General features: G+C 39.1%; 56 protein-coding genes, 8 long non-coding RNA genes and 3 other non-coding genes across 100 annotated transcripts; 32 read left to right on the top strand and 35 right to left on the bottom strand.

Annotated features, from left to right (window-relative positions):
- Positions 1-881: 881 nt before the first annotated feature.
- On the bottom strand, positions 882-2,229 carry LOC105381335 (hornerin). The gene is made up of 2 exons (XM_038120924.2): positions 2,155-2,229; positions 882-2,059 (listed from the first exon to the last, which is right to left on the bottom strand). Exons 1-2 carry the CDS (start codon positions 2,182-2,184, stop codon positions 908-910), a joined length of 1,182 nt encoding a protein of 393 aa, XP_037976852.2. The 5' UTR covers positions 2,185-2,229; the 3' UTR covers positions 882-907.
- Positions 2,230-7,518: 5,289 nt separating this feature from the next.
- LOC105381287 (sodium/potassium-transporting ATPase subunit beta-2) lies at positions 7,519-14,737 on the top strand. Its single transcript, XM_048631919.1, has 6 exons — positions 7,519-7,651; positions 7,986-8,154; positions 12,291-12,545; positions 13,464-13,756; positions 14,034-14,202; positions 14,589-14,737. Exons 2-6 carry the CDS (start codon positions 7,995-7,997, stop codon positions 14,690-14,692), a joined length of 981 nt encoding a protein of 326 aa, XP_048487876.1. The 5' UTR covers positions 7,519-7,651; positions 7,986-7,994; the 3' UTR covers positions 14,693-14,737.
- A 1,933-nt stretch (positions 14,738-16,670) lies between these two features.
- Positions 16,671-28,969, bottom strand: LOC105381286 (sodium/potassium-transporting ATPase subunit beta-2). The gene is made up of 7 exons (XM_048631547.1): positions 28,767-28,969; positions 26,020-26,148; positions 25,487-25,609; positions 24,935-25,113; positions 17,698-17,802; positions 17,224-17,392; positions 16,671-16,796 (listed from the first exon to the last, which is right to left on the bottom strand). Exons 1-7 carry the CDS (start codon positions 28,900-28,902, stop codon positions 16,687-16,689), a joined length of 951 nt encoding a protein of 316 aa, XP_048487504.1. The 5' UTR covers positions 28,903-28,969; the 3' UTR covers positions 16,671-16,686.
- Positions 28,970-31,810: 2,841 nt separating this feature from the next.
- On the bottom strand, positions 31,811-42,312 carry LOC105380127 (sodium/potassium-transporting ATPase subunit beta-1). Its single transcript, XM_011549626.3, has 7 exons — positions 42,031-42,312; positions 38,240-38,368; positions 35,835-35,954; positions 34,543-34,640; positions 34,150-34,251; positions 33,600-33,753; positions 31,811-32,018 (listed from the first exon to the last, which is right to left on the bottom strand). Exons 1-7 carry the CDS (start codon positions 42,170-42,172, stop codon positions 31,885-31,887), a joined length of 879 nt encoding a protein of 292 aa, XP_011547928.2. The 5' UTR covers positions 42,173-42,312; the 3' UTR covers positions 31,811-31,884.
- Positions 42,313-44,724: 2,412 nt separating this feature from the next.
- LOC105380126 (sodium/potassium-transporting ATPase subunit beta-2) lies at positions 44,725-48,723 on the bottom strand. The gene is made up of 6 exons (XM_048629834.1): positions 48,450-48,723; positions 47,342-47,599; positions 46,890-47,070; positions 46,256-46,367; positions 45,431-45,599; positions 44,725-44,886 (listed from the first exon to the last, which is right to left on the bottom strand). The coding sequence occupies exons 1-6, from the start codon at positions 48,580-48,582 to the stop codon at positions 44,783-44,785; spliced, it is 957 nt and encodes a 318-aa protein (XP_048485791.1). The 5' UTR covers positions 48,583-48,723; the 3' UTR covers positions 44,725-44,782.
- A 311-nt stretch (positions 48,724-49,034) lies between these two features.
- LOC125490705 lies at positions 49,035-49,991 on the bottom strand. The gene is made up of 2 exons (XR_007267854.1): positions 49,613-49,991; positions 49,035-49,169 (listed from the first exon to the last, which is right to left on the bottom strand). It is a non-coding gene; the product is annotated as an uncharacterized LOC125490705 (long non-coding RNA).
- A 4,481-nt stretch (positions 49,992-54,472) lies between these two features.
- On the top strand, positions 54,473-55,246 carry LOC105380128 (ER membrane protein complex subunit 5). The gene is made up of 3 exons (XM_011549627.3): positions 54,473-54,674; positions 54,755-54,807; positions 54,883-55,246. Exons 1-3 carry the CDS (start codon positions 54,599-54,601, stop codon positions 55,102-55,104), a joined length of 351 nt encoding a protein of 116 aa, XP_011547929.1. The 5' UTR covers positions 54,473-54,598; the 3' UTR covers positions 55,105-55,246.
- Positions 55,247-55,564: 318 nt separating this feature from the next.
- On the bottom strand, positions 55,565-56,678 carry LOC119694431 (H/ACA ribonucleoprotein complex subunit 1). The gene has a single exon (XM_038120722.2). It carries the CDS (start codon positions 56,589-56,591, stop codon positions 55,881-55,883), a length of 711 nt encoding a protein of 236 aa, XP_037976650.1. The 5' UTR covers positions 56,592-56,678; the 3' UTR covers positions 55,565-55,880.
- Positions 56,679-56,812: 134 nt separating this feature from the next.
- Positions 56,813-66,754, top strand: LOC105380168 (histone H3.v1). Of its 2 annotated transcripts, none has more exons than XM_048630529.1 (12): positions 56,813-57,202; positions 57,419-57,725; positions 57,807-57,884; positions 58,237-58,341; positions 58,591-58,648; positions 58,769-58,834; positions 59,172-59,250; positions 59,504-59,674; positions 59,998-60,131; positions 62,092-62,235; positions 65,688-65,828; positions 66,135-66,754. In XM_048630529.1, the coding sequence occupies exons 1-12, from the start codon at positions 57,044-57,046 to the stop codon at positions 66,148-66,150; spliced, it is 1,458 nt and encodes a 485-aa protein (XP_048486486.1). In that variant the 5' UTR covers positions 56,813-57,043; the 3' UTR covers positions 66,151-66,754. The 2 variants fall into 2 exon arrangements, with proteins under 2 accessions (XP_048486486.1, XP_048486480.1); XM_048630523.1 differs by having other exon boundaries at positions 59,166-59,250.
- A 1,301-nt stretch (positions 66,755-68,055) lies between these two features.
- On the bottom strand, positions 68,056-75,678 carry LOC105381801 (E3 ubiquitin-protein ligase PPP1R11). Its single transcript, XM_048629022.1, has 5 exons — positions 75,443-75,678; positions 72,542-72,668; positions 71,796-71,947; positions 70,089-70,282; positions 68,056-69,731 (listed from the first exon to the last, which is right to left on the bottom strand). Exons 1-4 carry the CDS (start codon positions 75,524-75,526, stop codon positions 70,163-70,165), a joined length of 483 nt encoding a protein of 160 aa, XP_048484979.1. The 5' UTR covers positions 75,527-75,678; the 3' UTR covers positions 68,056-69,731; positions 70,089-70,162.
- LOC125490273 (succinate--hydroxymethylglutarate CoA-transferase) lies at positions 73,644-75,414 on the bottom strand. The gene is made up of 3 exons (XM_048629017.1): positions 75,029-75,414; positions 74,637-74,814; positions 73,644-74,513 (listed from the first exon to the last, which is right to left on the bottom strand). The coding sequence occupies exons 1-3, from the start codon at positions 75,342-75,344 to the stop codon at positions 73,733-73,735; spliced, it is 1,275 nt and encodes a 424-aa protein (XP_048484974.1). The 5' UTR covers positions 75,345-75,414; the 3' UTR covers positions 73,644-73,732.
- A 7,869-nt stretch (positions 75,679-83,547) lies between the features above and the next one.
- LOC125491020 lies at positions 83,548-88,692 on the top strand. Its single transcript, XR_007268051.1, has 2 exons — positions 83,548-84,201; positions 88,268-88,692. It is a non-coding gene; the product is annotated as an uncharacterized LOC125491020 (long non-coding RNA).
- Positions 88,693-93,951: 5,259 nt separating this feature from the next.
- On the bottom strand, positions 93,952-111,758 carry LOC105381800 (inactive hydroxysteroid dehydrogenase-like protein 1). 2 transcript variants are annotated; one of them, XM_048631856.1, is made up of 7 exons: positions 111,404-111,758; positions 98,590-98,712; positions 96,813-96,923; positions 96,344-96,417; positions 95,619-95,765; positions 94,876-95,103; positions 93,952-94,227 (listed from the first exon to the last, which is right to left on the bottom strand). In XM_048631856.1, exons 1-7 carry the CDS (start codon positions 111,567-111,569, stop codon positions 94,117-94,119), a joined length of 960 nt encoding a protein of 319 aa, XP_048487813.1. In that variant the 5' UTR covers positions 111,570-111,758; the 3' UTR covers positions 93,952-94,116. The 2 variants fall into 2 exon arrangements, with proteins under 2 accessions (XP_048487813.1, XP_037977265.2); XM_038121337.2 differs by lacking the exon at positions 95,619-95,765 and having other exon boundaries at positions 96,197-96,417.
- A 929-nt stretch (positions 111,759-112,687) lies between these two features.
- LOC125491028 lies at positions 112,688-113,898 on the bottom strand. The gene is made up of 2 exons (XR_007268060.1): positions 113,149-113,898; positions 112,688-113,064 (listed from the first exon to the last, which is right to left on the bottom strand). It is a non-coding gene; the product is annotated as an uncharacterized LOC125491028 (long non-coding RNA).
- Positions 113,899-120,993: 7,095 nt separating this feature from the next.
- On the bottom strand, positions 120,994-137,344 carry LOC105381798 (calcium channel flower). Of its 2 annotated transcripts, XM_038120751.2 has the most exons (6): positions 137,255-137,344; positions 137,055-137,175; positions 133,827-134,034; positions 123,322-123,432; positions 122,203-122,324; positions 121,264-121,400 (listed from the first exon to the last, which is right to left on the bottom strand). In XM_038120751.2, exons 1-5 carry the CDS (start codon positions 137,255-137,257, stop codon positions 122,207-122,209), a joined length of 561 nt encoding a protein of 186 aa, XP_037976679.2. In that variant the 5' UTR covers positions 137,258-137,344; the 3' UTR covers positions 121,264-121,400; positions 122,203-122,206. The 2 variants fall into 2 exon arrangements, with proteins under 2 accessions (XP_011549901.3, XP_037976679.2); XM_011551599.3 differs by lacking the exon at positions 122,203-122,324 and having other exon boundaries at positions 120,994-121,400.
- A 784-nt stretch (positions 137,345-138,128) lies between these two features.
- LOC105395970 (enhancer of mRNA-decapping protein 4) lies at positions 138,129-162,130 on the top strand. Its single transcript, XM_048630240.1, has 24 exons — positions 138,129-138,454; positions 139,902-140,107; positions 144,190-144,296; positions 144,747-144,856; positions 145,278-145,423; positions 147,336-147,535; positions 148,132-148,244; positions 148,984-149,294; positions 149,617-149,717; positions 150,452-150,593; positions 151,098-151,213; positions 151,597-151,688; positions 152,360-152,442; positions 153,064-153,161; positions 153,695-153,809; positions 154,140-154,364; positions 155,322-155,457; positions 155,834-155,930; positions 156,636-156,719; positions 157,350-157,515; positions 158,011-158,158; positions 158,513-158,618; positions 159,163-159,377; positions 160,182-162,130. The coding sequence occupies exons 1-24, from the start codon at positions 138,405-138,407 to the stop codon at positions 160,369-160,371; spliced, it is 3,357 nt and encodes a 1,118-aa protein (XP_048486197.1). The 5' UTR covers positions 138,129-138,404; the 3' UTR covers positions 160,372-162,130.
- A 284-nt stretch (positions 162,131-162,414) lies between these two features.
- On the top strand, positions 162,415-165,669 carry LOC105397561 (enhancer of mRNA-decapping protein 4). The gene is made up of 8 exons (XM_038120732.2): positions 162,415-162,769; positions 163,044-163,179; positions 163,563-163,737; positions 164,073-164,238; positions 164,425-164,566; positions 164,675-164,840; positions 164,930-165,153; positions 165,274-165,669. The coding sequence occupies exons 1-8, from the start codon at positions 162,415-162,417 to the stop codon at positions 165,473-165,475; spliced, it is 1,566 nt and encodes a 521-aa protein (XP_037976660.2). The 3' UTR covers positions 165,476-165,669.
- Positions 165,670-165,829: 160 nt separating this feature from the next.
- LOC105395968 (reticulocalbin-2) lies at positions 165,830-171,038 on the top strand. The gene is made up of 8 exons (XM_038120733.2): positions 165,830-166,180; positions 166,338-166,485; positions 167,064-167,151; positions 167,548-167,610; positions 168,011-168,088; positions 168,324-168,444; positions 170,242-170,365; positions 170,742-171,038. Exons 1-8 carry the CDS (start codon positions 165,985-165,987, stop codon positions 170,899-170,901), a joined length of 978 nt encoding a protein of 325 aa, XP_037976661.2. The 5' UTR covers positions 165,830-165,984; the 3' UTR covers positions 170,902-171,038.
- A 1,484-nt stretch (positions 171,039-172,522) lies between these two features.
- On the bottom strand, positions 172,523-189,123 carry LOC105381795 (ras-related protein Rab-5B). Of its 3 annotated transcripts, none has more exons than XM_048626861.1 (6): positions 188,877-189,123; positions 185,149-185,402; positions 182,283-182,355; positions 176,656-176,872; positions 175,697-175,806; positions 172,523-175,094 (listed from the first exon to the last, which is right to left on the bottom strand). In XM_048626861.1, exons 2-5 carry the CDS (start codon positions 185,397-185,399, stop codon positions 175,703-175,705), a joined length of 645 nt encoding a protein of 214 aa, XP_048482818.1. In that variant the 5' UTR covers positions 185,400-185,402; positions 188,877-189,123; the 3' UTR covers positions 172,523-175,094; positions 175,697-175,702. The 3 variants fall into 3 exon arrangements, with proteins under 3 accessions (XP_048482818.1, XP_037976663.1, XP_037976665.1); XM_038120735.2 differs by having other exon boundaries at positions 188,961-189,123; XM_038120737.2 differs by lacking the exon at positions 188,877-189,123 and adding an exon at positions 188,378-188,674.
- A 2,492-nt stretch (positions 189,124-191,615) lies between these two features.
- On the top strand, positions 191,616-192,973 carry LOC105395972 (rRNA-processing protein UTP23 homolog). Its single transcript, XM_011567956.3, has 2 exons — positions 191,616-191,838; positions 192,284-192,973. The coding sequence occupies exons 1-2, from the start codon at positions 191,719-191,721 to the stop codon at positions 192,950-192,952; spliced, it is 789 nt and encodes a 262-aa protein (XP_011566258.3). The 5' UTR covers positions 191,616-191,718; the 3' UTR covers positions 192,953-192,973.
- On the top strand, positions 191,938-192,384 carry LOC119690385 (anaphase-promoting complex subunit 13). The gene is made up of 2 exons (XM_038121311.2): positions 191,938-192,197; positions 192,284-192,384. The coding sequence occupies exon 1, from the start codon at positions 191,953-191,955 to the stop codon at positions 192,160-192,162; it is 210 nt and encodes a 69-aa protein (XP_037977239.2). The 5' UTR covers positions 191,938-191,952; the 3' UTR covers positions 192,163-192,197; positions 192,284-192,384.
- A 22-nt stretch (positions 192,974-192,995) lies between the features above and the next one.
- Positions 192,996-196,077, bottom strand: LOC105381794. Of its 2 annotated transcripts, none has more exons than XM_011551594.3 (3): positions 195,663-196,077; positions 195,160-195,401; positions 192,996-193,244 (listed from the first exon to the last, which is right to left on the bottom strand). In XM_011551594.3, exons 1-3 carry the CDS (start codon positions 195,961-195,963, stop codon positions 192,996-192,998), a joined length of 792 nt encoding a protein of 263 aa, XP_011549896.3. In that variant the 5' UTR covers positions 195,964-196,077. The 2 variants fall into 2 exon arrangements, with proteins under 2 accessions (XP_011549896.3, XP_048484906.1); XM_048628949.1 differs by having other exon boundaries at positions 193,106-193,390.
- Positions 196,078-196,197: 120 nt separating this feature from the next.
- On the bottom strand, positions 196,198-200,654 carry LOC105381793 (pre-mRNA-splicing factor CWC22 homolog). The gene is made up of 5 exons (XM_011551593.3): positions 199,459-200,654; positions 198,660-199,320; positions 198,447-198,585; positions 197,970-198,057; positions 196,198-197,713 (listed from the first exon to the last, which is right to left on the bottom strand). The coding sequence occupies exons 1-5, from the start codon at positions 200,498-200,500 to the stop codon at positions 196,299-196,301; spliced, it is 3,345 nt and encodes a 1,114-aa protein (XP_011549895.3). The 5' UTR covers positions 200,501-200,654; the 3' UTR covers positions 196,198-196,298.
- Positions 200,655-201,525: 871 nt separating this feature from the next.
- On the bottom strand, positions 201,526-228,057 carry LOC105381792 (stathmin). Of its 5 annotated transcripts, XM_048628905.1 has the most exons (8): positions 218,279-218,454; positions 213,024-213,101; positions 209,365-209,531; positions 206,624-206,838; positions 206,201-206,318; positions 205,072-205,212; positions 204,485-204,625; positions 201,526-203,851 (listed from the first exon to the last, which is right to left on the bottom strand). In XM_048628905.1, exons 1-8 carry the CDS (start codon positions 218,352-218,354, stop codon positions 203,777-203,779), a joined length of 1,011 nt encoding a protein of 336 aa, XP_048484862.1. In that variant the 5' UTR covers positions 218,355-218,454; the 3' UTR covers positions 201,526-203,776. The 5 variants fall into 5 exon arrangements, with proteins under 5 accessions (XP_048484862.1, XP_048484864.1, XP_048484869.1 ...); XM_048628907.1 differs by lacking the exons at positions 213,024-213,101; positions 218,279-218,454 and adding an exon at positions 227,836-228,057; XM_048628912.1 differs by lacking the exon at positions 204,485-204,625.
- A 1,282-nt stretch (positions 228,058-229,339) lies between these two features.
- On the bottom strand, positions 229,340-232,622 carry LOC105381791 (type II inositol 1,4,5-trisphosphate 5-phosphatase). Its single transcript, XM_011551591.3, has one exon. The coding sequence runs from the start codon at positions 232,531-232,533 to the stop codon at positions 229,969-229,971; it is 2,565 nt and encodes an 854-aa protein (XP_011549893.3). The 5' UTR covers positions 232,534-232,622; the 3' UTR covers positions 229,340-229,968.
- A 460-nt stretch (positions 232,623-233,082) lies between these two features.
- On the top strand, positions 233,083-241,791 carry LOC105381817. Of its 2 annotated transcripts, XR_007267993.1 has the most exons (11): positions 233,083-233,492; positions 233,795-233,999; positions 234,246-234,488; positions 234,816-234,957; positions 235,597-235,744; positions 236,069-236,147; positions 236,585-236,691; positions 237,430-237,556; positions 238,401-238,592; positions 240,799-241,557; positions 241,601-241,791. XR_007267993.1 is itself a non-coding variant. In XM_048631479.1 (10 exons), exons 1-10 carry the CDS (start codon positions 233,230-233,232, stop codon positions 240,958-240,960), a joined length of 1,668 nt encoding a protein of 555 aa, XP_048487436.1. In that variant the 5' UTR covers positions 233,083-233,229; the 3' UTR covers positions 240,961-241,791. The 2 variants fall into 2 exon arrangements, 1 of the variants encoding a protein (XP_048487436.1); XM_048631479.1 differs by having other exon boundaries at positions 240,799-241,791.
- A 340-nt stretch (positions 241,792-242,131) lies between these two features.
- On the top strand, positions 242,132-249,649 carry LOC105381790 (prolactin regulatory element-binding protein). Its single transcript, XM_038120942.2, has 7 exons — positions 242,132-242,458; positions 242,622-242,974; positions 243,261-243,399; positions 244,158-244,330; positions 245,123-245,366; positions 248,849-249,008; positions 249,181-249,649. The coding sequence occupies exons 1-7, from the start codon at positions 242,324-242,326 to the stop codon at positions 249,264-249,266; spliced, it is 1,290 nt and encodes a 429-aa protein (XP_037976870.2). The 5' UTR covers positions 242,132-242,323; the 3' UTR covers positions 249,267-249,649.
- Positions 249,650-250,028: 379 nt separating this feature from the next.
- LOC105394980 (nuclear factor of activated T-cells, cytoplasmic 1) lies at positions 250,029-308,325 on the bottom strand. 5 transcript variants are annotated; one of them, XM_038120937.2, is made up of 11 exons: positions 308,161-308,325; positions 265,699-266,041; positions 261,760-261,969; positions 260,535-260,876; positions 259,596-259,695; positions 258,542-258,724; positions 257,178-257,355; positions 256,653-256,837; positions 256,231-256,402; positions 252,836-253,948; positions 250,029-252,750 (listed from the first exon to the last, which is right to left on the bottom strand). In XM_038120937.2, exons 1-11 carry the CDS (start codon positions 308,162-308,164, stop codon positions 252,746-252,748), a joined length of 2,835 nt encoding a protein of 944 aa, XP_037976865.2. In that variant the 5' UTR covers positions 308,165-308,325; the 3' UTR covers positions 250,029-252,745. The 5 variants fall into 5 exon arrangements, with proteins under 5 accessions (XP_037976865.2, XP_037976864.2, XP_037976866.2 ...); XM_038120936.2 differs by lacking the exon at positions 308,161-308,325 and adding an exon at positions 307,524-308,025; XM_038120938.2 differs by lacking the exon at positions 308,161-308,325 and adding an exon at positions 286,874-287,209.
- A 739-nt stretch (positions 308,326-309,064) lies between these two features.
- LOC125490567 lies at positions 309,065-314,540 on the bottom strand. Its single transcript, XR_007267761.1, has 2 exons — positions 314,406-314,540; positions 309,065-309,191 (listed from the first exon to the last, which is right to left on the bottom strand). It is a non-coding gene; the product is annotated as an uncharacterized LOC125490567 (long non-coding RNA).
- A 364-nt stretch (positions 314,541-314,904) lies between these two features.
- LOC105381626 (chromobox protein homolog 1) lies at positions 314,905-317,384 on the top strand. The gene is made up of 5 exons (XM_011551405.3): positions 314,905-315,122; positions 315,305-315,430; positions 315,611-315,791; positions 316,368-316,474; positions 316,959-317,384. Exons 1-5 carry the CDS (start codon positions 315,018-315,020, stop codon positions 317,019-317,021), a joined length of 582 nt encoding a protein of 193 aa, XP_011549707.1. The 5' UTR covers positions 314,905-315,017; the 3' UTR covers positions 317,022-317,384.
- Positions 317,385-318,210: 826 nt separating this feature from the next.
- On the bottom strand, positions 318,211-359,327 carry LOC105394979 (dedicator of cytokinesis protein 7). The gene is made up of 40 exons (XM_048627263.1): positions 359,168-359,327; positions 358,989-359,061; positions 358,556-358,716; positions 358,043-358,241; positions 357,349-357,689; positions 356,876-357,037; positions 356,027-356,144; positions 355,421-355,598; positions 354,915-355,078; positions 353,511-353,691; positions 352,435-352,580; positions 351,886-352,004; positions 351,357-351,510; positions 350,797-350,985; positions 348,599-348,702; positions 348,100-348,268; positions 347,497-347,629; positions 346,909-347,008; positions 345,670-345,819; positions 343,854-344,031; positions 343,038-343,243; positions 340,673-340,854; positions 339,944-340,023; positions 338,990-339,166; positions 337,887-338,004; positions 335,611-335,762; positions 329,010-329,144; positions 328,363-328,500; positions 327,459-327,617; positions 326,781-326,957; positions 324,528-324,698; positions 323,917-324,047; positions 323,224-323,395; positions 322,754-322,934; positions 322,143-322,270; positions 320,954-321,019; positions 320,604-320,720; positions 320,121-320,209; positions 319,677-319,823; positions 318,211-319,226 (listed from the first exon to the last, which is right to left on the bottom strand). The coding sequence occupies exons 1-40, from the start codon at positions 359,200-359,202 to the stop codon at positions 319,187-319,189; spliced, it is 5,820 nt and encodes a 1,939-aa protein (XP_048483220.1). The 5' UTR covers positions 359,203-359,327; the 3' UTR covers positions 318,211-319,186.
- A 26,779-nt stretch (positions 359,328-386,106) lies between these two features.
- LOC125491021 lies at positions 386,107-387,384 on the top strand. The gene is made up of 2 exons (XR_007268052.1): positions 386,107-386,745; positions 386,892-387,384. It is a non-coding gene; the product is annotated as an uncharacterized LOC125491021 (long non-coding RNA).
- Positions 387,385-388,248: 864 nt separating this feature from the next.
- On the top strand, positions 388,249-417,639 carry LOC105381612 (dual specificity tyrosine-phosphorylation-regulated kinase 2). The gene is made up of 10 exons (XM_048628018.1): positions 388,249-388,287; positions 388,912-389,062; positions 396,552-396,715; positions 398,672-398,796; positions 399,537-399,689; positions 402,119-402,257; positions 402,740-402,911; positions 405,121-405,264; positions 405,624-405,753; positions 417,106-417,639. The coding sequence occupies exons 1-10, from the start codon at positions 388,249-388,251 to the stop codon at positions 417,302-417,304; spliced, it is 1,416 nt and encodes a 471-aa protein (XP_048483975.1). The 3' UTR covers positions 417,305-417,639.
- Positions 417,640-421,345: 3,706 nt separating this feature from the next.
- LOC125490031 lies at positions 421,346-422,609 on the bottom strand. The gene is made up of 2 exons (XM_048628008.1): positions 422,603-422,609; positions 421,346-422,433 (listed from the first exon to the last, which is right to left on the bottom strand). Exons 1-2 carry the CDS (start codon positions 422,607-422,609, stop codon positions 421,346-421,348), a joined length of 1,095 nt encoding a protein of 364 aa, XP_048483965.1.
- A 4,731-nt stretch (positions 422,610-427,340) lies between these two features.
- On the top strand, positions 427,341-441,873 carry LOC105384374. Its single transcript, XM_038121130.2, has 6 exons — positions 427,341-427,662; positions 437,026-439,485; positions 439,765-439,962; positions 440,302-440,443; positions 440,827-441,039; positions 441,511-441,873. Exons 1-6 carry the CDS (start codon positions 427,597-427,599, stop codon positions 441,597-441,599), a joined length of 3,168 nt encoding a protein of 1,055 aa, XP_037977058.2. The 5' UTR covers positions 427,341-427,596; the 3' UTR covers positions 441,600-441,873.
- Positions 441,874-441,966: 93 nt separating this feature from the next.
- Positions 441,967-447,433, bottom strand: LOC105384349 (eukaryotic translation initiation factor 2-alpha kinase 1). The gene is made up of 4 exons (XM_011554569.3): positions 447,121-447,433; positions 444,943-446,180; positions 444,468-444,584; positions 441,967-442,389 (listed from the first exon to the last, which is right to left on the bottom strand). The coding sequence occupies exons 1-4, from the start codon at positions 447,179-447,181 to the stop codon at positions 442,057-442,059; spliced, it is 1,749 nt and encodes a 582-aa protein (XP_011552871.3). The 5' UTR covers positions 447,182-447,433; the 3' UTR covers positions 441,967-442,056.
- An 873-nt stretch (positions 447,434-448,306) lies between these two features.
- On the top strand, positions 448,307-451,376 carry LOC105381598 (tubulin alpha chain). The gene is made up of 3 exons (XM_011551365.3): positions 448,307-448,423; positions 449,769-449,991; positions 450,145-451,376. The coding sequence occupies exons 1-3, from the start codon at positions 448,421-448,423 to the stop codon at positions 451,269-451,271; spliced, it is 1,353 nt and encodes a 450-aa protein (XP_011549667.2). The 5' UTR covers positions 448,307-448,420; the 3' UTR covers positions 451,272-451,376.
- Positions 451,377-452,174: 798 nt separating this feature from the next.
- LOC105384351 (eEF1A lysine and N-terminal methyltransferase homolog) lies at positions 452,175-464,302 on the top strand. Its single transcript, XM_038121032.2, has 9 exons — positions 452,175-452,338; positions 452,468-453,026; positions 453,309-453,452; positions 453,929-454,047; positions 461,368-461,548; positions 461,928-462,105; positions 462,431-462,742; positions 463,266-463,394; positions 463,791-464,302. Exons 1-9 carry the CDS (start codon positions 452,247-452,249, stop codon positions 464,063-464,065), a joined length of 1,989 nt encoding a protein of 662 aa, XP_037976960.2. The 5' UTR covers positions 452,175-452,246; the 3' UTR covers positions 464,066-464,302.
- LOC119693538 lies at positions 455,919-459,753 on the top strand. The gene is made up of 2 exons (XM_048632310.1): positions 455,919-456,917; positions 459,686-459,753. Exons 1-2 carry the CDS (start codon positions 456,116-456,118, stop codon positions 459,697-459,699), a joined length of 816 nt encoding a protein of 271 aa, XP_048488267.1. The 5' UTR covers positions 455,919-456,115; the 3' UTR covers positions 459,700-459,753.
- Positions 464,279-497,284, bottom strand: LOC105384353 (SUN domain-containing ossification factor). 2 transcript variants are annotated; one of them, XM_011554572.3, is made up of 4 exons: positions 496,981-497,284; positions 496,633-496,896; positions 466,155-468,186; positions 464,279-465,781 (listed from the first exon to the last, which is right to left on the bottom strand). In XM_011554572.3, the coding sequence occupies exons 1-4, from the start codon at positions 497,037-497,039 to the stop codon at positions 464,768-464,770; spliced, it is 3,369 nt and encodes a 1,122-aa protein (XP_011552874.3). In that variant the 5' UTR covers positions 497,040-497,284; the 3' UTR covers positions 464,279-464,767. The 2 variants fall into 2 exon arrangements, with proteins under 2 accessions (XP_011552874.3, XP_048488278.1); XM_048632321.1 differs by lacking the exons at positions 496,633-496,896; positions 496,981-497,284 and adding exons at positions 471,028-471,379; positions 478,653-478,992.
- A 663-nt stretch (positions 497,285-497,947) lies between these two features.
- On the top strand, positions 497,948-498,768 carry LOC105384354 (oligosaccharyltransferase complex subunit ostc-A). Its single transcript, XM_011554576.3, has 2 exons — positions 497,948-498,155; positions 498,238-498,768. The coding sequence occupies exons 1-2, from the start codon at positions 498,017-498,019 to the stop codon at positions 498,546-498,548; spliced, it is 450 nt and encodes a 149-aa protein (XP_011552878.3). The 5' UTR covers positions 497,948-498,016; the 3' UTR covers positions 498,549-498,768.
- Positions 498,769-498,824: 56 nt separating this feature from the next.
- On the bottom strand, positions 498,825-500,682 carry LOC105384355 (calcium and integrin-binding protein 1). The gene is made up of 5 exons (XM_011554577.3): positions 500,546-500,682; positions 500,402-500,436; positions 500,040-500,287; positions 499,584-499,785; positions 498,825-499,331 (listed from the first exon to the last, which is right to left on the bottom strand). The coding sequence occupies exons 1-5, from the start codon at positions 500,594-500,596 to the stop codon at positions 499,310-499,312; spliced, it is 558 nt and encodes a 185-aa protein (XP_011552879.1). The 5' UTR covers positions 500,597-500,682; the 3' UTR covers positions 498,825-499,309.
- Positions 500,683-500,820: 138 nt separating this feature from the next.
- On the bottom strand, positions 500,821-503,491 carry LOC105384375. Its single transcript, XM_011554606.3, has 4 exons — positions 502,690-503,491; positions 501,444-501,671; positions 500,981-501,187; positions 500,821-500,901 (listed from the first exon to the last, which is right to left on the bottom strand). The coding sequence occupies exons 1-4, from the start codon at positions 503,039-503,041 to the stop codon at positions 500,852-500,854; spliced, it is 837 nt and encodes a 278-aa protein (XP_011552908.3). The 5' UTR covers positions 503,042-503,491; the 3' UTR covers positions 500,821-500,851.
- Positions 503,492-503,623: 132 nt separating this feature from the next.
- LOC105384356 lies at positions 503,624-506,051 on the top strand. Of its 2 annotated transcripts, XM_011554578.3 has the most exons (6): positions 503,624-503,786; positions 504,011-504,235; positions 504,587-504,745; positions 504,983-505,102; positions 505,349-505,462; positions 505,659-506,051. In XM_011554578.3, the coding sequence occupies exons 1-6, from the start codon at positions 503,736-503,738 to the stop codon at positions 505,938-505,940; spliced, it is 951 nt and encodes a 316-aa protein (XP_011552880.1). In that variant the 5' UTR covers positions 503,624-503,735; the 3' UTR covers positions 505,941-506,051. The 2 variants fall into 2 exon arrangements, with proteins under 2 accessions (XP_011552880.1, XP_011552881.1); XM_011554579.3 differs by lacking the exon at positions 504,983-505,102.
- Positions 506,052-506,245: 194 nt separating this feature from the next.
- Positions 506,246-511,286, bottom strand: LOC105384377 (adenylate kinase isoenzyme 1). Its single transcript, XM_048631523.1, has 5 exons — positions 511,035-511,286; positions 508,661-508,853; positions 507,128-507,276; positions 506,658-506,834; positions 506,246-506,584 (listed from the first exon to the last, which is right to left on the bottom strand). Exons 1-5 carry the CDS (start codon positions 511,140-511,142, stop codon positions 506,501-506,503), a joined length of 711 nt encoding a protein of 236 aa, XP_048487480.1. The 5' UTR covers positions 511,143-511,286; the 3' UTR covers positions 506,246-506,500.
- A 2,912-nt stretch (positions 511,287-514,198) lies between these two features.
- LOC105385163 (adenylate kinase isoenzyme 1) lies at positions 514,199-520,674 on the bottom strand. 2 transcript variants are annotated; one of them, XM_048630216.1, is made up of 5 exons: positions 520,434-520,674; positions 519,833-520,015; positions 515,300-515,443; positions 514,720-514,890; positions 514,199-514,441 (listed from the first exon to the last, which is right to left on the bottom strand). In XM_048630216.1, the coding sequence occupies exons 1-5, from the start codon at positions 520,524-520,526 to the stop codon at positions 514,277-514,279; spliced, it is 756 nt and encodes a 251-aa protein (XP_048486173.1). In that variant the 5' UTR covers positions 520,527-520,674; the 3' UTR covers positions 514,199-514,276. The 2 variants fall into 2 exon arrangements, with proteins under 2 accessions (XP_048486173.1, XP_048486171.1); XM_048630214.1 differs by having other exon boundaries at positions 515,300-515,448; positions 519,838-520,015; positions 520,434-520,672.
- A 2,199-nt stretch (positions 520,675-522,873) lies between these two features.
- LOC105385162 (adenylate kinase isoenzyme 1) lies at positions 522,874-529,086 on the bottom strand. 3 transcript variants are annotated; one of them, XM_048627205.1, is made up of 6 exons: positions 528,931-529,086; positions 525,186-525,363; positions 524,753-524,835; positions 524,452-524,517; positions 523,485-523,655; positions 522,874-523,055 (listed from the first exon to the last, which is right to left on the bottom strand). In XM_048627205.1, the coding sequence occupies exons 1-6, from the start codon at positions 528,934-528,936 to the stop codon at positions 522,978-522,980; spliced, it is 582 nt and encodes a 193-aa protein (XP_048483162.1). In that variant the 5' UTR covers positions 528,937-529,086; the 3' UTR covers positions 522,874-522,977. The 3 variants fall into 3 exon arrangements, with proteins under 3 accessions (XP_048483162.1, XP_048483156.1, XP_048483160.1); XM_048627199.1 differs by lacking the exon at positions 528,931-529,086 and adding an exon at positions 527,426-527,619; XM_048627203.1 differs by lacking the exons at positions 524,452-524,517; positions 528,931-529,086 and adding an exon at positions 527,426-527,620 and having other exon boundaries at positions 524,687-524,835.
- A 158-nt stretch (positions 529,087-529,244) lies between these two features.
- On the bottom strand, positions 529,245-579,372 carry LOC105391874. The gene is made up of 13 exons (XM_048627215.1): positions 578,460-579,372; positions 576,190-576,339; positions 573,790-573,900; positions 566,652-566,794; positions 563,892-564,074; positions 539,060-539,215; positions 538,102-538,212; positions 536,674-536,804; positions 535,802-536,021; positions 535,244-535,408; positions 533,878-533,983; positions 532,583-532,728; positions 529,245-532,247 (listed from the first exon to the last, which is right to left on the bottom strand). Exons 1-13 carry the CDS (start codon positions 578,479-578,481, stop codon positions 532,122-532,124), a joined length of 1,770 nt encoding a protein of 589 aa, XP_048483172.1. The 5' UTR covers positions 578,482-579,372; the 3' UTR covers positions 529,245-532,121.
- LOC125489856 lies at positions 544,431-547,119 on the top strand. Its single transcript, XR_007267283.1, has 2 exons — positions 544,431-545,952; positions 546,424-547,119. It is a non-coding gene; the product is annotated as an uncharacterized LOC125489856 (long non-coding RNA).
- Trnai-aau lies at positions 563,259-563,332 on the bottom strand. Its single transcript has one exon. It is a non-coding gene; the product is annotated as a tRNA-Ile (tRNA).
- A 2,951-nt stretch (positions 579,373-582,323) lies between the features above and the next one.
- Positions 582,324-592,705, bottom strand: LOC105387182 (heparin sulfate O-sulfotransferase). Its single transcript, XM_011557871.3, has 5 exons — positions 592,454-592,705; positions 591,903-592,212; positions 587,069-587,207; positions 585,162-585,259; positions 582,324-584,127 (listed from the first exon to the last, which is right to left on the bottom strand). Exons 1-5 carry the CDS (start codon positions 592,566-592,568, stop codon positions 583,758-583,760), a joined length of 1,032 nt encoding a protein of 343 aa, XP_011556173.3. The 5' UTR covers positions 592,569-592,705; the 3' UTR covers positions 582,324-583,757.
- Positions 592,706-595,155: 2,450 nt separating this feature from the next.
- Positions 595,156-616,700, top strand: LOC105387205 (tripartite motif-containing protein 45). Its single transcript, XM_048629698.1, has 11 exons — positions 595,156-595,631; positions 599,779-599,930; positions 603,328-603,507; positions 604,941-605,114; positions 605,461-605,637; positions 607,835-608,032; positions 608,922-609,123; positions 614,359-614,450; positions 614,806-614,958; positions 615,931-616,066; positions 616,505-616,700. Exons 1-11 carry the CDS (start codon positions 595,250-595,252, stop codon positions 616,621-616,623), a joined length of 1,965 nt encoding a protein of 654 aa, XP_048485655.1. The 5' UTR covers positions 595,156-595,249; the 3' UTR covers positions 616,624-616,700.
- LOC125490462 lies at positions 611,298-612,862 on the top strand. The gene is made up of 4 exons (XR_007267686.1): positions 611,298-611,692; positions 611,769-611,834; positions 611,954-612,018; positions 612,263-612,862. It is a non-coding gene; the product is annotated as an uncharacterized LOC125490462 (long non-coding RNA).
- A 1,611-nt stretch (positions 616,701-618,311) lies between the features above and the next one.
- LOC105387183 (mediator of RNA polymerase II transcription subunit 15) lies at positions 618,312-641,691 on the bottom strand. Its single transcript, XM_048629743.1, has 16 exons — positions 641,524-641,691; positions 641,035-641,177; positions 639,011-639,273; positions 638,694-638,816; positions 636,954-637,079; positions 636,387-636,495; positions 635,824-635,914; positions 635,370-635,464; positions 634,792-634,915; positions 625,915-626,087; positions 621,742-621,899; positions 620,645-620,766; positions 620,155-620,257; positions 619,771-619,869; positions 619,193-619,314; positions 618,312-618,642 (listed from the first exon to the last, which is right to left on the bottom strand). Exons 1-16 carry the CDS (start codon positions 641,607-641,609, stop codon positions 618,522-618,524), a joined length of 2,058 nt encoding a protein of 685 aa, XP_048485700.1. The 5' UTR covers positions 641,610-641,691; the 3' UTR covers positions 618,312-618,521.
- A 374-nt stretch (positions 641,692-642,065) lies between these two features.
- On the top strand, positions 642,066-644,176 carry LOC105387185 (probable RNA polymerase II nuclear localization protein SLC7A6OS). The gene is made up of 4 exons (XM_011557874.3): positions 642,066-642,358; positions 642,744-643,045; positions 643,315-643,508; positions 643,762-644,176. The coding sequence occupies exons 1-4, from the start codon at positions 642,212-642,214 to the stop codon at positions 644,070-644,072; spliced, it is 954 nt and encodes a 317-aa protein (XP_011556176.3). The 5' UTR covers positions 642,066-642,211; the 3' UTR covers positions 644,073-644,176.
- Positions 644,177-644,488: 312 nt separating this feature from the next.
- LOC119694537 (zinc finger protein ush) lies at positions 644,489-794,017 on the bottom strand. 3 transcript variants are annotated; one of them, XM_038121021.2, is made up of 3 exons: positions 793,830-794,017; positions 647,441-649,290; positions 644,489-647,335 (listed from the first exon to the last, which is right to left on the bottom strand). In XM_038121021.2, exons 1-3 carry the CDS (start codon positions 793,867-793,869, stop codon positions 646,946-646,948), a joined length of 2,280 nt encoding a protein of 759 aa, XP_037976949.2. In that variant the 5' UTR covers positions 793,870-794,017; the 3' UTR covers positions 644,489-646,945. The 3 variants fall into 3 exon arrangements, with proteins under 3 accessions (XP_037976949.2, XP_037976948.2, XP_037976950.2); XM_038121020.2 differs by lacking the exon at positions 793,830-794,017 and adding an exon at positions 719,114-720,244; XM_038121022.2 differs by lacking the exon at positions 793,830-794,017 and adding an exon at positions 699,743-700,192.
- A 4,972-nt stretch (positions 794,018-798,989) lies between these two features.
- On the top strand, positions 798,990-800,487 carry LOC119694591 (Krueppel-like factor 10). The gene is made up of 2 exons (XM_038121289.2): positions 798,990-799,261; positions 799,497-800,487. Exons 1-2 carry the CDS (start codon positions 799,193-799,195, stop codon positions 800,301-800,303), a joined length of 876 nt encoding a protein of 291 aa, XP_037977217.2. The 5' UTR covers positions 798,990-799,192; the 3' UTR covers positions 800,304-800,487.
- A 14,640-nt stretch (positions 800,488-815,127) lies between these two features.
- Positions 815,128-815,201, top strand: Trnai-aau. The gene has a single exon. It is a non-coding gene; the product is annotated as a tRNA-Ile (tRNA).
- An 11,061-nt stretch (positions 815,202-826,262) lies between these two features.
- On the top strand, positions 826,263-826,336 carry Trnai-aau. The gene has a single exon. It is a non-coding gene; the product is annotated as a tRNA-Ile (tRNA).
- Positions 826,337-827,465: 1,129 nt separating this feature from the next.
- Positions 827,466-843,529, bottom strand: LOC105394645 (coiled-coil and C2 domain-containing protein 1-like). Its single transcript, XM_048626773.1, has 14 exons — positions 843,376-843,529; positions 842,899-843,109; positions 835,923-836,130; positions 835,265-835,575; positions 834,825-835,040; positions 834,386-834,480; positions 833,928-834,104; positions 833,439-833,592; positions 832,785-832,923; positions 831,730-831,963; positions 831,274-831,451; positions 830,716-830,861; positions 829,278-829,398; positions 827,466-828,676 (listed from the first exon to the last, which is right to left on the bottom strand). Exons 1-14 carry the CDS (start codon positions 843,421-843,423, stop codon positions 828,557-828,559), a joined length of 2,358 nt encoding a protein of 785 aa, XP_048482730.1. The 5' UTR covers positions 843,424-843,529; the 3' UTR covers positions 827,466-828,556.
- A 3,096-nt stretch (positions 843,530-846,625) lies between these two features.
- LOC105394647 (cytoplasmic dynein 1 light intermediate chain 2) lies at positions 846,626-860,523 on the top strand. Of its 5 annotated transcripts, none has more exons than XM_048626751.1 (11): positions 846,626-846,788; positions 847,090-847,280; positions 847,783-847,986; positions 850,545-850,581; positions 851,606-851,771; positions 852,727-852,806; positions 853,870-854,019; positions 854,430-854,541; positions 854,946-855,083; positions 859,854-859,956; positions 860,382-860,523. In XM_048626751.1, exons 1-11 carry the CDS (start codon positions 846,715-846,717, stop codon positions 860,507-860,509), a joined length of 1,383 nt encoding a protein of 460 aa, XP_048482708.1. In that variant the 5' UTR covers positions 846,626-846,714; the 3' UTR covers positions 860,510-860,523. The 5 variants fall into 5 exon arrangements, with proteins under 5 accessions (XP_048482708.1, XP_048482713.1, XP_048482717.1 ...); XM_048626756.1 differs by lacking the exon at positions 851,606-851,771 and adding an exon at positions 851,065-851,230; XM_048626760.1 differs by lacking the exon at positions 851,606-851,771 and adding an exon at positions 851,088-851,230 and having other exon boundaries at positions 850,545-850,604.
- A 98-nt stretch (positions 860,524-860,621) lies between these two features.
- On the top strand, positions 860,622-861,447 carry LOC125489773. Its single transcript, XR_007267231.1, has 2 exons — positions 860,622-860,739; positions 861,140-861,447. It is a non-coding gene; the product is annotated as an uncharacterized LOC125489773 (long non-coding RNA).
- A 3,642-nt stretch (positions 861,448-865,089) lies between these two features.
- On the top strand, positions 865,090-877,557 carry LOC105394642 (endonuclease/exonuclease/phosphatase family domain-containing protein 1). Its single transcript, XM_048628004.1, has 6 exons — positions 865,090-865,635; positions 865,999-866,677; positions 866,994-867,143; positions 870,876-871,051; positions 873,793-873,948; positions 875,645-877,557. The coding sequence occupies exons 1-6, from the start codon at positions 865,362-865,364 to the stop codon at positions 875,899-875,901; spliced, it is 1,692 nt and encodes a 563-aa protein (XP_048483961.1). The 5' UTR covers positions 865,090-865,361; the 3' UTR covers positions 875,902-877,557.
- On the bottom strand, positions 877,231-880,239 carry LOC105394643. The gene is made up of 5 exons (XM_048629724.1): positions 879,919-880,239; positions 879,309-879,464; positions 878,887-878,949; positions 878,339-878,475; positions 877,231-877,817 (listed from the first exon to the last, which is right to left on the bottom strand). The coding sequence occupies exons 1-5, from the start codon at positions 880,177-880,179 to the stop codon at positions 877,742-877,744; spliced, it is 693 nt and encodes a 230-aa protein (XP_048485681.1). The 5' UTR covers positions 880,180-880,239; the 3' UTR covers positions 877,231-877,741.
- Positions 880,240-881,212: 973 nt separating this feature from the next.
- LOC105389727 (maestro heat-like repeat-containing protein family member 1) lies at positions 881,213-912,038 on the bottom strand. The gene is made up of 13 exons (XM_048629026.1): positions 911,882-912,038; positions 911,609-911,786; positions 911,302-911,473; positions 908,026-908,215; positions 904,792-907,645; positions 904,477-904,630; positions 886,299-886,559; positions 885,783-886,003; positions 883,883-884,059; positions 882,821-882,996; positions 882,294-882,400; positions 881,766-881,991; positions 881,213-881,471 (listed from the first exon to the last, which is right to left on the bottom strand). The coding sequence occupies exons 1-13, from the start codon at positions 911,910-911,912 to the stop codon at positions 881,287-881,289; spliced, it is 4,932 nt and encodes a 1,643-aa protein (XP_048484983.1). The 5' UTR covers positions 911,913-912,038; the 3' UTR covers positions 881,213-881,286.
- Positions 912,039-914,402: 2,364 nt separating this feature from the next.
- LOC105389728 (GTPase-activating protein skywalker) lies at positions 914,403-967,354 on the top strand. 8 transcript variants are annotated; one of them, XM_038121385.2, is made up of 14 exons: positions 914,403-914,917; positions 915,276-915,565; positions 922,309-922,511; positions 943,591-943,795; positions 949,341-949,465; positions 952,819-952,965; positions 954,431-954,615; positions 954,892-955,060; positions 955,477-955,506; positions 956,070-956,156; positions 959,722-959,880; positions 960,319-960,422; positions 963,315-963,449; positions 964,015-967,354. In XM_038121385.2, exons 2-14 carry the CDS (start codon positions 915,454-915,456, stop codon positions 964,154-964,156), a joined length of 1,803 nt encoding a protein of 600 aa, XP_037977313.1. In that variant the 5' UTR covers positions 914,403-914,917; positions 915,276-915,453; the 3' UTR covers positions 964,157-967,354. The 8 variants fall into 8 exon arrangements, with proteins under 8 accessions (XP_037977313.1, XP_037977311.1, XP_037977314.1 ...); XM_038121383.2 differs by lacking the exon at positions 963,315-963,449 and adding an exon at positions 963,495-963,650 and having other exon boundaries at positions 914,404-914,917; XM_038121384.2 differs by lacking the exons at positions 914,403-914,917; positions 963,315-963,449 and adding exons at positions 915,087-915,104; positions 963,495-963,650.
- Positions 967,355-967,920: 566 nt separating this feature from the next.
- On the top strand, positions 967,921-971,815 carry LOC105389729 (transcription initiation factor IIB). The gene is made up of 5 exons (XM_011560897.3): positions 967,921-968,005; positions 968,222-968,332; positions 968,501-968,801; positions 969,038-969,394; positions 970,090-971,815. The coding sequence occupies exons 1-5, from the start codon at positions 967,974-967,976 to the stop codon at positions 970,249-970,251; spliced, it is 963 nt and encodes a 320-aa protein (XP_011559199.2). The 5' UTR covers positions 967,921-967,973; the 3' UTR covers positions 970,252-971,815.
- The last annotated feature ends 4,722 nt before the right edge of the window (positions 971,816-976,537 follow it).

Here is a 976,537-nt window from a genome sequence, read left to right as displayed (position 1 = left end):
TTTTATTTATAGGTATTAGGGACTATAACTAAGGGAGCCTGTGTTAAGTTATTCATTGATCATTATCAATTACTTAGTTAGTTTTATTCTGACTTTCAACATAGTTTTATTCATTCAATCTCATATTTTTATATGAGTAATAAGATTCCTGAAAATCCTGAATCTATCTTCTAATTTTTAACGAACATCGACTATTGCGATTCAGAGCCATCTTTACGTTGTACTGTGAACTATGCAATTGAGTAAGAAAGGAGGTGGACGTTTTTTCAGTCGTGGCCATGCACTACCATCTTTAAACATGTTTTAAACATCGGACAAATAAAGAAGTGACCAGTATTATTTTCAGATGGCAGTGCATAGCTACGACTGAAATAGTGTATTTTAACTATATCCCATGCCACGGGGAAAAACATTTGCGGATACAAACAAAATCTACCATTATTCAAATGTAATAAGGGTTCTGTCAGATGTCTTTGCCCGTGGAATGGAATATAAACTTAATTTAGCGCTTTCGCTAATAAATCACAAAATCGTGCATTCAAACCTACTTTTATCCATAGACCATAGAGGAAATAAAGCACCTGTTTTATCATTTGGTGACATGAGTAAAGGGAGGGGAATAGAGAGAGGTCCTACCGCCCGCCCTACCCTACTCTTCGCAGGTCGCATAAGTGTTACTTTAATAGGGAAACACATTGCATTTTAATTAATTTTTATCGTTTATTATGTAACTGTTTTAAATAAATTAAACTATACAATAAATTAAACAACGCTAGTATTGACATTAGCTGAAAACAAAATTTAAAGTGTGCCAAAACTTTAGCAGAATACTTATACTTACTATTTAATTAGAAAGATACTTAACATCGTTCTAAATTTAGTTTCCAGCCCATCATCACAATACACCCTACATTTCCTTCTTATCAACAGCAGGTGGCGTGGGCGTGTCTTCCACTGGTGCGTCAGCGAGGACCCCGGGGGTGGGCGGCGTCCACGCCTGGCACACGCACGTCGGGCCCCCGTTGCTGCTGGCCACCTGGTTGCTCGTACCCTGGGTGCTCGACCCCATCTGAGTAGCAGCCAGCATGTGACTGGTCCCCGAAGAGTTGCTCGACTGCTGGTAGAGCCCCGACGATTGAGACGATGTAGTTTGTCCATTCGCAGCGAATTGTGCCTGCTGGTATTGACTGCCAGATACGGTGTTCTGAGCGACTGACTGCTGGTTCTGCGCAGCCTGGTACTGCCCGCCAGACTGGTACTGCCCAGTCATCTGCTGCGTCTGACCACCCATTTGGTACTGCCCACCAGTTTGGTACTGGTTCCCGGATTGGGAGTTTTGACCAGCAGTTTGCTGATAGTTTCCTCCAGAAGTCTGGTACTGTCCGGTTCCTTGTTGCATTGGTCCTGGCTGCTGTTGGATGGGTCCACTAGGGTACTGTATGGGGGCGCCCGGCTGGGGCACTGGACCCGGATGAGGCACGGGTCCGCTGGTGGACTGGTTCGGCCCTTGCTGGTAGTGTCCTGCGCCCTGGAAGTTTCCACTTGACTGATAATTACCACCAGACATCTGGCTCTGTCCGCCAGGGCCCGACTGTTGATACTGTCCTCCGTTCTGTTGGAACTGTCCCTGGTTGCCTTGTCCGAAGCTTCCTTGCGCTTGGAATCCTGCTTGCTGACCCTGCTGGTAGCCTTGGTTGCCCTGGTAGCCTCCTTGGAACTGTCCTTGCCCCTGGAACTGTGCTCCGTTCTGTCCGTAGTTGCCTCCATTCTGGGGGTAGTTTCCTTGGTAGTTGCCGTTGTTTGTGTAGCCATTGGCGTACTGTCCTTGGAATTGTCCGTTGTATTGGTTCTGGTTCTGCCAGGGTTGCTGGTACTGTGGGTACTGCTGGGAGGGTTGCTGCTGGTAGCCGGCCTGCAGCTGCACCTGCGCCGCCGCCGGCTTGTTCTTGTGGCTCTGGATGATGTCGATGATCTTCTCCGGGATGTGCAGGCCCCCGGTGCGGGAGTCCTTCAGCAGTGATGATGTCACATCGCAGAAGTTTGTCGCCCACAGGATCAGCTGCAATTAATGTAATTAAAGGTTAACACCCACGACTTGGCCATGACGCTATTAAAGGCAAATAATCCACAAATAATGATTGGATATGAACTTACAATAACGGAAGTTTTATAAAGTCCTCTCATTTCGACTTATTTGCAGGAAGTCCGAAATATGATTGGCCATTTTTTTCCAAGGACACCCTTTTATACTAAATCGTGTCGTAAAACAAGTTGAATCGATCGATATTATCAAAAAATTCGGTTAGGGCTACACTCGAAGTCAGTTAGGGCTGCACCTCGAAGAAAGTTTAAGACCTATAAAAAAAACTTATTTTACTGATTTTAAAATTCTTATTTTTATACACAGAATAGAGGGAGATGAGCAGATGAGGATACAAACGGAGTCCGAAACAAAAAGTTAAGTTTGATGGTGTATACTTCTATCGACCTGTGTCCATTATTGCAGTCGAATGATATAACTAACTGATGACAGGACAAATGTTACTTACCTGAAACTTTCATACAAGTTCTTTTTAAACATGCCATACTTACTTAGCAACAGCACAAGAGGCAGCCCTATTGCCCTGATGCGTGCAACACAGATGCGGCAGGACACTGATGGAGTGCGCCGGCGCAGAATATCTCACCTCGTGACGGCTTCGGATACCGCTAGCTATCGACAGCATCGAGGGGTGGCTGTTAGCGAGGAAATAAGCGTTATCGACTGTCGATTGTTTCTTTTTTAAAACCTAAGTTAGTACCTTTCTGAACTTCTTACGAAATCAACCTTTCTGGAAATTGTATTGTAAGGTCTAAATAAATATCACAATAACACTACGGGTAAGCGGGTTCCATGGACTGTTGGTGGCTTCACACAACATGAAGTTCTAAATGCTATACGTCCTAGATGTTCAGGTTTGCTCGCGATGTTTTCCTACCCGTGAGTTACAATAAAACGTTCAGGATTTGAAACTACATATTTGTTGAGAGAAGTAACCTTTAAATTTATTTACAGATTTTTCGAAGCTGGCTTAGCGAGTATAAAAATGCGTCGAACTTATACGTTGTACCTTCCTGCTTCGTAAAAGCTGGTTATTATTCTGTGGTAAAAGTAAGTAACGTTGTTTCTCTATGCTTTATGTTAAGTATATACTTATCGTCAATTTGTACTTATCGACTCGATATAGATCCCCTCCCTACGGCCCTTTCTCGGCTGTCGAATCGCATGATTGACGCTGCGCCCGCGCATCGAAAGCCTTAATCCAAACTTTTTAATTCTTTTGTGTTTTTTTATATCAAATTTATTCGCTTGCATGTAGCCGTCGCGATATGAATTATATTATTGTTATTACAAAGGTTGGCTGCTTGTTCCTGGAACTTGTTTTAGGTAGGTAGGTCATACGGTCACCTTAGGTCTTGTGGATAGGGAAAACCTAAGAAATAAAAAGTAGGCCTTCATTGATTATTCTTGCAAAGTCATTAAATTTGTGCTTCAAAGTTTATCTAAAAAATATTTGATTGGTGATTATTAATAGTAAGCACCTTCTAAGGTACCATCCTATGTGATCTCATGCAGTAAGTATTTCAGTTGAAGCATCAACTAACTGAACCTGTGATTTCGAGCATTCAAGACTAGCCTTCATCTAGTACACCTTTGAAGCGGCCAAATAAGAATTGAGGAAGCGTCTTGAAGTGGTAATTTCCGTCGGTAACAATACATAATCCCACAGCTTGGACTAAAAAATCAAGAGGTGATTCATAATTTGATTAAATGCAAGTTGGTAGGTAAATTTTAGCTTCTTTCAAAATTTTAATAGGTAGGGTACCTATTGATACCTAAATACTTATGGGTCAAAATCAGAGAGGTGAGCATTTTAGGTTTTCAAATTTCTGAGAAATTAAGTTTTATTTTGAAGAAAACTAACAAGTGGAGTCTGTTGTGGCATTTGTCATGAACATAGCCTGTGATGAGGCACGCACAAAATTATATATTTTAGAAATTATACCTGTTAATAAGAATAATGACAGGGTCAAGAGTCATTTCGGGAACACTTTTAATTATTTTTTAAATAATAATATAACGAACACGTTTAAGAATCCCCTTCAAGAAATAGTAATTAACCTTTTCCTAAATCAGAAAATATTATTATTTTGATTTTTTTCATAATGAAACCACTTATTTTTCAAATTACTCTCCATAAATTTCCAATTTGTGCAAATTTCGTTCCATAATTTCAATTTATTGTATACATTTTTGCACTACGTTATATATTAATAATATTAATACAAAGGTTTCAAGGTAATTTAATGCTGTATATGCAAGATTTAATTATAGCATTACATAATAGTGACTTATTTGCCGTTTTTGTGATGTTCCCGAAAATGATGGGAGTGTTCCCAAAATGACAACGAAGTTCCCTAAATGACGTTGACCTTCCCTAAATGAACGCAAAGCTAGGTTTTTGGTACATTTGGTGTATGAAAATAATATAATCATCATCATCATCATCTCAGCCATAGGACGTGCACTGCTGAACATAGGCCTCCCCCAATGATTTCCACCTTGTACGATCGGAGGCGGCCCGCATCCAGTGCTTCCCCGCGGACTTGACTATATCGACCGTTCATATCGCGGGGGGCCGCCCAACGCTGCGCTTGCCGGTACGTGGTCTCCACTCGAGGACTCTTCTGCTCCACCGACCATCAGTCCTTCGAGCAATGTGTCCGGCCCACTGCCATTTCAGCTTACTGACTCGATAAGCTATGTCTGTTACTTTGGTTCTTCTACGGATCTCTTCATTTCTGATTATACGAAGCATAGCCCTTTCCATAGCTCGATGGGTGACTCCGAGCCTATTCAAGAGGCCTAAAGTTAGAGACCACGTCTCGGCACCGTAGGTCATCACTGGCAACACGCACTATTCGAAGACTTTCGACTTGAGGCACTGGGGAATTTCGGACGTGAAGACGCTTCGTAACTTCCCAAACGCTGCCCAGCCAAGTTGGATTCGCCGAGTGACCTCTTTCTCGAAGTCGGATCTTCCTAGTTGGACTGTTTGTCCAAGGTAGACGTAATTTTCCACCACTTCAAGAATCGAGTTCCCTATAGATATTAAGGTGGGCGCTACCTGAGAATTGGCCATGACTTTCAACTTGTCCATATTCATCTTGAGGCCTACCTGTTGGGGAACGCGATTGAGGTCAGCATTTTGCTGAGGTCTTCCAACGATTCTGCCATAACCACGATATCGTCGGCAAACTGAAGGTGAGAGATGTATTCGCCGTTGATTGCCGAGTTCTTTTCAGTCTAGGAGCTTGAAGACATCTTCCATCGCATTAGTGAAGAGCTTCGGAGATACTTATAACATCTCCTTGTCTCACACCTCTCTGCAATGGAATTGCTTCCGTAGTCTGGTCCTGTACTCAAACTGACATGGTGGCGTTTCTATACAATCAATTCAACACTTCGATATACCCGTAGTCAATGTGACACCGTTGTAAGGCGTTTAGCACCGCCCACGTCTCGATCGAATCAAAGGCCTTCTGATAGTCCACAAACGCTAAGGTTCTATTCTATTCTCTGTGGGGTTGCAAGTACCTGCACCTGGCTCTCTCGAGTGGAACCTTTGCGCATATCCCCAAGGTCTAAACTGCCTTCCTAAGCTTGGACCATTTCCCAATACGCTGGTCCACTGCGGGTTGGTGGGTTCACATATCTAGATGTGCTAAATCTAGATATGCAGGTTTCCTCACGATGTTTTCCTTCACCGTAAGAGCGATGGTATACATTGTACTTAAGTTAAAATAACTCATTGGTACATGTCAGCGCCGAGATTTGAACCCGCATCTCTTGCGTGAGAAGCGGGCGCTTACCCGACTGAGCTACCAACGCTAAGGTTTTTTCGGACGCCTTTTTTGACTTCCTTTTCTCTTCATTTTCATCGTTCTCCATCTTACTCGTACTAAATGGATACCTAAAACCAAGATTTTGCATGTTTATGGTTTTATAAGCATTAAAGCATCATTTTGCCCAAAAAAATGGCATTTCAGGAACGTAGGCGTCATTTCGTGAACATCTGTCATATACCAGAACGTTCCCGAAATGACCGTTCCCGAAATGATTATTCGTTAAATATTTTCATGTCTCGCTTGATGCCGCCATGTTAAATATTGGTTTTAGAGATTATGAACAAGTGAGCAACAATATTTATAAGAATTTTGCTAAAAGTACGCAAATTTTCGAAAAACTACTTACTAAAGAGCGTTCCCGTAGTGACAGGGAATTAAAGTACGCTTCACACATATGAAATTAAAAGGTACTTACCAACAAAATCTATTTTTTTTTTTTCAAAAACACAACACACGCCTTTTGCTTTGAATTGTGAACTTTACACTGCTGCTCGCTAACGCCACCTGGCGTGTGTTGTTTTATTTACATCGACCGATATCCACCACGTTCACGGAATGATTTGATAAACGACGGACAGCATTTGAATAGCCAAAATATGAAGAAGTTTTACTTGTAATAATGTAATTTATACGTGTATTCTTAATTTAATTACACTAAAAGCCAATATTAAAATATGACAGTTTTAAGTGGTAATTTAAAAAAAAAATTACTTGTCTGAACTATGAAACATGGTATAAGGACGCATTCCCGGAATGACGATTTAGACCTTTTTTGTTTAAAATCAAATAAAACTTTCCATAGCGAAATAAATATGCTGAGTGCGCTGTAATTATATGCACAGAACCTTTATTTTGAAATAAGTATTTTAGTAATATCATGTAATAAAATGAGGAAAAACTTTGTCGGAAGCATAATGCTCACCTCTCTGATTTTGACCCTTATATGCTATCTGTATGTATGTGTGTCCACGTAACACTTCGTTCGGCATCGATCCCGGAATATCAGAGGCAAGAATAACCACCGTAGTGATCTACCTCAACTTTCAGGCCCACTACCACTATTTTCAGGCTGCAGTGAGGATAATCATCAGTAGCGGAGGTCAGGCCGCCATCATACGCCGGGTTACGAGGAGTGATGTTACTATCGGGGGCGTCTGGATGAAGGTATGCAAATGCTTACTTCTTTTAGCGATTATGTATGAGGCAGGTACTCATTTGTTAAATTCGTATAGTTAAGTACTTAATAAATATAATTTTTATCAGAATGATGTGCTGTGTCACACACACCCTTTTCAGCTTTTGATGCACAAGGTGTATGATTGGTTCTAAATCAATCATACCTACTTCCATTTAAGGCGAAATATGCACAAACTGCACTGTGCGGCTTTGGATACTTTACCGCCATCACGCTTGGCCGTGAAAGTTACAGAATCACAACATATTTCAGATTGATTCAGAAGAATGGACTTGGTGAGTGAAAATAATTGCAGGGAATATCGTAGAGTGAAACATGATTTTAAAGAGTCATTGCTACTAATCCAGATGACACAACTTTATTCCAGTTGCGTCCATCAGTGTGATGTCACCATCCCGCATGAGCCCGTCCCTGCTCCTTGTTGTGGCGCTATTGTAGTCATTGTAGTGTCGTGAGTGGAGGCAGTGCGCCCACTCCTGTGCAGCTCGGGATTGTCGGGATCAGAAGGTACCTTATTTGTATCCTCTTAATAAACGTATGTGTGAGTTTGTTATTAGATTTAATTGCAATAAAAAAATGCATAGGTTCCACTTTATCATCAACTGTCAACAATCGTCTTGTCAATGCTGGACATGGCCTTTCCCAAGGTGCGTCAGTATATAGTGAACCTATATTAGTATATAGGTTACGGACACTGTTCAAAACGACATCACAAATCTTTGTCATCGTGTCGATGTACGATTCGACGATCAAACGTCAAAAATAACCTTCAAACTAAAACATAGAAGTAATAAAACTAAGTAACTTTATGAACTAAACTTTCCCACTTACCCATCCCCAGACCTCAACCATGACGGTGAAGAAGCGCGCGTCAGACCTGACGAGCCTGGAGCGGTTCAACACGTACTACAAGGAGGAGGTGGACCCGGCCACCGCGGGCGAGCGCGCGCGCCGCTTCCTCTGGAACCCTAAAACCAGGGAGTTCTGCGGACGGACCGCCTCCAGCTGGTGTGAGTAGATTTGGAGCCTGTATATATTTATAGATTAGATATAGATACATATATAAGCAGCGGTCAGGGCCACAAAACTACGTAACGGTGCGTTGTGAGGTCACTACATTAGTGACATCGTGACGTTTCGCAGTTTTGTGTTGAAACCCACATCTGGAACCCAAGGACCACAGGGACTTCTGCGGATGGGTCGCTTCCAGCTGGTGATGTGTCGCCGGTGTAAGTATGTGGAGCCAACCCTTATCAGTGCCTGAGTAGTTATAGTTTTTATTTAGGTTTATGCAATCAGTAAGTCAGTTTAGTAAGTCAGTTAACCATACCTACATAATTCTTTAATTTTAATACTTAATGCAATTAGTTACAACAAATAATGTGCTATTGCATAAAGTCTTTAGTAAGGCGGCAGTCACAAGCGAGCGGCGTGCGCAGACAGGAAGCGCGGCGAGAATTGAGCCAATAGGAGCTGATTGCGTCTTCCTGCGCCACGCATGCGCGCTGGACGCAGGATAGTGCCGGCTACAGCTCACTGGTTCTATCTAGATTCAACTGCTTCCAAATACTTGGTTGTGAGGGTGGAGAGGAAATGGAAGATTGGCTTTGTCAAGCTGTTTTTGACTTCTTGAACCATTTCTCTCTCCTTCTAATTTTTAACTAAACAACGACCAATATTCATATATCTAGCTAGCTAAAAACGGGACATCTCTTTTGGTCCCCACTTACATATTTTGCTTCCCCCATTGACTTATATATTACTAGCGTAAGGACCAGTGGCGGATTTACCTATAGGCCAAAAAGGCCAGTGCCTAGGGCGGCAGATTTTGAGGGGCGGCAAATTTAGCTAATCTTTTTAAATAGTTTTTTTTAATAATTGTACTTGTACAACTGTACATAGTCCATATATAAATTAACGATTAATAAACGCACTGTAATTATACTGAGTTATACTTTTGTATTTATGTGACCATAAAATTTAAAATATTCTAATAGCGTTTCAATAAAAATTAAATAAAAAACTCGTAACACAGGATCTTCGGAGCCTAGCACGAGCACCATCTCTCCACAACTTCGTGTACCTAAAATTGTTTTATTACCATGTAGATCGGCTCGTTTCCGAGTTAGAGAAATGGCAAAAGGCCTACCACACGAGTTAAACGAGAAGTTTTCTTTTCCAACTAAAATGTGTGAATTGTCAGTCATCGACCCTAACGGAAAAAGCCATTTCGTTGGAAAAAAAATATCCAAATAATTTAGAATCTGTTTTAGTTAAGGAATGCCTACACTTTCAATGCCACGTTTCTTCTGAAATAATTTCGATAAAACCAGATTCTGGATTATAACAAAGTCTATCTTTTTTACTGCAAAAACATAATTTGGAGCATATTTATCAAAACTTTTATCAAAACTGATATAGCATTTCGCATGACACTGTGCACACCGGTGACAAATTTTCTTGCTTAAAACGGGGTAAATACTATCTAAGATCTACTTTAAGACAGGAAAAGCTTAATAATCTATTTTGTGCATAGTCAGAACTCATGAAAAAGTTTTTTATACTTAATTTATAATTTAGCTAAATTAAAATCGCCGAAGAAAATAAGTAATGTAAAATTATTTGAACTTATTGTCTGTCACCATTAACTAATTGTTACATATTTTAATAGAAATTGATTGTATTGTTTTTAAACTGTTAACCCTTTACTTCATACGAAGCCATAAATGGCTCTTGGAATTTAATATTTTATTCTACCCCAACCAAAAAAAATATTTAAAAAATGATATCGCTATACTTTTAGTCACTTCTTTGTTTATTTAAACATATTTTTTTTGTTCATGGTATGTGTCATCTGCGAATATAATCGCACCTTATCCCAGGTGCAATGATTGCTTTCTGTGAATGTGATTTTTCTGAAACTTTGAAATTCTGCAAAAAATATAAAAAGTACGTTGTCGGTAGTAAAAAAAATGGTTTCCTTTTGTGCATACCTTATATTTTCTGGAACTTGTCAATTAAATAATTATTATTACTTTTATATATCTTATTTTCTCAATTATCTGAGAAAGCCATTTCTGGCTTCCTATGCGTTGAGGCTATAATATTTATGCCAGAAATGGCTTCCTATGCACTCGTACATACTTACTAGATTTTTAACCTATCTTTTCAGAACAAATACTTCGCTTATTTATACCTAAAAAAATACAATACCTGATGTTGACTCCTTACGTAATTTCACTAATGACTTATTTTAAAAAAATTAAAATTTACTAATTAACTAAATTTACTTGTATTATTTAAAAATATATATATGTTCTGATTTAATAATAATTTGTCACTGATAAATTGCTGATCCGAAAAAAGAGCTGTAATAAAGCAATTCAGGAGTTGTGATAGTATTTATTTGCCTCCTGCAGTAGTCCAGCTACCATATCCCAGGATAGATGGCAAGAGAGACTCCTCAATGTTATCAAATGCTAGCAGAACAGACATTCTTACAGGTAGACACGAATCTCCTGGACCATCCCAAAAAAAACGTTAAACTGTGCCTGTAGAGGTGAGGACCTGCTTTAGCTGTGTTTGAATTTGATAGAAACAAACAGAATTAACCATTTTTCAATCCAATTATGAAAAATTTATAGTTTTGGTATGTCTAATCAGAAAATTAATTGTATGAAATACTTTCACAAAAACTGATATCTGTCTATGTAGTGCATGGGAAGCCATAAATGGCATAGATATACCAAGTACCAGTGCATACGAAGCCATTTCTGGCTCCTAATTTTTTTTTCTAAAATAAAGTAGCTAAATTATTTTTTTACTTGAAAATGTTGTTATTATCCCTTATTAAACGATATTCAAGTACAAAATATTTTTTATCTCAATCCCTTCATAATTCATGCAGTAGAGGGTTAAGTGCAATAAACATATTTAACAAACACAATGTTTGGCAAGAGTTGTAAGGGTTAGAGAATGAGCCGTTAAAGAGGTTTTAAGTCTTTAAAGCGCTTTAAAGTCGGGTTTTTTTGTTTTGACTTTCAGTCTATACAGGGTGTCCCAAAAGTCAACGTCATCCCCTAAATAGCTGATAGGTCAGCTCATGAGAGGCCAGAATATCACAATATCACCTTAGTAAAAACTCGATAATTTTCGAGATATTGACACTTTTATAAATTTGCCGAAAATCGACAACTTGGATCAGTTTTTTGCGTGCCGCTGGTACAAACATCCATATTGTTAGAATTTGTTTGGTGTTGCATCACCCTGTATAGCCCTGTTATTGATCGCAGTCAAAAAAAATATCGAGTAATGCTGTATGTTTATAAAAAACACGGTTTTCAAAGTCATAAAAGGTAATCGTATTTTTTTATAAACAACTTTGACTCTACATACTGTAAAAAAAATATACCACGCAAACCTGGCACCTTATTTGAAAAGATTGCTTATTTAATGCAGTTTCCAAAATGGTATGAAACGTTGCTATTGTTTTAATTAACAAAAAAGTTATTGCTATTTTAGTACAAAACGACCTCGATGTAAAATTGTTTGAAGGAAATTTATCTGACTGAATTTATTAAGGGTATATATAAACCTGTTTATATCAAAATTAAACTTTCAGTACATAGCGGGTTCCAAAAATAATCTAGTCAATGACAGAAATATATAATTAAGTTCACGATCATCTAATAACAGGATTTAACTATTGAATTTCAAAAGTCAGTAGGGGCGGCAAAAATTGAATGGCCTACAGGCGGCAAATTTGTAAATCCGCCACTGGTAAGGACAGGCCTAACCGTTCTAGAAAATGACACCCTCGCGTTGGCCCCAAAATCTCATAAATCTGTCATAATTTGTATGAATTAGGGCCAGCGAGCGGGTGCCATTTTCTTATGACAAAACGTTCTGACGGGCGTATCCTTCCTTTTGAAATCATTGGCTTCCCCTAAGAATAGAATATCGTATCCTATCCTAATAAGATATGACTGTATTCATCATCGTCATCATCAGCCAATAATCATCCACTGCTGGCTTAGACAAGTAAGCATATCCGTGACTGCTGGACATAGGCCTATCCCACGGAGCGCGATAAAACTCGGTCCTCGACCTTCCTAATCAATAATGAAAATACTTTCCTCTTCCACAGCAAAAATCAGCCTGTTCTACTTCATCTTCTACCTGGCTTTGGGCATCCTCGTAGCGATCTGCATGTGGACATTCCTGCAGTTCCTGGACGAGCGACAGCCGACGTGGCAGCTGGAGGAGAGCATCATCGGCACCAACCCCGGCCTCGGCTTCCGGCCCATGCCCTCGGAGGAGCTCAGCAGCATCGTGAGGTACCGGGGCAACGACCCCGGCAGTTATAACACTTGGGTGCAGAAGCTGTCGACGTTTTTGACACGTAAGTGTTTGAGTCTTTGAAAATGTGTTGATGTAATGATTCGTCGAAAGACAGCGGTTTAAAATAATTAAGTGTTTCTTTGTCGTGGCCATCAAGTAACCATCTTCCATGGACGTAGGTCGACGTAGGTAGAGAACGTACTTCCAAGAAGTAGTACAAAAATCTGCTTTACTCAATCTTTAAAATAAATTAATTAATTTTTATTTTCTTTATGTTTAAGGTTGCCTGTAAGAGATCGCTCTTAGCGATAAGGCCGCCTATATTGTTCATTGTTCCTAGTTTATAAGTTCTCTTTGTATGTTTTAATTTGTGGTGTTCAATAAAGATATATTCTATTCTATTCTATTCTAAAATACAAACTACTTCCACTACACTGGCCGATTCAGACATTAAGAACGTTTAGCCTACATTTTCCTGTTCCTACCTTACCAGAGTCTCGAAATTGAATAAAACTCCGAGGAAGATGACATCGTTCAACCAATTTATGCTCAAGTCACCGCCTGCGCCGGCGCAGATTAAATTACGTCGACGATTATTGTTTAGCGAGCGTAACTCTAGATCTCTATCAGACTGATCTAATTCAGACCAATTAGTGTCTCACTGATTTCCTTCATGAGTTACTGGCTCGACCTGCACTTAGTCTTGTTAGTAATTAACTAAGAAGTATGAATTTATTGCTTGACTTTATTCTGATTGATCCACTTATTTATACACATACAAATTCACACCACTTATTTATCATCCAATGAGTTTTCTGTTAGACCCGAACCCCTTAAGCCTATTCCAAAGTAATCTCTGTCTATATGCAATCTTTTTTTTTTGCAAAGGTTTGGTAAGTATACAAATTACAACGAATTGCCACTTACTCCACCCAAAGTATGCTCATGTTATCCTGTACCTAAATTTCTAACACCGCAGTCTACAAGCGAGACGGCAAATCCGGCCGAGCGGGAAAGAACATCCACAACTGCGACTTCAAGCTGCCCCCTCCAGCGGGCAAGGTCTGCGACGTGGACATCAGCTCCTGGGGTCCTTGCACGGAGGAGAACGGGTTCGCCTACAACAAGTCCACTCCCTGCGTCTTCCTCAAGCTCAACAAGATCTACGCGTGGAAGCCCAAGTTCTATGAGAGCTCTGATGCGCTGCCTGAAGCCATGCCGAAGGACTTGAAGGAGCATATCAGGAATATGACGGCGTATGATAAGAATTATGTGAGTATGCCTATAGTATTTTACCGTAAGTATATTTAATTATGAGAGTGTGTAACAGTGATGCATCAGCTGTACCTAATATACTTATCGCAGATAGTCTAATAATGACTAATCTGACTACCATTTTAACACGGTGACTAACCCAGCTGTTAGTGGTTGTTATCAAAACGATAGAAGTATATTTAATACCTATGTTTCTGCTTTCCTTGGTGCAGCATATTACAGAATGAATTGTATAATTAAAGTTTTTTTTTACTCTACTCTTTCTTCCTTTCAGCTGAAAATGGTGTGGGTGTCCTGCCAAGGCGAGAACCCGGCGGACCGGGAGAGCATCGGGCCCATCCAGTACCTGCCCTACCGGGGCTTCCCCGGGTACTACTTCCCCTACACCAACCAGGAGGGCTACTTGAGTCCACTCGTTGCTGTGCACTTCCAAAGGCCGAAGAGTAAGTAATAGATAAAGTGCTTTTTTTCCTTCCATTATACTTATTGTCCACTACACAGCCCACCATCAAACACGCAGTGACAAAATGTCCACGCCAATCTATCGCTCGTCTATAGACGCCTTTCGAGTCTAGTGTTAGAATCATCGATCATGTTAGAATTAATTAATGGCAAAAAGGTTACTATTTATAAGGCGTTACGTCGCGCCACAGACAGGTGACTTTAAAGACGGGTGGTGGTCCACTACGAGAATCTCCGCCACGAGTGGCGGAGAATCGCCCCGCGGTTCTATTTTGAGTTCGAGTTTTTAGAAGTCAAAGGGTCCTTTTATAGATGTAAAGTTATCGTCGATGTATCAAAAATTGTTCTGAATTCCTCTTATTTCCAGCCGGTCTCCTGATCAACGTGGAGTGCCGCGCGTGGGCGCACAACATCAAGTACGACCGCCACGAGGCCATGGGTTCCGTGCACATCGAGATCATGATCGAGTAGACTATCGACAGCGTCATCGTCGAGTGGACCAACGACAGCATTATCGAGTAGACCATCGACAGCATTATCGAGTAGACTATACTTACTTACCTAGACCATAGATCAACTAAACGTGTAGAGTAAAGGAAAAGAAAAGGGTTTTTTTAATTTTTTTTTGCAACAATAGCGCTATGATCTACGATAGATGATGGAACACGATAATTTTTAGACCTCATCCGACGCATCGCTTTTGTTGACCTTGTAATGTTTCAGCATTATCTAATTTATTAAAACTGTACTAAGATCTGCCCAACCTAGTCATAAACCGCAGCTAGACAGGTATCTCTAGATACTTTAAACACTGATAGTGATACTGATGACTAAAGTTTATGTCATATTTTAAATACACCCTTGATATGTAAATTTATATAATTTATTATAAATATTAAGTACAAAGATAACGATTTGAACACATACCGACTTCTTATTTCGAAGGCTAAATTTATCATCACTAAGTACACCAGAAAATTAGCTAAATGCTTATATAAAATTATAGTAAGTACACGTATAGGTATAACTACTATGTAAGTACATATACATAAGGCACATTCTACATGTATACCAATACACTAACAGGATATGAATTGAAACTGCACTTATGTGCTTTATAAAAGTTACAACATCCATTTCGGTTTTTTCTAAATCAGATGCTTAGAAAGGATCTATTGAACATTGCTATAAGTACACCAGGCGGTTCTACCTTTTTTGGCATAAGATTTTTTTGCCTAATCTCGTATTGCATAGTAACGTTTGGTCAAAGTCTCGTTACGCCGAAAATCGTATGGCATAAATCTCGTTTAGTAAAAAGTTATTTCGCATAACATTGTTTAGCCTAATAATGGTATGGCCAAATCTTGAATAGCCTAATAATGCTATGGCATAGGTTTATACTAAGTAATAATATTCGTTTGGCTTTAACTTTGACGGACCGTCTCCCTAAATAGCGCAAACTGGTGCCTTGTATTGTTTCCGCTGTTTGGAAAACGCTCCGCTCCGCTTCGCTGCGCTCCGCTTTGGTTTTGATGAACATGTGCACCTAACACGCTCCTCCTCGCTTTGCTCGTCGTCGCACCTATTTTTAGGTTTCGATCTCATGGGGTTTGTAATAATTATATTGGTCGTTAACTTTCGATTTTTTGATCATACAATATCGTGATTTTCGGGATGTAGGAGAAAAATACCACAATTTGTACATTTTTACTACATACTTAATATATTATTTATTAAGATAACATTAGGAGAAACAAGATTATACATAGGTATAGACGAACATAAATTTGAGCAAACGAAACTTAGGTGTTTAAAGATTGTGCCTAAAGAGTTTTAGACGAAACGAGCCTTATGCCACATAAGTCTTGGCAAAGTGATGGTTCGGCCAAAAAAATTTAGACCATACGAGTTATGCGAAATGAGTTTTGGTCAATAAAGATTATGCCAGATGAGCGGAACCCACACCAGGCATTTCCACTAATAACTGTAAAAAACTAAAATCTAAAACACCTTTGGCATACCCATGCATGTGATATGCCCATACCTAGTATTGTATACCGTCACCAAGCCACCTTATTCAGGGCAACTTGGCGTTTCCAGTGCGACAGTGAATTCATAAACGTTACGTTACGTTACACGATCTCCGAAATTTAGAGTTTTGCATAGCATATTACTTATTCACTATAGGTGTGGACCTTCTAAGTTACCTTGCGCTGAGCGCTCGAATTTGGACCATATCAAGGGTTGCGGGGGGATAACACCACCGAACAATACTTAAGCAACGTCGGCGTCGCTCGCTTGTCAAATCTGATATAACTTAGTATGTATGTATCGATATAACACGAACATGTTTAACAGGCTAAGACGCTGCCGCTACTTATAATCCGCTGGATCGTTAATTGCTTATATGGCGGTGGTGGTACTGCCGCAGATCACCAGCAGCTGCTACCCTGGAGCGTGCAGCATCAGTCGATCATGACCTCGACGTGCGTGGAGCCGACCCTGTCCTTGAGGCTGTCGGTGTAGCGCAGGTTGCGCGCCCACCCGCGGCACCGGATGTTGATGATCTGGTGCACTGGAATAGATAAATCAAGACATTGGACTAGGCTGAAAAACCTTCCTTCATTGGAAGGAGGACCATGTCCCAGCAGTAGGGACGTGATGGGTCGTGACTCGTGATGAATTCAAAGGGTTAAAGGGACTAGGGATTAAGTTCCTAAGGTGTAAGTATGGAGCTAGAGCTCTTCTGTGTTTGTAAATCTCTGTCGTCTTGATGTTGAGATCTTCCATAACACGCTAAAGGCTGAGTGTCTTACATGGTAGACCACTAAAAGTTAAACATTTATTCTACACCACCATCACAAGCACGCTCAGGGCTAGTAGCACGACATGGCGCATTTAAGACTTGCATCGCGCTCACTCACATCGCGCACCCTCAAGAGCGAGCGCGACGGACATAGGTCTTAAATTCTAAGTCTTCTATGATATCTTTAGGTACTCACGTCGCGGCTGCATCAGCTGCACCGCCACGAGGGGGCTCAGGTAGCCGGGAGTGTTGTCGTACGGGAAGTAGGTCTCATGCAGCCCCGGGTGCGGCCAGTAGCGCAGCGGGCCCAGCGCCTCCACGTCGCCTGGCCGCTCGCCGGCGCAGGACACCCAGACCATGCGGCGCTGGGGAATGGAAGTTTAACTGCTGAGACGATGCCCTCGTTTTCTATTGATAAAGCCCACGTGAGAAGCTGTGTGTAATATAGAAAAAAATAGTACTTATGTATGGTTTATTTAAAGTGTCCGCCAACGCATATATAGGCCCTAAAGGTCGAAATACAACGGTTTCCATTGCACTGCTATCTGACTGCAGTCCATTGATCTTTAGCGACGTCCCTAAGTTATCAGCTGGAAATCGTTCTCTACAATGCTGCTTTTATCCTACACCTTTTGCGATTTTGAGTATCAACCAATTGTAAACCTCATACCTCAGCGGGCTCGGTGGTTTGGTTGATGTGCGCGACCAGGTCGGCCGGCATGTCGGCGGGCAGGTCGCCGGGGTCGTCGTACAACTCCGGGTTCCAGTCGAATATCTGGAAGCAGATGACGGTTGACGGTAGTTAGTATTATTTGGACTTAGTAACAAGAAGGAGCGGATATAATAAATCTAGCTTACGGTATATTCACATATTTCTCACATGATTGAGGGTGATTCTTCGAAATTCTATTCTTCGTCTGATTTATATGACCATTTTTTAATTTCATTTTTAGCTCTATAACGTATGTTTATATGAAAATGGATATAGCAAATAACATATAATTGGAAAAGGCACCCTTTTTTATTAAGTAAGTAGTTTTTGAGTTATTGACGTTACAATTTTTTGTTGCCATATGAATCAGAAACAGAAGAAAGAACACCATGGAAAACCATCTTTGTTTTAAACATACAGCATTGCTCGTAATTTTTTTGGACTGTCATCAATAGAAGTACTATAGAATTAAAACTTAAAATATTGAATTTTGTACCAGTGACATGCAAAAAGCCGATCTGTGGCGACTGTGTATTTTCATAAAATTTATAAAAGTGTCAATATCTCAAAAACTATCGACATTTTACTAAGGTCATATAGCGATATTCTGGTCACTCCTAAGTAGTGGTGGGAAAAACGGCTACATTTTGATAACACGCTACAGACGCTATGTTACACATTTATAGCAGGTTATTTAATCCGCTACGTTATAACGATATTGAAGAGCAAAAAAAAAATTATGAAAAAAAAAATTTATGATAAAAAAAAATTGATGAAAAAACCAATGAACTTTCCTTCATACTTTACAGGCTTAGGACTGTCTATAATGGCACATCACTGTTTCCATAATGGCACATCACTGTTTCTCTTCATTTTTATGAATTATTGTCAAACGTTCTTTAATTGCAATAACTAGGTATTTACACAAAACACTTTAAAACCACAAAGTAATATCCTTTCAAAGTTTCATCCACTTACGAAAACACACGTAAAATAAAGATAGGTAAATTGTCCAGTCAAAGTTCAATCACACACAATCACAAAACATTTAAAATACGAAATTGTCCTCAGAACCAAATTGTCCGTTAGAAAGTACCTATTTACACTTACACAAACACTATTTATTTTCAATTTTACACTAAACCTAAATAAACACTATACCTATTTTAATACGTTACTATTTAAACTATTTATTATTATGTATATTTACAAATATTTATTTACAGCACGCAAATGCATAAGAACAAACAACGCGATCGTAATTCGTAACGTTGCGCGAGGCACAATTAGCATAGCGGCCACCCGTGGCCGTTGCCAAATCGCGACTGCGGAGCTAATTTCAGCAGATAGCGGAGCGCTATTGCGTAGTGAAGCTTGCAGCTTCGCAGCGTCTCGCTCTCTCACACGCGAGTCGCGCGACGTTGCACCGTTGAGAGAGCGAGACGCTACAAAGCAAGTGAATATCGCCTGCGCGGTTATCGCGCGCCACGTCTCGCGGCTGCGAGAAATAGCGGAGCCGCGAGGCTCCGCTATTTCTAGCAGTAGCGTCGTGGCAACGGCCGCGGGCAGACGCTGTCCAATTTTGCGAGCTAAGATCGCGAGGGCGCGTCGCGTTATAATTATAGCAGCATTTGCGCGTTCATAAAGCGAATGCTATTCGTTGCGAGCAAATCACTTGCTATGTTTTTTAGCTATATGTTATATTAACCTCCACTACTCCTAAGCTGTACTATCAGCCCTCCAAGGCATGACGTAAACTTTTTGAACATCCTGTATAGGATGAGGTTTTTTACCGTATGAATCATATACATATGAATCAGGATTTTGCATATAACCTTAAGTAGTTCATAATACATTCACACTATAGTGTTGTATATTTTTTTCATAAATCTGTAACCCAAGAGCATTACATGAAATTCACATTGATGAATCATACTCAGAAAACAGAATTTTTACAGGAGGAATATTAATCGGAAGGTTACCTGAACCAATACCATATGAATAAGACATTGACCTTCTTTTCACCTGGATGTAGGCATACTAGGAGCACCTCCATCTACTGGCTGGGGCGTTGGAGAGCTGGCTTCTAGCGAATGGATAGCCAGACTCCCATTGCCACTACATGACCAAGTATGGTCATCAACATGTTACGACATATGAATCAGTACTACATGCCGGACACTCCTTAATTATTGATTCATAAAAAAAACTTACGTATTTATAAGTACTAATTTTTTTTTGTCAAAGGAAATCTTATTGCCATTTGATAAAATTTTAATTTATTGTAATAAAATTAAAAGGGAAATGTGATACAGAACATTTTGTTCCTCAAGCTGGCAAACGGACGCCCTATATAAATCAGAATAACACACTTCAAATATTTTTTTTCATTACTGAAACAGCATTTACTGAAAAAATAAGATTGGTTACAAATAGAGATAGAGCTACTCTCTAATTTTTAATTGGAAAGAATTCTGACATTTTATAAGTGATGCTACTAAAAAAGTTCTTCACCGAAAAAAGGAAAAATTGCGATCCATTTCTGGGCAATAATTTTTTCTCAATATTTTTGTACAAAAAGATAAATCTAAATATTTACTTGCTCAAGTAAACTAATACAAAAATAACAAATATTTCAATATAATAGCTGTTCCCGCGAGCTTCGCTTCGCCTTAATAAGTTTTCCCGTGGGAATTCTGCGATAAAAAGTAACATATGTGTTAATCCAGGGTGTCAGCTAACTCCATTCCAAATTTCATTAAAATCGGTTCAGCCGTTTTGACGTGAAGAAATAACAAACATACACACGTACATACATACATACATACACACAAACACTTACAAACTTTCGCATTTATAATATGAAGTAGGATCACGACTCACGACCAATGTATCGAATTAATTTTAATTGCTTTATTTTATTCTTTAGCATGGCATCACTTCCTACTAAATTCAGGGATAATAAACCTTTTTAATCAATTTCAAAAAAAGATTGTCTATTCGGTAAGTACATATATGTTCGGTATGTATGTAAGATTATTGGAACTGCACCATATTGACATATGACAATATATTAGGGCTAATAAACAAATATTCAAAATTTTATAAATGTTTATGTACCTATGTATGTTTATATGCTTGTTGGTATGTATGTTTGTCCACGCATATCTCCGAAACGATTGATCCGATTGTCACTATTCTTTTTGAGGGTTCCGTACCTCAAAAGGAAAAAAAGGAACCCTTATAGGATCACACTTTGTTGTCACCACCTTTTTTCTCGGAAACGGGTAAAGATATTAAGCTAATTAAGCTGATATTTCGTATAGATGTACATAATTATGATGAAATTAAAAGGAAAACTACCTCAGGTAATTAAGTAGACTTGTACGGAACACTCAGTGCGCGAGTCCAACTGGCTCAGTCGGGTAAGCGCCCGCTTCTCAAGCAAGAGATGCGGGTTCGAATCTCGGCGCTGAAATGTAGGTAACAATGAGTTCTTTGAATTTAAGTACAATGTACGTAGGTGGTCTGAAAAGTTTCCGACCTCAACGTGAAGATGGCAGCACACATCAATAAAAGTCAGGGAATGTAACTGTGCATCTTTTGACAGCAACACTTCAAAGTTTCAGCCATTTTTGGCGCGTGGTTTTTATTTTACAGTCGTTTGAGTGAGTCAATGTGAGCATTTCTGTGAAAACTGAAAAAATCGAGTATCGAGCTGTCTTAAAATCAAAGATGAGTTAGATTCTGTGTACGGGGACTCTTCACCGTCATTTACCATTGTAAAATTTTGGGCAGCCGAATTTAAACGTGGCCGTAAGAGCTTCGGAGATGATGAATGTTCGGGACGTCCAAAAACTGTAACTACTGACGATAAGATCGCTAAAGTTCTCCAAATGGTGTTAGACGACCGCCGAATTAAAGTGAGAGAGATAGCAGAGGCAATGAAAATGTCCAGAAAACGTGTTTATCACATATTAAATCAAGATTTAGGCATGAGAAGGCTGTCCGCGCATTGGCTGCCGCGTTTGCTAACGTCAGACCAACGACGTGTTCGAATGAACATTTCCAATGCTCTGTTGGCGCAGTTTTGGCGCAATAAATCCGTGTTTTAGCGCCGCCTAATTACTGTTTTACAGGCTATGTAGAAGAATAAAAATAAATTTTAAGAAAAAAAATCTTGTATCTATGTTAGGTCGGAAACTTTTCAGACCACCCACGTATACCATCGCTCTTACGGAGAAGGAAAACATCTAGATATGTGAACCCACCAACACCGCAGTGGACCAGCGTGGTGGGAAATGGTCCAAGCTTAGGAAGGCAGTATGGAGATGCTGGAGGCGCTTCCCCATGGCAAAGGGAGGATCCTCCGACCGTAGGAACCAAGTGTAGGTTTCATCAAAATCGGTTAGTGAGTTTTCAAGATATGGACGTGGAAGTGCTATGATGTGATACTTTATGGTGATAGCTATCATATCACCAAAGAGGTTTATGAGATATATTTTTTCTGAGGTCAATGACTGTCACTATGCATCTATCACATTGACTGATTTTCATTCGACTTTGAATGCTCGAATGCGCTCATATATTATGTTCTCAGTCTCAGTGTAATTTGCTTCTATTTCTTGTCTACATCTTGTTATATTTGTTAAGTTTCTGTTAGGTTTTTCCTTGTTGACTTTTCGCGTTGTGATCGTTTGTTGATTTTTATAAACGTTATGGAGCCACAACCTGGCCCTTCCCGGGAAACAGCCCCAACTGACAGAGCACAAGAGTCAGACTTTCTCTCTCCCAGAAAAAAGCGTCCTCGTGGTTCTTTTACGAAAAGACCATCATTCTAAATATTTACTAATATAATATAGAAAATTGGCCGGAAACAACTGATTGGAGTGCAAAGGAATGTGCTAAAAAGACTTCCGAGATGATTGGCGTGAGTCTGTCAAGTGTCTATAAAATTATCAAAGAATATAAAGACACAAAAGAGTTTCAGAAACCGAAAAAGAGTGGTCCGCAACTATCTTTCATACATAAATTTGATGACTTTACTTTTACGACAATTCGACGAAAGGCTCACGCGTTTATCTACAGGAACGAAATTCCGACTATTGCAAATTTTTCACCTCTATTCAAATACGAACGCAACATCGGCCTGACATCGGCGTACTACGGCTACCGTTTCAAAAAGAATTACTAGTGGTTTTTAGATATATTTTCTACGACAGCGATAATTATAATATAAGATAATTGAGATTACCTTTAATTGTATTTTTCACTGTTTGTGATATATTTAGGTACGGTAATTATTTCTCACCCTAGGTAAATCCCCTTTTAATTTGGAGCGCCGCACTTAATAAAATGGATACAGGGACTAAAAAATATATATTATAGTCTCAGATGTCCAGACTCGTATTGAAAAAGTGCCCAGCCCAAAAAGGTTTGTGATCTCTGATTTGTCTAAAATTGATAACTGTCAGAATTCCGTAAGATTACTAATTACAGTGTAGACTGTATTGAAAAAAAAATACGTGTCATTATCTTAATGAGGCGTTTGTTAAAAAAAAAAAAAGTTCCTTTTTGGAGAAATAGATGGCGTTGTCTGGGGTTGTACCAACTTTCAAACCCTCAAAACACACTCAGATCACAATATGTTATTCTGTGAGGCTAACGAAATGTGAAAGTGACGTAGGTAGGTAGAATTGTAGTATTATTTTCTCTATGATGTCGATGTCACTGTTGCTTCAGCGTTCAGTGCGATTGTGTGTACAGCCGTTCTTTTCAAGTTTTCTCAGTTTCCTTGTGTTTCTCCTGTATTAATTGAGTTGTAGTTGAGCTATCTGCTCCTCCTCCCTCCCGCCACATGCAGTCTGAGCCTCGGAAGGATGGCTCGCGCTACCACCCGACATTTAATCACAACTAGTGAGTTCTTATTCTGAGTTTAGTACTCTTTGCTCTCTATGTAATTTTTGACAGTTGGTACACTGCGTTTTCACGCCATCTATCGGCTTACCCAAAAGCTCAACTGACAGCTGTCAAGGAAAACGGCTCATTGGTTAAAGAGGGGTTCCGCTCATCTGGCATAATCTTTATTGACCAAAACTCATTTCGCATAACTCGTATGGTCTAAACTTTTTTGGCCGAACCATCACTTTGCCAAGACTTTATGTGGCATAAGGCTCGTTTCGTCTAAAACTCTTTAGGCACAATCTTTAAACACCTAAGTTTCGTTTGCTCAAATTTATGTTCGTCTATACCTATGTATAATCTTGTTTCTCCTAATGTTATCTTAATAAATAATATATTAAGTATGTAGTAAATGTACAATTGTGGTATTTTTCTCCTACATCCCTAAAATCACGATATTGTATGATCAAAAAATCGAAAGTTAACGACCAATATAATTATTACAACCCCCATGAGATCGAAACCTAAAAATAGGTGCGACGACGAGCAAAGCGAGGAGGAGCGTGTTAGGTGCACATGTTCATCAAAACCAAAGCGGAGCGCAGCGAAGCGGAGCGGAGCGTTTTCCAAACAGCGGAAACAATACAAGGCACCAGTTTGCGCTATGTAGGGAGACGCTCCATCAAAGTTAAAGCCAAACGAATATTATTACTTTGTATAAACCTATGCCATAGCATTATTAGGCTATTCAAGATTTGGCCATACCATTATTAGGCTAAACAATGTTATGCGAAATAACTTTTTACTAAACGAGATTTATGCCATACGATTTTCGGCGTAACGAGACTTTGACCAAACGTTACTATGCAATACGAGATTAGGCAAAAAAATCTTATGCCAAAAAAGGTAGAACCGTTAAAGAGATATCCTCAACGCCGTCGAAAATACGGTCCCCGAAGAATCACCCTTAACGATTCTTCCCGGTTATAGCACCACAAGTCATTACAAAATATACTTAGTTACCACATTCCCACTAGACGACATTGTCGGTTCGATTTTTTATCGGATGTGCATTTTAATATGTAAATCGGTGTCGGAAAAGTGTGAACAGCTTCATATAAAATACATATTCTGCCACTACGTACGACACACGAAAAGACACGCGCGACTGTGTCGTCTAGCGTGAACGGGGGTTAGACTAGAGTCTGGGGCAAAGAAACCTCTGTCTCCTCTCAGGGTCATAAAGCTACACCTAGATAATGACTTCGACGGACCAAAGTGACCGCCAACCAACCTTATTAAGTTTGATGATGAGGCAGGGCGTCTTCTCGTCGTACCCGTAGTTGTTCTCGCGGGAGCAGGGCCCCAGCTGGCTGAGGTCGAAGGCGCAGACCTGGGCGCGCGGCGGCTTCACGGCGCCGCACTCGATCTGGTTGATCCCGCCGTTGGGGAGGAGAGACTTGTTCTCGTAGGCTGGAATGTGAAGACGTCAAAGATAAGTTGGAAATGAGTGTAAGTATAGGTAAGTTGTGAGTACATGTGGTTTTCACTCACGAGGCTATAGTGTAGTAGTAAGTAAGTTAGAATAAGGAGTAAAAGCTATCAAAATAGGTGTTTAGGCTAAGGTACTTTCTAATGAATTCTACAGTAGGAAGGTAGGTAGTTTAGTAGTTACTATAACCAATATAAGTATTCAGTAAAAAGTATTTTTATAACCATTCACGATACCCAAAAAAACATAAAAAGCAATACACGTTTCAGCACACATCCCTGGCCTTCATCACTCTGAATAAAATATGACGCGCATACCTACCAGTAAAAAGATAAAGTAAATATGCTCACTCACGCGCAAGGAACGCGTCGAGGTTGTCTGTGTACTTCTTGATGTTCTGTGAGTCGTTGGCGCGGTACCAGATAAGGGCTCCTTCCTCAAAGATGATGGGTCTGTGGCCCATGCCTGGGTTGTCTCCTGGGGGGTGAGGAAGTGAGGGTTAGATTAGGATTAAGTATTTTTTTTTTCTGGTCAAAATATAAGTGTGAAACCCTTGCCAGATAACTTGGTTAAAAAACTGTTCGACAAGCACCAGACCCGGCTAGCGGCAGTAGGGATCAGCTGCCGCTACACGGGTTCTATATCACGGAGATCAACGTCTCTATATCGCGGTTCGCTATAAATACGGCGGTGTGATTGGTGGAACGAGTTTATCTATGTAGCAGCCGCTAGTTATTTTCGGCCAGCAGTGCTTAGAAAGGTAGAAAGAAATACCGAAGGAACTTTTGTAAAGGTAAACTGCTTCTGAGTATTTGAGTGTATGTAACTACTTTTGAGTTGTAAAGTCAATAAAATGTTTTTTTTTTAAATAAATCATGAGAACTTACCAATAATAGAGTCAGCGAGTGTGAAGTACGGAACCCGCTCGTCCACGGTGGCGAGCAGCCCGCACATGCACAGCGAGAACAGGATGATGATGCAGATGTACATCACCAGGTAGATGAGGCCTATCACTCCTGGAAACAACGAGGGGGCAGGATCAATAGCTAGAAGCTATGGTGTAGCTACAGTGTAGATCCTCTTTTGAGGAGAGATATTCCTAGGTGTCGTATAAGATTGCTATTGGGTAGTATCTTGCTCTATCAAATTACATTATACATATAGGTACGGTATTACAGATAACTAGCTTCAGCTTTCTTTCCTACTTATTGAGTGATTGAGTTATTGTTTACGAGCTGATGAATATGTACCTAGGTATTGATATCTCACCAAGTCTAGAAGCCTGCATGTACTCCCTAAGCAAAGGTAAAACAAATGATTTCCTTTTTGTCATACTTAGTAGTTTTACACATACCATACTATACCTGGAGCTAAAGTAAAGAAGAAGCGCTAACCAACTGACAACGAACTATTCATGATGTGTTAGAATATGTCATTATCGTCATTTTATTAGCAACAAATGACTGTTTGCCTTGGGCTTTAGCGTGCAAGGAAATAATGCAGGAAGATTGAAAAAGGTAACAATACCCACTATTTAAGTTTCAGGAGTTGGCTTATTATTAATGGCTGGAAATTTATTCAGAATTCGGCCACGAAGTCCACTGTTATCATAAACCCCAGTCAAACGCTTAATTATCATTGGCATTTCCCACATTAATTTAATAAATGATGTTATCTTTCTACCTAGGTCTAGGTAAAAAGGTACCGACATAATATAAGTACTGTGTACCTACATGGAAAAAGTAAATCGATTGAGACGTAAACTTTCCATAGTACAACCGATATTTCAGGCAATCCATCCGTCTATTTGTGAAACTTTCAGCTGAACATAAAGGAAAATAGGTCGGCCTGAGTAACCAATTTCCTTCATTGCCAAGGACTCGTAAAACTATCCTATCGCTGTGTATCGAAGCCATTACTTCAGTTTAGTAAGCACTTCATACTAGTTATGAACATAAAGACAGGAACGTATCAAATGGAACGGAGAAGTAAACGGTACCTAATGAAAACACTTACAAAGACGTTTTGTGTTAGAGACAGGGTACCTACATAGTTAAGTAAGTATTTTTACTGTAACTATTCAGTTTATGCCCAGATAAGAAACTCAAGTTAAGCACAACTTAAGAACGGAATGCAGTGCTGTCATTGGCTGAGCAAAGGTTTTAGTTTATGCTGAGATAGATTTACTCAAGTAAGTTTATAGTGTACCTAGAGGTGTATTATGTATATATACGTAGTAGCAGGTAGGTATCTATGTAGTTTATAGTTTATGAATCCGCGAATAGTCGGTCGGCCTCGGCAACCGCGATTTGGTTTACATAACGGCCGCAAGATTTATGATCCAACATTTCAGGAAATCTTTTAGGTTTACTGCTTTTTATAAAACTATTGAATCGTTCTGCTCTATGGCGTTGTAGATTTTCAAGCCGTTTCAACCCTGAAAACTGAAAAAAACGCAACCTTACAGGTTTATTTTTTTCTTTTAACGAAATTCCAAACTAGGTAGGTACTTTTATTACGCTTGCGCTGAAACATGGATAAGCTTAGGAGTTTTCGACCAAGTCATCTGTGACTTATTCAAAACCTTTTGTTCCATCATGCAGTTGCGGAGCTGTACTGCCACATATATAGAGATTCAATTACCTTGTAAAATCATCTCTTTTTTGGGTGGCGAGTAAAAAGAACATCGGAAGTCAGGCGACCGTATTTATTATTGCTTTCACTGTTTATGAAATTTATTTTACTCAAAAGACCTACTTATCTACGTACCTATCTACGTACACTTAGACATACCTACCTACTTAACACCATAATAGTTAAGAGGTAAACTGAATAAGGTACTATAGTTAGGTACATCTTGCAGAATAAACAGTCCATGACCGATTTGTGTGTAAAACTCTATTTCGGTAACGATTCCAAATCGATTTTGTGCTAAATTACTTTAGTTTGTTTGTAGACTTTCACCTTCAGCTACAGAGAGGATCGAGTCATCATCATCATCATCAGCCTATAGTCTACGGCCTACGCCCACTGCTGGACGTAGGCCTCTCCTAAACCACGCCACTGAATGTGATCTATAGCTTTCCGCATCCAATCATTACCAGCCACCTTTCGCATGTCGTCACCGATCGATCGAGGATCGAGTTATCATCATCATAATATTATTTCGTATACACGGCTAGACATAATCAAACCTCTCTCATGGAGTTCCCATCAAATCATCACAACACTGTTCTGGCGTTGATCTTTACTCATCCAATCATTACTGGTTACCAGCTAGGAGCTAGGCCTTTGGTAAAGAAGGCTGGAGGGAGCCCCATTCGTGTATCTATTAGAACGGTTATCGATTCTTCGATTGGGATATGACCAGATTTACTAGAATTCTTTTTTACTAAATGTTATTCACTAGGCACGTTAGGTAGGTACGTGACTAGTGAATGGCACAGGTCACTGTTAAAATGCTATTAAGTGAGGTACTTATCATCACAGCGTTATTCCTTTAACTTATTAGGAAAGCTTTCTCGTATATTTTGTTAAATAAGACCTGTTGCTTCCTGTCGTTGAGGAGCCCTCACTACTAAATAACTTTTAACACAGACACACCAAACCTACACCACCCGTCACGTCCACTCACCCCACCGATGCGGCGTGCGTCCCAAGAAGGTGCCCTCCTCGGGGTTCCACACGGCGTACCTCACCCGCTGCAGGAAGGGGCGGTGCGGGGGGCGGCGGCAGTAGCTCGCCACGCCGTTGGCCTTGTCCGCGCCCATGCTGCCCCGTGGTCGCCTGAATACTGATGCTAGCTTCAGGAGTGGACCGCGCCCATGCTAGCCAGTAGTCGCCTCTACACTGAAAGTTAGAGCTGAAGCTAGAGGAGTCGAGAGTAAAAAGGTTGGGAGTGGGATGTGTGCCGACGAGGGGGTGCCTCTGAGAGGACGGCGATGGTGATGTTGTTGGGTGACCGATTGGGTTTGTGTTGTGCGCGGGATTTGATGAAGTATTCTGTGACTATGTACCTACGCAAGTACTTTTTACAACAAGCTATTTATCCAAAGAAAATATACATAGAACATTTCGACATCTACTAATAGGCCTAAATGCTTCACAATTTTAAAATGAACCGGTTAATATTTTTATCGTTATCTAAAACCACAAATCTAACATAGAGCAACTTCAGAGCGTTATCGCATCTACGCCTCCACATAATCATTGCATTTTCCTCCGCCTAAAACCGGCTTTGACCGGCGCCTCGCCCCCGCCCTCGGCCTCCGCCCTGCGCCTCCAATTAGCCAAGTGTAGGGCTCATTTCAGGGATTCTTCAGTCAATTTGCCTACATGGATGAGCTTTTAACGATATGTGTTCACGTGCCCATTTGTTGACAGTTTATGGATGTTGATATTTGTTGATAGTTTATGGTACTTTTAGTTGTTGGATGTGACGAGGGTGTAGTTTCAGGGTCGTAACACTGAAATACTTACTGCCTTCCTACGGTTTGTTTCTTGTTAATCTGTAAGAATTAGAGTAATAGTAATAATGTGGGGACATATATCTCACAAACAGCCATCCGACCCCAAGCATAGCCTGTAATATAGGTATCGGTCAGCCCATATATCTTCACAGATAAGTACCTGCAAGGCTGCAACTACATAGATTGATATCTACATATTAGAGGAAGTTGCCCCAAATATTTGCTGAAGTTACACAGTGTAGCAGTCACATCTGCCGAAAAACCTCGAACTTCTTCTTGATGTCCTCCTCATCGTGATCCGATGACGGCGACCTCAGGGGCTAGTAGGACTTCTGCGGCGGTGGGCGCAGTTAAATCAACTAATTAAAAAGTGTAGATTTAACTTTTGTTTGGGTTTGTCACGTGATGAAAGGATTAGCCAATAGGTAAATATCAGTTATAAATACGTCACTCGAGAAGGTTCCTTTCGTATACTCCTCAGTATTCCATTCTTGAATGGGAACCATGCACAGGCAAACGTGGCCCGATGGCCTTAGACATGTAGGCGGTAGGTGGTGGTTGGATGACGAAGGCCGAGGACAGAGTGTTGGGGTACGATTACGATGAGGATATTAACCGATAAAGTTTTAGGTACACTGTACCTACTCGAACCTACTTAAGTAAGTACATATTTATTTCATAATATTCTTTACATCACTATATTTTGGCCTCTTCTTTTTCCGTCATAGCAGGTCACTAACCAGCTTGATATTCATAAAATAAAATTAAAGGAAAAAAGTGTTCTATCGTGATTTTATTGAATATTTTTAAAACAATTAAGGTATAATCAATCATACGAATAAATAAATACATTACAAATGCTCAATAACTTTAATCTACTAGAACTAAATGCATTCTACACTAACATTCGGTCAGATTGAATTTTGATATTACATTTCCATCCAAATAGCATTATTTTACTAAATGTTAATTAATTATATGAAGCAGGGAGCTAATTCTCTATATCGCTATTGTTGTTAATTCTATATAATCTTGCTACCTAGCTATAACATAACCCCACGATCAGAGATATTAGAAAAGTGCATCCATTCAAAATTTCTCGGAAGTAGTCAGAATTTTGTACTTATTTAGACAATAATAAAATATTATTATTATTTTTGGTTTTACATCAGCTGCCAAATACAGTTTAGGTTTAAAACTTTTGAATTTAACAACAATCATGAAAGTACACTCAACAAACAGACAAACATTGACATCAGACAGCCATATAGGTAGTACAACACTTTCGGTGGGGTTTTTAGCTAGGTTTAGGACAACATGAGGACAACATATCACATCGGTAGGTAGTGACTTTATATCACTGTTACGCAAAAAAAAAACTATCGTTTTTAAAGCAATCAGTTATTGATATGGACCTATTCATGGTTCTTAGGTAAGGTATAAACAAGGGTTCCTATTCTATACATTACTACACCCTTATCAATTCTATCCCAAAGGGCATTTAACACAGACATCTTACATAACTAACCTCCTAAAAGGTCATAAATAAGTTAAATCCGAAATTCACTGAAAATAGAGGTACCTACATAATTAAAATATTTATAAATAAATAATATTTGATCACAGAAAAATCAGATCAAAGCAAACCAAACAGTTTATGATAACTAGGTGCCTAACTGCCTCGATTATCTATTTTGATTCACACAAACAATTCATAAATGGTTCTATACTTCTACCTTGCTAGAGGTGAATAAATTTATCATTTATTTATCTCACAGTTCTGATCATCTAAAACTTTAATAATACCTTTGTACATTACTTTGTACTTATTTCTAGAACTCGAATACAGATAGAGAGACAAACTGGTCGATTCTAACATAACATTCTAAATCTAATGAACATGTAACAACTCCTCCAGAAACTGAAGACAGGGAGCAAGGAAGCGAAGGGATCTAGACCTAGGGTGACATGCACCAAGGTGTTAAATCTCCATTTAGTGTCCAATCTCGACTCAAGAAACGACAGTCCATATACATTTAAGTATGGCATAAGTAAATCGAGATTTAATAGTAGGTGCCAATTTCTCCATTGTCGGTTATCTAACCTACAGGGATTGATTTATAAATTAAACGTCATCTCCATATAAAATTCATGACAGATGTGTCAAAAGTAAACCACTACTCCCTGGTTATGCTCTAACCGAGAATGGAGAAATTGGCACTAAAGCTAGACTTAACATGTTGGTGCAAGTGGCCCCTAGTCGGTCAAATTTAGGTGACGGTATCATTTGCGGTGGTCCTCGTTGTCGTTCTCGACGGTGAGCAGGATGCGGGTGTAGCCGGACGGCTCCTTCAGACTCTTGTTGTAGATCACGTTCTTCGCCCAGACTCGGCAGCGGATCGCCACTTGGACGTTGGCTGGGAAAAGAAGAAACGTAAGTACTTACCTATTATTTTTCCGCTAGCCAGCTGTCGCTAGGGTTCGTTATCGACGTAGATAAGCGTCTATATATCGCAATTCGTCATAAATACAGCGCTTTGATAGGTAGAACGCGTATCAAACTAGTTTACCGACGTCGATAATGAACCCGTATATTGGCCGCAGAAGATAAACCCAAAAGACACACGACATTTCTCACATTTATTTATTTATTTATTTATTTATTTATTTATGGGAAAATCACAGCAGTAAACCTTAAATAACACAATTCTTAATTACTAAATACAACATTTGATTTACTCCCTTAATGCTTTCCTCAAAGAATTAATTACAATAATTAGATAATTGGCAGCACTCATAGTTCATAATAAATAGTATAAAATAATCATATATTTACGATACATTGTTTACAGAATAATACAATTGAAATTAAATAAATTAAATTAAATTACCTATCTACACAATTACACATGCTACTTTACATGCACATGCAGTACCTAACTAACATTCACACTATCATACCTACCTATTAAGTGGATTTAATCAAATAGTAATAATATAAATAACAATTTTAATCATTTAGTTCATCATTTAAAATTTGTATCACTTCCTTTTTAAATTTCATTTTATTGCAATTAAATATGTCTGTTGGCAGGAGTTGCTTATTGTGGGATTGACAGATTCTTCGCAGTGGGGCACGTGCACCAGCGTTTGTACGCGAGAAGGGCACAAGAAAGAGGCTTTTGGACCGTATAGACCGAGCGGGTGCTCTGAAATGAATTTGTTCTAAAAGCGGAGGACAATCATATTCGTTGTTGCAGATATTGTAGAGAGTCATAGCATCCAACAATATCCTTCTATCACTGAGCTTCTGTAAGTTGTAAAGTTTGAGCAGATCCACATAATGTCCTTTTCTTCCTGTTAGTCTGTAGTGCAATGCTCTAACAAACTTCTTCTGTATCGTCTCTATTTTGTTTGAATAGACTGCATAGAACGGATTCCATATAACGGATGCAAAATCGAGGTGAGAGCGGACCAGTGTTTGATACAGCGTTAAGTATGTAGATGCTTTTCTAAAAGGTTTAGAAATTCTCAGGACAAATCCTAACATCTGGTAGGCTTTTGTAAATATATTGTCGATGTGATTGTTTAGTAATAGTTTTTCATCAAGTGTTACTCCGAGATCTCGTATGCTTGCTACTTTAGTTAGCGCTACATCACCAATATTATATTTAAAGTCTATTTTGTTTATGTTTCTAGTAAACGAGATCTGTTGACACTTATCATACGCTAGCTGCAGTTTGTAGCTGAAGTATGATAGAACTTTGTCACTACTCTCCTTGCGACATTGATCAGATCTTTTGGCATGTATGTATTTCGGTTTGGAAGATATGCATAAGGACGGCCGTGGTTTCCATAGCATGTAGGTAGGTAGATGACAAAAACTATACTAGAACATAAAATGTATGTTTTGTTCCGAAAGCGAATAGCGTCTGTCGTTGACTGCCCAGGGTGACCCTAACATATACAGGGTGTTCGAAAATGTGGCTGTAACTTACTCGGCGGCGTGATCTGCACAGCCACGATGGGGCTCTGGTACCCGGGCACGTTCATGAAGGGGTAGTAGCGGCCCGGCAGCCCCATGCCCCACGGGTAGGACAGGGTCGTGGTGTTCGTCTTCTCCTCCTCGCATGAGATCCACACTTGCTTGCGCTGGAAGGTAAGAGAGGTTTGGTGAGACTAAGTAAGAGCGATGCATGTTGACATTCAGGGCAAAGATTAGCCACATTGGATTTTTCAGAAATTAAGAATTTTCTTAAATCTAAAGCCTCGTATCATAAGCCGGATTCAGCTTGATGTATACATTGTTGCAGCAAAATTCAATGCAAACAGTTCATAGAACAATTGATAATGTCGGTAGCAAGAGTCCTAGGTTCAATCCCCGGCCGGGATAGATATAGTTGTTCTTCTTCTTCTTAGCGTGTCGGTGAAAACACTAGAACGCATCCAGGGTTTATCATCGTGGTGAAAGTATTAGCCAGGGTTCGATGTCCCTGGGCCTCCAACTGAGAGTGTGAGTTTGTGTGTGTGGTGTGTGTAAGTACTCACCTCCTCATGGGGCAGGCTGGAGATGTGCGCCACCAGCGCGGGCGGCATGTCGTCCGGCAGAGCCGACACCTCGTCGTAGAACTGCGGCTCCCACGCGTAGATCTGCAACATACCATGTCGTATTCATTACACAATGTTGGCCCGTGTGACATGCCCCTAATGGCTGAAGCTTCATGGCCCAGAGATCCCAGAGGAACCATATTATCAATTGAAATGATGCCTATAACGTCTGAAGCTATTACTCATGTCCCAGAGATCCCAGAGGGACCATTTCCATGTTTCAAAATTGAACTACGGAACATGGTCACTTAATTTTTTTAATTAATCCGCATGCTTTAAGTTCAAATAGGCTTTCCTGAACGTATTATATGAGGTATGGGATAGTCTACTTACCTTGTTCAGCTTGATGAAGAAGCAGGGGGTCTCTGGGAAGCCGTAGTTGTCTGCGGCGTTACAGGTGGTCTTCGCGGCGTAGCTCTCCTTGTCGTGAGCTGGAAAAAACAAATATTGTAGAAATTATTTATCATTCTACTGACTAGAAGACTTTCGTTATATTGGTCTTTTAGTACCACGCCTACGCCTGTAACTGAAGTCCTCAATAGCTACGTACAATAATGAAGCTGAAATCATTGCCATCCTATTAAACACGTCATGTGACTATTGATTGAGTCCGTACGATCGACATCAATGAATGCTATTGAATGATTGATTCTGTCTAATCGGAATTCAGCTTGTTATGCACATCCTAATTCGATTGTGTCAAGGTAGGCGGGACAGACTGATATAATTCAGGTCTCGATAATAGCAGAGAATTAAACTTTATTCGCTGAATGAAATCATGATTCGTTAGAGTTCGAAAATCGCCTAGGAAACAATATAGCCATTGAAAAAACAGAGCTGTCGACTACTACTGGACTGATGACCATAGATAGGTGGACAGAAGTGGTTGAGATAAGGATAGAGGAGAGAGAAGCCCATACATTGAACAGTCCACGATTGCTGGCTGGCTGATTTCGATAGGACTGTCTGCATAGCATATTATGAAATTCTAGATACTAACAGACGACACATAAACGCAAGTGGGTCGGTTTAAGAAGTGTCTTCCGCCGGTGTCGGATGCAGCAAGGTCTAGGCTAGACGCTAGACCCCCCACTCGTCCATTAGGGTCAAGATTTATTATCATTTACGATATCATTCGCCGTCTCTATTGCCCACTTCCGAATAGCCGCGCTGCGTGGTTGCTAACCTACTTTCATTACTGAGCGGGGTTTGTGAATGGCTGTTTGTCCTGCGAGCGTGTTGGAGGTTCCGCGGAAAATTTTACATGTCGTACAATTATTATCAGTCATACCGAAGAAGAGTGTAGGAAGATGTTTATTTATACTTAGTTGTCTGATGATGATGATGAGGTGTTTATTCTGTATGAGCTAATAAATACTCAAGCCAACTATCAGCAGTGGGAGTGGACTTCGGAGTGGAAATGGAAATGGACATAAACCACGCACTGACTCAAATTTAAGACGTAATATAACTATCACTAAACAAATTTAATATCTACCACCACCAGGATTAGAACTAGCCTTTCGGCACAGAGTAGCCATCGTTTTGCCCACTACGCTACTGTAGTCAATCTGTATTTTGTAAAGAAATTAGACAACTTACATATAAAAACACATTGAGCTCACCTTCCAAAAACTCCTTGATCTGGTCGACCAGCTCCACGGTGTGCGAGCTGTTGTCCATGGAGTACTTCATGAGGAACCCATCCTCGGACCGAGGGCGGTACGCCACGCCCGGGTTGGCGCCTGCAAACCAAGCTTATTGTCAATATAATCATCACGACCCATTACGTCCCCACTGCTGGGGCTCGGGTCTCCTTCCAATGAAGGAAGGGTTTAGGCCTAGTCCACCACGCTGGCCAAGTGCGGGTTGGTTGGTTGTCGGGTAAGTGGGCAACCCAACTGTCAGATGTTTTCAAGCCGCCCGAAGGCCTCTGACTAGGCTTAACGACTACTGCCGAAGCAGCAACCAACATTGTCAATATAATGCCGCATGTAAACCCAGCTTATTGTGAACATTTGTATGCCGTGTAAGCCCAGCTTATTGTAAATGTTGTGTGCATTGTGTGAGATGACCTTCGCCGCAAATGTGGCCAATTGATTTGGGCACTTCGACGACATCTGTGCAGAAACACGGCAGATATTGGATTGTTGATATTGTGGGAGTAACGATATACTTAGGTATAACTATTTGCCAAGTATGTAACATTTACAATGTAGTTAAGTTATTAGTGTTGCGATAGGGAGCCTCCAGCCTCCGTTCCGTAGTCCGATAGCATGATATAGTATCGATATCGAATAGGCTAGGGCCGGCTAGGCCAAGCTAATCACAAAACTACTTTCATCATTCATCGAGTTGATGGAAAATTCACGCGCTAGACTATGGCTTGTCACTGTGGTAAATAGATTGGCCAGTCAGATTGTCGTCTCTGGCTGACTTCCCAGGGTGCTCCGGACTGAAAGGAACGGGTGATTCGTTACTCGTGAAGCCCATCGGTCCTAGGGGCCGGACTTATTGATACTCGTAGATGAGAAAGACTATAAGTTTATATACTCGTATGATTATGATTGATAACAACAAGTCTGGGTCTACGTATTCTGATTGGAGGTCGCCCTTACATAAACAATGGGGCTATTTGTTTTGCATATTTAAGATTCATTAGGAATTATTATCTAGGTACCTGACTGCACCGCTGTAATATAAAGTAACAAAACAAGTGACATAAAATCTTCATTTTTATAATCCATCATGAGTACCTAACACAGTAACACACGAGTCACACTCACACGACCATTGTATCTAAATAGTTCTAGAACCTATAGCCTATAGGTATATTAGGTATACCTGTAAGTATACTTACTATAGGAATCGAAAAATAATCTGTACCTACTTAGATATCCACATCAAATCATTAATGTTTTTGTTTTTGAAGTCAGACTTCGTTTCATGAATCAAAAGCTTGTTCCTCCACCATTCATCAGACAGAAGCACCAGCCACTACCTACGTCACACTTGGATGCGCATGGGGGCGGCTGAGGGGTCACTTTAGCTTCACGCTATCACGACTGTATCTGTTTGCAATACGGCGAGACCCCATTGCTGAGGTATGGTGAAGTTTTGCATGTAAATTTTCATGGGTTATGTCAACTTATGTCAGAAAAAATTACTAGGGACTTATATGGAATCTGCAGCAATGGGCCCTCGCCCTCTCACTCATTAGTTACTTTTTTGTAAAGCTAAAGTAACCTTCCTGGGCGGACGCTATTTATACACATTTTATTGAAGACTAGAGCCCATCAGCTCATTTATGTACTCAGTAATTGTGCATTTCCTTCTTGAACATTTACTATTATATTGCAGTGGAGTGGCATTTGGTCTAGTGATGGATCTCATGATCTACCGATGAGTCTTTGAGTTCTAATGCAATGGAGTCCAGATTCCACAGTTGGAAACTTTCCGTTTCATTTCTATCAAGTTTCTAAATGGGCATTTGTTAATACTTAATCAACTTATTCTTAGCGTGTCTGAACATTTGTAAGTAAGTATATTAACAAATGCTAAGTCTGAGCGTATAGTAGCTGACACGCTAGAGCTGAATTAGGGTTTAATTTTCATTGTAGTTTGTTTGATCTTGTCAGATCAGTTGTCTGAAGCAATATCCTTATATTTAATAGCTGGCAACACCGTCAGTCAGATAAGTTTGTTTTACAGACTTCCATTGTAAGTTGGTATAAGAACTGTGAAAGACCCTGTGCAGAAAGAAAGCTGGCTAAAGCTGGTTGATCCTCTTATCAGCGCTGACTCGGAAATAGTATGTAACTAATAGCAGCTGTAACCAGCTTTCTTTTTGTAGCTTAAGACCAATGATTTTAAATGGAAGGATGCGCCCGTCCTAAAATTTGGCGCATGACAGATATAGGTAATATGAGATTTTGAGACCCAGCACTAGGCCACCATTTTCTTGAGCGGTTGGCCCTATCCTTACGCTAGTTAAATCTATGCCTATAACATAACCTGGACATCCACTCACCAATAAGCGACTCCTTGAGCGTGTAGGTGGGTTTGTTCTCGTCCAGACTGAGGTACAGGCCGCCGAAGCAGATGCTGGTCAGCACGGCCAGCACGATGTAGAACACCAGGTAGAATGCCAGGATTATACCTGGAATAGGATACAAGGTAAATTATATATAATATTTTTTTTTACCAAAACGTCTCTGTGTTTGGTTGGACGAACGCGCATTAAACGAGTGTATCGACGTCGATAACAGAAACAGACCCGTGCAGCGGCCGCAGGTGTTGCAATTTTTTGTAGTACTCAAACCTAAAGTGGGTGACTCAGGGGATCAGTATCTGCATTATCCTGTAGAAAGTCTACCACATTGACGGAAAATTTTATTACATTTACGGAGTACCAAGGTAGGTTAGGTAGGTACGGTGTGAGCTCAATAAAGGCATGATAGGTATCCGGTATCTATTCGCTACCCAATACGGTATGGTTGACTATATACTGACTCTAGTGAGGTTGTGGGTATGGTCAACCAAAGATATAAGTAGGTGAGTACCTATACAATTATACATATCAATTAAACCGCAAACATAATGTGTCTGTGTTTCAACTAATAAGATCTCCAATCATGGAATCAAATTGAAGGACCCCGTGTATTGTACACCTAAGTTAACGTATAATACATAAGTACCTACATAGGTCCTTAGATAAATCGTGTACCTAGGTATACAGGGAGGTGCAAAAAGGGTATAGGTACTAAGCAAAAACCAGCGTGTGCAGCATGGTATATCTAAGCCCAACCAACTAAGTTTCTATGGTTTTTTTTTTCACGAGTTTTGAAATTCTGATTTCAGATTCGGGTTAAGATATAACATGCTGCACATGCTGGTTTCGGCTTAGTATACACTTTTTGCAACATCCTGTATAGGTACGTCTACCTGTATGTATGTTCCTACATCTTTCGCATTACATTAATTCATTGTGAGTTTACCGGTCCAATACACATTGCTAATGGCGGTTCGTAACGTATTATCATCGTTGTGTCACAGTAGATAAAGGTTAAACCACATTATTTGCATAAAAATAGGTCGGTGTTTATCACATCACCTTTAGCTACCTAAGTTTACCTAGCATACTTAGTATATTTTATAAGTAATTAATTATACTTATACTGATTTACCTGCTAAAGAATCTAAATTGATCTTGGTACCTAGTAGTACCTACGGTCTTTGGGATTTACACCATACCCTGCCTAGGTTGTCAAAAATCTATAAGTAACTACAGGTGAAAATTATTATCTTGTTATCTTCGGTGGTCGATTCCTGAATTCACTTCTTTTCAGTGAAGATCTCTGCTTTTTCCTTCACTTAATATGTGGTATGCAATAAATACCTACCTAATGTAAAATGAAGATGCTCTGCCATTCGATCCCTACTCGTTCCCTTGCCATGACCATCAGCACTCATCCTGTCTCCGTCTAATCCTTACGACATGTTCACGTCATTACACTACTTGTGATCCCTCCCACTGCTTGTTGGACTATTGTTTAGCCACTTGTTCAAACACAATGCTAAATCGCTTCTTGGAATATTCCTCGCCCGTATGAGTCTGAATGAAATCTCGTGTTTTTTTTCAGTAATTAGGTATAAATATGACTTCTTTATTTACAGTATGTGGTTGGTAACTATATAGGTACTTACTTATAATAAAAGTGCGATCTATAAATATCAATGAGTACTAAAATGGGGTGTTGCTTTAATTTTGTTGAGCTGATAATATATTATAGGAACTTATAAGTATAAATAAGTAAGTCTGCTAAGGTGCTAGTCTTATAACCAGGGAAAGGCCAACGGGAGGGTGGGCTATCTTTTAACACGTGGCTTTTATCTCAATTCTATTCAATAGGTACCCACCTACCTATTCAGTCAGATCCTCTTTTGTGTGGGACCCTCGCTTAAAAGTTGTTTGCATAAGATTAATTTCGTTCAGAGTTTGACCTCTTCAGTTAATTCTGTACCTACTGTTCTGTTTAGAAATTCCGATCCTAGATTTGCTTTTTGCAAAATTCCTCCACATAAGGGTTGCATGTTAAGGTCAATTAAGTATACTTACCTACCTAATTACCTATCTACCTACAATATTATGAATAATTGCAAAAAACTGTGATAATTACGAAATGATTGATAGCAGTCCCATCGCTGGATGTCGAAGGTCAATCAAAGATTAGCATTACACGTTATATGGCTGATCTAAGTAAACTATTTACAGAACTGTATACTTACATAGGTACCGTATCTAAAATAACACAGGTACATAACTAATACTTACAAATAAACAATATTCTATCTATCTATCTACTTACTTAGATCAGAAAATACAGGTCCCTACCTAGTCGACAGCTGTAGAGTCCGACAATGCTAACTTTGCAACATAGAGATAGTGGCTTCCTTGTCTAAGTTGCAACAGAAACAAGAGCCCACCTCAAAAAAGTACTTAGTTACGCCTTCATAAGTACCTAAGTACGCAGTCGTAGGTACTTGTTTACATGGGAAGTTCACATTCTTTGCCAAGCAATGATCGCCGTGGTTTGCACGAGGCATCGTCTTACACTACGAGTCCGATTACAGTTATCCCAGGCTTCCTAGGTATAACATGGTATAACCAATAACTAGACAAAAAAACATATTCTTATATCTCTATGTTACACGGCTATTACCTAGCTGCCGCTAATTTAACATTTTGGTGTTTATGGTTATTTTTGTCAGCATCTGCCACACACTATAGGCATACCTACTGATATGGGCTACTGTCGTGTACTGAGCAACATTATGCTACCTATATGAACCTAGGTACAAGGCTAGCGTAGCTAACGTATACATTAAGTACTTATTTATATTACGAATTCAGCTCATGTTTGGCTTGCTGATGAATGACGGTACAGTCAACCACAAACGGAAATTATTATTTCTTTATCTTCTTCTTATCGTGTCGTATCGTGGTGACAAACACAAGAGCTAGACTAGGGTTTGTCAACGCGTGGAGGAGGATTGGCCAGTCAGATTAGCATCTGTCACTGTCTGCCTAGGTTGTGCTAGAAGTAGTTAGCTATATGTCTTGGCCTTTCGTGCACCCCATAACTAGGGTTATGACAGGTAAGTACCAACAGTTGATAGGTCTTCATTCGGGAAGGCTCCTTTCGTGGACTCCAATTATTAGACTTACCTATGAATTTGTTAGTCTTGTAGTCCAAACAAGACCAGAATGGAATGTTTTAACATCGTAATAATATTTGTGGCCATCCTCATAAAACTTTTAGGGCTAGAGAGTATTTCAGTTATGAAGTCATGAGTGCTGTGCTGACGTAGTAAGGTACTTACCTATATGCACCTACTTGCCTAGAGACACGATGTAGGTACCTACCTATATACTTACTTACTATTATGATGATAAAACGATACAAAACGAAAACTCATAAAATTGCAAAAAAAAACATAGAAAGACTCCAACGGACTGCAATCTGTTAACCTCTAGCTGTTTTTTTATCAACGCACATGTGCAATGTGTGCAGTGTATGTTTTTGTTTTTACCAAAATAAACTTTTTACTTTATCGTCAAAACAAGTCGCACTGATTACACAACACGCGCTTGACGAATCAAATACATTCATCTATGGTATGGTGACAAACTCGCTTACCAACACTAGCTATAGGTAGATACTTGCTTAGTTACACCACAAATCATAAATATTAAAATAGGTTAAAGGCGGAATTGCATCTGCGCTGGAATTCTGTGAATATTTCAGCGTGAAGACTCACCCCACCGCTTCGGCGTGCGTCCGAGGAAGCTTTTCTCTTCAGGATCATACAAGACTTTTCCCAGTCGTTCCAGGAAGGGTCCTTTCTTCGGCGGCGCCCTGGCCCAGTCCATCATATCGACGCCATTCGATTTAGTTTCCATGTTGAGGAAGTTTGAACTCGCGCTCTGAATTTGAAATTTAAATATAGAACGGGCGTCGAGCGTCTGCCAATCGCGGGAGTGGGCGCGGGACTGCGCGCGCGCTGTCACTGGCTAGGGTTCCGCTGGAGAATTGCTATTGTGGAGTCCCGCTCCGCCGTAATTCACTACATTCAAGGTGTTTTTAAATCAGCCATTCATCCGCCACATTTCAGACCGTGAATTGGTATCGTCACTATTAATGGCCGGTTTCCGAAAGGCAAGTTTATGTACGTTTATAAATTCGTAGAAATGTTATGGGCAATTACCTACGTGCTTATTGGCATGAGAGGTGATCATTCTTAATTTATCGTAAATGAGACTCAATATATTTTATACCTACCTACTTGCTACTATTAATCGATGGTTAACTGTAAACAGCATTTCGGAAAACCGTCGTTGAATTAATAGCTAGTTGTATGGCCAAGTCTATACATATTATTATAAGTGGGATAGGATAGGACTGTAGGACCAAATAAAATATGAGATATAATCAGAATGTCAAAAATATTTAATTACTTTTAAATTACGACTATTGAGGCACACTATTTCTTAGCTACAATTAATTATCATAATTTCATAAAATATAATGATTTTTTACAAAATTAAGTCATGTATGGACGGATACATTATTTCAGGAATTCATTTTGTCTTAAAGTTATGTAATTAAATTAATAAGTTATAAAATCATATGGTAGCAAAATAAACATCTGAATTAAGTATTTAAATATAACGGAAGATCGATAAATATTTAGTTATTGTTATTGCATAAGAGTAAAGATACGGAGATTGCTTTGCACAGTATATCGGTAAGTATTAGTTTGTGGCATGCATACACATCAGTCTTATGTAAAGTACACTATTATTTATAACTTTTAATTTAAAAATCAGATCCGTGGGTTAAAAATATATTGCTTGACGAATGTATTTAAAGTACCTATGTATGTATAATAAATTGAATGTGCAACATTTGTAGGTATTATGTGTAATAATATGAAACTTTATAATATGTCCCATATCAATGACATGATGGCATACAGTGCTTAGCTTAGCTTATCATGCTACATTTTAAGATATTTCTGAATGTTTTTGAAAAATATTAAATATGGAAAGAAGCTAACTTCAACTAATTAACAAAATTACATGCGATATGATTTTGCTGATTGAGCTAAGTAAAAGAAAAAAAAATCAGCCTTACTTAAAAATTTAAGATCTTTATCATTACTTTTATGTAATTAAGTATAAAAAACATTCGTGTGAGTATAAAAAAAAACTAAAACGACATTATTTACTTACCAAATTCTTGAAACGAATTTGTACTATACTTAAAATTATTTAAAGACTACACACGCATTGCTAAATTCATACACCTGAAAATGCTTTTGGCTTTGCCAAATTAATGTATCATGCAATATAAATTGCATTTTTAAATTAGTAAGTCCAAGAATCTTAGGTGGGTATTCCTAGGCACATATTTACTTCTTCTCAAAGTTCGAGGCACATTTTGTCTTAAATCTAGTTGATATATAAGTTTTGGACGGAAATATAACTAGTGAACATACTTACATAATGTGCATTACACAAATATGTAAGTACACTTATTTGACTTTCGACTTTTTTTTTTGGAGTTATATCGTACAGTGTATAATAAAATATTTAGAATAATAAACGCATACAGCAATACAACTCACAGACTATTTATAAGCCGCGTACGATCAAGGCACTTTATTACCATTTTCTTATCATTTTTTACAGACACACTCGTGCCATTTCACAGTCAATCTATATTTTAAGATTGACTGAATTTATGTAAAAGTTAATATCCTTTCATTTAGTAAATCTGCAAGTTATTTATCGATTACCAATAGCATTTTAATTCACTTTAATATCCTTAAGTCTTGTATAAATTGTATGAGATTCTGTATCAAAGTCTATATGCCCTACACTGCATTACCACTCCACTTTCAATAAAATCAAATAAACATTACCGAGTAGGTATCCTTGGTAGACCTTAGTACAGTTTGGTTTTCTGACGGTAGACAAGTCCAATGGACCAAGGTGGGTGGTCTACTACCGCGCGCGCTGGTTGTTCTACTACCACCAATAGAGCAAGGTAGTAAGTGGTCTACCGGTCTCCAGTGTGCCAATCACCAATATTGTCGACTCTAGTCAATAAGTAGGTAATCCGATATAAATTTGTATGACATCTTGATCAGCGCCCCTGTCGGTAACGTTAGAAACTAATAAAACGCATACAAATTCCAATGAACCACCTATCGAATTACTATTGACTAAGGCGGACTAGACTCACAATAACATTTTGCAATAAGATTGAATTGCGTTTTGAATCCAAATGACGTTTGCGCAATCTTCAGTATTAACGATAGATGATGAATTATATGTATAGCACAATTTTCAATATTGCGCAATATAATTGATCGTCTAGGGGCCGCCTAAAGTCGACAATATTCGTGATGTCTCGATCTACTGTGGTCTACTATGGTCTACCCTGGTCTACTGTGGTCTACTCTGGTCTACCGTGGTCTACTGTGGTCTACTCTGGTCTACCGTGGTCTACTCGATCATGAGCTCGAAGTGCACGACTCCGAGCCTCTCCCGGCGGTCGTACTTGATGTTCCGGGCCCACGCGCGGCACTCGATGTTGATCACTATGCCGGCTGCGGAAACAAGATGGCGTTAGTATAATGTGATAGCTAATGACTGTAGGTAGGACAAGGATTTTGTTGTCACTCGGTGGGCCTATACACATTTTTGCAAGATAGTAGTATAAACTTAGTTCTTAATTATGCAACAACGCATACGTAGGGCAGGAAGCCGATTCTCAACCACTCGTCATTGCAAATTGGTTACTATGCCGTTACGTCGCGCCAATGACGGGTGGTAGAGAATTGCCCCGCAGGTGGCGCACAGTTTGTATGTTGTGATCATATTTGTTACTCTTTCACGTAAAAACTACTGAACGGATTTTCGTGAAACTTGGCATGCAGGAAGCTGAAACCCTGCATTAACAAATATGTTAAAGGCGCCTCGAAGAAAAGCCATTGCATCAATGATTCAAAAGGAACAATGCGGCCGTCCGAATATTTTTCTTAAAGAAAATGACATCTGCGCATGAGGTTTTAGGGTCAGCGCGAGGGTGCCATTTTTTTGAGCGGCTGGCCTTTCGCTAGTAATATACATAAGTCAATAATTCCCACTCACTCCTCGGCCTCTCGAGATGCACGGCGACCAGCGGGCTCAGATACCCCTCGGCGTTCTCGTACGGGTAGAAGTAGCCGGGGAAGCCCGGGTAGGGCAGGTAGCGCACCGGCCCGATGTTCTCCTTGTCTGCCGGCGTCTCGCCGTGGCACGACACCCACACCATGTTTGCCTGGTGGGAGGATAGAGATGAGTGGTTGTGAATGTGAAATGTGCAGCTCAAAGTTTTAGTAGATGATTGATGAACGTAATCCTAACTAATCCTAACTATATTTATATATTTATAATATTATAAATGCGAAAGTAACTGTGTCTGTCTGTCTGTTACTCTTTCACGCCAAAACTACTGAACGGATTTGAATAAAATTTGGTATACATACGGTCTAGACCCTGGGAAAGAACATAGGCTACTTTTTATCCCGGAATTCCCACGGGAAAACTTTTTAAGGCGAGGCGAAGCGCGCGGGAACAGCTAGTATAATGAATAAATAATAAACTTAGGCAAGCATGGCCTTTTCGCAGTTTACACATAAACGTGGTATGTATCTTGCGATCTGCATTAAACACTAGGATGTGACGTGCATAATACTAGTATATATGCAATAAAGATATCTAATTATCGAGCTGTGATAAATTGCGTTTAAGACGGATTGCATACTAAAACCAACTACTTAGTTTTATGGTACTGTCCAGTGTCCGCCAATAGGGACGCATGCGCATCCGCGGATTACGGATAACGAAATGTGCTGTAAGGTATTATACATTTTACCGTCCATCGCGGACGTCCGCGAAGGTCATCGTCGCACTGAACCAGACCCAAACACTTACATAGTCTCTGTTGAAGGCGGTAATGTTACGGATGTGTGTTTGCAGGTCTACAGGCATGGCCTCGGGCAGGTTCGCCGTGTCGTTGTAGAACTCTGGACGCCAGCCGTAGATCCTGAGGAATGTGATAAAGGTTATGGTTTACGTAGAGGAGGACATTTTATATATATAATACATAAGTATATATTTATAATACATAAGTAGCAGAGATCGCTTTTGCGATAAGACCGCCATTTGTGCATCACTGTTATTTAAGTTAGATTTAAGTTTTTTTTTATGGTGTGCAAATAAAGATTATTGTATTGTAAAAAAATTGGTTTAAAAATGTGGTATGTGGAATTTGTCCACAGAGGGAAATGATCAGTTGTTATACCATCATTCTCAAATGGGCCTCCTATTTAGATCTGTTTCGATTTGTTCAAGTGCTATTGAAAGCCACGCAACTTTTATGAACTTCTTAAGGACTTCCGCATCTCCCAATTCCAAAGTGGTATTGAAAACATATGCTACTCATTAAACTGACTTCTACTCACTATTGTTTTACAAAAACTGTATTGGTCTGAATAGGCATAGGCTAAATGAGCTTTACTTTACAGTATAGATACAACACAGGCAATCTCAGAGAGTTCAAACTCACTTATTCAACTTCAAGAAGATGCAAGGCGAGGACTTGTGGAAGGAGAAGTGGTTCTCATCGATGCAGGGCTCCCAGCCGCGGATGTCCACGTCGCACACCTTGCCGTGCGGGGGCGGGTTGCGGAAGTCACAGTTGAAGATGTTCTGACCTGCGCCCGCTGTCTGACCCTTCTTCTTGTACACTGGAATTGAGGGAGGGTGTAGATGAGTGATGTGCAGAGAAAGACATTTAATTAGGTAAGTAAATGAAAATAATGATTTATGATGAAATATCTATATTAAAAACTGTACCTTAAATATAGGTATAGGTTAGGTATATCTGGGACTACTAGTTTGTAGTCGCGATATCGCGTCATAAAACAATAGATTTGTAATGTGTCTGATTTCACAGTTTTCAACAGAACAAACCACCCAAATGAATTTTGAGAAAACACAATATCAAATTAAACAAACCTGACAGAAAATCAATGAGCTGGTTCTCCCAATACTTGTAGCTGTCGTAGCCGGTGCCCTTGTAGTATATCAGCGTGCTCCTTACATCCTCGGGCAGCGGACGAAAGCCGAGGCCGGGGCTGGTGCCGATGAGCCCGTAGTCCTGCTGCAGCCGCGGCACGCGCGGGTTGATGAACTGCTGCATGAACGTCACCATGCAGATGGAGAATAACGCTATGAGCGCAGCGTAGAAGATTGTGTAGAACACCAGTATTTTCGCTGAAAAATATTATTGTAATATTAATTATGTGTTTATAAATTGATACAATGTTATTTGTGGATCTTCCTTATCAATGTAATGTCTAACTTTTTTTATGTCATTACTCAACCAATTGTATCCGGTTTGATAAGGGATGTTTGAGTGTAACAAGTGATAATGTAATGTGAGTATTAAAATACCTCACACATGATAATGCTACATCCTTTATTTTCTCTTAATTTTTTAAATGAATTAAAACACTCTCTAGCACTGTTGTAAGGTTTCCAATAAAGCTAATCATAGCTTAAAGTGATTAATCCTCTTATAGCTAAGACCTTGAGCTACGATATGAGCTCAAAGTTATCCCTAATTAATCTAGGTAGGTATACAAGCAAATTATAATCTTGTTGGATTTACAAAACAAAGTTACAAATTCCGGGAATGAAAATAAATGTTCTTTATTGGATATTAAGCACTGATGTCATTATTTTTGTGGCCGTGAGAATATAGTTTTAATTGTCTGATTATCTGTTATACTTATCTAAGTTTTATACATAAAATAGGAACATGGTGAAAAAGTTTGCAGACATGTTGATATGATAGGAATTACTTTTATTTGTATTTAAGTTGGCCCACGTCTTATCGCCACAGTTCAAATTATACCTTCTATACATTTTAATGTAAAATTATAGTATCCATGTAAAAGAATACACAAACACACAACCAAACATAAATAATGCGGCATAAACCACGCCCATGAGAGCAACTGTTTTCAAAGCGATTTTTACACTGAATTTTCTCGTTTTGTGACTTAAAATTATATCAACACGCAGCTTACAAGTTTCTTAATGTTAAAAACAAAATTCTTACCCCAACTTTGTGGTGTTCTCCCCAAAATAGCACCAGTATCTTCATTGTAGAAAAAGTCGTTGAACTTCTGTTTGGATGTCTTTTTCGAAGGTTTTGTATCTATTTCAAACTCTTGTAAGCCCTTCCGAGACATCGTTATTTATGTTAGGCACTTTGTGTTTTACTAAACCAGTCAACAATAGTCAAAATCGTTATAAAATTGTGATCGGAATAAAAATGTAAAACGTAAACGCACCCAAACGAAACGAACCTAAACTACAGAATGAATGAATGATTGATTGAAATGAATGAAGTTTTGTGATGTGCTGTCAAATCCAATCCATAGACAAATGTCGCAGTCAAATCGACAAACACGGTATTTTTTAAAAGATACCAAAGCTTGCACTCATCTCTGATTCATCTACAAAGATTTTTCATTGAAAAGGATTTCAGTTTATTATAAAACAGCCATAGCCAGCAGACCGTTCGGATAACTTTATCATCTATGCACGAAACTCGCAGATACGTTATTTTCAACAGTTTTCAACCTTGCCAGCCAATGGTACTCACAGAATAACGAGGACATTGAACGAGACTCGTCGCTAATCAATCTTTGTTTGTGGCTGTATGCCGTGTGTGACTAACACAGCAAATTCGGCCAAAAACGATTGTGGTAAGGTACACACTATGTTAATTGCTGTTTTTACGGTGGGGATTTAAAAATATTTACAAGGTTAACACCTGAAACAAACAGACGAACACAATTTATACAGGGACATCACAAACAGAGGGTTAGTGGGTGTATTATAATGAACACAAACAAATTTATAGTTTAATATTGTTAGTTTTGAAGAATTTATACAGGATGTTAGCGATTGGGGTATGTACAAGTGTTAGTAGGTAATTGATATTTACAGGTCTTGGGATAGAGGGAGGGAGGAAATCATAGAGGGAGGTTTGAAGATTAGGACACTCAAAGAAAAGGTGGTCGACAGATCCTTCGCTGGTGCCGCAGTCACAAACCGAACCATCACGCACCCGAATCCTAGCCAGGTGCACAGGCGTGCACGCATGACCAAGACGGAGTCTGCAGATTGTCGAGGTGGAGGTTTTATCTAGGAGTCTTGCTCTAAAAAACCATGGCCTTTTGGGAATATGTGGTTGGATTAAGGAGTAATACTTACCTTTAATGTTCCTGGAAGCTTCCCAGGACTCCTTCCAGGAATTATCAAGCCTCGGTCCTGCGAGCGAGGCAAGGTCGTGGGCAAAATTATGGTAATGAGTATCCAGGCCCAAGCTAACGGCATCCTTAGCGAAGGAATCTGCACACTCATTACCAATGATGCCACTGTGGCCAGGTATCCAGGCAATAGCCACCTCAATACCCTGAGTCTTGCAACGGAAGAGAGTTTGTCTAATTTGAAGAATGATAGGGAATTTAGATTTAGATTTAAAAGGGAATGAAATAATTGAATGTAAGCAGCTAGAAGAGTCTGATAGAATAATAGTTTTGTTGAGTTTGTGAGACTCAGTGTACTGAAGTGCCTCCAGAATAGCGGTAGCCTCGCCTGTGAAGACCGAGGATTCAGGGGGGAGTTTAAAATTAAGAGTAATTTTGTACTTAGGAAGCCAGACAGCTAGACCGACATTGCTCTTATCTGAAAATTTGGAGGCATCTGTGAAGACTGGAAGCCAACCAGGCCACTCTGTCTGGAGCTTATGAGTCAATGTTTTCTCGGCCCCCGGGGCGTTTTTCACAATGCCCATGTCCATAACAACATTGGGCTGAAAAACCAGGGCATCATAAGGGACACTAAACAGAGGGTTCATTTTAAATTTAATTGAAGGATGAGGAAGGTTGGAAGCAAAAATGAATGATTTGAGAAGGAAGGAAAGGCCATGGGTTTCTTGAGCAAGACATAACCGCTTAAGGGTATCGAGCTTGGACAATAGCGGGTGAGACTCTGATTGCCAGATCCTGAGGAAAAACCTGTCACACAAGTACTGTCTCCGCAGCGAGAGAGGGGGGTCGACACACTCAACCTGAAGGGCATTGGTGGGGGTAGATTTCATTGCACCGGACACTATTCGAAGACACTTGTACTGAACCTTATCAATTTTTTCTAATGCAGCCTTATTACAGGGGTCCAGGATAAATGAGGCATAGTCAAAGTGACTTCGAACAATGGCGTTGTACAGTAGCTTCTGAGAGTATGGATGTGCGCCCCACCAGACACCTGACAGTGACCTGAGGACGTTGACACCCCTCTCGCACTTCTGAGCCACGTAGTTCATGTGATGGCTACCCGACAGCCTGGAATCCAGAATCACACCCAAAAATTTAACTTTATTTGACACAGTGATTGAATGCTCTCCGATAACAACATCCAGATCTGGGATGTTTCTTTTTCTAGTGAAAATCACTGCTGTGCATTTAGTGGGAGAAAGAGATAACCCATGTCTATCCAGCCAATCCGTGAGGTACCTAAGAGCCAGGTTCAGCTGGACATTTGTCTCCGCTAACGAAGGAGAAGCATAATAGAGGGCCAAGTCGTCAGCGTACTGTAGAATGTCGCAAAAGCAGTCAACGGATTTATCTAGATCGTGAGTGTACAGACTGTAAAGGAGGGGGCTTAAGACCGATCCCTGGGGGAGGCCTTTCCAAACAAATTTTGGGGAGTCAAGGGAAGTGGTAGGGGATTTTATGAAGATGGATCTCTCCATGAATAGGCTGCAAACCAGACGGGTAAGCTTCACTGGAATGCTCAGCTGGCGCATTTTCTGCCTGAGCACAGGAAGAAGTACATTATCATAGGCAGACGCTATGTCAAGGAAGTCACCCACAAGATATTCTTTCCTCTTAAATGCGATGTGAATATCTGTTGTAAGTATTGCAAGGCTGTCTAGAGTGCTCATCCCTTTCCTAAACCCAAACTGAGTTTTGGCTAGGATTCCTCTATTCTCAATTAGCCATTCGAGCCTGCTCTAAGATTTTCGCCAAAGCAGAGGAGAGGGCGATCGGACGTCGGGAGTTAGGATCACGGGGGTCTTTTCCGGCCTTCAATATGGGAACAACTATTTGCTTACTCCATGAGCATGGAGTAACTCCGTACTCAAGGAAGTAGTTTATCAGCTCCAAGTAGGCCTGCTTGACCTTGAGGCTTGATTTTGAAAGGAAAGAGTATGGGATGCCATCAATACCTGGAGATGAATCAGTTAAACCGGATAAAGCAGATTGGAGTTCATCCATAGAAAATGGAGAATCCAATCTGTCTGAAGATGGTAAGAGAGCTGGTGGGGGGCGGAGAGCACTGGAGTGTGGGACATATGGAGGAGCCAGTTTATCGCTGAACCCTTCTAGCCATAGAGAGGGGTCATTGCTCAAAATATCTTCGACGTTAAGGGAACCGCGATATCGGCGAATGTATCTCCACACCAGAGAAGGAGGGGACCTAGGCGAAAGATTTTCACAAAATCTGATCTAGCCCTGTTTCTTTTTCTTCTTAAGGAGCCGTTTGGTGCGTGCAGCTATCCTTTTGTAGTTTATAAAATTTTCCATGCTCATATTAGCAATATAAACATCCTCTGCATTTTTGCGCTCGTCAACAGCCAAGGAGCAGTCGGAGTCCCACCAAGGAGGTGAGACTCTTTGGCCTTTTCGCGATTTTCTATTTTTGGCAGAGGATGTTAGAGCTTTTTCAAAAAGGTCGTAGTTGTATAAAAAGTTGTCACTAGTACAGGGTTGGATCAGACTGAGCTTATCTTCAACCGAGGTGATGAAGTTAGACCACTCATTCCTGCCTATCACGTACCTTGGGAAGGCACATGTATCAGCAAGAATGGTGGATCTGGTAGGGAGCGTAATAGAAATGGGAAAATGATCACTCCCAAAGGTATTTGGGAGGACCCTCCAGAATATTGATGTTGAAAGAAGAGGAGACGAGAAAGTGAGATCGACAGCACTTTTTGGGTTCTGACGGGGTAGGACTCGACGGGTAGGAGAGCCGTCATTTAAAATACAAACATCTAAGGTATCAAGCATGTCTAAGAGGGCGATTGCAAAAGCGTCAGTGTGGTAAGAACCCCATGAGGTATGGTGGGCATTAAAGTCCCCCATGATCAGAAGAGGTTGCGGGAGAGAAGAAATTATATTATAAAAAGATGGGAGGTGAGAAGGGTGGGGATCAGGGAAATACACGGACACGAAAGTAATGTCTAAAGCCCTAAGGGCCACAACATTAAATTCCTGTCCGTGGGGAGGGGTAGGGATAGAGGAGAAGGTAAGGGTACGCTTCACAAGTAAAGCGCACCCAGCAAACCCGTCATCCCTGTCATCCCGCAGACACGAGTAGCCCGGAACTCGGAAACGAGAACCCGGCGCCAGCCATGACTCCGAGATGGCAACAATGACGGGCTTGATGTCATCTATTAAGTTGAGTACTTCATGTTTTTTACTTTTAAGGCTCTGAGCATTCCACTGAAGGACCCGGGTCGGGTTCAGAGCCATTCTGGCTGAAGGAGGAGAGTTCTCTAATCTTAAGTGCAACGTGGGGCGGTATTGTGTCGCTGAATTTAGACAGCAGACTGACAACTAATGAAAGTAAGTTATCCAATAAGTTGTCATTGGGAGTAATCACATTCAGGGCACTTCCATTAGGAAGTGAGGAAGATGGTGATGAGATAATGGCCTGATGGGCAAGTCTGTCATAGCCAGGAGAAAGTGGAGACCTAGGCCTGCGTTGAGTGGTCACAGTCTTTTTGTAGGATTTATTAGGAGATGGGCCATTAGGTTGTGTAGATGCTACTTCAGCAAATGATTTTTTGCTCTTAGGAAGTCGAGCATCAGCTTCAGCGAACGAAATGCTGTCCTGAGACATAATGACTTTTATGGATTTTTGTCTAGCTTGTTCTGGACAGTTCTTATCCGTGGAAGCATGGCTTCCTGAGCAGTAAATGCAAGTGGGAGGGTCTGCATCGCATGTCTCACCCAAGTGTGGTTGGGCACACTTGAAGCAGCAAGGCTTTGATCGGCAATTAGCCTTCACATGGCCAAACCTGCAGCAAGCGTGGCACTGGATGGTTGGGTAGGTGTATCTGTCAACTTCTACAGCAGCACGGAAAGAGTAAATTTTTTCTGGGAGGTATTGTCCCCTGAAAGTGATTACTACGCTTTGAGTAGGGACATATGAAACGTTTCCATTTTTGATCACTTTGCGACTAAATCTGCGTGCTTTAAGAACAATACCGCATCCATGGGGGAGGTCCAAAGAACCCACAAACTCATCCATGGAGAGATCCACTGGGACTCTCCTAGCAACACCCATACGGGTGATGTGGTAAGTTGGGATAACTGCCTTAAACTTGTTTGGGGACAGAGCTGGGTGGTTGATAAATTCGTTGGCCGCTCCCGCAGACTTAAATTCCACAGTAACACGGTTACGACCTGTCATTTTGACACCACCTCTGGTGATGTCAGTCACTTTGTGGTTGTACAAAAATTGTCCAAACTTAATAGCCCTCAGCGGGGTCCCAGAAGCTGGACTTCCTGAAGAGCTATCCTGAGAAACGTGGACGATAAATGGTCCAGGGTCACTGTCATCGTACACCTTAGTGGCGTCGAGACTCGGGTGCGTATAAATGGTCTGTATGCTAGCAGACGCGAGATCGGGGTTTAGGATTACTCTCTTACCTTGTTGAGAAGGTTGTATATCATCCCTAGGGCGCTTTCGCGTCTCCTGGGGAGTATCCGTCAGCATTATATCCGGCGAAAGATCTGGCGGGTCGGGATCTGGAGGACGATCTGAATGGTACTCCATTTCAGAAAGGGAAAGAGGGTTTACTGACAATCACAACACTCACCAGTTACCACCACCACAATAACAACAAATAACAGGTATTAACTATGTAAATTGGCACAGAAAAAGGTCCGAAATCGCGATGATTGTTAGGAACACGTGGGTACCCCAGTCACGCACGAAACCGAATCGACTCGTCGCTTTCATTCAATCAACTTCAATCTCCCTGTCATTGTCATAACTGTCATACTACTGTCAACTGTCACTGTCACTTTTATTTTCAGTATTCTAAATAATTTTCTCAATTTCTTCTGAAATTCTGTAAATTGCGCTCAGATTTTTAATATTGGTCTCAAATAAAACAAGACAATAGAAATGGCATCATTCCACAAAATCATTGTTATTGTAGGATTTATATCTCTGTTCCATTCAGCGTTTTCAGCAGCCCAACGTAAGTGATGTGATGAAAGTTTACCCCTCTTGATGCTTTTGTAGAAAACATTTAATTACATTGATATTGTTGTATTTCAGATCGATCTTACCTAAGAATCACCTCACAAGAGTTCACGAGTTTGCCGTTGGATGTAAGAAGACTTTCAAATAATTAAAATGCCCATATCGTAAGACTTATTGACTACAAAATAATTTGTACATTTCAGATCATGGTACAAGCAGTAATAAGCTTATTCGCCGTGATGTGGGGTGTCCTCAACGTGGCGGGAAATCTCCGGGAAATCCAAGCTGCAGCTGAGTTGAATGCTACAAAATGGGACACTCAACTGAATTTCCCCTCATTCTACATATTCAACCACCGAGGCCGTGCTTTAGCACAGAACTATGTTCGAAGTGCTGGGAAATCAGAACTAGAAAATTCAGAATAGTCTATTTTGTATTTTATTATATTGTAAGAATAATAATTTAATGGTAATATAAAGGTTATTGTAAGGTTCACACATGTGTTCATTCATTATTTATAAGCCATGTCAAAACCAAATTAATAATACAGTACACATAAAATCCTAATATCTTTTTTGTATCATCAATCCTAATATTACTAATTCTATTTGCTGAACTAATTATTGATGTTGTGAAGATATTATTACAACAACTATATTATCTACATATTCTACATAATACAAAGATTGTGATAAAAATCTATGCATTCACCATAGAAAGCTATCATCATTATATTCATGGATGTAATCTTGATGTGTGTGATATGCAGGGTCTTTATTCAATAGATCTGCTATGCAAGGTTTTTCTTGTATACCCTTCAGAAGGTAGAATATAGGTAATAATACTGGGCATCTGTACAAGAATGTGGAAAAAGAAACCAAATGCTTTAGTCATTAATTAAGTTTATTCTTATACTATAAATGCTTAAAAATATGGCCCTCACCACACACAAAACTCTGGAGCTTAAACTTAATACTAAATTTACATAACACTATAAATTTTATTATTTTGCATATAAAAATATCTTAGAATACAATACCTATGTCTAGGTAACAGCATGTGTTGTTTAAAAATAATCACATTATTCTTATATCTAAGTTAAATGTGTGGCGAGGGCCCTCAACAAACACCAACACTCAGTAACAGGGTATGTGTCACTGCACATCGCAGAGTCCATTCACATGTAGCATTGTAGTAGTCACTATCGGCCGCCGCGGCCGCCCCTGAAGCCACCACCGCCCCCGCGACCGAACCCGCCGCCTCCACCGCGGCCAAAGCCTCCACCGCCGCCTCCTCGGCCGAAGCCACCGCCACCGCCCCGGCCGCCGAACCCTCCTCCCCCGCGCCCGCCGCCGCCGCGCCCACCGAAACCACCGCCGCCCCCGCGACCACCAAAACCACCTCCACCGCCGCGACCGAAGCCACCACCGCCGCCACCCCGCCCGCCCCGGCCCCTGCCGCCGCCACGCTTAGCACCAGGCGGCTGAGGCAGAAATCTCTTCAAGGGCAACAACTTCGCGGGGTCAATGAAGAACTGCTGGCCATCTTTGAAGCTCTTCGCCTTGATGTTCTCACTCAGCTTCACCGACACGTAGTAGTCGCGCAGGTTGCCGAAGATCTCGTCAATCTTGCCGATCTGCTCCTTGTTCTCCAGGAATATGGGCGCGTTGAAGTAGGGCACGTCCTCGATGTCGACCTTGCAGACGAGGTCGTCCTGCACCGTCCAGCCGTAGTGTCCGAGCTGCGTCACGCTCTCCGGGGGCCCCTGGTCCTGATGCCGGAACCCGCCGCCGCCGCCGCCGCGCCCCCGCCCGCCGCCGAAACCACCACGGCCTCGGCCTCCGCCGCCGCCGCGACCCCCAAATCCACCACCTCCACGTCCACCACCGCCTCCTCTTCCGCGGAACGACATGTTATTTACTGCAAATGTTGTGTTGATTATCAAAATAACCTCAAATCCATGCGTCTCACGACCACATTGGATTTTTTGGTAATGACAGTGACAGCAATGCTTGACATTGCCACAGACCAACTGGAGATAATGGGGGTCCGTTCTTTATCAGTCAGTCGACAGTAACAGTGCCAGTAAATCGAGTTTCTGTTAAAAACAGCCTTAGTCTATGGATTTCATTCCCTTAGGTTGGTCCTACTGCGTCCATCTGTTTCTCAAATTCAATCTGTCAAATTTATTTTACTGTTTTTCTTTGCATCCAAAAGATAAATTCGTTTTCCCGTCAAAAAATACGAATAAAAGTTGAGTGAATTGTACGTAATCATTTATAATGTTATAGACTTTGTGTTGTGTATCATATTTATCAAAGAAGATAACTTTTCTATCCACATAACTAATTTATATCCAAAACAATGGCGAATGATAATAAAGAGGAAGAAGTGAAAGAACTGAAAGTGCAAAACAATGAATTGGTACAGAAAGTGCAGTTTTGGAAGATGAAAGCCGCTCAACAGGAGAACGATAAACTTGAACTGATGAAAGAAAACAATGAGCTCAGGCTGAAACTTAGCGTAAGTAGTATTTAAAACTTGCGACACCTCATTAAAATTTTCCGTTTATTGCTTCATTGGGTTCGTGTCAAAAAGCCTTTAACTTATCAAGACCTTTCTAAGAAGTAGTCAGGAGGTGGCAAAAGCTTTAATTTATATATTTTCTTTATCCTGCATATCAATTTTACAGTTGACTACCTAATTCAGATGTTATCATTATAAATTATGGTGATACAGAGAATGCGCAGCGGTGGCGCAGCGCAGGCCCGCGCGCTGGACGCGGCGCTGCAGTCCGCCAGCGAGGAGGCGCTGTCCCACCTTGTGCAGGCGTCCAGCGCTGTCGCCCGCACTATGGAACTTGCCAAGACTTACATGAAGAACCGACAAGACCTGGAGCTTGTGTCGTCACGGTGGAGCACCCTCAGCAACACCCCTGTGAAGGATAAAGTGGATAAGGTGCATAAAGTACCTCCAACAATGATGGGAGGTCGCACCACACAGCCATTTGTGTCTTTAAATAGAGTACCGTTAAGCAATAACTCAAGTGAGTAAAAAAGATACAAACAGGGAACTTTCTAAAATGCTGTAAACATGTTTATTAGAATGTTATACATGATTGTTTCAGCGCCAGCCTCCAGGAGCCCGAATCAGAACCAAAATGTGACAGAGAGGGTGCTGCCCATGCCCATGCACATACTACAAGGTGGGTTTGTAACAATGCACCTCTGAGATATAGACCTTTATTCTCCAGTATTGTGAAGTGCCATCTCAGGATCCCAAGACATTGCATAGTAATTCAGGACTAAATACATAAGGCACAAAGCTAGTAATAACTAGATAAAGCACCACAAGAAGACCACAATATATATTTTTTAAATACCTTAAACCTGCAATTACATACAAAGGCAATCACTCTATTTTACACCTTTCATATAGTCCCATCCCATAAGCAACATAAAGGCTTTAAGATGTAAATAGGTATATTTTATTGCCAGGCCTTTTAACCTTTCACTGGTGTAAAGCAACCTTAAAAAAATGCCAATTTGTTATTCCAGATGTCTACATTCCCCTGAGACGGATAGACACTTCGGAATTGAACAACTATGATGGAACTAATGACAATGCAGAGGAGAATGAAATAGATGAATTATTAGTGGAAGGTAAAGTACAAAGTAAAAGTTAACAACCAAAATTGTAATCTCTAGATGTGCATTTGGCATGGATGTTCCCACTTTTATGTTATTTTATAATTTACCAAGTACCTACCTATTGCCATCTGAAAATGAAATGAGCATCCAAGCCTCAAGAACTGATTTCTACCAGGCCAGGAATTTTAACACAACAGATACTTTGACTAAACTTTGAGCAAATATCATGAATCAATAAAATTAATATTTGTGTATTTTCAGAAAATGCTGAATTGAATGATGAATCTCAAAATATGGATGAAGATGACTTTGAAATGAGGTGAGTTTAATTTCATTATTTTTTAATGATCCTAGATGTAGTAATTTTATTACTATACATCAATTAATTTGTAGTTTTATAATAGGTAAGTATGTATAATGGATTTTATTTTGTTTCTAGTCGACAACTAGAGGTACTGCACGAGGACACAGAGGAGATTGAAGAGGAGAGTGAACCAACGCTGGTGTAAGTAACTCAAATAGTCTCTTAGCATGTCGGTGACAAAGCCTAGAGCTAAGCTAGAGTTGATCACCACAGTGCAAAAATTTGCTTTTCGTATATAAGTGAAATTTCTATAAGTACAGCACATGCTGAGTCAGAGCCATGGTTGCATAATGCCAGAAATGCCTCTGACACGCCACCATTATTTTACCAATTCTTCTTATTGTTTTATGTTATAACTGTTGTTTGTTGATGATCCAATTCGATCGAGAATAGGTGGGCAGAATTTACTTTCTACATAATTTATTATTTATTTGATACTTTATTGCACTAACATGAAAGTATTATCTTTCAGAAACAGAAGTGAGAATCCGTTGGAGGGCCCGAGCTGGCTTCTCGACAACGTGTCCACGCCGCGACCGTCGCCAGTTCTCATGAAGGTATGTACGTGGAGAAAGCTCGCCACTCACTTTGTATTCATACATTAAAATAGGTTAGGAAATAGTGTTTTATATTTTGGTGGATTATCTAAGAGAACACCAACCTGCACTAGGCCAGCGTGGTGAATGGAGACCCGTGCCCCAGCAGTGGGGACGTGATGGGTTGGGATGATGTTATTGTAAGAACTATAGGTACATTGAACAACACGACTAGACTTTGAACTGATTCCAATACCATCTTCTTCCATTGCAGAGTCGAGGCAGCCGCACCCGAGTCACTTTGGAAGCAGATTCTACAACAGAACCCGACGAGTCAGTCACCTACACTCCCCCCGCCGCCCGCGCCGCCCCCCCGCCCCGCGCTACGCCCCCGCCCCCGCGCGCCGCCACCCCGCCGCCGGCCGAGCCGCCCTCGCCGCCACAGGTTAGCTGTAGTACGGTTATTTTAACTTATTGCGGATTTTTGATTGTGAAACACTGAGTTTCTCAGGTTGCTGCGCCCTTATAGGGTGTAACATTTGTAACTAATGAACTCATTACCACCTAATCCCACAATGTGACTTGCTTAAACATATTTGTTTCCATTTCTGTTTTCTAAGCTTATTTGCCAGGCTGTACTATCACACACGCTTACGTCGTGACAAAAGTTTTTCGTCGCACTCGCTCTTGAAGTCGCGTGACGTAAGAGCGACGCAAAACTTTTTGTCACGCCTTCTGGAATGATACAGTTACCATCTCCGCCCACAGCTGGAGAACATCCCGCCTCCCCAGCTCGAGTGTCGCGCGTTCACTCCCACAGTGCGCCGCCGCAAGCGCACCTCGTCGCCGCCGCGGTCGCCGGAGCCAGACCCCGAGCCCGGTAGTGCCAGTCAGACACTCAGGTATGCGATGCTTCAGAATGAGCAAGCTTAATGAGCTTACTTAATACTAATCCCGCGTCCACGACGCTAACGGGTGGTGCGATACTAGCGGATAAATATGCAATACTCTATGGCGGGGACGGACTATACGGCGCCATTTAGCCACTCAGGTATGCTCTGCTTCAGCGTGTTCATTATATACGAGGCGACACTCCTTGTGAGTACTGCGGCTATAAGCTGCAGCGGCTAGATCCACTGCTCCATGGATCCCTGATGTCAGACTGTTGTCTGACTGAATGTATAGTGCCTGTAGTTTATGACCAAGTTATGAGGGCCACAGCGTAGCGGGTTGCTTGTTGATTATAATAATAATGCCTACGACCGCGTCTACGACGCTAGCAGAAGATGCGATGCTAGCGGCACCGTCGTACGCACAAGTATGAAATACACTTTGGGGAGATTTGTATAAATGTAGTTCTTAGCCGTAGAGTAAATCAATACTAGTGCGTGCCTCCGCGGCGCCCGCTGGCGCATGGCGTCGTGGACGCGGCCTCAGTGCAAACCATAATCGCATAACCCATGCACCGATCTTGACTTGACCCCCTAAGTTTATAATCAGGAAATATACGTAACAAATAACATATTTTTCAATTGTACAACTTTGCTCTTGTATATGTAAAGGTAATTCAGCAGTTTATTAATTTATTTCTAGATATGCCATAACACATTTAACATGGGTACACTACATAATTCCGAATTACTTTTTTACGAATATGAAAATAACGATTTTTAAAATTTCGAATTTCATAGTTCCGAATAATTCACAATCCCGAATTTTAAGTTTCCGAATAACGAAAATCACGAATAGTTTATAAACGAAATTTCAAACAACACATTTATTAAAATGACGAAAGTCAATTTTCCGAATATTATTATTTCGATGTTTCAAAAGTACGATTTTTTATTATATCGAATTGTTAAAATTACGAATCCCGAAGTTTTAATATTCCGAAAATACAAATTCCCGAATGTTTCTTAGTTAACAAGAAATGATTATATGAATAATGCAGCATAATGCGTATAAAAACAATATTTTTTAAGCTATATTATGTGAAACGCTCCGCTCCGCTTCGCTCCGCTTCGCTGCGCTCCGCTTTGTTTTTCGATATCTATGTGCACCTAACACGCTCCTCCTCGCTTTGCTCGTCGTCGCACCTATCTTTAGGTTTAGGTCCTAAGGTTTTTAAGTTTAAACACAATAAAAATCCTAGCAATTGTTTTGCTCTAAATTTGAAACGCTCCGCTCCGCTTCGCTGCGCTCCGCTTTGTTTTTCGATATCTATGTGCACCTAACACGCTCCTCCTCGCTTTGCTCGTCGTCGCACCTATCTTTAGGTTTAGGTCCTAAGGTTTTTAAGTTTAAACACCATAAAAATCCTAGCAATTGTTTTGCTCTACATTTGAAACGCTCCGCTCCGCTTCGCTGCGCTCCGCTTTGTTTTTCGATATCTATGTGCACCTAACACGCTCCTCCTCGCTTTGCTCGTCGTCGCACCTATCTTTTGGTTTTGGTTCTAAAGTTTTAAAGACGTTTATGTTTTTTTTGTCAAAATCACGAATTATCATATTTCCGATCGGGATTTGACTTTTTCGTGATTATAATAAATCGGTATTTTATTTTTCGTATATTAAAGTAATCGTATTTTTTAACATTCGTATATTTAACAATCGTAATAACAATATTCGTGATTATAATATTCGAAATTATAATTTTCGTGATTATTATAATTCGGTATTTAAAAAAATCGGTATTGCAATATTTCGTAAATTACATATTCGGGGTTATCAAATTCGGAAAAAAGTTTTTCGGAATATTTGGGTGTTCCCATTTAACATACCTATTAATTTTTGTCATGTCCATTCGTCGGCTAAGCTTTTCGCTTACTGTCCCCCAGTCTCACATCCAACCTCTCCTCCCCAGCTCCTCACGCGAAAGCCAGCGCGTGCTCAAAGTCCTAGTCCCGAAGATGTCCGTATCCGGGGACGAGCGCGAGGAGTGTCCGTCGAAGCGGCGGGCGGAGGCGCCGAGCTACTGCGGCGCCACCGACGACGCCGTGCGAGTGCTGTGAGTACTGGTCGAGTCCGTTGCAGTATTATGCTTTGTAAAGTATAGCAAGAGCCCTTTGACAGCTGTCAAATCGATATAGGTATTTTATTCGTCATTTGTTGGTTTTCAAGGGAAAATAGAAAGTCTCAACAGTAATTTTAATGTTTTTGGTTTAAGGGTCGGCAATAGGCAATCGAGGGTTGGCATTGTCATAGAATTATGTAGTAAATGATGCTCTACAGCCTTGAAAAAAATCACACAGGTAGCCGAAGAGTCTAGCTAGGTGCTGAATCATTCGAATTAAAGTAAATGCTTATGGATAACTGTAAATTAATTACGAAAAACCAGTAAATCACACTCCCGTATTGTAACAACTGTGTCGTAATTATCAAGAATTTTCATATGATTCTTATCAAATTATAAAGATAAATGCTTGGACTAGGCGCTAAATACCTTGTTTTTTAATAAACACACACCTATTTTGTGTAAATTAATCCCAAACTTGAGCAATTTTTTTCCCTCAAATCTTCATACAAATATCTATGGCGGCTTTCTGTGTTATAAAATCATAAACACAAGCGACGTTTGACTCAGTCGGCCGGTGGCCTCCAAAGAAGGGTCACGTCGGTTTAGGCGGCACTGACAGATCGCGATCTAATTGTGTACAGACACAAAATCACTGCACATTGGTTGTCATTGCACTTTTTCAACTTTTATGACACCAACATAATTTGATTTGAAATTGAGGAAGCATAATTCTTATACTATATTCAATAAATTAAATGATAATGTTTTTTATTAGTTAAGTCCATGGTACTTCTTGATTAAATTATAATTATTAATGCCTAACTAAAACTAACTAATATAAAATTAAAATTAAACTAAAAAGAAGATGCTGGCCAGATCGCTGCCACTGTCGGGTAGGGTACCCAAGACGCTGGCCGCGTTACCCCGCTATATAGCGATGCTTAGCCTTTGTGATAGGTAAGTGCCAGCCCTAGGGTCCCTTGAGACTTCTATTAGTCTGCTGCTGATGTCTTTAAAAAGCTGACGTGCCTCCGGTCCCCACGGCCCTGGGATGAGGAGCAGGAATATAGTGAATGGATCTAAGTGATGACAATACGTAGGAAGATTAGGTTAGGATTCAAAAACACAGTCTCACCATGAGAGGCATGGTCTCGTGAGGATCTGATGAGGGCAGTAACACGGAGGTGACTGAATTTTATTTCAAAGATTTAATAGCTAAAAGCATCGAGTTTGGGCTATTAAGTATGTTTTTCAGAGAGAGAGAAAGAGATTTTATTTTTCCTCTGGATGTGTTAGGTTTACTGGGTTTACTAAGTTCATTCTGTTAATGGCATCAAGTTGTTATGTGTTCATAAGTAATAATTTTTTTATATGTTTTACTATTATATTTATTTTAACAAAATGCTGTTGGTTCTCCACGAAAATGTAAAAAAATAAAAATAAATTCGTAACGTAAAATTGTCAATGACGGAATTTCTTCTATAGACAGTAGCCACAAAAAAACAAACGATAGATGGCGTGATTTGAAGATAAAGATACATTTATTCGACACATAGACAGCAACAACAACAAAAAATACAGATTTAAAGAAAAGAAACATATACTTATACAATACAACAAAGAAAAAAAAGGATACACATCAAAATAACTGGAAAAAATATAAGCCCCAATTTACTTGAGTGGGACAGGGAGTACCATAATATTTTTTTTGGGGTACTCCCCATCTATGCGAAATATCAGCTTGATATCTTTACCCGTTTCTGAGAAAAAGGGCGGTGACAGACAGTCAGTCAGACAGACGGACAACAAAGAGATCCTATAACGGTTGCTTTTTTTCTTTTGACGTTTGAAACCCTAAAATTAAGTAAAAATATTATGCTGCTACCAAAAAATGTACTTACAGGTATTGAAAAAGCGGTATATAGTACTAAACAAATTATAAACAAACAAAAAACCCGACTGCACGCTAAAAAGATGAAAACAAGTCCCAATGTTAATGGAAAGTATCGTAGGTGGGGACCAGCAGAGGGTTCACCATTTAGCTGAATGTTACTTAGAAAACGGCCTTGAGTGGCGGTCAAGTTGGTCCCCGCCTGCGATACTTTCCATTAACATTGGGACTTGTTTTCATGTTTTTAGCGTACAGTCGGGTTTTTCGTTTGTTTATAATTGTATTTTTTATTTGTAACTTTTTAGTTGTTTTTATTTTATGAAATTTTACGTCAGTAGTTCATGATCATTTTTAATTTCAATAATTTTGGTGTTGTTATTTAAATACCTTCAATATGCATATTTTTGTAATGTGAAAATCAAGCCCTTTCATTTGATACCTTACACGGCAAAGTTGAATTATTATTTTTTCGATCATCACGTTATGTCCTCTAGAGGGCGCTATGTACATTTTAATGGAACGTCACATAGCCTATAACCATCGCGCCATCAATACGCTTCTAACAATACCTCATACATCAAAATCTATCAATCCGTTTAGGCTACAGGAGGGAACAAAGAAACAGACAAACATACATACATACAATCAAAAAACATTACCCTCCTCCTTCGGCAGTCGGGTAAAAAGGAGTAAGACAGGGGGTCATTCTGAACTTTTGCGCTACGAGTTTTGGAAATTAACAAAAAAAAACCTTTTTCATAGAAACTGTTTAAAATGTACTTAGTATATGGAAGAGCGGGGTATCCTGGCACAGGTACTTTATACTTAAAAGGATACCCCATCAACTATTGTAACTAGTATGTAGGTTTACGAAATAGAATATTTTGTATTTTGAATTTGTGAATTTTGAATTTTTTTAGAAACTTTGTTGGACATGTGACTTTTTACCATGGAAAATGAATTTTTTTTTTCGCGAATTTGCAAATCTCTTAGAACAAAAGTTGTTCAGAATGACCCCTTGAGTCATCCCCTTTTGGCTTAGTATAGCCCTTTTGCGACACTATGTATTTACTTTGCTTTGTCGTCGGGGTTCAGTTGGCTGGAGGATGCCCGAAACTTATTATCTACACTTTAATACTTGTAGTTACAACATGTGTGCGTGGCACTGCGTGTGCTGTGTGAAGAGCATTGAAAACCCAAAATTGGCGCGGCACGTCACCCTGTACGGGCCCTTAATAGGTCTCGCTATTAAACCAAAAACGTCGCATCGATCTTGTGTTGTCGTTATGTGTAAAGTGTGTAAACTAATAAAAAGTGCTCATAATAATTTTACTAGTAAATGTACTCCGATGATCATATGTATAATTTTTGTTTTTAATTATCATTTCTGTATTTATCGTAAAAACGCGTGTCAAGATCGGTGCTAGGGGCTGTAGGTTGTAGCTGCCAAAGCAAAATCCCTAAAAAAAATTAACACAATTTTCTGCATAGTCCTTACTTAAAGCAAAATGACTCTAAAACCTGCGCCTTACAAGTCCCACTTCCCTTCCAGAGAGCAGCGCGGTTCCTCCCCCCTCATCCAAGAAGGGGAGTCGTCCAACCTTAGCTCCGGCAGCCGCGACAGCGACGGCGACGCGCCTCGAGCCCGCCGCAGCAGGAAGCAAGTCACGTATAAGGAGAAACCACTTAATAGGTAAGATTGGCTGGAGCGAGTTATGTAGTGAGTCAAGTGAGTGTCTCCTTATATTGCTGCAGCCCCAGTAGGCTGATTAAGTTAGCGGTAAATTGCGGTGATACGCGCTAACGCTAGGAATGCCCCTAAGCGTTCGGTGAACCTTACACCACGGTAACAAACCTTAGTGAAGTAACCTAGTCCAGGATTAGTGTTTGTCATCGACACACAGAGCTTATGAAAATAATAATAATAATATCTTAGTTACTGTAAGGAATTGACAATAGAGTACATGCAATAACAAATAAATACTGTTTTCTTTTTCAGGAAATTGAGAAGATGATCGACCGGTGATTTGGAATAGTGTCAAAAATACATTTATTTATTAAGAACCTACATAAACTAGGTCACAAGATTTTAATTTATACATAGGCATCGTCAAAGTGAATATACACTTTATAAAGTATTATTGTGGAATGTTGTTTGTATGTAAGAACTAATGCGATGATGTTGATCTAGATTACTAACTTCACGACTGACCTTTTTATCTATCATCATACCTATCCTAACACTCGCTTTATTAACAATTAGGTTCTTCAATCTAAAAAATTAGTGTAATTCACTAAAGTAATCCGAATGCATCAACAGTCTTGATGGCTATTCTCAGAAATAAAGAATCTATTTACTGTCATGACTCATAGGACAATAGTAGAATTATAATGATAAAAGCATGCTAAATCTGAGCTAAGGATCATAACTAATTCTCTAAGAGATCTTAGCCCAGCAGTGGCCAGCGCAAACTATCCAAATAAATTTGTAGATGACTAAACGATCAATACGTACCATGTTTTTCGCGTCATTAATAATACCCTGTGCCTTTACTTTTCTTGACTTCCTTAATACTATAGGGGCCAACAAAACATTTTGTTTTTTGTATAGCCATTCTGTTGGCGTAGCAATATGAAAAAGACTAACAAATAACATAAATTCGCGCGTCTTCAATAGCAAACATCTCACTCGTCGTTTGTTTTTGCCCTGTGGCTACGGAAAAATATGAATGTTGTAAATTGGAGCTAGCAGATTAAAACTTCCAACAGCCCTTTGAGCATTTATAGCGCGATCGAATATATAATTATAAAGTATTTAAAAATGTAGCCTTGCACGTATAGCAATATATTTAAATAGTAAATCCTACTATTTAAATATATTGCTTAAATTAACTTAATAGTATTGCAAAAAAATCCAATGATAAGTTTCATACTTTGTGTAATTATTTCTGTTACTGGGGCTGAGTTGCAGAATAACTTTTAACCATATGACGCCGAAAATGCTAACTTTGACAACAGAAACAAGTGCCAACGCCAAAAAACAATAGTTAGGGCAATTCAGGGCTGCCAGTTAAAGAAAAAAATATTTTTTTCGTCTTATACCAGTTGCAAAGTTAGCGTTGTTGGACACTACTTCTTTTAGCACTAGATGATCTCGTGTCCCTTCCTGTAACTGGGCGATGTTCATGTATAGTGTATACAAAGTGCCTGATAAAATATATGAATAAAACCGCAACCATAGCAAATTTCAAAAGTGATACTGCCATGTTTGCCTTTGTGTTTTTGATAGCTTGTACCTGATAAACTCTTTATTATTAGTATTGTACTTAGATGTGTTTAAACAACTTAGTTGTCTCATTTATTGTTAACAGTGGCAGAATGAAGAGCATTTTGTATAAGATGTTAGATATAATTTTTCTAGTTAGACAGTTGATTAAGTACCTAATAATGTGATCTAACCGTATTAAACTAAAAGCTATGTAGCTTACACCAGACGCATGTATTCTATGTACTGTATCTACATAATGCTGTTTAGCCTAGAAATCACAGACTGAGATTGTATTGTTATGTCTGATGAGGACTCTGGTACTTTTGATTATTAAAAACAGGGTGTTGTTAAAAGGGTCCACTAAGCCGAAAGGGGGTGACTCAGGGGGTCATTGTGAACAACTTTTGTTCGCGAATTTACCAAACTAGTAGAAGAGAATGACCCCCTAAGTCACATCCTTTCGGTTTAGTATACCCTTTTTGCAACACCGTGTATAAACATTATTAAATAAAAATATTTAAATGAATATAAATTGGCCTTTTTAATCCCACTTTTGAAATGACAAAATAACTTTATAACAAGACAATATATCATATATTCTTATTCTTATGCTATAGCGCTCAATAGGTCTGAAAATTAATACACAGAGCAATTGGAATAAGTAAAGTTTATTTACAGAAACAGCATTATTAGTACAAATAAATAACTTATTACTTATCACATTTAATAGGTAAACAATAAAAATATGTTAGTAACATGGATCGAAGTAGTCACATTATATAATTTGGGACGTGTTTTGTATATTTATAACTTTAAACATTGCGCCAGTAATCTCATATGCATTAAAATGAACACACATTTGGTTTCCTGAACAACAATGTGTAGTTATAATGCATTAGTTGTATTCGACATGCCCCTACAAATTGCAAATAGTGATATGAACTTTGTTTTATGAGGCGAATCAGAAATGAGACTTATTCAGTACCTACTGAAGCGATATCACTGTCTTGTTCTTGGTGTATAAAGCCTGTAAATGTATCATTTACACCAATATAAACCTTTACTCTGTATCGAACTAAGTACCTACCTATTCTAAATAAACATAAAGTAAAGATTGAATGAAAACTAATAATTATGTCTTTCCGACCATAAAATAATATTCCATGTCACATTAACAACGATAAATAAAACGTATGAACTGCCTTTCTACTAACCTATACTACACATACACATACACATCAATAACTAAAGTTTTAAGTAAATGGTTACTACAAAAATAGCATCGAATATTTTAAAGACTCCATTTTTAGAATTTTTATACACATCACCTTCTTAGTACTTTAAGTACCTACAGAAGATAAAACTACAGGTTTACTTAGAATAGTTATAATTCTTTGATCATTTATGAAAATTATTTTTCGAATTCCTCTGTTCCAAGAGTTGTAAAAGAATATGGTTACAGTATTTTTTTCTACATACAAGGAGGATATTAATAACATGTTTTAAAACGTTAGATTCACATACCAGGTAAATTAAGGATTATATCAGTATATTGTTACATATAGGTGCGTATGGCTAAATGGGTAGACTACAAGCTTGATTATGTATTGATCAGGGCAGTACAGGAAAAAAATACATTTCAAATGCATATTTACACTCAGTACAGTTATAGTACTAACAGTTCTTACATAACCTTTCATGGTTTAAACAATAGTTAATAAAATATAACAAAAAATACGACTTCTAAGACAAGACACTTCATCTGTCGTGAACCTAAAGCTATCATAATGACCTATTGTCGGTGAAATTCAAAGCGTGATACACATAGCGGTTTATGTACTCATATTTTGTATACATAGTTTGATAATGGCATGCTTTAGGATTATATTTTATATGTTTTGGATTTAAATAATGTTGACAGGGTTTCAATATAATAATTATAATATGTATTTTATAATCTTATACATTTCTTCTTTATGTATACTTAATTACTTTCTGTATCGTAAATTCGTGACATAATTATGATGTCATACGATGCCTAATGCCTTAATTAACCACCATACACATGATGTTTAAACTCAGACTGATAGTAGTACGTAGCCACGAATCAAGTTGGCGATACTCCAGCATCACACAAAATTAAACAACCTTATTAATGACCAAATAAACGAAAACTCGCAACACAGTACTAGGAATCACCGCAACTTAGTACTAGTACAACAGCTACCGTACCACGACCGCCACATTAGCAATCAACAATCTAAAAGTATCGCTTTACCTGTCAAACACCTGTCAGATCCATACAAGTTACGTAAAATTTTACACATACCTAAGCGTCAATTCACACGTACCACAACCACACCACGTCGCAGCGGCTTTTTGCAGTTGCGTTGTGGCAGCGACAAAATGTCGATGTGACTGTGTTGTCGCTGTCGTTGCGATGTGGTAACCACGTCGTCGTGTGCAGTTAATACGGAGAACAGGTTGCCGCGGTGCCGCCGCCGCGTGGCGGCGTTGCCATTGCGATATGGTTGCGTTGTGGTTGCGATGTGGTCGAATTACACAGGTGGTCGATAACAACGGCAAAATGTGGCACGTGTGAATTGGATTATTCATTGTCAATACAAAATATACGCCCGACCACACGGCGTGGTTGTGGTGTGGTTTTGGTACGTCTGAATTGACCCTAAGCAGCGCTGCTTAAGGATTGTCGATTGCTAACGTTCGGTGGTAGTACCACAGCAGTAGTGACCGTGTGTTTACTCCTCTGATTGCGAGTCGTCGGGCGCGGGCTGGTCGGCCGGCGGCGGCGGCGGCGGACTCTTCGGCTTCAGCACGATCACCGCCGTGCGCTGCGGCGACGCGCTGCGAGGCTGCTCCTGGAATTGACAAAGATAGAAGGCTTTATTCATCGAGCAAATTAATATTTTTTTATGAACGTCAATGACAAGTGTAAAGATGGAGAGAGATGGAAGTGTAAAGAGTGTGAATTGGTTAGGCCTGCTATTTAGGTCAAAAGGTCATAGGGTCAATCCCTATAACATTTGCACAATCAGTTGATGAAATACAGACAGTTGGATGTCACTCCGTACCTATACTAGCCTAGGCTATTTTTAACAGCATGCGATTTGATCACGCACGCGGGATTGCCATACTACGTCAATCACCTTGGTTCAAGCCAAGCCTTTACCCTGATGCTCCCAACTTGCACAAAAGTTACACGCCGGGGATAACAGTCGCGAGCGTATGCCATGCCCCTCTCACCTGCGTCTCGGAGCCGTGGTCGTGCAGGGTGCAGGAGGCGCCGTGGTCGTGCGGCGTGTGTCCGTGGCGTGGCGTGTGTCTCACCTGCGTGTCGGAGCCGTGGTCGTGCAGGGTACAGGAGGCGCCGTGGTCGTGGCGGTGGTCGTGCGGCGTGTGTCCGTGGCGTGGCGTGTGTCTCACCTGCGTGTCGGAGCCGTGGTCGTGCAGGGTGCAGGAGGCGCCGTGGTCGTGGCGGTGGTCGTGCGGCGTGTGTCCGTGGCGTGGCGTGTGTCTCACCTGCGTGTCGGAGCCGTGGTCGTGCAGGGTGCAGGAGGCGCCGTGGTCGTGGCGGTGGTCGTGCGGCGTGTGTCCGTGGCGTGGCGTGTGTCTCACCTGCGTGTCGGAGCCGTGGTCGTGCAGGGTGCAGGAGGCGCCGTGGTCGTGCGGCGTGTGTCCGTGGCGTGGCGTGTGTCTCACCTGCGTGTCGGAGCCGTGGTCGTGCAGGGTACAGGAGGCGCCGTGGTCGTGGCGGTGGTCGTGCGGCGTGTGTCCGTGGCGTGGCGTGTGTCTCACCTGCGTGTCGGAGCCGTGGTCGTGCAGGGTGCAGGAGGCGCCGTGGTCGTGGCGGTGGTCATGCGGCGTGTGTCCGTGGCGTGGCGTGTGTCTCACCTGCGTGTCGGAGCCGTGGTCGTGCAGGGTGCAGGAGGCGCCGTGGTCGTGGCGGTGGTCGTGCGGCGTGTGTCCGTGGCGTGGCGTGTGTCTCACCTGCGTGTCGGAGCCGTGGTCGTGCAGGGTGCAGGAGGCGCCGTGGTCGTGGCGGTGGTCGTGCGGCGTGTGTCCGTGGAGTGGCGTGTGTCTCACCTGCGTCTCGGAGCCGTGGTCGTGCAGGGTGCAGGAGGCGCCGTGGTCGTGGCGGTGGTCGTGCGGCGTGTGTCCGTGGCGTGGCGTGTGTCTCACCTGCGTGTCGGAGCCGTGGTCGTGCAGGGTGCAGGAGGCGCCGTGGTCGTGGCGGTGGTCGTGCGGCGTGTGTCCGTGGCGTGGCGTGTGTCTCACCTGCGTCTCGGAGCCGTGGTCGTGCAGGGTGCAGGAGGCGCCGTGGTCGTGGCGGTGGTCGTGCGGCGTGTGTCCGTGGCGTGGCGTGTGTCTCACCTGCGTCTCGGAGCCGTGGTCGTGCAGGGTGCAGGAGGCGCCGTGGTCGTGGCGGTGGTCGTGCGGCGTGTGTCCGTGGCAGTGCTCCGTGTCGTCGTCGCGCTCGTCGTCCGACTCGCCGAACTTGTGCGGCTTCTCGTATATGCAGCAGCCTGCGGGAATGGTTCAACATAATGGGGAAGAAAACCAAGTGAAATTTTGGCAGCACTATCGAGTGAGCCTTTCAGGTTCGGGAGAAGATATTGTGACTAAACCAACCAATTAGAACTGGGGAATCGGGCCTACTCGACAGTGACGACATCTGGAATGAGCTTTGCGTTTTCCTTCCCATTAAAGCAAGCGCTAGGGCTGTGACGTAGGTGGTCAGTAGTTATTGGACAAGGAGTGTTGTGAGCGTTTTGGGAGACGATTATGTCTAGCAGTGGACGACTATTGAGATGATCATGAATATGATTTGCATTTTAAACATTATGTCGAATCCTCCGAAGCTGGCCGCTATTATTCAGCAAAGTAAATTGAATACAAACACAACCGTTATGGCTATGTTATTGGTCAAATAAATTACTTATCGACCAACAATCATTACTTTAGAAATTTCACCTAAATAAGAAGAAAAAGTAGATATCCATCTTTAGTCGTGGCTCGCATGTATTGCTGTAAACGACACCACTAAACCACACACACCACTGTGGTGTCGTTCACAATTTTTATATAGGTATGGATGGTCGTGGTTCGTGGCTACTTACACTTGGACTTCTTCTTGTTCATGTGTTCGTTGTCGACGGTGTCGGTGGTCCAGATGACCTGGCGGCGCTCGCGGGGGCGCGTCTTGCGCAGCGTCAGCTCCACCGGCGGCTGGGCTGGCTCGGTGGGCTGGGGGCAGAGAAAAAGGACCTCATAGTAAAGTTTTATACCCACCAGTGGGCGATAGAAGGCTGATGATGATGATGAAAGACCACGATCGAGTTGCAGAAAGGAACTTGTCGGCATTAAATCTATGTCTGTCTCTTTCTGTGCATATAGGTACTATCAAAGCATCAAGACATTTAATGCCGAAGTTAGCTTAAAGTTCATTTGTAGGTAAGGTCTACGTTTGTGAATGAGGTAGATGTCGCCTCTGGACCTCATCCGACGCCATCTTTCGGTCTCATCTTTGCTTTCGTCTAGGGCGGTTTTTTTACTGAATTACTAAAGCAGTACAAATGTTGATTTACTCTCTTAATACCTACCCAAGAGATATTCCCGTTGACATCGGCCACCAAGGTGAAGGATCTCATTTGTTAGGTAGGAATAATGTGTGTGAGTATGAACGTTTTCCAAACGATACCTACCGCTGCCGCTGTTTATGTATAAAATTTACAAACCAATTTGCATATGTAATGACGCAACGGATGTAATGTAGGTATATCGTAAATAAAGTTAGGTCCCTCAATTTGTCGAGAATAAATTATTTGTTTATTTGTTTCTAATTGAAAGTGATTTGCGTTAGTCTTTGTTCATATTTGAATCTACTGTTCCAAGGGTGTTTTGAAGGCAAAATAATCATTGTTTATCCGTAAATACAAGAAGTAATGGATGGGGGATTCCGAGGACAGTGTTGTATATTAGTTTTTTGGAATATTACTATGTTAAGCAGTGGACGATTGTTATGTAGTAATAGGGACTATTAGGGCTGGACAAGAGCGCGCAAGTGAAATAAAAGTAGTACTTAAATTATTGTATACAATAATTTAATATTATTATGTAATTATAATCTTATATAGCTATTTATTTATTATAGTACAAGTACCTAATCCGTGAAATAACATTTAAACAATACTATAAAGATACAAACAAGATACGAGAGAATAACAACGAAATATTTATTTACAACACTTGTCAAGATATCAGCCGTCGTAAATGTCCATTATCTTGGAAAAAACATTACATTTGTTACATCATCGCACCACTTTGTTGCTGTACAGATCGTCTATTCTCTTGCTGCCATATCCGAGGAACTCTGAGAGTATTTCTCTGGTGTGTTGGCCGAGCAGTGGGGGGGCGGTGCGCACCTCGTTCCCCCCCTCGCTGTAGGTCGTGGGCGGCCCCGCCACCCGCACCACCCCCGCCAGCGGGTGCGCCAGCTCCTTCACCAGCCCTATCTCCTTCACATGCTCGTCCTCAAACACTTCCCTCAATGTATTCACTGGACCATTCGGGAAAGACGCTTTGTGGAATATGTCTGACCATTCTTTCTTAGTTTTTGTCACAATAATGTCACTAATAATTTTGATTAGCTCCACGCGATTTGCCACTCTGTCAGAGTTGGTTTTGAATCTGGCATCATCAACTAGATCTTCTCTATTAATTAACTTGCACAGATCTTTGAATTGTGCATTAGATCCGGTCCCCAAAACTAAGTATCCATCTTTGGTCTTGAAGGCTTGGTATGGGACAATGCTGGCATGAGCCGTGCCCCAGCGCTGGCCCTCAATCCCACAGTTCAGGTATGTGGTTGCCAGATTGATTAAAACATTAATCTGTGTAGAAAGAAGGTTGCAGTCAATCCTCTGTCCCTTTCCAGTCTTTTGTCTATGGTACAGGGCAGTCAGTATAGCTCCGTATGCGTGGAGGCCGGTGCAGATATCTGTCAGTGGGACCGCTCCCTTCACGGGCTCACCTTCAGGGTGCCCGGTGAGGTTGATCAAGCCCCCCATGGCAGCAGCAATTACATCATATCTGGAACAATAATATTTATTGTTGTTATCTGTAAGACAATACAAATAACTGCCATTTATTATCTCATATCATTAGTTGTATGATAACTGTATATTAAAATTAAATAGTAGTATCATAAATTACCCAGGTTTCTTGGCATATGGTCCAGTGGGTCCGAACCCTGTGATGGCACAGTATATGAGCTGCGGGTTGAGCCGGCTCAGTGTCTCGTAGCCGACCTCAAGCTCATCCAGTTTCCCTGGCACAAAGTTCTCCACCATCACATCACACTTTTTCGCCAAGTCATGGAACACTTTTTTACCTGTAAAGTAAGGGCGAAAATCCTATTTAGTCATGATTTACATCTCTGTTTTTTGGTTGTATTATGCCATGAGTGGTGTAAAGGACACCCACTACTGATACTTAATAAAAATCATGAACAAAGATAACAAAACCACTGTATATCCTGTGTATATCCACAAGAAAAAACACATATTACAAGAAAAACAATAACAAAAACATTATTTTCATCTTACCTTCTTGACTCTTGAGATCAATGCACACACTCTTCTTGTTTCTGTTCACAGACAGGAAGTAATAAGCATCTGTGGATTCCTTGATGAAGGGCGGGCCCCACTTCCTGGCTTCATCTCCATCCAGACTCTCCACTTTGATCACATTTGCTCCCAGGTCACCCAGGGTCATCGTGCAGAATGGCCCAGCTATTACCCTAGTGAAGTCTAGAACGTTGATGTCACTAAGCAGCCCAGGATTAGGCGCCGTGGAATATGAACACCTTCTCAAACATTCCGACTTTAAAACGCGAAAAATTATCGACCTAAACACGACCATTTTGTACAAGTGGCTGGTTATTTATGATCTTAAAGTGTTATCAGTGCGTGCGGAGCACAGTGGAGATAATATAGTCATAGTAATATTAATGAGCATACCTCCGATGGGGGGGTAACAGTCGTGGACACGGCCGCGCCAGCAGCACTCGTGGTAGCCATCTGTTCTTTTGGTCTTTCACCCATGAGACTAATACTTTCTTGGTGTAATTCTATTCACATGATACGCTTACTAAATAAGCAGTATAGTAAATCCCGTAAATACAATGGAATCAAGCTAAATTGTAATGTAATAAATTCAGAGAAAATCCGAAAACAAATAACTTTTCTTGACTTCTGTCAAAATCAAATGACATGACAATGACACTACACTGACAGATGACAGCTATGAAACTGACATTCTAACACAGAGTAACTAACAAACAAAAGGATGATTCTCGCTTTCGTGTTGTTGTTGACTGCACGTGGTTTTGGAATTTTTCAAATTACAGCCATTATTAGTGTTTTCCGACCGAGATTGTGTTGTTCTGGTGTTGGTTTGTGTGTCCTGTGTCTGGGTAAGTAGTAGTTATTACCTGTTTCTGCTCCATCTGGATAATTCCAGATGGAGCACGACGTAGACCGCCCCCCGGACCCGCCGCCGGACCCCGGCCCTACTCCTATTCCTCCTTCTCCACCACTCTTCCCTGAAACCCCTCAGGAATCAAGCCGTAAGCGCCCCCATGAGGAGCCAATTACTGACTCAGGAAAAAGAGTTATCACGGACCCAGAAATTGCGTCTGCATCCATCCAGTCGATGTATACGCACCCTAGCCTCAACGAAAACAACAAAAGGTACGAATTGCAAGATGTAGGACCATTTATTGTCCACGTTTCGAGACTAGAGTCATCCCCCTCTCAAGGTACTTCCCTAAAAGCTATCAAATTCGGCCAGTTTCTACATAAAAACAAAATTGCAAATATTACCCGTGACGGAGTTAAAGTAGTCGGTCGAAACAGAGTAGCTGTCGAATTCTGCACAGCAGCTGACGCAAACAAATTTATGCAAGATCCACTGCTCAATGAAAATGGATACAAGGTAGGCATCCCAACATACAGCATCACCAGGATGGGTGTATGTAAAGATGTTCCACGGGACTTGTCAATGGATGAATTTGTGAACTCACTTGATCTTCCCCAAGGTTGCGGTCATGTGCTAAGAGCAAGGAGATTCAGTAGGAAGAATAAAGACAGTGATGGAAAGGTTTCCTGGATTCCAACTCAAACAGTAGTCATCACTTTCAGAGGTCAAGTCTTACCAGAAAAGATTTACTCGTACAAAGCGACAGTCATTGTAGAGCCTTATAAATTCCCCACCATCCAATGCAGAGCTTGCTGCCGTTTTGGTCACGTGAAGGCACAATGCCGTTCCAAGCCCAGATGTTACCGTTGTGCTCAACCACATGATGGTGAAAATTGCACCATATCCCAGGAAAATGCTTCATGCCTACACTGCTCCGGCAGACATTTCTCAACAAACCTAAACTGCCCTGAGCATTCTAGGCAAAAATTTGTTAAATTGATTATGTCTCAAGACAATATTTCCTTCTCTGAAGCAAATGCCAAGGTCCCTAGCAGTAGGAAACCATACGCAGAAGTTGCCAAATCTCCATCTTCTACACAAAATTCACCATCAGCCTCTCCCCCATCACAAACCACCTCATACAGGAAAACGGTATTCACCCAAAGGCGTCCCCATGCCCCCCTTGGTAAGAGCTATGATAAGCAAGCTCACAACAGCCTAATTGCTGATGTTTCATCTTCTCTCCCCAATGGATGCGCCCTCAATAATAACTCTCCCTCTTCCTCTATTTCAACATCTACACTCCCAGTAACTCCTAATGATAACCTTCTAGAGGTATTGATTTCCTCAATTATATGCATCGTGTCAAAATTCAATGATACAACCCTACCGCCCAACGTTGCCAATAAACTCAAACTTCTCTACCAATTCACAAATGGCTCTGACACCAATCCTTCAGTGGAATGCCCAGAGTCTGAATCGTAAAAAATCTGAACTTTTACTCTTGATAGATAAACTTCAACCTGTCGTCGCTGCCGTCTCGGAGACATGGTTCTTGCCGGGTTCCCGATTCCGGGTGCCAGGGTACTCCTGTTTGCGGGACGACAGAGACGACGGGTATGCAGGCTGCGCTTTGTTTGTGAAGCGCTCCATTGTCTACTCCTCTCTCCCCATCCCTGCACACGGGTATGGATTTAATGTGGTGGCTCTTAGAGCTCTAAACATTACATTTGTATCCGTGTATTTCCCAGATCCCCATCCTTCCCTTCTCCCTCCCTTTTTTAATATTATTTCCTCTCTACCGGGGCCATTCTTGATCATGGGTGACTTTAATGCACACCATGTATCATGGGGCTCCTATCACAGTGACAGTTTTGGAATTGAAATAATTGAAATGCTTGATTCCCTTGACCTCTGTATACTAAATGACGGATCTCCTACTCGTCGCGTTCTCCCCTCTCAGAATCCTAAGAGTGCTGTCGATCTTTCCATCTGTTCTCCTTCCCTGGCTACATTAATGTCTTGGCGGGCCCTCCCGAATACCTATGGTAGCGACCATTTCCCAATCGACATCACTATATCCAATAGACCATCTTTTATTCAAAATTTTAACCCATTTCCAAGATACAAGGTGAGCCAAAAAGCGTGGCAGAGTTTTGTTGAGTCTGTCGAAAATAAAGTCAATCTGATCCCCCCTTGTTCTCCAGATAACTTTATGAACAACTATTCTGAGTTTGAAAACGCACTAACATCTTCTTCTAAGCCAACAAAATCAAAAAGACGCTCAAGGGTCTCCCCTCCTTGGTGGGATTCTGAATGCACAGAAGCAATTAAACAGCGAAATGATGCAGAAGATGCTTATTCGGTTGCAATGAGCCCAGAAAATTTTGTTGAATATAAGCGTTGTGCAGCCCGTACTAGAAGGCTATTATTAAAGAAAAAAAAGCAAGGTTGGATCAGATTCTGCGAAAACCTCTCTCCTATGACTCCTGCTTCCATCATTTGGAGACAAATAAGAATATTTCGTGGGTCCTTAAATGCACAGAATGTGTTGTCCAACGATCCTGCGGTTTGGCTGGATGATTTCTCTGACAGACTGGCTCCACCATTTGTTCCAAACTTTGATTATCTTCCTCTACCTCCTTCTGTTCTCCCATCCTCACATAGTTTAGACTCCCCATTCTCAATTGAGGAATTGGAATCTGCTATCCATGGTTTGAGAGACTCGTCTCCGGGCATTGATGGCATTCCATATTCCTTTATCTCTAAGTCGAGCTCCAGAGTCAAGCATTTCTATTTAGAGTTATCAAATTATTTCTTTGAATATGGGGTTCTCCCTGATTCATGGAAGAAACAGATTGTATTGCCTATTTTAAAACCCGGCAAAGATCCAAATGATCCCAATTCTAGACGACCAATAGCCTTATCGTCTGTTTTATCTAAGATAACGGAACATATGATCAAAACTAGACTGGAATGGTTGGTCGAAAATAGAAACCTCATAGCTAAGTCTCAATACGGATTCAGAAAGGGTATGGGTACACTAGACAGTCTGGGTATTCTGGTCACAGATATCCAGACAGCATTCAAAAGGAAAGAATATCTGGTAGGTGTTTTCCTCGACGTGGCTTCTGCGTATGATAACGTTCTCCTTCCAATACTCAGGCAGAAACTGCAACATCTGAGTATCCCTGAGAGGCTGACCCGTTTAATATGCAACCTCCTCGCGGAGAGACTTATTTATATTAAGTGCCCAAATTCATCCATTGACAATCCTAAACTTGTATGGAAAGGACTTCCCCAAGGTTCAGTATTAAGTCCACTCCTGTATAACATATACACTCATGACCTGGAACAGTCTGTAAACTGTTTTTGCGAAATTTTGCAGTATGCTGATGACATAGCGTTATACTTTGCTAGCCCATCAATAAGCGAAGCTAATGTTTCTCTGAACCTAGCCATGAGATATCTAACTGACTGGTTGCACGAGCATGGCCTTTCATTATCTGTTGCCAAGTGCTCCAGCGTGGTGTTCACCAAGAAACGGTATGTACCAGATATTGAAATCGTTGTAGGTGACGATGTAATCCCTGTTGACAACAAGGTAAAATTTCTAGGTGTTATTCTCGACACACGCCTAACAGGTGTTCCGCATTTAAATTACGTCGCTCAGAAATGTGAAAAAGGCGTTAACGTCCTAAGATCCCTGTCTGGAGTTTGGTGGGGTGCTCACCCCTATACTCAAAAACTAGTATATAACGCTGTAGTGCGCAGCCATTTCGACTATGCGAGTTTTATCTTAGACCCTTGCAATAAGGCTGCTTCAGAAAAATTAAATAAACTCCAATACAAATGTCTGCGCATTATAACTGGTGCCATGAAGTCTTCCCCGACCAACGCTCTACAAGTGGAATGTGTGGAACCTCCCCTCTCTCTCCGTAGACAATTTCTATGTGACAGATTCTTCTACAAGATCTGTCTGTCAATTTACCTCTCACCCTCTCCTTTACAAATTAGGTACCCTTCAACATCTATCTACTGTTCAGATCAATCAATCCCCATTAACAGTCCCACTTCTGCTGAGAAGCTTCATCAGATTCTCTAGACTTCCCAACACGACAGTGACGTTTCTCTCTAACCCTATGTTTACCACCTCTTATGACGCCCTTACCTTTCAACCAAATATCATCACCGATTTTGGTGTGGAAAAAGATTCTCCTGACGCTGACCAAACCTTCAACTGTTTGGTAAGTAAAATGTTTTCAGATTGGTTATGCATATACACAGATGCATCCAAACCGTCAGACACTAGCGACACAGGCCTGGCAGTATGGATCCCCAAATTCAAGATTATTCTTAGTTTTAAACGCCCTCCCGAGTCTTCTGTCTTCACAGGTGAAGCTACAGCAATCTATGAGGCCCTGCTTTATGTAGAGTCTCATAATCTTCAAAATTCCATTATCTTTTCTGATTCATTGAGCTGCTTACACGCCATAATTTCATTCCCTTTTCGGAGTAAATCCAAATTCCCTATTATATTTCAAATTCGAGAGTGTTTACACCGCTGCGTTACCCGTGGCATCAATGTAGCTGTGGCTTGGATCCCAGGCCATAGCGGTATTGTCGGTAATGAGCGCGTAGACTCATATGCTAAGAATGCTGTCCAAACTGGTTTGCCGACTCATTATAAAAATTTTGCCCATGATCTTGCCTCACTTGCCAAGCCAAGACTTGAAAAATCTTGGCAAAAATCCTGGGATCTTTCAAAAACAATAAAGGGAAAGCATTATGCTGATATACAACCAACAATACCCAATAGACCATGGTTTTTTAAGTCTAAGTATATTGACAAACGCACCACATCTACAATCTGTCGACTGCGATTGGGCCACGTGTGTAGCCCAGTCCATTTGGCTAAGATCCGGGTCCGTGATAGCTCAATTTGCGACTGCGGGACGGACGAAGGCACAGTAGAACACCTACTGTTCAGTTGTCCAAAACTCCAATCCTCTATATACGACTCCCTACCTCCTTCAATCCCTCGTCCTGTTAATGTGAAGTGTCTACTAACCTATGTCCATTCCTCATTTGTAAATATTTTATCAACTTTTCTTAAAACTAACAACATTACACTCTAACAGTCTTCCCCTCCGAAATTAATAATGTAAATACATGTGATCGTTATACTAACATTAATCTACTAACTTTTGTTTGTGTTGTCTTGTTTCAGAATATTAATTCTCTGACTGAAATACATCAATCAGTAAACAAGGCTAAATAAAATACCGTGCAATCTCCAACACATGTTATTGGCGGAATTGACAGTGTTAGTCACACACAGTCAGAGAGCCACAAAAACAAAAATTGAATTGAAACAAACAAAAGTGATTACGCGGGAATGTTAATGTTCTGAGATCAGAATCATATGAAACCACCAAGGTTCAGTCAGCGAAGTCCTGGCATAGCTTCCCAGCCGGGGCAGATATTACTTGTTCAAACTAACTTATTTTTTGTTATAGTTTGGGTCTTGGAACTCACAAAGTACCTACTTGAAAGTACTAAAGTGCTGCTTACCCAGTAGTTCATGTTTATAATATGAGCAAGCTTTTTAAGAATGAAAATTAACACTACCTATCTAAGGTAATGCGTCTTCCGTTTAGTTTAGATACTTACCTACTTACTACACAAAGGTAGGTTAAGTAGACTTAATACACAAAAGTTATTATAATAAGTAGGTTCACCAAAACTATACATATAAGTAACTAAGTACTTACTTAGGTAAGTACTTACCCATAACTACCAAACAATAACGCGACTAGATATGGATAGAGAGCAATATCACTAATAGAATAAATAACAAGTATTCGCCATTACCTAGCTACTTGTAGAAACTTCGTACTTCCATACGTACACAATGTTTACTACCTCATATATGTATATTTATATGTACAGTGAAACTATAAAGTCCTGAAATTAATGTTTGAGGAACTAAAATTTTCAGGAGCCTGGCACCATTAGAAAAGAAACATAAAAGTCATAACAATTGTTTATGTCAATAGGCGGTTGGCTGTTTTTTTGAATTTTCTTATTAATTATAAGGATAATCTAGATAAAAGCAACAATTTACGCTTGGTTGCAATTAGGAAGATGAAGAAAAATATTCGTTGTCAAGCTAGTGAAGTTATTTATCGAGTTTTTATACAATGTTTAGCGGAACATCAAGCTGGACACATTTTGTCGAATTTGGAGGATGTTTACGCTCGTACAGCGTGTATGACGGGTATGTAGTTTGTACAAATTGTAATAACTCATTTTTTATTAGAACCAACGCTTCATTTATCGATAAACCTAGGTTTAGAGCCCAAGTCGAACATTGTTTACATACCACTGATTGTAGGTTTCATCTGGTTTCAGTTGAGTCAAACCTTAACATTTTGATACTTGAAGATATATTTTTTGTTTACTTACTAAATTCACATTGTGAGAATTAGGGGGGCATTGTGTAACTCAAAAAGATTTTTTTATTTTATTTTATAGTTATATCGGACCAGCGTGCCAAAAAGTGCAAAATATGGAATATTTCTAACTCCTGGAAGAAACAGAACTGGCCGTCCAAAAAGAGAAATTGATGTCTTTACTATGTGTGCCCTTCGTCAACAGATCCAGTTTTTTATACAGTTGTAATAACGTTATCTAAATAAATATTTATTGGTTTCACTATTATAGCCTTCATACTAACACCTTCTAGCTTGTATAACTTTTTTGTGGATGTTAAGTTGTTTTTAAAATACATAAATAGGTAGGAAGTTAACAGGCAAAATTTCAAGTATCAAAGTCAGTTATGTTTCGCTATATAGGGTTGCTACATGAAAGATAGCAGTGCCCTCATTTAATTTCAGGACTTTATAGTTTCACTGTAGCTATAGGCATTTGAATAAAATTCTTTGGAATGATTCCAGCTGTTGTGAAATTAGGTTTATTCTTTAATTCCGTTCCTATATACCTACGTACTTATCCAAGTATACGTAGGAACCGAAAGCACGGTTATTCGCCTCTCCTCTTTCTAATTTCGCATTCTGACGCCTATTTACAAAATCGATAAGTACATCATGCAGGTTATATTTGAGTACTTGCGTACCTAACCTACCTGCCCTAATATTTATACCTAATTATATATCTTACCTATCCTATTTAAGTACTTAATAAATTCCCAGTAAAGTTTGAATTTGTACAAATAAATATAACTATCACTTGTAAATCAGCAGCAGCTCGTAACTTGTCCACTAGGTACTGGCCATAAGCCTCTCCCAAGAAGCATCACATCCTGTTCTCGGGCCTCCTCATCCAGCTACTGTACATGTCTAAAGTCATCGGTTCCCCCACTAGTCATCAGTTCTTCGGCATAGACATTTCAGCACTTCAGCTTGGACATTCTAGAGATGTTGGTTTCTTGACGAATTATCATTTCTGATGTGGTCGGTCAGAGAAATCAAGATAAAGTATAAATAATGGAACTTACTTATATGTCAAAGCTTCCCGTGCTAATGCTATTAAACTCTAAACTAAATTAAAAATAGGCTTAAAATAAAAAATAAGGTAAGTATTGCATAATAATATGTTATTATACAGTCAGTTTTTTACATTTTAAATTCGATTTAGGCACGGCACTCTCGAGAGGATATAAATCAGTACATGGTTGTTTATTTATAGTGTACGAGTGAATCGTAAACCGTATATTACACCACTCCCGGAGCCCCGCCGGCGCAAATAGCCTCGGATTATCTCCATGCTTCCAGATACCAGCACAGGTATGCACTCAGAGAGAAAAAGCTCCTTTTTAATTGAACAAGCTCCTTATCGCGACTGAAATTTCACGTCATCTGCGACAGCGCTATAATCGTCGGATGACTACGCGCATCTATATCAGTAAAATAAACACTCGATGTTTTTTTAATGAAGACCCCAAAATAACACTAACAATGAGTGGGCTCGGAAAATAAAAAGAAATCTCTTTCATTGGGTTAAAATGTGTGACAAGTGATTTACATTTAGCGACGCCGCGCGACATCCCAATTAATTGATAGCGCTCGGGTGAAACAAAACGCGGACACTGTTGTTTCTGAAACCAGAATTCTCCTCAGTCGTCTGTGCGCAGTGACAGTGGAAACGTCTCCGGTCCTCCAGCCCCCTCCAGAACACAATGCCTGCTTCAGAGTCCCTCAACTTGATGGCCACTTACGGCATCCTTCTGCTGCTTCTGCTGTCTCTTTGGGCGTTTTACTCTGCATTCTAAATATGGGTAAGCTATTTTTAAACAAGGCTTTTTAATTTTTCACTCCAGTGACCTTAACTTCAGTCAGGTAAAAGATCCAGAAGTCTTTTACACATCCTAATTATCGGTGTGCACGGAAGTCTTACCTGGAGTCGGCCCTGCCTCACGTGGGGGCTTCGCTGGAGATCTCCAGTCAGTCCAGTCCCGCTCGGCACCATGCAGGTCAACGCGGAGACGGTGAACCTCGCCGCCACCTACATGATCCTCGTCGTGCTGCTCTTCTTCCTGTGGCTACTCTACTCCGTCGTCTACTAGAGACTACTCCACGCCTACGTAAGTTCCAGTGTCGTGTAACGTATGCCTATTTATGTATCGCTTTTCGGTGGATTTGGAAAGCTGTAGCTACGTGTCGCCTCTTAGGTAGGTAGGAACTTTGTAGTGATATGTAAATGTTAACGTCTTAACTGCAATGCAATTACGGTTGACGTGAAGCTTCTGAAAATAAATGAACTCAACGGATTACTGAGACAGATGCATCCCAACTGGTGAGCTAAAAGTGTCAACAAACGGAAGGACCGGCGAGTCAAGGGCAGGACACGCATAACTGTCCCAATTCAGAGTGTGACGGTTGACGGAAAGTGAAAACGTTCTGGATCAAAAATAGGCGTGGCTGCGTGGGCGCGGAGGAGTTAGCTGGAGTTTCGTCCCTCCAGTCAGTCCTGTGTCGTCTAGTGCGGCGACCACCTACCAGGAGAGCAGCCGTCGCTGGAGCCCGCCCGTGCCTCGCCCAGGGTCCCGCCGCCGCCGCCGCCATGCCTAACCACGAGACCACGAACCTCTTCTTCACCTATATGATCCTGGTGCTTCTGCTAGCCAGTCTGTGGCTGCTCTACGCGGGCCTATTTTAAGGTGCGGTTGACCTTTTTATGTTTCAACTTTTTAAAGTCTTATGGCTTCCAAGGTCCTGGAGTTAAAAAAGAGCTTTGCTTATATTTTTGTGAACCTGCTAAGTAACTTCTAACTTTATGTTCATAATCTATTAGCTTGAGGTAGGTCATGGTTGAAAGTGTCATCTAAACAAAATTAGACTTTTTACTAAATTAGATTAGATTCTAACAAAATTACGCCTCGATTACCCTATACAAAGTAATAAATTATTAGGCAGGTATCATAATTACGTATTTTTATTTCAGTTCTCAGAGTTTTTTAAAATTGTTCACATTCCATGAAAGGTCGATAACTCGTAAAAGTAATCAGTATTTTCTTGGACTGAAGCCAGCAGGGAGCGAGGGCATGTTTTGCAGAAATATATTGTAACCTGTTTGTTTTTTGGTAATTAACACAGGACAATGTAGGACTACCTACTACCTAAGTACTACCTACTTTCATAAATAGGGTCTTAAGTCTTAAATAAGGGTACTTAGCTATATTATGTAGAAAAGGGGATGACACAGGTCCTGTCCTGAACCGGGAAGTATTGACATACAACTGGAGCCTCTTAAGAAAAGCTACTGTCTTAGATCGCAGCATCCTCATAATCTTTCCACTGTGCTTAAACAATGTGCATTCAGGTAGGTACCCAAATTTAAATATCGGTGATAGATGTTAATACCAATAAGCATGATAGAGCTCGACTACTGCCAAGATTTTTTATCCTTTGGCACCGGTGACAAACAGAAAAAATATCTGTTAGTAAAATGCTCGAAATTAAATTCTGTAAAGCCATAAAACTTTTTTTATATGTAGACACTACAAAAATATAATTTTATATGAATATTTTGGGGCTGCTGACGCATTCCAGATGTCCAGTGGCACATCATTCTCGTAGATGAAAGCGTAATGTAATGATATCAGTGGATCTAATTCTATATCTGCGATTTTGTGGCGCCGCCGAGAAATAGCAATCGCACGAACCTACGTTAGAAATTATTACGTTACTGACGCAAATGAAAACAAATATCAAAGAGACTGTAAAAAATAACAATAACAGTAGAAACTGTTGGTTGTTAATTCTAACATAGTTGTGTATTTGCCAAGTGCCGCCTGTCGGATGTGGTCAGGTAAACACGCAGCCAGCCTGATATGATCAGCCTGTGTTTTGACTTTTTGACTGACATGATGACATGACAGGAATAGGAGTGATTTCCTAATTTATACGATCTAGGGTAGTTAGGTACCTACTTACATCTCATGAATTTCCGATAAGTACCTTGCATTCCTTACATGCTTAGAGGCGCCTACGTCATACCTAGAAAAAGCTGTCAAAGAGGAAGCTTTCAGCTGTAAAACTTTAAAAGTAGCCCCTATATGGATTCATAACATAGCAATGACATATACTTATTTATAGTTCTATGCCCCTGACCTGCATTATAATTCAACAAAAACACATTATTAACTAAATTAATATTTTTGAAATAGTTAATTATTGCTGAAAAGAAAATGAGGTGTAAAATAAATCATTAGGCTTGACATGGGGCCGACACGCCGTGGACGGCCGACCGTCATCATTATACGCCGCGTGCCGACAACGACCGAACTTGATTTATTAACTGCTTTTTAAAGTTAATTTTATTCCTGAAAATATATATGAAGATGGACGGGGTTTTAACGACGCGTTACAGGCTTTTCTCTTAAAAAATCGAAATCATTCCTGAAGTCAAACTACTTATTACACCTCTACTTACCCAGCTTTACACTTTAAGGATAAGTAACTACCTACTTGTAGGGATATGGATTAGTTAGGAATAACAGCAGACTGGTTATGGTTAATGCTTTTAACCACGGTTACAAACGCTAGACCAGCTAAGTACACTATAGAGTGTTTATCATAGCATGATGATTAGATATTCCCGATTTTCCTGAAACGCAAAGAAGTGAATATTTTAATATTATGCGAACCAATTTGAACTAGACTCGAAAACAACATCTGAAATCGTAAATTATAAGTTATGGCGACGTAAAGCTATATTTTCCCTAATTTACGCTAACAGGATGAAAGAAAAGTCCGATTAATGATAAGAAATGGGGTCTATTTTGTACCTATGTGTTTATATTTAAGCTTTGTATAATCTATTCTTGTGTACAAATAAAGAATATTCTATCTATCTATCTATCTATTATATCGCTTCGCTTTATATTATTAGGTACCTAGGTACTTACTTACCTATTTGTAGTTTCATGGTTAACAAACCTTTACTTACTTCCTATTTCTGCTCACCAACAAATAAATTGAATTTTGCAACATTCGTCCCCAAAAACATAAGTGACGGAGCCCATAAATCCCATAAATGAGAAGAAACCCTGCTGAGGTCGCCGTGAACAGTGTCCGTTCGTCACACACATCACAGGGGTTATCATCATCACATCACCCATGCAATGATAGTACTTAGGCAAGTATAGCCTGAAAAGTGGAATGAAGAATGCCTCGGTGACTCGGTAAATGTAAGCGACTTTCATCCCTCGGGTAACAACTACATAGGAAAAACTATTATGTGTTCTTTCGAAACACACAGCGTTGAGTGAAGAAGCAATTATTTGATTTCTTAGTATAAATAGGAAAAAATGGGTTTTTACATACCAATCTGCTGTATTTTCCTCTCTTTCACTTTAGGGTCCAATCTCGTGTCGTTCCAACAAAGACATCGGACGGCATTGTGTTATGTTTTACTTTTAAATACGTTGAAAACAAATAATTGGCGAAATACGAGCGTACTGTAAACTAAACATTGTTAAAATAACCATCAAGAGCCAGAGGAATGACGACGCGACGCCACAAGCGCAAATCAACCACGTCCGCTCGTAAACGTATGATCAAAGAGTAATATTTCTCAAATACATATAAAATACGATACATAAACCTAGGTGTTTAATTTGGGCGTTAATTAAGAGTTGACAGGAGGACAGGAACTATAAACACCTTATTTTTACGTCTTCAGAAATGTTAAGTTGAAGGACTAACATGGAATCAAAGACTATTGAGTTCTTATAAGTACTGTAATACTTCCTTAATCCTAACTTAATAATTAACTATTCTTAGGGAACTTTTCAAGTCAATAATATCGTCAATATTAAATTCCTCTTTTCATCTTTCCAGGTAGCTGAAGAAGCAGCTCTACACCAGAAGACCAAATGGAGAAATAATAGCCAACTCTGTTGCACCTAGATAATAAGAAACCGTAATTTTAGTATGTAAGTTAAATTTAAGTTCGCGTTACCGTCAAGCATTTAAAAGTAACGGAAGGCCAAAACTGTTCAAAGAAAATGTTCGAGAATTTTAAATTTAAAGCAGCCTTGCTTTACTGGAAGATTTCATTCAATTCGTAAATTATTAAAAGCTATCCTATGCTGAGTTTGCTGCGCATTCCAAATATAAATCAAAATAAAAGTTATCTACTATGTGAAAGACACGGGCCAAATCTTATCGTCTAGACCAGAATTACTTATTAAAATCCATCTTTGTTATGTATTTTTGTAAATTTATGTACTTAAAGTAATTTTAATTAAAGTTCCATAAAAGTATTTTTTCTATTTATTTAGTAAGTAAGGTCAACCGGGGCCATTGCGCCACAATACTTTGACTTTCATTTTCATTTGAACATAACAAACAGACTATACGCCCTATTAAGCTATAACTTGTGATACATATTAGGAAATTTTATCTAGTTTCATATGTTGATGCAATTTTGTAGAATTTTAAATATCTTCTACGTGTAAACGACGTTTCTACAAAAAATGGGATTTTTAGGCGCAATAACCCCTAGTGGGGCTAATGCCTCTTCACTAGTTTTGTGTGCTTGGAAGAGCTTTTTACAAGTTTAAGTAGATATAATGTATAGATTTACTATTAACGTAGCTAATTATTAGCTCGTAAACTAAATACTGCGCTTAGTTAAGGAGAATTAGTTGATCAAAAATTTTCGGGGCTATGGCCCCTACACACCCTAATTTCTTGTAGTGGCATTTCCCCCATCCAAGATTCCAGGGGTGCTCAACATTTTATTTATGAATACTTTATTGGACTTAAAAAGTATAAATAGTTACATGACAAATACAAATAAAGTATAAAAGCATACAAGGGCATATTTTTTATATTTTGCAATCAAACCACAACTTTAAATTAGTAAGTATACCATTTTTAGAGTCTGAAGGAATTTAAATCATTACAAAACTATTTAAAGTTTTAAAAACAAGTGGGATCATTCAGTTAATATGACTATTTTTTTATTTATTATATAATTATTTTCTATATACCGTGTTAACAACCTTATAATGTCGACACCAAATGACGCAATTTTTTTAAAACATTTAGTTTTATTCATATTCAAATTATTTACGTTTTAGTTGGATTACCAATCTAAGAATGTTAATTCTGATACGCTGTTAAATGTACTTCAATATTGCAGAAGGCGTCATTAACCTAGTATTTTTCGTTTAGGAGTAATTTGGTGCTAATGTCTCTGGAACTTTTTCATTGCTCGTGAGTGTATAAAATACATTTATCATAACATAAAATGTTTAGAACCTCTGGAAATGGGGCTATTGCGCCGCAATAGAGGCAATAACCCCATCAGCCCAGAGGCATTTACCCCAAAAAAAAATCTAAACCTATACATTTTTAATTGCATATTGTGTCCGAATCTTACGTTATTTCAATAAAATAATCAAAACAATATGTAAAGCAACAAAACAATAACAGTATTTACAGTTAGGAAACATAGATTCTTTTAAACAAACACACATTTGGAACGATTAAAAAAAACGTGTCAGGAAACCGGAGGTGGCCAAAAGAGGTGAAAAAATTCAAATGGGAAATTATTTAAGAAAATTGCTTCGGATACGACACCTATTGGTCAGTGGTAAAAGTTTGAGTTCCAAAGATAGATAGCAGATGACTCCAGTAGTTCAAAAGTATGAGGTTCGGAAGATAAATGGATTCGAGGCATTAGCCCCGTAGGCGACTTGGCCCCGGTTGACCTTACTTATCTTTATCATCATAAGTAGTAAGAACGGTATGGTACGGACGGAACGGTATTTATCCTGAAAAATATAGTCGGCAGGTATACGAATGAGCGTCAGAAGACTCAGAAGTGTCTAATCCCCAAAAATGTTAGGAAAACAAGCAAATAAACTCGAACGAAATCCCAATTTATGTGCTAGAAGAAAATCCACGAATGCCGACTTGTTGTAACAATGCCGAGTTATTTCAAACACTCTGATCGACCACTAAATCACACAGATGGCGGCCAACTCTTTGTAAACAATAGAACGAGTGGCGAACACATAAAAGCACTTTCCCATTCAATAAAAACCACACGTTCCACTATTTTCCTACGTAAAATTTAACTAGTAGGTATCGAGTGTGGTTAGTGAATAAAATGGCTCATTTCTAGTACCTAAGTATTTACAATTTTTACTTCTGAATAAAGCTTTCAGCATTTACAAAGGTACTTATGTACCTACCTACAATTCATGGAATACTTTCTTATTTGAATCAGTCATTTCATTAAAGTTATACATCCATATAATATATATATATATATATATATGGATGTATAACTTTAATGAAATATATATATATATATATATATATATATATATAATAAGGCAACCTAGATGTGCTAATAATACACTCACGGGCAATGAAAAGGTTCCACTGAGAAAAGCACCAAATTACCTACTTCTAAACGGAAAAGGCTAGCTTAATGACGACTTCTGCAACATTGAAGTACATTTAACGGAGCATCAGGATATTACCAACTAAAAACGGAAGTATTTTGTTACAATTTCAAATTAAATCTTTGAAAAAATTGGGGTCGTTTAGTGTCGGCATTTTGTGAGTGGAACTTTTTCATTGCCCGGCAGTGTATAATCACCATACGTCTACGTCATGCAACATCAAGTACTGCGTATGTTTTGCATTTAGGGTGGTCCATTACATTGCACAACAAACCTTTTAACTGATTCGCTGAACTCAATTAGCGGAATGGGTGCGTTGTCAGCAACATACAGAAATAGCGCAGATTTGGCGCCGCTCCATACTACCTACTCGAGGGCCGCAGTAATTCATAAACAAACTGTGAGCTATGTTTGATGCGTCAACTTCATGAATGAAAACTGTGGTTTTAATTAGAGCTTAACATAATCTTAAAAACATAATTATGATAACCTACTGACTAAATAATTAAAATTAAACTAAAAAAAAATGCTGGCCAGATCGCCGCCGCTGTCGGGTAGGGTAGTTAGGTACTACTACTTACCCAAGACGCTGGCCGCGTTACCTCCCTTGTTACCTCGCTGTATGGCGATGCTTTTGTGCAAGGTAAGAGACAGCCCTAGGGTCCAAAAAAAACAAAAGAATTATCTCTTGCTTAATGATATCTTGCTGTTAAGTGGGAAGCAGGTGGAACCACAGCGGCACAGGACCGGAAGAATTCGCGTATAAAAAAAGGAGGCGTACTTATACAGGGTGTAGCATTTTATTAATATAGTGTTCGAAGCTTAAGGGGGTGATACATCATACAATAACCCATCAAATACCCAAATGATGATGGGCACAAATCTATGGAAGCTGGGACCAGCACCAATAGAAATGAGTGATACCTACGTCGTTGAAAAGGTATTTTCATTATATTAATAAGTAATTTCTACCAATTTAATAATACGTGTTTACGTGTATTACGCCCCAACTGTCATCAGGAGAGAGAGTGAAATTCCGTAGAAAAATACTTGCTACCGACGAATATTTTTCAAAATGGACAACTCATACGGTATGACTCATCTTTATTGGACATATGTCCCAAAACACCCATAGTCATATGAAATAATGTTACCCATAGGTCATTTGATAGCGACACTAAGACCACGCTGGTCCGCGGAAAAATTCGCTAAAAATTGTAAAAGTGCTCAAATATCATCAAAATTAGTGTCTAGTGAAAGTTTTGTGGCTGATTCTTCAAGATTATCGTTTTTGACGTCTTACCCTGGAATAATCGGGAACTACAGGACTCCAACTTCAGCGCTAAATCAAACATCAAACATCACCCCCATCTTGACTTCTCTGCGAGGGGAGCGCTGAATTACATCTACCGGCGCTTCAACCACCAGGATACCATAACCCAAGGAGATATAGCCCTCGTAAGTTTCCAATATTCCGATACTAACTCGATGGAAAATTACCAACACCCTACACGTGCCGAGTCCGACATTCGACACCGATGTCACAGCCAATTTGGTTGTAAACAAGTGACGCGGCCTTAGCTGAAGCTTACAAGGGCTTGAGGAGTTTGGACGACCAGCTCTGAGACACCTGGCTCGTCATCATCAGGGATCGATGGATATCCTCAACAGCAAACGGCAGAGAGTTGGTTTTTCCCAACATCGCGGAAAATCACCAGGACCTCACCACAGCATCCAGGTGCCCCATCGAACACTCAAAGCTCATCATCTTCTGATCCCCCTCCGCGGGTCGACGGAACTCTTCAACCAGCAGCGACCGGGAGGTACTGACTTCACCCAGAGGAGCCAGACACCAGAACTCCACCGCCGCAAATAAGCACCTGACAGTTGCCAGTCCACCTGCATCATCACCACACCTTCTGCCCCAGCTCCGGTCCAGGATCGAGAGACCTTCTGAACCAGGAACGACCGTGAGCTGGGACTTTTTCTGAAGAGGTCAGCACACCAGGTCTACCCCTGGATTATCCAGTCAGCCCCTCCAACGCTACCTGCAACTTCCACCTGACCTTCATCATCAGCTCTGGACCAGGATCGAGGGAACTCCTGAGCCGGGAACTTCTGGAACTCTGGGAGCTGGGATATACTTTGAAGTAGGTAGAGAAGTCCGTTTTTTTAGCTTACGTTATCTGTTCTTAGGTCAACCCCCCACCCCTTCTTTAGACTCAACTTAGTCGACTCAAATTAGTAAAAAATAAATTTAAAAAAATTTATTAGCATGAGTATTTTAAAATTTTAAAACTACTTTTGTTGGGCAAGTTTTTTAAACAATGGGCACGACCAGTGTAGTACATTTTTCTTAAACTAAGTTATAAGCATTTTAATGTCTAAGTAGTTTTTTATTAACAAAGTATTTTACCACAATAAAAATGGCTTTTATTATCTTTCCTGAAAATATACATTCCATTTGTAGCATTTATGTATTAGCATAGCAGGTGTAATAAACAAAAAACAGATATGAAAAAACACTCATTTGTCAAAATTACAGGTACCTAAGTGACAAAAAAGGTTTTTTTTTTTTAAATATTTAAAAAAAACATTTTGGATAGGCCTAAAATTACTTCAAATTTGGGTATTTCATGGGTTATTGTATGAAGTATGTATGTATCACCCCCTTAAGCTTCTTAACATATATACCTACCCAACAAATAGCGATAGAAGGATTTGATGATGAAGTAGATTATTCTTATTAAAAAAGGTAATCGATGCCTACCACCGTATGTTAGATATTATTTAAACTAGGAAGAATAAAAAAGTTTTTATACTTAGCAGTATTTAATTGAACATATTTATTCAAAAAGTACTTAAGAATAGATGTATACTTATCGAGTTTAACAGTTATCACAAAGAAATAAGACTATCTTATACTATACGTACTATACGTGAATGGGGAATCAACTCGGGCCACCTTCAATTATCTATGCTCACTGCTCAGTAATTACTTAGTACAAGTTTCACAGGCACATTAATCAGAAGAACCCTAGGTAAATAGGTAGATAACTACTGCAATGTTTAGGGATGAAGAAAACTATTAAATAAAAAATACATGTCAATAGTACTCGTAATCATCAAAATGCGTCTAGAAGAAACGACATGAAATTTCTCATTTTTATAAAATAAGACTGTTTTATTGTAAACGTGAAAGACACAAGTAAATAATATTATCATTACCTATTAGCACCTAATTATTGTTATTTACACTATTAAATTTTAATTCGACTTTACTTTAGAATTTTGCATGTATTCTTCTCTAAATTGCTTGTTGAGGTGGTGTCCTATCTTCGTCCTCAGCCACACTGGTACCATCTTTATAAAGGTGTACTGAAACAAAAAAACAAATAACTGTTGAAATTTATATTCAGAGATGGTACAGTTAGGTCTTCAACCTGTGTGTGGTGATGGTATCGTATGATGCAGAAACGTGGACCCTTACGGTGCCTGAGTTCTATGGAACGAGCTATGCACAAAGCTGGGTGAAGAATTCCGAAGGCAGAGTATTTTAGCGCTCCTTAGGATGGTTCAGCCATGGATGATTATGTATAGGGCTTATGATGATGAAAGCCTATTTATACATAGGTACTAAATTATGACAATACATATATTCTGTGCAATGGACATCTAGATACCCCGGTCCCCGAAGACGAACTCACCTGCAACCCATGCGACCAGAACCCCGTGGTATCCTGCACGCGTTCCAGCGTCGCCACCGCACTCCGCGCGTAGCTCTCAGCATCAGGCACTAGCAGGCTGCCTCGCATCACTCGCTCGGAGAACGCGTTCATCTTGGTGGAGACGAAGAGGGGAGACACGTGCTGGACCACGATACCAGTTTGCGAGACAATTTTTGTTCGTTGGTTCGTCGCTTTTGACCATTACCACTCGCTGAGGGTTATTTATGGTTACCTATCTATGAAAAAGATTCTCAATGTTTCTAGATTGCATTAGAAAGTACGACTAAGTGGCTCTAACCTGCAACCCATGCGACCAGAACCCCGTAGTATCCTGCACCCTTCCCAGCGTCGCTACCGCACTCCGCGCGTAGCTCTCAGCGTCAGGCACCAGCAGACTGCCTCTCATCACTCGCTCGGAGAAGGCGTTCATCTTGGTGGAGACGAAGAGGGGCGACACGTGCTGGACCACGATGCCGCGGGACGCGTACTCTTCACGGACCGCGTGCGTGAAGCTGCGGACGTAGGCCTGCGGGAAGGGGTGTTGGTGAGCGGGGTGGGTTGAATAGGTAGGTGCAATCTGGGCGAGCTAACTGAGCGACGATTACCTTGATGTCATTTTAACTAGGTTTGTGATCAAATAAATATTATAGGATAGATAGTTATATCGTGATTGTGGTGAGTAAGTATAATGTCAGTTAATACCTAGAGCGCAGGTCGTCATGATTGGATTTTCCGCAAGGTATTTAATGAATTTATTATTTTGAACTTATTTTTATTGGAACTCCGCGTTGATGTCTAATGTATGAATGCTAAGTATACCTATGTAGTAGAGCACGTTTCATAGTGAAATCTTAAATGCACTCCCATGCAATGAAAAAGTACCAGTGACATATTATGTAACTTTAATGGCAGACGGAACTTTTTAATTGCCCGTAAGTTTATATTAATTATGCTGATCAGCTGGCCGGTCACTCTCAACTTTCATCAATGACGACGACGGCAGCCAATCACAGATCATCCAACCACCCCGCAGCCAATCACCTTCGTAGCCGCATAAACCGTCATGAGCGGCAGCGGCTGCAGCTCGGAGCCCGAGCTGACGTTGACAAGCGCGCCCGCGCCGCGCGCCGCCATGCGCGCCAGCAGCAGCCGGCTCAGCAGCGTCACCGCGCCCGCGTTCACTGCCACCAGCTCCTATGCTCATAGCAAGTGCGAGATACACACGGCGCTGGGTCGGCGATGAATACGGCGCTGTTATTGGAACGCGCTCTGAACGAATGTATCTACGCTGTCAACGGATCTATATCACGATTCAAGATAAATACGGCGCTGTGATAGGTGGAATGCACTTATTTATATACGTTGAAAGCGGATCTATATCGCGATTCAAGATAAATACAGCGCTGTGATTTGTCGAAAGCGCCATAAACGTGTTTATCTACGTTGAACTTGGATTTATATGGTGATTCAAGATAAATACGGCGCTGTAATTGGAGAAACATGCTTATCTATGTTAAAACGGACCTATATCGCGATTCAAGATAAATACGGCAATGTGATTGGTCGAACGCGTATTTAACAAATTTATCAACCTTTATAACACCCAGGTATAGTCTCACCTTAGTAGCCGCATAAACCGTCATGAGCGGCAGCGGCTGCAGCTCGGAGCCCGAGCTGACGTTGACCAGCGCGCCCGCGCCGCGCGCCGCCATGCGCGCCAGCAGCAGCCGGCTCAGCAGCGTCACCGCGCCCGCGTTCACTGCTACCAGCTCCCATGCTGTGGCTGCAGGCACCTCGCAGAGCGGCATCGGGTACGGGTAGTTTACGCCTACGTTGTTCACTGGAAACAGGGAGAGGGAGGGTACAGTCGGTGAAGTATCTACTAAAATACCCTCACGAGCAGTTCCAGTGACATATATGGAGAGTCAATGGCCGGTGGATCGTTTTCATTGCTGTAATAACTTAACCAACGCCAACGTTTAAAAACCCTCAATATTCAACAAAGTCACATAGCTTTTGAACGGCTAAAACGATTTACATTGTATCTCTGATCCAAAAAACGAAACAAAAATAGGTTCAGCCGTTTGCGAGCTACGCAACCACATACAGAAAGACACACACCGATACGTTAAACTTATAACACTCCTCTTTTTGTGTCGTGGATTAAATTCCCCCATTTTAGTGCCTTTGCGACGGGGTTACATAAAACCACTTATAATACCCAGCACGTCTCACCTAGTATCCCCACGGGTATGGTGCCGAGCTCGCGCTCGATGTGCTCGTAGACCGGAGCCCCGTGGCTGAAGTCCGCCACGATCACCTTCGTCTTCACCCCGTGCTGCTTCTCTGGAATGGAGAAACAATCAAATGTTGAGTTTTTGAGATAAGTCCAACTAGCTGTTCCCGCGAGCTTCGAGCTTAAAAAGTTATCCCGTGGGAATTTCGCGTTAAAAAGTAAAGATATGTCTTAATCCAGGGTGTAAATAATACACAAATACTCACAAACTTTCGCCTTTATAATATGAGTAGGATTCTGCATCGGGTAATTGTTACTGATTTAATTCAAATTCAAAAGTTTTTATTTATCGTACAATATTTTACAAACTAACCCCCTTATTCATAGAGAAGTTACAAAACGTTTTAACTAATAAACTGTTTTGTCCCTCTCCGACGAAGAACAATTTGTTCTTTGACAGAGAGGGACAAAACAGCATATTAGTTAAAACGTCTTGTAACTTTTCTATGAATAAGGGGGTAATACTCCAACACGACAGTATCAATTATTTTAGGACAGAAATAGATTTTGTGATAACTTTGATGTGGAATAAATCGGTTTATTATAATTAACATCGTTCGTTATATGTTTGTTGTGTATACTTCTGCAAGACTTCAGTGTGCATGATCTTGGTTAGATCAGTGTTGAGTTACAAATGAACTATAAGTGCATAGAAACTAGGTAATTACTATGTGATTGAATTCCACAGTCGGACCTAGATTACATAAGCATAAGATCATACGTTACTTACCTACCTTACAATGATTCAATTGTACCTAGAGCTGCTAAGGTTAACAGCTTATAATTAGATAAGTATGCATATTGTTACTAAGCAAGATAGATCTATGTAAGTATTCACTATCGATATACTTTATACTTAATAATATTAAGTAAGTAGGTAGATACTTTACTTATAAATACATACGAATAATACTTAGTACTAAGAAAAAAACTGCCTGAACACAAGCAAGATAATCCCACACATATTATGGGCTTGCAATCGGATTTCTCTGACTTAAGTTGCACACATCATATCACACAGGGTGTCGCAAAGAAGGCTCTCTGATACCAACGATACATAGAGTTAGTAGTTCTCATGACTGATGGAACACCCTGTATATACGGATCGTGCAAACTTAGCTGTTTCCCACACGTACACTCATTGCTTTATCATAATAATTTCTTGCTAATCCATTATGGCATTCCCCGGCTCAAGACACAGATTCTAGACATATCCTAGGTCTTAATAAATTATGATGCTAAAACTGTGACTGCTATATTAGTTAGGTACTTACCTAATTAGTTAAATGCACTTAGACCTTATCAAGTCATTTCAAATGAGGACAAGACAAAAATTATGTGATTTCTGGTCAGACTTACAAAATTTATATTAACAGAAGAAAATCTACTTCCATGTTAACAGAGAGAAATAATCATAATTTCTGTACATGACTCCCATTGTCATTTCCCATAGTAGTGGGTAGTGGTTATTGACCCTGACTGCTATGACGAAAGTCCCGGTTTTTATATTTGTCGTCGGGTCTTCGATGCTAAATGTTTGTGTTGTGTGATATCTCCAACCCACCTGCCAAGCGGGATGATTATGGCAATAACCTTCCAGTCTTCGGGCTGTGCGTTTGAGTTTGGGCCATATAGGCTTCCTTCTTCCCTCCAGGGTTACTAGGAGAAGACCCATCAGTGGTGCTACTGGTGCTATTGGCTGACGATGGTACTCACCGATCTCTCCGGCGAGTGCGGCCAGCTTGTCGGGGTTGCGGCTGATGAGCACGAGGCTGAGCCCGCGGCGCGCCAGCTCCAGCGCGTACTGCCGCCCGATGCCGTCCGTGCACCCCGTCACCGCTGCAACATTAACGAAGATATATGTTAGTTCACAGAATTAAGAACGACCAGATAAATAGAGTTTCATTATGGAATGCAGCGCTGTGATTGGCTGAACGATCATTGAGAAGATCTTAAGTTCATGCTTAGGTATTAGGTAGATTTACTCTGAAACTGGGCCATAGTTTAGATACATACACACATACCTAGATAAATAAATTATGTAAATGGAATAGACACAATAGGCATATTATTATGGGAACAGATGAAAATAAGGTAGGTACTTAAGTAAAAAAAATACTGAAGTGTGAAAAAAGGAAAATTATGAGAGAAAATGGACACGCACACTTTAGCTTACGAAAGAGACGTAAAAAATAAGAGATGAATGAGTGTGTGGTCCAAAGATTCGATTATACTAAGTATTTATACTTACTTATAGTAGGACTCCTAAAGTCCTAAGTAGTATTAAGGCTGTTTGCCAACTGGGGACGCAGCCTAAGGAACTGCCACTGTATAGATAAATAGATGGTAGGTTTGTATGTAAGTAGCAAGTAGAAAAACCATAATATTACCGTAAACCACGTACCTAATAAGATAGAAGACCTTGAAAACTTACGACATAGGCCTATTTTAAAGCTTCTTCATTTATGTAAAATGCTATGCGGTTAGATGTAAGTAGTTGAAGTAACTGACGTAGGTACCTAAGTATAGTTGCTGACTGGGGGCTATACCTGCTTAAAGAAATACGAATTACGGCGTTAACCACGACTCTAATATCGTTAAGTACATTAAACATTAGCTCTCAGAAACTTCATCAAGCAGGAGTAGACCCCCTGAGCCGTGGTCGTGGTCGCGTGGTGGTCGCAGTCTCATTTCCACGGTGAATACAGAACAAGGCTACTGTGACCAAAAACCAGCACACCAGGGGCGAAGGGTCCATATGACACGACCCCCATCAGCCACCCTTATGGATTGACTGATTATTATGAACCTCAACATATTTCATGATGGGTACTAACACACCGGCCTCCTAAAACCTTCGTCACTGTAGGATGTAAGTATGCCAGGTTATGTAGAACCTGAATGCATTCTATTATCGTATGATTTCATACACCAGGCTAATTCAAATAAACCCTTTGTTATCGGAGCTAGAACTTGTCTAAGGAGCTAGAGGATGCGCCGAAATACCTAATGCCTTATCTCATAAAACCAATATGAAATTATCTAGGCTACGTACCTTCTTAATTCCTAACTTCAGCTAGACTGCAGAAGCAACTTTCGTTTTCTGTAATCGTGACTTGATCGGCGTCCCATAACTTTGACCCATCTATGTAGTGTGTGTGCAGAACTTTACATGGCACTACTTGTTACATAAGTTTTGTGCAATGTATTCATATTCATATTCATATTCATATTCATATTCATATTCATTTATTATTGCAACTATGTTGGTATTACACTGTTCTTACATCTATGTACATTAAGTATCCTTAACATAGCTCCCTGCAGGGCATAGCAACATTTTCTTAAAAACTAAACAATTATGTAAGTACTTAACTAGGTACTTACTTAAAAATTATAAAACATAACATAAAACTTTATAACATAAAACATTAAACTTTATGATATACCTATTTTATATATTTAACAATTTTAGAATATTTAAAAACTATCTAATAAGTATTCATTTACAGAATAATAGCACCTTTCTATAAGTAATGTTTTTAAACTGCGGAAAAATATTTTATAATTTTTTTCACATTTAATAGTGTTAGGTAGTTTATTATAGATTTTGATACATTTAAAATATGGGCTATTGTTGAAGATCTGCATATTTGACTGTGGTACTGCTAATTTATTCTTATTTCTTGTATTTATTTGATGTATTTCGTTTACTTGTTTGAAAAGGTTCATGTGTAATTTTACAAATCTGATTATTTCATAGATATAAATAGATGGTAGGGTTAGGACTTTGTGTTCGGTAAAGTATGATTTGCAACTAGTTGTGTTCTGTATATTGGATATAATTCTGAGACATTTTTTTTGCAAAACAAACAAGTCGTGCACATCTACACTGTCTCCCCATAGGATGATGCCGTAGCTCAGCCATGCGTTTGCGTAGGCATAGTAAGCCGACAATGCCGTTTTGAGGTCTGTATTTACTTTTAGTACACCTAGTGCATAAATAAATTGTGATAGTTTAGTTTTTATGGTTTGTATGTGACTTTTCCAGTTTATGTGGGTATCTATATTTATGCCTAAGAGTTTAAAATCTGTGACATTTTCTACATGGTCTAGTTGAAGGTTGAGAGGAGCTTTTTGATAAGGTCTGAATTGGATGATTTTCGTTTTTAAAATATTGATTTCTAGGTTGTGATTAAAAAGCCAGGTTTTCGTTTCGTTGAATATGTTTTTAATTTGATTATTGCAGTCATCTTCGGAAGTGCTTTGGAGTAGTATAGAAATGTCATCTGCAAATAATGTGTTATGTGCTGTTATATGGTTTGGTAAATCATTTATATAGATAAGAAATAGAACACATCCTAAGACGCTTCCTTGTGGAATAGAGCAGTTTGTTGTTCCGGTAGTAGATTTCATAGATATTATTTGTTGCTTGTCTAGGTCGGTATATTGTAGTTGAACGTATTGTTTTCTGTTAGCTAGGTAAGAGTGAAACCAGTCATATAGTAGTCCGCGTACTCCTGAGTCATATAGTTTGGTCAGAAGTATTTTATGAGAGACTTTATCGTAGGCCTTCGTAAGATCTAATAGAAGTCCTATAGCATATTTCTTGTCGTTAAGGTAGTTATGGATCTCCTGAATATATTTATATACTGCTAATATCGTTGAGTGTTTCTTCCTAAATCCGTGCTGGTTAGGAACAGCTTTCACCTCGTATACCTATGTAGACAAATCATTATGGGTAAGGTAGGTAGGATCGATCAAGCCCTGTGGGGTCATTCAGTAAATTCCGCCCCAGACGAAAGAAAAAAAACACTAGTGCTCCGTTGGAACTTTACTCACTGTAAACCTTAGGTAGTTGCTGTTGATGAGAACTATTAGCTGCGTCGTAATTAGGATAATACCTATGTATAAGAGTACTTAAGTAAATATGAATAGTAAAAGTAAATATTATGATAGGCGGTAGAACACGACGTTTTTGACAAGTGTGAGAAAATATTTACAGGACAGATAGATGCTGAGCACAGGTACATATATGATACAGGATGTTGCAATAAAGATGGTAATAACCAAAAAAGGTATATATCATATTAAGACGAAATTTGCTGACGAGCTTGCTTGTGCTTTGGGGTCCACCAACCCGCCCTAGGACAGCGTGGTGGACTAGGCGTAAACCCTTCCTTCATTGGAAGGAGACCCGTGCCCCAGCAGAGGGGACGTGATGGATCGTGATGATGATGATTGGTAGCATATGGCATATGGTATATATACTTAGCGTATGGCTACTTTTCTTCTTAAATACTAATCTAGAGAATATGTCATCATAATGTAAACACAAGCAATAACAGTAACATTGTAAGATTTGTAAGCCCTTCAACATTTTATATGTAATCGTCATTTCAGAAACGTGGCTATTAGGAACAAGCGGTCATAACATTACTATTCATAAGCAGCAGTCAGAGTCATAACTATGGGTAGGTATTATATTATGTATACCTCCTGGGGTGCATGAAAGGAACCTCCTCGCGGTGCACCCTGGGCAATCGAAAGATTGGCTAATCCTTTCCCCACAGTGAAATGAATGCGAATCGACTGACACGAAAGAAGAAGAAGAATTATGAGTAGTCCATTAGGAAGGTACCTATATGTATGTAAACTATTGGTGTAGGATATTTTATCAACAAAATACACATAGTTATGGTTATGACCATTAGCTATTATTCACAGCACATGGTGTATTTTGAAAACATATTGTAAGTTTACTCATTTAATTTGTGTGTAAGATAGAAAGAATTGTTATAAGTACTTAGCAAGAAATTGTATGAAATTATGTCTTAATTCCATTCCAGGTGCATGTAACAAATTACATTGACATTTTAAAAACACACAATTGCAGCGGATCGTAATGAGTTTGATCAACACGTAATGTTGATTTTATTACGTTATGTAGAGAGGTGTTAAAAATATACTTAGGATAGCATAGACATAGGTAGTAGCTAGGTTGTCTATATAGTAAAGATTTAAGGCCACCTTTTCCTACTATTTTATAATTAATAAATTGACAAGCTAAGATTCTCAGTTACCGTACATGAAAGAAAACTTTCCTCCATTATCTAGTAACATCCATTTCCGTGACACGAGTCAACGCTTTGGTACATTTTCGCGGCCTCTATGTATTGTTTACCATACACATAAGTAGGTAGTTAGTTACCACATAAGTACTAGAGAAGACGTCGGAATGTATGTCAATAACTTGTCACTTGAGTATGTGTTGTCCACTTCTATGTATACAGAGTGTAGTTTTATTAGTGACGTTCCCGATGACAGGTGAGTGTACCCGTCATAATGAGCAATTTTAATTATTTTCAATTTTCAATTCAAAACTATTTTATTCTTATGAAGCTTACGACTAAGGTGTTACATGCTTTTATGGGCCCCAACCTAGAATGTAGCTTATGAGGGTAACTCTATAAAATCGCGAAAATAAACGACGTTTCATGTTCAATTTTTAAGTTTTTCCGTACTGAAATGTATGGAACAGCTGTTTTATTGTGCTTTCAGAGTTATTCTTTGAAGCTGACCGTAAATTCACGTCACGAAAGTTCACCCTGTATGTTGAAGATGACGAGTGCCTCTGCGTACGTAACCCGCATACTCAGCACTTCGTTAAAGAATAGTTCGTAAGTATATTCATTGTATAAGCACTTACGGTTTCATCGTCCAAGCACCGTATAAGCACAAACTTTACGTTACGGTAGTTATATACGATGGGCAGGACTAGCTATGGAAAGTAGATGAAGGTACAAAAGTACCTACACAAACCATACATATCAGATGGGAATACTAGTGTAACTTGCCGCAAGGACCTAACTAATTTGATTTTAAATATCAATTGGTTAGATGTAGGTAGAGGTACGTGATCTTAGGCTGAAGTCCGTTGAAGGAAAACATCGTGAGGAAACCACGAAAACGTTAGATTCTAGTATAGTTCCTTGCTTATGGGCATTGTACCAAGTCATTCCAAAACATGATGTACCTAGTAGGGGAGACCGGGGACAAAAGTAACAGCGGGTAGAAAGTAACAAAGACTCTGTGGACTTCCCCAATAGCCTTAACGTCCCAAGCTACAGCTGGTAGTCAGCATGCGATGCCCCCCACGCATGATATCATTTTCCACGCCCGTGCCGCGGTGCAAGATTGTTTTAGTGAGCTTTTCGTGATTTTACACACCCAAAGTAAGTTTTTTGGTATTTATTCATTTAGTGTTTACGTAGAATTAAGATGCCAAGAACCATATGACTATTTGTTCATTGATTCATTATAAGATTGTCTGTAGCATGTCATAAATTGTTTTCGAATAACACGTGCTGTTTTAAAGTTATGTCGCCTAATATTTAAAAAATGGGGATGGGTACAAAAGTAACAGCTCGCGGCAGGACAAAAGTAACGAATTACTTACGTAAGTTTGCCATGCCACATTATAAATTTTTATTTTTTATTGTTTTGATTAGATATTTGTGTCATAATATTGTATATTATGGCACAAATAAAACAACTTCTTATCAGTTTGTCAGTTTAAATGATGGATCTCATTTACAGTTTATATTAAGAAGTTTTTTTTTGTTTTGCCAATAAGTCATAAGTTTTTTTTAGTTTCGATAGTTTTTCAAGAAGTTTTCTTAACTAAATAATATGATTGTTTTTTTTGTTCTTTCTTTTGAATCGTATTTATAACATTGGGCAGAATTTATGGGTTGTTACTTTCGACCCATGCCTTGTTACTTTCGTCCTGACCATGGGGTCGAAAGTAACGATTTCCCTTTTTTTTTTGAGGCCTTAGAAATGCTAAAATTCTAGATGTATTAGGTAAAGTAATAATGGATTTTTGTAGACTATAAACGAAAGTTTTATGTGACTATATTTATTTTATCGTAAATGTTATCAATAACGAGAAATCAGACAGAAGATGCAAACTGTTACTTTTGTCCCCGGTCTCCCCTACCAAAAGAGTTTGTTTGCCATAAATTTATACCTAGTTATAACATCCTAATCCTAACTAATATTATAAATGCGAAAGTAACTGTGTCTGTCTGTCTGTCTGTCTGTCTGTCTGTCTGTTACTCTTTCACGCCAAAACTACTGAACGGATTTGAATGAAATTTGGTACACATATGGTCTAAACCGTGGGAAAGAACATAGGCTACTTTTTATCCCGGAATTCCCACGGGAAAACTTTTTAAGGCGAAGCGAAGCTCGCGGGAACAGCTAGTAACTTATATTTCATGGCGGTTTAAACTGCAGAGTGTAACTACTTATGCCTCTGAGTGTCCACCCCGCCTAATGATGTTTTGATGCTTGCAGTTGCATAATACAATTATGAAGTAAGAGGCAACGTCATCTTCGATATGGTCATCATAATAATATGAAAGCGAACAAAAGAAGCTGTGTCATTAAAATTGAGTAACGGCTTTTCAAACTTTTCTATGGGAGCTAAACAACTACTTGCGTCTAATACCTATCAGGCTTCATTACTTAATATTACGTTGTACAGGGAGTTGCAAATTTGGTAAATAATCGAGATGAGGTTCATGTGGCCCCTGAGTCACTCCCTTTCAGATTACTGTTATAACCATTTTGAAACACCTGTAGAAATCATCAATTGTTATTTTATTTATAGGGGTTTACACACTGCTCCACGCCACGCATAGTCGCGCGTAAACATGAAACAATGACAAAAAGCGTTTGCAAAAAGCCTATTTTCATGACTTTGTATAGGATGGACTGTACATAGTGCACAATGTGCAAAGGTAAAGGCAACCCTATCAGTAGTCTATGCATGCGATGAGAGCGTATATCTCTATCTATCTGCATATCTCCATGTGAGCTCGCCGGCAGGTTGCGACACAGAACATTGTAGTGGCAGGAGGGTTACTCTATACTGACGAAAAACTAACGAACGAGAACCGTCGAGCAATTAGCACGTTTAATACAACGAGATAGAGACGTGGCTTGCGCAGCTCCGAAACTTAGTTTTTCGTCTTAGACCCCCCAGGCACTTTGCAGGTAAATTCGCAAGATGGGCTGCGCTTGCGCAACGCACTCGACAGTTCAACGCTTGTGCCATTTAGGTGCATTCGGTCTCCGCAGTTAGATACAATCCTCTTCTTTATTTTTTTATTTATTTATTTATTTATTGTTCCACCAACAGAATAACACACATGCAATTTATTAAAAACTAAGACACAAAAAGGTTCTCGTGTGCATCCCTATTACAGGCGGAAGCAACATTCATTGAACTGCTAAATACTTAATAGTTGGCATGCAATATTATACAGAATTAATATTAAAAGAATTTAAAAACATTCATACATCATAAATTACATTAGCTTATAATTTTATATAAATTTCATTAAAAAATGTATTTATACTTTATACTAGGCTATAGCATAAAATAAAAACAAATAATTAATTAAAACTAAAATCAATATTATTAATTCATTTTTACCAAATGGTTCAGTGCTGTACTTTTGAAAATTGCTAGAGAGTCATGGTAAATGTCAATAGTTTCAGCGTTGGCATGTATCTCTTCATTTATTTGGTTATACGCGGATAGCATTCTAAATAAGGGAGAGTTATTTCCGGTGTTTGTCCTGAAGGTTGGAATATGGAAGGTGCGGGTATGAGGCAGTCTACGATTAGATCTGGGCACCGCTAGGGATATTCTGTTCAATGCTTCCGGACAAAATGAAACCCCGTGGACGAGCTTCCATAGGAAAATTAATTCCAACAGTTTACGACGAGATTCTAATGATATTATCCTAAAGTAATCAAGGCGAGCATCGTAAGAGTTTTTGTGACTAAAACCTTTCTCGTGATATGCTAGATGTCTAGTGAAAGATCTTTGGATACGTTCTATACGTTCCTTGTGGACATTGTAGATAGGGTCCCATATCACAGATACCTACGGGTGTTACCTAACCGTATGTATACTTACCTAAAACCAATATTATTTTAGCGTATCGCAGATCGGTAGGTTCGTTTAAGTAGAGAGAATTTAGATTGATTTAGTTACAAAATCTATACAAAACTGGATTCTATGGGATCCCCTTCCACCCCATCCCATAGGCAAACCACACACCGACTGCCTAAAAGAGTTCCCCAATAAACAAAGTTACTATATGGAGTTCCCTAGCAATAATCAACATATTGTACAGACATACGGTCTTATTCATAAAAAGTTACGGGAGACCTGTGTTCCGTAGCTATTGAGCTCAGTAAACCTACTTTAAGGTTTTTTTATGAATAAGACCGTTACTGTTTATAAGGAGTAGGGAATGCAATCTCGTCTCGCCGAGATCTCGATCTCGCGAGATCTCGGCCATATTTTACGAGATTGGATCTCGTCAAATTTTGTACGAGATCTCGCGAGATAACGAGATCGATAAATGCAGCGTGACGACGTGTTTTTCATACAAAATATGTGTTTTTTGACAAGGCATTTTCAGACAAACTAACTTGCCTTTCCGTACCTTCATAACTTCATCTTCTACTTTAAACTTATTGTATTTAATTAATACGATCTCACAACAGTTATTTCAAACTTGTGAAGTTAAATTTTTGTTTTTATTTATAAACAGTAATGTTGTATTACTCTTAATTATTGAAACTAAAATCATTATTTTGTTACCAATATTGTATGAATTTGAACTTATTAGCTACAGTAGGGACTTATAATAATTAGGTATAGACATAAACAAATGTTATTAGAGTTAGAGACAAAATAATATGTACTCTGCTGTTGATTTTTAAAAGAAACTTACATTATTTTAATAACTAACAACGAAGTTTCTATTTAATTACAAATCATGTCAGTTACTAGTTCCTAATACAAGCATTTGCATAATGTTTTTATTGACATCCTCCCAATCTCGCGAGATCTCGTAATTTGCGAGATCTCGCGAGACTGCGTTTTGAGTCTCGCGAGATCTCGCTAGGTGGAAATCTCGTACGAGATTGCATTCCCTAATAAGGAGTCGCTATATTATACCGGCTTCTTAAAGCTCTTCGTCCGTCTATGTCTATGACACTTATCACTTACAAAACAATCTACGGATTGAACCAATATTTACCAACTGTGAACAAACTTCAATTTCACATTACGTTAGCTGAATAAACACAGAAATTACGTGGCATGGTTGCGGCCGCGTCTCGTTGGCTCAAAGCAAATTATTTCTAAAACTGTAATCAGCTCTGAAATTAATCCAACAGGGCTCATAACTGGTAACCATAAGTTAGACCATAATAAACAACTGCTAAAATGATCTCATAACTCTCCCGTCTATAATTTAATGCAGAGTTGTCGTTGTTTCGGACGAGACGGTTGTTGGACACAATATTAATCAGGTTAAGTATAGCTTTTTAAATATTGTTGTAGGTACTTCCTTATTATAAAATTATTCTATACAAAACTGTAAGCATCGCCAAGACCGGCGGCGGCGCGGTGGATTGGTTCGCTAGCTCTTTGTGCATGCTTGTTTGATATACCAGATATAGTATATAGGCACATACAGGTAAGAATAGTAAACTTATACACTCGTAAATTACCTATGTGAAATGCCAAAGTGCATGAGTCAGGAACTCAGGACTGACTCAGTACTCAAGAGAGACCTACTACCTATCTATCACAGTTACAGTCGCCAGAACAATGGTCGTCAGTTGCACAACTTTGGTTTTAGACCTACGCATTCCATCCCAGCTTTTCTAGACTTGACTGATTTCTTGCATAATATATCGGTGTGATCCAATCCTATGTCCTACCTTCGTCCTACCCATAGAAATATAAAGTCCTGCCACAGAATTAGGCAGTATCAAATGTAAGCGCTAACATAAGGCTAAATAACATTGTCCAAATAATGCTTTTTTTGTTGTTGCATTGTGTTAATTTCATTATTTTTCACTTCACACCGATACCGGAGACACTACGCTCCAGACTTGTAAATGAACGCTAAACGATTATGCCGTTGCGTTATGATGATTCAAATGCCGATGGATATATATGACCTATGACCTAACCTTATAGGATAGATAGGAACAGACTCTAGGAATACATTAAACCTGCTATAGATGCATACTTGTTATAGACTTGGGGGCATCAAATGAACATCCTCCAGTGACGAAATTAAATGTATACTTACTAATGAGCAATTGGCTCACATAATAATTATATGTAAGTAGAATAAGTAAATACTTATTTCAGTACATTTTCGAATTAAGTAGGTATCTAGTTTTAACAAAGGGACAGGGAAGCGGTAAAATCAAGTAAACTTTTGTAAACCGGCAAGAACCTATTCTCTTCCTACTACATATCTCGATTCTCGAGTTAATTGCGTGAACTTTTACTGCATGTCCTTCACTTCAGGCGCAGACTCGACGGACGCAACCAGAAGTGAGCCCTCGTGGCCTTTGGCTTTCTCTTCACCGTCTTCCTAGTCACTTACGTCAGAGGTCTATGTTCTCTGCAAATGCATAATGTAAGGAGTTGCAGTTTAAAAAGTCTTAGAAGAAATTTCAGAACGACCTTCTGCGTCACACCTTTTCGAAACCGCTTTCTAACACCCTGTAAGCACCTACGCTGCCGTTGGGTTACTGTAAATTTTGATTAAATGACATTACTTGCAAACTTCTACAATATACAGGGATAATATTCAATTCATTATATCCGGGCTGCATCAATTCTTATAGTGGCTAGAACTATCACTCGTATTAACATAACACTGAAATTAGCAAGCCCTTAGACCTAGCCTAAACCGACACCCTGAATCCTCATACGTTTTAGGGCTAGAATGCAAGGGCCCGCCAGCGCAGCCCCAAGGCTATCAGGTCTTGCCTCACTTCCTGCAGCCCTTCGTTTCGAGATGAGACGGGACTGGTCTGAGCAGTCTTAGACTAGAGTTCAACATTGAAGAGCATGTGGCGAAAGTTGCTCGTTTATTCACAGACAGGGCTTAAATGACATGCTACAGGGTTATCACAACGGAACATAAGCAGTTTTTAAACAGTCCATTGAGCAGCGTCGGGGGCCCGCTTGTCAAATCTGACGTAATTTGTATGGATCTGACATATGTTTGACTAATAAGCGATGCTGCTGATTCTTGGTAGCTAATGTGTCGGTGGTGGTACGGTAGCTGGTCAAACTTTCTTCTGTGAGTTATGTTTCTTTGGAAGTGTTGTTCGGTTCGATGTAGGTATAAGTAGAATTCGGTATTTATGATTTCAGGAGCATTGTGGTTCTTGAATAATACCTATTTATTATATGTTAACTAGCTTAGAGCTTAGAACATTTATACCTACTATCATAACTCAATGACCCTAACAAGCTGGGATTTATTCATAGATAGGAGATAGGACTTATAAAACAAAGAAAATTGGATGGTGAATTATAATTAAAATAATATGAACTGCATTAAATAGGTATTAACTGCACCGCTCAAGGTCCGTGCATCGGCTTCAGGAAATGAATGTGAAGTCAACATTACTACCTTACCTACTGCTTCTTTTATTATTTTTAATTTTGTAATTAAAATATGTAAATCAAACAGATTCAACACGAATAATTTTGGACGTTATATGTATACCTATCCAAAAACAGAGATCCCCAATGCAGACTCAGATATCCTGGGACTTGGGATGGGATAAAGTAGGTAGGTAATGAATAATAATAACCCAAAAAACTGTTGTGGGCAAGGTTGCGGAATGAAAGACAACGTCAAGAAAGATAGAAACAAATACCTACCCACTGCTGCTGCTGATGATGTAGATTATTGTAGATGATTAAAATATGAACTGAAACGCTCGCGTTGATTGAGATTCCTCGCCTTTCTCATACAGCCACTGCCGACTTTCGATCCCATACTACCAAAAGTACCAAGTTATTTACTGTCATAAGTTAAGTTACTAATATACATACCTAATGGTACTTATATTGAAGACCTACGGAAATAGATAAGTACTTATGCAAATAAATTGAAACAAGTTCGTACCTACCTGCGTAACCAAAGAAAAATTCTATGCATTGTTAATTAGTTTAACAACATAATAGATTTACGCACAGTGACTTATTTAAATACGTAAATAAGGGCAAGTAGGTACTTACTTAATCCTAAATTATTTTTTATCGAGTACATAGTTGCCCTTATCGGTTAATGATTTGTATTTTAAGTAACGATATCACACATAACCTAGTTGTAGGTAATCCAATATAAATATTGCTTAAGCCTGTTGGGCAAGCCTAGGTCAAGGGCTACTAGACTAGATCTAGGAACTAGATTAATGTAAAAGTGAGTCCCTTAGCCCTAAGCTCACCGAACAGCATAACCTTGAAATGATTCTCCTCTAAACTGCGTACGAACGAAGAATTAATCAAGAAGAAATTGTGCAACATCGGAACACGTTTGACCTAACTTTCCGTCTATACACGACGAGAATATCGGAATCTGACCATAAACACTGCAAATTATCACTTAAAACTTACCGGCCCAAGGTCCAAATCTCTTCACGAGCGACTGCTCTTCTCCCGGCAAGAAATACGGCATTAGATACGATATTATCAGCTCCAGGGGACTCCTGAGGGAATCCAGGATAAAGACGGTCGTAACTACGGCGCCTATCACCGCTAACGCAGGCACAACAAAAAACATTTTTGTTTTTAATTGATAACTGGCTGGATGCACTGATGAAAAGTTTGTTTATCTATGGACACAATTTGGCGGGTATCCGAGCTGTCAAGCTGCAAGATTTGAATTCGGAACGGGCGGTGATTGGAGAATAGAGCGACACACACGGCGGCGCTGCATGCTGACCGCGCACTGAGTGAGTCCTATAAGCTATAAGTGCCGTGTACTTTACTGTACCCGGGTATCAATCGATACCGTTGACAATACGCTACTAACGTCGACCTATGAACTTTACCAGTAGGTATGTAAAATATAGTTAATACTGTACAGAGATTTCACACATCCCTGATACCCTACCATAATTACTTCTAACTATCTTACCCAAATTACTTTTTGGTATCGTTTAGTATTAGGTAGTTAGGTAAGTTGGTAGTTAGGTACTTAACAATGTGGTTGTTAATTTTCTTAATGATATTATAATATTAATTTCGTTTAATGCTAATTTATTAGTAGATAAGTACTGATAATACGCTACGCACTATAATTATGTCTCCCTCTTCTTCGACAACCATCCTCGGCGGGGATGCAAGACGCAAGGATTAGGAAGAGTATTTTATAAACAACTATGCCGTACCTAACGAGAAGTGACTGAGAGTGTTTATTTATTTATTTGAACACTTTCTGCATAGGTAGGTACACATAGAAACATACAAAATAGGTACAGATCATTACAGTTGACAGTCTATCTATGTACACAAAGGCGGTTTAGTTTGTTTGTTTGTTTGTCATCGTTGTCTCGTTTTAATAACTAAGGCGCTGCGCCTTAAAACATACTATTATCTATATTCCACTGGAGAAAACATTGCCATATTCATTATTCATACTTACGAAAAGAAGCGCCTGTAGTTCAGAACATAGTCTCGCGTCAGTGATGAGAAGCAGCACATGCATGGCACAGTCACCCATTCCATGAGTGAACGATTTCAAGGGGCTGTATTCTGGGAGCTCCTGTGCTCCTGCGTGGGGCCCGATTGCTGTTTTGGCAGGAGTTGTGAAGTCAGAGGCTAATTAGGTATGAGCTGTGATCAGATATATGCATAGTACTTATTACTTTCATATAATATGTAATAGAAACACATAGGACTTTTTTTACTTGTATTCATTGGTAAAACAGCACAATATATTACATTTATGTACCTTACCTAACTATATATTATTATATTTTAGATTAAACAAAAAGATCCTGGACGGATCAACAGCATTAATCGACCTTTGGCCACTGATCCAGTAGTTATTTATCATTTACTCATTGACTTATATCATTTACTCCTTTAGTTCAGAAAGATTAAAGCGAAGACACCACCATCACTGCCACTTGCTTATTAAGTTATTTCGTCAGTAGCTGCACTAGATATTGACACTACAGTAGACACTTTTGGAGGCTGTTCGTTTTTTATTGCATTTTCTTCGTGAAGGATCTTGCGTCCGCTCAATTTGTTCTTGATCACTTCTATTGGGGCTATAACAAATATACAAATAATATATTAAAATGATAAAAGTTTATTTCTGCCATAAAACATTAAACACCGAAACTTTGACTCACCTGACCATTTCTTCAACGTCTTTCCGGTCCCATCCCTGTTTCCAACTACACAATAGTTCCTTATCACTTCACAGGCTGCCAGTATCACCAGGAGTGACAATAAAACTAAAACTGCTATTATGAACATTTCTCAATTATTTGATACCACCGCGCACTGCTGTTAACCTGGTACCCATTCGCTAAGTATGACTGTGACCGCACTGACTAATAATAACTAGTATGTTTCCTGATATATCTACCTAAATTTAGCTTCTATAAAAAATGCTCAGGTAGTTATCGTTTTTAGGTACTTGAGGACAAAGATACTATACTTAAGCATGTAGTGTGAATGAACTTTAGCTACCTTGAGGCGACTTCACGTTAAGTTTTTATAACTATGACTCGAAACTTGATTATTAACTAATTTATAAAACTTGTGTTAGGTAGGTGTTACATTCGCATGCTCATCGTATGGAGTTTAGGTAGGATTTGAATCATATCTACATAATTAAATATAATTTGTCGACACTAGCACAACCATAAGTCCATAACTTTAAGTAGGTATATTTATTTGTCTTTGAATCACGTAAGAGCACTCACTCACAATAGCGTTAGTTTATTAGGTAAGTACTTTTCTGCTCACAATATTCACTCACAACTGTATACGGACGTGATTGAAAAACAAATACTTAGTTATTTTGCCTGTAAATGATATTGAAGTGGAAGGTATAGTTAAGTAAGTAGTTAGATAGATATTTACATAGTCTTGACTCTAGGATACCTGAATGGTGAATTATTTCCATAAATATGGCAGCATCATTGGTATTAAGTGCTTATATAAGTACAAATTGCCAGTATGCCGACCACTACACGTGGCTGTAGCGACACGTAGCGGCCAAGTCAGAGCAAAATTATACATACTTATTACTTACTTAACTATGTTGTAGATGTAGGTAGATACCGCAGGTTAAACAAAGCAGGTTAACTCAAGGTTACGCCTTGAACTTTGTCAAACGTACCGTAACTTCCTATGTCGTACTCTAAAGTAAAGTTTGACCTAAATAAGCTTTAGAAATGCTACCCTACAGTATCCTAAGGTCTGCTTCATTTAATAAGTTACCGGTAGCGATGCTATCAGCTACGTACACACAATGATGTCCATCTTGTGTGTCCAACCCAGGCCCTACGCCCCGGCCAGATCCTGGGTCATTGGTGTAGGTGTCCATTCAGGCATCATTCGGTCGCTACTAGGGCTTGCAATACCGGTAATATTTTCAATACCGGTATTGAGTTCTGGTATTAGAACTCAATACCGGTATTGAGTTCTGGTATTAGAACTCAATACCGGGATCCCGGTATTAATACCGGTATTAGGCTTCCTTGTTATAAATGGCATATATTTTGTTTAAAGGTCGTATAGGGCAAAATACAACAAGAAAAAGCAATCAAATTCTGTATTATGCAATATTCTTTACGAGAATTGAGTATTATAGTTAAAATTTTAGAACGCATGGACAACAAGTAGGTATCCAAAGTCCAAAAACCGCATGTAACGGTTGAAAACAAGTGCGCTTTCATAGTATATAGGAGCACAAGGCTAACTATGTCTTAATCGCTTGATTTATAGCCTAAAAAATGTCCGATTCCGGTATTACTTCAATACCGGTATTGAAAATAGCGTGGATTTTGTCCGGGATCCCGGTATTACGTAATACCGGTATTGCGGTATTGCATGCCCTAGTCGCTACATTCTGCTACGGAATGACTTAAAGACTTATGCCCATTGCCCACTTGGCCTCGCGTTGATTTTTCTGGCAACCACAGAGAAAAAAAACACGGGTTCTTAATACTCTGTACCTCCGTTGAATGCTGCCAACAATTCAAACGGTGACAGTTTTTTCTTACCAAACTTGTGCCTAAATTAAACAAAGCTTGTCAACGTTGTTTGTGTTTGACTTTTGACAGATGAATGAGATTTTGATTGTCATTTCATTTGTAATTTTGTTTTGTTGTGGTTTTAATTTAAACATCTGTACAACCTCTGGACCTAAATTAACAAACCTACTACAATGGAGAAAGAATTAGACCGAGTTACAGACGAGATAATGCTGACACCGAACGTAACTGGTTGTATCTTCGCCGACCACCAAGGCCTGTGTCTTGCAGCGAAGGGAAACGCTCACGTAGACTCAGCGGGCCTGATCGTCGCTATATCGGAGCAGGCATGCAAGATACAGCCCAACCTGAAGCCTCCCACCATCAACTTGGAGGCTGATAAGAAGCAGTGTTTGATCCAGAGACATGGGACCATCACTGGTGCCATTTACAAACAGAAGTCATAGTGCAGGTACAGCACACATTTTTGCATTCATTCTTGTGGTTAGGTCATTAAAGCTAAGTGTCCACCTATTGGTGTGATATGTATCGGACCAAATGATGCAGTGGATGCACTTGTTTGCATTTCTATACTGATTAGCAATGTGTTAGTTGCGTATAATGCCGAAAGGTTGATGCTTACCTGTCTTACATGTAATTTCTTAGGGAATATAAGTAATCTAAAGTAGTTGGGGCCACCTGCTAGTTTTTATACCTAATTGATTTCATGAATTGAAATGTTTTTATGTTTCAGGTATGGAGGCTGCAATTTTTGTGAATAATGACTGAGACTACATGATGATACAAGATGCTGCTGTATAATAAAAGTGTCATTGTTAAGTATGTACATTATTGATTTATAACTTCTATATACATATAACAGATGATCTACCAATAAGATACAAATGTGAAGTGTGATTGATTTGTATGAAGATAGATTTTGTAAATGCTTAATATTTAAATAATCCGAGGCATACTGCCAGTTTCTCAACCGAGAAAGTCAAGGTAAGAAGAACTAGAGTATGGATTCCTTGATTATTCAAGGATCTGTGATTGGATGAAATGTTGTTGAGCTGGACTTGGTAACTTAAGTAGTAACTTAGCTAGATTTACTCAAATGAGAAACAATAAATTAAGCAAGAAATAATAAATTATGAAGTCTACTAATCCACACCAACATCCAACATTAATATCTATTGGCTATAACTCTAGTATGTGCCTAAGTTAAAATTTGAAGTGTTTCACTTGTCTAGTCATCACTTTCACATAAGCTATGCTATCTACAAAATAAATATTATGTATAAGAGTCAAACATCTAAATGTATTATATCTACAGTGTTTTTTAAAATCCTATATTTAAAGACCTATATTTGCTACCACTATGTCAGAGAATTAGCTGATTGATAACTTATATGGGTAAGAAAAATAAATAAAAAAACTATTTGTTCAATATACACACATTTATTACAGATATGCCTTCCTAAACAGTAACATAGATCCACGTGAAACAACTTTTAACTACCTACACTATACAACTATTTATATCATGCTGTTAACAATTTATTTCATGGCAGTAACTACCACAAGTGCAGGTTTCAATTCTATTTCATCTATGTGTAATAATAATAATAAAGTTACTCGAAACATGAGGTTTTAGTACATGATGAGTTGGTACAGTCAACAAGAGACATATCCACCCCCAGTGCAAACAGATTGATCCTAAAAGTCACAGGTGAAAGATAAATGAGTTGTTTTTAACCGACTTCAAAAAAAGGAAGAGGTTCTCAATTCGTCGGGATATTTTTTTTTTAGTATTTATAATCTTTTGCTGACTATATGTACTTACACATAAACTGTGAAACATGATAATTATCCCATTTGGTTTACTACTAAGGTAATAACATATTAACAGCCTCAATCAAGACAACAGAATGTGGAATATAATAATAGTGACAGTTGTTAGTCCGAACCGATCCGCTGAAAATAATAGAAGAATCCACCTCAGTTATATAGTTACATCCTGAAACTTGTATGTTCACTGGGAATGAAATTAAAACAAAACAAATTGGTAGAGGTGGATACTTACACATAGTCATGCATGCTAACAGCTGTGAGAATAAACCGACAACAACTCACTATACATACAATAATAATAATAGATTGATGTGGTATATGTATAGGTACATTATTCTAATAAATATTCAATGGAAAATTAATTTAGGAAGCTCTAGTAAAAAATAAATAATTATAATCAGTCACTAGTGTTGATAATGCATTATTAGCTAATAGTATTATACAAAAAAAATGGACGTAAGTCAGGCAAATAAAATAATGATGGATTTACAAGTAAAATTTGTCTGATATTTCAGATGGTCGTGCACTTGGCATTATGGAATAGAATATAACTAATTTGGCAATCGACCAATCAGAAAGTAGCGTTCAGCATTGCCAGCCAATGAAATCATGCTGATTTAAGATGACTGCATTCTGACCCGACATACACGCTCAGTCACACATGCTCGAGAAAGATTAACCTATATAAAAAAAAAACATTACCTAAGGACTAGGGTCTTTCATGCGATAATATATTTGCTATCAAGCCCTTTTCATACAAGTTATTTTTACAAAAATATCCTTACAGTAACATTGATATTTTCGAATATGTCCATTGATAAACTTTCAAATAGTAGGTGTGGAAACTCACATTTACTTTCAAAATTCATGTAATACTTATGTTCATAATAATTTAATCCCGAACCTTTTTAATAATATCTGCGCAATTTAGAGTTTAGATATAATTTGACGTAGGTACAAAATTATATTATATATTACGTACGTTGTACAAACGTAGCCCCAAACGTTGGGCATCGCTTCGTATTAACTAAACTAAATAGGTATTAGGTACATTGCTATAGTAAGTTACGTCTTACAATGTTATATCTAAAAAATACACATCACTAGAATTTTTACATGTATTTTTAGAAGTATATTAACAATTGGTAGCATACTTTCTCGCTTAGTTATATTGCGATAGAGCGAGTCAGCACGCGCCTAGTGGCCATTTCTCAATTTTGTATACAAAACAAACATGATACACACAGGAGTAACAATTGACATTGCTGCAAAAATGTTTTGAGGCTTAAATTAATTAGCTTAATAATATATACAGGAGAACCGTGGAAAAGGATAACCTTCTGTTAAAGGATTGCACTGTTTTTTTTTGTATACTTAACGTTCACGTTGGGTGATGTGGAACAGACAAGTAACAAAATATATGTTAGAAAATGTATCGAAAAATAAATTTAGAAGACTTTTTATAATTATTATAAAATTTTGGAATGTTTTGTTTCCAAAGTCTTTTACATAGGATGTTTTAATTAATAATACACGTTAAAAGTAACTTGTGAGCAATGATTTAAGCATACGCCTACTAATACGGAACCTCTACAACTGACTCATATCACAAAATATTTATCCTACACGGAAGGTATTAACTGATGATAATATAAAAATATTTAAAAAAAACATATTACATCAATGTCAAGGAAATTTTCGCTAACTACAAGAACACCTCTACTTTATAACACGACTACATTAGCAATTATTTATTCCTTATAAAGGATAGAATCATTTACTGATGTAAACAACACAAGTGATACCGCCTCAGCGACCCTCATCTATGCCGTAATCTAGCAATCTGACAGATTGTACATAATCTTGCACTAAATTCCAGCCTATATTGTGGTGGGAGTTTATAGCCTAAAATGTTTGAAGATGTATTTTTTGAGGTATGATGTCGTTTTGTCAGGCTGGAATAGGTGAATACAAGACTTGGACAATGTTAGCTTTTTGATTGGTCCGCTATAGCTCGGTCACGCGGCGAGTTTCTGTGGCGATACCCCTGTTCCGACAAACAATCTACGACATGAAGTGTATTGAATCGTGGATAAACCGCACATACAGAGAAACCTTGCAGTGATTATCTATTACATTACATACTAGTCACATAATAAAATTTGATATGGTCAAATAAAAATAATAAAACTTGATTTGGAAAAAGATGGTAGATGGCAGCACCGTGGCTCTCAACCAAAGAAGTAGAGGTAGAGTTATCAGCTTCTTGCTTAGCCCCAATGCCTTATTCATGTTGATGTATAATAAAAGTCAAATTAAAGACATTATTAAAAGTATTTATAAGTAAAAACTTGTATAACAAAACAGCCATGCAAGAACATGGCAATAATAAAGACCTGATGAGTTGCTTCTAGAATTTCAAATACTTGCATCAAGGACCGAAAAATATATCTTCAATCAACTAACAACCATTGGTCATTAATTGATTTAAAACAAACAAAAACCTTATAAATTTGGAGGACAAGTTTGTGTATGGAGTTCATTGTCGTGTTTAGTATTATAAAAAATAAATAACTCGGACCCTAAGTAGATAGGTATTAGGTTCAAAATCTCCACCTACTCTTTATGTGGTCATCTTCTCAGTTCAACTCAACATAATATTATATCTAATATTTATATTATAGTGTCCATAGTACCAGGGATTTGAGTGACTGATAAACATTTTGCGGAAGATATGTGAATTTCTATCCTACGTTTGGAAATATTTAAATGCTACTTTTATGATAATATTATAATAATATGAACAGTTTTTATAGTAGAAATCAGAAACCTAACCTGCCATACGAGGGCTACACCGAAAAGATCGGGAATAGAATACTTAGGAATAAATTAGAGTGAAACCTTTTTGGTGTATCAAATGTAGTGTTTTTTCAAACATAATTCCATTTTCGAATTTTAAAAAAAGTAAAAAATAAAAGAGTATTGACCATTTGAATTTGACAAGTCGGTGTAAAAAATGGAGCTTACGCGGGAACATTTCCGTGCAATAATTTTTCACAACTTTCGTCGAGGTTTATCTCAAGAACAATGTCTCGCCGAGCTTGTTTCTATTTATAAACTTGAAGCACCAAGTAAAACGACTATATATCGTTGGTATTCTGAGTTTCGCCGTGGACGTTCCTCTCTTACCACAGTCCCTTCTACTGGTCGGCCAAAAACAGCGGTAACACAAGATAACATCGATGCTGTACGCCAGTTAATAAAAGAAGATAGACATGTGACATACGAGCAGATTCGGGCTTCTCTCAGCATTGGTATGACAGCCATTCAAACCATTTTACATGAAGAACTGGGTGTCAAGAAGTTAGTTTCGCGCTGGGTGCCCCACCGTTTGACCGAGGAACAAAAGTCGGCTCGTGTTAATTGGTGTCGATCTGCTCTGCAACGGTTCAATGGAGGCAGTTCAAATGCTGTCTACAATATCGTCTCTGGTGATGAATCGTGGATTTATTCATATGAGCCCGAAAGAAAACATCAATCGGCAGTTTGGGTCTTCGAAGGTGAGGTCAAGCCAACAAAAGTTATTCGCTCACGCAGCGTGTCGAAAAAAATGGTCGCTTCGTTTGTATCGAAAACTGGCCATGTGGCTACGATTCCATTACAAGAACAAAGGACGGTTACTGCTGATTGGTACACAACAGTTTGTTTGCCGGAAGTCGTAAGAGAACTTCGTAAAACTAACCCGAATCGTCGTATAATCCTTCACCACGATAATGCAAGCTCTCATACCGCTCGCAAAACAAGAACGTTTTTAAATATGGAAAACGTGGAGTTGATGGACCATCCTCCGTATAGCCCTGATCTGAGCCCCAATGATTATTTTACATTCCCAAGAATTAAAGATATGCTACGTGGTCAACGGTTTAGCGGCCCAGAAGAGGCGGTCGAAGCTTACAAATCAGCTGTTTTGACAGTATCCACTTCAGACTGGAATTACTGTTTCAATGATTGGTTTAATCGAATGAAAAAGTGCATTGAATGTCACGGAGACTACTTTGAAAAACAATAAAAGTAAATAATATTATGATATCTTTGTACTTTTTTCTATTCCTGATCATTTCGGTATCGCCCTCGTAATTACCACAAATGCTAAATCCATCATGATTATGTTGAATTCAAAAATATTAAGCATTTTTAAAGTAACTCGGAAAACTGTTCATCAGATATTATATAAATGAATCAGAAACATACCTACCAAGAACTCAACAAAAACGTACACTTACAAAACCGTCTGGTACTAGGAACACATAGGCTAGCAGAAGACCCATGGAACGATAAAATCGATGCGATTGGTCAACCGCCCGGCACGCGCGCCACGCAATTGGCTATTGTTTCACTCCGCGCGTGTTATTGGCTATGTCCGCGGCACGCCGGTGAAGCTGGTTGGCTGTTCGTTGGGGACTAGGTTGGCTCGGGGCGCCGTGGTTGGTGGTAGGCCAGCTTCGAGGTTCGCCGCCGATGTCCGCATGTCATCCATTGATCCCCTGTTAGATAAATTAGGTTAGTTTTTGAATTTAAAATTGCGCGCGCGATCGATTCTAGACTTTACGTTCATAACTATAAGCAGCCTCAGTTAGCGACTCCTTAGTTGGATAATATAGGCTAGTTAATAGTCTAGAATCGATACAATTACAAACTAAGAGTGAAGCATGCTGCATTACCGGTGCTAATATGGTAATATGTGCTGGAATTAAATACTTAACACATAAATATAGAATTATAAATACGTACTTTAAAAATATAGCCTTGTGTAATGCACCAAGCTTTAGATAACATTTTCAGATAAGTAATACAAAAATATATAAAATAAACCTGTGCAAAAAATAAAACATGCATCAGCATCGTGAGCTACAAAAAAAAACAAAAAACGGCGAACCTGATACCTACTGGAAAACTACCTAACTAAAACACATGCAACTAGCTTACGAAAAGACCTGCCCCAACAAAAAATACAAATCCATAGCCTGAAATATCTATGAGTACACTATAGCTCTACAGAGGTGATCATTTTAATAAAAAATAAAAAGCTTGACTGTTTCTTAAAACACCTAGTAACAAATAAGTGATTGTATGTAACAGAAATAACGATATACGAATACAAAGCAATAAAATAGTTTTCACAACTTTAACAAACCATAAAAGATTTTTATGCTTCAAAAAAATCTTAAAGCAAGCAATGACCACCTCACTCCTACGCAACACGTTTCACCATCAACCTCTATGGTTTAAACCTCCATAGACTAAGGAGTCAGGTGACCGAGTCCTTATTCTACGCTTCGCAATGACCTCCTTAGTTGGGGCGCCACACGTCGGGGTCCTCCATGAGAGTGACGCTGTGGTCGCCCTGCGGCTGCGGCGCCGGCGGCGTGCCCGCGCCCGCCATGGCCGCCATGTCGTCGCGCGTGCCCCTTGGTAGTCACAGGTGCCAATGTAAAACGCCGTATTTGACAGCGGGACTTTTGAAATTAAGAGTAAAAATGAACGGACCCCAAGAAATTTCCGTACCTACCAGTAATACCAGTGAAAGGAGCGTAGGATACCATAGTATTTAAATTAGTATCAACGTAGTCGTTGATAGACTGGTGGTTTAATTTGAAAACTGTCACATACGGCCTATTATATTGAGACTGCTATAGTTATGTTAAAGGCACGACAATATCACACAGTTAAAGGTTGTTGCGAAACAAGGATCATAATAAAAGCTTTGAGAAACACTAGGGAAAAAATTAATCTTCTTTTTTGCCTTTTGACGGAGGTCCATAAAAATATCCTCCTCTATGAAATAGGTATGTAATGTTTATATGTACTGAATTTGATCCTTGCAACAGTACAGTTTACGAAGTTTTTGTCCGATTGGTTATGATTAAATTGATTAGTCACAATAACATAGAAAACAGCATAGCAGCGTAAACGATACAAACAAGGTTTCGATAAAACGATAATGGGAGAACCCATTGTAATCACATGAATGACTAATTAATCTTAGACGCATGATAATAGGTTACGTTTGTATCGCTTATGCGTCATTATTGTTATTATTAATCAAAATAACAAACTTATGTTCCCGGTTAGGACAACACGGCACACGTAAAAATGACACAATGTTAATAAAATAAATCCCTTATTATAGTTGTGCAATGTCAGAAAATTTTGAACCTTATGGAATATGGAATATTTAATGACCAATCAAAATTATTACAATTTGTGAATTAGCATGAGCCCTATGAAAGCTGTCAAAGCCATACATTTTATCAGGTTATGCCTGGATCTGTCAATCAAACGTCGTAGGACTCATACTACAAAGTATAGGTCCAAATTTATCTGACATGCACCGATTCCCCACACTGCTCTTGCTTCTCCTTCGCGCGTGAGAGCGTTACGTTAGTGAGAGCAGGACAGACTTACTTCTTGCCGAGCGCCATCATGCCGTAGACGATGCCGGTGGCGAAGATCAGGCCGCTGCCGAACCACGTGCTCATGCTGAGGAAGCACAGGAAGAACGGAGGCAGCGCCAGCCTGCGGGTAGGTAGACAAAATATATATATAGAAGAATTTAATGCAGTAGGGCCTCGCTTATTCCACCCCTGCTTATTTGGTAATCACGGTAAATACGAACACAAGAAAATCTAAATCGTAATACACTTTGGGATTTATATTGTATGGAAGTTGAAGGGCACTAGTTGCCACGGGCCGTAGCAGTATGGCTGTCATAAGTCATAAATAGTCTTGTGTACTTATAGCTGTAGGAATACGTGTGTGTATACCCACTAAGGTGTTGCCCTATTAATAAGTTTAGATTAAGTTAAATTGTAAGATAAGATTTAATTAAGTATATTTTCTTTCTTTCTATTTAACAATATCGCGTGCACGATTTTGCAAAATTGAGCCTCCTCCCGTCTGCCATTGTACCTCTAGTCTTATGTAGTTGAATTGATTTGATATAAAGTAGAATATTCGATCTTGTATTGTTTGCCCAGTTCAAGTAGAAATGTATCATCTTGACTCAATGAATTATGTATATGAGTGTAAAACGTGTACGTGTACGTACTGTTATACCCGGGATGTGCTAACCTTAATGCTGTGTTAGCACTCCTTGACATCCCAGTCAGCCCTCTCACATACAGGCAATAGACGCCATACTTTCTTCCCTTCAGTCTGCTTTCATCCTTCAACTCGCGCGGTTGCCGACAGATCCTTTCATTCCTATTAATTCCAAGTGTATTACCAAGTGTTCTTAATCATTGTATTTTAGTGTTAATTAAATAATCCTTTTTTTTAAAAAGGCTTTTTAATTATCCGGTATAACATTTTGGTGGCAGCGGTGGGATCCGGAAATCCCCAGTGCCCGGTACCGCGCCGCAGACTCGCTCCGGATTCCTACTCAAACTTAAGTGCTAAGTGCTAAGTGAAACAAAACTCTCGTGAATCTAAACTTAAAGTTAATCTACGAACAATCCTCGATCCTGGAAAGGACATCTCGCCCTATTGAAGATAAGCTGCTACTTGGATGCAGCTACTCCCTCTTCACATCCTTACATCGTGTCGGTGCCTGTCATATCCTGGCGCCCATCGTATCCTGCTCTATCCTGTTATATCTACATCATCGTGAATTCATCTCAACTTAATCTACCCGACGCCCGCTGCAAGTCGACGCGATAAGTACACTTCTTATCTCGCCCGCTGGAATGTTCCCGGCCGTCGCTATCGCCGTGTTGCTCGCTCTCGCCCACACAGTTCCCGTCCTGTAAGTCTTTGGTCATTGTTTAGACTATAAGTTAGGGTCCAGTTGGCAATTTAAGTGAACCAATTTAGATTAATATCATAAAATAATATTAATATCTCCTTCAGATTATTTCTATTTTGTAATTCAGTAGGTATGCCAAAGTTGGCAAAAATAGAAGGAGATAAATTAAATATTGAATTGACTGAACCAGTACAAAATACAGGTGAATCATCGTCATTAGTGAAGTCAGCCCAAGGTTCTCCTCGTACTACGCGGAAAACTACAGCCACGATGTCTCAAGAATTAGACTTCGGTACCCTATTCAAGTTCGTCAAACCATACGATGGCAACAGAGAAACACTCAACTCATTCCTTGTCAATTGTGACAATGCCATAAACCTTGCCAGTGACCAACAAAAGCCAATATTGTTTAAATTCATTCTCAGCCAATTAAATGGGAAAGCGGAGGTTGCCTGCTCTATTAAAGATTTTAATTCGTGGGATCAACTCAAAGAGTTCTTGAAAACTCAATTTAGTGAAAGGAAACATTACTCCCACCTTCTAACAGACCTACAAGAGAGCAGGCAAGGCCCGCAGGAAAATGTAAGTGTCTATGCACTTCGCATAGAAACCCACTTGTCTCAACTTCTAACGGAAATATCATTAAATAATTCCAAAGTAAAAGAGTTACCTGGCCGTATCGCTGCAATGGAGGATCTCGCCCTCCATCATTTCCTCATGGGCCTCCACCCCCGAATCTCAAATATCGTGAGATGTAAATCCCCGAAAACATTAAACGAAGCTGTTAACTTCGCAATCTCAGAGGAACGAATTCAATTAACACTTTACAGGCGCCCACAATCCGACGGCAAGACTGCGAACAGTAACAGTGGTTATAATTATCCTAAACCAAAAGCTTCCACATCCTTCCGCCCTACAGCACAAGGACCGCCCAGCACGAGCAACTTTAACAGGTTTCCTAGGAACTTTAATTCTCCTCCACAGCAAAAGGCGAACGACACATTTTGCCGCTACTGCAAAGCCAGCGACCACGACATTTCGATGTGTAAGAAACGCGAATATAATAATAACCGTTTTAAATCATCTCAGAACGCGACTTACAAACCACGCGTAAACTTTATCGAACAGCCCGATGATGAAGCCGGTTACGACGAGGTCGACGCTTCTCATCATCCTGAACCTTTAAACGAATAAATGTCTCGGAAAGGTGTCGCGCGAGACTAAATCCAAAAGTCGACACAATCCATTCACATCAATCATCCACTGAACTGATAAAACCTAATAAATCCAGGGACCACACGGGTAACCAGCCCCAAATAAGCACCCTATCCAATGAACCCAGGGACCACACGGGTAACCAGCCCCAAATAAGTGCCCAATTAATTGAATCCAGGGACCACACGGGTAACCAGCCCCAAATAAGCGCCCTATCCAATGAATCCAGGGACCACACGGGTAACCAGCCCCAAATAAGCGCCCTATCTAACAATTCATTTAAAAATAAATGTATCACACAAACCCAAAGTGGTACTTACCCACTCAGTCCAGTTCCTGAAAATACTTCAACTCGTCAAGAATACCCAGAAAGTAAACCTAACCAAGTTTATGAAGTAAACATAGACACAACAAAACGACTACTTCCACATGTTCTTCTCGAATCACAAGTCTCAGACATACCGTTATCTCTTTTAGTAGATTCAGGTTCCGCAGTGTGTTTATTAAAACAATCCAGCATTGCCCAATATCCTAAAATTATAACAGAACAAATTAAAATTAAAGGTGTTGATCCTGGAGATGAAACCATTGAAACGGATGGCCATTTCCAACTTAAGTTAAAAATCCATGATAAAAAGACCACACCATTTAAATTCCACATCATAAAGAACATTAACTTACCTTACGATGGTATAATAGGATCAGATTTCCTAACAGCTCTAGGTTGTAAAATAGATTACACAAGAGATACTTTGAGAATTGGGAAAAACGATATAAAATTACATTTTTCGGAACCCTTTTATGTTATTCCTCCTCGTACAGAAGCTGTAATTGAAGTTTCAGTTAAGAAAACCGACCTTAAAGAAGGCCTTATATTGGACCAACACCTTAATGAGAACCTCTTAATATCAAATTGCATTGTTAAGATTAAAGATAACAATCGCGCCAACGTTACCGTAGCCAATATATCGGAGTCATTTAGTAATATTAAAACAAATTTAACCCTTAAAGTCGAGCCTATGGACTCGGTTACCATCCTATCAACCTCAAGGACTCAGTCAACATCTGAACGTACCGAAAAGGTCGTAAACGCGCTCACAATCGACCATTTAAATCTCGAAGAGAAAGAAGCTCTTATAGAACTTTGTTCTATGTACTCTGATATTTTCTACTTGCCAGAAGATCACTTAACCTTTACATCCGCTCTTGACCATCAAATCAAAACAAATAGTGACATCCCCATTCATACCAAATCCTATAGATTCCCGGAGTGCCACAAGAAAGAAGTTGAATCTCAGATAGGTAAAATGCTAGACCAAAACATTATAGAACCATCATCTTCGCCTTGGAGCTCTCCTATCTGGATTGTACCTAAAAAGCTAGATTCCCAAGGTCAGCGTAAGTGGCGTATTGTCATTGATTACAGGAAACTAAATGACATTACCATTGGTGAGACTTACCCTATACCTCAAATCTCAGAAATCCTCGATCAACTGGGAAACAGTAAATATTTCTCCACACTAGATCTCACTTCCGGTTTCCATCAAATCTTAATCAATAAAGCCGATGCTCCGAAAACTGCTTTTTCTGTCCCTCAAGGACACTTCCAATTCAATAGAATGCCATTTGGCCTCAAAAACGCACCTTCCACCTTCCAAAAATTAATGAACACCTGTCTTTCCGGCCTACAAGGCACCCGTTGTTTTGTTTATTTAGACGATATCGTCGTGTATTCACACGATTTAAATTCCCACATTAATAATCTGAAATCAGTATTTGAAAGACTCCGTAATTTCAATCTCAAACTGCAACCAGGAAAATGCGAATTCCTTCGGACCGAAGTAGCCTATTTAGGGCATATCATAGGTGAACATGGAGTAAAACCTAATCCTGAAAAGATAAAAGCCGTTTCAGAATATCCTATTCCGAATTCCCCAAAAGACATCAAGTCCTTTCTAGGCCTTGTATCATATTATAGAAGGTTCATTCCGGACTTTTCAAAATTAGCCAAACCTTTAACTTCCCTCCTGAAAAAGGATGTTCCATTCAAGTGGCAAAATGATCAACAACTTGCTTTCGAATCTCTCAAAACAAAACTTATTTCCGCGCCAATACTGGCGTACCCAGATTTTACCCAACCTTTCCTATTGACATGTGATGCTTCAAACTACGCCATATCGGCTATACTATCCCAAGGTCCTATAGGACAAGACCGCCCCATTGCTTATGCGTCACGCACACTTAATAAAGCTGAATGTAATTATAGCGTGACAGAAAAAGAGTGCCTTGCTGTAATCTACGGGACGAAGGTGTTTAGACCCTACCTATATGGAAACAGTTTCACGGTCATAACAGACCACAAACCGCTAGAGTGGTTATTCAAATGTAAAGACCCCGGCTCACGTCTCATCCGCTGGCGTCTCAAACTCGAAGAGTTCGAGTACGATATCCGCTATAAAAAAGGAAAAATAAATACCAACGCTGACGCGTTGTCCCGGTTTCCTGTTAACCCAGTCCAGCCAGAACAACCTCTAGAATCCGGTTCTAACGAGAACCAAGACCCTGTACTTGGCGACATTGACCTTATGGACTTATTAACCTCTCCACCGTCCTTCAACCTCGACGATCTGAGTCCCCTTAATCTAGGTGAAGACTTAGTACCACTACCTGAAATAAACCCCGAACCATACTTACCTTCTACTGCTGATCCTCCCGATGATATCCCAACAATAGAAGTAAACCCACCTTCCGTTGGGGCTGATGACCAACCTATCGTAATGCCAACACCGTCACCTACGAATAATCAATCAGACTTGCCCGATCATCCGTACTCGACGTTCTTGAAATCCATAGCAAACAAAGATATACAGCTTAATACCAAAATCATAGAACACAATGAAAAGATCACTAAAGCAAAACAAAAAATAATCGTTATTCCTACTTCTATTGACCTTGACGAATCAAACCCGTTCATCCAAGAAATATTGGGAATCATTCCAGATCCCGAAATTTTGAATAAAGAAAGAGTGCTCAATTCTTTCATTTCATTTGAAAATGAAAATAAATTATACTACCTGTTATTCTTCAAAGTACATCACTTTGATAAGTCATGTTATGAGGATATTTATAAATGTCTGAAATCATTACGAAACGAATTTTCAAACTCAGCTAATGAAAGCCCTATATCGGAAATAGCCATAACCGACTTCAAAAACCCCTTCGATGTACACCAATTTATCAAAATCTACAATATGTACCTATACCTATTCCATAACATGGGTATTGATATAAACATATATAAGGACAAAATAATTTACCCTGCGTTATCGGAAATTCCCAAGATACTAAGAGAAAATCACGAAATCCCAATTGCAGGCCATCTTGGCAGCACCCGCATGCTTCGTAGAATACAAGAGAAATTTTACTGGAAAAACATGCGCGGTGATATCGAGAACTATGTAAAAAAATGTCCCCAGTGTCAGACTAATAAAGCCCTCAGACAAATCAACAGAGCCCCAATGCAGATAACCAGTAGTTCTACTGAGCCATGCCAACGTATATCGTTAGATATCGTCGGACCACTCCCTGAAGCTGGACCAGCTAAATTAAAATATATTCTAACCATCCAGGACGATCTAACTAAATTCTCATCGGCTTATCCCATTCGCAGTACTACTGCAGAAGAGACCAGCGAATGTCTGCTCCACTACATATCCATTTTTGGAATTCCCAAAACCATCTTAACTGACCAAGGAACCAATTTCACATCAGAACTATTTAAGAAAACCTGCGAATTCCTTAAAATTAAAAACCTTTGGTCTTCTCCATATCATCCACAAACCCAAGGTGCCTTAGAAAGAAGTCACTCTACTCTTAAGGAGTATCTAAGATCCTTCGTTAATGAAGAGCAGACAAACTGGCCTCGTTATGTTTACACAGCCATGCTCACCTACAATACAACTGTCCATTCAACAACACACTTTTCTCCTTTCGAGCTACTGTTTGGCTGTAAACCATCTCTACCTAATTCCATATACGAGGACTGTACAGGCGCAACATACCCCGACTATGTTCGCATGCTACAGAATAGACTGAAATACTCCCGCGAAAAAGCCCTAGATTTAATGAGGAAATCTAAAGAATCGTCTAAAACCTATTATGACACCCATACTCGGCCAGTAAAATATAAAACAGGTGACTATGTCTACCTTAAAAATCACCTTCGTATGAGGAAAGGACTCTCTCCACAATGGAAAGGACCTTACAAGGTCATTAAAATAAATGGAAACAACACACTTACCTTGCTAATCAATCGTCGTCATGTTAAACACCATTACGACGAAGTAAAACTAGCCAACGTTGAGTTAAACCTGTAAATATAGTTAATTAAGTGTTAGTATTATTTGTGGGTACATACATAAATAAATTAGAATTAAGTTTTGAATATTTTAGTTTAAGCTTAAGATAGTAGTACTTACCTATCTTTACTATTACTGTTATTGTTTGCAGCTCAGCCCAAGGTCAACCCGATCCAAGTTATATCCAGCCGATCACTTCGAGTCCGGGCCTCTATTTTGACTATATAGGGAACCTCAAAATTAATAATGCACAACTTAAAATATTGATTCCAATAGACATTTCACACTTTGCCCCACATATAAAAAATATTGGTAATGCTCTGGATACTACAAATTACTTGTGTAACCAAACAAACATGACTGACATTTATGTAGACTGTAGTAATCTGTTGCGACCTTTAATAGCTCGATTTATAGATATGAAAAGAGAGTTCTCTTCCATATCACATCTTATAGATAATAGAAATAGACGCAACGCCTGGATAGGAGGTATAGGAACAATAGCAAAACAAATATTTGGAACATTAGACGAGACTGATGGCCTAATGTACGAGGCAGCCATTCAATCACTACAAAACAACCAACAACAACTGACTTCACTAATGAAACAAAATATACTCGTTACATCCTCTGTTTTGACTTCTTATAATAACACACTGTGTAAAATTAAAGATAACGAAATTAGATTAAACATAGCTATCGACAAATTCTCATTGACAATACAAAATTTCAGTCAAATAACAAGTGGATTAATAGTTTTCAGTCATGTTTACGAAATTATCAGTTACATAGAAACTGCCATACTTACACTGTCATTTCAAGTAGAAGACGTAGTTAATGGAATTTTATTTAGTAATCGAAATACCTTACACCCATCAATAATTACACCAAGCCAATTATACAGAGAACTTGCCGATAATTATAGACACCTACCTAATGACCTTGAGCTACCTGTGTCTCTTAATGTTAATTCAATGTATCTTATTTTTAATATATCTAAATTAAGTAGTTATTATGTTAGTAATAAGATTATATTCATCTTACAAGTGCCACTGGTAAATACTAAAGAATATGTATTGTTTCATAGTCTTGCGCTTCCAACACCACATATCCCGAATCAACCTGACTCATTCAGTCTTATTATACCTAGTAGTAAATATATAGCAATGACCAAAGACAAATCTCAATACTGTACATTCGACAACCTGGACATTTGTAAATTCGTAGATTCCAATAATCTTATATGTGACATTGAAAACGTGTATTCCACCGACGCGAAGTTTACTTGTGAAAGTGAATTATTAGCAAAAGTGATCAGTGAAAAACCACCACAGTGCGAATCAAAAATTGTTGTTGGTAAAGTGGACATTTGGAAACCGTTATCTAACAATAGGTGGATTTATATACAATCGGAACCCAATAAAATTACTATTGACTGTCGTAATTCAAAATTATATGAAAAACACATATTAGGCACAGGAATAATAACTATTTCTAAAGATTGCATTGGATATTGTAAAAGTACCACATTGATACCCAAGTATAACTTTTTAAATGTAACTTCCCCTATTAATAATTTCCCTGACTTTGATATTACTAATGCCACTTGCTGTAATGTCATTAGATTAAGAAATTTAAGTGCTAATGTGTCCCATGTTGCCCTCATTGACATAGATTTAGATGATTTAAATTCAAATAATAAAGTAAAAATGGATTCTCTTTTAAACACAATAAAATCTTTGGAACAATTACAAACCCCACATATCTTAAAATATGGCACACATTATTCTATTCTTAGTATTTTAAGTTTTATTTTTACTATTATTGTCATTGTTTATGTTGTGTTTACTATGTGTAAATCTGGCAGCAACCGCCTTCTTCCATTTAAAATTATAAACATATCACCTCCACAACCTACTACCCTTAAGGAACACACCCCTGAAATAGAACTGACAGACATACAGACCTATCCTAGCAGTTCAGCAGCTCCACTAAGAACCAAAGTTTAGATCCACATATCCTTTGCCCTACAGAGACTTTGTTCCAACCCCAAAGTCTCCTCTTAAAGGGGGAGGTGTTATACCCGGGATGTGCTAACCTTAATGCTGTGTTAGCACTCCTTGACATCCCAGTCAGCCCTCTCACATACAGGCAATAGACGCCATACTTTCTTCCCTTCAGTCTGCTTTCATCCTTCAACTCGCGCGGTTGCCGACAGATCCTTTCATTCCTATTAATTCCAAGTGTATTACCAAGTGTTCTTAATCATTGTATTTTAGTGTTAATTAAATAATCCTTTTTTTTAAAAAGGCTTTTTAATTATCCGGTATAACAGTACGTAGCCTTGATCTCGGCAGTTATCAGGTCACTAAACTGTGTATATTATGCATCAGTAGATGTCAAATGAAATAAGCGGCACCACCATTGTTAACTTATATAAAGTATCATTTGTCATTTACTCATGTTTAATGTATATTTCCGTAGATATTTGTGTGGTATTGCCTACTACATTAGCCTTAGGTTTCTTGTTATTTTGTTTATTATTGAACAAAGACTGTGCAGAATAAAGTTTCAGGTTCGATTCCTAATCTCCTAGTCGGGATACATTTATTTAATTATTGTTGATCTAGCGTCGGCATGCCCCTATACCTATTCCTATTAAAATATGTAAGGATGTACCTATATTATGGTCATCAACATAGCACCAACTAAAGAAATCGAAATATGCTGATTGTGATCAATTAATTATGATCCATGTCATGTCACAGAAGTAAATACTTCCAAAAAATATTCTAAGGAAGTAAAATTACAATGCACATATATATAATACATTATAATTTAAATAAATTATATTGCTAAATTCGACGAAGATAGCAACTGGTTGAAATATGGTCGTTATTCCGTCACGCTCTAATAACTTTTCATTACAACTCGAGATACACCTTTGCGGCCATTCTTTGTTTATATTTTTTGCCTCTATTTGCTATAACAATTCATATAATAAGCCACAAAAAGCAGTAAAAACAGGGATCTATTTTCTGTTCCGCTTTGCGCATCATTGGTCGCTGTGTAAACGTTATAGCTTGATAAAACATTTCAGAGCATATTTATGTATCTTTGATTGATACTAAATATGGCATCAAACTCGAGACTATGAATATAAAGGTTACAATCGAGTTATTTAATACACAACAGGAGGCAAATGTATGTAGTGTGGGATGCTCCAACAGTGGGTGACGAATTTATTCATAATCATATTCATATAAAGTTTGAATTTTATTTTTTGAAGTGAATAGATGAGGAACACTGAGGCACAGGCAGTCAGCAATATATAATGCTAATCTGTTATTTTGATGACAAAAGAAATATTAAGTATTCTTATTATAGAAAGAAGAAGAAGTATTCTAATCTGAGTGGCCACTCATTTCACCACAGTGACAAGTCTTAGTCTGGCTCTTTTGTTTGAGACACAATAAGAAAGAAGACAAATAGCCCTTTATCAACTGGAGAGCAGTTTGTAAAAAAATATGTTAAATATGTATAAAATTTTACAATGAATAAAGCTTATTTTTTTACTTTGAAGACCAACTCACCCAACATACAGCACGGCCTTGTTCCAGTAAGGGCGGGTCTCCATGCGGTCGGACAGCACCTGCACATAGTCCACGAAGAAGCAGCAGCACGGCGCCTCACACACGATCACTATGAACCCGGCCAGCATCTGCCAGATGCCCGCGATCAGGCAGCTCACCTGCAGCAGGACTATGCCCATGCAGTTGAGCAGCCCGAGGAAGATTGCAACTGGAATGAGAGGATTGTAGTGTTAGTGGGAGGAGAATAATGGAAATTGCCAGAAGGCACACATGGTGTAGTATGGCGAGCTATGAGCAACAGGACATTGGAAATTTAAAAACTCTGTCATCTTTCCCTGTCTATAAGGAATGGATAGCCATTCTTGTGTCCTTGGTATAGTCCTGAGCTTAATTTAGTGATAAGGGTGTATACAAAAGGTCTAATCTGAACATCACAATGAGAACAAATAAGGAATGGATAGCCATTTTTGTGTCCTTGGTATAGACCTGAGCTTAATTTAGTGATAAGGCTGTATACTACACTACAGTTTCAGTGCTTCAATCCCATCACAATGACAAGCTGATTTAAATTATCTGGCAAAGTGACAAAGAATCACTGCTTTATCATGCTTTGTTTCTACTGAAAACAAAGTAAATGTTTACTTCATAAACACTGGACTGGACATCAGTTTGATAGGGCAGTGAAGAAAAGACAAACATGTTTAATGATCTGCCATTTGTAATCATATTTCTATAATGTTGGTATCACATGACACCCCCTATTTTACTTTGCTCATTAGTGTGTCCTACCCGTAATGACCTACAGGGACTAAACATACTTTTCTCACATACAAACCTATTTCATTGATAGAGAGGGACAAAACAGTTCAATAGCTAAAATGTTCTGTAACTTTTCTATTTATAAGGTGGTTAGACTTTGACACATGGCTGGTTGTGTTGTGGAGCTCCTTGGGAGAGGATTATGTCCAGCTGTGGACAACTTTTGGGCTCAAGATGAATATATAGTAGGTATGAGCCATTTAATGCTTTTTCAGAAATTAATTAAGACCTGTTAGGCAGGGTGTCCACTCAGAATGCTCCAAAAAATTCCCTGACTTTTCCCTGACTTTCCCTGACCGTTTCAGAAAATTTCCCTGACCAAATATCAACATATAAACCTAATTTAAGTAATTTGAAGACAAAATCTTGATTTCAAAGTTTTACATTCATTTGTTTGACACTTATTATAACTTGACTGCGTAAAATATGTATACAGGGTCAGCAAAAATGATATATTAATTGGGAAGTATAGTACTTAACACACACTAACGTTGTTCTACTTTTAAATATTATCCAATCTCCATGATTTTTTAGGATATAACGACACAATAAATTACTAGGTTTATAGTTATTTCTGTTCTCTAAATTTTCTATAGATTCAAACTTATAGGCACCTCAAGCAACGCAATTTTTGTGATCAAAACTGCGCCGAATCATGCCGTTGTTAAACAAAAACAATGTATTTTTTAACGGCGAAACCTACCGTCTAGAATATATTATGTTGAAACGATTGACATCAACATCAAAAAGAATTGTTGATATTTACTTGGTGAATAATGTTTGTCACGAGCTACATTCATCTCTATAGCAACCCCGGGGCTTGAGTGCACAAACGATAGCAAATGTTTTCCTAAATACCCATTTCTCGAGGTTCCCTCTTAGGAGGTCATTCTAAACAACTTTTGTTGTGTGGGTATTGAAATTTTAAGAAAAAAAAAACATCATCCGCATGCGCCTTGCTTCCTAAGTCCAAGTTGCTATACTGCCTAGTTTAATAGTCAGACCAAAATTAGACTGATTACCATAAAAATAGAAATTGAAACCGAAATTGAAACAGAACAATTTTTTTGTATGGCTCTCTCCTGCCTGACAAAGTTGTTACTTAGTTGTGTTTTATGAACTTTGATTAAACATGTAGTACAAAATAGATTAAATTTTTGCTCTGCTAAATAAGTAAAAAAAATAGATTATTGATTAATACGATCTCGCTGACGTAAAAAATAATTAGCGAATTGAGAACCTCCGCCTTTTTTCCAAGTCAGTTAATGAGCGCGGCTGCAGCGCGTCTGCACCAACAAAATGACGTTTTTATCACAAACTTCTAAGTCTTTAAACTAAATTTGTTTTGAATGGTGAGATGAGTCACCCTCTTTTGCATCAACCTGTATTCAGGGTGTTTCAAAAAGGGTATAAAAATCAAAATTCGCGAAAAAAAAACATTCTCCATAGTAAAAAAAGTCACATGACCAACAAAGTTTCTATGGAAAATGAATAATTTTTTTCGCGAATTTTGAAATTCTGATTTCAGTTTCGGGCTTAGATATACCATGCTGCACATGTAGGTTTCGGCTTAGTATACCCTTTTTGCAACACCCTGTATATACGAGCTGAGTCTAGGATCTAGCTAATCTTTTAGAATTCCTACTATTTTTTCCAACTGTCATATTTAATTAAATCACGTAGATTTAAAAAAACTTAATTGTATAAGTAATTATTATAGTATAATAGTAAGGATCAGTCAAAAATATTCCAAAACTAAACGAGATTTTATTTTATGACTTATGTGTTTCACGTAAAAAAAAAGTATTACTAGTAAAGGAAAGTACTAACAATTTTGATAGAAATAGGTCATTTTTCCCTGACTTTCCAGGTGGCCCATCAATTTCACTGACTTTCCCTGACCACCTAGAGCTTCCCTGACTTTTCCCTGACTTTCCAGATAGTGGACACCCTGGTTAGGGTAACTGTTTTTTTGGGGTAGAGTGAATGGGTATATGGGTGTGTATTTCTGTACACGTAATAAAGAGATATAAGACTAAGTAAGTAATTTACTAACTAAATACTAAAGTATGCAAAGTAATTTAATTTTATGTATGAAAAAAAACATATTTTTCTAATATTAGTGCACATCAATGTAGGTGCCTTGTGCATGCATCTGCTATCCATTGCTTACTAGTAGATATATGGTATGTGTCTATATAGCAGTAGGTATATTAATGTCCATTTAATAGATAAATATGAGTCGTGACCAACTTTATTCAGGAAATTCAACAATAGATTTGTTTAGCAAGACTTAGGACGCTTCAGATTAGATAAGAAAAATCTACTAATAGTACCAAACTATGAATTTTATAACGACGAAATCATTAAATATGTTCTAGTATTAAATTGATAAGGAATATAACTTACTGCCGCTGCCAACTGTTCCCAAAGCTCGACCAGCGAATCTCATCCACCAGGGCACATCATCTTTCTGGACGTTGTCGCCGCCCGGACGGGCCATAAGCATTGAGATCTTGTCGGTGAGCGACTGCAAGAACACCAAATCATTATAACTTTCCTTGAACCTTTTCTATTTTATAAAAACGAAGAAATTACGAATATTTTACCATTTTTAGCGAAAAATCAATTCACTTCACTGCCGTGCCCTGTCACTTCTTGTCAAGTTCTAAAATTCGTCTGTTTTTTATTACACGACTATGGAAATATAGAATAAGGACCCGTTCGTTTTCAGTTTGCATATCAGTTACAAAGTTTCAGCGGAAATTTAAGCAAAAGTTTCAAAATTTTAGCACTGTTTTTGTTTTAATTATTATTTGTTTAAATGAGGCGTTTGTTAAAAAAAAAAAAGTTCCTTTTTGGAGAAATAGATGGCGTTGTCTGGGGTTGTACCAACTTTCAAACCCTCAGAACACACTCAGATCACAATATGTTATTCTGTGAGGCTAACGAAATGTGAAAGTGACGTAGGTAGGTAGAATTGTAGTATTATTTTCTCTATGATGTCGATGTCACTGTTGCTTCAGCGTTCAGTGCGATTGTGCGTACAGCCGTTCTTTTCAAGTTTTCTCAGTTTCCTTGTGTTTCTCCTGTATTAATTGAGTTGTAGTTGAGCTATCTGCTCCTCCTCCCTTGATACTGTAGAGTTAGTGCACTTGAGATAGTGACTCTTTTGAGATAGTTTGAGTTTGAGTTCTTATTCTGAGTTTAGTACTCTTTGCTCTCTATGTAATTTTTGACAGTTGATACATTGCGTTTTCACGCCATCTATCCTCTTACCCAAAAGCTCAACTGACAGCTGTCAAGGAAAACGGCTCATTGTTTTAAATAAATCAATAGATTAAAAAAAAAATATTATTATTTCATTAAATTTGCACATTGAAAACGGACTTAACCAATCAACGCTTGCGTTTTATTTTATCATGTTTATCAGTAATTTTTTTATAGTGTTTAAAATAATCTTATCAAAATCAAAAATTGTGCACTGTGCGAGGTTTTTTAACCTTATTTTATTTCGATAAATAACGATTTTTTAAATTAATCAGTCGTTATTACAGCTGTAATCCTGGATTCCTTGTGGATTGCCAAGTGAACGATAAAAGTCACGAAAACTAAAACTAAACGCATTTTCATGTCGGTCGGCTTCCGCTGATCGTTTCGTTTGTGAATTTTGCATATTTTTTGCAATAAATACGTTTCAGTTGTGATTTGCAATATATTTATTGAAATTAATGAGGAATCTTGAAGATTAAAATAGAAATGCAACCAGTCAACATGCTTCCGAAGCTATCGGACAGTGCCCAAACTATGTAAGTGTAACTTTCCATTCTAAAATTTGTTTTAATGCTTTTTCACCACTGAAATTGCCTCTTTTAGTGTAATCGTCAGATCATTATCACTATTATATCTCCGTAAACCTATCTTAGACTTGCAGACTTCTCCGAGAATTTTGGGAATAACCTAATATTGCTGTAGCTAGGCCATTGCTGTTGAGACAGCTTTGGTTTCTTAATACTAACAGATACACTAGTTTCACAGTGATCACATGCATTATAAGCGGTCATTACTATATCTAAATTAATAATTAACTACAAGAAGTAGATTTATAGTGAAACTCTACATCTAATGTGATATACCTAATTTGCTGACACTAGGTCTGATAAGATTTTATGGACCTACATCCTCCTTGGCAGACATTTTGGCATTAAAGTATCACCAGCAATGTAATGTAATGTGAGTGGGTGTCACTGAATACTCAATATTATTATGGTGTTAAGAATATAGTCATATTTCAGATACAGTCAAGTTTCAATATACATAAGTCTGTCAAACTTTGATTGCTGAAATGAAATTAGATGATAGCCTGCCAGGTCCTGTGTCATGAACTCTGTGTCTGAATCTTAGCTCTTTTTGCCACCTCAGTCTGTCACAAGCCAGTTCTTTCATATACTGCACTGATATAGAGTGTTGTTAGCTAAGTGCCTGCTTCTCACGCCAGAGATGTGGGCTCAACTCCCGGCGCTGACAATAGTAGTGCCAAGTACCAATGAGTTCTTTATACCATCACTCTTAGCGTCAATTCATAGTACCACAACCACACCACATCACAGCGACATAATGTGGTCAAGCTGTGGTTATGTGTGAATAGTGTGACAGTTACTTTTTGCAGTTGCGTTGTGGCAGCGATAAAATGTCGATGTGGTTGTGTTGTTGTTGCGATGTGGTAACCACGTGGTCGTATGCAGTTAACAGGTAGAGTAGGTGGCCGCAGTGCCACCGCCGCGTGGCGGCGTTGCCGACGCGATGTGGTTGCGATGTGGTCGTATTACACAGGTGGTCGATGACAACGGCAAAATGTGGCACCTGTGAATTGGATTATTCATTTTCAATACAAAATATACGCCCGACCACACAGCGTGGTTGTGGTGTGGTTGTGGTTGTGGTGTGGTTGTGGTTGTGGCTGTGGTGTGGTTGTGGTACGTCTGAATTGACCCTTACAGTGAAGAAAAACATTGTGAGGAATATCTAGTTTTTTTTATATGATAGCAGAGCAGTTCTGTTGAGAGATTTTGGCTTCGTTTCTTTTTTAACTGTATGACAGTTAAATCTGTTAATTATAATAATTTAATTCGTGAATGACTGAACTTGCTAAATTAAGGGGTTGAATTCCGTGAATTTAAAATTCGCAAATAGGGGATGCAAAAGGTTAAATAGCTATATAGGTTGCAATACTCAAAACTATTTCAAACATTCCAGATCCTTCACGGAGGGCGAGGGCGTGTGCAGCGTGGAGGTGCTATCCTCGGAGGTGCTGGTGAACACCACGCCCAGCAGCCCCACACACGGCAGCTCCAAGGTGAAGCTCAAGAGCCTGGTGGACTACAACTGGGAGTGCAAGTTCTACTCCGGCCGCCTGCTCGCCATGCACATGACCGGGAACTACTTGGCTTATTCTATTAAGGGTGAGTTGTGAGATTCTGTTCTATTCTCTCTAGCTAGAACCTTTGTGAATATCCCCAAGGTCTTAACTGTATACCTAAGCTTAGATTATTTCCCATCACGCTGGTCTACTGCGGATTGGTTAGTTCACATATCTAAATATGCAGATTCCTTCATGATGTTTTCCTTCTAATGGTGAGATTTCATTGCTGTGTATGTTATTTGTAAATAGTCTCCAGTAGCATGGGAGGCTTATGTTAAGAGAATGTGGATATTTATGTGGGAATGTTCGAACTATTAAATCATAATCACTTAAATAATTAACTCCCTAAATAAACTGAATTACCATTCAAATATTTCCCTATTGTAAGAGGGGGCACAGTTCCTGTACTGGCTCATTTGATTAGAAGCTTTCTACAAGTCCTCTTTCATAATAATATGTAAACTGGGGCAGTTGGGATGCCACCATCATCATTATCCAAAAATCGTTTTCTGCTGGATGTATGTAGGTAGACTCAAGGAGCACGGTAGCACAGGGCGCAATTAAGACATGACAAAAGTTTTGCATCCTCAGTCTCACGAGCGAGTGTGATAGAGAACAATTAAATAAGCCCACTTTGAGTTAGCCCTTCAGTACTGGCTACCTCCAAATCCTAATAATAATTTTATTTTATTTTTATTTTATTTATTTAAACTGGAACACCAGCAGCTTATACAACTAACATTTTTAAAACACATATTAAAATTAAAATTTCGTTATAGAAGCCAATTAAAGGTGTACACAACATTCGTAAATTATCTAAGACAACTTAAAATAAAAATTTATATAAAATTAACAATTTTTTAACTTAACTATATAAAAGGTTTTTCTAAGTACTAAGTACAGAGATCACAGTATGAACACAAATATTTATACTTTCAAACTAAAACAAACAATTAGGCAGGTAAGTAATAAGAATATTATTTCATACATTGGATTTTTTTCATAAAACAATTATACGAATCGTGAAAAATGTCAAGGTTAACATTATCCAATTTGTTGCTATAAATGTTATGGAGATCACATAGCCTATTTACTGGTGAATGTGAGCCTAAATTTGTACGGGGTTTAGGTCCACATATTAGTTTTTTAATTGGATACCTCGGATATTTGAAAGGAATCGGGAAGGAAATACTCTCAAGTAGATCAGGACAGTCTATAAGATTATTAAAAATTTTATAAAGAAATAAAAGGTCATGGGTCTCTCGTCGTTTTTTTGGAGCGGTGGTAGCTCAGTCGGGTAAGCGCCCGCTTCTCAATCAAGAGATGCGGGTTCGAATCCCGGCGCTGACATGTACCAATGAGTTCTTTTAACTTAAGTACAATGTATACCATCGCTCTTACGGTGAAGGAAAACATCGTGAGGAAACCTGCATATCTAGATTTAGCACGTCTAGATATGTGAACCCACCAACCCGCAGTGGACCATGGTGGTGGGAAATGGTCCAAGCTTAGGAAGGCAGTTTAGACCTTGGGGATATGCACAAAGGTTCCACTCGAGAGAGCCAGGTGCAGGTACTTACACCCCCACGGAGAATAGAATAGAATAGAATAGGGTCTCTCGTCTATTGCGTAATGCTTTCATGTTAAAAAAAGTTAAGCGGTGATCATACAGAGATTTATGAGACACATTAGAGGAAATAAAAGCAAGATGACGGGTAAAGGCTCTCTGTATAGATTCGATACGATGTGAGTTGGCTGCATAAGAAGGACTCCATGCAGAGGAAGCAAATTCGAGATGACTACGAACTAGGGAATGGTACAGGATAATCTTAGTGTCAGCTCTAAAGCCTTTACTTTGGCGTTTTATAAATCCTAACATTTGCGCTGCTTTTTTAATAATATAATCTATATGAGAGGAAAATTGTAATTTCGAGTCAATTATTATTCCCAGGTCACGAATCTCACTGACCTCCGTCACTGCATTACTGTCGAGAAGGTAATCAAAGGAATGTGGAACTTTTTTACGTGTAAACTTAATATGAAAACATTTTTGAGTGTTGATCAACATGCAATTAATATCACACCATTTCAAAATATTATTAAGATCGTCTTGAAGAAGACAGTTGTCGTCGGTAGAAGTTATGGTACGGTAAATTTTTAAATCATCGGCAAACATTGAGTATTTATTATATTGAATGTGATGGGTCAGATCATTTATAAAAGCAAGGAAAAGAATTGGACCTAAATGAGAACCTTGAGGCACACCGGACTCAGCATAGAAGAATTTAGATTGAAAACCATTGATTGAGACAACTTGTTCCCTTTTTTCTAAGTATGAAGTTAGCCACTTTATTAATGAAACATTTATGCCGATTATTTCAAGTTTTTTGAGGAGAAGGGTGTGACAAACTTTGTCAAATGCACTGGTAAAGTCGATATAAATTGCGTCGACTTGCAGACCTGCGTCGACTGTATGGGACAATTCACTAATATAACTAACCAGATTTGTTTCGACTGAGCGACCCTTCCTAAATCCAAGTTGTGATTTACTTAACGCATGATCTAAATTTTTTGTAAGAATTGGACAAACGATAGCTTCAAATAGTTTAGCAAAACAGGACAGGATAGAAATAGGTCTGTAGTTTTTCACTAAGGTGATGTCACCTTTTTTATGTATCGGGGTAATTCTAGCTCTTTTCCACTCTGTAGGAAAATGACCATCTTGTAAAGATTTATTAAATATAATGCACAATGGGAGGGCTAAGGCTGTGACGCACCGTTTTACAAGTAACGGATGAATGCCGTCCGGACCTGCTGATTGAGATGCATTTAGTTTATTAATACATTTAATTATTACTCTTTCAGTTATTCCGTAGTTAATATTGGTAGTTATAGGGGTAGTGGAGTTACTGTCATTAGTTCTGGCTGAAGAGGAAGTTTTTTTGTTATAGATATTAGAAAAATGAGTAGCAAAAAGATTAGATATGTCTGTTGTGTTGTTACCAATTAGGTTATTGAGATGCATCACTGTAGGTATAGTCGAAGCTCCTTTACGTTTGTCCTTCACATAACGCCTAAAAGCTTTGGGATTAGAATGCATTTCATTCTCCAGTCTACACTTATAGTCAGAGTAGCATTTATCTAAGAGTTAATGACATCGGCTACGCATGCTTCATATTCAAATTTGTCTCTAGGGTTTTTAAACTTTTTGTATTTGTTTCTTAACTTGTTTTGTTCAGTTAGGAGACATATTAGTTGTTTGGTGAACCATGGAGGATATCTTGACATTTTTCTAGTTCGTTTGGGTACAAATTTATCAATAGCAGAGATTAATTTATCCTTAAGTATACAAACCATAGAATCTACATTATCACAGTTAGAGAATTCGGAATGCCAGTCGGTAGGGTTCTAAATTAATACTATCAAAGTCGGCCTTATAGTAGTTGAGTGAGGGGCGTTCATTAGATTTTAAATATTGAAGACTAGTAAGTGGAAAGTTCAGTAACAAACCAGGATGTAGTTTATCTAATTTGCTTAAATTTTCCAGTGGAACTGAGTTTTCTAGAGTACTTATATTACTAAGAATGAGATCTAATATTTTATCATCACTATTGTGAGTGGTATTTATTTGGTGTAAGTCATTAGCATTAATAAAATCAACTAAAGCGTAACCTAAGTTATTGCTATAATGTAACATTATGGAATATACGCAGGAAAAAAAAAATAAAACAAACAAACAAAACACAACTTACTTAGCTAAATAAACCACCCCAGGACGCACCCGACCCAAAAGTCCCCATAACGCTAGCTGCGTTGCCGCGCTGCACGGCAAGGGAGATCCTCTGTGCCAGGTACGCCCCAGAGCGGTAGTCAAAACCGCGGCTCCTCAAGCGTCGCCCAATCTCCCTGACGAACTGCCTCCCCTGTTCCCCCCAAACCCCAGTGGTCTCAATGGCATATAATTATTTAATAATACCATATGATGAGAATCTAGGCTTGGACTCCAGTTAATAAAACTTAAATTAAAATCGCCAACTATAATAACATCATTAGTATTATGAATAACATTATAAAACATCATTAGTATTATGAATAATAATTTTGTCTCCCTTCCCCCGCCAGCCCCCAACACAGTGACGCCGGGCAACTGGAGCGGCATGGTGCGCGTGGTGTACAACGGGGAGCCCGGCGTCGACCGCCGCGCGCTCGTCAAGGGCATGAAGGGAGAGGTGAGCAACAGATTCCAAGGAATTCCACTTTGCGATCCCGTCAAAATGGCGATTTGGGGCTGACTTTCTATTTACAATGAATTAGTCAAAAGGCGTCGTCCAAAGGTGGCGTCCTATTGGTGGGTCACAATACTGCGTTGTACTTCGCGTCGTGCCACTCTCGCGCTCTCTCCCATTGAACACTTGAGAGTGCGAAGGAGACATTTTCTACGACGCGACGCCGCAACGCAGCAACGCAGTGTTGTGTCTGGGCCTTATCGTACGATGGCGCGATGCGTTTTCGTCGAGCACTTCAAACATCTGAAAATGAGATTTCACTCTCATGACGAAAACGCATCGCGACATGTTTACAATAGGGATCCATAATTTTAGTAATGCTATTTTTAATTATTATATCCAGTAGAGTCAGTAGGATTTTCTCATCTTATACCTGTATCGCATGCATTCCAGGTGCACGACGTGTCGTTCGCGCACATCGAGCACCAGATCCTGCTGGCGTGCATCGACGAGCAGGGCAACTTCTACGTGCACGACATTGAACTCACTGACAGCGGACTTAGGTGCGTGTTTACATTGTATCGAGTTGTGCTGGAGATGAAGAAGATATTGAGTCATTTAGCGGCCACATCATTATAAGACGAAATACGTCGTGTCGACTTATGTAGGCTTCTACGAGGGAAAGCAAATAAATACAATCTGAGCTTCCATGGCATACCAACATGCAATATTGAGTAATGTTATTATATATAACATATTTTACAACAATCAAACAAAAGAAATGTTTACTATCGCTGTCGCTGGAAATTTCACGTACTTGACATCGTGTTCCGCCGGCTCTGGCAACGATGCGCGTTGTTTTGCTACGTTGCCGAACATGATTAGCGTCACATGTTGAATGCATACCCGGCTCACACTACTGCTGTAGCCGAAATAATAGATTACATTCCAATGTAAAACTACTACAAACCTCTCCCCGCACAGATGCAGCCTTCTCGCCGAGATCCGCGAGGACACGGGGCTGACGTGCGCGCACCACCGCGTGGTGTGGTGCCCGTACATCCCGGACGAGGACGACGCGCCCGACGACGACGTGGCGCGCCTGCTGCTCACCACGCACGGGAGCACCGGTCAGTTACCCTCGGCATTCGTCATCAGAATCTTTCCTCGTTAATGTCGGGGCCTTTGTGAAATGGTAGAGTAAAATTATGGCAATGGACAAATAATTATTTATTTATACCGGGCGCATTTAAGACGTGACATGAGTTATGCATCGCGCTCACTCATGTTTCCGAAGGCCACTGACTAGCTCTGTTGCCGGAACAGCAACCGGGACCCACGACCACGAAGCACGGAAACTCTCTACGTACGTAAGTAGCCGTAGATTTATTTATTTATTTATAGACACTTTATTGCATACTTAAAAAAAACACAGACAAAATACAAATTATGCCAAAAAGCAATTTCTTCCAGCCAACCCTTGGTTGGTGGAGAAATAAGGCAAAATTTACGAAACTCTTTTATACAATAATAAAACAGTAAGTACTTAAATGCAGACATATAAGTACAGTTCTCCCATATTAATAATGCGCATGCAAATCTTCGCAAACTGTCGTATTCCCGGAAACACCCGAATCATTGAATCGTCGAGCCTTAAACAAAGCACTTGCATTTTGATTCTTGTTCGAAAGAAATAGTAGTCAATATCATGTGACACATAATCGAAAACAATTTGGGCGGTCGGTGGCTGTCACCGATCAGTCAAAGGTCTCAAGGTCAAGATCAATATTACTTTTGTGGAATTATAAAGAGCTGCAATTACACATCGTTCTTGTTATTTTTTTCAAATGTGAATTTAATTTCAACAATAATTATTTTTGACGACGCCATATTACGAGGCACATTTAAGAATAAAATATACGTCACATTGATAGACTTCACTTAGCCAATAAAGCCACACCCAAAAGACCAAGTTTGTAATTGTAATATTATTGTGAATGATCAGCGCTGTAAATACTTTTGAACTGAGATTTTAATGTAAACATTTTTATTAATGTGAAATAATCAGTGCTGTAAATCCTTTGAACTGAGATTTAAAATTTTTAATGTAAACCTGTGTTTGAAATCCATTTCTCCTTATAATATAAACCTTGTGTTATTCAAACCTTCTTTCATCCATCTTTACATCAGCTTCAGTAAGACACTTGAAAAGTACCTACCTACTGTAACATTTTCGAAGTAAATTTTAATATTATGGAATATTATGAATTATCGAATCAAATTTCGTTACTGATAAATCAATTATCTCTTTTAGCACCAATTACATAATTCTACTAAACTTTCATGAAGAAAATGCACTTAACCACTCTAAATACATAATAGTTTTCTAACGCTCGGGAATACGACCGTTGCCGAACAATGACGAAGATTTCTATGTGCATTATCTGGGGAACTGTAAGTAACTACCTACATTAAACAATAACTAAACATGTCCAAAATATATACCTATACACTAGAATTATCCTACCTATTCAACCTACTTAAATAATAATATTAATATACACATATACCTAAGAGACAAAATATACTTAATATATACCGGCTATATTAATATAAAATAAAAATATAAAAATATGTGGGGACATCTCACACACGGCCATCCGACCCCAAGCTAGGCAGAACCTGTGTTATGGGTGTCGGACAGCTGATATATCTACACAAATACATAGATAGATAGATACTAAATATAAATATCAACACCCAAGACCCGAGTACAAATATCTGTCTTTAAACAAATATCTGCCCCAGCCGGGAATCGAACCCGGGACCATCGGCTCAGTAGTCAGGTCACTAACCACTACGCCATTCGGTCGTCTTTATTATGTCGTAATACATACATATACTTAAATAATTATAATTTACCAACCTAAGGTTTGATAATAGTGATCCTTTACGCTCTTTTTATTTCTATATAAACGTAAACCTGATTTAACAGAAACGACTTATCAAGATGTCCCAACTATAAAACCCTCTCTCTTCCAGCTCGCATGTGGAACCTCCGCCAAATCATCTCGCAGCTCGAATCCGCTGGCGAGAAGGCGGTCGCCGCCAGCACACTACTGGCCGGCCCGGGCGTGCTGACAGCCAGTGAACACACGGCGCCGATAGTGGACGCGGCCTTCTCGCCAGACGGAACTGCGCTGGCGACCGCTGCGGCTGATGGATACGTCATGTTCTTTCAGGTGAGTGGGCTTTATGTTGTGGACCGTAGGGTTAAAATGAGATCGATAGCTGTGCGCTTGAGATCGTGATACGTCATGTTCTTCCGGGTTAGCCTTTGTGGTGTGTAGAGTTCAGTATAGCCAGAGACGCCCTCAGTTCATACTTACACACTACTGGCCAGCCCGGGCGTGTTAACAGCCAGTGAACACACGGCCCCGATAGTGGACGCGGCCTTCTCACCAGATGGCACTGCGCTGGCGACTGCTGCGGCTGACGGATATGTCATGTTCTTTCAGGTGAGAGTAAAAGTAAAAGTCATCACAACCGATCACTTCCCGACTGCTGGGAAACGGGTTTCCTTCCAGGGAAAGGTTTAGGTCTAGTCAACTACGCTGGCCTAGTGCGGGTTGGTGGACCTCAACATAAACAAGCTTGTGCTGTGGAAGTGGTCAGTTACGATCATTGAAGCTAGCTGTAATAACTTCAAAAGAAAAAAAAGCCTTTATTACAACAACAAAAAACATTTGTTCAGGATGACCCCTTCTAGAACCCTTGATGACTATATACTAAAATTATGTACTGTAAAATGAATAAAACTTAATTTGCTATCCCACAGGTGTACATGTCGAACGCGACGACGCCGCGCTGCCTGCACAAGTGGCTGCCGCACGGCGGCAAGCCGCTCAGCTGCCTGTTCTTCCTCGACAACCACAAGAACTACAACTCCGAGTGAGTCACGGCTTTTGTCTACTGTATTTATTAATTTTATCAGAAACAAAACGGTTCACTTTTTCTAAGATATGTCTTAAATAAATAAATGTAGATAACTATTATGTAATAATATAAATGTAGATAACTATTTCCTCTGCCTTTTTGTATATCTTGTATGTATGTATTTAAGTATTTATTATAAAAATTGTGAATGTTTACTACTATATTTGTACACCTTCCCACCTTATTCTTTAAGTCATTCCTCCACCCAAAGGTTGCCTGGAAGAGATCGCTTTTAGCGATAAGGCCGCCTATTGCTTTAACTCCACTGTATAAATTGTTATTTGTGTTATTTTTAGTCAATAAAGTAGTATTCTATTCTATTCTATTCTATTCTAAATTTAATTTAATAGTCTAAGTCTACATACTAAGTCTAGGTCTTAGTCTACATACTAAGCCTGGAGTGGGTTGACATAGGCTGAAGATGGTGACTCTAAGTAACATACGGACACTTTTTATCGTGGAATTCCCGTAAAAAACTGTTCGATTCCCGCCAAAAATATAATGCATATTCAAATTTCAATTAATTCAATTCACTTCAATTCATCATCCTGTGTAAATGTGTAGGTAGGTCATTATTGTAATGTTGGTTTGTTCTTGTGCATAAGTAATTACCTAGCTATCTTTGTCACTTTTGTATTAAATATGTACTGTGCTATTCTTTGATGTCATAATTAATATTCTATTCTAATTCCAGCGTCCAATTCTGGAAATTCGCCGTCACCGGTGCGGAAAACAACACAACCCTCAAGATCTGGTCTTGCAAGTCTTGGTCCTGCCTGCAAACCATAACCTTCACCGCCGGCCTGCCCACGGAACCCTCCACTCTGGGCCTGAAAGCTATGCTCGACACCAGCGCTAGCTACTTGATACTCTCCGACTCTAAGAATAAGAGTTTGTTTATTCTGCACATGGCCCGTGACTCTGATGATACCACGGCGTATTGCAAGAGCATATCGGAGTTTCTGTTGCCGTATCCCGTGCTGAGTTTCTGCATTGTTGATGCTGGTTAGTGTGGTTTGATTATTATAAACGAACCGACATTCACTATATTCACTAACTGCCAGTTTCAATAACTCTTTTTGTCAGATTAGGATTATATGGATATTATAAAGTAATTTTTTTTTTTTTTATAAAGTAACTACCAGTCATCGGTAGATAGAGTTATTGAAACTGGCATTAAGAGTCTCATAACTTTTGAACGGCTACATGAATTTTGATAAAATATACTATATATAGTTACAAAGGCGCGAGCACAAATATCTGTCCCAGGAACCTAACCCGGAACCTTCGGTTTTCATATCATATTTCAATTATATTAACCCCTCAGGCGAGCACCCGGGTCCGTGCGAGTCGAGCTGCGACGACCCGTACCACCGCACCGGGGGCAGCGCCGCCGCCTCGCCCGCCGACGACTACGAGCCGCCCGAGGTGAGTCCCCCGCGAGTCACTGGGTGAGTCCCACGTACCACCGCACCGGGGGCAGCGCCGCCGCCTCGCCCGCCGACGACTACGAGCCGCCCGAGGTGAGTCCCCCGCGAGTCACTGGGTGAGTCCCCCGTACCACCGCACCGGGGGCAGCGCCGCCGCCTCGCCCGCCGACGACTACGAGCCGCCCGAGGTGAGTCCCCCGCGAGTCACTGGGTGAGTCATCCGTACCACGGCTCCTCAAGCGACGCCGCCAGTGAGTCACTCGCCCGTCACTGGGTGTTATGTTTTGTCGCATACAAAGTGGCGCCTCTAGTGGAAACTATTGTGAAACATTTGGCAGATAATGTATCCAGGTTACAAAGCAAACGTAAACTACAAATACCATAAGACATATTGATAATGTAATTTTGAATTTGTATTTTATCTATGGCCCTCTTGTTGCTTGAAAATAAATGATTATTACTATTACTGTAAAGACACAAACATTTGTCAGAACAAGCGTTGACACAATCTTTATCACTCCAGTTCTCCTTCCGAGGAGGAGGGCGCTATGGTACTTTACTCAACTGTTAAAACCACCACTTCTGTTCCCGAAAAGATGCTCGAGGACTTTCTTTCGCCATTTCTTTCCTCCTTAATGACCTTTGTGAAATGGTGGTAGAGTAATATTATGACAATGGACAAATAATTGTAAAATTTTACGTCCAATAAAATGATACCTATTCTGTTCGCAGGAGGAGGGCGTGATGGGCGCGTGCACGGCGGGCGCGCGGCGCGTGCGCGTGCAGCTCTACATCGTGCAGCCGAAGGGCCTCCAACACGGCGAGCTGTCGTTCCCGCCGCCCGCGCCCGCGCCGCCCGCCCTAGTGCCCCCCAGTATGTATCATCATCAACAAATAATCATCCACTGCTGGACATAGGCATCTCCCAAGGAGCGCCACAACACTCGGTCCTCGGCCTTCCTCATCCAACCACCACCGGCAACCCGCCTAAGGTCGTCAGCCCAGCGGGCAGGAGGGCGTCCCACGCACGTTAGAGTTAACACTAGGTACTAGTTGCTGCTCATGCTCAGTGTCTTACGCATGGAAGGAAATGGTACATTCAGTAAAAGATAGATATTCTTTGAATGTACACAAAAACACGGACAGAAATATAAAAAGGGCTGTCGACGTGCTAGCTGTTTCTTCACATTAATTTTCAATCTTTAACTGCTTAATGTTCTCCTACCTTTTGTGTTTCTGTTATTTACCTACTACAATAATGATATTCATTGACTGGGAAGGCTCTCAAGGTAACAGGGTTACCTAGTCAGGGTTTTCATTTTGTGTGTTTAATTGTTGATTCCAATAAAAAATATTATTACTATCTTGTCATCCACAGGTCTAGGCGAGCTGGAACTAGGAGACGAGGCGAGCGACTCGGCGCCGGCCGCCATCGCCTCCTCCATCCTGCAGCAGCAGAGCCAGCAGCTCAAGAACCTGCTCATGAGGTCGCAGGTACATAATCAGATAAATCGTAATAATAGTTTCCATAGTACTGTCCTAAAGGAATTATACCCAAAGTCCTTAAAAATTTACAGGAAATTTTGAAACTACCATTTCACATTTCTCACTTCCATCAGAAAGCCACAGCCTAGTCGAGCCGATTACAAATATCTGTCTTCAAACAAACATCGGCCGTAGATCGAACCTGGGATCTTCGGCATAGCAGTCAGATTCACTTACCACTTGAGTCGAATCACCGTTCACGCTATCTATGTATCTGTGTAGATATATAAGCCGTCCAATACCCATATTACCGTCTCTGCTTGGAGTCGGATGGCCGTGTATCATTATGTCCCCTCATAATTATTACTATGTAATACTTGTATTCGCAACAGACGCAGCCGGGCAGCCTGATCGGCACGCGGCCCGAGTCCCCCGCCGCCGCGCCGCCGCCGCCGCTCAACCTCATGACTCCCGATGCGTTCAGGTGAGAAGACTACCACTATAGACTAATATACAAATGGGAAATTTCCCTGACAGTTTAAAAGTTCCAAAATCTTCCGATAGATGGAAACCGGCGTTTCGTTTTTTATGTGCTGGATTATTTTGAGGGAACGGATGATGTCATAAAACATACAAAGCTGTCTTAAAATAGTTAACACTTAACATTATGCATAATTTAATAGTTAGTTATCGCATATGGTTCAATTCACTACTTTGGGTTTTTGTATTGGCCTGTCTTCCGCACGACTGTACTTTGTACAAATTCAGTCGACGGCTTGTGAAAAGATGGAGTCTCTTTGGCCCCACGAGTCCTACGACATTTGATCGACAGATCCATAATTATGCTTGGTGAATAACATTGTAATATTGTTTTCAACAAAAGTTGTCTATGCACGGAGTCACCCTCTTCCGGCTTGGTACCTTTACTAATTTCGCAACACCCTGTTGATGACGTTATGAGGAAGGAACTTTTGCTCTACGACTTTTCGAAGTTCGCAAAAATGCTAATCGATATTACAAAAAAAGTCATGAACAATCATTTATGATTGCCACAAATATATTTTTCGAATATCATAGCCGCGTTGTTCAGAATTACTTTCGGCTTAGTATACCACTTATCCAACACCCTGTATAACATGTTAGTATTCCCCGCAGCTCGCCGGGCAAGCGCGACGAGGAGGACCCGCCGCTGTCCGCCACGCCCGACGTGGCCGGCGCGCACAGGAACTCCACCTCAGGTATCATATCGTACAAGCATGGAAGTAGAAAAAAAGACGGAAGGAATCTCGCAAACTACAAAATGAGGCACAGCAATGGTGGCGACATGAGAGTGTGTGGGTGTGTAGGTGCGACGTGATTGGCGCGCGGCGGCGGACTGACTTACTTTGAGTGTGAATGTGTGTGTGCCGGGCTTGTAGCACCAATGAAATCGACTTACTTTGGATGCCTCACTTTTTAGTTAGCGAGATTCCTTCCGTCTTTTTTTCTATTTCCATGCGTTCAAGATTTAAAGACTCGATTATTTCTCTACTCGTACGCCAAAAGCTCGACTCGGTATCGTGCAAGTCAGCCTTCCAAGTAGGTGGACTGCAGTAACTTGCACCGCTAGTCGTCGCCGTCGTAGGATGTCTTCTACGACGGCGACGACTACACCAAAAAAAATGCATTCTACCAGCCAACCTACAGGAGGTACAGGAAAACCAGTAGAAATGTGCAAAAAAGATATTATCATTTTACCTGACACTAGCTGGCCCAGAGAACTTAAATGTACCCTTCCCTACTACCTTACCCTACCCTACCCACCGTACCTATTCTACACTACCTAAAACCCTACTCTACCATCTTTAATTCCTCTACAGGGTTCCCGCCAGCACCACCCCGCTCCACGGGCTCCAGCCCCAGCCGCGAGGTGCAGGAGATCATGGCCAGCGACCACCGGCATTACTACAAGGACATGGTATGTTGCACTGCGGGTCACGGAAGATGACACTAAATTGTCACGATAATTTGACAATGGGCATGGTATGTTACACTGCGATTCACGAAAGATCACACAAAGTTGTGACGCCATTTTGTCCATAACTCTTAACTTAGATACATACATGCTTACGACTGTAATCCCCGCATCACATGTTGAGCTGATGCCTTTTTGACGCTCTGGACGGCAACCTTTGTTGGTTTTGTATTGTATTAGGTATTTGTGTATTTTGTTGTTGTTTTTTTTCAATTTTCTGTATTTTGTGTTGCTGTTGTTGGTCAAATAAATGTTTCTTTCTTATTTTTCTTCTTTCATCATTTATGTCGCCTCTAAAAGGGAGGATGTAGCTCTGCACTTTAATGTAATATCTTGTAATAACCTACATTCGTACATCATTATCATCATCAGGCTTCTATCGCCTGTTGGGTATAGGACTCCTTATTTGTACGCCAATTCTTCCGCTCCTGTGCTGCTCCGGTCCACAATAAATAAATGTATTTTTCATCCAACAGACGGACGAGCCGAGCCAGTCCCCGGAGCCCGCGGCCGAGCCCGACTTACCCGCTCCGCTGCAGAACGGAGACGCCTTCTGCCCGCAGCAGCCGCCGCTAGACTGCTCGCGTGCCAGTGAGTTACTTGTGTCACCGCATGGATTACATACACCTTAAAGTTGAAGCTTCGCAGGTCTATTAGTTGTCTGACCCATGGCTCAGTTTTGTCTATACCATCTCAGATACGGCTATCCGACCCTAAACTAGATAAAGGTTGAGATATGGGTATCAGACAACTCATACACCTACACAAATACATAGAGAGAGATATTATAGCTAAACAATTATCACAGCTCTTCATCACACGAATAAGCTTCGGAAAAAATGTTAGTAATAAACTAATAACACAGAATAGACGGCAAGATATGAAAGAATGGCAACTAACGATAACTTTTTAACTCCACAGGCAACGAATGGCCGCAGATCTCAATAGAGCAAATCAACGAGGCGAACCAGCGCGACCGCTCGTCCAACATGTCGGCCGCGCGGCACGCGTCCAGCGACGCCGTGGACAATGTGGAGCGAACGGAGCGAGCCGTGGAGCGAACAGTGGAGCGAACGGAGCGAATCGTGGAGCGAGTGGACGACCGCAAGCTGGACGAGCTTAGCAGGAAGATTGATGCGCTTACAGGTGAGTGGCGATCTCTGTGTTCTGTAGGATTCAGTGTGGCTAGTGTCATGTGTCTAAGACCTGGTCCAGAAGGAATAAGAATCAGTCAATCAAACGTCAAAGGGCTCGGGCTATATTTGACGAAGTAAAAAGTTTAAAAAACTCTTCATTACATAATTTACATACACAGAAACAGATTCACATCTACTCGCTCCACGGTGTCCACGGCGTAATTCGTCGTATTACGCCACCCGTCATATTAGACCTGGTCCAGAAAGGGCGAATTCGCCGCGAATCGTTTCGCGCGAATTCATACACGCGTAGTTAAGATACTAGACATCAATACATCGCGTCCACAAGCATCGCGCGAATTCAAAATACGCGCGTAAATCGCGTGCACTACGCCAGACTCTCGACTGAATTTTGCGCGCGAGTCGAGACACTAGGGACGCCTTGTTGCGTCCAGTTGACGCGCGAACTCTAGAGCGAGGGCACGTATTGAGAGAATTCCTCCCCATGCTCGCGTGTTGGTACGCGCCTTGTGAACGCAATGGTCGCGGGTAATACGCGCGAGAGAATCGCTTCGAATTCGCCCTTTCTGGACCAGGTCTAATATGACGGGTGGCGTAATACGACGAATTACGCCGTGGACACCGTGGAGCGAGTAGATGTGAATCTGTTTCTGTGTATGTAAATTATGTAATGAAGAGTTTTTTAAACTTTTTACTTCGTCAAATATAGCCCGAGCCCTTTGACGTTTGATTGACTGATTCTTATTCCAGGTGAATAAAGTTGGATTTCCCTTTGACATAGGATTCTTGCTATATTTTACTAAGTATAGCATTCTATGCAGATAAATAATGTAATGCATTTGTGTAGCACAGGACCGTGGGACTTGGCATAACTACCTTGCAGCGGGTTGACGTAGGCTGATGATGATGATGATGATGACATAATGTATCCTACCTACTCCCACAGAGCTGGTGGGCCAGCAGAGCCGCGAGCTTCGCACGCTTCGCGCCGACCTGCACCCGCAGCACGAGCGCGTGCAGGAGGCGCTGGCGGCCCATGCTAGCACCGCAGCGAGAGCCGTGGAGACCGCGCTCACTGACCAGTCAGTACCGTTTTTTACTCGCTACTGAAAAAATTTTGGTGTTTAGGGGATTTAACAATTTCGATTGTTTAGGGAATTCGTTTTGTTGTTTTAGGGTCATTCATAGGTGTTACCATGTTACCCCGAGGGTTATAAGCCATATTTTATTAAAATTGCCTTAGCCGTTCAAAAGTTATGCGGCTATTTTATTCCAAATTGTGTAATAACAGACAATATATTACCACAAATAAAACGCATTTTAAACTCATTCTATGTATAAAATCTATTTTATTACCAAATTAATGAATTGAATCAAATTACAGAACTTTAAAACATATATCAGCTTTTGCAACCCCCTATATCTGTCTATGAATCTAACCATTCCATTCCATTGCAGCTTAGACCGCATTTCTCGGGCGTCGTCGGCGGCGGGGTCGCGCGCGGCGGCGGCGGCGGGCGCGGGCGCGGCGCGGGCCCTCGAGCCGCTGGCACAGGTTTGATTATTACTATTACAAGCCTCCTTACTTGCACCAAAACAGACAAAGCCATCACAGGTTTGATGATTTCAGTCCTAAAAACTTAAATGTACATAAAAGCGGCCATTTTGTTTAAGTATATCAGTCTCTTCCTGGCAACATTTGGAAGGAGGAGAAAGTTAAAATTAAAAGGATTATTGGTAGCTGAGGTGCAAGGTGCAAGCGTATGATTATTTGAAAAATAATAGTGCTTGGTCATCCTAACCTGTTTCTATCCTCCTACCTAAGAATACACACCATTGTAAATAACATAACGTCCTATAATTTGAAAGATGGCTCTTAAGTTTCTTGCCGTCGTTCTTCTCCTAGAATATATACTTTCGTCAAGAATTAATTCATTTTAATTAATTAATAATGTTACAAACGCATGTTGTGTTGAACAAAACGTGTGTACTACTGTGTACCTACCAAATCAGCAAATTATGTTAGTTAAAATTAGTAGTTTCTATACATGTACGAGTACCCCTTTTATATTATAAGTTTAAAGTTTTAATAGGCATCGAATGTCTCAGCCTTATAAGCATTTTACCTACATGTTGTTGCCGTAAGTTTTGTTGAATAATCTTATGTCATATGTAACTTTTTTATGCCAATAAAGATATTTTAAAAATCAAAATCAAATAAATTCATTTTACAACGAAAAAAATCCTTTGTTTCTTTCAGGCGCTACAGAATGAGCTGGCGGCTAAGCTGTCGGCCACTGACCAACTGTTGAGAGAGAATATTGACAAACTTGTCAATAGTAAGGTGAGATGTCCAGATTCAAGTACAGTTAACTTCATTAATAGCTATACGTGTTTGTAGCTTGTCAAACTAGCAAACCGCATATCCATTCATTCGCCTTGGCCAGTCAGTGACTAAAGCTGCTATGCCGAAGATCCCGGGTTCGATTCCCGACCTGGATACATATTTGTACCCGAGTACGATTTGTATCTATCTGTGAAGATATATGAGCCGTCCGATACCCATATCACAGGCTCTGCCCAGTTTGGGCTCAGACGGCCGTGTGTGAGATGACCCCACATATTATTATCACTATGTCGTCTGTCGGGTCGATTTTTTATCTGATATGGTGTCGGAATAGTGTGAACAGATACAAAATGTTCTGCCTCTACGACAAACGATAAAACATCTTCCCGACAGACGACAAAGTGGGAATGATCTCTTTTAAACTAAACCCACCCTTCTCCCATCCACTTATGCCGTTGTGCCGTTGTGATGCCGTTTTGACGCTCTGGACAGCACCTTGTTTGTTTCTATTGTATTGTATTAATTTCTGTTATTTAATATTTTTTTGTAGTATTCTTTTTCTTGTTTTTTTCTGTTTTTATTGTTCAGTGTGTCAAATAAATGTTTCTTTCTTTCTTACACTTCCAGACGATAATGGAGCGTCTAAGCGGGTCGATCGCGGCGGCGCTGGCGGACCTGGTGCGCTCCTCGTTCAGGGAGGCGCTCGGGACCAGCCTGCTGCCGCAGATGGAGAAGGCGCACGCCAATATATTCAAGCAGATCAACCTCGCCTTCCAGAACGGGACTAAGGAGTGTGAGTGTTTTACTTTACTTGCTTATTATTTATACTCAAAAACAACTTAACCGATATCATAAATTCCTTCATTTTATACGATGAGTAGCTAAAGGTGAAGGCGTTAATAGTTAGCCATGCTTGAGTATGATACACAACGATCATCACATGTCCAAGTAAATAATTTCTCGGTGTTTTTTTTCACACCGCGGGAATACGCAGAAATGCATTTCATTTATATGGTAATAGCAGAGAACCGGCACAGGCACAGCTTTATAGTTGAGAGATTTCCGGATCGCAGACACCCGGACACAGACATAAAATCAATAGCTTTGCTACCCCATAAAAGTCAACACGCGGCACCGTGACGTCGTAGTTTTCCGTTAACGCTCTATATCCCATTCCACGGGAAAATACATCTGATAGAAACAAAAAACTACCCTTATTCGATAATAAGGGTTCTATCAGATGTCTTTCCTCGTGGAATGTGATATAAATTAACATTTTCATCCTCAGTCGCAGCGCACACAGAAACAGCAGCGCGAGCAGCAGCGGAGCGCGGCGGCGCGGCGGCCTCGACCGCGCTGCTGTCCGCGCTGGAGCAGCACGCCGCGCTGCTGCAGCAGGCCCGTCTCGCGCCGCTGCTGAGGGACGCTGCTCACGAGTATGTACCATAGTAGCGTGAGGCCGTATAACTAAACAAAGCTGGATACTTATAAACGCTTACCGGCGCTTGATAATGCTGGTCCGTCCTACACAATAAAAAAACAGGTTAAAGCAGACCAAGTGAAATGTCGGACTTTAAACCAAGCAAAATGTCGAGTTTTAAATAGACTCGTCTTCTGTAGGGGTCAACAGAGCTGACAAGCGCCGGTAAGGGCTTATAAGCTGGAAATTCAGTGTTTTTTTTTGTTTTATAGGTATTTTTGTTCTTTTTACTTTTTTGTGTGTATATTGTAAGTATATTATGATAGAGGACATATTCTATTCTCTTCTAACCTCCTCCCTACCTCCACAGGGTGCTGGAGAAGGAGATGGGGTGGTTCCGCGAGCAGGCGCGCTCCGTGGCCGCGGAGATGTCGCGCGCGCACTCGCCCGCGCCCTCGCACGCCATGGACCGACAGGTCTGACAAACATTTCGTTATTTATATAAAGTTGCACTAATAGGATCATACACACAGGTTCCGTACGTACCCCAATTTGTGAAGTTACGTGGTTCCTAATGAATATACATGCAAAAACTTCATGCGGACACCACATTCATGAGCATAAATACATGTACTATCTATCATCACGACCCATCACGTCCTCACTGCTGGGGCACGGGTCTCCTTCCAATGAAGGAAGGGTATTTAACCCTAGTCCACCATGCTGGCCTAGTGCGGGTTGGTGGACCCCACACAAGCAAGTTTGAGCTGAGAGAGTTGTTGGGTAAGTAGGTAATCATTGTCAAATGCTTTCATTGCTGCCGGCTCTGTCTAAGCTTAAGGACTGCCCGCCGAAACAACAACTACTATCGATACAATTTTGTTAATTAACCCCCCCTTTCTACTGGTTTTTCTGAATCTCCGGCAGGTTGGCTGGTATATAAAAAATACTTTTAGTCCACCTTATAGGTATTATATTGTTGTGCAATGAAGTATTCAATAAATAAATGTCATATTCCAGATCCAAGTAGCCCAGATCGAGTCTTTACTCCGCTCGGGCGACTACAACGGCGCGTTCCAACTGGCGCTCTCTGCCTCGGAACTCTCAGTCGTGTCGGCGGCGTGCCGCGGCGCGGACCCGGCGCTCGCCACGCCGCAGCTGCGCCAGCACGTGCTGCTGTCGCTCGTGCAGCAGCTGGCGGCCGACCTGCATACGGACACGCAGATTAAACACAGGTGAGCGTCCTATGAGACCAGCCTGCGGTCAAAATAGTAAGAAAGCAATGAAAACTGTTAGTAAACGTCGTGTTGTGTGGAGGTGATACAAATCGTCATTCTAAGTAACTTTTGTTGTTGAGAAATTTGCAGTATTCACTTTACTTCCCCACTAATCAGCCCGTAATCGTTCACTCTGTACATACTTACGCTTCTGTCAAGGATGGTCACAATGTGGACATACAACCACCTCTCGTGATCTTCGCTCGAGAACTCGGCTACCCCAATGTGTATTATGTTATACCATTCAATCTCACATGCCCTGCAAACACACAGTTACATTAGTACCTCGACTGTGGCGCGCGCCTTAGGGGCATCTGCAACAATAGAATTCATATTTATCGGTCACAGATAAACAATTATTCTTATTTATTTATTTATTTAAACTGGAACACCAGCAGCTTATATACAACTAACATTTTTAAAACACATATTAAAATTAAAATTTCGTTATAGAAGCCAATTAAAGGTGTACACAACATTTGTACATTATCTAAGACAACTTAAAATAAAAATTTATATAAAATTAACAATTTTTTAAGTTAACTAAAATATATAAAAGGTTTTTCTAAGTACTAAGTACAGAGATCACAGTATGAACACAAATATTTATACTTTCAAACTAAAACAAACAATTAGGCAGGTAGGTAATAAGAATATTATTTCATACATTGGATTTTTTTCTTAAAACAATTATACGAATCGTGAAAAATGTCAAGGTTAACATTATCCAATTTGTTGCTATAAATGTTCTTATCATCACAGATACCTCGAAGAAGCCATAATGAACCTGGACACGAACTACCCCGTCACCCGCGAGCATCTTCCCATCGTGATCCGCGAGCTGCAGAAGCAGATCATGACGTTCCTGTCGTCGAACCCGGGACACCCGCTCACGCGCCAGTTCAAGATGCTGCTGATGGCCACCGAGTCGCTGGTGAAGGGCACCGTGTGACGCACGCTGTGTGTGTGCGTCAGCGACGCCGGACACAGATACTGAGTGACTAGTGCTGAGTGAAGATAGTGAAGTGTGTGTGAATGCGGGAGTTTAGGGTGTGGTAGTTTTTTGTGGTGATTCCATTGGCTGTTTGTTGCTGTTACACTTCTTTGGTAGCTAATAATGGTAAGGAAGACTATTCGTAAATGGATGGTTTATCTTTCCTGATTAAATAGACACAGAATAAATTTACAAGCCACGAAAAACGATAGCAATATCCCTTTGCTTCGAGTTTTGATGAATATTTAATGTGTAAAGATATGAAACTACTAAGTCGTTTGTGTCTAGTTTGCTTAAAGCCTACTAAACGTGCTGTGCTAAAAGGGTATCATAATCAGAGTGTGCTTGCACCGCATTAGAACACCTATAGAATTACTTCTTGATTACAATACCCTTTTCGCAAAACTCTCTGTATAACTAGTATAAAATGCAAACACTCACATATCGTTGAGTCAATACAAAAGACCTGTACCTGTTTTAAAATAAATGTTGTGTTGACGAGGCGCTTTATAATCGGGTACCATTACACTAACAATAATTACAATTTAAAGTCATAAACTAGGCAAAATTCGAGTTACAAAATGTTAGTACCTAGTGCTGGCGTGTGAAACTACTTAAGCTAGAAACAAAGTGCAGAACAGAACTATGGTGCTATTGTACCTTCTGTCGATCTCGTTATAATGTAATTTTGGTTTTATGGAACCGATTCCGACCTACCTAACTTAAATTTAGAGCTTTCAAAACATAAACTTATGCATCGTAAATAAGATCAGTTAAGAAGTTGTGATAGCTTTATATTTAAGTTTTGTTGCTTCAGAATCGACTTTACTAAGTATTTTTTCCGTCGTTCGAATACCTACTGGACTTTCATAACATAAAATTTACACTTATTTCATAGGTAGGGTATATTTTAAACATTTGACATCGCTGCAAGCATATTGGTAGGTATATTTTGGGATAGAAATCATTATGATCTGATTCATTATAGACTTTCTTCAACATGATTGAATATAACATCAATCCCGAACGAGAGATGAAAAAAAAACATGAACCCTTGCCTTGTGCCCATGTTCAATGTACTGGGTTGTTTAGGCAGAGTTTATGAATCTCCACTTACTGTAAACACTATTTATACCTATAGGTAAGTATTTAAGTTGCGCCATGTTTTGTTGATTTGATTTCTTGACATGAAAATGTAAGCTATTTATGATGACTTTGAAGTATTATACATGGAAATTACATTGCCTCTATCTTCTACGATTGTATAGTATGCTTATTCGTAATATAGGATTGTTAGTAAGTAAATGACTGCTTTCTATGTTAATTTTAGTTGAGATTTCATCCAATCAATGTTAGTTCGTTGTAGACGTGCGTTCATTATTGACAAGTCATTTGTAAGAAAGAAACATTATAAATGTATGAGGATATGTTTGATGATTTAGGAGTGTTTTTCGAGAGACCTTTATGCAGAATTTGTATTTGCACTAAGATAAGTTGGTACAGTACGACGAGAATATTTTGTTGCTTAGTGAAAAATATAAGTAACAAATTCTTACATTAATGATTTTGTCGTGCTGTACCTAATGGTAACTTTCCAGTGTTTTTTATTTTATTTTTGACTAAATTATAAGAGTTGTAGTTTAAGTTTGTTTACAAAACTGGTCGCAAGAAGTTAATGTTCTAAGAAACTTGTAAATAAAAGTTTATTTGATTTATACATAGCAGTTTCATTTTTATACCTGACTGAATTAAGAAATTTTATTGAAAATGGACAAATTTTCCATGTAACTACGGCAATACTATTTATTTTTATGTAACGTTCTTTGCACCCTCATCATGAATAAGAGCTATGATGATTTCACGTAATTTTGTGGGTACTTACATGTTTACCTCTAATAATACGGAAAACAACGAAACCTCACTTTTTATCAATCAATGTAGGTAGTCGCTGAAAAAGCACGAACGCAACAACAACACGCCTTTAACCTCAGTGTTCCCACCATGGACTACTCAGACAAACACTCCGGCCTCCACGATGACATCTCACCCAACATCAAACGCTCCAAATCCATGCAGTCCTTACGCACCGCCGACATGGAAGCCCTATCGACTGCCCTCGAGAAGTTCCACTACGAGAATGAAGCCGCACCATACCGCTCCCGCCTCAGTGAATCCTCCATCGAGATCAGCATCATCAATGACTCTGATTCGTCGAGGAGTTCGGACTCTGACATGGACACGTGTATGGGAGGGAAGGAGCTGCGCGGCACCGAGGACAGCGGCATCTGCGACCGAGGCTGCTCCCGGGACGCGGATACGCTGCATGCGCTCGAGGTTAAGGTCGACAAGTTGACTGGTAAGTTATATTGCATATGGGTACTGCGGGTTTTAGGTAGAAACTATAAATACTTAGGCGTTGTAAGCAAGCGCATTTTTATAACCTTATTTACTATCCATTTGACGTTCTACAGACTAAATTGTAACTCTTAGAGATAGGTAGGAAAACATAAATAAAGGGTAGGCTCATCACAAAAAGCTGTTATCTAGGCATAAAATTATCTATCCTTCGATGAGCAACTTCATTGAGGAGCGAACTCTCCAGGTGACCCTATTTCCCACTACATCCTCAGAGCTATTCCTGGAGCAGAACGAACAGCTATCTGCTCTGAAGGAGGAAGTCAGGAGCTCCGGCCAGACCACGGAGCGGGCGCTCGGCAGACACGGCCAGGTGGCCCTGGATGTTGTGCACTACGCCCTCGCTCAGAGGTAAAATATAAATACTTACCTATAGTGACGTAGCTACTAACTAATATAATGCTGTGAAGGATTAGTCCAAATAGATAAGAATAAGTAGGTATTTATGATGCTGATGATATGACATCAACAGCATCCTTATATTACTTATATATAGGTAAAGGTAGTACCTATAGCACTACGTGAAGGATCGGTAGGAATAATCATAGTTGGCCATTAGGTACAATCCATTTTTAAATTACTTAAACATTAGTTTTGAATTTCAAATAGAAGCAATACAACGTAGGATTGTAGTAAGTATTTTATTTTAATCCATTCACATGTATGCCTAGACTTTAAGACTGCTGAGAAGGTAGAGCCATTTTTACAAGATTCCCACTCCTTACATCGAACAGACTAGAAGCTCTGCACCTAGACCCGTCAGCCGAGGCGACCCTGGCGGGCGCGGCGGCGGCGGGCGGCACCAGCTCGCGAGCGCAGGCGCTACTCGACGCGCTAGAGTTCCGGCAGAAGACCAGCAACCTCGACGCCGTCATCAAGACTGCACTGACGGAGTTCTTGCAGAGTGATGTTAGTACCGAATTGTTTTTGTAGCTATCACGTATCTGCTTAGGTACCTATAACTCGCGCATCAGCAGGCGCGACTGTCATGGCATGGTCATATTATAAATATTCGTCAAACTTCTTGACAAAAGTATATGTCGTTAATACTAGGTGTCGAGGAGAGAGAGGGTATGGACCATACCATACATTACATACCATACCGTATGGTATGTAATGTATGGTATGGTATGGTATGTAAATTTAACCTAAACCCACGGGATGCGACAAACTTTTCTCAAGCTTTTCCCTTATTAGGTAGGTAAGTAACTACATTGAAGTTATTATTCTTTTATTTTTCTCAGGCGCTACAAGAGCAAATGGTATCAGCGACCACATCGGCCATCAAAAGCGTGATAAACAGTTGCTTCGCAAAAGATGTTACGGCCGCATACCTTCCACTACTAGAGAGATCCCATCGCCGGCTTTTGGGGCAAGTTTCCCGCACCTTGGACGACGCGTTCAAAGAAAGCAAGTATTTATTATATAATTTCAAAGTATAACTTTTTAAACAAATATACTTCTTTTCTCTTTTAGAAAATTGGCGCTAAAATGCCATCTTTGAAAAAAAAACTGAAAGCAACGATAATGTCACGAATGCCAACATTGCAACATAGTGCCAACAATACACTCTCAAAATCATATTTTATTCCGCAGTTGAATCCAATGCTGCGTCTTTCTCCAGATCATCGTATAAATCTGCGAAATCGATTCGCATTGCGTTGGAAAGACACCAGCGACTACTCGAACAATCTTCCCATGCGAACATTCACTCTATCCTCAAAAAGTCCGTTCATGAGTAAGTTATCAGCACTTTGATAAAATCTGTATCTGTAGTCTGTAATGTATACATAATACATCATAACTAATATGTTTAATTCGAGTAAAATTTATTCTATCTTCACAGGGCTTTAGAAAATGAACTGTCGAAATGGCGTCAGAAAACAGAAGAGGTTCTCTCCGATACAGGATCGAAGCAGTCTGGCTCAGAACCCGGGACCACCTGCCTCAAATACATTCCGGTGAGCCCGCCTCAGCCCACGGAGCCAGGCCGATCCGCTATAGAACTCATGGTAAGTTAGTTAACGGCTATCTAGGTAAGTACCGTTAATTATTTACCTAGTTACTTATTGGTATTTATATTAAGTTATTTGGTTGTCAGATGAACGCAGCTGAAATTAACGAGCAAATTAAGGAGGGGGACATCAATGGTTCTTTCGAGAAGGCTCTGCTGGCTTCAGACCTGTCTCTGGTGATGGCAGCGTGCCGCGCCGCCGACCCCGCCACTGTGTTCTCCGCTGCCTGCCAACTGCAGCAGAATGTGCTGTTGTCCTTGATACAACAGCTGGCTACTGACATGGTGCACGATACCCAGTTGAAGTGCAGGTAGGGTAAAAAAATAAAAAAAGGGATATATGGTCTTGGTTTTAGAATGTCTTTCGATTTCTTTCTTTCTATTACTAAGTACCTACTTACGTTGAATTTTCTTTTTACATTTGGTTCTAGGTATTTGGAAGATTCCATCATGAAACTGGATACGCACCACCCGGTAACGAAATCGCATTTGCCAGTAGTTGTGGCGGAAGTTTCAAAAAATTTGAACGCCTTCCTACATACATTTCCTAGCCACATGTCTAGCCGAAGAATAAAAATGATTATAATGGCTGCAAAAAGTTTATTGAAGGAAAGTGCATGCACAAAACAGTGAAGTTCGATTCATGCTTTGTTGCGCTCATTTTCACATATTTTTATATTCATTTTATCTGCATGCTTCTTTATTTTCAAAAAATAAAATAGTTTTGTTAGAGTGGATTTTTATTTTGTCTGCCATTGCGTCACAATGAAAAAAAAAGTTTTTTGTTTTCTATAGCATCATTCTTATTTTCATGAATGACGTTTCATGTCAAAGCCAAAAAGCACAATTTGTCTACGTTTGATTGGCTACGCTACGTTTTCCAAATTATTTCGTCCAATCAAATTCTTTCGATCACTGTTTGTATTTGTTGTTGTAAATAAAAATAGAATGTCTGCGTTGAATGTCAAATGGACCATCAATGTCAAATTTGTATTTCAATAATTTTTTCTGCACCAAAGGAAGGAGTTTTAAAATAAATTACGGGCTATTAATAACACGCGCAACATAATGGAATTTGCATAATAAAGCCATTGAGCGGAGATTCGTTTTTTAATAAGTGCAACAAAGAAGTGGGATACAAAATGGCATCGTACTATGTGCTATCGTTTATAGTGTTGATCACCCATAACATGGTGATGAACTGTGCGTCGGCGGCGGTGCACGGGCACAGCGTGGACGCGGGCGAGCGCGCGGCCGACGGCGCCTACCGGCCGCGCGACGCCGGCCACTACAGCGACGGGGTGCACCACTCCGAGTTTGACCATGAAGCCATTTTAGGTGCTTGTTTTGTTTATCTTTTTACCTCGCGCGCCGCGCCGGCCGCCGCGCCTCACTCGACGCGGGGCGCCGGCCGCGGGCGCTGTGATGTCTTTAAAAGTTTCACTGTTCATACTCTTCCCTGGCATTTTAATCTGGACATATTATTACTCTGTAGGCAGTGTGAAGGAGGCGGAGGAGTACGACAGGCTCAGCCCCGAGGAGGCCAAGCAGCGGTTCTCGCAGCTGCTGCTGAGGATGGACCTCAACGGGGACCAGTTCATTGACCGCTCCGAGCTCAAGCAGTGGTTCCTCAAAACATTTAGGTAAGTCTGTACTTATTGTTTGAAAATAACAATCGTATAATGAAAAAACACAGTGTTTACTGTGTTTTGGTCTCATTGGTTGGTTTAATCTTATTTGTAAACTTCAGTTAACTTTGTTTTGTGTAAACTTTGAGATACCTCAAAATGTTGAATAATAATCTTGGTTAAGGTGATCATAGACCTATCTATATCTACTGCCTTTCTGTCCAAGGAAATACAGTGTGTCTTTTATATGTATAAAGTGCACTACACAGATTCTTTACCAAATTCTTCTTAGTTTGTCCCTATTGTGAAATTCTAAGCTCACCACCAGACCCAGCTCAGCATTTGCTAAGATTAGCGTCAGTTGTTCACTGGCCACGGTCATATTATATTATAAGGATATTAATTTACACCTGAATTATGTACAGTTTCAGTTTAGTTTTATATGTAATATAATGAGTGAAGCTGTGCGAATGTCGGTGTGCAGTCAAACCTAAACTGGTTTTTGTCACATTGTAACTGTCTTTTATATAAAATGTAATTTTGTGTAATTTATAATAAATAATAATAATTTAATTAATCCATGATGTTTCCAGGAACCTATCACGGGAGGAGGCGGATGAGCGGTTCAGTGAGTCTGATGCTGACAGCGACGGCCAGGTCACCTGGCGGGAGTACCTACAGGTATAGTAGTTATGTTACTAGACTAGACTAGATGGACTAGAGTTGAGGCCAATGATGGCATGTTTATTTTTGGCAAATACATGATTTTTCTTTCTTTCAATGATGATGTCCATGACAGATTTAGTAATTATGAGAACAATGAAATTCTCTTTTGAATTCCCTTCTTCTTAAAGTCAGTGAATAGCACTAGAGGTGAACTAATGATTAAGGTTATTAGGGTGCATTGGATGCATATTATTATAAGGAACACGTGATATTGCTCCAGCTGTGCTTTCATGCATTCAGTACTTATAGGTATACTTTCTGCTTACTGGACTTTTATTTTTCTGCAACTTACTTGACTGTTATACATTAAAAAGACTCGTGTCATAATGCAAACTGATAAAATGATTCCAGGACTCCTTTGGGATCGACGGCGAGGAGGATCTTCATGGAGAGGAGGAGGGCGAGACCGGAGTCGTGAGTACCCTCTGTTATACACCTTAGTCCTTGTGTTATTACTTTGGAGGCTCTCACATTGTACATTTAGTTCTTCTTGGCCTTCTACGGCCCCCCATGGGGCAGAGGGTAGACACAACAGTTTTCCATCCCAGTCAGTCGACAGCACCTCAGACCACGTCATTCCAACTTTCTGCAACTCCTTATCGATAGAGCGGCGCCATATATTTAGATACCTACCTACCCAAAATTTCTATAGATTGCCCACATAGAGTCACTATAAGAACTATTGTTACAAACACAGAATCATTTCAATATTGCCGATTTACCTCGAATATACAGTATATATATCTCACTTTGTTTATTGTTATTACGTTTTTCTTGTAATAAGTATCTTAATGTTGTAACTGTGTGTCCACAGTTGGTGAAGGAAGAGAGGGAGATGTGGTACAAGGCGGACAAAGATGGGGACAACATCTTGGACAAAACTGAGTTTGAGGTGAGTTTTTTTATTTATCACACAATTTTGTAATATTTATAGAATTTTTCTTTAGTAAAACATGATATTAAATGAGTTGATGATCCAGTTTTCTTGACCTACCTTGAGGTACACATGTAGACTTTTGTTCGGTTTTATGACTTTTTAATGTCGAGGTGCAGAAAGGAACTTCAAACTAATGTCGGCATGAAATAAGTACCCACTGAGTAAAGTTGACTAATGTGATTGGTACCAGGTGTTCATAAACCCGGAGGAGCACGCGGAGATGCACGCGCTGCTGGTGCGGAGGCAGCTGCGGGAGAAGGACGGCAACGGAGATGGAGTGGTCGACTTCAACGAGTATGTGGGGCAGAGGGGTGAGTCGCCACTTGCATTAGTAACCAAGCCAAAAAAAAAACCGTCATTCAACACTTCTTCTTCTTTCGTGTCAGTGAAATGCGATTTTTTATATTTGTCCAGACCAAAAAGAAGCAACTTTGATAGCATTCTGGTTGGCCTGGAGTAAGTCTTCCCGTGTGCAGGTGGAAGGGCACAGGGGACAGGAGAGTAAATGCTCCATAGTCTGGGGGGCGGTACCACAGTCGCATAGGTTGGTACCAACGGTATAGCCCCACTTACAGAGATTGTCCTTGCAGCAGCCTACCTCTGCTCGCAACCGATTTAGAGTCTTCCAGATGTGCCAGGGAAGACTGTTACCGGGAGCAAGTTTTTCCTCAAGAGGTAGGAAAGGATCCTGGGGCTGCTTTTCCTCCCAGAGCCTTAGCCTTGCGTTTTGTGGGTTTTCATCCGTTAAGGACACCTCACTATTTAGAAACGCTTTGCGGCTCTTAAGGCGGGAAGGTGCGGCAGTGTGTGAGTAAAGTGGATGTCTGGAGTCGCATTCTTGTTTGGCTTTCTCTACAGAACATGCCACTTTACGCCGTATGCTAGGGGGTGCTATCCCAGCCAGAGAGTAGAGTTTGTGGAGCGGTGTCGGTTTGAGGCATCCCGTAACTATACGAACTGTGTCGTTAAGAGCAACATCTACTTCTCTAGCATGCGCGGACCTTGCCCATATAGGGCAGGCATATTCGGCAGCTGAGAAGCAGAGTGCTAAGCTACTTGTTCGTAGAACTTGCGGAGAGGCGCCCCAGCTGGTAGACGTAAGCCGTCGCAGAAGGTTGTTTCGGGAGCTGACTTTCTTCTTGGTGATTTGGCAGTGAGTTTTGTAAGTGAGGGATCTATCCAGGGTCACTCCGAGGTATTTTGGTGACGAGCAGTGCTGGATTTTTACCCCTTCCCATGTTATGTCCAGCTCTCGATTTGCCTGGTGGTTGCGTAGGTGGAAAGCACATGACTGAGTTTTTGATGGGTTTGGCCTCAAAGCGTTTTGACTGTAGTAGTCACCCAGCTTCCGCAAAGCTGCAGTCAACGTGCCTTCCACTTCTTCGAACGAAGCTGCCTGCGATGCCAGTGCAAGGTCGTCAGCGTAGAGGAATCGAGCTGTTCCTGCATCGCGGGGCTGGTCGTTGGTATATATGTTAAAAAGAGTTGGCGCCAACACACTTCCCTGAGGCAGTCCATTTTTCTGAGAGCGCCATCTACTTTTTTCCGAGTTAATGCAAACTTGGAAACGGCGGTTGTGGAGCATCTCACTTAAAAGTTTGACGAAGTTGTTATCGTTAGTGAGTGCACCGACCTTCACCAGTAGTCTCTTTATATTGACTGTGTCATAGGCGGCTGATAGGTCGACAAACACCACACCAGTCACCTTTCCAGTTTCAAAACCATCCTCAATGGATTGAGTCAAATTTAAGGTCTGACTGGTGCAGGACTTTCCACACTAAAAGTCGCACTTATATCAAAGACTCGGGATAACACTATCTATAATCCAAAAAAAAACTTATCGAATATAGGTTCAGCCATATGGGAGCTTCAATCTTTAGTTCTTTGAGACCCAGACCCAGCCACCTTCGACTGTAATAAATTCTGTATTTTTATTAACCGACTTCGAAAAAAGGAGAAGGTTCTCAATTCGTCTGTATGTTTTTTTTATGTATGTTCACTGATTAGTCCGTCATTTATAAACTGATTTTCAAAATCTTTTTTTGATGTATTGGGTTGAGCTCAGGGATAGTCCCATTTTTTTTCATTCCCAATTGTCTTCTGTATAGGTAACCAGCAAGACAAGGAGTGGTATATCTCTGAGCAGCACAAGTTCAAGCACGAGCTGGACGCGAACGACGACGGCGTGCTCGACGAGAACGAGGTCAAGGGCTGGATCATACCCAATAACGAGTGAGTTATTACATAGATAGAACATAATATTCACTTTTACAACACACATCATACACAAAAAAAAAAAGTGAAATGTAGTATTAACAACTGAAAATGGAGGATCACAAACAGTTTTGGGTACATTTTATACTGTGGCTTTATAAGGGTTCTGACTCTGATTTTCTATACAAAAATTGTGAACGTGTGTTGCATCGACGTTGCGTCGTGCGTGCCCTATACTCTATGCACTCTCTGGTCAATTCTATACTTTATGGTTTTAGAATAAAGCGCCGTGCTGAATTATACGGTCGGTGATTCCGTTTTAATTAACATTCAATATTATAAACATCTATGTATCACTCCTAATCAAATCTATACTCCTAATCAACTCCCTCAGAGAGCTAGCGGAAGAAGAGCTAGAACACATGTTCGAGCTAGCAGACGACGACCGCGACGACCGGCTCTCCTTCGACGAGATGCTGCGCCACCACCGCGTGTTCGTGGGCTCGGCCGACGACCGCGACGACCACGACGACCGCTTCGACGACGAACTGTAGGACGACGAGATGAGCGTGTTTGAGTACTGCTGCAAGGACGCTCTTCAGACGCTCTCGTTCCACACGCTGGTGTATCTGTATCTCAGAGGTAGACAGTATTGAGTACAGTTTTAGTTTTGCTTTAGATATTGTGATTTAATAGTCGGATAGAAAGTGAAACCCTTTACTGTCTACCTCTGAGCTACATGCTGCCAATTTAGTAAAGATTCATGATTTCTACTGTACCTCTAGTATAGACGCCTCTTTGCCAGCCTTCAAGAAAAATCAAATATCTTAGACCTTAACTAAGTAGCTCTCTATGACGGCCACTACTGGTAAAAGGGTTAAGTCGTAACAGCAATCTTAAATCTTTCTCTTAGAGAGCACACGAAATGGCAGTGCAGTGACAAATTTAATAATCACTTTACGGACTGGACAAAGATTCGCCACTATGGAGTTTATCCACGTTGAGTAGTTAAGGCCAGTAATTAACTTTTAAATAGTATTTATTTTCTCAGACTTGTTTTGAAGTTTTATTACGACGGAAGCTCTGGTTTCCTAAAATGGCCGTCTTCTATACCACTGTAGACAGCATCACTGAAGCTATTGAAAAAAATATAGAGACTGGTTTCAGACAAGGTATTTAAACCTTTCTTTAAACTATAATAAATGATTAGGTTAGCTGTAATTTAAATATTAAATGTACTTACTACGAAGGTTGACTGCCACACTTGACAATCATAATATCTTTTGACAGTGAGAATCATTGTATGTTGCATATCCATATTTGTCTTCGGTGTAAGAAAGGAAAAACTATTAGTTTTAGTGTTTGTGTTATCTGTAAACTTAGATAGGAAATTATAATGTTTAAATAATGCTAAGGCCCTGTTCCACAATGTCTGGTTAGTGGCTACTTGTGAGATAAAATACAAGCTGTCACTCTCTGTTATTATATTTTTGACAGTGACAGCATGTATTTTATCTCACAGGTAGCCACTAACCAGACATTGTGGAACAGGGCCTAAGTGTTTTATCAAGTAGACTTTAACTGAAAATATTGCTTGTAATCATGTTTGACCCCATGCTATGTTGAAACTGAAATACAAAATGATTTACTCGAAAATATTCATTAAAATACCTTATTTAACTAAATGCTCCGGGTCAAATTTTAGCATAATTATTAATAGATAGATTGATTAATATGAAGTATATAGTATTTTTTATGTATTGACCTCATTATTATCATTAGATATGTATAATCTAATCCCATTACTTAATTAATTCCTAAATGTATCTACCAGCTTTTGGTCCACTAGTCAGTGAAAGTGAAAGTTTAATAGTTAAATAGTAATCAATGGGCATCTTGTTTTAAAATATCACGTATTTAACGAGACCAAAACTGTACACACTACTTTAATTAATTTCTATTCAATGTGCCATACCATCATCTTTCATTGAATTTTAACAATTTCTTATTTTTTCTCATGAAATTCATGTTGTAATTTAAGAGTGTATAAATAATAATGTGAACTAATAAATTATTTACTTAATATAAATAACCTATGTTGTTTTTCTCGATTAGACACCTATTTGAATTGAATTAATACTCAGCTCTTTAGAGAATGAAATAAAACAAGTCGGCTACCATTTACAATATTTTTTTATTCAATATAATAATCTTAATAAATCCAAAATATTTACACAATACAAAAAACATACAATATAACGTTGATCAGCGTCCTTTCGCTATCCTGCGATAGTTCGACTCGTGGGTACAGATTCTATTTCATTGTCTGCATTGTATGCTTTCCACTCATTATTGTAATTCCCCATCTACAGCGAATGGACGGCAACATTGTCGAACACCCGCCACGCCCCCGGAGAATGTTTGATAATGTTACAGTCGCTTACAAGTAGAGCTAACAGCTGTGCTTACTAATACGTTTCAATTTATTTACTGATACTATGGACATTCGCTTAGGGCCTTCATCTTTGCAAACACGATATGTCGTCGCGCTGTTGTCTCCTCATTCACTATATTTATGGCCAATTTCAATTACCATACGAGCCGATGATAGCAACTTTCTTACAAGTTTGACAAATAGAAAGAGAGATAAGACTTTTTATGTGTCGAACTTGTATGAAAATAGGTACCAGAAAAGTTACTGAAACTAGCCATATGCAACTTCCAGAAGTGTTGAGGAGGCAGCGCACCGCTATATCCTAGCTATGAGGGCCCTCCTGTCCTCACACTTCATCAGAACATCCCACGGGAAATAATATTGAAAATAACCCATTTAACTGTATATTGGACTAACAAGCGCTATTTATTTAAACTTTAAGACATTTTATTATTAAATCGTACATAGGTTTGCGTCGTAATATTAGCCTACTATATAAAATCGTGTTTTGGGACTCAACTATACAATTTCGGACACGAATAAGAAATGCCTTTACATGTTGGTACCTCCACGAAAATATCACAAATACAATCTCAGATAAATGAAGCTTATTTCTTAAATATATACTTTATTTAGAGGCTTTAGAGATTGATTCCCTTAACACAGATGTTAGCTCATCGAGTGGATTATTAATTCTGTACCTCGGAGGTACACATTAGTAATAAGGCCACTTTTTGGGAGATTTCTTTATAACATTAATGTGATAGCTGTAATTATTGCTGTTAAAAAAACGATTCTTAAAAAGTGCACTTATTAATGTCTTACTCTGAGGTACAGAACTCATCCCTTTAGCTACGAAAAGTCTCGCCTAAAGGTACATAATAGATATACATAGACATAGTGTAGTGCCGGATAATAATTCTCAAAGTAATTCATCGCAACTATCCCTAAATTTATAGTTCTTATAGTAAGTGGGCTGGAGTGTACAAATGTTGATGATGTCTGGTTAATTTCCAGGGGAATTTGTTCATCTTGTGATGTCATTTTGAAATTTTACTGAAGCCATCAAACTAGGAGAACTGGAATACAATATAAAACAATGCATGCCGTATGTCCAAAGGTTTCAAGTCCAAACCTCTATGGAATGCAAACATTTAAAGGATACATACAACTATAATTCAATAGTTCCAACGCTTTAAAACGATTTACTTACAATACATAATCATTATTTTATTTAAACAATTTATTTGTCCACTGCATTTTAATTATTTTATTTTAAAAGTAATATTGAACTAATTTCTAAGAGTGTGCTGTGAATGCGTGGGTCAGTGGCTTTGAACGACGAAACTAAATGAGATGAAACTGCACATACAGGGGGGAATTTTAGAATGAAGCATTCACGTTATATGATCAAGGTTATCATTAAATTGGTGTTAAAATTTCACATGCAGTCGGGATGTCACGTCTCACCCATAAAATTCCACCCTGTAAGTTTAATGAATTATTCTAAAGGCTAACAGATTGCACCAAGTTGACGTGGTTAGTAGATGGACGAGCGAGTGTGATGTTAAGCAACACGGAGAATACCAAAAAAAATCTTAACTAATGAAATATAAATGAAAATAGCGTTCAAAAGCACTGATTTATCATATCAGAACGGACAGAACTGAAATAACATAGTTTAGGTCTTTAATTAGAACTATCGATAGGTCTTACAATTTGTGTTAATTTAAGTTCTGACTGCACAATATCTACATTCCGAGTCCCGCCCGCACGCACGACCAAGCAAAGTATTCTCAATACTTTAATTAAACACATACAGGTTACACCGAATCTTTCATAACAATCTATGAAAATATTATGAGTGTTTAGAACGAAAAATATACGAAAGTGACCTTCTATTTAATGAATGAACTATCTAAATGCACCGTCACCGTAGATTTGATTAGCTTAATGACGACCTGCGTTGCACCCGTGAACGAAACGCCGCTACAGTTACGCAACTCTCGACCTAATCCTCACAGCACAAAGTCTAGTTTCGTTCACGGCCACTCGAATTTACAAACAAGATGGCGGATGAAATCAGGTTCAAAATGGAGTATCGGGATGGACCGAGCACAGACCGCCTACAACATGATACAAATGAAATTAAATATATCTTTTTATTACATATCGTTACAATTACAAATAAGTTTAAAGTAAATCTATTATATAGTTAGCTTTTTATATGTGTTACGGTTAGAGCGTCCCGACGGCGCCCCCTGGCGGCGCCCGCTGGTGCCTCGCGCCCGCACCCAACTATAGCGAGGATTTCTGCAAGTTGCAAATTAACACGAATGAATTAATGAAGTCGGCACGGCTAGCAAGGCGTGACGTTAAGTTTTGCATCGCTCTCACTTACATCGCGCAGCCTCGAGAGTGAGCGCGACGGAGAACTTTCGTCACGTTGCGCTCCTTGCGCCCCGTTCTAGCTATTCAGGAGAAGGCACAAATGTATGGTCACTAGTGTAGCTACTCACTGATCTTCCTTACATTGGTTACAGCCGAGTCTGCGTCATATCAACGGCTTTCATTTGGTTTTCAATATAATACTGACTGTCCATTGAATGTCCACTCACCTTGCCTGATATTTTATTACAGGCTGCTGCTGTTGATGATGATATTGGCACTGGTTGCAGAATTAGACATTGGTGTGGCTTTCATCACTTGCATTATATTTAATTATAATTAGTTAGTAATAAACCTAAAATGCACGAGTTTAAGTCAGAGTAGAATTGAATATGCGTGGAGTGTTGCAAAAAGGGTTTTGAAAAACTCGTAGAACAAAACTTGTTCAGAATTACCCCCTGAGTCACCCCCTTACGGATTAGAATACTCTTCCTGCAACACCCTGTATAGCTGTGGAGTGCAGTCACCTGTCATCACTTGCAGCAGCCGCCGGCGCGGGGCGGCTCCCCGTCCGCGAGGCGCCGCCCGCCGCCCGCCGCGCCGCCGCCCACAGACTCGCTCTTTGGTAACTTGTTCGCTGAGGAAGGGAATAGTGGGGGGTTAGTGGTGAACTTGTACGATTAGACGGAATCTCATCGGTAGTATTTATTTTAATCGAGAATCGTTAAACGTATAGCCGTCTCCGATAAAGATTTAAAAAATCCTTAGAGCGATCGGAGCGCGATGGATCTTTTTGTGGAGACCCAGCAGACGAGATACGCATTCCAACATTTCCAACCCTAGGAGAGGGTACTTTATTGGGACTAAATGACGTCAATATTGATCGCTGTCGTTGCTATAAATTGCATAGCTGGTGTAGGCATGATGGATTCTTTGTTTTCTCCCTTACATAACAAATATTACACAACACAGGCTATTCCATAGGAACTCCCATTGTCCATCTAAGGTCGCTATGGTAACATCACCAGAGCGGAGCGGTCAATTAAATGGGGTGCGAGTTAAAAATCGTCAAATTAAATTTCATAAAAACTCCGCTCGTGCAATTTCATTGGAAGATTTTTACCTAGCAGTCCTAGCACCCACTACGCTCTGGTGGACAGGCAGCCTAAACCTCGACTTCAAAAGCCCGTCACATCACCACTCACCGATAGCTAAGAATATATCATTCACGTTCACAGCAGTCTTGGCGCTGGTCTCCATGAACAGCAGATGGTTCTCATCAGCATAGGCCTGCGCCTCCTCGGTCTCGACCATGCGCTTGGCCGCCAGGTCGCTCTTGAGCGGGGTTTCTCTATCACTACTGTCGCGTATGTCTGTTTGTCTGTATCTATCTATGTTTGCTTATATCTCTAAAACTACACACCTGATTTCGATGCGGTTTTCTTTAATAGACGGATTGTTTTAAGAGGAAGGTGCATGCACTCACCGATAGCTAAGAATATATCATTCACGTTGACGGCGGTCTTGGCGCTGGTCTCCATGAACAGCAGATGGTTCTCATCAGCATACGCCTGCGCCTCCTCGGTCTCGACCATGCGCTTGGCCGCCAGGTCGCTCTTGTTGCCGGCGAGCGCGATCACGATGGACGGCGACGCCTGCCGCTGCAGCTCCTTCACCCAGTTCTTGGCGCGACCGAATGTGTCCTGGAATAAGTAAGTTCTTGTTATTTACTCTTATATTGTAACCATTGTGGAAGAGCGGAGCCTCCTGATACAGGTATTGTTTACTTAAAAGGAGACTCCATTTACTTGTAAATTTTATATTATGTTGTTAACAGAAATAAATTATTTTGTATTTTGTATTTCTATTTTGTATTTACTGGAGAATAGAAAAGGGTTATGGCAGATGTAAAGGTTGTGAAACGACCAATGAATACGTGGTACGAGTGAATTGACTGCTCCTAGTACACAATAAGAATAACGCAAATGAGCCACGAAATAATATGTTGCATGGCCGCAGATTATGCTACTTTATTAACTTTGATTAAGTATATGAGTAGGTTGCATAATCATACCAACGACGCAGGAATAATTGTGAATTCTAAAAGTAATAATCCAATTTGTAATAAAATTAGAGTGCATAAATGAAACTGACAAATCATAAGTAAGTGTATAAGTAGCATGTTGTGTTAGTTTTGTATCATGTATCAATAAATTGAGTAATAATGAAAGTCCTAAACAATGAAATCTGCATAAAAGGAGATGACTTCTGAAAGATGGACCCGGGTTTGAGTCGCACATTTGTTTAAACTCGCACAGATGTTGTGTCGTAAACATGAATATTTATATCTTCACTCTTCACTGACATACTTGATGAAGAAAATCAGCTATCCTATAATTCTAGTCTTATGGCTAGAATTATATGATAGCTGATTGATACTACGAGTATAACAGGATATTAGGTTAAATTAATTAATAGATTATATTAAGACTTGACACAGACTATTGTAGGTACTCTACATTTACCTATAGATTTTCGTTTGTGTATTGTGATTTGAGATGTGATGTGATGACTAATGCCTTAGCAACGGGATTCTCGATATCAATAAAATCTAGTTCCAAACAAAGACAAAGTAAACATTTATTTTACAACTGGATAGATAATTCTAGGTCACAGAGAGAGGTCTAGACACCTATCATGAATATTATGATTGGAATGAATATGCTTTCCTTGTTATGGGTTATGTAATGTCACGCTGTCTGCGAAAGCAGGTTTTTATTTATTGTATTTTGTGCGCCATACATTGGCGCCCATCGCAAATGTATGAAAAACTGGCCCAACTAAGCTAGCTAAGCTGACTTAGTTTAGCCGGCGGTGGATCTTCGGCTTTAAGGTTAGTTGACCTTAGTTTAAAGTTCTCCTGTGCAACTAAGCCTTAAGGGGATATTTCAACATGTCCTCATACGTATAGCTATTTCAAAAAGACTGATGAAAATATTGAAAAAATAAAAACTTATTCAATTTCCCCATAGCCATGTTGGCAAGTAGCGCTAGTGTTGTCCTTGAACTTCCCGGCGCGGGAAAACTTACATATGCATTACATCACATGCCTACTGTTTAATTGTGCTGGCTCACGGAGGCACAACACTAGAGAGGCACTAGAAGGTACCGTGAATGCCGAAATATGAAGTAGAAACTCTGGAGCCTCGAAATAAACAGACTTTGGACTATTATTTGATTCTATTCTTATAAAATAACTTTAAATGAATTTGCATTTCATAAGTTTTGCTTGTGCATTTATATAACAGTCAGTGGTCGTATAAGTAGGTCTGAAATGAATGAATCTTCTGGTCTTCTGGACGGATCTTGATCGGTATTAATATTAGCCATTTTCAATCGGTTATTTTTCGTTACCGTCGGATTAGTGTTAGGAGTATGTACTTCGGAAGTTCTTTCCCTAATCCGCACAGCGGGGACCGCAGTACCGGGTGCCCCGTGGCTTAATAGAAAGGGGAAGCCAAGTACGATGTGTCACAGAAATGTACTTCTGTTCTGAATCATCTCCCCACACTATTATACGAAATACTTTAATGAAATGATTTTCATTTTAATGTTAAAGAGAACAGAGGTTTATTTTCTACATCATTTCTACCCTTAGATTAGTATACTTCCTGCATTGTGTAACCGTCAGTAAAGCTTGGATATTACGACTATATGCTTCCAAAGGCAGAGATTAGGAGGTCCTCATGAACAACAGTGGACAGCTTACGGCCTATAAGTTTGTTCGGTAAGTAAAATTATGAAGTCAACCTACAATTTCACACCCGATTTGTTCGTTTTTTTTTCGTTACAACATAAATTATCACTCAGGGAGAGATAACAGCACACATGTGCCGCCGAAGTGAGAATTTCGCTCGAATACAATTAACATTATCTGATAAGTGCCGTTGAAATGATACCGCGTATTCACAGTACAAACAATACGGTTGATGTATTCACGGCGAGTGTTTTCTTAATTATTGTATTAAAAAGTTATTAATTTATGAACATATATCTGGGAGGCGCCACTAAGAGTGGCGGATTGGTGGCACTGGTGGCGGTGGAATGATGAAAAGGACGCCACATTCGTAGACCCTGCTACACAGTTCGATCTTCTACCTCCTTATACTTTTCTATACTTCCTTATTAATCTTAACGTACATATTTTATGTGGCTTTCAGCTCTGTTGGTCCTACGTCTATTCTATCCACTACTTTCCATGGTCTGCAATACTTAGCTAGTCTACAGCTATAATCTGTATGCAAGAGCAGACCTAGCCATGTAGCCATGCTTTATAATTTAGTAATTTGAAACTAACCTTTTTAATTTAAACAAATCCAGGTAACGGGTAATTAGTTTTTATTCACTTGGATCACATAACGTGTAGGACTGTAGGCTATAGTTCGCTAAAGGCTCACGAACGGAGCACTAGCACGCAACGCATTTGACCTCGATGACCCTGGCTAGGCACTGTTGTACATCTAGCCACCTACGTCATAAATAAGTCCCTAAGATTATAGAAAGTGGTTATAGGGAATATGAATCAGTTATTTGATATACGAAAGTGTTGAAATACTACTCGTGCGAACTAACTGTGCACCTGACTGACAAAAACCCGGCGTTACCCCTGGTTCTTGCTGGCCAGGTGTAGTTAATCGCACGAGTAGTAAGTCAATAAATGGCGAGATATAGGCATTAGAATTGGACGGAGGGCCTTAGACAGATAACCTGTATAATGGCTGGATGAGGAAGGCCGAAGACAGAGTATTTGGCGCTCGAGGATTTTGTCCAGCAGTGGACAATTTTCTGTACCTCCTGTAGGTTGGCTTGTAGAAAATGCTTTTAGCATTAAGTCCATCTTTTGCACACTTATATTTCATATTTGTGCAATAAAGTATCAAATAAATAAATAAATTGCAGGCTGATGATAATGATAAACATTAGAATGCAAAAGTGTATAAAACAAAGAAGTTCTGACGTCACAACGCGGTCTCTTTCGTTTGTTCCACCTGCTGATGATATTTCGTAATAAAGTTTTGCCATAATTGCATGCCTCATTATGATTCACATTCACATAGCTCACGGTGTTGCTCTACAGCTGCTGCGTTTTTAATACTTTTCAGTCACATCTTTAATATTTTACGATACACTTTTTTACCGGTTTTGACCACCGAATAGTGCAGCGGTTACTAGGTCCGCTAACTTAACATCATCGAGAATTTGCTATCGTTAGCAAGAGCATTGTTTTATGATACGTATCAGAAGCCGGTCAAGTAGTCTATCCCCATTATTCATAAAAAGTTAGTGGACGCTTTAGCTATTGAACTGTTTTGTCCCTCTCTGTCAAAGAACAAATGGTTCTCTGTTAGAAAGAGACAAAACAGTTCAATAGCCAAAATGTCCACTAACTTTTTATGAAATGGGTATGTCTCTAGGGTAGAAGCTCCCGAGTTAGAATCCAGGCCACGCTGGCATCTTGCCTCGTGCTAGGCTAGCTATCACAGGGGTATAATCGTGACAGTTCTGACATTGCGAAAAAGAGACGCTTAGCTACATTAAGCGTAAGAAAGAAACGTTAAGCTGTAAATGTTTTTTGTCCTTTTTGCTGTGGCGCCTGTTTACGTCAGTTCTCTTTGCCAAACAATGAAACAAATGAAAAATCTTTGCCAAACAAAGGCTGACAGTTACAACAAAATTTTCTAAATGCTATTTATTTTTGATTTGCTAGTGATTTGTGGGTGTTTATTAAGTTTATTAGACTATTATCATCACTTAACGAGTGTGTGACATGGGTGGGTGGATTTTGTTCGGTTGTATAGAGCATATTGAACGAAAACACGATGGAATGATGGATGAGATATATTTTCACATGTAAGTAGATACTATCAAGTTTAACAAGCTTACATTCATCATAGTACTATCTATTGGCTCGATTTTAATATAAAACGATACTAATTTTAATACTGTAAGGTCTTTTAGTATCAGTTTTAAGTAAAAATTACGAGGTACCATATCATAACAAATCACATGGTGTTGCAAGTTATTGAAAATTTATTTTACCCACAAATATTATAGTATGCAAAGAAAATACTAGAAATTGTAACGGACTCGGGTTGGGTTTACAAATGGGGCGCACGAATTCGGCTTTTGACTTTTTGTGAAGATTGTATTTTGTAGAAGTCATTCTTCTCTTTCAAATGAGGTGCCTCTGCCTCTCATTGTGAGGAAACGTTCGTTTCGTTTTTTTCTTCTATGTGTGATTTCTTCTGTATAATATAAAGTTTATTGTATTGATGCGTGAAATGCGTGTTTCCTTTAAAAAAAACCCCATCACATATTTGGCCCACGATTATAATGCTCATGCTCATCCATTTATCTCTGCTTCATAGGTTTCCGACAGAAAAAAATATATCAAGAAAATGGATAGACATTACCGGTCGCACAAATTGGGAACCAAAGAAACATACAAAAATTGTGTTCGGCACATTTTGAAGAGGATTGTTTCGATTGGACGAAGACAATGAATCATACAATCCACTCAGTTTGTGTATATTAAATAATTATATTGAAATCAAATAAGTATGAGTAAAGTTTTTTTTCTTATATCGTCGGTTGACAGGAAAAACTCACTAAGGCTGATTTTTCAATATTCAGATAAATGTTATCTGGGTAATACAAACATTGAGAAACATTGAGACGCAACAGCATCAAAATTATTTCCCAGCAAAACTTTTATCTGGCTATTGAAAAATTAGCCTTTAGTGTCTTTTTCCTATCAACCGACGATATACTCAAGTTTTGTTTTTGTTATTATGATAAGTTAAATTTCCCCATATTTAGGTTTAATTTTTTTGTCGGCAACATCTATGGTTTGAGTGAGAAAGAGAATAGTGCACACGGCGATTGCCAGTCTAGAGGTAGTAGGTCTATGCTAGCTATACACTTCTGTACCTTGTCAAACTGACAAACCATCAATGTTTCAATGAATGGATAGGCGGTTTGTTAGATTGACAAGGTACAAAAGTGTATAGCTACTTATGCAGCTGACTGTACATAAACGGGTGTGGTTCTCACCTGGTTGGTGATGTCGTACACGACGATGGCGGCCTGCGCGCCGCGGTAGTACATCGGCGCCAGGCTGTGGTATCTGCAAACATACAGGGACATATTGTAGTCCTTGGAAAATTTCACCGTTATTAAGTGGTGCAATAAAACTATTTTGGAAAGGGCTTTTTGTCTATTGGTTTTAAGGAAGAACGGGTCTAGAAACAGCAGTGTCATTTTAAAAACTAGAATTTCTTGAATTCAAGTTCATTCATCTAATACTTCTGTAGACACCGACACGATGCCGATGTTTATAGATACTAAGATAGAAAGGGTCAATTATCGCACTAGGCCAGCGTGGCGTGGTGAAAAAAAAAAAAAAAAACACGAACTCACGCCTTGTACTAATGTACTCCCTTGCGGGGTAGGCAGAGGTGCATTGCTGCACCCACTTTTCGCCAGAGTGTTATGTTAGTCCCAATGTAATAGGGGGCGGGCCTATTGCCATTTTTCGGGCACATCCAAGACCAGAGAACAAATATTTGTGTTTAAACAAATATCTGCCCCAGCCGGGAATCGAACCCGGGACCATCGGCTCAGAAGTCAGGTCACTAACCACTACGCCATTCGGTCGGTGGCGTGGTGAGCAAGCCTAAAAGCCCTTCCTACATTGGAAGCAGACCCGTGCCCCAGCAATGGGGACGTGATGGGTTGTGAGTCTTGTGAGGAATCATCGGCATTATTATAAATTCTTTATTGCACATAAAAAAACATTGTACAAAGGCGAACTTAATGCTAGTAGCATTCTCTACCAGTTAACCTTTGGTGATGTCGAGAAAGTGGTTGGTAGTGCGATAGGCTGAGAGGAGAGAAGTTTATCTACTTAAATCGAGACACAGAGATATACTTACTTATACATAATAGCTATACAAATGATATACATACATATATAAATATATTCCTACATTATATTATAATATACCTAATACATACTAATAATACAAAATATAATAAACTATAGTATAATATCATCATCATCAAATAAAATATATTTAAAATCAATTTTGTTGATCGTTCTGCACTTGGAGGTAGTGCTGACGAACTTTGGCCTTGAAGATGTCTATAGACTTTGTCTGCCTTATATGTAGTGGTAAACTATTCCACAAGCGAACCGCTGTCACAGTGAATGAATCCGAATACCCTGCCGCATTATGCTCTGGGGTACGAAAAAGAAGGTTTCGACTTGACCGTTGAGGACGGTCAGAGAAGTCGAAGAACGTGAAGCGTTCTGTTAAGTAGGATGGGGCACAAGGATTATAAACTACACTATGAATGAGAGATAAAATATGGGCATTCCTTCGGTGACGGATATTGAGCCACTTGAGTTTATTTCGAAATTCGGAGACGTGATCATACTTACGCAGGCCAAAGATATAGCGAATGCATAAGTTGAGGAGACGCTCAAGTCTATCAAGTAGCTCTTCTGTGAGGTCAGGATAGCACACATCATTGCATTGATTTCTACAAGCAGCAATAAATGTAAGACTACATAATAATACTACCATGTATGCAAATTTATAATAAGTATTTTAAACTCTCAGTTATTGCACTTTCTAAGAGCAGGTAATCGCACTGTATTCTTTTCCAGATAAATATGTCAGAGTATTTGAATGAGAACAAAGGAAGTATTTTTTGCTCAGATCGTTGACTTGCCAACCTTACCAGATATACGCTGTTATCAGTCATTGCAATACGTTGACTCATGTGTATGTGCGTTTTAGGCTAATCTAAATAGTTTGTTTATTAATTCGTGTATCAATACGAAATTGCCATAAATTATAACTTATTCTCTCACTCTTTGAGAGTTATAATTCATTGACCTACTAATGGTCAGATAAAAGAATGGTTTTCTGCAATTATAATACTATGTATTTCGCTTAATATTCAAGAAGGTCCCTGCCTTAACATTGAAATTATGATTGATTCTGTCTGTGTGAACGAATAGTGGTCATTTTCTTTTACCTACCGCGTGGACACTAAACTTGTAACGCACACAATGCATCACATATGAGTAAATCCGTGTCTAGTCGCGCTCTAGTCGCGCCTGGCGTATTGTTTCCTCCTAAACTATACTAAAACCTGGTAATTACCGAGCACAATAGAGTATTATGATGATAGTTATGGACGGTGGCGTTGGTTTCCCAAACCAACTGTTTTTGATAATTAGGCTGCTGGTGCTGTGGACTATAGGTATACAAGGAGGCTGCTGAACGGTGTAGACATTTTAATCTATGTATTTAATTGTATGGCGATTACGTCTAAATTCAATTCAGGACCGAATCCAAAAATCATTTTTTTTAGCGTTACTCAGCTATGAGTGCTAATGTTGCACACTGCTTTAGAAACATCTTTTCAGTGGCTGTCATATGTGTGTTGTTGCACTAATAGACTGCGCTCGCGTCGTCGCATCGCGACTGTCCAATGTTTCGGTGTCTTGTGACGTCATCACTTTCTTTTTAATGTCGCTGCTGGGGTATTGGTTACATGGGACACTTTGGCTGGCTTTTTCTCATTTTATTATGCATATTTAAACGGTTTGTTAAACTAAGACATATTCGAACACTTAGGTACATGATACAATAAGATACGGAGTCCACATTCCTAACTCGACCACAAACCCAAACGCAACTATATTTCAAATATTACTTTCTGCCTACTGGTTACTTGCAGCACTGGATTAGCCTAGTGTGTGAGCAATTGCTAACCGTTCCTATAATCTCGCCCAAATATATTTCAATACTATAAACTCATAAGTACCTATACTTACTTAAATTTACTAACATGACGTGTGTGTAATTTTTTTGAGAAAATAATATTGTTTCCATTTCCAACTCACCGTTCCTGTCCGGCCGTGTCCCAGATCTCGAACTTGACCGTCGTGTCATCGAGACACACGGTCTGCGTGAGGAAGGCGGCCCCGATCGTGCTCTCCTGGTACTCGTGGAACTGCCCCTTCACGAAGCGCAGCACCAGCGAGGACTTGCCCACGGCCGACTCGCCGAGTAGCACCAGCTTGAACTGGCAGACCTTGGTCTGGGGCGCGCCGTTGGGCCGCGCCGCCGCGCCGCGCGAGCTGCTCACTGACATCGCCTGCGGGAGAGATTGAGGGGTTAGTGGGGTGTTGCTGACTGACATCGCCTGGTAAAGGAAGGTAGGGTTAGTGTGTGGGGAGCAGGGGTTGTCTACAGTCAGTTAAAGAGATGTGTGTGTTTAATTTTAAGATTATGACAAGTGATAGGTGACATGAAAAATACTTATTAATAATAAATCTTAATTTCAGGCAATAAACCCATACACACTTATTTCTTACTTACTATTACACTTATATCTTCTAAATAATAAAAATGATATATGATTTTAATTTAAATATCTGGGGGCTTCTTTTATGTATCACAGAGAGACACGTAAGAATTTATACCTAACTGAAAGATGGCCTGGGAAAATATGCATAGTTTTATTCATTCATACAGCATTGTGAAGTGCACCACACGCACCTAGACTGGACCATAATTGGATTAGTGTAGTGGCTAGTGGGTTCCCTGTCGCCGTAACTTCGTACACTCAAGACTGTGGACTATAAATAGCCACTGATTATATGTATGAATCATATTTTGTAAATATGTACAATTGTGCATACACTAATTTAAAAGAATGCTGTCTAGAATTTCTAAATAGAAATCTTTCTAAAATTTATATTTTGTGTTCTGTGAAATCAATAAAGTAGTTAGTACCTATTCTAGATTCCTAGATCATGTATTCTGGAACTAGTTTATTGAAGATTCCAGCAGTATGGAGACAATCTTGTGATAGTGGCATTTGACTATTATGCAATGTGCGTAAAACGGGAAATACTCGCATTCAAGACTCGTTATTCAGCCATGACATTCACTCTACAATATGACTATAAAATTGAAGACTACACTATCACTAACACATAATAATAAGTGTCAAAAGAGGCCAAAGATGTTTAGTTGGCTCATGAAGATGAGATTAGAAAAAAAAAACACGCACTCACTCCTTGTACTAATGTACTCCCTTGCGGGGTAGGCAGAGGTGCATTGCTGCACCCACTTTTCGCCAGAGTGTTATGTTAGTCCCAATGTAATAGGGGGCGGGCCTATTGCCATTTTACGGGCACATCCAAGACCCGAGAACAAATATCTGTGTTAAAACAAATATCTGCCCCAGCCGGGAATCGAACCCGGGACCATCGGCTCAGTAGTCAGGGTCACTAACCACTACGCCATTCGGTCGTCGAGATTAGAGTAAGCTACTAAATTCAAACTTTGAATGAAGATTGTGAAATAGACATGATAAACCTAAGTACCTAGTACTTTACAGAAATGTTAGAACTAAGTCATACATACATACATATTATGTAAATGCATAAATCATAAAGAATCATGTGACATTGCATTCATTTACCTGCTATAGCTATGACTGAACCATTCACCTCACATTTTATCTCTATTGATTCTTAATAACCTGATTATAACCTGTTAATTGGAGAAATTTTACTCTAAACTGAAGCAACCAAATTTAAATATTGTCATTTCAAAACTTAAATTAACTCACTGGAAAATTACAACAGATAAACCAATCATTTAGGCGATTTTCTCATTTAGAATTTTAGGTAAGTACCTATTGAATATAGGGTTGGAAAACACAGTAGAAGCTGGGAAACCTGGATGAACATGTATACCTATTGGAGTTTTTGAAATACTGATTTTTATGGATTTGCAGGTGGTTAAATTTGTATCAAATCAGTGACAAGTGGAGATAAAAATACACATCCAAGCCGCTACTTGAGGCTGCTCTTCGGCACATTGATAACGAACAAAAACTTCAGCCTTCTCAAAGGACTGAGGATAATAGCAAAAGTTAAGAAAATATTTTAAACCATCATTAAAAATATTTATGATCAAATCAAAACACAAACATAATTTCTTAACTTATTTATGCAAATAATTTCCAAGAAAGTACCTACTTACATTACAAATTCACTGTTCAGAATATTTTTCTCTTTGTGCAATAGTTGAATCCTAACAAAAGCCTTTGAATCTATAAATAAACAATAGGTGAAGTTGTTATCTGCCTGAATATATTGCTCACTATACACATACATTAACCTCTTGTTTCCTGTGAAATCAGACTCAATATTAAAATTATCTTTTGTAAGTCAGTCACCAGTACAAGAGAGGTTGAGCATGTTTATGCTCAAAGGATTTCACTGGATCATGTCAATGATGATTTGATCATAGTATGAATGTTCTCCCAGTGGTCCAGGATTTGATTGTCTCAAGTGACGCTAGCCTAAATGCAGATAACTTTATATATAATAAGTATTAATTTAATTTAACTAATTTGACATACCTTTTGTTATATATTTTATATTATGTAATTATTTAATGACACATTGTGATATACCTATTATCAATTTGTAAATTTGTTTAATATACAATTATTAATTTGTATTAATTAATTATACCTAATTATTAAGCTGATGATGTAAATTTAACAGAAAATAAATGAATTATGAATTGAGTGGAAACACATAAACATATTATTTGATAGTATGTAACATGTAATGTGTAGTACATATAAATGAGGACTTTCTTATCACATGCCACAGATGTTACCAAGAGATAATTACTTCAATGACTAATGTTTTTTAAGGAAATATAATCTATGTCTATTGTGTTATTGTTGCAATATGTAATTAAATATACATTTAAATAATATTTCAATAAGAAATTGTCAAGGGATTATAGGCATAGAATAATATAAGTGCCTAAATTTTGTTTTTAAATACTTACACCTGAAACACTTGTAGCTAAATACTACATCATCTACCAGATCTGAAATAAGGAACTTATGATTCCATAATAAAACACAAAAAGAGAAGAACTAACTTTAAAAACAAAAAATGATAACCATATACAAAACAGGTACTTGAAGATAGTATTATATAAATAATCAAAAATAATGTCAGGTTTTACAACACAAACATGTAACAAGGAACCAAAACACCTAAGATTTTGTTTTAAGACCAGTCCTAAACTCACCTGAGAGAAGAGACACAAAAACACAGTTTGACACCATTTAATCAATCAAAGCCGTGTGTGTGGACCCCACCAGCCCTTGATCTACACCCTGGAGACTGCAGCTGGCTCCTCACACCTCAGTGGTGCATCACAACACAACAAAACCCGCCGAAAGACGCACTAACAGATGATGTTATCATCACAATGCCGTGTCGCTAACAAATCAACAAAGAAACAAAAGCCACTGTCTGACACTTATCAATGATCATCTAGTCCACTGGAAGACCCACAAGCACAGTTTTACTATCGATTTTATCGGTCACACTAGAAAACGTGTCTTCTCTGATTATGACTAACCGATTGCTGCCCCCATCGGGCCGTTTCCTTCTCTCTCTGACCGCTCAATTAGCCGTAAGACGCCCTCATACAAATCAGCTGGAGGTCACGGAAATTCTCTTTGTAAACAATTACTTGGCCTCCTTACCCACTTATTTCAACTACAAACTATCGGTGTACAAACCTGTGTCCTACTGGTGCCGTAGAACACTCAGATTTAGATAAAATGACGCATTTACTACACTATTAGGATGTGAATTAGACGTACCCTCCCTGTTATTATATCGCCGATGTGCACAGTTCCTTAGGCGATAAATCCTCACAAGGTCGCCGTGATATCGAAAATTTCATTAATTACACAGTAAACTATTAAAAATCACCAAATATAAATGCAAAAACTGGAAATCTACCACAGAACAGCGAAATGACCACCAGTCTGGCGAAAGACAGTCTGGAAAAAAATAAGTATGGAACGCGTACGAAAAATAATGGCGAGCACCGCTCACAGAGTACTTTTTACGCTATCATAGACATCTTTGGCTTTTGTCATCTGTCAGTGTCAGTCAGTCAATCGTTTAGTTTGAAAAATAATTTTAAATCATAAATAAATTAAGATTTAACAGTTATTTCTATATTATTATTACTGTGGATAAGTGCAGTGTTTGTGTGGAGGTACCTAACTATTAGTGTTGCTTGATATTATTGATAATAATTATGTTTTATAAAACTTGTGAAATATGTGGTTTAAGAGCCGCTAGCCGGTCGTATAGATGGCCAAAAGAGAATTTTCATGGCCAAATTTCCACTGGATGAGGAAAGGTAAGCTACAATTAAAGGCTAAAGCATAGGATTTAGATTATTTATATGTATAAAAAAGTTAAAGTCTAATAAAATAACTGGAGGGTCAGCACAACCAACAATAGTGCATGAATGTTTTTTTTATCGATATCGATATTTTTATTTATCATTAGTACGCACAGCTCATCAATCAGAACAACTTTTGTCTACTAGTTTTGGAAATTAGCGAAAATCAAATTCGGATCTCCATACAAAAATTACCAGTGACTTTTATTATACCTACTTAAATAATATTTAATTGTTTAATAATAATTATAAAAATGTTGTTTGCAGATGTAAACAGTGGGTTAAGATGACCGGTAAGGAGGATCTGGTTTATGTGCCTATTCTTCTTCTTTCGTGTCAGTGAAATGCGATTTTTTATATTTGTCCAGACCAAAAAGAAGCAACTTTGCCTATTGAAAAGCTACATCAACTTAAACGAATTTGTGGCAATCATTTTCTACCACAACATTTTAAGAACACAATTGAAAAAAAAACAATTCCATGTGTGGGACTTACTGCAGACACTTTATTTTATAATAAATAAATATAATTATATTTTTCCACTTTTATTTTATTTCAACATTATATCATAGCACTTACGTCAACGGAAGGAAGAACTTGATGACCAGCCGCTCCAAATCAATGGCGTCGACGTTGAAAGGGTTAACAAATTCACTTACCTGGGGGGGAGTAGTAGATCCAACAGGTGGGACAGACTTGGACATAGAGAGTCGTCTGAACAAGGCAAGAGGCGCGTTTGCCCAGTTGAAACCAGTGTGGAGCTCCAGCGTCATCACCCGGCGAACAAAAGTGAGGATTTTCGAGTCTAACGTGAAGTCAGTCCTGTTATACGGTTGCGAGACATGGTTCGTTCGGAAAGACCTATCCAGCAAGCTACAAGTATTTGTCAACAAATGCTTAAGGCGAATCCTGCGGATTTACTGGCCACGAACCATTTCGAACGCGGAACTGTGGAGACTGACCAAGCAGAAACCTATCGACCAAGAAATCCTCATTAGAAAATGGAGGTGGCTGGGGCATACCCTTAGAAGACCTGGAGAAACTCCTTCGAAGCGCATACTCACCTGGCAGCCACCTGGAAGCCGTAAAAGAGGCCGCCCAAAAACAACCTGGCGACGTTCTGTGGAGAGTGAGGCAAAGGTTATGAGGATGGAGTGGGAGGATCTCGCAGCCGCTGCCCAAGATCGAGTCAGATGGAGAAATCTTCTCAAAGCCCTTTGTCCCTGCTGAGGGACGTCAGGATGGATGTATGTATGTATGTATGTACGTCAACGGAAAATCTCGAGTTTATTTTATGGATTATATTTGTGGTGTCATTGTGTAACACTGAAATCCTATTGTGTAAAACTGAAATTAAAGTAATACATACACTCGCACTTTTTTTTTTACTAGTTATCGATAAAAAATATCCATAAGAAGCACATCACTATTTCAGCGGGGCTATGTTGGCAGTTTTGTACCTCATTTTTGTTTTGTTGGTACCCTCTGTTAGTACGCGTGAATAAAAAAAAATAATACAAGTATTTTTTTCTTTTTTTCCCCTTGTACTCCCATCTCTTAAAACGTAGTGTTCTTTTCTCTATGATGACCACGAACAAACATGGAGAAACGAGAGCAAGGAGACGACGTTTCACCAAATTGTCTCTGGTCATCGATACGTCATTTTATAAATCAAAAACAAAGGTAAACTTAGAATAATAACTTCTGGATTAACTATTTCAACAGGGTTAATCTCATCGTCATCATCGGCCTATTAATAATCATCCACTGGTGGACACAGTATGAGCTCAAGGTTCTACACCATTCTACTCCTTGATCTTCCTCATTCAGTCACTGTCACTTGCTACTGGCACTGGTTATAAATAAATAATAAATAATCTATTTTACACTCCTACGTCGATTTCTATACCTCATCTATAAGATCTGCCATTTGTTTATCATCAAGGTATCATCAAGATTAAAATCTCATCACTCAATCATTCAACTCATGCATCATCATCATCATCGCTCACAAAATCCATAGACTACAACTAGCTAGAGGTATAGCAAAAAAAAAAACTGTCAGTTGAATTAATAACAATGGTTGGTCCTTGTAAAACGTGCTGTTTGAAATTTTAAACTCATTTTAATTACAACTAGCCAAGGTTTGTAGCTGTGTAAAAATGAAAATAACGAGATACAAGAAGGTCCAAAAATATCTCAAGTTCTACTACAACAACTATGGCTTCCGACAACCTTACCAAGTGTTGATCGATGGCACATTTTGTTTTGCTGCTTTCAAAGTGAGTTTCCCTTTTCTTTCAGGACTTACACTGTACTCTCCTCTATATCAATTCTGCCGTACTCAATACGGTATCCATTAAATTAAATAATTGAGAATAAAATATTGGAATACAATGGATAGCAAGTACCGTCCGAACGGGAGGTTGATAGACGTGGTGGATGACGAGTGGCGCGCGGACCAGCTCCCACACGAGGACATCCAGGTGCCGCTGGAGGAGCTCCCGGACCCCGAGGCGGACTCCGCCGACGCGCACCTCACCCTGCGCGAGCAGAGCCTGCGCTGGCAGGAGAACTTCCCCGAGCCCGTGCCCAACCAAAACTAGACTAGCCTTGCTGTACTGTTATTTATGATTATTAGGTGATTGTCTTCGTATTCTTACTATTTATGTGTAGATATAATGCTTCCTGTTTATAAATTTTCTAATTTGGAATATACTTTTCCAGGAACAAGTCAACATCAGGGATCAACTGCCCAAGTACTTGAACGGGCAGGCCAAGCTTCTCACAACAAGATGTATCATTATAGAGACAGAAAAAGTTGCCAAGAAAACCCACGGAGCTCTGACCATCTTGAAGCAGTTCGGCATACATGAGTGTGGACACAAGGAACCAATACCCGGAAACAAATGCATATCAACTATGATCAGCAAAGGGAATGAGAAGCATTACATTGTTGCCTCACAGGACAGGGACCTCCAAGAGAGGCTCAGGAAGAAGGCTGGAGTACCCATCCTCTACTTACACAACAAATCACCAACACTTGAAAAACCATCAAAACCCAGCTATGACAAAGTCAATCCAACTATAGAAGCCAATGCCCCTACCTTTATTAGTAACACTCAAAATGAAATGCTTAAAAAGATGAAGAAAGCTCTCGGAGTTGAGGAAGAAGAAAAAGAGCAACCTAAAATTATGCCTAAAAAGAAGAAACATAAAAACCCAAATCCCTTGTCTTGCAAAAAAAAGAAGAAAAAACCAGCTGGTAGAGGTGATAGACCAAATGGGCCTAAAGGAGTCAATGAAAATGGCAAGATCAAGAAACAAGATAGGAATAAATCTAAACATTTCAAGGATAAACTTGCTAATGCTGCTGCTGCTACAAATAGTCAATAATCAAGTTATGTAATTTTCAAATATTTCGTTTTATTTAGATCAGTTATTTATTAGGTTTATTAGACTTTGCAGATTTAGGTCTCTTAGGATCTTTAGGGGACTTCTTATCTTTACCAGTTTTCTTGACTGCTTTATCAGTTGGCTTCTTGAATGGCCATGTGAACCTGAGGCGGTACACTCCAAATGTCAGGATGTGTATGAGAGGCAGGTTGGAGATATAAATAGTGTGGAAGTGAGACAGGATATTGTAGCTCTCATTTGGATCATAAATTTCTAGTACATCTGGGGGGTCCTGCAATAAGTAGACACATTTTAATATAAACAGACATTAAAATACTTTGAACTGATTATTACAATACAATCTTTAGCAACTTTGTAACAACAGTCTCTTGACCTTATAATACCTACTATGCATAAAATAGAGTGACAAGTATCTACAGTTCTCCCATATTAATAATGCGCATGCAAATCTTCGCAAACTGTCGTATTCCCGGAAACACCCGAATCATTGAATCGTAAGAGCACTTGCATTTTGATCCTTGTTCGAAAGAAATAGTAGTCAATATCATGTGACACATAATCGAAAACAATTTGGGCGGTCGGTGGCTGTCACCGATCAGTCAAGGGTCTCAAGGTCAAGATCAATATTACTTTTGTGGAATTATAAAGAGCAGCAATTACACATCGTTCTTGTTATTTTTTTCAAATGTGAATTTAATTTCAACTTTAATTATTTTTGACGATGCCATATTATGAGGCACATTTAAGAATAAAATATACGAGGGCGGGTCAATAAGTCCGTGACTTTTTGAACAAAATACTGGTTTTTGGATTTTTTTTTAATTTTTTTTTCAACGTAGTCTCCTTTGAGCTCTATACACTTTGTGCAAAGTTTCTGCAATTTTTTTATCCCTTCCAAAAAATGAGGTTTCTCGAGGTCATCAAAATACCCACCTTGGCCTTCTTTGGCGCCGATTCACCCCGAGAAACCCACCGTTTAGACTGATTTTTGGTCTCTGGTGTGTTGTGGTGGATCCACGTTTCATCCACGGATACAAAACGGCGCAAAAACTCGTCCGAATTTCGGTTTAACAACGCCAAACACTCCTCTGCGAAGTTGTCATTCGATTGCGTTTGTGAGCAAACGCGGCAGCCATCTTGCGGAAAGCTTTTTCATACCCAAGTGATCATTCAAAATTGAAACCAGTGAGCCACGTGATATCCCTGTGGCTTCCACTATCCCTTTCACTTTCAATCTCCGATCGGCCAACACCATGTCGTGAATTTTTTCAATCATTTCAGGTGACCTCAACTGGGTGCCATGGACGTCCGGCATCTTCCGTACTTGTACGGCCACAACGGAATTCAGTAAACCACTTTTAACCATAGATATTGATGGTGCAGAGTCCCCATAATCTTTATCAAGCTTAGCCTTGGTTTCAGTGATGGTTTTTTTCCGTAAAAAAATCATGCTTAGTGAGCACACGAAATTCAGTTTTTTCCATTATGTTTTTAAATCACGCGGTTGTTGCTAAGAACGGGTGTATTGTGCAAATTTTGACAGATGTCTACTGACAGATGCTTGTTGACAGGAGCAGTGTTGTTCTTTCAGTTAAGTGGCGGGAAATTATAAAAGTCACGGACTTATTGACCCGCCCTCGTACGTCACATTGATAGACTTCACTTTGCCAATAAAGCCACACCCAAAAGACCAAGTTTGTAATTGTAATATTATTGTGAATGATCAGCGCTGTAAATACTTTTGAACTGAGATTTTAATGTAAACATTTTTATTAATGTGAAATAATCAGTGCTGTAAATGCTTTTGAACTGAGATTTAAAAAAATTAATATAAATCTGTGTTTGAAATCCATTTCTCCTTATAATATAAATAAACCTTGTGTTATTCAAACCTTCTTTCATCCATCTTTACATCAGCTTCAGTAAGACACTTGAAAAGTACCTACTGTAACATTTTCGAAGTAAATTTTAATATTATGGAATATTATGATTTATCAAATCAAATTTCGTTACTGATAAATCAATTATCTCTTTTAGCACCAATTACATAATTCTACTAAAATTTCATGAAGAAAATGCACTTAACCACTCTAAATACATAATAGTTTTCTAACGCTCGGGAATACGACCGTTGCCGAACAATGACGAAGATTTCTATGTGCATTATCAATTTTGGGGAACTGTAACTCAACTGAATGACAAATCACAAGCTCTTGGAAATACGCCCACACATCGCTCGGCTGCGCCCAGTAGCCCCGCTTGAACTCCTGGTGGGTGGTCAGGTACATGTTGAGCAGACAGGACAGCTGGACGGCATCAAAGTCACGGTCCGCCGCGTACTGAATAGCTTCTTGCATAAGTAACACCAGGAAAGCCTTTTCTCTCAAATTGTCATTTGTTGTTATGCCTTTTTGGACCACTAAGTTACCTTGAAACAATAGGATTATAGTAAGGACCACATCATAAATAACATACACCTTCTGGTGACTGACATTTGGTTGAATGGGTAATAGGGCTAGCGTAGTGAGGGAAGCCCTGCGGTTGGTCTGCTGAACCTAAGAACTGGCAAGTACCCGGTACAGTGGAGACAGTGTTGGCGCTCTTCATTGGGCTGTCATATCCAGTAGTGGATCCTGTAGGATTTTTTATGATTAACTTATAAATATAGCTTTATACCACTTATACCTACCTAAATAACTCTTCAACTCTGCTTCACCTTTAGCCGCTGAGATCATTGTAAATATATCATCATCGGACAATATCGCCCCCACCAACACCATAGGTCGAGGCTGCTTGCCTGCCTTCCTGAACGGGGGCGCTTGGTTCTCTCTCAGTGAGAACAAGTACGATGGAGCAGAGACCTGTTTCTTGATGATGATCACATCTGATAAGGTTTTTATTGGTGCAGATTTAGATGCAATGTGCTCTTGCGGGGCAATGTCTGTATCGCTAATGTACTGTTCGCTTTTTACCTCTAGTATGGTATTCATTTTATTAGCGTTAAAATATATCTTTGCAGTTTGTAAACTTTTCTATCATAAGCATAAGTTATGTTATCAAAGATTATCAATAACCAAAATAATGTACTCTGTGAATAACCATTTCTAAAATCTATGGTAACCGTTTATGTAACTAAAAAAAGGCGGAATATGCTTTGTAATCACCATTTGTTCAAAAAAGATATAAAAAAATACTCTTCGACCAATAATCAAAGAAAATACTAATTATTTTGAAATTCATACATTTATTTTACTAATAATGAAACTTACAAAATAAACCAGTTTTTCCTATTTTTCAATTTTAAGATCTAAACGATATTTACATCTCAACGGTCCTGCTTTTTGTTAGAAGTACTATAACTACCCCAGTAGCTTGTGGGCACTTCTCTCTTTATGCTACTCTCCCGTCTGATGTCCCATTCGTCAGCGTCCTGATCGTACCTCGTGTCTCTCCGGACACTCGGCTTTCTTTCTTTATCTAGCGCGCTCTTGTTCTTGATGTCCCATTCATTCTCCTTTTCACGCTTCTTACTCTTTTTCTTATGTTTTTTCCTTTTCTCGCCTTCGCTATCGTCACTTTCGCTCGACCTCGACTTCTTTTTAGACTTTTTCTTTTCACGCTTCTTTGATTGCTTTTCGTCATCACTAGCAGAGTCACTATCTTTGTCAGATACGTCTTTGTCGTTACGACTTCTAGAGCTGGCATCTTCTTCCCCATAGTAGCGTCTGTAATCTCTGACTTCTGATTCCTCACATCTTTTCTCCCTGTAATCTTCTCTTGATTTATCTTTCCGGCTGCTGTACCTGCTATCATCATCACCATTTCTACTATCCCTAATATCTCTATTTTTGTCCGAATCTCTTGCCTTTCTATAATCTTCATAATCATCATCTTTGTTTTTTCGCCTCTCGGTTTCCCTTTCATCTCGCTCTGGCTCACGACGTCGAGACCTCTGTTCGTCGTCATCTCTCTCATCCCGACGGCGTGATCTCGAATCGTCATCACCATTTCTCTTATCCTTTATTTTACCTGTGTCTCTATCTTCTCTATCAGACTCTCGCCTCCTCGACCTGGGTTCCTCATCATCTTTTTCTTCCCGACGCCGAGATCTCGAGTCATCCTCATCATCTCTCTTATCCTTTCGTCTATCTTCTCTTTCATTATCTTGCCGTCTCCTTGGCTCATCATCATCCTTTTCATCTCTACGTCTCGATCTAGATTCATCCTTATCTTGTTCCCGCCGGCGCGACCGTGGGTCGTCATCATCTTTTTCTTCTCTACGCCTCGATCTAGAATCATTCTTGTTTTGTTCCCGCCGGCGCCTTGGTTCATCATCATTGTCTGGCTCCCGTCGCCTTGACCTACTCTCATCATCCCGATCCTCATTGCGTCCCAATTCTCTGTCTCGTCTCTCCTCATTATCTCTTCGCCTGGCGCTTCCTTCTCTGTTATCGTCGCGTCCTTTTCCGATTCCGTTCCTCTCTCTCTGTCTCTCCTCGATTCTTCTGGACGAGCTGGCGTTTCTGTCGCGCATGTCCCTGGGTATGACAAAGTTGTCTCGGTCCCGCTGGGGCTCGGTGCGTCGCGCGTCTTTCCCGTAAGTATCGTAGAAGCCGTCATGGCCCCACCGTTCCTTGTCTTTGTCCTTGTCATTGCCTTCAGGTTCAGGTGTCTTGGGTGTTTTCGATTGTTTCTTCTTTTTGTTCTTCTTTTTGCTTGAGTCTTCGTCGTCGTCGGACTCTGAAAAGAAAGGCAAGTCAAATTTCGCTAACGATAATGTAGGATCACTGGAAATATGCAGTTAAACAATACTTCGGGATTATAGGGATCGATCCCGAGACCTGGCGACCTGACTACAATAGTTGGCATATAACAGTATTAGAGTAAATATGTTTACTCCCCCTATGTGGTTGTATTTTATTCTACAGCCCTGGTTTTGTATACATATATTTTTTGTTATATTTATTGTGTGTATGTATAACACGTGAGTATGTACCGGAGCTGGAGCTGGAGTCGGAGCTGGACGAGCTGCTGGAGCTGGACGAGTCGCTCGCCACCTTGATCTGCGCCGGCGGCGGCTGATTCTGCGGGAGACAATTAAATAATCTTATTAAAGATATAGAGCGTGGGTGAATGAAAAGGCCAGTCAGTGACTGAATATAAAAAAAGAGTAACAAACACGGAAATAAGCATAAGATAAGAGCACTGTACGCTTACATAGCTTTTACAAAATAAAAACATTACATAATAAGTAAAAACATTATAACCAGAGCTGAATAAATAGAAAATAATGAGTTCCATAGCCACGGGCAAGGTGTGCTCCATCGTTGCAAGGCGATGTCTGACATGTGGACATATTACGTTACTTGGGTCACCCGAATCATCCATCTGCCATGAACCATGAAGCAATTTCCTCAAATATCTACATAAATACTATACTTAAGTAATCACATAATATTTTAGCTCTTTTTACCTTAGGCATTTGTTTCAAGTGTTCTCTCAGCTCATCTGTTAATCCTCCCAAACCAATCGAAGTGAAGAAATTAATGGAGAACCTAGTGTTCTTTGGGTTGTCTCTTGGAAATATCCCGGAAAAGGCTCCTTGAAGTGTCCTGAAATGAAGAAAAAGTTCAATTAATTCAGAGCTTTGAAAGAAATATATAACAAAACGATAAATGGAACTTACGGATCTTTCAATCTGTCATTCAACTTCTTCAGGCCCATGTATTCAGCCAATTCTTGGAATAGGATCTTAATGTAAATACGGCTTGAACTGGTAGTGTCTTCCTCATTTAACTTGACGCACTCCAGAGCTTCCCAACTAATGGAGTCAGTAAATAGGAGATGAGCAAAGAACTTGCTGACATTCCTCAACCTGTTGGTGTCCAGTCTGTGTGCGGTGCCATATGAATCTTTGAAGATCTCTTCAAAAGGAGCAATGTATATCCGGTTAATGTTACAGAACCTCTGTGCTAGCAGGCCGTAGAACTTCTCGTAGGTTCTCTGCTCAGCGCAGCAGTCCAGGAACATGTGGCAGAGCTCCACCTCCTGCCCGGGCTTCAGCTGCATCTTCATCAGCTTGTGGGCGCACTCCTCAAAGTCTAAACTGGAGTTGATGGTCAAGTAGATTGTTCTTCGTAGAGCTATCAAGTTGGTTTCTGTGTTGTCAATGATGGTGACAGGCTTGGCTTCTCCTTCCTCCTCGTCCTCACCAGACTCCTCACTGCCACTCTCAGAGCCAGAGCCATCCTCATCCCCGGACTCAGCATCAGAGCCAAGTATCTCTTTACACAAATTCTTGTACTTTTGTTCATTTTCCTCATACTTCTCATCAAGTTTGAAGACATCTGAAAGTAATTAGTGTACCTCATTAGACAAAGGAATATTTTCAATTTGAAGCACTGCACTCTATGCAAAATAACTTTTCTAGACACCTATCTATTTAAATTCTATCCTCTGAACAAAATCAATAGAACCATACTCACTCAGGATATCCTGTGCATCGGTGGCATCGTCCAGCATCAACAGGTGAGTGAACTGGTCCTCCTCAGGCACCAGCTCCAGCTCCTCCAGCACGGCCGGGTGGTCCTTGAACCCGTCCTTCCACACCTGGAACATCACCTCGATCATGTACTGCACCCTCTTGTCCAACTGCCCCTCATGCAGAATGTTCCGGAGCATCTCAAATATAGCATTCACTCCCTTCAATGATACTTCAGTCAGTTTCTGTCCACATTCTTTCAGGAATGAAATGGCCACTTCAACAGAATCATCGGTGGGAGTCTCCACTAGTAGCGTGAGCAGCTCCAGAGCCAGAATCTCGTGAGCTACCCGTTGATTCACAAGATGAGCTATGAATGAAGCTGAAGATATGCACAAGGGTTTGTCATTACGTTTGAAGCCTCTCTTGAACTGTATGACGAGTCTTTTGAGCAGCAGTTCACCAATGTTGGGGAAGCGAGAGTTGACGGCGGCCACCAGAGCAGCATACACATTGGTGAATGTGGGTGAAGCAGCCTGTGCTTGAATAACTGATCGACACAGCAGACCTCTACCACGGACTATGTTTTCTCTCAGAAGCTCTTTAATGATGATGCCTATGTTGCCCACGTTAATTTTGTTGATATGCCCATGAATAGACTTCTTCAGGGCTTCCCACGCCAATCTTTGGTAGGCCATTGAAGACTTGTCGGTGATCTGGGCCTGCATCATGCGCAGCCTCGCGGGGGGGATGTAGGCCCCTCCGGTCCTGGTGTTCACCATGTCTGTGTCTTTATTCTTCCGTTCTCTGCCTTCTTTCTTCACCTCTGCATCTGGTGGCGGTTGGTCGCGATCGCGCTCCTGTTTCCTCGGTATATCAGGAGACCTCGACTTTGAATGTCTTCTTTTTCGTCGAGAACCATTGTTTCGTCTGTTTCCTGGTGAATTCGAACGTGATCTCTGTCGTCTTGACTTACTTTCTTTGCGATTTTCGTCATCATCGTGATGTTTATCCTTCTTGCGTTTACGATCAACTTCAGAATCCATTTTTTTCTGCCGCAATATAAACTATGGTAAAAATTCTTCACTGTCAACCTATCTAATAAAATTAAACTAAACACTATAAGTGAATCTATAATTAAACAGTTAAATTATTGAAAAACAAATATTCAACACACGAGTACATTAGGTAGGCGCCATTTTTATGATATTTTTTAATAAATAGTGTTGTGCACGAGACTACATATTGCATAACAATCGATCGAATTCGATTCACAATCTTCGTTTGCAGGAGCACAAAAAGGTAAAATATGCACGAGCATGAACAAAAAACTTACATAGGGTGAATTTCTACACGTTAAAAGCTTTTAGGTATTTAGTGACAGCAAACTTCTAACTACATTTATATTTGATTTCCTGCTGAGGGCTAAGACTCGACTAAATTAAACTTAGTAAACTGTCACAACACTAGAGCCGTTTATTGCCAGTTTAAAAATTGTGTATAAAAAAAACAAGTTCGAAGTTGTTATTATTCTGAACACAACATAATTTGCTTAGTATCATCATCAGCTCGTAATCGTCCACTGCTGTGCACAGGCACGAGAATAAAAACACTCAGGCCTCACCTCACCCAAGGAACGGTGCAAAACCTTTATTTATGGTATGCAATCTGTACTTACAATGTTATTTTACCCTTAGGGTGTCGTAACTAAGTACATTACGCTCAGCCTATGACCACTCCAATGACCGATGACGAATTTATTCCTTCGTCATTGGACCACTCCCGGTCGTCACGTCATTCCTTCGGACAGAAGGGTGAACCACGCTACGTTTGCGGCAATCTCTCTTCTCTCGAGAACAAACCTCCTAGTTATAATATTCTATGCAAACCTCGATCTCCTGAGGATTTCTCGAACGGGCTAACGGTTTGCCTAGCTATCTTGTCATAAAGCAAAACTACACTATTTACATATTTCATTTAATACGGGGAAAATACTCTTGACTAGTTCTGCTTAATTCAGGCAAAATATTTCCTATTTGAAGGTATGAAATAAATTAAAACTCGACCAGAATATTTTGTAATTTATGACTTTATTCAATACGACAATGAAACTACAAAAGTTGCCTGCACTTCAACCAGCAATGTTCATATAGCTCACAAACTGAAGCACATCAATTACATAAAATATAAAATTAACATACATAATTAATTATTAATAATAACATTATAATAAGAGATAGGAGGCGACGAGTAGTACGCAAAAAAGTGAAAAACAATACTTCATCAGAAAGCTACATTGTTGCATCTCATGATTCCTTTAGATCGTAAAGTTCTAAAATGCTACACATTATTCAAGGCAAATTGGTCATAGAGGTTATTCATGTCATTCTGAGAATCAAGCTACAGTAGGATACATTTCAAGTGGCGTGCACCTTTTTCCTAAGCCGAAGTGGTAAGGTCGACTTTCGGCTGCACTGCTACTTTAAAATTATCATTTACTCCCTTACTTTATTTTACACCTATTCCCAGCGTTCGTTAACATAGAGCAAGCGCAAGCCTCGCCGCACAAGCAAGATACATCATCTCTTATAAATATATACAATTATTATCATTATCTTTAAAACAGACCGACGCTAAATGAATGCCAAAAATATACTATAAAATACTATCCGTTCCCTCTCCGTCGTAAGCCGACCCCGCGTGAAGCCCACACCTCTCGACGCATACATTCACTACACGCCCTGAGGGCTGCTCGCATCACTCCAGCGACATCACAGAAGCAGCTTGTGTCCAAACACCATCACTACACCCACACGCCCCGTCTAACTTTAAAAAAATATAAAAACGCTATGAAAGGCAGTTTCTAAGTTACATCTGATATATTCCGTCACAAGTGAGCCGATTATGAAAAATACTGAGGCACTTCCGTTGATTCGTTTCGTCTATTTGTTTCCGACTTATTGCATTTTCTTATTGTTCGACTGTGATTGTGAAAATAAGTGATGATATTGTTGATGACATGAAATGATGTGGTAATAAAGAGAACATGAGCCACGGAGCGACGGTGGCGCCCCCTCCTTGCGAACTAAAAAGGGCCATCCAGTAACTAAGTCACGATAATCAAGACTACATCAAATTGTACTAACGTCTTAAATTGTTGAGAATAAAAACATTAAAATTCGAGAGACTTAGCTCATGGCTGGCCCTCCACCTACCGTGTTAACTAATCGACAACGTGTTATTAAAATTTAAAAATAGACAGTCAGTAGCGTAACGGAAAAAGTAAATGTTAAATGTTACATAGGTATGTATAATTATATGGGACGAACTTAAAATTACCGAGATTATATTTCCCTAAAATACTGCTGCGTATAATAAACATTAAAATTAATGATATAATTATATGACTAACAACTAAAGATAGTTTCATCCATCTTAATCTTCGACTTCATTCGCCCTCCAGTACATAATAGGTTTGACTAAAGCTGTTGCTACGTGAGATCACACGATTTTTTACATAGGCCATGGGTATGACTGCGATAACTGGTGAAGTTTGGAAGAAATAATACATTTATGGAAAGTAAACTTTTTTACGAATTAATGAGATTAGTTTGCATGAAAAATTACGATACAAAATGAATATTATGCAATCTTTTAACGTAAGTTCATCCAATACAAACGTGATATGGAACCGAGATAAGTACTTGAGAGACATTTCCCTCTCTGCACCAACTATGAACGTCCATATTGGCGGCGCTCTTTTACTTACACTGACGCTGCGATTTAAATAATCATAAAGATAAAGTACCGATCCTCAACAAATCCGCCTTATTTGTGCGATATTCAGTCAAGACATTGTACGCTTGTGTTTGAGAGTTACCTCTTTTGTACTCAACGTGTTTAGTTCAACTCAATTCCTTAAACTTTCAGTATTCTGACAGTAAACCGAGATGGCTCCTAGCTAGACTCAATAATTTCGTTCGGCTTGTATTTGGTTTGATATGCCGCTTACATTGAATCCCACTTTGCATAACCACTAGATACTTTTGACGCCATATCCATAACCACCCAAACAACATCAAAGGCGAGACTGTAGCACATATAAACGAACAAGGAATACGGCGTCAAAAGTATACAACAACATTCCAATAATACCTGCAAACTTGTCATACCGACCGTTGCCTTTGCACAGTTTAAAATTCGAATTTAAATTTGGAAACTCAAAAATGACAAGCAAGCAGATATTGGCGCCACTGGCGACGCTTGTCTGTGGTGTGCTAGTCTATGGCGCGTCCCGGAAGTCAGTGTAAGCGATGGCGCGTCTAGCCGGAAGTGGGGGCGGGGTCGGCCTCGGCGCGCGCGCTCTTGTTCTGCCGCACCAGCTCGGCGCGCCGCTCCTGGAACCACAGAAAGGATCATGTTCAAATCTGTATGGTAAAAGTAACTTGGCGTTTTATAGAGAAGAGGATTAGGAAGTGAGAGGTTATTGAAATAAATATCTGATCTATCATCATGACAGTAAAGTATACTATTGATAAGAATTGATAGGAGCTCACAATAGACAGTAGAGAGGGGCTGGGGTTTTATTCATGCATAAGAATACAAATTTTATTTAGGAAAGGATAATATTCTGACGAAGGAAATATTGAGGTAACAAAGCAACTATGACAGTGATGAAGATGAACATAGAGTGGCTACACTGAAAGCGAAGGGACATCTAAACGTCTCTTATAACTTAGACTGTTGCAAAAAACGGCTTTTGCTGTCTGACTTTTATGAGAGCCATAGAACAAAAGTTGATAAGAGGTATGCTTGCGTGAAGGTATGGCCAGCTTAGGTAGCTAACTGAAAGTTGTTAGATATACAATTTTGTACCTTGACCAACTAACAAAACTTCAGCGTGTAAGTATATGATTAAATATGAATAGGCGATTTCTGAGTTTGATAAGGCACAAAAGTGTACTGATTGTACCAAAATCGACATCTATCCCCTTATATCCCTTTCGGAGTTTTTGCAACACAAAACTAACCTCCTTCTTAACGAAGTCCAGTCTCTTCTGTATCTCCTTCTCTCGGTTCTGTTCGGCGGCCGTCAACTTGGTCTCAATGTCTTTGGTGATCTCCTCGACCTTGGCCGTCATTGTGGAGCGCACGTCCGCTAGCTTCGAGTTCTAGCGTGAGATGATGGAAAACAAAATGGATGATCAACGGAAACAAAATGGCGGAACTAAATAAAATGCGGTTGAGTTTGAAAGTTGATAGAGAAGGAGTAGATTCTCCTTAAAATATACAATTTAATTTAACTTTTTAAAGATAATTAATGTAAATAAGAATAATTCTAAGAAGAATCTTTCCCTTACAATAAAATTAGATCTAAAGCATATAAATGAAGGTAAAATAATTAAGTAACTAAAATCATAACTGTTGATGATAGATGGATTGCAGTTTCCCTAAATATTCATTTGCTCATAACAAATAACAACTCAAACGTTCGATACGTTAACGTTTAGAGGCATTCTTCTGAGACTACAAAAAACTTATCTGTGGACACAACATTCCTACTCTATGCCCCCCATTTTTTTCTGGCAAAGGCCACTATCCTATTCAGCCAACTCACATAGGTGCGCAGTTTCTCCCTTTGCTCGGCCTCGATGAGCTGCCGGCGCCCGGCCGCCTGCGTGAGCTTGGCCTGGATGGAGTCCTCGAGCTGCTGGAAGCGCTCCTGGTTGCCGGAACGCACCTTGCGCACTTGCTCCTCCTAGCGTTAAGCGGACGACATAGAGTGAATGGATGCGTGGAGGGCCCGTTTGTTTGCTACGGCCGTAGAATAAGGAGTAGCTGAACCGGTCTTAAAGCGATGCGGTTAAGTTGAGGTGGTGTTCAATGCGAAATAGCTTGTAGGAATTTTGTATTAAGTCGCATATAGATGGTGGTACTAGGGTTATGGTGACTTCTTATTGTATGGCCTAGTGTAGAAATGAACGGGCCTTGTGGAATCACTGTTGTAGACTTTCTTGGTTTTCGTTATGTATGAAAATATAAATGCAACGATTGTTTTGGTACAAAGAGTTTAAATACCAAGGGAGTATGCAACAGTTTTTAATGAGAATGGAACACTAGTACATTAGTATAAAGGTCTACAGAAAGTTTTGTTTTTAGATCATCATTAGAAACAAAGTTTAATCAGCGATTATCAATCAATCAACGAGGGGTCATTACAGTAATCGTTGGTTATTCAAGTAAACCTTTAAACACAATTTAATACACACACACACAAACAATCATTCTGGCATTGGCTGAGAAAAACGGGACAAGATTTAGGGTGTCTTGCACAACAAAGTTAAATAAAATTAAAACTATGACCTCTTGCTCTGACATTATACTGTCAGAGCAAGAGACAAACTATTTAATTTTATTTAACTTTGTTGTGCAAGACGCCCTTAATGAATTAACTAAAAATGCAAATTAGGTGTAAAGGTGCCATGAATAAGTTGTATACCTAACATTGACATAAGCACTGAGGCAATACTAGTGCAATCTTTTGTTTCTTTATGATTAATAATACTTTTTGACCTTTTTTTGAGATACGATCACAGATATCTCTATTCGAGGTGCCATAAAAAATCCGTTTAGTCTCCCCGCACATCTAACTTCTAAAACACTGATAATATACCCATCTCTCTCACACACACAAAGGGAGCACACAACACTGATCTCTAACACGACGGCACAAGACTGCTACTCACGTGCTCGCGGAGGCGCTCGAGCATCTTCTTGATGTTCTCGTCGCGCTGCGCCGCCGCCGTGTTCATCTTGTCTTCAATAGCTTTGTAGACCTCCGCCGTCTGCTGCTCCAGCGTCAACCTTGGGGAGAGCAGGTGTTATTGTAGGGAGAAACATCATTGAGAGTTCTGGAGGGGTAGACAAAAGGGACCCTTAACCCTATTTTGTCGAATTGCCTGTCCTAAAATAGACCCTCACAATGATTCTCTAAAGTTCATGGATAGATAATGGCATAAAACACCTAAGTAATAATCCAACTGTGGTTTCCGCTGGTACCATAAACGTTTTGTTCCGGCAAGACAGAATCTTGGAAGGCTTGATCGGGTTTTTGACAATTTTCATTTGGTAGTTCATCAAGAGGTTCACTAACATCTGCTTCCACATACCTGGTCTTCTCCACCCCCTCTAAATGGTCCTTCAGGCGGGCCCGCAGCTCGTTGATGTAGGCCTCGCGCTTCTCCTCATGAGTCTCCATCTTGGCGTCCAGCGCCTCCTTGGTGCTGGAGATGAAAGTGTTGGTCTGCTCGCTGCGGATGCGCGACGCCTCCTCGATCTTCGCCATCTTGGACGCGATCGCCGCCATCTTGCTCGCTTCCAGACTCTGCAAGGTAAGGGAAGTGGGTTGTTATATTTGCCGTTTAGTTTAAAAGTAAAACGCATAGGAATCTGTGTTTGTTATGTTTCGTAGCTACAACTCCATAATGGAAGCGAAAGGTGATTTCTAATTCTAACCTAAAATTCGATACATACATAGTACGATATTTTACCTAACTCCTTACACCCATATTCTAAGTCATTTCCTTCACTTAAGATTCTACTTCACTTGTTGAAGGATGCCATAAGGGATCTCTCACAGAACACTTCAAATCGGTATTCTAAGTCGGTATTTTGACATTCCTTCAAAAAGGAAGCTAGAAACATTTCGCTTAGGATTTTTTTACGTTCTATAGCTAATTAAATCATTTCCGGTCTCATTTTCTTTTGTCTATGGTAGAAATACGACTCCTTTTCTTGAGATTTATCAACACATTTCGTTCTACGCAGGTGCTACAATCTATGACACGGAATAAATAACTTCAAATCTTCAAACAATGTCAAAAAAAATGCAGTAACGAAACGCATAAAAAATGGATAAATGGTAAGTATTACCTATGACTTACTTGGAAATTTCCGGTAGCATAAAACCGTAAGGCCAACACAATTTGCAAAGCTGGCGGCAGTGGAAGGCCTCGGCGATTTCTTTTATTATTTACAAATAATAGAGGCATCAGCAGATTTATAACACTCGCTTTGCTAAATCGAAACCGTCCCTGAAATTCCGTATCATTGTAAAATTCGAAAGGGTTTTCAGCATCCCTTATGTATCGCCGTGCCAAGAAATTATATGGTTCTCCTAAAACGTATTCAATAAATTCGTCAAACTCCGCCATTTCTATCCTTGAGTATCTATAAGGTAGCTCAAGAGGTACCTTCACTTTGACAGTTCATTCCAAAACCTTGAGTAAGGAAATGCTTAAGTGAAGGAGACTTTTTACGACTATAGCTACCGAATTAAGGAAGAAACCTTAAGTCAAGGAAATTATAAGGAATGGAAGTGACTAAGAATATGGGTGTTAGTCTTGATAGAGATTGCATCTAGAATGATAAATGAGAAATACCGTAGCTCGAATATTCCCAGCCATATAACCCCGATATAATATTAACAAGATAGGTGTGCTATTTCGGATTTATCTTGATGTAAAGGCAGGTGGGAATACGCAAGAAAGAAATTGAGTTTTAATAACTTATTCTTCTGTCAAAACAGCCGGCGGCTCCGGGGTAAGATGAAGGTCAGGTTGGCGTCCTCTCGTGTCACGTAATTGGCCTCTATATCATACATTATTCCTCCGCAGCCTGTTTCCAATTCGGCGAAACATGTCTGTATATTTGCGGCGTTATTACCGCGTAATGCCGGAGAAAGTTACAGAGCCAAATTTATACGACACATTACAGCAACGACATCCTATATGTATATCCATAACAGTACCACGTTAAATTATTCAGAAATTTAACACTGCGCCGCCGCTCGTCTCATGTGTAGTTTAGAACAGTTCGATTTTATGAAACCATTTGATAAAATATATCGCATTGAAATAGTATGCCCTCCAGTTTCGTAGCTCCAAAGACACCTAATTACCCTCCCACTATCATAGTTAAATAACATCCCTCTATTTAGAAGTGGGGAATAAAACAACGGCAACGGGTTAACGGAACTATTTGGTCATTATGGTCTACGATATTTAAATTATTCTACAGTTCTAACCTACAATATGTATAAGTACTATCTACATATCTTTTATGTAGAAACGTAAATAATTCAAACGTTTTCGTCTGGAGACAATGAATAGGAGTTAGACAAATTAGCAGCATAACTACGCCGACGCATTATGACCCAACTCCTTGTTTCTTGTCGAAGTAACCTAGTTCTAAGCTAAATTCAGGCATTTCCAGACAGCCGGTGAAGGTAGATTTACTCGAAACAACAACATTATTCCCTTAAACTTGTTCTACAAATGCGTTGGATATTAGTTTCGCTCCGTCTAGATTAGTTTTGTGGAGTCGTGGGCTGTTTGCAAGATGAATTAGTCCTTCAACGTCTGCGTATCAGAATGTTAATGCTTTTGTATTCAAAGTTATTTCGTAGTTACGGAGAGACCCAATTTGTTTTCAGGGACACCTTTATCTGGGATGAGACATCATGATTTGAGGTTGTAATAGGAATAAGATATAGGTACTGACAAGATCCGATGAATGTAAAAGGCTAAAAATGTAAGAATCGAGAATTTACCGATTAACGTGAGATGAAATATTAATTTTGAAATACTTCTATCTCCTATCATGAACATTATCACCCTGTAGCCCGGCCCATAAGCTTCTCCCAAGGACTCCACCACTGTCCTCCCATTGCAAGTCCCAACCTATAACCATCCCGAAGTAACATAACCAACATTCAACACTAAAAGCACACTCGGGATAACATTACCTACCTATGACCGAAAAAAACAAATCGAAAATCGATTTTGCCGTTTGGTAGCTAACCATCACACATCACTCTTTGTCGGTGATTAAAAATGTCCACAAAACTTACACGTCTCCTCTCCTCAGCCGCTTTGAGTTTCTCCTGGATCTCCTCCACAGTGGGCGACTTCTCCGGCGAGTCGGCGCGCTTGGGGGCGGGCGCGCCCACCGGCTCCGCCAGGATCACCTCGTAGGCCAGCCCGCCCTTCGACATCTCCTGGCAGCGGATCTCGGTCGCTGAGGACAAGGGGGGAAATGTTAGGGGTTGTAAATGGAATAATAAAATGCTGTGTAGCGGACAGCAGCAGTCTTCTCCTCTGGTGTTTTATGTGATGCGAGCTCGCATTACACCGATTCGCAGTTAAATGTACATTACGAACCCTAGGACACAATATTAAAATGCTGCGTAGCTATAACGACAGCAGCGCTCTTCTCCATTCTGGCAGGTGTTCTATGTGTTGCAGGCTCTCATCACACCGATTCTCAGTCAAATGTACAGTACAGACCCTAAGTTTGGGAGTGATTAATTATAGGTATTCTCATGTATATGACAAGAGAGCTTCAATAAAAAAATTGTTATGTGGCTTTTTGCCGTGTGTAACTAAGACATGCGGGCTATGCTGAGCACTGTTTGAACTCTTAGCTCGCTCGACTGTACTGAAGTCTGTAACCATAGTAAATCCCAAATACTTTTTCATTTTCAGCCCAAGTTATGTACGAGTATGTTCTAATGAAGGTGGAACCAATGGACAACATTTCAAAAAACTAAAGCTGCTATAAATCGAAAACCATTTCGAGATTTAGCTCTAAAGGCCACAAAAACAATGTTTTTGTATTTTTTGGATGTATCATTTTCGAGAAAATCATAAAATAGTAAAAAAGTGCTGATGACGTCATGCATCAGGTGCGATGCATTTTGATGATCAAAGCCTATAGATTTAAAAACAAAGTAACTGTCACTTTCATTTTTGATTGACGTTGACGTTTTATCGTGACGTTGTTGTTTATTTGGGTCATTTTCATTAATTCGGTTCTGACACTTTCTGACTATTTTTTTTATTTATTATTAAGAGATGACCTCTATATAATATGTCCCAGAGCATGCCACCGCATACACAGCTGAAAAAATGCTTCTGTTTATTTTTTTACATGATAAGTACCTACTTTCCATCATTAGAAATATCAATGTCATTTGAAAATGACCCATTTGTTGGTTGGCATGTAAACAAAGTTTAAATGTCACTTGTCAGTGTCATTTATGTTTTTTTTCAAGACTCAGGCAATAGACAAAAATAAAAATTGAGCCTAATATGTGACGTCACTTCCGGTTTTAAAATAATTAACTTTAAAGTTAAAAATAACATGCAAATATTTATGTATATACAAAATAAAAAAATACGGGTCCACTAATTTTCTATAAACTTTCCGAATAACTAATAAAAATATAGGGTAAAGAAAATGAAATGTTGTCCATTGTTATGAATATTAAATGATCTAGCTTCCTCGACACATTTAGAACATAATAATATGCTCTTAACTTGGAATGCTTCGATCATATGACCCAATTCTCCTGAAATTTAATTTTTAACCCAGTCATAATTACATTGACGAATCGATTAGAGACTAATGAAAACCTAAATTAAGTCTGCTCTAAATAGCTCCTAATTTGGAGCAGTAGCTAGAGGTAGGATGAGCTACATACTCAATGACTGGAAAATTGGTTCACGACTTCATCACGGAGATCACTCTGTCTTGTTAATATAGATTACCTAACACGGAACATCGGAGGAGATTGACAATTTGTACAAATCTTCTGTAAGCTTCTTCTCGCATCAATGACTGACAAATATGTAAGTATACGAATCCAATATAGTTTTCCTGAATAGTGAAAAGGGCACCACAGAAGACCTGGTTAGGAAGGAATTTACATGAGTATTTTTCATATTTATCAAACTAAACGAGATATATGAGCTATGGAACCTCGCTATAAATTTAATAGTTTTATTATTTACTTAGCAGGCCAGGGCTTGCGGGACGACTCGCACAATGAAAAAGATAAATACCAAGCCGTACGCCCGGCGGCATTTTCATTTAAATAACAAAACGCTTTCCATGTTACCTCCATTTACACCCCGTCTAACTAAAACAAGGCGGAGGGAAAGCAAACATTGTTACAGTCACTTATTAACTTAAAATTCCCGTAACAAAGCCACTGAGTCACTTCATTACGCTCAACGCCCCTAGTCTTAATTCAACTTCCCAAATTTAAAAAAGCTAACGGCCCTTTTGTCTAAAAGTTTGTTCTCATGTTCAAGGTCGGACCATTAAGGTCGTGAAGGGTTCCTGTCCTCTAAGAGACGGCGTTGTTTAATTATGACACGGGAGGGGTGGAGGGGGGGCAGACATCCTTGAGTCTGAAGGGAGGGGGGGGGTGTACATTCGCGAGGGATAGCGTATATTTTTTGCGCACACGTCCGTGCGTGACCGGGACGACAATAAGGGGAGGTAACGAAGTTATTAAAGAGGGATAAGTATGTTTGGGTTCAGCAAAGCCTCACCTTAATGCTGGGTAAATAAAGTACACCCAACCGTCAAAGTGCGGTAAGTATTTGTGGTAAAATAGAAATGAAAAAACCACGAAAAACTTTGATGCAGATGCAGCACAAGAAAATAAAGGAATTTTTAATTCCTTCCGTCATATTTCGAGATAGCACCCTCCCTCCACCCTCCTCCCTTCCGGGGAAGCCCCCGGCGGATGAGTCACACGGAAATTGCACTTACACCTGCGGCAGCCGACTTATATTCAGTATGCATGAAGTTTGTACGTGACGCTCAAACAAAGGAGACCCGCCAAACAAAGACTCTGAAGATGATTATTCACCTCGCCTTTTTAATTTAAAAAATACGAGGGAAAATCTACGTGGATATCTTAACCACCTTCCCTAGGTGCTTGGGTGGTTTGCTGAGTATATTCTAGTTTTATTAGACAGACGGCTTTATGGCAAGTTTATGATCGACAGAATATCGTAAAAGATACAATAAGGGCGTCATAACAAAGTTGTGGATCATAATAAACGGTATGGGAAAATGAGTCTGTTAGGAAATTAGTCACAGATATAACTCAGCCTTTATTCATTTTCAGTAGCGTTACCTTATAGGTATCTCTTTTATTTACTTTAACTTTGTGCATGGTTTATTGATAAGACCCCGCATCTTTCCTCTTAGAGAGGTAAATCTTGGTAGTAAAATAAAGAAAAAGAATACTCCGATCCTCTGTGGTCTTTATAACCACTTTAGAGGTACAAACACGATATTTCAACTATTGCGGTGTTGCAATCATCCCACAACTTCGAGCTCACGGCACAAAAACACAAATCCACAAGAAACCATAATTATTTTCCCCAGTGCCGTTAGCAAACGTTCCATCAGACTTCTTATCAGAATTCAGAGTCTTCAGTCTTCACTACACAACCACATTCCTCATAACTTTTGGGTACTTTTCCACCAGAAATGTGATGCGATTGATACACACTAATCTTATTCATAGGTGCACATGCACATAGCATAGCACTAGTGGAAACGGATTTCTTTCCCATCATCGCAGCATAGCTGCATGGCGGGGATAGAACTTCGCAGGCACTGACAAAACTACAAGAATTCAGAGTCTTCATTTCAGACAACCACGTTACTTGTGACTTCAGAAGTGGACAGAACACCGCAGACACTTACTGATAAACTTAACCTTCTTGGGCTGCTTGGTCCGCGGCTTGCCGACGGGCTTCTTGGCCGGCGCTGACCTCCGGTGCGCTGTGGAGGAACACTGGTCAGCGGGTGCCGTCACCACGCTGACAACTGCCTACTGCTGAGATTTGGTTTTTGAGAACCTTGGTCCATGTTCTTTTGTTTTGTTTTAGGTGTGTCGTCTACATGATCATGATTTATTAGTTCATAAGTGCTATCGCTTGCTGTCAATTGTCAGAAGAGTAGTGGTAGATGTATGTCACCAAATGGAAGTGAACGGAACGGAATTTTTCAGATTCTTAATCATTTGAAGTTAGTTCTTCTGCACTGTAAATATAGTAGCAGTTTTTAGTATGTTCTAGATACAAAAGCCAGTTCCTTGTCTTGGTAATAAAAATAAATATCTTTAAACATTTGAATAGGTACAGGTAGTTCGCACCGAATGGAAAAGGTCATCTAATCATGTTTAATAATAGCGGGTGACTGGCAAGATCTTTGACCAAAAAGGTCACCTGATAAACCCTAAATACTTTAGTCCATTCTATCCCTTTTCCATCAAGGCACAACAAATTCAGACCTTATTGAATTAGGATTAATAGGGAGTTGGTGAAAGACGAACTTTCTTTCAGAAAATTGAGTAACCTATTTTTGCTGGACATTAAATGAAGGTTTGAAAGGAATCTCATTCAAATGACAAAATCTCGTAAAAAGTATTGATTGAACGAAAACTTATTAATTACGATGGCGACAGAAGACCTAATAGTACAATCTTTAGTATTGCTAGCTGTTCAACCGAAGATACAATCCCGAAGTTAGATTCTTCATAGTTAGACTGTTAGGTATCTGTTCCCGTATCTTGTTTGATTTATTTAATATTTGTGATACGTTATGACTGCAACCCCTACTTAGAGTCTGAATAGCAATAACGAAAAAACAAATTCCCCAAACAGTACGTTTCCATTAGCGGATGTACCGTAATGTACATTACTGTAAATAGATTCAAGCAAAACACCACAAATATCCGGTAGCGCACTTGTCGGGATGGATCGTTTTAATCACCATAAACACTGATTCCCGGGGGGATGAAACAAATGAAGCCAGACCGCGACAGGTATCGACACCCGCCATTGTGGAAACAAGCCATACGAACAAGGGTTCATACAACCAAAAACTCCTATTACCCTTGACATAAAAGCGACAATGCCTAGGTGTGGTACTCGGGATATCGACAATCGAAAAACGATTACGAGCGGACAATTCCGCTGCCTAATGTTTATTTGAACAGCGCCGGCCAGACGTAATGCATCAGCAATCGATGCCGGTGTTGCGTGACACCGAACATGGGATTATTGATTGTGAGATCGGGCGACGCAAATTTCATATCGACACAGCAACATGACATGACGAATATTCTATATTTTACAGTTGAGTTCAATCAACTTTAAATGTAACCTATGAAAGAAACTATTTATATGAATGTCACCTCTGGATTTTCTTTTCTAATCTACGGTCCCACAGAATGATAAAACAGATATTTTATATCAAAACTATAACACCACTCTTTTCGATATAAAATGACAAAACCACCAAAACATTCAAACAAAAAAGTTTTTACAGCCAACCAAAAGCCCTGTAATTTGGGCATAATAAGCTTTAATCAAGAGGGGAGCGAAGAAACCCTGGTTCGGCCGAAACAGTTCTGGAAACCGAAAATTGTAATAAAACTGAAGCACAGGTTTGGGAAATATGTTGGGGGTATAAATCGCTATTTAGTAGGTATCCCCGTACTCATGTCTGGGGTCCCGGTAATAGTTGCGAGGTAATAAGGCGGGGTGTGACAGCAAGAGATGAGAGGCGCGGACGTGACCGGAATCCTTAAGGATCAGGAGACACCGTGGACGTTATTGGTTTATAGAACGATGATGAATCTCTCTGGTGCCAATGGAATTCGGTAGATAACAGTGTTTTGCTTATTTGGATTAAGAATGTATAGGTATGTAGATTGGGGCAGGAAACGACGAAAAAGATGATGAGTGAAACAACATTACATAAATCATATGAATTCCTTCTACATATATATCGCACAATACTAGGTTTTTTAATAATATTTATAGTACAAGAGCTTTACGTCTATTATATTAACAAAAAATAGACATCCCAGGCTTCATGAATAAATTATAACATAGTCCCAATTTTCACCCATATTAGTTAAATCAATACTGTATAAGTTGAAAAAGAAAATTTCCGGATCGTTTTTGCGATTTGCGAACAATTTAGTTTTTTGAATTACGCCTCTATTATCCTGAGGGTACGATATGGCTTCGATTAGGAAAATCTCACCAAAAGTTCAAAACTATAGCATTCGCGACTTTAAAGCTACACCGAAGGAGCCGCAGTATGTTAGCTTTCGTCACGAATGCAGGTAATCCTCAGAAATGCCTCTAAGCCTCTCCACACGGCCGCAGACGCCCCCCGAGACAGAAAGTGGTGAAGGTTCGGAAAAGATATCGAAGATTAAACTGCTATTAAACTTGCTGATCTTCCTATCCGAGGGTTTTGGGGAGTTACTTAAAAGTTTTTTTTTTTACAACGTGTGTAGAATTAGTAATTAGGAGTTAATGGACGATATCTGTAAAGGTATTGAACCTAAGTGTTTGGGAACGAACAGTATCAACTAGAACTACTGTAATTCAATATGATAAATGATAATACTAAAACTGCACCTCCTGTGAGGTTCCCTTTTAAATGATGATATTATGGAAGTATATCCTACTTTGATCATATCATCATTTACCTGGGATCTCATAAGTTTAAACTGTAAAATTTGAAATAAGGATTTCATAACAAGCCCTAGTAAAGCAAAATCGAGATATTTTAATACTAAATTATATAAATTTTACTGTGTTCCAGCAAAATTTGTCGATCTGCCGGTGGAACCAGCCGACGTCGGCAATGTGGCGCCGCACGAATGAACTCGAATAACTGATAAAATATTTAAAGCTGACTTTAAAATAAGGGGAGGTGGACGAAAGTTACTACCTACGGGAATAAAGTAATGTGAAAGAAAGTGTTTTCACGCATGTCGTGCGCTTAACTGAAAGGGGTGAATTTTTACCACGACATAATTGAATTCACGAGTTTTAGCAGCGGCGCAAAATTTAGCCCTAACTGCATTTGCATTTCCAAAAGAAGTCACGTAGCTGAAGCTTAGCAAGGATGCCAGGTATAGTGTTTTCAGCAGATTTCAAACGAACTCTTAACTTTAAAGTAACCTGCAATGCATCATAATGTCATAGCTACTAAAGTGAAATGCAAATAATATAGGTAATCTTCTCAAAAAGACGAATCAGACGGGCAAGAAGAACCAAAATGTTTGTAAAAGTAGATGATGACATTATTAAGCCAATTGTGGGTGCGAGATAATGCCCGTGTTCAAGTGATATTGACAATACTGAACCCATCAAACCTCACCCTAAATATGAAGAGGGATACCCCTAAGTTGTTTAAGTCAATTAAACTTGACAGTTAATGGACCCTAAACAATTCAGCCACCAAAGAGCCCCTCAGTGCCTCTTCACAATGGGCTGTTGACTAATTTCATTCGAACACTTGCAAACAAATTCTGGACCCTGAGGTACACAGAGCATTTCAAACATGTTAGACCCCTATTATTTAGGCAAATGGCTTGTTTGGGTGGCTTTTGAAAGCCAAATGATGAGTCCATTACATATTACACGAAGTATAAATTATGCATAACATAAACGTATGCGTTTATGTATTTATTATGTGGTATTTTAGACTGATATACCGTATTTGAAGTGGAAGCCTATAAAAGCGTTATAGAAATTTAAAAGCCTCTAAAGCACAATATTTCTGAACGTTTACGAGCCGGTGATTAATCAACGTTGCGTGCTCAGTTTCAATAAGGCTTGTTCAAGTACACATTCTATGGAACCACCGGGAGAACGATTCCGAACGATTGAAAAACCATTTCCATGCTAAGTGTTCTGGAATTCCACAACTTTTTATCAAGAGCCGTGGCAGGTAATTTTTATTAGATTTTACGAGTTATGTATAAAGGAAAATTTGAAAAATTCTCCAGCACTATGAGTCTATGACAAATATAAAGAACCTTAAGGATTGTTCATGCCCCTTCATGCATCTGTTGTTCAGTGGGTACGTGACGTGAGGACGGTGCTATACCCAAAAAATATTTAATGCATACAGTTGCTGGACAATACATAGTAGGCCGATCAGTAAGCAATAGTTAGAAGAAAAAATGCCTGAAATTCAGCACTGCGTCTGAAATCAAAATGGTGGAGTGAAGATACTGTGTTCAGGCACCAGCGACGATACAAAATGGAGGCTTAAACACTAAACCAGCTTTATGATAAATCAATAGACCGACTACATCTGTCAAAGTCTAGCTTTTTATACCCCTAGGTACAGAAATAGTATTTTTAATAGGTTCGACTGACTTCTGCCAGTCTGTCGATAATTTTCTTCTAATTTGCAACTTCAATGATTGAACAATTCAAGTTATGAAACCTAAGAATGACGAAAGCCATAGAGGGTTGGTGTGACAATCATCTGTTACTAGCACATCATCTAAGTAATCAATCCTCTCTTTCCGAGAAAGAAGTTTCGAACCTTAGAGATTCTATAAATAAACTGCAGCAGCTGAATTCGGTTATATCAGCCTCCCCTCCCAGGTGGGGGCTGGACCACGTGCTTTGTGTCAAATGCCATTTACATAACCGGTGCCGGCACCCACCCCGTGCCGGCCGGCTTTTTGACGTAAGCCGGGACGCTTTAGTATATCCACAATGGCTGGCTTTTCAGAAAAAATGCCTGCTGAAATCCTCTCATCTGAATTGGCTGATTATTAATAGGGTGTTGCCTTATGATTTCCTAAAAAGATACTCGGGTCAGATCTATCAATTGAGATGTTAGACTAGTAGACTACATACTAGGTAAGCATTGCACTTCTGAATTTCGTCATCTTATGCAAAAATAAGTGTGAATATGAAATAAATTAAGGAATAACTTCATTTGATTTCCACAAGGACATGGACCAAGTTTCTGGAAAATTGAAAGCACGAGGTGTTTTGTATTCAATGTTACGGAAGGCAGAAAGAAAAGAGAGTCAATGGGTGTTTGTCTCAGCAGTGGCAGTTGCGGCGTAGTAAGACGTCAAACATAAGATGAGTCGCAGAAGCCGGCGACTGTAGGAGGCGCCCGACCTGCCGGCAGCACCGGAGCGCGGCACGAGTGGCAGAAGCACTGCAGAACAGAGTCACGGACGAGTCCTATCAGCATGATGATTAGTTGGAATTGACTATCTAAAACGTTAAAACAAGTCGCGGCGCGGCTCGGGCGGACTGCGCGACTCTCGCCCGGAAACTGAACCGCGCCGGGGGGCGGGCGGCCGGTCGATACCGCGCCGCCCGCCCCCGCCATGCGGACCCACCCTCCGCTACCCCGCTACCCCTAACTTGATAACCCGCACGAGAAAATAAGCCTACCAAATGGAAAAATAATGTCACCCAAGACGTCCATTACAGGATGCGCCTAGCTCCCCGGGCTGAAAGTGTAAATTTGGCATCAATGTTGACGAAATTAATGGTTGTGAGTCTGCTAACAGCTACAACCGTTGATTAAATAGAGTCAAAGAGAAAATCGTGACAATCTGGTGAACAGGAAAAGTTTACAGAAGGAGTTGATCGAATTATTTGACGTCAGCAGCAGATGCTGGGCGCTCTCGCCTCACTTAGCAACTCGCCGGCCGGGGCCGGGAAAGACAAACTAATTTAAGACTCGGCGGGTCTCGACGGGCTTCTCGCTCATAAAAACAGCGAGCTTTCGGGGGGCAAGTGGGGTCGGCGGGCGCCATGCGGAGGTTCTGCCGCCGTCTCGGCGCCGCCGCCCGCAGCCAATTAACAGCCGGCAACGCCACGCTGAACTTGTTTCGCCACTTGAATCACTTCCGATTGATTTCCTGCACTTGAAATATTTTCATCGTTGATAAACTCGTCGCCTCAGTTTAGCGGAAATTTCATAAATGGGTAAGCAAGAAAGAGGCTACTGAAATATTTCGGTGCTGAGACTATAATATGGAGTCTAGCGCCGCACGCAAATGCGATACGATCGTAAAGTTTTAACAGGCTTCCTTCCTAAAAGTTTAGCTTGTGGAAACCTGCAGTGTGCGACGTAGCCCCGTGCACCGGTAACACCATGGCGCTGGTGCGGCGATCGATGGCGGCCAACAACCCCGGGGCCTCCCCCTGCGGTAATAACTGGGAATACCAGGACCTAACTTTAGCAGCACTAATGCACAGACAACACGGGAATTACCGCCCTTGGCGACGCGAAGCCGGACCGACTATGTCGATCGCTAATCGACCCTCAATAATAAATGCCCTACGTACGAAACTTTGTTACCGAGAAAGTTTTAGTTTAACTATCCACGTAAATGAGTCACCCTTATGGCAATAGCAAAGTCTAATGAAGCTTACTCAGTTGTTTCAGGAGGCAATAGAAAAGTTGTAATGGGCTGACAGTATTATTCAGATTCAGCTGATTCAACATCGGATGAATTTATTATCACGGTAATAGATAAGTTTCCGGGAAAACTTTTTCCTTTTTGGGAGGCAAATAATTATCCTTCTTTAATTAATACCAAAAGATAGATTGGAAATAAGTACGGTGGCCTGCGCCTAAAAGTATACAGGCGGAGTTTTTAAAATAGCGATCCCTGATGATGAAGGGACCAGCTACATCTTTTATAAACCTAGGGACGTGTTGTGTGTGATGTGTGTAGCAGTGGTGTTTATGTGGATGTGCTTGAGCAGCCTGTGAGCTTGTTATCGCTATTTTAAAAACTCCGCCTGTATACTTTTAGGCGCAGGCCACCGTACCTAAGTACTTCGATAAAACAAAATAAATCTGTACTCATTCTAACAAAAAAAACATTAAAATGCAATTAGTGAAATTGCAATTCATCTCTTCCCGGAATATGATTCCGAAAGTATAACAGCAGAAAGCTAGCAATTTAATTCACTCGGCAGAGTGGCGCCCAACGTGGGGCCAGCGTGATTAATTCGATGTACTGGCGCTTGCACCATATAATCTACCTAGGTACACGAGGTATGTATATCTACGTGTAATGTCATTTTCTCCGCGACCGGCAACAAGTTGAGTCACGTGCCAGCCGGATTTGGCTAAGAATATAATTTGGAGACAGCCGCGCGCCCGCTGGAGGCGGCAGGGTATTGATTTTGTCAGCTTTGGGCATTGTTTATACAATACTGGTGGAAATGTCGTTCCATCTGTCGAGCGATAGCGAAGCTTTACTGTTTTTAAAGGTTATTTATTTTGGGATTAGTTTTCGTAATGTCAAGTCACACGGAACGTATTCTTGGGTAACATCAAAATTAAAATAAAAGCAACAGCAGAAAATACAGAAAATGTCCTAATAAAGCTCATAACCTCAGATTTGTCGACAAAATGGCTAATATTATGCTAATGCAAATTTAAATAACAGGCGTTAATAAGACTCAGGTGGCTTTGTGGACGAAATTATAATGAGTACGAAAGTTGTTCCCCTCCGTATTCATTATGAAAACCACGTTCAGCAATATAATCAAAGTTTAAATTTTTACAAACCTATAACTAAAATGAAGTCCGTATATTCTGATTGATTTCCATGGAATCTTGATATAGAGATGTTTGCGAAAAGTGGCATAAGATAGCTGAGGTTTCCTAAGTGACTAGGACAAAGTCACGTTTTTCTCGGAAAATAAAAGCTGAGAGCAACTTTTAAAAGTTCTTCAACAAGTGCTAAGAAAAGTCACACTTAGTAACGCCACTAGGCAAGGGGAGGCAGCCATCGCGTTCAATGATACTTTTCCAGATGATAAGAGATACAGACAGATAAGTTTCAGCTCTGAATGCTTAATAACACACCACCAATCTTTTAAAAAGACATCGCCATGGAATTTTACTACGCGATGAAAATACATATCATTCGATAGTAATTTTAGAGTGAAAACCTACGGAAAACTGCCTCCGTGGATCTCCAAGACTATCGCCTATCTCATAAATATTAAAGAGTCATCAAAACCAACCCTCTTGGTATTCGGGAACATCAATTTAGTATGACTAGCAATATCAAGCGGCGCGATCGCGGGGCAGCCGTCCGCCTAGTGTAATGACCCTCTTTTTGTATAACAACATCTTTATTATCCACAATATCGCCCGCCCCTCGGATTCAATTGATAGGCTCCAGCTTTATTCCCTTCACTGCCTTTTCAGGCGGATTTTCCTCCCGTTACTGGGATGTTAGCAAGTATCCGTCGCTTGGGATTACGGACACCATGTATACTCGGCATGAATGCGAGACCTGTTTAACCTTTAATCTCCGTATCGCTTCCGCACAGCCATACATTTTGCAGTGCGCACTTAAGAACCTGCTTCCCGTACGTCCATAAAAGGGGGTGTTAGGAGAAGCCGCGTGTCTCGAGTCTCGGCCAAACGCAGTAAAACGAGTGACACGATCGATCAAGGCCAGACGGTCTGCTCGCCCATCTGTTCGCCTTACGTAGACACTACGTATATAAGAATCTCTTTATCAGTTATGAGGTTAATGGAATCGCAAGCCACCTTTAAATAGGTAACATGCCGATACTAACCTTTGCGTTGAAATAGGGGGAAGGGAGGTGATTAAAAGTTTTTATTGTTGGCAAGTATGTGGGTAAAGTTGGCTGCAAGGCCAGCGCGAATCAATACCATGTGGAAACCACAACGAGGTGTGTTGGGCAGAGGGAACCCGAGAAGCTAAGCGATGACGTAGATAGGTTGGGTACATGTTAAATACACTCGCGATGAATGAAAAAGTTCCAGCGACAATAGCATCCAATTACTCCTAAAGGAAAAGACTAACTTTCCGCAATATTGAAGTTCATCTAACAGCGCATCATTATCAATTTCAAAATTATATGTTTTAAAAATTGGGGTACGTTGGTGGCCACATTTTGTAGCTGGAACTTTTTCATCATTCGCAAGTTTATATTATGAATCGCCCTTCGACCTGATTAAGGAGTGAGGATTGCAAGTGTGCAACTTTTCCCCCTTCAGAGTCGACATCGTCAGCACATCACACATCAGCATCAGCAGTTAGTGGTTACAAAGAGCCTCTTTTAAAGGGCTATAATTAACGGGACTCATACGACATTCGTTAAAAAATCACACAAGGGTGAGTTCTTGAGGGTTATTTTATCTGATTTGTACACGCTGATGTGAAGTGCTGCCTCCCCCATTTTTAGGACTTTAGTCATGTATAGTCAATTATATAGTTTACGGTTTAGTATTGTTTGTTTTCCGATATAATTTGTACCTAGATGTTATATTTTGTTAGAAGAAAATATCATAAAAAGTGTATTTACGGCGAATTTTGTTATTTTGATAACCTTATCCTCTCACAGCAATATTGTTTATAAGGGATTCAAATGTAGCTTGTATGTTTTATCAAAATCGATGGAGACACACGCGCCTATGAAATCGGGACAAGTATGTATTTCCTCAATGCGAAGTACGTAAAAAAAAAACAACAGTAGAGGGGGAGTAAACACAATACCGATGCGATGACTTTTGTCTTGTACTTATTGCAATACCGAACCAGCAGACATCCGCCGCATCTTGCCGATATTACCAACATGTGATCCGCCTGTTTTACCCGGCCAAAGTAACTGTACAAATACAGAACCAAATTCCAATAGATCTCGGAAAAGATTGCACTAAATGATAGATGTACTAGTACTACCTTACCTACCAATAGGGTTTCCCTAAATAAATATAATAAACAATAATAAGTATATAACCAAGTAAGAAATTATATTTCTACATAGAATGTACTTTTCGATACGATGGGAACATACAACCTGCGGCTATGTTATTTCTGCAGATGACTGGTTACGGCCGACCGCTTGCCAAAATAAGCACAAAGCGACGATTCCTAATTTCTTCTTTTACACTTAATATTCATTAGATAAAGGGTATGTTGGAATTATTCTAAAAGGCAGGAAAGAAAGCTTACACGGATTTAAACCGCCCTAGTCCACCGTCTAGTGACCCGAACATAAAAATCCGTACGTGAACACCAGACGTCCCTTTACATGAGTAAGAACCACAAGAACCTATAGTAAAAAACTACTAAAACCGCTACTAGTATGGATTTATTTCAGCTATAAACTGTCCATCCCCTGCGCCGTAAGGCCGGCTGATACATACTCGTACACAGTTGTAAATAATACGGTTGGAATATGTCTAGTCTTCTTACTTGTACTTCATACTGTGAAAACTTGAAAAGACATTATTAAAATTAGACATGTTGGCGCATCCCCAACTTGTAAAACAAAGTGCGGACCTCCCCTAGACGACGACGGGAGATAATTCGTTTGGGAAATTTATCACCAGCCACTAATGCAACGCAGAAACAGGAAAGAAAGTACTCAATCAATCACTCCAATTAGTCATTTGAGATTATAATTTTAACAGATTTTTAAGTTCATTGTCCCATCATAAATGATGATGGGCACAAATATATGGAAGCTGGGACCAGCACCAATAGAAATGAGTGATACGTCGTTGAAAAGGTATTTTTTTGCAGAATATGAATAACGGAAGCGCTGAAAGTTTTTATATTTTATTTCTGTAATTTTAATGTTTTTGTTAGTTTTTCACATTCATTTTTAATTTTTATAACAAAATGATCATATTTCATATAATATTATATTTGTTTATTATCTCAGTAAATAAAACCAGTTGAAAGTAATTTTTCCAATTTCAATAATACGTGTTTACGTGTATTACGCCCTAACTGTCATCAGAAGAGAGAGTGCAATGCCATAGAAAAATACTTCCTTCCGACGAATATATTTCAAAATGGACAACTTATACGCATTTGTCGTCATAATACTTTTTTGCTCACTTGAAAAGAGCTATTCAACGATGTATGTCTCGTCTTTATTGAACATAGGTCCCAAAACGCCCATTGTCATTTAATTAAATAAATTGAACGTTTAAATAACTTGTGTCCAAAAAGTAATTTTATTGTACAGGGTAATGTCGATATTGTGCTTAGACAAGTCATGCTCCGGATAGAAACGGTATCTCAATGTTCGCAGGACGAGAGAGCTGTTCTATTTAATCCCCTACAGAGCACTATCACCGCTTGCTCCTAACATGGACCGCTCAGTTGCAGCGGCCATTGCCCCAGCCGCAATTATAGACACCATATGTCCGATGCCACATACCTTAGCTGAGAAATTCAAACTACTTTTCAAACATGACGTCCATATAAGGGTATCTAATTTCGGCCGAAAAAATGCCAGTGATAATTTTGATGACTTTCACACGACACACTCATAATAATGAGACACATAAAGAGTATTGAGAAGTTCTCGGTACCTCAAGAGTGCGTGTAGGTCGCGAGGAGTCGCCCACGCTCTGGCCATATATGGAACCTTCACGGGACAGCTTTCATTACATTTCTCAACGGTTAAAAGAACCCTGACTCATGCAAAAACAGGAATATCTGTGTATAGAAAGTCACCGTGTAGGAAGCATTAAATGCACTCAATTTGAGTTGAATAGCGCTCGAAACAATGGTTTTATTATTAGGATGATCGATTGACCTGTCGAAGTTTCTGGTGAATCACCATCCAGCTAATGCATAGAGCTAGGTTTCGGTGAGTAACCTCGAATAAGCACATTCATCCTAGAATACTGCGGCAGAAATTGCGCGTCGGCTTCGAGTGAGATGAAGCGTTAGTCATTTAGCACGGTTCCTCTTTTAATCAAGTCGTGTCAGAAAAATACGCTTGCTAGAATTGTGGAGATAACTGTTATAATTTGTCTCGGTAATGTTTCTACGCCGCAAAATGTCTGTAGACTATAAGCTTGCTATTCATGTACAATTGTACATATTCAATTATAGCCGTTGTTATCTTTGTAAGGACTTAACGAGTGCGAGGTATAGATCCTTTGTCGTGCATGAACTTATCAAGGATAATGTTTATCTTCTTGTAACGTATGACTACTTTGCAAATACGTCTTTGTATTAGCTATAAAATCGATAAGTCAAGAAAGGAGCAAATAACACGGAATCCCTTACATTACGATGATATCAGCCGTGGAGCTACGGGCACGAATACAGGGGTGGGTCGGTACGCCCGCGTCTTTCGCAAATAAATGAATAAAGTTTCACGCAAAAATGTCCATTACGTGGGGTGTAACAGAAATTACATTTCGCAATTGGATTGTATTAGGGATGCTTAGGCCATTTTAAGCTGTATTGTGAGTATTTTTAGGGCGATTCTAATTTACAATGAAGTAAGAGCCAATCCTATGTCGGGTATTATTTATCCAAAGAATTTATAAAATATTCAATTACATAAAGCGGGCACGATAATAACTAAATGGACAAGAGACAACTCAATGTGAGAATGTCATGTCAAGTTTCTAGAGCTAAATTCAGCATGTATTGTGAGGGATTCTCATCAAAATCGTATACAAAATTTAAATATTTTACCCCAAAGAGTAATAAATAACATCGTTGATTATGGAACAATGAATAAAAAAATGCAGTTATAGCTTGTATACGGATTTCCGCGGTGGTACATAAAAGGTCCAAGCATTTTATTCAGCTATAAGTTCAGGCAGTCCGGCAGACTAGAGCAAGTAAACACAGTGAGTCATAATGAAGACGGTTACAACGACCTTGCAGGCCAACGGCTTTAGTTTAAATGAGGAAGATGACACACGGCAAAATGCGCATTTCTTTAATTTTTTTTTTTTTGTATGTGGCCAGTAACCGGTAGATACACAGTCGTTTTTTTATGCTTTTAACGAACATGCGGTTCAGTATAAGTAGTTGTAATTTGTAATGTAGTACATAATATATGTACCTACCTATCGTTTTAGACATTTATTATACTATCAATATTTTCCGCAGAGATAGATATATTGATGATAATATGATATGATCCTTGACGATGATGAGGTCTTAATTAAAATTAAAATTTTCAGTAAAAATTTCAAAAAATATACCTACAGAGTGGGAGACCCTAACCGGAGGTTAGGAACGGTTAGGAGGAACTTGACAAAAGTTGCTTAAAATGAATATCAACTCCTGCCGTCTTTATGTTAACTTACAGGACACCCTACAGATTTTCAGCAAAGCATTGTTAATAATAAATATAACTCTTAGAAACTGCCACCAGCCCTGCAGACCGCGCCCGCCTCATGGCTTCTGCCGAACCGGAGTCGGGACATTGGTTGAGGGCCCTTCCATCTGCGAGTGTGGGCACACTGCTGGACCGCAACACCTTTAAACTTTCTGTCTGTTTGAGACTAGGCTGTAAGACCAACGAGCCACATCACGCGGCCCTTAACGACGTCATATTAGTAAAAGAACTTTCGTCGCGCCTGGTCGAGGTATCAAGGGACCAGAGGGCTGGCAGCTATCTCAGCCAGCGCATCAGCCTGGCTATACAGAGAGGGAACGCTGCCAGCCTTCTCGGAACCATCCCGGGCGACGGCAGCGAACTAAAAGAAATATTCTACCTTTGATAAACTCCTGTTTATTAAGGGTAGAATATTTCCAGGCCAGGATGATATTATAAGTTTTTTATATTATTATGTTTTTTATTTGTAAAATATATAGATAGTTTAGTATAAGTACTTTTACACATATTGAAGCATATCGTTATAATTAATTAATATAACAGATAAGTATAACAGAAATCCCATTTTATTGTGGCTCGCTACTGTATGAACATGCAAAGCTATTTACGACAATGTTGAAAATAACTTAATTTTTTTACTAAAATATTTGTGAAATACATACTTAATTTAATGCTATGGTAATACCTAGATATTATAAGACACATCAGATGTCCAAGTAAAGTTAATTTTCAAAAATTCTAAATATTTATTCATGTATCATGTTAATGATTTTTTGAAATTATGATAACTTTAACAACTAATCTGGTAGCTTTTTTTCATAAACCATCAGTTGGTTGAAGGTTCAAATTGACGAAAACTTAAAAAAGGTGATTAGGTACATTTTGGAATAATTTTTATTAATTCTGATTGTAGATTATTTTAATTAAAATTTTTAAATTAAAATTACTTAGGTATAAATTTTATAGGCAGATTCTTTAAAACTATTTAAAAGTAACATCTTGGTATTGGTAATTAGAATTTCACATGCAGATAATTTTAGGAAACTTGGCATAAAATTATGTTTTATTGAGAAGTAAGGTAGGACACGATTTAACTATGGGAAACTTGCTTGAGTATAGGTACCTACATAAAGAAATATCAAATAGGAAACCGTTAGTGTTTTTTTATATTTACTGAACTACCTACCTTACAAACTTACCTTTAAATAGTAATTTATACCACGGAACTGCATGTTGAGTAAAATTTATAAATTGAAAATAACAGCTTAAAGAACAAAGAATTGTGAACACATAGGTAAATCTCATATAGGTACCATACATTGATTGGTAAATAAATCACAACACAACAAAGAACAGCTGACCAATATTTAGAAAAAATACAGAAACTCTCAGGTTGTGTATTTAGTTAAATACATGAACTTGGTAACTATAGGGATAAACAGTAAATACTTACACTAACTAAAAAGATACTAATGATATTTGTTAAACCGGCACAGTTAAAGATGTGATAGGTTTCATTGTTGGTGTTGAAAATAAACAAATACAACTTTACTTACATTTGTTGATTTCGATCTCCATTTCTTTGTTTTGAGTCTTCACTGGATCACTGTTAAAATTTTACTGAGAGTGGTCCGAAAGCTTCGAATGGCTGAAGGTTTATAACATTTATTATTACGGGATAAATCTTTAAAGTTACGCGCACCGTTAGAGAAACAATTCAATTTGAACAAAGAAAAACGGCAGGATATGAAGTAAAATCCTCGGTTTATTATTTTTGCTTGGCGGATGCTACGACTTGAAGTTTCGTTTGTAAAACGGTCCAATAGTCCAACCTGATTGGCTAATTCAAATTTACCGCCATAATCGACCGCGATGATCTATCGTGTCGTTCAGAAACTTCACAACTATTATGAATGTACTTAGAACAAGGAATCAAAGTTTATACTTTTCGTACACAGCACAGATACACAGCGGTAGTGTTGGTCGATAATAATCAACGGACAATTGTCTTGTAAATCATGTTCAAATCCCAATATAGATAGCTACTGCAAATCCAACGGATAATACAAAAAAAACAACATGGACATGGCTCACTCATCAAGATTGAAAGGTAAGAGCCGTTCACTAGATGGCGCATCACTTGATAGTTCAGAGCTATTCATTAGATGGCGCAGCGCTTGAATCATCATCATCACGACCCATTACGTCCCCACTGCTGGGGCACGGGTCTCCTTCCAATGAAGGAAGGGTTTAGGCCTAGTCCACCACGCTGGCCAAGTGCGGGTTGGTGGACCCCAACACAAGCAAGCTTGTGCTGAGAGAGTTGTCGGGTAAGTGGGCAACCCGACTGTCAGATGTTTTCAAGCCGCCCGAAGGCCTCTGACTAGGCTTAACGACTGCTGCCGAAGCAGCAACCGGGACCCACGGCTTAACGTGCCGTCCGAAGCACGGAAGCGTCCAGAAAAGCACCACTTGAAATTGGTCACCCATCCAATGGCTGACCGTGTCAGTTGTTGCTTAACCTCAGCGATCAGTTACGATCACCGAGGCCCGCTCGACTACGGACGCTTGAATACTTTACTTATAATGTACTAGCTGTTCCCGCGAGCTTCGTCTTAAAAAGTTTCCCCATGGGAATTCCGGGATAAAAAGTAGCCTATGTTTACCAAATTTCATTTAAGTTAATCCGTCCAGTAGTTTTTGAGTGAAAGAGTAACAGACAGACAGACAGAGACACAGTTAGGTACTTTCGCATTTATAATATAAGTTAGGATTAGGATTACATATTCGGTTTGCTTGTAGATAATAATAATAATGTTTTATTTGACCAAAAACACACAAAAAGTAACTTAATATTAATATGGTTTAAAATTTATATGTAAAATAGAATCTCTTACCGTTGAGCTTACCATTACCGTTGAGGCTATTAACAGGAATAACTACCGCCACTTTTCAAGAGCGTTTTCCCAAAAAGTGTTCTGTCTATGCTAATTTCAATTTTTAGATTCTAGATACTTATGTTGGGTTGGGACTATGTAGGTAATTCATTAACAAAGTCAATTAGGATTTTGTTCGGTGAGGTTTAATTATGTAAGTAGGTAATTAGTAAAGATAACCAGAAAATTAGTTATTACGTACATAAATAATCGTTGTATTCAAATCATACATTATTAACACAGACATTACATTCTGAGGCATTCATTTCATTTTCATTTTAAGTCAATACAATTACAAAATTACTGTAAGTACAAAATTATTAATTAATGGAGTAGTTACTAACTACCTCGTTAATTTAAGATTGGGTTTAGCGACTTAAGGCAATTATAACACTTATAATTATAACTAATAATGCATAAAGCGTCTGCCTCATTTAAACCCTACCTTTAATTTACTAAGTAGGTATTGAAACATGAAAGGATAACAAAATGAGTACCTACCTAATTTTATAGGTAACTGTATGTGTATCTACTTATAAAACTTTTATAACATGTATTGGTGCAAGATATTTTACAAATATTCTCGTATACTAGGTAGGTAGATACAACTTTTATATAAATTTAATATATCAAAGATTTCAGGAATAAATATATTTACAGTACATTATCCATTCATACCAATTTCATACCTCTACTCATAAACCCAAATATCCTAGAGTATTACAATTACAATAAATAATTCTATAAAATAACTTATTTGGTAAATATTAAATCACTATGATCATTCACAAGAAAATGGTATACAAACTGTGCTTTCTTTTTGTCTATGACTTGTTTGTTGATACGAGACTGGGGCTCATTCATTTGATTTGGATTGTCTCTTAAGAATATGGAGCCGAAGAGTGTGGAGAGTGTCTTTGCGTCGAGTCCATTTTCAGCATTATGCTGCAGGGCTTCTTGTAGAAACTCGCTCAGGTACAAGAAAACATTCTTTCTAAACTCGGGTAACTCCAGCACCATCTGTTTGCACTGCAAGTAGTTGGCCGAGGCGCGCAGGCAGGCTGACTGCAGGTTGTAAGGTATGATGGGGTCCGAGGTACTCTCTAGAAGCAGCAGCAAGGCTTCTGCCACCGAGTGTATGCTCCCGGGTATGGGGTCCACTGAGCCATTGTCCAACCAGTCCCTTATCAGCAGTACTTCTGAGTGAAGACCTGGCTGCTCAAACAAGTTGGGCTCCTTCAGGCCATGGAGGTAGATGTGGTCGACCAGGAACCAGATTTCCTTAGGAATAGAGTAGGTAGAGCTATTGGAAACACATTGGTCTCTTTTGCTTTCAAGCTCTATGAGCTTTCCCACAGGAACTTGTCGGATTGGCATGTTTAGCTTCACAAGAACCTCAATGGAGCAGCCAAAACAACTCCTCTCATATGTTCCATTTACTGTTATGAATATGTCCTTACCCCCATACAGATGGAGAACTAGAATATCATACAGTTTGTCCATTCCTGCATTCATTTTGCAAGCTGAAGTCTTATTGATGAGGACTTTTAGTTGAATTTCACATGTCTCATCTGCACAAATGCACTTTTTATATGGCTCCACTATGAGCCATTCCTTGCAGAAGCTGGCCTCATCTAGCTTTTTAATGAATTCAAATTCTACGGGCAGTTTGCCCACATTGGTCACCATGATGGTCCGCTGCTGCAGCTCCAGGTACCGGACAGTGCCAAAGTCAATTTCGGTCTGATCCACTTTAACTTGTGGTATCAATTCATTTTCTAATTTGTCAAGTTGCTTAATAACTTCCTCATATATTTTCCTGTATTTTTCCTCATCAATAATTTTGATAGCAGTGCTGAAAGTGGCTGAAACTGGCTTGTGGTCACTGATGTTCAGAGAGGGGTGACTCCTGTATGCTAATTGTGTAATTCTATCACCTTTCCAGAATATTCTGTCACACCAGGCTGGGGCCCTATTCTTTTCACTGGAGTCCCAGTTGTCTGTGCCTGGATCATATTTGTATGTTGGCCTGAAATTTATCTCTCCTTCAGTATACCCTGAAAATGCTTGATGCAGCTTGTGTTGTTGTTTCAACTGGTCAAATTCTAAAACAGAAGCAAAGTTATTCTCATCAATCAGTTTTTTTACTGAAGCTCGGTCAAGCTCAGTAATCCTGTAGTTGAGGTCACCAATCCAGTACACTTGGTCATGATCTTTTATGGCTTTAGACTGCTGTGCGGGCTGCACAAACCTGGTCCTGCTGCATATATCTCTGAAGTCTTGGTTCCTTCTTTCAATGTCCTCAACATGTGCAGCCAAGTGTGAGTTGACAAAGCATAGGGAAGTACTGTGGAAGTCGAACCTGATGGCCACACCTCCCTTGTTGCCCATCTTCCCCATGATCCCGGTCCCCACGGTGTCACAGACAATGTTGCGTACATGCTGGTGATGCTTCTCCTGAATAAGGACAATTAGCAGCATACCCACCAGCCTCACTTTTTCCACCTTGGTGTATTTTACTCTGTGGTCGACCCCCGCCATCACAGCATGGAACCATTCATCCTCTCTTAAGGTTTGATCAAACAAAAAAGTCTCCTTGGACAGATCCAACTCCTGGAATCCAATGGCGTATATGTCAGGGGGCTCTTTCTCTATGTTCAGCCAATTCTTCAGTGGAATGACTGGGGATTTGTCATTTACATTCCAAGTGCCACAGAAAATGGTGAAGTTTTTAGTGAATGTGTAGTCAATCTCCTTGTCTGCCATCTTGCTCTTGATCATGCTCTCGCGGATGGCGACGGGCGCGGCGCCGGCGCGCGGCAGCGTGGCGCGGTGCATCACCAGGGCGCTGGCGATGTCGTCGTGATCCCTCTTACTACTTAAGTACTTTTGCACCCAAACAAACTCTTGGCTTGTGGGAATAGAGTTGGCGGCTTCTATCCCACGGAACAGTTCGTCGACGAAGGTGTCGACGCGGGGAGTCATCTGTATCTCGAACTTGTACTTATTGCTGCGCGACTGCACATTCAGGTACAGTACCGCTTCTGGGTCAGTGGGTTTGTTGTCTATTTCACACTTGAAAGTCTTATCAACAGGAAGACCGATTTCTATGGAAAGGTCTGTAAAAGATTTGGGAGGATATGAGGAGGTGCACAGGCAGAAAACAGCCTTCTCGTCTCCATACTCCACGATCGCCAAGAGCCTTTCCTTCTTGATCCATTCTGAGTCAATCACTTTGATGTCATAGAGAACAGCCGCCACTGTTTCACTTGATAGAAACTTTTCTTGCACGACGGATTTAATCTGTTCGTGATTCATTTTGTTTATTAAAGTTTCATTTTAAATTAAATTAAATTGCTTTGGCACAACATCGTCGACATCAAATTTGTTGTCAATTTTGACATTTAGCAAGTAGGTGTGTTTAGAAATGTGTTTTATAATTATTTTGATCAAATTTTAATATTGTATTGAACAAATTGGAATATTTTATATCAATAAAACAAAATGGCAAGTAAAATTTATCTAAGATTGTGAATAATAAAGTATTTTAAATGAGATCCTTCCATTTTATACATATGTGAAGCTGAATGTGTAACTTCTAAACGTACTCTCTACAACGTTATGATATGACATTACCCTTACGTTTATAAAAACATTTAAGATTAGTTGCATTTTCCTTCAAGATTTTTTAGAAAAAGAAAAGTATAGAAGCCCTACAAATAGTAAAATTTACTTTTGCGTATACAGTTTTATTTTATCATAAGCATTAAAGTTTTATCGAGTTAAATATTATTGATTTTATATACGTATAGGTTATCTAATCTTTCTTTGCAAATGTTTATTTTTGTTGCATTGTTTTTCTATTTCTGTCAAATTTGTCATCTGTCAGTGTTATTGTAATAGAAGTGGCTGTTTACGAAATGCAATAAACATTTTTCTCCACAATCTCGTGATTCTCGGCTACTCTAACATACTTCTCCGTTTTAACCCAGCGCTAGTACCCCAATCTCCACAATGGCAGCGGCGCCAAGCGACTGGCAGCTCGGCTGCACGGAGATGAAGCAGCGCGGCGCGTACCTGCTGCAGTCTGGTCAGTGGTCGGACTGCACGTTCCTGGTGGGCTCCGAGCCGCACCAGGTCGCCGTCACCGGGCACAAGATGATCCTCGCCATGGCCTCGCCCGTGTTCGAAGCCATGTTCTTCGGCGGAATGGCCGAGAGGAATGAGCCCATACAGATCTTGGATGTGCAGCCTGATGCCTTCAAGGCGCTGCTAGAGTAAGTATTACTGTAGCATACCTAGGACAATTATCTAGGTCGCCTAAATTATGGAGTAAGTTGATAATCTGATTCAGTAATAACTCACCTATGAGATAATTTTAAAATTTTCTATTTGTAGACTATTACTCAAGTAGGTTCCTGAAATAGATTTCTAAAGTATACTTTGCGAAAATAAGGCATGTCAGGAAACTTTGCATAACTGGATTCTGTATTCACATTTATAAATTACAAAGACATAAATGAATGTCTCTTTTCTTATAAAATCATTAAACAACAGTATCCCTTTTCTCAATTTCCAGATACATTTACACAGACAACATAAACATAAGTTCATTTGACAAAGCATGTGAACTATGTTACGGGGCTAAGAAGTACATGCTTCCACACCTGGTGAAGGAGTGCACCCGGTATCTCTGGTCAGATCTGTACCCGAGGAATGCTTGCAGAGCTTACGAGTTTGCAAGGCTCTTTGAGGAGAATGTACTCATGGATAAATGCATACAGGTTTGTTGTTCTGAAAAAGATAATAAGGTTCTTTCTGCAAAATTATGTAAATTCTGAGCTTAGATAAAGCAAAACATTTATCAATATCTCAGTAATTTTTTACAGTTACTTTGATAGAATAATTATTTATATTATATGCTGAAGAAATAGCTCTACTTACAAAAAATTTCATAACATTATAAATTGAATACCCTCAATTGTACTCATTGTTTAAATACTAACCCAAGTCTATAAACCTTTCCACAGATAATAAGCATGAACACAAAAGATGTCCTGAACGACAGCAGCTTCGAGGAGGCGGAGTTGAACACTGTCATCACAGTGTTCTCACTTGACCATCTCAATGTGGATAGTGAGCTGGACCTGTTTGAGGCCGCTGTACGCTACTCTAAGGCTCAGGACAAGAGGACCGGAGAGCGGAGCGTCAGCCCTGCCGTTGATGCCAAGAAGAGAAAGAGCCCTGAACCGTCTACTTCTAAGGATAAAGTGGTATGATGATAGTTTAGTTATACTGGACAGTTAAATAGGTACATTTCAATAACAAAAGCAAGAAGAATGTGGTTACTGATTGTGCCATTTTGTAAATAACATATTTTTCAGATGTCTCTCAATAAGATTTAGGATTATAGCCTTTATTATATTCTGGTTCTATTGTATTTTATATTCTACAATGTTACTACTGGATAATAATAGCCTGCCTATGCCTATATAATAGTAAAATATTCAAATCCACTCCTCGGCATAAGTTATGGGGCCTTTTCATCACAAGCATCTTGCTCACAAACATTTACTTTATTCATATCTAACCCTACCCAGATAGTGACGGTGGACAGCAGCGCGGAGAACAGTCCGGAGGGGGAGGCGGCGGCGGAGGGGGCGGGGGAGGCGGCGGGGGAGGGCGGCGAGGAGCGGCCCGCGCCCAGCCCCGCGCGCAGCCCGGTAGAGGTCAAGGTTAAAGGTATGGTTCTATCATCATTTCCACTTCATCAATGGCCATGATTTATCAACATAATGTAATAGGTTAAAGTCAAAGGGATATGGATATGATCTTACTGGACTTACTAATGATCTTTCAAGACGTATGAGCTGTTTAGCTGGTAAGACACCGTAGGCCTTTCACGCGTAATGAAACTAACCTAACTTTAGAGGCTCAATGCGGAAAATCTATTTGCCACGATGGATAGATAAAGGTATGGTTCCCCTCTCTCTTCAGTTCATCAATCACTATTATTTTAATAACATAATATTGGGAGAACTCACAGCTATAACACAATATTATAAATATCTGGTAAAGAGCTTCCATCCAATCCATATAAACCGTAAGACAGCCAAGTGCCGTTATGTAGCGCCTCTCGCACAATAATTTTAAGCCATATGTTTTTACATGAGTATTTACTGACATAGGCTATAACATTCTGTCCTATAGATATATAGAAGAAGGGCAGAGTGTTGTAGATAATAATACGATAGATGATATACTTAATTATTATTTACTGTATTTACCACTGACAGAATCCATGCTACCTTGATTATAAATCCGACCATGCGCCATAAATAACTACAAAAGATAATATAAACCCCCCACTCCTGCCAACAGAACAAACGAAGCCCACCATCCGCAACGCGATCGAGAAGATCCGCTTCCTGACGCTGACGCCGCAGCAGTTCGCGGAAGGTCCAGCCCGCTCGTCTCTACTCACTGAATCTGAAGCATTCGCAGTGCTGATGAACATACTGTCGAGCAGGTGCTGTTTTGTTTATACACTCGCGAGAGTCACGAGCAATGAAAAAGTTCCAGTGACAATAGCAACTAATTACTCCTAAACGGAAAAAGTTAGCTTAATGTCGCCGTCTGCAATATTGTAGTACATTTAACAGTGCATCAGAATATTTCAAACTAAATTCGTATTTATAAATATTTTGATAAAATTATAAATTCATCGGTGCCGACATTTTGTGAGTGGAACTTATTCATTGCTCATCAGTGTATTATAATTGTATCGTTGTTTGTGTGTATGTATTTGTGCAGCTTCAAATAACATATTTTTGTTTTTCTTTCTTCCCTTCAGGTCGGACGTGGCCATGCCGCGAGGTTTCTCCACGTGCCGTGTGCCCAGGAAGCAGCTGATTGGTGGAGACGTTGCTAGTGTGAGTATTACCTACATAGTTGTTTGTTTTAGCGCGTAGAATGTGCCCCTGTAGTGAATAGAGGCCAGTGGGGCCTTCACAGGTTAATCGGTGACAGGCGATGGCGGTGCGGTAGAGCGTCGAATTAGCACGCACTGAAACAAAGTTCATTCCCGAAGATGCGATACATAGCCCTATCTATACTTTATCTATTCGTAAAACTCCCGCATTTTCGGCCGTTCTGATACGGTACAACGATACCTAACTCGAGGCAGTGACCCAAATGCTTGTTCGTGCACTCGCCGCGTTTGTACGCTTGCGAATCGTTTTCGGCATGGGTCTCAAGAACGTATTTCATACTTTCAGGTATTACTTTCTATCTTTTTCACACATAAATGTACATGCAAAGCAATAAATTGTATTATAATTTAAAACATATTCTCCGTTTCCATCCGCAGACGGCGACATTCACAGTGGACACGCCCTCCCCCGTGATGGTGGAGGCGACGGGGGCCCGCGCGCCCGCCTACTGCCTGCACCTGATGTCCGGCCCAGAGCGACACAGGTACAGCCGGCCACAGAGACACGTGCCCCCCTCCCCCGAGCGACACAGGTACAGCCGGCCACAGAGACACGTGCCCCCTCCCCCGAGCGACACAGGTACAGCCGGCCACAGAGACACGTGCCCCCTCCCCCGAGCGACACAGGTACAGCCGGCCACAGAGACACGTGCCCCCCTCCCCCGAGCGACACAGGTACAGCCGGCCACAGAGACACATGCCCCCTCCCCCGAGCGACACAGGTACAGCCGGCCACAGAGACACGTGCCCCCTCCCCCGAGCGACACAGGTACAGCCGGCCACAGAGACACGTGCCCCCTCCCCCGAGCGACACAGGTACAGCCGGCCAGAGAGACACGTGCCCCCCTCCCCCGTGATGAATGGTGGAGGCGAGAATACTGACTGCATCTCATGCTAAGTTTACAGAATGGCGCACTAATGGTTTCCCAATAAAGTATCTGATTCATGTATATACGGGGAATGAGTCTCCCCAAACTATACCTAATATACGTTCGGCACAACCTGGGCAGCCAAAGATTGGCTACTAATCTAACTGGCAAATCCGTTCACCAAAAAAGTAACATCATAACCCTGTTTCTTCCAGTTCCGACTTCAGCCAACTCTGCACTACTAACCTGACATCCTATACCTACTAATACATAATTCCTCGACAAATTCTCCATAAGGTCTCGATTTAAAGACGATCCATAATAATAATTGAACCCCCCCTTTACCCCTTACAGTTCCGACTTCAGCAAACTCTACTGCCAGCGCCCCATCATCCAGCATACGGACTGCCTCAACACGAGCCTTCTAGACTGTAGTGTGACCTTCATGGTCGACAAGAACATCTGCCTCCTGGGGGTGCAGGTGAGCCAATGAGAACTGAGGAATATTCGCGACGTGGTTGTGTAGGCCAATGAGGTGCGCAGGTGAGCCAATGAGAACTAAGGAGTATTCGCGACGTGGTTGTATATGCCAATGAGATGCTGATATGTGTCTACTGTGGCTTGCTCTTGGTAGACTACTAGTTAGTGAATGATGCTCATCTGACACGGACTGTCTCAACTGCAGCCTTCTAGACTGTAGTGTCACCTTCATGGTCGACAAGAACATCTGTCTGCTGGGCGTGCAGGTGAGTGGCCGGTCGCCGCAGCACGGGTCCTTTATAGACGTCGATAAATGGCACTATATCGAGATATGAGATAAATACGAAAATGAGAGGAACGAAATTAAACGAACGAAGTTTATCGACGTTGATAATGCAACCGTGCCGCGGAGTGTTGGACATTCTCATGATAATCTTCAACTTTAGGAGCGTGGCAACATTCTGCCTCCGAACTTATCGTCTAACCACTACCAGCTTCCTTCCCCATTGACAACGTATGCCTATTTTTTTATTCTAAATAGGCCCTCCTGAAAGCAAGAGTAGGCTAATTTTGATTTCAAATTTACACAGACTACAGACGATATCGATATTGCTATGCCAGACATATGCGTGTGCCAACGCTATGTTATCTACTTATAGCATCTAAGCAGGCTACTGCCACGCATGCCAGCAAACAGCAAGTAATAAGTACCAGCCCCGTAATTTTTTTATCAATTTTGCTTTTATACAAAAGTTAATTTATGCGTAGGTCCCGGTTGAATGGTCTATGATTCAGAAACATCTCATCAAATTCTATCCAAACCCTACACCCCATTTCATTCGCAGGTGCCAACGCAAGCGCCGAGCGAAGAGACGGCCCAGCCCAGCTCCGCCTCGGGCTACTCGGAGCTGCTCTACGCACACCTACTGGACGCGGACGGGGCGCGGCTCACGTACACGCATTACACGAGTCGCGTGCCGTACCGCCATCTACTGGATATTGTGTTCAACAGGCCTATATATATACAGAGGAACAAGGTACACTTGTTATATCGTTGATACCTTGTAAATACATTTGGTTGTTGCCTGTTAAATACATTGTTAATGGGTAACGGGGAACAAGGTGGGATTGAGTTGTTAGCCGCTAGATCTCGCACATCTACTGCATATAGTGTTAAACAGACCCATCTACATTCTACATACAGAGAAACAAGGTGGGATTGAGTTGTTAGCCGCTAGATGTCGCACATGTACTGGACGCGGACGGGGCGCGGCTCACGTACACGCATTACACGAGCCGCGTGCCGTACCGCCATCTGCTGGATATTGTGTTCAACAGACCTATATACATACAGAGGAACAAGGTACAGTTGTTAGCCGCTAGATGTCGCACATGAACTGCTTATAGTGTTCAACCGACCCATCTACATTCTACATACAGAGGAACAAGGTGGGATTGAGTTGTTAGCCGCTAGATGTCGCACGGCTACTGGACGCGGACGGGGCGCGGCTCACCTACACGCATTATACGAGCCGCGTGCCGTACCGCCATCTACTGGACATTGTGTTCAACAGACCTATATACATACAGAGGAACAAGGTGGGATTGAGTTGTTAGCCGCTAGATGTCGCACATCAACTGGACATAGTGTTAAATAGGCCAATCTACATACAGAGGAACAAGGTGGGGGTTGAGTTGTTAGCCGCTAGATGTCGCGCACCTACTGGACGCGGACGGGGTGCGGCTCACGTACACGCATTATACGAGTCGCGTGCCGTACCGCCATCTGCTGGACATTGTGTTCAACAGGCCTATTTATATACAGAGGAACAAGGTACAGTTGTTAGCCGCTAGATGTCGCACATCTACTGGATATAGTGTTCAACAGACCTATCTTCATACAGAGGAACAAGGTACAGTTGTTAGCCGCTAGATGTCGCACACCTACTGGACGCGGACGGGGCGCGGCTCACGTACACGCATTATACCAGTCGCGTGCCGTACCGCCATCTACTGGACATTGTGTTCAACAGGCCTATATATATACAGAGGGGGTTCCGCTCATCTCGCATAATCTTTATTGACCAAAACTCATTTCGCATAACTCGTATGGTCTAAACTTTTTTGGCCGAACCATCATTTTGCCAAGACTCATGTGGCATAAGGCTCGTTTCGTCTAAAACTCTTTAGGCACAATCTTTAAACACCTAAGTTTCGTTTGCTCAAATTTATGTTCGTCTATACCTATGTATAATCTTGTTTCTCGTAATGTTATCTTAATAAATAATATATTAAGTATGTAGTAAATGTACAAATTGTGGTATTTTTCTCCTACATCCCGAAAATCACGATATTGTATGATCAAAAAATCGAAAGTTAACGACCAATACAATTATTACACACCCCATGAGATCGAAACCTAAAAATAGGTGCGACGACGAGCAAAGCGAGGAGGAGCGTGTTAGGTGCACATGTTCATCAAAACCAAAGCGGAGCGCAGCGTAGCGGAGCGGAGCGTTTTCCAAACAGCGGAAACAATACAAGGCACCAGTTTGCGCTATGTAGGGAGACGCTCCGTCAAAGTTAAAGCCAAACGAATATTATTACTCTGTATAAACCTAATAAACCTATGCCATATCATTATTAGGCTATTCAAGATTTGGCCATACCATTATTAGGCTAAACAATGTTATGCGAAATAACTTTTTACTAAACGAGATTTATGCCATACGACTTTCGGCGTAACGAGACTTTGACCAAACGTTACTATGCAATACGAGATTAGGCAAATAAATCTTATGCCAAAAAAGGTAGAACCATACAGAGGAACAAGGTACAGTTGTTAGCCGCTAGATGTCGCACATCAACAGGACATAGTGTTAAACAGACCCATCTGCATACAGAGGAACAAGGTGGGGTGTATTTGTTAGCCGCTAGATGTCGCTATGCAGTGATCTAAAGGAGAAAAACTTAATCTCCTTTTCTATCATATGGTGGAGTTTGAGACCAATCAAACAAGAGCTCATACTTTAAAATTGGTTAACCGGTCGCTATGTACCTAGAGCGCGCCACAGGATTGGATACACCTTAAAAGTATCCCTCTGTCAACATGCATAATAATCCAAATAATTTTCCAGGAATTTCATAAACATTTTTGTCTCATATCCCTGTCTTCTACAACCCACTGCCAAACCCTCCCCATTTACACTGCAACAAGCATTAACCCACCAATTTCCCCCGCAGGTGTACAAAGTGGGCATAGTGTTCAACAAGGTGGGCTGGTACCCGATGGGCACGTGCGCGCAGCAGGTGTCGGCTGAGAGCGTGTTCTTCACATTCTGCATCGGACAGAGCAGCGACTCTGTAAGGGATGGGCTCATTAGGTCCATTATCTTCACGTATTGATCTGTGCAAGAAGTGTCGGTAGGGAACGGTAGATGGCGCCACTTGTAGGCTGCTTAGTGTATGAGGTTGATGATGGATGAAGAGGTGTTTATTTGACAGCCGTTTGGACAGTCCAACTTCGAGAGGTAATTAGAAAGATCTCTTTTATTTGTCTACTTGCATAATGTAAAATATGTTATTTGGTTGATAAGTGCCATTTTTGAAAATGAAATAAGTAGTTTATTTGCAATACATGTAATATAAATGTGGCAATTTAGTACAGACAGAATGGGCAACCATGATAAAATTTATAATATTAACAATAACACCAATTTATAATATAAAATGTACTTGAGTGAGAGAGTTTCTAACAGAATATACCTAATTATCGTTAAAGATTGTATTAACCTGCAGCCAAACATATGGAACGTTTCATTAGTTTGTCTTCTCCTGTATGGTAGCTCAGCTTTATCTACAGGGTGTTAAAAATAGTATAGTAGGCCAAATGTGTCACAGACTCACAGTATGTTCCTTCGACTTATTATACTAATTTTATAACACCCTGTTTACGTGTTAACTAGTGAGAATGTGCTATTTATTTAAAGTTGTAGAATGTATGTTGTAGTATGAGGACTGTTGGAATGGTTATTCTTATTATAAGAAAATCCTATGTCATCATTTTTTGTACTCCTTATCAAATGTGTTATAGTCAAAAGTATTCTCATACAGTGGGTGTTTAATAGGTACGTTTACATATTTGAACTAAGTAAACACATTTACTAAACGTATTTCTCACGTACCTAGTTAGATAAGTACATATTTTGAATTTATGAATAAATATTTTCTATTTTACGCTTATATGTTTTATTTAACCTAACCATTAATATAAAGCCGTTAGTATTTCCTCAACGACAAGGCACGCTGCATATCTCAAACTACAATATTATAACTCGTAAGGAGAAAGTCGAGAAGTAGAGGGATAGAAAAGGATTTCATTGGACACCATAGTTATTTAATACAGCGCACAGCACAGGCCACACCAAAAACTTCAGGGAGAGCCGTATTCATCACTCGAGTTGTGACTTCATTGAGTATTGAATGGTCACCCGCGTATTGTAGTCCGCGTTGTTTTCGTTATTATTCTGAGAGGCAATGGGCAATAGGTCAACGGAACGGACCGCTGTCAATTTGACTTTTGTCATGTTGGAACTACAAATTTATTCTCAAACTTTAGTTCCTATTTCTTGTTGATTTTACGTTATTATTTGGAATTTCAGTGTTATTTTGTAATAAATGATACTCCTTAATACTTGTGTGTATGCGAAAAGTGATTTTTAATGAGTTTAGAAGTGTAAATTAAGTAATATCAATGATATAGGGCAATATGGCACCAAATCGAAGCGATGGTTTGTTAGCTCGAGTGGATTTTCCACTTTACACCTTACAAACCTTAACCAACAGACATGTCCTCGTAGCGGGCGGTGGAGGATCATCCAAGACTGGTGTAGCTAATGGATTTGTAAGTATTCCGGTTAACTTTTCATAGAAAACATGAGTTAGGTTGGTGCACCTCTCACTCCTATAAGATACGTGTCATGAGGTTTACCCTTGACCTACGACATTGGATTCGTTAATTACTCGCTCCTTCATCAATAATTTATCCTGCTTCGTATTTTCCGTAGGAAATATTCGAACTGTCGCATAATGGCAATCGTTTTGTGGCCGAAGAGGTGATGCGACATGAGACTGGTGCTAATGTGGTGATGAACTGCGCCGTGAGCGCGCTGCAGACGCGCACGTACCTGGCCGCGGGGCAGGAGAGCCACTGCCAGCTGTACCGCGTCAACATCCGCATGGTGGACACGGCCGAGATGCGCCGAGGAAGCTTTAAAGCAGAGAATGGCCTAATACGACGACGCAGACGCACTGTATCAGAAAATGACAACATCTCCAAAACGGACAGAAACAGCAATTCAACAGAAAAGAGAATATCATTCGAAATTAGGCCTTCAGACAGTATACAGACTGACTTTGGGTATGTTTTTTCCATGCATTCACCTGATAGTGTGATTACATGATTAGCCATGCATTATGTTCATGTTGATGTTATGCTGTTGCTAGTTAACTAGTCTATTGAGTGTGAAACTAGTATTGATTTGGTAGAATAGGCACATAAGTGTAATTTATTATACAACACATGAAAGGAAAGTTATAGAAAGTTTCACTTCTGATTTGCACTTATGTTGAATGAAGTTACACACATAAAAGTGAGCCATATGAATTGATACAAAAATGTATGTTGATGTTTTGCTTTATTCCAGTGATGAAGCAATGCAGAGGGTAGTGCGAATCAGCCCCAATGGCAAGTTAATGGCCACCGGAGGCACAGACGGAAAAGTTAGACTTTGGAGCTTTCCAAAAATGGAACTACTGCGGACCATTGATGCACACACTAAAGAGGTAATTGTTAATGAATCATCACAAGAAGAAATAGGCTCCACTCCACTAAAGTTATGCACAGAAATATAGTTATGCCCCCATAGCAATAACAGAAAGTAAAAGTTTATTTATGATTATTTAAAATCCGTCTAGTATTCATTTAATAAAATCCTACATTTGTTACACACAGATGACATGTTACAAATTAAAACAAAGCCATTCATTGTAATGCCTGCCTCCTATGTGATGTGAGGTGGTTTAAGTACTTGCAAACTGCTTAATAATTTTCTGTCATGAGAAGCCCTAAACAGGTTCTATGGAAGCCTTTCCTTTTCTATCAATATTATCCAATAACCACTTGCCATGTTTAGGCAACATACTTGAACCATTAGACTTCGACCCTACCATACTCTCACGCATGGCACCCTGCCTCAAGACCTGAATAGCTAAATTCTATGCTAGTTGGCTGTTTTTTTGTTCAGTTAGTAAACCCTTCCAGGTGATGTCTTAAATGAGATTAAAAAGATATGAAATTAAAAAACCTTGCTTTAAATTTTGCTAGGATTTCAATGCTAAGCGACATGTGTCTTTTTAACACTGGCCACATGGCTCTCTCGAGTGAGCTTTCACTTTACTATATTACTTAGCTTTTCTATAATACTTTTAGAGTTGGTCCACCAAACTCCCCTTTCCATCTGCCATTCCATATATCACTTTTTCGTTGCTCCTGCTCATGACTCTCGTGAGTTTGTTTTTAATTATCCTCGTCTGCCCCTCAGATCGACGACCTAGACTTCAGTCCGTGCGACAGTATGCTGGTGAGCATCGCTAAGGACGGCGGCGCGAGCTTGTGGGCGGCGCAGGGGGCGGCGGGGGGCGCGGGGGTGGGGCCGCTGGTCGAGCTGGTCAGCCAGCCGCCCAACGGCACCAAGTATCTGTTCAAACGATGCCGGTGAGTGGTTTCTCTTGCCTTTTCTTATTAGCCAGTTATCAGAGCTGCTACCGTAGTACTGTCAATGACACATTAGCAATAAACAATCGTTATGTCTAAAATCTGATATAACTTGTATGGGTCTGATATGCGATGGTGGTATTACTGGTACCTGGACTAGGGTTATAAGGCGGGTATAATCTGGTAAGATCTGCATCTACTTTTCGCACAGTGCTAAAAATGGGATCAGTATGAAACTACTATACATACCTACATGATTTATGTGTTTAGAAATAGAGTACAGACCTATGCATTACATTACAATAGGTAGATAGTATTGATAAGCTTATCAGCGTCTAGAATGTCGGATGTCCGATAAAATCCTCTATCGGAGATGTTATCTCGTTCTTTGTTTGCATGGCGACACATAAATCTTCATTGTAAGCCGACATTATTCCCGTGGGAATTCATATTAATTCATAAATTCAATGTAGGTATACTGTACAGTAAATTATTAAGGGCTTAGTTAACTACTTACGTATGCCATGATTTATCAAACTGCTCTACAAGTTTGCATTACCCTTATTCACTATACATTTTTTTCTAAGTTAGGTACTGAATTATATTCAAATTCGGCGTCCAATCCAAACGTGGAATAAGGGTGCCTATCTAGGTAACGTTAATTTTAACTACCTACTGACAGTACCAGTGAGCTTTCACCAATGCTCGTAATACGCCTCTCAAATAAACCTAAACAAACTACTCCCCATTCAAAACATAAATTACCAACAACCACCTCATTCAACATTCCAGATTCGGCCTAATAGAAGACCAAAAAGACGTGTACCGACTATTCACACTAGCCAACCCGCTCGGGCGCTCGGGCAAGCAGAAGGGCCTCATCCAGCTATGGAACCCCAAAGACGGAACCCTCAAGAAGACGGTGGCGGTGGATGAGAGCCTGTCTGCGCTGGCGGTCCGTGACGACGGCAGATTCGTGGGAGTCGGAACCATGTTCAGTGGTTCCGTAGATATTTACGTGGCGTTTAGTTTACAGGTGAGTTGATACCCAAGAAGTGGTTAAGTATTTATCTATACAAGGTGTTGAAAAAGTGGCATAGTAAGCCGAGTTTTCACACCTCCTTTCGGCTTAATATACCACTACTGCAACAATCTGTAGATTGTGTAGATCACTGTAAATGTGATAAGTATATGTAGATATGCTGAATAAATTATTTGTTGAAGCGTCCGTAGTCGAGCGGGCCTCAGTGATCGTAACTGATCGCTGAGGTTAAGCAACAACTGACACGGTCAGCCATTGGATGGGTGACCAATTTCAAGTGGTGCTTTTCTGGACGCTTCCGTGCTTCGGACGGCACGTTAAGCCGTGGGTCCCGGTTGCTGCTTCGGTAGCAGTCGTTAAGCCTAGTCAGCCTTCGGGCGGCTTGAAAAAATCTGACAGTCGGGTTGCCCACTTACCCGACAACTCTCTCAGCATAAGTTTGCTTGTGTTGGGGTCCACCAACCCGCACTTGGCCAGCGTGGTGGACTAGGCCTAAACCCTTCCTTCATTGGAAGGAGACCCGTGCCCCAGCAGTGGGGACGTAATGGGTCGTGATGATGATGATGACGATTTAAAAATTATATAATGTCTGGTAGGAACTTAATTGGTCAGATTTTGGATTGTTCACTGATAAAATTGCATCTCGTAGGCTACTACGAGTAAATCCAACAAGTACATACTAAACAATGAGTGTGTTTGTGATTCAAAGTCAACAACTCAATCAGAAGCCAATTGATAAACTAAGTACGAGTGTTGACCTTTAGCTTCGCAAGATTGCTAATAAATATAAGCACCTACATACTTAGCTAGCCATGCTATACAGGAGGCAATAATCTAATATGGTCTATATTGATTGCTCTATTTTTGTCTTGATAAAAAAATAGCTAAAATGAAAATCGCTTCATAATTATGAAAATGATTAAACTATGCCTCTTTTCAGCTCAGATTATTCGTATGACGTTATATGGAGACGTTTTGTGCTTTAAAGTTATTCATAGAACAATGCGGACTCGGTCGTATCCAATTAAATGTGATGCTGCGTGTCTTGCAAACTCTAGCGCACCCGACTGTAATCACCCACTTTCCTTATATCACAATGGGAGATTTTCAACCATAGACAAACAACCATAGATTATTGATGACTTCATACCATGGAAGTAATAATACAACAGGAATGCGCACTCACCAAAATGATGCAAACAAAAATAGACCTAACGAATTCACCTTAAGATTTATATTTGAAGTGAAAGAGGCCGCGAGCCGATAGAGAGGGTTACCACAGAGCCCTTCCTCTCTTTCTAACAATTGCCAGGATTTAGTTGTGTAAACTTTAGTAGATTTTGTACGAAGAGAGCTATGCAACAAAAATATTAAATTAACTCATAGACTACTGTATATCATATCATTTTCAAAAACAAATTTATAATAAATCATTATAAACATGTAATTTTAATTAAATATTTGGTATTTGTATGAATAATAATTTCATAAAAAATATTGGTAGTTTTTCTAAATACTTTACGACAAGACCGAAGTTGTCAAGATGACGGATGACGTTTATACTGTTGTGAGAGACGTTATGGTTAGGGTGACCATTCATTCGTACTTTTGAATCACTTTCCATTAATTAGGACCTGTTTCATTCAACTTTTTGTTTTATTTTATACCTAAGTATCATCACCTAAGTATCATGGCTGTTTTATCTTATAAGGCTGGTAAAGAGTTATGAGCTGTTGATTTTTTTGGTGATAGATATGAGTATTATAAGATAATTTATCAAGCTTAAAACCGGCGGAAGCACTTAGGTTGAGATATTTGAGATTTTTTGAAATCTTATGATTTTCATCAACTAGAATATGTAAACGGAACACCCACAGAGTAAACACGTTTTAGGTACATAGTTGAGTTTAATGTTACAGTGTCACAAACTTATCTGTTCCGGTGAGAGCTCACATAAATGTCTAATATTTCTTAATTCAATAAGATTTTAAGTTTTCTTGTATTATTAATTCGCTCTTGCGGTGTTAATAAACCCATCTAATCTTTTACAATATACAATTCATTAGTAAGTAATGAGATATGGATCAATTTAGTTCGCTCTCACCGGAACAGATAAGTTTGTCGCACTATAACCTGTTTTGATACTTTCTTGACAACGGTTCTACCTTTTTTGGCATAAGATTTTTTTGCCTAATCTCGTATTGCATAGTAACGTTTGGTCAAAGTCTCGTTACGCCGAAAATCGTATGGCATAAATCTCGTTTAGTAAAAAGTTATTTCGCATAACATTGTTTAGCCTAATAATGGTATGGCCAAATCTTGAATAGCCTAATAATGCTATGGCATAGGTTTATACAAAGTAATAATATTAGTTTGGCTTTAACTTTGACGGAGCGTCTCCCTACATAGCGCAAACTGGTGCCTTGTATTGTTTCCGCTGTTTGGAAAACGCTCCGCTCCGCTTCGCTACGCTCCGCTTTGGTTTTGATGAACATGTGCACCTAACACGCTCCTCCTCGCTTTGCTCGTCGTCGCACCTATTTATAGGTTTCGATCTCATGGGGTTTGTAATAATTATATTGGTCGTTAACTTTCGATTTTTTGATCATACAATATCGTGATTTTCGGGATGTAGGAGAAAAATACCACAATTTGTACATTTACTACATACTTAATATATTATTTATTAAGATAACATTAGGAGAAACAAGATTATACATAGGTATAGACGAACATAAATTTGAGCAAACGAAACTTAGGTGTTTAAAGATTGTGCCTAAAGAGTTTTAGACGAAACGAGCCTTATGCCACATAAGTCTTGGCAAAGTGATGGTTCGGCCAAAAAAGTTTAGACCATACGAGTTATGCGAAATGAGTTTTGGTAAATAAAGATTATGCCAGATGAGCGGAACCCCTTGACAACACTACACCCAACTTAATTTTATTTACTTAAAATTATATTTACCCAAATTTCAGCTTTCCTTCCAATGAAGAAACATAGCAAAGGTGGTTCCAAGTAATTCCCACAAATTTTCATCATTTTAAACCCGATGATAAATTCCGATTCATCGCAAGTGTTTATTATCGTTACAGTCGAACTATAAAGTCCTGACAATAAAGAGTGCGATTTTGCTAAGACTAGACCATCGACACCTATTCGCGACATGATAAATTAGAAGTGATGTCTCATGAATTACCTAAAATTATGGTCACCAAAAATAGAAAGAGATGGAGGGCTCCGTGCTGACTATCTCTGTCGGCTCGTTTTTTTGGTGCAGTGCGCATTCCTGTTGTATTATTACTTCCATGCTTCATACTCAACAGCACTGCATATTTTTTTTAGCCGGCTTCTAAAAAAAGAAATGCAGTGCTGTTGAGTATGAAGTCATCTATAATCTATGGTTGTTTGTCTATGGTTGAAAATCTCCCATTTTCATAATCCAACCTCCTGATTAACCTTCCACCTCATTCCCCAGCGAGTCCTGCACGTGGCGGGCGCACACTCCATGTTCGTGACGGGGCTGCAGTTCGTGCCGGCGCGCGGCTCCGGCCCGCCCGTCGCCAGCCGCAGCGAGGCCGCGCTGCTGTCCATATCTGTGGACAACCGGCTCTGTGTGCACAGCCTGGACTATAGAAGTAAGTGTAGAGACGCCATGACGCTTTTGTGCCATGCAAGGGAATACTATTATCTACCTACCTTATAAGACAAAGGACAGTCATAGCCGTCAAAAATGCATTCGTATTTGCGTTTTTTGATACCCACAACCACAATGCTGTTATAATTAAATGATTTTTATTTTATTTTCAGGTACAATGCCCGCGTGGTTGGCCATTCTTCTAATAATTTTCGTGCTTTTCTGCACTTTTACTCTCTGCTCGTATTTCGGCATTTAACATAGTTATATTTATTTAAATAATTATTATTGTCTATACATATTTGAATTTCACTGTAAGTACCTCGGGGTTCTATTAGGTTTTAGGCTAATTTGATATCTAGGTAGGTATATTTATCAAAAGCACAGAATTCTTTGCTGGCAACATTTTTATTTTTCATTTCACTGGTCAGTTCTCGAAAACTTTTTTTTATACAAATTCTATTCTCAACTACTGCTTATTCAAACAAATTTCTCAATTTATTGTTTTATTACAAATAGTATCAAAAACTATGCCTGTGCTTTTGACTCTGATATCTCAGATATCGCTCATGTTAAATAAATAAATATAGGTACATTTCGTGTATAAAATAGGATCAATTGAATTAAATGAAGTGCAATGTTTCTAAATTTGTTTTCGTACGTACTAGATTAAAAACTACCTACCACTACCAATCCTTCACAAAGAATTTTTTTTTCTTCCATCCGGCCATCACCAACGTGGCAGCACGCAAAAATTATTGGCTGATTAAGTTTCAGCCATGGAAGTAGAAAAAAAACTATTAAAAAAAAAACTATAAAATCGAACAGTAAAAAATGGCGGCAAGAAAAGAAAGTGTGTGTGACTGTGATTTAATAAAAATAACTTCTGTGTGTGTTTAACATTGTTGGTTGGGTAAGTTTAACGTTTATTCTTATTTATTATTCCATTAGTGTTAATTTTTTAACCTACCTTCCCTATTTTCATGTCTAGAGGTACGATGGCGTAAATAAAACAAAAGAGTCAGACAGTCATATTTTTCATAACATTTAATTAATTACATCAAACAAATAACATACATGTGATCTTCATAACCTCGGCAAGTAGCATTTTAATGTATATCCTGTCCCACACGCTCAATCTCTTCACATGTAGGTAGTCTAGAGACTGTAGAAGGACGCATTACGAGCGGAATTTCATTCCCACCGCTGGTGTTCAAATAAATGATAGGTAGGTACTTATAATAGAAACTTAACTGACCCATAGGGCTTATTTTTCAATAGTCAGATAAAAGTTATCTGCGGAATAATTCTAATGCTGTCGCGTCTGTATGTTTGTATGAGACAGTGACAGCAACAATTTTATTTCTCAGATAACTTTTATCTGATCATTGAAAAATCTGCCCTAAAGTCGGCATAACGCATTAACGCAGAACCAGAACAAAGTCAACGAAAGTTTATATACGTTTACGAAACCTATGCCAAGTCAGTTAAGTTGTTGTCACTGAATTAGGTACTACCATGAACGCACTACGCGTCTACGCATCATTACTTTAAAAAATATGTATTCATTATTCCATCCGTTTGTCTATAAAATATCCATTATTTTATTGACATTGTGCCTGATCTAAATTTGGAGTCCAGCGGCCGCAATGAAATTCGATTACTTATCCTTAGTGCACGATTCATAAGTGCAGAGAATGGAAAATGCACCTATAATAGCACTCGGTGCGCCACACTTGAAGCGCCAATAGTTTCATCTGTGGAACTAATTTGGCGTTCAAACTGAAGGTATTGGTGAAATACAGGGTACACACAAACCGACTAGAGTTCTATCTCTATAAATTTAAACTTTATTTCATTATAAATATAACAATCATTTAACTAATATACATACAACTGAACAGCGTTTTAATTGTGCATTTAAAATAGACTTATTTACATAGGTACGTTTACCATTTGCCATAGTGTAGGTAGCTGCCGACGCCTTCCAATCAGATCCATATTTATGATAAAAAATGGAAGACGAAACTAAATGAAACGTACAGTTTATAGTAAATATATCATAAATGATTTTCGTTAGTTTAATGAAACGGGAAGACAGTTTCGATAGATTTTACTGAAGAGATTCAGCTTACATTAACTGTTTGTAAAATCTTTAAAATTCATTTACGATATGCTTAGTTTTAGATTGTTAGATTATCTATATTTGGTCATTAATTCACCATTCTAACATCTTTTTGGATAAATTGAGGGTATATTTGTGGTCCCTGAGTAAATACTGTACTATACAAGTAGGTACTATTTGTGTAAATATTTATTTTATTTTTATATAAAATTAGAACTTATTTATTTTTAATACAGAGAATGAATTTGACTATGTTTCAAAAGGCACGGTATAGTTCGTTGTAAATAAAAGTAGTTTCACCATTTCATTTGTTTACATTCGAGGTAGTTGTAATTTTAAATTATTGTATGCAGCTCGGTAGTATATCTACTTGCACTGATGGTATTACTTAGACCTACCAGCAAATAACTAGTATGAGTGAATTTGGCCACCTCATTCATTTCTTTAAATTTTATAACGTGTAAAATTTGTCACTAGTCGCTGTTCAAGGTTTTTCAATTATTCATATTATATATTTTTCATATAAGTAAAAATATATTTTTACATCAGTCGGCTAAATACGATTATTTTTGCAACATTCTGTGTAGTTCGGTAGGTACATTTTGGACGACGATATGCATTTACGCCTATACAGATACAATAACTACGAATACACATGTAAATGGCACAATTAAATATGTAGCATTCTCTTATCGCCTATAAAAATTGTATAGTACACAAATTGAAACAGTTATATAATTCATTCACATTATCTACTTAAATCTTTGCTCTAAACATCACATCAGTACAGTTTCTTAAACATAAAATTAACTTGCAGAAGTGTAAACAACATATCACATTCGTACGGGCATAGATGGCGAGTCAGGCTGCGGTCCCGCATTCCTCAACATCTCACACGAATGATACACGTCTTTCTATCCTGCTCTACACCTTTAACTATTCCACACAAACCGAGACGCTAGCGCCATCTATAACTAGACTTGAGTCGCCCTAGCAGCGGATCATCTAAACATAAAATATAAAAGTTTAACATAATGTATCTCAACGCGCTGCAATAGCCGTAGTTGCCTTAAAACCTACAATAATAACATTAATATAACGCTATCACTATTTTTACATTATAAAATTCGAATTCCTTAAATCTGTTCTCAGCAGCAACATTTCATACAATTTCTCTTTCATCATTTCGAACTTTCATCTCATAATTTTTGGATATAATGTAGTTTATATTTCTCCATAGCTATAACTGTTTTTAGCCCTGTAATACTGACTCACTTCGCCGTTAATTGACATTTCTAAAAACGTTCTTTGTCGTTAATAAAAATACAGTTTGAGAATCATAAAGAAAGAAATCTGTGCACAGCAGACACGAGAGTAGAGATTTTAATAATACCTAAACGTACAACTAGATAAACACTTTGCTAAAACTTATGTTAACATTCATTAGAAATTCACATAAAACTGCTTTTGAGCCATGAACACGTCACTACAAATGTACAAAATGCATTAAACAAGCGTCGCGTCGACGGGCACGCTGCCGCTGGTCGAGCCGCGGGGAACCCTCGGGCGGGGGCTTCGCGGCCGACGAGCCGTGTTGCTGATGAGCATTCTGCTTACACTGCAAAAGAAACAAACACTCATTAGTCTCTGCATAGCAGCCACTAGTTGAAACCAAGCGCACACGCACACCAGTAGATACTCACCCTGGTCGAAGGTGCTGGTGTTGATGTAGGAGAGCAGGTCGGAGTCGCTCATGTCGGTGAGCCCCTGCACGGGCGCGGACATCTCCTGCGTGACGGCCTGCGAGACGGCGTGCGAGACGGCCTGCGACACGGCCTGCGTGACGGCCTGCGACACGGCGTGCGACATGGCGGCCAGCGGCGCCTCGGCGGCCGGCTCGGGCGGCGCCTCGCTCTCCGTGCTCAGGATATTGGCCGTGTTTATGGCGGACGTCACCAGCGCGTTCATAGTCGAGTCGGACGTGAGGATCTCCGCCGCCGCGTTCAGGATCATGGACTTGACGGCGGCCGGCGGCGTCTTGACGGAGCTCGGGATGACCTGGTCGGGCATGAGCAGCAGCTCGGGCTCGGCGGGCGGCGGCGCGGGGCCCGCCAGGTGGTCGTCGGCGCGCGAGTTGACCAGCTCGTCCAGCTTGGCGGCGTCGCCCGGCAGCATGGCGGCCGTGGCCTTCATGGCGTCCTCCACGAGCGCCTCCATGTGCGCGCTCTGCTCCGCCAGGCGCTGCTCGATGCGCTCCGACTCCATCTTGGTGAACTCGTGCGCGCGGAACGGGTCGAAGCCGTCGGCGCGCGGGGAGCCGCCCGCCAGCTTGTCGAACGAGTGGTAGGACAGCGGCGGCGCGGGCAGCGGCGGCAACAGCGGCTCGCTGGGCGGCGGCGCGTCCAGCAGGCGCCGCATGCCCGCCAGCCCGCCCGCTATGCCGCCCGGCAGCGGCAGCAGCGGCGGCTCGGCGTAGATCTGCCCGGCGCCCGCGTCCGAGTTGAAGATGGCGGCGGTGACGGTCTCCACCATCTTGTCGGTCTGCACCTGGTTCTGCATGGCCTGCAGCTGCTGCGTGAAGCTGGCGAGCGGCGAGGGCGCGGGCGGCGGGGAGGGGAACAGGTGCTCGGTCTTGAGGCGCAGGTCCTCGGGCGCGGGCGGCTCGCAGCTGGCGTCGTCGTGCAGCGAGGACTGCGACTCGTCCTCCGCCTCCGCCTTGAACTGCTGCTCGGGCACGATGAGCGAGGGCCGGCGCGGCGGCGCGGGCGGCGGCGGCATGGCGCCCGCCCACAGCAGCACGGGGCGCGCCTCGTCGCCTGCGGACAGAGGGCGGTGAGCGAGGGCGGGCGCGGGGGGCGGCGGGGGTGTGGGAGCTGTCGTGTGCAGTCTGTACCTACCATGTGTGTATCTGATAGTATCACTGCGATGTATCATCTGTCATGTTTACAATGAGTACAGAATAGCCTGCTCTGCTACTTGCACCATTATTAGTCTTTTGATTTGTAACATCAATTTCTATTCCAGTAAGTATCTCGTTTTGAGGCTCAGTAAAGAAATATGAAATTATGTGTATCAATTGGCAAATAATAAGTAGAAGAACAAATAGATTTGGTAATAGATGTGTTGTAGATTCTGTGATGTGGTCAGAGATGTGTGTGTGGGCGTTTGTCTCGGTGTGTGGTTTGTCTGATTCCATCAACTAGGTTAGTACCCGGAGAATGGAAACTTCAGTTTAAATGTGTCATCTTCAAGAAACAAACGCGGTTAATTATGTATCTATTTGACGAACGAGTTAAACGTTCATACATTGTGTGTTCGTTGATAATGTCGTATAGCCGGTAATCTAATTGCGTACGATGCTACTGTCGTCGGAGCAGATAAACGAATTTACATCAAAACGTATTGCAAATTCGCCCGCCTGCTCCGAATATTTAACCACCTGTGGTCGTAATCGTGCCTAACGAATATCCAGTCTGCAGATTGCATTAGACCTTACCATAGACAATACATTTTGACAGTTCAATCGCCGCCATTTGACAGTTCAATGGAACTGTCAAACGGCTAACTTACGGTAAGGGTAATGCAGCATGCTGATTGGACAGCAGGAGTGCGCGCTACGCGGCGATGAAACCAGACGCGTCTGTATCAATGGGTAGTGAGTGTGCGTGTGCGTGTGATCAAGTATACCGTGCCATAGCGGGGCGCGGCGGGCGGCGGCGGCGGCGGCGCTGTAGCTACCTAGACAGACCTAGCTTGAACAGAAGGGAAAAAAGAAAGAGTACGCCGGTTTCGCATAAGTAATTTCTTCCAATTTGTTTCAAATTCAATTACTTACGAACTAAGTTCATGGCTTAACCGTTAACGTGGATGTGGCATGCAACACATCACTCCAATGAAAGCGTTACACGGACGGTTCGACAACAACCGTACGCTAACCAACGAGCTCCGATTAATAACCAAGTTACAATCATACCATAGACAAAATTTTAAATGCAAATGTTACAAAAAACTATTTTACAAATAAGTATATCTATTTATATTTATTAGATATTAGGTAGTGACTCGTTAATTAACGTAGGTAGTACAATAACATGCTATATGTTTTTAACAATTTATATTCTTTTATAATGTGTGCAACGTGGTAGGAAAAATCAATTTCTACTGAAACTTATCGCAATATAGTAGTTTGATTATCCACCACTTCTGGAATATTACTTTATTGAAATATTGAACTTTCGTTTCTTTTCATTCCACGTTGCAACCACACTTTTATATTGTAAGGTACAGGTTACATTATACATGACACAATAAGTCACAGACATAAAATATATTCCATAAGTATTGTTAGTATTGTAGCAAGTTCACTGTGTTATAAAGTGCCACTATTTTATCCAGAGAAATTTTATCCGTCAAGTAATTTATTCATTGACATTAAAACAGTGGTGATGGCTAGTGGCACTTTACAAAGTCATTGATTAATTGAAAAAGCAACTAATATGAAATTTCCAAGCGACTTCACAACATACAAATACGTTATAAATTAAATTTACTCAGTATAGTTAGTAAATCTGTAGTGTCTTAGTATTACTGATAGCCTTCAATAAAAAAAAAGTTTTAGTAATCTTTAAAATGAACAAAGTGAAAAGTTAACTTCGATTAAAATCTTCAGACTAATCTCCAAACGAAACATGCTGTTAGAATCCGCTGGCATCTGATGATCTAAAACTTATTTAACTAGGCACACTAGGAACCACGTAACTTGACCAACGCGCGGAAGACACTTTTATTTATTTATTCTTTTTAGGTGCCATTGGAGGTGCGGTGAGGTGCGGCGTAATTTTTCAAAACCAAACCGTCGCCATTGGTTAGTGCTGTGCAGATGTGACACGCGCAAATGGCCGCCATTTTGGTCAAGTTACGGCGACTACTGTACCTATCTTTAATTTTATAACAAAACTTTTTGGCGGCAAGTGAAGTGATGACCATAGACTGCGTTTTTTTCTCCCGGCAAGGCGAAGGACTGATCTATATACAGCCAAGCATAGGTACACCATAAAGCGATTTCGTGGCGCTGTAAAGTTATTACACTTCTTGTTACCTTGTGCGTGGTGGCGCGTGCAATGTTGCGGACCGGTGTCCTGGGAGGGGGGGGTGTAGTAGAACGAGTGAGGCTCAGAGGTCTTGCCTCCTGATCTCACGAAGAATTGTACGCTAACTGTCTCGGTTATGTCAGTACGATGGTACGGAGGTACGCAACAGACAAGGTGAGTCTGGAAATGAAAACAATTTGGGGTTATTATAAGAAACATGATAAAGTAAAATTTTATTTTAAATAGGGTCCTGTGGTGTAAAATTTTACTCGAAATTCAAAATTAGGTATCTTAACAGGCTGGCAATAAAAATACGAAGTTTATATTGTCTATGGATCAACCGTTTGCGGCCGCAGAATAATAACATCCGTCCCTCCATCCCTTTACGCAACAAACCTTTACCAAACCTCAGAACAACAACAGCACCCACCTGTTGCAGAAACTCCTTGTCTGGTACGACCTCCTCCTCCCACACGCCGGCGTCGTGGCGGTGGCAGAACACGACCCGCGTCTCCTTGAGGAAGTTCTTGCCCAGCAGGTACAGCTCCAGCCCGCCCGTCGCCGGCGCCGACACCAGCGACTTGCGGCACACCTCCGGCACGCCGGGCGGTTGCGCTGAGGAGGGGAGTGAAATGTGTTAAATGTTGAAAGTTATCGTAGGTTACTGACGGCTGACGGATGGTACACCAAGTTTAGTGTGCGCGCAAGTCTTGTGAAGGTCTCGTGTACGTGAATTTACTACTCCCATCACTCTGGCATAGACGCGCCCCATCGATGTTTATGTGAAAAATAAAAATCGCAAGAGTTGATCAATATGGCGGTAGTCTAAACGCATAATAAAAGAGCAGTTTAGGCACGTAAAAATTCTATTACCTCTCTCAAAAATCTTTACTTCGTGGTAAAATTTTGTCTATGACAATCTATCAGCGTAAAACAAAACGTCTGCAACACTCACTGCATATAATCTGCGTCGAGCACACTTGCAGCGCCTCCGTGTGCCCCTCCGCGTTGAGGATCTCGGTCCGGAACACCATCCGGCACCGGGTGGACTTCTTCTTGCCTCGCGACACGTGCGCGCTGGACCCTGAGGAGAGGGCCTCGCCGAAACGATGCTCTACGTCCACGTTGCGCTCCTGGGGACATAATGGAGGTGGTATGTTAGTTAAGTCATTATTTGGAGTGTTTATGGTTAAGTTTATAATGTGGTATAACGCTGTATTGTTTGAAATCACATTTGGAATTTAGGATCTAACCATGTAGGATCCAATAACGGCCTAGCATTTTAGTTAGAGAGGTTCACGGTAGAATGCATACAAGTCTTTCATCTGATAAAGTGTGCAAAGATCCGGATACACTTGAGATATTGACTGAATGATGAAGAAAGGTTAATTCTGTCTGTTCAAATATAGAGATAAGATACTTTCTTAGGTCAATAGTTGACGTTAGTTCTAGCTATGTAAGTACATAGGTACAAGAATAAGAAACAAAACAACGTTTGTGCAAAACTTCGCTATTTCGGATTTCCTCTTTCTTCCGCTATTTGACAATTTCCATACTGTAGGTAACTAAGTTTTCCCTGTAAGTAGGTTCACCTGTAAAAACCCTGCAACTAGAAATTATCTCTCTTTCAAGGGTACAGCGAAAACTAGTTCACATTACATAAATATGAACAGTAATTACAGAAATAATAATTAGCAGACAGACGCCGTGTTTGATAAACTTTGAAGTAGATTAGTGTCAGGCAAGATAACGTTTTATAAGACAAGTACCTACTATTGCTAGCCCGATAAATGTATGTTTGTAAACAGCTTTTATTACATTTACCTACACGGGTAAAAGCTATTGCGAAAACTAATTTAATCACGCTGAGCGATCTTTCAGATACGTAAGTACGAAGTTTTAGATAGACTGTATCTTTTTGAAGATAAATAGCATTAGTTTTTATTGCTTTTCATTGTTTATACGTAAATTTATCTTATTTAGCTACTGTGAATTTGAAATACATACAGATTGAATTAAAAAAGGGATTCGTAGAGACAACCGTAGTCCAAATTTTACAGCCAAGATACTAGTAACCATCTCATTGAAATTGCGATGAAATGAGTAGACTGTAGCCTTTATCCAGGTAAACAAGCAATAAGGTCACAATAGCTGCACCTCTGGGGTGCACAAAATATATATTAACCTCTCACTACGGTGACAAACCCTAGTTCTGCTCTAGTTTTTGTGACCGACACGATATGAATTATATCTTTGACAACCTATAAAGTCAATTAAATACTGCGCAAATATAGCGGTTTTCCACCAAGTTGCACCCACCTTCAAGATCCCCACGCAGTCGCACGTGACCTGCCAGTTCTTGGCGGGCTCGAGGTCAATCTCGATGACCACGGTGCCGTCCTCCTTGCGTTCCTTGCACGGGGTGGAGTTCTTGCCGGACACGCGGCACGCCTGGTAGAACATGTGCGGGGCTACCCGGCCCGTGTCCGTGCCTATGAATACCTGGTAAAGGGGGGTTTTGTGAGATTTATGGTCATGTTAGGGGCTATGGCTGCGACAGAAGGTTGGTTCTCGGGTCTTGGCTATACCTGAAGGATAGGGCAATGGGCACGCCCACTGCTAGATAGATGGCCATACTGGTGGGCATAGCTACCACGCAAGGGGGAATACTAAAATTGGTCCTCAGTGTCCTGAACAATCGATTTATATGATATGGTATGGTCATCGATGACTATACAGGGTGTTGCAAAATTGGTATACTAAGCCGAAACCTATCATTTCATCATCATTTTCAGGCTTAGATATACCATGCTGCACATGTAGGTTTCGGCTTAGTATACCAATTTTGCAACACCCTGTATAGTCATCGATGACCATACCATATCATATAAATCGATTTGATGCGAACCATTCATATGAGTGATTATTGTCTTATCTGCAGTAAAAATATTTATAAGTAGCTTTGACTTTTCACCTTTTTTACTCGTAGACACAAATTCACATAACATACAACATACACGTGATATAGTCGTGTTTTAAATAAAGGGATTGAAGCAATAAAGGGGTCATGCGTGTTTCTTTGTGGCCAGATTAGCGAGTGTCGGTCGCGCAATACGCCGGATGGGATGAATTGAGTAAGGTTATGGGAGACTGTTTGAGAGTAGACGGCACTAAACTTCATATTTCTCCTTCTCCTAATTTAGGGTCTGCTTTGTGTGTCATGTCACACTTTTTAATCCTATCCCTGCCAAACCCTCAGCCTCGTTCACTCCACACTCTACCATATTTTCTTTCATGCAATCCAGCCACGTCTTTCTTGGACTTTCTCTCTGAAGTGCTTATAAAAGCCAGTGTATAAAATACTCTTATTTACCTGTAAAACTGCCGGCTTATCATAACCGACTAATTTGACTATTGGGAACCCATTCCCTGAGTTGTCTTTGACAGCCCCTCGGCTGCCTTCAGTCTGATATCTGTAAAAATAAATTTAACAATTAATAATGATATCCGATTAGAAGAAGAGTTTAAACTTTTACGAAAGAACTTTTTTGGTCGTAGATAGTATCATTTGATATCAAATTATGTATCACAGATCTATTTTTGATGTGTAGACGCCACTGCCAATTCATTTGTTTAAATACAACATTATATTCCTAACTAATTAGTGCTCAATAATATTTTATTTTTATAGACGTTATACGGTTGGATATAGTCCAATTACGAAGGTTATTACTGCATTTTATAAACCCTGACATAAGCATATATGATAGCCTCTAGGTAGATTCCTGTACTACAATTACAGATGCAAACGATCGGTGTTATTAAAACAATGTGTTGAGTGAGGTCACCTAAGGCGATTTTGCCTCAATGTAAAATATGTAAGAATGAATATATCACATCAAGTACGCTCTCATACTATGTTAACAAGTGTCACATTATAGTATCACATTGCCCGTGGTCAGGTATTTTAACAACCTTCCTCTTAGCTACTATAGCTACTTTGTAATTTATTAACGAAGAGAGATAAAACCGTCCTAAAGGTACCTATCTACTATACCAACACAGGCACAGGTAATTTCAAGTGAAATTGTTTGCAGGAAGCTCTCTCAAAACATAGCAAGTGACAACTGTCTTCATAAACTCAATGAGCAACGATTCATGTTCGATTATATTCTAAGCCTATAGGCAGGCTAGTTAGTACCTATTTTCCCTTAACCCCAAGCGCCGGCGCCGCAAAGGCCTATCATGATACATCGGTAGGTAAAACGCACTTGCACTGCACTTGTAAATCCAATAGACAACACTCGCTCACCTCGCTCTGTGCTGCGACTCGGGCTGGCACAGGATCTGCAGCTCGACGCGGCCGTCGCGCGAGCGGCACATGAGCGGCGCGGCCAGGCCGGGCGGGCCCGCGTGCAGCGCCAGCGCCCGCCGCCGCGCCAGCGCCTGCGCCAGCTTGCCGCCATACTTCCCGCTCAGCTTCCCGCTCAACTTGCCGCCGGCGATCTTGCCGCTCGGCAGCTTGCCGCCGGAGAACTTGTTGGCGACCTTGCCCCCGCCCTGCTTGCCGCACGGCCGGTACGCCGGCTCCAGGAACCGCTTGCCTGGCGCCTCGAGGATGGATGGACTAGATAGGCTGCATCCCGCGCGGATCCTGCAAAGGGAGGTTGAGATGTAGGGTGGCCATGCGTTCGGGAATATAACGGGAATTTGGGAATAAATTTAGGTTAAAAATAATGATTGATTGATAGTTTTAGATTGAACTTCAATGAACTTTCAAAAAAAACAAAAGTACTGTTGTGCGTGCGTCGGTGGGATAATTTATTTTGTATTTTATCATATTTTTGTATGGTAAAAAATTCAAAACATTTTGAATTCGGAATAAATTTATTTCTATTCAAAAATGCTGAATAAAGTTGGTTTATTTTGTAGTATATTGTAGGCAGCAGTTGTAGTATGAGTCACTCTTTGTGCTCGTAATGATGTCGGAAATTATATAACATTACATACATAGTCGATGTGTTAGAAAAACTTTAGTTATGTGACAACACTGACAACACAACACAGATAATGTATTCGGCACTTATAAGCAAATGATATTGTAGTTTACGTACCGGCGAGTGTTTGTTTACATCTGCCTGCGAGCGAAGCCGCCGTGATCACAATACATATAGATGGACAATAAGATGGTAGCGAAATGATTCAGCTATGCACAATTACATGCAGATTACACGATGAACATGCGAAAATAATTGTCTAAACATTAAACGTGACCTTATTAAAAAGGTAAGGCAAGTAACGGTGGGCTTTGATCACGCTTTGAGACAGTGCACGAAGTAATTAAAAACTACCAACTCCAAGTAATTAAGTTAATAAATACCGGAGACACACAACATACTGGATAAAAAAATCTAAGGTACAGTCTAGACTAGGTAGGTAAATCTAGACTAGAAAAAAAGCTACGTCTGGTCTAATCAGCTGACTATGCGTAAATAAAAGAGAAGATGAGAGTAGAAAGAAAGTGGAAGAGCACGTACATTTCGTGCGGCATGGCGGTGGGGGCGGCGGGGGCGGCAGCGGGGGGCGCGGCGAGGGCGACGGGGGGCGGCGCGGGGGGCGCAGTCGCCGCCGCTGTGAACGTGTACGCATCGGTGGCATTGTCGCACTCGACCTTAACCTCCGTCTCGCTCGCGGTGCGCCGTCTCTTGCCGCCGGGCGAGTCCCATTCTTCCACTGGGTCCGATAATCTGCACACACATGGTCACCCCACTTTCAAGATTTGTTCTCCAGGTTCACAATTTAAAGGGGTATTCATGGGTGATGGCTGATAGTTAAATTTCCCCTGTGTTTCTCTCTGATAAAGTGAGAAAGGGGTGTATACAATTAGCTATGTGATGTACAGCCCCTTCATCATGTTGTTGGAGTGGTTAGAAAGATGATGAAAAGCGGTTTTAGATTGGGACCCTGTTCTCGTTTTTTTTCTCATGTTCATGCAGAATAATAGTTTTAGTTAAATGTAACTCTAAACTCATTTGCTGGACGTTAGAAATCGTAACAGCGTTCGTAAGATATATTTAATATAAGATCTGGGGGGTTTGATAGGTTGATAGGGATGTAAGTTGGAATGGAAGCAAGCAGCAGTAACTACATACAATATCGATCAAACTACTTAAATCGAATCTTCTGGGAATTTCAGGTCTATGCTCGCCAAATCTATGTTCACAATGCGGTTATTTAGAATATTTTTCCCATGTGGCATAAAACTGAATCAGTAAAAATAGTAAAACTTCAACACTCGTGTGTCAGTCTGCGAATCAGCTTACGGAACTGGTTAAAAATAAATTGCCCACGTATGTACCACGTCAGCTGTAGTAAATGTAAATCTCTTACAACTATCAACGACCGTAAACTAACAGTCGATACAATACGTATTCTCAGTGACGTCTTAAATTATGACGAAAAATATCCTTGCATTCTTTTGAATTTTAAGTATGGCAATTTAAACAAACTGGCTAGCTACGTCATGCATAACGCCGCGGAACGGATGACGTATTACGTAATTAGGTAAGTAATTAATGATAAATAATTATATGAAAAGAGGTGTGAGGTGGCTTAGATTAAGAAGTAGAATGAAAACGGCACGTGTACGGGCTGAGAGAGTGTTCCACGTGGATGCTCGTTGTCTGTTAGTGACCTGCTAATTTCGCCACTTTTGACAGAACACTTTCTATTCGTAATAAACATAGGCCTATTTTTTTTTTCAAAAAAATACGTAATTATATACGTAACAGCTAGGAAATGTCAACTTTATCTTTGTAATTAATAATCCACATTAATACTTTTCTTGGAAGCATTAACGTGGCATTTTTAAGGCGTTAACAGTTTTTCGCATAATAAGTAATTGTTTTTAGTAATTGGGCGGATTATCTGTTTTGTCACGGTCACACGCTCTTTCAGCGTCAGTGCTGTGGAAGCATTCGCTACGATAGGTAGGCCGTGTCCGATGTTCGTGTAATATTGTGTCTGTCTACAGTTATGATAATGTATATATTCACCAACTCTGTGGAACTTCTGATTTGAGGTAATCTCTTTGAATTCAATTTCAATACATAAAGTTTTCAGTAACCTACAATGCATACAGTAAGTAGGTAGATACCTAACTTATCGAATTTATAAATTGGAAACTGGTAGATCCTTACTTCAATAAAAGTATTCTTAAAATACTAACAATTATTTGATAATCTACATACCAATAACAATATCTAAAGTAAATGAAAAATGCTATTGTATTTTACAAGGTCCAATATTTGCGCTGAAAAGAATGATTATTTTTTGAATATTTATTACCTCCTTTACATTTGTAATGAAAAAATTAAAAGAAAAAATGTTTCTTTACAACATGCAGCTAAAGTAAGGTGCTGCACTAACAAATTAGCTACATATTTAGTAAAATATTGTTTTTATTGTAGAGATCTATGATTCTATTCTACATCTACAAGTGACATCCGGTGCGCCGGCGCAGACCAGTCAATTGATGATGTGGACATCGCCAGTGTGAGTGGCCCCTGTCATAGAAATTACAAATACAGTGTTTGATTTAGTTACAGTGTAGCTATACCTACCTTCTGTGTGCTGAGCTAAAAATCGCTTTCTCATGTAAATTTCAGGTGCGAGGCCAGAGATATAATGTTTTTAGGTGGCATGGTAACAGTGTTTCATTGAGTTTTAACTGTTTGAAGTTAAATTCTTCTAGTTGTGTCGGTAATGTAATCGTGGCCGTGGGGTCTTGGGGAAATTAAAGTAACTGGCTAGTGACATCACGATGAAATCGATGACAGCCCAAGGCGGAAGTAGAGGTGTGGTGGATACTGTGGATAGGTCACTCAAAGAGGGTCTTTCCGTACAACCCTGTGAATATAAATCAAAGACATAATATTATTATTTCAGATACAACAGCATAATTTCTCCTCAAATATAAGGAAGAGTTGGCTCGCGATTCACGAATTATTGTAGCGAAAGGTGTTGAGTGGTTGAACGTTGTGGACCCCGTGAAGCAATCGGCATTACTGTTTATTTATTTATTAAAAAAACCAGCTAAACCTCCATAGCAACAGACTCGCAGACCACCTAAAACACAAAACTGTCTGATCATTCATTGCGTGAATGAAACAGACCATGTACACGTATGCATCCGTAAAAGTAAGTTATTAAATTTTCAAACGTACAGGTTAAACTGGCAAAACATCTTAGAGGTAGAGAGGGGACAGTCGTCATCGGGCAGCGAGGAGTCTTTACAGAATGAACCGCGCGTCTGCTTTATATATCTGCAGCGTTCAAGGCCGTTGCGCGAAGAATGAATTTTAAAAAGAGTCGTTAAACGGGCTGTGGCCCTCTATGTTAATGGACACTTTAAGTTGAAATAGTAGGTATTTCAACTTAGAAAAGGAAATTAATAATATAATATGGGGACTGTGTATTTAAAGTACGTTTATGTTAATTAGGAAGCGTTATGTGATCATGAAAAAGTTACACGGGTTAGAAGAAAGGCTCAAAAGACAGATAGATTAGATATCTAATAAATTAAAATGAAAGATACATAGTTTTAAATTAAATATACGTGTCAGACGTGGATTATGAATAACAAATCAATTAGCAAAACTTGAACTAAAATGTGTTCAGTTTTGAATACAAAAGTTTGTTTACATGCGGCGCCGCGGGCATGAATGGCTAATTAATTTAAAGTTTGGCTTCATTTTAGCAACATGTATTTGTACAACAAGCGAATATAATTTATTTTTTTAATTGCTTTTATACGGGTGAGTAACTAAGTAACAAAATAAATAGACTTAACATTTTTTATTCCGGTTTTGGGAACCTACTTTTATCTCTACATTAGGTATTACCTACCTGCCTACGTAGTTACAGTAATTAGGTAAGTAATGCTTAAAGTCAGTGTTAATAATTATTATGATCGTATTAGTTTCATTAATGGAAGTTAAATACTATAATGAAAGAGTCCGCAGGTACTTAGATAAATGCGTGCCTATAATTTTTAATAGCAATAGGTACTAACTAGTATAAGAATATATTCTGTAAGTAAGTATGCAATATCAAATATGGTACGAGTGATATGAGAGTAGTGTTGCCGTTCGATCGTCCACTATCGATTGCCTATCGAAAGATGAAGAAAACACGGAACTATCGATAGAATTCGTCGCTGGCGATCAATAAACCATCGATTCTCCTTTCTATTTGGAACATGTTTATTGTGGTTTTGAACAATCGCGCTTTTTCGTCAACACTAGGTAGGTACATGAGGGACAACATAAAAAGCTGTAGCTGTTCATAAATGACACCAGTTATTTTCATTATTTATTCTTGTTCTTCTATAAATTGTTTCTGTCGAGAAGCAGTTTAATTTGCGTGCAAAGCGTTGACATGATGGGCCAGTGTGAAAAACAAAGATGGCGGCTCACCTCGATGCGGCGTGGCGCTGGTCGTGGTCCGTGCCGAGCCCGCTGTCGTTCGAGTTGTCGCACGGCTCCGGCGGCCGCAGCGAGTGTGCCGTGTGCGGGTAGTTCGAGAACTTGCCGAATTTGCCCAAGTGCGAGAGTTTGCCGGCGTGCGCGTGGTGCGGCAACTTGCCCGCGTGGTGTGTCATTTTGCCCGCGTGGTGGGGCAATTTTCCCGCGTGGTGTGTCATTTTGCCCGCGTGGTGCGGCATCTTGCCCGGATGCGCGCGTTTATGCGGCGCCCGCATCACTTTGCGGTGGATGCGGGCGCTCATCGTGGATGTCGTGGACATAGTCATTTTCATGCCTGTCGACAAAAAGAAAATAAAAATTAGAAACGTAATTTTTATAACCTCTTTAAATCGAAAAACGCTTACAATTTACATGAATGTTCGATTGCTCATTGAGATGATAACGTATTTTAGAAATGTTATCTTAAAAAATATCCTATTATTTTTGATAATACAGACATTTAATTTAATTAATAACTTACTTAGTAAAGCATAAAGTTTCATCGATACCACTTTATTTAATATCCGGTTGTCTATAATAGCTAGCTACAAGTGCGGAGCGGTGTTGCCATGTCGCCCGCCATCAAAGTGGGAAGGTAAATATATTTATTGATCGGCCCAGGAGGCCGCGGCTCCAGTCTAGTGTAAGACCATCTTCAAATGTTATATTGAGGTATATTACTTCGATGTTTATCATACGTATGCTTGTTCGTGTTTACAATCCCTATACATACCTATACAAAAATTACACTGATGTTCCTTCAAACCCGGATAATAAAGTATATATTGCGGCGATACCACGCCAAACACGATAATAATCCAAATGTATCTACCTAATCTAGTAAGTAATACAATGAGTGTAGACTCAATTAATTTTCAAGGAAGGTGCAAGTATAGCTATTACAATAAAATTGACAAAAGCTTTGCGTCTCCTAAACATAACATAAAATTCATAAGCATATCACATAAGCCTCAAAACTTACGAAAGAATCCGTATGTTGTATAAAAGTATCAGAATCGAATACACTTTTTGCTTTTGGTAACTGAGAAATACGTCAGGGTTTAGTGTCTATTAGTACTTACTTAAAAAAACTAGAGTCATAAGTACACAGATAAAAAGTCTGTTAGATCTACTCTATCTATCTTAGCTATCTACACTACAATTGAGTACGTACATTTATAAGGCATGAGGTATAAACTGACAGTACCTATGAATCGCATGAGATAGTAATCTACAGTTTTATGGCCCGAATGCCATAATGCATATGTATCGACAGTCGTAACTAAGACATAAGCTCTCTGTGCCGAATACTGAAATAGTTCAGGCCAAGGTTAGTCATCATTTTAGCATATCAAGTCAAGATCAACATTGGGATTACTCATGAATTTATGACCTGCATGCTGAGCCTCCCACGAGAGGGTAAGTAGGTATGTATATCATATTATATTAAAAAAATATAAATAATCTACCTACCCGTACCCAGGAAGAATAATCAAAACTGTTAAAGGGCAATTTTAGCTGTTTATTTTAGGAGTAGGTAGATTCCCAAAAAAATATGAATTACTTATACGTACGCACGTAAAACCAAATCATTGTGATTCGACATGGCTATAGTGTTTATTTGTTTCCAGGCACTTTAAAATGATACAACAATTTTAAATCTAAACAAACGCCTCATTATATTTTTTTTAACAGCACGACGCGACGACGCACGGTAATTTAATTTTAAATACTTATGCATAGTTAAAATTCATAAACCTGTTTTGTTAAGGTTCGTGTAGCTCGAACCTTAACTAGTCGTAAGTTACGTCGATGCGAGCGACCCTTGCGCCAATGAGACGTTTACATTATTCGAAGGTTTTTCCTCAACACAAGTCTCGACAAATTAACGCAATGGCAGAGCGAGTAATTACGTTATTTGATGCCGAATATGTGAATGCCTAAGTTAATGGTTCATTATCTAACTCAACGCATGAGCGATGGTGATGAATCACTTCATTACAAATATTGCAAAAACATCTGAGACTTGTGAAAAGATAATTTAACATTGTTATTGTTTAAACTTTTTATCGTAGAGACAAAAGTGGGCATTAAGATTTTGTTTATTATGTGTATCAAGCTGACATTAATTCATTATTAGTGTTTACATGTGTGGGGAACAATATCGGTCCGAGAGCGTTGCCCTGCGGCGGCCAGGCGTTGCTCCCCGCCCGCGCGCTATCGGCCGCGCCGACGTCGACGAAAGTCCATCTCACTATCGCCTCACTGCCGCTGCAGTCGCAGATCATACACTAATTAGTCACTTTCCCTCGCTGCACAGGCGAGGCCCGCTGCCGACTGGGTCCAATGCTTTGCGGCACTCGTGTCCTCCGAGAAAATATCGGCCGAATTATACCAAACACTAAACAATGTTATCAGTCATCGTTCTTATATAAAAGGAAAAAAGTATATGAATTAATCATTTGTTTAGATTTTTATACGGAATCTAAATCTCCAGGGAAATAATTAATGTATTGATTCATGAAATTATGTAGTAGTAGCGACCTAGCGTTGACACGTCGCACGTAGCGCCTGTAATCGCCCTATCAACGTATGCGGTGCCCATTGCGTAACTGCTTATAAAACCGAGATGTCTGAATAATGTGATAACTCGTAGGCTCGTATGTACTAGCCGGTGCCTTGTGTGTAAATGTATACAGTAGCGTTGGGCTCCACGTGACCGGGATCGCTTAAAATTCAAATTAACGCCCATATTTTATTTTTGACCTCGTTACATTCAGAGTGTGTTTTGTAAGTGGTATCTCGATGGCGGCGATCACTTGCTGACTGGAGTGCTCAGAATGGTAGGACATCAATTTATTAATATTATCTCGATGAATTATGAAAGTGTTCAGGTTACTGACCGTCTGCTGGACGAGCGGACAACGCGGTCGGCGGATGTTAGGGACTCTTCAAATATTATGTTTATTATTGTTGTCGGTCAACAGAACTGTAAACTGTATCATGACCCAAAAACTGCGCCAAATACCTACATGTGATAACATATTCGATTTCGTAACAACAAGGAAAACGATATAAGTTCTCATTCAAAAATCTTTATAGTGAAAGGAAAACTTAGAGATTTGTAAAGCTTTAAGTAAGAATAACATATTATTTTTTATGGTAAAGAAGTATGTATTAAATGAAGTATTAATAGGTATCTTTGGAAATAATACAATGGTACATATACCTATTAATAGCTAATACCAGAGATTCTTAATATACCCAAAAGTTTGTATTCAACTAAACCAAAAGACCCCGAAGGCAAGTTACTTCAAGCAGGTCCCTCAACATATACGTATACATTATGTATATATAATGAACCTTCTTGTTTTACTTCGAATCTTCAGACTTTCGACAATAAGGTCTCCCCTTCAAACAAGCTTGATACAAATTACGAATCATTCGGTTTCACGATCCACGTGTTTCGAACCGGAACTAGGTCATACATAAATCATGTAAACAGAAACACAAAACTGGAAATTGTAAAACTTAATTGGGCCTTACTACTAAACTTTGACAGTCATCAAAGTGTTGATTAGCGCTATCAAATTTCTTAACTAAACATTTAATATTTTTTGTGGTAATGCAGAAAAAGTTAAAATTTTGAACTGTGACGTTTTCTGTTTAAGCTTTTTATATGATCCATTATTTCAAATCGGTTTATCCGTTTTGAACTTTAATGAACAATAGTTTTCAGCGACGCTTGCCTTTATCAATGTACAATATAAGGAGATGCTACAACGCGTAGTGATTGAAATATAACAAATATCAATTGATGATAAATGTAAATGCTAAGTGATACTGACTACTGAGCCGATGGTCCCGGGTTCGATTCCCGGCTGGGGCAGATATTTGTTTAAACACAGATATTTGTTCTCAGGTCTCGGATGTGCCCGTAAAATGGCAATAGGCCCGCCCCCTATTACATTGGGACTAACAGAACACTCTGGCGAAAAGTGGGTGCAGCAATGCACCTCTGCCTACCCCGCAAGGGAGTACATTAGTACAAGGCGTGAGTGCGTGTTTTTTTTTTTTTTTTTTTTTTTTAATTGATACTGAACTGATACAGTATGATGCATTGCTGATGTTTACAACATTTTTAAACTATTAGTAATATTAGTTTCCTCAAACATATTAGAATCAAATGTGATTTATGAATTTGAGTGGCCCAGGGGCGCCGTTTCTCACTTGAGGAAATCTACTTAAGTTTTGCTCATCGTCATCCATCGCCAATCACCGCGCTGCATTCCACACATATCAAGTGAGAAACTGGCCACGAGTACCAATTCATCATGAAGTAAGTAGGTAGCTTAGGTATGCAATAAACTTGTATCAAAATTGTAACCGAATGATTGAGCGCGATTGTTTGTCTACAATAGAACAGGATACCACCTATATACATTATACACTCACGGACAAAGAAAAGGTTCCACTGTATAAAACACCAAATTACTTCTAAACGGAAAAAGCTAGCTTAATGACACCTTCTGCAACATTGGAGTACATTTAACAAAGCATCAGAATATTACCAACTAAAAACGGTAATATTTTGTTCAAATTTTAAATTAAATGTTTGAAAAAATTGGGGTTGTTCGGTGTCGGAATTTTGTGAGTGGAACTTTTTCATTGCCCGTGAGTGTATTCGATACGACGGATAGATAAGTGCAAGATGTTCCGGTAGCAGTTAACGACTACAACAAATACGTGGCGGCCATTAATCAGAGCGGCCACGCGGGCGCGGCGTGCGCGGGCCGCTAAGATGACGCGCGGCCGAAGGGCAACTCCAGCTACCGTACCACCACCGATACATTAGCAATCAACAATCCGTGGGCAGATTGACGTATCTGTTTGGTTACTTTGGTATTTGGGTAAAATGAAGATAAATACTTAGGTACATATTGATGTCGATTGTGATGTGACAAATCTTAATTTTAGTGTCAAAACCTAAAATTCTTGGTTTAAAAATCGACTTTATGAATGTTTTCCATTGGAAAAATTAATTATTTGACGTCGCTAAAATGTAATTTTATTCCTTGGACGGAATGGACGCAAACAGCTATTTTGTCTTAAAATAATTCTAACGTTGTACGTGACACTATTTTACTAAGAATGTTTTTGGGATCATCATAATACAGAACAAATACCTTTGAAAACCATTTTAGGGCCCCAAGTTGACAAAGATACGTAGCTAATGACTGTCTATTAGCACAAACCTATTATTTAACCATTTTTATCTCATTACGAATAATTAAACCGTTTGATAGTGATAACCAGTCCATTAAAGTAAACCTCACTATCACGTCATATGCCCAGCCTTTTAACCAAGTTCAAATGTGTCGATATTTTAATTTTATATGTATTTTTCGTATGGATTTTATGTTGGAATTCCAATATATGTAAGTACTATTGGAGGATAAGAGTCCCTCCTAAGATAGATACACTTTCCTAGACTAGGACAAAAAACCGGCCAAGTGGGAGTCGGGCTCGCGCACAAAGGGTTCCGTAGCAGCAAATATAATAACCAAAATTACAGTTAAATCAACCTATCTCAAAAACTATAAGAGATACTTTGATCAAACCAAAAATCGTTGAAAGAGTTAATTAGCATGCATCACCTCTATTTTTTTTTAGAATTTTATACCCCGTAGTTATAAAAATAGAGGGGGGGGGACATACTTTTTACGACTTTGAGAGCTGATATCTCAAAAACCGTTCACTTTAAGAAAAATGTTTTTTAGAAAACTTTATATCATTTTAAAAGACCTTTCCATTGATACCCCACACGGGTATGTACATCGAAAAAAAAATTTTCATCCCTCAGTTACATGTATGGGGGGCCCCACCCCCAATTCTTTTTTTTACTATTTAGTGTCATATTTTTGTAGCGGTTCATACAACACATATTCCTATCAAATTTCATCACTGTAGTACTTATAGTTTCCGAGTAAATCGGCTGTGACAGACGGACAGACGGACAGACGGACAGACGGACATGACGAAACTATAAGGGTTCCGTTTTTGCCATTTTGGCTACGGAACCCTAAAAAGCGAAACATAACGATATGTGACGGGCACCATGAAATAATTCTCATGAAGAAACGTAATAAGTAAAACAGAGTAAGTAGTTATTGAAGATTAAATAAGTTTGGGCTTATAGCGTTACAAGTTTTACGAGTGCCTATAGTTCCAGAAGGAGAAGATCAGGAAGCAATTTTGAAACAGGGCCCATATCGCGAACTTGTTTTGACAACGATTTACGGATTCAAAATGTATTGAATCTGACATTAATTACTCGTAAATGGTACTTAGTTTTGACTTCGCGATACCCCTTCAGTGGCCACCTGACACCTGCAGTAAGTGTAAGACAAGATTTGTTTAAGCAAATCGATTACCACGATACCTCCTCGTATTAAGTTGACAAGAGTGATATTTGGCTTTCAAATGTATGTAAATCGGGAAATATTAGCATTTGAGATTTGCTACTTGGCCTCAAGATGTTTCTAGAATGCGAGCCTCGGTTAAGGAACGGTTTTCTTAGGTACGGTTAATATTTAATATGCATTTTTTCTATCGACATCAAAAGCAAATAAACAGACAATGACAAAAAGTTTCACAACTGTAAGGGGTATATTGTAAAGGCAACCTTTCGGTAGCGTACGCAACGGACGCATCGCATTCAGTATTTTTTGTAGAGAAATTCACAGAAGTGCATCCACTTCATCGACATTACCGACGCCGTTTCTTCATACATTTAGGACAATCCGTTTAGTGCGATACGTACGATATCCATCCATCGATAGGTGGACATGGACGCTTACCTTAATATCACATGAGGTACTAACTTGTTTAAGTTCGGTAAGTTCAATTATGTCAGTAGCAGTTCCGTCTCCGATGTTCAGCCTTGAGTTACTCGTATCTCTTTGAAGACGTAATAAAAAACGTATTGAGTATTCTCTAGCGTTTTGTTGTGACACGCATAACTTTTACACGACGGTCGAGGTTTGAATTGCAAATGAAGTACCAACATAATTTTTTTAAACTTTGTTTATATTTAGAATATTAGGTACCTTTGGTCCAGTTTCCTACTTGATCTACCTAAGTATGAACTTAGGTTCTACTTAACTACAAATGGCCTCATATTCAACGACAAATTAGCCAATCACAGCGCTGCATCCCATACTTAAGTTCTGCTCAACTAGATTCTCAGCCGACAGCTTATGAGTTGTGACCTTTTGAGATATATTGCATTCATCGACGAGGTCCACGCTGACTGAAAAATCTTTCATGGACAGCAGTATGGACACTCAAAGTTTCTACATGTTGAAAATTATGTGTGCTGAAGTTTTAATGTATAATTTTAAAATAGATAACTTTATACTTATTGATTGTATAGATACTTTCCGTATTTCAGCTTATCGAAAATTAACCCCCAATTAATATTACACCGTTTTCCGTTGTCTCGGTCGTGTGAGTCTATTGTTGTTGTAGATAGGGACGCGACGGTGTGATCCGCTGCAAACCGGTTCTCAGTACCGCTTCGTACCGGTATCGTGACTGAAGTTTAAAGTAAACTGACATATCAATAAAAAAACTCTCATGTTATTATAAAGCTAAAGCAAAGCTAAAGAAAGCTAAAGATCGCATCCTCGTCGTACGTCCAGCAGTGAACTGCTACAGGTTGATGATGATGTTATTATAAAAATACAAGATGCATTTCTAAACAATGCATTCTAATTATTGCAGTAGGCAACTTACCTATTAATGCCTATGTAGGCGAACTAGTATTGTAAATAAAATTGTAATGCAAAGAATGAATATCTGGTAAGTAATTAAGGAATCCAAAACAAAGCCGGTTTGGCCCACATCGGACTGAACTTTGAACTTGTAAACTGAACACGTTGTTTGACGAGGAACGACAACACAGATAGCGCGACGAGCCAACAGCTGATGCGCCGCCGACGTCATTCAAACAATGATTTGGGGAAAGCGCGCTCTACAAAATGAAACCAACAAAGTTATTAATGTGTATGAAAGATAAATTTGTGAATTGTATTTTTTTGGGTTATGTTATTATTATAGAGAAGCACGTCACGTTAATGAAGTTAATAAAATTGATCTCAATTTGTGATTATAAATTAAATATCAAATAAAAATAGTATACATGTAAAATGTGTATGTTATGTATCCAAATATCAGGAATCACCAATAAGTTTATTATTAAATGGTTAGCGGGCGATCATCAGTTATTGAGAAACTTTGTTATTTTTGCATTAAAAATGATGAAATGACATATACCGGTGACAAAAGTGAAAATAAGTCACTAAGTTCACATCATTATTTTACACGGGTTTCACTGTCTATTTCTGGATGTGCCAGATAAAATCTTTTCAATTCAAAACGCCTATTAAAAATGTAAATAAATACAGACAATAAAATAATTAAAAGAAGTCACGGTCCCAAAGCTTACACGTGTGTGAAGAAAGGCGCAAGTGTAATAACCCCCGACTGCGGACTACTTTCTGAACATTTCTGTAATCGCAATATCTTCGTAATATGCTAATCGAGTGAAAGAAACGGGGCCGAATTTAAAAATACTTTTCTAAACTTAGACCGCGCATAATGCAAACGAGTTATTGTGAATGTAATGGAGGTACTCACTGTATATTTAGTGGCTTTCATCGTACAAAAATAAATTTTACCCACACGATTGTTCATGCCTAGTTAAAGAAAAAGTTTTTTTATAGCCTGAGTATGTAATACCTGCCTCAACAAAAATTCAAGAGAATTACGTAAAGTAATTAATTATCCACTGACAATAGCAACGAGCGGAGTGTTTTCAAACAGTAGTTGCAGTCTGTCAATGAAAAGAGTGTGGGGTGAACGTCCGATAGCCGGCGGCGGCGCTACAAGTGCGCAATACGCCGCGGAGTGTTTGCGGACCGCCGGTGTCTCCACGGCTCCCGGGGGGCGCTGGAATTAGAAGTGGAAGAAATGAATCGCCCCCGCCCCCCGCCTCCCGCGACACGGGGGCGCGACGTGTGTCGGCGCCGCAATGCTTTTTATTCAGATAGCTAGATTAGATACGCACACACGGCTAGACAACAAACAGTGTAGGACCTTGTGATATCTATCTACACAGATCTGGCATGATAGCGCGCAAAATGCGGTGAAAATATTCGCAAATCTGTAGGTTCGCAATTTAACGGCTCGGAAAAATGATAACATTATCAGTCGAGTTGAGAAAGTGCAACTGATACTACCACTATAGTCTGCTTATCTGAATCTGCGTTGTACTTATTGTACCTGTGTAAAAGAAGTCAGGTTCCCTCACAAAATTAACATTTGTATATTTAAAACAACTTTATAAAAAAACTGGAAGCCAGAAAAATTAAGGAACCAAATTAGCACGGGACAAATGAAACGACAAAATTAGAATACATTAAGGGTCTTCAGAAGGCTTGTTTGCAGTATACAGGGCGATTAATTACATAGGTAGTATTGAAGAGTTCGTCGGTCGACAAATGGTTGCAGTCGGCCGCCGTCGCGCCCCACACGCCGAGTGACGTCCGCCCCCGCCCCGCGCCGCCCGCCCCTCAATTACACATGTCAAGGGCCGATTGATCTGCCAACAGTATTGTATACGATTGATTTCGTGTTTTGCCCCGACTAAGCTAAGGGCTCGTCCCCATTCGGCTCATAGTCAAAACTGCTCACTGTGTCATTCTAGCTGTCGTATTTTTTATGTTAATATTTTTTAGTAATTAAAAGGAATACGCTTTTTGCAGAAGCGATTCAGTATGCGATATGCAGGTACATTGCTTGCACGCACAACAAGCTACAATTAATTACCTTAAGTATAAGGAATCTTTTAGAATTCTATCACATTTCGAACAAAATCACTCCACGACAACTAATTTCTAAACGATACCCAAGACAATCAATTGACCTCTAACACTCACATGACCAGTAGCTGACCTAAAAACGTCTCATCAATGTCGGCAGTTGGTATTGATCAGAAACTGTAGCACCTGTCACACGCATGGCGAATAGATTCAAGCCTTGCCAGTGATGGGTTTTCTCTGAAGGCATGTGGTGAAGCACCTTTCACTGCAGACCAGTGAGACTGGTTGGACCACCTCGCCCGAGGTAGCGGATCACGTAAAGATGCACTGTCGCATTTGATGAAAAACACGTGCAGGAAAACGTGTTACGTATTTGCTGATACCGGTATACGTTTATCGGTATCCATTAGTAAAGCTCTAATTACCCGTGTCATCGGAAGTGTCTGTTATATTTCTGTTAGATATTCTCACTTCTGTTTGTAATGTAAATTAATTTACACAAATACAAAATTAAGAATTAGATAACCCTACGGCCAGATTTTGTCTGTTATTATTTTATTATATTATTTTAGGCTAAAATTGAATTGCCTCTAGGTCGCTTTTCCTTTTTTCTGAATATAAATTAGACGTTAAGTCAGTAATTCTCATTTTTTCGACCACTTCGCGTAATGATAACGCACTGCACTTCGTAACGGTACCTAATTTGTGACATAAAAATAACGGTTTATAATACGAATGTGGTCGGCATCGGCAGCGAGCGTGGCCCTTCTCTTGAGCAATCTCTCGCGCGTGTAACCATCAGCAACTAGTTATTCGGGCCATTTAGAAACCACTTCCTATATAGCGGCTATCAGATGGTTAACTCTCCCATCACACTATAATTTTTAGGCAGGTTTTTTTTAAGTTAAAGATAATTTTTCAACCTAAATGCTTTAGTGCATGTCGTATAAATTTACACTGTCAGCATTCCTTGGCGGGTTGTATTCGTATTTGTTGCTGCTTCAACTGTGTTACCATAAAAGAAGCATGTTTGACGGGTGTATAGAACGGAATACGACTTAAGTATTTATCAGATCTTTTAGCGTTAAGGTTATGTGTAAGTTTTGATGTAAAGCTAAAGCTTTGATATACTTAAGCAAAAGTTTTGGACACATTTTTTATCGATACCATACGAGCAATGCAATGCTCCGCTCTTTGCAGCAAACGATACTTTACAAAACCGAAAGGTCGCCCGAGGGCATTAAAAGTGACATACCATACCATAACTATTATTTGTCAACTTGGCAACGTTATAATACACTCAAATCCGAGTCGAAAATAACTATTCAGTAGTTACCTCTATAACGGATGCTGGAATTAGATAATAAAATTAGGTGAAGCCTGTTGCCCGGCTATTGTTGATCAATAACGCCCGGAGGCGTGTCTGGTGACTAGTGAGGACTACGGCGGCCATCTTTACTGAGCCTGGGCTGTTGCCGGGCTGGTGACGGGCTCGTGGAGGCCGTGTAATGTAGGTGGAGCGTGGTGGTGTAAACGATAAGGTCTCGGCTCTCGTTCATGGGGCCGTGGGTTCTGATCCTGCCATGTACCTATCAATGAATTCTTTAGAAATAAGGAATTTAAGACAAATAAGTATACCAAGTAGTCTTACGGTGAAGGAACACATTGTGAGAAAACCTGAACATCTAGATTCTAGCTGTTTACAGCGAAAAGTGGGTCGCTACAGGAACGTCAGAATCCTGTATTGTATAATAATCCAAATTCATTCATTTTACATATAATAATTAGGTATGTTTTTTGATTTTACATATAATAGTTCCGATGAACGACTACGAGCACAAAAAATATTAAAGTTAATTCGGAAAACTGAAAAATATATACTTACGTATTACTTAATACTGTTGTAGGTACTATTGAAATTTATGGATTGTCCAATAAGTTAATAACACAACAGATAAACCAACACCTTCTAAAACACCATCCATTCAGATTATGTTATTTAGCAACAATTAAAGGGTACAATAAAAATGTATTTTCGGCGCCAAAACTTTTTTTATAATTGGCCAATCGATAAAGTGGCCCGCACTTACACGTGTCACGTGCGTCGACGCGTTCTAAAAATAAACCATTAGTTCTGAATATCTCCCAACGTGTCCGCTTTATTATATTATTTACCAACAAGAAAAACATACCGGTTTTCCGGCGAGAGTTATTTGTACAGCTATTATGAGAGTTTTTTGTTTCTATACGCTTCGAGTCTTTGCGTCACAATTTTGGAATAACCAGATTGATGAGTTGTGAGACAAACACCGGTACTGATTCATCATCATCACAAATTATATCGAGTTAGTAAATATATTTTGTATAATTCTATTCTAATATCTGCAGACAGAAGATTCAGAGAGAATTATGGTCTAAACTGGCATAACTAAGCTTGGCCACCACGCTGGTCCACTCCTGCTTGGTAGGTTCAGGTTCACACATCTAGCCATGTGCTAGATTTTGTATGTGCTAAATATAGATGTTCAGGTTTCCTCTCGATGTTTTCCATCACCGTATGTAACGGTGATCGATGGGCCACGGCCTGGATTTGAACCCGCATCTCTGTCGTAAGAAAGAAGCTGCTGTTGCCATCTCTATTTTTGATTAATTAAGTCTCTTCATTTTAGGGCGAGAGAAGAGAATAGAAAATAATATCCTAATTAGGGATAAGCCAATAGCGAAATTATGAAAGCAATTTTGCTTTCAATTGAATAACAAAATTTCTTTCGTATATTGGATATTCTTGTATTTTCTCTCAACAGGTTGAGAACGAAAACTCACGTTAAAGAATTGAATGACGCGAGGTCGACGTATAAAAATAGCTGAGCGAAAGGTCGCGACAGCACATTATAGCAATACAAACAACTTTCTTCGAAATTTTATGACGACCTTAGACGAGGCGATCGCAGTGTTACCAGGTGTTAGTGTTACCACTTAGAAATAACAAACAAACTACTGAAAGTGTCACAACTCACACTAGTGTTTGTTTAGCGTTGGATTCAATCAAATGTCTACTGTGAATACTGCCGAATGCTGGTATTTTAAATCGTAAACAGAGCATTTAATAGTGCGTGTGTAGCGAATTCATAATCTTCTAGTCATTTATAATATTTATAATATATTTCACCTGTGACAATTCGTATGAAATTGTTTTAACACTGTAGGTGGGCTTATCTCTTTTGTTGACTGTACTCGGTGAGGTTGTTCAGAGTTGGTGTAATAGGGCGTCGGGGGAATGCCCAAGCCATAAAAATTCTATAAAAATAACTAGAAAGTAACCATAGAGAATACTTAATAGTGCTGGCTGTAAAAGACGGGGATTGTAATCGATTTGGTCGTGTTTGTTAATATAATCGATGTCTCGATGTGCAATCGTCGATGTGGAGTGCATTGAACTTTCTGACGTCTTTTGAAACGACTTGCTGCATGAGAAGCCAACACTACCTTCATTTGCGTCACAAGTTTTTTTTTATACAACGCAGATCCCAAATCCTCAGAACAAAGACCGGGATTTTCTAAAGAGTTAAAATATTATTTAAAAATAAAGTCTACATACCTAAATAAATATTTATTGGTCACTTGAATTTTAACTAAGGGCTGATTTTTCAATAATCAGATTTATGTGTTATCTGAGGAATAAAATTGTTGCTGTCACATCTGAATGTTTGTATTAGACAATGACATCAACAATTTTATTGTTCACATAACACTTATCTGACCATTTAAAAATCAGCCCTAAGGGGAGTATCCTTTCACTACGATGATTAACCTCGAGCCCTCTTGGTTTATGTAGGTAATTTACCTACCACGCACTGTTTTGCAAATGCCCTGTCTGTATCAAAGTCATAGCGATACTTAATTTATGAATTGCAGATTAAACCTCTCTAAATTAATCATGTACAACAACAGTGTAGATTTTTTTAAATATAAATCTAAAATTTATCTTAACTAAGTACCTAGTAGGTGCAGGAACATAAAATTAACCGCAGTTGTATTAAAAAATATGAATGTGAGAGTCAAGGCGAAAAACCTTCAGCTGCAGACAGTTTCTTAGGACTACTTACGTAAAAAACTTGATTTGATCTCATTACCAGCTGTGACGCACGACCATCCCCGGTTTGCCTTCGATTCACAATCGATTAAAACGCCTGAGAAAACCCCACACTAATCGATGAAAAAAATAACGTACCACAGACAACTTAAAGTTCTTTTTTAAAAGTGCCGGCCGAGGTAATGCTATGCGAGCTGCACAATAAAAACGTTTAGTTGCATTTTCGATTAATTGTTAACTTCAAGCAACTGTTTATGTATATGCATGAAAATGTCGTAGTTCTATAGAATCTGCACTGCAGTGATTTATTACATGATGTTGGTTCTTGGTATGTACTGGATACTGCGCAGATACCCACATATCAATGAATTATCAATTTACGGATGAAGGCGAACTGACTCTGTCCCTTAACTTTTATGAAACTGCCTGGCAACGGGAAAGGTAGTTGTTATACACTTCTGTACCTTGTCAAACTGACAAACCGTCAATGCTTCAATTAATGGATAGGCGGTTTGTTAGATTGACAAGTTTCAAATGTGTATAGCTACATTACATATGCAGCTGACTGTACTGATAAAATTCATCCTGTATATTTACACATACTTACAGGTACTTTTAAAAAGTTATATAAATCTCAAAAGACAGACTAACGAGGAAGAAAAAAAAGATATAACTGATACTTTATTAACTGAAAAGGGACATTTATATTTTTTTAATAAATTTGACGAACCAATAAGTTTATATTACGGAAATTCTAAAGTAAAACATAGAATTTATGTTAGTAATTGAACATTTTTTTCCCTAAATTGATGAAAAAAATGTTAACTTAAAACTTTTCCACAATGGCTGAGATATATATGTATATTTTTAAATTTAAAAGTCAAAATTAATGAGAAGTGTGGAATTATGTTAAACTCAGATAAAAATGCAGATAAAGGTACGAATTATAGGCGAGATAAGGAGAACGCATTATTCTTACCTAGCATCATTGTTTGGTACCTGAACTAGGCACCCACAGTTACATTTACTGTGTAATGTTTTAAAGAAAAAATTGAATTAATAACTGAATAATATACCTAACTAGATAAAACTGAATAAGTGATAACAATTTTAAAACCTACCTATGTATGTAGGCAGTCTTACAAAGGTACAGTCAGCTTCATAAGCAGCTATGCTAAATATTGAATGCATTTCAGAATTACGAATTACCTACGTAAATTACGTTCGAAGACCCACCTACCGTACGTGTAAGTACAACTTTTCTGCGGGCGAATCACGATTTTTAAAGTTATCGATAAGTAATTCGATAGGCATTTCACCGTAATTTGTATGACATCTTGACAGCGCCGTCGAAACTAATAAAAAGCATACTTACAAATTCCGGTGAACTACCTAAATTACAATTACCTATTGATAAGTGTCAATATTATTATCGTGATTCGGCCCGACGAGCCCCTATTCTATAATTTTAATTAACTACTGAACTGTGCGCAAATCTTCGTTTATCTACAAGGAAAATTAGGTGTAAAGTTACTAGAACTCACACATACTTAATTCATGTAAATAGGTCAAACATTTTCACCAATTTGTCTCGTGTACAGTCACAAACAAATGCTTGTTATGCTGCAAAGATTTCGGTAATTGTGATTCAAATGAATATTACCATTAGACTGTGGGACATAATACATATTTACGGGTGAAAATAAAAATATGTACATACCTACTTAATTTTAATAATTATTTGCAATTAATAGGTACCAAACTATCTAAGTACATTGTAAAACGCGAGGGAGGTGGTCATGCAATTACTTTACGAACTTACGGACGCTTTTGCGTGTGAGTGTACCAACAGTATTTTCAATATGTTACCTAATATACAAATTAAACCAACTTAATAATGAACCTATACTGTACAGTCTTTGTTCAAAGCGCCAGTAATAAGGCTTCTTTGAAAGGAGAACGGCAGTGGGCGTACCGCCTTTTTTTTGGAGCGTTTCAGAACCATGTTTTCACCATTTATTTATACAGTGTAGATAAGGTATTTTCAGTAATTACAATATTTTTAGAAGTCGGGGGAAAAGAATAAATGATAAATGAAGAATATTTAAATCTAAGGATAATGGAACGTAAAAACAAACATATAGAGAACGGAACGTAACAACAGTGGTGCCAGACCTCGGAATATTACCAGCAAATCCGAGCAAAAAAGTAATCGAATAGAAATATCGATACATTCTTAAATACAAAAGATATTTTATTTATCAATAAATTACATGTTCTGCTACTATTTGTGCCAAAACTAGTACATTTGGTTTATAAAATATCATTATATTTAAGTCTTGAAGACTTTTATCCATAGTAAACCATTTTCTTTTTCTCTTTATTCGATTCACTATAATCGATATTTTTTGAATATTTAAATCTAATAACACTGAATCTTGCTTGTCAATCTTGTCATAGTAGTTGTTATTTCATTTTCCATTACCTAACCTAATTATTTAATATTTTGAATACCGCTGAAACTGCTGAAGATATAGAACAAATGTGACAAAGGGGAGAACCAGACCCGGTTCCTGTTCCACCTCCCCGGCAGGCTCCCGTCCCACTTCTTCATCAGGAACCTGCAGAAGCAGCAGAACAAGAACACGCAAAATCCTGAAAATATTTTCTATGAACCATAGGATGATAAATACCTAAGTCAAATATGAGAAGAGCAAGTGCGTTCTGCAGTTCGAATCCCGGCGCTGACATGTACCAATGTGTTCTTTGAATTTAATTAAAATGTATACCATCACACTTACAGTGAAGGAAACCTGCATACCTATCTAGATTTAGCACATCTAGAGAGCCAGGTGCAGGTACTTACACCCCAACAGAGAATAGAATAGAGTAGGTAATAGGAACATAAAATTCCTAAAGTTGATTCCAGGCAAATTATGTTATGTAAATAAAACAATGACCTTTTAAACAGTATATTTTATTTCATTACATTACTCGCCAAATGCATACCCATATAGTAGAACCTTTACATATATCATTTCGAAATGGCATAGCAGATCCCTGTTGCGGAATGGCAATTTAAAACTTCAGAAGTTGGATAAGTATAAAATTATTCCATGATGAAAGTAGTACCTGATCTAGTCGATAATATTAATAAAATCATTATATTTATTATGTACGTTGCACGTCCCGTATTTATTTAAACGTAAACATATAACTTGATATACCTAACATATTATTATCAAATTATTATTCACGTTGTTCGTCTTGTGTTGTTCAAGTATTGACATGGTGTTGACGTTTAGTTGTTGACATGACACATTTTTTTACCATTTCAATTTTTCTGCTCTGGTTTGTCAATTTTTATCATTATACTGAGATCCAACCTAGACATTTATGACGTAAATCACAGAGTAATTGGTATAAACATTACTTCACTTGACGTTCCATTCTTCCTGTATGAATGTTTACGTTCCATTGCGACTACATTTTAAAGATTCTTTTTTTCCGTTTTTCTCTTTTCTCCCAGCTTCTAAAAATCTAGTAATTAATTGACTTGTGTACCTGTACAGTGTCTCTCTAATCATGGTACTTTCATTACGGAACCCGTAGTTTCCATAGTGGTACAAAACGTCCATAGAACCCTGCCTTTGTCCTTTCATGAAAGCGGTCGAAAATTCCAGTGCTCCCACTAATCTAATTTATTGAAAACCTCAATTAACAAAAATATTTATTTCTTAGTTTACCAAACGGTAGTGTAGATAATCATGAAATCAATTAACCTTTTTATTAATTGGAAAGTAAGTGGATCAACTGGCCGGAAGTCCACAGATTAGCACAGATTCTAAGTTTGCACGTGCCGGCTGCTCTGTGACGCGGGCGGGTGGCGGGTACCAGGAGATCAACACAGGAAGGAGATCACTTCAAAGAGACTAGTTATATTATATTGATGTGTGGCTCTCTAAGTACGATATGCCAATGTGTATGGAAATAATACCTAAAGATAATTCTGAATATTAACGGAAAAAAAACAGGATTTTATAAACATACTAATTGTAACTTTAAGGATTATACTTAGGGTGCTTTTCCACCAGAGATGTGCTATGCAGCTATGCTGCGAAGATGTGATATCTACGCTACGAAAATATGTGACCGTTTCCACCAATACTACGCTAGGTAGCTGTGCGAGGAAGATGCGCTACGAAGATGCGCCGCCGCAAAGTAGCTGTGCGAGAAAGATGCGCATCTCGAGCTATGCTATGCTATACTTTCAGTGAAAAACGCGGGCATACTGTAGGTCTGCTCTGCACATACATAGCTACACCACTCGCGATGGTCCATAGCACATATCCATAGCACGCATCCATAGCACACATCCATAGCACGCATCATTCCATACAAAAAACATATCTTAGTTGAATCCGTTTCCACCAGTGCTAAGCTATGGAAGCACCAATAATATGATTGGTGGATATCAAACGCATCCATAGCATCGTAGCATAGCACATCTCTGGTGGAAAAGCACCCTAATACCACATTAAGCATGATATTAGAAAATGTCAGGCGTCTTTGAGGCTAAAATGTCCTTTAATTGATGCCACTACTATGCGACAGTGCTGGACCGTCCTCGATGAATATTAATGTACAATAATATCAGCTTGATTGCTCCGAGTCGCCTCGCTCGTTAATCTGTGTTCCATACAACATGGCGCCGCGAGCCACAGACCACTCTTGCTGAATATTTGCACATAAATGTAACGATTATGTCGTACAATTAACACCCTGTTCATAACAGTGTAGAAAGGCTGCTTTAACAAAAATGCCGGCCAGAAGATTTGTCCGAAATATAATATTTTTCAGGACATTTTGGTTTGAAGTATTTTATTTTCATGCGGGTGAAATGACGCACTTAGTTGGGGGCTTGTAAATGTGGGTAATTGAACTCTTCAGCTTCAATTTATAAATGAAAGAGGTTGTTTTAGGTTGATAAACGATTTCTATACAAACATGTGATACAAATAAGACCAATTATTTACTTTGAGACGAATTTACAACACAACAACCCAATTTAGTTCGATTTAAATAACCGAGACTACAGTACCTCGCCCAAATGCGTGTTTTGATATTTTACGAAAAAGTTAAGAAGCAATATAATAGTTAATAATTATGATAAGTGATAAATAATCAATATTTCAGTGAAGCGAGTAAATCAACATTTAAAAGAGCACATCTATCTAATAAATCGGGGAACGTGTGTGCGTGAATGTACCTAAGCAAAAACAACGAGTAAACATGAAAATGTCTACTTTATGTACCTAGGTACCAGAAATACTTCACAAACATAACTATAATACTTAATTCAGCAAGTGAAGGTTTACGTACTTATTTTAGCTTACCTACTTAGATACCTTCTGTTTTTCCTTTTAGTATATTTATACATGGAAATATGATACGTTTGATGTTATCCTTTGATAATAATAAAATGAAATAGCTTTTTTTGCCGACGACGTGTATAATATGTTAGAATGTAACAGGGTCAAGGGTCATGGTTCTTATTATATTTATACTATTACAAAAAAACTTAGGCGTGTAAGATACAATACAATTGACCGAACAATGATCGATCAAGACACCTCTTTATTTTATTTTTATTCTCCTCTTTCAAATTCAAAAGTATTCGTATCCACAGATACACATATATCAAACTTATAACAGCATTTTTTACAGCGGGTGTTAAAAAATAGCAAAGTAATACGATTCCATTACTTTTATCGGAATAATTACAACTACCTACTCAAAGTTATACCTAAGAATACTTACTTAAAACTTGAAATTCAATAACGTAAGTTTCAATTGCAGATCTTGTTACTTATTTTATTAGTTAAGTAAGTAAGCGAGATGTTTCAAACAAAATTAATTTTCTCATGAAAATGGTGATATAAAATTTCAGTAAGTACTCAACGATGATAGCGTTCGATCCGTGTATTTTCTACCACATCGAGTGTATTTTCTAGCTAAAGAATAAAGATGTATCAGGTACATGTATATAGATTTGTAGTGATATTGAGGTTCCGTCCCGCACTTGATCGGTTTTGTCTTCGGTTAGGTTATTGCGTTCCAGAAACTTTTAAGTTCTCCGGTTTTACCCCACGATAAGGGAAATGCCTTCTACTTACAAGTCTGTCTGTATATGGCAAGTATATGACAATTCAGTAGAAGTTATGTCGCAGTGACAAATGGGTAAAACCGGATGAAACACGCTGCATGGCGGCGGCGAAGATTGCTTTAATTAATTAATAGAAGAAAAAACACTATAAACATTTAAACAACCAATCACAGAACGAGTATTTGATGACGTAAATCCACTACTGCGTGTGTGAGTCACACCATGCACGGGGCTTTATCGCAAAGGCCAGCATCTGTTTCTGCTTTTGTATAGAACCGACAGATTGTTTCTGTTATATGAGCCGCAATGTACTTTATTCTGTCACACGCAGCCATCTATCCATTAATAATAGTTTGTAACTAATAGTCTGATAGAGTATCAGCCAATGTTTACATGTCCTAGTCCTAAGTAGATAGGTAGGTAGTAGGTAACTACATAGGTAGATGCTGAAACCATGAAAAGTTTGAAGAAAAATGATTTTTAACCAATGAATGGAGGTGGTTTTGGATAATGGGGTCGATTAAGAACATTATAGCATTTTCAAATTTTGAATTTGGAACACACTGGATTTTAGGATTTTTTGACGTTGCTAAACTAAACTGGCGCCTACAAATGACACGATTATTTCGTATAAAATAATAATCATTAGAAAGCTAGTTATTGCTCGTTACTGTAGAGTTGCAACTTTGTACACAACACTCTACCCTACATAGGTAAGGGCACTGTTGCACGCAATGCATTTAATTTCGCACTGTTGGCCAACGATTACTGAGAAATTGCACGATGGATGTTTGTTTTCCTCTGATGCTATCATTTTAATTAAGTTTAGCGACACTGTACTGCGGTTACACAAAGTTACCTGAATTTGAGATTGAACTTAAACCTTAACGATGTAGGTAGGCATAAAACCTTAGGGTCGTACGTCTAAAAGTCAAGGTTAAATTAAAACCCTTAAAACTAAAAAAAATATATAGGAAAACATACCAAATTAGTTGAAAGCGATCCAAGGAAACGCACACATACAGTCAATTACAGTCAGAATCACACAGGTTTTCACTGAGTTCGAGAGAAAATCACTGAGTTACTTTTTCCAATACGTCCTACGGGTTTCGCGTCAGTTATTGAACTGAACTGAAGGGCCGGCGTATCGGCCCGGCCTGCGCAAAGTAAATAGGGCCCACGCGTTATATAAATTATAATTACAAGTAATTACCAACAGGAGTCGGAACCACTTGTGAGGTAGGGCTTCCGTAACGTAGGAGCGACATGGAGGCATGCGTCCTCGGAATAATGACTGCGGACAACCACCGGTTGCAGCGAAGGGTGATGTCGGTGCCGGGTGTGAAGGGCAAAGAGAGAGAGGGAGATAAAAGATAAAGTTTTTTTCTATTTTAGAAATGTTAAGATTTTCTCTGGTCTTTGGACAAATATAACTGTTCTATTACATTTTCAATTTACAGGAAAGTTGCCTAGTATACATGTTATGTAGCTATGCAGTTATTCTTGTGCGTAAATAATTGGCCGTTCTGAAGGCCTAGCACGGGGCGGAAGACGCGTACGTCATGGCGCATGCATCCCGTGCTAGGCCTTCGTCCTACCAGTGTTGTCTAGATGAGATACTTAATACATAGTATACATACTATGACGACATGACTGTATCGATAAAATATTTTTAATTTAGGTATACCCCTTTTTTACTTAAGTAAAAGTCTGCGGTGGGTACTTATCCTTTTAGTTGACTGTACTATAATAGTAAACGCGTCCACGGCGCGGCCACGTGCCGTGTCGGATGTCGTGTCGGACCCGTCACGGACGCGCCATTACGTACGGCTAATTACTGCGCCTCACTCAATCATTGGACACCTCGTGTTCACACTTATTGTGAAGAATAAAGCTTATGTTGTGAATTTGTGATACAAAATAAATGGATAGACAAATACACTCACGGGCAATGAATAAGTTCCACTCGCAAAATTCAGACACCGAACGACTGCCCTTTTTTCAAAGATTTCATTTAAAATTTAAACAAAATATTATTGTTTTTAGTAGGTAATATTCTGATGCTCTGTTAAATGTACTTTAATGTTGCAGAAGACGTTATTAAGCTAGTCTTTTCCGCTTAGGAGTAATTTGGTGCTTTTCTGAGTGGAACCTTTTCATTGCCCGTGAGTGTAGTTAGTACATAATTTATGTGGAAGAGGAAAGGATTTTGTAAGAAAGTCATCATGGGCTCAACGCTTAACCTCATCAAGTCCCATACATTAAATAATTAAATCCACCTCATAAATTGATAACAATGCAGACTTATGCATGACCTATGGTTTATCCGCCCGCTTCACAGAATGGAGCGGACGGTCAGTATTCTCAGAACTCATGATGCCCTTTGCAGACCTTGCGAAGGTCATGAGTAGTACTGTTGGTTTCAAATTCAAATGCCATAAGGACACAAGGTTATATTTCCAATGTGATTAAAATCTGGTCCGGTCTGTTTGAACCCTTAGACGCAATTTTTACAGAGCGATAACGCATCACAAACTATCACAACGCACAACGATGGTGCCAAATTGAAAGTTTTCATAAGGTGGACAATACAGAACAATGCCATGTAAGACATGTTGTACTTATACATGCTTATTATAATAATATTTACTTACTTACATGATATTATTATGTCTCTTAGGTAATTCGTATGAAAATAGTAAGTGCTTACCTGAAACAAAATAAAACATATTTTTGTAAATAGGAAAATAAGAATGAGCTATCAATTTAAACTTATAGGTAGTTCTATTATATTTTTTTGTTATGTTATGTTATGGTTGGCGTTAGTAAAGTGGGCTACGGATGAATGAATGGGAGATGCGTTAATTTTATTTTGTAACAAAATGTACAGTATGTACGGTGGCCTGCGCCTAAAAGTATACAGGCGGAGTTTTTAAAATAGCGATCTCAAGCTCACATGCTGCTCAAGCACATCCACATAAACACCACTGCTACCCACATCACACACAACACGTCCCCGGATTTATAACAGGTGTAGCTGGTCCCTTCATCATCAGGGATCGCTATTTTAAAAACTCCGCCTGTATACTTTTAGGCGCAGGCCACCGTACATTGTACAAATGTACACCTACCAAATTAAATGTCACGAGTCACGAGGATCAAATATATTTTTCAAATTCCTATCACTCGCAAGACCATTATTTATTTTATTTATTTATTTTATTTATTTATTTTATTGATTATTGATTATTGATAGTTCTACATGGTTCCATTCAGTAAAGATGTATCTTTCCACACTTTTTAATCACCACATCTAAGTAAATACACATTTTGTTGCTACACATTTATAATAATCAAACCCCGAATTTATAGAGCATTTTTACACTTTAAAGTAGGTTTTTTGTAAATTTACAATAAGGTTATGAATGTTAAATGAATGGCTCAACACATGATATCGTCGAAGAGGTGAAAATGGAACTGAAGCTTGAGACTTTTATATCCATTTAGATAATAAATATATCGAATCATGCGCCTGAACGTGCTCAAACTTTTTATGTAATATAATTTGGAGATAGTCCGATACCTTATCTCAGTAGTAGATTAAATCTCTCAAAACACTGACTCAGCGTGCAACTCCAGGTCTAGACGAAGTAGGTAAGTACTATGTTAAGACATCGGTACTTTGTGATCCCATAATGGTTTAACAATAGTTAACATGTATAGCACGAGCTCGAGGCAGGAATTTTAACTTAATTGTTTATTTACCTACTTAAAACTTGTTTAACAAACGGCAGATATAATTATGTAATTACTTAAAACTGCACATATCTAGCTGGTACGCTAAGTACCTACGCAGGTACTTAGTGCTTAGTACCAATAGCAAGCTTAACTTCAATTAGGTATTTCCAAATGGCTTCCTTTCATTTGTTGTGGCCGCAGAGTATATAGTAAGTATATATAATCTACATCGCCATTATCTTAAACTAGGTATTATATTAGTATAATTTAAATGGCCACGTCATTATGTTAAGTTTATGCTACGGCCGTCACTAACGCCTCATTAAAGGGCTTATGATTCATTAAACACATTAACCGGTAAGTAGAAATTATAATTATTAAGTTAATGTACATTATGGCTAAGTGTCATGTCACATCTTCGTTGTTACAATGGTCAGGGTCCACGAGCTTCCTCTAATTAGGGTATAACCTGCTACTTTTCCACCATTGACACATTCGCAATCAACAATCCCGCAGCACCGTTTAACCATAGAATAACGATTACTACTACTGTACTTGTTATTCTATGGTTTAACTATAAAACATCTATTAGAGTCAGATCCTTACAATTAATAATGTCAGTTTTATGAAAATTATGTGCTTATGTGGCTTATGTATTATATGCAGTCGAGATTTCAATATATTCATATAAATGAAAGGGCCCTGAAAGAAACCAAAGAAAACAATCTAGAGTGTGGCTCCATTCTATTCTCTGTGTGGGTGTAAGTACCTGCACCTGGCTCTCTCAAGTGGAACCTTTGTGCATGTCCCCAAGGTCTAAACTGCCTTCCTAAGCTTGGACCATTTCCCACCACGCTGGTCCACTGCGGGTTGGTGGGTTCACATATCTGAGATGTGCTAGATCTAGATATGCAGGTTTCCTTCACCGTAAGAGCGATGGTATACATTGCACTTAAGTTAAAAGAACTCATTGGTACATGTCAGCGCCGGGATGCGAACCCTCATCTCTGGTGTGCGAAGCGGGCGCTTACCCGACTGAGCTAACACCGCTCTAGAGTGTGGCTCAAAGCTCTACATATAAATTTAGGAAGATTCTTATGCTAATAGAGACAGTCAAGTCCAGATACATAAGTTGTCTGAATCAACACTAGAATTCACGGGGTGAAAATACATATACTGTGCCGGTCTATGCCTGATAGAGACTCACGCCGAGAAGTATGAATTTTTCAATCTAACATCGACATTAATTGGCATCCATCAATCAATTGAAATCATCTTACAGGGCCCAATCGCGAAGTCAAAACGAAGTAACATTTACGAAGTAATTAGTGTCAAATACAGTTTGAAATTGAATCCGACAATCGTTTTCAAATAAGTTCGCGATAGGGAGCCAAAACCGCCGAACTGGCTGAAAAAGCTGCTGTAAACAGATCATAAAACCTATAAATGATTACCTACTTCAAGTAATCTATCAGCGTTTTCTGTTGTTGTTAGCTAACTGTGAATTCATAAGACAATTTCTCTTCATTTAGCGAAAGCCAAATAATTGATAATGATGAGTGAGGTTTGTTAGACTGGAACCAATATGTCCGTCCTAAGAAAATAACGCCGTATAAATATTATTATATTATGGGTAGCAATAAAACGAGTGACTGTAAATTACAGTTCTAAGTGTCAAAATTACTCAATTTGGGTTATAGAATTACTAAGTGAGCGACTGACTGCGAGTGACGAGAAATCAACAGAACAGCAACTTACAAACATTAATTTGAGTTACTTAAAATACAAAATGAGCAGCTTCATAATATTTGAGCGACCTAATATTTGTTTGAGTGTCAACGTTACGTCCTGCATTTTTTTCAATATTTGGCAAATGTATTTTTTATACTGAGCGGCATTTTATCTTAAATGAAGTGTTTCGAATACAAAAACCACTTTGAAAAATACACTAATGAGCAGATGATACTCTGCGTAAAATGAGCTCACATTTAAAAAATAAAAATAATATGAAATAACTATTTGAAGAAACACTATTCTATTAGTTGAGAAATTTTATTATTGAAATATAAGGGTAATTAAATAAAACAATGTACTCCGTAAAATTAAAGTAATATGCATGCATTTATTTCAATCAAATGAACAAAAAATAAAATAAGACGCTTCAGTCAACTAAAAAAAACTTCTTATTAATAGTAAGAAACATTGATAGGTATGAGGAGCCCTACTACAACTCACCTGACTGCGCAACGATTCGTCGCCCCGCCGACATTCGAATTCGCGCGCATTTAAAAATCTGTAGTTTTCATTAAAAAAGCGTATCAAAATAAAAAACATAAGCCCTCAAATAGAATATCAGTAACCAATAATCATTAATAAAGCAGCATAGGTACAAAACTTTGCTCAAAGTGAACTTTTTAGTAGTTCGATAGTATAACCTCACTTAGAAAAGAGCCCCCCCTTATCCGAACGGAGAGTAATTTGTTAAAATTGACGTTCATCAGAAAATTTTATATTTGTACGATGAATAAAAAATTTTGACTTTGACTTTGACTTTGAAAAATCGAATCTATCTTAATATTGAAGTTGCCCTCTGTATTTCCAGTCGCTCACTTAGTAATTCCAGTCGCTCACTTAGTAATTAAGTCGCTCGGATAAAATTTTAATATCTGAAATGGATATATCACAATCCACTTTTTGTAAGCTCGTTCTGGATTTTATTATAAATCAATATTCGTCGTCAGTTTAGTTAATTTTTCGCTTACTCAAATTCATACCGCTCAAGTTATTAAAACAATATGTCATCATCAGTCGCAAAGTTTTTTTTTGTTCGCTCGTTTTATAATTCCCCTTATATTATTTGCTGTCAGTTGTATAATTATGTCTTCTATCTACCAGGTATAAAGGTAAATGTTTATCTGCGTTTACTAAATAAACGATTTAGTTACGCAACTCTGTTTTATCTTCGTTGTCCTAAATAATTATGAAACTTACAGAGCCATGTTTTATCTATCTACGAGCTACAGTTTCGAGGTTAACCTGAAATATAAATTTTTCACAAGCATTAAAAACTTGCACCTACTAGATATTTTTGACAAATACTTATACATAAGAGATAATATTTGGAGTTGAACTTTTCATCTAAATTTAAACCCGTTTAAAGAAACCTCAGAAGCACACAGATTATTATTTAAAGAAACGTTGAAACATAGAGAGTGCATACTCTATGCAAGTCTCTACTAGATGTAGCAAATAGAACAATAATATTATAGTCGTATCAGGGAGTGCTCTAAATCGACGAACGAACGAGAATTGTCGCGCATCGCCTTAATACAACGAGATAATAATATTAGAGTCGGGGTTAGCAGAGTTGCAGTTTTACAGTGCAAGTGTGCGACAAACTTATCTGTTCCGGTAAGAGCGAACTTAATTGATCCATATCTCATTACTTAATTACTAATGGACTGTATATTGTTAAAGATTATCTCGCTGCAAAGAGGTTTCGCGCAGAAAATATGCAAAGCCTACCGAACAGTGTCGCTCACATCTGCACTGGCACTATCGGGATTGCTGCCTCTCGATCTCAGAATACAGGAGGCAGCAAATCTGTACAAATCCAAAAAACTTTTGTCAACCGACTACCTCCCGCCAGGCAAAGAGCTCGAACGGAAAGTAGGGTACCTGGACTTACCACATCCGTCCACACTTACCTCTACCAACTACGAGTTCTTTGAAAACACCAACCCGTTGCATACCGGTTCCCAAATCTTCACGGATGGAAGCAAGATAGAGGGAAAAGTCGGCGCCGCCCTAAGTTGGTGGGAGGATGGAAAAGAAAAACTGTCCGAGACTTTTGGTCTCCACCCGTCGTGCACGGTATTCCAATCGGAACTTTATGCCCTTCACAGGGCAACAAGACTGGTGAGCTCTAGTACGGATAACAAAGTGAACATCTTGAGCGACTCGAGATCATCACTCGATCTGCTCCGAAATCCGAAACTGAGCCACCCCCTGGCAAGAAGCATAAAGGAAAACATTGCGAGGGTCGTGTGCGAGGGCAGGGAGATAAAAATGTTCTGGCTGAGGGCACACATTGGAACTGCCGGGAACGAAAGAGCCGATGAGCTCGCCAAAACGGCAGCTCTACAAAGCACCTCCCACGACTATGACAAAGTCCCCCTGTCCTATGTCAGGAAAAAGATCAGAGAGGAATCGGTCCGGAAATGGCAAGACCGATATGCGACATCCAGTACAGGAGCAGTCACGCGTAAATTCTTACCGGATGTCAACCAAGCTTACCGGATTACGCGAAGTGCCAAACTGACCCCTGCTCACGTACAAATGCTGACTGGACATGGGGGGATGGGAGAGTATTTGTACAGATTTAAACTCAAAGAAAGCCCAGAATGTGAATGCGACCCCAACATCATTGAATCGGTCTGGCATATAATTCTCGACTGCCCCCGTTTCCTTGCTGCAAGACAAGATCTGGAGACATTGATAGACAGGAATTTGGTGGAGTCAGAATTAAAAGATATTCTGGCAGACACCAAGCATAGACCTCATTTTCTATCATATTCAGATCGTGTCTTCAGAGTAGCAGCCAGGAGAAACAGCACCATACCCCGCCCCGACCCGCAATCAATACCAGTATTCCAAGCCTCAGTCACAACCATCACAGCACCACCACAAGCAACTCCTAAAGAAACAGCAACACATCAGCTGTTGGATTGTGGAGAAAAAGGAGAAGCTAGACTAAGACTCCGAAGCGTGGCTCTGTTCATGGACGGAAGCAGTGAAAGACTCGGCATCAGCTTCTGTATCTCAGGGGCGCGAAAGAGCGTGGCCATATCACCCGGCCTAGCTCTCTCCTAAATGGGAGCACATCGAAGGCTACCATGAAGCGTAAAGCCTACGACGCATTGCCAGTAACCCTAGTGGGAAATCAGCCCTGCAGACTAGTGCGATGGCGTAACAAGACCATCGCACTATTCGAGTGGGCCGACGACACCCCGTTCGTTCAGGCATGCTCATGGCTCAGTAAGCTTGGAGAGATAGCGCTAGACAGTAACGTCCCCAGGATAATAAGCGTAGACGCAATGGTGATCGAGTATAGGAAAGGCGAAATTGTTGACCAGCTGGGTTGCCTAAAAGCCTCAAAACATCATGAAATAGTGGTGTACGAGGACAGAGGCGAAGATCTAAGCTTTCTCAAAGGTCATATACTTGCGAGGGGCATTGATAACTGCCACCAACAAGCCGAATACTTGGTCACCGGATCTGAACGCCTACAGGAGAGGATGACCGCTGGGGCTGTCGCCGCTTCAGAACAACGGAACATGGAAAGGAGGATGCACAATTTAACATCGCAAGGGCGTCTCCAAGGGTTCTTCCAGGCTTTTAAAGCAGCTGCCTCAAGCCTTATAGGAAAACCACAGAGGACACCCGAGAGGCGCCAAATCTCCAGAGAACCTAAAACTGGAAAAAGGCTTGCCCAGAGGAAAATTACTCGAGCGGATATGGGCCAGGTGGTCCCACCGAAGCTGAAAACAGCTACCACCTCAAACGACCATCTAGAGAATGCCGCCATCGAATTTATGGCAATTACAACCGCCACAAAGCAGGTAAATCTCTTGTCCTGCAAAACGATCATGCAGACCTACAGGCAAGGGAACGAAAGCCGGCTAAAAGTTTTACTCGAGGAGGCCGAAGCCTGCATATACGATAACAGTAGTTGCCAAGTCCTCAGAGGCAAAATGACTGGAGCGTATATGGCGGCTTATAGCGAGGAATGCGGATTCGTGCCCTGGGAACGCAACATCCCGAAACTCACTCTCCCACACAACAACCAAATGGTGGTCGTAGCTCAGTGTACCAGGATTATGCTAGAGGACAAAATCCTAGCAAAAGCGGAAACCATTAACGCTACCTGGAATAGCTGGACGATGCCCCCCATCGCTTGGGTGAACGGGGTACCTGGATGTGGGAAGACAACCTGGGTGGTAAATAACTTCGATGTGAGCAAAGACACCATTATCACCACGACAACTGAGGCGGCCGTCGATATACGAAACAGGCTAGCGCATAGGATCGGGGACATGGTTAGAACTAGGGTACGTACGATGGCATCAGTCCTAGTAAACGGCTTTAGAGAACATGTCGGATGCCAACGCCTGATAATTGACGAGGCCCTGATGAACCATTTCGGGGCAATCGTAATTGCCGCCCGCCTGTCCCGTGCCAGTGATATTGCTCTAATCGGAGACATCAACCAGCTACCGTACATAGACAGAGAGAACCTATTCGAACTAAGGTACAGTCGCCCAACACTGGTAGCAAACATCACCCAGGAGCTGTTGTGCTCATACAGAAACCCCATGGATGTTGCATACGCCCTAAGAGAAGTATACTCAGGCATATACGCAGCCACAGCGCGTATCCAATCCCTGCAGCTGAAAAGGTTTACAGACGCAGCAATTCCAAAATCCCAAACCAACACTCTATTCCTGACGCATACACAGGAAGAAAAAGAGACCCTGACCAGCCAAGGGTTTGGAGAAGGAACGGGATCACGCGTCTTAACCATACACGAAGCACAGGGATTGACGTACGAATCCGTCATTATCATAAAAACAAAAGATAAAACAAAGTTGCACGATAGCATACCTCACGCAGTAGTGGCGCTGTCTAGGCACACCACCGCCTGCACCTACTATGCGGATGACACCGAGGACGCTATCGGCAACCTCGCTAAAACGGCAATAACAGCACCGAAGAAACGGATCCTCGAGTACAACCTAAAGATGGCAATAAAAAATCGGGACAAAGAGGTCGTTGCCCAGCAATCAAGGCTTTTGGCAACGCAAAATGGAGCGGAATAGGAGAATTTTGATTTTAATTTTATATTGACGGCCAAACAGTATTGCATGTATTTTATAGTTTTGTTATGTATAGTATATTTATATAGCATGTATTGTATAGTTTTGATATGTAGGTATTGTATAGTATATCATGAATTAATATTATCTGTATAAGAACTAACCAATAAAATTAAGATAGTTTTAAGAACACTGTCACACATTAACACCAGGCAAAACAACAGCGATGACAAATGGAGTGTGTGGCCAATGACAGGCGTCTGTTAAGTTCTCTGAAGACAGCTGACACTGGCCCTACCCTTCAAATGTTTGTTGCCATTATAATTGTAAGTGTGACTGTGTGAAACAAAGAAAAAAAAAAAAAAGAAAAAAAACAAATAAAAAACAAGAAATGCACAACTGGGGGTTTTTAGTCGGTTAAAGGCCGACACTACCTGGGTCCCCTTCCCAGGTGTCTGTGTAGATTTTCCTCCAGGAGTGCAAAAAAAAAAAAAAATTAATAATAATATATAGGTATACATATATATATATAAAAGATAATATATATATATATTATAAGCTTCCACATTGAGTAGTGAGTAGTTAAAAGATGAAGATAAAAAACAACCAAACTCTCACAATATATCGATCTCTCAAAAAGGCACGGACATAAAGTCTGTGGAGTGATAATAAAATCTTTAAAAAAAAAAAAAAAAAAAGATTATATGGGTTTATTAACAATACGCGCAAACTTAAAATCTTATAGAATGAAGAAATATCAGACATTTATGTGAGCCCTCATGCACCGGAATAGATAAGTTTGTGGCACTATACATTTCCTGACACCCTGCCATGGATCACATTTAAAAAGGAGGCGCATGTTAGAAGAATCACTAGTAACCTAGTAACGTATACGTAACGATGTGCCTATGTTTTGTAAACTGTCACATCACATGAGTAGCGCGTTTTTCTCACAGCCGAATAAAAAAGGAGGCCGTTTATTTTTGGAAATATGCAAAGTAATACTACAATCTCTACATGCGCAGAAATGAGTATAAACTACTAGTTACGGAGCCAAGATGAGGGCTTGGAGGAAAGTGGACCTTATCCGCCGGTGATAGAGTCGGTCGGAGACAGCGTTATCTGTCTCGCGCTCATGCTCAAGGCTACCACAGACACGTAACTTCAGAATTTAGTAAAGATAAGATAAAGTACAGAAATTACTTTACTATTACTTCAGCTAGTGCGAAGCTCGCTCTATGTAACTCCAACCTCCAAGTATGACAGATTAGTTGGTGATGTAGAGATGTAGGTACTTAGGTTCATCTCCTCGATATCTATCTACGCAGGTTGGGAGCGATTCTGAAGGCACAACATTTAATTTTAGAACTGTCAGACTGACAATTTATGAATTTAGAACCAATAACCAAACACAAAGTCGATTTTTTAAATAAACTGTTGTCAATTTTTTACTCAAAATGTTCAGGGTATCGGTTATCTCTATCTTTAAACGTTAAATTTATAAATAAATATTGAGATTGTTTAGTGAGCGCTTAGCAACACGATGTAAACACACGCCTACTGCCGGGGCTCGTGGTCGATACTCGTGGAACATCAAATTGTACTTTACTTTTTATAAATACCAACTGAAGAAGTTCAAACAAAGCATTCGTTTCTATGTGGCTCAATTATTGCGTTACAGTAGTGTAAATACCTACACCACCTTATTATATACTTACATTTGACATGAAAAAGAGGCGTGTGTGTCTCTATTTCAAATAAATGGATTATACTGATAGATAAGATTGTGACTATTTGTGACGTTAAAATGACCAAAATAGATATGTCTTCACACGGAATGATAGGTATTTTTTGCTATGAAAAACCCTAATATACTTGTTTCATGCCAAATTGCAGAATGATTATACATTTCCGAACGTACGGCGCACCTGACAACCATATTCGTAGGTTTGCGGACACCCTTACACAATCTCAAGGTTATTACATGACTGACAGGTTATTTATAGTTGGGGAAACCAGCCGCATAGTATCACAAGCCTTATCTTGTGGAACCTACTTTACAGGTTGATGTAGAATGTGATGCATCTAGTCTTGCATACGCTTTTGATAACGGTTCCCAAGACGCCACGTTGAGACAAACTGCCTTATAAAAAAGATACCCAACGGGCTTAACGAATAATTAAATTAATTTTGGATAAAAAAATATACATAAATAGTTTGTCATGAGAAGAAAATATGATTATAGCTTGATGACGCTTTCTGCATTATTAAAGTACATTTAACAGAGCATCAGGATATTACCAACTAAAAACGGTAATATTTTGTTGAAATTTACAATGAAATGAGACCCGAAAGAGGCGTAAGAGAGGAAGACCAAGAAAGACGTGGCTGGATTGTGTCAAAGAAAATATGAGAAAGTGTGGAGTGAATGAGGGATATGACAGGGAGAGGATAGGGTAAAATAGTGGGAAAAGCCGACCAAATAAGGAACAGGCTAGGGAGATGAATATAAAAAGTAAGTTATGGATCATCTATGTAAAATCTTACAAAAACATGCCTTGCTTAATTATACTTAATAATAAGTAACTAATAATGAATTACCCTATAATTTTCTTCTCTAATGAATGCATAGACCGCGAATCCTTTTTTCTGATTTAATTTAAAACATTATTTTTGATACATCTCTGTATAATGTATCCATCTACTTATAATAATACATACGTAAGTATATGTATAGCATTTTGCAAATATTATCAATTTATCAGGCTATCGACAAGATTGTGAATGGAAGTTTTACTAGGTACCGATATCAATTTTTAAATGGTACTTATCTGTAAAAATTAGCATATTAGGTAAATAACAATAACAAATCACATAAAATGACAGACAGCCTAGTACACCTAACTAAATCCAAATTAAAGTTATATGGGATGGAATGCCGTGGAATTAACAAAGTAAGTATAAATTCTATTAAATTTTAATAATATTATGTTTGTCTGTCTGTCTGTTACTCTTTCACGCCAAAACTACTGAACGGATTTGAATGAAATTTGGTATACATATGGTCTAGACCTTGAGAAAGAACATATGCTACTTTTTATCAGTATTCGGAATTCCCACGAGAAATCCTTTTAAAGCGAAGCGAAACTCGCGGGAACAGCTAGTTGTTTAGACATTCTAGAAATCAATGTAGGTAATTTTTTAGTTGTATCACGTAAATTATGCAAGTTATGCAACTAAAACAAATTACTACCACATTAGTTTACTCTATTACGACCTCCAATTTCTAATGTTTTTTTTTCTGTTGTCAGTTCGACAACCTATCAATCGAATCGAATCACCGACACGTGTAAAGTTAACGTTACATCACATCACTAATCAAACCAAAGACAAGACAGAGCATTTACACTTTCTTTACGTTAATTATTCTTCCGAGCTCTCACGCTTTCTTTTGCTTAATTTTTATTAAATTTATGAAGAATCGTCTTAATGTACATTTAAAATTAAATAAAGACTGTTTTAACATAAAAGGTTGTTTTTTTTTCACAATGTCACGGGGCTTAAACTTGAACATATTATAACTACTTAACAAAAATTTTAACTCGAGACACAGAATAATAACTAGTACCCTCGAGATCTCCACAAGTACCCGAGATAAAGGGTTGTCCAAGGAACATAAGGAACCCACCTAATTCTCTGTCTTGAAAAACAGACTGATGGACCGACGGACAATAAAGTTATCAAAGGAAACATAATACATTTTACTTGGGTGTAAGCATTTTGGTTCCATTTGGTGTAAGTATACGTATACGGTACTCCGTATTTCAAACCTTTATCTCGGTAACAGGTGAACATAATAATATAGAGTCGAGATTTAAACCTTAGTCTTCAACTAAGTAAGCATTTATAATAAGTAAAAACAATATTTATAAAGCCAGATTATATTTAAATAAAACCCATACTAAAAGGAAAATCATGGGAGCCCGGAAGAAAAACCTAAGATTGATGTTGATGCTTTGCTTACAGAATTAGTGATGTGATGTAATAACTGTACCTACACGTGCCGGCCTGTCGACTCACTGACGGTCGATGAACCGTCAACTTTACAAACAAAATAAATTAAATTAGGCATCACCGCAACACAAATAATTCACTATTTTTAGTTTCGACATTTGAATTAGAAATTTGACATAAAAAAACCGGCCAAGTGCGAGTTTGACTCGCGCAGTGAGGGTTCTGTACAAGTCTACACGCCTTTACGTCTGCAGCTAGTTTGATAACATCTAGAAAGATGTATCAATATATATGATGTATCTTACACTCATGATTACGATTATACATTGTATAGGCCTGGCATTATAGGTAAAATTAGTCTGGGCATCAAACCGGAAGAGCCTTCAAGATACAGCAACACTGACTCGGCCCTATAAATTGAAATGGTTCTTTCGCAAACATCTCATCACCATAAGTACGGCATTGCAAATTATTTATACCACGCCACCGAGTTAGCATGTTGCTACAAGGTCAAGGCTGATTAGAGCTGCGCGGGCGCAACATCAGAACTATATCCGTCTCTTTTTGTCTGCAAGAGGAAAGAGCGAGAAGACTAACCAACATTGTGATGCAACATTTTTCAGCCGAAAATAAATGATTAGTGAAATGAGCGTCGTGAACTGATGTATACTTACAGCTACCTGAAGGACGCTAATGTATGGAGCTTGTTCACTGAAATTACTTCGATCCATGTATCTACTTCTTTCTTTACTATCTTACAGTGGCATGTTCGCAGTTTAAACGATTAATTAATTAATATACCATCGTTAAGGTTGGGTTGGATGCACCATGGTGCCTCCTTGAATGACCTACATATTTATATCACCTGGCCCTTTTTTATATCTATATCTATGTTCGAACCTTTTGACTGGCGAATCATTTTACCATGGTGACAAACCCTAGTCTAGATCTACTGTCTGTCACATTGCTTACATTATGTTTAGTAGTAGTTATTTACTTAGCATTAAAAAAACATTATTACTCCCACGTCAGGTTATTGAATATGAAACGAGCAACCATTCGAACATCAGCATGAAACATGAAACCCGTTCACCGAATAACCAACAAGAGACAATTAGCATGAACCTACTAAAACGGCAGCCGCTCAATCCAGACCTCAACACATCACGTAATACATAGAGCACACAGTAAGTGCCAGTCACGTAGAGTTAGATAAATAACACCGAAATAGTTGATAACGTACATTTCCCTATGAAAATATCTACATAGGTAAAAGCAGTGGGTATCTATTTTTAGATGAACTGCTGATAAATATTGATTGAATATGGATACTGGAATATAATGGAAGGCGAAATAGACGGGAACAGAAGAAGAGGCGACCAAGAAAAAGCTATGTAGACCAATTTAAGAGCAAGGCAAAGGTCGTGTCGTACAAAGAATTCAAAGAACTGGCTGACCGCGGTGGCGGGAACTGCACCGATAAGAACAAGGCTTTTTAATTTAAGAAGAAGAAGAATGGATACTGATGTGATGTAGGTTGCGTTAGATTTTCGATAAAGGAGAATCTTTGTTTGAAAATTACATTTTAGGCTTTAGACTAAAGTGGTGGGATAAGGAGGGCCGAGGACATAAAGATACGACAGTGTTCAGTTGTCCACAGCAATGGCCACGTGCTAGCCCAGAAACTAGATGCCACCAACAAAACGTACGATTTTGGGGTTCCATTCGGCTTCGTGATACGAACGCGTTTGGTGTCGTTAGAAAAGATTCAACCGGTTATAACTGGCAAAGAATGCGAGATAGTTAAGTTACACTTATTGGTGAAGTGGCATGTGTCTAAATTGTGTACCTCACTAAATTACCTACCTACAAAAGTAATAAATATTAAATTTATTAACATTGTACCTATACCATGACCACTTCTACAACGTTCACTATTTTGTTTAAGCAATTCCTACATTTGCTTATTAATGCTAACTACTGATTTTCAGTGTAGCAGGTCCAACCTACAAATACATAACTGAAAATTATGCAATACGACAGGAATGATAATGATAACTGAAAATGTGACATAATCCAGGCGTAATCTTCTTTGTTTTGTTTGAACAAGACATTTTATGCAAGTTGCTCTTATCGTCGCCTAAGACTTCCGCTATAGGCAGATAAATATTAGTTTAATAACCATTAACCACACAGCACATGCAAATAAGCTATTGCTGTTAGATTATTTTGTAACAAAAAATATATGTGAAGCCCTAGAGTAGGCTGGACTTAGCAATGTAGCCGTTACCGAAAACCGGTCTGTAGCGTAAGACCACATTTGAAAACACAATATTATTTAAAATGCAATATGGTACCTATGTAGTTATTTCAATAATAATAAGTATCCACGTCCTACATGTTCTGCATTGTCCTGTGGACCTTTATTGACTGATGATGCTTACAATATTACATATTTGAAATGCGGAAGTAAGAATACTAAAAAGATTGCGGGATCTTTACAATTTTACATAATATCGTTCTATCGTATCTTTATCGTCATATCAGGTCAGATTGTCATTATCAATAATCTTATGATTAGAGAGATAGTATAGTGGATGGTCATTATGAACTCATATGGTCAATCATGAGCATTGCGCATGCAAAACCTTCACTAAGTTTCAGCAAATCATCAAAAATAAAGGAGTTTGTTGAAGATCTACGAATTTACCGAATGTAATAGAACATGAAAAATATCTGCGATTATCTTTTTATATGTGATTAGTGATACAAATCACAAACAATTTGTGTTTCTAATACTGTACTCAGGACAACCGGAATCGGATCCAGGATCCAAGAATCTAACCCACGCAGCTAATAGGTCGAAACCCCAATAAATACTTAAACTAATCACAATCGTAATTAATACAACAATTTTCCTGATTCGTCATTGTCAAACTCTTATGAATCTTATACTGCTACCTCACTTGGCTATCCGTATTTGTGATTGGATGTTTGCTGTATTTGCCAAATACCAAAACAGTGCGCAAATACGACAATAAGTTTGGCAAATATACTGACCACACATGGAAATACGCAAATATGAATAGCCAAGTGGGGTAGCAGCATTATGATAGACGAAAATATGGGCCAGTAAATGCTGGGCGGTCATATGCTGGACGCGTGCGCAGGCGCATGGAGCCGGCCGCGCGGCGCGGACTGACCCCGAGATAGCGCGCGATAACACCGCCTATCAGGACACTTTGTCGCCTCACGCAAACATGCACGACCTATTTTAGAATGCTGTCTCGTTCGTTTCTTTTTAATTATCGATAATAGTCTGGTCGTTATTTACGCCTGATGAATTCATTTAGTCTGGTGGGGTGCATGAAAGAAGCCTATTTGAGTGAGGTATGTGGTATGGTATGTATGATGTGCGTTGTGGTCTCCACTCGAGAACTCGTCCTAGTCCAACCCAACATCAACGGTGGGCATCGGTGATATGGACAATGGACGACTCACAACCACTTCAGATTTCTGATTTTAAGATCCATGTCGGTCCGGTTCGGTTGACGAATTGCGATAACTTTGATTACGATATCTTTGATATTTCACCAGAGAGATCCAGAGCGTTTAATATTTTACTGAACAACATAGGGGGGTGGTAGAAGTAATTAAAATTAAGCAAAATATCCATTATTTATCAACTTGATATTTACGAGGCATTGTAATGGAAATGCAACGCTAAAATTGATGCTATTCTTGTGGAATTTGTAAGCTTGTTTGACTATTTTAACAAGAGCCATACTATTGTAAGTATCACACGATAACACTATTTACGTAAATAGGTTTCTGACTGACGTAGATAAATTGTTAGTAGATGTACTCTGTGTTAGGTACTACATCGTTATAATGGATAGGTACATCTTATGTAATCTAATATATAAAGAACTCATAGGTATAGGTATATATATGAATATATAAACAGGATACCTCTACAAATTAACCGAGTTTGTATACGTATTCATAAATAATCTATAGTCAATTTAATATATGTGATGGCCTTGCACACACTTCTACGAAAGCGATCACAAATATTCGACCTTTAGTTAAAAAAATCATTGGGTCTTAACTACCCACAATAAACGTCATTGATGTCTCAAGTTCATATCCAACTCCACTATAACTCTAGCCAATCAAACCGCATTATGGCTTGTCATTGTTAAAAGAAGATCTTAGTGTTAACTCAAGGAACTGTCACCCACTGGAGTGTCTATAGCTCGTAAATCCTTCATGAGATTTAACCAACATAACATAAAGCTGTTTTAACAGAAAGAACAAAAAACCAGACCTAGACTGCACTTTTAATAATTCGCTGATATACCTAGGTACTCCAGAGAAGAAGGGCGCTTTTTACAAGTCTTGATAGACAGGGGAAGGTGAGGTAAGAGTTTGTTATAATTTTTGTATTGGTTATACCTTCTTGTCTCTGAATCACATAACCTGATCGTCTTAATCTGCTCATTATTGATTACCCCACCGCAGGGACCTGGGACTACGCTTAGCGCGACCACGGCTTTCCTTCGAGGTTCGGACGGACGGACGGTTATCGATCGGCCACTTGTTTGTTTGCGTTGCGGCGACCCCATACATCATATCGACCGGAACTCGATCGCTGGCAGTTATCGAGTAATCGAGATATATCGGGAATCGATCCTTTGAAGTGAACACTCATAATATTGACTTGGGCCGTAAATTTGTCGATGAGTTTTGGGAGGACGCGCTACTAATTTACAGACTGACGTAGTTGAAGAATGTTAGTTTTAGATTATATTTATCAATTGGATGTTTGGGACGGCGGGTTATTTACCAATGAAGCTTCTGGGTAATTTATTTATTACATTGTGTTGTTTACATCGGACTCTCAGATATCGGAGTGGTCAGTGGGCGTTATCTTGAGTAATTTGATATTTTATTAGTATTAGTCTAAATGGCTGTCCTGGGAAGATGTCTTGGTGGGTAGAGGGGCTAAAAACTTGATTCATCATTTATATTAAAATTATAGTTGAACCTATACCTTTTATTTTCATTTTGAATAATATATATTTGAATCTCGTCGTTGCAGCGTCTCATGGATTGATCATACCTAGGCACACGGACGGTATTCGGTATTCTTGGTTGTATATTAATGTTGCGGATAGGGTTCGAACGATACTTTCGATACCGAGTAAGTATCGATACTTTCGTTCGCGATACTCGATACTGAGTACTCGATACTTTTGGACCGATACTTTTTCGGTATCGATACCCTCGTCTCGATACGCAAATCGCTGGTATCGAGTACTTTATAGTACATTATAATATGATAGGCCTACAAACGACCTACTATATTTTTATGAAATTGTTATAGGAACACATACGTACACTCAGAACTCAAACTATTCATCCTCAAAAGGTCTTAAAACAAAACAGATCCGTTAAAACCCCAGAATCTTGCATATTTTTTGTATTCATTTGCTATTATCTCCAAAACTATTATTAAAAATGCAATGGAAAAGTAGATATTCAAGCTGGTGAAGGTCCAAAATGTATCTATTTCGTAAGTACTCGATACTGAGTAGTATCGATACTTTTGGACCGATACTATTTCGGTATCGATACCCTCGTCTCGATACCACATGAGTACTCGGTATCGATACCGGACGCCGATACTTCGAACCCTAGTTGCGGACTATCATGGTTATTATGTTTTCTAAATAGGGTTTGTGTACTATGAATTTATAAGGAATTTATCCATGACATGACCTTTCACAGAGAAGGACCACCACCTCCTTAAGTCCACTACATTATCATCGAAATGTTTTAGGTACAAGTACCTAACTAATAATATGTAGAATTGTAGATATACAATACTTCCCCTCCACTCTCCCTCCCCTCCTAGTCTTGGATGTGAATAAGTGTGTAGATAAAGACAGATGAAAGCTTCCAACTACCTTATCAGCGATCACCATCTCAATTAATGACTCATTTGCATTCAAAGTGACGTAACTTCTATGAATTTGATGGCTCTCTAGAATGTATAAATTGATCCAGCACTGAAGCCCAATTTTCACTTCAGTAAGTACAGTAGTCCGATGGACAACCGAAGTGAACCCTCTACTGTTATGTAGGTAGGTACTTAAGAAGTGTAAATACCTAGCTCGTAAGTCGAAATAACCAATAACAGGTGGAAGCAAGCGGGCTGTCGGCTGTCTGCCGGTTTTGTCGTTGAAGTTGACAGTTTCATTAACCCTTTTCTTTTATAATTATTTGGCAAAATCGTATGACAGAACAGTTATCGGTAAGTATGTACCTAGTTAGAGCTATTGAAACTGCGAGCAGGTAAGCATCATAATCATTAACTCTGCAACAATTTACTAATGATAATAATGCGCCAACAAAATATAAATAGGTACTTAAGTAAATTCATCAAGTTTATAACGTAGCCGTAGGTAGGTAATTCGAATCTTCTATAACGTTTTGAAGTTTTGACATCGGGTATTATGCAGCAGACTGCAACTCAGCAGTGTCATAGGGTAAGGAAGGAGCATGTAGGAGGTAGGTAATTAGGTCTATCGACAATGGATTCTGATTAATCGTTCCTATACAAGCCCTATACTTACTTTAAAACTGTAAATTAGGCTAATTATTGGTAGGCATATCGGTATTATGATACATTTAAAAAGCAAAACGAAAATATGAATAAATTACAATATTTATACCATGCATGCGAGTCTGGGAGAATATTGGTAGCTAAGCGGATATAAGGAAGAAAGCATGATGATCTTCTGGAGGTGAGGTTTTCTAGGAGGGAATAGGTTTCCAGGAATAAGCGGAGCAGGAAACTGAAATGTATAGAAATTTTGAGCTGAAATAAATACCTACTATGTACGTAACTACGTAGGTAATGTAATTATCATAGATAATCAGGTAAATAGATGGTAAATAAGTAGTAAGTACATCGTTAATTATGGTTTAGCCGACCTTACCTCTCGCCACATTGCCTTGGCTGACCGGTGCTCCGTTGACTTTGATACGCCTCCCGTCCGCAGTACATTTTAATAACATATTAACAAAAACTCTTCATCCAAACTTAGCCATCTATAAAAATGTTCAATGTTTCAAAACAAAATAATTCACTTGTCGATAAGAATTCAGCCTGTTGCACGCACTTGCTCTCACAGCTGATTGGTCCTCCGCGGTGACGTCAAAAGTAAATTCGAAACCACTTGACTTGTCACAAAAAATCCTTTTATTTTTATTACGCAGCTCCAGCACAATCGGTAGACATAAGTTTATCACAAAAAAATCTGGCACGATTTTAATAAATCACCGTTTTGTATTGCAACTGGTTAGTTCAATCGAATACAATCTAAAAATTGATTTGCGCAAGTCTATAAACTTTACCGACGACGACTCAACAGGAGGAAACCGAATAATCGACTGTTGTTTTGTTTGATACGCGCATTGCACGAGTTAGAGCGAGACGGCAGTATATAAACGTATTCTACCTTAAAACACTTCATTTATTATCGCATTAAGTAAAAAGAGAAGAGTTTAAATAATGAAATACCTAATAAGATTATAGGGATACTCAATTAACGTAAAATAGTTTACAATACTTACCCATCGTAATCTTACTATGCCATTTACTACATTTTAATAATTAAACTTTGCCGAATTCATAAAAAATAAATTTTGGGTAAAAGAAAGAGAGCAACAGATTTCTGCCCTTGCCCTACCAACCACGAATTTCTTCCCTCAGAATATTATATTCCGTACATTTTATTGAGATTTTATTGTAGTCAACAGACTCAGAACAAGAACTGATGGTACTGAATAGTCGTGTTGTCTATGCTTTATAGGGCTGCCAGATATGAGTTTACAAATTACAATTTATTTAATAATCATTTATTGAAACTGTAAATATCTATGTACACAATACAATCTAAATAACTAATATAAAATTAAAATTAAACTAAAAAGAAAATGCTGGCCAGATCGCTGCCACTGTCGGGTAGGGTACCCAAGACGCTGGCCGCGTTACCCCGCTGTATAGCGGTGCTTAGCCTTTGTGCGAGGTAAGAGCCAGCCCTAGGGTCCCTTGAGACTTCTTTTAGTCTGCTATTTATTTAAACACTTGGAATATTAATGAATATTTATTGCTTGTTACAAAGACAAACAATCTATAGCCTGTATTTTCATATGATTATTAAAAAGTAGTAAAAAAAAACATTTTGAACTAATCAAATCCTCAAATTCGCTTACAATGTTTCAGTAGAAAAACTTTTTTCTGATATTTGCCTTTCCATACTAACATAATTTCAAATTGGGTAATTTTCAAAGTTTAATCTATTGAATGCAAACTACTACTTCACTCCTCGCAATATCGTAAGCTCGTTTTGACAGCTACACAATTTAACGATTTACTTTTGATTCACGCAAACAAATATACAAAACGACAACGCATTACCTATTCTGGCTTATTATTTAGCGATTAAAAGAAAAAAATAAGTTCAATTCAATTCAATTTTGGATGAATGGCTCTTTGCCGTGTGTGACTAACACGGCTAACTGGGCCAGAGTCACGTGACCAATGCTCGCGGTATTGAAAAGCAGTCGTTACGGTTATTTTAGACTATATGTACAGTTAAAACCTGAAACAACCAGACAAACACAATATATGTACAAAAAGACATCACAAGTAAGGGTTAGATTTGTTAGTATATATGTACAAACACATTTACAGTTTAATATTGTTAGTCTTAAGGAATTTGTACAGTATATTAACAAGGGGAGTATGTACAAGGGTTAGAAGATAGTTAGTATTTACAGGTTTGGGGATAGTGGGAGGGAGGATATCATATAAAGAAGATTGAAGATTGGGACATTCGAAGAAGAGATGATCAACAGTTCCTTCACTGGCACCGCAGTCGCAGACAGAGCTATCACGGACCCGAATCCTAGCCAGATGCACCGGGGTGCACGCGTGGCCCAGACGCAGTCTACAAATAGTTGAAGTGGTGGTTTTATCTAATTGTTTGGCTCTAAAAAACCATGGCTTTTTGGGAATATGAGGTTGTATACGGGAGTAGAACTTACCTTTGATGTTCCTGGAAGTGTCCCAAGACACATTCCAGGATCTGTCCAGCCTCGATCCTGCGAGCGAGGCAAGGTCGTGGGCAAAATTTTGGTAATGAGTATCCAGGCCCAAGCCAACGGCATCCTTAGCAAAGGAATCTGCACACTCATTACCAATGATACCACTGTGCCCAGGTATCCAAGCGATAGCTACTTCAATACCCTGAGTCATGCACCGGAATAGGGTTTCTCTAATTTTTAAAATGATAGGGAATTTGGATTTGGATTTAAAGGGAAAGGAAATAATTGCTAGTAAGGAACTGGCCGAATCAGAAAGGATAATAGATTTGTTAAGTTTGTGTGACTCAGCGTACAGAAGCGCCTCGAGAATAGCTGTTGCCTCGCCCGTGAAGACCGAGGATTCAGGGGGACGCTTAAAACTGAGTGCAACTTTGTACTTTGGCAGCCATACGGCCAAACCCACGTTGCTGTTTTCAGAGAGTTTGGAAGCGTCAGTGAAAATGGGGAGCCAGCCTGGCCACTCTGAATTGAGTTTCGCACTTAGAGCTTTTTCAGCGGCAGGAGAGTCTTTACGGATACCTAAATCCATGACTACATTGGGCTGAAAAACTAAGGCGTCGTAAGGAACATCAAACAGAGGGTTAATATTAAATTTTGATGTAGGGTGTGGGAGGTTAGCAGAAAAGATATAAGTTTTTAGTAGATAGGAAAGTCCATGGGTTTCTTGAGCATTACATAGGCGATTAAGGGTATCAAGTTTTGCCAATAAAGGGTGGGAGGTCGATTGCCAAATTCGGAAGAAAAATCGATCACATAAGTATTGCCTCCGAAGTGAGAGAGGAGGGTCAACGCACTCAACCTGGAGGGCATTAGTGGGGGAGGATTTCATCGCTCCCGAAACTATGCGAAGGCACTTATACTGCACTTTGTCTATTTTTTCCAGAGCTGCTTTATTGCACGGATCAATTATGAAGGCAGCGTAGTCGAAATGGCTCCGGACTATAGCATTATAGAGCAGTTTCTGTGAGTACGGGTGAGAACCCCACCAAACACCCGACAGTGATCTGAGGACGTTGACACCCCTCTCACACTTCCGAGCCACATAGCTCATGTGATGGGTACCTGATAACCTGGAGTCCAATATCACGCCTAAGAATTTGACTTCACTTGATACAGCAATTGTATCTTCTCCAATAACGATGTCCACGTCAGGGATGGTACGCTTTTTGGTAAATACGACTGCTGTACATTTTTGGGTGGATAAGGATAAGCCATGTCGAGTCAGCCAGTCCGAGAGGTATCTTAAGGCCAGATTCAGCTGGACATTGGTCTCTGCTAATGAAGAGGAAGCATAGTAGAGTGCTAGGTCGTCAGCATATTGTAGAATATCGCAAAAGCAGTCAACGGACCGTTCAAGATCATACGTGTAGAGGCTGTACAGGAGAGGGCTCAAGACTGAACCCTGGGGGAGGCCTTTCCAAACAAATTTGGGATGGTCTACGGAACATGTAGGTGATTTAATAAAAATGGATCTCTCCATCAATAGACTGCAAACCAGACGGGTAAGCTTCACTGGAATACTCAGCTGGCGCATTTTCTGCCTGAGCACAGGAAGAAGTACGTTGTCGTAAGCAGATGCTACATCAAGAAAGACACCCACCAGGTATTCTTTCCTCTTAAAGGCTATTTGGATGTCAGTAGTAAGAATCGCGAGGCTGTCCAAAGTGCTCATACCTTTTCTGAACCCAAACTGGGTTTTGGCTAAGATGCCTTTGTTCTCGACTAGCCATTCAAGCCTGCACTTTATTAAATGTTCTAAAACTTTAGCCAAGGAGGAGGATAGGGCGATCGGTCGTCGGGAGTTTGGATCACGAGGGTCTTTGCCAGATTTCAATATAGGTACGACTATCTGCTTACTCCATGAGCTCGGAGTAACTCCATACTCAAGGAAGTAATTTATCAGCTCCAAGTAGACCCGCTTGATCCTTAGGCTTGATTTTGAAAGAAAAGAATACGGGATGCCATCAATACCTGGAGATGAATCGGATAGACCTGATAGAGCAGATTGAAGTTCATCCATGGAGAATGGTGAATCCAGTCTGTCTGAAGATTGTATAATAGATGGGGGTGGAGGAAAAGAATCATAGTGTGGGACATATGGAGGGGCCAGCTTATCACTGAACCCTTCGAGCCATATAGAGGGATCGTTACATGTAGTATCCTCAACGTTCAGAGATCCGCGGAAACGTCGTATATATCTCCACACTAAGGAAGGGGGGGATCTGGGGGAGAGACGTTCACAAAACCTGAACCAGCCCTGCTTCTTCTTTTTTTTAAGAAGCCTTTTAGTGCGAGCCGCTATGCGTTTATAATTAATAAAATTGTCCATGTTCATGTTTGAGAGATAAACACCCTCTGCATTATTGCGTTCGTCAATGGCCGTGGTACAGTCGGAGTCCCACCAAGGCGGTGAGACTCTTTGGCATTTGCGGGTTTTTTTGTTTTTTGCAGAGGATGTTAATGCTCTCTCAAACATGTCATAGTTCGCAAGGAAATTATCTCTAGAACAGGGCTGGATCAGGCTAAGTTTATCTTCTATTGATAAGATAAAGTTGGACCAGTCTTTCTCACCAACCATATACCTTGGAAAGGCACATCTGTCAGTGAGAATGCTGGTCTTGTTGGGTATGGTGATTGCAATGGGAAAATGATCACTTCCAAAAGTATTTGGAAGGACCCTCCAGAATATAGATGATGAGAGAAGAGGAGAGCAGAAGGATAGATCCACTGCACTTTTAGGGTTTTGATGAGGATGGACTCGACGGGTTGGAGACCCGTCATTTAAAATGCAAACATCTAAGGTATCAAGCACGTCTAAGAGGGCGACAGCAAATGAGTCAGTACGATAAGAGCCCCAAGAGGAGTGGTGGGCGTTAAAGTCCCCCATGATCAGGAGAGGCCGTGGAAGAGAAGAAATTATATTGTAAAAAGAAGGAAGAAGAGAAGGGTGAGGATCAGGGAAGTAGACGGACACGAATGTAACGCCTATAGCCCTAAGAGCTACGACGTTAAACTCCTGCCCGTGGGGGGGGATAGGGATAGAAGAAAAGGTAAGGGAACGCTTTACTAGCAAAGCGCACCCAGCATACCCGTCATCCCTGTCATCCCGCAGACATGAGTAACCAGAAACCCGAAAACGGGACCCCGGCACAAGCCATGTCTCCGAGATGGCAAGGACAGCGGGCTTGATGTCATCAATTAATGTGAGCAGTTCGCTTTTCTTGCTGCTAATGCTCTGCGTATTCCACTGAAGAACCCGGATCGGGTTCGCAGCCATTGTGGGTGGGTTCAGAGCCATTGTGAATTAGGGACGAGATAACTTGTAATTTTTGGGCAACGTTGGGCGGTAAGGTGTCACTGAATTTAGCCAGCAGACTAACAACCAGAGACAAGAGGTGGTCTAGCAAATTGTCGTTGGGAGTGATTACACTCAGGGCACTTCCATTAGGAAGTGAAGAAGGTGGAGAAGAGATGATGGCCTGATGGGCAAGTTTGTCGTATCCAGGACGAAGGGGGGACCTAGGCCTGCGTTGTGTGACTACAGTTTTTTTGTAGGAACGGTTGGGAGGCTGGCCATTTGGTTTGGTTGAAGCAACTTCAGCAAAAGACTTTTTGCTTGAGGGTAAGCGAGCATCTGCCTCAGCAAAGGAGATGCTGTCCTGCGACATTAATACTTTAATTGATTTTTGCCTTGACTGTTCAGGGCAATTCTTGTCTGTTGAGGGATGATTACCAGAACAGTAAAGGCAAGTTGGTTGGGGAGAATTGCACGATTCACCCAAGTGTGGTTGAGCACACTTGAAGCACCTTGGTTTTGAACGGCATTGAGCCTGGGTGTGTCCAAATCTACAGCAGGCGTAGCATTGAATTGTGGGGTATGTATACCTCACAACTTCTACCACAGCCCGGAAAGAGTATATTTTCTCGGGGAGATATTGTCCCCTGAATGTAATCACTACATTTTGCGTTGGGACATGAGTTGTAACGCCATCATTGACCACCTTTCTGCTAAATCTGCGGGCTTTCAGCACCATACCGCAGCCCTGTGGGAGGTCAAGGGAGTTGACAAAATCGTCCAGTGATAGATCCACCGGGACTCTTTTGGCAACACCCATTCGGGTTATGTTGTATGTGGGGATTACAGCTATAAATTTGTTTGGTGCAAGTGCGGGATGATGGACAAATTCATTGGCTGCCTTTGCGGTCTTAAACTCAACTGAGACTCTGTTTCTACCAGTCATTTTTACACCATCTCGGGTAATATCCATTATTTTATTTTGATATAAAAATTGGCCGAACTTGATAGCCCTAAGTGGGGCACCAGAGGCAGGATTTCCAGAAGGGACTTCCTGGCTGACGTTAACAATGAACGGGCCTGCGTCTAAATCATCGTACACCTTGACGGCGTCGAGGCTTGGGTGGGTGTAGATAGTCTGGATGCTAGCGGATGCCAGATCGGGACTAACAATAACGCGCTTACCTTGCGGATGCGACTGTTGATCATCCCTGGGACGCTTTCGCGTCTCCTGGGATGGTTCGGTGAACAATATGGGGGATAGCGGGGGTTGTTCGGGCGTCTGCATACTCTGCATTTCGCCATCAGGGGGATCTGGCGGCAGCCGGATCGGGGGATCCGAATGATGCTCCATTTTTATTAAAATGGAACAAACACTTTTAATGGATGGACGAACACAACACTAAACACTTACCAACACCACAATTACTACAAATAACAAGAATTAACTGCTAAATTGACCCAAAAAAGGGGTCCAAAGACGCGAAAATTGAGGAACACGTGAGCACCAACCAACGCGAACCCCGGAAAAAAACAAAAAAAAAAAAAAAAAAATAAGTTTTGTATGAGCCGTTTTCCTTGACAGCTGTCAGTTGAGTTTTTGTGTAAGCCGATAGATGTCGTGACAACATAGTGTACCGTACTGTCATATATTACACATATAGAGTCTCTTCTATTCTATTCTTCTAATATATTCAAAATTTATTAGCTGTCAAAACGGGAGCCTACAATATTGCGATATTTTTTTACTATTTCTATGAGATTTTTCGACACAAAACTGCCGTGTGTGGAAACTGTTTTAGAACAAAAATACAACCCAAAAAGAGGGGTTGTTTTTATTTGTGGCAACATTTCATTCAAGTTGTTTAGCTTCGGCCATAGACCATGACCATAGTGTATAGAATATGCTGCTCATCCGCCATTTTGAAATCTGTAACGACGCGTAGCCGGCTGTTGTGGTGATTTACTTTCTTGAATCTTGATTCTTGATCTAAATTTGTTGTTAGTGGTCATAACAGTTAACAATATGGGTAAAAAGGACTCCAAAAAAAGTGATAACACTGATGCTTCCAGCGAAGAGGAAGAGTATGTGGTAGAAAAGGTCCTTGACAAGAGGACTGTGAAAGGAAAGGTTAGAAATTGTAAAATTTTGCCGCAATTTAAAATCTAAAATGACCGGAATTGATTATTAAAATTTATAATATATACTTGCTGTGGTGGTGTACTTCATATTTTTGTCCGGTCACTTCACGATCACGATCTCATCTTTGATAGAATCTGTATTTAGTTTAGCTTACTTATGTATGTTTCCAGACACAATATCTACTGAAATGGAAGGGCTACAAGGAGGAGGAGAGTACGTGGGAGCCCGTGGAGAACCTCGACTGCGAGGCGCTCATCAAGACCTTCGAAGACAACAGGAAAGAGAAAGAGAAGGAGGTACTAACTTAACCTGTTAACTCACTCCAGAGTATGGTTTAGCACTGGAGAATGCCATTGAAGTAAATTGACATGCAGCGCTTTATAATATCTCCAATTTGCCTGCTGAGTGTGAATATGATATCAATAACCCTCCAGTGTTGGTCAAGGCTCACATCCTGAATCTCTTAAAATTTTCAGAAATCTGCCAAAAAACCGGAGAGCAAAAAGCGTGTCCGTGAGTCGAGCGAGGAGGCGGGGTCCAGCCGCAAGGGCCGCTCCACCAGCGTGTCCTCCGATGACAAGCGGGAGAAGAAAGAAAAGAAGGAAGACAAATCAAAGTCTGGCTTCGAAAAAGGCCTGAAAGCTGAAAAGATTATTGGTATGTTGTTTTAATTTGAGAAATATAAAATTTATTGGGTAAGTTAGAATACATTTGAATACTATCCATATCAATTTACATAATTGCTATATCTGACAGTGCCAACACCATCCTTGGTACAATAGTTGACCGGTTTGACTGCCCAATGTATAAACATTGGGTAGCCAAACATGTCGGCCTAAATAAATAATAGTTTTTAAGTTATAAATATTCTAAGTACTCACTAACACACTGTATTTTAATATGTCTACTAACAAAATTGGATCTTAGTAATCTGAATAAAGAAATTATATATATATATATATAAAAGTAAAAAAAAAAAAAAAAAAAAAAATATATTAGCCTACATACTTATTGTATACTTACCCTGAAACAGAGTTCCTCATACCTCAGAAGGTGAAATCTTTTTGTTTTTTTGGATAGATAATATGTTTTCTCAATTAACTCTTATGTCAGTAATGCCTTATAAAGAAGGCAGATAGAGCCAGGTGCAGGTTCTCAGGTTCTATTTCTATTCATGTAGACTGTAGAGAATAGAATAGCGCCCCAGCAATAACATAAATTTCATGATTGCAGGTGCATCAGACGCCACTGGGGAGCTCATGTTCCTTGTAAAGTGGTCGGATTCGGATGAGGCAGAGCTGGTGCCTGCCAAGGTTGCCAATGTCAAGTGTCCACAACAGGTGAGGTTTTGTTTGTTAATATTGTTCTATTGATGTTCTATGTGTTCTATTCAGTGTTATTGATTATGTATTATGTGCTTTTCCATGAATTTTTATAATGCGATGAATGATTTGAGTGTGGTTCAATGATTTCCTTTATTGATGATATAGCTAATATCACTATCTACCAAGTTGTATTAACACAACATAAAGCATGCATGTACCTCTGCAAGATGTTGCAAAAAGGGTATACTAAGCTGAAACGGGGTGACTCAGGGGGTCATTCTGAACAACTTTTGTTTTACGAGTTTTGGAAATTCTCGAAAAAAAGTCACCCCCTTTCGGCTTAGTATACCCTTTTTGCAACATCCTGTATGAATCTTTATGGGGTAGGTAGGCGGAGTTGTATTACCTGGCTGTATCATGCTATGTTTTATGCTCATGGCCACCACGTGGGCTAATCCAAAACCACGACGTAACAATAATGTGTACTAATAACTTCCAGGTAATTGCGTTCTACGAGGAGCGACTCACGTGGCACACACCCAATGACCAAGAGAACAATTAGTGCTAAGTGGATTTTGTGTTAACTATTTTAATTTTTGTAACAAGGATTGCTACACACAAGGCCGGCATTGTCGGATCGCGTTATTTCTCGAACTACCAAGATGGCACTAGCCAATAACACAGATATGCATTAGACTTATTTGATTTTACCCTAATTTTAATCGAATGATGCCGGCAAGTTTATGTGTGGTGTGTGGCAGCCCTAAGAGACCCTCCCACTAGCGTTTGTCGTTTTCATAGGCGGAGCGCGCCAAGTGGAAACGGCTCTATCAAATTTAGGTTGGATGTGTACCATTCACAGATACTGATATTTGATGGCTATTGGTTGACTTCTTAAAATTACATAATAAATGTCCTAAATTCACTTAGGCCTTATTTCCTCCTTTGCTGGCGTCTATCTGGAACTGATTGGCAGGAGATGTAAAATAAGAACTATATTCTATAATTTACCGCTGCGGAAATAAAAGTCATATCTTAAATTCACCTAATAAGTAACTTTACAGCTGCTATTATAATCAGCCAGATAGAGGCCGGCGCGGAAGAAATCAAACATAAGGTTGAGCTTGCACAGCTATAAGCTAAGACCTAGTACAGGTGACGCGAGCGAGTTATGTTCTCGCCGTGGATCTGAATGATAGGACGCGGAATCTCTGCTCGGGCATGGCAAATAAATCTGACCGTAATGAAAAAACTTTATTGAAAACCTTGCTCTATGAGAGCGTTCTACATTTCGAAACCGTAAAGCCCGTGGAAGCTGTATAGACCTTTATTAAGCTAAATCTATTATTTACCGATTAACGGTCATTCAATTTTACCTAATCTTACAATAAATGTATTTATCTTGATTTGTACCACTTCATCACATCAGTATTTTCTTTATGTCAAAGAGGACATATTTTTAAGTTATTAATTATTGTGAAAATAGGTAAACATTCCACACGGCATACAACTTTTTGTTATGAAAAAATCTTGGACTAGTTAATTTATCGGTGCAACAGTTTTTATTTGTGAAGTTTATTCAGACGTATGCGATATCGGTATAGTGCCACAAACTTATCTGTTCCGGTGAGAGCGAACTAAATTGGTCCATACCTCATTACTTACTGTACTAATGAATTTCATATTGACATAGATTATATGGACCAATTTAGTTCGCTCTCACCGGAACAGATAAGTTTGTGGCACTATAGGTCGGAATAGAACTGTATTTTGTTTGGCGTGGATACTTCCTCAATCTAAGAGCGATCGGTCAGTTTGAACTCGCGGGCGCGGCAGCGATCACGAAATATCAAATTAAATCATAAATTATGACATGATTATTAATAATTTCATAATAGATTATGAAGCAGTCTGCTACCGCGTACGCAGGTTCAATATGAACACGCACGGAGACTTATATTTCATAATTTAGAATTACTTATTTTGATGACGTGAGTGATCTTATAGTATGTCTTAAGATTATTAAAAAATAAATACATTTTGTCATAAATCATTGGTTTTATTTTTTGTTTAAATATAAAATACTGGACATTGATTAATAATACAGTAATTAAAGCTTAGCCTAGACATATTGAAGTGAATAAATAAACTTGGTTTTGTCTGTAAGTGCATTTAAAAATATTTAAGCACATTAAATAATACGCTATGTGTAAAGTACATAAATTTACGAAATTAACACAATACGCACATATTTTAATAAATTTTGTTTTCAAATATTATGAAAACTGAGATAAGAACTTCCGAGTAACTAAATAAGCTTAATTATGTCTTGTTAGTAATATAAAATAAGTAAATACATAACCATTCATGACACCTTTAGAACGAAAGTGATCTGATAAAAAATCCTTTTCATCTTCAGCCAATTTGTTTTTTTTTTGTAGTGTATTTTATGTCATTTTACGTCCGAAACCAATTTTCTCGATGAGGATCATTTTAGTTCTAAAGTAGTACTTAACCTGAAACTATGAGTATCTTGCTTTTTAAGGAATCCTTAATTCTACCTGGATCCAAATCTAGTATATTGTTTATAATAACAGAAACAGTGCATGCTCGACACTACTTCTTGACTTGCTTGATTTTGCATTAATGTGTTCAATATTAATGCATTTGTACCTCCCATATCCAATATGTTCTTCCTCATCAGTCATCATATATCATCCTTCTTGTTTATGTTTGAAACTTGTAGTCCGGTTTGTTGAGTCCATTGCTGCAAAACGAAATATATTATTAAACCTTTACCATCCTTTCATAGAATGTTTAGGATCAAAATTTCGTACGGGGTATTCAACTTGCAATCGTAAGAAGCGCGTTTTGAGTAATTAATTTTAGTCAATGCGCGACAAATCCTAACTAATATAGAACTGCGAAAGTAACTGTGTCTGTCTGTCTGTTACTCTTTCACGCCAAAACTACAGAACGGATTTGAATGAAATTTGGTATACAGATGGTCTAAACCCTGAGAAAGAACATAGGCTACTTTTTATCCCGAAATTCCCGCGGGAAAACTTTTTAAGGCGAAGCGAAGCTCGCGGGAACAGCTAGTTTAAGAGAAAGTAATTTAGAAAGGGCTCGAACCACTGCTATTATACATATTTTTGCATATTAATGTTGGGAGGCTATATAATGCCATAGGCAGGCAGTAAAGCACACTACTCACCACAGCAGCGCGGCGTGTCCGGGCGTGGGCTGCACGAGCGGCGCGAGGCGCTCCGTGAAGCGCGCCAGGTTGCGCTCCAGCTCGCGCTGGTACTCGCGCTGGTCCGACCCGATCAGGTTCTTGTTCTTCTTGAGAGCGTCGTGGCATCTGCGTGGAAATGTGGAGTTAGGAAGCTAAGGGAAGTCAAACCCTGCATTCTAATTACTTATAGTAGTTCTCCATTGCGGCATAGGCGTGTATTGCCGCAACCAGTTTTCACCAGTGTTATGTTTCTTTGGACAGGGTTTGATTGGACCCAATGTAATACTGGAGAGTAAATATCTGTGTTTGAACTGCCACGCCAAGGAATTGAATCTGGCACCATCGGCGCAGTAGACAGATAAATTAGTCCATTACAGTGATTATCATGTAAGTATATCAATAATTTGTAAGTGTAGAACATACTTCTTTGAGAAGTCCTTGAAGGCGAGGCGAAGCTTGTTGCTGAGCCGCGTGGGCGGCTGTGTGCCTTCTGCCACCGGCGCCAGGAACACCTGCAATGAAACAAGGCATTAGCCTTATACATGTAGCAAATTATCAGAAAGCTATTGCGTAGGTGTCGAGTTGTGCATAAAAGTATGTTGGTGAGAACTGTAATACTTATTAGGCCATTAAAAAACTAAAATAATAAATTATTTAACACATAAGGTAGAATTTTGTGACGCACGTTCTAGAGAGTCGGTCCGGTAAAAAAAGACTCCACCAATGTCCGTCGCTTCCACCTATCTACGGCATTAATTTGTGGGGTGGAGACTGTCGACACAGTTTCCATAGATCCCCGATTGTCTTTGGATTTTTATCCCGATGTACAGAGTGGTGTTTACCTGCCTCAGTTCTAGCGGGCCCTGCAGCATCTAGTAGGTACACACCTGCACATGTAGTACATACCTGTGCGAGTTCCAGCGGCCCCTGGTTGACGGTGGTGCCGATGCAGCCCTGCACCACCATTTGGAGCATCTTGGCGTCTGCAGGTTCCTGCGTAGTCGCCGCCGCTAACTCTTGCGTCTGAGGAGAAATACAGATGTGTTAAATAATTACCCTTTAGAATATAAAAAGATAAGTTGGTTTTACCGCGAGCTTCACTTCTCAAAGGTATCACCTGGGGCACATGTAAAGCTGTAAAGTCATCATCATAATCCTAATTGTTTTGTAGTTTATACTCCACTCCACACTAACCAACTCTCGATAAATGATAAATGTATGTTGCTGGCAGCTGGAAAGAGTGTTAGAAAACTTACCTTCTTTTGAATGTCTTCAATCGCCACTTCAATGGGAGTCAGTATGATTTGCGTTCTTTGTACAACCTGCAAATTACAAAGAGATTACGTAAGTATCCAAGAGGACAATATCTTAAAATAATTAAAACCAATTCCTCTTTTACCCCTCGTCGGGGGTCGGACTGCGCGTCGCAAGAAGTGGGGGTAGACACATTTTTATGATCATGAAGCTTGTGGGGTATCATCGGAGCGTCTATGCAGTAAAAGCGACCGAGCAGCTTAGCGCACCAATGGCATGCCAATGCCATCGATCATCATTACGACCCATCACGTCCCCACTGCTGGGGCACGGGTCTCCTTCCAATAAAGGAAGGGTTTTAGGCCTAGTCCACCACGCTGGCCTAGTGCGGGTTGGTGGACAATGGCGTCGCATCGGTTGGTCAAATAACATGTATCTCAGTATACCAAGCACGGTCTTGCGCTTGCACTGCTCCGCGATGTCGCCGTGCTAGGCGTGCTGGCGGCCGTGTGGCCCCGTGCTAGGCGTGCCGGTACCTGTAGGCGTGTCTTGACGTAGGGGAAGTGTTGCGCGGTGGTGAGCACGGTCTTGCGCTTGCACTGCTCCGCGATGTCGCCGTGCTAGGCGTGCTGGCGGCCGTGTGGCCCCGTGCTAGGCGTGCCGGTACCTGTAGGCGCGTCTTGACGTAGGGGAAGTGCTGCGCGGTGGTGAGCACGGTCTTGCGCTTGCACTGCTCCGCGATGTCGCCGTGCTAGGCGTGCTGGCGGCCGTGTGGCCCCGTGCTAGGCGTGCCGGTACCTGTAGGCGCGTCTTGACGTAGGGGAAGTGCTGCGCGGTGGTGAGCACGGTCTTGCGCTTGCACTGCTCCGCGATGTCGCCGTGCTAGGCGTGCTGGCGGCCGTGTGGCCCCGTGCTAGGCGTGCCGGTACCTGTAGGCGCGTCTTGACGTAGGGGAAGTGCTGGGCGGTGGTGAGCACGGTCTTGCGCTTGCACTGCTCCGCGATGTCGCCGTGCTAGGCGTGCTGGCGGCCGTGTGGCCCCGTGCTAGGCGTGCCGGTACCTGTAGGCGCGTCTTGACGTAGGGGAAGTGTTGCGCGGTGGTGAGCACGGTCTTGCGCTTGCACTGCTCCGCGATGTCGCCGTGCTAGGCGTGCTGGCGGCCGTGTGGCCCCGTGCTAGGCGTGCCGGTACCTGTAGGCGCGTCTTGACGTAGGGGAAGTGCTGCGCGGTGGTGAGCACGGTCTTGCGCTTGCACTGCTCCGCGATGTCGCCGTGCGCGCGCCCGTCCGCCGTGAACGGGGTGCAGTACATGAAGCGCTCTGCGGATAGACAATGGTGATCGTTCACTTATTTATTATAACCGCGCTAGCTTGGCATATAAGGTTCTTGTTTTAAGAAAGCCCGGATGAAAAGTAGCATTGATGGATTCCCCAAAGCGCTTCATGTAGACGGGATGGTATACAAGAAGCGCTCTAGGGAAGCATAATTACCTACTATGTTTTTTTAGGATTCACCCGTAAGTAAAGAACGTTATTTGACCATTAAGTTCTGTAACTTAACTTAACTTGTGTGTGTCCTTGATTTATGTGTAGAAATAATAAATATCTATCTTCACTAGCATTAATAGGCTTTCTAGGCGGGGATCATAGATTGATAAGAAGTAGCCAATCTAACTGGTATAGGCCCAATGTAACGAGAAAGAACCGTAATACTTCGGCCGGAAGTACGTATCCAGTATGTTCAAACAACAGGTCGGGTTTGAGTATCTTTCTTAAAAAGTGACTACAAAACAAAAAACTCACTGATATTATGATTCCGTTCATACGTAGTGACCCTTTTCCTCAGCTCGTAGGGCTCGAAGTAGGGCTCCACGTAGGTGATCTGGATGTAGGCCTTGTCCGGGTCTAGGGCGGCTACGTCCACAGTGTTCGAGTCCTTGATGATCACCACGTTGTCCGCGCCGAACCGCTGGCTGTAGAAGTTCTGGGGATAGGGGTGAATGAGTTAGATGATGAGCTAGATTATTTGCTAGTAGATTGAAATAACAAGCCTTTTGAATTTTCTTCAAGTGACAAATGGTACAAGTTTGCATTATAAAAACTTTACAGAACTAAGGTTATCGACATAAACCTTAAAGTTTGATAAAGCTAAATAGGGGTCTGCACTACAAAACCTGTGAAGTAAACTACAATTCGCGTCAGTTGACTGATTCGCATTGTCATTCTGGGCTATTCTAATTTTGCGGCATGGACGCTTTTATTCTTATTGTTACCTCGAGTCTGCTAAAGATCTCCGGCAGCTTCGTCAAGGCATGTTCTTTATAGATAAACTCGGTGTTGGCGAGGTCTCCGAGGGGCGCTCCGTAGAACCCCACGCGGAAGTACGTGCCGAACACGCGCTTGCCGTGCAGCTGCTCTATGCGCGTGAACGCGTCTGTTAGTTTGCTGTGGAGGGATGAAATAGAGCTTTATTGAGAACTATACTGCATTTTTTCATACTTGGCATACAAGGGAAACAATCTTAGTACGTATGTTTTGTAATCAAAATAATATTACTAATAATACTTATATACAGACTAGGAACAATAGGCTGCCATATAATAGTCATTTTTGTGAGAGACATTTACCATACAATGTCATATCATCATCATAGTAAGGGTTGGTGGGCAACGTGAAAAAAGAAAGCAAGCAATATTATACATATTTCGTAGGTCCAAAATACAAAGAAAGAACATAGCTTTGGCTGTATCGCCATTTCGATATTACCTATTTACATTTGCGCCTTATACACAAAACCCTACACCTGCTCTATTGTTGGCAACCGCTAAGAAGGTACACATAAGTCAATAAGCGGCAAAAAGCCCGCCTTGGATGCATTTAGGTATTGTGTTTTCATTTGTAATGCATTTATACTGACTTTTTGGTACATTAAAATGTTCATAATAATAATAATAAAGCTTCCTCACCCGTGTATATTGGCCAGTTTCTTGTAGTCTCTATTCTGTTCCGCTATCGGAATGAGCACCTTGTACACCTCGTTCACGGTCTCGTACATGCCCGCCGTCATCAGTTCACTCGCCGCGTGCTCTAGCAATGCCTGGAGGTGAGAATTAAAAGTGTTATTAGGAAATTTAGCAGTCACGAGCAATGAAAACGTTCCATCTGCCATTGCCGTTCCATATGTCACTGGAAATTTAACCTGCATTCCTCGTAAGTGTATTAGGATAGTGTGTGAAGCTCTGTATTCACACAATATTTAAAGCTCGACATGTTGCACAACATATTCCGCAACTTGTTGAATGCCATATTGCGCGTCATCTGGCTTCGTCGTGATGTAAACACCGGCGGAAACTCGACGTCGGCGAGTCTTAGGACTCGTCTCGTCGTGTTAGAACGAGAGCAGAGCAATTGAGAGTATGCCTCGCCGTCTAACTACCAGTTTCAATATTCTATCTATCGATAGCTGACAGTTACTATCATACGACTTTGACACATAAAAAGTTGCATTCTATCAAAATCTAATGAAAGTAACTGTGAGCTATAGATAGAACAACATGTGTAACGTTTTATCAGTGACCTGCAGATCTGTAGGCAGGCGCGGCGGCGCGGCGGGCTCGGTGACGGCCTCGAGCAGCGCGTTGTGAGTGACCGGCTCCAGCAGCGCGGCGCCGCGCGACCAGCCCGCCGCCTCCGCTGCCAGCGCGGCCGCTTGCACCAGGCACATGCCGGCTTCCGTGTGGTTGGAGCGCTGCGGATGAATAATATTTATTTGCACTTGTTCAATAAGTAGATCATATTCTATATTTACAAAATAAAAGCACAATAAATTAGCCCTCTTTCTTGGTTTATTTTAAAGACTAGCTGTTGCCCGCGAGCTTCGCTTCGCCTTAAAATTATTTTGCCGTGGACGACTCCCGAACTACCTACCCAATAACATGCCATGGTGGTATTAAATTAGATGAAAGTTGACAAATAAGTACGAAGATACTTGACTAAAAATGGTTTTCATGACTTCATTGAGCAAAGACTTGTATAGCAATGGCAGAATAGTAATTTATAAATGTTTAATTTCAAGCATCTAACTTATGCAGTTTTGGTTTTTTTCATAGTACTTATTTTTTTCACTTTAACTGATATTTTTCAAAACAAAACTATAACTTTACTAAGGTGTGCAGACATGTAAGATTGAAAACTTCTAGGTATCTTGCAATTTCCTATTGTAACTAAGCTTTACGGCTGTTTTAACAGCATGCAGATTTCATCACGCACGTGGGATAGCACGCCATTTTCCCGCATCTCGTGTGTGCGTATCAACGCGTGCGGGGAAATCCCGCGTGCGTGATCAAATCCGCATGCTGTTAAAAACAGCCTAAGTTAATTCCGAATTTCAACCGCTAACTCCGGTTTTTGTGGGAAAATACGGTACCTAAGCTACGTCCCTTCCAAATTTCAAGTGCCTACGCTACGTTTAGCCTGTGCGTTGATATCGTGTGCGTGTCAGTCATGGGAATTCCGTATAGAAAATCTCTGCTCATTTTTCCTAAAACACCTAGGTAATAAGTTTCATGGTTTTATCTTCAAAAATGACGCATACGAACCAAATGACAATGAGTGAAACCTCGTATTGAAAAGTACAGTCGTTTATTGGGTTGTTTTTGAGGAACTAAAATCTTACTGCAAAACATACAAACAATAAGTACATCAGCTAAAATCAAACCATACCGCGATGTATACGAACACCGGACAACGCCATTTAGGAGCGGACATAGCTACTATATAAATTAAACTTCTAAAACTCAACACCCATAAAACTTTCAACCCCTATATTACACCCCCACACTGGGATTTTTTTTAAATGCTAATTATTATTTTTTGTGATTATGTAGTGCTTAAATACAAAATATAATGTTTTTATCTTCAAAAATGACGAACTTCATACAAAATATGAACCCCTATTTCATCCACTCTCAGGTCGAAGTTTCAAAAACGCTAGAACAAAATGTTTAATTATTGCTCATCAAGTGCTTAAATATAAAGTTTATTTAAAAAAAGATCTACCCCGGCCGGGAATCGAACCCGGGACCTTCGGCATAGCAGTCAGGGTCACTAACCACTACGCCATCTTTTAAAATTAAGTATTCGCATACAACTTTTAACCCCCCCTTTTAACCCCTTACAACCTCCGTTTCGCAATAAAAAGTAGCCTATGTTCTTTCTCAGGGTCTAGACCATATGTATACCAAATTTCATTCAAATCCGTTCAGTAGTTTTGGCGTGAAAGAGTAACAGACAGACAGACAGACAGTTCCGGATATAACCAACAGATGGCACTAAAAGCGCAATACAGAGAGCTTGTATGGAACGGAGGCCAATTAATATGAAGATCCTACATCGCGGTATTAAAGTTTTTCAATTGTCTGAAATAAATACAAAACCTAATATGTTAAATCTATTCTATAGTAGGAGAGTCAGACATTGACTTTCGCATTTATAATATTAGTTAGGATGTACAACATACAATAGACATAGACATGCAATCTGTTTAAAATGGTCGCCGCTCGATTATCGAGCTGAAAGCCTGCGGGCCCACGCTTCGTTGGCTTGTTTGTAATATCTATTCAGTATATTTTCGTCACCCCAATGATTGTCAATTCGATACGTCTCCAACCCGCTTGCCAAGCATTGAGATTATGGCAATAACCCTCCGAAGACGCCTAATGCTTCAAGCTATTATTTATTATGTCATCAACGGCCGCTTTCGGTCATGGGCATCATGGCGCCAACCAAATATTAGTCATGTCATTTGGAACTCCTTCATCTTCACACTCACCTCCATGTGTTTCTGCGCCATGTTGCTGAGCCACGTAAGCCGCAGGTCCGGGCTGTGCTGGTAGCCGCGCGCGATGCGGTGCATCAGGTCCAGCAGCATCTCCGGGTCCTGCTGGAACTCCTTCATCTTCACCGTGTCCGACAGGATCATGTGCAGGTTGAACACTAGGTCTTTCACCTGGAAGAAGAAATGGGTATTGGAAATTGTTCGAGTCTTTCGAAAATGCCGCAGGCTTGCAGTGCTGTATGGTATGGCTCAGTATAATGCGTGCATTAATCGACCCAATCATAAAGTAGGTATACCTTAACTAATGCGTAGAAGTAAGTTAGTTTTATGTCAATAAGTGGAATATGTCAAAATAAATATTGTCAAAATAAGTGCTATGCCGCTCAATGGCTACTCGATTTTTACGGCAAGAGTGCGCTCTGAATCCGCTCTTTCAATCATAAATTATGCAACTTGCACAGATGGCCGTAATTTTAGACACAAAATTATTAGAAAGAAATGAGTCATTTGTGGCATCTAGTCATATTCTATGTTTGTGTTCGCACGCTTGTTGTGGCTAAGGTATTAGGGAAACTTTCAAAATCCTAAGTTTTCTGCTATACGAAATGGTATTAGCAATGGTGACATTTTGGACATGATATCATCTACTTGGACAGGATACTCATCATCTACCTGCTCCGGGAAGCTGGTGCCAGCCAAGTCCTGGTCGTGCTCGGCGTACGTGAGCATGGTCCGGAGCGCGCGGCGTAAAGAGTGCTCGCTCAGCGTGTCCCGAGTGCCGACCAGGGAGGAGAGAGACATCGTCATCTGCATCTTGACGCCGCTGAAGTTCTGCGGATGAAAGGGAGAGGAGGTTAATGTTGAAATTGGTAAAGCGATCGTGAAAAATACATAATCGATGATATGCACAGACTGAAGGGAGCGTTATGTTATAGAAAACGGCGTTTAAATGCTATAAAAAAATCATCACTCTAATATGTAGAAGACGGCAATTCAAATCCGCTCCGAATTCTTAAAGCTGTACTTACAAAAGTTCGCGACACAGCCTAGTATGTGCTAGTATCGAATACGATTGAAGTGAGACATAGCTCGGGAAAAATTATAGGTACGGTCAAAGGCAAGCTTTTGAGCGGGTGGCTTCTGGCAACTTGTTACATGACTCGCCGTAACATCCTATAGACCTGGTATACTCACTTGAGGCAGCGAGCGTGTAGAGCATGAGCGAATGAAGAGAAGCGTCAGACTGGTCTATCGTCGCCATCTATGTGCGATCATAGCATACACTTATGATCACGCGTCGTAAGAAGGCCGCTCAAAATCCTATAGACCACTGTATTTGACGGCCGACTGGTGTAGTGGTTGTGGTGTTGTTGGTGGTGTAGTGGTGACCCTGACTGCTAAGCCGAAGGTCCCGGGTTCGATTCCCGGCCTGGGGTGTTGATATTTATATTTAGTATGTATCTATCGTTATATTTGTGTAGATATATCAGCTGTCCGACTCCCATAACACAGGTTCTGCTTAGCTTGGGGTCGGATGGTGTGTGAGATGTCCCCACATATTTATTTATACACTCACCTGCGGCAGCGTGTAGTGCGTGCGCATGAGCGTGTACAGCGTGGCGGAGGCGTGCGCGCGCGAGGCGGCGTGCGCGGCGCCGCAGTGGGCGAGGACCACGCGGCACACGCGCCCTTCTACGCCGCATGCGCCGCCCAGCTGGGGAGGTGGGAATAGGTGGGTTATTTATGGAAATAGATCTGCAAAAATTCATTAAATTAGGCTTTGATTAGAGGAAAGATTGGTACACTATGTTGACAAGAAAGCTTTGCAGAGAAGATCAGAGAGTTTTGTAAATAAATTGTCTATGGTTTAATAGATGGAATCTCTTAATTTTTAATACAACAAAAACAAGGCAGGTAAAGCAAGGAAATATAAATATTGTCGTTGCCGGATAAAATCATGTCGTAACTCGAGACATCTCCTGGGTGAACGAAAGTTTTTCACTTCTTAAATAATCTAGTGAGTGTAAGTCTGCGGGTACGAAATTTGCGACGCGAGGAGCGACGGCGGTGCGGTGCCGTTACAACATCACCCGTTTTGTAAACATCGCTATGTTTTTAATGCATTTGATAACATCGCCGTCGCCCGTCGCAACTTTCGTACTCGCAGACTAAATCGGGCTGTGTTGATACTGATATTGTGGAAAATACACCATCTCAAATTACCTTAATGATGAGTGATCTGACGGTGGCCAGCATGTGCTGCAGCACGGAGACGCTCTGGGGGCGCTGCAGAGCGGCCAGCAGCACCTGCAGCGCGGCCGTGGCGACCGCCTGCCCGCACTCCAGCACGCTGCATGTCTAGCATGGAATACAAGGGTTAATACAGTGCAGCGATTATACACTCACGGGCAATGAAAAAGTTCCACCCACAAAATTACGACACCCAGTTCGGGCTGATTAGTCACCGTGACCGGTCGTCGCTCGCGCGCTCTCCAACTTTTTACGAGTTACCCTCATTGTGCGAATAATGGCATCGAACTTTGTTTTCGTATACAATTAAGTGATACTAGTGAGTGAACCCGTTTCTGACTACAGGAACAAATAACTATGTCCTCCCAAACGTTAAATAAAAACCCTAGTTACGCTACTGTAACTCAGTCAACAATGTTCCCAAAGAAAGACCAGGCTGTCATCCTGGATTCATTAGAAAATGTTCAGATTAAGGATTATGCGCAAGCCCTTGGAAAGATAGTTGACCCTTCCCAGATTCGATTCTTGTCAAGAATATCAAACAACAGGGTGTGCGTTTATTTATCTTCGAAGTCTGTTGCTGATGATATCGTGGAAAATAAGCAATTCATTACCATACAAAATCAAAGATTGCCTATCCGACCGCTCATAAACAGAAATAAACGAATAATTATTTCTAACGTATGCCCGATAATTCCACACAGTGAAATAGAAAAGCGACTTCAAGAAATGCAAATCACGCCAATGTCACCTATCTCTTTCCTTCGCGCTGGTATTAACGAAAACGGTTACAATCATATCTTAAGTTTCCGACGACAACTTTATGTAACACCCGAAGATTTCAATCGTCTCCCTGAAAAGGTATCGATAGACTTTGATGAGACAACATACTGGATATATTTCTCGTCAGATGCTATGACCTGTTTTATCTGCAAAAATGATGGCCACGTAGCGTCGAAATGCCCAGAAAACAATGAAGCTAGTAGTAGAAACAACATGGAGACTCAGAATACGGACACTCTTATCCCTAAACGGCCGCACCCACCGACGGAATCTTCTACCTCGAAAGAATGTATGGAGTCTGAAATTATAAATGAAGAGACTGCATTATCTATCGACAACAGTGGCGATGACTTGGACAACGTTTCCCTTTCCAGTTCAGACGAGGTTTACAAAACCGCAAGTGGGAAAAAACTTAAAAGAACACCCCATAGTGACTTGGACTCGATTAAGTGGGACCAAATTGATGATTTTATCGCAACTTCATCTAAAAATTACCCTCTCTCAGGAAAAGAAGTCAAAGAATACCTAGAAGATACATACGGGGTAAAAAATATTAAAGACATCACGTTTAGGTACACTGAAGAGATTGATACCTTAATTGAATTGTTAACTGACTTGATACCCAACATCTCATACCGTAGCGTGAAGAATAGACTGTCCCGTATTGTAAGTAAACTTAAAATTATAACTAGAAAGGCAAAGGTAAAGTGTACTGAAGAAGCTTCTGTCAATCCTACTGTTTAAATTTAAAGTATAGGTACAAATATTTCTAATCACCTTTTCATGTATAAAATACGTAGTAAGTACCTGTTTCTTTTTAATATAAATTAAGTAATGGCTAATAATAAGATAAATTTTAAACTCAACATTATTCAGTGGAACTGTCAAAGTTTGCTTCTAAAATTAAGTGATTTAGATTCTTATTTACAAAAGGAAAAGGTACATATATGCATTCTCTCTGAAACTTGGTTAAATGATGACAAACATATAAATGTGACGGGCTACTCTGTTTTCAGAAATGACCGAACAGATGGATATGGAGGCTTGGCTATTCTAGTCCACCAATCTATTTGTTGTTCACTTAAAACTTGTCCTTCTATTTACAATAATATTGATACCATATGTGTTGAAATCCTTAACAGTAGTAAACTACAACATATAATCGGCGTATATTCTCCTTCAAATATTCATGCAGGTACAGAAGATTATGATCAGAAAAAACTTTAATATTAGGAGATTTTAATGCTCACCATACGGCTTGGTCATATGCAACCGACACTCGGGGTAGACTCCTTTCAGACGCAAGTTTCAAACATAATTACGTTTTTCTTAACAATGGAGACTTTACCCGTTGCGTTAAAGTCAATGATCGTATAATTTGTACTTCACCTGATATCTCTTTTTGTAGTGCTGATCTTGCACTGGATTTTGACTGGAATGTGAGTAACGAATCTTTGGGTAGCGATCATCTTATAATCTCCATGAAAACGTTAGACACAACTCCAAACAATCCCGAACTCAGAAGAAATATAAAAAAAGCAAACTGGGTCGAGTATACACAACATATCCAATCAGCATGTGAGGATCTAGAATTGGTAGCCGATTTACAAGGTAACTACAATCATTTCTTACATGTAATTGAAGATAGTGCTAATATAAATATCCCGTTTGTTAAGTATAGTCCTAATCCTAACAAATTCAGGCCGAAACCTTGGTGGAATCCTGAACTGTCCAAAGCAGTTGCAGAGAGAAGGCTAGCTTTAAAATATTTTAGGAAAGCTCGCACTGTTGAAAATTATATGATATACAAAGAAAAGATTATTGCTGCTCGTAAATTAATAAAACAGATGAAGGGAAACGCTTGGCGGAGCTTTTGTGACAGTATCGATTCTAATATGTCAGTGCGTGAGGTTTGGAGGAAACTCAGATGGCTTAAAGGATACCGTAGCCCTAAAGAATATTTACAAGAGAGCGCAGCCATTCCTTTTTTAACCGAACTTGCACCAGACAGTGTCTCCTTACATCCAGGTCAGATTACTCATCATGATCCCAACTCTCTGCAACCTTTCACCTTGTCAGAATTAAACGTGATTCTTAAAAGGACGGATACTTCGACCGGTGTAGATAACATTACATATTCCATGATTACCCATTTGCCAAATAATGCGAAGGAATTATTATTACAAATATTTAATGATATATACAAAGGAGGTGAGGTACCGGATCAGTGGCGTAAGATCAAACTTATAGCAATTCCCAAAAGAAATCCAAATACCCTAAAATATCGCCCTATCTCAATGATCAACTGCCTATGTAAAACTTTTAATTTAATGATTACACGTCGCTTAGAATATTACTTTGAAAGAAATAAACTCTTCAATCCCAGTACTCTAGGTTTCCGTCGCGGACTTTCTTGTCAAGATAATTTAAGCAGATTTATAGTAGACACAGAGACTGCTTTTATTAACAGGCAATACGTTATGTGTGCCTATGGAGACATAAGTAATGCTTATAATAATGTAGCAATAGAACCTCTTATTTCATCGCTTATAGAATTAGGTGTCGATACTTTACTATGCAGATATATCAAGGAATTTCTTAAAGAACGCGAGTTGATTTATAGGCTTCGTGATGGTACTGAAATTAAAAGAATATGCAGACAGGGTTTGGCTCAAGGTGACCCTATGTCTCCAATCTTATTTAACATCGTCACAATTAAAATATGCAACACCCTTGTAAAAACAGTTAAGGTATCTCAATACGCGGATGATTTTGCCCTATATTGTATCAACGAAAATATTAATATTTGTATTGAAACGATCCAGTCAAGCCTCAATATCTTTAAATCCATGTTAGATAAAATTGGTTTAGAGTTAGCACTCTCCAAAACAAAATTATGCATACTTACAAGAAGATATAGGATTCCTGATATAATTGTTAAAGTGGATGACATCCAGATAGAAGTTCTCAATTGTGTCAAGTTCTTGGGTATTTGGGTGGATAGTCGTCTAAATTGGACCAGGCAAATCACGGAAATCGCTCAAAAATGTACAGCCTACGTCAATATTCTCAGTGCGCTAAGTGGAGCTAAATGGGGCGTACACCCGGTCCAGCTTAGACGACTATATATCGCTCTAGTACGCTCTAGACTTGATTATGGAAGTACGATGTATGGTAATGCCAGCCCCCGTCTCTTAAATAAGTTAGATGTGGTTCAAAATCAATGTCTTCGTTTTTGCGGAGGATTCATAAAAGATACTCCCATTTTCACAATGGAGAGTGAACTGTGTATACCGCATCTAAAATATAGAAGAGCATATCTTAGTGATAAATATTTCCTGAAGCTTTCCGCAAGACAATGTGATTATCTTACAAAACAATTAGAACGCTTAGATAATATGTTAAAGGTAGGTCTAAAGTACTGGCGTAAAAATCAGTTTCCATTGTTATTGGAAAGTTTCAGAAAATATTCTAACCTGCCTATGTCAAAATTCGTAATTCTGCCGCAATTCGAGCTTCCTTTCCCTGATAAAACACTTCCCTGGGACCAAATAATTATGACAAAAATTCACACTATTGACGAACCTAAAGCTAAATTATCAATACGAGATCTTAAACAACGTAGCGAAGAGGCTATTAACCAGTTATATAGAAATTTCTCTCACATATTCACCGACGGGTCTAAAACAACGGATGGTTCTAGTTGTGCATTCTACGATAAGGATGCTGATTTTGGGGCAAAGTTTCGTATTGAAAACTTTTGTATTCCTATTATGGGAGTGGAACTAGCAGCAATTAATGAAGCAGTTAATTATATGTGTTCGACAAATTATCATAAGATTGTAATTTTTACAGACTCCAAGAGCAGTCTTCAACATTTGTTAAGGTGTATAAAAGGCGACATTATCGGTAGAAAAGAAGCTTACCTCGTTATTAAATGTATCGCAAGGTTGATACGTAATGGGGCTGAAGTTCGCTTACAATGGGTTCCTTCCCATGTAGGTATTGCGGGAAACGAGACGGCTGACTCACTGTCGTCAGACGCTTTACGAAACGGTATTCCGCTTAATATACTACCACATTTTATGGATCATCTCCCACTGATTAAAAAGAACAACCATAGTGAATTTAAAACATATTTCAATGAATGTTCCAAAACTAAGGGAATTTGGTACAGAACCATTGTAAGCGAACCTCCGCGCACACCTTGGTTTTCCACATCAAATATGAATAGAAAAGAGTTGGTTTTATGTTTCAGAATCAGAACATCTCATATGCCATTCAATAAATTTAGTTTTAACATGAAAAAAAGGGTCAGTCCGAATTGTACTTTATGTGACAAGGAAGAGGATCTTGTTCACTTTGTTCTCGAGTGTAAAATTAACGAACAACCCCGACTTGATTTCTTACACGACACTCAGTGCACGGCCGGGGAGCTCCTCTTCCTCGTGCACGGCATCCTCAGCTCAAGCCTCACTCATGATCACAGTGGCCGGTTCCTTAGTTTTATCATTTACTCCCTAACCTTAAGACAAGATTATTATAAATCTGTAGGTTAAGTTCTACTCCCATAGTTGAACTACTAAGTACTATTTTTGTTAATTATTTAAGAATTGTTATTTTTTTTGTTAGTTTTTAAGCCGACTTAATCTTAGGATGTATGGCTTATAAAATAAATGAGATTATAAAAAAAAAAAAAATTACGACACCAAACAAACCAAATTATTTCAAAGGCTTATTTATTTATTTTTATTTTAACACTTTATTGTATACAAAATACATACTTAATTAAAAATTTCGACAAAATATTAAAGTTTTTAGTTGCTAATATCCTGATGCTTTGTTATATGTACTTCAATGTTGCAGAAGGCGTTATTAAGCTAGCCTTTTCCGTTTAGAAGTAATTAAGTCTTTTTCTCAGTGGAACGTTTTCATTGCCCGTTAGTGTATATTCCGTCACCCGGTGGGGCATCCGAAATACCGCTGGAAGAACGAAGTCGCCAAAGACCTGAAAGAGCTGAAAGTGTCCGACTGGAGACAATTGGCACAGAATAGAGAAGATTGGCGCACTTTAATGTCGGAGGCCAAGATCCACTGAGCTGAGCCAGCGGAGTCAGTAAGTAAATAAGTAGTAGCGATTATAAGATTTTAAAACATCCGTTTACGTTGCGTACCGTGAACTGTCACTGTCTATAAGGCAAATTTGTTAGTTCTAAAAGTGACTACGTTGGGGCTTTTCTTTTTCCATAAATGTTTGTGTAGTATCGAAAATAGCATCGAATTGCCACGTTAACCCGTGATAGGCCCTCAGGTTTTGAGGTTTTGCGTTACTAAATTTTGAAAGTTGTGTTCCAACAAACAGAATACAAAGTGGCGTCTCTAGCGAGAACCATGAAACTTTTGTGCACTTATTTATATAGAGTGTTGTGGACTGCCCTATATCCAACGATGGACGATTACAAGATGATGATTATAAAATCAGGACAAGGGGAGGAGCACGAAAGGAATCTCCTAGAGTGACATATTACCATTATAATATATACAAATACATTGGTTATACTGACTGGCCAAACCTTTCATTACAAACCCAGTCTACCTCTACATAGAGTTTACCGCCGTCACAACAAGAAGAATGATACATTTAACTGACCTTAATAATAATAATGATGATTTATTGACACCAGTTAACACGGGTACTTATACAAGAATAAAAGGGTATATAACAGTAGGTAGGTAGTAGTGGAATAGATAACAGCATTAGGTAGGTATGTACGTTGGTTCACAGCCTTACCTTAACAATAATCTCAATCGTATGCAGCAGCGTCATGGAGACCTCAGCGGCGAGGGCGGGGGCGAGCGCGGGGGGCGGCGGCGGCGCGGGGGGCGGGCGGCCCCAGCACTCCTTGCGCCAGCGCTCGCGCTTGCCGGACATCTGGGTGCCCGCTGCGGAGTTGTGATGGCATTTGTTACACTCATGTTTCTAGCTACAGATTTGTGGCTGCACTTGTTATTCATGTCATCATTTATCTTGCTGAGGATTATCGACAGAACTTATTTTATTACACCCGTGTTTCTGAGCTTGGTTGAATGTAGTGGGTTAAGGCAGGGTTTCTAAATTAGCGTTGTGTTTTTCTACTTTAAAAACGCGGTTTCCTAGAGAGTTTGGTTGCTTAATTGACGTTTCGGTAAATGTGCTAGAACGTTGTTTATACAGGGTGATTGGTAAGTCGATGTATTCCTTTAAATGGGTTGTAGTCGAAGGCATTTCCAGTCGATTGAACCCCATAATGCATTATCCGAAAGTCGACCATTTCTGAGTTATTTAAGTTTTAAGTTTTTTTAAGAATTTTGCCAAAATTTATGTTTAAAAGCAAAATATTTCTGAAACCAACGATTTTTTTAATACTTTTTTGATTGTTTTGCATTGGTGACACCTTAGTCAACTAATCATAATAATTAATTGCGTAATATTTAACTTAATTTAGACACAGTGCTTCAAAATAGATGAAACATAAAGAAAATTTTACGAAAGATGTAAACAGAAAAGCTAATTTATAAAAGAATTTTATCTGACAATTTTTCAGGCACTACAGCTTAAAAACATAATCAATTTAAAAGCTTTAAAATGACATATTCCAATCGATTTTGTTCCAATTTTAAGGTAAAAAGTATTGTAACTGGTCTTATCCGAACCGTTTACTAATTATTGTGTTCCAATAGTGCGGTTCCTTACATGCACAGATCTAGGACAAGGTTGTTTCACCGAAATAATGCTTGTCCGATAACACGGTTAGCCGATTGTAATTTTCAATTATGATTGGTAAAACAAAATAATTCTTCACAACCCGGTTCCATAAAACTACTGTTCGACGACGGTTAATTCGCCGAAAACATGATTGGCCTACTGGCCAATGCTACTTCACGTGACAATAGCACTGTTTGACAATGATTGTTTTAAATTCAACGTGTTCAAACACTGCCAAATATTTTAGCTGAAAAGTTTCACCGAATAGTGCTATAGGAGATGCAATTTGGTGGTTAAACAATTTGACAAACTGGGCAGTCGAAAAGCATTCTATCGTTGAATCTATCGTCATCAAAAAGTACTTTCGGCTAACCTTGTAAGTTATCGGACAAGCATTATTTCGGTGAAGCAACCTTGTAGTCGATCTGTGCCTTTGAGGAACCGCGCTATCGGAGAACAATAATTAGCAAACGATTCGGAGCTCTAAAAAGTCCAGTTATAAGACATTTTACCTTAAAATTTAAACAAAATGTAGTTCCTTTCCCTACTGAGATTTGTCCGCCTATGCGGTTGTTTTGGCTATATCTTGGTCATACCTTAATCGATTTGAGATTTGAATATGTCATTTTAAAGCTTATAAATTGATTATGTTTTTAAGTTGTAGTGCCTGAAAAATTGTCAGATAAAATTCTTTTTTAAATTAGCTTTTTTGTTTTCATCTTTCGTAACATTTTCTTAATGTTTCATCTATTTTGAAGCACTGTGTCTAAATTAAGTTAAATATTGCGCAATTAATGATTATGATTAGTTGAATAAGGTGTCACCAATGCAAAACAATAAAAAAAGTATTTAAAAAATCGTTGGTTTTTAAATATTTAGCTTTTAAACATAAATTTCGGCAAAATTCTTAAAAAAAACTTAAAACTTAAATAACTCAGAAATGGTTGACTTTGGGATAATGTATTATGGGTTTCAATAGACTGGAAACGACTTCGTCTACAACCCATTTAAAGGAATACATCGACTTTCCAATCACCCTGTATAAACAAAGTTATATAATGTGCAACAGAGCGTTTGGTTCGCTTATGTGTAAAGGTGCTAGACTCATCATATTTTGACAATCAACGAATATTTGTTACATTTGATGTGCAATGCCAACAGATACAAAAAAATTTGCTTAGAAAAGTTGCTGTATGACGAGACTTATAACTGTATGACATGAAGATAGGCTACCTGCTGTGCACCTAATTTTTGTTGTTATGTGTTTTTCCGTTTTGTGCATTCTTGAAGGCGAATAAACTATTTCTATCTTTATATGTTACCCTTCCTCCTCATGATGAAGTCCTCCCTGGCGGAGCCCTGGCCCAGGATGACGTCCTCGAGCCGCGCCTTGATGTCGCCGCCGGTTTGCTGAGTGCGCTGCATCGTTTCTTTGCGACCCTGGTGACGAGATACAGGTTTTGTTAGGAAAGCTCTATATATCGTCGCCACCCTTTGTTGTACTTATATTTGTACAATAAAGAGTTATATACTTATTGTAAATATACTTTGTCCATCTTACCAATGCTTGACATTCGAAATACCATACACATTTTATGACTCCCAAGGAAAACCATCTTTACTTAACAGACATAAGCGAACGTCAAAAAACCATTAGTAAGATGGACAAAGTATGGTGGCAAATAATGCAATATTGACATTTATTTATATTGTACAATCAGGTTTACTTTAATCTAAAATGAGTTTCTAACAGTCAATTTGAAGAAGGTATATGAGCTTTAGAAAGTAGAGCGCATGGTGATTATTACAGAATGGACAGTAGGGCGGAGAAGGACGGAGTATCATCAGACCTATGATTAGAGTGCGATAGAGCGTGACAACATGCGTTGCCGCCATCTTCTGTGGCTTAATGTACTGTCGTTGCATGTACCTTGTACTGGCGGCGCATATACCTCGAACTGGTCATGCATGTACAGCGAGCCCACGCACGCCGCCAGCGCCGAGTCTGAGGACCACTTGAGCACCCGCATGTAGCTTGTACTGGCGCTGACTGTACCTTGTACTGTCGGTACACATACCTTGTACTGGCGCTGACTGTACCTTGTACTAACTTTGCATATACCTTGTACTAGCTCTACATATACCTTGTACTGGTGGTGCGCGAAGCAGCGGTGCACGAGCTGCAGCAGCGCCAGCAGCCGGCGGCGCGACAGCGAGCCCACGCACGCCACCAGCGCCGAGTCGGATGACCACTTGAGGACCCGCATGTAGCTTGTACTTGCGCTGCATGTAGCTTGTACTGGTGTTACATATACGTTGTACTGGCGCTGCATGTACCTTGTACTGGTGTTGCATATACCTTGTACTAGCTTAACATATACCTTGTACTGGCGACGCATATACCTTGTACTAGCTCTACATATACCTTGTACTGGTGGTGCGCGAAGCAGCGGTGCACGAGCTGCAGCAGCGCGAGCAGCCGGCGGCGCGACAGCGAGCCCACGCACGCCGCCAGCGCCGAGTCTGAAGACCACTTGAGGACCCAGCAGACGAGGAGCAGCAGGTTGCGGGAGGTCTCGCTGTTGAATGGGGCTCGGGAAGGCTAGAGAAGAAAAATAAATAATTATTATGTATTTTACAGGACTACGCATGTATACCAAAGTAAAAAGGTGCCTGGGACGGCTGTTAAGGGAAGATAAACAATGTTTATTTTAAAGGTAGTCGTATGTACGTATAACAAGGTAGATAGTAAAAATAAACCTATTGACAATTTGGCAGAAGGTATTTATATTTAATGTTTTGATAGATAATCTACAGGATTGTGCATGAAAGAGGTAATCCAAGCGACAGTAACACAGCTTGTTATTGGTAAAATCATTAGAATTAGACATAGGCCCTTCCATATAACCGTCATGTATAATGACGTAAAATCATCCATGCATAATTATTATATCACACTTAAAAACATATGTTTTGTTTTAAAATATGTCGTGATAAATTAGCGTCAATTCACACGTACCACAACCACACCACGTCGCAGCGACATAATGTGGTCAAGCTGTGGTTACGTGTGAATAGTGTGACAGCGGCTTTTTGCAGTTGCGTTGTGGCAGCGACAAAATGTCGATGTGGTTGTGTTGTCGCTGTCGTTGCGATGTGGTAACCACGTGGTCGTATGCATTTAATAGGGAGAGGAGGTGGCCGCGGTGCCGCCGCCGCGTGGCGGCGTTGCCGACGCGATGTGGTTGCGATGTGGTCGTATTACACAGGTGGTCGATGACAACGGCAAAATGTGGCACGTGTGAATTGGATTATTCATTTTCAATACAAAATATACGCCCGACCACACGGCGTGGTTGTGGCTGTACTTAGTACTTACCGGCTTGTTTTCTCCATCCGGCGACGCGGTCGGGTAGAACTGATCGAGGAAGTCCAAGTCATTGTCCAGCGGCAGTATATCTGTAAGTAACAAGTAAAAACATTAATTTTCTCATTATTTGCAGTACTTTAGATGTTGCAACAGTTTTGTAGGGGCTTTTACCGGCTATGCAGTACAGTATGCTATATGTAAGAGTGAATGTACAACTTACTATGTACTGTTGGTATTTCTAATTTCCTAGCACGACTATGCTGCCGACAAGCATCTCTGATCTACTTGGTGGGACGTTAGCAACGCTAGGAAACAGCTGTGCCATGTGTAAAAGTGTATTTCGCGCATGTCTAACTTTAAGAACTAAGGAACTAAGTCAAATTACCGCTACTGCTGTTCCCGGGGCGGCTCAGCAGCGGGCAGGCGTCCATGGCGACGCTCAGTAGCGGCATGTAGAGCGCGGCCACGCGGGCCCTGTTCTCCGCCGACAAGAGGCGAGGGTCTCCGTCGTGTGACGTCAGAAGCGTTACACTATAGGTTTGCTATGTGTAAAAGTGAATTTTGTGTGCCAAACCTATAGTGTGCTATATGCTAAAGTGAATTTTGTGTGCCAAACCTATAGTGTGCTGTACGTAACAGTGAATTTTGTGTGCCAAACCATAAGTATACTATACGTAACAGTGACTTCTGTGTGCCAAACCTAAAGTGCGCTATATGCAACAGTAAATCTCCACTGACCGCTGCTAGCGTTCCCGGGGCGGCTCAGCAGCGGGCAGGCGTCCATGGCGACGCTCAGTAGCGGCATGTAGAGCGCGGCCACGCGGGCCCTGTTCTCCGCCGACAAGAGGCGAGGGTCTCCGTCGTGGGATGTGAGCAGGGCGAGGATAGAGCTGACTGCCGCGTTCTGGAGCACTGGGCTTCTGTTGAGGGAAACAAGAACAGTTGTTAATTTATATGATTAAAGAGTTTTAATCATATTTAATAAGATTGCATGTTTTTCGGCAACGAAGTTTATTTCATTCGGTCCATTTGTTCACTTATTCACTATAAATTCCTGTCATTCATTTGTTTCATTCACTCACGGCAGGTCCAGGGCGGCGATGGACAACATTTCATTTTCTTTACCCTATATTTTTATTAGTTATTCGGAAAGTTTATAGAAAATTAGTGGACCCGTATTTTTTATTTGGTATATACATAAATTTTTGCATGTTATTTTTAACTTTAAAGTTAATTATTTTAAAACCGGAAGTGACGTCACATATTAGGCTCAATTTTTATTTTTGTCTATTGCCTGAGTCGAAAAAAAAACCATAAATGACACTGACAAGTGACATTTAAACTTTGTTTACATGCCAACCAACAAATGGGTCATTTTCAAATGACCTTGATATTTCTAATGATGGAAAGTAGGTACTTATCATGTAAAAAAATAAGCAGAAGCATTTTTTCAGCTGTGTAGGCGGTGGCATGCTCTGGGACATATTATATAGAGGTCATCTCTTAATAATAAATAAAAAAAATAGTCAGAAAGTGTCAGAACAGAATTAATGAAAATGACCCAAATAAACAACAACGTCACGATAAAACGTCAACGTCAATAAAAAATTAAAGTGACAGTTACTTTGTTTTTAAATCTATAGGCTTTGATCATCAAAATGCATCGCACCTGATGCATGACGTCATCAGCACTTTTTTACTATTTTATGATTTTCTCGAAAATGATACATCCAAAAAATACAAAAACATTTTTTTTGTGGCCTTTAGAGCTAAATCTCGAAATGGTTTTCGATTTATAGCAGCTTTAGTTTTTTGAAATGTTGTCCATTCATTTAGAAGTATATCACATGAATACACTTACAGCAAAAAGCGTGACGCGCTCGTGTCTGTTACATCTTCTACTTCTTCGTCAATCCCGTTACTCCTCCGAGGAGTCTGGGGCTGACACCAGGCGCTTCCATCCTTCTCTGTCGTGGGCCAGCAAGTTGAGCTGTGGCCACGACTTCCCTTTCTCTTGGGCCTCACTGTATATACATATGTCTGTTACATACTCACGGTTTATCCATATGGCTGTGTAGTTTTAAGTACGTACTAGTTTTCATTCATTCGCTCGACGAGTCACGCATTTCATATGATGATGAGCGCAGGCTAGGATATCTTCCCCCCGTATACATATTGTGGGCTAGACAACGGTAGACAATGGTGAACGAAACAAAGAATAAAGAAAGACCAAACTTACGGCAGATCCAGTGCAGCGGCCACATCGCTCAGCAGCAAACTACCGAAAGGTCTGCTGAAAAACAGCGCTGTGGCCTTATATTCTACAGCACATGCTGCCTTATTGACCCTCTGGACAGAACCCTTCAATATTATTTTTGGTCCCGTATTGTCATTGCCCGTATTTCTGTTGTTAACAACTTGACAGTGTGTCATATAAAGTAATGTAAACAAAAGTTTCTATATCTTGTACTATAACACACTCACGGCAGATCCAGCGCAGCGGCCACATCGCTCAACAAGGCGGCGGGCAGGTAGTGCGCGGCGCGGAAGGCGGCGCTGAGGGCGGGCGCGGCGCATGACGAGGCCGACACGCGCGAGGAGAGCGGCGAGGGCGGGCGGGGGCGAGGGCGGGCGGGAGCGAGGGCTCCCGTATGCATAGACAAATGCATTATCTACTAAGGCTGTTTTTAACAGCATGCGGATTTCATCAAGAACGCGGGATGGCACGCCATTTTCGCGCGACTCGCGTAAATATTCCACGCGTTACAATGAATACTTGTATGAACGCGTGCGTGATCGAATGATAAAAACAGCCTTAGTAGATAATGCGTTGGTCTATGCATACGAGGTCCATATAGTTACTACTGACTACGCTTTCTGGGATTACAGTCGTGAGTATATAATATCTATGTATGTATAACACACTCATGGTAGATCCAACGCAGCAGCTGCGTCGCTCTTAGCTAGTACCGTATTGACCTCTAGACAGCACCGTTTTATGTTACTTTTGGACCTGTATTGTCATATCATGTGTTTTTGTTGTGGTCAGCGTTTCATTGTTTTTATCTTTTGTCACGTGTTTATCTTTATTTATTACACTCACGGCAGATCCAGCGCAGCAGCCACATCGCTCAACAAGGCGGCGGGCAGGTAGTGCGCGGCGCGGAAGGCGGCGCTGAGGGCGGGCGCGGCGCACGACGAGGCCGACACGCGCGAGGAGAGCGGCGAGGGCGGGCGGGAGCGCGGGGCGGGCGGCAGGCTCAGCGGGACCAAGTGCTCGTGCGAGCAGATTATGCGCATGAAGTTTAGCTGTGGAGGTGAGGTTAGGGATTATTAAAGTTAAAATTGGGGTTCTGAAGTTCTATCTATCTATCATTGATATGATTGATTGAGCTGATTTTCCGCATTTAGCCTCTAAGGTGGGCCATTATGCGTGAAATACCACCCAAGCTCACGCCTATAAGCCAGTAGACGACCTAGGTTGCTTATGAGTCATAAGCAAGTTATGACTCTTCCGTGACGCTGGAGATCCGAGGGTTCTGAAGTTTCTAGCGCATGTTCTTTTCAGTAGACTATAAGAGCCCTTATAACTTAAGTTCAATATCATTATGATGAATAGTTTTAAGGCAAGAGTTATTCTTTCTGGTGCGTATGTGGACTGTATATCTGAAATGAAGCCTTAAATCAAGACAAAATCTGCTATGCGGTCTCTTGTCTACCAAAGGATAATAACCCCCTAACAACTAAGACACGGACCTTGTAATGCACGAGCACGACGGCGTCGGGCAGCGAGGCGATCTTGGCGGCCACCTGCTTGCAGTAGCCGCGGGTCAGGGCCAGCACCCAGCCGCTCCCGCTATACTGAGCTAGTCTACATAGCTATATCCTGTATATACATAGCGACAAACAGCACACTCGCCTTGTAATGCACGAGCACGACGGCGTCGGGCAGCGAGGCGATCTTGGCGGCCACCTGCTTGCAGTAGCCGCGGGTCAGGGCCAGCACCCAGCCCCGGTCGGCTATGCTGAGCAAGTCGAAGAGGAAGAAGGCCAGGCTGTTGTTCAGGCTTTGGGTTAGGCGGCTGTTCTTTTCGTATCTGTGGAAGAGGGAGTTTTTGTTAGCTGTGTTGTTTGGGCGGAGGAAGCATTGAATAAAATTCTGTAAGGTTGTCGCGAAAGTGTAAATTTATCTTAATTTTTCGATGTACCTTTAGTGTCGCTTAACATTAAAAAAGCTTAAACGAAAGTAATTGTGGTATTGACCGTAGCTATAATAACCAGAGTATTTTGCATTGTTTATTTCCGGATGGCGTCCAATGAGACCCATGAAAGATCAATTTATTTATCGTTCGTTAAGAGTAACATTACCATAATCGGGTAACGTTACTAAAATTGGGGGCATTTAGTGTCGGCATTTTGTAAGTGGACCTTGTTTATTGCTCGCATTGTCTATAACTACATATTTGGCGATGATCTCGGCGGTGACGTTGTTGACGAGCGTGGTGACGTCATCGGTGTAGTGGGCCGGGAAGCGCGCCTTGCGGGCCGCCGCGCGCGCGCCCACGCCAGCCACTCCACCATCGACTTTATCATCAGCTACAGAAGTGTCATAGTCCAACCACACTCAAGCGCAAGGTCTCAGCGTGTTTAAGTTAGAGATTTTAGTTCTTATATGTTTCACTAGATGGCGGTGTCGTCACCATTTGTACATCGCAGTATGGTTTGGTGTCTCAATCTAGCTATATGCCTTAAGTTCTTATTAAAAGCGTGCGAACCTATAAATTGTGTATAAATTATCTACCGCGCGAATATATACTCGCAAAGTTCACACTTTCAATTAAAAAAAAATATCCAGAAATTTACGTACCGTACGCGTTATTATTCTGTGTAGCAGTCAAGAAGCGCCGCGAAGCGGCGAAGAGCACATTCTTCAGACTAGCTAGATCCACACACGCGGATAGCCGAATAGTTCCCGGAGTTGCGATGTAGATATGTGTCGCGCAAGTGTAGATATGCTATTAATGCTATAAGAGTATACTACATGACTACATACTTGGCGATGATCTCAGCGGTGACGTTGTTGACGAGCGTGGTGACGTCATCGGTGTAGTGGTCCGGGAAGCGCGCCTTGCGGGCCGCCGCGCGCGCGCCCGACCACGACAGCCACTCCACCATCGACTTTATCAACAGCGAGACAAGTGTCATAGTTCAACCACACTCAAGCGCGAGGTCTCAGCGTGTTTATGTTGTTAATCGACTTTATCATCAGCTACAGAAGTCTCATAGTCCAACCACACTCGAGTGAGGTCTCAGCGCGAGTATAGGTATACTCGCAAATTGCGTGAACTGTTTGCGTTCTGGGCGAGAATATACGGCACCTACTGCTCCTTAAGTTAGTCCATCTTGTTATCTTTAATTTTAACGTCACAAAATACTTATAAGCACAAAAACCGCTGTTTTCTTACTATTCCAAACGTAATTTTGCATATTGTAGGTAAGGTTACAACCGAAAATCGCATTGAAAATAAATATGTACATTACGGAAATGTCGCATTCGCGTTTGTATTTTGTATCGCAAACAAGATGCGCCGCGAAGCGGCGAAAAGCATATCCGGATTAGATTCAACCTCTCGAATTACGGATGGTTCCTAAGTTCGCAGGAGGTTCTCTTTAAGGTGTAGCTTTGCTATAATATATAAAATATGATGTAGCGTTACTACTCTATAACTACATACTTGGCGATGATCTCGGCGGTGACGTTGTTGACGAGCGTGGTGACGTCATCGGTGTAGTGGTCCGGGAAGCGCGCCTTGCGGGCCGCCGCGCGCGCGCCCGACCACGACAGGTATTCCACCATGGATTTGATCATCAGCTCGAAGAATGCCCTGGGAAAAACAAATTGTTATTTATCTTAATTACCTATATTATATATCTACTACGGTGTTTCGAAAATATCATTTTAGCCGTAAACTGGTTTCATGTAGGTCACACAGAAGGGCTAGTACGGGGCGCATTTAAGACGTGACATAAGTTTTGCATCGCCGTCACTCACATCGCGCAGCCTCAAGAGTGAGCGCGACGGGGAACCCTTGTCACGTCTTATTAGCGGTCTTTGCTTCAGGGCCGGGTTATTATAGCTACGACTTTTGTAATTTCTGGTATAAATTCAACAAAAAGGCAAACATAGCTTGATGAACTTTAGCCCGCTGGAGCGACGATATGAGAAAGGTAGTAATGTGACAAAGAATTCGATTCCAGAGTGTTCTTTTGCGGATGATGTTGATGATACCGGATCCTGCCTGCTCCCTAGCTTTTCAGGTTTGGTTTCAGCTAGTGACTTAAGTATTTTGTTTGCTTTAGCATCGGTGTCCTAAACTCCTGAAGAAATTAAAATACATCTGTTACATTTTTATTTCAATTTCAAGTAGTCATTGCGAAGTGCAAGGTAATAAGAGTTAACACTGACCATGAGTTGTGCATGGCCAGGTCGCGCGTGGCGCCGCTGGCCACCATCCACTGCAGCGCCAGCTCCTCGTGCAGCACCTTGCAGGACCCGTCCACCAGCACTGCGGGGCTGTATGTATAGTACTGACCATGAGTTGTGCATGGCCAGGTCGCGCGTGGCGCCGCTGGCCACCACCCACTGCAGCGCCAGCTCCTCGTGCAGCCCCTTGCAGGACCCGTCCACCAGCACTGCGGGGCTGTATGTATAGTACTGACCATGAGTTGTGCATGGCCAGGTCGCGCGTGGCGCCGCTGGCCACCACCCACTGCAGCGCCAGCTCCTCGTGCAGCACCTTGCAGGACCCGTCCACCAGCACTGCGGGGCTGTATGTATAGTACTGACCATGAGTTGTGCATGGCCAGGTCGCGCGTGGCGCCGCTGGCCACCACCCACTGCAGCGCCAGCTCCTCGTGCAGCACCTTGCAGGACCCGTCCACCAGCACTGCGGGGCTGTATGTATAGTACTGACCATGAGTTGTGCATGGCCAGGTCGCGCGTGGCGCCGCTGGCCACCACCCACTGCAGCGCCAGCTCCTCGTGCAGCACCTTGCAGGACCCGTCCACCAGCACTGGGGGTAAATAGAATAGGTTAGATGGGTTTGGAGAAGGAATGTCTTGTTAGAATGGGGTGTACGAGTTACGTTGTAGAACGGATATGGTCACTGGTTTTACTTTCGCTTATTTTATACGGAGGATTTGTTCTAAATACAAACTAGACGCATTCCTTCAGCGCCTTATAAAGCTCTAATGGGAATGGGGCCTAGACTTCGTCAACCTACGGCCTCCGTATGGAAATTTAGGTCCCGTCTACCAAACTGCAAATCGGCGCTCTCCTGTGCTACACTTTCAAGTGGGAGGGATATCTCTATGGATGCTCTGTTTGTCGATGACATTAGTCATGACATGAATCATGATATCCTGATTACACCTACTGAATAGAGTGGCCGAGACAGTTTCCTTGGCCAAGCACTCGATCAATTGCTACCCGTTCATTGGTCGAGGATCGGCCGAGGATACTGTCCCACCACTCTACTCGTGCTAGATGTAACAAGGGTACCAGTAGGCGGCAGCGGCAGCCCCACGTCCTGGTCGGTGAGCGCGGGGCGCGGGATCTGGCACTGGTACTGGATGTACGTGCTCAGGATGGACGAGCGGTTGTGCGCGTCACATGTCGCGCCTTCGTTCATGTTCTGTGGGTTAGAGAGATTTATTATTGTTAATAGGTACATTATTTAAACAAACTATTGTATTCAGCAAGCAGCTCTAGGGGAGTCATTGCATAAATTGAACGAACGAATGAACGATCGGGAGCTGTTGTACAATCGGTACGCTCATTACAACGAAATAGAGTCGCGGCTAGCGTATTAAACATTCCGTTTGCGTGTAAATTTTCGTTACTTTTTCGATTTACATAGTGACACTCCTCATGTATCTGAAAAAGACCACCTGAAAACCAGCAATCATTATCTCCTGCCGCATAGATAATTTTAGCTTCTCAGAGGTCTGAATTTATTCTCGGAGTGCAACCCCACCCCGACCTAGCAAAGACTATAGGCCGCTCTTTAGCTCGAACATCCTTCAAAGTCACAATACTCTATTAGTCATGTTTATAAGTCACACTACCACATCATTTATACAATATACAGCTACAACAGCTCACAGTGATGTCAGTGAAGAGCTGCGCGAGGCACGTGAAGGCGTCCTGCGCTATGTTGAGCGGCGCGCCGGCCAGCGCGGGTGACGTCACCAGCAGCGCCACCAGCTTGTCCAGCAGCACGCTGCTGTAGCGGGCGAGGGTTTGTACGTTGGCTGTCGGGAGTTCTGCTATGCTGTGGGGGGGAAGATGAGGTTAAATTGGATGTCGGCAGTTCTGCTATGCTGTTGGGGGAGAAGATGAGGGTTAAGATTTTGCTTTCCAGTGCTATGAAATGGTACCAACTTTTGGTGGCATATGGGAAAGATGAAAAATTTTGGCTTTTTAAATATAACAGATATTTTAGCTCTGGTTTTGGATATAAAAATTAGCATAAATTCGTACAGCATTAAGTTCATCCTTTGTTAACTCATCCATATCATATTCGTGCGAAATATAAATATAACTCTGTATATATCACAAGGGGGTACATTATTATAAGGAGTAGGTGTTTATATTCAATTACCTGGCTCTCAGCTCGGCCTCCATGTTGGTGAGTCCGATCCGCGACGGTATATTCCCCTCCTGTATCGCTTCGCACGCGATCGCGAACCGCTCGATACTGCTGTCCTGTAATTATATTTATATTAAACTCTTTATTGCACATATAAAAGATTTGTACATAGACAAACAGCTAAATTTTTATAGCATTAATATAATTGTAATCGGAATATCTAGCGAGGAGACGGGTCGATTTTCGACCAGCCGTTAGTGATGATAATTGTTGGCTGATGATTTATTTGATTAATCTGAGGGCCTACTGGGATTCTTTGTCAATAGCAATTAATAATATTAAACACGAACTTGTATGGCACTACGTCAGTGAAACCAGTGTAGCGTGTGTACCAAAAGGTTGCGCGCGACTTGTGACTCCCCTGCTCCATCCAAATCTATTAGCGTAAAACCTGCTACTAAGCCCTCTGTAAAAAAGGAGCATCATTACACGTACCAGCGGGTGCACAGTAGACAGCGGGTGCAGGGTCACGAGCAGCACGGGCTTGTGGTTGTCGAGCCAGCGCGTGCCGGGAGCAGAGCTGTGGGGGCACGTACCAGCGGGTGCACAGTAGACAGCGGGTGCAGGGTCACGAGCAGCACGGGCTTGTGGTTGTCGAGCCAGCGCGTGCCGGGAGCAGAGCTGTGGGGGCACGTACCAGCGGGTGCACAGTAGACAGCGGGTGCAGGGTCACGAGCAGCACGGGCTTGTGGTTGTCGAGCCAGCGCGTGCCGGGAGCAGAGCTGTGGGGGCACGTACCAGCGGGTGCACAGTAGACAGCGGGTGCAGGGTCACGAGCAGCACGGGCTTGTGGTTGTCGAGCCAGCGCGTGCCGGGAGCAGAGCTGTGGGGGCACGTACCAGCGGGTGCACAGTAACAGCGGGTGCAGGGTCACGAGCAGCACGGGCTTGTGGTTGTCGAGCCAGCGCGTGCCGGGAGCAGAGCTGTGGGGGCACGTACCAGCGGGTGCACAGTAGACAGCGAGTGCAGGGTCACGAGCAGCACGGGCTTGTGGTGGTCGAGCCAGCGCGTGCCGGGAGTAGAGCTGTGGGGGCACGTACCAGCGGGTGCACAGTAGACAGCGGGTGCAGGGTCACGAGCTGCACGGGCTTGTGGTTGTCGAGCCAGCGCGTGCCGGGAGCAGAGCTGTGGGGGCACGTACCAGCGGGTGCACAGTAGACAGCGGGTGCAGGGTCACGAGCAGCACGGGCTTGTGGTTGTCGAGCCAGCGCGTGCCGGGAGCAGAGCTGTGGGGGCACGTACCAGCGGGTGCACAGTAGACAGCGGGTGCAGGGTCACGAGCAGCACGGGCTTGTGGTTGTCGAGCCAGCGCGTGCCGGGAGCAGAGCTGTGGGGGCACGTACCAGCGGGTGCACAGTAGACAGCGGGTGCAGGGTCACGAGCAGCACGGGCTTGTGGTTGTCGAGCCAGCGCGTGCCGGGAGCAGAGCTGGGGGGCACGTACCAGCGGGTGCACAGTAGACAGCGGGTGCAGGGTCACGAGCAGCACGGGCTTGTGGTTGTCGAGCCAGCGCGTGCCGGGAGCAGAGCTGTGGGGGCACGTACCAGCGCGTGCACAGTAGACAGCGGGTGCAGGGTCACGAGCAGCACGGGCTTGTGGTTGTCGAGCCAGCGCGTGCCGGGAGCAGAGCTGTGGGGGCACGTACCAGCGGGTGCACAGTAGACAGCGGGTGCAGGGTCACGAGCAGCACGGGCTTGTGGTTGTCGAGCCAGCGCGTGCCGGGAGCAGAGCTGTGGGGGCACGTACCAGCGGGTGCACAGTAGACAGCGGGTGCAGGGTCACGAGCAGCACGGGCTTGTGGTTGTCGAGCCAGCGCGTGCCGGGAGCAGAGCTGTGGGGGCACGTACCAGCGGGTGCACAGTAGACAGCAGGTGCAGGGTCACGAGCAGCACGGGCTTGTGGTTGTCGAGCCAGCGCGTGCCGGGAGCAGAGCTGTGGGGGCACGTACCAGCGGGTGCACAGTAGACAGCGGGTGCAGGGTCACGAGCAGCACGGGCTTGTGGTTGTCGAGCCAGCGCGTGCCCGGAGCAGAGCTGTGGGGGCACGTACCAGCGGGTGCACAGTAGACAGCGGGTGCAGGGTCACGAGCAGCACGGGCTTGTGGTTGTCGAGCCAGCGCGTGCCGGGAGCAGAGCTGTGGGGGCACGTACCAGCGGGTGCACAGTAGACAGCGGGTGCAGGGTCACGAGCAGCACGGGCTTGTGGTTGTCGAGCCAGCGCGTGCCGGGCAGTTGCACGTCGGGCGAGATGTACGAGTAGTGCCGCGGCGGGGGCTCCAGTAAAACGGGCAGGGAGAACTCGCCGCAGGTTAGTTTGCCGTTGCGGCAGAGCGGGATCCACTGCGGAGGAAACAGTAGTGATGTTAACATCTATTAATGCTATGTAACCTAAGGTGCTGTGTGTCAAATTTCGAGCGACTCGACTAATAAAGAGAGCAAAAGGAAGATAGAGTTACAAGAGAAAAGAGGAGGCGGCCAAAAAAAAACAAGCTGGAATCGAGGCATGATATGATATAAAGTCGAAAAAATTACACAGGATCAGAAATAAATATGGTTCTAAACTTCGAGATTTATGTTCCAGGATGTTTAACGTTTCAGGACCTATTTCTAACTATGCATCATACCGAGTATCTTCATTTATACTCTGCCCACAATTCTTTTTTAACATTCTGTTTTTTCTTGCCAATGTTTTCAGGTTACATTGCACATACCGAGTAGCCCAGCACGGTGGTGAGGTCCTTCTCCTGCCCCTGCGGCACGGGCTTGCGCTGGCACGACACGTGCAGGAACGTGAACAACAGGTGGTGCTGGTCGCCTAGATCGGCGGGTAGTTTGAGCTTGATCTCGTCGTAGAGGGACGGGTTTCTGTGGGGTAAGGAAAAGGTTACATTTTTATAATAATTAATATTCTATAACTACCCTTTCGGGGATTTCAGTCGCGAGCAACGAGAATATGTATACTGTATGTATTATTATAGCTTATGTAATTTTTCTGTAGAAGGTATTCAATGCAAGAGTCAGACCACTCGTCGCAGCATCTTTATCTACGTAGATATTTACTTAATAGGTTAAAAAAAAATCATGAATTATCGAATATATAAATCTTATATCTATGTAAATTCTTGTGTTAAGAAAACATGTTATTTGTCATAAAATTAATACATTATTGACGAAAATCAACTAAAAACTACTCCCCATTCGGAATGAAAAAGGGCTCTTATATTCTAGGAGTATACGTACTTGTTATGATACAGCACGGTGGTATAGGCCTCGGTGCTGAACTCTGGACAGGAGCTTCGTCCGAAGATGGCGGGCAGCGCGTCCTCTTGGTTCTCGCCTGATAGCAGTTGTATACGGACCTAAGGGTTAGATAAGAAATTTTATTAAGGGCAGTTTATACAGAGATATTATACTGCATATTTTTCGTCTATAGACTATCAAAAAAGTTATATTATCAGCCGATTGGATCACGCAAGTCTGTGATTTCTTTTCGGATAAACAAGTAGAACCCTTTGAAATAAATACAAGAAATGCATGTCGATTACGGAGTTAATGATTGATTTTAAAAGGTTAAGAAAAACGAAGACAACGTCCAAGACGTTAGACAGACGACTTTAGAACGACAGCCGGAAGTTTTCGAATGAGAAAAACAATCGACAGAGTTTTTTAGAAGAGACCTATGCCCAGTAGTGGATAATTATTTACTCATTACGATACTGATCTATATATTTATTTATTTAACTCGTTATTGTACAAATATCTTAAATAAAAGCGGTACAATATACTCACGGTAATATTCCTGGCTCTAGACGGGAAGGCAGCTAAGAAGATCTCTTTCGGGTACACGTACAGTAAGTTTCTGTACTGATAGTGCGGTACCGGCGGCGGCTGCAGCGGGAACGAGATAATCTCCTTGCACGGACGGACGTTGTCGTCTGTGGAATTAAAGTAGCACATAAACAAACATGAATAGATTAATTAAAATGCTTATACAAAGTGTAAGAAAACTTGCATTGTATACCGAAAGGGGGTCATGCAGCTTCCCTACATTCTGTACCATATTTTTTCTACGCATTTTGGATAATTGAGACTGCTTATTTTTATTGTCCTACGGACATATTTCAGCTTACTTTCTTTATCATTGCCAGGTTAATAGTATAGTGAAGTATAAATTAACCATATTATCACCTCCATGTCAATCAATTCATGATCTCATCAGTACAGGGTATCACTTCTATCTTAATCGTGTTAGAAATACGAAGTGTATTTCTTAAACTTACTTTCACAACATTTCATTTCATTTCATTTATTTATTCAAGAACAATATACATTGTATGTGAATATACCTATAAAATAAAATAATTTAACATAATCATTATAATTATAAAAATAGCGTGCAAAAACAAATTAAATACAAAGTCACAAGAATAATAATAAAATCAAATAATTAAGTAGGTACATATTATGTCAAAACATTAAATTAAAATTAATTTCAATTAAAATTTTAACATGCAAAAATTAAATTAATGAATCCAAAGCAATCAATAATTATTATAAATCTTCTAACCTATACAAGCACTTCTTCAACAAATAAGTTTTTAATTTCATTTTAAAGGTACTGTGTCCTAATAGGATTTTAAGGTCTGTTGGCAATTTATTAAAAATAACTATTGACTGGTACGCTGGTGAGTGTTTAGCTACACGTAAGATTGGATTGAATTTGATTGGTAGATCTTTGCGCCTAGTGCTGTGTCATGCCACTCTTTCTTCGGGACTCTCAACGTTTTGTGCATTCTTGCTTAGACCTGATAGCAAGGTTAAGACATACAGTGCAGAAAAGAAATAAAAATGAACTGTTGTCTCACCTCCATAAGGATGCAATTTCGCCAGTTCAGGCGTCAATCCATTCATGATCTCATCAGGACAGGGCATGACTTCTATCTTCAACGTGCCAGGTATACACTTCAGCTTGCGCGGCGCGGCGCTCGGCCGCTTGATCTCAGCCAAGTACTTGTAGAGGTCTTCGTCTCGGAGCTTGTCGGTTTCCTGTTGGTGTGTAATGTTGTGTGTGAGTGGGAGAAGTATGGTAGAAACAGGGATATCGGAGTTGAGGTAGTAAAGTTACTTATTTATAAAAAAATTAAGAATCATCTTCTAAAATTGTTTATATTTATATCTGATCTAAGTACAAGAATAAGTGCAACGTTCCCCCCTTGCGAGTGATGGATAAGCAGGGCGGTGGAGAGTGTTGGCGGTAAAAAATGTCTGACTGTATTCCATATGTAACTGTAACCATGTTACCTGTTTAAACAAGCTGGTAAAGCTAATAGTAGTTCGTTTAAATGTGGACATCGAGGGCGGCGGCTCGGCGCGGCGCTCCACGGAGCCCTTGCGGGTGAGCGAGCCCCCGCCTCGTTATACCCCGCCCCCCTGTCCCCCCGCAGGGGTAGTATACACATAGGGCCCATAGGGGTATATGCAAGGGACCGTATTGTCGATGAGGCTAATAATGGTTCGCTTGAAATAGGAGAGCGAAAATAAATTGAGCTGACTGTATTCCATACGTCACTGTAACTATCTACTAACCTGTTTGAACAAGCTGGTCAGTGAAATAGTAGTTCGTTTAAAGGTGGACATCGATGGAGGCGGCTCGGCGCGGCGCTCCACGGAGCCCTTGCGAGTGAGCGAGCCCCCGCCTCGTTGTAACCCACCCCCCTCTTTCCCCCGCAGGGGTATACTACACCGCATTGTCGATGAAGCTAATAGTGGTTCGCTTAAAAGAGGCGGTAAAAATGGAGCTGACTCCGTCCCATACGTCACTGTAACTAGCTACTCACCTGTTTAAACAGACTAGTAAGGCTAATAGTAGTTCGTTTAAAGGTGGACATCGAGGGCGGCGGCTCGGCGCGGAGCTCCACGGAGCCCTTGCGTGTGAGCGAGCCCCCACCTCGTTGTACCCCACCCCCCCTCTGTACCCCGCAGGGGTATCCTACACGAATGTTACTGTAACTGCACTGATGTAGGTAGCACGTCATTAGTGAATGTAATGAATAAGATAAGAGCAGTTAGAGTGGACAAATGGAACTGACTGCGTCCCATACGTTACTTTGACTAACTACTAACCTGTTTAAACAAACTGGTCAATGTACCACTGTCCTCCCGCAGGGGTATACTACACTGCATTGTCGATGAAGCTAATATTGGTTTGCTTTAAAGAGAGCGAAGGTGGTAAAAAATGGAGCTGACTACGTGCCATATGTAACAGTTACCTGTTTAAACAGACTAGTAAGGCTAATAGTAGTTCGTTTAAAGGTGGACATGGACGGCGGCGGCTCGGCGCGGCGCTCCACGGATCCCTTGCGGGTGAGCGAGCCGCCGGCTTCGTTGGCGCGCCGCCGTAGCTGTTCTAGGCTGCTTGAGGAGGCTTTGCGGTCTGGAAATATGTAAAAAATGGTTAATATTAGACATAAATTTGTATAATAGTTTGCTAGGTGTTATGGAATATAAAAAAATACACTATTTTGAGAGAAAAGATCATGGTTAGAGCGCAACTGAATGACAGACAACAAAGAAGCGAAGCGCCTGGTGTCAGCCATAGACACCTCGGAGGAGTAGTGTGAAAAAAGAATACTCACTATACTATACCTACATAAGAATATATTTTTAATTAAAACTGCGACATCTTTTCCGTTTTGACCGTAATTTCGAGTGTCAGAGAACGTACGTTTTACATAACACAATAATTATTAACATTTTTCAAAACAAAACCACTCACCCAAGCTATTACTACCCTGCGACGACACCGACACGTTGTCCTTGTCTCCCTCTCGCTCGAGGCTGTTAGACCCGCTCACGATGTGCGAGAGCGAGACAGCTGTCCAGGCGAACGGCATGCGGAACTTGCCGAGCCGGTTGCACGCCGCTTGCGCGCTCGCGCGGACTTTCTCGCGGTTCTGTTGGGAATTGAGAGGTTATAGTATGCGATTTTTGGTATATGATTATTAATAATGGCTTATAATGAGACTTTTTTGTAGACTAAGCTAGTTTGATTTAATTTGCACTTCTATTGGTGTCTTAAGCTTACTTGCGCCAAAAATGAAATAGATACATCGTCTTATTCTTAGCATGTCGGTGACAAACGTTACAGCTTAACTAGGGTTTGACACCGCTGACTTCCCAAGGTTTGTCTTACGTATATAACGTATACAGTTGATACGTCAGGGAGTGGGAAGGTTATGAGAAGGCATTTTCATACCACCGTCCCGCCACTCTAAGAAACCGTGCACAAACCCGAATCAGCTTTATCTTTAGCTTGCAACACTCGCGACGTCTCACTCTCTCCTATCTTACACCTGCAAGTAGGAAGGAGACAAACACTAACCTTGTCCTCCTTCATATAGGGCTCCACGCATTCGTTGACATCTCCCTGAAGCACCTTCTCCATGCGGATGACGAGGAACACGTCGGCTGATGGGTTCAGCAGGTCGAAGATACAGCTCCTGGGGACAGGAAACCATGGGGTTTCATTATAGTAATACAAAATACAGGATGTTCCATAAGAGCTATATACTCTTTAGTAAGACAGGATGGGGTAACTCAGGAGATCACACTTAACAAATTTATTTAAAAAAAAATTGGAAATTCGTGTACTTTCTATAGTCAAAAGTCAGTAGTTCTATTGGTGGGTACTTTAAAATGGATAAAAACATTGACCTGTCTTCTGTTTAAATCACTGATAAAACCATATATACCGATAGCTATTTTTAGGTTGCTTCTGCTTGATCGAATCATAAAAGGTTAATAAAATAAGTGACCTTTTACTAAGTTTATTTCAACTCATCTCATATTATGTATACACATGCTCTTTGCCCTTCAACTTGTGGGGGATCTAATCCTATAAAGGTAACCTTTGCCACTGAATGTAAAGTTGAAACGTATTACTTTGGGCAGTCAGCTACTGCGGCTTATCTGACTGGCCAATCCTTTCACCACGGTGACAAACCGTGATATGACGCAGAGTATGGAGCTCCATAATATACCATAAGCTTGACAGTGCGACATTCATTCAATCGTTCCAGTTGAAGTGTAAGTTCAGTCTGTTCATTAATTCACAATACAATAGGTACTCTTTATTTGCACCATAACATGAAAAAACACTTATAAAAAAAGTACAAAAGGCGGCCTACTTGCTTAAAGCAATCTCAACCAGACAACCTTTGGATTTCCTCACCTGCTAAGCGTAGACAGTGCAGCAGTTGGCACATGAGCTGCCAACATCTGCCGCGTGCACTCCGAGTTCAGGTTGAAGTGGAAGTTCTCCGTCAGCTTCTTCTTCTCCTTCGCGTCGTATAAAGCCATGGACAGAAATATAGGCTCGATGTCCAGCTCTAGTCTGAAAAATTAGATAAATTTCGACTGTTATAACTTAATGATTTTAATAATGTACCTACTTGGATAGTTAAAAATGGAGAGGAAAGTGTAGGTTTTTTATTTGAGGTAATCACGGCAACCCACGTGAACAGCTGGACCAAATTTGCTAATTCTTCTTTATTATGTACGTACTTATGTTATTATGGAAATGAAGGTTCATATAAAAGAAAAAAATAATTACAGGTAAACCGGGAAAACTAAGTTACCCTTTCTGTCAAAAGGAAGATCTAAGCAAAAACTAGTTTCAAATAAAATACAAAAAAAGCCACTCACTTCAACTGATGGCACACCACCATGATCCTGTGCCCCATGACTTCACACGGCATCTCCGCCGGCATCCTCCTCTCCACCGCATCTTCATCATCAAGATACGACGAGTATAACCCCATTAAATCCGCCTGCCTATTCTCCATGCGTCTCGCCTCGTTGATGGCGTCTATCTGCTCTATGGGCTTCTTGTCAAAGAGGTCCGGTAGTAGCGGGTCGGAGGAGGAGCTGCGGAGGTCGAGACTGGCCCAGGAACCGCGCGGAGTGAGCGTCTCGTTGCATGATGAGGATGAGGACATGGAGGCGACTGATTGACGCCCGCTGGATGGTTGGGATTGGGATTCGGTCTGTGGGGGTTTTTAATTTGCTTATTAGTTCATACTTATGTATTTACATTCATATGTATGTATGTACTTCAATGATGTTAGCTGAGTTGGATAAACATTTTGTAGGTTCTGCTTCTTATGAACTGCTACTTTCTTGTTTTGCCCGCGCGTAAGGCATGTTATAGGAAAAAAGAAAAAAAAAACCTTGGATGGGCATTAGTCACAAGCAAGAAAGAAAAAAATCACTGGGCAACTCTGGTGGTGTAAAAATGCTTTAGTGTAAATAACTCATTATGATAAAATACCCTTACGCAATGTTCCTAGGGCCCTACGGCTAAGTTTTGATACTGGTACTGGGAGTAACCCCACACTACCTGTAAGTCCTGCAACTGCTGCGGCTCCATATCCACTTCATACTGCTGCGGCGGCGCGGCCCCCACACGCTCCAGCCGCTCCAGCAGCCGCTCGCGACCAATCACGGAGCCCGAGTAGCAGCGGTACGCGTACTCGACCACGGAGTAGTTGGACGTGTAGGTGCGGATGCAGTCGCGGACGAACATCGAGGCTTTGGACCTGGAGATTGTTGAGTGGTTGTTTATAATAATGTTGGACCACCTCAAGCATTTGATCACAGTTTACTGCAGTAGAGTGCAACATAGTTGGCTGGATTATGATTCTTTAGACAAACAGCAAAACTTTAGACCTAGATTATTTGTGATATAAGTGATTTTGGAACAGTTGGTATCATGAATCATTAAAAGCTTTTTGCATTCAGTTACAAAGAACTGTCCATACAGAAAAGGTTGTTGGTCTTTGAAACAAGGATTCTATAATGCAAAGCAATATATTATACACTGTATGCTACACAGTTAATGTCATCTACTCACAGATCCTCATCAGGCAGCACATGCTCTACAGTCCGTATCTTCTTGGGAACCGTCACCAGGTTGACATCATCAGGTGGGTACGCCAGCGGGTCATTCTCTCCCATCAGCCGCTCCGACACCTCCTCCCAGTCCGGAGGCTCGATCATGTCATTTAGGGATATCTGCGGACATTAATGTCAGGTTTACATTGGACCTGATGAATGTATTGAGACTGATGATTGTACAAATCGCATGATATACATGCTGTTCTGGTTCAAACAATGCCTTTTCTCTCACCAAATTAAGATTAATCCGAAGATATACAAGTAATCGATCATAATAATGAATAGAATGATTTGACAAATAGTGTAGCTTAGGATCTCACTGTCAGCAACCAGTCGAATTGGAAGATCACTTCAGGGGGAAAATCAAATAAGTATTATGAATAACTTACCGAAGACGAGCAGGTTGAGAGACTGCCGACCTTCGAATGGCTAGCATAGACCTTCCTGATGTCCCCAGCATTCCTATAAATAGTAAAAAATCAATCATGTCGTATTTTTATGCGATCCAGACCCCATTTTTTATGCATCGATAATTAATTGTTAAACGAGAGTAAATAAACCCACTTACCCGGAAGATTGGGTGTGTTTGCGACCCAGCGTCATTATGTGGCAGTGTAAGTTTCAGTTGTTGTCAATATTCATTACATTTTCACATAAATCTTCAAGAAAACAAAGTGAAAACAAGAAATTGTTTAGACGCGAAATCGGAAAACTTTGCGTTTTTGACAGTTGCAGCAAGCAGCAAGCAAAAGCACTTCAACGTTCAGAAATTCAAAAATATTTTATGAGTTTAAAATTTTCTTATTTTATTGTATTGTATATATAGATATTTTCCTCCTTCTATTTTAATATCTACTTCTATTCTAAATTTATTCACATTTTCTTTAAAAACACAAGTAACTATTCGTAATATTAGTTCGTTGAATTTCAAACATAAAGCAAAACGCCATCTAGCGGCTTTGCTACTGACCAAAAACTGAGTTATTTCATAAGTTTGTCATGTCACATGTCCTACCTAACTACTGTATCATACATAATATAAAAAATAAATAAACTTGTGGATAGGTTAAAAAGTTTGTTAACGTTCACCGTATCACCGGCATTTTAGGGATTTGTTAGTTCCACTAATTACCGACAGGGGCGCTTATCAAGATCTCATAACAAAGTAAATAAATGAAAATAGTAGCTAATAAATAGGTATACTAAAATAACATATGGGCCACTGATGCCTGAAATAAAGGTTTATTATTATAACGTATAAGTAACTAAGTACTATACTGAAATATTTTCTTCTACTTCTAGAACACAGTAGGGCCTAGTAGTAGCCCATAGTATATACTTAAGTACCTACTTAATTTTCATAAGGTAGTTATAGCTGATGGAACCTAAATATCTAGATCGTACTCGCCCACGCAATTAGATAATTATATAGTTTATGCTTTGATCCCTATGGTTAGAGTGTCTATATGAAGAGTTGTAGCTATTCCCATAAGTTCAATAGGAAAAATATAAATAGGTTGGTATTTTAGAGCTAACCACTTCCAATCTAACTATCTATGTAATCCTATAGGCACTATAGGTTAGGTGTTTATAATAATACTAGCTTTTCCCGCGCGCTTCGCTTCGCCTTAAAAAGTTTTCCCGTGGGAATTCCGGGTTAAAAAGTAGCCTATGTTCTTTCCCACGGTCTAGACCGTATGTATACCAAATTTCATTCAAATCCGTTCAGTAGTTTTGGCGTGAAAGAGTAACAGAGTGACAGACAGACAGATTCCCGGCTGGGGCAGATATTTGTTTAAAGACAGATATTTGAACTCGGGTCTTGGGTGTTGATATTTATATTTAGTATCTATCTATCTATGTATTTGTGTAGATATATCAGCTGTCCGGCACCCATAACACAGGTTCTGCCTAGCTTGGGGTCGGATGGCCGTGTGTGAGATGTCCCCACATATTTATTATTTATTATTTATTTATTATTATTTTTCATTGCTCGCGGGTGAATATAGTTAGGTACCTATGTCGGTGCATACTCACGTGTGACTTACCACCAAGACATTCTTTCCAACTGACTCAAACCAGAAACGCATCAGCAGCACGTTTCACCGCCTTCGAATCACGGGTGTCGTGCATGCGTACCTAATCCACCACTACCTGTATACAGGGTGTTACAAAAGTGACATAGTCAGCAAAAACGGGTTGTCTTAGGAGGTCATTCTGAACCACTTTTGTTCTACGACTTGTGAAAACTGGCGCCATCTCCTTTCGGCTTACCAGTTACCAGTACCAGTTTGGCAACACCCTGTATAGCTGCGCATCATTCGGAGCCGCCACGCAGTCGCGCCGGCCTAACGGGATCAGCGGTCGCGTGGCGCGGGGCTTCCTCACGAGGCACGAGGCTGGTGGGGTGATGGCGGCGCGGCCAGGGTGTAGCGTTGGCTAGCGTGTGATTGATATAATGTGGGGGTGTAACTTTCTGGGAGTCAGCCAGGGAGGACTCAGGAATCAGTTAAATGAGAATTCACAGGTAATCTACCAGGTATCTAAAAGGTACCTTAGGTACCCAGTAAAGTTTACACTCTCACACAGTGCATTCACATGTAGGTACCTACACTTTGTCAAGCAGCTGTTCATCATTCATCATGAACCCCTGTAAATGGATGGATGCAATATGATATGATAACGATTGAGTATTGAGTGAGGAATTCCCAGTACCGATTGTGGGTTCTTGGGCGTAAACGCAAGGCGTTTATTAGAATTAGAACATGCAAAAACCCTTATTGTAATGTAAGTACAGCTTGAGTGTTTGCCACCGAGACGCTAAGAGAGAAGAAGGTTACTAGTTACAATTGATAGCAAATAGCTTCTTATCACCCGCTATAGTATAGCTCCTAGTACTGAGCATTCCCAATACACGCACTTGAAAAACATAGACAACAGCGCGCTATGGCCTACGGCGCGGCGTAGTGCTGTTTCACCTTGATCTAAGTTAAGGTTCTTATTGTTGACTGTATGTCACTGCTGGGGCACGGGTCTCCTTCCAATGAAGGAAGGGTCTTAGGCCTAGTCCACCACGCCGGCCAAGTGCGGGTTGGTGGACCCGAACACAAGCAAGCTTGTGCTGAGAGAGTTGTCGAGTAAGTGGGCAACCCGACTGTCAGATGCTTTCAAGCTGCCCGAAGGCCTCTGACTAGGCTTAACAACTGCTGCCGAAGCAGCAACCGGGACCCACGGCTTAACGTGCCGTCCGAAGCACGGAAGCGTCCAGAAAAGAAACACTTGAAATCGGTCACCAATCGGACCGTGCCAGTTGTTGCTTAACCTCAGTGATCAGTTACGATCACTGAGACCCGCTCGACTACGGACGCTTCAGACCGCTCGAATACGGACGCATCGGACTGTATGGTATGATGTATCTAGTCAGATGTGCGGAAAACGGTCTCAATAATCATGATTGGTTGAGGATTGAATAAACAGCTAATAGGTTCATCATCATCATCAGCTCGTAATCAGCTGGCCATACAACTCACCCAAGGAGCGACACAACACTCTGTCACAGGCCATTCTCATACAGCCAAAAGGAACTTTAAGCTACTGTCGGCATTAAATCTATATGTCTCTTCCTATCCGTATACTGATAAAGCAAGGCAGTAGTACATTTAAGCTTTCTGCAACTCAGCGTAAGACCGTCGATCCATTGTTAAGTATTATAAGGGTCAAAATGAAATTAAAAATCCTAAAGGATTAATTTCAAACCCCTACCACGTTATCATCCAATTTACCGAAATTACCTTTTCCTTTGTGAAATTGCCCAAAACTAATGGGCCGGAAATTTCTTTAGGCACACTTGAAATTAAAACCGACGCTAATATTCTTTCTTAAAGTAAAAGGTCAGCGAAGGATTTAATTTCAAAGTGATTATGAAACAACCTCAGTTAAAGTAGCTCTCATAACTTTTGAACGGCAGAAAAGTAGCTGTATAAAAGAAATATCATAGAATAAAATAAAATGACCAATCATTTTGAAACGTCGTTCAACTTATTTCTATACTTTTTGCGGGTTCCTCAAAAGTCTTCACGGGAGGCAACATGTGAAAACTTTGGCTGAATTTGTTTTCCCAATTGTTGAACTTGTCACGTGTCTACTGACTAAAAACTTAAGCGCTCTCTCTTGAGGTCTTCTGGTAACCTGGTAACATCGCTGCGTCACCAGAAGGCAAATTGTTCGTCGGCGTCGTCGACAGAGTAAGTATAACGCCGCGTACCAGTTTAGTATAGATATACTTATGCCGAGTGTCTGCTCACTCTCCTAGTAAATGGCGAACAGTTTCCCTACTCGGAACGCAGCCTATGGAGACCCAAGTCTGATCTGTACGTACTTACCTATTTAAATAAAGTGTCAAGACCGAAAAGCCATGGTGAGCTTTCGCTCCATTGAGGGTACACCCGAGTCCGCGTTGTACTATGTTTCGCCCTACCTATATAAACACAGAATATTATTATGTAGAGTATTCTTATCGTGTAGGTGGCCTGGAGGGGCCTTGCTAATGGTAACACGTTGGCATTTTCAGTATATCTATTCCCATCCCAATAATAAGAACTCTGAAAGGCTTTGCTCATAATTATGTAGCTCCATCTAATAATGATGTGAGCATAAATCAATGCCTCCAATAACCAGTAAACCTCAACATCTAATGGAGGTGTCATTGTTTGAGCTAACTGAATTAACTGGTGACCCGCCCCGGCCCAAGGAGGCCGCCGCCCGCCCAGTCTCAGTCTGGCATCCGACCTCGCCGAGGGCGCACGTGCTTTGCCATTCAATAACAACTTTTTGTGTTTCACAAGAAAAAGAAACAAAAATAAAATCAATCTGAGCTCTTAAAAACGGCCAGTATTTCATTCACGGCGAAATATATTTCAGTTCAGAAATTTGTTCGAGCTTGCATTGTTACTGGCCACTGCGGACTTTCGGGAAAAGGACATTCGAATTTCAAATACTTGGCTGAAAATTTTAAACACGCAGGACAATTTTGTTGATGAAGAATTTAATTTCAACCATTTGCTAACTGTACATTTTAGTGATCTTAAATTATTTGTTTACTTAATTAAAAAGGAAGACTTTTAATTAAAATTCGGAAGTGTGTAAGCTTGAAGTGAACTAAATTAGTAGGTTGACGGCAGTGCAACAAGTGACCGCAAACACGAAGCTCGACATGATTCTATACGATGTGAGTATACTTCGATCACTAGGCTGAAACTTCATAGTTTATTAAGTGCTGGTTAATGTACTTATCGATACATTATAAGTACCTATGTAGGAGGCGTTTTTAAAATAAGATATTTAGACAGAGCATTATTGATAATTACGACCTACATTTCCCTTTTAATTTAACCACGTCTTGCACTTATATAGGGCTATTGACTCATGAGGAGTGTTATAAGTTTAATCATATCTGTTATTGTCTGTTGTTATTATTATGAACTGTTTGCCTATCTCCCGAACAGCCAAACCGATTTTAGTTACGTTTTTTTAGAGTCATAGATTAATGTAATGTTAGTGAAGACGTTTTATGAAAATCTGTTCAGCCGTTTCAGGATCATCAGCTCTTTTAAAGTGAAAAATGGGATCTGACAAACTTCCATCGTAAAGACTTTAATTATTTAGAAAGCATAAATGAAAAGTTAACTAGGCTTTTTGTGAGACTTATTTATTTCTCAATTCTCATAAGTATACTTTCTGACCGTTCTGTTTTATGTCATTTAATAAAATAATAAGCTCAGACACAACTCAATAAATATCTATTTTTATATTCATGAGAATTTTATAAGGTTTAGATAGCGTTAGGGAATATTGTTACCCAAAAAGGAATAGTTATATTGAAGGTACTTTATATGTATTACATTATAGGTAAGCCGCTTACACCTAACGATCCAAGGGAATCATATACTTACGAGTACCGCAAATATTAGTATTCTTGTATTATTTATAAATAAATACGTTATGGTATTGATAAGCACTTATTATCATTTACATTTTACGGAGCATATAGCATTATGTGCAGAATGTGTAGTAAAGATGATTTTTTTATTTGAATTTGAACCTTTTACCGATATATGTATTATAAATAGAAATCATAGGGTCTGCACTGCATTGGTGGTGGAAACGGAACGGGTTAGCGAAGCTACGCCAATAGCGTGACAAAAAACTATACCTCCAATGAATGTCACAAATTTAACGAGATAATATACTTAATTATTTAATTATACTAAAGTTACATTAAAGCATAAACTATTTATAAAACATACTGCAGTTAAATAATACAGGAACCGATCCATTATACAATTCAGAAAGTACTTACAATGGATTTATGAATCGGCCATTATTCCATACAGTAAATATAGTATAAAAAAAATAAACTACATCCATGTCTGACTACTGCGAATATAAAGGGTGTTCTAGAATTGAATTCTTGTTTTTGTCAGGCAAATGCTACTGACATTCTTAAATCGGGTGTAAAAAAAGGATTTTTTTCACTGTCGTTCACCTAGGAATTCTTGATTCATTGCATATCGTAAAAACAAATTTGAAATACCTTTGTATTATGCAAAGGTTACTTTTAACACTGGACTGTATTCATGAATCAGTACTTATTATTATTCAATAATGTTTCCTAGTGGTCGTAGATCCGTGAAAACCCTAGTGTCGTGACCTTCATGTAATGAAATCTGAATTTCAGATTTGTATACGAACCGCAATGCTGACACTGCAGCTTTACTGCAAAACAACTGTTTGTGATAGAAACTGATATTAATTTATGAAACTGTTTGAATACAATATATAATTATGTAGTTAGTTATGTACATTTTATACCCCTGTATTAAAGTTATAACCTATAGGTAGCCGGCAGGTACTCTATTTGCAAAAAAATACATTTTAATAATGTTCGCATCTTTTATTTATCTTTCCTTTATCGTCAAATAACTTAGCTGCTCCCTTACCACCACATCGGTTTGCAATTCAAAGCAGTTGAACCTGCCCTGCATTGCATTGTTTATTACAAGTACATAATACATTCCTAGCAGCATAAAAAAATGTTCTTTCTAGCGACCTTGCTGATAATTATGTATGTGTTAATTCAGCATGTCCGCTTACTACATACCAAAGCGCATACAAATTGGATCAGACGTTTTTCTGAAAATGTAACAAACATCCATCGATACATGCAAACTTTCGCGTTTATACAATGGATAGGTACAGTCGGCTGCATAAGTAGCAATACACTTTTGTACCTTGTCAATTTAACAAACCTTGAAACATTGGTTCGTCAGTTTGACAAGGTACAGAAGTGTATAGCTACTTATACAGCTGACCGTACCACTGCAATATACCTACGTCCACTCACTTACATTACACTCACAATAATCAATTAGTATGTGAAGCAGTTTGTGGTGCAGCGGCTGATGTTGAGAATGGCCGAAGCACCCTTCGATTTCATCTTGAACTTCGTCTGATACGATGGCTATCGCAGCCTCGTGTCCAGCTATCTGCTGATTCTTATATTGGCACCTATTCTCAAATAGGAATATACTATCACTTCTTAGGCATTACTTATATATCGTATGTTAAGGACCATGTATAGGTATACATAATGTTAAGATCAATGTAAAACTTACATAGTTGCAATAAATATATTAGGTCCTTACATATGAAATTGGCGTTTTCTATAGGAGGAACATAAAGTCGTTTTTTTTTTAAATGAAATATATTAAATTAATCAAAGTATGTACCATTGCTATGTATGCACTTTTGCCATCTCATAGGTAGTTCATTGATCCCCTTACTAAAAAAACCATTCGGGCGGGAATCAATAAAATCTTTGAAGGCGGTTTGGACTGCCCCATCGGAGTTGAATTTTTTTCCTTGCAAGTAGTTATCCAAATTGCGAAAAAAATGGTAATCTGTTGGAGCAAGGTCCGGAGAGTACGGTGGATGTCTAAGACATTCTAATTGAAGCTCCTCTAATTTGGTAGCCGTCTGTTGTGCAGTGTGTGGTCTAGCGTTGTCCTGAAGCAGCAGTGGCCTAGAGCGATTGACCAGCCTCGGTTGTTTAGCAGCTAGCTTTTCCATCATGGTTTGCAGTTGCTGACAATAGATATCTGCCGTAATCGTCTGGCTAGATTTAAGAAAGCTGTAGTGAACGACACCGGCACTAGTCCACCAAACACTTACAAGCAACTTTTTTTTAGTAAATTTTCGCTTAGGGCAGGATTTGGCTGGTTCGCCAGGGTTCAGCCATTGCGATGAGCGCTTCCGATTATCGTAGAGGATCCACTTTTCATCACAGGTAATGATTCGATTTAAAATTCCTTCATTATTGTGCCGGTTGAGTAACGTAACGCAGCAGTCGACGCGCGTTTGTCGGTTTGCTTCACTCAATTCATGAGGTACCCACCTTTCAAGCTTTTTCACCTTCCCAATTTGCTTCAAGTGGATTAGAATAGTTTTATCACTAACACCGGACCCTGCAGCTAACTCGGACGTGGTTTGCGATGGATCCGCTTCCACAATAGCCTTCAATTCTTCATCTTCATTATCAACTTTGGTCTCCGGCCGTCCACGAGGCTTGTTCTGCAGGTCGAAATTTCCAGAACGAAAACGTTGGAATCAAAAACGCACTGTGTTTTCTTTTGCGACACCGTCACCATACACATCATTAAGCCTTCGAGCCGTTTCTGCAGCACTGGTGCCACGGTGGAACTCATACTCGTAAATAACGCGATATTTCAAGTTTTCCATTTTGTTAACAGAGTGACACAAAGAAAAAAACAAAAGAAGAAAAAACAAATGAATTACGGGGTTTGAAACACAAATGCATGAGTAAATAGCTGTATGAATTTGAATTTGGAATTCCTTACCATAAAGGTAATATTTGAGATCAAAGTGGACAGTACGACAAAACGCCAATTTCATATATTACTATGTATTAGGTACTATTTCTATCGCACGTTTGTCCGACATAGGGTTGCTAAGGCTGATCTCACTCTGCCACACATCGAGTGCATGTTGCGTGAATGCGTGTCCGAACGTTGCTTGTAAGCATCTCCGTTATATGCACAGTCCAACCAACAGAGAAGACCTATCTACTTGCACTCGTGCCTTCATACAATACACGCAACAAGCAGCGTGATGCGGGGCAGTGTAAGAATTCATTGGTTTTTTTATGTAGCGGAAAAAAAACAATCATCTAAGTATTTAGGTATCACTGTATTATATTTTATGGTTTATATTTGTATTTGAAAATCGGTTCATCCAAGACAAGCCTATACAGGATGGCATTATGAAATTTCACCCTGTATAACATATCCGTGAAACCAATACATAAATAATAACAACTAAGTAAGTGCCTACACAAAACAGGTGATACATTTGTGTTTCAATATTAATTACCTCCTATAAATATGACATCGAATGCCATTCCGCTCTCAAATGATTCATCACATTCACAGCTGTAACTCTACCTTCACACACCTATACTACCCTATGCGAAGGACGTACCACCCACGAGCCAATATAAACCCTACCTCCCAACACATACAACCTAAAATCCTTCAGTCCACCCTGAAGGACGATGGCATAGATGTGAATATGCGCTGAAAGTGCTGGGAATAGGGTATGAATTTGGTCGTGAAGTTGTGATGAGAGTGTGAGGTCAGTGCGGGGTTGTTCGCGCAGACTCCGGGCTGCAGAGTGGGCGTAGGGATGTGCTGAAAGAGCTGAAACAAACTGCTTCTTACTGAAACTGCTATTTTCATCAGTATGATACAACCAATATTTTTAAAATGTGTTTCTGTCTAACCACGGAAGTTAAGTAAAAAGTTTAATAATAGCAGCAATTATTATAATAACATGCATAGGGGAAAATAAATAACCTCAAAAGCCACCAAATAATATTAAGCACATGATCCTTGTTCCAATGTTAAACTGCACAAACTTTTATTAAATGAAATATTGCATGATAACATTATATCGAATGGAAATATTATTTTAAACTTTATTTATAATGCACAGCATGTGCATTTATGAAGTTTTTTATAGATAAACACTGAAAAAATACTGTATTTAAAAAATATATACATAAGTAAGAAGAACTGATTGTGAAAACAGTTTCATCCTGAAAGGCTTCTCAATCCAAGATGGCGGCCATCCCTACAGTTCCAACGCGAGCCGCGGTGCGTCAGCACGCGTCGAACACCTCCCCATGTATTATTTATATAAACGCTAATATCTAAATCGGGATTGAATAAAACATGGTGTTTGTTTAATTTGAGCCACTATGGGTGTCGACAGCGTTCCTACTGTGACTAGAAATGTAAGTATTTTAAGTATAATGTTTGTGTATAGTGATCGTGGGAGGAAAATATTTGTATCTCTAAAGGTTTTTTCACTCGGACTTCCTTTCAGTTTGTCCAGTCTTTCGTAAAAGCCTTTTGGGGCTAGATTAGAGTGGAATATTTCTTGGAATTTCTCGTTTTTGGTATGTTTTTTTATTGATTTTAATTTAGGACAGAATGTTGATAATGTTTTCTAAATATTCTTCTTATCGTGTTATCGTGACGAACTTTTGTGTGTTCCCATTATTCCTGATTCATTTACTTACCCAATTTAAACGAAATTTCGTGACTCGTGAGTGAAATTCAGAATCTGTGGCTTTAATCAGTTAACGCAGTTATCCAGCATCCTGCCCAAGCAACCGCCCGCCCCAGAACAATTTGTTCCACACAAATACCGTTTTAACATGCCTACCTACCTTACCTGTACCTACTTTTTTAACATGTTTCCAAAACCGTTTTGTATTTTAAATACCATAAATTATGTACATTTTCAAAGTTTCCGGTTTTTGAAGTAAGTAGGTCAGTTGCTTTATATTTTACGTAAACTTTAAAGCTTCATACTTGTAAATATCTAAGCAAGCACTTAAGAGCTGGGTTTAGCTAATCTTATCAAATTTGCGGCACGCTATTGGGTCAAATTATTTAAGGGGCATAACATAATATAAATCCAAGGCAATTAATTGCTAATTATTTTCAGGGAAGTAATTATGATGTCAATTCAGCAGTACATTAAAGTATTATAGGTAAATAACACCTAAGTGCTTAATTTTAACCTAGGTGATTGGGCAGATTTTAATGGATACTGGATACCACTAACTATTTTCATTGTTTTACATTGTACATGAATTACATATGTACAGCACTTGGAACATATATACCAGCGGGGATTTGAACCCGCATCCCTCTTGTGAGAAGCGGTTGCGGTAACTAAGCTACCAGCTCTGTAAGCTTATTTAGTTATAAAATGTAACGGTGGAGGCTGCGGCGGTGTTCGCCCGCTATTATCATAAATTATAGATTCTAAAAGGCACCTGCGTCCAGTACAGACACTATAACTAACTGATTTATTATATTTAGCTTCTAGAAAACTTATTTCATATTCCAGAAAATATAATTATGGGACCGCAACCTTTTGGATTTACTTAAGTAGTTGTTAAATTGTTAACACATTACATATAAAAATCTTCTCATTCATTATCAGTATTATATACTCACAAAGTTAACAACCACACAAGCAAGCCCTAATTACGGTATTAAGTTCCGCATATCCCTGGTAGCCAATATAGTGCAGAGTTCCGGGTTTGAATCCCGCCCGCCACATACAATTAGCGCCGGAGAGTTGACCGCTTTTGATGTGTATCATGGCTGCATTCATTACTCGTGCCTTCATTAAGCATCTATACATGACAAGCTAGTTATATGCAGATACTTACCACATGTGAATACAAACACGTGCAAAACCAAATTACCTATATTCGAAAGGGCTGCCAACTCAGTTACTAGAGAAGAATGCTAATCATACCTACAAACAAATAATCTAAAGTTAAATCCAAGATTTAAAGTTTTGGTGACCACATAGACAGAAAATTTAGAAAAAGCTAAATTATTTTCTCATACGGGCTACGCCACGGTGCTACGGAGTTTCGTAGCACGTTGTAGGCGAGGGCTACGGTGCTACGAAATTTCGTAGTAGCACCGAAAGTAATAAAAATATATACCTATATATTATTATTTCATTTGTATAAAATATGTTATACATATAACAGACTTAATTATATTTAATAAAAGCTTTATATACAGAAGCAACCCATAAATTATGTATATGATATATGAATCCGACTATCTTCGTAATAAAAGTAATAAGTAAATACTTAAGCCTCCTTTCCTTCGTTCTTCTCTCAAGGTAAATGGCCCTTTCAAATCCGGGATGACCTAGTAAAAAAAATGTCATTGAATAAAACTTGATTTTAAGGTAATTGAAGATTAATTTTAAGTAGGTACTTACCCCGTTTCTTTTTAAAGCACGTGGTGCCACGTGGATTCAATTCAAATAATAATAGAACAAAACTTTTGCAATAAGTACAACTTAGTACAATGTAAAAGAAACCCGCTAGAAATGTTTCAAACAAAACTTTTAATAATGTTGCTTTCAAAAATATCAAATACCTACCAACTGTTCGTTTCATTTCCGAAGCCTGAAAAGAACTTTTAGCAGTTTTGACAGTTTTAGAAACTCTTATTACCTTATTACCGATGTAGCAGGTTAAGTAAATAAATTCGACCATTTAGCAAAAGTGTAGCAGTGTTCTATGAAAGTAGGCTGGTTCACATGATATTGTAAAACAGGCTTTGTCCACTCCCGGGATAAAAATCTGATTATGTAGTTAGAGTTACCTACATGTAAACCACGTATATAACAAGTAATAAAGCACTGAATTGGCTGAACACAGCTTGAGTAAACTTCATGGTCGGCCGAGCTCGACGCCACGTGGCCGTGCCCGTGACGGGACAGTTTAGGGGGTCACTACGTTTGAAAAACGACTCTTTCTCGTTGTATTAAACGTGCCGAGTGCATGACAGCTCTTATTCGTTTGTCGGTATAGAGTAACTTTTAACTTGGTTTGGGCATGTTATGAGAAGAGAAGATGATTATGTGACAAAGAAAGTGTTGGAAATGAGACCCGAAGGAAGGCGCAAGAGAGGAAGACCAAGAAAGACGTGGCTTGATTGCGTGAAAGAAAATATGAGAGAGTGTGGAGTGAATGAGGATATGACAGAGGATAGGGTAAAATGACGTGACATGACCAACAAAGCCGACCCTAAATAAGGATAAGGCAAGGAAGAAGAAGAAGAAGGTATAGAGTAACTTTTAAGGGGATTACTCTATACTGACGAAAAACGAACGAACATTTTTCATCATATAGAGTGCCCCCCCTGGTATGGACTCGTCAGCAACGGGACCGTGACGACATTAACCGAACATCACTTCAAGGTTCCAGGTTAATCCCTGAGGTTAATCCGAATGTGCCAATTAAAAACATATTTGTGTCTATGGCATAGGAGTCCTTGGATTTATGAATAATTTATAAGTTATATCAATATATTATATATTAATTTGCTCTATTAACTATTGCCTTCTCGTATTGGTATACATACGTAGATAGACCACAAGAGTTCAGAAGTCATAGCTGCTTCTAGGAAACCTTGAGGCTGACTGATATACCCGGAATAGAAGAGAAACATTGAATTCCCGGAACAGCACATCTTGCTAAGAAAATAAAATAATGTTTGTGCTATGTCATCGTAAGAGTTAATCAAGAATCTGTATTTTATATTTTCTCCTGGATATGTAGTGCTACGACAATACGATTTTGAGTTTTAAATTTTAATCCTTAAAATATGTGTTAGAAATCAGCAATGTTCCGTTTCGGAGCTATATAACACACATAAATGGCCGAATTCATGCAACCAGGCACCGGCAGAGGTGAAAGGAATAAATAATACACATTCCCGGAAAGTTCACGGAAGCTCAATAATCCGGAAACACGTGTATGTAGAGTCGGCAAAGGAGTGCAACAGTTTTATAACTTTCAACTGGGTCTAATTTTACGAAAATGAGTGCAATCTTTTTAACAAGCCTTGAAATATGGGAAGACTTTGGAAAAAATGTGGTTCTTTCAGCATGCCTGGATTGCCACGTGACTCTTCATTTTGAGTTTTTTTTTATACCAGAGTGTACAAAAATTGTATGGTTAACCAATTTTTTTACACATACTGAAAGGTCGAAGTAATACACTGATATATCTCTTTTTATTTGAATTATCGATGTACCACACACTCACGTTCGCTTTGAGAATGTGGAAATGAAATGAGTTGGCAGGAAATTCAAATTCAAATTCAAATATATTTATTTGTGAACACAGCTAGACATTATACATACATTCATAGAACATGATATAATATAACAGATGTTTTAGACAGGAATGCATCAGTATACTATAAGCCCTTATATACAATATTGTGTTTGATTTCAAAGACAATGTGTATTAAAGATAGATAGAAGCCATTAGACATTAAGACAGCGGATCAAACGTATCTTGAGTGGGCAGCCGAGGACCGGAGGCTACATCCGGGCTCGAGTGATGTTTGTCATGATAATACCACGTTTAAGAACTCTTTTATTTTTATGTTTGCTAGAACTTATTAAAGCGATAACTAATCAGAACGGAGGACAATAAAAGAAATACCTCTTGCATCGTTTTTACTTCGATCGAGGCTGCTGACCTGAAATAATCAAGGCTTATGGATAGTAACATTAATCGAAGAAGAAGCAATAATTTCCTCCGTCTTCGTTTCCCGGGATAAAACAGGTTAATTTATCCCCGAGTTTGCATATAAAACTATTTCTTCTCTATATTTTTATATTGTATATTGTACATATATGATAAGTATCTAAGATCTCACTTTTAAAGGCCATAATACATTAACAATGGATCCCTGAACTTCGACTGACCGGCGTCATTCACCCACATCCCACATCTGAGGCTGCTCGTGACCTTTTAAATGTCACAGGTTACAAACAAATACACCTCGACAGACGGACAGTCACGTTGTAGGGATTAGTGCCTCTGGATGTGCGGGGGAGGGGTGGAAGGGTCAGGGGGTTACTCTATACTGACGAAAAACGAACGAACGAGAGCTGTTGTGCAATCGGCACGTTTAATACAACAAGATAGAGTCGTGGCCCGCGCAGCAGCGCTCCGAAACTTCCGTTTTCCATCATAGAGAGTGACCCCCTGATACTCTGGTGACAATGACAGCGGATTATTATAGAGTGGAGCAGATTACGAGTGCTGCTCTTCAGCTGTGTAGGTGTTGGGGACTTACTGGTTGTTGCTACGTGGCGGAAACACGGGTGTTCAGTTTTGTGTGTGTTATATTTGTCTGTATGTGGTAGAATCTTAGAAAATTGTTTTCGCTCTTATGCTACATATCTCGAGCGCTACATTACTTAATTTATGTCAAAAGAGCGGAAATCGCCCTCTACGATTTCGCTAAGAGAATTTTATTCCTAATAAAAACATTGTAAAATGAAAAATTTCTAGCCTAAAATAGAATAGCCGAAAAAAATATTTACCTACTTTAGTTTTTATAACTGAAACTCCGAAGCTGAACGTAGCTTCATCACGCACCGACTTCAAGTAATGGAACTGTCAAACTGTTACGGTTGCCAGTTATTGCTCAATCACTACCAGATAAATTATATTGTAAGTAGTTTTTGCCTGGCTCACTCGAAGCGCTCCGAATAAGTTGCGTAGTTTCTACTTTATATTTCGTAGCGAAGTACAAAATTTGAGTAAAATAAAAAAAATACATATTACTCATTATTATATTGGTATCTTAGTATCTTGTAGATCGTGGAATTTTATTAGTAAATTTTCCATCGGAAAATATAAGTTCTTCTTATCTTTCTCAGCGTGTCGGAAACAAAATTTTTTTATTCTGCAGCTTTAAGTATAACCAGAACATGAATTATGATCGCGAGGTACATTCGAAGTTCATTAATTGTAACAGTTACATTTCGTTATTGATACAATAAATCTGCACAAACCGACCTAAATTTTCTTTCCGCACGGGACATTTGAAACCTCCCAACAAGTTTGCCGCAGTCGGGTAATAAACAAAGGCGGTTGCCTAATTCCGTGCGGGATCATACCGGGAATGTCAATAATTGCTCTAATAGTAATGTTTGTTCAACTGCAAACGGAAGGAATTATCGTGTCGGGTGACACGCGACAAATGCACGCGATAAATGGGAAATGGGTTACGACGGAGGTCCACTGCTGCCGATACCGGGATACTTAATAGATAAGAAGAAACCAATTTTTAATCATATTTGTCACACCCATAGCTGGGTGAATTTCCCGCGGCCAAAAATTGCGTGGCATCAATGAAATCGGTACTAAAGAACCAAGTTATAATTTTCTAATATTTTTTTCCGGTTAAGTGAAATAGTTATCTATGTGTAGCACTAAATATTTTATTAATAGGATTAATGGATATTTTAAAAAAAAATATTAAACCCCCAAATCTTTCATTGCCGTGTCTGTCCCCACGTTACAACGTTTTGTATTATTCTTCATTGATGAAAAAATATTGAGTATTGATAGTTAAACTTAGTTTCATTTGATACATTAATAGTTAAAGTATAGTCACGGAATACATTTATTGAAATATATATAAAGAATATAACGAACGGTAAGTGAAAATTCATGTGTCCCAAAACTTCTGTTCATTGCCGTGTCCTAAACGTGATCAAGGCTATTGTTTTACCTATGAACTTGGGTGCCCCCTTCAGTGCGCTAATCGTTTCTTACAAGTGTCGCCTAACTGCTCGACGTGGAAGGAGGTACATCGGTGCCCGCGTTTTTGCGCTATAGTGAAAATCAGTAAAAATTTTGGGCACTGGACATTTTTTCTTTCATTGCCGTGGATAGATATAACTTCTATAAAATTAAGTTTGTCTTCTAGAGTAAGCATTCAAAAGAAAGCTTTTTGAAAATATTTACCTTATAAAGCGTTTATTTCTTCGAATAGTTAATACTTTTTTAGTTATTTATATTTAATGCCTTGATTTTCATCGCCATTCTTTCATTTCCGTGGCTTCCGTGGCCAATATTTGCTATGGCAATGAAAAAAAAGCCACGGCAATGAAAAAAATTTCATTGCCATGTCTTGTAAAATAATTTGTATTCATTGCCGTGGTTATGTTATTCATTTCCGTGGCCAGGTTATTCATTTCCGTGACTTATGTTTTCATCGCCGTGGTATGTATGATTAGGCAAAGTAACATATCTTTTACCTGTAATACAGGTGATAGCGATCACTGACATTACCTACAGAACTAGTCAAATTACCTCTTTTTGCAGTGCGTTAAAACGGGTGCGTATCGCGATGTATAAAAACGAAATATATAATATTACATTAATAATAACAATAACAACATAATTATAATGAACGTTATGTATAAATAAGACCGAAGGTAGCTCAGTCGGGTAAGCGCCCGCTTCCCACTCCAATAATGCGGGTGTGAATTCTGGCGCTGACATGTACCAATGTGTTCCTTTGAATTTAAATACAATGTATACCATCGCTCTTATGGTGAAGGAAAACATCGTGAAGAACCCTGCATATCTACCTATAGATTTAGCACATCTAGGTAATATGTGAACCCACCAACTCGCTGTGGACCAGCGTGGTGGGAAATGGTCCAAGCTTAGAAAGGCAGCAGCTTAGACCTTGGGGATATGCACATTGCACAAAGGTCCCATTCGAGAGAGCCAGGTGCAGGTACTTACACCTCCCACAGATAGTAGAATAGAATATAATAGAACATACATCTCTGCAGGAACTCATCTGGATGCTAAGTGGCCTTAATGCTGCTTGAGTGTAGACCTCCGTATGAACTTGGGCAAGACTAAAGTCATGTAGAATGTTCACATAAAACCGGAGCCGGTGATCGTTCGTGAGACAACTATCGAAGTTGTGCAATAATATGACTACCTGAGGCAGACTATTCGGCTAGGCATAAGCAACTTCGACAAGGAGGCTGAAAGGCGCATCCAACAGTCTTCAACCATTGCACCCTGCCAGTTATGACATATGGTGCAGAGGGTTCTACCTTTTTTGGCCTAAGATTTACTGCCTAATCTCGTATTGCATAGTAACGTTTGGTCAAAGTCTCGTTTCGCCGAAAATTGTATGGCATAAATCTCGTTTAGTAAAAAGTTATTTCGCATAATCTTATTTAGCCTAATAACGGTATGGTCAAATCTCAAATAGGCTAACAATACTATGGAATAGCTTATAAAAACTACTAATATTCATTTGGCTTTAACTTTGACGACGCGTCTCCCTATATAGCGCAAACTGGTGCCTTGCATTAGGTATAGCTGAACACAAAAGAGTAGAGATTAATGTTTTTGGAACTAAACAGATTTATACCTGGCAATAAAAAAAAACTCGTGATTTGTGGTCTGTTTCTATGGTTTGAATGTCAAACTCTCCCTGTTCCTGTATAAACAAATCGAATTTTGCTTAATTTTGGAGTTTTGTGGATTGTTGAGTTTGTTCACGAGGTGAAAATGAATAAAACCATTCGCAGCGAAGCTAGACAGATGATTTACAGCGTTTACCTACGATGTTTGGCGGAGAATGAGGCTGGAGAAGTATTAGTCAATATATACGATGTTTATGAAAGAGCAGCGTTTTATACTGGTGAGTAGGTACTTAATTTCTAACCATTAACATACATTGCTTATATTTCTTGTAAAAAAGTACTATTTTGATGTAATAGAATGCCTTTCAATGTGTATTTGTTATTCTTATAGAGGTTAGAAAATACTAGTGTCAAACGTTACATGACATCAGGGTCTGAATGCTAATGATGTTAAAACATCAGGTCTAGATACTTTTTTACTAACCCCCGACTCTAAAAGGGTATCGATAAGTTTTACAGCTGTAGGTGTCTATGTGTGTCGGTCTCTCCGTGTTAGAGTACCTATTGTAAAAATATGTGTAAGAATATGGAGTCGGTATAAATTCCCCAGACATAATAATTTGCAAGTCACTGCTTTTCTGACCAATTAAATAATTTGTTGCAGGAAAATCGGTAAACACAGTTTTAGAAGAATTGCCGGGGCACATTTGAACTTTTTCCTGACCAAGAAAAAACTGTAATAAAATATCGATGTGTGATACTATCACTTTTCTCCTATAGTAATTACATAATGGGATAACCAACACGTGTTTCAGTGCAAAAAAACATTATAAAATACACAATGAAATAAAAGTTACAGTTGATTTGATTTAATGAAATTCATTCAAGACTGCCCCCCTCTCCCCTACTAATTTCTTCTCTTAACATAAACCTCCCCAAAAAGTGGCATTTTATAATTAGTAAATATTTGAAACATTTCTCGTTTTGATTTTTTCTGCTAAAGTATCGTGATACTTTTGTCCGTTTTCTATACTATAATAGTGTGGCCACTTTCTTAGATTGCCACGCCCTCAATTATAAAAAATAATAAAAATAAAAATAGTTTTATTGTTCAAGTAAAGGTACATATTGATTCAACATTATAGAAGTTACAGTATTACTATTACCCTTATGTACTAAGATATGGAAAACTTCCAATACCTGTACTAGATATAATCTGTATTACAGGTATCAGTGCCCTCCTTGGAATTGTTCTAATATAGGTAGGATGTAGTCGTTTTTTACATGTTTATGTACTTAATTTGTTTTTAAAGTTAGGTTATATTTTAGGTAGGTACCTTTAAAATTACATAAAAATGAAAAGAAAATAAAAAAATTATAATAATTTAGCATGCTTTGTTGTGTATATGTGTAAATGACTGTGTACCTATGTGTGTTAATGTATGTGTGTAAGTGTATATGTGTGAATGTGTAAATGGGTTTTGTTAGTATGATTGATTGTGTAAATTTCTATGTCAAAGTGGTCGACTGTCTTTCATCAAATTTACAGTGTTTGTGTTATCTAAGTAGTAATGGTAAGCAACTCCTCTGTTTCGATATATGACAGCTTCAACAAGTAGTTCCCTACTCTTTTATGTTCAGCTATATTTAATTTTCCGCTATGTGGGTAACGTTTCGCTGCGCTCCGCTTTGCTTTCGACGAACATGTGCACCTAACATGCTCCTCCTCGCTTTGCTCGTCGTCGCACCTACCTTTAGGTTTCGATCCCATCGGGTTTAATGGCGATTGTAATAATTATAATGGTCATTCACTTTCGATATTTTGATCATTCAATATCGTGATTTTCGGGATGTAGGAGAAAAATACCACAATTTGTACATTTAAAACATACTGAATATAGTAAGATAATATTAGGAGAAACAAGATTATACCAATACGAACCATTTGAGCAAACGAGACTTAGATGTTTCAAGTTTGTGCCAAAAGACTTTTAGACGAAACGAGTCTTATGCCAAGTGATGATTCTACCAAAAAAGTTTAAACCTTACGAGTTATGCGAAATGAGTTTAGGATAATAAGGATTAGGCGAGATGAGGGGAACCCGGTGCAGAGACCTGGACACACTGATGGTGGGACTGGTCCACCGATTTAAAGTCACTCAGCGTGCTATGGAGAGAGCTATGCTTCGGGTTTCTCTAATGAATGGTATCAGAAAAGAAGTTATACGTCAGAGGACTAAGGTTACCAGCCGGTAGTGGCTGGATTCGGAAGACCGAGGACCGAGTGTTGTGGCGCTCCTTGGGAGAGGCCTATGTCTAGCATTGGATGATTATAGGCTGATGATGACAACATGTACATTTCATTTTATTATACCAATTAAAATATACTATGATTTAGCATAAAGTTCATAAAATATTCTTTCATATCACATAATGTGTGTTAAATTACACAACACCATCAAAACCTCTAGCACCACAACCTAAAGATAGGTGCGATAACGAGAAAAGCGAGGAGGAGCGGTTAAGTGCACATGTTCAGCAAAAGCGAAGCAGGGCTACATGGGGAGACGCTCTATGTTTAGGTTTTGGTGCAAGGAGTTTTGACTGCGTTATTATGTAGTCTGAGCCTATCTGAAACCTAGTTAAACATTGTGAGATATGGCGTTTCGACTTTCTCCGTGTTCGGCATCATAAGGGTCACAGTGTCAGTTAAATAAAGTCCATTTTTCTCTCCACCTTTAATTTGCAAGGTGCGGGTGCCTATATAAATAGAGTGAGTCGCCCGCGCGCCTCAGTTGGTTTTTGATTTTTGAAGTGAACACTTCGGCAAAATGGCTCAATGTAGCCACGGTTCTCGTCGGCTTCGCTCCGACAGGGAAAAATATAATATTGAATTTGCGGAGTCCTCGCTGCCGGGAGCTGTAGCGTGATGCGGACCAGGCGGCGCGGGGCCTGCCGGCTGCTGCGCACGCAGCCATTGCTGAGGATTTCACAACGAAGGTTTGAGTTGATAAGCCGTGAGTAAAATGCTATTATTTACTGCTTTTAAAAGCTCAACCACTGGTCATAATGCTCCGGCGCTTGGGGTTTTTATCCCACGCAGTAGGGTCCGATTCAATAGTCGTGGTGATGATTGATCACATATTCCGGTCCTACTATTGGCGCTTGAGCTAGATACTTACATTAATGACCGCTTTAAGTAAAGCATATGTTAATTTTATACAGGAAAAAATAATAAAAATATATTTTTCTACCCTCAATTTCTAATATTTTTAGAAAACAGTTGATAAAAACTTTATCTATTACAATAATGCACTTGATTATAGCTTATGTAAGGCTTTACAAACAGGAGCTTTCCAGGACCGTCATAGGATTTTTTACAGGAAGCACGTGGCTCCGAGTTTCAGTATGTTGGGACATTGTGGCATGTGCGGCGAGTAATGTGATCCGCCGGTACCTACCCGCTGAGGGTAGGCAGGCCGATTCGGTGAAATTGAAGTTTCGTGTAACCTGCACCAGGCCCTGTGCTCCTGCGTTGGCCGCCGTCTCGTGGCACCTGCATCGCAGCGTACACCCGGCCCTGCGCTCCTGCCCTGGCCACCGGTTCGTGCCACCTGCATCGCAGCATATACCCGGCCCTGTGCTCCTGCGCTGGCCGCCGTCTCGTGCCACCTGCATCGCAGCGTACACCCGGTCCTGGCCCTGGCCACCGGTTTGTGGTACCTGCATCGCTGCATAGACCCAGCCATACACTCCTGCCCTGGCGGCTGTACACCCGGTCCTGGCCCTGGCCACCGTTTTGTGCCACCTGCATCGCAGCGTACACCCGGTCCTGGCCCTGGCCACCGGTTTGTGCTACCTGCATCGCTGCATAGACGCAGCCATGCACTCCTGCCCTGGCGGCTGTGTTGTCCCACCTGCATCGCTGCGCACAACTGGCCTGTTCTGGTTGCCAGATACAAACGCCCCCTGTCTGGGAAGAGATTTTATGCTCAGCGGAACCGCCTGCACTATTGCTAGCACGGTCATCATCATCATCAGCCATCATTATGAGTGACTTATTTAGAAGGTATCGAGGAACGTGCGCTATTCATCAGTGATTTTGGCATATGCAGACGAACGTTTACTGCCAAGGTTGGTCATGTTAGCCATACAAGGGCACACCAACGAAGCCTGAGTAACCACCTGCAGTCGCCGTAGCTGCATCGGCATGGATGACGACAAATCGGGTAACGTGCACCGCTTCTAAAAGTGTTATAGCACTTCAATTTGATGCCTCCGCTGAGGTAGGGTATTCTATTAAAGCAGCTTTCTTCTGAACTGCCCAAAGTGACCTGTAGACTGCTCCTGGGGATAGTTGTGCAATCAATTTTTTATTTCGATGTATCTGCTGAAGAAACTGTCTAATGCAACTTTTGTTCTAAACTGCCTAAAGATCATTGGACTGCTCATGGGAATGGTGACGCACGGTAAGTACAGGAGCGTTACTCTATACTGATGAGAAACGAACGAACGAGAGCTGTCGCGCAATCGGCACGTTTAATACATACAAACAGATAGAGAGGCTCGCGCCGCAGTGCACTGAAAGTTCGTTTTTCGTCATATAAAGTGACCCCCCAGACACTATCTTAAGTGTCATGACACATCGGCAGATTCCAGCTTTGAGTCTTTTCTTTTCTCGGCTATGAGCAAAGTGAATCCCACCGGCGAGTGTTCAACCTAAAAGCACTTAGCTAATTCCTGATTTCGTGAAAGTCGCTGTTGCTATACCATACCGCTTCACAAGTTACCGAATTTATTATGATCCTACTGTCGGGTGATCATGATCGGAATGCCATCGCGGTTTCTGAGTGGCACCATATTAGCTGTCTTCCTTATGTCCCAGTGGATTGTGAGTGTGTATCCGAGCTCTTCGTTAAAAAATGCGTGAACCTCCTACGCAGCAGCTGTCTACTAGTTGTGTATCGAATAAATCGAGTAACGGTGCTCTTGCACGAGACGACTACCTTTTGGTAAAATTATAACTTCCACTATTCGGGGAACATGCTTATACCTACTGTGTACTGTGTATCACATCACGTGTAGCCGCAGCCCTACTCAATGTACGGGGCTAGATAATAAACAATGGCAGTCGTCATTAAATTTCTATGAATTTCGAAGGTCATCATTTGGAGCACAATCCAAAGTGTGAAAGTACCTATTCATGCCTAAACGGCTTCTCTAATGAAAATGTATTTTTAATTCGATTCTGGCGCAAACGTTTCATAACTATTTTTCAACACTGTATCTGCTGAAACTACTTAGACTGACTGGTTAAGATGCAGACGTGCCGTTTTCACAATTCCATTTTGAGTAATCCTCAACTGTTTTATGGATCTTTCAGTTAGTTACGTAACTAGTTACCAAGTAAAAAATTACATGTGTCATGCTCGTACTCGCATCTCATTTAGGAGCTCTCTGGCCGCTAGCTGAAGGCTAGAACTGGTATATATATCTACTAAGCTAGTACAGAGTTATAACCGGGCAGCGGTGACGTGGTAGCTGCTTGATTTATTAGAGTTTGCTGAAAACTTTCTAAATAAGTAATAATTATTAGTCATAATATTAACTCTTCGCAGTTCTTTCAGAATGCAATACCAGGTCGCTGAAGTAGGTAACCTTCCTTAGCTGGACAACAACAAGCCTTTTTGTTTTAAAGAATGTCACAGTTATTCGCCGTTCCACTGTCATATCGATGTCCAAGGACTTTTTCTTGGGTATAGCTAACTACCTAAGTTTACCTATAGATAGCCGCAAGCTATCTGCTGTTGGCGAACTGTCAGTTCTGAGATAAGTCAGGCTCGAGGTGGCTCGTCCAACTGTCCATGTTCCCGCCACCATGATTGTTGCTTCCACAGATTAGAGAGTCTATGTTGGCTGTCGTTGCATCAGGTCTGATCAGGTACAACTAACATCTTTACGCACCTTCTTTATTTAATCGAGCTATTTTATTTTGTTTTATCTAGGTTGACTTAATGGTTTCAAAATCGAACCTACAACAATGTAAGTAGGTACCTACCTACGTACCTTTGAAGTTGCAACAAGGCGAAGCCTTAAGGTTTTGGCCGAGACCTGCCCTTAGTGTTGACGAATACCTAAAGGTGACCTTGTTAATGTTTTTCATATGAAGTACTGAACATTTTACTTATCCTGGTGGCATGACTGATCATTTAGCCGGATTTCATTTATCAACTATTATAATTGTTATTGTTGTGTTAATCAATCTTTATTAATTGATGTCATCTACCAAGGAATGCTGCCAGAGCTCATAATATTCACACATGATGATACAGAATGATAGTAGCCCACAAATTCAGTGCAAAGGCTTATAAAATAACTTTCCTTCCTAGTAGGACTGCACAGGAACTCGTTAACTGCCGAGTTAGTTAGAATACAAAATTAGACTGTGTGTTACTTGTCAATCTAGAATATGAATATAGTGACCTGCATCATGTTTTGAAAAACTGAATACTTAGTTATCCGCCAGTGTCACAGCCTTCATCTAATCTTTTCCAGTAGCTGATGAGGCTGAGATATTTAGTAAAATTATCTTCCCTTCAAGCACCACTCCTCGTTCCAAGGACTAGATGCCGCGCCAGGTGTTGCAGGCCGTGTCGTCGTACGGGGCTGACTGAGCAGGTCCTCGAGGCTCCAGGGTCGGCTGCTGCATTTCTGAGGTCAGTCCAGAATTACATACCCTAGTCAGCATGTGCTGGCCTGAGCCCCAGCGGCCTGGATCGATATTCTACATTTTACAGCTTTTAAATATTGTTGCAAAGTATTTCACTGGTTCCATCCATTGGCTAGTGTATGTTAAAAATATTGCCTTGACAATAACAAGATTTTGATCAATAATTACTTATAAGTATTGCTTTCGAAGAGGCACTGTGTGTATCCATATGTATAAATACCTACCTATATGTATAGGTACATACCTTCCATAACTTTCTGACAAGTGAGGAATAATAAGGAAGTACTTAAGTCTTATGTATACTTATACCTTTCTTTTTAGTATATCTATTACCTAGAAATCTATGCATTATAAATTTATAGATTCAAATATTTATCTACTGATATACTCATCAGTAGCTTATGGGTCACAGTTGGTTTTCTCTCCACCATGCGATAATAAACACATCTCACAATGTTTAACTAGGTTTCAGATAGGCTCAGACTACATAATAGACGCATTTTTCCTGAAATAAAAATGACATATTATGTATCTAGCCTATCTGAAACCTAGTCATTTCTGCATGGTGATATTACAACTGAGGCGCGCGGGCGACTCACTCTATTTATATAGGCACCCGCACCTTGCAAATTAAAGGTGGAGAGAAAAATGGACTTTATTTAACTGACACTGTGACCCTTATGATGCCGAACACGGAGAAAGTCGAAACGCCATATCTCACAATGTTTAACTAGGTTTCAGATAGGCTAGATACATAATATGTCATTTTTATTTCAGGAAAAATGCGTCTATTATTATTGGCGCTATGTAGGGAGACGCTTAGCTGACCAACATGTGCACCTAACCGCACACGCCTATGTTTATATTTTGGTGCTAGGTGTTTTGCCGGTGTTGTGTAATTCAGCACAGATAATATATGTCATATTATAGTATATTTTATGAATTTTACATAAAATGAACAGTATACATATTGGGTATTATACCTTATAAATAAAAATATAGATGTTATAGGTAAGGTTTATTATATGTTGTAAACGTTATTAGTGTGAAATGAAACATTTTGTTTTATACGTCGCAATACGGACCCCACAATGCTACTTAGAGAATTCCATACTATATTCTTATTTTTTTATACATACTGTCGTTCTTTCTTTCGTTCCAATATCTATCCAAATATTTCTGCCATACATGCCTGTCTAAGTTTGCGTTTCCCTCACAGTCTTTTTTAAAAATTGCAGTGGATTGATTCTTTCATTTCCATCGTATACAGTTCTTTCATTGCCGTGGAAGTTTGTTTCATTGCCGTGGGCCTTTGTTTCATTGCCGTGGACGCTTGTTTCATTGCCGTGAACGCATGTTTCATCGCCGTGGCACGAAATTTTTAATCATCCGTATCTTGTTAAGTTTTTAACTTATCTGCTACCCATTTAGTAAGAACACTAACATTAACAAAAACTTTAATAAAAGCGTTTTTCTGATATAAAAAACCTTAAGATAAAAAAGTCCACGGAAATGAAGATTTTTTAGGACTTGTTGAAATCCACCCAGCTACATGATACTGATAAAGATGGCTGAAATCGTAATTAGTAGGGACGTAATCGTAATAGGCAGTATTAGTTAGTACATATAATAACAATTTTTCGATTTTCCTGGTATAGTTGCGTATCGTTCTGCTGTACAGAATGCTCTATGAAGTTAAATGATAATGGTTTCGTGAAAGAAATCATATTCGTTTCAGTTAAGGATGTTAAAATGTGCAGTATAATGTACGTCCAAAAATTTATTCAACATCGAGTTCGAGTGTAAGGTTACATGTTTCGTTTTTGGGTGTCCTTGTGAAGCTAGACTGTGGCAGTGGACACAAGCCGCCATGGAATACTTACGTAGTTTAGTTTTAAATAGATTTTACGTAAAAGCAAAAAAGTTAGCTTGCTTTTAAGCAATAGCTTTTAATAATTTTCTGATGATTTGAAAATGAGAATATTAATACTTGTTTAGGTAAGTACTTGTATCAATTAATTTTGTACATAATTAATTTAACCTTTTAAATTTATCCTTTCTTTTAAGACTTTAACAGGTGCTTTATTATTTATTTATCTTGATCTTACTTGACTAATATAAATGTCTGGCCTGGGTAATTTCCAGAACTGAAAATCTTTTCCATCTCAAAAGCCTGTTAAGATTTAATGTTCCTTAATGAAAGCTTATCTTAATTATTCATATTTAATCATATTCAATTAGTACTTAATAGGTACTTATAAATAGTCGAGTCGGTGTTTATTATAAGAAAGTTTATTCTCACTTCAAGTCATGCTTATGAAAAAATGCTTAAAAATGTCTTGGGTAAAATATGGGAGATTGATTTTCTCTTTACCACGTCAATGGCAGAAATTTAGGGCGGCTTGCAGAAAAGAACCCGTAAGCATAGCTTTACTAAACGTTTCTTAAGACTAAACTGATTTTTATTTAAAACGATTTAAAACTGTCTTGCGCCATGGTTTTTCCAAAACGATTTAACAAAACCTAGTTTATGATATCATTCAATTTCTCATTCGGTCTATACGATTCGTTATACACTATTTGATTTAAAATTTGATAGTTTCCAATGAAGTAGGCTAATATTTTGGGTGAAATGAAATATACTCGTCGTCACATGTCAGTCCAGTCACCGAGTGTTACTGTCACTTGATAAACAAACAACCGTGTGCAGTTACCGAAATATAAATACCTAATTGATAAATTTTAAAAAGGAAGGTAAAAAACACCAACGGGCACCAAATTTTACATGTGACGAAAGTATGCTTTTATGTAACCTCGTAGACAAATATAATTTCATAATTTAAAATAAAAAAACTGATGGTTAGACCGTAGCCGAAAAACAGAAGGCTTGGAAGATGCTGAGTAAAGAATAATATAACGCCAACACCACTTATGTACCCAGAACTACTGAGAATTTACTGGTAGGTACAAAAACCTGAAAACAAAGACGAAAAAACAGCACGCAAGTGAAAAAATGCAGATCTCAAGTAAGTTCTATTATTATATCTAGCCATATGGCTACTTACAAAATAAAATTGGCAATAAATTGTATAATAGTAGGTAATAAAGTATGTAGGTAGCTAGAGTACTGTGATTTACTCTAATTTTTATGACTGGATTTTTATGTTTGCAGATATACCTAGATAGCAAAGTTTTACACGCGTCTGTAGTTCAGACAGTGGAGCTCCATGGACAAGACTGGGAAACGGTGTCGGCTGATGTTAATCTCCCCCCAGAGGAATGCCAAACAACATTCAATATTTTAAGTAAAGAAGCGAAACAATCATCAAGCAAAATAAAACAACAAGCCATATTTTAAAATTTAGGTACCTATATAATATACAGTGGTAATTAATAATAATAAACATGTTTTTAAATCAACTGTTGTTTGGTACTGGTGACGCTATAACCTTGCAAAATAGTTAATGATCAGCGAAGTTCTTGCATTGTTCCCAGACTGTAAGGCACGAGAAGGTTGGTCTATATAGATTGTTGTGGTATTTTTTGTAAGACGAAAGCTTTTAATAAATTCATCATCTCGATAAGCACGAAACAAATCTGTTATTTTAGTAGTTAACCCTCCTATAAAAGTAAGGGGTATTCAAATATTCAATCATTTCTTTATCGTCGTCTGAGTAATACATTTTTGATCTTCTTCTTCTTCTATCGTGTAAATGCACTAAGCTTACTTCCTCCAGTGTTTTGCTACTCTTTTTGCGAGGTCATTGGCCTTCATCAGGTCTCCTTGACTGCACTTTGGGGCATTAGGGCACTCTATAAGGTGTGACGTAGTCTGGAGGCTTCCGCAACTGCAGAATGCTGGCATTGGCTGGGAGCATATCCCATCGCCTCAAACATTTTTGATATTACCGAGTAAGTTAACTAGAAATTCTAATTACTAACAACAAAACAACCAAAAAGAATACTTCAAAGATTGCTTTTGACATTTGACAAAGAAGTTAAATCTCGATTTACGCGTAAAACCGAGATATTGCCGGTTTAATTTTGACGTTTCTCTAAATCAAGATTTGACACTAAATCGAGATTGTGCAAGACGATTTTGCTGATTTACGCTTAAACTGAGCTTAAGTTGAACAAAATCGAGTTTTAAGACGTTCTTGCAAGCCGCCCTTAATCTTTAAACTTTTTTTTAGTGTTGTCACTTGTTTCTGTTGCAAGTTAGCTTTCTTGGTCTCTATGAATTTAATCGGTTTGGTGTAGATGTAGGCATTTACGCAGGTTATTATATCCAATGATTCCATACATACAGGGATTCCCTTTTGGATTTATTCTCCTCGGCAATATTTAAAATGGTTATAGGTATGTAGGCATTCAACATCATGCTAAATTAAATTTTTGACTTTGAAGTACTTACAAAGTTAAACACAACTTCGGTAGCAATTTCAACTACCAGGGTTTCTCTTATTTAAATTACTAAGTACGATAATTTAACGTCTATCTAACCTTTCGAAATCCCTCTAGATATGATAATGATCTTAAAGGTCATCGATTCAATCTCATTTCTGAAGGTATGTGACGTCGTCGGTATTTCGATAGTTAGTATGATCATAGAATAACGAGTACTAGTACTGTACTTGTTATTCTATGGTATGATCAAATTAATAAAAAAATAATCAACTAACAATCGTCCACTGATGGACATTCTGAACCTAACCTAGTAACAGAATATAGCACTGCAGTTACGTCTTTTGCAAAAGCTTTCTGGCAGGCACTCTAATTCCGATAGCTGACCCCCATTCTTCAGCAACAGCTTACCGTACACCACCGACACTTTAGCAATTACCAACCCAAAAGTAGAAGGGATTTTTCTAGACGTTTCTCTTGCACTGACACTTCATCTTGCTCTAACTTATGCCTAGTTTTACCATAGTCTGTTAGCTCATTAACACCCCTGTTATATTGTACTGTCATCAATCTCTATCTAAAATTCTTGACAGATGTGTCAAAAGTACTAAAAAATCAACAACTTATCCCTTGGTATGATGTAACAGTGGTGTTAATGATCTAAAAGAGTATGGAGAAACTAGGCCTAAGGGTGATTAATTGCTAATGTTTGGTGGTGGTAATGGTAACAGTAACCCCATAGCTTATATCACCCGCCGTACTTCTAACTCCATTCTCCTCCCTTACAGCTGCAGCTGGAGGCCGGGTTCGGCGAGGGCCCGGGCCCGCCCGGCAACAACAACCCCGCGCCGCCGGGAGCCGCCACGCCGGTCCGGGACGACAACCACAATGCGCCGCCGCCCGCGCCCTGCCCGCGGGCGCGCCCCATGACGCCTACTGGTATGGACTCCTTATTAGATCTCAAAGAAATAAAAGAAACCCGCACTCCGCTGCCTCGAGCTGCAACTGCAGGGTAGAAGAACCAAGTCAAATATAGAGTTACGCCGTGTGAAAGTAGCTACATTAGCTATTCAGCATCGCCTGTTACACATCTATCCATCTATCAGATCCATACAAGTTACGTCAGATTTGACAAGCAAGCGACGCTGCCTAAGGATTGTTGATTGCTAATGTAGCTTTTCACATACGGCGTCACACCCCCATGCCGCATCCGCGACGACAACCACAACGCGCCGCCGCCCGCGCCCTGCCCGCGGGCGCGCCCCATGACGACTACTGGTAAGGATAATTATTATAATCAGAACTCAAAGGAATGTAAAGGTATAAGCGTCTGCCTTTCGGCATCGTAGACAAGGGACGCATCACATTCAGTATTTTTTGCAAACAAATCACACAAGTGGTAAACTTCATCAGCATTGCCGTTTCTCCATGCATTAATGAACATTAGTGTAGTCTATTACGTAGGTACATACGATATCGATGGGTGGACGCTTATATGGACGCGACGCCTTCTAAAAGAGATTGATTCTTCTTGCCTTTCTAAACCAAGTGTTGTAGTCGCAGCGCCATCTATAGAGGTTTGTTTTGTGAAGACATCGAATAAGTACCCGAGTAGGATTATGTTATGTCTGCAAAGATAAATCAAATGTGACCAAACTTGACGGTGTTAGAGCTGAGTTGTTGGAAATGAGACCACACAGAAAGGAACAGCATTAAAATAAGAAAAACTCATCAAAATCTGCTCATCCAATCAATTAAAATTTCGAAGTCGGTTAAATGTAGCTAGCTTGGAAAAGCTTTATACACTATACGCTAACTTAGATCAAAGTTTCAGTATCATTAGGTATATTGTGCAACCTTTAAAATAGCAAAGTCCTAACTGGTACCTATACTTACAACTTATATACCTACATATTCGAAAGCTGATACCGAAAACCAGCCAATTCTGTTTGAGTTGCTAATACAACTTCTACCTATGTAAACATAAAGCACAGTATAAAACTTAGATTGCTTACCTGTATTACAGACTAACAAACTCGCGTAATGGAAACAAACATCGGGAACAATGCAATTGGTTCCATTGTTAGAAGAATTGATCCTTTGATCGGGGCGAGCAAACAAAGGCTTCTAGAGGCGTTTGTCCACCTATGCCGTCGCCATTTTTTCTAAAAACGAGATTATAATTTGTATAGCACGCGATATACAAATTTATACGATTTGTTTATCTTACAAGGGAAAATCTGCTAATCAAACGTCATAAGACTCATGCTATATTTTAAATACCTAGTATGGTAACAATAATTTATGTTCCTTTAAGCTAGTGGACAAGCATGAAAATTAATGCACTCTGGGCAGTAAGCGACTGACGTTAATCTAACTGACCAATCCTCTCATAATGGTAACTCCTTAACCCTAGTCTAGCTCTTGGTTTCAATTATTTAGTTTATATCAATTATTTATTTTGTTATTTGATAATTTCACTATGCGGCGGCAGTGGACAATCGCCATAAGACTTTCTTAACAGGCATTTTAGCAATACCAAAAGGTTTATAAAAAGCTCTACGGTTTCACGAGGTTCAGAGAAAAGGGAATTTGTTATTTAAATTGATATCTTGATATCTAATCTCCGATTGTTTTGGACGTAAATGCAACTATTAAACATAATATTGAAATATTATCTTCAGTGGTATGTTGAAATATGTTGGTCAAACTAATTGCAGCCATAACATATCAAATAAAAACAGATTTTCGGAAAGAAGTTTATCGACGTCGATACCGAACCCTTGTAACGGTCGCTGGTAATATGGCACGTTATACAACACATCTATCTGGAAGCATAGCTGAAATTCAGTAGACGCTTAATTCAGGGACCATTTTGCCCGAAGCGACCAGCTGCCAAAGCTGAAAATGACCGATAATATTGAGCGAGTTGAGCGACAGACTACGGATTTCATTCTCGCCACTTATGAATGACATTCAGAAACTTCACATATTTTATGAACCGAAAATTAATACCAACTTTACATAAATTATTTTAATTTGTAAAGTACCTACATATTTATAAGTACTATGAAAGGGAAGCGAATATATTAGGTATATACATAGTGACAAGAGTAGAGAAATGAATGCTTCGGTGGTTTGAACATGTGGAAAGAATGAATGATGAAAGAGTGACAAAGGAAATATATAGAGCAGAAGTGAGTGGAAGAGACGGACCAGATTGGCGACATACTGAAAAAGGGCCAATTTAAGAGTACCCGTAACCGACGAGCATGCATGCGCAGATGTATGAATGTGGAAGAAGCGAAAGAGGTGTGTCAGAATCGTGCCCAGTGGAAATCCGTAATCTCTGCGTACCCCTCTGGGATACGGGCGTGAGCGTGTATGTATGTATGTATATGTCGCAGGCATCTGGTTTAATCTCCTATTTGATTGAACCGCTAGCCCGTTCATTGGATGACGCTACTCAGTTGAATGACTAAAGAACAACTCGTCAAGTGGTTGACTGTAACGTCCAACGTCTTGACTGAACGTTATTCAGCGAAGTCGTTAAATGGGATATAGTATAGCAACTTTGTAATGTCTGGTTAGGACGAACATGACCAGACAAGAGTCAACAAAAAGACTATGTTACAAAGCTCTCATCTCACAAATTAACGAAACAATAACAATAAACGTACCTTGATATTGTTGTTCATAATTATCCAGTTTCAGCACATTTTTTCTTTGAAACTATCCGCTGGCGGTGTAATAATAGGTAAATCCATGTTGTCACACTATTTTAACATAAAAATATCGCACTTTAAAGCTAATTTATTTGCAAAAAATAACAATACAAGTACTTTTTGTGTCAGCTGTTCGCTGTTAGACGCCATATTTGTTTTATTCACCACCTGACTGATTTTAAGTCCGCTAACTAGTTGGATGTTTTGCGACGCTTGTACAATCAACGTTCGGCCTAGTCATACAACTGAATAGCGTCATCCAATGAACGGGCTAGCGGTTCAATCAAACAGGAGATTAAACCAGATGCCTGCGACATATACATAGATCTAAAATCTCATATCATCCTCATTGATGTGTATTATTACCTATTATAGGTATATAAAGAACCATTTCTTAGCTGGCTGCCGATAACATTCTAAAATTTAATTTTAAGTAAGTAACTCCAAATATTCTTTAATTACATCTCTCACTGTCACTGTCAGTCTCATTAAATTACGGTAATGGTTAACAACGACATCTTGTATTAACTTTACATGATGTTAGCTCCACGTAATGAGGTTGTAGCTCGCTAATTGAGCTAATATTAATTTAAAGGAACGATATAAGTAATTAAAATTTCTCACTTGATTACATCATTTTATTTATTTATTTATTTATTTAGTTTTTATTGAAAATCCAACAGCGTTACATTGTAAAAATTAATGCTAAGTACAAACAAAACAGTAAGGCTAATAATAGGATTCACAGTAAGATTACTATAGTAAATTCTATATCGAGATCGGGACAGATCACAAAAAAGGCTTAAAAAACTTAGGTATATATAAGTAACATAACTATAATCTTATCAATTAGATAACTTAAATGTAACTAAATAGGTTTAACTAAATAGGTCCAACTAACTGCATAATGATGTGAGTATAGTACTTACGTAATTAAAGTTAAAATTAAAATCTTGTTTGTAAGGCAATAAAACCATCATTCATCAAGTAAAATTGATTAGCTTCTCAGAGTAGTGTTTGGGAAGAAGGATAGGGTAAGAAATAGGAATTAAGACTAATTATACTAATAAATATAAGTTGTATATATAAATTACTGTTATAAAAATATTAAATAGATAATACATAATTACAATACATACATAAGTACTTACGATAAGTAAAAATTTACTATCAAATACATACATATAAATATATGTATAGGTATAATTAATACATTAAATTAATTAATTAAATTAGAATTGGTAATGATAGGGGTAGGATAGATATTATCTGTTTGTGAGTATATCTATAATTTGTTTTTTAAAACACATTTTAGAACAGTTAAAAATATCAATATTTCCGAATCTCTTGTTGAAAGTCTGTGTTATTCGGTTGAGTACAGAATTAGCAGCATAATTAGTGGAGCAAGATGGAACGTGAAACAAAGGCGTATGACGGGTGCGACGGACGATCATCATCATCATCACGACCCATCACGCCCCCACTGCTGGTGCACTGGTCTCTATCCAATGAAGGAAGGTTGTAAGGCCTAGTCCACCACGCTGAGCCAGTGCGTCACCGTCCACCAACCCTGTCAGATGCTTTCAACCGGAAGCGTCCCGAAAAGAACCACTTGAAATCGGTCACCCATCCAATGGATGACCGTCCCATGAGTTGCTTAACCTCAGTGATCAGTTACGATCACTGAAGCTAGCTCGACTACGGACGCTTCAGTTAACTTAGTTGGTTAGCTCTACCCAAAATTCTAACTTCACGTTTAAGTAACTATATATCAGCGTACGTAGCTATAAAGCGTAACTTATAAGATCCTATTTCACTTGCCCCTTAGCTTCGTAAATATCCGTGTGCTTCTGTTAGATGCGTAATTTCTAAAGCATTAATAGCATACTGTACGTATTAACCTACCTGATTATCTAAAAATACGACTTATTCATGAATATCTACTCAATGAAATTGGCCGCAACTTTGTTATATTTTAGCAATAATTTTATCAGTGCTTAAGAACAAAGGACTTATGTTTAAAACCATAGGACAAGATGGACTTGGCCGATGTATCATGAAACTAATACTTAAAGTCTAGAATATTAAGACTAGATTGATTAGAAATCACCTTCAGAATTCCCAGAATTCGGAAACCTGATAGAGTAAATAACAAACTCTTACCTAGAATTTCCCAAAATCAGCCCTAAATCACTCCAATTTCATTTCGTCGTGAGCCGTAACTTTGTTTGCAAGTCGGTAAAATATAAGTAATTCGATAGAATTCTGCCAAAAAGCCTCTTACGCCGTTACGAAGAAACCCACAGTTATTAATCATACTCATTTACCTTTTCTAGTCTATTTTTCTTCCGCGCTACCTCCATTACTCTTACTAGAGTGGTAGCGCCAAAGGCTATTCGGAAAATTCACGCTTTTCAGATGACGATCATATTGTAGTTATTAGTTGGATGCGATATAGAAAAATAAGTATTATGTATGTACAAATTGTTTCATGTGCAATAAAGAATATAATAATAATAATAACCTGTTAACCTTTTACTATTTTTTTTTATTATTGTATAAAAGAGTTTTGTTAAATTTACCTGAGTTTTCCACCAACCAAGGGTTGGCTGGAAGAAATTGCTTTTTGGCAATAAGCCCGCCTTTGTGTACTAACTTCTTCTCAATTTGTATTTTGTCTGTGTATGTTATTTTTTAAGTATGCAATAAAGTGTCTATAAATAAATAAACCTTGCCACTTTACATTTGAATTAATAATATCTTATGAACTAGGTTTTTAAAGTCAATTTCAATTCCTAAACTGTAAGTATGCCAAATTATGAAAAGGTTGTAAAAACACATTTAGGTACTCAGATATGTTCTGTCTACGTCCAAGTACAATATAGGATTGGAAATAACCTACTCGTACGTACATTTATAATCAAATTACGAGTACAGTTATTCTGAAAGTAGTGTAATCTATCATCCAATAGAGGCGTCCTTGCACGCTGCACGCTGACGCAGGAAGTGTCGTGCGGCTGACTAATTGCCACTTCCATGGCTTCTCAGCTCCACGCGACCTTCGGGCGACAGGTGACTGTAGGCAAGCGTACACCTATCCGTATTGTGGGTATCGCAACAAACGGATTGTCATAAATGTATGGAGAAAATGGAGTGGGATAAATCGCCGAAAGGTGGACGCTTACCTTATAAGATGCTCTACTTACAACTTATGGCTTAAGCTACTTTATCTTTGGTATTGCAGGGTAATTCGTCTCTATTCCCAAGAAACTAGGAGACCAGGAAAATAATTATTATAAAATATAATTCCTTAGGGATCTAATTAGTTGGACGGTAGGTAATTTCGACAGTTTTTCCTCAAAGTCCCGTTCTTTTTGTAATATCCAGGGCCAAACAATCTGTTTTGAAGATCTGCTCAGTGACAGATGGATTCTCCGTAATTTTATTTATCTACCTAAGGTTGTATAAAGGTTTTTGATAACACGGGTAATGTTAGTTAGAAGAAAATTAGATAAAGGTAACGTACTAGACTTTTCTGAATGCGAATGAATCTGCATATAAACCTATATTTACAAATTCCCTGTAACTAAACACAAAAGCAATAAATGAAATATTGAATAAACATTGGCTGCGGTCCAAATGCGATGAAGCGCTCAGCGAATTCACTTTATTCGGAATAAAACGGCGATTCGATCCCGATCCACGTTCAACCGACGCCTCCCGATAATGTAACACAATTTATTTGTACTCTCGTGTAAATGTGCGTGTGAAATAAGAAATAACACAAATCGAAGTTAAGAACCCCTGAAAATGGTGACAAATGTGCGCTGAATTTTTAAGAGATATACACTTAATACACATAAGAATATTAGGTATAACAACATTCATATTTTTCGCCCACCCGCTGAAAGGCTCACATTTCACCGCTACTCTAATGAACCCATAACGGGTAACATAGTCTGACATTTAACTCTAACCTTTGCAAACATTAGCGTTGAAATCTAGTTGAAATAAAGGAAATTTCCATCAATGTATCTGAAGGGTGCTCGGAAAATAACGGGAATCTATTTTTCTAACAGCTCAAGTCCACATTATAAATTGAATTCCAAAGATGCAACGAGCTGAAAACACTCTTCAATGTTCACCTTTAGTAAAATGAGCCTGTGAGGAGGCTATGCGCGGTTGCAGAGGAAAATATGTGTTGTTTTATTGTGCGAAGGTTTAAATTAGCGTGTTCCCGGCTGACCTGAAAAGTTCAGGGTCGGGCCGCAGCTCGGGACAAATCGGGTCCTTTCAGGGGCTAAAATTAACATCGTTCCCTCTAAAATGTTTTATTGGAAATAGATAGCGCTGTATTTTGATTTAATTTAGAATCTAATTAATTGCCTCCGAAATGCTTGTAATTTTATGCAATATAAATTATTCCCAAGATAACATTACTTGACTACTAATTAAAATTACAAATTTGAATGCTTATAATAGAATAGAATACAACTTAAAATTACCAGCGTCCGTCGTCGTGCGGTTTTTATCTCCTCGGCGGCGGCGGCTACACGGGTTCGTCATCATCGACGATAAACTCGTTCAATATGCGCTCCACCAATCCCACCGCTATATTAACGGCGAATCACAATAACGAACCCGTGTAGCAGCGGCAGCAGCTCATCTTCCCTCACTCAAATCACGCTCTTACCCCTCCACAGAAGCCCTGAAACTCTACGGCGACCGTCTCTCGGAGTGGGAGCGCGCGGAGATCAGGAAGTACCCCGAGGTGTGGTTCCTGGGGCTGGACTCGCACAAGGTGCAGGCGCGCGCCGCGCTGCCCAACAACGCCGGGTTTGATGATGATAACGGCAGCTATAATAAGGTGAGCGGTTGGTGATTGGAATAGGTTATATAAGCAGTAAAATAAATAAAAACAAAATTGTGAGTGTATTTAAAAGATTTATTTTTATTTTTGTTGTTGAGTCTAGATTAAAGGCGTCTTGCATAACAAAGTTAAATAAAATTAAATAGTTTGTCTCTTGCTCTAACAGTATAATGTCAGAGCAAGAGGTCATAGACTTAATTTTATTTAACTTTGTTGTGCAAGACGCCCTAAGTTTATCTCGATTTAAGAAACGTCAGGCTATATTTTAGGGCCACTTGCAAAAACATATAAAACTAGATTTAGTGTAAAATCTCGATTTAAGAAACGTCAGTCCATATAAAATTTGACACTAAATCTAAATTTAATATGTTGGTGCAAGGGGGCCTTAGGGCCACTTTACTGCCAGTTTCTACAAGTCTATCTACCGATGACTGGTAGTTTATACGATTTTGACAGGTTGTAACTTTTAATGTGTCAAAATAGTATGAAAGTAACTACCAGTCATCGGTATATAAAGTTATTGAAACTGGCAGTTAGTGTCTAATATAGATTTAAGAAACGTCAGTCCATACACATTTATGCCATTTATCGAGATTTAACACAAAATCTAGATTGAATATGTTTGTGCAAGTCGCCCTAGATTAAAGATGTTGGTGCAAGTGGCCCTAGAACAAAAGAAATAGAGATTAGGTAAAAGCTCTCCGGCTTGGGTGTCGGAGTGGGGGCGCGCGGAGATCAGGAAGTACCCCGAGGTGTGGTTCCTGGGGCTGGACTCGCACAAGGTGCAGGCGCGCGCCGCGCTGCCCAACAACGCCGGGTTTGATGATGATAATGGCAGCTATAATAAGGTGAGGGGTTGGTTGTTGGAGTAAATAGACGCAGTAAAATAAAAGAAAATGGTAAAAGGTGCGATATTAAAATCCAGCAGTCTTCTCGCCCATATTCCTTCGTCTGATTTGGGTCATCGAAGTATTATTTTTGTCACCTAGGCCGGGATTCAAATGGCCCCTTTGGGACTAGAGGGCTAAACATTTCACTGTTCTGTAGTCGGCGTCGTCTAGTTTTAACTAGGCCGCAATGCAGAGACTAGGAGCAAGGTTTTACGCGTACGTGAAATTGCTATGTTATAACTATTACACTCAAAATACGGTTTAGAGTTATTTATCCATTTTGAAGACAATTTTCACGTTTATTACGAGCATTCGATATTGGATTTTACTTCGCAGACTTTCATAGTTTCAACTTCCCCTTATGTAGTTGTTCTATCATTGAGAACTTCTGTAACATTATAACCTACACGCGTTTGCTCGTAGTGAGCGACCTCAAATGTCAACGACCGAAAATATCTCAAACCTACGAAACCTTTTATGGAGGCTGTAACAAATAAATTTTCCACGCTGAAAGACATCTTGAGTTACAGGCCCTCGACCTTAGTTTAGTTCACTTAGAGCTCAGGGTATCAAATTAATTGAAATTGTCAACAGTGTTACTAAGTGAATTAATTAAAGGGCTTTTCTACAGCGTTGTAACTATTAATAGTAGTTAACTGAGTTGCTCTAGCTGAAGCAATGATGCAGGGGACATTTGAGATTTCAGATTTAATCATGAATGTACCTACCAAGCAAACCTTATATGACTTGTGATCTTGTGAAAACTTGATGAAGTCAACACAAATCAATCTATACGAACACTCAATACACTTAATATTAAACGTTTTTTCTTAATTATACTACGTATAATCATCATACGATACGGCTCGCGACTTATGACAAACTTGGACAAATATAAAGCGAAAAGCGAGTGGATCGCTCGCGTGCGTAGTCGTGAGCATATGTACCTATGTCATCATAAGCCCGTACCCGTACACTGCTAAACACAATCCTCTCTCAAGAGACCCCACAACACCCATCCTTCATCAGCTCTACACAATCCTGACCACGCCTCTCTCCGCAGTCGATGCACGACCACGTGGCGTACCGCTACGAGATCCTGGAGGTGATCGGGAAGGGCTCGTTCGGGCAGGTGATCCGCGCGCTCGACCACCGCACCGGCACCTGCGTTGCCATTAAGATCATCAGGTAAGAGAAGAGGCAGCTCTGCAAGACCGCTGCACCCGTACAAACCACGCTTATCTCCACCTGTTTTAATAAGGCTTATGGCACTATGAATCTTACATTGTTTCGAACTTATAAATCATCCAGGTATAATCTCCTCGATTTTTTTGTACACTCCCCTTTTCTTGTGTATATTTTTGCTCTTCCGATGTAGTCTGGAAGAAATTACTCTTTTATGAGGCCGCTAATTGCATCCTCTATGTTGTGGATTTCCTTTTGTAATTCCTGTGTTTGTGTGCAATAAAGTATTATTATCAACTAGCAGTTCCCGCGCGCTTCGCTTCGCCTTAAAAAGTTTTCCCGTGGAAATTCCGGGATAAAAAGTAGCCTATGTTCTGTCCCAGGGTCTAGACCGTATGTATACCAAATTTCATTCAAATCCGTTCAGTAGTTTTGGCGTGAAAGAGTAACAGACAGACAGACAGACAGACAGACAGACAGACACAGTTACTTTCGCATTTATAATATTAGTTAGGATTATCTATATATCTATCTCGTGAGTACAGCAACAAGAAAAGCATATATCTTGCTGTATGCCACTTTGGACTCTTGGCCTTCCTGAGTGAAGTGTGAGCAAGTAGCGAATCCTGGACACTACACCCCACGGTACATTTTGCGATAGGTACTTTATGCTCCAGAACCCTGACCAGTTGACTACACCTTCGGCGATCACAGCTATAACCACAACTATAACCTCTCCACAGAAACAAGAAGCGCTTCCACCACCAGGCCCTGGTGGAGGTCCGCGTGCTGGACCACCTGCGGCTCAAGGACCGCGAGCAGGCGCACAACGTCATCCACATGCTCGACTACTTCTACTTCCGCAACCACCTGTGCATCAGCTTCGAGCTCATGAGGTGGGTCACTGCTTCTATTAGCTGCGCAAATCTCAGCTAGGTCACTGGCTCTGTAGTCGCTTTAATCGGGAGATAGGCTACTGGAGGACTGTACTATAGTTACGCCACTCGTGAGATGGTTTACTGCTTCATAATCAGGCAATCATCGTTTGTTGATTAAGGACCATCACAACATCACGACATACACTTACTGTCTTTGTGATTGTTCATCCATCCACTATCGGCTACCGGGTAACAGCTTCAACTTCTATAACTCATAAAGTAAGTTATTTGCGGACTTTTCGGTGTGAACAACATGTGATGGTCATGGTCAACATGGTCAACATGGTCTTTGGTAAATCGGTATGAATGGGATCAACGGAGTTTTTTTGACATTCGAGTCAGCGTATAAGCGAAAAATAGTGTCGGCAATATGAAAGGCATGTTCAACTCACCTACCGATAACTCTAAACTGGTAGACAAGTCTCGTCCTCGATACACCTAATCACCTAATTATGTCACCGAAATGCAGGAAATATTAATATTGGATGTCTCGTGTCGTATCAGTGCATGAGGATTGACTTTCACATCCGCGCTGTATCGCTGCCCAAGTAACATTTTTGGTTTTAGAAAGGTTTTGAAAAGGTTCTAGAACCTTTGTATGGAAATCTACTCGTAAGTCTTAGAAGGCTCCATAACGTTATATTAACCTTATATTAACCTCCTGAGTGCAAAAAGGGCCCACGTTTTAGAACCTTTCTGAGAGCTACAGCAAAACCTATAGCTCAAACCCAGAACCTTTTGAACTACTAACACAGAATCTAAATATAACCTTCACAACCTTAATTTAACGTTAACCTAACCTTGGAAGACAGGTTTTAAGTTCTAAATTAGTCCTGGATGTAACTCTATAATGACTTTCCAAGACTCTCGGGTTCTAAAATGTTCCTGTGTAAGATTTTTGCACAGAAAATCAATGGTATAGAATTATAATAAATGGCGCCATAACCTGACACTTTCCAAGATTCAAAATGGCTAACATGTAAGTTTTGTATTCATACAAAATGATAAGTAAGTAGTTGGGCTGAAGTCAGGAGATATGAAAACCTTGTGCGACTAGCACTTTATTGTGATACTTTTGGAAAATAGTGCTGTATACGTGACGGGCCTTCTGTAAATAATAAATTTGAAGATATTTTAATTAAAAAAAATAGATAAAATTTTATGTTTGGTGGAAAGATATGTTAGAAATAAAAGTACTGTTTATATAAAAACACATATATATTTGGAATAGTATAGCACACGCTACTGATTGTTGCCCTAATTCATTAAAATGTATCTTTTTTCTAAGTTTATTTTTTTATTTTGGTGAAAAAATATGGCGGATGTTAGGAAATTACCAAAAAGCATTAAATTTATTTTGAGGATGCCTCTAAAGCTTTAAAATATTCTTGAAGGACTTAAATCATACCTTTAGCTCATAGCCAGTGACTTAATGCTTTTGGTTTTCACCAGGTAGTTCTAATTTGTTTGCCTGGACAACTCTCATCAGCCTAAAGGTTTTAAAAATTACTTATAAGTAATTTCAACATACCAATAACTTTATGGTTGTATCAAGGTTGAAAATTTAACCTTAAGCTCTCACTTTAGCATAATGCTAGCTTTTCTAGAACTTAATCAGGAGTCTACGACAACTACAAGATCCTAGAACTATATGCTCTTGAAATACAAGTTAAAATAACGTTAATTTAAACTCTTATCATCAGCTCCAAGGTTGTATTAATAAACAATTAGTTTTAGGACTTACTAATCATTCTCAAGTACTCAATATGACCAGATAGCAAAGAATTAACCTTTTCACGACCCTTATAAAACCTAAAGGCATTTCTTACAACCTAAGCTCGAATGAAATGTTACTTGGGTGATGATATCTCCTGGTCAACTTATTACACAATGTTGTTTAGTGTTGGCGACTAATTATAATAATGCTAATTGTATGCTAGGTCGCGGATTGCTTTACGGTTGTTTATAGACATGCAATGTTTAGCGGTGTGTCTTATCTTCCGGTATTCTTACATAGAAAACAATATTGGCTCGCCCAACTTGATTACTATCCGTATTTGCAATGGCTATGTAAGGCTATGGCTATTGATATTTTCGTCTAAAATTTGCATGTTTGCATTCAACATCGAACAAAAATATTGCTCGGGTTTCACCGTAGGCGCTGAAACAAGCTGGTGAGGTAAATTTATCACATCATAGTAACGAGTATAGTAGTACTAATTCTCGTTATTCTATGCTATTATCTAACAGCGCATGCGCACTCTTACAAAACTATGTATTAAAAAAGGCAGATTTAAATGAATGAATTTTATTATCCTTGCGACAAAACGAGCCTCCTGCCTTTTTGCAACCACCTCCGCTATAACCCCTCATCTCTCTCATTCCAGCATAAACCTGTACGAGCTGATAAAGAAGAACAACTACCAGGGGTTCAGCCTGAGCCTCATCCGGCGGTTCGCGAGCTCGCTGCTGCGCTGTCTGCGCCTGCTTGAGGCCGAGAACATTATACACTGCGATCTGAAACCTGTAAGTGGAACCTGAAGCTGTTAGGACAATAAGCTGAATGCCTTGTTTCCCTTATGCTCATCAAGCAACGCGAACTACGCACAGAACACGTGTAACAAGACTATTAAACTGGACAACGTATATAGATAGATAGATACTTGACCAATGCGGAAAATAGCGATAGCATGTCTTTTATCCCACATTAAGCTATTATCCAAACTTTACAAAAGAGGCTCTAACCATTCAATTATTACATCCACTTGGATGCGCGGGTGAAATAGGTATTTGTGTGCTCTATGCCGCTCATCCGCTATTCTATGGCGCTCCGGATCCTTTGTTATCATTAGTTTATAATGCAACATGATGGTTCAATATATGGCCGCCATTTTATCTAATCTAGTGTAGAAAATAACACGGAGTTGACCTTTCTGAAATGACATAATCTTTAGTCTAAGTTTACTCCTTCCCTCTACTAAACCCCTCAATTCCTCCCAACCTACCAGGAGAACATACTGCTGAAGGCGCGCGGCAGCAGCTCGATCAAGGTGATAGACTTCGGGTCGTCGTGCTACACGCATGCGCGGGTGTACACCTACATACAGTCGCGCTTCTACCGGAGCCCCGAGGTCATACTGGGGCTGCAGTACGGGACGGCTATCGATATGTGGAGTATGGGTAAGTTACTTTCCTATAAGTACATATAATGTATACATAGATTATAATATATGTCGTCCTACAGCGAACGATGGCTCATGAAAGTATAGGGTATTTAACTGAAAACTGCATTAAGAACATACATTAATTTTATTACCCTTTCCGTGGTTCACACTGTGTATCATACCTACCCTATCCATCTATTTTAAGTTTAGTTATTTGCTGGTTTGGTCTAAATAATTGGTGTAGAACTGACTGAGCTAACATAAAAAGGGTCATAGCTCAAAGGTTAAAAGGGCAGCATAACGCCACTGCAACACTATGACCAACGCACCTGTTTCTTTGTAAGTTTGTAACGCACAGCCATTCGCAAGTTCTCATTTCGCAATAGAGTTCATCATCAATATGTACTCAAGATGTTTATTCTCGAAGCCGGTAAAATTATTTCCACGTTTATTGATTGGAGAGTGGCTTCTAAAGCCATCGTTTTATAAGCTCACAAACAACCAGGTATTCGTTATTGCCAATAAAGCTAAAACATGCAGTCTACGCAAGTTTTTATGTGTGTAAGAAGACGTACTGTATTACATAAGCAACTCCGGAGTAGGTAGAAAGTTGCTCCCGAGAAGGCACGTAGTAGCAACGGCTCGCAAAAACTAGTAGAGCCGCAAGTTATTTAAACTTTGACACCTGCCGGCTTAGCATGGTCAATAATTACACAAGTCGTAAGATCGACGGATATACTCGTACGCGTATGGACCAACCAGATTATGTATGTACGAGTATTTATAGTTCCGTATTGAAGATCCTACGTTATGTATGATAAAAGAACACTTAGGTACCTACGTACTTAATGCGTAATAATTATAATAATATACACTACGCTAGAGTCTTAAATTTGAATGTTTAAACCAGAGCTGAGAGCTTTTGTAACTTTCTTCAAGCTCAAGTATTATGCCATTGCCATAATATTAGATTGGACTGTACTCTTCTACCACTCCAGATATGTCTTAATCTTAGCTTCTCGCAATTCATTACGAATTAATATGTACCTATACATTGATTCATGATTTTGTTATTAAGAATATTAAAGAATATTTTTTAATAAACAATCCCAATTAAAATTCGATTTTGTGACATAACTGTGTCGAAATACTTCTAATAATTTTCACATAACATAACACAATAATATTATTAAGTAGCTTTTGTTAAGAAACTCCTCATAAATTTGCATATCTTCGTACAATCCGGTAAATCTGTGCTTTGCCCGATTTTGAAATAATATCCAAAGTTTAACATTGCATCGTTCGACACCAGCCAATTCCCCGATAGTATGTACTACAGTCTACAGTTGATGATTAAAAACTCTGACCCTTCACTTTAGCAATGCTTTGGAACTGTGGCCTGCCATCCAATTATGCTAAACTAGAGACTGTAGATCCCATTGCGTACTTTGACCCAGTTACCTCAGCCATATGGTCAATTATTTAAAGATTCTCATCCAAATTCAAACGAGAGGTTTTCTCAACTGTTTGATAGCTGTTATTAGTTGAAACTATTAGTTGGGATTACGCAGTAACTGTTGAAACAGAGTCTGTTAAATCACCTGCGAATACACTGCATGTAGAACAGTCACTGTTGTACCTACCCAGTTTTAATATTAAGTTTTAGTAAATACTTTAGTTTCCTTACAGAAAAACAATCGATGAATAAAAAATACATAACAATAAGTTATTGCTGAACGAGGTTTTAACTTCGTGAGCTCTATTAGTACTTAGTAGTAAAGTATAGTGGTCGGATGGATCGTGAATGGGGAAAGCCGAGAACCGAGTGCTTTCATGCTCCTTTTAAGAAACCTAAAGTCCGACATAGTTAACTTTGCAACGGAAACAAGTGCCAACACCAAAATAAGTTTATTAGTGCAACAATAAAATTATTCTTGGCAATTTCTGACACTGAATTGGTGTGTCTTACTTATCTTCAGTCAATTAGAGTTACCATTACCAGTTATAAAATATAAAAATCATATTTTACCTGTTGCAAAGTTATCGTTGCTTGTTGGATTCCATAGTATGCTATAGCAGTACATTTTGTACATTTTAGACCTTACTAAGTACTCCGACAATGTGCTCTCCCTCACAAGAGTCCACCACAATACTCCGAATGTTAACCGGCCGAATAACCGTTCACCGAAAACGCATGTCATAATTTTCTACTTCCAACCTTGCAGGATGCATCCTGGCAGAACTACACACGGGCTACCCGCTGTTCCCGGGGGAGAACGAGGCGGAGCAGCTGGCCTGCATCATGGAGCTGCTGGGCCCGCCGCCGCCCGACCTGCTGCTGCAGGCCACCAGGAAGCGACTGTTCTTTGGTGAGGACTTCTCTAGCTATCTTTGCATTGGCGAGTCGGCGACCAACACTAGATCTGGTCAACATGTTTTCAATAGTCGGTTTGTTGTTAATATAATATCACTCGAGGAGACTCCATTTATCCAAGTAGTGGGCTAAGTTAGAGGCTAACAGACCTTAGGAAAAATTACAAATATGTTGAGTAGTCCATGGTCCATCAAACTTTCGCCAGCATGTCAATATGACCTGTCATGTCTTGTATTTCTTGGAGTGGGCTTTGATATCTAATGATTGTTCCAGTGACAACTAGTTAGTTGGTAATAAACAAGATAATAACTGACCTCAAGAACCTCAAGCCCTAACTAACCCTCTCCCCCACAGACTCTAAGGGCTCCCCACGCTCAGTGACCAACTCGAAGGGGCGCAAGCGGCGGCCCTCCACGCGCAGCCTGGCCGCCGCCGTGCGCAGCGACGACCCCGCCTTCATGCACTTCCTGCACCGCTGTCTCGAGTGAGTGCCGCCTACCCTTGCCCTATATACGCACTATTCTATTATATTATAATCTATTCTCTGTGGGGGTGTAAGTACCTACTGCACCTGGCTCTCTCGAGTGGAACCTTTGAATACGCACATAGTCACACTATATGAAAAATTAAAACGTGTGGATATATCCATAATATGTACTTAACATTTTGGGTTCCTGGCTCCCAAACTAGGGTACCCTGTATTATGGATAGTCAGGCATCTTTCGTGTACTTGTCTTGTAGGCAATAAACCATTTCATAGCATTTGAACCAATTCGTTCCTAAACAGTGTTACCCTTTACCGCCAGAAAAAAATGAAATTTGTGGTTCATGGGTGAAAAGCGTTTGGTTTGAAGTATAATAATCATGATATAACAGTATCAACTAAATTATAGATGATACAGACACAATCATTCACTTTCGTTATACAAGTCTACTTATAAGGTAGAGAGTCCATATTTCGCGGTATTCAAAATGGCGTCCTTATTTCGAGTTATATTTATTTTCATGATTATTACTCATTTTAATAGGTTTGGATACTCTAAAATTACATTTAATCGTTCATTATCTTTAACTGAAACTACTTGATGTAGTAAATATGTTTAAAATTGCCTAAAATTACTAAAAACTCATGTAATGTGCCGTGAGGGCGACGCCGCCATGTTTTTCATACAAACGCGACCCGGCTTACGTAAGGCCAGCCATATTTAATAATTATGTTTTTTTATATTTATACGACGTTCAACTTTGTAAATAGTTTATATTTAGTAAATAGTTTTTATTATATTCTTATACTTACAATAAATTTAAATTTTAACTCTTTTTAAACTAATTTAACCCCTTTAAACTCAAAAACAAAATACCTCGGTATAATGGCCTGATTTTTATACGTTGTTCCTAACTCCGAGGTACCCTCGGTATAAGGAAAAATACTATGTCATGATTTTTAGCTTATAACTTTACAAATAATAACATTTGAAGTATATGCTTGATTACATAATAATAATGATGAACGTGACAAGCTTATAACCTAATTCGGCGGTACAAAATATCCTCTAGGAATCTTAATATGACACGATAATTGTTGACGCAAAAATCATGGTTACCTAGAAAACCTTAACTTAGTATGTATGAAATGATAAAAAACAGTTTTATTTTATCGCTATTAACGTAAGTGATACATATTTTTACCAATATTTTATGTATGATTTGAATATTAATAATAAATAATATTAATAAATATGTGGGGACATCTCACACACGGCCATCCGACCCCAAGCTAGGCCGAACCTGTGTTATGGGTGTCGGACAGCTGATATATCTACACAAATACATAGATAGATAGATACTAAATATAAATATCAACACCCAATACCTGAGTACAAATATCTGTCTTTAAACAAATATCTGCCCCAGCCGGGAATCGAACCCGGGACCTTCGGCTCAGTAGTCAGGGTCACTAACCACTACGCCATTCGGTCGTCGGATTTGAGTAACATATCTATGTTGTTTCTAAATCGATAATTTGATAACTCGAAATATGGATTATTAAAATACTTGCTGAACCCCTAATATGGAGTATGACATTTTACATAGGTAGGTACCTCGGAAATCGGAATATGACTCTACATCACACCTTCGCAGTGTCATCCGATGCCGTCATCAAACCATAAAATCAAGATGAATTAGCGACTTTCTTCCTAAATTTAAAAGGGGTCTGGATAGATATGCCTGACTTTACGAAACTACTACTAGATACTACTTATTACTCTTTTTAAAAGAAGAAAGAAATAAATTTGTAGACGTAAAACTTTATTTGGGTGAATAAAATAACACACACGACGGTTGAGTTTTTATAACACTTATATACACAATTGCCTAATTTCATTTCTGTATTTTATTTCCATTATCCTTCTACTTCGTGGTCTGATGGCCGTTGTAATATTGTTATCCCATAATTCCCAGATAAATGAATGTCCTGTATACTGCATTTAATGTTTGGTTTAGGGGTCTGGTTGATTTTTTCATTTTCTTCTTGTTGTCACTGAAAAATAAAGTAAGTAGGTAAATTGTATGGATAGTTGCCAGAATTAAGCATATCCTAATAAGTAGGTACCCATTTTCACAAAACTTAGTGAGTTTAGAAACGAAAACGCTAGAACAAAAACCTAGGTTAATAACTAAACTGATGCCAATTTACTAATAAAAACATAAAAATATTTCCATTTTACGTAATTTCCTAAAATAATTCGCACACAAGCTTACCTTATCGATTTTCCAATTGCATATTGCAAATACAAACATAATAATTTAATAAAAGATGTTTGTTTTGTAATGTAAAGACTTAACAAAAATACTTTCAAAGAATAGCGGCAAACTTTTCGGCGGAAAATTGAACATGGCGCCGGCGGCCGGCGCGCCTCCAGTCCAGCGCGCATGCGCCATAGAGATGCACCTAGTGCAATGTTCCTTGCTTCCGACCTATGCTTGAATGAAAAAATAATCGATGCTGGATCGACTTTTATTATAATCATATTCGTTTATGGTAAATACATTAGGTACTCATCGGAAATTAGTACTGATAAGGTATTTGTGCTTTTGTAAGTATTCGATACTTTCCTCAGTCCTTACACATCTACTTTTATTACGTATCATCAACTATTAAACATTTAAGTAAGAACATAAAATATCGTGGAAGAAATTTAGGCCTTACTTAGATAAAAAACTATAGTAAAAAATGTTTAAATCATTCGAGTTCAATAATCGATTATATTCGATTACTGTCACTATTTCATCAATTTACCCCATCTCTACTCTATTTTTTTTTAATCGCTTGGAAAAGTCCATAGAACATCATAGAAGCATTATGAATATTTTTTTCTAGCCAATGTTACCAGTTGCAATAATGAATTATGAAAATGTTACATAAATAATAGAAATTATCACGAAAACCAATATAAATGGAGAGTATTTAATTCTTTTCATTATTTTCAACTACTATTTAGAATAATTAAATTTATTTGGAGTGCTTTAAGGTAAAAAAGTATATCGATATTTTCGATTGTAATTTCCTTACGTTCATGGCCACACTCATGGAGCCACTGACAGGACTAACTCGGAATATGGAACAGGCTACCTCGGTATATGGAAGAAACCATAATCCTACCTCGGTATTAGGGCAAATCGACATGTGTAATAAATTATATTTTTTTAAGTATAATAAATGTGTTATCAATGATCTGTGTTAAGAAATATAAAATTTAACGTATATTCTTACAGAAGACAATATTTCACATCAATATTGATGGTTACAAATGCTTATTTTTCTTACTTACTTTCAAATGTTGTGATTTACCTCGGAATAAGGACGCGTTACCTTAAATAATTTCTTATTTTACCTCAATATCTAGATTTTTACAAATGCATCCGTATGCTAAATTGATGACACTTATTTATCACTTCCCTGGTGCAGGAGTTGCGACCAGACACGGTCGACACTACGTTACATAATCTACCTTTTTTATACAATATAAGAATGTTTATGTGTAGATCCTATTTTAAAAATGAATAAGATATGTTTCGGTACCTGTTCAACATGGTGGAAAGAAAAATAAAATTAAGTGACATATTTTTTCGTAAATGTACTTACATTACTACAATACTTATTAAAATACTTATTTGTGTGAATTAAGTGCCTTAAAGTTGTGGCTAGGTACTAATGCGATGAAAATTGTTGTCTAGACACGATGAACACATCCTCAAGACAGCTTAACAAACAACCGCTAGGGTTGTCTCTATCAAATGAGGCAAAAATATCGATAGATCTATCTATCTATCTCTATCTAAATTATAACTACACATTCATGCCGTTCAGCATTATCCACCTCTATGGTGCTTTTCTGAGCTACAACATCCGCGGACAACATAAGTGGCGATAATGATAGAAGATGGCAATTAAAGTCATGAATAATATTTATGTATTATTTCATTTAGGTAATTATAACAGTTTTAAATTATTATGAAATCAAAAAGTTAGTACTTAGGTACTTACATACATACATTGAAACAATGCTAAAAATATCTGTGTAAACCAAATTTCTGTTATTTATAATGCATCCAACATTCTGAGTCAGTTCCCACATTAAAATGCACAGACGTCAGACAGAAAGTTAAATTAACATTAAACTAGATTAACATCATGATATTTAGTAGGTGAGTTAACCGCCATTTTACTGAAGGTTTTACTTTATAATATTTCATTATTTTATACATGGTGCAATTTTATCAGTGCCGCTCCCGCCGTGTTACAAATGAGCTGGTTGAGTAGGCAAATAATATTCCTTTGAGTAAATACACTGTAAGTACCCTATTTATATCTCTTTTAGTCCATCCAACCAAAGGTTGTCTGGAAGAGATCGAAATAGCGATAAGACCGCCTTTTGTACCCTAGTTAAGTGTCTATGTAAAATTATTAATTATTTCTTGGTGTAAAAATAAAGAGTATCTATCTATCTATCTAAGTAATATTTAACTTTAGGTACCTTTTAGCGATTTCACTGTTTGTCTATACTCAATGAGAGTTGCTCAGTCTGTCTACGTACATCGATCTGTCAAGGGGAAGGTTACTGATGAAATTCCATCCTCTATTTATAAATTACGAAATTAATTTTAGTTTTCCATAACTTAGTCGGTCAATCAAGCAATTCATAGTCAATGGTATGGCACATCCCTACTTCACTTATACTTTCTACAGAATTTCACACCTTTTTATGACATTGTGTTTGTCTGTCTGTCTGTGTGTGGTAAACCGGAAAGCGGAAGATGGCGGCAAGATCAAGTATATTGTTATGTCACTGTTCTAACATTTCACTATATAGTTAGTTTATCGACAACTTCACAATATGCAGGCACATGCCATGCAATGTACCTAGCACAAAACTAAAATACTTTAGTATACTTATGTATGTTTTATTCTGTAAGTTTTATGATTCTGTATCATCATTACTGTGTCAAAATTTTGGTATTCTTGTAAAACACGCAATAGGACAATATACAGGGTGTTAACTTAATTGCGTTGGAGCGGGAAATGGTAGATACAGCTAATGATACTGAACACGATAAGACATTAAAAAACGTATTTTATTTGCTTTAAGCTGACCAACATAAAACAGTTTTATTTAGTACATTTTAAAATTTCATAGTCACCCTATTCAGGTTTAGGTACGTTTGACAGAATGACCATGAACTTGAAAGCCAAGATCAAGGCCAAACAATTCAAAGCCAAGGTCAATAAAAAAGTATGCGTGCAGCTGCACCACACTCGTGGAGCTACATCGTCAAGGTACCTACCGAGATTTTGGGTACTCAAAGTACCCAATCCATTGTAGACATTTCATTTTACTCCATATGTATCACTTTATTGATACACAATTATCTTTTATGAATACAGAACATTTTCATTTTATGCTTCATAACATAGGTCACACGTATTCACAGCACAGCACAACATAAAACGAAATGAGGAACAAGGCTTGGTAATCAAAAGATAGAATTGTAGGTACCTTTTCCCTTTTAGGTAATACTTAATTGTAAAAAATGATTGTAAACAAGTAAACAACAATGACTGACTGACAGACTAGATCCACAGAGAAGGTAATGACTATCATAAATACTCGATGGTTATGATACGCGAGATTGTTATTATTCTACTGGTATTTAAAGTGAGGCCATACTTATTATAAGGATTCCCGTACTATTCGTCATCAAAGACGTCTCAATCGCAAGTACACAACACAAATCGAGATGAGCGAGTGTAAGTAAACCAATTCGTCATTGAAGTAGACCCTGTTATCATCCTGTTATGCATTGTGGTCTTTTAACTTTAGCTGCATACAGACCGGCGGTTCTACCTTTTTTGGCATAAGATTTATTTGCCTAATCTCGTATTGCATAGTAACGTTTGGTCAAAGTCTCGTTACGCCGAAAATCGTATGGCATAAATCTCGTTTAGTAAAAAGTTATTTCGCCTAACATTGTTTAGCCTAATAATGGTATGGCCAAATCTTGAATAGCCTAATAATGCTATGGCATAGGTTTATTCGGTTTATACAAAGTAATAATATTCGTTTGGCTTTAACTTTGACGGAGCGTCTCCCTACATAGCGCAAACTGGTGCCTTGTATTGTTTCCGCTGTTTGGAAAACGCTCCGCTCCGCTTCGCTGCGCTCCGCTTTGGTTTTGATGAACATGTGCACCTAACACGCTCCTCCTCGCTTTGCTCGTCGTCGCACCTATTTTTAGGTTTCGATCTCATGGGGTTTGCATAATAATTATATTGGTCGTTAACTTTCGATTTTTTGATCATACAATATCGTGATTTTCGGGATGTAGGAGAAAAATACCACATTTTGTACATTTACTACGTACTTAATACATTATTTATTAAGATAACATTAGGAGAAACAAGATTATACATAGGTATAGACGAACATAAATTTGAGCAAACGAAACTTAGGTGTTTAAAGATTGTGCCTAAAGAGTTTTAGACGAAACGAGCCTTATGCCACATAAGTCTTGGCAAAGTGATGGTTCGGCCAAAAAAGTTTAGACCATACGAGTTATGCGAAATGAGTTTTGGTCAATAAAGATTATGCGAGATGAGCGGAACCCCAGACGGGCCAAACGAACGCCAACGAACGGGTTTTGTTGACCTTCGATGCTCAATCTGCCCCTGTATTATGTATGATAAATGTCCATCGGTGGGCGTTCGTTGGGCCGGTCTGTACGCATCTTTAGGTAATAAAAGAAAAATAAAATGTGGTGAGTATCAAGGGTGAATACTAAACGCTTACCTTATTCTGAGTAAAAAGGTTTAATTATTGTTCTGAGCTCCTAGAAAGTCATAAATTATATTCTGTACGATCTATCAAACTTTATGACAATCAGCTGTTTAATTGTTGATTAGTATGTCATTAATCACCATGAATAATTTCAATTTTATTTAATAATTGTTATTACCTACTGTGTAATTAATTACAATCAAATAAATTATGAAAAGTGAAGTTGATAACAAATTTACAGTGTGTGTTCTTTTGCAATCGAATGTCTCATTGGTTATGTGTTTGTGTAGGGTGACCATGTTTTTGATTAAGGTAAAACTTTCCACTTTACTTTAGACTTTAAACATAAATATTCGAGATTCTGATGTTTTTTTTCTTAGAAACGTGCTTGGTTAGACTAATACTAACCCCCATTTCCCGCTCAAACGCATTCTAGTTAACACCCTGTATAATGCAATGATGACATTATGGTTCTTCTGATCACCTCGTTATGTCGTATAATAGACCAAGCTATTTACTTAGGTACTTATGTATATTTTGCTGATTGGGATGACATAAGTAAGAGGAGATCCAATGGAGCAATACTTTATACTTAACCTATAAAATGGTGTACATTTTGACATAGTGAATGGAAGCATATCGAATGGAAATGGTCATTCCTTGGATAAATGTCATCGGCATTTGGCATAAGTTAAGTAGTGAAGAGAAACTAAATGCAAAACTAAAGTAAACTATTTTGTTAAAAATACAGTTTTAATATAGGTAAATGAAAATGTTGTAGACTGTATACGTAGAGAACTTGTTATTCTATGGTAGAGAGACTTTAGTTCAACCATAAATAATCTAGAAATTCTATTTCCGTGTTTCATACCTAGACTAGATCTACCGCAGGCTCCACTTAGGTTCACACAAAATTATCATAATTGGCATAAATCTCCGCAATTGGGTATAATATGAATATGACACAAGTTTTGTCTGACCTCGTGAGAGAAAGCGCCGTCAGGGTGACCATGATCGCGGAAACGCAGAGGAAAGTGTGTGGGGTGACCACGATGACACGTGTTTTGGAGACAATAGAGTGAAGCAACTATTGGGATATGCCGACACCTACACTACATGTTTTGAAAGAAAGTTTTCTGTTAAAGAGTTTTCCACGTGCGTGTTAATCGATTCTGTATGTCAAGTAATACTAATCCTAATGTAATGTTTCTGAATAACTTGCTCAAGGCTCAAAGAAAAACCTAAAGTTAATCATATTAATAAAATACAAATCTTTAATAAAAGCGTAACGATACACATTATTCGCATATCATTCATAGCCAGTTCAAAAGTAACCGCTATTTTCGCACAACAGTTGTCATTCCGCCATTTGTCATCAATCACAACCCACCATCCATCACATCTACATCATTAATCAACACGGTAGAGATCGAGAAGTAAAACTAAAACTACAAGTTCACCGACCGAAGAGGGTGAAAGTGCATAGAGTACTTACTTATTCTGACCTTTCTGCGACTTGGGTAAACCATCTGACTGTTTTGTTTGCTTCGTCTAAATCTTAATGTAGCGTGAAACCTCTATGGTCTGTAATAGAATTGTGGTTATGCTGGCCACTAACAAAAATAGAAAAGAAGAACGTAAGTACCTACTGAGAGTTTTTTTTTTGTTACTATTGATGTGACAACCTTTTGATTTAAGAAATAAAATAAGTTAAGTCTTACTGGAGATACAAAATGAATTAATGTCAGTATAAGGTATAAGTGATGTCAACAATTTGATATTTTCATCTTACATGAATCACATAATACAATTATATTATACAATATTATGATAAGTTCGTGTTTGTTTAGGAGTATAAATTAATATCAGTATTCTTATTTTAAATCTATTCAGTATTCATAGGTCGTTACAGCGATATTATGGTATTGTAGGCAACTGTTGATAGTTTCTGTGGACCGTTTACCATTAACATTTGACCTTTTCAATAATGGCCTACCTCGTAATAACTAGCAAATAGCAATAGAAAGTCCATAACAGTTTTGCCTCTGGCAAAAAATTACCAAGATTACTTACCTCTTTGAACATCAACAAACTTTTAGCTACCTAGTTAAGTATTTCATTCACAAAATATTTACCTATTAATATTTTTTACTGCCTGTATCAACAGCCTCAAATGTAATAACTAGACATCTATTAATTAGTTTGACCTCTCTTACATAAGCTTACAGACGTATTATGTCAGGTCAGCTATGTAAGTTAACATACTCGACTCGATCGGCTGTTACTCAACTCTACTAATACTTAACACTTGACAATGACAATTGCTTCTTAACAAGACCAGACAATTAAGCCTAGCAACATAGCAAGAATGAACACGTAACATTTACAATAGGAAACAACAAAAGTGAAGTGACAGAGAAAAGTTATTCGTCTTTCGTTTAAAAAGGCGCGCGACCTACATTTTCTAAAATTTCGTTCAGAAACATGTAACATCTCTAGCATCTTTTGACCGTTGACCGGCGGAGTTGTTGTTCTGAGATCCGCCGACGCATCGAGTGAAAGGTTAGATACGTTATGTAATTCGCGGATCGGAATCCTTAACTTACGTAAGATTGGTTAAGGCGGGAATTCTTAGACATACCACTGAGACTATACAGTACGATTCTCTACAAAACCTTAGAATTTTTATCTGTAACTACCTACCTATACTATAAAACAAGAATTTTATTAAATTAAATTTAAGATAAATCAAGTGCAAGTTAGAAAGTTGAATATTCGTGAGCATGTAAAAGTGCAGCCTTGACTTTTGCAAGGAGAACTCCTTTCTACCGTGTGTCGTGACGACAATCACCACGGTTATGTAAATCCAGTGCTTTTACTGTCACTGGTGTATGGTGCTGGGTGCCAGACCTGGTGTCAGATGTTAAAATAACTAAGTTTCTATGGATAAGTGACACTAACATCTAAATTTAAAGAGATGCTCTATCGAGTCCAATAAACTCAACAGAAACCGAACAAAAAAAGGTCAAAGATTAAAATATTAACATTATCTAACAGTTTTGCACAATATCAGTTGTATATTTTACAAACATATTATTATAAGTATTACTTAATTATCATAAAATATTCAACATAAATAAACTGTTTTTAAGGCACAAAAGCATATTCATAGGTAGATATTCTTTCATAATTTCAATTTATTTATTTATGATACATGGATATGATATTATGTAGTAAGTAGGTATATTGTAAATGAACTTAAATTATAAGTGCATATACGATACGTAGGACATGTATCTAATTTAAAGTAACGGTTACCTATTGCCTTGATCTAGATCCAGCCCCAGTCTGGTTCGGTCTAGACAGCCCTACATGATACATAGGCAGGTCATATGTATCATGATTTATACCTACTTACATAATATACTACACCAGGTATTATAAATAAATAGACAGCCTTGTTTTACCCGACTACAACGAAGAAAATATAACGGTTATTTAATGCAAGGCTTCGACGGATATTTGGATGTGCCACATAACTTAAAATCTACTTTTATCGTATAATTTTAATATAAAATACATTATACTTACTTATTTATAAACTTTTAAAATTCAAGCAATATAAAAAAGTCTCACGAGTACTGAGTAAAGGTACTAATAATTACTTAAAAATAAGTAACTAAGTAACACATTTTATAGTCACCTTGTCAGGAGTGAGATAAATGCTGCAAAGTAAGGTTTTTAAATTAAACTTTTGTTCCTCAAATACAATAATATCGCTTTATACCTAAGTGAGGACAATAATTTAATAAAAACCGCGTGCATTGTGTGAGACAATCACCAATTAAATTTTGTAGGTAGGTAGGTACTTACTTAGGTTGTGGATTTACCTATTACGTAAAATTTGCGTGATAATAATGACATAAGTTGAAGATATGAATAACGTTTTATAACGACATGTATTGCTGCGTACTAAGCCCTGTCAGCTACTGAAATCATTACATTATGTCACTCTGACTGACCCCTAAAAAAACGAAACGAAAATCGTTTCAGCTGAACTTTCAGTAGAACATGGTAGAACTTATAACACCCCACTTTTTCCAGCCCAGTTCGAAACCATTCATAGGTCTACATTTTAACCACCATCTTGTTTCGCTTAAATTAATTACACCACACGGGATATGAGAGTAGGTATCTAACATACATTTAGTCAAGGAAGGTGATAAACTGCAAATGTATCAATAAACAGAAATTAGATATTAAAACGGATCTCGATACTAACAGGCTTATTGGCCAAATACATAAGTATACAATATACCTCCATAGATACATAAATATTATTCATAATTCTATCGCAGATTATACTATGAATAATATGTTTCGGTAGGTCCTATCTATCACAACCTCCAAATTTGACATGTGCCCCTTTCATTCTCAGGGTGCAAAATCTTATAGGTCTCTTTGTCCCCTCTTTACTAACAACCTCCTTACTTCCCCAGATGGGATCCAAAGAGGCGGATCACGCCGACGGAAGCGACGCGGCACGAGTTCATAACCGGATGTCCGCTCGGCTCCACCACCTCTATGGTAGGGTCCATAGCACGGGCGGCCCCCGCGCCGGTGCGGGCAGGGGCGCGGGGGGCGCTGCTGCACTCGCAGTCAGCTGGCGACGTGGCCGCCATGTTGGGGCGCGCGTGACGTCACACGCACGTATGAAGACCGACCACCGAGCTCATGTAGTCTTCGTGCCTTCTGGGGTGATGTCTGGACAGTGTCACTCACTAGAGATGTATAGGTGATAAACTTGGATGAAGGTCATAACCTAGTGTAGATTTTAACTTCCGAATGGAAAACACGAACTGTAGACGCAATAACAGCAAAAGGTCCCCTTTGGACAAAGTGCATCTTCTCATTCTTAAAAAAAATAACTATGACTTTCTTCCAAGTTTTGCTGGCGTAGATTAAAGGCATACATACCTACATACACATAGTAAATTACAAGTAAAATATTACAAGTAAATTACATACATAGATACATAGCCCAGTCCATTGTAGCAACCAACTTGTGATTTGAACTGTAGGTGCAGTTTTGTATGTAGGTATGTACGCCATTGACTATTGAAATCATTGATGTACCTACGCAGTAAGACAATGAATAATAATTGATGACATCACACCGAAGGCAACTGACAACTTAAATTAAATCAACATTAGATATAAATAGTTTGAAATAAATAATGTAGGTATTATTTACGATCAGATGCTAGTATGTACATTCCATAGAGAAAATTATTTAGAAGAATTAATTGATGATTTCTCTTACAGCAAAAAACAAAAGCACATTTCTTTATGTGCCAAATTTATCTTAGGTATTTAATTGCTACCAAAACCAATTAAATTATTATTAACTGTTTTATTAGATACCGAATCTGCCTCTGAGTAGGTGTTACTAATACTATACGACTTTTTCAAATATCGGTCATTTCGTAATATTACAGGTAGGCTATTTCTATAATATTATATTCTATAACAACTACCTTGCCTAACATCGATTTGAATGTGATTTCATACGTAAACTATAGTATTTTGAGGACCTAATAACTCTGTGATCAGTACGATCATTGATCACCATTCATCATCATCATCATTATCATAGACAAATTTGTGCACATCAAAAAAACACCCTTTACATTGTCTACAAGTCTCACTTCACTTTACACTAATTAGGTAGGTACTCCAGTATACGTGTCTATCATATCATTGCGATAATGTTTAATTTTCTTTAAAACATTATAAAACTACAAACTTAGTGGATTTCGATTTGGCTTAAAACCTGCGGTCACTGTTTTCGTATATTATAAGTATAAGGTTTTGACAATATCATAAAAAGATGTACCTATAGGTACTTAAGTATGTAATTTAACTTTGTGTAACGAATGTTTCCAATCGAATATCGGAATTTATCTGTGTCTAGTATAGTTATTTTATGTAATAGGACTTTTTGTATCAACATTGTATAGATATTTCAATAGCTTTAAAATCGTATTTATAAAACACCTTAAAACAAATACTTACCTGGATATTTCACAAATTATGAAATATTTACATTGTACATGTTTCCTTAAGTAAATTGATCTCATTTTATAATGTTCTTTTTAATTTAAATACAAGATTAACTTACAGTTATTTAAAATATTAGGTAGGTACCTAAGTAAGTTTTATTTAGTTTTCTGTGTATTTTTTTCATTTCTTTTGTTACATGTTTTAAAACATCAGTAATCTTATTTAGTCAACCTTTTCGTTTTTCAAATGCTCTAAATTTATGTAGATTATAAGAAAAACATCAAGGTAATTATAAAATATCATAATCAGTAGTTCCATAGTAAGTAGGTACATATGATTAGAAAATATAGAATTTATAAAATATAGAGAAAAGGGTCTAATAAAAAGATTATTGTAAATATTTTTAATGAGTAGTAAAAAGCTTAGGCAAAGCCAAACTGTGAATTGATGTCAAGGTTTCTAATTATTATATACTTGTCTTTAATAAATATTGTAACTGAAAATAGTAAAAATGTGTTTGTGATTTTCAATTTAGAAGTTAGAATATGTGGTTGTAATTGTACCAAATAACATTGTTCTTACTTATTATAATTATATGTCTGGATAAACGTACACAATATGTATATTTATGTTTAATGTAATAATTTAAATTGTCACGATTAAAGATCTTCCAAAGATAGCCTACGGTTTTTTTTCTCCAAATCCTAGCAGGCAACAGTCGCACAGCGGAAAATGAAGAAAGAGCTATGCTCGAGTACTTTGATTCTGTCTGGTTCTGTTATGAGGGACAACACAGTACCTACCTATATTAAAATTCATAATCATCGAAATTTATTGTAACACCAACGACTAACAAAATATGTCTCTGTACAACCATCAAAAGTAATCAGCATACTTACTTAGCTCTTAAAATCTGCAAGCTGAACTAGCATGGGTCGGCTATATAAATACTGAAGAAGCGATATGACCCATGGGGTAAACAAGTTCTTGAGTGGAGACTGTATACTGGCCCTCCAGCTGTCTGCCGCTGAACCATCGCCCTTTGACAGTTCATAATATAAGAATTGACGGCCGACTGGTGTAGTGGTTAGTGACCCTGACTGCTATGCCGAAGGTCCCGGGTTCGATTCACGGCTGGGGCAGATATTTGTTAAAAGACAGATATTTGTACTCGGGCCTTGGGTGTTGATATTTGTATTTAATATGTATCTATCTATGTATTTGTGTAGATATATCAGCTGTCAGATACCCATATCACAGGCTCTGCCTAGCTTGGGGTCGGATGGCCGTGTGTGAGATGTCCCCACATATTTATTTATTTTATTTAATTCAAAGTGAGGGAAGGGATTTCTTCTTTTGCTTGATTTGATTACTGAAATCTCGACTGACTGAAAAGAAACAACTGTAAACTGGTACCGATTCTCACCGCTAGATGACTCTGAAGAACGAATTCTACATCGCGGTATGGTTTGATTTTAGTAGCAGTACATAAGCTTTTCTGTACATATTCTATGAGATGTCCCTACCTTATAAAAAAAGGTCTTGGGTTCGATTCCTAAGTATTTTTGTTGTGTCTCTATGTACGTAAAACTACATAGACACCATTTAAATGATAATGTAATATCAAACTTTCTTATTCACATCACTATCTACATTTCAATTTCACAATACAAGGCGACTTTTCCTGAATGGGAAATTTAGAGTTTTCTGTATCAGCCATAGGCCCAAATGTATGTATAATAAGTATGTACTCGTAACAAGAGATACGTAATACGTAACGTAGGTACATAAAAGCTTGACTGAAATGCTCCACTTACAACGATTTCCGGAACATTTATACTTATACAAAATAAATATTTAACTCAAATTATCAGTAAGTAAAAGGAATTATATTAGTGTTCCTGTACTAATTGAAAAGTCAAGATAAGCCATCAGCGATGGGAGCCCTAGCTTTCTTTCCTGCTCTAGGCCCGCTGGTTTACGCAACGACGACCGACGAGTCTCGTACAGAGAGTGCAGAGTTCATGCGCACGCGCACACGTAGCGATCTAGCGCCTGCGTGCGAGCCTGCAGGCTCATTCTAATGCAAAAGTGTCATAGCTGAAAGGGACTTTCACCACGGTTGGTGAACCCTAGTGTAGCTACTATTACTAAGTAGAAAAAATAATTAAAAATTTATCTCATAAAAATTACCACTCTTCAAAAGGCACGGACATGAAGTCTGTGGAGTGACAATCATTTCCCAAGTTACATTATGAACCGCAAGCGACTGATAACTATTCTGACTGGATATTCCTTTCCCCAAAGTTTGTGGTGCACATAAAACATAAATACAAAGGTTAACTTAATTCTAGTAGCATTCTCTACTAGTTAACTTTTAGACACCCAGCTCTTCTTAAGCTTAATTATGTGGGTGCTTTTACTATGCAATAACATTCTAAAGTTTACATTATATTCATATTCATATTCATTTATTCAGTTTAATACATCGTCATAAATATCATTATTATTAATTATAATATAATGAAGTACATTACTTAAATTAGGCATGTCACTAATCATATAAAAATAATGTCATATAAAGCATATAAATAAAGTAAACAAGAATACAATGTCACTTAAAAAATAATAATAATATAAAAATAATGTCAGAACATATGCGTAGCATAATATTTATTAGCATTTATCATTAAGATAATCGTCTACTGAGTAGTATGCTTTCTTGCTCAAATATTTTTTTAGCTTACAATTAAAACTAAAGTAGCTTTGCGACTCCCTTATGTCATCCGGGATTTTATTGTAAATTTTAGGACCCATTATATGCACGGTTTTCTCGGTTTTAGCAAGGCGGGCTGTGTTTAGGGTCAGGTCATTCTTCCGCCTATTCTGTAGCCTCGCAGTGGTGGAGAGGGGGGTGAAGTCGGCGAGGTTCTGGCGCACGTACTTGGCCACCTCCAGCACGTACAGGCAGGGCGCGGTGAGCACGCCCAGCTGCAGGAACAGCGCGCGCGCCGGCTCGTCCGGGGCCGCCCGCATCATGCGCCTCACCATCCTCTTCTGCAGGAGAAAAGGCCGTTCTCGATCAGCGGCCAGCCCCCACAGCTCTATACCATATGTTAAGGCACTCTGGAAGTAACCATAGTATGCCTTAAGTAGGTTTTCTCTCGAGAGTGTGGGGACGAGCCGTGAGATAGCGTAGAAGGCGCCATTTAGTTTTGCACAGACACTATCAATATGATAGTGCCATTGCAGCCCAGTGTCGAAATGGAACCCCACGAACTTGGCGCAGGTATCGTACGGCACCGCAGTGTCCTGGACGATGACCGCAGGCAAATCAGCAGCGGAGCGATGCAACGAGAAGGACAGGAGATTAGTTTTGTCAATGTTGACCTGCATGCCGTTTATTGTGAACCAATTAATCAGCGCCTCCATTGTGTACACAACATTAGCTGCGAGAGATTGGTCGGTTTCACCAGCGACTATGGCGCAGATATCATCGGCGTACATAATAAACTCCGCCTTCTCAGTCACATGAGGGAGGTCGTTCATCATCACCAGGAAGAGGACGTTACCAACATTCGAGCCTTGTGGCACTGAGCGGTCTCCTATTTCACCTGGAGACGACTGCTCACCCCCCACAACTGTGATCTGCCTGCGCCCTGACAGGAACGATGACACTAGATCATACGATGATCCGCGAACCCCATAGTGCTCGAGCTTGGCGGTAATGAGCCGGTGGTCGACGAGGTCGAAGGCATTAGAGTCTTTATTTGTACACACACATTATTTAATCAAGGTTATAATATAAATTAACATTTAACTAATGAAGCCTAACCTAATTGTCAATAAAATTATGAAAACTGAACTATAAGATAAAATAGTCTAGAATTAGAGTCTAGTTTATTTGTGACGAATAGCTAACCTACTACTCACATAACATATTAACATAGGTAGAGGAAGGAAATAACTGAACAATGCCTTAAAATAAATTTTCACATCCGAAAACTAGGATTTCCTTAGAAACAATGACTGACGAATGACACAAATACCTGCCGTTCAGCAGACACGCTTCCGACAAAATACATACATACATAGGTAGTATGTATTATAGACGTGCCTATTTAAATCTTTATTTATGAGAATTTTCTACCAGAGAACTGTTCAAATACATCTAGGGAGCCTCGGTTGAGATTGATAATTTGTATTAGCATATATTATGATTAAATTCACATACAAAATTGTATTTATCTAGTTTATTTGTTTATTTATTTATTTATTAGAAGACCAACAAATCATACACTTGTTACATACATGAGTTGAGTAAAAACAGATATGAACACCAAAACGTGAACGTAAATGGCTCGCAGATATTTGCAATTCAGTATTTGTTTCCAAACTTGAGACGAAAGCAAAGATGAAGATGCTGACTTCGGATGTCATCAAACAGAAGTTAGTCAGTGAGTAGGTAGTTCCATCATCAGTCGTAGCGATAGTTTAATAACGTCAACGTCGCTACTTCCACTTACACCGCACGACCTACCTACCAGTTCCTACGCACAAAAAGGTTATATCTTCACACGACCGCCTCCTCACACCGCTCACACGAGTCACACGGCGTCATTGTTGTGAGTTGCGTAACTCGCGCGTCACTCGCGGATCCATCGTAGCGGCTGTGAATTTGTCACTGTTGTAAAAAGCAGCAGTTATTTTCCATTTAAGTTTGCTAGAAAAGCCGAAAGAGAGATGACTTATGGAAGCCAAGAGTTTGAGAATATAGCTTTAGAAATGAGCGAGCGTGCGTTTAGCAAGTGCGAGTCTTACTCGTCGTAGCGACCTGTCATAATAATATTATAGTTACGAATTATTACGATACAAAAGTACTTTTTCTGTACTTAATAAATAAAAGTTTATATGTAGCTTGGTAGTTTTTTTCATCTGCAGCACTCAAAAATAAGCTTCTGTTATTCGGAATTATCAGAAATTTTTTCATGATTCATGACAGTCATATTGCAATAGGTTTAGGTGCGGGTTTTTTAGAAGGCTGAGTTTATTTTGTTGCTACACTTACACTTGAGTCAGACATCCGGATGAAGTCAAGACTTCATGATCAATAAAATAATATTTATGTGTGTAATACCATATTTTTACCCTATGGCATTCAGTCTGATCGAATGTATCGAATAACTTCTTCATCGTAGTAGTACCCTCATAGAAACTCCTTTAGAATGCATAATTATTAAGTGCGTGACCCTTGAAACAATACGAGCTATTTAGTAAAAGTTTCAATACAGTAATGGTTTTGAACACCATTCAAATTTACATTGTTGACCCCATGTCATGGTCGTGTCTGGTGTATGGTGTGGTGACTTCTTCAGACAATCAAGTCATCAATGATCACTGAGTTCAGTTCTAATGTGAGGAGGTAATGATGTTTACTCCGTGTGTGTATATCTACCTACTATTGGTATATCTATTATATTTCTAGGTAAGATAGGCCTTGCTGCGTCTAGGTATCTATTCAACACATACAAACCATTAGCTCCCAACGTGTTTTTAGTCTTATTTTATGAAAAAAATGCTAAGCAGTTCAAAAGTTATGCGTTTTTTAATGTTGAATTTCGGGGGTTTCAACGTTGGTTATTTACAATCTTACCTGTATTAAAGTAGGTATTTTATACATCAATTAAATAAACATCGGAATATTTGGTTAACAGAACACAAATACACACGTGTACAATCAAACATTAATAAATATCGAAATTTTATACCTAGATGATAAAATTATGTTTCAGAGTTTCATTACAAACTTTGATAACATTCTTTAAATTTAATTACAAACTTTTGTATCTAATTTTGACATCTAGAATAAACTTGCGTAACTACAGTCATTTTACACCCACCTTGGCTGGATCGTTTTCGTTTACCTCAAAAGCGCATATAAATAAAGCTACCGAGCTTTCTAAGTAGAGCCTCCCATGACCTTGGGAAGTACTGCGTAAGTGAAAGCTCGGCGGTCACACATCGACGAGCTTTATTGACAGAAGTTGTATGTGCCTTCACGCCTTCGATGCAAGATGCCGTAACAAAATGAAATAACTGCTCGATCATAAGTAAAAGTTGTGGGTAATACAATAATTGCTGTGAATGGATGCTTATACGAGTATTATGACGGTAAACAGGTACTTAGCAATTTGGTTTTTGCACGGAACAACTTATTACATTCAAAATATATTAATCCTATAAGTAAACTGATTAAATTCTTACCAGAACTTACTTTTGCTACGAAATCGTGAACGCGTTGATGTCTTTTGTATGGAGAAAAATATTCATGCTACGAACGACCATTTCATTTTGATATTTTTACAAATTTAGTAAGGAATTTAAATGGAATTTTGATCCAGTACTTACAGACAACCACTGAGGCCGTAAGTGCAGATTATCTCATCTCAGGTACAGTTAAACCCTTTACCGTTCGATAGGTAATACCTACTTAACCCCGCAATCAGTGGCCGCATATATCTAGCTAGAGTCTACCTGCTAGAGTTGCTAGACGATCCGATTACTAGCTCTACCTACTAAGTAGGTACCTACTCGTATCTCTCTGTGTGAATGTAGGTAGCTATGTACAGATAGGTAGAAATATTTCTAATATTCAATTTAATTTATACTTAATACCCTATTTCAATTTCTTAGTCCATTTACCAAACGTTCTGGCCGTCTTTTGTACCCTAATTCAGTTATAACTTGTGTTTTTTTTTCGTGTTCACATATATTATAGCTATCTACTCGTAAAAATGTACTCCAGAGTGACTCCATTTAACATAGGACAAGAAACTGGGCAAAAAAAATTTGATCATGCCCATATATACGCCAGGTTTTACGTGTATTTGGATTTACATGTCTTATAATTTGATAGTAAGTAATCATCCAAAATAAAAACACATACATATTGCGGATATTGTACAGTCGACTTTTAAACTTTGCACATAATAATTTATAACGTAGTTTTTTACTAACTGTACCGAGGTCTCCGCTAATATGTGAGTAAGTACGTGGTTGATCTCGATATGGATATGCTAATTCAATCTCATTTGGCAGTTTCAAAATAAACTGTTAATTAATTAAAGCCCGGTACAGTGGCAACGTATCGCGATTATGTAGATTTATTCTCGAAAAGAGTTGGAAATGAATTATCTCTTAATATACGTTAAGACAACATTCACACAATAAGCACGCACGTACCTATTCAATATGCCCACAGCCCAGGTTATGAGTTTATTGTGCTCTAATTTAATAAATAATCTCGTTGACACTCCATTCTTCACGATCCCCATAAAGATATTAAAAAAGGCGACACGAGTAAAGCAATCCAACAAAAACACGTTCACGCAAGCCTCATAGAACAATACTGCTCCGAGCGAGATATCATCACAACACCAACTTTATTGTTGCCAGACCTAGATCCTAGTGTTCCTAAGTGATGCAAAACGATTGTTCTTTACCCCAATTAGGGTGTCCACGGAGCTATTTCACGTTTCTTTTCACGTAGGACTGTGAAGAATCCTAAATCGTACTCGTACAGTGGGAATTTACCCTTTAAGACGCACGAATAAGGACGGTATGAAGTTCAAAATGTATGCTATATAGTTCCCGAGTGTATTTTCGCGTAAGTGTCACAACCACTAGGTTTTCTGCCCATTGTCTGTCCTATCTCCCGTAAGTTGTTAATTGTTATTTCAAAACGTTCGTTCGCTTGATTAATGATGTTACTACTTTGGCAAATGAATAAACGTTTTTGTATTTGTATTTGTATTTTGTATTTGTTACTAGCTATTCAGAACTGCATGTTGCCAAATTGTGCCTGTTTCCTTTTGTAGAAAATATTTATGGCCAGTCAGTGAATAGATTCCTATTATACTTATGCTATTTGAATCGCTATTCTTTACATACTAAAAAGTTTTTTTTTAAATTAGGGTGTTTAGCAACGAGACCTAGTCGAGTCTTTTGATATCATGCCAATTAAGCCGTCTAGCATATTATATTATGTACCTACCCACTATTGAAAGACTATTACGAAGAAGACTATAAAATACCTTGACGTACCACGATTTAAGTGGGTACCTATTTAATAGGTGCAAAATGTCGTAACGTACGTCTTTGTATCTCTCAACTATTTGTCTTTGTTAGAACGTTTTTTTGAATGTATTTCTGATGACCAGCCTCCTACACAGTGGTACATTGTATGGTAATATAGGGTAAAAGAGATAGGGTCCGGATTTACATTAAAGCATTGTGCAATCCGCGGTGCTAAATGTTAATAAATGCTTCCATTTCGGGAAAACTGATCCATATGACATGCAGTTGTTTTGCTTTAGGATCAACAAATATTCTTAATAAAATGTGGTATGGAGAGGATCATCCATTTTTCCTATCCTATAAGACAGGCATAACATATCAATAGACATGAAATCGCTGTACCAGTACTATCATAGGCTTATAAATAATAACTATTGGTTTCAGACATTCGATGGATTGTTGCGCTGAATTTGTCCTCTTCTGTGCTGTACCACATACTGTACCAGCCTCTGTAATTAAATGAAGTGCATCATCGGTCCTCATCTGGCGTCCTTTCGAAACCGCCCGGAGTAGGGGTGGTAAAACGGTCCAACGCTCGCCAGCCGCGCTATTGCCGCACAGACCGTCGACGCGAGAGGCATTGCATCGTCAAATTAAAAAGTAAACTGTCACCTGTGTGACGTTCGCGCCCTTTCCAAACTTTTTTAATTTGGATTTTGTGACGTGCCAGTGTTTTTAGTCTCAAGTTTTTTCTGGATTGTTGTGCTTTTTCGACAGTGCGCGGCGAACAGTGGACGGTGGTGTGTGTTGTGTGATGATACTCTGCCACTCTGTGTGTTAAGAGTGTTAGCATGAGGGGGAGCGTTTGCCGGCTTTTGCTGTTGGCGCATGCAGTCTGCGCCATCACGGGACCAAGGGTTAGTACTTATTCTTTTTTATAGCAGTTTCTTGTTAATTATAATTATAACACCTGTTTCTGAGAAAGATTATAGATAGGAATATACAAAAAAAAAATTACTAAGTGCTTAACTATTTAAGTACTTAATTAATTTATAAGTCGACGGCAGTGTAGTTCCATATTGCCACGCCGTATTATAAGGTAACATAAAATTAATATAGATAGACGAGTAAATTATGAATATATATATGTATGTATGCAAAAAGAAAGTCCAAGTCACAATATAATATCCCCGCCTGTTGTAATGTCTCTCAACGTTGGAAAGCGAGATGCGCGCGAAATGCAGCGTAAAACACGCGAAATCATCCATTACACACTCACACACAACGCGCTTAATCGATGTAATTAAAATATTTATAAAACTGAATCGAAATGCTAATGAGTGCGCAAAAAATGTAGCTGTGTGATCCGGTTGAGGAGATAGGACTGGTAATCAACATCCTTAGGTCTTATCTTAGATAATTTACTGTTTTACAAACTGTCTTATAGGTACATCGTTTTTTCATTCTACGTATAAATAATACTTAATAGGTTAATGATATTAGGTAGGCCATTCAATCAATTTAATATCTTCATTTCACATGCTTTTCCGGTTACGGAAATGAAATTTATCATCTTTTTATTTATAAGTTAAGTTCATTACTTCACTAATTAACTAATGCAAAAATTAATCATATCCATAATTTTACATGCGACGAATCATGATGATGATGATAAATGCGTGTCAGTCAATACGACCCAGTGTTGGACATGTTGCTTGCATAATGTTCTCTTCTGATCCAGAATGCAACAAATTAAATTTGGAACAAAAATGACTTCCACCGATATCGACGATTGAAGATGGAGGGCTATTCTATTCTAATTTAAACAAAATAAATGGTCTACAACTGTCTTATTCTGCGTCATTGCATCTTGCTACTGACAGTTAAAAATATTTTTGCAAATGACCGTATCTATATAATCTAAGTACACAAAGTAAGTGTTGCGTTTATAATCAAGACTTTCATAGACCAAAAAACAAACATAACCTTTTAAAAACATTAGCTAGGTACCTACGTATAATTTAAATATCTAGGTTAGCTGTTCTTAAATTCGCGAAGATTCCGTATTTTTTTTATATTCACATTATACTTTTCAAGACGCTACTTGCTCTGAGACAATTTATTTAATCTAGATACATTTTTTCTCAATAAAGATTTAATCTTTGACGTTAAATGTATCATTTAAGTCCATTAAACTCTCTGTTATGCATACTATGTAATATACTAATGTAGCGCGAAAAATTGCCAGAATCAGCCGATTCAGGTTTGCAGTCGGTAATATACAGTCTTCATTGTTATTTTTGCTATAAAATGTATTTATAATCAAACAGGTTACCTATTATTGGGAAAACTAGAATCTAAGTTCACGAATGATGTATCAAATCTGTACCTACTATCTACCAAAACATATAGGTACACACTTCTGCTGCTACTCTGAGAACTTTAACACAACCCAGGTGAAAGTTGAAATATAAATAATAAAATAACCATCTTACAAGGCACCAGAATTGATTTAAAACTTACATGGGACGCAGCTACAGACAATGGACCAACGCATTGTTGGACACATTGCCGCCATTACAGTAAAAAGTTTTCGCGCGCTTATCACCACCGGAACCATAGAGTAATTTGCCGGAACTAATTAGAGGAAGAAAAATACAACGTTTGTCTATTTGATAACCTTTTTGGTCACATTCATAATGAGTCGGAAGTAACATTGAATTTTTGTAACTATTTAAGAAGAATTTCTGAATACCATGATATTTTTTTAAGGCTTTTCCCAGGCATTAAGTTACCGCATAGGTACTTAGCACGTCGTCAAGTGCCGATGACTGAAGTCTAGATTGTAGTGTTATTACGCGCGTCTAGAGTTAGATTAGCGTTTAATAAGCATGTCCTATGTACATATAACAATGACTCAATAATGGTCGCCACTTTCACCGTAGCATCTGCCGCACACTGAGATTACGAAGTGTTTCGTGATCATTTTATTATTTTTCTGCTATGTTTGTCAGATGTTTTTAGTTCGGATGATATCAGAAAATCTATTTTGTAACAAATTTTGTAAGCACGTGTTTTTAGTTTAACAAGTCTTTCTCTCCTCATTTCTCATCTGCTTATAATAAGCTGGAGTCGGCCTGTTTGGTTTCTGTGCAATGATGGTCAGAAGTCGTTTATTTTCTCTTTAATTCTGATAACACTACTGTAAGATTTAAATAATAATAAGGTACAGATAGGTAAAAAAAGGAAAGCTAATGCAGCCTACCGCTAAAAACTATTATGGTGAAAGAACCAGAGAGTACATGACACCAAAAATATGTAATAATCACTTTCAATCAATTTTGCTTAGCTCTGAAAAAATGAATTTGCCCTATTTAAAATCTAAATTAAAAAAAGCATTTTTAAAGTTGTAGGTACAGTGAGTAGGTACATAGCCCGGTCGCTTGCGGATAGGTATGGGCCGGGCGAGCGCATGTGACTCAGGCTTCTCCGCGGGAGATTGTTGATGCGAGTACTTATTCACTGTATCTATATCTATATTATGGTTAGGGATTTAAGTAGGTATATAAGAAAATAGTTGTAAGATTAGTTAAAACAAATGTTTAGAGCGCGTCACGCCAACAAACTGTTGTACAGTTTGGCGTTTTTGTTTTTTGTTACCTGTGTTTGTTTTACTGAATAAATAACTTTAAAAAAAAAGGTAGAAGACTCGGACCTAATCTATACCCGTCTAGCACAGTATGAACGTGATGAAAAGCCGTCAAATGCCAAGAATTCACTGCTCCAATTAAAGTAGTGTTGCGTCTGTAATATCAATGATATATGTGAGCGAAGTGACCAAGTGCCGTGCCGTGTACCAGAGTAATTTATTTATACTATTATATGTATGTTTTCATAAGAAAGTAGGTAATTAGTTTACTTAATAAACAAGCTTTAATATTTTATTAGCGACAACGAAATTGATACTTTGGTACGGTCATGTGCAGAGAAACCTGACCCCCCTTTCCTTGTAACAATGGTTCTGAGAGGGGTCAGATTTTTCTGACCTGAATTTTTGAATGCCTGATATTTTACAGTCACATGTCTAGATATAAGTTAATTTCAGAGACAACTATTATTTTGAAATCTACTATTTAAATATATCAATAATATATCTGTATCAAACAAAAATAAATCTTACTCCCATTTGTAATAATTATATTATGATAAATGAACACATTAGAGTAATATACTTATGTGAACAAAAAATTCAGGACTGTAGGTGTATGTAGGTATCTCGAGAAGTTTAGAATGAAGAGAAAATTTAGCAACTTTATGCATTTGATGTTAGATGTTGTAATGAAGTGATTTTATTATTCATATCATGCAGTGTTGATTGAAATAATTTGCCTGTAATTTATGTCACGATATATTAGAATGTGATTAGTGCGAAGTTTACTTCATTTTACGTATTGGATTGCGCATTTGGAGGTATATAGGTACTATATATATAAACATATAAGTACTTACTAGGTTATAGGTACTATAAATAATGTAACTAATAAAATACGTAACCCGACACAAAAGAAATTCCATTACCTTATTCAGTCATCTCGGCACCTACAAAATCTATCAAAAGGCACCAAAGTTCATTTTATTTAATTTTGTTTCTTTACCATACAATCAAAGTTCTGTAAGAATAGTGACCCAGTTTTCTCCTTACATAAATCACAACCAATTTGCAAGTTAATTTATTAATTCATTCAAAAACCACAAATTAAGGAATTTAATGAAACAAATCAGAGAACTTCACGTTGCGACAAGATGCGGTCTCGAATGCGTCCAACTCGATTCCTGCTTGCGCCACGGTTCACTCGATTCCTGACTCGATTACTACTCTCACGTTCCCAACATTACGCCATGGCGTAACTGTACGCATAAACAAACTACTGTTGTGGTTTTGCGACAATATTATTAGTTGCAAAGTATTACATTACGGGCAATTTTCTACGGAATCTGTGCCTCTTGTTACGTGATGTTAAATAATAAAAAGACAATTACTGTCGTGTTTACATTGCTAATGGTTGTCTTCTAATGGTCCGGAGGTCACATGTGGCTCTTTCGCGGTCTTTTAATTAATTTAGTAGCTGTTTATTTCTTTGTGTTACGATTAAATGATTATGACACAACAACATGCAAATTAAGGAAAAACATATAATTTTGGTATTTAACATACTTTGAATAAAGCATACTCTTCCTAGGTAGCAATAAATTTTTCTACATGATTTACAGGTAATTTACTTAGCTTACTATGTTGGTACTTACAAACGCAAAATTTGACAACTTTCATTGTTTTCTGAGTCGCCCTTAAACTTTAACAACAATCCGAATGCCAATAGAAGGTATTTGATTTTAAGGTTAATGACAAGGGCTTGCGGTAGGCAGATTAAACCTTGATCTAAACCGGTTCTACCTTTTTTGGCATAAGATTTTTTTGCCTAATCTCGTATTGCATAGTAACGTTTGGTCAAAGTCTCGTTACGCCGAAAATCGTATGGCATAAATCTCGTTTAGTAAAAAGTTATTTCGCATAACATTGTTTAGCCTAATAATGGTATGGCCAAATCTTGAATAGCCTAATAATGCTATGGCATAGGTTTATACAAAGTAATAATATTCGTTTGGCTTTAACTTTGACGGAGCGTCTCCCTACATAGCGCAAACTGGTGCCTTGTATTGTTTCCGCTGTTTGGAAAACGCTCCGCTCCGCTTCGCTGCGCTCCGCTTTGGTTTTGATGAACATGTGCACCTAACACGCTCCTCCTCGCTTTGCTCGTCGTCGCACCTATTTTTAGGTTTCGATCTCATGGGGTTTGTAATAATTATATTGGTCGTTAACTTTCGATTTTTTGATCATACAATATCGTGATTTTCGGGATGTAGGAGAAAAATACCACAATTTGTACATTTACTACATACTTAATATATTATTTATTAAGATAACATTAGGAGAAACAAGATTATACATAGGTATAGACGGACATAAATTTGAGCAAACGAAACTTAGGTGTTTAAAGATTGTGCCTAAAGAGTTTTAGACGAAACGAGCCTTATGCCACATAAGTCTTGGCAAAGTGATGGTTCGGCCAAAAAAGTTTAGACCATACGAGTTATGCGAAATGAGTTTTGGTCAATAAAGATTATGCCAGATGAGCGGAACCCATCTAAACCAAATATAATACAAATACATAATCTTACTGTGGTTAAGGAACTCACTCAAACTATGTACGGTCAGCTGCATAAGTAGCTTTACACTTTTGTTCCTTGTCAAACTACTCGTAGCTACATAACAAACTGACAATGTTTTAACAGGCATATTAGAGTTTGACAAGGTACCTACAAAAGTGTACAGCTACTTATGCGGCTGACTGTACAACAACTACCAACGTAGACGTAGAATGATAAATTATAACGCGTCTATTGTCAGATAAAACGTATCATCGGACAAAAACTGGATTGTTGCGACAGCTTCCTCAAAACATCACAATCGGAAGATGCGCATTACATCGAAGAGAGGAACAAAGTCTACTTTCACCGATACCATCGACGTGGAGCTTCCAAGTAGAAGGGAAACCGGTATTTCAAGCTTTCGGTTTCATATCCGAATAATGACGAGACATTGCGAAACGATGTCATAATTCAGTTGGTAATCGATTCTTTCTCCGAGCAAAGAGAGAGATAAGGTTATCAGTTTGTCACATCACTCAATTATATTTTTTTCATCGGAATGAGTAGGTATTAATAGAAAATGCTTAGGTAGGTACATATTATTCAATAGTATAGATTAATAACACACTAAATAAAAGATAATCATAGCTACCTTTGCACATACGTAACTTTTTATTTCTATGCTACCAGGGAATCAAAGTAATACCTAAAACACGTAATAGCCTAACAGATAGCAGATAGAGATTCAATGATTCACGAGAACTCGCTCTGAATAATAATCGGCGGATTGTCTCGTAGTTTCCACATTTCGATGAAAGTGCACTTTCGATTCAATTTCAATGGACGCCTATGTTTATTAATGTGATAGGATAGCATATTAGTTAGATAACTGTGGCCAGGATTTGTATCTGCATAGTAAAGATAGAAGATCTAAGAAGTCTAAAAGTGTTTCTACCCATAATTAATTAAAAACTACAATACCTAGTAGTGCTAGCTAGTGGTATATGTATTAATTTTCAGCTAAGTTCTATGACTCCTAAATGCAGGGATCATATTATGTACGGTGGCCTGCACCTAAAAGTATACAGGCGGAGTTTTTAAAATAGCGATTCCTGACGATGAAGGGACCAGCTACATCTGTTATAAATCCGGGGACGTGTTGTGTGTGATGTGTGTAGCAGTGGTGTTTATGTGGATGTGCTTGAGCAGCATGTGAGCCTGAGATCGCTATTTTAAAAACTCCGCCTGTATACTTTTAGGCGCAGGCCACCGTACTTACTTAAGTATAGATCCTATTTATGTGCCGGTTACTTTGTCGTTTTGAGTTTAGAGATGTCCAATACCTATTAAAATCCTATCGCCTTCGTCGTCTATTGATTTTTTATTTTAATTAAATATAATTAAAATACAAAATTCTTTACTTTTATGCGTTTTTCACTCAAAAGTTCGTTTTAGATGGTGACTACGAAGCTATGCTTATGCTATAATTCACCATGTCATTGCCCTCTCAGTAGATGCGTAATTAAATAACAAAAGAAAATAATACCAGAACAAAATTAATACCCACTTCGCTTTATAAACATTATACATGCAATACTTGTATTAGTTTCTTTGACGACAATAATTATTAATCTTGATCACGTTGCAGACGTACGAAAGAAAGAGAATCAAAATGTACCTAAATAAATATTTCATCTGAATACAGTCCGCAACAAAATTGCGAATAAGCTCGACTGCATGATAGTTTTAGAAAAGAGTAAAAGATACCACATAATCTTCTTTTTGTGATAAAAAAGTCTGTTAAATCAGATCCATATGGAATTTATTTAATCACAAATGCGTATTGTTTTGTGAAAAACTAGGTGTTTCTGCGATTCACGTTATTCGACCAAAAATGGCATGTTGCATTTATTAATGTAGTATCTGCTGTTACTGATTACAGCTTAGGAAGGTAGGCACAGAAAAAACTTCAAGTTATTTTGTTGCACAGTAATCACACGTACGTAATACGAACGATTTTTATTTTAAAAATAACATAGGAAAGTACTTTACAATTTTTTGCTAAGATTATACCTATTTAGTGTGTCTGCCTCTTTGACCTCCATCGATGTCGTTCACTAATAAAATCCACTCTGTAGAGGAGTTTTATTTTATTTTCATTTTCTTTTTTTGTGGGGTGGGTAGGTGTTCTCTAAGTAACCTATACCGATATTTTAATACTTACAACCGAATTCATACCATTAGGTAGTGTAATTAAGTTAAGTACCTAGTGTAAAACGAAATATCAAGTGGCTTTTATAGCCCACTGTAGTTGGTAGGAAAAAGTTTACGATACGATAGGCATCTACGTAAAACTATAACTCATATTGGCCATAAGGTAATAGTTCCGATTTCTTCATTGACCAAAAGTGGTAAGGAAATAAATTAATGAGCGTGTAGTCTAAAACCACTCTTTCTTTTTGGTTTCGCTTTAGTTGCTACGTTGCTTGATGACCAATAAAAATGCAATTTATGAGCATGTTTAAGTGAAATTAGAATTAATCTGTTGGTTTTAAGTTCACGACAGCATGTTAAAAGTAGGTACCTGTGAGGCCCCATTGCTACGGTGTGTTGTAGATTGTAGACAGATGTGACTGTGAAAAATACCTAAGTATATGAAAAACAACGCAGCACACCAATGGGGACTCACGGGAAGTCGTTATAATGTGTAGTTAGTTTACATAAGTTTTTAACATGCTGTCGTGAACCGAAAAACTATATTCATTGTAAAATTTACCGAGTTAGGTATTCTTATATCATATTCTCATAGTCTGATTTTTAAAGGCGGGTGGTAGAGAATTTCCCCCAGAAAGTCGGTTGGCCGCACAGCACAGTGTTCGAGGTGATAATCTAGACTACGTAATTTCTCTATCTTGGATTCGATTAAAGAAACGCATTCGATTTAATGATCATCTTATTATGACTCTATTTCAGTATCTCGATCAAACACAGAAATTGAATCATTTATAGTTAAGTATTGTAAAGTAGAAATAACTGTTTAAAAGTCTGAGTTTTTATCAGATTGTATTTTTAGAGTCAGCGTAGATAGAGGTATATGTAGTGGGTACCTACGTAGTCGTACTTACCTAAAATAGCTTAGCTAGCTTTCGTTAATCATCGTGTGTAATTTAGTAATTTAATAATAGTTTTTTAAAAAGGCTATACCTATTTAGCAGAAAGGGTACTTACTGTATACTTATTGTATGCAGTAGGTAGTATAAAATAAGTAAGTATACAACCATACACCCTTAGAAAATCGCGAGCTCTGGTTTGGTCGAGGATGTTTTATCATTCACACACCCAGGTTAAATTGATTCATTACCTACGGGCTTGATACACGATTCAAAAGAGTTTAGACAAGCGGAAAATCCTGTGTAGCAATGCAATGATGCTGGGGTGTCCAAGAAAGTGCATATCTGGTGGGCAGCGGAGCGGCGCGGCCAACTCATCTTCCGCCGAATGAGAAATTGATATCTCAACTCACGTTCGGTGTTAATTATGCGGAGCGGGGGGAAACGCATGTAGTTGTACTTATGAGTATTTATTGTGTACTAAGTATATAACTATTTGAGTGCTTGGCAGCTTGGTATACTACCGCGGTTATTCCCTTTCAGATTGGCGTACCCAATGTGTACTAAGTAGTTTAAATCGGCGTCAAATCTAAATGCCTCAGATTCTTATAATTTGTTTGAAAAAATATTGAAATCCTCCGTTGGTTCATCGGTTAGGTTACCAATTCAAAACTCTTACAACCACTTTGTATCTACTTCGTACCTACTGGTACCTGTATTCCTAGATTATACTTTTATCATTGAAGATGATGTTTGATGGACAGATACATACATTATTCAACACTTCAATCACCGCAATACGCTTGTCTCCGTTCACTGAGTTATGTAAACCCAATTATGTTTACGTCTACGAACAAACCGACCGTTATGTGAATTTTCAAATTAAGCTTGCGGAATTGCCACTCTACCCAGCGATTAAACACAATGCGGTGTTAATTAACACGATGTTATCTGTCTTTCCAGATAGACAATGAGTACGATAGAAGACGGCAGGTGTCGCTGGGGCATCCTGGTTTCAACGAGCACCAGACGAGGTTCGGCGTGAACTCTCCGCTGCAGAACTTCCAGACCCCTCCCTCCCCCTTCCCCCCCACTCAGCCCTCCTTCTTCCAGCAGCAGCCGCTGTTCCCCAACCAGCAGAACCAGCCCTACGTGCCGCAGTTCAACCCGCAGCTGCTGCCCAGCCAGAACCCCCTCAACAATGTCCAGATCCAGAGCAGCATCCCTGCCTCGCTCCCGTTTGGCTTCGGCAATCAAGCCCAGAACATAAACCTCCTCCAGAACACATTCTCTCAGCCAACTCTTCCTCCACCGAACCGGAATATTCAAATACAAAACCAACCTCTTCCTACTCTGCCCTCTTTCAACAATGGTTTTCCATTGAACCAAAATTTACCTTCATTCCAAAACCCAAACCTTCAAGGTAACACGGTGAACATCGGCAACCAGAGGCCCACTCAAGCCGCTTTCCTGCCCACAATCCCACCTCAACAGCAGCAGCCAACCTTCGGCCAGCCTAATCCTATATCTGTCCAGCCAGCCCCCAACCTCGGCCCCCAGCAGAACCCCAACCTCGTCCAGCAAGCCCCAAATCTCAATGATGCACAAATACCCTTCCAACCTACTCTCGGTCAAGCCCCACTATTCGGAAACAGCCAAACTTCGCAAATCCAAAACTTCTTTGAACAACAATCAAAGGAAAACATTGAAAAGTTGAAGGAACTACAGGAACGCCAAAGAATCATACAAAAGCACCAAGAATTCGTCCAAAAGCACCAACAGAAGCAACAGGAGAAAGTTGAGAAACTTCACGAAGAATTCGTACAGAAACAGGCGACTAAAACGACTCCAGCAGTGTTCTCCACCACGGAAAGTTACGAAGAACTATTCAGAAACCAAGAGAAGCGTCGGCCGCTGCAGCCTCATGAGACTGACTTGTTCAGGAAAGCCGTGGAGCTGTACGAGAAACAGCACCCAACGACCACGACGACCACTACTACCACCACGACGACGACCACGCCGCCGCCCCCACCGCGCCCCACGCGCGTCTGGAACCGTCCGCGCCCCACCCCCGCGCCGCGCGCCCGCAACCCGCCCCAAGACAAGAACAAGCAGAAGCTCTACCATGAGATCAAGAACCTGCTCGAAGAAAGCGAAACTAAGGGCTTCGATGACAACCTGAGGGCCAAGAGCGTTGCACTCCTTCAGAAACCCGACATCCTGAAGCAATTAAGAGTGGCTCTAGCTGAAAATCCTGAAGACTTCAATGAAAAGAATTTCACATCGCGGGAGATTTCTCTCAACGGTCAAAAGTTCGAGGTCATCAGAACCTCAAACCCCAATTTAATACCAAAAGGTGCCGCCACAATAACCGCTGATGGATCCAGCCTGTCGCAAGTGGTCACTGCGTCACCACAGAAAGACAGCCGAATTTCATTTGAAGACCTGACGAAGGGAGTTTTACCACCCGGAGCTAACTTTGAACTCATTAAACAATCCGAAAATGGAAAGCTAGAGGAAGTATCTAAAATACCCAATAATTTACAAAATAAAAAGAAAGTAACATTTGTTTTCCTAGAAGAACAAGACGATGGCTCTTACAAAGTAAAGGGTGTTAAAGCCAACGGACAACAAACGGAAGAAGGTCCTGAAGTGGAAAACATTTTGAACAAAATTAAGAAGGGTGAAATCCAGCTGCCTGGTTCCACCAAGATATCCAACACTGTCTCAACAGCTTCAACATCGGCTCCTATAACTGACTCCACCGACTACGTAGCGGCTTCGTCTCACCATCCGTCCAGCTACTCCAGCTTTGTGACCACATCCAACCACGGCACCACTGGACACTCCAACCCAGTCATACACACGACACCCTTACCGAGCACATCCTACAGACAGTCTACAAATTACTTGAACAATTTACAAACTGCCCAATCGGTAAGGACAGCCAGGCCTTATACCTCTTCTACCAAGCACGGATCAACTACTGAAAGATACGTAGCTCAGTCCACTCAGTCAACTTACATCCCGAACCAGCAGCCTACTCTTCAGACCACCCGCAACCCTTACTTCACTGGGTCCACCGTAGTGAGCTCCACGCCATCTTACCGCCCCACGACCCACGAGCAAGACTTGGTCGTGATTGGCTCCAGCACGCAAAGCCCCTTGGAGGCCGCTTCAGCCCCTCACTCAGACTTCGCGAGACAAGCGAACCCTGGACTCGTAGAGATTCTGAAGGAAAGCGGTCTGTTCGCTACGGCCAAGTACTTGCGGCAATCTGGCCTCGACACCATCCTCAATGAGACCGGACCGTACACCATCTTCGCTCCTACAGACAAGGCCTTCAGGACTCTGTTGGTACAACTGGGAGGTCCGGACCGCGCTGAAGAGAAATTCCGGGACAACCCTCGACTGCTCAGTGGCGTAAGTATATCTAGAGATCTACCTTCCTTAATCATTTATCCTACTATAATATTATTAATGCGAAAGTTTGTGAGTATGTATGTGTATGTTACTCCTTCACGTCAAAACGGCTGAACCGATTTTAACGAAATTTGGTATGGAGTTAGCTGACACTCTGGATCAACACATAGGCTAGTGCCCTTTTTATCCCGGTATTCCCATGGGAATACATTTATGGTGAAGCGAAGCAAGTTAACTTATAAATCAAGAAGAATGAACCCCAAACCCTTAACCCCTCAGCTGCTCCTCCACCACGTGATCCCTGGAGCGTTCGACATCGCCTCCTTACAAGACGAGATGACCGGAGTCTCTCTAGCTGGCACGCAACTTAGAGTCAACCAGTACGACATGCACGATGTGGAGTGGAACGAGGTGCGCGTCACCACCATCAACGGAGCTAGAGTGCTGGAGGATAAGAAGGATATTCATATACCGCAGGTGGGTTTGATTTGTTACTGTTGTCTTAAACTCTTTAATGGTTTTTTACTAGATTCTACATACTAATGGGTTGGGTGTCATATGAAATAGTGGACTGATAGTGCCAAGACAGGCAGAATGAAAAAGCATGAAGCTTCCATTACAACCTCAATTTCTGCCTTCAGAATCGATATCAATGTACTCGTAACCATAGAACAACGCGGACTCGGGTATACCTCCAGTAACCTATCGTACCTAGTTACAAAAAAAACATTCTATAAACAACTAATACTTAAATAAGTATATAATAATTCAGTATATAAGTACCTTATTCCTAACGTAACGTCTTTCTAATTCCAGGGAATAGCTCACGCGGTGGACCGGGTGATGTTCCCGCTGCCGGTAGGAGACCTGGTGCAGACGCTGCAGGCGGACCGGGACCGCCGCTTCACCACCTTCCTGAAGGCTATCTTCGCCAGCGGCTTCGCGGAAACTTTAGCAGGTATAACGGCTTTTGTGACTTGTGGGCGTGTTTGTTTATTCCGGATTATTCTGGAAGTCCCGCGTTGGGCGCCATTCTGTCCATATTACTGTAATGCCATTCTTTTCTTTCTCTAATTCCCAATCTCCGCTGGGGAGAAAAGGGCCGAAGTGAAGCGCCGACACTCTTTACGATATTGAGCCAGCTCAGAGACATAGTATAATAAGTCTGGGACATCCCCGCCTGGCCCATTTCCTTCTTGACAGAGCGCTGCCATGTCTCTCGTAATGCTATTGTTACACAATAAAAAATTGTGTTCTGCATAATAGAGACACTCAACTCGACGACAATAATTATGATCCATGATTCCAATACTTTTAACACAAGTTCCATCTCCATTTCAGAAAGCAAAACATACACGATATTCGCACCCACCGACGCGGCGTTCGCGCGGCTCCCGCCGGCCGAGCTGGCTCGCTACAGCGACCGGACGGCTGCCAAGGCGCTGGTGGCGCGCCACATCCTGCCGGGCACCCTGTATAGTGCCGGCATGAGGTACTACCAGCTACGGAACTCTATGGAGGACGCCAAGCCGCTGACGTTGCAGAAGAGCTCTGGTAAGCGAGTTTTACAGTATTATTATAAATATTTAAAATTCATTACTTAACTACCAAGCAGTGTTGTCGACTTGCGAAAAGTAGCTGTTTATGATTGGATGCGGAAAGCTAAAGATCGCATCCAGTGGCGTGCTTTTGGAGAGGCCTACGAGGCCAGCAGTGGACTGCTATACGCTAATGATGATGATGATGATGATGAGTGTTGTAAATGCTACTTTAGAGTAGACTAGAATTATTGCTACTGCACTTCTAGTACCTATGAGTTCTGCAACTGGCGTGAACATAAAAAGTTTACATATCTACATAATCAGTCAAAAGTTTCAGGGTTTCTGCTAGGGGCGCCTCTTTGTATGCAAGAAAACGTAAACTTTCATACTAGAAGACTTCCTGAAGAACTTACTGAAGTTATTGAAGTGTAAATCGCTTACGACATCTCCTATCACAAATTAAATGTCAATTTTATCGTTTCAGGACGCATCAAGGTGAACAACGCACAAGTTTTGACTCACAACATTCCAGCCACAAACGGAGTTATTCACGCTATTGATAATATTCTCTAACTCTAAGCTAAGCCGCCATTTTTACTTCGGATGCTACTTTACCCGCCAAATTAGCTTCAGTGAAGCCATAGAGTAAATTATATGAAGCATAGATTCTTGGACAAACTGCCACTATTTTTAAAATCTAAATGATTGAGAAATCGTTTTTGTTAGCTTCTCGATTCATATTATTGTAATTAAATTAGAGAACTGTAAATATATTTTAATATTAGATTAGAAGATAATTTATATTATGCGTGTTAGTGTTGTTGTAAATAAATAATTTTATTATTAATCAGTGTGTTTCCTTTATCCCTTCAATATTTTCTCTATCAAGAACTTAAGATCACTGAAGGTTGCAGGGATCACGAAATAAAATCACAAATCATAAAATTCAAACCCATTCCAGTATATTCGACATACTAAAAGGAGCACACACGCAAACACACTATTATTTACGTAATTAATTAAGTACACTTCACGGTTGATAGTTAAGTTTTGCAAGCATCATTTTCAGTTTCCTAATTTCGTCATCTTTCGCCGCTAGTTCTTCCCGCAACGACTTTATAGTATCATCTTTGTTTTCCGACTGGCGTTTGAGTTCATCCAGCAATTGGGCCGTGTCTAACCTCTTGCTAGGTCTTCTTTGGACTAGTTTCCCAATGAGATGGGCTATTTTTGGGTAGTTTGCTGTGAGGTGCGCCGGTATCTGTCCCTTGCGGAGGTCAGTGATGGTCTTCACTCGCTCCATGTCGGTGCTGAAGGGCTCCACCATCTCCAGGAGGATGATGCCGAGGCTGTACATGTCACTCTGGAAGTAAGAAAGAGAGGTGTTTAGTAAGAGATGCGATTTAGGTACAGTAAAGAGGAAAATCTACTTTGGGTAGTAAGTACCAATATACATTTAAAATCCAAGCCAATATTAAAAAACATAATAGGTACTATCCTTAATATGTTTTAAAGAGTAACGGCATCCTGTCTATATTGTTTCCTAACAATATGACATATGACGTAGTTAGAGTAGTGTAGTTCTAGATAAGACAGTCAACGATGGTACAGTTCCCCAAAATTGATAATGCACATAGAAATCTTCGTCATTGTTCGGCAACGGTCGTATTCCCGAGCGTTAGAAAACTATTATGTATTTAGAGTGGTTAAGTGCATTTTCTTCATGAAATTTTTGTAGAATTATGTAATTGGTGCTAAAAGAGATAATTGATTTATGAGTAACGAAATTTGATTCGATAATTCATAATATTCCATAATATTAAAATTTTCTTCAAAAATGTTACAGTAGGTACTTTTCAAGTGTCTTACTGAAGCTGATGTAAAGATGGATGAAAGAAGGTTTGAATAACACAAGGTTTATATTATAAGGAGAAATGGATTTCAAACACAGGTTTACATTAAATTTTTTAAATCTCAGTTCAAAAGTATTTACAGCACTGATTATTTCACATTAATAAAAATGTTTACATTAAAATCTCAGTTCAAAAGTATTTACAGCGCTGATCATTCACAATAATATTACAATTACAAACTTGGTCTTTTGGGTGTGGCTTTATTGGTTATTATTATATTTATTATTATTATTATTATTGGCAAAGTGAAGTCTATCAATGTGACGTATATTTTATTCTTAAATGTGCCTCATAATATGGCGTCGTCAAAAATAATTAAAGTTGAAATTAAATTCACATTTGAAAAAAATAACAATAACGATGTGTAATTGCAGCTCTTTATAATTCCACAAAAGTAATATTGATCTTGACCTTGAGACCTTTGACTGATCGGTGACAGCCACCGACCGCCCAAATTGTTTTCGATTTGATTTATTTCTTTCGAACAAGGATCAAAATGCAAGTGCTTTGTTTCGGTAATGATTCGGGTGTCTCCGGGAATACGACAGCTTGCGAAGATTTGCATGCGCATTATTAATATGGGAGAACTGTACATTGTAAGTATACAGCAATGTAGAGATCCCTAATATTGAATTCAGATAATGATTTTATTCATTCAGTTTCATATTTATGAAAACTTCGAGACGACAAGATCATCTCAAGGGTAGGTGAAGTATCTGTTTATAGCAGCTAATAAATAAAACAAAGAATCGTCTTACATTATTCAGGACTCCTGAATGTTGTTTGTTTTGAGGCCAACAACCAGGGTCAAGTTACACACATTGTCTGACCACTACAGTATCTAAAACATTATCTCTCGCACAATAAAATTATAACAAAGCCACAAACTTTTGCGCAACATGAGAATACACCTACATGCGTCATTTTCATTTTACATTGCAATTGCAGTGTATTTTATCATCACGTACTGGAATAACCTAATCATTTTATGCTGATTGTTATTAGGGCAACTAATTCTAATGAAAGTCTTGAAATAACATGGCTTCAAAATTATAATTTAAGAACTACCAGTCCTATCCTATCCTATGCTATAACTGCCGTAAATAAAGAGTAGATATGAGGATGGCGGCCATAAGTGGGGGTAGGACAGGCATTATTTTAAATATAAATACATAGTTTGGATTCTCAAACAGATGATACAGAAGGGCAGGCACGGGGCGCAAGACGCGCACATCAAGATGTGACAAAAGTTCCTCATCGCGCTCTATCTCCAGGCCGCGCGATACAAAACCTATATATGACATGTCTTGCGCCCCATAACAGCCCTTCAGGAGTCACTTATTATAGGATGACATTTTTTTTGTATCTCTCTCCCGAAACAAAACAATAAGGAAGTACGGTCAGCTTCTATAAGTATGTTCCTTGTCAAACTAGCTACATAACAAACTGACAACATTTGAATAGGCAGTTTGTGAGTTTGTCATGGTACAAAAGTGTACAGCTACTGCAGCTGACTGTACAAACTCACCTTCGGGTTGCACTGTCCGTCGAGCTGCTCGGGCGCGGCGTACAGGTGCGTGCCGAGCGCCAGCCCGCTGTGCGACTGCTGCAGCGGACACGCCAGCCCGAAGTCACCGAGTTGGACCTGGGGACGGTGTAGGGGTTAGTTACTGCTGTGGTGAAGGGCCCGGGTTCGATCTATAGCCGGGGCAGATCGACGGTGGTGGTTGGGCAAAAGGACGACAGGGGAAGATTGACGGTGGATAAGCAAAAGGAACAGCGACATTTCTTATCGATTAATGTTGGAATCAGCAAATTTTACGAGTTCATCCAAGTATTTAACTCACTGTCGAAGAAAAAGGAGTTTTGTAATTTTTGGCTTTCCTCCATCGAGATCCGGCATCCGGATCCTCTCGGTCTGGGATGCTGACTTTGAAAAAGTGTTCCCTACTATATGTCTCTCCTTTCTTAAAAACACAATGTTTTAGTCTTTGTTGCCTTACCTGCATACCGCTCTGCGTCTGCGCAACAAACACGTTGCTGGGCTTGATGTCGTGGTGGATGATCCCGCGCGAGTGGATGTAGTGTAACCCGTACACCAGCTGGGTAAACATGTCCATGAGCACGTCGATATGCGTCCAGGATACCGGGTAATTCAGCTCCGAGCCTACAGGACTGTCTAAGCAACCGTCATTGGAGTCGCTGTGGTGGAGCCCAAGGTCTGTGGAACTCTTTCGACGTAAATCCATGCGGTTGTTGCGATTATCCAGCCATTGCTTCAAGGTCTGCTGGCAAAAAGACATTTGGATGTACAGAGTCGCCCATTTCAAGTTGACTCGGGAACAGTTTTCGTAGTCTTTAGGATTCAATAGACGGCACAGAGCATTCTCTTCGGTGGTTGATGGATCATCCTCAGAGTCGGAGTCTTCGAAACTGTCGCTGGACACACTCTGTTTGTCTTGGCTAGTGGAGTTCTTGAATGAGATTATGAAATCTGATTGGCTGTGGTTGTTGATTAGCTCTTTGGAGTTGTGAGTCTTGAATGAAGTGACAAAGTTTGGATAGGCAGCGGAGACATTGCTTCTAAAAGAGATGTCGTCATTATCCATTTCCATCTGATATTTACGCTTCTTTTTCTTAATAGTGGACTGTATCATTGGCTCTAACCAAGCGGCTTTGTAGTTAACTATGTTAGGATGATTGAGGCTTGCTATTGTTTTAACTTCAGCTAAATGTGTCATGATAGAATCTACATCAGCAGATCTTATGAATACTTTCTTGACTGCATACTCCACACCATCTAGACGGTGTTTAGCTTTGAACACACTCCCGAATCCGCCTCCAGCAATGAAGTACAGTTCTTCAAACTCCCTGTGGTAGCGGGACCACTCTAGGCCAGATGGTTGCAGTATAGGCCAGGAGACGGGGAGAGTGATTGGTATTTCCGAGCCACTGGCGACTGTGACAAGCTGATAAAGGGCTCTTTGATACTGACTCCTCATGACTTCAAACTCTCCCATGGCGTAGGAGTCATCTATGAGGTTCATGCTGTGCAGCTTCTCGCAGATGGTCTTGTAGAGCTGGTCGGCGCGGGCCGGGTCCTGCTCCAGCAGCGAGCATAGTTGCTGTACCAGCGACTGGACTAGCAGGCTGATGGGCGTGGTGGTCGCAGAGTTTATTAGTTCTATTTGTTGTGATCTTTGATGCAAGAAGGACTCATGCTGACTGTCATGAGATATACCTGGAATAAAAAACATAAAATTAATATACTTGGTTTTTATTTGTCATAATTCAACTTTAAATGTTTTCATGTGGGAATTGTGGGTTAAAAAGTAGCCTGTGTTTCATCAGCTTTCTTTATACCTAATTTCATCAATATGATTATTATGAATGTGAATACATAGATAGTTTATTATGTTATAATGGAGCGGTGGTAGCTCAGTCTGGTAAGCGCCCGCTTCTCACGCCAGAGATGCGGGTTCGAATCCCGACGCTGACATGTGCCAATGAGTTCTTTTAACTTAAGTACAATGTATACCATCGCTCTTACGGTGAAGGAAAACATCGTGAGGAAACCTGCATATCTAGATCTAGCAAATCTAGATATGTGAACCCACCAACCCGCAGTGGACCAGCATGGTGGGAAAATGGTCCAAGCTTAGGAAGGCAGTTTAGACCTTGGGGATATGCACAACGGTTCCATTCGAGAGAGCCAGGTGCAGGTACTTACACCCCCACAGAGAATAGAATAGAATATAATAGAATAGAATATGTTATAATAGAATAATGAGAGCCATATGCACAGCAGTGGATGATTAAATGATTTTTGGTTAGTTAGTGGAGTGGGTCATCTTTAAATCAGAAGCTCAAAACGATGGAGCCAGGACTAGGCAAGTCTAGGTAAGGTATGTTATTATGTTGTATAATCAGGATTTCATAATATTTTTGCTATTTCATCACATATTTTTATATCTCTTACTATATGGTTAAAATACATAGAATTTATTTTAGTATGAAAACTAACTTATAGATGTAAAATAACAATTAAAATAAATAAAATAAATGAGGAAGGCACTCATAATCAATATATTCAAGGTTAGTCAGTTGTAAACAGTTCTAATGAAATACTGAGCAGTTGCAATGTCATGATTATTATTTAATACCCTGGATTGGATACACACCTAAATCAAAGGACTTTAACGTGGCGAGAGCGTCCCATTTGTCTTGTTTGGTTTTATCCATGTTATTTTGTTGTAGAAGTTGCAAACGTACTGACTTTGATTCCAAGATTTAACTTCACTGAAGTCTATAAATAATACCATTGTCACGTAGAAGCCTTGTTACTCATGGATAGGCAACATGTTTGAGCCTAATAAAATTAGTAAACAAAGGACTTATCGCGTCGCAGCTTCAAACTTTATGTAAAATACAAAATAACAACAGAAAACACACGGTGGTAGGCAGACATATTGGTGAATGGTGAATGAGTGAACGTTTTTAGTGAATGAATATGGTTTTGAATGGTAATAAACAAGATAGACCTGGGTTAATCTGTGTGCGTCTCAAAATGGGGACACACGGGTACACATTTTCAAATTCCTTCACTCGTTGAACTTTGAATGAATGAATTGATTGAATGAACAATCCGGAACAGTGTTGCGATTGATACGGCAATTGCCGTAATATACGGCATTCCAGGGTGTTTTTTCAGATTTTACGGCATACGGCAGGCTTTTCATTGCCGTATCAAATAATACGGCAATTCAGCTTTGCGACAAATTACAATGGATAATTATGAAAAAATACAATTTTTAATCAGTTATTTGATTATGAAATGCAGCAATTCAGCACGTAAAAACATAAATATACCGAACTATATTGATATCGCTTTCGTCAACTCTTAAATAGGTAGAATATGGACTTCTACAGTGTGGTTGTTTATGGCTAGGTGAATTAAGTACCGTTTCGTCTTTCATTTTAAGAATTTCATTTTATGATACACGTTTAACGTGAATGAAAGATATACAACATACATACTTAGATTTTTAAGCTCTTTTGTATAGATTTGCTGACATGGGTAGCAAATCGAACGTTGGTTTGTGTAGCATTTACTATTGTCAGTAAATTGAACTTGGATTACGATCGTGCTTAAGTAAAATTGTACTTTAGCCATTTCTTTCCTCTTTAATGAATGATGGAGGCTTCGTAAAATGGTGGAATAGTAGTACTATTATAACTAAAAAAATCATTGCATTTCATTACTCGTAGAACTAAAGTATTTACGGCAATTTCATGTTTTTTTTTTCATAAATACGGCAATTTCAGTTCTTAGATACGGCAGTTTAATTTTTTACGATCGCAACACTGATCCGGAAAAACTTTTTTTATTAATCGTTTGGCCACCATCCTAACCGGTCGCGCTAAACGACGATCCAAAGTAAATTTATATTTAAACCTATTTAAAACAAAACTCATCTCAAAATGGTAAGTAATCATAGCTTTTACGTTTTCATAACTTAATTGTTGTTTAATACTTTTATTTTGTGTAATTATCGAAGTCTAACGCACATTGACGCACCGGGTGCGGCATCCGCCATTTCATCATGGCATACCGTTAATTTAAGAACAACGTGATTCTTCTTTGTTATAGTTATCTCGTATAAGCTAAGCTTCGATATACTAATGTCGGTGCAATGTTTTTTAAAGATTGATTATGCTCAACCTATATCCTACTTAGGTAATTTTCTTTACTTTGAGTTATTTTCCGCCTGCCGGCCGTTGAAATATACCTACTAGGCGTCGGCTTCCTTTTTTATGATACCTACGGCTACATTGAACATTCTACATTATTGATGTAGAAGTGCGAAACAGACAAATACCTACTACACATTTCCAATTCAACAGCATCATAATGCTGTAATAGGTATTGATTTGAATACCGTTAGCATGACGTGGCAATGGCAGTGCAGTGGCCTTATCTCATTCGCTCGTCTTGTAAAGGGGGCTCAATGTATTAATTTGGGATTTTATTTCTTCGTGTGTAAGGTGTGGGCCATCTTCAGTTTATTACTTCTATGATTGGTAGTATATGTCATATGTAACAAAGATGACCTACTCAGCAACATGCTGATGTTTTAAAATTATAACTAGGCATTTTTAAATGAAGATGGACCCACCAACACAGATTTCCCACTTTAGATGGTTCTAGAAAACCTACATAACGCGCCTTAATTTGGGCAGAGTAGAAATTGCGTGCAAGTTCCCATTTTAGGATGTCAACCACTTCCATAAAAGGATTAGTCAGTAGGTAGGTCGGTCGGTACATTACTGTCTGGGCTGGGGTGATGTCATGTCTATATTTATTGATCCACCGCCTCCACCCGCCCGCCTCCTCCACTCCTTGGGGGGGAGTGAGTCAAGTTGATTAGGTATGCCATGCCATGTGCCTACCAACTGTGCCTGCTTTTTTCCAGTTATCCCAATCCGACTATTGATTTTGTCTTTGCCTATATTATTCATACCAAGTAGTACCTAAGTACTGACGGAAATTGCTTAGGTATTTACATGAACATGAGTACTTAGCTTATTTTTATTCAATTAGATAACTTTAGGTAGAAACTACCCCTCCCCCACCCTTTAATATGTAGGTTTATTCAACGTAAAAGAAACAAATAACATTAGGTACTTATAGGTATAAAAAGTTATTTAGATATCTACAATTATTTTATTATTGATTGATAACTTGATAAGCAAATGATTACAATAATACAATTCCTTTCCAAAGAAGCTAAAATTATTCACACTCTTAACACCACAATTTTCTCCACAGCGTGAGTGCATCTCAGTCCACGTCGGCCAAGCCGGAGTCCAGATCGGAAATGCCTGCTGGGAGCTGTACTGCCTGGAGCATGGCATCCAGCCTGACGGCCAGATGCCCACCGACAAGACCATCGGCGGCGGAGACGACTCCTTCAACACCTTCTTCAGCGAGACCGGAGCGGGCAAGCACGTGCCCCGCGCTGTGTTCGTCGACTTGGAGCCTACTGTAGTTGGTAAGTTGTTAATATGGATGGAAAGCATTGTTCTAGTCAGAGGAGTTGATATGACGTCATAATAAAAATTTTACAATACTTAGATGAAATTATGAAAACCACCACCATGACTCATCTTTTACCAGTGTTCTAATTTATCTATTTTCATTGCAGATGAGGTCCGCACCGGCACATACAGGCAGCTGTTCCACCCTGAACAGCTGATCACTGGTAAGGAGGATGCCGCCAACAACTACGCCCGCGGTCACTACACCATCGGCAAGGAGATCGTCGACCTGGTCCTGGACCGCGTCCGCAAGCTCGCCGACCAGTGCACCGGTCTGCAGGGCTTCCTCATCTTCCACTCCTTCGGAGGAGGCACCGGCTCCGGTTTCACCTCTCTGCTGATGGAGCGTCTGTCCGTAGACTACGGAAAGAAGTCCAAGCTGGAGTTCGCCATCTACCCTGCCCCCCAGGTGTCCACCGCTGTCGTTGAACCCTACAACTCTATCCTGACCACTCACACCACCCTGGAGCACTCCGACTGCGCCTTCATGGTCGACAACGAGGCCATCTACGACATCTGCCGCCGCAACCTGGACATCGAGCGCCCCACCTACACCAACCTGAACCGTCTGATCGGTCAGATCGTCTCCTCCATCACGGCGTCCCTGCGTTTCGACGGCGCCCTCAACGTCGACCTAACCGAGTTCCAGACTAACTTGGTGCCCTACCCGCGTATCCACTTCCCTCTGGTGACCTACGCTCCCGTCATCTCAGCCGAGAAGGCGTACCACGAGCAGCTGTCGGTCTCCGAGATCACCAACGCGTGCTTCGAGCCCGCCAACCAGATGGTGAAGTGTGACCCGCGCCACGGCAAGTACATGGCGTGCTGCATGCTGTACCGTGGAGACGTCGTGCCCAAGGACGTCAACGCGGCCATCGCCACCATCAAGACCAAGCGCACCATCCAGTTCGTGGACTGGTGTCCCACTGGGTTCAAGGTGGGCATCAACTACCAGCCCCCGACCGTCGTGCCCGGCGGAGACCTGGCCAAGGTGCAGCGTGCCGTGTGCATGTTGTCCAACACCACCGCCATCGCCGAGGCGTGGGCCCGTCTGGACCACAAGTTCGACCTCATGTACGCCAAGCGCGCCTTCGTGCACTGGTACGTCGGTGAGGGTATGGAGGAGGGCGAGTTCTCCGAGGCCCGCGAGGACCTGGCCGCTCTGGAGAAGGACTACGAAGAGGTCGGCATGGACTCCGCCGAGGGCGAGGGTGAAGGCGCAGAGGAATACTAGGAATTCCTATTGGCTTTTTTATGTATTTCTATTTATTTGCTCTCTCGCACCGACTGAACATTACATTCCGGTGTTGAATAAATCAAGCTAATTATGTGAAGATGATTTATGTTTTTTATTCCATTTAAATTCCTGTTTCTCAAGAATTAAAATTAGGCTAGTCTACACTGTCTGAGGCCAATGGATAAGGATACCTATACCTTAGTGAGAAGTGGGGTCGATTTGACTGAGGCTGAGCCAGTAACTTGGTGTAGTTATGCAGAGATTTAACTTCTCCATGAAATAGGTTATTTAGGCAAAATAACTTCGATAAGAACTACGCTAGGCTGACCATCTGGATTGGGCTTTTTCAATCAGCCTAGATAATTCATATTATCATAATAAGAAAGTTTCCTCTAGACTAGAATATTCTATCGGGGAAAGGGTGAAGCCACAGTATTTAGTACATTGCTTAGATCACGAAAAAAAATGGGGCCCCGCCCAAGCGTAGCGTGAGACGCCTCCCGCTGGCGATAAACCGACTACCTTGAACAAGTAGACATTAGTGGCTGGATTAAGAGATCAAGAAAAGAGTGTTATGGCGCTCCTTGGGAGTGACCTATGTCCAGCTGAGGTGATCTACTGATCACCTCAGCAATCTAACCAGCCATTACTATGGCTGGTTAGATTTGCCGAAGAACTGATGATTGGAAAGTATTGTCGTAGTGAGACCATGGTGGTTACTTGTTCTAGAGGTGGAGGTGATGCGCTCATTGGTGGAGGAAACCATGAAGAAACGATATAGCGTGGGACGCCCTCCGCGGCAGATTGGAGCTTACCCAACGGTCGCCACAGATTATTTTATACTACACAGAGCATCGTAAAATTTACGTCATGCATGGTTGACATTAGTTGACGTAAAATTTGTAAACAAAACAAACGGTGTGTTGAAAATCACATTTCCTGAAAATTCACAATTAATATTCCTACAAAAAGATGAACCTTCTGCCGAAGAGCCACAAAGAGTTCGGTGAGAAAGATTACTGGAATCAGTTTTTCAAAAAACGCGGCAACAAAGCATTTGAGTGGTAAGTACCTAACCTAAAAATGTATTCGTTTTCATTTCTTACCACAAAAGTTCGAATGCTACGTCCTCTGAAGAATGACTTTTTAATCAGTAAACTAGTGGTCTAACGTCTGAATGTCCCATTTTTCAGGTACGGTGAATACCTAGAGCTCTGTTCACACCTACACAAGTATATAAAACAGAAAGACGCAGTCCTTATACCAGGTTGCGGTAACTCCAGCCTGAGCGCAGACTTGTATGATGCGGGTTTCACAAACATCACCAATATTGACGTCTCCGAAGTGGTCATCAAGCAGATGCAGAAAATACACTCCAAAAGATCCTCTATGAAGTACATTTTGATGGACGCTTTAAACACAATGTTTGATAATGAACAGTTTAATGTGGTCTTAGATAAGGGTACGTTAGATGCGTTGATGCCTGATGATACCCAAGAAACACATGACACGATAGATAAATATTTTGGTGAGGTTAAAAGGGTTTTAAAGTTGGGGGGCAGGTTTGTGTGTATTTCTCTGCTGCAGAGCCATATCCTGGCCAAGTTGTTGAAGGTGTTCTGTGACAAGTCGTGGATGCTGCGCGTGGTGCGGTGCCATGAGGCTGAACAGAAGAATGCGGAGAGTGGGGATGGCACCACATTGCCTGTGTTTGTTGTTGTTGCCACTAAGTTCAAGGAGATGCCTCAGATGGTAATTCTTTTATTTATTTCTGAATACCCAAGCTTTTAATTAAGTATTGCAACCAATATTTTTTCACAAACTACCTTCATCTAAATTTATAAGCCTAGCAAGGCATGTAAATGTGATTAAAATACTCTCAATTCCATTAATCCAGAGAAATAGCTGTAACAATATTTTTGTATGTCATAGTTATTTTTCTTGCCTTTTTTTGGTCATAATTTAATTTGTCAGTAGCTTTTATTGTTTTATCAAGCACCTCAAATATCATCAAATATCTATGCATATTCCTAGATCCTAGAGGTGTGCCTGGCAGGAGACAAGATGATCCGGCTGAAGACAGCGGAGGAGCTGCGGGAGTGCATCAAGTCTGCACAGGACACGGCCTTCATCACCAATGGACTGTCACGGACCACGCTCGATGATGGTGATGAAGAGGTTGGCAGCTTTATTACTGTACTTTGTAGCCAATGATTTACATAGTTCATTTAAAAATTTAAGCTCATTTATTGTTATTCCATGCAGCAGTAGAAATTGATTGCCTGAAGATGCAAATAAATTTCTTAGCACTACTATCTACCCCTTCCCCTTACTAGGTATGCAATATGCATAGACCTGAATATAATTACAATTTGCACGAAAATAAAGAAATACAAAAGAATACATACTTGAAAATAAAAACAGTGCAAAAAGGCGGCCTTATTTTTTATAGCAATCTCTAACGGTTGTCTTAACTTTTCTATGAAAGAGAAAGTTATACACTGTTAGCATTAAGTTCGCCTATGTACATAATTTTATTATTGTGCAATAAAGTATTTAATAATAATACACGTTTGTAGTTCCATATCCAGAAGTCGACGTTCACTGGCCCTTTCTTTTTGTCTTTTCTTTATAAGCTTCGCCCTTCTCCGCAGGTATGCATAGACCTAATGCGTCCGGGCGAGGCCTGCCCGCGCTACACGGTGCACGTGGTGGAACAGAAGCGCACGCAGCCCGTCAACAAGTACGCCGTGTTCATCGTGCCGCAGGGACGGTGAGTGAATAGTATTTTGATGCCCTAGAAAAGGCTAGACCCTTGTTACACCTACCGAGTACAGTGGCGAGACAGCATCTCGGCCGATTTTATCGATACATACAAAACAAGCACTATTGATGAAGTATTTTGCATATTTTCACCTGTAGTCAATAAATCTTAAATAAAAAAAATATATGCGCTGGGGGCATAATATCTCTTTTGCTGACATGCCATTAGTGGGAGTAAATAGTACCTACAGACAGAGCTACTTTATGAGCGAGACAGAATGAGACTGTCTGTCATTTACAAATCTCTTCTTTATACACACGGTTTTTAACGCGTCTTTCATAAATGTCAACTTAAATCAAAAGAGTCGGCCACCTCTTTATCTGATACGGTTATTTTTGTACCAGTTCTGCGCACTACATGTTTACACACAGGAGAATAACAAATTAATATATTTTGGTGCGCCTCGGCCAAAGGCCCACGCATTGTTATATGCGCATTTCTTTAATGGACATATTTTTTATAGAAATAAAATGAAATATAGGTAAGTTTGTCCTGGGTTTCTGTCGATACATCAAAATACTATATGCCTACATGCCTAGGTATCAATGTACTGGGATGTGGTTTGTTTGATGTGACTAAGATTTTCATTGAATAAAGCTCCGTGTCGGTTTCGTAGAACCGTCAATGAAAAAGGAAAACTCATAATTTTTGTTGGTCTTGGTTTTAATAAGCTTATTGTTTTTATCTTATTAAAAAAAGTTGAGATACCTACACTACAGTACATACACAATTACACAATGACTGTGACTATTTTACAAATATCTTTTGCATTATTGTAGAGTAGTATGTCGAAGTATAATAAGGATGGTGATCCCTAAAATTAAAAAGTTAATTTTATCTGGCAGCCGGCCATAACGCCTACAGGAGTTAACAACATAGCCATTCGCTTGTCGAGGAGTAAACAGCAGTGCGCGCGGGAAACCGCCGGACGTCCGGTTTAAGAGAAAAATATTCGAATTTTAAAAAGTTAAAATTTAAAAGAAAAAACTGTTGAGGAAAAGTTTTAGTAGAGAGGTTGTGTAGAGTTAACTTCACAGGTGGGTGATTACATTTTACATGTTTTTCGTAATAGCTATGTTTAAGGTATTCTGAGTTTAAGTTTCCTACATACCAAATGGGCTATATCCATTTTTGTGACATAGCCCATTTCATCAAAATCTGTTTACCACTATTTGTGTGAAAGAGTAACCAAAACACAGACAGCCAGTGACGAAAGCCTAATACCCTATGTAGTGTGGTGATTAGGGCATGCAATACCGGAACAATTTTCAATACCGGTATTGAGTTCCGGTATTACAACTCAATAGCGGGATCCCGGTATTAATACCGGTATTAGACTTCCTTGTAATAAATGGCAAATACTGTGTTTAAAGGTCGTATACGTCAAAATAAAACAAGAAAAGGCAATCATATTCTGTATTTTGTTGTAGATTTTTACGAGAATTCAGTTTTAGAGTTTAAATTTTAGAATAAATTATTTTTTTACATCCGGTGTCCGTTTACGTATGGTCAACAGTAGATTTATAGCAGCCGAAAACTGCATGAAACGGTTGGGAACAAGTGCGCTTTCACAGTATATAGGAACACAAGGCTAACTAAATCTTAATCGCTTTATTTATAGCCTAAAAAAGTACGATTCCGGTATTACTTTAATACCGGTATTAACTTTCAATACCGGTATTGAAAAAAGCAGCAATTTTGTCCGGGATCCCGGTATTACGGATACCGGCATTGCGGTATTGCATGCCCTAGTGGTGATGCAACTTTTAAGAGAGTACTAAATATTTAACCATTTTTTTAATAAAATTCTTCTTTAATTTACATACTGTTGTATATGTATACATAATGTATGTGGGTAGATATGTAAGTTAGATCTAGTTGCGCGGGCTGCGCCCCCCGCCGCCTCTTGATGCGAAATAAATCAGTGCACTATTAGCCGTCGTTCTAATTACCCGTACCGCTTCCTACAAGTAGTCTTAAATAAAACACGTGGCGACGAACGGACCAAACGCGCATAATGTCGGGTGTACAATTTGGTTTCCTGTCTACTTTTGACCACCAGAGTCAAGACTGGGACACTTACAGGAACCGATTGTCACAGTGGCTCATTGCAAACGAGATTAATGTGGATTCGGACAAGGCGGGTGTGAAGCGACGCGCCATCTTACTTAGTGCGCTCACGGAATCAACTTATAAACTCGCGAGTGACTTGGCGTTGCCGAAAAAGTTAGAAGAATTAACGTTTGAAGAAATAATAAGTTTGTTAGATAAACATTTTACTCCCAAACGGTGCGGTTTCGCCGAACGTTTTAACTTCTATGCGGCCACGCAGGCGTTAAATGAAGGTCACTCGCAGTGGGCGGCCAGGTTACGAGGGCTGGCGGCCCATTGTGGATTCAATAATCTGGAGGAGTCACTGCTCGACCGGTTCGTCATGGGCATGGCGGCCGGGCCCGAGCGTGACAAGCTGTTCGCGCAGGACGTGAAGGAGCTGTCGCTGAGCAAGGCGGTGGAGCTGGCGGAGAGTGTGCGGTGCGCGCGGGCAGGCGCCGCGGCCGGCCTGGGGCGCCCCGGGCCCGCCGCCGCCGCCGCGAGCCTCGCACTCGCAGGCGCCTCGGTGTTCAGCATCGAGAGCCAGAAGAAGACCACCAGTGTGGATCGGTGCTCAGTCTGTGGTTATAAAAGCCATACAGCGGCTCAGTGTCGTTTCGTAAATTTTAAATGTAAAAAGTGCGGGCGTAAAGGGCATTTACGTAGGATGTGCCAAGTGCAGTCAGTGAATGTAATCGAGGAAGCGTCGGTAAGCGAGGGCGATGATGGTAATGTACTTTTTAATATTCGTTGTATTAATGGTAGTCCGATGCGAGAATTTATTTCCGTAAATGGAATTTCTTTAGAATTTGAAATTGATAGTGGTTCTGCCGTTACGGTGATTTCGGAAAGTACTTACAAAAAACATTTTTCCTCGGTGCCGTTATCGTTAAACAATAAGGAACTTACTACTTATACAGGTAGTAAGATTGAGACACTCGGATCTATATGCCTATCTGTAAATTATTTAGGGCAAACGCATACGCTTAGTTTTTTTGTCGTGCGAAAGGGAGGCCCGCCATTGTTAGGCCGGGACTTTATTAGTAAATTTAAATTAGAATTTGCACCGGTTAATTACGTTTCAACTGATAATAGCGTAGAGGAAACTTTAGTTTCTGAGTTCCCGTCAGTTTTCTCAGATAACCTAGGTTGTTTTCAGAAACATAAGGTTAGGCTACATTTAAAACCTGATGCAAAACCTATTTTTATCAAATCACGGCCTGTAGCTTTTGCTCTCAAAGAGAAAATAAATAAGGAAATAGATCGTCTCTTAGAACTCGGGATTTTAAAACCGGTAGAATATTCTGAATATGCTTCGCCAATAGTGCCCGTCTTAAAATCAAACGGGGATGTAAGAATTTGCGCTGATTACTCAGCAACATTGAATAAGCGCTTACTTATTGAAAAATATCCTCTTCCAACCGTCGAGGATCTTTTTTCTAAGCTGCATGGGGGCCAACAATTTAGTAAGCTCGATTTATCAATGGCTTATGGACAAATTTTACTATCAGATGAGGATGAAACACAAAACTTAACCTGCATAAACACTCACAGGGGCCTTTTTAAGTATACACGGTTAGTTTTTGGGCTTTCTAGTGCTCCGGCTATTTTTCAAAAGGTCATGCACGGGTTGGTTTCCGATTTAGATGGGGTTTTATGTTTTTTAGACGATATCTGTATCACAGGTAAAAGTAAAGAAGAACATCTAATGAGGCTTAAAATCGTTTTAAATCGACTTGAACAGGCAGGTCTTACCTTGAAAAAAGAAAAATGTCAATTTTTCAAGGATGAGATAACGTATTTAGGATACGTGATTGATAAAAATGGCATTAGAAAGTCGAAATCAAAAGTTGAAGCGATATTAAAAGCACCGGTGCCGACAAATGTAAATCAACTCCAGTCATTTTTGGGCCTAACAAATTACTACAGAAATTTTGTTAAAGATGCTTCTAGCATTCTTAGTCCTCTGTATTATCTTCTGAATAAAGATACAAAGTGGGCATGGTTAGAGGATCAACAAAAGGCATTTGAGAAAATTAAAGAGGTATTATCGTCTGAAAAAGTGCTAGCTCATTTTAATCAAAATGCTAAAATTATTTTGACTGTGGACGCTGGCCCTAATGGATTAGGTGCGATACTTTCTCAAGTTGATAGTGACGGGCAGGAGCGACCGGTTTGTTATGCGTCACGCTCTTTATCAGCGGCTGAAAAGAATTACTCACAAATTCAGAAAGAGGCGACTGCAATCGTGTTTGGTGTGAGACGGTTCCACCAATATTTATACGGGCGGGCGGAGCCATTCGTGTTGAGAACCGACCATAAACCGTTGATTTCGATTTTCGGATCGCACAAAGGCGTCCCTGAGGTATCGGCCAATAGGTTACAGCGGTATGCTATGTTTTTAGCGGCGTATAATTATGAAATAGAGTATGTCCGAAGCGCTGATAACAGCGCGGACTTCTTATCTCGTTGTACGCTGCCGATTACCGAGGGTGGGGCAGAGGCGGCGGGCGAGGATCGCACCGCTTACATTAACTTCATTCTGGATGGAGATCTGCCCGTGACCAAGGCCCTCTTGCGTGAAGCTACGGCTACGGATGACACATTAGTTAAAGTTACACATTACGTGACTAAAGGTTGGCCGCGTAAAGTAAATGATGTTGCTCTAAAACCATATTTTTTGTGTCGCAACCAGCTTTCATATGAAAATGGTATTTTATTGAGAGGCCATAAAATTGTTATTCCAAGTGTGTTGCGGGAAAAAATTTTGAACGAACTTCACCAGTCACATTTTGGTATTGTAAAAATGAAGGCGGAGGCCCGCGGACGGCTGTGGTTCCCCGGCATCGACGCCGCGCTGGAGCGAGTGGCCGGCGCGTGCGCAGTGTGCGCGCAGCTCCGCCCCGCGCCGCCCCGCGCGCCCCTCGCGCCCTGGCCCTATCCCTCAGCGGTTTTTGAGAGAATTCACATTGATTTCCTGGGACCGTTTAACGATAAAACATATTTAATCGTAGTCGACGCTTTTTCTAAATGGGTAGAAGTGTTTAGTATGAAAACGGGTTCATCATCGGAAGCTGTAATAGGGAAATTATGTAATTTCTTCTCGAGGGCAGGAATACCTAAAATTTTGGTGAGCGATAACGGCACAGCTTTCTCTTCAGATCGTTTTAAGAGGTTTTGTGAATTAAATGGTATTGTCCATCTGTTTTCCCCAGTTTATCACCCCTCGAGTAATGGCCAAGCCGAGAGCTCGGTAAAAATAGTCAAAAGGGGCCTTAAAACAATTCTGATAAGCGATGGCAATCTGTCAAACTTAGATAATAAAATTAACAAATTTTTGTTTGATTACCGAAATTCGAAGCACAGTACAACAGAGAAGTCACCGGCGGAACTAGTTTACGGTCACAAGTTAAGGAGTAGATTGGATTTACTAGACGGGAATCCATCTTCATCGCCCTCGGTCACCGAACTTACTAATATAGTTGCTCGTAAACAGTCCTTACAGTGTGAACAATATGGTGGCAGAAAGAGACCTGACTTTGCTGTAGGCGATTCTGTCCTAACGAAAGTTTTTATTTCTAAAAATAATTTTAAGTGGTTGTTGGGAACTGTTAACAGTTTAAAAGGGAAAGTCATGTTTGACATTTTTGTGCCGGCACTGAACTGCGTTATAAGTCGACATAAAAATCAAGTAAAACGGTATGAAGCTCCGTTAGAAGAGGGCTGGAGTTGGGACGTAGACGTAGTGCCTGACGTGATGAGTCAGCAGATCGAGGCAGAGGCTGGCCACAGCCAGAGCGCCAGCTGCTCGCGCGGGGAGGGGACGGAGAGTGCCGCCTCGCCGCCGCCGCCGCCGCCGGGGCCGGCCGCCCCAGCCGGGGCCGCAGCGGCTGCATCACCGAGACCAGCCAGTCCCAATTACGACACGCCTGACGAGAACTCCAGCCCGGAGGCCGCGCCATCCCGTCATATGATTTTAAGAGACAGGCGTCCCATTAACTATAAAAGATTTCTTTAATTATTGTGTTAGTTTATTATTCTTGTTAAAGAACTATTGGGGGAGGGATGTTGTATATGTATACATAATGTATGTGGGTAGATATGTAAGTTAGATCTAGTTGCGCGGGCTGCGCCCCCCGCCGCCTCTTGATGCGAAATAAATCAGTGCACTATTAGCCGTCGTTCTAATTACCCGTACCGCTTCCTACAAGTAGTCTTAAATAAAACACATACACTCTGCATTTAGTAACTTATTTATAATTATTATTTATGTGTGTTGCAAATTATGTCAGGTAGAGGCGTTGAGTTTATTTTTGATACGTCATAAATAAGACGGATTTTCTTGAGCAAGAATGATTGCCGAGAGCCACACACCATTAGCGTTGTGCTATGTTATTTATTGCGCTATTAATGCTGGGCTCACACACATTTGATGCACTATTTGTCATGTGATGTAGCTTAAAGGTATGAGCTAAAAAGTAGGTAAGGTCAGCTCCATTGGTTTGTGTATACTTTGTATATTTGCTATGCCAACTAACCGGCAATGTTTGAGTTGAATTCATAATGGTTTATAAAATGAAGCTGACTGTTTCTAAACTACTAGCCATTCCTTAAAAATCCTTCCAAGGGTTTAAAGATAAAAGATCCAACAAAGGAAGGATAGGAATCCGGAATTTACATCAAAGCTCTTCATTACATACTTTTCAATGTACACCTTGTGCTATTAAAAGGTATGTGGGCGTGTTCAGGTGTGAAACATATCTCTCACACCCACTTCTAATGCTTACCCAAACGTCTGTGAAAATTAGGCTAATATCTACCTATGTATTACATTGACGAGTGTTGTAGCACCTGTGTGAATAAATATGATATTTAGGTAAATTACAAATGAGAAACCTTGCAAGTTTGGTGTAACGATGGAATGTACAAACGATCTTGTATCTTGGCGTATCTATGAGCCAGTCAGCGTAGGGATCTCGGTGTGGCACTGCCTAGGGTGCTCCAGACGTAGATGGTATAGTACTAAGATATTCAAGAAGGTTGATATTCCAACTCGGCATACCATGAAAGGTACTTGGTTTCTGCCGTGCTATTACATACCTATACCTATAAGAAAAATAATCTGTACTTCCCAACCTCAATTTCCACTGCTAAACCATATCACCCACCAATTCCCAGCGAGTCCGAGTGGCTATTCGGCACACCAGCCGGGCGGCGACAGCTGCAGTCCTCGGCCAAGTTCGGCCGCCTCGCCGTGGTGACCCTCCACCGGGGGCAGCAGTTCCCCTCACTAGACGCCGTGAAGGACGAGCTCGCCGACGCAGCTAAGATGCTGACCCCGCCTGGATACACGGGACAGGTACCTACTATTCTATTATATTCTCTGTGGGGGTGTCAGTACCTGCACCTGGCTGGGTAGTGCGTTTGTGTATGTGAGATCGTTTGTAAGGGCTTATTTTCGAAAATAGTGGTCGGAATTGGATGAATGAGGTATTGTTAGAATCGTGTTTGCTGTCCGCTGGTTATAGGCCATAGAAAGTTATAATAAATGGAATATGGCGCCCTCTAGACGAATAACGCAACTTTAGATAATATTGTCACGATTGTGTTCGAAAACTAGCAGAAGTCAAAAGGCTTTCTTTTTATCGTGTCAGTGACAAACACAAAATATAGGAGCCAGTACAAAGGATACCCGAATGACGTTAAGCAATTTTAAACCTCCACCACCTCATTTCCAGATCCCGTTCCTCTCCCTAGGCTCGGACGTGGGCCGGCGACTGACGGTGGCGTCGGGCGCGACCGCCACGTCCGGGCAGTACGTCGTGGAGGACGTGGCCGTGGCGGGAGACACGCTGCGGCGGCTCGTGTTCCTGAGTAATCAGATGCTGGTGCAGAGCGAGGCGAAGGTGCGGACTGGTGAGTTGACGTCTTCATTATTACTGTATTCTGTTATTTGCTGTAAGTGCCTGCATCTGACTGAGTCTAAAGCGGCTTCCACAAGCCAGTGGGCGGTGCGATGAGAGCGGCAGCGCGCACAAAAAAAAATCCTCCATAATAAAAAGTAACAACACCAAGAAAAATATTCAAGTTTTTATTTTTATTTTCAAGAACAAATCTTGTTTAAAATGACGAGTCACCTCCAGCCGGAATTATCTTAAATATCTGGACGTGTAATGTACCTAGGTATATTTAATTAGGTACTTATGAAAAATCTTTTAACTCAACCCTTTTCCCATTCCAGCGACATCGAAAAACAAGCCGAAAACCGTCATAGACTACGGCCACATATCGCTCTACCACGCATTCATGTGTGTCGCCATGCAACTAGCCCACACATCCACTCCAAACCCTCAAGTAGCCGTTTTAGGCCTGGGTGGGGGCAGTCTGTGCATGTTTCTGCGGAAGTGTTTCGCAAAAATACAGATAACAGCTGTGGATATTGACGCCGCCATGTTGGAACTAGCGCGGGAACACTTCGGCCTGCGATTGGACGAGCAGCTGCGAGTGGAGATTAAAGATGGCGTCGACTTTCTGAAGGAGGCCGCTGAGAGTGGTGAGTGTTTTTGGTTTTGTAACTGTTTTTTTGTGAATAAAAATATGTGGAATGTTACTCTTATTATTGCAGTAGAAACGTCTTCGAATCAGAAGGCCCGTTATTTTGTTTTAGCACTGTAAAATATTTTACGCCTGGTCGGTAGAGAGTTTCTGGCATCTAATAATGAATATTATGAATAATAAATACAATAACATAGTGTCCGTGCCAGTACTGAAGTCCGATAGATGCGGGGCTGCAATCACAGAAGTAAACCGTATGATTAAGTAGTTTAGTTCCGCTTTTGCCGTAACACTTCAGTGGTGGCGCTGACAGTACATGACATGTAATTTTTAACCGCGTTCGAAAAAAGAGGAGGTTCTCAATTCGTCTGTATGTATTTTTATTTAACCAATCATTAACGCTTTCGACATCAATTGCTATAATCAAAATGCCGTTCAACACTTTCATGATTTCTTAAAATTTTGATATATTTTTGAACATTTACCTCTACTTACCTAACCTCCTTGTCATCCTCTTCCAGGCACCCAATACTCGGTGATAATGTTCGACATGGACAGCAAGGACTCGCGCGTGGGGCTCGCCTGCCCGCCTCCGCAGTTCCTGCAGGATGATGTGCTGACCCATGTGAAGACTGCTCTGTGTAGTGACGGTGAGTTTGACTTGCGTATTGCTGACTGGTTCAAATATCATTCAAACTTTTCCTACAATATTCAGTCATTTATGGATTTTACTATCTGAAATAAATGAATTTATTTATTATAAACTATAGTCTTCTACTGGACACATGCCTTTCTTAGGTAGATCTACCACACTCTATCCTCGGCGTTTCTCAATAATCCACTATAAGCTTAGATCGTTAGTCCAGCTACTAGAGGGCGCCACATTGTATGCACAGAGTACATTAATTATTGTATGTACATAAGTTCTGATCAACTATTTGGCAGAGTGCTAACTTTTCAACAAGTTAAATATATCCTTATGAAGGGTAGCGATCGCCACTAAGCTACAAACATATTAATAACATTCATATTCTCCATATTTACAGGCCAGTTCATCATCAATCTGGTATGCCGAGACAATTCCTTACACGAATCCCTAATACAGAAGATAAAGCAACATTTCCAACACATAGTCACGGTAAAACTATGCGAGGAAGTGAATGAAATCATCTTCGCCACAAATTCCAAGCAGGTTTACACTACTGAGGGCCTAGAAGCTGCAATAAAGAGGTTGAATGCGACGGCTAGAGAAAGGAATCTGGTGAAAATTAAGTGCGTCGATTTAACAGACTTTTTGCAGTCTGTTGCTATTGTTTCGTAGTTCATACATATTTTTGTTAAGTAGATGTGTACAACAATATTATGTTCATTGGGTTTGAGACTGTATATTTTAATTAAATTAATGTACAATAGAGTCTCAGCTCCATTGATTAACGTATTGTCTATTTTTCTATCATTTAAGTGATCTATTTCTATTTAAGTATGTAATGTATGTATATAATATTACGTAAAGTTAAGAAATGAAACGAGTAAATATAACTTGACGCATTTAATGCCATTCTTTGTTTAATTGTCCGAGACTAGTTCACACGTGTCCATCCATCCCGATTATTGTCACAATCCAAACAACTCAGATACACGGCTTGAGCGGGAAATTAAAAACATAAAACCATAGAGCTTGAATTTTGTCTATGTCTTGTTACAAACCAATTGTTTTACTTGTCTATGGTTCGCTTTTAACTTCCCACTCATGATTTCAGTAACAAACATTACATTTAGCATAATTACAACAGCTAATGTTAGGCTCTTAATATTATCACAATTGGCACCTATTAATTGAGGTCTAAAATTAATAACAATAATTCGTACGCACACAATTAAAAATAAATTACACAATAATTTAAAAATAACACGATTAGCAAAGAAATAAATTACAACAGGCATATTTAAAGAGGTTAAATATGAGTACAATCGACATTCAACACCGAGAGTCATTATCACTTATAAAATGTGTCTTTGCACTTCAAAACACTTTTTTGAAAAGATTCTTGAGGCTTTTCTTCTTTTTCACTCGGCTGTCGTCGAAGCCGTTGGGCTGCGAGTGCGATATCTCCGTGGATTCTGACCAGAGGCTGCTCGTGGGTGACTCTGAGGGGGCCTTTCCGTTGAAGAACGTTTTCTCTACGATAGGGGGCGTGGGGACGCTCCTTGTGCTCTGCCGACTGAATGTTCTGAGGAACGCGGGCGAGGAAAGCCGTCTTGTTTTCGGCTTGGCCTTGAAGCTGTTGAACAACGAGCCATTTGTCTTTGGTATCTCTACTTTAGAAGCTTTTAGAGCCACCACATTGAACTCTTTAGGCTCAGTGACTGGAGCCACAAACTCCTCCTCATCTAAGGGTATCGTATTCTCTTGCAACTTCCCGATGCTGTCTTTCCGGGCCCAGTTCAGACTATCACAGTCGGCATTCCTGTGTAGAATGGACGTTTTTCTCTTTCTATTCTTGCGTGCGATCTGCCATTCACCCACCTCCTCTTCTCTGTCCATTTCCTCCGTGGACTGCCTCGCTATGACCAGCGCTTCCTCGCTCGGCCGTCGCTTCTTGACCGACGGCGTCGCGTGCCCACTGACGCCTTCTACCGACTTTCTTCTCAACTTCTCCTTATCTTTCTTCTTCACTTTCCTCCCAATTGGTAAAGCTATCGGCACGACGCGTCGCCTTTTACTTATGTAGTATATTATCGCGACTACAACTACAGTTTGTAGGAAGAGGAATTTGAAGAATGTTATGTTTCCGAACCAGCTATCTCTTTCTTCCATCAATATCTTCATGGCGGCGGCAACTTGGGCCAGCTGGTCCTGTAGGTTGGTCATTTGTTCTAGATACTTCTGTTCGCGCTCGTTGCTCTTCCTACGTTCTTCTGTCATCTGTAGAAGGGTTTTCTCGAAGGATTTCTGCATCTCCTCGACTTGCTTCTTGTAGCGGCGGCTGAGCTCCTCCAGGTATTGGCCCGACAGGGACATGTTTCGCTCGAGCGTCTGGAAATGAGAACGAAATCATTAGAAGCTGTAGTATAGCTGGTGTTGTAAACTAGAGGACTCCTGGTTTCTGCCCCGAAAATATATGGAAGATTAAGTCACACGCTGACGTCAGAACTGATTACACGATTGCAGTTATACCGTCTTACTTGATAATGAATAAATTTCATACTTTGTTTTTGAATGAACACTTGTTATTATAACATGAAAATCAATCAACCCTACATAAAATTATAATTTTCGGATTCTTAGCATGTCGATTAACGTTTTCATCTGATGGTGAAATAATTAGTCAGTCAGTTGCTGAAGATTGATACGTCACTCGGGGAGGCATTTCGAGTATAATATACAGTATAATAAGCTAAACAATTACCTTGACTCTATTAGAAAGGCGCAGAAACACGGATTCCTTCTGCAGCGCCTGCTGGTTGACGGCGGGCGCGCCGGGGGCGGGGGCGCCGGGCGCGGGGGGCGGGGGGTCCGCCGCCAGCTGGTCTAGCTCCGACAGGTACCCCTCGCTCTCCATCATCAGCTCACTTGGCTCCTCACCAATATTAGGGTCCTTCTTTTCAGGTTGGTCCGGCTTTTTCACCTCCTGTTTTGTGCTGTCTTTAGTTTCGATGTCTTGCTTTTGGATGTCTGGTCTTTCTGGCTCGGGCGTTGGTTGTTTGTCTTCTGTTTCGAGTTTGTCTGTTTTCTCTTCTGTCGGAGCGACCTCCTCTGTACCGTCGTCTGGTTTGAGGGTCTCATCTTCTTGTATCGCATTCTCAGTAGATACTTCAGGGGCTAATGGCTTGTAATCTTCATCGACCGTCTCAACAGTTTTATCATCTTCAGCCGATGTGTTTTCATTTGGCAGGACGATTTTAGCATCTTGATCTACACCTATTTCTTCCGAAACCTTTTGCGTTGTATCGTTTGTGGTCGCGTTTGCGGTCACGTTGAGTTCACTTTCGAAACTGGAGTTCAAGACGACCTTCTTTTCCTTAATAGCGAGGAGGTTGCATAATGCGGCTAAATACTTTGGCGGGAATAAAGCGTTCATATAGGCGACTCGTTCTTCGCTGAACTCTATTGGTTTTGTACTTTTGAAGTCGAGGCCGTAGGGAAGACAGACCCCGGTGCACTGGAGCGTCTCTCTCAAGAAAACTTGCCGGAGAGCGTTGCTGAGCTTATCCGAGCTGCAACTGATCAGCTCAAACACCTCGTTATAGAGAGCCTCGCTGCAGTTATCACACACTATAATATGGCTGGGAGTGCAGCAGCGTTTGTACATTTTATCCGTGTTAGTATCATTGTGTTCGCTTGTGACGTTTTTAGGCACTTCCGTCTTGACGAGCACTTGCGCGGCTTTCTTCATGATGGACATGACGGCGTCCCGCGCCGAGCCGAATAGGTTTTTAGAGGTGTCCAACTCTGCGCTAGCGATGTCGGGCGCGTCGATAATTTCATCATCGTCATCATCATCAGTATGCGCCGCGTGCTGCGAGCTCTCTTTCTCTAACACTTCAAACTCCGACGTTCCGTAAACTTTAAACAGCGATATGGGGCAGTAGTGCTCCGACCCGTAATGCGAGAGCAGTTCCACTTTGATAAACTTCCCGAACATGTGAGGAAATAGATCGAAGCTTTGCACGTCTCTGACATCAGCCGCGCGGAACTGGCCCACACTGGTCCACTCGCGCGTCGGGAACCTATCACTGAAATACACGGCTATGTCTTTAGGAGTGGAAGAGAACAACTCGAAGTTGGCTATCTCTATCTTCTGCGCTTGCACCGGCTCGCACAGTTCCACCACGAACCAGATGCGGCTGTTGCAAGTATTGAGCATGTATTCGTCCTTATTCTGGGACAGTATGGAGCTCGCTGAACCAGCCTCGGGGTTCACGGCCACTATCTTGGCGCCACACGGCGGAGACGCGTAGTTTTTTGAGCGTAACTTCGTGCTCTTACTGCTAAAGTTGGTGTTGCTATGACTAGGCTGCGAGGAGTGGTTGAGGACTGTGTCTTTCTTCTCCGCCTCTGCCAGTTGTTTCTGGGCCCACTCTGAGAAGGACGGGATGTCTTCTTGCGGCGTCTGCGGTTTGACGGGTATTTCTGGGTCCTCTTCGTCTTCCGTGGTGGTTTGAGATTCTGTGTCTGTGTCTGGGGCGGCGGTGGTTGTTTGGAAGGCGTCCTCCGCCAGCCTGGTCTCGTGCATGGGCTTGGCTCTCACCACGAGTGTCTCCTTGTCCTCTGTCCTCGGCTTGTCTCCATCCTCTGGCGCCTCCACTAGAGTGAAGGTGGTGGTGTCGTTGTGTGGTTCCGACTCGTTGGTGAACAGAAGCTCGTCGGCTTGCTTTAGATCTAACTTGGCGTTGTCCGCCAGCGAGATGAGTATTGGAGGCTGTCCCGTGTCAGGTAACCTGCAAAGAGAAATAACCAAGTTTAATAAAATGATTTTCCGACATCTGTTTCACTTATTCTATGAAAGAATATTATAATAGTTACATTACTAGTAACATTAGCACATTTGCTGATAAGGAATGGTAATTATGTTTAACATATTTTGGATTTACAAAGGTTCGGTGGTAAATCAATTAATTAGATACGGATGCGACATCATCAAGTGAGTATCGATTTCCCGCATTTATGCTAAAACGGTTACCAATAGTTCACGCACAGTTGGGCATTGCGAAGTCAAAGCTTATATAAATTAACATATACCTAATGTACATAATAGTAGTTGCTATTTATTAATAAGTAGCCGATTTGTCAGGCCAAGCTATGGACTATCACCAAATGTCATGTAAATCTGGTTACATTTTGGACCATTAAACGTAATTTATTAACAATATTACCCACACAATATAGTGATAGTCAACAGTCTCGGGGTGGGCTGTACGCTACATTGTCTCAATTGTCCACATAGTGGCGGCCAATTACAATAAATCACTTTACAATAGACGGGCTGAATGCATATTTAAACTGAAGTCAATGAACACTGCAAATGAAATAGAGAGTCCGAGCTAGCAGGGGTAAGTATGTAGGTACCTTAATTTGTTGAATTAACATAGGATTATAATCGATATACGTAAATATTAAACAGCCAATAGATATTCATGCCAATTTCTTCTAGCTCAAGCATGAAAGATCGATTGTTGATTTCTAAATAGTTACTGCTATAACCTATGAAATTCCTATAACAAATATGCTAAATAACTACACCAATCGCGACTGCAGTGTGTACCACATTCGGACATCGACAAAACAAAAGAGCGTAGGTCTAAAGTTGTTGTCACATACCGTCAATTGTTTAAACGAGGGCACTGATTGTTGCAAAACATGACCGTAGCCACACTGTGGTACAGTCGAGATAAGAATCATTTCTTGACCTAAACTTCATAGTTTTCGTCTACTAATGAAGTTTTAAGTGCATTGATATGTAAAATTCTACAATCATAGTTTACTACAACGTTTCTGTATCAGAGGTTACGTTCTCATAGTTGAAATCAATATAAAATGCCACCGACTTACATCTAATACATGTATTAATTAATTTCTGAAATTGTTCGAGTGAACCTTAACCGCACGTATAACGTGAAATTAATTAATTAATACATATCTAATAACCAGTATTTAACATAGTACCAGTGATGAACAAGAATCCTCGCATGCCGGTCGACTATTTGACTAATGTTACGGTTAGACGGCACACGCTAATACTGTAACACTAATGTAACCATTTAACATGGCAGAAAGTTTATTGCATTTACTATTTATCTTCCATTTATAATCTAAGAGGTACATAGAGCGCGAGACGCAGGGCCTTACCTCAAAAACTTAGACAGTATTTAACAGATGTTAAGTGCTGTCAAACGCCTAATAATTCTGTCCAATTTTGTTTAAACGCTTGTTAAATAACGTTTAAAATTTTTTGTAGTAATATAGACAAACAATGTTTAAAGCTGGTTTTACATTTACAGCGGATCCGGCGCTGATCGTCAGTGCTGAGAACAATTTTTGTGATTTGTCAGAACTGAGCTTTAGTTACAAACATTTCTGTCAGCGCGCCGTCGATCTGCGTGAATGTAAAACAAGCCTATATTCTAGGAACATAATGACAATACACATACACACATATGCCACATCCTTGATAGTATTAATTACTGCTTTCACAGTACAAATGTCTTGTTATTAATTATTACGTCACCAGGGATTATTAGAACGGTTATTATTAGAGTTTATCATTAGTTTACAAATAAAGTTCGTAAACAAGTGACTCTCTAACGTCATCGGATTACGAGAGCGATGAGTGTGGCGCATAGGTCATTGCGATAAATCTGCAGTTAACTCTAATTAAAGATGGATTAAGTACGGTGGCCTGCGCCTAAAAGTATACAGGCGAAGTTTTTAAAATAGCAATCTCAAGCTCACATGCTGCTCAAGCACATCCACATAAACACCACTGCTACACACATCACACACAACACGTCCCCGGATTTATAAAAGATGAAGCTGGTCCCTTCATCATGAGGGATCGCTATTTTAAAAACTCCGCCTGTATACTTTTAGGCGCAGGCCACCGTACTATAGCAAACTAAATTAATTACGATAGCTTTTAAATACTATTTGATCTCAATAATAGTACCTTCTTTTGGGAGTTTGATTTTATACATAGCACTCATAAATTTTTATTTGGTATGTTGTGCATAAATTATCATAATGTCGAATGGAACCAGTAAAAGCTTGTTAGAGTCAGTCGTAATTTGCACTTAAGTTGCAGCAAGAAATAATAAAATGCAACAAATGTAAAGAAAGCTTTCATAGCTGCTCATATTGTGAACAAATATGTATTTAGAAAGGTGAATTACCGGCCATTAGAAGTGGTGTGAGAGAGTGGCAGAAGAGCTTATTTATCTTTCTCACACTATAATAACAATAATTAAGTAAAGATGTTGATAATTATTTTAATTATAATACCTACTATAGGTAATTATTTATCAATACCATACTAAAGACCCATTTCTCACTTCAGTAAAGAAAGTACCAGAGCATGAACATAATTCATAGGTACTACCTACTAGGTACTCAACGACATTTCAGCAAAACATAACTATAAATTTTACATCCATACTAAAGTGCTGCTTAACTTCACTTTCACAGGGTGAGAAATTAACATGTAAGTAATATAGTAAGTACACAAGATCCAACACCATAGCACACAAAAAAAAGTAAAAAACCAAACTCTATGGTGTTATTCTTACGTGTAGAATATCTTGGTAAGCGGCTGATGTCCGCCGTAGGCGACCAGCTGACACAGCAGCAGAGCCGCCAGCAGCGCCCGCGGCGGCGACATGGCGGCGCTGGCGGCGCATTGGCGTCGCGACCGGAGCCCTATCACTGCACTTCACTAGTTCCGCAACGCGACACCAAGGAGTCCGCAATCACAGACGCAAAACCGCTACCTCTTTGGTTGTAATCGGTTTTTGACGTTTGGTTTTTGAGGTGACGTTTGAGAGCGCGGGAAAGAAAAATAAGTTTCTTTTTTCATACAACTATGTTTGATCTCGATTTCAGAATAGTTCAGTTTTATAACTTAAAGATGATTACGTAAGCCTGAAATAAGGTAGGTATAATTTTAGGAATTGCCTGTTGACTGTAATAGTGTACGTACTACTTTAAAAGTCATAAAAGTAAAAAACCTTTCGTAAGATTACCTCTGAAAGAAACTATCTGTTGGGGGCGATCAATTTATTAGCACGAGTTAATTAAATAATGATAAATATGTACCAAAGTTTGCACATCAATATCTGTTAGTACTTAAACTGCGATGGTAAAACTGTTCTTCAATGCGTAATACTGATAAACAGGATTTAAATATAACGAAGTTTATCTCTGCTCTACTATGGTTATTTATTCATTCACTATTTTCTTTTTCAGCTTCGAGGGCAAATATTTAATCACGGTTATTATAAGTTCTTGTATGATATATCCAACCGATCTGCCAACCATCCCATCCGATAAAAAAGCACCCTTGGACCTTTTATTGATATAATTTCACCCTTTAATAAGTGCAAGTTAAATTCAACTAGTTACTTAGCTGCACCTTGGCACGTGGCAAGTAATATCCATTAAGCTAGAGATAATATTATTCTGCACGATATTTACCCCGTGTCATTTACCGCTGAGTCAAAAGTCAACAGACTCTACATTGTAGATCGTTACTTAATTCCTTATCACACACATAAATTTACACTACTACTTGAGTATCGTAGGTATTATAATGATAGTGGCGGTAAAGCAAAGAACAATCTTCAAGAAAAAAACATAAAAATACAGTTTTGAACTCTTCCGGGGTAAAATGGCTTTCCTTATTTTGATACCTTTTCAAGTTTACATAAATAACTGGTTCCAGGTCCTACGCCTAATACTGTGGTATTTTGCAAATTAGTCCCGGGCAAACGGACAATGTCCATTAATTAAATAAAACCTAAAAACAAAACAAACAAAATGTCAGCAACGTAACGGTTTCTCTTGAAAACGGTGAAATAATTCAAAAACAATTTAGTGATTAGATATCAGATAAACCTACCACACGCTTGCCTTGAACTTGTAAGAAAGTAATTAAGGAAATAATGGCGACAAACATTATTATTTAATCGAGACCGTAAAATTATGTACTGAAAGAGTGCAAGTGTGTTTCTATTGCAGCATTTTCGGATATCATGAAGGAAAATCACATGAACAAAGGCAGATTCCAAGTCCTTTACAGATTTCGAGACATCATTTGCACACCAAGTGTAAGTATTTATACACGTCGTTGTGGCGGGATCAATGACCGGGTTCTGCATAGTTGCACTCGGGCCCTAGCGCGTGCGCAACGAGACGGCCGACCTTGCGTCTGACCTTACAACTACCCATGGGGAAGAAAATACACAGTGCCAATTCAACATTCTCAAGTGACATGTCGTATTGGTTGTGAAACTTTATATTGATCTAATTTTTATACGTGGTTTTTTCGTACCAATTAGCGTCTATGCATGACTGATTGCTGGATTATCTATAGCTCAAAGCGCATTCTAAAAAATCACGTCACGCCTAACACTGATACGCGAATAATTATAATAAGGGGAATTATAAAACGAGCGAACAAAAAAAAACTTTGCGACTGATGATGACATATTGTTTTAATAAATTGAGCGGTATGAATTTGAGTAAGCGAAAAATTAACTAAACTGACGACGAATATTGATTTATAATAAAATCCAGAACGAGCTTACAAAAAGTGGATTGTGATATATCCATTTCAGATATTAAAATTTTATGCGAGCGACTAAATTACTGAGTGAGCGACTGGAATTACTAAGTGAGCGACTGGAAATACAGAGAGGGCAACTTCAATATTAAGATAGATTCGATTTTTCTAAGTGAGGTTATACTTATCGAACTACTAAAAAGATCACTTTGAGCAAAGTTTTGTATGCTGCTTTATTAATGATTATTGGTTACTGATATTCTATTTGAGGGCTTATGTTTTTTTTATTTTGATACGCTTTTTTTATTAAAACTACAGATTTTTAAATGCGCGCGAATTCCAATGGGGGCGCGGGCGGGGCGACGAATCGTTGCAGTCAGGTGAGTTGTAGTAGGGCTCCTCATACCTGTCCATGTTTCTTACTATTAATAAGAAGTTTTTTTTAGTTGACTGAAGCGTCTTATTTTATTTTTTGTTCATTTGATTGAAATAAATGCATGCATATTACTTTAATTTTACGGAGTACATTGATGCTGATTCCGAAGGCAGAAATTCTAATTTTAGAGCTGTCAAAACCTAAATTTCTTTAATTAAAATTCAACTCTATGAGTGTTTTCGCAAATGTCATTTTTAGCTAGCAAAAATTATAGTTTGACAGCGTTAAAATTATAATTTCTGCCTTCAGAATCAGCATCATTGTTTTATTTAATTACCCTTATATTTCAATAATAAAATTTCTCAACTAATAGAATAGTGTTTCTTAAAATAGTTATTTCATATTATTTTTATTTTTTAAATGTGAGCTCATTATACGCAGAGTATCATCTGCTCATTAGTGTATTTTTCAAAGTGGTTTTTGTATACGAAACACTTCATTTAAGATAAAATGCCGCTCAGTATAAAAAATACATTTGCCAAATATTGAAAAAAATGCAGAACGTAACGTTGACACTCAAACAAATATTAGGTCGCTCAAATATTATGAAGCTGCTCATTTTGTATTTTAAGTAACTCAAATTAATGTTTGTAAGTTGCTGTTCTGTTGATTTCTCGTCACTCGCAGTCAGTCGCTCACTTAGTAATTCTATAACCCAAATTAATTAATTTTGACACTTAGAACTGTAATTTACAGTCACTCGTTTTATTGCTACCCATATAATAATTGCAGATTTGTATCAATTATTCAAAGAAAAATCCTCAATGACTTGAAATGTCCAAACCTTTATTTAAACTGAAATAGCCAGATGTCACCGTTGGGGTACACGAGAAAGACAAATTCCAGAGCAAAGCTAAATGCTTAATTATTGCAAATGCGAACAATTAAAACCAGATTCCTTTGAGCAATGAATCAATTAAGCGTTACAAAAGCGGTGCAGCGCTTGGAGAGCTACATTCACAATTAGCGGACTGCCCACGGGACGCCCACAGCGGAGCCTTAACAGTTGTCATGTCACGCGTAGGCGGGCGGTGCAATACTGTTCACTACTCAGAATTTACGAATATCACCACCACACCATCACAAGCCTTTGAATCCAGAGCAACAGAGTCTAAGTTAGCACAGTCCAAAACTTCAAATTCGCAAAGAGACAATCCGTGGTATGAGTGTACACATACAGTCACACACCCTGTGCTTTATGGTGCGGGCACATTAATCAACCTAGTAGTGGGTGGCAGGTATCAGCGCCGCCATTAGCTTTCTACGGAAAATAGCGGATGCGATATGTGCGAATCCGAAAAAGGTGAAGTGGAAAATCGTTCGGATGATAACGGAGTTCCAGGTATGCGGTGAGGTCACTTTTTGGTTTTCGATGGGAGGATCTAATGTAACTTAAGCTTTAACTCACTTTTCATAGAAAAAATGGGCTTGAATAATGTAATCAATCATCAAGAGTCAATATTTCAGCGTTAAAGCATAATGGTAAGATTCTAGACACGGTTCTAGACGGATAATTTATATTTATCGGATTATACGGATGCAATAAAATTCTACTCTACGTGAGAACTACTTGTGTGTTGACTCACAATTACTAGATAATATGATAGTAGTCCCAAGCACCGACGCTAGCTCTACACATTGTACGAACGAACGTGACCAGACCACTGGAGACTTCTGAAATCGGCTATTTGAAAATCCCGTCCATTCCAATAACGTTAGAAGCCCAAGATTTATGTATCGCTCTAAGTTTTCCTAATAGAAAGCTATCACGTTTCACATTTACTGCTCCTTGTTAGACTTGAAAGTGGGTTTCTATCTGAATTTATGGGACTTCGAATAAGCCAATTTAATTTCTGTGGGTTCTGTAAATAGTTGCGAAATTCTGAACTGCTTACCGCAAACATATTTATGACTATTATAATGAAATGGCATGTAAAAGCTTAGCCTGTAAAGTGTTCAGAGGTACTTGAAGTACGCAACAATATAAATGTTGATCATGCTGATCATAAATCACCGGGAACACCTAGAAATGTTATTATTTTCCAGAAAAACAGATTCTACAGTCTACACCCTATAAAATAGTAATTCCAATAGCACGTGACCCAGTTTTATATACGCGAGACGTAAAACTCTCGGAGACTACTAGTAACCTAGTTATAAACAAGACGGAAATCCCACTGAAACCTGACAAATAAATGGACTTGTATTCTTATGTTAAAATCACCTTGACGGCGTTTTAACTACATATTATTTTCTAAGATGGTAACATTAACATGTTATCTTTTGGCCCTGTACACTGAAGAACTGAACTCTTTTTTAAATACGACTTTAAAGGAATTGTCGGTAATTTTCAGAAATATTGCACACATAAACTAGTTAACATTATATTTCTGTCCATTATTCAAATTGTAGGACAGATGTTTTTCGAATGACGTGTTTTATGGCCTAATTTGTACTCTTTTTCCATACCGAATTTTGAGACTCGGTAATTTCTGCATAGCCTATGACGCTGAAGACCTTTTTTTGCATAGGTATTTTATTTTCTCTGAAGGGAGTAGGTAATTTTATTTCACGGACAATTTAGCGACACTCGTCTCTACTCCGGCTTTATGACGCGTGGTGCGTGGGAAGACTTCAATTTATTTCACTTGATAGCTTTGCACACAAAAACATTTAAGTGACACACTGAACCTCAAACGAGTAAAAATTCCAAGTAGGTACCTACGTCGTTATCCGCTTTCGTTAGATGACATAAAAAAACCAACAAACACACACAAGGGCCTGAACCAGAACTGACTTTCCAAATTGGCCGATCATTTATAAATAACTTCAAGCGTACCCTGCGTACCATTCTATGCACTGACAAGTATCATATCAACCCTGCGTTCCCGATAAGGGTGCCAATCGACCACGGACGTTGGAGCAGAACGACATGTCGCAATCGCAACGAAACTAATTACTGACTTCCGTGTCTTTGAAAGTCCTGCCTGCCAAAATTCGATGGAAACCAGTAGTGACGTTGCGAAAAGTCGTATGCTGCATCCTCATGTCATCGGCAGCCAATTGGTAGCTTAAGTTTTAAATAGCTATAGTCGCCGCTAGGCGTACTTGAATGTACTGGATAAAAATGGCGATTCAAGGCCCACAAGTGACCCGAATGTAGAGCTACTTCGTCGTATGCATGAATAATATTATGTACCTTCTTGCTTATGGATTAAATGTGATCATGGATGGCTAGGGAATTGATAACAAATAAAACTTTATAAGTTTTATAAATGGCCGGTTTTCAAAAACTGTTACATGGCTCTTTATCTTTTTTAAGCTAAATATTTACCATAAGTCTTTTGCAATAAACTAAAGAAATAAAGTTTACTAAAACGTTGAAAATCGTCGTACTGTCCGAAACCTTCATAACATCCTTTTGCCTAATTAATTATGGTTGTAAATTGATAATTATACTAATTACAATCCAGTTTTTAGGAAGGATATTCATGGACTGATAATTTAATACCTGAAAAGAGGGTAATTAGTAATGAATGAAAAATTAAGTAGTAGCTTATATAAAAGGGCAATCATTTAGGAAAAATAAAAAAGTTTACACTAATGATTTCAAAGAAATGTTTTTGTTGTGTTTGAAGTACATACACGAGGAAATTTTGTACATAACACAAAAACCTCTTTTCCTTTGTAACATATCAAGTTCCACGCAGTGCCTAACCTTAGTTTCAAGGATAATAAATAAGGATATACAAATACACGAACCAAATCAAAATCACCTTAAGAAGAACCTTAAGGAAACAAAATACTTTTCAGAAAAGGCATCAAAACTGTTCCATACAATCGCGGGGCAATCGGGAACCAATTTTTGAAAACGATGTCTTGAAACTTGAATATGGTTCACAGAACATGAAGACGGCTATAGTGATGTGAAACGTGACATATTGCCCGAATCCCGTTAACTACTGTCACATTCTAGTTCAGCATAATATGTCTACGACGACATACTAAAAGCACATAGCATAGCATTGTCACTGATTATCCATTATAAATAAAATTTGGAGTGAGTAAAGAGGAAAAAAATATTGTTATGTTTGTATCATAACATCATAAACCACTAATCTGACTTTGGTATTAATATGGACCTTGTAAAGTCATGGTACCTACCTTTTATCCCTTAATTATTTTTCTAGGAAGATACCTACCTTAAAACAAGGCAAATCTTACGAGATTTCCGCTTTTCGGTTAGAAATTGCGGATTGTGTATTAACATTATTTTATAAAGTCCTTATTTTCTATCCTGATCAGGATCTGATTCTTCATACTTAAGTCTTATTTTAAAGTTGAGTCACACACGATATACCATCCACCCTATCGACTTACGTTACGACCCCGACAAAGTTCATTATTATTATCGCGGAAAATGGCTAACACTTTCCAACCATGTAGTTTTCAGCACCCCGCATCGTAACGATAACATGTTTAAGTATCAATATTATCGATTCATTGCCACTTCATACCCACATAATTATAAGTAAAACGGATTAATATTGTTAGTATTCATTTGAGTGGGAATTTGCTGATAATATTTATGTAGAGGTAAATAAACGGAGAGAGTAATTTGAGGGCCCTAAAAACAAAGTCAATTGTTTTAGTCCTAAACATTTAAGATGATCTAAAAATTAATAAATTAAGGAGTTATGTATCAAAAGTGAGTTTTAAGTTATTTTATAATAACATTTTCTTATCAGTGGAACTAATTTCTTGCATTTGTAAATTCAATGGAATGGGAATGTTTTCAAAATATTTTCAGTCGCAGTCACCCTTTGGTAAACAGTTTTGGCATGCAAAGGAAATTACAACACACTTTTTTTGATATATCTGTGTATTACCAGTTTGGTTATTACAAAGTTTAAATAAGGTTTAAATTTTAGAAAATGTCGAACTTATCAGTATTACCACAGAACTATCTTGTAGATTCATCAAACGAATGAACTCCATTCATTTTGGCTCAATTAAGACAAGTGAGTGCAATAACAAAGAATTTGTTAACAATAAAATTTAAACGAAGGTCTTTTAGTGCATCAGGTTTCTTCAATTGAAAAGATACAAATGATGAAAGGTTTCATACTATTACGACATGATCATTTAAGTTAAAACTTAAGTGTTTTCATGTTTTGTCAGGAGCTTTTAATATTTACGTGTAAAAAATGTAGATCCGTATTGTAATTTACAAAGTTTTCACTGTGAACAGGCAATTCCGAGTAGGATTTTCCCACACTAAAGTCCAAATCAATAACTTCACAACACAATGAAACTATATTGAACTTTTTAATTTTACTTCAGCAATATGACTGATTGGCAAATATAAGCTGAACACTGAAAATTTTACGATCGGCGTTATTGCGAATAAAATTAATGAACTAGAAGCAAAGACACGTCATACGCGCGCGGCGCCTGCCGGTGAACTGGCGATCCGTTGATAATTTCTCATGACGCGCCTTGCACCGCACCGATAGAGCCTCAATAGAGAGCGAAATTGGTTTTAGAACTTAGCTAAATACACATTTACCGACATCACAATAAGGTGGATTAACTAGTGACATTTTCTTCTAACATGTCTGGCACGAGACATCCGTGGTCAGTCAGGAAGTTGCATTCTCACGCATTCAATGAGTAAGCAGTTCGATGACCTTGAGGGACTACGGAGCGACCTAGACTTTTCATACGTACTCGATTAGTCAGGTGCTTAGCTAGCACGTAGGGATGCCTGCTATTGCTATTTGCATTATTTGATATGGTTGATAGGTCAATCGATAAGGCTCCTGCACCCCAGTGACGTATCACCTGTTTCTCATAGGTCTGGCTGGCGCACCCTGGGCAGACGGCGACTGTGACTAATTCGACCGGCGAGCCCTCACCACGGTGGAACACCTTAGTCTATCCCTAGTGGTTGCCACCGAGACGCCAGCTAACACTATTCATGCGACGGTTCACAAATTTCCGAATTATGCAAAAATACTATTCCGAAATCGGTGTCAATTCATTACATTTCATTGGATACGACTAACATAAGTCTATAGACAAGATCTATAGAAATTAATTGTGGGATATCTAAAACCGTAAAACTAAAAACGTCATAACGTCCATAACGTCACAGGAATCATCTTACTGAAACGAGGTTTAGAAGAAGCCAGTGGTTACCAGGTAGTGGGACTGGCTAATAGCTAATGTGCATTATTTGATCGCTGATAAACTACCTAATAATAATATGCTCACTTCATGCCGGTAATAAACTGTTATCATTATAGGTATAATTAATTATGGTAGTTAACGATAGTTAGCTAGTGAAATTGAACATTAACTGGGAGACTCTCGTTATTAATAGAAATGACTTTATTACTATCTACTACCTGGTTTAATAATTATGAAAACTAAATTACAGCCTTGTTCTTGACACCAAACTCTCGACACTCCTTGATTATAAGATAAATTAAAATAGATATGTATATACTTTCCTTCTTATGTACAAAATTTAGAATTAAGTTCAAACTGAATATTCTAATTTCTTTTTATTATCTGATGAAGAAAAACTCAGAAAATAATCTCAATTGAGAGTATTTTCTACGAGTATGGCGTATTGATTTCGTAAAGACGTGGGTTTTGACTTTTACCAAGCGACAGGTCAAGGTGATACAGGTGAAACACTAGATACTAAACGATACAAAACGAAATAACACTTACGAAGTAATTAGTGCCAAATTCAATACAGTTTGAATCCTAAACGCGTTGTTAAAACGATAGGTACGCTGTTTTAGCACCGCTTCCCGTCAGCTATGTAATTTCATTTAAATCTGGTAAATGGTATGTAAATAAAGTTATTACAAACAATGTTGGATTTATAAAAATACAAGTCATTGTTTTATTTTAAGCTTAACTTAATTAGGTAAGTACTTATCATTATCAGGTATCATAAATCTCAATAACCATTAGTTCGTGCAGTTCTGACAAACAAAATCAAATCTACGAATCACAGATAATCTTGTAAGCATCGGGCGAATAATATTGGACCTACGAGTTTTTCGTAAGATCGTTTTACAAACATTATGGTGTTTTTAAATATTGACTGAGGGTACCTACTGCAAAATGCAGGATATTAAGCTTAGACGAAAAATCATGAACATAACTTGGGACAACTTTAAGTATGAACGGTCGTATAGTTATTTTATTGGTTCACATCAGAATGATGAAATGTATTGTACTTATGAGTTTAGATAGAACATTCGCGATTATCATGACCACTCACGTCATCGCATCACTATTGTCTACCAACAATAACAACATGGTAGTAGGTATTACTTGTACATTCATTTTAATTGCTTCCAATTTAATTTATATTGTTTCAAAAGGTACCTACATCTGAAATAACAGAAATGTACTTTTGCAACTCGAGTACAAGGTGCAATTTTTATGAAATTTTCAATTTTATAAAGTGTTATAATGATAAAGAAAAAAATATTATTGCAAGACATGACGCTTTTAAATGGCGTAAATATGAATAGAGTCATGGGGACCAACAAAAAAAACACGCACTCGTACTTTCCGCCAAATTTTTTAATGCAAATTCAAAATCCATCCAGACAATGGCAATCGTAAAAAAAAGGACCCTTTTTTGAAGTCGGTACAGGAGTATCTACAAGATCGATGACGTCATAACGGAGACATCTCCAAGTGTGTCTCAAGACGGCAGCCGCGCTGCAACTGCAGTAATCCGGACGGCAGGTGTCGCGCCACGCGCCGCGTCACGCGCCTCCGGTCATGCGTGCCTCATCCTGTTACACTGATTCTTGAGCACTCATGCCGCCCTGGTACTTGAACTCGATGCAAATGCATAGGCCTCTTGTTGACACACGTTTTTTCGCCGTTATAAACTACGGTTTATTCGCTGTGCGGTAGCTTAGGCACCGTGGGCTGGTTTTAGGGTTCGGGTGGCAAAACTAACTATAAACAGGAAACTCGCCGTGACGAGAAAATGTGCTGTGGACAACAGGGGTTGAAAAACATAGAGACACTATGTATTGACTATGTTGAGAAACGACTTAGTTATAGTATTTACTACCGGTTTCACAACTTAGAAGATCAAGGTATGCAGAATTAAAGTACCATATGCGGCGTTTTGATTAACTGAATTTTCATTGAACAGGATTTAGTTTCTGGAGTGAGAAACTGGGATACAGAAGACTTGTTTTTACTAAAGCAAATAACAGAAAAAATATATATGAAAAAATCAAGGTTAGTGAGATACCTCAGCCTAAGCTTAAGGCTTTTGGCGTTGATACTATAAAACACTAGCGTATGCTCTGACCTGACAAAAGATTTACCATTTTAAGTTCTATGCTGCCCTGCGCTTATCCTCTTCGGCACGCGATCGACAAGTCTCGGCTGTCACCGGATGTATTATTTATAGAGGTGCGGGACGAATTGGTTTGCCGACATCGGCACTCGACAGTCTGTCACAGTATAGTATGAATATTTAAAAGGCAATTCGCTAGGTTCAAAGTCCACGAATAGAACCAAAAATATTCTTTAATACAAAACTGCATCAAAGCAGCATTGATTGTGTCTCGACTCGATGCTTTAATGTCCTGAAACGTAGTCTCATGTGTGATGATTGATAATAATAAGATTAACTACCTATCCTATCTATTATTTATTTTTACATAAGATTATCTTCTAAGCTTCCGTCCATGAATTGTAAATATTTCAGTAATTTCATACTGCCCTGTGTCGTTGCCAAGTGTGTTAAAAGCACACCGGTCGACCTTTCCTGCTCGAGTTGTCTCTTCTATTATTGTTTAATGCCAACGAACCCTTAAGTAGTAATTATCTTCGTTCTAATGTAATCTGCTAATCATCTGTACCACTACCATGACTATACTACGGAAGTTATGTTAGCGAGGGGCGTATGTGTTGTACCAATTGCACGGCGATTTAGCGAGTGCGTCATATCTTGACATACGTCACGAGTGGCGCCAGTTGGAAAACGTTCCGTTCCGTTCCGTTCAATTTTATGTACCTAATTTGCAGGATTAAAAATATATTTCGTGGAAAGGTTCTTCGTCTTAGCGTGTCGGTGACAAACATTATTGTGACTCAACGAAAGAAAGATAGCATCAGATATTACCTCCCTAGTATTTTTGTCAAATTAGGGCAGATTTTCCAATGTTCAAAAGTTATTTGAGGGATGTTGTCTCGTCTGAATGTTTGTGGTCTAGTCAGATAACATTAAAATCTGACTTGAAAAATCAGCCCTTAGATGAATATTCCAGAAGGAATTTCGAAGTCAGAATAAATCTTCTCAAACCGTGACTGATACTGAATGTAGATTTTAACAAGACAGGTTAAAAGTCGACTACATGTCCCCCATTTTATTCAAAACATATTACGATTCCGTAATTTATTTGTGTAACTTACAGACCTTACAGTTCAGGCAACCTGTAGCCATAAACACTATTGTATTCAGCTCATTATGATATTGTTCTAGATTTCACGCAGCACTTTGTATTTTCACCTGTGTCAACTGTATGCCGATTTGTATCCACAGTTTTATAATTAAGTCGGGGAAGCTTTTATTCTTTAAGGGCTTTTTAATCTTTAAATACCGTATGGTTTATACCTACCATACTTTAAAAAAATGCCTATACCTTTGTCATTCTAATTGAATTAATTTAAACTTCGCCAAACGTCTGGCGCTAATCTAACATTTATTATTTAATTTCGTTAATTCCGTGTCTGCTCTTTTGATATCAACGGTCTTCTGTGTGCTTTTCTTATCTTATTCTTCTTTGCTTATATTTGCTTAATTATACTATACCAAATTGTATATGATAACTTTATCTACTTTCCAAATAAGACTAAGAAGTGTAAGTGGGTATATCTGTTGTTTATTTATATATGATTAAGAAATAAATATGTACATATCGTACATTTCCTAGGTTATAATACTTACTATTATGATTTACAGTATCTCTTAAAGTACCGCTGACGAAGAGGTTGCAGAAGGCAGAATACATGTCGCAACTTCATAGCCACTACTAGTCTCTATGTATTCCATATATTCTCTATGGACATGTCGTAAAGCGACATGTCGCTGGATGCCAAATGATTCCCATGTGATCGTCGTCTGCTGCAGCCTCGTGTCTACCGCCGCCAATCGGCACCTTTATTACTTTATTATTATAATGATTTAATACTTTATTGCAAAAATATGAGATATAAGTGTAGAAAAGGTGGACTTAATGCTAAAAGCATTTTCTACCAGCCAACCTACGCAGGAGGTACAAGTAAAAAGGTCAAGTTTATTCATGTGAGTATGGTCGAAATTAGCTAAAACTGAATTCGCAAGGTCCATTAGCGTACATCGATAACCAATCATTCCGTCGAGTGCTCGCTAAAACATACATATTTAGGGGAGCGGGGGGCTAGTTGTAACAGGGGTAAGTAGTAACAAGCATTTTTTACCTACATAATAGAAGAATATTAATTTAATTTTTAATCCAATGTACTACTTAATACGCAATGTATCATTTAAGCGTGGTAAGCATCCCGCCGGACGGCGCAGGAAGCGGTACTGTGCAGGCGCTCCGAAAAAGCCAGGTTTCGGACTTTTTTTTGTTTATACGAAATTGACTAGCATAAAATTCATATTGTTTAGCAGTTTTTGTTTAACAAAAATACATTTAGAATTTGTTTAGATTCATTATAATTAATTTTAATTTTACAACAATTAAGCGGTTTATTTTTTTAAAATATTATTTTAAAAACCTGTCCTATGGGGTATGTTGTAACAGTTTTGCGGGGCTAGTTGTAACATGTTATAACTTACCCCCTTATGTATTTATTAGTTATGAAATTTCGCGTCCGTACTTAAATTTATTCTTTTAGTATTTTGAATACTTGTTCGTTTAACTTCCTTAATTTTTATTTTAAAATGATACACTACTAAAGAAAATCTACACGTGCTACCCAAAGTCAAGATGTTTACGAATTGGCCTCTGCTGAAGTCTTAGAAAATAAAATCAGTGTACGAAAAGCCGCAAAAACTTTTAATTTATAACATGCATTTTTATATAGATATGTCAAAAAGAAGAATAGTAACAATTCTTTATCGTTCAGTAGCATAAAGTACCTATCGCAAAATGCACCGCGGAGATTTTATTTTTGTTAGCATAATGCACCTGTCGCATAATGCCCCTATCGCAGTATGCACCTGTCGCAAAATGCACCTATCGCAAAATGTACCTGTCGCAAAATGCACCTATCGCAAAATGTACCTGTCGCAAAATGCACCTATCGCAAAATGTACCCTTGTAAACAAAAATCTATTATGTTTTTTTTTTTTACATTCACATAATAATTATGTGATCTTGTCTGTTGGTTGATATTATTAAGTTATATTTTTTTATATATTCATGTATTAATATCATCATCACATTCACAGCACGACCCATTACGTCTCCACTGCTGGGGCACGGATCTCCTTCCAACGAAGGAAAGGGTTTAGGCCTAGTCCACCACGCTGGCCTAGTGCGTGTTGGTGGACTCCAACACAAGCAAGCTTGTGCTAAGAGAGTTGTCGGATAAGTGGTCAACCCCACTGTCAGATGTTTACCAGCTCCCCGAAGGCCTCGTCCCCGCCCTTCTCCTTACCAATTGAGTTGGTTTTATTACTTAATAGTATGGGGGACTTCATTTTTTCCTGGAAGTTTGGGATATATATACCAAACAACAGAAGGATCAGATAATTATTATTATGTAAATGTAAAAAAAAAGTTTATAAGGGTACATTTCGCGATAGGTGCATTTTGCGACAGGTGCATTTTGCGATAGGTGCATTTTGCGACAGGTGCATTTTGCGATAGGTGCATTTTGCGACAGGTGCATTATGCGATAGGTGCATTATGCGACAGGTGCATTTTGAGAAAGGTGCATTATGCGACGTTATTTTCATAGGGTACATTTTGCGAGTGGTACCTTATGCGACTGAGCCTATCAGTCGGCTATATATCAAACCCAGATTGGTTTTTCAAGAGGAAGAAGAAGCTAAAATATCTTAGTACTTGCTTACTTGCTTTAACATTTACTTTGGATTGCTTGATTACTTGAACATTTAAAACCTGTTAAGTGTCTGAAGTTTTTTTATGTCAAATAAATCTTTGAAAAATGTAAAACTGGTATTCTATTCCTAATGTTACTCGTCCCCAGCTCGTTACAACTAGCCCCAATCACGGGGCAAGTTGTAACGCCCGCCACTTTTTTTCAAAAGCGTTTTTACCAAAAGCCTTGACAGTTTTGATTTTAATTTTCTTTGAAATTGATAGATGGATGGATAGTTGTTAATTCTAATAGTATTGCTAGATTTCCTGAATACTAATCAAGTAAGTTTTTATAGCCAAGAAACCAAAAAATGTTACAACTAGCCCCCCGCTCCCCTACATGACAATCTTGTTTGCGTTCAGTTATACCGAAATTGTAAATGATATAAATTATTCTGGCCTAACATGAGATAACAAAAATAGGTATTGGGTTGCATGCTAATCATATTTAGATGCTAAGCGTATGCGTTGCGTGGTTGGCTCCGATTGGACCACGGGAAATAAGTCCTAAAGCTAAAATTCAACTGCAAAAACAGTCTAGAAAAATATTCTCTAGATACATACATTATACACTCACGGGCAATGAAAAGGTTCCACTGAGAAAAACACCAAATTACTTGTAAACGGAAGAAGCTAGCTTCATGAAGCTTTCTGCATACACTTAATAGAGCATCAGGATATAAACAACTAAAAATAGTAATGTTTTTTACAAATTTCAAATGAAATGTTGAAAAAATTGGGGTCGTTTGGTGTCGGCTTTTTGTGAGTGGAACTATTTCATTGCCCGTGAGTGTATAATAATTACTGGTAAATTGGTAATATTAAGAAATATTTTAAGCCGGAGTTAAGTGGCTTAGGTAATGTATATCCACTCGTGGAGGAAAAAAGTGTAGATCTTTCTTAATTTAGTTTAGTAAAACTGAGCTGCTATTCCTTTTTATACCCTTTTTACCTCGCCATTCCTATTTTCCTGCATTTGGTTCAATCACATTTAATGCATTATGAACAGTCAGAACAGTATAAAAATAATTAAAATCGGTTTATCTGGACCTGGAACTACGTGGCCAAAGATAAAGACTTCATTTGTTTACATTCATCGGGTTGTTTCTAGAAATTCTTTACATTAGTCATGTGAATGTCATGATTATCGGTGTAGTAATGCGTATTGTGTCGATTATCTGTTGGTATTATCTGACTTGTAATCGTCCATTTCCGAGCTAGTGTTGAAATCAGTCAACACTATCGGAAGGCGTATTTGTTAAAATGCGTCAATGTTACGAGTACTGTTGACAAGGTCGCAACTTGTTACAGCATCACATGTTTTTAAATCACAGTAAAAATGTCTTGAATGTTGCTTCCAACAAGCTTGGAATATATTGTATTTTTTTCATTCTCCACATAAAAACTGGCAAAATCAAATGGCGCATTTGTACGTATCCCAGATAGTTTTATTTCCGCTGTTCCAATACTGGTTGGAGTAAGTGGTTACGTCAATGTAGGTTAATCTAGACGTTCAGGGCCTCTAGTACGATTTTTGCAATTTATGTAAAATTGTAAACGAAAAAAGTTTTGGTTTTCTTCTGTCACCTGCATACATTATCTATTAAAAGTTTCATGATAGTTTCCACTAGAAGCGCCACTTTGTATGTGAGAAAACTGAAACTTTTATAGTTTTCGACGAACTATCAAACCTGTACTAGAGGGTCAGGTTTCGAACCCGCGTCATTTTTGTGAGAAGCGGGCACGTTACGCTAACATAACACTTTGTACTATATCATGGACCAAAACCGCGCTCTGAAAAAGTACCAATCTCAAGGATACGATACTACACAAAAAATTACTTGTGTCTTAAAAAAAGATTTTCTGCTATGTATTTTACGACAGTACCTACATAGGGGCGCTGCAGTCCATGGATGTATTAAGTTTATTGTCAAAATATACTACAGGACAACAGGTTTAGCACAGCCTAGATATTTTCTGGAGCTTGACTGACTTGGTACTGTGAATTCGTTACCTGAAGATGAACTTGTTTGTATGACATTGACGTGAGTCAGTTACCCTTTCTTACTGGTGCGGAACCTTTATCAATTTAATGAATATGTGAGTTACAGTAAATTAAGTTACGTTTTTTTATTATTAATTTTTATTTATATGTATAGGTAATATTCTAAGATATTCGATATTTCATTCGATATTGTTTAATTTGACAAATACATAAAGTATTCGACAGCACTCAACATCTGTTTATCGGATATCTAGTTTAGAATACGCAGGTCCTTAGGCAAACGCTAAAGACATCAAAATGAGAAAATAATCACTAACAATCCAAACTTAAGAAAATAACAATACAATTTTATCTTAACATACAAACACAGTATATTACAAATCGCATACACCAACTACAAATCAAATCTACTATTTATACAAATACAAAAAAAAAAACACAAACACAAGTAACAACATTTACATTGGCACATGCGAGTCCCAGTCAGATAGATCTGGTGCTGTATTCCTGACAACGCAGCGATCCATAAACCAATAGTGATGTATGTATCCTGTAGGTACATGCAGAAAAAACATTTCGGTAACCAGCCCTGGTAAAGCGTTTTGATCGTAAAAATCGAATACCTGCTACCCTATTCACAGCACAAAAGTTTGGTCGTTTTGGTATTGTTACGATCTAACTAAGATATTGATTATAGATTGCGATTGGTGTCGCCTCTCGGTTTCTCGACGTATTTTTGTCTCTTCTGAGACATGGAGTGAGCGAAATAGTCGAAGATCAATGTACATGTAACAACAAAATAGAGCAATGCACAACGAATCCACTATCCTTTCAGAAACGCTGACTCAACAGGAATAGTTCATGTGAATTGCAGATGTAGCACATTCCGTCGGCACGTGATGTAGAGAAGTAAATATATTATGTACTCAATATGTAGTAGGCAGGACATAGTAAAAACTGACTGACACATTGCCGTATTACACTGGGAGACAGGAGGTTTCACACATTCTATGCACATGGAAAGCTGATGCTGGCTTCAGATGGAACGTGGAATGTCAGAGGCAGCTCACAGGACGTAATATTGAAAATAAATGCAGTATGAGAACGATGTGCCAGTCCGATATTTGTTTTTTACTAGGAAATGCGAATAGCCAAGAAGATGCGTGCGATGGACCAATTAGGATAGGAATTCATTTTAAAGGTTACACGATCGACACAATCTTTGATCTCCAATCCACTGTTACGCTTTTACACGTTGGATAAAAAAATGCTATCAACAAAAAACAGGTCAATTAACTGAAATTCATGTAACAAGATGAGACAGCCTCTTGAAATTTAAAAGTGTAATAACGGCAATAAGCCATAAAGCCTATCCCAGTGTTGCCAGTACTGAGGTCGTTAGAACTCAATGGCTTGCGCTCTGGCACGCGGCCAGGCCCTATCGATCTATGACCTGACCTCCAAAAGTCTAGACTCTAGACCACTGGAAGCTGTTAGACGGACGGACGATATTTTTGTGTAGTGAAGAAGTCGACTTATGAAATATTCTAAAACACACACAAATTTATTCAGATGCTTACCAGTTTAATCATAAGTTTAGTTTTTCTTTTCTAATAACTGTTAGGTATAAGCTAATTGAATCAGCGTAGATCAACCAGCAATTATGTTTCATATCTAGATTAAAATATAAAGCAAATTCTCTTTAATGATTATAAGTGGCGTGTGTCTTTATCTGAATCATATCATGTGCAACAGATAGTGGTCAGATAAAGGAATTCTTGTGAGGATTGACTGATATGGATGACTAGATACACGCCTCGGGTATTTGATTTGCTATGTACATGTTACAGATAATGTACCTACTGAGTAAATATTTATCTTGTCTAAGAAAAATCATACTAATATTTGAATATTAAATAATACTAATAATGTCTGTAACATACAAAACTCAAAATTTACCCTTTAATGTTTTAATAAACTGCGGTCATTTGGTGTCGACATTTTGAAAGTGGAACTATTTCGTTGCTCGTGACTGTATTGTAAATGAAACTGCCAGTTTTTCAATGACACATCAAAGTGAGACCTTAAAAAAATTATACTCGCCAGCCAGTCGTTTTAAAACAGTTCCGAAAGGCTCAATACAACTGTAACATGGCAGATTCAATGTTGCCAACAAGTGTTGCCAACTGCAGCGTGAAATATTGCAATAATTAATGCTTTCATCGTCCACCGCGCACGCGCTAATGTAAACAAAACAATATGATATCGATACGTTCTTTACTTGTATAAGAAATCCAAGTTTTCACATAGATGAAATGAAAACAAATTCTCTAGCCGCCTAATAGAAATCATCTTTTGAGCCGATCGGTTTTAAACACTAGAGCTGACTAGGGTTTGTAAACGAGGTGAGATTGGCAAGGGTTTTTCAGAACTATACCATGCGTAAGTTATACGACTATATCACTCGAAGAGGATCTTTTCGTGTACCCCCTAATTTTAATGACTATCTCTGCGAGTTTGACAAATACAACATCTGGATAATTTTTCATATAACAATAAAGTCACTTCACAGTTAGAAACGAAATCATGTTATCGTTTGGAAACTCACAGAGGTAACCACAGGACACAAACTAAATACATTATGCATTAACTTTGGACTGATAATGGAACTATTTCAATTACATGTGTATACTATTGTAGATTGATGGAAACTTATTACACCCATCCTTTCCATCGATATTTAAAACTTTATTGTCGGATAACAATCCAAGACATAAAACAGTTATCAAATGTAAATGTTACCGGAAGGCGACAAATTACGAAAGTGGTTTACTTATGGTCAATTGAACCGACCAGATTTAATGTAAGCCCTAGTCGCCCACGCCAGGTTTCACTTGCTGGGAACTGGCGGTTGTAAAGCACCAGAGTAGCTTGTCTGCTGGTTATGACAGGGCTAGACACTGATGTGGATTCTGAAGGCACAAATTCTTATGAGGTCTTTTCAGGATGACATTTGTAGAGAAAAAAGAGATTCTCTTAGGTACTTCCGATAGAGCGCGGAGTAGCAAAGCGAGATCTGTCAATGTCAGCCTGACTCAAATTTGACAGATCATGGAAACCTTCTATGGGCGGTTGCTGTAGTCTGATGGTAAAAGAAAGTCACCATGGATGGTGACAAACTCTAGTTGAGTGCTTATTGCTCACCGAAACGCTAGGAATATTTTTCGTAAACAGAAAAAAGTGCAGACCGTACCATCATTACTGTCACTGTAAAGTACAGTAAGCAAGTAAATAGCCGTCAGCAAAAATCTTCCGGAAGAACATTTAACCAGCAGTTAACCGGCAGACCGCGCTTTCCCCGCGCAAACACCATAAATCACCTTTATTCGCGGAATCGCGTAAATTGCAGTTCTTGATTGTAACGATAAAGACAGTAGGTATGTATTCTATAAAATAGTTTAATTTCAACTTCAAAGCAACTACCTAACTAACTAATTATTATTATTTTAGATATGGAATACCTGTAAAACCTATTACTTAACTTAAATAGTATCTCTGATACCCAGTTATACCTATCTAAATTTTCATTTTTAGGTATGTAAAAAAGGCTGTATTTATTTGTGCGACTTAACTTTATCTAGGTTTTTAACCTTATTTTTAATCGTCATGCTTCATAGTTATGTTAATAAATTAATTATTATTCAAGACTGAAAATGCACACGGCACGCTAAAAATAATTAAAAATAACAATAAGTACCTACCTACAGGCTACAAAAAAACATATATTGTTATTTTAAATTATTTTTAGTTTACTTACATAAAAGTTTTCATTTATTGCGTGGTCTTTAGATTAGGGATAACAATTTCAACCGTGTTTAAAAATAGGTGTAAGTATTGATATTTGTGAGGGGTATAAATGAATGTCCTTCAGGTTCCTTCCTACTACGCGCCTATGTATCATTTACACTATAATTATTGCATGTATGTAAATATTACGTATAATTTTCATGGAAACAATCGATACGCATGATTTTCCATTTCCATATTTACGTTCAGGAACATAGTCGCATTCCTTGTTGACACCCGCAATTGTTATCTCGACAATATCATTAGACAATTGAGTTTCTAAACGAACCTATTGCAATCATTGGCGCCGGGTTCAACAACCGGTTGCTAAACCAATCGGCCGACCAGTCGAGCACCAAGTGACAATAAATGTTTTATCTATTTTAAATTTAGAACTGCTCGCCTGACGACATAGACAATATACGTTTTGATTATTTGCGCACGCGTCGGCAAATATTGTTTCAGTCTGTGGGCAGTTTTGACGTAACGTTACGTTGGTCTATAGATTTATAGACAACTCTTGCGCATCTTTATAGGTTGTTTGTTTGCATGTACGATGTTTGCTGTAGCTTTCTCTGAAAGTTGGAACAAAGTTGTGGCTTTCGCAAAAGAGTTGAGAATAAAATATTTGTTGAGATAACTATAGATTGATACAACTGTTGATAACATTATGTTATGGGGATCGTAAAACAACATTATTTGAATTAGGAAACCGTGCTCCTCCTAATGAAACGGACTTATGCACTGAAAGATAATAATAATAATCTCACGCCCAAATAGTCACAAACAACTTTGTAATAAGAGCAGGCGTACGCACTGCCAACTGTCATTTGATTATGAATACCACATTCTTAGCTGTTACCTTCACACTAACATTGAGACGTAGTGTGTATCCCGTATCCCTAAATAAACATCATTTCAAAAGTTTACGATAAGTTTGTAAATAAAATGTTGCGGCCGATCACAGTGGCGATACTTAAATGTAGATAGGTATTTTAATCATTAATAGAAAAAAGAAAAGCCCTACAAAAGCTACATCTATCTCTAGATTTATTGACCGACTTCGTGTCACTAAAATGAAGAAAATAAAACCAACAACACGACACGACTAAGCATACGGTTGTAAACAATATCTCACGTGACTCCAAGATCAACTATTTCGGGAGCGCTAAAGGTGATCCCACCTGCTCGCTGCAGTCTCCACGCGAGGCGCTGGACAAGTCCACATGGACAAGGTGCAAACACGTGGACTGGACAACGTGGCGTTCAGTATACCTACCTTATTTTAGATATGATGGAGTGCAAGAAAAGTGATTATCTTTGGCACATATCTGTATATACTTTCGCACCCTGGGCAGTAAGCGACTGACAATAAATGTGTCTGGCTAATCCATCACGTCAGTAGTTCGCCACGCTGATAAAATGCTAGACGCAGTTCTAGTTTTTTCAACGACATGCTAAGAAGATGAATCATATAATACCTACGCTGCCTATAATCTTACAAAAGGACTACTGCGAATAACTAAAACATTACTCTTTCCATATCTGCGCAGTCGAGCAAAAGTGAGACCGAAACAAATCATCAAATGATGAATTGACCGACAAGATACAATGCATAATGCTAACAGGAAACGGACATAGAAACCTAGAACTAATCTAGAAACACAATATACTAGGAACATAAATAATCAGTATAAATAAGGCATTGTGGGACAGCCACTGTCGAGCACATAACAATAATAGTGTCCTGTAATGATTAAGACAACAATTTCGATGGCCCCTTATATAAAAGAGTGTATTATTAGAGAGATTAGAGATACCGTGGTCCATGAACACATGAAGGTTGTGATAAGTGTGATACGATAACTGATGATAATAATCTCTGAGAAGATATATATTATAAGATTATCTGTTTTTTTTCTTGTGTAAAATATTTCATACAGTATCTCGTATGGTATCTATGTAGAGTAACTCAAGTAGTTATAAAATAAAATAAATATATAAAATAATACACTTAATAATTAGTATCAAAGTTGGACTCGCTGGGAACGTGACTGAATTAATAGTTATTGTAAAGAATTAAGAAAATAATGAAATCAAAGACTAAAGAAATTCAATTCAAATTCAAAGCGCTATCAAATTGCACTTTCTCATCAATTCACAGTCTAACGACAAAGATGAGAAAAGAAATGTATATTAATTTATGAAAATTTCAAACACCACCTAGACTTGAATCAAAAATCTCAGTGTTCTTGGCATTGACCTGGGAACGATATTTCGAGTTGATTATAATAACAGGTTTGAACATTACATTAATGTCTCTGGTTTCAAATTAGCTTTATAGCTTCTTGCCATTTGATTGAACTTTGGGAATGTAGCAAAAATACGTTTTTATTAAATTCAAAGTCAAAGTCAAAGTCATCATACTCAGGCGGGGGTGGCGGGATTACCCTGGCAGGGTTTAAGTTCCTATGGCGTCATGAAACATATGATTGTTTCAATGTGACCTGTTACTGGGGTTAGAAGACTATACTATAAAGCTTAGCTATAAAGTTACTATTAGTTTTAATACTTCTAAGGGCTGAAACGATTTGACAGCTAGGTAGACACCGTAAAGTTATTATTACGAGTACTATCTTCTACTTTCTTCTCGTACTATCTTCTATGGTAGATAGTCATACAAATCAATCATTTTTATGGGTATAAAATACATATAATCTGATCAGCCACAATCATCACATTATTATTATTACCGTGTTATCGGATACAAACACGGAACCATCAGGTGTTATAAATTCTAACAAATTCATGTTGATTGATAGATATGATACATTCAGTATTGAATAATACATGTACGACATTGTTTTTGGTATAGTATTATATCGTGTTACATTTCCTTAAAAGTATCAATATCGAGTCTTAAGTAACTGTTTTTTTTAAACTGTTTCCTACTTGAATTTAACATCCTAACAGATCCAAAAAACTATGCCAATTTAATGCCTACAACAGATTCTGATACTTATTAGAATACCAGTATATAGTTATTAATCAGTACATCATTTTAAGTTTTTGATCTGAAAATAAGAGAATTCTTCAGATTCTTCTCTTGGAATGTAAGAGCTCTTTTTATTTCCGGGTAGTAGTTTTTAGTTGACTGTCGTCAAGAATGTATAAATTTTATGAAGTATATTTTTTCTTTCTTGCTTTCTATTGGATAGGATTCAATTTAGTGTTTAAAGTTTAGGTATAGGGATAAGAGAGGGAGACCAAGAAAGACGTGGCTTGATTACGTGAAAGAAAAATGAGAGAGTGTGGAGTGAATGAGGATATGACAGAGGATAGGGTAAAATGGCGTGACATGACGAACATAGCCGACCCTAAATAAGGATAAGGCAAGGAAGAAGAAGAGAAGAAGTTTAGGTATAGGGGTAAAGCGGCTGCGTGACGTGGTTGAAGCCCCACCTCCTAGCCGGGGCTAGACGACTGAATATCGATCAGATTGGAGACGCGACGATATTGTTTTAAATACTTGTTGCAAATTTAAAAATATGGAATATTTTTTAAGTAAAAAAATATGGAATATAAAAAGTGTGATGGTTTTTCAATAGTCCATAAAGTGACCCTATTTGGCATTGTTCAAATATAGGTTTATATATATATCCATATATATATATATATATAAATTAATTAATTTGTACTGAAAAGTATATCTATTCTTTTAACCAATGCAAATTGTTTCTCCTACAAATGTTGTACTAATTATTTAGGTTGAGATGTAGTATAAGTACCTCTACTATCTGCATGGCAGACTACAGTTGTAATTGTTATGTCAGTAGTAGGAGTGATTTATTACACCCACTACTATCACTTTTGCACGTAAACCTATCTCATTGAAGCAACACAAGTAGGTATCAAGCAAGTCACTGTGCTATTTTTGAACCAACTTTCGATTTCTACTCACGAATTCTCAGTGGCCCTCAGTTAACGGCTTTTGGGAGGTCAGTGACTTCCGAAACCAATTATGGATAATACGACGGATGTACTTTAAAACCGACGACAGGCGTAACTGTAGCGATCCTTTAATAGAATTCGAACATACAAATCGTCTAACTTTGGAAAGGGCTGCTGCGTTGTTTTCCAAATGTTATTTATGATATACATATGACCCTGAAAATATATATGGACAAAGCGAGGCCACGCATCACAGCAATGGGGCCGTGCCCTAAGGATTCCTATTTACATATAAACATATTGGGATCTTTGGAATCATTGCCATTATGCCAGACACCTGAGTAAAAACAGTTTTAGATTCAGGATAAGAGGAGCAGTGGTGTCTAATGATTATTTTGAGAATGCATTTTTTTCATATTACCTATGTATATTTGTGTATGGCTTGGTTTTGATATTTTTTTTCAAGAAAATCAGTGAGATAAATAAAAAAATGTTGTGCAATAAATAAGGTGGACCATAATTTACTTGTGTGTGTGGACATAGGTACTCACATAAAAGTGTGTATAGAATATGAATGAAGTTAATATTTAGACTATTGCATCACTTTATTGCTATGTTTCTTCCATATAATTTGTTAAATCAATAGCAATGGTATCAATTAAGTAAACATTATTTTAAACAGTTCCTTTTACTGGTGTCTATGACTTGTTACACTTTACATTGAGATAGAAATAAAGCTTAGGTTTATTATAATACAAATAATTTGATAATATGTTTATGGTCTTTATTAATACTTACAGTACAGTAAATGAATAAAGTTGACATTATTTGTAAGTGTATTAGACTGGGTTTTATCTGTAAATTTACATCTTAAAGTATTTTCAAGTCAAAGCTAAGCATGCAGGTAAAAATATATTTTTACGAATAGTAATACTGATAAAATATTACTTTCTTAATAATATCAGGCACTAACTAGGTCCCTGGTAGTATATTCCAGTCCATTATTTAAGGTTATAGGCTACAATAGGTTGAAAATGAAGCTGTCACTGAAAACAAGGTGTTTAGATACAAAATAAGCAAAAACAAAACTGCAGATCACCCGCACATAATGAATCATTATGATAATTCAACACAACACACAAACAATGCAACGAAGGCCAGTAATTGGACCGTTACACACTCCTTTCACTTTCATCACGTGCTGGAGTAAAAATAGACACTCACCCGTCTGTTGTCACCGAATTCAAGGACAGGCTCTCTGCAAATGTCATCTCATTGCTGTTGAGGAGTTCCCCGCTATCCGCGGGTCGGTCGGGGGCGCCGGGCTCGCCCTCAGGCGCCCGCCCCGCCAGCTCCGGCGTCTCCTCATGGTCTTCAATACTCGGCTCCTTCAGGCTGACATTCCGCAGCCCCGACGCGTCCACCGCTTGCCCCAGCTCCCCGTCCACATGCAGAGCCTCCGACACCACCAGAATGAAGAGCGCACAGCTGTCACAAAATCAATACATCAATCAATACCACCAATGCTCGGCTCAGATAATTATGTAAGGCAAAACAACAACAGCAACTCACCTCGACAACACTGATATTGTCAGCAACGAAGTGTAGATCACACACAAACCACCCTTCATCGTAATACCCGTGAATAATCCACAGTCCAGTTCATTTTGTGTGAAAACTAAAACATTATTACGATGGGAACGACATATCACTAAAATTGTACAAAACTAATTAAATACACGATATCACAGCTTATTTTAATTCATTTTAGATTAAACATTAGTAAAAAGGATAAAACTGCCTTCAAATTACGTTAAAATGAGGACAGAAACACATTCATCAATTTGCAATCGAATATTTTTTGACATTTTATTTTACGAAAAACTTTTGAACCGTTTTTTTCAACGTACTTGTTGATAACATAAAATACTTTGATTGGTCAAAAACGTTTAGTTGTTTAGAGTGACCAATGACATTTTAACATTTATTGTTTTAAAATGCCTGCCATTGGAGGATTTAAAGTCACAATATGTTAATTGAAACCAGACTTAATACATTTCTTTTGACGCAAAACAGATAAGTAGTAAATCTCAGGATAGAATAGTAGAGAGTAGAGTAAAGAAAATTTAATTTGTTTATGCTGCATTCCTGCCCAAAATACATACTCTAAGCTGCCCAAGGACTTTGTATATAGAACAAAGTCCTTGATCCTGCCAGTCTTGACATTGCCACTGTGAATGCCAGTCATACCATACACATTTTGTTACGAATCCTTCTTATCTTTGCAAGTCCATCCTCCATAGGAAGAAGAATGAGGGACAAGGGGCTCGACCCCCTGTCCGGAGCATTCCTCCTATACAAAGGCTCTCCCTTGCCGTCCAGAGGGGCAATGCTGCGTGCATTCTAGGGACATACACCAAAAATATACCGGACCTCCTCCATTTAAATATATTATTCTGAAGGCAAACACCACGTCACGCCACAGAGTATATTTTTTTTAACATTTATTCTGCTCTGGGACATCTGTCACCGTGTCATCAACTCAACGTTTACATTGGTTTACATTTTAGTCGTTCGTTTCATCCGCAAAAACACAAAATAATCTAAAATGGAAGCTCTTTTCGCTATACCCTTCTCAGTGCTAGAGATACCTAACATCAAGATCAAAAAACCATCATGGTTGCAGGCACCGTCGGCTATGACCACCTTTTCATTGGTGCTTTTATCGTACTTCTTGGTGACTGGAGGTTAGCGGCATTTACCTGTTTCCTATTAGACTTGCATTTGTCCAGCCCGTTTCCTGAGTCCTGACTATTCTGTTGATTCCAGGTATAATCTACGACGTGATCGTGGAGCCGCCGAGTGTGGGATCCACGACGGACGAGCACGGACACAGCCGGCCGGTGGCGTTCATGCCGAACAGGGTCAACGGACAGTACATCATGGAGGGGCTCGCCTCCAGCTTCCTCTTCTCCCTCGGAGGCCTTGGCTTCATCATACTCGACCGCACACATAACCCTACTACGCCAAAACTGAACAGAATTTTGCTCATCTCCGTGGCTTTTCTGTGTATCCTGGTGTCGTTTTTCACAACTTGGATCTTTATGAGGATGAAGCTGCCTGGGTACCTCCAAAATTAAGTCTTGGATTGTAGGATCCTGTACATTTCTGATTACCATTCCCTTCCATCATTACCGGATGGTTAAAGGTGAATGTAAGCTTCCATGAGCTCTGAATTATACAGATATTCAGAAATAGCATAAACTAAGTTAGGTTTAATTATCATGTAAGAAACGGTTCACAAAATTTTACTCTATTTACGTGTAATGATTTGAATAAATATTTTTTGTATAATTTAAAAATCACTTGTGTTTTTTTACAAAGCCTATTGATTTTTAGGTAAAATTAAACAGGTATCAATTTCTACTTATTTAATACATTTCTACTTTCACAACATTCAATTAAATTTATTCAATACAATATAAAATATAATCAATAAACCAAAAAAACAATAATCAAAAAAGAGATTCTTAAGTCATAGAATATAAAAGAAATAATACTTAATCAAGGAAGACATGGTTTCATTTGAGAACAATGTGGGCTGTAATCCAAACCACAGGATAATAGCCTCAGTATAAAGTAATAAATTCATTCAATAAATCTTACAAAAGGATTAAATCTTATAAATTGTGGGCATTGTGGCTATCACTGACAATAAATTCTAAACTAGGTCAATATTACATACAGAAGTGTAAAGGAGTAACATATTTTTTGCTTTAAACTAAAGAGTTTATCTAAAAGTATTGTAAAATATTCATGTATAAATTGTTGAACACAGTAGACATTTGAGACATGTTATTCTTATAATCTATTGAGATTCATTCAGTGAGAGAGAATTGCTTCATAGCCTTATTCTAAATGCCCTGAAACAAAAGGAAAGAAAAATTTAATGGAAACCATGTTCGGAAAATCTTCATATCAAAAACTTTCATTTCTTGTATTATCATAACAACTGAAACTTTCTGAAATATTTTAATTGTTTTTATTTTGTATGCATAAGTAATAGCTAAGAAATTTAAGATTAGATAGGGAAGAAAGCTTGAACTAAATTAAAGAGGGTATTAACAACTTAAAACTTGTATAAATATATCACCAATTAACAAATTTATACTCACTGACAAAAATCAGAGCTTTTGTCTATGATGTGCTCAAACTCCGCGAAGGAGATGGCTCCGTCGTCGTCCAGGTCCGCCTCGTCCAGTATGTTCTGAACCAGCTGCTGCATCTCCGCATTGCCGAGCTTCTGCTCCGGGCCACACAGGCGGTCCACTATCTCGCGCAGGTCCGACACTCCTATCATGTCGTCACCATCAAAGTCTGCGAATGAAAATGAGGTTGTAATTAAAAAAATATATAAGTACTGAAATAAGATTTATTTTATTGTATTGATTTATGCTCAGGATAATTTCAGTAAAAAGAATTTTTTTCTGGATTGGCCATCAAACTCCTGCTATTATACACTATTAACAGAAATATGTGAGCCATCATCAGCGAACAAAAACACAGTAATTTCACCAAATCTTTAGGTATTTTTTCTCTCTTATTGCTTATTATATTATTAAACTTCTCACCAAATATCCTGAAAGCATGTTCAGCTTTAACTGGTTTGGGCGCGGCGTCACTGAACACCGACATCATGTCTAAGAAGTCCTCAAAGTTGCAGTCTCCATCGTTACTTGAGCTGAAGACTTTGCAGATACGATCTCGGAACGGGTTCACTCGGAGCTCTGGGTATTGCAGTACCTTAGCCATCGGCAGTTTGGCATTCTTGTTGTGGCCGACTCTTTCAGGGGCTAGGGCCTTGAACTTCTGATGGGCACTGGAATGTTAGAATTTGTAAATATTAGATGTTGATAGTGTTAAGCTTTTCAGATTTCAGACATAATTTTACGGATTTATGATATATTTATGGTTGTATTATGTTTATACTCACTAAAGAACTTCCTTTTTGGTGAAGTATGTTAAGTCCTGAAAGATGAAACACATGAGTTTTTAATAGTTATTATTATTTTTTAGATCATGAGTGATCTGATGACTAAGAATTGGATTTGAAGATTGAATGGGATTAACTACTTGCCTCGTAATCTTGGAGCTCCTCTTCTGTGAATTGGCTCTTTCCTTGTCCCATTATTTTATTACAATGTTATCTTGTAAGCTTAGTTATTTATATTTTAAATTGCATTGAAAATGTAAACAAAACGACCCTACCCTAGCATTGAGCCACTGACATTTGTTTTTTTAATTTTGTGACAGCTGAGTGGCTCGTTTAGTTCTTGCTCATACAGACGTTTTAAAAATATATTATAACTGAATAATAGGATTTCATAAAAACAAAAAGCATTATAATAGTTAAATGTTTCTTTAATTTAAGTAAATTTTTGTCCTATTTATCATCTCTTGCAGTACTTGTAATGTTTTTGTCTGAGGCAGTATCTGAAAGAAAAGAATAAGGAGTAAGAATAAGCATTAGAGCATACGAAGAAGAGATCCAGTAACTAGGTATATTTTTTACCTTTTATCCTTCTTGAGGCAAAGATCTTCCCACATCTTCGGTAAGGGCCACTAGGGTTCAGCTCGCAGATGGAAGGGAGTTTCGTCTGGCAGGGAACTGCGATCCAGGTCTTGGACCTCGTTAGTGCGATGCAGCCATACTTCTCACGGCTGCGTTTCGGATGACCAGGGGCCCACGCGCGGTAGGTGGTGCAGTCGAGGGTATCACCTGGAATATCAGATTACGTAATCTCAAATGTAGAATAATTTTAACCAACCTACCCCAAACATGTACTTAAAAGATGCTTTGGAAGCCTTTCAACCTGCTCGATGGACGTCTTGAGACAGAAACGGTATCCACTGGATTGCGTGACGAAGGGGCGAGAAAAGCGAGTTTAAAGACAATCCGTAGTATTAAGAGTGATTGTCTGATGATGACAACAAACCATAGCATTAGTAAGAACACCAAAGCGTTTAACCCTCACCATTGACATTATAAAACTCGCTCCCATTGTCGCTCTTCCCATCCACAAAGGCAGCCTCCATCCCTGCTCCGACCAGCAGCTGCGCCAGCGCCTCGGTGCGGGCCTCACTCATGACGTCACCGAGTCGGCCGCTGCGGTTGCGGCACTCTTGCGCAGCGGAGGTGTAGTTGAGCCGGTCGGCGAGTAGGAACATGCCCAGTCCGGGGATGCATGTGGAGTTTATGTCCGCTGGAATTGAGGGTATGTGGGAATTTGGGTTCTACCTTTTTTGGCATAAGATTTATTTGCCTAATCTCGTATTGCATAGTAACGTTTGGTTAAAGTCTCGTTACGCCGAAAATCGTATGGCATAAATCTAGTTTAGTAAAAAGTTATTTCGCATAACATTGTTTAGCCTAATAATGGTATGGCCAAATCTTGAATAGTCTAATAATGCTATGACATAGGTTATAAAAAGTAATATAATATTCGGGCTTTAACTTGGATGGGGCGTCTTAGCGCAACTGGTGCCTTGTATTGTTTCCTTGAATGTAGGAAACGCTCCGCTCCACTTCGCTGCGCTCCGCTTTGCTTTTGACGAAAATGTGCACCTAACACGCTCCTCCTCGCTTTGCTCGTCGTCGCACCTATCTTTAGGTTTCGATCCCATGGGGTTTACTTAATGGCGTTTGTAATAATTATAATGGTCATTAACTTTCGATATTTTGATAATTCAATATCGTTATTTTCGGGATGTAGGAGAAAAATGCCACAATTTGTACATTTACAACATACTTAATATATTATTTATTAAGGTAATATTAGGAGAAACAAGATTATACCTATACGAACAATTTGAGCAAACGAGACTTACGTGTTTCAAAATTGTGCCAAAAGGGTTTTAGGCGAAACGAGCCTTATGCCACGTAAGACTTGGCAAAGTGATGATTCGACCAAAAAGTTTTAGACCTTACGAGTTATGCGAAACGAGTTTTGAGCAATAAAGATTAGGCGAGATGAGGGGAACCGGGGAATTTGGTTAGGATCGTAGGATATAATATTATGTATGTACTTACGAGTATAATAAACCTAAGTATCCATATGTTATGAATATGAGGGCTTGAAGACTGAATGCGTGTTCACTAATATTGCGTAAGCTGAGATTCGCACGGGATACTTTTATTGTTATAAAAATGGATTAGTAGCAGTACCCAAAATAAAAATACTGACTGATGATGATAAGAAAATAAAATCAAAATAAACTCACGCAAATGTTTCGCATAAATACTGTAATAATCGTATCTTGTATCGTTGACCAACGACAGTCCACCATCAGCTTCAGCACACTTCAGCACTTCACACGTGTACTCCAGAGGCTCGTCACCCTTTTTGATATCCTTCAGAGCCTCCGGAGGACTGAAGTTTAAAGCCAGCCCCTTCTTCTCTATGCCCAGGCGTTGGCAACTGGTCAGGGAGGAAAAGTTGGCCCTGTATATGACGGCAAGGTTGGACCTGTGACATTTCTCCATCAAGTGGTATTTGGGCACCCTGGGGGGATCTTCGTTGGAGCATTTAGACGATACGGTCGTGATGATACATAGCAATGTTAGAAGAATCATTTTCACCTTAATTTTTTTTATTTTATGTGCACGTTGCGTTAGTTACACAAAATTGAAACCTAATCAAACGTTTATAGTTAGCTAGATAGGCTATTGCATAGGTAGCTATAGTGGACTTGAGTGCATGCTGTGTAGGGCCTCACTGTTACGGTGGCCGAGCCTACATGACCTCTCTCTATTCACAACTCTGACAGGTTCAATGAGCTCATGTCACCACATCAACCTACATAGGCAATCATGATGCAATGAGTTTTAGGAAATGTGATTTTCCGATTACTGCATTGTAATTTGTAGGATTTAAGTACGCCGACGAAGGACGACCTTATGTCATGTAACGCAGCGATAGCCTAAGGTTCCCGTACCGTAGAGCTAGCTGCGTAGGTACGTGTATCCACTTGTGAACTCATGCCTCCATCATGCCCCTAATGCCCTGGTACCTCTCCCCCCTCTACCTACCATTATGGTCGAAGATTAAAAAAACAGCCGTTATTTTTTATCTGTAGGGAGGACGTCATTCTAAGGTCTTGGTCTTTTTGCCTTTTTGCTAATAATACGTCTTTTAAAACAACTCTGTAAAAAAACTGAAACCACTGAGGAAAAAAAACACTACCTGAAACCATAAATTTATTTTGATCCAGAAACCCAAGTTTAGTTTGGATTTATTTTCTATTTTAATTTACAATAATTTTAATAAATGGGGTGTCTCAATTCAAAGAGAAACGAAGAATGTACTGGAGTTATCACGGTATACAATTAGATAATCCTTTAAATATTAATCCATCGTTAACTAAATAGGAATATAGTAGGGTATCTACACTACACCTTACCATTATATTCTCTGCAAGAGATTGCTCTTAACCAGGCACTTACACCACCGTTTTATCATGTAGGTAGCCGATTCTGTAAGTAGCTAACTACATGATTCACGTATATACTCAATCATCCCCCCCCCCCCCCCCCATCATCCAGGAGAAGCCCCCGTACTACGATATGACTCCCATACTGCACCGAACAGTGGTGTTCCTCAACGGAGTGAAAGGCAACGGCAACTCCGTGGTGGCCAACACCATCGCCAAGGTTACCGGCTACACGAAGATCAGGCCTGATGACCTGCTGCTGGATGAGTCGGTGAAGGAGACCCCCAGAGGGATGTTCATAGCTGAGAAGATGAGCAAGGGGGAGGAGATTCCTGAGGTTATTATTATTAGAGCTATATTTTTTCGTTCTGTATACCTACTTCATCATCGTCTGCTAACTATCGTCAATGCTAGACAAAGGTCTTTCGGAAGGGCGTGATCTCGGTTTTCACAATATTAATCCTCCTCGCACCATTAGGAACTCACTAGCAGGTCATCGGTACAGCAGCAGCAGGTAGGAGATGAACACACGCTTCGTTTGCCTGTTTGAGGTCTCCACTGAAAATCTCATCGGTCCTTTGGCAGATTCTAACGAGACTACTTACGTCTTCTATAATAAGCTATCGTAGAGAATATAGCAGCTTTAAAATTAAAAACCTACCGTTATAATGTGTCTTTTCCTTCCCAGCAAACAATACTCGACCTGATAAAGGAAGCGATGCTGATGAACAGAGACTCTTCTGGCTACATCCTGGTGGACTTCCCCGAGACGGACACCATGCAAGACCTATTCATGGACCAGGTGAAGCCGCCAGACAAAATGGTCAAAGTTGACTTGGACTCTACTGTGAGTATTCCTCTTAATCTTCATCAGCCAACGTTTACTGTTTTGCCCATAAAAATGCCTCCGATATTCGCCCGCGCAGATCTATAGAAAACAGCTCGCTTTAGTTCGCTAGAGACCCTAATAGGTACTTAGTTAATGAGTGCCTATTAGAAAATACTTGTTTCGGGAAATTCTGGACTGTCATTTTGCCTCAAGTGAATCAGACGAAGCAGTTAACTTAACAATGTTTGCCTGCAGATGCAGACGATGCTATACATCAACTTGAGGCAGGATGGCCCCGGCTGGGGGGTGTCCAAACATCGCTACCACATGCTCAAGCAACCGGGGCAAAAGTCCAATCGAATAATTAAGTTACCAGTTTGTATTATAATTCATTCAATCAATGATGATTCAATCATTTTATAAAGCAATAGCCACCATAACCTACCTACATACATAAACATAGGGTCTCTCCTATTGATTGATTCATAATAGAGTAGGAAGCCTTCGGGTTTGTTAATCCGGTGTAGTGGCGGCCTATGTCTGGTAGTGAACGATTGTAGGTTAACGATTATTCAGGAGCTAGTCATGATAACTAACATCCTCGTATCATTTTACCCGTAGCCTCAACCAACAAGCCTGCACAAACAGCTGTCGTTAATAAGCAAACCGAACGAACCCAATCTGCCGCTTCCCGTGGGCTCTCGACTCACACTGAAGGACAGCCGTTGCTTCTATGTAAGTAGAGAATTACAGAGTATTGTAAAAGTAATAGCAGTGTACTTTAGCTGAAATCGGGTATGAGCATGGTAAATATATGAAGATAGGCGAGAGAAATCTCGGTATACACAGTAAAATTCATGTCCTAAAGTCTGTGTAAGTTTTACGTAGGTACTTATAGGTACCAACAAAATTATCTATGAAATTTCCGCAGATTGATTACAACCAACGAGTGTCAGGCAAAGACGGCGAATCCACCGAAAAGCCGTTCAAATCGTTGCTCTGCGAAGCCCCTTCGATGCTGCGGCGAAAGTCCACAATATCCATGATGGACATCCAGGCCGAGGCCAGGAAGAGGATCAGCAGCTACAAGCCCGCCTCGGAGCTCCGCCGGGAGACCCATGAAGCCTTCGGCAGATCACGGCATATTCGACGGCAGAAGGCAGAGCTCGAGTTCAGGCTGGAATGCAACCCGCCCAAAGTATTTGTTGCGTAGTTTTGGAATGTATTTTTACTTGGTTGTTTGTTTTGTAATATTAGTTACTTATTCTTATTTTTTAAATTGTGTACTTACTTAAATATTGAATTATAAATATTTACAGTTTAACGAGGCACATTATTTATCGGAAATCTTTCTAAATAGGTGCGTACCTACTACATAGGGTGCGTGAAACTTCGTGAAATGGATGGATGGATTTTTGTTGTAGGTGCATTATGTACTTACTTATTTCAAAATCGGCAGCCGTTTAAAAAAACTGTCGTTTCAACCGCAGTTGGGCTACAATTAAAAATGCTTGTAAATCAGGTGATTAGCGTATATTTTTCAATTTCAAGTATTCTTTGTGCTATCAATTATTATTGCAGTCCTGTGTGCTAATCACGAATACCTATATTGTCGACTCAAGTAAGACTCAAGTATAAGTAGCCTATTTAGCTATTTGTAATGATGACATCTTGATAACATTAGAAACTAAAAAAACGCATAGAAACTCCAGTGACCCGCCAATCGAATATAGAATCGACTATATAAAGTCGACAAAATTCGTGATACGCACACTATTTTCCGCCTGGCATAGCTATAGGGTCAAGGAAATACGTAATGTCATCGAAAACCTCATTGATCGGCTTGTTTGTATTTATCTGAAACACAAAAGTAGGTAATAAATTTCAACCACTGCAAAATTAATGGTAAAGATTTTATTTTCCTTCTTACCCTTCTAGCTTTCTTTGGGTATTCCCGCATCAGCATGTTGACATCCCAGGTGAATTTTGCCAGTTTTCTCATGATGACTTCTTCTTTCTGTTCTTCAGTCAGTTCAGGGTCAAAGTAGTAGGTTTGACGAAGACGAGCGGCTAAGATATCTGGTAGCGACTCCAAGTATATGAAGGCCTGGAACATATAGCATCGTTATAAGTTTTAGACTTTTGTGTGGTCAGCAAAAGCATCCTGGTAGGCCATGCAACCTTTTTAGATGGAATGCAGGGGGTAAGAAATAAAGTCTGATAAGTACTACACTGGTCTGAAGACCTTAAACAACGGAGGATCCTGCTGGAATATAAGTTTTGGTCTCCTTTTTATCCGACTACAGCGAAGCGAAAAGGAGGGCTATGATTTTGAGCTGTATGTATTTAACTTACCTATACTATACGGACATATGTCCTGTTCCAAACGTAGGTACTTACACAGATGGGTGCGATAGTCCTCTCAAATATAAGTGCTTGTTTCTTGTCTTTTGGATAACCTTTAATTATGAAGCCGTTGGTGGTTGGCGATTCCCGAATAATTGCCTCCTTTATTAGGTTTACTACTATTTGGTCTGGAACTCTGTCACCTGATGAGGAAAAAACATAAGAGTTAAGTAGTAATTGTTCATCATCATCATCGTCATACCTAATTACGTCATAACAATAGGCACATGGAAATTCAACGGATTTACGTGAAATGAGAAGAGAACTTAAGTTCAGATAACCTAACTAATACTCTCTCATGTACCTAGTCATACCTAAAACCTCAAAACACGCATTTTTTACACAAATCTATCAACACCGCTACTTTACAGCCCAAGTATACATTACCATAAAGGCTTCTACAAACCACCCTACTTCATTGGAAGGAGCCCCGTGTCCAGCCAGTGGGGACGTGATGAGTCGTGACTCGTGATGATGATGACATCTACAAACCTCGCTGTATGACATCAGCCACGCATCGCGCCGATTTCGGGTATGAACGTCAGATTCTATGTACGTCAGATTCCATCGACGTCATTTTCCAACTAGGTCATTTTCCAACAAGGTCAGATTTTCAGTTGGTACAGGCAGTTCCATAATTAATATTAAACACATAAAAATAACCCACTATTTATATAAAAAAACGAGAAAATATTTTAAAATGATAATAATTAGGTAAGTATAATAATTAATAAGCTATCTACTCATAAAAAAAAAACACTTTTTAACAATATATCTGTTACTGTAAAAGCCCGAACAACGGTAAATCCTAAGATTTACGCGTAAAACCTAAGATTTACCAACTCTTAATGGTAAAAGCCCGAAAGATTTTGCGATTCGCACTTTTACCACTATTCACTTGGTAAATCTTAGGATTTACATTATGGCACGGTACGGCCCGCTTCGACTGGCCGCCCTCCTTGACCTCGGCATTCAGGACCTCCTCGGCCGTCAGCAGGCAGTACCTGTAGCGTGCCGCCAACGCGTCGCACTGCACGCTCTTGCCCGACTGCGGGGCTCCGAGGATGCAGAGTAGTTCAAATGCTCACCTAACATAAGCCTAGCTAACAGTCTCGATGTAGTCATTCCTCAAACCTCAAAAATACGCATCTGTTTACTCAAATCTATCAACGCTTCTTCTTTCCAGCCCAAGTAAAAATGATCATAATTATAGGGGCCTAGCATGCGGGGCGAAGGACACGCACGTCAAGACGTTACTAAGTTGTTATCCTTCGCTTTCAGAGCCGCGTGGTGAGCGCGACGCAAAACTTTATGGCCCCACTACACGTCCGCGGATGCGTCCGGAGATGCATCCGGAGATGACCTCCGCGGACGTGTAGAGGGGGTGATTTGGGCATCTGTCGAGGTATTTCACGTCCGCAGACGCATCTGCCACCGATCCGTTTGTTGTCGGTTTTTGTGGCACAGATCAAAGGGTTCAAGCGCTAGCGAGCGTCTTGCGTGCTAGGGCTTCAAGCATCTACAAACCTCGCTGTATAACATCAGCCACGCACCGCGCCCTCTTCGACTGGCCGCCCTCCTTGACCTCGGCATACAGGACCTCCTCAGCAGTCAGCAGACAGTACCCGTAGCGAGCCACCAGCTTGTCGCACTGCAGGCTCTTGCCCGACTGCGGAGCTCCGAGGAGGCAGATGATGTGGGTGCGGGATATGTCGATGAGCTGGTGTGAGGTTGAGGGAAGGTGGTAGATAGAATATTGATGTTAATAATGAAGAATCCTTGGGATGTCAGACGAGACATAGGTAGGTAAGTACTGTTTAATTTCTGTGGGAAACACTTAGTACAGTGAAGGTCAAGAACTCCTGACACCCCTATATAGCTATAACTACAACCCTCCCACTTAGGCGCCACCTATATAAAATAACCTTGAACTACATAAACCTTGTTTCGTTACTAAGACTTATGTGTGTGTGTTAAAAGATGGCGCTAAATATCGACCTTTATTAATTTAAGCGCCATCTTAAATCAAATATTGGAACTAGCTTCATAAAGTTCATGCCAGAATGTTAAAACCTGTGTTGTTCACTTTTAACTATTGCAAGCCAGCTCAGTGTGATACGAAGTGATTGCATTTTTCACCAGTTTAACTACTTGACGGTGTGGTCTAATCGTTAAGGTATTCGGCTTTCAATATGGAGGTCCAGAGTTCAAATCTCTGGAAGGAGTGACTTTTAAAATTTATTTTTATGTTTTTCTTTGTTAATCATTATAGATAGGTTATTTTAGACTATCTTTATCAATATGAACAGGAAATAAAATAAAAACATAATATATAAGAAAAAAAAGCTTTATTTCACTAAACAAGTAAATATTATTAGTCTGTATGCAGAATAATTATGAACAAAAGTAAACAAATTCAAAAATTGTAGAATTACAACAAAGAGAACCAACATGTTACTAAATTTCACAATTTACATCTCTTGTTGTTCTACAATTAAATTATAAATAAGCAACAATTTTATTACTAATTACTTATAAATATGTAATCACTTATCTTAACAGTATGAATAATTATCTTACTAGTTACTAAATAAATTTTACTCATACTTAAACTGGAGACCCATTAAATACCTACTAAACGTATAATAACATAGTTATAATGTTCCATTTCTTCAATGCGAGTTGTGCTATTATCGTGTAGAAGATATTTCTCACGCAATGCAAACAGCAACCATAACATCATCTTTAAAATTCTCAAATTTATTCTTGTCATGCGTTTAGCTATTTATAACAGTTCTTCAGGGCCCATTATAGGACATCCATCTTCGGTAACCTTTAAAAACAATAATTTGATCATGCCTTAATACATATAATAATTGTGACATTATTACTATAGTGTAAAAAGTATATTATGATAATCTATAAGTAAAATAAATGAAAACCAATAATACTTATATAAAGTAACCAATAAAATTATAAAGAGAAAATACGAACCCAATGTTGTCCTGGCACTTAACTCAATTAACAATGACCTTGTTAATAAATTCGTTTGTCATCGTTACAAATTAAAAATGTTGATAACAAATTAATAATGTTATTATACGTAAATATAAATCAGATGGAATTAACAAAACCCATCTCAATGCAACAAAACATTCTCTTCAAGTCTACAATTTCAACTGAGAAATAAATTCAAAATACCCTCTGCGCTTATAATATTTCATATTGTAAACAATTATCACTACATAGATTATACTTTTGCTAATGAACCGCAACATATCCACTATTTTGCAAACGAGTTTAACAAGCTTCGTGGCGTAGCGGGCAAATGGTTGGTTTGCGGATAATTGCGACGCGGGTTCGATCCCAGGTGAAAAACAAAAAGAATTTAAATTTTGTATTTCATAATATTATTGTTCTATGAATTCGTTAGTTTGTGTAAATGATGGATATTATCTAAATGATGGATATAAATAGGAGAATAGTAAAATAGTTCTATATCAGCTGTCTATAGACACGAGCACTACCGCAACATACGTCACACCGACAAATTGGCTTTGCGTAGTTAGAATTTCTATTTGAAATGCAGGGGGTCAGGTTTATCTGCACCTGACTGTACCAAAACGAAGGATATAAATGGTAAGGGGTAGATGATGAAGGCGGGAGAGGGCTACCTTTTGTTGGTATTTGTCCGTTTCGAAAATAACCCTAGTATTCTGCACTTAGGCACATAATAATAGTAGGTACCTGACTTCGGTAGGTATAGGTACTTATAATAGGCACTAAACCACTCAAGAAATAGCATTACCTACAAGTGATTATACAAAGGGTTGCTGATGACATCTGAATATTCAAGTAAGTATATTAACTTACTGAGGTAAGTACTTAGGTAATTACTTACAGGAGGTTTGTTATAAGCTGAGCATCTTGGATCACGACATTTGAGAGGACATCCGATGTCTTTGTCTGGTATAAAGGTGCCGCAGGATGTGCAAATGTTGTCCTCCATTGTTCTCACGGTATTAATATCATCTTCAAAGATTTACTTAGTGCCTACTTGTTGCTTTTTGTGATGGTTTCATTTAGGATTTTATGGACGGCATTTTTATGGAGGTGTTTTTGTGTTGCTGAATTATTTCTAGTGTCACGTGAGTGTCACTGTCATACAACTGCTAGACTGTAATTACCTACTCTGTGCTAGATGAGGTGCTAGACTGCGAAAGCCAAGGCGAAAGCTTCGAAACATCTTCGAAAGCTTTTCGAAAGAATCAGAGCTCAATCCATGGAAGTAATAATACAACAGGAATGCGCACTGCGCCAAAAAACGAGCCGACAGAGATAGTCAGCACGGAGCCCTCCATCTCTTTCTATTTTTGGTGACCATAATTTTAGGTAATTCATGAGACATCACTTCTAATCTATCATGTCGCGAATAGGTGTCGATGGTCTCAAAGTCACCTATTATTCGAATAATTCGATTGCAATGTAGGTACGAATGTATTTTGGTGATATGACAATTGAGTAAACATTGTGTTGACATTGTGAAAATTTGTGAGAATTACTTTTGCTATGTTTCTTCATTGGAAGGAAAGCTGAAATTTGGGCAAATATAATTTTAAGTAAATAAAATTAAGTTGGGTGTAGTGTTGACAAGAAAGTGTCAAAACAGGTTAACATTAAACGCAACTATGTACCAAAACGTGTTTACTCTGTGGGTGTTCCGTTTACATAGTCTAGTTGATGAAAATCATAAGATTTCAAAATAAATATCTCAACCTAAGTGCTTCCGCCGGTTTTAAGCTTGATAAATTATCTTATAATAATCATATCTATGACCAAAAAAATCAACAGCTCATAACTCTTTACCAGCCTTATAAGATAACAGCCACAATAATACCTAATGATACTTAGGTATAAAATAAAACAAAAAGTTGAATGAAACAGGTCCTAATTAATGGAAAGTGATTCAAAAGTACGAATGAATGGTCACCCTAACCATAACGTCTCTCACAACAGTATAAACGTCATCCGTCATCTTGACAACTTCGGTCTTGTCGTAAAGTATTTAGAAAAACTACCAATATTTTTTATGAAATTATTATTCATACAAATACCAAATATTTCATTGAAATTACATGTTTATAATGATTTATTATAAATTTGTTTTTCAAAATGATATGATATGTACAGTAGTCTATAAGTTAATTTAAAATATTTTTTGCATAGCTCTCTTCGTACAAAATCTACTAAAGTTTACACAACTAAATCCTGGCAATTGTTAGAAAGAGAGGAAGGGCTCTGTGGTAACCCTCTCTATCGGCTCGCGGCCTCTTTCACTTCAAATATAAATCTTAAGGTGAATTCGTTAGGTCTATTTTTGTTTGCATCATTTTGGTGAGTGCGCATTCCTGTTGTATTATTACTTCCATGGCTCAATCAGAGAATACTGGCGAGAAGGAAGAGAAGAGATCTATGGTACAAAAAACCCTCAGAAAAATCCCGACTCATCATCGAGCCTTCGACCATTTACAACCCTAGACGGACTCATCCCATACATCGCCTACATTGTAAACAGGCCAATATTTTATTACTTTTGTGCGTGACTGTACTGTCATTCCCTCCTATCATGTCATTGAGTACATGAAAAAATGTGGCAACGTAAGAAAATACAATGGATTATTTTGCGTGAAGCGCTGTTCGAGGTAAAAGAGGTTATACATTAATATGGCGGCTGCCAGAGACAATCTTAAAACATAGACGACGACGTTTCGTTTCTTCAACACAAGGTACCTAATTCCAATGAGCCGTTTTCCTTGACAGCTGTCAGTTGAGCTTTTCGGTAAGCCGATAGATGGCGTGAAAACGCAGTGTACCAACTGTCAAAAATTACATAGAGAGCAAAGAGTACTAAACTCAGAATAAGAACTCACTAGTTGTGATTAAATGTCGGGTGGTAGCGCGAGCCATCCTTCCGAGGCTCAGACTGCATGTGGCTTGGGATAGTGCTAAGTATTCTGTGAATAGTTCTACCCGCGCCGTCACGTAGTGTTCTTTTCTCTATGCGCGCCGTTTGAACGGGTGCTGCGTGCGAGAACTGATTTTCTATTTTTATTTATTGTATGATCCTAAATAAGATCCCAAAGATTAATACAGGAGAAACACAAGGAAACTGAGAAAACTTGAAAAGAACGGCTGTACGCACAATCGCACTGAACGCTGAAGCAACAGTGACATCGACATCATAGAGAAAATAATACTACAATATTCTACCTACCTACGTCACTTTCACATTTCGTTAGCCTCACAGAATAACATATTGTGATCTGAGTGTGTTCTGAGGGTTTGAAAGTTGGTACGACCCCAGACAACGCCATCTATTTCTCCAAAAAGGAACTTTTTTTTTTTTTTAACAAACGCCTCATTTTAAGAATCCAATCGCGAAACAATTTATGGTAGGTACACTTTTCATGTCGACCGGGTGTCGACAGGAGATTCAAGCGGTTCATATAAATTATGATCACTTTTTGGTATTAATTTAAAAAAAAAACCGGCAACACCGACGAAAATTATATCAATATTTACTTTCTTAAATTATTTATATTAATACATTATTTACAGATGGTAGGTGACCCTGTATGTCGTTTTTAGTCGACCTTGTAGTTTCTGCACACTTTTAAAGCACATACACGCATTTTAAAAGGACAAAATTGAAATTAATGCCAACTGTCAAATGTGTGTAGCACCGGCGATGACACAATAGACACTGCTAGAGCGAAATTTGTACCGGGGCAGTAGTGCCCCAGTTTATGTATGGCCGCAATGGCTTCTTCTAAGGGGAATCTAGGGTTGTATATAATCAAAGCATCGAGCATAGCATATTTACACTAAAGTATTCCAGAACCGATGTAGTAGATCCAATAAACTTCTTTAACGAGGAGAGTCAACCTAATTTACTCGCAGTTCCAAATGTTACCTAGGTTTTTTTTAAATTTCATTGTAACAACTATGTTTTGGTACTAAAAGTATGTAGGTAGGTATAGAACTCATAGTCTACAATAAAATGCATAATATTGTAACAAGTTTATTTCCTTTGTTTCGGTCCCACTAGGTGTATCCTGTCCTGCATATCGTGATGATGGTGGTCTACATAGCCGATGGTTCTGCAACGGACGCGGCGGACACCCCGTCGTCTTCAGGCGGCCGGTCGGCGGTGGGGGGCGCCACCTTCGCGGTCGCCTTCGCCACTAGGGGGTCCACTATGTCCATGACTTCGATGAAGATCTCGTCGACGGTTCTTTCAGCATTTATCTGCGAAACGGAGGTGTTATGGATATTTATTGGACTAGTTTTACAGGATTGATACGAAGTCGACTATTAACTAAACGGTAAAGACTTTTCTTATGTACTTAAGTATTAAATAATTTCTCCGTTTCTCCGTACTATCCGTACGTATATAGACGGCAGACTTACTTAGCCACAATAGAAACTCTTTCAACTGTATCACTCCTCATTTTAATCAGAGGCTAAAAATGGATAAAAAGCTAGTGACCGCAAGACCACAAAGCCAACAAACAAGGAACACCCACCCTCTTCAACTTATCAGCGTATTCATCCAAGATCTTGTCGTTGTTTTCCAGAAAGGTCTTCAGCCTCACAGCCACGGCGGCGTCGTTGTCGTCGATGCGGTTGGACGTCAGCGAGCGCGCCTTGATGCGCTCGGCAAGGACATTTTGTGAAGCCTCGAAGTACAGGACCACCTGGAGTTGAGAGGTTTCAGGAGTAACTAGTTGTTGCATGTCTATAGAAATAGTTATGTGTAAAGAAACAAGTAGTGACGTTGAAGTACTTCGTCTGTCTTCTGTGTCCTGCCATATCGTCGGCCATCAATTTCCTTTATAAGTATTGATGATGTAGTTGTAGACGAACGTAGAAGACGTAGCGAAAATGTAGATGTACACACATAAAAAGTATAGGTACAACATGAGTCCGGAGGGGTAGCAGTATGTCGGTAGATATGCACCTAGTTATATCAAAAGGAGCCGCGTGCATTCACTCGTCAAAGCAGCCAATAATTTCATTTTAAGTACAACGTAAGGCACACAATGCTACAGTCAGTGCAAGTCTTGAGGCAGTCCCATAATGGATTAATTAACAAAATAATCTCACAGTAGGCGGTCCGATGGTGGTCTCGAAGGCGATGCCCTGCAGGAGCTCGCGCGGGAACCCGTCCACCAGGAAGCCGGGGCTGCAGTGCGCGAACCTGATGATGGCCTCCTTCAGCAGTTGGAGGACTATGTCTGTGGGCACCAACTCGCCTGGGATGGGATGGAGGGGGGTTTGGTCAGTGACGTGGAGAAGTCATAAAGGGTTGCTATGTACGGTCACATAAAAGCACTCCAGTGGCCTCTTCACGGGTCTGTTATCGACATCAATAAACTCGTTTAGTGCGCGTTCCACCAATCACAGCGCTGTAATTATGGTCAATCGCGATATAGTGATGTTCATCGACGTCGATAACTGTGCTGCGGCAGTAAGAGTCTTTCAGAAACTTATTTATGTTTCACTTATGACATTAAGGGTCGGCAATAGGGAATCGAGGGTTGGCATTGTCATAGAATTATATAGTAAATGATGCTCTACAGCCTTGAAAAAAATCACACAGGTAGCCGAAGAGTCTAGCTAGGTGCTGAATTATTCGAATTTAAGTAAATGCTTATGGATAACTGTAAATTAATTTCGAAAAACCAGTAAATCACACTCCCGTATTGTAACAACTGTGTCGTAATTATAAAGAATTTTCATATGATTCTTATCAAATTATAAAGATAAATGCTTGGACTAGGCGCTAAATACCTTGTTTTTAAATAAACACGCACCTATTTTGTGTAAATTAATAACAAACTTGGGCAATTTTTTCCCTCAAATCTTCATACAAATATCTATGGCGGCTGGTTCTACCTTTTTTGGCATAAGATTTTTTTGCCTAATCTCGTATTGCATAGTAACGTTTGGTCAAAGTCTCGTTACGCCGAAAATCGTATGACATAAATCTCGTTTAGTAAAAAGTTATTTCGCATAACATTGTTTAGCCTAATAATGGTATGGCCAAATCTTGAATAGCCTAATAATGCTATGGCATAGGTATATATACAAAGTAATAATATTTGTTTGGCTTTAACTTTGACGGAGCGTCTCCCTACATATCGCAAACTGTTGCCTTGTATTGTTTCCGCTGTTTGGAAAACGCTCCGCTCCGCTTCGCTGCGCTCCGCTTTGGTTTTGATGAACATGTGCACCTAACACGCTCCTCCTCGCTTTGCTCGTCGTCGCACCTATTTTTAGGTTTCGATCTCATGGGGTTTGTAATAATTATATTGGTCGTTAACTTTCGATTTTTTGATCATACAATATCGTGATTTTCGGGATGTAGGAGAAAAATACCACAATTTGTACATTTACTACATAGCTAATATATTATTTATTAAGATAACATTAGGAGAAACAAGATTATACATAGGTATAGACGAACATAAATTAGAGCAAACGAAACTTAGGTGTTTAAAGATTGTGCCTAAAGAGTTTTAGACGAAACGAGCCTTATGCCACATAAGTCTTGGCAAAGTGATGGTTCGGCCAAAAAAGTTTAGACCATACGAGTTATGCGAAATGAGTTTTGGTCAATAAAGATTATGCCAGATGAGCGGAACCCTGAAAATGCACTAGGGTAGACCCTGCTCCTAGAACAGGGCATGATTTTGTGATTTGTGTGCGAGGATGGAAACTTTGAATATTTTCTTGATTTTTTTATTATTGATGCAATAACATATAGTATTTTTTCTGAGTTACCAACCGAAGTCCGGTTCCCCTCATCTGGCCTAATCTTTATTGCCCTAAACTCGTTTCGCATAACTCGTAAGGTCTAAACTTTTTTGGTAGAATCATCACTTCGTCAAGACTTATGTGGCATAAGACTCGTTTGGTCTAAAACTCTTTTGGCACAAACTTGAAACACCTAAGTCTCGATTGCTCTAATTGTTCGTATTGGTATAATCTTGTTTCTCCTAATATTATCTTTACAAATACTATATTAAGTATGTTTTAAATGTACAAATTGTGGTATTTTTCTCCTACATCCCGAAAATCACGATATTAAATGATCAAAATATCGAAAGTGAATGACCATTATAATTATTACAAACGCCATTAAACCCCATGGGATCGAAACCTAAAGATAGGTGTGACGACGAGCAAAGCAAGGAGGAGCGTGTTAGGTGCACATTATCGTCAAAAGCAAAGCGGAGCGCAGCGAAGCGGAGCGGAGCGTTTCCCACATAGCGGCCACAAATACAAGGCACCAGTTTGCGCTATGTAGGGAGACGCTCCATCAAAGTTAAAGCCAAACGAATACGATTACTTTATATAACCTATGCCATAGCATTATTAGGCTATTCAAGATTTGGCTATACCATTATTAGGCTAAACAAGATTATGCGAAATAACATTTTACTAAAAGAGATTTATGCCATACGATTTTCGGCGAAACGAGATTTTGACCAAACGTTACTATGCAATACGAGATTAGGCAAATAAATCTTAGGCCAAAAAAGGTAGAACCGCATTTTCATGACCACTTTTCGGTTCTACCTTTTTTGGCCCAAGATTTATTTGCCTAATCTCGTATTGCATAGTAACGTTTGGTCAAAGTCTCGTTTCGCCGAAAATCGTATGGCATAAATCTCGATTAGTAAAAAGTTATTTCGCATTATCTTGTTTAGCCTAATAATGGTATGGCCAAATCTTGAATAGCCTAATAATAGGTTTATACAAAGTAATAATATTTGTTTCGCTTTAACTTTGACGGAGCGTCTGTCTATAGCGCAAACTGGTGCCTTGTATTGTTTCCGCTGTTTGGAAAACGCTCCGCTCCGCTTCGCTGCGCTCCGCTTTGGTTTTGATGAACATGTGCACCTAACACGCTTCTCCTCGCTATGCTCGTCGTCGCACCTATCTTTAGGTTTCGATCTCATGGGGTTTGTAATAATTATTGTATGTGTATTATAAATGTATGTTGTATTGCTCGTTAACTTTCGATTTTTTAATCATTCAATATCGTGATTTTCGGGATGTATGAGAAAAAATACCACAATTTGTACATTTACTACATACTTAATATATTATTTATTAAGATAACATTAGGAGAAACAAGATTATACATAGGTTTAGACGAACATACATTTGAGCAAACGAAACTTAGGTGTTTAAAGATTGTGCCTAAAGAGTTTTAGACGAAACGAGCCTTATGCCACATAATTCTTGGCAAAGTGATGGTTCGGCCAAAAAAGTTTAGACCATACGAGTTATGCGAAATGAGTTTTGGTCAATAAAGATTATGCGAGATGAGGGGAACCGCCACTTTTCACTTGTGTCCCACCGGTTTCGGTGCTCAGCGGAATAGCACCATTAACCATTATTATTCTGAGATATCATCACTTCTTATTCTGAGTTACCCAACATAAAAACACGCCATCTATTGAAATCATTTTTTAATTAGGATTTGTCTATGGTGTGGTCCCCAAATTTAAGGGTAAAAGCAAAATAATTATATTTTAACCTTTTTTTATACCTATTATATTAAAAGACCAATTCAATGATACCCAATTTACTTGTATGGGAGAGGGAGTACCCCAATATTTTTTTGGGGTACTCCCCATATCTATGCGAAATATCAGCTTGATATCTTTACCCGTTTCTGAGAAAAAGGGCGGTGACAGACAGTCAGTCAGACAGACGGACAACAAAGAGATCTTATAACGGTTGCTTTTTTTCCTTTTGAGGTACGAAACCCTAAAAATAAGAAAAAATATTATTTCTGCTACCAAAAAATATACTTACAAACATACAAACATACAATCGAAAAATATTACCCGACTCTGGACTTTTGTTCTACGAGTTTTAAAAATTAACAAAAAAAAACCTTTTTCATAGAAACTTTGATGACACATGACTTTTTACCATGGAAAACGAATATTTTTTTTCGCGAATTTGCAAAACTCGTAGAACAAAAGTTGTTCAGAATGACCCCTTGAGTTGAGTCATCCCCTTTCGGCTTAGTATACCCTTAGTATCTACACTTTAATACCTGTAGTTACCTTTCTACAAGTAAGTAAATACTACATTTGTTTAGAAAGCTAATCGGGTTCCGAGTATGGAGAAAAGTGGCACCCCTATTAATTTCTACTCTTTCCTGGTGCTTACCGCTGTAATTAAAAATTATACTTACCCTAAAATCACTACTTGAAAATAATTGTCAATAAAGTTGGCGAGTAAAAGTTTATGACCCACTGTGCAAACTTACATGTGTGCGTGTCACTGCGTGTGCTGTGTGAAGAGCATTGAAAACCCAAATTTGGCGGGGCACGTCACCCTGTACGGGCCCTTAAGGATCAAACTTTAGAGATTATCTCTGATATCACTTTGGTTTACTATAGTATAGTAACTAATACATATAAACATATAATGGATACATATATGTGTATGATACATAAATATCACACATAAAATAGGATCGTATCCTAAAACTCTTATTTCATCATTTGATACTGGACCTCCACACAGTCAATATATTATGTAGGTAAGCAGTACTTACACTACTTATACTAGATAGGAAGGTAACCGTAACCTAACCATGAAGCCTACCACCTCACCTTTCTTCATAACAGCAGCAATATTCCTACTCCGCTCCGAGCAGGTCCTCATCTCAGCCCGCAGCAGATCTCCCGTGGACAGGTGAGTCAGCTCGTACTTGGTCACCAGCTTCTCACACTGAGTGCCCTTGCCGCTGCCCGGCCCGCCGAGCACCCAGATTATGGGGGCGTCTACTAGCTGGGGAGGGTAGAGGATAGGATGGGTTTACTTAAAAGTTTCTTCTGGGTTGCTACCTACGGAATGCAGACGTTATGGAGGATTTACCACCTTAACATGATTAAGCTGGGTTAAACAAATAAATAATTTGAATTTGAGTCCTGAGGGGTACACAGTCGAGAGGAGCCTCCCGGAGTTACGTATGAACGGATCTTTATACCTATGTATGTACGTCCTAGACTCCTAGGTAGTCATGCAGCGCTACCATAGTTAATTATTCTGACTGCTGGTGCTGGCTTATCCTTTAGCAATGGTGACTATTCCTGGAGGCGCTCGGTATGTCCACAAAATTCAGGGAATTTCGGTTACAGCCTAGTACAAGATGAGTTACGACCTACGCGAAGACGTCTTATTTAATAGGGGACTACATTTTCCTTACCGGCAAACGATGAGTACATCCCAATATGCAGGAGTTGTACTTGGAGAGGTCCTTGGAGATCTTCCGGCCGCACCACCAGCAGTTTTCACTCATGTTGGATTGTTTGCTGACTTTTCTAATATATTATAAGTGGATATGGTGGAATGGGTTGCTGAATAGTATCATATTAGTAAAAACCTTGGTTTTATTTCATTTTTGATGTGATATTGTGATGTACTGTCAATTTTAGTGATTGACAATGACAATTTATGAGACCCATCAACATCCCATCAAGTATTCTGAGTAGTATGACGTTGAGCCATGGAAGTATAAGTACATAGGTACTTATTATAATTCCATGCGTTGATCTTTAGAACACCTTACTACAATGTATAGCTGAACATAAAAGAGTAGAGAATAATTGAGGGCGTGGCAATCTAAGAAAGTGGCCACACTATTATAGTATAGAAAACGGACAAAAGTATCACGATACTTTAGCAGAAAAAATCAAAACGAGAAATGTTTCAAGTATTTACTAATTATAAAATGCCACTTTTTGGGGAGGTTTATGTTAAGAAAAGAAATTAGTAGGGGAGAGGGGGGCAGTCTTGAATGAATTTCATTAAATCAAATTAACTGTAACTTAACTATTTCATTGTGTATTTCATAATGTTTTTTTGCACTGAAACACGTGTTGGTTATCCCATTATGTAATTACTATAGGAGAAAAGTGATAGTATCACACATCGATATTTTATTACAGTTTTTTCTTGCTCAGGAAAAAGTTCAAATGTGCCCCGGCAATTCTTCTAAAACTGTGTTTACCGATTTTCCTGCAACAAATTATTTAATTGGTCAGAAAAGCAGTGACTTGCAAATTATTATGTCTGGGGAATTTATACCGACTCTTACACTGAGTTGCAGAAAGGATCTTTAAGTTAATGTCGGCATTAAATGTATTGTTGCCTTGCTTTGATAGCATACGGACAGAAAGAGACAGACATAGATTTAATGTCTACATTAGCTTAAAGTCCCTTTCTGCAACTCGGCATTACGGCATTATTACACATATTTTTACAATAGGTACTCTAACACGGAGAGACCGACACACATAGACACCTACAGCTGTAAAACTTATCGATACCCTTTTTGAGTCGGGGGTTAGTAAAAAAGTATCTAGACCTGATGTTTTAACAACATTAGCATCCAGACCCTGATGTCATGTAACGTTTGACACTAGTATTTTCTAACCTCTATAAGAATAACAAATACACATTGAAAGGCATTCTATTACATCAAAATAGTACTTTTTTACAAGAAATATAAGCAATGTATGTTAATAGTTAGAAATTAAGTACCTACTCACCAGTATAAAACGCTGCTCTTTCATAAACATCGTATATATTGACTAATACTTCTCCAGCCTCATTCTCTGCCAAACATCGTAGGTAAACGCTGTAAATCATCTGTCTAGCTTCGCTGCGAATGGTTTTATTCATTTTCACTTCGTGAACAAACTCAACAATCCACAAAACTCCAAAATTAAGCAAAATTCGATTTGTTTATACAGGAACAGGGCGAGTTTGACATTCAAACCATAGAAACAGACCACAAATCACAAGTTTTTTTTTATTGCCAGGTTTAAATCTGTTTAGTTCCAAAAACATTAATCTCTACTCTTTTGTGTTCAGCTATACCTAAGGGTTTGTATATTGTAGGTAGTCTTTTCTGAAAATTTCATGAGTCGATAGTCTCCATTCCACTTCTAGTAAGTAAATTATTGATTTCTCTTTATAAATATATAAGTCCGTTGGAGTACCAACAGGTCCAGCTACCAGGTCAAATTAATCAATCAATAGCAAGAACTTATTGAATCGTCACCATATACCTAGTGTATAACTTTCTCTGTTAATAAATTACCTTCGCCCTAACCATGCAATTAGTTATCGATTTTATGATTATTTTCAAACTATTAGGAAAGTACCAATATTTGAAATCAATAGGTGTGTAAGTAGGTAATTACTAGTAGTCGCTATGTTTCTATTCTATTCTATTCTATTCTCTGTGGGGGTGTAAGTACCTGCACCTGGCTCTCTCGAATGGAACCTTTGTGCATATCCCCAAGGTCTAAACTGCCTTCCTAAGCTTGGACCATTTCCCACCACGCTGGTCCACTGCGGGTTGGTGGGTTCACATATCTAGATGTGCTAGATCTAGATATGCAGGTTTCCTCACGATGTTTTCCTTCACCGTAAGAGCGATGGTATACATTGTACTTAAGTTAAAAGAACTCATTGGTACATGTCAGCGCCGGGATCGAACCCGCATCTCTGGCGTGAGAAGCGGGCGCTTACCCGACTGAGCTACCACCGCTCTTACAGTCGCTATGTTTAAAATCTCTACTTTAAACTTACTAATCATAAGATTTTATATCGAAAGTAAATATAAAGATATTTTTAACTCACGTTATAAACAGTGTTTATTACAAGTTAACAAAATTAAGTAAAGCTTAGGTGACCAGAGTGCTATGTACAAATAAATAATAATGTCTCTAATGTAAACTAGCTAAGACTTCGCTACTAGTGGGTCGATGATGCCGGTGACCTCTGCGAAGATCTCCTCGACTGGTCGCTCAGCGTTTATCTGTAATAACGGAATCACGATTAATATATAATGATATATTATTGTGGGTACATCTCACATACGCTATCCGACCCCAAGCTAGACAGAGCCTGTGATAGGGGTATCAGACAGCAGATAGGTAAGTACATCGACATTCAATGATAGGTATGATGTAGAGCCGGATCTTACTTAAAGTTTCAGGGGCTTCATAATTTTCACCACTTTTATCTACCTATACGTCTGTGCAAGTATATTGCATCAAAATAAAAGGGTGACTCAATGGCTCTTTCTGAAGAACTTTGACTTGACTTAATCTTAATATCTTATGTCCCCTAGATAGGGCAGAGGGTGCCCACGGAACGAAAGACGAACGGAAGGACATTACAATTTTCTACGGTGTAACAAAAAAAATACATAAGATTTAAACTTATAGGTGATAACAACACATACCCTCTTCAACTTATCCGGGTACTGGTCCAGCACTTTCTGGTTGTTCTCGAGGAAGGTCTTGAGCCGCAGCGCCACGGTGGCGTCGTTGTCGTCGATGCGGTTGGAGGTCAGCGAGCGCGCGCGGATACGTTCCAGGAGTGTGGCTTCTGACGCCTCGAAGTATAGGACCACCTGGGGACGGGAGGGGGTATGTTTTACGACTATTGCTAATACAGTATTGGAGATAATCGTAAACACTGGATGACAATGTTAGCAAAGAATTCGCTTAAAAGTGCCCTCAAAATACATAGATGTATTGATTGTAGGAAATAAGGTTAAGGGTTGCTATAAGTACCTACCTACATTTAGGTATAATCTATAAGTTAGCACCTAAGTTGTTCAGGATTTGAGCCTCCCCTAGTGACGTCCTACGCAACTCATACATACGCAGTTTGCAAGTTCCCTTTGCTGACTGCCAAATCTCTTCACAATGACAAATCCGCGACACGCAAAAAAAAGCAGTAATCTATGTATAAGTTCTATAACTCACACTAGGCGCAGCCACAGCAGCTTCAAACGCCACTCCATGGTCGCGTTCTCTCAGGAAGCCGTCGATCAGCACCCCGGGGCTGGACGCCGCGTGCTTCAGCACCGCCTCCTTCAGCAGCTCCAGGACTATGTCTCACCATGGGCATGGGCAAAAAGCGAGTGCTCTCCGCAGATTGGCTTATAGTCAACCACACGCTTAGAAGAAGAAGATACATCTATCTTTCTATCTATCTAGAATCTAGATGTAGAGCTCACACTGGAGTAGCAACAGCGGCTTCCAACGCCACACCCTGACCCGGGACTGCACGCCGCGGGCTTTAGGACTAGCTTGCTTCCGCAGTTCAGGACTATTGGGCATGGGCAGTCATATAGTGCTCCACCTTGACTGGCTAATTCTATCTGACCAAAGTCCAATCAGAAGCAGTTATCTATAACTCACGCTAGGCGCAGCCACAGCAGCTTCAAACGCCACCCCCTGGTCCCGTTCTCTCGGGAAGCCGTCGATAAGCACCCCGGGGCTGGACGCCGCGTGCTTTAGCACCGCCTCCTTTAGAAGCTCCAGGACTATGTCTGATCATGAGGATGGGCAGTCAACTAGTGCTCTACCTTGATTTACTAACTCTAATCAACCACACGCTAAGAAGACGCATTATATCTAGATCTCTATAACTCACGCTAGGCGCAGCAACAGCAGCTTCAAACGCCACCCCCTGGTCACGCTCCCTCGGGAAGCCGTCAATGAGGACTCCGGGGCTGGTCGCCGCGTTCTTCAGCACCGCCTCCTTTAGAAGCTCCAGGACTATGTCGTTGGGGACTAGGCCTCCTGGAAGATTAGGATGAGAGGGTTTCAGGCGATGTTTGTGGACAGTTCGATCCGGAAGGCTGATTATAGTATGCTGATAATCCGAAAAGGTCCGAATACTAAATATAATTTGCATTATGATCATTATTTTAAAATCTCACGGAGTTTGGCCATTTAAGTGGGATTTCAGGATAAACTTAAGAAAAAGTTCACTAACTACCTAACTACTTAGTAGCATTTTCTCATCATTAAAGTACGAGTTCAGTTGTTAAGTATACGAATCTCATAAGGCCACCAATCAACATAAGTATTAAGTAATAGCATCTATCACATGCTGGGCTTATATCACCAATTCATCATATAAAACTTACCCTTCTCCATAATAGCGGCAATATTCTGGCTCCTCTCCGAGCCGCTGGCCAGCTCAGCCCTCAGCAGGTCCCCCGTGGACAGGTGAGTGAAGGCGTACTTCTGCACCAGCTTCTCACACTGCGTGCCCTTGCCGCAGCCCGGCCCGCCGAGCACCCAGATTATTGGGACGTCTCCTAGCTGTGGTCATGTGAGGAAGGTGGTACAGTTGTGGGAGTTTTCGGTTGAATAGTTAGATAAGATGTCAGGATTCAGGATATAGAGCTCACTACGATGCGATCTTCTATTTTGAGGCTTATCTAAGTGCATATAATGCAATTACTCAAGTAGTTATAACGGCGGAGTTGTTTTTATAATGCCTCATAGGCTCATTAAGATATTTACGGTTAGATGAAAAACTACGTATTTTGTTATATATATTGGTAAGCTATTCAGAAGCTGTTCCCTTTTTATAAATCACTAGCTTCGCCTTAAAAAGTTTTCCCGTGGGAATTCCGGGATAAAAAGTAGCCTATGTTCTTTCCCAGGGTCTAAACCGTATGTATACCAAATTTCATTCAAATCCGTTCAGTAGTTTTGGCGTGAAAGAGTAACAGACAGACAGACAGACAGACACAGTTACTTTCGCATTTATAATATTAGTTAGGATTGATAAGTACATACTTCCTTAATTCAGCTACTCCACATCACAGTACCTACAATAATAAATTGATTTGCCCATGATAGTCTGTCTCACATGATGTGGTGTCAGTGTTGTGACATCATATCACAATATTCCCGTATGCTGTGACAAGGGCGCGCGTATAGGTATTACGTTAGTTTCATTCTCTAAATAACATTAGTGTTGTTTTTTTTATTCTTTAGGCCAGTGTTTTTCAACCTTTTTCATGACGCGACCCCCCTGGTATTAAAAAACATCTCGCGACCCCCTTGACCCTTCGGTTTTTATTAACATGTAGGTAGGTATGTATAAAGGGGCCAATTTTTTTTTTGGTTTAGTTTTATCCGCTACCATATAAAAAGTCCTAAATATAGTCAAAGTATCTTATTAGTTATGTTAAATACAGGGTGTTGCAAATAGGGTATACTTACTAAGCCGAAACCTATATGTGCAATTGTGCATCATGGTAGGTATATCTAAGCCCGAAAATGAAATCAGAATTTTATTTCATAAATTGCGGAAAAAATACCCTTTTTGCAACACCCTGAATAATTCAATTCTGTTATTATTATCAGCCTCTGGATTCACTTTGAAAAATCTGAGAAGAGTTGTTAATTTATACGTAATTTTGAAAACCATTACTTTTTGTTGGTAAGTACATAATTATAAGTACACGTCCTCGTATTACGACCTACGGCGTTACGAGGCTCGCAAGTTTTTGCGACCTCTGGCGACCCCCCTACAGAAGCTTCGCGACCCCCCTGGGGGTCGCGACCCACAGGTTGAAAAACACTGCTTTAGGCTATCTGTCTTCATATAGGTATCATCATAATTCTATAGTGCTAGCAAAAGCCTATGTCTAGATGGAAGTCTTGCGATGTTTGCCTTTCGTAGGTTTGATTATCTTCTCTTATTTGAGTCAATCCCTACTTGTAAGATTTTTCGTATATTTTTAAGACTTTACTTTTATTCTTTTGCCACTAAATTTCTACAAAGTGTTGTTGTTTATTCTAGAATAGCGTCTGCGGCCGCGCGTGCGCCACGGTCACTGTCAATGGCGTCGACTGAAATAGATTCACGCTTCTACATTGTTTGTAATGATGATAGGATATCAGTTGCTAACGCAAATGTGATTTGCATTTACATTCACCTTATCATTTGATAATTAATTTTAGTTTGATCCTTTGTTGCTATAGATAGCTACTAACCTTTTTTCAAAGGCAAGTGTTCGTTATCAGATTTTTTTTTCAGTAGCCAGCAGAAGACTCTACATAAAAAAGTATATACCTACACCTACTGAAACCTACAATTGCAACTTATGTAGCTGAATAAATCTATATAGATACCTAGATATAAGGTAATTGTTATCTTCCTATTCTTATAGAGTCTTTAGAGCGAAGCGATGTTTTGTTTTATTAATAAAGTGTGTTGGTTAATAATTTTTAGAGTAAGTAGCGTCTTCCTGCATTCACACAGATAACCTAGTTATGCTAGCAGCGTTATCTATTTTGCTGAATCAATTAAAAGAAAATTAAAATGTAAGCTGAAACGCTATAAAAGCAATGACTTAATGCTCGATACCTGAATACGAGCGACATTTCGCCTCCCAGTTTTCACTTCTACACATATGGCAATAACTACACCGACGTACACCAACAAGCACTTTGCCAATGTATAATAGCCGGGAAACCGAGTTTTCATTTAAATATCGAACTAAAACATTGAAATTTTCTACTGTTTCTATTAGTAAATACGGACACAAACAGTTCCCGTGCCAAGAAGCTTGGCTCATCGTAACTTAAATTTAAATTTTACACACTAAATAAACATAATATTTTAAACAATAGTATTAGGTAAATTATTTCTTAGGTCTAGATATATATTAACAATTTTATAAAGTCTCCTAGCTGTCTCCGACCATGGCATCGCTAGGATACTATTGTACACACCTACATCAGTACTGACATATTCTCATATGAGAATAAAGCCTCTATAAATAAACGAGATTAAAAAAAAAAAAAAAAAAAGAAGCTTGGCTCGCTATTCGCGGCGCGCCAGTTTCCGAACTGCTCTCCCGAGAACGTTATTTTGTGAAAGCCGTGAAAACGTAACAATTTTAAATGGAGTTCCATGACGCTCCAAATTCAAATGTTACGGAATTGGAACGGTCGTCATGATGCGGCAGGTATCTACTTAGATATAACTACATACTTACATAAAACTATACGGATTGTACTTAATACAAACTAGATAAAAATAGAGTAGGTAAATAAGGTAAGTACAATAATATCTTTACAGAAAGCTTTACGGTAAGCCTCTACAGAAATCTGCTTAAGGCTCCAAGAATACATTGCTTCTGAGAAGGGATCAGATTTGTTTGCACACCTCTGTACGTATCTCACTACTAACTTTCCCACAAGAGTACATGAATAGGCGTAGGTACTAGTTATAGCAATTTGATTACTTACTTTGAGGCGTTTCTATTAGAACAAGAAATTCTCCATGACTAAATTTTTATTTACTCTGTTTTAAAACAGTACGAAAAATAATTTCCCGACGAAAGTGTTCCCTCTGTACCCGGCACCCGGCGTACTTTCTTGGCATTGCGTTATCGGCCTAGTTCTGACATGCGCACAATCGATTACCGTAAAACCCACATGCAACAATAATCTTATCAATAAAGTTGTTTCATTGTGATTATGCAATCAGTTGTTTTAATCGTAATAATGCAATCGACGAATTTTGAATCCTGTTTTTATCAACAACAAAAAATTACATCAGAGGTTCGGAAAAGTTTGGAAAATAAATATTTTCTTGGCGGGAAAAATACAGCAGACTTTGTATGTACAGCGAATATAAATGTACAGCTATTTTACGTATTTAAAACAGATTAATATTAGGGTTCAGTAGATCGTTGGATAAATAAAAACACCTACCTATATATTTTTCAAATCCGAATCCTTTTCTCACAGAATCTTACTATTTTCACTAACCAGAAAATTTTACCAAGATCTTTCAGACACTTTCAGCTCAGCATTAGTTAAAATTACGCAATGCAAATATAGGTAAAAGAAAATGGAACTTACCGCCATAATTTAAAAATAAATTGCCGTATTTTTATTTTTAAATCACCGTCACCAGCCAGTCAGTCCAGGCGGAGCTCACAGAATCGACTGCGGTCTTTTTCAGGCGGTCAAGGCCACGGAAACTGTGTCAGACAGCCAACAAAGCATTTCATCGGAGCAGTAGAAAAGCGCTGGCTTTTCGAAGCTTTTCTTTGGCGGGAAAACTGATAGGTGCGTACAAGGATTAAACTTATAGGTTATGTATAGATAACTAACTACGTCGCGTTGTTTTAATTTTATTATATTTTCTTACGTGTAAGAATGAAACACACTGATAATATAAAATGTGCTCGTATATTCAAAAATATAAGACAAAACATTTTCTAAATAGGTAGGTACGCTCGGTGTTTGTACAATATAAAGTTTTAATATTATCTAAGTAAGTACTTATGGATAAATTTTTTTCACAGTGCCTCTCCATTGGACCATCCACACATTTACTTATCCAAATTTATACAAGTTAAAAACATAAAATCATCTAAAATTATTGTGTAGGAATCATTAGAATTAAGGCAATCACTTTAAAGTTTTTATTGTTGTTTTTGATAATTTGTATGAAATTCCTATTAATACTTAGGTAGCCTTTTTGGGTTGGTCTGCATGATTTAACATTTTCAGTAACTACTTACCTATTTTTTTTCAATAAACGGTAATTTAATTATGAACCAGCATGGGCGGCTTATGGGTATAGTACAGTCAGCTCTGCTTCATACGTAGCTAACACTTTTGTATCTTGTCAATCACACAATCCGGTTTCTTAAGGTGAGTATAGACTACAACATTTTGACGAGCATCAGACTACAGCATTTATGCGTAAATGTAACGTTCTTACGAATGGTAGGTACAATACAGCAAACGCATGATAAAAAGTTCGTAAAAGGATGATACACCAGCTATAACATACCAGAGAGCGGCTCGTTGTCTTGTCACAAGTAAAGGTTGTAGTCTATAACTACTCACCATTAGTTTGACAAGGTACCGAAGTGTGTGTATAGTAAAGTTTACCGTAACTCCAGGTTATGTTCAGGAAATGTGAAAGTTTATTTTAATCTATGCCACCTCTAGCGGAAACTATTAAGAAACTTTTGACAGAAAATGTAAAGTACCTATGCAGAGGTAGATAATAATATGAGGATAGATTACGGACAGCGATATTTTTATACGAACTAGATGGAGTGTACCACTTCTAAAACTGAGGTCTTATTTTGAATTATTAGTTCGTTTAGAAGATTTGTGGCTAAGTAGGCCATAAAAAAATGTACATAATTATATGTCACTCACCATGTTGATCGTAATATCGTTAATTTAAGGCAACGTACGGTCATATGCAGATAAACTTGACCCCGTCTTATAGTAACAATGCACCTGAGAGGGGTCAGATTTCTCTGCCTTATACAACAACTTGTTTTCCTCTCCCGTAAAATAGGTAACCGATACGTAATAAATAATTTAAGTGCTCAACTATTTGTGATATACCTATACTAAAATCTAAGTTATAAACTAATAAATCACTACAACTAGCTAGTTAGGTAGGTAGGTACAGAATTTTGAAATCTATTTACTATTTTTTCTAAAGCTAAGTTGGCCCCTTGTATTTGCATTTTATGTATTTACATAATAGGTAGTTAATATAAATGCTATGTGACTAATTTGAAATAATAATTATTAAACATTACTAGGTAGGTACTTAGTTAGATACTAGGTTCATACCTAGTTATAAATACATATTTATACAGTCATATACTGTTAGGTAGAAAGGTAAGTTTCATTACTGAAATGAAAGTTAATACACTCACAGATGGAACTTTTTATTTTCACATGAGTGTATATCTTGATGGTGTCATAATATATTATGTCTTCATACAAATATCCTGATTTTCAAGTAGATTATAAGATAAGTTCGCTGCATAAAAATTTGCTATATCTTTTTACCTTTGTCAATATTTTAATTCAGATTTCATCGTGTTTAGTTCTGACCAGGATGGACTATCGAAGATATATTTCGTTTGTTTTCGTTAAAGCTGTTACTTGCGATTACAAACATGCAAGTAAGTAACTACCGTTGTTTTTTCAAGGTATGTACCTGCACAATTTTAATCACATATCATACACTATCTAGATAGAGTTTTTTTCTTTAAATACTAAGGCACTTTTCAATAAACTATTAATTTGAAAAAAAAAAAACGTTTTCACTTTTCATGTGCGTTTATTATAATTGTCACGGTTGATGTACACTTATTACGCTGGCTTCTTGTGATTTTAGATCTTAACATGGTTTTATTTAATGATGTAATACTAGAAGAGAAGAGATTTCTGAACTGCTTCAATTTATTCTGGTATAGTCATTAAAAACTTCGTTATAGTAAAGTTATTATGTCTTTTATGTTTGCTTAAATAAATAAATAATAAATAAATATTAATAGATTCCTAAATTAAATTCCAAAATCATTGGATTGGACGGAAAGAACTCGTGTTCCTTGCTTTAACGAATACGAGTTGAGTTAACTATGGACTCAGTGCAACTGGCCCGTGCAATATTAAAAACATGGACGTCGCGTTAATTTTGTCTTGAAATTTTAGCCAGTTTAATAAATGTTCATCAGATATATTATATATTTTTTAACATAGCTCTAACTAACTTCATATAATATACTTTCTTAATCTTAGCATGGTCCACTCTTTTAACCTTTAGGTAATTACGTAGGTATTATTATTTTATCACATAAAACGAATAACTTACTTATTTACTTACTTATATATTTTATATTTTAAATAGTTCATACTCTTATATTTAAATTGATAAAATAAACAAAATCACAAAGGCACTTGGTTAAGTACTTTACCTACTTACCAAATATTGCCGTATCCATACTTACGTAAATTTTAAAGTTAGAACATTACTAGTTAGTTACTTATTTAGGTATAATTAAATATAACCTTACCTATGCAATTTATTAATTAACCTAAGGACTTCGGCACTATTCACTTACTTATATGTAACGTCTTAGGTATTACATACCCGTTCTTCAAAACAAAACGATAACTTAATTTACACTTGGTCTATTCGTCTATGGGCGTCACACTTGGGCACTCAAAGTCCTGCGTAAGAGTTTGGTGTTCTGCGATTGGTCGAAATTCGACCACTATTACTTCTATATGTGTGAGTTCATGGCGATGTCCCCGGAACTCTGTTCGTACATCTTTCTCACTTGTTCGTGCGTCATTTGGGAGACTGTCGGTATTTTTGCCGGAGCGTTGTTATTTACCATTGGTTTTACCTGTGCAAAAAGTTCTATTAAGTATGATTTTATGATTGAGATGGTTAAAAAGATTCAAATAAAGGATGTGTTTAAACTTGTACTTTCAGCATATTGACGATTCAATAAACATCTAAGGTGTCCCCGTCAAACTTTAGTTAAAGTTCTTCGTAATAATATCTTAGCTGACATACCCGATGCAAACAGCAGTTTCATAAGGAAATTTGTGCATGTTGATGAGTAAATCACACCCAATGACAAACTTTTTAAATAGGCTGAGAATTGACCTTACAAGACTAGATACTCTCCCTCAGTAGTAATGTACCTATGTACTTACTAAAAACTCATCCCCTCACCTCATTCCCCTTCACGTATCCATTGCCCACATTACCGTTGGGGGCACCACTGGGCACGCCGTTGGCGCCCCCGAGTAACGCGCCCCCCATGCGGGACATGGCGTTCGCGAACTGCTGCATCGACGACATGCTTGTGTTGTTCTCTGCTGTAACGAAAGTTAAGTAAGTATTGCCCGAGCACAGGATTCGAAACCTCCGTTTACGTTTCACCAAACGCTAAACGTATTTAGTAGCCTGTCATACGTCTGTCAGTTAGTACAAAATGTATTTAAAATTTGACCCTTCGTGTAGATTCGAAAATAGTATCGAATCCTAAAAATAAATCCATACTATTTTTGAATCTACACAAACATATAGAAAAACACACTTTTGGTACTGACAAATTTGCCTTAGATTTTGACAGTAACAACTGTTGACGATATTGTTCTTTTTCCATAATAATATATGTTTGTGTAGATTTGAAAATAGTATCGAATCCTGTGATCGCTGCACAGATCTTTCAAGAAATATTAAGTTGGAAGAGGGTAGAACAAAATATATGTTTAAACTAGTGTGAGAATCGCAGTGTTTTCAAATGTTAAATGTGTATTAGTTAAATAAATAAATTTGATTTGAAAAAATAAATAAATTTGATTTGATTTGAACTGCCAATGGGAGGAATTATGCTACAGGCTATAGTGGAACTGGGCCGATAATTACGGTTAGTGGGCGTAGGATAGGCCACCACCCAGCCCGCTGAACCCGATGACCCGATGACATACGCAGTCAGCCAGGGACAGAAGTGGTAGTTTGATAAAGATGGCTTACCGCCTTAACAGACTCCTTAGCATGAATTTTTATCGTGAACGTGACGTAAAATTACTCGAAGAATTTTGTAGGGAAATTTTAGTTCTGCTACTGACCGCCAGGGGCGCTGTTCATATTTTCATACAAAATTACTCTATGAATTCTACTTCACATGAAAATTATGCTAAGGTCCTACTTATTACTACTAACATTATTGTGGTACAACCGACCGAATGGCGTAGTGGTTAGTGACCCTGACTACTGAGCCGATGGTCCCGGGTTCGATTCCCGGCTGGGGCAGATATTTGTTTAAACACAGATATTTGTTCTCAGGTCTTGGATGTGCCCGTAAAATGGCAATAGGCCCGCCCCCTATTACATTGGGACTAACATAACACTCTGGCGAAAAGTGGGTGCAGCAATGCACCTCTGCCTACCCCGCAAGGGAGTACATAAGTACAAGGCGTGAGTGCGTGTTTTTTTTTTTTTTTTAGTTTTGTGGTACATACCTGGCGGCGCGGGCATGTTGGCGAGCGCCTCCGCCTTCTCCATCTCCTCGAGCAGCACGCGGGAGAACTGCTCCTGTACTTCCGCCGTGTCCGTGTCGCCGTCCACCTGCGGGCAGGAGGTGGGTTAGGGGCTGTGTGTTTTGCCATAATAACTAGGGCACCGCTGGCTGAAGCGTGCGGGTTTATAACTACATGTTTTATTATGATTGGAAGTCGTTTGTAGGGAAAAGAATCGGTCAGAGTATACGAGGACTGAATAGTGCGTAATGGAGCCATAGGCTTGTTGAGTCTAATTTACATAGGTCCAGTTAAAACAATTTTACATCGCGCAAGAATGAGCCATTTCAAACGGGTAAGTAATACGAGGTATAAAAACGAATGGTATAACATTCACAAGGTATACGTCCATATGATATAAATTTATTAAGTATAACGATCACTGTGCATAACAAACGAAAGGCATAATTACTAAATACATAATTTCGTAAAGAATAACGTTAAAAAAGTATAATTTCAATTGATATAACGATTAAAATGCATAATGTTCATCATATTTAATGTTTATAACATATATTCTACAACGGATATAATTATCATAATGTATAATGCACAAAAAGTATAAAAGATTGTCGTATCGTATTTTCATTATTGTTGACATTACGTGGGGGGAACGCTCCGCTCCGCTTCGCTGTGCTCCGCTTTGGTTTCGACGAACATGTGCACCTAACACGCTCCTCCTCGCTTTGCTCGTCGTCGCACCTATCTTTAGGTTTTGGTACTATGATATGACATTATTATTATTATTGACGCTATATGGGGAGACGCTCCGCTCCGCTTCGCTGTGCTCCGCTTTGGTTTCGACGAACTTTGCTCGTCGTCGCACCTATCTTTAGATTTTGGTGCTAGGGGGTTTGACGGTGTTGGGTAATTAAACACAGATTATGTTATATGTTAGTATGTTTTATGAACTTTATACTAAATGATAGTATATATTTTAAACGCTATACGTAATGTATGTTATACGAATTGATATTAGTCCTCGTAAGTATTATAGATTTTGTTGTTAGTAACGTTCATTATATGTTATGAACGTTATTAATGTGAAATTATACATTTCGTTTTTATACGTCGCAATACGCACCTATTGCAAACACAATAGTTTTTTATTTTACATGTGACTGTTAGTGGCCAGAGGTCATGTCAAGTCTCCATTTAGAGCCCCCTTTAACAAACCAAGGACTACTACAACAGAGTCAGTTTCAGTTAGGTATCTATATATATTAATGTAATAATATATTCGATCAACTACAACAATGTCAGTCAGTCCTTTAAGATTCATCCATTTAAACAGTTTTCACAAACTCACAATAACAAGTCGATGCTGCGTGTCCAGACTCTTGAGCATCGGCAGCGACATCTCGCGGAACACCTCGAGGCGCCGGCGGAAAGCGCCCACGGAGTCGTCGCGGCGCCCGCGGCCCAGTTGCAGCTTGGAGCAGTCTAGGAGGACCATGCGGGGTTGGATGCGGTACTGCAGGGGTAATAAAGGATTAATTAGGTACGATGGGATCACTTCAGAAACATCCTCTCAGTCCCACTCCCCATGTAGGTTTCAATTGTTTTTATATATATTTTCTTTCTTTCTTTCTTTATAATATACAGATTGTCAGGGAGCCTCTGCTGACGATTTCTATAATCTAAACATTGTCAGAAGCCTCCGCTGATACTCCGTCAGAACCCAGTTAGAAGATTATCTATAAACCTCCTTTTCAGACGCGTCTAGCTTAGCCCCAGCGCCCCCATAAATATAGACAAAGGGAGTAAAACCTGACCCCTCTTAGTAGAATGTCACTCTTGTAAGGGGTAAGGTTTCTGTTTCTACCATTCACAGATTGTCGAATCATCCACAGAATTATCCACATACCTCCTTCTCAAAAGCTTCCAACTGCTCCAAATCCCGCGGATACGAATCCAACACAAGCCCGTGTCCACTTCGTCCACTATCCGTCACGGCGGCACGGACCAGCTTGCTGACCAGGTCGCGTGGCGCGAGGGAGCCCCCGCTGACGGCGGCGCGTGCTAGGGCTCCGTCGGACCCGAGCCCCCCGCCCGCGTCGGCGAACGCGCGGAGACGCTGGCCTAGGCTGTGGGGGAAAGGGAGGGTTAATTAATGGTTTGAAACATATAACAAAGTTGTTCTATGTTTCAAACCATTAATGTGTCTGAATTAAAGTGGGTGTCAAGGAAGATCATGTGGCGTTTTAGTAAATTTTGATATTTTTCTAAGGGTGTTGATAGCAAACACGAGACACGCACGTCTAGGGTATGCAACCGTGTCAGCATAGCGTCAGGCGCTAATAGCTCAGATTTCCCTACAGGACTAATTATTACAATTTGATGGTCTCGTCGTAAATCGTTTTTTCTGCATGTAACTGTCCCTACACCTAGCATATTTTAAACGAACTCATTTTGTTATGGTCTATCAGTGAAGCTTCAAGGAATTCCTCCAGGGGGATGTTATACATAATGAAGGGCTTAACTAGCAACCTTTTGCTCTCCAGTGGAGATTCTAAATAGGAAAGCTATCTAAAAGCATCAGTAAAACCTCTCATTCTACATTACCTGAAGTGCGTCCAGCCCTGCCGGAGCGGCGCGGCCCGCTGGCACAGCGCCGCCTTGTTGCTGCCCGGGCCGCCCACCACGAACAGCAGCGGCGGCGTCGTGGCCGCGCCCCGCACCCGGATCACTGACGCCTGGATCTAGTACCCTCAGTGCTTCTACAGCTAGCTACATTACCTGAAGTGCGTCCAGCCCTGCCGGAGCGGCGCGGCCCGCTGGCACAGCGCCGCCTTGTTGCTGCCCGGGCCGCCCACCACGAACAGCAGCGGCGGCGTCGTGGCCGCGCCCCGCACCCGAATCACTGACGCCTGGAATAGGAAGAGAGAAAATTGTTTTATTTGATGCTGCACACACTGTGTCCATAATGCTCCCACAATGTCAGACAATTTAAACGACAATGGAAAGATATGCTTTATAGGACAGTGCGGGTTATAAGTAAAGATCAGATGCGTTTACCTATGTACATAAATGATTAATTATAAAATAATACCTACCTATTCAAGTATTAATTTGATAGTCATAGAAAATATGTATGAAAGTCCTGACTGTTTCCTTAAATAAAATCATGTATAGTGAGTCATTACGGCATGGTAGGTATAAAGGTACATAGAGTACAGTAAAGTAAAGCACGGATATTGAAGGTGCACGTGGGTGGTTTTTATGAAGCAATCAGCTTAATCATTAATCATGTCTGCACAAATTATGTTTGAGGTAATATTTAAACAGTTTTCTGTGGGAAGTGTAATTAAGTAAGTACTTAACCTTTCATTTTCCATGATGCCCTATCATTGGGTTAAGAGCACTGAAAAGCTATTTTATTCTTTTAAGATTTATAAGATGCTCTATTCGATCATCATAACTAATTAATTCTTAAAAACAGTATCTATCATCTTCATAAAATGCGAAAAGTAGGTATATTTATATACTACTACCGATGTAGAGTACTTAGGTCAGCTTTGTCAATGGGACTGAAACGTCGTATATTGTAAGTTCACAGCCTACTTACGATATCCATTGACTCCGGTGATAAATGGTGAAAACCTACAAACTATCTATTGTTCACAGTTTTATGCGTATTTTTGCCCAGTCACTATACTCACGCTTTGTATTTCGGGTGTTAGTTATAAATAAATATGGGGCACTGAGTAGTGCAACCACCCCCCTGATGTTACCAATTAGGAATAGTTTTAAAGTCTGCATGTTGTAGCGTTCCTGCACAGCCTGATTATATTATAAAATATGAGGTCCTATATTTTTTTACGATAGCTCGAGAGTTCCTTCCCCTTTCCTTTCTTCTTTCTTTTTACAACAAAGGGAAAAGTATATTGCACACATGACTATAGCTACTTTATTGGTGTTTTTGTCCTATGGCACTGAAGAGGTGCAGAGGATCCAACAATAACCACCAATTCATATCCTATCCCAGCCTATCGCCGGTTTTATTTCTGGCCCCGCTCCAGCTTAGCCCGACGGCTCTAAGCTCGCTTTCAATGCCTCTGTATTACAAGCGCCTGCCATTTGTTCCTCGCCAGTCGAACGCCATATTTTCCGCATTCGTAGCTTCTCTACCGCTATCGAAAGACACCACATATAGCAGATACATACCTTAGGTGTGACAGTTCTCGTGGGCTCCACGCTGACGGGCGCCGGCAGGGACAGCGGCTCGGCGACGGGCACGGGCAGAGCACTCGGCTCTTGAGGCAGGCTGCGCGGCATCTGTGGGTAGGGGTGAAGGCATTGTTTATATCATCCAAAGTGATACCTGATCATGAGACACACATTATAATTATATCGGATAAAGTCATGCCCCAACATAGACCAGAATTTGAAATGGTTTAACTAGTTACATTGAGTAATATAGAGGATGGATAAGTCAATATTAGAGACAGGCGTGGGGTGCCTATACCTACAGGCGTAGGCGTATACTAATATGCCTTCCACAGTGACGTATGGACTGTACGTTCCTTATGGTGCACGGGGCAATCAGCGACTGAGAGTTAATCGGTCTAATCCTTTCACCACGGTGATCCGATATAGTGTTTATCACCGCCTCTCTAAATATAACACCTGGTAGATTTTCTTAGCGTGTCGGTGATAAACACTATAGCGAATAAGCGTTGACTGCCTAGGATGCCCCGGATGTAAATATTATAAGGTACATCCGGGGTATGCACATCATCTGAGGAGGACCCAGAATAGAATATAATTTTATTCAATTATCAAGAGATGAGAGATGTGTCTACCATAATACCTACAACAACCAGAAGACCTCCTTCCTTCTCCTAATAGGAAATTGCTGTGCCCTCCCGGGTCAATAAAGATCGCTTATTTATTTTTTACATCTTAGGTAAGTAACACTAATAATGGAATGCAATAAAGAATTGACCGAGCGTCGCCCAGTGGGACGTCCGAGATACCGCTGGAAGGACGAAGTCGCCAAAGACCTGAAAGAGCTGAAAGTGTATTGGCGCACTTTAATGTCGGAGGCCAAGATCCACTTCGGGTCGCTGAGCAAGCGGAGCGGAGTAAGTAAGTAATAAAGAATTGAGAATTGACCCCTTACCATATTAGGCGGCGCGGGCTCCACGCCCACGATCTCGCCCGGGATGCCGCCCGCGCCGACGCCGCCGTTGCTCTGCTCCTCCACTGCGCCCAGCACCTGCAGGATGGCTGCTCGGAAGTCTTTGTACACTTCTTCAGGGTTACGCTCGCCGTTTACCTGAGGATGGTAAGGATGAAGGTAAAATACGAATATTTTTTTTACATTGCAATACCATTGGTTAGTTATAAAAATGCCATTAAACCAGATAGATTTGTCTTCACATTTGAATCGATCTGTATCAGTAGTAATTCTGTTCTAATTAACATTAGACCGTTCAACATATTTGTAGGAATTATACAACATAAAAAAGTAATAGTGGTGGGTAATAATTAGTGTAATCAGAGCATTAAGTACCTAATATAAACTACTAACTACTTACATTATGAAACTGATAACTCTTGCAGACAACCAAAGTAAAAGAAAATGGGGTGTGCAAATGGAAGGTTAGGTCGGTAAAAGTTAGGGGTTGACCAAAAAACCGCAATTAACGTGAATTTGTATAGCGTGGAAGAGTAGCAGCCTAGGGGTTAACGCGCTGGATTTTCCGAGATGGTATGGTAAAACCTCTAGGGGATATTGGGATAAAATATAACATAATTTTACTCATTCAGTACATATGCCTCATTATTGTTGATTTAAAAATAATTATCTTTCATCTACCATTACAAAACAATGTCCAATTCATGGTCTTTTATACACAGTATATCGACAGTTTCCAGCACAAGATTCATTACTTTTTACATGTCACCTACCAATAATACAATCAATTTGGGTCGCAAAATCATACAAAATGTACGCCTCATGGCATGTCATTGGCCGCGGTCCAACTCATTTGTAGCTACCACCAGAACAACTTGTGTTCCTTGGCTACGACACTTCATCGTTGCATATTTAAATTTAATTTGGGTCACCATCGGTGTTTGAGGTGAAAAATTAAAAACATACCAAGGAAATATCGGGTCAGGGATCCCAATGAGGTTAGAACATTCTTAGAACTAGAGTTTTCTAGTATTACTTTAACTACTTATCGCTGATGGTACTACTGACCTAAAATTTTAAAAGTGATGATAATAATAAATTTAGGCTGCGATGGTTATGGTAGCATTTGCTGGTCATCTAGTTTTTCCATATTTCTATTATGTACGTAGTATCTACGACCACCCTTAACAGTTATCTGGTAGATATTGCTTTTTCATGCAATCTAAGGCCGCCGTTTAGTACTTACTGTTTTATTTATAAGTTGTTATTTTGTATCTTTTCTTTTATATTCTAAAGAGTGGTGGTTAGTTCGCTACTGTGCGTAATGGCCCGTAGCCCTTTGACATAATTTATAGTGTAGAAGTAAGTATTATTTGCCTTGTTACATGTGATGTAAGTTTAAAATAGGCATGTTCACTGGTACCTTCATGACCTTCATGACCCTGGTGGTACATAACATAATGAACTTGAGACACCGAAAATTACTTAGCATTTTGAGATTTTATAAGGTTATATTTATGATCTTTTAGTTTCTCATGAAACTTAGGATTGCTAGTGTACCTAATCGATATCATGGTTCAATTAAAACCTAGAATATTAATATAACCTTTCCTTTACAAAATATTCTAGGTCTTAGAATCAATAATACAGTAAAGAACCTAAATAAGTTATGAAAACTGAAACACACCGTGAGAACTAAGCAAGTGTTTACAACTTGGCCTCAAGAATAAATAATATTAGGTACCTAATACCTACCAGCTGGTTTGAACGTAAAAATACAATTAAAATAACATAGCATAGGTACCCCCAATCCACATACACTTTTTAAAAAATGGGCATTTGGTATCGACATTTTGTAAGTTGAACTTTTTCATTGCTCTCAGAAATTGTATGATTGAGCACAAGACTTAACACAAAAGAATATACCTAATGATAATTCTTCAATAACCTTCAGGACTAAAAGTATTTACTAAGATACAATTTTTATTTACTACTAGTAAGTAATACCGTATACTAAATTACAACCCCTGATGTAAATAATGGCACATATTTCTGTTTCTGTGTTTGTTCGTACATATTACTTATAGTTACTACAAGGTAAAATAACATTATATATTGTATGTATTTGTATGTATACTATCACAAATTCAGTACCTAGATAATGAAAGGGTGTTAACGAATTATGATGGATGAAAAACATGAGTGCTGACGATTGGGGATTGTTCGTTATAAATTCATGTAAATATGTTGTACTTAAGGAATGTTTTTTAATGAAAATCGTGAAATTGTACTTATAAGTAACGCATTAATTTTCAGAAAAATACGTCCATTTCCCTTAAATTTTCTTTTAATGTCCATTTTTAATAGCCATTTTTTTCATCATATAAAATATAAAATAATTAAACATATGAAAGAAGCCCTCCTCTTTACAAGTCAAGAATAAAAAAACTTTAATGAATGAAAATGTAAAGAGGCTTTGCAAAAAGCAAGGTAGACTAGACATAAACAACCCACCATTACCAGTGACATTGTACGTTGACCGATCCTCGGGTTGTTATACGTTTTATGTATATTATGATATGATCGATAATCGCAGTGTAGACACGGACTGACGGACAGTACTCGGGTGCAGGTTGATCAAATTTCTAGTGCTGCGGCGATTAATATAACTAAAGAAAATATGTGAGGCGCGCGCTTTAATTTGTGCTATAAATTATTTATTTCTTCTGTGTCTACATGTTTAAAAGCTTGGTAAAAATATAGTTTGTGTAGAGAGCAAATTCAAGTGTTACACCTCCACTCCATACAACGTTAATTTGTTGTTCACATGATTTATACCTAGAGAGTTGATATTATTTATGAAGGTCATAATTATAGTAACTATAATAGGTATTATGATGCAATATTCAGTATGATAACTTCCGACCTCTGTTGGATGTGTACCTATGATCAAATTACTCTTTAAACCAAGCAGAAAATCGAATGCGACAGTGGCGCCGCCCAATTCCAAAGCCAAGAGCACAAGATTCGTGCTTTATGACAAAAACCTGTGGAGGGATGATTAATAAATGAGCATCGATTTGTCACCGCCGGCTGATGGCTGATGTCATGACTCATGTCTTGCTTTCGGGGTTGTTGTGATGCGTCATGCGTGTGTGTGTTTCGACAAACATTACCGGCTGTACACAACGTGACACTACTAGAGTGTGTTATTTGGTGTAAGTACGGTGGCCTGCGCCTAAAAGTATACAGGCGGAGTTTTTTAAAAATCGATCCCTGATGATTAAGGGACCAGCTACATCTGTTATAAATTCGGGGACGTGTTGTGTGTGATATGTGTAGCAGTGGTGTTTATGTGGATGTGCTTGAGCAGCATATGAGCTTGAGGTCGATATTTTAAAAACTCCGCCTGTATACTTTTAGGCGCAGGCCACCGTACATACGTCGATCATTATATTATTATATATCCACCTAATCATAAAGAGCTACCTAATAATAATATGTGGGGAAATCTCACATACGGATCCGACCGCAAACTAGGCTGAGCCTTGTAATATGGGTGATACCTATATCTACAGAAATACATAATTAGATACTCGTACAAATTCTGTCCCAAGTCTTTAAACAAATATCTGCCTCAGCCGGGAATCGAACACGTGACCTTCGGCATAGCCTTCGGAGTTACTATAAACACCACTGTCGTCAACTAGGTAGGTACCTATACAGGGTGTTGTAAAAAGGTTATACTAAGCCGAAACCAGCATGTGCAGCATGTTATATCTAAGCCCGAAACTGAAATCAGAATTTCAAAATTCGCGAAAAAGTAATTCATTTTCCATAGAAACTTAATTGGTCACGTGACTTTTTTAATATAGAATAGAATAGAATATATTTATTGACAAAAGCTTAGCCTATTACAACATGTTTATGATCTAAATAAGTAGTGTAATATTGGGCATTCTAGATCACTCTCAGTCGCTTCGCTCCTTCGCTCGCTTCGCTCGCCGTGATCCAGAATGCCCAATCGGTTTTACGTTCGATATCTAATAATTGTCTCTTCCGTTGACTTACTAAATGATCTTATTCATATACAGGGTGCTTTTAACTTTACATTACTTTGAATATGTATTTAACTTTACTATGAAACAGCTCTTTTATTTTTCCTGATTTCAGAGTTGGTTCCCATAATTAAAGTTATACAAGTATGACCTATGTACATTCACCTGCCAACGGGGTGACCACTAATAAACAAGCATTCTGTATTTAACATAACTAAATACACTGGGTAACATTACTGCCTTATTTCCAACAGCAAATAGATGGTTATAGGGCACCATGATGATGCTAGTATTAAAAATATACCAAAATTACTCACCGATATAAATTTTTATTCACGCCGCAACACACATCACATAACACACATTTTTTTTTTTTTATTTTTTTTAGGTAGGGGGAAAATCCATCATGGACACCTGGGAAGTGAAGACCCCAGGTAGTGCCGGACTCTTACCGGCTAAAAACCCCCTACCGATATTTGGGAGGTGCTTAGACTATCAAACTAAACCAGACCTCAGGATTTTCGGGAGGTGTTTAGACTGTCAAACTAAACCAGACCTCAGGATTTTCGGGAGGTGCTTAGACTATCAAACTAAGCCAGACCTCAGGAGTTTCGGGAGGTGCTTAGACTATCAAACTAAGCCAGACCTCGGGATTTTTGGGAGGTGTTTAGACTGTCAAACTAAACCAGACCTCAGGAGTTTCGGGAGGTGCTTAGACTATCAAACTAAGCCAGACCTCGGGATTTTTGGGAGGTGTTTAGACTGTCAAACTAAACCAGACCTCAGGAGTTTCGGGAGGTGCTTAGACTATCAAACTAAGCCAGACCTCGGGATTTTCGGGAGGTGTTTAGACTGTCAAACTAAACCAGACCTCAGGATTTTCGGGAGGTGCTTAGACTATCAAACTAAGCCAGACCTCAGGAGTCACCACATGACGTGTCGCGGATCGCGGTCATATGTTAATTAACAACTTCACTGTGGTATTCGTGGGTGGTTGTAGTGAACTCGCTCCACTAAAAGATAAACTTTGTTATAATATATTTATAATCTACTTTAAAATACGATACACACAAAACCTACATACATGTCAATATGTCATAGTATGATGTCAAATAGCAAGCTAATTGATAATATATTATGTAAGTATTTTTTTATTCTAAAGGTAAATGAAAACAATGCAATAAACCTGTATTTTTTAAATATAAATTAAAGATTTCTACATTAATTCTTAATTTGAACAGTATAGAAGCTATTTATTTTTATTTGAATTTATATATTAAACTTATCATAGCAAAACTTTAGGAACAGGGAGAAAAGTATGTACCTTCACGAGAAAGGTACCCATTTCACTACCTAGACTAAATAAAAAATACATCTAGTAGTTTTGTATCAATGTAAAAAGTATTTTAACACAGAGATAAACTGGATTATGATAATAATAGCTTCACATAGTAGCGCACTGACTGGAACATTGCCCTGCATTGCAATATAATGTAGTGCTTGCATTTTGTTGATGTGCTATTCTGGTCAGAATTACAATCTTGTTTCGGAAATACAACGAAGTTTTTTATGCAGCAATTTGAATCGTACAATTTCAGAAGAGATAAATCATACTAGTAGTAGATACCTCGTTTTATCTCAAATAAACTATTATGCATGTTATAAGCTGTGGACAGTAATCTCCGAAGGGGTACTCAGAGGTGACTCGCAAGCGACCCACCCGTTTTTTCGGTGTACATTTGTATACTCAAATGATAGGTCGCGAGCAGTATCGCAGTTTTAGAATGTGTACAATGTACTTAGAGTACACATCTCTAGGATCTACATGTGCACTGCATTGTGCAGGTGTCCTCGCGATGTTTTCCTTCACCGTAGTACCACTTTTTATCAGTGAACTTAAATTCATTAATTGAAAAGATTGAATTTGGTTCGGGCGTGTGCCCGGATTCGAACCACAACCTCTAGAATGAGAGGCATAGAGCTAATCCGTTATGCTACCATAGGTCAAATACACTGTACTGGCACATAATCAGAAATAGGTAAGTACATCATTTTTATTACAAACATGATTATTTTATAAAATTAATTATATCCAATCACAAGCAAATCCAAATGAACTACTAGTGTTGACTAAATATCGTATTACAATTTAAAAGAAACTTAATCAGAGTCATCATTTCATTTCCCATAATTTTGGTAAAATGCTAACTTGCAGTATACATGATCAACTTTTCTTTGTGTGAGTGAAAATAATCATATCGATCGATTGATTTAAATTTGACGGAAATCAAAAGAAAAATTATATTTCATCAGCGAAGTGCACAGTGATCGGTGCTCGACGTCTTCCCTCTCCATTACCTACCAGTTACGAGAAAAAATGTACGTAAGTTATATTTTCATAATCTCTGATTTTTACCATTGACGCAAAAAGTGGGTGATATGTGTTTGAAACCGCTGTCTGTCTGTCACATCGGTCAACAAATTTTAGTACGTTTATTTTTATTCAAGTCAAGAAGTTCAAAAGTTTTTGAGACTTTTAGCGTTGAATTTCGGGTTTTAACGTGGTTAGCCTATTATTATGATCTACCAATAAGTACTCAAGATTTGATTGAATGTAAACACGATGTCTCTTCTTTATTGCAGGTCTGACGGTGAGGGATTTTATTCTTCCGAGGAAGAACTGCCACGGCGTCGTCCCGTGAAGCCTGCAGCGCTGAGCGCCGCGCCGAGCACGTCTACTGCTCCCGCCCCAACTCCATCCGGCTCAAGGAAGCGGAAGACTAAAGCTTCCGAATCCGCTTCCGAAAGTAGAGCAGCGTAAGTACGAACAATAATTGTTCTACTAAATAATAAACAGTAAAAGTAGTACCTAATCATATTCTTATTTATTTGTTTGGTGCCACCCTAAATGGGATTGACACTGTCAAATTTAATTCTTACGACACATGAATTAAAAACAGTACAACGTCCAAAATAAATAATTCAGCGAGGCCACACTGTACTAGTAGGATTTACATACTAGCTGTTGTCCCCAAGCTATAAAAAGTTTTCCGTACATATCCCGATAAACTTATTAACGTTCTGTTATATTAAATTATGTATCACTTATGTTATGAGCGTTAACACGTTCGTGCAAATTTTGTCTGAACCCGATCAATTGTTTAGCGTGATGGAGTAACAGACATATTCCAAAGTACCTAAGTACCTAAGTAGGTACTTAGTATATTATTATTGTATACACTAATTGACGACTTGTAAGTAATGATATTACTTTTATATTCTTTACAGAATCAATAAGGGCAAACAAAAAATTGACCTGGCGACATACAATCGTCGCAAAGCAACTGTGGCGGCGCTGTTCGGTGGGTCGGATGACGAGGCGGAGGCTGCAGCGGCACTGAACAACCCGATTCAAGAGCTGGAGAGCAGCTTAACCCGAAAAGTTGGGGATGGGTCGTTGCGGCGAACCGCAAAATTAGACGGAAGCCTGTTCTGCGAACTTCGTGTTTACGAAGTTCGCGATATTAAAAACATATCCCCACGGGACCGGTGGACCAAAGCGTACACCAGTCTTAAGTATCAATTCGATTATGATAGTCCGGAATGGACTAACATAATTGATTTCATTCGGGTTGCGAAGACCCGATTTACACAGGAGCCAATATACTATCCGAATAAGAAGTAAATCTTAGTTGGATAGTATATGTTTCAGAAAATCGAATTAAAGTTAATCGTCTTTAAAAATAAAAACTACAAAATATGTTTAAATTATTAAATATTGTTCGTTGCTAATTTATTTAATTTAAATATTAATTAAATTTTACCTTACATATTTTACAGATACCTAATATTTTTTATCGATGATTAACTTTATTTAGGCTTTCTGAAACCGGCACCTAACTAGGTTATAGCGGTATACCAAATACCTTATTTTTAACTACTTTATCTTACTGAAAATATATAATAAAATATAATATAACTTAATAAGTAAAGTGTTAATTATTTACTTATTCAACAATGGTTAACCCCAGTAAAAATATTTTCTGCTCAGTGTGCGAACAATTAGTAAAAAGTAAAGCCTTTTCAGCTCACTTAAAAAGCATAGCTCATAAAAATAATACCCGAGTTGAAGCGGAGGAGTGTATAGAAAAAATTAATTCAGCATTTCGTTCACGAATTGCTTCGTATCGAGTGTACGATTCCCGCAGAACCAAACATCCCGCCCCCGTGCCCGCAGCCCGCCCCGGGCGTGCGCAAGCGCAGGTGTGTGCTCCTGAAAGCCACCCTGTAATGCCGGCACCGTTTTTGCGTGTCATCGCTGGTAAAGTTCAGCGACTATTGAATGCGGCTCTTGCTACGCATCAAAGTGTTAAAATTAACTTTGAACTATTTGCAAATTTTTATCTACCTAAAAATGATACTTCCGAGGTTAAGTCTTTTGCCACTGAAAATAGGTGCATCCACAGCAATTATGATTATAAAACTATATTCAATGAGATGTGCGACGTAATTCTAAAAAAAGTTGACGAGTTCCAGGAACGCGATAGTGGGTGGTCATTGCTTGATACACTTTATTTAGAGGTAAATATTAATAAATATATTCCTCTTCGTGCGTCAGGCTTTATTGATCTACCAAAAAGCATAAAAAGTAAGAAAGCTTGCATCAATGTGAACAATAATGATAGTTTTTGTTTTCTTTGGTGCATAATGGCAGCTCTTTTTCCGGCGAAATGTAACGCAAACCGAACAAAATCATATCCACATTTTTGTACCGTTCTAAATACGCATGGAATGACATTTCCAGTCAGCTTTACCGACATAAAATTATTTGAAAAAAATAATAAAATTAGTGTCAACGTTTATGGGTTAAAAAAATGTAATGTTGTTGGCCCGCTATACAAGTCAAGTGCCCGCCAAGCGGTTCACGTAAATCTTTTATTGCTTGAAAATAAGAATACGTTACATTATTGTTTAATAAAAGATTTGAATAAACTCTTACGTTCGCAATTAACCAAACACCATGGAAAAGTTTACTTTTGCGATGAGTGTTTGATATGTTTTGATTCCGAGGAACGATTGACCTTGCATAGTTGTGGAGGCGTCGCGACAGTTCTGCCGACTGAAGGCGCAATACTCGAGTTTAAGCACTACGAACGCTTACAAAAAATGCCTTTTGTTATTTATGCTGATTTTGAAACTTTGTTGGAGCCGTGTTCAACAATACCAGATTCGAATCATACACAAATTACTCACAAGCATATACCGAGTGCTTTTTCTTATTACATAACTTGTTCATACGATAATAATTTCAATAAATTAATGTTTTATCGCGGTAAAGATTGTGTCGATATGTTTATAAGTTTTCTTCAAAATGATATAACAGAAATTTATAAAGTCCTCTCTAGACCTATAGCACTGGTAATGACTGACACGGATCAATTAAATTTTGATACGTCACATCAATGCTGTATATGTGAGAAACCGTTAGTAGAAGACCGAGTGAGGGATCACTGTCACTTAACAGGTAAATACAGAGGAGCAGCGCATTCGTATTGTAATTTGCGCTACAAACTCCCTAAATTTATTCCTGTATTTTTTCACAATCTGTCTGGGTACGATAGCCACTTGTTTATACGACATTTGGGATCTATTCCAGGTAAAATTAAGGTTATAGCAAGAAACAAGGAAAACTACATATCGTTTACTAAAATATTTCAAATGACAGATTCAGAAAATATTGCTGTGAGATTTGTTGATTCCTTTAGCTTTTTGCCTTCTAGTTTGGACAAGCTTTCAAACACTTTAGCTGATGAACAGTTTAAGCATTTAAATCAAATTTGTAAAAATAAATCCGAGTTCAATCTTCTTAGACGAAAAGGTGTCTATCCCTACGATTATATGACCACGTGGTCAGCCTATGATGAGACAAAACTTCCACCGCAAGAATTATTTTTCAATAAGTTAAACAATTCATCGTTATCAATCGATGACTATAAACATGCAAAAAATATATGGTGCACATTTAATATAAATAATTTAGGAGAATATACAGATTTATATGTAAAGACAGACGTGTTGTTATTAGCAGACGTTTTTGAAAATTTTCGCACAACATGTATAAAGAATTATAAGTTAGATCCGGCTTTTTATTTGACTTCACCAAGCTATAGTTTTGACGCTATGCTTTTAAAAACACGAGTTAATTTGGAGCTCATCCATGACTTAGAAATTATTAGGATGCTTCAAAGTGGTATTCGTGGTGGTGTGTGTTTGTGTACAACCAGACACGCTAAAGCTAATAATAAGTATCAACATAGTTATGACCCAAAACTTCCATCAAACTTTTTAGTTTACCTTGATTGTAATAACCTATACGGATATGCAATGTGCCAAAGTTTACCTCACTCAGGATTCAAAATGTTAAGTAAATTTGAAATAGATGGATTGAACATATTAGATATAGCAGATGATGCCGCATATGGATATATTTTGGAGGTTGATTTAGAATATCCAGATTATCTCCATGACTCTCACAATGATTTGCCCTTTTGTGCACAAAAGTTTGCACCACCGGGTTCAGTGTCAAAAAAATTAATTCCAAATTTATATGATAAATTTCATTACGTGATTCATTACATACACTTGAAAAATTGTATTAAACATGGTTTAGTACTGAAAAAAATCCATAAAGTAATTAAATTTAAACAAGGGGCATATCTTAAGGACTATATGGATCTAAATACTAATCTTAGACAAAAAGCTAAATCTTCTTTTGAACAAGATTTATTTAAGCTCCTTAACAATAGCATTTTCGGAAAGACTTTAGAAGATACCGAAAGAAGAATTGACATCAAGTTAGTTACTAAATGGTCGGATAACTGCAATAAAACAAAAAAAAACTACACCGCGGATAGATTAATATCAAGACCTAATTTTAAAAATTGCACTATATTTTCAGAAAATTTTGTAGCTGTTCAAATGAAACCAGAGAGAGTTATATTAGATAAACCAATTTATATTGGGTTTTCGGTGTTGGAAATATCTAAAAGTCATTTATACACTTTTCATTATTCTATTTTGAAACCATTTTACGGTGAAAGACTAAGATTGTGTTATACCGATACAGATAGTCTTCTTTACTCGATTAAAACGGACGACTTTTATTCAGATGTAAAATATAATTTTCTAGAATATTTTGACACCAGTAATTATTCAATTGATAATACTTACAATGTACCACAGTTAAATAAAAAAGTTCCTGGATTATTTAAAGATGAACTAGGAGGAAAAATCCTTTCAGAATTTGTTGGATTACGTTCGAAACTGTATTGTATTAAGACTGAGGACGCTGAAATAAAGAAAGCAAAAGGCGCTAAGAAATGCGTGGTAAAAGATTTATGTCTAAATGATTATAATAATGTTTTGCTTGGTAAAATACAATTGCGAAAAAAACAAATACTTTTTAAATCATTGAAGCATCAAATTTTTACTCAAGAAGTAAAAAAAATTGTGTTGTCCCATGATGATGATAAAAAATTTATTCTAAAAGATAAAATATCAACATTGTCTTGGGGACATTATTCCATTATTTGAATTATCGAGAATGACTGGTATATTGATATCACATTATGTTCATCCAAATAGTATTACTATCATCACTTGTCTGTCAGAAGACGCTGATTTTTATCCACAACTTCAGTTTCGAAATGAAAATGAATCATTATTTATGTGTTATTCTGAGTGGCAAAAAATTTATAAATCAATTAAAGAGAAACAACTATGTAACAATAAACAGTATTTTAATTTTCCCTTTTATACTTTTCTACACTGTGATAAACGTTGTTCAGATGAATTTGTAATTTTACTGGTAGATGCTTTAAAATTGTTTGCGCACTGTGTAGACGCGAGACTTAAGATGTTACACTATGAACGCATAAAAGCATATAAATTTATTTTGAAGATTGAATGTATTTTTGAAAAATGTTATATACCGATAGAAAATATTTCTAGTGTTTTATATTATTATGCTGATAGTTTATCTCTTGTGGAAATGGAACTTGTGACACTGTGTATTGATTATTTCACTAAATGCTATTTACGTTTTCAATTGTAGGTACCTATGTAATACTAACCAATAAGATAAGTAAGTAGTATAAGTTAAAGCTAAGGTAAAGTTATTTTTACCTTATAATATAATAAATAAAGTTAATATTTAATATGATTGTGTTTAATTTACACCATGAGTTCATGATGATGTATGGAACGTACGGAAAATAGGATAAAAATCAAGAATATTTCTTATTATACATATACGAATAAGAAAATATTAGGTAGATAGTTAATAAAAAAATACATTTAAATCGTACATAAATTTTGTGCTGAGATTAAAGTGTTTCAACATGATATCTGCTGATGTCAATGTAATTTCTAAGAATCCCACACATTAGTAATATTTCAATTGAAACAGTGTACATAAATTCCTTAGTGATGCACATTCCATTACATGACCAAATAATCATTAAGCTAATATTCTCCTTTCCTTGCGGTTGTGTAGAAAAACAAACAGAAAAATATGTCTTCAGATGAGGTGAGTCAGTTATCTATACTACAGTAACACAGTATGTTCTCTACATATATCTTAATACCTATTTAATTTATTTATGTTTTTGTTCCAGATTTCTCTAGTGAATTATATTGCAACCAAAAATCTTGGAAATCCTAAATATGTAGTGAAAATGGAAATATGTAAAATTGTACAAACATCAAACATAGCTGAAGTGAAAACAGTAATAAAAACACAATATTTGGTAAATGAAGATTACGATACTATATTGGAGTTTGCTGTAAAATTAATAAATCAAATTGGAACAAAACTTGGAGAAAATGCTGACCAGCACGCATCTTGAGTGAAATAAGGTGAGTAGCTATTTACAATAGTAAATATTCTTTCTTTTGTTTATTTTTAAGGTGTCTTATAAATTCTGTATAAAAATTAATATCTAGTATTTCCTTTTTCAGGTACAGGACATAGTCGTTGAACAATGAACATTCCTTTGTGCATTTGAAATGTTATTAAAATTAAGTTCGTATAGTAAATAAATCTGTATTATGTTTTGGCTTTGTTAGGGATTATGTTATAATAAACTAAATATTTAATTACTTACATACTTATTTAGAGCACCACATACTGTACTACATATGGCACTGTGCATTGAAAGAAATTAACCTTGATGTTTAAATGATAAAATATTAGGTACCTAAGTACTTTACTTGTGTATGAACTTATTAAAAATTAATAAAATAAAAAACCAAAATTACATAATTTTTGCTTTTATTTTTCATAATCCTTAAATCTAGTTAAACAATAAATAGTATAAAGTCATTTTAAAAAAAAACAATCATATTATTTTCTATAAACCATTTCCTTAAAGAAATTACATTTTTTAGAGCACAATATTTTTTATGATAGGCACAGTTATAGTTTACAGTACTATTCAAAAATGAATTATATAAAGTAGTAAAATTTGGACACCCTTTTTCTCCTAGTTCGATTATATTACAATTACTACATATTTCCTCCATCCATCTAATCTTTTCTAATCCTTTAACAAGAATGTTCCGGTGTTTCTCTAAAAAAGGTTTAATGTACTTTTTAAATTCTTCATATACGATATAGCCTTCATTCCAATATATGCCTCGATTTCGTTGAATCCAAGAAACTTGTTTTTTTTCTTCACTATACAAATCATTATAAGTAAATGGTGGTTTCAAAAGAAACACCTGAGTATGTTCGGAAGTTGCAAAAGCAAATTCCTTTAGAATGAATCGGTTCCTCAAGTCTTTAAAGCCTTGCATGTCCACAATAAGGCAATCACTATTCATGATATTTTCTTTACAATGTTCGAAAGTGGTTTGTATTCGATTATACTATCATTTAGTATGAAACAATATGCAGATGTATTATCAGGTAGCTCTTTTTCACTTTCCAATTCAATGCGTACGTCAACAGGTCCACTTTTTAATGTTTCGTTTTGTCTACAGCAATCAATTACAAATAAAGGAGCGTGAATCTTAAATTCTTGAAAACTAAGTAAGGGTTCAGATCGATGGCCGTAGTACGACTGTTGAAACTTTGAATATTCTTCATATAATAAAGAATACTTATCTTCTTCAAAGGATACATTCAGATTTTCATACGGAAAATATGTTGAATTCAAGAATACTTTAACATTACGTAAATTGCAATGATCGAACTTGGAAGCATCTTTTTTTTTATTGTTTTTTCGGTTTGTTTGCAAACCAATAACTACGTAACGAGGTTTTTCAATTTGTGACGATGATTTTATTGACCAAGTGTGTTTAGTAGTTTTAGGAAGCAAAGGATACTCATATATGTCCCAATTTCGAAATACCAATTTGATAGCTTTATCTTTCTCTAAAATCTTAAGAAGGTTTATTCTTTCACGGTCTGATACTTTGATATGTGGAACCCTCCAAACAATATTGGTAATAGTGATATCGTCGATAAAGTCTTCAGCGCCAACTTTCAAAGAATTTAAATTTGTATTACTTCTTAATAATATTAGTTCATGTTTACAGTTCATAATAATTTTTTTATAATCCTCTGCAAATCCTAGAATTTTATTGAGTGGAATGGAAACAGCAAAGCTTTTAACACTAATGTCATTAGACCCATTAATGTCCCAACCCCAAGCTTTTGACATTTCAGACTCATTTTTATTCATTGATAAAATGGATTTAATCGTTGTTGATATTCCAACATTCTTAGTCTTATCAATTTCAACACCATTGAGTTCATAGCGTATATCTTGAAATAGGAAGAGTAATGCATTGTTAGTTAATTTAACAGGCTCAATTAATTCACTGGTATCCTTCTTGTAAACATTAACGGTGCCTTCTAAGTAAAGTGTGCTAGCCGAGGGTAAAATATACAAATCCTGTTGGTTAATCGGTATTCGAATTTCATCATTCCGGTTAAAACTGGTTACATATGGTTTATACGAGTGCATCTGATAACTTTCAATACTGTTGTCTAAAACATAAGACTCCGATACGTCTAAGATGTTCATTTTAACAGCTTTATTAATTTTAAAAATCTGATATTTTCTTTTGTTAATTTTATTTTATTTTTAGATCTTACCTTCTTAACGCCACAATTACTACTAGATTGTTTTTGAACAATTGGTTTGGTTTTATGGAAGTTAATCATTTTTTCTTTAAATGCAAATACAATTGAATTTCTTCTTTACGTAAATTTACCAAATTATCATTTGAATCCAATATTTTTATGTTTACACTGTTAATACAACCTTGATTAACAGGAAAATAAATTATATTTCTAGGTATTTCAATTATTCTGAAACCAGGTGGGACATTTGGTGCAAACTCATAAAGTATGTGACTTGGTTTACCGTTTACATATGAACCGTTAACAATATCACATTCGACTCTTATGATGGTTGTTGGTAAAATGCTTATAGGTAAATGAGACTCGTGATGTTTATTTGCCTCGAGTGTTATTTTATCGAAACCGAGGATATTACCAATTGAATTCTCTTTTTCAAAGTGAATATCTTTTGAACAATAGATTTTTGTGCTAAGAGTATTATTATTGCATACCAATTGAAATGAAGTATCTTTTACGTGCGATTCCAAAAAATTGCTGATATCTTCAAGTTCATATGAACCTTCAGGTATTTCAATAACTTCATCTCCAATATAAAATTTATTATTTTTGTGATCTACATTTGGTATAGAGTTGAATGTAGAAAAGTAAAGTAATCCACATTCATATTCTGCGTTTAGTTGCAAAGGTGGTGTGTAATTAGTTGTCAGAATAGATTCACACCCTGTTACCGATAGAGTGAAAGACATATTGAAAATGACACTGTCAGCCAATTTATTCTCTTTTATATGCATGCTTTTTCCAAAAATATTTTAAAAACATTATACTTAAATGTCCGCAATTTGTTGTTTCAAATGACTGATATCTATTATAGTTATAGTAAATATCCAAACCATTTAAATAATTTGTGAGCTCCAATGGAGGCTTCAGATTACCGAAACTGTCAAAGTATTCGCAGTAATTACCTATTTTAGCATAGGCTACCCAATGAGTTCCTTCGTTTTGAGAGCTATCTAAGTTAACAATAGCACACTCAAATTTATTTGGTTTTTTTGGTAATTCATCTCTCATGAAAACACCTCTAAAATAAGGTATATTACGAGTAAATTCAATTATATCTATATTAGTTAAAGGTCGCTTGGGTAGCCCTTTTATTAGTTTTTTGAAGAATGTATACATAACCCACTCCCTTTCTTATGCGAATAGGGTTTAATGTATAATCCCTTACCAATGGCAATAGCTTCCATCACTTTATTGTGTCGCTCAGATTCCATAAATTTTTTCTTTGAATCTTTATAATCGTTAACAGCTTTAGCTATACCTGAAGCTCCACCAGCAATTGCGCCAAGTGCTGATAATCCAGCAAAAATTGGTATAAGTGGTAGAATTCCTCCAGTTTTAGGGACTGGTATTAAGCGAGGTAAATAGAGTTTCTTATCTCCCGAAATATTTTTTTTTGCTGTTAGATATGCAATTTTTATTGCATCCTTATTGCTCTTTGGTTTAATTTTTTTCAAATGTCTACCAATTTTCGCGACTGCTGACTTGAATTTTTTTAAACCTGCACCCGCTTTTACCTTACTTTTCATTATATTTTTTACAAGCCACGATGATATTTTCTCTCCTTTACTTGCATGTTTTGATTGCATTCTTCTTTTTGCCATTTTTATTAATTCTAAGTCTGCGTTGTGTCTACTTTGTAAATCGGAATAATTTGAGTATGCTATATCATGACTTTTGCACGCCTCATCTAGCCCGTTAATACCGCGATCACCTCTTAAAAGGCGCTCTTGTAGTCTGGTTCCTGGACCACAATAATTATAACCAGGTAAATGTAGTTCAAATGGTAAATTATTAATTAAATTATTAACAAGACCTCTTCCTTTCATAGCAAAATAAGTAATAATAAAATGTATTATTGGTTTCAATTTATATGTATGCTTATGATAGATGTAATTGTTTAAACAATATTTTTTTTATTAATCCATGAATTGTCTTTTTCACTAAGACCTAACCATTTTACGTATAATTTATTTCCACATTTTTTTATAATTTTTTCAACTAAGTATATATCAGGATACATAGTTTTCTGTAATTCTTGTTCATAGAAACAACCTAACACTTTATTTTGTCTTTGATCTTCTAACAAATATGTAACAGGCATGGTATTATTAACTTTTATAACTTTAAAAATCTCGGTAGACCAATTGGGAAAGTAACCTTTGTTAAATATACTTTTGTATTTACTTATACGAACATTATCGCCAAGTTTAAATTTATTTTCATTTTTTAAGCTTTTTTTTCTGGATTTCAAAATGTTATCCATGACTTCTCTTTCATTGGAAGTATTAACTTCCGATGGCTTAAATTTGGTTATGCGATGAATATTATTATTGTATGAATGAATAACAGTTTCTATTGGTTTTCCAACCCACTTATAATTCCCGATGTAACTAAAATGTTTATAAAGTTTACCTTTAAGTGTTCTTATTAATCTTTCAACAATAGATGCCTTTTTTGTTGAATATGTTGAGTAATGATTTATACCGTTAGATTCACAAAGTCTTTTAAAAACTGAATTGTAAAATTCCGTTCCAAGATCAGTTTGTAAATTTTTAGGTACACGTCCACTTTGAAGGATATTTTGAAAAGCTTTCGCTACATCTAATTGATTTTTGGATTTCAATGCAACCACCCACGCATACTTAGAAAAAGCATCAATAATAACTAAAATAAATTTATAACCTTTGTTCACTTTATAGTATTTATGTATATCAATTAAATCACCTTGCCATAAATCATCAATTCCCTTTAAAACAACATGTCGACGATCAAAATTTTTTCTTGCTGTTTTATGAATTTCATCCACGATTGTTTTTTTAATCATTGTTGAATCTTACTTATAACAACTTTTAAGAGTATTTTAATTTTATGCAATTCTGATTGAATTTCTTCGTGTTTTGAGTTATATCGTTCAAATATTTCATCTACATACTGCTTATTTACCGCTTCGTCCTCAGATGTAGGAGTCCTTAGTCCTATTAATTTCGATGATTGAATATCAAATGAACCGTCCTCAGATTTCATTAAAAAAATATTTGTATCAATCGTTTTAGTCTGTCTGTGCACATGATGCCCGAATTTATCTATTGTCATTTTGAGAACCACCGCAATCAAATATTTTCTGCCATCTAATATCATTTTTGGGATATATTAATTTATATACCCAGTTTCACGGAGTTCTTCAATTATGGCTATAATTTCATTATTAACTCCTGTGTTACCAGCGTCTTGCGATGCTATTAGCAATTTAAGTCTTTCAACTAATTCGTTAGGGTCATCCCAGTATACCAAATCAACACTATTTTTCATTTTTTTCAACATTGGTTCATGTAATCCCGCTCCCTTTGCCTCTATATTTTTTTGTAGTGTAAATAGCGGTTTGATTATTTGTAAATATTTTTTACCTTTATTGCTTTTTATAGGTTTTGATGGGCTGTAATCTCTACGATGGGCGTTAGTCTCTAACAGCATGACTTTGTATATTTTCTTATCATTTTCGGTTACTAGATTGAGGTTAGGTACTTTTTTAAATAAAAGTTCATTTAAACCATCGGTTCTTTTATATGCTTGTCCTGATAGCGTGACTGTTTCTGGAGAAACGGAAACTTTCACAGAACCCATCATACATTTACCTTGTTCTTTTCTTATGCCAAATGGGATATCTTGAAACATTTCTGAAGACATTGACCATGACGAAGATTCCCGAGGGGAGCTGATTGATTGAAAGGTATTATTTGAAAAATCACTTTTAGTGCATTCTGATTCTGAGTCATCATCATTATTACGATCATCATCTGAATCGTTAGTGGTTTGGTCATCATACTTTTTATCAAATCTTGAATTTTCCATATCGATGTCATTTTTGATATAAATGTCATCTTTTATAAAAGAACTTTCCGTATTATTTGCAATTTTATTTAAAGGTGAAGTTATTGGTTTAAAAACAGATTCTATAATATTATCATTCTCTGATTTTAACTCCTTTATGAATTTAACTTTCTTCTTAACAGCTTCTGCAGATTTAACAATCTGTTCTTTTAATGATTTTTCCATAGCTATACTATTACCATTGGAGACTAGTATTCAACACCATAAATAAATGTTAAATAAGATTATTGATATGTGAATTATTATTATATATTATGTTGGATGTAATCAAACAAAACAAATGTATCAAAATTCATTCTGTATCGACCATGATTTTTGTCGCAATCTTTATTTATTACTAAATAATTATATGGTTGACTCCATATTTGAGTACACATCTCTCTAAATTGCGACCAATTCATATCGGTATTAACATGTTCATCATAAACGTGCTTTAGATTTACGTCATCTTGTCTAAATAAAATAATAAGATTAGCATTGTCTCTAATCAGTTGCTTGGGAATTTTACTATACGTCTGATTTAAATAAAAACAATCAATTCTTTTGTGTCTACCCATAGAAAAGTAATCGCGTATATTAGTCTGATTTTCACAAGCAACGTCATCGAACACTATGACGGAATCCATTTCAGCATCTCGGGGACTATCAATCTCATTATTTTCAGTATATTTATGCACATTAACTTCAGTAACTAATTTCAAAACATTAAATAAGAACTGGTACTTAGGTTGAAATAAAGTCTTTGAATAAATATAGAGATTATGATAATGAATTCCTTTTTCATGCAAAAGAAGTCCTATCATAAGATTTGTTTTCCCGCAATTTGATGGACCGCAAATTAAACAACGAATCGTGTTAGGTAAGTAATTTCCATGTCTCCTTATTTGACCTACATCATTTAAAGATAAACATATTTTGTCTACCTGGAAATTATAGGGTTGTTTAACGAATTTCATGTTTGACAGTGATTTTTACACATAATTTGATCACTTGTATGCAAATGTGCACCATGGAATGAAATCCAATTTATCATGCGTTGTTATTTAAACAGTAGGTACAATCCAATAAGTTAACCTATACGATTTGATGATCAGACGTTTCAGATGGCGCGAAGAAAACCGATTGGGCATTCTAGATCACGGCGAGCGAAGCGAGCGAAGGAGCGCAGCGACTGAGAGTGATCTAGAATGCCCAATATTACACTACTTAAATAAAGTAGAAGTAGTTAATCTTAAATAATATATACCGCGTTAACTCACAATTTACAGTACACAAGGCTTCGACTGCATGAAATGGCCCTGGCAACCTACACTAGGAGACCTGTATCGTAGGAGCCAGTGTCTTTCGTTCATCGCTTGAGTTTCCTACTTGTTAGACATATTTTATATTTTAGTTTTGTAGCTACATATTTAAATATAATAATACAATACTTAGTGCATATAAATATGGTATGATATAAATGAGTATATATATATAAGGGTAAATAAATACTTAAGTATATATATTATTTCCTAATAATTTTTAATTTTCTACATTTAGCAGACCTTCAATTTCGTCATAATTGAGTGATTCTATATAATTTACTGTAATTCTTTTGCATGAGTGGAAAGTGTTTTGGTATAGATTTATTATTTTATTTATTTTATTGTACAAAAATGGTCCAAGAAAGGTGTGGAAATTTTGAGTAAAAGAGGTCCTTTTATGTGTTTTGGTATAGATTTATTATTTTATTTATTTTATTGTACAAAAATGGTCCAAGAAAGGTGTGGAAATTTTGAGTAAAAGAGGTCCTTTTATGGGTGATTCGACAGACTTTGTCATTTCTGCGGGTGCTACAAAAGAAAACCGGATCGTAAGCTATTTGGGTATGTTGTTTTAATATAACCGAGCGAATGTACAGTCCACGAACCGTAAGCACTTTAGTGTCTGTATAAAGTTTTGATGTTGGATATCTGAAGGGTTTGAAATATGAGACCTTTAGTAGCGCTCTTTGAGATCGCTCTGCATGGATCATGTGTGTTTTAGAGGCACCTCCCCAGGCATAGATGCAGTAGGTTAGTATGGACTGCGCAAAGGCAAAATAAACCATCTTAAGGAGTGCTTCATCAGCTATATGTCGTAATTGCTTGAATATAAAGATCAGTTTGCGGACACGACCAGACAGTGACTTGATGTGTGATATCCAATTTAGATGCTTATCCAAGATTACTCCCAGGTACTTGATTTCATGCACTTGTTCCAAAGAAGGGCAAGAACAACAAATTGGGTCTACACAAGAGTGAGCTGTGACAGTGAAAGTGCCTGTTTGGGGTTGACCATTGGATCTTATTGAAAAAGTAACATATTTAGACTTTTTAAGATTAAGGGTCAGAAGGTTATTCTTAAACCAATGCACAACACTACTTAGACCATCTTGGATGTTTTTCTGAACTCCTTGCCACGTCTTGCCATGGAACACGATAGCAGTGTCATCGGCATAAGTGACAATAGCAGCATTTCGGAGTTGGAGATTGCACAAGTCATTTATGTAAATGATGAATAGTGTCGGGCCCAAAATGCTGCCCTGAGGAACGCCATACGCTGAGCATTGCAGGTTTGAGCTTACTGTTGAGTCGATTTTACATGACTGAGTTCTCATGGTCAGGTAGCTGGTGAAAAGATCGTGCTGAATGCCACGTATTCCGATATTGTATAACTTGGCTAGCAGAATGGGTATGGAGACGGTGTCAAATGCCTTGGCAAGGTCAAGGAAGATACCAGCGCAGCGGTCACCCTCATTAATATGTTTCACTACAGTCGCGGTGAGGCGTGCGACAGCATCCTCCGTAGACCTTGCCGAGCGGAAACCATATTGATTTTCTGAGAGAAGGTTTTGTGACTCAAGATATTTAAGCAATCTCTTATTTATAATTGTCTCAAGGATTTTTGATATGGAAGGGAGAACTGATATTGGCCTATAATTAGATGGCAGGCTTTTATCTCCATCTTTATAAATGGGGTGCACCACAGATCGTTTGAGGGCAGTGGGAAATATGCCAGAGTCAAGACTGAGATTCACAATGTGTACGAGGGGAGCTAATATCAGGTCTTTGGCTACTTTAATAAGTTTGACAGGTATCCCATCCCATCCCGTGGCACAGTCAGCTCGCATGTTATTAATTATAAGTTGGATCTCTGTGTGATCAGTAGGTAGTAGCCCAAAGGAGCCTGGTTTATGAGAAGCACTTTTTATATTTCGGGAGAGCAAGTGTTCATCTAAGTTATGTTCTCGTATTATCGTTTTGGCTAGATGGTCACCGACATTTGCAAAGTATTCGTTTGCATTATCAGAAGATTCCAGTGCTGACCTAGGACCTATCAACAAGTCAGAAGCGTTTTCCTTTTTCTTTTGTATGTGACATATTTTTTTAAGAGTTTTCCACATTTTTTTAGGGTCATTTTGAGCTTTTTCAAGTTGCGATTTTTCATATAATCTTTTTAATTTTTTTAATATGCTATTACAATAATTTCTGTATTTTTTATAAGTCTGTTGTAAAATTATATCATTTTGATTCTTTCTAAGGTTTTTATGTAGTTTATCTCTCTTTTTTATTGATTTTATTAGGCCAGGCGTGATCCATGGTTTGATATTATTCTTTGATCTAGGTAAAACTCGAGTTACGGAGTACTTGTCTATGGAACTTTTTAAGGTCTGTATAAAAGAGTTAGTTGCATGTTCAGCGTCGTTACAACTAAGTATTTCCATTAAATTACTATTTTTTAGGTCCATACAAACCTTGTCATAGTCCAAAGAGGTTGTAAATCGTGAGACATGTTTGTTTTTAACACTCTGTTGAATGGCTGAAAGTGACAATAATACAGCTTGGTGATCCGTAACTGTGCTATCTAAAACTATTGTTATTGATGGGTTTTTACTTTTTAATAATATATGGTCAAGACAGTTGCCTTCATGAGTTGGGTAGGTATGAGCCGGAAGCAAAGTGTGTGTTGCTGTTAAGTTTAGGTATTTTTCGGAGTGACTGTCTCTGTTTAGTGGTTTTATATCGATGTTTATGTCTCCTATAAGGACGATATGGAGAATGAATATTTTTTTTCACGAATTTTGAAATTCTAATTTCAGTTTCGGGCTTAGATATACCATACTGCACATGTAGCTTTCGGCTTAATATACCCTTTTTGCTATAATATACTTAATATATTGTCTTTGCTCATTTACATACGATTGTTCACGCGCTTGTAAGTCCCATTCAATTCTAAAACCACTGCTTTGTGTCTAAAACGACCGTAGGTATACGCACTGAAAAATATCTACGCTAGGCTGAAACCGCTCTAAGAGATACCTACAAGTACACGCGATAAGTTACATAACCGTGACACTGCCATAACGGGGCCATTTTAACATTAACTATGCATCCAATTGTACCCTGTCATTTCGAACAATCATACGTTTTACCGAAGTATCTAGAAACAGTTGAAACTGCTAGGTCCGTTCACTTTGTGTTGGAATATTAGATTAGTGGAATTGTTTTCTTTCTGTTTTGTTACCTACTAAACGGACCAACCTGGTATTATACAATTATCGACAACTAAACTTTGTAAAAGCAGCATGCGTTAATGAATCTTAAATAATTTGTAATATAACTAGACTATGAATATAGACTATTGAGTGTTAAAACATTGTATAAGTAACGTATCAGATAGGTAATAAATACTTATCTCACTGTTAAAAATGAGCTCGCAAAATCAGCATGTTAAATCCCAGGTAATTTTTTTTATCAAGATTATAACTGCTGCATGCGATTTTTATCCATTGATCCATTCTGTGAATGAATCTAAGCTATTCTTAGAATTACGAAGGAGCTGAAATCTATTACCTATTCACAACAAGCAACAAGATAGTCTGAGCGCTTGTAGAGGGGTCTATGTTATAAAAAAAAATCTACAAGGCCAGTAACTTTTGTGAATCTAGCATATAAAACAAAACACAACACACCTAAATTAACACTCCAAAAAAAATAAAAAGATGTGGCCCATGAGGGGATCGAACCCGCGACCTTCGCGTTATTAGCACGACGCTCTAACCAACTGAGCTAATGGGCCGATGCGTGAGTATGCCAATTTACCAGATTTATTCGGAGGAGATAGATAACTTCGTCTATCTTATCTATTTTTAAAAGATGTCCGCCTAATCGGAATTTTGCCAAATGATAAAGGTTGATTGCCATTTTGACTTTGACCGTTTGCCAATAACAGCAATAAAATTAATTGGTGATCATCAAGTTTACTCATTACAAATATCGTTCGACGTTCGATTTATAAGAAAGCTGACATCATTACGGCTATGCTAGGCCAAAAACCATCGTCACAGCTGTTGTAACTTACACTAGGATAAGGTACAATATTATGGTCTGAAATAATAAGAATAACTAGTTATTGATAGATAAGGTCCTATTTAAGGCTTTTAAATATAATGTTACAAAAAGGGTAAATAGGTATTGTAAGCTGAAAGGGAGTCAATCAGGGCAACACCCTGTATAACAAAAATGCACGAGACTTCGTGTCATCTTTTAAACACATAAATATCAATAAAAAATTCATTATGAGTGTAAGGTGTTTCTGTCTACTACACTCATAATCAAACAAAAGTATGAAGACTAACCGCAATAAGCATGTTGCTCTGGTCGAAGTACTCCGCCACCGGCATCACGTTCTTGTAGAAGTTCTTCAGCTCCATCCGAGCGAGGGACAGCACCACGTGGCCGAGGCGAGCACCGTATTCTATTTGCCGCTCCAGGACTCGCTGGCGCCACGAGACGAGGACCACGCCGCTTATTGTCTGTATCTGGAGAAAAATGGGGAAGCTTTAGTGCCGTATGTGACTGTATCTATGGGGATACCGAGTGGCGGTTAGGTTGCTTGTTTGTATCTGGAGACAGTAGGGGTAAGTTTAGGCGAACCACGACAGACAAAAGGCGATTTTGTAGAATCACAAAGGGAAATGTTATTATTGCTGGAAGCAGCCGTGCAAGGCTCAGTACGACGTGGCCAAGCCGCGCGCCGTATTCTATCTGACGCTCCAGGACTCGCTGGCGCCACGAGACAAGGACTACGCCGCTTATTGTCTGTATCTGTGGGGGAATAGGGAAGCTTTAGCTTTTTTGTGCGGAAAATGGGGTAAATTTGGAGCCGCACCGCAAAGATTTCATTTTGTATCTTTGACTGAATTTGTGAAATTATTGCTTTAAGTTAAGTATTAGATCTGACGTTCCAGCACCCTCTGACGCCAGGATACGAGAACCACGCCACCTATTGTCTGTATCTGTGGGGGAATGGGGCAACTTTAGTGGGGAGACGGGATAAATTTTGTGCGGGAAAAGGGGTAAATGATGACGGGTGTGATGTACCCTCTGACCAATAACGAACATACCAACGAATTGATACTAGCTCAGCGGGCCCAAGTTATTCGTGTGGCACAGGACTTATAACTACCAAAATACAACATAGACTACGGATATTTTGCTTCAATATTGTATTTCGAATTTCTAAGCTAGTATTGTTGATTTTAGTGAGGAAGGTCACTTCAGTCAGTCACTGGACTAACAAGCCGCGACGCTCCATTGTGTAATCATGATCACAAGTTATGATTACGCGGTAGTTATTTGTGATTAGCATTCGTATATGTATTACTTCTACCTATGTCCAATGTCCAGAAGTGAACGATTCCTACATTACCTACAGTATTTTCAATAGTAATCGAGTAAGATATATCGTTTTGTGGTCAGTGCCATGATTCATCTAACAACCATCAACGCTATCTGTGCCTGCTGCATAAGAAAACGTTCAGGGCACAACAAAATTTCTTGTAAAACCTACAATACTGAGGCTACGCGGTGGCTACAATGTGCTACGAAGCCTACGTCGTAGCAGCGTAGCACATTGTAGCCTCCGCGTAGCCACACGTAGCGCGTGCTTTAGAATTTTGTATGAAAATAAACATAAATGGAATTCTTTCAAGGCTTCTTTCATGAATGAAATTTAAGTACTGTGAAAGAATTATTTTTCTAAACAAGGTTCAGTAAAACCTGAGTAAACCCCGAACAAAAACAAACTTTGAAAAATAATAGAAAACTAAACGTTTTCAAGTATGCAGTTAAAATGCAATCGACTGCCACGTGTGTGGACAATAGATTGTGATCGAATAAATTGAATGGACTGTTTATGTGTTTGCTTTTTAAAACACTCTCAAACGGGCCACGGACAATGCATAGTGTACGGATAATTTATTTACAGACAGCTTTATTTATAAGTAGCCATACACTTTTGTACCTTGTCAAACAAACCATTTGAATGCATGGGAGTAATAAGTACGCTGTACGTAAGTAGGTACTTATTACTTCCATGATTGAATTTCAAAGATGGGAAAGTTTGACATAGTACAATTACTGTAAATCCTACAATAATATTATAAAGGCTAATGTTTGTGTGTGTTTTTCCCACGGGAAAACTTTTTAAGGCGTAGCCAAGCTCGCGGGAATGTCTAGTAGCTTTTGAAGCTGACTGTACCAGGTGCACACCAGGGAATTTCCTAATTATGCGGTACAGTGGTAGGTGTAGGTATACACTAAGCTCGCTTGAGCCCTGGGGATCACTTTCATTAACCTTTCTACAATCTTTATTGCCTTTCCTCACAAGCGTGTTAGGTTTTTAAATTCCAACATGTTGTTTTTTACCAAATGCTGTTGTTTACTAACATGTTTAAAAAGCATTCATGTTGAAAAAATATAGCCTAATTTTCTAACAAGTAGATTTTAGGTCATTACGGCTTTTTTAGGTAAATGGTAAATGCTTACAGAAATGAGTGTGTGGCAAGGCAAAAAGCATTTAAACTGGCAAATACATGTTTTTTTCAAATAGCCACCATTATTATTGAGATCAACGACACACTAAAAAAACAATAAATAAACACCCTAGCATGGACTTGCAAAATAACGATAGATAAAAATCACCACCAACCCGCGCTAGGCCAGCTGTAGGCTAGCTGGTGGACTAGGCCTAGAACCGTTCCTTCATTCGAAAGAGAACGGAGCCCCAGCAGTGGGGACGTGATGGGTTGTGATGATGACGATGAACACTCACCACTCCAGTCTTAGCCCAACATACACTCATGGAAAATAAAAAAAGTCCACTCATGAAACGAACCCAATTTTTTCAAACAATTAATTTAAATTTTCAACAAAGTATTAACGTTTTTTGTTGTTATCATCAATATCCTGATGTTCTGTTAAATGTACTTCAATGTTGCAGAAGGCGTCATTAAGCTGGCCTTTTCCGTTTAGGCGTAATTTGGTGCTTTTCTCAGTGGAGCCTTTTCATTTCCCGTGAGTGTGATAAAACACATCTTACATAATATATTATTTACCTTATCGGAGTACTCCGCGACGTCGCGCATGCTGCGCGGGTAGCCGGACACGAGGTAGGTCTTGGCGGCCGGCGCCATCTTCATCTCCAGCATCAGCACCTCCGTCACCGTCTTGCTGGACAGCGTGCCGAAGTCTTGCATGTCTGTGGGGGGGAGGGGGGATTAGTTATGATCAAATCAAATGTGGTTTATTCGACATAACATTTTACAATTTACAATAGTCATAATATTACTCTACCACCATTTCACAATCTCGGGAAGGAATGGAGAAAAAACTAGTACTTAATTAGTATATTCACTTGAGTTTTGTCATCACCATGTCTACATCGTCCACGGCAGGACATATACCGGAGCGTAATAAGATTCTGTCGAGTCATTTCTTCCTCAAGCACCTACTTCCTGCTACTTTAAACATAGTGGAAGTGTTCCCATAGAGGGGTGATCTAAATTTGGTGTATTGTACCAAGTGGAAGTATCTAACTAAATCGTGGATTTATTTTAAATTATGATTTCACAATTTAGATTGAAATAATGTAATGTTGTAAATATTGATGAGCCCGTACTGCCACCGACATTAATAGAAACGTACAAATCCAATATCAGCTTCAATTATAAGCTGATAGGGTGCATACTTCATTGAGTCGATGTGGTTGCAAATAGAAAATTTAATTTTGAAAGGCAGCATATCGTGTTCGTGGCGGTGCCTCTTTTAATTTCTACTACGTACTAGAAAGGGAACAAATACACATGTAAAAGGTTAGCCGTGTTGTGGTGGTGGCGGCATATCGCCAAAAAATAGGGTTTCAAATCCAGGCATGTATCAAAGAATTCGTTTCAAAAAACGAATTTAAAAAATAATCACTTTAACAACACGACATTATCTATCCAGGACGTGTCATCAAGTTAACTATTTAGAAGCTATTGGTCAATCTACCATACAACTTTCATTATCGCTACAACTCTGAAATCACGAAAAAAACATATTGAGCGTTATATGTATCCGTGTATTATGTATCCACCCGTAACAATAATATGTACATAAATACACTTGTCCAAAATTAATAATGCACATGAAGATCTTCACACCTGAATCATTAAATCGTAAGAGCCTTAAAAAACACTTGCATTTTGCACCTTGTTCGAAAGAAATAGGAGTGAATATCATGTGTCACATAATCGAAAACTACCGATCTGTCAAAGATTTCTATGCGCATTATCAATTTTGGAGCACTGTATATGATATTTGATTAATGAATTCTACTACGGCTTTCACGTCTTAATTTATAGGGATCATACTAAAGTTTCCCATGAATCGGACAACAACAGCTGTAATAGTAAAACGTATAACGCCCCTACAGGGTGCTACTAGAAAAATAACGTATCTGTCAAGTGAATCGATATCTAAACAGTAATGAATAATGTGGTATCGGCGATCGATAGACGTGTAACATCTTATTATTCGAGACATTCCGAATGCGCTACTCGTGGCGGAAAGTATCGTTAGAAAAATAAACCATGACACAGAATAAATACACGTTAGGTTACATCGTAATCCATGATTTTTGTAAAAATGTATAAAAGGAAAGGCAGATTTGGCGTCAGTCGCTGACTGCCCAGGGTTTTCTCAGTATAAAAATATTATACTCTGTCCCAGGGTGCGACGAACTAATATCTCGAAGGCTCCATTCGATTGTGGAATATCGTATCGTAATAGGTAGGTACTACTACATCTACTTTCAGAAGTAATAAAAGTCACCAACGTATTTTAAGAAGAGAATATAAGCTATTATTGGTCATGTAGATTGCATAATGTTAATGTACCTACTATCTATTTGAAATGTGATGATTAAAATACTTTATTACTTATAGTACCTAAATTTGATTGCCAGTAGATGAAATATCAGTAAGTAACTACTTATCGGGACTACCACTGCTTAGGTTACAGTCAACTGTACACAGATACCTAGATATTTCTAGCAACTTTATTACTAACTTAGATCACCTTGGCTTAGCACAGTTGTAGGTTCCCACGTTTTCGAAATATTCATAATTATCCGTCGACGTCTCACAGCTATGTCCCGTGGAGTACATTCTTACAATATTGATGTGATATCGATCTATCGGGTTCGAAATAGACTAGGCCTTGCTAGGGTCTAGGTTTTTTATACTAGTGTAGGTACGTTGCTTACGAACTTTAGGTGTGGCTGGTGTGGTAAGATTTGAGACTTAACCGTAACCAAATGAAAATAATTATATTGAGCGTAGAGCGAAAGGCGCAGCCGTTAAAATCATCGAACTTAACTATGACTATTGCTATAAATACTGTCATACGCCTTGTAAATGAGTCAAATAACGTCTTAAACGTCGTTTAACGTAGTTACATATAAGTACATGTATTTCTTTTTATAATTATGTATTGCAGTGAAAGTCTAACGTATAACCGATTTGAAACAGTTAGGGGTTACAGATGGTGGGGTTTTCACTTCAAGATATCCACAACCCCCCACACACATACACAGAACCTCCCCACACATACAGTGTGAATCATTAGACAAGACACGAGTTGTATTGACATTGTGTATCGAGGCCATTGCCACGCGCGGCGGGTGGGCCCATGGTGGACCTTGGGGAAGTAGGTTTGAGATAAACGTCCTTCGACAAATTGTTTATTAGTATTTAGAGCGTTTTATTTGGACTTTTCAAATACACTGGGCCCGTGTGGTGGACCCTCCTTCCATTGGAAAAGAGACCCGTGCCCCAGCAGTGGGTACGTGATGGGTTGTGATGATGATGATTTGGAGTTTTCAATTATGTACATCCGTATGTACCTGCACCTGGCTCCATCGAGTGGAACCTTTGTGCATATCCTCAAGGTTTTAACTTTATTCCTGAGCTTGGACCATTTTCCACCACGCCCGCCATTGCGGGTTGGTGGGTTCATTTCTTATCGATATTTACAAAAAGAAGAAGTAGACCCAAGAAACGTTTTCAGAACTTTAACTACTAGCTACAAAAAATGCACTGAATTTAATGTAACCATAACCAAACAAAAAGGATAAAGGGAATAAACAATGGAAAAAGTACAGAAATTTTAGTGCATAACTTCAGGCTTCATAATAGTACCTTAGTGTGACCTAATGTTTCCACGAACGTACCGCATGGTCGTTACAAAATACATTTTCTTTATAGGTAACAGATATTTAATAATATGTAATTTATTGCTGGCCTGATTCATAGAATCGATAGAAAACAGATATTCTATTTTGTTCAATTAGATAGTGCATGGTAGTAATAAAGGTACGTAGTTATGCCATGTAGGTACATTGTACAACATACAAAATCTGAATCTTTCGCAATCCCAACAAAAAAACATTTTAGTGACCCGATACCGTATCGAACTTTGGCTTAAATTTCGTCTATCATAGAACCAAATTACCCACACTATTGTAAGGGTGTAGTTTGTAAGGGTGTTATTTCCTGCACCCTTCCAAAAATTAGTGTATATTTTCCACCACGCTCTGGATCACTGCTGGTTGCTGGGTTCTCTTCTCAATTCTAAGTTCTAGACGTGCATTATCTCATTAAGTATTAACTCATTGTAATAACTCATGTCATGTAAGATAGTACTGGATTCGAGCCATAAACTAACGTTAGTATAATTTTAGGTCTAAGTATGATTCAAACTCTGGTCTGTACCTTTTGTAAGCCGAGGGCGCGTTATACCGGCTAACTATGTACTACCTACCTATAAAATAAAAGAAGCGTGTTCCCAGAACTGGCCATCCAATAAATAGCTTCGCCTGATGTCACATACAATGGGGTGATTACACGCTGCGTGGGTCGATACGCCGTGCATTATTGAGCTATGAGCTTGAACTGGCGGTAAACATAGTTATCTTGTGCAAGGTTACGGCCGCCTTTTGAGGTTATGTAGGTTTTTTTAATGAATAAAATTACGTTTAAATGCTTGTGTGTATGTTTGAATAGTGTATCTGTGGCTATGTAGTTGAGAAATGGTCGATAAAGGTGTTTGTTTTTAGGAAAGGCGATTTGATAGTGTGTTAATCAAATTACAATGAAATAAATTTTCAGCTGTTTTGTACCCCTTACAGGTAGCAGTTATAATGCGGCAAGTTACTTGGCGACCCTCCTTGCGGGGTGAAAGAAGTGGCGGGGGCGAGGTAGCACGACATGCTACACACGTAGAAAAGTGTGCCCGGATTAATCTCGCGATAGCTTGTAACTATTTCTGACGTAAGTAAAATTTTATTCTATGAGTGTTCCCGTAAATGTCATATTTAGCTTAAAATTTATAGTTTGACAGCATTAAAATTTGGATGTTTACCTTCAGAATATCTACCAATTTGAATTTATTTATGTAAACGTGTTTTATTTTATAAATCAATTTCCATGTCACTTTCATGTTCACTCTCTGTTTGAACTTGTTCATCGTCGTCGTCATCCTCATCTTCATCATCGTTTTCATTAACTTCAATTATAAATCTAAGACAAAAACCAATTTATGTTTAATTTACAATAAATTATAAATAAACAATAACATACCTGTCCAATACATCGTCAAATACTCTATCAGATTTATAATATTCGTCTTAATTTTTTAGGGTTCCGTAGCCAAAATGGCAAAAACGGAACCCTTATAGTTTCGTCATGTCCGTCTGTCCGTCTGTCCGTCTGTCCGTCTGTCACAGCCGATTTACTCGGAAACTATAAGTACTACAGTGATGAAATTTGATGGGAATATGTGTTGTATGAACCGCTACAAAAATATGACACTAAATAGTAAAAAAAAGAATTGGGGGTGGGGCCCCCCATACATGTAACTGAGGGATGAAATTTTTTTTTTCGATGTACATACCCGTGTGGGGTATCAATGGAAAGGTCTTTTAAAATGATATAAAGTTTTCTAAAAAACATTTTTCTTAAAGTGAACGGTTTTTGAGATATCAGCTCTCAAAGTCGTAAAAAGTATGTCCCCCCCCCTCTATTTTTATAACTACGGGGTATAAAATTCTAAAAAAAATAGAGGTGATGCATGCTAATTAACTCTTTCAACGATTTTTGGTTTGATCAAAGTATCTCTTATAGTTTTTGAGATAGGTTGATTTAACTGTAATATTATATTTGCTGCTACGGAACCCTTTGTGCGCGAGCCCGACTCGCACTTGGCCGGTTTTTATGACATGTTCGTCACAATTTCTCCACTTTTTAGGCGAATAATTAGAGAAAAGCAACTCTAAGTCTTTTATCTCTTTATCTAAGTTAGAGTCAATCGACGTTCTTGCGAGCTCGCCTTTCACGTACCGCCACACAAGTTCAATAGGATTTAATTCCGGGTGGTATGGGGGTAGGCGAAGCACGATATGACCATTTTCTTTCAAAATTTCATCAATTTTGTAATTTTTCTCTGTGTTTTGCTCATTAATTACTTTCATTAAGGGTGGATTCGTCCAAACATCACGTTACACGAGAATAACTATACCGGGATTAAAATTATACGCGAGTAAATATCTAGGATAAGTACATTTGCATTCTACCAAGTTATACCATGATTAAATTGAATGAACGAGGAACGAAACTGTAATGCAACTAAAATAAAAATAGCTGCGTTTCAAAGCATGCAATAGAAATGACATGCCAACTTAGTTTGAATGGATTATAAAAGTATGAAATTGTTTATGTTTTAATATTTTATTCGCTGTTGTTATTCTGAGACTTTGCCTTTTAACGTACTTTTGTTTATGTTTTGACAGATGTGTTTATATGTCATTATGACGGTTTTCTAATCAGCTGATGTGCTGCCGCCATTACAAAATTACTCTCGGATAAGCTCGTTACACGGTCAATTTTGGCGGTATAACATTTTATTCTTGGGATAAGCTAGTTATCTTGGTTTCAGGTTTGGTAGAATGCAAAATCCTGCTTACTCGCGAGTAACTGGTACTTTACTCGAGAGTAAAATTTACTCGACGTTGGCCGAATCCGCCCTAAATCACATAAATTTTGGTTGCTTTCCTAGTTACAAGAACTGACAACTGACGCACTGTCATATGGACTCTTCGTCTTTGTTGTTTACTTTTTCGTATTTGACTGCGCAGTACCAACCTTTAGCCGCGTAGCATGACTGATCCGGTACGCTGTTCTACAAGAAGCCCCTATATTGAGACATTATACGATTTGTTGTTTTTAACGTTATTTTGTTGACGAATTATAGATACCTAATAATAATATAATGATAATATTAAAAAGGCCTCAACACTCATCCTAAGACTAATGGTCTCAGGATCAATGATCTCATGTGGGTCGCACTCAAATTATGACAGACTGTATAAGACATGTGGCCGCCTCGGCTGCGCGGCCGAGACTGCCGTAACAATGACATGCAATGCACGCGTTGCCCTTCCCCGCTACCCTCCCGCTACCCGCTGTCGTCTTGGGTACCTCGTCCCCTCCGCGTCTTTCACCCCGCAAGGAGGGTCGCCAAGCAACTTGCCAATCTATAGTTTCGAGTTTTTATGTTGTGTTAACATAAATAAGACGAGTACATTGACGGTGCGTTTGCACGGTGGCGCTACTGTAGTCGTACTTATCTAAATAAAGAGGATGGAATTTTATTAGTGATCGAAAAGAGAGCACGTTATCCATAATCACTGATAAATTTCATCCCAGACAAATTTACTGGTACAATCTGGGTTTAAGAAATCTGACACAGTGACAATGCTACTTTAGGCCGGCTTTTGGCCAACTCAACTATTGGTCAAAGTCACGGTGTCAAGCACAAGCATGACAGCTGGATATGAATTTTGTAGGTTTTTAAAAAATGTTTGCAACTTTTTTGTCCAATGGTTGAGTATTGAGAATCTACGGATCAAAAAACTGGCCTTTAGAGTGATCAGGGTTTTTTACCCCCAGACTAGTAGTACCAGGGGGGTCACTCTATATGACGAAAAACTATGCTTCGAAGCGCTACTGCGAGAGCCACGACTGTATATTAATTGTAATAAAAGATGGCACGAAAGCTCTCGTTCGTTAGCTTTTCGTCAGTACAGATTAACCCTCCCGTCTTTCATAAGTGTAAAGAACTACAGGTGCAAACCGGTGGTCTTAGGTGGTGCTGTACCGTTGCCGATGGCGTACTGCTGCAGGAGGTCGGTCATGTTGATGTGCACCACCCCGCGCCGCTCCTGCATCAGGTTGTCGCAATGGGTCACCTTACCGCTGCCTGGGCCACCTGGGGAGAATCAAGAGGTTAGAAATTTGAAGTGAGCATAGGGAAGTTTTAGTTCTAATCAGCTGTTTATGGTGGGTGAGCAGCAAGGTTGCGTGGGAGCAGTACAAATAATAGCGGCTCAGGACCCAATTACAGACCAAATATAATAATAATTTCAGAATAATGCACAGACAGAAAACCTAGCTCCGTTGGCCAGTAAATAAGAAGCAGTGTATCGTGCTATCAGTGCACTCCTTCGAACTTCAGTCTGTTCCACAGATTTATCAATAAGCCTGATATCCAGTTTGTGGCAGAAGTGACTGTAAGTACCTAGAGCTTTTACTCTATCATGCGTCCAGATGGGCTGATAATTTTATTCATAGCTATTAGTTGCTGGATGAAAAGGTGTGCTTAGAGGATAAATCAGGAGGTCCTTTGTTAGCTGATCAGAGACCAGCGCTAATTGTTATTGTTTCCGCAAAATAATTATTAAACCGTTAAACTTTAAGTGCTTATTTTATTGGTGAGTAGCGTAGGAACCTAGAACCTAGTTTAATGTGATTCCTGTTTTGCAGCCATTGCATGATGACATGGGTGCCAATTACCGGTTGTTAAATATGACACAGGCGTGTAGTAAGTGCCACCTAAAATGACAAAGCTTTTTTACAAAATTATACGCCGTAAAGGAAATTTAATTATTGAATGGCGGCATGACTTCCCTATGTTTTTATACAGACCATTGACCTTGTATAATATTTTTTCAGTTTTTTATGCAAACTTTGAAGTTAGATTACTTTGTCTCGTTCCTTAATACGAAGACGGCTTTTTAGAAAGAAAGAAAGCTTACACTTTATGTACAGGTAATGCAACTTTCAATCTAGGATAGAGTAGGTATCTGGCGCGTGTGTACAGTAGGAGCAACAAACAAATCATGTTTATCCCACAATACGACCAATATTAGTATGTCTCTTACCCAGTACGAATTACGAATAGGTATAACAGGCACTGGGCGGTTCGAACTTGACGTGTGTATTGTTCTGCATGGGGAAAGCGGATTCATTGATAATACGACCAAATTTCGAATGTATCTTACCCAGTACGAATATAACAGGCACGCTGGGCGGTTCGAACTTGACGTGTGTATTGTTCTGCATGGGGAAAGCGGATTCATTGATAATACGACCAAATTTCGAATGTATCTTACCCAGTACGAATATAACAGGCACGCTGGGCGGTTCGAACTTGACGTGTGTGTTATTCTGAATGGGGAAAGCGGCTTTAGACGGCTTTTTGCGTGCTCATTGTGCATCTTACGAGATAGATGCATTGATAATACGACCAAATTTAGAAGGTCTCTTACCCAGTACGAATATAACAGGCACGCTGGGCGGTTCAAACTTGACGTGTGTGTTATTCTGCATGGGAAAGCCAGCTTTAAACGGCTTTTGGCGCGCCTATTGTGCATCTTAGAAACTACATCAGTTCGTCTCCTATCCTGTCCAATACGACTAAGTTAAGTAGGTATCTTACCCAGTACGAATATAACAGGCACGCTGGGCGGTTCGAACTTGACGTGTGTATTATTCTGCATGGAGAAGGCGACTTTAGACGGCTCTTTGGGCACCCATTGTGCATCTGATAATACGACCAAATTCAGAATGTCTCTTACCCAGTACAAATATAACGGGCACGCTGGGCGGTTCAAACTTGACGTGTGTATTGTTCTGCATGGGGAATCCGGCTTTAGACGGCTCTTTGCGCGCCCTTTGTACATCTTACGAGATATTGATAATACGACCAAATTCAGAATGTCTCTTACCCAGTACGAATATAACAGGCACGCTGGGCGGTTCAAACTTGACGTGTGTATTGTTCTGCATGAGAAAGGCGGCTTTAGACGGCTTTTGGCGAGCTCATTGTGTAGGTATCTTGAGTGGCTAAGATTTTGAGAGATACAACGAGATAGATTCATACATAATACGACCATGTTAGGTATGTCTCTTACCCAATACGAATATAACAGGCACGCTGGGCGGTTCAAACTTGACGTGTGTATTGTTCTGCATGGGGAATGCGGCTTAAGACGGCTTTTTGCACGCTTATAGTGCATCTTGAGAGATACCATAAGGTAGATCCATTGATAACACGACCAAATTTAGAATGTCTCTTACCCAGTACGAATATAACAGGCACGCTGGGCGGTTCAAACTTGACGTGTGTATTATTATGCACAGGGAAAGCGGCTTTACACGGCTTTTTGGGCGCTTATTGTGCATCTGATAATATGACCAAATTTAGAAGGTCTCTTACCCAGTACGAATATAACAGGCACGCTGGGCGGTTCAAACTTGACGTGTGTATTATTCTGCATGGGAAAGGCGGCGGCGGGCGGCGTGGCGCGCTCCCACGCGCTGTCCCCGCGCTCCGTGCCCGCCGACTCCGCTTCTTCATTATTCTGCTCTGTGGAAGAAGGGCTGATCAGTATGTGGACAGTTGGGGGTGGAGAAACCTGACTCGTTAGTGGTGTTTTTGAGCGGTCAGGTTTGTTAGACCCAGACTGTAGGTATGTAATCTGGGCGAGTTGTTTTGGCATCTGACAAGAACCAATGTTGAAGCCAGGTACCCTCGAGCAGGGGCAAAGTTAATTAGCCCGGGTGTCATAACTGCCAAAGAATTGATGATAACTGTTGGAGTCGAGACCACGAACTGACAAACTAGTAGATACTTAGTACCAGTAAATCAAGCAGCAGGTGGGCTGGCCACATGCACACTATGCTGCTGGATAGTGGTGATCCTATTATTAAACTGTTCTCTGTAGTGTAGACCCCTCTAGCCTCAGGGTAGGTACTCTTGTACTCAGGGTGATCGCTGGGAATTGTACAAATATGTACCTACAATCTCAGAAAGAAATGGTTGGATGACATGCTGAAGTATGAATATACCTACATATAAGGGAAAAATTATATAGTTTATCGGCAGCAAGATTGTGCTATGATGGGTGGTGAAAGCCGTTTTATAAGTACGAGAGGATGCACACTTGCACAGTAACGCTGATGGCCATCAAATTAACATCTTAATTAATCTCAATTTTTGACATAAATAATATGGTCATGAGACTACACTACGAAGATACGATTTACATTTGTAATATCTTATGCAGGACTGATAGATACAGGAAGCATTTGGAATCCTTTGGTAGTATCTTTATAATGAAATGGTTGTAGATATACCTTTAGTCGCAAATTTACACGGTGTGTTTGATAGAAGATGCATGAGTTTAGTCGTCATTAGATATTAAATTTGTTTAGCCTTGTACCATAAGCTAAATAAAAAGCTAGTTAAAAACTCCCAGAATTTAAGGGAAATGAAATGGGTTAGATCACTATTGATGAAATTATTTATTTATTTATTTATTTTAGGAAAACTTACAGCACAATTTAAAGGTATAACAATAGAATGAGCAGTAAAAGGCCTTTTACAAGATTCCACTAATACAAAGTAGCAAACTAAAGTACCTATTATTTGGAAAAGTCAAGGTTTCTTTTAAACTATGACTGATCTGAATAATTATTTAACTACTTATTTAATTTATTGTTGCTAATATAAAGTCGCATTAAAACAGAGATATTATGTCAACCACATGTGAATTACTTGTCTTAGCATTGAAACAGACTTTATTGTGCGGCGATGAATAGTTGTGTCGGTATAACTACGTTCAAAGGTAAAGTAGGTATGTCGACCAGATAGGCGACATCTCAAGAAGAGCCAATGAGAAGTTTCCGAAACTGATGAACACTAATGAATATGGAGGAAGCGAAAGAAATATAGTTAGGTATGTCAGGATCGTGGCACGTTGAGATCTTTGCCTACATCTCTAGGTCGTGAATATATCACTTATGAACACATGAACAGTGATGAACTGACTACGAAGACCCAGTCATATGGGTGACGTAAATGCCCTCGGCCTTCCTCATACAGCTACTACCTGTCTATGATCGTTGGTACAGTGGACCGACCATTCCAAGCTTCGTTTACTTTCGTGGCCTACCCTCGAAAACTCGTCTACCGATACGGTTCATTCTTCCCACTAGGTAGGTACCTCTTCAGCTTTCAGATTTTAATAAGTGATGAACTTATGACTGATAAGTGTGCATCAGCTATTGGTGATGATAGCAATGTGTGAACGGGCCTCCCTTGCTATGTCGTCTCTACTCCAACTACAGAACTTTACCAAGTCAGTTGTTTATATTGGTAAGAGCAACCCCTCTTTACCCCGATCACCGTCTCATAATATGTTTCATAACTTTGTATCTTTATAAGAGGTGATAGTTGCCTCTCTAAGTTAGGGACAGTTCAAGTATTGTTTTGAAGGCACGTGTAACGTGTAAGTAACTAATAAGCACCATGGCCTTGTTCACACACACTGTGTTTCACAATAACACCATAAACAAGGTAGATAAGGACTGCAATTTTAAACTACCCGTTATTCCATGAAGTGGTCGGCGCTTTTGTACACAACTACGCACTCAAAACACCGTAGTTATAGGCAACTGGGGTTAGTAAATACAAAACATACTAACCAGTGTCCAAGCAGATGCCCATATTCCATGAAGAGGAAAGTTTTAGTTCGACATCCGACCGAAAACTCACAGCGACACTCCGTACACTACTAACATTTAAACTTGGCACTGACAAAACGAACAACTTAAGAAAGAAAAGCACGTTTTCAGAGTCCGTGCTTGTTTACGCGCGTCGAGGCCGTCGATTAGTGGATCAATCGATCGCGTATCAATTGCAACCACTCGGCGTAGCTCGGGCTCTTAATTAGATCATGCTAGTAACTGCTGGTTATTCTGAAGTAGTGTCTTCGCGAGATCATTTCCAGCAGAGTGTTGCGGGATGGCATGGCGTCCGGCGGTGGAGCGGCGCCATCAGTGACTGTCCGGCGGCCGGCGCCCCGCCCCCTCCCGCCGCCCCCGCGCCCCCCGCCCCCTGTATCGATGCGCCGCCGCGGCCGAAGGGCAACAGGGACAGCGAACCTCCTCAATATTGCAGACGCCGCAGAGACGACCCCATGCTGCAGCAGACACGTAGATTAATGGCTCAGGACAAACACTCGTCAATATGCATGTACCCTCGGCCCAGTTGCTCGGCTCATAATTGCGTCGGGGCCGAGCCATCCTCCCAAACGTGTGGGTTTAATTTTTAAACAGCCGAGCGTAGTTGAGGACACGTGTTTTATTCAACGATTGTGTTTTCTGAACTAATTGAATGTTGGGTATCGGCTGTAAAGTAATAGGTTCGGGGAAAATGATGAGTTGGCACGAATGCTGAATCAGAGGCGGCAGCCGGCGGCTCCCACGGTGCGGGTGGCCCACGGTGGGCGCCAAGAGAGTAAGTACTTTAGTGCGCAATACTAAAGTACTTACACACTTGGCGCCCACCTGCTCGTAGATTTCCTCTTCGTAGGGTCTTCGTATACCTCTTCGTAGAGTGTAGAGATTGTAATTATACACACACACAATATTTAAAGATACGCATTTATTTCATGCAAGTTTGTGAAACACAAATTATGCCAAAAAAATATTTTTTCAGGCGTTGCGCAAGATTAATTCACAATTCATTAGCCTCTTTTAAAAATCTAGTCTTAAAATCATTATATGTTAATCGCTTCATAGACACTTTTTTTAACTTAAGTAATTTAATAAATTTAATCATTTAATTTCATTTAATTTGTTTGCATATATTTATACTAATTTAATTTACATCATTTATTTTATTAATCTGTCACTTATATTGATATCTTTTAAAATCAATTAATGGTACTCTAGGTCATTAAGCACCAAAAATATGTAAGTACTTAATAGGTAATATATGCAAAAGACTGTTTGTTACCTTTTTGTAAATAAATAAATGATATAATGATTAATTATATTGTATTTTTGGCAGTTTAATCTAAATGATAACTACTAAAATTCATCCGTATTATAAAATAAGAAAGCCAATAGCCATAAATGTAAATCATCGATTTCAAGGATTGTATGGTGTTATAGTAGATGTAATAAAAAGTATAAGAACTTAGATTAATAATTTGTTTTATTTATTAAATAATATTTTGCATTAACAACTAGTGCATCTAGTTAAAGATTCAATTGTTGTAGAAAACAATTTTAAGGAATAATAAAAACAATTAAGTACCTACATTAAATCGTCTACCAATTAAGTAAGGGCCAATTCGCTAAACTTCGCTTAATTCTCCAAATTAATTGTTTAAAGTAATTTAGTTTTAGTAGATTAGTAAAAAATCTACAGCGTACGGACAGCAAAAGAAGGAATTGATCCATACGCGCGTGTTTCTTTACCAATGTGGCAAAATGACGAGTGAATTCATTCTTTTGCTGTCTCTACGGGTAAGGTACAAAATATCACATAATTCTGCTATTCAAATAGTTTATACACGAATCATTATATATTATAACATGAATATACATACTATAGCCATAGATAAATTATAACAAACCGAGAACATTATAATAATATAGAGTAAACAAGTAGGTAGATATGCAATTCAGTAAAAAAACCTCCCTAGATGAGGGCCAAAGGTTAAACTTATTATTCAGTGATTAGTTCCATCTACTGTCGTAGCGCTAGTGTTGCAAAATTTCGCTTTGCTTTTCGCTAGGACGGATTTTTCACTGAAGCAACCTACAGTACTGTGGGGTTACCACCTCCGAACGTTAGCAAATGACAGCGCCATCGCTTTTTAAATCTAACGTACAGTGCCACAAACTTATCTGTTCCGGTGAGAGCGAACTAAATTGATCCATATCACATTACTTACTAATGAATTGTATATTGTAAAAGATTAGATTGGTTTATTATAACCGCAAGAGTGAATTACCACTACAGGCAAACTTAAAATCTTACAAAATCAAGAAATATTAGATATTTTCGTGAGCTCTCACAGGAACAGATAAGTTTGTGGCACTATACAGTGGGGTTACCACCTCTGAACGTTAGCAATTAACAGCGCCGTCGCTTTTTAAATCTGACGTAACTTGTATGGATCTCACAGATGTTTGGCAAGCGAGCTACTATTGTGTATGGATTGTTAATTGCTAATGTGTCGGTGGTGGTACGTTAGCCGGGCTGTTAACTAAAACTGAGCCGTATTATACATATTCACACGAGTGCATTTCCTCTACAAAAGTTTCACATTCATTTAAGCTAGTTTTTTCCGTTTAGGAGTAATTTGGTGCTATTGTCACTTGGAACTTTTTCATTGCTCTTTACTGTATATCCGACATCAGTCAGCAAAGTATACGGGAGTATCACAATGACATTAATGAAATCATGAGACAGGGCAACTAAGCACAGTTTAGAAATTACACAATATTGTATATCAAACATTTCAATATCTATGTAAGTACATAGTGTATCATTGAATATCTATGTAAGTACATAGTGTCTCATATTGATACTCGGAATCGCCATAAATACTAGTGAGTACACAACTTTGTGTACTAGGGTGACATTTGATTATGTCCCAGAAGGCTTACTCTAACTTGACAACATACGAAGTTAAAGGATTAACCGCGCTAACTTCAACTATATAAAAAAAAACACTCACACCTTGTACTAATTTACTCCCTTGCGGGGTAGGCAGAGGTGCATTGCTGCACCCACTTTTCGCCAGTGTTATGTTAGTCCCAATGTAATAGGGGGCGGGCCTATTGCCATTTTACGGGCACATCCAAGACCCGAGAACCAATATCTGTATTTAAACAAAATATGTGCCCCAGCCGTGAATCGAACCCGGGACCTTCGGCTCAGTAGTCAGGGTCACTAACGACCACGCCATTCGGTCGTCAACTATATCTTGTATAAAACGTACCGGTGGCATGGCAGCTCCCGTTCGTTTGTTTTTGTTAAGCTTTTGCTTAGCGAAATACCAAATTTCGAAAAGATGCCTTTGTGAAATGGCGGTAGAGTAATACTTTTGACAAGAAATTTTTAAATTCTACGTCAAAAAAATAAACTATTTTATTTCATTTCATAATCCAACAAGAAAGAGTCGTAGTTAGCACAACATCGTCTCAAAACTTCATAAGTATTAGCTAAAGTAAACCCCTAGTACCGATGGGTAAACTTACTAACTTACTTAATTATGAAGTAACTGCGATCGATACAGTTCTGAACCAATATCATACCCTACTCTTAACTATAATGGAAGAACAGTTTTCTTACAAACTACTAAATGCATGGAATATAGTATTTATGTACAATGTCACGAAGTTTATATTTCACTGCTGAGTATATTATTTTATGGTATTGATTTCTCTTTATATTTATATCTATAGGTATTAAGTGCTATGGATATTTTATGGCTAAATGTTTTTAGTATGAAATTACATACGAAATATACTAAACAATATTTATATGTATGTATAAACATAATGAGATATTACATTCCTAAAATAATTGAACGAAATGATGCGTTAATTAAGTTTTAGAATTACCTATAACTCTACATAACTTATGCAGTGGTCGAGCTTGTTTCAATGTAACCAATTTAAATTTTCGACAAGTGTACCTATCTCAAACTTTTTTTGACAACCATTTTTAGATTTACAATGAATGTTGAATTTCACGCTAATTACTTCGAAACGTTATTTAGTTTTTTTTTGTATTTTTTGTAATTGTATAGGGCCCCCTCTGTTTTTGTAGAATTGGGTTATGTTTCTGTTTTCAAAGAACCGCAAGTTGTACATATATTATTGTTCAGTCAATATGACACATAAAAATACAATGCAGTTTGCATATAAACTATACTAACAAATATTCAATTTAACATACTTATTAATGAATATACCTACGAATTAAAGAAAAATATACCCACAGGTATAGTTCGCGATATGTGAGTTGAACCAAGTTTATAATTGACTTAAATAAGATAGGTACTGCAGCACTACTGCATAATTTTAAATTGATAATTGTAAAAAAATACATGTCAAAATCAATTTCATACATCAAGCATTTCTTAGTTACAGCATCATAATTTAAATAAATATATCCCATAGCTGTGGAACAAGTCTAAAGATGATAATTAAGTAATGATATTTTTTCATATACCTACTCTTAAATAAATAAAAAGTTATTAACAAATCGTAGGATGGACTTATAAAATATCACAATGAGTGTTAAGATTGATATTTAAACGTATTTACGTATATTGACATAGCTTGAGATGTGAAGATGTCTTTTAATTCTTTAGGTGGGCTTTTTTAAATATATTTTAGTTGCATGTTGCCACAAACTTAATCATAAAAAGATATTCGTTTTATAATTTATAACACGTTGTTTTAGAAATTTTACCATTAGGTATCCGTTTAACAGAAACGTATTATTTTCTATGAATTATTATTAATAAATTTAAACTAGCGACAATATCTACAGATGATGAATTTTTACAAACTTTTTTAGCACAATTGGAATGATGTTAGCCTTAAAATGATAATAAATAAATATTTTGTGGGAAAATAAATCCCTCAGATCATAGAAATTATGGGACTGCTTCTGAGTACAGTTATTGCTAAATTAAATAATGCATTTCTGAATTCCGAATTTCGTACTCAAAAGTTCATAAATAATTATATTCAGAGATACTTCACTAGGTCTTTCTGTTACTTGTCATAGGTATTTCTTAGAAAAACACATCTTATCCGACAACTCTCTCAGCACAAGCTTGCTTACTCAATGGGATAAAGATCCATAATATTTTATCCCAATTAAGGGTTCATACTGACTCAGCAGCTATTCAGTCTATCCATACTTTCTATGATCTGATCTCAAATAAGCTACATACCTGAAACCAGACCTCATTTCGGTCTGACCTTCTCATAAAAAAATATCTGCTGCATATTATTCGGCTCTCTCACTAACAATTTCCTCTTCACAAACTTGAAGTGTTCAAGCGCAAACTCGTACAATTCATTCTCCATTTTCCATACATTGGACTTTTGTATGGTCTCTATGGTTTTCTCTGACGGGTCTTTCTTTGAGCTTGTTTGTCTTAAGTGGGATTTGCTGCTGCTTAAGTAGTGTTCTGTTGCGCCCTTGAACAGCCTAGGTAGAGTCGCTTCTAGCACTGTGATGAAGTCGAGCATTTCTTCGGTGACTCCTACTAGGAGGTAGTGGTTGACTAGATTGGTTTTCGCTTGTTCCAGCGCCCACCGGTTGCCGGGTTTCCTGTAAAGGCGATGTTACTTTTGTAATAACTAATAATGTAATAATGTTGGAATAATGTTATTGAAAGTTGATAAAAATCAAAAATACTTTAAAATTGTCTGGAGTAGATCATCAATCTGGAATAGCCCAAAATTCAGTGCTAGACATGGGCGTCTCTAAAGGAAATACAACTGTCCTCTACCCTCCTCATCTAGCCACTACCTGTGTACCAGTCTCAGGTCGTCGTTCCAGGTTTTCTGATGTTTTCCCACAGGTTACACTTTGGTTTGCTCACTGACAAAGTGCCCTAAGCGTTTTTAGGGTTCCGTAGCCAAAATGGCAAAAACGGAACCCTTATAGTTTCGTCATGTCCGTCTGTCCGTCTGTCCGTCTGTCACAGCCGATTTACTCGGAAACTATAAGTACTACAGTGATGAAATTTGATGGGAATATGTGTTGTATGAACCGCTACAAAAATATGACACTAAATAGTAAAAAAAAGAATTGGGGGTGGGGCCCCCCATACATGTAACTGAGGGATGAAATTTTTTTTTTCGATGTACATACCCGTGTGGGGTATCAATGGAAAGGTCTTTTAAAATGATATAAAGTTTTCTAAAAAACATTTTTCTTAAAGTGAACGGTTTTTGAGATATCAGCTCTCAAAGTCGTAAAAAGTATGTCCCCCCCCCCTCTATTTTTATAACTACGGGGTATAAAATTCTAAAAAAAATAGAGGTGATGCATGCTAATTAACTCTTTCAACGATTTTTGGTTTGATAAAAGTATCTCTTATAGTTTTTGAGATAGGTTGATTTAACTGTAAATTATATTTGCTGCTACGGAACCCTTTGTGCGCGAGCCCGACTCGCACTTGGCCGGTTTTTATTTTTTTCATTTCTATGACAACTATTACCTGTTTAAATGCTATGAAATGGCATGATAGAACAACCTAACAATCGGAATTCCCCAATAACCTAACTACTCCAACACATCACACAATCATCAACATTGCAGATCTCACACCAACTCAAGAGCACTAAGTCCCAACTCACCAGCACTGCGCGGCGTGGCCACAGAAGAATGGCACTTGCAGCCACATGTTGTTAGGATCGCAATCCGCCTGGCCGCGCTCCACGCATTCGTCGAATGTCTGCACACATGAATGCAGATTAAATAAAAGTTGGTGTTTAGAGATCATGGGAGGAATACATTATGGTTTAGTTGATGAGTAGACTCATGAGAAATGTAAAAGTTCCAGTGACATGGAACGGCAATGGCAGGTGGAACTTTTTCATTCTCTACTCACATCTCGTGAGTGTACATATAGGATGTTGCAAAAAGGGTATACTAAGCCGAAACCTACATGTGCAGCATGGTATATCTAAGCCCGAAACTGAAATCAGACCGGCTTAGTATACCCTTTTTGCAACATCCTGTATATTATGATTATCTCTATATATATGCAATTCGTCATAAATACGGCGCTGGGATAGGTGGAACGCGCATTAAACGTCTTTATCGACGCCGATAACGAACCCGTGTAACGGCCGCATGTAGCCCTGTTGAAGTCCATTTGTTCAATACAAACCCGCACGCTTGTACGGCCACTTGCGCACGGGATATTGTTTTAAACTCCGCCTTATATGTTTATCCCCAATGGTACATTGTAAGAACACAGATTCCTAAAACATTCCTAAGCCCTGCAGTCACAATTTAATCCGGAAATTGTAATCGAGTTGGATATAGATAGTTTATTATTTATAACACCTTAGTCACACAGTTTGATTGAACATTGAGATAACAGTTTAAAGATAATTATGTCGGTTCAATTCAATAGAAATCACAGTATAAAGTGAACACAGTTTACCTCACTATTTTTATTAAAAAAAGATTATAACTATAATGTGTTTTATTATCACTTTTTTATATACTTACATACTAGCGTACTAGGTCAAAAGCTACATGAATACAAGGTGTTTAAAAATGGGTATTGTATATGCCGAAAGAGGGAAAAGTAAAGTGCTATATTTTTCAACACCTGTAAAAAATTATGAAGATAAAGATCAGACTAACCATCTCACCCAATTCGAAGATCACTCTTTCCTACTCCCACTTATGTGACAGACCTATTAATTTTTCTACTTTATTTACGCTCATTTCATCCCACTGTGCCTATATCATTGCTTTGTACTGCATTTTATTATACTATGCGTTAAGATATTGCAAGCCATCATGCATTCCTTCATGTCATGCGTTACATACACATACATAAATATGAACACTCCTTGTCTTCTTTACATGACTAGAAATCGTTCTAAAACTAGTACATACTTATTCAATAAATTAATAAGAATACGGTCTTCTAAGAGGAAAGACAAACTTTTTAGACGGTTTAGTTGAGGTAGTATTTTTTATATTTTTTGAATATTTAATTGCATTTTTGTTTACATATTACATATAAGAATGTTTCCACACAATGTACCTACTAATCATGTAGTAATTGAGTGTGTGTGTGTGTTAATCTGTTTTTTCATATTTGTGCAATAAAGTATTAAATAAATAAATAATAGGTATACATTTTAATTGTTTAGTATTGTATTGAGTGATCTCAAAACAACTTGTTAGTAACGGACTATAGTGACTTATGGAAAAAATGATAACAATATGCACATATGCACTGATTTTTGGAGAACTATGACAGCTGAGAGATATGATAAGTATCAGAACTATGCACAGATCCTAAGGTCTAAACTTAAACTTGGTATGTATATTCCTAAGAAATGATTCAATTTCTAATTACATAGATCGCTTTTAGTGATAAGACCTCCTATATTGTAACTATGTGTATGCTTTGTATATTCTGTTCTTGTGTACAAATAAAGAATATTATCTCTATACATACCTAGTTTTCTGGTTTAGAAAATAGACTATATTATTAACCAAAACATATATAACTTACCACTTTGTCTCCATGTTTTTTCCGGACCAGATGTGGTCTGAAATTGTCTCCATGTCTTAGGAAGTAGTAGTAGGAGACCAACCGATCCAGCGGCTTTCTTATTAGATTTATGTAGACAGGTTTAGTAGGTGTTCCTAGTCTGAAAATAAAAATTATAACCATATTTAACAACCGCCTTTGTACGGTCAGCTGCATAAGTATGTACCTATACACTTTTGTTCCTTGTCAAACTAGCTACATTACAAACTGACAATGTTTTAATAGGCAGTTTGTGAGTTTGACAAGGTACAAAAGTGTACAGCTACTTATGCACCTGACTGTACCTATACATTCTGTTAATTTTTTTATGCTATGGTTTGATGCAAAGCTCAAGACCTGTGGAGATGGAGTCACTGTGGACACCCACACCTGTGTACCTTGAGCATTCAGTGACTGACATGGCTAGGAAAGCAGCTAGAGAACTTAACTACAAACACGTTTGGGCAAAATATGGAAGGGTTTTTGTCAAAAAGGACGATAAAGAAACTTCCGGTACTATATATATAAAGGATGCTACGGCCCTAAAAGAACTTTAAGCTTAGTTTAGTGTTTTTAGATAATTTTTATGCTGTACATTTCCCCTCTTATAAATATGTTGATGTTACTGCTTATTTTAAAACCTAAATTCTTATTATTTTTTATAATATATACAGGACTTGTTTGTGTGTTTAACTGTATCTGTGATGTGTTTCGCACTGCATTGATAATGGCTACAGAGATAATAATGGTTGCGTACGTACATACCTATAATGCAGAAGTATTGTGTAACGAGATGTATTGTTTTTATTTTGTTTTAATCGTATTACTTCTTATTTTTCTATATTCACTAAATCTGTTTTACTGTAATTTTAATTTAAATGTGTGTAAATTATTCACAAAAGTGGTTAAAAAACATTATTTGAACGTTGTACCAATAAATTTCGAACTTTTTTACTTTTGTTCATCCAACTCAGTAATAATTAATTATAGTCTGTTATTTATTTTTTACTCAATTGATCTATTTTTATACCGATTTTATCTTTTATCCATTTTAATAAATTATTACATATATTATATGCATTGTATTTATGTCTTATGGTTTTTTCTTTTGTGCGTTGCTATAGTTTATGGCTATTCCAAGTTCATATACGATGACTAAAAAGAAGGACAGACACTTGAAACTAGCACTTTTAAATGTTAGGTCACTAAATACTGGACAACACGAGCTGATAGTAACGGTTGAAAAACATAAACCTGATATACTCGCGCTTAATGAAACCTGGTTGAAAGAAGGACAGGATTTTTGTGCTCCAAAAATTTCAGGTTATACTCTTAAGCTTGCCCCGCGACCTAAGGGAAAGGGTGGAGGTGGAGTGGGGTTCTATATCCGTCAAGGAATTCAGGCGCGAAAAAAACAGCATCCGCTATCAGATCTGGAGCAGATGTGGCTTGAGGTGACGGTGCCCGGCGCGGGTCGCGTGGCAGTAGGTACTGCGTACCGGCCCGAATCGGGACTGAAGACAGGTTGTGCAATCGATGCCCTCAGTGAGGCGGTGAGTACCTTTAATCAATACAACCATATTTTCATTTTGACTGATTTCAATGTTGATTTGCTATTGCCGGAAAAAATCCAGCCCCAGAATTGTTGTCATTTCTAGACCAGCAAAATTTATACCAACTTGTGCAAGAACCAACCAGAGTTACTGACTCAACCGCCACACTCCTCGACTTAATTATCACAGACAGTCCTGAGATATGTCGTAACGTCACTGTTTGTCATAATAAAGATTTAAGTGACCACGCTACGGTGACCGTTGAGCTCTTAATTAAAAAACCTAAAGATACTCCGCACTTTATTGTTACTAGGTCATTAAATAAAATTCTGCCTGATAACTTTTTTTCTGATCTACACTCATTGCCCTGGTGGGATATTACTAGAATAGAAGAAGTTGACGATACGATTAACCGCTTCAATGAATTAATGCTTCACCTGTTCGAAAAACATGCTCCTCTTAAAAAGATTCGCATAAGAAATAAACCACTACCGTGGATCACAGACGTTATAAAGATCATGATGCATCACAGAGATGAGGCACTGGTTAAGGCAATTTCAACAAAATTGGATCATCACCGACAATACTACAAAGATTTAAGAAATTTAGTACACAGTTCAATTAAAAGGGAAAAAAAGGCTTATTACGATTTTTACATAAATAATAATATACATAATCCGAAAAAGATGTGGAGTCACTTAAAGAACTCAACAAATCTAAGTAAACCCAGTCTACCATCTATTCCAAAACATTTAAATAACCCGAACCAAATTAATAACTTTTTTCTCAACGTTCCTTGTAACCTAACTATTGACCAAAATACGTTTGACTATTTTAAAAATAATAAATATTCTACAAATAGTTCAGAATTTAAAATTGAAATATGCACTGACGAGCAAGTGGCGGCCATACTAAAATCCATAGAGACAAATGCAACTGGAACAGATACTCTTTCGGCAGAGATGATTCGGTTAACGCTCTCGATAACACTGCCCATAATTACCTTTATTGTCAATAAATCCATAGCGCTTAAAACCTTTCCCACCGCATGGAAGGCAGCTAAAGTAAGACCTCTACCGAAGAATATCACCGTTGAAGAGTACAAAGACCTACGGCCAATCAGTGTTCTACCAGTTCTGTCAAAGGTAATTGAAAAAGTAGTTTGCAAACAGTTAACCCTATACTTAGAGACTCAACATATCCTACCCAGCATGCAATCTGGTTTCCGAAGCAATCATGGTACAGAGACGGCTCTAGCTCATGTAACTGATGATATAATAACTGAGTCAGATACAGGGAAGGGTAGTATTTTGGTTCTTTTGGACTTTTCTAGAGCTTTCGCCTGTATTGATACTGGTCTGCTCCTTTCAAAAATGAGCTATTACGGCATTTCCTCGACAACCTGTGAGTGGTTTCGATCATACTTGTCCGAAAGAACGCAGTACGTAGAAACAGTTGATGAGGACGGCAACATACAGGGATCAAAAATGCAGACAGTACCTAGAGGCTGCCCTCAGGGTTCTATTTTGAGTCCTCTGCTGTTTGTACTGTATACTGCCGATTTGATCAAATGTATTAAGCACTGCAAAGTACATCTTTATGCAGACGACACTCAGTTGTATTATTCTTTCAACTCTAAAAACATTAATGAAGCTATTATTAAAATTAACGAAGATCTGCACGCGATTTTCACTTGGTCTTGTAAAAATTCTTTAGCACTCAATCCGCAAAAATCAAAATTTATGATATTAGGAACTAAACATCAAGTGAACGCTATACATCAGAATAACCCCCAAATATTGATTAATGACATCATCATAGATAAAGTTATGTCAGCCAGAAACTTGGGGCTCCTTATGGATAGTGAACTACGGTATATAGAACATGTAAATTTAAAGATCAGAAACGCGTTTTACAGACTCAAGGTACTATACGGAATCCGTGAATTTATCTCTGAGACGGTACGGGTTTTGCTAGTTGAGTCGTTGGTTTTATCCCTCTTTAACTTTTGTGACGTGGTATATGGACCTAGAATATTTGCGAAAACCGAACGAGCAATACAAAGGGTACAAAACGCATGTGCACGGTTTTGCTATAAGATACCGAAAAGGGCCCATATAACGCCTTTTTTGAATGAAAAGGGCGTTCTTAAAATGGCTGCCCGTAGGAAACTGCATCTAGCCAACCTGGTGCATAAAATCGTTCACACAGAAAGGCCAGCATACCTGTATGACAAATTGAGATGGAAAAAGGAAGCTCACCAATATAATACTCGTAGTAGGGTGCGAAATAATGCATGCATACCACAACATAGGACAGTTGGGTTCAAAGGCGGTTTCAAATACGCTGCTTCAAAAATTTGGAACGACTTACCCCCGCCTCTTCAGAAGAATATGTCACGCATCTCTTTTAAATATAAATTAAAAAATATTTTAAAACAAAAACAAAACTCAGATGCGGCAAGGACATATACTTTTAAAAAATAAAAATGAACCTAACTGATAAAACAGACTGGCTTCAATGACACTGCAAGTTGACTTATAACAATCTACCCTACTTCTAGTTGCGTTTATACATATATGAACAATATTTAATTTAATTCATATTTATAAAACTATAATATTTAATTATTATTATTTATTTGTATATAAAACTATAATATTTATTATAAAGTATTTATTTATATATAAAACTATACCATTTATTATCAAATTAAGCTTGTGTCACTAGTTTAATTAATTTATTAGTATATAATTTAGCACCTAAGTTCAGGGCATACTGAAAACCAGCGCTGCATAGATTATACGAGGTATAACTCGCAGCATTGCTGAGTTTGTCCTTTTGCCACCTTTTAATCCTAAGTTAATTTTTGTATTTGTGTTTTATTGTGTTTTCCCGATTATGTGGCAATAAATGTTTTTTTCTTTCTTTTTCTTTTCTTTCTTTCTTTCAAGTAAACTGATCGGCTAATTTTTCCACAATGGTGACAACCCTATTCCAGCTTCAATGTATTACAGACATGCTAAGAAGAACATTAGCTAGCGTTGGCTAGCGTTATGGGGACTTTTGGGTCGGGTGCGTCCTGGGGTGGTTTATTTAGCTAAGTAAGTTGTGTTTTGTTTGTTTTTTAGTTTTTTTTTTTTTTTTGTATTTTATTTTTGACGAAGCTAGGGTGGATTTTATGTTTAATGTTTGATAAATTTTGTATTTTATTTAATAAATGATTTGAATTTAAAGAAGAACAAGTGTGATAGTAAATTTACCTTTCAAAGTTGAGAAATGCCATGTGGCCGTGATACAGGGCGGGCTTCACCTCGCTCCACCGCGTCACATTCTGAGCAAACTTGTACTGGTTGGCCAACGACATCACATGCATGTTAGCCGTAATGTTAATGTGGAGCACTTTAAAATGGTTCTTCTTGCACAGGTCATAAGCTACACCAACAAAACTGGTGGACCCAGTCTTGGGTACCCTGTTGTATATGACCACTAAGTCTTCGTCATCATTTTGTACCGTATTTGGATAGAATGAACGAGACTCCTGTGCTTCTCTCGACTGCGCTAGTCTGTATTCTGTAATGAAATATTATCGGAGGTTATTTAAGGATCTACAGAGGGAAGATCTTGCAAAGGTTTTGGTACTATTGTGAGGTCATAAATAAATATTCAAAGAATTTTATGTGTAATCAAGAAAATGGAATGGTAACATTTAAAGTAAATTTGTTTCAGAAGTATTTTTACAATTACGACCACTTGACGTCATAGCCGAAAGCCGCTGTTGAACACATGTTTAGATACCATAACATGCACTTACCCCATCTACGATATGAGTCCTCTAACCGTGTTATTTCTGATTGAAAATACAAAACTATTAAAGCTATCACGGAGAGGCATGAAAGTAGCCAGATCTTGTGAATATTCAACATCATGTGGCACCTGATCCGTTAGATATAGTCGCTTGTGAACAGATCAAGGGGATTAATTCCACTTATTCGTAATTTAATCCATATTTTTCTAAGAATTTCACGCTAAACACACACAAAACAACACCGCAAGTTGCTTTCATGAGAACTGTCAAGTCAAAATTTGTGTTGCCACAATCGCTCACATTTTCGGATTTATTGCAAAACTCCTGAGCGTGTCCCAAATAAATGCACTGAAATGAAATCGAAAAAAGATAAATCCGATATGTGCCAAATCTAAATTACTAAATCTAACTTACTAATTCAAAATCATTAACTATAACATTGTTAACATTTAACTAACTACTTACCTACCTGTTAAGTAACATTTGATAATAAGTAAGTACCCTAAATATCAACAAAAAAAGACTTAAAGTAGATTAAGATTAAGCATAAAATCTAAAATAAGTAACAACTTACTGTTACCGAGTTCACTAGTCGCCAAACTCTATATATTTTTTCCACATAAATTGTGAACATATTTTAATAACGGCCACACTGACATTCTTCTCTACCTCTACGTTTCGCACAACGCAAAACCTCCCTGAACTATTAACCCTGGGTATATTGAAAGAAACACGTTTGGCTCTCTCTATCTTCAATGATTATAAGGCATCCTGGCGGTGCACTGGTTCTGTCTGTCTGTACAAACCTGGCAGAAAGGTTGGTTTGGTAGCTTTTAGCTGCCATTAGCTTTATTTTGACATGTAAACTAACCCACACCTATAGTAGGGTAGGCAGAGGCACAATGCAATGCCACAGGCAGTAGAAGTCGCACTCAATCATACTCGACATCCATCACCTGACAAACAATCAACATCCATTGGTCGCGGTTCCGCGCCAAAAAACAGTTCCGTTTAGTCCGAACCACTTTGCGTTCGCGGGTGCGCGCGGAAAATAGCGCTGACATTAGTTTTGCCGCCAAAAAGTGGGTCATCAATGATCAACTCATCTTTGTGTTCCCTGATAAACTGCCCAAGTGCCGTATAGGTCTAAATCTAAATACCTAGGTAGTTACTTGGTGCCTCGTAAATGTTGCGACGTGTGATGAATTTTCTTTGGTAAAATATTTTTTTTGTTAAGTAACTACCTAGTTACCTACTCACACTTACAGTACCTACTAGGTACTACTAAAAGTTAGCTAACTACAATATTTTGGTAAGTATATGTAATATGTTTGGATTACCTAACTACTTACGATTGTTTCGTTGTGTTTAACCTACCTTAAACTACCTACTCTACTAACCACACGCACAACCTAAACCATAGGATAGATTAATGTACCTACCTACACTGTATAGATCTCGCTTCTCCATCTCCAGACCTGACTTTATTCTTGCAAAACCTAAATTTGATCCATGGAATAAAATTCGGAAGTGTTCCGTTTGTCTACATTCTACGATAGGCAAGGCCTATCATAATAGAATATGACATCCAAGCATCCAATCCAAAGTAAATTTAATAGGAAACGGATGGTGTCTGCTAAATAAATGGCATCATTCCCCGAATGCGAATCCACGGGCCCGGGCACCAGAATACATGGGAATGTGTAAAACGTGTTTATTGCTCGGGTTCCGGCCATTACAGATCACAGAATATGCAGAATGTCTTCGCACAGAATAATAAATGTTTATTGAAACCATGTGCGATTATGTAGGTGCTAACTACCTAAGTGCCTACTAAATAAAATATAAGCACTATCTATGTCTTAGTAGCAATAGAGTCTTGCATGTCTTCTATTCTTCCTCCACATAATAATATTAAGTTCGCATAGTATGTAACTAGCTAACATAAACCTGTTTACTTCATGATGGTCATCATCAGCCCGTAAACCGCCACTGTTGGACATTGGCCACTCAACTACATTCAGCCATATCCAAAACCTTGCGTTGCCTTATAATTAAATTATCTAAACTAAGTATAGCATCACCCGATATCAATTGCACATTCTCATCAAGGGAGCACTCCTTATCCGTTCAGAAACAAAAAAAAACTCCCATAAAAACCTACAAGAGTAACTTAACTCCAGTAAGTTACACTCATCCCAAATTAGGAATCATCCCTCAAAGTTAGGAAATTGGACGTGACATAATGTTGAATTGCATAGTTGTGTGGGGGAAGTCAATACTTTTATGATGTCATTTCTTATTTCGTTAATTAGGAAAATGGTTTGGTTGGGCGGGTGATAAATGCTTTAGACTAATTTTAGTTTAAGTACTTACCTACCTAATTATAGGCTGAAATATTAGGTCGATATAGGTGCCTACGTTAGAGAAAATAGTAGTTGAATTCTTAATGGTTTTGTTTAAAGTACCTAGTTAAGACAAAATACCGTTAACCAGTTACTCGTTACGTAGTTCTTACTAGCGAGTTTCACTCTTACTAAATTTGTCCCCTCCCAGTACTTAATTTACTAACGCCAAGAATCCTTATCTCTCAATGTCACACGAAAACCCCGATCCACAATTAATTGGTTTTAGGGAGAAGCACCGCAGTGGCTGACTCAATCTTACATAAACACTTTTTTTATACAAGACACGACTGTTTCAGTGTTCAGTCGATCTCTCCCAAGAGCGCACGCGACGCTTTCGAGCAATCGCGACGAAAACATCGATTCCAACTATCGATTATCTTTTTTCTTTTTAAAAATGTCATGCATGCCAGACCCAGAAGTGACCTTAAAAACTCCTTTCAAAAAGCAGAACAGCGAGAAAAAATTAGAAGTTGACCGTAAGCTTTACATCTTCGGCAGTTTTATGAGGAAGAAGGACAAGAGGAAGTCCCTACAGCCCCAGTCTCTGAGTGCTGGGAACAGCCCTATGCATTCGCGCAACTCTCACTTGGGCGTGAACATTCTTCCGAGGACGTCTGCGTACCAGGAGGCCAGGGGTGGCAAGGAGGGTGAATGCGGGTTGTGCAGGAGGGTTCTGGAGGAGCCGCGGCTGCTGGCGTGTCTGCACAGCTTCTGCACCCGCTGCCTGCAGGGGCTGCATCAGGAGGGAGACGATGTGTGGAATGATGTCGATGAAGGTCAGTTTTACCCTATTTTTTTAAGTAAAAATATTACTGAAATATTATCTAAGGATATCCAGCCTTTTATAGTTAGTTTGTTTATCACCGACACGATAAGCTGAGTTGGACCTATTAAAACGAATAAGTTCATTAATTTAACGAATAGACGGAACCACAAAATGTAAACGTATACCAACCCTTAATCATTTTATTTTGATAGAGCGGAGAATAACAGATGCTGAAACAAATTGGGTCATCAGATTTTTATGACCAATGGACGATCAGCAGGCCCTTTGTTTTAACGATTAGTGGAGCTTTTTTTATAAACTTTAAGTTTATTGTTTTTCCTAGTGTGTGGTTTCGCATCTGTTAGAGCTATTAAATGGTTCTTAAACGGTTTATTAGTAGGTCAATACTTTAGCACCTTTCAAGTAGGTATGTACTTACCAACCTACCTACATACAGACTTTAGCCGGGCTCATCTCGCCTAATCTTTATTGCCCTAAACTTGTTTGGCATAACTCGTAAGGTCTATTTTTTTTTGGTAGAATCATCACTTTGCCAATACTTAGGTGGCATAAGACTCGTTTCGTTTAAAACTCTTTTGGCATAAACTTGAAACACCTAAGTCTCGTTTGCTCAAATGTTCGTATTGGTATAATCTTGTTTGTCCTAATATAATCTTAATAAATACTAACCCCCTTATTCATAGAAAAGTTACAAGACGTTTTAACTAATAAACTGTTTTGTCCCTCTCTGTCTAAGAACAAATTGTTCTTTGTCGGAGAGGGACAAAACAGTTTATTAGTTAAAATGTTCTGTAACTTCTCTATGAATAAGGGGGTAAGTATATTAAGTATTTTGTAAATGTACAAATTGTGGTATTTTTCTTCTACATCTCGAAAATCACGTTATTGAATGATCAAAATGTCGAAAGTGAATGACCATTATAATTATTACAAATGCCATTAAACCCCATGGGATTGAAACCTAAAGATAGGTGCGACGACGAGCAAAGCGAGGAGGAGCGTGTTAGGTGCACATGTTCGTCAAAAGCAAAGCGGAGCGGAGTGGAGCGTTTCCCACATAGCGGCCACAATACAATGCACCAGTTTGCACTATGTAGGGTGACGCTCCAACGAAGTTAAAGCCAAACGAATATTATTACTTTGTATAACCTATGCCATAGCATTATTAGGCTATTCAAGATTTGGCCATACCATTATTATGCTAAACAAGATTATGCGAAATAACTTTTTACTAAAAGAGATTTATGCCATACGATTTTCGGCGAAACGAGACTTTGACCAAACGTTACTATGCAATATGAGATTCGGCAAATAAATCTTAGACCAAAAAGGTAGAACCCTCCAGAGGCACTCCAAATCCACAAACTGGAATTGTTGATCATTCTCTGGAAATCAACAGAATAGTTAATAAATAGTCCAATAATTATTTATTATTTGAGACAGTAATGAGACTTAAACTATGGGAAGTACATAAAACTAAGTAGGTAGTTTTAAGTAGTTTCAAAAGTTGTTCAGACTGACACCATTAGCGTCCAGCGTGGTCGCAAATGGTCCAAGCTTAGGAAGGCAGGTTAGACCTTAAGGTCATATGCTAAAACATTCCATTGGAGAGCGCTAGGTAGGTACAGGAACTTACACCCCCACAGATAGGTAATAAAATAACAGAACATAATAATTACCAGACCCCCTGAGCCACCCCCTTTTGGCTTACTATACCACTTTAGCAACATCCTGTAGATCTAGGGCAATGTCGGCGAGGTGACAAAGTAATCCATCCGTGACAGACCGGCATCACGTGACGATGCGGCGAGAAGCCTTACAGTGGAGGAAACTGACCTAGACTCGACGGATCAATATGATATATCGCACATTGTTTGAGTTGCAAAACTAATGGATTGCAGTTAGGTGCTAACAACTTACCTACCTAGATAATTATAGCGAAAGAGTACCGTATCACATACATAAAGAAATAAACCCTATGTGTGTTTTAGTTGTAGTCATAGCTAGGTCCTCTTTCATGATGGCTGAAATATGATCTCTTCTTCTTCACTCCTGCTACTCTGAGGAATCTGGGGCTGACATCAGGCACTTCAATTCTTCTCTGTCGGTGGCCAGCAAGTTGAGCTGTGGCCACGATTTCCCTTTGTCTTGAGCCTCGCTGACTATGAACCATTTCTAGGTATAAAGCTGGTCTTCCGGGTCGCCTTTAATCGCTGGGGTTTCCATTCTAGGGCCACTTTCGGGATACGGATATCAGATCTTCGCAGTGTGTGGCCTGGCTATCCTAAAATTATCTCGATGACAAAAGTCGTGTCGGATTATTACTATAGCTATAGACTAGGTTTTGTGACCGTGATGAAAAGATTGGCCAGTCAGATAAGAGTCCTTTCGCTGACTGCCCAGGGTACACCGGACACGTATAATACGTGAGGTACCTACGCCACTCGCGGGGAGATTCATTCGTGCACCCTAGAGACAATAAATAAGAAAAGTAAGCTAGGCCAAAAAAGATAATGCTCTACTGATTTAGTAGTTCATTATTGCGCGGGCGCACCGGAACATCGCTAATGGTAGACTATTTATATCCCGCCACCGCCACCCTGCCTGCGACTCAATGACAGACAAACAAACAAACGCACTATTTACAATACGAAATATGGGTGGCGCGATGTTTTATTTGTTATTACAAGCGTTGCGTTGCATTACAATACGATTGTATATTGTTTTATTTGTAGGTACTTAAGTGGTATGTACGTACATAATCTGTTTGGATAATCGTTTTCGAGTGTCGGGAGTTAAGAGCTAAGGGTGCCCACACGTAAACATGATGCGACGTCGCATTTCAAAAATCTGCGTCAAATCAAACATTTGCATTGAAAACTGCAAAAAACAGTCGCAGATTTGTACGACAACGCGACGTCGTATGGTTTTTGTGTTGGCACCCTTAGGCGCTTTGATGCCCTCATCTCCCTGATGCTGGAGCGTCGATGACACACGGGTTTATGGCGTGACCGAAGGAGAAACTTCTTATAGGCACATCCATCCAAACTGTGTACGGTAGTCAGCAACTGACTATGAAATCTGATTGCCTCATGCGGTAAAAAACCCTAGACCAGCGATAGTGTTAAATCCTGAGTTAAATTAACGCAGTGTTGGTGCCTACCTAAGTTTTTAAAGCTGAACATTTGTTTACATAACGCGTTTTATAAACAAACTTTTACGGAAATATAGGTATAAATTATAACTTCTGTTTAATGTAAGTCAGGCATAGGAAAGATATTTAATTATCATTGTAAGAATTCACTTCGAAACGTACATAAATTAAGATGTTAAGATATAATTAGAATCGCTATAATGTATTAGCATTGTTAATTACTATAGCTACTGATAGACATCGGATCTTCTAAATTCTAATCACCGATTCGTTTAGGTAAAGTAGACGAATGGGACTATGGTGTCCCATCCTTCCTTCTTATTGAGCCATAATGACTTCTATTACTAAGTAGGTACGTAGTTAATTAATAACCAATTACTTTGAAACATGAAATTCAAGGCTACAATATTTTAGAAACATTTGTACTACATCCGAAGTGTGTGTAAGAAAGATTATTTTCGTATCTTCCGCTGACAAAAATACCCGGCATGTTTGCATTGCCAACATGTTTCAGCACAGAATTATGTTAGGTGAACCTAATGCGCCTATAGGTAATAGATTTTTAAGTTTAAGACACATTACCGTTCTTACCCCGTTTTTATCCTTTTATTTACATTGGACTATACCTACTTATGTCGGTACACACAACAAGTTGTTCAGAATGACCCCCTGAGTCACACCCTTTCGGTATACTAGTTATATACATACTTATACTCTTTTTTTAACAACTTGTATACGTGTGACGCACCCTAGACAGTCAGCAACTGAGAGGAGATCGGACTAGCTAATCCTTTTACCATGGTGATATATTATATCCCTGCTCTAGCAAAAGAGTGTTTGTCACCGACAAAAAGAAGATACATGGCGTTATGGTGTTTATTAATTACTTCTATGGGTTCACCATTGGCACAATCGATACGATCTTCATTCAAACGAAACTTTCATAAACTGTCACATCCTTGATCGCTCTATCTCCCCCCAGGATCAATCCAGCTGGAGCCAGGCGGGTCTTGCTCCGGGTCGGGCGGTGGGTCGGGGGGCTCGGGCTACGAGAGCGAGCCGCGGGACCACTCGGGCTCCGAGGGCAGCTGGCCGGACCGGGACAAGGCCAAGTACGGGATCTTTACTAGGAAGGTGAGTGCAGATGGGAGGTGAACGAGATGAGAAGGCAATCATAAACGAGTGTGATGATGATGAGAAGAAGAGTGTTGATTTTGGCCATGGAGATTGCTGCATGGATATGCTGATTATGGCGCTCAGCGCCGATTTTGGCTGAAAAGATTGACCCAATACACTACCTCTGAATCCTCTGATAGGTTTCATTAGTATATACAATGATCAGGTGTCTAGGGCCCGTATTAATAAAACGATCTCAACTCCGCTCTCAAGCGTGATCTCAGGTGATACGCTCTCAAGATACAATCAGCATCTTAAGATCGTGGCTAATTAATAGACGGTTATTGAGCTTTACTCACATGATACCGATCTTGAGTGCAGGATCTCAAGTAAGTGTCAGTTTTCAATGAATGATGAATGCTTGACCGAACGAGAAAGCGTTTCGTGTCTGCTTTTCATTCACGTATTTAGTTGAATACCTACTATTGATGAATTTATTCTAATTAAATGCATCATTTTAATACTTCAAATAACTTACAAATGTGTTATGACATAAAATTACTTCTATCTAGTGCGCTAAAACAGTCATAAAGCCATTTTAACGTTTTTGACAAACGACGGCGACGAAACAAAACGCAGCGCGTCACGCGTCGTACAGACAAAAGTTTGTTGTTGTTTTATTGTGTTGCATCATGATGTTTACCTTAACCGTAAGAGCGATGTCATAGGTACATAGTCACGGGGATCGAACACCCATCTCTGTCGTGAGAAGCGGGTGCGTTACCCGTTAAGCTACTACCGCTACAATAGCAATCCGTATCCAATATTAAGTAGGTATTTGTTAGACTTTTAATTACACACACATTTTATTAACATGGCGTGAAATATCAGCTTCAAAAGTACTTCTATCTCTGGAGCAATTCGAACTATTGGAAGTCCTCTATTGTCCACTTTTTGCAGATGAACTCTAAACTTATTAGATTTGTGATATCATCATCATCATCATCATCAGCCAATAATCATCCACTGCTGGACAACATAGGCCTCTCCCAAAGAGCGCAACAACACACGGTCCTCGGCCTTCCTCATCCAACCACTACCGGCCTATGGTCTCAGTCCAGCGGGCAGGAGGGCGGAATTGTGATATATGCAACAGAATCTGAACCTTTTATAGGTGTTTGAAAGTGATCCTGCGGGCACCCCTAATGTAAACTTAAGGCAAACGAATTCTATCTGGCCATAAAATATCATTGTAGTGATCGATTTCGTCATGATAATCAATTTCGTTGATAATATTTACAGTATCCATTTTTAAATTTTTACAAAAACTTAACTTTTGTACCAAAAACGCGCACTCAAGTCACCCTCGGACTGCACTCAGGAATCACGCTCTTACTCGGGATCTTGAGAGCCATCTCAAGTGCCGAGTTTCATTTATTAATACGACATCACTCAGGTGATGACAGCATCTCGTAATGTGAACTCAAGTTCGATTTATTAATTAGAACAGCATCTTAAGAGCGTGATTGAGAGCGCTCTCAGCGGTAAGAGCGGTTTATTAATACGGGCCTAGGTTTGGAGAAGATGAAGTACGGGATCTTCACTAGGAAGGTGAGTCTGCGGAGCTGATAGTGCAGTGTCAGATAACCGCTATCACCTCCCGCAGGGTCGGTCAGCCGTTCAAGTACGGGATCTTTACTAGGAAGGTGAGTGTGGGAGGTAGATGCAGTGGTGGGTACCTAATATATAAATAAATAAATAAAAAATAAATAATGCTGGGTGTGGGGCTGATAGGCATAGGAGAGTGATGATGATGATGATGATGACTGAAGAGTTATGATTTTGGCCATGGAGACTGCTGCTTGGATATGCTGATAATAGTGATCAGTGCGCTTTCAGATCTAAGGCTAATGTAACCTTTTTGACTGAAACGATTACCTACCTAAAAGTTTTTGTAAGTATAACGTGATCTCACTACGCGTTAGGTAATCGCAAATGGATTCCGTGTCACTGATATCGATGTTTTTCAGAGAAACGGTTTTAGTTAAATAAACTACATATACATATAAATCTTTCAATCCGAATTTCCTATAAACTGACCTGATGGCATCGTTACACATTCAGATTATTTCCGTAAACATAACACTAATTACCATGTAGGTATCTACCTAAGTTCTAGCACGATGATCACTGGGAGGCTTCTTGTCGGCACTTAATCACCACTATGTACAGTAACCGGCACATGGACATGGAAAAAGCAGCTGGAAGTAGTTACTAGAAAGATGTTTGCTTCAGCAGGATCACTTCGCAGATTGCGGAATTTCTTGCCCACTGCCACCAAAATTGAGCTTTCTCAGTCTTTACTTCTACCCATTTTAGATTATGCCGATTCTTGCTATCCAGATTTAACTGAGGAGCAGTTAAATAAGCTTGAGCGACTCCAAAATTTTTCTATACGGTTTATATTTGGCTAACGCAATTATGACCATGTTTCCGACTTTCGCGCTAAAAATCATGCATGTAGGTATAATATGTATGATATGTATATGATATATATGTATGTATGTATATGTATATATGTGTGTGTATATATTATATTTATATATGTATTATATTGTATATAATTGTGTATTATAATACATGTAGTTGGCGTATGTACGGTGGCCTGCGCCTAAAAGTATACAGGCGGAGTTTTTAAAATAGCGATTCCTGATGATGAAGGGACCAGCTACATCTGTTATAAATCCGGGGACGTGTTGTGTGTGATGTGTGTAGCAGTGGTGTTTATGTGGATATGCTTCAGCAGCATGTGAGCTTGAGATCGCTATTTTAAAAACTCCGCCTGTATACTTTAAGGCGCAGGCCACCGTACTTGTGTGTATCTTATTTAGTTTATTTTTTGTCTATATTTATTATTAATAATAAATTAAATTAAACTATATTCCTTGAGTAAGTACACTGTACCCCTTTTATATCTCTAGTCCATCCATCCAAATGTTGTCTGGAAGAGATCGCTATAAGCGATAAGACCGCCTTTTGTACCCTAGTTAAGTGTCTATGTAAAATTGTTAATTATTTCTTGGTGTACAAATAAAGAGTACTCTATCTATCTATCTATCTATACCTAACCCCTCTTAAGCTGCGTACAGACCGGCCCAACTTGGCTTGGCTTGGTTGGCCTTCGTTGCTGCAATCTGCCCTGTATTATGTATGATAAATATCCATCGTTGGGATAACCGATGGCGTTCGTTGGCCCGGTCTGTACGCAGCTTCAGAGTGACATTACTGAGAGGGGTTCAGGTTTCTTTGTAGCCCTGCAATGTATCTATGTAGTAACACAACTTCAGAGGGGGAACCATCTAGCCTTCCACAGCTTACCTCGCGGCATCTTAAATACCTACAATATCCTTCCCAGATCTCAGGCCGCAGCGTGCAGCACGTGATCTGCCCGACCTGCCGGCACGAGACCCCCCTCCCCCTCGGCGGGGTGTCGGCGCTGCCCCTCAACACTGTGATGATGAGGAGGATCCACGCGGCCAGGGATGACCTGGACAGGGCCAGTGTGCTGTGTGATCTGTGCTCTAGCGATAATAAGGTAAGGGTTTTGATTGGACGGGTCGTTGGTAGTTGTAGAAAAGGGTTCTATCGATGCGTTGTTAGTTGTAGATTATTATAATAGTTATGCTGGTTTTAGAAATGATGTGGATATCGAATGGCAAATAATCGGATCAAGGTTTCCATTCCACATACTGTGGATGTGGATGTGTGTGGATGACACAAAACCATTGATGATTGATTCGACGCGAGCATTGTTTAGTTTTTTTTGTTACAAAACTATGCCAAAAAAACAACGTAGGCAGGTGTTGCGACATACGTTGATAAACCCAGCGTATCCACATAAAACGTTTGGGACTTACAAAAACATTATTTCTCAGATGATGATACAGCGGTAAAACTTTTGTTTTTCCCTGGCTACCTGCCAAGCCAAGCTTCATGATCATTACAGTCTGACTAATGGGCGAATTGCAATATCAGAGTTAATAACTCAGGAGCCACCGCGTTTGTGCGCTGGTTAAAGAGGGTTATTTTGATCCTTTTCATTGATTTAGCTTTGTTTTATGACACAGTAGTGGAGAGTGGTTGATGTCATTGCCGATATCAATTTGAAATCATGTAGGTATTTTGGGATAATTAGGTAATTTGAGTGAAAACTTACCTACATGTGAATGAATTGCGTCTGTTTACGGCACAATCAGCCTCTCACAGAATAGATGGATTTTAATTTATTAGGTAGGTACCTACTATTTATATAAGTAGGTACTGTACAGCTGTACTATAAATACTTACTTACCCATTATGCCGTTTGGGGTACACCGTGCCATTTGACCTATAGGATGTAAGTATTAAGTAAGTAGTTATATTTACTTTAGAATCCGGCTATTATTTCTTTTTATAAATATGTACACTTGGAACTAAGTAAATAGGAATTCCAGAATACATCACAAATACCTCCCGAAACTGGTAGGTAATGCGCAAGTGAAGGCAACCGTGTCAAAACTAATGGGAATTCTTATAAACTGTTCGTTTCGTCGACACGGTCTTGCTTCGGCTGCAACACGTGTATAACTTGGAATTCTTAAAATAAATATACAAAATCATTTGAAGCCACTGTCAAGGATCTCTGGTCACTTGTTGGAGAATATTTTTTATGCCATCAATTAAGCCTGTAAAGTGTTTGTTCTCGCGCCTTTAATTGATCTTTGTTCGTTTGGGTTTACTTAAACAAAATTAGTTTTACCACACAAAGCTATAGGTACAACGAATTTAAGTAACTTTACGCATCTGTAGAATTCAGTGTTAAACTTATTTTGTGTTAAACTTCGTTTAGAGTTCAGTTTGGTAATCAAAATTCACTTCAAACATAATAATATGTTATGAAATTAAATTTTCGGGTCATATCTTGCTTATTAAAAGAACGTCATGAAAATCATCCACCATTTTCATGACATGTCCTCCCGTCACCCACAGGCGGAGTCCCGGTGCGAGCAATGCCTGGTGAGCGTGTGCCGGTCCTGCCACGACGCGCACGGCCGACAGAAGGCCACCGCCCGCCACGCGCTGCGGCCCTTGGAGCCGGCCCCTGCACTCTGTAGCTTACACCCCGGGGCTGAGCTGAGTGTCTACTGCGCTACGTGCCAACAGGTCAGGATATCATCATCTGCACAGAGTCTCTTGCAGGCTCTATAGGGTTCAGGAGTCTGCAGAAGTAGTCTGGGAGACAGGAAGCCGGTAGTAATTGGATGAAGAAGATGGTCATACGTGCTAATACGTGCACGGTAGACAGAAGAGAGCTTAAGCGAGATAAGCTTTATTTCCAACAGTGGACGATTGCAGACGTCAAATCATATTCCTATTGGTACCGCGTACAGTGGGCTGCTATGCTAAGATACCTGACTCCCTCAGTAGCAATGTCAACTACGCTAAGAGTTTTTCTGTGTAGGTGAACGTACCCATGTATCTTATCTTAATATAATCTGCTCACACCCAGGTGGTGTGCCGCGACTGCTGCGTCATCTCGCACTCGGGCCACGCGCTGGGGCTGGCGGCGCGCGCGGCGGCGGAGCGCGCCAGGCGGCTGCGCGACGCGTGCTCGCGTGCAGGGTACGTGCCCGAGCACGTGCAGAGAGCTACTCGTGTGTTGCAGTGCCAGAGGTTGGAGGTGGATGTGAGTTTATTTCTTTTTTTTCAGGAGTTCAGACCAGCTCAATTGATCCCATAGTGAAAGTTGCTAAGTACTTAACTATGTCGGTCACTGAACTAGATTAATATTTCACCTATTCTCTGAACCTATTTGACAGCCCTCAGCAGTCTTTATAGGATGAGTAGGTACAAAGTAACAGGTCCTTAGACAAGAACAGGGGGCGTAAGGTAAAAACTTGGTAGAAAGCTATCTGTATAGCTCTACCAGTCAGTTATTTTGTAGCAGTCTGTGGGGTTAGTCTATCTACCTATGTACGCATAGACTACTATAGACACATAGATAATTCTCGGAGCGCGCCAGGCGGCTGCGCGACGCGTGCGCGCGAGCAGGGTACGTGCCCGAGCACGTGCAGCGAGCTACGCGTGTGTTGCAGTGCCAGCGGCTGGAGGTTGACGTGAGTTGAGAGAATCCAGCCTGCTTTTTTCAGGAGTTGAGACCAGCTCAATTGAACCCGTAGTAAAAGTGCCATAGATTAAAATTTGGCCCAGTATATTATGACGGATAGAACACGTATAGTGCCACAAACTTATCTGTTCCGGTGAGAGCGAACTAAATTGGTCCATATAATCTATGTCAATATGAAATTCATTAGTACAGTAAGTAATGAGGTATAGACCAATTTAGTTCGCTCTCACCGGAACAGATAAGTTTGTGGCACTATAGAAAGCTGACTATCTGAACCTATTTGACAGCCCTCAGCAGTCTTTATAGCATGAGTAGCTACAGGTCCTTAGACAAGATCAGGGTGTAAGGTAGAAAGCTAGTCAATTACTTTGTGGCAGTCTGTGAGTTAGTCTATCTACATAATAGACACATAGATAATCCTCGGGCCACGCGCTGGGGCTGGCGGCGCGCGCGGCGGCGGAGCGCGCCAGGTGGCTGCGCGACGCGTGCGCGCGAGCAGGCTACGTGCCCGAGCACGTGCAGAGAGCTACTCGTGTGTTGCAGTGCCAGAGGTTGGAGGTTGATGTGAGTTGAGGGAACAATAGGCCCGCCTGTATTTTTTTCAGGAGTTCAGACCAGCTCATTTATTCCCATAGCGAAACTTTCTTAGTAGTTAACTATTTCTATGACGAATAGAACACATAGAAAGCTGGCTATCTGAACCTATTTGACAGCCCTCAGCAGTATTTATAGAATGAGTACTATGAGTAGGTACAGTAGGGCCTTAGACAAGAACAGGGCGTAAGGTAAGTAGAAAGCTATAGTCACCAGTCAGTTACTTTGTGGCAGTCTGTGGGTTAGTCTATCTACGTATAGACACATAGAGCATCCTCGGGCCACGCACTCGGGCTGCTACGTATAGACACATACATAACTAGATGATCCTCGGGTCACGCGCTGCGGCTGGCGGCGCGCGCGCCGGCTACGTGCCCGAGCACGTGCAGCGAGCTACTCGTGTGTTGCAGTGTCAGCGGTTGCAGGTTGATGTGAGTTGCTTAAATATTCTACTCTACTCTACTCTACTAAGAATAGAATAGCATCTGCATGCAAAAAGCTGCCACTATTAGTGCCGATTTCCAGTTTCATCATCGCAAAAACATCTCTCAAACAGGTGTTCCAGTGGAGAAAACGAATCGCAGTTTTTGTAGGCAGGGTCCTACGGGCCTTTAGTTTTCAGGTAGGGTTAGGTTAGGGTGAGAACAAAGTAACTGACCGATTGGCGGTGGTAGCCATAATTCTACTTTACGCCCTGTCATCGCTCCATAGCTTATAAGTAAAGTCTATCTACTTAGATAAACTGCGAGCCCGAGCACGTGCAGCGAGCTACTCATGTGTTGCAGTGCCAGCGGCTCGAGGTTGATGTGACTTGAGGGAATACTATAGCCACAGGGTGGAATTCTTACAGTGACTGAAATAAAATAGTATGCAACAGATGGTATTTTAGATTTTACTGTTGTTCTAAAGTACCTATGTTGGATACTTTTAACTGGCAACGGGAAAGTCCGTTATAAAAGTTTTACTCAGAACTTAAATATATATTTACCTCTACTGCCTCTACTCACCTACTACTTACCCAGCTTTCTGCGTATTTACGCCACGATGCGAGGGTTTTTACAAAGCATAAGTGACTAATAAAATGTCCATAATATGAGTTTTACCATAGAACTTAATGTTCCTAAAACATTCCTAAACTTATATGTATCTATCTCCCCCATAGACGCAAGCAGCAAAAGTAGAAGCTGAAGTGGCGACCTTCGCGGAAGAATACCGTCGCGCGGTGGAGGCGCACGGACGAGCCCTGGTCACGTCAGCGGCGCGCGCGCGGGCACGGTACCGAGAGAAGTACGACCAGCAGATCGGACTGTTGGAGGCCAAGGTTGCGCAAGCGGCGGAGGCGGTGAAGTTTGCTGAGGAGGTTTGTTCCTATTTTACACTTGATTTTCTCCAAAGAGGTACTTCAGGATAGCTGCTACCTGCCTACTGTCCTTGAGGGACATCTCAGTTTAATGTAGCTTTTGAAAAGCATATACATAATGCGCTCGTGACGTCAGCGGCGCGCGCGCGGGCGCGGTACCGGGAGAAGTACGACCAGCAGATTGGACTGTTGGAGGCTAAGGTTGCGCAAGCGGCGGAGGCGGTGAAGTTTGCTGAGGAGGTTTGTTACTAACTAAATTAAAATTTTCTTCACGATCACTGCTACATGCCTGCTGTCCTTGAGTGACATCTCAGTTTAATGTAGCTTTTGAAAAGAATGCGGCAGTTATACAATTAAATAAAAAATACCCCGGAAGTGGCAACCTTTGCGGAGAAATACCGTCAGCGGCGCGCGCGCGGGCACGGTACCGGGAGAAGTACGACCAGCAGATTGGACTGTTGGAGGCCCAGGTTGCGCAAGCGGCGGAGGCGGTGAAGTTTGCTGAGGAGGTTTGTTGATGGAGACTTGCTATTTTACACTTGGTATTCTTCAAAGAGGTACTTCAGGATCACTGATACATGCCTATCGTTCTTGAGTGACGTATCAGTTTAATGTAGCTTTTAAAAAGTCTCTGTTACAGCAGCGGTTTGTTACATTTAGGTAAAAAATACACAACTTAGGGTAGGTAGTAGGTACTCTTAATTTGTACCTAAGCTTCAGTGATGTTACAGCAGTAATCGCTGATCAAGCAGTAGCTTCCGCAATCTTTATGAAGCTTAAAGATGGTGGGAATTCATCAATAGAACTTGAAAAAATTAGGTAGGTACCTACTTACCTAAAATCACCCGAATTTCTCCAAACAACACTTTAAAAATCCCTTCCTCCACAGCTCCTATCAGACGCCAAAGAAGACGAGCTGCTCTCCCTCTCCGGACCAGTAGAACGCAGACTCGAATCCGTGTGTGACGTCACGGCGGGGGCGCCGCGCTGCGAGCTGCGGTTCTCGGCGGCCGCGGCCCCCGCCTGCGCGCTGCGCGGCCGCCTGCTCGCCGCCGCCGCCGACCATAGCCACACAGTGTTGTTGACTGATGGTAACTAATGAGTCTTTGTTTAGTTTAGAATGATGATCGAATGGTGTAGTGTTTATACAGGGTGTTGCAAAAAGGGTAAGCTAGTACATACATCTCAACCCTGCATACTCTGAAGCTTTGAGAACCGAGCAAAGCGAGGCAATGCAAACTTAACCGGTTTTTCGTATACCGTAAAGAGCCGAGCGAAGCGAGGCCATATAAACCAACGTCGCATTCCTAAACCCTTGAGAGCCGAGCGAAGCGAGGCAGCGCAAACCTAACCGGGATTCCCTAAAGTGTAAAGAGCCGAGCAGAGCGAGGCCATGCATCTCAATCCTGCATACCCTGAAGCTTAGAGAACCGAGCGAAGCGAGGCAATACAAAATTAACTGGCACTTTCCAAATCACAAAGAGCCGAGCGAAGCGAGGGCTGACAAACTTACCCACATTTCTTAAATTTAAATAGCTGAGCAAAGAGTACAAATAAAAACTGGCATTTCCAAAAACCCTTAGGACGCAATTAAGCGAAGCGATGCAAAACACATCCAACCCGCATTTCCTAAAATCTGAAGAACCGAGCGAATCCAGACAAAACAAACCAAATTTGCTAAAACTTAAGGGCCCGTACAGGGTGACGTGCCGCGCCAATTTTGGGTTTTCAATGCTCTTCACACAGCACACGCAGTGACACGCACACATGTAAGTTTGCACAGTGGGTCAATAAACTTTTACTCGCCAACTTTATTGACAATTATGTTCAAGTACATTTTGGGTGATTTTAGGGTAAGTAAGTATAATTCTTACTTACACTGGTAGGCACCAGGAAAGAGTAGAAATTAATAGGGGTGCCACTTTACTCTATACTCGGAACCCGATTAGCTTTCTCAAACAAATGTGGTATTTACTTGTAGAAAGGTAACTACAAGTATTAAAGTGTAGATAATAAGTTTCGGGCATCCTCCAGCCAACTGAACCCCGACGACAAAGCAAAGTAAATACATAGTGTCGCAAAAGGGCTATACTAAACCAAAAGGGGATGACTCAAGGGGTCATTCTGAACAACTTTTGTTCTACGAGATTTGCAAATTCGCGAAAAAAAATATTCGTTTTCCATGGTAACAAGTCACATGTCCAACAAAGTTTCTATGAAAAAGGTTTTTTTTTGTTAATTTTCAAAACTCGTAGAGCAAAAGTTCAGAATGACCCCCTATCTTACTCCTTTTTAAACGACTGCCGAAGGAGGAGGGTAATGTTTTTTGATTGTATGTATGTATGTTTGTTTGTTCCCTCCTGTAGCCTAAACGGCTTGATATATTTTGATGTATGAGGTATTGTTAGAAGCGTATTGATGGCGCGATGGTTATAGGCTATGTGACGTTCCATTAAAATGTACATAGCGCCCTCTAGAGGACATAACGTGATGATCGAAAAAATAATAATTCAACTTTGCCGCGTAAGGTATCAAATGAAAGGGCTTGATTTTCACATTACAAAAATATGCATATTGAAGGTATTTAAATAACAACACCAAAATTATTGAAATAAAAAATGATCATGAACTACTGACGTAAAATTTCATAAAATAAAAACAACTAAAAAGTTACAAATAAAAAAATACAATTATAAACAAACGAAAAACCCGACTGTACGCTAAAAACATGAAAACAAGTCCCAATGTTAATGGAAAGTATCGCAGGCGGGGACCAACTTGACCGCCACTCAAGGCCGTTTTCTAAGTAACATTCAGCTAAATGGTGAACCCTCTGCTGGTCCCCGCCTACGATACTTTCCATTAACATTGGGACTTGTTTTCATCTTTTTAGCGTGCAGTCGAGTTTTTTGTTTGTTTATAATTTGTTTAGTACTATATACCGCTTTTTCAATACCTGTAAGTACATTTTTTGGTAGCTGCATAATATTTTAACTTAATTTTAGGGTTTCGAACGTCAAAAGAAAAAAAGCAACCGTTATAGGATCTCTTTGTTGTCCGTCTGTCTGACTGACTGTCTGTCACCGCCCTTTTTCTCAGAAACGGGTAAAGATATCAAGCTGATATTTCGCATAGATGGGGCGTACCTACCCTAAAAAAAATATTATGGTACTCCCTGTCCCACACAAGTAAATTGGGGCTTATATTTTTTCCAGTTATTTTGATGTGTATCCTTTTTTTTCTTTGTTGTTTTGTATAAGTGTAACACCATTATTTTTGTAACTTAACATTTCGTTTATTGTTTACATTCTGTTTGTTTACTTTGTTAGTCTTGTCAAGTATCAGCTGTCAAATTCGACACACAGGATAGATTTTCAGTTGTTGTCTGTGGTCCTTTGAGAAAACTCGTGCTAGATCGTCATCGGACAGTGGTCAGTGGCGACATGACGCTCAGAACAATGATCGTGCTGACTGGCCACAGAGTAGTTTTGTGACGATGAGCTGACATCCCCGGTGACGGCTTTTTTCGGAACTGGCAAGGAGGCAAACCATTCTCTGTCAGAACGTCTCGAGTCTCGAGTAAATGTGTGGTTAGATTTTTCTTCCCGCCCGCGTGGCGCAGGCCGTATTGGTACCAAGTTCCTTGCTTCATATTTCCTGGTGAGTATTTCGATCGTGGGTTCAGGTTATCTGATTGGTCTACGGGATAGATTCTGACTAAGTTGTTTCTTTGCAGTTACCAGATACGTGCCACAGACACCCACGCAGCATCACACCATGTGTACCTAACCTGAATTGCCGAGTGAGTAAACTAGCATTTCGTTGTTATTCGATTTCCGATGACTTTGGATTTCGAAAGCCATCTGCCTTGTCTTTATTTCTACACGTAGCAACGTCTAACCCCGCGTATTTCTCTTACAGCAATTTCAATCCTGCCCGGTGAAGCGTGCGATTGCCAGACGCGTGTCACCTGACCCAACCCCAAGGTAAGCGCCATGACCTTCCACGTGTCGATTAGGTTATTTTGCAAGTGTCACGTTTAAACAGCAAAGCTACCGCCTTTGAGACGAGATCTAACCTTCCCATAATCGTTGATTAGTGATTGACCGTAGGTTTTAGGTTAGAAATACCCAGGGGCCATTCAAGACACGTCACTTGAGACATGTTAGCTAGGCCTTCGCTGTCCTTACCGACCCATCCTTGACCCAAGGCTGTTTCTCGCGATTCCAGAAGGTGTCGTTGGTGACCAGAGCCGTCAGCGAGCCACGAGCCGTCCGGAGCTCCTGTCCTGGCCCCGTCCGACAGTCCAGGTTGGCCGTTGTATGTTCATTGAGCGGATACTGAGGAATTTCCTTAGGATTTCTATTAATCTTCAGCGGCATCAGCCTTCTAACGCCGCTGCTGAATGTAGGATTGCAAAGGCAGAACCCGGGTGGACTTTAGCGGGTTAAAACCTTTATTTTATTTTTTTTACTTCGTAGGGAGCCCCGTTAGAACGGGCAGTAGTATCAAAATTGCACTTTGAACCTTTTGTAGGCGCTAGGCTATCAACGTCCTTCGGTTACGGGGCCTTAACGTTAAACTGCTATCCCATTGAAGTAATATAGAAGTTTCTCTGGGGTTAATACCATCTTTCTATCCCTGTGGCGTGAAACACAGGGGTAGAACCTTTGGTTTCCCCACTTTAATGTAATTTCCTTGCAATACCTTGTATACTTCAACCAGACTATTATAAGGACTTAATCCCTGGTCTCATTTTAGACCTATTTGAGTTATAAAATATTGTGTGAGGCAGGGTTTTGATAAATAAATATTAATAACTGTACCACATTCTGATATTTTTATTTTCCACCTCATTGTAATTTCACTACCCACTACACAGTGGAAAATAGGCTTACATATGTGTTTCTTTTCTTTAAATCTGTATTTTTTTGTTGTTGCTGTCTATGTGTCGAATAAATGTATCTTTATCTTCAAATCACGCCATCTATCGTTTGTTTTTTTTGTGGCTACTGTCTATAGAAGAAATTCCGTAATTGACAATTTTACGTTACGAATTTATTTTTATTTATTTTATTTTTATTTTTACATTTTCGCGGAGAACCAACAGCATTTTGTTAATAAATAATTATTACTAATGAACACATAACAACTTGATGCCATTAGTTAACAGAATGAACTTAGTAAACCCAGTAAACCTAACACATCCAGAGGAAAAATAAAATCTCTTTCTCTCTCTCTGAAAAACAAACTTAATAGCCTAAACTCGATGCTTTTAGCTATTAACATCTTTGAAATAAAATTGAGCCACCACCGTGTTATGCCCTCATCAGATCCTCACGAGACCATACCTCAACCAGCACCAAGAGACTGTATTTTTTATCCCTAACCTAATGTTCGTGCGTATTGTCATCACTTAGATCCATTCGCTATATTCCTGCTCCTCATCAGACCTTTACGAGACTGTAATGTCACGAGAATATTGCACACTATCTAATTTAATTTAATGTATTGAATATACTGGAAGAGTTATGCTTCCTCAATTTCAAATCAAATTATGTTGGTGTCATAAAAGTTGAAAAAGTGCAATGACAACCAATGTGCAGTGATTTTGTATCTGTACACGATAAGATCGCGAGCTGTCAGTGCTGCCTAAACCGACGTGACCCTTCTTTGGAGGCCAGCGGCCAACTGAGTCAAACGTCACTTGTGTTTATGATTTTATAACACAGAAAGCCGCCATAGATATTTGTATGAAGATTTGAGGGAAAAAAATTGCTCAAGTTTGGGATTAATTTACACAAAATAAGTGTGTGTTTATTAAAAAACAAGGTATTTAGCGCCTAGTCCAAGCCTTTAACTTTATAATATGATAAAAATCATATGAAATTTCTTAATAATTACGACACAGTTGTTACAATACGGGAGTGTGATTTTCTGGTTATTCGTCATATTCTGATTTTTTTTTACAGTTATCCATAATCATTTACTTGAATTCGAATCATTTAGCACCTAGCTAGACTCTTCGGCTACCTGTGTGATTTTTTTCAAGGTTGTAGAGCATCGTTTACTATATAATTCTATGACAATGCCAACCCTCGATTCCCCCCTGCAGACCCTTAAGCCAAGTGTTTAGGAAATACCGATTTGGTAAAACCAAATACCTACTTACCTTTACCAATAACTACTTATTTATCTAAAATTTTAACTTCGTATTCACGTCAATATAGGTACGGTTGTGTCCAAGGGGACACAGCCACACCCACTTTATTTTTATCTTTCTTTCGGTGATACGACTTTTTAATCACCCTGTATATCTATTCCAGGTCTTCAAGATCTCCGCGTGGACTGCAAACAAGACGTAATTATGGAGCTGCGGGACAGCAATGGGGAACGGATTTGGTGCGGCGGAGAACAGGTAATCTTGCTCCAAACACACACATTGATACATTCACCCAACATTCGTTAGCTTTGACAAAAGTTGCCAGACAAGCGTTGACAAAAACTAGAGCTGGTTTAGGGTTGGTCACCGTGGTGAAAGGTTTACCCCAGTCAGATTAGCATCAGTCGCTGAGAGCCCAGGGTGCGCCGGGCGTAACTAGATGTATAAAGTACAGTTGATTTCTACTTGATACGTCACTCCTTTAGTGCACCCCAAGAAAGTAGCTACTGATACCTATGTACTTCTATCTCCTCAACTATAAATAAGTACCTACTTGAGTAAATCTTTTCTCTCATCCCCACCATATCTCACCCAGCTCCCTACCCCCCAGGTAGCAGGCTACTTCCGGCGCAGTGACTCGAGTGCCACCCCCGAGTTTCTGAAGGTGACCGACCGCAATGACGGGACCTACACCCTGGCACTGTGTCCAGCCAGCCCGGGAGCGTATTTGTTGGCTGTCACGCTGAATAACAAGCCGATTAAGGTGAGGTGTTGAGGGTTTTGAAGTAGAGTTGGTGTCTAAGGAAACGAGGATGCAATTGGAAATAACTAAACTAGTTTAAGATAGATGTAAGTTTTCCAAATACAATAAAATAAATAAACAAATAATAATATGTAACTAGGTAGATTATTTTTACAACAGTTGTCTCGGGCCATGGATAGATGGATATTTTGTAAGTCAGTGCGAAACAGAACAGTCATTCAGGTTTTATGCTTAATTCCTTCTCCGTTACAGCTGTCCGACTGTGGAATGACCTCCCTGAGTCTATCAGGAAGGCTCCCAGCCGAGCAGTATTTAAATCACTGGTTCGGGCTCATTATCTCAGCAGGATAGGATAGAAGAAAGATCATCTTTTCTTGCACCTCTATTGTTGTGTGTTTATATAATAATATTATTTATGTATTTATGTATTATATATATATACATATATATATATATATATATATTAGGCATATAGGATTATATATTATCTATTAGTAAACTCCATAAGTATAAATTGTTGCAGGATTTTATATTTATTTGTTGCACTTATTTGTTTTTTTTTTCTCTCTAAAATCGTGTAAAGTTCTTTTTTTTTTTTTGCACTCCCATACAATTTGCTCCCGGTACCTCCTGCAGGTTGACTGGTAGAAAATGCTTCTAGCATTAAGTCCACCTAATTGTACATATTTACTTCTGTATATTGTGCAATAAAAGTATAAATAAATAAATAAATAAAATGAGTTAATCATGTTTTCAGAGATAAAGATATACCATCTAGTAAGTATCTACATGTTTTGTTTTGATATAATCATAAAAACTATGCTGCCATTTTCTCGCATACAAAGTGGCGCCTCTAACGGAACCTCCCACAAAACAATTGCCATCTATCCTACCGACTCCACCCAAACCCCACCTAATCTCTCCACAGTCCAATCCATCCCCGCTCTAAAACCCCCCCATATCTCTTCACAGGGCAGCCCCTTCCCGTGCGCCGTGCGAGTGGCGCGCGCGCACACCGGCCAGTTCCACTGCTGCTCCTTCTGCTCCTCGGGCGGGAAGAAGAGCGCTACTTGTGGGTGCGGCGCCGCCATGGGAGGGGGGTATAAAGGTAATATAGATGTGGAATATATTTCGGTGTGGTGTACTGTTATATCCACCGCTATAAATTCATTGTTACACTTATTACACTGACCCAATGACTGCCTACACACATGACACTCGTCTGCAGGCTGCGGGCACGGGCACGCAGGGCACCCCGGCGCGCGGCACTGGTCATATACTGTGGTGATGACTCAGAAACTTCCCTACATTTTCATTCGTTACCTATAAATTCATCCCACTTCTTACTCCTATAAATCCATTTCTACAAACACAACACTCGTCCGCAGGCTGCGGGCACGGGCACGCGGGCCAGCCCGGCGCGCGGCACTGGTCATGTACTGTGATGATAATTCAGAGACTCCCCTACATTTACATTTCCATTCGTTTAAAATATAAATTCAACCCCCTACAAATCCATTCCTACACACATGACACTCGTCCGCAGGCTGCGGGCACGGGCACGCGGGGCACCCCGGCGCGCGGCACTGGTCGTGCTGCGGGAGCACCTCCAAGCGGAGCATCTGCATGCGGCCGCAGTCGCAGACTTACCAGTTCTCACTGTGAAGAGTAGGACTGTTGATCGATGTAAATTTATTGATTAAAGTCTGTTTTTTAAATCTCAGATACTTATACTGAATTTTCACTGTAAATTTTTATTGAACTGTCAGCAGTGGGTGGTGCTTGTCGTATTATTACTAGCAAAAATATTGCACCAGGTTTGAGGTGAGACATTGTACTTAGAATGCATAACAATACTATGATGATTTGGCGTTGTCAAATGCCTAATGCTTCTATCAAACTCCCGCTAAACCTGGTTTAATCTCTTTATCAGTTATTGTTTTTATCTTTCAAATTTGAATAGTATAGAACGCGGCGGCAAGGCGGTTGTCGTTGACCTGTCGGATAGGTAATTAATTAAATACCAATCACAAAGCAGTTTGTTTACGCGAAAACATCAACTGTGGAGTTTAGAGCATTTATTTTTAGGTTCTTATTTATATTTTGTAATGAATGTATTTTTTCATAATTTATTTAGAGATAGATAAGGTTTTAAATTTTAAGGAAACTTGGACCATTTCGATGTTACTATAACGCCGATAGGGCGTCTTGTATTGCACTTCAAAATAGTGGTAAGTTTATTAAAATAAGTATGTATCACCTGTTGTATTTATGTTTAATTTTATTTAATTAATAAAGAATAATTTAATGTTTTAACGTCTTTTTACTCTAACTCAAGCAAACGACTGTGTAGCAATCATTATAAGAACTTATTCATTTAATAATGAAGAGTATTCATTTTATTTTAGAACCAAGTGGTAAACTTCTTTCAAATATCCTTTACATTTTCTGTTGACTGTACTGCTTAAATTTAATGCCTGCGCGAAAGACTAGGGAACCTTTGTCCCCAACGCTTTAGTCCGCCATAATAGATTTCTTATGCATTTTATCGAATAACGCTCAAGAAGGACTAAAAGTATCGTAATTTATATTGACTGAGATTTATATCGACGAACTAAAGTATTGGGCACAATAGTACCTCGTTGGCTCAGACTTTTAAAAGGGCAAACGATACAAAGTCGTAGTATTTTATGAAAATAATTTATTTACTTAACTATTTTTTACTACTTATGCATAATTAATTGTAACCATAATATTTCAAACAACATAAAAAGAAACAATTAATGTATACGACATGCATTCCATCATATTTTGGGTAACACTTAAAAGTTTGGAAGGTTTAGTGCTAATAATAATTATATCATAAATTTTAATAATCGAATCACGACCAATAAAAAACCCATTCAAACACATTGTTGCTAATAAATTATCTTATGCTTTCAGATGTTATCAAAATCTATCGAATCAAAATTGATGCTGTAACGAAACATTTCAATGTCAACTTATCATTATCACAGAATATACATGATGTAAAAAATCATTCCAATTATTTTAATAAACGCTTATTTTCGAAGTACATACAATCAACTAACTTACCGAAGACATACATACATAAATAGTCGCTTATAAACCAGAATTGCATACTCACATGATTATTACACTTGTGGTATGACAAGTCATCAACATTCTGCCAAGATCCCTTTCCTCCTCTCATAAGCTGCTTTTTTTCCTATGGGTCACCATTTGGGTAACTTCATCTTGCCACATTCATTCATACAACGCGCTTAAATAATAAAAATCTATATGAAAATGGCTGCTTTTTCAAAAGTATGGTTGTCGGAAGGATTATACGAATAAGACGAGGTAGCCCACTCGTCCTCCATTTCCATATACATAGTTTCTTTATCTCCGCACGTTTCACAACCATCACATGCATAAAAATTCGACAATGTCCCAGCGCATCATACTGGCTTTACAACTTAGCCGCAAGTTTTACAGACGTCACATACATATTACTCCGACAAGGTCCCTCACATCACACGTAGCTCCTATCACTTAGAACCTTATATCCCTAGCGCGGGCACGGGCGCGTAGTTAGCCGTGGTCGCGTTGGGCGCGCACGCTTGTCGCACGCTCATCTCCCACGCGTCTAGTAGCTGGCCCACGGAGCAGTTCTTTGGTAATCTGTGGGGGAATGATAGGAGATTAAATAGAGTATTGTTACTAAGTGAAGTGGATAAGTTTTAAGTAGATATTAAGATAGATAAACGCGTCAAGTACCATAAATAAAATGGTGCTTAAAGTGGTGTTTTTTTCTTTTTATGTAGTCGTTATGCATACAGGTCGCTTCAATGCAACATTAGCCTTAAAGCTCTCGAGTGGACAACCCTAACAGACAAGCGTAGCGTGGGACGCCTTTCAACCCGCTGGACTGATTGTAGCCGGTAGTGGTTGTATGAGTAAGTACGCATTGGACGATGACGAGCTCAATAAGGTATTTGATAAAATAAAACACTACAACTAAAGTAAACAGACACCCATTTCTGTCAAAATGTACTTTGTCAAACAGCACACTCACCTGGCACACTTGTGGTCCATGGCCTTGTTGAGCAGCTTCAGGAAGTGGTCGGGCTTAGAGTGCGCATTCCGGACGATTCATAAAAACACTACACACTAACTTAAGTAAAAGGCACACATTTCTCATGACTTCTACTTTGACAAACAGCACACTCACCTGGCACACTTGTGGTCCATGGCCTTGTTGAGCAGCTTCAGGAAGTGGTCGGGCTTGGAGTGCGCGGCGCGGGCCACGGACGCGGCGGGCGGGGACGCGGGGTAGCCGCGCGGGACGAACACCTGCGGGAAGGGGGCTTTCATTAGAGAGAAAGAAAGAAAATTCTTTTTTTTTACAAGAACTAGAAAGAATGAAGAAGAAAGAATTAGTGTTGCTTTCCGGTGCTGAACCGGGTTCTAGCTGAGCTTGATTCTATGGAAGGCCATAGCGCTGGTTAGAACCTGTGGTTGGCGCTAGAACCCTGGCCCTGTAGCACGGGGCGCTATTAAGACGTGACAAAAGTTTTCCGTCGCGCTCGCTCTAGAGGCTGCACGATGTGAGTGAGCGCGATGCAAAACTTTTGTCACGTCTTAAATGCGCCCCGTACTAGCCCTCCTTGGTGTGTTATTAATGAAATAAGTATACCTATTGTTATAGTCATAGTTAAAAACAATCTTTATACGAATATGTACAAAAGGTGGAGTTGCCCTGTATGTTAAATATTTTAATAAATAATTTTATAAATCAATTCAATATACCTGTAGAGGGGGCACGCAGGGGAGTCGCGCTGATTGTAGCTCCGCGAATAACGAGATGCTGCCTTCTGAGCCGAGGGTCTGCATCGTGTCTAGAGATACCTGGGGAATGGGAGAGTAAAATTAAGTAGCGACATTTGAAGTGTACTAAGTGATATTTGTGACGCGAAAGAGCGTGATGTGAAGAGTAATAAAATATATTATGATAGGTCGAATACTTGGAGTCTTGTTTATCTTATCTTTCGTTTTTTTTTGTAATGAGCGTTATACGGAAATGTGTCACAAATTGATATAACATATTAATTTTTAAGACTCTAGGCGGCAAGGTTGTGGAAAACAAAGATATAAATGTTAGAGATGTAAGTAATGTTGTAATGGAAAACATACCTTGAATCTAGAGTCGAGTCGGGCTATTTCTCCTTGTAAAACGTCAGGGATCTCCATGGGAGGTTCTTCTACCTTGGCTATTTTAGCTGGTGGTGGAAGGTTTCTGGAAAGAGAAACAGAGCTGGTAAATTATAGGTAACAGACAAATGTGGATAAGAAAGTTAAGACTCTTATTCCATGATGCCGAAGAACGGATAACCGTACCTATCCGCTATCTCGGTTAACGTATTAGGTCACTAATTCAAGATCGTCAAAGCTATCAAAATTACAAGACAAAACCTTTTCGGTAAATAATAACTCCACTTACGGGCAATATCTAAGACTCGGTGGTCGGATGAGACATGCCGAGGGCAGGAGCATAGTCATTTGAGTTATTAGACTAGTTGTTAGACCCACGTTAGACCTGTAATTTCTGAAACTGAAGTCACATGCGCCTTGCTCTTCTTTATTCATTTTGGGCTACAATTTTAGGCTAATAGTAATAACTCACTTAATCTCCGGTCCATTCAGCGCGTGCAGGGTAGACCCGAAGGTCCTCTTCAGCGTGTGGTTGGCGAGCGGCGACTGCAGGCACTTGTTCACTACTTCCAGCAGAGGGTTGAAGATCTGCTCCTGGCCGGAAGGCGGGATTAGTCAATGTGGACGGGAACAAAAGTTGTGGGGAAAAGAGGGTGAGAGGTTTTCTTTTGGGAAAAACTTCATTGAGTTGTGGGTGTTGGTGGTGCCTGAAGGATAGCAGTAGACTCACTGCCGTTTAAATTGGGTCTAAAGTTTGACTTTGCTAGGTGTGTGCGGCAATGTAGTGTAGTACTATCTGATTAATTATTGAGACGGTGTGACGTCTCAAATGGACTTCTATATTCTGGCGTCGCGTCAACGTCACGTCGCCCTCCCGGTGTCTAGCCGGGTCTTTATGTATCGTCACCTTAGAGGTTAACTAGTCTAACCCACAAATTTTGTATAATGAGTTAAGTATACTAAACGAATCAGAACCGATTAAAGTCTACGATAGACAATAATTCTAAGCCTCAAAAAAATTGTGGGATGGACTAATTCGTGGGATGGACTAATTCTTGGAATCTTAATTTTGTCTACTCTATATCTATAACTATAGTTCTTATTTGTTTACTTTTTGAATAATATTTTATGTCAAGTCTGTCCGTGACTTCACCCAGGGTTCTCGCTGAAAATCAGCGCTATGGCTTACCATAGCACCAAGCTGAGCTAGAACCCGTTTCTGCACCGGGAAGCAACACCCTTGCTCATTTTCCTTTACTTAAACCTCTTTATTATTTGTTTTATTAATTATTTTTGTGTTGTTTCCGTGTGTGTGTGAAATAAATGTATTTTCTTTCTTTCTTTCATTACTCATCCCACCTTCCCCTGCGCGCCGGAGGGCGGCAGGCCCTCGCTGCGCTGTGTGTGTGTGTGTATGTATCTGTCTGTCTGTCTACAGGGTGTTGCAAAAAGGGTATACTAAGCCGAAACCTACATGTGCAGCATGTTATATCTAAGCCCGAAACTGAAATCAGAATTTCAGTTTCGGACACCCCTTTTTGCAACACCCTGTATAGCTACTCATCCCACCTTCCCCTGTGCACCGGAGGGCGGCAGGCCCTCGCTGCGCTTGAAGTCCAGCTTCTCCAGCACCACCTCGCACTTCATGAGCGTGTCTAAGGGCATGCGCTTGTGAGGGTTGGATAAGATGTCTAGGAGGTTCTTCATCTTTGTCAGCTTTTCCACGTCTGGAATTTGTGAATAAGAAAAGTTCGAATTAAAGTCTAGGCTATGAAGTACAAGTTTTAAAGATCAAAAATGATTATCTGTTGAAATGTTTATTTATAGTTTTCTTTGTGCCACTTTCAATGTGCAAAAACGCCCGTTTCCGTTTTTTGTATGGTGATATTAAAACGAATGTGAAACGCGTCACAATAGTTTTCCGACTTTCATTTCAGCGTTTTTAATCTCTTTAAAAACGCTGAAGAAAGGGAAGAGGACATCTGTAGTGCGTGCCTTACTAATAAAAGTAAATACATATTATTACACCCATCTACAGTTCTACAGACTATATTTTTCGTCGTCTTCATTGCCACAAACTATGTCGCACCTTACATTATATCCTGCCAGCACGGATATGGTCGACCCTATTATAGCAATTTGCATCTTGATCAGCGCGTGTCGTGGTGCAGTTAGACAGAGACAACACTAGACAACACTCACTCTCTCCCTCGCCCATGTGTACTTGGACAGCTGGCGCACCTTGTGGCACGCCGGCGGTGTTAGACAGAGACAACACTAGACAACACTCACTCTCTGTGTATATGTCGCAGCCGGATCGTATAATCCGCCGTATTACATTACGGCTGGCCGCATTACAAAACAGGGCCGCTTTGTAATTGTTTAGCCGGATTGTCATTTCGATACGTTCTTCATTATGGCGGCCCACGTTTAGCCGCATTGTACTACTACTAAATTGTAGGGTGACCATGTCAATGAAATTACTGCTGAAGGAATTTTGCGGTTTCGGTAGTTTGACAAACATTTTGTAATCATAATAGCGTATATATGCTATCATATGGACTTCCGTTAAAGTATCAAAATACTGTGCATGGGCACTACTCGGATTGTAGGATCTTCGAAATTATTATTCTTCATCATCATCATCACTTCTGGACGTAGGCCTCTCCCAAAGCACACCACTGGATGCGATCTATAGCTTTCCACATCCAATCATAACCAACCACCTATCGTAAGTCGTCATTTCATCTAGCCGGAGGGCGTCCCACACTACGTTTGCCTAGTCGCAGTCTCTTCAAGATCAAATAATCTTTGCCGGCCACAATTATATTTTTTGACCCAGTAATACTGTGTGGAAATCCGCCGACCAGCAGAATCCATGGTCACTTTAGCTGTTTGATGTGCTTTATAACTTTTGTACGTTTTTCACTGTTCCGCATTGATCGGAATAGATATTATTTAATTTCACGTGAAAATTCTTCTTGAAGTCACTGTTTACTAACATATTTAACACGATTTCTTTGTTTTAATCATCATCAAATATCTGTATCCAACGCCATTATCGTTGTTATGTCAAGCAGCGTCACGAGTGTTAAGAAACGAAACTAAAATCTATTGATGCGGCGGCTAATCTCTCGCCGTATTACATAACGGCTAGCCATATTGAATGACGTATGATGTCGAATACAATCCGGCGCATTTTCATTCAGCCATATTCAATACGGCCTAACGTTGATCCGCCGCATTACAAAGAGGCCCTGTCTTGTAATGCGGCTAGCCATAATGTAATACGGCGGATTATACGATCCGGCTGCGACATATACATTGTACTCTATTAAAAAAACTACCGATTCTATTAAAAAAATGTAGAGACGAACTTTCAAAGCCATTAACTTTCTTAATAAACCAAAGTTTCCAGCAAAACATTTTCCCGGACCTACTAAAATTAGCATTAATTACCCCCATTCACAAAAAAGATGACCCTACAAACCCAAATTATTACAGACCCATAGCGCTTTTACCTACCTTTTCCAAAGTTTTTGAAAGAGCAATGTACAATAGAGTAAATAGTTACCTTGAAAAATATAACATCCTTGACGATAGCCAAAATGGCTTTCGGAAATCGCGATCAACTACGTTAGCAGTTTACAAATACGTCCAATCGGCTCTACAACAAATAAATGATAAGAAATATGCAGTAGGGTTGCTGCTGGATATGTCAAAAGCGTATGATAAAGTTTCACACTCCATACTTTTATCTAAATTAAATGGTATGGGAATCCGTGGGCAAGCATATCATTGGTTTCAATCATATTTAAGAGAGAGGAAACAAATAGTTCAAATAGAACATCACAATAATAGTACCGGTGAAATTAAAAAAATCCAGTCAAAAGAAAGAACTCTCACTTGTTCAATCCCGCAAGGTAGCGTCTTGGGATGCATCCTTTTCCTTGCATATATAAACGATCTTCCAAAAATTTTAAATAAAGAAAATACTTTGCCAATCTTATTTGCAGATGATGTATCAATATTACTGAAAATCGATAACCCAAGCCAGGTAAATACCACATTAGAACAGACGCTTACGAATGTGACTAACTGGCTTGAAGATCATAATCTTCAAATAAATTACACAAAAACAAAAATTATGGAGTTTCGACCGTACACTAAAATTCCTTTAGAAATTAATATAAATTATAAAAATATAAATTTAGAAACAGTAACAAAATTTAATCTGCTTGGAATATATTTACCCCCTTATTCATAGAGAAGTTACAAAACGTTTTAACTAATAAACTGTTTTGTCCCTCTCCAACAAAGAACAATTTGTTCTTTGACAGAGAGGGACAAAACAGTTTATTAGTTAAAACGTATTGTAACTTGTCTATGAATAAGGGGGTTAGACTCAAATCTTAATTGGAAAACCCACATTGAACACATAAAATTAAAATTAAATAAATTTACATACGCACTTTTTCAATTAAAATATACCACAGATACAAAAACGGCTCTATCAGCTTATTATGCATATGCCTATTCCTGGCTTAGATACGGAGTAATGCTCTGGGGTAATAGTGTCAAATCTAATGAAATATTTATATTACAGAAAAAATGTATCAGAATATTAGCTCAGATAGATAATACAGAAAGTTGCAGACCATATTTTAAAAAATTTAACATATTAACATTACCCTCGTTGTATCTTGAAGATATATGTACATTTGTTTTCAAACATAAACACATCTTTCCTAGAGTCGAACAAACCCACAATACAAACACTCGTCATAAAAAAAGACTTTATCTGCCATTACATAGATTAAAAATGCTTTCCAACAGCCCTTATCACATGTCTATCAAAATATATAATAAATTACCTTTGCATATTCAAGAAATAACCCATGAAAAATTATTTAAAAACGAGCTAAAATCATATCTTGTCCAGGGATGTTTTTATTCAATAGATGAATTTATGAATGTATAATAATAATCCAAATAGTGTATAATCTCGTATAATTATAAGTCATTATAATTGTATACATCGATTTTTTTGTATTATAATAATTTAAATTATATAAATTGCATGCCCTCAATTGCTACACCTGAAAAGGGTTACTAAGTTGTAAGTGCCTAGTATTAAGAATATAACACCATGTACACACTTAGTATGCAATAAATCATTTGAATTTGAATTTGAATTACTTAAATTCAGAAAAGAACTCATTGGTACGATGACATGTACCAATGAGTTCTTTTCTGAATTTAAGTACAATGTATACCATCGCTCTTACGGTGAAGGAAAACATCGTGAGGAAACCTGCATATCTAGATTGAGCACATCTAGATATGTGAACCCACCAACCCGCAGTGGACCAGCGTGGTGGGGAAATGGTCCAAGCTTAGGAAGGCAGTTTAGACCTTGGGGATATGCACAAAGGTTCCATTCGAGAGAGCCAGGTGCAGGTACTGACACCCCCACAGAGAAAATAATAGAATAGAATAGGTGCAAGCAAACTGTAGAAACTACGTGTGATATTTATAGTGACTTGCAACCACTAGACACATCTATGGGTGAACGTTACCCGTTTTCTAAAACTACTTGATATTGTTATAGTGACCTGTATAGGTATGTAGCTCTATATGTAGCTTTCGACAACTCGGTCATAAACTACAGGCACTATACCTCCAGTCAGACGGCAGATCTGTGGGTGCAGTTAGACAGAGACAACACTAGACAACACTCACTCTCTCCCTCGCCCATCATGCGGTGTACCATGCGTCGCAGTGGCTCGATGTACTTGGACAGCTGGCGAACCTTGTCCCGGTAGGCTGCCTCCTCGCCCCCCGGAGACCCCTGCCCCCCCACTGGGGTGTTGAGGGAAGAAGAGGGGGAGGCTACCATGTTCATTGTTACGCCCCTGGGGAAGAGGTGGGTGGTTAGTACATTGAATAAATGTGTTGCAGGGTAAATAGTAAGGAAATCAATTTACGTAACTGGGTACAGAAGCATAGCACAGAAGGGATTTAGGGAGTCTTAGAAGGTTAAAGAGGTGCAGGTGGATATGTCGAGACGGCCATTGTTACCTTTACATAATATTCAGGGTATTAACGCACAAGTAAGCAGCACTTATCATTTATTCCTAAGGGCTAGTACGGGGCGCATTTAAGACGTGACAAGAGTTTTGCATTTGCATTGCGCTCACTCACATCGCGAAGCCTCAAGAGCGAGCGAGACGGAGAACTCTTGTCACGTCTTAATAGCGCCCTGTGCTACGCCGGCGCTGGCTATGAGTGAGAATTGAAATGGCGCAAGTAGGTACTGCTGTCATAATGTTGGCAATTTTGGCTATCTTTCGTGAATCGATCACAGAAGTGAAAAATGAAATTGTATACAAAAGAGAAAGACTAGCCTGTCTCTTTTCCATTCAATTTCGCCAAAAGGTGCTACACGGGTTCGTTATCGACGTAGATAAACATCTCTATATCGGATTCACATAAATACGGCAGTGGGATTAGTACAATGCGTATTAAACGAGTTCATAGACGTCGATAACGAACCCGTGTAGCGGCCGCTGGCTATCAAATTCCGATAATAGGTATTGAGTCTGCTTTAGAAGCGACCTTAAGAGGAGAGTATATACCTTCGCAATTCTAGCGAAATAGGTATTTAGGAAAATATTTGTTATCACTTGCGCTCTCATGCCCCGGGCACGGGTGCGATAGAGATGCACTGCAGCTCGCGACTGACAATAGTTACTTTTTTAAATAAAATTCTGGCTTCGGGAGAAAACGTTTTACACTAACTAAATATTAACCAATCTCTTAGTTTTTGGTGTCAATCGCTTCAGCATAATATATTCTAGGTTTATAGGTTTCGCTTTTTAAAAAAAATATATTGTTATTGTTCAACAAACGGCTTTATTCAACACACAAAAATTACGTTATTTGAGGTGCCTATAAATTAGAATCTATAAAAAATTTGGAAAAAAGAAAAAGCTATAAACCTAGTTATTCGTTGTGTCAATAACATACAAAAAAATCATGGAAATTAGATAATATTTAGGGGTAGTAAAACGTTTTCTCTTTTTGTATGGACGAGCAAGTGCTATACTCTACTCTTAAGGCTGTGTCCCCAGTCTTTATCTTTATCTTTATCTTTATTCAGAAAACCAACAGCGTTTTACAGTAGTACTTATGAACTAGTTTAGAAATATTTAACAAGGCTAATAATAGGTTTTCCTAAAATAAAAGCGATTGTGCATTAGGTGCTTAAAACTGAAAACATAACGTATGCTAATGATATTGAATAACTTATACATATATAGTTAAGCTCAACAAAAAGTTTAACAAAAAGTTTCCTGATTTAATTACATATACAATTTATATTGAATTGTAGGAATGGATGCCATTGTTGTGAAAAATAATGACACATTTATTAACAAGTACCTATTATAAATAAAAAAATAAAATCTGTGAAGTTTAATCGTTTAACTTAAATGATGAAAATAATTTGAACACTAATGTAAAATAGTCCAGATAATACATAGGTAGTACAAACACATATTAAATACTGACATGATATTGTAGTCTATGATGTAATTACGCCACCACTCACACATATATACCACTGCGCCTCTAAGCAACAATAAGAGCAAGTTTATTATCCTATAAAACTACCAAACATTAGTCAAAATAGAGGCAATGGTAAAAACGTAAAATAAGAAAAATAATGTAACAACCACTACTATACATTTCCCACACCGTGGTAATAGTTGATTATTGAGATAGATAGTTAGAGTGCACACTACTGCAAGTACTACACTCCACGCCCACTATACCTATTTGATCATTAGCTGTATAATCATATTTTTGAATACTGGTTTGGAGAGGGTAAAAAGATCGATACTGTGGAATGTTTTATTGTAAGTTCGAGCAATCCTAGATAATGGGGCATTACTGGCGTAGTTGGTGGCATGAACAGGTACATAAAGTAACGGCGTATGGCGCGTACGGCGCTTCGGCGCGAGCAGGGACACCGCTGACAACAGCTCCGGGCAGTCCAGCCTCCCGCGCAGGATATCATAAAGTAGGCACATATCCATCACTGTACGGCGTTCCTCTAGTGTAAGGAGATTATACCGACGACAATCTTTTAAGTACGATACAGAAGGTTTACGTGTGCGAAAGTTAAGATTCTTAATAAATTTTCTCTGGATGCGTTCCAGTTGTTCCTTATAAATGATGTATTGAGGCGACCAGATGGGGCTAGCATACTCTAGTATACTACGCACATAGGCGAAGTATACAATCTTAAGAGTGTTAACGTCATTAAATGGTTCACAGGAACGCATGACAAACCCGAGATTTTTATAAGCCCGAGCGGTAATATGTTCGATATGATTTGTAAGGGCATATTTTGGATCAAAATGAACACCAAGGTCACGTACGTTTTCAGTTCTGTTTATTATTGTACCATCAAAATTATAGGGAAAATGTAGGGGTTTCTTTTTCCTCGAAAAGCTTATGCATTGACATTTTTCAACGTTAACGGTTATGCTATTGTTAGCGTAATAATTACTGAGAACGTCCAGATCATCTTGTAGAAGAAGGCAGTCATTGATATTACGTATTTTAACAAATATTTTCTTATCATCTGCGTACATAAGGTGCTTTGAGTGGTTAAAGCAATCATATATGTCGTGTAAGTATACATTGTAAAATAACGGCCCAAGATGTGACCCTTGTGGGACCCCTGTAGGTATAGAAATAAAATCTGAACGATAGCCACCAACCACAGTCGCCTGAGAGCGGTTCGATAAGTAGGATTTAATCCATCGCAATAAGTCCCCATGGATACCCAAATTTTCTAATTTGTTTAAGAGGATAGAGTGATCTACACGGTCGAATGCCTTCTCAAAGTCCGTGTAGATCACGTCAACCTGGCCACCGTGATCCATATTAGAAAGAACAAAGTTAGAAAAACATGCTAAGTTGGAGACACACGAACGTCTCGCCAAAAAGCCGTGTTGGGTATTTGGAATGCCTTTCACCAGAATAGGATATACAGCATTGTAAACAATTTTTTCGAAGACCTTTGCCAGAGTGTTTAGTATGGAGATGCCCCTATAATTTTCCACTTTCAGCCTAGAACCTTTTTTATGTACAGGAACAATAAGCGCTATTTTCCATACAAGAGGGAATACACTCTCACGAAGTGAGCGGTTAAATATGTATGAAATAGGAACAGAGAGTGACTTGGCGCAATTAAACCAGAAGTAAGGAGGGATTCCATCACTGCCAGCCCCTTTTTGGGTGCATAATTTAGAGAGATGGTTAGCAACTAACTCAGCGGAGAATTGCATTTGTGACAGGTGATCATTACATAAGTCCACGTGTGGTATCGGATTGAAATCCTTAATAGGTTCACCGAAAACACTACAAAAAAAATCATTAAACGCATCGCAAACTTGTTTCCCTTCAGAGAAGTGTTCATTATTATATGTTACGGTGCGAGGATAGTTTGAACCGCCACGGAGAGCTTTAACATACGTCCAGAATGCTTGGGGTTGTGTTTTTATTATGTTTTCCATTTTATTTGTATATGTATTAAAGCATTGCCTTTGAACCCGTTTTTGTCTGTCGCGCAGTAAAGAAAATTCATCATAGTCACGTAAATTCCCGTATTTTTTCCAGCGTGAATGAGCTTTGCTTTTTTGTTTTATAATTTTTATTAACGCCTTGCTGTACCATTTTGGGTATTTGTTTTGGTGGGTTGTCCTATTTATAAAGGGGATATAGTTATTAATTGCCTCAAAGATAATCTTATACATGGCATCCGTGGTTTCATCCACATTGTTGCATTGCGCGAAGATCTTGGTCCAATCTATATCAGAGAAAAAATTATTTATACTGATGTAGTCGCCTTTGTAAAAGTTACGTCTGGGCGAAGAAGTTTCTTTAAATGGTGGAATTTTTATATCTGGTACTTCTATAATCAAGGCTGGATGAAATTTATCCTCAATGACCAGTGGCGTAAGACAATGAGACACGGTCAATAGTGTATTAGAGAATGCGAGATCGAGCGTATTTCCGGCTGAATTTGTTAAGTGGTTATACTGAGTCAAGTCTAAAACGTTTGTTTCCTCGACCAAATATAAGCCTACGTTCTGTACCTCGATTGAACCTTTTTTTATATGTAGGGGAAAAGTCTCGCTCCATTTTATACAGGGTAGGTTAAAATCTCCTATTAATAGGTAAGTACAGTTTGGATTAGAATTAACAATGGTTGACATTTCCGAAACAATACGGCTGATGTCTACATACAAACGGTGCGATTCAGGGGGAACATAGACTGCGCTTATGTACATATCTTTAGAGGCAGAGAGGGACCGCGCAGGGATAGTGACCGAGAGCATTTCTACGGGAGCGGCAGGCTCGTGTGTCGTGTCGCGCTGAGCTTGCAGAGACCTCTTCGCCAGTAACATCACGCCACCCCCCGTGGTCTTATCACAGGCCGTGAGATCGCGATCCCTGCGGAACACATCGTACCTATCGTCCGATAGCTCTGCGTCTAGAATACCGTCATACAGCCATGATTCCGAAATTATGATGATGTCAAAGTTATTACACAGTAGGTTTTGTTTGAACTGCAAACATTTAGTTCGTAGGCCATTCGTATTCTGGTAAAAAATATTTAATATATTAGATGCCATTTATGAGATTTATTAAACATAGGTATTAAATAGGAAGGTAATTTTTTATCTACTAAATTAACTGACGCGAGACACCGATGGCTTGTGTGTTTATGTATATGTATGTTATGTAATGTAATGTAAATGTAATAAATAAATAAGTACTCCATTAGTATCGTGTTACGCGCAATAATTAATGTTAATTTGAATAAGGACATTTGTCTATAAGTGTGACGATGTAGGTGCGTGGAGCCGTGAGAGGGTAAATTGAAAATAATATAAGATAGCAGCAAAATATTCAATACCGTGCTACTATGGCTGAGCGAAATCAGTACAGGTAATACGCTAAAAGCTGCTGAGATATAGTGAACGTGAAACATAGTGCAGTAGGCATAATTATGCGTGTGTACAAATGTTTTGTTACCATTACTATGCATAGCAGTGATAAGTTTATGATTTAATAAATGTGAGAACAAGCGACAAGAGAAAATAAACATTTAGATATCTCTTTATTAAATATATAAATTGCGACAGATGCAGGCAGCAAAAAAAAATATAATAATAACACATTTGCATTTGCAGTATGAGTGGTATAAAATAAAGGTACCTACCTAATTTATAGGATAAGAACACATCTGTGGCGAAATTACGCACGTAAGTTTGGCGAATGGACAATTTGTGAGGTGGTGCGATTATGATCATAGAATAGATGTCGGCTACGGTTGAGATAGAAGTGACATAGGACAATAATAGTACTAATGATGGCAAATTACCAATTATTATAAGTGTTAGATAACAGTTTACAAACATGCAAAAATACCAAAATAACTTGAACATTTCAAAGGGAGGATCGAGATATAAGTTATACAAGAGAAGTTGAGACGTGATCAAATTATTTTCTTTAAATCTTCCTCGTCGGATACTCTGAAGGTTGAGGAAGTATCGTCCTTTTTTAGTAGAATCCGGCCGTTTTTTACCCATACATATTGGTATAATTTGTTCTTCGCCGCTTCCTTGCATTTTTTTAGTAACATCTTGTTATAGACCGTAAGGTGTTCATTGATAAATATGGGTTTGTCCCCAGTGCCATCGACATGTTTTGTGGTTACCTTGTTTTTTTTCGCTAGTGACAAAAAGGTATCCCTGAGAAGTCTTGATTTAAGCTTGGCGATGATTACTCTGGGGCGGCCTTGCAGCTTCACGCGAGAACTAATTCTGTTGACATGGACGATGTCTTCACGATTAAGATGCAGTCCAACATGGTTTGCTATTTTAAGAATAATATCTTCAAGATTTTCTCCTGAGACTTCCGGAATACCAACGAATTCAAGGTTCAAGAGTCTGTCCCTTTGTTCACTATTATTGATTTCAGAGTTCAACAGACGGTTCTGAATCTTCAGTTCATTGAGTTCAGCTTCTATTTTATCCATTCTACCAGAGTTACCCGCTAAAGATTTAAGTCTTGTGTTTAGGTCGTCGTGTTGGTCGCTAATAAATTGCGCTGATTGCTGTACCGAAGAGAGTTCGTTTTGAAGGTCGTTGACTTTAGTGTCAAGGGTTCCAACATACTTTTTGACTTCCACGAATTCGCTGCGCATGGTACTGATTTCATTATTCATTCGCTCGGAAGACTCATTCAGTTTGGTAAGGTCCTGTTTTATTATGTTGTTTAAATTTTTGTTGACCTCGGAAATTTCCTTCCCAATATCCAATTTCCAGGTATTAAGCTTCTCCATAATATCGTTGGAAAAATGCGTGAGGAGATCAGAGAAATCATCTCCGTGCTTACGCTTCATCCTAATAGATAAATCAGGATCCGATTGGTGAGGTTTGCTGGGTGATCGCGACATATTGTTGAACATTTTTGTGCCTTCTGTTTGTATTAGTCTATGACAACGACTATTTTATTGTAAAAGGACGTAAAGATACCTGCTGTTATGATCGTGTCGCACACCCGAAGTAATCCGAGTGACCAATCACGCGCCAATGTGACGTTAGTTAGGTCTTCGGTGTCATCTGTTTAGTATGTATGTCAAGTGCTCACAGTTTGCTAGTTTTGCGCTCACTCGTCGCAATATGCGGCGTCAGCGTCACGCACGCCTAGTAATAAGTGAGCAGTTTGCCTACTGGGGACGCATCCTTCTTCTAACTGCCAGTTTCTATAACTCTATCTATCCATAACTGGTAGTTACTTTCATACGATTTTGACAGATTGTTACTTTTAATTATGTCAAAATCGTATGAAAGTAACTACTAGTTATGGATAGATAGAGATATAGAAACTGGCAGTTAGAGTTTGCTAGTAGTTAGTATGCTCACAGTTTTCTAGTTTTACGCTCACTCGTCTATATGCAGCGTCAGCGTCACGCACGCCTAGTAATAACTTTGCCTACTGAGGACGCAGCCTGGAGATATATATCTTCAGGCTACGTTCTTAATCTTTCAATTTAATTACCTCTGTTGTTGCTGAGGATGGTGTTGCATGTGCGGCGGCGCGGAGGGCGAGGGGCTCCCCACGCCGGCGCAGCCGCCCAGCGGGCCCAGCGGCAGCGGCGACTGCATCGGACCACCCATCACTCATATCGGATTCACCATAAATACGGCGCTTTGATTGGTGGAACGCGTATCAAACGAGTATATCGACGTCGATAACGAACCCGTGTAGCGGCCGCTGGCTATCAAATTCCGATAATAGGTATTGAGTCTACTTAAGCGACCTTAAGGCTGTGTCCCCGGTCTTCAGTTTCATCGGTTTAGTGTATCGAGTACTCACAGTTTGCTAGTTTTGCGCTCATGCACGCCTAGTAATAAGTGAGCAGTTTGCCTAATGGGGACGCAGCCTGAAGATAATATATAATAATAATATAATATATAATCTTTTAATTTACCTCTGTTGCTGTTGCGGATGGTGTTGCATGTGCGGCGGCGCGGAGGGCGAGGGGCTCCCCACGCCGGCGCAGCCGCCCAGCGGGCCCAGCGGCAGCGGCGACTGCATCGGACCACCCATCACTCATATCGGATTAAATACGGCGCTGTGATTGGTGGAACGCGCATTAAACGAGTTTATCGGCGTCGATAACGAACCCGTGTAGCGGCCGCTGGCTATCAAATACCGATAATAGGTATTGAGTCTACTTTAGAAGCGACCTTAAGGCTGTGTCCCCTAGTCTATGGTGTCCTCGGCCTTCGGTGTCATCGGTATAGTATGTCGAGTGCTCACAATTTAGTTTTGCGCTCACTCTTCGCAATATGCGGCGTCAGCGTCACGCACGCCTAGTAATAAGTGAGCAGTTTGCCTACTGGGGACGCATCCTTCTTCTTACTGCCAGTTTCTATAACTCTATCTATCTATAACTAGTAGTTACTTTCATACGATTTTGACAGGTTGTTACTTTTGATTATGTCAAAATCGTATGAAAGTAACTACTAGTTATGGATAGATAGAGATATAGAAACTGGCAGTTAATCTTTCAATTTACCTCTGTTGCTGTTGCGGATGGTGTTGCATGTGCGGCGGCGCGGAGGGCGAGGGGCTCCCCACGCCGGCGCAGCCGCCCATCGCGCCCAGCGGCAGCGGCGACTGCATCGGACCACCCATCACTCATATCGGATTCACCATAAATACGGCGCTGTGATTGGTGCAACGCTCATTAAACGAGTTTATCGAACCCGTGTAGCGGCCCCTGGCTATCAAATTCTGATAATAAGTATTGGGTCTGCTTTAGAAGCGACCGTAAGGCAGTGTCCCGGTCTTCGGTGTCATCGGTTTAGTATGTTCACAGTTTGCTAGTAGTTAATATGCTCACAGTTTGCTAGTTTTGCGCTCACTCTTGGCAATAATAAATAAATATGCGGCGTCAGCGTCACAGAACAGTGAAGTGAACAGTTTGCCTACTGGGGACGCATCTTTCTTCTTAATCTTTCCATTTACCTCTGTTGCTGCTGAGGATGGTGCTGCATGTGCGGCGGCGCGGAGGGCGAGGGGCTCCCCACGCCGGCGCAGCCGCCCATCGGGCCCAGCGGCAGCGGCGACTGCATCGGACCACCCATCACTCCTGCCGAGGATAATGTGACATGCTAAAATACACTTTTTTATGTGCACGAGAAGTGGGTCAGTAAAAAGGACAGTTACAAAAAACACGTAACGCGCATCTTCATTTTCAACTATGAATGGGACAATGAAAACAAGACTACATACTACCGCACCAAGACACCTTCTAGTGACATTGTTTTCATAGTGAAGTTTTCTCAAGCGTAGTTCAGGTTACATAATTATGGGTTGTGAGAAGGACAATAACCTGCAGTGGATGATTGTTTGCTGACGATGTTATGTTATATGGTATGATAGCTGATGACTGTAGTGGTAATATTGTTTCTTACTGCTATGGCGAAGGTCTCGGGTTCGATTTGTCCAATATCTATACACATACAGGCTCTTCCTAGCTTGGGTTAAGATGGTCATGTGTGAGATATCCCCACAACCCCACGTATTATTATTATATAACATACCCATGCTAGCAGGGCTGGGTCCCTGCATGGGCGACATGGCGGAGGGGGACGGGCTCTGGCGCAGGAACTGCCCGGGCGGCGGCGCGCGAGAGTATCTGCAGGTAAAAACGAAAATTATTACATAATTGTTATTGCCTATAATTCATTTTTACTAGTGGTCTTATGTGGCAGTTTTTTGACTCTAAACCGTCTGTGTAGAGTGGAATTTTATGTATTGCAGTAGCATTTTTGTGAACGCTTAAAATGTTTTCTGGTGGAACGGAATATAAGTATGTTTGTTCAATAGTCCGGGAATCCTCCAGTTATGGGTTAGTTAGGACACCTGATATCAAAGTGTTGTGGTTCGAGCTTATTTTGATAGGCTTATATCTTTAGGTGACAATACAAGTAGACAAGTGTTCACTGATGAAAATGAAAACTAAGTATAAAATAACATCAACATAGAGTATCTTACCCGGCGCCGAGCATGCCGCCGGCCTCCTTGCCGCCGACGCGCCCCATGTGCTGCAGCATGCCCATCGACACCATCTGGTTGCCGCCCATGCCTGCAGAAATACACAACAAGAAATTAATAAAAAAATCTGTTTATTTAACGAAAGTAGGTAAAAAGATCAAGAAAAAATATTTATTTCTGCATTTGGTAAGTTGTGCGTTCTGCATTTATTAATTAAATATCTTCAATCTGTACACTTTAATCTCTACTTGGTATTAGAAAAAAGGAGTAGCCTAGTGAAGTATAAACTGTGGCTAACACACATCCATCCCACACTGGGCAGTCAGCAACAACTAATCTGACTGGCTAATCATTTCACCACGGCGACAAACCAGGGTGATCACTCTATATGACGACAAACGAAGTTTGCTGAGTCCCGATCTCGTATTGAAAGGGCCGTTTGCACGACAGCTCTTGTTCGTTCGTTCTTCGTCAGTAATAGTCAGTATAGAGTAACCCTCCAATGTCACCAACCGCATGCCCTAATAAAAACTATCAAAAACGAAACCTAAGCTTCAACTCACCCATCTGCCCCGGCATCTGCCCCTGCATGCCCTGCTGCTGCATCTGCCCGCCGAGCCCGCCCACCTGCCCGCACTGCATCTGCCCCATGCCCTGCTGGCCCATGGGCACCTGGCATTTGTGGGGAAATCAATAGTTTAATTTTTGAGGTGCAATATATAATGTTGATCAACAATGCAGTGCAAAAAAGGTGTTGTTGTACTAACTTGATTACAGTGAGACAGAATAATTTGTAACTACATGGAAATAAACTATACAGTATAATTAAATAAGTAGTGTGGGGTTTACGCGAGATGAGAATCGTCACTGAAAGGGCACTTTATTGAAAAGTGGAAGTACGATTTAAAGTACCTACGATTTCCCATTGTTTCTAATTAAAATAACTACAGATTATTAAATCTAGTTGGTAACACTATGATTTCAAAGTATTTTGGTTATGTCTGCGACTTTTCAAAAAGCGGGGTAAATTGCCATACAAAAAGCACTTACAATGTCTTTTTTGTTCGTTCGCTTGTCGATTCAGAGAGCTATATAAGTATCCATTTGTAGAAGTAAATAAATTAACTCACCTGCATGCCCTGGTTGCCCATGGCCATGTTGGGCATCATCTGCCCCTGCATGCCCGGTCCGAGCTGGCCCTGCAGCTGGTTGCCCATCGGGTTGCCCATGCCCATCATGTTGTTGCCCATTTGCCCCTGTCGAAGAAAGAGGGGTTTTATTTATCGCACTAATAATACAGGATGTTGTAAAAATTGTATACTAAGCTGAAAGGGGGTGACTGGATAACTTTTGTTTTACGAATTTTGGAAATTTGCGAAAAATTGCGTTTGTTGAACATAATTATTTTTTTACAAACTACTGCTACTATGTGCTCAGAAAGGGCCAAAAGGAGAAGAAAGAAGGGTAGCAACTCCTGAGCCGTATTTTCAAAATATAACTTGGAATGGACAACATTTCATTTTTTTTACCCTATATTTTTATTAGCTATTCGGAAAGATTATAGAAAATTAGTGGACCCGTATTTTTTTATTTTGTATATACATTAATTGTTGCATGTTATTTTTAACTTTAAAGTTAATTATTTTAAAACCGGAAGTGAAGTCACATATTAGGCTCAATTTTTATTTTTGTCTATTGCCTGAGTTTCGAAAAAAAACATAAATGACACTGACAAGTGACATTTAAACTTTGTTTACATGCCAACCAAGAAATGGGTCATTTTCAAATGACATTGATATTTCTGATGATGGAAAGTAGGTACTTATCATGTAAAAAAATAAGCAGAAGCATTTTTTCAGCTGTGTAGGCGGTGGCATGCTCTGGGACATATTATTTAGAGGTCATCTGTTAATAATAAATAAAAAAAACCGGCCAAGTGCGAGTCGGGCTCGCGCACAAAGGGTTCCGTAGCTTAAATCAACCTATCTCAAAAACTATAAGAGATACTTTGATCAAACCAAAAATCGTTGAAAGAGTTAATTAGCATGCATCACCTCTATTTTTTTTAGAATTTTATACCCCGTAGTTATAAAAATAGAGGGGGGGGACATACTTTTTACGACTTTGAGAGCTGATATCTCAAAAACCGTTCACTTTAAGAAAAATGTTTTTTAGAAAACTTTATATCATTTTAAAAGACCTTTCCATTGATACCCCACACGGGTATGTACATCGAAAAAAAAAATTTCATCCCTCAGTTACATGTATGGGGGGCCCCACCCCCAATTCTTTTTTTTACTATTTAGTGTCATATTTTTGTAGCGGTTCATACAACACATATTCCCATCAAATTTCATCACTGTAGTACTTATAGTTTCCGAGTAAATCGGCTGTGACAGACGGACAGACGGACAGACGGACAGACGGACATGACGAAACTATAAGGGTTCCGTTTTTGCCATTTTGGCTACGGAACCCTAAAAATAGTCAGAAAGTGTCAGAACAGATTTAATGAAAATGACCCAAATAAACAACAACGTCACGATAAAACGTCAAATTCAATCAAAAATGAAAGTGACAGTTACTTTGTTTTTAAATCTATAGGCTTTGATCATCAAAATGCATCGCACCTGATGCATGATGTCATCAGCACTTTTTTACTATTTTATGATTTTCTCGAAAATGATACATCCAAAAAATACAAAAACATTTTTTTTGTGTCCTTTAGAGCTAAATCTCGAAATGGTTTTCGATTTATAGCAGCTTTAGTTTTTTGAAATGTTGTCCATTGGAATAGGTTCACATTGGAGTACCTATGATTTATGATACCAACCAATACTGCAGTTTAAATAATCATAAATTCAACGTACCTGATTAGGCACCATGCCCATCGGTCCCATCTTGTGCTGCATGTTCAGCGGCGGCCGCTGCGTCAACGTCTGCAGCAGGTTCGTGGCTGTCTGAGCCTGCGGGCCTTGGTTACTCATCTGGCCCTGAAAGAAAGAAAACAGTTTTATTCATCGTAAAATTAATACATTCTTGACGAAAACTACTCTCCATTTGGAAAGCAAAATCTTCTATTCTAGGAGAAGAACAGGGCAAGAAACTGCAAGGCCATCTTCCCAAATACAGAACTTAAAATTATGTACAGGTGTGCGTAAGAACTTATAAAAATAGGTTTGCTTACCTGTTGCATCTGCCCCTGCATCTGCATATTAGGGTTGGGCCCCATTTGCTGCTGCATCTGCGTTTGCTGCGGGCCCATGTTCATCATCTGATTGCGGGAGCCCTGGGACGCGAGGTTCTGGAGTGCGTTGATGGGGTCGGGGGCCATCCCGGGCTGGCCTGGCCCCTGCTGCTGCTGCTGCTGCTGAACCTGAGGGCTCTGGCCTGGCTGGTTCTGGTTGGGGCCTTGCATGTTTGGCGCGCCTTGGTTTTGCTTGGTTTGCGCTGGAATTGTGGTTTGTGTGTTAGTGTCCAGGGTTGTAGTTACATTGATTAGTCTATTGGATTCACCTGTAATCATATATGAACAGTGGTAAGCCTAGATAGTGTCATTCATTAATTTCGGAATAATGTACAAACAAGCCAGAGACCATTGTTATTCTGATTTCATCATCCCATTCAACATAGTGCAATGGAAAATATGAGCCAAAATCATAAAATAAGTACTAAACTTGATCATCTTTGACATAGCAGGTGAAATTTATATTGGACTAAAAGTAGTTGTTTGGTCTTAGTTCTCATGGATTTTTTAATATATTTGGTATTGGTCATTTTTCCTACTATTAACCTTTAAAACCTTCCCTACAACAATATACACAGTTGAACTTGTTATGAGTACTAACCTACTTTGTTTAATTGTAGAATATAGTTAGGAGTTAACATAGCAAGATTTCATTTTATTGTAATAAAAAACAAGATTTAAAATTAAACTTTTATTAATAACACAAAAGACAAGAGGGTTATTTACCATTACACACAGAACATTCTTTAAAACCTTTCATGATCTCTCAATCAAATATCTCTGTAACAACCTCAATCCATTTCTTGCTAACTCAAGCCATTGAGCTTGAATTTCTAGCTCTCTGTCCTTCTGCCGTATTCTTTCTCTCTCTATTATAAACATTCTTGCATCCCTTTCCCTTTGACGCTCTATTTCATCCATCCGACATTGTAAAAACCACTCAGCAATACTCTCTTCTCTGTCTATTTCTTCAATTCTCTTCTTTTTCTTTGGTGGTTCACAGGATTCTTCTTCTTCTGATTGCTCTAACTTAATATCCACAGGTACGTGAGGTGGCGATTGGCTGAATTCAGGCATAGTCCACTTATCATTGCCTGTAATGAAATTATGACTCATAAGTTATGTCTATCTTGATCAGCTGTCCATTTTTAGCCCACTGTTTTACACTTGTGGATACATCAACATTCCTTTAAGTCAAAATAGAGATATCATAGGATAAATAACACAGTATAAATAAGAGTACTTACCACTCCATAAATTCAATCATTTTATTGAATTGAGGCCCCCTTGACTTCACTTTCATGATGAGAAAATATAATTATGTTACTTACCTTTGTGCCACTTGTTGCCTTGGAATTTAACACAGCTGACCAAAGAGTGAATCAATAAACTACTAAGTACCAAAGTAGTTATAAAGTTTTTTATTATTTGATGGCTCAAAAAAAACCCACAGAAAGTGTGCATTATTTATAATTATTAGAGTCTGCTCAGGGTTACACTAGCTGCATTCATAAGATAAGTCTTGTCAGGCAAATTGTTTTATTTTTTATGGGTTTTCTTTAGAGGTATTAGTCAGGAATTCCTCATCACCCAAAATACTTTGTAAAGCTGCATACAGACCCGCCCTGCAATCTGCCCTGTATTATGAATGATAAATATCCATCCTTGGGCGTTTGTTAGCCAGTGCAGCTTAACATGATCACCAATCTAGATTATGAATATTAGAGTCCAATACAATATCCATTCACAAATGGCACTATCTACTGTATCCACTATTCATGACAATACTTTTGTTTGTTGTTACTATTTCATATTCCTATTGTAGCATGATAAACTCCAAAATACTAATCAACCACTCCCATCCCAGTGACCAATTGGTAAATCAGACACAATAGGTTTTTTTTATCTCTGACTTCCCGGGAGTGATAGGTTAATAACAACATAATATGGTCTCATTCACTTACCGTTATAGTCTCGTACATGCAGGATGAGCTTGGCGACCATGTTCATGTACTCCTCGCGGGTCTTGGCCTTCTTGAACACGTGGTTCTCCATCTCACTGCTGTTGCGTGCCACCTGCATGCCTGATCTCTGGATTGCCTCTTCACTATAATGTAAGAAATGAGATCATATTATATGTGAGTATACTCCTTTCAACAGGCTGGCTGATGATGAACTCCTTGGATTTTTAATGGCTATTCAGGCTGATTGTGGCCAGTGCCATATAGAATAGAAATAGGTAATATGCCCAAGCTTGTGCAGAAAAACTCAGCCAAAAACAAAGATGAGGTTCTTCTGTGTTTCATCACTTCCATACAATAAAGGGCAGGATGGCTGACATAAAGCGATGTGTAAATGTTTAGTGTTGAGTAGTACGCATTTAGTAACATATTTGTAGGCTCATGGTAACAAGTACGAAACTCAACAGCATAAAAATCATTCAATAAACTTACATTTTAGTGACGACATTTTGACGAAATGTTTGTGTTCTCCAGTTGTCTTCTTGTCCCATAGTGTTGAACTGTTTTAAGTTATCCATGGTAAAGGAACTTAAAATATCAGTTTTAAGACACAACTAAAGCAAATTTGTAAAGAAATGAGAATGAGAAGAAACTGAAGAAATCTATCACTACCAAGCTCCAATAAATGCACGAAACTAAATGAATCACAGAACAGAACAGTGACATTGAAAACAGAGTATGCTTATGTATGATCTGGTCCTCAGAATAATCGGTTTCATGGTCATTTATGATTATAATCATCATCATTATCATGATCATCAATCAAAGATTATATGATCATCATATTTTTTGCGAGTGTACCTGCTTTACTCCACCTGGATATAAGGTCTAAAATATGAGCGGCGACAAAGAAATCTTCAATCAATCACAATAATCTCAGAAGAAGGACGTGTTTGTTGTTGGACCTTGATCACAGAACATGATGTCAACAAGCTATCAAGTCAAGTGTCAATGACCGAGTCTAATTTTTCAATGTTTTTGGTTTTTGGAGGCAACAACAGGAAACAACGAAAAATACCCAGAAAACTCAAAGAAAAGCTATAAAATATTACATCGCTAATAGTTTTCCTTTCGTCTTTTAACATAAGAAATCGTGAAATGTAAAATATTACATGCAACAATGTCTTCGACAGTGTTGAGAGTAAAACGCAGGCTAGAAGATAACCCTCAGGATGCTCTTGTGCTGGTTTGCAAACGGATTAAGACAGACGCCGATGCCGGCATCTCGCCTTCGCTGTTCGTGTTTCGCGGAACGGTAGAAAACCAGGTAAGAAAAGTTGAAAACTCTCCTACAACGCTAAAGATAACCTTGATACTTTTAGGTTATGTTATTTTCTCGTATTTATCTATCAATGAGCACTGACCGCAAATGCAAAGCTGGACCTCTGGATCCAGCTTTGCCTCATGCGAACTCCCATCTATACATTAAGTTTGGTAAGCAACTCATCATTAGCATGTGTTCACTCACAGGTGGACATAGGCCTCTCCCAAGTAAAGCCCTGTGCCCTCAGCCTTCGTCCTATTTATACTTAGTGTACTTACTGTAAATAAAAAACATGCTATGCATGTAGGCATTTGTGTAAAACTAATGATAACATATTTTACACTTACATACTTTTCCATTAACTTAATACTCTTTTTTATCCAAACAGGAAGATAACCATGTGAAAAGTATATATTCCACATCAGAGAAGAAACTAAAAACACCAAGAAACGTAGATGACATCATTCAGAAGATCAGGCAGGAACGTAAGGAGGTTTCTTCAGAAAGCCGGTACGAGGTTGTCAATTGCAGCCGAGGGTTGAAGGAAGATGAGGCTGATAAGGGGCATTACGACCTGGTAGACCTACAGCCACGAGAGTCCACAGAGGAAGAGCAATGCCAGTATGCTTATGATCTGTACACTGCAGCGAAGAAAGACTTTGATATTTCCATGTTGGAGGATTTGGTCTAGTTAGTAGTTTGTTGTCTGAGTATTTTATACTACAAACTGGCAAATGCAGTGTTACACTTTTTACATTCCACTTTAGACAAGAACAAGTCTAAAGAATTTAGGTACATAAATCAATATCTACCCTGATAAATCATTGAAATATTCTGTCTCCACTTATTGTACCATTATCATAGATTTCTTTAGTTCTAATTATTTTCTATGAACTTTAAACATTTGGTAAACTTTATGGCCTAATATTTATCTCACAAGCCTCTTATCTTTTCCACAGCATTAGCAATGTGGAAACAGAGCTCATCTTCAGCTCCTACAGAGACAATGGTCTACGCACTTCGTCTTGCTCCAGCGAGCATGAGTCTGATGACTCCAATGACGAGAATAACTGGAGGAACGAGTACCCTGACAGTGAACACAGCAGCATTGGATCAGAAGATATGGTCAGAGCTGTAGAGAATTGTAGATTGGGTATGTATTTGCACTAAAATCTTCACAGAAAATAGAATAGAGAAGAGTTTGCTTTCCACAGATAAAGACAGTGTTTTGTATGTGTATACTTTAATATTGGTAGGTTTCTGTGTTTGAATAAAATATCAGTATTATCATCAGTCATGGTAAAGAAAATTTTCTTCAGGCAATCAGAAATCACCATTCTACCACTAACCATGTTAACTTCATACCTATATCTTCACTAACCAAGCTTCTCTTCTCATACTTACAGAAGATGACCTATCAAGTGACGCAGATGAAGACAAAATCTATGACGAGCCATCAGATTTATTCAATGAAGATGTCAAACGTTATGGCGAAGCATACGCTAAGTATAAGGCTAAAGTTTTAGCCGAGCAGCCAGAGTTAGCAAACAGTAGCCTAGTCCATTGTGTGGTGAAAGACATGGATGAGGAATCAGTTGATGGGTACAAAGGTGACAGTGACGATGATGGATTCTACTACGGGCAGGAAGAAGATACAGATCACTTCAAAGATCAGTATAAGGAGGATAGTGACTCGGAGTTGTATGACCCGGATTAGTGTAAGTGTATTGTTTTTTGTTTCTTATTTGTTGGAATAAGCAATATAAGTATGTGATTGTGATCATAGAAGTTAATTGAATATAATCAAGTTTTATATTTTGATTCAGAGGTTTCATTTGGATAACTAAGGAAGCAACCCAAAATCTCATACTCACTTCATTTTGTAAATCATAACCACTTTGATGTCTATCTTAGCTGTATCTTGGAACTTAAACTTTCTGTATACTTACATTCTTATGAGTATCGTAGGTATCGCACCAAACATATTGATTGATAAATTAAAGGAGGAATGGACGCACTTCTGTGAATTTCTATACAAAGAATTTTTTTTAATACAAATTACGATACGTCCGTTGCGTATGATGCCAAATGGTGTACGCTTACCTTAAGTAGGCAGAAATAAAACCCAAAAGCTCCATATATGATAAATAATTTATTGTCTGGCGTATTTTACAATATCATTGTATGGCTGCTCGAAGACAGCCATTTCATTACATTTATTATCACGTACTCAACAATAACCTAATAAGATTACAATTTTAACTCACATGAATTTATATATGTATGGATTTGCGTTCGTATAATTGCACATATTTTTTTATATAAGTACTTACATATTTTATAGTGAATTATTGAAATGGGCAGTTTTGTTACTATTTTAATGATCACATGGATTCTCTTTCCTTCTGATGGCAAAGAGATAGAACATTCCTTAAATAAAATAATAACAATTTTAAGTTTGAAGATATAGGCAAAAATATATAATGGTCAAATTTTATCAGTGATCGGGGTAAAGGCCAAGATTTTATAAAATATCATTTAGTTGTCAGCTCTAAATATGAAATGTGTTGCTTAAAAATTGGATATGTTGTCACATAAGTATGGTGTAAAGGTGTATGTCGGTGTACCTTTGTTCGATCATTAATAAAATTCCACCCTAATGATATACCTGATTAATTTAAAGAATTTAGAGTCATTATTGCACGATAGATAACATAATATAGCCAAAAACATAATGTATATCTTTATTTACTTATTCGAGATTTCTTTTTTAGCTCACAAACCTACTCAGTGTAGTGATTTTATTTAATTTTCGAGAACCCACTAGTAATGTATGGCACTTACATCAGATGCTTTGTATTCTAGAGTTACTCGACTGCAGAAGCCAAAGTTATGTCATGTATTTTACGTAAATAGTAGAGCGGCCGCTACACGGGTTCGTTATCGACGTCAATAAACTCTTTTATGGCGATTGTTTATGGCGAATCGCGATATAGTACCTTTTTCTACGTCGGTAACGAACCCGTGTAGCTGCCGCAGAAGGTATAACTTTTATATCAATAACTTTACGGTTAAGCCTAGTTTGGTGACAGACAAAAAAGTATGGGTAGACAATTTCGGCAATGGAAGATCTTTATTAGAACCTGTACGTATTAATTAATATTATTTAACACTTGATTCAGAGACTCATCCCTTAATATGGACAAACACATATTAATACACGTATAGTATATACCTAAGGAGTCTTGTTTCCTCTTACGTTCCTATGTATTACAATTATTGAGATACCTAGATAAATGCAAATTATGATTACCCTAGCGATGCTTTGGCATAGACAAAACATGGTATTTTAGTGCCTGTTTCACCACGACTGTACAAAACTTATCTGTGCGATAAATCTCATACTATTACCGTCTAACTAAAACATAATTTCAGAGAGTGACAGCATGATTTTATTCCACAGATAAGCTTTATCCGGGCATTGTGAAACGGGCTCTTAATCTTACATTTTAGCAGACAAAATAATTATGTTCCACTCAATAATGTCAAAGGATTATATATCAGTCATTCAGTACACTGTTACATGAAAAGTCCCCTGTTTCAAGCCATTATGACTTTTAATACCGTACAATAAAGAACTTTTAGGGGACTTTTTGAGTAAATCACATTTTTTTTTACATATGGCCTGGTTTAAACGTCTCCGCCTTTCTTTATGGTAACCAATAAGCTAGAAAGAGAAAACCTCTAAACTTATTAAATTTTTTGTTTCTAATAATGTAATGGAATAGAAAAGAAAGAGATAGATAAGTCTGTCCCAGGTCAAGTCCTAACTGATATTTTCAGTAACTGAATTTGTTTTTTTTGTTACTGTTGTTAACTAAATAAAATATTGTTTGTCAAAATACATGAAGTACTAGCGCATTTAGCGGATAAAATTTGCTTTAGTATATCGCATATTTCTTAGTATAATCGCAAGCGAAAGTGCTTTGAATTTTTGATAATATATTATTTTTATCTGCTATTTATGTTCTAAGATTTTAAACCAAGCTTTAAGCTTAAATTGACAGGAAAAACCACTGGTTGGTAAACAACATTATACATAGATGGAATGAGCATTAACTGCTTAGCAAGAGTTTATATCTAGGAATAACTAATATAAAAATTAACAACAAATTAAGAACAATCTTACAGAACAAATGGTAATAGAACTTTTACAGTGTAATAATTAATAATATCTTTACAGCTATTTACAATTTGGTTGTTTTTAACGTATAATGTTCCTACTAAATACGAAGACAAGTTACAATAACACTACCAATTATGACTATTTTACATAACAAGTTATTAACAAAAACTTATGCGACTGAGAGCTTTATTTACACTAACTACCGAAACATCATTCAATGATACATACATATATGTAATATATAAAACCACTATATGGTTTTGATATGCAGTAGAGTAATATTTCTGTCATTTATGTATTGCACGATAAGTTTTAACGATTAAATCCAAGGATACATGTCTTACCTACTTTACAAGTTACGAAAAAAATGCCCTTTTATTAGGATAGCGGCGTCGGACACCACCTTACAGTACAGGAGTGTCAGTGACCCTGACGGCCGCGGTCACGTTATTATTCCCCGATGCATCTTGCGCAAGCGCAGTGCAGTAAAACTGCTTATGGGCTTTATACGTATTGACATACTTGAACGAAATATCGCATGACTTGCAGTAATTCGGGGTCTCTTCCAGCTCAGTTTCCGGTTCTTTCTTTATGTCTGGAGTGGGTGTGGGGGAGGTTTCTTCCTCTGGTTCCTCAGTGGCGTGTACCAGGCGCGCATGGCGTACGACGTTGCCTCTGTAGGTCGAGGTGTAAGCGCAGGAGCTGCAGCGGTGTACTCGCTCGCCCGCCGCTGGGCTGGGGGAGGTGGCCTCCCGGCTGTCGTCTTCTACCACGCATGCGATGTAGGTTTCCTCCTGGAAATTAAGGGTGGGGGGTTAGATAGTGTGATTTCAGGGACAAAAAGTTAAAGAATAATAAATTAAGGTTATAAAAAAGCAGAAAGAAGGAGGTATACACACCTGCAGGTCAGCAGGCTTCTTGTTGAAGTGCATGCGGATGTGCGTGCGCATGCCGCGCAGCGTGTTGCCGCGGTACCGGCAGATGGTGCAGCGGAAGGCCTTGACGCCCGCGTGCGCCTCCATGTGGCGCTGCGCCGCCGCCGCCGTGGCCGACACCACCTCGCAGCACGGGCACTTCCACCCGCCCCCCTCGCCCGCCCCCGCGCCCCCCGCGCCCGCGCCCCGTGCCGCCTCCGCCACACGCGGCGACCGCGTCTCCCGCTTGGGGCAGTAGAACGACTGGTGCGTCGTGAGGTTGTCCAGCGAGCTGAAGTGGATCCCGCACGCGAGGCAGATCAGCTGGCGGTACTTGGGCGGCGGGCCGGCCTCGGGCCGCGGCGACGCGCGCCCGTCGCCCCGCGCCGAGCAGTACGACAGCTTGTGCACCTTGTAGTTCTCGTACTTGCAGAACACGATGTTGCACTCCTTGCACTTGGACTCGCCCTGCTTGACGAGCACCTGCGGCGCGTCGAGGCGCAGCGCGAGGGCGGGCGGCAGCAGGGCGGGCGGCGCGAAGGGCGACAGCTTGTCGTCGGGGCGCGGCGTGGGCCCGCGGGAGTCGCGGCGCCGGCGCTTGGGCTCGGGCGTGGCGGGCGAGGCGGAGCGGCGCGGCGAGGGCGTGGCGGGCGAGGCGGGCAGCGAGGGCGCGCACACGATGTGCTCGGGCGTGGCGGAGCGGTTCTCCTTCTCGTGCTCGTCGGGCGGCGCGGGCGAGCGGCGCACGCTGAGGTCGAGCGGCGCGGCGTCGCGCGGCGGCTCGCGGCGGTTGTTCGCCTTCAGCACCTCGGGCTCCTTGTCGGCGGCGGCGGGCAGCGCGCGGCCCAGCGGCTGGAACGTGCCGTTGGGCAGCAGGAAGCACGGCGTGTCGGGGTCGGGCAGCGAGGCGCCGGGCAGCGTGCTGGCGCCGCGCAGCAGCGAGTAGGGCACGATGAGGATCGGGTTGGTGGGCAGCGCCAGCGCGTACTGGTGGTGGGCGGGCGGCGCGGAGGGCGGCGGGGCGGGCGGCGTGGCGCCGGGCGAGGGCGGCTGCGAGCCCGACGTGCCGGAGCCCGCGCGCGCCGCCTTCACCACCTGGCGCGTGCTGCAGTAGTGCGTCTTGTGCGCGCGGTACGTCTTGATGGAGCTGAAGCGGATGTCGCAGTCGGCGCAGTAGCGGTCCGGGGGCGGCGGCGCCTCCGCCTCGCCGTTGGTCGGGGCCGGCGTGCCCCCCGCGCCCCCCGCCGCCGCCGCGCCCCCGCTGCCCGCGCTCACGGGCGAGGTGGAGTGCATGCGCATGTGGCGGTTGAGGCTGACCTTCTTGTCGGCGCTGTAGGAGCAGTAGGTGCACACGTACTGCTTGGGCGCGCGCGGGCCCTTGGCGTCCTGGCTGGAGTCGTCGTCGGGCGCGTCGGGCTCGGCTCTAGGCGCGCGGTGCGAGCAGTAGTGCTCCTGGTGCGCCTGCAGCGTGCTGAGCGACGAGTAGCGGATGCCGCAGGGCTGGCACACGTAGGGCGGCTGCGCGGGGAACAGCGCGGGGAAGGCGGCCGTGATGGCGAGGTAGTCGCGCGGCGCGGCGGCGGGCGGGGCGGAGGGCGGCGCGGGCGGCGGGGAGGGCGACGGCGGCTCGTGCTTGAGCGCGGCGGCGCGCGGGGCCAGCGCCGGGTCGGTGGCGAGGCTGGCGTTGAGGCGCAGGCGCGGCGGGGACGCGGGGGACGTGGCGGGGGACGCGGGGGACGCGGCGCCGCTGGACGCGCGCGACCCCGCCGTGCTCGGCGAGCGGGGGGAACCGGCGGGCATCGCGGACCTCTCGCTGCCCCATTCCTCGTCCTCACCTGGAAATTAAAACAATATTCTACATTATTTCCTCATCCTACACAGAGGTTAGCAGTAATGGGTAGTCGTTCTGGATGATAGTTGTCGTAGAGCTCGAGTAGATGCTACAGGGTCGATAGTGGTGGTCGCGTTGTTAATAGCGGCGGGAGATGGGCGCGGGGCGGCGGTGCGATAGCCGTCAGCCGTCACGTTTCCCGCTATCGCGCGCGTCCGTCAGATGTCGGCCAGTCGCGGTCGAGGCATACATTAGCGCTCCTAATTGAGACGTGCTCGCGCTATGTAAATGCGCGCGCGCCGCGTGGGTGGGGCTGCATCTAGCCTATTTGTTGCAACTAATGCGAGAAATGTCGACGGCTGCGTCTAAAGTGTAAGCAGATAAGTTCACAGCCGATAAAAGACATTTAAGCTCGGAATGCTGTAAACCGTCAACGTCCGGCGCAAGATTAGTGACGAACCGGTCGCGGACAAGGCTCGTCAGCGTCCGCGAGCGTGCGGCCACTATCGGCCCGCGGCCAAACAGAACAAAAACTTAACGGGCTCTCGTGTAATTGGATCTGATTTCCAGAAACCGCACGCTCACCTTCCTTTTTGAGCGACAAGGATCTCTCGGCCCGGCGAGGAATTAACCTATCTTCCGCACAGCGATCTCGGCTCAAAAACGCCAATTAATGAGGGCCTCAACTTCATTCAGGCTCAGTCGCCCTGCGAAGATCATTATATGAGCACGACAGCGAGATGGACGCGGCGATTGGCCCGCCACGCTGCGATCGGCGCCGGGTCACGCTATCCTAGCCCGCGATTGGTTGCTCGATTCCGGGTTGACACTCGATTGGCTCGCTAATGCCCGTCTATCTGCCCGGCTGGATGTTGGCGTCATACCAACGCGCGGCTATCGACGTTCGTTAGTTACGTTCCAGCTTCTGGTTTATTCGCTAAATAAGTTATAAAGGTCCGATTGTTGCGCCGAGATCGGTAAGGGCGCACGTTTCGCTAACAGATGGCGTGACTCGGTGTCATTTAAGGAGCTTTTGTGAACCTGACTGCAGATCGGTTTCATTAAAATATTCGGAGTTGACTGATATTCATCGGAAACTCAGGCCATAATGGCAACTCATTATGTTTTGAAATTAACACTTCGTGTTTGTAATCAGAACACGCTTTTAGAAAGCTTATATGTTTTGGAACTTCCAACCTTTCAAATTAGATAAAATGGCTCTGGCTACCAACATGTCTGCATTTAACAACATTATTTATCAAACTCAAATGAAATACCTAACATTAGCAGCTCACGTTCCCAGTAGCTTTCAGATAAGTAAAGCCCGCATACTCTTGTGTTTGCTTGTTGCATCTACTGAAGCTTGTCAACTTGTATGTAACTTCACAATCCGACTGCTTGCAACTTGCCTCTTCTTCCTTGTAACATTTGGCTAAACAGAGATAAATTTCAGGAGTTGTTTACTTTCAGACCCTTTCTCTCTTTTATGGACTTTACTTTACTATATGAAAGCTTACATAAAAACGTTATTATAAAAATGAGTAGTGTTTTTTTAACTTTTAATTACACACTTGAACTCCAACACGGATTTCACCAAATCGTCCTAATGATTAATGCTGGGTTATCTTAGAATGCAAACACCCAAGGGTTTCTTGTTAACAAGTAGTATACCCGAATTGGAATGAATTAAAATAACAAAACAAAACCAAGCGGTTACATCTCGATCCACTGGACAACGAGCAATGACAGATTCATATCACTCCCAAGTCCCAATACCTTCATGTCATAAAACGAGTACAATTAATATCACCAGATGACACTCCCGTCAAGTACCTACACGTGCTCGGATAAAAACAATCGTTCTGGATGCCATCTTGTTTTTATTTATCGGAATCAAGATCTGGCCAATTAAAATAGTCGTGCATTGGCCGCGTCACAATCGTGCCGATATTCATCTGTGATTGGGGGCTATGAATGCAGCGTATCTGTATAGGCGGTAGCGGAGCGGAAAGCGTAGCGTTTAGTGTCCAACATTGTTATGCAGGGACACTAATAATTACGAACTATACGTACGCAAAGCTTGTAGGAATGGCGTCATTAACCAACTCATACTTTGATGATGTTATAGTATTTTATGCATGACAAAGGATTTTACGCTACTAGAGTCAAGGTACTAGAACCTTTGCAATAATTGAATAAGTGTTATTTCTAACCCTTATCATGTAGAACTATTATTTTTTTGTTTAAGTAGGTATATAAAATGTGCTTTCATACAACATAAAATGGTCTACAGGCGAAAATATAACTACTTTATACATTTAACATATACTCTTTTATACATTTTCTGCAAGCCTTTTCATTAGCCAAATAAATAAATGATCTCTACCACCCCCGCTCCGCGTTTAACCCCGTGGCCTCATACGCCTATGACCGATCACTTTAAATCCGTTCAGTTCGACACAGACACACCTTGAGACAGAAAAAAAACGTCTCAAATGTCCTCAAGATATTAATCTGTGATTGTGATTAAAATTGTTGTTTCAACTCTGTCGATAGACCTGGCACGTTTGTTTGGTAGCCGTGACAAGAGTAAAGGGCTATTAATTCTTGATTGATCGTAACAGAAGTGAGCGTCTGGTCATATTGTTGTTGTTGGTTGTAGACGGTTATAGATAATGATTGTGTTCACACTCTTGCATTTGTTTTAGTTTACTGTTCCTACTTGGCACTGGAGAGAATATTTAAGGACCTTTATAAAGTAAAACCTACTTAGAAGTGAAAAGTTTAAAAGCTAAGCAAAAACTCAAAATATTAATATCGTAAGTGACCAAAGCTGATGAGCTATGACAAAAAGTAAATAATTTTGCATGATTGTTAAGACACGCTTTTCCCGAAGCATTTATCTCTACTAGGTTTATCATGTTGCTAATATACCGAATGTGTAGTACTTATTATGTACCTGACAGTACCCACAGAAGCGGCTTGTGTGTCCGACTGTACAGAGCCACATGGCTGCCTGTCGGCGTATCGGCGGATGATCGCGATCTCCCATGCTGTCCACATATACGCAATGCCCTGCTGACTTTTCAATGAAGGAAATGCGAAATCGTGATTTCGTTAAACTTTTAAATGGGTTATTTAATTGTAATTAGGCTGCGATGGCAAAGTAAGCTGCGGGTCGCGTGATCGCCGCTTAAGCGACTGTATTAGTACTGTTAGTAGTGTATTTTTGCATGTTTTAAAAATGTTATGAGAAATACTTCATGCTTAGTTTCTGGGACGTTTACTGATTTATTGCAAAAAAATACCTAACTATTCTTCATGATCATATTTTATTTATTTCTAGAACACAATATGTTCATAGAGACCACCTGAATCACCTTACTACAACATCGTGTACGAATATTTCAGAAATAAAAAAAACACGCGTACATTGACAGTTCATACTTTTGGGGACTTTTTGTATGAATGCAATTTGTAATGGTAGGTAGTTACTTCAGACATAGACACGCGTTAAACCTGGTTTAAACTTTGCGATAACACCATTAGTTTCCACAGTTCACCACCCCATGCTCAGTAGCCTTATGGCTGGCGAATATGATATATCTCCCGGGTTCCCAACAAACACTAGCGGCGATGGATGTCGTGCGTCACGATCGGACGAGTATTAGCATATCACGGGTTCGATTCCCGGCCGTGGCGATACGCCGCGTGGGCGTGGGGCTTATGGTGTTATGTGTTGCTGTGAAAGTATTAACTACTGTAAATGTAAATACTCCTAGGCAGGTATCCAGTGTGATAATTATACTTCATAGAAATGTTAAAGGACGTTTAAGCAACTGTTTTGTCCCTCTCAAACTCAAAAATTAGGGGTAAAAGCTAAGAAAATATTGTGTATTTTGATTTAACTACCCTACTAACCTATCTAAGCCAAAAAAAATTACTGTAACTGTGACTTCGGTAATGATTCGCTTATGTTTCATGAAATAAATCATATTACTTATATTATATTTTCACTATTCCCAATATGCAAACACTTGTTTGAAACATAAGACAATCTGGGCTATTGCGAACCCCCGCGTCGCAGTTCCCAACAGATACTGCAAAAACTGCAGTCGCAGCCGATAAGCGCGGCCGAGCGACATCCTGCCGCGCGCATGACGAATAAATCTTGATGTCCGCACACAAGATAACGGACAGGAAGGCCGCTTCCTAACGGATCAGCGCCGCGATTCTGTAGTACCTAGAACCTAGACAATGGTGTGGGGTGGGGTTGTATGGGGGAATTATTTTAGGTAAAGTATTGTAAATATTTGCCGTCACGAATTTTCAACAGCTAAAACATAATATGGTAAAAGTTCATTTGTGATGGCATGCTACTCGTATTGGTCAGTTTGACCAGTAAAGGAGGATTTAGTGTAAATTAAGTAGTATCTATAATATTTATTTATTTTAGCAGGGCCTACTTACTAAACTATCTGAATTTAACTAGGTAGTTTAGTTTTGTGCACAATATTTACAAAATGTGTCTGTATCGAGTAGTGTTTATTACAATTAATAGGTACATGAAGGCACAATTCAATTCCTACTTCTAAACTTACATAAATTCACCAACCTGTATAAGGTATATTTATGTAGATAAACTTATACAGTAATTATCAGTATTTAAAACCCCCTCCTACAGTAGGTGAACACTACGTAGGTGGAAGTTTGATTATTTTTCTAACTTACCAAGTTACTTAGCCACTCGCTTATATCGGAACAACAATCGTAGGGTTAAATCTTTTTATGATTGATGTGGAGTCAGTTAATATGCATGAGGTATGTGTGACGTAGGAATTGAGTCTCTAAAATAAACGTACGGTGGCCTGCGCCTAAAAGTATACAGGCGGAGTTTTTAAAATAGCGATCTCAAGCTCACGTGCTGCTCAAGCACATCCACATAAACACCACTGCTACACACATCACACACAACACGTCCCCGGATTTATAACAGATGTAGCTGGTCCCTTCATCATCAGGGATCGCTATTTTAAAAACTCCGCCTGTATACCTACTTTTAGGCGCAGGCCACCGTACATTGGAATTTTATGGAACTCGCATTAAAATTATTATACACTCACGAAGAATGAAAAAGTTCCAGGGAGAAAAGCACAAAATTACTCCTAAACTGAAAAGGCTAGCTTGTAGCTAGCTTAATGACGCCGTCTGAATTATTGAAGTCCATTTTACATCGCATCAGAATATTATCAGCGTACTTAAATTCAAACTGTTCCCATATGAAACTGTGTTGATGCTGCGGTGGGTGCGTATACTTATACATATACAGGGTGTTTAAATGGGTATAGTAAGCCGAAAAGCGGAGGCCGAGGATGTGATTCTTAAAATAAAAATGTTCTACATAAGTATTTCTTAAACTCGTTTTTTTTATATCAGAATGATGAACTGCCCCACCTTTGCAACAGCCTGTATATTGACTTAAGTATATTTTTGTCATGTCCAACTCCTTTCCACGTTCTTGTCCTGACACAGTAAGTCCTTAGCGGTAATGAAATAGGAGTGGCATTACCACGTGCGGAACTGATCGTCTGATAACAATGTGGTGGAAATTAAACAGCCTTTCCTTCAACTAAGGGTTGTCACTTTAGATATAACAATTTACCAACAAGATGGAGTGTTAGTGCAAAAGAAACGTCTCGAGGTTTAAAACGTTGGTTAGGACTTAGGTTATGTTAAGATACATGTAATTAAGAACGTACCTACCTACTTGCCTAATCACATTATTGCAAGCAGGTTCAAAGATAAAATTAGCATAAACTGTTCTGTATTAAGTGAAGTCCGTGATTACAACTCATTTCTCATTTTTTTTCACAAAACCACATACTAGGGCAGCAAGGCAACATGATTTGTGTAATGCAATTAGCCATTCTCTATGGAAATGAGTGACACGCCTGTGTTGCGTTATTAACACGACACTCAATGTTTAAAAGTGGGTAATGTTATTAAGTAAGTACCTCTTGCAACATTGTTAATAATATGGATCGGTATGATAAAAATTAAAAAGTTAAACTTTTAGAGATGTACGGGTTAACCCTTTACACATAAAATCTTAATGGTCACCAACCCAGTCAAAAGTTTGATCCTAATCATCTGTTTCACAATGTCTGGATAGTCGTTGTCTAAAACCTAATTTTCATATTATAAGTTCTTACCTAGTTACATGCGTTAGTTATGTCTACGAAGATAAGAAGAACGTATATATATATATAGGTGTAGGTATAGGTACCTATATATATATATATATATATATATATATATATATATATATTAAGATTCATTGTTACTAACACTTACTATGGACTATGTGGTCTGAAAATAAAAAAATAAATTAGGTACATATGAGATTTTATCCATCAGATGTTACCATGCAAAGCTTTGTAAATGTTGTTCTCTGTGTGACTTTGCATAAAACTACAAATATTTTTTCATGCATGGCTTTTTGTCTAAAATATAAAAGCTGCATTTTTATTCGGCCCCCTTTTTTGCAACACTCTGTATTTCGTAGGCACCTGCTTTTTTACATTAATATGGCTACTATAAATTATTTTCATACAGTTACAAAAGTAAGTAATGAAATAAACCAGTGGCTATTATTCAGCCGGCTAATGCATACAAATTCAAACGCTAACTCCGGATTTAAATAAAGTACATAGGTATTTGTTTAAAGAAATATGTTATTTCGCTATCACGCCACTCCAACCGTTCAATTATTTTTTTCCTTTAATAGGGTTAATCGTATGCACCGGGTTACCTTTTAAATATACTCAGTTTATGGCAAAAATTATTTAACTAAAGTAGGTTAGATTACCAACACTGAAGGTTGTAGTTTTTTTTTTAATTACTTAAAACCTAACTAATGCTATTTTATTTTTTTTCTTTGTTTTTCTCATGATAGTCACTTAATTAAGCCACTTCTATGTTTAGATGAACTAGTCATCTTTTTATTTCTACCGAATAACATACGTAACGTTCTATTTGAGCGTCAGGAAAAAGCCGTAAGACCTACCTTTAGGTGGAGCAAAACTGTTTTTAATTTGTTTAACTATGCTACTGCAATGTAGTGCTACATTGGGGTGCACCCTAGAAGTTTTAATTAAGTATCTTAGTAATTATGTTTCGAAACAAAAAATGATAAAAAACACAATTAAACATAACATCGCAGCAATGCAAGTAATTCAATAGACGCAGCAAAAAAACAAACCAAAACGGGAAACGGAAAAGAAAAATGGGACCTAATTCGTATAGGTGTGGGGGTCTATTACCGAGGCACATCGTAAGTCAGAAGCAAGTAAACACGGCACTCGAGACATTTGCATAACTATCGACTTTTTAAATCTATGCAAAACGAGACGATATGCCGCCGCACGAGCTCACGAGTCGCCGGTCCCCCCATCGGACCCCGCAACAAAAAAAAACACATGCGATTTCATAATACACCCCATGTGTGCTACTTTGATTAATAACTCGGATTATGAAGGAGCCGATTAAAGTGGCATTTGCATATACCCGGCTAATTACACTTACAAATTGAAGAGGTGGGGTTTGAGATGCGCCCGGATACCTGTGAGATATGACCGCGACGGTACCTTGAGCATCTCAGTTGAGAGAAGATGAATGGTCCATGGATGGAATTGGACTTTGGGTTGGAATTGGAACTGTACCACCACCCGCACCCGCACATGAGAAACCCATACACATCGTTGCCTATACCTAGGTATAATACCTAGTTGTTGTAGTGGTAGAAGGTGGTGGTAGTAGAACAATGTAAATTTAACTTTTGCTTCAAAGGTGAAGAGTGTGAAGACGGAGCAAGATATCGAGATAAAAGAAGCAGCTAAAAGGTGTTGCGCGGGCGCAGCGCTGAAGGCGTCGTCGGGGCGGCGTCGCGATAAATAACTTGACGGATCGCGTCGACCAATCAGATCGATTTCGATTTTAATTATACGAATCGAAGAGCCTCTAGTCCGAATATTATTATGTCGATTGCGAGCCCACCGATAGTGTCGGCCGCTTTGATGCCAATTTTGAATGTCGAATTCGTAATTTGTTTGGCGGAAAGCGACGTTCTGCGAATTTGATATGCACGATAACAGCTTCCAGTAAAGATGGCTGATAGTGACAAAGTTTTTTTAAAGTATAAATTTAAATAGTTGAAATAATTATATAAGAGGCAGCCGTGTAAGCTACGATCTTCTGATAAGAGTAGAATATAGAGGCAAGACTCTTAATTGTAATAGCTACTAACTGATAGCCTTAATTAGATAGTCCATTGTGTACCAAAATAACAATCTGATTAAGTGGCGCTATCATTATCATACGAGCTTTATTTGTTACATAATTTCAATCCAGAGTTGTCGGGCGAAAGCTATAAAAAATAATTAAGCCGGTTCACTGTCTAACATGATGTTTACACCGACTACTCCCATACCAATTACTACCTACAATCGATCGACTGAGCGGCCGGCCCGCACTAGCACCGGTTTGAAAAAAAACTTAGACCGAGATGTGTTAACGAGGCTGTGATGGATCGAACAGCGATCTAATACGATTCTGGAGCCGCTCCCGATTATAATTTCATGAACCACAAATAGTTTTTATTGAGCAACACGTCGGCCCGCATGACGCACGGCGTATTGAAACACCCAGCGAGCTTACAATAACTGATCGCACTGATTACACTAAAAGAAATCAATTGAATTCATGAATAAATTGCATAAAGTTGTCCCCCGGTGTTATCAATGCGACATAATATTTTTTATAGCGAAACATAAAATGCGGTCGCGAGAAAGCTCAACAGTTGAAGGCGACATGGAGGTATTTATTTTTAATAAATTCGCGTATTTCCGCCAATCGGTGTCCGCCATCTTGAAAAATTGCTAGCTCGGCCCAGAGATGGCGCTGATACTGCACTCCTTCACAATGTAAATTGTTATAATTAAAGAAAACTGCAGTGATTGCGATCGGATTCTTTCGCGATGTTAATCGTGTAATAGCCGTCGCGTTATCGCGCCCATTGCAGAGCCGTATTGAAAATGGGCCGCTTAAAAATGTTAAACTGCAATTTAAAGAGTTGTAAATGGTGCTTTACAATGCGCCGGAATAAAATGTTAGGATTTTCGCGTAAAGGCAAAGGAAGAAAAAAGCGCGCGTTCCGATTGCGGCAAGCAAGCCGCGCGTTCGAGATTTGAAAATTAGCATTTTTGTCGAATAACTCTGCGGCGGTGTCTCGCCGGCTTCCGATACCGCTGGCCGCTCGGAGATTTTAGCTATTTTTCAAAGGGATCAGGGATTGACTTTTCGAAAAAATATTTTCTGTCCCTATCTACAATAAGCCTTTCGGTGTTGCTGTCATTTGGGGTTTATAACTTTTGCTGAAGTTTTATTATTTTCGCTCTAATGTTATTTTATTCCTCCAGGTTCAGATGGATAACCTGAATCATTTTTTTTAAGGTTGGCTTTATTTAGAATTATTTTATTAGCATCTAACATAATCTTATATAACTTCATTTTCATCTATCACAAACATAGCCTTGATACACCTACATAGACACAGCTGTGAATTATCAGATGAATCGGAAATTACAGCCCCAATCAAAAAACTAGCAAAAACCGAACGCTTCTAAAACCGTTGACCCTTTTATCTTCGTAGCTCCAGCGCGAGCTCATTGGGCCAGAGCCGAATTTATGTCGTCGAGTAATCCGGCCCATTTGTATAGATAATTTTTATTATTGCCATCTCTCGACGCCGGCCGCGGCCGATAAACGGAACGAAAGAGTTCGTAATGACGATTTAAATAAGGAAGACGAATTCCTTACCCGCCACCCGGATAGCTCGATGAGGGGGGTTTTAAAAATGCAGGATATTATATAAAGGGTTTTTTTAAATTTTCGGTCACTATTTTGACGGTGACTGTGAGATGATAGCTAATATAAGTATGTAGGTATGAGTCATGACTATCATGAATGTTTATGTTTCAACGATAATAATATAAATACCAGAATACGACTGGCCTAAGATTAATCTACAGCTCTCTTCGAACTACATAATTTATAACGTTGTAAAAGTAAAATGGGGACTCCTTTTAAACACCGATCCTTATTTGTAAGTCGACTATTTTTACATGGCCACACTGACTTTATCTGCACCCGCTCTCGTCTGGTTATCTCGCTCAGTGCATTAGTAGTCGATAAAACAACCCGCTGGCTGATAAAGTAGATGCGTCCAGGCGCCACGAGCGATAGTGTTTATGGTAAAATTAAAAAAGAAAAACATCGATGAAGTTGTGCATCACTTTATTGTTGGAATGCGTGTTTTATAAAAATTGTAGCGATAACATTCTTTGAAATCTTAGTCATCAACCGTGTTTTGTTTTGATTGTAACCTTAATTATTGTATACTTTTAAAGCAAAGTTTACTTAATTTAAGTAAGTATCTACCCTATTTTCCCACCAGATAAAGCCCTTTCATAGGCTCTATTTAGTAAAATATTATTTATCACCACCATTTTCTAAGCATCGTTTACATTAAAACTTGCTCATTAGCCCAACGCACGTTGAAAAGGCTGAAAATTTTGTCTATTCGACGAAATAGTGCGATAGCGCGGCGCTAATGACGTCGTCACGCCGCTATTTTCTACCGCCATTTAAGAATTTACGTTTTGTACGCCAGCGGTTGCGTGAATGGGCCTGAAAGGGTTTCGCTATTTCAGATGAGTCGACTCTACATGCTCCTTCATTAAGTGTTAATCGAGCGGAGCGAATGGCTGCAAAAACGTTTCGGACCATAACGCGAACCTCCCGAGGTCCGTTCACAAAGCGCGAAAAGAGGTTGTACCGAAAAGGTCAGTTTGAGACCGGCCCGCTGAGCAGTGAGCGCGGCGCGATCCAGATCAAGCTATCTGAATCTCAGTTTGTTCTCACATCATTACCCGCGCCGACGGCTACAAATTTACATCCAACACAATGGCCGTCCACATCGAGACATCATTAAGGTGATGTCGATAGCGCCAGACAAAAACCCGACAAAACGGTCCTCCGTACCGGTTAAACGCAGCCCAAAACCGACCTTGCGCCGCTACATCGCATTGTTCAATGTCGACTGTCAATAGTTGGTGTTTACGCACAAATAATAGCAGAAGCGCAATCACAGAACGTCATATGAGCAACAATGGAACGAGGGATTATGAATTTTAAGTAGAGGGTGGATAAAGTGGAAGTTAAAGTTAAAGTATCGGGATTACGAGGCTACGAAGACGGTTTAGAGAAGGATCAGTTTGGGCTGAGCCTCCGGGCCATCCCGGCACACAATAGAGCTTATTGTAGGAATAATTGTGCAACATCGGTGAGAGTTTCCTATTTGCTAATATCTACTATACATATACAACCGTTGAAATTCTATATTTATGTACTTAAATACTATCAGTACCTATTTTATAATTTATCTACCTATTATGCTAATTGAAGCAAGTATAGTAGAATAAATATTTTTAATAATTCTGAATGTTAAATCACTGCCAAAAGATGCAATTTCTCTTTCCAACAATCGAATCAGATATCGATATTCCCTTAAAAATATTCTCAAAACGTCAGTCACGGGCCGCGCATTGGCGAACAAATTTTGCATACAATAGTTGCGTTGTTCGTTACGCGCGACGTTCGCGATTGACGTGCGATCCGCGTCGCGTCGCCGCGCGTCGTCGTCGCGACTTTATCGCCACATCTGAACCCGCCCTAATTTGCTGCGACGAAGCACCTGTGGCTGTTTGCTTGTCAATTCTTTTGATAACAAAACAAACCAACAGTTAGCCAATACGATCGGAGATTAATATCTTGATATCAAAAACTGGGCCACATTTAATTAGTATCTAAAACCGAAATAACCGTAGCGTATCATATAGCATTATTACAAAATGATAAACATCGCAAACACAACATCATACAAACAATAGCCGTGTCCATATACTGACCACAGCGGCTAGCAGGATAGCTTATTAAAATCTGCGGCCAACAGAAAAGGATAGCAAGCGGCCATTTAAATGGATAGATGAGAAAAACAAAAGAAAACGGCGCGATGACGAAAACACTGGCCGCAAAGGAAACAATCGACGACGCATTCGAATGCAGAAAGATAAGTAAAACACAGCTACTGGGCAAAAATAATCGAGATACGGCGAGATCGGATCGTGAACAATGGTACGGGGATACACGGGCTCATTAGCCGCGCTGTCGATGCGCGATACAGGCGGTTCACGGGGTCGCTAGTCATTCCCGTAAACCGAGATGCGGATTTTTAATCGATCGATTGCGAATCGTGAACGGGACAAGACGACACTAGTTTCATGCTAGTTGGGATTGGGACCCCAATTAATAGTGCCATTGGCAATTAAATTTGAAGCAATTAACGTTAAAAAGTTAAGATAAATCTATAATTTTATAAGGCATTTGAATTTCCATCAGCTAGGTATGTCTGACTGGAGCATCTTGCTTCTTTAATCATTGAAGGTATCTTCAAAATGCCGTCAATGCAATAGTCCTTTTTAAGTTCTAATTAACGTAAGCAGATATCACAAAGTGGCATTAACATTTCAGCCCACAAGCATCAAGGCGGTTTCATAACGTGCTACACTCTGCCAACTTCGCCTTGGGACCGGATAGCCATCTCTATAGGTGACTGCTAATTAATTGCCATTGTGACATTTGTTGTCAGATCGACCATAATTGGTGCTACAAACCTCCGTCCTTTGATTTCATGATTGGCATTTAAAAGACGATCATTATCGCTGTCCTCCTCTCCGTCAGCATTCTTAAACTGATACAAATCAATTATTAATTCTCTTTTATGTCAAGTGCCATCGCTTGAGTCATTGTTTTTGACTACGCAATTTATTTAATAACACTTCGAAAAAGGTTAATAAAAAGGCGTGTGATTGTAATAGATAATTATTTGTGTGTTGAGACGGGGCCCGGGACCGGGAGAGCGGCGGCGGCGGCGGCGGCCGGGGCTGCGAATAATCACGTTAGCGCCTCGCTGCGCCCGCGGCGATTTCGCGCCTTGTCTGAATAATGGCCGCCGCCGCCCGCACGAGCTGCCGAGTGAGTCATCATCGACCACATACAACAGTATTTGTCACCGTTTACTATTGCCAATTAGGTATAACGCACGCTTCTGCTGAGAACAGTGGGCATTCCATATGTAGCGCACGTCTAACTACAAAATATCTGTAAAATGTTAACATTTCTTCAAGCCACACACAATCATAATATGTTGTCCGACACAACGTCCATACAACAAGGCATCTCATAAATCTGAACGAACGCGGCATAAACACGGGCGAGCCAAGATCGCTATACTGTCGTTTTATGCTCTGCTTTCTTATGTTTAAGGGTGATTTTGACCGGGTTTAAAGTTTTCAGCGGCGGTGGAAACGTCGACGATATTTCGCGGGGGCAATTAGGAGCGCGTCCATGTTGAATTAATAGCGAGGCGATATCGGCGGCCAATTTATCCGGGGCAGTGTCGCGGCCGCCATTGTTGGGATAACGATATGCGCCACCCGCGAGCACACACGCGCTCCGCCGCGCTCCGATGAGACAAAATGGCGTCTATTGTGATTATCTGACAGTCTATCATCGGGAAATATATGCATGCGGACGGCTTTTACAGTCGACGTTTTGTAAAGGTACGAAGATACCGTCAGTCAGTTTTAGATGAGCAAAACCAGTAAGATTCCTCACCTCTGCGACCACTTTGTTTTTAATCTTTACAACTTTTTACTAGCCATCTCGGCAGGGTTATCGGCTATTATGGGCAACAAATCATGCAAGAACGCATTGAGAATGGATCGCCTTTTTGGGGCTTGTTGAGCGCGTCGGCTGAGCGGTGGCGGCGGCGGCGGCGGCGGCGGCGCGGGGCGGCGCGATGGGCGCGCGATACGGCGCGGATGACAATAGCGCGACAGCCGCGATGCGCCGCGCGCGATACTCGATGTGTGGCCACCCTTACTTTTTGCTCGATTCCCGATTGTATTGTGTTATGAATCGATATTTATTTCGGCACGTTGTCTTGTATCGCTGTTTTCAGTTTTTATGCCCATGTTACATATTTGTATCGTGATCCCAGATTAGGTTATGCCTATAAAATTGAATGTCGCTCGCCGTCTATGCCGCAAACATTTTGTAAGGAATTAATGGCACATTCTTTGTTGGATACAGCCGTGAAATATTGTACTCTATTCAATGGTCAGTTGCTGAAATTTAAAACGCATTTGCTAGAAGTCGTTAGGGTAATGTCATGTATGCAGACTGCAGAGGTTGCTTTATAGGTAGGTAAGTATCAATTTTATAAAACTTTAAATACTCCTATAGATAGGTAGGAAAATCTAGCCTAGTGTTAGTATAATTTTGTATGTAGGGTACTTTATATGTATCCATTTATACGAGTACCTTCAGTGGAGTCTCACTTGTTCATATTTGTCCAACCTTATCGATGAAATCTTTTTTTTTGTCTAGCGTGTAGATTCTCCACCACACCCCCGCGTTCCCCTCGACAAACTTACCTGAAACAAAAACGAAATTCATGAGCAACAATAACTAACGTTACAATCCAAAATTACATATTCGGAATACTTTTGTGCCATCCCAGTTCGTTTATCATACCACAATCGCCCCAAAAACTGTCGTTTGAGCTATAAACAAGCATGGCGGGTATAAAATATCGCCTGTCACGGCACGGCATAGTTCATATGACGTGACATCAGCATAATGTGGAATAGATGTGAAGAACGATCGCTATCGCGACCACGCACGAGCGCGCGCTGCGTCGCGATCGAATAGACTGTACGCACCTTTATAACTACCATTATTTTTGTTTAAAGTTTAGCTGAAGGGCTAGCACAGGGCGCCATTAAGACGTGACAAAATTTTTGCATCGCGCTCACTCACATCGCCCAGTCTCAACAGCGAGCGCGACACAGAACTTTTGTCACGTCTTAAATGTGACCCGTGCTATCCCTTCTGACAATGCTGCCTTCTCTGACAGAGTTTCTCTGGTCCCGCCCGACTAAAAAGGTAATCATTTAACTAGTAACTACATGACTAGACTACACGATATCCGGAATTTGCCATTAGGCCATCCTCATCTGGATCCCACATTTTACCTGAGCCACGGCTAACCAACATAACACGCACTATGAAACAACGCATAACACCACATCAGTCGCGTGACGCGTTCCGTAACGGTTATCAGTCACTATCACGTACCGGCGACGTCACGCGACGCACGTCGTGGGTGATATGATAACGCACTGGGCTTGCGATGGCTTGCGTTTATAGGTCGGGGTAGGATCGGCGTGGTACTGGGTACTGGAGGGTTACACTATACTGACAAGATACGAACGGACAAGAGCTGTGCGGCACGTTTAATACTACGAGATAGAGTCGTGGCTCGCGCAGCAGCGCCGAAACTTAGTTTTTGGTTATTATCAGTGATTAAAATTAAGTTTTTAACAGCATATAGAGTCATTATGAAGCACACTAAATAAGAGAACAAATGTAAGTTAATACGAAACAGAAAGTACCTGGAGCTAAGTAATATCTGACAAAAAAAAACGAAAACAGTTATGTTTCGGATATTCGATTGAACAAACAGCGCCCTTGCGTTGTATACCACACCCAGAAATACCGTGATATTACTATGTTTTCTCTACATGATATATTAGCTCATTTTAATTAAATAAAGTAAGTACTTACATTGTATTCAGGTATCACGCATGAATGATAATTATAAAACATAAACCAGTTTTTTTATATTAGGGGGGATTGTTATTTGTAAATACAAAAACCGATTGAACTGTAATCACGAAAAGTATGTGTATATTATTTGTCTATTTGTAGGTGGATATTTCCGAATAGGACTGTGAATATTCGTAGTTAAAAACCTCTACCTAGTATACTTATATTTAATATAAATGTTAAATAGTTATCTGCTATGAAAACTAATCCTTGTTCGCACGTAAAAAAATATTTAGGCAATTCTTTGTTCGACTAATATCATAGGCATGCAAAATTAAACGCCAAACGGAAAAACTTAACTATTAAACTGTGACTTTCTGCGCGTGGGCATATCTGTCCATCACGACCAGCCAGGGCCGTATCTGGACACGACACATTCCTTACGTCACAGGGGGGTCACTCTATATCACGAAAAACTAAGTTTCGGAGCGCTGCTGCGCGAGCCACGACTCTACGTCGTTGTTTTAAACGTGCCGATAGCACGACAGCTCTCGTTCCTTTTTCGTCAGTATAGAGTAACCCTCATGTGGTCGCCGTATCGACTCCGTGGGTGGCCAATGTGGCCATCGACGACTATGGTGACAGATTACGGAGAAATCATGGCGAAATGCATACTTGGCAAATTGAAAATTAATCGGATAAAAGCTTTATTGCACGGTCAGATTATCTTGAATATGTGTTGTGATATTGATTAAGAATTGTTTACGTGAGTATGTTGTAATGTTGTAAACATAGCGGTATACCTACCTAATAAGTATCCAGTGATAGTGAATCATTTCAAGATAAAAATAAAACTCTGTCCCTGTAAAAGCTTTCCTTTTTTGCAAACTGACGAATAGAGATAATACCTACTTCTAATAAGAACAAGTATATACTTACAGGTGGAAAAGACTCACTCCGATAATTTGTTACTTAAATAGTTAATAGACATAAGTTTGCACACTGTTCTCTTCATTTCTATTCCCCAATTCTCCTCCATTAACCTAACCGAAGTAAACGACTAAACCCGAGCCCAATTAGAAAGATCACAACAAAAACACGCCAATCTAACACTTACACCCACGACACTAAACGAAAATCCATTCTAAAGCTATTAGGTAGACTCTTCTCGTAGTAAATTAAGACGGCAGAGCCCGATGCAAAGATAGTGGACCATAAATCTATGCTATCGGCCAATAGGCGATCAGATCGGCCGCCCCCGCGCCCCCCGCCGCCCCCCGATGCAACTAAATGGGGCCCGGACACTGAATACGGCCCTGCTCAGCACTGATAACGAATAGCACAGAAATTGCACTCACGCTGCACTTTGAAAGGTAGAAAATATTGTGATAGAAAGAGGTTCGGCCGATGATGGCCCAAGTCTTTTTAATTTTGAAATGAAGTATACTTGGAATTGTCTCGCACTGTAAATACTACCGAGATATGATTAACTATAGCGGGTTACTTGGACAAAATATTTAAATCTATTGCTGTCTTACTCTGACACTACCTACTATGAAAGCAAGCGAGCAAGAGATTTGAATACGTTTAAATGTTTGGTGCAAGTCACCCCTTAAATGAGAAAAGGTGATAGCCAGGTACGAGTATGTACTCTGTCCATTATATTATTTTTTGACATTTGAAATCCCATACATATTTGATGACTGTAAAGGAAAACCAACTTTACTTACCAGACATTAGGAAACGTCAAAAAATACAATAACATAGTGGAAGCCCAGTATATGAAATCTCGTAGCAAAATGTTTCTCGAATCGCTAAGCGTTATTTAGAATAGCTGATATCTACTGGAACAACACTTAATGAAGCTAATACTTTGATCTTTCCCACAAAGGAACAAGTGTTGTTACAATCTGCTTACTTCGGGCTGCTTAAAAGCCCGAGATACTTTCAACAACATCACGAAACCAGCTTTAAAAGCTCTTGTATCATTGGTGCTTAAGGTGTTTTTCGATTGGTGCAAATGCAGACGTGTTTTGGTGCTGGTATCTCTGAAGATCTGGGTTAAAAGCACAACATGTGTAGTGAGATAAGGTAGAAGTATGGATGATTTTGATCTGGATTAGTGCTGGCCAATAAGACCTTGTTTATTGGATGCATTTTCCTTGAGCTCTTGAAAGGGTGTTGTGGTAAATTTATCGAGCTTAAGGTTTGGATTTAGATTATTATGTAGATAAAGAAATATATATATTATACCTACACATTTCAAGTTCGTAAATAGGTTTTGGAGGACACCATGTACCAATTTTAGGAGTAGCAAACCTTTTATTTGGCACTTATTCACCATTACCATAAAATAAAACATATACGGCCCAGACTAATAATACTGAAGCCTTGTTTGTCTATCAAACTCCCCAAACAAAAGCCTTCTAAGTTCTAAAGACCACTACCCAATGTAGCTAGCTACTCTCTTAGGCTGAGTGTACACTAGGCAGCCTGGGCTAGCTATAACATACAAAGAGCTTGCGTGGGCGCCCACGATACAAATCTAGGCATTGTGCGCTATGCCTAAGACTTAGGTACACTGGATGGCAAGGAATTTGGGTACACCATGTACCTAGCCAATTTTTGATGTAAAGCAAAAAATTCAAAGATTTTTTTGAACTATTGTAATCGTCAGAAGACTAATTGTATTCGAGAGTGAGAATTTCGGTCTCACTATTATCACAAAAACTCGACGAAAGTAGACTTTACTTGACATCGCTGTTAAGCACTGTCTGAAATACTAAATAATCTCACAAAGCTTTTTTAAATCCAAATTAAATGCTTCTGAATCGAATAAGTATTTATAAATGTATTTCTAAATACCTAAATGACAAATATACGTTTCGAAATAATGTAACCTTAATTAAAATAACGCTTTAGTAATAAGACCGCCTTTTTTGTACCTATGTGTTTAAACACATAGGTACAAAAAGGCGGTAAAAGTAACAAATAAAGAATATTCTGTCTATCTATCTATTGTAATTTTACGAAGTATGGTTAAGTGACATGAAAGACCTGTCTTCTAGTGTACGCCAGGATCTCGCTAACAGATTCGCGGCTATCGCCCGTCGTGTCGGGATGTAAAGCTAAATGCTGCCACAAACTGTATTTGTATACTGTATGCCTGTATGTAATCACTACTCAGTACATAGGTACCTATGTATACATTATGTGTATTTATAGGTAAGGCATTATGCATGCAATGAGTGTTTGTTACTCAAGATGAATTGTGGTGAACCAATTGAGATTTTTATTAGAGAAATTCAGGATCGCCTATAAATATAAACACCTGCTAAACGTGCTTTTTTAAAAGTGGTAGGATGTACAGAATTTCTTCCTTGTATTCGGAACAAACATTTGAATCTAACGTAACAACGATGTTTAACGGCTGACATTTATGACATGGAGACATCGTTAATCATATAAATATATCGTCAAATTTTTTATAGCAAGGTTACAATATAATTGTGTATCGCACCCGTCCTCATCTTGCACACGCCGGCAGTTTCTAAAAAGGCTAGACTTTAAACAAGCTATATTTGTGGTGGAATAAAACGCGACAACAGAGGGCGCCTGCGAGCCGCTGATAACAGCCTCCGCCACCGCCGCCGCCGCCGCCCGGGGGTCACTCTATACTCACGAGAAACGAACGAACGACAGCTGTCGTGCACACGGCACGTTTAATACAACAAGATAGAGTCGTGGATCGCCAGCAGCGCTTCGAATTATTCGTTTTTCCTCATATAGAGTGACCTCCAGGGACCAGGGGTGGAAAACAAATCATGGGAAATGGGGTTGAGTGATGATTTTCAGATAGGTTGGTTGGTTAAAAAAGTTGTAAAAAGTTTGACTAGTTTTTTTTTTGTGTTTTTGAGGTGCAATGTGTGTGAGATGCTGTGAAGAGTTTTAGCTTTAGCCTTCATATTAGTTTAAATTAATTGAATCGGTAAGTAGCTTTTCTGAAACTAAGTTACTTTTCGATATAATATTTTAATATTTCGTACCCTTAGTACTAAAAGAAGCATACATTGTATATCGCTATTATAACATAGGAAAACCAAAAACTATGCTAAGCTTTCAAAAAGCTTCGGACTCCTGATAAGGCTCCAAAGGCCGGGGCTGCGATAGCGGCCCTTTGACGCGGGCCCAAGGTTGATAACACCTGGCGGATTGATGGATCAGATATGTGTGATGAATTTATGTTGGTAACCCCTGAGAACCCCGCCTACCTATCGCGGTTTTGGATCTGATCTATAGCGGGTACTTAGTTAATGTATTTTTTTGATAGAAAAAGGATAAATTTGATAAATCATAACTTTATTTTGTGAAAAAGTATCTACAGTACTTAAACAACTTTAAGGAATTTTGGATAAGAAGAAAATGTTGTTTTCATTCAACCAGGTATCTATTTTACCTAGTTTCTGGCAAAAAAATCATTGTAAACCTTATTCTACACATTTATAATGGTACACATACCCGCTTTATACATAGATATGTGCCCTAAAATTCAAATAAATCCACTCTCCAGAGCTGCAGATAATACATCGAGCAAAAGTCAGGTGTGCCCAACCTTCGGTCGCCGGTTATAGCTGGCCAGGTGTTATCAACCTTGCGCAGAGCTGAGCTGCGAACCGTTAATTTTACCCCCCAGCTTGTCCCAATATGTGGACAGGGAGTTAACAAATATTGGAAGTGGACGTACATAGGCTGCGTCACTTAGGTCTGAAAGCTGAATGGCGTGCATTAACTACTCATGCTTTTAGATCTTATGAATCTATATTTTAATTACCTGTAATTTATAACTCTTCGATTGTTTCAATTGTTCGATGAAATAAATAAATTAAATTAAAGCTAGTTAGTTAAGCTTTATTTGAATATTAATTGGACGACAAAAAGTCTTCTTGATTGTTTATCTAACTACCTCTATAATCAACGATTACATACCTATATGTAATTACGAACAATAAGAGCAAACAGTCCAAATTCCCGCGTCTCGCATAACCTATCTGCTATAATCAAAACGAGCTCAACATTAAAACTACCATTACACACGGTATGGCACTCGGAGAAACGTCTTAAGACAATGTTATCGCACGTGCCTCGCCGTAGCACTTGTGTGACATTAGAAACTAACAGTTAAGTGTAACGTTAGGCCGGTCGCACACTTAGACTGTTGGGGGATGCCCGGGGGATATTGTCTTTGGATGCAGATGTAAACAGCTGTAGAATGTGAGAGAATAATAAGAAAAGCCATCGTAGCCTGTATTTTTAAAAGCGATGCATTTTATTATTATTATAATATATATATATATATATTTATTATTAGGTATATTTACAGTTTTCTAGAGCTAATTGATTCGGTTATGCAAATAAATTGTTTATTTTTTACGTACGGTAGGGTAAATAATGGGACATAAGTTTATATGGTGACATACCTATATAACCTAACTTATCAACTTTTAACATGGAAGCTTATTTTTTATTAAAAGCTTTCGTCTTCTTATACGTTCAGTATTATTAATAAGTGATAGAATTAAGCATTCTAACTAAATGACTTACTTAAGCAGGCATAAGTAATATAATTATTATCAAGTATAAAGTATCGAGTATTTATAACTGTGCTATCATAATGTACGGCAACGCTTAAGAGGAGAGTATAGCACTTGCTCGTCCATACAAAAAGAGAAAACATTTTACTACCTCTAAATATTATCCAATTTCCATGATTTTTTAGTATGTTATTGATACAAGGAATAACTAGGTTTATAGCTTTTTCTTTTTTCGAAATTTTTTATAGGTTCAAAGTTATAGAACCTCAAATAACGTAATTTTTGTGTGTTGAATCAAGCCGATGGTTAAACAATAACAATGTTTTTTTTTTTTAAAAAGCGAAACCTATAAACCTAGAATATATTATACTGAAGCGATTGACACCAAAATATAAAAGATTGGTTGATATTTAGTTAGTGTAAAACGTTTTCTCCCGAAACTAGAATTTCATTATGAAATCTCTATCGCACCCGTTCCCGGGGCATTAGAGCGCAAGTGATAACAAATCTTTTGCTAAATACCTATTTCGCTAGAATCGCGAAGGTATACTCTCCTCTTAAGCAATACGGAGGCATCTCAAACTTTCCTCAGAACAGTCACTAAAGCACACAGTCTAAATCCGCCGAACAACAGCACCATTTGTGAACATAACAGTTTAATTACAAGTGCATCTAACGATCGGCATTAGTCGCCGCGAGGTTGTCGCATTGCCGCGCCTGTATCGAGTGAAGTTTGGGAAAACTTTGTTATCTTGTCACGGAGCAGTGTTGCGCTGTTACCAGTGTGTGCCTAGCCTTAGCATTTGTAAGTTTAGCTGTGAGTAAAATGCTATTGCTGATGGTTAGTTTTTTGTGTAGAGTTGTAATTTTTTAATTACCATGGATCTATTAATCTAGCAAAAATTCAATATTTTTATATCCTCTATTTTTTGTCAACCGATACCAAACGCAACAAAACCTGACCTGCATTGGCTACTAACTTACTATCTGAGAAGTTGGGATGAAAAATGCTGGAGCGAGTTTAAAGTTTAGTTGGAAATACGCGGATAGCAGAGATTGCACTGATACTGAGATGTGAACGGAGCCGAGGGGGGTTACTCTACACATAATTATACTGACGAAAAATAAACGAAAGATGCAGACAGAGTCGTGACTCGCGCAGAAGCGCTCCGAAGCTTAGTTTTTCATCATAAATAGCCTCCTGACCCCGAGAGGTATACATATATATGCAGACCCTGTTATTCATAAAAAAGTCATTGTGTGATTTAGCTATTGAACTGTTTTAAAACAGACAATTGTCACTTTCTGGCGAAGAAATAATGATAAACAGTTGGAAATCTATAAAACTTAAAAGGTATAATAGGATACTCCATCCATAACATTTTTAATATAGGTATATTTAAACTTAATTATTATATATTTTTTCAATGTGTTACTCATAGCACGCCAGGTGTCACGAGGATAGAGTGACCCCCAGGGAACGAGGGCTGCTGGACGAAACACCAAGTTGTGGAGAGATGTGCAACCTGTACGTACTGCAACGAGATAGAGTCGCCAATACGTTCCACAACTCCGTGATGATGATGATGATGATGATCATGATGATGATGATGATGATGATGATGATGATGATGATGATGATGATGATGATAGTCAAGTTATACACCCTAGACCATGGTGAAACGGTTCATTAAAAAAAAGTTAACAAAAGCGACTAAATTGAAATAAAATATAGAATACTTTCAGTTGTCACGAAGCTGGGTCCCCTAAAATGAAACCTAAAAAATACTAACACTTAAGAATTATATTCCTTGTTATGGTGTAGCGATAATACTTATTTACTGATGTGCAAAAAGATTTTAATTTCAGATACCTATTCATTCTCTACCTATTCTAACCACCACTACTGTTGAGAATAAGCCTACCTATTACTCGAAATCCGACGTTACCATCGCAAATTTTGGGTGCAAAACCGATCGCAACATTGGTAACAAAGTTTAAGTTTACAGTTGGCTATGTTTGGTATAGATTCCAGATTCCAGGCCAGACTAAGTTAGTTCAAGTTCCACTTTGTTTCGTTACTAGATAGTGGATCTTTGATGTATGTTCGCTAGATAAGTCTGTTTGGTAGTCTTGCTGCAAGTTTTTGAATGTATTTTAATGGCGAACCTTGGTCCGTAGCTACTATAATTAGGAATATTTTTAGTAGCTACCTATCTGGCTTGTCTATTGAAATTTTACCTGATACACAATAATTCACCATATTGGGCGAAGAAATCCCTTGGGAAAAGAAGATCCCGAAATGCACCCTTTTTCAGTGAATTTTCATACATTCAAGGTTTACCGTAAACGTTTTGATTCAATAAAATGCTACATGTAGGAAACTTACATGCAGCCTTTTTTTGAATCAAAACGTTTTTTCAGCCTCTTGACTTAAGTTTAGCCATAATCCTAAAAATGAGTTTTTGAGCCTAATATAACAATGAGTCACACGGCTATCTCACAGACCACTCTCGCGTTATCTCCTGTTTATCTTTGACTTTTATGCGCACGCGTCATTATGTTGGTAATTCATTGGTCCCCCCGCGATCAGCCAATGATAGCTGCCTAATGGAGAATCGACCGATAACGCGCTCAATCCGATATTTTTGGACATATTATTATACTTTGTATACTGTGATTGGAACAGTTTTTGTCTTATGATTGGTTTGTAGGTGGGCGGTTTAATATCTTGAATTTTGATGGCGGTTATTTTGTGATCTAACGATATGACTTAAAACAATGTTGAGGCAAGTTATTCATTCATAGTGTGATTTTGTTTAATAACATACCCTAAACGCGATTATAAAAGTAAACAAGTATTCAAAAATAGTACTATTAGTTACTAACTTCTTAATCTAGCTTCTATAAAACCTTTGCAGCTAATCATTTAATCTGCTAAATAACGAACAGAGAGGCTATTAACACGACCAACCTGTAGGGGTGTAGGGACGACGAAGATCCGCCATTCAATTAGTGCAGCCACAGAGAGCTAGTACGAGAGATACGTTAGATAAAGAATAAACTACAGTTTGTACGGTTCAATGCGTGTTTTCGCAACACATTTAAGTTTCAATGGGATAAGTAAGTATAATTTATATAAAGGCATTTATATAATTTACATAAAAAATCATAACACATCAGGATTCTGAAAGATACAAGATGGAAATTTATCAGTAAATTTCGGCAGCTTCGTGTTCCCAATATACTAAAAAACGTGCTTTTTGAAAAAATTAGAATATCGTGATTTAAAAAAAAGAACAGATTTTTTTATTCCCTATAAATACCATAACAATAAACATAAAAACTTATATATATGATAATTCATTCATATATATATATAATCAAAACTGTCAAGACTGAATTCAAAATAACAATATTGAAGTCCGTCTACGCCACTCTAGGCGGCAGGGCGGGCGGGCGGCGATGGTATCGGCTGGGCGGGCGGCCGGAAGGACGTAGTGTAACACTCTATTGTCAGACGATAGCTTATAAGGACCAGTTTGTTGCATTATTGCCGCCCAGGCCGATCGCCTAGCGGTAATAGTAAACTGTTTTAAAGAGATTTTAAGGTTTAGATTTTTTTTTTAAATTGGTAAGAATAAAATTGATAAATATGTTATGTACGGGTTATATTGCTAGTAGATACATGTAAGGTTGCACGTAGTGAAATATTTCAGTAGACTTGGAATTTTGAATGCCATTTATATGACGAAGATGACACTTTTAGTACCCATAAAACTAAACAAAATAATTGGCTAATATATCCAATACATTGATGTAGAAACGATTTGGCTATGCCATTGAAGTCTTAATAGAGTACTAAAATTAGTTTATAGATTTATTGCTCTTGAAGACCAAGAGATGAAGATCCAAGTCACAGACATTAAAAACTTATGTTGGTAACTCATAAAATAACTTGGTACGAGTATTGAACTCGGTGTTTTAGATACATTGTAACTAGTAGGTATAAGGCATTATGCAGAGAATACCTAAGTATACAGACAAAATTATTTAATTTTACCTAATAGAAAGTATATGTGCAAATGTACTATTATTATGTAGGTATTGCAATACTTACATTCTTTGATGGCTTTGCATTTTCATACATTCTTTGATTCTTTGGTGGTTTTGAAACCGGCTTAAATCTTTTGTTCTATCGACAGCACCTAAATAATGACGCTCCGTAAAATGCAGTGGCGAAAATAAATAGACCTATCCGTCAAAAAAAGTTAACTGCCAAAACGGGTTCCGCCCGGCAATTTATCCATTTATCGGTGCATTATGTTGAGCCAACTACAATATGGCATGTTTAGGAATTTACGGCCTCCCACTGCCTTAGAAAGTGTCCTCTATATCGGCCGACAAAGAGGCGGGAAGCGCCGGCCACTAACTGTGTCGTTAAGGCACGTTAACGTACGTTAACGCGCGTTATCGCGCGATACAGGGCGGACGGAAGGCCACCTGAAACCCCCCCTTAACGCATCCGGCCGGCACATATTTACACTCGCAGATATATTTCCTGAGATGCTTATCAGCGATTTTAAAGGCGGACAGGGTAAAGTCGTTTTAGTTAACGAAATTTTTGATTGTGAAAAAAGGTTTTCAGTGGTCTGTAAGCTGGGGGGCGATTGCGGTGGTTTCCTGGACGAGTGTTGTTTTATGCGAGGTGCTCGTGTCGAGGGTGTCGCGAGTGTCGTTCTAATTTAAGTGAGGGAAAGGAAGTGTTTTCATTAATTTTTATTTCAGAACCCTTTATTTTGTATGTATTCGGATCGCCTTAATGAAATAATGTGAACAAACACATACGTTACGTAGTTTTTAAAATGTGATTTCTTAGTATTTTCCAAACTAATAACCGGGAGAAACCCGTTCAAAAAGTCCGAAAATAGTCTTTAAAGTTTCTTTTGAAATCGTGTGAAAAGACTTTCATATCTCGTCTTTCTTGCTGCAACGTACAAAGAATCAGATTCGAAGGTGCCGCAGCCACGGGCTGTAGGTCACCTAAGTACCTACAATATACCTACAGTTTCTTGCCAAAATAGTTACCTACTGTAACACTTTTAAGAAACATATTAACTACTATACTGAATATTGCAAAGTGGTTTTATAAGTTGATAGGGGCACCTCTGCTAGTCATTCTTAACAACTTTTGTGCTATGAATTGTCGAAACCCTATCTTTAAATTCGAAGTCAATATCTATAATCCATCTCGAGTAGTACTACATACTCTGTGCATAACTTAAAGATGTCCGAGTAAAAAATAAGACGCACAACGACACAACATAAAGTGGGATATCTTGCTTCAACTGACATGACTTTGATGGTTGTTGTGCTAATTGCAACCCTTTTATGCCGAGTCTGGTGAGAGCCGGCGGTTGATAACCGACACGCGAGGAGTGTGAGTTGATAACCAACTGTCGGTAATCGGACGACGAATGTGACTCGGTTTGGAATGCAGCAAAAAAATTATTGTGGTTATACTATGGGATATCGCATAATAATATTTATGTGATAAAAAAAAGATAAACTAACTATACCAAAATATTTTGATCTAGTCTAGTTTCACTTGCCTCAAGTCTAGACCTGTCCAACACATAACCCTACTTTTCCACCGCAGTCGGTTAAAACAATCTGGGTACCAGCAATTTTCAGGCTTCATAATCGCTGCTCCGGCGGGGCGGGCACGGTTTATGAAAACCTCGATTTAAAAGCTTACTTCTTGTAACGTTGTGGGCACACTGAGAGTTTATAAATTCATTTATTATATTTTGAAGGTGAAATCTTTAAGGTGAAACTGAAAAATAATCATAACTGCCTTTTTTATAGCATTTTTCCCATTGCCACGTTTGACGTCCTTTTCATGCTTATTACAATGTTTAGAACCTAGCTCCCAATACATAGTACCTAGAATACCTACATAAGGCCGGTGAACAGTAGTAGGTGGCTGCTTGAGGAAGGCCGAGGACAGATTTAATAGTGGCAATCCTCGGAGAAAGTATATAGGTAAGTATATTATAAAAAATAAAAGTAATAATTGCTGTTTGTAAAAATATTAATTCTAGGTGTGTTCAAAGCTTTATTTCTGTTTCCGATTTTCATAAAAAGTAAAGCTTTAGCTAATAACATAATAACCATGCCATGGGCGATTGAGGAATTTGCGAAGATTAGACGACCCTTTGAAATAAATTGATTTACTCAGGCATATTTTATTTGGACTGCGATGATGATGGATTTTGTTAAGGTTAATATTTTTCACAATTTTAACAATCATTCAAAGTATTTTTACAAAAGCAGCAAAATAAAATAAAAAACATATATTTAAAAAACTATATGTGTCAGCGCTCTGACTACTGGAGTACTGTTCAAAACATAGGTATACCATAAAACAGACAAACTACATGTGAAATCTCAACTAATACCTCCAAAACCCATAACCTTTCCTCCCAGTGCTAATCTCAGCCAAGCGACCAACAGTAGGTGACAATCGGAAAAACAGCAATAATTCCATGTCCTGGCATGTGTGTGCATGTATGTGTGTTTGTGTGTGTGTGTATTTTGTGTGTGTGTAGGACGTGCCGTATCGCCGCCGCGGGCCGTGTGTTACGATTTATTTAGTTTGGGCGGGCGGCAAGCGTAGGGCGTAGGCGGCGAGCGGGCGGGCCAGTCAAGAAACGTTTTATGGCTAAGTTAGAACTGTTTTTTATGTTTCCATTTTCATCATCATCTTAATGCTGGGTAAAATCGATTTCATTAAAATGTCTGATAATCCAGATTCTGTGCCTCTCAAAGCCATCCTTAGTACATGGGATGTTGGCAATAGGCAGTCTACTGATCATAAACTTACATCTTAGAGGTAGAATCTAGCTTTATCACTAAAATATCTTCGAGGCTTATTATTAAGTTTCAGTAACATTCGTTAGTCCAGTATAAAGTCAATCCTGCTACATTTTTTTAAAGATTAATAAACGTTTATATAAACAATTTGCACTATATGAACTTAAGTAACTTAAGTTTTCATGCAACTGTATTTCACATCCGCTACTCTCTCAGCGCCGCAGCCTCTGCCGCGCATCATAACGGCGTTTGTTTAGTCGCTAACGGCGCTACGTCGCTATAGTTGCGAGTTTTATCGCCGCTGGATCCAGCTGATAACGAGATCGCTATAGCTTGCTTATGGTACCACGATCAATATTATCTAGCTTTAGATTTTAGTTATGCTAAATTTGATATGATCGAATGAATACGTTAAAAAGGGGTTGACTCAGAGAGTCATTCTGAACAAATTTTGTTCTACGACTTTGGAAATTCGTGATAAATCACTTGGTTCCTCCATTGTATTTTTTTTGGTTGCGTAACTTTTTCTACCGCGTATCTATTATCATTATTCTTATTGGTTTACTATACGAATACATACATGTGCTATTGTTTTAAATTTAACAAAGGAATTAAATTATGGCCTTTTACCAAATTACCCATAGAATAAAAAAAACATTTTAAAAACTTAGCCATTTATACACATAAGGAGGTTAAAGTTGTGTAAATATTGTACATATCTACAGCCACAGCCACGATAGAGGGCTGTGGGACGCAGATAAGGAGCCTCGCACGACGAATACAGACCATTTGCATTTTAACCGACGAACGAAAAAGAGAGGTGTTGTCATTTTTGTAGCTGTTTGTGGCTAGGAAACAGTTGAGTATGAGCAATGATTCAAATGAGTTTTTGTATAGTATAGGTTAATAATTATACATGCCTGCACGTTTAAAGGATTATAGGTTATTATTTTGGCGTTACTCTTATGTCAGGCTTTTGACCATCTCCATTTCTACGCTCGTAAGTTATTAATTTATAATTTAAACACAAAAAACTTAAACCTATTTAAACTATACTTTGGTAGTATTTCCACTCTATCTATACCTAAGTACAATGTTTTTAATATTTCGTATTATACTTATATGTGTCGATATCTGGTCTAACGGCACGGCACCGCCCGGGAGCAGCGATGGCGCGATAGGGCGGCTGGGCGCCGCTGATAACGCCGCCCGCCCTAAGCAAACGCAAGTGTGGAGAAGTGGTGACAGTCGTATGATTTAAAATGTACTTTTGATGGTTTCATGTTAAATGATATCATGTTATCGGCATGTTGAAATTTTTAAATATCAAGAATTGTTACTCTTTCAAATTTTAAACTCTATTTAAAATGTGATTGACACAATAAGATATTTGACTTCAAAAAAACTGTTTACGGGAGTCTGTAAGTTTAGTATTGGACATGGTGAAAAATTACACATTTTTAGAAAACATCATGCACAGTGCACGCCTGTCATACTAAAATAAGTTTACAAAAGTTTACACTTTTCTGTCCGAATACCTATATCTACGCCTATCTAAAGGACAAAAACTATACGAAAAAGGGGTTTTACAGAAATTCTCCTCCACTTCCCCCACTGTTCCCTATCCCTGCGGGTCGCTGCAGCGTCGCTTATCTCCGCGACACACGGATCTATCGGCAAATATCTAATATAAAAGAAATGTTACTATTCTGTTAATGAATTTATAAATGATAGATCATGTGAATAATTATATTTTTATAATTTACTTAGTTTAATGTATTATAATATTATTAAATTTTATTGTAAATGCATGTTAAATTAGTACCTACTTAATTATGTAAATATTCAATGCGATATATGTTGCTCAGAATAAATTGAATTGAATTGAATTGAATATCTACTGGGACCTCCCGTTTAAATGACTTCTTCCCTGTCGAGTGTCACCTCTGATCAACAGTCTGACACATCCGTCTTGGCAAAGACTCTATGCTTAGGGGGTTAAGGATGAGAATGCTGTAGTTTTAGTGACTTCATTGTTTGAGATAGTGTTGCTGTGAGTTATAGATGGAGAGCAGTGTGAATGTTTTAACTTTCGACTAAAATATTTTGTAGTTACTTGTTGTATGGCTGCTCATAAAGTAAATAGGAATCTGGTATTTTGCCAGATCGAATGTTATAAACGAAAGAAACTAAACGTGCCTATTTATTAACTGAGCAACTCACTCAGAACGAAAGCGATCCTGCGTATTGTTCCTTGCAGTTTGTTTGCATTTCTTTCCACATCTCCGCAAACAAACACGCAACAACTAAACAATCGCATCACGAACACTAGCATTAAGCCTGCTCTATCTCCCACACTGAATCGGCCACAGACAAATAAACTGCATTAAGACCGAACCGATCCGCAATCGAGCCAGTCGTGAAACGCTTATTATAAACAACAATCCAGAAATCTGCACTTACATCTCAATCCTAAAACAATGCGATCTGCACTTGCAATAACCCCTTTACCCCGCAACATAAACAACGCAGCCGGACCAATCAAAAACAGACCCTAAAGCCGTTTATTAACGATCGACTGTACCAGGAAATTATCAGTCACTTACGCCATTATAAATTGCAATTCAATTCCCTGTTAACGAAACTCGCTACAAATAACTTCGGCTGCGCTGAAGTAGTCCTTTAGGTGGCGTTTATAGGGTTGGTATTGACGTGGCCTTGAGTTTCAGGGTGAAACTAGCAAGTACGCCCCTTCAAAGAGCGGTCATCGCGTCGTGGCGGCGTCGTGGCGGCATCGCAGCGAGATCGCAACGATATCGCAGCGACGTCGACGAAATTGTGTCTCGAGAGAAGACGGCGAGTGGCCTTTGTCTGTCTGATAACAACGGTTCATAGCGAGTGTCACTGTATCACTTTATACGTTCTAAGTTACAGGCTCACAGGTGCCTATTTATTAGAACTAGGACTAAGACTCAGTGGCGGATTTACCTATAGGCCAAAAAGGCCAGTGCCTAGGGCGGCAGATTTAGAGGGGCGGCAAATTTAGCAATTTTTTATTTTACAGATTTTTTAAATATAAATTTACGTGTACACAATCTACATATAAATAAACGCACTGTAATATAATCAGTAGGTACCTATATTCTTTGAATTTATTGGCAACTGTGGCTGCTGAATCATGCTCAGAAGGGCTAGTACGGAGTGCATTTAAGTCGTGACAAAAGTTCTACGTCGTCGCGCTCGCTCTTGAGGCTGCGCGATGTGAGTAAGCGCGATGCATAACTTATGTCACGACTTAAATATGCGCCCCGTGCTACTAGGCAAGATTGTCGCTTTTTCATGCTGCTACAGGATTTTTTTGTAAACTCGACACAACGCTGGCTTAAATAAATAAGTGAAATCGGGAAAGGCAAAACCCGGAATAGAGTGAATTTGAGACGTTGGTCAGCCAGAAATGAAGCATGTAAGTTATTCTTTGAAATCAATCAAAGATGTTATTACTGAAAAGCCTTTAACGGGTTGTGTGCAATTTTGTCATAATAGGCTATGTCTGAAAAAATTGAACAACGCTCATAATTTTTCTAATGATAGGAATAACCCTCCGTATCATCCTAAAAAAATCTCAGATTTTTCCTATGCATCAGTAATTTTATAAAAATAAAAACATTTCAAGTTTCACAAAACGGGGATATCACTTCAAGACTTTTTCCTCGTCTCTATAAATATATATGGGCAATAAAAAAGAAAAAATTGACAGGCGTCAGCTTTTACATGGCTTTTACATACTCTTTGGTCACACGTCTATCCATAGACCTACAACTTCACATCAAAATCTGTCATATTTTTTTAATGCCTATAGAGAGGATGGAAAAAGCCCTGAAGTGCCATCATATCCCCGTTTTGTGAAACTTAAAATGTTTTTATTTTTATAAAATTACTGACGCGTAGGAAAAATCTAAGATTTTTTTAGGATGATACGGAGGGTTATTCCTATCATCAGAAAAATTATGAGCCTTGTTTAATTTTTTCAGACATAGCCTATTATGTAAGTACTAAGTACTTACATCAGTGATATTTTTGGACCAAACAGTCACTTGAGTCTACCAAGAATTCGCAGTTTGAAGCTTAATATTTCGTAAACCAGTCACTGAATAAAAAAATGGTTTGAGAAGACCTTTGATATTTTTGAAAGACCAATACAATACATGTATGAAAGGTAACAAAAAAAAAAAAATTTTCCATATTTTATTGTACCAGTTTGTCGAGGCCGTACATTTGTACAAGGTGGATCAAAAGAAGTCATCCTATGTTGATTGGCTCTAATTTTTTAGTAACTGATTATTTGAACCTTTAAAATTTTATTGGTAAAGTCTAGAAGATGATATCGGCCAAATGGTTCCGTCACAATTGATTGCCACATGGGCTCCTTTTATGGCATTTCTCATCAATTCAGCGAGAACTTCGGGCGAGAGATTCTTGCACTCGTGTCGAATGTTGACCTTAGGGGCTTCCAGAGACACGGGCTTATATAAACACGGCACTTCAAAAAACACCCACAAAAACGGTCTGAGACGGTTAAATCGGGCGATATTGCAGGGAAAAATTACAGATAAAACGAAAAAAAAAGGCGACCCGAAAACTGAATATACACAATTATTTGGCATTCTTGGAAGTATATCACTCCATGGCTTCTCAACTTGTATTCTGCATTTGTTGTCCACCAATATCAAAACAAATTTGAAATTGGCGGCCATTTGTATAAATGAGAGCAACTTTCAATAGGGTGATTACTTTTGGCCCACCTTGTATGACTTTGCGAAATGTCAGCTTGATATTTTTACCCGTTTCTGAGAAAAAGGATGGTGAAAGACAGACAGATAGACCGACAGACGGACAACAAAGTGATCCTATAAGGGTTCCTTTTTTCCTTTTGAGGTACGGTGACAGATAAGACATAGAAATATAATTAAGTTCACAATCATAGTAATAACGGGATTAAACTAACGAATTGAATATCAGAAGTCAGTAGGGGCGGCAAAACTTGAATGGCCTACGGGCGGCAAATTTGTAAATCCGCCACTGCTAAGACTTCAAGTTTGCATCGAATCGGATCAAAGATATTTAGGTAGAGAATCATTAATAATATAAGAAGAATATGATTTTTTACTAATCTAAGGTATGAATATATAAGGCATAGGTACAGATAGCCAGACACCCTTTAGCACAGCTTATCAAAACCACACAGCTCGCGCCCTCACAACCTTTCCGATTCACACGGCTGCTGGCACAAACAAAGCTTTGTTTATCATCACCTCAAAAACGCAATAAAAAGAGGAGCGGTATTAAAACAGCAAACACTTGGAGACAATGTGTGGTGGACGCGATAGCGGGGAGGCGATAGCTGCGGCGCGGAGATAGCGCGGGCCACGCCGGGCCGGGTACGTGCCTGTTGCGGGTATATTTGTAACCCTCAACTGAAGTTTTGAGGTTATGTAAGTTTGACGGTATGTTTGTATCGCCGGGGCGGTTACGTGCCTGTTGCGGATAGAGTTTTTTTAACCCTCAACTGAAGTTTTGAGGTTATAACGTGTAAGACGGTGTGTTTGTAACACCGTGCCGGTTACGTGTCTATTGCGGTAGGTACCGAATCTAGACATATTTTTTTCTCTCGACTGAAGGTCAGGTTTTATAAGTTTGATGGTGTACTTGTTTATGTTTGCAGATGTAGACATGTGGCTAGATTTGGTAAGGTAGGAAACAAATAAAAGTTTGTTAGTACAAAACGGTTGGTAAAAGTTACCCTAAAAGAATTTCCCGGTTAGCAAACCAAAAAAAACATATTTTGGTGGATAGGTCGGACGGGAAGCCGCCCCGCCCGCCCAGCCGCTGCGCCGCCCGCCCGCCGCCGCGCCGCTCAACGCGATAAAACTGAAGCGCATCGTTTCGGAAGCACCCGCCGAGAAAAATGATATCGCCATCATATCAGTAGTGGAAGTGCCCAATGAATTTGTATTGCTTTGTGAGAGCGTAATACGAAAACGATTTTCGGTATAATGTTAAATTTTTGATTATTTTTCAACTGTGGTACATACTGATGTATGTACTGGACTCTGCATTTAACCAGATGAGGTAGGCAGAGGATAGAGTTTTTAGTTTTGTATTTGCGAAGCACTCTCAACAGCTTTTAGTTCACTGCAGTGGACCACTCAAAGAGAAAATCTACCATATTGGAGTTATTTCAAATAATATTATGAAATAGAGCATTGTTTACACTAACAGGCAGATTTTTGAACCATCATAGATGAGGTAGGTACATGTGCTGCATTCATCAGTGCCCACGTTAACACACTGTTTTAAAACACCAACACAGTCCATAAATAGTGCTTAAAAACCACGAAACGTACTGCAATTTTCCGTCCCACAGGAAAACTGCCACTAAGTTCAGTGCACAAAGTTGAAAGTTGCAGCTCTGGCGTGGGTATTCTTCTCTTGGGTTTTATCGCGCGGCGCGATAGGCGAGTGCGCGCGGCTGATAACGCGCCGCCCTCCGCGGCGTATATTTTACACTGCGCCGCCTTAAGTTAGGGCGGGCGGCGGGTTTCTAGTACTTACGTATGGACAAATATGATCTGCTAGTTATTAATGTATTGTATGTAACTTTATAAGTTGAGCTAATTTCAGATATTAGGTTTATTGGTAAATAATTTGTTTGTACGATGTACAAATGTACCTATATACTTATTGATTGGTTTGCAGAGTTGACAATGTGTTGGATGAGAATATAAAGCCCCATCCATACGCTTGCTGTTTGTCACAAACACGGCAAACAGCAAACAAAGTCGCAAACACCAACCACAATCACCGAACACAAACAGCCATCCACATGCTCGGCGAACGCTCATAACATTCCGAACCGGCAAACACGGCGGACGACGAGCTATTACTTTCGGGTTGACATATTTTTATTATATAAATTAAAGCAAGAGAAAGAAAAAAGGAAAATAAGAAGAAAGCAAAGACGATGGTGGGATAATAATAATAATAATAATAAAAAAAACTGACTTCTTCTTTTTAATTATTATTTTATTTTATAGTTTTTAGTTTATTTGCAATAATTTTTAATCAAAAGTAAGATGCAAATGATACCAAAAAGTCCTACTAATCAATACGAATCATTCAAGCCTAAACACGAGGTAGTTGCTATATACCGTTGAGGAGTTCCCTTGACTGCCTTCCGTTTCCATCATCAGATCAGCTCAAGGTCACCATCATATTTTTTTGTTACAAGAACTATATTTATGTTTTTAATTTCATTAGAATCGGTTAATATGTGTCCAAAATGGAAATTCATACCCTGTTTTTACCCCTTTACCCACCCTTAGGGGTGAGATAAAATTCTGAAAAAAAATGGGACCACCTGGGAGCTCAACCCAATACAAAAAAAAAAGAATTTTCAAAATCGGTTCATAAACGGCGGAGTAATCGGTGAACATACATAAAAAAAAATGCGCGCCAACGAAAAAGTGTAGCAAGTTGATACGTCCGCCTCCCGCAATGCTAGCGCGCATACTGATCGCTGCCAGACGTGTGGATACGTAGCGAACTGTTTGCCGAACATCCTTTGATCTGGCAAGAAAAACCGACACCGATGCCGAACACTGGCGAACACAAACACAAACAGGCAAACAACGACAAACACCCATCCACACGTCAGTGTTTGCTGTTTGCTGTTTGCTGTTTGCCATTGTTCGCCGAGCGTGTGGATGGGGTATAAAAATAATGTTTTGCTTAATTTGCGATTCATTTATTTTTAGTTTTTAATCTTTTAAGATTTTCTATAAGTACCTGTTTGTAGTAGAAGTTTTGGAGCGGCCTAACACAATGTATCTTTTCTTTTTCAAAAGGAAGTACGATACACAATATTGTACTTGGGACGAACGGAACAATCGCTACCCCTCGTGCCTTCCGCAAAGTTTTCGTCGCCGCGAACTAATAAAACTATTTAATACCTACTTCTTCATGCATAGCGCAGTCGCCGTAAAGTGAACTGTGATGGCCGCCATTAGACACTCGATGTGCTAATAATATGTACTTAACTTTATTAAAAGTAAGTAAATTATTAATTTTAGACTCTATACACTAACGTATACATAATCCCCCGAATGCATAGAGGTTTTTGTCACTTTACAATAGGTTTAAAATTGACGTCGTGTTACATGAATTTCAACTTTTTGACTGACGTGAAAAGTCGAAACTCGTTTATTTCAAAGTAAATTTTAACCTTGTTGTAAATTTACAATACGGTCTATGAATTTGAGGGAATAAGTTTGAAGTTTATTCAAAATACAGTCACGAGCAATGTAAATGTTCCACGTGAGTTCCCGTGAAAATGTCAACTCCAAATAACCCAACGTTTTTTTAAATAATTAGGTACATATTTTGAATTTTTACTTAATGTTTACGTTTTTAATTTGTAATGTTCTGATGCGCTGTTAAATGTACTTCAATATTGTAGACGGCGGCGTCATTAAGCTAGCCTTTTCCGTGGCGTAATTAGGTGCTATTGCCACTGGTTTTTTTTATTCCTCGTGAGTGTATATTAATCTTGACTACATTAATTTGTGATGCGGTGGTAGGTATATTGAAGTTACAGTATGCTAGAAAATCTAGAGTCTACTCAAATTATCCAGTAATTTGTCGCTAAGCCGAGGCAACACGCAGATAATACGGCGGATCTATCGAGCGACTGAGACTATGGTTCATAGTTCAGCGAACACTTTGTGCAGGAATTATCTAGCGGGCGGAGACGGGCCGATCACTATGTATGTAATAAATTATACATAATAAATTACATAATAGCAGAGATTACAATGTATATAAGGAGCCTATGGCGTATTACATCCACCAATTCTATGGTATATATCCTGAAAGAAAAACAGACGGAACATATTCTCCATCTTCGTAGAGACAATCTAGCCTATGCGCGAGAGTAACCCGAACAAACCTATCAAACACAACCAAATTAAAATGTAGAGATGTTTTTGTCAGGATTGAGTGAGATAGCATGCGGTTCTCCGCCCGTTGCTTCTTAACGGCCTTAGACCACCAGGGTTACTCTATATTGACGAAAAACGAACAAAACGAGCGGTGGTTAGCGGTGCAGTTTAGTTTTTCGTAAGCTTTCTAAGTGCGGCGTGATATAGAGAGTGACCCCTCATTAACCGGCATTGGCTTTTTAATGATGACCGAATGACGTAGTGGTTAGTGACCCTAACTACTGAGCCGAAGGTCCCGGGTTCGATTCCCGGCTGGGGCAGATATTTATTAAACACAGATATTTGTTCTAGGGTCTTGGATGTGCCCGTGAAATGGCAATAGGCCCGCCCCCTATTACATTGGGACTAACATAACACTCTGGCGAAAAGTGGGTGCAGAAATGCATGTCTGCCTACCCCGCAAGGGAGTACATTAGTACAAGTTGTGAGTGTTTATATGTTATATATGTTTTAATGACGACAAAGATTTTACTTTCAAACAAACTCATCCATCATATTACCAACTAACTTGCGGGATAGTCGTTCCACAATCCACAGCATCACCTCTGAACCACACCGGGCGAGGCGAGGCTTGTAAATCAGGCTCGTCTGTATCTGTGCGTCACATTTCCTTGTCCGGCGCCCTCGGCCGTCAGCGGGCGGCTATCTGCACCGTCCGTCATGCCATATCTATCACGATATTTTGTTGCTTTATACGTTATATTATAACTGCGGACAGAACACGATTTTAGCTACGGGGATTTCGTCTTTGGGTTATTATTATGCTGAAGCTTAGGCGAAATTATTGAGTATCGACGTAAAAATAAAGTAGTAAGCGAGAGATGTAATTCATCCATCCAACTGCATTGACACAAAATTCTATGATCAATCAAGTATCTGATCTTATCAAATATCAAACCTACGTATGTCAAGACAGTAATTTAAATCATTCAAAAATCCACAAATCTTCCTTACCACCTTCCCCATGCCACATGACAAAATAGACAACAAGCACTTACAATAGCTTATCAAGCGTACCACCCAGCGAAAAACACGTCTTTCTACAAACAAGGGTCACAATTCACGGCGCGGGCGCATCTTGTGTCATTCTGCGAAATATCGCGCGAGTCGCGGCCCTATCGCGAGCGCCCATCGCGACGGCCACCCGCGCGCGATCCCGTGATACCACTACCACCAGCACCACCACCGAGCTAAACAAAACCTTATATTAGTTAAATAATAAAGTTGGTTTCTGAGACACAGGTTTCGGTGGAGTCAAACTGTACAGTGAAGGGCTGGCGCTGATGTACTAGCGTCTTTATTGCGAAGTTATAGATAGTATTTTCGATTAATAAAAGGTTGGTCTTGGGCTAGAGACACTGAGTGTTTGGAAGGTTCCAGAATGTCAGCTTTTGACTCTATTCCCGGGAGTTTTGAATTGAATTTCCTTTTCGTGTTTCAGGTGTTTTTTCGCAAGGTTGCGTTTGCGTTGTGTGGAGCCTTTACTACGGTGGGGTAGAGGTGTGTGTCGGTTGAAGCTGGTGTATGTTGGTGAAGGTGTAGTGACGATCAGTCAGTTTTCCCGGAACTCGGGTCTGAGCACGAGGTCGTGAGGCGGCAGTTATGGGAGCTCGCCGGGTTTTTATTTTTGAGAAATTTTCGCAATCTTGATTTGGTTAGTTTTATCTTTGCGATCTTGGCTGCGAAGAAAAGGTTTAGGTACTATCGGGGAATCGGCAGGAGGCGTGCAGTAAAGCTTAGATCCGCCTGAAGTCTGCCCGCGTGAGCCCAGACCATGCTCGCACAATGAGCTGCGCACGGGATATCGTTTTGAAATCAGTCTGGCATAGATTTCCCCTATGGTGCGTAGTTACCTACTGTATTTTTTCATGGCGTTATTGTATCCATGAGGGATATACATCCTGCCAATCCCGGATTCGATCCAAATTCTTACTTACATTATAACTTCCTTAACCACTGCCAAATAACCTCAACCATAAGCTCTAAGTATGTATCGCATAATACACTAACTTACATAATAATATTTTTCTTCCCGAAACTCGGGAATTTCCTGCAATTTTTAGGGCATTAATATTCGGAGCACAGAGACCTGTTGCCGACATTCTGACAGTCGCGAGTTCGCTCATTACGTGCCGCCGCCGCCGCCGCCGATAATGAACCCGTGTGACGGTGCCCTATTGTTGACAGTCAGTACACGGTGGTGACAGTCCAAGCGAATGCTCGCTACTAGAATAGTTGGCTTTTCAGGAATACTTGTCGTATATTTTTAAGACTCCTGAATGGAAGTTTTTTGCAGGAAAGTAGGTTTTGTTGAAAATTAAATGAGCTATTTTTTTTCTTGTATGTAGCAGCATATGTTATGTTTTTATTAAATAAATCAGAGTATAATAATTTTCCGTAAAATAGATTTTATTAAATCAGAGGACTCTGTATGGCTGTTTCTAAGACTTGAATTACTATCCAATAAATACTACACAATGCACGCACAAGTGTAATATAAAATATCTCAGGACTTGAAACAATGATGCGACAAGCTCGCGCCGCAATATTTCAGAATTCATGTTTTTATGAATTGATAATTTGTTCCCAGCCGATACTGCAAGAGTGGTCGCGGCCGCTCAGGCCGATAGTGGAACCCATCTGATCAACGGCAACGTTTCATGGTAGTTCCTGTCGGATATCTTTACTAAAGTTTACTAAATTAAATATGCTATAGAACTGAGATTTTAATGTGAATTTTAATAGGTACTCAATTTTTTTTTTACTAAACAGTACCTATATACTTAATAAGGTAATTTTAAGGTACGTAAGAACTTTTTTATTCAAAAATACCAATTAAATAAAAAGCATTTAAATAAAGTTTATTGTTTAAATAAATACAAGCATATGTATTTTAAAGTACAAATATACCTACTTATTATTATGTCCAAACAGATCTTAAGCCATGATCCATTAGGAAACGGCAATAGATTACAATCGGGATGTCACGCCGCTTTGTTTCGTTGATGTTCGTCTTGAAATGTGTTTCTTGTTCCCGATCACTATCGGTGTCCCCTTCATATGCATGCCGTGGCTATGTCTGTCTCTTTCACTCGCATGCTGTCGGCTCACTCTCCTCAGGTGTGTCCGATCGTAAAAATTTGATACTTTCTTGTCGCGAAATACTTTCGATGGTTGAAGAATCGCTGCTTCTTTGATTTGACCATCCTGTGCCGTTTGTTTTATTAATGTTAATGTAATGTGTGTTGTAAATATTGATTTATGTTAATTTTACATAAGATTTGAATATGTGATAATAATTTTAATAACGGGGTTGTTAAACTATAATTTACAACTTATGTATAGATATATATGCTATAGCATAATAGAATTTACTATGGTACGATTAGTGATAGAATATTATTTATATTATCCTTGTCTGAATATTGCGTCAGGCAATCGGACGGTGGTACACTATTGTTCCTAATTATGACTTATAAATGTATTTTTTACGAATCCTTCTCACAAATATTTTATAGCGGCGCGAAGTTCAAAACATGCGCCAAGTTGCATGCAATATTTTTTACAGCACAATCCATTCCATTTACGACTCATATTTCTTAAACATTCTAATCATATTTTGATATCATCTGGCAAGTATTTAGACAATAGTAGCTTTTGAGAGTCCGTCGAATCCAATTTCGGCGTTCCATGGACGTCGATAAGAATCTGTCTCGGCTTTTTATTTATTGCTGAAGGGCCCTGTGATATTCGGCTCTCGGCTTTTGGTATCTAGTAGCGTCGGCATAAATATAGTTTATCGGCGATCGCGTATCGCGAGATGCGTTGATACGGCGCGTTATTTATTTGCTGACGGTACGCGCCCACGCCGCCGTCACGTGTTGGTGGACGGCGAATATTATGTTTATTTGTCTGTGAATTTTTATTACAGCACCAACCAAGACACCAATCTATCAAGCGGAAAATTTTGAATAAAAACTAAAAACTAAACTTTGCAAAATGACAATAGAGAATGCAGTATTAGATTCTAAACACCTAAGTTAGTTGAGTGTGACATATTATATGTGTAGCATAATACAAATATGGGAGCTACCATCTACCAACTAAATACTCGACATAAAATATCTAATAAGCATTAGCCATACAGGGTTCTAGGGGGCTCCTAGACTAGCAGTAAGTATTTTCCGTAGCCAATATTGGTCTGAAAGACTTCAGGAGCTTGACGCTCCGAGAAATTTAATCTTGATTTCGTAAATAACCAGCTACCATTGTTCACATTTGTATTGTTTGACAAATTTTAATGTATTAATGAACTATCCATCTGTGACCAAATCTATCGAGTTAATGTGTTTGTTCGATAATAAATAGAACTTTGTTATTTTACGTGCCGGATATTGCTGGCTTATCATAGTGTGATCAGTTGCGCCTCGCTGATCACCCTGGACTGTTATTACGATAAAATAGACATTATCTTTGAAATCTTATAAAAATTTAAGTGGTTAGCTGCACAGTAGAGGCAATGTATACTCTGCTTACGGTTCTACCTTTTTTGGCATAAGATTTATTTGCCTAATCTCGTATTGCATAGTAACGTTTGGTCAAAGTCTCGTTACGCCGAAAATCGTATGGCATAAATCTCGTTTAGTAAAAAGTTATTTCGCATAACATTGTTTAGCCTAATAATGGTTTGGCCAAAACTTGAAAAGCCTAATAATGCTATGGCATAGGTTTATTAGGTTTATACAAAGTAATAATATTCGTTTGGCTTTAACTTTGACGGAGCGTCTCCCTACATAGCGCAAACTGTTGCCTTGTATTGTTTCCGCTGTTTGGAAAACGCTCCGCTCCGCTTCGCTGCGCTCCGCTTTGGTTTTGATGAACATGTGCACCTAACACGCTCCTCCTCGCTTTGCTCGTCGTCGCACCTATTTTTAGGTTTCGATCTCATGGGGTTTGTAATAATTATATTGGTCGTTAACTTTCGACTTTTTGATCATACAATATCGTGATTTTCGGGATGTAGGAGAAAAATACCACAATTTGTACGTTTACTACATACTTAATATATTATTTATTAAGATAACATTAGGAGAAACAAGATTATACATAGGTATAGACGAACATAAATTTGAGCAAACGAAACTTAGGTGTTTAAAGATTGTGCCTAAAGAGTTTTAGACGAAACGAGCCTTATGCCACATAAGTCTTGGCAAAGTGATGGTTCGGCCAAAAAAGTTTAGACCATACGAGTTATGCGAAATGAGTTTTGGTCAATAAAGATTATGCCAGATGAGCGGAACCCTCTGCTTACTTATAATATTTTTGTATTTATTAATGATAATAATTATAGGTCATTATTACCATGCTGTTATTTAAAAAAAATACGTTATGTACTATCAAACCAACTTATACGATTAGCTCGAAAAAAACCAGTATAAATAAAAACTCCTCAAAAGTATATTATGTAGCGAAATAACCCAACTATCCTTAAAGCCATTAAGGTGTATTTATTCAAACGAATCCTTTCTCGCTATCGGTGTCAAACTGTTAAGGCGAAGCTCTGCGCAGTAATAAGTGAAAATATTAAAATGTATGTAAAGCCGCGCCGTCGTCGATACGGGGAATAAATCGTGGATCGCCGCCGCCGTATCGCCGTCATTAGCGGGGGGAGGGGAGGGGAGAGGATGAGGGGCAGGGGGGAGATTAGTCGCCGGTAAATTAGAGGAAAGATCTTTTACGTTTGTACACTTTCAAAGAATAAAAGTTTCAGTTGATGTGAAAATATACTATCGGAAAATGGTTGATATTTTTCCGCCAAAACAAAAGTAGCTTCAACTTAAGTGAGTGATCTAACTAGGCATTGCCTTAAGTAGGACTGTCCATCATACGAGCAAAGTTCTACCTAATTTCTAACAGCCTGAAGTCACCACAACTTTAAACCGAGTTTAACGTATTAACCTCATTCCTCTGAGTTATCGCGCGTCCATTTATCTGCCGGTACTCGGCCAAACTCGAAAAAAAGTTAATGCAAAAAAGTTTAATAAAGACCGTGTGCCCCGGGACACGCGCGATTAGATATGAACTCTCTTTCAACTTGTACAGAGTTGTGATTGATGCGGGGATTGTGTGTGTGTGAGAGACATAGATATATCTAGGACTATATTGTTCTCTGTCTACCATCAATAGGAAGCAGTGATATTGTTAACATTCTATATATTTATTAGAATCTCGAATCATAACATAATCATTATCATCGTATATTTTTTTCTGTAAATTTGTTACATTTCATAAACTTTTTAGAATAACATTAAGAGCCAAACATCATTTTAGCATTAATGCATCACTTATATGCTTACATAAACTGTTAAATGTACCTATCAATAACATGCAAAGAAACAAAATCGAAGTGTTGATAAAACTGCACTTACAAAGTTTATCAAAGTTACAAAAGTAACTAGTTTAAACAACATATTTAACCGTTGTCTGATCCCATCCACCCTCGGAGGGCAATTACCTAAGTTCCAACAAGCGCCGTGACAAACACCTCGTCTGCATTAACAAATACTGTGGCCGCGATTTTTCTCCGCCCCTTATCGCACCGCCTCAGGGTCTCTCGCCCGATACACATTTTTTTTATACAAAAAGCTCGCTTTATTCAACGCAAAGTTGAGTCTTTAAAAAGTTTATCGCTAGAAGTTCGCGCACCTTCGCGGTGTCGCGTGGGTGAAAAATCGTGACGCATTAATCTTCAGTTAACTTGCGCCTGTGTGTTAAGCTGTTTGGTTAGCTCTGTTAAGGGGTGGTGGCAGTGGCCCTGGGTTCTATGAAAACGGTTTCTGTAATTCCTGATGATAGGTCAATGAACTGAATGATGTGATGTTGCCGTTCACAAAAAACAAAATATGTCGCATACGAGTACTTGTGAATACACAAATTATCGACAATCTTAAGTTACCTTCTTATCCCATTTAAATGTCATCAATCGTACATAAGTACGTCTTAAGCATCCTGAAAAATATCTGTCCCCGCGTTAAAAAAAGATATTTCAAAAAGCTAAATACCGATCATCAATCAAACTGTACGTACTTACACATACACATACACACAAACATACGCATAGCTACTTACCGCAGTAATAAATTATTATTCCATACAAATTTATGAAGAATAATGTGACACAACATCCGTATGTGAGCGCTAACGATGTCTCGCATTTACTATTGAAGCGATATTACTTACCTGTAAAAAGAAAAATATTTGTTTAATTTGCTTATCAAATGGAATAAAAAGAAAGAAAACACATACATTTACACTTAAGGGTCAAAATCAGAGAGGTGAGCATTATGCTTCCGACAAAGTTTTTCCTCATTTTATTACATGATATTACTAAAATACTTATTTCAAAATAAAGGTTCTGTGCATATAATTACAGCACACTCAGCATATTTATTTCGCTATGGTAAGTTTTATTTGATTTTAAACAAAAAAGGTCTAAATCGTCATTCCGGGAATGCGTCCTTATACCATGTTTCATAGTTCAGACAAGTCAAATATTTTTAAAATTACCACTTAAAACTGTCAAATTTTAATATTAGCTTTTAGTATCATTAAATTAAGAATATACGTATAAATTACATTATTACAAGTAACACTTCTTCATATTTTGGCTATTCAAATGCTGTCCGTCGTTTATCAAATCATTCCGTGAACGTGGTGGATATCGGTCGATGTAAATAAAACAACACACGCCAGGTGGCATTAGCGAGCAGCAGTGTAAAGTTCACAATTCAAAGCAAAAGGCGTGTGTTGTGTTTTCGAAAAAAATATATTAGATTTTGTTGGTAAGTACCTTTTAATTTCATATGTGTGAAGCGTACTTTAATTCCCTGTCACTACGGGAACGCTCTTTAGTAAGTAGTTTTTCGAAAATTTGCGTACTTTTAGCAAAATTCTTATAAATATTGTTGCTCACTTGTTCATAATCTCTAAAACCAATATTTAACATGGCGGCGTCAAGCGAGACATGAAAATATTTAACGAATAATCATTTCGGGAACGGTCATTTCGGGAACGTTCTGGTATATGACAGATGTTCCCGAAATGACGAATACGTTCCTGAAATGCCATTTTTTTGGGCAAAATGATGCTTTAATCCTTATAAAACCATAAACATGCAAAATTTTGGTTTTAGGTATCCATTTAGTACGAGTAAGATGGAGAACGATGAAAATGAAGAGAAAAGGAAGTCAAAAAAGGCATCCGAAAAAACCTTAGCGTTGGTAGCTCAGTCGGGTAAGCGCCCGCTTCTCACGCAAGAGATGCGGGTTCATATCTCGGCGCTGACATGTACCAATGAGTTATTTTAACTTAAGTACAATGTATACCATCGCTCTTACGGTGAAGGAAAACATCGTGAGGAAACCTGCATATCTAGATTTAGCACATCTAGATATGGGAACCCAAAAACCCGCAGTGGACCAGCGTGGTGGGAAATGGTCCAAGCTTATGAAGGCAGTTTAGACCTTGGGGATATGCGCAAAGGTTCCACTCGAGAGAGCCAGGTGCAGGTACTTGCACCCTCACAGAGAATAGAATAGAACCTTAGCGTTTGTGGACTATCAGAAGGCCTTTGATTCGACCGAGACAACAAGGCCTTACAACGGTGTCACATTGACTACGGGTATATTGAAGTGTTGAAGTGATTGTGTAGAAACGCCACCATGTCAGTTTGAGTACAGGACCAGACTACGGAAGCAATTCCATTGCAGAGAGTTGTGAGACAAGGAGATGTTATAAGTATCTCCGAAGCTCTTCACTAATGCGATGGAAGATGTCTTCAAGCTCCTAGACTGGGAAGAACTCTCAATACATCTCTCACCTTCGGTTTGCCGACGATATCGTGGTTATGGCAGAATCGTTGGAAGACCTCAGCAAAATGCTGACCTCAATCGGGTTTCCCAACAGGTAGGCCTCAAGATGAATATGGACAAGTTGAAAGTCATGGCCAATTCTCAGATAGTACCCACCTCAATATCTATAGGGAACTCGATTCTTGAAGTGGTGGAAAATTACGTCTACCTTGGACAAACTAGGAAGATCCAACTTCGAGAAAGAGTTACTCGGCGAATCCAACTTGGCTGGGCAGCGTTTGGGAAGTTACGAAGCGTCTTCATGTCCGAAATTCCCCAGTGCCTCAAGAAGAAAGTTTTCGAACAGTGCGTATTGCCAGTGATGACCTACGGTGCCGAGACGTGGTCTCTAACTTTAGGCCTCTTGAATAGGCTCGGAGTCACCCAGCGAGCTATGGAAAGGGCTATGCTCGGCGTGTCTCTACGTGATCGAATCAGAAATGAAGAGATCCGTAGAAGAACCAAAGTAACCGACATAGCTTATCGAGTCAGTAAGCTGAAATGGCAGTGGGCCGGACACATTGCTCGAAGGACTGATGGTCGGTGGAGCAGAAGAGTCCTCGAGTGGAGACCACGTACTGGCAAGCGCACTGTTGGGCGGCCCCCCGCGATATGAACGGTCGATATAGTCAAGTCCGCGGGGAAGCACTGGATGCGGGCCGCCTCCGATCGGACAAGGTGTAAATCATTGGGGGAGGCCTATGTTCAGCAGTGCACGTCCTATGGCTGAGATGATTATGATGATGATTATATTATTTTCATACACCAAATGTACCCAAAAACCTAGCTTTGCGTTCATTTAGGGAAGGTCAACGTCATTTAGGGAACTTCGTTGTCATTTTGGGAACACTCCCATCATTTTCGGGAACATCACAAAAACGGCAAATAAGTCACTATTATGTAATGCTATAATTAAATCTTACATATACAGCATTAAATTACCTTGAAACCTTTGTATTTATATTATTAATATATAACGTAGTGCAAAAATGTATACAATAAATTGAAATTATGGAACGAAATTTGCACAAATTGGAAATTTATGGAGAGTAATTTGAAAAATAAGTGTTTTCATTAAGAAAAAAATCAAAATAATTATATTTTCTGATTTAGGAAAAGGTTAATTACAATTTCTTGAAGGGGATTCTTAAACGTGCTCGTTATATTATTATTAAAAAAATAATTAAAAGTGTTCCCGAAATGACTCTTGACCCTGTCATTATTCTTATTAACAGGTATAATTTGTAAAATATATAATTTTGTGCGTGCCTCATCACAGGATAGGTTCATGACAAATGCCACAACAAACTCCACTTGTTAGTTTTCTTCAAAATAAAACTTAATTTCTCAGATATTTGAAAACCTAAAATGCTCACCTCTCTGATTTTGACCCTTAAATGACTGTCACAAACAAATGTTGTAGGTATATAAGTACATAAATATAAAACAACTTTAAAGTTAAAAAAAAAACGCGAAAAAGTTAATATGGAAATTGTTAAAAACCACCCACCAAGCCAATACAGGATGTTAAAAAACTAAGGGCCATCCTCACCTCCATACAGGGTGATTGTTGTATGATTATGATTAGTCGATAAGGCTAGTACACACTAGGGGACATAAGGGCGGGCGCACGCGTCTCCACTTGTGAACATCATGTGTTTCCTTCTTGGATTATCCTAACTAATATTATAAATGCGAAAGTAACTGTGTCTGTCTGTCTGTCTGTCTGTCTGTCTGTCTGTTACTCTTTCACGCCAAAACTACTGAACGGATTTGAATGAAATTTGGTATACATATGGTATAGACCCTGGGAAAGAACATAGGCTACTTTTTATCCCGGAATTCCCACGGGAAAACTTTTTAAGGCGAAGCGAAGCTCGCGGGAACAGCTAGTGATCTATAAGTTTGTAGCCTTTTTTATGGTTGTTATGAGTTTTAAATAACATTATTTAAAGTATAGAAAATGTAAGGTTGGAAAAAAATATACTTATATCCTAACAAATATTATAAATGCGAAAGTAACTGTGTCTGTCTGTCTGTCTGTCTGTTACTCTTTCACGCCAAAACTACTGAGCGGATTTGAATGAAATTTGGTATACATATGGTATAGACCCTGGGAAAGAACATAGGCTACTTTTTATCCCGGAATTCACACGGGAAAAGTTTTTAAGGCGAAGCGAAGCTCGCGGGAACAGCTAGTAAAACTATAAAGGTTTAGGAATTTTGATTAAGTCTCACAATACCTACTATATTGGTACATACATGCAGATGCACAAATACACATTCCAAACTTATTCATATTATAGCCATATGACAAACTAACAATGGAGAAAACTGAACGTAAGTAAGAGAGCAATAAAACTGTAAAACATATTCTAATTAATAAACAAAGCATCTAATCTCACGGTGCTAGAACGACATCTATTCCACGTCCAAATAACTTAATGTTTCCCAACTGATCATGATCAGTAAAGACAAGAATTCAAACAAACCCGTGACTGTATCTTATAAAAGTTATAAACTATGTTTAAACTTTTAAAACGAGCCATTTGTGTCACGCAAAGATTTGTATTCCATACCACCCAAATATTTAATTGTAATCGATTGGTAACATCCGATCTTTACATACGAGTTCTCGATTCAAATAGTAGTCTTATCTATTCACATCTAGCCTCATTGAATGCTATTAAGTTAAGTTATTGTGAATCGATTAAATTTTACCGATTCACCGCATGTTTACGTGTAACTGAGTACTATAAATTAGTAGAACGGCCACGTTATTCTTGCTGGACGTCGTAAATCTATTATCAGTAGTTTGATAATATCGATAGGACCTCTACCTATAGATATTATCAAAACCTACTTGGCTTGTTAAGAATTGGAAGGAAAGAAAATTATAAAAATATAAAGGAAGAAAGAAGGCATTTAGCAAATCTGAACTTTTTATTTAATTATTTCACTTTCAATCTTGCAGTAGTAGCTAAAATAAAAGAGAAAAGCGAGTATAATAAAGGTATTTAATTTAATTAATTACGCAAGTATACTGAATTATAATTACAGTTGGTAACTACGGATAAAGTGTATTTACTACACTAGGTACTCTTCTATGATGAGATTGTAGATATCAATATAAAATCCCAGCCATAATAGAAATCTTAAAATCAATCTTTTAAAAGTCAATGATACTATTTTAAACTTTAAAGCCACACTTGTTATTATCAGTACAGAAATCAGATCTTTAGCACCAATTTTAAGACGAAGATGTCGATTTATTTATAAAAATATACATTTTAATTCATAATTGTATTTTATTTATAAGGTGTTCTAACACCTGATAGCTTAAAATGCCAGTAAAGATAACATCTATGTGAGTTTTTAAAATAAACTTAACTAAATTTTTAATACAGAATTCGTATAGTTTTAAAAGAAGACATGTGATATGTGTGTGAAAAGATAACATAATTATACCTAGGTACATAGATACCTACTTCTCATGAGTTTTAAAGAAATGTCTAAGTATAGAAATGATAATTATATTATCACAGCACACACTGTTGCAAAAGTGATATAGAAAGCCGATAGCCCATATAAATATTAAAAAGTCACGTGACCAACAATGTTCGCCTGTCACACATCTGTCAGATCCATACAAGTTACGTCGGATTTGAAAAGCGACCAACGCTGCGTAAGGACTGTTAGTCTCTAAGGGTTGGTGGTGGTAGCCCCTCAGGGTGGAATTTTAGTTCGGTTGAAGTTCATTGATAAAGTTGTACCTTGTTAAGATACTCATAATTTATAACGCTTTGATAAGAAAAAAGATAACATTTGACGGTACCTACAAATGTTCACGAATATGATGCTGTAATCTGATATCTAATAGATATGGAGATTAAAATCTCATTAAGGAGATATCCTATCGTGATTATTATCAACGTCGTTATTGAATTAATCTCTAACAATAAAGCAATTAGGTGCCTCCTAGCTATTTTAGAATGTTAGAAATTGTATGTTTTTAAATGAAATGGTAAGTAAATAAGTTGTAGGTGTAGTTTGTTTGAAATACCTACTCGTAATATACACATACACATAAATAAACTGTAAGTTGTGAATTAAGAAAGAAGAGTATTCAATAATATGGCTTTTCGTCAAAGTATGCAATTTAACTTTTTATACGACATCGAAAAGTGATAGAATACAATTAAAATTTTATAATTAACAATAAGTAGTTTTCTCACCTCAAACAAAACCCAGGCCACTAACACCGCAAAAAAAAACAAACAATAAAAAATACCGGTAACAAATTTAAAAATGGAATACTTGAAAACCGCACGAGCTTCCACTAATGTGATCAGTCATTGATTGTTAGCATAACTCACTGGGTATCGATAAGGGGGGAATGGGGAAGGGAAGTCAGAAAGGAGGGGGGGGGGTACTGATAAGGAGTTTGTTATCGCTGCAGCGAGCGAACTACGAAAAATGCATGCACTTGGGCCAATGTTTGTGGAAATGTTGGCTATTCGCTGTTTTTGGAAGTAGTGTGTGCAACCAGTACCACTTATAATATGAATTGACCATTTACCTTCAATGATTACTTTCGCATCTCTTTTATAATTATGACACAGTATCAAATAGGTTGTTTACCATAAATATGCTTAGTTAAATACTTATGGAATGCGTTCATATTTTTATTGATTTTACCAAACAATCTCAAACATAATTATGTAAACCGCTGAACCGATTTTCGATTTGTTTTGTTAGGGTTATAAGTGTACCTTATAACCCTAACAAAACAAATCGAAAATCGGTTCAGCGGTTTACATAGCTACCACAGACACGTTAAACTTATAACACCCCTCTTTATCCATGAGGATACAAAAACAATGCGCGACCGAAGGCAGTAAACGTTACGCAACCGAAACATGCCTGAAATCTGCACTTACACTGAAAAACATAAAACGTTATCACTGAAACCGATAAGCATTTAATTCAAGCAACGATTTTTACGATCCGATACCGATAGCAACGACATGGAGGATTACACGGTGTGATAACGATCGATGAAAATATATATGTATATTTGTAATTTTATGTAATCTTAATTGTAATTGTTGGTAAGAGATAGCTTGTTGTAGTTGTAAGTTGTAACAGACTATCGATCGTTATCGATCGAATTCGCAATCCAACGATTGCGAAGCGATTGACATTTCGGGTGTTACAAAAGTTTCATAATTTTTGTGTAATATATCTAGATATTTAATATCCTTAACTTTATTTTAAAGCAACGAATTTATTTAAATTAAGAGACGTTTTATAATAAAAATAATAAAGACTATAGTAAGTATAGGTACATACAATTTTTAATGTTCATCAAAGTCTATTGGCAGTGTATAGTTTGTTGTGTTGTGTTGGTGTAGTCTACCAACTTTTTACCAAAACATAGCAAAACAAACACAGCAACTTTAATAACGCCAGAGAAATCCTAGCAGATTCGACTGTGCATAAACTCCACATGGTTCGCGGCCTCATAGCTCGAATGACAGCCGCGTTATCTGGCGACGCACTCCCGAACTTTTTCCCGAAGCAGCTAGGAACGGCTTACGGCTGACGAGAAGCCTTGGCAGGTAAATACCAGGATATCTACACTGCCGACTTCAGCGGCTGCCATTCTCTGATATGTCACTCATGCAAGTTTTCTTCGCCGCTCGCGTGACAAAGTTGAAATGGATTTGGCTTTTTTGGCGCGCTTCTCATACCGCATACCGCACAGCGGATTTGAGGTTTCGTTTTCTTTTTTTCGGCAGAGATTCTCGCCAGCCAGTAATTCTTAATCATGTAGGTAAACTAAATTAGTTTGTTGGTTGTATGTCACAGGCAGCACATGGCAACATTCCCATTAAAATGTTAACATGAATGTCTGCTGTCGTGGTTTATCTGCGATCAGCACGTAATTTAGTTGAAACAAATCGCATTAATAATATAGTGGATGTGTCGATAATGGAGTCGTCTGCTCGATGGACTTTCATTTCCGCGCGCACGTCGCTCGATAACAAAGAAGTGTTGACATATTTAGAACAAGCCTGAAATCGAGCTGGCAACATTGCATGCCGCGCGCGACAGCCGTCAGCGCTGCCAACTAACGCGAGATTTTAATTTTCGAATCCATCGCGCGAGTGACGTCACTTCCTATTTCCACTTTTGTTACAAACGTCAAATCGAGATCTCGATTGCTCACTTCCTCTGCTCCGAATACTTTTTAAAAACTGTCAAAGTTTGGAGCAACGTCGCGAGTGATTGACGCCGCTGATGGCACCAGTTAACCGAATAGCTTTTTGTTTTTAAAAGGAGACGTCGAAGTAAATTGTTTCCCAACGTTTCTGACGGCCTGCTGTCTGGCTCTGGAATTGGATAGGTATTATCACTAACCTCCTATGAACAGTTGAACGCTGCAGCTACTGTTGAATTCTCTTGAGGGATTTAGCCAAAACCTAACAGAAGTTTACTTTGCTAATCCAACAAGAATGTGCCTAAATAGAACGATACGATCATAAACTGTGGAAGTATGCATATTAAGCTTTTATTGACACAACTTAAAATCACATGTGACAAATAACAATATTTAAAATCGGAATATTTCGAAAAATATGAATAGATTTTCGCGGACGTCTCCCGGTATCGGCGGCGGCGGTCCGTCACTATCGGCCTTCCACACGGGCGACTCGACTCGACACTCGCCTTCTCGATTAAAATAAGAATACTCAAACTCACCTCCACATTGTGCACCGAACGGAACCGCTGAGGTCAGGAAAAGGGTAGCTTTGATAGAAAAGGAGGTTCAGTGTAAGAAATGGCTGAAAGAGTTTGAAAGGGTACGCAAAGATAAATATCCTGAAATACATGATATTTTATGGAGCATTTTGTATTAGAAATGCGATTTAGATACTAGATAAAGTTTAAAGTTTATCATCATACAAAGTTAAAGACCAGACAGATACTGTACCAAGGCAGAATAAGCTCAATTAACACAAAAAAGGATAGGTACAAAGACTTCGGAACACGAATTTGGAATCAAAAACACATGAAACACTGGGATAGAGCCGCCAACTAAAACAAATCCATTGAGACTCTTAGGTACATCGAAATAGAGAGGCGTTATAATCCAACATGGTGTCTAACTGCAGAATGCAGATGCAATTGTCACGGGCGACCGCGCGGGCGGGCGCGGGGCGCGGGGAGGGCCGACGCTCCTTCTGTTTTTACTCGATTGCTCGATTTCTCGTTTTTCAGCCTCGGACTCGATACCGCTCGTGTTGTACATCGGGACCTGTCATATCGCCCGCTTGTTCGGCGGTGTGTAGAAAAAAGCTAGGAAAAATGAGATAAAAAGTCTCCCGAGCAAATTGGGCGTCTCTGTTATAAACAACAGAGGTGGAATGCTGCGATAGCGGACAATAAATGTCCGATCCATTGTACGATGCGAATTTGTTGATTGTTTCTGTTCGCCGCTTTGTTGTTGCTAAAGAACGCGCTAGTTTCGGCGCGCTTTCGAACTGTCAATTTGACATTAGCTGTTTTTTCTTTTTCGCGGCAACGGCTATCTGTGTATTCAGCCAGCGCGGGCGAACAAAGTTCAATATTATGAACAATACGGGCGCCAAAGTTCGTGAATGTACAAGTTCGGCATTATTTATGTGTTGAGCTTTGCTTTGCATCCTTAATAGGTGTATCTGGACAAACGTGCGGAGTGTTATCTGTGTGAAAGGGAAGGAAGGCTGAGAGCAAGTCTTTGTGGGGGGGTGGGCAGGCAGGGGGGGTCGATATGAATCACGGGGAGTAATGGCTGCAATATCACGTAGTGCACTTTGTCAACCGGTGCAAGGCGTGTTTCTAACTACAGAGATAATTCAGTCGCCGATTGCGGGAAGATCGATGGAGGAGATCTGCAGATATTTAGGTGTGGGGTTTCTGCTGTCGCTTTGTGTTTTGCTGAGTTAATTAATGAAGGTGCGAGATGGCGAAGATTGTGGCGCGCTGCAAGGAACTGATCTGTCTGCTGATAGCAACGGCATCCAACCCGCTGTCCATTAAACGGGTGTGACGGAGCCAGTATAACGCCAATCTGGTTATTGCGAATTCTGACAAAGGGCTTTGTAACATTGTGTTCCTTTTTCGATAAACGAGAGAACCTATAGCGTTCGTACAAAAAATTCACTAAGTAGTTCAAGTTTTTTTTAAATTTCACTAGTCCGTCAAAATCCTCCCGCCATTTGTAAGACCACAGAGCAGCACGGCAGGGCAGAGAGCAGTCGCGATGTGATCTGTGAAGCATCATCGTGACGCGACGCGCGCTATCTGCCTTCAGGAGACCATCAGGCTTCAGCTGAAGCCTCTTCAACGAGTTAAAGGTGTAGCTTATGATCCCTCGCCTTCTTACTGCCTGGTGAGAGGGTAATAATTTGACGATTTCGGTTGCAGGGTTGTAAAAAGTGGTCATTATGATTTTGATATGACTTGGAAATAATATTTGTTACCTTCTCACTAAGCGATTAAGTACTTTCTTACTTACTTAGGTCCAATAGGTTAGTTCTACTATTTTGTACTGTTTATTCCGTTCGAATGTTAAATAGGTTTGAAAAGTTTAAAGGATCTAATAAAAAAAATGAGGTACAGACAAACATAAGTAATTATTATTATGTACCTAACTACGAAACCGTTATGACTAGCATAGTAACGTAATAAATATTACAGTGAAATCATACTGCTTGCTTTTGACTCTTTCATAAATAATTCAGTTAAGAAGTAGAAGCAGCGGGCCAATCAGAGGCGTCGGTTTCGGAGCTTGCGCCTGCGCAGCGCGCTGATAGCGTCGGTTGGCTAACCGATTCCCACGCTCGCTGCGGCAGCGAACGTGTTAATAAATTCACAATCATATTCTATACCTTTCTTAGTATCATGACGAAGAAGGTGATGAGGATAACAGATACAAATTTAGTATAAGTGCATACTAGTACATAGGGAGGTAAGTTTAATTAATCTTATTCATAAATTTAGTCACGAAACCCAGATTTGCACTTTATATTTTCAATAAGTTTTAAATCTATACAAAATAGCTACGAAACCAGGTGTTTAGGGCCAAGAAGATAGCAAGTTCCACGCAAACAGAAAACGCGCGAATCCTGTAACGGATTTTCCAATTTTAAACTGCAAGTGGCACAGATCAGTGGGAGCTCAGAAGAGACACTTGGCGCGAGGGCCATCGAGCCAGCCGCGATCATAGATTAGCCATTAGCTGATCCCCACTTGTAGAGACGTGGATCTGATTGCGTCCTGCGTGGCGAGAGCTTCTCAGAGGCATTGTTGTCTTAGGCACAGTTGTGAGTTAAAGATTTTTTTTCGCTTGTGCAAGAGCTGAGGCAGGTTTGCTTTTTTTTTGTAATCTTTCAGGCACAGAAACGGAATATCAAAGTTACCAAGCGACGACAGTGCACTTACTTTCAACTAAAGTAAATTGAAGGAGATAATCCCCGGTACTTACCTGAAAATGAAAAATAAATAATTAAAATTTAATGTCACAATTATTAAGTACATTATTCACGCTAATATTATTCAAAATATCTACTATATACCTAAGTATTTTCAGTCGGGTTAACCACAAAAAAATCTGAGTATCGTAGTAAAAGTTTTTTTTTGTGAAAAAATGGAAATGCCATAATAATAACGGCATGTAATAAATACTTTAGTGTGGAAGTCTTTACGGCACAAAGCGATGCATCGAAACAAAACGATGCGATTATCGGCCCGCATCCTGCCGCCAGCGCTCGGCGCAAGTTGTAAGACTTCAGCAGAGAGATGTTATAGATTCGATTAGTGTTAGGTTAGGTCTTTGAATTATGCATTGGTTCTGTTTGGGGTTATAATAATTACTGTAAATATTGAAATAAACAAGTTGTTGACTGAATTGGTCTCTTATTAAGGCTTGATTAAAAAGATTCGAGCCATAAAAATCATGAATTTAGCAAAACAAACATAATATATATGTATAATTTTTTTTCTCTATATCATTTTTACATATCAAAGGGGTCCACAATTATTTTTGTTTATATCAAATAATTCACGTCCTTACAATATCTATTGTAGACTTTAATGATTAAAGTAATAAGAAATAACCTGTGCGTTTGAGAACAAGAAGAAAAAAATCCACCACACAAATTTTCCACCATGAAAGGAAAATCATCTCCATCCCTCTCTAACTTAGGCCAAGCCCGTAAAGCGACAAGAGACGGGTGCAGGAAATGAAACAGCCGGTGGGGCATCGATAAATCTGCACAGAATAAACAAGTCGTCGCTTCTTTCACTCATCATTCTTTGATATAATGGGTACAGCGACATCTATTGGCATTAAAAGATAACCTTCTTTAGTTGTGTATTTTTTTAAATTAATTTTATGATGAGTAAATTTTTTGTTACATTGCTATTTATTAACCCCCGACGATAAAAGAAGGGTGTTTTAAATTTTTACATGTCTATGTACCTGTCTGTGGTAGTGTAGCTCCAAAACGGCTGAACCGATTTTCGTTTTTTTTTTGGCTCGTTAGCGTAGGTAATGGTACCCCGAGTGTACATAGCCATGTTTCATGAACATCGGTTCAGCAGTCCAAAAGTTTTCCGACTTAAGTGTTGAATCTCGGGGGATTTTAACTTTGCTAAGGTTATATAGCTACAATCTATCAAAGTATGTATATTTCATGTATAATTTAAACAGCAAATAAATGTGTTATCATTGGCCCGTCAATATGGCGTCACGTCAAGAGGCCGGCAGTATCTTGCGGGTGCAATTTCCTCCGATGTCCGTCACCCGGACATGTGAATATTTATTTATTTACACCCCCCCCCCTCCCTTCGATATACCCCTCCCTTGCCCCTCCGATCGGTGTTTCGACCCTCGGGTCACCCGTACTGTATGAATTACAATACGAGAAATTATGATTAACTTTCACCATAAAGTTTAGCACTAAACCCATTCTCTACTTGGGTATCTTATAGTCCATCACATCCAAAGTTCGTCATGAAGAGATTGCTATAAGCGATTTGACTGTTTAATGTGCTTAATTTGACAACTTTGTATATATTGTATTGGTAAATAAAATACTTAATACTACTAAAACAAACACGAACAAGTAAATTTGATTTAACAAAAGATATCAAATACCAACGTGAAGGCAAGCAAATAACACTAGCAACAAATCAAATGAGGGGATTATGAGAAAATTCAGTTAAGAGGCGATCATGCGGTAACGATTAAGCAGACATATTTAAATTTAAATTCAATATACAGAGTACCAACAAGGTGCCGGCGCGGTGGAGCGCGCGTGATACCGGGGTTAGGGCCGACACACACTGCGGCGCCGCGGGATTCGGGATTCGGGATGTGTATCCCTAGGTAATGGCGAAATTCAGAGGTCACTCGCAAGTAAGCAAACAAAAGGCAAGAATTTCTTAAATAAAATAAGGGTATTGATGTAAAAAATAATACTATAGAAGGTATCAAGTTATCGTCATACTTTATTTCTAATTGGAATTTAATTTTAATTTATTTTATTCAACAGACAACTAATGGTCTAGGTATATTAGTTACAATATACTTACTTACTTAGGAATGAAACACTGTCATGCATTTAAAGAAATACATACATGCTTAAGTAAAAATATAAAACAGTAAGTATAGTCTCACATGCGAAACACAAACGACTCCATTAAGAAGCACACACATTAATTTCTCATAGACAAGTGGAAATGCAGCAGTAAATCCCGGGCAGCCGCAGCGCCATCCCTCATTGTGCGCGCGCCCTTACAGCCAGAGACAAACGAACACCCCATCTCTTTCAGGAAATTAGCAACACTTCCCGCGGGATTATATACAAATAAGATATTGTAAACTTGAATAAATTCATTTGTTTAAGTATTCATATCGCGTCGGGCGCCGCCATTGTTTCATTGTAAGTTTCTGTTTGCGAATAAACGCTTTGTGTTATGACTTGCGTTGATTGATGTATTGATTGCGCTGCTTATTTTGCTACGAGCAGAGCATTCAGTTCTTTCAGGAGCTTTTTCCTTTTATAACTGAGTTCAGTTTAACTTTTACAGCTAAACTGAGTTAGAGCAAAATGGCCAAGAAAATTTAGAGTTATATGGCTGCAGACAGACACAACAGGTACCTAAGTACTTAGATCGTTTAAGAAGGATAAACATAGTAAGCATCTAACCACAGGTGTATCCGGGACCTGTGACAAACCCCAAAATATTGACACTAACTCCGCAGCCAAAAATAACGATATTCATAAGACACTATCGAAGTCAAACAAGCCGTAAGGGCGTCCGCAACCCGTCTCGAGATTCAATCCGAGATAAGGGCGACGACACACGGAAAGGCGAGCGATCTGAGATGTATGCGTCCTCACGACACCCGCCAATATCCGTGCTAGAATTGAAATATCTGACCTTAGGGGGGTCACCCCCCCCTACCCCAGATTTGCATGGGGAAGATTTGTTTATTATAGAAATTGAATAACTGAGAGGTTGACGTATCTTCTTGTGGACTTTTTTCTGGGCGAGCTTTTTTCAGGCTTTGACCATTTAAGTTTTCAGGATATTCTTCGGTGATAAGAGGCTGACATATTTGTCATCTTGGCTCCAGTATTTACCGTATTGTTATTAAAACCTACTGTTATTAAATATACTATTCTTAATACTTATCTTTAGTATACTGAATCACATCTCTGGAAACATCCAACTCAGACCGATAACAACGATACCAAACCAATCGAACTTTGCCTCTGCAATAGCTATCTAAATATAAACAAACAGACATTCAAAACCTAAATATGAGCATCGTAGAATCGATGCATCGAATGAGTCAGTACAATCGAGTGATTCATCGATGCATCGGTGATAAGCATCGCCATTTGCGTCTACACGTACACACATAAATTATGCTATATCTGTGCTGTTATGCGACCGAATCCGCGTCATTACGATGCAAGTTCGAATCGTAAAAGTGAGTTAGGAACTCTTCTGGCCGTTGTGGAATCATGGTAGTGGCATGTTTTGGCTACCATAGGCCGTTTACATCTACAGATGAACAGATTGTGGTCAATGATATTAATTTAATGCTGATACTAACTGGCTAATACAAAAATATTTCTCAAAATGCACAAACTGCGTTAAACGTAATCTGTGTCTAAATATCCATTTTATCCATAGTCTAGATTTTGTGGTAAGTCCAGAACTTCATACACCTCTTAGTATATTTCTTATCAGTTGCACTATTTTGCAAAAAGAAATTGCAATGTTTTGTGTGCAAAATATTTTTATCTATTTTTGTATGTAGGTATATGTTTGTTGTCTCTACATAGATAGTGTGAGTAAAAATGAATCCACAGGCTTCGCACAGAAAATAAGTAAAATAACACAAGATCGATCATTGCCGGTGAAACGTCGAGAAATGATCGAACATATCGAATAGATTCCAGATAAGATGCATAGATTGATAGGAAAAAATAACGATTTATCTCTGATTGATGGATAAGAATAATGTGAGAGGATATTTGAGGGCCAATATTTCAGATGAGACCATAATATGGTACATTGCTGATTTCTTAAATACTTCAGCGTGGTGCAAGTACAACTGTAAAGGTACCCAAGCGTCCTATCAGTAAATAATAAAATAATAATAATAAGTATCGTACGTATCGGACCAAAACAGATTTTCATATTTGTACGGAGAAACGGCGTCGTCAATGCTTATGAAGTGGACGCACTTGTATGGATTTCTATACAAAGAAAACAAACTTCAGTTGCGTTGCCTACGACGAAAGGTGGACGTTAACCTTAATACTGCCATATTCATGAAAACAGAAACCGAGCGATGACCGTAACTGCCGACTGCCGGCGACGGTTGCCAACCGGGTCGGAAGCCGAGACGAGGTCGCATTCCTTGACGTCACGTCCGTCTGCGCGCCGTCTAGCCGCCGCGAGCTATCTGCGCCTGCGCAACCACCCAGCGATGCAACTGCACTAATTGACGCACGAAAATCAACTGTCTCTTAGAGCGAAAAAGCCTATTGTCCTTGGACACTGCTCGCGATACACAAACAACCCACTCTCTGTCTTATCCTATTAGTTGTAGAGATCATAGTGGTGTGCTCTTTTGAGGGTGCTTATGTTGGTTGAAGATGGGGCTGGTGGTACGTCGGGCGTGCGTGGACTGGCCAATTCGATGCAGCGATACGATCGCGATGGTAACGGAACATGCGTGTCGTGTGACTTTTTGCAACAATCATGTTCTGATTCGAAGGTGGACGATAAATTTTGAAACGCTTGTCCGTGAGATGCTGAATAACATTCAGTGTGGTGCTCTTGTCGTTGATCGTTGCCGTGATTAGTGATGGCATTTAGTTAACTATAGTTTGAGATACGCTAAGCGTTTTTTGTTAGCTGCGCATGGTTTGAAATGAAGATATTCGTAGAAAATGGAAAACTATACGGGTTAGGGAAAAAAGGCAGTACATTTACCACATCAGTCAACGTGTCACATTGTTACTTAATCACTCAGCCGATTTCACGGCAGCGCGGCCACCGCTAACGACAGAACCGCGATAACGAAGCGATAACGAAGCGATAACGCGGCGATAGCACCCGCGATAACAACCATCATGGCTGCTTATAATTACCAACATGCGCACGAAACTTTAAACTAAATTAAACTAAAACTCTACATAATAACAAAACTATGTAAGTACCTACCTACCTAGGTTTGCTAAATTCAGACACAATTACGAAAGGTGCAGCCTTATCGATTGTAACAATAAAACGTGTAGCTACATAACATAATAATAAATTTATGTTCCTCCTTCACCCAGTATCAGGTGTGAAGAGAATAATAATTTAAACTGTTGCTGCCAAAGTAGACGCAACTCAAATTGGTAACTGATCAAACTGTGATTAAATAGCAATGAACGTTTTGTTTTCATTCCCATTATTTTTCGCTAAGCTACGGCGGAGGCACCCAATTCTGCTTGGCTAGACGGTGCGCCTCGCCTCGCGTGCGCGATCCCGCGATTGCCGCGCAGGTGTGACACAGCTTCGTGACAATATAATTGTTCCCGCGCATTCCTCATTCCACACCATCCCTTAATTTATACCTAATAGCGAGATAATCTCGCCTTTTTCTCGCACGTCTCATTTACATTTTAAACCGGGATGTGTAAACGTTATCTCGGGTTTAATAATGATATTGCGCGCTGCGCCGGCGCAGAGTCGATCGCAGCGGCGATAGTTCACTCGTGCGCCGATAGGAGGCGTTGGCTTAACGTTTATATTTTCACTCTTTTGTCTCACGAGAAGGCGTGAGCGCGGAGCTTGTAACGCGTCCGCCAATTTAATTGGTGATATGAATAGTCTGGGAAGGAAATGGCTGAGAGAAATGGCTTTACGTTATCATTCGGTGCTGTGAAATATAGCAGAACGATTCGTACGTTGCTAATGAAGTGACTTGTTTCACGAATTCCACGAACTTATCTAATTTGAAGGTAGAAATTCACAGGCCATCACAACAACAGTTTCCATTGAATTAACTAACAAATATAAAAAATATGGACGCCTGACACATTTCATTCGTTAGTCATATAAAATCAGTTAATGTGTACGTTAGCCGTTAGAATATTTCGATCAGATTTGAGCGATCCCCACATCTTCCTCACACCATCCTTTCAATTAAGCTGCAACTGAGCCTGCACAATTTCTCAGCACCTTCCCTAGCAATAATTGAAAAGCAGATTTCCGCTAGAAAGCGTGCGCTAAGTTTGTCAGTTCGCGCGTTCGCGTGGTCAATAAATTTCGCGCGCCGACGTGAGAACAAATTGGCAGGCGATCGCATCGCGGACGCAGCTCGCTTGTTAACGCGGGGTCGGAGTAGGCCTCGCAGTGTCGGAGTAGGCCTATCGCGGAGGTTTATGACGGGTGCGTCGGCGCGGGAGGTGGACTGAGGATGATGGGCATACGTAGTCAATTCAGTTCCGTGTTTTTGGGAACCCTTGATAGGTTTATCATATTGGTAAGTCGATGTATACCTTTAAATAGGTTGTAGGGGATGCAGAGGATTAAACCCTATAATGCCTCATCCGAAACTTGACCGATTTGAGATTGATGCTTTTTTACCTATTCTGTTCTATTGTTATTGCTATTATTTCTCCTTTGTAGATACATACTTATACAATAGTGAACAGTTTAAACGAATAATGTGCGTAGGTACGTTTAAATTGATGTTTCCCCTCACTTGTGTATAAACCGGAGGTTGTGAAAGTGATTTCCCCACTATCGCTATCACCTTGCCATCACTGACATCACGTGACGATAGCCGGTCACGTGACAACACACGTGTCCACGCGAGTGCCTCACGTGACACGTGACACAACGAATCGTTATGAATATTATGACATGGGTTACAAGTTACAAGTTCATGAACCGTGAGAATCTTGGTAGGTAAGTTATAAAAAAGATACTGATTTCAATTCTGAAGCCACAAATTTAAGTTTTGGTGTACAAAAAACCTTGCACCGATGATGCTCTGGAAGAAATTACTCTTAGTAATAAGACCGCCAGTTGTACTGTCTATGTTGTGCGTTTCCTATTGTAATTTCTGTGTTTGAGTGCAATAAATAATTATCATCTATCTATGATCAAAGTTCAAAGTTCCAACTAGCTAGCTAAAGTAAAAGAAATATACTACTCATAAATGGAAGCATTTTCAACGGAACCAACAATGACAAAACAGAGCCTAAAGTCTAACACGAATGTGAGACAATTTTATTCTTCGTACTGTTGACAGTCATTTAGCGACACTAATGTCTCACTGCACCGCGTATCGCGCTATCGTCGCTCCATCGTCGCTCCATCGTCGCTCTATCGTCGCTCTATCGTCGCTCTATCGTCGCGCTATCGTCGCTCTATCGTCGACATCGCAGAGTGCAGTCGCAGCCTATCGCTTCCTCCGCGATAGTTTCTGCAACTTCCAAGGTTTATGACGGACGATAAACTCCACTGAGATAGGGGTGAGATGATAAGCAGTATTTATGGTTCCGTTTTGATGTATCGGACCAAAAATGTGTACTGGTAACAGCTGCAGTAAGACCTGTAATCTCCTTCTCTTCTTTAGGACATCCTTTGTCCAGCACGATAAGTTTACTCATAACGATTATCACCTATTTCCAAAGCTAAGAAACATAATACCTATATACCTTCCGGAGTTAAGCTTGGAATTTGTGTAAGAAAACTCGATGATCGAAACTAATCATGATTTCTAGCGATAAACTGTCTGAAATCACGGTTTAGACAGTGACACAATGTGTATTACATAGACCACATTTACACAGGCACATGGTGAAACAGGCACAATTCGTACCTCATCTTACAAGTAGATTTTCCCGACATTGTGAAACAAGCTCTACTGTTTTAACTTTTCATGAAGCACATTTGTTTCCCGCCCACATTATAATACGAGATAAGGTGCACTGCAGTTTTAAAAACGTTTTATTTACGTTCTGCTATCGCAGGCATCGCGCTCTATCGCACCCTCATTGTCTCTTATCAGCTGTTTCCTTGTAAAAATATATTGTTTCAGTCGCAGGCTGTGGTTGCTAATGTCTAGTTGTTGACTTGCTTCTTTTGAAGCTGAAAATAGGTTCATAATGTATGATTTACAAGTCTACTGTTAATTACCCACTGGTGTATAACCTGGGTAGTTTTAAGAAATAGACAATACCTACAACTCTATTACTAATATCTAATAGTAGTCATGGCTATTCATTTGAGCGTCCACACACTGTGTATAATAAAAACGTAACTTTTGTTACCAGCAACATAAAATCTAAAACCCTCTGCTTCAAACCTTAGGCACGCTCAACCAAACATGGAACTGTCAACCTGCGCTACTATTCTACCCTTTACGCCGTTGCAATAAGGGTTGCCAGAAAGGGTGAAAATAGTACAGGGCGCCGGATTCCGACTGTCGCTCCATTTATTTCGGATCGCTATCGCATCGGGAGCGAGCGATAAGGATAGCGACGGGATCGCGATAGCGGGGCGCAGCGATACGGTCGTACGCTTCTCACCGTTGTTTATGCTTAATTTTGTATGGACTTCTGATAGCGCAGCGCAGTAGAGTGCTCAGATAAGCACGAGGGAATATGTTTGGTTGGTATCGTAGAGTTCGATGTAGTCTGGAACTGTTGGCGATTAAAATTAAGTGATTTTAACGATGTAAATATAACTAATTAGTACACAAAAGCATTAATAAGTTCAACTTTAGAGGTTATTTAATAGCAAAATAAACTTTATCAGTGTGTTCAAACATTTACCCAAACAGGGAAAATCACACAATAACACGCCAAATCATTGTGACAGATAGATAACCAACACTAATTACCGGATCGAATATCCCAAATTACTGACTCAGAAAACAGCAGAAATGGCAATTAAAATTCTAAACGTTTTACGCTCTATGTCGATTCAAAAGGCGTTAGAGATGGGGTAGGAGGGGGGTGCTTATCGCCCAAAACTCGGGCGATCTTCAGTGCGATCCATTCCGGCGATAAGCGATGGTTGGGCGCGATATCGCGACGCCGCCGCGCGCCAACTCAGAATACACCCGTAGATTTCAGAATAGATCTTTTATAATTTCGATGTTTCGACGCGATAAAAATGGTGGTTTATAATGCGGGGCTCGTTCGTGTGTGTGCGGTTTTAAGGTATTATAATAAGTTGTATCCGATAAAAAATCGGATGAAAAAATTAAGATTAAGCTCTATTTAGACACTGAAAACGTGAGCTTTTACAATGATACAAAAAATATGTAAAAAAATTAAAACTAGGTAGGTTACTACGAACTACCTAGTTCAACATTGCTAAAGTAATTTTATAAGTCCCTATTTTTTTAAAATAAACAATTCTTAATTACTTTTAATACCTTCTGACTCCTGTAACCTAAATAGAGCCAACAGACGGACGAATATATTATTTTTATCTAATCCGCCCTCCGCCGTCATACGGGTTTTATCTACATATTATCGAATGATGACGTGGTCTGTGTGTGCCCATTTTCTACACATTTATTATGCAAATTTTCTTGATTACAATACTTTCGGCGGAGATAAACATTTGTTAAACTGAATTAGGTACTTATTTAATTTTTAACGAGTTTGCACTTAATTTCAAATCGATACCTAAGTGTCAAAATTAACTTAAAGAACGCTTTTGTATCGGTTCATCAGACACACAAACAAACGTATAACACTTATCTTTTCCGACCGGGATTAAAACCAACTTCTTCCCAATTTTAGTCCCACAAATTTAATTAACTTCACCTCCTAATTCCTTGAAAGCTTCAAAGCAACGTCTATTGCGTCTAGTCCGCCCCAGCCAGTCATCGAACTGCGACCTTTCGATCAAGCGGCGCAGATGCGAATCAATTAGGTGTGCGCGTGAGTGGCCCGGCCCACTGCCGCCTCGCCGAGTGCACCCCGCGCGAAGGATACAGGTGCGGTATAGTTACTTTTGAATACCGAACAATCTTGAAGGATTTCAAAATAACTAAGTATACAAGACTTGCCACATACTTAACAACTTTTGACTTGTTCTAAATGGTCTTACGGCAACCATAATCAATCACATTCGATTGAATATGAATGGACAAATCTAAGTACAGTTAGTAGAGTTACATTTTGTGAATTCACTTCATTCAGAAAAATATAAAAGATACGTATGGTTACCGAGTAGTATTAAGATATGGGGGATTGAAGATCATATATGATTGAAAATAAACTCTAACTAAGTATAAAGAAACACATTTTAGTCTGTATAGATATTTTCATAAACTTAACTTCTCCACTTATCTTATCGCACTATCAATGTATGTACGGTGGCCTGCGCCTAAAAGTATACAGGCGGAGTTTTTAAAATAGCGATCCCTGATGATGAAGGGACCAGCTACATATGTTATAAATCCGGGGACGTGTTGTGTGTGATGTGTGTAGCCGTGGTGTTTATGTGGATGTGCTTGAGCAGCATGTGAGCTTGAGATCGCTATTTTAAAAACTCCGCCTGTATACTTTTAGGCGCAGGCCACCGTACCTATAACTTTCTCCACTAAACCAAAGGTTAACTGGAATGTAATTATTATTAGCATTTATTTATTTATTTATTTATACTTTTATTGCACAATATACAGAAGTAAATATGTACAATGAGGTGGACTTAATGCTAGAAGCATTTTCTACCAGTCAACCTGCAGGAGGTACCGGGAGCAAATTGTATGGGAGTGCAAAAAAAAAAAAAAAGGACTTTACACGATTTTAGAGAGAAAAAAAAAACAAATAAGTGCAACAAATAAATATAAAGCATTGCGTTTGTCTATGTACTAACAGTTTGAAAATAATAATAAACTCTCCAATATATTTCCGTATCGCACATTCTTCGCGCGTGCAGAGTAGGGGGCGATTCTAGTCTATCGTCGGGATCGCGGATTAAACGAAGTAGGTCTCACATTTCGACACGTGAATTGTCGATGCAACCGTGCTAGCACCCCGGGAGAACATTTAAGCAGGGTTTTTGAGTTTATATTAGAAAGTATTTAAAATAAACAGTCTAGGATTGAAACAGATCTAAAAAACGTGTCGCAAAAAACGTATAGCCCCAATCTGAACAAACATTTACTCTATGACTTTTGAAAATTCCTGTAAAAAATTAAAGTCCCCATAGTGAAAGATCACATGATCAGTTTTTATGAAAGAGACAGTTTTTCAAAAGTAGTACAAAAGTTATTTAGAAATTAGGTACCCCTGAATCCTTTAGTCTTACTATAGGTACCTAATTTTTTAATACTCTGTAGAATAAATTTTATAAGCCTATGCATTTCTGGGGTTATAGTAATAAACCCTGCCTGTGTATACGTGTATCTATCCATCTCATACTTTTTGCCACAACTCCAAAATAAATGAAAAAAACCTCTATAAAAGCAGATTGAGTGATAACAGCGGGTCCCACCGGCCGATGCCACTGATAGCGGGTTCGATTCCCGCCGATGTAACGTAAGATAACTTACAAAGTATTTGGAAGATTTGTTTCTTAATAAAAAGTGAATTTTCTAATCTAACTCGAGATCGTATTTTGAGTTATTTTCTCAAGGTGGTTGTGGTTTTAAAATATTATATTAAAAGTAACAAGAGACGGACCTGGATAAAATCGAATTGTTTTAAAAAGAATCATATGTTATTTGTAAATACATACTTAGGATTTGCCCAGTGAGCCTTGTTTACCCAAAATACACGTGAGTTAGGAAATACAGGATGTTGCAAAAAGGGTATGCTGAGCCGAAACCCACATGTGCAGCATGGTATATCTAAGACCGAAAATGAAATCAGAATTTTAGTAAAATACCCTTTTTGCAACACCCTGTATAACGAGTGAGTTGGACAAAAACTAGAACAAATGAACGAAGGCTGTCATGCAAGCGCTACGTTTAATCCAGCGAGATAGAGTCGTGGTTCGCGCAACAAAGATAGTTTTTCAAAAACTATAGAGTGACCTCTATGTTATCCTAACTAATATTATAAATGCGAAAGTAACTGTGTCTGTCTGTCTGTTACTCTTTCACGCCAAAACTACTGAACGGATTTGAATGAAATTTGGTATACATACGGTCTAGACCCTGGGAAAGAACATAGGCTACTTTTTATCCCGGAATTCCCACGGGAAAACTTTTTAAGGCGAAGCGAAGCGCGCGGGAACAGCTAGTTATAATTAAAATTCATTTATTTAGAGCATGGCTCATAATCACACAACATTATACAATCAATATAAAAATTATATACAAACACAGAATAAATTGTAGGTAAGTAAAAGGTAATAATAATAATAAAACATTTATTTTCACATAACAAGATCCAGTACATGCAATGTCAATCAAATTAAAAATAAAATTATAATAAAAAAATTTAAAAATTAAAAATTTTCATTATTAATTAAACCGTTTAATAATAGACAGTGAGTAGATGAATATTATGTGTATACTATACATATGTATTGTTAGTACAATACTTACGAAGATAAAGTAACCTTAATAAAAATAACATATGTATCACAAGTCCAATTAGATATAAAACAAGAAACGCGATAGGACCTTATCAAAGGAAATACAAGCAAGTATCGCGTATCGACATGCAGCCGGCGGAATTCAGAATAACTCAGATAAGGTTCTTGTTACATACCACCTTTACTTACGTTTTTTTTAAAACATTTTAATTGAATTGTATTGAGTACTAGGTATATTATAAGAATAGGTTCTATAATTTTATAATAAACCTAGTGTCTTATATTTATAAACTAACATTAATGCATATTATTGAAGTAAATAACATAGTACAAAAATACACAAAGAATATTTTTTTTCCAAATAAAGCAGCAAGTTTCATCCTCAAATTACCAACCTAACGTGTCATCAAAGCGAAACCCAGCTTATTTTTAGAGCAAAATAAAAATAAAACGAATACCAAGATAACATCAACAATCCACAGTAAACGTATAGAGATAAGCGGATCGTGGAACCTTATCACAGCAAGAGTACAACAATAACAGAAGTTATTATACGCTGCTCTATTCTGGTTCGTTAGGAGATTCCGAATCGTTCGAGGAATTTGTCGAATGGTTCGGGAAGCTTCGCCGAATGCTACGAGGCTACGGCGTAGCGCTGCGTAGCAATATAGGGATATACTAATAAATATACGATTTGTCGGAAAAGTTTTTTTTAGTAAGTAAATTTACTGTCACATTCTGTGGCGTATCGTTTATGTAGATTAGCGTAGTTTTATAAAAATAGTATTGACAATCAGATAAGCATATTTTAAACCCCTAAGTCGAATATGATGCAGCATCGTAAGATAAGCTGCATATGGAACAACCTTCTAAAAGAGCGAACTCGAATACGGCCAACAGTGCTCTGATAATGAACGTGAAATCTCAAGGGAGATAAGAAGGTTTTTTCTTCTCTGCACTATCTGACAGACGATCGCGCACTGCTCCGCTGCTCACTCATTCTTATTCACTCACGGACACACGTCACCCACACACGCGCGGCACACAGAAACAAAAGGCAATCAGACCCACACACGCGCGCCGCGAATAGAAAACACATTCGATTTGACAGCTGCTGTCAAAATATTAACCAACCGCGCGCGACCGGCATTCACGAAATATCCAGCGCGGCGTCAGCGACGATCGGAAATATCCGCCACCACTACTGCCGTCAGATAAAACCTCTCCAGCTATAAAATACAGTATTTACTTGGAACTGCTGTTCGCGATATCAGACAAACAAACAAGATAAAATGAACAATCTTAACGAGTTTTTTATCGCACCAGTTTGAGGGAATAACTTAGTGATTGGCCTTCCTGGAGAATCCGGGACTCCGAGGCTAATAACTACTAATAGCAATAGTAATAAACTTCCGAAAAATATAGCGTGAAAAGTAAACAATACGATTAAAAGTGTGACAACTCACTCATTGTTTTGAGTCCGGTGGCGCCGCCTGGCGGCAGGTCGGCGGCGGCGACCAGCTCCAGCTGCTTGAGGTACTGCAGCCACAACAACATCACAGCGTCACTAGACTCACTAGCACCGCGCCGCGCGACAGAAACAAACACTCGCCAGCACCCGTGGAGGAGCCGTCATTCTTTTCCCGCTCAAAGTGAGTGACTGGCGGCTCTCGGCGGGCGCGGCGGCGGCGGCGGCGGCGGCCCCTCCGCGTGTGCGCTCACCCACACAGGCACACTCGATCCCTTATCAACTCGGTTTAACTAGCAATGGCTGCTCCGGCCGAGATGCTATCGCCGCCGGCCCGCGGTAACGTTGCATTGAAAGATAACGTCGCAGATCGTATCGCGCTGTTTGAATAAACTTGTATAAAATGTCAAATAAAAAGCCTCATGCCATAAACGTTGTATCTCAACTAGGTTTCGGAGAGGCTCGCAGGCGACTGCTAGCTCGCGAGGCTGCGGCAGGTGGCAGCCTCGGCCGCGATGCAGCCGGCGATACGCTATCTCTCGCTGATCATGCCAGTTGTGTGCACGGCTCATTTACATAAAACTATTATTTTTATAAACATCATATCTCGTGGCCGACCATTAATCATTCCTGTATCGTATCTGTCCGCATACGGTCTCGTACTTATAATAACATTGCATTAGTTCACGAGAGTAAGAATAAACGAACGATGTAACGCTAAAGAGTTAAAAGGTAATCGAGATATCGTGATATTTTTATAATTAGACAGCGACGGTACAAATAGGGTCGTCGCGGGGAGCGGGGTCCGAGTGGCCGATACGGCGGACACATAACGCATACTTCAAATTCAAAAAGGAAGCTTTCTGACCGCGGGAGATAGGCCCCGCCGGCGCCGCCCGCCATCTCACACAGATAAAACTGTGTATAAATCAACCGAAAAGTACTCAAGACTTGATAATATCCAGACCCGGTCGCGATAAAAGGAATTAATCAGTCCAGCCTCCATCGCATATCGGCACTTGGTTTTAATGGATTCTTAATGCGACGAAACAGTCGTCACGTTTGTTCTGAGGAAAAAGAGGGATTATCTCCCATCTATGTATGTAGATGTAGGTACATATTATTATGATTATGTCTAAGTACATGATACATGGATACTTAAATACATAGTTTATCAATTTAATATAATATTTGAGCTAAAACAAATACTTAGTTACTTAAATTTTTCAATTTAAGTAGATTAGGCATCCATCGAGTTATGTACATTTTTATTTGGAACGTCTTTAGGCTGTACTCGACTGATTTCTTTAGTAATGTCATCAAAAGCACACAATATAATAATAATCTTAATTCATAAAATAAGAAGCTAATTACTAAATTACATTGTGCATCTGTGCCAGAACTAAGCCAGAGACCTGTATTGCAGGCATCAGGCAATAGTCAATACTCTAACCAAACAAAATCTTTAAATCTTCCATCAAACATCCGTTTACTCCAAATTTTTATCGTCCATCGCCGTGATTCTAAAAGGAATTCAGTTGCTCATTAAAAATACTATGTTCGACACGATCACCCATATTAATGAGTCCAATAAAACTCCACTTAAACTGACTTAGAAGTCAATTAAAGTGAAATCTAACATCGAAGGTAATGTAATGTGCTACTTCTGACTCGGCTGGTGTCGTTATTACGAGACATGTTTACTATTATAAGTATTATAACATTAAAAATATAACAAATTTAAAATACATCCTTTTTCCAAACAAGTAGAGTAGTAGAATAGAATAGAATACTACTTTATTGACTTAACAGGACACAAATAACAATTTATATTACAGTGGATACAACGCAATAGGCGGCCTTATCGCTAAAAGCGAGATCGCTCTCCTCCACCCAAAGGTTGCCTGGAAGAGATCTTCAAATGCTGTAGTAAATATTCATGTTTAATAATAAATAAATAAAAGTTAAATTTTAAAACCTATCAATAAAATCTTCAAGATTTTCTTCTGAATTTTTGCATCTGCATTACATTCATCGATAGAACAGAAAGCACCTAACTCCGTCTTTGTTTTCAAGAACAGCAGATGTTTTCACGAAGTTGAAGGCCCAAGGTTCACAAGCCATTTTCAATATCCTGCCCATAATGGAATGGGCTGGCTGTATACATCCGATAGTCCCTACATAGTTGTATCATATTCGATACAGATCTTCCGATACAACGGTTACTGATACGTTATCTAGCACCCCCCTTCCTCTCTACCCCGTTACGTCATAGGTAGAGATAGCAGATAAAGCGGCTTTATACAACTAGAGAACATACTCATTAAAACAAATAAATAAAAGCAGTTAACAGTAAAAAGCAGACACAGAGATAAAAACTAAAAAATTCGAAGACGCGATGTCGGACTTAGGTATTTCCTGAAGTGAATTTCATAAGTGACTTTGATTTATAATTTATAAATCTTTAACTATATTCATATTTTTTATTTTTATCTTGACTATGTATTCTTGACCGTCATTTCACAGGCATACTTAATTACATTTTATCTCCACATTCGTAGATTTTGGTCGCGATAATTTAATGGTTTCCTGTTGCAATTACTTCATTTGTATGCGGACATGTTGATTGTATCATATTTAATATCGTTATCGTTTTAGTTCATCTAAATGATTGTCTGAATCCTGTGAGGCTTCTGTTATATTTTTTACATTAAACAAATCCGTGAGTCTGCTGTTAAAACTATTTAAAAAAAATAAGTAGTTACTTTTCATTTACTTGTCGCGATTATAAATTAAAAGTAAAGAATACAAAATAGGTTATAAAATAATGATGCTAAAAACATATATTTCCCAATAAACGTTATCAATCTGAATGTTTTTTTGCCAACCGTACATTATTGCATTTAGGCGCTGTACCGATGGCAGCCGCGATAATCTCGCGATCAAATTACCACCCGGTGTTGTGTTCGGCTCAGCTCGTGTCTCGGGTTCGATTCCCGGCCGGGGCTGATTGACGATGACGAGGCCGGTTGTTGCTGGGCCATTTAAAACGCCTTGTTACAGAGTTTACTTAAAAAAAATAACACATCACACAGATTATCGACCAGAGCACGAAGGTTGCCTGGAAGATATTATGGCCAGTTGTACACAATTTTAATGTACGTATCCTGGTAGATATCTAGGTAATTTATGTTTTAAAAAATATGTACCTACCTACTTTAGTGTACCTAGGCACACTTGATACTCCTAAGAGACAACATGAAAAATGGGAAAAAATATATATTATTATCATATAATATCGTATTGGATATCGACTGCTTCTTCGGTTTTCAAAACTGAAAATTATCTGTATATAACTTGTTTACATTTATTTCAATCACTTGGCAAGCTACAAATTAGTAACTTTATTGAGCATAGCGAGACATGATGTACCGTCGATGTTTCACCCATCCGCTCACAACTCACATCACAACAAACTTTTACGAAAAATCCGCCATTTTTCTCCAGCACCAAAAGAGCACAACCGTGAACTATGACCCGTAGCTCTTCGTGCCCTGCAAGACGGCTCATATTGCATTGTGGAGCTAATTGGATAGATCCGTATCGCGGCTGGCCGATAAAATGGAATAGATAACATTCTGTAGTGACTTATTAAGGTCGTTCCCAGAATAATATTAGATGTGGCGATACGCGCGCGGACCGCGTGTGTGTAGCGACAGCAACGAAAGGGTTACTTGGGGGATCATCGTCAAGTTTTTTTTTGTTCACTCCAAGTCCAAACCATATTTACTGGGTACCATGTCCGGTTCGGGAGAGTGCCCTAAGTTTTTACTGCTTGTTTAAATTTGTGCGGATAAGCCTGTACCCTACAATCTACAATTTGATACGTGTCCTAATAGTCATAGTAAATTAAAGTGACTAAATACCTAAATAACAAAGAACATAATAAAAAAAATGCAATAAGTAATAAAAACTTTTTTTTACAAAAAACTCTTACACCTCCTGCCGTTGCCAACGGTCCCTGGGTATCGGAGATCTGTGCAGCATATCGCGTTGTGTAGTTTTTGCGAAATTGGTCGCTCCCGATCAGGGCCGGATCCGCGGCAACAATCGGATACCTCCATCTTACGTCGCTCAGATTTACGTGCCAACTCTAATTTACTGCCCTAACTTTACATGCATGGTTTACGTGTGTTTTTTTGGAGTTACATGAAAGTAATTACTTGTAACATCGTCCAGAATGGAGTCTGCAGGTGGGAACAGAACATTAAGTTAACCAATTATCTACATAGGAGTGGGGGTGGAAATGTAGAGATCAATGGGTTTACGACCACCAAACGAGCGACGTTGCTTATGGTTTGTTAATTTGTTGATGTGTTGGTAGTACATAGCTATCGTGGAGACAAGGGACGCGTGGGAAAAGAGGATTAGAAGAAGAAGAATAGTTTATCTGCATTGTTGGGTGATATTTGGACAGGCTGAATGAGACAGAGACTGGGTTACTGGCTAAGGGTATTTAACCCTAATGAAGGTCTTCAGTTGAGACTCCAGTAAAAATGGATTAAAGATGATTTTTTTAAAGTCATCGTGAGATTTATTTATTAGAGGGCAGAAAGTTATTATGGAATCAATGTAAAGACACATGTTGATGTTATTATGAAAGTTTCCTCTAAATATTTCTTTCATCTTTGCAAAAAAACACTGGCAATATAAATTCTAAGTATAATTGATACAATTACCTATCCATTGACCACAGGGATCATCATCGTCCAGTGAATCATTTGAGATGTATATTGATGATGTGATGAATGTGTCACCTACTATCTTTGAGAACTCGGGTTGTTCCCATTTGATGATTTTATTAGTTTTCCTTCCCTGTTTTGACAGCATTATTAGTAATTTTGATAAAAAATTGTCAATTCCTAGAATTACTAATGTACAGTTTTAGAATATGGCAAAAGTCTTTCCCTAATAGCAATAAGTTCATTGTGGTAAAATACAAAGATAAAATAGGATAAAAAATATACAATCAGGTTTTTTCTTTTGTTTAAAAATAATTAACGGTACCTGGGTGAATTTCCCGCGGCCAAAAATTGCGTGGCATCAATGAAATCGGTACTAAAAAACCAAGTTATAATTTTCTAATATTTTTTTCGGGTTAAGTGAAATAGTTATCTATGTGTAGCACTAAATATTGTATTAAAAGGATTAATGGATATTTAAAAAAAAAAGATTAAACCTCCAAATCTTTCATTGCCGTGTCTGTCCCCACGTCACCACGTTTTGTATTATTCTTCATTGATGAAAAAATATTGAGTATTGATAGTTAAACTTAGTTTCATTTGATACATTAATAGTTTAAGTATTGTCACGGAATACATTTATTGAAATATATAAAGAATATAACGAACGGTAAGTGAAAATTCATGTGTCCCAGAACTTCTGTTCATCGCCGTGTCCTAAACATGATCAAGGATATTGTTTTACCTATGAACTTGGGTGCCCCCCTCAGTACGCTAATCGTTTCTTACAAGTGTCGCCTAACTGCTCGACGTGGAAGGAGGTACATCGGTGCCCGCGTTTTTGCGCTATAGTGAAAATCAGTAAAAATTTTGGGGACTGGACATTTTTTCTTTCATTGCCGTGGATAGATATAACTTCTCTAAAATTAAGTTTGTCTTCTAGAGTAAGCATTCCAAAGAAAGCATTTTGAAAATATTTACCTTATAAAGTGTTTATTTCTTCGAATAGTTAATACTTTTTTAGTTATTTATATTTAATGCCTTGGTTTTCATCGCCATGCTTTCATTTCCGTGGCTTCCGTGGCCAATATTTGCTATGGCAATGAAAAAAAAGCCACGGCAATGAAAAAAATTTCATTGCCATGTCTTGTAAAATAATGTGTATTCATTGCCGTGGTTAGGTTATTCATTTCCGTGGCCAGGTTATTCATTTCCGTGACTTATGTTTTCATCGCCGTGGTATGGATGATTAGGCAAAGTAACATATTATCTTTACCATCTTTTACCTGTAATACAGGTAATACCGATCACTGACATATTACCTACAGGACTAGTCAAATTACCTCTTTTTGCAGTGCGTTAAAACGGGTGCGTATCGCGATGTATAAAAACGAAATATATAATATTACATTAATAATAACAATCACAACATAAATTATAATGAACGTTATGTATAAATAAGATCGGTGGTAGCTCAGTCGGGTAAGCGCCCGCTTCCCACGCCAGTGATGCGGGTGCGAATTCCGGCGCTGACATGTACCAATGTGTTCCTTTGAATTTAAATACAATGTACACCATCGCTCTTACGGTGAAGGAAAACATCGTGATGAATCCTGCATATCTACCTATTGATTTAGCACATCTAGATAATATGTGAACCCACCAACCCCCTGTGGACCAGCGTGGTGGGAAATGGTCCAAGCTTAGAAAGGCAGCTTAGACCTTGGAATAGAATATTCACATTGCACAAAGGTCCCATTCGAGAGAGCCAGGTGCAGGTACTTACACCTCCCACAGATAGTAGAATAGAATATAATAGAACATACATCTCTGCAGGAACTCAGCTGGATGCTAAGTGGCTTTAATGCTCTTTGCAACGTGTAGGCCTCCGTATGATCTTGGGCAAGACAAAAGTCATGTAGAATGTTCACATAAAACCGGAGCCGGTGATCGTTCGTGAGACAACTATGAAGTTGTGCAATAATATGACTACCGGAGGCAGACTATTCGGCTAGGCAGAAGCATAGAATAACGAGACTAGCACTTGTAGGTTTTTGTTAATCTATGGCAGAAGTAACTTCGACAAGGAAGCTGAAAGGCGCATCCAACAGTCTTCAACCATTGCGCCCTGCCAGTTATGAAATATGGTGCAGAGACGTGGACAATGATGGTGGGACTGGTCCACCGATTTAAAGTCACTCAGCGTGCTATGGAGAGAGCTATGCTTGGGGTTTCTCTAATGGATGGTACCTATCAGAAAAGAGGTTATACGTCAGAGGACTAAGGTTATCAACATAGCTGTTAAAATATGCAAGCTTAGGCAGGTAGCCGGTAGTGGCTGGATTCGGAAGACCGAGGACCGAGTGTTGTGGCGCTCCTTGGGAGAGGCCTATGTCCAGCATTGGATGATTATAGGCTGATGATGATAACATGTACATTTCATATTATTATACCAATTAAAATATATTATGATTTAGCATAAAGTTGATAAAATATTCTATCATATCACATAATCTGTGTTAAATTACACAACACCATCAAAGCCTCTAGCACCACAACCTAAAGATAGGTGCGATGACGAGAAAAGCGAGCAGGAGCGGTTAAGTGTACATGTTCATCAAAAGCGAAGCGGGGCTACATGGGGAGACGCTCTATGTTTAGGTTTTGGTGCAAGGAGTTTTAACTGCGTTATTATTATTGGCGCTATGTAGGGGGACGCTTAGCTGACCAACATGTGCACCTAACCGCACCTATCTTTATATTTTAGTGCTAGGTGTTTAGCCGGTGTTGTGTAATTCTGCACAGATTATGTCATATTATAGTATATTTTATGAATTTTACATAAAATGAACAGTATACAAATTGGATATTATACCTTATGAAAATATAGATGTTATAGGTAAGGTTTGTGAACGTTATTAGTGTGAAATGAAACATTTTGTTTTATACTTCGCAATACGGACCCCACAATGTATACAGTTCTTTCATTGCCGTGGAAGTTTGTTTCATTGCCGTGGGCCTTTGTTTCATTGCCGTGGACGCTTGTTTCATTGCCGTGAACGCATGTTTCATCGCCGTGGCACGAAATTTTTAATCACCCGTATCTCGTTAAGTTTTTAACTTATCTGCTACCCATTTAGTAAGAACACTAACATTAACAAAAACTTTAATAAAAGCTTTTTTCTAATATAAAAAACCTTAAGATAAAAAAGTCCACGGAAATGAAGATTTTTTAGGACCTGTTGAAATCCACCCACCTGCTTGAATTTTCCACTGATGGAAATAAATACCTAGTTCCTACAGCACCACATAAAAACTATGATAGAAAATAAGGCTTACTTAGTACTAAAATATAATATTGCATTGATTTATAATCGTTTAAACGAAAATTAAAATTAAAACTTTCTGTAAAATATCATTGGTTCATAATCGATGAAACATGGCAACACTGAAACCATAGAGCAAGTAGACGAGCCGGCATGGCACAAGGAAGCCGAGAAGGTGACACACTCGCTCGATTAACTCCTTTGTACACCTCACAACGGACGGAGAAAAATGGCCGACACATATCGGACTTCGATACTATTTATTCAAATATAGGATCAGTTTAAATACAACACATGTTATAATGCCTCCCTGTTAGATTGAATGGATAGGGAGATAAATTATTGTCTTTTGGAGTTTAATTCGGTGTAAGTATTGTTTGTTTATTAGCTTGAAATATGCGTGCACCGTGCAGTAGAGCTTTGCTAATCCGAAAGCGAAAAATACTGGCCTATCTGGCCTAGGCAGATTGTCGTCTGAAATATTTTCTCATACATGTTTTCTACATTATTCGAACAAGCAGGGTTCTAGATTAGCAGAGATATTTTTTTATCTCGTTTACATTATGCTGATTTGAAGTGCCCCATCTGATACCAATTCTCTGTAAACAGTTTACACTGATTGTTTCAAGTCTTCAGCTGCTGCTCTAGGTGTTTAGTAATAAGCTCCACTGTATCCAGCAGGCTTCTTTCATGTGTCCAGCAGACCTCGTGCAGGGACCAGGGTGCTACCGCGCTGGGTGGCCGCGGAGGCACATTTGTCAAGCCGCCCGCTACCACGATACGCCTTTGTACTACGATACTACAGAGTAGCTAAATTCAGTGGTGTAAGGTGAAGATTATGTAATGGGAGGGTAATTGTAGGGTATCTGAAATCATTGTTTGACATTGCTAACATATTTTTTTCTGCATTCAGATTCAGAATCGACATTTGTTTCGGAATAATCAAATTTTAACAAAATTTTATACAACTACCAACCTCAGAATCATTATTTTATAAATTCACTCTCCCCGATCCAAAGGTTGCCTGGTAGAGATTGCTTTACGCAAAAAGGCTGACTCTCTATTTAATTTTTAAGACATATAAATTGGTATTTTTTGTTCTTGGTGAAAATAAAGTGTGGTCTTTGTTTAAAATACTGGCTTACTAGCTTCTTGCTAGTTTGCTATCCTAATAAAATTTAAAACCTATCTTCTGATTAGTTCATTCCTCGTCAGTACCCTGTGCCGGCAGATCAGAATCGCCGGACCACAACAATGGCCGTGGTGTTTATCCTTTTTAAGAGTTTAACACATTTATTATTCTGTTATATTAATACAAAGGTTGTGCTATCTCGCATCTGTAGTGTAAGTATTAAGTTTCCTGTTATAGTTAAGTACAGATGTTTGTCATGTTTTTAGGGTTCCGTAGCCAAAATGGCAAAAACGGTGTAGCATGTGACGTATTACGATGCATTCCATAAATATTTGTAATACTATCTCTGACTATCTCTAAACAACATACGTCACAAGTCGCATACCTTCTATTTAATAGATAGCCAAACTAGACTTTATTGACATGTCTACGTAATAGCGCATTCCAGAATCTTCATATAAATATGTTACTATTTTACTGAATAAAGAGAGTTTACTACAGTTAGACACGACGCGTTATTCATTTCACTACTCCAAGCGCCCAACATCTCATGGCGACCGCGACAGCCGGCCTGCCTCTTCGCGGCAGTGCCGGTTGCACTCGAACATAAAAGTACGCGTTATGTGTCGGAATAAATAAATTAAAATAAAATCCTTTAAAAAAAAAAATTTTTGGAGTGCGTGTTAAAAGTTAATATAAATAAATAGCATAATTGGATGGCGCCTGGAGTCTGGAGCAGTACAATAAAATGGAGCTGACGGCTGGTGATGGAGCTGGAGACAGACGGAGCAGGGAGACTGGTCTGATGGCTGATGTGAATCAGCGTGATGCGTTGACAACGTATGCGAGCAGTGCAGTGATGTCATCGTCAAAGTGTAACGTGATGAGTGCAGTGCGTAAAGTAAAAAAGTGAAGTGAAAACTTGCCATGGGGCCATGGGTCATCCTTAATATGACGAAAGTTAAGTAAATAGTTCGTTAATGTAATGTAGGTTTTAGGTTTTTTTTTTATTCTACTTAATAGATGTATTAATTTTTTATTTTTTTTTAAGTAGTCTCACTTATGTTTTTTTTTAAAGAAATTTATTGGATCTTTAAGGTATTAATTTTAATAATTAGATATATTTTAGAAACGATTGTTGACGACAACGACGGCACAAAATATATTAACAAAAATATTTAATAGCATTTAATAATCACGAGGGGCTTAAAAACCGTAAAAACAGTTTACATTTACACTAATATAGACAAGAAAATATATGTATATTGATTATTTATCAATATTTAAAGAATTATAAATACAAGGATGAAGGCATAATAACTCAATAAAGAGTGGTGGACTCTCTTTCTGATCATGGTGTGATCGAGCATCCACTGTGTAGAAATTTTCCACGAAAGTAAAGAAATATTAAATATGAAAATGAAAATGAAAATATCTATCTATATAAATAATAGTGCAAAGGTACACAACGCGCAATGGACGCTATAAATATAAGCGTAGTATAGTATAGACGTACACGCATAATAAGCATGGTGTAAATGATACATGCAAATATACAAATAAAAAAAATACTTAAATAATGAGTAAAATACAACGTCGCAGAGACGATTACCGCGCCTAGAAATATCTAGTGACAACAAAAAAATGCAAATATGCTTATTTGCTATCGATTATGACAAAAGCTCAACTCAAGAAAAAATCTCATAGAGCCAAGGAAAAATACTACTATTGATTCAAGGGTATCTAAATTGTGATTTTAATAATATAGATACCTACTTAAAAATCGATCAATTTGCCGGAATTGACATTTATTTTCATGATTAATTATGAAAAAAAAAAACATATTTATGAGACAAGATGCGATTATTTGCCTAAACTGCAGATTTTGTTACTCAATCTTAATTCCAGATCATGTCTGAAACGAGCTTCCTTCGTGAGGGAATTAGATATATTTTGTGACACTAAATAAAGGAATAGTGTGGGTACCTATATTACGCACTAAAGAAAATGATGATAAAATAAAATGAATTATAATAATATAAAAACACAATTACTGACTATAAGTTCAATGATAAAAGACATACGTGGCCGTAGTGTATCTACGTGTAGTCAACGTAAACATATAAAATACCTAATGTGAATGATAAATACTTACTGAAAAATATCTATGAGTGGTAATTATATACCAGATATATGAAGACTTAGTAATGACAACTTTTAATGTAATACTGTATTTTGATTAATAAGTCGTCAACAATGCGTTTCCAATATTTAATAATATGTTAAAAATTCAAATGGTACCCAGTATTGAGAAATTGCTGTTTGTATAATTTCATTGATCAGTTTAACTTTGAATTATTAAAATTTACTGGTATCATAATTATTGTTGCAATAGGAGAGTGTCATCAATAAATTCCAACGTATCATATTTCATCTTGATCTTGCCTGTTGTATCTAAGTTAAATGAAAACATAATCCATATTTGGATGTAGGAATCAAAGGTCAAGTACAACGCTCCATTATGTTATAAAATATAAACATGTAACCATTAGAAATAAGAATATTTAACCGAAATGTAATCTTAAGAACATTATGTTATGTAACCCTAAACCATGTAATCTATATAACTATAATTGAATATGTAATCTTTTACTATGTTATGAAATCTACTTATAATTTCAATTTCTTTATTTGGTATTGTGTAATTTTCAAAAATATTTGCAATATTTTTTCTCAAAATTAGGGGGGTGGTGTAGCATGTGACGTATTACGATGCATTCCATAAATATTTGTAATACTATCTCTGACTATCTCTAAACAACATACGTCACAAGTCGCATACCTTCTATTTAATAGATAGCCAAACTAGACTTTATTGACATGTCTACGTAATAGCGCATTCCAGAATCTTCATATAAATATGTTACTATTTTACTGAATAAAGAGAGTTCTATACAGTTAGACACGACGCGTTATTCATTTCACTACTCCAAGCGCCCAACATCTCAACGGAACCCTTATAGTTTCGTCATGTCCGTCTGTCCGTCTGTCCGTCTGTCCGTCTGTCACAGCCGATTTACTCGGAAACTATAAGTACTACAGTGATGAAATTTGATGGGAATATGTGTTGTATGAACCGCTACAAAAATATGATACTAAATAGTAAAAAAAAGAATTGGGGGTGGGGCCCCCCATACATGTAACTGAGGGATGAAATTTTTTTTTTCGATGTACATACCCGTGTGGGGTATCAATGGAAAGGTCTTTTAAAATGATATAAAGTTTTCTAAAAAACATTTTTCTTAAAGTGAACGGTTTTTGAGATATCAGCTCTCAAAGTCGTAAAAAGTATGTCCCCCCCCCTCTATTTTTATAACTACGGGGTATAAAATTCTAAAAAAAATAGAGGTGATGCATGCTAATTAACTCTTTCAACGATTTTTGGTTTGATCAAAGTATCTCTTATAGTTTTTGAGATAGGTTGATTTAACTGTAATTTTGCTGCTACGGAACCCTTTGTGCGCGAGCCCGACTCGCACTTGGCCGGTTTTTTTTGGTGTTTGATTTGGAAAATTATGTTTGAAGATGTTTATTTTATACGGAGATAACATTGAAATTGTATTGCTTATCAATAAAGATCGGATATTCGGATGCCTCAATAGATAGATCCACCAGGATAGATACCTACTTATTAAATGTATAATATATACTATTAATAGTAAGTTTAAAAAAGGTAGGACGTGAACGTATGTATGTATCTTCAGAAAGCTATCAAATATCAGTATATGGTTTCTGGCCTATGTACTTCTTCTTCTTCTTGGCGTCCTATGACCCCCCCGTGGGGCAAAGGGCAGACACAACGGTTCTCCATCTCTGTCTGTCGATGGCAGCGAGCTTCACCTCGGACCACGTCATCTCCGCGTCCTGCATCTCCGCACCGGCCTTTGTACTAATAATTTTAATTTCCTAACAAAATAAAGCTATTCTAACAAATAAAGCTCAATATGTGTAGTTACATAGCTAAGTTACACACTCGTATATCTTAAGTTCTTACGTACGCACACTATGTAGCTAAGATCTTCAATCTTGATCCTACAACGCATCTCCATAATAATTTTCCGTCTAGAACAGACTTATATTAACAACTTACGAACAAGATGGAGTATGTGTGCAAAAGAAACGTCTCGACAAATAACACCCCACTTACAGTCGTAGAGCGCTTACTTTGTATTAGTTCGGTTACAAGATTTGTGACCTTATTCATTGGTACAATTGTTGTCACTATGTTGAACTATAAACTATTTATGTAAACAAAATGCGGGCAGTTTTTTTTGCTTTGCTTTGCAGTTTTCTATCTATCTTTCTATCTTGTTTGCACATTGTTAATCTAAGACCACAGAGGTTAATAAAAAGATAAGTTTTTTCTAAGTGGTCACACCGATTTGTTGCCGTATTGTATTCCATATAACGACTCATGTGCCTCTTTGTGCTCGATCGATAATATTGTTCGCTGCTCGCGAGATCGTTATCCGATGTAAGGACACATCTGGGTGGTTCCTTATAAATTGAATTTAATATTATTGCTTGTATGAGTCAGTTAATAAAGGTCACTTTTACTAAACGCTAAACGTGTTTAAAATTGTATTTAAATCATTTTTTTTTTACATTTGTAAAGACATTTAACGGTTAGCGTATGGTTATATTCCACCTAAGTCGCATAAGATATGAACGGGTAGTAGAGTAGAGGTGATTCACAAGACAGCCACCCCAATTTTTCCCCGCTTTTCGCTTTATGTTTGTACTCACGTGACACTCTTTCGGCTTAGTGTACCATCCAGCTCGTAGGACCAGGAAATGTTATGGAAAGGAATGAGAAGTGAAAACTTAACTTGCAGGATAGGTAGGTGCGGCGTGCATGTGAGTGACGTGGTGATAATCGACGCTCAGATCGGTCAGACAGTGCTTCGACGGCAAAAGGATGGGATGCTTTGCAGAGAATGGCAAGCCGGAGTGCCGAAGACGTCCACCTACACGAAGAAGACCCTCTGAATCCAAAAATGGATATATCCAGTGTACTTTTGCAACATCATGTAGAATCTGGAGGTGCAAGTTTTAGGTCAGGACACCTTGATTTTGTAAAAAACATACATAGGTAAGTCGGTAAAGGATAGGTCACCTTTCCCTCAGGTACACTTGTAGCTCCTCTTTATTGCAGCTATATTATAACCCTTACGCAACTGGAATTAAGAGGTCCCAAAGTCCAAAGTGTTGTAGCTAACCTCTAGCCCCCACTGTACCACCATCACACGGCGCGACTTTTATCGCCCGATCTCTTATCGCTATCACCGGCCTTATCGCGGGGCTGAAAGCTTTTTGTGGATTAAAAAATAAATTGTGTTTGTAGGTTGTGAGTTGTGAATAACTGGGCAGATATAGGTTACTACCTGTTCCCGCGCGCTTCGCTTCGCCTTAAAAAGTTTTCCCGTGGGAATTCCGGGATAAAAAGTAGCCTATGTTCTTTCCCAGGGTCTAGACCGTATGTATACCAAATTTCATTCAAATCCGTTCAGTAGTTTTGGCATGAAAGAGTAACAGACAGACAGACAGACAGACACAGTTACTTTCGCATTTATAATATTAGTTAGGATTGTGGTGTGAGAATAGAATTGTTAGTGACAAAGCGTTTGTAAAAAAAAAATCTTTAGTTTAAATTAAATAATAAGAGGCTAGGCACCTGTACTGCAAGTAAATTATGAAGTTTTCTTGAAAGATGTAATAGTGAATCTTAGTTTGACCTTAACGCATTTACGGGTTTACCATAAAACCAAACATACGTTCAACGAATTTTAAGCGATGTCAAACATCACTTGTATGAATTCGCAAAATTTATATTTTAAGAGGTAATTTCAGTAAAAAAAGCTACAGACCTACATTTTTACTGTTTCCTCAAGATATTAAACACGGCCAAATACATGAGTGTAATAATTATAAATTAATGATATGCATATACTTTATTCATTAATCACTTCACATCGTTTTGATTTCCTACAACATTCACTAAGCAGCCTCCGCTACCTGGCTATCGCTATGCTCTCTTGTCGTATCTATCTCTATCGCAGTGTGATAAGGACAAAAACTCTCATACCCGAAGCGTATAAAGCTGATAGGGCGGCGCCGGCGCACCCTGCCTGGGGATTAGCAGGGTTACTGTTGACTCTAATTTTAATAAATTCTAATTTAAAGTTTGCATTGTTTTAAATACAAAATGATAATTTTCCAAGCTCTTTCATATGTGAACATTAGAATACATACATCAGTCCACCTTTTGTACACTTATATGTCATATTTGTGCAATAAAGTATTAAATTAATAAACATGCTTTTAGTAATTTTATTGCTTTTTGTGTATCCCGATCGAAAGAAAGATTGTCATTCGTTAGTCAAGTGAAAAGTAACCCTAGAAGAGACATAGCCAGGGATAAAATCTGATAAGCAGAATGGGTAACTGGGATTAGATAACTCGCGTCTCGGATTGAGTGTGTGACGTTTTATAATGGAATACTAATGCTTATGAATAGAACAAAATTATGAGGATTTTATATGAATAGTAAATTAAATATACTATCCACCCTACAATATGTCGGTATAAATAATGGGTTTTAATTAATTTCGCTATACATAAACATTATTATTTCCTATGAACATACGATGATACGAGTAACGTGCATTCCATAAACAACAAAACGTAAGTTTTTTGGCAACGACATCGATATATTCAGCTAATGCTGAGCCGGGCATATTTATGTCTTCGCATGCCACGATGAGCTTTCATTTATATGCACTTGTATTTCCTTTGTATTTGTGTTAGAGACACGGGCGGAGGGCGGTGCGAAATCGCTTTCTCTATATTGTCTTCAGTAGATCTAAGTACTCGTATCAATTCATCATTCATTTCATTTTAAATCACTGTAAAGTTGTGACTAAGACCCACTTGTTACGAGAAAAATTATAATTCAAATAACTGCCACTGAAATATAAATTATAACTACCGCTCTCGTCAAAAGTGTAGTAGTAAGTTACGTAATATGGGGGTTTATCAACAAGTAGGTAGTTGAAATTGATATTATGCAGTTTCAGTGGCAATAGTTAACGAAAAATTCAAATAACAATAATTGATATTTTCAATATATTTTATAACCTCTTTCTAAACCTCAAATTAAAATAAAGAAACCTAATATTATATTCCATTTGTTTTATTCCTAAAGTTTAACCCCCAAATTCATACAGGTTTTTGACACTCTACATTAGGCATAAAATTAACGTTGTGATATATGAACTTCAACTTTTTGACTGACGTTAAGAGTCGAAACTCGTGTGTTTCGAAGTGAATTTTAACCTTGTTGTAAATTTACAATACGGTCTATGAATTTGAGGGTTAAACTCGTGGGGGAATCCCGCACCCGCTCCGCCCCGCCGTCCGTGGCATCGCCATTAGAGCTATTTCCGAGATCGCAGTATTGGCCGGTCGTTTCGTGAACTGCCACATTTTTCGCTTTAAACGTGGCAAATTACACACATATGTAATGCCGGCCGGGTATTAGGGTATTAACATTTTTATGGCCAATATTTTTGTGCAACTGCAACTTGGCAATTGATGGCGGGCATTTTCAAATGAGAATAATTTTAAGTTTTTCCTGCAACATGGGTTTTCAGCGGACTGCTACTTTGAACGGAACATTCAAAAATAAATAATACACTACATTAGAATGAAATATTATGTTTGTTTCGTTAGAAATATACATTTCTGGCGAGGCAATTTTTTATTGCAGAAGAATCGTATATGTAATGTATATTGTTCAATCAAATAAAACATAGCAAAAATATCCTACTTAGTAGATGTCTGGATATTTATTAGCCTATCACAGAAAAGGCTGAGCCAATTTTTATGCAATTAACCATGCGGGAAGCTAAACTTAGACTAGTTTTTATCTCGGAATTCCCACTTTTCATGTAAAGGGTTTCCACCTATACATGAAAAGCAAAGCTCACGGGAAAAGCTAGTTCTAGTTTCATATATTTAAGTATCGCACGGTGTCCCGTGTGTCCCCACACCTACAACAATGGCGGCCACGATAAGCCAGCTTATAAATAATTGGCCGACGATAACTTTAATTAGGTTCCCTCCACGATATCGCGATATCTCACGGCAATAAGGACGATAGTGCGCTGGCAATCGTTTTTTAATAAGGTGCCGGTTAATTAGGAATGATATCTAGAAGTTGATAGTAGGTAAATATGCAAATTTTAAATAGCTGTTGAAAAAAGGTGGTTCTAAATTTGGCATCGATAAGCTATGGCATCATGAGGATCACATCATGCTCATGATATTATTATGTATTAAATACGAGTCACATTAAGGGCCCGTACAGGGTGACGTGCCGCGCCAATTCTGGGTTTTCAATGCTCTTCACACAGCACACGCAGTGACACGCACACATGTAAGTTTGCACAGTGGGTCGATAAACTTTTACTCGCCAACTTTATTGACAATTATGTTCAAGTACATTTTGGGTGATTTTAGGGTAAGTAAGTATAATTCTCTTAATCTCTCTAATTATAAGGCACTTACTTACACTGGTAGGCACCAGGAAAGAGTAGAAATTAATAGGGGTGCCACTTTACTCTATACTCGTAACCCGATTAGCTTTCTCAAACAAATGTGGTATTTACTTGTAGAAAGGTAACTACAAGTATTAAAGTGTAGATAATAAGTTTCGGGCATCCTCCAGCCAACTGAACCCCGACGACAAAGCAAAGTAAATACATAGTGTCGCAAAAGGGCTATACTAAGCCAAAAGGGGATGACTCAAGGGGTCATTCTGAACAACTTTTGTTCTGCGCGATTTGCAAATTCGCGAAAAAAAATATTCGTTTTCCATGGTAAAAAGTCCCATGTCCAACAAAGTTTCTATGAAAAAGGTTTTTTTTTGTTAATTTCCAAAACTCGTAGAGCAAAAGTTCAGAATGACCTTCTGTCTTACTCCTTTTTACCCGACTGCCGAAGGAGGAGGGTAATGTTTTTTGATTGTATGTATGTATGTTTGTCTGTTTCTTTGTTCCCTCCTGTAGCCTAAACGGCTTGATAGATTTTGATGTATGAGGTATTGTTAGAAGCGTATTGATGGCGCGATGATTATAGGCTATGTGACGTTCTATCGTTTGTTTTTTTGTGGCTACTGTCTATAGAAGAAATTCCGTCATTGACAATTTTACGTTACGAATTTATTTTTATTTATTTTATTTTTATTTTTACATTTTCGTGGAGAACCAACAGCATTTTGTTAATAAATACTTAATTATTACTTATGAACACATAACAACTTGATGCCATTAACAGAATGAACTTAGTAAACCCAGTAAACCTAACACATCCAGAGGAAAAATAAAATCTCTTTCTCTCTCTCTGAAAAACATACTTAATAGCCTAAACTCGATGCTTTTAGCTATTAACATCTTTGAAATAAAATTGAGCCACCACCGTGTTACTGCCCTCATCAGATCCTCACGAGACCACACCTCAACCAGCACCAAGAGACTGTATTTTTGATCCCTAACCTAATGTTCGTGCGTATTGTCATCACTTAGATCCATTCGCTATATTCCTGCTCCTCATCAGACCTTTACGAGACTGTAATGTCACGAGAATATTGCACACTATCTAATTTAATTTAATGTATTGAATATACTGGAAGAATTATGCTTCCTCAATTTCAAATCAAATTATGTTGGTGTCATAAAAGTTGAAAAAGTGCAATGACAACCAATGTGCAGTGATTTTGTATTTGTACACGATAAGATCGCGAGCTGTCAGTGCTGCCTAAACCGACGTGACCCTTCTTTGGAGGCCAGCGGCCAACTGAGTCAAACGTCACTTGTGTTTATGATTTTATAACACAGAAAGCCGCCATAGATATTTGTATGAAGATTTGAGGGAAAAAAATTGCTCTAGTTTGGGATTAATTTACACAAAATAAGTTTGTGTTTATTAAAAAACAAGGTATTTAGCGCCTAGTCCAAGCCTTTAACTTTATAATATGATAAAAATCATATGAAAATTCTTAATAATTACGACACAGTTGTTACAATACGGGAGTGTGATTTTCTGGTTTTTCGTCATATTCTGAATTTTATTTACAGTTATCCATAATCATTTACTTGAATTCAAATCATTCAGCACCTAGCTAGACTCTTCGGCTACCTGTGTGATTTTTTTCAAGGCTGTAGAGCATCATTTACTACATAATTCTATGACAATGCCAACCCTCGATTCCCTATTGCCGACCCTTAATGACAACCATTGTACGAATGAATGAATGAATAAAGTCACAAATCATCTAAATTCTTACCAAACTAATTCAAAATAAGTGGTAAAAGTGAGGTATTATTGTATAATGGTCAAGAAGTTTCTTTTGCACTGACACTCCATCTTGATCATAATATATTGTTAATCTAAGTAACCAGTAGAGAAATAAAGGTATTTTATTAACTGTTCATAAATAATCCTACAATTCCGCAGAAAATCCGCACTGTACATTACGGAGTTAGAAGGGGGTGAGAGGGTGTGAGGCGCGGGGCGCGGGGGGGTTGACCATTGAGTCTCTTATCTCATCTGTTTGACGAATTTGGCTTCGTCTACGCTACGATTACTCACTGGCTTATGTAATACTAGTGTTCCCGCGAGCTTGGCTTCGCCTTAAAAAGTTTTCCCGTGGGAATTCCGGGATAAAAAGTAGCCTATGTTCTTTCCCAGGGTCTAGACCGTATGTATACCAAATTTCATTCGAATCCGTTCAGTAGTTTTGGCGTGAAAGAGTAACAGACAGACAGACAGACACAGTTACTTTCGCATTTTTAATATTAGTCAGGTTTTCGGTTAAAAACGGAAACCGTGAGAATTCTACGTTTAATTTAGAATTATTTAGTAAATAAACTCGTACGAGTATAATGCCAATCTCATCCATCAACTCGCCACATTAAATGCAAATCGTCATATACAGGCTGTTGCTAACTATTTTTAAAGTGGTAAGTCGAAATAGCATCACTCAGGGGCTCATTGTGGACAACTTTTCTTCTACGACTACTGGGTATTCATGAAAAAAATATGGCTTATATGACTCTTCATATATGTATCTAATAATTTCACCAAGAAATGTTGTTAATTATGACATCCTCCTGACATCGTAGCGTTCGTCGATAGAGTCACAATCGCGAGGCGGTGGAGGCGAGCAGTGCGGTTATCAGCTCAGTTCCTTATCAGTCGCCGCCCGCCCCACGCCGCCCAGGGGGCTATTCGAGCCTGGGCGGATTAAAGTCGCATGGAAATGACGAATGAGATGTTTTCTTTTTTCATTATGTACCTGTATGTTGGTTCTAAACTGGAATTAATATTAAGAATGCAGAAACTCCTTATAAACTTATGAAATATACAGGGTGTTGCAAAAAGGGTATACTAAGCCGAAACTTACGTGTGTAGCATGTTATAATTATCTAAACCCTAAAAAAAACATTGTCTACAGTAAAAAGACATGTAACCAACATAGTTTCTATAACGTCAGTCCATTATTTTTACCATAACAATTTAAATTAATCGTTACAAAACTAGTGTTTCAGTAACATTGACCTTTCAACGATAACATCACTGATAAAATTCCGCCCTATACAGTGCTTTTACAGCTTCACTGGCGCTATTTCATGACAGATAGCGCTATCGTTATCGCCGCCCGCCCAGCGCAAATCGTGACTGATGCTTATCAGCCGCGTTCAAGGGCGGTGTTTTGACTTATCAGCTGTAGCGAGATGGATGGGGAGAGGGGGGTATGGGGGGACGGGGGAAGGAGGTTTGTTTCTAGCCTTTGAGGCTGATTTGGTTTTGGAAAATATTGTTAATTTACCAAAATTTATAAAATGAAGTAGGGTGTAGTTTCTAATTGATTTATAGACCTACTAAAGAAGCTAGCTGATATTTTTGGATGTCGTTTTTTGTCTACATGATGATCTTCTGTATTATAGATCCATCATAGTTTCTAGATGTCGTTTAATAGGTATAGACATTTCCATAAAATAAAAATCACCGTATTTTTAGGTAATCCCGTTATACAAATGAAATGAAATTGTAAAGCTTAACTTTCAACAATAACTTAGATGGTTACTTACTCTTTGCATGTGCAATCAGCTGGCAAAATCTGGCAAAAACTTACCTGCAAGAAAAAAAATACAATTAAAATGCATATAAGGTTGCGACCTGCGACTGACCTATAAAATATTCATTAAAATTGTTATAAAGATCTATAAAGTATAGGTTGATCACTTTTTCATAATCAACTAGTTTGAGAGCTTCGAAATGCTTAGATTTTTTTTGTAGTAAAGAAGCTGGTAATGATGTACCAACATGCTTACGTAGATAACTGGTAAAACTTAATTATAGTAAGGATATTATATTTTTTCGCCATTTCTTTCCTCCTTAATGACGGGGCCTCTGTGAAATGGTGGTAAAGTAATATTATATTATGACAGTGGACAAATAATTGCAAAATTTTACGTCCAATAAACAATATTTCATTTCATTTCATACACTCGCGAGCAATAAAAAAAAGCCACGTACACATACAAAATACCAAATTAGCCATTACCAAATGCCCCTAGTTTTGTACAAACTGACAGACGTTTGACAAACGACTAAATACGTGTGAAATTCCAAACTCAAAAAACTCGAACTCAAAATTTTTTATTCATCGTAAAAATATAAAATTTGCTGATGAACGTCAATTTTTACAAACTACTCTCCGTTCGGATAAGGGGGCTCTTTCTGTTTCCACCTACGAATATCAAATAGTAGGTAGGTAGGTAGCTTCATAATTTATATAAGTACTTAAGTATTTTTTTTCGTTTTTGTTTCAGCTTCATGTCGCTATTGCGGCGCTGTAATCGCAGTCTGAGAATTTTCAGTCAAGTTACAGAATTTCAGTGCAAAAAAGCCTGCGCTTATGGAAATGCCGTACTTTATCAGTTGATCTAGCTTAGACCTAGGTCATGCGACTCGGGCTCATAAATATGCTTTTAAATACACATATTTACATAAAATTCACCCATGTATTGTTACTTTTAATCTAAAATCTGTTATTAACGAGTGCTTCAGTACATAAAATCGTATACGTTTAGTGCCGGTTTCACGATATCTGGATAAAGGTTATCTGAGTAATAAAAATCATATCGTCATTATCTACAACATAATTTTAGAGTGTCGGTCGGATTGACTTTTATCCCACAGATAACCTTTATCCAGGCTCTTAGTGAAACTTGTGGCTAATTACGTAGAAAATGTTTAGATACTAATAGGGGGTCTAGTACAGAAAACTATAAAAGTTTACGTTTTCTCGCATACTAAGTGGTGTCTTTTGCGTAAACTATCATGCAACGTTTGACAGATATAATGTATACAGATGACAGGAGAAAACGTAAACTTATTTAGTTTTCAAAAATAGCAAATCCCGTACGAGAGGCCCTGGTATTGCCTCCTTATCTCATTGAGTTGATAACAAACTCTACAGCTAGCTTTAGGAAAGCCCTCTGAGAGGAAAGAGATTTTATTTCATATTTTTCAGAAGTTAATTTACATCCCCCAAGTTCAGTTCCAAAAAGCATACCGAAAAAGAAAAACTAGTGACCGGCCACGTATAACGGGTTTAAAGGTTTCGACTCATCGATAAGGGCGGGAGTACTATCGGAGAAACATAAGAGAAACTGTAAAAGCATCCTGTACTAGAGTCCGCGCCACCACTGACGTCTTACGGCAAAATCGGGAACTAACCTTGCCTGTCATAGTATCTATCATTTACAACAGAGTACTTAAACTGTGCAAATATATTGATGGATACATAATATAAAATATGTATCATCATCATCAGCCTATGTCAACCCACTGCAGGGTATAGGCCTCCTCCATGTTATGCCAAGTCCCAATGTATATTATAACATATTTATGTGCCTAACATGAAATATATAAAATAATAGCACCGAAGAACTTAGTAGGTACCTACAAATATCGGGATCGAATCCGGGACCTTCGGCATAGTAGTCAGGATCGGTAACCACTCGTCGTATTCGGTATTCGGTCGTGTCAAGAGTCAAAATGGTCATGCAAGCTGAAGTGGCAGTGGGCTGGTCATATCTGCCGAAGAACCGATAACCGTTGGGGTAGACGAGTTCTCGAGTGGAGACCACGAACAGGCAAACGCAGCGTGGGACGCCCTCCTGCCCGCTGGACTGACGACCTTAGGCGGGTGGCGGGTAGTGGTTGGATGAGGAAGGCCGAGGACCGAGTGTTGTGGCGCTCCTTGGGAGAGGCCTATGTCCAGCAGTGGATGATTATTGGCTGATGATGATGATTATGATGAAGAGTCAAAAGTGTCAAGAATGTAACTTTAACATACATTACGTATATACAAGCACGTGGTATCTGCCCCCCACAGTCCCCGCGTATCGCTGGTTGGCGCGGGCACCTATTCCGGATCTGGGAAAAACGTGAAAAGTGACCGCGACCGAGATAAGCGCGTTGGCTCGCGCACGATACGCCAGGGCCGCCACTAGAATAGGGGCTCTTCGATAAACATTGCGAAAATATTGCCCCGTGTGTGTAACGTCATAGTTTTTAACCGACCTCGATAAAAGGAGGAGGTTCTCTTTTTTATCTACATAAATAATATAACTAACGGAAATTTCTGTCAGTTAAAGACCAATTTTCTAATTCTTTTTTTGTAAGTAATAACTAGCCAATCCATTAAAAAGAAGCCATGTTTCAGTTATTTTATTATTATTAAGTAAGTAAAGTAAGTTAGTAATAATGAAATTATTAAAACTATTTTTGTAACTGTTTACCAAAAAACCACACCGTTCTGTGGCCTTAAGACTAATGATAAAATAATATGTAAAATGCCTAATCAAACTGTTCAATTTGTACCACACTCTCTGACAAACTAATTCGATTCAATTCTATGACATTAAATAAATCTCATAATTTTTGTTTATAACAATTTAATAATAATTTAATTTAATTGCTTACTTTATAATTGTAAATTAAGTAACAATGAATGTTAAATGTAAATTTTGATGTTTATTATGTTAAATGTAAAATGTAAATTTTGATGTATTATGTATAACTATGGGACCTGTGCCTGAAATAAAATGATTTTATTTTATTTTTTATTTATTTTTATTTTATTTATTAAAAACTTCGCTGAAAAGGTAAGTAGGATAGGATATCTTATTAGACAAAAATTTAACCCAAACAGCGTTTACTGTGTCCATTATATTATTGGTTTTTGGTATACATATTTGATGACTGCAAAGGAAAACCAACTTCTGCACTTACCAGACATAAGGAAACGTCAAAAATGCAATAACATAGTGGAAGCTCTAATAGTACCGAAGTACCTACCAATTTAATAAATTCCATATACCTCAAGTGACAACCCTGACGCCGTGCCCATAGTATATCGGTCACGCAGCGATACGGGCCGAATGCACGCGTTTTTATGCGCCACCGGCATCGAACCCCGACCCGCGGTCATTCACACTGCACCAAGTCTTCACGTATATGGTAATTACGTGACAATTTATGCGTGAGTGGAGCGTTACCGTAATCTTGGGTGGCGAAGTTGATTTAAGAATAGTAGTAGTGTGGAGGGGGTTTCATAATTTACACACATATACAGCTTGTAAATATATCTAAACTGAAAAAGGTGCCTGCACGAGTGTTTGATAATTTGTCGAAAGCTGTTAAAGCTTACGTTTTCTAGCATACAAAGTGAAGCCTCTGGTGGAAACTATCGTGAAACTTTTTACAGATAATGTATGCAGTAGGTCTAGTACAGGTTTGATAGATTGACGAAAACTATAAAAGTTTACGTTTTCTCGCATACAAAGTGGCGCCTCTAATGGAAACTATCATAAAACTTTTGACAGATAATGTATACGATACTGTCTTATACTATGGGGAAACGGTACCAATATAAATAGAACATTCATACTCCAAAAGCGATGTATAAGAGCAATTGCAAATGCAAAACCGACCGACTCATGTAAACCCTTATTTATAAAATATGGCCTACTATCACTTCCTAGCTTATACATAATATATGAAGGTGTTTGCTTTGTTTTAAAACATAAAGACTTATTTACAAAAAAAGGTCAATTTCTGAGTTTCAACACTAGGTACCCAAATAACCTGGTGCTGCCGGCCGGTAAGACTGCATTGCATGGCAAAAATTGTCACTATATGCTAACTTGCATGTTCAATAAGTTACCTGCTAGATTTAAGACAATGAGATGGAACATGTTTGTCAGGGAAGTAAAAAAATGGCTATGTAGTAAATGTTTCTACACCGTCCAAGAATTTATAAATGGAAAACATGACTCATCATAATTATAAGTATAGTACTGTGTGTTTCTTGTAAACCTTAATAAATATAAGTGTGTAATGAATGTAATTTAACTAATATTTTAATTTGTAATGTTGCATGTCTAAATTTGACAGAATGTGCTGTACTTTCAGTATGATTATTATGTCTCAATGATTTTCACTGATTATTGTAAACCAGCTTATTGTGACCACATTCTTTGCAATAAATGATTTTGATTTGATTTGATTTGCAGATGACAGGAGAAAACGTAAACTTTTTATAGTCCCGTACTAGACGCCCAGATGACAGAAGAAAACCTAAACTTGTTTCGTTTTCGTAAATCGCTAAACTCGTACAAGACTCGGCTCACCCTAGGTTTGAAGGTCCCATTTTTTGGATTCTCTAGTGTTTGTCACCGAAACGCCAACAAGAAAGCGATTGGATTAAAAATTATTACAGCGAATAAAAAACATCATTTATACACCAACACCAATAGGGTACACAAGATGAGAGTGGATGTAAAAACGGACTATAAACTTCAATATAAATCACAACAGAATGACCGCTCGAAAAACTTATCCGGTCGCCGTCTAGGCCTCGGGGGCGGGCGGGGGCACAGCGCAGCGCGGGGCAGTGGGGGCACTGCACGATAGAACACTTATTTTAACATCGAGAAGATAAACAAAATTAACAATTTGTAAGTTTAATGAGAGTACAATAGCCGATATTATAACTTAAAGCGATCTCTGCATGTACAACGATAGGATATGAGTTTCTCATCATGAAGTGTTGCAGGGGGTTGCAAAAGTTATATAATAGTAAGCCGAAAGGGGTGTCTCAGGGGATCATTCTTAACAACTTAGGTTTAGGCTTACTATAGGGTAGAAATATACTGTAGAGCAGAGATTCGATATTTCGTTATTATACAAAAAAATATGTTGGTAATTATAATTAGGTATTATTATCAGAAGTGTTATTTATATCAATTTGAATATGTTTAATAGAAGCTGGCTTTGCTCACAAAAATTAAAACTTCATAATCATAAGTCACATAAATTTTGATGTTACCATAATTATTGTAATGTGTTTTTTGTACATTACTTATCTATCCGTATCAAAAAATTAAGTTTTTTTTAAATCTCACCGCAAAAAATCGTCTCTACAGATAACTCAAACATACCACTGAACCGCTAGCGTGCTGTGTCAAAGAGGAAGGGGTAGCGGGGTGAGGTCGGGGGAGGTGGAGGCGGTCTTATCTCCGACTTGCAGATTGAATATATTTCATGTGTGAGCTTCATGTAGTAGGGAAACTCTTGAAGTTTTTATTAGCCTCAGATCCTGTGATAGTGTGAGTGTGTTTGTGTATGTGTGTGTCATGTGTGTGAGATCAGCTGTTTTATTGTGAAAACTGACAATAGTTCATTATTGTAGCTGCAAGAGGTGTAGATTGCATGTGGCTTTGTGTAATTAATTAAGTTGGAAATAATTAACGTAGTTGTGAACGTAGATATATAAATTGCTTAAAATAAATCACTGCGAAGTATGTAGGTTTTTATTGTGCGATGATATTGATAAAATATATATATTATAGCTACTAAAACAAAGAGAAAATTAGATTTTTTGGGAAAACTTTTGTTACGTTGCAACTTTTGTGAAAATGTTTTAGCTGAAACAGAACAAATAACGATAAACTACTAGTGTATGTACTACTAAGTGTAGTATTGCAACAAAACGCTAAAATGCTATTGATTTCTATAGTCACAGCCCCAATTACTACATCCGACATCCTAATTTCAGTTTCTAGAAGAGCATCATAAAGTTAGATAATAGTTTAACAAATATTTATCAGATAATAGACCTTGTAATCAGATTATAGAAACAAAAACGAAAATGGTTTTTACATCAAATGAAAGAGCTCCGATACGCACACAAACCACAAACTTAACATACTCTTTTTTATGTACGTACACTTAAAAATCCACCTAACTTCATACTTGTCTCACAACGGGCGAATAAACAAACAGCTACTGGCAACTGGCAACCCTGGCAAGTAGGATGGCGAAAATTATTATTATTCGCAGTATCAGGGTGCGATGCTATCGCGCGTTATCGCGCGGCGGCAAGCGACGCGCCCCGCGCCCCCCTCCCCGCGCGCAGTCGTAGGGGTGCCACTGGGACGATGTCGATAGTTGAAGACGAGTAGTCTAAAGGTACTTTAGACTTGTGACTTTCATCAGGCATGTTAGATTTTTTCAGATAAACATGCTTCGTAAAACTATACAATGAAAACGAATAAGGAGCCCAATTTATCACACAGTTTCAGTAAAGTACATACACATTTCGTCTAATATTATAGTGATTCAATAAATAAACTAGATTTTTTTCTTTAAGTACTCATTGCTATTTTTACATTCATTAATTATGAGGAAATATTTAAAATTAAATTAAAGTTTTACGCCAATTTATTACGAATTTTGTCATATATCAAATCTATAATTTATAACATTGCTTTGTGTAAAATCCGTTTCATGAGTCAATTGCTTTTTCTCTTAGAATTGAATGAGTCTTTGAATGGATGATTTCACTTTGTGGTCTTCTATTTAATATAATTGGTACTATCGCCACATATAATCGAAGTTTCAACAAGTAGGAAATATTTCTTTAAAGTTGTATTTCCAGGTTTATCGACACGTAGTTTTCCGCGCAACGCCACCCCATCCCTAGGGGTGTAACCTGACTTACAGCGGATAAGAATAAATACAGTAACTCGCCCGCCGGAATGTGCTAATACGTCCTTATCGCACACACACACACTCACACACACAGCCAATGACATTACTCCTCAAAAGTTGTGTGTGTCGGTTGATGATATCAAGCGAAGGGTTGATAAATGGTGAAGTGCTCCAAGCTGATACGTTTTATAATGTGTTTGTTTGTTGTGCTCGTGATAAGGACGAGATGTGGGGTTGTAATGCTCGGAATAAGGTTAAGAATCGCGCGGCGAGCCAGTGAATGGTATCGCGGTTTAGATTGATGGATCATTATTTTGGGCTCTTATAAGATTAATAAGAATAATTATTCAGCTCAGACTTTCGCTTTCATTCTTTGAAGCTGAATTTCTTATGAAATATAATAACCTTAATATAGATAGAGATAATAACCTTAATATGAACTTATTACAGAATATGTAGTGGTGAAAAGTGGGTGCTGAAACTAATGTAATGGTAAATACATTATGTGATATTACATTACCACCATAGTATTCTGGGTGCTTCTGGACAATCCTTCAGTGAACTGTTAAACTTATAAGAATTCTACTCGAAAGTATGTTTATAAAACTTGAACTTCCATAGTTCGGTAATGATTGAATTTATTTACACCTGTAAAGTAAAAACTCATCATCACTCCGGTGAAATGAATAATGAAATTAGTTAATTTGATCCACACATCGGCCCTGGGGTACAAGTCTTATCACGGGCGTCCAGGCGCGCCTTTATAAATGATAGATAACGGAGTTTAATTAAAATTAACGGAAAACAACATGGCCGCCGCGCGATGTGTGTTTTTCATAAACCTTCGTCAAGATGACGAAGATCACCAGCTCATGAATATAGAAAACGGAACACCTGGTTTTTTTCACGAATTTTAATTACAGTTATTTTGTTATTTTTTTATCCGTTTTTTTTTTTTTGGGTTCTGTATCTCAAAAGGCGAAAACGGAACCCTTATAGGATCATTTTAAAGAACTATTTATAAATCGTAATTATGGCTAACTATAATTATGATTGAATATGAAATAAAGAGTTGTTGTACATTTTCGCTTTACATTTTAACAATCCCTATCAAAAGTGGTGGTTTAAATTGCCAGTGGCAAACGACGTCCTTTCGTGCCTCGTGTGAAGTTAACTACTTACCTAACTTGTACAACTGTACCTTATCAACACATCAGAGGCATGTTTTACTAACTTAAAGCAGAAATGTTATTATCATTAAATTGTAATTAACTGTACCTAAGTCCTACCTAAGTCGGTCAGCCTAGTAAATAGGTGAATCATAAATATAAGTACACCAAGTCTCTACCTACCACGCATACACAGGCTGTGACATTTAATTTGGTGATTCATTGTAAAATACTTTTGAACTATATTTGTCAGTTTTATCTATATCTACCGATGACCGCACGTTGCCGTTTTGGGAAAAACGCTTTTAAAACGGTTTTTTTTTTCAATTGTAACATCGTTCGTTTATCCTTAATACAAAACACATGTTTCTTCACCATTAACATTTATAGCAAAGTATACAATTTGTACAATCAGGTACAACACACAAGTAAAAACCTGAAGGACAAACAAAACAGTATTTCAGTCTGACATGAACCGAACGTTGAAACGAAACTTCCTTATTATCTACCCGCGTCCTCACTATCATAAAGCCTTGCCTTCGATAAGCTACACTTCCGATTAAGTAAATGTTCACAAGGCTTGGTGAATGGTGATAGTGCTCAACTTATTTTAACACTAGCAGTTCTCGCGAGCTTTGCTTCGCCTTAAAAAGTTTTCCCGTGGGAATTCCGGGATAAAAAGTGTTGTGATGATTGGATAATTCGTTGGCGTATGTGTATCGTTTCTGATGGTGCATACTTTGAAGGTGATAAAATAAATTTGGATGAATAACAAACATTTTTTGTTTTATCGACCCAATCCCGATACTTTTTACACAGAATGTATACCAAATTTCATTCAAGTACGTTTGGCGTGAAAGAATAACAGACAGACAGACACAGTTACTTTCGAATTAATAATATTAATATAGTTAGGATTAGGATAGCACCGTGGATTTTGCGGGTTCATGTGCTCCACTAGAAAACTTCTACAGGGTTATTGGTAAGTAGACCTGATCCTTTCAGGAGGTGATAGAGGAAGGCATTTCCAGACGATTGAACCCTATAATGCATTATCCGAAACTTTACCATTTCTAAGATATTTAATATTTAAGTTTATTTAAAAAATTTGCCAAAATTTTATGTTTAAAACCGAAAATAAAAAAAAACTAGCCATATTTCAATAATTTTTTTTGTTGTTTTGTAGAAGTAACACCTTAATAAACTAATTAAAATAATCAAATTTACATTATTTGACTTAAATTAGACACAATACCTCAAAATAGTTAAACATTTTTAAAAAATATTGAGAACGTAAAAACAAATAAGTTAAATTAAAAAAGAATGTCATATGACAATTTTTAGTGCACTTTAGCTTAAAAACATGGTCAACTAATCTATCTTGGTGATACCTAATCGATTAGATACTGAAATATCTTATTTGTAAGCTTATAAGTTAACAAACAGTGGAACATTTAAACCTACAGCACTACTTTCTAAAGAAATTCAAACTGTATTAGTGCCCACGCAAGGTTAAAAGTCTTAAAAATTTAATTAGCAAGCTATCGAGGAGGTAATTCAGCGTAATACAAGGTAATTCTTGTCTGCCCTGCGAGGACGAGCTGATAAAGACCGCGTATCCGGAATCAACAGGCTAAAACCCCCCACCGATGGAAAACCAACCTTACGACATGGTGGAAAGGCTACGAAACTCTTTGAAGGGTTAAAGTGCCTGGTGTTGGTAATTTAAGGCAATATAGGTGCTGGGTGCAAAGGGTTAAGATGATTTTTGAATGGCTTTCGGTTTTGGCGAGTTTCGGAGTTAATCTTTGGCAATAGGCAAATGTATTGCACCTACCTATTTCATATCATTGTAATACATATATACATCTACTAATTCGTAAAACCAAACTTTTTATAACACCTGTCACTAAATATCAACGTAACTGCGCTATTTCTATTTCATTATTTCATAAAAATCTATTTCACTTATGTATACATAATACTGCTTAAATAGAACAATATGATGCAAATTTAATACAAATACCTTTGCCGATGATTAACCATTACACAAAAGAACCCGGTTCGTAACCTAACCTAATGTTACGACTTATCCCATTGAAAAGTAATAGGTAAGTAATGATTTTTTCCATACAGCCTCAAGCATAGCTAAGATAGAGCCATAATGTAGGCTGAAAGTTTAAACCTTTTTTCAGCGGCGCCATAACGACTATCTACAACATCATTACGCCTCTTTCAGGCCACGATTCAGTGATTTTTAAAACACTCTCGTCTTAAGGTGTTCCTTCGTTTCAGCTTCGGCCCATTTTTGTCTTGGACTACCGTTTTTACTTTGAATAAATATAATAATATGAAAATCTGAAGTGTATTAAAAACTCTAATTTAGTTTTTAGGACAACAAAAACACCTAAATTGATTTGAAGTTTTTATTTTTAATTTACATGTTGGAATGGTTTGCGTAAGGTTTCTGAATTTGCGTATGGCTACAGAAAAAAGTGCGTAATTTTTATTTTAATTTCCTTTTTACATCTACAGACTGACACACAAATACTCACGTCAATTTGGCTCTAGTTTCCTACCATAATCGAAAACCTCACTCAATATTTAACACCGAGCCCAACCCTGTGGTCCGCACGGGAGTCGCCCGCGCGACAGATACCAACAAAGCCTTATCGGCGGTTACGCGCAATTGGGCAGTCGCTTAACGACGCCGCGATCCGCCATCGCGATCGTTCTACGCTAAATACATGGCTTTTGTACATACTACGTGACATATAAGCCTACAGAGCCTCTAGTGCGGGTTTCGCAATTTACGAACACGAAAAATGTATAGGTTTTCTTCTGTCATCTGCGTACATTATCTGTCAAAAGTTTCATGTTAATTTCCGCCCGTGTATGCGAACTAGAACTTTGTGTAGGAGCTATTTAAAAAAAGCTAATTTTAGATGCTCAGATGGATAAGTAAGTAGTTAGATCATGTGGTGTGTTTTTGTGAGTTTTTCCAACTTTTAAGTTCCGCTTAGTATTTTCAGTATAACTTAATTCACCTCGCTTAATTCTTGGCTCGTCACTTCTGATCAATCCATCGTCCCTTTTCAGCGTTATCTCGTGTGAAATATATCTTGCTCGCTCTCTCGCGCAGGTGAGATAGTCGATGAGTGAACGCTAGACACGAGGATGTACGAAATAAATTGTACCTAGTAAAAAATATTGTAGCGGGAAATTACATAAGTATAGCATTTTTCACGTGAGTACAAAAAAGGTTAACTCGCTTGCTAGCCAGAGGCCCTATGGCCAAGTCAAAATGAAATAGGTAACATTGACGAAGTAATTAGTGTCAATGAATTAAAGTTCAATCCAATATTTTTAATTCGAAAATGGTTGTAAAAACCAGTTAGCGGTAGGTACACGGAGAGCTTAGAAAATTTGGTTATTAGAAGTTAACACATCCGGCCACTTCGTGTACCTAGACTATAGTTATCCCACAATTATTATATTTTTATGAGAATACAACATTTGAAGATCACAACAGAAGCAATATTATCGGAAACGAGAAAACTACCAAAATCCTGTAATCCAAATAGCAAGTTAAGTTGATAACAAAAAATAACACCTAAACGAAAGCCTTCTCCTCGCCTCTTCGCACGTCCTGAAAGCGAGATAAATAATTTATGATGATCCGCGCGATAGGCGATCACGGAGGAACAAAAGGTACAGCCGCCCGCCCCGCGCCGCCCGCCGCCGCCGCCGCCCGCCCTGGGGTCTGTCTCCGATGTACCACACGACACGACCGTAAAGTATAACCTGGCAATACTAATGTCTGTCTGTCTGTCTGTTACTCTTTCACGCCAAAACTACTGGACGGATTTGAATGAAATTTGGTATACATATGGTCTAGACCCTGAGAAAGAACATAGGCTAATTTTTATCCCGGAATTCCCACGGGTAAACTTTTTAAGGCGAAGCGAAGCTCGCGGGAACAGCTAGTAAAAAATAGATCGCCAATTCTCTTACATAAATCATAATAATATATGACCATAGTGCATGGCAACTCAAATAGCTTTCTTATAAGAATATGAGAAGGGCAGCCACCAAAAAAAGTGGGTGGGTTGAACTTTGTGAATGGCAATAGGCCCGCCCCATATTACATTGGGACTAACAAAACACTGGCGAAAATTGGGTGCAGCAATGCACCTCTGCCTACCCCGCAAGGGAGTACATTAGTACAAAGCATGAGTGTGTGTGTTTTTTTTTTGTTTCTTGGATAAAGTTGTTCAGATTGATTAAGTGAATGTATTTTGTGAAGTTATTCCAAGGAATTTTAAATTACAAAGTGTAAGTACTAAAGTCCTCGTTACAATGGAAACACACATCTTTCCCCACAAAGCGATTAACAAGAATGTAACAAAAGAATCGCTTTACACTTGCCATGGATCACTCACCGAATCATTCACTCACTCGATCCGATCTGGGTGATCGAGCGGAAATATATCTTGCATGTGGGAGATTTTTATCGGCTTCTTCAGCAAATATTTCACTCAGTAAGTATACATGTACATACATACATATGCTGTAATCCCCGAAGGAGAAGTCAGACGTGACTCGCAAGCGATTCACCCGCTTTCCGCTGTACATTTGTACTCACGTGATATGTTGCGAGCCATATTGCCGTTTTTGAATGAGTAAGTAAGTATAATAATCATAAAATTTGCTTTTAAGGAGTTAAAAAGGGCAAGTACTCACCAAAAATATAAATAATTAGTATCAGTAATGGGTTTTAAAGATTAATATCATTATTATCAAACAACCAACGTAGGTCACAGAATCGGTAGACTGAAGTAGCAGTAGACCGATTAACTTCGCGTGGGACGCAATGCACATCAACCCTATATTTTTCAGAGGTAATAGGTACCTACTTATGTAAATGATAACAAAGATAGATAGATAGATGGATAGAATACATTTTATTTGTACACCAAAACAGAATAATAAAATTTACAAAATGTAACTTAATTAGGGTATAAAAAGCGATCTTATCACTAAAAGCGATCTCTGCCAGACAACCTAACCAAAGACTATATTAGAAAGTAGCCTTGATTTACTCATATCAGTGGCAAATATTGAACCCCTGTTGTAACTTTCACAAGCTCGAACTTCCACCGAGTTCATCCGCAATCACGTCAAGCATCAGCCTGTATCTGTTAGCGCACACCCTGTATATCTGTTGCCACACAATTACACTCGGCGCGATGGCTATCTCAACTTTCTGCGCCCGTCCACGCCTTGTATCAGGGAGGCTGTAGGGGTTGCGCTGGTTATGATCTTTGTATTTGCGCCTTTTTCTGAAAGATACATTTTATTGCAAAGAACAAAATATTTTAAACCAAAAATTACCTAAAGCTAGGATTAGTATGTTTCAAAAGATGGACTTCGTCTGTTATTTATTAAATACTTTAGCTATAGACATCGCATTGGAGTAGTTGTAATGATAAATTTTAAGTTAATAAATAAATTTTCGGCATTCACAAAGTAGTAGCATGTAACAATTATAGTATATTAAATAAATAAATAACATGTTTTAAAGTTCTCAAAATTATAAATTATACTTAATTCGTTTTTTTAAGTATCGGCAAGCTTTTTAAATAACTACTATAAATTTACTGTCAGATATTTATATCTGGAACAATAATTATTTTACAAAAACTTCTATCAAGTATCAAAAGCACAGCGCACAATTGTAGTGTCCCCAGTAGGAGGAGTGTTATCAGTGATTCTGCGCTATTAACTCCGATACCGGAGGTGAGTACGCACCGCGAGTGCAACTGTGTACTCGCGAGGACATGTGCCTCACGGAGCTAAGACTGAGCCGATTTGGATGAAACGTTTATGGCCACAAAGAAGAAAAACTTTGTAGGTATTATAAAAACACTAGCTATGCCCGCGAGCTTCGCTTCGCCTTAAAAAGTTTTCCCGTGGGAATTCCGGGATAAAAAGTAGCCTATGTTCTTTCTCAGGGTCTAGACCATATGTATACCAAATTTCATTCAAATCCGTTCAGTAGTTTTGGCGTGAAAGAGTAACAGACAGACAAACAGACAGACAGACAGACAGAAAAACAGACAGACACAGTTACTTTCACATTTATAATATTAGTTAGGATGATAAAGCTAACTTGAGGAGTCGTGGTGGTCTAGTCAGGTCTCGGGTCTCATTTGTGAGGCCGTGGGTTCGAATCCTGCCATGTACCAATGAATTCTGAAGAAATAAAGAATTTAGCTACAATTAGGTACCTATATCAAAAAAATATGGGCAATTTGGTGTCGGTATTTTGTGAGTGAAACTTTTTCATTACTCGTGAGCGTATTATATAAATATAATTATTATGCTAACTTATACTAAGGGGCAAGAACATGTAATGCTTTCACACAATAGTAGGTATGCTCCACATACAGTAAGTAAGTACAATCACTATACGCATATGTAAACTTTGTCAAAGCCAGCAGTCGCCATTACATGCGTGCCTTATCTCGGACTTTGCAATAAACAAACTGCTTACAAGTAATTCGTAATACAATTACTGACAAACAGGTACAGATTGTGACTGTGTTGCAAAAATCTCCGTTATCGGCCGAGGAAACTTGTTGTTTTAGCAACGTTGGCTGCCATTTGTACATTGTGTTCTCGTCATGATATCGGTGGTATCTAGTTTAAAAAGTACTATCTACGTACGTTTCTGCTTGGAGGACTCTAAACTGCTACCTATAATTATTCCTAAAATGTAATCAACGTTGCTCGGAACGCATAGTCGATATATATTTGTAACAGCCTTCTTCTTCTCCTTCTTCTTCTTCTAGTGCCGTCTCCTTGCGAAGGTTGGCAATCATCCTGCAGATTTCCATCTTCCGTGGGCCGGCCATATACACACTCACACAACCGTTCACCAATAGGTAGTAACTAGTTCTGGACTAGTGGAGACCACGAACCACGTTAGACTCCCATCAGCCCCCTGGACCACCTCAGACAGGTATTAGCCGATGTCCAGCAGTGAATAATTGCCTGATGACTATGAAGACGACCACGATACCCGTTTTCTAAGCTACGTGATATATTTATAGTGACCTGTAATTTCCGACGACTTGGTCATAAACTACAAGCACTATACCTTCAGTCAGACGGCAGTCTGACATCAGGGATCCATGGAGCAGTGGATCTAGCCGCTGCAGCGTATAGCCACAGTACTCACAAGGAGAGTCACCCAGAGGTGGTGAGTCCTGACAGGTGCCGGAGCTGTTGATGGCACGCTCACTTCCCGTACTCCATCCGGAACACTCGTGTTTGGATCCACACTAGGGACAATGAATAAGCCATTTGCCAGATCTCCACTCTGGTACCGGAGCTGTAATGCGCGCTCACCTCCCGACATGCAGACCTACATGTCTACCCATGGAGCCCACTCAGCTGGGTCGGCCGGCGCATGCTATCTGTCACGCACTACTTGATGTCCAGTCAAGCACCGGAGATGTCCAGTGAAGATGACCAGTCATTTGCCAGGAGAATTATGATGATTTTCCGATCCCAAAGCTGATCATCATCGACACTCCATCACAGGCGGCGGGGAGGGGCAGGCGTCGCCAGCTCCATTCTTATATTTATTGCAAATTATAGCCGATATCCGCGCCATCTCTGCCCGTGATAATGGACTCTGAAGGGATGGTTCTTGTGGATATTGTTTTATTATTGACTAGCTGCAGCTTCGCATAGCTTTTAGAGGATGTCTCGTGGGAATTTTGGGATAAAAAGTAGCATCAGAGTTTTTAGAAGTTTTTGAATGTATTCATTATTACAAACAAAAAAACTTTTACTTTCTCAGTGCCGGTGTATTTTTTAAAACGTTATTAGTTAAAAATCTTTCTTCTATTATTATTCCTTCCTTTTATTTTTTTGTTATAAGTACCTAGCAGATTTTTTGGTCGATTTTTAAGTTTTATATTTGGATCTATCTACCTTAAATGCTTTTTTAAACAGTTAAACTTTTAATTCTTATCCGCATTATCCCTCCGCCGGCCTACCTCCGGCTCCGAGTTATTGACACGGCTCTAAATCCGTGATATCGTTTGATTTATCTGCCATTACACTCATTCCCTTCCTAACTGATCATTACCAACTGATATTACAACGTTTTAAATCTCCATAACGGCCTTTGTAAAAGAGAGATTAGGGCGCCGGAAAATAAGGAAAAATCTGGGGTACGTCGTGAAAATTTTAAGTTAACCATATAAAATGGTAAGTTATTTCCGAGTATCCATATTTATTTATTTATTTATAGACACTTTATTGTATACACAAAACAAAGACAAAAACATGAAGACAGAAAAAGTAAGAAGTACACAAAGGCGGGCTTATTGCCAAGAAGCAATTTCTTCCAGCCAACCCTTGGTTGGTGGAAAACTAAAGTGATATTCACACGAAACTCTTTTATACAATAATAAAAATAAACAAACTAGACATAGAACTATACTAACGACTAACATGTCCAAAATCCTAACTAATATTATAAATGCGAAAGTCACTGTCTGACTCTCCTACTATAGAATAGATTTAACTTATTAGGTTTTGTATTTATTTCAGACAACTGAAAAACTTTAATACCGCGATGTAGGATCTTCATATTAATTGGCCTCAGTTCCATACAAGCTCTCTGTATTGCGATTTTAGTGCCATCTGTTGGTTATATCCGGAACTGTCTGTCTGTCTGTCTGTCTGTTACTCTTTCACGCCAAAACTACTGAACGGATTTGAATGAAATTTGGTATACATATGGTCTAGACCCTGAGAAAGAACATAGGCTACTTTTTATTGCGAAACGGAGGTTGTAAGGGGTTAAAAGGGGGGGTTAAAAGTTGTATGCGAATACTTAATTCTAAAAGATAAAAATACTACGGCTGACTGGCGTAGTGGTTAGTGACCCTGACTGCTATGCCGAAGGTCCCGGGTTCGATTCCCGGCCGGGGTAGATCTTTTTTTAAATAAACTTTATATTTAAGCACTTGATGAGCAATAATTAAACATTTTGTTCTAGCGTTTTTGAAACTTCGATCTGTGAGTGGATGAAAATTGATGAAGATAGAGGTTCATATTTTGTATGAAGTTCGTCATTTTTGAAGATAAAAACATTACTTATATTTTGTATTTAGGCACTACATAATCACAAAAAAATTATAATTAGCATTTAAAAAAAAAACCCAGTGTGGGGGTGTAATATAGGGGTTGAAAGTTTTATGGGTGTTGAGTTTTAGAAGTTTAATTTATATAGTAGCTATGTCCTCTCCTAGATGGCGTTGTCAGATCGGATATAGATCGCGGTATGGTTTGATTTTAGCTAATGTACTTATAGTTTGTATGTAGTTGCAGTAAGATTATAAGGTCCTCGAAAAGAACCCAATAAGCGACTGTACTTTTCAACACGAGGTTTCATTCATTGTCATTAAAATTTGGTTCTTATGCGTCATCTTTGAAGATAAAACCATGAAGCTTATTACGTAGGCAATGTAGGTGTTTTAGGAAAAATGTGCAGAGATTTTCTATATGGAATTCCCATGACTGACACGCACAGGCTAAACGTAGCGTAGGCACTTGAAATTTGGAAGTACGTAGATCGTCGACGATTGATACGTAGATCGTCGATCGACGTAGGACGTAGCTTAGGTACCGTATTTTCACATAAAAACCGGAGTTAGCTGTTTTTAACAGCATGCGGATTTGATCACGCACGCGGGATTTCCCCGCACGCGTTCATACAAGTATTCATTGTAACGCGTGGAATATGCACACGAGATGCGGGAAAATGGCGTGCTCTCCCACGTGCGTGATGAAATCTGCATGCTGTTAAAACAGCCGTAAAGCTTAGTTACAATAGGATATTGCAAGATACCTAGATGTTTTCAATCTAACATGTCTACACACCTTAGTAAAGTTATGGTTTTGTTTTGAAAAATGAGAGTTAAAGTGAAAAAAAATAAGTAGTATGAAAAAAACCAAAACTGCATAAGTTAGATGCTTGAAATTCAACATTTATAAATTACTATTCTGCCATTGCTATACAAGTCTTTGCTCAATGAAGTCATGAAAATCATTTTTAGTCAAGTATCTTCGTACTTATTTGTCAAATTTCATCTAATTTAATACCACCATGGCATGTTATTGGGTAGGTAGTTCGGGAGTCGTCCACGACAACATAATTTTAAGGCGAAGCGAAGCTCGCAGGCAACAGCTAGTATACCTATAAATTAGAATGACTAATGCCTATTTATTTAACCTACTTAAATAATAATAATACATAACACACACACAACTAAAAGACAAAAAATACCTACTTAGTATATACTGACTAACTATGTTAATACATACATATATAATATATTATATACATAAATAAATATAATTTACCAACCTAAGGTTTGATGATATATAATGTATATATATGTATTATGTAATATTATGTAGAGTACGATTATCCAAATAACATAATAATACACATTATACCATTTATGTGGATGCCCTGCCCCATCTAGGACTTACTCATAACATTTTATATAATGTATTAAGTATGCATCATATTTACTTCAAGAACAAACAATTTCATTCCAATACCTAATTACTTTTAAATCAGATCACTAATCACGTACACACATCAACAAGCCTCCAATCAGAACTATTTACCTCCCGCTATCAGCAGTCACTCATCTCGCCCATGATTTTTACACCCAATTAACCTATCTATTTATAAATACCTAGTGCACTTATACGTTTAAACAAATAAGTCATCGCGGTAGGGTTACTTTACCTTGACAAAAACCGAACGAAAAATAGCTTGTAGTCAGAACGTATAATTAAACGAGATAAAGTGTTATTTCGCGCAGCAGCGCTTTGAAATTTGTTTTTGCATAAGCTGAAGTGACCCCCCGGAGTTGATAAGCGCTTTCGCCGATATCGCCGCGGTATCGCCTCGGTATCGCCCCGGTATCGTCTCGGTATCGGCAACAACACGCTTATCTCGGACAATGCACTATCTGCCGGCCGGTGCATCCAAACTGCAGCAGGGTTGTCACTAAGTGGGGCTATTAGAAAGCAAAATGTATTTATAACTCAGCTTATTTATGATAGCTCGAGGCTAGCTTTTGTTGGACTCCAGATTCATCATTTAGTCAACCTAAAATTTTATAATTATATGGTGATTGTCATGAAAATGCGTCTACCACCTCTGAAAAGACTCTGTCACTGCGGAGAAGAAATGGCTAAAGAAACTCCTCATTCATGTTTCGTAAACTAAAGCCGAACTTCAGGATTCAATTGCTAAGACCAGACTTACAGTGGTGCACATCTTCCCAGTAGCTATATAACAGTACACACAGGGCTCAAAGTAATTACTAAGTTATGAACTTAGATTAAATGTACGAACATGATGGTGTGTCACATAAAAAAAAACAATCCAAAAAACTGTCGGCATTTTATTTACCGTCATACCAATGAATAAAGTCACAAATCTTCTAACTAATTCAAAATAACAGCTCAATGGTAGAAGTATGGTGTTATTTGTACATCGGTTTCTTAAAAAAAATATTTATTTATTTTTATTTATTTATTTAAGGCACATCAACAGTACATGTTACAATACACTTACAAAAAAAAAGGTTACAGAGGTACTTATCTATAACATGTACCAATTACAGATATGCTCAACACTTTTTATATAGGCACATAACAAAACATAAATATAAACACAATCAAAGACAGTTTAAAATTTAAAAAAAGAGATAGAAACAAACTTTGGTTACATTCTTAAAAAAATCTGACACAAAACAGATAAGTCTATAAACTTATAAATTTTAAATACTTATATCGTTGGCTCAAAATACTATGTTATTAATATTCACGCTGTAATTGACAGCCCTAGCTATCTCCAGAAAGTGCAACTCTCACATCGAGCAATGTGACACTGCGATGTTCTGTAATGTGATCGAGGCCTTATCTCCCTCGCCTTGTCTCAATGTTCACACAGTTACTACTTGTATTTACCTACGGATAAGTACATGATTTTTAATAACTTACTAGATTAATAGGTACTAATTTATATTGTAGAGTTGTATACCTACACAGTTTTTTTTATAAGTTAGGTGGTATTATTAATGTAACATTAGGCTGTCTATAAATTACTAAATACCTTAATCAATGAATGACGACCGAATGGCGTAGTGGTTAGTGACCCTGACTACTGAACCGATGGTCCCGGGTTCGATTCCCGGCTGGGGCAGATATTTGTTCTCGGGTCTTGGATGTGCCCGTAAAATGGCAATAGGCCCGCCCCCTATTACATTGCGACTAACATACACTCTGGCGAAAAGTGGGTGCAGCAATGCACCTCTGCCTACCCCGCAAGGGAGTACATTAGTACAAGGCGTGAGTGCGTGTTTTTTTTTACCTTAATCAATAAAATACAACAACTAGTAAAACCAAAAATAACTCTAAAACTAACTGTTTATAATCCATTTGTATGACCTTTACAAAGCCTCCGCCACACATTGTGCGAAGTTCGGCGAACAAAGCCGAACATTCGCTGCCCACATTGGAAACACCTCTCAGTAAGGAAATGTAAATTTTTAATCTGCACCTCATACCTATTCACACCCCGTATTATGAGTCGACACAATGCTCGAGCGCAAAGCCCGCAAGGCGTCTATCTCTGCTTTTGTACCGCATTGTCAACTCATTGTGGTAAGCAAGCCACCGATGGAAAGTTACTCAATAAATGAGTTTGTTAAAAAGCTTGCGTGGTAATTTCTATGGAGGTGTATTCCCGTAAAAATAGGCCTTTTGGATTAACACTAAGGTACATCTCGGTGGGTCAAAGAAGTAGGTTTGGATTTACTAATATCCAAAACTGTTAACAAAATAAAAACAATAAGAGCCTGTTTCACAATATCTGGATATAGATAAGATCTGTGTGACGAAATTCATGCTGTCAATAAAAACAATTCTTCATTTCATCGCTATTTTTTGTTACAATTTCATAGAGTTAGAGACTCATTAGTAGAATGTTTTTACTTTATAGTTCCCGTGAAAAGGTAGTTTACAAATTCAGAACATCCCCAATCTTCTACCCCTCTACCTGTCTCGCTCCCGCCGCAGCTGGCAACCCTCAGTGTTGCCCTGTACCTGAGGGTTACTCCATACTGACGAGAAACTTACGAACGAGAGCTGTCGTGCAATCGGCACGTTAACCAGATACAGTCGTGGCTCAGGCAGCAGCACTGCGAAACTTAGTTTTTGGTTATAAACGGTGTTGCAAAAAAGGTATACTAGGGCTTAAATATATAACATGCTGCACACGCAGTTTTCGGCTTAGCATACCCTTTTTGCAACACCCTGTATAGAGTGACCTCCCAGGCAGCCCCGGTGTTGCCAGGCTGGGCACGCGCCTCATTTCCTGCGGCCGCCGCCAGGGGCGCTGATCGATGATGTAGCGATCATAGACAAAGATACTCTACTTCTAGAGTTATGTCATTATGATACTCCTTGCGTGAGCTGTACTAAAATGTTGTGAGGTGAGTACAAAATGTTTTTTCTCAAAAAATAATAAATACTATAGAGCATTAATTATTTTAAGAATTTTGATATGCTTCGAAATGCAATAGAGAAATCATTTCACTCACCCTCGTATAGGAAAACTGCTTAGAAATTTAAATTCTCGGCCACTTACCTGCGAAAGGAAAACAATAATTATTTGCAGTCACAACACAAACTAATAATTAAAATACAATTAACCACTGATTTTATCAGAATATAAACCCTTAGAGCACTGTTACACGAGGTATTAATGAAGCCATTTTCTTAATAAACTATAAAGAAAAAGCCAAGAAAATTCATTTTTAATTACAGATTTTTTCCTTTCCAAACCCAATGTAGTGAGAACATTAGGGAAAAAATACCGGAGAAAGTCTAAATGAGTTATTGTACACAGAAACGGCATTTTTGCAATTAGTATAATTATATTTTTTCAGCTAAATACCGTTTTTAGGCTTTAATGGCGTCCTTAAGATCTGTAACGAAGTTGTGGTCATTTGTAGAGTTTTTTTTTTAATCACTATTGTTTATGCTCCTAATATTTTCAGGTTTTCTTTTCGGTTATTTACACAAATAATAAATAAATATGATAGCTAGTTTGATTTGAATAACGATACAAAGATACAATGTCATATTTTATGACAATAAAAAAACACTTGTGGTTTTCAGTTTTTTTTTGTCCCACGACTCCCTAGTTATATTTTAAAAACAATTGCCTAGCAATCAATAAGGCTTAGCCTTACCAATATTTTCTGGATACCTTGAAGTTAAAATTCTAGGTATACGGTATAGTATACCCCCTTATTCATAAAAAAACTTACTGGACGCTTTAGCTATTAGACTGTTTTGTCACTTTCTGTCAAAGAACAAATTGTTCTCGGTCAGAGAGTGACAGAACAGTTAAATAGCTAAAGCGTCCAGTAACTTTTTTATGATAAAGGGGATAGTTTCCTAACTATTTAGCAGTCACTTTCACGATCACATCGAATTCTTCGTATAATTTCGGCGGCGATCTTTCCCGCGCATTAGTAAACATGGCGTCGGTTCCGGTGAGGCCGCGGCGGAAATTCAACCTCTTCCGTCTCGCTCACTCAGAGTTCTAAATTTGAACCCCTTTTAAAAAGAAAACAACAACGAAGTGACAGGCGTGAAGCCGTGACTTGAATATGAAAATCCGTCATTTGTTTTCCATTGTAATTTTCGAGTTTCGAGCTGTAAAACAATAGGTGACCCCCTGACGAATCACCCCCATTCGGCTTAGAATAAGTACCAATTTTGCAACATCCTGTAAATCATTTGTGTATGTGTGAGCTTTACAAAAACATTATTATTTCTTGGTTACAAATAACAAAAATACAGATCGAAGAAACTAATCTCACGAATCTTAAATATGATGCGAAGCAAACACTTAATAAATCTTTAATCGTTATTTTATCACTTCGTCCAACCCTACAGGAGGCGGGCCGGCCCGAGGCGTCGCATATAAATTACAGATTTGACTTAAATTTTTCACCAAAGTGTTAATGCGACATGATTGCCTGTCAAATGTCTTGTTAGAGCTTTCCCTTGACGGACGGGGGGTTGAGGAAATTGATTTTTGATTGTTTTTCTTAGCTTCAGCCGCTTTAGCAGACATTGAGGTTAACAATTTTTTAAATGTTTTTTCTCTACTTTGTTGGTAGGGGACATACATAACTAGTCATTAAAAACGCTTGCCTCCAATTTCTCCATAGTCGGTTAGATCGTAACCAGGGAAAGGTTGATCAATTATACGTCATATTCATATTAAATTCTTGACAGATGTGTCAATAGTCAAGCAATAATCCCTGGTTATTCTCTAACCCACTATGGAGAAATTGGCACTTAGTCTTTCTTTGATAGTTTGTGTGTTTCACAATATTAAAAGTTATCTACAATATAATTTTATCAAAATTACAGTAAATTGATAAGAACTTCATACAATAATTAGTAACTTTTGCTTATCAATACAAATTCATTTAATATTAATATTAAGCCAATGAATATATCGGTTGATTTGAACATAACAATATAAAACTATACGTCATTGAACCACAAATTCAGATAAAGCTTAAATTAAGTATACCTATACCTAATATAAACAAGCAGAATACATTATATACTAACGATAAGCTTACAGGAAAACCATGAAAGATAACGAACTGTACCAGTAACGTATGCATAATAATTAATGTTAATAAACAGTGATATCGTATAGCATTTGTTTAGATAAGAAACCTTAGGCTTTTGTGTTTTCCTCTATGTATGGTCCTCGATTTTATTTTCCTCCTACCAATGTCAATGATAATAAGCCTAATATGCTATGGTAATATGCTCATATACTTACTTAACTCTATATACCAATCCAACAGAAGGATATTTGATTATTATTTTTGTAAACACACCGTAAAAAACTTTAATTTACTTTTTAAGTTATGTGAAAACTAAGCCTAGCAACATTGTAGTGTAGACTGGTTAACTCTGAATTATGTGCTACAGGTAAGCCCAGGGGGGTCACTTCAGCTTTCGAAAAGCGAAGTTCTAACACGACTCTACATGGCTGTATTTTTAGGAAAACTTATTGTTTTGTTTTGTTTTGTATTGTACTGTACAGTGTACACTGTACATTTTGTACTTAGGAATTTTAAAATAGTAGGTAATAGCCAATAGTTTTAAGCACTCAGTGGCCACAAAAAAATGATCATTAACAAAAGAAGAGCTGAAACGCTACGCAAAACTATTATATAATTGATCTTACATTGCTACAATAAAGATCCAAAACTCTCAGCTAATTTAAACGCACCGTTTGCATGACAGCTCTCGTTCGTTCGTTCGTTCGCTTGTTGTAAAGCTAGAGTAGCCCCCCAGTTCGCAGTGTGTGGATCAATTTGCGAGTGATTTAAGGCGCGAGCTGCGACGAAAGGTCGTGTCGATGTGGAGATAGGCCCGTAACCCTGTCCGACTTATAATTGTTTGTTACATTTTATCTGCTGAGTTATGACGCGGGGCGGGCGTTCGGTTCGCAGGTTTGTGGGTAAAACTATGGCATTGTATTTGTTTTTGGTCTGTGCTTGGGAAAGTGAGGTGTGGATTTTTTGAAGGGTTCATAATTCGCAGTTTGATTTGAACTAAGTACTTACTGAGGGTAAAAGTGAACTTTATGTGCTACAGGTTGTGGTTGAAATCTTTTAAGCATAAAAGTGTTTTTAAAATTTTATAAACTTATATTTCAAAGGATAAAAATTTAGTGATCAAGCCGTGTTACGCCTCTTACGATTTATAAACAAATAACAGCCAAATTGGAAATTGACAAATTACCACGGCGCCTTATATTATTATACCTATAATAAAAAAATATGAGTATTACAAATGTTTGATACCAATAAATTAAGGAAGTAAAAACAAATTTACCTTCTTACATCCTATAAGAAATACGGGCCCTACATATTTGAAATCTAAACCGAAAATTTATAAAACCAGCGTCATTTAGATTTACGTACGATAAATTTCTTAATTTACAACGCACGGGGTTTACTCTGGATTAAACCCAATAAGATTAAAATCGCGAAAACGATTTGGTACTTTCTCGAAAACTGGCGAGCAAGTGCCCCAACTGTTAATCCGTACAAAATGAGCAATAAAACGATCGCTTGTTGGCAAATACGTACGATACTGGGCGCGCTAATCTTACCATCGGCAATTTGGTAATAAAATGAAAATACGCTCACCACCTTATCTTGCATCCCTATAGGTGCTATACATACGCAGCTATATAAACAATCGCACCGCGCTCACCTGAATACAGCCCTAAGTGCTCAGCTAACTCAAAAACGATTCACCACTTGTTGCGCGCGCGCAGGTCCTAAAGCCAGCGAGTTCCCGCGCCGGGCCGAGAGGCGATAATCCCCTGGCGACGACTCAAACTTATTCACGCGATTGACTTCAATTTCGCGTGGCAGAGAATTTAATTTTCTTTAATAAGGTCCCGGTACAACTGCAGAAGATTATGCCCTTTACAATTCCTTGCATAAGGTTGCGTGTTGCGTGCGCGTAGGTAGTGTTGGAAGGCATGTATCTCGATAGAGCGCCGTGTTTCATCGGCTGCGATGCGGGGTTCGATACCCGGCCACGCCCATGCTTTTTTCGTGGTCTCTGAGTAACAATGGGCAGATCGGTTAACTAAATAATAAGTGCACCTCAAGTTCTGTGAGCAACCTGCCTGCGTAGAGCGAGGGCCCATTCTGTAGCTTCATGAGAACTCAAATTGACGATGAATATTAAAGTTAACGTTAACTCTCATCAACATGACAACTGAGCTAACTGGCTTATCCTTTACCAGAATAAAAATCCAGGTCCAGCTGTTATTTGACGCCGATAATGCTAAAAAGAAGATGAATGAATAAAATTGGGAAAAGTGGTCAAGTCAGATCATTTTTGGTTGTTACCTACCTACTCTTTCCAGAAAATATAAAATGACCTTCAAAAAGTTAACCACAGTTCAATAAAAATCTTCATCTTTGATAAATTGATGTGTACGTTTCCTGACTTCATTGGATTCAGCCATTAATCCTCACAGTACTCCCTATTGCAAACTTGTTTTGACAAAGATTTTCGGATTGAATTTGACACTATTCTTTTTAACTCCGCGATAGGGCTAGCTAGCAGAATGCCCCTCCAGGCCTTACTCCTGGGATGGATGCGCGCGTGATGCCCCAACAATGTGCGGAGATGCGAGCCCGATGCGATGCAGCGGATTAATGCATCATATTCTACAGCACACGTACTTTGTAAAAATAATGAAATTATTAAACGTTTAGTTTTACTTAAAGATGTGTAAAATTTGTAGGTGATCTACAATAAAAAAATATTATTAAAGTTTACATTATAATCATATATGTATACCTATTGTATATACTTAATTGAAGTTTATTTGAAAAGCAAAGCATTTTTGGTTTGTAAGTTAGCAAAATCCGATGTGCCAAAGTTTTTCACCTCTCCATAACTCTCCATAGGTTGCTTAGATTTTTTTTTAATTTCGTCCGATTTTTACTGTATGTATAATGAAGTGGTGGTGAAAATTTTGCCTTAAACATGTATATATGTGTAGCGCAATAAAAATATAGAAAAATATCGCTCAAAGCAATTATTAATCCATCAGCGATCTAGGAATATTAAAACATTTTTGTGACATCATACATAATAACTACATTGAAACGTGGTTGGTCAACTACAATACGCATTGTCATTATCATCAAGTGCAGGAGTTAATGCCCGTTTTCACCAAGACATCCTAAATTTTATGAAACTTTTAACTCATTTTAAGGATCTCCTAAGCGTAGAATGGTTTTCACCACTGACGAACTGTCACTTAAATCCGTTAGGGACTTCCTAAATTTAGGAGGTGGAATTTCGGCCTCTTAAAGTTAAGTGACAGTTTTTTTGTTTGCAAATATACTTCTAGCTACTCAAAATTAGGTATATTGATGCGATTGAGGCTATAACATTAATTACAGATCGCGTATTCGTCCACGTTATTACGTGAGAGATGCCGAGAAACAGCATTTTACCAAAAAAAAATATGGAGTAACAACTTGGATAACTACTTGAACTTTTTTCGAAGGTTCAGATTAACTAAAGAAAGTGTCCTTTTCCTGCTTAAATATTGAGTTATTACCTGCTTAAATATTAGTTTACATTATTAATAATACCATTGTGATTTGGGTGAAAATATTTATTTGATCTAAATAAAAACATATTATATTATTACACTAATCCACACTCTGTTCCACCATTGAATCAGTTGCTAATGATATTGCGCTCTGCCACTTCTTCTTCAAGTTCCGTCTCCTAGCGGAACAGAGCAAAGCGAAGGTGGATTTTTTCAAAATCAAGTCAAGTTTCAAGAAAATAATTGTCCGCGTTTTCTATTTTCCGCCATTGCTTCTTGCACTTTATTAAATTATACTTCTTCTCTTTTGGAACGATAAAATACCATTTTCGGTTTCTTATTTACAAACAAAACATAATAAATAAGGCGATGTCAACAAATATTATACTTTTAAAAGCATAGACAGTTGACTAACAGCCAATGTTGACAGCAAAATGAATGAATGAAATTGAATCGGTAAAAAACATCACTAGTATTTAGGTGACGGATTGCTAGGGAGCTTTTAGCTTGGTGAAAATGAATTTACGTAGGGAGTGGATTTAAGAAGTCTCTTAGCTTAAGAAACTTTTAGTAATATGACTGTTTAGGATGTCTTGGTGAAAACGGGCATAAGTCTCCCAAAATCAGCAACACTATTTTTAAACCTCTGCATATCTTCCTAACGCAAGGGTAAGGCGTTGTAAAGGTTAACTTTCCAGTTATCGGTATCATACGTATCGCACAAAAAAGATTTTCATAAACGTATGAAGAAACGATATCGGGAATGCAGATGAAATGGACACACTTGAATGAATTTCTATATAAAGAATACTGAATGCGATGCGGCCGTTGCGTTTTCCGAAAGGTGGACGCTTACCTTAAGGCGCAAAGCTAAGCTACAGGTCTCCATCCCTTAACTTACGACGTCTCAGATGGTGAAGGCGAAAAGGCCCTGTTAATTAACGGACCTAAGTACCTATTTCTTGAGCACTCAAAAATTGCCACCTTTTAACCCTAATCCAAAAAGGTTTTTTTTAATATCACGGGAACCCTAAATTAAAGTTAACATAGTGTCAACCAAGTGCCAACAGTGACGCAGATGTGTATCGTCAAAATTATCCAATAAAGAAGTCATCACAACGCGCGCCGGATGTCACATCAAATTATGAATTATTTCACAGCACATTATAAAACTAGGGATTTTCAAGCTTATTTTATGTAGGTAAGCAACAAGCAGACAACATAACCCAGTTAGAAGACAAGCATACCTACCTATATTATTTATCCACCAACTAAAACCCCATTGTTCTAATCCACTAAACCCATTCTTTCTCTCTTGTTCTGAGAAGCAGTGCGCTCGCGCATCACAGATTATGATAAACACAGAGTAACCTGTCATAGTGTCATACATTCATTCGATCACTATCGCGCCATTAACCTGTGTCCGCTTGTCTGACTGTAGGTCCACAGATCCTCAGATACAGATTAACAAATGGTGTAATTTTGTTCACTCTATGTTTTTATGGCGGGCAGCGGGTGTGAAATTGATATATTTATCTAGTTTGTAGGTACGTTGTGTCCCACACACAACTTCGTTTTTCTATTTTGATGAAAACAGTATAATAAATAGATGTAAAAAGTACCTACATAGGTCAAAGTAACAGAAGCCCATACATGCCAAAAAGTCAACCTAAGTACTCATACAATTAGTACCTGAAAATCAGTCGCTCAGCGGCCCCGTATGCGCTTTTCGAATGCCGGAAATGAAGTTTGAGTTATAATCTTTATGGTTTCACAAGTACAATCAGTTAAACCAACCTTACACCTTATATGCTAATTGAAAATTTAAGGGTGGAACTAAGCTAAAATACTTGCTGAAAACAAAATACGAGTACTGAAACAGTGTCTCTAAGCTTATATACGTTTCCTGACAAAAGTACTTTGCAGTACTTGTCTAAAGCGTAAACAAGTTATTTTTCATCAACCGCGTAGTTAAGGCAAAGGCAGCATATTGTTCAGCCTACAGCAGATGCTAATCTGTGAACAGGCATTCGATATTTAAACAATGGAACGTGGGCGGCCACAGATTATGCATTCCTTAAATGTGTAGTCTGTGACGGCTTATGGGCACGATACCCTATTCATTGTTGGGAGTTAGGGCGAAAATATTAGGTTTCCCTGCAGTTAAGTTAGAGATCCGTGTATACTCTGGGGCAAGCAAACCTGACCTTCTCAGAGTAACTTGAGATAAGTCAGGCTTCTTTGTGCAGACTGTACTTGCATTAATGACCAGGTTCAGTAATAAATTATAACTCTATCATAATGAGATGTTCTGCGGTTTATGTCTTGTTAGCACCTTGAAGTTAATTATTATAGAGCTAACACTAACCGTTTTGAAAGTAATCCCAGGCAGTTATTATCGAGACATGCCTCGGATAAAAAGCCTAAAATGTTGTTAACAGTAAAAAAAACTTCCACACAACCATGGAAACACAAGCAATATCAATTACTAACGCATTGCCTAACACAAATCAATACATACTTGTGCTGTCGACAGCCACACCTTAGCATTCCTGAAGGGTCACTCCAGCTACACAAAAAACAAACCAACAAAACCTGATGCAATCGGTATGTTTGATACAACGAGATAGAGTCGTGGTCAACGCATCAGCGAAACAAAACTTCAATGTTTGTTAGCTAAAGTGACCCCCCTGTTCAATGGCCACGTAACGCAACACAAACATATATAATTAACAAAAACATCGTGTCTGTCCGTCCTATCTTATCTCACCATCGGCCCATTAACGGGCCACAACAAAAAAGGCCCGATCTAAAAGCACTACATAACAAAGTGAAAAGTAAAGCCCATTCTATCTTCACATCTAAAACGCGTTTACAATCATATCGGGAACACCCGTTCACTGAATGTCAAAATATAAACGAAGTCCGATTAAAAAAAACTGTGGGACAAATGTGAGGTTGGCGTGGTGATTAATGGTTCCGTATGTACTGGGTAATTCAAAAAAAAAAAAAAAAAAAAAAAAAAAAAAATTATGTACATTTTAGCGCTTCTTAATGTCAACAGACTTTAAAATGTCTCAATGTTAGACTTATGTATCCCTAGATATTGAATACTTTACTTATTAATATTAACCGCAAGGAAATTTTTCTTTATCAGTCTCATTAGAATTTAATCAAACGTTGGCGCCTTACTAATTATTTTTATATGTTCCTAATTTGTCGGTTTTGATGGACAATATTATATTAATAAATACTGTAACACCAAGTATTATACAAGTGTGTTACTTATATAGCTAATCATCAATCTTTCGAAGCCCATAGTTTTACCGAACCTTCAACTGATCTCTAAACGAATGCAATAATCAAAACACCTCGAGCTAAAAACATAAACTCGATCCTCGGATCGATTCTGGCACTCGAAAATAAAGGCGAGAATCGATTGCATCGGTCGTGTATCGAGAGGTTGTTAGGACTTGACGCCTGTTCATACTTTATGCTTGAACAAGATGAAATGGATCTGAGTAAAGGCCGTAGGTCGTTGATAAACGGTTGGAGTCGTTGAAAACGTGCCTTAAAACTGTGGTGTAGGGTTAGTAATTGCTCGGTACTGCCAGGTGTTGCTAGCTAAAAAGAACAATGGTAGTAACAAGATCTTCGGGAACGATTAGTGTGGATCGGGACGTGGACAGTGTTTCGTTCTCGATCGCATTTCGATCGGTTCTGAGTTTTTTTTCTCGTCTCGGCGAGGCACGACGAGTTGCGAATGTCGCTAGATGGGATTTATCTCATTCACGGTTTCGGGAACGGTTTGTCGGATGAATCGGGCCGAAGTGGAGGAAAAAGATGAAGTGACAAATTGGTAGACATTCGTGGATAGCTTGATCGAAAGTGACCATGTTCGTTAATGTCGTCGGTATCAGTAGCAGATAGAGGATTCTATGTGAAGTTAATCGATGAATATCATATATAAATTTAAATGTTAGTTAAGTCATATTTATATATTCAGTTTGCCTTATTTTTCACTATGTACGATTAAAACGTCTCATGTGTATGACTTAGTAAGCGTTTTTCCATTTGCCAGTAGTAGGACAATAAATGAGAACCAAAAATCGTATTTCCTTCTTTATTCCGGAACATGTAGGAAAAAAATAATCATTAGTGCTTAGTGCAAGTTTCTGGTCTGCAGCAGCAGATACAGAATAGAATCATATTGACGGTCAAAGTCAAAGCGAGATACAGAATAGAATCATATTGACGGTCGAATGTCGTAGTGGCCTTGACTGCTATGCCGAAGGTCCCGGGTTCGATTCCCGGCTGGGGCAGATATTTGTTTAAAAACAGATATTTGTACAAGGGTCTTGGGTGTTGATATTTATATTTAATATGTATCTATCTATGTATTTGTGTAGTTATATCAGCTGTCCGATACCTATAACACAGGTTCTGCCTAGATTGGGGTCGAATGGCCGTGTGTGAGACGACCCCACATATTATTATTATATTAGGTGCAAAATATCGCCCAAGAAGCTAACACAAGATTCGTTAGTATTCGCTAACAAATCAGTTTGTATTTCAACATGCACCCGGCCGTGGAATGAGGAGCGACGGAACAAACGGCCACCTGCGAGCCACTACCACACATTCCTCACTGTAAACTGATATGTGTTGTACAGTAGCAACCAAGTCACTTGACTAAAGCGCAGGAGACTCTTTTAGGTCTCCTGTAGGTTACCTTTTTCAGCCTTGGTCTCTCCCAAAGCACGCCACTGAATGCGATCTATAGCTTTCCTCGTCCAGCCACCTTTAGCAAGTCGTCATCCCATTAGGCGGAGGGCGTATCACACTACGTTTGCCTAAACGTGGTCTCCACTCCAGTTCAATTTTACCCCATCGGATATCGATATTCGATAGTTGTGTGATAAACTCGAGGCGAATTTTCTATTATCATTCATTTATAAATATAGATTATCGCTATTTTGGGAAGTCACGTGGTCACTATTTTATTAAGTACATATGTACTAGTTATGTATTTTATACCACATAAAGCAAGATGAGTCACCCACATTCACAGCAATTTTGTAAGTTTTAGCATATTAGTCTATGGTTTTAGTCATAGAACAACGCGTATACCATCCATGGGCATTTGAGCCGATGACTATTATAATTTTATTACGACTTTCCTATCTAAACAAATTCCCAAATTTTGTCACTGAATTCTCTTCCGTAATCTAGACAGAAGGCCCCACATTCGAGTCCGGCAGATACAGTTGAATTAATTATCGCAAATTAATCAACTACGCCCATCCAGGGCACAGCGTAGATACGCTGCAGTGGGAATGCTCTTTATATATAAATAGAATATTTCGGGTTTAGTAGTCATCAAAATATGTATTTAGATATTTATGGCATATTTGCAATTTATCGTTTAATTTCTATTTTATTAAAATTTTGTTATTTAGGGTAATTCAATTTTTTTAAATGCTGACTTAAAGGAGCTTTCAGCGACACCATCGATACATTAGGAGTTCATTTTGTCGAGCCACTCCTTCTCGTCTGTCAGATCCATGTAAGTTATGTCAGTTTTGTCAGATAAGCCATCTCGTTGACTGCTAATGTGCATAGAAGGGCCAAGCAATTAATTTAACAACACTGTAGCCTAACCCAACCAAATCAAACAAGCAATTACCCGGCAAATTAAAAAATCACCCATTGTCCGAAGAAAAAGTGCGATCGCGCCGGATAAGCGGCCAAAACAAATAGTCTAATTACGCTAAGGCAAAGAGTTAACTATCGTGGCGTTTCTAATCTGGCGGAGTAATGGGGCAGGTCCATCATTGGTGTCTGGGGGACAAATTGGGCGGATTATTTTTTCCATTACAACCCCATTGTTTAATCACGGTTTGTTAATGGCGGTCGCGATAGCATCGCGGTGGGAAGCGCGGGTCGGGCCCCGTAGCTTAGTTTGGAGCTTGTATCTGGAGTACCTAGTAGTAGAAGTATAACTTTATTGTAAATAAAACACTTAAAATAACATTTAATACTTAAAATCTATGATACAATAAGGGCGGCCTTATCGCTAAAAGCGATCTCTTCCAGGCAACCCTAGAAGAGATCGCTTTTAGCCATTGAGTAGTCCGCGTCGTTCTATGCTTTTAGCGATAGACCCTGGAGGGTCATTCTAGCTTGAAGAAAACGATATTTCGGAGCGTTGCTGCGTTAACCACGACTCTATCTTGTTGCTGTACATTTGCGGTTGCTACGCCACGTCAAATCTAATAGAGTGAACCTCCTATAGGTATACAGAAGAACAATTGATAATACTAGATCTATTTCATTATTTGACGATATTGGAAATTCCCTACATCCTCCTGATAAGCACGGACATCTTATAATTAAATTCTAATCTAAAATATAATTAACATTATATAATACTTATCCTAAATGCTCCGACAATTGTGACGTCATAGTAGTAGTAGTAGTTATCATTGAAGACATTTGCTAAACCTGAATAGCCGCTCATGAGTTTTGGCGGAACTAACTTCCACAAATAGATTTAAGTATTATATTTAAATCTTTAGTGTGCAAACTTCGCCTATAAAAAGTTTCCCGTGGGTATTCCGGGATAATAAGTACCTTGCGTATACTTAGCACTGAATGATAATACAATTTTCCACTATAATCCTAACTAGGTCCAGTAGTAGTCCAAATAAAACCAATTAACTGATCATATCACAAATATTTTTATCTATTATGCACTGATTAAGATGATGATCCGGGATCATGAATTTAAACCAGTTGATAACTTTATTTACTTGCAAGTTAAAACTATACACATGACACATTTTTCTCGATAAGCGACCCTAAGATAAGGGTGGTAAGTGCATAATTGGTTTAAAATTATAAGTTTCTTTGTCCCCAGGTGCAATATCGATAGGACACGTTTTCATATCTACAATGTGCAAGCACTAATATGGTCAAATGAAGCAGATTACATTTATGATTTAAGTATTTATAAGGAAAAAATTTATTAAAATATTAAATTGTATTTTAACCATAACTTCATCAAATAAGTTCAAAATATGCTGGCAATATTGTTGGCAGCTATTGACTGAAAAAGGGCTTAAAAAACATGCATCAGCATGACAAGACATGATAAGAAATTTCGTGCAACCTTAAGAATGAACACAAAATAAAACTTTAAAGAAGTAAATTACGCCTTGTCCTGCGTGTCTTGCATCCCATGCTACAGGGCCAGGACATACCTCACCTAAGAACCTCTTTTGAGAATGTATAGTTACAGTATATCAAATTTTTACCTATATCATAAATACATCATACTTACTTTATACTTTAGAACCATTTGCCTCTGATTTCAACATAATAAGTAGTTATCTGTTATTTACAAAACCTATCAGATTATCTGAATGTTATCTGTCAGAGGTCAGATGTTATCTGCCGGAGGGAAAAAATGTTGATCAACTCCCAGTTTAGTTTGCAGACCATGATATCATCACTTTGTAAACTTAGATAGGTATATAACGGCTGTGATAAAAATCATGTTCATAGAAGTACCTAATACACTCGGGAGCAATTTTATTTTATTATTTTATTTTATTTTATTTATTACAATGAAAAAGTACCTGTAACTTATTTACTCGTAAGCCGCAAATACGCCGTCTGTTATATTGTAGTACATTTTACGGCGCATCAGAATACTACCAATACTGTATTCATATTTTTAATTGAATGTAAAACAATTGAAAAATTTGATGTCGGTTTTTTGTAAGAGGAACTTTTTCATTTATAATGAGTAGGTACTTATACCATTTGAGGGATAAATTAATTCGTGATTCTTTGATTAGGTAAAAGTAGGTTTGCTTGTAGTCCTCTATTTGGACATCACATTATGGTCGAGTGATAGAGATTGCAGCGATCAAAGTGTAGACAAATAGACCACTGTGCGGGAGAGATAACGAACACCGCCCCTTTTCAACAAAAAACAAATTTATCTGTTTTACAGTTCAGATACCTCCTGATAATTGTGATTTTCAGAGGTTACGCGAATAAACCATTGAAAATCATGATTTGTTTCGCGATTACGATTACCACTTGGGTATTTGCAAACGCTTTCAGTGCTTGATAAACAGAATGGCCGTCATGAGTTGTTTTAAAATTTAACAAATTCATAAATAGAACATCGGATTCCAACCGTCGTCGCCGGCAGATGGACCGCTATCGGTGGCGATAAGCAAGCGGATGCTGCGATACCACTGGCCAGCGATAATTATTATATCGGCCATTATTGTTTTATTTTTTTAATTCGTAACTTTAGCATCGGGCGATAAACAGCCAGATAGCGTATTCAACTGCGTGATGGACACATGATGTGATTTCAGATCTGATGAGATCCCAAATATAATTTACGCTGAAAGAGAAAATGTTTCGATAAATGTGGCTGTTTAATTTTTAGGTTAGAAGCTGATATGATTAACTGATAAGCAAGACAATCAGAGATACTTAGACAGAGAAAGCATGTCACTATTCCGTCTTCTTCTAGATAAGATTGCGAAAGCCGTATCATTATCGTTATCACATCGCAATCGGTAAGCAAGCTTAATTAATATTTGATCGATCGGTGGAGGCACGCAGCAATGGTTGGTATTTCTAGGCATTATAAGTTATAAGTGTTAATCTCGTTAATCAAATAGATCGCAATCGGCGCGCCCTGACCCAGTATCTGGGGGGCCACTCTATACTAACGAAGAACGAACGAACGAGAGCTGGCGTGCAATCGGCACGTTTAATACGACGAGATAGAGTCGTGGCTCGCACAGCAGCGCTCCGAAACTTACTACTCGTGCTAATTAACTGTGCACCTGACCGACAAAAACCAGAGGTCATACTAACTAGGTTTGGCGTACCCGGCGTGTCCCCTGGTTTTTGCTGGCCGTTGCAGTTAATTCGCACGAGTATATAGTAGTTTTTCGTCACATGGAGTGACCCCCCTGGCAGGGGCGGCGGGGGTGCGCGCGGGGCGGGGGCGCGTAGGGCTGCGCCCGCGCACGACGTGAGAAGCCGTTTATCTCCGCGCGCATCCCGCACGCCATTATTCACAGATAAGGCACGAATATTAGTTAAAGCTGAAATCTGATGCCGATCGACCGATACCCGTATTGGTTTCCTAACCCGTAACTCCTTGCACCAAGAGCGAGAATCGATCGGTGGAAGATAGCACGATGCGTCATGCAGCGACATCTAGTGGTAAAAGACTGTTTGTAAGGTCATGCCTTTGTTGATCGTGGGACTTAATTAATTTGTTAATGTTTTTTGCTTGAGTTAATCGCTGCTGCTGCCACCAGTGTCGCCTGTGTTAAAACAGGCTCTATGTTTATTTAGAATGGCTTTTAAGACCTTGTGACTTGTTATAGCAATAGCTCCCTAGAACTGTGCCTAGATCGCGTACAGAATAAAAAAAAATATGAATCTTATCAAAACTAAATAGATGCGTATCAAAATTCAGTAGCAAGTACATTTGATAATCCGTTCAGTGGCAAGATTAGGATATAGTTTATCGATGTAGAAAAACTTTGGTATCCGGGCCATATCGCTAAGATACTTAACAGTTATACTTAATAATAAATTTCTTATCAGTACAAGTATTGATACACAACTACACATGTATGTACGCAGATAACTAACGTTATCTGATTATGGAATATTTTCTGTAATGTTCATTTCTTTTAACTAAAATGTTAGCATGTTTCTCTTTTCAAACAACAGACTGTTTATAGTTCTTAAACGTAGAGCTCGACAGTTTTTGCTAGATACAATTATCTTATATCTGACCACATACATATATGACACTAGATTCCCCACGTGTACGTACTGCGCGTGTCATTGGCTTCTCTCAATTTAGATTTGGTCTGATTTTAGTGCAATTAATTCTCTACTTATTTATTAGCCTGCAATCATCATCATCATCATCATCATCAGCCAATAATCATCCACTGCTGGACATAGGCCTCTCACAAGGAGCGACACAATACTCGGTCCGAAGCCGAATAGTCTGCCCGAGGTAGACATATTCTTGCACAACTTCGATTTGTTGCCTCACCAACGGCGACCGGCTCCGGTTTGATGTGAGCATTGTACATGACTTTCCGGCAATGCACCACCGAAATTACTTAAACATTAACTACATCCCCGAAGCACGTGTAACGTTGCGTGTGCGCAACACACACACACACACACACACACACACACACACACGCACACACTCACACGCGTATCAGTCGCGATCTCCTCACACCTACAATCCGTCCATCTACCAACTGTCCACTTCCCTCTGTCCCACACCAACGAAGTTAACCAAACGAAAACAAAACCTATTGGCAAGAAATAAGGCAATTCACTTGTCCATTAATCGAAATGAGAGGGGCAAATGAAGCGGTATTGTTAAGAGGTGAAGAAGGTCAATCTTTTAATTGGGATTGCATGATTGTGTGCAATACAGGCGTTAAATGTCTCTGGTGGTGTATGGATCGGTTTGATCTCGGAATGCGTGGATTAGCCGGCGCTTATCGGTTTAACCGGGGGTTACGATGTGTCTAAGGATTTATTGGACATGACTCAGTTAAACTCGAGGAAAAAATATTAATGTTATTGCATAATATGTATTTGCTTAGCTAAATGATTATAAACATGTATTATTCAGGATTACCTGCGCTTTATGAATTTTCTTTAGTTTTCTTTTTACATGCATATACACGCGTTTACAGTATATAAATGCAACATAGTTCAAATTTAACTCCTATAAAACTATGACTCATTATTAGAGAATGACACTACATTTATAACATAATACCCGGATCCAAAAAGTTTCAAACATTTAAAATAAACACACAAAGCTCTTGTTATACCAACAGATAGGCATCGGCTATCTGGGCCGATATCTCGATTAAAATCATCGATCAAGCGGGGTTATCGATAAATTTATGCTAGAGACCGATTATAGAGGCGATACAGATCAAAATTACATATATTTTGAATGTATTGAGCGGATTACGTAAAGTACAGTCAGGCAAAACATTACTAATTGGATTTGGTTGAGTATAATAAATGTATATGTTAAGTGTCTTTTTTTATATGTTTACTATTTACTGATCCTCCAATGATAAAGTTTTTCGTGCATATCCCTTTTTGGATGACTAAGTATATTATCATCGTTGGCAACTGCTTGACAATATTAAAACAGTATCGATTTTTTTTAATTTACTTTACTTTTGCAAAATATAAACACCGCATGTTCCGCTGGCTGTACCGCCATCATATCAAACATCTGACATCGACACACTATCAAAAGATTGGTATCGTATAATACCAGTCGATTCTAATCCACGTAGGTACAAGCGATAATCACTATTCTATGTCATGGCTATAAATTGTAACCAATCAACGCGCGAGTTTTAAAAACTACTTTATGACTTGGAATTACTTAAGTCCTTTTAAAACCAAAGACGTTGGTAAGAAGACCACGAACAGGCAAACGTAGCGTGCCAACCAACCAACCAACGACCTTAGACAAGTACTAGTAGGCTAGTTGCAGAGTGAAAACAGAGTGTTGTGGCGCTCCTTGGGAAAGGCCTATGTCCAGCAGTGGACGATTATGGGCTGATGATGATTACATAAGTATTAATATTAGTTTCATCTGACACGTATTATATTAATTTTATGCGTGTTATTTATGATATTGATTTCAAATATACATAATTTAGTAGTTATAATGGCTACATTATCTTAGTAGGAATCTAAATGTGTTTGATTTTGATCGAGCAAATAATATTATGTTTAGGTAGTAGATAGGTACTTTACAATTAAATCTTTGACTTCTTATTTTTCTAACTCATTCGGCAGCAAAATTTTAGCCAACAGAAGACGCAGCCTTATCAGTAGTAATTCTAATTTCTACGATTCTATCACTTATTTATTATTATTATTGACATTGAGGGCCCATTACACTCATTGTCACTGCATCGTTCGCCCCTCGCGGTTTGCGCCACTCGGGACCCTAGAAGGGCCCTTTATTCCCACGATGGGGTCATAGCTGACGCGTGCCCGTTTTGACTTTTGCGAGGACTAAGGACTACTGGGACGCAATCGGCAACATTTTGTTTCGTTCTTTGCTGAATACCGAGCTAATAATATTATTATAATTATTTGGGGCCGTCCATTAATCACGTGAGGCTCAAAGGGGGGGGGGGGAGGGGGTACTGAAAACCTCACGAAACATCACGAGGGGGAGGGGGGGTTCTCGTTGGACATCAGGTGTATTAATTTTTTGTCAAAAATTAGGTATTTCTGAACCGATATTTTGGACGGCGCAAAAATTTTAACGATTTGTAGTATGACCTATATTTTTTCTAGTCAAAAATTGCCTTTACATAGACTTCCAAAAAAATACACGTCATCCAGGGGGGGGGGGAGGGGGGGTTAGTCCCAAACCTCACCAAATATCACCAGGGGGGAGGGACAAAAAATGAGAAAAACGACCTCACGTGATTAATGGACGGCCCCTTTGGGAAATAATTAGGTATGTCAATATAACTTAACATGTTAAGAACAACTTTGAGACTGGCGATAAATCGCCTTTTAATCTCGTTTTAAAGTCTACAAAACACTGTATCTACCGAATTCCACATCTACAATCACGCGTTACGTCAAAGAGTAGAAACAAAGCAGAATCGACACCTCATATCTCTGTGTGAAAGTTGGTAACAGAAGACGGGCACAGATAAGCTGACGTAGAAGTGACGCGAGTGTGCGTCGCTTGTCTACTCTATGGTCCAGTTTAAGCCAAGTTTTCACTGTACCATCAGTCTCTGTTTGTTTGTTAGAACATTAGAAGGTCTTTGTATGGCTCGTTTCATTAATATGATCTCGGGTCCTGTGTGCCGTACATAGCGATGGAACAAGCTTGGACTTTTGCTACTGGGCCCAACATATAATCTGCAGAACCAATACCATTATATATATTATTTTTACAGATTTAGCTACTACATATCCTTAGTTTAATAAGCCTCTAAATCGTCGTAATTCGTACCCCATTTGTGCGGATCGCATCTGGGGGCATAAATACACAGATTTGCGGCAAAAGCATAACTTTGCTCACAATAGCGCGTACATCTCTGTGCGCACTGCCGCCGTCATTTGCTTACAAACAAGGATATAATGCGAGCGCGCTGCGCAGGCGCAGGTCACAATAAGCCTTTGATCTCGCCGGTCCGTACAGTCGGGGAGAGAAGCATTTTGGAAATTGTGGTGTTAAGGATATTATAGGTGATACGGCTCGCGACCTATCTCATGAGTACCAATGTAAAGCAAGAAGCGGAAACACCTCTTACTACCCCTTCGGGATTAAAGTCATGAGCATAATATTATGCATGTATGACATATGTGTGAATATTATTGCCCATCTAACATGCTCTAACTTCTATTAAAAATAAATAAATAAATATCTCAAAAGCAGCAAAAGCTTGGTCCTCGGCCTTCCTCATCCGGCTACTAACAGCTGCTTACTTGTCTAAGTTTTTCGAACAATTGAGGATGAATATAGCCTGTGAACATAACCGATTACAGGCAAAACTCTTACGTTAAGGAAGGGATAATAAGATATATGATGAAGAATAATAGGAGAAGGCAGCCGCCTGTGGTTGAATGAGGCAAACCCTGGGCAGACTTTAGTTGTTGTGAATCTTGAAAGGTGAACTTTAATTACTAGGAGATGACTTGGATGGTGACAAACATGAATGCATCGTTGCCCACTAACAACATTCGTAGATAATCATAGATTCAACGATCATAATATTTTATGTAAGTAGGTATGTTATACTTAATGGATTATGCTACTTCATATGCTATAAAATAGCCAGCCACCTTACAACGATATAACAAATTTTCTTGTTAATAAAAAATATATTAAACCTTTATGTCGTCGACTGTACATTGTGTTTCGATTTGTAGATACACAAGAAGATACATGAAAAGTGACATGTCGTTTCGATAAAGCGCATTTGACATTTGAAACAGTAATAACTTTAATAAGAAAATGGTATAGCAGTTGCAAAACGACCCAAAAATACGTGTTACTTGTTTTATTGAAGATTGATTTTTATTTCCGAGTCATTTCGATCGAACAAACAAACTGAAAAGAATTAATTATATGTAGGTACTTATACAGGTTTTTAAATACAGATTTCCCAAAAGAATTTGGGGATATTTTTCGTAATATTGGGTACTTACTGTTTTATATTTGTGATTTATTTTGTGAGCAAATAAATGATGTGTCTAATGTCTATGTCTATGTTTAGAATTTGTGTTCTGTTCGGTATTAAGCCCTTATAGTGTTTACTTTTCGACTTGTTATAATCTTTCTATAGATATCTCTCTGCTAGAATACATAAGTAAGTATACAAATATTTCGGTGGACTACCCAGCTTATCCTTTTATACGTATGTAATACTTATATCTGGGCATCATGAAACAAGCTCTTAGACTAGGTACTTCTTACAATGTCTTTTTGAGAGTACACGTTCAATAGAATCTGTATCTCAAAGTGACTGCGTATTTCTATTATTTTTAACGTCGTAGGTGATATTTATATGCATAGATAAAAAAAAGCTTTGCAAGGCTTTCGTTCTTGGACCCATACAAGATCGTTAACCCGGCCCAACGAATGATAGAGTCCAATTCTCTATTATTCAGTTGGGTAAATCTCATCTGGCGCGTCCACGTCGCGGGAGTGGGCATTGCGCATCCTAGTAGGCCGGGGCGCTGCGATGGCAAAGTTCAGTGTGAGGACCCAGTACTGTGGGGTATAACACGGTCCCCTGCCTAGGGTTACAGGTGAAGACCTCAACGGCAACAGCGGCGGAGAAGACAGGCTTCGGAACGGCAATGTTGGCGGAAGAGGCACCGGATCTGGAATACCGTTAGGCGCGAGTAAAGTCCAACTTGAAAAGCGGCAGTTCCTGCAACGAAACCAGCTCCCCACGTATCGACTTGTTCTTTCCTGAGGATTCAGCTGGGGACGTCGAGAGAGTGCCACAGATGCTGGGCAAGTTTGTGTCACTTAACTGTGTCCCAGGCGATACAGCGCTTGTGGAGAGGTCACTTCACCCGTGCCAGGCACGGATCACAACACGGAGAGCCACAGTTACCAGTTATAAGCTCATATAAATGGACGTATATTATGAGCGCTAGGGGTGTCTCTCGACGGTGGGAAAGTCCATTGCGACTTATTGGCCAGTCACCGCCCGCCTTAAACTGGGCAGCCCCCAGTCAATTAGGTACTGACCCGTCCCTCATTGTTGTGCTTTATTGGGGTAAATAGAGCAGCAAGTAAATTGTACAAATGATGAGTCATTCATTTACCCAACAACAAAACAAAACATAAAATTGCACCAAACACAACCGACCTACGCTTTGCCACATGGAATGTTAGGACCATGACACCTGGTCAGGATGAACCTGTCGACGACATTCCATCGGTACGAAAAACAACTACCATCGACAGAGAACTGCTTCGTATGCGTGTGGATGTGGCGGGCCTGCAGGAGACGAGATTATCGGGAGAGGGCAGTCTGCGCGAGGAAAACTACACTTTCTGGTGGAAAGGCAGGGACGAAGGCGAGAGACGTGACTATGGTGTTGGCATAGCTATCAGAAACCATCTGCTAGACTGCACTGAATCACCGGTTTGCATATCCGAACGCTTAATTACTGTTCGATTCATGACGGAATCTGGTCCAATCACAGTAGTATCAGCATACGCACCGACCCTTAAAGCCGAAGCACATGTAAAAGAAGCTTTCTACCAAAGCCTGGGCGAGTGCATGGAGGGAATAAGCAAGTCCGATAAGCTTGTCCTACTTGGAGACTTTAATGCGAGAATTGGTCGGTCCAACGAGAACTGGCCAGACTGCATGGGTAAACATGGAATAGGTAACATAAATGACAATGGCCAACGCCTTTTAGAACTATGTGCCACACATCAGCTTTGCGTCACCAACACCTATTTTAAAAACAAACCTGCACATAAGGTTTCCTGGAAACATCCTCGCTCGGGTCACTGGCATCAGTTAGACCTCATCATCACCAGACGGCGGGACTTACGTTATACGCTTAACTCTCGCGCTTACCACAGTGCTATTTGCGACACCGACCACGCCCTCGTCATTGCCAAGACTCGTCTTACGTCCAAAAAGTTTCATGCTTCCAAGACCAAAAATAAGAGACAAGCCATTCTCAATATTCCACGTAGACCAGATGAGGCACAACTAACAAGGTTCCATGAATTTATAGAAAAACATTTATCGGACAGCCACCTCAAAGGAATAATAGACCTGGAGACACTTTGGAACAAAATAAAGGTGACACTGCTGGTAGCTGCTAAGAGAGTATTTGGCAAGAAGGCTAAAGAGAAGACAGATTGGTATTCAGAGTTCGAAGAACTTCTTCAACCACTCGTTGAGGCCAAAAGGAAAGCACATATAAACCTGGTTGCCAACGGAAACGACCACACAAAGAGTGCTTTCAAAATTGCTAAAGCAAACCTCCAGCGTACCGCACGGCAATGTGCGAACCAGTATTGGATAGACCTCTGCACATCCATACAACATTGTCACGACATTGGTGATATTCGAGGCATGCATCAGGGAATCAAGCGGGCCATGGGACCGGTAGCTAGAAAACGTGCGACCATCAAGGACACGGACGGGTCCCCGATAAGCGACAAATCCCTCCAACTAGATCGCTGGGCGCGGCACTACAACAATTTGTACTGAGGAGGTAAACATCAGTCCTGAGGCTGCTAGAACTATACCTCATTTTCCTACACTTGAAAGCCTAGATACACCCCCTACATTTGCCGAATTTCTGCGCTCTCTGCAAGCATTAAAAACCGGGAAAAGTACAGGCAGTGATAACATACCAGCTGAGCTGATCAAGCTTCCAGCCGCTACTAATCCCTTATACGTGCTGCTGCTTCGCTGTTGGGAGATGGGCACTGTGCCACAGGAAATGAGGGATGCTAACATTGTCACACTTTATAAAGGAAAAGGAGACCGAGGCGTATGTGACAACTACAGGGGAATATCACTGCTTAGTGTCGTAGGTAAAGCTTTTGCCAGAGTCATACTGTCCAGACTACATATCTTGGCTGACAGAGTATACCCAGAGTCACAGTGTGGCTTTCGCGCAAACAGATCGACAACTGACATGATTTTCACTCTTCGCCAGCTTCAGGAAAAATGTCGTGAACAACGCAAACCACTATTTATGGCATTCGTTGACCTAAACAAGGCTTTTGACACCGTCAGCAGAAATGGCCTCTACGAAGTCCTAAATAAAGTCGGTTGCCCGCCGAAGATGCTCGCCCTAATCAAGTCCTTTCATGATAACATGCGCGGGTGCGTTGTTTTTGATGGGGATGTATCAGCAGCATTTGACGTCAACCGTGGAGTAAGGCAAGGCTGCGTTTTGGCTCCAACTCTCTTCGGCATATTCTTTTCGGCGCTTCTATCTGCTGCCTTTGATGGATCCGAGGAAGGAGTGCACCTGCATACGAGACACGACGGAAAGCTCTTCAATATAAACCTTTTGAAGGCCAAGAGAAACCGTCTTGACCTACTCGTCAGAGAACTGCTCTTCGCCGACGATGCCGCAATTGTGGCCAACACCGAAGAAGAACTTCAGCACCTGGTCACGCGATTTGGTCGGGCATGTGACATGTTCTCAATGAGTGTAAATACCAGGAAAACAGTCGTTATGGCACAAGGCACAACTATTCCGCCTACGATTACACTCAACGAGTCCACGCTGCAAGTGGTTGACCACTTCTGCTACCTAGGCTCAACAACCACGTCTAACTTGTCCAATGACAAAGAAATTGAGTCCCGCATTGGCAGAGCTTCAACGGCATTTGGAAAGCTGTACACAAGGGTGTGGAGAAATTCTAAGCTCGCCACCCGAACCAAAGTCCTTGTGTACAATTCATGCGTTCTCAGTACCTTACTGTATGGTTCTGAAACTTGGACAACCTACAGAAAACAGGAGCGCCGTATTAACGCATTTCACATGCGCTGCCTGCGGATAATTATCGGAGTCTCGTGGAGGGACAAGGTTACGAACGAATGCGTCCTCAACACCACACGCACGACCAGCATTACTGCCATCCTGAAGCAGAGACGCCTGCAATGGCTGGGACATGTCCTAAGACAGGACACAGAAAGACTGCCCCGTAGAGTGATGTTGGGACAACTGGCCAATGCTACCAGACCAGTCGGGCGGCCATTACTGAGATTCAAGGACTCATGCAAGCGCGATATGGACGACTTCGAGATAGATAAAGATAACTGGGAGTCCCTGGCATTGGACAGACCAGTATGGAGACAACTGCTGCATCAGGGCAAATCAAAACACGATGGGAAATGGTTGGAAAAGTTAAAAACTAAGAGGCTTAATCAACATCTGGAAGCATCGCCAAACCCGAATTATGCCTGTGTCCGATGTGGCAAGCAGTGTAAGGCCCGTATAGGCCTGTTCAGCCACATGAGAAAATGTGGCTCTCAAAACCCACAGCCGCTGTAACAATCATCTGTCAAGATGCAGTGGCCAATGATGATGATGAGATAAAAAAAGTAAATAGCTTGAAATAACATAGGTCTGTATCTATGTAAAGCCACATTAACCGACTTCTGTTTAAAATTCTAAATGAAACAGGCTCGCATTGACGAGAGATAAAAGAATACTAGTTCCTTATCAGCCGTCATGCAGAGCTCAAGTGGGCAGTGTTCGTTATCAGTAGGGAATATAATCAGTTGTACCGACTCCAATTACATCTTGTTATCAGTTTGGAATACGACAACTTATTGGTGATCTGTTACAACATTTTTTTAACCCTTGTGAAAATGTAGGTACGCATCTTATGTGCACACACACACACACACACACACGCACTCACGCCTTGTACTAATGTACTCCCTTGCGGGGTAGGCAGAGGTGCATTGCTGCACCCACTTTTCGCCAGAATGTTATGTTAGTCCCAATGTAATAGGGGGCGGGCCTATTGCCATTTTACGGGCACATCCAAGACCCGAGAACAAATATCTGTGTTTAAACAAATATCTGCCCCAGCCGGGAATCGAACCCGGGACCATCGGCTCAGTAGTCAGGTCACTAACCACTACGCCATTCGGTCGTCTTATGTGCAGGGTGTTGCAAAACTGGTATAGTAAACCGAAAGAGGATGGTTACGTATTGTCAAAAGTTTTTAACAAAAATGGTTCACAATAATGAAATCGAAATTACCCTTCGAAATGACCCTAAGGGACTTTAAATTATGATTTACTATACCTTGGCAACTCAACTTTTATATTTGATACTTTGCATGATAGTGTAAATAATTTTTTATTATTATTAATGTAAATGTAATGTATTAATGTACTTAATTTATTTAAACTGTTAATTTGTAATGAATAATTAGTTTGCAGTGTCAATATTTGCATGATTATGATTAATTGTTTGGCAATAATTCTTTAAACTAATATCAATGTATGTAAAACTTATGATTGAATAAAGGCTTTATTATTATTATTATTATTATTATTTATACCTTGGCAACTGCTGCAAAACTGTGGTTGCAATTTGTGCCCGTGTTAACTTATTGCGTGTATGTTTTGCGATTTTTAGGGATCCGTACATAAAATTTTAAAACGGAACCCTGATAGTATCACTTTGTCGACCTTCTATCTGTCTGCATCTGCAGGAAACTTTCGTAAAGATTTTTCATTTATATGAGAACACTGTTGCTAAATTATCTAGTAAATAGTCACTAAGCACATTTATTATAATATGAATTATGTGTGGTGTGTTTACTCTTAAGAAGGTACTGTATATAGCCCTATTATTTAAAAGTATTTGTGAATGTACCTACTTAATACACTATCTGTGTAAACCTAAATAAATAAATATATTTCGTTTTAATTTTTTAATTTAAAATGGGAAACGCTGATCTTGCTGGACCGATGACTTTAGGCAAGTAGCCGGTAGTGCCTGGGTGAGGAAGGTGGCAGAGAGTGTTGTAGTGCTTCTTAGACGAGAGGCCTCTGTCCAGCAGTGCACGACTACAGGATGATTATGATGATGATTTTACCAACTGGATTTTGAGCTCATCTTTAAACCCCTATCGCCCGAATTCATAGAACGAACTGCCTGTTTAAAAAGGGCTTGCAAGTGTCATCATAATGATGTGAATAATACTCGAATTTTTACTTTCTATCTAAAACAAAGAGTCGACTTTCGGGGATATAGATAGGAATGCACAGGACAGTGCGTGTTGCCAGTGATGACTTACGGAGCCGAGACGTGGTGCTTCACCAAAGGGCTTATCCACAAGCTCAGAGTTGCTCAGCGTGCTATGGAAAGGGCTATGTTAGGCGTGTCCCTGCGAGATAGGATTCGTAATGAAGAAATCCGCAGGAGAACTAAAGTTACCGACATAGCCAAAAGGATTAGCACGCTGAAGTGGCAATGGGCTGGCCACGTAGCCCGCAGAGCCGACGACCGCTGGAGTAGAAAGGTTCTGGAGTGGAGACCCCGTGTCGGCAAACGGCGTGTCGGTCGCCCCCCAACCCGTTGGTCTGATGATCTGCGGAAGGTAGCGGGAAGCCGCTGGATGCAGATGGCGGGTGACCGTTTGGGGTGGCGATCGTTAGGAGAGGCCTATGTCCAACAGTGGACTACAGAAGGCTGAGAGAGAGAGAGAGCACAGGATTCAATCGTATAAATCGATTAGTTAAGAGCTGATTAAGTAATCATATTTGAAACGATGCCCACATCAACGATTGAATAACTAGCTTGGTCTGTTGTTACTGGGCGAGGTTCCGTTCACCTTTTATCGACAAATGTCTTATCTCGCTTATTGTTGGTAACTTACTGATAAACATTCGTTCGAACATACCAGTGATCGACGGTTACAAATATAGCTGTACTGAAAACAACTTCAACCAGAACGATGGTCTCGTAATATACTTTAAAGAAAACCTAAAATGTACATCAACTGAAATAAAGCTTTTAGAGGCAAATTGTATCTTGACTATTATTAACAACAACATAGCTCTTATCTCCATTTATAGACCAGCAGCCTTCAAAAACACGGATAATTTCACATCATCTTTGAATGAATTGCTACAAAGTTTATCGTCCTATAAAGATATTATTATTGTAGGTGACATTAACATCAATATTAATGATAACTCACATTCTTCTCGATATCTTGATGTCACTGCATTTCATGGACTATTGCCGGCACACCAATATCCAACCAGACTGAGTAGCTGCTTGGATCACGTTCTAGTCAAGTCAAATTTAGAATCGTTTACACTTGTCATGCCATCATCCATAACTGACCACGGCGCCGTACTATTCTCAGTTGATACAAAAATTAATAATTCCTTACCACGCGCAGCTAGTACTTACACTAAGATTGACCATGACGGCTTACAGAGATCCATTAGTCGGATTGATTTTGGCACAGTTTTCGATTGTAATAATGCAGATACAGCGGCAGAGGTTTTTGTTAATATCCTGAAAAAAGCAATTGACACCAACACCAAAACCTGCCTTATCCCGAATAAAAAACGTATAATAAAGGCTTGGATTACGCCAGGGTTGCTACGGTGTATGCGGCATAGAGACCGCCTTCACATGGACGCCAAAAGGGACTCCGAAAACCTTATTCTAAAAGTTACGTATACGAGATATCGTAATTATTGTAATAAATTACTTAAAAAGCTTAAAAGAATTCATGATCAGGAGGAAGTTACAAAAGCGGGGAAAGATTCGAAAAAAATATGGACAACTTTAAAAAATATTGCAAATATAAATGTCAAAAAGGAAATTTCCAATGATTTATTGACCTCTTACGCAACTCCACGAGAATCAGTAAATGGGGCAAACAAATATTTTGCTGATATAGGTAAAACTCTAGCAGAGAAAATTCCAATTCAAAGCAAACCTATGGATTTTAGCAAGTTTGGTGCAAAAATGTCTTACCCTAATTCATTTGTTTTGCTTGAACCAGATGAAAGCGAAATTGAAACTCTAATAATGACACTACGCAAAAACTGCGCAGTAGGCTGTGACAGTTTATCCACAGATTTTGTCAAGACATATAAAAATATTATTGTCCCTCCCTTAACTTATCTTTGCAAACTTTGCCTCGTCTCGGGAGTCTTTCCGAAGATATTTAAGAAGGCACTTGTGACTCCAATCTACAAAAGTGGTGACAGAGGCTGTGTCGGAAACTATCGCCCAATCTCTGTTCTTCCCGTTCTCTCAAAAATCCTAGAGAGACTGATTAATAATAGACTTGTCACATACCTGAATGCCAATAACTTACTTTCTGACCAGCAGTACGGGTTTAGAAGTGGAAGATCCACATCCGACGCAGTTCATGAACTTGTGGATCATGTTGTTAAAAATATGGACAAGGGAGAAAAAGTACTCTCTATATTTTTAGATCTGGCAAAAGCGTTCGACACAGTCTCTGTGCCACTATTACTATGTAAGCTTGAGAACATTGGGGTGAGAGGTATTCAACTGAAACTCTTTGAGGATTACCTCTCAGACAGATATCAGAGAGTTAAGATAGGCAATTTCCAGAGTGATGATCTACCCCTAACCTTTGGTGTTCCTCAGGGCAGCATTCTGGGACCAACACTATTTTTGGTATACATTGATGACCTTAGCAGACTTAAGCTACCGGGGTGTAAAATTGTCTCCTATGCTGATGATACAGCTGTGTGCTTTTCCTCTAGGTCATGGCGTGATACATTTAATCTAGCACAATATGGGTTCGATATCATAAATAGGTGGTTAAATGTTAACACATTAACATTAAATACTGATAAAACTAAATTTATTGCCTATTCCATCACAAATCGTACTCGACCCTCACCTTCCTTTAAAATTATAGCTCACACTTTCTGCAATAACCCCAATGGCCCTAACTGTCGATGTCTCCCTCTAAAAAGTACAACTACTATGAAATATCTCGGCATTCTGCTCGATAAGAATTTATGTTTTAAAGATCATGTAAATATGTTGGTCGGAAGAGTGCGTAAATTAATATATGTTTTTAAAACCTTAAGACATGTCCTTAAACCCAACATCCTAAAAACAGTCTACTACGCTTTATGTCAGTCCATTATAATGTATTGCATTACTGTATGGGGCGGTACGTGCAAAACTACCCTACTCCCCCTTGAAAGAGCACAAAGAGCAGTATTAAAGGTTAGCACTTTCCGTCCATATCGCTTCCCAACCGCACAACTCTTTAAGTTTTGTGAGGTGCTAAGTGTTAGGCAGCTTTTTATTTTTCATACTATACTTTTAAAGCATAGGGAAACTGCGTATGACCCTAGTTTAAACAGAGGAAGGAGAGGTTTTAAATGTCATTTTCTTGATTTATTTTGCCCAAAAACTTCGTTTTCACAAAAGTTTTATCCTTTTTTGGGGACATTTCTATACAACAAAATAAATGTAGCTGATGCAATTTACCCTCTAACGATAAATGAATGTAAGATTAAACTTAAAGTTGTGTTGAGCACCTACAATTATGAACAATCAGAGAACTTGTTAGTTACAATTAAGTAAATTCCACCAATTTCCAATTTTCTGCACTACAAGCACTTTTGCATGTTGCATGCTTAGTTTAGTTTAATAATATATTTTTGAATATTTGTTTAAAAATGGAGCAATAAAATTTGTTTTAAACAGGGAGGGAGCTGGTGCCTGAGATACAGGCCACCACCTAGTTCAGGCCCCAGCGCTCTTAAAACTTGTACTGTGCTTAGTCCTAAGTCAGTTTGTAATTTAATTTTAAGTTGTGTACATCTATTTATTGTATTAGGCTAAGCTTATTGCTCAATAAAAATTTATTTATTATTTATTTATAACTGCTTAGTTTTAACTTATTGTCCTGATGTCATTGTATGGCTATTACTGGAAATGGTATATTATAATGTATGTTTATATGTAAATGAGTGATTTCTGAAGAAACACAAGCCACAAAAGTTTTATATCCGTGCCGGAAAATGGTTTAAATAGCTATGAAAAATATGTAGGGTACACATTTTGATCATTAACTGATTATAAATAGCCCGAGAGATTTAATGAGTGTGAGTTCACCAGGATTTATCAAAAGTTACACTGCTATGAAAATTTTAATACAAAGATTGATGACTAATTTTTTTAAATTTCTTCTTGTTAAAAAATATATTCTTTTACTATTTTTATGATTAGGTAAGTACCTATTTCGAAGTTTCGTCAATTTTCATTTTTGTATAAATTTCATCAGACAAGGTTTTAACTTGAAATTTATCAACCGTCATTCATTTTACAATTTTTACATGCAAAAATGCTATTTTTCCTAGGGGAGCAAACAATTATTTTCATCCTTCTTTCAGGCAATTCTTATCTACTTTCAGAGCATGAGTAATGAAAAGTATCATAGTTCATAATCATAGTTTTCCGTAGATAACAAAATAAAGCAACTGACTTTTGACCCGCGTGTGATAACGACAAAACACATCAGTAATTAAGTCATACAACTTTCAAAAGAAATTTCAACAAATCTTTATCTTGTAGTGAAATAGCTGAGATAAGGCGGCGATATTTTCAGACATAACAGAGTTTCAATGCTGGCAGCATTTCTTCATAATGAAGTAATCATTATAAAGTTTTCAACATTGTTCTTATGAGGCAACATTAAATCATAAGATAATTTTAAATAAAAAAAAATATTCAGTACTTTTACATAATAATAAAATCAAAAACTATTTAAGTACATTAAAATTTGCGGATTAATCATAAGGGTGTTTTTTAAAGTAGGTATTTAATTCAAGATCTGAACAGTAACAGCTTGAGATTTTTTAGTTTATAAGTTCTCTCTTTCTAATCTGCACTTTATTTGCAGTTTATATCAATGTAGGTACCTCTTAGCTCACTGGGGTATCTCGGTCGGGAACAGCTACATACCTTCTATTTATTTATGTATGTAGGTTCCTTTATGTTATCGTTTGTATAATAAATACTGTATTACAGGTAAATAATATAATACGTAAGTGGCGATTACGCCGATACGAACTTACTATTTTATTATTATTCTTGAACCAAATCACCTACTCATTACGTTCTACTTACCATAATATCTTATAGTTTCATAGGAAATAAAGGCGTTCGTTGAAATCAACAAGTTAAACTAGATTGTCTGTTCGCACTGCTGATATAAAATGGGTACTACAGTTTCAACCGTGGAAAAGTTGTGAAAATGACGGTAGCAATAATAACTAATTGGTCTACCTATCAACTGAAAAAAACAATATTATGATAAGTAGTTTCAGGTAAATATTACGCATACCTACTGTTTTTATATTTATACCAAGTTTGCCGTGGTGGCGCCAATTTTCATGGTGTATCATTGAAGTGATGACATGATGATGCTCCACAACATTCGTATAATATTTCAATGCTTCCCGGCATCATTCTCCAAGTGCGAGCCAGAATCATGAACTTGTAATCATTGAACCCACCTCAGCGATACAAGAGCTGTTATCAGTTATTGTGACCGTGATACACAAACAATCAAACACATTAACAGTCCACAGATAGCGGGTGAACGAACCCACTCGCATTCAATGCGAAATAAAATCTTAAAACAAACATAACACTGTTGCTAAAAACTTTTAAAAGTGACCTTTTGTGGCGGCAAAGAAAGTTATGTTAGAGACTTACGTTTTAAAGGTTTGGGGTTGCTTTGTTTGCGGCGAGACATGACCTAGGCCGCCGTGGCTGGCTGCAGTTGCACCATCACACACTGTCACAAGTTGTAGCGCGGGGATATCGTCACTCGCGGGCGGGGGCGTGCGGTGCGTGCGCTCAGAGCGGTGGCGGCGCGCCGACTGGCGGGAGGCGGGCCCGGCCGTGAGGCGCCGCCCCGGCCGCCCGCCCCGCCGCCCGCCCCCTGCCGGCGCCCCGCGCCTCTCCTGAGACGCTGCACTTTGAGGGAGGGATGCTGGTTTTTTCGCGCGAGCTTTTCGTCTTCGCTGCACTTGCAGGTGTTAATTGAGATGTTATTGTGTTGTGTGAGATGGTTTGTTGTTGTTGTTTATGTCTCACTTGGTGACTGAAGGATTTGTAACATTATCTACAGTAGTTAGTAGTAAATAAATAACAAGCTTTTTTGGTTCTACAAAACTTTCGGTGTCTACCAATGAAAGACAAGTTACTGAACTTCAACGCAGGCTTAACTAAGGCTATTTTAAAGCTTAGGGTACCTACATATTTATAATAAATAAACACCTGTTCCCCGTGCATGTGTATAATTTTAATTGAGACCTTGCATTTTAAAACAGATAAAAAACATATTTTGATGAATCTTGTTCTATGTAGGCATATATTACATAAGATACGCTTCTCACTGTACATTATTTTGAACTCACGTGGTAGGTTACGAGCCGTATCGCTGTTTTTGAATGAGTACAATGCACTGAAGTTGTCGAGTAAGTGGGCAACCCGACTGTCAGATGTTTTCAAGCTCCCCGAAGGCCTCTGACTACCAGGACGGTTTAACGTGTAGTCCGAAGCACGGAAGCGTCCAGAAAAGTACCACTTGAAATCGGTCACCCATCCAATGGCTGACTGTGCCATGTGTTGCTTAACCTCAGTGATCAGTTGTGATCACTGAAGCCAGCTCGACTACGGACGCTTCATATTTTTGTCAATTCACGATGTTTCACGATATTCGGGATAAAGTTATCTGTGTTATATCTAAAAAGTTATTTCAGTAAGTGTCAGCATGATTATAATACCACTGTTAACCTTTAACAAAATTATATAAAAGGGGCAGTAAAAACAATTATAATAGTCCACTGAACAACATGAGTCCTTTCCCAGTTTGTATAAGTTTTCTCGTAATGAATTTACAGTGCCTAAGATACAAATCGATACAGATTTTAGGAGTCCTCTAAAAACTTTATTCGTAATACCATTTTTATATGTTGATATTCAAAATTATTGTATCTACCATTTTTATATTATGTTGTAAATTTTACATTCAAAATCGAGCTGCAAGAAAACTTTGCAAATACTTAGTAGTTTCTCTACTACTCACGGGCAATGAAAAGGTTCCACTGAGAGGATCACCAAATTACTCTTAAACGGAAAAGGCTACTTTAATAACGCCTTCTGCAACATTGGTGTACATTTAACAGAGCATCAGGATTTTACCAACTAAAAACGGTAATATTTTGTTCAAATTATAAATTAAATGTTTGAAAAAATGTAAGTCGTTTGGTGTTGGAATTTTGCGAGTGGAAATTTTTCATTGCCTTGAGTCGAGAGAGTGAGAACTTCTACTTTGAGTAGTTGGATAATGAGGGCTGCGGCGCTTACTTACTCCGTTGGCTCAGCGGCCCAAAGTGAGTCTTGGCCTCCGATACAAGAGATCACCACATTCACCACTTCTGATGGTGCAGTCTCCCGTAGCGGCGCTCCTAATATCAGCTCACGATGACAGTAGGCTGATGCTGATGATGATGATAAACCACAAGCAGTATTCACCTTGTAGCCTCGTTAACGAAATTATTTCAATGCTATATTAGAAATAAACATGAGGAATAAAATTCCCATTCATCGCCAGTGCGAGCAACTGGGAACAATCGTTTCGTTTTCGTGACTTTATAGATGGAATGGAATAGTTTTTGTTTAAATTTTAATCCATTTAATTTTTAAATTATATTTTGTTCAAATTTCTAAAGGTGTTCCGAACATTACAGGAAGGCGCAATAGATCCTTCAGAATGCCCGCACAAGCAAGTACAGCTTCTAAATGGTCACTCGTTATCGCTTGTTGACCAAAGTTATCCTGTATAACTTTGCGATGGTTGGTGTTTTTACACTATATTATAATTTTGTACTTTACACCATACCTAATAATACGAAAACTTTAATTCACGTTCCAAATTTTTTTGCAATAACCTAAGTTTGATCCTTTATCTTAAGAAAATAAGCATCTGTGCTAGAAGAGGTCACTCTTTCTCTAAACTAAGTTCTTTTTTTTTACATAGCTTCATCTACAGTCGGCCGTTTGAATAAACTATGTTAACTATTTTTATGTTCCTGCCTGCTAATAATACTTCATGAGAATTCTTAAATATCGTTCGAAGTTAACTGGAAGAGAATGCTATCAGCATTAAGTTCGCCTAAGTGAACAAATTTACTAATGTAAGTAAAATAAAGAATTAATGATGATATGTACATAGAACTGACCTAACTTAAATTAATAAAACCATTACCCACACAGATATACCACGTCAATTCTACAACACCTTTCCACTTCAGTTGAAGATAAAAAAACTTCCCGTGACGGAGGCCTACGCGGCTACGCGCTACGAGCCGCTACGCGCGCTCGTAGCCGGGAGCAAAAGACATCAACGCACGCACTCTACTTTCATTTTTCTAGGAGTGGTGGGAATTATTTAATTTTACTCATCCCATTATTACTGTTTGGGTTTCATTATTATGACTAGTGATAATGAAATAAGTAGTTATATTAATATGGATGGTGGATAACATAAAAACTATGTATACTGTTAAGTATAATAAATAACCTTTAATTTATATCCGATAAATTGAGAGTGGCAAAGGCACATACCACGATTTTCCTTTATACAGGACTAAAACGTATTGTACTGTGTGTAAATTCACTTGAACACTTTTTCCCTCGATCGATAGTAGCTCCATCTGTGTATCATATCTAGAACCAAATCCTCAAGTGCCGTAGCACTCAATCGTGGCTTATCAAGCCGCGAGCTTCATAGCCCTCCGACTTCAGTAGATTGTTTACTCTCACGTTCAACGTGATATCAAGAGATGGCGCTAAATTCGGAATTTAAACAATCCACTCCCATGAATGAAAGTTTCGTAATCTGCTCATAATATTATTATTTATGTTAACGTTGGCTTTCAGAACCTGGTATGACAAAATGTGAAGGTTTATAAAATACTGTGCTATCTCTCTCTTCCTCTCCATGAAAAATTTTACCGTATGTTAATTTTCTTTTATAACCTACCTTCAGTATTTTGGCTTATATGTAGAAAGTTTATGGTAAATCATGAAGTTAGTTCCAAGCTAAAGGCAAGCTAAAAATAGTTTTTTTGTTTGCTGTTCTGTATTTAGATGCTGACAACCGCTGCATACCTACCTCAAACAGGTTTCTTGTTTCTCAAGGTTCATTAAGTTCAAGATATAATTAGCACATCACAAAAATATAAATCCTATGTACAGTCCGGGGCAGAGAATCCTGGCCCCTCCCAGAGTCGCATCTGAGAGGGTCAGATTTCTTAATTTTAGAATATACTTTTAGGTACCATAGTAAATTGTATTGTACACACTTTTGCCTTTTCGTAGATACGTGACAGCCACGCTTCAAACTCATAACATCCCTCTTTTTTGACATGGTGGTTCAATAAAACAATGTACTGCATGAAAAGTTTAACTTTTATTTCATGTTTTAAAAAGAAATAAGTCTACAATATGTTTTTGCATATCATCATTTTCTCTGTATCGATCGACGAACAAAGTGGTGATTAGTACCTGAAAAAATATAATATATCAATTGGTTAATTTTAGAAACATTCGTATGTACCTACGTACATACACATGAGTAAATAATGGGGAAATACTTATTGTGAAACCGACTTGCTTTTCCAGTCAATGACACAGTTGCGTGACTCACTCGATCAGTTTTAACTTATTCTAGAAACTACCTAGACTTTGTTTGAACACTTAATTTAGTACGTGATTCAATACATCATTTTGTTGCAATTTACTTAAGTAAATACCAGTTTACTAATAAGTTAATGATACTTACAGGTCTCTTCATTAGCATAAACCGTTAAAAGGGAAAATTTAAGTAGATACCTAATATTATGTTTGTTTACGTGATCTGTGTCATGTACTCCTATATACTTACAAGTAAGTAAATCCTCGTAACATAATGTACGATGTTTATTTATTTACGACATCATTTATCATGGTCAAGGCTACAACTTATTTAGCAGAATATTGATAAGAAAATAAATAAAATAATACTTAATGAATGTGTAAGAGTACTTACATACAGGAGATATAATTTAGTATGTTTGTAATTCTTTCATGAATCATTAAGTACTTACTAAACTGATTCGGAGGAAACTTTACAGTCATACAGCTTTAAGTAGGCACATCAAATAACTGATACTTACCTAGATATAAGCGGAAATCTCTACTCCTAAAAATAACTCCTTAGGGCTGAACAAATTATAAAAATCTAATTCCATCATTATCTGTAAAAAAAATACTAGAGTAACGTCATGGAAGTAGAAAAATTATTTCTACTTCCATGAGTAACGTAAACATATTTTGGGTACGTATTAAACACGTTATAATCAAATAATACGGATACTATCTGTATGAATCACGTAGACAGCCGGGCGAGGCTTATCTACCGAGGCCGAGCATTGTTTACTACACATACACATACTTACATACACATACAAGTAGACCACAGTGGGCCTCATCACAACTTGCATCAGAGCAGAGCGAGCGGAGCGAATGCAGACTAAAGAAGTAACTGTGCCACTCCATGTCGATGACTCCGGGTCAACGACACCTGTCTATCAAAAATGCACCCAAAACTTCCGAAACAGCTAGGAGAGCTTCGAGCGGCGAATAGTAGAGCCATTGATGGGCGCACTCGCGACCTTGTCGCGCCCCCGCCGCGTCACGGGGGCGCGCCGCTGACGTCACACAGCGGCCGCGTCACGAGCGCCGCACGTGAACAGCACGCCGCGCCACGCGCCCGCTGCGTGATCACCGCGCCCCCATTGGCCGCCGCCGCCGCGCCGCCGCCTCCCATTGGTCGGCGCCGCACGCTCGCCGCATACGGAGAGTGCCTCGGCCGGCGACCGAGCGCAAAGCGGTTTATTCGTCTGCCGCTCGCCCAGCGACCCACACGTCCCCGCAGCGGAAACGCGGATACTTCACACACTTTACTCTCATACTTTGTGAATTGAAAAGAAAGTTTTATTGCGTTGAATGATCAAAACTTAACCAGAATGTCTACTCTTCTCGAAGTTTGCGGACCTCTGTCCCCACCGTCAACTCCTCCGTTGATGGAAAACAAAGTGAGTGTTATTGTTATGATTTTCACTAATATTTAACTTTTAATAATTTTAAATTCCCCCAAAAAATCCCAAATAATTTATTCTAACTCCTCAAAAAAATCCCGTACTTCTAATGCCCTCGCCTATGTTTTTGTGCAATCGAAAGTATCTTGGTCCGGCGATCACGCCTCGATCACGCACCGCGCGCGTGCCGCTCTCGCCCGCTCACTCATGTGCGTCCGTCCTTGTCCCACAGATCGAGCTGCCGCTGAAGGTGGCGCTGAAGCTGTCGCGCGGTGCCGGCCCCGCCGCGCCCCCGCCCGGGCTGGTGACGCCGCAGCCCTCCGACTCCGAGGGCGAGGAGGAGCTGCTGGCGCCGCGCGCCTCCGTCATCATGCGCGCGCACAAGGACGGCACCTGCAGCCCCGAGCCGCTGCCGCCGCCGCCGCACGTCAACATCCTCAAGACCCTCAAGTTCAAGATGAACCGCGACCACAGCTACTCGTACGCCAAGTACGTGGCGAGCCAGAGCCAGCAGCGCGGCGCACGGCCGCCCACGCCGCCGTCCCCCGCGCCCCCCGCGGCCCCCGCGCCCCCCGCGGCGGAGCGCGTGCCGGCGCCGCACGCGGGCTGGGTGCCGCTGGCGCCGCGGCCCGCGCCCGCGCTGCTGCTGCCCGCGCTGTGGCTGGTGGCGCCCGCGCCCGCGCCGCGCCGCCGGCTGTACGAGTGCGCGCACCCCGGCTGCGGCAAGAACTACTTCAAGTCGTCGCACCTGAAGGCGCACGCGCGCACGCACACGGGCGAGCGGCCCTTCCGCTGCGCGTGGCCCGCGTGCGAGCGCCGCTTCTCGCGCTCCGACGAGCTGTCGCGCCACCGCCGCACGCACACCGGCGAGAAGAAGTTCGGCTGCCGCGTGTGCAGCCGCCGCTTCATGCGCTCCGACCACCTCGCCAAGCACGTGAAGCGCCACGCCAAGGAGCGCGCGCCCGCGCCGCCGCTGCGCCTGCTGCCCTCGCCCCCCGCACCCCCCGCGGCCCCCGCGCCCCACGCCGCCGCTGTCTGAGCCCGCCGCGGCACACTGTGATTCCGATCTCAAACTTTAGTTCGACTCATCTTCAAGACTGTCCTATTGTTACTACTTAATAAGTCGTTTCCTAGTTTTAAGCGTATGTTATTTTATATTTACGTTGCAGACGTTAAGTAAAAGAAGTAATAAGTATAATAAAAGAGATATTTTATACAATTTAGCCTGTCGTTTCACTGTCACTGCACCCTCACTTGTTGCCTTGAGCCACTTTCATCACTCGGGTCGAGCGTGACTCAACACTGCACTCAACACTGCACTGCTGGTGGGCCACGTAATCACTGCACTCCGTGGGAGGTTCACTGCACATCCTGGTGTGTCACCGAGCGGCTGGACCGCGCCGGGGGCGGGGGCGGCGGCCGACTGCCAGCGCCGGGCCTCCGCGCCGCGCGCAAGATAACAACACCGCACGACACGCGACAATGCGCCTTATCAACACGCAGATAGCGACTAAGCCACACTAATTTACAAACAAGGAAACGAGATAATTGTCCAACACGCGCTTGACTGGTGCTCTGGTCCCTCTTAGAGACTCGGGGACTTTGGACCCTCACAAGCCGAGAGCGTGTGTACAAGGAAAAAGACTAATTTAATAAAAAATCGGCGGTGTTGAAACACCGAATTGCAGTTGCATCATCAAGGAAGTCATGCCAGCTACAACAATGAAGGATCGATGCTAATCGTGACAATGGATCCTTCGTTTACCAAAGTACACTTGGCAAGGTCTCAATTAGACACAGTTTGGCTCATTACTCATGGACTATAATTTCAATATAACAGTTAAATTAGTGTTTCTAATTATACATTTTCATGCTAATGGATACCATAAGAATGACAATATGAACCAAACCAAATAAAAATTTACTTATTGTATCCGTGTTTCATATAGTTTGCATCATCATCAAGCTCCCACCTCCCGAATCAAAGCCCGTTCGCAACAGCTCACCACCGTGAGTATCACACGTTGATAGTAAATATAGCCGGCGTCGACACGGTCGCGCCACGCCGCGCCCACCGCGGCGACACGGCCCGCGGGCGTGATCCGTGACGTCACAGATACCACAACACTTGCACTTCACGTGACTACCTGAAAGCCTCAACATTATGTACACACATTTACATAAATAGTTAGATAACATTGCCTGTAATCGGTTAAGGATTTGTTTTGTGGACTAATCAGCACGGTGCACAAAACAAACCCGTATAAGTTCGTTGGGTACATACATAGAATTTGTTAACGGGTTAAAATTTAGTTAAATAAATTGCAATGTAATAACATATTGTGAAAGAAAAGCTCGGGCAGAACTTATGACTTCTGTTCTGCTCCATAAGAGGAATACTGAAAGCTCTACGTTTATATTTCTAGAGCTTTTTAGCTTGTATAGTTTATTTGTTCGTAATCATGCAAGTATGATTTCGAAACTCCTTTATTTATTTAATATATCAGTGACTGGACAACATGTTAAATAATTATTAAACTTTACAGTACTTATTACTGTTTTTTACTGGATACACAATTTCCTGAAAATTATATTAAGTATGTTTCTCTATCTCTACCTTCAGCTTTATTTTGGAGTGATGGAGGTACGTCTTATGATATCTTTGACAAACCAAACCATGAAATAACATTCTTTTCAAATTAATTTCTTTGTAGTTTAAACTATGTAGTACCTATGTACTTAAGTTTTTTTTGTTTTAAGCTAGGAATCGTCTATTGCTGGACGTAGGCCTCTCTCAGAGCTCAGTATACAAGTCACTCCCAACTCTCAATCAACTTTTTCAGCAACCGTAATACCAAAAACGGAACTTGCTCAGCAGTACTAACGTAGGTACTCTAGGTACCATCGGATCAGTATAACACATGATATTCCGATTTTGGAACAATATCCCGTACACAACTCGTCGAGCTAGCATGTGTGTTTGTAGTAATCACGCTTCAGTCTTCAAGCTGTTCTTAGCTGGTAGGCCATGGGTGGATTCCCCGACAGTACATTATTGAATACCATAGTGTTTTGGATAGAAATAGCCCCACACAGTGGACCGAAGTCCACTGGGCGCGGCGTGTGCTCTAAAATTATCCCAAACCATTATGCGTGTGATCACGTTTTGATATTTCTGATTTGAATTCGGAGATTGGAGAGAAGTTTTTAGCTTCTCTCGCTACTATTGAGGTAGTCTGAATACCTTGGTATTTAAAATAAACCATACCTAGCTAGTTTCAGAAATATATCTAGGTAACTTTTAGATTAAATTCTTTCCTTATTAATTGGAAGGAGACCCGTGCCCCAGCATTGGGGAAGTGATAGGCCGTGATGAACTTTTAGATAGGAACCTCAAACTGGAACTTTCAAGTCTTCATTTTCAATTGTGTGTATCTACAGCATCTACAGCTACTTTTGCACCTAATTACACTCCCCAGAAGAGCCACTACACTCTGTCATCAATCGGTCTTCCCCTTTTATAGGTACGTGGTCGAACTAACATAGCTCTAAAACACCTCTCTTTAAGCTCGTGTGTAGATACCTAATTAATGTAGCAATACTAGCAATGCCAAAGTATCGACGCTCTCAACGCTACGTCACTCCTTGCAGCATTCAGTCCCGCCCAGCGACCGCGCACGCCGCCGCCGCGTGTCACCGCCACCGCCGCCGCCGCCGCCCAGCTGACGCAACGACCATGCGCGCGCGCAGGTGTAAACAGAGGATTGTTGGATACAGCTATAGTTAGCTGAGTATGTGAGGTCACTGGTGGATTGTGCTAGGGAACAATACTTTAGAACCTACGGTGTACTCAAAATAGTTACAATGTGTAAAAAAAAAACGATAAGTAATTTCCTACAGATTTTGTTATCGAATTTCTTTCAAATTTAATATGATGTTAAGTAAAATAATTTGCATACGAACTGCAAAAATTTCAGTTAAAGTTTCGTAAATAACGACGCCATGTTTAATAAAAAATAAGCACTCATACGACTCAGTCAGTGTAACGACATTGGCAACCAGTTTTTACCAGGCGAGGCGGTGAGATTCCTGCTAAACTCAATTTGATGACGATGACGCATGTGGTGGCTGATGACGCGGCTTCTGCTAAAACTGTGCTTTTGTAAGTCATCGGAACTTTCCTAGGCGTCATGTTTACAATATTTTGAAGTAAACAATATTATTAATCGTACTAATTTATGGGTCTTCTACTTCTTAGCGTGTCGGTGAGAAATACAAGAGCTATTGGTTATAGGGTTTGTAATTATAGTGACGTGTTTGGATATGCAGATTAGCGTCATTCACTAGCGCCGGGTCAGCGACTGACAAGGGTGCAGGATATAGCCACCGGTATCGATGTAGTTAAAGGAAAGAGTAATAAATTAGTCTATGAAGTAACCAGTAAAAGTGAGTTTTCATCAGACGAAATAGCTAGCTGAATTTTCGTAGCCACCATGCTACATACAACAATAAAACTTCAACTTATCTTGTAACTGTCCTCAAAACTGGTACAAAATCCGGTTAATTGAATGTACTTTACTTACTTACAAGTAAACTGCGCCTCGGCCCTGGCCTTGCATAACCTGCGACAATTGTGATTGTACTGAACCACTTCCAGAAGTTTCTGGTTTACTTATTTTTTGGTAAGAAATCGGTAAATTTCCTAAGTAATATGAGTACTGGACAGCCTTGTATTTAAATTAACTGAGGCTGCTTTTATGTTCTGAATCTTGGAAGTCGGTTGGGGGATGTAAAACTGACCCTATCTTGGATTTAATGTTGGGTTTCCGAACGCTTTCAGCCATGGTGTCTTTGCCATCATATTCAGTAAAATCAAGATAACTAACCTAACCGGTACCTACGATTCTTGAATAGACGCAGCTTTAACTGTAGATATACATTGTAGGTACCACAAATTTTATTTCTCGTACTTCTTGAGTTATGTATTTCCTCATCATACCAAACTCAAGAAGTACTTATCGCAGTTGAGTTTGGTTCTTTCAATGTATTAGTAAGTACTTGTTTGACTAAATTATAAATAAGTACAGAAACATTGTTCTCCATTTCAGTAACAGAAGGTTAGCAGAATTAACGGAACTAACTTCAGTTTCCAAATCGTTTTGGTCACATCAATGTCACTGGAAATTTACCGACGACCTCCGCTCACGACATCCAAACTCGCAGTACAGGCGAGGACACCGGAAACGTAACCTTTGTATTGGAAATTTAACCCTTAAGAGTGAAGAATTAAGAGTACAAAGTCCTTGCGAATCTGGCAGTTCACCTTTGAATGCAAATGCAGTTTTGATCGCACCGCTACGGTATGTCAAGGTGGTGTGGAATGCAATGGTAGGTGTGTCACGTCGTGACTACGCATTCGGTATTCTTGTATATTAATTTGTGTCATCATTCCGGGTCTTCAAGCTAGACTAGAGTACAGGGGTGTTTGAATATCGAACAGAGTACCTAATACTGAACCTGCCCACAGGCAGGCGTTCAGAAAGGCAATCTATCCAAAACAAATATTTTTACAAAATTGATCATTTCATAACCATTACCATCTGATACACTTATCACCTGCAGGATTCCTAACAGTAACCTACTGCCCGTCATCCCAAAACAAACGAAAGTCTAGAAACCCGATGTTTGGCAACAGCGTGCATGCCAACACACAAACATCTATTGCTGTCCCCATTAGCATTTTAATTGCGTAGTCGGTTGAATGCGTTGTGGGTGTGAGCAACACGCGCGGGGTGCGTGGACACACCTGCGCGAGGCAGCTGCCTCACTGCGGGGCTGGTGGAGGCGCGGGCCGGCCAAGGTCATAGCTGTGGCCGTGACGTGAGCTATCTGGCTGGCCGCTGTGTCGTGGACAGTTGTCTGTTCGAGAGTGTTCGCTGCATGCGACGCTTGTAGGTAAATGAGGTTTGATAGTGCATTTTATTGTGCATTTTGTAGGTATGAGTGGTTTTTGTTATGGCTGTGTGATCGATCGTTTTATGTGCCTATTGAGGAATTATGTAGATGTTGATAGGATAAAAACATTAATATGAGGTTTATAAGATAAATAAATAACCACGTAAAGTTAACGTTTGAATAGCTTCTTAGAAAAATGCAATAATGATCCAACTATTTACAGTTTTCAAAATCTCAATTCAATAAACTTAGTAGGATAGGTACTTTACCGATATCTTAGGGTGGGTTGCACCATTTAACTTTAACTATTACGAACGTCAAATCCCTTGACGAGAGAGATCAATCTTCAAGAGATTTGACGTTTGTAATAGTTAAAGTTAAATGGTGCAACCCACCCTTAATAACATAAATTATACTTATGTTACATACACGGTTGCTATCAAGATTTTATGTAAGTAGGTAGGTATAATAGCGTGCCCTAAAATTAAAAATATGTCATCATACTCCTTAACTCATCATCCACTAAACCAAAGCCGATAAACTTTGCTCAATAATCGTCTCTATGTTGCTAGAAATATGATATAAATATTAAAATATGTTGAATTCTTGCGCAAGAGACAAATAAAATTATGTATAGGTAACAACATCGATAATAATGGTTAATTTAGGTACCTACACATTTAATTTCAGTTATTTTAAGAGTGGAACTTTTCATGATTTTATCTCTCTTTACTACTTAATTAACTGGTTACGCAGGTACAATCTCACTTATAGTTATTGTAAGAGCAAGATTTTTTTGTATATTTTCTTATGAAATACTTACCTATTAATCAGTAAGTTAAGTAATATTTTTTTCAGCAGTACGGTCACTAATAATAATAATAGATGTTGGAATTTTACAATGAACCGAAGGCTATAACATTTTCCTGAAAAACAGAACATCATCTGTTTAAAATGTATCATGCATTAAATGCGTTTAAATACCCACAATGTTCATTTTTTTATATTTGTCTAGGTATGTACTTAATAGTATTCATTCATACTAATTTATTCTAGTGATGGTAACTAGTTGTAGGTATTAATTCCAAATGCTGGACATACGAGGCCGGTCCCAGGTGGCATAGCTCCTCTTCTTTAAGTTCTAATTTTTTATGGCTAGGATAATATTTCAGGAATAGGAACAATAATTAACCAGTACATACTTATCTACCCCCAAAATAGTATATAAGTAATAAAATCAACCACCGATTTAATTATTAATAGAAAATAAATAAGTAGTCATTGATGACTTAGGTATCATTTATAAGACTGTTTATGATAGAATGATGAACGCATTTTTCTTTCTTGGTATTGATGCTTCCTATGTAACCTGAAAGACCGAAAGTCGGAAGCCATAAATATTTTAACTATGTCTGTAGTTATTATGCCTGTGTCTGAGAGGTAGGTATGGTAATCGTTTAGAAACTTATGAACTGTTCACCTGCAAGTAGCGGTACATCTATTCTTAGATACCCTTCACCTCCATTTCCGATCGATGACTTTTGGACAATCTATTAGTTGAGTTTATTTTTAGATCTCTGACTCTTAACACTCTGCTGGGGGTTTGATCTCTTGATCCTTGTGGTCAATGAGTTTAATGACTTAATTACTCTCATTTCCTTCATCACTAGACATGGCAATCACGGCATTTGCTCGTGATTTGTCTAGTTATTTATCTTTGGGGTATCCCTTCCTGTTATGACGCAAAGTTACTATAGTGAGTATGACTACGTCACCCAAAAACTGTAAGAGAAACATAATATCTGATCATCATTCTCATTTGTCTAAGTCATAGCATCATTGTAGAAGTCAGTCAGTAGGTCAGTTCCTGATGTGTTCAGTTTGCCCGTGCGATCCGCACTGGGCGCCGAGCTAGCTCCGCGCCGCCTTTTATACCCTCGGTCAGGCTGATAAGGCTACGAGTACACTGATAAACAACTCCTCACATTCATGCTAGGTGCGCCGTAGTAAACAAATATGTGCGATTCCGAACCAGCTTTACATTCAAATGACATAGAAACGTGTTGATTCTCAAGGATGTCTGCTAGTTCCGGCCTGTCGTATCGATGTAAACAATACGTTTTTTTTGTGTGTCAAAGTCCACGGCTGGCTGTTTCGGCTGGTTGATGCAATCCCGACACGTAACAAAGACGCTGGCCTCATCATTAAACTCTCCAACATCCGTATTCAAACACAAAAATACCTTGCACTTACGCAAATCGAATCATCCAGTGGAAAACTACTGTAATGCAGGCTTGCGCCTCATTGAAAGTGGATCTTAACTCTTTATGTTAGGGTCAACAATCGTGAAGTGTTCGGTTAAGCGTATTCGGGACAGCAAGAAGAAGCTTTAAGTTGTTTTGCTGTAGAGTTAGATTTGCGGGCGTGGGTGCGTTGTTTGGTAGCGTGGTGTGACGTCACGCGCACGCCGCGGCCGCGTGGCGGCGGCGTGCGGCGCGCCCACCGCGTCTCGTGCCCGCGTGCACGTGTGTCTCACACACACACACACACACGCGTGTATGTGTGCGTGCGGATTCCACGACGCATCCTTTGTAAACATCGTGACTGATTTCTTGCTCTTGAACACTTGACTGTTGTGTTCGGTGGCAGAGGAATTACCTTCCGCGCATCCGGCTAGTGACTTGTGGAAGGACGGGAAATTCAGTCTAATTTGGGTCGCTGAAAATAAAATTGTTGTCATACGTTGAGGTAGGACGGTAGGGCTAATCACTTAGTGACTGACGAGGCAGCTAATGAAGCAGAGACAGACAACATTGTATCACGATATAGTCCGACACCGCTAACTTTGCAACACAAACAAGTGACAACATGAATCTGTCTAATACTGTCTATTAAACTGTCTAAAATTATAATTTTTGTCACTGACGTGATATCACCTCTTATTCTTCTTCATTCATAGGCTACCAGTTGTAGAAAAAATATTGCAAAGTTATCGTTGCCCGAATCGTTTAAAGTTAATGCCATCCAAGACACGGTCTCGTAGCAACAGGCGACATCCGTCTCATAATAATACTTTATAACATGAAGATAACTTCAAGATAAAACACCATTCAGGCCCTAAACAGCTAATATTTGCACTAAGTTAGCACTTACCTATCAGTGGCATAACGTTTATCGTGATATGAAAAGCTGAATTTTAAGTTTTCCAGATGTAACTGAATTTTGCGTGATCGCTTGATAAGATACGTTAAGTGGTTTAAAATATACCTACCTAGGCACTTTATAATCTGTATGGAAAATTCCATCTTCGGTATGAGCATGGCATTGTTTGTAATCATGCATTTATTGTGAGTATGTACATAATTTGGTATAAGTATTTTGTAAGGTGTCTATGGTGTAGTATATACTACGATGATGACTGAAACCAATCTGAAACTACAAGAGTTACATATTCTAGAGTAATCTGTCTGTTGTAGTTTCAATAGGGCTAGGTGGCTAAGTAAAAAATATTTAGTTGCTTTATAAATTGACAGTCTGCATATACAGTTCTCCCATATTAATAATGCGCATACAAATCTTCGCAAACTGTCGTATTCCCGGAAACACCCGAATCATTGAATCGTAAGAGCCTTAAACAATGCACTTGGATTTTGCACCTTGTTTGAAAGAATTAGTAGTCAATATCATGTGTGCATAATCGAAAACAATTCGGGCTGTCGGCGGCTGTCACCAATCAGTCAAAGGTCCTTGTTCTCTTGTCAGTCAGTTCTGTAAAATTATATTGTATAGAGCTGTTATTACACATCGTTCTTGGTTTTGTTTTCAAATGCGAATTTAATTTCAACTTAAATTAAATTATTGTTAATGACGCCTTATTATGAAACAAATTAAAGAATAAAATATGTGTCACATTGATAGACTTCACTTTGTAAATAAAGCCACACCCAAAAGACCAAGTTTGTAATTGTAATATTAATGTGAAATTATCAGAGCTGTAAATACTTTTGAACTGAGATTTTAAAATTTTAATCTAAACCTGTGTTTGAAATCCATTGTTATTAATGTGAAATAATCAGTGCTGTAAATACTTTTGAACTGAGATTTTAAATTTTTCATGTAAACCTGTGTTTGAAATCCATTTCTCCTTATAATATACACCTTGTGTTATTCAAACCTTCTTTCATCCATCTTTACATCAGCTTCAGTAAGACACTTGAAAAGTACTGTAACATTTTCGAAGTAAATTTTAATATTATGGAATATTATGAATTATCGAATCAAATTTCGTTATTGATAAATCAATAGGGAATATGCAAGTGGTTCAAATAAAGGTCAAATATTATTTATAATAAACTTTGTTGTTTCATAACTACGACTCCATCATAATTTTTGATTATAATTTATTTTTGAGCAAGTAAATGAAGTTGAAAAGTACAAAAAAACTTCGGTAAATTCTAACTTCCGAGAAACGTCACCCATTTTCTTAGGGCGGATGTGACGTCATACTTCTTTATATATCAATCTCAGAATAATAACTTCTTTGCGTTTGCGTATAGTTAAATAAATGTCAAGTGTAAACAAAGAAATGTTAATGTCACCGAGTATTTGTGATGCTCGTTGTGATCAGATACGATGGATCAAATAAAAATTCTTCCAATACGAGTAGATCCTAGCCTCCTATAACCTCTCTAACCTCTACCTCTCTAACCCTAACGTGTGTCACACACACACACACACACACACACGCGCGTGCATGTGTGCGTGCGGATTCCACGACGCATCCTTTGTAAACATCGTGACTGATTTCTTGCTCTTGAACACTTGACTGTTGTATTCGGTGGCAGAGGAATTACCTTCCGCTAGTTCCGCTCATCCGGCTAGTGACTTGTGGAAGGACGGAAAATTCAGTCTAATTTGGGCCGCTGAAAATAAAATTGTTGTCATACGTTGAGGTAGGACGGTAGAGCTAATCACTTGGTGACTGACGAGGCAGCTAATGAAGCAGAGACAGACAATATTGTATCACGATATAGTCCGACACCGCTAACTTTGCAACACAAACAAGTGACAACATGAAAAACTCTCTAAGTAGTTATCTGTCTAATACTGTCTATTAAACTGTCTATTATAATTTTTGTCACTGACGTGATATCACCTCTTCATTCATAGGCTACCAGTTGTAGAAAAAATATTGCAAAGTTATCGTTGCCCGAATCGTTTAAAGTTAAAGTTAATGCCATCCAAGACACGGTCTCGTAGCAACAGGCGACATCCATCTCATAATAATACTTTATAACATGAAGATAACTTCAAGATAAAACACCATTCAGGCACTAAACAGCTAATATTTGCACTAAGTTAGCACTTACCTATCAGTGGCATAACGTTTATCGCGATATGAAAAGCTGAATTTTAAGTTTTCCAGATGTAACTGAATTTTGCGTGATCACTTGATAAGATACGTTAAGTGGTTTAAAATATACCTACCTAGGCACTTTATAATCTGTATGGAAAATTCCATCTTCGGTATGAGCATGGCATTGTTTGTAATCATGCATTTATTGTGAGTATGTACCAAGTATGTACATAATTTGGTACAAGTATTTTGTAGGGTGTCTATGGTGTAGTACTACGATGATGACTGAAACCAATCTGAAACTACAAGAGTTACATATTCTAGAGTAATCTGTCTGTTGTAATTTCAATAGGGCTAGGTGGCTGGGTAAAAAATATTTAGTTCTTTTATAAATTGACAGTCTGCATATACCTACTTGGCATATACACAAAACGCATATTACAGAGAATAATATAAGTAGCATTGTAGCATAGTTTTATTTACTACTATTATGAGGGAGCCCACATAATAAATATTCCAGCAACTATTCTCTTCGCATCAACAAATTTCTAGTAGAGATTATTTTAAGTATCACTTAGGCCACTTTTTGGTAATTTTTGCCATTTATAAATTGTAATTTTTACTTATTTCCAATTAAATAATAAAAGTATTGTAATTGTATTTGTGATTTTACAAATATTTAAATACCTAAGTATTGTGTAAGCTATTTATTTATTGATAAAATATTGACGCGCTAAGCGGCTCGGGTCAACGGTTGTATTTGCAAGCGATAACTCGCAAAGTATATAAAAAATGTAAGTAAATAAACCAATAGGTATATAAATAAGTTTAAAAATAATTGCCTGGGAATTGGAGATAAGACTGGCAATTACGACCCCGGTAGATAGGTAGGCACTTGTACTACATATCTTTAATTAAAAAAATGAGTATTAGAGACGAAATATGTTTAAACACATCACACCAGAATATTATTTGATTATTACGGATTCATTGGCTTTATTTTAAAAGACGCTCTGATATAATACAATACTTGTCTAAGAATACAATCTAATGAATGTGATTGACCAGCCCCCTCAGTGGAAATAGGCTATGCTATGAGACCATTACATACTATACAGGGTGTTGCTAAAGTCTTATAATCCAAAAGTAGAGCAGGGTACAACTTAAACAAACGTTACATGACGTTCTTGAACGAAAAATCGACGCCTTTGCTTATGAATGGGTTTTTTACCCATGACTATTAAGTAAGTTGTACCTCTTGCCCGCTATCTCTACATAGTATTCAGTTATTATTATAATAAAATTATTCGAGTAACATCCACCAGACGTATTGCTACTTTCTCGGCCTGACATAGTGATAAACTTGTAATAACAAATTATTTTTCTCACGCGTTAATAGGCAAGTATTTACGGAGATATCGTATTGTTTTTAAATTCTTAATTAAGTTCCAATTAAATTATACCTAGAGTAACCTATTAGGTATTTAAGTTTTATACTCTAACGACCGCTAAATAACATCGCACTTATCTATGCCAGATTAATAAAATCTTAAGCACCTATTCATGCAGGTTCCAGTTAAACATGCCACTCACTGAATATCTCTATCTACCAATGATTTATATATACTTAGGTAGTATCACAGGATTTTGACACATATAATATAAGTACAGTAAATAAAATAGTGTAAAAGTATGTAACTGCCAACTACTTACTACATACAGTTACTGGCAAAATTTATACAGTGTGTTACAAAGTGGGTGCGTAAACTGTAAAAGAGTGACTCAGGGGCTTGTTCTAAGTCTGTCACAGTTTATTTAAATAATGCCATGGCAGGTGTCGATGATGATGCTGATCTTTACCTATATTATAATAGAATTTTGTATCTATATGTTGTCTTTTTTTACGCTTAAATTTTCGTATGTACGTCTAGAGAAATTAGCCATAGATTGGAGAGTTAATTGTAACTCCCTCCATAAATGGTTATAAGATACTTTTCTCGGAATTACTTACCTCTAAAAACCAATTTTAGACTGCGAAAATCAGTCGGTGAGTATAATTTACTCATTGCTCATCATAATCGAAGACATTTCTAGAAGCTCCACGCAAACAGAAGAAAACAAAAAACCACAGCATGACGCATCAAAACATCAACAGGCGGGCGTGGTTGGTTGTAACCACATGCAGCAAAAGACCGTTGATCAAAACCAGCCGAGCTTGGCCTTCGTCGAGCCCTTAGGTCTTGCATCTCCAGTACTTGCGCAGAGACTGTAGTAAACTGGGCACGCCGGCGCGCCAATGACATCGTTCTATTTATACGCATGCGCGTTTCGGCCACGCGTCGGCCGCGTGAACACTATTTTGCTCAGATAACTGACAGTGTAATGTAAATTACAGACGGAACCGTGTCGGTGGAAGCATTTGTTTGCGTCGTGGCTGCTGGTCGGGGGTGTTATCGGTTGTCGCTAGGCGAAGGGACATGCGCTTACGCAGTTCGGTGCCTACTTTGTATCTTCGGTCGTAACTAGATGATTTGTAGTTTTGGAATATGCTTTGCTGGGTTAGAGGTTTTTATCGTTATCTTTCGCCTGAAAATTAATTAATTTAATAAGTAGGTATCCGTCCATCATAAAAAATAGAATTATAGCACAGAGCACAGGATAGTGGATTGGGTATTCCACCTGTACACAAGATGCAATATTATCAGTGACCTGAAGGCATGTCAACCAAAAGAAAGTCTTCAGGATTATTCAGCAAGTAGGAAGGAAGATAGATATGGCGAGCCCTATACCTTGCTATAGGAACTAATCATGCAGATATTTTCATTATTTAAACAGTATCTAGTCTAGTCGAGATTTCTCCACATCCTTACACAGATTATTAACCAAACATTCCTTCTAGAACATCAAGGAAAAAATCTTTTATAACCTTATTTTACCTCCGCTTTCATGCATATAACTCCTTATTTTGGGAGGCAAATTTAACAATCCTCCCATAGAGGTGTTGAGCCGACGGCGATCCACCGTCGACTGAGCTCAAATCTTTCAATCACCCCCCACTAGCACTCGCTTCATGATAACAACGACCAAATTTACTGACCTGCCTCTCCCCGCGCTTGCAGAAGAAATACCGGTCCCCTCGGAGGACGTTCTAGGATTCCGGGAGGTCTTCTTACAATGGTGTAGTAGTAAGATAGCTACTTACGTAAATGCCTCCTGCAATAAGCCCGTGGTATTGGGAAAATGTAGGTAAACACTGATATCGTTGTGTCTGCCTGCTATTACTGGTTATATAGATTAGGATGTTTTGTTCGTGACTAAATAGAGATTATAATAATAATATACCTACTATGATAATGTACTTACATGTTATTCAAGTGTTATCGCCGTGTTGGTGGCTTGTGACTTCTTGGTTGTGTATGAAATTTTCATGTTGGTACTATGTGCAGGATATAAGCCTCCTCGATTGACGTGTCCACACTACACCACAGGATCTATTATTCTATACAGAATTTTCAAAAAGAGTTATATAAAGCTGAATAAGCAGGATCACAATATAAACAACTTTTGAGATATCACTTTTGAAAATTCTCAAATAAAATTGCTTCTCCCCAGAATCTTTGTACGTCACGTAAGATTTTCTTTTCAACAATATTCAATTAGTTGTAGAATCTGGTTCAAAATGACAAGCTGAGACGCCTCCTTTGGGTTCACTCGCCCCCTTTCAGCTCACTATGCCACTTTTGCAACACCTGTATAGGGTACAGGTCCAGTGCACCCTGGGCATTCAGAGACTGAAAACTTTTCATATCTACTTGTAACCTATGTACCTACTGGTACACTGTCTTCGGAATTTTCACTCATAAAATTCTACCATGTTTAGATAGACATAGTGTAAAATGGGGTGAAGACTTGCGGAAAGTGGCTGGTAATTATTGGATGTGGAAAGCTTTAGATCGCATCCAGTGGCGTACTTTGGGAAAGGCATAGATACGTCCAGTAGTAAACTGCTACAGCCTAATGATGATGATGTTTGCCAGCAACGAGGAACGATGCAACCAATCTAATCAATAATCATAAAGTAAGATCTCAGTGTTGTTATGATTCAATTCCCTCGGTTTAGGGTCGACGGTCACTGTATGCCACCTTTGTACAGGATATTATTGTAAAAGGCACGCGTCTGGTCGTTATTAATACAAAATACATAGCTAGGTACTTAGGTGCAATGACATATGTTAGGTAATACATAAAGCAAGTTAGGTATATTACGTAAGTTATTTATGAGTTACTTCGGCAAGTTGAAGTATTTTATAAACAGTTTGCTGTAATTTATTGCCTAAGATTAAGTAGGGCGCCAAGAAGATGTAGCTTATAAATTCTGCCGAACTTTATTGACCTTATGCTCTTCATCATCATCAATAGCGGACAAATTCTGCTGGATAACGCTATAGGTTACACCACCATCAAAGAAAATGTATTCTATTCTATTCCACCAATGCTCCGCCTTCCCATTTCCAAGAGTAATGGTTCGATATTTTCGGCCACTGCTCCCATCGGCCCATTAGCTCAGTTGGTTAGAGCGTCGTGCTAATAACGCGAAGGTCGCGGGTTCGATCCCCTCATGGGCCACAATTCCTTTTGTACATTTTATATTATATCAAAATGAAATCGCTATCATAATAGCGATAGTTACCATATTTTTTTATTAAAAATATACCATTGAAAGTATAATTTAATTTACCATAACAAGCTAAGAAGTAATCCTTAAAAGACTCTCCTTTTCATAACTATTATCAAAGCTGCAACCCACATAGCGTATTATCTTATCGTAAAGGCGGCTAGTTCAACATTCATAACATATACAGAGAGGGAGCGTGGGAGGCAGGTCGCGAACCCAGATACAGAGCCGGATTGAACTGAATAACACTTGGCGCAAGTGAGTATTAGATCCTCTAGTCTAGTGGAAAACTGGACATACTCTAGTGTACCTAACTACCGAGGAACCGGAAATCGTTGGGATAGATAGACGATTGTCTCCTAGTGAAACTCCTAACAGCCAAACGTAGAACGCCCACCGCCATGTTGGAATAATTAACCACTTTTATAATCTTAGGAAGAAAGCTAGTAGGTACCACCTATAGAGCTTCCAAGCACTATGTTATTACATTTTTGACGTTTCCTTATGTCTGGTATAAGTAAATTTGGTTTTCCTTTGCAGTCATCAAATATGTACCTATGGGAATTCGAATGTGAAAAAACCAATGATATAATGGACAGAGTAGAGTACCTATAGGAGCTGCATGAGGCAGGCTAAGCTCCAATTTCACAATAGTTGGTTAAATCGTAACCAGGTATTGGTTGATCAATTTTATTATACGTCATCTCCATACTAACTTCTTGATAGATGTGTCAAAAGTCAACCAATAATACCTGGTTATGCTCTAACCGACAATGGAGAAATTGGCACTAAGCAAGACACATTGTGAACGAGACTTATGACAGATGGGAGATGTATACTGACATTACACGGTGTTTTAATAAATATAATGAAAGCCGACAAAATGAGCCATTTCTTGGTTTTAAACTTTTAGAAATTCAGTTTCACTTTTAAAAAGGCCAAGTGAATATTTTTATCGCGGAATGAAGTAAGGCAAATGCCTTAAATCAGACTCTATATTTGAATTTTCAAATATAGAGTCTGATTCATTCATTATGTTGTTTGCCCCAAGGCTTTACTGGCCCTTTAACGATGGTCTTGAAATAAAGTGCAGGCAGCAAACATGATGTTATAACGTATGTATAAGTACCATAAATACACACATACATACGCTCACGACTGTAATCCCCGAAGATATTTGTATTCACGTGATAGGTTAGATAGATAGAAATAGGAACTTTTTTTTGACTAAATCGGTAGTACATCATCAACGGAAAGCTATAAGTATATTATGTATTGCATCCAGTGGCGTGCTTTGGGAGAGGCTTACGTCCAGCAGTGGACTGCTATGGGCTGATGATTATAATGACATCATCATCATATTGGCAATATATGTAATAACATTATCAGCAGTGTCTTAGCTTAACACGATAATTGGTATGTTTGCACTCAATTTTCTGATCATCTTCAGGAACTTAACACAGTAATTCGATAATTATCTTATTAACAACCTGACAATCACATCCGACAGATTTCGGCCACGATTTAAAAGCCATGAACTCCTAACCTACTAGGTATTTGCAACATTGTAGTCTTTTACCTATGAACTAGGTTTTAGAGCATTTTGACAGCGGATTAATTAAGCGGAAAATGGCAATGAGATGCTTTGCACGCGACCGTATTAGAAAACCACAATAGCATTAAAATGGATGGCTAATTGTAGTATTAAAATGCTACATTGCTACTACCCTGCATTTAAGCCCCTGTTTACATATAAGTACCCTGTAGAATATAAGTGAAAATAACAGGGGGTAAATCGTCTTTCTTCACAAAATTTGAGTTTTGGCGAGCTGTCATCCAATCAATACGCAATGATTATAGAGTCGTAGTTAACGATATAGGTGGGTATACACATGTTTTATGGACGTGGTTTACAAAAAATATTCTACTCTACCTATACCGCATTCGTTGGAATGTCTCTCTTGTGAGCGATATCACAAAATATATTATTTACTCTAGTCGATTTTTGTATGCGTTTTAATAGTTTCTAACGTTACCGACAGGGGCGCTGATCAAGATGTCATACAACTTCAAAAGTCTACTTATGTGCTGATGGTACTCCACCTGATAGCATGTAGTATCTAATGCAGTTTAGGTATAAACAATTGAGCACGCGGTCCTGGCGTGCTCTTATCTCTGAGTACATAGAGATACCTCATCATTATATTATACGAGCTATTAATAGTGATAAGGGCGTATTATTATTACACAGTACACACAATACACTTTTACTGATAACTCTGACAAATATTGCGTTTATTAATTTGTGAAAGTAAACATTAAGTGCGGATTGCATTTAATTGCGGCTGTTTTGTTTATTTATAGGATCGGGTAAATTTATAATCTCCAGACGTGTACCGACGCCCGCAGTTCGATCCCAGGCCACGGCAGTTATTCTTATTCTGGTGGCCTGCAAACAAAACACTCTCGCAAGAGGATATCCCCTATAAAAAAACAAAAACCTTTTAAAGACTATCTAACTTTTTTTCAGACAATATGTCGATCTCAATTATATTTTCAGCGCAGTAGATACCTACATAAACACACACAATATGGAAATACCAAACAATAGTCACGCATTCTAGAACTTTTTCATTCCCTGACTCACATCAAACATTAATTACTTAACAAATGTCCTCAGACGTTATTTTCGCGAACACTATCGCGTTGCATTATGATAATGACGATGTATTTAGACGATATAGCGTTATCGTTATCGCTAATGACGACAGTAGCGTCAGTACGAACTGTGGACATCACTACGCGAGGGCGTGATGGAAATGTTTTAATGCAGGCTATTTACTTCATTATGTGAGCTCTGATTTTAGGTTTTGGTTCTAAAGGGTGAAGTCGTATTGTAAGGGTTAATAAATGACTATTTGTCTCTCTGATGATTTTCAACTTTTATTAATTCTAGAAAAGATTCTCCTCCCCATTATATTATAACTACGGCATATAACCAAGAACTAAATTTCAAAATAAATTTTGGCATAAGTACATCATAGACCCATGTATATACTCATGTATGTATGGCCCTGGATAGAAAGGTATATCGCAAACACATTTGGACGAATGAATGAAGTGATACGCCTCAACTTCATAATAAAATATTGAAGTTAACACCAACACACACACACACACACTCACGCCTTGTACTAATGTACTCCCTTGCGGGGTAGGCAGAGGTGCATTGCTGCACCCACTTTTCGCCAGAGTGTTATGTTAGTCCCAATGTAATAGGGGGCGGGCCTATTGCCATTTTACGGGCACATCCAAGACCTGGGAACACCACCAAACACCAAAGTTAACACCAAATTCGTAAAAAATCAGTTCGTGATATAAGTACCTTCTGCAGTTACATCAGGTACTGCAGGGCTACTACCACCCATGCAGTATGCAGCTATGATACGTGACACGTTGCGCGTAACCAACTCAAACCATTACAGAATTACTTAAGTAAGTATTAAGAATCTGTTTTTCACGTCAAACAAGTATACATACCTTATACTACTAACCAGTTGGAACATTTGCTGCAACAATCTTGCTGAAAAAAATCATGGATCTAGTAATTCTTATACTAATGCACATAATCAGTTACAAACTGTTAAAATGGTATCAAAGTAGGTGTAACAGCCCGTCATCAGAAAGACATAAATTATTAGATAGCTTTATGCAAACTGACAATAAGAATCATCAACATTCAGAATTCAGAAGTCTCCTAGTTCCTATTTTTTGCAACATCATGATTCTTATCAATGTTTTTCATTGAATGTAAGTGGGTTTGTACAAACCGATTATAAGTTTTATTGAAATTCGTAAAGTAAGGACTAAAGATAAAAGCTAACCTTGTTTTTGTAGCATTGGATTTACAAGTATCGGAAGTTCACAACACCTTGGTAGAACAGTAAGTAGGTACTACCTTAGTGACTGGCTAGGTAATCTTACATATGGTATTTAACAAAAAAAACCCCAATCAATTGTAAAAAATCTAAACTGATTCACATCAGTTAGGTATTAATTTAGTGCAAAAAAAATTTATTAATTTATGATCAACATATGAATATTGTACATAATTTTATTCAGATACTGGTACTACCATGTGTTAACCTCTCTCAACCATTATTTTAATTACTTATAACTTATAACTATACTCTGTCCATCTTCTTAATGTTTTTTTGACATTCGAAATCCAATACATATTTGATGACTGCAAACGAAAACCAACTTAACTTTTACCAGACATAAGCGAACGTCAAAAAACCAATAATAAGATGGACAGAGTATACTTCTATGGTCTCAACTCCCCTGTCACCTTTAAAACGCAAACACCATAGCGACCCCAGTGGCATTCAACCTTTAGCTTGGGGAGGCGCAATGTCAAGTGCAATCGATGCAGCAAGTTCAAGGCTGTCCCGCGCCCCCGCCCCCGCCCGCCCTATGACGTCAGCAACCCATTCATGCGCGGAGCTTTCGCCCGCCCGCCCTAGCGTGGTGCAAGATACGGGAGATCAGCTTATGTGTCAAATGCGACGGTATATATAGTTCAAAGTTTTTTTTTTAAGCCATTACATTAAAAATTTTTGTGTGCGCTATTAAGTGTGGAATTTCCACCATTTGTGCAATTTTCATTTAGAATTTCTAGAAAAAAATAAAAGCTCATGGATTTATGCACCAACTTTTGTGCAATTATAAAAAAGAATCGGCAATAACTAATTATCTACCTCATGCTTATTGTGTTATTTAGCGGACTATCGGTATCTTGAATTGAATTTTTCCTTGCTTGAGAAAATTTGCAAGATTCGCTGAAATAAAGGAAATCGCTTTTAACTTGGACCGCAGTGGTTCGTCGAAATTGCGACGTTAGGTTCCAGCATTTTCCAGAGAACAGAGCTTTTGTTAATTAACATTGTATGTACCTATAACCTGATATTCAAGAAACCTCAAAATAATTGTATTTGTTTAATAATCCTATACATGTACCTACACAATAATTAAAGTACCTACTTAAGTACTAACTAAAGAATATCATAGGTAAGTAGTCTTTTTTCTTCTATTTTATTCAAATGTACAGTAGCAAGGGACGTAATGCTATTTTGCACCAGTCACTCATCATCGAAATGTTGGCTTTATTAGCTGTACATGATGTTAAAAAAGGTATTAATAAATAAATTAAAACGGTATGACTCATTAAAAAAAAAGCTTTTTAACTAATTTAAAAATATTTAAAAAAAAAAAAAAAAAAACACGCACTCACGCCTTGTACTAATGTACTCCCTTGCGGGGTAGGCAGAGGTGCATTGCTGCACCCACTTTTCGCCAGAGTGTTGTGTTAGTCCCAATGTAATAGGGGGCGGGCCTATTGCCATTTTACGGGCACATCCAAGACCCGAGAACAAATATCTGTGTTTAAACAAATATCTGCCCCAGCCGGGAATCGAACCCGGGACCATCGGCTCAGTAGTCAGGTCACCAACCACTACGCCATTCGGTCGGTTAAAAATATTATTTCCCCAGATACAGAACCTAGTGCAAAAATCATAGTATGGGAATGAGTACTATGATTTATTTATTATTTATTCAAAAGGTTATTCGAAAAATTACATATAGCTTCTTACGTAGGTACTAGTAGTCTTACATTTGTGTGACCTCATTTTCTTCGCTTACGCCTTTAGCCGCCCGCCACCGCCTCTTTCTGTACCTAAGTAGCTAGAATGAGGGCGCGGCACTAAACATGGAATGTGCTTGAGATGCTTAAACTGATGCGTTAAATAACTGATATTATTTTATTTTATTTTTCTTTAGAAAATTCAACTACTTTGTATACCTACTGTATACTATAACCCGAGTAGGTAGAGCGAGAGCTATGAATGTACAATGTGTAAATATAAAAACTGTGGAGTCCATGCAGTTATAAAGGCATCTCTTGGAAACCGCACATAATCGCCATTTCCAAGAAACTTCGGTCTTTGATCCACTTTTTTTGGCAGCTTCGTAACATCGCTGATAGTAGCTTAATGTGGAGTGTCTACTATGCTCTTGCACACACCGTCATTGACTACGGCATTTTAGCATATGGAGGTGCTTGCGCCACTACGCTTAGTTTGGCTCAACCTGCCCAAAATAGTATAATTCGTGTGATAAACAAAAAACCGTCACGCTATCATAATGAGGATCTCTATAAAGAAGCAGGTGTCCTTAATATTCGACAACAGCATATGTACAGGCTGTGTAATTATTACCACAACAATAAACATCTACATAAACTGAATACTCGAGTTGTTACCCGATCCGCACACGTAGGTAAGTTACTGGTAGATGCTACAAATACTGTTTTTGGGCAGAGATTTTACTATTGGCTTGGCCCGCGACTGTATAACAAAATACCAGCCGATGTAAAATCTCACTTAGAGCGTAATAAAAGGGCATGTAAAAGGTGGATAAGTAGTATTGGTATTGTGGACTCAGAAATACTATTAAAACACATCAATAAATGAGATTTTTTCTAGTTACTTATACTTATTGTCACACACATTATTAACCTAGGTATTATATGTGAAATTATATTGAGGTATACATTACTTTTCCTATATATATATATATATAGGAAAAGTATATCTTATGTATAATATATATTCTATTTTAGGTATTCTACTCAGCTTTAATATATTTATGTTAAATTATCCTATTTATATACGTATTATATATTTAAATTAATTAGTTTGTTTATTTATTTTATATCTTCTTTATCTTTATAGTCTAAATTTGAATGTAAATAACTACATAGTTTAAAACTAATTAACTCGTAAACTATTTAAAATGTACTTAGTATATGGAAGAGCGGGGTATCCTGGCACAGGTACTTTATACTTAAAAGGATGCCCCATCAACTATTGTAACTAGTATGTAAGTTTACGAAATAAAATATTTTGAATTTTTTTTTTTTGTTTAATACAGTAGGCAAAATATAATTTACATAGTTTTTGTTTAAATATAAATATATGTTCAAAACATTCCCTTAATAAAATTTAAAGCATAATGAGGAACGGAACAGAACCTTCACACTTCAGCACGGGCCTGCCTAGTGAAGTGTGCAGACAACTTACTGCGATCTTATGATCCTACAAAATTGTAATTTCATTGTGTAATAAATAAATAAAAATAAAAATAAAATAAAGGCATTTGGTAGCTGAAAGCTCATTTCAATATTATATTTTTAAAATATAGAACAATGTGTGTGTAATTTTATAGTGACGATAATATTAATGTAGTGTATAGCATATAGTGTCGGTATTTACCTACCTAGGAATAGGTTTTAACTCTCTATTCTCTCTATCTCGTAACCTCTAAAAAGGTCAATAAGGTTGTCTTCAATCTGAAAATGAAAGTGACCTTTTACAGTCTTTCAGGGAAATGTTTCTTATTACTTATTGTTTCTAAGAAAATATTGGTTCATATAATTTTACACCAAATATCAGTACATTATAGCTATTAATAGCCATCCATCACTGTATAGGCAGTGTCTACAAGACAACCCATACACGTATACCCAACTCCATCCCATTCACATTTGTGGATGTAAACAGCCGGCGCGGCGCGGGGCGCGGGGGGCGTCCTCGGCATTGCGGGGGATCGATATAGCCTCCGCCGCCTCCGAATGTCAAGTTGAAGAGCGGTGGGGGCAACATCGCCCCCTGTGGCACGCCGCTGACGTCATCCGCCCACGCCGCCCGCCCGCCGGCCGGCAAGTCTGTTTGCCAACAGATTATGTTGCGCGCAAAAAGAGAACGCTATTTTAAGGCTTTGTGGCTTATAATGACGGGGGTTGGGTGAGTGATTTCACGGTGAACATGATCAAAAGCCTGAATTTAGACTGGGTGCGGGGGAGCATTACCAGAGCTAATTGGTAGAGAAACGTCGCTCCAAAAATATCGGTGGCTCACCGGTAAAATAAAAAGTGAATAGCAATTTAAAAAAGCACCAGAGCTTTGGTACCACAGTTATACAGGTAGGTATACAGATATTTATGAGACCTGCATAGGAAAGTTTACGTCCAAGATTGAAAAAGAAAGGGCTGATGATATTGGGCCGCGCCACACCCTCCTCCATGTTACGCAACACTCTACTCTCATAAGATCGTGAAGCTTACAACGTGCGTGGGCAGAGTGTGTAAGGCCTTTAAGTAGGACGAATGAGATAATTTGTAAAAAAGATTGACGTTTATTTGGTAAAAAGCTTTTATAGCCTTTATTTGCAAGCTTAGGACAGAATGAAATATTCGGGAAAACGATATCTCCACCGTCAGTTTCCCATTGAGGTATACTTATAGGGCACCATGAATATCAATTAAAAAAAAATTATTGTTCTACTGCTGCAAATCTTCTCCAAATTTAATATTGTATTCAATAAGACAAAGGAGGTCTCTGGAGTAATCCCGTATTCCGCTCGTATCCTCAATGCCCGCCCACGACATAGCAATCTCGTACTTCCCACACAGTCTCTCTTATTGTGAGATGGGTAGTAGGTACGCTGGGTAGTACAAATGTCAGAGTACTAAATAAAATAGTTTACGCCCTTGCCCATCACCCACCCATGGAAAAAAATGGGAAATATTAAGTAGTTAACTATAAACGTGGCGAGCTGCTATACAATCCAGTAAAATTTTCCGCCCTAGACGAAAGCGAATTTGAGGGAGAAAGATGGTACGAAAGATGGTCCAAAAGTGAAAGTTATATGTTTCCAAGTCGTAGCGCTAGTGTTGCAAAAAATCGTTCGCTTGTGCTTTGGTCTATGGAGGAATCTATACTGAACACCGTACAGATTTTCCGCATCTCTAGGGTTGCGTAAAATACCTTAGGGTTAACTAGCTGTTTAGACCAAAGACTAGCAAGACCGGCCTTACCACAAACACTTAGCCAGTGTTCAACAGATGTTTATTCTTATAAATCGCCAAAATACATTCTAAATTCCCTTTAAACCTCGTTTTTTTTTATGGAAATACAAAGCCAGTCTTCCAGTAGAGACCTCTATCGGAGACATTGGGAGAGGTCGCCCGCCGGTGGGTGTTCGCGGTTCAATGGCGAGGCCACCCCTCCCCCCACCATCCCCCTGTATCGCCTGTGACGTCATAGGGTGTACCGTTCCAAATACGAAATAATTTCGCGGGAATTTACCGTTTTAATTTTACTTTTTATTATTTTCAGACAGTGAAAGTTTTTATGATATGAATCAACGCCGGTAGTTTAACATAGGGTCGTGTGATTTTTCCAGCTACAGCTAGTGAGAGTGACATGAGGTATGGCATATTTATTATTTATTTACGTAAGTACTTATATAATTTGTTATATAAATAATATTGCACGTGCACGTGCACACCCCTCCCAATCACATAATCTATGTTTAACGCATTTCAAAGAAGAATCAAAGATTCTTGTTTCTAATGATTATTTACACAAAGACACTGCTGGTATAAGCAGAAAAATACTATTACTATATGAATACATACACCTATGTGTCCTATGTTCTATCTTTCTGGTATATACAAAGTAGTCTGTGATATCCTATGCGTGTCCTATCATATGCGTGTTTTCATATCATCCCACTATCAGTGACTCCCACATTCCTCCGCTAACCACTAAGGAAATGCGTGGTATGACGCGTTTCAGGCACGCTGCCAGGGAACCGATTAAAACCGGATTGTTATTCACAATCCTGTCATCACTGCCAAGATATTGAAGCTCAGTGGCGCAATCCGCCAAATTATTACCGGTAAATGTGTGTCATAGATGCGTTATTGATAATGAGTGGAAAAGCCCAAAGATTTTGAGTTCGTTTAGTCATATTCTGGATTTATTTGATACAGAGAAGTTTTAGTCAGTGATAGCCACAAGGCAGGTCAATCCTATTGGATTTATCATATTACTCCATCAAATCCCGTCATGTTAAGCAAGGAATGGGAGATAATCTAATTTAATGAAACTAGTAAAAATCGCCATGGGTCGTTTTCTGGCCAAATATCTTTTAACAAATCGTAAAAAAACGAAAAATGTTAATAAGAAAACGCACGATCATAGGCCTCTTCCCAACAGCGATACAACACAAACCTCCGTCCACAGCTTTCCTCATCCATCATAAAACAATACACGTTACTTACCTACTAATAAACACCCACTCGATCTAGCACTAACGACTTCCTTACTAAAAACATCATCAAATTGTCGAAACAAAACCCACACTCACAAAACAAAAGGCGATCGAGCCTTCTCGACTATTCTGCCTCACCCTCCACCGCCTACCCCCTCAGGGTGGGGTTGCGGGGTCGTTTGACGTCACAGTTCTCACGTGCACCCGTGACCCCGGGGGCATGGACACGTGAATATGTCCGGTTATAACCGGTAGCCGGTTTGTGTTGACGCATAGGTTTGTAGTTACGAAGTATGGGTATAGGGGTTGGTTGTCAATGTTACTTCGGGCATGTTATAATTATGAAAGTTGTCTCCTAGAGTGACGTACATTATAACTCTCTTAGTAAGGGTATGCAACCTTTAACATAAATGGGAGTGCTAGTATCACCTACCGTTAAGTCCTTTGAGAAAATAATAAAACCTATTTTAGATATTTCACTGCCAGGCAATCACGTAGGTAACTGTAACGACTGGGAATCGATCCAAAAATTCTAATTGCATTGGCAAGACATTAAAAATACTTACCAATTAATGATTGTATTCATTTCAAACTGTATTCATGGACTTGGGTATGGTGCGTGTGTAATTTTTCATGTTTTACATTATCATCAGAAATCCTCATCTGAACGGTCACTCAACGCCATCTATGGAAAGTTTCAGGAACTTAGTTACAAACGCGAAAACCAGTGTCAGAAATAATCAAAGCCACACCCACTGATTTACGTAAGCACTGTGTGGGGAATATCAGACAGAGAACGTGACACAATGGATGATTTCACACAGGTTCACATCGGCCCATTAGCTCAGTTGGTTAGAGCGTCGTGCTAATAACGCGAAGGTCGCGGGTTCGATCCCCTCATGGGCCACGAAAACTTTTTGTTTTTATTTTTAACATACTTTAGAACTGTACAAAATATAAATTCAGTCGGGTTGAGTGTTTTACGGTATGAAAGAAGAAATTCAATATGCCACATTTGACAAGCAAGATGCCGCCAACATTGTTGCATAATTTTGTTATTGTAATTACACTTTTCACATGCAGAAAATATTCATTCCAAAATTATACCCACGAACGATGTTATTAACCTTGTACCATTAACACTTCCTAATGGAGAATTCACCAACTGTACCGGTATTATCCGGTTATCCTACGAATTTTACATACATTATAGACCAATTTGAATATCGGATCGAAGGTTAGATTCGTATAAATGTGCCGTTTTGTAAAATAAGTACAACTCTTGTCAATGCCATGTTTAAATTAACGATTTCTTGGTTTTACTTATTTTTTTATAGGTACAGAGTAGAGATGCCACGAATATTCGGCAACTATTCGGTATTCGGCCTATTCGGCCAGTTTTTTCAGTATTCGGTATTCGGCTGAATAGTGCATACTATTCGGGCCGAATACCGAATAGTAAATCTTGTAAAAAATGACTTGTTATTTTAATCAAAATTGTGTATTTATTTCCAAATCACAACATTTTAGTACTTAAAATTAATCAGAAGTAAGTTGTGCTGGATAAAAACGAGCATTTCAGCATTTTTTGGTTCATTGGTAACCATCCTCAGAAAATAACCTCTCACTATAAACGCTACTTCCAGGTGAAGAAAGATAAGTTTTTGCAAATTTCAAAAGGTTCGGGTATTGTTTTTTGTTTGCTGACCACCACTTGTAAGGATCGGCCATCCGATCTAGGCGACCTATTATCAAGACACTCGTGGCAACACTAGTACAGAGCAATAGTTTGGGCCGACTTTTAGTTGGAGTCATGGGGACTTTTTCACAGGCCGAAATTATCGTACGTATGTAGGTAATTTCATGAATTAATTATTACAGTCTATTAGGAGTGTGGCAACTTGTGGTCGTTGTTAAAAAAAATACAAACACCATAATATCTTAAGACACTTTTACAAGCGATTATATATTATTATTTCCAAGTGTTACACAAGTGTTTCTTGACAAAAACAGATCATTAATAAAATCAAACAAAATTATAGGTAAAATAGTATATACATAATTACAGATTTAACAAAAATAATAATTATAATATTTATAATGACATTTATCATTAATTCAATTACATTCCAATATTATAAAGTTCAATATGCCTAGTAGTCCGAAGATATAAATGGTTTTGTGACTTTCAAACATAATCATAATAATGCATACTTCATTCAAAATACATTTAATATTATTAGGACGGTAGCTTTACATACTCAACCATATACTTAGTGAAAAAAAACCATATTTATTTATGATTTATCCCAATGAAAGGAAATAAAGTCCGAAAATGAACTCTCGGTATGACATAAATTTCTTTGTTTTATAGTTGCTGAAGGGTGGAAGATATTCTAATATAACATTGTATTTATTACATTATAAATACGGAACCAATGCCATTTTTTGTGACTAGCAACCTTTATTGAAGTTGGTCGTAGTATATAAGTTAACATTCACATTCACATGTTACATCTAAGTATAATTTTATTATGCTTTTCATAAACATACACTGTGCTGATCGAAGTCGTAATAATCGTGCTTGTTATTTTTATATGTTTTGGAACTCTAAAAATATTTAGATACATATTTATTTTAGTTTACCATCTTCAGGTCATCATCTTTAAATCGCTACCAAATAAAATAGAAAAAACAGCCGTTTTGAAATCACAAATAATAGATTATAGAAATTACTTTCATGGTATGTTTACAAAAACAGGTTACTCGAAAGAGCAACATTAAATAATTGCATTATCAAGTTCTCAAAATGGCTTCTTACGTTAAAGCTACAGTGCTGCCATCTACAATGAACATTCCTTTCCAACCCCAGAGACAACCTCTTAGTCCAAATTTACAAACTTAGGGCCTTACCACAAAAACTTATACAATATTTAACAGATGTTTAGCGCTGTCAAACGCCTACAAAATCTGTCAAATTTCGTTTTAAGCACTTGTTAAACATTTTTATTTTGTTTTTTGTGGTAATACTAGTATATTATACTACAGTTAGAACTCAAAAATTACCTTTCTCACAAGCCTCCATTTCACAGACGAGTTTGCACCTTATCCCCTAAGAGTTACAGGCTCAGTTGTCGATGACGAGCCACCGGTGCGTGGAGTTGTCGAACTGCTGCTGCAGAATCGGGGTTCGAACCCGGAGCTTCACTTCTAGCGAGCCGCCGGCGGGACGGCGACCGTCCATCAACTGTGGGCAAGAGGACAAAATATAGTTTTTGTTTATCTGTGAGGGAATTTTAGTGAGTGACAGAATTTTTTTTGCAAGTTGTATCCCACAGATGCCTTTGCCGAGCAGTTGAACATTACACAGGGTACATAAAATATGTCAGATTGGACAGATAAACAAAGCAGCAGTTTTGCTCTAGAGATGTGCTATGCTACTTGCTATGGATGCGTTTGAGATCTATCATCATATTCATTGCTATACAGCATACCACTGGTGCAAAGGTGGCCTGACTTAGCTGTGACAGTTAGAATGGGATTTTTCGATACACCCTAATACCAGTGTGCGAGCTCATGACCGCTACCAGCGGTGCAGTATCAGTGCTGGTCATGTATTATGTAGCGACTTTGTTGGTTTCTCGTCGACACATAAGAAGAAGAAGAAGTGTGCGAATCACGAATACTGTCGACTCTAGTGGATAGGTAATTCGATAGGATAATTTTATGCCTTTTATTAGTTTCTAACGTTATCGTTACCGACAGGGGCGCTGATAAAGAATTAACTATCGACTAGGTCGAAAATATTCGGGACATCCAGGAAACTACTACTACTTGCTAAAACTCACCGGAAACGCCTCATGCAGCGTGACCTGGCTCTCCAGCGGTGCCAGTTTCACCGTCACTGTCCCGAGTAGAGCATCCTTGCTGAACCAGCCTCTGCAACAACAGAGCGCGCTCCAGTCAGAGCTGCGAGTGTGAGAGAGAGGGGTATAGGTGTAGGGTATTGTGTGAGAGAGACAGGGGTATAGGTGGCACAGCACCGTTCCTGAGAATCATAGTGCAGCGCTGCCTTGTTGATTCGAGCTTTGATGGATTTCGCTAGAGTATATGTGTTCTGTGGGTGGATTTGAGAGGTAGACAGCGCTGCGATAATATGTATGGTAGCTGGTTAATGTAGCACAAGAGCACAAAATTACGAATGGCATTGACCACATGACATATTATGTATTTGAGCAGACCTTTACAACTAACAGCATGCATTGAAGTTTACTTCTGAACATGAATTACCTCCGTATTCAAATACGTCAAGATAGTTAAAGTCATGCAACTAAAGTACTAATAATTACAAGAAGAAACACACATTAGATACGAATAAAAACATTAAATGGAATCCCACAGGACACATTTACTGACAATCACATGAAAATAACATCCACGGCACACAGAAGTATGAACGCTAAGTTTTTTTAAAAATGATAAATTAAATATTTACCAAATGCTGTCGTGGAATTTCAACTGAAAATCTTTTTAATTTTGTACATTAATGTTGGTTTATGAATTAGTATTTAAGTCGAACTAGTTGTCTGTTTTCATTTCAACATTAATTACACTAATCTCCTGTTGGTGCCCTTTTAATTACTTAATTTATAAAATTTTATAAATTAACATTCATTCATTCACATTGTAGACTCAGCCGTCTTGTCTGAACACACGCGTGCTCATTTATTCATCTAGTGTATTTCATTCGTTCATCTAGTTCCATTCATTAATTCGTTCAGTTATCTAGGACTCACTGTCGCAAGTACACGTGCAGCTTGAGCGCGTGCCGCTTGAACACGCGCGTGCAGGGGCGCGCGGCGCGCTGGATCGCGAGCGGGAACACGGCGCCGTACGCGGGGCTGTTGCTGCCCTTCACTAGCGGGGTCTTGTCTGTCACTCCGGTGTCATTCATTCATCTAGTGTCATTCATCCGTTCAGTTATCTAGGACTCACTGTCGCGAGTACACGTGCAGCTTGAGCGCGTGCCGCTTGAACACGCGCGTGCAGGGGCGCGCGGCGCGCTGGATCGCGAGCGGGAACACGGCGCCGTACGCGGGGCTGTTGCTGCCCTTCACTAGCGGGGTCTTGTCTGTCACTCCGGTGTCATTCATTCATCTAGTGACATTCATCTAGTGTCATTCATTCGTCTAGTGTCATTCATTCATCTAGTGTCATTCATTCATCTAGTGTCATTCATTCATCTAGTGTCATTCATTCGTTCAGATATCTAGGACTCACTGTCGCGAGTACACGTGCAGCTTGAGCGCGTGCCGCTTGAACACGCGCGTGCAGGGGCGCGCGGCGCGCTGGATCGCGAGCGGGAACACGGCGCCGTACGCGGGGCTGTTGCTGTCTTTTACTAGCGGGGTCTTGTCTGTCACTCCGACGTCCTGGGGGTAAGGAAGGTGGGAAGTTAGGGTTATGGGTGAATTTTTAAAGCTGTGATTGGTCGGCTTGAATTTAATCCGGTGCTACGTGTTAGGTTTGGCAACTTAAACACTACTCACATGCAAAATTAAACTCTAAGTTCAATGGATAGTTTTGTTATCCATTCGCTGACAACTGCCATTTTATTCCACTCTCCGAGATGTTGAGGAAGACAAAACACAGAATGTTGTATCTGTCCTTACGAGATTCTTTTGTCCAGCTGGGAAGATTACGGGTTGGATGAAATTTAAAAGCCCAAGGTTAAAGATGGATGGATACGGTTGGCGAATCACGTAAGTACAGCGAAAAGCGGGTGACATCTGGGATTATAGATATGATTAAAAATGGAATAAAATTTTAAAGAATTCAACTTACCGGTGGATAAGGGAACTCAAACTTCACGTATGTATCGACTTCTTTAGGGTTAGGCACGTTGTACGCGATGCCTCGCACGATTGTCAACTCTAAGTCGTTCTCGTTTAGGTCCGTATTGCATTGTATCACAGAGAAGTGCTTTGATTCGTAATGGAACTTTGGTGGGTCTTGGTTTAGTCTGAAAATTGAAGTAAAATGTAATTTGCTATTTGTGTGAACAAATAAAACATGAAGCTGACTAAACTGAAAACGTGCAAACCGATATCACTAGACTGGTTTACTTGAAATTTCGCAGAGATATTCTCCAGAGGATTTTTTAAATAATTTTTAACTTGAAAATCCAATGAATCCACACGACCATGAAACAATCGGATGAGCCATATTTTTTTTTATAAAACAGAGTTTTACTGCAAAGCTTCTAAACTGAGGCAAACCTCGGTAAACAATAAAACCAACCTTTTAGCAACAGCCACCACATCCAAGTCCTGTTTAACACTGACAGCTAAATGCTCAAATCTATTCGTCTCGGCCACATTGCCCATCGCTTTATAATGGTCTCTGTTGGCTAAACACAGCTTCAACTGAGAGTTCAACTGTTGTTGTAGGCGAGTGATGACGTCACCGTCTTCTAGAGTTATCGGGGAGGTCTGGTCGGGCGGTTCACAATCTTCTGCTGATACTATGTCGAAACTGGAAAGGAAAGTGGTACATTTTAGGCGGCCGAAATAGCTTTAAAAATTGCTTGCTAAAGTGGTAGTAATGCTATGACCGTAAAAGAGTTCTTGAGTGGAGACCAAGAACATGCAAGTTTTGCCCGAATTGGTAGTCAGTAGGTGACTAGTACGCTTTTCGCTGTACATTAAATTTGTATTCACGTGATAGGTCGCGAGCCGTAGCGCCGTTTTGAGTGAAGCTTTCAATTCAACATTAGCTAAAGTAATGTCGGGCTGCAGTATGCATATATGTATGGTATGTATGAATTTATGTAGTGTGAAGGCGTGGGACACCCTGTATCTGTAACGATGTATAATCATGATAATATCTCACGTATTCTCCAACTGTGGCTTGACGGACGGCGGCACCGGCAGCGACTTCAAGTCAACTGCTAGGCCTCCGCGAGCTGCCTCCAACACGCAATCGAACCCGATAGCAGCTCAGAGGTATTCCTTCACACTTATGTACTTATAGCTTCATAGTATGAGGCGACACATTGTAATTATGATTTTATAGCTATTGATAGCTTTATCCACGAGCTATATACCTACGTTTCGCCTTAAAAGTTTTCTCGAGTGAAATCCGAGATGAAAAGAAGCCTATGCGTTATTCTGATGTATAAGGTGGTATAAGCTTTATTACTGTAGGTAAAGTTTCACTGAAATCGGTTCAGTATTATTTGCGTGTGAGACTAACATACACAAATACAGATACAGAAACACAAATAGTCACAAACTTTCTCCTTCCTAAAGTAGTTCGCCTTCGTAATATAAATGTAATTATCTAGTATATCTCACGTATTCTCCAGCTGTGGCTTGACGGACGGCGGCACGGGCAGTGACTTCAAGTCAACTGCTAGGCCTCCGCGAGCTGCCTCCAACACTGAATCAAACCCGATAGCCGCTCGGAGGTATTCTTTCGCCTCTGCTATGTTGCCTGTTGGGAAGGAAAACCGTTTATTTATTGCACAATAAACAGAAATAGTTATGTCCAATCAGGTGGACTTCATGCTAAAAGAGTTTTCAACCGTTATTGAAAATAGGTTATCTGGATGAGATTAGTTTTAATTATAAGGCCTCCGATTGTACTTTTATATTTTGGCATCTTTGTTTATATGTTATGTAGGCAATAAAGTTTTTTTTTTTGTAACGTTCGTTGGGTTATTACCTAAAAACCGCTAAAGACTATTCATTTTTTTACTAAGACTTTTTCATGTGATACTCCGCAAGAGAGCGCTATTTCAATAGCCTATGCCTATAGTCAATTAGAGCACAATGAAGAAGCTTCTATATACCCTAATTTATCCAGTGAATGATTCATTATATCGATTCTGCAACACCCTGTATCACGTGCATTAACATGACTTTACACTTTTATACTTCACTTATCTAAATAATTTTTCACAAGTTTCTGCTTTGACAAGGTACAAAAGCCACCAACCAACCACTCACCATTCTTTTTAGCCTTCAACGCTGCCTCTCTAAACTCCTTCTGTCGTTGCAATAAGAACGCTAGTTGCTTGTCGGCGCGCGTCGCCTGCGCGGGGCGTGCGGAGGGTGCGGGGGGCGCGGGGCGGGGGGACGGCTGCGCGGGGGGCGGGGCTGGCTGTAGGGGGAGTGATTGAGGTTATTAGTTCAAAAAGTAAACATGAAATGATAAAATATACATTTATTTATGCATGCATGAAAGCAAATAGTTTTTTTCAGCTCTGAACTGTGATAGAATAGTGACTGAGTTTTTCTTTAAATAGTAGATAACCTGCATTAATTGTAAATAAAACATACAGAAGACCCTACACAGGTTGGTATTCTATTTACGCTTTTCCCGGCAGTAGATGCGATATACTGAATAACATTCATCATGTGACCAACCTGCCAACGAGAAGTACGAGAGAATTACACTGAAAAACTCCACCCTACAAAACAAAAATTCAAAATTACCGTATTAGCGCCATCTAGCGGCAGCGGCGCGAACCCGGGCGGCGTCGGCAACTCGTCCGCATTGAACGGTTTGTTCATAGAGTGGAGACGAATCGCGTCCGTGTATTGCTTCACTATGCGCCCCATACGACGGGCTTTGGACGCGTTGCCTTGCTCTTTGGCTTTTGACTCTTGCTCCTGTGAAGTTAGGTGTGTGTTTTAGCTGTTACTGGTTATTTTTTTTTTAAAAGAACCCCTTCTTTCCTTTCTTTACAGGATCCTTTCTTTACAGGAAGGAGACCCGTGCCCCAACAGTGGGGACGTGATTGGCTGTGATGATGGTGAAAAGGAGTTGAAAACATCTGTTAATTTACTGGTCCTGAAAAAGGAATGTTGTAAGTTTGACTTGATCAACCAAAGGGACTGGGGAATATGACCAGCCTGGTGACAAATTCAAAATGAGATTATATTTGACAAACCTGGAAAACTGCCAATCTTTGCTTGAGCGCCTCTTCGACTGTCGAAGCGGTGATCAGCCCCGGATTTTCTTCAGGCATAGGGGCAGGCGCCGGTTCTAGAACAAAATAATATGTACTTATTACACCACACATTCGATAGCTAAGATATAACAGGTAGTGAGTATAGGGCCTTACATAATAATATTTAAAGCTGGGTGCCCATAGACTGGCTATAAAAAGTAGGTAACAGTAGCAAATATAGGGAAATGGGGGTAATTTTCTTATATAAGGTCGATTTAAATTAAATGTACACAGAGCTAGAGCTAACCCATTCCTAATAGCAGTCTTTGAACTTTGGAAATAGCACTTTGTGTCATTGTATTAAGGTTTACTTTATATGTGCACATATTTTACATACCTAACCGATGTAAATCGAGCTTTATAAACAATATGCTATTACCTGCAGAATGCTGCACCTCATTCTCCGTCTTCTGCGCTCTAAACCCCTGTATGATGGCATCAGGGGTGGGCAGTTCGCCGAGGTCCATCTCCGTGCCGGCGTTGTACGCGTCTAGAACCATGTCGAACTGCTTCACCACCTTGAGCAGTTCTAGGGCTAGGGGTTTGTCGGTCTGCTTGTGCGCTAGGGCCGCCGCTTTGAACTCCGCTTTGCGTTCTGTGGGACAGATATGGTTTATGAATGCTGGATTTTCATCCTTGAAATTTGGAGGTGTCTCATAAGCGAAAGAAGGGAAAGAGTTTTTTCTTCTACTCATTTATAATTTTGTGATTTATACTGTGTTAACTATGTATGATGATGTGACGACATCTCCATTATATGATTCTTTAAACTTTTGTTGGGTATTAAATATTCGACAAACAAAAACAAATCTAACTCACTCAAAATAATCTGCTGTCCTCTAGCTTTCTCTGGATCAACCTCAGCATTGACGCTCACTGGGGCGACCGGCACTACCGTCGGCTTCAGAGGTTCGGGCAGACTTGGCTTCAGCGGTTCAGGTAGACTCGGCTCTGGGGCACTTGGCTCCTCTACCGGAGGCTGGCTAGGAGGGGGGAGGGAAGGTGGTGAAGAGGGGGCAGGGTTGGCCTGGCCGGTGCTGACAGGGGGCGGGATGTCCTCTTCGTTGATTGGTCGACCAGCTTTGGCTTGCTTTAGCAAGTCGTTTAGAGTCTTGAGGCCGCGTGAAAACCTGGAAGGTAAATCATGTGAATTACTGAGTGATTATCACGTGATTATTGATAAACTTGTTTAGGTATAAGAAATATAGAAAAATTCCAAACTGTCAATGACTGAGTAGCATTAATTAGCAACATTAGAACTGTGAATCATTTTCATTAACAGAGAGGTAGTTTTATCTACTCCGACAACCATAGAGTGTCAGGGTCTCTGTAATACACTCGTAATACAGGTTTGTACAATGTTTTAATGAATAAAGTTTTTTTTTTTAATTTAATTTAATGATGGATGTCTTTTGATGATAATATTATATTCATAACATAAATCAATCACTTTTTAATTAATAATTATTACACATACCTTCTAGCACGACTGCTTTCGCCCTTAGCTTTAGCATTGCTCTCGGCCAGTGTATAATTAGCTATTCTCTCATTGAGCAAAGTGACCATGCTGCTAGCACCGCCTGGTGGGGCCGGGGCGGGGCGGGACGAGCGGGGTGGCGGGGGTGGAGCCTCGTCCGAGACTGTCAGCTCTTGTAGCTCATTGAGCAGGTCTGGGTCATCATCATCTGTGTTGTTTAGAATAGTTAAAGTAAGTATTTCTAATGGTGGTATTGAGAAAACAAAAGATCGATGGATAAGGAAAGCTATCAGGCCTATCTAATGTTCAAGTTAGTAATTAAAATATACTTTAAATTGTTTTAATAGCTCAGTTTTCCTTGATACAATTTACAGAGACATTCATGAGTATTGTGTATTTGAACAGACTCATGATAATTTGTATTAGAGGGTACTTTAATAATAAATCAGTTTGGCTTCAACTTACAATATTGTTGTATCTTTTAATGGCGACTTCGGTAAATTAATTGTTTTTTGTGAGGATAATGGCGTCAAATCTATCTAATATTGTGTTTCCCAGTCAGTTTAACCCAAAGACTGATAAGTGGTGTGAATACAAGGAGCGGCTACTGTGTGCACTCGACGCCGCGGGGGTGTCCGCGGAGCCGGCGGATGAACAAAAAGCGCGATCATTGTTCCTATCTCAGTGTGGCAAAGATACTTATTCACTAATAGTGTCACTCCTAGTGCCGAAAAGACCGACCAGTGTTGGGTTTTATGACATTCTCTTGGTGTTAGATAAATTTTATGAACCTGAGGTGAATGAAATACTTGAAGCTGGGAAATTTCACAAACGCCTACAAATACAAGGGGAGAGCGTGCAGGACTTTGTATCGGCCATAAGCCTCATGGCAGCTAAGTGCAACTTTGTAGATTTGAAACGACAGTTACGGGATCGACTAGTGTTGGGCGTGCGAGACGATCGCCTGCGTCGCGACCTGTTGAAGACTACGGACCTCACGTACGAGAGGGCTGTGCAGCTCTGTCTCAACTACCAGGCGGCGTTCCATGACCTGTACCCCGACACTAGCGAGATGAAGCAAACTCCGTCCAGTGTCAGTGAACCTATGGACATTGGTAGAATAAAATCGATTGAATGTCGACATTGTGCACAGAATCATAAGGCTGGAGAGCGGTGTCCTTTCATGAAAGCTAAGTGCTTTTACTGTAAGAAATTTGGGCACATTGCCTCCGCCTGCATGAAGAAATCGGGCAAGGTGCATCAAGTGGGAGGTGACGACCAAGAAGTGGTGGCTTCTGAAGATATGATGGGTGTCTACGTCTGCTCGGATAATACTTATCGTGCACCAATAACAGCAGAGCTGACCATCGACGGCGCCAAGCTGAGCATGGAGGTGGACACGGGCGCCTCGAGGAGCATCATCTCTGAAGAAACCTACCGCAAGCTGTGGCAGGTGGCGCCACCTCTGCAGTCTACCAATGTAAAACTAGTGACATGGACTCGTGAACCTTTGAAAGTGTTGGGTGTGACGCACGTGCGCGTGGTGCTAGGCAACAAGGAGGCCCAGTGTGAACTGTTAGTAGTGTCGGGTAAAGGGCCGAGCTTGTTAGGTAGGAACTGGTTTTAAGCGTTGTGTTTGGATGTTGCGGGACTGTGTTGGACTGATGATAAAATTTCAAGACTGATGAGTGAGTTCCCGGATTTATTTAATGAGACACTTGGTGAATATAAAGGTCCTGAAATCTCATTACACGTTCGTCCTGATGCAAAACCAAGGTTCTTGAAAGCACGGCCGGTTCCATTTCCCTTGAAAAAACAAGTCGAAGAGGAGTTGAATCGGATGGTGGAGAGCGGTGTCCTGACCCCGGTGCGATACTCCAAGTGGGCGACCCCACTGCGGCTCGTCAAGAAAGATGACGGCGCGATACGTATCTGCGGCGATTATCGGTCAACCGTCAATTCTGCCATTGATGTCGATACGTATCCACTCACAGCCGCCGTCGAAGCCTTCGTGAACCTCAGTGGAGGAAGAGTCTTCAGCAAGCTCGACTTGAAGCATGCGTACCTACAGATGAAGGTGGATGAGGACACAGCAATGCTCTTAACACTGAATACGCCTCTCGGACTGATGCGGATGAACCGCCTGGCCTTCGGTGTGAATGCGGCTCCCGGGATCTTCCAGCGTGTGATGTCGTCGGCGCTGGCGGGCATGGCGGGCGTGGCGTGCCTGCTGGACGACGTGGCGCTGACGGGCCGCACCGCGCAGGAGCACGATCAGAGGCTACGAGCAGTCCTACAGAAACTGACAGACATGGGTTTTCGGCTGAATCTGAAGAAGTGTGTATTTGCTTCTAACAGCATAAACTTCTTGGGTCATACGATAGATGCTGAAGGTCTGCACCCGTCACCTGAAAAAGTGCGTGAAATTAAAGATAAACCAGCACCTACAAACAAAGCCACGTTGCGGGCTTTTCTGGGGCTGTATAACTTCTATGAGAAATTCCTGCCTGATAAAGCAACATTACTAGAGCCACTGTATCGCCTCCTCGAATCAAAGAGACCTTGGGTCTGGGGCGATGTGGAACAGAAAGCTTTTGAGGATGCGAAAAGCTTACTGTCATCTGATATGACTCTAGTCGGCTATGACCTGAATAAAGAGCTACTGCTCATTTGTGATTCATCTGAATATGGCCTTGGGGCCGTGATAGCTCACGTTATGGAAGATGGGTCTGAGAGACCAGTAATGATGGCGTCCCGAACCTTGCAACCGCATGAACGCAGATATGGGCAAATCGATAAGGAAGCGTTAGCCATCATGTATGGGTTGGAAAAGTTCCGTGATATTTGATTGGGCGCAAATTCTGTATTATAACAGATCATAAGCCGCTAGTTGGACTTTTTCATAGTGATAAACCGATTCCTGACTTTATTTCACCACGTATGCTGAGATGGTCATTGAAACTTGGGTGTTTTGACTATGTCATAAAGTTTAGACCAGGCAAATTGATTGGGCAAGCTGATGCCCTCAGAAGATGGACCGCAGTAAATTGTTCTGGTAACAAGGAGAATGCCCTGGGTGAAGTGCTGTTACTGGCGGAGCAGCCTGAGGGATGGAACCTGGATGTAACTAGGATTGCGACTGAAACAAAAAAGGATCGCGTGTTACGTAAAGTTTTGTTTCACGTTCTACACGGCTGGTCACGTGCGAATACAGATCCAGAGATGCAACCATATTGGACGCGCAGAGAGGCTCTTTCACACGATAAAGACTGTTTATTGTGGAGCAACAGAGTCAGTATACCCCAGTCACTTCAAAAAGAAGTGCTGAAATTATTGCATGAGCCGCACGCCGGCATAGTCCAAACAAAAGCATATGCTAGAGGATACGTATGGTGGGCCGGTATGGACCAACAGATTGAGAGAGTGGTGGCTGAATGTGAAGCCTGCCAAGCCGTGAGAAACAACCCTCCGAGAGATCCTCAAGCCTGGATTGTTCCTGAAAAGCCATGGAGCTGAGTTCATGTTGACTTTGCCGGTCCGTTCCAAGGAAAAACATTCATTGTTCTTATAGACAGCTACAGCAAATGGTTTGAGGCTGAAATAATCCAATCTATGAGCAGTGGAACAGTTATAAGTGTTATGCGAAAGATATTTGCCTCACAAGGACTGCCGGATGTCCTGGTATCCGATAACGGTAGGGCATTCAGTTCCGTTGAGTTCAACATGTTCTTGAAGAAAAATGGGATCAGGCACTTGTATTCCCCGCCCTATCACCCGGCGACCAACGGGCAGATTGAGATTGCTATTCAGACATTTAAGAATAAGCTCAAGAAAATGAGCGAATCTGATATACCATGGAGCGAAAAGATGCCTAAAGCGCTTTATGCGTTGAGGACGGTTCCGAACAGCTGCACCAACAAGAGTCCGGCGGAGATGCTGAACAGACGCAAGTACAGGACGGCGGTGTCGGCGCTGCACCCCGCCGCCGTCCTGTACTTGCGTCTGTTCGATATCTTTCGCATAACACTTATAACTGTTCCACTGCTCATAGATTGGATTATTTCAGCCTCAAACCATTTGCTGTAGCTGTCTATAAGAACAATGAATGTTTTTCCTTGGAACGGACCGGCAAAGTCAACATGAACTCAGCTCCATGGCTTTTCAGGAACAATCCAGGCTTGAGGATCTCTCGGAGGGTTGTTTCTCACGGCTTGGCAGGCTTCACATTCAGCCACCACTCTCTCAATCTGTTGGTCCATACCGGCCCACCATACGTATCCTCTAGCATATGCTTTTGTTTGGACTATGCCGGCGTGCGGCTCATGCAATAATTTCAGCACTTCTTTTTGAAGTGACTGGGGTATACTGACTCTGTTGCTCCACAATAAACAGTCTTTATCGTGTGAAAGAGCCTCTCTGCGCGTCCAATATGGTTGCATCTCTGGATCTGTATTCGCACGTGACCAGCCGTGTAGAACGTGAAACAAAACTTTACGTAACACGCGATCCTTTTTTGTTTCAGTCGCAATCCTAGTTACATCCAGGTTCCATCCCTCAGGCTGCTCCGCCAGTAACAGCACTTCACCCAGGGCATTCTCCTTGTTACCAGAACAATTTACTGCGGTCCATCTTCTGAGGGCATCAGCTTGCCCAATCAATTTGCCTGGTCTAAACTTTATGACATAGTCAAAACACCCAAGTTTCAATGACCATCTCAGCATACGTGGTGAAATAAAGTCAGGAATCGGTTTATCACTATGAAAAAGTCCAACTAGCGGCTTATGATCTGTTATAATACAGAATTTGCGCCCAATCAAATATCACGGAACTTTTCCAACCCATACATGATGGCTAACGCTTCCTTATCGATTTGCCCATATCTGCGTTCATGCGGTTGCAAGGTTCGGGACGCCATCATTACTGGTCTCTCAGACCCATCTTCCATAACGTGAGCTATCACGGCCCCAAGGCCATATTCAGATGAATCACAAATGAGCAGTAGCTCTTTATTCAGGTCATAGCCGACTAGAGTCATATCAGATGACAGTAAGCTTTTCGCATCCTCAAAAGCTTTCTGTTCCACATCGCCCCAGACCCAAGGTCTCTTTGATTCGAGGAGGCGATACAGTGGCTCTAGTAATGTTGCTTTATCAGGCAGGAATTTCTCATAGAAGTTATACAGCCCCAGAAAAGCCCGCAACGTGGCTTTGTTTGTAGGTGCTGGTTTATCTTTAATTTCACGCACTTTTTCAGGTGACGGGTGCAGACCTTCAGCATCTATCGTATGACCCAAGAAGTTTATGCTGTTAGAAGCAAATACACACTTCTTCAGATTCAGCCGAAAACCCATGTCTGTCAGTTTCTGTAGGACTGCTCGTAGCCTCTGATCGTGCTCCTGCGCGGTGCGGCCCGTCAGCGCCACGTCGTCCAGCAGGCACGCCACGCCCGCCATGCCCGCCAGCGCCGACGACATCACACGCTGGAAGATCCCGGGAGCCGCATTCACACCGAAGGCCAGGCGGTTCATCCGCATCAGTCCGAGAGGCGTATTCAGTGTTAAGAGCATTGCTGTGTCCTCATCCACCTTCATCTGTAGGTACGCATGCTTCAAGTCGAGCTTGCTGAAGACTCTTCCTCCACTGAGGTTCACGAAGGCTTCGACGGCGGCTGTGAGTGGATACGTATCGACATCAATGGCAGAATTGACGGTTGACCGATAATCGCCGCAGATACGTATCGCGCCGTCATCTTTCTTGACGAGCCGCAGTGGGGTCGCCCACTTGGAGTATCGCACCGGGGTCAGGACACCGCTCTCCACCATCCGATTCAACTCCTCTTCGACTTGTTTTTTCAAGGGAAATGGAACCGGCCGTGCTTTCAAGAACCTTGGTTTTGCATCAGGACGAACGTGTAATGAGATTTCAGGACCTTTATATTCACCAAGTGTCTCATTAAATAAATCCGGGAACTCACTCATCAGTCTTGAAATTTTATCATCAGTCCAACACAGTCCCGCAACATCCAAACACCTGCACCAACAAGAGTCCGGCGGAGATGCTGAACAGACGCAAGTACAGGACGGCGGTGTCGGCGCTGCACCCCGCCGCCGCGTCCAGCGCCGCCGCGCGCCAGGCGGAGGCCGCGGCGCACAGCGCGCCCGCGCGCACCTTCGCGCCCGCGCAGCCCGTGCTCGTGCGCATGTACCAGGCACCAGACAAGTGGCAGAGAGCCACGGTCGAGCAGGTGGAGGGACCGAGCTCCTACATGGTGAGGACGGAAGATGGGGAGTTGCACCGGCGACACGCTGACCAGATGTTAGCTCGAGCTGTGCCGACTCCAAGAGCGGAGACTCCTCCAGCACAGATGCACAGACCAGCTGTCTCCATGCCATCTTCACCTTCAACCTCTGATGAACCTATAGTGATACCTCCACCGGATATGTGGCCTGATATTATTGGCATACCTAATTCTTGTTGACTTTAACTTTTGTTGATTCTTGTGTTTAGTTTAATTACTGTTGATTAATGTTTAACTTTATGATTTATTGTTGATTAACCGTCTGTCATTATATTGTCTGTTGATTGTGTGATAATCTGTTCTTGTTTATGTATTACTCTAATTTCAATCCTGTTCATTATGAGAGAAAGGTATATTGTGTATTTGAACTGTCTCATGATAATTTGTATTAGAGGGTACTTTAATAATAAATCAGTTTGGCTTCAACTTACAATATTGTTGTATCTTTTAATGAGTACAATGAAATGAACATAATTATTGTAAGCTACAAAAAATCTAGAATGTAGAATGATGTTCAGATTTGCTGTCTGTTTACTTTCCTTTAGATAGGGCCAAACTAAATAGATTTCACATTCACATACAGTATTCATACAACTACAAATTATCATATCTCATGCTATAAAATAAAAATTAGAAACCAAGGTAAAAAAAAACTGCAACAAATAAAATGAATACCAACCAGACCCATCTTCCTCATCAGAAGGGATATCCTTCAAGCTCTCCGCTATCATGGCATCCAGGTTTACAGCAGGCACGGCCAGTTTCCTCGTCTTTGGCCGCTTAGCACCTCCACCACTGATGGCAGCCAGCTCGGCCTCCAGGTCAATATCATCATCAGAAATGTCCATGGGCTCATCATCATCATCCATGCCAAGGTCTAGGAGACCATACTGAAATTATTTATGATTAAAAAATAAATTATAAAACAGTTGAAACAATGTCCGGTATGAATCCTAGGATTTGTAAACCAAACAAGAATGTTGTCTCTTTGTTTACAAAAGATCAGCTGATAAGTTGTAGGTATTACGTTTTACACTGTAAACGGTAAAGTTATACCATTGACGATGTGGATTGGTAATATTGAACTGAAATGTAGCTTTAGATGTTAAAAGCAACCAGGATATACCAGAAAAACAAACTCTTTAGCGTGACTCACCTGAGAAAGGCTAGATTTCTTAGCGGAAGGGTTCTGCCTTCGAGCCATATCTGAATTTCCTGATAACTATGGCAATCAGTTATTAGATCAGACAAAATGTTTTTGTCCCTTTTCAGTGCATCACAATATTTGGAAATATTAATTTCGTCAACAAAAAACGGCGAAACAAATGTGTAAAAACAAATGTCAAAAACTTTTGGGTTTTGACAGCTTACGTCATAACGTGAAGTTGTAAAAAAAAACTTATTCTGAGACTCAACTACTGCACAACACCTGAATTTTAAATTCAATGTTGTTGAAAAATCTCAATTTTTCAATGGAAGATCATAGAGTTGGACACAACGTTGAAATGCGTATTGTCGGGAAAAAAATTAATGTTGCCTAAATTAAATTATTTGCAGTAAAAGGTATTATTTTATTAAGTAGATTTTTTTCTTTGGTTATAACCTAATATTACGACGTCCGTGAATACAATAAAACAATAATTATGTTAAAATCCGCCAGTTTCATGTTGCTTTTTATAAGAAGTCTCTGAAGCGCAAAGTACTAACTGTAAATGAAAATACTACTTTATAGATCGCAAAGTGCTGCATGTGTCCCACTGCTGGGTACTTCTATTGAGTCAACATTATTATCACCGTACATTATTTAGTATATCCGGTCCATTATCCATCTCATCAGCACGGCTAGTAAGCCAATCACAAGGCTATCATATATGCGGATGATATTTCAATAGTAGTAAGCACTAATAAAAAAAACCATTCAGTTCAGGATCACGAAAACGACATTAATACAACTGTTGACAAAATTATAGAATGGCTACAATGTAATAATTTAAAAATTAACCTTAATAAATCTGTTTATATTCAATTTAATAATCCAGTTCAATTAACACATAAATTTAATCTTAATGTAGATAAAATTAAACGTGTCACGCAAACTAAATTCCTAGGTCTTATTATAGATCAAGATCTTAACTGGAAGATACAAATTGATAATTTATGTAGCAGAGTTAATAAATTCATATATGCTCTAAATCAGATTCGTAAAGTTACTGATAAACGCACGGCAGTTACTTCATATCGTGCATACATAGAATCCATATTAAGGTACGGAATCATAATTTGGGGAAACAGCACAAATAGAAAAAAATCATTTATAGCCCAGAAAAAGGCCATAAGGGCTATTTGTGGGGTCCCTTCCGACGAATCATGTAGGACACTGTTTAAAAAACTAGGCTTACTGACACTACCCTCATTGTACATATTCGAGATTTGTAATTTTGTCAATGAACATAAAGAACTATTTAAAAATTCGTCAGAATTGAATTCTAGGCCACAAAGGTATCCTAACAAGTTAGTTCATAGCTTAATACCGAAAACTAAGTACCGGAAAAGTTGCTTATCAATGTGTGTACAAATATTCAACAACATCCCGAGTGAACTTAAGCCATTGAATAAGTCATTATTTAAGAAAAAATTGTACTATTGGTTGTGTGAGAAAAATTTCTATGACATAAGTGATTTTTTCAGTAGGGACCAGTAATTTATAATTTTAATATCATATTTCAATTTATTTATTTACCATTTGACACTTATATTGACATATTTATGTAAATTAAATGACACAATTTATAATTTTTTTGTATGTAAATAATAACTTATGTCTAATTGGTTTTAATTGTAAATATTTGAGTAAATTGTATATTAGTGTAATGTAAAATTTGCATGCAAAAGTTACTTTGCAAAACATGTGAAACCAAGCTTGTGTAACATCTTTATACCATGTTTTTTCGCAAATAAAGATTTAAATAAACGCAAATAAAGAACTTGGCATACATACTATGAGACCCATTTGATGACTGATATAAGCCAAGTTCAGACTGATTATTGTGATAGTTGATAACTAAGAATACCTAATATGCTTTTATGGTGTGTGAAATAGTATACTTTTTATAATTTATTAATTAAAAGTTTAATAAATGTTTTACTTACCTAAAGAAAATATTATATTTTTATAACCGTTTAATTTAGTTGTACATGCTAGCATACCCACTTATTTTTTTATAGTTAGTGTGTAGTTGATAAATAATAAAGCTTGACTAGGGTTTGTCACTGTAGTGAAAGGATTAGTCGCTGACTACCTGGTGTGCTGGATGTATTCAATGTACAGTTTATATGATTTACACTTCATGAACTCCACATTTAGCATTCAAACTATTCAATTAGCCACTTCATCTCAGTTAGTGTGTTGTTCACATGTTGTTGATAAATCATAAAGCCTGACTAGGGTTTGTCGCTGTGGTGAAGGATTAGAATGAGTCGCTGACTGCCCGGTGTGCCGGATGTATTCAATGTACAGTTTATATGATTTACATTTCGTGAACTCTATATTTAGCATTCAAACTATTCAATTAGCCACTTCATTACCTGCATACTTTGACGTGAATAGGCAAACTTAAAGTATAAGTATGGGAGACAACTGAAAATCTGTGGTTTGTTCCTAAGGGCAAACATATGCGCTGAGTTGCTTCCCTTTTGGTCTGCTTCAACACACACATTTCGCCTCTTAATTTAACTGTACAAATGTTTAAGTGGAACAAATTAATGTCTATCTATCTAACTTCTTAGCACATGTGAGCGACAGGATTTGAATCCACATTTCTTCCGTGAGGGGCGGGCGCTTACCCGTCTGAGCTAACACCGCTACATATAAGAAATATACTTAAATGTATAATTTTAGTCAAATAAAAAAGGGGATGTGTGTTTTGACAAATGTTGTTTTTAAAGCATTTTCAACGGGTTATTAGAGTCCCGGATCATCCTCCCTATAAGTATTATAGTAATTTTCCTTTCCTGCATCTCTTCTTGTAGAGCAAGGATGAAATTAACAAAAACTAAACAAATAATTATTTGTGTCACATGTTATCACCACCTTCGAACTTGAGTGATATAATGCTACCTAAACAAATGTCAAACTGAGACATGTGTGGATAAATTGGTACACCCATGTTAGGAAATAAGACAAATCTTCCAATCTCGCTGTCAAAATTGTAACTCACATCTTGTAGTGATTATTTCGTGTTGGCCATGTTAGCGTTTGTGAGGACAACTGGTATCACACAATTTGTTGCAACTAGCTGTCATTTATATCTTGTCGCAGCCATACTGTGCTACGCGTGCAGTTCCATCTGTGATAAAATTCTACCAAGGTTTTACTATGATGTTATTAATTTCGAGCAGTTGATGTGGCAACATTATTATATTCGCGAGTGACGTATGAACTGCCGAAAACGAAAAGCCTCTCTGTGCCGTTGTTATCTTCTATCATTTCTGAAGAATGGAGACAAACGGCCAGGCAAATGGGCTTAAATCGAAAAAGAAAGAGAATGGCGACACAAAGGACAACTTATGGTAACGGTTCCGTGTTAATTTTCAGTGTAACATGCAGTCCCCATATAGGGTACTCTGAATGTGTCACACCTACGTGATGTCAGATTCTCATACCTGAGAAATATGTGACCTAGCTGCAACGTCTTACCTTTGTTTGTTAAGTAGACATGGTATATTTTCTCAGCGCATTAATATTCACAGGTACCATCTTCGCCCCAAACTTTCAAACACATTGAAGCCGCACACTTTGCATTTTTTCATTATAATGTTTATAAATTGCTGACACACATGAAGTTCTGATGCTTACTGTTGTTGGTTTCAGGTCTGCAATATTGGAGGAGGTTCAAAATACAGGAAACACAAAACTACCTTCAAATAAAAATGTGTTAGTACTGGGTGATAATGAGACTGGCAAAACTACACTTATAGCTAAATTACAAGGAGTAGAGGATCCCAAAAAGGGCTCAGCTCTCGAATATGCATATATAGATGTAAGAGATGAATACCGAGATGGTGAGTACACATAACAAAATTAGACAACACACAAGAAAAATAGATGCTCAATGCTATCAAAAAGAGTTTTGCATCACGCTCACTCACATCACGCAGCCTCAAGAGCGAGTGCGACGGACAACTTTTGTCACGTCTTAATAGCCTCCCGTGCTACAGGGCCTGCAAGTATCTGACCCTTTGCTACACTGTTAAGTGTTCTGAGTAATAGTTTTGTATCTTATCAGTGGTAGAAAGTAGTCCAAGGGGCTTGTCTCAACTGCCTAAATAATGTGACTTTTTTATTAATTAATCATACATCAGGCTTATGTTCATATGCATAGTCAAAGATGTATTTTCAAAACCCAGGATAGATGATGACAGAATTACAAAGAATACAATTGATATTCAAAGATAATAAACCTTACATTCCCACACAAGAATCACATATTTTTATTTGTAAACCACAATTATTTTCCTCTTGTTTCTGCATGCAAAACTAAACATCAATGACTTCCTTCCACAGACCACACACGGTTAAGTGTATGGGTCCTGGACGGGGATCCAGGGCACACAAACCTGCTCAAGTTTGCCCTCAATGAGGAGACATTCCCGCACACGCTGGTGATCCTCACAGTGGCCATGACGACTCCATGGGGCATCCTCGACCAGCTGCAGAGCTGGGTGTCCGTGCTCGGCGACCACATAGACAAATTGGATCTCACACCTGGTGAGTGGCTTTTGTGTATGAATGAAACAAGATATATTATGCAATCCAGTGCAGTTTGCCCATAAGAGTGTCATTCTCATGTGAAAGATAGAAGACATGAAGAATACTTAAAATTTATAGAGGTTGCGTATCTATGTGTCAATTTCAATTCAATATTCTTCCACTTCTCTATCCTTCACCTATATCCCATTCCACGGGGAAAGACATTTGACAGAACCCTTATTACATTCAAATAAGGGAAGTTCTTGTTTGTATCAGATATATTTCCCTGTGGAATGGGATATGATAAAAAGACCTGTTGGTTGACTGTACTCTTGTCATTTTTTCTCCATTAACCTCTTCAACTTCAAATCAAAATCCTTTGAGCTCATTGTATCCTACCTATCAAGACTTTCCTTAGGCTGAGAAAGAATGCTGGATACTTATAAGCACATATACTACGGATATTGTTCCTGTGATTATCAGCACTGGTTTGGCAATATTATGGAAAAGTAAGCACCTATAAATTTCCAGCTTTCCTACTGTATATCCTACGGCCTAGGCATGTTATAGATGGCCGAATGTATCTGCAAAGAACCCTAAAGTTAATGAGACACACATTGATAGTGGCAATTATAGACAAAAGTTCTATGGCTCCTGTTCTACAATAGGAACTACACTGTCCTTAGATTTCCTCTTCCACTACCTATAACATAGCTGTTGAGCAGGAAATCTGCATTGTTTCATAGTGTTTAGTCTGCCACTGTTGTCTCTAAACAACCAGTTTTTTTTCTTGTTTATCAAAAAATCTTATTGGATCCTACTTGGAATCTAATTGATGACATAGTAAGTATATCCAATCTGTTTTATACAAGCAATAAAAGGGCCATTTTTGTACCAGAATAGTGGGAGTTGGTTGTAAAACTTTGAAAAAATGTTACCTAATGTTCTACTACCACTGAATTACTTAATAATTTATGTAATTCCCAAATGTAATAGTGTAAATAAATTGTTCTATCAATTGATATTTGATCAGTTCCTTCTAAGCAATTTGTAACAATCAATAATCATTTAATAGTAACAATTTAATCAAGATCTTAACTTATTAAGATTCCACTCGCGCAATATTGGACCTCCATAGAGACTATTTTCTAACTGTGACTCATAGTATGACGTCATCACGATGTCGCCTGCTTTTAGTGTTTATTTATATTTATGTACGCACAGCCTTAGGTAACACTCAAATAAATGATTCAATCAGAGGACAGAACCAGTTTTCTCACCCATAAATAAGGCTTCAACAATGTTTTGGTAATAAATTTAACTTTAACTGTGACTGTTCTTTTATGCGTGAATCGCCAATTCGCTACTCACCAATTACTGCTGCTGAGATACATCTGTAAACGTGTTTTAGATAGGTATAGCAACATAAGAGGCAAAAAAAGGTTTGGGTTAGAGGTTTCTTGTTTTTAGTTAGCGGTATGAGGCGTCATATTGTTCGATATTTCTAGGGTTCAAATGCATAATTTGAATGTATATAACATTGATTTGATATCTATCAACCTACCAAAATTATCTCCCTTATTCATAGAAAAGTTACAAGACGTTTTAACTAATAAAAATGAATATAAATGGATGATGCCGATGATGCTCTCTCACAATGAGATAATTTAAAACTTTGACACATGTTGCGTGATTACGATATAATTAATTGCATATCGCACGCTTACTATTACTAGCCGGTACTCGGAGACATATGTTTATCTTTATTGCAGCTCATTATATTGTCTCTGACTGAAGCCAATTTTCTTATTAGCATAAACGTTCTTTTAGGAAAGTTTGCGAATAATCAAATGAATCAACAGTTAGTTATAAACACGTTAATTAAGTAGGTATAGATTAGACAGATTAGTTATAGTGTCTGGATGACGAAGGACATAGTAACAGAGGCCTCGGCCTTGGTAATGGGCGTTCTGCATAAACAATACAACAATCAACAAGAAGGACAATCACTCAAGACCTCAGGACGGACACACATGAAGTTGCCAAACTGACTATTCGATATCCTTACCCATGAAATAAAATTAACTGAAAAGTTGTTATTCGACGTAAAACACAACTATTTGTCGATAGTATAGCATTTCACGAAGGTTCTGACACTTACCCCTTTATTCATAGAAAAGTTACAATACGTTTTAACTAATAAACTGTTTTGCTCTGTCAAAGAACAAATTGTTCTTTGTCGGAGAGGGACAAAACAGTGTATCAGTTAAAACGTTCTGTAACTTCTCTATGAATAAGGGGGTAATTTTATAATTAATCCATATTTTACATGAATAGTTTACGTTTTCTTAGGTATGTTTTGGTGGTAAGGTCATCAACATGTTATCATAGTTTACACTACAACTATCATAAGGACTAGCACAGGGCGCAATTAAGACGTGACAAAAGTTCTCCGTCGCGCTCGCTCTTAAGGCTGCGCGAGTGAGTGAGAGCGATGCAAAACTTTTGTCACGTCTTAAATGCGCCCCGTGCTAGCCCTTTCGAACCTGAATTACCTTCGCCGTATCTCTCCACAGAACAAAGGCAACAAAGCAAACAAGCGCAAGTGCAGAAGTGGCTCAACTACACCGAACCAGGCGACGAGCTCGAAGCCCTATCCCCCATGAAGCGCTCCTCCAGGACCCTCAGCGACGAGCTCGACGCCGAGCCCGACGACGCGCTGGGGGACGGAGTACTGACGACTAATCTGGCGTTGGACATGCTGGTTGTTGTCACTAAGGTAGGGGAATATTTGTCTATAGTAGCTACATAATAGTTAGTTGGGATCGAAGCCCTGTAGGGTGATTCAGTATAAATTCCTACCCCAACCTTGACCGGATGTGACCGCTTTTCGCTTTCGTATAGGGTGGAATTTTACTGAACGCCACGTGTAGGTATGGGCTAACAGTTGCTTTATGGCGTGCCACAAGGCGTAGCATTAGCCAAAACGTGTCGAAAGCTTTGCGTCGCGCTCATTCACATCGTGAGGCTTCGAGAGCGAGTACGACGTTAACTTTTTGTCACGTCTTAAATGCGCCCCGTGTTAGCCCTTCTGAAGTGGCTCAACTACACGGAACCAGGCGACGAGCTCGAAGCCCTGTCCCCCATGAAGCGCTCCTCCAGGACCCTCAGCGACGAGCTCGACGCCGAGCCCGACGACGCGCTAGGGGACGGAGTGCTGACGACTAATCTGGCGTTGGATATGCTGGTTGTTATCACTAAGGTAGGGGGTTGTCGATGGTAGCTAAATTATTATAGCAAGCTTTATGGATATTTGTGGCGCAAATCTGGCGTTGGATATGCTGGTGTCACTAAGGTATGAGACTTTTTATATCGATGGTTGCTAAATGATTCGTCCGAATGGAAACTGCGGTGAGAGGAACCGAAGCTCTGTAGGGTGATTCAGTATAAATTCCTACCAAAACGAAACCTTTTCGCTTTTGTGTAGGGTGGAATTTTATTGAACGCCACGCATAACCTAAACAGTTGCTATATGGCGTGCCACAAGGCGTAATATGAGGCGCGAAAAGTTTTGCGTCGCGCTCATTCACATCGGCTCGTCTTCGAGAGCGAGTGCGACGGAACTCTTCTGTCTGAAGTGGCTCAACTACACGGAGCCAGGCGACGAGCTCGAAGCCCTGTCCCCCATGAAGCGCTCCTCCAGGACCCTCAGCGACGAGCTCGACGCCGAGCCCGACGACGCGCTGGGGGACGGAGTACTGACGACTAATTTGGCGTTGGATATGCTGGTTGTTGTCACTAAGGTAGGGGATTGATTGTAGTGTAGATGGTAGCTAAATTATTATTGAAAGCTTTAAGGATACTTGTGGCGCAAATCTGGCGTTGGATATGCTGGTTGTTGTCACTAAGGTAGGGGACTTTAGATGGTGGGTGAATGATTCCTGCATGTTTTTAGGTGCTGTTGAATTTATATTAACGACATCGAGGTAAAAGGAACCGTCGGTTGGGACCAAAGCTATGTAGGGTGATTCAGTCAGTATAAATTCCTACCCAAACGAAAGCCTATGGGATTTTACTGAACGCCACGTGTAGGTATAGGCTAAACAGTTGATTTATGGCATGCCAGAAAGCGTAGAATAGGGCGCAAGACGCCAAAAGGTTTTGCGTCGAGCTCATTCACTTCGAGAGTGAGTGCGATGGAAAGCTCTTGTCAGAAGTGGCTCAACTACACGGAGACGGCGACGAGCTCGAAGCCCTGTCCCCCATGAAGCGCTCCTCCAGGACCCTCAGCGACGAGCTCTACATGCTCGTTGTTGTCACTAAGGTAGGGGATTGTTTGTCTATAGTAACTAAGTAATAGTTGGTTGGGACCGAAGCTCTGTAGTGTGATTCAGTATAAATTCCAACCTACACCAAAGCAAAAGCGTATATTTATTTGCAAAACTAGCGCAGCGACAAACTCGTACCGATAACTTTGAGATTTGCACCACACTCATCTGACGCCATCTTTCGCTCTCATCCAGGGATATGTCAGCCACATGTTGATTATATTCTTCCAGAGCGGTAAAATTAACTAAATTGAAAAACTGACAAATCTATGCAATATTTATTGGACTTTAAATTTTTCTTAAATACCTACTTTTTGTAGCATTTTATTTATTTATTTTGAGTACCATTTCCTTATTAATTGACTGACATAACACTTTACCTAATAAACAGTACATTTCCGTCGTATCTCACATTACATTTATATTCCAGACGGACTACATGAGCACGCTGGAGAAGGAGCACGACTACCGCGACGAGCACCTCGACTTCATGCAGCAGTGGATCCGCAGGTAACCACCCATCATGTTGCACTATCATCCACAATTTAAAACTAAATTAAAAAATATTTTATACTTAACCTACATTGATACAAGTTTATCTCAGATTAAAAGTTATTATTTGTTGTGATAATACCAATTACATATGTATAAATTGTATAATATGTATAACAATACCTAAAACATAAATAATTTGTTTTGTATACCTAAAGAGACTCCGATCCCGCAGGCAAACTGTATATATTTAAAAAGTTTTGTGGGTCACATTGTAAAACAGCAATTAATATGTAAGCTTAATAAATAAATAAATCAGCAATAGCAGCCAGTGGGTGCGATAACATAACCTAGCCAACGTAGCGACGGGCATTTTTAAACCTAATTTTTAAGCCATCTCATGAGTGTAAACTAATTTATTACGATAAAATATTATTGGGTATGCACAAAAAATAGTATGGGTACGTTACAATTTTATTATTATTAAACCATTTATTTCCGCCAACAAGAGCCATAATTTGTTAGTAACAATGTTGCTTATTCTATGTTAGTTACTAACAGCTAATAATACTTATCCTATATAACATTATTTACATATTTTTACTTAGCCTATTCCCGTCACTTTCGCACCCAGTGCTCCAATATTGGACCGTCAGTCCGATCTGCAATTACCTTCAGGATGGAGTTGGTACTGCCGCGCAATCTGAATAGCATCGATGCAACTCCTTTATGCATAAAAATCATCAGTACGAGCTTACGCGAACATACCTGATGCACTACAGTAGCGCGGCAGCCCCATTAACATCCTAAAGGAATTGTTGTACTGCACTCTAAGCCCTCTATTGATCTCTCTATTTACTCTATTGATCGCCCCCTGCGTATAGTTAACCCACAGGCTGCTCGTGTAAAATGTTTGAAGAAGACATGAAAAATCTATATCATTTAGAAAATTTGTAGACACAAACTCAATAATAATTCACTAATTCACAAGACCCATACCCACTCTCTCTGGATAGGCACCCACTTGTTGCCTTTAGGTACCAAATGGCCCATAAAAAAATAACACATTTCCCCTCCCCAGGTTCTGCCTGCAATACGGCGCGGCGCTATTCTACACGAGCGCCAAAGAGGACAAGAACTGCGACCTCCTCTACAAGTACTTGACGCACCGAATATACGGCCTGCCCTTCCGCACACCCGCGCTCATTGTGGAGAAGGACGCGGTCCTTATGTGAGTACACACACACACACACACACACACACACAGAATATACGGCCTGCCCTTCCGCACGCCCGCGCTCATTGTAGAGAAGGACGCGGTCCTCATGTGAGTACACTTCGGTTCACGGAAGATGACCATTATCGATAATATTGTTGATATGCATAGTATATCCCATTCCACGGGGAAAGACATCTGATACAAACAGAAACTACCCTTATTCGAATGTAATGAGAGTTCTGTCAAATGTCTTTCCTCGTTACATGCACCACGTGAATCGAATACAGTGGATGTGTGAAAGAATAAGCTGAGATAGCTCTAAACACACATACATCCACAACAAGCCTATTACAACATTTTGATTCCCTTTTTATATCACACTTGTAATATTTAATAACTAATAAGTATGTTATGTTTTCCAGACCCGCTGGCTGGGATAGCATGAAGAAAATTAGCATATTATACGAAAATCTGCAAACTTGCAAGCCAGACGACTACTACAGAGATGTCATTGTGCAACCAGCTACCAGGAAAGTGAGTACCCCCCTATCGCTAGGAGCCTCCTAGGGTGCCATGTTCCTTGTATGTCCGGTGCACCCTGGGCAGTCCTTTTGACCCGTTGAAAACGGCTAGTTTAGCTCGTGTCACCTACATGCTAAGCTTTACAAACCTGCCGACCAATCACTCGTCTAACTTTCATTACAACTTAAAAGATGGTCACACACAAACGCAAAGTGGTCCATGTTCCAACCAGCTCTCTCTCGGCCTTCCTCATAGAGCCACTACCGGCTGTCTAATACCTTCGCTCCAGCCAGCTGGAAGGCCACGTTATCCCACGCTATGCTTGCCAGTTCGAGGTCTCGAGAACTTATTTACTTAACTGGTAATCACTTCTTCGGCATTTCCGGCTAATAATTTGTACTCTATTTATTCTCCAGAGCGGCTGCCACCGCGAGGCAGAAGTCTCGGCGGAGGACGAGCAGACATTCTTACAGCGACAGCTGACGGCACTACAGGCCGGCGCCGCGCCCCGCGCCGACAGCCCGCTGCGCGCCGCCGCCCGCCCCTCCACACAGGTATTTATTTATTCTTCATTGCACAATATACAAAATTAATTATGTACAATCAGGTGGACTTAATGCTAACAGCATTTTCTACCAGTCAACCTGCAGGAGGTACAGGTATGTGTGTAGTGTCGGCGGAGGACGAGCAGAAGTTCTTACAGCGACAGCTGACGGCGCTGCAGGCCGGTGCCGCGCCCCGCGCCGACAGCCCGCTGCGCGCCGCCGCCCGCCCCTCCACACAGGTATAATATGTGATCATGTGTTTCGTAAATCAATATTCAATACCCTTACTAAAGGCTCTGACCATACTATACAGGCTATCCTACGGCGATGCTAGATGCCTCATGAAAGGAAGTATACTGCATTCATTCTTATTTGGGACAATCTTTGTGTGTCTTTTTAATCATAATACACTCACGGGCAACCGAGAATAGCACCAAATCACTCCTTAATGGGAAAGGCTAGCTTAATTACGCCTTCTGCAACTTTGAAGCACATTTATCAGAGCATTAGGGTATTACCAACTAAAAACGGTAATATTTTGTGCAAATTTTAAATTAGGTACCTAAATGTTTGTAAAAATTGGGGTTGCATTTTGTGAGTGGAACTTTTTCTTTGCCCATGATTGCCACAAGCAGAAAATACAGATTGAACAGCTAAGCTTACTAAGTACAAAAGTGGCAAAAGGACAGCCTCAGCTAATGCTGCGTATTTATTATTTTTTTTTTTTTTTGATTTTATTCATTAAAAAAACATATACACATTTTTACATTTCATAGACCCTGCCAAACTACTTAGTAGTTTGTTGGCAGTAAGCTCTCAAAACAATATGCAATAGGTAGATAGTAAGTTTTAGCCTACGAACAGTCATATTACTTATATATATGCACAGGACATCATAATTATTATTAAGGTTTATTACATTTTAGACATGAACATTTTCAACAGGTGATTATTAACATGCTTTTTAAAGGTTTTTTTTGTTACATTGTTCATACATCGGAGACTTACAGGCAAATCATTATAAATAGAAGGTACTAGTACCATTCTAGTGCGTTCGCCATAGTAGTTATTTTTGTTTGGCACAATAAATTTCTTATCGGAGATCTTACGTGTGGTTATTTTATGATCAATGTGTTTTTTATGACTATCATTGTTGTAGTTCTCTAATACAATTAACATTTTAACTTTTCCGTGAATAGGCAAAATCTTACAAATTCCAAACAACTGCTCATAATTACTCTTACAATTGTGTTTAGTATTTTTATCGACAAGTGTTTTTAAAATTCTGATTTGCAGTGTTTTTATTTTGTCCAAGTATGAGGGGAACGTACACCCATAGCAGCTGAGACCGTAGTCGATTATAGCATCCACAAGTGCGTAGTAGACTGTATACAGGGTGGCTCTGGTCACAACTCTATTTAAGTGGTAAAATTTGCCAAGAGCTGACCTCAGTCTACCACACACTGCGTTTACATGAGACTTCCACGACATATCTCGATCTATAATTAGACCTAGGTACTTGTATTGTTCTACAAATTCAACCAAACAACAGTTACAGGTCCGCCCCCCACTATGCATACAATCATAATTATGACCAACAATTTTTATTGACTCATCTTTAAGTTTATTATAGGGAGAACGTATATGCACGCATTTGGTTTTAGTTAAATTTATGATAATGCCGTTGTCATGGGCCCATTTGATGATATTATCAATATCTGCTTGTATAAGTGACTGTAAACGTTGTAGATCTTTATGTGCATATAGTAAACATGTGTCATCTGCGTACATATACATTCTTCCGTGTTTAATAACATTACACATACTGTTAACGTGCATGATGTACCCCACCGGGCCATACACTGACCCGGTAGGTACACCATATACAATGTCAGCCTTATCTCCCTTCTTACCACTGATAACGGTTCTTAGTTTTCTATTATGTAGGTATGATTTGAGCCACACATTTAAAGGACCCCGTATACCACATTCGTTCATAGCCTGGATGAGCTGGTCATGGTCCAGTGTGTCAAATGCCTTTTTAAAATCAATAAAGACGGCTACAAGTTGTTTTCTATCGTTAAGGTTATTATTAATATAATCTGTGAATTGCGTTAATGCAGTTGCAGTACTTCGACCGCGTCTAAAGCCGTGTTGCGAATTTGATATTATTGAATGTTTCTCTAGGAAGTTACATATTTGTCTCACAATTACTTTTTCAGTTATTTTATTAATAACTGAGAGTATTGCAATCGGTCTATAATTAGTGTAATCTAGGTGGCAGCCTTGTTTATAAATCGGCCTTATCAAGGATAACTTTAGATCATCTGGGTATTGCCCCGAGGACACAGACATATTAATAAAATTGGCGATAATAGGACTAATTTCTTTTTTAATGTATTTTATATCTTGTACTTATTTCGTCAGAGCCAGGTGACGTTTCACATTTTAACTGATCAATAATTTTTTCAATTTCGCAAGCACTAACTTTTTTAAAATTCATACTGACTAATGCCTCATTTACATAATCTGACCTTTTTAGAAATTTTTTATTGCATTTATGTTTTATATTATGTATCTCCTCAGTAAAGGTTTTAGAAAAGTTTGTACAAATATGCTCCATTCTTTCTGTCTTACCTAAATATTTTTCAATCACACTGTCCAAGTTTGTTTTAGTTCTACCTAGCCAGTCATTAATATTTACCCATATCTTTCTATAGTCGTTCTGGCAATTTCTTATAACAGTCTGTCTATATATATTTTTAGCTTTATTTATGCATTTATTTACTTTATTCCTGAACCTTGTGTAATCTAGCCTATTGTTAACATTGTTTGGATTTGATTTCCACTTTCTGAAGAGATTATCCCTATAGTCCATCATTTTTTGTAATTTTTTATCAATCCATTTCTGCGATACACGTATACTGTTATTTTTACATATCAACTGGGAACTCGCATAGATATCGCTGAACACACAACATAATTTTTCGTATAATATGGCCGGGTTTTGGCACTCACTGAACTCACTCCATTGCACTGAATTCAATTTTTCGCGCACTAATTTATTGCTCACTATATATTTTTCACTATTTTTATTTTTATCACTTGTTTGGCCGTCCGTAGGGTCAGTGACCTCGATTCGCAGTCCTATGAGGTAATGATCCGATACTTTGCAGGTGAGCAGAAGCGACTCCGCCACGGGCCGCTGGCTGCGCACCCACAGGTGGTCGATGCAGGATCTGACGACTCGTCCTTTAACAATCTCCTCCCGCGTTACGTCTGTTATCGTGCATTGTAGTCCGTGCTGGTACAGGGTGTTCTTGTAATGTTCCATAGCTCTGTTTGTATTTCCGATTAAGTCAATATTCGTGTCCCCTATAACAATGGCATCACAGTTTGTAGGTATTGTTTTCAGTAACTGGTGTATCTCATTGATAAAACATAATTTATTGGTTTTAGGTGGTCTATAGGCAGTTATTATATGTATGTCTCTTTGGTTTTCCATACCAATTTGACCATGTATGTATTCACCTGAATTTCCTGTGATGTTGATACTTGAGAAATTAATTTCTTTTTTAGTGTATATCAGTATTCCTCCGCCTTTACTTGTTTCCCTGGTATTCCAGTGCATGTCATAACCATCTATTGTATATATTGATACTTCCTCTTGTTTTATATTTATTTCAGTAAGTATGATGAGCCCGATTTTCTTTTGGCATCCATGAATAAGTACTAAGAACTCATTAAAATGTTTACGCATCGATCTTATATTTAAATGAATTATTATAAGGTTACTTTGTGTATTGTTTAAGTCTTGGCTAAATATGTTTGAATCTGTATATTTATGATAATCTATATCTGTAAGTATTGATGATAGTAAGTCATTGAATGCAAGGCCGTTCCATTTAATCTGTGATTTATGAGCGCGTAGGTAGTTAGGATGCGCTTAGACCGGAAGACTTCAACGCCTTAATATCTCCTTCCGACCTAATAATATGAGTCTTTTTAATATCTTCATCCTTTTTTACCAGGATTCTTCCATTATTAATCCATATATATTTATAGGCCGGTTTCAGTTCCATTTTTGTGATCCATAGCAGGTGTCGCATTGGTTTGGTAAGATCCTCATTTATGTAGATTGCATTTTTATTTTGGTTATTAAATACGTCGGCATTTGTAATTCGGTTTCTGCGTTTCGATAGCCATTCATCACGATCGGCCTTATTGTATGCGGCAACACACTGCGCTGCTTTTCCGACTGCCCAGTCCTTAAAACTTAGTTAAAAACTAAACTAAATATGTGAGGGCATCTCACACACGGCCATCCGACCCCAAGCTAAAGAGATCCTGTAATGTAATTCGGACATCTGACAGCTGATATATCGAAATGGGGACATACACAAAGGTTCATTCGAGAGAGCCAGGTGCAAGTACTTACCACCTAAAGAGGATATAACACATTACCTTATTTACTAACTAGACGTACTTTCAGGTTCTGCCCAATTACATTATTGGGAAGAAAGAATGGCGACAGAACGAACCAATGAGAACTGGGGAATCGGGGGCACTTACCTAATCTGTAATTGAAGCCATCAGCGCAAAAGTGGCGTATCTTTTGCAGACACAATAGATTTTTAATGGTGTCGGCAAAAGATACGCCACTTTTGCGCTGATAGCCTCAATTAGCTTTTACTTTTTCTCCCCATTCAAATAAATATGTATGTATACCGAAATATCCATCCATTTCTATATTTACTAACCAATTTGTCTGTAATTCAGTTGGACGGCGCCAAGATCGGCATGGCGGCGGGCGCGCCCGGCAACGAGGGCGTGCTGGCCAACTTCTTCAACTCGCTGCTCTACAAGAAGACCGGTGAGATAAGCAAGTATTCCAATCTACTGTTTTATTATTATTATTACTGTTGTTTGTTTGTTGCTGGCCACACAAGTTAGTGTAGATAGAATGTGACTTTTAAAAACGCAAACGAAATTACTTAATTTTTAAGCATACCACGTTCATTTTCATAAACATAATCATTTTGGTAGAGTACAGGAGTTCAGATATTTGTTTTAAACAAACGAAACACGCGATGACAGACCGCGTTACAGTAAAGCAAAACATCTTCCATCACTACTAGGTGGCATTAGTGGCGTAAGAGAGTGCGTTACAGTAAAACAAAACTACTTCTAAATTAGATCAATACAGCGACATTTCCTACAAACACCATGCAATTCTATGAAAAAACTAAACACCACTGTCCTCAGTTCTCGAATTTTTATTCTAAAACTTCCCCTATCCTTCGCCAGGCGGCGCCGGTCGCGGCGAGACGGGCGCGGCGCGGTCGGACGCGGCGGCCGAGCTGGACCGCCTGACGCGGGCCAAGCGCGCGCCGCCCTCGCCCGCGCTCCACGACCCCGGCTCCACCGACTGCTAGCCACTGGGTGAGTGCTTGTACTTGTCACTAGGTGGCGCTAGACGCCATAAGACAGGTGAAGATGAGGCGCAATTGTCGCGCCTCTGACTCTAACTCTACTAACGGCTAGCCATTGGGTGAGTGCTTGTAGTGTGATGAGACAGGCGAGCTGGACCGCCTGACGCGGGCCAAGCGCGCGCCGCCCTCGCCCGCGCTCCACGACCCCGGCTCCACCGACTGCTAGCCACTGGGTGAGTGCTTGTGGAAGTGCGAGTAGTTGACGCTAGAATGCGCTAGTCGTTAACGACTCCAGCTCCAACGCCTGCTAGCCTAGATGAGTGGTGTAGAAATGCGATTACTTGTCGCTAGGTGGCGCTGGTTGACGGGCGATCAATACAGATAGACAATCTCGGAGTAGGAATCGACGGGCCGTAACGTATTTTAGTTTAGATAGTCCTCTTCTGTTGCGGCATTGACACTCTTCTACAAATGCTCTCTTAGGATTTTACCTATTTTTAGATATATTACTCGTCGCTAGATGGCGCAGAAGGTACATTAGAGCAGTAATTTTGTATTGTACACAAAATTATAGCAAATCCATATTTAGGTATATGGATAATACGATAACAATAACATTTATACCCGTTCCAGGTACAGAATAGCGCGGCGAGCCTCGTACCTCAGTTCACGCAGTCATCCTCGGCCGAAGCGACGCACCAATACATTGCTGGCTTGTACTCGACCACTGCGGCCCCCCATTGATGGACCGCGCGCCCCGCGATCGTACCGACTTTCCACACATTCATTTCTTTCAAGCTTGCGAAAGGACCGCTATGTCATATCGCCTACAGTCGACGCGCGAGGAATGTATTTATATAATTATTACTATTAATAGATTTGTATGTAATATTTAAACTCTGAAATTTAAATAGGATTTATATAATGAAAGTGATATTCTCCGTTCTGTATCTTTTACATATTTTGTTGTTTGGTTGTCCACTGAATTCGGCTTTTTCCCGTTACGAAGCGAATTTCTAAAGTATTTATGTTCTTTCGGTTTTATAGAGAGATGAGGGGAATTATGATTTAACTGAGATTATGAAGAGTTTGGTGTGTTATGTGATCTTCTATGAAGACCGGCAGTGCAGTAACTGATATAATAAATGGAAATGAATTGTTGACGAAATCGGAAAGATGTATCGACATGTCTATGGCAGCGAGTTCATAATCAAGGACCATTTCCTACATTTATGTCTGTACATGTTACTTATTTCGTTGGCTGATCCTGAAACAATTAGGGTGGGTTGCACCATTTAACTTTCCTATTACAAACGTCAAATCCCTTAACGAGAGAGATCAATCTTCAAGAGATTTGACGTTTGTAATAGTTAAAGTTAAATGGTGCAACCCACCCTAAATTTTGAATTTGAAACTGTCAAAACTAAAAAAGTACACACTGGAAAATTTCATTTAGTACCTAAGTTAAGTAATAATGGTGGTATTTTATTAGATAATTTTGGTTTTGACTGTACCAAATTTAATATTAGTTGTTCCAGTATCAGCCCCAATGAATTACCCTTTTGAACAACGACACTACGACTAATTTAAATCTGACTTTATTGCAACTGAATAAAGTTGAATTTGATCTCTCTAGCTGGTTGTGATAAAGTCATTTTACCCTGAAAGAGCTGAAGTTTACTCAATCACTTCTCATTTGAGCATATTCTAAATGATATGATAATCTAAACTGAATCCTAATGCAAGGCAATACACATCAAAGTAAAATGTAAGTGAAGTGAATGTAATACAAAAGTCATAATACGAATTACGAAGCACAAGGAAGTCACTATTTAATTTTGTACAAACCGTTATTTAAATATGTAATTGAATGTAATATGCACATTTTAGGGGGTGATTGTACTTAATTATCGATGAATAATGTTTTGTAAATTTTGTTAAAATACTCCCTCATTTGACAGTAGGTTAGTGTAAGCTCTAATCTGCATTTTGTCTTTTTTAGTAATTAGTTAAGTTTAGAAATGCAATGTCAGCTTGAGAGTTCGCTTCAGCATCTTGTTTTGCTCAATATTGAGAAGAGAATTTGTAATCTTTTAAAAATGTATGTATAATATCACCTCCTAAATTAAAACTTATATAGAAAGAAAGTAACAAATTGAGTAGATAGGCTGAATATGTTTGGACAGTATTTTTTGTTATGAAATTAAAAATTATGCAAAATACTACTTCTTCTTCTTATCGTGTCGACGACACTACTAGGGTTGGCTTGATAGTGGATAAGAATCCCTTGTTTAAAAAGATTATCTTCCATTATAGAGAAAAAAAAAGATGCTGTCCAATCATTTTGAAATGTTAACATACCAACTTGATACCTATATTTTGTATACTTACCACTGATTTAACATATCACATATACGTTCATATGTGACTTATCTATACGGCTATGTGTTTGTAAAACAATTATTTGTAATGGTGACCTATAAGGAGTCAAATATCGAAAGCTAAATTTATTTATTTGAAATATACTTATGCATAATTCCTAATCTGCCATGTTTTTTTTACACCCCGAAAGAGTGTCTTGTTTGATTTTAGGCGTGAATGTAAATTAATTTTTTATATGGATTTTTGTTTATGGTGCAATACTGAACATTCCAAACCTGGTTTGGTGCTTTTTGAGTAGTAAAAGTTTACAATATTTTATTATGGACTTTCATTTTTAACCCCCTACGATATTCGCTTCTTTTATGGGTCACATATACATACTTATAAAAAGTATTAACACTTTGATTATGATACCACATTATTAAAAACTCATCAAACCTACTTCCATAGTTACGTAGTACTCCTATACATTGATTGTAATGTATGTATTTAATGTGTCGTACGCATTTCTCATTTCAAATTATTAAATTGATGTTATCACTGTAAGATTATGTAAATTAAAAGTTAGTAGGCAAATAGGATTAATCTTAGTATGTGCCTAAAAATCTAGAAATGGGTATCAAGTAAATAATTTCTCTATATTTCACGGGCAAAGACATCTGACAGAACCCTTATTACATTCGAGTAGGGATAGTTTTCGTTTGTATCAGATGTCTTTCCCCGTGGAAAGTAAAATTATATTTGATATGGAACGCAGTCACGGTTGGGTAGGTACCTACCTAGTGAACGTAGGTACAAAAGTGGAAGACGAGACTACATAACCCCAGGAGAATATATTTTTTATAGAGAGAACAAATCATCTCATATCTTAATAGTATAGATAGATAGTTAATGATAATAATTAGTTCATTAACTAATTATTTTGAAAATTATTGCTTCTGAAGCGCGGTTTTAGGATTATTCTTTGTAGGTAACATGGAGGAGGATTTCTATTGTTAAAGCTCTCGAGGACCTTTTTTTATCGCTTGCCCATGTGTGCAGCAAAACATTCATAAATTAAATATGCCAATATACCTATTCGAATCAATGTAAATTATGTAATACAGAATTTCTCTACGGTAATAGTCCATGAAATTAAATAATTCAATTTTTTATACAATTTTGTTTGTGATGGGTAACTACTTCTATGTATTCTGTAGATCTATGTAAAACTATAAAGTCCTGAAAACGGAAGTGGATCCTAACTAATTGTTATAAACCGTATTTAATCGGTTTATCATATTTATCTAAGGACAAATCCGTTAAAAAGTCATTATCAATCGGAATTTTATTTTAAAACTGAATGTAAATGTATGTTAATAACTGACAACGATAAAAGTCTTAGCAAAATCGCACTCTTTATTGTCAGGACTTTAAAGTTGGCCTTGTACATACCTACTCATTTTAGGTACAATCAGAATAAATATAATACTTTCTACCTACTTATAGCATTACTGCTGAGATTATTTTCAGTTTTTTTTGTAGATTACTACCCAAGTACCTATATAAAGTGCAATAGCTAAGGCTGTGCTTGTAAAAGAGATATCATTCTTGAGTGACAATGGAAGACTCGTGTGGTAGGCACATTCGAGTCCGTATTATCGGTACTACTACTACTAGCTAGCTCAGGGCAAAACATCGTTTGTGTTCCGTCACTGTGCGATGTACAAGTACCGTCCAAAATGCACCTTTGCTTATACCTTATACATATACCATGCAATGCATCATGTTGTAGGTAGGTACGGTAGGTAGGTAAAGTAAAAGGCGTGAATGTGTAGCAAAAGCGTGTTCCTGTGCGCTCGCTTATACTCATCTTCTCATGTTCCTTCGTCACCGTAACCGAAATCGCACATCGTTATCAATCATCATCAAGGAATGTTCTCTAAAGCTGCGTACAGACCGGGCCAACGAACGCCCAACGAACGCCAACGGTTATCCCAACGATGGATATTTATCATACATAATACAGGGCAGATTGCAGCAACGAAGGTCAACGAAACCCGTTCGTTGGCGTTCGTTGGGCCGGTCTGTACGGGGCTTAACGAGAAGATCTTTGGTGCAAAGAACAAAATCTGTGAACAATCTGTGCTGCGTTGTACTCTGTACTATCTGTCACTGTCATATAAATTTGACACTTGTACAAATGTGACAGTGACAGACTAACAGATGTCATTTCACTATCGCAAATCGGTGTTTGGTAGCGTTGGACGTGTTTGTAATTTTACAAATTGAAAATAAATCTATTTTTGTAAAATCATTATCGCTGTAACGTCATCGTCAAGTGGCTGATTAGATCTCGTTGAGCTCGCACGTAGTGCCGGTTAATTTCGCGAAGTGATTGCAGTGTCGGTGTCGGGGAAAATAAATCCGCGCCGTTTGTCGCCGAGTGAAATTAGTGTAATGTTTGTTAATTATTGTTGAAGTGGTGGTGAATATGGGGCAAAGTCCGAGCTCGGTGAGGAGTAGGAGCAGCCGGCGCTCGTTCCGGGGGTTCGCGCGGAGGAGTAAGCTGAACAAGAGCAATCTGAGCCACACGTTCAGTCTCCCGCCGTCTGAGGAGTACCCCGAGCTGATGAACATCAACTCGGCCACGGAGGAGCAGCTGATGACGCTGCCGGGCGTGGGGCGGCCGCTGGCGCGCGCCATCGTGCAGCACCGCCAGCTCATCGGCCGCTTCAAGCGCGTTGATGACCTTGCCCTGGTCTCCGGTACGACGCTCGTTTGTTTGTTTGCACGCAGACGAAACCTGTAGAATGTCGCTAAAGACTGTTCCGCTTCATTGCGTTATTTTAATCCTGTTTTTCTAGTCTGCCATTTAAGTTCTTACTTGTTTGTGAAGTTAATTTTTGTTTCTTTTTTAAGTTCAGTTTGAGTTTACATTTGATTAAACTAGTGTTACGTTTCAATAACTCATGTCAAGGATAATAATATTGGTGCAGCAAAAAATGCTCCCACCAAACAACAATTATTACAGTAGATGTAATAATTACTGCATAATCAGCTGTTAACTGCATTGTGTGAAGTTTACCAGCTATTAACAATGACTTGCTAATTTAAGGTTACTATTTTAGGTATTGGGGCCGAAAAACTAGAACTGTTGAGGCCAGAAATTTGCACGAATGTGAAGAAGCCTTTATCAAGGGCATCATCCTGTACGCAGTCCCTGGACAGTGTCCGTCTCCCCGCCGACAGCCGGCTGTGCTCCGTGAACTCGGCCAGCGTGTTCCAGCTGCAGTGCGTCCCTGGACTCAACCAGGAGCTGGCCGCCAACATTGTTGACTACCGAGTCAAGAAGGGCCCGTTCAAATCATTAGATGACTTAATAAAAGTTAGAGGAATTGACATAGTGAGACTTAGTACTGTAAAGCAGCATTTGAGCTTAGAATCAAGGAAATGTGAGAGTGTCCAGCAACTGTCCAATGGCCATGTGAATGGCTGGACCTCCTTCAACGGATCTCTAAACAACAACCACATCAGCACACCAAAGAGTGTTCACAAGAAGAGCTTATCGATGCCTTCACGGCTTCCTGTGACCTTACCCAATGGTTTTGCCACCGCACCTGTCAATGACATACTAGACTTGTTATCTGCATACTCACATAGACCAATAGTAAAGGATGACTTCCACTATGAGAGGGATGGCGTGAGATGTTGCCGCCTCGCGTCATGGAATCTTAGCCAGCTGACGGTAGATAAGATAAACAACCCAGGTGTTAGAGAAGTTATCTGCAGGACAATTTTGGAGAATAAGTGAGTTGTTTTATCCTGCTAATTAGCATTTAACTAATTTTGATAAGATAAAGAGGATTTGTTAATTTTGGTGCAATGCCAACTCAGAAAAACTTTCATTATTCTTTCTTTTGCTATAATATTATTCCATAGCTGGAATAATTAGTATTATCTACAGACACAGACAGAGATAACAAAGCGTTCAGACATTTATATTTTCCCAATGCAAATATTAGCAAATCCATTTTACCAGTGTGAAAGCAGTGACACACTGATCAAACATTTACCCACACTTAGTGCAAGTATCTTATAAAAACATGTAAATATTATCTTTCAGATTATCAATAGTAGTGCTACAGGATGTTGTGGAGGAGATGGCACTGAGGGTGCTCTGTGAGGAGCTAAACTCGCCATATTTGAGGAGGGTCAGGGAGTGGAGGTGCAACAGCCAGAGCTGGGAATACTGCATGTCGAGTGAAGATAACAGGTAAGTTTTCGCCACTTTTAGGCACTTGCGACTTGGTTCAAACAAAAAAACATTATCAAACCGTTGGGTATCTATTAGATAGGTACATAATGTTACGATGTTCCTCATTTAGGTACGCAAATTAACTACATAATTATAATAAACGCATCTTCTTAGTGTGGCGGTTACAGACACTAGTCTAGGGATTGTCATCGTAGTGAATGAAATAGCCAGTCAGAACAGTGTTAATAAAATACGGTTGATACGGGAGGTTCCTCTGCACACCAAAACCCCATAAGATGTACTTGTCTATAAAGTACACTATATGATCGAAGAGTACACTCATTTCATTGTTCTTCGCCCAAACAAATGTATTTCTGTATCAGTTTACCTGTAGAATCTCGGTCAGCAACTCGTAAAGACGTCGGGTAATTCAGGCAATAAGTAGGTTGGTATACTATAAATTTACGCCATTCGTAATTCCTGTAATATTAATGTACGCTAAATACTCTCTTGCTGAAAGTTTCACACAGTTTTCCTCGATAGATATAAATATAACTACAATACAATTTTATAAAAAAAGTAAACAACTCTTTGATCTCTTGCAAGGTAGACATGAATATTTAAATTTTTTTTACGGATTTCGGCATTCTGAGTAAAAAAAGCAAGCTGTGTTAACCAATTCTGATTTATCTCACTGTAAAGTTCATAATTGCTTTTAGTATTTCGTGAGAAAGATAACAGACACACGAGCGTTCGCATCTACTATTAAATATTAAAAATACGGTTTTAGCCCTCCAATCAAGGCTCCCTTCTATTCAAACCAGTGCAATTCGTGATTGTTTTCATTCTGTAAACAATAATTGCAGTGGTCGCGATGTAATAGGTTTGTCCTGCCGCGGCAAGGTCGAAATGTCGAAGACAATTCGACTGCATCATTTATTCACGTCAGCGGCGGCTTGCTACTGCGGAAGTAGGGTTCCGTAGGACACTTATAGGCTCTATTTTTAGATACATAATACCTAAGACCTAAATACTGACCACACATAGAACACTCGTGTTTTGCTATATTTTTTATTACCAGGTGCATTCATACATTAAGTTTTCATCGATGTTGCTGCTTACCATGTACTAGTATCATGTTGGCCCAAGGCGCGCCATATGTTATAGAAAGCAATATATTCGGCACACACATAATCAGGTAGGTGAAGCAATGATTGCAAGGCATTCAGAAGCTTTCGGAGCTACTGAAACTTAACATACTTACAGTTAAGCACACACAATCTCATAACTTCCCTCAATGTTTAATTAAACGTATGTAACACTTTCTCGATATTATATTCACACTTGGCCGTTCGGTGCGACCCTGATGAACACGACAAGAATTTTAAATACCCCTCAATTTAATTTCCTTAATTACATTCCTTGTTAACTTATTTACTACAACACGAAAATGGGATTATAAATACCAGTAAATAGTAATCTCTATATTTACTTTATTGATTGGTATGACGCAGGAAGTTACATATTTAAAAAGCTCCGATAGTACCTACCTATTCACCGAGCTTTAGGAGAGAGGCAAATCACTTCATACCTAGGTATGTAGAGTTACAGAACTTGCAGCCTGTTAGGTAATATCAGCATTCAGCATTCAGGCGCGAAAATCAGTTCTTTATTGATTTATAGCTTACATTTGAGAGTAAAATAAGACCACAAATGGCCTATACGTTGCATCTGTACATGTTGTAGATAGATATTTTAGTAAGTACCTACCTAACACAGATACCCTAGGCCTTGCGTTTATGCGAAGTCATGTAAAATAGCTACCAGTTCAAAATAACTCTTAAGAAGAACGAACTAAGGCTCCATCTAGCAAAATCACCACTAGTACGTACTAGGTACTCACAACAACAACACAAACAATCTAAATGGACATTGGACACATAGAAAATCTATCACATCCTTTTCAACTAGGTCCATAGATAGAAACTCATTCAATAGTTATGTATTCAGCGGCATGCGAGTCCGTAATTAATCAATATGCATGCGAGATGTCCATATTTAGTTAGTTAGCTAACTGTAGTTACTATATTCCTTCGATTATATACTATATTACATACAGTCGCTTTAAGTTGAGATCGCAAACTTTATTGTTTGCCTTTTATTATCTACTTTTGCCTACAGCCTAAGGGTGCACCTTAGTACATAAAAAAACGAGTTCCCTGTATCTACCCGTAACTTGATTAGGTAGCGCTCACTGAGCGATTTAAAACCGGGAAATGGTCTAGCGCACTCGCAGAAAGATAAACAGCAGGTTACCGGTACGTGTAGATACAGGGAACCCAGTCTCTCTATGTAAGCACCCTAACGTATAAAGTTTGTAAGATAATTTGCATCATATGACTGTAGTTTAGTCATCCTCGAACACGTGTTTAACTGCAGCTGTATAACTTAGGTAGTACTGTCCGCAAAACAGAGGTTCAAGGGAAGGGGAAAGGCTTTTGATAAGTCAAACGACAAAAAAAATACTCTAAGCGTCAGCGTCATCAAAAGTAATGACCCTAAATAATATAATTCTCCAGGGCAATGTAAAAGTTCCAGTGAGAAACGCACCAAATTACTCCTAAACGGAAAAGGCTAGCTCAATTAAAAAGATTACCAGCATATTACCAACTAAAAACGTAAACAATTTGTTCAAGTTTCCTATAAAATGTTTAAAAAATGTTAATGTTAAGGTCATTTAGTGTCGGAATTTTGTAAGTGGAACTGTTTCTTTGCTCGGCGTGAGTGTATTTGTAATTTTGCAGTTTCGGTTATGTTGTCTGTACCTCCATACGTGTTGCTTGCCTTACACTTACCACTTCACCCCATAATTGTGATGCGATTACCTTCAGCTTCCATGACTGCGGCCATTTTCCTGTTGTTTCTCACCGCGCATCGTATTCTTGGCAATTAGCGGGTTGTTATGCTAAATATTCTTAAACACTTCGGTCTGATTTCACGCCAAGGCCGCAATCTTAAATGTTAGTGATTTGTGTAACCGACGTTAACTATGAAGTCTTGAATTGTACGACTTTTATAAAACTGCAATGTTGGGTTGCAATTGCAACTATTTTTGTAGTAACTATTCCCGCGAGATTCTCTACGCCTTTAAAGTATTCCCGTGTGAATTCCGGGATGAAAAACAGGCTATGTGTTATTTCAATGTATAATCTGTACTACAGTATCACCATTCCGTTCAGTAGTTTTACTAGAAAAAAGTAGATAACCAACATACATGACACTAACTTTCGCCGTTATACCTAACATGAGTGTGATTATTACGATAAGACTATCACACTCCATGCATCTGCATTTCTCGAATAGTTGGTTGATCCCATCAGTGTGACATCAGTCTTCTGAGCGTGTCGTTGACAAACTCTAGATCTGGTTTAGGCTATATTACCGTGGTGAGAGGATTAGCCAGTCAGAATAGCCAAAGGTTGTCTTTGTAGAGATTGCTGTAAGCAATAAGGCCGCCTCTTTGTACTGTTTTATTTATAAGTTTTTAACCGACTTCAAAAAAAGGAGGAGGTTCTCAATTCGTCGGGTTTTTTTTTTTGTAATTTTTGTTCATGGTGCAAATAAAGTGTATTGTATTGTAATAGCGTCATATGTCGACCAGGGTGCGTCTGACCTATGCATACAACCATAGTCGTTAAGTCACTTGGTAACGTCAGTGATATCACCCACTAACTTTCCTCCCTCTTCCAGCAGCACACTCGGCTTCCTCTTCGAGTCTTCCAACAAGGCCGGTATCTCAATACAAGACCAGACGCTGGGGGTGTTGGCGGACCACGGCGGGGGTGAGGACGCGGGGGGCGAGGGGGGCGCGGGGCTGGTGGAGGCGCTGGCCGGGGTGCGCGAGTGCGAAGGAGTCGCTGTTCAAGGTATGATTACTATGATTTACAATGTGGAAATTGCTTCTTCTTAGCGTGTCGATGGTGACAAACATCACAGCCGAACTAGTGTATACTCGGTCTCTATTTACTGTTTGTACATGGTGAAAGGATCAGATAGTTTGATTAGATGTCAGTCGCTGAATGTCCAGGGTGCGTTTGACTTGTCGACTTGAATAATGTGGCATAAACATGTAGCTCCAAAAAATACTATCTCACGTATTGAAATAATGTAAATTCGTTATGTTCAAAAGGTGACTGCTGGATCCAGGTGCTCTTAGATATAATTTATCTTTATAGTATCGCTTGAATTGAAATGAGATCATTCGCTCTTTTATCTAAAACTTGAGCCAATACTACCCACGACACTGTTTTAGTATTAATTTGACCATCAAAAGTCCTTTGAATGTAGAAATCTACCTAGGTACTTAAGTTTTGATTGAATTGTGTAGGTAAGTATTAGAATAGACATCGGATGCTATTGAAACATGAAAAATACCAATCAATAACCTAGACGCTACAATTAATCGATGAACTGCAGACAATCAGAACAATGGATATAAAACTCTCATGCTTACGCATTGCCACCGCGCCTATGATATCATCCTCGTGTTATGATAACAAACTCGTAACTAACTGCATAGCGATAAAGACCGTAATAGCTTGCACGAAATTAATAACACTTTGTTCGTGCTTGTTTTATTTTTCCGGCAAAATGCAACGATGTCGAGGGAACGGGGCAGATACCGATGTAACTGGGTATTGTTTCTAGATTTGCACTTTTATTACAATACAATACAATACAATACAAAACACTTTATTTGCACCAAGAATAAAAATTACAAAAAACAAAACTTAAAAATAAAACAGTACAAAAAGGCGGCCTTATTGCTTATAGCAATCTCTACCAGACAACCTTTGGATGGAAGAGAGTAAGTCTATATGATTGTGGAGGTAGTTGTGGTGCAAGTATATATATACATAAAATATATACTACTTAAACAGTACATACACTAAATAAATAAATAAAACAACAAATAAATATCTAATAACTATATATTATATATATATATATATATACCTATAATATACTTACATAAATAATACACATTACATAATATTATATTCAACTAGTTAGTCAGTTATTACTGTTTCTGTATTTCTTTAGTTGGATGAAGAAGGGTAATGGCTCTTATTGAGAGAAGCCTATGTCCAGCAGTGGATTGGTATTGGCTGATGAAGACCTTTGAGGATTGTGCAGACCTTCCTGATCAAATTCTCCCGTTAGTGACCCCAAGGCTCCAGATAGAATCCCAAGAATCCGGTATAGGGTAGATTTGAGCTGCCTTGCAGATTTTGCTATCAACGTTATTTATCAGTTATCAATTTCAGTAATAGCGAAAACAAACAAAAAATGTGTTTCCATTTACGTTGACTATGTTCTGGAGCAATGATCTCTCTAAGAATAGAATATGTAGTTCATTTAACTGATGAATTTTTGTATGATATCATGAATCATGACTTTATAAATCCGCGGAATTTTGGGATACCGCCAAATTATGGGATATCACCACCTGGTAGAAACATTTCTGACGCTTTCTACATTAGGTACTAGAATAATTTAGTATCTACCTATTGTACCACTTCACTTAATTAATGATGAGCAATTTTAAAGAATCCTAATACTATTCACGTGTACATTTATGTGTAGTTTCCATTGATAAATATTCGTAAGTTGGTTTCTAGAGGAAAGTTTGTTAAAGAGAGATGACGTGAAATTGGAAAGGATTTGTGTTGTTATCTAATCAAAGTAATTGTACTATTTAAGACTATAATAGAATGTAAAACAAGTTTATTAAATAACTCATAAAACTTTCAAATAGGAATAATGCTAAAAATAGCATAGTTGCTGTAGGTATAAGTGCCGTTATTTATGGACTATCTTAACATTTCATTGTTCAGTAATACTATGACGTAGGCTAGACAATGATGATTTTTAGCTGATTGTTTAATTATGGGTTCACTATGTATATTTATAGGTAATGAGTACTTACCTAATTAGTAAATGAATAAGCATTTCTTTTCTTATAAGTATGGAAACAATATTTTAGCTGATACACTAATTTTGAATGTATAATAGTGTTCTTAAAATGAATATAAAATATGAAAATGATTCGATTCATTGTCCACTGAATCTAGCTAGTCCAATAAATATGCCAATCCCATTTGTTGGATATTTTTATTGGCGCTCGCATTGTTATGTAATTCATCCAATACCTATTCAGTGTCATTTTTAAGGCTTGCTTTTGAATAAGTACTAATTTATTTCCTACTTCTATAACTTAGGTTAATAATGTTTTTAACTCCGACGAAAAAAAGGGGCTGTTATAAGTTTACCGTGTCTGTGTATCTGTCTGTGGTGGCGTAGCTCCCAAACGGCTGAACCGATTTTCGTTTTGTTTTTTTTTTTGTACAAATACTAGTTTTTGTCACCGTGGTATAAAGATCAGCCAGTCCTGACTGCCAAAAGACCGCTGGACGTATTCAAAGCAGACTTGATGCGTCCAGCTGCTATCTAGCCTCAGACAAACCTCCATCATCATCATCACGACCCATCACGTCCCCACTGCTGGGGGACGGCTCTCCAATGAAGGAAGGGTTTTAGGCCTAGTCCACCACGCTGGCCTAGTAACAAACCTCGCATATAACTAACCAACCGTCCCATCCCCCAGCGTTCACCATCAACCACGCGCCGCTCCTCATCATCAACGTGCACTGCTCGACCCTGGCTAGTGACGTCACGGAGCGGCTGCGCAGCGTCAGCACCCTGGCTGCGGGGACGCCGGTGGCCGTCATGGGCGATGTGGGGTCCGCGGAGAATGCAAGTGGTGAGTGTTTTAGTTTAGTTTTATTAATTTTGTGGCAGGTTTGGCCGAAGGAAGTACATGATCGGGAATAGAGGTCAGTTTATAAGGAGGCCTTTGCCCAGCAGTGGGGCACTCAGCAAGCTACATAAAAAAATAGACTAGCTATAGCTTCGCTTCGCCTTTAACAATGAGGCAGAGTAAGTTTTAATATATGTTTGGCTTTGGACCGACGTCATAAAGTTCAAAATATGATTGCCCAGAGCCTTATAAAGGGTTAAAGGCTTTTCACGTAGAGGACTCACGTCCCCTACCTGTATAACGGTACATCAATAAAAAAATAAATTCACTTTTACAAAACCTGCCTAATAGAAACAAATAAACCTATTTAATTTCCCTCGAATACGTATATACCTTCTTAAAAGTAATAAATAAATACGCATTATTTTAACTCAAAGTGGCAATTATCTTGTTTACATTTTCATTCTCTAGTAAACAAAAGTGTGAACACATTAGTTTCGATTCGATGCCACGTCCTATAAGTGACAAAAATACCTTGGAAACACTCTGCAAAATTAAATAGCGGAGTTGACCTGACCTGACCCAAATAACGATGTCCCAAGTCACCTCTACATATACTACCTTTATTATACAGTTTATAAAGCACTCTATGGTCATTACATTATGGTTCATAATAGTTGGGAAGTGTGCCGTAGGTATTTTAAACGATCAATTAATTATTGAATGCATTACCGCCTGAAATTGATACGTATGTAGAAAGGTTGATTGTTTGTTACATATTTTACAGAGCAGCAATGTATGATATATCTTTTATAGGTTTATGTGGATGTACATATTATAACGGTTATCAGATTTGGTAAAATCAATATTATTATGTAAGCAGCTATTATTGAGCCGGGAACCGGGTAGCGTAGAGATTAGTTACGACTGTTGTGTTGTGCCTGGATCGATTCTCGGCGGGCTTATTGCTTAAAATACTGGATTAATACAGTACGTTTGCAATAAATTTAACGGAATAGTTATAATATTTTATTTAAATATAAGGTACCTATTTAAATCGTACCATTGTATATGATTTAAGTTATAAGATTATTGAGTTCTATACCTACCTACATGCACAGTTGCTATGCGTCATTCTCATTATTATATCTTCCATTATCGCTATTTATCACTTCTGTTGGAAGATAAGATAGATTATTAAACATCAAATCTTGTTCAATTTATAAAACTCTAGCAGTCATTGATTTCTGAGTTAATTCTCTAATCGTCATAACGATTACAACATTGTAGCTGATCGCCTAATCAGGCAAATCCGAGGGATTACTACTGCCACTGGCATTGTACAAAGTACAGCTACAATGTATAATAATACCTAACAATGTAATAATACTACCTATGTCCAGCAGTGGATGATTACGGCCTGGTAATGATGATGATGATTGGCTGAAAGCAAATATGGCATTGGCATTTGTCCACTTTTGTATATCGTTCATTACTATCGTAATCATCCACTGCTGGACATAGACCTCTCCCAAGAAGCGCCACAACACTCTGTCCTCGGCATTCCCCATTCTCCCAGCCCTCTAAGGCCCCGCCGTCTCGAGGGCGTCCCACGCTATACATATATGCTTGCCTATTCGTGGTCTCCACTCGATAACTCGTCTACCTCACTGGTCATCGATTCCCCCATAAATTTTATAATTTTCATTCCTTCCAGCCCTCCAAAAAGACTTCCACTCTGTCCTACCCGACGACGTGCAAACCAACTTGGATCCTAACACCGCGGGGCACGCTACAATTCTCTGCGTCAAGGAAGCGGAAAAATCCAACTTCAATGGAAAATCTGGCGTTATTAAGACGGGGTTGAGCCACCTGGCTATACCTCGAGGGTGGTCGTGGGGCGGGCCTGCCTCGCCCTTCTGTCCCGTTTGGGCCGAGTATAAGGTGCCGGACTGACAGAAAGAGACAGGTATAGTTCTCGGTGATTCGTCGTCAAGTTTGGTCGCGGTACAAGGCGGTTAAGGAGGTTGTTTAATGCGATAGTTTGGGAGGTTTTTGGGCATCGTTTGACCGGACTAAGGGTTTTGGGGAAGTAGTTGTTACTGGTGTGTTTGTACGACTGTGGTGATTGTTTAGGGTGAGCAGTGCTATGGGTGAATGTAAATGAATTTGTGCGATATTACGCCACTAGCAAGCTCACCATCAATTTCACTTGTACGAAGTACATATTTGGAATGAACAGAAAAGGATGGTTTTGGGTTTTCGTGATGAGTAAGTAGATGTTTCATAATTATTTTAGGTATTAGAACATGTTAATTAGTAAAATTTTAGGTTTATTAGGTTTGTGAAATTACAGCGATGTGGTATTATCTTATTTGTTATTATAGTATTTGTTGATAATTTATTTTCTTTGTTACTTGTATAATAAATAAGTATCTTAAAATATCGACAGTTCTATATAGTTAAGTGTAATAAATGTGATTTATACTTATTTATTTACATGATTCTCCAAACTATAACGATACAGGGCAATAAGTCTTTTCTTAATTGAAACTAAACATGTCTATTGTCTAAGTATCGCTAAGTACGTGAATGACAAAAATGGACCATACAATCTGTAAGATTTAAGAATTAACTTGACTATACCTTAAAACAAAAATGTTTGGACAGTTACATTTACTGGTAAGTAAATTGTCCCATACCATTTGACTGTTTTTTTTTTAAATCATTATACCATACTTACTGTGCCAATATACTGCGAATTGAATGCAGCATAACAAATTGTTTTACTTTTTCAAAAATGCGAATTTGAAAGCAGTCCTCAGTGATTAATTTATGTAAGTACCTTTGCAAGTACCTGATATGGTTTTAAAAATGTAAATGTAAAAAAATATATGAAATAAATTGTATAAGCTTAGGGTTTGATTTTCCCAATATGACATAAATATCTGTCTTCTGAATTTTTTGTGACGAATGCATTCATTTACAAGTTTTGATATAGATATTAAGGAGGAAGGAACGAATTAAAGACCATGCTAGTTACACACACCTATTATGTAATGAAATATAAGGAAAATCCTAGTATTCGAATGAATTTTATTTCTACTCCGTAAATATAGGTATTGAGCCTAGTAAGTATTTAAATAATATTTTGATCAATCACTATCAAAAAATGTAATCGAAAAGTCGGTAAGATTATTAATTCTTTCCTACCTAAAATTATTATAATGCATCCCACATCGTGTCTTAAATTTGACTTGAATAATTGTAGTGATTTGATTAAAAAATATAATAACAAATATAAATAATTATTCTTTAATTAGAAACCTTTTTAATGTTACCACATTCTGTCCGTAGAATAATTTAAATTAGTTTATTTGTTCCTAAGGAAAGCCTATGTAAATATTATTTACCTAATGTAGATATTGCACCTCTATGAAATAAATAACCATGCTTTATGTATTGTACCTATGTGATAAAATAAATATGACTAAGTAACTTATTTATTTTTGTGGACCTTTATAGGTATTTAGTTGTGTCTTAATGCTTATTATATGATATTGTATTTGTACTTACTGCATTAATGTGTAATAAATATTTTCTACAGTGCAATATCTCTCTTTTATTACAAAATCTATAAGTCGTTTTCACAGTCAAACGCAACGGCAGCATTAGTTAGATTATATAAGTCAACAAGGAATTATAAAAACAAATTAATATGACATTACAGAAAATTTTCGTAAGTTTGTACCTACAAAGACCTGCGTTTCCAGTAGGCCAACTGTTTACCGCCTGTCTAACGCAGTGGATTGTTTTTATTTTGTAGTTTTTGGTATTGTCTATACTGAGCAGTCTCCTTGCATGCGTTGCAGCTGAAAAAAATACTATTAGGTAGGTGTAGATCCTGATTATCCGTGTAAGCAGGTCACATTGATATTGATAATCAGGATCTACACCAGAGGATTGTTAACATACAAGAGATCCATGTTACCTAGTACTCAATGGATGACGTTGGATCGTCTGTGTGGTGTGGCTTTTGATTATCATCAAATTATTATTATTTTTTAAAGTGGGTAGTTTATTGCTATGATTTGCAAACAGTTAACCGAAAAGCTACCAATCAAACTTACGTTTCGCTGGACAATCGCCACATAAATCTTAATAACTAAAAGTATAAAATGTAAGTGGAGGTACGAGATCCCTTTACGTCATATAAGTATCTAAAGTTATCACCGAGTGTTTGCACAGACTGCCCAATGACATTCATCGCCAAGAGACCTAGGAAGAGGAGGCTGAACGTGGCGTCGTTGGATGGACAAAAACACAGAAGCCTTTGCCTAGCACTCCAGTCGAACATTCTACAGGTTAGTCTTCTTATCATTCCAATACTTACCCTTTATAAACATCGTAGTTGCTCCAGAACTCTCGGTCCCTGTCGAGCGGGTAGCGAGCCTGCGAACGCTCCCACTGCACTGACTCCATGCGCCACTCGCGCGGCACCGCCGGCGGCTGAGGCCTGGGCAGGTGGACCTGGGATAGAGGTGGAGGATTAGGGAGACAGATTGGTGGGTGTTGCTAGGTGTCGAGGCCTACGTATGTGTACCTGGGACAGGGGTGGAAGATTAGGAAGGACGACAGATTGGGTGTTGCTACGTGTAGAGGCCTTAGTAGGTAGATATACCTCGGGCAGAGGAAGATGAAGTTAGGATGTTAGGTTAGGTTACACCCCTATATGTCGTTCTAGAATCGTTTTAGTGTGGATTAGCTAGGCGTAGAGGCTTTAGTTACTGCGTAGACGATGGAAGATCTTATTTTTGATAATTATGATGCCTCCAAAAACCTTAATGGCGTAGTGGTAGGAAAGGCAATAGAGTGGCAATATATCATACGGGGGGTAGGTTAGGTAGGTATATGCAATAATGCAATACTAGTAGCACTAACCGGCTTAGCTGGTGCAGCTAAGTCAGGCAGCGGTGCTGTGACCCCGGGCGTAGGCAGCTTCACCTACAATAAACAAGTATTTATAAATACACGGCAGAATCGTCAAATCATAGTTGCCTACATACTCGTTTAACATCACGTCTTCTCTGCTAGACCTAGGCTTCCCATTGAAACATAAAGAAAGCAATACTAATAGGTAGGTACTACGTTTAGTCATGTCCACCAACCCGCACTAGGCCAGCGTGGTGGACTAGGCCTAAAACCCTTCCTTCATTGGAAGGAGACCCGTGCCCCAGCAGAGCAGACGTAATGGGTCGTGATGATGATGACGTTTAATGATATAATTACCTACTATTTGGTGGACACTATAGTATGAAATCAATACCTAGTAGTTAGACACACACAAGTGTTTAGACACAGACCTGCTCATTACTAAACGTATACTGGCTAGTATACACATCCCGGATGACGACGTCCCGGGCGTGGGCCGGCACCTCGTCCAGACTGAAGGCGGGCGTGATGTACAGACGCGGACGGGTGCGGATGGCCAGCTCACGACCAGGGTCCGGCTCTTGTGGCTGTTGTAAAGCATAGGAATAAATAATCTAAGGGTCTAGCTAGACAGACGGACCGCATTTCAACTGCAAATTGCAGTTCAGGTGCAGTTTGAATGCAGTTAGAATGCAAACCAAATGCGAAGTCCGATTGCAGTTCAATTGCAGTCGGCGTGCAGATACCTGAACTGCAATTTGCAGTTGAAATGCGGTCCGTCTGTCTAGCTAGACCCTAAAGTAAAGTAAAAGTTCATAGTCTACAAGAATTTCCCGCGAGGTTCGCTTGACCTTCAAAGTTTTTTCGAGGTTGGTATCCCATGTATTTATCTAGGCCGTAGATTCTAGGGTGCTTACTAAATACCAATCCACCCATCACCCATACCTATAACACATATTTTACTGGGTACTAACCCATCTTACCTATCTAATATTAATGATGTAGGTATAAAACATAAGTAATAATGGTGTTCATTCTTACCAGGGGTTTAGGCACATCGTAAGGGTTGGTCCTCACTATTTCCTTAGGCTTGATGCACAAGGAAAAGGGCACCTCGATAGCAAACCTGGCCAGGGTATGGAAGTCTTTCCTTTCGAAAGGCACAATCTTTTCAGTTTTCGGCTTAGGTTTATAAACAGTTCTCTGAGAAGTATCAATCTGTCCGTGTCGGTAGTCAGTTTGGTAGGTGCTACCGTAGTTGAATACCATATTTTCTATGGCCGCTTGTTCGTTGATCGACATAGCTAAGGGTTTCGTAGGTAATTTTAATGAAAAAACTGTAGGATAGAAAATAAATATTTGGTTTCAGATGTTTCAGTTTGTTTGGTTTTGCAAAACACAGAGAAAAAACACCAATTTGACACTGACGCTAACTAGATTATGAACGCCATCTGTCCCCGCTGCACGGGTCTCGTATATACCTACTTATGGAAGTAATAAACAAGCCAAGTTTATGGAATGATATTTTGTTTAATTTTTTAAACTTAAATTCATTAACAATAATGGTAATCCTGAAAAAAACCATAGCCATTACAGGGTATTATTATTTTTTATAAACATCATAATTTTATTCATTGTTTTGTTAAAACATAATATCATAACTATTTTGATATAAGCTTATATGACCTTTAGTTACTACAAAACATGCAGCAAACGTATTAATTATAAATGAATGAATAAAAATATTAGCTTAATAACATTAAATAAGTGCATGAAAAATCTTACTGAGTTAGTACCTAAGTGCCTACGTTGAATTCATAATATTCATATCTCATTGCAGAAGCATAAATAACATTAGTAAATAATTATATTCATTTTATATACATATAGTTTGAGAAGCACCATAACAAAGTTTAAAAAAATATCAGCATAAATATTTTATTTTTACAATCAATCGTTTACATTGTAGTTATTATTAGAAAATGTACATGTTTATTTTAAAACAGTAACAATAGCACGCATAAGCATAGCATTAACAATTTTTAATTAACTTGAGATCTCATATATTAAGGCCAACGAATCAATCTTTTATTTTAACTACTATATTTTTTTAGCCTTCCCTACATAGTGATAGAAAAACAATGGGAAAAATTCTGAAGCAACGAATAACTATCAGCTTTGTGGTTGAACAGCTAGACTTTATCTGCTTAAAATATATACTTATAAAAAAAACGATGAAAACATCAGTGTTATGATAGCTCTTACAGACATCAAGCCTAGTCTATCAGTCGACATATTATTATAACAATCTCCAAAACAACGCCATTTGCCTATTTCTCCCTAACACAAAAAAAACTACAACAAACAATTTGGCCACTGTCCGGGCCCAATCTTGCGGACCCAAGGCGGTCACCGGGCCGCCTCAAACAGGGCCAAATAAGACAGAGCTTGGGCCGAGTGTAGTCGGACCAACGGGTCTGGATCCTTGATGAGTTGTATGAGGCGGGTGCGGCAGTTGTCTGTGACTTCTGCGTCTAATGTTGCCTGTTCTGGGTGAGTGTCGCGCAGGTTGTATAGCTCGTGGAATAGTTGACCTGTGGAGGGGTTATGCGGTTAGGATATTGGTAAAGTATCAAGATTGTTTGGTTTTAGGTGTGAGGAATACTCTATAGTCTTTATTTTTATATTGGACTAGACACTAGACAAAGTGTGTGTCAATAGTATAGTCTTCTTGGCAATAATGTACCGTTTATTGTATTTGTCACGATCAACCGTTTTTCAGGACACTATAAATATACCGTATTATTACGACATTACGGCAAAGCTAACATCAATCATAACAATAAACATGATATCGTACATAATATTCAAATAAACAAACCACTAACCAACAACAATAACCGCCGGGCCGGCATTGGGTCCCCTCAGATAATTGGCAGCATTGTTCAAACCAGCGACCGGCGCGTCTGGCCTCTCCCCGCATAGAGTCCTGAGGAGGTCACAGACCAAGGCACTGGACGCCCGAGTGGATGGGGTTAGGTGGGTGGTCACGAAGGTCAGGGTTTTAGGGGTTTTTAGGATGGAGAAAATGGATTTGAGGGTCTGCTTTGTTGCCTGTTGGGAGGGAAATTGCGTTAGTTATAATAGACTTCGCTTTCGAACAAGATATAGATCGAGTCACCTTTCTTTCAAATAAACAGTCCGTTTTTAGGTTACACGTAAAAACTTTTTATTTTGAATCCTAGGAAAAGCATTAGAATTATCTGAATTGATGAACATTTTCAATTTAGTAGCATGTTAGGAGGGATTAAGAAATTTAAATCAATTGCTTAAATTCAATAAACTATAAAAAGTCTCGCACTAAAGTTTTAATTTGTCTCTTATCCTGATGTTAAGGTCACTTATAACTGACTCACCCTAACCACCGCGGCGCTATCGTCCCACAGGTGTATGAGGAAGCCGGGCACAGAATTGAGGGCCTGTTCACACAGACTCTCCGACGACACCTTGCTTGCTATCACACCTGCAATAAACGTGGTAGGTTAATGTGAGGCCAGTAGGCCTAGTGCGAGTTTTGTGGGTACCGTTATTACAGTCTCTGCTTAGCTTGGGTTCGATAGCTTACGGTAGGGATGGGGAAGTAATCAAGGAAGGGTACCTATTGATAGAAAGGAAGGGGTTTGGGGAGGGATGAGGAGGTAAAGAGAGTATTGGGCATGGAACAGAAGAGAAAGTGTCCCCTGTAAAAGTCCCCTACGTGAGAGAGGGAAGGGAACGTGAGACAAGGGGATAGGAAGACATGAAAGTTATAAAATAACAATTTATATTGAAACTCGTTCCGTTCATGTTTTTTTTATATATTTATACGCTGAATAAAGTTTTTGAGTAAATTCTTTGACTTATCAAACAGTTTAACTTACCTAACAGTTTTTATTTGACTTACCAAACAGCTTAACCGAGTTCTCCCTCATCGCCACAGCGGCAGTGCGCATAAAGGGGCGTATCTTCTGCGCGACCACCAGCAGCAGCCGTGCGCTCTCCGCCTCGATGTGCGCACTGTTGGATATGAGTGCGCACAGTGCGCACATGGCCGCTAGGGGCACGTTGTCGCGGGGTTGGCTGCGGGGGGAATAGTATATAAATAACTAGCTGTTCCCGCGCGCTTCGCTTCGCCTTAAAAAGTTTTTCCGTGGGAATTCCGGGATAAAAAGTAGCCTATGTTTTTTCCCAGGGTCTAGAGCGTATGTATACCAATTTTCATTCAAATCCGTTCAGTAGTTTTGGCGTGAAAGAGTAACAGATAGACACAGTTACTTTCGCATTTATAATATTAAGTTAGGATTATCTATGCCGAAAAAGTTTTCTAAGTAACACTAGATGGCGCTGTCAGCACCAGCAGCAGCCGTGCGCTCTCCGCCTCTATGTGCGCACTGTTGGAGATTAGCGCGCACAGTGCGCACATGGCCGCTAGGGGCACGTTGTCGCGGGGTTGGCTGTTGGGGGTGTGAGAATGAGTTGGATTTATGGTGAGGGTATAAATAATGATCTATGCCGAGAAATGTTGAATGGGTGACACTAGATGGCGCTGTACACAGCGTATCGTATGTTATTTTACGCGACTACGGCGAAGCGAAAAGGAGAGTTATGATTTTGACCGGTATGTATTGTTGTATGGAACGGCCACAGTAAATCATATATCTTATTATCAAACAGGAAAAGGAATTCAAATCAGAAAATCCTTTTCATATCGTAACGAAACGACGATGTTCTTTGTGAGTTAGCAGTACCCATCCGAAATGAAATAAATACATCTGTTTTTTAATCTCACATACTAAATTGACAGATTTCGAATGGTTCAACTGTCGATTGTTCCGCGATTAAGTAACGTATCGTTCTATTGGCGGAGCAATCGACTGTTGATGAACAGAACCTGTAAATTTGGTATCTGAGATTAAAAAACAGACTATAGTGACTAATTCAATTAAAACAAACAAAGCCCACCCACCTAGCCGACTCAGCATCCAAAGCCGCGGCCAACGCGGCCACCGCTACACCGAGCGAGTGGTCGGGCGAGTGCGCCAGCCCGCGCGCCGCCAGCGCACTGACCTCGGCCGAGCTGTCCTTACACGCGGACAGTAGCGTGGACAGCACCGTCTCGGCGAGCACTGGGTTGTCGTTGCATCTGTGGACAGTTGGTGAATCGTTATTATGGTGTGTTTGTTTGAGAAAGCAAGAAAGAAATTGGAGGAAAGATTTGGAGGCCGACAATCGTCGGCCTACAATACTACTGTAATATCAAACACAACAAACACTCTGATCAGCATTTTCCTTCCAACCAACAGGGTTTACTATTTAAGGTCAGCCAATGAGCTTTAATCAACAGTCCGTAATCGACCTCCATAGCTATAGATTGGCAAGTTGCTTGGCGACCCTCCTTGCGGGGTGAAAGACGCGGAGGGGACGAGGTACCCAAGACGACAGCGGGTAGCGGGAGGGGTAGCGGTGGAGGGGAACGCGTGCACTGCATGTCATTGTTACGGCAGCCTCGGCCGCGCAGCCGAGGCGGCCACATGTCTTATATAGTCTGTCATAATTTGAGTGCGACCCACATGAGATCATTGATCCTGAGACCATTAGTCTTAGGATGAGTGTTGAGGCCTTTTTAATATTATCATTATATAATTATTAGGTATCTATAATTCGTCAATAAAATAACGTTAAAAACAACAAATCGTATAATGTCTCAATATAGGGGCTTCTTGTAGAACAGCGTACCGGATCAGTCATGCTACGCGGCTAAAGGTTGGTACTGCGCAGTCAGATTCGAAAAAGTAAACAACAAAGACGAAGAGTCCATATGACAGTGCGTCAGTTGTCAGTTCTTGTAACTAGGAAAGCAACCAAAATTTATGTGATTTAATGAAAGTAATTAATGAGCAAAACACAGAGAAAAATTACAAAATTGATGAAATTTTGAAAGAAAATGGTCATATCGTGCTTCGCCTACCCCCATACCACCCGGAATTAAATCCTATTGAACTTGTGTGGCGGTACGTGAAAGGCGAGCTCGCAAGAACGTCGATTGACTCTAACTTAGATAAAGAGATAAAAGACTTAGAGTTGCTTTTACTCTAATTATTCGCCTGAAAAGTGGAGAAATTGTGACGACCATGTCATAAAAAATTAAGACGAATATTATAAATCTGATAGAGTATTTGACGATGTATTGGACAGGTATGTTATTGTTTATTTATAATTTAATGTAAATTAAACATAAAATATTATAGGTGTACACTGAACTAATATGACTGGCGTACTCTAGTACATTATACTTCAAAGTAGGTACAATGTTTTTTGGTTTTTGTCTTAGATTTATAATTGAAGTTAATGAAAACGATGATGAAGATGAGGATGACGACGACGATGAACAAGTTCAAACAGAGAGTGAACATGAAAGTGACATGGAAATTGATTTATAAAATAAAACACTTTTACATAAATAAATTCAAATTGGTAGATATACTGAAGGTAAACATCCAAATTTTAATGCTGTCAAACTATAAATTTTAAGCTAAATATGACATTTACGGGAACACTCATAGAATAAAATTTTACTTACGTCAGAAATAGTTACAAGCTATCGCGAGATTAATCCGGGCACACTTTTCTACGTGTGTAGCATGTCGTGCTACCTCGCCCCCGCCACTTCTTTCACCCCGCAAGGAGGGTCGCCAAGTAACTTGCCACATTATAACATAAGGTGCCAAGACACTTTGTCTTCAGCCATCCCATTCCAGCCATCTGTCTAAGGTCGTCAATCCAATGGACAGGAGGGCTTCCAATGCCTAGAACTTCTTGAATTCCTTGACCAATATGACCATAACTACTATCCCAACCCCACTCACCTATAATACAGCATCTGTCCCAACAAAGCGACCGCCGCGGCCCGCCTCGGAGCCAACTCGCATCTTGCCTGCGCACACAAGCACGTCACTAGTGCGCCGTGGCACTTCACTAGCGAGTGGGACGTCACTAGCGACTGTGACGTCACTAGGGCCGAACACACTAGGGTTGCCAGTTCGGCGGTTGACGCGCCTTTTGTGATCAGCGTGCAGGCTTCTGCTACCTGGAAGTAAATAGGTGTTTTAGGGCTATTAGACCTGAATATTAATAGTGAGTTTTAAAATACTAAAGGTTAGGTTAAGAGGTAAAATCACCTGTTACTGATGAAGACTTAGATTTTAAAGAAACATGGAGAAAAAAGTGAGAAAATCAGTCGTATCGGTATGATGGTTTTGTTCGCCATAGCCAATTTATTAGACAGGTGTTCTTCTCCACCAGAGGGCGTCCTACGCTAAGCTTGCTTAGTCTTCTACAATATATATAAGATAAAATACACAAATTAAATAACATAAACTCACCTTCGGACAATCAGCTCTTTCCAAAAACGCGTTCAACGTCCCCATAGCGATCGTAGCCGGCGATAGCCTTATCGCTTCCCTATTAGGTATGAACCCGATCCTCTCTAATCCCTTATTCGAAGGCACGGAGTAGGCGGGCGGGTCGGCGTCCATATAGCAGGATAGTGTCGTGTAGAGCACCGTGAATAGTTCTGGAAACTTCGACACGCACAGCTTGGAGATTGATGGCTGTTGTAGCATCTCGCCTAGAGCGCTTATTAGCTGTAAGGTTGAAGAGAAGATTGGGTTAGAATGGTTACTCATTTGATTGTAATAATGGAGAAAATATATAATTTTGAGTGAAACATCACATGCCTTTGATAAATACTCGTATGTTGTAATAGTAACCGTTTTCGTACATACCTGCGGTGCCTCTAGCGGAAATTATCGTAAAACAGTAGAAAATACTAGGGAATTCGCGGTAAATTGTTCGTTAACGTCAAACCTTGTAGCTACGAAATTGTTGTGAGATAGGTTACTAAGAGTATCATCGTCAGCCCGAAATATTACACTATTGGAAATAAACCACCTCCTTATCTGAAGAGATAATTATATTATTATAATATATATAGCTGGATTACCACTGACTGATTCATTGACATGATTGTTCTCCCAGAAGGAGCCATTTTTTGATATGAAAATGTTTTAGGGATATGTACAGGGTGCTCGGGTGAGTAGAGAAAAAATCCGACTTTTTAAAAAGAGTTGTAAAAAAAAAAAATTTTTTTTGCTCCTCTTTTTTGGTGACCATACATTTTTTTATATTTCGAGGGTGTATTAAGAGTGTCTGACAGATTATAAAAAAAATATAAAAAAATAAAAAAACAAAATGGCGGCCGAGTTGCAGTGAAGCAAAGTTTAGGGCGTGTCAGACCCGACTTGAGGTGAATTGATCTCCCGGAAGGGGGGGAGGTGGGGGGATGGTGTTTTTTGTAAACGGTGGGGCACATGATGAAATTTATGGGAAAATTCCAAAAAATGATTTTTTTTTAATTGCGGGGGGAGGGGAGATTTTTTTATAAAAACGTGTTTTTTCGGGGATTTTCAAAGCATTTTTTTATTGTGTTGGGGGCATTTGACAGGTTTGACTTGTATGGAGCGGTTGTGTAGTTTGGTGAGTAGAGTTGCCACGTGAAAGAATTTTCCCCATTTTTAGGGTAAATTTCGAGATTTTCCCCAAAAACATGAAAAGTAGAAATGGCCACTTTTGATTTTAAAATTTGATGCAGTTTTGTCGGAAAGACCCGTACTAATGACATTTGACCATTTTTATTACTTTCGACTGGCAACCCTGAGCGATAGGCGAGATTATATTTTTTCGGATTTTTTTACGTCGACCCAACTTGAGGTGAATTGATCTCCCAGAAGAGAGGCAGATGGGGTGATGATTTTTTTTGGACACGATCTGATGTATGGTGCTGTTTATGGGAAAATTCCGAAAAGTTGAAAAAACAAAATGGCGGACTGCTTTGGCGGCCATTTTGTAAAAGTGACTTTTTTTCACGATTTTTGATTTGATTTTTTACCTATTTTGAGTCGTTGGGGAGATTTGTCTTGTATGGCGCATTTGTGTAGTTTGTAGGGTAGACTATACCAGTTAAATAAATTTTCCCCATTTTTAGGGAAAATTTTGAAATTTTCCCCAAAAACATAAAAAATAGAAATAACCGTTTTGGATTTTAAAAAATGATGCAGTTTAGTCAGAAAGGCTCACACTAATGACATTTGACTATTTTTATTACTTTCGGCTGGCAACCCTGAGAAATACGGGAGATTATATTTTTGAAAAAGTTCGACGTCGATTCAAGTTGAGGTGAATTGATCTCCCAGAAGGGGGGGAGGTGGGGTGATGTTTTTCTTTGTACATGGTTGGATATATGGTGAAATTCATGGGAAAATTCCGAAAACTGCAAAAATCAAAATGGCGGATGAAGTGGCAGCCATTTTGTAAAAGAGAAATTTTACATGTTTTAAGGCTATTTAACCTGTATTGAGTGGTCTGACAGTTTTGACTTGTAGAGCGCGTTTGTGTGTTTAGGTACGCTTAATTTTTCTATGAAATAAAAACCCCCCATTTTAAGGGAAAAAAACAAAATTTTCCTAAAAACATGGGAAATTTTACATAAATATGCAATTTTATCGTTTTGTGATGGTCTGAGGGGATTCAAATGTATGGTGCGTTTGTGTAGTTAAATGCATACAATTTTAATTTAAAATAAAAATTCCCCACTTATGGGGAAAAAAAATCAAAATTTCCCTAAAAACGTATAAAAAATTACCAACATTAGCAATTTCAGCCCGTTGAAGTGGTCGGACAGATTTATGGTATATGGCGTATTTGTGTAGATAAATACAAACAATAATTATTTAAAATAAAAACTCCCCACTTGTAGGGAAAAAATCAAAATTTCTCTAAAAAGGTAGAAAAAATTAACAAAATTAGAAATTTCACCCCGTTGAAGTGGTCGGACAGATCTATGGTATATGGCGCATTTGTGTAGATAAATACAAACAATTATTATTTAAAATAAAAACTCCCCACTTGTATGGAAAAAATCAAAATTTCCCTAAAAACGTAGAAAAAATTACCAACATTAGCAATTTCACCCCGTTGAAGTGGTCGGACAGATTTATCGTATATGGCGTATTTGTGTAGATAAATACAAACAATAATTATTTAAAATAAAAACTCCCCACTTGTAGGGAAAAAATCAAAATTTCCCTAAAAACGTAGAAAAAATTACCAACATTAGCAATTTCACCCCTTTGAAGTTTTCAGACAGATTTGTGGTATATGGCGCATTTGTGAAGATAAATACAAAAAATTATTTTTTTAAATAAAAACTCCCCACTTTTAGAGGAAAAAATATACAAAGTTCCATATTTCTTCTACAAGCTCTACCAAAATAAAACCAGCCGAGCGCAGCGAGGCATCCGACAAGTAACCCTGCCATAAAAGAAAGAAATCCGAGCGAAGCGAGGCATTACGTATCATAATTATCAATATCAATAAAGAAAAACTACGGGAAAAGTCCCGTTTAAGAAGTGGAAAGCCGAGCGAAGCGAGGCAAAACAACCTAAACCATCAATACAAAACCTAGAGAGCCGAGCGGAGCGAGGCAAAACTACTGAAACCAACATCCGAAAACCCGAAGAGCCGAGCGAAGCGAGGCTAAAGTACAATAAACAGCATGTGCTTATGTAACTGCAGAGCCGAGCGAAGCGAGCCAAAACAACCGAGACTTCCATTCCGAGACCAGGAGAGGAGCCGAGCGCAGCGAGGCTAAATTACTTTAATCACCAACTGCCTGTTTAACTGGAAAGCCGAGCGCAGCGAGGCTAAACAATCCAAATCATCATACCACAAACCTTGGAGAGCCGAGCGCAGCGAGGCAAAACATTTCAAAACATTATATCACAACCATCGAATAGCCGAGCGCAGCGAGGCAATACAACTTAAGTATAACCTTACCGTAAAAGAGGAGCCGAGCGAAGCGAGGCAAAACAAATCATACCACCATACCGCAAACCCTGGAGCGCCGAGCGAAGCGAAACAACACCACTCAAACCCTCGTCAACACAACTAGATATAACCTGAGAGCCGATTGTGGCAAAGAAATACCTTGAATGAATAAAAAAGATAGACAAAGGTTTGGGCGCGTTTATAGTTCCAATTATGGATTAAATTGAAGTAAACCATACTTCTGTAAACAACAATCATAGGAAATGTTCAAAGTGTGTGTGTTCGAGTGAGAATTAAAAAAAATCTAAAATTGTCTCAAACAGCAAACCCGAGTAAGAAATTAATGAATAAAAAAGCCTGTGTATTACGTTGCTATGAAAAAGTTTCTCTTCAGAAAAAAGTAGGTAAACCAATAATCAAGACGCTAGAAAAACGCGCGAATGGAGGTGAGCGGTGGTAGCTCAGTCGGGTAAGAGCCCGCTTCTCACGCAAGAGATACGGGTTCGAATCCCGGCGCTGACATGTACCAATGAGTTCTTTTAACTTAAGTACAATGTATACCATCGCTCTTACGGTGAAGGAAGACATCGTGAGGAAACCTGCATATCTGAACCCACCAACCCGCAGTGGACCAGCGTGGTGGGAAATGGTCCAAGCTTAGGAAGGCAGTTAAGTCCTTGGGGATATGCACAAAGGTTCCACTCAAAAGAGCCAGGTGTAGGTACTTACACACAATAGAATAGAATATAATAGGAGGTGACTCAGATTTATGAGGTATTAAATAATCCAATATTTGTACACAAAACTATGTCATATCGATACTAGGTAAAGTTTACGAAACCAAAAAATAACCATATAGATCAGTTTCTCTACCGTATTTGTGTGAGACAATCCGTTATTCATAATCTAAATAGTTTTTAAGGCAAATATTAACATTCCTGTGGAGTTTTTCTTAGGTATGTAAAGCCAAATTCAAGAAATATCCGTTGTACACTGTTACAAATTTCATACTGAAATTAAAGTTCAAGGGAAAACTAAACCCCATAAAATATTCGATACGTTATAGTCAAGTGAATAACCGTATCTCACCAAAATTCATACTGAAAACCGTATCCCAAACAAAAGAAAAATCATCAGTACCCCTGTTATAATGAAAACCATAGTGAAAACCGTTTTTAAGGCATAACATAACGCAAGAATGATTTGCTACGGTATATTCAAGTCAATACCCAGCTGAAACTGAAATTCATACTGAAAACTGTTTCACACGTCAAACAAAGTCGTCAGTACCCCTTTAATTAAAAAAAAATCATAGTGAAAACAGTTTTTAAGTCATAACAAAACGGAATAAAGATTTGCTACGGTATATTCAAGTCAATACCCTGCTGAAACAGAAATTCATACTGAAAACTGTTTCCCATGTCAAACAAAATCGTCAGTAACCCTATAATAAAAAAAAATAATAGTGAACACAGTTTTTAAGGCATAACAAAACGCAAGAAAGATTTGCTACGGTATATTCAAGTCAATCAATACCCTGCTGAAACTGAAATTCATACTGAAAACTGTCTCCCACCTAAACCAAAAGCATCAAAGCACCGCGCGGCTGCTTGCAGCCCGCGCCACAACGCAACCTCTAGTTATAATATATAAAGCTGGATTACCACTCACTGATTCATTGACATAGTAGTTCTCCCAGAAGGAGCCATTTTTTGATATGAAAATGTTTTAGGGAAATGTACAGGGTGCTCGGGTGAGTAGAGAAAAAATCCGAAATTTTAAAAAAAGTTGTAAAAAAAAAAATTTTTTTTTGTTCCTCTTTTTTGGTGACCATACATTTTTTCATATTTCGAGGGTGTGTTTAGAATGTCTGACAGATTATAAAAAAAATATAAAAAAATAAAAAAACAAAATGGCGGCCGAGTTGCAGTGAAGCAAAGTTTAGGGCGTGTCAGACCCGACTTGAGGTGAATTGATCTCCCGGAAGGGGGGGAGGTGGGGGGATGGTGTTTTTTGTAAACGATGAGGCACATGATGAAATTTAAGGGAAAATTCCAAAAAATGATTTTTTTTTAATTGGGGGGGAGTGGAGATTTTTTTATAAAAACGTGTTTTTTCGGGGATTTTCAAAGCATTTTTTTATTGTGTTCGAGGCATTTGACAGATTTGACTTGTATGGAGCGGTTGTGTAGTTTGACGAGTAGAGTTGCCATGTGAAAGAATTTTCCCCATTTTTAGGGAAAATTTCGAGATTTTCCCCAAAAACCTGAAAAATAGAAATAACCGTTTTGGATTTTAAAAAATGATGCAGTTTAGTCAGAAAGGCTCATACTAATGACATTTGACTATTTTTATTACTTTCGGCTGGCAACCCTGAGAAATACGGGAGATTATATTTTTGAAAAAGTTCGACGTCGATTCAAGTTGAGGTGAATTGATCTCCCAGAAGGGGGGGAGGTGGGGTGATGTTTTTCTTTGTACATGGTTGGATATATGGTGAAATTCATGGGAAAATTCCGAAAACTGCAAAAATCAAAATGGCGGATGAAGTGGTAGCCATTTTGTAAAAGAGAAATTTTACATGTTTTAAGGCTATTCCACCTGTATTGAGTGGTCTGACAGTTTTGACTTGTAGAGCGCGTTTGTGTAGGTGGATGCATTTAGTTTTCTTATGAAATAAAAACTCCCCATTTTTAGGGAAAAAAACAAAATTTCCCTAAAAACATGAGAAATTATACATAAATATGCAATTTTATCGTTTTGTGATGGTCTGAGGAGATTCGAATGTATGGCGCGTTTGTGTAGCAAAATGCATAAATTTTTAATTAATAATAAAAAACTCCCCACTTATAGAAAAAAAAACAAAATTTCTCTAAAAACATGGGAAAATTTACATAAATATGCAATTTTGTCGTTTTGTGATGGTCTAAGGAGATTCGAATGTATGGCGCGTTTGTGTAGTTAAATGCATAGATTTTTAATTAATAATAAAAAACTCCCCACTTATAGAAAAAAAAAACAAGATTTCTCTAAAAACATGGGAAAATTTACATAAATATGCAATTTTGTCGTTTTGTGATGGTCTGAGGAGATTCGAATGTATGGCGCGTTTGTGTAGTTAAATGCAAAGATTTTTAATTAATAATAAAAACTCCCCACTTATAGAAAAAAAAACAAAATTTCCCTAAAAACATGGGAAAATTTACATAAATATGCAATTTTATCGTTTTGTGATGGTCTGAGGAGATTCAAATGTATAGCGCGTTTGTGTAGTTAAATGCATAGATTTTTAATTAATAATAAAAACTCCCAACTTATAGGAAAAAAAAACAAAATTTCCCTAAAGACATGGGAAAATTTACATAAATATGCAATTTTATCGTTTTTTGATGGTCTGAGGAGATTCGAATGTATAGCGCGTTTATGTAGTTAAATGCATAGATTTTTAATTAATAATAAAAACTCCCAACTTAAAGGAAAAAAAAAACAAAAATTCCCTAAAAACGTATAAAAAATTACCAACATTAGCAATTTCACCCCGTTGAAGTGGTCAAACAGATTTATGGTATATGGCGCATTTGTGTAGATAAATACAAACAATAATTATTTAAAATAAAAACTCCCCACTTCTAGGGAAAAAATCAAAATTTCCCTAAAAACGTATAAAAAATTACCAACATTAGCAATTTCACCCCGTTGAAGTGGTCAGACAGATTTATGGTATATGGCGCATTTGTGTATATAAATACAAACAATAATTATATTACAATAAAAACTCCCCACTTGTAGGGAAAAAATCAAAATTTCCCTAAAAACGTAGAAAAAATTACCAACATTAGCAATTTCACCCCTTTGAAGTGGTCAGACAGATTTGTGGTAAATGGCGCATTTGTGTAGATAAATACAAACAATAATTATTTAAAATAAAGACTCCCCACTTGTAGGGAAAAAATCATATTTTCCTAAAAACGTATAAAAAATTACCAACATTAGCAATTTCATCTCTTTGAAGTGGTCAGACAGATTTATGGTATATGGCGTATTTGTGAAGATAAATACAAACAATTATTATTTAAAATAAAAACTCCCCACTTTTAGGGGAAAAAATATATTCCCTAAAAACATACAAAATGTAAATTACCACAGATTAAGTGCCGAGCGCAGCGAGGCCATTGTCCTCCTACAAGCTATACCAAAATAAAACCAGCCGAGCGCAGCGAGGCATCCGATCGACAAGTAACCCTGCCATAAAGAAAAGAAATCCGAGCGAAGCGAGGCATTACGTATCATAATTATTATTATCAATAAAGAAAAACTACGGGAAAAGTCCCGTTTTAGAAGTGGAAAGTCGAGCGAAGCGAGGCAAAACAACCTAAACCATCAATTCAAAACCTAGAGAGCCGAGCGGAGCGAGGCAAAAATACTGAAATCAACATCCGGAAACCCGATGAGCCGAGCGAAGCGAGGCTAAAGCGCAATAAACAGCAAGTGCCTATGTAACTGCAAAGCCGAACGAAGCGAGGAAAAACAACCGAAATTATCATTCCGAGACCTAGAGAGGAGCCGAGTTAAGCGAGGCTAAACTACTTTAATCACCAACTGCCAGTTTGACTGGAGAGCCGAGCGCAGCGAGGCAAAACAATCCAAACCATCATACCTCAAACCTTGGTGAGCCGAGCGCAGCGAGGCAAATCATTTCAAAACATCATACCACAACCACTGAAGAGCCGAGCGCAGCGAGGCAATACAACTTAAGTATAACCTTACCGTAATAGAGGAGCCAAGCGAAGCGAGGCAAAACAAGGCGAACCACCATACTTCAAACCCTGGAGAGCCGAGCGAAGCGAGGCAACACTACTCAAACCCTCGTCAACACAACTAAATAACCTGAGAGCCGATTGTGGCTAAGAAATATCTTGAATGAATAAAAAAAATACTAAGTGTATGTTTGGGCGTTTATAGTTCCAATTATGGATTAAATTGAAGTAAAACATAGTTCTGTAAAAATAGTCTTAAACAGCAAACCCACGTAAGAAATTAATGAATAAAAAAAAGCCTGTGTATTTCTTTTCTATGAAAAAGTTTCTCTTCAGGACAGAGTAAACTAATAATCGAGATGCTAGAAAAACGCGCGAATGGGGGTGACTCAGATTTATGAGGTATTAAAAAACCCAATATTTGTACACAAAACGATGTCTGCTCGATACTAGGTAAAGTTTACGAAACCAATTTTTTTTCATATACATAGATTAGTTTCTCTACCGTATTTGTGTGAGACAATCCGTAACAGGAACCAATTTTTTTGAGTACGAGTACGGGATGGAGAGTTGGGATATGGTCCGAAAATTTGGATGCGTCTTTTACTTGAACACCAGGAAGATCCGCTACGTCATTGTAAAGTATACCTACCTGAATTTTCCTACTGGTATTTTTAAGGCGAAATGAATACCACTAAAGTAATTATAATAGCAACATTTCATAATAAGAAAATCAAAAGCATAAAGCCATAAGTATTATTCCCTCAAATTTGAATTCAAAGGAAAACGCCAGAAATTTGGTATATTATAAGTAAAGCCAGCTGACCGATTATTATACTTAAAAAACTGTTTTGAAAACAAAAACAAAAGCATTAATACCGACATGATATCGAAACTCATAATGAAAATAGTTTTTAAGGCCTTACAAAACGCAAGAAAGATTTGCTACAGTATGTTCAAGTCAATACCCTGCTGAAACCAATATTCATACTGAAAACGTATAACTACCTAAAACAAAATCATCAGTAGGTACCCCTTTAATGTAGAAATTCATAGTGAAAACAGTTTTGAAGGCATAACAAAACGCAAGAAAGATTTGCTACGGTATGTTCAAGTCAATACCCTGCTGAAACTGAAATTCATACTGAAAACTGTTTCCCATGTCAAACAAAATCGTCAGTAATCCTATAATTAAAAAAAACATAGTGAACACAGTTTTTAAGGCATAACAAAACGCAAGAAAGATTTGCTACGGTATATTCAAGTCAATACCCTGCTGAAACTGAAATTCATACTGAAAACTGTTTCCCACGTCAAACAAAATCGTTAGTACCCCTTTAATTAAAAAAAAATCATAGTGAACACAGTTTTAAGGCGTATCAAAACGCAAGAAAGATTTGCTATGGTATATTCAAGCCAATACCCTGCTGAAATGGAAATTCATACTGAAAACAGACACCCACCTAAACCGAAAGTATCAAAGCACCGCGCGGCTGCTTGCAGCCCGCGCCACAACGCGACCTCTAGTTTATAATATATATAGCTGGATTACCACTGACACACTGACTGACATGATTGTTCTCCCAGAAGGACCCATTTTTTGATATAATAATGTTTTAGGGAAATGTACAGGGTGCTCGGGTGAGTAGAGAAAAACCTCGACTTTTTAAAAAAAGTTGTAAAAAAAAAAAATTTTTTTTGCTCCTCTTTTTTGGTGACCATACATTTTTTCATATTTCGAGGGTGTATTTAGAGTGTCTGACAGATTATAAAAAAAATATAAAAAAATAAAAAAACAAAATGGCGGCCGAGTTGCAGTCAAGTAAAGTTTAGGGCGTGTCAGACCCGACTTGAGGTGAATTGATCTCCCGGAAGGGGGGGAGGTGGGGGGATACTGTTTTTTGCAAACGGTGGGGCACATGATGAAATTTATGGGAAAATTCCAAAAAATGATTTTTTTTTTATTGCGGGGTGAGGGGACATTTTTTTATAAAAACGTGTTTTTTCGGGGATTTTCAAAGCGTTTTTTTATTGTGTTTGAGGCATTTGACAGGTATGACTTGTATGGGGTGGTTGTGTAGTTTGACGATACGAGTTGCTATGTGAAACAAATTTCCCCATTTTTAGGGTAAATTTCGAGATTTTCCCCAATAACATGAAAAGTAGAAATGGCCACTTTTGATTTTAAAATTTGATGCAGTTTTGTCGGAAAGACTCGCACTAATAACATTTGACCATTTTTATTACTTTCGACTGGCAACCCTGGGCGATAGGCGAGATTATATTTTTTCGGATTTTTTTACGTCGACCCAAATTGAGGTGAATTGATCTCCCAGAAGGGAGGCAGGTGAGGTGATGATTGTTTTTGTACACGGTCTGTTGTATGGTGCAGTTTATGGGAAAATTCCGAAAAGTTGAAAAAACAAAATGGCGGACTGCTTTGGCGGCCATTTTGTAAAAGTGACTTTTTTTCGCGATTTTTGATTGGTTGTTTCACATGTTTAGAGTGGTTGGGGAGATTTGTCTTGTATGGCGCATTTGTGTAGTTTGTTGGGTAGACTATACCAGTTAAATAAAATTTCCCCATTTTTAGGGAAAATTTTGAGATTTTCCCCAAAAACCAGAAAAATAGAAATAACCGTTTTGGATTTAAAAAAATGATGCAGTTTAGTAAGAAAGGCTCATACTAATGACATTTGACTATTTTTATTACTTTCGGCTGGCAACCCTGAGAAATACGGGAGATTATATTTTTGAAAAAGTTCGACGTCGATTCAAGTTGAGGTGAATTGATCTCCCAGAAGAGGAGGAGGTGGGGTGATGATTTTCTTTGTACATGGTTGGATATATGGTGAAATTAATAGGAAAATTCCGAAAACTGCAAAAATCCAAATGGCGGATGAAGTGGCAGCCATTTTGTAAAAGAGAAATTTTACATGTTTTAAGGCTATTTCACCTGTATTGAGTGGTCTGACAGTTTTGACTTGTAGAGCGCGTTTGTGTAGGTGGATGCATTTAGTTTTCTCATGAAATAAAAACTCCCCATTTTTAGGGAAAAAAACAAAATTTCCCTAAAAACATGAGAAATTATACATAAATATGCAATTTTATCGTTTTGTGATGGTCTGATTAGATTCAAATGTATGGCGCGTTTGTGTAGTTAAATGCATAGATTTTTAATTTATAATAAAAAACTCCCCAATTATAGAAAAAAAAACAAAATTTCTCTAAAAACATGGGAAAATTTACATAAATATGCAATTTTGTCGTTTTGTGATGGTCTGAGGAGATTCGAATGTATGGCGCGTTTGTGTAGTTAAATGCATAGATTTTTAATTAATAATAAAAAACTCCCCACTTATAGAAAAAAAAACAAAATTTCTCTAAAAACATGGGAAAATTTACATAAATATGCAATTTTGTCGTTTTGTGATGGTCTGAGGAGATTCGAATGTATGGCGCGTTTGTGTAGTTAAATGCATAAAATTTTAATTTAAAATAAAAACTCCCCACTTAAAGGGAAAAAATCAAATTTTCCCTAAAAACGTAGAAAAAATTACCAACATTAGCAATTTCACCCCGTTGAAGTGGTCGGACAGATTAATGGCATATGGCGCATTTGTGTAGATAAATACAAACAATAATTATTTAAAATAAAAACTCCCCACTTGTAGGGAAAAAATCAAAATTTCCATAGAAACGTAGAAAAAATTACCAACATTAGCAATTTCACCCCTTTGAAGTGGTCAGACAGATTTGTGGTATATGGCGCATTTGTGTAGATAAATACAAAGAATTATTTTTTAAAATAAAAACTACCCACTCTTAGAGGAAAAAATATTTTCCCTAAAAATATACAAAGTGTAAATCAACTTTACCACAGTGTAAGTGCCGAGCGCAGCGAGGCCATAGTCCTTCTACAAGCTATACCAAAATAAAACCAGACGAGCGCAGCGAGGCATCCGACAAGCAAACCTGCCATAAAGGAAAGAAATCCGAGCGAAGCGAGGCATTACGTATCATTATTATTAATATCAATATAATGAAAAACTACGGGAAAAGTCCCGTTTAAGAAGCGGAAAGCCGAGCGAAGCGAGGCAAAACAACCGAAACCATCAATCCAAAACCTAGAGAGCCGAGCGGAGCGAGGCTATACTACTGAAATCAACATCTGAAAACCCGAAGAGCCGAGCGAAGCGAGGCTAAACTACTTTAATCACCAACTGCCTGTTTAACTGGAGAGCCGAGCGCAGCGAGGCAAAACAATCCAAACCATCATACCACAAACCTTGGAGAACCGAGCGCAGCGAGGCCAAACATTTCAAAACATCATACCATAACCACTGAAGTGCCGAGCGCAGCGAGGCAATACAACTTAAGTATAACCTTACCGTAAAAGAGGCGCCGAGCGAAGCGAGGCAAAACAATGCGAACCACCATACTTCAAACCCTGGAGAGCCGAGCGAAGCGAGGCAACACTACTCAAACCCTCGTCAACACAACTATATAACCTGAGAGCCGATTGTGGCTAAGAAATATCTGAATGAATAAAAAAAATACAAAGTGTATGTTTGAGCGTTTATAGTTCCAATTATGGATTAAATTGAAGTAAAACATAGTTCTGTAAAAATAGTCTTAAACAGCAAACCCACGTAAGAAATTAATGAATAAAAAAAAAGCCTGTGTATTTCTTTTCTATGAAAAAGTTTCTCTTCAGGACAGAGTAAACTAATAATCGAGATGCTAGAAAAACGCGCGAATGGAGGTGACTCATATTTATGAGATATTAAAGAACCCAATATTTGTACACAAAACGATGTAGGCTCGATACTAGGTAAAGTTTACGAAACCAAAAAATGACCATATAGATCAGTCTCTCTACCGTATTTGTGTGAGAAAATCCGTAATTCAGAATGAAAATAGTCTTCGAGGCAAATATTTACTTATTCATGTGGAGAAGTGGATTTTTTTAAGTTAAGTCAAAAGTTAAGAAATGAAAAAGTTCCACTCACAAAATGCCGACACCATATGACCCCAATTTTTACAAAAAAAAATATTTAATATTGGAACAAAATAGTAGCGTTTTTAGTTGGTAATATCCTGACCGTCTGTTAAATGTACGTCAATGTTGCAGAAGGCATTAAGCTAGATTTTTCCGGTTAGTTTTTCCCAATGGAAACTTTTCACTGCCCGTGAGTATATTATGGCAAAGTCAATACGCATCTGTTACCAAATTTCATACTGAAATTAGATTTGAAGGGACTAAACCCCATAAAATATTCGATACGTTACAGTCAAGTGAATAACCGTATCTCACCAAAATTCATACTGAAAACCGTATCCCACCTAAAACAAAATCTACAGTACGCCTGTTATAATGAAAATCATAGTGAAAACAGTTTTTAAGTCTTAACAAAACGGAAGAAAGATTTGCTACGGTATATTCAAGTCAATACCCTGCTGAAACCGAAATTCATACCGAAAACTGTTTCCCACTTCAAACAAAATCGTCAGTAACCCTATAATTAAGAAAATCATAGTGAACACAGTTTTTTAGGCATAACAAAACGCAAGAAAGATTTGCTACGGTATATTCAAGTCAATACAATGCACGCTCCGCAAACGTCGAGATACAGTGTCTGCCAGAAAATCGCAGTGAAAACCTGGTGTCCACTGTTCAGCAGTTGGGAAATGTAGTTAAGTGTCCTTTAAATTCAAGTGATATTTTATACTGTTCGCGCGTAGCAAAAATTAACACTGAGAGTAATAGGCCACGAAACGTCATAGTGAAACTTAGCAGCCCTATGCAGAGAGACACCTTATTGGCAGCGTGTATAAAGTATAATAAGTCAAATCAAAACGATAAATTAAACACTAGTCATCTGGGAATTGCTGTCGATAAAAAGGCCCCCGTCTATATTTGTGAGCATCTTTCTCCGGAAACCAAATCATTGCACGCTGCAGCTAGACTTAAGGCTAGGGAACTAAATTATAAGTTTGTGTGGGTACGAAAGAACAGGGTCTTTATGCGTAAAACGGAAGCCTCTGATTATGTGCTGATTCGTAATATTGAGTTCCTGAGTAAACTTACGTAGATAATTTATTTATCAATGATTTTGCATGATCAACATATTTCTATAATTATTAACATTCGATACATTAAATTTTTATTATCAAAACACTAGAGGTTTAAATACCAAAACAAATTTGTTCTTTCATAGTTCGAGTCTACATGACTTTGATGTTATCGTTATAACCGAAAGTTGGCTAAAAGGTAATGTTTTTGATTGCGAGTTGTTTGACGATAGATACCAGGTATATAGGCGCGATCGTGAATCAACTATGTTTGATCCGCAAAAGACAGGTGGTGGAGTTATAATAGCGGTTCATAAGCGTATAAAATCCCATAGAGTACTTGAGTTTGAAAGTGGTTGCGAAGACATTTGGGTAGCTATAGATATAAAACAAAAATATAATTCCAATAATAAATTATATATTTGTGGTGTATATTTAGCACCACCCATAAAAAAACACATTTTGGATCACTTCATACACAACACAAATAGAGTCTTAGAAAAATGTGATAATGTTATATTGGTAGGTGACTTTAATTTGAGCTGCATTTTATGGACTCTAAATACTGATAGCGGAATTTGCTCTCCTGGAACCAATAACAGTTCTTTTGGAAACGATTTGGTTGATTTCTCTGTCACAAATAATCTATCTCAGTATAATTATATATTGAATGTAAACCTTAATATATTGGATCTAGTATTCAGCACTCTTCCTGTAACTAATTTGTGTAAAAGCTCAGACCCCTTTGTCCCAATTGACCCACTTCATCCTGCACTTTCATTCTCGGCTTTTTTTTTTGAACGAAAGTACTCTGAAACCCAAGCCACATCTAAAATATAACTTCTACAAGGCAGACTATTGTCAGATTAACAACAAAATAGAATCTATACCATGGTCTGAGAGATTTTCTTCGTGTAGTAATGTAAATGATATGGTAAACATTTTTTACAGAGAAGTGAATGACATTATAAAGCATCATGTTCCATTAAGTAAGACAGGTAGTGCAGGTAAGTACCCTCCTTGGTTTTCGCATGGTCTAATCAAAATCCTTCGTGAAAAGCATAAATTGCACAAAAAGATAAAAAAATATGGAAACCCACTAGACCAATTATCTTTTGAATTGCTGAGGGATAGATGTATTAAACTACGTAAAGAAAACTTTAATGAATATATATCTAGGATTGAAGAGTCCGTGATATCCAATTCTAAGTTGTTTTGGTCGTATATAAAACAAAAGAGGCAAAATAAAAGCACATACCCATCAGAAATGAGAATGGGTTGCCAAGTTGCAAAAACTGGAGAAGATATATGCAATCTATTCGCGCATAATTTTTCCAAGGCGTATAGCCGTTTCAATCCACCAACCGATGATCATCCTGCAAAGCATTCATCTAACAATAATTGTTTAACACTTGCATCAGTTAGTCAGTTTGAAATCCTTAAAATTTTAAAAAGACTTGACCATGCCAAGGGGGCCGGTGCAGATGGCTTGCCAGCAATTTTTATTAAAAGTTGTGCCCGGACGCTAAGTTTTCCTCTGTATTTAATTTTCAATTATTCTTTATATACTGGTGTATTTCCAACCGTCTGGAAGGAAGCCAGAGTTATACCGCTTTTCAAATCGGGTAATAGAAGCTCAGTCACAGATTATCGCCCTATTTCTATTTTATCGGTAGTTGCTAAAGTGTTCGAAAAACTTATACACACTATATTATCGTATCATGTCAGGCCACTATTATCAACAAGCCAACATGGCTTCATGAAGGCGAGGTCTACCTGCACTAACATGGTGGACTTCATAGATCACGTATCGAAGGCAGTGGACTCTAGAATAAGAACTAGTGCTATATATACCGATTTTAGTAAGGCGTTTGATCGGGTAAACCATACTATTTTGTTGAGGAAACTAGACAACATGGGCGTAGGGGGAAGTTTGCTGTCTTGGTTGGATTCTTATCTCCATGATCGTACTTCTAAGGTCATAATAAATGGATATTCCTCTTACTCTTTTGAAGCTGTATCTGGGGTCCCGCAGGGATCGCACCTGGGTCCACTGTTGTTCAACATTTTTATCAATGACCTTCCTTTCTGTTTCCAACACTCGAATTTCTATTTATTTGCCGATGACCTAAAAATCGTTAAGCCTATGATGTCATTGCAGAGCAAAGAAGAGCTTCAAAATGATTTAAGCCGTCTCGTTGATTGGTGCGATCTAAATGGCATGTCTTTAAACGCTTCGAAATGTTACCACATGATGTTTTCGAGGTGTAGGCACAATATTCCACCTGAAACCTTCTTCATTAACGACTCTCCTTTAAAGAATGTGGTTGAGATTAGGGATCTCGGCGTGAGACTAGACAGTAAACTGCAATTCCATAAGCAGATAGAATCTATGGTGACTCGTAGTTTTAAAATGTTGGGCTTTATAATTCGAAACACTAAAGACTTCAAAAACGTTACGTCCCGGATAATTTTATTTAACTCGCTCGTTCGAAGCTGTGTGGAGTATTGCAGTCCGGTGTGGAATCCTCACTATGCTGTATATATAAAACGAATCGAGAGTGTTCAAAAAAGATTTCTATGGCACTTAAGTTACAGATTCGGTCTTGCTAAAAAACTGCACAGCTACGAGGACAGATTGAAACATTTTAATATGCATTCATTATCCTCACGTAGAATGCTTGCTGACATACTTTTTTTGCATAAGTTGGCGAACGGAAAGATAGATGCACCGACATTGCTATCTAAATTGCATATAGCTATCCCCACACGGTTGCCAAGAAAAAATGTATATACGCTATTTCACATTAATAAAAGCAACTCAAATTTGGGTCAATATTCTCCACTGAATAGGATTTGTAGATCGTATAATATAATATCAAAGAAAACGAATCTATGCATATTCCAGGGGCTTCCACTTTTTAAAAAGGAACTCATGCGGTCATTGCCTTAAAATGTTTAATCTTCAAATGTTTTATTGTTACTTTTATTTTTAAAATCAATAAAATTATTCTTTTAATCCCACTTACATTAATTAATTTAATTATTATTTTGCCAATGTTGTAATTTATTTTTTTAAATTATAATTATTGTAATTAATTTGTATTGTATAAATTCGTGTAAACCTAATTTAAAATTTAAAATTTATGTACATTTAATATTCATCAAAATTTTAACCTAATTTAAAAATAATGTTAGGTACATTGTGATTTATAAATAATTTAAATTGTATATTTATTTAATAGTAAAATTATTGAATGAATTTATTCCTTATATAATGCATGCTGTATTCACCTATAATTGAAGATGCATTTATCATTAGACTTAATTTAATTTATTTTAGCATGTAATTGATGTAATCTTTGTTGGTGAATCAAATAAATAAATAAATAAATAAATAAATAAATAAATACCCTGCTGAAACCGAAATTGATACTAAAGACAGTATCCCACGTCAAACAAAATCGTAAGTACCCCTTTAATGGAAAAAAAAACATAGTGAACACAGTTTTTAAGGCATAACAAAACGCAAGAAGTATTTGCTACGGTATGGTCAAGTCAATACCCTGCTGAAACCGAAATTCATATTGAAAACTGTATCCCCCCCTGAAACAAAATCATCAGTACCCCTTTTATAACGAAATTCATAGTGAAAACAGTTTTTAAGGCGTAACAAAACGCAAGAAAGATTTGGTACGATATGTTCAAGTCAATACCCTGCTGTAACCGAACCGAAAGCATCAAAGCCCCGCGCGGCTGCTTGCAGCCCGCGCCACAACGCGACCTCTAGTTATTATAATAACCTTCACAGTCAGAAGGTGGTTTGGAGGTCTATTCAACTCACCGTCAATGGCTGTAAAGCTGCAATGTGGTTCTCAGTGATGTGGTAGGGGTCTTCGAACAACTCTATTGAGGTCATCATTCTGAGGAAATTATCCAAGATGGCGACCGACAAGCTCTCGTCCGTCGCTAGGTGGCGCCAGCACGATACTACACTCCTGGAAATTTATAGATAATTAATAAATTTGTAATTTTTGCATGTGTTTTTGTAATTTTGGTAAGCGCAAACCATAAGAACAGCAAAACTTATTTGAATATTCTTTGACAAATAGAAAGCTTTATAGGTCATATTAAAGTATTCAAGTTTAAAAGAACTTACGGTCTCAGAGGGATCTTCTGGGCCAAAAGCACAGCAGTAACAGCGTTAGAGTGATGCCTCGCTAGTGCAGTCAGCGGCTTCAACAACCTCTGTCTCGCCTCCGGACCCACCTCGTCCATCCCCTCCAAAACCACCTCCACTATCCTCTCTATACTCTGGAACAAATCCAGACCCTTCTTCAGAAACAAAGCCTCCAAAACCGAACTAACACCCGTGCTTATAAACTCATCATCGACATAACCTTCCAAAAGACACTCAATAAACTGCATCATATGCTGATGCGGAATTTTCTCGCAAATCGTCTCACAAACGTCCATGGAATAGTCGGCGATCATCCCCAAATCATTGCTTAGAATGTTGTTGCTTATAGCTGTGAGTTTTGTCATGCATTCGTCGTTGGGTTCTATGGTAGCCCCTTCGTATAAGTACTGGATCTGGATTGTGAGTTTGATGCAGTCGATAGCTAACAGTCTGACTGGGAAATTCGTGTCGGCAATTCCAGGGGTTATTAGACCCAGCAGGTATCCCATTTGCCCGAATTTGCTTGGGGTTTCGTAGTTTAGTTTGACGTTCTTTAGATAAGTATCCAGGGTTAGCTGGAATATTTGCATGGATGCTGTTCGGATTTCATCGTTTTCGTTTCGCAGCCATTCGGTGAGAAGAGATACGATGTCGTCTAAAGTACTGATGCAAGTGGATTGCAGGATTATCTCTCGTATTAAATCATGGAGCAAAGTCAAGCTGTCGTTTAGGGTTTTAGCCAACTTATCACTCTCATCCCCATTGCCATCAGCTGTATACTTCTTTTTCAACGAAGATAATTCAGTAAATATTGTGGTAAACAAAACTCTAATTATAGTGTTCCGTTCTTCAGGCAGTATTCCTTTCTGTAGTTTGGTTAGCTCTTTAGACGCTTTCACGACTAGCGGGTACGGTTTTACACTTTGCTTGTCCAAGTTGGGATTGTAGATTTGTTCCAAAACCGCGTTTAGTAACTGCCAACGGTTCCGTATGGTCACATTGTGATGCGACGCTGGGTACAAAGCTTTGCTTATTTCGTACAACGTGGTGAGACTAGCACAGCAAAGGTCTAATGGCGGATTAGATTTAAGGATGTCTAACAAAATGGCGGTGACATTTTCCCCGAGCCGCGCCAAAACATGAACATCTATACAATTCTGAGCAATCTTTCCGTAACAGAGTATCACAGCGTATTTGGAGACGTTAATTTCAGCCTCGTTTTTGGAATGTCTCGAAGATATGAAATTGAGGAGTTTGCTGCTTCGTTTAGCCTCTATGTCTTTGAAGAAGGCGTCTAGATCGTTCATTACGTATTCTCCGTGTTGTTGGGACGCTATACCGACAGCGGCACTCACGTATTCTACACTTTCCATTGGTATCGACTTTAGAGCTAGAAATATTATCTTCAACACTTGCTCTACTACAGCTGCATTGGACATGTGGCACGCTAAAGTCGCCAGCATTTGCAAAGAGACCCCCTTGATCATCGGCGGTTGTTTTATTGTTAGAATTTCGTGCGATAGCATTGTTGCTACATTCTCCACCCATTTATTGCTGTTCACCTGTTCTATGGCCGTCACTAGGAATTCCAATAACATACTGTGCCATTGGTCATTGGGCTCGTCCTTCATTACAAACTTCAACAGCCGTTCCACTTCGACTTTCCACGAGGTTTTGAGGTTCTTATGAACGTCTCCCGAATATTCGTCTAGAAACAGCAGGATGTTTTTATTCCTTTCCACCTGGTCGGGCTCGGCTAGATGAGTGAGACAGCGAATGAAGATCAGATCGGATGATACTTTGTACTCTGGAACGTGGTCTGGAGTATCATCTCCTGATGCATTATTCTGGAGCAAGGAAGAGAGGCAGCTAGTGACGGTTGCCATTGAAGGAGAAAACTCTTCGATCGTCAGAGCTTTTAGAAACAAATCACGCAATTGACTCCTGACTTTCGTCGCTGAATTGCACATCAGGATTAACGAGCTTTTGCACGTATCGTACAGATCTGTCACGTCGGTTTTTGACACGGCTACGTCTGCCTTAGTGCCTACAACCGAGGGGTCACTATTGCAGTGCTTGATTATAAACTCGACCATACTGAAATCTTCGGCGGACACCAAACAGTTCCTGTAAACCAATCCTACGATAGCTTTCGCAATCAACTTCTTCATCTTCAGATCTTGTTCCATAGTCGTCATTACCTTTAGAATGGCGATGAATTTGGGTGCGTATTTATCAATGAAAACCTGCGACGACGTTGTCAGATGCGTCAAGATGATGACGGCTTTCATTCTGTCTCTAAGTTGGTTATTCTTGCACTGTAGAAGGAGCCCTTCTATGGTGGTGTCGGGGAACTGACTGGCCATGTGGTCGAAGCAACGAAGAACTTCAAAGTAATTCTTCACACTCTGAGGCTGGTCGAAATCCGGCTCTATGACAATCATAGTGAACAGGGTATGGTTGGTCGAGTTGATCACATTCTCCAGTAACGTCAACTTTGGGTTGAGCGCCGATGGAGTGAGCAGGTACGATATACATTGGCTTATGTAGTACGAGTTTAGTTGCGGTTTGCGGTACAGAGCCAGCAGTGTAAGCATCAGTTTGTTGACCGTCTCATCAAACTTTCGTTCTGAAATCAATCGCGTTATCGGTCCTAATGCCTCTAATACGGACTCGGTGACTCTAGCTTCAGAAGAATGTAGCCACTGGTTGTATAGCACGTCGAATATTAATGAGAATTCTACGACGAAATTGTCCTTGATAGACGTAATGTTGTCGTTTTCGACGTTGTCTCCAATTTGCTCTGATACGGCCACAGCAAAATGACCGAAGGCTGAAAGATACGAAAACACGGCTGTTTATGTATGCCAATGATATACTGCTTACTTAGCTGTTACATTGTGAGATTGTATAATTTAATTATGCATAGGAGTTGCCAAAGAAAAGTAAATAAGCTATAATAAGTATTTCCGCTTGTCTTAATCCTGACGGTATTTTGCTGAAATAAGATTTCGTAAAAAATGCAAAAATTTACAAAACTGCAGCGTGCAATTGGGTAGTAGACATAGTAGACCAATAACTGTAGGATCTGTAACATAGTTACTTGAACAATCCTATTTTTACCACCCTTTTAGTTATACATAGTAGGTATTGTCTACAACTCTCTGCTATAACTAAAACCTAACATAAACAAACAACAAAAACACAACTCACCAAAAGCAAAAGCCTGCTTCGTCCCATCCACCCTGACTAACGTCAGCAACGGCAGCAGTTTGGCCAGGATATCCTTGACGAAGGGCACAATGAGCGCGGTGTTGACGGCGGCGAGCGAGCCCAGCGAGTGCGGGATGCTGTAGTGCGGCGGTGACGACGCCGGGACTCGGGACATAAGAGACTGCAGTACCTAGAAAGGACAGGGGGTTTGAAAATAGGTCAGACAGTCAGACGGCGACGTGACGGGGACGCGACGCTAGCGTGACGGCGACGCGACGCTAGCGTGACGCCGCGGGTTTTCATGCACGTATTTCCACATGATACGTAACACAGCGTCGCGCTAAGTTCGACGTGACGTGACACTTGACGCGTTGTTTCTTATATCAGTAGATAAAAAAGACGTATTTATTTCTGTTATGCAAAATGGCGCCTCATTATTCCCTTCTAGCATCGATTATTTATTAGGACAGGCAGTATCGCTAGGATATCCTTCACGAAGGGCACTATGAGCGCGGTGTTGACGGCGGCGAGCGAGCCCAGCGAGTGCGGGATGCTGTAGTGCACCGGCGCCGACGCGGGGACCCGGGACATGAGAGACTGCAGTACCTAAAAGGGGACAGAGTGATTCATAATAGGTGTGATATATACATATAGATAGGAGAGACGCGACGCCAGCGTGACGGCGACGCGACGTTAGCGTGAAGGCGACGCGACGCTAGCGTGAGGTCAGGAGATTTATGGCACGGAATTCCATGTGACGTGAGGTAGCTAGCGTCGCGCTACGCTCTACGCGACGTGACGCTTAACGCGCTGTTTTTATTTATATTAGCTAGTAGGTAAACAATAGGCAGTGTATTTTTTTACAAAATATCGCTTCGTTATTCCCTTCTAGCATCGATAATTTTTGAGGACGAAATGAGAACAAAGTAGTAACACCGAAAAGATCGGGAATAGAATACTTAGGAATAAATTAGAGTGAAACCTTTTTGGTGTATCAAATGTAGTGTTTTTTCAAACATAATTCCATTTTCGAATTTTAAAAAAGTAAAAAATAAAAGAGTATTGACCATTTGAATTTAACAAGTCGGTGTAAAAAATGGAGCTTACGCGGGAACATTTCCGTGCAATAATTTTTCACAACTTTCGTCGAGGTTTATCTCAAGAACAATGTCTCGCCGAGCTTGTTTCTATTTATAAACTTGAAGCACCAAGTAAAACGACTATATATCGTTGGTATTCTGAGTTTCGCCGTGGACGTTCCTCTCTTACCACAGTCCCTTCTACTGTTCGGCCAAAAACAGCGGTAACACAAGATAACATCGATACTGTACGCCAGTTAATAAAAGAAGATAGACATGTGACATACGAGCAGATTCGGGCTTTTCTCAGCATTGGTATGACAGCCATTCAAACCATTTTACATGAAGAACTGGGTGTCAAGAAGTTAGTTTCGCGCTGGGTGCCCCACCGTTTGACCGAGGAACAAAAGTCGGCTCGTGTTAATTGGTGTCGATCTGCTCTGCAACGGTTCAATGGAGGCAGTTCAAATGCTGTCTACAATATCGTCTCTGGTGATGAATCGTGGATTTATTCATATGAGCCCGAAAGAAAACATCAATCGGCAGTTTGGGTCTTCGAAGGTGAGGTCAAGCCAACAAAAGTTATTCGCTCACGCAGCGTGTCGAAAAAAATGGTCGCCTCGTTTGTATCGAAAACTGGCCATGTGGCTACGATTCCATTACAAGAACAAAGGACGGTTACTGCTGATTGGTACACAACAGTTTGTTTGCCGGAAGTCGTAAGAGAACTTCGTAAAACTAACCCGAATCGTCGTATAATCCTTCACCACGATAATGCAAGCTCTCATACCGCTCGCAAAACAAGAACGTTTTTAAATATGGAAAACGTGGAGTTGATGGACCATCCTCCGTATAGCCCTGATCTGAGCCCCAATGATTATTTTACATTCCCAAGAATTAAAGATATGCTACGTGGTCAACGGTTTAGCGGCCCAGAAGAGGCGGTCGAAGCTTACAAATCAGCTGTTTTGACAGTATCCACTTCAGACTGGAATTACTGTTTCAATGATTGGTTTAATCGAATGAAAAAGTGCATTGAATGTCACGGAGACTACTTTGAAAAACAATAAAAGTAAATAATATTATGATAATTTTGTACTTTTTTCTATTCCCGATCATTTCGGTATCGCCCTCGTAGAAGCAGAAATGTGGACAGAATGTCCTACACGAAGGGCACAATGAGCGCGGTGTTGACGGCGGCGAGCGAGCCCAGCGAGTGCGGGATGCTGTAGTGCGGCGGCGCCGAGGCCGGGACTCGGGACATGAGAGATTGGAGCACCTGGGTAGGTTATAACAATGAATGTTTATGTAGGCTCAATTTCTATCGTAAATGCTGCTTTGCTATTGGTCATTTCCAGCATCAGTGTAGTAATTTACGCGCGAAATAAGGGCACTGTAGTACCTCGGGGGCAGGGTGTATGAGGTATCACATAGGCGGCGTGGCGGCGACGCGACGCCAGTGTTAAATAAACAGAATTCCCCATAAGACCTCACACAGCGTTGAACCATAAATGAACACATTCCAGCTATCTTGAGGATGATTGAAGGTTTTGGGAGATTATGATTAGATTTAAAAACCTCATCATAATCAGCTAAAGATTGTCTACTGCTAGAAGGGCTGGAGGGAGTCCCACACTGTGTTGGCCTGTTTGTGGCTCTCGATTCTTTGGAAAATATGTCTGACGCAGTTACTTCTTTGAAACCCTAATCCGAAAGCTGAAATTGAGCCTTAAAATGTGCAGTGTAGCATACATTGTAGTTGTATAGCTTCCCAATAAAAAGCTTTTCAACCAAGGAGTATCAAATATCATGGTTAGATAAGTAATCTATCACATAATATTTAAACATGGTTATACTGTGATAAATGGACTGAATATTGTACAGATAGGATCACATTTCTCCAAGTGTGATTCATGTTAAATAATTAGCATTATGCCTATAATTGGTAAATATTATGCAATTCTATTTAACAGATGCATATTGTTTGCTCTGCAGTCTCAACTGTACTTATGTTAAAAAAAAAAAAAAAAAAAACTAATGAATTAGGAGATTGGTGGGCTAATCCAAGGGACATACAAAACCAAATCAATATAAAGAAGCTTGCAGGAAACTTGCTTATTCTTCTCCTTCATTCCCATTACTCCTCCAAGCAGTCTGGGAAAGGCACCAGGTTCTGTAAAAGCTAGTAAGTACTTACTAAATCAAGATGCACATAAGCGATGGCCACCAGCACACCGGAGGCCCCCATCTGAACGGCGGGCTGGTAGTCTGCGGAGGAGGTCATGGCCTGCAGCATCGCTTCCACCAGCTCCGTGGCCAGCGGGGACTTGATGCTCTTCATGTGGTTCACACATGTCTGCTCTAGGACCCTTGCAATATAAAAGAAGCATATGTAAAAAAAGTTTCTTCTTTGAGTTAGGTACCTAGTCAAAAATATTTATTTACTTGTTTTCTATTATTGAATTATATATCATTTCATACTACTAGGTAGTCTTGGTACTCACTTGATAATATTTCCAAGCTGCACAGGATTAATCTTAGCTGTATTTTTATAGAATGTACAAAAATATTCAATAACTTCGTTTGGGTAAACACCGGCGACCTTGGTTAGCGATTTGATAACTTCGTTGTTCACTGACTCTTCTTTATCACCACAAGCAGATATTAAAACTTGTATGGTTTCTGTAAAGCAAATAACACAATTGAAATAAAACTAAGAAACCTTAGAAAATGATTCGCCGGAAATGAAATCCTTCAGCATAAACTATAATAATAACCTTTAAGATGTGATATTTCATTAGAAGACATTTTAATGAAGATAAACAATTTAAATATGTGAAATTAAAGTCTTTTTATTTGTTTCACAAAATTCAACCACTTCATCGTCAACAAGTTACAAAATTGTAATAAGTGATGGGCAATGGGCAACTTACGAACGATGGAACGATTAAGAATCGATTAATCAAATCACTAGATTTTAAGGAATTGTGTAGGACGTAGGTAGTATTTGGAGATGGTATGTGCGGGGTGCAGAAAGTAGATAAATACTAATACATAAAGTTGACCGCTTGCTTCACAATCACAATCAACAATCTTGTTTCTCATAACTTACTTATTTTAGTACCTATATCTCTGACTCTGCCTAATCATTTAGATTTATGATATGAGATAGATTTTGCAATCGTGACTCTGGAGAATGCATAATGTTACAGTGAAACTATAAAGTCCTGAAATTAATGTTTGACGAACTAAAATTTTCAGGAGCCTGGCACCATTAGAAAAGAAACATAAAAGTCATAACAATTGTTTATGTCAATAGGCGGTTGGCTGTTTTTTTGAATTTTCTTATTAATTATAAGGATAATCTAGATAAAAGCAACAATTTACGCTTGGTTGCAATTAGGAAGATGAAGAAAAATATTCGTAGTCAAGCTAGTGAAGTTATTTATCGAGTTTTAATACAATGTTTAGCGGAACATCAAGCTGGACACATTTTGTCGAATTTGGAGGATTTTTACGCTCGTACAGCGTCTATGACGGGTATGTAGCATTGTACAAATTGTAATAACTCGTTTTTTATTAGTACCAACGCTTCATTTATCGATAAACCTAGGTTTAGAGCCCAAGTCGAACATTGTTTACATACCACTGATTGTAGGTTTCATCTGGTTTCAGTTGAGTCAAACCTTAACATTTTGATACTTGAAGATATATGTTTGTTTACTTACTAAATTCACATTATGTGAATTTGGGGGGCATTGTGTAACTCAAAAAGATTTTTTTATTTTATTTTATAGTTGTATCGGATCAGCGTGCCAAAGAGGGCAAAATATGGAATATTTCTACCTCCTGGAAGAAACAGAACTGGCCGTCCAAAAAGAGAAATTGATGTCTTTACAATGTGTGCCCTTCGTCAACAGATCCAGTTTTTTTATACAGTTGTAATAACGTTATCTAAATAAATATTTATTGGTTTCACTATTAGCCTTCTTATTAACACCTTCTAGCTTGTATAAGAGCTTTTTTGTGGATGGTAAGTTGTTTTTAAATACATAAATAGGTAGGAAGTAAACAGGCAAAATTTCAAGTATCAAAGTCAGTTATGTTTCGCTATATAGGGTTGCTACATGAAAGATAGCAGTGCCCTCATTTAATTTCAGAACTTTATAGTTTCACTATATGTAGGTATTATTATTTTAGGAGCCTTCTATTGGGTATCTAAAAAATGGATGTTATTTAGCAAAATTAATTTTAATTATTGGCCTAAATAAATTTGCTTACCTTATTTTTTTTGCTACCGGCTTTACTTTGTTTGAATTATAAAAAAATATTCCGCATGGAATTTGGACCTTAATTTTAATCGATTATATATACCTATTTTAGTAATTAAATCGAAAAACTAATCGCATTGATACAACACTATGAAACGTCAAAACAAAACGAACGGAAAATGAAACGTCATGACAAAAAACACAGACTATCCTTCAATATTGATTGTTAGTTATTATTCTGGTGAGTTGAACGTCAAGTGCAAGTGACAGTTTTAATGTTGCCAGCAAATATGTGCTTAAAATTCCCACGATAACCATTGCACATTATGAATTATTTTTGTACCACTTGGAGGCTTAGTTTTTCACAGTAGTAAACTACTAAGAAATAAGAAAATAACAGCTCTACATGTTATAATTCTCTAAGTATATCTAAGTAATTCCTATTGAAATAAATTACTAAAAACGTAAAAAAAGTATGTATATTTTTTATTTCTTATACATTAGCGAATAATGATAATTACAATACCTTAAATGCGAATAATACTTTAAGGTATTTGGGACCATTTTCATATTATTATTTGAGTATATTTTACCGGTACCCTAGACAGGATAAATTTGTGATCCCAGCAAGCCTTATATTACTTTCTTAATAAATATTATTTATATTGGGTGACAACTCTCTCAGCACAAGCTTGCTTGTGTTGGGGTCCACCAACCCGCACTAGGCCAGCGTGGTGGACTAGGCTTAAACCCTTCCTTCACTGGAAGGAGACCCGTGCCCCAGCAGCGGGGACGTGATGATGATGATGATATTGAGCAGTGGAACACAGACGAGGCGTCGTCGTAAATCTGCAATTACTATTAAATATTGTACATTATTGATATTAGATGCCAACTACTTATAACTTTATGAACCCATGTAATGTAGGAAAATTATTTTGTGTATGTTATTTAAATACCCCACTTTAGGGGAATCATAGAAAGTGGCAAATTTTTCGACGAACTCCAACCACCCCTCCCCTTCTTCCATGAAAAAATCTCGGAATCGCGAGCCCGACCGACTGCTTTTACCGCACGAAAGAAAACGAAACTCAAATAACTCAAAGTTTGACGCTATTGACGAGTAAAATTAGTTTCTCAGAATAAATCTAAATTTATTACTGACGATAGTAAATCCACGAAGTGTAATTACCGTTGAGGTGTTAATTAGATTACGAGAGGAGGAATTGGAATCGAAAGGACGATCTAATAAACCATCCATCCATCCCGTATCAGTGAATATCATCGTATCTTAACTTGTCATGTTCCCGTGCGTATGTTCAGTCATGAATTTATCTTTGTGATGAGCAAATTGATTCGTTTATGTGACAAAGCTGAAGCGGTGGCTCCCATTCGAGGCTATTATCCTATTCGTTGTTACGTTTGGTCGCGCGGGTCCGGGAACTAGGCGGCAGGCGCGCTCGGGTTAGTCGCCGCGGGGCTCCGGCACAGTAAATACGGAGTCGCTAATCCTCCTCCGCATCATTCAACGGAACAATTGCGGTGAGTGTCTGCGGGCGGCGGCGGCGGCGGCGGGGCGCGACCACGGCGGCCCATCGCTGACATTGAACACGCCGTGCGATCAGCTGCACGCCCTGTTCTTAAAATAGCTATAAAATGTCAAGACTCGTCCACTCGCGAACCATTGGCAACATATCAGCTGATTTTAACACTAATTATATCCAATCAGGTATTACATTCCTGTGTCACCGCTCATGGCAGCCTTATCTCTGTATCCTGGCGGTAATCTCAGTTTGATACAGACAGTCATTGATAAGACAAGTGTGGGCGCGAGATAAGACACACACTAGTTGTTGATACAGTGCCAGTGATCTTGTGAACTTTATATTTTGTTTTGCAGATTTGAAAATGGTGCAGCAAGATTTGACCTAGGTCACTCGCAGTGCCTGGTACTCGTGGAGAATGGCTGGCCGCAGCTCGCTGGTGTGAGCTCTGAAGCAGCTGAACTGTCTCAGTGGAAGTGAAGTGAAGTGTAGTCAGTAGGCGGTGTGTTGTGTGTGCGTGAGTGTTGAGCCGGGATGCCCTCCGTGATGTTGTCGGCGGTGCTTGAAGAGGAGCCCGACCTGTACGAGGCATTCCCCCCACATGTGGACCCCACCGGGATCACCATCCTCACTGACAGCCCCCCGGGTAAGACACATTTATAAACTCATATTCATTACTAAAAAACAAGTATATCTTATTTACATTTGTGTTTGATAAATCTTAAGAATGTTTTCATACTAGGTATGCATTATTATGATTCTTAGAACAAATATTGTGTTGTGTTTATGGATATTACTGATTATAAATTGCTGAGTAAGACTTATTTAGAACTCTAGTACATATGATCTATTACTTTAATTACCATACAAGTTACAAATATGTCCATTATACAATACAGTTTAGTATTTGTACAATCTGCAATAAGTATCTCAAATTGATTCACGATAAGATCTCATCATAGACGACTATGTGATACAGAAATGATTATGGTCTTGTTAGCATGTTCCCATGGTGATAGGATTAGCCAGTCAGATTAGTCAGTTGCTGACTGCCCAGGATTCCTAGACTTATACATATTACCTATAACATTGATATGAAGGAGGCTTCTTCCATGCACTTCATGGTTTTCATCTATTCTATTCTATTTGTATGGAGTGGTGGTAGCTCAGTGGTTTTCATCATAATCAGTTCATAATTTTAACAATATCTACCGTTTAAAAGATTTAACCATAGCAACAGTAACTCAATCAAATCATTCCTTTTTGAAAAATCAAGATTACAATTACTTGTAATATACAGGGTGTTGCAAAAAGGGTATACTAAGCCGAAACCTACATGTGCAGCATGGTCTGCATGGTATATCTAAGCCCGAAACTGAAATCAGAATTTGAAAATTGGCAAAAAATAAAATAATTTTCCATAGTAAAAAGTCACGTGACTAACAAAGTTTCTATGGAAAATGAATATTTTTTTTGCCAATTTTCAAATTCTGATTTCAGTTTCGGGCTTAGATATACCATGCTGCACATGTAGGTTTCGGCTTAGTATACCCTTTTTGCAACACCCTGTATACTATTGTGATATGTTATATAAAAAATTATTTCAAGTGTTTGCCATCTACAGTCTCAGACAAGGAAGTCACAACTAAAATGTCCCCTTTGCATGAGGTTGTTAATTTGTGAGACATGAAGTGGCTCAATTACGGAACAAATGGACTCAACTTCGAATGTGTCGACACACATAAGATTTTTTTTAAAACAGATAATTTAATTAGGCCTGCTTTTGAGCAATTCAGTATGTTTTTTAACATTAAATATTTGTTTTTTTAAAATCATAATGTAACTAATTAATAAAAACCATGTTTAATAACTTATTTTAATCTGAACTTATATTTTCCATATGAATTTATCTAAATCACTTTGGTCTTTTTTTAATAAAATATGCAAGAAAAATAATAACTTATTTACTTAGAAGATGTTTTAGTGTTGGCACAAAGTGCATATCATAATGAGATGAAAGTTTAAAGCCAGCTTCTTTTTATTAATTACTGTACTGTAATTATGAAAATCTTTTAATATCTTTGAAATAATAGATAGGGATTTATCAATATGACTAACCAGGAAACACCAGTGGGTTTTTGTACCCAATATAATGCACTTTCCTCATAAGTCACAATGCTTTAATTCTATATATAGGTAATATATTATTTGTATTCACAGTGCAGTGAGACTCCTTTGCCTAGCATAATTAATGTTTGGTCCACTATTTGGTAGAGTTTTCCAGGAAAAATACCGAGATACCATTTACCATAGACTAGAATATTATAACAGACCATTTACTACATACAGACACATATTAAACATATCAGATTTTATAAATGTTTGATGAAAATATTTAATGAAACAGTCCTTTTATGATACCAGTTGAGCAAAATTACTTTCTATCTGTAATTAGTACTCAAGTAATATTTAAACTTAACTTGACATGGTAAATCGGTACTTTCTTCAATTTCCATGAACTTAGTTTGCATATCGTACTTGGTAGTGGAATATGGAACCTTGTTGACCAAACATAGGCAATACAGTGGATTAAATTACTGGACAAACACAAATACTGACATCCAAGAATCTCTACTATTTTTCAGGTGTGTACCCTGCCTACAAAGTTTAGTTTATTTGTTTAGTTGTAGTATATGAAAAGAATAAAAGTTGCACATAGGTATTATATAAAAACTATATTTGTTATAACCTTATGTACCGCTACGGCGTGTTTTGAAACTATACAAGGCCAGAACGCAGAGATTGGGACTGCTCGCGTATATTTTCAAATTAAAATGGTGCCATGATTTACTTGAAAGTATACAAGGCCATTACGCACTAATCGCGTATATTTTCAAGTTGGGCCAAAATTATGGCTTGAAAATATACTGCAGCAGTTACCACTGCGTACTAATCGTGTATATTTTCAAGCGCCAAGCGGCAATGCGAGCACTTGAAACTATACGTGATTAGTTACCAGGTAGCCCTTTTGAATTGTTGCTCTCTCTTTCTTTCATGCGAAATAGTAATAAGTCTATTGCTTTCTAAACATTGCATCATCATTCCGCACTTGGCATTAATTTCGTAACGTGTTTTTTTTTTACACCGTAAGTTAAAAAGTAAATTGATATTAAACTGTAGAACTGTTGTTAATAGTAAAAATTATCTCATGAGAGGGTGTAGAACAATTCATAAAAGACAATTACGGTGAATTCAAAACTTGATGAAAAATATGTCTATAATAGGTCTATAGGGTAATATATCTACTACACTCACGAGCAATGAATAAGTCCAAGTAGCAAAAAGTGAACACCAAATGACCCAAATTTTTTTAAACCATTAAATTTAAAATTTGATCAAAATTTACTATTTTAGTTGGTTATAATAATATTTTGATGCGCTGTTAAATGCACTTTAATATTGCCGACGGCGTCATTAAGCTAGTAATTCATTTAAATAATAAGATATTAGTAGGTATGCTTACTTGCAAGTATGATTGCTATAAATATCAATTTATCAATCAAATTAGAGCTTGTTCATCTTCATTTATTATCATTTTATAGGTATGACAGGCAGAACAAGTCAATTGTAGTCATTTACATTTACCGAAATAGTTAAGTAAATTAGAATCAGCATGTAGGTATAAATTATATGCGACAAGTACGCCAATCAAGCAATATGCGTAATAGCAATGTATATTTTCAAGTACGATTCAGTAAATCCCAACTTGAAAGTATACGCGATTAGTACGCACAAATCGTGTATATTTTCAAGTAAAATATTTATTTTTTTCACTTGAAACTATACAGTGCTAGTACACTATGGGTGCGTTCTGGCCTTGTATAGTTTCAAAACACGCACCGCTACGTATTTAGTGTTAAACTTTATACCTAGCATCACTTTATAATAAAAGAAAGTACTGCCAAACAATTTTGCAAATGAAAATGCTTACGTAAGAGCCTGTGCAGAAATGCGTTTTCTGCCACTTTCTAAATGTAATTTGCCTCTTTATGCACTGCCGATGATGGGCTAGGTTTTACTGTTATGTAGGCATCAAGGGGACAAACCAACCGTAACACTTAACATACCGTCAAGACTGAGGCCTCACACACGAAAATTATTAGGCCAGAATTAGTATTAGAACATGGAGCAGTTTAGACATCTCAGTGCTGGTTTAAAACCGATTATGTATAATCCAAACTAGGTTATTGAAACATGCTTATCAGGTATCAAGATAAAATTTGATAAAACCCGCGGTAATCATCTTAGTGCAGGGTGTAGTGTAAAGCCCTTTGAGTCCTTAATACCTTTCACACACTTTCTTCGAGATATCAAATTCTAATTAAATTAATATTTAGGTGCAACGGGGCAGATGTGGTGTCAGCCGTGTGATAGGTGCAGGATCATTTAGATTTTAGGGGAAGAACCTAACGCTTCAACAGCCAAAGACCCTTGAGCCCTGGGTAGGAACCATCAATTAGGTTTCTAAAATGTTTCCAATTTATGCCATAGAGTAATAGAAAATAGAAAGCTGATCATCTAATGTACGAGATGTGAAATGAGTCAGGCTGGTTATTTATGTACCTACCTGTATGTACCTACTGCGTCTAGCTCACTCCAATTGTGCCGGTCATCCGGTTGGTCGGTGTACTGGTACGCAGTGAGGTCCGAGAGTAACAGCAGAGAGTGCTCTTGTATACTGGTACTGTCATCAGCATCACCCTGTAATCATCCACTGCTGGATAGCCTCTCCCAAGGAGCGCAACAACACTCTGTCCTCTGCCATACTCATCCAGCCACTATCTTCCACCGGTCTAAGGTCTTCGGCCAGCGGGCTGCAGGATAAGGATGTACTATGCATAATAACTCCAGCACAGATGGCTGATCCAATAAGATTATCCGCCATTTTCGAACTTCGCCCATAAGGAAATTTTGCATATAAACATACAATACATGCAGGGCTATGATACTGCATGTATTACGTGATATATAGCAATAACGCAAAATGTTATATCTTACTCATAATAATAATAACATGCAATTTGTAACGTCTCATGGTTTCCTTACGAACCGTGATTACAATATAATAAGACGATAAGATTCAGATGTACATGAATCTTGTACACACTTATTATACGTACAACCATACTCTTCTCAATAAAGTACATATTTTTTTTGTATGTGTTAACTTTACATGGGCTTCTGTTCTATCTGTATGTTGCTGCCCTATGTACGGCAGCAACATACCTAATGGTATCCCAGGATTCAGGATAATAACGCCTTCTCGCTTAAACCCACGACAAGACCACGTTTTTTATTAATAGCTAATTAGCCGTTAAACATATAAATATGTACATACAATACATATATATACATGTATTATGTAAAAAGTTAATAAATATAAATCATTATGATTAACTGTTGTTTACAAATACGGCTAGATAGGCATAACATGTGGTTATTTGTATTAGTATCCGTCTACAGTTTTTCCTACTATTGTTATTTATTGATGGGCTAATGGAGGAACTTTGAAAGTTAAAACTTTGGTTTCAAGTCGTAAAAGTTTTGTATCAGACATTACAGCGAAAGTTAGGTGTAGTTTAAACTTACCTACTGAGGGTGTTTTAAATATGGTGCGGATTTCATAACGCACGCGTGACAGTTGTTATTTTTATGTAACATATTATATGTATATATTGTAATGCGTAGGATACGGAATGAGTACATGCCAGGGTTGGGATTTGAACCCGAATCTCTGGCGAGAAGCGGGCGCTTACCCCACTGAGCTACATCACTCATTTACAACCATATACTACTTACTAATATTTGTTTGTTCTACGTTATATTAAATTGAACAAAATAGGATAATTGTTGTCTAATGCTGTACAGAGCGTGCAATCAGCGAGACGGTTCGGTCTCTACTGAGGTGTAGAGATAGCGGACAGCTTATCAACACGACTCATTGGTTAACCCTGGGGCAGGCGCTGAGTTTTTTACAACCACTATTGGAGTTGTTGTTTTGTTTTTTATATGGCTGCCGAGTTTTCACACTGTGAGAGCAGTGCAAAGTTGACGCGAATTTGTATAGGAAGAGTCGCCACTCGCACTGAACAATCGAAGCGCTCACCCTCCTATTAGGACCCCTGGCTGGGAATAGATAGATAGAGTACTCTTTATTTGTACACCAAGAAATAATTTCTTTAAGTTCATTTTCGATATTAATATAATAATAAATTACGTATGTGAGATAGCAAATGAACAGTCTTCACGGGTGATAGTAATTATCACCATAATATCGACTTCCTTTTATATGTAGGTACTTATTTTTAGATCGTTTTTTTCAGTTTTATTTTGTTCTAAACTAAATACTCTAATGAGGCCTGATTCTAATGTACCTACATTAGAATGTACAATTAACACGTATTTCAATGATCAATCACAAATGTAAGTACCAACAGTCTGGGTGTAGGCTTATTCGTGACCAGGAAATAAATTTGGGCAAGCCTTTTCCTTTTCGGTATCATTAACTTAGAATTTTAAACACACGTTCTCCCACTCTCATAACTTATTAATACTTAATCGTTTCCTTCAACTTGATTGAACCTCTGCAGTTCCTTTGTCCTCCGACAGCGTTGAACTTAAAGCAATAAGGTGTACTTTTGCCTGTTAAATATGGAATCGATATGCAATAAATTATTAAAACACGTGTCGTTGCACTGTGTTGACTTTCCCCAAGAGCTGTGGGTATCGATTTTAGTACTTTATTGACCTAGGGCAAGGAAAATGACGCTATACAGCCAAGCCCGTAACGGCATTCTTGTCTTAGCATTGTAAAATTATGTGCTCATATCTAGTCATGCACCAGCGTCGTAATCGAATAATCGATCGTTAGGTCTCGTGACTTGTGGTTAGGCTTCGAATTCGTAAACTATCTGTATCTGCGACATTAACTTAAATAACTTATAACAATATTTACGTCAACAATTCAATTGCGTAATAGGGTTGCAATGCAGCCGTCCATAATCAAATCATCAACAAAGCATATCTCCCATACCAATCTCACGATGGGAAAAAAATAGCTAAGGAAAATTGGGCAGCGGGTGTAGCACGCGGCGCGCGTCACGCGGGCAGATAAACAATCGAAGCCGTTCCGCGCCACTATCTCTATTTTCCGGAGGCTGGCGGCGGCGGCGGCGGCGGGCAGTGCCGCCCGCGCGCGCGCACGGAGAGCATGTGCCAGCGCCGCCGCCATGTACATTGAACCGGCCGCGTTGCGCGCGCCCAGCGCCGACTCGCTCGCCGCCCCCGCCCCCGCCTGGGCGCAGTGCTTACCCCACCCCCTGTTCGCAGGCAAGAAGGCGCCGCTCAAGACCTTCGACGAGGTGCAGCCGCTGCTGCAGCAGGCCCGCAAGCGCGAGCTCAAGCTGCTCATCCGCGACAACTCGTGGCCCATCAACAGCCCCGTGCGCGCCGCGCTGTGGCCCGCGCTGTGCCGCCAGCACCAGCACGGCAAGTCCATGCTCGACGGCTTCTACTGGGACATGGTCACGCAGGTCAGTACTCTATGCATTCCTAGTGATAACGCCGAGACGCCGGCGAGAATCTCCGTGACTAATATCGTCAATGTTTAGTTTACCTCGGCGTGTTGTTTCGCCCACTCATTCTTGGCAGATAAGATAGCGGCGTCCTAGCGAAGGTCGCAAGTTAGCAACGTTTCGTGAGAGTAGGCTGCGCCGCAGCTGTAGCGGATAATCCTTCGCCATTAGCATAGTCGTGACGTGCGAGTCACGTGGTCGCCTGTGTGCGGCGAGTCTCGTGCACAATCCGTCACTCGAGTGACAAAACTGGCTCTAAGTAGGACGCCGATGTTATCGGGCGTTGTTATCAAACCTGATTGGTGTTATCTGGAGGCGCAGGTAGCCGGCCCGGTGGCGGCGCGGGCGGCGCGGCGCGCGGGGCGCATCTTAATTAGCAGCTGGTGACGCTGACAATGCCCTGCTAATTGCCGGCCGCCAGTACTAAGTCATTAAAACGCTACCAGCCTCCGCGCCTCGGCCGAGTAACCAGTTCTATGGTGTTGCAATAACCACTCGATTAGAAAAGAAACGCGTCCGTAATCTTGTTTATGTTTGCCGAGTTGTTAGCTGATGGGAATGCTTAATTAATTATGTTTTATCGCTTCCATTAAAGTCTGGAAAAAATAATCACTAGGCGGGATATTTTCGTATTAAAGTCGTGTGACACGGTGAGACAAATCTGCCAAGTTATTGTGCAACAGTGACGACGCGACGCTTAGTCAAGTGTTTCCATGTTTATTATTTAACTTATTATGTTAATATCCTTTAGTTTTCTGCCGTAAATCGTCCATTGTCTTTGTAAACTAGCTATTAATCTATGTAGTACACGTAAAGCCACATTAAACTCTTACGCAGGCAGTATTTACCTTATTAGAACTTGAGATATAATCTCTTAAGTCAAACCGGTGTTATCTGGTTAAAGTAGAAGCTAGAAGCTGAAAAGTTCCCACTTCTACCCATTGGAGAAACTGCCGAAAATCCCTCTCAAGTGGTGCATGATCGTATTAGCACACGCTTGTTAGAAGTGCAGTAGCACAATATTATTAATACACGTCAGTGGGATATTGGCACGGCACCACCAGGTGACTCGCTCACCTTGCTTGCAGTGTCATGACGTGGACTGTACGCTCTTTCGCTTATTAATATTACTATGTTGTTGAGGTCTTGACTGCACTTTTGTTCTTACAAAGGTGGCTGTCAACTTGCTTGTGGTGCAAATACAAAGTTTCGTCCAGAACCGCTGACTTCTGAAATCTTTAAGCACGAATGTCCTAGGAAGAGTTCGTTCAGTTGATAAGCTGCTGGCATTTGTCATGTCTCCTTCAGAACCGAATCCGAATCCAATAAGATCAACAATAATCAACATCCCCAATCGTGGAGTGTCATCCAGTGATTCTGCTATTTGTTTATATAACATCAACCACTGCCAAAATACTCATGGTTTTCTGATAACCGAGTCAGGAATTCGATGTATTTTATTAAGGAAAATATCTCAAATGTGTCAACCACCTGAGGAAGCTGCCAAGATTCCCTCATTTCCGAAGCAAATATACAGGAATTCCGGTCCCTAAATATAACCGCTGCATACTTTCCGTTTTCCTCCCAACACAGGCATGCGATGATCAAATGCGACAGTGAATGTTGTTACTGAATACTCATCATAATAGAAATAAACAATTATATTCATATGTGGATACCTGACGAAGAAGCAGAGGTCCATATCACCTAACACTGCTAGGAACCCAAAGAGCACCATAAACTGCCCTAGAATTTCCTAATCCGACCACTATGCTAGAGATATCTATTGATAATCCTATTTATTTTTTATTTTTTTACCCTACAAGCACTACTTGGCAAAGGTCTCTTGTGAATGTGTCTTTTACCGCTCCCTGTGATAGGATTCCTCATCCTACCAAAGTTCAATGTCATGCAGCAAGACTAACAAGTGAATTCTTTACTGTATCGCGAAATATTATGCAATACTGTCATAACCGGGTTCCTAATAGGGAACCATGGTGATTAATAGATAATATTCGTCATTCAATGCTGCAATCCGCATATTTTTTGCATTTTATGTTTGGATTCAAAGTCCGATCTAAAGATTTGGACTTTGGTCCGACAGAATGAGGCAAGATTAGCGCAAGTTTTGAAGTCCAAATTAAGAGCCATAGCTCACGGCGCGGCGGTATCGGTTGTTACTCTTTTATATAATTGTAGCAAAGGCCTAGAGCTGAGTATTTTGGAGCTCCTCTTGGGAGTATTTTACCTTAGAACCATACAAGTTACGTCAGTTTTTACAAGGGACGAAGGATTGTTAATTGCTAATGTTCGGTGGTGGCAACCCCACAGCGTTGAAATATTCATGGCTGATGATGATGTTCAGCTTTGACTTTAGTAACGTCAACACATAATGCTTTCAATTTATTTTTTAAAGTTTTGTATAAGTAGTCATTATAATCCAAAAAATTACTTCTGTATCTGTAACGACTCGATCTTTTGCTGGTTAATTGATAATCATTAAGTGCTTTGCTAAATATGTTTGTGTTTTTGTGCCTGTTGCTGATGATAGGTCTGAAGATAAATTTAAACCGAACATAAAGCGGGTTGAGGGACTGGAGTTAGGTAAATAGGTATTCGATAGGAATACTCTACATTCATACTCTTGCCGCATGACATATTTTGTTATCCAGTATACACTACGTTCTTATTAATTTAATTAAATCCATATCAAATTAAGTAGCAAGCATAAAATTATAAGCATACCATCATAATATTCTTCATTTATAATATTAAATTTAATTCTTGACATTTTAGCGATAAAATTTCATACAGTCTAAACTTTAGGCCCTCAAGGGTCTCAGTCATGTGCCTATCCCCTATAATTATCCACTACTTCACATAGGTTTCACCCAACCCAAGAAAGTTTTCAAATTATAGTATTTATTTTATGTGTTTCTATTCCTATCGAAACGTAACATTAGCCGCTCCTCCCGCTTAGTCTTGTGTTAATCGGCTAATCTTAAGTTTATCTCCACACCTAACATTAGCCGTAACATATACGTATACTTACAGTTTTTCACTTACGTTTTTTATGGCAATGTTTTCGTTTTCTTATCTGAGAGTGTGTCCTAAAACGGCTATTTTTATCTGGCTGTGTTTGCTTCACTTTTAGTGCAGGATGGATTGCTTATCAGGCGAAATTGTTGTTGTGAAAGTATTAATTGTAACGGCTAGACTATATTCATATATAGCGTTGATGATGGGGTTAATTTAACTGGAAATCATTCAGTTTATGTACATCATGTTTATGTATTTTCTAAAAGGGTGTGGCAGAACCCTTGAGTTAAATATTGAAGTTGGGTTTGAACCAGATTTTTAGTCTTACCTACTTTGTATTGTTCTTGGTTTGTGAAAGTATTAAGTCAAAGTCAAATATTTTTATGCATCGTAAAAATATAAAATTTTCTGATGAACGTAAATTTTTACAAACAACTGAAAGTATTACCCACTTTATAAAGAAAAATAAATGCTAAGACGTATCTAGCTAGACTAAATGCAAAAATATTTAATGAAATATTCTCACCAATCTAATTAAACTCGTCACGACGACGTCAGTCTGTCTCCGCACTGTGCGACCTCTGGCGGCCATCTTTTAATCTTATTAAAGACAAATCCGATTATTGCGGGTCCTAGCAACCACTAGCCGAGGCGAAGGGAGATCGGAATTAATTGAAATATAAATGAAATTCCCTCGCAAGTCTTGGGGGATTAGCTGGTGATCCAATTCATATTGTGTGTTAGTTGCGGTCTTAGGCGCTCCGCTCACTGCTAGAGTCGAAGCGACGTTGCGGTAGCGTCGCGACGGCTCTTGAAATTATCCATAATAAATGACGCGTTTTCCGCCTCGACTTATTCAGTGAGCGTTGATCTGGGCTGGTTTAAAGCAAACATAGGAAAAGCGCGCTTCTTCGCCGTCGCCGCCGCCGCGACGCCGCCTCGACTCTCGTGCAGTACTCCGCTTTAGAATATGAATTGCATGTTTTCCTCCGACACTCGTCGCTTTCAAATAATATTCTAGTCTATGGCTGACAGCCAATCAAACTCCAATGTAGAGGTAGTACATAAACCACGTATTGGTAGTTACATTAGGTGCTACGTAACTTAACCAATGGGCAGAAGGCATTTTCATTGAATAACAGCGCACAGCGACACATATTATAATAGAAATACAACCTTCTCCGGTTTAAAAATTAGACTGCACAGTAATAACTACATGTATTACCATTACAAGAAACGGAAAGCCACCGAAAGAAAAGCCTTGTTTAAATTATCATGTTATCTTTCCAACCTTGAACTAATTTTTGTTATTCTGTAGAGCTCATTTACTGAAATCCGCAGTTTTGTTGTCACTCTGCTAAACAGTTAACATTCTAGTTATACAGGCAGGCAGTTCTGGTTTACAAACTATTTCAGGCACAATTTAGGTACTTGACTGGGTGAAATATAATGTCTGAGTAATTTTAGAAATTAAGCACCTACAAAAATTTACATGTAACAATGGTAACATGAATATTTTGTATCTATATCAGATCTTTAAAGTTCAACCTTTCGCAGAAGAAAAAGTTCTCCAGCATTTAATTTATTTCGCTATCTTTTGTCTCGCTTATTCCCGACGGAGTGAATAGGAAGGAGCTTTGAATGTTAATTACGACTAATGAGTTTTCTTTGTAATCTGTTTCTGTGTAGGACGTAGCAGAAAATTGCCTCCTGAATTCATTCTGCAGAGGAAATTGCTTACTCAGAGAAAACTCGGATCAAAAGCTTTAAAAGGTCACCTTGTAAGGTCCCGTTCCAAGCACTTTCAAATGAGTTGTAAAGTTGATAATGCTTTGTTGTAGTTGTACACCACTTGGCTATGTGTATTTGCCAAAATTTCGTGTATGGTCAGTATATTCGCCAAACTTATTGCCGTATTTGTCTTTTAAATGCATATTTGGCAAATAAAAAATAAAATAAAAAGAAAATTTATTTGAGCAGTAAAATAGTAACATTACAATTCGTGTCACTGTTACCCGTACTAGGTCATCCCTGTATTACAGGCAACAGTGCCCTCCATAAGATAGCAGAGTTTGTGAGTTTACTAGTACAATTTGGTTGGCTTAATATAAATATAGCCAATGGAAGTTTAACCAAATACGCAAATACGAATATGCAAGTGGGGTAGCAGTAGCAGCATAATACTTGCTTCTTATCGTGTCTTTGACAAACACAAGAGCTACCCTAGGTTTTGCAACCGTGCTTAAAGGTAATGCTGATAGTTTTAGCTTTATTATCTTGTGTAACAAATAAGTGTCGTCGATGGTCATGGTGGCGCATGGGCCGGTCGTGTTTATGTCAATCGATCCATTAACGATTCTCAGTTCTTTTGGCTTACTCCAGGCCAACCAGAATGCTATCAAAGTTGCTACTTTTTGGTCTGGACAAATATAAAAATTCGCACGTTCACTGACACGAAAGAAAAAGAAGTTCTTTTGGCTGGCTTTCCTTTCCTACTCCATGTGTTCACCGAAAAGTGAACATAATATTCGTACAGGATGATAAACATAAATAATTAATGCTGTATTTTATTGGTTATCAAATAGAAGCATCATATTATTATGATTCATGGCTAATTGCAAATAATATACATGAGCTATAGTTAGGAAATGAAATGTTTGATAGATAGGTAACTTAGTCCACCAAGCAAGCAGAAAATGAGCAATAATTAATGTATAAGCGAATTATTTCCCCTATTTGGCAGTATTTGGGCTTCCTTGGTTAGGCTGTTTTTATGGTTTGATTCGATAGTTATGTGTGTTACTTAAGTGGGATTAGGTGGATGGAGTGTTATTTTATTGTGATTTTTGGCTTAGATAAGAGTACAAGCTTTTTCACAGATATTATACCTACCTCAAAATTTTTATAAACCATCAAAATATTTTTGGAGTAAATATATCCATATTGTGATAATTTTAAACAGACATTAATAAGTTTTTATAACCCCATTTAATATCTGAAGCACATATTTACGATAGAAACACACCACACTTAATAGCATTATTGAATGATCAAGGTTAAGAGTCTCGTAATAGATAAATAGTGCAAACATACAGTATTGCAAACATGTTTTTGTAAGCTTAGCTACTCGAATTGACTTAATGACTAATACTTTCTAATACATTACTTAAAGCCTCGAGAGGTAAATAACATCTTCTTTATTTATGCATTTTCATCTAAGTATGTATCTTTTTAATCTGGATCCACGACGAATAAGTTAATAGAAAAGCTAACCGACTCAGCAAAATAAAGTGGCAGTCGTCATATAAAACTTGATGAAATGGGTAGCTACCTGATTGTAAAACCCAATCAGTTAAGTAATTTAATGTGCTCTGAATCTGTGAAAAAGGTTAAATAATTATTGTGTTTAATATGAAATACTCGAAGAAGACTAAGTATGAAACATATTAGAAATTGCCGTATAAGTGAAAAATCTACTTTAAGTCCATTTATTAACAAAAGCTCTTCTACCCTGTCCAATGTCCATCCTCCGGTAGTCGCCACACCAGTCCATCTTATGCATTACAAGTATTAGGACCGAATCGAAAGCCATCCAGCACCACGAAACAATCATAAGGGGGCAATAAATTCATCGACATTATATAAAGGTGGTGCGCTGTGGCCGCACGCCAAAATCGAAAATAGAACAACACGATTCCCGCGCAATGCCTCTCCCGCGCTCTGCAAGTCTGCAAGTAACGGTCACGTTTAGGAATTTCAAAATAACGTTCCATTCCATTAGTTCACATCCATAGTGTACGATGGTGCGCAGCAAATGCAGCTGAAAGATTTCAGAACGATTTCTATGGAATGAGTATTGTTGGTTGTGGTGCTTCTTCGGGCAGACCTATACAGCTGTAGATGATTATTTATTGACGATGATGATGGTATGATAATGTAGTGCAGTGCCTACATATTGTCAAATGACACAATGCACAAATGTACCGAAAGCATTGCTTTAGGTTTGAACCGATAAATGAAAGAATGTAGAGGTCACATACTCCTCAGGGGGTAGACAGTAACACTTCAATCCACTTACTGACCGAAGGACTGTACTGTGTACTGGACCATTGACTGTCGCAGTACCAGTTCATTTGATCAAACAAAATAAAAGCTTTTGTCCATAAACGGAACGAGAGAAACTTGTAAGAGAATAAAGGAATTATAATATTTTACACGGTGAAATATTTATGTTGGCATTTTAACGCGGAAACCCTTTTAACCGGCCTCTTTCGATGAAACTTTTTGAGAAGGAAAGAAATAAGTAATCGATTTTAAAAAAAAGTTGCGGTAATCTTAAGGCACCTAATTTGGTTTCTGCTTGAGTTGGCAAGTCCTTGGTCGAGTGGGCTGGCTCGTCAGCTGATCTCGGTACTTGGGCGAGCGACTTGTACAAGATGTGACTAACGCTGGGCACTCTAATTGTATAGAGCACAGGAAGTACATATAGCATAAAAAGTACGCTCACTGCTTCCTGTAAAGCTGTGTTGTGCTATTATGTAAAGAAGAATGGCGAAACCTGACCCGCTTTGCGTAAGTTAGCAGCCACTAACCAAACCTATTTTAAGTAATTGATAAAAATGTCTACTATCAGGGAAAAATATTTAAAAAAATCTAAACCATGGGGTTCTTGAGATATTAGGGTTCAAAAGTAAATTAATTAATATTTTTTTTTTCGTTAAATATGTTTTTGATGAATAGTACACGCACAAACAAGTTTTATAATCTAAATCATGAGATTCCCAATACATAGTGCATCACAAAATGTATTACATGATTTTATTTCTGCAAATAATATCAAGATTATTTTTGCACATTTCACACTCGGAAACCTATTTTTATAAAGAGATCAATTTCAAAAATTATTTCATTCTATTCAAGTTCCCGTTATCCCGAAGTAACATAGAATACTTTTTATCCAGGAATTCCCACGGGAACACTTTTAAAAACTATTTTTAGCTCAAGGGTAACATCTAGTATAGTAGAAAGACTTGATCTTTCGGCACTTATATCTTCGTTCTCCCATGCCTCATAATAATAAAATTAATACCAGTATATACTGTAGTCACGGACTACACATCAGTGTATGTTTCATCAATGGCCGCTCTGGGTCATGGCGCTATAGAGAAATTGCCATTCTCCTTTACACGTGATTTTTTCTTTTGTTTTTTGTCGGTTAAATGTCCTTTCTTTAATTAAACACATGAATGAAACAAAAGTCGCAGTAGATGGATGAAAGATTTTTTGAGTTGAGTGGTAGTTATTGTATGTATTTAATGTGTTTTTCTCAACATGTTATATTTTTACTTTAATTGTCTCCGCACTCTTGCACATTAACAACATGGCATATTGTGATACAGGTGCGAAAAGTAATTTGTATCAAATTAACGTTAGATAGATAAAAATTTGTTCAAAGAGCGATCATGCTGTTCGCATATCATAATAATATTATTAAAAGTAATAAAAAACCATATCAAATGTGTCATACGACCTTGACCTAAGATTTAGCAGTTAATAAATCAACACATTATGTCATAAGCAGTTAAATATATTCTAAGCTAATGTTAAAATGACACAATTTCACTACAGCCCTCCTACATAGTATTTAAAACTGGTCATGCAAATACTAAACTTACAGTTCATAATACAAAAGTTGATTTTCCAATGTCACGGGATCACATTGTCTCACATGCACTGCATTTGATATTACACCCTATATCTAACGGTCCAGATTCCAAAATAGCTTGATATCAACGCAAGACCTCTTCTGATCATATCACAGACTTGCCAGCACACGCGATTCAGCGGTTAGTGTGGACTTAATTCCAGGGTAGTAAGGAACAAAATGGCTTGCAGTGTTGGTACAGTAGGCGTTATAAGTCCTTGCACAAGTCAGATAATTGACTTTACGCAATTGAAACCAATAAAAGGAGTTGTGCTCTCATGCCGTCATGACTCCGGCTGTACTGTGTGATATGTCACCATCACCTATATCATTAATCATCATGATCATACATATATGTATTATATACCTATGTGGTATAATTCTGGGTATGTGGCCATGCCTACGTGACATAAACAGCATGGCGATCTATAAATAAAATGGTTAGTTAAATTAATAGGTATAGGTATTCGATAATGTAAGAAATACTTAGTGTCACTAAGAATTTACTTTATTATTTATATTCTTGTCTGATATTTTTTCATGTTACTTACTTGGCAATACTTTGATGTATGCATAAATGTAAGGATATTAGTAGAATTATTATAGAAGCATTTCTAGAAAGAGTGCTATTTCTATTTTTTATTATTGGTTTGGTAGTTGCAGACTTGCAGTATACTATACCTGTAAATCACAGGCTGTAATGTTACGATATTATTTTTAATAAATAAAATTAAAACTCATAATTATGTGTCTAACCAAACTAGTTCGTGACAATTAGTTTATCAATTATTGTATTAATTAACTTTTAATCGTATTCCCTTAATGGTTAGGTGCACTGAAGCCACATATTTGTAAATGCTCCTTGACCATTTGTAGGCGTTTTAATTAAATTTGTTGTGTCTATAAAAATCAATAAAATGTTGCAGCCATTACAAGACAAGCCAATTAGTTTTACGGTGGCCAGTTAGATCGCTAAGTCAAGGATTACGAAAGAAAATACTATTACACTCACGGGCAATGAAAAGGTTCCACTGAGAAAAACACAAAATTACTTCTAAACCGGAAAGGCTAGCTTAATGACGCCTTCTGCAACATTGAAGTACATTTAACCGAGCATCATGATATTACCAACTAAACGCGGTAATATATTTTTAAATTAAATGTTTGAAAAATTTTGGCTTGTTTAGTGTCTGCATTTTGTGAGTGGAACTTTTTCACTGCCCGTGAGTGAATTAGTCACAATCACGAGCAATGAAAATCTTCCAGTGATGATAGTGACGGTTAACACTGAACTAAGCTCTGGTGACACACCCATTGCCCCTCAATGTCACAGACTCCGTTTACATAACAGCCTTATCTGGTTGTTTTTTTTAAACTGCTAAAAAAATATGCTAAAATAGGTAGATAGTGCAAAATGTAAAAGTTGCTGGATGGGATGCACCAAAAAAGCATCCCAGAATGAGTTTATGTATTGTAAATTATATAATACATACGTCCTGCGCACCCTGGGCTAAAAACGACTAACGCTTTTCTTACTCGCTAATACTTTCACCACGGTGATAAATCCTAAACCTCTAGTGTTTGTCACCAATAGGCTTAATATAAGAGAAGTAAAAGTGGCTCGCAATGTCAGGATAATCCCTGAAACATGGACGTATGCGTAAAGAAACGAAACAACTAAAGAAATACGGAATAGCTCACGTTAGAAACAAATACGTGGACTACGAAATAATCGATAAGGTCGTTGAACTCGTTGACTCCACTGTTATTACTTAATTCATAACCCAATGTCGCATGAGTCTATGACCTCTCGGTCCTCGACCTTTGACATGGCATTGTGTATTTTATCTATTACAAAATCGAGCTTTTATTCCACTTGTCTTGTAAGAGGAATCTCAAAATAAGCTTTCGCGAGTTTTTTTCCTCAACTGCAAAATGCTGTTCTATTTTCGAACGTGATTGAACTATTTATTCCTCGTGGCGAGCATTATTGCTTACTGTTATTCAGGTCGCTCGCCACTGGCCGAAAAGAAATATTCAATTAGCGAGAGTACGGTTTACAAATAAAAAGAAGAGACTGATTGCTCTTTTGTTTGTCGGTTGCCAAATTTATTTCATGATTGTGGTGTCATAGTTTTACCGAGTATGACTTAATTTTAAAAATGAAGTTTTCTGTCGTTATCGAAAATGTCATTTGAATTTGAATTTGTAATATAAATTTTTCATAAGTATAACTATCGTTTACTTAGGCCACCTCGGGTCTCAACTTATGAACTCGCTTACCACAGCGATCATTCTGCATTTGACACTCAAATTTTACATTACCAAAGGAATCCTGAAATGTTCACAAGTAGGTACATTTGTCGTTAAAAGTGTTAATTTGTGCGCTTGTTCGTCACGCAGCTAAGTACGTACTCAAGGTGCAGATTTAGTTCGGAAATCCAACAACCGTGGGTTGCGTAACCGTTGTTTCTTCATATTAGGTCGACGTTCTATTTTTGAAGTTATCGCGGTCGCCATTGCCAATATTTTTAATGTCCAACTATGCGGAAAAGTTGGAGAATAATAATTATTTATGTAACGATTATAGATTCTGCAGACATAGAGTCTCTTCGCGTCTTCAGTAAAAAACAGGGAAATTTTAGTGATAGATAGAGTCACCTTTTCTGCGGTTGTCATCATAATTATTCCATACCCTCACATACCATCACCAGCCAAAAGGCTTCAACCGCTGAACATCAGGCTTCTCCCAAATGCTACATGTGGGATAAAAACTATATTGTCACTCTTTGAAATTATATTTCATTAAGTTAAATACACAATATTTAACTTATATGAAATCTGGATATGTTGAATCATGTTTCAACTCTGGTACTGTTAAACTACGGTAGTTAGCTTTTAGTGATTGAAGGAGAATTGTGTTTTATTTTGGTTAACCTTCGTACTGCACTACACTATACTGCAATGTTTACAACGCAATGGCTATTATTGTTTGTTTACACTACACTGGAACAGATCTGCTATGCCAACAATATGCTATGTCAATTTTTGAAGTCGATATAAAAATATATGATTGAAATTAAAATTATTGTAAGGAAACAATACAAGCATTGTTTTATCTTTAAATACCTACCTCGTGTGACAATTTAGTGAGGCGCGAGATACCGCGGCGACCCGCCTCGACCCAACATCTTGTCATAGGCGATCCAGATTCGTTCATATCGAGTCATTTGAAAGTCAGATAGCCTCTAATATATGACCAGGGCAGAGTTTATCGCAGAGTTATAGTTCAGGGGTTTATTCTTGCACCTGAATCGTTCCTCGTCCGATATTGGTTACGAATGCAATCGTTGAATTTGTTTGAATAATTGTTGGACCATACTTATACAATAAATTGAATAAATTAAATAAACTTCACCTGTTGAACCAATATGAGTGTAAAAATGTTATGTTAAAATACCTACAAAAACTTAATTATGAGGATACTGAACATTTGTTAATGATTGCTACCTAACTTTTTTTTTTTTTATTATTATTATTATTATATTATGAGAACATAGTATACATAAATGTAAATTTTAAAACTGTCTATTACTAAATACAAATATTTTGTCCCTTGGGTACTAATTCCCAAGCCATTAAACTTCTAGCCACCATTAATTTTTAGATTGATCTAGCTAGCTTTATTTGATGTAAAGTTTGTATGATTCTTTCATTTAATTTATTTATTTTTAAGTTATAATTAATTTTATTTTTAAGTTAATTAATTTTATTTTAAATTAATTTTAATCATATTGAGTACCTACTTGAATTTGCACAGCTTTATTATTATATTCTATTGGAGGAGCGCTGATGCCTGATGTACAGGTCTCTGGCCTAGTTCAGGCACAGATGTAATTTGTAATTAGATAAGCTTTTTTGAAATAAAAATTATTTATTATTTATTATTATATCGGTTCTCGTTTGCATTGCCTTCGAGAATAGACCCCTCGCTTTGTTTACTCGTTAGTCGGACAATATAGGGAAACTATTTCTAGCAGCATTGTTGTCAGATATATTGAATTATGTTTCGCTCGTGAGGGGGCAATGGAATTTGCCTCGCGTCTACATTGTTGGGACACTTTCCCTTTTCTGTTAGCGGCGAACGTAGGTATAAATAATTAACGTTATTAAATTGCTCCATTAGTAAGGCTTTTAGGGCGTGCCACCCCACGTGCCGGTGGAGGTTAATAAATATCATTTATCCAGCTACAGGTACATACTACGTAACTTTTACTACCTATAGGTACATAATCACACCGTGTAGTTCTTAGATTGGGTCAATATCAGTACATTTCCTCTTGATCATGCCTAAATGCTCATATCACGCCTAATCCTAACTAACTAATATTATAAATGCGAAAGTAACTGTGTCTGTCTGTCTGTCTGTCTGTCTGTTACTCTTTCACGCGAAAACTACTGAACGGATTTGAATGAAATTTGGTACACATACGGTCTAGACCCTGGGAAAGAATATAAGCTACTTTTTATCCCGGAATTCCCACGGGAAAACTTTTTAAGGCGAAGCGAAGCTCGCGGGCAACAGCTAGTTCCGTATAAATTTAGGTACAGGTAACCTAAATTTATACGAATCATGTGGGTTTTAAAAAGGTTGACCACGACAAAAGACCTTTTTTCCACGTCAATAGGTAAAAGCTTTTGATACTTGCTCGAAAGAATTCGCATTCCATAAGTGTTTAAAAAAGAACAAAGCATTTGTTGACTTCATTAGCTACTTGTTATATTATTATTTATGTAATATAAAATAAAAAAAAACATGTTTACTTCCACTACTTCGATTAATTACTTCATATTACGAACAAAAGGATATTAAATTTTTATAACGTATTAATGGTTATAGGTAATAAATAACTTCAGCGAAGTTAAATAAACATGATGAGACCATTAGAATAAAAAATAAAAACGTGTATACTGAGCATCAGCAGGCATTGATTACAAATGACATGATGATGAACCGATTTTGGTGAAACATGACACAACCGAATAAAGATATGGTATTTTTTGACGTTTGCGTGTAGGTATTTGTAATCTGTACGTCTCTCTGTATATAACGAAGGAAAATATTTCTTAACCATGCCACATCAAAATCGGTTCTAGCTGAATCTAAAAGCTCTAAAAGGACGACCGAATGGCGTAGTGGTTAGTGACCCTGACTACTGAGCCGATGGTCCCGGGTTCGATTCCTGGCTGGGGCAGATATTTGTTTAAACACATATATTTGTTCTCAGGTCTTGGATGTGCCCGTAAAATGGCAATAGGCCCGCCACCTATTACATTGGGACTAACATAACACTCTGGCGAAAAGTGGGTGCAGCAATGCACCTCTGCCTACCCCGCAAGGGAGTACATTAGTACAAGGCGTGAGTGCGTGTTTTTTTTCTGAATCTAAAAGCTTTGCGCTCATTAGTCAGCGTTGTCGCGGGTTGAACTACGGTTAGTTTAATAAATTAGTCACCGGGTACACACATTTTTATTGGCATGCCAATACGGATGTATAATGTTGTACTGTTGGCAAGCCTACCCGAATTAGAGGCAGATTGTCATACATCATCGCTTCACACACCAATTTAATGCTAGCACCGATGTTGAGTATACTTTCAGGTTCAGGGTCCTCTCAAATGACTTTGTTTCTGAGCTAAGAAAATTTGTTTGTAACTGAGAAAACTGAGACCGCCATTGGATGAAGAAACCTGAAGTTCTTTAGCAGAGAATGAGCATTGGATGAATGTTGTTAGCTGACAATATTTTTACAATACTTTCTACAATTGGTCAATTGGTGCTTGACAGACAGGTTCCGATGGTCTGACAGACCTATGACAGCAGTGGATTGTACGATTGCTGGTTGACTATCTGCAGTCAGGTTACAATTGTACGAAGGTAACCAAATCCCTAGCGGTTAGTGGCATATCATTATCTGATTGCCTTGTTCAGCCTGAATTTCTCTGTTAGGTATAATTAATTATAATTCAGATTAAACCACAAGCTAATTAATTTAATTAAACGAGATTCGCGGCGCACATTAAACCACTTGACTGGTCGCGAGTTCGTCAGTAATATCACGGTCGTTTTAATTTGTAAAAATGTACAAACCGTTGTTAAAGTCTGTTTTTTAATCTCAGATACTAAATTGACAGATTCTGGACGGTTCATCAACAGTCGATTGTCCCGCGATTAAGTGACGACTGTTGATGAAACGTCCACATTTGGATGAAACTAAAATAAATGTAGCCAAAAATGCACACCTACAATATTTTTATAACGGAATGCCCACGGTATATTTGTTTCACTTTGATATAGTCCTTGATCTCTTAAGCTGGCTGTACCTACTTGTACTCTGCGTGCCAAGTTCGCCCCTTTGTAAAGGGTTTAATCTGTGATACGGATCAAGTTCCCTTTGATGGGATTTCATTGTGTGTTTATTGAAACAGTTTCCTTTGAAGGACACTATTGTCCTGATTAAATGGTTTCATAAGTACCGCTTTGGCTGAAATGGAATGAAGATTTTCATTAAGTACAAGTACCTATTTATTTTATTACGAGGCGAAAATACGTTGCTCCGAAATGGCTGACCCGATTTTCGACTTTTTTATGTCATAAAAACTCATAACATCACATAAATAATGCTACTCCTAGTGTTCTAAGCCATGTTTCATGAAAATCGGTACAGCCGTTTAAAGATTATCGGCTGAATAACATGAAATCATCGCATCGTATTACATGGAAAAATTCCCCAAATAAATTCATCAATCCGCTTTGGTTTTTATTTTCGATTGTTATCCAGCTATAAATTAAAAAGCTTCATAAGTGAATTAATTCTAGCTACCGGCATCGTCGATAAGGAGTGCCTAGTTGAAATTATCAGAGATAAAATCGAATCAAGTCGATAGCGCCGAAAACAGCAGAGATTGATGCAATCAGTGCAAACACTTGATATTAATAACGTTGCAGTTTGAAAACCACTTCGGATTCTCGTACTCTATCTCTCGCAGGGGGGTCACTATATCTTACGAAAAACGAACAACGACAGTTCTCACGCAATCGGTGTGTTTAATGCAATGTGATAGAGTTGTGATTAGCGCGCTCTGATATCGATTGCATGACAACTCTTTGTAAGTGTGCAGTAACTTTGGACTTACAGGTTCTTAATTAATTATTCCCCATGAAAGTTTCATGACCTTTTCCCTACATCACTTAGCAAAGTGATTGCCCTGTAAATTCTAAGCAAACATGGTTTGTTAAAAACACTTAAGTGGAAAAAATGTTTACTGACACTTAAAAACTTGTACGTCAGTAACATAAGAGATTACATAATATTGAAAAGCGTTCGTTTTTATCAAAGACACTTTAACTAATCTAGTTACGTGCTTGTTATCAGGGAGAACGCAAATAAAATAGATACTTTAACTTGCCTACTACATTATTATTTATTGATTTTATTCACAGTATTGCACAAATGTAATAATATCCGAACTATAATAAATTAGTAAGAAAAATAATATTGTGATAAACTGAAAAGCCTGAATGCAGATAAAAAGCGTGGAAATCTCGTGAAATTAAATGTAACTAAATGAAGAATGCAAGTAATGCAACGCATGTAATTTAGAGTACCAAACGACACGCTTCGTGGCTTGCTAGGCTACGAGTGGCGGTGTGAGCCACGGTTTGTCATAATCATGTTAAACAAAGAGGTTTTCATTAAAAAACAACGATTATCATCTAGCCTGACATTATGCTGTATTGTTGTAGAGACCGCTCGCTTTGCCATAAAATTAATAATAAGTATATTTTTTATGTGCCACGCCTCTAAACAACAGTTTAGCTACAGGTTTCTCAAACTCGTGGTACCAGGGACGCAGAAACGGGTTGTGTTATGTAACCACAACCCGGTTTAGTTCAAGCCGTCTCTACAACCTGCCAGCGGCCTTGACTCTGCGAAGGACGCCTGCGCTATGCACGCGACCACAGAAGTGGGCGTGGCGCGTCGGGAGCATTTTCAAATTTAGAACGTTTTGCTCGACTTCCAAATTTAAATTGGAGATTCTTTGTGGCCAGCTGTTAATGTTGCTGTCAGTTTATTAAAACAAATTCGACCGTTTGACCATGCTAGGTTTATTTCATTATTTAGTTTTGTGCTGTAAAATTTGTAGTTTGGAAATGTTTTAGAGTAACCGCAATCTGTTGCTGCACTGTTGAATAAGCGTCGTGTTATTTGTCAGGGTGCCAAGTTTGGACGCTTACTCCATTCATCAGCTATTAGGTTTATTCGAGTTTCTGATCCGTGTGGAGAATGTTGATATAGGTACATACATAAGTAGTTATGTATAATGGATGGCAAAACTGAAGTTTTACTTACTTTATATTAATAATTATTAAAGTATGTATATGTAGACGCAAAACAAAACAAGTAAGATACACTGCTGAACCATTAGGTTTGTAAGTATAACTAATTTAGGCACACACCTAATCATTTAACACGATTTTATATTTAAAAAAAAATGTTACCAAAATAAGTACAATCCTTGTGTGTCGTGGAAAAATTTTGTGTAAAAAAACAAGCAACGAGGAGACATCGGCTCATTTCGTTTCATTGCGTACAGAGCACGTTCACTATAGGTTGTCCTCCTGAAAACCGTGGGGAATATCAATATTCCTCACATAGAATCTTTGTGTCAAAATGTTGAATTGGGCGTGTTTTGCGCCGACTCACAAACCTTTTACAAACCCTTTGTTAGCTCTACAAATACGGCAGCTAGTTTTAATTTTTTCATTAACCTCGAAAAAGTGACAAATGAGCCCAAAACTTTTGATCAGTTTAATCGATTTTGATCAATCATAGGAACTATTTAGTATATGAAAAATATTGAAAGTTCCTAGAAAGTTCATAATCCGATTCATACCATTGGTTCCATGCCAATCGACAATTACCAAATAAAAATTTAGCTCGCTAAAATATCCTTAGCATCACGACAAGGCACAGTGGTCGGACTGGACACCGAATGTTTATCATTTGGTCCGCGTACCTTGGCATGTGTTCCATGAATAATAAATGGCTCGCCTGTTTGTGACTCGCACTCGCACCGATGCGAAATGTGCAAATTACGTCGACAAAGACAACGGGGCTTAGATTAACAATATGCGAACAAGATGGAGTGTCACATATACAGAAACAAAGCAAAAAACTGTCCGCATTTTGTTTACTGTCAAACCATTTTAAGTTCATGACAACCATTGTACCAATGAAGTCGTAAATCTTCTAACCGAACTATTCAAAATAAGAGCTCAGTGGTATGTTATTTTCCGAGACGTTTCTTTTGCACTGACACTCCATCTAGTTCGTATTAAATATCGTTGTGCTCAAATGGCGTTGTCGACAAGACAACGAGGCTACGGGCCCATTCTAATGCAATGAACTGAGCTGACGATGAGACGGTTATAAGGTCGTGTGTGGTAATAGTTTTGCAGTTTTCGGGAAAAATAAATATTGAAACTGAATGTGATAACATCAGTCACTCTGTCTGTCCGTCTGACTTAGTTTAACTATTATGTATGAGTAAGTACTTACAAACATGATTATGAAAATTTGGTTTACTTCCGTGCGGAAAATTTGCAAAGATAGAATAGTTTTGGCTCTTATCGTGTCTGTAACCAAACAGAGGATCTTTTCTAGACTTTTCGTTTGGTGACTGATTAGAAAATAAGACCCACTTGGATATTTATAAATCGATAAAGTGTCTCCGGCCATAACTGGCCATAAGAAAACCTTTATAGCGCACATCAAATGTAATTGTGCTGTAACTCGCGTCGGCCGTTAATAGAACTCGTAACTTTTTATGTCGCTCGATACATACATGCGTCTAGTTACTAGTATACCATAATACCTAATACCTAGATCACTTTATTTTCGGGTTACCAAGCTGGAATGTTTTGGGTTTTATGACAGTCTGGATTAGTAACAGTGACAAAATTTCAAGTTGCATATTATGTGTGGTCGTTTCGCCATAAAAAGTTTTACCGTGGATACCAGGGTAACAAGTACGAGTAGCATATAATTTTGTTAATTCAGGGTGTCAATTTTGTACATACCAAATTTTAACTTCAGTTTTTTTCCCGGGAAAGAGTAACAAACATCCATACTTACAAACTTACGCGTTTATAATTTTTTGTAGGAATCTACTGCTTGATGTTAGGTATTAACTTTAACCTTCTTATTGTGAGTGAAGAATTTTCTGTGAGTGATATTAATATTCTAAACAGATTTTATATTTAGGGAACTTTTAATATAAGAATGTAATAAGTTTACTGTTTAATTAAAGAAGCAATGTCTGAAGTCGAATATTTTCAAGAATACTCAGCGTTTCAGCGGGGTTGTTCGCGTTTACGATAATATCAGCTGTATTCATAAAACATGTCAGATACTGAAATATTTTGTTGATGAAAATTAGTAGTTTATCAATGTTATCGTTGTATTGTTATCTAAATCAGAGATAACATTTCTTTAAACTTATCTTTGGAATTTCTTTTGTAAAAATGTTTTCAATGTGAATTAATTGCTCTACATTTCGGTTTTTTGTCGTATCTGCCGTTTTTTACAAACTACAAATCTGAAGGAGTTCTTATAATTATATAATTATTATGGATTTATCACCACAAGTTGGCCGGTCCACAGGCGGTCTAGCACGACCTCTACGTAACAACGCACTACTAAAGCCACAGTAACCCCCCTGGCCTTGCCCGTAAAGTGGATAATCACGAGCCAAGAATCGCACACGGGAGGATCGTACATTGACTTAAATGTGTTTACTAAATCAATTCTAGCCTGAGCATGGATAGCTATAGATTATACCCAAATATTATATGAAGGGCGATATGCTATTTGCGGCCGGATATTCAGAGATGTATTTATGTGTGCAAATATTTGAAGTCCGAATAGCTGAGTCCCCGGAGTCGTGGTTTTCTATTCCCCGAGAGCCTCCAAGGTCTGTGTGGATGTGACTTCGGGGCTTTAGAGCGCTCCTTGCCTCGGCGTCGAACCAAGAAGTCCGGCGTGGATGGTGGTTTCCAGAGACCTGCGCGATGAAACCCCTACCTTAATTCTACCACCTACTTGAAGGTTCTAAAAACCATACTTTTATACCTACTACATATTTTTTTCACAAACGAGACGCTACGGAATATATGCCCTGTGTGCTGCAAACACACTGCTCAAATTGTAGCGAGTTAGCGAGCCTTCGCAAATTGTCGAATCATACTTATCCTCGTTGTGACTTTTAATAACATCATTACTGGTTGCATGTTGCATATTACAATGCAATTTCTTGTATTCGTCTGACGGTTTCGCTGTTTAGGGTATTTTCAGGGGGGCATTATATATTATCTAGTATTTTTTCGTATAAAGAATTGTGCTGACGATTTTAAGCTTATGGATTAAAAATTCGTTTTGAAATAGTTTGTTTTTAATTCCTTTATGCCTGAAGCGAGATTTCAACTTGAGCTCAAAGCGAAGCCGCAATCCGATTAACCGGGAAAGTTCTTGCTGAAAGCTCATCAAAGCACTTTTAATCCATTAAAGCTTTGCTACAGAAACTTTAACGGAATCCTTCGCTGAAAAACCAACTAGATTACACGCGAACATAAATTCAACATTTTTTATTATTTTTTTCTTTTCTTAATAAGTTTACTTTACTCCAGTGCTTTCCTCGAGTTCAGCTTGACACAGTTTCTGGGCCTCTTTTAAAATGCAAGTCCTTTGTCTGCGGGACCTACATTGTGTCCCGTCGTCCGTCCTTTCTCGAGGACCTCTTGTGAAGGCAGAGTATTCAGCACTCTCAATGAGAACTGTTGAAGTTTCCAAGCTGTAATTTTGATGACGTATAGTTGTATACGATAGTGGAGATTCACTTTACTTCTGTTATCATAATCGTAAGCCTACTTAGTTGTCTGATGAAAGCCAATTCTCATTGCATCTATATGATCCATTTCTCTTAAATGCCCCCAGCTGCCAGTCAGTAACGTGAGGTAATAAGTGATCATACATGAATTGCATCGTGTTTTGCACTCGTCTCCATAGGTGAGAGAGTTGGCTTCTTAGACATAATTATGTCTCCCTCAAGACGTGCCGAGTCACAAACTTTGCCCATCTAATGCCCAAAATTATTTATGAGATAATGATAGTTTAGAGATAACAAATAACAAGCGTTTGGACATAACAAATAACTTTTCTTCTCCCACCCCCAGGTGTTCGGCACAGTAGAGCTGCCAGACAAGCCGATCATGCTGCCCCCCTTCGTCGAGGCCACCCACTGCCTCGGGTACCACCTGACGCGCAAGGGGCGCGCCGTGGCGGACCGCGTCGTGTCGGTGCTCGGCTACGCGTGTCCCGACATCACGTACAGCCCCTCGCTGTACCCCATCACGGCCGCGCTGCTGCACTTTATGCCCGGTGAGTGTGTGGCTGGAGATTGTGGTAAGAGAAAATTATCTGCGAAGATAGAGTAAGCCAGTAACGCAGTCCTACAGCATCGCATCTTTATCTATGCAGACAAGCGCCACTATACCGCGATCGGCGATCGGCGATCGGCGATTTAGGTTTCTTATAAGTTATAAGTAGTGTCTAGTCGGAAGGTAGTTATCATCTTGAGCCTGCGAGTTTATCACCTTTCTGATGGACACAAGTGATAAACTATTGTGCTTTTTTAATCAGGGATACTGGGATATATTCATACTCGTGCTAGCAGTTTTCAAACCAAATATACACATAGCTTGCGATGTTCGTACATCCCAAATCCACGGATGGAATTTATATGAGCGGAAAGATCCCCTCTATTCGTGCAAACATAATGTATTCCGTTTTATTACTTTCCTTCTGGCGCGTGCACTGTCGATTGTTTGATTCAACTCCAAGCTTCGTAAGAGCAAAGAGTAATAATTCGGAAGCAGACTTCATAATAACTTTCAAGGAGCCTTTGGTGATGCAAATATATTATGAGAGTTGGGTTTTGGTGTAATAAATTTGCGCTGTAAACCCGTCGGCCGAAGCTGTCCAGCCGTGGTTTTATCTATGTTTGTTTCTTGGCTTTCTTAATGACCGCTGGGAAATGTTATGATAAATTACCTGGTTTTAAATTACTTTCGTTTATTTCTGTATGTATTGGAAATCTTGAGGTTTTATAGTTTAGCCTTCAGGCATAATATATGCTCATATAGACTAGTTACTGCTCAGATTTTTACCATGTAGGTGTGAATCTCGTTTATTCTTTGGTATATTTTCGTATCGTGTGTCGTGAAAATCCCAAAAATAAACACTGCGATGTGCCAGTGCTCATTATTCTGTAAAATCTCCTTCAAAATTGTCTTGTATAGTATGAGATTATGTCTTCGTGAATAACGAAACTACGTGAGCTACAAAATACATGTTAGGTACCTTGTCAGGGGTTGTGTGTAGAGAGAGATGTTATGGATTTCATTCGTAGAGGTCTGTCTCCATCAGTATAGTAATCTTGTATTACTCATGATTACCAGAGGTGTACGTATTCCTAAAATCTATCTGTACATTCTCTCCTTCACGCATAAAAGTCCGTAACGGAAAAGAACATTATGCAAATATGCACGCCGAGTTTTCGATTCCAAAAAAGTCAAATACTGTCTGTTCTGAAGATTAAATACTAAATTTTGTATAGTTGGGTTAGGTAGGGCTAAAACAGATCAATGCCTAAACCCCAAGTGAACGATTATTAGTTTCGTTGTAATTTATGTAAATTACCACAGAACAGCCTAATAAAAAGTGTTGATATGGCGTCACCTGGGCTCGTCAATTGGCAGGAATCACGCGGCAATTAAACTAATCTAATGTCCACCTCGCCGCTTGTAATGGCTTTATTTTACACATTACTCTACACACTTTTATGAATAATATTCATGTAGTTGCTCTATGAAAGGAAAATCGCAGTGGGACGGTCACATCTGCCGTGATCTGCCGAAGATTCGATGACCGATGAGTTCTCACGACCACAAGCCTTCAGCCAATAGCTTGGCTAGGTGTCATAGATACATGAGTCCAGCTTTCGTTGACATTCTTAGTTCTGAAACCGGGAGTTAAATGGATAGGCAAGGTGTTTTGGCGCCACCAACAGGAATGTCCAGTAAAGGCTGCGACAGGCATGGCCGTAAATTACTAGCCGAATTTAGATTAAAATTCTTGCAGTGATTTATGGCTGCTTTATTTTTAAACCGTACTAAATATTTAGATTAAAGAAGTCATATTTTTATTTACTTATATCGTTCTTTTTATATCTTTCCTCCGCATTGCAATCGCTGGGTTATGACCTTGGTCGTTTATTGAATCGAACCCAGAACCGTTTCTAAGCAATGCTCGATTTACCCATCCAATAAACTTTCAGCAGTAAACTTTTATTGAACTTTCGGACCGCCATTAGAAGTGAAACATACTCTCATTACCATCCTTTGATCCAGATTGTTATTCTTAAGGAAATGGTACTGTTTATAAAATATATGATAAATATCACAGCAGTACATAGACTTTTGGATAGAAAAACCGATTTTGATGAAATATAGGACATTCATGATGACGTCAGAAGACATCCCAAAAAACCACACGCAGAATAGATATGCCCTCATAAAATTAAAACACATGCATGTATCCATACATACGACACCTGTTACATAAGCATAGATCCTCTAAGTCCTGCGCAGGCGTCGCAAAATCAACCCGCAGACCGCACTAATGCAGTAATGAGCGGGGGGCGATAATTGACCACCACGACAGAAGACCACATCTACTACACACACCTTTCCACAAACAGCCCCCTATTCCCAACTACATAGAGTCCATTTTCGTCCGGTACCTCCAGTACCCTTGATCGGCATTATTGGAATCTAAATTGAGCTCTTCATCTCGGTAATAGGGTCTGGAATGTCTCAGCGGTCCGCCGTGTCCCGTCATTGGTATGCCACAGATTTGCGATGCGTCCGCTGTGATGCCAATTACATACACTTCCTCTCACGTTGCAGTGAAAACGTGAAAACGGGTTGTTTTTCATGTGCAAGGGAGCAAGGTTTCTTTGAAAACCACCTTTGCTTTTTTTGGTATTCAAGACCACAGTCAGATTATCTTCTTAAATTCTGTATGAGCTACTAATTTAATAAATTGCCGTAGTCCCAATTGCTGGTCTCTTTGCCATTATCTCAAGTTTGGCCTGTAATGGACAGTACATAATATGACTATGACATAACGAGTCGTGTAATTTCTCAATTTAAATCCACTCTTGCTACCAAGTGTCTCTTTACTCTGAGTATGATTTAAATTAATGGTCTCGTAACAGAGTGGCTGCTCAAAAATTGGGGCACAGCGGATTATGTTATGTGAATAATGTAATTATCTATTTCCACTCTGTAGCTCTATGTCCAGTATTAGGGGACTATTAGCTCATGATGATGATAATAAAAACTGATCCATCAGAATCAAAAGAACTGGCGTAATAGCAGACCAAAATATATAACAAGAAGGAGTAAAGCTTGATGATAATGATAATAAAGAAGAAAAGCAAAAGGTTCCCTTCCCTCACTACTCGGTCTATTAATGGTTACCACTGGAAACCCGACATCCAACACTTCATTAGACTTCGACTAAACATCTGTTAGTTGTCCTGTTTCTACCAGCTCCAAGAATCCCTGAAGTGTGTCGTAGGAAGCGTCGTTTGCAGGGAGACGGGCCAGAGGAGACAGACTATTTGTTCAACGGATGGCGCGGAAAGTGACAACTTCCTTGACTAGTGTCGGCTCTCGTAACAGATTTTATTGTCTTGTTTTGGACGTAGCAGGATAATATGGAGCCGTTCTGTTTGTCTTGTTTGAAGGAGTGTTATAGCCATGTATGGGTGGTGTTTGGCCTCGAATGATTCCTGTTTTGGAGGTGGTCACAGTAGTATTGTTTTGTAGCAGTTACCCTCTGTCTTTTAGATACCCCTATGCCCTTTCTCGGTGTAAAGGTGAAAGTAGTTAAAACTTTTCTGTTCTTATAAGATTGCGTTCTCGATCATAAAAGTAATAGACAATATAGCGTTGGTAGTCTACTTAACGATGTTGCGAACTAACTAAATAACAAGTTAAGCACCAACTTTCAGGTCGGACGCATTACGGTCCCTTCGTTACGGAACTTTACGAGCTAATAATGAAACTCTCGTACATAGTTTGCGAACACAAACTCGATAAAACAGGATTCCGCGTCGTCAACAATTATGCGATCGGCTATTTTCATAACCATCGCTATCTAACAATAGTAATCGCGGTAATGTCCGCGCTCCGAGTAAACAATACGAGAGATATCAATGTTTCTCTCAAATTTGTTGTCTGTTGTCTGTAATTTTATTGGGATTGGCTGCATAATAAGTCCGTTATCAGCGGCCCATAAACTGACCGTCTTATTTATACGTTCATTAATTGGACTGAGTTTATTGGTTCCAATTAATTCGAGCAACAAATTTGGCCGAATATTCATCAACAGCTGTTGTATTGTCCGTCGCACTATCGCTAGCATCACAAATGTGTCCAAAAGGTTCTGAATTAGCCCTCGGTGGCAGAGGCCAATGCAATATTTAGTTGCCGGATATAAATAGTGGCGCGTATCAGTCAGGCGAGTCTGACCGCGCCAACTGACAGCTCCGCTCACGTGACGCCCAAAACAATCGATGTTTGTTGACATCGGGCCGTCCTTGAGGGGGCTATCGCGAGCCGGTTCCCGCCGGACCAGAGTTCACCGAGTGACAAGTCACTGTGCTATCGGCGAACGAACCGAAGCGAAAAAAATAACATTACAATTTGTATAAAAACAGCGGTTTTATACCCGGCGAGTTTTAGTGTTTGGCGCGCCGCCAGCGGCCCTCTCCGCGTATTGATCTACAGTTGGCACACGCGTGGAACAATGTGACCGGCACACAACTTCTGTTTCGTTGATGTTTGGCGATTCGTCTTGTTGTTTTCTGATTCGTATCTGACGCTGTGTTGTTGCGTCGTTGCGGGTGACATAATTTATGCAAGCGATATCTTTCCTTTGTTCGCTGGTGTCACGTCAGATTGGGTGTAGGGTCACACGGGGTTGTATTGTCGGGTGATGAATACATTCGCGAACAGTTTCGCTCGAGTAGTCGGGTATGATTGGATCCCGGCGGCGCTGAATGGGCGCTGATTGAGTGCCTCCGCGTTAATTGCTGTCCCCGGTGCGGCCGCCAGCGCCTCTGTGCGATTGTAATTGACCCCCTTTGTATCTAGATTGCGAATTGATCGGCTGCGGGAATAGGATCCCGTATGCTGAATTGTAGTTTACGTGCTAACTGTTTCATAGGTTTAATTATTCTAGACATCTGTGTAGTGTTGTATCGCAAAACTTTACTTTAGTAAAGTGGCAGATTGGCACAGATTGAGAACGGAAATGTAATTCAGTAGCTCGTTAAAATCATGAATGGATTCTGAATTACTCAATAAAACATTGCGACAGAAAGAAGGCCAATTAAAGTGCCGTTTCTACTTAAAGGTGTAATTTTATCGAATAATAAAGCCCTAAAATTAAGCTTTGTAATGATTATGTTTGCATAATGTTAAGTCATTTTCGCCATTTAATATTCATTGGATGCATAATATATTATTACCAGTAAAGAGGAAAAGTAAATGCCAATACCAATAATTATTTATTTTGCATACCACACTACACAATCTGCAACTGTGTTATGCAGCCAGAGGGGACACATCATTCAAAGATTTCGGTCCTCATACAAATGTCTGTGTTCAGAAACACATACCATATCATCAGCCCATAATGGACAGAAATGAAAAATGGTTCCAAGACTATTCCTGAAGACATATTTTTGTCCTCCTGTTGTATCCTCCTGCATCGTATCGAACTTCCTTTTCTTCTTACTCATCGTATCAACAATAAACTCTGATTCTAACAATCCATTCCCTTCGTATTCCAGAGGAGGAGTGCTACCACTGCATGGCGTCGCTGGTGGCGTCCAAGGAGAAGATGTTCATCACGCAGACCAAGCTGCTCAACGAGGTCACCTGGAAGACCGTCATGCAGATCGCCAAGAAGCATGCCGTAAGTGGAGACACACACACATACACACACGGAATAGCCTCTGATATCAGACTAGTGGGGTTACCAACATCAAACTACAGCAATTAACAATCCATACGCCTATCAAACATCCGACAGATCCATACAAGTTACGCCAAATTTGACAGGCGACGCTGCTTATTGCTAATGTGTCGGTGGTGATGACCCCACAGGATTTCCCGATTCAGTAGGTAACTGTTCAGAAGGGTGGGTGCTGTTAAAAAGCTCTGGGTTTCCCTCTGATTAATTTAGTAAATGGCAATCTAGTCAGTGTAGAGCTTCTCTTTTAAATAAATAAATCACGATCGATTCCATACATGGAAATAATTATAATAAAAGTAGGTAGGTACATAAGTTTCCCGATAAAGGCTTAGCTATGTCTCAAACATCGTGTAATAACAATAACAAAACAGAGCCCGTAAATAGCCCACTTCAGGACATCGGAGTAAATAGCCCCCTCAAGACTGGAGCGTTATTTTCATAAGTCATAATGGGTAAACAAAAACAATCTAAAAAGATCGTATGGTTAGTCACATTAAAGTTATGAATATAAAAACCTTTACGCTACTTATCGGTCCCCAAGCAAGTTTTAACTACAAAACACTCAAATTTGTACCAAACCACTGTTTACGTCCATTATTATTTATTTCCTAACACGAACGGGGGTGTGATAAGTCCGACAGGGGGCGTCGCAGTCGTGGTGCGTGGCGTGACGGACGATCATTTGTTGCACTAAATATATGTGGTTTTTCTAGCCAAAATGTACAACTGAATATATTACGAGAAGTATATTGGGTTAGGTTACGCTTGTATCTCTAAGGAATAGAGAATGCATTTGTTTGAATTTATGAGTCCAGTTGCTGAGTTGTTGATGGTAAAGAAAAGTTTTAACGCTCGTTTAGGGTGAGTGAAAATGTTTACCCTACATGACAATTTGGTTTAATACTTAGGACATTTGGCCGATCGATATCCATTATAACATACTATTCTTTGTTAGGTATTAATGCACCTAAATCATTCGAATGTGAACCCTTTGGGTCAATTTATACTGGGGCAGAGTCGAAGCGCAGCGAAGCGTCAAATTCTTCACAACTAAAGCAAAGCCGCACGAATGGTTGGTTGCGTTGGTCACGCGTAGATGCGCGAAGCGCGAAGAATGCGCGCGACTTTTTAAAATCTCAGTAGCAATGTGTGCGTTATGCTGTGGAGTTAATGTTGTATTTGAAATGTTCAGTATTGAATAGACGCTTCGATGCGCTTCGACTCTGTACTAGTATAAATTGACCCTTTGCGTTCTATCTCTTTTGCTCTTCATTTCGATGGCATAATTGTCCGCTATTTATTACAAAGTACAATTGTATGTACCTAGGTATACCTACTAAAGTTGTCAATACTGATAACAAGTAGCATACCGTTGAGCACACAAATATCTTGGAAGTGAAATGTAATTAATTGCTATTGTAGAGACAGAGCTATAAATTGATGATAGCGGTTATCACGACACAGGGACCCTAGCTTTGAACCTCCAGAACGTTGATGAAGCTTTCATGTATATTTACATATGCAACACTGATAATGATATAAACTAACAAAGTAAAAAGCCCTTGACGTTTTGCATCCCGAAGTCGCGATATCGCATGATACACAGATTTTTGCTGTGTCTGATTTCACGGAATTCAACCGATTAATAATACACTCGCGGGCAAATAAACAGTTCCACTTACAAAATACAGACACCAAATGGCCTAATTTTTTTAAAACATTGAATCGAAAAATTCAACAGAATATTACCGTTTTTAGTTGGTAATATCCTGACCTGATGCTCTGCTAAATGTACTTCGGTGTTTCGAAGGCGTCATTAAGCTAACCTTTTCCGTTTAGGAGTAATTTGGTGCTTTTCTCAGTTTCTCAGTGGAACCATTTCATTGCCCGTCAGTGTAGTTAATACGCCAAGTGTTCACAGTTTGCTAGTTTTGCGCTCACTCTACGCAATTTGCAGCGCCAAAAACGTATGAACAGTTTACCTACTGGAAACTCAGTCTTAGAAGAAACTTGACCAGCAAGGATGCTCGAAAAGAGCTTACTCGAGTGCATACTTATTTAATCCAAAGGGCCACCACCAAGGCCAGATGATTTGTGGTGTAAAAACGCACTTTTAGAAAGAGTAGTGAATTTAATTCGAAGACATTGTAAACAGAATTTATTCTCTTGCTTATCATTTAGTGTAAACATGTAAATATTTGTGTGATAGGTCTGGTAGGTCAGTAAGCGCTAAACAATAAACATGTGATTAACATAATTGGATTTTTAATTACCTACATAATGTACCTATTCGTATTAGCAGAAGAAGTTTTCCAGGTTATGGCAAAATCTAACATTATAATCAAACAAACTAGCTATGATAGCTATAATTAGTAGCCACAACAAATTTATATTATGTATTTAAACATAAATAATTACCATCAGTAAGAATTTTATTAATTCATATACTCTCACGTGCAAAGAAACAGTTCCACTTTCAAAATTCCGACACTAAATGATCTAAATTTTTTACTAAAATTATAGGAAATTTGAACTAAATCTTTACGTTTTTAGTTGGTAATATTCTAGTGAGCTTTTAAATGTACTTCAATATTGCTGACGGCTTCATTAAGCTAGCCATTTCCGTTTAGGAATAACTTGATGATTTTCAGACTGGATCTATTTCATTGCCCGTGAGTGTATAAGTAGGTTTTGTAATTATTTTTCTTGCCTACACTAGTGATTGCCATCTTCACTTGTTTATCAGTTATAACATAAAATAAACGTACGATTTACGTCATGATAAGTGCACTTCAAACCTAATATCTACAGTAGCTCTACATTTTGAGATGTTTATAATGATTATAGAGACTCTCCATTGATTTTACAAGAGATACGAGCATGCTTATCGGTAAACTAAAATATACATACTTACTTTTTGTAGTTATCGTAAGATTTTTGTAATTTTTCTGATTTCGCTGTTATTGGGTATTCCAAACAATTATAAGTTGGTAAAATATAAAAATACATGATCGACCAGTATCTGTCCACCTGTAGAATATTCAACGGCAGTGTATTCTAGGAAATAGGTTTTATCCTCAGAGCTTTCAAGACGACTTGCCATTTTTACATGAATACATACATATCAGATTTTTTCAATTTACCCTCACGTTTGGCCTAAATAGAATAACATAAACTGACTTTATTCATAGTTATCTTTCAACACCACACATATTACATACTAGGCCTTCTTTAAATACACATTTGTCTTTATACCCCCACACCACATATTACATACCTCACCTTGTTTGCAGAAGTCAGCCGCTCAGCACCTCTCAAGACTGTCGGGGGCCATCGGGCCAGAGCGCATCTACGCGGACTGGCAGTGGTGGATCCTGGCAGCCCTACCCTTCCCGCACCTCGTCAGAGTACTGGACTGTTTCTTCCATGAAGGAATTAAGGTGAGACTTGTGCGGGTTTATGGTTGCCTGGTACTTTTGACTGCCGTACGGCGCTTTGTGTCCCGCTTCCTGTCCCATTATTCATCAGGGCAATTTGTATCGTTTTGTGTTCCCCTGGTATTTTCACTGGTGAGTGGTGGAATATAGCCGCCCTGATGTTTCCTAGTTCTACCGATTCATGGTAGCCTGGTACTAAACTGGAGACTTCCTTTTTTCTATTGAAGGACAAGAAAATTAGTTTGGGGTTTAAAAATAAAAAACCTGTAGCTATAATTTTTGACACATGAGTATTTGAGCATGATTTGGTTTTCTTACAATCAGTCTATCCGGTGCCAAAGTAAGTCGTCCTGTGTCATGTTAATCAGATAGGTTAACGATACACGTGGAAGGAAACCACCGAAATATGCCTCGTTATGAGTCATTGAACTGTGGCATGAACAGACAGAAGTCTGAGCTAGACGTTTTTCAATTGACATCACCTATAATGTTACTGGGCCGTTTGAAGTCTGATCGTGATATTTGAGACATTGTAATAGGCAAACAGTTTCCCAGCGAGAAAATAATGGACTTCTCTCATTTACAGAAACCCTGAGCATAGCATTTTATAATATGTAGAGGTGTATCATTCGGACTCCCTGAAAACGCAGCTATAAAGTCGGTTAAAGTTGAACTAAATATTAATTACATAATTAACTGTTATTGAGAAAATTGCCTACGCAGTAGTATTTGTATGAGAGAGTATGAAAGGTCTAAACAAACTTAATTCTTGATACACATACTTCCACCCAAACGTTGTCTGGGAGAAATCACTTTACGGACCACCATTACTACATACGTGTTAGATTAAGTTTGTTGTAATCATCATCATCCTATTCCATTATTGTAAAGTCTTAGATATATACGACAAACTAAAATTACAAACGCTTATCGAGGAAGATTGTAATAAAACATTCCTGAAAAAAAAGGAACGTCCTACTAGACTACGTAAGCTAAGTTATATGCCCATGTATACACTGCCTAGATATAATAACACTTATGGAACTAGGATATGGATGTATTTTTTGCCGGATATTGTCAACGAACTTCCTAACGACCTTCAGAATCTATATATAAATAGCAATATTCATAAGTATAAAGGTAAGATAAAAGATTTTCTTGTTAAAAATAAGACATCTAGGAACTGTAATATATAAGTTAATGGTTAGATACTTAAGTAGGTAATGTAACTCTGTTTCGTTTAAATTAGTTAAGTAATTAGTAACTTTCTGCCAGTAACACTCGCTGCTACAGATAAACCTAGTGGTTTCCGATAGTGGCTAGATAGAATTAAGTAAAAACATGTAATTGGGATAAATAAATGTTTTAAAAAAAAAAAAACTGTGTTTTTTGTGTACAGCTAAAGCATATCTTATAGTATCTTTCGCGTTTACAACATCACTAACAGCTTCACCCCCATCAATTCCAGGTGTTCTACCGCGTAGCGCTGGCCATCCTGATCCTGTTCCAGAAGCACTCGTCCCAGCCCGGCTCGGAGTGGCACGCCGAGGCGACCAAGAACGGGGTGGACCACGCCGTGGACAAGTTCTGCAAGAACATGCCCGCCTCGCCCACCAAGCTGCTGCGGACCGCGTTCAGTATACGCGCTCTGAGGTATGAGGGGTCAATGTATAATGGTCATCATGACCCATCACGTCCCCACTCCTGGGGCTTGAGTTAGGTCTAGTCCACCACGGTGGCCTAGTGCGGGTTGGTGGAGCAAGCTTGTGCTGAGAGAGTTGTGGGGTAACTGGGCAACTATATTTATTTATTATTTATTATATTAATGGTCATGTTCTGCAAACTCAAAAAAACACATACCACCACATATTACATGTGTAACTAAAATAGACGATAACCAGTTCACACTGCTATTTAAACTGTCCACAGCTCACAGTACATATCCAGGGTGTTCATAAAGACTGAGATGACGCTGAAGTCGAAGCAGGTCATCACCGGCTCCCGATTGGTCACCCGCTCCTGGTCGTCCGACAACCTGCCCACCAGCCAATCACAAGTCAACATACAGATGATGTCGCACACACTCACCATACGAGAGGTAAGCCAAGCGACGCTGATTGGTCCGTTGAAATGCTCTAGTATTTGAAGTGATTTGAGGGTTCGGTTTAGAGCTTTTACATTGTTGCGGTAGTGGCGCCACCTGGTTTGACAGGTGGTGTCAGAATTGAGAAAGATTGTGATATGCTCTAAATCGAATTATGCTTAATCATAAATTTTTAATGATGATATATTTTTACGTTAGAACGCTTTGAGGTATATTATGTTGATACAACATGCAAATGAGCAAAAGAAATACCGACAGAAGAGAACCAGACTATCCGCTTAATGACACGAGCATTTAACTGAAGGGTCGCTTAATATTTGTCCCAACTCACAAAACTGTAACTGCACACAGTGCATTCATGTCCCCGAAGGAGATATTTATGTTTATCAGTTATTTTACTTGGTTCGCAGAGAATGTCTGAGGAAACGTGCAAACAGATGGTACAGTAATCGGCGAAATAGGCGTGGCTTTCGCTTTTTAGCATTCCGTACTGAATCATCGATTGTGTTTCTAACATAATCATTCGATTTTTTAATCCTAAAACGACTAACTTCCTCATCGATTCAAATAGACATTCTCATGTTTTCAATCTTGATTCATTGTTGTAAGATACTTTTTTTGTTACCCTTTTTATGTTTGTCTGTCGACATCTCTTCTATCCAGAGTTCTGTTTTGTTGAGTCTGTGTAGCGAAGATGTGAATGATACGTTGTTGTGTTAGCGATGTTATCATACCACCGTCAGTCAAAACAACCCTTTACGTACCCCGAAAAAAACCCTCTCATTCCATGGCTTTGAATGTACAACTTATATTAATACTATTAAGTACTTTTTACCGTGTGTTGTTTACTTCCTATCTCTCAACTCTTGGCGACATTTCCGAGCCGCACAGGTGGACGCATGCGTGTGAGATTTCCGTTTTTAAAACCAAGATGGCGGACAAGATGGCGGCCGCATGCGGCGTGTGGAGTGTGTTTGTGTGCTAACCGATGGTGTTGATCTAGGGCTCGCACTCGCCGGGGCCGCGCGCCCTGAGCATGGGGGTGTATCCCATACAGACGATCACGTCGCAGATACTTGACCAGAGCGAAGTAAGGCATTACCTTGTGGCCTCGGTTTGCGGGGAAACACTCATCTACCGTCTCTGTGAATTCACGTTTGGACTAATCGTTTCAATCATCAGAAAGTGAAAAGGAAACACAATACTTTACTGTTGCAATAGTCTGAGTACTTAAATTGCATTGCAAATTTTACCTGACTGCGCCAGAAGCAGAATTTGGCGCATCACATTAATAATCCTGATGGTTTTGATCAAATATGTTCTAATAAACAGTGTGTAAGTGTTTTCTCGCAACCGAGTGTAGGGGGCGTGATAGATGTCGCCACAGTCGCCTCCGCGCCCGTCTCGATGTTAGTAGCACCGCTTTTTAGGTGTTTCAAATGGTGTCTTTTGAAGCAAAAGTAATTAAATCTGTCTATCCGTCTGTGAGAAGGAAAATGACTCTCTCTAGTCGAGATATGATGCAATTTTTATAGTAAGTAAATAAATATAAATATGGTAATCATAAATATAGTGATGAATAACATTACATTGTTGACTTTGACATCTGTTTTAACATTATTTATATCCAATATTGCTTCAAAAGAACCAGTCAGTATTTCCAATGATGTGGCTTGATTATAATTTCGTTTATTTTGCATTTTTTCTCACGGTAAGTATGTCGTTAGCTAGGATTTTGTCGGTCATGCTGGAATGTTTATTTTGTGTATTTCTGAATGTTGTGCTATTGATGTTCTTCTATGGTTTGTTTATTTTACGGTTTTAGATGTTTTAAGGTTATATTGCTTGAGTAGGTGTCATGTGTACACTTTTTTCATTACTTTCACATAATATGTATGCTGTAGGTACTACGCTATTAAAATTATATACTAGTGTAGGTATTCGCCAAGCAAATCATCCTTTCACCCATACAAAGCATACATTTACGGTCGTACCTAATATTTATCAACTAAATTTACTCACAGGATAAAATGAAATTCTTAAAATTTTAGTTATTGGTCACCACGATAAAGTCTTTTCTATATGAACCAAAATTAAAACTTTTTAGTTTGGCACGGACAGCCAAAACACAGTTACCCGCCCCACAAAGTCCTGTAGCACCCAGAATCTTCCAGAAGCGTGGCCTATTCGCAGACCCCCCGCAACTATTGGCAGACTTTCCATAACTATTCGCAGACCCCCCGTAACTTCCACCGCGCGCTCTGGTTCCCCTTCCCCAACGCCGTGTTCAGCGACGAGAGACACTCGTCCGACCTGCGGCAGAAGGTTTGAACCCTGGCCAGTAAGGGGGTAATTGTAGTTGGAGGTAGTTTGAACGGGGTCCAGAAGGTTGGAACCCTGGGCAGTAAGGGAGAAGGTTGTAGTTGGGGTTAGTTTGAACAGGGTCGTGGTGGGCTTTTGTAGAAGAAAGGGGGGGGTATTTGTAGGAAGAGTTAGTTAGAAAGGTGGTGGGATTTGTAGAATTATACAAACCCCACCACCGAAGTTGAGTCTTATGTGATGGGCAGTAAAGGAGAGAGTTGTAGTTGGGGTTAGTTAGAACGGAATCGTGGTGGGATTTGTAGAGGTTGAATCTTATATGCTGGCCACTGCCCAGTGCTGCCCACTGGGCATATATATAAGGGGGAAAGTTGTAGTTAGGGGTTGGTGTAGATGAAGTTGACTCTGATTTCCTGGGCAGTAAGGTACTGTAGAAATGTAGATTGAATGGGGTGACTATTCTCGGGAGAACTATTCGCGATTAGTTTGAAAGAGAGGTTCTAGGGTTAATGGGTGTAGTTGGTAATAAAAACATAGAGGTATTGATGTGTTCATCGAAGTTTTCTACTTCGATGGATGTGTTTTATACTTTTGTAAACTTGTAATAGTAGAAATAATTAAAACTGTGTAAGGAAATTTAGTCTTATTTATACAAGTACTGAATAGATGGGGACCTTTGCGAACTCATTTCAATGTAAAAGTTAAGATAACATTAATTTCCATTAAGAAATCGTCAGATTGAGGACGTCATTAATTATTGGCCGTGGTTCGTAATTTCAGTCTGGTAAGTAACTAACCCCCTTATTCATAAAAAAGTTACTGGACGGATTAGCTATTGAACTGTTTTGTCACTCTCTGTCAAAGAACAAATTTTTCTCTGTCAGAGAGGGACACAACAGTTCAATAGTTAATCCGTTCAGTAACTTTTTTATGAATAAGGGGGTAAGTTTATATTTGAACGAATGTAAAAAGTGTATTTTAAGATTTCACTTGTAAATTCATTCATTGTAATTATTAATCATTACTTTCATTACCAAAGCTAAAGTTATGTAGACCAACATTGCAAACTAAATTTAGATAATTACAATACACAAATATGTATGAAAATAATGAGTTTTGCAACCATTAGCTTTGTAATATTTTCAAATATTTGCATGACTATGCTTTTGTACCGTATTATACCGCGTCATCCAATTTCTAGTTATCCAAATGTGTGTTTTTTACCTGAAAAGGTTAGTATCATGTTTGGATGACTGGCTATTTATACCATAGATAAAATATATTCCTGGATTCCGAAGGCTATTTATCAAGTACATGTCGTTCCTTGTTCTATTATGGAATTATACACTTTCTAGAATTATTGGTATGTGTAATATTTTATCTATGGCTGTAAAGGGAATCGACGTACAAATACGTCAGTAATTATTTGAGTGTAAATGTGTTCACTAATGCACTGGAGCACTGTAGATATATTTTTACTAATGAAATTTTACCACTAATTTTGTGACGTCCTTATTTTTCTGACATTCCGTTGTTTAGGATATTAGTAGATTATATTACCTATATTTCTAAAATTAGACGTAAAAATTAAATATTGTTTAAAAAATATTTATTTTGAGTCATACTTAGCGCCTGTTTCAACAATGTTTGGATAAATGTTGCTTGTGTGACAAAAGACATGCAAAATTATATTTTAGACAGTTACTTTTTTTATCACACACATAACTTTCTTCCATACATATTGAAACAGACTCTTTGCAACAAGTTAACATACAGCAGTTTGCTCCATAAGTATATTAGATTATGAATTCAACATCAACACCTTAAATAGTAAGAATTGATAGGCAAATAATATTTTACCATTAACTTATTTTCCAATTTTTTGTTCTGTATTTTTACTGGAAATGCCCGTATACTAGTTAGACTACTCTCCCCAAGAAAATAACCCTAAGTGCACTTTTTGACCAATATGAATATACAAAATTACACAATGGATAATTATGTAACTTTGTATGGGAGACTAAAAAACATGGAGTTTCTTGCGGAAAGTAAAAGAAAACTTATTTCACACTCAACCAAAAGGGTGTTGTATATCGTGCGGATTTCATAAAGGATGCGGATGTTCCGTCATATTGAGTGCTCGTGTTTTTCCGACCAAGATCGAGACGACGTCGCGCCGTGACAACGTCTTCTTCTCACTCTCAGCTATTCAATGCGAGCTAGCGAGAGAGAGAGTCACGATGCGACGTCGTATCTGGCCAATCCCACCTCCTAACTGAAATCCGCACACACCTAAACCACCCTCCAACCTTCTCTAACCTCTTTCCATCTTCCAGCTCTTCACCCTCTGGTCATGGCTGCCGGTGCGCATCACGATGTACCAGCCCGTGCTGCTGTACACCACGGAGGAGCACGGCTGCTCGCTCACCACGTTCTACGTGCGCGTGGAGCACCACGAGCCCACGCTGCTCATGATCAAGACCACCAACAACGAGGTGAGACGGAGGTTCCGAAGGCGGAATATGACGCGTGGCTTAGCGTGTCGGTAGGAAATGCTAGGGTTTTGTCACCGTGTTGAAAATATTCGCTGACTGCCCACTGCTGTACGCCGAACGTATGTAATGTACAGGGTGTTAAAAAAAGCAAAAGTGGCATAATAGTCCGAAAGGGGGTGAATTAGTGGGGTGTTCACCATGAGTACCACTTATATTAAGTGATTTTAAAAAAAATCGAAAAATACATAATATTGTCCATAGAAAGTTTGCAAGTTACGTGACTATTTACTATATAGAGAAACAATGTGTTATATGTTCTGAATGACCCCAGGACCCCCTTTCGGTGAAGTGTACCACTATTGCAACAACTTGTATAATAATACTTGTACAAAAATAACTACATCATCAGGAAATTTTATTTTGACTTTTATGTTCCAGGTGTTCGGAGCGTACTGCTCGACGCGCTGGTTCGAGCGCAACCAGAAGGACGAGCGCGGCAACCGGCAGGCCTACTTCGGCACCGGCGAGACCTTCCTCTTCAGGTATGTGCGTGATTGTTCATAGAGTAGGCACGCCTTGAGGGGGATAGGTACTGCTGTAACGTAACTTGCAATGTAAGTCGCATTGAAAGAATTCCCATAGTATTAATGCCTCGCGCGCATGAACAAAGCATTTCAACTATGGGTGTTTCTTTCATTGCGTGTTACTTTGCCTGCTACGTTAAAGCAGTGTATATCCGCCTTTAGTTTAGACTGTACCAGACTACTTGTGACGGACATAGACTATACCCCTCTTATTGAAAAAGTAGACTAAATATAGTTCTGCCTTAGAACCAGTTTTAACACAGATGTTTCATTCAGAACTATGTTTAGTCTAAGTTTTATAGTAAGGGGGTACGAGTTGGAAACGGTCCATTCACATTCGATTGAAATTATGAACTGTTCGTCCACTGAATGTTTCGCCCAACGAACGTTACGTCCACAAACTTCGTACTTTATGGGTAAAACGTTCCTTAGAAGAAAAATTGATATAATCGTATAATGAAAAACTGTTACATCCTCAGTCTAACCGATGGCTAGTGTCAGAATAGGAATTATGTATTTATAGCTAGAAAATATATAGCACGTTAGTATATAACTGGACCTGGCAATGGAATGCCCAGGAAAAGGCTTTATATTACAGCCTTTCATTATTTTATCTTAGAAACTACATACTTATCTACATACATACCCTCGATTCATATCCAACTCATACATCATCACCAGCTATCTATATCTAATGAATGATAGTCATAATGAACTTAAAAAATATTGCAATAATATATTGTATATCAAGAGCTTGTTTTACCACTAACAAAATTAATTTAAATATGTAACGGTATCATGGAGTGGTAAAACAGGCCCTTATTATTAAGGCTACGTGTATGGCAGTAGACCTGACTTTACCATACTATGTTGGTAGAGCTGTATGTACTATAGAAGCCAATATACAATTATTGTGCTTCATCTTCTAGGAATATATGGCACCGCTTGTACTATCTGTGTTAGTTTTAGATAGAGTGAATAGAAACTTGCACTTGTATTGTAGAAATTAATAAGTAAGCAGTTTTAAATTCACGAATAAGATGCTTCGGAAACCATAATAAATATTCTACTCATTAAACTGACCAACTTTAATAAGAAACCTACTTATATCATTAGTTGTTCAGTATGACGAGATTATGGTTTAATTTATCGGGAGCATAGTAATTTATAAACCGTATGAGCAAAGTTATAAAATTCACTACATATTTCAGTTTATCGCTTACTTAGTAGTTTCAAAGAGTAGCTGTGTGTACCTATTTATATATTAAATACAGCAGAGTTAAATATATGTATATCAAAGTAACACATAGAACAAATACAACTACCGTGTAAAAGAGCCTTTGGTTCTACAACTGAAATAGTTAATGTTTACGATATGGTCATGAAGAGTTCGTAGTGGTCCACTCAGAAACTAATTCACAATATTATTATTTTATACATACTTCTACAAAATACATAATTATATTATGTATAAATCTAAATGAAGGCTTGTATTTTGAATTAGTTGCTAGAGTGTAAGAATGATCTGTGTTTAGACGTCTCCGGGTAAATGGCTAGTTCTATTTATTTAGCATTTATTTATTTTGATGTTTGATCCACCATTACCCAATTAAAAATACCTACTTACCATACATTATTTACATAATTGTACCTAAAGTAATGGTGTATCAAACGCTTTTTCCTATGTACTGTGGCTTGACTTTGCTTCGCATGCTTGAACGCACCGTGGTAGATTTAGAACGCACTATAGTTATTTATAATGAACGAAAATTTCCTTTATTTCTTACGACTGGAATTCTGTACCAAACTTTAACCCCCTTATTCATAGAAAAGTTACAAAACGTTTTAACTAATAAACTGTTTTGTCCCTCTCTGTCAAAGAAGAAATTGTTCTTTGTTGGAGAGGGACAAAACAGTTTATTAGTTAAAACGTTTTGTAACTTCTCTATGAATAAGGGGGTTAGTTTTTAAGTCTTTATTTTTCTCCACTTATGTCTTGGGTAAGAAATTAGTTGGTGTAGCAAGTTAATGGAAGTAGGTATTTAGTTTATTTATCTACTTTAGTTCTAGTATCTATAAGATGTATGTGGTCAGTGCCATCAGTATTATACATAGATGTTGGAGCCAGCTGAGCGATATGAAACTAAAGTCAAGGGTTTTTTCATGAAAGTTAATATTTTACACACTAATCTCTGTTTGGAAAGGGTTCTCTTTTGAGAAAAACGGAGGAAACACTTGAATCCTATAGATAGACGCTGGGGGTGTTTTGAAATTGTCGTAGGTAAAATCGAATCCGCAGTGTTTTGTTGTAGTATGTTATTTGAACTACATATATTCTTTCAAAATCAATGGGGTTTTTTTTATTTATTATATTTAATTGACAGCTCAAATGGCTCACACATCTCTTGAAGGTTACGAAGTCATATCTAGTTTTTTATTTGGTAGTAGTTGTGTACTTAATTCCAGTCTAACATTGGACAAGTTTTAAAGCTTATTTCAGTAAATCATCTATTCATCATAAGTTTGGCGGTTTGTTCACTAGTCAAATTAAAAACAAATTTCAATACAAAACATTCGATACAGCACTCATTCCGACAAAATGGCAAATTAAATTCAAAAAACCTTCGAAAATACTTACATTTGAATAAGAGCGTTCAATAATAACAGCAGAATACACTACATCTATCATTTGACATCTATCTGAACTTTAATTTATATTATTCAATCAAGAAGCAAAAACCTCCTTTACTACTAATTTTCACCTCCTTTATTACACCACCTCTTCCGACCAAGTACAAAAACAAACCGCCAAACCAAAAAAGCGTCAGCAAAGCAAAGTCTCGCTTGCAGCCTTTACCCGGAGCGAGCGCGGTACCCGTGGGTGGGCTGCGTGGCGTCCGGCGCCGAGCCCAAGGAAGAAAGGGTGTCCCACGGGAGCGAACTGTTCATGGCCGCCGACTCCAAAATGATCACCATCGGTGGAGGGTAAATATTCCCCCTATATTCATACTTACATTGATGATATTCCAGCTTGCACCCGGTCCGAGCTAAGTACCCGTGGGTGGGCCTGTGCACGGATGAAGAGAAGCCGGTTCTGCCGGGGGACGCCCCGGTAGTGAAGCCGTCGGCTCATGCGACTTCCTTGTTCATGGCCGCCGACGGCAATATGATCACGGTTGGCGGAGGGTATGTCCAAAACACAGCGGTGATGGGTTTGCAGTGCCGGTTTTTGTGATGCATTTTTGACCTGATTGGTTTTGGTTTGGGTTGTATTAACAGGGTTTTTGGTGATGTTCAGGTTTGGAAGTAATAATGGCAGAGTTTATTTCGCTATTAACTGTTTTTGCATGATTAAAGACTTGAGCTCCCGTAAAAAATCCAACGCCATTTTTTTGTTATTTTCATTTTTGGTGTGCTCTCAGGTTCCCAGGATGTAAAATTAATCCAAACTAACCGTTCATACCATTTTGGGTTCGGAGCATAACTAACCGTAACCATTTCCAACACAATTGCAACCATAAACTAACATTTTCCATTCCACATTCCACAGGGACGGCCAAGCCATATGGATGGACGAGAACATTCGGTTCGGCAAGACAGACCGCTGCTCCACATTCAACAACCCTCCTCTCTGCCCGAGCGGGGACTTCGAGATACGCGTTCTAGAGGTCTACGGCTTCTCCGGAGCGTAGGGCGCCATCTAGCGGACAAGAGAAGCAATCTCTACCTTAGCCGTGTTACATAAATGTTGTTACGGTGTCGTCGTATCCCAAAAGTGTGATATTTGTGTTATGTAGGTACGTATGGTGGTCGCGGAGCAATAAGTACGCTAGATTTAAAGGATAAAAGACGTATTTTTTATTTTATCTAATGTGAGTATCGCTTAGTTCGCCTGAGCTGCCACTAGATGGCGGCGCTGTGCAGTAAAGCGATTGGATAGTTAAGTTTGTGAGGCAGAATAAGAAGGCAATATAGGGTGCTTATTACTCTGAGACATATTGTCCGATCGCCGCTTAGGCAGCGCTGTGTTCGTGTATGTATCAAAGCTGTAGACATGTATGTCCCGACGTAACGGTGTATATTATGTGCCTCTCGTTCTGTACTGTGCTGTCCGAGCAAGACAACGAAATTAGGGGAACCACCGGCGTCCCGCTATGTAATGTCGCATGTTTAAAGACCATTGTGTAAGTACAAATGGAGCTACGGCATTTGTGAAACGTCTGTGCGCTCATTCAAATATCGATCTTAGCTATGGTCCTTAAGGTTCACATCAACCGCTACTCTTTGCATGACACTCACAGACGTGTCATAAAGGTCGTAAGTCCAGATTTTTCTTGTTGGATAAATACGCTTAATGTAAGCAATATGTACCCACGTCTATTTGTCTCTCAGTGTTGATCAAGGCCTAGATGTGTACGCGTTAGGTTTACGGTTCTGGACAACAGCGGTGCGGGAAAGAGAAAGAACATTCCAGTGAAAGGGAGCCTCGCACGTGATTGGTCGATGCGCTTCAAACAGATTCTCGGTTTGGAGAGGGCAATTCAAATTTTATACTTCTCCTGAAGGGCTAGCACGGGGCGCAATTAAGACGTGACAAAAGTTTTACATCGCGCTCATACACATGGCACAGCCTCAAGAGCGAGCGCGACCGAGAACTTTTATCACGACTTAAATGATACCCGTGCTAGACCTCCAGAGGTTATAAGGCTCGTTGTCTGACAACATTGTTTGTTCTTCGAAATATGTAGATGAAGTTGATGTTTTAAAGCGTTTTAATACATTTGTTGATAATGAAGCTGGCGCGTTGACCCGCATATGACAAATCAATCTATTGGCTTGTAAGATAAAAATTGATTCGGTCCATTAAGCAGTATTCGGTGTTATAGTATGAAGTATCTTCAGTAGTAGGCGCTTGTAGGTTCACTTTTACTCGGCCCAGGAACATATGTAGTGTTTGCTCACAAAAATGTACCAAAGATATACCTATAATTTCAATATGGACACTGCCATTTGAATTGGTTACAAGTTAAGTATTAATTGAGTGCCAAAATTGGACCACACGAAATAGCCGTTTTGGCTACGCAATAAACCTTTCATTTGCTTGAACATTCGGAAATAAATTATATCTGAAAGTGAGTAATTGGCCTAAAATACGAATATCTACGATTTAGAGTTATTTCACCCGCAGTCTTTCATTCACTTTATTTTTAGTTCTAAGTGTTATTTATAGGTGTCACAGAATAGGAAAATATCAAATAAAATATATATTTTTGTTATTCTTTGAATGTGTAAAATGTTTCATTTGAAGGCAATCTTTTAGATAACCGTTTTCTATAGCTGGCAAATTATTTTGCGTCGTAACTTTGTTACTGATTTTAGTACCTACATTTATAAACATAATTATATTTTTTTACACATGTATATTGTGTAGTATTGTTTTTATTTTGACGAAGCTATGCGTGGTGAATTTATATGTAACTTGTGCAACACGTTGCTTTGGTATATACTGATCTATTCATAAACATATCCCTTATAGTACAAAGGGTTACTTCCTCAGGCCATATCATGTAATGCTTTTTGTACGGAATCATTTCAACATACTGGTAAATAATGCTTTATAAAAACACATTGCCAGTATAAAAATATAATATACTTATGGTAATGTTGAAAATTCATTATTTTCCAGTAAACACCTGTTTTAATTTATAAGCGGGTGTATGAGGTATTAAAACTTTAAAACACAAGTCTTTTGCCAAGAGGCTGCTTGTATTTTTTTTGTGAATAAGAATAGTATTTATTTGAATATTTATATATTTTGTTTTGACCTAAACGTTATATGAAGTAGATTAGATTACGTTTGTATTATATAATTTTAATTCGTAAAAATAGGTCCTTTTTGTTGTAACTTTTGTCACAATGTGACAAATTTGTCTGTCACAAAAATGGAAGAATGTCTATTGTTTAGCTCGCCTTGTAAAAATGCTTCCCGGATGCGTAGGTACTCTTCGTACAATACCTATGTAATTCCAATAAGACAGTCGATATCTGTGTGGAATATTTGATTATTGTGAACTAATACAGATATAATTAGCTGTAATTATTAGTCTTTCGTTAAATAAGGTTGCCGTGTATATGAATTTGTTAATGCTCAGCCTGTTATTTATCGAAATTTTGTGCCCTAACCTGGCCACACTAGTGCCTGTGGGGAATCCTAGTCGGATTCCACTTTTAGTCTATCTATAAAACTGCGATTGTTCCAAAAATGTAGATGCATATGACTTGTTTTCAATTCAGATTTATTTAAGTTATTTATTGAATATGTAGGCAGCGTATGGATTTATCTAAATGTTGTGAAGTCACCCCGCGGCCGCCAAGATTTTAAGTATTGTTATAAATTAAATGTCGTAAACTCAATGTGTATGTTTGTGAGTGCAGTGTCCTGAGACTAGCGAGTAGGGTGGGGCCGCGGGCAGCCGTTAGCTAAGGTTTAGTTGATCAGTGTACAGTCTAGTCTTACCCTGTTATTATTATTATACTACATACATATTTACGAAATGATATTTAAATTTGCGCTATCGTATCCTGCTATGGACTGTAGGTGGTTAGTTAGTTTGTAAGTACATTCTAATGTAAAGTTTAATGGTTATTAATCTCCGTTCTCCTTTCAGTATTTGTGGTGTATATTTTTTATCTCAGGCGAGCATATCTCATGTTATTTGACAGTGTGCGAGGCTTGGGGCGCGGGGCTTGCAGCTTCCATGTAATAATTGCAATATGAGAAGCATCCTGCGCCCGTCGGTTGTGCGTGTGCGAATGTGTAGGTAAACATGTTTATGGTAAATGTAAATGTTGCTTTATGTCTACAAAATATATACCTAATCACGTATAAAGATTTTCGTTTTATTTGTTCCTTGAAGGTATAGTGAAAAGTAAAATAAGGGGCTGGAATGGTAAACAGCTGAACCAAATCTGAGGCCGTCGTCGAAGGTCTAGCGATGACCGATAGGTATTAAAGCTGTAGCATGAAATAATAACTAGGCCGCTTTCCGCCGCCCTAGGAGACTGCCGCCCACTGCTTCAATAGCTTGGATCGTGGATGCTTGCGGTGTGTGCACATGGTGGGCATTACTGAGACATCACAATCCAGACATTTTTAAAATATTATACTAGTCAGTGATTCATACAAAACACCGTCATATGGCAAGAGTACAAAATGTAGAGTATAGTTGAAAGATTGATAAAAGTAAATGTTAGTGATTATAATTATCTACTTTGCAATGATCTCACTGAGGTGAGATAAAGATACTTGTAAAAAGCATTAGGACATTCCTACCCAGTACCTATCCATATTTCTGATGTTCTATAATTAATCCGTAAATAGTGCCATCTAGGAGTAGACCAAATAACTAAAATAATAATGAAAGTGCTTGTTCTGAGAAAAGGGCTGTCAAGTGATAAATCAATAACAAAAGTTTAGTATGGCAACATTTTTGTTTTTTAAATTTATCTATGCCCCTGGCTATCATGGCGAGCTCGTCAAGGTCTGTTTTCCAATTTATTTTTATTTAAATTCCTAGTGTTTCGTTGTTTAAACTGTCCAAAAAAGTAATATTTATGTTCATTAAGTGTCTACGTAAGTTAGTAGGAATTACCGGGTTGTTTCCACTCTGTTTGCGATCGCGCCAAAACACTTGTTGTCCTCTCGTGCTGATTTCTATTTTGCTTTTGTACTAATTTACTTTTCGTTGTGTTTTTAGAAGTGAGACAAATAAAGTGGTCTGCTATGCTCACCCTGACTCGCCGCTCATCGAAGATTACAGGGCAGGTGACATGATCTGCTCTGAATGTGGGCTAGTGGTCGGTGACAGGTAAGCGAAATTTTATGCGAAACTCTTACGAAATTGCAACTGTAAGCTTTCTACTCTTGTTGTAATATCAAAGCTGCGGCACGCCGTGTTCAACATACCTAGTACTTGATTTCTTTATTACTGATACTAGCTTTATAATTTGTTGTTAAAACAGCATGTAACTTTCAGGGTTATAGATGTGGGTTCTGAATGGCGTACATTCAGCAATGAGAAGTCAGGGGTCGATCCATCCCGTGTGGGAGGTCCGGAGAACCCCCTGCTGTCTGGTGGAGACCTCTCCACCATCATTGGTCCGGGCCGAGGTGATGCCAGCTTTGACAGCTTCGGTGTATCCAAATATCAGAATCGCAGGACCATCAGCAGCACAGACCGAGCCCTGATCAATGCATTCCGAGAGATTAACACCATGGCCGACAGGATCAATCTACCAAAAACTATTGTAGACCGTGCTAATAACTTATTTAAACAGGTTTGTTGGACTATTTTAGATTTGTTATTAAGTATGCACTGTGTCTGATTGTTACTGTAAATGTTCTATAATAGATGTCAATGAAACAGGTTTCAATTCAATCTATTGCATCATTAACATTTATCAAGTAATATTTCTAACACTCTATTGTAAAGTAGATAAATCAGCTGCAAAGTTTTTGAAATGCTCATAGTAACAACACACCTAATAAGTGTACTAATTATTTAAATTCACAGGTACATGATGGCAAAAACTTGAAAGGCCGAGCAAATGATGCCATAGCCTCAGCATGTCTCTACATTGCATGCCGACAAGAAGGAGTGCCCCGCACATTCAAGGAAATCTGTGCCGTCAGCAAAATCAGTAAGAAGGAAATTGGACGATGTTTCAAACTGATTCTGAAGGCGTTGGAGACTTCAGTGGACCTGATTACAACGGCAGACTTTATGTCCCGTTTCTGCTCAAACCTGGGACTTCCCAATTCAGTACAAAGAGCGGCCACACACATTGCGAGGAAGGCGGGCGAGCTGGACATTGTGTCGGGTCGGAGCCCTATCTCTGTGGCTGCAGCTGCTATCTACATGGCTTCTCAGGTGAGATGGTGTTAATGATTAATATGAATTTTGTTTGAAAATCTGCTTCATGATTCCGCTAAAATCATTTTTAAGCTGACTATACCTTTCTATTATACATGGTGTTTGCATGAGCCTGGCACAAAATACTTTTTGAGAAAAAAGTGCTGTTACATAATTCACTTGAGCAATCAACCTTTCCGTAACTTATACTGCCTCCATGATTCCGTACAAAAAGAAGAAGTAAATAACAAGGAAAACTCATTACGTTAAAAACAAGTACCTATACAAAACATATTTTGAAACACAAACTCAGAAGGCTATAAGTATCTGAACTTCATGAATCACCTGTGCTGTAGCTATAGTATTTATATTTATTTAGCCAGCGTAGTTAATTACTTGTAATGGATAATAACAAACAACTGCATTCTTACTGAAAATACATAACAATGATGTATTTATGTTAACGTTTATGACCCATAAAATCAATTTGTTTTGCTTTATAATCCCATAAAATCAATTTACATCTTCTCACGGTACCATGCCGACAATTTCAAAACTGAAATTATTGGACTGTTTTGAAAAATAATTTGACTACAATTTGTGAAATAAAATACATTATTCTTAAGTGGAAGCCCACTTTTAATCCAGACATGCTTAGAGAAAGCCCTAGCTTGAAAAATCTTAACTTATATTATGTTTACGTTGTTCCTCAGGCATCAGAAGACAAACGCAGCCAGAAGGAGATAGGAGACATAGCCGGAGTGGCTGACGTCACCATCAGACAATCATACAAGCTCATGTACCCCTTCGCAGCCAAACTGTTCCCGGATGACTTCAAGTTTGCCACACCCATCGAGTACCTGCCCCAGATGTAGACGTGTACAAAACTTTACCCGAATTTTGTGGGGTAAGGTGCTGATTTTATTCTGCTCTGTTACATGGTGATCTGTGGGTTTCGATTAAAAGGTTGCATGCTAAATTTCAACAAGAAGACAAGGCGGTTTGGTTTAGAAGCCGTAATTTTTGGTAATCAAATCACTAATGGGGCGAGAAAGCGAGTCCATCCGCCATTTCACCTTTGGTATTTAAATTATGAGATAGGTATTGATATTGGTTTTAAATAAACCATTTATAGACAGGTGCTATGTAACAGAGTATGATGAAATGGTCCATTTATTAGTATTTTCGTCTAAAATGTTAACCCAATAGATATTAGTTGCTGTCTTCTTAAGTTTTACACGATAAAGTGTTGGACTATTATTTCTTCTTAGTGAGACTATCAATAGACTTTTACTAAACTCAACATTCAATAGATGTTTTAGTAAATACACATAGAATAGTCGATGTTAAATTTTTGATCCACCATTAAATATTACTTGCACTACTAGAGTTACATACATACAACATTATAAAATTAAAACTTATACTTACTGAGCTTAAGATGAACTTACGATTGTATTCAAAACATACTAGTGTGACTGAGTATAACTTATTGAACCTATAATCATGTCATGTAACTAACTGGTCTCATAGTTCTTCAATTCAAACGTTATTATATATTCTTGTTTATAATTTTCTATTACTTATTTGATATAAGATTTACAGTCGAATTCATAATATGTATGACCATGCTTATTATCTTGACACCTATAACGAACATCTTATAACTCCAATGAATAAATCGATGGTTTCGTGTTTATAGATGTTTATGGAATCGAATGTTGTACTATTAGAGATGAGACATGAGCATATTTTCTTTGCATATCACTTGCATAAGCCATTCATTTAAAAGGTCATTCACCTAATGGCTACCAAATTAAATTATGTGAATGAGTTTTGTTTTTCAAAAACTTAAAAAGGTTACTTTAGACCTGCATGTGGTCAAACTTAAAATTAAGTTAAAACATAGATTTAAGTGTATGAGGACTTGTTTACCAGACAAAGTTGTGTTATTTTATGTGATTTAATAATAGAAACATGGAAGGTTCTAGAAGACTTCCTGTATCCACTGTAGGTGCGAATAGTTTTCCTTAATTATAAGTTGAAATTCGTGTATGTTTTCTTCAGAATAAAGCGCATATATACAGATTTATTTTCTGTAGATGGCATTAAGTTACGAGGGGTGGGGGTTTTGAAGTTATTATTAACATCAGACTTGTGAAGTATTTCGTTAATTTTTTGAAGCTTTTACTAAAAGACATTTCTTTACATTTACTTTTCATTTACATGTACTTGAGTTAATTAAAATGTGAATCTGTAAAAAAAACAATCGAAACATAAAAAATATAAGTGTTATTTAAGACTGTTACGACAAAACTGTCAATAGCTATGTATTTTTCTTAAAAGTATAAAATTACTACTTCTTACTACTAGATGGTACTAGTTTTACCTAATAACGATGTACTATTCGTAATTAATAAAGACAAAATATAAGTGTAATCAATATCTTTTCTTGCGTATCCTAATTTGTTAATTTTGTTATAGAGTCAAGGGGGTCCTGACCTAGCTCATTAAATAAAAAAAATCTTCAGTATGAGCACCCTCTGAGTCACATCTTTCGGCTTACCATAATACGGCTTTAGAAACACCCTGTGTGTATATTTATATTAAGTATAGCGATAAATTTCAAATTAAAATTTCTTTATTTCACCAATTTTTATAGTACAGATTAGTTTGAGTTCTGACTTCCGAACCGAAAAAGTCAGTGCTCTTCCAGTTTGATGTCTTAGGTGATAAAATTTAAAGATTAAATAATACTAGATTAAGGGCTATGGCATGCAGCATGCAAATTATAAATTATTGTTTTTGAAGAGAAGCAATAAGTATAAGAAACTCAAGTGCTTAGACTTAATGAGAGTACTTAACAAAAAAATACATACATCCGAAGATTTAGTGCTTATTCTAATTCAGAAACAAAATGCTCACGAAAACCTAATGTCTAGATCAGTAAAAAAGTAGTAGTTAGTAAAGTTACTGTTTAATTTCTAATACACACTCAGTTTCAGTATAGGTCAGTTTTTGTATTGGTGATGATTTTTGAAGAACTTTTTATTTTATTGTGGATGTTTAGTATTTTATTGATTTTGTTATACATAATATATATAGGGACCGAGAAAAGGGAAGAATTTTTGCGCAAAACCAGTTTTATATACCTTGTTTGGTTCACAAACACGATGGGATCTTCGTTTCGGGGGATTTTGTGTAACGAGAGGAGTTAGAGAGTGTTGTTTAATTATAATACTAAGTAAGAAAAGTTGTTGGACTGTTAGAACCTCACAGTGTGCATAGAGGAGATGAGTAGGATATAGGAAATTGCGGAAAGTACAGACCTTGAAGACCGCTCGTTGTGCAATCTCCAAGGGAAGTAGTATCGTCTTAGGAGCACCGCCCCACGATAATATACACAGTAGGTACATCAAGAGCGACTGGCACAGGGAAAAGTAGACCCTTTTTAAAATATGAGGTTCGGCCACTTGTCTCAGGTTTTTAAATAAATATATATATATATATATATATATATATATATATATATATATGAGTTTTCGAACTCTTGATGTAAGAAGGCTGATGTGGGGTTTGAATCTGAGATTTTCATCTATTATAATACCTAGATAGTGCATGGAGGCAACTTTTTGAAGAGGGACACAGTGGCAAAAAGTAGGTCTTGTGTTGGAGTCGCAGTCATGGGCGAATAGTTTGAGTTCGTCTCGAGGCTGAGTATTGTTTCTGATTGAAAATGTAATATATTTTGTTTTTGTGGTATTCAGCGTAAGATAGTTATCCTGTAACCATTTTGTGACCGCGTCCAACCCAGCTTGTGCGGCAGCAAAAGTATCTTCCCAGGATTTAGATTTAAACATGAGAGCTGTGTCATCAGGATAGCAGATAATTTCTCCGTGGGAAGGTTTTAAAGAGCAGAGATCGCTTATGTAAACGAGAAAAAGAGTAGGGCCTAGGACACTGCCCTGAGGCACTCCATAGTATTCGATTCATTATTCAGGGATTCCATTATTTGTCGATAAACAGACTATAGGTACATATATCTTACTTCTTTTGTTGTTTTTGGTGTCTAGTATATTCTATTCTACTGAAGTAGTTAGGCACTAATAGTCAAAGACAATATCCTCCTTAGGTATTAGGTTCATATTTAACAGAATCAGACCCCCCAGCCCACTGGGGGCCTAAGTGAGTACCTAATACCTGCGATGGCTCCTAAGCCATCGTAGGTACTATTAGGTACTCACTTAGGTGACCTAAGAAAACTGACCGAGTTTCATAAACGGTCCAGTTAATTTCACCCCGCTAAACCATTCCTGCCACTTTCAACTGAAGAAACCATAGCACTGCAGGATCAATACCAGAGATCTGTGTACTAGGAATTACTTAGGGACAGAATATAGGTGGTGCCTTCAATGGAAAATAAGGTGATGATTAAGGAGGTAGAAAGTACTAGAAAGTAAAGCGGACTAGAAAACCAACTAAGAACACTCACGGGCAATGTAAAAGTTCCACTAAGTACCTATAAAATGTCGACCCTAAATCGCCAATTTGTTTTAATATTCATTTAGAATTTGGAAAAAAATATTTACGTTTTCAGTCAGTAATATTCTGATGCGCTTTCAATATTGGAGACGTCATTAAGCTAGTCTTTTCTTTACAGAACGTTTTAATTGTTCGTGAGTGTGTACCATAGTGTGATAGGTTGGCAAAGTACCTACTAACTAGTTAGGTTGAGATAGGTAAAACATACTCGAGGATAACTTTTTCATGAATGTATCAAAGGGATAACGACCATTCAGAATCGACGGCACATTTCATAACAAATGTCATCGTCGTGCCCCAAGCCAAGGTCTTGGCTAGAAGCCAATACCTAACAGTTTTTATTCAGGAATAGGTACATTATTTTATTTATTTCCTCTGTTTGCTATTTCTAATATAAAAACATCGATGTTTACAGAGTTATGCGAATAAAACAAGCAATAAAGCATTATATCACTACCGAACCGTTAACGTTTTCAACGAATTACCCAAAAATAAATAAAGTCTATTTTGTTCAGTATTTTAATATGTTTCTGGATATACCTACCTACCTACCTACCAAGGCTTCCAACTTCCTATTCGTGACTATCAATCAATTAGTACATGATTAGTATCAACCTAATAAGCACTTATTTACATTTCAGATAAGAAGATTAGATAGTCAATCCCCTTGACTTATCCCTCTTATTATAAAATGTAGACTAATATTATAGGTTCTATGGTTTATAATAATGGACACTAGGTCTACCTACAGACTAAATTAAGCACCTTTTATTATCCTTACTAATATCCTAACTAATATTATAAATGCGAAAGTAACTGTGTCTGTCTGTCTGTCTGTCTGTCTGTCTGTCTGTCTGTCTGTTACTCTTTCACGCCAAAACTACTGAACGGATTTGAATGAAATTTGGTATACATACGGTCTAGACCCTGGGAAAGAACATAGGCTACTTTTTATCCCGGAATTCCCACGGGAAAACTTTTTAAGGCGAAGCGAAGCGCTGTCTGTCTGTTACTCTTTCACGCCAAAACTACTGAACGAATTTGAATGAAATTTTGTATACATACGGTCTAGACCCTGGGAAAGAACATAGGCTACTTTTTATCCCGGAATTCCCACGGGAAAACTTTTTAAGGCGAAGCGAAGCGCTGTCTGTCTGCTCCTCTTTCACGCCAAAACTACGGAACGGATTTGAATGAAATTTGGTATACATACGGTCTAGACCCTGGGAAAGATCATAGGCTACTTTTTATCCCGGAATTCCCACGGGAAAACTTTTTAAGGCGAAGCGAAGCGCTGTCTGTCTGTTACTCTTTCACGCCAAAACTACTGAACGGATTTGAATGAAATTTGGTATGCATATGTTCTAGACCCTGAGAAAGAAGATAGGCTACTTTTTATCCCGGAATTCCCACGGGAAAACTTTTTAAGGCGAAGCGAAGCTCGCGGGAACAGCTAGTAATATTATAAATGCGAAAGTAACTGTGTCTGTCTGTCTGTCTGTCTGTCTGTTACTCTTTCACGCCAAAACTACTGAACGGATTTGAATGAAATTTGGTATACATACGTTCTAGACCCTGGGAAAGAACATAGGCTACTTTTTATCCCGGAATTCCCACGGGAAAACTTTTTAAGGCGAAGCGAAGCGCGCGGGAACAGCTAGTAATGAATAAAATACTAGGTAAAAATTAATATTTAAAAGTAATCTACTAAATGCAATGCCTCCCTAAGCCATCACCAACTATCTCGGTATAGAATCTCTCTAATAGATGAGAAATACATTTTGGGAGTTATGGTAGGGTCACCTGCCGATTTCAATTTATCGATAACGACCCCCCACGATAACTTGTGTGAATATTGATTACACTCACATGTCTTTTTGTACATGGTGCAATAAATGTAAGTAAAAAAAATGGATTTGGTAATAATTTAAGTACTTACTTATGTACTAAAGTTATTAAAAACTTAGGTAGGATAGGGTCAAATGTTTTTACTGATGACGATAGACCTAAGTAATTAAATAAGTTAACTACTTTATATTTTACAAAATATATCTGACTTTCGATAAACGCCATGCAAGCCGGAAATTAATCCGAGTTTAGAGCCACGTTGATATGCGCAAAGTCGGCTTTGCGAGACCGGGTTTATATTCATACCAACCTAGCCACCCAGGCACAAGGTTTAACTGGGACTCACTCTGATAAGAGCGTCAGGTCAGGGTGGCAATAGATAGGTGACTAGGCTTATGTATTTGATGTGGTCACTGGTTAGGAATCTAACATATGAGATATATTATAGATAGGTACACAATTATATCTAACTAAAGAATCTAGGTAGGTACTTACTATTTTTAATGTCATTGTTATCAATTTTTCAAAGAAAACTATAGATAAAGGAAATAGAAACAACAAAATTCATTTTAAAGCTAACGTCGAAAGCTTCAGTTTCATTTAAAACAACACAATCGAAACTATAACAACACACATTGTTTGTTCTCCTTTCAGTTCTGAAGCTGAAACGAAACGCTTTCATAAATCAAATCCAGTGATAAATGTATCAAGCGACACCGCTCTCTGTTGGCGTAATCTAGCTCTTAATTAAAATGTAGGCTTGAGACCGCA

The sequence above is a fragment of the Plutella xylostella genome, chromosome 4, assembly GCF_932276165.1.
Source record: "Plutella xylostella chromosome 4, ilPluXylo3.1, whole genome shotgun sequence".
NCBI lineage: Eukaryota > Metazoa > Arthropoda > Insecta > Lepidoptera > Plutellidae > Plutella > Plutella xylostella.
Note: the sequence above shows the minus strand (reverse complement) of the source record. Positions and strands in the feature narration are given on the sequence as shown.

Excerpts from the sequence above, each read along its gene's own strand:
- LOC105381335 (XM_038120924.2), bottom strand. The coding sequence starts at position 2,184 with ATGAGAGGACTTTATAAAACTTCCGTTATT. Across the intron at positions 2,060-2,154 it reads TTTATAAAACTTCCGTTATT|CTGATCCTGTGGGCGACAAA; the intron begins GTAAGTTCATAT and ends CATTAATTGCAG.
- LOC105381287 (XM_048631919.1), top strand. The coding sequence starts at position 7,995 with ATGACGGTGAAGAAGCGCGCGTCAGACCTGACGAGCCTGGAGCGGTTC. Across the intron at positions 13,757-14,033 it reads CGGCGTATGATAAGAATTAT|CTGAAAATGGTGTGGGTGTC; the intron begins GTGAGTATGCCT and ends TCTTCCTTTCAG. Across the intron at positions 14,203-14,588 it reads GCACTTCCAAAGGCCGAAGA|CCGGTCTCCTGATCAACGTG; the intron begins GTAAGTAATAGA and ends TCTTATTTCCAG.
- LOC105381286 (XM_048631547.1), bottom strand. The coding sequence starts at position 28,902 with ATGGGCGCGGACAAGGCCAACGGCGTGGCGAGCTACTGCCGCCGCCCC. Across the intron at positions 25,114-25,486 it reads CCTCGACGCGTTCCTTGCGC|CCTACGAGAACAAGTCTCTC; the intron begins GTGAGTGAGCAT and ends TTCACATTCCAG. Across the intron at positions 16,797-17,223 it reads GCAGCTGATGCAGCCGCGAC|TGCACCAGATCATCAACATC; the intron begins GTGAGTACCTAA and ends TATCTATTCCAG.
- LOC105380127 (XM_011549626.3), bottom strand. The coding sequence starts at position 42,172 with ATGGAAACTAAATCGAATGGCGTCGATATGATGGACTGGGCCAGGGCG. Across the intron at positions 38,369-42,030 it reads ACGCACGCCGAAGCGGTGGG|GTATAATCCTGGCATTCTAC; the intron begins GTGAGTCTTCAC and ends ATCCTATTCCAG. Across the intron at positions 33,754-34,149 it reads CCAGCCTGCCCCATGAGGAG|CGCAAGCAAGTGTGGATCTC; the intron begins GTGAGTACTTAC and ends CTTACCTTCCAG.
- LOC105380126 (XM_048629834.1), bottom strand. The coding sequence starts at position 48,582 with ATGTCTCGGAAGGGCTTACAAGAGTTTGAAATAGATACAAAACCTTCG. Across the intron at positions 47,600-48,449 it reads GAGAACACCACAAAGTTGGG|CGAAAATACTGGTGTTCTAC; the intron begins GTAAGAATTTTG and ends AATATTTTTCAG. Across the intron at positions 46,368-46,889 it reads ATCTTCTTGAAGTTGAATAA|GATCTACGGCTGGCGTCCAG; the intron begins GTGAGTTTGAAC and ends CACATTCCTCAG.
- LOC105380128 (XM_011549627.3), top strand. The coding sequence starts at position 54,599 with ATGGCATCATTCCACAAAATCATTGTTATTGTAGGATTTATATCTCTG. Across the intron at positions 54,675-54,754 it reads AGCGTTTTCAGCAGCCCAAC|ATCGATCTTACCTAAGAATC; the intron begins GTAAGTGATGTG and ends GTTGTATTTCAG. Across the intron at positions 54,808-54,882 it reads TCACGAGTTTGCCGTTGGAT|ATCATGGTACAAGCAGTAAT; the intron begins GTAAGAAGACTT and ends TGTACATTTCAG.
- LOC119694431 (XM_038120722.2), bottom strand. The coding sequence starts at position 56,591 with ATGTCGTTCCGCGGAAGAGGAGGCGGTGGTGGACGTGGAGGTGGTGGA.
- LOC105380168 (XM_048630523.1), top strand. The coding sequence starts at position 57,044 with ATGGCGAATGATAATAAAGAGGAAGAAGTGAAAGAACTGAAAGTGCAA. Across the intron at positions 57,203-57,418 it reads AGCTCAGGCTGAAACTTAGC|AGAATGCGCAGCGGTGGCGC; the intron begins GTAAGTAGTATT and ends ATGGTGATACAG. Across the intron at positions 60,132-62,091 it reads AGTGCCAGTCAGACACTCAG|CTCCTCACGCGAAAGCCAGC; the intron begins GTATGCGATGCT and ends TCTCCTCCCCAG.
- LOC125490273 (XM_048629017.1), bottom strand. The coding sequence starts at position 75,344 with ATGGTCGTGTTTAGGTCGATAATTTTTCGCGTTTTAAAGTCGGAATGT. Across the intron at positions 74,815-75,028 it reads TGATCTCAAGAGTCAAGAAG|GTAAAAAAGTGTTCCATGAC; the intron begins GTAAGATGAAAA and ends CTTACTTTACAG. Across the intron at positions 74,514-74,636 it reads CCATATGCCAAGAAACCTGG|ATATGATGTAATTGCTGCTG; the intron begins GTAATTTATGAT and ends TTATTGTTCCAG.
- LOC105381801 (XM_048629022.1), bottom strand. The coding sequence starts at position 75,526 with ATGGGTGAAAGACCAAAAGAACAGATGGCTACCACGAGTGCTGCTGGC. Across the intron at positions 71,948-72,541 it reads GAACAAGAAGAAGTCCAAGT|GCTGCTGCATATACGAGAAG; the intron begins GTAAGTAGCCAC and ends CCATTCCCGCAG. Across the intron at positions 70,283-71,795 it reads ACCACGGCTCCGAGACGCAG|GAGCAGCCTCGCAGCGCGTC; the intron begins GTGAGACACACG and ends TGTCAATTCCAG.
- LOC105381800 (XM_038121337.2), bottom strand. The coding sequence starts at position 111,569 with ATGTTTTTTGTTGTGCCTGCGTTAGCGGTGATAGGCGCCGTAGTTACG. Across the intron at positions 98,713-111,403 it reads GAGATTTGGACCTTGGGCCG|CGGTGACGGGGTGCACGGAC; the intron begins GTAAGTTTTAAG and ends TTAATGTTGCAG. Across the intron at positions 96,418-96,812 it reads CATACCCGTGGGGATACTAG|TGAACAACGTAGGCGTAAAC; the intron begins GTGAGACGTGCT and ends CCCTGTTTCCAG.
- LOC105381798 (XM_011551599.3), bottom strand. Across the intron at positions 123,433-133,826 it reads AAGGCCGTGCTGTATGTTGG|GCTGGCGCTGCCTCCGTTCT; the intron begins GTGAGTTGGTCT and ends ACCTACCCGCAG. Across the intron at positions 121,401-123,321 it reads ATGATGGCGCTCGGCAAGAA|GGGATCAATGGATGACATGC; the intron begins GTAAGTCTGTCC and ends TTTATCTAACAG.
- LOC105395970 (XM_048630240.1), top strand. The coding sequence starts at position 138,405 with ATGCAACCAGTCAACATGCTTCCGAAGCTATCGGACAGTGCCCAAACT. Across the intron at positions 138,455-139,901 it reads TCGGACAGTGCCCAAACTAT|ATCCTTCACGGAGGGCGAGG; the intron begins GTAAGTGTAACT and ends CAAACATTCCAG. Across the intron at positions 152,443-153,063 it reads GCACAGGAACTCCACCTCAG|GGTTCCCGCCAGCACCACCC; the intron begins GTATCATATCGT and ends ATTCCTCTACAG.
- LOC105397561 (XM_038120732.2), top strand. The coding sequence starts at position 162,415 with ATGGACTACTCAGACAAACACTCCGGCCTCCACGATGACATCTCACCC. Across the intron at positions 162,770-163,043 it reads TAAGGTCGACAAGTTGACTG|AGCTATTCCTGGAGCAGAAC; the intron begins GTAAGTTATATT and ends CTACATCCTCAG. Across the intron at positions 165,154-165,273 it reads GATACCCAGTTGAAGTGCAG|GTATTTGGAAGATTCCATCA; the intron begins GTAGGGTAAAAA and ends ATTTGGTTCTAG.
- LOC105395968 (XM_038120733.2), top strand. The coding sequence starts at position 165,985 with ATGGCATCGTACTATGTGCTATCGTTTATAGTGTTGATCACCCATAAC. Across the intron at positions 166,486-167,063 it reads TGGTTCCTCAAAACATTTAG|GAACCTATCACGGGAGGAGG; the intron begins GTAAGTCTGTAC and ends TGATGTTTCCAG. Across the intron at positions 168,089-168,323 it reads TGGACAAAACTGAGTTTGAG|GTGTTCATAAACCCGGAGGA; the intron begins GTGAGTTTTTTT and ends GATTGGTACCAG.
- LOC105381795 (XM_048626861.1), bottom strand. The coding sequence starts at position 185,399 with ATGTCAGTGAGCAGCTCGCGCGGCGCGGCGGCGCGGCCCAACGGCGCG. Across the intron at positions 182,356-185,148 it reads GACACGGCCGGACAGGAACG|ATACCACAGCCTGGCGCCGA; the intron begins GTGAGTTGGAAA and ends GTATGTTTGCAG. Across the intron at positions 176,873-182,282 it reads TGTACGACATCACCAACCAG|GACACATTCGGTCGCGCCAA; the intron begins GTGAGAACCACA and ends TACTTATTCCAG.
- LOC105395972 (XM_011567956.3), top strand. The coding sequence starts at position 191,719 with ATGAAAATAACGAGATACAAGAAGGTCCAAAAATATCTCAAGTTCTAC. Across the intron at positions 191,839-192,283 it reads TTTGTTTTGCTGCTTTCAAA|GAACAAGTCAACATCAGGGA; the intron begins GTGAGTTTCCCT and ends ATACTTTTCCAG.
- LOC119690385 (XM_038121311.2), top strand. The coding sequence starts at position 191,953 with ATGGATAGCAAGTACCGTCCGAACGGGAGGTTGATAGACGTGGTGGAT.
- LOC105381794 (XM_011551594.3), bottom strand. The coding sequence starts at position 195,963 with ATGAATACCATACTAGAGGTAAAAAGCGAACAGTACATTAGCGATACA. Across the intron at positions 195,402-195,662 it reads AGAGTTGAAGAGTTATTTAG|GTAACTTAGTGGTCCAAAAA; the intron begins GTAGGTATAAGT and ends TATTGTTTCAAG. Across the intron at positions 193,245-195,159 it reads TGATTTGTCATTCAGTTGAG|GACCCCCCAGATGTACTAGA; the intron begins TTACAGTTCCCC and ends TACTTATTGCAG.
- LOC105381793 (XM_011551593.3), bottom strand. The coding sequence starts at position 200,500 with ATGGATTCTGAAGTTGATCGTAAACGCAAGAAGGATAAACATCACGAT. Across the intron at positions 198,058-198,446 it reads ACTTGAAACAAATGCCTAAG|AATCAGCCGCCGCCGGCGCA; the intron begins GTAAAAAGAGCT and ends TGTCTCCCGCAG. Across the intron at positions 197,714-197,969 it reads CGACTCCAGCTCCAGCTCCG|AGTCCGACGACGACGAAGAC; the intron begins GTACATACTCAC and ends CTTTCTTTTCAG.
- LOC105381792 (XM_048628905.1), bottom strand. The coding sequence starts at position 218,354 with ATGCTGATAGGACTCGTCCGTGACTCTGTTCTGCAGTGCTTCTGCCAC. Across the intron at positions 209,532-213,023 it reads CAAGAAGGTTAAGTTTATCA|CGACCGAGATCCGCTGCCAG; the intron begins GTAAGTGTCTGC and ends CCTTGTCCTCAG. Across the intron at positions 206,839-209,364 it reads CGGCTGAGGAGAGGAGACGT|AGTCTGGAAGCGAGCAAGAT; the intron begins GTAAGTTTTGTG and ends CTTACCTTGCAG.
- LOC105381791 (XM_011551591.3), bottom strand. The coding sequence starts at position 232,533 with ATGAATCACGAACAGATTAAATCCGTCGTGCAAGAAAAGTTTCTATCA.
- LOC105381817 (XM_048631479.1), top strand. The coding sequence starts at position 233,230 with ATGGCAGCGGCGCCAAGCGACTGGCAGCTCGGCTGCACGGAGATGAAG. Across the intron at positions 234,000-234,245 it reads TCATGGATAAATGCATACAG|ATAATAAGCATGAACACAAA; the intron begins GTTTGTTGTTCT and ends ACCTTTCCACAG. Across the intron at positions 234,489-234,815 it reads CTACTTCTAAGGATAAAGTG|ATAGTGACGGTGGACAGCAG; the intron begins GTATGATGATAG and ends AACCCTACCCAG.
- LOC105381790 (XM_038120942.2), top strand. The coding sequence starts at position 242,324 with ATGGCACCAAATCGAAGCGATGGTTTGTTAGCTCGAGTGGATTTTCCA. Across the intron at positions 242,459-242,621 it reads CTGGTGTAGCTAATGGATTT|GAAATATTCGAACTGTCGCA; the intron begins GTAAGTATTCCG and ends TATTTTCCGTAG. Across the intron at positions 249,009-249,180 it reads GCACAGCCTGGACTATAGAA|GTACAATGCCCGCGTGGTTG; the intron begins GTAAGTGTAGAG and ends TTTTATTTTCAG.
- LOC105394980 (XM_038120936.2), bottom strand. The coding sequence starts at position 307,602 with ATGTTATTAAAATGTACTGCGGACGGGAGGCGTATCAAAGTCAACGGA. Across the intron at positions 257,356-258,541 it reads ACTGCGTGGGGATCTTGAAG|GAGCGCAACGTGGACGTAGA; the intron begins GTGGGTGCAACT and ends TTATGTCCCCAG. Across the intron at positions 256,838-257,177 it reads CTCGACGCAGATTATATGCA|CGCAACCGCCCGGCGTGCCG; the intron begins GTGAGTGTTGCA and ends TCCCCTCCTCAG.
- LOC105381626 (XM_011551405.3), top strand. The coding sequence starts at position 315,018 with ATGGGTAAAAAGGACTCCAAAAAAAGTGATAACACTGATGCTTCCAGC. Across the intron at positions 315,123-315,304 it reads AGAGGACTGTGAAAGGAAAG|ACACAATATCTACTGAAATG; the intron begins GTTAGAAATTGT and ends GTATGTTTCCAG. Across the intron at positions 316,475-316,958 it reads ATGTCAAGTGTCCACAACAG|GTAATTGCGTTCTACGAGGA; the intron begins GTGAGGTTTTGT and ends AATAACTTCCAG.
- LOC105394979 (XM_048627263.1), bottom strand. The coding sequence starts at position 359,202 with ATGACGCTGGGTCGCAAACACACCCAATCTTCCGG. Across the intron at positions 327,618-328,362 it reads CGCACTACACGCTGCCGCAG|AACTTCAGCGGCGTCAAGAT; the intron begins GTGAGTGTATAA and ends TTTCATCCGCAG. Across the intron at positions 320,721-320,953 it reads TTGAAGACATTCAAAAGAAG|ACGCAAGAGTTAGCGGCGGC; the intron begins GTAAGTTTTCTA and ends ATTTCTCCTCAG.
- LOC105381612 (XM_048628018.1), top strand. The coding sequence starts at position 388,249 with ATGATCTTAAAGGTCATCGATTCAATCTCATTTCTGAAG. Across the intron at positions 388,288-388,911 it reads ATTCAATCTCATTTCTGAAG|CTGCAGCTGGAGGCCGGGTT; the intron begins GTATGTGACGTC and ends CCTCCCTTACAG. Across the intron at positions 405,754-417,105 it reads TTCCTGCACCGCTGTCTCGA|ATGGGATCCAAAGAGGCGGA; the intron begins GTGAGTGCCGCC and ends TTACTTCCCCAG.
- LOC105384374 (XM_038121130.2), top strand. The coding sequence starts at position 427,597 with ATGAGGGGGAGCGTTTGCCGGCTTTTGCTGTTGGCGCATGCAGTCTGC. Across the intron at positions 427,663-437,025 it reads GCGCCATCACGGGACCAAGG|ATAGACAATGAGTACGATAG; the intron begins GTTAGTACTTAT and ends CTGTCTTTCCAG. Across the intron at positions 440,444-440,826 it reads CTTCGCGGAAACTTTAGCAG|AAAGCAAAACATACACGATA; the intron begins GTATAACGGCTT and ends TCTCCATTTCAG.
- LOC105384349 (XM_011554569.3), bottom strand. The coding sequence starts at position 447,181 with ATGGATAAAACCAAACAAGACAAATGGGACGCTCTCGCCACGTTAAAG. Across the intron at positions 446,181-447,120 it reads GTTAAAGTCCTTTGATTTAG|GTATATCTCATGACAGTCAG; the intron begins GTGTGTATCCAA and ends TTTTTATTCCAG. Across the intron at positions 444,585-444,942 it reads AGACGCAGAGCGGTATGCAG|GTCCAACTCGGTGACTTCGG; the intron begins GTAAGGCAACAA and ends CACCGTCCCCAG.
- LOC105381598 (XM_011551365.3), top strand. Across the intron at positions 449,992-450,144 it reads CTTGGAGCCTACTGTAGTTG|ATGAGGTCCGCACCGGCACA; the intron begins GTAAGTTGTTAA and ends TTTTCATTGCAG.
- LOC105384351 (XM_038121032.2), top strand. The coding sequence starts at position 452,247 with ATGAACCTTCTGCCGAAGAGCCACAAAGAGTTCGGTGAGAAAGATTAC. Across the intron at positions 453,027-453,308 it reads TCAAGGAGATGCCTCAGATG|ATCCTAGAGGTGTGCCTGGC; the intron begins GTAATTCTTTTA and ends GCATATTCCTAG. Across the intron at positions 462,743-463,265 it reads GAAGGAGGCCGCTGAGAGTG|GCACCCAATACTCGGTGATA; the intron begins GTGAGTGTTTTT and ends ATCCTCTTCCAG.
- LOC119693538 (XM_048632310.1), top strand. The coding sequence starts at position 456,116 with ATGTCGGGTGTACAATTTGGTTTCCTGTCTACTTTTGACCACCAGAGT.
- LOC105384353 (XM_011554572.3), bottom strand. The coding sequence starts at position 497,039 with ATGAAGGGTGGTTTGTGTGTGATCTACACTTCGTTGCTGACAATATCA. Across the intron at positions 496,897-496,980 it reads ACAATATCAGTGTTGTCGAG|CTGTGCGCTCTTCATTCTGG; the intron begins GTGAGTTGCTGT and ends ATTTTGTGACAG. Across the intron at positions 468,187-496,632 it reads AATTCGGTGACAACAGACGG|GTTACCTGACACGGGACAGC; the intron begins GTGAGTGTCTAT and ends TTCTCTTTGCAG.
- LOC105384354 (XM_011554576.3), top strand. The coding sequence starts at position 498,017 with ATGGAAGCTCTTTTCGCTATACCCTTCTCAGTGCTAGAGATACCTAAC. Across the intron at positions 498,156-498,237 it reads GTACTTCTTGGTGACTGGAG|GTATAATCTACGACGTGATC; the intron begins GTTAGCGGCATT and ends TGTTGATTCCAG.
- LOC105384355 (XM_011554577.3), bottom strand. The coding sequence starts at position 500,596 with ATGGGACAAGGAAAGAGCCAATTCACAGAAGAGGAGCTCCAAGATTAC. Across the intron at positions 499,786-500,039 it reads ACATGCTTTCAGGATATTTG|ACTTTGATGGTGACGACATG; the intron begins GTGAGAAGTTTA and ends TTTCATTCGCAG. Across the intron at positions 499,332-499,583 it reads AAAAGCTCTGATTTTTGTCA|GGCATTTAGAATAAGGCTAT; the intron begins GTGAGTATAAAT and ends CTTTTGTTTCAG.
- LOC105384375 (XM_011554606.3), bottom strand. The coding sequence starts at position 503,041 with ATGATTCTTCTAACATTGCTATGTATCATCACGACCGTATCGTCTAAA. Across the intron at positions 501,672-502,689 it reads TATTTATGCGAAACATTTGC|CGGACATAAACTCCACATGC; the intron begins GTGAGTTTATTT and ends CCTCAATTCCAG. Across the intron at positions 501,188-501,443 it reads CGAGTTTTATAATGTCAATG|GTGATACCCTCGACTGCACC; the intron begins GTGAGGGTTAAA and ends CTGATATTCCAG.
- LOC105384356 (XM_011554578.3), top strand. The coding sequence starts at position 503,736 with ATGGGGTGTCTCAATTCAAAGAGAAACGAAGAATGTACTGGAGTTATC. Across the intron at positions 503,787-504,010 it reads AATGTACTGGAGTTATCACG|GAGAAGCCCCCGTACTACGA; the intron begins GTATACAATTAG and ends CCCATCATCCAG. Across the intron at positions 505,463-505,658 it reads AGGACAGCCGTTGCTTCTAT|ATTGATTACAACCAACGAGT; the intron begins GTAAGTAGAGAA and ends AAATTTCCGCAG.
- LOC105384377 (XM_048631523.1), bottom strand. The coding sequence starts at position 511,142 with ATGGAGGACAACATTTGCACATCCTGCGGCACCTTTATACCAGACAAA. Across the intron at positions 507,277-508,660 it reads GGCTGATGTTATACAGCGAG|GTGACAGAGTTCCAGACCAA; the intron begins GTTTGTAGATGC and ends TTTCCTCATCAG. Across the intron at positions 506,835-507,127 it reads GGACTATCGCACCCATCTGT|GCCTTCATATACTTGGAGTC; the intron begins GTAAGTACCTAC and ends TATATGTTCCAG.
- LOC105385163 (XM_048630216.1), bottom strand. The coding sequence starts at position 520,526 with ATGAGTGAAAACTGCTGGTGGTGCGGCCGGAAGATCTCCAAGGACCTC. Across the intron at positions 515,444-519,832 it reads CTGTTATGAAGAAAGGTGAG|TTGGTGCCCACAGACATAGT; the intron begins GTGGTAGGCTTC and ends ATCCCAGGCGAG. Across the intron at positions 514,442-514,719 it reads ACGCTGATAAGTTGAAGAGG|ATAAATGCTGAAAGAACCGT; the intron begins GTGGGTGTTCCT and ends TCCGTTTCGCAG.
- LOC105385162 (XM_048627203.1), bottom strand. The coding sequence starts at position 527,545 with ATGAAAACTCGGTTTCCCGGCTATTATACATTGGCAAAGTGCTTGTTG. Across the intron at positions 524,836-525,185 it reads TGCCGCTATTATGGAGAAGG|GAGGCCTAGTCCCCAACGAC; the intron begins GTAAGTTTTATA and ends CTAATCTTCCAG. Across the intron at positions 523,056-523,484 it reads ACCCGGATAAGTTGAAGAGG|ATAAACGCTGAGCGACCAGT; the intron begins GTATGTGTTGTT and ends CCGTTATTACAG.
- LOC105391874 (XM_048627215.1), bottom strand. The coding sequence starts at position 578,481 with ATGGGCATCTGCTTGGACACTG. Across the intron at positions 564,075-566,651 it reads TCGCGGAGTACTCCGATAAG|ATACAGACAATAAGCGGCGT; the intron begins GTAAATAATATA and ends ATTTTTCTCCAG. Across the intron at positions 536,022-536,673 it reads CAGGGCTGGACGCACTTCAG|CCTAGGCCAGCGTCTCCGCG; the intron begins GTAATGTAGCTA and ends TTTCCCCCACAG.
- LOC105387182 (XM_011557871.3), bottom strand. The coding sequence starts at position 592,568 with ATGATGTTGAATATTCACAAGATCTGGCTACTTTCATGCCTCTCCGTG. Across the intron at positions 587,208-591,902 it reads GCATTTCTCAACTTTGAAAG|ACTAGGAACACCTACTAAAC; the intron begins GTAAATTTACTA and ends TTTTATTTTCAG. Across the intron at positions 584,128-585,161 it reads GGCCACGCCGCGCAGTGCTG|GAAACCCGGCAACCGGTGGG; the intron begins GTGAGTTGGGAC and ends TCGCCTTTACAG.
- LOC105387205 (XM_048629698.1), top strand. The coding sequence starts at position 595,250 with ATGTCATGCATGCCAGACCCAGAAGTGACCTTAAAAACTCCTTTCAAA. Across the intron at positions 595,632-599,778 it reads GTGGAATGATGTCGATGAAG|GATCAATCCAGCTGGAGCCA; the intron begins GTCAGTTTTACC and ends ATCTCCCCCCAG. Across the intron at positions 608,033-608,921 it reads CGGTGAAGTTTGCTGAGGAG|CTCCTATCAGACGCCAAAGA; the intron begins GTTTGTTCCTAT and ends CTTCCTCCACAG.
- LOC105387183 (XM_048629743.1), bottom strand. The coding sequence starts at position 641,609 with ATGGATAACTTAAAACAGTTCAACACTATGGGACAAGAAGACAACTGG. Across the intron at positions 636,496-636,953 it reads TGGGCAACCAGGGCATGCAG|GTGCCCATGGGCCAGCAGGG; the intron begins GTGAGTTAATTT and ends CACAAATGCCAG. Across the intron at positions 620,258-620,644 it reads CTGAATGGACCGGAGATTAA|AAACCTTCCACCACCAGCTA; the intron begins GTGAGTTATTAC and ends TTCTCTTTCCAG.
- LOC105387185 (XM_011557874.3), top strand. The coding sequence starts at position 642,212 with ATGTCTTCGACAGTGTTGAGAGTAAAACGCAGGCTAGAAGATAACCCT. Across the intron at positions 642,359-642,743 it reads GCGGAACGGTAGAAAACCAG|GAAGATAACCATGTGAAAAG; the intron begins GTAAGAAAAGTT and ends TTATCCAAACAG. Across the intron at positions 643,046-643,314 it reads ATGTTGGAGGATTTGGTCTA|CATTAGCAATGTGGAAACAG; the intron begins GTTAGTAGTTTG and ends TCTTTTCCACAG.
- LOC119694537 (XM_038121020.2), bottom strand. The coding sequence starts at position 719,204 with ATGTTGTTGTGGCTGCAGTACCTCAAGCAGCTGGAGCTGGTCGCCGCC. Across the intron at positions 649,291-719,113 it reads CACCGGACTCAAAACAATGA|GTGAGGACGAGGAATGGGGC; the intron begins GTGAGTTGTCAC and ends TTTAATTTCCAG. Across the intron at positions 647,336-647,440 it reads AGAAGCCTGCTGACCTGCAG|GAGGAAACCTACATCGCATG; the intron begins GTGTGTATACCT and ends CTTAATTTCCAG.
- LOC119694591 (XM_038121289.2), top strand. The coding sequence starts at position 799,193 with ATGTCTACTCTTCTCGAAGTTTGCGGACCTCTGTCCCCACCGTCAACT. Across the intron at positions 799,262-799,496 it reads CTCCGTTGATGGAAAACAAA|ATCGAGCTGCCGCTGAAGGT; the intron begins GTGAGTGTTATT and ends CTTGTCCCACAG.
- LOC105394645 (XM_048626773.1), bottom strand. The coding sequence starts at position 843,423 with ATGGCTCGAAGGCAGAACCCTTCCGCTAAGAAATCTAGCCTTTCTCAG. Across the intron at positions 843,110-843,375 it reads AGAAATCTAGCCTTTCTCAG|TATGGTCTCCTAGACCTTGG; the intron begins GTGAGTCACGCT and ends AAATAATTTCAG. Across the intron at positions 833,593-833,927 it reads CGCTAGATGGCGCTAATACG|CCAGCCCCGCCCCCCGCGCA; the intron begins GTAATTTTGAAT and ends CTCCCCCTACAG.
- LOC105394647 (XM_048626751.1), top strand. The coding sequence starts at position 846,715 with ATGGAGACAAACGGCCAGGCAAATGGGCTTAAATCGAAAAAGAAAGAG. Across the intron at positions 847,987-850,544 it reads CAAATTGGATCTCACACCTG|AACAAAGGCAACAAAGCAAA; the intron begins GTGAGTGGCTTT and ends ATCTCTCCACAG. Across the intron at positions 854,542-854,945 it reads TGCAACCAGCTACCAGGAAA|AGCGGCTGCCACCGCGAGGC; the intron begins GTGAGTACCCCC and ends TTTATTCTCCAG.
- LOC105394642 (XM_048628004.1), top strand. The coding sequence starts at position 865,362 with ATGGGGCAAAGTCCGAGCTCGGTGAGGAGTAGGAGCAGCCGGCGCTCG. Across the intron at positions 867,144-870,875 it reads ATGTCGAGTGAAGATAACAG|CAGCACACTCGGCTTCCTCT; the intron begins GTAAGTTTTCGC and ends TCCCTCTTCCAG. Across the intron at positions 873,949-875,644 it reads GTCCGCGGAGAATGCAAGTG|AATTTTCATTCCTTCCAGCC; the intron begins GTGAGTGTTTTA and ends CATAAATTTTAT.
- LOC105394643 (XM_048629724.1), bottom strand. The coding sequence starts at position 880,179 with ATGTCGATCAACGAACAAGCGGCCATAGAAAATATGGTATTCAACTAC. Across the intron at positions 879,465-879,918 it reads ACGATGTGCCTAAACCCCTG|CCACAAGAGCCGGACCCTGG; the intron begins GTAAGAATGAAC and ends GCTTTACAACAG. Across the intron at positions 878,950-879,308 it reads ATACGTTTAGTAATGAGCAG|GTGAAGCTGCCTACGCCCGG; the intron begins GTCTGTGTCTAA and ends TGTTTATTGTAG.
- LOC105389727 (XM_048629026.1), bottom strand. The coding sequence starts at position 911,912 with ATGTCTTCTAATGAAATATCACATCTTAAAG. Across the intron at positions 911,787-911,881 it reads TGAAATATCACATCTTAAAG|AAACCATACAAGTTTTAATA; the intron begins GTTATTATTATA and ends TTTGCTTTACAG. Across the intron at positions 911,474-911,608 it reads CAGCTTGGAAATATTATCAA|GGTCCTAGAGCAGACATGTG; the intron begins GTGAGTACCAAG and ends TTATATTGCAAG.
- LOC105389728 (XM_038121383.2), top strand. The coding sequence starts at position 915,454 with ATGCCCTCCGTGATGTTGTCGGCGGTGCTTGAAGAGGAGCCCGACCTG. Across the intron at positions 943,796-949,340 it reads GCTGCTGCACTTTATGCCCG|AGGAGGAGTGCTACCACTGC; the intron begins GTGAGTGTGTGG and ends TTCGTATTCCAG. Across the intron at positions 955,061-955,476 it reads ACACACTCACCATACGAGAG|AGAATGTCTGAGGAAACGTG; the intron begins GTAAGCCAAGCG and ends CTTGGTTCGCAG.
- LOC105389729 (XM_011560897.3), top strand. The coding sequence starts at position 967,974 with ATGCCCCTGGCTATCATGGCGAGCTCGTCAAG. Across the intron at positions 968,333-968,500 it reads GGGCTAGTGGTCGGTGACAG|GGTTATAGATGTGGGTTCTG; the intron begins GTAAGCGAAATT and ends TGTAACTTTCAG. Across the intron at positions 969,395-970,089 it reads CTATCTACATGGCTTCTCAG|GCATCAGAAGACAAACGCAG; the intron begins GTGAGATGGTGT and ends GTTGTTCCTCAG.